At 46.5% G+C, this 1104241-nt stretch overlaps 18 protein-coding genes, 6 long non-coding RNA genes, 3 other non-coding genes and 3 pseudogenes across 57 annotated transcripts; 18 read left to right on the top strand and 12 right to left on the bottom strand.

The window, feature by feature from the left end:
• The first annotated feature begins 885 nt into the window (after positions 1–885).
• On the top strand, positions 886–12788 carry LPAR5 (lysophosphatidic acid receptor 5). 4 transcript variants are annotated; one of them, XM_053225753.1, is made up of 4 exons: positions 1266–2564; positions 2864–3003; positions 3579–3751; positions 9138–12788. In XM_053225753.1, exon 4 carries the CDS (start codon positions 9348–9350, stop codon positions 10467–10469), a length of 1122 nt encoding a protein of 373 aa, XP_053081728.1. In that variant the 5' UTR covers positions 1266–2564; positions 2864–3003; positions 3579–3751; positions 9138–9347; the 3' UTR covers positions 10470–12788. The 4 variants fall into 4 exon arrangements, with proteins under 4 accessions (XP_053081730.1, XP_026929936.1, XP_053081728.1 ...); XM_053225755.1 differs by lacking the exons at positions 1266–2564; positions 2864–3003 and adding an exon at positions 886–1182; XM_053225754.1 differs by lacking the exon at positions 1266–2564 and having other exon boundaries at positions 2675–3003.
• Positions 12789–21063: 8275 nt separating this feature from the next.
• CHD4 (chromodomain helicase DNA binding protein 4) lies at positions 21064–51073 on the top strand. Of its 8 annotated transcripts, none has more exons than XM_027074131.2 (40): positions 21064–21224; positions 22099–22276; positions 25941–26062; positions 26306–26500; positions 26715–26833; positions 26959–27200; positions 27450–27577; positions 27824–27959; positions 28112–28290; positions 28484–28723; positions 29241–29444; positions 29567–29772; positions 30147–30278; positions 30359–30455; positions 31319–31510; positions 32209–32409; positions 32575–32712; positions 32989–33110; positions 33205–33378; positions 33733–33874; positions 33960–34091; positions 34207–34324; positions 36614–36738; positions 37025–37262; positions 37426–37601; positions 40763–40943; positions 41028–41114; positions 41204–41292; positions 41399–41532; positions 41874–42018; positions 42133–42298; positions 42556–42653; positions 42763–42892; positions 44177–44248; positions 44557–44694; positions 44924–45032; positions 45139–45271; positions 49191–49386; positions 50114–50277; positions 50441–51073. In XM_027074131.2, exons 2-40 carry the CDS (start codon positions 22177–22179, stop codon positions 50456–50458), a joined length of 5718 nt encoding a protein of 1905 aa, XP_026929932.1. In that variant the 5' UTR covers positions 21064–21224; positions 22099–22176; the 3' UTR covers positions 50459–51073. The 8 variants fall into 8 exon arrangements, with proteins under 8 accessions (XP_026929932.1, XP_026929930.1, XP_026929933.1 ...); XM_027074129.2 differs by having other exon boundaries at positions 49191–49389; XM_027074132.2 differs by having other exon boundaries at positions 26285–26500; positions 28151–28290; positions 49191–49389.
• Positions 42331–42470, top strand: LOC113603777 (small Cajal body-specific RNA 11). Its single transcript, XR_003425461.1, has one exon. It is a non-coding gene; the product is annotated as a small Cajal body-specific RNA 11 (non-coding RNA).
• Positions 51074–51886: 813 nt separating the features above from the next.
• NOP2 (NOP2 nucleolar protein) lies at positions 51887–62238 on the top strand. The gene is made up of 16 exons (XM_015061398.3): positions 51887–52088; positions 52369–52475; positions 54156–54201; positions 54374–54462; positions 54639–54883; positions 56488–56543; positions 56659–56846; positions 56946–57145; positions 57301–57390; positions 58236–58323; positions 58400–58540; positions 59119–59258; positions 59405–59494; positions 59673–59795; positions 59916–60144; positions 61456–62238. Exons 2-16 carry the CDS (start codon positions 52373–52375, stop codon positions 62112–62114), a joined length of 2487 nt encoding a protein of 828 aa, XP_014916884.3. The 5' UTR covers positions 51887–52088; positions 52369–52372; the 3' UTR covers positions 62115–62238.
• Positions 62239–62713: 475 nt separating this feature from the next.
• IFFO1 (intermediate filament family orphan 1) lies at positions 62714–75888 on the top strand. Of its 3 annotated transcripts, none has more exons than XM_053225750.1 (9): positions 62714–63543; positions 67514–67574; positions 67712–67807; positions 68493–68633; positions 69631–69788; positions 69912–70032; positions 70297–70392; positions 74087–74217; positions 74791–75888. In XM_053225750.1, the coding sequence occupies exons 1-9, from the start codon at positions 62771–62773 to the stop codon at positions 74888–74890; spliced, it is 1677 nt and encodes a 558-aa protein (XP_053081725.1). In that variant the 5' UTR covers positions 62714–62770; the 3' UTR covers positions 74891–75888. The 3 variants fall into 3 exon arrangements, with proteins under 3 accessions (XP_053081725.1, XP_026929922.1, XP_026929921.1); XM_027074121.2 differs by having other exon boundaries at positions 62716–63543; positions 70300–70392; positions 74787–75888; XM_027074120.2 differs by having other exon boundaries at positions 62716–63543; positions 74787–75888.
• LOC128316336 (uncharacterized) lies at positions 63550–67035 on the top strand. Its single transcript, XR_008300080.1, has 3 exons — positions 63550–63794; positions 65099–65195; positions 66998–67035. It is a non-coding gene; the product is annotated as an uncharacterized LOC128316336 (long non-coding RNA).
• A 1055-nt stretch (positions 75889–76943) lies between the features above and the next one.
• On the bottom strand, positions 76944–81229 carry GAPDH (glyceraldehyde-3-phosphate dehydrogenase). The gene is made up of 11 exons (XM_027074123.2): positions 81124–81229; positions 80828–80868; positions 78940–79039; positions 78750–78856; positions 78537–78627; positions 78312–78427; positions 78128–78209; positions 77750–77901; positions 77587–77665; positions 77302–77483; positions 76944–77215 (listed from the first exon to the last, which is right to left on the bottom strand). Exons 2-11 carry the CDS (start codon positions 80848–80850, stop codon positions 77146–77148), a joined length of 1002 nt encoding a protein of 333 aa, XP_026929924.1. The 5' UTR covers positions 80851–80868; positions 81124–81229; the 3' UTR covers positions 76944–77145.
• Positions 81230–83747: 2518 nt separating this feature from the next.
• NCAPD2 (non-SMC condensin I complex subunit D2) lies at positions 83748–114314 on the bottom strand. Of its 4 annotated transcripts, none has more exons than XM_027074106.2 (32): positions 114158–114314; positions 112343–112492; positions 104140–104215; positions 103816–103874; positions 103155–103333; positions 102701–102843; positions 100443–100570; positions 100247–100370; positions 99926–100073; positions 98788–98985; positions 98320–98454; positions 98135–98222; positions 97862–98042; positions 94087–94211; positions 93480–93716; positions 92996–93170; positions 92662–92746; positions 90211–90344; positions 89726–89858; positions 89552–89636; positions 89308–89475; positions 88814–88983; positions 87691–87802; positions 87492–87615; positions 87256–87411; positions 86607–86784; positions 86421–86515; positions 85930–86010; positions 85636–85819; positions 84579–84705; positions 84330–84491; positions 83748–84077 (listed from the first exon to the last, which is right to left on the bottom strand). In XM_027074106.2, exons 2-32 carry the CDS (start codon positions 112467–112469, stop codon positions 83992–83994), a joined length of 4203 nt encoding a protein of 1400 aa, XP_026929907.1. In that variant the 5' UTR covers positions 112470–112492; positions 114158–114314; the 3' UTR covers positions 83748–83991. The 4 variants fall into 4 exon arrangements, with proteins under 4 accessions (XP_026929907.1, XP_014916885.2, XP_026929908.1 ...); XM_015061399.3 differs by lacking the exon at positions 114158–114314 and adding an exon at positions 113514–113831; XM_027074107.2 differs by lacking the exon at positions 114158–114314 and adding an exon at positions 113600–113831.
• On the top strand, positions 86692–92148 carry LOC113603691 (uncharacterized). The gene is made up of 3 exons (XR_003425383.2): positions 86692–86818; positions 88097–89665; positions 90187–92148. It is a non-coding gene; the product is annotated as an uncharacterized LOC113603691 (long non-coding RNA).
• Positions 103410–103738, bottom strand: LOC113603782 (small nucleolar RNA U85). The gene has a single exon (XR_003425466.1). It is a non-coding gene; the product is annotated as a small nucleolar RNA U85 (small nucleolar RNA).
• Positions 114055–115587, top strand: MRPL51 (mitochondrial ribosomal protein L51). The gene is made up of 4 exons (XM_027074109.2): positions 114055–114197; positions 114542–114636; positions 114720–114830; positions 115274–115587. Exons 2-4 carry the CDS (start codon positions 114558–114560, stop codon positions 115468–115470), a joined length of 387 nt encoding a protein of 128 aa, XP_026929910.1. The 5' UTR covers positions 114055–114197; positions 114542–114557; the 3' UTR covers positions 115471–115587.
• A 2998-nt stretch (positions 115588–118585) lies between these two features.
• VAMP1 (vesicle associated membrane protein 1) lies at positions 118586–132635 on the top strand. 4 transcript variants are annotated; one of them, XM_053225746.1, is made up of 5 exons: positions 118586–118935; positions 121666–121792; positions 121994–122152; positions 122778–122829; positions 129767–130729. In XM_053225746.1, coding segments are annotated over exons 1-5 (405 nt in total). In that variant the 5' UTR covers positions 118586–118933; the 3' UTR covers positions 129832–130729. The 4 variants fall into 4 exon arrangements, with proteins under 4 accessions (XP_053081721.1, XP_053081722.1, XP_053081723.1 ...); XM_053225747.1 differs by lacking the exon at positions 129767–130729 and adding an exon at positions 124841–125841 and having other exon boundaries at positions 118600–118935; XM_053225748.1 differs by lacking the exon at positions 129767–130729 and adding an exon at positions 132438–132635 and having other exon boundaries at positions 118601–118935.
• On the bottom strand, positions 125991–133782 carry TAPBPL (TAP binding protein like). Of its 2 annotated transcripts, none has more exons than XM_015061401.3 (7): positions 133650–133782; positions 132213–132431; positions 131807–132064; positions 128923–129261; positions 128047–128349; positions 126776–126859; positions 125991–126591 (listed from the first exon to the last, which is right to left on the bottom strand). In XM_015061401.3, exons 1-7 carry the CDS (start codon positions 133693–133695, stop codon positions 126548–126550), a joined length of 1293 nt encoding a protein of 430 aa, XP_014916887.1. In that variant the 5' UTR covers positions 133696–133782; the 3' UTR covers positions 125991–126547. The 2 variants fall into 2 exon arrangements, with proteins under 2 accessions (XP_014916887.1, XP_026929909.1); XM_027074108.2 differs by lacking the exon at positions 133650–133782 and adding an exon at positions 133217–133352 and having other exon boundaries at positions 125995–126591.
• On the bottom strand, positions 133217–140190 carry CD27 (CD27 molecule). Of its 3 annotated transcripts, XM_015061402.3 has the most exons (6): positions 139832–140172; positions 139554–139685; positions 135268–135447; positions 134976–135065; positions 134604–134723; positions 133217–134357 (listed from the first exon to the last, which is right to left on the bottom strand). In XM_015061402.3, the coding sequence occupies exons 1-6, from the start codon at positions 139965–139967 to the stop codon at positions 134233–134235; spliced, it is 783 nt and encodes a 260-aa protein (XP_014916888.1). In that variant the 5' UTR covers positions 139968–140172; the 3' UTR covers positions 133217–134232. The 3 variants fall into 3 exon arrangements, with proteins under 3 accessions (XP_014916888.1, XP_053081719.1, XP_053081720.1); XM_053225744.1 differs by lacking the exon at positions 139554–139685 and having other exon boundaries at positions 139832–140190; XM_053225745.1 differs by lacking the exon at positions 135268–135447 and having other exon boundaries at positions 139832–140189.
• Positions 140191–147448: 7258 nt separating this feature from the next.
• LOC113603780 (small nucleolar RNA U13) lies at positions 147449–147552 on the top strand. Its single transcript, XR_003425464.1, has one exon. It is a non-coding gene; the product is annotated as a small nucleolar RNA U13 (small nucleolar RNA).
• Positions 147553–154354: 6802 nt separating this feature from the next.
• On the top strand, positions 154355–160283 carry LOC106965484 (uncharacterized). Its single transcript, XR_003425435.2, has 3 exons — positions 154355–154576; positions 157034–157120; positions 159669–160283. It is a non-coding gene; the product is annotated as an uncharacterized LOC106965484 (long non-coding RNA).
• A 27823-nt stretch (positions 160284–188106) lies between these two features.
• LOC106965485 (calcyclin-binding protein-like) lies at positions 188107–189294 on the bottom strand (annotated as a pseudogene).
• A 12638-nt stretch (positions 189295–201932) lies between these two features.
• LTBR (lymphotoxin beta receptor) lies at positions 201933–208847 on the bottom strand. The gene is made up of 10 exons (XM_027074105.2): positions 208498–208847; positions 208283–208379; positions 207901–208026; positions 207665–207817; positions 207199–207295; positions 206985–207076; positions 204149–204256; positions 203808–203833; positions 203007–203235; positions 201933–202847 (listed from the first exon to the last, which is right to left on the bottom strand). The coding sequence occupies exons 1-10, from the start codon at positions 208612–208614 to the stop codon at positions 202606–202608; spliced, it is 1287 nt and encodes a 428-aa protein (XP_026929906.1). The 5' UTR covers positions 208615–208847; the 3' UTR covers positions 201933–202605.
• A 49-nt stretch (positions 208848–208896) lies between these two features.
• Positions 208897–239061, top strand: SCNN1A (sodium channel epithelial 1 subunit alpha). 5 transcript variants are annotated; one of them, XM_053225743.1, is made up of 15 exons: positions 208897–210258; positions 210645–210681; positions 214058–214223; positions 216330–216689; positions 228059–228326; positions 229169–229359; positions 233146–233249; positions 233636–233799; positions 234215–234313; positions 234559–234676; positions 237544–237622; positions 237723–237780; positions 237958–238013; positions 238152–238227; positions 238593–239061. In XM_053225743.1, the coding sequence occupies exons 4-15, from the start codon at positions 216334–216336 to the stop codon at positions 238959–238961; spliced, it is 1938 nt and encodes a 645-aa protein (XP_053081718.1). In that variant the 5' UTR covers positions 208897–210258; positions 210645–210681; positions 214058–214223; positions 216330–216333; the 3' UTR covers positions 238962–239061. The 5 variants fall into 5 exon arrangements, with proteins under 5 accessions (XP_053081718.1, XP_053081717.1, XP_026929904.1 ...); XM_053225742.1 differs by lacking the exons at positions 208897–210258; positions 210645–210681 and adding an exon at positions 213169–213759; XM_027074103.2 differs by lacking the exons at positions 208897–210258; positions 210645–210681 and having other exon boundaries at positions 213169–214223.
• Positions 239062–243965: 4904 nt separating this feature from the next.
• Positions 243966–256531, top strand: TNFRSF1A (TNF receptor superfamily member 1A). Its single transcript, XM_027074100.2, has 10 exons — positions 243966–244403; positions 251738–251891; positions 252141–252269; positions 252474–252623; positions 252859–252937; positions 254448–254521; positions 254648–254758; positions 255064–255092; positions 255264–255522; positions 255634–256531. Exons 1-10 carry the CDS (start codon positions 244365–244367, stop codon positions 255948–255950), a joined length of 1341 nt encoding a protein of 446 aa, XP_026929901.1. The 5' UTR covers positions 243966–244364; the 3' UTR covers positions 255951–256531.
• Positions 256532–256738: 207 nt separating this feature from the next.
• On the bottom strand, positions 256739–273904 carry PLEKHG6 (pleckstrin homology and RhoGEF domain containing G6). Of its 5 annotated transcripts, XM_053225739.1 has the most exons (17): positions 273791–273807; positions 273628–273696; positions 271817–272022; positions 270358–270513; positions 269587–269751; positions 269139–269234; positions 268798–268848; positions 268290–268439; positions 266990–267100; positions 266686–266835; positions 266337–266474; positions 265919–266038; positions 265426–265558; positions 265190–265305; positions 258515–258660; positions 257170–257865; positions 256739–256972 (listed from the first exon to the last, which is right to left on the bottom strand). In XM_053225739.1, the coding sequence occupies exons 3-17, from the start codon at positions 271952–271954 to the stop codon at positions 256963–256965; spliced, it is 2376 nt and encodes a 791-aa protein (XP_053081714.1). In that variant the 5' UTR covers positions 271955–272022; positions 273628–273696; positions 273791–273807; the 3' UTR covers positions 256739–256962. The 5 variants fall into 5 exon arrangements, with proteins under 5 accessions (XP_053081714.1, XP_053081715.1, XP_053081713.1 ...); XM_053225740.1 differs by having other exon boundaries at positions 271817–271932; positions 273628–273904; XM_053225738.1 differs by lacking the exon at positions 273791–273807 and having other exon boundaries at positions 273628–273762.
• A 65817-nt stretch (positions 273905–339721) lies between these two features.
• On the bottom strand, positions 339722–373420 carry CD9 (CD9 molecule). The gene is made up of 8 exons (XM_015061408.3): positions 373208–373420; positions 352375–352477; positions 345038–345135; positions 344239–344313; positions 342589–342687; positions 342346–342435; positions 341602–341685; positions 339722–340271 (listed from the first exon to the last, which is right to left on the bottom strand). Exons 1-8 carry the CDS (start codon positions 373271–373273, stop codon positions 340206–340208), a joined length of 681 nt encoding a protein of 226 aa, XP_014916894.1. The 5' UTR covers positions 373274–373420; the 3' UTR covers positions 339722–340205.
• A 2049-nt stretch (positions 373421–375469) lies between these two features.
• LOC128316335 (uncharacterized) lies at positions 375470–391242 on the top strand. The gene is made up of 3 exons (XR_008300079.1): positions 375470–380190; positions 381113–381275; positions 390893–391242. It is a non-coding gene; the product is annotated as an uncharacterized LOC128316335 (long non-coding RNA).
• Positions 391243–436345: 45103 nt separating this feature from the next.
• VWF (von Willebrand factor) lies at positions 436346–573784 on the top strand. Of its 2 annotated transcripts, none has more exons than XM_027074097.2 (52): positions 436346–436590; positions 437706–437760; positions 439477–439641; positions 448974–449076; positions 449372–449580; positions 457458–457582; positions 471036–471252; positions 472922–473044; positions 473927–474038; positions 474816–474862; positions 483497–483633; positions 484056–484194; positions 485305–485405; positions 488896–489091; positions 489704–489919; positions 493625–493865; positions 499678–499772; positions 503381–503541; positions 511422–511525; positions 512818–512956; positions 515283–515417; positions 517578–517724; positions 520367–520507; positions 520708–520821; positions 522038–522194; positions 522967–523125; positions 523794–523929; positions 526706–528084; positions 530444–530560; positions 530656–530796; positions 531069–531212; positions 532480–532644; positions 533574–533617; positions 533920–534097; positions 538313–538533; positions 539658–539850; positions 540048–540389; positions 542755–542954; positions 549527–549629; positions 550049–550123; positions 551319–551423; positions 552717–552922; positions 555504–555653; positions 559959–560069; positions 560977–561157; positions 561869–561909; positions 562417–562533; positions 569325–569423; positions 570100–570228; positions 570743–570782; positions 572932–573029; positions 573462–573784. In XM_027074097.2, exons 2-52 carry the CDS (start codon positions 437706–437708, stop codon positions 573648–573650), a joined length of 8442 nt encoding a protein of 2813 aa, XP_026929898.2. In that variant the 5' UTR covers positions 436346–436590; the 3' UTR covers positions 573651–573784. The 2 variants fall into 2 exon arrangements, with proteins under 2 accessions (XP_026929898.2, XP_053081712.1); XM_053225737.1 differs by lacking the exon at positions 436346–436590 and adding an exon at positions 436663–436950.
• Positions 573785–577388: 3604 nt separating this feature from the next.
• Positions 577389–915521, top strand: ANO2 (anoctamin 2). Its single transcript, XM_027074096.2, has 25 exons — positions 577389–577532; positions 599387–599577; positions 600801–601127; positions 659862–659960; positions 679774–679925; positions 682850–682904; positions 685368–685419; positions 699089–699144; positions 700295–700336; positions 707645–707709; positions 752983–753117; positions 759443–759603; positions 764486–764568; positions 770794–770904; positions 843014–843088; positions 853820–854015; positions 871605–871716; positions 873898–873955; positions 874120–874220; positions 883647–883792; positions 902202–902354; positions 902716–902768; positions 904664–904845; positions 912566–912671; positions 914592–915521. The coding sequence occupies exons 1-25, from the start codon at positions 577511–577513 to the stop codon at positions 914859–914861; spliced, it is 3003 nt and encodes a 1000-aa protein (XP_026929897.1). The 5' UTR covers positions 577389–577510; the 3' UTR covers positions 914862–915521.
• On the bottom strand, positions 624904–625282 carry LOC106965422 (60S ribosomal protein L34-like; annotated as a pseudogene).
• A 6880-nt stretch (positions 915522–922401) lies between the features above and the next one.
• LOC128311014 (60S ribosomal protein L29-like) lies at positions 922402–924243 on the bottom strand (annotated as a pseudogene).
• Positions 924244–976779: 52536 nt separating this feature from the next.
• NTF3 (neurotrophin 3) lies at positions 976780–1043906 on the bottom strand. The gene is made up of 2 exons (XM_015061410.3): positions 1043773–1043906; positions 976780–977893 (listed from the first exon to the last, which is right to left on the bottom strand). The coding sequence occupies exons 1-2, from the start codon at positions 1043788–1043790 to the stop codon at positions 977099–977101; spliced, it is 813 nt and encodes a 270-aa protein (XP_014916896.1). The 5' UTR covers positions 1043791–1043906; the 3' UTR covers positions 976780–977098.
• Positions 1042663–1046382, top strand: LOC106965371 (uncharacterized). The gene is made up of 5 exons (XR_008300078.1): positions 1042663–1043082; positions 1043814–1043986; positions 1044407–1044665; positions 1045448–1045582; positions 1046238–1046382. It is a non-coding gene; the product is annotated as an uncharacterized LOC106965371 (long non-coding RNA).
• An 85-nt stretch (positions 1046383–1046467) lies between these two features.
• LOC128316334 (uncharacterized) lies at positions 1046468–1056250 on the top strand. The gene is made up of 3 exons (XR_008300077.1): positions 1046468–1050130; positions 1050629–1050715; positions 1052833–1056250. It is a non-coding gene; the product is annotated as an uncharacterized LOC128316334 (long non-coding RNA).
• The last annotated feature ends 47991 nt before the right edge of the window (positions 1056251–1104241 follow it).

The following is a 1104241-nucleotide window of genomic DNA, read 5'->3' as shown; positions in this document are numbered from 1 at the left end:
TTGGCCTTTAATAACTTGGGATCTCCCAAAATGTGTTCTAGGGACACGTATGTTTGAGAACCTGTATAGTCTCTCCTTCTACAGGAGCACCGTGATTAAGAACATTAAAAAAAATTGGGAAACCTGGGTGGCTCACTTGGTTGAGCATCTAACTCTTGGTTTCAGCTCAGGTCATGATCTCATGGTTTGTGAGTTTGAGCCCCGCGTCAGGCTCCATGCTGACAGCTCAGAGTCAGCTTGAGATTCTCTTCTCTCCCTCTCTCTCTCCACCTCTCCCCTGCTCACTCTCTCTGTCTCTCTCTCTCTCAAAATAAATAAATACACTTTTTAAAAAATTAAAAAAACAAAAACAAAAAAAAAACCCAACTTGTTTATTAACAGAAAAGTTGAAACGCACACAAATATAGTATAATGCCCCCCATGCACCTTCATCCGCTTCAATTATGAACACATGGTCAATCTTTTAATGGTATGTTAAAGGCTCTGAGAAGCCCTGTAACAGAGAAACCTGTTCAGTCTGGTGTGTCTCAGACTTATTTGACTACGACATCCTTTTTCACCTACCACTCAAAAACTTTAACTTGTTTTTGTGTATTGAGCATGGACAACATGCCTAGCCTTGTTGATACAGAAGACAAGGGGCTCAGCCAGAGGGCACAGAGACGAGGGACTGTCCCCCAGCCCTCAGAGCTCAAAGCCTGAGGGAGCCAGACAGAAGCAGGGCGGAATGGCCCTGGGCAGGGTGGGGGATGGCCATGAGTGGATAGAGCGAAACCGCCTGCTGGAACCCAAAAGAGAAAGAGACACCCAGGGGGAACTGGTGAGTACAGTGAGAGGTTGGTGGGTTAGTCATCTAGCATCAGTGAGTGGGTGTGCCAGTTAAGCTTCCCGGAAGCTAGGGAGTGTGTGAGCAATGGGTGGGGGGAATCATTAATAGGCAAGGGTTGGGGCTGGATTAAGTACCATTCTCTGCTGGGATTTCTTCTCTGGCCACCTCCGAAGGCCACTGAGGGCGCTGCTTCCTCTCTCTCCCGATCCGATCCCGTGTGTGGGGTTGGGTGAGTGCAAGGAGCTGGGACCTGCTGAGATCTGCCAGGAGAGTGTGTCCCCACCCACCTCAGGAGCAGGTCCTACCAGCCCAGCCCAGCTCAGAGCAGGCAGCGGAAGCCACAGGGAACACAGGTATGGGGGTGTCACGGGGCAGGGGGGGAGGGGGTTGAACCTCGTAGGGGGCACGATGGGGAGCATCCCTCCTTCAGAGTGGAGTTTGTGGGTGGGATGGAGATGAGGGTGGGCCATGGGCCCTGGAAAACCTCTTTGAATAGAGTAAAAAGCTAAAAGGGGCTGCCTCAGGCAGACAGACCTTTTGGGGCCAAGCCAAGGGAGACAGCCACCATGCTTGGCACACCCAGGAGTGCCCCCTCTGAAGTCTGAAGCCCCTACACTGGGGCATCTTGGGGGAGATGTGACCTCCCCTTCACACTTTAGGCCCCCACCATTATGCTGAACGTTGGGCTTCCCATGGCCACTTAGGAGGGCTCTCTGGTGGGGGGCGTCCAGCCCTTCCCCACCCTCAGATAAAACTTAACCCCCCCTCACCCTCCGAGGCCGGGCCCTCTGCTAGATGACAATGAACTCATCTTATCGGACTCCACTAATGGGCTTACTGGCACAGATGTGTTCTCCTAGTTATCCTTCCCAGCTAACCAAGGTGCGTTTTAATGGGGCTTTGAGAAACACCACCTTAACCCGGGGCGCTCGTCTTCTATATGAGAAGATTAGATGAGATGGTCTCTAATATCCCTAGAATTCTGATAGAATGTGACTCATGAGTGGCATGAAGGGGATGAAATTTCAGATATTGAGCACAGGTGGGGGAAATATTTGAGGGTCGGCAAGGCCTTCTGATACCCTTGTATCATACTACTAAGGGCAACTGCCTACCTATTACCTGTGTTTGCGGGGGGGGGGCCCTCCCACCAGGTTGTATCTTGAGCTCCTTTTAGGCCGAGTAAGTCTTAGACCCAGGGGGAGATGGAGGTAAGGATTGGGGGGAAAATAGAAACTCACTCATACCTGTAAGCCTCACTTCCTGGGAGGCACCAGAGCCCAGCTCCTGCTGTTTCTGCCTAAGGCTGTCAGCCCTCTCTAGCCTGCTGCCCTCTAGCCTGTGCCCCAGCCACATAGACGCCTTGTATGCCCGGGCACCCGGAGAAGGAGGGGAGGGGGGAAGCCGGGGTGCACAAATGCCTCCCGAGGTCAGAGCAAGGTCAAAGATGCCCAAGGGCTCCAGATTTCTCTGAGGGGGCAGGACCCACCCAGCCCCCAAAGCAAGGGTAAGATGCATATAGACTACTCCGAGTGTAGGGCCGTATAGGGCTGAGCCGGTCTGAGTGACTTCTCCGGATTGTAACTTTATTTCCTGTTTTTCCAGCTCTTGAAAGCAGGGTGGAGGGAGATGTGCAGGTGGTGAGGTGACATCCACACATAGGGGGAAAGGAATTACTGAGCTGTAGGCCACCTTTGCTTTCTGCTGCTTCCCAGAGAAGAATGGGAGACAGGAGGTCAGAATACCCAGGGAGGGGAGAAGACGTGGCTGAGAATGATATCAGATGGGGAAGCCAGGGGTGGGGGGGTGGGGGGGGAGCGAGGGGGGGAGCAGGGGGGTGGAAGGCTGGAGCAAGAATTTGGGCTGGAGAAAGCAGGGCAGGCCTGGAAGAGGAGGAGGGATGATGGAAAGAGGACCCACCTCCCCCCTGGAGGCCTGTGCCTGAGGCTCTTCTCCTTGAGAAGAATGTGGCCCCTCGGGTAGGAAGAGGCTGTCCACTGAGCCTGGCGACACTGTACTATCTCCACACCACAGACCCCTCAGATGAGCACGATTCATCTGTGTCCTCCAAGCAGCTCCAGGACAGAGCTTTTCACAAAGCCTTCAGACTTTGTTAAGCTTCTGCTGGAGGCTCCAGCATAGTTTGGACCCGTTGGAGGAGCGCGAACATTCAGGTAGTAAGAGGTATAATTTACAATTAAGCCTGTCTGTCGGTAAAGGGTACATCCTCCTACTGCTGCCTGCACACAACAGCAGAAGTGGACTTAGCCAACAGGATGGTCAGAACCCACACCGTGTAGGGGTGGGACACACTGGCTGGCCATGACTCCCAGCTGTGGCCTCTGGCATCGAAAATGAGGTTTGGGGCTATTCTAGAACGGATCTTCCGGGGCAAGGAGGAGGAGATCTGAGATTCCTTCTTTTCGAACTTCTGGAGGATGTGAATTACTAAAAAGACGAGACAGAGAGAGCAAGGCATTTGGTGGATATGCAAGAGGGACAAGGGGGGTGCGCACGGGGAGTGTGGCGGACAGGAGGAGTCTGGACAAAGAGGAGTTATTTCTCTTCCCCGCCCTGCTCCCATCACTGTCTGGGATCACCTATTCCTTTCTCTTCAGCCCTCTCTGCATGGCTGGTCAGCCGCCAGAAGGGTGGATAGCACGGGCAGATTGCGTGGAGAACAGGGAGGAATGGCCATGACCTAGCCTCCTGCCCATTTTGACTCACATTCTCACTTCCTGCCTGGCAGAAAATAGCTCTGCCCCTCTGGCTTATCTCAGCAAAGAGCAGCGCCCAGCCCAGCTCAGAGGGCAATGGAACAGGTCCAAGAGGACTAGAGGACCTAAGGAACCTGGGCCTTGGATGTGCCCACGGGAAGCTGAAAGAGACCGAGGGAGGAGGAAAGTGGCCGTCCACGCTCTGGTGTGTGAGTGGTGTGGAGGGCGGGTGGTGTGGAATGGCCAGTTCCCGGGGCCTCCGTATGCAGGGTCCCTTTTTGCCCCTCAGTGTCTTGGCCCTGGGATCTATTTGTGCACCTCTGCATGGGTATGTGCTCCTGAGGCTGCCTGACTCTGTACGTCTGGATGTGTAAGAATATTGTCCCTAAGGCAAGGGCTGGGTCTACTCTGCCTCCACACATGCACATACTTGTGTGGGAGAGGGCGTGGGCGTATAGTGATTTGTATGTTACGAGGGATCTCGTGTGCACATCTCCTAGTGTACCTACACCTCTCTGTGTCCTTGGCACATGCACGTGTGTGTAGTGGTATGCTTGTTACCACATCCGTGCGTGTTGAGGTTACTAAGATTATGTGGGCCTCCCAGTCCCTCCTCCTCTCTGGTAAAACGAAGCCCCAGTGTTCATTTTTTTCTGGGGCAGCTGCTGTTTTTGCTTCCTACGTTTCCCCCACAACCTGACCTCTTTCTCAAGGCAGGACTGGGGAGAGATCCTGGGGCTGCCCCTCCCCCCCCCCCCCCCCCCCACCAACTAGAGCCCTCCTTCCATTTCCTGTTTGCCTTCTTTTTGGCAGTTTTTCCCATCTTTGCCATCTGGCCTGGCACTGTGCCCATTCAGCTCCACTGACAGGAGCCCCAGGGAAGCAGGCAGATGGGGTGGGGGCCAGGGCAGGGCCTGGCAGCCTCTCAACACCCATCTTGGGCCATTGTGTGTGTGTGTCTGTTAGAAAGGGGTGACTTTTTGACAGAAAGGACTTCTCCACTTTGGAATTCAGTAATGAAGGCATAACCATCTGCTTTATGGGTCTCTAACTGTACCTTTATTTTATTTTAATTTTTTAATGTTTATTTATTATTGAGAGACAGAGAGACACAGAGTGTGAGCAGGGGAGGCGTAGAGAGAGGGGGAGACATAGAATCTGAAGTAGGCTCCAGGCTCTGAGCTGTCAGCACAGAGCCCGACGCGGGGCTCGAACCCACAAACTGCGAGATCATGACATCATGACCTGAGCCGAAGTTGGTAGCTTAACCAACTGAGCCACCCAGGCACCCCTCTAACTGTACCTTTAAGCAGAAGCTCACCTAGTACCTTATGGTCTCTTTAACATTGTAACTTTATTGACAGAAATACTTGGGATTCTTGGAAAATAATTACTCATTCACTCATTCATTGTCAGGCATGTGCCTCCCAGTTGTAAGAAGCTATTGATTCTTCAAGCAATGGTTCAGAATGATAAAGTGTTACTGTAGTTATAGTGTAAACTGTTTTTGAAATTTTAATGCAGGCTGTTCCCGAACAGGACTTTTAGGGGACATGGTCCTTTACTAAGTGAGTTAGACACCTGGACAAGATAGGAGTGTGATAAGAAGCGGTTGACTGACTGATTGATACAAAAGATATTGCAGCAAGATTACAGGATGGGTGGACATTGGGGGTGGGGGCAGATTTCCTTCCAGGGGGCCAATGAATGTCACAAGGGCCTGCTAAGCAGAGACTGAAGTGTGAGTGAGCTTGGGAATAAAGCGATGGAAGATAGGGCCCCACCCAATGACCTTACCATCTAGGTGGGGATAATGGAATCAAATAAACACACATAAAACAACCGGAGGAGTTCAAGGCAGCAAACTAAGTGCTTAAGTAGGTAAGAGGACATCCTAAGGAGGGGCACACTTGTGTGTGTGCGTGAAAACAAGAGGACTCTGTTACTAGTGTTTGAAAGTCGAGAAAAAGTGGGCTATTAAAAAGTATATATTGCACCTGGGCAAATAAAGAAGTAAACACAATTTATTTGTGGGCACAGATTTCTTTTTTCTTCTTCTTTTTAATGTTTATTCATTTTTAGAGAGACAGCATGAGCAGGGAAGGAGGCAGAGAGAGAGAGGAGGACAGAGGATCCGAAGCGGGCTCTTGCGCTGACAGCAGCGAGCCCGACTTGGGGCTCAAACCCACGAACTGCAAGAGCATGACCTGAGCTGAAGTTGGACCCTCTGCCGGCTGAGCCCCCTGGGCGCCCCTATGGGCACAGATTTCTCATGGGCTAAGAGACCAAGTGCTCCGTGCAACATGCGTCCTCACATCCAACCATCCACTCTTGTTGCAAGCAGCGGGGCAGCTTGGAGCTGGGTTGGAATCCTGAGTTTGAATGCCAACCGGAGCTCTAGAGCTTCTGTTTCCTTTCCCGTAAAAATCAGGATGAACAAAGGACTGTTGGAAGGAATAAAGACGAGGCACCTAAAATACCCCGGGATGTGGCGGATGGTCAGTAAATGATCGCTAACAATTTTCACACAACATGTATTGAGGTAGTGGCTCGGACTACAACGATGACTAAGTCCCAGTCCGCAGCCCCTCCCTCCAAGAGCTCACAGTCTAGTGGGAGGGGCAGACCAAGAACAGCTAATTACAATACAGGTGGGACACCCAAGGGAAACCTGTGCGCAGAGTGGAAGCACTTGTGAGGGAACTACAGCTGCCCTGTGGGGAGGGAGGGAGTCAGGCAAGGCTTTCCGGAGTCCTAAGAAATGATTGACTTTGCCAGCTGGGGAATGGGAGGCAGAGCACGTGCAAAAGGCATGTGCCCAATTATCATTAGCTTGGTGTGACTGGAGCAAAGAAGCATGGAAGGGGGGGGGGGGTGCATGGGTCAGGGAAAGAGTCTCATTTCATTTGCCTTTCTGTGTGTTTCATCCCTCTGTAGTGTTATTTTCATTGTTGAAATGGGTATTTTGCAGAGGAAACGTTTATTTCCTTTATTCTACGAGACCTCTCACAAGTCTTAAACTGCTGGTAGTCGTAGTTGGGGGAGGAACAAATGAGCAAAAAACCCACAAGAAAACTCTTAGAGTCAGGTTTACAACTTGGTTCCATGCAGGAAGTTAAGCAGTTCCAGGGCTCGTGGCTGGCTCAGTTGGTGGAGCAGGAGACTCTTGATCTCAGGGTTGTGAGTTTGAGCCCATGTTGGGTGTAGAGATTACTTAAAAATAAAATCTTAAAAAAAAAAAAAAGAATTTAAGCAGTTTCTTTTGAAAGGAATAAATCCAGTATCTTGGAATAATTGCTCAGGGTCTCCAGATGACCCTGCTCCCTCAGATGGCATGTGGACCCCACGTTCACAGCATTATTCACAATAGCCAAAACGTATAAAATTCCAAGTAACCATTGCCAGATGAATAGATTAAAAACAATTTATGCATATATTATTCCACTATAAAAAAAAAAAGATTGCAATTCTGATACATACTACAACATGGATGGACTTTGAAAACTTTATGTGAAGTGAAATAAGCCAGACAGAAAAGGACAGATACTATATGATTCCACTCATATGAGGAACCTAGGATAGGCAAATTCAACACCAAAATACCAAGTAATCTATTTTTAAAAATGGGCAGAGGACCTGAGTAGACACGTTTCCAAAGAAGACATATGGATGGCCAGTGGACACATGAAAAGATGCTCCACGTCGCTCATCATCAGGGAAATGCAAGTCAATCTCAAAACAATGTGATATCACCTTACATTTGTCAGAATGGCTGGTATCAAAAAGACAAGAAATAAGAAATTCTGGCGAGAACGTGGGGAAAAAGGAACCCTCTTGCATTGTCAGTGGGAATGTAAATTGGTCCAGCCACTCTGGAAAAGAATATGGAGGTTCCTCAAGTAATTAAAAATAATTTACCATATAATCCAGTAATTCCACTGCTGGGTATTTACCCAAAGAAAATGAAAACACTAATTCAAATAGAGTAGGCAAATTCCTGGAGACAGAAAGTAGAATAGAGGTTACCAGGAGCTGGAGAGAGTGTGGGGAGAGAATAGGCAGTTATTATTTAATGGGTATAGAGTGGTTTGGGATGATGAAAAAGTTCTGGAAGTAGCAGTGACGATCACGCATCATTGTGAGTGTACTTAATGTCACTGAATTGTATACTTAAAGACAGTTAAAATGGTAATTTTGAAGTTCTGTGTATTTCAGCCCCCCGCCCAAAAGATGGCATTTGGGCGTTAAAGAGGGAGGAGTAGCTTCTGTGGCATTAGGACATTAAGGAGGGTGGGATCCTGTGACCATCTCCTGTCCCTCTGACTCCTCTACCTCCTGGCCATATCCGTTGTCCACCAGCTTTTGCCTGAGCACTGTGGCTGCTGTGGTCTGCTCTCTCCAGCAGCCTCGGCAATGCCCTCGGTGCCTCCTCGCCCCAGTCACGCTTTCTGGACTTAGGGTCCCCTCTGAACCCTCATTAAAACAACACCTTCTGGGGCACCTGTGTGGCTCAGTTGGCTAAGTGTCTGACTTCAGCTCAGGTCATGATCTCGCAGTTCATGAGTTTGAGCCCCACACTGGGCTCTGCTGCTCTCTGCCTGCTTCCGATCCTCTGTCTCGCTCTCTGCCCCTCCCCCACTTGCTCTCTCCCTCTTTCTCTTTCTCTCTCAAAGATAAAATAAACTTAAACAACCCCCCCCCCAAAAAAAACAAAAACAAACATCCATCCATCACAGACCCCATTTGGGAAGCTCCCTAGTCAGATCCTCCAGGGAACACTTGGAAAAGTAGAACCTTCCCCTGCCTGGCAGGACCATGCTGATGTGTGATCCGCCTTTGAGAGCCCTTTGTGTTATTATCCCCAGTTTACGGATGAAAAAACTGAGAGAGGTCACACAAGCTGAACCTCTGACCACAAACCCAGCGTACACAGGAGCAACTGTGATGTAATGAGTGAGGCTCAGGATTTTGTACTGCACTGGGGAGTTTGAACTTTATTCTTTAGATAACTGGGAGCCAGCAGAGCTGGGGAGTTCCAGGGGAGGTGCTCCATCATAATTCTCACCATCTGACATAATACCTATTTACTTGCACTTTATTATCTGTCTCCCCTCAATGGAATGTAAGGCAGATGGGGGCAAGCAAGGCCTTCATTTTGTTCAGTGCTTTGAACATGCCTGGAACCTTCTAAAGGCTCAGGAAACATCTGTAGAAGACAGAAAGGAAGGGAGCAATGTTATTTGATAATAACAGCAACCTGTGCACTTTACACATATCTCATTTCATCTAACAACCTCATGACATAAGGGACCCCCTCTTTTTCCCCCCAGGTAAGGAAAATGAGAGATTAAGTCACCTTTTTGAGGACAAAGCTAGGCAAGCTGGCAAAACCAGGATTTAAACCCTGGCAGTCTGATTCCAGAGCCTGGGCATTTAACACTGTGCTACACAGCCTTCCTGCAGAAAGCTATTCTGGCCGGATGGAAGGTGGGGGAAAGACCCAAGAGGCCAGCCAAGTTAGCTAGATAAACATTTGTGACTTCTACCCTGTCTTTGCATACTCTTGACTTTGGCTTCCCTTGCTATTCCAGGTCTCCACTGCTGATGAAGCTGTAACCCAAAGCATCCAACCCCTGGCAGCCATCTGTTCCGCAGCCATAGCCCACATTCCCATGCCCTGCTTGCTTTGGGGCGCTCTCTCTGTGCGGCCTCCAGGCCCCGCCCTGGAGATGAACGCGATGCCAGGGTCCTAGTGTGCCTCATGATGCCCCCAGCCTAGCTCCTCCCCACACTTCGGTACGATGTTGCCCAACTCTACCAACAGTTCTGTTCCCCCTGCCAACGGTTCTGTTCCCCCGTGCCCCGACTACCGGCCCACCCACCGCCTGCACATGGTGGCCTACAGCCTGGTGCTGGCCGCAGGGCTCCCCCTCAACGCGCTGGCCCTCTGGGTCTTCCTGCGCGCGCTGCGCGTGCACTCCGTCGTGAGCGTGTACATGTGCAACCTGGCGGCCAGCGACCTGCTCTTCACTCTCTCGCTGCCCGTGCGCATCTCCTACTACGCCCTGCACTACTGGCCCTTCTCCGACCTCCTGTGCCAGACAGCGGGCGCCATCTTCCAGACGAACATGTACGGCAGCTGCATCTTCCTGACTCTCATCAACGTGGACCGCTACGCGGCCATCGTGCACCCGCTGCGGCTGCGCCACCTGCGGCGGCCCCGCGTGGCGCGGCTGCTCTGCCTGGGAGTGTGGGCGCTCATCCTCGTGTTCGCCGTGCCCACCGTCCTGGTGCACAGGCCCTCGTCCTGCAGCTACGGCGGCGGCCAGGTGCGCCTGTGCTTCGAGAGCTTCGGCGACAGGCTGTGGAAGGGCGGGCTGCTGCCGCTCGTGCTGCTGGCCGAGGCGCTGGGCTTCCTGCTGCCCCTGGTGGCGGTGCTCTACTCGTCGGGCCGGGTCTTCTGGACCCTGGCGCGGCCCGACGCCACGCAGAGCCAGCGGCGGCGGAAGACCGTGCGCCTCCTGCTGGCCAACCTCGTCATCTTCCTGCTGTGCTTCGTGCCCTACAACGCCACGCTGGCGGCGTACGGGCTGCTGCGGGGCAACCTGGTGGCGGCGAACAGCAAGGTCTGCGATCGGGTGCGCGGGGTGCTGATGGTGATGGTGCTGTTGGCCGGCGCCAACTGCGTGCTAGACCCTCTGGTGTATTACTTCAGCGCCGAGGGTTTCCGCAACACCCTGCGAGGCCTGGGCACTCCGAACCGCGCCAGGACCTTGGCCACCAACGGGGCTCAGGGGGCGCTCGCCGAACAGCCCACTGAGACCACTTGCATCACCACCCCGGCTACCGCCGAACAGGGGCTGCTCAGGCCCTCCAACGTGGGGACACCCTTAACCCAGCTCCCCGAGGACTCGGCCCTCTGACAGCACATCATGCCATCGCTCGGTCACCCCCACCTCTCACCCCCTTGCCGCTGACACGCATTAGGGTGTGTACCCGAGGGAAGTGGATTGGGCACTTGGGACTTCTGGAAGGCAACTCCCGCCCAGAAATGCAGAAAAGAACAAAGTGTGGGGAGCCTGGGAAGGAGGAGCGCTGTGCTAATGGCCTTCTTTAGTTTGGTGGTGATGGAGAGCCTGAGGCCGACCCCTTCCCCAGTCCCTAGGAAGTGAAGCTGTGAGCTTTCCCAATGCAGAGGCAGATGACTGGATGGCATGCCCTTGGCGTGGTCATGAAACACTCTTGAGAGCTGGGAGATGGAGCAGAAAGTGGGTGTCCTGGATTTACAGCCACCACAGTAGTCTTAGGACCTCAGGTGCCACCCACCCTCATTTCCACCTGGGCTTCCCTTGCCCAGAACTTCCCTTGCCGAGTAAACTCAACGATACGGAGTTTAATGGATACAGACAGAATTGGTTTCCTTGTTGGTTAGTGACCTGTAACAATTTGGACCTGGCACCCAAAGTGGGGTGGTTGGGGGCAGGACAAAACTGTGTGTTGGAGGGTATTTTTTTCCCCAGATCCAGTCCCTGTAGCCCTTTTCACCTGTCTCTGTCCACTCCACACCGCTTTTGAGACTGCCTCCACTCTAGGTCCTAAATTCTCTCTCTCTGCCTCTGGTGCATCATCTAGAATTAAGGAGAAAATTCTTTGTACTAAAGTAGCAGTTCTTAAACTTTGTTCCCAGACCCTTTAACAACTCAAGGATTCCAAAGGGCTTTTGCTTGCACTTTATTCTTTTGAGACTTAACCATAACAGAAATTAGAACTCACGAGTGTTAACGACAGAAACACACAAGCACACTTTCCATTAGCTGTGAGAGCAATAATGTCATCACATTTCATGAAGCCTCTGGAAAACTCCACTGTATACCTGTGAGAGATGAGAATGCAAAGAACAAAGGACATGGTGGGAGAAGCAGGATTCCAAAAATAACTTTGACCTTGTGGACATCCTTAAAGAGCCAGTATTAGAGCTCACGTGTAACTTCTTCCCAGGGCATATACATACATTATTTTTTTATTACTACCAGGGACAGGGCAATACTTAGGCAAATCAATTGCTAATTGTAGTCCAGAAGGCTTGAGGGTTTGCAGGGGGTAGGTGGGAGTTGCACACCCAGTGTAACACCACCCTGGACTTCCTGGAGTGGCAGCCCTGAGGTGGGGGTGAACTAGTCACACAAACACTCTGAGGAGGGGCAGGGCTCCTCTCTCCCTGGGAAGGGAAAAAGGAACTATTGCCACAGCCAGGAAAGAACTTTCCAGCGAAAAAAGAGTGCAATGGGAGGACAGGAATAGGCTGGCTGTTCTTTGCAAGCTGGAGGCAAGGGACATGGAAGACTGGTTCATGGGCCACCTACTGTTTTCTTCCCTCTTTACAGGAGTTGGGCTGGGAGGGGTTGCAGAGTTGGCATCTTGAGACTCTGTGTAACTGAGGAAGTTGCTGCCATGCGTGTGTCCTGTATGCATTTCTGTCTCTGTGTCTCTCAATGATGTATGTTTCTGTGTGTGGGAGGGGGGAAAGAGAGACGGAGAGAGAGAGATAGAAAGAGATTGAGAGAGACAGAAAGACAGTGTCAGGGTTTTCCTGTGTGTGTCTCTGTGTGTTTTAGTTTGGAGCAAGCCTTTTGTGTGTCTTTAAGCGAGTGCTTCAGATGGTGATTTACAGGGGTAAAATGACCCCTGGTGGCCAAAGCAGAGAAGTGACCCAGATTCCTCAGTGATAGCTTTCAAGTAGAGCCTTCCACCATCAGGTGCGAAGATACAGCCCTGGGCCAGGCCCTCTGGTTGCTCTAGAAGAGGCCTGATGGTTAGCACCTGACCCATCTTGCTTCCTCCTTAGGGCTCAAGACCCATGCCCTCCCAGCCCTGGGAGCATCAAACGTGGTTGTATTCCAAAGTCTCAGAACTTTGCCCTACCCAACCGAACTGGATTGAACACAGTTGTTAAAAATTACTTGAGTATTTTTATATTCTGATATGTGAATGGAATCCAAAGTACCAAAAATTCACATAGCAAGCATCTTCTAACATTCTATATAATTTACTTATTTATTTTTATAATTTTTATAATTTCTTGTCTGTTTCCTCGCCCCCCCCCCCCCCCCAGGTATGATGTAAAGTCCCTGGAGGCAGGGATTTTGGTTTGCTTGGTTCTTTGATGTATCTCCAGCATCTAGAACAGCTCCTGGAACAAAAAAAGTGCTCAATAAATACTTGTTGAATGATAAACAGTTGAATTTTGGTGTGGAGTAGTTTAGTATCTAGTGGGGGAGCACAGACAAGTCAATAACTACCATTCAAAATACAAGATTCAAGAATGGGGAGTCAGGTGTTGGCAGTTAATTTAGTTGGCAGTGGGAAGCCCGTAAAGGTTCCTGAGTGGGGTTTTGCTCATTCTGGCAAACAGTGTGGGATAAATTGTAGGGAAGTGAGGAGGGGAATCTAAAGGGAAAGGAAGACGGGTCAGACTGCTGTTAAAATTGTTGAAGAGGAGTGTGACCATAGCCTGTGGAGGTGGATGGAAATGGGTCCTCTCCAGTGTGAAATCTCGGGTGTCTAAGTTCTGGTGGACTGTTTCCCCATATTCAGCACATCCAAAGAGTTTCTATCATGAGTACAGAGACGCAAGACTAGATTAAGGAGATGTGGCAGGCAGAGGAGGAATGAACAGAAGAACCTGACAAGTAACAGGCTGGGGAAGTTTAAGAAGACCCGTAGCCACTGCCATTGTCACAGAATTCTCCAATTACTGAGTGCGCAGTAGGATGGAGGTGACACATGGGGAAATCCAGAGAGAGCCCTCACCCCACGTCCTAGAGTCACCCTTTTTGAGGTTTAGGAAAGTCCAAATGAGGAAAATGAGAACATCCTAGGTGGAGAGAGAGGAGCATTAACAAGTTTTAAAAATACTTGCGAGGATCCCAGTGTAGTGCTTATTATTATATTATTATTTAGTGATTGAGAATTATAATAACCCTGTGAGTTAGGGACGATTATTATCCCCATTTCACAAACAAAACGTCCTACAGAAGCTTCAGTCTGAAGGTCACACACCCAGGAAGAGGCACAGTATCCATTTGGCTCCCAAACTCCTACTCTTTGCAGTACATTTCACTGTCTCTCCCCTTTCTCGGGCTTCCCACCTTCTCATGGCTCTGTCACATCCACCCTCCCTGGGTTCCTTACTCCTCCTTCCCTCCTCATGCAGGCCACCTCTCTTGATGACTTCTCTCCCCCTGAATCTGCTGTATCATCTCTGCTCCCTCTTCCTGCTACTTCCTCCCTGCTCCTAACCCACTCACCCTCCAGCACACCTTCCCCCTCCCCCTCCCCCTCCCCTTGCCTCAGATTCCTGTGCAGAACACAACATGGCTGTGTCAGTGCAGAGAACTGGACTCGTTCAGGGTTCCAGTTGTGCTGAGCCCTGAGATACGTCCCATCGAGGCTTCAGAAGGGAGTAGCAAGTTGGTGGAACACCCAGGCAGGATGGCTGTGACTCCCCTCCCCCAGCCAGGAGGTACCCAACATCTCCAAGGCAGCACTCTTGATTGCCTGCCAACTAAGCTGAAGAGGGGACCTCCCCCTGGTTCTCCTCAAAGTCGGCCTCCTCTGTTGGATGGTCCCTCCACAGGGTGAGAGTAGGTGGGAGTAGACACACAATCATTGGTCTTGAAATAAAACAAATTCAGGAGAATCACAGCCAAGGTAAGGGGTACCAAAGGGGCAGAGAGGCTTCTCTCTCAGCCCTGAACGATCTTGAGGAAAATTCCTACTGGGTTGCCACCTGGGGTCCCATGGAGGAAATGGGGGGGGGTGTTTAATCTCACAACATGGACTTTCTTCTTCACTCTTAGGAGACCCTGAGACAGAGGGAGGCTGGGTGGTCACCGTGCCATATCCTTTCCAGAGGAGATAGCACTGAAAAGTGCAGATTCTCACACAGGCCTTGGGGAACACAAAGGCTCTCAGAACTTCAGAATCGAACCAACCTAGGTGGTACTAATTTCAGCTCTGTCACTTCTTGACAATGTGACTTTAGCAAGACACTTAAACTCTCTGAACCTCTGTTTTCTCCTCTGTGAAATGGGGATCATAGTATCTACTTGTTGGGTTGTTGAGAGATCCATGAGATCACCTTTGAAGGGCACCTGAGAGAAATCCCATAAGGGGGAGCTCTCTTTTCAACAGGAGTGTGGGGAGGAGATGCTATTGGTAAAGTCTGTTTGTGATGCCCAAGGGGAGTGTTTCTGGAAGGCAGCAAGGGCTCCAAGGTGAATCCTCACCCAGACAGAGCTCTGCCAGCAATCAGAACTAGGGCCAGGGGATGGGTGGGCAAGGCAGGCTGGGCAAGTTTCCATGGTGCTAGGTCAAGTAGACAGTTTCCAGGGGCAGTGACTGGCCTGTTGCCCTCTGGGGGCACTCTCTCCCCACTAGGCCTAATAATGTCCATCCCACAGACAGAGGAGTCTCGGGTAGAAAAGTGCCTGAAAGGGAGAGGAGAGGGGGCATGGGACCAAGAACCAAGCAAAGGAGAAAGGGCAAGAGAGGAGGCTGGAGGGGAAGTAAGGGCCCAGGCAGGCACAGGGTGGGGCCCGGAGAGGGGCCTAGGGCAGGAGGGCGGGAGAGAGCCCGGGAGGGAAAGCGCCGAGGAGGGAGGAGGGAGGGACAGGGAGGGAGACCAGCGGCGCTGACACAGCCTCGATGTGTGGAACGGGCTGGGGTTTGGCCCACAGGTCAGGCGTCTGGCAGTATTATGGGATGGAGAGGCCTTAGGAGACAGGGAGAGTATTATGGGCTGGAACAGCCTTAGGAGACTGGGGAATATTATGGGCTGGTGAGGCCCGGATCCAACTGGAGGCGGGAGGAAGGGGTGCGGGGCGGGAAGGGGGGGTGGTGGTGGAAGGGAATATTATGGGCTGGAGGCCTCCTGCGACCAGAGGCAAGAGTATTATGGGCTGGCAAGGCCTTCGGTGGCCAGAGGGGGGAGCAGCGGGGGATGGCACCGGCTGCATGTGACTGAGGGGGGGGCCAAGTTGGGGGGGTGGCGAGTGGGGGTGGGGGAGCATATTATGGGATAGCTCTTTGTACCTACTGCGGGGACTGCTTCTCCAGAAGATATTATGGGATGTCGTGTGTGGGAGGGGGAGTGGGGCTGGGGGGATTATTATGGGATGGTGGTGCAGAATGGGGAGGGCCTGAGGAGCTCTTCTCCAGCCCCCCCACCCCTTACTCTCTTTCCATCCACTCTAAGGTCTGCCTTCTCTCTCAAACGGTCCAAGGGGAACACCTGAAATGCACCCCCCCTACACACGCACACACTTTGAGCACCTCAACCCATCCTAGGCATCTCCCCTGACTAGCAGACACCTCCAGGGTGCTCAGGGGGAAAGGCAGCCCCTGGAGAATGGGGAGCAAGCCCCAAAGCAGGGCTGTGGTGGCCAGTGGACCACACCTCCCACCTGCACGGTGTCCCCTTGGCTTCCTATCCCCTTGGGCCACTCTCCTCCCTCTTCTTCCTCCACAAAGTGGGGGCCCTTGATCCTCTTCCCCTCCCCCCTCCCCTCCATTTCCTCTCCAGCTCCCTCCACAGCCGTAACCAGTAAAACAGGCGGCCAGCTATTATGGGATGGCTGCTCCCGGCAGCTCTGCAGGGAGGGGGCGGTCACCGCGGAATGTCTCTTGTGGGTGGCTATTATGGGATGGCCGCCTCTCTTTTTTGGGGGGGGGTGGGGGCTAGCAAGGAGAAGGATTATTATGGGATGTGCCCTGCACAGCTGGGTGGGGCTGTCCTGGGTAGGTGAAGCTCTGGGGAGGGGTGGGGGGTGGGGAAGGAAAGGAAGGAAGAGGGAGGGAAAGGAGCTGTGGAGGGTGGGGTGAGCCCTGGAGCCAGACCTGAGGCCTGGCAAGAGTAACTGGCTGGAGAGGTTCTTCTGTGACAGATGTTTGAAGGGGCCCCTGGGGCAGGCTGGAGCTGGTCAAATTTGAACCCTGGACACCTGGGTCCTTTTGCAGCTTGTGAGCTGCATGGTCACTGAGTCCAGGGCCAGCAGAGCTGGGCTGGCGGTGAGAACGCCTGCGTTCTGGTGTTCTGGCTGTGTGGCACATCAGTGGGAGTGGTGCTCCTGGGTGAACACAGTACCCAAGTACTCTCCTCCCCGTTGGCCTTCCTGGATTTTGAGCCTTGGGACCATAGCTCGGGTAGCAGGGTTGGGCCAGGAGGGCTTTGCAACCTTGCAGCCATACCCAGGAAACAGAGACTCTGTTGGTTTCTGAGGGGCAAATGCCTAGCCTGTCACTACAGCTCTCCCCCCCCCCCCGCCCCCCAAGCCCTGCGCGACCTGCATCCTGTCTAGCCATCAGAATGCACTGTCACTGTGGCTTTTTTTTTCCCTATGTTGTCTTTCCAAACTCCTTTTCTGATAAAGCAGGAGAACACTGGTCTCTTAGACCTCTTATGTGCAGAGTTTCTGGGGCTTACACAGAACGGAGATGCAGAGAGAGCATGTGCTGAAAACTCCATGGACAACCCACTCTGAGTGTTATTCTAGGTTCTTCTGTACCACGGGATGGAAACAGAACTCTAAGGTAACCGGCTAGAGAGGCTGTCCCCCTGGGTGCGTTAATCAGGAGATTATCCCACCCTTAGTCTCTGTGGGCCAATCATGCTAGTGGTTTATTTATAATTTATCTGGAAGGGTAGCATGGGGCCAGGGTAGGGAGTGGGGGAGCATAGAAGCATAAAGACCACAAAAGCAATACGTAAACACACACATCCCAGCCTTCTCTGGAATTCAAGAAGAGAGAAAGGGATTCTAACATTCTTGTGGCGGTAGCAGGGAGAGGTGGGGAGTAAGATGACAAGGGGACAAGTGGGTAGAACTTGCAGGGATAGGGGCAGGGAGGGCTGTGGGGGACAAAAGCTATCAGTGTTTATATCACGCACAAAGCTGTGACTACCCAGTTATAAAACTGTCTTCCTGGTTTACATTACGAATCATTGTAGTAATGTGGTATATATATGATGAAAAGTCTGTGGGGCAGATGGAGATATTACAGAAGGGAGTTTGAGGCTGAGAGGCAGGCTGGATCCCCTAGAGAAAAGGGGAGAGAGGAGGGCACAGTAGATACTTGCAGCTCTGTATACAAAGGAGTTAAAAGAAGGTATACCCACATTATGGTATCTTAAAAGAGCTCCCTCCTCTCCCCTAAATGAGTACAAGGTTCATCTTTAGTACTCGGAACAATCATGGGGGAGGATTTGCACAAATGAATGGGGCCCAATCTTGGTGTCATGAGAATTGAATGAGGAAGACTGTGGCAGCTTTGCAGAATGGGGGTAAGGGTCCGCATACCACATGGATGTGGCAAAAGGATTGTCCAGGGAGTTAAGTCAGGCAGGAGTTGGTGGAAAGATGTATCAGCATCACTTGTGCTCCGCTTAGAAACAAAGGGATGTTGACTTCCTAAAGCAAGCTCTTGTCTCTCCTGAATTTATTTGTCCTTGCCACATCTCCAGCCCTGGGTTCCAGGAGGAGGGCAGAGTCCTCTGGCCAGGCCCTTTCTCTAGGAAAGTTGAGATTAGGAGGGCAACACAGAGATGGTGTGAGGTTGATCCTACTCATGTCTGATCAGGAAGGCCCCTCCTAGGAGGAAGTTCAAGTTTCTCTTCAACCTGTCCCACTGCCACAGGTCTTGGATTTGTGTGAAAAAGGCATATGAAAGCAAAGACAGACATGCTCTCGGGCTTGGGGGTTCAGAGCAGCCAGGCAGTGGTGATGGGACACTCATTTTCACTTGGATCCTGGTTCTCTGGGGATCAGAAAGAGGGCAAAGTGACAGGTTTATGGGTTCAGGTTCTCTGAGAGCTAAAGGGTTTTAAGATTGGGCTCTTGGACTTTCTAGGGCTGGGTCCCCAAGGTACCTGCAGGCCCAATTAGGGAAGGGGAGGGTATATGTTGAAAGGCTACCTTGTGACAAAATTGAATGAAGAAGGCATCCTGGAATGCTGACTTGTACATGGGAGGAGGGAAGATGGTGAATATTACACATCAAAGGGATTTTTTTTTGGATGGAGAATGAGGCTGCAACAAGATGAGGTCATGATCTCATGGTTCATGAGTTCCAGCCTTGCGTCCAGCTCCGTGCTGAGTGTGGAGCCTGCTTGGGATTCTCTCTCCCTCTCTCTCTGCCCTTCCCCTGCTTGCTCTCTGTATCTTTCTCAAAATAAATAAAAATAAACTTTAAAAAAAAGGAGGGCAGATGATATTATAGGATTTCAGTATTAGAAACACTGGATAGTTGAACATTGCTTTCCAATGAAAATCCCTTAGTTTGGTAGGGAACAGATGGGAGATATCTTGATTACCCATCTATATTGTAAATCCTTTTGGAATACCTTCCACCCTCTAGAAGGACTATTAAGAACCTCTACTGGGATCTGATCTCTTCTCTCTCTCTCTCTCCCTCTCTCTCTCTCTCTCTGTTTTAGTTTATTTATTTATTTTGAGAGATAGAGCAGGAGAGAGGCACACAGAGAGAATCCCAAGTAGGCTCTGCACTGCCAGCCCAGAGCCTGACTCGGGGCTTGAACTCACAAACCATGAAATCACTACCTGAGCCGAAATGAAGAGCTGGATGCTAAACTGACTGAGCCACCCTGGAATCTGATCTTTCCTGAGATCAGTTGGGATTTGTTTTATTCTCTGTAACAGGAAATGGGAAATAGCACTCAGTAGTTCTTCCTGGACACCGGATATTCTATCTTCTCTCATAGTTTGATGGATTATTTATACTTCTTGGAGGGAGGCATCTGGGGTCCTTGCATTCCCCATGGTGTCCAGCTTGGTGCCTTACTAGGTACACAGTTGTCGACGTCTGTTGGATGAACATGAGTAGTAGCAGTGAGTGAGTGGAGGGAAAGCAGGTCTAGACTCTTGGTATCTATATAGAAGGATCCTCATTTCACATTATGGTGGAATGTCCATCCATAGGAGTGACCCACGTGTGTTGATGAATGGATCACCTGACCTGGGGGAGGCAGGGTGAGGTGGGAGGAGGACTGCTGGAATGTTGAGAAATAGTCTAAAGACTCCTTTCTAAAATAGGAGTTTATAATTATTATGGGATGCTGTAGGTAAATTAAACTTTATCTAAATGGCTCATTTGGCCAGCATGGTATTTGATTGGTCTTACTCAAAACTAAGAGCTGGAGGTAAGTATCTGGAGAATAACTGGATTTTGGTTGGATTGCGTGGGACCCTGGGTTGACTCTCAGTTCCTGAGTGTCTGGAAATGGTGAGATGAGGAAAGGTAGGGTTTGTCCTAGACAGCAAGAGGCTTTATGCCAGGATACTGCTTTGGCCCAGAAAGGGATGAAGGTGTGTACAAGTTGGGGCGGGCACAGGGCAGTGTGGGTAGCCTGCTTCACCCTTGTGGCTCTGGTTGTTAGAATAGACTGACAGCCAGTGGAGGTGGGGGAGGTATGACTATGAATATTATGGGATGCCTGGCTGGAAAGGTATAGGGGTGGTGGCTGGAGATGAAGCATTATGGGATGTGAGGCTGGGTTGTGCTAGGAGTATTATAGTATGTCTGGTGGACCACAGGCTCCTTGACATTATTATGGGATATCAGGGTGTGGGGTAGGGGAGTAAAATTACGGGATATCTTTCCAGTGTTAGAGGAAAGGAGATTAGATGACCATCTCTGTAGGGTGCTGATCGTTATGGGATATGTCTTTGACAGGGAGAAGTGGTTATCATGAGCTGTGGAGTTAGAATGAAATGTGTGAAGGCTGAGGGTGCTGGTGTGAGGATCTAGACCCTAGCCGGAGCTGCCCTCAGCCCCTGCAGGCTAGGGGGTTGGTTATTATGGGATGCCAGTATAGAAAGTAGGAAACTGATTATTACGGGATGTGTGTGGGAGGAGGCCGTAGTGTCCGTTGTTGTAATGTGGTGGGGGGGTGCGTTTCTGACTATTATGGGATATCAAACTGGGGGTGGATGAAGAGTGGTTATTATGGGATGTCTGTGGGGGATGGGGATGAATATTATGGGATGTGAGGCTGAAGTGCTGGGAGGGGTGCTTATTATGGGATGGCCATGAAAAGGAGAGGTGACGAATTACTATGGGATGTCAGCATTAGGGCCAAGAGTGAAGAAGTTGGCAAAGGGTGGCTATTATGGGATGTCTGAGGTGGGGAAAGGGTTAGTTGCAAAAGGTCTGCAATATTATGAGATGTCAACAGCCTTGGCATATAGGTGTATGGAGTGCGTGTGTGGGGGGGGTGGTGTGTGTGTGTGTGTGGGGGGGGGGGGTGTCCGTGTGTATTATGGGATGGCCAGGAGGTGGGTGGTTGCCCGGGTGACACGCGCGCGCGCGCTCGAAGGGGGCGTGGCCAGTGGTTGCCTGAGCGACGAGGGGGCGGGGGTTGCCCGGGAGACCTAAGGAGGAGGGTGGCGGTAGTGGAGGGGGGGTTAGAGTTGGTTGAGGTTATTATGGGCTGTCCGTGGGGGGGCGGGGCCTGTGCGGTGGGATTTCCCGGCCGGTGTTTCGGGCCCTTTAAGAGGCGACGCCGGAGCCGGAGCCATTTTCCCCCCTTCGGCCGCGGCGAGGAGGAGCCGGAGCGGGAGTGACACCGGGCCGGACCCAGCGCGACCTGCGGCGGCTCCGGGGTGAGGAGAGCGCGGGGTTCCCAAAGAGACGCCCCTCTCAGCCCGACCAGCCCCCAGGCTCATCCCTCCACCCACCCCTTCCTCAGATGTCCGGGACTCGCGGACCGCCCCCTGCTTGGAGGAGCTGACCCTTCCTTTCCTTGGCCTGCAGGGCGCCCTGCCCCCCCCACCCTCCCCCCGCCCTAAGCCGGCCGGAGTCTTGCTCCCCTCGACTCCCACCTCGGGCTTGGTCTCCCACAATGCCCGGCGCCCGCCCCCTCGCCCTTTGCTCACTTGCCCCCCGGGACACGTGGCCCGGCCCCCTGCCTGGTGGGCGCTCCCTCGGCCCCCACGTCCCTACCTCCAGCCCCCTGGAGCCCTGAGCCTCCACGCCCCCTCGGCCCCGCGGCTCCTCTGGAGAACCTGAGTTTGTCCCAGAGGACAGCCTTTGGAGAGCTGCCCTGTCTGGGGACTGGCCCCTCCCCAGGCGCAGGGAGGCGCCCCCCCACCCCCAAGTGACCTTGTGTCCCCGAGCGCCTCGCTGCCTGCCGCCTCCCCCGGCCCCCCCCGCGCCGCGGCCACTCGGACACCCCCTCCCCCCGTCACACCCTGCTCGGTCCAGCCCGCTTTCTCCCCTCCCCAAGCCTGCACCAGCCTGCCCTCGGGGGCGTCGCTCCCGCTCATCTGGGGGGGCTCCAGTTGGGGAGCCGGCTTCCGGGCTGCCCTCGAGGAGTGTGGAACTAAGTTCAGCCTGAGTGGTTCGGGTGCCCTGCTAGGGTGGCTGGGGTGGGGGGGCCGCTGGTGGTGGTGGGCGGAAAGAGCGGGTGGGTGTGGGGGAGGGGGACAGTGCGCGTCACTGACTGTTCTCTCTTTCTTCCCCCCCTCCCCCGCACAGTGACTCGGGCCAGTGTAGAGGGCCCCAGGCCGCAGGCAGGAGCAGCTGGGCCAATTCCCTGGCCGGGAGCGGAAGGGGATGGCGTCGGGCCTGGGCTCCCCGTCCCCCTGCTCGGCGGGCAGCGAGGAGGAGGATATGGATGCACTTTTGAACAACAGCCTGCCCCCACCCCACCCAGGTAACATCTTCCCCAAGGGCCCAGGGCAGGAAGGAGGCATTTGGGCCCTCCCTAGCGACTCTGGTGAGGCAGGGTTGAGTTTCTCTCTCTCTCTCTCTCTCTCTCTCTCTCTCTCTCTCTCTTTCTCTGTGCAGAGTCTGAGGTGGAGGGCATCCGAAGGGAGTGGTTCCCTTCTGCGGAGCTCTTGTGGGAGGGGGTGGAAGCCATGTGCCTCCTGGGCTCTGGGACCAAGATGCAAGCTTGCTGCACTGTCTGGTCTTCAGGAATGCTATGCAGGTCCCCGTTGAGGGAGCTCTCTGGGCTGGCAGACCTTACCTTGTGTGGGTCCTTGGAGAAATGCAGGTGGCTGGGACCACGGGGGGCGGGTGGGTGGGGGTGGGTGTTGAGGATTGCTTGCTGGAGACCAGCCAGGCATCTGTGTTAGCAGGATCTTGTGGTTGCTGCTGTGGAAAGGAGAGAGGGAGTGCTGGTTACTCTCTATCTGATTATTTTTAGCTTCTGATCAGTTACCGGTTTTCTGTGCTGTCTCAACTGTGTGAAGTTTGAATTGCGCTCCTCAGCTGGGTTGTAGAGCGCTTTTAGCCTGCAGATTGCTGGAATGTTTCGAGTGGGGAAATGATGGGGGCTAGGGGTAGGATGTCACAGCCTGAAGGTTATACTAGGGAGCACCCCCTTTCTCTGGCAAGTGGAAATAATCCAGACTTTTTTTTTTCTTAGAGGCTTCTACCTCTGCGCAGGTAGCCTGGGGTTTGGGCTGGTGGCCTGAAGTGTTTGTGTAGGTGTGTTGGGGGTTGTTCTGTCTGTGTTTGGGGGTGGCTCCTTGGACTCGCCAAACTTGTATGGTTATAACCATCCTGCCTGATTGGAGTAGCCCTTGTCTGTTCTCAAATGGTGATTGATGTCATGCATCTAAGTGGATGTCTCTCTCTCGCCTGTCTTTCCTTTTTCAGAGCCCTTAGCTAAGTCACCTATTTGTTTCCTTGACCTTTTTTTTTCCAGGTGTTTGTTTTTTTGGTTTTTTTTGACATGCCATTTCTTTATTCTCTCTGTTTATATTTACTTATATTTTTTAAGTTCCAGAGCTTGCTGGTTCTGTTTTTGTTTCCCATCAAACATTTTTCACTTCTGCCTTCTTCTTAGCTCCAGCAGCAAGTTGAGGTGGTCTGGGAAAGATGTTTCTACATTGGGCATTTTCTAAGTGGAAAGTCTTCATTTGAAACTGGGGTCTCTTTGGAGAGGGGCAGTCGTGTTACTGAGTCTTCAGCTGTTGGGATGAGAAACTTAGGCTTGAATCTCATCATCCTTGTGTAGGGCAAGGTGGCAAATTTCTGTGCTGTTGCCCGAGGTGGGGGTGGGGGGGTGGTATTAGTAACCTGATCTGATCCTTTCTGTGAGGGGTGAGAGAAGTAGACTAGTGCTATCTAGCCAATATTGGTTCCACATCTTGGCTTCCCATTGGGCCCTTGGTCTGGGGCTGCCCCCCCCCATGTTGATTGGGAGCTGTGCAGGCTCCCAGGGTGAACTCTGCCCCAAGCTGTAGCATGACCCAGTTTTTCCACTTGCCACACCCCATTCCTGCCCCTTTCCCAAATCTTCTTTTATGTCTCAGCCACTTTGCCGCTTGTCATGTCAGCACATTATCTGCCTGAGAAGTTTGGGGGTCTTATGTGGATGGGTGTCCCCTTCACTTGCTTGGGTTTGTCCTTGTGCCCAGCTCCAGCTTTTATGGAAGGGAGGAGGACGAGGAACCGAAAGATGTAACTGATTAGTGAGGGGGACGACATGGGGATTGCTGGGGAGCAGCCTTAAGAAAATGGTTCTTTCTGGTAAGATCCAGGCTGGTGTTCCTTTCCCAAGGGAATGGGAGGGGCTTTCTTGTGCCTGGCCTGATCCTGGGCTGAGTGGGGGGAGGCTGATGGTGCTTTGTCAAGCTTGATGTTTCATGTTCCCTAGTATCTGCCTTGCTCAAGAAGGGCGGAGTCAGAAGCATATTAGGGCTAGTTCTGGGGGTCAAGAGCGAAGAGCATGTGTAGGATTGAAGGAAGCATATTATTGTCCAGCACTGTCCAGGTGCTGCTCCTTTTTTCTTGGTGTAGACATCACTCCCATATGTTGGATAGGTGGCTCCTTCTAATCCGTGAGAGGTGGTTTAGGATCTATTGCTTGGACTCTTGGGGAAGGTAGGTGGTGAGGAGGAAACTGAGTTTCAGAGACTTCTGGTGGGTTCCCATTCCTCAACGTAAATCTTTTGGATATCAGAAATTTGAGGTTTTATGTTCTGACCGCAGCTCTACTGAGCCTTTGTTAAATCTTAGTACTGATGATTGAAACAATTATTGTGATTGAGGGAGTAATCTTGTCCCTCTTGTAGTATTACCTTCATGTCTGTCTTGGGTTTCTTTGCGTAGGACATTAGAGTGGCCTCTTGAGAACTGTGTCATCCCAGAATAGGTGTTAGGAGAAGTGGCATGTGGACTTGGGGCCAGGTAGTAATTTGGGAAGTCTTTGTGAGGGTAGTCTTTCCCCGGCTACCTCTATCAACCCCACCCCCCTCCCCTGCTACTTCCTGTCTGTCCTATGTTGGCAGCTGGGTGCCCTGGGCTGGCTTCTGCGGTCAGGAGCCATTTTCCCTCTCTTCAGTGGGTGAGGCACTCCCTCCTTCTCTCCACTCCCTTCTCCACTCCCCCCCCTCCCAGGGCGGGGGTGGCTTAGGAAGAAGGAGAGAGAGGAGGGAGGAGGGAGCTGGTGTGAATGTGTGTTAGTTACAAAGGAAGCTGCCTCCTGGCCTTCTCCTCCCCCTCTGTGCCCCTTCCCACCTATCCCTGCCCAGGAGCTCTCAGTATTACCCCAGGCTTTGTGTGTGCTCCCAGCCAGGGGAGGAGGTGGAGCCAGATGGGAGGAGGATGGGGGGGGGGGGCGGTGTGTGTGTGTGTGTGTGTGTGTGTGTGTGTGTGTGTGTGTGGAGGGGATGGTGACAGCTGGGCTGATTTGGGCCCCTGGGGAGAAGAGGCTACTGACCTAGGAGAAGCTGGGAGGAACAGTGGAGCTGGAGATGGGGAAAGGAAATTATGTTTGAGAGTGGGTGTGATATTGGGCTGGCAACTGAACCTGGGGCTTGGTGGGGGGTGGGGTGGGGTTGGTGGTTTTGAGCAGTGATGACCCAAAGTGGGGAGTGAAGGGTGTGGTTTATGGGACCCCTGAACTGATACCATTCTGGGAATGTCGTGAAGGTGTATTCTGTTGTTTCGGCCTTCTGGGTAGGACCTTTCATTCTCACTCCCTGGTTTATAGAATACTTGGTGGCCAGTTACAGGAGAGCTAAACCTATTTCTTTTATTTGGTTAACTCTCAGCAGCTTGATTCAGCTGCACTGGTGAACATACAGAGGACTCCTATTAGGTATGAGGGAAAGGAGGCAGGGGTCTGGACAGCTGCCTGAGGTGGGCCTGCTCTGGCCTGGCAGGCCTATTTCGGGTATATACAGCTCTCTCTTTGTCTGTTTTTGTCCTGAGTATCAGCTTCCTTCTGTGGAGAGTATAGCAGTTCTCTTCAGTGGAATCTGGGACAAGAGGTGGGGGAATAAAGTCTAAAGCCTCTGGATTAGGCTCTAACCTTTTGCTATTGATCTATTCTCTACCTGCCTTTCTCTGCCAACTATGTGTAGAAAATGAAGAGGACCCAGAAGAGGATTTGTCAGAAGCAGAGACTCCAAAGCTCAAGAAGAAGAAAAAGCCTAAGAAGCCTCGGGACCCTAAAATCCCTAAGAGCAAGCGCCAAAAAAAGGAGGTGAGTGGGTGACTGGATGTTTTGGGGAATAAGAGGAAGAACAGAGGAGCTCTATGAAAGGTTGAGGTGCGGGGTGGGGGGGGTGGGCGGTGGCGTGGCATTTGTTTCTTCTGGAGTGGTGGGCCAGGTCCTGGGGATGAGCCTCAGGGCTGTCCTGAGGTCAGCATGTGTGTAGCATGTGTGTGTCTGTCTCCCTCTCCCTCTCCCCCTTCCCTGCTCCAGCGTATGCTCTTATGCCGGCAGCTGGGGGACAGCTCTGGGGAGGGGCCGGAGTTTGTGGAGGAGGAGGAAGAGGTGGCTCTGCGCTCAGACAGTGAGGGCAGCGACTATACCCCTGGCAAGAAGAAGAAGAAGAAGCTTGGACCTAAGAAAGAAAAGAAGAGCAAATCCAAGAGGAAGGAAGAGGAGGAGGAGGATGACGATGATGATGATTCAAAGGTGCCTGGATCTCTGTCCTCTTCCCTGTGCTTGCTGTCAACTTCTGTCTTTTGTCTCCCAGATACTCCACTGCCCCTTAGAATGTTTTCTCTTCCTGTTTATAATGATTTTCTCTCCACTCTCCTCCCCTGGTCTTGCAATCTTTTGTTTCAACTCATTCCCTGAGCAGGGGTGGGCACTAGATGTCAGGTGTTTGACCTTGCTCTCTCTGCAGGAACCTAAATCGTCTGCTCAGCTCCTGGAAGACTGGGGCATGGAAGACATTGACCATGTGTTCTCAGAGGAGGATTATCGCACCCTCACCAACTACAAGGCCTTTAGCCAGTTTGTCCGGTAACAAGAGGGTTTTGAGGCTAGGGGAGGAGAGTGCTTCTGTAATCTCTTTTCACTTCTCTTTCTCTCTCTCTTTTATTCTTAAACTTTTCCTTCTTTGCTGTTCTTGTCCATCTCTCCACCAGACCCCTCATTGCTGCCAAAAACCCCAAGATTGCTGTCTCCAAGATGATGATGGTTTTGGGTGCAAAGTGGCGTGAGTTTAGCACCAACAACCCCTTCAAAGGCAGTTCTGGGGCATCAGTGGCGGCAGCAGCGGCAGCAGCGGTGGCTGTCGTGGAGAGCATGGTGACGGCCACTGAAGTTGCACCACCTCCTCCCCCTGTGGAGGTGCCTATCCGCAAGGCCAAGACCAAGGAGGGCAAAGGTGAAATGGGACCCAATGGGACTGATGTGGGCTTGGGAGATGAGGACAGAAAAAACATGGAGATGTTCTTCTGTCAGCCTAAAGATAGAAGCGGGAGGGAGGAATGAATCTTGGATTTAGGAGGGACATTTGGGAAGCTGGACACGGGGAAACCAGCTCAGGTAGAGAACACTTTACTGTCTTCCCCTCTTTCTGCCCTTTGCTGTGCATTTGGATTGTATGATCTTACTTGCACTCTTCTGGTTTTAGGTCCCAATGCTCGGAGGAAGCCCAAGGGCAGCCCTCGTGTACCTGATGCCAAGAAGCCTAAACCCAAGAAAGTAGCTCCCCTGAAAATCAAGCTGGGAGGTTTTGGTTCTAAGCGTAAGAGATCCTCGGTGAGAGCCCAGCCTATCCCGTTGGTGAGGGTGCCGTATCTGATAGGATGTTACCTATGTCGGGATCTAGCCTTCACAGTAGGCATGTAAGCATGGGGAGAGTTGGCCCTAGAACAAGGTGACTAGGCTCCTTATATGATAGTCCTTGCTGGGATTCTAACATCCCTAGTAAAAGAGGAATCCCTTCTCTAGCACTCCCCTTCCCTTGGCTTCAACCTCTAACCTTCTCCTTTTTTATTCTGTCAGAGTGAGGATGATGACTTAGATGTGGAATCTGACTTCGATGATGCCAGTATCAATAGCTATTCTGTTTCTGATGGTTCTACCAGCCGTAGTAGCCGCAGCCGCAAGAAACTCCGAACCACTAAAAAGAAGAAGAAAGGTGTGTTTCTTTTTTGTATCTGTGTGTGATGGGATGGGGTGGGGATGACTGGGGAAGAATCTCCCTAAGGAGATAGGAGTTGGTTTATTTTAGAGGGGGTGGGGGGAGGTAGTTTTTTTCTAATAACTGGGCTTTCCCTCTTCCTTGCCCAGGCGAGGAGGAGGTGACTGCTGTGGATGGTTATGAGACAGACCACCAGGACTATTGCGAGGTGTGCCAGCAAGGCGGTGAGATCATCCTGTGTGATACCTGTCCCCGAGCTTACCACATGGTCTGCCTGGATCCGGATATGGAGAAGGCTCCTGAGGGCAAGTGGAGCTGCCCACACTGCGTGAGTACCTGGCCATTGTGGCTTTTTGGAACCCTCAAGAGGAAGGGTGGGGTCATCAAAGATCTTTTGGGCTTGGGTGGTGTTGCTGGTGTGGACTTTGGGAAACATTCAAAAAAATGATGAGTGTGGTTCAGACTTGGGTGGGTGGGTGGGTGGGGGGTGGTAATAATCTGACTCTGGACTTTTACTGCAGGAGAAGGAAGGCATCCAGTGGGAGGCTAAAGAGGACAATTCGGAGGGTGAGGAGATCCTGGAAGAGGTTGGAGGAGACCCTGAAGAGGAGGATGACCACCATATGGAATTCTGTCGTGTCTGTAAAGACGGTGGGGAGCTGCTCTGCTGTGACACTTGTCCTTCATCCTACCACATCCACTGTCTGAACCCCCCACTTCCAGAGATCCCTAATGGTGAATGGCTCTGTCCCCGTTGTACGGTGAGTTAACTGACCCCAGCCAGGGTGGGATGTGTGGATAGTGTAATCTAGCAGAAGGGTTTATCTCTTCTATATGTAGGCATCAGGAGGCTGAGGTGCAGGAGAGGTCATTGGAGAACTGTATCTTTTAGCCCTGAGATAGGTATTTTCCTTTCTCATGCAGTCTGGGGATACTTTTGTCTGGGAAAATCTAAGACTAACTTTGAACAGAGGAGTTGATGCTCTGCCAGCTCTCTTAAGGAGAGTAGAGCAGTGTTCTTCCATCCTAGAGCATCCATTAGGTCTTGGTGGTTTAGAATGGTTTAATAGGGTCACTTAATTGCTTTTCAGTTACTTCATAGAGAGGAGTTCTAGGCTCCAGAAGTGGAGAGAGGGAGTTCTATTATTCTTTACTAGAATGGTTCTTTTTAAAATGAGAAGTGTTATTTTAATAATTCTTTGATAATGTTGAGGCTGTGGGCTGTATCATTTCCTCCCCTTGGTAATGATTTGGTGTTGAATCATCTTTTTCTCTCAGTGTCCAGCTCTTAAGGGCAAAGTTCAGAAGATTCTAATCTGGAAGTGGGGTCAGCCACCATCTCCCACACCAGTGCCTCGGCCTCCAGATGCTGATCCCAATACTCCCTCCCCTAAGCCCCTGGAGGGGCGGCCAGAGCGGCAGTTCTTTGTGAAATGGCAAGGCATGTCTTATTGGCACTGCTCCTGGGTGTCTGAACTGCAGGTAAACCTGGGAAGGCTAGAGATCTGGGGGCCACAATGGAGAGGGTCATGAAAAACAGCCTTGTGGATGGAAGGAGTGAATGCCACTCCTCAGCGACTGAATCAACCCCTTTCTGTTTGCAGTTGGAGCTGCACTGTCAAGTGATGTTTCGAAACTACCAGCGGAAGAACGATATGGATGAACCACCGTCTGGGGACTTTGGTGGTGATGAAGAGAAGAGCCGAAAGCGCAAGAACAAAGACCCTAAATTTGCAGAGATGGAGGAACGTTTCTATCGCTATGGGATAAAACCTGAGTGGATGATGATCCACCGAATTCTTAACCACAGGTACCAGAGGAGCTGGGCCAGACTGGTGGCTGTCTTGGGCATGCTGGAAATAGGCAGCATGTCCACTGGGAGACTGCTGCCAAAGGAATTGAGGAAACAGATGTCACCAGTAATTTAAACTTGGAAGAGATGTATGCTCCATACATTACTATTAACTGACTGAATCCTGGTATTTGAACCATAGAAGACTAGAGTAGATGTAATTTTAGGTCCAGAGACTGGTATGGTAGAGACTCCATATATGTGGCATTTGGCCTTCCTAGAAGTCTGTTTGGAACATACATTACTGGCAGTATTTGAAAGCGAGGCTTACTTAGGAGAAGAGGAGCATGGCCTTCTGGTTCTGAGGACTTTTTTTCTCCTTGACCTTGCAGTGTGGATAAGAAGGGCCATGTCCATTACTTGATCAAGTGGCGGGACTTACCCTACGATCAGGCATCCTGGGAGAGTGAAGATGTGGAGATACAGGACTACGACCTGTTCAAGCAGAGCTATTGGAACCACAGGTGGGTGACTTTGGTGAGGTGTGGAGTTGGTTCTTACTGAGAAGGACCTTAGGCAGCCTTGTGTTGTCTGTCTTCTTTAGGGAGTTAATGAGGGGTGAGGAAGGACGACCAGGCAAGAAGCTCAAGAAGGTGAAGCTGAGGAAGTTGGAGAGGCCTCCTGAAACTCCAACAGTTGATGTGAGTTGGGGCAGAAGAGGGAGGGCACAATTTGTTGGGTTGGACGATAAATCTTGTGTGCTCCAGTCTATCGATGGCACTCTGCCGGTGTGAACTTCAGAGCTAGAATGCTTCCCCACTTCTCCACATCTCTGTGAACGAGGGAAATACTAGGATCATTTTCTCTTTGCATCATCAGAAAAATAAAAACATAGGACATATGCTTTCAACGATTGAGAAAGTGTTAAGAAACTTATCGGAACCTGGGTCTTCTGACCCTTAATTCAGGGTTCAGTTCCTGTGGGTTTTATTTGTGTAATATAATATGAGGACTGTTAAGGTGAAAAAGATGACTCCAGGGGGAACATCTGATTATTTACCTGGTGGCTCTTGTGTAGTAGAATTATTGTATTGCTAGGGAGGCTATGATGTGTCTTTCGTGAGATTTTAAGACCAAGATCTCTGATCGCCTGATAGGTTAGTTGCCTTGCTTCCTGGAGGATACTAAATAAAACACAAGATTACAATAGCTATTAAGGATATTTTCCCCCTACGTTTCTTTCTTTTTTTTTTTTTTTTTTTTTTAGTGTTTATTTATTTTGAGAGAAGGGGGCAGGGAAGGGCAGAGGGGGGGAGACCGAGGATCCAAAGTGGGCTCTGTGCTGATAGCAGAGAGCCTGATGTGGGGCTCGAACTCGCAAACGGTGATCATGACCCAAGCTGAAGCTGGATGCTCAATCCACTGAACCACCCAGGTGCCCCTCCCCACAATTCTTTGTGGCTCTTGAGGATCTAGTGAGGATGTGTGAAGAGGAGGCAGCTTCTGTCTTACGGAAGGAAGGGAGTTCCTGGCCAGCTCTTCACTTCTTCCTTTCATTCTTCAGCCAACAGTGAAGTATGAGCGACAGCCAGAGTACCTGGATGCTACAGGTGGAACCCTGCACCCCTATCAGATGGAGGGCTTGAACTGGTTGCGCTTCTCCTGGGCTCAGGGCACCGACACCATCTTGGCTGATGAGATGGGCCTTGGGAAGACTGTCCAAACAGCAGTCTTCCTCTATTCTCTGTACAAGGAGGTACGAAAGTTGGGGCTGTGAGGTTTTTGTGTATGGGTATTTCGTGTTCGTGGTCTTTTCACACAATGAGGAGAAAGAAAAAAGGAAGAAAATAATTGGTCCCAGACCTTGAAGAACACTGTGGAATGACATGAAGATAGACGCTTTTTTTTTTTTTTAAGTTTGTTTATTTAAGAGACAGAGACAGCACGAGTGGGGAGGGACAGAGAGGGAGAGAGAGAGAATCTCAAGTAGGTTCCACACTGTAGCTCAGAGCCTGATGTCGGGCTTGAATTCACAAAACGGAGATCATGACCTGAGTTGAAACCAAGAGTCAGATGCTTAGCCAACTGAGCCACCCAAGTGCCTCTAAGACAGACATGTGTACATAGAGACAGACGAAGTGGATGGAACCTTGGGTAGAATCAGTGGTGGATGCATAGAGCCTCAGTCCTTGGGGGGAGAATACCTGTTGAGATGAGCAGAGTTGTGGGTGGAATTAGCATGGAAAGACTTCTAGGAAGAAATTGGGTTTTAAACTCCCTGTAAAGGTGAGTGTGACTTTGTGGGAAGGAGTAGGCAGGGCGTTGAAAAGGTGAGGATAGGAGCAGCAGCACACGTGCCAGCCCTCAGCTGGTCCTAGTGTAGAGGTGGGCGCTGGGCCAGCATTGTGTTGGGGTCCTCAGTCCTTATTCTGCCACTTCTCTTCTTTCTCCAAGGGTCATTCCAAAGGCCCCTTCCTAGTGAGTGCCCCTCTTTCTACCATCATCAACTGGGAGCGGGAGTTTGAAATGTGGGCTCCAGATATGTATGTGGTGACGTATGTGGGTGACAAAGACAGCCGTGCCATCATCCGAGAGAATGAGTTCTCTTTTGAAGACAACGCCATTCGTGGTGGCAAGAAAGCCTCTCGCATGAAGGTATCTCACTGGGAGGGAGACCACCTTAGAGAGTTGTTGATGTGGGCTTAGTCTGCTTAGAGTGGGGTGAGGCCGAAGGATAACAGTTGTGGGGAGGGAAAGTCCCTTGGGTTTGCCTGCACTGGAGGAGTTGAACATTAGTGACCGGGTCACCTCCTTGTGCAGAAAGAGGCATCTGTGAAATTCCATGTGCTGCTGACGTCTTATGAGTTGATCACCATTGACATGGCTATCTTGGGTTCCATTGATTGGGCATGCCTCATTGTGGATGAAGCGCATCGGCTCAAGAACAATCAGTCAAAGGTGAGAAGGAAGGGGGGAGGGAGGTTATGGCCTCCAGTTATAGTTTTTTAGTGCCACCTACTCATTAAGGGGAGTGTTAGGAGGAGAGGAACTGGTCAAATGGCTTCTGCACTCCTTCCTTACTTGTGATACTCCTTGGTGGTCAGACCTTAAAAGGGAGATGGAAATGGAGGGGAGATGGCAGCTTAACCATTGGGCAGCAAAATAGCTTAGTTTGCAAAGGTATACTGGAGCCCTCTTTTCACTGAATTTTATCTTCTCCATCTGCTTCTCCAGTTCTTCCGGGTCTTAAATGGTTACTCACTTCAACACAAACTGTTGCTGACCGGGACTCCATTACAAAACAATCTAGAAGAGTTGTTTCATCTCCTCAACTTTCTCACCCCAGAGAGGTTCCAGTAAGTGTGTGTTTATCTGTAATCAGCTGATAATTCTGCTTCTAATTCTTCCTGTTGCCCATTTCCTATATGACTGTCTTTTCTTTTTCTGAAGCAATTTGGAAGGCTTTTTGGAGGAGTTTGCAGACATTGCCAAGGAAGACCAGATTAAAAAACTGCACGATATGCTGGGCCCTCACATGTTGCGGCGGCTCAAAGCTGACGTGTTCAAAAATATGCCATCCAAGACAGAACTGATTGTGCGTGTGGAGCTGAGCCCCATGCAGAAGTAAGTCAGAAGGGACAGAAGCACTGACTCCATTTTGTGGATAGACATCTACTAGTTTGCCAAGTGTTTCTTATTCCTCCCTGCATTCTGCTTCAAGGCATCTGGTGACAGGAACAAGCAAAGTCTACAGAAACCTAATTGTTTCTAGTCATAGTTCTTAATTAAGTACTTTATTTAACATGATGGTGTTTGTGCTGTTGGTGTTGGTGGTGCTTGTTAGGTTTCCTTAGTCCTGAAGCAAGATATGTTGGAAGGAAGATCTCAGACCTTGGGACTGTCTTGGGAGTTGTATAAAGGTTGTAAGTCCTATGAAGGCTCTTGAATCTGACTTCTCTTTCTGTCTTGCCCATGTAGGAAATACTACAAGTACATCCTCACTCGAAATTTTGAAGCACTCAATGCTCGAGGGGGTGGCAACCAGGTCTCTCTGCTGAATGTGGTGATGGATCTTAAGAAGTGCTGCAACCACCCATATCTTTTCCCTGTGGCTGCGATGGTATGTTGTGCCTCCTCTCGTTCTTTGCTGGGTTGGAATTGCTCCATTTTGTTCAGTGTTCTTTTCTTTTTGCTTCTTTCTTCAGGAAGCCCCTAAAATGCCCAATGGCATGTATGATGGCAGTGCTCTAATCCGAGCGTCTGGAAAATTATTGCTGCTACAGAAGATGCTTAAGAACCTTAAGGAGGGTGGGCACCGTGTACTCATCTTCTCTCAGGTATTGTGTGGGAGGAGCTGGGAGCTTTGAGAGGGAGCAGTAGACAACCCTCAGTGACGTGAGGAAAGCAGTTACCATCTGACTCCCCTTTAATTAAACTCTGCTCCTTTTCCAGATGACCAAGATGCTGGACTTGTTGGAGGATTTCTTGGAACATGAAGGTTATAAGTATGAACGTATTGATGGTGGGATAACTGGGAACATGCGACAAGAGGCCATTGACCGCTTCAATGGTAAGAGGAAAGGAGTACCTTCAATCCAGGAATTCTCATTGACTCATGTCTTTGGATGGATTACTTGTTCTTGTGTATCTGCTTTTCTGTGTGGTTCTTTTGAGTTTTTGTCAATTGATATGGAAGAATTAAAGCTTTTGAATGCCTTTGATTGGAAGAATGTGTTGAACTATTCCTAGCAGATTTTTTTTCTTTTGTTGGAGTCTTCGTTCTTTCTGCTGGAAGAAGAGCGTTGTATTTAATTAACCTTTTTCATTGTATCTTGAGGCCCACAGAGGGAGCAGGACTTAACCCAAGCTCAATTAGCAATTTCGTGGCAGACTTGTCTCCGTAGCCACCCCTCCCCCCTCCTCATTTTTTTATATTGTTTATTTTTTTAAAAGGTTATTTATTTTAGTAATCTCTACACCCACCATGGGGCTCAAACTCATGACCACGAGATCAAGAGTTGTACGCTCTTCCTGATTGAGCCAGCCAGGCGCCCCCTCATTTTTTATTTTAAAATAATTTTGGACTTAAAAGTCGGAAGAAAATAATACAGAGTTCACATATATCTTCGCTCAACTTCTCTTAACAATAACAGCTTATATAACCACAGTACAACTGTCAAAAGCAGGAAATTATGAGTGATGTCATACTACTAACTAAGCTGTAGACCTTAATTGAATGTCACCAGTTTTCCTCCTAATGTCCTTTTCCTGTTTCAGGATCTAGTATTAGATCCCACATTACATTTGGTTGTTGTGTCTTTTTCTGTCTGACATATTTCTTCATTCTTTCCTTTGTTGTTGTGCCATTGATACTTTAAAAAAAAATTTTTTTTTTAACGTTTATTCATTTTTGAGAGACAGGGACAAGAGTGTGAGACGGGGAGGGGCAGAGAGAGAGAGGGAGACACTGAATCCAAAGCAGGCTTCATGCTCTGAGCTGTCAGCAAAGGGTCTGACATGGAGCTCGAACTCACAAACCAGGAGATCATGACCTGAGTGAAGTTGGCTGCTTAACTCACTGAGCCACCCAGGCACCCCTATTGTTGATACTTTTTATGATTGCTGGTTATTTATTGTGTAGAATGTCTGTGAGTTTGGGTTTGTCTGATGTTTTCTCATGAGTAGATTGAGGTTTTTAGACTTTTTGGACAAGAATACCATAGAAGCAATGCCGTGTTCTTTTTTCTCCCCCATTTATTTTAAAGAACTTTTTAAAAAATGTTCATGTATTTTGAGAGAGAGTGTGCACGCTTGCACACGCACATGGAGGGGAGGTGCAGAGAGAGAGAGAGGAGAGAATCCCAAGCAGGCTCTGTGCTGCCAGCGCAGAGCCTTTTGCAGGGCTCGGTCTCACAGACTATGAGATCATGACCTGAGCTGAAATCAAAAGTTGGACGCTTAACTGAACCACCCAGGTGCCCCTCCATGTTTTTTAAATTTATTTATGTTGAGAGTGAGAGAGAGGAAGAGAAAATGAGTGGGGGAGGGGCAGTGAGAGAGAGGGTGAGAGAGGATCCCAAGCAGGCTCTGCACCATCAATGCAGAGTTGGATGTGGGGCTTGAACTCACGAATCATGAGACCATGACCTGAGCTGCAACCAAGTGTTGGTTGCTTAACCGACTGAGCCACTCCGGTGCCCCACAGTGTTATTTTTGGTGTATCATGTCAGGGGGAGGACATGATGTTGATAATGTCTCATTACTGGTAATGTTAACCTTGATCCTTCAGTTCAGGTGATACCTGCTTAGTTTCTCCACTGTAAAGCTACTCTTTTTCACATTGTAATTGATAAATATCTTTTTTTTTTAGTTGAAGTATATTTGACACAGTGTTAACATTAGTGTCAGGTGTGCAAGGTAGTGAACTTAGAGTGTAACTCTAAAAGTTACACTCTGCTTACCACAAGTGTAGTTACCATCTGTCATACAACACTATTACAGTATCACTGACCATATTCTCTATGCTGTGCCTTTCACCCCCACGATTTATCTGTTACATAACTGGATGAAGGAGGTATTTGAGAGTATGGTCATGCACTGTTTCTCCTCAAACTTTTACTACTCTGATGTTTGCCTGATGAGGTTTTGTATTTCTGACATTCTTTCTACATTTATTAATTGGAATTCAGGAGACACTTTTTTTTTTTTTTTAAGATTTTTAAATTATTTTTAAGTGATCTCTACACCCAACTTTGGGATCGAACTCCCAACCCTGAGATCAAGAGTCAAATGCTCTACTGACTAAGCCAGCCAGGTGCCCCTCAGGAGACCCTTCTAATGATTTTTGTTCCTTCCTTAGCACCGGGTGCTCAACAGTTCTGCTTCTTGCTTTCTACTCGAGCTGGGGGCCTTGGAATCAATCTGGCCACTGCTGACACAGTTATTATCTATGACTCTGACTGGAACCCCCATAATGACATCCAGGTGAGCAGAGGTAGTGGCCTTCATATACAGTAACTTATTGGTAATGCAGTGTTCTCTGTGAGGGCTCCACCATCTGGAATTAGTTGTTTCAGGGGAAAACAGTAGATTCTTTTTGTGTCTTTTACCTTATTGTGAACCAGAGAGTTTGGGTTAGCCAAGGTCTTAATTTGGGGGTAACATGAGAGAAGGTGGGGTCTGGGGGGGGGGATGTTTGTGTGAAGGCAAACGCAGAAGCAGGAAAATAGGATTACTTCAGTTTCTGACTTTGCATCGTGCCCACCTTCAGGCTTTTAGTAGAGCTCACCGTATTGGGCAGAATAAGAAGGTGATGATATATCGGTTTGTGACCCGTGCGTCAGTGGAGGAGCGCATCACGCAGGTGGCAAAGAAGAAGATGATGCTGACGCATCTAGTGGTTCGGCCTGGGCTGGGCTCCAAGACTGGATCCATGTCCAAACAGGAGCTTGATGACATCCTCAAGTTTGGCACTGAAGAACTATTTAAGGATGAAGCCACAGATGGAGGTGAGCTAGTCAGGAACTTGTTTTGGTGTGGGGCTTGGCCTCTCTAGAGGGTATATTTGATACTTAGGGTCCTGAGACTTGGACCTAGGGTCCTGTGGGACTTGCTTTTTCACTGCAGCTGCTGAATCTGACTTTGAGGGTATGGACCCCTGATTCTTTGTAGGAGGAGACAACAAAGAGGGAGAAGATAGCAGTGTTATCCACTATGATGATAAGGCCATTGAGCGACTTCTGGACCGTAACCAGGATGAGACAGAAGACACAGAATTGCAGGGCATGAATGAATATTTGAGCTCGTTCAAAGTGGCCCAGTACGTGGTGCGGGAAGAAGAGATGGGGGTGAGTATGAGTCCAAGGCAATGCTGTGCTTGATGACTGGTCTGGAATTTGTTATTGCGACCAGGATGGTATTTGAGACAAGAGGAAAACATCTGTAGGTAAATCAGTACATTGAATTGATATACCTCTTTGAAAGTAAATATTATCACACATGGGCAGTCACATTCTCATTTTTGCCGTGGCTATCAGGAAACTCATAGCCAAATTTCACACTCAAAACATTTATATATATATTAGCTCTTCCTTATCAGAATCTCATTTTATCTTCTGTAGTTTACTGATCCTACAAATAAACTTTTGATTTCTATCTCAAATCTCTTGGGAGAAAAGGCAGGAGATGAAATACATATCTGGGCAGCCTATTTCCCTGTACTTCTTTTTTTTTTAGTATTTTTATTTTGGAGAGCAGGCGCTCGCACGTGTGTGCAATGAGTGAGTGGAGGAAGAGCACAGAGAGAGAAGGGGACAGAGGATCTAAATCGGGCTCTGTGCTGACAGCAGAGATCCTGATGTGGGGCTCCAACTCACAAACTGTGAGATCATGACCTGAGCCGAAGTCAGTTGCTTAACCAACTGAGCCTCCCAGGTGCCCCTATTTCCCTGTACTTTTTATAGCAATAGAACTGTTTTCCCTTTTTCTTTTCTTCCTTTCCTTTTTTACCAAAAACAAAACAAAAAAAAACCCCTAAAACTGATGAATGTGTGGCTTCTTTAATAATTTTCTCCCCCAAAAGTAGAGTATAAAATGAAAAAAACAAATTGACTTTTTCTTCTGGTCCTCTTTAGACCATTCAACTCAGAGTTCTTTGAATTGGCATAGCTTTCTAGCAGTCTTTGCCATCTTTTCCCAGCTTTCCAACTCAAAACCATCCCCCCCTTATTGCTGTGTTTTTCTGATATATACCTGTTCTCTTTGTTTTCTTCTGGAGATGATGCTACTAGACTCTGTTGGAACTGTGACTGAGAAGTCTGACATAGGTGTGTGGGCTGTAGTATTCAGTCAAAACCGCCCTCCTGTAAGGTGCTTTGTGTTTCTGTTGGGCAGTGACTGCATGGAGGGGTGATTGGCTTGGGGCAGCACATGCTGAATGGTTGGGAAGGGAGGGTGGTCCTCCCATTGATAACCTCTGCTGTTGACTACTCAGGTATACAAATGGCCCTCTCATTAGCAGCTGTGGCTGCCATCTACCTTATAAGATTTTTTAAATCGTATTTTTTGAATAAGTAGTAATGCACATTCAAAATTCAGAAGATACCAAGGTATCTCTTTCCCATCTAGTTCCCTCCCTGGGGATAACTGAAGTTTTCAGTTTTTTGTATATTTTCCTAAAGGTATTTTATGTGCATACAAATTACATTCATACATATGTATACATGCATGTGCCTATATATACATACATACACACATATAAACACTTTTTTCCCTTTTCATTTTAAACACAAAAGTAGTCATATATGACGTCCTGTACCTTGCTTTTTGTCCATTTGATTAATCTTGGAGATTTAGCCCAAATAAATTACATAAAGAGCTCCTCCTCCTTTAAAAAAAATTGTTTTTAAGATTATATATTTTTTAACTAATCTCTATACCTAGTGTGGGGCTCATACTTTATAACCCTGAGATCAAGAGTCATGTGCCGTACCAGTTGAGCCAACCAGGCCTCCCCTTCGCCCCTTTTTTTTGCTGCATAATATATCTTTGTTTGTAAGTACCGTTATTTATTTACTTAAATATTTATTTATTTATTTAGAGAGAGCATGAACAAGCAAGCGGGGGAGGGGCAGAGAGAGAGAGAGAGAGAGAGAGAGAGTGAGAGAGAATCCCAAGCAGGCTCTGTGCTCTTAGCATCAGAGCCTGACGTGGGGCTGGATCCCATGAACCATAAGATCATGACCAGAGCTGAAATCGAGAATTGGACACTTAATCCACTAAGCCACCCAGGCGCCCCCATGATTTATTTTTTAAGATTGAGGTAAAATTGACAGCATATATGTTTAGTTTCTGTTGTACAACAAATTGATCTGATATTTATGTATTTTGTGAAACGATCACCTGGTAAGTCTAGTTAACATCTGTTACCATGCATAGTTGTGCATTTTTTTTTCTTGTGATGAGAACTTTTAAGATCTATTCTCAGCAACTTTCAAATATGCAATACAGTGATTATTAACTGTAATCACCATGCTGTGTGTTATATGCACAGGACTTGTTTATTTTATAACCGGAGGTTCGTACCTTTTGACCCTCTTCATCCATTTTGCCCACTCCCCACCCCCAGGAATTGGTTCAGTTAGTTCCATAATGATAGACATTTAGGGTGTTTCTAATATGCTGTTAGTAGTGGTTTAGTTCTAATGTAAGGGATTTGGAATCAGTTACTGGTCTTGAAGTGTCTGAAAAAAAGATTTTTGGAGGAACGTAAACATTACTAGAACATAAGAGAGTACGTATGTATAATTTGGTTTTGTTTTTTGCACACAGTTGGCAAATTTTTATGAAATTATGAAGAACAGAAGAGCTTATGGTCCTTCTACTTTATCTCTTATGAAGATTTTTTGTAGTATTTCAGAAGCCCTTTTAAAAAAATTTTTTTTTTTTAACGTTTATTTATTTTTGAGGCAGAGAGAGACAGAGCATGAACGAGGGAGGGTCAGAAAGAGGGAGACACAGAATCCGAAACAGGCTCCAGGCTCTGAGCTGTCAGCACAGAGCCTGACGCAGGGCTTGAACTCACGGTCTGCGAGATCATGACCTGAGCCAAAGTCGGCCACTTGACCGACTGAGCCACCCAGGCGCCCCCAGAAGCCCTTCTATTCTCCCTTCCTATCTAATCTCTTTTTCGTATATTTTGCTATCTCCCAACTGTGTAGGTCTCAGTAAAAAGTGTTAGAAGAAAGCATACTGTCTCTTCATGCTTCTCTTGTGATAACGTCATCTCACGTTTTTGTTTAGTTATGTTGACTGCTAATCTCTATGTAATTATGAGGAGCCATGTCCTGTCAATTAAATTTCTCTTAAGTTCTTAGGTCCAACCAGGCACACTAAGTATTTCAGAGTCCAGTCCTGAAAAGGAGCTAGCACAGTGGGAACTGTGAGGACCAGGGGTAGCTGGTGGTGCTGACTTCAGCACCCCTGAGTCCTGGCCCTCCCTCTGTCCCAGGAGGAAGAGGAGGTAGAACGAGAAATCATAAAACAGGAAGAAAGTGTGGATCCTGACTACTGGGAGAAATTGCTGCGGCACCATTATGAGCAGCAGCAAGAAGATCTAGCCCGAAATCTGGGCAAAGGAAAAAGAATCCGTAAACAGGTCAACTACAATGATGGCTCCCAGGAGGACCGAGGTGTGTGTGGCCGGCCCCGCCCCCCACCCATGGGCCGTTCCACTAGAGCAGTGGGCCCCGCTCATCTGCCCTCTCTCCCTCCAGATTGGCAGGACGACCAGTCCGACAACCAGTCCGATTATTCAGTGGCCTCAGAGGAAGGTGATGAAGACTTTGATGAACGCTCAGAAGGTGAGGGCTATGCCTTTCTGCTGACTTTTAAGTGTTACTTTGTTTAATACCTCTGTCAGTGTCGCTTATGCCTCCTTTTCTTTTTGCAGCTCCCCGCAGGCCCAGTCGCAAGGGCCTGCGGAATGATAAAGATAAGCCATTGCCTCCTCTGTTGGCCCGTGTTGGTGGGAATATTGAAGTAAGTGCTGTTTGATTCTAAGGAGGGGTGATGGGTGAGTGCTTGATATTTGGTCTTTGATGGAGTAAGACCTGCTCCCTCTCACGTAGGCTCCTTCTTCTTCTAGGTACTTGGCTTTAATGCTCGTCAGCGAAAAGCCTTTCTTAATGCAATTATGCGATATGGGATGCCACCTCAGGATGCTTTTACCACCCAGTGGCTTGTGAGAGATCTGCGAGGCAAATCAGAGAAAGAGTTCAAGTAAGTTGAGAGCTGGAGTGACTGTACAGAGCAAGAGTTTTTAATCTCTGGTCATTCCACACTACTCGTCCAGGCTGTGCAGGGAAATTGTCCGTGTTCTCTGTTGAAGTTGATGGGTGAAGCTGTTAGTAATAGGGCTCTTTGTGTTTCTAGCTTCCCTAGAAGAGAACCTGGGGCGTGGTGTGGGATCTGGAGAACCATCCTTCAATGCAATTGTGGGCTTTATCTCAAGATGGAGCCAGAGTGGTTGTTGCCTAAGTTAATGCCTAAGTGGTTGGAAAGATCTCATCTAGGAGTTGGCCTGATAGCTGTTTAACTCATTTTTCACTTCCTTACTACAGGGCTTATGTGTCTCTTTTTATGCGACATTTATGTGAGCCGGGGGCAGATGGGGCTGAGACCTTTGCTGATGGTGTCCCCCGAGAAGGCCTGTCTCGCCAGCATGTCCTTACTAGAATTGGTGTCATGTCCTTGATTCGAAAGAAGGTGAGCCCTGAGCCTCTTTTCATTGTTCAGAGTTTGTAGGGGAAACTGGAGGGCCAATAGGAAAGGAGCCTAGAGCTGGAATTGAGTCTTCACTATCTTGTCTTATTGCTCCAGGTTCAGGAGTTTGAACATGTCAATGGGCGCTGGAGCATGCCTGAACTTGCTGAAGTAGAGGAGAACAAGAAAATGTCCCAGCCAGGGTCACCTTCCCCAAAGACTCCCACACCCTCCACTCCAGGGGACACACAACCCAATACCCCTGCACCTGCCCCACCTGCTGGTAAGTGTGCTTGTACTCTCTTTTTCTGTCTTTTGTCCTTGCCTATGCTTTGTCTGCTCCCTTGTGCTCAGCTCTAACAGGGGAGTCTGGCAGGACACAGAGCAATCTCCCTCTCAGTTTAGGAGAGCCGTCCTAAGAATAGGGCTGGCTCTTAAAGGCACGAGAGGACAACTTAAGATGAGACAAACTGAGCGGGTGTGACCTTCTCGCTGGTCTAGGACCTTCCTCCTAATTAATTGTCTTCTGTTGGTCTGCAGAGGATGGGATAAAAATAGAAGAGAATAGCCTCAAAGAAGACGAGAGTGCAGAAGGAGAAAAGGAGGTTAAATCTGCAGCCCCAGAGGCCACTGTTGAGGTAAGAGATGGGGGTGACTGGATGCCATACCAAAGGTAAATGGATAAGCCCGTTCATCCTTTTCGGTCGTTGGCCTGTTTGCTTCAACTTACGTCTTTTTCCTTTGAAGTGTACACAACCCCCTGCCCCTGCCTCAGAGGATGAAAAAGTCCTTGTTGAACCTCCCGAGGGAGAGGAGAAAGTGGAAAAGGCAGAGGTGAAGGAGAGAACAGAGGAACCGATGGAGACAGAGCCCAAAGGTATCCACATTTTCAAGTACTACATTGTGCAGATCCCTGTGAAGCTCTTGGACTTTTAACTGGGCTATGGGGTGTCAGGAAGAAGTGAAACCCTGAAGAATCTTGCACCCTTGAATTTAAATTGAGGGTTTTTTCCCCCTTAAGATGTCTTTTATGATGTTAATCATGGAGATTTAGGATTAAGACTGTTCCAGGGCATGTGGGTGGCTCGATTAGATTAGTTAAGCGTCAGAGTTCAGCTCAGGTCATGATCTCAGGGTTTGTGAGTTCAAGCCCCAAGTCAGGCTCCTTGCTGACAGTGCAGAGCCTGCTTGGGATTCTCTCTCTTTGCCCCTTCCCCATTTGCATGTGCTCTCACTCCCGTCTCTTTCTCAAAGTAGATAAATAAACTTAAGAAGAAAAAAAAAAAGACTGTTCCATTTGGTTATGGTGAGGAATAGAGAACATTTTTATTTTTTTATTTTGTTTTTTAAGTTAATATGTAAATTTAAAGCAAACATGAGCAGGGTAGGGGCAGAGAGAATCCCAAGCAGGCTCTGTGCTGTCAGTGCAGAGCCCCACTTGGGGCTAGATCTTGTGAGATCATGACCTGAGCTGAAACCAAGAGTCAGATGCTCAACTGACTGAGCTACCCAGGAGCCCCCTTCTTTTTTAAGTCAATTAATTAATTATTATTTATTTATTTTTGTTTTGTTAAAAAAAAATTTGTTTAATGTTTATTTTAAAAAATTTTATGTTTTATTTTTTTTGAGAGTGAGTGCAAGTGGGGGGGGGATGGGCAGAGAGAGAGAGAGAGGGAGACATCCGAAGCAGGCTCTAGGCTCTGAGCTGTCAGCACAGAGCCTGAGTGGGGCTCAAACCCACGAGCTGCTCGATCATGACCTGAATTGAAGTTGGACGCTCAACTGACTGAGCCACCCATGTGCCCCTTTATTTATTTATTTTTTAACGTTTATTTATTTTGAGAGAGAGAGTGCACGCAAATGGGAGAAGGGCAGAGAGAATCCCAAGCAGGCTCTGTGCTATCAGTGCAGAGCCAGATTCAGGGCTCAGTCCCACAAATTGTGAGATCATGAATGACCTGGGCCAAAATCCAGAGTTTGATGCTTAATCCCTGAGTCACTCAGGTGCTCCAAAAGATTTTATTTTTGAGTAATCTGTACATCCAACATGGGGCTTGAATTCACAAGCTCGAGATCAAGAGTTGCATGTCTGTGACTGAGCCAGCCAAGCACCCCAAAACATTCTTCTTTATACACTCTCGATGCCATCTGTTCTCCCCAGGTGTTGCTGACGTGGAGAAGGTAGAGGAGAAGTCAGCAGTAGATCTGACTCCCATTGTGGTAGAGGACAAAGGTGGGTGTTTGGAGAAGCTGGTTATGATTAAAAAGGACTCTAAAACTAGATGCAAGGATTTTATCTCTGGGATAGCCCCTGGCCTCTTCCCATCCACACCCATATAGCTATTTTATCCCAAGCTAAAAGACTCCATCTGTCCCTACATATGATTGTCATGGGCCGGTGGCATCTTTTTCTGGGTTTGAGAAACAGTGTGGAGAAAGGGTGGAGGTGGCTAGATACTTGCAGCATATAATGCTGTGGGTAAAGGCCAAGGTGCTATGCTTTTGTATGGCGCTGATATTTTTCTTCTGCATATCCTGTAGAAGAGAAGAAAGAAGAAGAAGAGAAAAAAGAGGTGATGCTTCAGAATGGAGAGACCCCCAAGGACCTGAATGACGAGAAGCAGAAAAAAAATATTAAACAGCGATTTATGTTCAACATTGCAGATGGTGGTTTTACTGGTATGACAATGAGGGACCATCTGGGGTTAGAAGCATCTAAAGTGAAATCAGGGTTCCTGTACAAAGACTTCATTAGATGAGGGACTGTCAAGCTGATTCTGTATTAGAAAGCCATAGGCATGGCATACTACTAAGATGGCATCTGTGGGGGCAGAGATAAAGAGTTTTTTGAATTCTTAAAGACATTTGTGTCTCTTTTGCTCCCCAACCTTCCCCAAATTCTCTTCAGAGTTGCACTCCCTTTGGCAGAATGAGGAGCGGGCAGCCACAGTCACCAAGAAGACTTATGAGATCTGGCATCGGCGACATGACTACTGGCTGCTGGCTGGCATCATAAAGTATCCTTTGCCTGAGTCTGGGCTGAGGTTCTTGGTGAAGGTTTCTGAAGATCCCATGTTTGAGGTTCTTTCCTTGTTTTGTTTTTCCTGAGCAATTTTCCAATAGCCATGGCTATGCCCGGTGGCAGGACATCCAGAATGACCCACGCTATGCCATCCTCAATGAACCTTTCAAGGGTGAAATGAATCGTGGCAATTTCTTAGAGATCAAGAATAAGTTTCTAGCCCGAAGGTTCAAGGTGAGCAGGATGGGGAGGAATGAAATGTTGAAGTGACAGCTTTTATTTTTATTTTATTTTATTTTATTTTATTATTTATTTATTTTGGGGAGAGGAGGAGGGGCAAAGAGAGGGAGAGAGAATCCCAAATAGGCTCTGCACTCTCAGAGACCAGACGTGGGGCTTGATCTCACAGACTGAGATCATGACCTGAGCTGAAATCAAGAGTTGAATGCTTAACCAGCTGAACCACCCAGGCGCCCTGAAATGACAGCCTTTACAGTGCAGAAGGGACTACAAAGGAGGTAGTCTATTCATGCAGCCATGCTGTTTATTGTGTTTTCCTGTGTATGTTACTTAACTTTTTATATTGTGAAAGGCTTTGTTCCCAAGTATCTTAAATATTAGAAATATGGGGGCACCTGGGTGACTCAGTTGGAAAAGCATGCCACTCTTGATTTTGGGGTTGTGAGTTCAAGCCCCACAAATACAGAGATAACTTAAATAAAAAGTTAAAAAAAAAAAAGCAAAAAAATTAAGACCTAGAGACTCGAAAGTTAACCAGCTCTTCAAGGGCTGAAGATGACTGTGCCTAATAAATGACACAGACAGAATGGCACCTGGCTAACTCAGTAGGGCATGCAACTCTTGATCTCAGGGTCATGAGTTCAAGCCCCACGTTGGGCATGGAGCCTAGTTAAATACATACATACCAATAAATGACACAGACATGCAGTGGATATGTTGGGGGAACACTATAGGTTGGAGTGTGCAGGAAAGATACAGAGATGGGACTGAATTGGATCTTTGAAGAGGGAGGGCTGTCAGTGGGCTAGTGGTACTTTTGTCTGCATCTGAGAGCACCTGTGTGGATAAGGGGTGGGGTGGATGCAAAGAGGAGATGCAAAGGTAGAGCTTCATTCTCAGAATCACTAGAGTTAGTAAACCCAGGGCTGAAGAGAGTCTCAGTCTAGAATTCGGCAAACGTACATTGAGGGCACCTTTGTGCAGACCATCAAAATGGGATACCATGAAGACAAGATAGGGGGATTTTAAGCTGACTGTAACTGGGGGGTAAGAAATGTACACTAATAAATCTTCAAACATGTGCCAAGCAACGAGTGGCACAGGGATACAAAAATAAGGCATGGTGCCTATTCTCAAGGAACTTTTGGTTTAAGGTAGAGGCAAATGTGTGATAAAATGAATGCCACTCTGTGTATTGGGAGGGATTCATATGGAAGTTCTCCAGGGAAAATTAGGGAGCCAGAAGAGAGCTCCCAAATGACTTTGTGGAGAAGCTGGTATTGGAATTAAGTTTTGATTAATGTAATAGAGATAACTGGATAGAAACAGAAGGCTGTTTGAACCAACGGGATTAGGTAGGGCAGAGACCTAGAGGCAGCAGAGCTTATGGTGTTTGCAAACAGCAAGTAGTCCAGTCGGGCTGTAGAGAACACTTGTTTGGGTGATGGTGGGAGGTAGGTTGGAGAGATAGGTAAGGGTTAGAGGTCAGTAGGTGCGTTTTTTGGCACCAGATGAGAGTTTGGACTTGACCCTATAGTTAGTTAATGGGCAGGCATTGAAGGATTGTGAAGAGTTTTGATATGACCAAGGGAAATGGAAACAGCATTCATGAGATTATAGAACTGCTGTACAGTCATGAGGTAGTAAAGGCTGGGCTGTGGTGCTGGTTGTAGAAAATGAAAAGGATAAGATAAAGGAAACAAAATACCAAATAATTGATAGGCTTTACTGATTTATTGTAGGGTCAGCAAACCTTTTCTATTAAAGGGCTCGATAGTAACTATTTCAGGCTTTGTGGGACGTACATGTTGCAAATACTCTCGTAGTGTGCAAGTAGCCACAGGTGATAAACGAGTAAGTATGAATGTGTTCCCATAAAACTGTATTTATTGATGCCAAAATTTGACCTTCATATAATTTTTATAAAGTGTCACAAACTGTTGATTTTTTTCTAGCCATTTAAAAATGTAAAAAACTAGGGCACCTGGCTGGCTCAGTTGGTAGAGTGTGCAACTCTTGACCTTGAGGTTACAAGTTCGAGCCCTACGATGGGTGTGGAGATTACGTAGAAAAACAAGATATTTTTTTAAAAATGTAAAAAAACCATTCTTAGCTCTTGAGCCATACACAAACAACCAATGTGCCAGATTTTGGCCATAGGCCATAGTTTTCTGACTCTTGACTGATTGGATTTGAGATATAAACTAAAGTTTTGAGCCTGAGTCACCAAGAAAAATGATCATTGGCAGTTCAGAGAAGTATGAAGAGGGAGCAGTTTGTAGAGTTAAACTTTAGAAAAAGTCCTAGTGTTCTCCCACTACCCCCATCACCATAAACAAGTGGGATCAGAGTGATCAACCACATGAGTGGGATCAGAACGCTCAGTGCTTTGAAATGAAGGTTCAAAAAGCATCATTTGCACAGAGGTGCTGGCTGAACTGGGAAAGGAGAAATCACTTAAGGGAGTGCGTTAAAAGAATAGCAAGCCGAGGGCTGGCCCTGGAGAAAGCTCATAGTATGGGACAGGAAGAGGCAGTTGGTGAAGGAGACAGGATCTGTAGATTGAAAGTAGATGCTTGGTCTGTCTGGGGATAGATTATTCTGCTTGATGAAGCATGTCCTGTGGAAGAAACAACAGCCCATTATTCTCATACTGTCCTATTTCCTGACCCCTAATGGCTTTATTGTTTTTAAGAACCAGTGGATGGATACTTGAGCAAATTAAGTCTTATAACTTCTGAAACAGCATTCTGTCCCTCGGAATATATTGCAAAGAACCTTTTACGTAGCTCCATCAGGTGACGTGTAAGTGTTCATTGCAGCATAATTTTTGGTGGTGGGGCCTGTAGGCAACCTAGATGTTCAGCTGGGACACTGGGAGTGTGCATAGGTAAAATGTGGGTTCACATCATGAAGCATTCTAAGCAACAGAAGAAACAAAATATATGTAATAGAACAACATAAATTGAACAAATTAAAAAGATCTGAAGTGGGGAAAGGAAGAAAAAGCTTTTTATGTGTACAGAACAACATTTTGTTAAATTAGAAATATGCACATGAACCAATATTCAGTTTTCAAAAACACCAAAAACCATGCAGTAAGTATATTATAAGCGTTGCCTATTGGGGAAGGAAAGGGAATGGAAATGAGATATGGAGACAAAAGAAAATAAAATAATTTTAAAAAGTAAAACAAGTGATATGATGTGGTAGGTATATCCATAGAAGGGACTATCATGCAACCACTAAAAAGCATCTTTTGTCAGGGGCGCCTGGGTGGCTCAGTTGGTTAAGCATCCGACTTCAGCTCAGGTCATGATCTCATGGTTAGTGAGTTTAAGGCCCACATCGGGCTCTGTGCTGATGGCTCAGAGCCTGGAGCCTGTTTCAGATTCTGTGTCTCCCTCTCTGCCCCTCCCCTGCTCCTGCTCTGTCTTTCTCTGTCTCTCAAAAAATAAGTAAATGTTAAAAAAAATTTAAAAAAAAAAAGCATTTTTTGTCAAGAGCAGTTAATAATAAAGGAAGGTTTTTACTATGGAATTTTGGGTGAAGCCATGATGTAGATCTATAGAGAGAGAGTGATCTCTGGTACATAAAAATATATATATGCAAAGAAAAACCAGAACATGTTAATAGTATCTTTAGGAGGTGCAATTACTTACAATCTTAATTTTTTATACGATCTACTTTCTAAATTGAAACTATCATTTTTGTATAAGCAAATCAGTAAAGGGCAAGGAGTTTTAAAAACATGGACTTCCAAATGGGGATTAAAAAAAGCAAAAGCAATGTGATGTTGAGCTGCTTGTGTGTGGGGGAGCCGTCTGTAAGGTTCTTTATAGGTTCTGAGAAGCCTGTCAAAAATCAGAGTAAGTATCAGTCCAACCCCCATCTCCTCTTTATCCTTCTCTAGCTCTTAGAACAAGCCCTGGTGATTGAGGAACAGCTGCGCCGGGCAGCTTACCTGAACATGTCCGAGGACCCTTCTCACCCTTCCATGGCCCTAAACACCCGCTTTGCTGAGGTGGAGTGTTTGGCGGAGAGTCATCAGCACCTGTCTAAGGAGTCAATGGCAGGAAACAAGCCAGCCAATGCAGTCCTGCACAAAGGTAGCCAGTGGCTCCCCTGCCTCCTGCTGACTCGGTCTCCTTCCTCCTCCCGAATACATAGTTACTCCTTGTTTCCAAAACTTTCAGAGTCCTTCTGGCTGGGATCTTTGCCTTCTTCCTTGAAAAGCTAATATCTTAGAGGCAATCAAGGACAGTGGTTCTTTGCCTCTTTTAACTCCATATATTCAAGTTCTTGGAGGTGGAAAGCAAAGCAGAATAATAGAGTATCATCTGAGATAATTTAGAGGTGACTTCATGATTTAAGGTTCAGTTAGATTCTAGATCCCTTTCAACATTTGTTTCTAACTAAAGTTCAAACATGGGGGTGGGGTGGAGGGTGAAATGAGGAAAAAAAGGCTGTTACAAAGGAAGGAGGAGATAGCTCCAAAAGCTGGAGAGGGAAGATGATGAAAAAAGGAAACAGGAATAAGCTTCTCTCATGGAGGGAGAATATAGACGAGACAATATGGAGCAAAGTGCATTGAGGGCTAAGTGGCATAAAAAAGCATAGCATCATGGACAGTTGGAAGTGGAATATAAGAAGTAGTAACTTGGGTATGGTGGAGGCCAGTCAGGTGACTCTGACTGACAGACCATACTCCAGCACATCAGTCACTTGGATCACTGAGAAGTAACAGAGGGGCCTGGTTCACCGTGCTAAGAAGGATCTCAGTCTTGACTACCACAGCTCACCGTCTGTTTCCCCCTGCACCCCTACCCCATGCAGTTCTGAAACAGCTAGAAGAACTGCTGAGTGACATGAAAGCCGATGTGACTCGACTCCCAGCTACTATAGCCCGAATTCCCCCAGTTGCTGTGAGGCTACAGATGTCAGAGCGTAACATTCTCAGCCGCCTGGCAAACCGAGCACCCGAACCTACTCCACAGCAGGTAGAGTGTTTTCTTCTGGCCAGCTGTTCCAGAAGAGCCAGTCTGGAACTTGTAATATTGCTCTTCTGGTTGGGGGGTGCAGGGGCTTACCGGTGAGTTCCCTTGGGATCAGGTAGATTCCTATGGTTTGGAATTCTGACTCCCTTGGCTCTCTTTCCTGTAGGTAGCCCAGCAGCAGTGAAGATCCGGATCGATGATACCACCTCCACCGCTGAGCAGTGACCTTCCTCACTTTCCCTTGCCCAGCTTCTCCCCTGGGGCCTGAGAGACCCTTCCTTCCTTCTGCCCCATCTTCCACATTGTAAAGGAACAGCCCCCAGTGCACTGGGGAAGGGGAGGGAGTGAGGGACGGTGGTGCCCTTCCTGCTGGAGAGACATGCAGCAGTAGCGCCGGCGCCATCTGCAGGGAGCTGGCGGGCTGGCCTTCTTCTGGGCCCTGGCTTCTCCCCACCGTAACGCCTGTTACACACAAACTCTTGTGGGTTCCCGCCAGGCTTGAAGAAAACGATCTGAATTTCTTCCTCCTTTTGGTTTTATTTTGTTGGTTTATTTTGTGTTTTCTTTTCTCCTTTTTTGGGGGTATTCAGAGTGGGCCGGGCCCCTGGGCGAGACACAGCTACCTCTGTTGGCATCTTTTTAATACCAGGAACCCAGCGGCTCCAGCCACTGAGCAGCTAGAATGAAATAAAGTGGAAAAAAAAAAAAAAGAAAAAAAAAAAAGAAAAGAACCAAAAGCATAAAAAACCACAGCAAATTTCTTGATGAAAATTGAAAATAAAAGTTTCCTTGTATTTTAGTGCTCTGGTTCAGTGTGGGTGTAGGTGCAGGTGGATGAGTGTGTATGACAGGAGCTCTGGGAAGTGTGTATTTGAAACCTAAGGGGGTCACCTTGTGTTCTGATATTCTTTAGAAGAGCCATGTTCTGCGTGCATGTGCCTTATGTGGTGGGGATCAAGGATGACTGCCACCTGGAAAACGCGAGGCTCCAAAACCATACTTGGGTTCATACCCTGTACTACTGATTCATGGCTTTGTGACCTGAGGGAGTTAACTTACCTGGGCTGTAGATTTCTCCTATAAAATAAAGATATCTTCTTCATAGAGTTGTGAAGATAAAAATAGTAAAGTGCTTGGAAATGTTTTTAACAGCTGCTAAGCACCGCCTTAGTGTTTATTTGGAGGAAGGCTGTAATTTTTTCTTAACTGATGTGAAATTAGGACACCAGTCTTGCTCTAGCCTCTAGAGATGTGAACCCAGGCAGAGACGAACCTTACTTAAGGGGCTGAGCGGGGGTTTTGGGGGCCGAAGAAGCGGGTCTCCTAATCAAAGGGCTGGGAGGTGAGAAGCATGCGATTCCTTGGTCTTGAGACGATGGTAGGGCGGAGGAGGGCCGAAGTCTCACGCCCTGGTTGGAGGAGCGGCGGCGTGGAGGTACCAGTTATTCCCACTGATACCTGCAATGAGGCAAGAGGCCAACCCTTTGCGGACCGGGGTGGGGTGTGTGGGGTGGAGGGGGGGTTGAAAAGCGTTCCGTCCGCATTGCTTTCTCCGCTCCCGGGGACTGAGTGGAAGCGGTCCACCTGCGAATTTCCTCCGGCGGTGCTGCCGCCAGCCTAGCGCGCGTTCCCACGGGGAGCCTACGTTCTCGGTTCTGCGGCCGAGCGGAAGAGGCGGGGCTACGAGGCGGGAGCGCTCTGTGCGCCTGCGTGAAACATTTCCGTAGCGTGTGGTGTCCGACCCTAGTCTCAGAGTGCACGTGGAGTGCCGAGCTGCTTATCCAGGGGCCTCTCGGGCCTGGACCCTATTTCAAGTGAGCCGAGACTTCGGGTGGGTGTGGAGGAAGTTGGGGAAGGGTGACTGCACTGACTCAGACTGGGGCGTCGGGAGGGGGACGTAGTACAAATGGTGTGGGACCCAAGGGCCGGGTCCAGCATAAAATGGAGGTTTTGTCATGCCATTAGGGGCTGTTGGGAGTGCTGAGTCGAGATTCGAGGCGATTCCCTTTCCCAGTCTAATATGCTAAGTATGCGGTCTCCGTTTCCCTTTCCAATACGCGCGACTCTACCTTCTCCCATTTTTCTTTTCCCCAGTACTATGGGGCGCAAGTTGGACCCTGCAAAGGAGAAGCGCGGGCCAGGCCGTAAGGCCCGGAAACAGAAGGGTGCTGAGACCGAACTAGCCAGATTCTTGCCTGCAGGTAAGGGTTAGGCCTGGCCTCCTCCCCTCACCTCCTCCCTTCTCCAGTTCTTTAGGTTTTGCTCCAGTTTTTCATCTGTATCATATCCCCTTCCGTTTTTAGTCTCTGTAGTCACTGTTCAAGTAGACTTTTCTTTGAGCCGAGTTACCGAATTTAGACAGTTTCTAGAGAAACCAGAGTATATTGTGTGAGTTATTAGAAAGTAAGTATGAATCAAACACTGTCCTTAGCACTTACAGAAGACGTAGCAGGGACTGAAGCACCCATGCAAGGGGAGGTCCAGTTTAACATTGAAGGAATTTAGACGACCTACACAGTTAGAGTTTAAAAAGATTTTAAGCTGGGGGACACCTGGATGACTCAGTTAAGAGTCTGGCTCTTGATCTCAGCCCAGGTCTTGATCTCAGGTCACGATCTCACAGTTTGAGGGATGGAGCCCCTTGTAGGGCTCTGTACAGCGCAGAGCCTGCTTGGGATTCTTTCTCTCTTCTCTATGCCTCTCTTTCTCTGTCTGCACCTGCCCTGCTTGTGCTCACTCAAAATAAATAAATAAATGTTAAAAAAAGAGAGATTGTAAGCTGGGTTTTGGAAGATGGTTGACATGTTAGTAAGTGGAAGTTGAGAAGAAAGTGGTCACCATCAACTAGTTGTGTTGTGGAGGGCATGGCTATGGCAAGGCACAGATCTGATTCCCACATGTCTGCTGCATGGAAGGCTGGGGTGGGAGAGAAGAATGGACAGGTACTTTGTGTTGGGCATTTAGAGAAAACAGTGCAGATTATTGAGGTATTAGAAAGTGCTAGGCACTATACTGAAGCTTTTGGATACATTGTCTTGCCTCATTCATCTCGTTCTCTTAGCGCCCTGTGAGAGAGGCATTGTTAAGGAGATGAAAGCTGAGAGATTAAGTAACTTGGTCGTGTAAATGACAGGGCTGAGATTTAAACTTTCTGTTTCTTGGAGAACATAAGAAAAAATCACCTACAAAGGTAAAATCTGTGGTTGGTTACTGACTAATTGAGAGGAAAGGAAAGGAGAAGACAAGACAGTTTTGTTTGTTACATAACTTCGTCCATTTCTTACAGACTTAGCAGTGTTTGAAATGGTGGAGCTTCTACAGGTCTTTCAACTCCTTCGGTCTTCTGTTGGCAGACTTAACGGCGATGGCAGAAGTGGTAGTGTAGGGACCACAGTGCCAGATCTGCACAGCTTAGTCTTTGCATCTTGGTTTTGCCACAGAAGGAGCAAGTGTATGTGCCATGCTGGCTTATTTCAGATTGTTTTCACCATTTTCCTGAAGGAGGAATCATAACGGGTCCCATATTTACCAACCCATTACCAGCTCAGACCTTTGGTGCGTTTAGCCATGTCTCTGTACACTAGGTCCGAGGCCAGAGAGAAAAGATGAATTTTGAATCTTTTGTTTTCAAGATGGTAGTAATGCTATTGATTGAAATCAGAATCCTGGAGGGAGGCCCAGTTTGGATTTGGGTGATGCACAACCAGATGGAGATCATCTTTACATCTCTCATCCAACTCTTCCTGGAGGGCTATGAAGCAAGTTACAACCTACTCCCTTTAATTAGTGAATTAATTTTTTCTTCACTTTTATTTTCTAATGTTCTTTTTTCATTTCCCCTGTGACCTACTGTTTTGCCTCTCTCTCTTTTTTAAATACAGCGGGTGATGAAAGTTCTAAGAGGCTGTCTAGTCGTGCTCGAAAAAGGTGAGTGTGGGTGTCCAGACTTCCATGGACGAAATTGGTACTGTTCATCTTTAGTCACGTGATTACATGTGATCATACTGATGGAAAGGGTTGTTTGGGGACTGTTGCATTTCTATGCATTTCTATGGCAGAGTCTAAAGGTGTGTTTTGTTTCCTCCACATATCGTTTCAGGGCAGCCAAGAGAAGGTTGGGTTCTGCTGAAGCCCTTGAGATGCCTAAGTTTCCTGGGGCCAAACCATTCCCTGGAAAGTTACCAAAAGGTCAGTGAACATAGGAGCTGTGTGCTACATGAGAAGTCCTCTATGTCCTGGGTAGGGAAGGACTTGTTGAGCATTTCTGGAGTGAAAGGAACAGCCAGAGGACATTTTTAGGGGTAGAAAGTACAGGGTTCATCAGTGTGTGCCTGCCATCAGTCTAGGATTATTCAAACCCTTAGGAGTCTCTGGAGGAGCTGTCCAGACACCTGGTAAGAAGGGAGCCCAGTCCTTACTCCGTGCTTCTCAAGGCAAGAAGCGTCCAGCACCAACCCACAGCAGTGAGGAGGAACAGGAGGAAGACGACTCTGAAGAGGATGATGTGGTGAACCAGGGGGGCCTCTGGGACTCTGAGGACAGTGATGCTAATATGATAGATGACTATGGCGCTGACTCCACTTCAGATGACGATGATGAAGGTGAAGAGGTGAGGTTTCTCTCTGTGGGTGTTCAGGAAGGGATCCTTGCCTTTTAGTTTTTCCAGATCTTTTTTTTTTTTTTTTTTTTTTTACATTTGTTTATTTTTGAGAGACAGAGTGAGACAAAGTGAGAGTAGGGGAGGGGCAGAGAGAGGGAGACATAGAATCTGGAGCAGGTCCAGGCTCTGAGCTGTCAGCACAGAGCCCGACGTGGGGCTCAAACTCACAGACCATGAGATCATGACCTGAGCCGAAGTCGGACGCCCAACTGACTGAGCCACCCAGGCGCCCTAGATTTTTTTTTTAAGTAATCTCTACACCCAACATGGGGCTCAAACTAACAACCCTGAAATCAACAGTTGCATGTTCTACCAACTGAGCCAGCCAGGAACCCCTACATATATGTGAATAAATCTTTGTCCACATTCTGGATCATCTTCTTAAACGGAATTACTAGGTCAAAAGGAAGAAACTCCTAAGGTTCTCAGATACCAAATGCTTTATAAAAAATGTGTATGCATTTCTATTCCCCTCACATTGGGCATTCAAAGATTCCCCTGACCATATCCTCACCACCACTGAACAGTCTCCTATTTCAAAATGCTCTATCCTACAGCTTTTCTATACTTGTATGTGCACTGAGCAAAAACACAGATGACAGGAAAACAGTGGCAGAATGCTAAAACCCCTCTTCTCTACTCCACGTATCCTCATCACTGACAGATATTCTCAAGGATCTGGAAAAACTAGGGGCGCCTGGGTGACTCAGTCAGTTGGGCGTCCGACTTCGGCTCAGGTCATGATCTCATGGTCTGTGAGTTTGAGCCCCACGTCGGGCTCTGTGCTGACAGCTCAGAGCCTGGAGCCTGTTTCAGATTCTGTGTCTCCCTCTTTCTCTCTCCTCCCCCGCTCATGCTCTTTTCTCAAAAATAAATAAATGTTAAAAAAATAGAAATTAAAAAAAATCTAAAAAAAAATTATCTATGTATTACACAATTAGTATATGTTAGGAAAACTCAGGTGATAAGAAAGTTCCCATTTGCACTGTTTCTCACAGTCTGCCTTTTCTCTACAGAGTTACTGTTAGGAGATTTGCAGACACCTTGTGGACCTTAATGCCCAAAACTCTGAAAACTGCCAAAATAACCAATATGCTTCAGTAAATTATGGTTCATTTATATACTAAATTAACATTTGGCCGTTATGTCTATGAAAATGCTGGTGATCTGTGAATGAATGAAAAAAGGCAGGAAACACATGTGAAAATGCATCACGATTTCAACTATGAAAAATAGTATGTCTGGAAGAAATGTGGCAAAATGGATATCCAAGGACAATTTTTGTCTCTTCTGTATACATATGGGGTGTATTAACATTCAGAACTTTTAATGGGAAGTGAGTTACACACAAAAGTAGAATAGTGTGATGAAACTCTATGATGTTACTTAGTTTCAACAATGGTTGACATATTCACTTCTATTCACTTCTTTAGCTTTCCTCCTTCCTTCTGAGAGTTACATTTGCATTTAGGAAACAAAGTACAGAGATGGGATACTACTTGGGAGGGTGACAGAGCAGGCTTTGCATTACTAGCCCCTGCCTCTCTTTTCAGCTGCTGCCCATTGAGAGGGCTGCCCGGAAGCAAAAGGCCCAGGAAGCTGTTGCTGGGTGAGTTTTGGAAACTCTTAGGATGGAGCCCAGGCAACAGCTGGGATGAAGGAATTGAGGAAGGAGGAGGTGTCTGTTTTCATCTGTGAATCACTGTTTCTGGACCTGTTTGTAGGAGCCAATGGAGTGAGGAGGAGACTGAGGAGGAGGAGGAGGAGGAGGAGGAAGCCGAGGAGGAGGAAGCCGAGGAAGAATCCCCTGAGTCAGGCCCTCAAAAGAATGATGAGACAGATGGGGGCCTGCAGATCAATGTGGATGAGGAGGAGCCCTTTGTGCTGCCCTCTGCTGGGGAGGTGGAGCAGGATATCCTTCCAATGCAGGGTGAGGGGTAGGGAGAAGGTGCTTGAGAGAGGGGATTTCCAGGCCCTGGGACATCACCAAACAGTTCCTTAACACGTCCACATGCCCAGGCTCCAGACTTGCAACGAATTCACAAGCGCATCCAAGATATAGTAGCAGTGCTGCGTGACTTTGGGACGCAGCGGGAGGAAGGTAGATCTCGTTCAGAATATCTGCACCGGCTTCAGAAGGATCTGGCCACTTACTACTCCTATGGAGACTTCCTGCTTGGCAAGCTCATGGACCTCTTCCCTCTGTCTGAGGTAATGAATTCTAATCTAAGGCCCCTTCTGCTTTTCTTTTCTTATCTTCTCTGTTTTACCCTGAATGAGGAAGGCAGTCCGTCTCCTTGCTCTTTTCTCTTCTGGCTGAGCTCCTTGGCCAGCCTGACTTGCTCCCTGCCATTTTGCTTCCTCAGTTGGTGGAGTTCTTAGAAGCTAATGAGGTACCTCGGCCCATCACACTCAGGACCAATACCTTGAAAACCCGGCGCCGAGATCTTGCTCAGGTGAGGGCTGGATTTTGAGATTTATCTCAGGGAAGTGTTGACTTCTAACCCCAGAGACTCCTCTTTCTCACTCTGAAGGGGCTTGGGGGGCTGGGGTCTTAGTACGTAAGCATTTCTTGTACAGGTATGATCCCAGGAGGCAAACCCAGGCAGGCTTAGTGTCATGCTGGATTTATCTGACTGACTCAGGGCCCAGGACCTCTGTGGAGTGGGAGACTCATCCCTTCAGCCTCTGTTCCTTGTGACAGGGTTAGGACGCTGGCATCAGGGAAAAAGTACTGCCTCAGAACAAAATGGGAGTGTCTGCCTTTTAGATCATTGAAGAGTTGGTAAAACTGTGGTTCCTGCCCCCAGAAAAAGACATGACACACATGAACAAACAGTATTTTAAACTCCTTGTTTCCAAGGGTTCAGGGACCCCATGGTAAAGACCACTGTTCTACGGTTAGTGGTGTGGCGTTGTATGTAGTCTTTCTCCTGGTGCGAAGGTAACCTACCTGATCATTATCTTTAGTGTGTTGTGATGTTACATTTTTGGATGGCAGGGGTGCCTGAGGCTTTTGGAAAATCAGAGTTCAGTTCCAGGAAACAAAAGGACAGGAGCTGGCAGTCTGCTCCATTGGGCTGGAATTCAGACCTTGAGTTGGAGCCTCAGGCTAAGGGAAAGGACATCATAGGATGGTATGGGAGAGGCCACAGCCAATGAGTCTGTGGTGATTGTATCATGACTACAAGCTCTGGAAGTGGTGGTGCCACAGGCCTCAGTAGAACCACGTTTTCATATTTCCACCTGTTTTCTGGGTGTAGGAACCTACAAGGTCTTAAAATCTTCATTTTATCTTCAGGCGCTAATTAACCGTGGCGTTAACCTGGATCCCCTGGGCAAGTGGTCAAAGACTGGACTGGTGGTATATGATTCTTCGGTGCCCATTGGTAAGTGTTCCCTGCCTGGAAGCCCTTCTGTCCCTGCCCTCGTCCCAGCAGGTCACAGATGGGTGTCCTTCCACAGGTGCTACCCCCGAGTACCTGGCTGGGCACTATATGCTTCAAGGAGCCTCGAGTATGTTGCCAGTCATGGCCTTGGCACCCCAGGAACACGAGCGGATCCTGGACATGTGTTGTGCTCCTGGAGGAAAGACTAGCTACATAGGTATGAGAAGGGAAGGTGGGGTAGGAGCCATTTGGCTTTCTGCTTTTGGAGTAGATGGGGTTGCTAACTTATTAGTGTGCAAGAAAACCATACACAAACAACTAGCAGAGTAGTGAGGAGTCTAGGCTCTGGAGCCAGCCTGGTCCAGCCCCATGTGTGCCACTAACTACCCATATGACCTCAGGCGAGCCCCTGGTCTTCTCTCGTTATCTGTAAAATGGGGTGGTAAGTGTCCTTGGCTTGGGGGTTATATTATGCTTGGGTTGTTAGGATTAAGATACACTGTTAGAAGTCCTTGGTCAAGTGTTCAGCACATAAGTAGTCATAACCATTTCATTTAGCTGTTAGCACCAAAAAGATGTTCGGTAACAGCGAAAAAAACCACACCAGCAGTCTTGTTCATCTCAGAGTGCAGATTGGGTAGACCCGTACAGTAGACTGTGGGGAGGAGGCTTATTGGGAGTGAAGTTGCCTTGAAGCAGTGAGACTTCACTTATGGGTTCTTGGGCAGGAGGGTGGCCAGTGGGTGTGGAGGCAGAGGAGCTGGCTGGTGAGCACTGTGCCGTCTCTCCCCTCAGCCCAGCTGATGAAGAACACAGGTGTGATTCTTGCCAATGATGCCAATGCTGAGCGGCTCAAGAGCGTCGTGGGTAATCTGCACCGGTTGGGAGTCACTAACACCATCATCAGCCACTACGATGGGCGTCAGTTCCCCAAGGTGGGGTTCCCCTATGTATGTCTCTCTTGAGGTCTTCCAGTTCACCTGTCCCCTTCCTGACCTCACGGTATTTAGACTTGCTCCTAGGAAATAATGGTGCGGTACAGGTTGCCAAAACATCTAACTAACCTACCCCTTCTCCCCAGGTGGTGGGGGGCTTTGACCGAGTACTTTTGGATGCACCCTGCAGTGGCACCGGGGTCATCTCCAAAGACCCAGCTGTGAAGACTAACAAGGTGAGGAGTTGGGGAGTGGGGCTAAGCGTGGGAGTGGGGGCCAGCTGAGAGGGCTTGGCTGGGCCTTGCAGAGGTGGAATGGGAGGTAGAGGGGCACCTTGAGCAGTTAGTAGCTCGCCTCTTCTGAGGCTGCCTTTTGAAGTTTTGACACCCTCGTATCGGTCTCTCCTTGGGACAGGATGAGAAGGACATCCTGCGTTGTGCTCACCTTCAGAAGGAGTTGCTCCTGAGTGCTATTGACTCTGTCAATGCCACCTCCAAGACAGGTGGCTACCTTGTCTACTGCACTTGTTCCATCATGGTGAGGCCTTTGTTGTGGCAGAGCAAGAGGGGACAGGGCTAGGGGTCTCTTTGCCCCTTAGAGCCCTCTTCAACTCCAGCTCTGCTTTTCCGTCCATTTTTGTCTCCCCCACATATCCAGGTGGAAGAGAATGAGTGGGTGGTAGACTATGCCCTGAAAAAGAGGAATGTGCGGTTGGTGCCCACAGGTCTAGACTTTGGCCAGGAAGGTTTTACTCGCTTTCGAGAAAGGCGCTTCCACCCCACTCTGCGTTCTACCCGCCGCTTCTATCCTCACACCCACAATATGGATGGTTTCTTTATTGCCAAGTTCAAGAAATTCTCTAATTCTATCCCTCAATCCCAAACAGGTAAGCAGTCTGCTCTTTCTCCCCTTCATCACCCACCACCTTTGCTCTCTCTGCCTTGAAAGAGGCGTGTGACGCAGGGAAGGGAGGTACTTCTGCCTCCCTTACATCAGCCTTTGCGTGCTTGGATGAGAAGCCTCTTTCATTTCAATTAGAATTGTTCCGGAGCCTGGACCCCATTTGAGTGTATGTTAAAGCACACGTACAGATGGGGACTTTTCCCTTGATTCTGCCAAGTCGCTGCAGTCTTTCGGCACTAGATGCACTCCCAGTGCAGTTGTGGTTTCTTTTCCTTCTTGGCCAAGGGGTGCCTTCCTGGTAATAGACCTCTGCTGGTCCAGCACTGTCAGCACCGGGTTGGCACAAGTCTCCTCAGAACTATCAGCAGTTCTCTGAGTCCATCACGTTAATTGCAGCTCTTTTTCTCAGTCATCTTGAGTCTGGCCTGGATCTCAGAGAGAAGGGTGGGGTTTCTGGAACAGGCTTTTTGGTGCTGCATGCTGGGATATAACCCAGGTTTAGTTAGAAGAGGGAGAGGCAGGTTTCTTGGACTACAAATTGTGACTTATTGAGTTGATTTTTTTATTTACTTATTTAAGTAACTTCTTAAGTTCAAGCCCAGCATGGGGCTTGAACTCATTACCCTGAGATCAAGAATCATGTGCTCTACTGACTGAGCCAGCCAGGTGCCCTGATTTTTTTTTTTTTCTTTATAAATAATGTCCCTCACAAAAGTCACATCTGAATGTTAACAGAAACCTTAAGAACTAGAACTAGAGAAATTTGCGGTAACTTTTTTTTTCACTGTAACTTGAAAAGTACGTATTTAATGTCATTTCTCACTTATGTCTTACTGGCTTGTTTCTGGTTGCTATGTGTGACTTATTTTCTTGTATCTCATCAAAATCCACATGAAAAAAAAATGGTCTTTGATTTAAAAAGCCCAGTGCTTCAGGTGTATTCAGGATTTCCCTCCTCCTCAGAGTGCCTTGTTACCTCCTGCCCTCAAGGGGACAGAGCTTCGTTTGAAACCTTTTTGCCTATGGGTGGGGAATGATCCCTTTCTCGTAATTTATTTTTTGATCCTTTTTTCCTTAATACGAGGTTCAAATATGACTTGAGTAAAGGCCAGGTGATATTAAGTAATACGAATTTAGGTAGTGTGCTCTTAGGCACTATCCCAGCTGTGTGGAACACTTGGCCAACCGTACCCAGGCAGTTTTCTTATCTTAATACCATTTACCTGCTCCACTAATGATGAGGATCCAGTGATGAGGCCCATTTTCTCAAACCATATGCTTAATTTTAAACCAGGAAATTCTGCAGCTTCCACCCCTACAAACCTAGACTTGCCTGAGGTGAAAGATCAGATGACCCCCAAGCCTAAGGGCAGCAGCCATCCTGCCAAGAAAGCCAGAGTGGCTGTGAAAGCAAAGCAGCAGTTGCAGAAACGGCAACATCCCAAGAAGGCCTCCTTCCAGAAGCAGAATGGCATCTCCAAAGGGACAGACTCAAGTTCGCCTACTGTATCTTGTGACACAAAGTCCCAAGCTTCTTCTAAGCTCCAAGATAGCAGCCAGCCAGCTCAAAAAGCTGAAGTGATCAGGGGACCAAAGGTGCCTAGGAAACTAAAGCAACAGTCAGCTATGCCACAGGCCTCCAAGAAAGTTGCCTTCCGAAAGCAGAATTCTTCCAGGGGCACGGACACGGAAGTGCGAGTGCTATCCCTCTCCAAGACCCAGGCCACTCTCAAGCCTGAGGACTGTGATCAGCCCCTTGGAAACAGCAAAAGGGCTGAGAAGGTAAAGCAGCAATTGCCAGAACAGCCTTTCAAGAAAGCTGCCTTCCGGAAGCAGAATGGCACCCCCAAGGGGCCTGAGACTTCCACTGTGTCCCTTCTCAGTTCCAGCCGGCCCCCACCAGCGAAGAGGAGAAAATCTCAGTCCAGAGGCAGCAGCCATCTGTCGTCTTAGACGAATGGTTGAAAGTAGGCAGGGGTGGTTCATTACTGTTAATCACTGGTTTGGAACTATGGCCTCTGTGAGGTTGGTGTCCCCACTGTGCATATGAAATCGAATACACATTTTATACTCTCTGGCCACTGTGTGTTTTTTGAGGGGGCTGGGTCCTGGCTTTGCTGCTTAAGGGTAGGGCTGGGAAGGTGGGACAGGGACCCTCTGAAGAGAGGAAACTGGTATACTGAGAAATCAGTTTCAGGCTCCTGGGTTTCCGTGGTCTCAGGGAGGAAGAGTCATGGAGTCAGAGCTTAGGGTAGTTGGACTCCGGGGAGAGGAGGGCAATAGGGATGTAGGGAGGATGGACATCCTGCCACCAGAACCCAAGGAGTACTGAAGGGCCTGGATTTTATGTCTTTCTGCCACCCTGGCTGGATTGCAGGCGTGGACTGGGGTTCGCTCAGCCTCAGACCCGGAAAGGTCCAGGTGCCAGCCTCCAACTGAGCCTTTCATTGGCTTCTTCCCTGCCCTTCCCCGCCCCCCTGACCTCTGCCCCTCCCGCCGAGCTGTCTGATTGGTTGTTCCGCGTCCGCTTGGCGCCTCATTGGCTCTTCTCCCTTGCCCTCCATCCCTGCTCCTGTAGCGGTCTCGGTCTCCCAGCAGAAGACGCAGCCATGAATCCGTTATTCGGCCCCAACCTCTTCCTCCTACAACAGGAGCAGCAGGGGCTGGCCGGACCGCTAGGGGAACCCCTGGGAGGCGACCACTTGGCCGGGGGAGGGGACGTGTCCCCGGCGCCGCTCGCCCCGGCCGGCCCGGCTGCCTACTCGCCGCCCGGGCCGGGCCCGGCGCCCCCCGCCGCCATGGCACTCCGCAACGACCTGGGCTCCAACATCAACGTGCTCAAGACCCTGAACCTCCGGTTCCGCTGCTTTCTGGCCAAGGTGCACGAGCTGGAGCGCCGCAACCGGCTGCTGGAGAAGCAGCTGCAGCAGGCGCTGGAGGAGGGTAAGCAGGGCCGGCGGGGCCTGGCTCGCCGCGACCAGGCCGTGCAGACCGGCTTCGTCAGCCCCATCCGGCCCCTGGGGCTGCCCCTCGGCGCCCGGCCGGCCGCCGTCTGCACCCAGTCGGCGCGGGTGCTGGGCTCGCCCGCGCGCTCGCCAGCCGGCCCCCTCGTGCCCTCCGCTGCCAGCCACTCGTCGCCCTCCACCTCCACCTCCACCTCCTACTCCTCGTCAGCCCGCTTCATGCCCGGCACCATCTGGTCCTTCTCTCACGCCCGCCGGCTCGGGCCGGGACTGGAGCCCACTCTGGTGCAAGGGCCTGGCCTGTCGTGGGTGCACCCCGACGGGGTGGGCGTCCAGATCGACACCATCACCCCCGAGATCCGTGCGCTCTACAACGTCCTGGCTAAAGTGAAGCGCGAGCGGGACGAGTACAAGCGGAGGTAGGGGACCGGGCAGGTGGGGACCGGGCTCAGTGTCATGCCACACATGGGGCCTGGACTAGGTGTGGGTCCAGGAGAGGAGAGCGTTGCGGCCCAAGAATCAGGGAGGAATAAAATGAGAGTAAAGTTCCTGCTGTGTAAGGAGGAGCTTGGAAGTATTTACACGGCATTGGATACAGGAAGACGGGAATCCACAGGGAATGCAGAAGTCGCACTCGTGACAGGAAGAAGGAGACTCGGAGCGGAGTGCTGTGGGGAATACATATTTTTCTTGTGGCTTTTCTTTCTGTCTCATCTAGACCGCAGTGTTTGGCTGCCCCTGTTCTGTGGGGTTGTATGAGATGTGAAAGGGTCTCACATTTGAGAGGTCACATCTGGGGTAATACCAGTCTCAGCCCCCAGGGCACTTTTGTGATAGAAGCTCCAAGTACTGATCAAAAGGATAATCGCTTTCATTTGGGAGTCTACTGAAATTAGGAGGGGGTGGTGAGGGAGGGGCTGCATCTCACAGTGGGCGATCCTACCCCTGCTCTGGGCTTCGGTGGAAACTGGGTACCTACCTACTCAGTTCCATATGAAAGGCTCTGGGGCCTCAGAACATTGTGTGGAGTAAATAAAGGAAAGAAAAAAGAAAAGAAAAGAAAAAAAGGGGAAAAGGAGTTCCCTAGGGAAAGGGGGAAGGGACTGGTAGTTGTCCTAGGGCCATGGAGGCTGGGGGAATCTGTAGAAGCACAAAGAGCCAAAGGATGACGAAATGTGAGTAGAGCCAGCAGAGGAAGTGAGTGGGGAAAAGTTGAGAATATGGACACACCCTGCGAGTACAAGGCATCTGGAGGGCAGGCCCAGTGCTCCCTGAGGATGAGGATTTGGCTTTCTGCGGGGGACTGGCAGGGTAGCACAAGGGGCCAGGAGAAAGGATGTGATGCTAGCGCTGGCTGTACAAGTGGATCCCTCAGAGGGTTGATAACCAGGCCATTAGTAAGGAGCACGAGCACAGCCAGCTCTTTGTAGACTTTGAGGGATGCCATGGTGGAGGAGGAGGATGACAGGTCAGAAGGAGGCTTTAGTTTGGGCGCCATCAGGTTTAACCTCTTAATCAGCTACTCTGACCCCTTGTGGACAGGCCTGGGAACTACCTTTGCAGTCCTGTGTTGCAGCTTGGTGTGGGCTGGGGCTTGGCTGAATGCTATGGGAAATTACCCCTGAGTCTGGGAGCAACCTTCAGGGGTCTGTAACCTGCTAGAGTCTAGCAGATCGCAGATCAGCAGGCTTTCTGAGGTTGAGTCCTGTCCTCATGCTGGCTTCCTTCGTTGTAGTCCATGTTATAAGTACCTTTGGGACTCTCAGACCTCCTAAAGCCATCACGAAGATGCCACCCAAAACCAGCCTGCCCCTGCCCCTGCCCCCGCCCCTGCCCCTGCACGAGTTAATTAACACTGTCAGCAGCAGAACGGGGGCAGTTCTGGAATGCATCCATAACCACAGAAACAACTGCTGTTCTCCGGTATTTTTTTTTTTTTTTTCTTAACTGAAAGAGTGTTTGTCCTTGGTCCAGCTGTCCAGGGCAGCAGAGAGTTATTCCTTGGGGACTGATGAGCTCATCGCTCTGCAGCATGCTGCTGTGCAGAGGGCCCCGCAGCTAGAGTTGTATGGTACGTGACACTGGCAGTTACTCATTCTTCCACCCCAGATCCTGTGCCCTCGTTCTGTTCTCTTTAAAGCAACACTGTAGCTCCTGTCAGTAGCCCGGAAGTCATGGGTATAGCTTGAGCCCTAAACTGGGAAGGAGCTGAAGCCTCCTGGGTTCTATTTTCAGCACCCCTGCTGTGTGCAGCCTTGGGTGGATCTCTCTTTCCTGGCCTCAGTTTTTCTAGTGTAGGAATGGCCCCGGCTTCCTCACTTTGCTCCAGGATATAATTTATTTGGGAGAGAGGTCTTTAGTAAACACAGAATACACGGAAATTGTTCAAATTCTACTCATGTCTAGGGGACCTTGTAAGTGAGGTGAGATTTGAATGGAGGTCGGAAGGAACCTATTTGTGGGAAAGCCTGGATGGAGAGCAAATAGGATTCTAGTAAGCATCCAGGGGGACCATGCGACTCTTGATCTCGGGGTCCTGAGTTTGAGCCCCATGTTGGGTGTAGAGATTATACTAAAAAAAATTAATAAATTTTAAAGAATTCTAGTAACTTCTAGATGACTTATTTTCAGATTTTTTGTGTGTGTTCTAAGACTGTGTTCATCTCAATCCTTCCCTAATTTCCTTACTTAAATTTCTACCTGAATTTGTCGCTTGCTACCCTTTCCCATGCATCTTGTCCAGGGCCATCGTCACCTTGTGAGTCTTGCTTTCTTTCTCCAGGGACTCACAGGCTCAGGAGTATGAGGGTACTGCGTTCCATGCCTTCAGGTTGTAGATGGAGAAACCACAGGCCCCAAAAAGATAAAGTCTTATCTATGAAACTGTATAACTTGATGCTGCGAGGGCCCCTCTCTGGCCCCGACTGTCTGAGAATGCCAGTGCAAAAGTGGGAAGGACATGGGGGTAGCAGGGAAGGGTGGACAGAGAGCCAAGAGGGCCTGGGGCTGGGCTGTGTGATGGGCCAGCAGGGTGGTGGCCAGGCTGGCCACCTCTTCCCTGCCCATGCAGGAGGGGCAGCGGGTGATGTAGAGGAGTTATTATTAGGAACACTGCAGTGCAGATGGGGGGGAGGAACAGGGAAGAGGCCGCAGGCGAACCCGGGGAGGAGAGGAGGAAGGAGTGTTGGGGGGGAGGATGGAGGTGGGGAAGGGAGGATTGAGTCCCATGTCTGCAGAACTCACTCGCTTGGGCTTTCATTTTTCTTGCCGTCCTCTTTGAGACTTAAGCCATGTTACTGATACTGTGGTTTCTCTCGTGGTATCATCCCCTCCTTTCTCACACTGGAAGAAGCGGCAGGCACTGAGAGTCTGTGTGAACGGGGTCTGAGAAGTTCTGCCATCCTGGCCACCCTCGCAGGGTCCCAAAACCCTAAGCAGGGCCATGGCCGCCTCCACTGCCCTTTCACTTTGGCGATGCCAGGGCCTGTGCGCCGGCTCACCGTGGACTCACATTGAGTGAAAAACCTAGCCCGGGCAGCCAACCCTGCCTGCGGCCAAGGGTGTCTTTTAGCCACTTGGGGTTCTAGTCTCGGAATTCTAGAGCCTAGGACATGCTGCTTCTGGTTCCCAGCCACTGTAGAGCAAGGCGCTTTTTCATACTCTGATCTCCCTGTCCCTCCAGGTTTGGGTGCCTGGGAACTCCAGGCTCCTGCTTCCCACAGGTTTCTTGCTTCAGGGCCAGCCCGGTCTCCTCTCTACGGCTCGCTTCCATGGGTCCTGGGTGGGTGGTTTCTGGAGCTTGTGGGGGATGGACTTTGAGCATCTCCTACCAGGCTCTTGACCAACTCTGTTGATGTGGTGTGTGTCCTGCAGCTGCTTCTCCAGGGTTAAATGGCACCACAAGAGGCAGGGCAGCGGGCTAGAGGAGCCCTGGTCTGGTGCAGGCAGGAGGCGGGAGACCGGATCTGTGCCACTGAAGGTGGGGGACCGGGCTGGTGGGCCTGGTGGTCTGGTGCGGGCAGGACAGGGGAGGAGGCCAGCCAGGCAGCTGGTGGGGCTGGGGCCTGAGGGGATGGGCGCCATGAGGGAGCACAGTGGCAGCAGTTGCTCTTAAATACAGTTCCTGGGGCGCGGCCCAGAGGTTCCAGGAAGGCAGCTGGCCGACTCGCACTTGCCAGGAAGTGTGGAGCCACCGGACAGCTGCGGCTGGCCACCCGCTGGCCGGCCAGACGTGGCTGCCCACAGCCCCGGTGCATCTAGGGCACCAGACCTAGAGTCAGGGAGAGCCCTGAGCCAGAGGGGTGGGGAGCAGGGAGCTGCCGGGGCGGGGTGGGACTCTGCACCCACGTTCCCTCCCTGCCCCCCCCCCCTGCCCCCCGTGTCTGCCAGGTGGGAAGAGGAGTACACTGTGCGGATACAGCTGCAGGAGCGAGTGAACGAGCTGCAGGAGGTGAGGGCCGCCTGCCCCCCCCCAGCACCCTCAGCCCCCTGCTGCCCCCCCCCCCCCCGCCCTTCCTTGTCTTCATCTGCCTCCTACCTCGGCAGCGCCGCTAGCCGCTAATGGTGGGGCTTTCTCCCTGACTGCAGGAAGCCCAAGAGGCTGACGCCTGCCAGGAGGAGCTAGCGATGAAGGTGGAGCAGTTGAAAGCGGAGCTGGTGGTCTTCAAGGGGCTCATGAGCAATGTGAGTGCAGCCGCCGCACCCCGAAACCGGCAGAGCAGGCGGGCCCCTCGAGTTTGGGCCGGTTGACTTCCTGGTCACTGCCGCTGCCTGGTGTGCCGTGCCTCTCCCTCTGTCTGCCCCCCACCCCACCCTCATTCAAGAGGGAGAGAAGGAACGGAAGTCCCAGTGTCGTGTCTGAGAGGCAGTGTGGCCTCCCTCATTTCTAGAGGTGGTTAAGCAGTTAGTTAAGAGGCCAGATCCCGGCTCAGCTGCTAGCAGTGTGGCCCTGGTGAGTCCCCCCACCGCTCTGCCTGTGTCCTCTGTGGAATGGGCGAGGCAAGGCGCGTGCCCGTGAAGACATACTCTACTTAGCACCGTGCTGGCACAGACGTAATGCTGAAGTGTCAGCCATTCTTCTTGTAATACTTTCTCCACTCTTGTAACTGCCACTGGCCTCTCTCTCTGGCAGCGTAAGTTCTGGGAGGGAGCCCCTGCACGTCCCGGGCCACCGTGTCCAGGGCTCCCCCCGCCCGTGCGAACAGCGCGCCAGCTGCATGAGCAGCCCACGAGTGCCAGGGGAGGGCGTCCAGGAGGAGGGGTCAGCGGTGATATGTGACTGGAAGGGTGAGGGTCTTGCCAGGGCCCTTACTGGTCCTTGTCCGGAGTGCTGGCTGCCTCCTCACCGCTCCCTGCGTTCCCCGGACAGAACCTGTCTGAGCTGGACACAAAGATCCAGGAAAAGGCCATGAAGGTAGATATGGACATCTGTCGCCGCATCGACATCACCGCCAAACTATGCGACGTGGCTCAGCAGCGCAACTGTGAGGACATGATCAAGATGTTCCAGGTGAGGGCACTGGGCTGCCCGCAGGCCCCGGGACGAGGGCAGGCCTTGGCCCCAGACACCCTGCCCACACCTCCCCGATGCCTGAGCTCCTCAGGAGAGGGTGGGGGCAGGCCGTGAACCTTGCATCATTGCTGGCTGGGAGCCGGGCCCTGCCCTCCTTCTTGGAGGACCTTACCTCGGCCCCCTGGGGCCCTTGGTGGGACGAGTCTTGGGGGGCAAGGAACAGCCTCTGAAAGAGAAGGTTTGGAAGCGTCTCTAACACCATCTCTCCCCTCCCTCTCTCTCTCCTCTGTCCACCTCCTCTCCTCTCTTTCTTTCATCTTTTCTTGCTTTCTCCACAGAAGAAGCTGGTTAGTTTTGCTCTCATGCAAGCTTTTTAATGTCCCAGTCCCAGTTTCTAAACCACCCAGGCCTTGGCCGTCAGTTTTGACCCGCTGGGCTTTTCAGCACAGATTTCTTTTCCTGTCTCTGTTTTCCTTGCCCTTCCCCCCTTTACTCTACCTCGTGCCCTCTTTGCTTCATTTCTATCCCTTCTGCGGCTTTCCAGATCTGGATATATGATTCAGGTTCTCCTTTGTCTACACCGCGTCCTCCTCTTCCTTGCAGCCAAAAACTTTCCTTTTAGTTTGGTCATTTCATTAGAAAGACTTTTTTTTTTTTTTTTAGAAAACAAATCCTCTGTAGCCATTATGCACATCATAGCGTGGTCACAACAGGCCATTTCTCCCCTGATCTTACCGCCCTATTTTCTGTTTCTTCTTTTTCTTCCTTCTCAGTCTGCAGCCCTGTCCCCATCTGTGTCTGTCTGCCTGTCTCTCGGTAACTCTGGTGTCTGTTCCTGTCGTTGTAACTGTGTCTTCTCTCTCTGTCCACCCCGCCCTCCCGCTGGTTCACGCTTCTCCCCTCCCACCCGCCCCACCCCTGCCGGCGCCCACCCGCCCTTCTCCTCATGCACCCGGCCTCGTCTCTGTAGTCTCTGCACTTGTCTCCCATTAAGGTCCCATCCATGGGGGGGCGGAAGCGGGAGCGCAAGGCTGCCATCGAGGAGGACACCTCCCTGTCGGAGAGTGATGGGCCCCGCCAGCCCGATGGGGATGAGGAGGAGAGCACAGCCCTCAGCATCAACGAGGAGATGCAGCGCATGCTCAACCAGCTGTGAGTCCCGAGTCCTCCAGGCCCACCCTCAGCAGCCCCCCAGAGGCCGGAGCTCCCCGACAGTGGCCCTCCGCCCGCAGGAAGGCCCCACCCCCCTCTTGACAGCGGGTTCCCTGTCTCTAGGAGGGAGTATGATTTTGAGGACGACTGTGACAGCCTGACTTGGGAGGAGACTGAGGAGACCCTGCTGCTTTGGGAGGATTTCTCAGGCTATGCCATGGCAGCCGCAGAGGCGCAGGGAGAGGTAACGGCCCCTCCCGGCCTCAGGGCCCCGCCAGTCCTGCCCCCCAGCTGGACGCCCCGTCCCCCCCTCCCCTCCCTGCACTCCTTGCTGCTTTCCCTCTGTGGCCTCCATCCTGTACCTGCCTCTCCCGTCTTCCTTCTTCCTTCTCTCGGCTTTCAGCAGCTTCCTTTAACCGGACTCTCTCTCTCTCCCCTGGCTCGCCCCTGTGGAATGCCCCCACCACCCTCTCCATTGGCCTCTCCCTTGCTTCCCTTTCCGCTTCAGCAGCAGGAAGACAGTTTGGAGAAGGTGATCAAAGATACCGAGTCCCTGTTCAAAACCCGGGAAAAAGAATATCAGGAAACCATTGACCAAATAGAGGTAAGACTAGCGTTGAAGCCGAGGCCCACGGGTGGCCCGTGGGTTGTGAGCGGGGCGGCGGGACCCCAGACACCAGGCCTTCCCCGTTTCTTTTGTGGGGGTGGAACCTTAAGAAAGACCTCAGGTTCTCCAGGGAGGAGGACGGATGTGGGCTCCGATCTCAGCCCTGTCACCTACTTTCTACCACTCCAACTTCTAACAGGCTGCTTATGGTCTCTCAGCCTGTTTTAGTTGTCACGCGGGACCTTTTTTTTTTCTTTTTTAAGCTTAGTTATTTTGACAGAGAGACAGAGTGAGTGGGGAGGGGCAGAGAGAGAGAGGGAGATACAGAATCCCAACCAGGCTCCTCACTGCTAGCACAGAGCCCAGTTCGGGGCTTGAACTCACAAACCGTGAGATCATGACCCAAACGGAAATCAAGAGTCAGATGCTTAACTGACTGAGCCACCCAGGTGCCCCTCAAGCGGGATCTTGATCGTACCTTCCTCACAGGGTTGTTTGAAGATCAAATGAAATGATGCACACGTAGAGCTGAGGGCAGTGTCTGTCTCCTAGTAAGCATACTGCATGGCGGCTTTATTAGTATTATCACTCCTGGTGGTGTGATAGTGGAGTCCTCTAAGAAGTGAACTTGAACTTGGGTGATTCTTCAGTTCAGCCTTTCAGCTGATGGAGGAACCTCCGTTGTCATTCCCTAGCCTGGAAGATCCTTCTCGAGATGGCAAGGGAAGTGGGTGCTCTAACTTAGATGCTAGGTCTGCAGGGCTGTGGCGGTTTGTGGCACCCTGGGTGACGGGGCTGAGGGGAGGGGGCTGGCTGCGGATCCTGGGTGCCCTCCTGCTCGTGGAGAGGACCCTTCCCTGGCCCTGAGTGCTCCGGCTTGGGGAAGACGCATGTGGGCCTCTGTAACTCTCGGCCTCTCTTCAAGCCCACGTAGCACATTTATACCCTTGCTTGTCTCACGCCGCCCGCATTTTGAGATGGAAGTTGACAGATGATTCTCCTACATGCTCATCCTCCCAACACACATCAAGTGGTCCTGCTCCTTTAAGCCAGCCTGTTTTTGTTGCTTGCCCAGGCAGACAGATGCTAAGTTTTAAAGGCGCAGCTAGGTTTCTGTTCTCTGTTGAGTAGAGGGGAAGGGAGAGGCGCTCTCTGCTCGCTCCTTGACACCCATGTCACAGTCTTCCTCTTTTCTTGCAGCTGATTGGTGTTAGGAGAGGTGTTGGGAGAGCTGACAGGGGGCTTTGGGTGCAGTGCTGACCCTGGTGACCCATCCTGGGGTCACTGGCATAGATGCAAGGAGCATTTCCCATTGTTGGTGGTAAAGCCAAGGCCCAGGTGGAGGTTGGGAGGGAGTTCATCCTTCCTCTCCATCTAGTCCCAGCCCTACCCTGTCTCTGGCCACACAGTGAGTCTGCAGTTTTCAGTGGAGGCTGTTAGATGCCTCCCAACTGTGGTGCTGCCTCTCCTCACCCCTGCTTTAAAATAAAATAAAAAAAAATTTTTTTTTAATGTTTATTCATTTTTGAGAAACAGCGCGTGAGCAGGGGAAGGCAGAGACAGAGGGAGACACAGGGTCCAAAGCAGGCTCCAGGCTCTAAACTGTCAGCACAGAGCCCGACACAGGGCTAGGACTCATGAACTGTGAGATCATGACCTGAGAGGAAGTCAGACGCCCAACCGACTGAGCCATCCAGGCGCCCCTCCTCACCCCTGCTTTAAATGCATGAAGTAAGGGTATATGTACAGATATGTACAGACAGCTGGTGGTCCTAGCCTTGTCTTTGGATAGAATATAATTGCTTCATTTCTTTCTTTCCTGTCCTGGTGAGTGCTGGGCTCCGGAAGCTAGCCCCTTCCCCTGCTGCTCTCCTTAGCTGGAGAAATTGGGGTGTAGGTGGCAGCCAATCTGGGCAAGAGCTGGTGACATCATGCCTTCCTGCACTGAGCACGCCCTGCTGCTCTGGAACCAGGGCTGCCATCCGAGCTGTACTCACTAGGCTTCTGACCCACCCAGGCCACCATCTCTTCTCTCCGGCCCTGTGACCCATTTATTTCTTCCTCCCAGTTCCCATCCTCTCCCTGTCCAGTTTGGATTAGTTCTGGGTGGTTTCCTCTATCCAATTCAGATTATTCACGGGTAGTTTCCTACCCTTTCTCTTTGCTCTCAGGCAGTCAAGCAGGTTACTTCCAAGCCATTTTATTCTGCCTCTCTGTTTGGCCCCTGTCCTTTGTACCCCAAACAAAGAGAGGCAGCAGATTGTCTCTGGCCCAGATCTTTTCCACATCACCCCTCCTCTCAGCTCTACCTCAAAGCCTGTGGCAGAATCTGGCTCAGAGGGAGTTCGTATTTCCTTGATTCTGAGCCCACCTTTTCCCACATGTAACATTTCTTGAACCGGGATACATCTTATATGCAGTAGGACATTGGGTGTGGCAGAAGTCTTTCTGTTGGATTCTGAGAACTGCCCACTCAGGAGATGAGAGTGATAAGAGGAGGATTGAGCCTCTTTCAACAGTGCGGGGCAGGTCCCCTCCTTTGTGCCATGAGGCTTATGGCTACTTCAAAAAGGCTCACTAAGTAATTTCCCATCTTGGGGCTGGGCACATGCAGAGATGAGTAAGACCTGGGGCTGGGAGCGGGGGCACCTGGGTGGTTCAGTTGGTTGAGCTTCTGACTTCGACTCAGGTTGTGATCTCGAGGTTTGTGAGTTCAAGCCCCTCATGGGGCTCACTGCTGGCAGCACGGAACCCACTTCAGATCCTCTGTCCCCCTTTCTCCCTGCCCCCTTCCCTGCTTGTGCTCTCTCTCTCTGAAAAATAAACATTAAAAAAAAAAAAAATGGAGGCGTCTGGGTGGCTCAGTTGGTTGAGCTTCTGATTTCGGCTCAGGTCATGATCTTGTGGTTTGTGGGTTCGAGCCCCGTGTCGGGCTCTGTGCTGACAGCTCAGAGCCTGGAGCCTGCTTCAGATTCCGTGTCTCCTTCTCTCTTGCCCTTCCCCCACTTGTGCTCTGTCTCTCTCTATGAAAAATAAAATTAAAAAATTTTAAAAAGGCCTGTGGCCACCTTCCAGGAGCACCCAAATTAGTGAGGGAGACAGACTGGGTGCAGCATTATATTGGGCCTGCAGGAAGCCCAGGGATTGAGCAAGGCCGTGCACAGATAGCCACCCTGGGCTCTCTCTCCTGCCCACAATTAGGTTCCTCTTGTCAGTGAAGGTCTGTTGCAAGAATGCAGGCCTGTAGCAGAGACCTCTGCCTTCCTCTGTAGGCAAAGATCCCCAGGAAAACTAAAAGGAATGATGGTATAGTGGTGCCTTCTGGCTTGATTGGACTTTTTTATTTAAAAAAAAATGTTTATTTTTGAGAGAGAGAGAGAGAGAGACACAGAGCAGGGGAAGGGCAGAAAGAGGGAGGCAGAGGGTATGAAGCAGGCTCCTTGCTGTGAGCACAGAGCCCAGTGCTGGGCTTGAGCTCACGAACCGTGAGATCATGACCTGAGCCAAAGTCAAGAGTCAGCCACTTCGCCGACTGAGCCACCCAGGCGCTAGCATCTGACTTATTTTGAAATCTGAGCCTTCACCCGTGGCCACCTGGGCCCCATGCCTGGTGCTCTTGGTGTGTTAGCCCCTGGGGGTTAGGGGCAGGGGCACTGCTGACCTGGATGGTCTCGTCCTGCGCCTGCCACAGCTGGAGCTGGCCACGGCCAAGAATGACATGAACCGGCACTTGCACGAGTACATGGAGATGTGCAGCATGAAGCGGGGCTTGGACGTGCAGATGGAGACCTGCCGTCGGTTAATCACCCAGTCTGGAGACCGGTGAGGACCTCCCCCTGGAGTGTGGGGTGCGGCCCGCCTTCTGTGTCCTCCTCCAAGGGTTCATGCACCAGAGGCCGTTGGTGGGCAAGCCCTAAGAACCCCGTAGCTAAAAACCGGCAAGGAACAGAAGGGGCATGGGGGCAGTTTGTTATTGAAAGCCAGGCCCAGTTCGTGCATCTCTCTGTGAGTTAAACCCCAACAAAAAAGTAAGTTCTAAAAAGTCACAAAAATACTACAGAGAGACACAAAGCTGGGGCCATCAAGTCTGCACTCGGGCTCAGACAACATCTCTCATACTGCGATTTGAGATATTTCTGAACTCTGAGCCTCCCAGAGTCCCCAGGATAAAGACAGGGACCATATCCCCCGTCAGGGTGGGGCGGGAGGGATTTCCCTCTCCCTTCCCCACTGCCCTCACCCTGCATCCACCCTCACCCCTGTGGCCCTCCTGCCCTTGCCTAAGATGATGGCATTCACTGGCCTGCCAGAGAGTAAGGCCACGGGAGAGGAATGCCAGTGTCATCAGGATTCCTCCCTGCCCCAAGGTGACAACTGGTGTTTTTTTCTAGAAAGTCTCCTGCTTTCACTGCGGTCCCGCTTAGCGACCCGCCGCCGCCGCCGCCAAGCGAGACTGAGGACTCCGATCGCGATGTCTCATCTGATAGCTCCATGAGATAGGGACCTACCTCTAGCCTGGTGGCCTGGGGCCCCACCCTGCCGGGAACTCACAGAGGCAAAGGGGTGGGGGGTTCACAGAAGGGGAACGCCATCTGTCCCACCGCACCAAGCCTCGCCCCTGGGGACTGGGGCGCTCCTCCCTCGGGCTTCCTGCCTTAGTCCTTGGCCTTCAGGGTTCTGAGGTGTCTGGAGCGAGGCTCAGCCTGCCCTTCCCAGGTGACTCCCACCACAGCTGGGGCTCTCCTGCCTTCACGCGTGGGCGTCTGCTACTTCTCATCTTTAAAATGCTGCCAGAGCGATCGTGGCCCCTTACTTTCTCCATTGAGTAAGGAATGTGATTGTCAGATCTTCCTTCCATCTCTTGAGGCCTCGAGCCAGCTTACTGTCTTTGATTCTGTACTGGTGCTAACTGGCCCAGGCACTGGTATGAAGTGGATTAGGCTGGTCCTTCCAGGGCTTGTGCAACACACATGCAGTGGGAGAGGGCTTCCCTCCAAGGTGCAGGTGGAGGGAGGCGGGACCGGGCAGGGCGCTCTGTCCCCCCTTGCGTTGTCATCCACCCGTGGATGGCAGTGATGGGGCTGTGACCCGTCCTTTATGGAAGTGCCATGCATTGAAGGGGCCTCCGGTCTAGGCGGCTTCTGGATCCGACTGGGTGCAGTACCGTGGAGGGAGATGGAAGTTTCCCAATGCTGAGTGGCAGAGAAAAAGGTGAAGCTACTTGTATGTGTGTGTGCATGTGTGGTGTGTGTGTGTGTGTACATGTGTGCTCAGGGTCTCAGTTTCTTCAAGTATCAGCTGAAGATGTGCCTCCTCCGTGCCTGTCATACACTGAGAGCAGCAGGCTGAGATGTCCTGGACTTGGAAAAGCTTGGGAGAAACTGGGGAGCCGTGAATGCGGACACGTCAGCATAACTGCCTGAGGGAAGCTGTGCTGAGCAGACATTTGAATGGAGTCTTTAATAATAATGAAACTGGCGAGTATTTATTGAACACTTCTGTGTCACTGTTTCAAGCACTTTCTGGTAGTAGCTACACCATCCCCTCTGTGAGGCACACACCGGTTTTCCTCACTCGACATACAAGCAAGTGCAAAGGAAGGCACCTGGAGGTGGTAGGTAACTTGCCCAAGTTGAACAAGTGGCAGAGGCCCTGGACCACAGTTTGTGCATTTAACCCTCTGTAAGTTATACCTCAACAAAAAAGTTTTAAAAAGTCACAAAAAATACTAGAGACACAAGCTGGGGCCAAGTCTGGTTCTGGGCCCAGAACCAGGGCCTCTGCCCACGTGGCTGGTGCCAGCCTGCCTCTGCCCACGGGAGTCCTCACCCACAGATGACGGCAGTAATCCTCTTAAACCGCGGTGGTTATTACCCCTTTTCCTGATCATTTGCTGCACAGTGCTGTGCGCTTATGTAGCCGACTGAACATAATCCTTCTGGAAAACCTTTAGGGGCTGGGTGTAGCGGATCACTTTGCAGATGAGTAACTAGGGCACACAAAAGTAAATAATTTACTCAAGACCTCACACCTGTGAGGCAGGGTGGAATTTGCACCCTGGCGGTTCGACTGTATTCCACGTCGCTAGCGCTCTGCTTCTGAGTGACCAGGTAACCAGTCAAGGCCGCGAGGACTTGGTAGCCCAATTCCTAAGCCCTGACTCCCTGTGCCAGTGTTCCTCCTCCAGGGGGCGGCAGACACAACAGCTTTGAGAGAGAGGAACCCAGGTGACCCAGTGACAAAACAGCCTTGTCCTCTGAAGTGGACAGGCCCCATCACATAGCACCTAAAAGCCTTGGAGGGAAACTAAGCCAAAGCGAAGACAGACTGGTTTTCAAATTAGTGAGTGCCCATGCACATGTGCTTTTGTAAGGCCTTTCACTTGGGCCCAGGACCTACAGTGGAGTTTCAGGTCTGGTTGGGGTATGCTGGGCCCTTCTTGGGTACTCGCAGCAAGGTCTATTTCTCTTTGGCACCAGCCTAGCTCCCCTCCCGTTTGTCCCAGACCCTGGAAAAAGCTAAAAAACAAAACAAAAAACCCACAAGAGTTGGTTGGATACAGTATACTTTATTGATGGTACATGATAAGGTAGGGCTCCCCAAGCCCCTCCCCTTCTTCGGGGGATCTGGGATGGAAACTGGAGATCAGGAGATTCTCAAGTGTGTTGGGTGACGAACGGGGGCAAGGACTCCCCAGAAGCTGAGGGCCTCTCTTCTTCCTCTTGCTGGGGCTGGTGGTCCAGGGGGCTCTTACTCCTTGGAGGCCATGTGGACCATAAGGTCCACCACCCGGTTGCTGTAGCCAAATTCATTGTCATACCTGAAAGAGGATCAAGAGTTCAGGCCTATATTCATGAACCGGCCACCAGAGGGCGCCACACCCACAACCACACCCCAGCAGCATACCAGGAAATGAGCTTGACAAAGTGGTCATTGAGTGCAATGCCAGCCCCAGCGTCGAAGGTGGAAGAGTGGGTGTCACTGTTAAAGTCGCAGGAGACAACCTGGTCCTCAGTGTAGCCCAGGATGCCCTTGAGGGGGCCCTCTGATGCCTGCTTCACCACCTTCTTGATGTCATCGTATTTGGCCTAAAAAGGTAAAAACGAGATGGTTATTCAAGTTCCAATCTTGCTGTTTTTTACCCAAGACACAAACCCTGAGCCCACGAATCCTTTTCCAACTCCTACTTACAGCTTTCTCCAGGCGGCAGGTCAGATCCACGACGGACACATTGGGGGTGGGGACACGGAAGGCCATGCCAGTGAGCTTCCTGCAGACAGCAGGCAAAGCAGGGTCAGTACTGCTCCTCCCGGTTCCACAGACCCCCAGGGCAGAGAACAGCAAGGAACCTCACCCATTCAGCTCAGGGATGACCTTGCCCACAGCCTTGGCAGCGCCAGTAGAAGCAGGGATGATGTTCTGGGAGGCCCCTCGGCCATCACGCCACATCTTCCCAGAGGGGCCGTCCACGGTCTTCTGGGTGGCGGTGATGGCATGGACTGTGGTCTGCAAACATGGAGGAGGGAGTGAAGGCCCGCACAGCACCCCTAAAGTCATCTACCCCTTGACCCCCTCCTCCCCCGGGAAAACTTGAGACAGTGACCTGAGCCAGTCCCTCGGAACCCCCAATGCCCCATGGTCCCCACAGCCCAGGGCCACATTCGAAGAAGGGAAGAGGATCCAGCCCTGGGTGAGAAATAAACACACTGGGCACTTTCCCCATCACCCGTACCATGAGTCCCTCCACGATGCCGAAGTGGTCATGGATGACCTTGGCCAGAGGGGCCAGGCAGTTGGTGGTGCAGGAGGCATTGCTGAAAAGAGGGAGGCAGGTCAAGGCAAGAACACGTCCACCTGGCAACACACAGTACCATCTGACCACCTCCCCACTCCCCTCTCCCCTCTGCTGTGCTCACCTGACAATCTTGAGAGAGTTGTCATACTTCTCGTGGTTCACGCCCATCACAAACATGGGGGCATCAGCAGAAGGGGCAGAGATGATGACCCTCTTGGCCCCACCCTTCAAGTGAGCCTGTGGTAGAGTAATCATCATAATCCACACTCTCCCTCTCCTCAAGGGTTCCCCATCATTCCCGCTATACCAAACCCCACCCTCCATCTTTACTCTCCCTGCCACTCACCCCAGCCTTCTCCATGGTGGTGAAGACCCCAGTAGACTCCACAACATACTCAGCACCAGCATCACCCCATTTGATGTTGGCGGGATCTCGCCTATAAAGGGAGACAAGTCGAAAGCTCAGGGACATGGGGTACCATGTACCACCCAAGGTTGTCAGCCCATCCTAGTAACTCCCTCAAAGCAAATTCCACCCTGTTCCGTCTTCTACACTTACTCCTGGAAGATGGTGATGGGCTTTCCATTGATGACAAGTTTCCCGTTCTCAGCCTTGACTGTGCCGTGGAATTTGCCATGGGTGGAATCATACTGGAACATGTAGACCTGGAGGGACAAGTGAGGGCCATCAAGCGGCTGCGCTTCAGCCAGGCTCTGCTCCCTACGCCAGCTGTGGGGGCAGCACTCACCATGTAGTGGAGGTCAATGAAGGGGTCATTGATGGCGACAATGTCCACTTTGCCAGAGTTAAAAGCAGCCCTGGTAACCAGGCGCCCAATACGGCCAAATCTGGTAAAGACAAGAGGCGAGAAGGAATGAAAAAGGGGTAGAGAATTCTCCCAGGCATGGAAACAGCCCTAGACCAACCCATCCTCTTCCAGAGGTTAGAAGATGGCACTTCCCTCCAGAAAAGTCCAAGAGGTCTAATTTTATCTTTCTTGAGCAACCCTGCCAGGACAGCCTGGCCAGAAAGTGAAGCCTGCCCAAGAAGTGATTAGGTTCAGAGACTGGCCCAACTCCCTAGTCATTACAAGTCCTGCAAAGGAGCAATGGCCATGCAGGGCTCTGCTCTGGCCACCTCCGCAGTCTGGACACATGCCTGGCACATGGCATTTATCTCCCCCACTATCTGTGCCCTCCCTGGGAATGCTTGTTCCCTGTCTGGCCCAGCATCAGGATACACCCTCCAGGGAGGAAAGAGTTGCATACTTAGCATCACCAAGTTCAAAGGGCAAGAGTAAAGGTCAGAAGTTAACTGGAAGGGGAAAGCCCATCTCTTCCTCCAAAGGGGAAAAAGGAATGCTTCTCAACCCCCTGATCTGAGGGCTCTAGTTTGCTAAGCCACTTGTCCCTGCAAGCCCTCTTCCAAAAATCAGGAGTGGGAGCGACAGATGTGTGTGTGGGGTGGGTGGGGGCAAAAAGAGTAGTAGCCCAGGCCCCAAGCTGCAGAAAGGTCAGGCAGCTATATTTAACCCCAGATTAGAGTGAAGAGGGGATCTGATTTCTGGAAGATGGAACGGGGAGAAGGGCAGGATTCCCAAGGCTCACAGACACCTAATCCTCCCAGTGACCTTTATAGCCTGGCCTTTAGGGTTGGGTCAGCTCTAGGTATGGACGGAAGACAGGAGCCTCCAGGAGAGCCAGTGTGATGAAAGGGGCTGCTGCTACAGAAGCCATTTTGTAGTGGAAAATTTCTGCCCATGACTCAGCTCCCCCAACATGGCACTAAGCTGCAGCTACCACACCTCTCCGGAAAAGGGGGGAGGAAAAAAAAGGACTCAAGAGGACTCCCCTAAACCCATGTTTGATTCATCAGAGAATCGTCTAGAAGAAGCATCCCTGAGGGGAAATCTGATTGGCAGCTTAAAGGATGGTCTCCGGTCAGAGTTCTGAAGTCCAGCTCTTTTAAGAGCAAGACCGAGGGAAGCCTTGCCTCACCTGGTTTACGGGATAAAGGCGACTCCACCCCACCCAGGCAGGATCATGAGGGTTAGTCATAGGCGAAGAAGGAGGAACAGTGAAGAGCTAAGGAAGGTTGCCTAACGGTGGTTCATTCACTTCCTTCCCTGTTGCAACATGGCGGCCGGGTTCCCGCAAACGGGCCCTCCCAGCGGGCTCTGCACCCAGCTCAGCCCCGGGCACCCCGGTAGGTGGGGAGGCCGCCGGCCGGTGGGGGAGGGGCTCCTTCCCGGCACGTGACTCCGCAGGGCGCGAAAGCAAAGAAAGAAGCCCCAGCTGGGGATTAAAGGGATGGGTCCTATGCCGGGAGGGGGGCGCTCTCGTCTATCGGAGGCAGGTGGGGCGGAGGGCTGCGGGCGGCTCGCGCCCGCGGGGGCGACATTGCATGAGGAGCCACAGCTTGGGGGAGGGTGGCCCACGCGGCTCTTTAAGGCGGGAGCCTCGGCCAGGTCAGAGCGCCGACCTTGAGTTCTCCTTGGGGGTGGGGGTGGGGGGATAGGACCACCGCACCCACGTCCCTCACGCGCTTGCAAAGACTAAGCAGGGCAATGCCCGCAGTAGCATTTCGCCCGGGGCCGCGGGACTCGATGCCCCACCCTACCCCACCCCCTAACTCACCCGTTGACTCCGACCTTCACCATCGTGTCTCGGGGACGCGGCTGCGGGCAGAGAAAAGCGACCATTAGAGCGCGGGGGCGGGTGGCGGCTGCAGCCCGGCCGCTGCCCTCCCCTCCCCCCAGGCCTCCATTCCCAACCCGCGCTCGGGCACGTCCGTCTTCCCGCCCCTGCAATGCGGGGGCCCGGCCGCGCGGCCCACCCCCTGCCCGCGAGCGCTCCCGGCCCCCTTCCGATACGTGCCCGAGCCTCCCGTGGCTCCCCTCAGCCTAGCTTTGCCTGGCTTTGCCTGGCTCTACCTGGCACTGCACCAGAAGATGCGGCTGTCTGTCGAACGGGGAGGAGCAGAGAGCACCGACGGAGGCTGCAGTCTCAATTTATAGCGGCGGGGCGTGGCGGGGAAAAGAGGGGGTGCGGGCCCCGCCTCCCGCTGGCTTGCCCAGTCACGGCCCAAGGGCGCAGAGGCCTGAGCTACGTGCGCCCGTAAAGCTGTGAGTAGCAGGGCCTGATTTTTTTTTTTTTTTTTTTTTGGTCAAGTGTGCACGCACCTAGCATGTGGGCTAGGAACAGAGTGGGGGGGAGGGGACCGAGACGGGCCCAGTGGAGCCAGGGATCGCTGATGGCACCTAGGGCAGCCCTGTGGGCATGCAGCAAGCTGTGGACTCCAGGGCTGGCCTCCCGGTGACAACGGAAGACCTCCGGGAGCCAGGACCGCTGCACATATGAAACGGGAGGACTTTGGGAGCTTGTGGGATGGGGAGTTGGGGCCAGAGATCGGTTGCTCGCGGCCGCAGGCTGCCACCACCACCCCCCCCCCCCCCCCGTCCCCTTTCTTTCAGAGGCTGAGAGGCGGGAAGGCTGGGGAACTTATTCTCAAGGCTCTTCGGTAGTAGCGGGGGAACCGCAGAGGAAAAAGGCCCGGGAGGGGTCAGCCAGTCTCCGGCCGGGCCCTGCCCAGCCCCCACTTCCCCTCCCCAGGCCCTGGCTCCCGGCCTCTCTGGGCCGGGGGCCTGGGCTGGCACTGGGCAGTGGGGGCCTGGAGAGGAAGGAGGCTTGGCGGGCGGCTTGAGGGGGAGGTTTCTGCACTGAAGGTCACGCTGTCCTGCAGCTCGGGCAGCCCAGAGAGGTAATAATTGGGGCGGACAAACCAGGCCCTGTGTGCACCAGCTGCTCTCCCCCAGGCCGGGCTAGGCCTCCCACAAAGTCGCTCCCGGGAGACCAGAGTGCTGTGCCGCCAGGGCTGGGACACAGTGCCCCCTTCATCTCCTCCAGCCCGGGGCCGCTATCGGGACGTGAGGGCGGAAGTCCCTCCCAGTCCTGGGACGTGCCGGTCGGCCCCAGAGCCAGGGACTCCTCTTCCCTGCCTGCGCCCAGGGGATGTTGGGGGCAGGGTGAGGAGTCCAGAAGAGAGAAAAAATTGGGAGGCTTTGGGCACATGGTGGGAACAGGCCCCCAGACCCACACGAGGTGGAGGAAGGGATCCACGCCACTCCAACAGTCTGGAGCCCAGGCTGCGCCAGTTTTGCGAGCTGAGGATGGAAGAAGGGCTACATTTGAACGCTTGAGAGGACGGAGGGTTTGGAAGGGGGTGGGGTGGAATGGACATGGCCCATCAGCAGGTGCTGGGGGCCGGGGATCCAGGGGCCTCTTTGCTGGCCCAGCGTAACCTGAGACCAGCCCCCTTTTCTAGCTGAAGAGCCTGTGGCTAAGTTTAGCCTGCCTGGTGATAACCTTTGCTTAAAAGGCAGAGGGCACGCTCTCCCGCACCCCGACTCCAACCCTGGCCCCTGCCCTTTCTGGGACTGCCCTCCCTCCTTGGGGCCCCAGAGCCAAGTCTGTATCTGTCTGGCGGCCTCGTGCATGGTTGGTTTCCAGGCTTTTCATGAACCCCAAGAGTAGGGCCAGAGGGCACCTAATGGTGACAGGAGGTGGCAAGTGCCACTGGCGGTCTGCTGGGGCCTGGCACTGGGACCCAGCCGTCCCTGTTCCATTCCTGCTCATGCTCAACCAGGACCATTAACCCTTTCCCTGGAAAGGGTCTCAGGGGCCCCTCCGAGCCCCGGCACTACCCAAAGTGCGTGTGTCATCTTTCATTAGTGTCTTCTGCCAGAGGGAGCTCAGTGCCCATGGGAGCATTACTGATGCAGCCTGCTGTTGTCATGACAGCAAAGACACCAGTGTTGTCATGAGAGCACGCTCACTGCCTCTGGTCCAGGTGACTCAGCAGAGCAGACTTGGGGAGCTGAGGGGTGGGCAGGCTGAAGCAGTGCCTGCACTGAGAGCCGACTTGCCACAGACCCTGGAATAGTTAAGGAATCTCTAGGTAGACAGACCGACTCCACAGATATTATCTAGAGCTGGAGGGGATCAGGACCTGACCTTCCATCTGCTCAGCCGGCTAGGTCAGTCACTGCCTCAGAGATGGGCTCAGGGAGCACGCCGGGGGAGGGGAGAACACAGATCAGCCCTTGGTCTAGAGAAGGGTTTCTCCACCTCGGCACCACTGATTGGCATTTTGGGCCAAATAATTCTGTTTTGGGGGGTCTGTTTTCTGCATTGTAGGATATTTAGCAACATCCCTGGCCTCTGCCCACTGATGCTGATAGCATCCCTCCCACCTAGGTTGCAATGACAAAAAACTATCTCTAGGCATTGCCAGAAGGCCCCCGAGTAGTGCCACACTGGTCTGGAGACTGGCCGCTGCACGCTTCTCCACCGTGCAGCAATCCTGTCCCTCATGCGGTGTGGGGAGGTGTCCTGTCCTTCGTGCGGCATGGGGAGGTGGAGGAGGGGAAGATGAGGCACTGGGGGAGCATGGAGCTTATCAGATCTTCAGACAGGCCCCAGGACTTCAGGGCTCCTCTCCCTGCTGCCTGCATCTGGGCTCATGTAAGCTGAAACAGACAAGCTTAGGAAAAATGTCTAAAAGTATATAAAAACATTTATTCATTAGGAAACAAGGAGACTGGCAGACATAGAGTCCAATGAAAGCAGCTCAATTCAGTTCAGTAAGGCCAGTTTAAGAGAAATGCTTTACATCATAAAGACCATTCTATGTTAAAAAGACAAGAGGACAGGCAAAAACGGTATTTTACAAGGGAGCGGAATTCAAGTTCACTTCATAAGATACCCCGCACAGCAGGGACAGGAACAGGCAAGATGACTTCCTAGGGCCTGTGCCTTCGAGGAGGTGCTCGGCGGATGGGGGTTGTTTTCTTGGGTGTCTCGTCTTCCGTCATCTCTGCTGAAAGCTCTATTCAGAGGATTGGAGGAGGAAGAAAAAGCTGAGTCACAAAGATGGTGAAAAGTACATCTCAGAGAACAAGTGGGACAGCCCCAGACTAGGCCCAGAAACAAAACCCATACTGTGCCCAGAGAAACACACCTGGGGGGAGGGCGGGGGCAGAGAGAATCTACATGGGCAGGACCCCATCAAAACCAGCTTCCCCCCACCCCTCCCCAAGCTATGCTCCTTGCGAGCCACATCTGGGAGGGAGCATCCTACCTTCCTCGCTGGACTCATCACTTGAGAAGACAATTCTGGGTTTCTTTTTCGAAACTCGCTGTTGGGTGTTTGGATGCCGACGGGCAGTGCGGTGGGGCTCAGGAGTGACAAAGTCACCGTCTGATGAGGTTGCAGAAGCCAGACGCTGGTGCCGCTTGGAGACTAGAAAAGGCCAACACATGAGTCCCAAAAAAAGGATACTCTGAGAGAAGGGCCTGATCTCTCCACTTCTGGGGCTGCCTCACGTACCAGTGGATGGTTTCTTGGCTGATGGAGCTCTCTGGCTACCCCCCTGGCCAACCTCAAGGTCTTCCACCGCATCCAGCCCTCTGGTGTGGCAGACCCGAAGCTTCTGCTCAAATTCATCTATTACAGCCTGGAGGGGGGGAAGAGATTAAGAGCAGGCCTGGAAGGGGCACCTGGGTGGCTTGGTCAGTTAATCGTCAGACTTTGGCTCAGGTCGTAATCTCAAGGCTCTTGAGTTTGAGCCCCGCACTGGGTTCTGTGCTGACAGCTCGGAGCCTGGAACCTGCTTCGGATTCTGTGTCTTGGTCTCTCTCTGCCCCTCCCCCACCGATGCTCTGTATCTCTCTCTCAAAAATGACCATTAAAAAAAAAAAGAGCAGGCCTGGAAACTTATTTCTAAGATGAAAAAGAAACAAGGCCATGGAAAGAAAGACATGGTGAAAACATCAACACATATCACTGAGAGAACCCAACCCAGGGAGGGTACACACTGCAGGACTACAAGTATATGACATTCTGGGAAAGACAAAACTGTGACAACAGTAAAAAGATCATTGGTTGCCAAGGGTCGGGGGACAGAGGGCGATGGGGGAGCACAGAAGACTTCTTGGGCAGTGGAACTGCACTGTGTAATACTATAATGATGGACACAGGCCACAACACACTTTGTCCAAACCCACAGAATGAGTGAGTGACCCCTAAGGTCAACTATGGACTTTGGGTGATAATGATGTGTCAACATAGGTTCATCGATTGTAACAAATGTGCCACTCTGGTGGGGGAGACTGGGGGGGGGGGGCGCTTTGCATGGGTGGCGGCTGGGCACATGTGGAAGAACTCTACCTTCAACTCAGTATTTACTTTTGAACCTAAAACTGCTGTAAAAGATAAAGTCCATTTTAAAAAAGAAAAAAAGAAAGACACAGGAATTGGAGTCAGAAAGATCTGGTCTCAGGTGGTGCAGTCGAGCCGAGGGAGGGGAACGGGCGGGGTAGGCGAGGCAGGTCCGGGCAGTGCAATGCAGATGAACTCATGGCACCGGGATGGCCGCTGCGCTCACCTTGCCCTCGGGCTTGGCTCCGCGTCGCAGTTTGCCCACAACTGACAAAAAAGCACTAAAGATGGACTCATCCGACAGTTTGTCCCCAAAGCAGTCAAAATTGTCCAGCATCCTGCGGAGGCCTCGCTCTGTGAGGGGCAGCTGTGACACACAGTAGGCCAGGTCCCGATACTGCCGCTCGGTCCTGCAGATGGCAAAGGCGTCGTGAGGAGAAGCGAGATGGAGGAGCGAAGGCGCGTCCTTCCCCGTCGGTGCCCCACAGCCTCAGGGACACCCCTTGGGAAGCCGGCATACCGGGCAGTGCGGAAGCGCTGACACAACTTCTCCACCAGGCTCTCCGTCTGCTTGTCCTTGGTGATGTAGGAGAGGAGCTGCCTGAGGAAAGGGAGATGTGGTTGTGTGGCCTCCCAGGGGCAGCTCTGTCCCTGTCGGGACAGTCCTGTCTTCCCCTAGCACCCGCCTTCTGACATCGTCCTGCCTTCTTCCTAGACCCTCAGAAAAAACCCACCCCACCCCCTCTGCGAAATTCTCACCGAGAATGGGAATTTGTAACAAAAACTGCTGCCATGTCTTGAGGACTCCTATGCGCCTACCGCCGCACTAGAAACTCTATGGTACTGAAGCCCCTCCTCACTGTACAGAGGAGGAACAGGCACAGAGAGGCTAAGTTACTACTGAAGGTTATACAGCTACAAAGTAGCAGAGCTAGAGTTCAAATACAGGTTTGTCTGATTCTTAAGCATGTGCTACATGAAAACTGTGCCCCAAGGCTCAGGGAACCATACTTCATGATGGTGTGGAAAGGCTCTTCCTCCACCCCTCCCTCAGGGTCTGACAGGCGGCTGATGATATCTGGAAGGAGATTATAGATCGCATTGCCCTGTGAGAGAGAGAGTCATGTTATCGACACTGGGTGTGTGTCTGTGTGTGCGCGCCTGTTCCCTCGACAGTGGTCTCCCGCTGCCTCTCACCTTGTGGGAAAGCTCACTGAAGAAGTTCTTGGCCAGGGCAGCGATCTGAGGCGCGGGGTCGATGAGCAGCACAGCCATCTCGCTCACCTGCCCCTTCACCTTCACCATGTCCTTTAGAATCAGGTGGGTCATCACCAGCCCTGCTGTTCTCCGCACCTGCTGAGCTGGGTCCCGGAGCCTAGGAGTGAAGTCTCAAGTCACTGGCACTAATGGTGAGTTATATTGGGATACTGGTGGGAAAGGCCCTCAGCAGGAATCTGTTGCCCCTTCTTCTTCTTCTTTTTTTTTTTTAAAGTAAACTCTACTCTCAGCGTGGGGCCCTAACTCATGAACCCAAGATTAAGAGTTGCATGCTCTTTTGACTAAGCCACCCAGGTGCTCCTCTATCACCCCTTCTCAATGTGACATTCTAGAAGCAGTTAGAAAGCTGGGATTGGGGTAAGAGGCCAAGCTTGGAGCCAACGCTTTGGACAGAGGTGCCCATTCCTTTGGGGCTATACTTAGCGAGGGCCTGTACAGGTCAAGTATCAAGCAGATATCGAGGTGATGCTAAAGACCAGAGAAACAGTTTTAGTGATTTTCATCCTGACTGAACTACAGCCTTCCAGGGCTAGCAAGGCCTGCTACAGTGTCATGAGGGATCTCTCACCGAGCATACAGATGAGGTGTCCAGGGGTCCACCAGGTTAGGGAAGCGGATGGCCAGATCCCCAGCAGCAACCATGAGGTTAGACCGGACAATGGGGAGCGAGGACTTTTCCAGCATGGTGAACAGCAGGCGAAGCTGGGAGTCGCAGAAAGTGGCACTAGGGGCAAGGAAAGGATCATCAGGGAGAGGCACCATCCCCATCCTCTCTGAGAGGGCAGTACTGGCCCCAGGGCCTACCTGATCATGCAGAACTTGCCAAGGGCAAGTGAAGCGGCTGCAGAGAGCTCTGGGTTGCTGTAGAGGCCCGGGTTGTTGCAGACTTTAAGCAGAAGTGGAACAAAGGCAGCCAGGATCTGTTTGCCTGTCGGAAGAACGGCTCTAGGTCTGGGACAGGTTATCTCGGCTGGGGAGCAGGTCCCTCAGCAATTCTTCTTACCATCTAACAGCTCCTTCTCACAGATGCTGCGGATGAGTTCTGCCTCTGGATCATCAGCGGCAGCGCCCGCCAGCCCCATCTCCTCCTCTATGGTGGTGTCAGAGCTTGTGTTCTAATGGGGAAGAAACCAGGGATCATGGCTCATCCAAGACAGCATTTTTTAAAAATTTTTAGTATTTTATTTTTAAGAGAGACAGCATGAGCAGGGGAGGGGCAGAAAGCAAGGGAGACACAGAATCTGAAGCAGGCTCCAGGCTCTGAGCTGTCAGCACACAGCCTGATTCAGGGCTCGTACCCATGAACTGTGAGATCATGACCTAAGCTGACATAGGATGCTTAACTGACTGAGCCACCCAGATGCCCCCAAGACAGCATTTTTAACTCCAGCCTGTCTTTCATTTTGCAGGAATGTGTCTGGGGAAAGGCAAGTTCTGTAAAACCATTCCTACAGTGGTCAAATGTGTCTATAAAGAGGAAGCACACCTTAATTAAACAGGAAAAGAACTAGGATTCTGTAGTTTTACTTCTAAGTTGCCAAATGTGAACTGGCAAATTCAAAGTGGAACAAGCAGCATTATTTTCAAGTTGCTAAAGCATATTCCTACATCTCTGAACTCATCCTCACAGAAGCACGTCATTTCCTGCATACAATCAATAAACGGATCATGGGGACAATGGTTCAAGGTCACAGAGGTCAGACCTAATTCCACTGCTGCAAGATACTCTGTCTTATTTGTCTGCAAGACACCACTGCCTCTAGTGGAAAGAACACAAGGTCCCCATAAGGTGGCAGGCCCAGCAACCATGGCTGATGGGAAAGGGGGTGCGTGTGTGCTTATTCTAACAAGCAGTGCCTGAGGGGGAGCCTAGATTTCATGCTGAGGTCCCTAACTCAACGCTCTGTTTCCCTAAAACTTTCCTTCCTGGGTGGTCACCAACAGATCGCTCCATCTTTGTTCTCACTAACCTTTCCCAGTAACAGCAGCAAGGAGGCAGGGTGTCTTCCTCATTTAACAGTAGAAAAGCAGAGGTTCCCAGAAGGAAACGTGAGTGACCCACAGTCAGGAAATAAATCCGGGAAATGCTTGGGACACAAACCCAAACACGCAGGCACTTCATTCACCTTCTCCTTTGGATCCTTAGTCTTCTGCTCCTGCTCTTCCCGAAGAACCCGGCGCCGACAGAGCTCCCCGCTCACTGCCTGTTCCAAGTGCACCAGCTGCTGCAGAGCCACATCTCCAGCCAGGGACAGCAGGTTCATCAACAGGAAAGTGGGGAGCATGGGGGTGTCCTCTGGAGGAGGGGAGGCAAAGCAGGGAGAAAGAGACAAAATTAAATCTCACAGGACCCTGCATTCTGTGTTGATGGCTCTACCTCTTGCTCATGTGCCATACACAAGCTGGCGCAGAAGAGAGAGATGGAGACAGTGGAGAGTGGGCGGGGAGGGATGGGGATGGTGGCGGTGACTGGCCCAGTCTGAGTGACAGAAGTGAGACAGTGTGGTCTGCGGAGGGTCAGGGGCTGCTGTAGGAAGCAGTGCTGGCAGTGGCTACTGGCTCGACAAGGAAAGCAGTAGACTCTGGCTGCTGCCCACGGGGGACCCTCTTGCCTACTTACTCGGGACCTCCTGGGTGGCGCTCTTCTCCCCCAGCTTCTCCAGGGCCTGCTTCGCACAGCCCTGCAATATCTGGGCACAGATCACCTCGGGGCCCTCTGCCAGCTGGTAAATGAGGGTCACTGCCACCTCTTTGAATGGGATCCAGAGTGGGTCTGGGTGGACAAAGCCTGTAGAGGAGAAGGGAGAAGTCACCCACTGCAGACAAAGGACTCCATTCTACCCGAGGCCTTCACGATAGCTCACCTTTTGTGACCACCTCTTGCAGTCGCTCAAACAACCTATGTTGCTGAGGCAGCCGGAAGGGAGGGTGACGTTTGCTCAGAGAAGGCTGTCGAGAACAGGAAAGACAAAAGATGGGTATGTGTGGAGAGTGTGTAAGAGGATGGCCACTCTCCTTGGTCTGGAGACCCCATGTACCTTTCTCCTGTCAGAGATGTTAGCAATGGCATGGCACACCTGCTGGGCCAACCTGTAGTCCTGTGGAAACTTCTCATCCAGTCCTATGCTCACCAGTGTGTCTAAGTTGCTTCCCACGATTTCTGGTTTTCCTCTAGAGGAAGGAAACCACACAGTCAAAGCTAGTCAAGGACAGGACTCTGTGGGGGAAAATGCCAAGCGGGGTAGGTAACAGCACTCAGTGCAAGGCTAGAGCCCTGGAGCAGACAGCAGAGGCTCTGACATGGGGCTGGCCCCTCAGAATCCCTCTTGCTGTACCAAATCCCATTATTTCTGCTGCACGGGGTACAGAGGAGGGCGCTGGTACTATTTTATTTTTCACTTAGGTAGCCGACTCACGCACACAGCTTGGCTGGGCCTGACTACTGTTATTGAAAGAAAGGGAGCTTTCTCAGAACCTTCCCTTTCCCTCTTATTCCTAGCGTCTGTCTGGATCTGAGCCTCACCGTGCCATCATCCCAAGAAGCATGACAGAGGAACAGCGCTCCAGAGGAGAGCAGGGGACCTTCTCGGTCGCCCGCTCCCACAGCAGCTGGGTCACTGCCGGTTTCAATTCATCCTTCTGCACAAACTCACAGAGCTGAAGAGAAAAGAGAAAGGGCTCAGGCCAAAAAATAACAACCCCCCACCAATCCTTGGTCCGCTTCTCTGAAGAGAACGTTGAGAGCCCGAAGTGGGTAAAAGCAATACTTAGGGATGGAAAAGGAAGGAGGCTCGAAATGTAAAGTTGGGGTTTGGGGAGGTACTTGCACCTCTGTCACTTTTCTACCTTCATGTCTTCAAAACTACATTTATTAAGATGACATATTGAAGTCTGTGTGAGTCCATGGCTCTGACTACATTCCGGGGATTTCTAGTAGCTGTTGTTGCTGTGACCACAACTCAACATGTCTAAAACAGAAGACTCCATCCTTCCTTGCCTTTTCATTTTGCCCAGGGTACCAACATTCTCAATCACATATGCTTAACACTTCACAGTCAGCTAATTTCTTCCCCACTTAATCCTATCCATTTTTCCTTTATAATCTATCTTCCATTAAGTGCAACTCTACAGCTTTTCCTCCCAGCCCGAGTCTAGTCCTTTGATGCTGCACACTTACAGAAGGTCCGTAGACCTCATCTCTAGCGTCCTCTCCAACCAACCTGTATGCTCCTGTTGGACCAGTCTCCCAAACATCTTCTTCATCACGCCACACCTCTGCTCATCATTTAGAAATAGCTCTCCTTTGGAGCACTTGGGTGGCTCAGTCGGTTAAGTGTCCGATTCTGGCTCAGGTCATGATCCTGCAGTTCGTGAGTTCAAGACCTGCATCAGGCTGTGTGCTGACAGCTCAGAGCCTGGAGTCTGCTTCAGATAGATTCTGTGTCTCCCTCTCTGTCCCTCCCCCACTCACGCTCTGTCTCTCTCTCAAAAATAAATAAACATAAAAAAAAAAAAAGAAAAGAAACAAAACTCTCCTTTGCCTATAGTAGGGGCTCTGGACCAGGAGAGCTAGCCTGACATTTCAGCCCAGCGGCTGCCACCAGGCTCCTTTTCTCCCCAAGAGAAAAATGTGGCTGGCGGTAGTGCTCCACCTGGTGGAAGCTGGTGGTCAGCACACCTCCACCTGTCTCCACAACCCAAATACTTTTACTTCAAAAGCAGGTCCACCTCACTAAAATGTTGGCCAACAAGGTGAAAGTCCCGGACTTGTGAAAGGCATTCAGGGACCTTTACAATTCAGTTCCAACCTACACTCCCACTTTATTATCTTTTGCATATAACAGTTTCCAGCCAGAACGTGATCTTTTTCATGCCACAACTTTCTGTGCTCTTAACTGGCTTTCCATCTACATGTTCCCTCCTTTCTCTCTCTACATCCTACTCATCAAGACCCTGTTTCAGTCCTACCACCTCCAGGAAACTGTCCTTGACTGTTCTACCTCATACTGCTCTCTTGCCCACTCAGGACTCGTCAGGGTAACGTACAAGGTATGAGTATGTTTTCTGGAGCTCTTATTGCCTGAGTCTCTGCCACCAACCAGCTGTGATTAGCCAAGTTCCTTAACCTCTCAGTGCCTTAAGCTTCTCACTGTAAAATGTACACTAACAGTATTACCTCACTGGGTTGTTGTGAGGTTTACACAAGTTCATATGAGCAAACTGCTAAGAACAGTCCCTGGCACGTCATTAGTGTTACCCTATCACCATTGCTGCTACAACCATTACCTGTGCCACATTTTTTTGGCACTGAATTACCTATGTGCCACATCATTCTATAACTGTTTTATGTTTTTTGGCTACCCACTATACTGTTGGTTCCTTTTAAGTTGGGAACTTGAAAACAATCTTATACTTTGTGGGGCTGAGTAAACTGATGAACATGTACATAGTAATCACTAATACTTGTTGAATGAATAAAGAAAATAGAAGTAAGGGGGCGCCTGGCTGGCTTGGTCAGAAGAGCATGTGATTTTTTTTTTTTTTTTTTTCAACGTTTATTTATTTTTTTGGGACAGAGAGAGACACAGCATGAACGGGGGAGGGGCAGAGAGAGAGGGAGGCACAGAATTGAAAACAGGCTCCAGGCTCTGAGCCATCAGCCCAGAGCCTGACGCGGGGCTCGAACTCCCGGACTGCAAGATCGTGGCCTGGCTGAAGTCGGACGCTTAACCGACTGCGCCACCCAGGCGCCCCGAGCATGTGATTTTTGATCTCAGGGTCATGAGTTTGAGTCCCACATTGGCTGCAGAGAAGAAAGAAAAAAAAGAAAAGAAAAGAAAAGAAAAGAAAAGAAAAGAAAAGAAAAGGAAAGAGAAAGAAAGAAAGAAAGAAAGGAAAGAAAAGGAAAAGAAAAGAAGGGAAGGAAGAAAGGAATGAAGGAAGGAAAGTAAGGAAAGGAAAGAAAGAGACTTACAATTTCCTCAAGACACTGGATAGTCCCAACTGAGGCATCCACTAGTAGCAAAGAGAGATTCTGAATCAAAGTCTGGGCTTTGGCTCTGTGGGAATAGCAGAGAGCAGAGGTCATTAAAAACTGGTAAGTTAAACCTGGCAAACAGGTGATTAAGACTATCCCACCACAGTGTCAGATGACTTTACTGGAAGTCCAGCCCCGCCCTGAGCCCCATTAGATTCAGGGCTCCTCAAGAAGGATGCCCCCGCCCCCTGCCATTCCTGTAGGAGACTGCAAACGTCCCCTGAGAAGCTGACCCTGTTAAAGCTGGCAGAGGCAAAAGTACCACATATACCTGGCAGAGTCCCCTCTGGGGCTGAGGTAAAGCTGGCGGTAGGCATTAAGCACAGCTTCCCGGATGCCAGGCTCCTTAGACCAGATGAGAGGGAGCATGCGGCGCACCCCGAACAGGGCCTGAGGTACCCCAAATTGGAACACCATCACAAAGAATTCAATCACCTCCTGCACCACTGAGGGGAGAGACAGAAATGTCACCCATCTGCTTGGCAAAATTCCTCCAATACTTAGAGATAGAACCTTTCCTACTGTAGCAACATGCAAGTGGAAGCTTCTTCCATTTCCCCTGAGAATATCATCCTAGATGGCCCTGTCGTGAAATACCCTATGCATACCACGTCTGCTCCACAGAGCTAGACAAAGCAAACGGAAATAAAGAATCCTTGCCTTTTGAAGGAGCAGACAGTTATCAATAGAATACAGGCAAGACTGGTTTTTCCAACCCCAAGACACAGTCCTTACAGAGAGGGATGCTGGCACACCTGTAGTTGTGTTTTCATACATCATCTTGCTGATGATGCTAATGGCCTCTGTAATCTTCAGAGAGAAGCTGTAGGCGTCCTGCAGATACTGCACCAGCATCTCCTGCTTCACCAGCTCATCGCTTCCCCTGGATTTCACGGGCTCTGACACACTGTGCTTGTCTTTACTGTCTGTCTGTCCTGGGCCCATGTTCCCTGCAGAACCCTGGGCATTCTCCTGTGTGGAAGTTGCTGGGCCTAGGAATTAGAAAATTCTAGGATGGTTATTGCTCGAAGGTGTATGGGGAAATCTATCGGCTACAACATCCCCGGATAGTTCTTTCCACAATGGGAGGGTATACACTTAGAACCAACTGTAAAATGTCTTGGTTCATTTCTCAAAAAATTCCGAACATCCCCTATGGTTTGGAAATACTGTTTCACGCCATATGACTATCAATCTTAGGTCCATGGGCTGTATCCATTCCAGAGCACTGCCAAATCTCCTCTGGACTGCTGTGGCACAGTGCCTCCTGGCACTCCCAGGCCAGTGTCTGGCATAAAGTAAATAGCCCATCGATACTAATTGAAATGTTTTGTTTGCTAACTGAAGAAGGAAAAGAAATACCTTTGAAGATAGTCCCCAAGAGATTCAGGAACCTGGTCTCCTCTGACTCCTCTGGGTCCACATGACTGAAAGGCTCAGACTCCTGGAAGTGGCCTATGGCTTCTCGAGTGAGAATGATGGCCTGCCTGGAAGAACATCCACCGGTCACCAATTTGGCACCCACGGGAGTGTCACTGCAGCCTTCTGTAATGCAGCCTACCTCATGATTACATCGAGAACCTAGACTTACTGCCCCAAAGAAAAGGGACACTTCTCATGCTTAAAAAGTTGAGAAGTGGGGCGCCTGGGTGGCCCAGTTGGTTAAGCATCTGACTTCAGCTCAGGTCATGATCTCACGGTTCATGGGTTTGAGCCCCATGTTGGGCTCTGTGGTGAGAGCTCAGAGCCTGGAGCCTGCTTTGGATTCTGTGTCTCCCTCTCTCTCTGCCCCTCCCCTGCTAGTACTCTGTCTCACCCTCTCTCTCAAAAATAAAAACATTAAAAAAAAAAAAAAAAGTTGAGAAGCACCTACAAGGGTGGAGCTCAAAACACTTTCCCATTTTTGAAGTGACAAGGCTTTACTACATAGTCTTCAAAGAAACTCAAATAAGACTTTTCAAATTTAAAGGTCACAAACCTACTCCAAACATCTACTTAGAAACTTTGCTAAGTCAAAGTTTAGAAAAAGTAAGTGTTCAATAACTGATTAATTTATGGGACATCCATACAATGGGAGTCAATGTTAGCGTAAAAAAGAATGAGGCAGCTATTCATGTATAAATATTAAAAACATTGCAGTATGTTGTTAAGTGAAAAAAAGCAAGGTGGTAGATCAGTGGGTAGAAAATTCTACCATTTGTGTAAGAAGGGAAGGAAAAGAACATATGTTACACTATACGTCTTTGTTATCTCTAGAAGGGTGTGCAATAAACTTGGAATGTTGCTTCCTTGCAGGAAATGAATCTAAGTAGCTAGGAAATAGGTTTGGAAGGGACTTTACAATGCATGTCCTTGTTATAATTTAAAATTTTGTACCGTGTGAATGTACTAATTAAAAAAAAAAAGATTTTTAAGTAATTTCTACACCCAATGCGGGGCTTGAACTCACAACCCTGGGTTTAAGAGTCACATGCAATACTGACTGAGCCAGCCAGGCTCATTTTTTAATGTAATTTTCTGTTCTAAAAAATACTATTATTAAACTGTTAAAAAGTTTTTAAAAGAAGTTTTGTTCTAACACACATTTAACTGGCATCAAATACCTCAGTTATTAAGACCATAACCCAGCACTGACTGCTGAGGTTTTCTGAAGGAGGAGGGGACATCTTTAACATGAGAAGAAATCTTTATTTTAACTGACAGGAGAAAATACTAATATGGTTGGAGGCAGAAGAAGCAGTTATAAAATTACAGTACCTCTTTACACCTTAGCAAAGTAAATAAAGACACCAGAGAGACATAAGGGAGAGCAAACTAGCCACCTTCCATTCAGTCTTTTCTGAACAGCCTAATTAGGTAGGAAAAAAATCAGTAACTTGTGGCTGAGGTTTAAGGAGACCTGCTGATAGCTAGAAGGGCTTTTGTTGCTAGCTGCCCTGAAGTTCTAGAGTCATAAAAACACTGGGAGAAATCTGTTCTCCAAGGTCAGGATTAGCAATGAGGCTGATTTCAAGATTAAAGTAGGATTAACGGAGTTTAATATTATTTATTAGCTCACAGGATTTAGTAGAAAGAAATTAGAGACCATATGATCTAGTCAATTGCTTTTTTTAAAGGCTTTTATTTTTTTAAAGGTTTTTTTGTTTGTTTGTTTCTTTTTAAAGTAAGCTCTACGCCCAATGTGGGGCTTGAACTCACGACCCTGAGATCAAGAGTTGCATGCTCTACTGAATGAACCAGCTGGGCGCCCCTAATCAATTTCTTATTTTACAAATAATGAAACTGAGGCCAAGGAAATTTAAGCAACTTATTTAAGATTATACAACTAGAATTATACTTACAGGCTTTCTTCTTCAAATGGAGAACTTTTGCATATTTAATTATAATATTATTTACATTTAGCTGTTTTCATGGTTTCTTTAAACATTTGTAAAAGTAGAAAAGCATGCTTAATTGTGGACTGTGCCTTTGGCATAAATCTGGTGTTCAGGCCATTATTATAATGAAAACACCTACCATCACTTGGTGGCAGCATACCCCAAGTACAGTTCATTTCATTTATTTAAACAAAAATTTTTTAATTTATTTTGAGAGAGAGAGACAGAGAGAGAGCGAGAGCGAGCATACAAGCAAGGGAGGTCCAGAGAGAAGGAGCCCGATCCAAAGCAGGCTCCACAGCATCAGTGCAGAGCCTGACACTGGGCTCGAACTCATAAACTGTGAGATCATGACCTAAGCTGAGATCAAGAGTCAGATGTTTAACCGACTGTCCCACCCAGGTGCTCCTATTTACTTTTTAAAGACTTTTATTATTTTTGAGAGAGAGAGAGAGAGAGAGAGAGAGAGAGAGAGAGAGAGAGAAAGTGAGCAGGGGAGGGACAGAGGATCCGAAGCAGGCCCTGAGCTGACAGCAGAGAGCTGGATGTAGGGCTTGAACTCATGAACCACAAGATCATGACCTGAGCAGAAGTTGGACGCTTAACCAACTGAGCTACCCAGGTGCCCTGATGTTTTTTTAAAGACTTTTAAAAAGATCTTTCTTTCTTTCTTTCTTTCTTTCTTTCTTTCTTTCTTTCTTTCTTTCTTTCTTTCTTTCTTTCTTTCTTTTTCCTTCCTTCCTTCCTTTCTTTTCTTTCTTTCTCTCTCTCTCTTTCTTTCTCTTTCTGTTCTCTTTCTTTCTTTCTTTATGAGACAGAGCGAGCGCATGCGCACACAAGTGAGAGGGTGAGAGGGACAGAGAGTGAGAGAGAGAGAATCCCATGCTGTCAAAACAGACCTCAATGTGGGGCTTCATCTCACAAACTTTAAGATCATGATGTGAGCTAAAATTGACAATCAGACGCTTAACTGACTGAGCCACCCAGCTGTCCCAAGTGCAGTTCCTTTTAAAGAAATACTGTTCCTCAAAAGTTAACTCTAGAGGCGCCAGGTGGCTCAGTCAGTTAAGCGTCCAATTCTTGGTTTCAGCTTAGGTCATGATCTCATGTTTTGAGTTCGAGCTCCATGTTGGGCTCTGCGCTGACAGTGCAGAGCCTGGTTGGGATTGTCTCTCTCCCTCTCTCTGCTCCTCCCTTGTGCTCCCACACACACTCTCTCAAAATAAATAAATAAACACACACAAAAAAAGTTAACTAACTCTAGGGGCACCTGGGTGGCCCAGTCCGTTGGGCATCTGATTTTGGCTTAGGTCATGATCTCACAGGTTGTGAGTCTGGGCTCTGCACAGGGGTCTGTGCTGACGACTCAGAGACTGGAGCCGGCTTCAGGTTCTATGTCTCCTTCTCCCTCAAATATAGGTAAAACATTAAAAAAAGCAAAACAAAACAAAAAAACCAATGGGGGTGCCTGGGTAGCTCAGTCAGTTAAGCATCCGACTCAGTTTTGGCTCAGGTCATGATCTCACGGTCTGTGAAATGGAGCCCCGCGTCGGGTTCTGTGCTGACAGTGCGGAGCCTGCTTGGGGTTCTCTCTCCCTCCCTACCTTATTCTTTCCCCCTTCCCGGCCCATGCTGTCTCTCAAAATAAGTAAATAAACTTAATAAAAATAAATACATACATACATACATACATACACACATAAATAAGTTAACTCTAAACCTAAAAAGATCATTAGAGAACATCTCACTCTTTCACATACTTGTAACTAGCCTTGGCAAGCAACTGATGGATGCGTTCTTTCACGTCTTCGGTGGTCTCTGTACTAGCAATCACCCCAGGAATCTCCTCTTCTTCCTGGGGAAGCTTTAGCAGCTGCTGCAGGGTAGACCTCAACTCTGGCAGCATGGCTTCCCACTCCTCCTCTGGGTCCAGCACTGCAGCTGAATGAGAAAGTCTCACTTAGACTCTTGGAGTTTCTGATGGCAGGGAGCAGGATGTCTAGGGTGAGGATTCCTACACAGTAACTACTTACAAGCAGCTGCAGTTCGCCTCTGGGCCCTCATCTCTTGTAATTTCTGGGTTTCCTTCTGCAGTGGTCCAGCAAGGTCAGTGTCACTAAGCTACCAAGGTAAAATGAATATCAGGGTCATTAAGTCACATAATTTCATTCCTGTTTCCATTTGTTCTTTCTCTTTTGGGTAGATCAAGCCTACTTACCTTGCAGGAAAAGGGATTATTGGCAAGAAAACTGGCCAGCAGCTGAATGGCATTTTTACATACTAGCACTGACTTGTCTGCCAGACGTCCCACTGCTAGGGCCACCACTGCTTGGAAACGTGTCAAGGGGAGAGCCTATGTGGGGTAGGAAGAGAAGAATGAGCTCACGTACCACATCATCCATTCTGTTCATCATACTCAAAATGTTCTTGAAGTACACTGTATGTGAGCTACCTACTCACTCTAAAGAAACTTTTCTATGGGATATAAAATAGTTACTCTTTGTCGTGGTTAAGACACAGTATAGTCCTTAAATGGAGCCAGGCATCCTTGTCCTTGGTAGAGGAAGACCTTTATTACTGGTAGTAAGAATGTGAATTCTAGACTCTTCTGTGGGACACGGGATTCCTCTTTTCTCCAGCCTGTCAACAATACTGTTATGTCTTTATCATGCAGAAGGCTATTCACCTTCTGCTGGACGATTCGGGTAAAGAGCTGCAAAACACGGCTCCGCACAAAGGAGTTGACGTCGTGGCCATGGGCTTGCAAGGTGTCCAAGAACTGGTCTCTGGTGTCTCGGGCTGCTTCCTCCAGTTGATCACCATTCAGAACCTGCAGGACCATCTCCGCCATAGCTGCCAGCACAGCATTGCGCATCATGTAACTCTACGGGAGAAGTGGTCTGGTCTGAGGCTCCTCACTCCAATGCTAACTCTCCCTTCCCCAAACTCTTGGGCCTGTCCAGGCACAAAGAAGAGGTGAGGCCTTAAGTTAAGGGTAAGCTTGCTTCACTCTGACTTTTTCTGGTCAGTTGCCTAGGTATCCACTCCTGAGATCAATGGAAGGGGCCTTGTCTGCTTGAGAATATAGGGACAAAATAAACAAGAACTCCCATTTTTTTCCCATAAGGCTCATCACATCTGTATACGTTTAAAAAGCATTAATTTCTACCTTTCATCTGAAGCTTCAAAGCCTTTGATCCATCCTAATAAAACACCCCCTTCCCTCCCACTCCTTCTTGCATTTTACTGACAAAAGAATGAAACACAGAGAAGCACAAGTCAGCCCTAGGGTGCCATGCAAGTCCACTGCAGAATGTGAGGAACAGGGGTTGGGGTTTTTACCGGGCCAAGAGCCAGAGAATGGAATCTTGCACAAGAAGTTATAATACACTAGATGACCTAGGAGACTATCTTTGTCCTTGACATTGACCCGGGATGCCCTGCATCAGTGCGGGAGGCAGCCAGGCAGAAAGAATTGAGAGTGGCACTGTTCAGAGAGTGCAGGCAAGCTCTATGGTAGGAAGAATGGAAGGAGCTTCATCCTGATGAATGGAAGGGACTCAGAACGATGGCCGAGTGACTCTCACTAGACCTAAGGCGTGGAATTGCCATCCCCTTACCAGGCGTGGATAAAACCGGTTGATACTGAAATGGAGATTAACAAATGGCTCTTTAGTCAATAAACTCTATCTGCTTCTCTGTAGGAAGAAACTGCCACCAAGTTATGCTTAGACACCTTGACTTCACGGGAAAGCCATCTTCCTGTTATAAGAAACAGCCTTAAAATTCCCAGAAGAACCTGAGATTCCCAGGGGACCACTTACCTCTCCATCCAGATGATCCAGCAAAATGCACATGCTGGACATCAGGATGGCTGGGATGTGTTCTGCTAGTTCTGTCAGAAAAGCTGCAAAGCCCTTTGCCCCTGAGGGGTCCCGACTCAGCTCCTGGGGACACTTCTGTCCAATCTCTCTGTGCAGGAAAGAAAGCACAGCCACAGCAAGATACTTCAGTTCCCAGTAAGGGAAGGGAAGTCAGCTATCTAAAATCTAAAGAAACCTAGTATGTACAGAGAACGCATTTCTAATCTTTCTTTTATCTTCCCCCTGAGGGAGATGAGAATCAGAAACTTAGACAAGAGTCACCTTACAATCTCTCCCACGATGCTCTTCATTCCATAATCAGTTGCCCACAGACTCACAGCCGCCACCAGTACCGGTGCCAGGTGTTCAAAGTGCTGCAGCATCTGGATGATCTTCACAGTGGCACCTGTGGAAATACTACACGTGAGAAATTACGGGCAAAATGGAAACCGCGGGGCAAGGCAGAGGGCTAACTTACTGAGCATATGATTATAACGTGTCAAGGCGACACCAAGCAGGCGTGTTATAGCTTCCCGGGTGGGGCGGTTCTTCTGGTGACTAATGGTGGGGTTCTCCAGGAGGCGGTAGCAGCAGCCAGTAACCAAACTGAGAAAAGGAGGGAGGGAGATGATGAAGTCAGCTGTGTGGATTCATCTATACTGGGGCCCTGCCGCTTTCATTCTCCTTCTCCTGCCCCAAAGTCAGGGTCTTCTAGCTTTCTTCATTCTTTTGATCACCGTCTACACCAAGGTGCTTTGCTTTGCCGACTCTAGATAGGTGCTCTGTCCTTCGAGATTACCAACCTTCAACCAGTTATACTTATACAGAACCCAAATAGATGATAAAGGGTAGGAGAAAGTGACCAATGACTTCCCATGGTTAAACATCATGGTTAATTCAGTTCTTATCTTGGTTGACCTTTTAGGTGCACTGGATGCAGCTGACCACATTTCTCCTGGAAACACACTTCATGTGGCTTCCCAGATGCCAGACTCCCTTCCCCAGAGTACAGTAAGGATTTCTGCTCTCCTCTAGCTATGCTTACTGATTTGGTAATCTCAGACTTGGGGCATAAATACCATTTATATAAATACACTGACTGCCCAAATGGGTACCCTATCTCAGACCTCCCTCTCGTGCTCCAGACTTGCACATTCAACATCGGAATCAGACAACATTGCTTGGATGTCTGATAAGGACCTCAATCTTTGTATCCTCTCTTTGTATTCAAACTTTGAACTCTTTTTTTTAAGCATTTTAAAAAAGTTTATTTATTTGAGAGAAGAAAGAGAAAGAAGCAGGGAAAGGGCAGAGAGAGAGAGAGAGAGAGAGAGAGAGAGAGAGAGAGAGAGAGAATTGCAAGCAAGCTCCATGCTGTCAATGCGGAGCCCAATGTGGAGCTTGAACTCACGAACCGTGAGGTCATGATCTGAGCCAAAATCAAGAGTCAGCTGCTTAGCTCCCTGAGCCAACCAAGCATCCACCCCCGCCTCTTTTTATGTTTATTCTGAAAGCTCAGGTCAAAACCCTGAGTGAGTCATCCTTGACTGAACTCTCCCTCAAACTTCATACACCTCTGTCAGATTATCCTGTAAGCTCTACCTTAGGGAAAAAAGTACAGAGTCCATCCACTTCTCCCCATATCCACTGCCACTCTTGGGTCTAAGCTACCATCATCTCTTGCCCAAGTTACTGCAACAGCCTCCTAACTGGTCTCCTGCTTTCTTCCTTTCCTTTCATAGTCTGTTTCAACACAACAGCCAGGATGATCCTGTTAAAGCCCTAGTCAGACCACGTCACTGCCCTGCTCAGAACCCTTGAGTGGCCCCATCTCTCTCTCAGAAAATGCAAAGTCACCATGATGGCCAAGGATCTGTACAGTTGGCTCCCCACTGCTTCTGGGATTTCACAGCCTATCCCTTTCACCTGCTCAGCTGCCATGTCTCTCGCCTCACTGCTACCACCTGTACATGCCAGATATATGCCTTCCTCAGGGTTTTTGTACCTGCTGTTCCGTTCCTCACCCTTGTTTATTCCTCCATATTCTCGTGCCTCATACGGCCTCCTCTGGGTTTTTGCTCAAATGTCACCACCTCAAAAAGGCCTTGCTAGAACAGCTGATTTAAGATCACAACTCTCGGGGCATCTGGGTGGCTCAGTTGAGCACCCAACTTCAGCTCAGGTCATGATCTCATGGCTTGTGAGTTCAAGCCCTACATTGAGCTCTGTGCTGACAGTTGAGCCTGGAGCCTGCTTCAGATTCTGTCTCTCCCTCTCTCTCTCTCTCTGTCCCTCCCCCGCATGCTGTTTCTTTCTCAAAGAAATCACAACTCTCTTCCATCAAACTCCCCATCCCCTCCTCTATTGTTCTCCACAATCATAAAGTATAAAACAAACCATGTATTTTACTTACTTTAAAAATCATCTTCTGCTCTATAATATAAACTCTAAGAGGGCAGAAACTTATGTTTCTAGTGCCTGCAATAATACCAGCCATGCAGCCAAGAGATTCTCAATAAATACTATGTCATGAATGAGCAAATGGGCATTAAAGATAAGAAACTCATGGCAGTTTCTAACATTTGTTATCTACTTACTAACAATTCTATGTTATGAGTATACTTCTATGTCTTACATACAGAAGTGAGGCATGAAATGAAGTATTCAGAAAGAAGACATATCTAGCAACAGAGCCCTCGTTCCTCACAGTTCACTATGACCATCTTAACCACCGACCTGACAAATTCCTCTTCAATTATTGAGTGGTTCCACAGGTGACGAATGTCCAGCTGGAGCAGCTGCGTTAGAAGCTGAAGAATTGGTTGCCTCTCTTCTTCCCAGTCAAAGCCGTGGGCGGCCTTGGCCCGGGTTTTCTTCCCCTAAAAAAAGGATCATGCATACATTTAGGGAAAAATAAGGAAGACAAATCAGGTCAAAATCTGCTAGTCTGAGTGCCCAAACTGTCCAGTATTGAGATAAGGTAGAAACTAACACAGCAGATGTATTACAAATTGTAAAATATAAAAGAGCTCCTTGTCAGGGCAGGATATGCTGTGATATTTTTGAGTACTTCCTCATAAATCCTAAAAAAGGACAGACAGGATTCCCAGAATTGTTGGATTCTCTTCTTTCCCACTGACCCCCTGATCTCCCCAGGCCCCATGTTGAGTGAGCCAGGAACTCCAATTACCTTCCCAAGGTCCAGGTCCATGAGGCTTGTCTGGCTGCTCATGGTCTCAAAGGATTCCACGAGGCGTATCAGAGCATAGCAGTTCATTTTGAGGGCATTTAGGTGGGCGCTCCTATCTGACACACTCAGAGCTGCATCATCCAGGACAGTGGGAAGTTCCTGGGAATGACGGGATACCACTGCAAGGGGCAAAGTACGGAGTCAGCTTTGTTCACTTTCCTCATCTGCTCTGGCTTCCAAACACCCAGCATCAGCAGCCATCAGATTACCAAAGATCTGTGTTTCATCTCTCAGTGGCCACAACACAAGCCAAGTCCTTTGGGACCCCTGACCCCGACACGCTGAACACGCCCTGTCCCCACTCTCTCAGGCCAGCTACCTCAGTTTCTCCTTGGCAACTGGAAGAACTACCTCTATTAAAGAGAGGCAGTTCAAAAGTAGGAAATATTTCTTGTTGGTCTGCCCTTACAGCGAACACACACAACTCTGTATTGTCCACCAAGATTACAGACCTTAATAGGTCAAAAGTCCCCGGGCTTAGCCAAACCAACTGAATCACCACAGCCTTGATATCATCACGTGGCTGATAAAATGTAGGAAACAGTAAACAAACAGACAACAACAAACACCTTCCATCCCCTACCCCCTGACCCATAAACACCTTTCATCAGGAATTCCAGAGTATCTTCCTTGAGGCCAGGATCTATACTTCGAAAGTGACTATGAGGGAAAGAAAGTGTGGGGGGTGAGATAGGAAACTGCAGAGCCCATTCTAGATCAGATCAAACCTGAAGAATCTAAGACTTAAACACATCTGTGAAATTGCTCAACTGGTGTGAAGTTGGGGTCAATGCTCATTAGTAGAATTATCAGCACCCCGAACCTTTATCAGTGAACCTATAATTTGGAATTTCAGGACTAACATGCAACATTAAGGTAAACAGCCGCTAGTTCTTAGGGCACCAGCCAGATGCGTTCTACTTACTGTAGAATGCTGTAGACAGTATCAAAGTGCTCCAGCATTGCCAGGGGCCCCTGAGCTCGGAAGGCAGCCTGAAATGCTACAAAGATGAAAGAAACGAATCAACACAGAGTGGAGATGCCTTGTTGGTAAATTCCATTCATGGCAGAAAATCCAGTTAATCACTTTTACTGCTTGAATACCAAAAAGAGACAGTTCATTTCAATGTAACCTATTATGGTTTTTTTAATTGTGAAATGACAAAAAGTGGCAAAAACAATACAGAGTTCTTGTACTTTTCACTCTGATGATGTTAACATCTTCTATAACCACAGTACAAGAGTCTATAAGAAATCAACATGAACTCAATGCTATTAATGAATCTACAGACGTTATCTGAATTGTTAGTTCTTCTATTTATGTCCTTTTTCTGGTCCAGGATCCAATCCAGGATCCCACAATGCATTCAGTTGTCATGTCTCCTTAGTCTCCTCCCATCTTTGTGTTTCACAATCTTGACACTTTTGAAGTATACTATTCAGTTATTCTGTACAATGTCCCTCAGTCTGTTTGCTATTTTCTCATGATTAGATTGAGGTTATGTATTTTTGGCAGAATGACCACAGAAGGGAGCCTCCTATCAAAGCATCACACCAAGAAGTACATGGTATCAATGTCTTATTACTATGTTAACCTTGATTACCTGCTAGTGTTCGCCAGCCATCTCCTCTGTAAAGTTACTATTTTCCTCTTTTGCAGCAAATAAGTATCTTGTTAGGGAGATACTTTGAAAATGTACAAATATCTTGTTTCTCCTCACATTTTGCCCACGAATCTGTCCATGATTCTTGCCTGCCACAGTACAGTTATTACTGAGGTGTTAGTAAACACTTTGACTTTTCTTTTTTCTTTCTTTCTTTTTAAAAAGATTTTAAAGTAATCTCTATACCCAACATGGGGCTCGAATTTACAACCGAGATCAAGAGTTGTATGCCCTGCCGACTGAGCCAGCCAGGTGCCCCTATATGGTGATTTTTCTATCTCCATCATTCCTTCTACACTTACTAATGGGAATGCCACTCTAAGGATGAGCTGTCCCTTTCCCTCTGGTTATTTATTCAAATTGGAATAGACTCACGGTTATTTCCTTTATTCCATTTTAATGCATTCCTACTACTATTTATTTTGTTGCTTAAATGATCCCATGCTTGACCACTGGGAGATCCTTCAACTTGGCCTGCCTGCAGTCCTTTCAACGTGGTCCCTTCACTTTTGCTCTCTTACTTCCTGGTATAAGATGTTCCAGGTTCATCTTGTACTTTCCTTGGCCCAGTTCTGCAATCAACCATTCTCAACAGAGTCCTCATTTCTTTTGTGGAAGTATGGCATGTAGAAACCAAGTTCTAGGCACTAGTTAGGCTTACTGCTATTGCACTGTATCATTGGTTTTAGGTCCTCTCAGTAGAGAATAGCAGGGCACGTACGTGTATATACATACATACCTGTCATATCTGTTTTGATCTGTTTATATATTAAAAATGAGTTAATTTACATATTTTACTTAACCCTAGCATACACATAAAGCAGTTTCAGAATTGCTAACCCATATTCCTATAAAAAATATTTTACTAACTCAGCTTACAATAATTGTGTAAAGTTCTTTCTTCTAGAGTATATACACAATTACATTTTTTTTTTTAATTTGAGACAGTGAGCGAGCCCAAGTGGGGGAGAGAGGCAGAGGGAGAGAGACAATTTTAAGATTCAATAAAAAATAAACATTCAAAGTATAATTTAAAAAAAAGAATGAGACACAAAGCACAAGCTCTTTTGTAATCCTTCTTCCCTATCAACAAACCTCTCTGCCAACATCTTCCCATTTTTTGCTGGAGTCTCAAGAGAAAAGCTAACCTGTCCCACTGCCCCAAAGATGTATCTCCTCTTTTTCACCTTTGGTTTTATCCTGTCCAGGAACTGCTCTTATTCTGCCAGCATGCTCAGGCCTCCCTTCTTTATATATTTATTTATTAAAAATTTTTAAAATATGTTTATTTACTTTTGAGACACACACACACACACACACACACACACACACACACACACACACACAGAACCTGAAGCAGGCTCCAGGCTCTGAACTGTCAGCGCAGAGCCCACCATAGGGCCTGAACTCACAAACCATGAGATCATGACCTGAGCTGAAGTCAGACGCTTAACCTGACTGAGCCACTGAGGAGTTCCTTTATATTTTTATGTTTTAAAGTTTAATTTATTTTGAGAGAAAGAGAGCATGAATGGGGGAGGGGCAGAGAAAGAGGGAGATAGGGAATCCCAAGCAGGCTCTGCACTGCCACTGTAGAGCCTGACACAGGGCTCCAACCCACCAACCAAACCCTGAGATCACAACCTGAGCCAAAATCAAGTCAAACACTCAACTGACTGAACCACACAGGTGCCCCAGGACTCCCTTCTTTAAAACAAAACAAAAACACTCAATGCCTTTCATTTGACTTTGCTATCATATCCCTTTTAAGATTTATTTATTTTTGAGAGAGAAAGACAGACTCGCAAGTGGCGGAGGGGCAGACAGAGGGGGAGGCACAGAATCAGAAGCAGGCTCTAGGCTCCAAGCTGTCAGCACAGAGCCTGACTCAGAGCTCGAACTCACGAAGCATGAGATCATCATGACCTGAGCTGAAGTCGGATGAATGAGCTACCTAGGGGCACGTGGATATCCCTTTTAAATTGTGTCTCCTCTTTCAATTTCCTGATCTGTTTGTGGGATTTATCAACCTAACAAATATTCTCTCAAATATTACCAACTACCTATTTTTTTAATTACAACTAATGATTTTCTTGGTCCATATATCTGTTTAATTCTTTGAAGCATTACCTACTGATCTAGAGTCAGACTGCTAATTTAGGTTTATATTCGGCTTGAACATTTACCAGGCCAAGCTACTTAGCTTACTAAGTCTGTTTCCTCTTCTCTAAGTGAGGAATAATACAAGATTGCACATCATAGGGCTTTTCAGAATTTTTTGGTAAAGGTTAAGTAAAAATAATCCTGTGAAGCAGTCAGAATAATACTTAGCACACAGTGTAACTCAGTATATGTAATTTATTTATCACTCTCTTTTTTAAAAGCTTATTTATTTTTTTTTGAGAGAGAGAGAGAGAGAGAGAGAGCGCAGGGAAGAGGCAGAGAGAGAGGGAGACACAGAGGGAGAGAGAGAATCCCAAGCAGGCTCTGCACTACCAGCGCAGAGCCTGATGCAGGGCTCAATCCCATGAACTGTGAGATCGTGACCTGAGCCAAAATCAAGAGTCAGATGCTTTAACTGAATGAGCCACCCAGGCACTCCAGCTATTTATCACTCTTACAAACTTCCTTCTGTAATCTGGAAAATATAGAAAAATGGAAAAGAGAAATACACAGCAATTAACATCTGGCTAACTTTTTTCCATCTCTTTCCTATGCTTAGTATTTCTGCTGTTGAGGTCATATCACATACTCACTTCTCTGTTCTGCTTTTTAAAACTTAATATTATGGGGTGCCTGGGTGGCTCAGGCAGTTGAGCATCCGACTCTTGATTTTGGTTCAGGTCATGATCCCAGGGTTGTGGGATTGAGCCCTGCATTGGGCTCTTGTGCTGAGCGTGGAGCCTGCTTGGGATTCTCTCTCTCTGCTTGTCCCCCACTCTCTCTCTCCAAATAAATAAATAAAACTTAATTTTACAATAAGCATATTATAAAACCTTCGTAAATAATTTTAATGGTCACATAATAGTCCATCATATATATATATCTTAATTAACTTACTATTCCTCTATCATTAGACATTATATCTTTTTTTTTTAAATTTATTTTTCTAATGTTTATTTTTTGAGACAGAGACAGAGTGTGAGCTGGGGAGGGTAGAGAAAGAGGGAGGCACAGAATCAAAGCAGGTTCCAGGTTCTAAGCTGTCAGCACAGAGCCCGACATGGGGCTCAAACTCATGAGCATTGAGATCATGACCTGAGCTGAAGTCGGACGCTTAATCGACTGAGCCACCCAGGTGTCCCTCTCTTCTTTATAATGTAGGCTTCATGTCCAATGTGGGGCTTGAACTCAGGACCCTGAGATCAAGAGTAGCATTCTCTACTGAGTCAGCCAGGTGCCCCTATTGTTAGACAATATGATATTTCTAATTTTTTCCACTAAAATTCACATTTACTCCCTTGGCAAACCTGGATTAAATTCAACTGCCTGCTTACTTCATTCATGTAATCATACAAATAAAAATGGCTTGACAAAAATATACAATCATACTAACTATTCTCACTTTAAACTTATGACCATTAATCTCAAGTGGGCCCTTAGTATTTCTTGGTAAGCCTGTTACAAATTCCCAGGCCTCTTCACCTTCTTCTAGGCAATTATTTCACACCTTTCCTCTGCTCATAAGATCAAGGCCTTCTTCCCCAATTCCTTCTCAGTTAAAGGCTTCACTTCCTATCTCACTGAGAAAATAGAATCACACAGAAGAGGGGCACCTGGGTGGCTCAGTTGGTTAAACAGCCAACTTTGGCTCAGGTCATGATCATGCAGTCTGTGGGTTCAAGCCCCATGTCGAGCTCTGTGTTGACAGCTCGGAGCCTGGAGCTGGCTTCAGATTCTGTTTCTCCCTCTCTCTGCCCCTCCCCTCTCTCTCTCTCTCTCTCTCTCTCAAAAATAAACATTAAGAAGCACATAGAAGAGAACTTCCAGCTGCCCCAAGATCTGTATTTCCCCTCACTACCTGCATCTGTGCCCAGCTACTCTGTCTTTTCTTTTGCTACTGCAGATAAACTGTCCCAACCCTCTAGTAAAACCATCTCCTCCCTCTGTGCACCAGATTACACACTCTCTTACCTACTAAAGATACTGCTCCAACAATCTGTCCCCTCTCCCTCTTGCAATCATCAACCTAACCTTCTCTGATAGCTTCCATTCAGTACATACACATGTAATGCCACCCATCTTATAAAAAATCCTCCCGGGGAGCCTGGGTGGCTCAGTCAGTTGTCTCTGACTCTTGATTTTGGCTCAGGCCATGATCTCAGTTTGTGGAATCCAGTCCCACGATGGACTCTGTGCTGACAGCATGGAGCCTGCTTGGGATTATCTCTCTCTCCTTCTCTCTGCCCTTCCCCTGCTCTTCCTCTCTCTCTCAAAATAAAAAAATAAACAAAAAATCCTCCCTCAACTCTACCTCCTCCTTCATCATCACCTCATTTCTCTGTTACTCATGAAAGCAAAACAATCAGAAAGCTTTCTAAACTGTCTTCCCATTTTCTCATAAACCCACCTATTTCAATTAGCCTTTTGCCCCCACTACTCCTCTGAAACCGCTTTCCCCAATCACCACATTGTGAAGTCCAGTAATTAGTTTGCAGTTGAGCTCTCCACTTCTTTTTGAAACATCTCTTAATTTAGCCTCCGTTTAGTGCCTTTGTTCACTTTCTGCCTCAATGACTGGTCCTCAGTTTCTCCTACTGGTTCTTTCTCATCTTTCCAGCCTCTAAATACTGGGCTGTCTCAGCTCTTGCATCTCTAAACTGCTTTTTGTCTCCATCTACACTCAAATTTCATGGCTTTAAATGGCCTTCTACATGCTGAACATTAAACCCCAAACATATAGCTGTAGCGGGCACCTCTCCCCCAAACTCCACAATTCTACAACCAACAGCCCAAAGCTGCTCCTCTCATAAGTTACCCCATCTCAGTAAATGGTACTTCCATTTTTCTAGTTGCTCGGATCCAAAAACCTTGTAATCATCCTAGATTCTTTCTCTAACCCTGTAAATCCCAGCCAATCCATCAACAATCCTGTTGGCTCTACTTTTAACATCTATTCAGAACCTGGGGTGCCTAGATGGCTCAGTTGTTGAGTGTCCGACTTCGGCTCAGGTCATGATTCATAGCCCTTGAATTTGAGCTCCGCATTGGGCTCACTGCTGTTAGCATGGACCCTGCGTCAGATCCTCTGTCCCCGCCTCTCTCTGACCCTCGCTCGCTTGCACTCTCTCTTTCAAAAATAAATAAAAAATATTAAAAGGCAAAAACATCTATTCAGAACCTAACTTTTTATGAATACCTCTACTGTTATCACCCCAGGCAAGGCAAGCTACCTGGTACTACTGTATTACCCTCTCAATGAGTCTCCTGCTTCTTCCCTTGCCCCTCACACTATTCAACACAATAGTGATACTTTTAAAATGTCAGACTGTGCCATTCCTGTGTTCACACTGAAGCTAAATCTTTATTATGACCTACAAGACTCCAGATTAGTGCTTCTCTAACTTAAATGTGCATCTGAATTACCTAAGGATATTCTTAAAAAACGGATTTTCTGATTCAGTAGTTCTGGGATGGGTCTTTATCTTGGATTTCATTTTTTTTTTTTTTTTTGGATTTCTGATAAATTCCTAAATCATGATTCTAATTTGCTGGTCTGAAGGCCACAGTGTAAGGAGCAAGACTCTAGAATAACCTGCACCACTTCTCATCTGACATCTTTACCTAGCTTACCCCACTCCAACCATATTGGCATTTTCCCACCTCCGAGCCTTGGCACTGGCTTTTCTCTCTGCTTAGAAGGCCTATCAGAACTATCTGCATAATTTACTTCTTCACTTTTAAGGCCTCTGCTCAAATGTCACTGATCAGCAAGCCTTCACTGATCATCCAACATAAAATGCAGTTCCTACCCTGCCACACCATATTTTGTTTATCCTGCTTACTTTTCTCCCTGGCATTTATAGCCATCTGACATAGTCCTTATTTATTTATTCCTTGTTGAGAACCTTGGGAGAAAGAACTTTGTCAACTTGTCTGTTTTGTTTACTGTTGTGTCCCCAGGACCCAGAACAGTGTCTGATAGTGTATCGTCAGTAAATACTTATTGAAAAAGGAAATGATTTGATCTTATAGAACTTAGGGTTCTAAACACCAAAAGCAATGCAATTATTATAAAAAGAACTCTTAAAGCGAGTAATTATTCATTTAAAAAATGATGCATTATAATAACTGAAGAACAATTTACTACACTGTGCAGCCTGTGCAATTGGTGACGCATATATCAACACTATATGGAGAGAATAGTCTATCTCCACCATAGTGGATTCTGTTGACTTGCCAGCTACTGGTTGACCTCCACACTCTGCGTTCTTCGCTTACCAAATGGTGATATGTCTGGGTTTAGGGAGGCTCCTAGATAATAATCTTTATCAATTTAGACAATCTGGGTAAATCTGTATCCCTTATCAGTAATTAGTTCAGGGAAATAGGCAAAATCCAATTCTGGCTAGGTCTGTTGGGAGGCTTCTGGTAAAGTTTTAAAAAAAGAAAGAAGTATACTACTTCTTTACTACTTCTGTACATAAGAGCAAGGAGCTGGCATCTAGCAACCATCATGGCCAAGAGGAGACAAGCTGGAGTTAAATTATCAAGCTGCTGCATTAACCAACCCTTCTTGTTATAGAAGATAATAAATGAAGTAGGCTATTATCCCTATCTTAACAGATGAGGAAACAGGTACAGACAGAATAAGTAACTTGTCTAAGGTGAGAGTGGTAGAGCCAGGATTCAAATTCAGATAGCTTGGCTCCAGAATCTTAATCTCTACTCTATGTACCTCTCTAAAACAACCTGAAAGACCACTTCCAAGAAGTATAGTGACATTACAAGGTCTTAGTGATAATGTATAAATTGCCTTGTTCATCTGTAGGTTTCAACAGATAACTGTATTGTGCATATACTGTTCAGTGTTGTAGGTGTACATATTTTTTTATTATTGCACACCCCTGGAAACAAGAGATCTAGACTCTAAAAAAGTACTACCTGAAACAGGTCAGGTCAAGTCCCATACATTCTGAGAAAGCTACCTTTTCCTGTAACTTTTAAATCCATCAGAACTTAGTTTTGGCACATGGTAAGAGGTAAAGATCTAAAATAAGTTTTTCTCCAAAGAGTAGCTGCATACACCAAGACTGTTTTTTGAATGATTGAGAAAAGGAGGTCAATGTGGATACTCTTCATGTAATACATCCCAAGCAATGCTAGGAAGAAAACCATGAATAGGAAAGATGGGTTCTTTGCCCTCATGGAGCTTAGCAGTGTAGTGCAAAAGGCCAATAATATAATTACATGGGAGATGGCTGTTTTGAAGGGCCAGGCACAGTAGCCGCTATGAAGTCTTACCTCTAAGCTGTGATGGAAGATGTCGGATGGACAGTACCTCTTGCACTACATACTGATTCACTCCTCCACTTTTCAACAACTCCTCTGGGGCTAAAGGCAGATGGAACTCATACAGCTGGGGACACATCTTTCTCCCACTGGCTCACAGGGCTGGAAACCAAACAGCAAACAGATCAAGATCTATATCTAAGGACTGTCTTTTTAATCTGGTTCTATTATTCCTCCACCCTCAGATATATGACGCTTATATCAAACTTATACCACGGCGGTAACGTTATCTTAAGAGGATGTGAGGCAACCCTGGACTGGTCCAGGATTCTAGTCCAGAATCTAATTCTAGTTGTGACTCTGCTATGTGGTTATGTCACTTACCCCCCTGAACCTCATCTGCACAACAGAGTTACTAATCTGATTATTTTGCACAGTTGCTCTGAGGATCAAATGAGTCAAAAGACATGAGAATGTTTAAAGAAATACAAAGTGGCAGGGCACCTGGGTGGCTCAGTCGGTTGAGCGTCCAACTTCGGCTCAGGTCATGATCTGGCGGTTTGTGGGTTCGAGCCCCGCATCGGGCTCTGTGCTGACAGCTCAGAGCCTGGAGCCTGCATCAGATTCTATGTCTCCCTCTCTCTCTGCCCACCCGCCCCCCCCCCCCCCCCGTCACATTCTGTCTGTCTCTCCTTCAAAAATAAATAAACATTTAAAAAAATTAAAAAATATATAAAGTGGCATATCAATGCATCAAGTTAGCATTTCCATTTTAACGGACATTTCCATTTTTATGCACTGAGAGAAGGCCTCACTCAAGGCTAGGGCAGTGGGCCAGCATGGACTAGTGCGTGTCCTGGCTCCAGAATGGGAGAGTATTAACATTTAACATCTGTTTACTCTGTGTCACGTTCTTATTAGGCTATTTGAATATATCATATCTGATCTAGTTCTTCGAATGCCAATCTCATGGAATGCATGATAACACAACCCTATTTACAGATGAGGAAACTGAAGCTAGAAAAAAAAAAGGTTAAGAGATTTGCCCATATTCCGCACGGGTCTGTTAAAACTTACTGTTTCTACTACATCTTACCGCCAGAATTACGCCTAATATCGCATCATACTGCCCCATCCCCAACCTTCCCAGTCTTTCATTCCCCGCTGCCCATTAACACCACACCTCAGAAAAGAACTTCACCCGCCGCTCCTCCGACTCAGGACGTGGGGCCGAAATGAAGGAAAAAACACGGACTGCACAATACGCACCAATCAGCACCGCAGCACTCAAGCGGGCACAGAAACCGGCCAATCCCCGGCAGGCGGAGGCAAAAACCCGCCTCTGAGCCTGGCGCCGCGCGGGCAAAGCCACAAAGGTGGAGTTCAAATCTCAACCGCCGTTAGGAGGCCAATCGCGTCACTCTCTGCAGAGACCCGCCAATCACATCTCAGGAGCCTGGAAGCCAGACGCGCCGCCAGGGGCGGGGCAGGGTCTAGATCCCCTGCCCGCCTCCCCTCGTCTCGCGGCTGCCTCATTCTGCCGCCCTTTCTAGCTAGGCGGTGATAGCGCCCTTGGGCTAGTGACCCACTCAGTCACCGCCCCGCCCCCCCCCCCCCCCCCCGGGGCAGGAGGCAAGTCCAAGCCGGAGTTAAAAGGTTTAGGCTCTAATCCATGTTCCGCCATCTCCTCTATGTGACGTCCAGCAGGTCACTTCACTTTCTGCGCCTCAGACTTCCTCCCCAGTAGAAAAGGGATAATAAATACAGCTACAACACAATACTGCTGTGAGGCACAGAAAAAGAGGTTTTGGGTTCCGGAGTTTGCACCTTCATCTCCCTCACAGTTGAGGGACGCCCCCAGGAAAGAGTGAGTTTCCTCGAAATTCAGTTTTGGGGTGTCCTGGGCAACGACGAAATGAATCCCTCTGCTCTCCCGACTCTCCAAGACTTCGGCGGGCGAACCGGAAGCACCTGGGCGGGGTGGGAAGGGAGGGAGGGGTTTCAAGGCCTCTGTACACCGGAACTTGGAGGGTGGGGTTTGTGGCTGGGGAAGGAGGAGCCAAGACGGGTCTGGCTGCGGGAGGTACCTCGATGAGACCCAAGATGGCTCCTTCCGTCTAGTGTCCTGTGAGGCTGGCGCGGAAGGTCCCTGTCAGCTCCTCGAAGGTCACGTGTGACCCTACTCTTATGCTTGTGTGGTTGCTGTTGTAGGGAAGAGACGAGAGCAATGGCAGGGAGCCTCTCTTTGGGGGCAGGCAGGGTCCTATGGGGCCGGGTGCCCCTATCCTGCAGAAGTTTCTCTCTGGGTAAGTGGCTGATGTAGAAATTGCCCTGAGAACTGCTTGTCAGTAAGCGGCTCAGACTCATTCCTTTTCTTTCCCGTCCCTAGGTATTCCCGGAATGTTCCACGTAAGGCTCACCCTCCCGCCTCCCAAAGTGGTTGATCGTTGGAACGAGAAGAGGGCTATGTTCGGGGTGTATGACAACATCGGGATCCTGGGTAAGATTCGATTCCGTGGTACAGAATTTCAGAGTAATTTTTCACGTAAGATTATCTCCCCCCCCCAGTGTACGAATGGTACCATGCTCAGTAATAAGAGCCGACACTTAACGTGCATATTCTGGTTGTTTTTGACGCTGTTCTGAGTGCACTACATGTATTAATCCTTACAGTAAGGGTTGTTTTTTGTTTTTTCAGTTTACAGGTAAGGAAACTGAAGCACAGAGGGGTTAAGTGATTTTTTTCCAATTCTAGTAAATGGCAGTGCCAGAATTTGAACCACAAGCAGTCTGGCTCCAGGGTCTGTGCTCTTGATCGTGTAGGTGCTGCTTGTCTGTAGGCGCAGCTCAGGAAAATGCAACTGCATGCTGAAGGCTTAGCTGGTGGAGGCTGTGTTCGTTGCCTCTTGTCTGGGAACTAACGTGTTCTCTCACATTACACAGGAGACTTTGAAATGCACCCCAAAGAACTGATCAGGGGCCCCAGATGGCTTAGAGGCTGGAAGGGGAATGAATTGCAACGTTGTATCCGAAAGAAGAAAATGGTTGGAAATCGAATGTTCCTTGATGACCTGCACAACCTTAACAAACGCATCAGCTACCTCTACAAACACTTTAACAGACATGGAAAGTACCGGTAGAAGAGAAAGCTGGGAACTGTGGAAGAGACACATCTGTCCCGGGGGAGGGGGGGGGGGAGACAGTACTTTTCCCTTTGGGATTTGTATGCTCTCTAATAAAATGGGGCTTCTTTGGAATCTGTTATTTGCTCTTTATTTTACTCTTACATTTTATTTTACTCTAGATGCTACTTTTATTCATTCAAGTAGACTATGAACTCTGGCTCATCCATCCATAAGTCTAGGTTTGGACTTCACCACTTGCCCATTGCAGACTAGCTATATTTTTAGCCTTTAAAAAAGAAAAGGGGGTGGGGGCGCCTGGGTGGCTCAGTCAGTTAAGTGTCTGACTTCAGCTCAGGTCATTGATCTTGCGGTTCGTGGGTTCCAGCCCCGCATCCAGCTCTGTGCTGACAGCTTGGAGCCTGGAACCTGCTTTGGATTCTGTGTCTCCCTTTCTCTCTGCCCCTCCTCTACTCATGCTCTGTCTTTCTCTGTCTCTGTCTCTCTCTCTCAAAAATAAATAAACATTAAAAAAAAAAAAAAGAAAGAAACGGGGCACCCGGGTGACTCAATTGGTTGAGCCTTGGATTCTTGATTTCTGCTCAGGTCCTGATCTCACAGTTCATGAGATTGAGCCCCTAATGGGGCTCTGCGCTGACGTCGTGGAGCCTGCTAGAGATTCTCTTGGCCACTCCCCTGCTCTCAAAATAAATAAACTTTAAAAAAAAAAAAAGAAAAAGGAAATTGTTGGCACTTTTTGACATTTAGCTTTTCATGTATTGAAAGTGGTAATTTCTTATTGCTTCATAATGCTGTTACCTTAAATGTATGTTTGAAAACATTTTCACACTGGAATGAAATGTAACAAAATTATGCTTGTTCATTATTTTCATCAAAAATATTGGGTACTTTTTCTAAGTTGAGAAATGCAAGAAAAAATGTAATAGATAACATGGTTTCCTAGTTAGGGGATAAAGATATATTCTCACATGTACACTATTTTTTTTTAATTTTTATTTTTCAACCTTTTTTATTTATTTTTGGGACAGAGAGAGACAGAGCATGAACGGGGGAGGGGCAGAGAGAGAGGGAAACACAGAATCGGAAACAGGCTCAAGGCTCTGAGCCATCAGCCCAGAGCCCAACGCGGGGCTCGAACCCGCGTACCGCGAGATCGTGACCTGGCTGAAGTTGGACGCTTAACCGACTGCGCCACCCAGGCGCCCTTTAATGTTTATTTTTGAGAGAGAGAGACAGAGACAGAGAGAGAGAAAGAGAGGCAGAGCATGAGTGGGGAGGAGCAGAGAGAGAGGGAGACACAGAATCCCAAGCAGGCTCTGACAGCTCAGAGCCTGACTGGGGCTCAAACCAATGAACCGCGAGATCATGACCTGAGCCAAAGTTGGACACTCAACTGACTGAGCCATCCAGGCACCCCAAAACATATTAATTTAAAAAAATTCAGTGCTTTTAAGTTTTTTTTCCCAGTGATCTTAATTTTTTAAAAACTCGGTGATTTTAAGGTTTTTTTCCCAGGGGAGATTTGGTGGGGTTTTGAGGGTTTAAGCAGGATTGTAACATTTGGATAGATCATCCTGGTAGTTCCTTAGAGGATGGATATGAGGGAGGGCAAGACTAGAAGCAGAAAGATATAGTTTACTGATTCTAGGAGGCATTTTTTCTTTTCATTCTAACATCTAAATTGGGGGGTGCCTGGGTGGCTCAGTTGGTTGAGCGTCCAACTTCAGCTCAGGTCATGATCTCCTAGTTGGTGAGTTTGAATCCTGCCTCCGGCTCTGTGCTGACAGCTCAGAGCCTACAGCTTGCTTGGTTGGGATTCTGTGTCTCCCTCTCTCTGCCCCTCCCCGCCTCTCAAAAAGAAATAAACTTAAAAAAAAAAAAAAGATGGTAAAAAATATCTAAATTGGGATGTTTCACTGTAACTATTAGCCAGATGGTAGTCATACTGTATTTGTCATACCTACTCAGAAGAATCAAAACTTGCCAAATGGGTGTCTAAGGCTTGGAAGAAAATTCTGGAGACAGAAGAGAAACACTCTACTTTAAGAAATGCCGCATCACCGAAGCCCTTGATGGCATGCACAGAGGACTACGTTGTGTGAAAAATCATGGACATCTAAGAGTAAGTAAAAAAAAAAAAAATAATAATAACCATAAGAGTCAGGCTCTGAATGTGAAGTTTTGGGAATACTGTTACCATGTTGCTCTTTTAAAATTTCCTTTTTATGTATGCACAAGAGTGAACTATTATAAAAATCTGTATCTATATAAATCTACATTTTCAATAAATATAAAATAAAAATTCTGAGTGATAAGAAAGCATTGTGTCAGTTTTCTTTTTTTCTTAGCGGAAGCTAAAATAATGGTAAGTTTTACAACGGATAGTGTCCAGGCAAGGGATAATAGTCTAAAGTGAGAGTAGGACAGTGATACGAGGGAAACGAATCCTTGAAAAACTAAGAAGGAAAGATCCACTCAGCTTGGTGAATTATCAGAGGAGGGGTACAGATGAACGGGGAAGGAGATCTAGGGTGGTTTCTAGGTTTCTGGTTTGGGCAACTGAGTCAGTGTGGTAGCCTACCTGGGAGGGATTACAGGGGGAGTTCGATTTAGGATAATTCATTGCATGAGGAGCTTGCGGGCTATGTTGAAGGAAAAGGATGAATAAAGCCTTCCTAATTGCTCTGGAGGGACAGAACCCCGCGTCTGGTACTGGGTCTTGAGGACTTGGGGCTCAGCCTTTATGGATTCTGTACATCAGAGTTGTTTGTGAGAGGTGGGTAGGTAAGGCGGAGCGCCGACCAGGTCTGCTCGCCTGTGAGCTGAACCTCTGTGAGCGGAACTGCCTCTACACCCAGCACGCTGGTGTCTAGGTCACTGCGAGCTGGGCCCGCCCGCGACTGTGATTGGCTGGTGCTGCGAGCGCCTGGGGTCGTGGGCGGGCCCGGACTGCAGGAACTGCTCAGCGATTGGCTGCTAGGTACCCAAAAGGCCTAAATCAAACTGTTGGCGCCTCCCTTCCAGAGAGCTGGCGCGTTTTTGCATCTAGTCCCGTCTCTTAGTTAGACTGGTAAGCAAACGACAGTTGAAGTGGTCAGAGAACCGATCCCCTAAGCAACGGCTCTTTTCCGGAGTCGGGAATGAGAGGGGAGAGCTGGGATTGGCCAATTTGTAGGGACGGGGCGGGCTTGGCTTTATTCGGGCTTGGCTTCTGGACTGGCGCCTGTCCTGGGCTCGGATTGGGCTGCGGGATTGTCTACGTTACTGGGAGGCGTGGCCGATACTAATAAAGAGTGAGGCCCGCGCGGCAGCTGCGGTATGTTCCACCGCAGCTAGAGCCCTGGGTGGTCAGGTGGAGGCGAAGCGCGGCACTTCCGTCGACTTCACCCGCAGCGGTCCCCCGGTCTGTAGTCTCGCCGCAGCCACGGGAGAAAAGACGGAGCCCTCCGCCGCCACAGAAATGTGAGTTGACTCTGGTGTGGGGGGCTCCACACTTCCTCGCCAACTCCCACCCTCAGCGCCAGACTCTGCGGGACGGAAAATGGCGCATTGCAGCAGCTGCAGCGACACGGGGAAGCACCACCGCGCGCCGCCCCCAGACCTGGCCACCCCTGGGGAGAGAAGGCAGTACCCCATTCCTGCAGCCGCCACAGCCAGCACCCCACGGGCGGGGTAGGGGCGCGGGGGTCCCACCTTCATTGCACTGTCTTCTGTCGCCTGCGGGGCGCCTCATTCAGGTCTCTGTAATAGTGAAGCCCGGGACCGGGCGAAGGTGGGGCATGGAGACACTGGGGAGGGGGTTCAAGACCCTTTCTTGTTGTCTAATTGTACTTGCGGCCTCTGGAAACAGTAATGAGTAGTGCACCTGCCAGTTAGTAACTTGGGTTGCCCTGCAATGTCTGGATTTATGTATGCCCCTCATCCCAACTGTGACGCGTTACCCACCTCTCCCACGCCCCTCTTGGCAGTACGCAAAGGTCCCGAAACTTATCTGACAGTTCTTTGGCGCCAGGCGAGCAGCTCAGAAAGACTCAAGGGGCAGTGGCATGTGATTCCAAGCAGCCATTCATCTCAAGGCCACCTGTATAGGAGGTGTTTTCCTGTCGTTGACTCTTAGCCAAGTATTTGGAAGAGAAATAGAACCAAGGATCCCTGCCTTCCCCCAACAAATCAATTTAGTCTCTGACCGTCTTCAACATCAGCCCCGTTCCCAAGATCCTGGGGGAGAACTGTGGCTAGACGAATCAAGTATTTCCCTGTCAGGACCACAATGAATTAAAAAAAGATTTTTCTTTCTTATTACTGTCTGGAGTCCTGGCTTGGTCCTAGATATATTTGTGTTGCTTCTCCTAGTGACAAAAAAGGGAAAAGATTTCATTGAGGTTTCATATGGGTTATGACTACCCCTGGATATTTTATTGCTGAGTGTTCCCAACTTCCAACAAATAGTAAGTGAAATGGTCCCTTCAGATGCTTTGTAACCATTTCATTTTTCTTTATTTGATTTCTACAGTTTTAAATGTATGTGATATTCTATGCATTTTGGCCAAGCCCTAAGATTCCATTTTTTTTTTTTTTTCCTCCTGCTTTGGGGAGGAGGGGGGGATCCTTCTCAGTGGACTGGTTCCCAGTAGCAGGCATGTGGGATGAACTGAAGGAGATGGAGAGAGCATGGTGACTAGCAGGGCATCACGAGATCTCTGACCTTAATCTTGTCATTGGTGCCACCATACTGGACTGCTTCCAAGATCAAATACTGGCTGCTACATACTGAATTTTCCACCTTCAGAGAACTAGATTGCTTAGCTCAGTAGTAACACAAAAGTCTTGTGGCTTCCATGGCTTTGTGTATTTCTTTTCTTTGCTTCTTTTGTGCTTTAGAGGGAAATGAGAAAGTGATTTCTTGAATGGGGATGAGTCGGGTATAATCAGCTGTTAAAGCCTTTCTGAAGTTATTCTCTATTTTTTTAAGACCAAAAGAAATTCACTTAGGGAGGAAGAACTTCTGGGTATTCTATTGTGAGTAGTCAAGGCATTTCCTTTTGGTGACTTGTGATGGTTTAATTCCTAATGCTTTTGCTCTTGGACTGGGCCTGGGAGGTATGTTTTTGAGATTCTGCTTCTGTTTGAGGAGTTCTTACTATAACACCTATTCTCCATCAAGTTTGAGAATCTCCCTCTGCCAGTGGAGTCTTCCTTGGGAGAGAAAACTCTCATGCCCTAGGTTAGACTTCTAGAAATTCTTTAGGAGATGAATTTAGCCTCCATTGTTGGGACATGGAAAGGAGCTTATGTTGAAGACCCTTTCTAAGGCTAAGGGAAAGTAAGAACAATCTCTGTGTATAGTAGTATAAACCAGGATTTCTCTTTGGGACATAAAGAACTAGGGGAGCCTCCTGAGACTTGATGCCAAATCTAGAAAAGGAAGGGACATGATGTTTGTGATGCATGTACATTGGGGACCATTACCCATATTTTTGCTTCCTGTCTATGTTCTTGGAACAGTTTCATAACTAGCATACAATTGCTTTGGGCCCCAGTTCTACCTAAGTAAAACCCCCATCTTCTCTGCCCCAATCAAAGCAAGCTAACAGTCCTGACTCAACTCTACCTACAGAAGCCTTGCCTTTGGTGATTTTCCCAAGTTGTCCTTATGGCAGTCCCAACATACTAATGATTGTGTGAAACAACTGTTAACTAGATCCTCTTAAGCAGGGTCTGTCGGCTTGCCCTTTCTTCAGGCTTTGTGTAAAAGAGCTGCTCAGTGCACAAGCTTGTTCTGAGGGTTTAGTCTTTTGTGTGAATTTCTCCTAACCTGGATAGGAATTTTCCAGTTTGACTTCATGTGAAAGGCTTCTGACAGGAAAGTACCATCTAGTCTAAGACTGGCATATTTGTCCCCGTAGCCATTGTGCCAGAGGATATTTGAGTTTGGGTCAAAGGATAGCCCCAAGCAGGATCTCTTGATGCCATCCTGGATGTCCCTGAGCCCCATCTAAGTGTTGTTACAGGATTTTTCGTCTTTTGGTTCTTCCTGTATGCTGCATCTTTTTACTTGGTGTTGTCAAGAAGTTAGAATCCCTTCTAGTTGCATATAACCTAATCACCTTGGCATTGGTGATGGGGGTGAGAATACATGGGATTCCTTTCTGTCTCGGTTACGTTGTGTACTTGGCCCACTTCTCTCCACAGGTCTGCTCCGGCTCAGCCGCCCACTGAAGGGGCAGAAGGGGCTGCCCCAGGTGGGGGCCCCCCTGGCCCTCCTCCTAATACGACCAGTAACAGACGACTACAGCAAACCCAGGCACAAGTGGAGGAAGTAAGTGGAGAGTTTTGTCTCTGAGAGTTTCCAGCTGCTAGAAGTTTAGAAACTTCTTTTTTTCTTTTTTCTTTTTTTTTTTTTAATAGAAGGGCAAGGCATTCTTGAGTTACATGGGGCCAGACTTGTGATTCCCTTGTTGTTCTTACCTCTGTCGCTAGCAAGGAAGCTTACTGGCTTTGTTTCTGCAACCTCCCTCAGGTGGTGGACATCATGCGTGTGAATGTGGACAAGGTCCTGAAGAGGGATGAGATACTGTCACAGCTGGATGACCGAGCTGACGCCTTGCAGGTGGGAGCATCACAATTTGAGAGCAGTGCTGCCAAGCTAAAGAGGAAGTATTGGTGGAAAAACTGCAAGGTGAGTTTTCTTTTTCTCTCTGCCTTTACTTCCTGGGCCTCAACTCTTAGAAGGCAAGAAAACCTTTGGGCGCATACCTTCCTTACCTCTAGTGGCACAGGATCTCTGCCCTGCAGAACTCGGGAGAAAACCTGAAAGCCTCCTTGAGATGCATTACCCTGAATTGGCCACCAGGGTAGGCTAGAGTATTCAGAACCACTAACTGGGGGACAGTGATACCCTGAGGAGTTTGGAAATGGTCAGTCAAGCTGCTTTTCCCCAAAAGATCCCTGGAAAAATTTCCCCTGGACATTCCCCACACACAACTAACCTCAGCATGATGGCTAGGCTAGATATATATTTAAATACCTGCAGCTTTTAGGAATCAGCTGAACACTTCATGATGAAAAATGAACTAGCTGGATAAAGATCCCAAGTCTACACCTCCACTCGAGTTCCTTTCAAGGCCTTCGGGCAACAGGCGCTAAGCGAAACAGAGCAGGCTGCAGATGCTATAATGTTTCTGGGAAGCTTCAGATGTGGTGCAGGGTTAGGGTTACGGTTAGGGTTAGGGTTAGGGTTAGGGTTATAGGTCTTTCCTCCTTCCCTAAATCCAAGGGCCCATTTTTGGTCAATGTTTCCTCAGATGATGATCATGCTGGGAGCTATCTGTGCCATCATCGTGGTAGTTATTGTAAGTAAGTATCGGTGAGGTTGCTGGTGGGGTGAAGAGGTGGGAAGGTCCTGGAGTCTTCTCCCAGCCCTGCCTGCCTGCCTGCCTGCCTGGGGAGTGGGGCTGCTCTGACTGAGGTATGGAGATCGCTGCTGTGGGGTCATCACCCGGTTCGGGAGGGAGGAAGGTCAAGGACGAAGGACTTCCTAGGTGGGCAAGCCTTCCCTCTGCAAGATATTGTGGGAAGATGGTCCCTCCTATTCTGAGGAATTGGGGCTATGCTGTTTGTCACTGGCTGGGCTTAGGGGAGACCATGGGGATGGGACACCTGCAACTGTAAGCCCCGACTGTCTAGTAACTTGATGTAATTTGCCCTCTTGTTTTCTCCTGTCTCTTTCTCTTTTCCATCTGGGACTTCCTGATTCCTGTGTCCAGTCTACTTTTTTACTTGAGAATGTGCCACTCCTTCCCTGTTCTCCATTGCCATCCAACTCATGTCCCCTTCCCTCTGTTTACTCTCTCAACAAACGTCCCCATCTACCTCCGTCCACCCCATCCAGGCTTCTCCGTCGCCCACTCCTTCTTTTCTGTTGCTTTCATTTGCACTGTGTCCCTCAACACTAGAAATGCTGCTCGTGGCACTGTCCTGAAGTAACCACCTGAAGAGCAACAGCTGGCACCTTCCCCCTACCCCCTTCTTATGTACCCACTCAAGTTCCCCCAAAGCCAAAAAGAGTGGGAGGCCAAGAGAAGAGGAAGAGGTGTAGCTGGGGTGATATGCCCAAGAAGGTGCCAAGACCAGGGGGAGGAGAAGGGTATCTGGTGCCCGTGGTGCCACCAGGAAAGGCCAGGCCACTGGCAGGAGGAGGCTGTGAACAGCTAGAAGAATGGCAGCTCACTCAGGACTGCCCTGGTCACATGGGGCTCTTCTCCTAGGCCAGGCCTGCAGAGGATCCTGGGGTGGGCCCAGAGACCAACTTGGTTCTGGTGCGATACCCTTTTAGAAAGTCAAGCTTATTTTTGCAGTAATTTCTAATCTGTTAGTCCAAGATTTTCTATGTTGTCAGGGATATTACAACCTTTTGCTTTGTTTTCTGGAGACCTAGAGCACACACGTTAATTGCTAAAGTACCAGCTTCATTCCTATCCTAGATGCAGCCCCATAAGCTCATGACTACAAGGGGCTGTCTCTCATCCACATTTTCTGCAGCATTCTGTGTTGTTCCTGAGAATACCAAATATAGAGCCAAAGCTTGGGACTCTCCATTTTAATTGTTGGCATAGATAAAGAGAGAGTATATGTTAATTCCAGAGAGACAATGAGTCAAGGACCCAATCTGAAAATAACAAGATCGGAAGAAGCTACCTCTTGCCTGCTTTTTGAGGAGGGTCCTGTTCCTCCCTTCCCATTGATAAAGTGTGAAGTGTTAGGAATGAGGGTCCTTGGACTCTCAGGGGCTCCTTTTCTCTACACTATTCCCAGCTACTTGCCAAAGGCAAGGACGAGGCAGGAGGTCCTTCCTGAGGGTAGCCGATTCTGAGTGTTCAGAGAAGTCCAGTATACTTGCCAGCCCAGTCTCAGGTGGGAGGCGGGACGGTCTGTAGACAAGTGTGCTTGTGGACTGCTGTGCTGTCATGGGGCCCTCTCATCGAGAGTCACCTGTCTGTTCTTCCTGCACTGTATTCCCCTTCTAAACCACCTGTACCCATCTGAATGCCACTTTGCCTCCTTTCCTTTCCTCTGCGTGGTTTGTGGGGACAGACAGTGGAAGCTGAGGCGGCCACTGGTGGACTTCAGGATAGGGTGTTGAGTGGAACAGACCCAGGTGTGAGGGGAGGAGGGCAGGCTGGGAACAGGAGGGGGAGCACCCATGACCCTTTATTCTTCCCGTCATCTGGCCCATGTGCAGGAAGAGGCTGAGGCCAGGCTGGGCTGGGTCTGGATGCCATTTTCCACGCAGCAGCATTTCATTGTGCAAAACCATCCTTCCTTTCCTTTTGCCCCCTTTTCCCACATTCCCTTCGTCCTGCCCCAGGGCAGGACTGAAGAGCTGGAAGAAAGCAGTCAGTGTACCCTCCCAACGGCCCCCCTCGAAGGTCTCCACTCTCCTCTGGGCTCCTTCTTGCCTAATGCAGGGGGTCACCGCTGGAGAAGAACCACCAGTGTCCTCGATGTGTCCCGAGCCTGGAGCCAATTCGCCCTCTTGGCCCACCTAGCCCTGTCACAGGAATTCTTTCCTGGGTTTCTGTCCCTCTGAGGCTCACCAGATGTAGTTGGCTTTGTTCTTTTGGGGATGTTTGCCCTTCTACTTTCTTTCTCACCCCACCCTGTACCCTCTTCTGTGTCTTTGCTGTCCCCCCACCCCCACCCCCCCAACCACCCATGTGCATGAGCAAATATGCAACCAAACCCTGGGACTTTGCAGTCAAATGAAGCCAAGCTTCCCACATCCCCTTCTTCTTTGGTTTGCCATGAGGCGATGTGGGGTTTCCACTGTTTGTCTGTCATCACCTCTGTCTTTTTTCCTACCCCCAACCCCACACTTGTATAGAATAATAACAGTTGTACTTTCACCAAAGGCATGTGGCATATTTACCAATCTCATGTATTCTGAACAAAGGTAAAAAATATAATTCCTACCACTATGCTGACTTGGTTGTTGTTTGGGTTGGAGTCACTGAGGAGGGGCCAGGGTGGGGGGTTGTTTTCCTTCTCTAGTCTGATGTTGTGTGAGGCCGGAAGCCTGGCTTATGTGTGCCGTGTGGTCTTCTCGAGATGAAAGATGTGTGTGTTGGCAGAGGAAGTGGTCTCTGCTCTTGTTCGTACCTGGAGCAGCCCAACTCTTCCAGGTGCTAGCGAGAGGAAGTGATGGCAGGAAGCTGAGTGGGCATCTCGAACATCACCTCACAAACAACTGCAGGTTTTCTCAGACACCTCCTGTCCACCTCCTTCCTAGGTCCCCAGGCTGCGCGGCCTGTCCTGGGGGCGTGCCGAGATGAGGCCTCAGCAAACACGCCCGTTCCCCAGCAGCCTCACGTACAGTTTCCTTATGCCGAGTTCCACTGTGCTGACCAGACACAATTTAGAAATGGATGAAAAGAGACATCTTCCCCCTGCAGTTGAGGGACTGAGGAGTTTGTAGGTATCCTGAAATGCCGGGTAGCTGTCTAAAGGGGCACAACCTTAATTGCAGCTCAAGGGTACACAGAGCAACTGGCGTGGCGCCCCAAGGCTGCCTCTGAGGGCCTTCGTTTGACACCTTGAACACTCTGTGAGTCGGCGGCATGGCTAGGCTTGGGGACAGGGCTCATTTGGGTCCAGTGTGGGGAAAGATGGCAACGTGGAAAAGCTTTGTTTCTGAGGACACAAGGGGCTTTTATTTGGACAGAGTTCAAATGTTTGCATGTGATGGCCCAACCCCCACCCTTTTGCCCCCCGGCCCCTCACTTGCTCCTTTCTTAATGTCTTCCCATTTTCTTTTCCTACCACAGGCTTATTTTTAACCTCCACACAGACATTCTGCCTTCCTACCACCCTCTCACCTCTTCACGTTTTCTCCCTTGGTGTTCAGCCCAGGGACACAATGAAGGCAGGCAGAGACGTGCACAGAGCCAGAGCCCGAGCCCCTGTGACCTGTGCCTTCCTCATGCTTTTCTTCAGGCCTTTTTGATTTCTGACACTTGGCTAGGGTCCTTCTGGGAGAATGTGACTACTCTTTCTTCTTACTGAGGCAGGAGAGTGGTTACCGAGAGGGCCTCAGCGTCTTGGCAGACCTCGGTGAGGGAGCTAGGGGAAAACAAGGGGGTAGGAGGTTGGTTTCAGTTGGGGTAACCCCATAAATGGTGGGGGGATGGGCCGGGACTTGGGACACTTGGGTTTCATCCTTGGTCTGGGTGGGGAGGGGGCTACGGCTGGCTAATCTTCACGTGAAGAGGGGCTGGGGCAGGGCTAAGGACCAGCAGGAGCTTACCTGGCCATCTCTGGAGCCCCAGGAACAACAGTGTAAGAAGGAAGAGGCTGCTGGCCAAGAGGACTCCAAAGGCCGTTTTCTGCTCTGTAGGTTGAAAGCAGCATAGGCAGGAATTAGTAGGCAGGAATCCTTTCTGAGCCCAAGCCAGATCCCCAGCAAGAGGAACAAAGGAGGGAGGGAGGGAGGGAGGGAAGGAGAGGGAGAGACAGACAGACACCCTATCACTGGTGAAGGAGCTCATAGCAAGTGTTCTGCTTTTGCCCAGGAACTGGGCGCACTGTAGTATTCATACTTGTTCAAGATTGTTGGGTGTCCGTGTGTTCCTCCACACGGGATTTCCTACCTCTTCCACGCTGGGACATTTTTAATTGCTTCATGAGAGCGATTTAGATTAGATTAATTGTTGACGGGTAAACTGGAATTTTGCAACTAGCTGGGGAATGGTGTAAGCTGAGGCAAAACTTCCAGTTTTGGGGAAACTTGGCAGTCTGGCGAGCCACCAAATGATGCCCGGTGTTCCTGGATGTTTGCATCTCTTGTCGAAAACCTTTCAATGACATTCTGTGACTTCAGCATGAAATTCCAGCTCTAAGGCCCATTGTGATCTACCCACTAATAGCCAGAGAGGGTTGAAGGCTGTAGGGGAGCCCATTTTTCATATTTTCTTTTTTACCATTTATGAGGTAGGTGACTTTGGGCAAATTTCTTAACATCTGTAAGTGCCAGTTTGCTCAACAGTAAAATGGGAGTTGTGATAATATATGTGATCGTACAGCTGAGTGCTTGATTCGTGTAAATGCTCAATAAATGTAGTTACTTTCAAGCTTTAGAGCCACTTCTCTTCCCACACACCCTTGGCTCTAGCTGTGCAGTTCCCACATTTTCCTTAGACTTATAATTTGGCCGTCAGACGCGCCCTTTTTCCCATCTTAGCTGTTCCCTTCCCACTGAGCTAGCTAGCTTGGCTTGAATGTCTCCTCCAGGCTGTCCTCTGACTGCCTAGTCAGTCCCTCCAACCTGACTAAGCGCCTTGAGGGCAGGAACAATTCACCCTTGATCTCCCGCTGTCAGTACATCGCCTAGTACCCTGGAACCTGGGGTGTAATGATGCATCTCGGCATGTGGTGGCAGCTATGGAGGCTGCCACCTTGGGAAAGGAGCCAAGGCTGAACAAAGTGCTGAGGGAAGCAGAACAAGGCCAAAGATGAGCTGGGGGCAGGCGAGCCATGAGCCCAAGTATGGAGGTGGGGAAAAGAGGGCACTCCTAGTACCTGGTGGGGCAACCCAGGCGGTAGACCTAAGGGGCTCCTCCAGGGAGATGTGGGAGACCTGGCAGGTGTAAGTGGTGCCTTCAGGGCCAGGTTCTGCCTTCAAGAAGGAGGAGACGCTGTAGGTGCCCGCTGTGCTTTGTCGGAGGCTGGAGAAGGAGGCCCCAGAGACGGGGACTGGGGCTCCACCTGGCTCTTCTCGGATCCACGTCACAGTCACGTCCAGAGGATAATAGCCAGCGATGTTGCAGATGAGGGTGGGTGGCAGCGCTTTGTTTGTCAAGCTTAGTTGTACTTTGGGGGAAGCTAGAAGAAAGAACGAGGAATCAGATTCCAGAGATATCCAGCCGGACAACAGAGTTGCCCAAAGCATTCTCTTCCTGCTGGGAGTGAGAGCGGGTTGTGGGAGCTCAGTGGAGTGCCAAGGGGGCTGTAATGGGTCCACTCTAAATGCGGGCCAGGAGGGATGCGCCTTCCACAGGTAATTGAAAAGCAATAGGAAAACCAATGAAAGGTTGGCTTCTTATCATCACTATAAGCTGGCGATTTTAAAGGACGTCAGTGATGAAATACTGCCAGTCAGACAGCCCCTCCATGGTTTGCCGCTGCTCCTTCTTAGGATGTGCTCCAGAGGACGGAGGTACTTGGAGACAGCCAGCCAGGGCCGGGCAGCAGGCTCCTGGGCTGGGAAATTGCGTACTGGAATTACCCTGGAGTCTGACAGAGAACAGTCTGCACTTCTAGGATGGAGATGGCAGTTAGGTTGTGGCCATTCAGCCTGCTTCTCAGAAAATTGCCCTTGTGTTGGATGCTGTCCTGGAAAACACCTCCATAGGCATATCCCTTCCCCTCTCCTTGGAGAACCAAAAATGACCTCACCTTGGACGTGGAGCTGGATGATCTGTTGGGCTTGGTACAGAGAGGTGGTGATCTGGCAAATGTAGGTCCCCTCGTCCTTCAGGGTGAGGCTAGGCAGGGTGAGGGAGGCATCCCCGGCCAGGAGTAGCTGCTCTGACTCCAGGGAGGCACCCTCCCGCTTGGCCTGCCACTGCCCCGTGGTCCAGCTGTATACCAGCTGGCCGTGGCCCTTATGTTGCAGTCGCCACTCCACGCCAGTCAGGTCTAAGCCCGGGGCCACGGAGAAGCCACAGTGCAGGGAGGCTGAGGACCCCAGCAGGAAATTCAGCAATGGGGTCTGTGTTGTCACTTGGAGCTCCACTATAGTGAGAAAAAGAAGGGTGACTGTGGGCTACTTCCTCGAGTCCACCTGATCGCTAAGCTGTGGGCATGTTGTGGGCGTATGCCTGCCCCTGCCTCCTTCCTGGACATTTCCCATCAGGTGCAACCACAAAATGGGGTGCGTGGGTGGCACAGTTAGGCATCTGACCCTGGATCATGGCTCAGGTCATGATCTCACAGTTCATGAGTTCAAGCCCCACGTTGGGTTCTGCACTGACGGTGTGGAGCCTGCTCGGGATTCTGTCTGTCCTTCTCTCTGCTCCTCCCCTGCTTGTGCTCTCTCTCTCTCTCTCTCAAAATAAATAAATTTAAAAAAAAAAAAAAGATGGAACCACAAAGAAATGGTGCTGTGGAAAAGCAGCATGGCACACATGGTAATCCTAACTATTTTGGAGTCACTTACCCCTGGATAATCTGACAAAAGCTATGGACGTCTCACCAGAAAATTACACATGCAAAATTCTGTGTTACCATTGACCCTCAGGTAAGACCACTGGAATAGCAGCAAAAGCTTTGGAACCCTGCTTCTTCCACTTACTAGCTCTGTGACCTTGGGCAAGGCAGTAAGGGTTGCCAAGGTCATCTGCTTAAGGCGAAGCTGCTGCGAAGACTAAATAGGAATAAGAGATTTAAAAAGCACCCAGTGGTAGTATTTGTGCCAAACATGCTGAAGCTGAATCCAATGACGAAAACAATCAGACACATCCAAATGGTGGGATACTCTACAAGACAGCAGGCCTGGACTCTTCAAAATGTCAATGCTAGGAAAAGACTGTTCTGGAGTAAAGGAGGCTAAAGGCACAGGACAACTGAATGCATGACCCTTGTTTGAATCCTGGACTTAAAACAAAAACAAACTAGAACATTAGTGGGACCACTGGAGAAATTTGAACTTGGACTCTATATTGACAGTACTATTGCATCAATTTAAAAATTTCTTAAGTCCGGCGGCACCTGGGTGTCTCAGTTGGTTAAGCGTCTTGACTTCGGCTCAGGTCATGATCTCACGGTTCATGAGTTCAAGTGCCACGTCCAACTGTGCACTGACGGTATGAAGCCTGCTTGGGATTCTCTCTCTACCCCTTCCCATTTGTATGTGCGCACATACGCCCATTCTCCCTCTCTCTCAAAATAAATGAACATTAAAGAACATTTCTTAAGTCTAATGCTCAGTGGTGTACCAAGTAATGGTAGGAATGGACTGCCTTGGCAGGGAGGAGTGTTTTATCAGTGATAGTGTTCAAGATTGTCAATATGGTGGTAATGTAATAGTGAGAATATGTTCTTAAAGTCTTTACACACTGTACTCCCTTATTGCCTGCACCACCCTAGACTGCTCCCCACCTTGATTTGCTGCCAAGGTGATGGTTTTGTGATTATGAAAGAGAATATCCTTGTTTTTGGTTATAAACTTTGTGTTATGAGCCAATACATGACATACATGGAAGCATTTGGGGTGAAGTGTTGGAGTGTCTGCAATTTACTTTCAGTTCAGGGAGGGATACCTATCCTTTCATCTATCAAGGGAGAGAATGCGGCAAGACATTAATAATTGGTTGATACAGGGGCATCTGGGTGGCTCAGTAGGTTAAGCTACCAACTTCGGCTCAGGTCATGATCTCATGGCAGGTGAGTTCGAGCCCTGTGTCGGGCTCTGTGCTGACAGCTTGGAGCCTGGAGCCTGCTTCGGATTCTGTGTCTCCCTCTCTGTCTGCCCCTCCCCTGCTCGTGCTCTATCTCTCTTTCCTTCAAAAAATAAATAAACATTAAAAAATAATTGGGTGAATGGTATACAGGTGCTCATTACATTATTCTTTTACCTTTTTGTAGGTTTGAAATATCCCTACAAAAGGAAGAAAGACGGGGGGAATACCTCCCCCAAAGGGGGAATACCCTAGCATGGCTTAGGTATTCCCCCTAAGCCATGCTAGGACTATGGCTGACACTGGACAGACATGAGAACCCCTCTTTTCTGCTGTGGCAGGGTAAAGTTAGGTTGAGTCTTCTGGGGCTTTCTAAGGATAAGAGGCTAGCCCCCTAATCTCTGGACTTTGTTGTCCTCTTTTTGGAGGCAAAATACTGGATTTGAGGAACTCTGGAGAAGCCTATCATCATGTTCTCAATTTCCTGTGTCCTCTGGGATGTGCCAGGTTGGAAAGGGCAAGAACCAGGTTTTGCTAATAAGAGGTAATGAACAAATCCTGCATGTGTGTCTCTCTAATCATCTTGAAGCACCAGAACAGGCTGGCTTTCACCGCGATACAACTGGTGCTTGGTTTAATAAGACTGCTATGGACAGCGTACGTGAACAGAGCCTCGCATGTCATTTCCTCACACAAGGGAGGTGAAAATGATCCCAATCCAATCCTTTGGGTCTTTAGGAGAAAGGACTGAGGCTAGGGGACACCCTGAGATGACTGATGTGGATGGAAGTGTACTTACTCCCTTCCTTCTTCTAGTCCCCCATGAGCTGCCCACTTGAAAAAACCCACAACTTTATTTCTGCTACTTTTAATTTTCTCACCTGCAGTCTGCACCATCCCCTGGGGGCTCAGGGGCAGCTTCAGTGTGGGGTGCAAGACAGCCCCATTCTCAGCATCCCTGAGAACCTTCATCACCATGGAGACACTAGGTCCCCCTCCGGGTACCTGCACGTTGGCGATGAACGAAGCTTTCTTCTCAGTGGCCTGGAGGAAATAGTGGGAGATCTCACAGGACACCTCCTTCCCGTTGCAGTCAGCATGGAGTAAGGCCTCGGCTTGAGGAATCTGTACCAAGTTCACTGGGGGAGAAGGGCAGCACAGAGGTCTAGTTGGATTGAGAACAATCCTGGGTCCATGGGAAACAGGTGCGGTGGGTGTCCTCAGGAACTGTGCCGTCCCAGCGGAGGGAGCCCAGAAAGATTGAGACATAGGGTGGAGGGCTCTTACCTGAGGCCTCGAAGGTAACAGGTGGGTTGTCTTTGGCCAGTGTGCCCCCTTGGAAATCAGTGAAGGCTTCCAGGGAGCCGTCATCCAGCACTGGTACCTGCCTCAGCACGAGCAAGGCCTCCACCACGGTCCTACTGCCGGCAAGACTTCCAGGGTGCCTGTCTTCCTCCACCAGGAAGCAGTCTAGGACCACATCCACCTCCCGCCACTGCCTTTCTTCTGCAGGTTAAAGACAGGAGTGAGCACCCTCTTGCCCAGAGAGTTGCTTCTGTACTCGCCTCGCACCCCAACTGTGGAGTCATCAAGGAAGGTGTAGAAGTTGTCATCCAGGGTCCTAGCTGTCTCTGTGTCCCTCTCGTCACCCCCAAACCAGCTTTCTGGGAAGCACCTGCTAGTCCAGGCACATACCTGGTATGAATTAAAGTCCTGATTTACATTGCTCAGGAGAGTTTATGTTTTTATTCTCATTACAACTGCCAGCCAAAAAACTCTCTTCAGTCAAAGGAATTCTCAGCAAAAGCACATAAATGAGCAAAATTGCCACTGGGAGAGGAGACAGGCCGCCCGTGTGGCGAGGGGAGTTGGCACAATTTCCCAGCCAGCCCACTGGGGGGTCTACTCAGCTTTCTGCGGTTACAGGTGGCCTTCCCCTCCCCCACCTCCAGGGCACACCTCCCGGGGATTTCCCAGCTTTCCGCTTGGGAAGGTGTCTGCTCCCAGGCAGTGCCCTCTCCACTAGGCCCCCCACCGCATCCCCCAGGAGGCCTCTCTTCCTTTGCCCTTTCCCACAGGCTGCGGCCTCCTCCCCAACACCATTGGTTCCTTATTTTGCCAGCCTTTCTCCTGTTGGGCTTAGGAGGCTGCTGGAAGCCGGCCCCCTCCCCCCACCCCCTTCCCCTTCTGGAATCTCGGGGTGGGTGGGTCCCTGGTGCGCCCTGGGCCCAACACCCCCACCCTCCTCTTCCCTCCCCCTCCCCCCACTCCGGCCGGCGCTCCCCGCTCACCTGGGTCTGCCGCCACACGGGACAGGGCCAGGCAGAGCAGCAGGCACCAGCCCTGCCCCGCGCCCATGGGGGCTGCGCTGCCACCCCTCCCGCCCCGCCCCGCCGCCCTTCCCCACTGCTCCGGCGGGCGCGTCCCGGCTGGAGAAGAGGGGGCTCTCCGAACCACACTTTCTGGCCTGTAGCTTCCTCTCCAGCCCTTGGCCTCCTGCTCTTTCGCTTTCACTTCGAGTGTCACCGCGGCTGCTTCTGCCTGGGAGTGAAACCACTAACTAGGCGCGCGTGCCAGCGTCGTGATCACGGTTCTCTTTTCTTCCCCCGCCTCCCGCAAATCGTCTCGTTCTGTCAAGACCTGACTTCAACGGCATGCACCCTTGGACCCCCCACCCAAGAGAGCGGAGCCGAAGTAAGGGAGGGGGTGGGGGGAGGCAGAGACCGAAGCCAGAAGCAGGATCCCCAGGAGCCTGGGAACCTTTCTTCATTTTCGGTTGGTGCCACACCCCCTGGCAGTCCTCCTTCGGCGACTGGGGCGGGCCCCTAGCACCAGTCCGCCCAGGAGAGAGCTCCTCCTTCAGATCCCGGATCTGGGAGTGGCTGGCGCGCAGAGATTGAATTTCAGAGCGCGCGCGGAGAGCATCGGTGTGTGGCTGGCCGTCACTTTATTTTGCAGAATTTCTACGTCAGTGATACAGCACGTGGGGGTTCGTAGGCAGAAGTGTGTTTTCCAGCTAGGGCCTCAGCCCTCCAGTGCAGCGCAGGGGCGAAGCCGGCTGAGCCAGGGCACACTCGGGCGCCTGTGACCCACCCTCCACCGCATCCCCTCGTGTCCTTGTCACTGCCAGTCTCCAAAAGTCACGCTCTCAAGTCTGCACACAGGAAAGGGTCCTGATAAGAGGATGGTACTGAAACCGGGGGTGCCAGGTCTCATTCGGCTCATCGGCCTGGGTGGCCAATGGGGTGGGACTGAGGCTGGGATTTTATTGTAGTGATGACCTCCCCACCCCCCAAGGCGAGCACGCTCAGGGGTAGGAAGCAGGCTCTGGTTTTCGGTAGTCTTCCTGAATGGGGATGGCGCCCCCCTCTTCCTCCCTGGGGCAGCTGTAAGGACAAGGCTCTGCAGGCATCACTGGACTTTCTTCTTTGTCTGCAGGAGGAGAATCAGAGGCAGTAAAGGTGGGGGGTGGTGAAGAGAGTGGACATGAACAAAGAAGGGTTAGCTTGGGGGAGGCTGTCAGGGGGTGCCGACGAAGAGGCGAGAGAGAAGGCAGGAGCAAGGGTTGGTAAAGATGGTGTGAGGGAGGCTTCCGAGAGGTTCCAGGCATGGGTGGCGGGGCTAAGGAAGTAGGGTGGGGTGCAGGGAAGGACTGGAGACCTGCATTTTGTCTCTTACTTAGTCCATTTTTTCTTTGTTGATGGAGGCACAGGGCTCCGACCATGGTGAAAGCAAGAAACATTCCAGAGAGGACCACAAAGATGCGGATGCAGTCTGTGCTGCACAGGGACCTTTGGGCTGTGGTAGACAGGGGCCACACAAGTGTTTTCGGGGAGGGCCTAGGTCTCGACTCTCCTCAGCCCAGGCCTCCTGTTACCCATCTGCCATCTCTCTCTCACCCCGATCCCCACTGCTACCATTGGACTAAGTCCTTTCCTAATCCTTAGATTCTGCTTCTCTTACTTCTTATCCTACTCCAGGAGCTTTCTGGCTGACTTCCCTCTCTTGTATGCATTCTCCCCGGGGGTGGAGAATGGGGAGGAAACTCACGTGGTCCGTGGGTAGAGAGAGCTGGGGCAGGCAGCCACCTGAAATCAGCTAGAGTTTGCACCTGCCGGACTGTCCCGGCCTCTGGCATCTCTGGAAAAAGAGACAGGGTGGGCAGCAGCAGGGCACCTCCCAGGGCACAAGCCTGGGCTGAATGAAGGCCTGAGGCCTAAGAGGCGCTGGGTGAGATGGGAAGGCTGAACAGCTGGCCAGGCAACTTATGTGGGGAGGGTGCTGGTTGGGGGGGGGGTGACCCTTATCCCTGTGACTGGACAAAGTATTGCCTGGAACTTACTTTTGGCGTAAGGTAAGTGGGTGGGTTGTGGGTGTGGGCCTGGGGCCTGAGATGGACGAGGTGTCAGTGAGGGGTTTGAAGGAGGATCACACTCGGTACACTCCTTGTCCCTGCACTGCCAGCCCTTGGGACAGGCACACTCTGCATTGGCGGTGAGGGTGCAGTTTCGAATGAGGAGACCTGGGGACAGAGGAGGGCAGGAGGAACACGAGAAGCTCAGGCCTCAGAGACCTTCAAGGTGCGCTTGCTAAATCCTATCTTGAGCTGCCGTCCCAGACCTGGCTCCCGGAACTCCTGCCCCATCTACACAAGGGCCTGCCCCTCCCTCGCTGTCACCCAGTGCCTCTGCCTTTATTACTATTGCCATGAAAGGAAAAATGTAGACCTTTTAGAAAATTCATGCTTCGGAAATGCAAACTGGAAAAAGTAGAAACAGCTTGCATGATATTCTCTCTTATTCACTGATACTTTTATAACTTCTTGAAGTGTAATTTACTTACAGAGAAGTACACAGATCAGAAGCGTCAAGCTTGAGAATTGCTACAAATTGGACCCATAGACAAGAGAAGCAGAGTTCCTTTCTAGTCACTACCTCCTCCCACCCACACATAACCACTATCTAGCCTGACTTCCTAACACTGCGAGTTCATTTTGCTTCTTTTTGCACTACATTTGTGTAGTCATGCGTGTGTACTTACTTGTATCAGGCACTCTTATTCAATCTTTGTGAAATTCATCCACATTGTAACCATAGGCTATTCCTTCTCCTGCTGTATAGTATTCCACTGTATGAATTTCCCATGATTCAGTTATCTACTCTACTGCAAATGGCACGTGGGTAGTGTCCAGTTTTTAAGCAATCAGGAATAGTGCTGCTATGGTCCCTGATAGGTTTTTATTTTTTAATTTGTTTTTAAATGTTCATTTTTGAGAGGGGGGAGGGGCAAAAAGAGAGGGAGAGAGAGAATCTCAAGCAGGCTCTGAGCTGGCAGTGCAGAGCCCGACGCGGGCTCAAACCCACAAACCGTGAGATCATGACCTGAGCTGAAATCAAGAGTTGGACACTTAAGCAACTGAGCCACCCAGGTGGCCCCCTGATAGGTTTTTAACTTTACTAGAGATTTACTTCATTACTAACACACTTTGCCTTTTTAAAAAAAATTTTTTTAAATGTTTATTTATTTTTGACAGACAGAGACACAGACAGAGTGCAAACAGAGGAGGGCAGAGAGAGAGAGGGAGACACAAAATCTGAAGCTGGCTCCAGGCTCTGAGCTGTCAGCACAGAGCCCGATGCAGGGCTCAAACCCACAAACCGTGAGATCATGACCTGAGCTGAAGTCGGACACTCAACCGACTGAGCCACCCAGCTGCCCCTACTTTGCCTTTTAAATAGAAATGTTATTCAAGTGTAGAGGTCGGGTGCTGAATGACTGTCAATAAATTATACTAGAGGAGGAGGATGTGAGGGGTTCTAGTCTGGGTTGGACTCACAGGTGGTTGGGGTTAAGAAGAGGAGGGTGATTCTGGGGAAGGCATCGGCACCCGGACGTGGGCCAGGTTTGCCCGTGGACTGGTGGGACCTTAGGACAGTGCACTCATGGGGAACCAGGGAGAAGAGCCCCCACAGGCAAGGAGGGGTGCAGAAAGGAAGGCTGGCAGATGCTTACTAGTACTCTAATATTCCTTTAGCATGTGCTTTTTGTGAGGAAAGGGAGAGGGACACAAATTCCTTCTTCCCATCCTTAGGCCCCTAGGGCTGCTTCTTTCTGAATTTTGACTCGTAGTTGCTACTAGAATTTGGTTTCCTTGTGGCTTACCAGGAATTGTGAGTCAGCCTGGACAAGGATCTGCAAGCAGAGAACAGTGATAGGGGAGAGGAGAAGAGGTAGGCAAAGGTGAGGAAGATCACCTCAGACCCAGGAGGGGGTGGGCAGGAGGGTATCTGCCCAAAGGCAAGAGAAGGGTTAAGGAGGGGGCTGGGCTTGGTTACAATGGAAGGCGTGCCATTGTTTTTAGTGAGGAGTATCCAGAGACCTGGGAGTTCTTTTCACCTTGTATAACCTGTGCCCCAAATTCCAGGCGAATTTCAAGCACTTTTCCATCTTACCCATGGGAATACTGAGGTCCAGAGGGGGCCAAACTCATTCAGCCTCACCCCTGGCCACCGTCACCTGGAGTCCCTCAGCCAATTGCTGCCTGAGAGTTTTGGGGGCCTATGGGCTGAGTCTGAACCGCCTGGTCTGGAACACAGCAAAGGGAGTTCAGGCTGGTTCAGTATTGGGAAAAGGCCTTTTGGCGGGGCCTGCAGAATGAGTGGGTGGACTTTGACTAAAATAATTCCAGGGGTGCCTGTGTGGTTAGGTCGGTTGGGCATCCTACTCTTGGTGTTGGCTCCAGTCATGATCTCACAGTTCCTGAGATCAAGCCCTGAGTAGGGCTCCGTGCTGAGCATGGAGCCTGGTTGGGATTCTCTCTCTCCCACTCTCTCTGCCCCTGCCCTGCTCGTGTTCACTCTCTCTCTCTCTCTCAAAATAAATAAACATCAAAAATAAATAAATAATTCCAACCCTGCTGGGGTTGCTGACAAGAAGAGAAAAGCATCCATTAATATATTTTTAAGTTGAGTGGACTGAGGAATACTTCTTGTGTATTTGAGATGTTGTTTTTTTTTGACTTATTTGTAATGGCAAACCTTTTTTCGTTTGTTTTTATTTTTATTTTTTAATATTTATTTATTTTGAGAGAGAGAAAAAAAGAGAGGGGGAAGACCAGAGAAAGAGAGAGGGAGAGAGAATCCCAAGCAGGCTCCGTGCTGTCAGTGCAAAGCCCGATGTGGGGCTAGAACCCACGAACTGTGAGATCATGACCTGAGCCGAAGTTGGATGTGCAACTGACTGAGCCACCCAGGTGCCCCAAGGGACCACTTTAAAGTCTGCTGCTCTATCCGGGCTGGCACACAGATTCTGAAATTCTAGCTAAGATGCAGAAATAATAAAAGAATTCACATCAGCTGCACACGTTACGTCTTCATTTAAAAAAGATAAAATTACTGGGGTGCCTGGGTGGCTCAGTCAGTTAAGCATCCGACTTCAGCCCAGGTCATGATCCTGCGTTTCGTGGGATTGAGTCCCACGTCAGGCTCTGTGCTGACAGCTTGGATGGAGCTTAGAGCCTGGAGCCTGCTTCAGATTCTGTGTCTCCCTCTCTCTCTCTCTCTGCCCCTCCCCTGCTTGCACTCTGTCTCTCTGTCTCCCAAAAATAAATAAACATTAAAAAAAATTTTTTTAAGATAAAATTACAAAATAAACAAGAAATATAGGCCACATACATATTCATTTTCCTAAATTGGCTGTTGTGCAAAAAAAAAAAAAAGAAGGATGTTACTCGACTGGCTAGTATTGTTATTTCCTTAGGGGCACCTGGGTGGCTCAGTCAGTTGAGCCTTCAGCTCTCGATTTTGGCTCAGACCATGATCTCATGGTTTGTGAGATTGAGCCCTGAGCTGGGCTCCGTACTGACAGCTTGGAGCTTGCTTGGGATTCTCTCTTTCCCTCTCTCTCTCTCTGCGCCTCCCCTGCACTCTCTCTCTCTCAAAATAAATAAAAATAAATATTAAAAAAAAAAAGGGGGTGCTTGGATGACTCAGTTGGTTAAGGATTTGACTCTTGATTTTGGCTCAGGTCATGATCTCACAGTTCGTGAGTTCAAGCCCCACATTGGGCTCTGTGCTGACTGTGGAGCCTGCTTGGGATTCTCTCTCTCCCTCTCTCTGCCTCTCCTCTGTTCTCTCTCTCTCTCAAATAAATATATAAAAAAAGAAAGAAAGAAAGAAAGAAAGAAAGAAAGAAAGAAAGAAAGAAAGAGAAAGAAAGAAAGAGAGAGAGAGAGAGAGAAAGAAAGAAAGAAAGAAAGAAAGAAAGAAAGGTAGATGTACTCCAAGTTCCAAATGAATGTGCACTTCAGACGCAGCCAATTCATCAATGGGGGTTTGCTCACCTGAAATCTGGGACCTAGGACCACCTCCCTTTTTTTCACTTCCCCTTTATATTGTCATGATCTGAGTTGTGCACCCATTCTCCGCAGCTCCCCAAATTCTGCTTACCCCATTCCCTGTAACGCTAGAGTTCTCTCCACATCAATATGTGCCCTGCCCAGGGCACCCCATTTCCCAGCATTGGCTCCACTTGCAGTAGCCTTGAAGTGACAAGCTCTGACCTCCCTCCTCTTTGCTTCTCCATCCCCGGCTCTGCCACCTGGATCCCCCAGAGGTTTGCCCATCTCACCAGAGTTACAATGCCGACAACTCTCACAGTGGCGCCGGATGTGGTGGTCTGGTGAGAAGGAGGCCCCCGGTATGCATGGATCACACTGAGCAGCCTCTCCGTGTCTGTCACAGTCCTTCACCAGGAAAGTCCCTGTGAGCAGAGGTCCGGGTCAAGGCCCAAGGAAGGCCACTTCTCTGCCCTCTTCAAGGTGGCACCGGATTCCTCTCCTTGCTGGAACTCAGATGCACTCTCCACTGCCCTTCACCCCAAACCCCTGGCGAGGGCTCCTCTCTTACCTGGCTTACACATCTGGCAGCACAGTTGTCCCTGGGCCCAGTAATGCTTCTCTGGACAGCACTGGGGGGCCAGGGTAGCCGAGAGCCCCGCCAGGGTCCCCAGAATCCACAGCCAGCAGGGGGGTGGCTGGGCCATGGCTCTTGCCCAGGGGAGCTCTTTCTGCACTCCAGCCACTGACCTCTGGGCTCTGCGGACCTGCTGCCCCCAGCTGGGTGCGGGCGCCTGCTCTCTGCACCTCCTGGGCAGCAGCTGTAGGTGCTCTTCGAGTTGCTGGTTTCAGGTGGCAAGCCGACCTTTGATGGCAGCTGAAGCTCTCTGGTGGCTGTTTTTTTTCTCAAAGCAGTGACTTCCACCCCCTCCCCCTTTTCCATGTGCTGGGTGCTGGGTGTGGGGAGAGCATTAAAGGGCACGCTCTGTCAGAAGACTTGCTGCTCTTCAAAGGCAATCCACCACCTCCAACACGCTGGCCTCTGTGCTCACTAAGAACTTAACCCATTCGTGCCGTCCTCTTTTACCCAACGTTGGATGCGTGGGGCACTGACCTCTCCTATTCACGCACTTGTACACGTTATGCCCACATCACCCCCTGTTCACAGCTTACAAGCTCTTGATGGTTTAGAGGAGGAAGGGGAGCCTGAACTGAGTACAGGCCCACAAACCTTTATCTGAAACAGTTGGGGTCAGATAAGTTTCTGAACTCAGAATTTTTCAGACTTGGAGAAGCTAGCACCACAAGATGCCTCATGGGGCCGGGGTAGCACTCACACTCAAGCACAACATTTCTGTAGCAAAGCTATTGAATATTTAAACTAAGTGGGGGTTGGGGCACCTGGGAGGCTCAGTTGAGCGGTTGAGCGGCTGACTCTTGATTTTGGCTCGGGTCATGATCCCAGAGTCATGATCTCACGGTTGTGGGATCGAGCCCTGTGTCAGGCTCTGTGCTGGGGCATGGAGCCTGCCCAAGATTCTTTGTCTCTCTCTTCCTCTGCCCCTCTCCCCCGCTTTCTTTCTCTCTCTCTAAAAAATAAAAAAAAAAAAAAACCCAAAATTAAGTGGGGATGGAGAAGACTGTAACTAACCCTTGCATCAACCGAGGTCTGGTTTTATGGCCAAAAGACTGCTACAGAATTGTTCAGAACTGCAAACAAGGGATTTAAACCGGTTCCCTCTCTGCCGGACTCTGCAAGGAAACGACATGTGATCTCATCTAATCTTCCTGCCAACCTGTGGGACGGGGATCACGCCTGTCCATTGGCCCTCCTTCCTCACCTTACTACCATCTTTACCCTCCCTTCCCACCCCCACCTCCAGCTGTGTCCATCCCTGGTGTCCTGGAGCACCTGGGGCATTTCCCTTCCCAGCTTTGTCATGTGGGGTTAGACTCCTCTGGGTCTTAGACTCCTCCTTGCTCTGTCCTCCTGGAAAGGCTGATCTGGGGATGTTAGAGCTAGCTGGGCTTTTCCCTCTTTGAGTCCTGGGAACACATGGCTTATTTCTCCAGGCCACGTTTCATTCAGGGGCCTCGCAGTTGTTTTCCGCTCTGCCCATAAAATGTCACACTTCTGTGATCTCACTTGTTAGGTCTGTTCTCTCTCTCGCCCTGGTTTCCTTTCTCTTCATATTTTCCATCCTCCCGCCTTTCCCCAGCCCCTCTTCTCTTCAAGAGGGTCCTCCCAAGTGGGAAGCCATGTATGAGTGTGATCTGAAGAATGACTTGTACCCAACCATCCTTTCCACTATCTGGCAGGGTGCCTGAATTCCCACCTCAGAGTGTGAACCGTGGGATCTGAGGCTTGTGCCGTCACTACCAGTCCTGCTGCTCTCCAGATTATGGTTACTGTCTTCACTGTGAATCTTAAACCTTGGTGGGCATGAGGAGGTAGGGGCCTGTGGGGATGGATGACCCCATGCAGGAACAATGGGCAGTTGGGACCTTTGCAGATAACTTACCCAAAAGGGAATTGGGGGCCCTGGGAGGACTGACTAGTCATGAGCTGCTCAGCCATGCGAGGGAGGATTCCGTGCTCTGAGCTAGGGCCCATCGTCCCCTCTCCGTGGGGGCAAGGGCAGGAGCAGCGTCTGCCTGGCTGTCCTGGAGTACCCTGGCCAGGAGGAGGAAAGCCAGCTTTCTCGACCTCACTTTCCTCTGGACAAATGGAATGACCTCATCTCCTGCCTGCTGTGCTGTTTGCATCAATTTCTGGCGAGTCTTGGGCTTTCCTGGACTGGCTCCCTGGACAGTTCCTTCCTTTTGTCCACAGACCCTGTGAGTGCAACCTGCTGACCTCTCCTTCAGAATCTTCTACTACCACATTCTCTTTTGGGGTGCAGCTTCTCTCCACACCTGCTGGCACAGAGATACATATTCTCTTCTCAACATCTCCTTCCTTCTCTTGCATCTCCAGAGACAGGCCCACAGAAGACTTTTCTTTTGGTGATATTTGTTACTTTTTTTTTTTTTAAGTAGGCTCCATGCCCAGTGTGGGGCCTGAACTCATAACCCTGAGATCAAGAGTCACATGCTCTATCGACCGAGGCAGCCAGGCACCCCTGATTTTCATTACTTTTGAGGGCCTGACTAAACTCTCGATCTGGAGCAGTGACCATAGCCTGGATGTCAGCTGGGGCCACTCTCCTCCTCGACATCTAGGTAAGACACTGCTCAGCTTCCAAGCAGGGCAGGTCCTGGGCAGAATGGGGAGGAGACAGGACTGTCTACTGGATAAATTTCAGTGGGTCAGCTGTTACGGTCACCTCTCGTTCTGATTCCTCTTTCAGCTAAAGTCCTGTTCCTGCTTCTGTGCGCCTGGCTGTTCCCTTACCTCTGCTCGCACAGGTTCCAAATTTGAGACACAGGGCTTTCTTGAATTTTCCAAATCAGCTATAAACAGAAGCTTGTTAGGTGTGGCAAAACTTTTACTGAAGGTTTTTTGTTTTTTTAAAAAAATTTGTGAAATGTTTATTTATTATTGAGAGACAGAGACACAGAGTGTGAGCGGGGCAGGGGCAGAGAGAGAGGGAGACACAGAATCTGAGTCAGGCTCCAGGCTCCCAGCTGTCAGCACAGAGCCCGATGCGGGGCTCGAACTCACGGTCTGCGAGATCATGACCTGAGACAAAGTCGGACGCTCAACCGACTGAGCCACCCAGGCGCCCCAGAAGGTTTTTTTTTAATGTTTATTTTTGAGAGAGAGAGAGAGAGAGAGAGAGAGAGAGAGAGAGAGAGAGAGAGCATGAGAGCAAATGGGAGAGGGGCAGAGGGAGATGGGGACAGAGGATCTGAAGTGGGCTCTGTGCTGACAGCAAAGAGCCCAATGTGGGGCTTGAACTCATGAACTGTGAGATCATCACCTGAGCCAAAGTTGGACACTTAACTGAGTAAGCCACTTAGGCACTCCTGAAGGTTTATATATCATAAAGATACAACCTAAAATTGTATTTTGGATAGTCTTGTTCTCAATGGTCCTTCCCGCCCCAGAGATTAATCAGTGATCTTGCTACCTTACAAGGCGGTAAAGGCACGATCTTGCTGACACCGCCCCCACCCCACCCTGCCCTTTCTGTCACAGTCTGCCTTTCAGAAATGTTCTGTCTGGCAGCATACCTCATCTGTCTTCAGCTCCTAATCTCCAAATCAGTCTCGGCCCTTTATAAATCTATCAGTCAAAGTACTCACAGGAACAAATTCTCTCCAAGATCTTTCATTAGAAGGAAGTTCTGTTACATTACATAGGCATCAGAAATCACTGTTCCTGATCTTTAATATCCAAATGCCTTAGTTTTTCTAGCCTTCTTTGTCCCCCATTCCATTCCTTTGTCCTCCACTCCTGCCTTTCTTTGATGATGCCACCCCCTCCTTTCCCTGCTACCCACCACTTTAGGTCCTCCTTCCCAGCCACTCTTTGAGAGACCACGTAGCCAAGTGGGCAGCACAGTGGGGTGCACTCACTTCCCACTTCTATAATTTGCATTCTTGGGACTCCTCAGTCAAAGGGGACCAAGCATTTGTGGGCATTTCTTCCAACCTCTGACCACTTTTCAGTTTCTCATCTCCAGCTCCTAGCATCTCCTGGCACTTAAGTGAGTATTACTTGCTGAGTATTAGATGGTCTATCCTCAGCTATATTCCTTGACAGTTCTATCCACAATTATAAGTTTGAAATTTCAGGGGGCCTGAGGGCACATTGACCTCCCAAATTCCATTCTTCTCTCAACAAGAATTTTTTGCACATACATTCTATGCCAGGTAATGGATCACAAAGATGAAACAAACAAACAAACAAACATGTGGTTTCTGCCCTCATGTAATTGACACACCAGTGACAGAAATTGACCAAATAATCTCAACGACAAATGTAAAATTTTTATTTTATTTTTAACATTTATTTACCTTTGAGACAGAGAGAGACAGAACATGAACGGGGGAGGGTCAAAGAGAGGGAGACACAGAATCTGAAACAGGCTCCAGGCTCTGAGCTGTCAGCACAGAGCCCGACGTGGGGCTTGAACTCACGGACTGCGAAATCATGACTTGAGCCAAAGTCGGCCACTTAACTGACTGAGCCACCCAGGTGCCCCTAAAATTTTTAGTAAAGGCCATTACTGCAGCACCCTGAAGGGGAGAGATAGGGAGCAAACAGATGCGTGTCCCTTACGGGGTGAGGAATGCTTCAGCCAGGAAGTATGTGGGGTCTGCCAGCTCTCCACCTTCCTGAGAACTGTTTCTTCCTTTGGTTTAGGTTTCTAGACACCACCCTATTTTTTTCTTTGGCCACTTCTCTTCTTAAGCCATAAGAGTTTTTCTTATATACAGGTGATATAAAATAGGGATGATCTGGTCCTCGAAGTCTTGGTAGAATGTGCGTGTGTATACGTGTGTCTATTTTGAGTGTGAGTTTTTCACTGCTGATTTAATTCAGGTTTTCAATTTCTTCTAAGTCAGTTTGTTGTTTTATATTTTTCTGGGAGATTATCTATTTAATCTCTTTTAGATTTATGGGTGGAAATATTTAAAATCACCACTAGGTCTACAGTTATTTTCATTTCTATTATTGTTTACTTATAATTTCCTCATTTTTTTCTTGATATAGTTGCAAGAAATATATCTAATTATTAATTGCTTCAAAGAACCAATTCATTTTGATTTCATTGTGTTTTTCCATTATTTCTTTGTTTTCTTTGTTACATTTTACTCTCTGGTGTATTTTTTTTCTTTTAATTTTTTAATTTTGAATTTTATTTTAAATGTTTATTTATTTTGAGAGACAGTGAACACACATGTAAACAGGGGAGGGGCAGAGAGAGAGGGAGAGAGAGAGAGTCCCAAACAGGCTTTGTGCTGTCTGCAGAGATCCTGACGTGGGGCTCGGTCTCACGAACATGAGATCATGACCTGAGCTGAAATCAAGAGTTGGACACTTAACTGACTGAGCCACCTAGGCATCCCCTCGTGTTGCTTTTAAATTATTTCTTTCCTGGGGCGCCTGGGTGGCTCAGTGGGTTGAGCGACCGACTTCGGCTCAGGTCATGATCTCACGGTGTGTGAGTTTGAGCCCCGCGTCGAGCTCTGTGCTGACAGCTCAGAGCCTGGAGCCTGCTTCTGATTCTATGTCTCCCTCTCTCTCTGCCCCTCCCCCACTCATGCTCTGTCTCTCTCTGTCTCAGAAATAAATAAACATAAAAAAAAATTATTTCTTTCCTTTTACTTTATTTGGGTTTACTCTGCCATTCTTTTTCTAACTTCTTGGATTGGATGCTCAGTTCATTAATTAAAAATTTTCTTTTATAATGTTTGCATTTAAGGCTATAAATTTCACTCTAGGAACTATTTTGGCTATGTTGAAGCAAGATTTTGTGAAAATAATAAAACATATTAAATCATGAGTTTGCTATATTGTGTTTTAATTATGTCAGCTTATTATTTTTTCCCATTGTTATTTATTTTTGAACTACATATTATTTATAAGTACATTTTAAAATTTCCACATCATTGGGGTGCCTGGTTGGTTAAATGCCTGACTCTTGATTTTGGCTCAGGTCATGATCTCATGGTTTTATGATTTGAGCCCCATGTTAGGCTCTGTGCTGACAGCACAGAGCCTGCTTGAGATTCTCCCTCTCTCTCTGCCCCTCCCCCAATCGCTCTCTCTCACTCTCTCGCTCTCTCAAAACAGATAAACTTAAAAAAAAAGTGTTAAAATTTCTACATCATTTCTTACATCATACACAAAAATAAACTTGAAATGGATTAAAGACCTAAATGTGAGACCTGAAACCATAAAACTCTTAAAAGAAAGCCTAGGCAATAATCTCTTGGAGATCAACCTTAGCAACATATTTCGGCTATGTCTCCTTGGGGGCGGGGGACAAGAGCAAAAATAAGCTAACGAGGGATGCCTGGGTGGCTCAGTCTGTTGAGTGTCTGACTCTTGATTTCAATTCAGGTCATGATCCCAGGGTCATGGGATTGAGCCCTGTGTTGGGCTCTGAGCTGAGTGTGGAGCCTGCTTAAGATTCTCTCTTTCTCTCCCTTTGCTCCTCTTCCTCTCTCTCTCTCTCTCTCTTGCAAAACCAACAAAGAAACAAACTACTGGGAAAATTAAAAAAAAAAAAAAACTTGCACAGTAAAAGAAACCATCAGCAAAACGAAAAGGCAGCTATTGAATGGGAGAAGATATTTGCAAGATTTCCAATCAGGGGTTGATATCCAAAATATATAAAGAACTTATAGAACCCAACACCAAAAAATCCAAATAATCTGATTTTAAAATGGGAAGAGGACCTGATTACACATGTTTCCAAAGAAGGCCAACAGGCACATGAAAAGATGCTCAACATCACCAATCATCAGGGAAATGCAAATCAAAACCATGATGAGATATCACCTCATACCTGTCAAAATGGCTAGTATCAAAAAGACAAGAAATAACAAGTGTTGGTGAGGATGTGGAGAAGAGAATTCTCTTGCGCTACCTTCCTTTAGGAAGGTAAATTGGTGCAACCACTCTGGAAAGTAGTATGGAGGTTCCTCAGAAAATTAAAAATGCAAGTACCATATGATCCAGTAATTCCACTTTTGGGTGTTTACTCGAAGAAAAGAAAACACTAATTTGAAAACTTATATTCACTCCTATGTTTAATAGCAGCATTATTTGCAATAGCTAAGATATGGAAGCAGCTCAAGTGTCCAGCAATAGATGAATTAATAAAGAATATGTGATATATATACAATGGAATATTACTCATCCATAAAAAGAATGATATCTTGCTATTTGCAACATGAAGAGACCTACAGGGATTATGCTAAATGAAATAAGTCAGGCAGAGAAGGATAAAAACCATAAAAAACAAACAGCGAACAGAAACAGACTTATAAATATGGAAAACAAACTGGTTGTTGCCAGAGGGGATGGGGGTGGAGGGATGAGTGAAATAGGTGAAGGGGATTAAAAGGTACAAATTTCCAGTTGCAATATAACTAAAAAATATAACTTACAAGAGACTAAAAGTGAAGCATACAGAGTATAGTCAATAATATTGCAATAACACCTAATGGGTGATAACTATATTTATGGTGGTGAGCATTGCATAATATACAGAATTAAAAAAATTTTCAGATCCTTTTATAGTTCATAAGCATGATGATTGGGGGTTCATGCTTTTGTGTGACATGTGCCACCCTTAAACCTTGTTACGACGTCGGCACATTACCCGTCTGAAATTAAAAAAAAAATTTTTTTTTCAGGGGAGCCTGGGTGGCTCAGTGGGTAAGCTTCTGACCACTCTTGATTTAAGCTCAGGTCATGGTCTCATGGTCATAAGTTTGAGCCGGGCTTTGGGCTCTATGCTCACAGCTCGGAGCCTGCTTCAGATCCTCTATCTTCCCTCTCTCTGTCTCTCCCCTGCTCTCTTTTGCTCTGTCTCTCTCTCTCTGTGTCTCAAAAATAAACAAACATTTAAAAAAATTAAAAAATTTCCAGATCAATGAGGTTTAAAATGTTTCCTTTTTATCAATGTTGGTTTTATTTCATTGTGGTCAGAGAATGTCAGCTGTATGTGTAATATGGTAGGCAGAATATTGGACCTCCAAGGATGTGTACATCATTGGAACTGAGTATGTTGTATGGCAAAGGGGAATCAGAGTTGCAGACAGAATCAAGATGGCTGATCAGTTGTCCCTGAGATGGGAAGATTATCCTGCACTATCCAGGTGGACCCATTACAACAGCAAGGGTCCTTATAAGTGGAAGAGGGAGGCAGAAGAGAGAATCAGAGGGGTGGCAGCAGGAGAAGGAGTCAGCCTGTTATTGCTGAGTTTGAAGATGGAAGAAGAGGGTCATGGGCTATGGAATGTGGAAGGCCTCCAGAAACTAGAAAGACCAAGGAAACTAATTCCCTCTGGAGCCCCCCAGGGAGAATCGGGGAGCGATGCAGCCTGTTGACACTTTGATTCATTTCCAACTTCTGACCTACAGAGCTCTGATAGTAAATTTGGATTCTTTTCAGCTAATCCAGTTTGTGGTAATTTGTTAGGGCAGCCATAGAAAACTAATACATATAGATCCTCTGGTTTGGGATTTAGTCTGTGGTCTAGGATGTAGCTATAAATGTCCCCATATGCACTAGGAAAAAAAAAGTATATTTCTAATTCAGTGGTCTCCAAACTTTTTTGATTTTGTACTTCATTGATCAAATGATTTTGATCATGTATCCCCAAATGTATGCAATATTTTTAAGCAAATTAAGATCATTATTCAAATACAAATTCTATGTAAGTATATGGACATTAAAAAAGATGGGACAAAATGGCATAAGTCACATATAAAAATACAAAAATGATGAGGTAAAGTTGGGGATAACAATATTTAAAGATAATATATTTACCTATTTACAACATGAAGGATCCTTTTGCTTTCATTAACATATAATGACATTTTATACAGTATAACAATATACTAGTAATAATATATTTAGTAAAAGCAATGTGATTTAATATGCTTTATTATTTTCACAAAATATTGCTTCAACACTTTATATATAGCGACCAGTGGATCTGGGTCTAAGTTCAAATATTTGGTTTTAATGACTGATTTAGATGAAAAAGGCGCTCTAGGTTGGGTGTGTTTTCTTTTAATGTTTATTTTGTTTTGAGAGAGAGAGAGCATAAGTGGGGAAGGGGCAGAGAGAGAGGGAGACAGAGGATCCAAAGTGGGCTCTTGTGCTGACAGCAGAGAGCCTGATTCGGGGCTTGAACTCATGAACTGTGAGATCTTGACCTGAGCTGAAGTCAGATGCTCAACCGACTGAGCCACCCAGGTGCCCCGGTTGGGTGTGCTTTCTAATTTTGAATCACGGGCCTATCTTCAGCAACACTTTTTCTGTTGGGTTACTTGGTGGCCCAGGTTGAGGGCATGTCCCTTCAAGGTGGCTTTGCAGGTGATTTTATCAGACATTCTAGGGAATAGTACTCACCTGAGACCAATTTATATGTTATTTTCTCAGAGGCAGAGGGGGTTTCTCAATCATGATCGCATAAATTTGAACCCTCGACCTAGGTGATCACAGGCTTATAGTTGCAACTTTTCAAGTTAATTTTTTCTCCACCCAAAAGGAAGACAGACAGAGGCAGGCAAGCTTCCTTGTGGAGGCTCTGTGTTGTAGAGTGGGTCTTTCTAGATTTTTCTTAAAGGTTTCTAGTTTATGTGGGAGTGTGTCTTTTCCAATTTGGCCCTTGTGGGAGTATTTACAACTGTGTAAATGAGTAAATGCCACTACAAGCCAAGGACTCTCTGTCCCAGAGAGTCAGCTGCTAAACATTTACCATCACATCATTTCTGCTGGCTCACTAGAGCCGGGCCCAGTAATTGTCTTTGGTCCTTTTTGTTTTTGAATCCAGAGTTATTTCCTGTCTGGACCCTAGATTAGAACTACTCCTGGCAAGCCTTTATCTTCCTACTTCAACCAGCTTGGGATCCCAAACCAGCAGAGCTGGATGGAAGGTTTTTGATCCTCCCGGTGTATCTACTCATCTTACGGATGTCAGAACCACTGGCCAACGAGGTGAAATAATTTGCTCTTTGTGGCAAAGTTGAGAGAAAGCCTAGGTCTCTTGAGTTCCAGTCCACTGCTAACTCTAGCACTTACAGAGACAGACACATATTTGGTGCACGGTGCATGTGCTGGATTGAATGAATGCTTGACAATACCTTCTGGACTCAGCCTGCAGACATGTCTTGGTTGCTCTTCCTGTTCCTTTCTGCTTCCTATCTCACAGAGATTGTTCCCTGCTCTTCCGCTTTATGAAGCCATCCCAACTTCTCTTTGCTTTTCTTTTTCTAAATGGAAATTTCATTACACAAGGAATACCTTCCTATGTCTCTTTCTAGAAAATTAAGCAAGTAAAACCCATTCATTCTACCAGTAGTTATATGCACTAACAATTCTCACACATGTGCCCCAGGACACAGGTGCAAGAAGGTTCAAACACTACTATCTGTAACAGCAAACAAAAAGAAAAAGAAAAAGAGAACCCATAGGTCCATAAATGGTAGATTGAACAATAAAGTGTAGTATGTTCACCCAGTGGAATATTCACCGAGTGGAACACTTAGGAGAAATGAAAATATCACTAATGCGGATGAGTCTCAAAGACACAATATCACACAACCATGTGAATGTACTTAATGCCACTGAATTGTGTGCCTAAAACCCAGCTAAAATCATAAAATTTGTGTTATGCAATTTTACCACAATAAAAAATATATAAGCAAGCAAATAACACCATACTATTGAGCAATATTGAGGGAAGAAGGCAGGCCACAGAAAAGTACATGAGTAACATTCCATATATATAAAGTACACAAACAGGCAAAACTAAACAGTTTGCTGTTCAGGGATACACACATAGATGGTAGAACTGGAAAGAGAAGTTAAGGGAGTGATGGACACAGCCCAGAGCTGGTCCCGCCTGTTGGGGAAGGAAGGGTATGATCAGGAAGCTTCTGAGGTTCTGCTAATATTACAATCTTAGCATAGGTTTTCAATATTGTTAAAACTGGATAGTATCGGGGCGCCTGGGTGGCACAGTCGGTTAAGCGTCCGACTTCAGCCAGGTCACGATCTCGTGGTCCGGGAGTTCGAGCCCCGCGTCGGGCTCTGGGCTGATGGCTCAGAGCCTGGAGCCTGTTTCCGATTCTGTGTCTCCCTCTCTCTCTGCCCCTCCCCCGTTCAGGCTCTGTCTCTCTCTGTCCCAAAAATAAATAAACGTTGAAAAAAAATTAAAAAAAAAACTGGATAGTATCTTGTATATTGGATATAGTTCACAATGAAAAGAGTTAAGAATATAAATTATATAAAGGTATTTATATAAATGTATAAATAAAATGTCTGATAAAATAAACTGCAAAGCTACTTTAAGGGGACATGCCCTCAACCTAGTCCACCAAGTGTTCCAACAGAAAAAGCCTTGTGGAAAATGGACTCATGATTCAAAGAAAACACACCTGAAGCAGTTTGACCTTCGTCTAACTCAATCATTAAAACCAAATATTTGGGGCCAACCTGGGAGGCTCAGTCAGTTGAGCATCTGTCTTCAGCTCAGGTCATGATCTCAGGTTTGTGGGTTTGAGCCCCACATCGGGCTCACTGCCATCAGCCTGTCAGCGCAGAGCCTGCTTCAGATCCTCTGTCCCCCTCTCTCTTCCCCTCCCCTGCTTGTGTTCTCCCCCCCAAAAAATATTAAAAATACCTCAAAACAACCAAATATTTGAACTTAGATTCAGATCTACCAATCACTATATATAAAGTATTGAAGCAAGAGTTTGTAAAAATGAGACAGACACACTAAAACACAGTGTTCTTACTAAATATTTCTGAATATACTTATGTTGTATAAAATTTTGTTATATATTACTATTTTAGTGGGAGCAAAAAGATCTTTTATGTTGTAAATAAGTAAAAATAACATTATATTTGTTTTCCGCAACTTTATCTCCTTTTGTATTTAAAATATTAGAAGTGAAAATGGAAAAAACAAATGAAACAATTCTAGATAAGCCTCAAAATCCCTTTGATCAGTTTTCTCCTCCAGCCTTCGTTCTCTCTCTGCCTCCTCAGAGGTATCACTGTTTCAAATTAGCAACTATTCTTCCAGAACTTTTTCTAAACAAACAAATAAATTATATGTGTATATGTTTTATTATTTTAGGAATGTTCATGACCAAAAATGAGGGAAGATCCCTTTCTCTTGTTACTCTGTATGGTAATAAACAGGTTCTTTTTTAATTTTTATTTTTAAATGTTATTTATTATTTTTTTATTAAAATTTTTTTAAACGTTTGTTTAATTTTTGAGAGGCAGAGAGAGAGCACTAGCGGGGGAGGGCAGAGAGAGAAGGAGACACAGAATCCAAAGTAGGCTCCAGGCTCAGAGCTGTCAGCACAGAGCCTGACGTGGGGCTGGAACCCCGGGAACTGCGAGATCATGACCTAAGCCCAAGTTGGTCACTTAACTGAGTGACCCACATGCCCCCCCTTAAAAAAATTTTTTTTAACGTTTAAATGCTCATTTATTTTTGAGATAGTGTGCACACGAGCAGGGGACGGTCAGAGAGAGAAGGGGACAGAGGAGCCGAATCCTGCTCTGTGCTGATAGCAGCAAGCCAGATGTGGAGCTCAAACTCATGAAACCATAAGATCATGGCCAGAGTCGAAGTGAGACGCTTAACGGACTGAGCCACCCAGGTGGCTCTTTTTATACAGCAGAGAATGGAAGAGCACAACCTCTGCAGACAGACATCTGTCAGCAAAAAATCAGGTGGATCTTTCTAGCAAAGTCTTTTGTTTTTTCTTTTCTTTTCTATTTTTTTAGTCTCTTTTCTTAAAATTTATTTTAATGTGTATTTACTTTTGAGAGAGAGAGAGAGAGAGAGCAAGCAGGGGAGGGGCAGAGAGAGAGGAGACACAGAATCCGAAGCAGGTTCCAGGCTCTGAACTGTCATCATGGATCCCAATGTGGGGCTCCAACTCACGAACTATGAGATCATGACCCAAGCCAAAGTTGGACGCTCAACCGACTGAGCCACCCAGGTGCCCCTAGTACCCTTTATTTTCTGTTTAAATATTATTAAGTGATAATCAAAGATTTCTTACTCTGATCCCAGTCCCTCTCCTACTGAGGACCCTCTCCTTGAATTTGTCAGAGCAGGGAAGATCCCTTGTCTCCCAGGAGGTGGGTGAAAAGCCTCACATGTAGCAGGTGGTCATTACTTCTCCCTGGCAAGGTCTTACGCCCCTCTTTCATACCTGAGATAATTGACGGTGAGGACACCTGATTTTAACTTTTCCTTTCTTATTTGGGGCATGGCAGTTTACCTCTTTTCTCTAAAGTAAATATTACACAAACCAGCAGTAATTCTCCTAATACAGAATAAGATATAAAGCCTGAGGAACAAATCATCCATTGGTTTTTGCCACTTATTAGAAAATTATCTCATGGGGGACGCCTGGCTGGCTCAGTTGGAAGAGTGTGCGTGACTCGATCTTGGGGCTGTGAGTTCGAGCTCCACACTGGGTGTAGAGATTACTTAATATGTAAAACTTAAAAAAAGAGGCTAAAAAAAAATCCCCCAAACAAAAAACAAAACAAACAACAAAAAAATTATCTCTTGGAAGTGAAACAGTCCCAAGCCTGGCGATTTTATGCTCTTCATGTGTTGCTTTTAAAGCTCATCTTTGTCCAGATGAAGAAAAGATTCTTTTTTTTTTTAATGTTTATTTACTTATTTATTTATGCTACGCACTGAGCGGAGCCCAATGAGGGGCTCAATCTCATGACTGTGAGATCAAGACCTGAGCTGAAATCAAGAATTGGGCACTTAACCGATTGAGCCACGCAGGCGCCTGGGTAAAGGATTCTTACTTGGCCTAGCATCTCAGCCTGCCCCTCAGAAATCTCCAAGGGCTTCCACACACTGGTGTTTTGGGTTTTGTTTTCTCATAAGTGATATATATCATTCTAGAATTTGCTTTTTAAATCCAATAACATAGCTTGGAGATCATTTTATGATATAGAGCTACTCATTTTGTTAAATAGACAATGGATGTACATAGGGTTTTTAGCCATTCTCCTGCTCATGAACACTCCCCTGCCCAAAACATTTCATTATAACAAATGGTGTCATATAAACATTTCATACCTCCCCGTGCATGTGGGAGTGTGTCTTAAGAATAAATACTGGGCATTGGAATCGCTGAGTCATAGGGTATGAATATTTTTCACTTTAATAGATACTGGCAAGTTGCCCTCCAAAGTGGCTCTACCAACTCACACACCCACCAGCAGTGGAATGAGAACACATATTTCCTTACATCCTGCCAAATTTCATATTAGCAAACCATTTCTGACAATCTAATTGGGGGAAAATGCTGTCTCATTGTTGTCTCCGTGTATGTTCTTTTGATTGCCAGTGAGGTCAAATGTCTTCCACAATTATTGGCCGCTTGTATCTCCTCTTTTGTGATGTCTTCATCCTTGTGACGCCACCAATGTTCTAAAGTCCACTCTTGGCTCTTCTCTACAAAATCCTCTGCTTTGTGACCCAACCTTCAGGGCCTCTGCCAATCCCGTGGATCTCTTCAGATGTTCGCCATCTCCCTAGGAGCTGAGAGAAGCCACCTGGTGGCAGGGGAAGTCATTCTTGTCCCCCCATCTTAACAAGCCTCAGGACACTTCAGATCTGCTCAAAGGTGGTATTTCTTAGCTCATTTGGGAGCTGGATGTTGGGACTTGGCTGACCTTTATTTAGACTCCTCTGTTTCAGCACCAGATGCCTTCCTAAGATCTATACTGACCTCGAGCCCAGACTGAAGGACTCCTTGGTGCATGTTGACTCTTTTTAAGTTGAGATAAAATTAAACATTTTAATCATTTTATAATGGGGGCGCCTAGATGACTCAGTCGGTTAAGTGTCCAACTCTTGATTTTTGTTTCAGGTCATGATCTCACAGTTGTGGGGTTGAGCCTGGTGTTAGGCTCCGTGCTGGGTGTGAAGCCTGCTTAAGAGTCTATCTCTCCTCTGTCTCAAAAAAAAAAAAAAAAAAAAAAAAGTTCAACCATTTTATATGTGCAATTCAGTTGTGTTTAGGATTTTCACAAAGTTGGGCAAATAGCACCACTATCTAATTCGAGAACATTCCCATCTCTCCTAAAAGAAACCCCATACTCATTGACAGTTAGTCCCACTTGTTCCCTCCCCTTTCTGCCCTCCTCCACCCCCCCAAACCATTTTCTGTGTCTGTAGATTTGCCTATTCTCACCATTTCATGTAAATGGAGTCATATAATATGGGGTCATTTTTATGTGGCTTCTTTCACTTTAGCATCATATCTTCAAATTTTATCTATGTTGTAGCATGTAACATCAGTACTCATTCCTTTTTATCGCTGAATAATATTCCATTGATGGATATACCACATTTTGTCTATCCATTTATCAGTTGATGGACATTTGGGTTGTTTCCACTTTTTTGACTATTATGAGTAATGCTGCTATCAACATTCATGTTGATACAAGTACAACATGTACAAGTTTTGTGTGAACATATGTTGGGTATAACCTATGATTGGAATTGCTGGGTCATATAGTAACTCTATGTTTAACTTCTTAAGGAACTGACAAACTAACTGTTTTCTATAGCAACTGAACCATTCTGCATTCTTATCGATGGTACATGAAGATTTTAGTTTCTCTACATGCTTACCAACACATGTTAATTTCCATTAAAAAATTAGACCTACCCCAGTTAGAACGAAGGGGTATCTCATTATAGTTTTGATATGCATATCCCTAAGACTAATGGTACTTAGCATTTTTTTATGTGCTTACGGACCATTTATATATCTTCTTTGAGAAATGTCTATTCCTTTGTTCATGTTTAAATTGGATTATTTGTTGAGTTGTAAGAGATTCTTTATATACTCTGGATACTAGACCCTTATTGGATATATGATTTGCAAATATTTTCTCCATTTGATGGATTATTTTTTCACTTTCTTGGGAGTATCCTTGATACATAAAAGTTTTTAACTTTGATAAAGTCCAATTTCTTTTGTTAGCATTTTTTTCTTTTGATTTTGGTGTCATATGAAATTGTTGTCTAATCCAAGGTCAAGCAGATGTATATCTGTTTCTTTCTAACATTTTTATGGTTTTAGCTCTTACATTTATTTTTTTGATTGATTTTGAGTTATTTTTTTGTATACACTTTGAGGTAGGGGTTCGACTTCATTCTTTTGCCTGTGGATATACATTGTCCCAGCACTATTTGTTGAAAAGGCATTTCTGTTCACATTGAATAGTCTTGGCATCTTTGTTAAAATCAATTGGCTATAGATACATGGGTTGACTTCTGGACTCTTGAATTGATTCCATTGATCTATATGTCTGTCTTTATGTCAGTACCACACTGTTTTAATTACTGTAGCTTTGTAGTAATTTTTGAAATCAGAAAGTGTGAGTCCTCTGACTTCTTCTTTTTCAAGATAATTTTGGCAATTTGGTGTTTCTTGCATTTCCATACGAATTTTAGGATTAGCTTGTGCCTATTTCTGCAAAACAAGGCAGTTGAAATTTTTATAGGGGTTGGATTGGATCTGTACATTAATTTGGGGGAGTATTGTTATCCTAATACTAGTAAGTCTTCTAATCCATGAACACAAGGTATCTTTTCTTTTATTTAGGTCTCTTTTACTGTCTCTCAACATTTCGTAGTTTTCAGTGTACAAGCCTTACACTTTCTCCATTAAGTTTATTCCTAAGTATTTTATTCTTTTTCGTGCTTTTGTAAATGAAATTTTTGTCTTAGTTTCATTTTCTAATTGTTCATTGCTCGTGAAGCATGTTGGCTTTTGAGAGAGGCAGTGGTTTTCCCCACAGAGTTGGAAAGGGACGCCTTGTGCCGTAGGCGTGTTGCTATCACACCCTGTGGGCCATTGCTTGGGCTTACTTGGAACTTATCTGAAGTCACAGATGGAGAGTTTGATTCTGTGATGCAAAAGGGAAATATATCTGACTCATCTTCCCCACACTCCCTCTGCTTCTGAAGCCTTCCTCAACTGGGAGAGGAAGAGAGTGGGTTGGTGGCCAGGGCTTCCCCTTCTCTTACAGCTGCTTCTCCTGACCCTCTTCACCTTCATGGTTTTAAGGGCACCGCTGAAGTTATTCCTGAAGAGCAAGGGCTGTGACAACCTTCTCTCTCACCTGCAAATTGGGCCAGAATCTTTCCTCCTTTGGTGAGCATCTTGTCCATAGAGGAATGTTGAGGGTGATAGGCACAGGCAGAGTCCTGGAGGTTGGGAGGGGATGGGTCAGAGGAATCTAGGGAGGGGGTATAAGGATCAACCAGATGGTAAAAATTTGAGAAGTGGAGGACCAGTCAAGGTAGATCTGTGCTGCCTAGGCTATGTCCAAGGCCATTTCTCTTCTCGATCACTTGTTAGCTGGGCCAGTGACTCAAGTTGTGAGTCTGTTTCCACTGTAACATGAGGATGCTGAAGCTTGCCTCACAGGGTAGATGTGAGCGGTCAAGTGTGGTAACATGGGGACACACCCTGCTGAGGGCTTGACACAGAAGGTGTTAGTAAATACTTCTGGAAGTAGGAGTTGATCATCAAACTCTTTTCCTTCTAGGGGTTGGGGCAATGTGAGAGCTCAGGATTCCTGAAGTGTCACAGAGCTAATAATGGAAGGGAAAGGGTGGAGAAATCCTTCAGGAAGAGGTATAAGGAAGGCCTGTGGGACAAATTTCTCCTTTACTAGAGCTCAGAGTTAGCAATGGGAGCTTTAGGATGGGCAATGTGGAGGATTCTGGGGCTGAGAAGACCCCATTACATTTCATGCCATAGAAATGGGACAGGCTGGCTAGGGACAGTTGCAAGAAGTAAGATGTTGCAAGTTTATATGTTTTATATTTGAGAGCATAGAAAAATAGGCTATGCATAGTTACTAGAATTTTAAACAAATATTAGTTTATTAAAGTAATCAATGTCAAAATCTAATTTTCTGATGCTTTTTAAGTTTGAATTACAATTTTTATTATTCTATTTTGAATCTAAATAAATTTGAAAATCTTACTTATTGCTTTTCTTTAATTGCAGCCTATAGATTTTGTTTGATTATTTATAATATAGTAAAACAAAGGCAACGATCTTCACTTTTGGGAGCACGTTTTTATTGTGGTAAAGTACATATAACAAAATTCACCATCTTAACCATTAAGTATACAGTTCAGTGGTATTAAATACATTTACATTGTTGTGCAACTATTACCATCTATTATCATCTTTATAACTTTCTTCATCTTTTAAAACTGTAACTATATCCATTAAACAAAAGCTCTCCATTCTCCCTTACTCCCAACCCTTGGCAACCACCATTCTACTTTTTGTCTTTATAATGTTGTCTATTCTAAGTACCTCATGTAAGTGGAATTATACAGTATTTGTCTTTTTGTGACCATATGACTTTCAGTGTATTTTTCTTTTATTACCTATGCCTTTGATGTCATATCTAAGAAATCATTGCCAAACCAGTGTTGTGAAGCTTTCTTCCTGTGTTTTCTTTGAAGATTTTTATTGTTTTAGGTCTTACATGTAGGTCCTTGATCCATTTTAAGTTAACAGATGAGGGTCTAACTTTGTTCTTTTGCGTGTGGACATCCAGTTTTACCTGCACCATTTGTAGAAAAGACTGTTCTCTCCCCATTGAATGGTCTTGGCACCCTTGTCAAAATCATTTGAAAAAAAAAAAAAAACGTATGTACAAAGGTTTATTTCTGAGCTGTCTATTCTGTTCCATTGGTCTATGTTTTGTCTTTATGCCAATACCACACTGTTTTGATTACTTTAGCTTTGTAGTAAGTTTTGAAATCAGCAAGTGTGAGTTCTCCAGTTTGTTCTTTTTCAAGATTGTTTTTGCTATTTGGGTCTCTTGAGATTTCACATATATTTTAGTGTGGGTTTTCCTATTTCTGCAAAAAGTATCATTGGGATTTTGATAGGGATTCCATTGAATCTATAGATCACCTTGTGTAATATTGATATTTTAACAATATTAAGTCATCCAATCCACAAACATGGAATGTGTTTTCATTTATTTACGTCTTTAATTTCTTTCAGCGATGTTTTGTAGTTTTTATTGTACAAGTCTTTTACCTCCTTGGTTAAGTTAATTCCTTAGTATTTTATTCTTTTTGAAGCTATTGTAAATTAAATAGGTTTTGTAACTTGGTTTTTTAGATTGGTCATCATTTGTGCATAGAAATGCAAGTGGTTTTTGTGTGTTGACTTTGTATCCTGCTACTTTACTGAATTCATTAGTTTTAACAACTTTGTGTGTATGTAATTTTTAGGGTTGTCTACATATAAGATCATGTCATCTGCAAACAAAGATGATTTTACTTCTTTTTTCCAATTTGGATACTGTTTATTTCTTTTTCTTGCCTAATTGCTCTGGCTAAAACTTCCAGTACTGTGTGAAATATAAGTGGTGAAAGTGGGCATTCTTTAGGTAATTTCTTGTTGTAGAGGACAAGCTTTGAGTCACCATTGAGTATGGTATTTTTGTGGGCTTTTCATATATGGACTTTATTACGTTGAGGTAGTTCCTTTCTATTCTTTTTTTGGGGGAGGTATTTTTATCATGAAAGTGTGTTGATTTTTGTCAAATGTTTCTTCTGCATTAATTGAGATGATCATGTGTCTTTTTTCCCTCTTCATTCTGTTGATGTGTGGCATATTACATTGATTGATTTTCATATGTTGAATCAACTTTGCATTCTAGGAATAAATCTCACCTAGAAGATTATGGTGTATCTGAAGATTAAGATTGGTGTATAGTGTTTCTGAAGATTAAGAAGATTAAGGTGTGTACACCTTATGGTGTATCACCTAGAAGATTATGGTGTATGGTAAGATTATATCATGGTGTATAATCCTTTTTGTTAAAGTTTATTTATTCATTTATTTTGAGAGAGAGAGAGAAAGAGAAAGACAGAGGGAAGGAGAGAGAGAATCCCAATCAGGCTCTCTGCTGTCAGTGCAGACCCTTACATGGGGTTTGACCTCATAAACTGTGAGATCATGACCTGAGCCTAAATCAAGAGTTGGATGTTCAGCCAACTGAGCCACCCAGGTGCCCTTATAATCCTTTTAATATGCTGAATTTTATTTGCTAGCATTTTGTTGAGAATTTTTTTTTTTTTTTTGCATCAATGTTCATAAGGGATATTGGTCTGTAGTTATCTTTTCTTGTAATGTCTTTGGCTTTGGTGTCTGGGTAATATTGGCCTCATAGAATGAGTTAAGAAGTGTTTCCTCATTAGGGCACCTGGTTGGCTCAGTCAGTAGAGCATGTGACTCTGGATCTTGGAGTTGTGAGTTCCAGCCCTATGTTGGGTGTAGAGATTACACCCAAAATAAATCTTAAAAAAATAAAATCTTAAAAAAAAAAAACAACAAGTCGTCTTCCCTCCTCTTAAATTAAAAAAAAAAATTGAGAAGGACTGGTATTAATTCTTCTTTAAATGTTTGGTAAAGTTCATCAGTGAAGTCACCAGGTTCAGGGCTTTTCTTTATTGGGAGATTTTTTTTTTTAAGATTTTATTTTCAAGCAATCTCTACACCGAATGTGGGGCTTGAACTCACAACCCCAAGATCAAGAGTTGCACACTCTACCAACTAAGCCAGCCTGGTGCCCTGTTGGGAGATTTTTGACTACAGATTCAATCTTCTTACTAGTTATAGGTCTATTCAGATATTCTAGTTTTGGGTATGTCTTGTGTTTCTAAGAATTTGTTCCTTTCATCTAGGTAATCCAACTTGTTAGTGTACAATTGTTCATAGTACTCTCTTATAAGCCTTTTCCCCCCTGTCAAATAGGTAGTAATGCTCCACTTTCATTTCTGATTTTAGTAATTGAGATTTCTGTCTTTTTCTTGTAGTCCATCTAACTAAATGTTTGTCAATTTTGTCGGTCTTTTTGAAAAAACCAAGTTTTGGTTTCATTGATTTTCTCTATTGTTTTTCTATTTCCTATTTAGTTTATCTCTGCTCTAATCTTTGTTATTTCCTCCCTTTTGCTAGCTTTGGGTTTGGTTTGTTCTTTTTTTTTAAGTTTATTTACTTATTTTGAGAGAAAGAAAGAGACAGAGAGAACAGGGGAGGGGCAGAGAGAGAATCTCAAGCAGGTTCCACGCTGTCAGCACAAACCATGAGATCATGATCTGAGCCGAAATCAAGAGTTGGACGCTTAACTGACTGAGCCATCCAGGTGCCCCTGTTCCCCTTTTTCTAGTTACTTAAGTTGTAAAGCTGGGTTGTTGATTTCAGATTTTTCTTATTTTCTTATTTAAAAAATTTTAAATGTTTTATTTTATTTTTTGAGAGACAGAGTGTGAGCAAGCGAGGGGCAGAGAGAGAGGGAGACAGAATCTGAAGCAGGTTCAAAGCTCTGAGCTGTCAGCACAGAGCCCAATGTGGGGCTTGAACCTGCAAATGCAAGATTATGACCTGAGCTCAACTGACTGAGCCACTCAGGCACCCCATCTTATTTTCTTTTTAACGTGAGCATTTACAGCTATAAATTTACCCCATAGTACCACATTCATTGCATCCCCCAAGTTTTGGTATGAACCTTTTGGCTAGAACCACCATCTTCTGGTAATTTGCCAGAATGACCAAAACAAAGAGAAAGAGGAGGCACCTGCTATACGTTCTCTAGGCCTTTTAGAAAACAGAGTTGTTCCTTTGGCCACTAGCATGTGAATCTACAAGAAAGGTGATATTGTAGACATCAAGGGAACGGGTACTATTCAAAAGGGAATGCCCCATGGATGTTACCATGGCAAACTGGAAGAGTCTACAATGTTGCCCAGCATGCTGTTGGCATTGTTGTAAACAAACATGCTTACAGGGTTTGATTCTTGCCATGAGAATTTTAATCTACGTGTTGAGCTTAAATATTAAGCACTCTAAGAGCTGAGATAGCTTCCTGAAGCATGTGAAGGAAAATGATTAGAAAAGGAAGGAAGTCAAAGAGAAACCTACTTGGGTTCAATTGAAGTACCAGCCTGCTCCACCCAGAGAAGCACACTTAGCTGCTGGAACCCATTACCTATGAATTCATGGCATGATATATATATATATATATATATATATATAGAGAGAGAGAGAGAGAGAGAGAGAGACTCTAGACTCTAAAAATGTTTCTCTTAATTGAGTAGAAGTGTGATATTCCCTCTCCTAAAGAAAAATTTAAATCAACACACACACACACACACACACACACACACACACACACCAAAAACCAAAGTTTTGGTATGTTGTGTTTTTTTTTTAAGTTTACTTGTTTACTGAGAGAGAGAGAGAGAGAATGAGCAGGGGAGGGTCAGAGAGAGGGAGAGGGAGAGAATCCCAAGCAGGCTCTGCACTGTCAGCACAAAGCCTGATGTGGAGTCGTGAACCATGGGATCATGACCTGAGCCAAAACTAAGAGTCAGACACTTAACCAACTGAGCCACCCAGCCACCCCTGTTGTGTTTTTATTTGCATTTGTGTCTAAGTATTTTCTAATTGCACTTTTGATTTCTTTTTTGATCTATTTGTTGTTTAATAGTGTATTGCTTAATTTCCATAATTTTGTGAATTTTTCAGTTTTCCTTTTGTTATTAATTTCTAACTTGATCTCATTATACTCAAAAAAGATAATTTGTATGATATCTACCTTTTAAAATCTATTGAGACTGGGGTACCTGGGTGACTCAGTTCGTTGAGCATCTGACTTCAGCTCAGGTCATGATCTCACAGTCTGTGAGTTTGAGCCCCGCGTCAGTCTCTGTGCTGACAGCTCAGAGCCTGGACCCTGCTTCGGATTCTGGGTATTCCTCTTTCTCTGCCCCTCCCCACCTACACTCTGTCTCTGTCTCTGTCTCTCTCTCAAAAATAAATAAACATTAAAAAATTTTTAAAAAATCTATTGAGACTTAATGTGTAACCTAATATATGGTCTATCCTGGGGAATGCTCCATGTACACTTGAGAAGAATGTGTATGCTATTGTTATTGGGTAGGGTGTTCTATACATGTCTGTTAGTTCTAGTTGGTTTATTGTGTTGTGTAAATCTCTGCTTCCTTACTCTCTGGTTGTTCTACCCATTACTGTGAGTGAGATTTTGAAGTCTCCAACTATCATTGTAGAACGGTCTATTTCTCCCTTCAGTTCTGCCAGTTTTTGCTTCTTATATTTTGATCGTCTGTCATTAGGTGTATAAATGTTTATAATTGTCATATCTTCTTGAAATATTGAACTTTTTATTAATATATATTAACCTTTGTCTTTTGTAACCTTTTTCTGGCTAAAAGTCTGTTTTGTCTGATGTAAGCATAGCCATTCTTGTTCTCTTTTGGTTATTTATTTGCATGAAATATCTTTTTCCATTCTTTCACTTTCAATCTGTTTGTGTGTTTGGATCTCAAGTGATTCTGTTATAGACAACATTGAGTCGGATCATGTATTTTCAGCCATTCTGCCAATCTCTGTCTTTTCATTGGAGACTTTAATCCATTTACTTTTAAAGTAATTACTCATAAGGAGGGGTTTCTTTTGTCATTGCCCTATATGCTTTCTATATGCCTTATAGCTTTTTTGTACCTTATTTCCTGAATTTTTCTTTTTTTGTGCTTAGTTGATTAAAAAAAAATTTTTTTTTAATGTTCATTTATTTCCAAGAGAGAGAGACAGAGACAGAGCACAGTGGGGAGAGGAGCAGAGAGAGAGGGAGACACAGAATCAGAAGCAGGCTCCAGGATCTGAGCTGTCAGCAAAGAGCCTGATGCAGGGCTCGAACCCACAAACCACAAGATCATGACCTGAGCCAAAGTCGGATGCTTAACCAACTGAGCCACCCATGCGCCCATATGCTTAGTTGATTTTTATACAGTGAAATATTTAGTGAAATGATGAAATACTGTGGTGAAATGAAGCTTGTATTTAACATCCTAAAGTTATAACACTTTGGTTTGAACTTATACCATTTTAAATAGCATACAAAAACTCTACTCCTTTACAGCTCATCTCCGCCCCTTTCAGTTGTTGTTGTCACTTTTTATACATTGTGTACCCCAAAACATAAGCTAATCTTTATTTTAAGTTTATTTATTTATTTTGGGGCTTGGACTCATGAGCCATGAGATCATGATGATCATGAGATCATGAGATCATGAGATCATGAGATCAAAGTCAGATGTTTAACCGACTGAGCCACCCAGGTGCCCCTAAACTAGTAATTTTTTAAACTGCATTAGTTTCTTACATTATGTAGAAAACAATATTTGTTTGTTTGTTTATTTATTTATTTATGTTTTCATTTATTTTTGAGACAGAGACAGAGCATGAGCCGGGGAGGGGCAGAGAGAGAGAGAGGGAGACACAGAATCTGAAGCAGGCTCCAGGCTCTGAGATGTCAACACAGAGCCTGATGTGGGGCTCAAACTCACGGACTGTGAGATCATGACCTGAGCTGAAGTCAGATGCTTAACTGACTGAGCCACCCAGGTGCCCCTAGAAAATAATATTTGAAGTCACAAACCAGAAGTTAAAGTAATACTAGCCTTTCCACTAATAGTTGCTTTTTTCTTCAAATGTATTGATCTCTTAAATCAAAGCAAAAAATGAAGCTATAGACCACTCTTATAATACTAACTTTTATAATTGCCCATGTGTTTACCCTTATTGAGATCTTCATTTCTCTGTACAGCTTTGAGTTTCTGTCTAGTGTCCTTTCATTTCACCTTGCCAGACTCCCTGTCTTTCAGGGCAGGTCTAGTGGTCATGAAGCCCCTCAGCTTTTGTTTACCTAAGAATGTCTTAATTTCTCTCTTACTTTTGAAGGATAGTTTTGTTGGATATAGTATTCTTTGTTGATTTTTTTTTCTTTTAGTACTTTGAAGGTATTGGCCCATTGCCTTCTGGCCTCCAAAGTTTCTGATGAGAAATCTGCTGATAATCTCATTGAGCACCCCCTTTATGGGATGATTTGCTTCTCTCTCACTGCTTTCAAGATTCTTTTTGTTTTTGCTTTTTAAAAGTTTGATTATATGTGCCCTGGTATGGGTCTCTTTGAATTTATCTTACTTGGAGTTCACTGAGCTTCTTGGATGCTGATATTTATGTCTTTCATCAAATTTGGGAAATTTCCAGCCATTATTTCCTTAAATATTCTTTCTTCCCCTTTCTCTCTCCCCCTTGGCCTTCTGGACTCCTTTGATGCATATGTTGATCCTCTTGTTGTTGTCCTACAAGACATCATTTTTCCCCCTATTCCTCAGACCTGATAATTTCTATTGATTTATCTTCAAGTTCATTGATTCTTTTTTCTGCCTACTCAGATCTGCCTTTGAATCCCTCTAGTGACATTTTCATTTCAGTTCTTGTACTTTTCAGCTCCAGAATTTCTTCATGGTTTCTTTTCAAGTTTTCTATCTCTTTGTTGAAATTTCCATTTTATTCAACACTATGTTTTCTTGACTTTCTCCACATCTTCCTTTAGTTCTTTGAGCGTTTTATCTTCCATTAGGTCTTTTTCAGAGATAGTTTCTGTTGATCAATTTTTTTTTTGGAATGGGCTATACTTTGCCCATATACTTTTATATGTCTTGTGATTTTTTTTTTGGTTGAACATTGGACATATGAATCTAATAATGTGGTTAACTCTGGAAATCAGATTCTCTCCCTTCCTCAGGGTCTTTTTTTTTTTTTTTTATTGTTGTTAGCTTTCTCTGCACTGAGTATCAGCCTGAGATACAAACTTAAAGTTTTCTCAGATCTTTTTGAGCCTTTCCCTGGGCATACATTGTCACTTTCCAGTTTCCCCCAAATATGCAGTTGTTTTTAAATGTGCTAGTTGTCAGTGTCTGGCTCCTGAAAGGGGAAAAAAGTGAAAAATTAAGGCAGGAAGGGCACTAGCCTTTTAAGTCCCCTTGACAAAATTTCATCCACAGAGGGAGGACCTTGCAACAACTGGGGGAGTTGCACAAACAGAGCCTCCTGCCTCTTTATCTGCACCTCTCTGACCAGAAGCAGCAGTTAGCTATCAGAGCATAGATTGCTGATATTTATAAGATGGTGTCTTTTTTGCCTGGCCCAGCTCCCCCAAGCTGTGTGCAACCTGCTCCAAGAACATGTGCGCAGCTGCCTGTCATGTGGCTGGGGACAGGGAATGGATAGTTGCTACTGTGATAGTAGCTGAAATTGACCAAAATTAACCATAATTTACCATCCAAGTGTTTCCCTGGAAGTTGAAGGCCTTCAACAGACTCCAAAACAGCTACATGATTCTGCCAGTGCAGATGTTGTCTAGGAGAGGAGCCAGATTTCTGGTGCTTTCTATGCTACCATCTTCCTAGAATCCCTCCAATAATCTTCACTTTTTTAACATTAACATTTGATTAACTTAAACTGAACAGTCTAAATTCCATGAACAATTTCACTTACAACTATAGCCCACTGAATGTTTTAAATATTTTAAATTACATATCTAAATCTCAAATATCTGGTTTTCTTTTTGAGCGCTTAGATGCATGACTGGATAAGCGTATTGACCCTAACAAGAAAAGACTTCCTAAATACTTAAATGGTTTTTGTAAGTCTAATAAATGTTTAGGCATAGTGAATCATAAGTTCCCCCAAACATGGTAATTCTGTTTATAGTAACGCCTTTTACATGCTTGAACTTAGAATCACTAATCGAAAATCAGTACACATTTTTTTTTATTTCGGATTTTTATTATCACTTACAAATTGTATTTTCTCCTCTGATTCTTTCCATTTATTTGTTTGTTTGTTTTTTACTTATTTATTTTGAAGTATAATTGACATACAACATTATTAGGTATTTCAGGTGTACAACATAGGATTCAACCTTTGTATATATTATGGAATGATCACTTCAATAAATCTCCTTAGCATCTGTCGCCATACAAAATTAATACAATATTATTCATTATATTTCTTATGTTTTACATCATGTCCCAATGACTTAGTTTAAAACTGAAAGTTTGTACTTCTTGGCCCCCTTCACCCATTTTGTTCTCCCCTCCAACCCTCTCCCCACTGGCCACCACCCATCTATTCTCTGTAACAATGAGTCTGGGTTTTGTTTTGTTCTGTTAGTTTTGTTTTTTAGATTCTACATATCAATTCCATGTTTTTAATAAAATAATGAGGCTAATCTTATACCACTACTATGTTAAATTCTTTTAAGCATTACCAAAGCTTTAAAAAAATTTTTTTTAATGTTTTTATTTATTTTTGAGACAGAGAGAGACAGAGCATGAGCAGGGGAGGGGCAGAGAAAGAGGGAGACATAGAATCGGAAGCAGGCTCCAGGCTCTGAGCTGTCAGCACAGAGCCTGATGCGGGGCTCGAACTCACAGACTGTGAGATCATGACCTGAGCCGAGGTTGGATGCTCAACCGACTGAGCCACGCAGGTGCCCCAAGCATTACCAAAGCTTTAAATACAGAATATACATAGATTTTCCCCAATGATTCAAACTTATTTGAAACTTAGCATGAGTTTGATGTGCTGCATCACTTTTGATTTTTAAGAAAAATTTTTTTAATGTTTATTTATTTTTGAGAGAGAGAGAGAGAGACAGAACATGAGTTAGGGAGGGGCAGAGAGAGAGGGAGACACAGAATCCAAAGCAGGCTCCAGGCTCTCAGCTGTCAGCACAGAGCCCGATGTGGGGTTCGAACTCTCGAGCTGTGAGATGGTGACCTGAGCCAAAGTCCACTGCCCAACCGGCTGAGCCACCCAGGCGCCCCACTTTTGATTAGTATCAGTGAAGGTTTGTCCTGAGAAGAAAAACCACTATGGGTGACATGGAATAAGGAACTGGTGACGGATCTATGGATGTCTGTTACCCCTGCATCTGTGGTGGGCCTGAAATCGTCACAGGTCAGTGGGGAAGAAATACTGGATGTGAAGTTGGGGAGGGCAAGGGCCAAGTGGAATCTGTATCTGTCCCTCACCACCCCAACCCTGATGGTCTGGGATGTCTGCACAGGGACCTGGTGCTGCATACATGGAGTTAGAGCCTGAAGGAAGTTAGATGGAAGAGATCTGACAGGAGCTGGAGGCCCGTGGGACTGGCTGCTACCCATGCCCACAAAGTGAACCAGAAGAGTAGCAACGAGATACATAAGCTGCGGCATTCCTAGCACTCCAAGCTGACCTTTACAGCATCACGGCTGCTGCTTCAAGTCTGCCTTTCTGCCTTTCCGACCTCACGCACGGTTGTCTTGTGGCCAATTCTAACCTTGAGTCATCCACAAAATGTGGCTTCATCATAGCTAAGCTGACATAGTACAAAGCCACCTTGGTAGTTCCAAACCTTCCTGGAGTTCAAAGGACATCTCTCCACTTAAAGCAGCAGTTTTCCTGTCTCCCGTGGATGATGTATGACCATGATCTGTGATTACTATCTCAAGATGGCTAAGTTGTCTATTTGCCAGAGACTTGAGGTTAGGATGCCAGACCTAGGGCTTGCAAACGATCTAGGTGAGTCTTCTCGACTTAAATGTTTTCAACTCCATTTATAAATGTAGTATTTTTGATTTTGTCCAAGCTCATACTCTTCGGATGGGCTTAGATTTGCTTCCTGTCGTCTGTATCCAAACTGCACCCTCACTAGAGTACGTGGCAGTGTGGGATCCCCACTCAAGCTGCAGCTACTCTTGGTAATTCTTCCCTTTGGCCTAAGTAAATATTGATCCTTTCCTTATTCTTGTCTGAGTGGGTCACTACTATAGAGATGTTTGAATGACATCCCATCTGCACAACCTACAGGGCTGGGTTCACAACCTGGAAATCATACTAAGGACTTCAAGCACTGGGTTCAGATCCTTCGGAGCCCCAGGAGTGACTCCAGGCAGGGCATGGAGAGCAGAAGTGTGTGCACTATGTATATCCAGGACCAGGATCTTCATCGGGGTCACCTCTAGGGAAGGGACTGAAGTCAGCAAGAACCACACACAGACTTTGCATTAACAAGAACAACAAGGACCCCTGCAGGACACTGGGTGTGGGTAGAAGGGCTTTGTGGACCAATTGTATAACCAGGAGCTCAAGTTTTGGCTTAGTGCCTGGGGAACTGCTCTTGAGTCCTACTGAGCCGAGAAAAGATGCTTGTTGCCCCATCTGTCTGGGCTTTGAGTGCCACCTTGTGGTGGAATAGTGATTCTGATCTTCAGAGGGTCCCATGCCTTCGCAGGAACCCAATCTTCTGGCCCCAAGGCCATTACTATTAAAACACAAGGGCGGAGGTGTCAGTCATTTGACATCTCCCCCAAAGCTTTTCTGTGTCTGCGGTGCAGGCTGGGTTTCAGTGAGTCCTAGGGATTTGGGGAAGCCCCTAAGTGAAGTCAACTGATAAGAGGGGAGGGACTTAGTTCCAAAGACTCCAGTCTGTAGTTGTTAAGGATTCTGTCTTTAATAAAATTCCGAAGAATGTGCCAGAATATTATGTGATCTTAAAAGCCCCTGTACTTTCCAGCCTATTTTAGCCCAGGCTGCAGACCAGTGGCTCTTAGCTCTTTTGGGGTCAAGGGGGCTCCTCTGAGGATCTGAAGAAAGAGGTGGATCTTCCTTCAGAAAATGCACAAGCATACAATATTGTGAATAGAATTTCAGGGAGTTAGTGAACCCTTTGGGATCCAGGAATGCCTACGGTTTGTAAAACCTCTACTCTAGACGGCTGCCTCTGTTAGTATTTCAGAGGCTTGATGCCCTCAAATGATGTGCTGTCCTTCAGAGATTAACAATGTCCACGTAAGGATGAGACATCTGGAGACAGAGAAAGGACATGGTAAAATTTCTTCTCACAAGAGAAGTAACATCATTAGCTTCAAGATGTATAAGGAGCTGTCTTGTGTTGAGAAACAGATGTTCCTTTTGTGAAAATGTCTGAGAAAGACAAGTGACGGAAATAGATGATTTACATAATGAGGTAAAAGGCAAACCACTTTCTGGAAGGGTCTCCTAAGGCAATTCGTTTTGTTTTTTTTTTTTCCTTCTAATGTTTATTTAATTATTTTGAGAGGCTCCTGGGTGGCTCAGTCAGTTAAGTGTCCAACTTCGGCTCAGGTCATTATCTCCCAGTTCAGGATTCAGGTCCTGCGTCGGGCTCTGTGGTGACAGCCCAGGGCCAGGAGCCCACTTCAGATTCTGTGTCTCCCTCTCTCCCTGCCCTTCCCCTACTCTCTTCCTCTCTCTCTTAAAAAAAGAAATAAACATTAAAAAATTATTTTGAGAGAGAGACAGAGACAGAGAGAGAGAGAGAGAGAGAGAGGGACCACGTAGGGGAGGGGCAGAGAGAAAGGGAGAGAGAGAATCCTAAGCAGGCTCCACACTGTCACCACAGAGCCCCACTTGGGACTTGAACTCATGAACCATGAGATCGTGACCTGAGCCAAAATCAAGAGGGGGATACTTAACCGACTGAGCCACCCAAGTGCCCTGGAAAAGAGGATTTTAGAGTTGGCAGGAACTTCAGGCATCTGTTATTCTGATCCCTTTATTCTCAGACAAGCAACATGAGGACCAGAGATATAAAATGTCATTCATTCATTTATTCATTCATTCAGGCTTATTAATCACTTCCTGTGAGTCAGGAATTGGACTTTGCATGAGGAATAAAAGAGGAAAAACACTGAGGATAATCTACTGGGGTAGAGAGGTATATAGGTAAACGGCCATAATCCAATAAGATTAATCATTTTATTTTATTTATTTATTTTTTTAAAAATTTCATCAAAGTAGAATCCTCACAATACTACCTTTATTTAACAAAGTTTTTTTTCAATATATGAAATTTATTGTCAAATTGGTTTCCATACAACACCCAGTGCTCATCCCAAAAGGTGCCCTCCTCAATACCCATCACCCACCCTCCCCTCCCTCCCACCCCCCATCAACCCTCAGTTTGTTCTCAGTTTTTAACAGTCTCTTATGCTTTGGCTCTCTCCCACTCTAACCTCTTTTTTTTTTTTTCTTCCCCTCCCCCATGGGTTTCTGTTAAGTTTCTCAAGATCCACATAAGAGTGAAACCATATGGTATCTGTCTTTCTCTGTATGGCTTATTTCACTTAGCATCACACTCTCCAGTTCCATCCACGTTGCTACAAAAGGCCATATTTCATTCTTTCTCATTGCCACGTAGTATTCCATTGTGTATATAAACCACAATTTCTTTATCCATTCATCAGTTGATGGACATTTAGGCTCTTTCCACAATTTGGCTATTGTTGAGAGTGCTGCTATAAACATTGGGGTACAAGTGCCCCTATGCATCAGGACTCCTGTATCCCTTGGGTAAATTCCTAGCAGTGCTATTGCTGGGTCATAGGGTAGGTCTATTTTTAATTTTCTGAGGAACCTCCACACTGCTTTCCAGAGCGGCTGCACCAATTTGCATTCCCACCAACAGTGCAAGAGGGTTCCCGTTTCTCCACATCCTCTCCAGCATCTATAGTCTCCTGATTTGTTCATTTTGGCCACTCTGACTGGCGTGAGGTGATATCTGAGTGTGGTTTTGATTTGTATTTCCCTGATAAGGAGCGACGTTGAACATCTTTTCATGTGCCTGTTGGCCATCCGGATGTCTTCTTTAGAGAAGTGTCTATTCATGTTTTCTGCCCATTTCTTCACTGGGTTATTTGTTTTTTGGGTGTGGAGTTTGGTGAGCTCTTTATAGATTTTGGATACTAGCCCTTTGTCTGATATGTCATTTGCAAATATCTTTTCCCATTCCATTGGTTGCCTTTTAGTTTTGTTGGTTGTTTCCTTTGCTGTGCAGAAGCTTTTTATCTTCATAAGGTCCCAGTAATTCATTTTTGCTTTTAATTCCCTTGCCTTTGGGGATGTGTCGAGTAAGAGATTGCTACGGCTGAGGTCAGAGAGATCTTTTCCTGCTTTCTCCTCTAGGGTTTTGGTGGTTTCCTGTCTCACATTCAGGTCCTTTAAGATTAATCATTTTAATGGAGGCTATTCAAAAAGCAGAGGAAGCTTACCAAAACAACAACAACAACAACAACAACAACAACAAATCCAATACATCTGCTACAGTAAGATGACTTTACAGAGGAGGTAGCATTTGAATTTACAACTCGATGGATGAATGGAGGTTTGCTAGGTGGCCTAGCTGTGTTTGTTGCAAGCTTCAACAATGGTATCCAGGTTGGTCAATGCAATATGGTGCCAGGCCAAGGGAGGAGGGAGGCCTAAAATCCAGCCTGCTCTCCACTGAGAGGAAGAGGCGTCTTTTTTTATTTTGCACAAAGGCATAGTATGGGCCTCCAGATCTGCCCATAGAAATGTAGGCGAAGGCATAGAAATGTAGAAGAGCAGGCGTGTCTTGAGAATGATTAGTTCTGCGAAGCATTGGCTCAGCATTGCTAGTGTAAAAGTATAGAGTGAGAGGTGATGAGACCTGACAGGTAATGAGGGCTTTGTCTGGGACCATAGCTTGGAGTAGGACCACTGGGAATGAGACCTGGGCGTCTTCCTTCCAGACCATTGACCTTTTTGCAGCACCAAATTGTCTCTGCTTAGACTGTGAGCTCTGGGCTGGGTGCTGGTGAGCACACAGTGAGGAAGACACACAGGCCTTGACTGCGGGGTTTGCAATCCGGGAAGAGGGCAAGATCTTCGAAGAATAGGAACAGTGAAATGTGATAAGGAGCAAACAGGAGAAGAAGGAGCACAGGACACAGACTCAGGACCCAGAAGCGCTTTGCCTCAGGCCACAGACCAGGCCCTGAGGAGGATTCAAGGTCAGGGCTGTCTGACTTCAAAGCCTTAAAAATGCCCACACTCTTTAACTCAGCAACTCCAGTGCTAGGAATCTATCCTAAGGAAACAAATGAAGATGTGTTCAAGGTATAAGGATGTTCTGTGAAAATTTTTTTATAACAACAAAACATTAACAAAAGGACAAAATCTAAATGTCCAACAATAAGAGATTGGGTAAGTGTATTGTATTAAAAACGATAGACTATCAGGGCCCCTGGGTGGCTCAGTTGGTTGAGTGTCCAAACTCTTGATTTCGGCTCAGGTCATGATCCCAGGGTCATGGGATCAAGTCTCGCATTGGGCTCACACTGAGCATGGAGACTGCTTAGGATTCTCTCTTTCTCCCTTTCTACCCTTCTCCCCTCCTCATGTGCGCTCTTTCTCTGTAATTTAAATATTAATAATAATAAGTAATAGAATATAAAATAGCTATTAAAATGATGTTTTAAAAACTATATTAATAAGGAAAATGGCTCAGTACTTTGTTGAATGAAATGAGCAGATTTAGCTACATACTGCATGATATTGTTTTTATGAAGAGACTGAGGAATTTATACCTGGTAGGGCATAGTAGTGATTAACTTAAAGAGATGTGATGTTGGGTGACTTTTATTTTATATATATTTTGCTAACCTGAATCTTCCGAGTTTTTCCTAAAATGAATAGGTCTTACTTATGCAACAACAACACATAAAGTTATAACAGAGTATTTTACAAAGAGTTTCGATCTCCTCCCTGGTAAGATGGGGGTATCTGTTAGGATTAGATACGATAAAGCATTTAACATTCAGCACAGGGCTTGGCATATAGTTAAGCGTCATTAAATGTTAACCACTACAGCATTAACTGCCACTGCTACTCAAATTACTAGTCCTGTTATGGCAACAGAACTACCCCCACACCAAGACTATCACTACAACTACTGCTGCTGGTTCTGATTCAGGGCCAGGACTTGAAAGGACTGGCTGGAGCTGTGATTTTGGTTTTCAGGACACAGTCCAAGTAAGAGGCTTTGCTTCAGTAGCAAATTTTGGATGCGAGGCAGAGTCAGAGACTAGAAAATGAAGTAGAGACTCAGTTCTCAGTCCAGCTCCCGGCCTTGGTGATGTCAAGTTCAGTGCCAGAGTGCTGGGTTGGAGCTGCAGGTGTGCTAGGTGAAGGCCTGGGCGTGGGAGGAGGGGCTGCAGAGGCTGGGGGCTCCTTGGAGAGCCTCACTGAGCCTATGATTGTCATGAAGGCCCAGTCATGCTTGCCTTTGTCCGTATTGCTTGAACACACAGCAACTGAGAATCCTGCTCTCTCGGGAGTCCACCCGGTAGAGATCTTGCCTACCAAAACAGATCCCCTTCGATACTTTGTACCACTTCCCCCCAAGCTGTTACCCAGCTAGGGGTTCTCTTTCCAAAGCCAGGCCTTATCCAATCTTAGCACTGCTTCCCAAGTCTGCAACGGTTGGTGGTGGTCTCTGGACCATGTTCCTCTTCCAAAATTGTCTCCCACTATGAAGTATCAGACTGCCCCACAGCATCTTAGCCTATGCCAGCTAAATCCAACCACTTCTGGCTATTTAATTGATTTGTTAGCAGTAAGATCCCTAAAACTTAATGCCCCAATGATGATGATTATGCATTCTTTGTCTTTGATAGCATTTTCTTTTTTTTCAATGTTTATTTATTTTTGAGATAGAGAGAGAGACAAAGTATGAGTGGGAGAGGGGCAGAGAGAGAGAGAGGGATACACAGAATCAGAAGCAGGATCCAGGCTCTGAGCTATCAGCCCAGAGCCCCACGTGGGGCTCGAACCCACGAATCGTGAGATCATGATCTGAGCCGAAGTCGGATGCTTATCCAACTGAGCCACCCTGGCGCCACTTTGATAGCATTTTCTGAGAACACATGCAGTGTGGCAGGATGCAGAGGCATCTGAAAAGAGCTTGATTTTTTGTTTGTTTTAAAGAAGTTGAAGCTTATTTTGAAGTGTAATGCATGTGCAATAAAACACATAACTATTAAGTGTGCAGTTTGATGAATCTTGACAATTACATACACACATATTATACCATTCTAATCAAGTTATGGAATATTTCCATTGCCCTGGGAAGTTCTTGTGTGCTCGTTTCCAGCATGCCTCCCCCACCCCATGAAATACAACCATTGTTCTAATTTTTATCACCATAGATTAGTTTCGCTGTTTTTAGAATTTCATGTAAACGGAATTGTTATTTTTGTCTAACTTCTTTTTTTTAAATATATATTTTTTAATTTTTTAACTTACTTTGAGACAGAGAGAGAGACAGCAAGGGAGTAGGGGAGGGGCAGAGAGAGAGAGGGAGAACAAGAATCCCAAGCAGGCTCCTCACTCTCAGCACAGAGCCTGATGTGGGGCTCCAACTCACGAATAGTGAGTTCATGACCTGAGCTGAAACCACCAGTCGGACGCTTAATTGACTGAGCCACCCAGGCGCCCCTTGTCTTAACTTCTTTTGCCCAACGTGATGTTTCTGAGATTCGTCCCGTGTTGCTGCCTATACCCATGTCTTTTTGTTAAGTGTATTCTACCACGTCAGTATACGACAATTTGTTTATCCGTTCACTTGTTGGTGGAAATGTGGGTTGTTTTCAGTTTTTGGCTAATCGTGTCGAAGCTCCTGCGAACATTCCTGTCAAAGTGTTTGGGACACATGTTATTATTTTTCTTAAATAAATACTTAGGAGTGGAATTGCTTGGCCATAGGGTAGGTGTATAGTTAGCCTTCTAAGAAACTCCCAAAGAGTTTGCCAAAGTAGTTGTAACATTTCAGACTCGCACTAGTGATTTACGAGCTTTCCAGTTCTTCTATACACTTGCTAGGATTTGTGGTTGTCAGCCTTTACAATTTTAGCCAGGCTGTTTTATTAACCATGTGTTTTTATTTATTTTTAGCCATGTGTTTTTCATTTTTTAATTTTTTAACATTGATTGAGAGAGAAAGAGAGTGGGGGAGGGACACACACACACACACACACACGCGCAGAATCCGAAGCAGGTTCGTCTTTGAACTGTCAGCACAAAGCCTGATGTGGGCTTGAACCCACGAACTGTGAGACCATGACCTGAGCTGAAGTGGGATGCTTAATGGACTGAGCCACCCAGGCACCCCTAGCCATGTGTTTCATTAATGCAGCACTGCCCTTAGTTAGAAGCAAGGCTGTCCAGGGTCCCCATCTCAGGGGGCCCTGTGATTTGGATTGCCTTTCTCACGAATTTCAAGTCCCCCTCCTGTGCCTTGGACCAGTGAGCCTGGCAGTGCCATCGGGGGTGGGGGGGATGCCTCCAGACTAGACCTGGTCCTTTATGGATCCCTGCCACCAGAACAGTGCTGATACACTGGTTTAGGGTGACTGTCGAATCGGATATGTTCAGGCCTGTGGGATATTAATATGGCTCACTGCCAACCCTTGGGGCTTGAGTCTTTTGTGTGGGCCTGTGGGTAGTCTCTCCTCTGTTCACATTACTACCATGGTGCTGCTTCCATTCTATAGTGCTCAAAAGGGCAGAGGCATGGGCAGGCATCCTACCCTAGGTCACCCCCCACCCCCCATACTCCAAGGAAAGTCAACCCAACCCCTCTGCAGGCTCTGAACTATGGGGTCCTCTCTTGCCTGTGGCCGATATGGACATGTGTGCTTTTGGCTCAGTCTTTTTTTTTTTTAACAGTTTTGAGATATAATTCACTATCATACAGTTCACCTATTTGAACTGTGCAAGTCAATGGTGTTTAGCATATCCCCAGAGTTGTGCAACCATCACTATAGTTTTAGAGCATTTTTGTCACCCCCCCCCCCCAGAGAAACTGGGTGGCCATTAGCAGTCACTCCCTATTTTCCCCATCTCCCCAGCCCTAGGCAACCATTAATCTACTTTCTGTCTCTATGGCTTTGCCTATTGTGGGTATTTCATACAAATGGAGTCATATGATATGTGGTCCTTTGTGACTGGCTTCTTTGAATTAGTGTAATGCTTCTGAGGTTTATCCATGTTGTACCATGCCATATATTAGTAGTCCATTCCTTTTCATTGCCAAATAATGTCCCATTGTATGGCTATACCACATAAAATAAAAAAAAAAGTTTTTTGAGATATATTAATATACCATACAATTCACTTATTTAGCATGTATAATTCAGTAGGTTTTAGTACATTCACAGTGTATGCAACCATCACGGCAGTCAGTTTTAGAACATTTTCATTATTGCGCCCCCAAAAATGCCCACACTCCTTAGCCATCTCCCCTCATTTTCCCTCAAACCCTCCCAGCCCTAAGCCATAACCAGTCTACTTCCTGTTTCTATGGATTTGCTTACTCTCAATATTTCATATGCATGGAATCTTACAATATGTAGTCCTGTAACTGTAGTCCTCTTTGACTCAGCATCATGTTTTCTTGGTTTATCCATATTGTACTTCACTCTTTAGTATTGCTAAGTAGTATTCCATTGCCTGGCTAAACCACATTTTATTTACCTATGTATCAGTTGATGGACATTTAGATTGCTTCATCTTTTGGGCTGTTATGAGTAATGCTGTTATCAACATTCGTGTCCAGTTGTACAACTTTTTTGTGCGTGGACATATGTTTTTATTTCTCTTGGGTGTAGACCTAGAAGCAGTATTATTGGGTCATGTGGTAATTTTATGTTTAACCTTTTTAAGAGCTGTTAGACTGTTTTCCAGAGTGACTGCATTTTACATTCTCACTAGCAGTACACATGAACACTAGTTATTATCTGCCTTTTAAAAAAAACGTTTCATTTAATAATCTCTACACCCCACATGGGGCTTGAACCCACAACCCTGAGATTAAAAGTCACACGTTCTTCTGACAGAGCCAGCCAGGTACCCCATTACCTGTCTTTTTAAAATTATAGCCATTCTAGCCGGTGGTATCTCACTGTGGTTTTTTTTTTTTTTTAATTTTAATGTTTATGTATTTTTGAGAAACAGAGAGACTGAGCAGGGGAGGGGCAGAGAGAGGGAGACACAGAATCTGAAGCAGGCTCCAGGCTCTGAGCTGTCAGCACAGAGCCCGACGTGGGGCTTAGACTCACAGACCACGAGATCATCACCTGAGCTGAAGTTGGATGCCCAACCGACTGAGCCACCCAGGTGCCCCTCCTTTACCCATTTTTGAACTGGGTTGTTTGCTTTTTTTTTTTTTAATTGTGTCATAGGAATTCTTCATGTATTCTAAATACATAAAGATGTATGATAAAGATGTATCAGATGTATGATTTTCAAATGTACGCTCCCATTCTGTGCGTCGTCTTTTCACTTTCTTGATGGTGTCCTTTGAAGCACAAAGTTTTTAATCTGTTTTTATTTTTTTAAAGTTTTTAATTTTGATGAAGTCCAGTTTATGCTTTTTTCTTTTGTTACTTGTGGTTTTATTGTCATGTCTAAAAAAACCATTGCCTAATCAAAAGGGTTAAAATAGATTATACCCATATTCCTTCTCAGAGTTTTATAGTTTTATCTCTTGCATTTAGGTATTTTATCCAGTTTGAATTAATTTAAAAATATTTTTTAGCATTTATTTATTTTTGAGAGATAGAGAGAGACAGAGCACGAGCAGGGGAGGGGCAGAGAGGGAGACACAGAATCCGAAGCAGGCTCCGGCTCTGAGTGGTCAGAGCCTGCCTGATGCGAGGCTGAGGTCACATACCGTGAGATCATGACCTGAGCTGGAGTTGGAGGCTCAGCTGACTGAGCCACCCAGACGCCCCACCCACTTTGAATTAATTTTTATACACAGAGTGAGATGGGGTCAAACTCCATTCTTTTGCATGTAGATATCCAGGTGTCCCAGCACCATTTGTTGAAAAGACTGTTTTTTTCCCATTTGAATTATTTTGGGACCCTTGTCTGTCCTGGGTTAGTCTTAGACTATGCTTGATGAGGGATGGACAGTTCTCATGTGATTGGTTCCTTGGAGCATCACGCCGTAGTTTAGGAGTGAGCTAAGGATTTAAAAACATTTTTTAAATGTTTATTTATTTATTTTGAGAAAGAGAGGCAGAGAGAGAGGGAGAGAGAGAATCCCAAGCAGGCCCTGCATTGTCAGTGCAGAGCCCGATGTGGGTCTTGAACCTATGAACCATGAGATCATGACCCGAGCCGAAACCAAGAGTTGGATGCTTAACTGACTGAGCCACCCAGGCTCTTCAGTCAACTAAGGATTTGAACGAGCTTGCTGATTTGGGGGCTCTCCTCTTGTTCCTTCTTTTCTGAGATTACCTTCAATTTCCAGCTCAACTGTGCCAAAGTCAGACTCATTAGCAAGAGTGCCAATTTCTCTTGAGCTCTATCCACCCACCTCTCCCATGCACATCATAAAAACCTCCAAAGTCAGATAAATATGGAACTCAGTATGTTTTCCTTTTTAAAAATTTTTTTTAAATGTTTATCTTTTTTTGAGACAGAGACAGACAGAGCATGAGGGGGAGAGGAGCAGAGAGAGAGAGGGAGACACAGAATCTGAAACAGGCTCCAGGCTCTGAGCTGTCAGCACAGAGCCTGACGTGGGGCTCGAACTCACAGACCGCAAGATCATGACCTGAGCCGAAGTCGGACACTCAACCGACGGAGCCACCCAGGTGCCCCTGTTTTCCTTTTTTTTTTAAGCACTAAATCTCTTTCAGTTTCTACCCTTTTGGTCACTCTCTGATGTCTTCAAACAACTGTTTTTTATATTTTGTTATAAACGCACATACAGTAGTCCTCCCTTATCTGTTGGGGATGTCTGAGAACACAGTGCTGAACCTATATATATACTACGTTTTTCCCTATACATACATACCTATAATAAAGTTTAGTTTATAAATTAAGCACAGTAAGAGATTAATAGCAATCACTAATAGTAAAATAGAACAATTATAACAATCTACTGTAATAAAAGTTATGTGAACATGGTCTCTTTATTTCTTTCTTGCTCTCTCCCATCCCTGCCAACAACACGAAATGTGTTGTGATGATGTGAGATGATGAAATGCCTCCAGGATGTGATGAAGTGACGTGAATGGCATAAGCATTGCAATGTAGCATTAGGCTACCTTCTGAGCATACATCAAAAAAGGATCATCTATTTTCGGACTGTGGTTGACCACAGGTAATGAAACCACAGAAACTGAAACTGTGGATAAGGAAGGGACTACTGTATATATATATTCCAATACAAGCTTCTCTGACATTATCAGAACAGTTTGATCTTTAATCTTGTTGTCAGATTTCAGCTAGTCTGTGTAGAAGAGTATTGAAGGACCTGTGGTTTTCTGGGCTAGGAAGTTCAAGATTCTGGCAGAGCCTAAATCTTAAAGGGAAATCAGCTCATTCACTCATCCTTCTAACACTCAGTAGGTTCACTAAAGCATGTGTTAGTTATTAGGCGTTATGCTAGTAGGAGGAAATGTCTGACACCTGATTCCTATCTCCAAGTTTACGGCCTAGTGAACAGACAGACATGGGTGTAGTGTTTAACAGTTTACACAGCACACATTCTGTCACATTTAATATCACTACAACTCTGTTATTTCCCCCACCCTACAGATATGGAAACTCTTTGACCACAACCTCCAATTCTTACTAAATCACTCCCACTATGCCTGGTCTGCACTCAGGACCCCCACTTGATTTTCTCCACTTGATTTTCAGCCATTAGCTCCTTCCACTTTGACTTCCCTGTCCATCTGAGATCCTACAGGCTACCACTATTTCTGTCGCTCTTTTGTTGATATTATAAAATCCTCTGTCTCTCTGACCTTTAATCACATCTTTGTGGGATACACCCCAATCCTGGATGGACTTCTGTATGCATATAACCGGGTCTCTCTGAGTACCCCTGGGCAGTCTCACATGTCAGCATAGATTGGTACTTCAAGTTTATGGTCACCAACTGTACCCTCAACACTGCCTGGTGATACTGCTCCGTCCTTGTAACTAACATGCCCTTCCCCTCCAGGCAATGGCTACTCACACTCCCTCCATTCAACCTTCCAAGCCCTATCTCATCCTCCTGTTGTCAACAGCTGACCATCTTTACCAAAAAACTAAACACCACCAAATTTACAAACACACACACATTTACACATATCCTCATTCCCTGTCCTCCTCTACATTGGACAAAGTTCCCTCCTCCTATCAATTCCTCCACATGCACTCTGAACCCCACTTCTTGCGGCCTGGTCAGAAATCTTATGATATTGATTATTCCCTCCCTCTTGATATTTCAACCTCTTCTCCACACTAACTGCTTCTCCAAAACTTGTAAATATGCCCCAATTTTTCCTTATCTTAAAAAAATACCTCCCACTCAATGTTGTTAATATATCAGTACTCCCCAGCTTGATCTGTAGACTCAACACCATCTCAACCGGAATCCCAGCAAGTTATTTTGTGTATATTGACAAACCAATCTAAAGTTTAGAAAGACCCAGAAGAGCCAACTCTGGATTGGAGAAGGATAAAGTCAGAAGACTGACACTACCAGTTTCAAGACTTACTACAAAGCTTCAGTAATCAAGACAGTATGGGATGGTGGAAGAATAAACAGAAAGATAAATGGAACAGAATAGAAAGCCAAAAGTAGACCCACACAAATAGAATCAACTGATCTTTGGCAAAGGAACAAAGGCAATCAATGGAGAAAAGATAGTCTTTTCAACAAATGTAACAATGGACGTGCAAAAAAAAAAAAAAAAAAAGTCTAGAACAGACCTTCTACTTTTCACAAAAATTAACTTAGGGGCGCCTGGGTGGCGCAGTCGGTTAAGCATCCGACTTCAGCCAGGTCACGATCTCGTGGTCCGTGAGTTCGAGCCCCGCGTCGGGCTCTGGGCTGATGGCTCAGAGCCTGGAGCCTGTTTCCGATTCTGTGTCTCCCTCTCTCTCTGCCCCTCCCCCATTCATGCTCTGTCTCTCTCTGTCCCCAAAATAAATAAACGTTGAAAAAAAAATTAAAAAAAAAAGATATCTCTTTAAAAAAAAATTAACTTAAAATGGATCATAGACCTAGATGTAAAATGCAAAACTATAAAACTGCTAGAAGATAATATAACAGAAAATCTAGGAGACCTTGAGCTTGGCAAAGACTTTTTCATTTATTTATTTTTTAAAGTTTATTTATTTTTGAAAGAGAGAGAGGAGAGAGAGAGCTCAAGCAAGTGGGGGAGGGGCAGAGAGAAGGAGAGAGAGAATCCCAAGCAGGCTTTGCGTTATCAGTGTGGAGCCCCACATCGGGGGCTCATGAACTCATGAGATCATGACCTGAGCCGAGATCGAGAATCAGACAGTAAACTGACTGAGCCACCCAGGTGCCCCTTGGCAATGACTTTTTAAATACAATAGCAAAAGTAGTATCTGTGAAAGAAAAAAATTGATAAATGAGACTCCATTAAAATGAAAAACTTCTGTGAAAGACACTATTAAGAGAATGAGAAGACAAGCCACAGACTGGGGAAATATTGGCAAGATGCAAGTCTAATAAAGAACTCGTGTTAAAAATATACAAAGAGCTCTTTAAACTCAACAATATGAAAATAAGCAACTCAACTTATTTTTTTTTTTTAAAGTAATCTCTACACACCACACGGGGCTCGAACTCATGACCTCAAGATCAAGAGTCGCATGTTCCACCAACTGAGCCAGACCGGTGCCCCAGCAATACAATTTAAAATGGACCCCCCAAATGGCAAAAAGCTCTGAACAGATACCTCACCAAAGAAGATATACAGATGGCAAATAAGCATAGGAAAGATGCTCCATATTATATGTCATTAGGGAATTGCAAATTAAAACAAGATACTACTTCACATCTATTAAAATGGCTAAAATCCCAAACACCAATAGCTGGTAAGTGTACGGAACAACTGGAGCTCTCATTCATTGCTGATGGAAAGACAAAATGGCATAACCAATTTGGAAGACAGTTTGGTAATTTCTTGCAAAGCTAAACATGGTCTTATCATATGACCTGGCGATTGCATACTTTGGTATTTATCCAAATGAGTTGAAATCTTACGTCTGCACAAAAACCTGCACATGTATGTTTTAGCAGTTGTATTCATAATTGCCCAAACTTAGAAGTAATCAAGACATTCTTCTAGAGTGTCTTCTAGACACACATTCTAAATAACTGTGGCACATCTAGATCATGGAATAGTATTCTGCAATAAAAAAATGAACCATTGAGCTCACCCCTGCAAAAACATGAAATAACCTTAATGCATATTGCTAAGTGAAGGAGGCCAGTTTGAGAAGGCTACATATTGTGTGTTTCCAGCTATGACATTCTAGAAAATGCAAAACTATAGAGACAGTGAAAAGATCGGGGGTTGCCAGGGGCTTGGAGAGAGGGAGGGATGAATAGATGAATCATAGGGGATTTTTAGGGCAATGAAACTACTTTGTATGATACTATAATGAGGGATATACAACATTACACATTTGCCAAAACCCATAGAACCACACAACACAGAGTGAACTCTAATGTAAACTATGAACTTTGGTTAGTAATGATGTATCAATTTGCCTCATTAGTTGTAATAAGTGTACTACAAGATGTTACTGCAAGATGTTGATAGTAGGGGAAGCTGTGTGTGGAGGAACAGAAAGAATATATGGACCCTCTTTGTACTTTCTGTGCAGTTTTTCTGTAAACGTAAGCTTTAAGAAATAAAGTTAATTAAATGAAGTGAAAGCAAAACAAAACAAATACTACCTTCCTTCAATTCCATGTCCCCCTCCAGCTATGGTCATTTCCCTCCTCCCATCATGGCCACTCTTCTTAAAAGAGCTTGTCTATGGGGCGTCTGGGTGGCTCAGTCGGTTGGGCGGCTGACTTCGGCTCAGGTCATGATCTTGCGGTCCGTGAGTTCGAGCCCCGCGTCGGGCTCTGTGCCGACAGCTCAGAGCCTGGAGCCTGTTTCGGATTCTGTGTCTCCCTTTCTCTGACCCTCTCCCCAGTTCATGCTCTGTCTCTCCCTGTCTCAAAAATAAATAAACGTTAAAAAAAAAATAAAAAAAAAAGAGTTTGTCTGAGTACTACAGAAGATAATAATTACATGAACTGAATGCTTATTATGTGTTAAACATTTTATGTAGATGGTTGCATTCACTTCTCACAACAGTCCTCTGTTGTAGATTTGGACCCTGAGGTGTGAAACGTTTGAGTAACTTGACCAACTTCACATCGTTAGTAAAGGGTGGAATCAGTGCTTGAGGACAGGCTGCTGGGCCTTAGAGATTAGAGGTACTGCTCTTTTTTTTTTTAATGTTTTATTTATTTTTGAGAGAGAGAGAGTGCATGTGTACGCATGAGTGGGGGAGGGGCAGAGAGAGCGAGAGGGGGATAGAGGATCCAAAGTGGGCTCTGCACTGAACAGTAGTGAGCCTGATGCAGGGCTCGAACTCCTGAATCACGAGAACCTGAGCCGAAGTTGGAGGCTCAACTGACTGAGCTACCCAGATGCTCCTAAATTAATGCATCTATGTGCCCCTCTCCAATCATAATCAAACTTTCTTTTTCCTAGAGCAATGGCTGCGTGGTCTTTGGTGATGATCATATTAGTTTTACCACTTATGTATCCATCCCTGAACAATGTAGTTTAGTTTTTTAAACTTTACGAATGGAATCACACTGTATGTTTTCTTTTCTGTCTTCCTTCTTACTCTCAATAAAATATTTATGACATTCATATTTATTGTCATGTTTCACAAAGTGCATCCATTTTCAGTATAACATTGCACTGTGTGATTAAACCATTATTTATGACGATTAACATTGGGTTTATTTCCAGTTTTTGGAACTGGAATTATAAGCACTGATTCTGTTGATCTTATCATGCAGGAATCCTTGAAATAATATGCATACATCTCTCTTTGTATATACCTAAGAGTGGACTTGCTGGGCCATGCCAAACTCACTTCCAAAATGATTGAACCAATTTCCACTTCTTGGGCATCATATGGGAGTTCTGGTTGCTCCACACACTTATCAATATTTAACACTATGTACTTTCAGAGTTCTGAATTTTTGCCAATCTGGAGGGTGTGGTTTTATTTGTACTTCTCTGATGTCTAATGAAGCTGAGCATCTTTTTATGGGTTTATTAACCATTTGGATTTCCTTTTTGGTGAAGTGAGGGTTTAAGCTTTTGCCATCTCTATGTCTGGATTCTTACTGTCTCTTCTGGTAATTCATTATGATTGCCATCTCCCTGGTGTTTTTTCCATGATTTATGAAAAGTATCCATTATTTTTAGTTGCTTTCAGCCAGAGATTTAGACTGAAAGAGCTAGTCCGTTATTACTGGAAACTGGAAGTTTTCTATTGGTTTCCTTTAAAAAATTATTATTATTATTTAAAAAAAATTAATGTTTATTTATTTTTGAGAGAGAGAGACAGAGCATGAGCAGGGAAGGGACAGATAGAGAGGGAGACACAGAATCTGAAGTAGGTTCCAGGCTCTGAGCTGTTGGCACAGAGCCCGATGTGGGCTCCAAAAATTATTATTTTTTAAAATGTATATTTATTTTTTAGAGACAGAGGGAGGGAGGGGCAGAGAGAAAGGGAGAGAAAGAATCCCAAGCAGGCTCCGTGCTGTTAGGAACCGTGAGATCATGACCTGAGCCCAAATCAAGAGTCAGATGCTTAACCAACTGAGCCACCCAAGTGCCCCTAAAAGTTTATTTTTAATGAAATATTTCTGGCATATAAAAAAGTATAGGTAATAATATAAATAGTCACACATGTAACCATGGGTCTGCTTAAAAAGGGAAACATTGTATGTAAAATTAAGGCCGTTTGTATACCCCTTTCCCCCTTTTCCCTAGAAGAAGTTAATAACCTGAATTTGATTTCATCATTTCCTTGCATATTTTAATAATTTTTCTAGAAATATGTTCGTAATCTTCTTTGGTATTTTGCTTGTTTCTTAATTTCATGTAAATGGTATTTAACTCTATGTATCTTTTTAGCAGCTGATTTTATTTTGACACTACACACACACACACACACACACACATACACATCATGTGCCATGTATCAACATGGGTAAATTTCCAATATATATGTATATGTGTATATATATATACACAATAGTAAGAACGAAAGAACTAAAGCTATATGTATCAAAATGAGTAATTTACTATTTTTACTATGGTATTATATTTATATTACATTATATAAATAACCCCCAATGTACATATCCATTCTATTGATGGATGTGGTTTTCACTTTTTCAACTATTAGAAAACAATACCCGAGTCAACTTTGTTGTTTATGTTCCCTTGTGCATGTGAACAAGAGTTTCTCTAGACTAGATATCTAGTTACCTAGATATGAAATATGCATCATCTGTAAGAATATGTATCTTCTGTTTAGCAAGATATGACCAAATTTTGCTTCAAAATGATTTAAATTTATTTTGCCATTAGTTATGCATGAAAGCGCTGGTTGCTCCAAAGTGTCACCAATTCTTGCTTTCATCAGATTTCTTAATTGTTGCTAAGTCTATATGTTCGTATTTCATGACCTAGTAAGGTTGAGCATCTTTTTTTTTAAGTTTTAATTTAAATTCCACTTAGTTAACATACAGTGTAATATCAGTTTTGGGTATACAATGTAGTGATTCAACACTTCCATACAACACTTGGTGCTCATCATGACAAGTGCACTCCTTACTCCCCATCACCTATTTCACCCAACCCCCACCCACCTCCTCACCAGTAACTATTAGTTTGTTCTCTATAGTTAAGAGTCTGTGGTTGAGTATCTTTTTAAATTATTTTTTTGGCATTGGTTTTCTTCATTAATGAGTTGCCTGTTCATATTCTTTGCCTATTTTTCTGTCAGATCATTTGTCTTTTTCTTACTAATTTTTTTTTAACATTCTGTATGGTAATTCTTAGTTATATGAATTGTACATATCTTCGCCCAGTCTGTCCTGTGTTTATATGGTCTTTCAGTGCACAGAATTTTTATATTTTCATGTAATCAAGTTTATTAATCCTTGATAATTTTCTAGTTTGATAAATGATATTACCACCCAGTTGCTAAAGCCTGAAACCTGGGAGTCATCCTTGTCTCTTTTTTTTTTCTGTCTTACTTCCCACATCCAATCAGCAAGTCTAATTATTCTACTTTCCAAATATCTCTAGAATCCATCTTTTATTCCCACTGCCACCAGCTTGCCCAGGTGACCATCATCTTGTGGGCTCCTCCTGATTTCTCCACACACTCCTCTCTTGGTACTCCTGAATCCATTCTCCCTACTGTAGTCAGAGTAGTATTTTATTTTTTTATTATTTTTTAAAATGTGTATTTATTTTTGAGAGACAGAGACAGAGTGTGAGCAAGGGAGGGGCAGAGAGAGAGGGAGACAGAATCTGAAGCAGGCTCCAGGCTGCTTCAGGAACAGCTTTATTGCCATAAATTTGATAACTTAGATCAAATGAACTGATTCCTTGAAAGACACAAACTTCCATAATTCACTCATGGGAAAATAGATAACCCAAAAGAAATTGAATTTGTAGCTAAAAACTTTCTAATTAATAGAACTCCAGGCTGAGATTAACTCATTGATAAATTATACCAGTTAAGGAAGAAACCTGTTCCAGAAAATAAAAGAGGGAACACTTCCTACCCAATAAAACTACCATTGCCATAATACCCAAACCAGACAAAGGTGTTATGGGAAAAGAAAACTACCAATACCAATATTCCTCATGAACATAAGTGTATAATTCCTCAACAATATCAGCAAATCAAATCCAGTAATATATAAAAAAGGTACTACAGCATGACCAAATAAAATTTACAAGAATGCAAGTTTGATTAAATGTTAAAAAATCAATGAAACACATCATATTAACAGATAAGGTAGGAAAAACCACATGACCACCTCAATAGATGCTGAAAAAGCATTTGACAAAATTCAACATTCATTCATGATAAAAGCTTTCAGCAAAGAATAGAGGGGCTGATTCAAAGAATAAGCTATTCCTTAGCCTAATGAAGAATATCTGTGAATAACATACAGATAACACTAAACCTAATGGTGACAGATTGAGTGAAGATTGGAAACAAGACAGGATGTCCTCTCTCACCATTCCTGTGACATAATAAGAAATATATGCTCGGTTTCTGCCCTTAGTTCCTGACACAGAGCTCCCAAAACCCTTGTAATTTCCTGATAGGAGAGGTTTTAAATTTTATTTCTATTTATAGATTCATGCAAAAATTCAGGTTTTATTTTTACTTATTTTTACATTGGTGGAGGCTGATGTCAGGAACTTATAAGAAAACAATAACTTTTGTTTTCTACCCCTTGGCTGAACAAATATACACACAGGGTGGCATTATCATTAAGCAAGACTTGCTTTTTTTTTACATTTCATACATGAATGCAATGTTATCCTTTCTTGAACAAAACTCATCAAAATGCCCAGATTACTATGGAAGCCATCTTTGGAGGAAGTGTTTAATAAACTTATTTTCTTTAAATAAATCCTCCAGTAGGAAATGGGAGAATTCATTACCTTTTCTTAGAAGGGAGGCTTTGAAAGTTATTATTTGTTAAATTTATGTGTTCAGCTCACCAACATTTCCTTATTGGAAACATCAATATTTCCACATCACTGTTTCCCAATGATTTTAAAATCTCAAAATTCTGTGTCTCCTTTAGCTTGCTTCTCTCTTGATTCCACGCGGGCTTCATTAATGGTTCGCTTCATATCATTATCTTCATTTTCATAAATTTTCTTTAGAACATTCATCAATCCCTTGCTAGGATCTGTTTCAGCGTCCCGGGAGGGCTTTTCTTTCTCTTCTCATTCTTTTTCAACCTGAATCAGGTAGTGCCACCGCGTGTTTTCTGCTTTCTTTCTACATAGGAACTGTATCTGTCTTGACTTTTTTGAACTGCCTTCCGCAGAGATGGATTTCAAGAGATTGTTCACCATCATAGAGTAACTCTTCCCATTTAGATTCCTTACCAAAAGATCAAATAATCGCTCTGGGAAATGCACCTGCACATTCTCAGTGGGGACTTGGACTCCAGTTAAGGTAATGAAGATTTTCACAAACTCATCTGACTGATCCCATCTACAATTACTGATTTTCATTGTATATCCCGTTGTAATGGGAGGAACCACAGCAGCTGGCTTTTCATTGTCAAGAAATTCTGTTTTTCCCTGTGATTTCTGCTGCATCTTATTCTTGATTTCTGCCTCAAGCATGGATTTTTCAGCTACAAAGGCATCATGTACCCTTTTACTGGTGGCCTTTTCCAGCAGCACCTTCACCTCTTCTAGATCTTTCTGTAGCTCTTCCAAAGCTGAAGTCATGGTCCAGCTGTGTCAGGCGAGGCGCGAGTTGCAGCCACACGGGGGAGAGAACAGGAAACGCCACCAGGCGCGCACTCACCCAGAGGCAGACCCGCCGGCAGGAGTCGCAGCGCCCTTAGCCTGTGCGCACACCCGACCTACCGGCCTCCTGCACTTGGTGCCTCTCAAGTATGTTTCGTGTTAAAGTCGTGACTCTTGGTGTGTCCCTTCATAGCCTCAGGGTAGGAACTGGTTACTAGAAAGATTAAGCCACGATTAGAAGCTTGGAACGTTCAGCCTTACCCACACGTACTCTAGGGCGGGGTGGGGGAGGGTAGAGATAGAGTTAATAACCCATTCTGCTTACATGATGAAGCCTCCATAAAAATCTCTAAACTATGGGGTTCAGAGAGCTTCCAGGTTGGTGAATGCATCCATGGGCACCCCAAGCTCCCAAGGTCTGGACTCTTCCAGACCTTGCCCTAGGTACCTCTTTATCTGGTTGCTCACTTGTATCCTTTATAATATCCTTTGTAATAAATCTGTTACTAGTTAGTAAGGTATTTCCTTGAGTTCCATTAAGATGTTATAGCAAATTACCGTAGTTGAAGCGGTGGGGGGGGGGGGGGTCTTGGGAGCCCCTGATTTGTGGACAAGTTGGACAGAAGTGTATGTAACCTACTAGCTCTGTGTAGTTAGTGTCAAAATTGAGTTAAATTGTAGGACATTAAGTCAGTATCTGCAGAGAATTGGAGAATTTCTTGGTGTGGAAAACCCATACGTTTCACCAGTGTTGTGAGTAGAAACAGATCCTACTAACTGGTGTCAGATAAGTGGGATTTGCTAAAACAGACACGGTTCACAGAAACTTATGGTTTGGGAAGAGAAAGTAAGAAAAGGCAGGGAATAAGGAAGCTTTGATCCCTGGACGGCCACTTAGTCCCTCATGGTCTGAAACTACAGCTGTGCTGAGAATCAGTTATGATCCAGAAATGGTGCTGGATTTGATTCTCAAGGAGTTGGCTTATTAGATATGTAAAGAAGTGCAAAATAATGAGAAGCATGCTAAATGTACAGTCCCCTGGTTATTATCTGTAAGAGCCAAAGTGAAAGTAAAAGAAAGTGGTGGGTCAGACCTTGATGGTGGATCACGAGCTTTAGCCACTAGTCCCAAAGTCTGAGCTTTAGCTTCTAGCCTCAAAGCAGCCTACAAGGGGGAAAATTATGCTCTAAGGCCTCTGCTTACCACGAAGGTTGTCAAGATGGGGGGAAGACAAAATCAAGACACTACTGAAGCCAGAAGCATAGTGTGAAGGAGTTGTCTTATTTTGTAGATTGCTATCATTGGTTCCCTGAAGAACTTTTACTGAAATGGATTGTGAGAGTAATTAATTTGGGGGCTGTGTCCTTGGTTTTGAATGCTGCGTCCTTGGTTTTGAATGCTGCAGAGTGGAAGAGCATGTTTGGATTGATACAGGACTTAGAGCTCATCCTTGAAAAATAGAAGGTGGAGATACATGATCCAGTAATACACAAGAGATTATTCAAGAGGCAACAGCCAGCATGGTGGACTGGACAGAAACCACTGGAAGGCGTGTTTATCCTGACAAGATGGACTACCCAAAGTTCCCTATAAATGCCAAGTGGAACACCCCAGATGAAGCAGCTATGTTTCATACACAAGCAATGTGGGATTGGCTTTGTGATGGCCAGGATGTTCACCTGCTGAATATGACATTTCCTTTGACATATGGAGGTATGTCCTTGACACAGGAGCCAAGTGCACTGGGAATTCACAACCTGTTGGTGAAGTTTAACAGGAGCTAAGATTGGAGTAGGCAGATATGCAGGTGCAGTAATTGATGGAATTGAAAGTCAGGATGGAAATTGATGGTGGTTCCAAAATGAATGGCCAGTATCCTGTTTGAAAAGCTGCTGTGTTAAGACTGTCAGATGGAAAGACTGGTAGAAGGTCGTCTCTCAATGGGTTGAACTATGTGCTGTTGCCTAGCTGTGATGAAGTATTGAACATTGGTTAAAAGCCCCTGTGTTTAGGTTTTTATGGACTCATGGGCAGTAGCCAACAGCCTGGCCATGTGGTCAAGGTAGCTGGGCAAGCAAAAACTGGACTATTTAGGGGCTGCCTGAATAGAGTGAAGCCATGTGGAAATCACTCTGGGGATTTAAGGAACACATTAAAGCAGGGCATGTTGATGCCCATTGGACAAACTTCCTTCCAGATTTACAAGGTGATAGAAACCACCAGGTAGACCTTTTGGTGCACTCGCTTGAGGTGGCCACCTAGTTTTATGAAATGGGTGGACACGTGGGTGCTGAAGCAATACAGAGGTGGGCTGAATCTAGACATATTCCTCTCGCACTTTTTGAGGCACAAAATGCTAACAAGAGAGAGAAAGACTGCAGATGGCGCTGGGAAAGATGCCCCCAGAAGGATGGCCCTGCACACAGCTGACATGCGGGCTACATTGGACCAGTGCTGGTAGGTCCAGGGGACGATAAGTGGGTCCTAAGAGGAATAGACACTTAGGCTGGACTGGGCTTTGCATTCTTGGTAGTAGACCCAAACACTTAAAATGCTATTAAAGGACTGGTACAGAAGACACTGTACCAATTTGGGCCACTGAGTAACATTTCTTCAGACCAAGGGATGCACGTTGTAGCCCATAGTGTCCAACAGTAGGCAAAGAGATATCACATCAAATGAACAAATCATTGCATATCATCCTGAGAGTAACTCAGGCAGATGGTTGTGTAACTAAATCTTGATCAAATTCTTAGAAAGTTTCCCTGGTTATAACTGACAATATAATGGCGGAATGCACAAATACATATCACCCTTGTTTTTGTGGATAGAAAGCTAAATATGGATAGCTTTGTGGATAGATAAATATGTGGATAGAAAGCTAAGCAAAATAGGGAAAAACAATGAGACTTGAAGGGATTAAAGTAACGGGCATCACCTGGTGGGTTCGAGTTCCCCTGGAGAATGGCCCGCACCCTGAGACAAGGAAGGCTGTGGGAGGTCTTGTGGCATAGTTAGACTAAGTTACATCTAGATGTGACTGCCTCTCATTTAACCCCAGTATAGGGAGACCCAACATTTTTGGGTAGAAGGTTTTGTTGTTGTTGTTTTTTAATGTTTGTTTATTTATTTATTTTTGAGAGAGTCAGAGAAAGAGTGCGCGCATGCTGGGGAGGGGAAGAGAGAGCGGGAGACGGGAGAATCCCAAGCTGTTAGCGCAAAGCCCAACGCAGGGATCAAACACACCAACTGAGAGATCATGACCTGAGCTGAAGCCAAGAGTTGGTCGCTCAACTGAATGAGCCATCCAGGCGCCCCAAGAAAATAAACGTTTTACAGATTGGAAAGGAAGAAATAAAACTCTCTTTGTTTGACAATGACATAGTTGTCTGTATAAAAATCCCAAAGGAGCTACAAGAATATTCCTAGAATAAGTAAGTTTAGCAAGTTTGTAGGATACAAGGCCAATATACAGAAGTCAATCATATTTCCATATATCAGCAATAGACAATTAGACTTTGAAATTAAAAAAAATATGATTTATAATAGTCCTCCCCCACAACACACACTTAAGTACTTAAGTAAAAATATAATAAAGTACGGGCAGGATCTGTCTACTGAAAACTACAGAACACTAATAAAATAAATCAACAAAGATGTAAATAAATGGAGAGATATACTGTGTACGTGGATTGGAAAATTCAATATTGTACGGATGTTACTTCTCCCCAGTTTGATTTATAGAGTCAATGCATCCTCAATCAAAATCACAGCAGGCCTCTTTTTTTATTTATTTATTTATTTATTTTTAGAAATTGGCAAGTGGATTCTAAAATTTATACAGAAAAGAAAAGGAACTGAAAGGAACTAAAAAAAGAATGCTAGCTGGAGAAATTACACTACCCAATTTCAAGACTTATTAGGAAACTACGGTCATCAAGACGGTGCGGTATCAGCAAAAGGGTAGACATATAGGCCAGAGGTACCAACAGAGAGCTCAGAAATAAATCCACACAAATATCATCAACTGATTTTTGACAAAGGTACAAAGACAACTTAATGCAGAAAGAACAGTCTTTTCAACAAGTGGTGCGGGAGCAAGTGGACATTTGTATGTAAAAAAAAAAATTACACACATACCACAACACATTACACCAAAAGTAATGGCTCATAAGCTTAAATTTAAATAGTGAAATGGCAAAATATCTAGAAGAAAACACAAGACAAACTCTGGGTGGACCTTGGGCTTGGTGATCAGATTTCAGATACTACATCAAAAATGCAATCCATGGGGGCACCTGGCTGGCTCAGTCAGTGGAGTGTGCGAAGCTTGATCTTGGGGTTGTAGGTTTGAGCACCATGTTCGGTGTATAGATTACTTTAAAAAATGCAACCCATAAAAGTAAAAAAATTGATAAAGTGGACCATATCAGAATTGAAAAACTTTGCTCTGTGACAGATATGTTAAGAGAATAAACAGGCGAACCACAGGCTAGGAGAAAATATTTGCGGATCGCATATCTGATATCTGATATCTGATAACAGACTTGCATCCAGAATACATAAAGAATTCTTAAGGGTGATAAGAAAAACAACTGACCCATTTTAAAAATGGGCAAAAGATGTAAAAAGGCTCTTCAACAAATAAGATATATGGGTGGCAAGTAAGCATATGAAAAGATGGTCAACATTTGTCATAGAGAAATGCAATTAGAATCACAATGAGGTACCAGTGTTCACCTTCCAGAATTGCTAAAAATCACCACCACCACCACCCCATGGGATGGAACAACGGAACTCTCACTGCAGGAAGAAATACCAAAGGGTATACTATAGGCACGCGGAAGGGTGGTTTGACAGTTTCTAATCATGAGAAAACATCAGACAAACCCAAAGTGAAGGACATCCTGTAAAGTAACAGATTAGTACTCTTCAAAACTGACAAGGAAAAAATGAGGGAAGAAAACAAGGAAAGAAATGGTTTTTCAGAGAAGACTACAGGGTCATGACCACTAAATAGAATGTAGTAACTTGGATTGGATCCTGGACCAGTAAAAGGACATTAGGGAAAACCTAGTGCAATCTGAATGAAGTCTATAGCTTAATTAGTATTAACAATGTTAATTTCTTAGTTTTAACTAACAAATCATGAGTATGTAAGATATTAAAATAAAGGAAGCTGGGTGAAGGGATAACAAAACTCTCTGCAAAGTTACTATCTTTGCAACTTTTCTGTAGTTCTATAATTATTCCAAAGTAAATAATTTTATAAGAAAAGAAACCCCACGGTGAGAAATATACTCATTAAAGTGGCTGATATCTTTTTTAAGTTTATGTATTTATTGTGAGAGAGAGAGAAAAAGTGGGAGCAGGGGACGGGCAGAGAGAGAGAGGGGGCCAGAGGATCTGAAGTGGGGTCTGTCCTGACAGCACAGGGGCTCAAATTTACGAACCGTGAGATCATGACCTGAGCCGAAGTCAGACGCGAAACCGACTGAGCCACCCAGATGCCCTAAAGTGGCTAATATAAAGGTGAATGACAATCCCAAGTTTGGGTAAATATGTGAAGCAACAGAACGCTCATGCATTGCAGGGGGAATTGTAAATTGCATCATTTTAGAAATGTTTTAGCTGTATTAACTAAAACTATACATATTTCTACCTTATGATTTAGCAATTTTACGTCTAAATATATACTGAAGAAAAATGAGTGTCTCTAAAAAGACATGTACAAGTATATTTGTAATAACTTTATTCACAATTGCTGAAAATTTGAAACAAGACAAGTCAAAAAGAACCAAGAGAATGGATAAATTTAGGTGTATTTATACAGTGGAATACTACATGAGACAATTTAAAAAAGAAACCAAGCACCTGATGCTAGCAACAACAAGGATACATCTCAAAAACAGGATATTGATTAAAAGAAGTCAGACACAAAATGGTTAATATGACATGATTCCATTTATATGTAGTTCAAGCATAGGCAAGACTAATGGCTGGGGGTAAGTCATTAAATTAAATAGTGAATATCTCTGGAGATATCCTGTATCTCAAATGTATTATATGTCTCCCAGAATAGTAACTGAGACCCAAGCAGTAAGGATTACTGAGGGGGAAGGGATGTGATGTCTTCTTCTAGGGTACTGAAAATGTTCTGGATTTTCTGGGATGGCAACATGAGTCTGTACATACGTAATAGTTCTTCAGGTTATACACTTAAGATCAGTATAGTCTATGTACTTTACCTTATGTATCTTATGACTTAATAAAATGTGAAATAAAAAAGAATAACAGGCACCTGGGTGGCTTAGGATCCTGGGTGGATCATGCAGGTCATGATCTCACAGTCATGAGACTGAGACCTCTGTCGGGCTGTGCGCTAGGGAGGGAGCCTGCTTAAGATTCTCCCTCTCCCTCTCTGCCCCTCCCCTGCTTGCTGGCACATGGCTGTCTTTCAAAATAAATAAACATAAAAAAAGGTAAAAAAAAATCTTTAAAAAATACAATAAAATTAAATTTAAGATTCAGTTCTTCCATTGCACTAATCCCATGTCAAGCATTCATTAGCCAGATGTGACTGGCACCTACCATATTGGACAACACAGTTAATGATTTTTATCATTACAGAAGGTTCTGTTGGACAATGCTGATAGAACTTTTATAAATGGACTAATCCAAAGGGAGGCTTTAGGCCTTGAGTGTAAAAGTAATTGCCTTTTTGAGGTCTTATTGCTCTGGAATGGCTTCTGCGTGAATCACCCTATTTTACTGGACAAGACCCTTTATCAAACAGGTGTTTTTGGTTTAAAAAAAATTTTTTTTTTACATTTATTTTTGAGAGACAGAGAGAGAGCACAAGCGAGGGATGGGTAGAAAGAGAAGGAGACACAGAATCAGAAGCAGGCTCCAGGCTCTGAGCTGTGAGCACAGAGCCGGACGTGAGGCTCGATCTCACAAACCATGAGATCATGACCTGAGCCGAAGTCGGACGCCCAACCAACTGAGCCACCCAGGCGCCCCTCAAACAGGTGTTTTGAAAGTCAGTTCATAAGTTGAGGATATCAGAGGTATGTTACTTGTAACAAGTAAATCTCTTCATGATAAGCACATAAAAATGAACAGATGCCTAGAAAAAGATCTAACATGAATGGCACGGCTCTGTGCTGAGCAGCAGCATGGATGGGGGACGTGTTGACACTGGGGTGGGGGAAGGTGAAAGGTTGGCCATCCTAGATATTAAACTAAATTAACTCTAAGGTATAACTCCTTAAGGATGAACTGTTATGTCGGAAATATAAATATAATTATAAAGCAATGAAGAACATAAAATAGACTAATAGTACAGGCCCAGCTCATTTATGAGAATCTGAATAAAATATTAGCAAACAGGATCCCAAAGGTACATTAAAAGAAAACAACAAGATCAAGTGTGGGTTATTCCAGAAAAGTAAAGATAGTTTAGTATTAGGAAACTGACTTATGCAATTCATCAGATTGATAGATTTAAGGAGAAAAGTGGTGTAATCATCTCTGCAGAATTTTAAATGACATTTGTTTTCCTCTTGTAAAAATTCAATATCCATTGTTAATTTAAAACTTCAGTGAAATACGGATGGGTACTTCCTTAACATAATAAAATAAACACATCTATTGTAACTTCTGCTGAAAGGGGACATTCCCATTAAAATCAGGATCAAGACAATGATGTTCATTAATGCCATTACTATTTAACACTGTTCTAAAGGTACTAGGCAATGTATTTAGACAAGATTAAAATGTATTAGAAGTATAAAAATTAGACAGCAGAGATTAATTTCATATTATTTATTATAGGTGATAGTGTAAGAGAATCAAATGAAAAACTATTATAGATGAGAAGAGAATTAAGTAGGTAGCTGGGAAAAAAAAAAAAAAAAACTAAGAAAAGATCTCATTTCCATGACACTTACACAGATAAAACACCTAGGAATGAACTTAACAAGAAATACTCAAGATCTATATTTAAAAAAAAAACATTGAACATTAAAACACTACTGAGGGATACAAAAGGAATCGATACACAGAAAGTTACCATGTTCGGGGCGCCTAGTTGGCTCAGTCGGTTGGGCATCCGACTGCAGCTCAGGTCATGATCTCATGGTTCGTGAGTTCCAGCCCCACATCAGGCTCTGTGCTGACAGCTCAGAGCCTGGAGCCTGCTTCGGATTCTGTGTCTCCCTCTCTCTCTGCCCCATCCCCACTCACACTCTGTCCCTCTCTGTCTCAAAAACAAATAAATGTTAAAAAAAAAAAGTTACCATGTTTTTGAAAGGAAGACTAGTACCAGGAAAATGTTAGTTCTGAGTAATCTAGAAGTTTGGTAAGGCTCAATACAAATACCAATAGAAGTTTTTTGGGGTAGGGTTACTATATAAGCTGATCTTAAAGTTCATTCGGAAAAAGAAATAAGAAAATATAATCAGGAACATTCTAAAAAAGGAGATTAAAAGGAGCTCTAATATATATTAAAATATAAAGCTAAAAAATGGAAAGACTGTGGAACTAGCAAATTAAAAAGATCAGAAGAGGAGACTTGAAAATCCAGAAGTAAATTCAAGTTCTTACACAAACCTGGTTTACGATAATGGTAGTGTTTCCAGTTAGTGAAGAAAAAAAAAATCATTGTTTAATAGGTGATTTGGGGGATAGCAAGATTACATTTGAAAATTGCCCAACAGAAAAATAGTAAGAGAGATGAACAGACAGTGGAAAGTAGTTTACAAATGACTCTAATGTAATGAAAATGTTCACTCACAATGAAATGAAAATTGTCAGTCACAATAAGAAATGCATATAAGAGGTGCCTGCGTGGCTCAATTGGTTAAGCATCGGACTCTTTTTAAAAAAATTTTTTTTCAATGTTTATTTATTTTTGAGACAGAGAGAGACAGAGCATGAACAGGGGAAGGGCAGAGACAGAGGGAGACACAGAATCTGAAACAGGCTGCAGGCTCTGAGAGGTCGGCACAGAGCCCGACGCGGGGCTCGAACTCACGGGCCGTGAGATCATGACCTGAGCCAAAGTCGTGACCTGAGCCAAAGTCCCGAAGTCGGACGCTTAAACAACCAAGCCACCCAGGCGCCCCAGCATCAGACTCTTAATCTCAACTCTTGATCTCAGCCCAGCTCATGATCTCACAGTTCATGAGTTTGAGCCCTGAGCTGGGCTCTGCCTTTGCTGGCAGCACGGAGCCTGCCTGGGATTCTGTCTCTCCTCTCTGGCCCTCCTCCTCTCTCTCTCTCTCTCTCTCACTCTCAAAATAAATAGATAAACTTAAAAAAAAGATGCAAACAAAAATTACACTGAGCTAACATTTTTCACCTTTGATGACCTCAAATGTTTGATAACACACCAAAGTTGGTGTTTGCACATGGAAATGGACACTCTTAAAAATGGCTGATGTTCCGTCTCTATGGACGGCAATTTGGTAATATTTATCAAAATAAAATATATCTGCCTGTGATCCCCAATTTTTTTGACCCCAAATTTTATTTCTAGCATTTTTTGAAGGCAAAATTCGCACATGTGCAAAACGACATAGTTTATTATTGTAGAATTGTTCTTTTTTTCATTTTTTTTTACATTTACTTATTTTTGAGAGAGAGAGAAAGACAGAGCTCAAGTGGGGGAGGGGCAGAGAGAGAAAGAGACACAGAATCTGAAGCAGGCTCCAGGCTCTGAGCTGTCAGCACAGAGCCTGACGTGGGGCTGGAACTCAGGAACCGTGAGATCACGACCTGAGTGGAAGTCGGTTGCTTAACCGACTGAGCCACCCAGGCACCCAGAATTGTTGTTAATAGTAAAGATTGGAAGTGAATTAAAAAGCCTCAAAGAAGTCTAGTTAAATGGAGCAGCCATATAATGGGATACTATGCAGATGCAGATATAAAAATTAAGGAGGAAGCTTTTTGATACTGATATGTAATTATGGCCAAGCTAATTTGATACATGAAAAAGGCCGGGGAAGGATATACAGAGAATGTGCTACCATTTGTGGAAAAAGGAGGAAGGGAATATATGTGTACATATTTGTAAATTACCTCTGGAAAAGCATCAGAAACAGTAACATTGTTTGCTTCCAGGGAGGGCAAGTTGGTGATTGAGGGTCAGGAGTGGAAGAGACATTTCACCATTTACTTTTTGATACTTTGTGAATTTTGAGCCATGTGAATAAATTACCTACCCCAAGAAAGGAAATAAATAAAGTTAAAATTAAAAAAGAAAAAGAAAACTTACTCTGGATTACACAAAAAAGAATGGCTCATGAACCATGTTCTTTTCTTTTCTTCCAACACCTCCATCCTCAGAGGATTGGCTTTTCAACTCCATGACCTTTCCTTCATGACAGCAAGATGGCTGCCCCAAGCAAGATAGCAAGATAGGCATCATGTTCTCACACAAACATTCCCCAAACATGAAAGGAGGGACAAGGGAAGCCAAAAACTTATGATGTTTTTTGTCCTGGGAAGGAAGTCTTCACTATACATGTCATTGGTCAGAAATGGATCTCATGCCCATCCTAAACCTGGCAAAAGGTAATGGGCTTACTGGCTCTTGTGATTGGGGAAGGGGCCTCCCTTCCTAATATCATGGACTCTCTGCCCTAGTACAGAAATAAGGGTCTGTTTCTAGGAAAGGTATGGAAGTCTGTTGCATATGCTACAGAAAGAATTCATCACAGCTGTCAATGTGAACCACTCCATCTTTTGGAAAAAAAAAACAAACAACTTAATTACCCAAGGACAACATAGATAAGCATGGGCAGTGTTATAGGGTGAATTATGTCCTCTGAAATGCATACGTTGAAGTCCTAGGCCCTAGTACCTGAGAATGTGACTGTATTTGGAGATTGTCTTTAAAGGCATAATTAAATTGGGGGCACCTGGGAGGCTCAGTTGGTTGCGCATCTGACTCTTGATTTCAGCTCAGGTCATGATCCCAGGATCAAGCTCTGTGTCGGGCTCTACACTGAGCGCGGAGCCTGCTTGGGATTCTTTCTCTCTCTGTTTCTCTCAAATTAAAAAAAAGAAAAAGAAAAGAAAGAGAGAGAGATAATTAAAGTGAGGTCATTAGGGTGGGCCCTAATCCAATCTGACTGGTGTCTCTATAAGAAGAGGAGATTAGGACACAGACATACAAAAGCCAGAACCATGTGAGGACTCAGGGAGAAGACAGCTATCCGCCAGCCAAGGACAGAGATCTCAGAAGCAACCAGTCCTGCTGACACCTTGATCTTGGACTTTTAGCCTCCAGAACCCCGAGAGAATAACGTCCTGTTGTCTAAGCCATCCAGTCTGCTGGGCTTTGTTATGAAAGCCCTAACAAATTAACACGGGCTGATATAGTCCTAAATTTGAATGGTGTCACCTAGGACTGGGCCTTAGCACCATTTCTTTAAAAGACGTTTCCTCCTTTTATTTTGTTGAAAACTGTATACTTTTTTTTTTTTTTAATCTAAATACCTTGAACGATTATTAAGGATTCATGTTGTCTGGCTCTGGCATACTGGCAGAACGGGGCATTAACTCGTGAAGATATAGCTCATGATGACTTACTTGTCAAGAAAGGAATTTGGGTCTAATGTTTTCATGGTCAACCTTAAATAACCCATCCACGCAGTCGGATCAGATGGCCCCTGTAGCCACACCATCTTGATGAGCCCCAGCAACAGTGTTCTCAACATCAGACCTAGCCGGTGGCCTTTTATGGAAGGAGCTGTCCGCTGGCAGCTGCTTTCCTCCCAATCGTTCAAGTTCAGGTTGTCTCTACCAGGCAGTGAGGTAGACAAATTCTGGGCCCAGACGTTTTCTAATAATAGAGCTTGAGGAGGTTTAAAGTTCTATTTGAGAAAAATTAAATAAGGCAAAGAGAATAAGCAAGGAAAAATCAGGAGCGTGCCTTGCGAGTGGAAGGAGGCTGGCCCGTATCTCTTCCCCAACAGAATGGGAAGAATATTTCACATTTTAGGGCTAATGTGCGTATCTTTCCCTTTGACTGGCCTTGTGGAAAGAGCACTCTTTCACTTTGCGTTGTGGCTGCAGGTAGGAGAGTGGGCTGAGATTGAATATGCCTGCAGAACATGAAGCAGGTCTGATTATTTGAGAAAACCAGCCCATTTTTTAAACCCCTGTTCAGAGAAACTCTGTAAGGGTATGGTGTGTGAAGTTTTTACCCAAGAGGCCCCTACGGCCTAACGGGGTGCAAATCCAGCTTTGCCATTTGCAGCTGAATTAGGCAAGTCATTTACCCTGTCTGTGACTCAGTTTCCCCAATAGTTAAATGCGAATAGTAATACTATCTATCTCAGAGAGATGTTGTGAGGGTAACATATGTTAATATTATAAGGCATTTATTTACTTATTCATGTTTATTTATCTATTTTGAGAGAAAGAGAGAGATCCTTCGCGTGTGTCCGGGGAGGGGCAGAGAGAGGGAGAGAGAATCCCAAGCAGGCTCTGCACTGACAGCAGACGTGGGACTTGACCTCACGAACCGTGAGATCATGACCTGAACTGACATCGAGGGTCAGATGCTTAACCAACTGAGCCACTCAGGCACCTCTATTGTAAAGCATTTAGAACACCATCTGGCACCTTGTCAGGGATGGCCGGCTAATACAGTTATCACCTGAATTACAGACACCAGCCTCTCATTGAAATACCTTTGTAGGATTATATTTTAATGTTTTGACCTTTGCCTTTGACATTGCCCCAATGCAACAGTGTTTCTATGTAAACACCAAGAAAATGAGTGATCTAGGTCTCGATCTCCTCTTTATTTGCATGTGGTTACAATTTATAAATACACTTGCTGTTTTCCTCTCCCTCCAAAACTCTCCCTTCTACCTAGTAACTGTATCCAAACCCCCAGTTTTTAGTGACTCCCTTTCTAGGAGGAGAGGGGAGGGGTGGTCCTCCATGTAACTCCATCTTCTACAGGGTCTACTTCAGTCCATGTGAAGTGTGGGCTCTCAAAGGGCCTCTGAAGCTTGGGGATGAGCACCACGAATCTGCTGGAGGTCCCGCTGATGTCCTTGCAAGTGGCCATGTGGCTGTCCTCCTTCTGTGCCCTGCTTAGGGTGCAGAATGCCGTGGCGGGCAGCAGTTAGCATCGTTTGCCCTGTCCGTGCCCGAAGCCGGGCCAGTGCAGCCCCGGCGGGCAGGAGGGTCTGCAGTGAAGTCTCAGGCCTGCACAGGAGGCGGTGAGAGTCTTGTGGCACGCACATACCCAGCCAGTGCCCGGCCCTGCTCTCAGAGATGCGTCTCAGGCCCGGCCCCTCAGGGTCTGCCTCTCAGGGGCCCTATCCAGGCCCTCTGTCAGTCCTGTGTGGGTAGGGCAGCCGCAGGGAGAAGATGCTCTTGCACCTCCCTTCTCCTGGCTTTTCCCAGACACCAAGAGGCATGGGGGACAAATTGGGTCCTTGGCCCTGTTAGAGGGCATGGCACCCCAGTGTCTCTGTTTCAGCCAGGTGCCAAGCTTTGCCATCCTCCTGGTAGGGTGTAGACAGCCCGGGGGGGCCTGGGGCACCCTCTTCAGGGGTGGGGTATGGAGGTTCTGGGGGAGCAGGGGGGTCTCCAGGGCCCCGTGCTCCCCCCAGTACTGGCCCGTTGTAGATGTAGATGTTGCCAGTGACAGTCACAGACCCGCCGGTGACATGAATGCCGTTGGTACCTGTGGGAAGGGAAGCAGAGTGAGAGGGGCCGACGGCTAGCTGTTGGAGTCTCTGTTTTGCTCTGCTTCTGTCTGGCTCACTTTCTCCTCTTGCACACCATCCCTCCCACCCCACCCTTCCATGCCCCCTCTTCTCCCTCCTGCCTGCCCCATGCTCACCATGGGCCACCTGGCCTTGCTCTGGGAGCTCAGCCTCCAGCTCCCTGGCCTGGCTTAGAGGACTCTGCTGCTGTAGCACCTCTTCCTCCAAGCCTGGGGTCGCTGGGAGCCTGGCCGAGGCCGGGGCCAAGTCTCCAGAGAAGGGCAGAAGTGGCTTTACCAGGTCAGGGAAATGTGGGTGGACCCTTGGAGGTTCCCAACTTCCATCAGCAGTATTTGATTCCTCTCCCTGCAGGAGAGAGGCAGAGAACCAACCAATGACATGGGCCTCAGACTCCATCGTTCTTTAATTCCCACACCCCACCCCATGCTTAGGCAGCTCATTGTTCTCTCTTCCACTTCTTGCTCCCTGCCACAGGGCCTTTGCACTTGATGTCCCTCTTCCTGGGGCGCTTTCCCCCAGATATTCTGATGGCTGGCTCCCTCATTTCTTCAGCTCTCTGCTCAAATATCTGTTTATCAGAGAGGCCCTCTCTGTCCACTCAAAGATAACATACCCCCATCCTTTGCCACTGTCATTCACTGTCCCACTACCACGCTTTATTTACCAATTATCACTACCTGATAAATGTTTGTCTAACTTTATTCTTGCTCCGCTGGCATGTAACTCCAGGAGGGTAGGTAATTTGTTTTGCCCACTGCTATATCCGTGGTGCCCAGAATGGTATCTGACACATGGTGTACTCAATCAGTTATTAGCCGAATGAATACTGAAGCCTGCACACTCTTATCCTGCCTACCCCACCTGTTCACGTATCCCCGTCTACCCCTCCTTGTGGCCTTCTCAGCCTCCCCCATTACCTCTGGACGCCTCTTGAGCAAGGATCCTGCAATGGAAAATTAAAAGGGTGTGGAGCCTCCGGTATGGCTTTCACCCTTCCCCCACACCACGATGTTGCTCCCCACCCTGGGGTCACAGAAGGAACACGCTATCTTTGCCCTTATCTCCAGCCTCAGAATGGGGGTGCTGGGTGGAGATGGTGTCCATGCTGAGGGCAGGCACTGGGAGTCTTAAGGGTGTGGAGGGACAGAAGGGTTAGCCCTGGGGAAGCTGACTGTTCCCTCCAAACCCCCTTCCCCATCAGGTGGGGATGGACAGCCGGCCAGGCCTGCGTCCCTGCCAGCATCCAGCTCCTTCCTACCCAGCTTCCTGCAGAGAGAGGGGTGGCTCTTCCAGGAGCAGGCCAGGACCGTGGTGAGGAACAGGAGAGAGGCCAGCGGCAGCAGGATGGCCAGCACCAGCACGGTTCCTGCCAGGACAGCAGACGGAACAGCTGTGACGACCCCAGGAAGGGCAGAGGGGAGGGAAGCTAAGGAACAGCTTTCTGGTCCTCTGGACAACTCAGAGAAAAGGGGCGACAGCAGCTTTTCCCGTCTAGACCCACTGCAGTTCCTAAAGGCAGAATTGGAGAAACTTCCCTTGGGTTACAGAGAAGGGGAACTAAGTTGGACTGGGGCAGGCCCTCCTGACTGCCGGGTTAAACTCAAGCAAGGGTGGAGATCTCTGGAGGGCATGGCTGGTGGCCACCATGTAGAGACCAAGGACGGGGGCAGTCTTGTGGGTGAGGACAGGAGTGTGGGCACTTGGTTTTCCAGGGTTGGAAGTGGGGGTGGAAGGCAGTATGGGGAAGGTGGGACTTGGGTTTGTAAGCAGACTCGGGCCACAGGGTAGAGCCACATTTCTGTGGACGTGACCATCTTAGAGAGAGGCTGCTATAGGAGCTGAGATTGCCCCTCTGTCTCTGTGGGGGTGTTTACAGGGGTGGGGGGGGTGAGGCTTGCAAAGTCTCCACCCCCTGGCTCAAGGCAGGCTCCAGGAGGGGAGGGAAGGGAGGCTGGGAGCTGGGATTCTCAGGTCTTGGTATGTAGCAGTGGATAATTTCTGTCTTTCACAGAAGAGTCTAGAGCACCCGTCAGTTGTACCTGGGGAAGGTCAGGAAGACTTGGACATTTGTATACTGGGAGCTGGCCCTTTCTGATCCACCTAAACCTAGGGCCTAGGCTCCTAAACCTAGGAGCACAGAATGGGAGGTGTGGGGAAAAACTGGACCTGGCATCTGAGACGTCTGTGTCCCGGCCCAGTTGGGTGACTTTTTAAGCCATTCTACCTCTTGGAGCATCAGTTTCCTCAAAGATACAATGAGGGGGGTTTGGTACCTACTGTCTAAAATTCCAGCTCTAGGGGCGCCTGGGTGGCTCAGTTGGTTAAGCGTCTGACTTTGGCTCAGGTCATGATCTCGGTCTGTGAGTTCAAGCCCCACATCAGGCTCTGTGCTGACAGCTCAGAGCCTGGAGCCTGCTTCCGATTCTGTGTCTCCCTTTCTCTCTGCCCCTCCCTGGCTCGTGCTCTCTCTCTCCCTCAAAAATAAATAAACACTAAAAAAATTAAAAAAAAAATAAAACAAAGTTCCAGCTCTAAAGTGCCAGTTGTATTTGATACATGGTTAAAAAGTACTAGGAGGACAAGGAAGAAGATGATATAGCTGAATGAAAAATCAAGTGACAAAATATTCAAATGACTCCACTTTTAGAAAACCAATTCTATATATAGGCATCCATTGAAAAATGTCTGGCAGGATATATTAAAAAATGTTAAGAGTGGATATGCTAAGTGATGGTCCTGTGAGTGGTTTTTAGCTTTACTTCTCTGAATTTTCTTTTTTTTTTTTTTAAATTTTTAGTGTTTATTTATTTTTTGAGAGAGAGCACGTGTGCAAGTGGGGAGGAGCAGAGAGAGAGGGAGAGAGAAATCCCAAGCAGGGATGAGGGGCTCGAACTCACAAACTGTGAGATCATGGCTTGAGCCGAAGAGTCAGACGCTTAACTGACCGAGCCAGCCCAGTGCCCCTGTTTCTCTGAATTTTCTAATTTTCTATGGTGTGCATGCATTATGGTACACGCTCTGGAGTATGAAAGAACTGAGTACAGGTCTTTGTAATACCAGATACCAGTGAGTGATCTGGGCCAAGTCCCATAACCTCTCAGCCTCAGTTTCCTCCTGTTCTCAGTGAGGATAATAATAGAACTACCGTTGACCCTTGAACAATGTGGGGGTTGGGGGCGCTGACCCCCGTGTAGTCGAAAATCCACGTCTAACTTTTGACTCCCCCCAAACCTTAACTACAAATAGTCTACTGTTGACCAGAAATCTTACCAATAACACAGTTTGATTCATGCATCTTTTATATGTTATGTATTATATACTGTGTTCTCGTGATAAAGTAAGCTAGACAAAAGAAAATGTTATTAAGAACTCATAAGGAAGAGAAAATACATGTATAGTAATGTTCCGTATTGATTGAAAAAAAAAAAGCCACATATAAGCGACCCGCTCAGTTGAAACCCATGTTGTTAAGGGTCAGCTGTACTTTACAGGGTCATTAAAAAGATTACATGAGCTAGTGATTGTCAAGTGCTGGCAGAGTGCCTGATGCCCTAGCTCTCAATAAATGAAAGCCATAATTATAAATATTTGGTAATTTTTAAAAAGTTAATAAATTCTCTCCCCGCTAATCATGTTTACAGTTATTAGAAATACCCCTTAATCATCTGTTAGGCTAGGAAACAAGCAACGTCACAGAAAAGAAACAAACAAAACAGAGTCAAATGTGGGATGAACTCTCTAATAATGAAAGTGTGTAATCTAGTAAAGAGATTTTTGGTCTGGTAAGTGGGTTATATGATGGTAGCATGTCCAAGATGAGGACAGTAATGTCAGTTACAATTACATCTCAGGGTAGGAGTGTTCCTTGGCATAATAGTACATGTAACTTACAAGTTATGTGTATAACACATAACTTAAAAAGAATGTGTATATCAAGCTGGCCTAGGGATACTCCAATTTTTCCTTAGGGAACTTTTCTGCTTGCCCCAATTCTGAGAGAGAAGGATTAATCTTTTCCCCATCTTTTTAGCTGGGAGAAATGAAGGCATTTTCCCAGATTCCCCCCATGTGCCCCTGGGCCCCAGACTCCTCACCTGGCATCTCAGGGGACTCGAGTGGATTTCTGCAGCTGGTGTCAGACTGGGCAGTGCCTGGAACTGCCTCTACCAGACCCTGTTCCTCACACCTGTGAAGGAAAGGGAAGCCCAATTCAAGCGGGCACAGGGCTGGAGGTGGAGGCTAGCCCATGCATGCGAGCATAAGGGTGGTCAGCAGCTGGGACTTCTGGGATGGTGGGGGTGCACTCACCTCGTGTGGGGCTGGCAGCGGGCCCTGGGGGAGGAGGTATTCTGGAAGTGCCCTGCCTTACAGGGAACACAGTTTCTCTTAGCCTCCGCGACTTCATCTGGCAAGAGAAAAGCAAGGCCAGCCAGGGTGAGTGGGCAAGGGGCGTCTCTCCACGCTGTGAGTTTCCTTTATTCCCACCGAATGGCCCTCCCTGCCTGTAGCACCTTTCCTGATCTTCCTCTGGCCCGAGCCTCCCTGAGCTGAGAGAAGCCTCCTTCTGAGGCCCCGAATCTGTCCCCTGTCCCCGTTCCATTTCTCTGCAGACCCCTTCTGTGGGCCTTTAGCCCAGGGAGGGAGAGGAGGCTCTTTATGTCAAAGAGAACTACCTGGGGGCTCCCCACAGATGAAGTACGCGCGCTCCCGGCCCCCATTCAAGATCACTGGCACCCGGTCTCCTCCCCGCCTTCTGCCCACAGTGGCCTCTGACCTTTGAGCTCCACCTCAGTGCCAGGTGGGCAGTTGGAGAGTGGCTCGCAGTGCACACACTCGGTGTCCCAGTGCACGCAGAACATTCCGGGCTGGCAGCGGCACTGGGTTTTCTGTTTGCTGGTGCAAGGCACAGTCTCCTCGAAGCCCAGCACTGGTGGGGAGACAGACAGGGGAGCTCGGTGGAGGGGCTGCGCTCCAGGAGATCCCAGCCTCCCCGGGCACACGGCCACTCACTCTGGTCACAGGGGCGGCACATCTGGCAGAAGGAGAGATGGTTCCAGTGCTCGTTGTAGGAATTCTCGGGGCACATGGCACACACTGTGTTCTGGCCGCGGCTGCATTCCACTGAGACACGTGTGCCTAGGATGTGAGCAAAGCGATCCGGGTGTCAGGGGAGCAGGGCTCCCACCCTCACCTCTGCCGCCTGCCTGCCGTGTGACCCTGTCCTCTTGGGGGCCACGTCCGACAGATGGCCGGCTGCTTTCCCGATGCAGGAGAAATGCCTCTCCTTTCCCGGGGCGATGGTGTCTGTCTCCCCTCTGAGGCGGTAAAGGTGGGCTGGAGTGCCCTGTAACCCACCTCCCGTCCCAGGCATCCTGTGGCCCTTGGGTCTCACCTGGGGGGCATCGGGAGCAGCAGACCCGATGCTTGGGCTCGTAGTACTCCTTTTCCCGGTCCTGGCACGTTTGGTTCTCCGTGTGGTATGGGGGCGCCTTCAAGGGGAGATGGAGGTGGGGGGAGAATTGTCCAGGGGGCACCTGGGGAGGGCAGAGGGACTAGAGGGAGGGCTGCCCAGACCCCGCTTCCCCTCCCGAGTCTGCCCTCACCCACCTGCGCGGGCCCCTCCCTTATCAGTGGGGCCTGGGATGCTGCCAGGAGACTGCAGAGGCCCAGGACGAGTGGCCCCCAGGCCAGGCCGCAGGGGGAGGCGGCCCACGGCAGGCGCATGGCGGCCAGTCGGCCAGTCGGCCAGATGGGTGGAGGCCTGGGGGGTAGGTGGGAGGCCTGCACGTCCCGGGCAGTGGTGGCAGCGACCTCCCCCCGAGCCCAGGGTCTGGGACAAGGCTCGGGCTGACGTGCCCCTGGGGCCGAGAGCCCGGGCCTGGCCTGGCCTCCAGGGCTCCAAGAGCCGGGCTCAGGAAGTGGGAGTGGAGCAAGCCGGCCTCGGGGCGGGGACAGGGAGCGCTGGGAGCAGAGGCAGCTGTCGCAATCGGGGAAGAGGAACAGGCTTGGCCGCCCCGATGCAGGGCGGGAGGGGGCGGCCGGGAAAGCACGTGAGGGCAGCAGGGCCGGAACCGGGCCTCCTCCCTTCTTCGGAAGCCTGGCTGGGAGGGGAGGACCGCTAGGTGGGAATGGGCCACAGAGCCAGTGGACAGTGCCCAGATGGGCCTCTGAGAGCAGGGCAGAGCTGACTCGGAACAGAGGGAGAGCCGGAGCTGGGTCCAGCCGGGTGCCAGATCTCAAAGTGGAAGGGCCTGTGAACGGCAGACACGGAGAGTGCAGATACCCGCTGAGGCCCACGGCCAGCCAGCTGCAGCATCTGGGAACCAGAAGTCCCAGTTGGCATCCATCTGGACTCCTGGGGGTTCCTGCCCCGTTGTGTGACTTTTAAAGATAAGCTGCAGAGGAATAACAAGCCAGCCAGCCCTTCCGTCCCCTGATCCACCCCAGTGCACACATTAGTGGGCACAGGTCATCTACAAGACACTGCAGAGAGTGCTGTGGCCTCTGCTCCCCTGTCCTTTGACGACGGAGGACCACGTAGACCAAATTCCCCATGAATAGGGGCGGCTGCACTGGAGCTGGGTAGCCACAGTCTTCAGTCCCAGTTTCCTCACCCAGGAAGGAGCTTCTGAATCCTTCTGAACTGGAGGAAGCTGAGAGACCACCAGTCCAGCCGCTTTGCCTTAATCGTGAGAAGATGGAGGCTGAGGGTGCCACATAGAGAGAGACCAGGATTCCGGGGGGCTTGGTCTAGTCCCTGCCCGCTTTCTTCCCACCATTTCCCGGCAACCCGTTAACAACAGCCCCTGCCATGCCCCTATGCCAGGCTCTCTGGTCTTCAAGTTGCTGTGCTCCTGGCGAATTCCCACCCGTCCTTGAGGCTCGCACGGGGTCTGGGATACACCCCCACCCCAGGCTGCACAGATGCCACACAGACAGCGGTCTGGGCTTATTCTTTCCCGCCTCACCAGGCTGTGAGCTGTGCAATGGCCTAGACTGGATCTTTAGGACTGGGTCCCAGTGTTTGGCCGAGTCTGGCCCATACCAAGTACATGTTTATGGAATAAACGATGATGCCTTGTCCACATCACATAGCCAGTCTGTGGCAGGACTAGCCTAGACTCCAGAGTTCCCGATTTCTGGGTCCCAAGCTCATTCCTGCCTGAGTTTAGATATTTCACTCTCCTCTCCTGGTGCAGACCTCAGACCTGTACTCTGCAGGCAAATGTTTATATGGACGGTCCCAGGCAGCCCGGAAGGGGAAGAAATACCAGAGGAGCACACCCTGCTCAGGGCTGCCGCTCTTTCAAAGTCCAGGGAATTGGGGGCTGAGACTGGACTCACCACTGAGCTCTTCAATGCATACAGGTATGTGCATGCAGTGGCCTTAGATTTCTTTTCCTTTTTATTATGGAAATGCACACCACACACACACACACACACACACACACACACACACACACACGAGGAGAAAATAATACTGTGAACTCCAGCTTCAGCTCATGGCCAGTCTTATTTCTTCCACACAGCCCTCCTCCATTCTTCTGATCTCCTCTTAATTATTTTGAAGCAAATCCCAGACATATATCATTTCGTTTGAAAATATTATAGGATTTTATCGAAAAGAGAGATCTCTCTCTCTCTTTTTTATTATTGAGGTATAACATAAACAGTGAAATGCTTGAAGGACACTGATCTGATGGATACAGATCAATGAGTTTTCACTTTTGTATGTTCTTGTGTATCTCCCCCAGAACATTTCCTGTACTTCAAAAGGCTCCTGCTTCACAGGTAAGCCCTATCTCAGATCTTTTTTAACCACAGCTGGCTGAACTGTATCCTTTCTGCTGCCAATCTCATGCTGTCACTTCAGCCTTCAAGGAGTCTCTGGGTCCTAAAGAAAGAGCCTTCAGATCTGGACTTTAATCCTGGTCCCGACACTTCCCCTCTCTGGGCCTCTTTTTTTTTTTTTTTTTTGTATTTGCCAGTCAACTGCTGGTTTGCTTACAGATCTGTCCTCCCCTCTTCCTGGGCTATTTTGTATCACTGCTGGGAACTACATTTCCCAGACTCCTTTTTCCTCGGGCTTCTGGGTAGTTTCAGCCAATAGGAAGACAGGTGAGTGAAGGACAGGTAGGTGGGAGGAGGAAAGAAGCCAGGCTATTTCTGTCTCTCTTTGCTTTTCGGACATCGGATATCACCTGTGTTTGCCTGTGTTTCTTCCTTCCCTCCTTTCATAATCCCATCTCCTGTCAGGCAGTCCCCACTATTTACTTCCTGCCAAATAACTCAGGAGGCCTCTGGGTCTATGATGCTTAATTACCCTGCTGTCCTTCCAGCCCTAGAGATGTAGCTGCTTCCTGCTTCGCTGTTTTCTGGGTTGCCTCGCTGTCCCCCGTTGGCTTCTCATCTCTTTCATCACCCGTGTACCAATTTCTTGGGTTAACTTTCTTCCATTTGGAAGACTTAAGAGTGTTTGCTGTTTCTAAGCTGGACCACAATTGATAAGTCTTAGCAATAAATGGTTATTATGCCTACCCAACCTTCTCCAGGAGGGTGAAGGAAACTCACAGGGGGATCCATGAATTCTTTGTGGGCAGGGCGTTGTCTTGGTTTCTTTTTCTTTGTGTTCTTTGCCAGATTCCTTGAAGCTCATTTCCATTGGGCAGCACCAGGGCTGGACTGAGTACCCCACAGATCCCCAGAATGTTTGGCCTTCTTCCGAGAGGACTGCTGAGAGATCTTCCTTCCCAGAGGTCCATGAAGAATCCAAAAAGGGTGCCTGGTGGGAATGGATTCTTCTGGATACTCTTTCCCACACAGTTCTTAGCCAACTGGTGCTCTCAGAAAGGGTCTGGTAAATACGGAGAGATGTGTCATGGGTGAGGGGGTCATCCTTCTCCGGAGACTTTGCATTTTCATTGGGGACCATCCCTTTAAATAAACCCAAAGAATTATCCAAATGTCAGTTGTGCTGAGGTGGAGAAATCCTGCCTTGACCCAAAGGAATAAACTTCTAATGGTGAACTTCTAAGCCTCCTGCCAGGTGACTAGAGTAGGAGTGGTATGGAGGAGTTTTCTGGTCATTCCCACCATATAAGTGCAGATAGAAAGCCCACTGTTTTCCACAGTGGGCAGCCCAGTGTTGAAAGGCTCATTAATTCCAAGTAGTAAGAATAAAGAGCTGCATTTAATTGAGTGACTCATTTTTTACCCTAGAAATGGAAAAAATGAAGGAAATTCAGGCAAATTAGTAGATGACAAATTAAGGAGTTATCAGAGGAAATTAGGATGTTCAATGGAGATGCTTTCTCATAGCACATCACTCTCTGCCGAAGATAAATCTTGAGTCTTAAGATGCTCATTCTGCCATCTTCTGCAGATTGGGTCAACAAATAGTGACCACTAGACAGTGGGACGACCAAGATGAATAAGCCTAGAGCTTGTTCTCAGAGAACTCATAGTATGACCTGTGTATACGCACACATGCACATACTAGGCTAGTAATCATATACAGTGGTAAGTGCGGCCATAGATTCTCAACAAGACTCTCTGTCTCTGGCAGTGTGGAAGAGAAAGTGATTATTTCCATCATCTTCTGTTCCCCAGAGAGCAAGAGGCAGTAAGCCCCTTTGAACTCATGACCCTCATCCCATCGCAGACTCCCTATTTCACTTCTCTCCCTGTAGCCTTTGCACATTTATGGCCACATAGGGTTAGGGCATGGCTAGTGCCAGGAGGGAAGGAACAGCTCCAGTCTGGGAGAGCATTTTCCAATGCTGGGGAAGCTTCCAAAACAAGGACCACAGGGCCGTGGGACCCCACAGAGCAAGAGTCCACTTCTCTGGAAGTCAGGGGAGCAGCACTGAACATGGAAAGGAGAAACTCAGCTCTCCATCTGGCCCCACTGCTCTGGGCCTCAGTTCTTTCTTGTGTTAAGCAAGGGTTAATGCACAGTCAACTGGAAAGGGCTTTTGGGACCATCTGGGACCCTCACTCTCCCTTCCCCCTGCCATTTCACTTTTCAGATTAGAACGCAGGAGCCCAGAGAGGTATAGTGCCTTTTCCAAAGTCACATAGTTTAAAGGCAAAAATGGAAGTCACATAATACCTATAATATGGTCCCGTTTATGAAAAAAAGTATAAATGTAAAGAAATGCATATAATTTTATAAAAGCACACAAAAGATACAGATGGATGTACCGATTACAACAGCCCTCCTTGGCCTGAGGGGTGGGTAGGGAATGGGACAAAGGGAAGCTTTTGCTGTTCTGTATATTTCTGTCTTGTTGGAAAGTCGCATTGTGGCAAAAATGTATTTGGGCATTATTTCTGCACTTTCAAAGATAACGCTTAAAATGGAGCCGTGACAGAAGTGCAGATTTCTGTGTTTCTCACAACAGACTTGCTCTGGCCCATTCCAGATCTAGAACGACGCCTTCCCTGAGCATGGGCTGCCCCCCACCCACTGCCCTGGTACACTGACAGGCACTTCTGGGGACACCATGTCCACGTGCTCCGGCTCAGCCCAGACCCGTCCTTGTGATTCTTCTCACAGAGCCCTTGAGACGAGAACTATTTGCTGTGCTGCTTTGAGCCCGTGGTTGGATTTCAGACACCAGCTAGCAAACAGAAAAGGCAGGGAGGTGCCTCTCCTAACCTTTGAGATCAAACAGGCAGGGTGCTGTGTACTCCATTTGTTTAAGAACCTGGCTCTGGGGAGAATAGGGGTTCTAAGGCTGTCTGGGTCCTGTGGGAATGTGGGGTCAGTGTAGAGAGCTTTCCACAGAGCTGGGAAGATAAGCCAGGACCCAGATTGCCGATGAGCCCATGAACTCTGCGTTTGAAGCTCCTAGGTTTCAAAACCAGGTACAGGGGGGCTCCAGTTCCCCATGAGTCTGCGGCTGGTTTGTCATGGGAAATAAATGGCAAACGTCCTAAGTACACATCCCTGCAGGAAAAGGATTCTGATTTGTGTTTCTCTCGGCTGCTGTTTCGTTCTGTGCCCTCAGAAAACTGGCTTCTCTTTATGGAGGGTCGGTTTCTTCATCTTGAAAATGAAGGAAAAACCAGCCTTTCCCTTCCCAGGAGGGTGTTCCCAGCAGGCGTCAAGGGGAGTGATGGGACCGGGTTTGGAATCCTGGCTGACAGCAACTCTCACTTTAAGAGGCCACAGGAGACCTTCTGCCCTAAGAGGAAGCCGCAGGGCCCAGCTGCACCCTGAGTTTGGAGTACCCCGCTTCCCTCTTACTTGTCTGGTACACCCCTTGGTGTTCCTCAAGACCCAGCTGAGATGTGACCTTCTCCAGGAAGCCTTCCTGAGTCTCCTCAGGGTGAGTGCCTCTGCCTGCCACCCTGAGGCTCCCTCAGCACTTCTTATCTCTGCCACTAGAGTCCTTATCTTATGTAGCATGACTGCCTTCTTCTGCCACTCTCCATCAGTGCTCAGGCTGGGCCTGTGTCTGCACATCCCAGGCCGGCTTCCCCCGGGTGCCTCCGATGAGGGTCCGCTGTGGTCGACCTCCTACCATCAGGCGCGGGGCCTGGCTTGTGTGGTTGGGGCTCCTGTGCCTCCTTGGGCTGTCTCTGGGCCCTCTCTCTGACCCTTCCCTTTCTGTGTGCTCACTGCTTACACTTCACTCTTTATCCTCTTGCTGGATTAAGTTCGGAGCAGAGATATTGGAGGAAAAACACAGCCCCTACCAGCGAGCCTTTCCCTCTTCCCAGGGCTGGTGTCCACTTGGGCCATGCCCACCTTCCTCCTTCCCGACACCCGGTGCTGCCTACATCCCTCCCTATTCGCTCAGGGCCCACTGTCCCTAGAGCTCCTCAGGCTCCAGGTCTGTGCCCAGGTGCCCTGCCTGGCCCCTGTGCTGCCTCTCGGTGACCACATTCCTGCAACCCCGTGACCACAACAGGGGACATTACACATTCCTGGCCTGGCAGCCAATGGTGTAAAAAAGAACAGAATGTCCCAGGGCCCCACCCAATCTCCAGCCTCACCTGGGCCCCTCCCTGGCCTGGATGAGGTAAGGGGTGGCAGTGAGGAGTCAGGAGGGAGAAGGATGGACCAGGAGGGAGAGGCAGAGGGGCGCTTTGTGCCCCAGTGCCCAGTGGGGCCAGGAGGTGTCCCCACTTTACTGAGTAGATACCCCTTCTTCTTCTATAAGACCTGGGGGTGAGGCTGACCTGTGGGTGCCTTTGGAAGGAGTGCCCAGAGAGGGGACCCAGCTCCTGGAAGCCCACTTGGGGCTTCATCCCCTCAGTCTCCTGGCTCTACCCCCTTCACCCTCCTCTCTCGGCCTCTCCTCCAGCCCTCCCTCCCAGGCCTTCATCCTGTCTTCTTCCATCCATCTCCCTTTTTCTGCCTTCCCTGTTCTGGTCTCCCCTGCCTTAGTCTCCCTCATCCTGGCTGGTTCTTTTTTCTTTGTTTTGCCCTCCTGGCTTTGTGTTCAGGATCTCTCTCCTTGTCTGAGATCTCTGGCCCTCCCCCTGCCCTTTTGTCTCAGATCTCCTTGCCTGTCAGCCCCCAGGGCCGTTACTCTTCTAGGTAGGGGGGTGGGGGGAGCACCCACCTCCTCCAGTCCCACACTTCCGGGGCACCTGCCCTCAGGAGCCCTCCTCCCTTTGGAGAACTCTCAGCTCAGACTCCTCCTTTGCCCCTCCCCCTGCCCTGCTCACCTTTAATTGAGATGCTAATGAGGCTTCTGTCGCTTCCATCCCAGCCTGGCGGGCGGGCTCCCTGGCTGGGCCGCTGCACCTGTCAGGTGAGGGGGAGGAGAGGCTCGGCTGCCAGATTCAACTGGAAAGGAACCAGTCCCAGTCCAGCCACAACCTGGGAGCTGGGAGCAGGAGGCCGTCCAGACCTCCTGGAGCCCTGCAGTCCCTGGGACGGACACAGCCCAGGGCCAGGGCCAGAGGCGGAGGAGAGAGCCCACTCAGAGAGGGAGCAAGGCAGGGAGGAAGAGGAAGAGAGGCAGGACCAGAGAGCCTGGCACACAGACAGGAGACAGGCAAGGAAGACGAGAGCTGAGAAAGAGACCCAAAGAGAAGCAGAAAGCAGAGAGAGAGAGAGAGAGAGAGAGAGAGAGAGAGAGAGAGAGAGAAAGAGAAGAGCTGGGACACAGAGGTCCTGGAGGAAGGAGACTAAAGATAGACTGACTAAGCAGGGCAGACTGACAGCTGAGGAGACAGAAAGGGAGGTGCTGGGACAGAACTCCAAAGGGTGCTTCTCAGGCAAGCCCAGCTACAGGTCTCCTGGCCCGGACTCCAGCAGGTCAGCCGGCTCCTGGGACGGTGGAGGGAGGGAGGGAGGGGTAGAAAAGAGTGGGCTCAGGGCGGGATGCGGGCCTGGCTAGGAGCAGCCTTGCTCTGGGTCAAGGAGTGAGGCACCAGAGCCTAGAAGTCAGCCCTGACCCTGGCCCTCCATGACCCCCAAGGCTCATGAAAGGAGAGCAGCATGAGGAGCAGGGGCTGGGCCCCGACCCTGCGGCACCCCCGCAGCCCAAAGAGGACGAGGAGGCCCTGATCGAGTTCCACCGCTCCTACCGAGACCTCTTCCAGTTCTTCTGCAACAACACCACCATCCACGGTGCCATCCGCCTGGTGTGCTCCCAGCACAACCGCATGAAGACGGCCTTCTGGGCTGTGCTCTGGCTCTGTGCCTTCGGCATGATGTACTGGCAGTTCGGCCAGCTGTTCGGGGAGTACTTCAGCTACCCCGTCAGCCTCAACATCAACCTCAACTCGGACAAGCTCGTCTTCCCCGCCGTCACCATCTGCACCCTCAATCCCTACAGGTCAGTCGACCCCTCTGTCACTTCCCCGGCGCCTGGAAGTGGGGGACAGAGGGCGCGGAGGCAGACCCGCAGACCCGGGAGTAGGAGGGGATACTCTTGTCCCTAGGTAGACCTCCCTTTGGGCAAGATAGGGAGCCCCCGACTCGATGGGCTCTGCCCATCCGAGCGGCTCTGCCAATGGGGCCCTCCAAGTGCCCACAGCTTATCCAGAGTGTGGTTGTTGGACTTCCCTTCCTCCTCCCACAAGTGGGAGGGCGAACAGATGAAGTGAGATGTGGATAGCTCCAAAGAGCAAGGTAGAGATCATTCCCATCCCTTCCCTGGAGCAAGAGGAGGGCGAAGAACAAGGCCTCCTCCACCTCGAGAGAAGAATCTAATGGACAGGTGAAGCCGTTGGCAGGTGCTGTGGGGGTGGGTGGTGAAAGCTGGCAGGGCTGGGCCCTGGTATGTTGGTCTCAGTGTAGAAGGGGAGTTTGTTTTGGGGAAATCAAGGTGGGGGCTGGTGGCAATGGGTTGGAGAGACTTGAGGCTGGGGGTTGAGTCAGAGGGAAACCAGGACAGGACAGAAAGCAGCCCTCCCCTTCCCCCCCCCAACATCCCCCCCCCCCCCAAGACTCAGTTGACCCCTGCTGGGCTGTGTACTTCACCTGCCCAGGTGCCTGACTTTTAAGTGCTCGGGTGTGTCCTGAAGGTTTGGGTTTCATCGTTGCTCTTTGCCAGTTTTTCTTCTAGAAGCCAGAAGGGATGGTAACCATGGAGAAGAAAGGAGGGCACAGCTAGGTGTTTATCCACACCTCTTATTTGTATTTACTCAGTCATGCAACACGTGGGGGATACCTGGAGCATATGCCCAACACTGCTAGGCACCTAGCAAATGGGTTCATTAATAATTCATTCAGTCTTCACTGAAGGCCAGGCACTTTGCTAGGTTCTGGGGACAGAAAGATAAAATACGGTGGAAGAGATAGGCGACACAGATAACAGCAGGACAGTGTGGCTTCGAGAGTCAGTCTCTGCCCTTAGGGAGTGTAAGATTTGTGAGTGCCTACAGGTGTGATTGCGTGAGTGTGCATGTGTGTGTGTGTGTGTGTGTGTGAGCAAACATTGGGTATAGGTATGATTATGGAGGATGGAGATTGGTCACATATTAGGGATGAAGGCCCCCCGTGTGTTCCATGGTGTCCAAAGGTGTATCACGGACTAAAAAGGGTTGGGACGTCCCGTGCTGCAGGGAAAGCCCTGCCAGCCGTTTTCATGGATAAGCCTCCATATGCTGTCCAGGCGAAGGGCGCATTTCCTAAGAAGCTGCTTCATGCACCAGCCACTGCTAAGTACTCTGTGGCACCCCTAATTCTCCCAGAAACCCCACAAGGCGGGGACTATTGTAATCCCTGTTTTGCATTGGAGGAAACTGAGGCAAAGGCAGACAAGTCACAAGGTCACAGAGACAGTGACGGAGCTGTGGTTCACCCTCGGATCACGAATCCCTCCTTTTCTTGATATCCAAGGTGTGGGACACGGAATCAGCGAAGTGTGTAATCAGATGTGTACATCTCATTTCCCAGCTCTCCTTTTCCGGCTCAGCCTCATTTCTCTTCCTTGGTGCCCGTGAGCTTGGCTCCTCTCCTTTCAGACCCTCTGCTGCTTCGCTACCCTGATCTTTCCCCTACTTATTTCTCTTCACCCCCTTGGGCCATGGTGGAGGGCACTGAGTCAGCAGGGAGGGGAAGGCGGGCAGGCAGGAAGGACTAAAGGCTGGGTAGTAGACTCTCAGTAAATGTTTGTGCTTGAAAGACATGGGTGGGAGATGGAGAGCAAAGGGCTACATCTTTTGAGGCCTGCTGAGGGCAGGGTCATGGACAGTCTACAAAAAAGCCCCAGGGGATGAAACCAGAGCCACTGCTCCTGAGGCCTGCAGGCTGGGAGACAGGTGTCCACACAGAAAGAAATCCCTCCTGCCTGACTAGCGGCCACAGGGCTTAGAGGGGAGAGAGCCCCGGGGGAGGGAGGGGAGTCAGGGAAGGCACAGGGAACCGTGTCAAACACCTGCTACATGCTCACCCTTTGCTGGGTCCTTTATAAGGACTATCTCATTTCATCTTGACAAGTCCATGGCGGTGGACATAGTTATTATTTCCATTTGGAAGTGGAGGCAAAATAATTTGAGCAAGGTCACAAAGCAAATAATAAAGAAATAGTAACAATAATAGTGAACACTTCTTTAAAATTTTTTTTTAATGTTTATTTTTGAGAGAGGGAGAGAGACAGGGCACAAGCAGGGAGGGGCAGGGAGAGAGGGGAACACAGAATCTGAAGCAGGCTCCAGGCTCTGAGCTGTCAGCACAGAGCCCGACGGGGGGCTTGATCTCACGAACCTCGAGATCATGACCTGAGCCGAAGTCAGATGCTTAATTGACTGAGCCACCCAGGCGCCCCAAGAACACTTCTATAGATACCTAATGTGCACCAGATATGTTACATTTTATATGAAATTATTTAATTCTCACAACAGACTTCTGAAGTAGGTACGAGTATTATTCCCATTTTATAGAAGAGGAGACTGAGGCCCAGAGAGGTTAAATAACCTGTCCAAGTTCACACAGGTAGCAGGTGGTGAAACTGGGATTCAAAAGTCACCCACCCACCCCTCCAAGCAGCCAGTGCATTTCTGGTTAGCAGCTGAGTCACAAACCAAATGTGTTTGATATCAAAGCCCTTTATCACCTCTACACTTTAAGAAGGTGCCACAGGGTTGCCCGCTGCCAGGTGGGGGCTTATGGGTGAGACAGATGAGGGGTACTTGTCATGAATGGAGGAGAGAGGGATGCAGGGCTCTTGGCTCCTATTCAAGGAGAGAGGCAGGGGTGGGTGGACAGGTTAACACAGCCTGGTAGGTGGTGACCCGAGGGTGAATCACAGGTGCTGGCTTGCGGCAGGTGCAGGGGACAGGCCAGATGAGTGATTCCTATCGAAGCAGCAGGGAGTAGGTGGAAATTTGTGGACAGGATAGACGAACTGGTGAGATAACAGGAATGAGGCAAAGTCAGACCAGGGATGCCCAGAGCTGGTGGGCACGGCTGGACGTCCACGGCCCGCAGAGGTGGAGGGGTTCTGGGTTGCTTGGGAACTTCTGAGAGAGGCTGCAGGGGCCACAGTAAGCAATAAAGCGCGAAGAATCCACTGTGAAGGGTCAGCCACTGCAGTTGCTTTCTTTGTGGCCAAAAAGGGCTTTATTCATCCAGGAGAGAGGGCCAGTCTTAACCACATCCACAGAAAACAGAGCCCAAGAACATATTTTTCATCTAGTCCTGGGAGGGACTGAGGCTGGGCCTAAGGAAGAACTCAAGATCCTGAAACATCACAGGAGGTGATGGAATCCCTTCCCAAGATGGCAGAGCAGAGGCATGGCACAGGAGTGGGGAGAGGAGGGGGGCAATTCCCTAAAGAGGGAAGCTGTGGGCCTTTTTTTTTTTTTTTTTTAATTTGAGAGAGAGAGAGAGAGAGAGAGAGAGAGAGAGAGAGAGAGAGAGAATCTTAAGCAGGCTCCACGCTCAGCATGGAGTCCGACATGGGTCTCTCTCCCAGGACTCTGGGATCATGACCTGAGCCAAAACCAAGGGTCAGACGTTCAACCTACTGAGCCACCCAGGCACCCCTGAGCCTAACTCTGCAAAGTAGGGCTAGCAGTTCGCTCTGTGATGGCAGGCCTGGCAGGGACAGAAAGCCAGGACTCTCAGAACTGCCCCCCTCGGCCCCCAGTGCTGGGCTCCTTCTCCTGTCGGGACCCTCCCTACCTCTGTAGCAGCCGTTGTTAGAAAGTTCTTCCTCAGGGCACCTGGGTGGCTCAGTCAGTTAAGTGTCTGACTCAAATTTGGCTCGGGTCATGGTCTCACGGTTCATGGGTTCGAGCCCCACATTGGGCTGCACGTTGATGGCGCAGATCCTGCTTGGGATTCTCTCTCTTCTCCTCCCCACCTCGCTCTGTCTGTCTCTCTCTCAAAGTAAATAAATAAATAAAAACTTTAAAAAAGAGAGAGAGAAAGTTCTTCCTTAGGTAAAGCTGCAGCTGACCTCGTTATAACTTCTAGCTTCTGCTCCTGGTTCTGTGTCTTTGACACAACCCTAAAGATAGCTCCTTCCTCACCCACCGGCCACCAGCCCATGGCAGCAGCATCTTCAAGGTAGCTTGCAAAATTCACCACTGAATTCAGATCCTCCTCACAAGCTTGTTAGATAAGGAAGGAGATGCCCGCCCCCTCCCCCCTCCCAGCCAGATGCGAAAACTGAGGCTCTGAGAACCTGCAGGCTTTGCAAAGGTCACCCAGCTGTTATGTGGAGGGGTCCGAACTGGAATCTGGTCTTAAGTTCTACTTTTTTAAGACCACAAAGTCACGTGGCAGCTAAGTGGCAGTCCTCCTGTGTCTCCTCCGCCTGCTCTTCTCCAATAACAGCGCTGATACGAAGACAATAGCAGTAGTTGTACAGTGTCTACTCGGCCAGGTATTTTTCTCAGTACTTTTCCTGTATCAAATCATTTCACCTCCACAATAACCCTTTGCCACAAGGACTCTTTAAAAGAAATAGATTTATTTAAGAAATCTCTACACCCAGCATGGGGCTCGAACTCGCAACCCCAAGATCAAGAGTCACACACTCCTCTGGCTGAGTCAGCCCGGCGCCCCGGCAAGGACTATTAATAGTCCCATTTTACAGATGATGAAACAGAGGAACAGAGGCTAAGTAACTTCTCCAAGGCAAGCCATCAATTTTTTAAAAATGTTTATTTTATTTTTGAGTGAGAGTGTGTGTGTGCAAGTGGGGGAGGGGCAGAGAGAGAGGGAGACAGAAAATCCCAAGCAGGCTCTGAGTGGTCAGTGCAGAACCCGATGCAGGGCTCAAACTTACCAACGGTGGGATCATAACCTGAGCCAAAGTCAGATGCTTAACCTACTGAGCCATTTAGGCGCCCCTCCAAGGTAAACCATCCAAACGGTGGGCAAGGCTTAGATAATACACCTGGAGAGCTGATTAAAACTTTGTCCCTGGAACTTTTCTTTGGATGAAATGGTTTCTAGAGCTCTTACCACCCTGGCTGTTCATCTTTGGAACAAGCATTAGTTTGTGAACATCTGTTGGTCTAAAATGTTGCAGCCATGGGGCGCCTGGGTGCCTCAGTAGGTTAAGCGTCTGACTTCAGCTCAGGTCACGATCTCATGGTCTGGGAGTTCGAGCCCCGCGTCGGGCTCTGGGCTGATGGCTCAGAGCCTGGAGCCTGCTTCCGATTCTGTGTCTCCCTCTCTGTCTACCCCTCCTCCGTTCATGTTCTGTCTCTCTCTGTCTCAAAAACAAATAAACGTTAAAAATAAAAAATAAAAAATAAAATAAAATGTTGCAGCCAGGACGGAACTGAACATGTAATCTGAGACTCAGAACTGACCCTAGAGAGGCTGACTCTGTCTTCAGGAGGGCTCCGGGCTGAGGGGCTTCTTGAGGGCACCCAGAGCTCACAGAGGCCCCAGGGAGGAAGTTGGAGGTGCTGAGATGTGGAGGAGAATGGGGCTGAGGGAGGAGCCAAAGAAAGGGAGGTCAAGGTTGTCCCTGGAGGAAGAAGGGTGCCGGGTAGGTCCCCAGATGCACCCTGGCAGGGGAGGAAGCTGGTGAGTTTCCAGTGCCCAGTTCTGCCAAGTGCTTCTGGAGGGCTGGCTGAGAACGCTCCACTAGGGTCCTCTGGGGGCACGGGGCGGGGGGTGAGCGGGGTGATGAGAGCCTGGGCAAATCCAAGGCTGCTCCGTGAGAAGGGCTCTTTTGTGAGAGGGGGCCACCAAGGGGAAAGGGGGAGGGAAGAGATACACATAGGAAGATAGCAGGGGTATCAGTCCTTAAATCTCTCAGTATCCCTGCTCCTGCTAGTCTGTCCTGGGCAGAGAAGAGGGGATGTGGGCGGGGCGGGGGGGGGTGGGTGGTGAAGGCCCGCTGCAGGGAAAGGAGATTTTGCTGCCCATTCTCAAGTGCCTCTGAGCCCGGAGGCAGAAGTAGCAGAAAAAGCAGGGACCATGAAGTCGGACAGGCCTGGGTTCAAATCTTGACTCCGGTACTTCCTAGCTGAGTGGCCCTCGAGAAGTTGCCCAGTTGATGGTCCTCAGTTTCCTCAACTGTAAAGTGGAGTAGTAATGCCTGCCTGATTGAATTGGCAGGGCTCCAATGTCGGGCTGTCAGCCAGCGCAGATGAGAGTGCGGGTAGTGACTGGGACTCGTGCAGGAAGTCAAGGTTAGGGCTAGACTGTCTTGCTGCAGCTCCAAGTGTGTATTCTTTATCCCCTCTCCAGCCCTGGTCTCCTCTTGCCAGGGCCCTCCTGCTTGCAGGATAAGATCTGATGGCATTAGTGAGGTTTACTCAGTGGTCAGTTTTCTTAGTTCTAGGTGTCAGGTGAAAGGGAGGGAGAGATTTCTTTTTTGAAGGGGTGATATGGGAATATCTCTTCCTTAAGGGCTCCCCACCAAAAGGAAAGTAGACCTTGGGAGGGAGGGTGTTTTGTATGGAGCCCAGCTTCTTCTGGAGGTGGGGGTTGCGGTCTCATCAGAGGCCTCTCTGGAAGAGGCAGGAAGGAGCTGAATCTGAGGGAGACCACTGAGGGGAGACCTGGCTTAGGGACAGCTTGGGGCTCTGTGGGGAGGAGCCTTGTGGCTACAGAAGGTGACAGCTCTGAGTCTCTGATGAGGATGAGGCAGGTGTACAAGGCAGAAGGGGGGCACAGGGCAACTTGAGACAGCTTAGAGGGGTGTGCCAAGGGAGGCTCAGCCAGAGATGTGGTGGCTCAGGTGGAAATGACTCCAGCCATGGTGGGAGACCTGGATTCTTCCTGTGTGACCAAGTTGAGTTTCTTGGGCTTTGGGCCCCCATCCATGTCTTCCTGAGATTCAATGGCCTCTTCATTTTGTGCCACTGAATACTTTCTCATTTAACCCTGTAAGAGCTTCATGTGGTATGCAGATCTAGTGTTATGCCCATTTTACAGATGGGGAAACTGAGGCCTGGATTCAGGAAGGTTGAGTTCCTCACCAACATTCCCCAGCTAGAAGTGTGTGGCTGGAATGCCAGGCCCCACATCCAGTCACTTCTGGCTCTGGTGCTCTTTCTGGGGCAGCTTGTCCATCTGCTAAAATAGCCAGAGCTAGCAGGGACAGAGCAAAGGACAGTGTGATGGATATAGTGCTTTCTGACCTGGTTCCTGGCTGCGTGATCTTAAACAAGTCACCTTCAGGTTTTTCAGGTTTTTCACCTGTAAAAAGTATTAGCTAACAGTGGCAGATAGTTTTCTGAATTACACTGAAGATTAAGTGAGTGTTCATTCGAATACCACAGGGCCAACCTCATAGTAAGTGCTCAATAAATCCGAGCTATCACTGCCATTCTTTTCATTACCAACCACAAGCAAGTCTCTTGGAATGTCAAACACACACCTTGGTTGGACCTGGGCTACATTTTCTGAGGGCATGAGGGGTATCTGGAGCCGATGCCTAACGGCCTAGCCAGCTAGACTTTATGAAGGAAAGAGAAACAGAGCCAAGTGGAGTAGACAGTAGGGTATGGCCTAGAGACTGTTTAATGTAGCTGCACTTTAGGGTCCCTGGGGTTCTTGTAAAACAACCTTGTTTGGGCCCCACCAACATTCCCAGTAAACACCAATCTCTGGCAGGGCCCCCCTAAACACAGGTATGTGACTTTTTCTTTAGTTGAGGTATAATTTACTTATGATGAAATGCACAAATCTTTTTTTTAAATGTTTATTTTTGAGAGAGCGAGAGACAGAGAGAGAGAGAGAGCAAGCGGGGGAGAGGCAGAGAGCGAGGGAGACACAGAATCTGAGGCAGGCTCCAGGCTCTGAGCTATCAGCACAGAGCCTGATGCGGGACTCGAACTCACAAACTGAGATCATGACCTGAGCTGAAGTCAGACACTTAACCGACTGAGCCAACCAGACCCCCTAAAATGCACAAATCTTAAGCCCTCACACAAATCTGAAGCCCTCACTGAAGTTTGCTAATCAAGGTACTGAACATTTCCATCACACAATGGCCCTCTGAAGCCCATTCCTCTCTCTCTCCCACAGCCATTCTCTGACTCCTGTCACCATCAATTAGTTTGACTTGTTCTCAGACTTCACATCAAGGGAATCACACAATATGAATTTTTTTTTAATGTGTCTGGCTCAACATACCCATTTTACTGAACTTAATATTTCTCAAATTCTCTCATGCTTTTTGCCTGTATCAGCCCCCCCTTTAAAAAAATTTTTTTTTAATGTTTATTATTTTTAAGAGAGAGAGAGAAAAACAGAGCACAAGAGGGGAAGGGGCAGAGAGAAAGGGAGACATAGAATCTGAAGCAGGCTTCTGGCTCTGAGCTGTCAGCACAGAGCCTGATGCAGGGCTTGACCTCACGAACTGTGAGATCATGACCTGAGCCAAAGTCAGACGCTTAACTGACTGAACCACCCAGGCTCATTTGGGTTGTTTCAAGCTTTGTGGCAATTATGAATAAAAGTGCTTATGAACATTCACGTACAAGTCTTTATGTTTTCCTTGTGCTTGAGTCAATAGCGGGGAGTGGAATCGGGTAAAATATCCAGAAGTGAAATTGCTGGGTCATAAGGTAGATGTATGTTTAACTTTATGAGAAGCTGCCAGATGACCCGCCAAATCGACTGTGCTGTCTGACTCTCCCACCAGCTGCAACCCCAGCTGCTATCCATTCTCACCAGTTGACACTGTCCAAGTCTTTTACTTGTTTGGCCCTTCTCACGGATGTTAAATGGTGGCCTCATTACCTGTTTTTAGAAGTTTGCCTTTTTTAATTGCATTTTTTTGTTGTTGAAGTAGAGTTGATGTGTAATATTCTATTAGTTTCAGGTATGCACCACAGTGAATTGATCATTATGTTTTTTTTTTAAATATTTTTTAATGTTTATTTATTTTTGAGACAGAGAGAGACAGAGCATGAATGGGGGAGGGGCAGAGAGAGAGAGAGACACACAGAATCCGAAGCAGGCTCCAGGCTCTGAGCTGTCAGCCCAGAGCCCGATGCGGGGCTCAAACTCACAGACCGCGAGATTGTGACCTGAGCTGGTTGGACGCTTAACCGACTGAGCCACCCAGGCGCCCCGATCATTATGGTTTTAATTTGCATTTTTCTGAAGGCTAATTATGTTGAGCACATTTCCTGTGTTTAGTGACTGTCTATTGGTGCATTTAAAAAAAAATTTTTTTTGCATTTATTTATTTTTGAGAGACAGCGTGAGCAAGGGAGAGGCAGAAAGAGAGGGAGACACAGCATCTGAAGCAGGCTCCAGGCTCTGAGCAAGAGCCCAACACAGGGCTCGAACCCACGAACCGTGAGATCATGACCTGAGCTGAAGTCTGAAGCTTAACCGACTGAGCCACCCAGGTGCTCCCTTATTTTAGAGAGAGAGCAGGGGCAGAGGGAGAACAATAGAGAATCCTAAGCAGACTCCATGCTCCAAGCAGAGGGGAGGGCTGGGGGGACGGCCCACATGGGCCTGACTCAGGGCTTGATCCCATGACCCTGGGATCATGACCTGAGCCGAAACTAATATGCAGCCGCTCAACCCTGACTGAGCCACCCAGGAGCCCCTAAACAACCTGTCTTTTTATTGCCAATTTGTAAAAAGTCTTTATATTTCACAATAAGTTCTTCCTTAGATACTTATTGCAAAAAATACTGTCTACCTCAAGGTCATGAAGATATCTTTGATGTTTTCCTCTAGAATCTTTCTGGTTCTGAATTTTATGTTTAGGTCTGTGATTCAAACTGACTTAATTTTTGTGTAGAAACTGAGGTGGAGGTTGAGTTTCTTTTTTTTGTTTTTGTTTTTTTCCTTTCTCAATAGAGCATACTCTGTTTAAAAAAATGATTTTCCCCATTGAATTGAATTGGTGTTTTGGTCAAAACTCAGTTGACTGTATACGTGTGAGTATATATCTGGACTTTATTCTGTTCCATCGATCTACTGTCTGTCCTTACATAAGCACTACACTGTTTTGATGACTGTGGCTTTATAGTGAGTTTGAAGTCAGGTAGAACTAAGTACTTCAATTTTGCTCTTTTCCAAAATTGTTTTGAGGGGCACCTGGCTGGCTCAGTCAGAAGAACATGTGACTCTTGATCTCAGGGTCATCGGTTCAAGCCCCATGTTGGGTGTAGAGATTACTTAAAAATAAACTTACAAACAAAATTGCTTTGACCACTCTACATTCTTTACATTTCCACATATGTCTTAAATCAGCCCATCAGTTTCTTCAAAATGTGTGCTGAAATGTTGATAGGGATTGTGTTGAATCAAACGACCAATTTGGAATACATCTTAACTATACAGAGTTCCAGACCCAGGAACTCATGTAACTCTCTATTTTGGTTTTTGAGTTCTCTCAGCATGATTTTCGGTGTAAAACTCTTGCCTCTTTCATTAAATTCATTCCTGGTATTTGATGTTGTTTATGTTATTTAATATGGTGGTTTTTGTGATGTAATTTTCCATTTTTTTGTTGTTATTATGTAGAAATACAATTAATTTTTGTACAATGGTTTTGTACACTACAACCTTGTTGAATGTATTAGTTCTAGGTGTATTTGTTTTGTTTCGGTAGATTCTATCCCTACGGCGCTGCTACTATGGACTTTCATGACGGAGCGGGTAACAATGCCTGTGCTGAGAAGGAATGTGATGATTTATACTGGACAGCGTTTAACTTATGGTGTTTGGGCCCCACCCATCTCATTAAAACTTTGTCTTTGATGGGGAGGGGCCGTGTGCAGCATCTGTAGTTTTAAAGTTCCTGGGGAAATTCTAGAAGTGCAGTTAAGCATCCCTAATTTAGAACGTGCCAGGCGGCAGACAGAGCCAAAGGCCACCCTTGCCGGAGGAGGCCAGGGTGGGTTGACCTGCTCGCTGGGTCTGAGGGAGCTTGTGGGCGAAGGCTGCGGCCACACCCTCTCCCGTCTTGGAAAAGGGCAGACGAGTTCCGGGTTCCCTTCGCGGCCAGGGCGAGTGGGAGGAGAGGGCCTCACCGACAGGAGCCTCCGCCTCTCCCTTCTGATAAACAGGCCGTAATAAATGCCGTCACCGCCGGGGCTCATAGTCGCCTCTACTAACCCCGTGGAAAACCAGTCTACACCCTCACGTCCCCATCCCTCCGAGAGAGCCTTGGAGACACCAGAGTTATTCCCTGCAGGCTTTTCCAGGATGGACCGACCTCACCGGTTTCTGGCGAGGAAACCGAGGCCCTGAAGGGCCAGGGACTAGCGCGAAGCCGCCCCCCAAATCCGACCCTCTTCCCATCGCCCCTTCCAGGTACACGCAAATTAAAGAGGAGCTGGAGGAGCTGGACCGCATCACAGAGCAGACGCTCTACGACCTGTACAAATACAACTCCTCCAGCACCCTGGGGACCCACCCCCGCGGTCGTCGCGACTTGCGGGAGCCCTGGCCGCACCCCCTGCAGCGCCTGTGGGCCCCGGCCCCGCCCCCCGGGGCCCGCGGAGTCCGCAGCGCCGCCTCCAGCGTGCGGGACAATAACCCCCAAGTGAACAGGAAGGACTGGAAGGTCGGCTTCCAGTTGGTAAGCCCCGCCCCCGGGGCCCCGCCCCCGGCCTTCGGGTCCGCCCCTCCTGGTTGCCCGGACCCTCCGGTTCTGCCCACTCCCCGACAGCACTGCCTTTTCGGACCCCGCCTTTGTTGCCTAGCGACGGGAGGCGGGACCTCGTCGGCCTGCTGGCAAAATACATAACTAAATAACATCTCTCTGAACGCCAGCTTGTGGGGGTCTCCTCGCTGGGACCTCTGTGGGAGGGTTTAAACGTCTGGAAGTCAAATCTGTGGCGGAAAAAGCACCTTTCTGAATCGTCAGCCCCCCACTGGTCGGGACTCCCTTGGGACCCTCCTGTATGGCAGGGAACTGGGGCTCTGCCTGCCTGAGATAGAGAATAAGGAATCAGTAAAATGAGAGACTTAAAAAAATTGTTTTAATAAAAAATAAAAGGGAGAGTAAGTGGAAGCGGGAGAGGAGCAGAGGGAAGAAGAGAGGCCCCCTTTGGGGAGAGTGGACCGCACAACCAGGAGACCTGAGTTCCAGTCCTAGCTCAGTCGCTAGGGCAAGCCTCTGGATTCCTCCGTCTTCCCATGAGTAAAGTGGGGAGATGAATCCTTGCTCCACCGTCTTGCAGAGGCTGTATAAATGACCCACACTTGGGACCACAACTCCTGGTCTCCTTGGCCGACTGCTCCCTTAAGCCTAGGCTCTCCTGGTCCACTCTCTTACGGGCTTCAACTTCTGCCTTCTGTTCTTCTGCACTCTTGGCTCCCCACCCCAGTCCTCAGGACCTCAGACCACTCATTCTTTGACGTTAGCCTGCCCTGCCGCCTGTCCCCTGCTGCTGATCCTCTGATGCTCTCTGTGTTTAGTGCAACCGGAACAAATCGGACTGCTTTTACCAGACGTACTCATCAGGGGTGGATGCAGTGAGGGAGTGGTACCGTTTCCACTACATCAACATTCTTTCTCGACTGCGGGACACTTCTCCATCCTCAGAGGAGGACATGCTGGACAACTTCATCTTTGCCTGTCGCTTCAACCAGGCCTCCTGCAATCAGGCGTGAGTCCCTCCTGCTTGGCTCTGTGCTCTCCACGGAGTCTTTCTGAAGTCAGCCTGAGGCTCAGATGGGCAGCACCCAGGAAAGGCCTTTGGGCTAAATATATGCCTGCAGGGAGGAGGGGACACACTGACCTCAGGTCTAAACTTCTGCCCCATGGATTATCCTGCAGGGCTGGGTCTGAGTGAGGCAGCCTAATATGCTGCCCTGGGAAGGCTGTAGTTGAGGTCCGGCTTTGAGAATCCAATGGCTGGAAGCATGGTTCTCCATCTTTCGAAGGCCCCTCTGTCACTAGCACCAAACTCACAGGTGCCCGGAAGGTCATCTTCTCAGATGAGGTGGACAGCAGTGGTTTGGAGGAAATAGCATGGGTTGAATGAAGGAGGGGACCTGAGTCACTGCTCTGGCTCTGTAACTTTCCGGCCAGGTGACTCTGGGCATTTCACATCACTCTTCAGAGACTGTTTCTTTGTAAAATGCGGGGAAAATGAGATTCATTCATTGTGTATTCAGACAAATACTTTTTACTGTCTGGGCTGTGTGCCAGTCATTGTTTTAGGCATTTGGGACACATCAAACAGGGCAATGTATATAATCCGTGCCCTTCTGGCACTTTTACTCAAGTGATGAAGATGTTGATAACACCCGTCTCCACGTTCATGAGATACGCGGGAGGGCATTTTGTAAACTGCAGTGAAAAATGGGTCTCTGTTGCTCGTGAACGTAACAGGTGAATGTGACTTGCCCTAGGCCACCAGGCCAGCCCTAGCTAGCTAAGGATCCTTCCCACTCAACTGCACTGCCCGCCAGGCATTCCCTCTGCTATAGATCCAGTCACAATGTCCTTGCAAAGAGGTCATGGCAGCTGGGCAGTTCTCTGAGGCTGTAGCCTCTGGCCCCTCCTACCCCACCCTTCCCCTCCTACTTCTCCTTGGTTTTCACCTTTTTCGGGCAGGGTGCTGAGGCAGCCTCTCCACTCTCTAGGGGCCCTTCCCGCCCCCATCGCTGCAGAATGGCAGCAGGGCCAGGTGTCACCTGCTTCTGCCCCACCCTCACCTGGTGCACACACTCTGCTCAGCATAGGATTTTGTTGTTGTCTCCAATCTTCTTGTTTGTTTGAAGACAGGAGCTGCCTGCTGGGAAATGAGACAGTAGCAGGGCCTGGGCCCCAGTCATCTCACCTTGCCACTGGGTGTCTCTAATTGTCACCTTCCCACCAGTCCTCTTGCTCTGCCAGCCCCATGCTCCTACCTCCCCATCAACGGAAAGTCCGTAGTTCATCTCAGTCTTGACGGTTAGGTCACTTCCTTAGCTCAGAGCCTCATCATTTCTCACCTGGGTTATCATAATCCCTTCACCTCCCATTATCTTTCTGCCGCCAAAGCCTCTCATTATTCTGCAACTCTTCCAGTTAGTCCTGCTCAAAATCCTCCACTGTCTCCTGTGGCCTCCAGAACCGAGGTGAAGCTCCTTATCGTGGCTTTCTCATCCCTCTTGTCCCCATGTCATCCTTTCTCCTTCTCTCTGTAATCTTTTCTCCAGTGACAGCTTGATTGAGATACAGTTACCACACCACAAAAGTCATCCTTTACATGTATACCATTCAGTGATTTTTTAGCATATTCACAGAATTGTGCAAGCCCTATCTAATTTTAGGACATTTTCCTCACCCCCAAAAGAAACCCTACACCTCCTAGCGGTCACTCCCGATTCCCTCCCCTCCTCCCAGCCCTGGAAACCAGGAATCTAGTGTCCATCTACGTGGATTGCCTATCGCGGGCGCTTTGTAGAAATGGAATCCTACACTATGCGGCCTTTGTTCCCGACTTCTTTCACTTAGCATCATGTTTTCAACGCTCATCCATGTTGCAACATGTGCCAGAACTTCATTCTTTTTATGGTTGGATAATATTCCATTGTGTGGATATCCCACCTTTGATTTATCTGTTCATCAGTTGATAGACATTTGGGTTGTTTCCACTTCTTGGCTATTACGAGTAATGTTGTTAAGAATATTCCCGTACCAGTTTTTGTAGGGATGTATGTTTTTATTTCTCTTATGTATATACCCGGGAGTGGAATTCCTAGGTCATGTGGTAATTCTATATTTTGAGCAACTCTCAGACGGTTTTCCAAGTGGCCGTGCTATTTTACATTCCCCGGGCGGTATATGAGGGTTCTAAATTCTCCCCACCCTCCGCTTGTTACTTTTTTTTTTTTTTAATGTTTATTCATTTTTGAAAGACAGAGACAGAGCACAAGCAGGGGTGGGGCGGAGAGAAAGGGGGACACAGAATCTGAAGCAGGCTCCAGGCTCTGAGCTGTCAGCACCAGAGCCCGACGCGGGGCTTGAACTCACGAACTGCGAGATCATGACCTGAACTGAAGTTGGACGCTCAGCCAACTGAGCCACCCAGGCGCCCCTACTGTCTTTTTCACTTTAGCCACCTTAACGGATGCTTGTAACCTTAAGAGCAAATGTATACAGCTCTTACTAAGTGCTAGGCACCTTCCAAGTGTAATTTCAACCTCACAGCACCCCTGTGAGGCAAGTCCTGTTCTTATCCCCATTTTACAGATGGGGAAACTACAGCATGGAGAGATTAAGTAACGTGGTTGGTCCCACAGCTAATACTTGTTAAAGCTAGGGTTCAAATATGGGTAGTTTAGTTCTGGAGTCTGTGCTCTTAACCCTCACGTTATATTGCTTCTCATATATTCTCCTATGGATATATAAGTGGTCATGTCTTGTTTCCCCTCTTGTTTTCCTAAGCTCTGTTTTTAAGATCCATCCATGTTGTTCCATCTAATCGGTTGATTCCACCTGCTGCATACCGTCCATGGTGTGTGTCCATCACATCGTACCTGGCTGTCCCCTCTCCCCCTGAGCTGGGCTTACAGGCCCTTCAGGACTGGCCTCTGTTCACTTCTGTAGCCTCTTCTTTCCTCCCTCCCTGAATCCTGCCTTAGCTCTGGAAATGCTGGCTTCCTAGCACTTCCTAGAATGTGCACCAGTATTTCATATCTCTAGGCCTTTGTTCTTCAAGGCCAGTGGAATATTCCAGATCATCCAGTTCCAGCCTCCTCGTTTTACAGATGAGAGTAAGCTTAGAAAAAATGACTTGCTCAAGGCCATCCCACCAGAACCCTCTCCCTCTCATATCTGTCCTGGGATCTGACCTTCCTCCGCTCAGCTCTGTGTTCACCACTGCTCTCACTGTCTCCCCTAACTCTGTTCCCTTCCATTTCTCCACTTTATTCATTCGACCACTGTTTATTAATGATCTTCTGTAGAGCCTGTAGGTCAAGAACTATTCAGTTAACCCAGAGATGATACAGAGACGAAGGAGATGTGACCCTTGTCCTCAAGGAGATTACAGTCCAAATGGGGAACTAAGATTTAGATTCACGAGAAGCTAGGGACACTGCCAAAGTCTTCGTAATGCAACAGAGTGACACAAGAGAGGTCACAAGGCCAGTGAGGTCAGGTGGCCTGGTGGGGAGGAGACTGCATTAAAAGGTAGATGACCTGTGTTTGAGTCTCAAGTTTGTCATCACGGTGTGACCTTGGACAGCTACTTGACCTCTCTGAGCCCTAGCTTCCTCTTCTGTGACGTGGGGATGATGCCCTCATAGGCTGTTGGTTGGAGTGGCTGAGGGAACATGGGGAAAGCTTCTAGCACATAGTAGGTGATCAGGAAACAAAGGTCACTGAAAGTCCCGCTCTCTCTGACCCACCCACCCCCCAACTTTCTTTTTTGACTCTACTTTTTCTCTCTCCCGGATAGGAATTACTCCCACTTTCACCACCCGATATATGGGAACTGCTACACTTTCAATGGCAAGAACAACTCTAACCTCTGGATGTCTTCCATGCCTGGGATCAAAAATGGTGAGCAAGCCCTCATTTCCGCAATCCCTGTGCCTCAGCACTTCTCACGGCCCTGCCCACCCACAGTTACCCACCTTGTGCTCATGTCCTAGACATGCTGTGTGCCTCTGGGCCTCCCCACGACGTGCCCGTCTGCATCCTGGAAGGAGTCCTCTCTGTTCTTTGTCCCCCATGGGTACCACAAAGTCCTTTCCAGGTGTTATAGGAATCTTGTCCCAGTTCTTCGTGCCCACCCCTGAATCCAGACCGGGGGCTGCCAAATCCCTACGTAGGTCTTCTTGGCCTTGCCCTCTGTGGAGCATTAGAAACTAGGCGCGTGGAAGGGGCTTTCCATCCCCCAACACTCCTCCAGGACCTCCCCCACTCCACTCTCTCTGCACCCCTAGGTCTGTCCCTGACGCTGCGCACAGAGCAGAATGACTTCATCCCGCTGCTGTCCACAGTGACCGGGGCCAGGGTGATGGTGCATGGGCAGGATGAGCCTGCCTTCATGGACGATGGCGGCTTTAACTTGAGGCCTGGTGTGGAGACCTCCATCAGTATGAGGAAGGCAAGAGAGGGCCGGGAAGATGGCAGGGGAGGTGACTCACCAGCCAGAAGACTATAGAGGGAGATCGTGTGGGGTGGGCCTGAGGCAGGTGGCCGTCTTCAGAAGCAGAGTTAGGGGTGAGGGGCTGGCAGAAGTAGGGACCTGAGGAGGAACCTTGGGTGAGTGTGCTGAGAAGGGTTCAGGATGTGCTTAGGGTTCCGGGGGTGCTCTGGAGCCAGTGTCCTTGAAAGTAGCACCCAGATGGGCATTGGGGGCTGCTGGGGCATGTTTTGAAATGGTGAGGCAGACAGGAGAGTCTGGTAGGTGCGAGATACAAATGGCCTGGACCTGAGGGAAGGTGGAGAATTCAGGAAGAGATCTGGGCCATTTGCTTTGACTTCTGACCTCTGATTTCTTTGTGTATGGGGGTTTGCAGGAAGCCCTGGACAGACTTGGGGGCGACTATGGTGACTGTACCAAGAATGGCAGTGAAGTCCCCGTGGAGAACCTTTATCTTACCAAGTATACACAGCAGGTGAGACCAGCCCATTTCTATGGCGACCATCTCCCAGGCCTGCCCTGTTGGTCAGTCCAAGTTGGAGGGGTGTGTGTGTGTGTGTGTGTGTGTGTGTGAGTGTGTGTGAGCGAACGGGACAGGTGGAGAGAGGGGTACAAGTATGGTGAAGAGCATTGTTTGTCCTCCCCTTTCCTGCCTCTTTTGGGCTGTGTGTGGGGAGAGCAGGCCTGAACCCCCTTTCCTGTCACTCCTGTGTCCCCCAGGTGTGTATCCACTCCTGCTTCCAGGACAGCATGATCAAGGAGTGTGGCTGTGCCTACATCTTCTATCCGTTGCCCAAGAACGTGGAGTTCTGTGACTACAGGAAGCATAATTCCTGGGGTGAGACCACAGGGAGCCCCTGGCCGGCCCCTCTGCCCCAGGACTCTCACAGACTTCCCTCTCAGACCCTCTGTGACCCTCATTCTCCCTCTGTCCTGCGCTCCAGCCCCTCTGTTTCCTGTCACTCCATCTCTCCCCTCTATCCCCTTCCTCCCTCGGGCTTCTCTCTCTGGGTTTTGGCTTCTGTGTGTTTATAGAGAAAGGCCCCATTTAAAAATAACCTGCAGCAGAAGGAAGGAGGAGCACGTGAAGAAAACCTTGCTCACTCCACACTCTGCCTGTAGCTTCCCTGTCTCACTCTTCTGGTGCCGGGCGAGGCACAGGACAGCTCACCAGGTGCAGGAAGAAAATACTAGAAGTTAGATGTATCTACCTCATTCCCTAACATCTTCCATTTTATATATGTTTTATAATGTACTTAATGGATCAATTCTATAGTAGCAAGTTTGTAATTTATAAATCAAATACATATGTTGGAGTTACTTAAGACCTTTTTACCTACAGGTGGGCACAATCAAAAAAAGTTTGGAGAGCACTGAGATCTCCTTTTTTTTTTTTTTTAATGTTAATTTATTTTTGAGACAGAGAGAGACACAGCATGAGCAGGGAAAGGGCAGAGAGAGAGGGAGACACAGAATGTGAAGCAGGCTCCAGGCTCTGAGCTGTCAGCACAGAGCCCTACGCGGGGCTCGAACTCACGAACTGTGAGATCATGACCTGAGCTGAAGTCGGATGCTTAACCGACTGAGCCACCCAGGCGCCCCTGAGATCTCCTTTTTAATCCTGGACTAGGAGTAGACAGATCCCTGTTCCTTTCCACTATAGCGGAGTTATGCCCCATGGAGGCTCTGTGGTAGGAAGCTGAGAGAAAGGAAATCCCAAACAAGAAACTGGAAAGTAGAGGGTTAGAAATCCTGGTGCACAGGCTCTCAACTGGCGCCTGTGACCTGAGGGTCCTCCTGTCTGGCTCCCTTGGGCCCAGCTCTCCCTCTGCTGGTGGCCACTGCTGGAGGAGATGAACCTCCACACCTCTGAGGGGACGGGACAGACCCCAGGGGTTATAGTGTCTGCCTCTCTTGGTTCTGTCCCTGTGGATCTTCCTGCCTCCTCCCTTCCCTGGGTCTGCTCCACACAGCTCTCTCCCCTGCCCTGCATTTGGTTCCCATCTCTCCCACCTTATGTCAGAGCACATCAGAGCTGGAGGGACACTCAGGGGCCCAGGGGGAAGTCGTGATGTCATGTCTGAGGACGAGGAGGATGTGCAGAGCAGGGACTCCCTGCCCCCTACTCCCCGCTGCCCCCAAACAATGATTTCTAAGTGCTTGTGAGTTTGAGGATCTGTGAGAGGAAAAATAACAATGCTGATGGCTGAGAAGCCGTGGGGATGGGGAGAAGAACAGTCTCCCAAGGACTGTTTACTCCCCAGAGGAAGGGACCCAGCTGCTCCCCATGCTTCACCGTTCCAGACCCCCAGCCCTCATAGATGGAGGGATTTGGGTCAGAAATGGAGAAGGACTTCTGGACCAGGCAACTAAAAGTAGCAAGAATGACACAATAGAACATACTTACTTAGAACTTGGCGAATAGGGGAGAAGGGAGATCCATAGACTCATTCTCCCCACCCCCCCTTTTTTTTAGGTAGCAACTCAATTGAGATAATTTCTATCCCAAGTAATTCACCCATTTGATTTTAGTATAGTTTTAGTCTTCAGTATAATCATGGAGCTGTACAGTAGTGGCCGGTCAACTTTAGAACATTTCCATCACTCCACAAAGAAACTTCTTACCCATCAGCACTCTCTGAGCTTCCCATCCTCTGCACCCACAGCCCCCCACCTCACCCCCAGAAACTACTAATCTACTTTCTGTCTCTACAGATTTGCCTGTCCTGAGCATTTCATATAAATAGAATCATCTGTGGTCCTTTGTGACTGGCTTCTTGTAGTTAGCACAGCATTTTCTTCTTCTTTTCTTTTTTCTTTTTTTTTAGCACACCATTTTCAAAGTTCATCCAGCTTGTAGCATCTGTCAGTACTTTGTTTTTATGGCTGAATAATGTTCCATTGTACAGATTCGTCACGTGTGTTTATCCATTCATCAGTGGATGGACATTTGGGTTGTTTCTATTTCCTGTTTCCATTTTGTGTGTGAACATATGTTTTCAGTTCTCTTGGGTATATACCTAGGAGTGGAGTTTCTGGGTCATATCATAACTCTGTGCTCAACATTTTGAGGAACTGCCAGACTCTTCCAAAGTGGCCACACCATTTTATGTTCCCAGGAGCAATAGAGGAGCATTCTAGTTTCTCCACATCCTCACCAATACTTACTTACTTATTTATTTTTAATAGCCATCCTGGTGGGTGTGAAGTGCATCTCATTGTGGTTTAATCTCATGATTCTTCCATAACAATTGTTCCCAGTTTTCCTTTTGACTTTTATTTTAGAGAGAGAAAGAGAGAGAGAGAGAAAGAGCGTGAGGGAGAGAGTATGAGTAGGGGAGAGGGGCAGAGGGAGAGAGAGAGGGAGAATCCTAAACAGGGTTCAGTCCCATGACCCTGAGCCATCAATCAGTGAGCTAGATGTTCAGGTGACTGAGCCACCCAGGCACCCCTCTTTTTGAATTTTAGAATTTTGTCCATATCCTACTCATCTTTACATAGATGAGTCCTGGGTTGTTTTTTTGTTTTTTGTTTTTTTTCCTTACGTAGCTTCATTTTTTCAACATTTTTGGTGTTGCCACTCAGGAGACATCACTGTAATGCTACTTGTGATGTGGGAACCCACATATCTTGGGAGACCTCTTGGGTTCGGGGTGCAGAAGGTTGAGGTGCCCTAGGGAAATGGGCATCTCTCTGCACCCACAGGTTACTGTTACTATAAGCTCCAGGATGCCTTTTCCTCAGACCGCCTGGGGTGTTTCACCAAGTGCCGGAAGCCGTGCAGGTGAGTGTCCCCTTCCCCTGGGGCACAGGTTGGGCAGCTAGCCACTTGGCTGGGTGGGAGAACCCCACCCCCATCACTGAGCTACTTTCTCCATCCCCAGTGTGACCAGCTACCAGCTCTCTGCTGGTTACTCACGATGGCCCTCAGTGACATCCCAGGTAATGTGGGGAAGGGGAGGGATACGAGGGAGAGGGGATGTGTGTGTGTGTGTGTGTGTGTAACACTGTGGTCTTTTCTGGGTGTATGTGCGTGTATGGATGTGTTTGATCCCACCCCCCACCCTGTAAGCCTGAAGAGTATGGGGTGACCCCATTGACACCCCCATTCTTTTCTAGGACTGGATCTTCCAGATGCTATCCCGACAGAACAATTATACTATCAACAACAAAAGGTCAGTCCTACCCTGATCCAGCTGAGGGGGACGAATCCTTGGGAGGGAAAACTGATCTGGGAAGAGAGGAGGGTGTTTGTAAGGGTTTGAGAAGTGAACCCATTGCCATTTCTCCCTCCCTTCTCCTTGACTCCAAAGAAATGGGGTCGCCAAACTCAACATCTTCTTCAAGGAGCTGAACTACAAAACCAATTCTGAGTCTCCCTCTGTCACGGTATGTCCTTGCAGTTCTCTTGGAGATCTTGGTGGGTGTCTGTCAGAGAAAACAAGGGGGTGCCTCTGTGGGGCCGGAAGGTCTGGGCCTTGAGGGCAGGGGACCAAGGAAAGGGGGGGGCGAAGGTGAGGTTGCAGAGGTTGGAAGAAGGGGAGCTTGGCTGGGGAATGAAGTCTTTGGGTGTGGTGGTGGAGGGGGGGAAGGATGCGCCAGATGGGTATGACTAGGACAGAAGGGGTCCAGGGGACCACCAGGAGGCTGAAAGGGGTGAGGGAGGACCTCAGGGAGGGAGGGATGGGGCTCTTCTTCTAGAGCCCACCCAGGGCCCTCTGCCCCAGTGATCAATGTGCCTTTCTCCCTCACAGATGGCCACTCTCCTGTCCAACCTGGGCAGCCAGTGGAGCCTGTGGTTCGGCTCCTCGGTGCTGTCTGTGGTGGAGATGGCTGAACTCATCTTTGACCTCCTGGTCATCACGTTCCTCATGCTGCTCCGGAGGTTCCGAAGCCGATACTGGTCTCCAGGCCGAGGGGGCAGGGGTGCCCAGGAAGTGGCCTCCACTCCAGCTTCCTCCCTCCCATCCCATTTCTGCCCCCACTCCACATCCCCACCAGACCCTGCTACCTCCCCGGCCTTGATGGCCCCTCCGCCTGCCTATGCCACTCTGGGTCCCTGCCCATCTCCATCCAACTTGGTGGAGGCCAGCTCCTCTGCCTATACTCTGGGGGAGCCTTGAGAGGGAAGGAAAGTGCCCTCCCCTCCCAAGGCAGGCGCTTCCCTTGGTGGGAGGGGAGCAGGCTTGGCAGGATTAAAGAATGTCTTGGGACTTCCTCTCAGAGCTGCCTAACTGCCTTTGGTGTGGGGGAGGGAAGCAGGGTGGATAAGGGCTACAGAAATTGCCCAGGAAACGGGGGCCAGGGAACCTGCCCATAATTGCCCTGGCTTCTGTCTTGTGCCCTCTGGTCCTGCCTCTAGAAGACTCTGATTTCCCTACCCAAGTGCAAACAAGTCTCCTTTTCCCTGGGATCAGCCAAGCCAAACTTGGAGCTTAGACAAGGAACCTTCCTAGGAAACCACTGGCGACCGGAAACAAAACACAAGCAAGGGCACACAAAGGCATGCACAGGTTTCCTACCCAAAGATGACTGAAGCCAACCCCGGGCCTGGCCACACTGCTTTCCAGTGACACAGACATTTGGTCCTCTTCTTGAACTTGAGTGGGGAACCCCACCCAAAAGCCCCCTTTGTTCGTTCTTGGGCAATTCCCCTTCCTAGGGCAGGGGCCGGAGCAGACCAATGTAGTCAAGGCTTAGCCATTCCTAGTTGGCTCCAGGCCTTTTCCAGCCCCATCTAGCCTGTGCCCCCATGGAGCCGTACCCCAATGCCTCTGTGTCTTTCATACCTCTACATATTTGCTCAAGCTATTTCCTCGGCCTGGAAGCTTTCCACACCATCTGGAGAACTCCTGTGTATCCCTTAGAACCCTACTCAGACACCTCTACTTCTGTGAAGCCTTCTGCCCTTTCTTGTCTGCCCCAGATTTGCTCACTTCCCTCTCCCCTGGCCTCCCATAGCACAGCATAACGTCTCTTGGGGTGCTGATGTTGCATCATACCTTCTCGTTCACTTGTGTCTGCCTCCCCAGCTAGACTGTGAGCTCCTTGTGGTCAGGGAATGAATCTTGTTCATTTATGTATCCTCAGGGTCTAGCCCAGTGTCCCGCTTGGAGCAAGTAGGCAGGTGCTCAACAAATGTATGTTGCATAAGGAATGTCTGGAGGGCTGTATGGGGGTAGGGAGTGGATGCAAGTCCCTGGGCCCCAGACTTCCATACCCCTTGGCTTCACTATGGAAGGGTCCATTCTTCAGGGGCATTGGCAGAGACAAACTTTGCTGCCAGCTCCTCCATGGGCGTTGCTGAGCACGTGCTAGGTGCCCATCACCAGGTTAGGGTACAAGAGTGAAGTCATGGTGCTGCTCTCCTTGGGAGACCTACTGGGCATTGCTTGGGATGACTTACCATCGTCCACTGTCTGGACTTTCTTGTCCTCCCCAACTTTACTTACTGTCATCAGTAATCCTCCTCTGTGATCACTGAGTGCCACCTTCCATGCAGCTGTAAGATAAAGCCCTCACCTGCCCACCTCCCCATCAACTGTCCGGTAGCGGGGGTGGTGTGGGAGGATGAGACTCAGGCCAGTTTCTTCTGGAACTTCAAAGCCTGCTATGCTGTATTCTCTCATCATTGCAGAGAGAGCAGCAGCAGTAGCAATCCCCCCCGCCACACCGCTTTTAATAAAGGATAAACTGAGGGGTGTGTGAGTTGAACCCCAGTTTTGGGAACCCTGGTTCCTTTCTCTAGCATCAGACCTGGCATCCGGAAGTTACTATTCCTCGTCATCTTTGGGGACACTTCCCTTGCTGCCTTGGTCTTACCCCTCTCAGTTACAATCTCCCTGTCCTGGGGGCCATGGGAACCTTGAGGAAAGAGGGGGAGATGGTGAAGGGAGTGGAGAGGTAAGAAAGGTTGTGACCAGGAACTGATGTGAGGACTTCTGACTTCCCTTTCCTGAACTCAAACTGATGGGGGGAAATGGTGGTGTCACAACCACCATTGGTGTCCAATGGTGTCCTCGTCTGAGCCCTCTTGTCTGCTTTCTGCCGCAGCCCAGCCTGGGCCTTGCCCCTCCCCAGGCCCAGCCCCTCTCCTCTGGCAGACTTCATTATGGATGATGGCAATCAGTTCCTCTACCCCCACCACCCACCCCTACTAACCATGCTGGAGTTTCCTTATCTCCATGCCCTATCTGTACGTACCGGTGGACCCCATGGTTTAGGAGTTAGAATTGGTGTCAGAGAAGAAAGGCTTTAGGTTGCCTCCTTTTCCGTCTAGGGCAGGTTAGCAGGTGAAGTGACTTGCCCAAGTTCATGATTCTTACAGACCCAGGTTGGAGCCAGGTGTCCTGCTATGACCCACCATGTCTCCGTGCCACACATGGAGTTGGATGGCAGGGCTGGGGCTAGAACCCACGTCACCTTGACTTGGAATCCAGTGCCTTTGCGATCACTCTGTGCTGCTGTGGGGGTGTGTGCGACATGGGGAGGGGTCTCTGCTCTTCTGTCTTCATCCATTGCTCTATAAGCCATAACGGCCAATTCCATCATCCCCTAGTCGCCCCTCTGCTATTTCCCCATCTCTCCATTCTCTCCCTCCATTATTTCTTTTTTGCCCTGGAAGGATTATGGCTACATTCTCACCTCCTCCATGAGATTAGTTAGCCTTTCATAATCCTTTTTTTTTTTTTAAGTTTTTATTTATTTTTGTAGTAATCTCTATACCCAAGGTAGGACTTGAACTCCTGACCTGGAGATCAAGATTTGCGTCCTCTTCCTACCGAGCCAGCCAGGCACCCCAGCCCTTCATGTTCTTACAAGCATCCATCCCTCACCATTTGTTTCAACGTTTATTTATTTTTGAGAGACAGAGAAAGACAGAGAACGAGCAGGGGAGGGGCAGAGAGAGAGAGGAAGAGACAGAATCTGAAGCAGGCTCCAGGCTCTGAGCTGTCAGCACAGAGGCCAACACAGGGCCATCGGGGCTCTAACTCACAAGCCATGAGATCATGACCTGAGCCGAAGTCAGTTGCTGCACTGACTGAGCCACCCAGGTTCCCCAAACCATTTTTTTAAAAACAGAATTTATTGAACAAATTAATATCATATTTTTCAAAATTTAAAGTAAATACACATTTATCCTAAACAATGAAAGAAACTCTCTTTGCACCAGGCTACATATAATGGCTTTGACAACTGACACAGACTATTAAAAATTCCTTGTAACACTAAAAATTAGGACATTAAAGTTATTAATTGTGAATAGTATTAATTGTGCAACTCTTTTTTTTTATTAAAAAATTTTTGTGTTTATTTTTGAGGGAGAGACAGAGAGCTAGCAGGGGAGAGGCAGAGAGAAAGGGAGACACAGAATCTGAAGCAGGCTCCAGGCTCTGAGCTGTCAGCACAGAGCCCAACGTGGGGCTCGAACTCACAAACGGTGAAATCATGACCTGAGCTGAAGTCAGTGTTTGACGGACTGAGCCACTCAGGCGCGACTAATTGTGCAACTCTTAACATTGCTACCACTTATTGAATGCTTCATATATGGTAAGCACTTTTTTCTTCAGAAGCTGGAGGATGGGGTGGAGTGAAGCCAGCCAGAGAGAGGTGGGAGGCATCTGAGCTCCACTGTCATCTACAGATGTCCTACTCTTGGGATCAAAAAGGGGAGGCCAGGGAGAGCCAGGGAGTGTGGAGTCTAAGGTGTGGGGTCAGCTGGAAGATCAAGGGGAGAGGGAACCAGGAACTCTGATTCCAAGTCACAAAGACCTAGGACCTCACCCTCCAGTCTCCCTGCGTTTCTAGCAACCTCAGTAGATGGAGGACCTTGGGCCTGGATGGGGTATAGTGAAGGTCATTGTGCCTATAGGATATTTGGGTGAACGTTATAGCCTTGTTGTGGGATTCATTTGGGAGAGACCCTGCACAAATGGGGGTGTCATGAAATACCCAGAGTCACAGTGTGGTGTCTGACTCAAGGGGACGGATAGAAAAGTGGCAATGTGTCTATCATAGCAAAATGGGCCCTTGGACTGAAGTTGGGGCTCGGGGGTTTCAGCTGGTGGTGCAGAGAACATGCCTTGTGTGTCCCCAGGCCTCGGTTTTCTCTGAGACTTCGCCTCAGGTCATGATCTCACGGGTTGTGAGTTTGAGCCCTGTGTCGGGCTCTGTGCTGACAGCTCGGAGCCTGGAGCCTGCTTCGGATTCTGTGTCTCCCTCTCTCTGCCTCTCCCCCACTAGCTCTCTGTCTCTCTCTCAAAATTAAACATAAAAAAATTGTAAATAAAAAAAAGAATCACACGATTAATGTATAAAACAAGGTGCAGCAGCAGATTATGTCTAAGGTCAATTTGGATTGATGTATCAGAGTATTTGGGAAAGGGGGCACTGAGAATATACTGGTAATACCTGATCCAGGTATCTGTGATTTTCACGAATAATGATCTCATCAAGCCTCATGACAGCATTTTTCCCATGTAGGTGGGCTAGGCATTGTTACTGTCAATAAAGGAGGCTTGGTGGAGATTTTGCGGTTTTTTTTTTTTTTTTTTTTTTTTTTTTTGCAGCAGAGGCACATCAGTGCCTGGGGGGTCCCAGCCCAGCAGAGAGTGAATGAGCACCAGATTGGGGGGGTGGGGTATCAGGGCCCCAGTGAGGGCAGAAAACTAGGGTTTGGGTTTACTCCAAGTTTGAGTTTGGGTCGGAGGGGTAAATTCCCAAGAAAGCGAGAGATTTGGCGTGTCGGTGGAGAACTCTGGGGCTAAGGGAAGAGTTCTTAAGGAACACCGAGTACCTGTCATGGATCATATGCTTACCTGTCCTGTCTCAGTCAGTCCTTACAGTAACCCCATGAGCTAGGTGTTCTCTCTCCATTTCACAAACTGGAAAACAGACCCACAGAGTGTTGGTTATTTGTCCCAGACCACCCAGCTCAAAGGCAGAGGATTCTGAACTGAAACCCAGTGAGTTTGACTCCAAAGCCCTGAATCGTTCCAGTGGTGTTCACGTGGGGAAGGCCGGGTGACTGGGTGAGGAGGGACGGGCTTATCGCGCCGTGGAGGGGGTGGGGGGGGTGGGTCGGGAGGGGTCCGATCGGTGGGTTGCGGGCACCAGGCTGCTGGATCCGGGACTCTGGCGCCTCTGACTGAGCTACGAAGGGTTAAAGACCTTCGCCCCCTCCTCCCGCCTCCTCCTGTCTCCTCCCCCAGGCTCTTCCTGTCCCGAAGTTGCAACACCCCATCTGCCACTCTCCCTTCCCTTCTACCTCCACTCTCCTTTCTGCTTTAGTTTTCTCCCAGTTCTCCGGACTCGGCTCCGGCTCTGGCCTTCGGGGTGTGAGGTCCCTGGGATCAGGCGGTGACCTTCACCCCAACCCCATCCCGCTCAGCTTCCCTCCGCGGGGTGCGGGCTCTTCTTGGGACCTCCCGACCCCGCGCATCCCGGACTCCGGTCGCCGCCGCCGCCGCCGCCGCCGCCACTGCCTGAGCCCTGATGGGGGAGTGAGAAGCCACAACTGGCCGGACATGGGCCTCCCCACCGTGCCTGGCCTGCTGCAGCCACTGGTAAGACCCCGGACGAGGGCTTAGTGGGCTGGGGGCGGGGGGGAGGAGGGGGGAAGGCGCCGCCCCTCCGGAGTGGGCCCTCGCCCCGGGCCCCGACCTTCGGCCGGCGTGGCCCAACTTCAAACTCGGCCAGAAGTTCGGGTTTCCCATTCTGAGGCCTGCTCTGAGTCGGAGGCAAGGCCGAGGGTGAAAGGGAACCCGAGGACAGCCAAGGAAGTTTGCTGGGCTTTGGGGTGGCCAGGAATGTGGGGGCAGGTGATCCCCGGAGGCGGGGCACATTTCGGAAGGGTAAGGAAAGGAGTGGAAGAAGGACGTTTCGTCCTCTCGGAGTCCAGATGATTCAGAGTTCTGTCCTCCGGTCAGCTGGCCAGCCGGTGTGTGTGGGGTGGGAGAGGTAAGGCTGCCTGTGGGCTCTGGCTGAACAAACCTTGGCAGGGCGTAGGCGTTGGATGCTAGTGAAGGGGGAAACTGAGTCCGGGAATGGAGATGGGCTGGTGGGTAAGTTTGGGATGCTGTGTGTGTGTGCCCGTGTGGAGAGGGAGTATTTGGGAGTGGAGTGGGAACCGGATAGGGACAGGGCAGTGGAGAGCCCCCCAGGGCCAGGACGCCCACCTGCTGGCATTCCCCACTCTCTGCTTCTGGCTCAGCTTCTAGGCAGGTGCCCTCCGTTGGACTGACTCTAGACAGCTGCCAGCGCCTCCACCTGGTCCCAGACCCTGTGGCCAGCCTTCAGCCCCCTCCCCACAGACCCAAACAACAATCTCTTCGTTTCTTCTTCCACAGATCAGTTTGGGGAAGTTAGTAGAAAGTTGTTTTCGTCACTGGAAAATGTCCCTTTCTTGTGCCTCAGCCTTGTTTCAATGTATCCTCCATCTCCTTGCATGTCCTGGAATCAGCCTGTGCGATACCGGGAGCCCCTGTCCCCCACCTAGTAGGGCGGATTTCCCTGGCCTGTGGTTGGCCAGTTTCTCCTGGGTCCCTGCCTGTCTCTGGCCCCCATCTTCCGCACTGTCCTCTCTGGGTCTTGTCCTGTCTCTACTAACCATTTCTTCCTTTTCTGTTGGTTTCCCCAGAAGTCTCCTTTCTGAACCTTTTTCTCTCTGGTGCCTCCCTCTCCCTCTCTTTTCTGCTGGGAGTCCACATCTCCAGACCGTGATTCCCCGTGCAGCACCTCTCTCTCAACCTGAGTTCTTACTCTTATTCTCACTGTCTCACCTCCTGTCTCCCCAGCCTGTCTCATGACTTCTCTCAAGTCTGTCCTTCTCCCAGGCTCCCTCAGCCCCCATCCGACTGCCTTGTCTTCTCTTCTCTCTTTGGGGGTACATCACTTGGATTCAAATCCTGGCTCCCTCACAGACTAGCTGCCCGAACTTGAGCAGGCTACGTAACCTTTCATGTCTTAGTTTCTTTATCTCTAAAATGGATATAATGATCACTACTTCCTAATGGTGTTTTGAAGATTAAATAGATTGACACACAGTTGACCCTTGAACAAACATGGGTTTGAACTGTGCACGTCCACTTATATGTGGATTTCTTTCCCATTAAATACAGTACTGTAAACATATTTTCTTTTTCTAATTTTCTTACTAACATTTCCTTTTCTCTGGCTTACTTTCTTGTAAGGATGCGGCATATAATACACATAACACACAAAGTATGTGTTCATCAATTGTTGATGTTATCGGTAAGGCTTCCAGTCAACAGTAGGCTATTAGTTAAGTTTTGGGGGGAGTCAAAAGTTATACGTGGATTTGTGATTAAGTGGGGGGATGCTGATGCTCCTAATCTCTGCATTGTTCAAGGGTCTACTGCGTGTTAGATCTTCAAAGTATTAAGTGCTGGGTCTGTGCTAGACATTTTAAGTGCTGGGGTGACAGCAGTGAACGAAATCTCTGCCCCCATGGAGTCTACATTCTAGTAGAAGAATAAGGTCTAGCAAATAGAAAGCACTCAGTAAGCGTTAGATTTGTTTTGTTAGTATAGTAGGGATTACTCGGGGGCTCCTGTGCTTGGAAGACAGAGGAGGCCTGAAGAGATAAAGGGAAGTGCCTGGTGGCAGGGGTGGAAGATGGCAGGTGGGAGGTTGGCTGTGAAGGGACCCAAGTTCAGCTTGGAGCTGGAGGGGAAAGAGAAGGAATGAAAGGCCTGAGCTGTTTTCAATTGCTCACCAGTCACTGGGCAATACCGAACGCACCAGAGTATATGTGTGGGTGTGTGTGTGGGAGGTAGTGGAGAAGAATACAGGAGAGAGTGTGGCAAAGCTCCTAGGATTTTGCTGTTCTCAAAGAGCTTGCAGTCTGGGAGCCAAGATGGCTTACAGCAAAAAAATGAGCTCAGAACAGTCTGGGGAGAATATCCACAAAAGCGTTTTGATGTGGTGCCCTGGGACACGGATGGGAGGCAGGACCAGGGAAGGGAATGAGCATCATCCAGCTGCTTTTTCTTGCTTAGCTGGCCTCATCTCTGGTGTCTCTGCCCCAGGAACCCCTCCTGCATAGACTGCAGAGCCTACAATGAATGGATTGTCTCTGACCTGGCTGAGAGCTTGATAGCATGGGTGGCGTGAATTCACTAGGTCCCTAGCAGCTATATGGGACCTGGTGCCCATGTGATACTCCCTAACTCTATGGAATGACTCGAGGAACAGGCATTGGTCAGATGGAATGAGGAAGGGAAAGCCTCATAGAAAAGTGGATTTGGAGTTGAGATTCAAAGTCACTGACTGGCAGCGTGGCTAGAAAGAAGGGAGACTGGTTTGAGGGAGAGTAGGGGAATGGAGAGGTGGGATTTTGTGTTGGGCATGGTGGTGGCAGGAAGCTGAACACCTTGGCTGGAGATGGAAGGACCATGTTGAGGAACAAGAAGATGTGAGAATGAGAAAATTGGAGGGAGTGGGGGCGGGGATGAAGAGAGACTTTGAATGTAGTCCCAAGTAGAGGAATTCGAGGAATTCATTCATTCATTCATTCATTCATTCATTCATTCAGAAGCAGTTCTCTGAAAGACCCATGGCAGCTGGGAGTGTGTTCAGAATAGCAGTGAGGTACCTCTGCAAATACTCACACAGGGAAGGAGTGACTTGTGTGGAACTGATGTTCAAGGTCAGGCTCTGGAGAAGAAGATTCCCACACATGTGGGTACAAGTTGAAGCATGAACACAGATAAAGTGCGTAGGATGGATTGGAGCAGGAAAGAGGCTGGTGGCTGGGCCATCAGCTGGAAGACAGTTGCAATAATGCGAGCGTGAGGCAACCCATGATTATGGACAGGACTGAGAGATCATGGAAGACGGACTGGCGAGATGAACTGACAGGCTGGATGGCCGCAGGATCGGGACGGGGGACCTTGAGGAGAGAAGGGTGGCAAAGCTCTCACACTGTGGGTGCTGAGAAGTTGGTGGTGTAACATTTGTCTAGACCAAGAGATTGATGAACTAGGTTTGGGGCACGTTGAGGGTCTGGGAACAGCTAAATGAAGTGGGTACCTAACAGACTAGAGCAGGGCTTCTCAAACTCTTATCTGCCTTTGGATCATTCACCAGTGATACTCAAAAGGGAGTGTGCCTGTGTGTGCATGCGTGTGGGAAGGAGTGGGCATAGTTTGACCACTCTCCCCTGGAGATGAGTATGTTCCTTCACGGGAGCCCTGACTCTTCTATTTCCCTCTCTGGGAGTCACTGGCTTCGACTGGAGTGGAAGACAGATGAGTCGTTAGATTGGCCAATCAATGATTATTCTGCTCCTTTGGTTTTGGGGGCTGGGAAGATACCAAGACCATAAGACACTATCTCTGACCACACACGCTCTTTCTGATCGCTTATCTCATAAGAGTTTATGGTCCTTTCGGGGAGATCATATCTACACGCTCAGGATAATTATATTATAATAAGATCCCAAAGTAGATATAGTTAATTCCTGTTATTGGTCTTCACAGGGGGCTGGGCATCTAATGAGCTCAAGAGGAGGAAGTGGCATTAATGGAGGGCTTCAGCGGAGGGAGGTGGGATCTCAACCGAGCTCTTGGAGGAGAAGCTGTCATAAGCTCCCCGAAGATTGACATTAAAAGAACAAACACATTTTAATTTCGTGAACAAATTAATGCAGGGGAAGGGCACAGCTAGGTCATGAGGTGCCGGGTCAGGGTTAGACCACAGGGTCGCTCTGCTCTCATCCTCTCCGCCCCCTCTGCAGCCCTGGTACAGGAAGTCTCACTTTAAAGTCTCCCCAAGCGGAAGTTGTGGGGGAGTTGGAGGGGTGCTGGGCCACCCCCTCAACTGTCTCTCCCCAGGCACCTCCCAGCTTCCTGCCCTTCCCCTGCTCCAGGCGACAGGTGCAGGCTGGCTAGGGTCTTTGCTCTCAGAGCTCACCTCCTAATTCAGCTGCAAGGTGCAGCTGCTAAGAAGGACAGGCTCCCCAGAGCCAGCTGGTGCCGACTGGTGGGGGCCTGAGGCCCTGGCTAGGAGGGGTCAAGAGCAGGCTGGCTGGGGCACTGCTGGGGACTATGAGAGACCTGGGAAATAGTGCTGGCTGTCTTACATCCCTTCTTGCCTGCCTCCTTACTCCTGGAAGTGGGCGTTCAGGGCTCTGGAGTTTTTCCCGTGCTGCCAGTGGACTTGCAGGGAGGGGCTATGGAGACTCAGAACTGGCCTTATTTCCTAAGGATTGTTTGGGGACCCCAGGGAGGTCCCCAAACCCAATCCAACTGGCCAGAATCAGTCAGGCTGTGGGAATGCAGTGAACCCCGGGTGGGAGGGCAGCCTTAGTTTACTTCCTTTTGGAAAGGGGCGGGGGGGGGGGGGGGGTGTCAGGGACCTCCTGTGAGAATCCAGGGAAAGGGCTGGTCAGTTGGGGACTGGTTGGATGGGGAGGAGGAGCCTGGGTGGGGCCTGGTCTAAAGGAAGGATGCTGAGGGGCGGAGAAAGAGCTGAGTGGCTCCTCAGTGGGGGTGGGTAGTGACCCGCTGGGAGGAAGCCAGGGGTTGAGGAGACTTCCCTTTGGGATGGATTGGGAGAGGGGGCCATTTCCCGAAATCTGCGGGCCAAGTGGGACAGGGGTCTGTTGCCGACTCTTTTGCAGGGGAGGGTGGCGGGGGGAGGAAGTGTGCTCCGAGTGGGGGTTGGAAGGAGAGCCTGGCCCACAGGAGAAAGGGCTCAGATGGGGTTCTCATTGCTGGCTGGTCCCTTCAGCCTTCGTGCTGACTCATGACCCTTGAGGAGCTGGGGAAGCTGCTGGTTCTATCTCCCTTCCCCTAGATGCCCTCCCTCCCTGGCCTGAGTCACTGGGCGGAGTTGCTGGGAAAAGATTTCTCTTTCCCGGATCTGACTTAACCCCCAAAGTGCTGGAGACGCAGGGGGATGCTAGGCTTGAGAAAGCCTCTCTCCCTCCCTCCCTCCGTCCTTCCTTGGAAGCTTACTCCTCACAGGCCTGTGGTCCCTGAAAGGCTCCCCACCAATGCTGTGGGGGGTGGGGGGAGGCAGAACTGGAGCCCCCAGTTTTTCTTCCTGACTTTGTCTCTGCCGGTTGGCTTTGCTCCTGCAGGAGGGGGCCCTGCATGGAATTTCAAGTGCCAGTAACCTTGGGTCCTGAGAGCTCTTCGGGGAAAGGAACCACAATTTCAGGATTGGGAAGTTCTTCCCATAACCACCCTGAATTATTCCTGTGGCCCTGGACGCCCCTGTCTTGTTCAGGGGAGACGGCATGCTGGAGTGGCTCAGGGAGGGGACTGCTCTCTGAGTAGGGGAGCGCAGCCCTGCCTTGGCCGCTGCTCTGTTTCTCAGTGTGGCTTCTGATTGTGGCTGAGGCTCCAGCTTCTAGGCTGCAGTGTCTCCCAGAGGGTGACTCAGGGCAAGCACGACCTGCCTGCCTGCCTGCCTACCGGGCTGTGGGCTGCTGTGCTGTCCTGTCTCGGACTGGGGTTTCTGTGATCAGATTAGTCTGTTTTTCTCCAATTTTAACATGCTTTGAGGACATCCTCTTATCTTTACATAAAGCAGCTCTTATAGCAGAGGGAAAAAAAAAGAAAATCAAGACCCAGGAAAAGCCAGAAAGAGGCTGATTAAGAGATCAAGGAAAAAAAGTCTAGGCTGGAGCTCAACACTGACTCCTGGCTTTGCTGTCCCTGGCTCTGAAGCCAGAACTGGGCAAGTGATTCAGCTGCTGAGGGCTTGCCCTGAGGCTGTAAAAGGTGCCTCTCAGAATGCCCCTGTGTGCAAAGGGCATCAGGACTCCAGCCCATCCTCAGCTCCTGACTTGATGGTCACCTGAGCCCGATCACCAGCCTCTGGATACATACATTGTATGTAACCTACATGCCTTTTTCCAATCCTGCCTGGACCTAAACTTTGTCAATCTCCTACCTCATTCCCACCCTGAAACTTTCCCTTTTACTGCCCTCCCCGTTTGCCCTGGCCAACCTGGGGTATTTGTGCAGATTTAGTGGTGGAAGGGGATGCAGCATGAGGTCTGAGGGCAGAATCCTGAGTGAGGTTTTGATACAGATTTATAAAGAAACTCTTCCTTTTGCCCACTCCCTACAAATGGTGCCCACAGAAACGTCACTTACTTCCACTCCAATCTGATTTTATTTATTTTTAAAGTTTTATTTATTTGTTTATTTTGAAAGAGAGAGAGCGCAAATAGGGGAGGGGCAGAGAGAGAGGAAGAGAGAATCCCAGCTAAGCGGGCTCCATTGCTGTCAGTGCAGAGCAGATATGGGGCGTGAACCGTGAGATCATGAGCCGAAACCAAGAGTCTAGCTGGACGCTTTAACCAACTGAGCCACCCAGGTGCCCCCTCCAATCTGATTTTATAAACATACCCTTTCTACTGGAATTACGCAATCCGGGAAAGTGCACAGATCTAACTGCTCACCTCTGTGGATGTTTACAAAGTGAACACACTGTGAACATAGCACCCAGAAGGAGAAACACCACATTAATATCCTTAAGGCTCCTTGTTGGAAGTAAGGGCCCCAATTGAGGTAACCAGTTCCCAACCAAAAAAAACATTCCTTAAACACCCGCCCTGTGTCCAGCACTGTTAACTGCTATGGGAAAATAAGGATAAAATACAGTCCAGGCCTGGGGTCTACTAGTCTTAACTTGGAGGGACAAAAAAATTAGTACACAGAACAACTAGAGAAGAATTAAGTACTAGATCACATGGGGCCAGCTGTCTAAGCTTAGAGGAAGGATATCCAGTGTGAGCAGGAATGGCCCGGGGGCAATGTTCCACTGAGAAAGGACTTGAGCTGGGAAGGCTTTGAACTTGCTACCTCTAGGGTTCCCACCCTCCCTCTCCTGATAGGATCTCCTCTGTCTGATTCTTCCCCAGGTACTTCTGGCTCTGTTGGTGGAAATATACCCATTAAGGGTTACTGGACTGGTCCCTCACCTCAGGGACCGGGAGAAGAGAGCTATTCCATGTCCCCAAGGAAAATATATTCACCCTCAAGATAATTCCATTTGCTGTACGAAGTGCCACAAAGGTAGGAGAAAGTGGGAACAGTGAATCACCTCAGTTACGGGGTCCTGCTTCTTCCTTTGCTTTTTCCAGATATTCTAGAACTTGGGGATCTCTGACCTCCAGGCTCCTAACTTTGCTGCCTCTTCTGGGCTGGGATTTTCTCCCTTCTTTCCTCTCTTACAGACTTCAGAGGCGTGGCCCTGGCTATTCTCTCTAGCATAGGGCTCCTTCGTTGAGCTCCCGCTGCAACCTAACTGATCCCCCATCACAGGGACCTACCTGTACAATGACTGTGCGGGCCCAGGGCTGGACACGGACTGCAGAGAATGTGAAAATGGCACATTTACTGCTTCAGAGAACTACCTCAGACAGTGCCTTAGCTGCTCCAAATGCCGAAAAGGTGAGTCTCAGGAGGTGGCGAGGGCTCTAAATGGAATGTCAGGCGGATGTGTTAGAGCAGTGGGCTCGCCTGTCTGTGTGTGAGGGCAAACACAGGAATGTGCATGCATAATTGAGTGCAGGGGTGTGGGCGCGTGTACAGAGAAAGACACACACGGTGGGGGGGGGGGGGTTGTGCTCACACGCTGTCTCCTCCCCCCTCCAGAAATGTACCAGGTGGAGATATCTCCTTGCACAGTGTACCGGGACACCGTGTGTGGCTGCAGGAAGAACCAGTACCGGTATTACTGGAGTGAAACCCATTTCCAGTGCCTAAACTGCAGCCTCTGCCTCAACGGCACGGTGCAGATCTCCTGTGAGCACAGCTCTCCATAGCCCGGCCCCGCTCCCCACCCCAGGGTGGGCCCTGTCTCAGGAGAAAGGCCTCTGCCTTTCTGTACCCCAGCCCCCTGACCCCACACTTCCTCTCCTTCCCACTCCCGAAGTCTGTGGGACCATTCTGGCCATCTGCCCCCTGCCCCTCCTAGCTTTCCCTGTGGTCCTTGGTGCAGGGTGCCCCTCCTCTAGCTGTATTGTATCTCTCCCCACAGGCAAGGAGACACAGAATACTGTATGCACCTGCCACGCGGGGTTCTTTCTAAGAGGGAATGAATGCGTCTCTTGTGTTAAGTGAGTATCTCCACTGGCTGCTGGGCACTGGATCGGGTGAGGGGGCTTGGGGTGGGGCGGCAAATGGGGTGGCTGTAGGTGAGAGCCACCAGCAGGGCAAGGGAGACAGCCCAGGATGCTCTGGTTCTTACTGACTGGTTGACTGTTGGTGTCAAAACACCAGACAGTCCTTCTTCCTGCCCTCCCGACCCCCCACCAGAATTGCTCCTAAAATCTGAAGAAGTCTTTGGGAATAGAGGCTCATACTCCACGGACTTGCAGTTCTTTGAACTTAGACATTTGGATTTTGGGGTGACAGGGTCTACTACGTATAGTTCATGGATTCTAGGACGCACATTTTCATGTCTCTGAAATCAGACTGCATCTTACAATTGATGATGTATCATGGTTTAACTGGCAGCTCTGTGTGTGTATGTAGTATGTAAATGATGGTGCTTTTTAGTGATGGCATCTTTGAGGCAGTATGGTATTTCTTCCCCAGTCTCTGTTCAGGCCTCCTCACTTCTTTTGGCTCCACAGGGTCTGTTCTTGCATACTTGCTTGCAAAGAAGGAACTCTGAGGGCTCTACAAGTTCAAATCTCAGCCTAGCCACTTATGTGTGACCTTGGGCAAGTTACTTAACATCTCTGAACCTTAGTTTTCTTACCTTTAAAGTAAGGATAATGACATCCACTTGGCAAAGCTGTACAGCTATAAAGTAACACCAAACTATTTGTTTTCTTTTTCTACTAAGTGTCTTTTCTCCTTCAAAGAGCTTTTACATTCATTCCATGTGGTTCTCACTGTGAGTTTGTGAGGTCGCCTTTTCCTGCGGAGCATTGACCTTCCCAAGTTCCTTCTAGCCCCTCATGGAGTTCTCATTACTCCTGCTGCCCAGTGACAGCTTCCAGCGGGGGGAAGATGTGCTTGTTCTAGAGTGTTCTCTGGCTGCCCCCCAAAATAAGTCTTTTTAAAATTTTCACATGCATGTTTGACCCCTCTTTCCACAAAGTCAGGGATTGTCACTAGCAATGTCATCTCAAGAAAAAGCTCTCCAACCTCTCTTTGCCATGGGATTCTCACAACAGTTCAGTGACAGCCACCATTTATCGAGTGCTTCCTATATGCCAGGCATAATGATCTCACTTCTCAATTCTGACAGGTGGGTAAGGGTCTCACTTTACTGATGAGCAAACTGAGGCTTACAGGTTAAATGACTTGCTTGGAGTCACAGTGCCAGCCAACGAATGGACTGGAATTCACACCCTGCCCCTTACTGCTTTGAATTAGTTCTTTCTACACAGCCTCCTTGAGATTACTTCCAATTCTAAAAGGAAATGATTTTGTGATTGGCTTGCGTTTCATTCCTCTGAGTCAGGAGAGGTTTAATTTCCATTATTTCAAGAGATAGCTAAAATGTTTGGAAAGCAAAGAAATTTCCAACAGTATGGAGTTTTCTTCTTTTTCCTTTTTCCCCTGTCTTTCTCTTGGGGGAGGGCCCCTACGTACCTGTGCGATCTCTTCTTTCAGCTGTAAGAAAAACACAGAGTGTACGAAGTTGTGCGTACCCATCGTGGAAACTGTTAAGGACCCTCAGGACCCAGGTGAGGAGAAATAACCCGCTTCCCATGCTTACCTGCCCTCTCCTAATCCTTGCCCCTCCACCTACCCAGCCAGCCCTGCCCTTCCTGCTTCCCTTCTCCTCTCACCACAATCTGCCTCGCCTCCAGGCACCACAGTGCTGCTGCCTCTCGTGATCTTCTTCGGCATTTGCGTTTTATCCTTCTCCATTGGTTTAATGTGCCGCTACCAACGGCGGAAGTCCAAGCTCTTCTCCATTGGTGAGTGGGGCCCTTGGGAGGGGAAAGCTTGCTGCTGGGGGATGTGGGAGGGGGTTGAGTGGGTGAGAGGGATCAGCATGGAGGGAAATGAGGGAGTGTCCCCTTAGCTTGCTGCTGAGGACCCGCTGGCAGGAGGTGGCCCTGATGGCTTGGTGAGAGGTCACAATGCATCAGTAGGTCTCTTGTCCCTGGGGCCACTTTGGCCCTGAAGCATGTCACCACAAGTCCCCAGGGCCAGCCCCGGTATGGTCGCCAGGGCTGAGAGAGGAAGTGAAATTTGTGACGCTTGGTTTCTTTTTTCTCAGTTTGTGGGAAATCAACACCTACAAAAGAGGTAAGATGAAACCAGGAACCTACCCCCAGTCTTTCCCGCTGATTGTCCATTACAATCTTGTAATACCTAAATGACCCTCGGTCACCCTTAATTCCAACCCCCCTCCAGAAATAAAGAAGGTTCGGGCTGTTTGTCCTCTCCTCCACTAACGCTGTGCCTTCTCTCTTTCAGGGAGAGCCTCAGCCCCTGGCCACAGGTCCAGGCTTCAGTCCCATCCCCAGCCCCACCTTCACCCCCAGCCCCACCTTCACTCCCAGCCCCACCTTCACTCCTAGCGACTGGGCTAATTTGAGGGCTGCATCCGTCTCCAGAGAGATGGCTCCACCCTACCAGGGGGCTGGCCCCATCCTCTCCGCGGCTCCAGCCTCCAGCCCCATCTCCACCCCAGCTCAGAAGTGGGAGGACAGCACCCACACTCAACGCCCAGAAGGTGAGCTCCTTGCAGGGGCAGGTAGGTGGAGCTCCTGGAGGGCGCGTGCGCGCGAGGGGACGGGCGGGGCCGCCTCCGCGGCCAGAGGCTCACCGCCCGGCTTCCTCGCAGCGGATCCCGCCGACCCGGCGACGCTGTACGCGGTGGTGGACGGTGTGCCCCCGTCGCGCTGGAAGGAGTTCGTGCGGCGGCTGGGGCTGAGCGAGCACGAGATCGAGCGGCTGGAGCTGCAGAACGGGCGCTGCCTGCGCGAGGCGCACTACAGCATGCTGGCGGCCTGGCGGCGACGCACGCCACGACGCGAAGCCACGCTGGAGCTGCTGGGCCGCGTGCTCCGCGACATGGACCTGCTCGGCTGCCTGGAGGACATCGAGGAGGCGCTGTGCGCCCCGGCCTCCCTGTCGCCCCCGCCCCGCCTCCTCCGGTGAGGCCACGCCCCGCCCCGTGAGGGGCCTGCTCTGAGGACCGCTGCCTACAGGCGGGGCGGCCCAGAAAGACGGTGCGAGGTGCCCTCCGGATCCCCTCTTTCTGGACAAGGGACACGAAGGGGCAGGCAGGAGCTGGCAGCCACCTACTTGGTGCTACTCCCTCAGTGTACACGGAATTTTCTCCGTTTTCGGAGCACTGCCGGAGGGTCAGCCTTGTGTGTGTGACAGATGTGTGCGTGTGATCCTGAGAGAGGCTGAGTGTGCCAGGAGCCCCAGCTTGTGGTTGTAGAGATGAGGGGCGCCATGCCTCATCACCCACTTTGGGTTTGGAAAACCCAGCAACGCAGCTTCGGGGCCTCTGGGTGATCCCTGGGCCCTTGTCACAGTAGATAAGCAATCTTTTTTATCAATTATGTTACACTAATAGAAACTGGGCACGCCTCTGCCCCCTGCCTGGACAAGCACAGGATGAGCTGACCTGTCCGAAGGCAGGAGCAGGCACAGAACAATGGGGCGGCCAGCAGGAGCTGTGGACTTTTGTAAATACACTAAAACTCTGGAATTAAAGCTCTGCTCCTGGACAGGGTGGTCCTTCTGAGTGGCGGGTGTGGGAGGCTGGGGCAGAGACTGCGATCCTGATGGGGGTGGGCTGGGAAAAGCCCTGAGCTTGGGCCAGGTACCCCACCACCATGATACCAGCTGACAAAGGAGCAGCCTGTGCTCACTCTCTGACCCCTTCCTCATCAGGTTCTCTTTCTTCCCACCCTTATCTAGTAATGACCAGGCGGTCATTTTTATGTACAACTTTTATGTGGGGCTCTGGTATGTCTGTGGTACAAAAATGTACAGCACTTGATCCCAAAGCCCTCAGAGCAGGAAGGGCATGGTGCCCGGGGCCAGGCTTCTTATTGGGAAGTGTGGTCCTTGAGGTAGAGTCCAGGGGTGGGGTGGTGGCCAGCACTCGTGGGGAGAGATTTCCTCCGGGAGAAATGCCAAAGGTCCTGAGTGTTCCTCACACCTCTCTGAAAAGAAAGGAGGTGGGTGTTAGGCAAAGTCAGATGTGGGGTGAAGAGTGAGGCTAAGTACCCTTCCTTGCCATGGCCCCTGCTCCGGTATTGCCCTCCTTCTATACTCTGTCCCCACTGACATCTTTGGTACCCCTCTCACTCCATACTGGCTTCTCCACCCCCTCCCAGGCCACCTTCCCTTCAGCACTTACGATGTGGACAGGGGGGTGTCCAGCTGAATGATGTGGGGCCCACGCATTCTCCGCAGTTGGACCCGGGTCAGCTTCTGAGGGCTGTTGTTCCTCTGAGGCTCGGGGATGCCCTCAATCCTCTGGCTGGCCAGTTCTTCCCGGATCTCTCTGAGCATGTCCTCAGCCCGGAGAGGGCGAGGGGAGGGGGTGCAGTCAGGTCTCAGGAAGAGGGGCCCTTCTTCTTCATCCCCTGAGGACTCCCAGGGGCTTTCCCCAGCAGAGTCAGTGTGGGTTGGGGATGGGGGGAGCTGTCTCCGAAGTCGGGCCCTATACAGCGTTTCTGCTACCACATTCCCATCTACTGAGGTCCCGTCTTCTTCTTCAGACCAGGTTGGTGGATCTCGCCTGGGAAGGCTGCTTCCTCTTCGGATACCTTCCCCTGGCAGTTCAGGGGCGCTTTGGCGTTGGGGGGCTTGGGCGTTGGGAGGTTGAGGGCGCAAAGGAACATCTCGGAGGTCCAGGGTGGAGAAGGTGAGACGAGGGTCACGCCGAAGGGCCTGTGGGCCTAGACGGCTCACAGAATGGGGCCCCTCGGGGGAGCCTGGGATCAGGGTCCCATAGCCAGAGTCTGAAGTATCATCTGGTACCAACAGAGGCTCTTCATCCACGTCTTCTGTCACCACCAGCTGGGGGATGACGGTTGAGAACTCTGGAGTCCTACAATTTATAGGAAGAGTAAATGGTCAGAGTTGGGTGCTGAGGGGTCAAGTTCAAGTCCAGGAATTTTCCCTTGATCTTCCTATCCAGAAACAGCCCCTCCTCCAAACTTACTTCGGTACCACCTTTACAATGCACGATTATTTTCTCATCTTGCTGGCTAGACTGTAAGCTCCTCTAAGGTATTTTAGCCACAGCACCTGGCCCAGGACCTTGTACTAAGCAGGTGCTCAGCTATCTGCTGAAGGGTTCCTGAGCTTGCCTGAGGCAATCCCCCAGTGATGGATCTTTCTTCTCCTTAACCATGCTGCTGAACAGATGTGTTCCTGTGAACGAACCTCTCGCCCTCTCTGGATCCTTGCAGCTGCGACATTCTGCAAATCCCATACTGGCTCTCACTCTCCATCCCTGGCCTGGGGAGCCTGCTCCTCTCAAGGAGCTTGCGTCTCTTGTGTCTGTTTCTGTCACCCTGGCAACTGTTGACTAGTGCCAACCTGTTCCACTCTAACCAGTAGCCTGGGTTCCTCTGTCTATTTCCAATGTCCCCAGAAGCTGTGTTGCCACTTCTCTGCTGTGTGGGTTCCTCTCCCCTCTCTCCCTGCCTGCAGTCCCCCTACTTTGAGAGACTTGTGGTCCCTGTGGGTCTTACCTCCCCTCTGCGCTGCTCTGAGAGTCCTCCGGGGAAGGTGAGGAGGGCCTGGTGCGTGGGGCCTCCCGGTCCTGGTTCCGATAGAGAGCTAGGAGCTCCCTCTTCTGTTGGACATACTCCTCTGTCTTCAGCTTTTGCAGGGTGATCTGGGGTGGGCATACTTTCATTAAGAGCTCTCATTTATTGAGACTTGCTGTACGTCACCCATGTGCTAAGTGCTTTACATCCATATTATTTCATTTAATCTTCACAGATTATGACTATATTATGAAGGCTATGAGGCAGATATTATTTGTTACTCCTACTTTACTAGGGAAAAATGGAGACTCAGGATAAGTAACTGCCAAGGTCATGGGGCAAAAGAGAGTGGGATGGCGCCAGGAATTGAACCCTCCAACTGGCTCTGGGGGTGGGTGAGGTGAACAGAAGACCCCCTTTCCTGCTTGTGCGGTTCTTCCTGCTTCTTATGCCCCCTTGTTAAGCCCTCTATCCAATCTCTTCCCTCCTTCAGAAAGCCCTCCCTGATATATGGTGATGGTGGTATAAGTGTTCTAAATGGTGGTGGGCCCTCAAATTACTCCTTCTCCTGCTGCCAGGGTGGGCAGGGTCAGGCTTTGTCCTCTGCTGTCCTTCAGAGATGAAAGCAAGACCGTCCCAAGAGGAATGGAGGAGGATACACTGTATTTTCTGTCTTCTTCCCTCAAAGTTTTCACACAGGTGCCCTCAGAACAAAATAGTGACATCTGAGAAGCACCTTACAGGGCACCTCCACATGCATGTGATCATTTGATACATACCATCACCCTGTAGGTTGGAAAGCATGGATATTAGCCCATTTTACAGATGAGAAAACAAGACTTAGAGAGACAAAGGGACTTGCTCAAGTCCCACGAGAAGAGAAGCAGAACTGGGACTGGGCCTTCTCTTTGAGTCCTGGTTCAGGAACTACATTGACTTTCAAGGGCAGCCTTAAAGGGCAGAGTTGCTAAAGGACATTTGCTTGGGGAGGGGGAGGGAAGGCAGCAGAACCCACAGACAGGTTGAAGGCACAGGCTGGGCAAAGGGAGGTCCTGGTGGCAGCTGCGGGCAGTGCTGGTATCAGTACTCACTGGTATGGCCATATCATTGTTAAAATATTGGAGTACTTCCATGCTGGTAAGCAAAGGGCTGCTGTCCAAGCCTCCTGCCTCCTTTCCCTAGGACTGGTAACCCCATCCTTCAAGATCCAGTGATAACATGTGGCACAGCAGGGGACCTCTAGCACACTCCCAAGCTCCCAAGATGCTCCACTTTAATTGGATGATGGCCATGCCATACTGGTGGTTAAATATTTTGATTATCTCTCCAGCTTAGGTATCTGAACCAGCAACTCTTGGACACCTGGACCTTCCCAAAGCCTCTCCAGAAACACGGGGTAGCTGGGTCAGGACAGTAGACATGTTGGAGAAATGGATGAACAGGGATAGGAAAATGACATCAGGTTTATATTGCAAGTTTCCTTTCTCTGGCTCTCCAGTCCCTCAGTCCTGTGAGTGACAAAGCAGTGCAAAGATTCTTAGCAGTCTCATAAGATTAGTCAGTTGGCCAAAGCAAGGGATGATGGTACCTGGGTGCAGAGAACCAGCACACCAGGGCCAGGTCCTGTGACCTCCTCCCTCATCTCCAATGTGGGAGGGAACAAGAAGCAAGGATGCTGGGTGGGGTTGTTCTTGGGGCCAGGGTGGAGTGGAGCAGCCTGCTTGTTGGGCTGAGATGACCTGCCCTTGGCTCCACATGACCCAAGTTCAATGGAGTGTTTGGGAAGTCCAGGATAGGATGGTGTGGGGAAGGAAAGAACTGGGAGGAAGGGGTGGGGTTTGTAAGGAACATCTAATACAAGTATCTCCATTAAACGTGCCCCTGGCAGTTGCCCCTGGCCCAACCCTAGGAAAAAGCAGGGAGGGAGGGGACCTGAGGCATCAGGGAATGGGGCTGTTTGAGGTCCCCCCCCAGACACCCCAAAGCTTCTCCAGCAACCCTGGGAGGATCTTCTCAGCTTGGGTAAGAGGAGAATCAAGTTGGGAAGAGAAGAGGAAATCGGTGCCTGAGCCAAAATGTGGCTCCTCTACAAAGCTGAGAAGAGGAAGGGAGGGCTCCCCCAGCATGATTCTTCTTTCTTTGCCCTGGTGGAAGACATAAGCCTTGAGAGGAAACACCTCTTCTCCCCACTGCCTCTGGGGTTCCTCCTAGATTCATCTGCTCCTCCCAAAGTTCCCAAGTGGACTAACACAGATCTCTCAAAGTGCCCACGAACTCTGAGCAGCTGTGAGGCCTTTCCCTAGTCAGCACCTAGCCCCGCCCAGGCGCCACTGATCACCTCCTTCTTCTAATGATAATTACAAACATTTATGGAGCGCCCATTAAGTGCTGGGCCTCATGCCAAGCAGCAACAATAATTGTCCCATCTCTCCTGCATGACTGTGCCCACTATCACTGCAATTCCCCAGATGGGGACTGGGCTTGGAGAGATGACATAACCCCTGCAAGAACACAGATAACAGGTGAGAGCTGGGCTCTGGCTATTACCTTAGCAGCCTGCTTCAGCCTCCTGCCAGTCATTTTTTGACCTCTGTCTCTGACAGCTTTTCTGTTCCTGTCACTGGTTCCTTTTTCCTCTTCCCAGTCCCTAACCATGGGCATTTCCCAGGATTTAGTCTGTCTTCCCTAGAGAAGCTATTTTTTTTTTTTCCCCTAAAAGTTTAAGCTGCCCTGGCTAGAGCTGCAGGGAATAAATCTACATCTACATTTCTGTGAGGGGGAGAAAGCAACAGTCCCACCCTTGAGTGGTTGCTCTATCAAGGGGACCAATAGATATTCCACTGCCTTTATCAGTTTACAAAGGCTGATGGCAATAGAGAGCAGTTTTCTTTAAGAGTTCAGTGTGAAACAATAGCAGGACAAACTAATTTCAGTTTCAGTGTTCTTTGTTTTGCTAAGGGAGGCCAGGGAGCTTGTGCACTGCTTGGTTATGTATCAGAAGTGACCTCCTTTCCTCTGTTAGCCAGGAGTGAGACTGCCCGAGGTAAATTAGTTTGAATAAAATCCCAATAGTTTGTAGTGGTCCCTTGGGGGTTCTAAAGGGAGGCGGGAGGGGGGTGTCATTTTGGGACTGAGAACCAAAGGAAGAAGACAGAATTCTGACAGTGGGGTGGTGAAGGAAAGAGCCTCCTGTGAGGGCCCCCCACCTGGTACCTTGGGGAGCCCTGTGGCTTGTTTTAGGTATTCAAGGAAGTGGCAGTCCTACAGGGTTGTAAGACACAAGATCTTGAGGTTCCGTCTTTAATTCTTATTTCATGCCTTTTTTTTTAATGGCAAAATCCTCATATTTACTTTCTATTCTCCTAATTCATGGTTTTTAATACACTATTTAAACAGAGACTAAGTTCTGGATTTTCTTTTCTTAAATAAGCTCTCCACATTATGATATGATAGTATAGATGAGATTTCAGGAAGAATGCTTAAAATTATTTAAAGAGCAAGACTATTTTCACACATTTTCAAAAGTTGCAGAAGCCTTAATTACCTAATGTGCCAAGGACAAATCATTACTATCTATTCATTAAAGCAAGCCCTATGAGACCCACTAATTTGATTTTAACTGTAAAAATAATGAGGTTGCATTCTTTAGAAACAGTCTACATTAAGATTTCTTGCTTTGTTCAAAATGCCCTTTTTTTTTGGTAATTGAAGTATAATTGACATAACATTATATTACCTTCAGGTGTGCAGTGTAATGATTCAACATTTGTATAATGAAATAATCACCTTGGTAAGTCTAGTTAACATCTGTCACCATACGTTTCACAAAAATTTTTTTTTTCTCTTGTGTTACCAACTTTTAAGATCTACTCTCTTAGCAACTTTCATAGTTCATCCTTTGTCCGCACACCTGAACCCCAGGGCTGTGTTCTACACTTCCCAGAGTCCCTAAGGTATGTCCACTTGCCTAGCCCCCACCACATCACTTTCAAAGTGCTTCTGTTTAAAAGTTACTACTGCTCTAGACCCACGGCTCCCAGGAAGCAACAACCAACCCAACAGGTTTCTCTCTTTGTATTGATTTCCTTTCACACAGAGGGGGCTGCCAAAGCTGTCTTTCAAAGGGGAAATCATCCTTTGTCCTCCCTAATCTGTGACCTGCATTCGGGTGCATTTACCTAGAGCTGGTAGCATGCTGCCTTGCTTAATCAGAATGACTTCTTGGGGGCGCCTGGGTGGCTCAATTGGTTAAGTGTCCAACTTCGGCTCAGGTCATGATCTTACGGTTGGTGAGTTCGAGCCCTGCCATCAGGCTCTGTGCTGACAGTGTGGAGCCTGGAGCCTGCTTCAGATTCTGTGTCTCCTTCTCTCTCTGCCCCTCCCCTGCTTGTGCTCTGTCTCTCATTGTCTATCAAAAATAAATAAAAATGTAAAAAAAATATTTAAAAAAAGAATGATTTTTTGGGCTCCTCTCTATGAGGCAAGGACTGCCATTATTTATGTCCATTTTGCAGGTGAAGAAATGGAAACTCAGCGGACCACATAACTCACCTAAGGTCACCCAGCTAGGAAGAGGTAGAACTGGTGTCTGAACCTGGAGTTTCTTGCATTCAATATAGGTTTTTATAATTTTTTTATTTTTAATTTTTTTAAACGTTTATTTATTTTTGAGACAGAGACAGAGCATGAATGGGGGAGGGGCAGAGAGAGAGGGAGACACAGAATCGGAAGCAGGCTCCAGGCTCTGAGCCATCAGCCCAGAGCCCGACGCGGGGCTCGAACTCACGGACCACGAGATCGTGACCTGAGCTGAAGTCGACGCTTAACCGACTGAGCCACCCAGGCGCCCCTCAATATAGGTTTTTAATCACAGTCTCCCAAAGGCTCCTCTTCCTTCTCTAGCTCCTTTCTCTAACCTGCCCCCCTCCAACTTTTCCCTTTTTTTTGCAACATGTCCCTAAGAATATGACACTAAACCTCAATATTTCACACTCAAACTAGTACAGTAAATCTCCTGCCACCAATCTCTCTTGCCTCCAGCCCACCTATCACGCTGCCAGCTATCAATTCAAGATGAACACACTGATTTCACCGTGGCATTCCCTTGTTCAAGAATCTATGGTGGCTCTCTCTTGTTAACCCAATTCAATTCAACCTTGTCCCGTCTGCCCTCTTCTGTAGCTTTTGGGGTCCTGTAAAACCTGGCCTCTCCTCACTTGTTCACATAAACCCTTGGCTCAGACTTAGACAGATGTGGTCACTGTCCCCAAAATAATCCAACCCAGTTGCTCCCTTGATTCTTTTCTTCCTGGTCTTCCCTATCCTTAAAAGGCCAATTCAAATCTTTACTTTTTGGCCATTCTGTTCCTATGGTGGGTTGAATAGAGGCTCCAGAAAGATATGTCTAGGTCCTCACCCCCAGAACCTGTAAATGTGACCTTACTTGGAAGAGGGGTCTTTGCAGATGTGTAAAGATCTTCAGTTAAGGATCTCAAGATGAGATTATCCTGGATTTAGGGTGTCTGTACAAGAGACAGGAAAGGGAGATTTGTACACAGAGACAGACCGAGAGGAAGGCCACCTGAAGACAGAGGCAGACACTGGAGTGAGGCAGTCATGAGCTAAGGAACACCAGAAGCTACCAGAAGCTGGAAGAGGCGACCAACATCTGGCCTCCAGAACGGTGAGACAATGTTTCTGTTGCTTTAAGCCATTAAGTTTATGGTAACTAGTACAGCTCCATTTGGATCTTTTGAATTCCTCTAGCTTTTATCACATGAATCTGCCCTGTTAAACACCTTCTCTCGATCCTTGTCATCGATAGGACAAAGTTCAAGTTCCTTAGCATAGCACCCAGTAGTAGACATGAGCTGGTAGTACCTACCCCCTGGCCTCTCTGCCACTATGCCTGCTCTGTCCTGGTAATATCAACTATGAGGCCAGTGGTTTTCTCAACACACACACAGTTTCATGTTTCCCACATTTGCACAATCTGCTTCTCCATCTGGAATAACTTTCCTTCCCATCCTTGTTCTCCTCACGAATTCCTAGATATCCCTCCAAACAGGGCTCAGACAATAGCCTCTCTGTGAAAGTATCTCAGCAGACCTCCCTCTGCAATGTCCCCCTTCCCAACCAACACACCAGACAGAATGAATTACTCCCTTCTTGGTCATAGTTCCATTCTGTGTTTTCTATTATCTGTACACTAATATAATTTGTACCCTAATGGAACATAGTTCCATTCTGTGTTTCTATTATTTGTACACTAATTTGTCCAGCTAGGCTGCAGTGCATATTCCGGGGTGGGGGGTGGGGGTGGGGGGGGAGGGGAGTGGTGTTTTATTCTTTTCTGATTCCCTAGCACCCAGCAAGTGCTCCATTAGTGTTGAACAGAAGATGAAGTTCAGAAGATCATGGTTTCAGGGTACAAAAGCCTTTAGGGGACGCTGTCTTGGGCTCTCCCAGTGACTGGCACAGTAGCTGGCCAAAGGCTTTCTTTCATGCTCTTGTCAAGGCTGCGTCTCCCTCCTGAGGGCCCAAACCAGACTGAACCTGCATCCACCTCAGCCTCTTTCTCTTCCTCCCTTCCTCTTGTGCTCCCGTTTCTGACCTCCGAGGGCCCCTCCCCGCTCTCTACTCCTGGCTTTCACATACCTGGGCCTTCTGGGTCTTCTCTAGCCACCGGGCACGGTCTGCAGCATTGGGACAGTGCACAACGAGGGCACTGGAGACGCACTGGAATTCAGTGAGATGGATCACCAGGAAGCTGTCTGGGTAGAGAAGGTGAAGGTCTGCTCAAGGGCTAGACCATATTTGATCCCCATCCTGACTGCTCCTTCCCCTTGCCAAGAGGAAAGGAGAAGGAAAGTGTCCCCGCAGGAGAGACATACTAGGGTCTCGGAGTGGTCGGCACACAAGCTTCTCCAGCATGAGTGGGGGACGGATAACCTTGGCTTTGTCTGCCTTGCGTTGGGGCTTGGTCACCAGCAGCACATCAGAGAAGAGGAACAGGTGCACATCCAGCTGGGAGGCAGGTGTCAGAGAGAGACAAGGGTCAGCTGGAGCAGGGGAAGGGTGGCACATGGACTGGGGCTCCCGCATGGTGTGCGTGCATGGGTGCACATGTGCACAAGGGACAGAACCATGGAACGCTAGAGCTGGAAGGGGTGTCACTTTGGTCCCATCTCTTGTCTTACAGGCTGATTCAGGGGCGTACAGACAAGCAGAGCTGAGCCACAGCACGTCCCCTTCTCAACACACACAGACACACAAACATCTCTTTGCCCAATTCCAGCTTTTCTGACTCTTACCCTGTGTCCTGGCACCCCTCCCTTCTCTTCAGTCTACCGGCCGTCTTCTCCGGTCTTCCCCGTAGCCCCTCACCTTCCCTTCTCGCCCCTCCTTCACTCGCACGGGTCCCTCCAGCAGCAGCTGCCTGGTGTGCTCGGGAGCGACCCCCAGCATGGGCGACATCAGGTCCAGGGTGCAGAATGGACGCAGGTTCTGAGGGACACAGCGCGGAGAGGATCACTGCCTCCCCCTCCCCCTCCCAGCCACCATGGGTCTTTGTTCTATCACCAGCACCTTCTCCCCTCATCCTTGCCTTCTTGGAGGGAGAGGAAGCAGCCAGTAATTCCTTTTCACTCTTTAGAACTCTGACCCTCAGCCCCTCCTCATGGCGAAGGAATGGTGGGCACGGGCCCTCTATGCCACCTCTGCCCCTTAGCCTCCAGGCCTCTGCTTCATCTTCTTTCCCAGGGACCTTGTTTTGCTGAGCCCCCTTCCCCCTGCCCTCCCTCACCTTCTCCACCTCCTCGCTGGATGGCTCCAGCACTTCGTAGGGCCCAATGCGTTGGGCTGCAGCCACCAAGCTCTCCTGCTCTTCCCCTTGGCGCACCTGTTTATTGACGTATCGCAGGAATGACTCCACAGCGGCAATCTAGGTGACAGGCGGGGTGTGGAAGAAGGAACAGCTCACCTCCTTACCCTGTACATGTCACCCCACCAATGACAACCCAGGCGGCTGGTCGGTGCCACCCTGGCACGTACGTATGAGGAAAGAAACCCTTAAGAGCCTTAAGAGTTCCTGGAAATCAGTTCCCACACACCAGCCCCCAGCGCCCAAGGCACGGCCCTGCCAGGCCACATACCATGGCGCTCAGGCCCTCCCGGGCATGTGCCTCAGGGCTCCTCTTAAGCACAGCCTGGAGCAGCAGCGGGTACTTGGTGATGCGCTGGTGGGGCTTGATGAGTAGGTCACCCAGCATCTGCCTCCCCGAGCGCTTGTGCTTCTCACACCACTGCCAGCAGAGGAGGGCAGGGGGTCAGGAGTCTGAAGGCCCCTTGCCGCCCCATTCTATCGCTGGACTCAGCTTTGGACCCAGCTGGAGATGCCGGATGATCTGGTTGTTTCAGGTCCACCCCAGCCCCCTTCCCAGGCGCCCTCTCTCCCACCTGCACAAAGGAATGGAAGAGAGGATTGTTGTCTTGCTGTTCCTGGGCATAGGCCATGGTCTGCTTCACTTGCAGGCAGTATTGGACATAGGGCTGGAACCGCTGGCTGAACTGAGGGGACAGATAAGGGCAGGCAGGGGGAAGAAGGTCATGAAATACAGGCTCCAGCTGCAGAACACGGGGAGCACGGAGGAGAGAGCCTCCCACCGACCCTTAGTCCAGTTGGTGCCAATCCCTACCCTCCATGACGCTCTCCCCCGTGACTGCCAGCCCCACCCTCTGGGTTCCAGGGAGAAACTGAGATCCCAGGAGGCTGACCCATGGCCACTCTCTGAGCTCCCATGCACAGCCCCTACTGTACCCTGCTTCTCTGGACGGACTCTCCTGTCATCAATAATTCAGCTGGAATGTTTTTAGGACACAGCAGGTCTCGTTTCACACAGAGGTGGGTAGTGACCTGAGGCTTGCCCAGAAGCCCTATTCCTATGGAAGGGGGTACCAATGGCTCCCAGGAGACTGTCTCCCCACCTCTGTCCCCTATTCTGGCTCTGCAAGGCCCGCATTTTCTTGATTGGGTAACACCGTGGAAGAAAGTCTGACCCCAGGCCCCTTGCTTTCTTTCTTTCTTTCTTTTTTTTTTTTTTATTTTTATTTTTTTAATGTTTTATTTATTCTTGAAAGAAAGAGAGACAGAGCATGAGTGAGGGAGGGGCACAGCAAGAGAAGGACACAGAATCTGAAAAAGACTCCAGGCTCTGAGCTGTCAGCACAGAGCCCGACATGGGGCTCAAACTCACAAGCTGTGAGATCATGACCTGAGCCGAAGTCGGATGCTCAACCGACTGAGCCACCCAGGCACCCCAGGGCTCTTGCTTTCTTATTACATTTCTCCATGCTCTGGGTGCCCTGTGGCCTTTTATACCTCCCCACCCCCCCCACCCCCAGCCAGTTGCCCAGGGGATGCCTTTCTTCTGCCCCATTCTTCTCGCAGCTGTTTGTCAGAGGCTTTCTGGCCAAGAAGTAAGATTGTATAGTTAAGAGATTCAGTGGAACCCTTCTCTGAGATAGCTGCATTTCATTTCAAAAGAGTCACCAAAAGACCAAAGAACTTTTGGGACAGAGGTCGTATCGGTGGAATGAAGGGCAGGAGGTGAGGTGATATTCTGGGGGTGGGGGCGTGCCATCAGACTCCCCCAACTCCCAGAAGGGTTTGAGTGGCACAGGCTGATCCTGCAGACAGGATCTCTCTGGGCTCTCCCAGGCCTGCCCCAGCCACACATGGCCCTTTGCCGTGCCTTACCGTCAAGAAGCCGTCTTGTAGACTGACAGGGTCCAGAGGCTGGCCTGAGGCTCGAGCCTCCCCCAGGGTGGGCCCCAGCACCTCTTCCCAAAATCTCTTGTGGACTCGAATCAGGCTGGGGACATTTCCAAACAGGGTCTCAGCTGATACCTGGAGGAGGGAGCAGAGCTTAGCCACAAGCTTTGGCAGGTCACTGTCAGGCAGCACTGGCCGTGGACAGGCAAGGAACCATAAGCTTGGATGAAACTTGCGGGGGAGCTGAGAGATGGAAGGGGCTGGAGCTTTCCCTTCTATTTCTCTGGCACATTGGCGCAGCTGTGCTGAGCACCGGAAAAGAGCAGAGGCCAGCCTGCTTGGGATCGAGAGCAGGAAGGGGACCAGGGAGGGCAGGGGGTGTCCTAGAAAACAGAGAATTTGGACAGCAGCCTGTGGGGCTCTCTGCAAGCCCACTCCCACTCTGCGGGCTCAGGGCTTGGGGTGTGGAGGGTCCTCCAGAGTACCCACTCACCTCGGTCAGGAGCCCCACTCGCTGCAAGTTCAGCAGGCCGGCGGCCAGGAGCTGGATGCAGGGAAAGATGAGAGTCTCAGCACCTGACCTCTACCTTTGGGACCCCAGCCTAGTCCTCTGAAGTGTCTCTACCTCCAGATTTACCACTGCTAACCTTCTTCCTAAGATCCCGGGGAGGTCTCCAATGGGGGGGATCTCTTAGCTGCCTGTCCCCCACCCCTACCTTCCTCCCACCCCCTGCCATGGTCCTCCCTTCTTGGCCTGGGGGAATGGGGGACAATGCAAGGGAGATGGGTAAGTGGCTGAGGTGGGGGCCTGGGCTGGAGCTGGGGGCAGCTCACGTCGGTCATGATTTTGAGCTTCCGCACATAGATCAGCTCGGTGGTCAGCAGCTCCCACAGTGCTTCCTGTTGGTGGCAAAGCTCCCGGCTCATCTCCTGGGGTAGGGACAGTGCTGGCTCAGTTGGGGGAATAATGACAAGAACAGCAGCTGTCATCTGTTCAATGCTACTAGATCTACTTCATAGATGACCTTTTAATCCTCAAGTGTGTAGATGATGTTATCCCCATTTGACAGATGAACCAACTGAGGCTCAAAGAGGTTTACAGTCTTGAGCAAGGTCTCACTAGTCAGTGGCAGAACTAGGAGTTGAACCCAGAACGAGATGTCTCCAAATGCTTTCCCCATGTGACCCCACTTCCCAAGGCCTTTCTCTCTTCCAGGGCAGAGGGGAGGTATATGTGTGCGTCTGTGACACCACAGGGACCGACACTGTGTTCCAGGCCTACCTTGTGCCCAGGCACCAGCTCCTTCCAGGACTTCTCAATGACCAGGCCACTGTCAGTGCCCTCTCCTATCTCCCAGTGCTGACGGTCCTCAGGGGGCAGGCGGGGCATCCCAAACATGCTGAATGTATGCAGCCTCATCTCCAGTTGTTGGGCCTTGGGGACTTCCTGGGAGAGCCAAGAAGGGGACCAGTCCTGGCCATGTCCTGTGCACCCAGACCCCTGGTCTGGGGAGGGCTGCATGTGCGTGTGTGTGTGTGTGCGTGTGTGTGTGTGTGTGTGTGTGTGTGCGTGTGTGTGTGTGTCTGAGAATGGGAGGTGGCAAGCAGCACTGTCTGTGAGTGGGGACACGGAGGCCTGGGGGACAGGGGTTGACCCCGGCTGGGATTACAGGCAAAAGGGCATCGCTGAAACACGGATGGAGACGTACCTTGGTCTCCAGAAAGGTGCCTGACAGAGGAGTCTGACCTAGGCTCTCTGACCAGAAAGATACTTTGTAGGGCCCTTCTGAGGCAGAACCCTTTAGAGGGACCTTTGGGTGGAGACCAGACAGGACTAGGGAACCAGTGGTCTCAGGCAACATTTTGACATTTGCCTCTAAAATGAACATTTTTATGAGGCAGCATGGTTTGGAGATGCATCCTTGAGAGGGTCTCTAGACAGAACTGGATCCAGCTTCTTGGAGGAGCTGGCCATGCTCTTGGCCCTGACCATCTGTGGAGGACCCCATGGCTTGGCTATGAGCATGGGAATGGGAGAAGAGGGGCCCCTCACCTTGAGTTTGGGGGAGTGTGGTGGGCCAGCCCCCAAATAGCCTCCATGCCTCTTCTCATGCTCTGGCTCTCGCAACTTCAGGGGAGACAGGCCTCGGACCTGGCCGGAACCCTTGGCAAAGGGGACGTAGTCTTGGAAGCGTCGGCGACTGGGATCCTGGAGGAGGAGGAGTAGGGTAAGTTCTTAGAGGGGCCTCCCTTTTCCCAGAAGTCCCAGAGTGGTAGTGGGGGCTTGACTCCAGACGGTGTCCCTCACCGCTGCAGGCAGGGCGGGCTCACCTCTCCCCTCAAACCAGTTTGATGTGAGCCACTCCTGCCCTGAGTCACAGCACCTGCTGCCAGGGAGGCCAAGTGGAGCTGGGCAGGGGCATGCCAGCTTGGCTCCCCTAGTGGGCCCAGGGGCAGAAGTGGGGGGCCTACTGTAGAGCAGGCGCACAGGCACCTACATGCCTGGGCTCTGGTGTGTGTGTCCCCCAGCATCTGCCCACTCACAGGCGTGCTTCCTGTACCATGGGCTTGCGTTGCACAGTGCATTCTGGGTCCCTCGCAGCTTTCCTTGCATGTGGGGATGAGGGAGCACGCATGTGCGGCCTCCCCCCCCAGGGGCATGCAGCCTGTGTCCTTTCCAGTTGGGAGTGGCTGCCCTTCTACATGAGAGATTGAGACCAAACGCAGGCCACACACACGTCTTCCCCCCCCCGCCCCCCCCCCGCCCCGGGGCAGGCCTGGTCACATTCCTTGATCTGCCTGTGGCCTGACTAACACTGCGTACTTCCTAGTCTCCCTTCCTGCCCTCAGCCTGGGAGAGTCCCTAGCCGTCCTCCTTGTCTCCCAGGGCAAAATCCTCTTCCAGTAAGACAGGGGATACCCCAGCTGGAAGCAGAACTGTTCTCAAGGTGACGGGGTAGCTTGGAGGCTGAGGGAAACACTGCTTGGCCTCCACACCCCTTTTCTTGGTCAGCATTTGAGGCAGGCCAGGAGGGCGGAGCAGTGGTGAAGCCCAGGCAGGCCTCCGCACCCCTCCCCGCTTGCAGACTAGGGACATCCAGAACCTTTGCTCTTCCTTCAGTGCTGACTCAGAGGGAGCAGGTCTCAGGGAGCCCACAGGCTCCTCCCAGGTAGAGGCGGGAGTCTGGGAGGTACCAACCCCAAGGGTTGATACATGCCACTCTCCACCACCCCCCACCCCTCACCTCCATGCCTCAGACCTGTCTAACAGCACCTCTTCTGAGGACCTGGCTTCTCCTGGCTCTCTGCCTCACCTGCCGCATCTGCCTGGGATGGGTGTGGAGTCCTGGGATTCTGGCCCAACCCTGCCCTCCTCTCCCTCACAAGCCAGGAAAGAAGGTAGGGGTGAGGGACAGGAATAGAGCAGCCCATGAACCTGCAAGATAGACCTGAAAGCCTTGGTATCCTCCCTCTGCCCCACCCAGGTCATTTTGGGGGCAGCCTGGACTCACCAGCACAGGCCCTCCTCGGGGATAGAGACTGCCAGCAGGATTCTGGGTGGTGGCCCGATGCCGGCCCCCATAAGTCTCAATGCGGGAGGCCACAAGTCCTTGGAGGGGACCATCATCTGGAAGAGCAAAGGTCTGCATCTTTTCTCTCCTGGGTCACCTCGGAAGGGTCATAGCTTCAATGTCCAGGAGAAAAGGGTCCCCTGAGGCTGCACAGAGAAAATAGAGAAATGGAAGGGCCAGCCTTGATCAGTGGGTGGCTCCAGGTTGGAGACCAAGGGACGGAAGAAGGAAAGATGATGGAGTGGGGGAGGAAGGAACAAGAGCTTGTCACTTATTGTGGGGGCATAACTGCCTGTGACATGGTGGAGTTGGGTAGGACCCCACATGCTGGGTGGAAGCCCCCTTGGAGCTATGCCTCCTTCCTCACGTGTATGCACATTTGGGGTACAGGCTTCCTCGTCTGCCTCAAAGGATGCTTGCAGTCCTGAGTAGCTGGGAGCAAGAGCCATAGGCAGGTCCCCAGGCTTCCTGGATGCCCCCTTCCAGTGGGGGTATTTCTTTTGCACCTAGCCACCCACCCCCAGCCCGGGGAAGAGCTGCAGGGAGAACACGGGGTGGGGGGCACTGGACACTGAACCACCTGCCTACTGTTTTTGTACAGCCCGAAAGCTAAGAATGCTTTTCACGTGTTTGAATGGTCGGGAAGAAAAATCAAAAGAAGAATAATATTCCAGGACACATGAAAAGTGTACAAAACTCAAATCTCAAGGTCCCTAAGTAAAGTTTTAATGGAACACAGCCACATTTACTCCCTTCCAACTGTCTACCACTGCTTTATTGCTAGTTGTGACAGAGACAGTTCCTATAGGCTTCAAGTCTGACATACTTACTCTCTGGCCCTTTATTCAAAGTTTGCCTACCCCTGAGTGGACCCTCCTGGCCACAGACAAGGAGGTGAGGGAAGACAGCTAGCAGACCGCTGGGCTTACAGACAGAGGCAAGGGGCAGGAGGGTATGTTTGGTGCTCCCCAGCCTCTGGGAACACCTCCAGAGAGCCGAGCCCGGAGCCAGGTCGGGGGGGTCCATCACTTCCCCGTAAACCTGGATAGAGGACCTACCCTTTGAGTGGGCAGGGCCTGGAGAGCAGAGGCCTTCTAAGTAGCTGCTTGTGCCCCTCCAGATGGGCCTGAGGCCCCTGCTCAGCTCCTTACTTTTCTCCGGTTTATGAGCAAGGGAGGAAAACGTTCATTGTCCCCCAGGTCCCCTCCCAACAATCATCTCTTCAAGGGCTGCCTGTCTCTCTCTCTCTCTCTCTCCCTCTTCCTACCCCCGGACCTTTTCGAGCTCTGACGCCGGCTTCCCTTCCCTTCTCGCCCCCGCGCCGCCAGCCTCGGCCCCCCCCCCCCCGCCCCGCCCCCGTCCGGCAGGCCGGCTCGCAGCCGCTCACCTGTGCCCGCAGGTGTCCCGGCGCCCGCCTCCCGCGCCGCCGGCCCCCGCCCGCGGGGCTCCCGGTCGCCGACGGCTGCTCCGGCAATGCCAGCCCCGCAGCCAGGCCTGGGTCTGGGACCGAGCGGCCCGCGGGACCCGGGCAGCACAGGGCCGGGCCGGGAGGGAAGGTGGAGGGAGAGGGGCGGGGACGCGGGCTGGCACCGCCCTCTCACCGCGGGCTCTGGACCGGCTGTGCCGCGAGGGCACCCGTGGGGCCCCGGGGACGGAGGGTGTCGTGCCAGGGACGCAGCCACCTCTCCCCGGGCCAGGAGAGCTCACTGCGCAGCCCCCCCCTCCCCTCCCTCCTTCGCACCCGAACTCACCAGCTTCCCGGACTGTGCGCAACTTGGAACCGCGCGCCACCCTCCGGCCCTGCTCTCCCGGCCAGACCCCTGCGAGGCGCCAGAGTAATGAGGCATAAATGCGAGGCTGGGCGTCGCGGCAGGCGGTGGCGACGGTAAGGACCGAGTGATCTTTGGCGCCCACCTGGCTTTCAGGTGCAGCGAGTGGCCGGCTTTCCCCTCCTCCCCCAGCCTTATCTTCCTCCTTTAACTGGGCAGGGGAGTGGGACTGCCAGTAGAAGGGGTACAGGGGCCCGGGTTCTCTGGCTGAGTCCAAAGTGTGACCCTTATCTCTCACATGCCTGCCCTGGCCATCGGGCCGAAAGCTGTCTCTGGACTTTGCCTTTGCTCCTGGGGTGGCACTTGGTGCCCCGCTGAGGCTGGACCCGGCACTTCTCCCACCACCCAGGACTAGGGGCGGGTGGACAGGGGTATCAGATGGGGACACCCTCACACTTCACTGGCACACAGGCCCATCCCAAGTTTCACAAGGACCATCCTGGCACCTGCAGTGGCTGCTGACATTGGTCACTGTTCCAGCAAGGGCTCTGGCTGGACACTACACGAAAGGACCACATTTTTACATCCCCAAATCGTGACCCATCACCCGGCTGAAGCGCTGGATATTGGAAATTAGAAGTGTCCACGGATGCGGGGTCGTTATAATCTTACAATCATGAAGCCAAAGAGCCTGTAGTGGTGGGGGCTGGGCAGTCTTCCTCCCACAGATCAGCTATGCAGCGATGGATACGACTCCTTCCATTTGTAGAACATTCTGAAATTCATGAAACATTTTCAAAAGTATAATTTCATTACATCACTAGGGGAAAGGGTCTCCATTCTTCTCTCCCTTCTGACATATTTTTTTTTAACGTTTATTTATTTTTGAGACAGAGAGAGACAGAGCATGAACAGGGGAGGGTCAGAGAGAGAGGGAGACACAGAATCCGAAACAGGTTCCAGGCTCTGAGCAGTCAGCACAGAGCCCGACACGGGGCTCGAACCCATGGACCACGAGATCATGACCTGAGCCGAAGTCAGACGCTTAACCAACTGAGCCACCCAGGCGTCCCTCTTCTGACATATTAAACACATAAATGATTGGAAGTGTTCTAGCCCTTACTCCAATGATTCCGTTTTGTTTGGGAGAGAAGTCTTTTTCATTCCATGGCTTCTAATTTCATCCACCCTCCTTATATTTGCTCCTTCAATATTCTCTTTTTTCTGAGCATGCTGTTACGGGATTGCTCTGTTGTTTTGGAAGAGTACCTCTAGCTCCCTGCGTCCTACCTCCTGTTTCCTGCCTCCCAGTTGATCAAGATTAGTTTTAGGGAGAGGAGCTGAGTCGGGCAGGAACTGTAGTGGAAAGAAGCCCCGTTCTTTTCCATTCACACCGTGTGTGTGTGTGTGTGTGTGTGTGTGTGTGAGAGAGAGAGAGAGAGAGAGAGAGAGAGAGAGAGACAGAGACAGAAACAGAGAGAGAGAGAGAGACACAGAGAGACAGAAAGAGACAGAGATTCAGGGATGACAAGAATAGCCATGAGGGAAAGACAGCTAATAAACCAGGAGATGGTGATTACTGGCAGTATTAAATGACACCCCAGAGAGAGCTGGTGCCTAGGGCTCCTGGCTTCTCCTCCCAAAATCTCCCAGAAGGAGGTGGAAGGAGGAGTAAGAGGGAAAGGGAAATGGAGAGAACACCAGAGACAGGTCTGGACTTACAGGGCTCTGGGGTGAGCTGGCTAGACTGGCCCAGTGGACACAAGGAGAGTTAACCCTTTCACTGCCCTCAAGTCAGTGATCCAATCTCCACCCACCACTGCCTTGGGGCCTGTCTTCAGCCTCTCTGGGAGGAGAGGTTCCCAGGAAAAGCTGGAGTCTAAAAGCGGGAGGTGTGGCTGGGCACAAGCTGTGAGCTGGGAGGCGGGACTCCTGTGATCTAGCCATTCTATTCCGGCCTTGTCAGATCCTCGCCCTCACAACACCTATTTCCCCGTGGGAGGTTCCCCTGTGGAGAGCCCCCTTCAGACAGGCTGAGGGGGAACTGGGCTCAGGGAGCTGAATGAAGCCCAGAGACTTGGTGGTGGGGGGGGGGGGTTGCAGGGTTGGCCTCTACTGTGGGGCGCTGGGGAGCACTTGGCCCTTGGTCCAGAGAGGGGCACTGGATGCTTGTCTTTCCTCCTGGTAGGCCCAGACTTTCCTCACATCTCTAGCTTGAGTCCTATCCCTCCTCTGAGCCTGAGTTTCTCCCTTAGTGTGGATACCCTCTGTCAGGGTATCTGCCAGCCTCACCCCACAGCTGATGAGAAGGTGTCTGTGTGTCCAAGACCAGAGCTTTGAGGATTCAGAGCATGAGGGTAATCTTCTGGGGGTGGCATGTGGGGCTCCATGTCCCTTCTCCCTGCCTCCACAGGCGGGAAGGTCAGGGAGACTCCCTTGAGCTCAGAGCTCTGCCCAGCCCACACCTCTCGGGGCAGGGCGGGAGCCATCTGGGTTAATGAGGTGCTAGCAGGTGCATCCTCATTAGCCCAGGGTCAGGGAGAGGAGGGGAACCTGAGGGCTTGAGCTGGGAGGTGCCGGGGCATGTGAAGCAGCTGAAACCAGGAGGCCAGGCCACTGGGCACAGCTGCCAGTGCCGCAGACCAGGACTGATGCCCTCCTCCCCTTTCCTGCTTCCCTTCTCCCTCCCTCCCAGCCTTCCTTCCACACTTACTGACAGTGTTCTTCTGTGCAAGAAGGTATAGAAGGGAGTGTATAGAGCAATATATTCTCAGTATGAGGATTAGTCCTATTCCTAGTGCAAGAGACAGTCCCTGGCCTCCAGGCGGCTACAGATAATGGAGAGACGGATGGATGGTGAACAGAACACTGATCTATATGTCATACATATAACGAATGAGCCAAGAGCCACGGGAGCTCTTTGGGGGGGGACTAATAGCTACATGAAGGAGCCAGGGAAGCTGCATAGAGGAGGTGAGCTTTGTACTGGGACTTTAAGGATGAGTAGGAGTTTGCAGCGCAGAAAAGGACGAAAGGGCATTTCTGGAGGAGGGAACAGCGTGGACAAAGACCCAGAGAAGTGGAGAAGCATGTGTAAAAAGAAAGGGGGAGGAACACCTGGGTGGTTCCATCAGTGAAGCTCCTTCGACTCAGGTCATGATCTCACGGTCCTGATCTCATGGTCCTGAGTTCGAGCCCTGCATTGGGCTCATTGGGTTCATGGGGCTTGCAATGCCTGATGTGGGGCTCAAACTCACGACCATGAGATCATAACCTGAGCTGAAATCAAGAGCCAGATGCTTAACCCACTGGGCCACTCAGGCACCCCTAACAGATACCACTCTTATTCTGCCCAATACTGTCACTATTGGATATGCCCATGTCCCTCACTAGACTCCAAGCTCATTGAGAGCTGGCCCCCAGCCTAGGGCCTGGCACAGGACTGGCATCTAGTATCTGTGGAATTGAACTGCATTGATTCTCTAGAGGATCCAGATGGAATCGAGCTGTGGGTAGACTCGCCTACTGTCATCTCTCTACCTCTGCTCAAAGGAACCACCTTTGTTTTTTAAATAACTGGGATTCTGTCCTAACTTCAGTTTGGCATTCCTGCTCCATGACTGTAGCTTCAGCATTTCCTCGCTGCTTCTTCTAAAGGTTCCTGTCTCATTAGGACAAACATACCATGTAAGTTTCACCTTGCACATCACTCCTGATGGGTTAGTACTGGTCGCCCTAGCATATTATGCCAAGAAGGATTCTGTGGATGATGAGGGCTCAGAATAAAGAGCCCTATGATGGCTTAGCAACATTTGCCATGTGAGGAGGCATGGCTCCCTCTGCCTTCTGTTTATCAGATACTTTTCTTACATGAAGTCAAGACTGGGGCACCGTGAAAGTCTGGAGCCTTTCCCTCTGGTGGAAGCCAAGGGAGGAGAGGGAGCAGAAGAGGAGCTGAGGGCTCCAAAGGTATGTTTATCATCTTGAGGTTTCCTAGAGCAGTCAAGGGTCTGTGCTCTTACGTGATCAGTCCCCAGAGCTGGCTGTGGACTCTTAGCAAGACCAATAGGGCCTCGTGGCTCGGGATGCCCAGCAGGTTCCTCAGCAGGTGAACCCAAGGCAATGGCCCTGAGTTCCCCATGTGTGGGAATGTTCCCAATTCCTCTCTCCTCCTAGGCAGCTAAGGTTTCAAGAATGACAACAGTGTATCAACATGTAGAGATATTTTATTTCCCCTCTATCTTTGCTGCATTGCACCTGGGGGCCATGGTCTCCTCTAGTGGCATCCCCCCAAAATGCTATGAGATTTGACTTGGTTTCTGGGGCTAGGAGTGGACAGGCCCCCAAGCCCTGCCCTTTTCCATTTGAATAGGACCCATGTAGTCTTGCAATCCAACAGTCCTCCTCATGTAAGAACACTGGCTAATGACCTTGACAGATAGCCCCATTATCAGTCTCTACCTGATAACCTCCAGTAATGCTGCTTCTAGATTCTGTGCCTTTGTTCAAGTGGTTTTGATTAGTGGAGGTGTGCTCACTTCCTTCGAGCCCCCTTCCTCCCAGGAATCACCTGATTTCCTTCCTCAGGTCTATACTGACAGTGGGTCTCCACCTCTTCGGCCCAGGGTAACTCAAAAGTACTTGTAATTGTGAAATTTAAGGCTCTCATTGGTCTTTGCAAATGCTCTCCAAGTTAGAACAGCCTGGCTCCCTGCCATAGTCAGTTTCTAGCTCTGTGACCCTCATTGCTTCGTCCAAGGTTACAGCCAGTCCTTGTTCTTGGACTATATTTTGAGGCTTATTTGCCCAGGATGGCTGACTGTCTCATCCCATATCATTATGATACATGTTGCCCAGTCCAGGAAGATGCGCAGATATTTTACTCTTTGAGTAGAGGCCAGCACCACAGTCCTAAATCATTAGTTCTAATTTAAGTTGACAACCTGATTTTCAGGAAGTTCTTTCTCATCTCTGACCCAAATACCTCCAGCTCAAGCTGAAGATAATTTCCTCATACTTTGGGAGCTATCCTTCTCTGTATCATGAACCCCTTTTTGGATAATTGAGCCACAATCTGGGTCATCTTAGAGACCATCCTTTAGAGACCTTAATTCTCAGTTTGGGTTCCTGTGGACAGGCACATAGGTCTGAGGCACCTAGGTCTGGTGCCAGGCACTGTGCTGGATGCCCAGTGTAGTTGATTGATCAACATTCTCTTACTCAACCCAGTGGAAACAGGTACTACTGGTATTATCCCATTTGATAGATGCAAGGTTGAGTCTTGGAGGTAAAGTAACTTGGCTAAAGTCACAAAGCCAGCACACGGAACACTTGGGATCCAATCCCCACATCTAACAAGGCTTTAGAGCTGGGAATTGGTCCAACCACTAGCCTCCGAACAGGAGATCTTTGTGAGCATTTAGGACAGATACCTTCCTCTGACCTGACTCCCATTTTACATTGGTCCCCACCCTAGTCTTGCATTAATCCTTTCTATCTGCCTAAATGACCTTCGGTCATAGCCCTACACCTACCTTAATGGTCTTTGTTCCCTGTCAGTGTCTTTGTTCAAAGGCAAGCCCTTCACAAAGGCTTCTGGGGCAAGAGGACTTGACTTTTCTAGGTCTCCATCCTTATATGTAAAATGAGGACAATAATATTAAATTTTAGGATCACTACAATAATAACAGCTAACATTTTAATAAAGCAATTACTATAAGCAGGCATAATTAAGCACTTGACATGTTTCACTTCATTTAATCTTTACAAAAACTCTATAAGTTAGATATTATCCTCCTAGGACACATGAAGAAACAGGCTCAGAGAGGTTACGTAACACACTTCCGATGACTAAGTTAGCAAGAAGAAAAGCCAGGATTTGCTCTCATGTTTTTGCCTCACACCGAAGCTGGCACTTTTAGCCCCTGTCCTATGGGAAAATAAATGGGCTGCTCTGTGTATGTAGCTTGCCATGTGACAAGATAAACAGGAAAATGGACTGTCTTGTTTCAACCCTGAAGGTCACCTCAGCATTCAAAGGAACAGAAATCTAACCCCCGAAGCCTTGAGAAGTAACCTTGGTCTTTGCTAAAGGCTGTTGACCTGGAGCCCAGGGTCTTGCAGCTGACCACATGGCAACAATTCCTTAAAAAAAGGTCTTTGCACATCATTCCCTGTCCCCCAAAGATCCCTTCTCATCTGTTCAAACCTCTCCCTCTCCCACCCTCTTTTCTGTCTCCTTCCAACCCCTGTGCCTGGTCCTTCCCCCCCCCCCCCCCCCCCCCGATCCATTCCTTTTCCTTTATAAAGCCATCCATTGTCACCTTCCCTTGTGCAGCTCGGTCCACCCTTCCACTCAATAAAACCAAAGATTTTTCTGAAAACCTACCATTCTCAAAAGGGGGTAGTAAACCCATATACAAATTGAATAGGATTGTCCTTGGCATGCTGGGCACTGAATGCGTGTCCAGGGGAGGTGGAAGGAAACCCTAAGTAGCTGAGGACACAATGAAGAGGGGATTTAGAAATTGACTTTCTTCCTAGGTCCCCCATTCCATCCCTTTTCTTTCCCCTCCTTCGGTACCTGGAGGAGTGGAGAGGAAATAGAATTATCCCACTCTCCTTACTCATCATCTGACTCAATGTTGCATGTTGTGCAAGACCCAGATGAACCCCCCACCCGACCTTCCCCACCTCTCCAGTCCACAGTGCCCTTTCCTACCTTTGATTCCTGTTGCTTTCATCCCCCTACCATTTGTCTTGGTTTCAGTGTCATCAACCTTTCCACGGTGGTGTATCATCTCCTAAACTAGGCTATAAGTTCCTTGAAAGTAGGACCTTGCCTCTCCGTTGAGCACAGCAACGTGCTGGGCACACGCAGTGATGGAACTTGAAAAAGATATTGTCAAAGATTTGCTAGGGAGGTGGCTGTGAAATACTGGTTAAAAGAGATCTCTGAAATTTGCATCATGGCTCCATCACTGTGGATCGTCCCTGGGTTTTTATGCCTCTGTGGCTCTCTGTCATCTGAGAGCACCCTGCCACACTCCCTCTGGGCTTGGCCTGGTGATTTGCTTTGGCCAATAGAGTGGCAGAAGTGACGACGTACTGGTTTCCAGTCTTGGGCCTCAAAAGGCTTTGTGTGCTTTCATTCTCTCGGACCCTTCCCACCATCACAAGAATAAGCTCAGGGTAGCCTTCTGGAAGACGAGAGACCATGCAGAAGAGACCCAAGTCATCTCAGCTGAGGCTAGTCAGGCAGAATACATTGACCCATGGCCACAAATGCATGAGTGAGCCCAGCTGAGGTGAGCCTCGCCTGGCCCAAATCAGCAGAAGCTCCTAGCTGACCAATAAACTCACTCGCAAAAGTAATTATTATTAGCCTGTTAGTAGAGGTTTTGTGGATGTTTGTTATGCAGCATCAATGTGGCAATAGCAAGCTGATACAACCACTTACTGGCTCTGTGACCTGGGGCAAGCTATTTAATCTCCATGTGCCTCAACTTCCTTATCTGTAAGATGGGGATGCAGCAGAGTTTTCCCTTCCATGGATTGCTTCAGCTGAAGAGCTGCATTACTCAAGTGTCTGCCCCTTCCCCTGGGGCAGCCTATGTCTGATGACTGGCTGATGTGGAAGTATAAAGTTCTGGCCCCCTCGTTCCGATTTGGGACAACCTGCCTGGCCATCCCAGCTCCAGAGCTGTCTGTGGGATCAACTAAGGCTTTTGTTGCAACTGTGTCATTGCCCTACCTCTCCCTCTGCCCAGTCCTGCTTCATTTGCCCTCCGCAAGGGTTGAAGCCAAGAGTGCTTCCAATAAACTTCATCTATTCATAGCTTCATCTTAGAGGCTGATTTCCCAGAGCTCACCAATGACAGAGGCTGCAAGTGACCACGTAGTGAGTTCTGGCCAATGGGTGAAAGCAAAACATGGCAGTTTTCTGAGATGTTCTTGATTAAGACTGCTGTCTTCAAACTTTGTACTCGTTACCACTACCAAAAGAATTTTGGACAACTATATACATCCTTGCATACTTTTTAGGTCTAAACTTTTTCCTTATGTTAAAAATTTTTTGGGGGCACCTGGGTGGCTTGGTCGATTAAACGTCCGACTTCGGCTCAGGTCATGATCTCACAGTCCGTGAGTTCAAGCCCCGCGTCAGGCTCTGTGCTGACAGCTCAGAGCCTGGAGCCTGTTTCGGATTCTGTGTCTCCCTCTCTCTCTGCCCCTCCCCTGTTCATGCTCTGTCTCTCTCTGTCTCAAAAATAAATAAACGTTAAAAAAATTTTTTAAAAAAATTTTAATGTTTTTATTCATTTTTGAGAGACAAAGAGATATAGAGTGCTAACAGGGGAGGGGCAGAGAGAGAGAGAGGGAGACACAGAATTTGAAGCAGGCCCCAGGCTCTGAGCTGTCAGCACAGAGCCTGGCACAGGGCTTGAACCCATGAACTGTGAGATCATGACCTGAGCTGAAGTCAGAGGCTTAACCAACTGAGCCACCCAGGCGTCCCTTCCTTATAGTTTTAAATGTAATTTTTAGCATATTATATTAACATTAAAAAATTCATTTTTTATTTAACTTACTTAGAGAATTCTAAAATCAAAAAATTTTTAACATTTATTTTATTTTTGAGAAAGAGAGAGAGAGACAGAGCATGAGCAGGGGAGGGGCAGAGAGAGAGAGAGAGAGAGAATCCAAAGCAGGCTCCAGGCTCCGAGGTGTCAGCACAGAGCCCCATGTGGGGCTCGAACCCACGAACCGCGAGATCATGACCTGAGCCGAAGCCAGATGCTTAACTGACTGAGCCACCCAGGCACCCCCTAAAATTTTTTAAAAGTTGCAAATGATATGATAACTTCTTGTATATGCTTTCCTTGGATTCATCAATTATCAACATTTTGCCCTGTTGGCTCTTGCCATACTCTACACATCGTTAGAATCATTAGTACAAAATTGATCAAAGCAGAAATATATTTCAAATACACATTACACTTAAAAATTTTTTGGACTTGTACTTCCCCAGTGGGATGTCCAGAGCTTTCCCTGACCTTAAATTTTTTCAGAGAGGCAGCCTCATGCAGTTTAGCTCATGAATGTAGTCAGCAGCCTGGATTGGAAGCCTGGTTCTGTCACTTATTAGCTGTCTGGCCTTGGGTAAGTTATTGAATCTCTCTGTGCTTCAATATCTCCGTAATAGTAATACGTATCTCATATGGTTGTGAGAAGGACCCAATGAGTTAATATCATAAGGTGTTTAGAACTTTACCGGATACATTGTAAGTGCAATTTATGTTTGTGATATAGATAGAATGTACCAATGGACAAATAATTATTTATTGCTAGAATAGAGTTCAGAACAGATTAACATGAAGAAGAAAATATGTATTACCAGTAAATTGGAAGCTTACAAAAATAATGATTGTTGTTGAATACGTTATTTATAGGAGATCACATCACAGATGTTATTAAATTAATCTAATAAAAACATGGTAGGAATAAAGGGTCCCAGAAGTGACTGATAATTTATAGCAAGCAGGAGACATGTACACAAATTAAAAAAAAGAAAAGAAAAGAAAAAGAATATGACTTTTCATTATCCAATAATTTGGGGGGCAAAAGTTAATGAAAATTTTTTTTGTACAAGTCAGTAAATGTTTACAAAAATATGAAACACTAGGGGCGCCTGGGTGGTTCAGTCGATTAAGAGTCCAATTTCAGCTCAGGTCATGATCTGACGGTTCGTTGAGTTCTAGCCCCACGTCAGGCTCTGTGCTGACAGCTTGGAGCCTGGAACCTGCTTCAGATTCTGTGTCTCCTTTTCTCTGCCCCTCCCCTGCTCATTCTCTGTCCCTCTCTCTCTCTCAAAAATAAATAAACATTAAAAAATATTTTAAAAATATATGGAACACTTAAAGTGCCTCTGATACATGTTCTTTTTCTTTAAAGCTGTCATGTTCATCTGTTGAAAGTAAATGTGAAACTTTTCACTTCCTCCTCCTTGAAGTCATGCAAATGTGCAAAGGAGAACAGACCCAGACAGGATGGCTGAGGACACTGGCCACACTCTTTCTAACCGCTGACTGCACATTGAGGGCACTGAGTAAGCTTCCTAGTGGGTCGACATTGCCCAGATCCTTTTTGGGAATCACAAATCGTTTTCAGATGGATAGATAAGACATGGAGCTCTGTCATGAATTTGTCACCTGCATGATATGATACCTTTAGTATTTCATTTCTTTGTGTCCAAGGGATTCTCCCTTGGGACATGGGCATTCTTGAACAATTTGGGGGGGCATGGAAATTAACACCACCTTTCTGCTGCTCCAATCTATGCTATATCTGAATCTAGAATATCCCAACATGAACCATAATATCTTCCTTCTTTTTCTTTAAGTAGGTTCCACACCCAGCATGGAGCCCAATGCTGGGGTTGAACTCACGACTCTGAGATCAAGACCTGAACTGAAGTCAAGGGTGGGATGCTTAACTGACTGAGTCATCCAGGTACCCCATAATATCTTTCTTCTTTTAATGTTTATTAATTTTTGAGAGAGAGAGAGAGAGGGAGAATGAGCGGGGGAGGGTCAGAGAGAGAGGGGGACAAGAGAATCTGAAGCGGGCTCTGCACTGAAAGCAGCAAGCCCAATGTGGGGCCTGAAACCTGTGAGACCTATCACAGGTTTGTGGTGATTTGATTACAGGGAGTTTCACCATATTTCGGCATTTTTTTTGTTTGGGGCCACAAAACTTTTACACTCTAAGCATTAGATCTTAAATTTTTTTTTTTCAACATTTATTTATTTTTGGAACAGAGAGAGACAGAGCATGAATGGGGGAGGGGCAGAGAGAGAGGGAGACACAGAATCGGAAACAGGCTCCAGGCTCTGAGCCATCAGCCCAGAGCCTGACGCGGGGCTCAAACTCCCGGACCGCGAGATCGTGACCTGGCTGAAGTCGGACGCTTAACCCACTGCGCCACCCAGGCGCCCCTAAGCATTAGATCTTAAATTCAGGAGGGATGACAGCCTCAGGCTGAAGTGTTTGACACTTTTTTCCTCTTTTAGACAAAATTATTTTTAGCAGTAACCCTGAAATGAAGTAATTACATTTCATGCCTGCTCTTACTAGACAAAAGGGGTCCAACTTGGAATCTGCCCTCCTTTTCACAGTTTTAATTTTTAAACACAAATTAAAAATCCAAGGAAACAGGTAAAATAACTCAATTTATTCCTTTTGTCTTTACATCCTTAGTGCTGTCATTGTTTCCTTTGAATCTCCTGTTTGAACCAGAGATAAGTAGTGTGCCCAGATGGATGGGCTGACCTAGCATGAAGGGCCATCCCACTGGAAAGGGGCATGCGTGGCTGAATTGGAAGTCGAGGGGACCACCGTGTAACTGGAGTTTCCGGAATGAAATTCTCTGTAGAAGATAATGTTTCTTCTTATTTTTTGCAAGTTTATTTATTTATTTTGAGAGAGAGAGGGAAGGAGAGAGTGAGTGTGGGAGTACAGTGGGGGAGGGGCAGAGAGAGAGAGGGAGAGAGAATCTTAAGCAGGCTTCACGCCCAGCATGGAGCCTGACGTGGGCCTCGATCTCACAAACCGTGAGCCAAAATCAAGAGTTGGACACTTAAGCAACTGAGCCACCCACATGCCCTGAATATAATGTTTCTTAAAGATATGCTATGAAAATATGCTAATATTTATTATTGAAAGCCAATGGCAACCAAAGCATTAGTTTAGATTTATTTATTATTATTTTTTTAATGTTTATTTATTTTTGAGAGAGACAGAGACAGAATATGAGTGGATTAGGGGCAGAGAGAGAAGGTGACACAGAATCCGAAGCAGGCTCCAGGCTCTGAGCTGTCAGCACAGAGCCCGACGCGGGACTCGAACTCACGAGCTGTGGGATCATGACCTGAGCTGAAGTCAGACGCTCAACCGACTGAGCCGCCCAGTCACCCCTAGATTTAGAACTTAGACCAACAAGATATATTTTCAGGAAGGAATATTTTGTTACTGATGTTGTCTAGAATTGCTGGTTGAGGTGATAATAAAGAGCAGCTGGCTTTTGGTTGATCACTGTTTTAAAATTCTCGATAGACAGTGCACCCCTTTGCCTCCCCTTGGTGGCAGGGTGACAGTTTCCACTACCCTGCTTTTGTGCGCAGTTGATGAGAGGTCTACCTTTCGTTTATAAAGTGGCAAAACAGTGGCTCATGCCAACAGGCAGGTGGGACAAGAGAATTGGCAGAGGCCTTGACTGTAGGCAGAAATATCTCAGGAAGGAGGTGACAGAATACGAGCTGGTGGAAATGAATTGCCCTTCCAATGGTGCTGAGTACCTGTTGCCAGATTTAATGACCTCTGTTTTACACAGCAGCCAACACAAGCCCTTGGCCCCCTTTTCCTTGTTCCTGTCTCTATCCTGCAATCCCGATGCAGATACTGCCCTCCTTGACCATGAGGCAGAGGGACTGACCTGTAGGGCTGGCAGAGTGGGAAGCAGCCTGGGACCCCAGGACTCCATTAAGAGCCCTCATATCTCCAGACTTTACTCAAGTGAGAGATAAATGAGATTCCATGCTTTCTGGGGTTTCTAGCGCTTCCAGCGGTCAGGGAAGGCCCTGACATTTAAGGGACCTAATATTTAAAGGATGAATGGGTGTTTTCGGAGTAAAAAAGAAGAGTGAAGAGAATTTCCAGGAGTAGGAAGTTCATGTAGGAAAGTCAGGAGCCAAGAGACAGCATGGCGAGTGTAAGGAATGGAAAGGAGCTCAAGGTGGGGAAACTCAAAGTTCAAGGGGATTTGGGGGGTCTTGAGAAGGAACTCCGGAAGAATGGCAAATGATTTGTCTGTTTGTTAGCCTCACCTAACATCCCAGCTGGGGAGCTCTGCTGTTCTAGGAAGTTCTCAGAGGCCAAACCGAGAAATCCAGGGCCCTGCCCTCCCAGGGTTGCCCCAGGCAACTTCTATTAGTAAAGAATCCTGTTTATTACCTTGTGACTCACAGGCACCTGTGGTTTCCATGGTTGCCACCCACAATGAAGCATAAGTCCATTCCTAGAGGGTGGGGTTTGCTGGTGGGGCTGTTCTCTCTCTTGTCTGGTTCAGCACCCCAGCAGAGCTGCCCAGCATATAGCAGAGGAGATGGGTGGGGGGACTCTCGGGGGTGGGTTTCTTTGGGAGGGGATGAGAGAGAGGCTGGGGCACGGGGCTGAGTGGGGTTAAGGAACTGAGTGGGGTTACCGTGTGTAACGGAGAACTGGGCAGCCCCTACTCTCTCCAAATACGGGAGGATCCCAGGAGATGGAGAGACAGGGAACCTTGGGACACAGAAGGGTTAGAGCAGGATTTGGGAGACCTGGCCGACTTCTTCATCAGGGACCAGCAGGGTTTGTTCCCCATTGTGGTGGTAGGAATGATAGGCCAAGTATACAAACGCACAGCCAGAGGGATTGGGCTGTTTGACAACTGGTGGGGTTGTACAGGAAGGAACCAGAAGAAGAGGAAGCTAAAATAGAGACAGCATTTTAAAAATTCATTAACTAATTAATTTTTAAAGTTTATTTATTTTGAGAGAGAGAGAGAATCCCAAGCAGGTTCTGCACTGTCCATCACGGGGCTCGATCCCACAAACTGTGAGATCATGACCCAAGCAGAAATCAAGAGTCGGACGCTTAACTGACTGAGCCACCCAGGCACCCAATATGACATTTAGGAAAAATGATTTCATCTCATACATTTGCACAGTCTCACGGGTTACAAAGCACTTGAGCATCCATTGTCTCATTTGCTTTTCACAGAAGCCCTGGGAAGAAATCAGAACAAAAAAATACCAATGTATTCTAAACTGGGGAGACTGGGGTTTATAGAAGTTATTTAACATACCCAAGGTCAAAACCAGGACCAGAATCTAGCCCTCCTTGCTCCCTGTCCAGTTCTTTGCATTAAATCTGTGTTTCTTAAACTTTGGTACCCATAGGCCATTTTAATGGATGTCTGGTACATAAAAAGTTCCTAAATTTTAAAAAAATGTTTATTTTGAGAGAGAGAGACCTCACAAGCAGGAGAGAGGCAAAGAGAGAGACATAGAATGAGAAGCAGGCTCCAGGATCTGAGCCCCCAGAGCCCAACACAGGGCTCAAACCCACGAACTATATCACAATCTGAGCCGAAGTCAGATGCTTAACCGACTGAGCCACCAGGCACCCCATTTTGATAAATTTTTTTAAATTTATTTTTATTTTTTTTAACGCTTATTCATTTTTGAGACAGAGAGACAGAGCATGAACGGGGGAGGGTCAGAGAGAGGGAGACACAGAATCTGAAACAGGCTCCAGGCTCTGAGCTGTCAGCACAGAGCCCGACGCGGGGCTCGAACTCACGGACCGCGAGATTATGACCTGAGCCAAAGTCGGCTGCGTAACCGACTGAGCCACCCAGGCGCCCCTCATTTTGGTAAATTTTAAAAATTATCACAATTTTTAAAATAGTGTAATAAAACATGTAAAAGTAACAACAATGGCTTTGTTTTAAATCAATGAGAATGATATGTTTGTAATCTTCACTAAGGTATTTGTATTCAGCTCGATATCAGATAGTTTGAGCCATAGCTTGGATCCCATAACCAGCAGGGCTGTTTTTTTGTTTTTTTGTTTTTTTTTTAAACGTTTCTACTAAGTTAAGAAAATTGAAGGAATGGCATTAAGTGCTTCATCAGCCAGTCCTGGGTAAGCGGATTAAACTTGGACTCAGAACTGTGGAGAGCATTCTTAGTGACAATTGTTTGCAAACTACCAGGACCTAGGTCTATAAGCACATGACGCACAAAAGTTGGAATATTAACTATTGTAACCTAGGAGGTGGGGGCAAATGGATTTCTTATCCAATCCTCAGCTTTGTTCAGCTTTGGAAAGCACTTCTTGTTATGATGTAGAAGTTCAAGTGTGTGTGTGTGTGTGTGTGTGTGTGTGTGTGGTAAAATACATAACACAGACCTTTCCGTTTCATCAAAGTGGTTTTAAATATGCCCAATAATGTGGTTTTTTTTATTTCTTTCTTAAATAAATCAAATATGGGACGCCTTGGTGGGTCAGTCAGTTAAGCGTCTGACTTCGGCTCAGGTCATGATCTCACGGTTTGTGAGTTTGAGCCCCACGTCGGGCTCTGTGCTGACCGCTCCGAGCCTGGAGCCTGCTTCAGATTCTGTGTCTCCCTCTCTCTCTGCACACCCCCTCCCGGCTCATGCTCTGTGTCTCTCTGTCTCTCAAAAATGAATAAATGTAAAAAAAAATTTTTTTTAAAAATCAAATGTTAGGAAATAGTAAAACTTTGATGCTGCCATAGTTCTAGTTTTGAGAAATCCCCATATTGTATTCCCAACATTAAAATTGTGAAATTTCACTCACGACCTGAGTTCTGAGTTTCTGACATATTGCTAAGGTATGTGAGTAGACCATTTGCAGTTGGAGAGATGTTCTTTATTGACATTATCAATGTCATGAAGTGTCACCGTGCATTTCAAAAACTCATATAGTGAAAAGGAAGAAGTAGAACTATCTTTGTTTATCTTTATAGTAAAACTACTATATATAAAAAGACATGATCTTTTATCTAGAAGACCCTTAAGAATTTACAAAACACCAATTAGAATAAATAAGTTCAGCAAAGTTGCAGGATACAGGATTAAAATACAAAAAACAATTGTGTTTCTATACACTAGCAATGAACAATTTGAAAATGAAGTTAAGAAAATTCCATTTATAATAGCATCAAAAATAATAAAATCCTGGGGCAACTGGGTAGGCTTTGTCAGTGAAGCGACCAACTCTTGATCTCGGCTCAGGTCATGATCTCATGGTTTCATGGGTTTGAGCCCCACATCGGGCTCTGTGCTGACCATGTATGGAAACTGCTTGAGATTCTCTCTCTCGCTCTCTCTCTCTCTCTCTCCCCACTCTGCCCCTCCCCTGGTCTCTCATTCTCTCTGTCTCTCTTAAAAAAATCCTTAGGGATAAACTTAACCAAAAAAGTACAAGACTTGTACACTCTGAATCATTGTTAAAATAAGTTAGAGATGGTCTACGTAAATCTAACCACATCCTGTGTTCAGTGTCTGGAGAGTTTAATATTGTTAAGATGGCAATACTTGCCAAATTGATCTCCAGACTCAGTGCAATCCCTGTCAAAAATGCTTTTTTTTTTTTTTTTTCCAGAAATGAGCAAGCTGATCCTAAATTTCAAATAAAGCAAGGGACCAAGAATAACCTGTGAAACAGTCTTAAGAAAGGACAAAGCTGAAAGACTCACACTTCTCAATTTCAAAATTTGCTACAAAGTTACAGTAATCAAAATAGTGTGGTACTGGTGTAAGGAGACCTATAGACCTATGGAGTAGAATTGAGAGTCTAAAAACAAAACTCATATACTTATGGTCAGTTGATTTTTTTAATTAATTAATTAATTAATTAATTAATTAATTTTTAAAATGTTTTTATTTATTTTTGAGACAGAGAGAGACCGAGCATGAGCAGGGGAGGGGCAGAGAGAGAGGGAGACACAGAATCGGAAGCAGGCTCCAGGCTCTGAGCCGTCAGCCCAGAGCCCGACGCGGGGCTCAAACTCGCGAACCGTGAGATCATGACCTGAGCTGAAGTCAGACGCTTAGCTGACTGAGCCACCCAGGCGCCCCCAGTCAGTTGATTTTTGACAAAGGTGCCAAGACAGCTCAATGGGGAAATTTTTTTTTCAACAAATGATGCTGGGACAAGTGGACATCCACATGCAAAAGAATGAATTTGGACTTCTATCTTATGTCATCTACAAATCTTAACTCAAAATAGTTCAAAGATCTAAATAAAAGAACTGAAAGTAGACAGCTTTTAGAAGGAAACACAGGTGAAACTCCACATGGTTTCAGATTAGGCAATGATTTCCTAGAACACCAAAAGCACAAATAAAGAAAAAAATATATCAATGCGACTTTATCAAAATTAAAAATTTTTGTGGGTTTAGGGTGCCTGGGTGGCTCAGTTGGTTGACCGTCTGACTCTCAATTTTGGCTCAGGTCATAATCCCAGGGTCGTGGGATCAAGCTCCATGTTGGGCTCTGAGCTGAGCATGAAGCCTGCTTAAGATTCTCTCTCTCAATCTCTCTCTCTCTCTCTCTCCCCCTCCACTCTTCCCCCACCCTAAAATAGAAAAAAAAAATGTGTGTGTGTCAAAGGACACTAACAAGAAAGTGAAAAGACAATAGAATTAGAGCAAATATATGCAAATCATATATCTGATAAGGGTCTAGTATCCAGAATATATAAAAAAACTCTTACAGCTCAGCAATAAAAAGAAAACCCAAGTAAAAAATGGGCAAGAGATTGAATAAGCATTTCTCCAAAGATATACAAGGGGCCAATAAACATATGAAAAAATGCTCAATGTCATTAGTTATTAGGAAAATACAAATCAAAACCTCGAGACACCACCTCACACCCACTAGAATAGTTATAATAATAATAGTAATTACAAAAAGGAAAACAGGTGCTAGTGAGAAGGTAGAGGAATCGGAACCCTCTTACACTGCTATTGGGAATGTAAATTGGTTCAGCAGCTGTGGAAAACAGTTTGACAATTCTTCAAAAGTTTATAGAATCACTGTACGACCCTGTGATTCCATTCCTGGGCATACGCCTAGAAGAATTGATAACACGTTCACACAAAAACTTGTACATGAATGTTCAGAGCAGCATTACCCACAATAGCCAAAAAAGTAGAACCAATACACTGTTCGTCAGGTGATTAATAGACAAAATGTGATATAGCCATGTGATGGAATATTATGCAGCCATAAAAAGGATTGCAGTATTGAGGCCAGCTACAACACGGGAGAACCTGGAAAACATGATGCTAAGAGAAAGAAGCCAACCCTAAAAGACCACGTACTGTGCGGTTCCATTGATAGAAAATGTCCAGAATAGGCAAATCCTTAGAGACAGAAAGTAGATCAGCAGTTGCCAAGGGATGGGGGAAGGAAGGAATTTGGACTAACTGCTAATAGGTGTGGGGTTTCTTTTTGAGATGACAGAGACGTTTTGGAATCAGTAATGCTGGTTACATAACATAGTAAATATACTAAAACCTCTGCAGTATATCCCGTAAAATGGTGAATTTTATGTTACATGAATCATATCTCAATGAAAACGTTAAAACAAAACAAAGCCAATCCATGTGACCACCTTTGCCCTCTAGAGTCAGAGGATCTGCTAGGAGTTGGGAGGAGGAAGCAGTTTCTGGGACACGCTGCCCATTTCTATGTGAACGTGTTGGAGAGAATGTAACCTTGGTGACTGCAATTTGAATCACGGTGAAAATATTTTCTACTTCCTTCAACACTGAATTGGATTCAGGAGGCATATCGAAGGCTGTCAGCGGTTCTCTGTGAATTGAAGTGTTCAAACTAGCATCCGTGTGATGCAAACAATAATCACCTTTATTGAGCACTTTCTGTCTGCTAGACATTGTCCTGAGCACTTCAGATGTATTTCTTCACTGACCTTTACCAGAACTGTATGAAACAGGAATTATTATTATGATTACTATCATAACCATTCCCCTTTTTTAGAGGGAAAGAACCCGAAGCACGGAGGAGTATAACTTCTTTCATTATGATTTCAACTTCCTGCCTTCTTGCTCCCGAAGTCAATGCTCCATCTGTACTAATGCCAATGTGCCTCTTTCATTCACAAAATGATCTCTGGTAACACAAAATAATTTTTCTCTTGTGGCAGGGAAGTTTAGAGGTAAGGAGAACAAAAATTCATGGACTGTTTTGCCACCATACGTCTCGTCTCTACTCTAAAAGCGATGTCACGGTCCGCGTGTCAGGATTTTAGCCAGCTCCGAAGAGACATGAATACTAGTGTGCATTCAGGATGGTGACTGCTCTTGTATCCCGTTTGCCAGTTATGTGATACCCAACAGTAGTATTTGCTAAAGCTGCTTTCTCTGAGTATTTATGTCTTTAACTTCACAACTGGTTTGTCTGTCTTCTCTGTTGGGTGACTTGTACCTGTATTTGCTCTGAGGAGTGAGGACAACTTGGAGTGATGTGCTATATTTTTGGTGCCTTTTTCTGCCTTTGGCACAAAATTAAAATTTTATTCTGGGAAGTGCTAGTGTGTACTTATTTTGAAAAAAAAAATCATTAGGCTCTAAGTTTTGATGACTTTGAGCCATGATTTGACATTTCACAGCTTGATAAAGCATTGGGGACAAGGGGTGAATAGTCAATAAAACCTAGTTTCCAGATAATCTTTGTGGTAGCTCCTATCTGCAGTTTCTTTTTTGCTTATTGTGCAAAATAATCACTCTGACATTTTTCTTTGTCTCAGTACATGTAGACATATTATATTCCCACTGAAATCCTGCTCACTGTTTATGGATGACATTGTTCTGAGTTGTCAGATCTATATTACTATCTTCATTGCTACTTTTATGACTCCAGAAAGAACTTTGAACCATTAATGACTTTTTTTTTGTAATTTGGGGATAAAACATAGCACAACAGTCTGAACACATAAAGTACTTTTAAAACCTAAGCAAAAACATGCATAAACTGGTCCCTTGAATGAAAGCAGTCCTGAAATCTTTAGAAATGTAATAATTGTTAACATGAGAGATCTGTGACAGCCATAATCAATGCTGTATTTCAAATTTGTGAAAGATAGGGAACAAAATTGTTTATCACGTTTTCCCCTGAAACTGCCAGTCTACAGTTGATAAAACTGCCCTTGGAAACATTTCACTTCTCCAAGAGATTTTATTTTATTTTTTATTTTATTTATTTATTTCATATGAAATTTATTGTCAAATTGGTTTCCATACAACACCCGGTGCTCATCCCAAAAGGTGCCCTCCTCAATACCCATCACCCACCCTCCCCTCTCTCCCACCCCCCATCAACCCTCAGTTTGTTCTCAGTTTTTAAGAGTCTCTTATGCTTTGGCTCTCCAAGAGATTTTATTTATTTATTTTTTTAAAAAGTTTTTTTTTTTTAATGTTTTTATTTATTTTTGAAGGAGAGAGACAGAGCATGAGCGGGGGAGTAGCAGAGAGAGAGGGAGACACAGAATTCGAAGCAGGCTCCAGGCTCTAAGCTGTCAGCACAGAGCCCGATGCGGGGCTCAAAACCGCAAACTGTGAGATCATGACCTGAACCGAAGCCGGATGCTCAACTGACTGAGCCCCCCTCCCCCCCCCCCCCCCCCCCCGCCAGGCGCCCCTGATCCACGAGATTTTAAATTCCAAAGAGATGAGCTGCGGGGATGGTGATTGAAGGATAAATGGCAAAGGCCCCGGGAAGCATTGAGGGTAGACTCCCAGGGTGGATTCAAGCACCTTCCCAGGAATCATGCATTTCTTCTGGCCTGGGGGGTCCTTATGCCAGAGTTACAGCCCACCACCAGGGGGCACTGTACAACCAGGGACGCCAGCCATGTTTCTTGGGTCTATTTAGAGTTCTTTGTTTCCTCCAGGCGTTCCTGAACGCTACCCAAGCCTCAGCAATTTAATCATATTCATTTCATTTTTCTCCTTTATATTCAGGGTTCTGAACCTGGGGACTGTGGTCAGGCTTCTGATGGTCAGTGATCATCTAGAATTTATATATAACATTTGCGTGCCTGTGATGAGCTAGCTGTATTTTTCTAGTTAGAGGAAAGTTTTATAGTTTTAGTCAAACTTTCAAAGGGATCTGTGACGTTCCCCCCACCCCCCCCCCGGACCCCCCAAAAAGCAATAGTATTCCCTTGAAGGTATAGAATGTAATGGTGTCAGGTACTAATTTGTTGACATCTACCAGTGGCAAGCACCCAATATACACTTAATATAATGTTATTTAACATAATCCTGAAAAACACCTTGTAAGATATCTTCACTTCACAGATAAAGAAACTGAAGTTCAAAGAGGGGAATGTACTTTGCTCCAGGTCACACAGCTGCTTAGCGGGGAGGCTGGGATTTAATTCCAGGCGTGGTTGATTCTCACTGTGCTATTGATACTCCGAGCAAAAAGCAAGGGAGACTCACCAGCACACATGCAGGAGGTACTGGCTTATGTCCAGTGGTGTGCTGGGTGCCAGGGACAGAGCGGGGAACCAATAGACTTGCTGCTTGTTGTCCTCAAGCTCAGCTGCTAGTGGTGGTCATGTTCATGGGAAACAGACAGTAAACAAATACGCCTTCAGTTGCACATTAAGAAAAGTGCTGGAAAGGAAATAAATAGGGGACAGCGACATAGAAAAATGGGGAAATCTCCAGGTAGGTTGGCCAGGGAAGGCCTGAGGAAATAGCATGTCAGCTCAGACTAAAGGGTGAAGGAGCCTGCCTTGGGAAGGGGCAGAGACGGAGCTCTCCAGGGAGGGAAGAGCCTGGCCTGGGTGTGCATCTGATGGGTTGCTGGCGTGGCTGAGCAGGGGACCATGAGCAGAGGTGAGGGTGACAGGGAAGCAGAAGTCATAGTCTCAGAGAAATGAGAAGCCATCGTGGGGTTTAAAACAGGCGAGAAACGCCAGCTAATTTATGTTTTTCTTATTTTACTTTTAATTGTAAAATGAAACACATAAAATAAAATTTACTGTCTTAACCACTTTGTAAGCTTACAGCTCAGTAGTTTAAGTGCATTCAGATTGTGCATTCCATTTCTAGAAGTGTTTTCATTTCGCAAAACTAAAACTCTACACCCATTAAATAACAGGTCTTCTCCTACCTACTTCCCGGCCCCTGGCAATCACCATTCTACTTCCTGTCTCTGTGAATTTGACTAGGCTAAGTGCCTCCTGTAAGTGGAATCGTACAGGACACAAATATACGGTATTTTCTAGTGACTGGCTTATTTCACTCAGCATTATGTCCTCAGGGTTCATCCATGTTGAGGCATGTGTCAGAATTTCCTTCCATTTTGACGCTGACTAATCATCTTCTGTATGTGTACCCCGTTAGGTTTACCTAGTCATCTGTCAGTGGACACTTGTTGACTTCCACCTTTTGACTAGTGTGAGTAATGCTGCCATGACCATGAGCGTCCAAATATCCCTTCAGGACCATGCTTTCCGTTGTTTTTCTTTTCTTTTTAATTCGTGTGTTAGAAGTGATAATATATGAGTTTGACACGAATTTCAAAAGATACAAAATCACTGTGTCTGGGGTGGAGGAGCGTTGGAGCCAGTCAAAAGTGCGAGGATGTTATGTGGTCCAGGTTGGCCACGGGGTGGCCTGGCCTGCGGTGGTGGCCTGCTGATGGAGAACAGTGGACAATATCGGTCCATTCTTAAAGTCCTGGGAGGCCTTCAAGGAGCCACGTCAAATAGGCAGTCTTGTGGGCAGGAGTCGTGGTGACATAGATGATACCTGAGGTTGTGAGGATGGTGAAGATGGCTGAGGCAGAGCGAACTGGAGAAGATGGGGGCCTGGGACCAGATCTGGATGTTCAGTTGGGTAAGAGGAGGAAGCTGAAGAGGAGACAAAGGACTAGAAGGAGGGGGGAAGCATGGGCCCCAGGGGGTGAGAGGAGGGAGTGATCCACTATGGGGTCCTTGTGGTGACAATGGGAGGGCAGAGGGGCAGCGCCCCCTGGATGTGAACAAGAGTAGTTCCAGCCCAAGCTGGGGGCAGAGGCCAGCAGAAGCAAGAACAGGGGTGCAGGAGTGCAGACAGCAAGGGCAGACAGCTCTATCAAGAAGCTGGGTTCTGAAGATCAACAGAGAAACGGGCAGTCCTGAGCTAGAGGGATGTGGAGAAAGAGCCGGGTTTTTGGTAGTTGTTTGGGCTTTTAAAATGCCTTCCACTATGGAAAACAGTATGGAGGTTCCTCAAAAATTTTAAAATAGAAGTAGCGTTGGGATCCACTAATTCCACTGTTGGGTATTTACTCAAAGAAAATGAAAACACTAATCAAAAAGATATAGGCACCCCATGTTTACCGCAGCATTATTTACAATAGCCAAGGTAAGGAAGCAACCTAAGTGTCCACCAACAGATGAATGGATAAAGAAGATGTGGTGTGTATATACATACCATGAATATTACTCAACCATCAAAAGAATGATATCTCGCCATTTGCAACAACATGGATGGACCTAGAGGGTGTTATGCTAAGTGAAATAAATCAGAGAAAGACAAATACCATATACTCTCACCTATGTGGAATCAAAAAAACAAATGAACAAATGAACAGAAACAGACTCATAAATACAGAGAACAAACCGGTAGTTGCCAGAAGGGAAGGGGTTAAGAGACACAAACTTGCAACTATAAAATCATGGGGATGAAAAGCATAGGAAATGCAGTCAATATTATCATGATAACTTTGTATGGTGACAGGCGGTAACTATGCTTAATCACGGTGAGCATTTCATAATAGAATTGTGGAATTGCTATGTTGTACACCTGAAACGAATACAATGGTATGCGTCAACTGTACCTCAATAAAAATAAAAATAAAGAAAATTTAACTAGAAAGCAAATGCATGTATAAGACCATGATTGATGTTGAAGGGAATGGTGGGGGTGGCAGAGAGAATGAAGACAGCAGCTGTCAGAGTGGGGATAGCAGGAGAAATCAACAAGATGGATCCAGGGCTCCTGTGGATAGCTGGTTTTGGGGAAGAGGGACTCTTCCCCTGTGGTATCAGGAAAGGAAAAGGAGATGGGGTCCGGTGTTGGTGGGTGAATTTGGTCACAGGAGGTGGAGAAAGCTCCTGTCTGCTGGCTCTATGTTCTGAGGAAGTGAGAAAAAAGCTGTCAGGTGAAATTCAGGAGGGTCAGGGCCAGGAGCAGGTTTGAGGGGCAAGGAGAATGTGAGAGGGAGCTTGCTTCAGAAACATCTTAGGATCATCTGCTCCTGGGGCCCCGCGGGAGGGTGGCGGGCAAGAAGTCATAGCAACATCATCCGCCTGGTTGATGTGGTTTCTCCAGCAATGTCTGACTGTGTTTGTGTGGCCTGGAGAAGTTCATCCAGAGCTGAGGTTTTGTTAGCCGAGTATGATGGGAGGAAAAGAGGAGACTGAGGATTTGTGAGTGGATCTAATGAGGATCCATTGACGGTCTCTTGGTGGAGAGGGAAGAGAAGCCAGAGGAGGGGCGACAGGCTGGAGGTCTCTGTGACACCAATGGATTGGTTTGTAGGTAGTCCGTGAGCAGGTGGCCCGAGCTGGGATGACGGCACAGGTGCTTGGGGGGGCGGGGCAGTTTCAGGTTGGAGATAAGATCCAGGGTGTGCTGAGGGGGAGGAATTTGTCATCACGAAGGAAGAGGAAAAGAGAGGCCGCAGTGATGGCAGGTCATGTGTGTGGATGTGGAGGCCCTGGAAGAATGGGAGGAGTGAGGTGGAAAGCAGGGTGGGGACCAGGGGCTGAGCCTTTAGGGAAGGAAGGGGAGTGGCCAGGAGGCCAGAAGATGGCAGCAAGAGGGAGGACAGGGTGCTAAAGCTGGATGCCCAGATTCTTCAAGGACGTTTCGAAGGGGTGGCAGGGCTGGTGGTGGGACATAACGTCTGGAAGCAGCCATGAAAAGCCAGAAGGGCGCCAACTCACTTCTGGCCCCTAACGTATGTGGGGAATGTGAGCATATGTTCAAGGCTGGATTTGAAGAAGAAATTTCTGATCTTGCCGGGCGGGGTGTGAGGCATGAAGACTGGCAGCTAAAGGAGTCCTAGGAGGTGTCTTTTCTTCCAGGACAGGTTGAGAAGCGGAACTGTCCCCACCCCCAATCCTTCATTTCCCTATTTCCCAATCTTTCTGAAGCCTGTTAGGGGCTGTCTGGCCTCATGTGCTGGAGAGATTTCATCCATTCCACACAATTCTACTGAGCCACAGATATGTAGTCTGTTCTAGGCACTGCAGAGACAGAGAAAAAAAAAACAGAGAAACATAACAGAGAAAAGAAACCCCTGTCCCCTCGAGCTGGCTGCCTAGCAGGGGGATTTGTTTAGTTTTTTTTTTCTGACGCAAAAGCTACCAGCAGGGTAGATTACTCACGAGTTCTGGAATCTGGATGTGGAATGAGTTAAGAGAGTGAGTCTCTTTTGCTTCTGGGGTGTAGGAAGAGATGGGGTGACTGGAGAGACACGGAAAGAGCACCAGGGCTTGGTGTTCCAAGGGCTGGGGGCTGTGCGACCTTGAATAAGTCATTTACCTTTTTTTTTTTTAAACTCATCCTGTTGGCTGATCTGTAAAACGGGAATAATCTCTCATTCCTTGGATTGTTGTGGAACTGAACGAAAGCGTTGCCTACATAATTAAGTTGTCTACAAATTGTCATCATGCTATGAAGTCTTTCTTTCTTTCTCCGAGTATGGACACATAACAACACCTGCTTCACCCAGGGTGGCTGTGGGTATTTAAATAAAATGAGGCACATTAAAAGGCTTAGCAAGATGTCTGGTACATGTGCTGGATCAATGTTGGCCACTGTCATCAGTCCCCAGTTCATCTCCAGAGAATTCTTTGCTGTCTGAGGATCAAGCTCAGCCGGGAAGGGGAAATGGGTAATTGTGCCAGGCTGAGGGCGGGGGTTGAGGATGCTGGGGGCCAGGCGTGGGATCCCCCTGGGCCTGACATGGTGAGCAGATGATGGAGACAGGGGAGCTCAGGGTGGTGTCTCAGTTCCTTGGAGATAAAGGGAAGAGGAAGAGGCCCACTGATGAGGAAGTCTTGTGAGATTTCTAGGGGTAAGGGTAGCTGGAGGAGTGGATGGGGACCCCTGCTTTCCTTTTGCCTGCTCCCTTCTCCCTGTGGGACAAAGTCCCTCACCCATTCATTCATTTGGTACGTTTTCATGGAGGGCCTACTGTGTGAAAACCCTGCGTTTCGAGGGGGGTGAGGGGTGGCCAGCCTGACAAGCAGGCCCACTGTTCTCGCAGGCCCACATCCCGGGTGTGGACAGAGATGGATAGGAGTGGCAGGTGGTAGGCTAGGTCGCTGGTCTTCTCCCTGGAATCTAAGGGTATTTCTGGTCTTTCCTCTCGGAGGTTGGGGTGGCTGGGTAGGCCCCCCCAGCTTCCAGCTCCAATTTGGCATTGGCGTGGGTCCCCGAGCAAGGCCAGAAACTCATCTTTTAAAAGCACAATGTAAAAAAAAAAAAAAAAAAATCACAATGTGTTGGGAGAGAGGGAAGGAGATCTCCCCCCCAACTTTTTATTTTGCAAATGCTCCTCTCTACAAGAAAATGAAGAAAGCCCCACAAGGAACCCCATACAGCCTTCAGTTGGCTTCCCTGGAAGCATCCCGTGGGGGTTCGGCCGCGGGCGGGGCGTCGGGCGCGGGGACCCAGGCGGGGCGTCCCGGCTGGCCGCGAGGGGGCGCCGCTGGCCGGCCGGAGGGGCCAGAGCCCGCCCCGTGGGGCCGCGGCGCCCGCGGGTGACTCAACGAGGCGGTGGGAGGATGAGTCAGCTGTCCTCCGACTTCCCGCGCCGCGTCCGGGCCTCGCTTTCCCCCCCTCGGCCTTCCCTGACCGCGCGCACCAAGCTGACCCTGGGAGGGGGCCGGGCCCCGGGGCGCCGCCCTGTCGGCGTGCCAGCTCTCCGCCCGGGCCTCTTGGGACTCGGTTTGGGCCCAGGCCAGGGGCCCCAGGCCTTCCCCGAGGCCGGGGGTGGGCGCTCGGCCCAGCAGCCCGCATTTTCTCTCTGTGGAACCAGGGCTTCAGGAGGAGACTCTGTGCTTGCTGGGGCCCTGGCCTGCCCCGTCCCCCGCCGCGGCCCTCCCTGGATCCCGGGGCTGCCGCCCCACCCGGGTTCCCGGAGGCGCTGGCTGCCCTGAGGGGGTTCTGGGACTGAGCCCAGGTGGCATTTCCTGCGGGGAAGAGTGGCCCTCACCCTCCTGTCGGGAATTGCTTCCCTCTGGAAGGGGGCTCAGGGCCCCGCCTGGGCCTGGACCGGGATCTGTGGGCCTTCTCTGCGTGCCAGGGCTGGGCCGCGGGCGTAGCGCAGAGGGAAACATGCCCCCTGCCAAAACCACACGGGAAAGAGCCTGCTCTGTTTCTTGGGTGTGCCCGGGTGTTTTCAGCTCTTCTCAGAGCAGGTCAGAAAGAATAGGAGCCCCTGGGTCCTAGCGGCAGGTTGAAGAAGGTGCCCTGGGAGGGTCTCTCTCAGACCCTTAGGCTGTAAAGGCTTCAGGAGACATCGCAGAGCCTGGGCTATCAGCCTCTCTTTGGGGATCCCTCTCAGGGAGGGAAGTGACTTGTTCCAGGGCCTCAGAGAGGGAGCTCAGAGCTCCTGGGTCTGGGCCTCCCACTCACCAGGTGCATGGAAAGTGACTAAAATAGTGCTTGGCACATAGTCAGCCCTAATATATATACCGCTAATCTTTATGGGGCATTTATGGCATGCCAGGTATTGTTCCAAGTGTTCTCCACATGTTAATGATCTTATCTGACCTCACAACTACACTAAGACATAAATACTATTGTGTCCATATGACAGCTGAGAAAACAGAAGCTCAGAGAACTTAGGTAACTTGCACAAGATCACACAGCTAGGAAGTACAGGGTAGGATTAAACCCAGATCCCTTGACTTTAGAGACTGTGTACATGAGACTGACTTTAAATATTGATGGCATCGGGTAATACACTAAATGGTTTGCATTCAGGGTCTCAAGAGGAGAGTGTTAAACCCAGCGCCAGAGGGAGGAGCCATTTTCCTCTAGTCTTGTAAGCTCTGCCCCTCCTGCCAGAGACCCAAGCTCTATAGCCTTCTTTCTCTGTAGCCAGAAGAGAATCACTGAGTAGCGCTCTTGCCCCACTGTTGACCATCTGTGTTGTCCCAGTACCTAGTCTCCTGCCTCCACCATTATCCCCGCTGGTTGGGTAGGCCACACTTTTGCCTTTAAGGAAAGTTGCCTTAGCAGGGTTTCCCAAATACTTGTCAAAAGAGTGAAGTGGACTTGGGGTTAGAATCAGTTGGGGAGCATGTGAAACACACAGATCCCCAGCCCATTGGAGAGCAGAGATTCTCAGCCTCGCTCATACGCTGATACCCAGTGGACTTGAAGAGAGCCTGGGTTCTACCCTCTAGAGATTCTGATTGAATAGATCTGGGGGTCAGCCTGGACGTTGGGATGATTCTGGTGTGCAGAGGACGTTGAGCACCACTGAGTCTCCAAAGACTGAATCAGCAAGGTTGAGATGGCCCCAGGAATCTGTAATTTTTAAGACGGAGCTCCAGCAATTTTCTTGTGCAGCTACGTTTGCAAACCTCTGGTGTAGAACCCACTTTCTTCTAACTGGCTTTCAATAGTGTCCCCGATTTTTCCAATGGAAGCATCTGGGTCAGTCTTTTGGAGTTGCGTCCCTTCTCAACCTCCCCTGGCCCCTACCTCAGTTTATAGAATTTCTCCCCTTAGCAGGCCCAAGCATTCTCACCACCATCCCCACCCTGGTGGGGTTCACTTCTCACTGATCCTGGGCCAGGTGGTTGGTCACTCCTCTGAGCTTGTCACCTGGACCTGGGACCCTTGAACTCTGAGGGCTCAGGCTAGCCATGTTGGCAGCCACAGGATGTTAGTGACCTCTTATATCTGTCTTCTTTCCTCAGATCTCCAATAGACTGTGTTATCAAGACATGTGAGCTGGATAAAGTGATTGCTTCTTCCCTTCCCTGGGTCACATTGTTGATCCCTCTCTTTCAGTGTCATATTCCACCCTGGAGTAAAGTTATATCTGTCATCTCTGAGCTTGATAGCCTTTTTCGCTTGCCTTTGGATCCTGAGTGTTATCCTGGATGTTAGGTGCACATGCTGTATAGTTGGTGTTGAGCTAGGAGACTAGGGACCTGTGCACTGAATTAACTGTGTGCTCTGGTTCATATCACTTTACCTCTCTGATCCTCAATTTCTGTATCTGTGAAATGGTCACAAGGCTTCCCGTGTGGTTCAAATGAGGTAGTCTGCAAAGGTGTGCTTTTGTGACTGCAAATCAATCGTGACACCAATGTCATCTATATTCATTGAGTTGGATAAAGTGAGCTTTCTCTTTCCTGGTTGGCAGTATTCGTAGGGAATGCTCAAGATGTCAGCAGCTGATAGTAGAGTCCTTGACTATGGTACATCCTAGAAATGTGCCTCCCTTCCTGATTGAATCAGAATGTACTCACTGAGAGCTTACCCTATGTACCAGGTGTGGAGTTATGTGTATGGAGGTTCTAGGCCTTTTGTTGGGAGGTAAGGCCATCTACATAGAAAAAGAAGTGGGTAATGCTGGGTAAACACTGAGTACTATAACCTGTGTATGCTTTGGAATTTCAGAGGGACAGTGTGGCATTAACGACCAGAGAATAAATACTCTTTGGGGGGAAGGCCTGAGGGAGAGAGACTGCATTGACAGGCCACCCCTCACCCTGATTTCTATAGTAACCCAGCTCAGGAGGATCGTTCCAGGCATGGAGGCCTCTTAGGCACCAGCATCAAAAAAGGGTGTCATATAATGGTCACCAGATGAGGCGATGGCCCCTTCCCTGTTTCTTTGCTTTTTATTATCTATCTATTCATTTATATATTTGTTATTTATTTATTTATTTATTTATTTATTTATTTATTTATTTTAATGTTTATTTATTTTGAAGAGACAGATTGAGAGAGAGTGAGCAGGGGAGGGGCACAGAGAGAGGGAGACAGAGGATTTGAAACAGGCTCTGTGCTGATAGCAGCAGAGAGCCAGATGCGGGGCTTGAACTCATGAACCATGAGATCATGACCTGAACCAAAGTCAGACACTTAACTGACCAAGCCACCCAGGTGCCCTGCTTTTTTCTTTTTTTTAAAGTTTGTTTGTTTGTTTGTTTATTTATAGAGTGTGGGTGTGCATGAGCTGGGGAAGGGCAGGGAAAGAGAAAGGGAGAGAATCCCAAGCAGGCTCCACGCTGTCAGTGCAGAGGCTGATGTGGGGCTCAATCTCATGAACTGTGAAATCATGACCTGAGCCCAAATCAAGAGTCAGATGCTTAACCAACTGAGCCACCCAGGTGCCCCTGTTCTTCTGCTTTTTTATTATTTATTTATTTTTTTAAGCAAAAAGGCACATCCTTCTTCAAGTAGTTTCCTCTGAAGGGAGAGCTGGTGCCATGCTCTTCTAGAATCTGCTGCTCACTGGTAACCTTTTTTGGTGCACTGAAAAGGAATGACAAGTGAAAGCCTTCCTTTTTCCATTTCATTGGCCGGGGGCAGAGGCAGGGAGCCATGGTTTGATATGTCCTTATGCTGCCAACACAGTAAAAGTTGCTTATTGACGACAGTCTGAACATGTTAGGTTTCCAGATCAGCCCTCACAGATGGCTCCCCCATAACCCACTCTCTTTCACCCTGGGTTCTCGGGCACCCCCTGTGCCACCTCATTCTGTTATTTCTTCTCCAACGTAACATCATTTGTCCCTGCCCAAATGCACCCCCCCCCCCCCCCGAGCTGCCATCCATTGTTCTCAGGAAAACTCTCTTTGGGAATGGATGCAACAAGGGAAATTACTCTGGGACTGAGGAGGAAGGAAAGAAGGACAGGAATGGAATGGGTGGGTGATGGAAAAAGTGACTTCTAGCCATTCCTGGGGCTTGGGTCTGAAAGGCAATGCAGTGGTTGCTGTGGTGACGGCCAGACAAGCACACTGCTGTTTCCCCTCTTCTCAGAACTGAACAATGTTTGTTGTGCCTTTGTCTTGTACTCTAATACCTCAAGCCCGTGCCTGGTATGGAGTACGGATTCTCTAGGTTTAGCTGCTCGTGCCTCAGTTTCCCAGCCTGCCCAAAGGAAGACAAAGAGGGTGTGCTAGATATCCCGTTTGCCCCTCTGTACTCGCTTTCCACCCTTCTCCACCTACTCCGCACCCCAGTGGGCTGACCTTTGTGGACCTCTGCTAGTGAGCTCTTGTCTGGCTTCCAGCCAGCCCACTGGAGGCACCCCAGGACCTGGAGGCTGAGACGAGAATGGGAAGGACACTCATCCCCCTCCCCTGGCTCACTTGCCACTGGGAGGCTGATTGGCAGTGGTTTCGTTCCTTTCCTGAAGGCCACAGCTCCTGTCAGGTAGCCCTCCCTTGAAGTGCCAGGCCTTGCTGGCTCCTGCTCCCTTCCCCTTGCTTCTTTATGCCTCAGAGTGGCAGTGGCTTCTAGCTTTTTCTAGCCCCAGAGTGCTTCACCATCTCTCGTTGGTTTTCTTCAGCCCTGCCTGTTCCTCCATGGTTAGACTCTGCATCACAGTCTTCTCGGTCACCCCTTCTGGATGCATTCTCTGCTTGCCGCTGAGACCCTGGCTGATATATCTAACAATGAGGAAGGAAGGTAGCTGTCTCAGGACTCCTTTCTTTGTGGTCAGGGCTCCTGCAGGCTGGCTGTGTGGGAGGGGTAGCCACCTCCGCCTCCGTGTAATCTGAGACATACCCAGAAGTCTACCCTGCTCAGAAATAGCCAGGCTGTAATTCTGAAGTCAGAGGCCATTTCTCTGAATTAAAAAGCTTATCTGTAAAGAGGCCACCCTTCCTAGGAAGGTGAGCACATGATCTAGTCATTCATTTCTCAATGTGTCTTCATTTCGTCAGATCACAAGCTTGACTTAGCTTCATAAATTCAAGGGCTGTGTTTGTCTTCATTGTGTAGACGTGGGTGGCATTTGGCCTGGTGAAGGGTAGGCTTAAATAAATATCTAAATATCTGGTGAATAAATGTATTCACCATTCAGTGACTACTTCCCGAGTACCGACTATGTTCTAGGCACCATTCTAGGTGCTTGGGATATATACATGAACAAAATAGACAAAGATCCCCCTCAGGCAGAGTGACAGACAATAAATTATATGTATATATAATATTAGAAGATGATGGGTGCCATACAAAAAAAAAAGAGCAGGATAAAGGAGATAAGAAGTGGCTGGGGCAGGTGTTATTGAAGTGTTATGTGGGGTGTTTGGGGTAAGCCTTATTGAGAAGATGACATTTACGCAGACCTGAAGGAACAGTGAGGTCTCTGAAGTTTTTGGAAGAGGAGAGTGATAAACACAGAGGGAAGAGCCAGGACAAAGGCTCTGTAGCTGGAACCTGCCTGGCACCAGTAAGACACAATAAAAAGCCCAGTTTGTTTGGAGCAGAGTGAACAAGGGGGAAGTGATTTGCTATGACATCTCGCTTTCTTTTCTGTGCCTGACCTAACATTTAGGGTCTCTTGTACCAGCCCTTAGGCCTCCAAGGAAGCCTCTGGAGAGCCCCACTGAACCCCCTGACCCCAACACAAACTTGCTCTGCTTCCACTGCTATTAGCAGCCGAATCTCCTATTGTTTCCTTAGTGTATCTGATCTCATGGGTAGTTGATCAGGAAAGCAAAAGCTCCTAATAAATGCAACAAATGTTGCTCCTAGGAGTCTTTAGAGTGGATCTTATTTATAATCAATTCCATATTGGTGAAATTGCATGCAGTGTAACATACTGTATTAAGAACAGTCAGGTTCTGTCTGGTCCAAGATGGCAACATAGGAGGCTCCAGAACTCCCCTCTTCCCATGGACTCACCTAATCTACAGTTACATGTAGAGCAGCTTCCTCTGAAAGAAATCCAGAAATCAAATCAGTGACTTCTATACAGTGGATAAATGGGAAAATACCCACCTCAAAATAGGTTGGAAAGACTGGGGTACACTCTTGCTATAACCCTTACCTCCCATCGTGGCACAGCAACTTGCAGATAGAATTCACAACTCCCAACTTCTCTCCAAGGAGCAAAGGGTTTGGACCCAGTATCTTATACCCTAACTTCTAAGACTTCCACTTGAAGGCTAGGGTCCCAAAATACTTAGCTCTGAAAACCAATGGGGCTTGCATCCATAGGACCCACAAGACTATAGGAAACAAAGCAATGGTCCTTAAGGAGAAACCTCCCCTCCCCCTCCCCCAGGGCTCAGTGCAGAGGGAGCAGAGAAAATGTCCACCTCCATATTTCCCAGAAAGAAGCATATTTGGATGCTTTAAAATCTGCTGCCTGAGGGTCAGCCTTCTAATTTAGCACACATCTGGGAGCTAACTGTTATCCTCCCAGAAAGTGGAGATGGGAACCCCGGCAAGGCTGTCTCGGTATTCTCCCTCTGGCCTGCTCCAAGTAACTCATGTCTCCTTGGAAGGAGCTCGTGTACATGTTTGGTGCCCTGGCTTTTGTAGGTGCCACCTAGAGGACCTGGCCATTGATCATTTGGCTCTGGTGGCCAGTGCTTGTGTTCATGGATCCCACAGGACTGTAGCAAAAAAAGAAGAAAGAAGAAAGAAAGAAAGAAAGAAAGAAAGAGAAAGAAGAAAGAAAGAAAGAAAGAAAGGGAAACAGTTCTTAACTAGCTATCCCTTTAGGACTCAGAGAGAGCAGACAGAAATGTCCATCTCTCAGTCTTTCCCTGAAGGAGATTTATTTGATACTTTAAAAGCTGCCAATAAGCTTGCATCTAGGTGCTGATTAAAATCCTCCCCTTTGGGCACTAACAGGTCTTGGCACATGCTAAACTACTGGGAGCCACTAAGAGCAAGGAAGGTAGCTTGGAAAGTCACATAATTTTGAGAGACAACTAAAGGCTCAGGCTGGGTTGAACAATAAGGTTCATCTCCTACCTTACCAATCTTTCAAGACTGGGAATGAAGTCTGTTTTATCTAATGTGCAGAAACCAATACAAAGAGTCAAGAGGAGTGGAGAAACAAAGGAATATGTTGCAAACAAAAGAACAATGCAAAACTCCAGAAACAGACCTTAATGAAATAGAGATAAGGGATTTACTGTATAAACAGTTCAAAAAAAAAAAAAGACCATAAAGATGTTAACTAAAGTTAGAAGAACAATGGATGAACACGGTGAGAATTTCAACAAAGAGATAGAAAATATAAGGAAGTACTAAACGTAAATCATAGAACTGAAGAATACAATTACTGAACTAAAAAATTCAATAGAGTGGTTCAACAGAAGACTAGATAAATGGAAGAAATGATCAGCAAACTCAAAAATATGACAGTGAAATTCATCCAATCAGAAGAGGAAAAGAAAGAGAGAGAGAAAAGAAAAAGAGTGAAGATAACTTAAAAATTTTTTTTAACATTTATTCATTTTTTGAGAGACAGAGAGTGGTGGGGGGGAGGGGTGGAGAGAGAGGGAGACACAGAATCCAAAGCAGGCTTCAGGCTCTGAACCGAGAACACAGAGCCTGACGCGGGGCTTAACCCACGAACCGTGAGATCATGACCTGAGCTGAAGCCAGAAGCTTAACCTACTGAGCCACCCAGGTGCCCCGTCTCTGAGTGAAGATAACTTAAGAGACTTATGGGATACAGTTAAGTAAATCAATATATGCATTATAGAAGTCCCAGGAGGGAAAGAAAGATTGAAAGAGGCAGAAAGATTATTCAAAGAAATAAGGCTGAAAACTTCCCTAACCTAGGGAAAGAAACAGACATTCAGATCCAGGAAGCTCCGAAAGTTCCAGTCAAGAGGAATCCAAAGAGACGCACAATGGGACACATTATAATTGAATTGTCAAAAGTTAAAAACAAGAAGAAAATCTTAAAAGCAGCAGAAGAAAAAACTGTTACATACAAGGGAAGCCCCATAAGACAATGGGTTTTTATTTAGCAGAAACTTTTCACACCAGAAGAAAGTGGCATGTATATTCAAAGTGCTGAAGAAAAAAAATTGCCAACCAAGAACACTCTATCCAGCAGCAATGTCCTTTAGAATTGAAGGAGAGAGGGGCACTTGGGTGGCTCAGTCGGTTGAGCGTCCGACTTCAGCTCAGGTCATGAACTCATGGTTTGTGAGTTCGAGCCCCATGTTGGGCCCTGTGCTGACAGCTCAGAGCCTGGAGCCTGCTTCAGATTCTGTGTCTCTCTCCCTCTGCCCCTCCCCAACTCATGCTTTGTCTCTCTCTCTGTCAAAAATAAATAAACATTAAAAAAAATTAAAAAAAAAAAAAAAGAATTGGAGGAGAGAGTTTTCCAGACAAGCAAAAGCTGCTCATCCCCACTGGACTGGCTTTACAAGAAATGTTAAAGGGGCGTTTTAAAGCTGAAATGAAAGGATGATAATTAGCAACAGAAAAACATATGAAAGTATAAATCTTACTGGTATGGATAAACATATAGTTACATTCAGAATACTGTAAAATGGTGGGGGGTAAATCACTTATAAATGTAGTATGAAGGTTAAAAAACAAAATTATTAAAAATAACTATAACAACAATAACTTGTGAATGGGTACCCAAGGGAAAATGATGTAAGTTGTAACATTAAAAGCATAAAATGTATGTGAGGGGAGAACAAAAATATAGGGCTTTAGTATGTGTCTAACCTTAAGTTGCTATCAGCTTAAAATAGAGTGCTATAAATTAAGATGTTTGAAGTAAGCCTCATGGTAATCACAAAGCACAACTCTGTAGCAAAATACACAAAAGATAAAGAGAAAGGTCGCTAAGCATACCACTACAGAATATCATCAAATCACAAAGAAGTGAGCAAGAGAAGAAAGAGCAAAAACTTTACAAAACAGCCAGAAAGCAACGAACAAAATTACAATAATAAGTCCTTTTTTATCAATAATTACTTTAAATGTAAATGGATTAAATTTTCTAATCAAATGACATAAAGTGGATGAATCGAATTAAAAAAAAAAGACCTAGGAGGAGACCTGTGTTGCCTCCACAGACTCACTTTAGCTTTAAGGACACACACAGACTGAAAGTAAAGTGATGGAAAAAGATATTCCATGCAAATGGAAACCAAAAGAAAGTAGGGGTAGCTATACCTACATCAGACAAAAATAGACATTAGGCCAAAGACTACAATAAGAGACAAAGAAGGTCATTATTTAATAATAAAGAGAGTCAATCCAACAAGAGGATATAAGATCTGTAAATATTTACGGACCCAATATGGAAGTACCTAAATGTATAAAGCAAATATTAATAGACCTGAAGGGAGAAATAGAGGGAAGTATTATAATAATAGGGGACTTCACTACCTTATTTTTAATAATTGACAAATCATCCAGACAGAAAATCAATATGGAAGTATATGGTACCTAAACTACATGTTAAACAAGATGGACTTAACAGACATTTTACATCATTCTATCAAACAGTGTCAGAATACACATTCTTCTCAAATGCACACGAAATATTTTCCAGGATAGATTATATGCTAGGGCACAAAACAAGTCTTAATAAATTGTAGAAGACTGAAATAATCTCAAGCACCTTTTCCAACCACAATGGTAGGAAACTAGAATCAAAAGAAGAAAAATGGAAAATTCACAAATACATGAATATTGAAAAACATGTTGCAGAACAACCAATGAGTGAAAGACAAAACCAGGAGAAATTTTAAAAATCTTGAGACAGATGACAATGGAAATACAACATGCTAAAATGTATGGATTTCTAAGAAATAAGTTCATGGTGATAAATACCGACATTAAGGGGAAAATAGGCCTCAATAAACAACTTTCTACCTCAAGGAACTAAGAATAAACTAAGCCCAAAGTTAGTAGATGGAAGGCAATAACAATGATCAAAGTGGAAATAAATGAAATAGAGACTAAATAGACAATAGGAAAGGTCAATGAAACTAAGAGCTGGGTTTTTTTTTTTTTTTTAATGTTTATTTTTGAGAGAGACAGAGACAGAGTGTGAGTGGGGGAGGGGCAGAGAGAGAGGGAGACACAAAATCTGAGCAGGCTCCAAGCTCTGAGCTGTCAGTATAGAGCCCCACACAGGGGTTTGAACTCACAAACTGCAAGATCATGACCTGAGCCAAAGTCGGAGGATTAACTGAAGCACAGGCACCCTAGGAGCTGAGTTTTTTTGAAAAGATTACAAAAATAGACAAAGCTTTAGCTAGATTCAACACAAAAAGGGGACTCAGACAAAATTATAAACAAAACCTCTTATAAACGAAACATTAGAACCAAAACAAATGATCACACAAATACAAATGATCATTAAGAGACTATGTGGGGGTGCATGGGTGGCTCAGTCAGGTAAGCCTCCAACTCTTAATCTATGTTCAGGTCATGATCTCATGGGGTCGAGCCCTGCCTTGGGCTTTGCACTGACAGCATAGAGCTTGCTTGAGATTCTCTCTCTCCCTCTCCCTCTGCACCTCTTAAAATAAAAAAAAGTAAACTTTAAAGGAAAGGAAAACAGGATATTGAAGAGATTATCTGCACTGTTCACTGCAGCATTATTTACAACAACTAAGATATGGAAGCAACCGAAGAGTCCATCAGTGGATGAATGGGTAAAGAAGATGTAATATATACGTACAGTGGAATAATATTCAGTCACGAGAAAGAGGGAAATCCTACTGTTTGGAACAACATGTATGGATCTTGAGGGCATTATGTAAGTGAAATAAGCCAGACAGAGAAAGACAAATACCATATGATATTACTTATCTGTGGAATCTTAAAAAGAGAATAAAGTCTGAGTAACTGATATGTAGCCATGGTGACTATAAGTAACTATAATGTATTGTATAATTGAAAGTGATAAGAGTATAACTTAAATGTTCTCACCAAGAAAAAAGAAAAGAAAGAAAAGAAGGAAAAGAAAGAAAAGGAAAGAAAAGAAAAGAAAAGAAAAGAATGAAGAAAAGAAAGAAAAGAAAGGAAAGAAAGGAAAAGAAAGAAAAGAGAAAAGAAAAGAAAGAAGGAAGGAAGAAATGAAGGAAGGAAGGAAGAATATGTATGTGCAGTGATGGAGCTGTTAATGAACTAGAATGGGGGGGTCCCCTCTCACAGTGTATATGTATATCAAATCACCCTGATGATGTACACCTTAAATGTCTTCCAACTTTTTGTATCAACTATACCTAGATAAGGCTGAAATAAAAACATCAGGTACTGTATATGTGTGTGTGTATCAGTGTCCTTAGTTGCAAAATGTAGCAGTCATTCTTGTTGTGGTTGGAAAAGGAATTTGTTTCAGAATATTTGATTCCCAGGGAACCTCGGGGAGGACCAGGGAAACTAGTTTGTGGGCAACACAGACCCTATCTCTGACCACATCAGAAGACCACATCAGAGACCAAATCTCTGACCACCCTATCTCTGCCCACCACCCTTCCTGGGTAAGGGCAGTGCATCCCATGCTGCCCATGCTGGCCCCCAGATGCCAGAGCCTCCAACCCTTCCATCACTAGGGCATGCGTCCCGCATGTTGGCTGCCTCCTTAGGCTCTTTCTTCACCTGCACGGTAGACCTCATTTAGTTATATCTCGTTAGTGGGACATGGGTCACATGCCTGGTCCCCAGCTACAAAGGAGGCTCATAAAACCTGTTTCCTGACTTCTCCCTTGAAAAGAGGAATTCCCCAGACACAGGGAGGGTATTCGAAGGTGTTGGGCAGCAAGAAAACATGACAAGTGTCCCGCACTGTAAAGATATGTGGGGCCTGTGAGATGAGGTCAAGAGAGGGTCACAGCCCCTATCAGTCTGCATTCTTGGTCGCAGCCGAAAGAAATGGACTGTCCTTCCTTAAGCGAAAGGAACTTATTGCAGGGAAGACGGAAGAAGAAAACTACCTGCAGAGGGGAAGGGGTAAAGGTCATTTATGGAGCACCTACTATGTGCTTTGTCACACGCATTATTTCTTTTAAGTTTCATGTGGACCGTGTGAATTGGATATTGTTACTCCCACGTCACAGGTGAAGAAACTGAGCCTCAGAGGGGTTCAGTGGCCTGAGATGGAAGAGGTAGTAGGTGGCAGATGTAGAAATAAAATTTAGATCTTTCTGATTTAAAACCCTATGCTGTTTCTGCGGCTTATTTTTCTTTACTTTTTGTGTGCATGGATTGTCCAACATCTCCCAATATTTTTCCTACTGCTGGAGCCCGGCACAGGCAGCAAGTGGGGTGGCTGCCTGAGGCTGTGGTGGCGGAGGAGAGAAGAGGGAGGGCTGTGCCTGTGTGGGCCCTTTGTAGTCAGGTATTTATACATCTGGACCTTCTCCCTTGTAGCAAATATCAGAGATATTTCTTCTGGCTCTTAGACTCAGGGAAGGTGTCCACGCCTCTGTTCCCAGGAACACATCCAGGAGAGGCAGTGCTGGGTGTCAGGTGAGGCCAGGCCAGCCTGGAGGTGCTGGAGACCGCCCTGCCCTCAGCCCTTCTGAGAGAAGTCATCCTGAACCAGGGCCTGGACCGGGGCTTTGGTGTCAGGGCTGTGCCCACACGGGAGGTGCTGGTGATGGGCTGGGCCTTGGGGCAGAGGGGACCCAAGCAGGAAGATGCCCAGAAGGAAGAGAAAGAGAGGCAGCCCACGGGAGAGGTGGTCTGGGCTCGGAGCCCCGGGTGCTGAGCACTGTCCCCCTGCTGAATTAGAAGTCCCACTTATGGCTGTTCCTGGAATCCTCAGTCTCTTCTCGCTGTAAACTCCTTACGAGAGTCCCCTCTTTTTTGATCTAATTGAGCGAGGATGATTGTGGCAACTGGAAGAAATGCATGTGGGGGCGCCTGGGTGGCTCAGTCGGTTAAGTGTCCGACTTCGGCTCAGGTCATGATCTCGCGGTCTGTGGGTTCGAGCCCCGCATCGGGCTCTGTGCTGACAGCTCAGAACCTGGAGCCTGTTTCAGATTCTGTGTCTCCCTCTTTCTCTGACTCTCCCCTGTTCATGCGTTCTCTCTCTCTCTCTGTCTCAAAAATAAATAAATGTTAAAAAAAAAAAATTAAAAAAAAAAAAAAAGAAATGCATGTGGATAGCCCCATATCACAGAGCCTGATGTGGTCTGCCCTGCCACACTCACAGGGGTCAGGACCTGGTGGCCTGTGGTGGCCCACACTTGGGTCACTGGCTCCTGTGGTCCATAGGGATGCCTCAGGGCCAGAGTCTGAAATAGGGGTAAGATTTGGACCAGAAGCCAGGGAGGAGGGAAAGGAAGGGCCAGAAGGACCATGGGGTGGAACCATGAATTTCCAGTCATAACATCACAACATAGCTCGGTCGTGGGGTGGGTTGTGATAGTCAAAGCGCTAGTTTGTATTTTAAAGCATATATTTACTTATTCAATATTTTCAGATTCAAAAGACACAGGAAGGGGGCACCTGGGTGTCTCAGTTGGTTAAGCCTCAGACTTTGGCTCAGGTCGTGATCTCGCAGTTGGTGAGTTCCAGCCCTACGTCGGGCTCTGTGCTGACATCTCAGAGCCTGGAGCCTGCTTCGGATTCTGTGTCTGTCTGTCTGTCTGTCTCTCTCAATAAACAAACAAACAAACAAACAAACAAACAAGCAAACAAGCATTAAATTTGTTTTCCAAAAGGCACAGGAGGGAATACACTAAAAAATCTCCCTCCTTCCTGTCTGGCAGCTCCCACCCCTGAGGCAGAGGTTTCTGCCTCCCAGAAATGTTTCATGCACATAAGCAAACACATTCACATACACATTCTTTCCCCCCACTTATTACATAAATGCCAGCATACTATTCCCATTGTCCTGCACCTTGTTTTTTTAATGCATGAATAATTAACTAGCTTCTCCCCTGGAGAGAGCAGATTTGAGATCAACCCTACAGCCCGGTGGCCCTGGCTCATTTGCATTCCGAGGCGCCTTTCTGCAACGGTGAGAGGGGGACCGCCCTTACTTAGGGAGGGGGGTGGGGGGGCACGCGCACAAGTGTCGGTGTGATGTGGGCGTGCACTACCAACAAGGCCAGCAGGAGAGAGTGCAGAGGCCCCACTCAGAAAGCCTGTCTCTGTGTCTGGCGTCTCGCTGCCAAGTCAGGGCCTTAACCCCCCTCAGGCTGATTCCTTCCTGCAAAAGGGTGATGGGAAATGTTCCTTGGGGTTGCTGTGGGGTGTGGAATGAAGATGAGGTGAGAAATAGTCCTGTGAATTGTCAAGTCCTCTGAGGTGAGGGGTTATTCTCAGCCTGACTGAATCGGAAGTGGTTTCCTCCATTTTTCTTAAGGGCAGGTCTGACCTCTGCTTCTCTCCCACTCACCTCCTTATTTTGAGTTGGTGGCAGTCACCTCCAGCTCAGGGAGTAAATAGAAGGCCCCCTGGCCCTCCCACCCACACCCACTTACCCATTTGTGGGCATCTACCCCACCTCACCTCCCTCTCACCCTCTCTTGGGCATTTGAAACCTGACTCCTCTCCTGTACTCCCCAAATCTTGAACCCCTCTCTCCTTTGGCTCCTTCTAATCAGTATTTCTTCCTGTCTTAAAAAGCAAACCCTCCCTTGCTTCCCCCATCACCTTCCACTGTTTTCCTCTTCCACTCCAAGTTTTTTGAAAGATTAGCTTACACTCAGTACCATCACCTCCGATTCCATTCACTCCTTAGCCCTAGTATTTCTAGATCAAACATTTATTGAGCTCTATGTGTCAGGGGCTGCTGTAAGGACTTGCATGTTCTGACCCTTTACAAAATTTTTTTTAGTTTTTAAATTCTCATTTAGTTTTGAGAAAGGGAGGGAGGGGGAGAGAGAGAGAGAGAGAGAGAGAGAGAGAGATTGAGAGAGACAACCCAAGCAGGGTAGGGGCAGAGAGAGAGGGAGACACAAGATCTGACGTAGGCTCCAGGCTCTCAGAGCCTGACATGGGGCTCAAACTCATGAACCACGAGATCATGACCTGAGCCAAAGTTGGACACTTAACCGACTGAGCCACCCAGGCGCCCCATGTCCTGACCCTTTTAATCCTCACCACAACAACCCAAAGAGGTAGGTGCTACTACTAGCCCATTTTATAGATGAAGAAACTGAGGCCAGAGGTTAAAGGCAATCACACTGAGCGCAACCCACGTGCAGGAAGTAAGTAATTCTGGTTTCAAAGCCAGGCCATCTGCCTCCAGAGCCGGCGCGCTTAGCCACGTCACTACCTGCCTTCTGGGTGCAGTGGCCTAGTAAACCGATTTGTGCAAGGGCAGTGACCTCTGCTAAAAAACAAAATCCAACTGAGTAAAGCTTTATTAAGTATTTTATGAATTGGGCAGCATCCCACCTAGCAAGCAGAGGGGAGCTCCTGGGAGTTGTTCAAAATTCAGGGTTTTTATAGGGAGGAGGGTGGGGCAAGAATATTATTAGCAAAAGCAAAAGATTGTTTCAGGCCAGGTCATCTTCCTTCCTTCCTTCCTTTATTTATTTTTTTTAAGTAATCTCTACACCCAACGTGGGGCTTGAACTCACAACCCAAAGATCAAGAGTCACCTGATCTACTGACTGAGCCAGCGAGGAGCCCCCAGATCATCTTCCTTTAGGGGGTAGGGCAGGGGGGGTCTGACTAGGTGGATTTCCTCATCTTTTGAGGCATGGAGAGGGCCCATGGGACACATTACCTCATTGGAGCTGACCAGAAAATTCCAGATTGACTGACTTAAAATTCTACTCCTAGAGGGGTGCCTGGGTGGCTCAGTGGGTTGACCATCTGATTCTTGATCTCAAAGTTGTGAGTTCAAGCCCTGCCTTGGGCTCCATGCTGGGTGTGGATCTTATTTTAAAAAAGGAAACAAAAAATTCTACTCCTGGAGAAGTTGAAACTGCAGTTAAGTCTTGGTTTGCTGTCCTGGGAGCACTTGACTCTGAGTTTGGCCTGTAGCTGGCCTTCTTTTTAACATCTCTTGGCTCGTACAATGGCACTTTTCAGACATTCTCCAATGGGTGTTTCCTGCTGCATCCCCAATGACTCTGTATCCTGCCTCGGCTTGGAAGACTTCCATGACCAACTCCCATCCTTCACCCTGGCTGCCATCTTCCTTCTGACCCATCTCTTGGCTCTCACGGCTACTCTACCTGCCATCCCACTTGAACATCACAGAGATATTCTAAACTGCCCCAACTGAATGTAGGCCATTGTTAAGAAGTTTGGATTTTTTCATTTGGGCCTGGGAGGCCATGGAGGGCTGCTAGTCAGAGGTGGGGGTGGCAGTGTTTGATCAGATACATGCTTTCAAAAGCCTCTAGCCTTGAACATGCTGTTCACTGGCAGGTGCCTTCCCACTTTTCCCCACTTTCTTAGTCAACTCTTGAAATATCTTTGGTCTCAGCTAAAATGTTACTTTCTCAGGGAAGTATTTCCTAAGACCCCACCCCCACCCCAATACATACAACCTAAGCGCCCTCACTGTAGACGCTAGGTGTCCCCTTCTGTCTCAGATCCCTTATTTTGGACTGTAATTGCCCATTTTCTTGTCTGTGCACCCCCTCCCCCAACGGAACGGTTTGGCAAATTTGTCTAGATTTGGCACGCACCATAAAACACTCCATTAAACGTGTGCCGAATGACATTTTAAAAATATAGATCTTTCTGCAACTGTGGAAGGGAAAGAATTTCAACTGTGGAAGGGAAAAGAGTTTCAAGGTGGTGGTTTGGTTCAAGAGGAGTCAAAGGGAGAAGCATGGAAACAGAAACATGAGAATGGAGACAGCTGTGTGGGTGCGTGTCTGTGTTCAGGATGTCTCTTACCTTCCCATCTAGGGGTGGTCACAAGAGCACGGGTTTCAAAGCGTGGTGGAACTGCATTCAAATCCCAGCTCCACTAATTATTGTGTGGTGATCTAGAGAAAGTCCCTTAACCTGTTTATTTCTCAATGACGTAGGTTACCTGAAACTCGTCGTGATGTCAGTGGGCCAGGGCTGTGCTCCTGGTTCTGTGCCGAACTGTCCTGTGCAGATAGCCTCTCCTCTCTGTGCCTCTGTTCCCCATCCGCGAAATGAGAGCAATGGCCAGTTTTTCCAGGGGCACTTTCACGTTCGAGCCTCTTTAGCTTGCTGTATACCTCTTGGATTTTACACTCTGGACCTTTGACACCGCAGGGAACATTTCTCCTGGAAGAAGATGGTGATGTTTCACCCAACAATCGTACACCCACAAGAAAGCATGCCCCTGCCCACCAGAGGAGTGATCAGGGAGGTTGTTTACGCAGAAGGGCCAGCCCTCATGACAGAGACCACCATGGCCTCTTAAAGACTGCTTCAGAGTCACAAGGACTTTGGTTGCATCCCCACAGCAGGGAGGCTGAAGATCTGATAAGACCCAGGGCTGATATGACCTAACTTTTGTACAAAGCTTATCTCCTTGGTTTCACAGCAGCCCTGGAGGCAAGGGTTGTGACTCTACACTTATAGCATATTGGATATGGTGAGGGGTTTTATTAGTCAGGGCTTTCCAGAGACAGAACCAGTAGGATATGTGTGTGTGTGTGTGTATATGTGTGTATGTATGTATATATATATGTGTGTATACACACATACATACATATACACACACACACATACACACATATACACATACATGCATATACACATACATGCATATATATACATATACATCCATACATATATACATACACATACATATATACATATGCATACATACATATATATACGTACACACATGTTTTTAAAAAAAATTTTTCATTTATTTATTTTTGATAGAGACAGAGCACAATTGGGGGAGGGACAGAAAAAGAAGGAGACACAGAATCCAAAGCAGGCTCCAGGCTCAGAGCTGTCAGCACAGAGCCCGACATGGGGCTCGAACTCACAGACTGAGAGATCATGACCTGAGCCAAAGTCGCCCAACCGACTGAGCCACCCAGGCGCCTCTTAATATATAAATAGTGATTTGTTTTTAAACATTGGCTCATGTAATTATGGAGGCTGGTGAGTCCAAAATCTGCATGGTGGGCAGTCAGGATGAAAGTCCAGGAAAGAGCCAAGGTTGTGGTTCATGTCCAAAGGCCATCCCCTGCAGAAATTCTTGCTCAGGGAGGTTAGTCTTTTGTTCTATTCAGGCCTTCAGCTGATTGGATGAGGCCTACTCATATAATGGAGAGCAATCAGCTTTACTCAAAGTACACCAATTTTATTTATTTTTTATTATTAATTTTTTAATTTTTTTAATGTTTATTTTTGAGAGACAGAAAGACAGAGAGTGAACAGGGGAGGGGCAGAGAAAGAGGGAGACACAGAATCTGAAGCAGGCTCCAGGCTCTGAGCTGTCAGCACAGAGCCCAGGGCAGAGATGGAACCCATGAACCACAAGATCACGACCTGAGCTGAAACCAAGAGTTGGATGCCCAATTGACTGAGCCACTCAGCCACCTCTCAAAGTACACCAATTTTAATGTAAATCCTACCCAAAAACACCGTCACAGAAACACCCAGAATACTGTTTAACCAAATATCTGGGTACTGTGGTCAAGCCAAGTTGACACATAAAACTAACCATCATAGGCGCTTTCTGTTTAATCCCTACGACCTGGGAGGTAGATGTTGGGATCCCTGTTAATGGTGAGAAAATGAAGACTCAGAGGAATGATGAGGTTAACTCAGGGTCACAGAGCTACGGTGGCAGGCAGTCATCAAGGGGCCACCTCCTACATAGTGGACAGAAGAATTCTTGCTTGGTGGGATACACGAAAACCAACACCCGGGTGACCAGAGCAGAGATGTGTGAAGTCATGGTTAGAACCAGATGGAAAGTATGAACATGCTTCTTACCAGAAAGGAGGCTGCTGGGTAGCTGAGTCACTCCACCTCTCAGTGGCAGGATAAGAGTGGCTCCTTCCTTCACCCATGTTGTGGAAAGTCCAGAGTATTCCTCAGGATTTCTGAGATTGCCTGGGGTGGAGGTTGGAATGCATTCCCTTGGTCACTTGGCCCCGAGTTCCTGCTTCTGCCCAGGCAGCCATCTTATCCCTCTTGCCTGAGCAGATCCTGTCTGTCAACCTCGGAACCTTTTTCCTTTATTTCAAAACTCACCTCCTTCCCACACCACCAATAAGTGTCTGTGTGGCAGGCTTTACTGATGGCCTGGGGAGATGGAGAGAATTTACGGAGCGTTGGCGATGACTACGAATTGGATATTAGACCACATGTTCTCATACAGGCTTCCTGTAGCCATTTCTACAGCCCCAGCACTGCAGTTGCTTTGCATTCTCCCTTCCTCATCTTCCTTCGTCTTCCTTTCTCTGCCCTCTGGTTGTTGCTATCCTCTCCCTCTCAGAAATAAAATTTACTCCCTCTCGTTTTCCTTCACAGGGGAATTCTACCTTCTTTCACCCAGAGTGTTCCTTTTGGCTCCAGGCCTTCCTCTGGGGGCCCTGGGGGTGGACAGATGCTTTCCAAGAATTCTTTGAGAGTCTGCGGCTTCCCCTTCTCAGGTGCTCTTGCGCCGGTGGGGTCTGGCTCCTTCTCCCACGGGAGCTGGGATGAGACAGTGTCTGAGGCCAACCCAGGCACGGCCCTTCCTGGGACTGGCTAGGTGAGGAGGCCGCCTCCATCTGTCTAGCTGGTGGCAGGTGAAACTTGGTTGCCAGGGTAGGTCCCCAGTCTACTTCAGCTGAGGGCTCTGGGGCTCCCACACATCTCTGTGGTTTGTTCGTTCTCCCCTGTGACTTGACGGCAGTGTGTGAGCACCCTGGCCAGAGGGCGGGAGGGTCTGGTCTGAAATGGCACTTGACATTTCAGTGTCTGTCAGACTCTCTGCTCAGGTAAACACCCACCATGAAGCCCACAGTTGCCCTCTCCGCTTTGGGCTTTTGTGTTCAGAACCCCTCCTCTGCCTCTTAGGCATCCGCATGTGCCCTGTTGCCTGTTAGGGGCTTTGAAGGATGCACACAAAGCACCGTAGAGTTAGGCTTCCCAGGCCCTGGAGGCCTTGGGGCTTCTGGGAAGCACGGGGTATCGGATGCTGGGGCTGTGGGCTTTGGGGGCAAACACACATGCTTAAGTCCTGACTCCATTTCCATCACTTATTGTGTTGATTTGGGCCAGTCACTTATCCTTCCTGAGCCTTAGTTTCTTCATTCGTAAAAATGAGGATCACCACACCTTTGTTGTGAGACCTGCCGAGAGGACAAGGAAGGTGAGTTATGGCCAGCACTTTGCACGAGACCCCCGTGTTCAGGTCAAGGTCCAGGGAGCAGAGAGGCTAGGCCCTGCCCTCGATATGCTCTGGTCCCTAAGAGGAGTGGGGCCTCACCTGGTGCCCCCACCCATCCCCCAGCCTGGCTTCCTCAGGGTCTTTGAAAAGCCTCACCTTTGGGAGATGTGGCCTGTGGCTCCAGCTAAGGTCCCTAACGAAGGCAGTGGATACTGTATCACCCATGTGAGTGTTGTAAGTTGACAACCTGAACCATGAGGCCCAGAAAACCCATTCGTGGACGTCAAGATGCTCCGGTCCTCTGAATGATACCCTCAGACGACCCAGCCCTGGGCATGGACAGGGGCCCCTCTGCTGTCCTCTGCGCCTGTCCCTCTCTGTGAGCTGGCAAACTTCACTCAGTGGCAGTGAGCTTCTGTTTAGACAAGCGCTTACAGTCTCTTAGTCAGAGTTTGGACAGAAGAAGAGAGAAGGAAAAAAAAATCAAGTTCAGTGTATTCATTCAATAATTTTTAGTGACACATTCCGTGTACAAGCAGTACCACCTTTAGACCTGGCCCCGGCCCCCACTGCCCCAGCTCCCACTGCAGTGTGCCCTCTGACCCTCTATGCCATGCATGAACTTGACCTGAGGAGTCCCGGGGTGGGGTGGGGGTGTGGGGGGTTGGGGGAGGGCGACTCTGCAGCCAGGCCTCCGCTCCAGGAGAACAACCTGAGTCTGTTTGCTCCTGATGGCTGGTATGGGATCACAGAAGACTGAGTTCTGAAATGGTGCTGACCTGTTGATTTTGTGTGGCTCAAATTGTTTAACTAGACAGCGGCCCAGAAAAGGAACATTTGCCCAGGACTGCCTTGCCCACTGTTGGGGGTGGCCCTGGTGCTGGGCACCTTGTCAGGCACTAGAACTAAACAGTGTCCTACCCCGCCCACCCCCCACCCTCCCCGCCACCCCAAGCTTATGTTTTGGTCAGGAGAGACAAATTGGGGTGACAGGGTCTATGAAAAGAAAAACAGCAGGTTAAGGAAGATAGATGATGACAAGGAGGGCTGGCTGGGAAGTCCTGAGTGAGGAGCCAGCATTTGAAGAGCCGTGGAGGGACACCTGGGTGGCTCAGTGGGTTAAGTGTCTGACTTCGGCTCAGGTCATGATCTCACAGTTTGTGAGTTCGAGCCCCGTGTCAGGCTCTGTGCTGACAGCTCAGGGCCTGGAGTCTGCTTCAGATTCTGTGTCTCCCTCTCTCTCTGTCCCTCGGCCACTCGTGCTCTCTCTCTCTCTCAAAAATAAATAAACATTGAAAAAAAATTTGAAGAGCAGTAGGAAATGTGCCAGGGTGTACCTAGGGGATGGGCTCTCCAGGCAGAAGGAACAGGAAGTGGAGGCGGGCACAGGCTCAGCCTGAGCCAGAGAGAAAATGATGAGGACAGAGATGTAGTGCGGGCCAGGTGGGGCAGAGAGTCTGCAGACCCTTGAAAAGCCTGGCCCTCACTCCAAGAGAGAGGAAAGCCATTGAGGGGTTTGAGCAGAGGAGTACCTGATCTGACTTATGTTTTTAAAAGGGTGACTCCGTTCATTCCTGTTCCCTGCTATGTAGTATTTCATCCTGCAAAGAAAACAATTTAGTTATCTGCTCTCCTGCAATGACCTCTTGGGCCATTCTAGCTCTTCACAACAAGAAACAGCACCGTTGAGAACATTATTTACACATCTCCAGGTGCGCCCGTGCAGGCATTTCTGTCGAGCAGATACCTAGGAGAGGAATCGCTGAGCTGTATAACGTCATGTCGAAACATCGTGGGAAAAAGGCCGAGTTGTTTCTCAGAGTCGTTGTACCTATTTACACTTCTAAACATATACAGGAGAACCTGTTGCTGTATTTAAATAAAACCTCTTCCCACACATGGTCTTGTCAGGGTTCATCATTATTACCAGTTAAATGATGTCAAATGGTACTTCCTGTGGCCTTGATTTGCATTTCCCTGATTACTAAGGAAGCTGAATACCTCTCTCCTCATGTAACTTGACCCACCAGCAGCACTGGCCTGGGCTCACTGCTCCTTCCTTTTGAAGCACTTTCTCTGCTAGCATTCCTGGATCCTCCACTCTGTCCTCTCCCCTCACGGGCTTCTCCTTGCTGGTCTCCTTTGCCCCTTTCTCCTCGCCAGCCTGACCTCCTGGCCCTGTCCTGTCCTTGTCTCTCTCCTGTTGTCACGTATTCATAGGCCCTGTCATCTGGACTCATGGCTTTAACAGCAAGCATATGCTAATGTCTCCCAGTTTTAGCTGCTGCCCAGACCTCCTTCTGAACTTCATATATTGAACTTCTGACTATGTCATTCTCTACTTAAATTTCTAATTTGCATCTAAAATTCAACTCCCGGGATGCCTGAGTGGCTCTGACTTTGCCTCAGGTCATGATCTCACAGTTTGTGAGCTTGTGAGACTGAGTCCCGTGTTGGGCTCTGCACTGACAACGTGGAGCCTGCTTGGGATTCTCTCTCTCTCCCCCCCGCTCTCTCTGTGCCTCTCCCCCCTTCAAAATAAATAAATAAACATAAAAAAAAATTTCAACTCCTGATTCCTTCACTCCCTGGACCTCCTCCTAAAGTCTTCCTGTATTGGTAAAAGGCAACTTCATACTTATTGTCCCTCAAGCCAAACAACCTTGGACTCATCCTTGACTTTATCCCATTAGCCAATTTCATTAAGTTTACCTTCAAAATGATACCCACTTTTCACTGCCTCCTCTCCTGGTGGAAGCCAACATCATCTCTCAGCTGGATTAATCCAATAGTATCTTAGCCCACCTGCATCCTCCTCCTTGGTTTCCCTAAAACCTATTCTCTAACCAAAGAGACATTTTTTAGACAGAAGTCAGATCAGAACATGTTCTCTGCTCAAACCCTGTAACGACTGCCCATCTCATTCAGGATAAAACCCAAAGTCCTTGGAATGACCTGAAACCACCTGGCCTCTTGCTACCTTTCTGACTTTTCTCATGTTACCCTCCATTTTGCTCACTCCGATCCAGGCTTGCTGGCCTCTGTGCTGACCCTAGGACCTGTGGGCACCCTGCTGCCTTAGGCTTTTGCACTGGCTGTTGCACTGAAATAGCTTCAACGTTCCTGTTTGTTTACTTACTGTCTGCTTCCTCCTGATAAAAACTCTTTGCAGGCTGAGGCTTTCTCTCCTTTCTTTCTTTCTTTCTTTCTTTCTTTCTTTCTTTCTTTCTCTTTCTTTCTTCCCTCCCTCTTTCTCCCTCCCTTCCTTCCCTCTCTTTCTTTCTTTCTTTCTTTCTTTCTTCCTTTCTTTCTTTCCTTCAGTTTTATTTATTTAAGTAATCTCTACACCCAACATGGGGCTCAAACTCACGACCCTGAGATCAAGTGTCACACACTCTTCTGACTGAGCCAGCTGGGCACCCCAGGACCTTTGTTGTCTTTACCGCTGTCTCCAGCACCTACAACAGTGCTGGGCACAGAATGGGCAACTATTTCTTGAATGAATCAATTACTGGATTATTATTATGAGCTATGTAATCTAAACCAGACAAAGGAAGTTACATCATGAGGGTGAGAGGCGGGGAGAAGGCGATAAGGGCAATGGTTGGGAGGCTCTGGGTAGGTTTGGGAGATTGTTGGACCTGGGCTATCAGCGACAATGAGTTTCAGTGACATGAAGAGATTAAAGAGTGTAATACCTGGGTTGAGTGGGTGAAGTTTCTCCATTGTTCTACCTTCTTGGCTACTTCACCTCAATCTCCTTCATTGGTTTCTCTTCAGCTTTTTGATTTCCAAAATTGGAGTGAAGTAATATAAATGTTTAGGGCAGTGTTTTTCAAATTGAGAGACGTAGCTCACTAGTGAATCATAAAGTTAAGTTAGTGCATCTTAAAAAATGAGGTAGAACAGAAACAGCAAATCACGGGTAAGTATCATATTATAAAACTTTATTTAATTTATGTATGTGTAGACCTAGGTGTTAATATATGATGTGTGTTATACTGAGTCGCATGTATGGTTGGGTCGTGGACAAACAAGTTTGAAAGCCACTGGTCACAAGAGTGGCTGAGGAGGCCAAACAACCGACAGGCCAGGTCGTTGGAAGGATTTTATTGTGAATCCTGAAATCACCAAGACTGTAGGGGTAGCACTGGAGAGAAAGATACTTTACCAGGGTCCAAACTCTTCAAGAAATGTCCTGGAAGTCTGTAGATAATTGCATTGAGGTGGTTCTTATTCCTTCACTAAGACTTCTAGTTCTTTTTTTTTTTTTTTTAATGTTTATTTTTGAGAGAGAGAGAGAGACAGAGTGTGAGACAGGGAGGGGCAGAGAGAGAGGGAGACACAGGATCCGAAGCAGGCCCCAGGCTCTGAGCTGTCAGCACAGAGCCTGACGCAGGCAAAACTCAGGAACTGCGAGATCATGACCTGAGCTGAAGTCAGATGCTTAACCGACTGAGCCACCCAGGTGAGCCAAGACTCCTAGTTCTAACCCTTTCCTGCCCTTCCCCAGCCTGGAGCCTGCTGGCTCTTTTTACCCCCACCGGCACATTCCAACCTGCCTCAGTAGCCCTAGCAAGCTGTTTCTGACTCCTGGGTCACAGCCCCAGGGGCCGATTTCCTCACTCATCTCTCTGGCCTCTCCAAGCATGCTCATTAGTGATAACAGCGGCACAATATCAAAGCCAGCCAGCATTTACGGAGTCCCTCTCTGTGCTCTAGGGCAACAATGCAAGGTACACATTCCCCTTCGTTTTAAGAAGGGGAGATGGGAGTGCAGAGGTTAAGTGACGTGTGCAAGGTCACTCAGTGGCAGAGTCAAGATTTGAACTCAGGTCTGCTTTCCCTGTGAAGCCTTTGCCAAAACCTCCCCCAAAGGCTGATGGATTCACTCTCACAGACTGTCCTTACAGCATGAAATTCAGATTTCATGCTTCAACACAACTACAAATCACTACATTTCATGGATGTTGGGTTCTATAATTCTGACACAAATTCTGATATGTGGCTTTTTCACCCTACACCGAGTAATTCTCTGACAGCAGTGGGGTGTCCTACAATTCCACTCAATTCTGACACTGTCTACCCGGAGATAGCATCTGATGCCACAGGTTGAAGGCTCAGTCCCACAAGACTGCCTCCCGGTCTCAGACTCCAATCACAAGCCTGGCTTGTTACTTGTGCTTCTGACCAACTGGCTATAAGTGGGAGGTTCCTATGATCCCCTCTGTGGATTCAATTAATTTGCTAGAGCTGCTCACACAACTCAGGAAACCAGTTTACTAGTTATTACAAAGGATGTTAAAGGACACGAATCAACAGCTAGATTAAGAGATACATAGGGTGGGGTCTCCAACCAGGAGTTCCCGTGGAGTTTGGGGCCTGGCACAGTGGCACGTGGATATGTTCTTGCTCACCGACCTGGAACCAAACCCTATCCTTTTGGGTTTTTATGGAGGCTTCATTACATAGGCAAATAGATTAAATCATTGGCAGTTGGTGATTAATTCAACCTCTAGCCTTTCTCCTCTCCCCATATGTCAAGGGGATGGGACTGAAAGGTCCAACCCTCCAATACCATGGCTGGTTCTCCTGGCACCCAGCCCCCATCCTTTGGTGCTGTTCCAAAAGTCAACCTTATTAATTTAACTGTAGGTGTGGTTGAAAGGGGTTTGTTATGAGTATCAAGACACCTTTATTGTTCTTATCACTAAGGAAATTCCTAAAGGAGCTCTATGCCAGAAATGGGAGTAATATTAGATATATATTTCTTTTTTTTTAATGTTTATTTATTTATTTTGAGAGAGAGAAAGAGAGAGAGAGAGAGAGTGCTCCATGCATAAGTGGGGGAGGGACTAAGAGAGAGAGAGAGAGAGAGAGAGGGAGAGAGAATCCCAAGCAGGCTCTGAGCAGCCAGTGCAGGGCCTGATGTGGGGCTTGATCCCATGAACCAAGAGATCATGACCTGAGCCGAATCCAAGAGTTGGCGTCTTAACCGAGTCACCCAGGCGCCCCTTTATATTTCTTATTACAACTCACAATATCATAGGTTCTTTTAAGAGCTGAAGTACAAACATCAAAATTCTTGCATGGTTATTGTGTCTACTGAATGCTAACCTTGCACCCAGAGCTGTGTTGGGGATATAGGGAAAAAGTGAAGGCCGGGCCCTAGCCTCAGGAGGTTACAATCAGGGGACTTGAGACCTTGGAGATTTTCCACATTTAACAACATGAGTCATAATCCAGGAAAGAATTAGAAGCCTTGGAGTGAGGACAAAGAATTTATAAACTCCCGGGTCATGCTTTATCATTTCTCAAAAGTTTTTCATACTTGGTAAAAAGTCTCTCCAACACTATTGCTATAAAATCTTGTTGGCTTCCAGAATCCAGGTCTCCTGTCCAGCAGTTTATACCTTCCACAGGTTGAGATGACAAAAGGACAGTATGGGGCATATATGAATCTGGCTTACAGTGTTAGGACCTACCTAATCACAAGGTCCTGCCCCATTCTGGGTGTCCAGAGGCCAGGTGCCCCGAGTGAGACTGTGACCCTTCCTAGCCCTGGGCTTGGGCCCTGGGGAATGAGTCTTGTTTAGTTTGACCCACTTATGGTAATTCCACTCCACTTGCCTTGATTTAAGAATGAGCAAACGAGGAGGCGGCTGGGAAGAGGATCAAAATTGGTGAAGGAGAATGGGAGGTACAGGCTTCCAGTTATGGAATGAATAAGTCATGGGGATGAAAGGCTCAGCATTGGCCATATAGTCAATTGTATTGTAATAGCCTTGTATGGTGCTAGCTATGCTTGTGGTGAGTGTAGCATAAAGTATAGAGATGTTGAATCACTATGTTGTACACCTGAAACTAATGTAACACTGTGTGTCAACTATACTTTAATTTTTTTAAAAAAAGTTTTTAATTGTTAAAAAGTAGGAGCATTGGAGGGGCACCTGGGTGGCTCAGTGGGTTGAGCGTCCAACTTTGGCTCAGGTCATGATCTTGCAGTCCATGGGTTTGAAGCCCTGTGTCGGGCTCTGTGCTGACAGCTCAGAGCCTGGAGTCTGCTTCAGATAGTGTCTCCTTCTCTCTCTGCCCCTCCCCCACTTGCACTCTATGTGTGTCTCTTTCTCTCTGAAACATAAATAAACTTCAAAAAAAAAGTAGGAGCATTGGATAGAAAACAATGAGTCTGTAGTCAACTTTGACCAATGAGATGTGAGGGGATGTCTTCTGAGGGAATCTGGGGAATAATTTTCATGTTCTTAAAAAAAGACACACAGAAGAAATATTTTCTCTTCTATTATTTAAATATAGATGCTATGGGAGGAGATGAAGCCTTGAGTTGTTACAGCCACCTTGTGACCATGAAGGGGACAGACACTAGGGCAAAAGCCAGTGTACTGAGGATGGTCAACCATGGAGGTGCCCTCCCTGTGAATTCCTTACCCAGGAGTAAGTTCCTTATTGGTTAAGATTTTTTTGAGTTCAGCCTCCTGATACTTATAGCCCAAAGCATCTTAACCAATCGAGGCAAAATGTGGCATCAGGTGGCCTTGACTCTGAGCATTGGAGAAGGTCAAGCAAAGCAGGAGTCGGTGGCAGCCAGAGCTGTAGGCTGGCTGCTGTAACACCAGGCTGGCTGCTGGAAACCTGTGTTTAATGCAATACAAACTATTTTCTCCCTGTGTTGCTGTCCGTACACAGTCTCATGAAGTCACCCTTTCGTGTGGTCATTCTGGGACCCGGGGTCCTTTTTTTCCTTTTTCTCTGTTCTTGAGATTCTCTCCATTTAGCCTGTAGGCAGGGATGAGGCAGGTGTGCTTGCTTCTTAAGCACTGCAGGCCGGAAGTTACACTCATTGCTTCTACTTTTGTTCCACGGGCTAGAAGTAGTCACGCAGCCCCTCGTGGTTGCAAGGAGACTGGCTGGGCAGCCCCTTCCAGTAACAACTGCAGGGACATTTGACAGTCAACAGGCCATCTCTGCCAGAAGCTGTGGTGGCTGGGCCTCCAGAGAGGAGGATCCTGGTGAGGAAGGGAAAGAGGGGCTTTCAGCGGGGGATGGTGGACACAGTGCGTATTAAGGTAAAAAGCTGATTCAAAGGGCACCCGGTTGGAGTAAGCCCTGCATTTGGGGTGGAGAGGTATATAGACTTGAGTAGAGAGACTGAGACCAGAATGCAAAAGGCCCTGAATGTCTGTGTCAATCTATTTTGTTTTGTGTTCCCCAGAGTTGAGTTGGGACTGTTTGTTATGCAGATGCGCTTTGTCTGGGTACCTACCTGGTGAGCATTGGGATTCAGGAAGAATCCCACAATATTCCATGGCATGGATAAAGAAACAGGCTTTACTTATTTATTGAGGGGTGGGGAAAAAAGAAAATTTACAAGTCCAGGGTCAACAAAACTAAGTTGTCATATTCTAATAAAGAGACCCTGGCCCTTTTCATAGGGCAAATACGAAAACAACCTTGCCAATGAAAAAACACACAGGCTGCTTGGGGTCAGCTAGTCTGGGTCTGGGTGCTCACTGTTGGCCATGGACCTTGGGTCCTTGGGATGTTAGGTTGTAGGAAACTGAGTTTAGGGCAGCCCCTCCCACTTGGAGAAGAGGAATCCCCATCCCACTGAGCTCTCTGCCCACACTACCCAGAGTGGGCTCCCAGGGCCATTTTCCAACAGCCCTGGTCCTAGCACCGCTGGGACCTGAGGATTTTGTGATCTTTGGTTGAAGATCTAACATTCTTATGTAACATTGCAAGAGGGGTCAGCGCCCTGGGATTCAGCAATAACAAGACCATTTATTGTGCGTTGACTGTGTGCCTAGCTTTACAGTTGCACTTAGTAGGCAGAACAAGCAGGGCCCATGGGTTTTAACCTTACAGCCACTCTCTTTTGTCTCTCCCTGTTCCTAAATTGTGTTCATTGGGAGCAGTTCATCTTTGTCCAGGATGGATATGTGGCAGTCCTGTGACTGTCCTGATGACTTTTAAGGTAAAGTCCTAAAGTGGCTTCGAGCTGGCAAAACACAGTCTTCATTCCAGAATTACAAGGTTTAGTCACAGGTGATAGTCAAAACTTCCAATTATAGTTAAAGATATGGCTGCTTTCCCTGTGCTTGGGAAGGAATGTGGCCAGCGTTTCTTTCCTTGCTTGATCTGCTCACCTAACAGCATTTTCTGAGGTCCAACTTGGGGAAGGCTTTGGGAATCCCAGGCCAACGATCAGGGGCATAGAGCCAGCCTCTCCCCAGCCCTCCCAGTGCCAGCAGCAGTGGGTACATGGCCCCTTCTCTGAGCTTCTAGGGTCTGATGGCCTTACCCCTTCTCTCTGTTCCCCCACCCTGTGGTTTTTTCTGCATTCCTTCCTTCTCTTTTCTGATTTTTTCAGTCCTCTAAAGTGTGTTTAACCAACTCCCTGTATTCAGTTCTTCTTGATGAATTACCTATTTTAGATTCTGTCTTCTTGGTCAGACTCTGGTTGTACATTGGTTAATGATTTCCAACCAGCCAAAATTGAAAAAAGATGTGTTGTGTTAAATACAACAGTCAATTATTTATGGAGAAAATGATGTCACATTTGCTTATGTCAGCCAGGGTTTGATTAAGGTACTGCTCTCCCTGGGAGTGATTTGTATTAACTGAAGTGCTATGACCTTCCTTCTCTAACTCTTCCCTAAACCCAGAGGGTGCCTAATACGTCATTCATGGACCAAACTATGAATACACCTTCCATCACATTAGCATCAACAGTAGGATATGGGAGTGAGGAGCAGACTCCACTCTCATCCAGAAAGAAATGATATACAGACTGATGGCCACTGAATTTGAGTCTTGGTCTTTCTAGGGCTGGTGGGGGCAGGAGACATGGCAGAAGAGAAAAAAAAATGTTCCCTTGGGTCTCTCATGACATCACAGGGTTGGGCTTGTTTTCAAGCCATTCAAAGGATTCGTAACTTTAATTTGCTGAATAACATCTTTACATTTTGTCTTCATTCTCTGGTTCAGCTGGTTCATTTAATTACCGATGACTGCTTTGAAGAGGAAGAAAAGTGGACCAAGGAGAGTTTGCCCCTCTTTATTTCCACACCAAGGCAAGGTAGTTAGGTAAAGGCTGCTGCCTTCTGTCCAAATGCTAGAACATTTGTCTGTTGGGGCCTCCACTCCTCACTGTCTCATTGGAGGTGTGTGCTCCTCCTCCTTCTCCTCCCCTCTGCTCTCTCTCTCTTCCTCCTCCTTTCCTTGCCCTTCCCCCCTTACCTTGTTCCTTTTCTTCTTCTTCCCTCCCCTTCTCCTCCTCTTCCCTTTATTTCCTCTTCTCCCATCCTCTCCTCTTCCTCCTTCTCCTTCACCTTCATTTCTCTAATGCTTTTTTTTTTTTTTTTTTTTTTTTTTAACAGACGTTGTTTTATGTGTTCCACAGTTTTGGTCAGAAGGTTAAAAAATGTTACCGCCTTCAGTGCACTCTTAAAGCTGTAACTTTACTATCAATCTTGATCAAAGCTGTGCATTCCAACTATCAGAATTGTTACTCTGCAGGCATCCAAATTGGCAAGGAAGAAGTAAAACTCTCACTATATGCAGATGATATGATACTGTACATAGAAAACCCTAAAGATTCCATCAAAAAACTACTAGAACTGATAAATGAATTCAGTAATGTTGCAGGACACAAAACCAATATACAGAAATCTGTTTGTATTTCTGTACACTAATAATAATAAAACAGAAAGTGAAATTGAGAAATCAATCCCATTTACAGTTGCACCAAAACCAATAAAGTGTCTAGGAAAAAACTTAACCAAAGAGGTGAAAGATCTGTAGTCTGAAAAATATAAAACACTGATGAAAGAAATTTAAGATGATGCAAAGAGAGGGAAAGACATTCCATGCTCATGGGTTGGAAGAACAAATATTGTTAAAATGTCTATGATACGCAAAGCAATCTACAGATTTAACGCAATCCCTATCAAAGGACCAACATTTTTCGCAGAGCTAGAACAAACAATCCTAAAATTTGTATGAAACCACAAAAGACCTCGAAGAGCCAAAGCAATCTTAAAAAAGAAAGACAAAACTGGACCTATCACAATTCCAGATTTCAAGTTATGTTACAAAGCAGTAGTAATTATAACAGTAAAATAAATAAACATTAAAAAAGAAAAAGAAAAAGAAAAAGAAACCAGTATGGTACTGGCATAAAAATAGACACATAGACCAATAGAATAGAACAGAAAACCCAGAAATAAACCCACAATTATATGATCAATAATCTTTGACCAAAGAAGAATGAATACACAATGGGAAAAAGACAAACAGCGTTGAGAAAGCTGGACAGCCACATGTAAAAGAATGAAACTGGACCACTTTCACCATATACAAAAATAAACTCAAAATGGATGAAAGACCTAAATGTAAGACCTGAAACCATAAAAATACTTGAAGAGAACACAGGCTCTCTCTGACATTGGCCGTGGCAACATTTTTCTAGATAGATATGTCTCCTGAGGAAGACATATCCAAAGGAAATAAAAGCACAAGTAAACTATCGAGACCATATAAAAATAAAAAGCTTCTACATAGTGAGGGAAACAATCGACAAAACTAAAAGGCAACTAATGAAATGGGAGAAGATATTTGCAAATGACATTTCCAATACAGAGTTTTATACATATACATATATATAACCTATATATAAAATATATAAAGAACTGATACAACTCAACACACAAAAAACAAATAATCCATCTAAAAAATGGGCAGAAGACATGAACAGACATTTTTCCAAAGAAGACATCCAGATGGTCAACAGACACATGAAAAGATACACAACTTCAGGGAAATGCAGACCTCACACCTGTCAGAATGGCTAAAATCAACAACATAAGAAACAAGTGATGGTGAGGATGTGGAGAAAAACGAACCCTCATGCACTGTTGGGAACACAGACTGATGCAGTCACTGTGGAAAACAGTATGGAGGTTCCTCAAAAAATTAAAAAAGGAACTACCCTATGGTTCAGGAATTGCTCTACTGGGTATTTACCCCCAAAATACAAAAGCACGAATTCAAAGGAATACGTGAGCTTCTGTGTTTATAGCAGCATTATTTATAATAGCCAAATTATGGAAGCAGCCCAAGTATCCATCAACTGATGAATGGATAAAGAAGATGTGGTATATATATATACAGATATACATATATATATATATATATATATATATATATATATATAATGGAATACTACTCAGTCATCTGAAAGAATGAAATCTTGCCATTTGCAAACAACATGGGTAGGGCTAGAGAGTATTACACTAAGTGAAACTAGTCAGTCAGAGAAAGACAAATATCACATTATCTCATTCATATGTGGAACTTAGAAAACAAAACAAATGAGCAGGGTGGGGGGAAGTGAAAGAGAAACCAAGAAATAGACTCTTAACTATAGAGAACAAACTGATGGTTAGCAGAGGGGAGGTGGGTTGAGGGATGAGGAAAATGGGGGATGGAGGTTAAAGAGTATACTTACCATCATGAAAAATAAAGTAAAATGAAAAAAAAAATCATTGCTCTGGCCTGCATGCCAATGAACAGCCCCCAAATTCATGTGGAAGTTCATGGAAGCTGCCACCACCCAGTACCACCATGGTAAGTAGGCTCAAGAGTCATGTAACTGGTGTTTAAATGAATCCATAAAAAATTTGCACCTGGCACCCCACTCTGACATCTTATAAGATACATCTTGATGTCTTAGTTGAAACTTCCATGTTATCATCCTGTTACATGCACATTGACATTTTAAAATTGTTAAAAAAAATTTTTTTTAACGTTTATTCATTATTGAGAGACAGAGAGACACAGAGCATGAGCAGGGGAGGGGTAGAGAGAGGGGAGACACAGAATCTGAAGCAGGCTCCAGGCTCTGAGCTGTCAGCACAGAGCCCGACATGGGGCTTGAACTCATAAACTGTGAGATCATGACCTGAGCCGAAGTCGGTCGCCCAACCGACTGAGCCACCCAGGTGCCCCAATTTTAAAATTGTTTTTTAAATTTTAGACTCTATTTTTAGACCAATTTTAGCAACACTGAATGAGAGTTCCCAACTACCTCTTCCTCCCCTCTGCTCCTTACATGTATAACTTTCCACACCATCAACATTGGCATCGATGTGGTACATTTGTTACAATTGATGAACCATTGCTGACACATTGTCATCACTCCAAGTCTGCAGTTCACCTGAGGGTACCACAGTTTACTTGGGCATTGTACATTCCATGGGTTTTGACAAGTGCACAATGCCATGTACCCATTAGTATATATGGTACCATACAGAATAGTTTGCCCTAAAAATCTCCTGTGCTACACCTATTCATTCTCTCTCCCTTTCTAACTCAAATTACCTTTTCACTGTCTCCTTAATTTTGCCTTTTCCAGAATGTCATATAGTTGGAATCACATAGTTTGTAGCTTTTTCAGATTGGCTTCTTTCACTTAGTGATATGCATTTAAGGTTTCTCCATGTCTTTTCCACAGCTTGGTAGCTCACTTCTTTCTAATACTTTCGATATGCAAAACTTCCCTGTGAGATAGGTTTTATCAGCTCATACTTACACATGAAGAAACCAAGGCCTATGACGATGCTAGCTGAATGCTAAGGGACGTCCTTTGAACATAGATCTGTTTCAGGGTCTCATTCTGACCTTTCCTCTATAGCCAATGGGTTTCTCTAGGTTTGGTTGAGCTCTGTGGTCCTGGGCAAGTCACTGCCTCTTTTCTTTGGCCCTCAGTTTCCCCATGTATTAAAAATAGAGAGGGGCACCTGGGTGGCTCACGTCCAACTTTGGCTCAGGTCGTGATGTCACAGCTTGTGAATTTGAGCTCTGTGTTGGGCTCTGTGCTGACAGCTCAGAGCCTGGGGCCTGCTTTGGATTCTGTGTCTCTGTCTCTCTCTTCCCCTCCCCTACTTGTGCTGTCTCTCTCTCCCAAAAATAAATAAACGTTAAAAAAGAAAAGAATAGAATAATCCTCATGTTTCCCTAACTCCTGGGACAGTGCTGAGGGTCAGTTGGGCAGCCCAAACTCTGTGACTATACTTACAGGGTATGTTGGAACAACCTCACTGGGTCCCTCACTGCCTTGCTTGGCCAGGTCAGCTCTGGCTCCTAGAGCCCTGGAGAGGAGTAGAGATTCCACATTGGGATAAGATCTGATTCTGTCTGCACAGCTAGCAGGGAAGCAGATGGTTTGGGGAAATCCAATTTAAAAGTAAAGAAATTGAATTAGCTCTCCAGGGGTCTGCTGGCCAATGATTGAGTAAAAACTATTACATTAGCTTCTCAGGCGTCTCCAAGCTAGCATAAAAACTGAGGGCGGGTGGGGTGGCCTGAGGAGAGGAGAGGAGAGAAGAGAATTTAGCTTGGTGGTGTAAAAGTCCTTAGCCGCTGATGATCCCTGGCCTGGGACTGATGAAGCTGTATCTGCCTCTGCCATTGACTTTTCATGGGTCACAGACTCTGTAACTTTCCTTTCTCAGAGACCCACATGCATAATCCTACCTCTCTTGGAGTGTGGTCACACCTGCTGAAGGAGAACAACCTCAACAAGTGTAATTACTCGGAGAATCTCATTGGAGATTGACCTTCTTGGTTTTTCTCCCCTTTATATCCTCAAACCCTTACCCCTCTCCTTAGCTCATGTAAGCATCATGTTGCTTGGCTGTCTTTGGAATTTCCATGTCTCTGTGAATTCCCTGTATGTATGCTATTAAATCTGATTGTCTCCTATTAATCTGTCACATGCCAATTTGATTCTTAATCCAGCTGGAAGGATCTTGAAGGGCAGAGGAAATTCTTCCACCCCAACACTGCGTATTTGCTTGGAGACTTACATCTTCATAAGATTTTAGAGATGGGAGGGATGTAGGAGTTCCTCAAGGCCCCACTGGTGCAGGAATTGGCACACCCCATCTCCAGCCTCTCCTGGAGCCTCCTTCACACTTTGGGGCACACTACTCTGTTGGATAGTCCAAGGTTGGATAGTCCTGTGAACTCCACCACAAGTTCTCACTGTGGCCTCTGGGACAACATATGCTGCTGGACCACTTTATAGCACTTTAGATATTTGAAAACCAAGATTGTTGTGTTGTTGGTTCCCCCCACCCCACCCAGGTTAGAATCCCTTGGTCTTTCACTCTTCTTTTGGATGACATGGTTTTAGGCCCCACCCTAATAAGGTCTCCCTCATCTCCAGCTGCCTTACTTTTTGAGGAGAGGCGCCCCCAGATTGGAGCATCATACTGCCTTAGGGTCTGACTGCTGCATTTGTTGTGGCTGTATTATCTCCCTCCATCTGGACACCTATCTCTCCAGATGGAGCCCCAGATAGCCTCACCTCACAGTTTTGGCTTCTGTTAAGTTTGTGGTAAGCTACATTTCCTTGTCTTTTTTCAAATGAGATTCTTTCTCCATCCTGAATTTATGTAACGAGTTATTTTAATCAAGAGGTTCCAGTGTGTTCCAAGGGGTGCCTGGATGGCTCAGTTGGTTAAGCGTCCAACTTTGTCTCAGGTCATGATCTCGCAGCTCGTGAGTTCAAGTCCCGCATCGGCTCCGTGCTGACAATTCGGAGCCTGGAGCCTGCTTCGGATTCTGTGTCTCTCTCTCTCTCTGACCCTCCCTGCTTGTGCTCCGTCTCTCTCTCTCTCTCTCTCTCTCAAAAATAAATAAACTTTTTTAAAAAAAGAAGAGGTTCCAGTGTGTTTCTGTTAAAAAAATCCCTCTTATGATGTTAATCCTGGAGGCACCACTGTGTAAAATGTGCAATAAGACTGGAGAAAAACAGAACTGGATTCAAATCTGTATTCAATATATTAACTGTATGATCCTGGGGCAAATACTTAACTTCTCCAAACCTTATGTCCTCCCAGTTTAAAATGGAATAAAAACACCCATAACTCATTCATCCCTTGTCCACCTTCTTTGTATCTAAGATTGGAACAATTAAATACTCATGTTCTCTGCTTCCCTTGTATCCGAGTACTCATGTGACAGATTTTGGTCAATGATGCACAAATGGAAGTCAGCTTCCAGTCTTCTGGGGGAAGCCTTTGCATTTTAGATAAAAGGGGTAGTTGTAGCAAGTATTTGCCCTTCTCCCCTACTTTCTGCTGTGAATATAGAGATGTTTGGAGCTGTGGCAGCTACCTTGTGACAGAGTGGGAGAAGCCAAGAGGATCACAGAAATGCCATCTTTGATATAATGCCTCACTGCTAACTCAACACCTGAGGTTGCCTCAAGACTTAATATATAAGGGGGAAAAACCCCCATCATCTAGCCAGCCAAACATGCAATTCACATATTATTCAGCTACAAGTGTAAGGAGGAGGACCTGTGTTAAAATACATTATGTAGATTGCTTGATTTCATTTACTTAATTATTCCTGTTAAGATATAACCTTTGGGTGTCATAATCCATTATTCTAGATCCTAACATCTCTTTGAACTATAATTTTGTTACTCACATTACTGGGTATTCCTCAGAGCTTTGGGACACCTATAATATTTGATAATATTCCAAGTTATTTAAAACATTGATGGGGATAGAGCAAAGCAGGGCCCCCAGCCTACCAATAGATCTCTGCTCTTGCATGGGAGTGTTCACCCAGCTATGGATCTGCCTCATGGTGCTGTAAGTCCACCCCTACTGCTCTATCGTGGGCCCAAGCAGCTCATGAGGTGTCCTAATTTTCAGTGGAACAAAAATACACTGTCCTTTCGGAGTGTCCTAATGCACTGGTTAAAACCTCTTCCCACGGGAAATGGCAGCAGCATGGAATGAGTGCCAGGATGCCTGCGGTCTTGCCTCCACCCTTGCAACGCTCAGCTCCAGCCTAGAAGGCACGGAGTTTGGGGATTTTAAAGCACTTTCAGTCCTTGAAGGGCACCAGGTAAAGTAATAACCTTTAATAACCTTTACTACCCACCTTATATTCAAACTTGTAGCCCCTGCACTGCCTTTCACAGCTGAACCAAGAGGCCAATACACCCAGCTGTGTATTCATTCCTCTTTTGCTCAAGGAGGTTCCTTCTGGACCCACAGCTATTAATGCTGTTGGCAGTCTCTTGCCCTTTTGTGACTAAAACTTCCTAAAGGCCTTTGTTCCACAAGCCCTTCAGGCCCTGAGAGCCAGGACCGTCTTGGTTTCGCCTTAATTGCAGAGTGTCAACTAGACTCACCCACCAGGAGTCAGAGCAAGCTTGTTGGGCTGGATCAAGGGCTCTGTGGACCAGCTGGCTCCTTTCTGGGTGTCTGCCAGCTCTCAGCGATCCCTCCTATTCTGGTTGTAGGCTCCGTCTATAGGTCAAAGGGTGGCCGAGTCTTTACTACACACGCTCCTTCCCCGAGCTGCCCGCTGAGGAGTCAGGGATAGATAATCCACTGAAAACTGGGTCAGATTTTCTCTCCCGGACGTTGAGAGAGGTCACTGGACGTTGTCTGTGTGAACTTGGGGGTTCAAGCCTAGTGCTTTTTCCAACCCATGTGGACTGAGTAGCAGAGACAAGTATACTTGTCTCTTTGGAGAGCAAAACACAGCACTCAGAAGTGCAGAGCTGCAGGGAATCCTAGTCCACAGTTCCAGGAACCTCCTATGGCTCAACTGTGTTTCCGTTCTTGGGTTCCGTGGGCACCACCTCAAGCTTTCGCTTAAGCTAGCCAATTGGTCCTTTATGACAAACTGAACAGACAGGATACAACCCTGAAGTGTTCCCTGATTGAAGCAGTAGCAAGCTGTTACACTCTTGAGTCCATCCACTTTTCAGCGAGGCAGCAGAGTGGAAAGTGTGTGGATGGGACCCGCTTTTCCTAGAGGGAGCTGGCAGTCATAAACAGGGCAGGAATTAGAGCTAATCGGGAATTGTGATGCCTGAGTGAAGACAGTCTCATTCACACTGTCATAAAAAGAACAGTTGGCCTGTTATTTCCACATTGAAACGGTACAGTTAGCTCTCAAATGCTCAGATTAATAGGGCTCCTGGGGCCACAGAACAGCAAGGAGATGCAAGCCTGCTACGCTGATTTCTCCCCCTCCTCACAGGGGAGGCCTGGATGGAAATGAGGCGGCATTTTCAAGTTCACACAAAACGGTTGCTTTTATGAGGGCTCATGTCTGCTTCTTGAGCTCCTGGCCAGTGTGTTTAGTTCCACTACATAGGGTCCTGGCCTCTGTAGGACCCACACCACCATCAGAGGAATAAGAATTGATATAGATTTGTTTGTCCTCATGGGTGCTAACTCATGTTCGACTTCTGGCCTGTTCTTCCTCTCCCCAACTACATCCATCTTCTTGCCTTCCCGACTGTCTGCCCTGTGGGCTTCAAGATCCAGTGTCAAATGCAAAAACAATGGATTTTGTTTATTTATTTATTTATTTATTTATTTATTTTTTAAACTCCAGGCTGGAACTCACCACCCTGAGATCAAGACCTGAGATGAGATCAAGAGTTGGAAGCTTAACTGACTGAACCACCCAGGAACCCCACAAAGACAATGGTCTTAAAGAAACTGTGTAAGCAACTCCAATGATTGTCCAAGGTCAAATCCCTGTAGCAAATTACACACACACACACACACACACACACACATTATAAATATGTATTATATATTATATGTATTATATATATATAATGGATATATAGGATGGAAATTATATATAATATTTAACATCAAAATCTTGCTTCCCTGATCAAACCCCGATGTGTATGCTCTCATTTATTCAACCAATGAATATTAATGGATAACAAATACTTACTGAGCACCTACTATGCACTAGACAATAGGTTCTAGGTGCTTGGGGCACAGCAGTGAATAAAACAAAGTCTCTCCCATCAGGGAGTCGCGTTTACTGTTGCCCCCCCAAGATACAACCTAATGCTACAAGGAGGAGTCGTGGGCTAGGTTCTGGTGTGGACTCCACACCAGGCGCCCCAATTCAGATCTAAATAAATGTTAATAATTGTGTGATCTTGGATCAAAATCCCTTCATCTCTCGCTTTCTTCATTAGTCACGTAGGGAGACCAACCTCCCAACCTATTTCTCATATAAACGCAGTTAGACAAAACAGCAGTTGAAAGACATGTGAAAAATAAATAGCTGTAAAAAAATAAAGGAAGCAAAAACCAAAAACGAGTCGAGGATATTGTCATCATCATTTATTATGTATCAAATTGTCTTCAACATAAGTTACAACCTGATTAAGTTTGATAGACATTTTTTTATCTATTTAAAGACAAAAAAAATTCTCTTTATGTACAATATCTTTTGTCTAGAGTCTAGCAAATATAGTACCTTTCATTGCAGGATTTCTGCTTAACATAATAAGCAAAAACAAACAACCAAAAAAATGTAAACCAAAGCAAACCAAATCCCCAAATCTCTCAACTACAAATACCAATATTGAATAAAGCATTAAAAACACAAACATGGAATAACTTTTGTTTAGCAATGCGGAATGAATACTAACGTTAGTGGCAAAAAAATAAAAACAAAAACAAAAACAATACAACACCAAAAAAAAAACCCCAAACAACCCCCCCCCCAAAACACAATAAAACAAAACCCCAGGAAAATAAGCAACAATTTTTAGGGGTGGGCTTTCCTGCTCAGGGGTACAAGCTGACTCTAGACCATCTCTCGGCTCCTGCGGATAGCACAGCACAGGATCATACTGAAGATCATGCCAAATATCTAGAAGACAGAAAGGAACATGAGGAACAGGGTGGCGTGGCTCAGGGAAGGTTGAGGGACAGGAAAGACGGGAGTCATTTGGGCCAAGACAAACGAGAAGAATGGTGACTGCATGGTCAGGCATGTACAGTGTGCCAAAGCAGGAGAGACGGAGGCTAGCTGGCTCTAATGGGGAGAGCCGCTGACTGGTGGGATTCTGAGGGTCTGCAGCCACTTGCCAATGTAAACTGCACAAGCAACTTCCCTGAAGAACTTCCAGAGTGTGACAAATAAGCTCAGAGCTAAATTTAGAATTAAAAAAAAAAAAAAAAGTTTTATTTAGTTTTGAGAGAGCGTGAATGGGGTGGGGGGCGGGGACAGACGATTGGAAGAGGGCTCACTTGCTGCCAGCAGGGGTTGATGAGGGGCTTGAACTTACAAACTGTGAGATCATGACCCGAGTTGAAGTCAGCCGCTCAGCCAACTGAGCCACCCAGGCGCCCCAATTCAGAGCTAAATTTAATGCTCAAATGCCAGACGTTCCGATAATCCACATAGGCTTGTACTTCCCATCTTTGTGAATGTCTGTTTTATATTCTATTTTAAAAGGTATTATTACGCCTTTTACTGAAAGCTGCCTCAAAGCCTTTCTTAGGTGTAAATAACCACTAAGAAAGGAAAGAATTCTCACTTTCTCGGGATAGTCTTACTGGGGCAGAGGAAGGCCCCTCTTGGGGAATGAGAGAGTAACCCCAGGGAACCTTGTTTGCACTTAATGGTTTCTAGGGCTGATTAGCAAGACAGTAGATTATTTGAAGCCTGGAATCTTCCCTCTGGTTGTCCACCTTTGCATGCCTTTCAGACTATGGGTGTGATGTGTGTGTGTGAAGTAATTCCTGTCCATGTAACTTTCACTGAACTACTTTCTCTGGGAAAAGAAAAGCAGGCACATAACAAAAACAAGTCCTAAAGATTACCTCAGGATCACTAACAGGGCTGGGTGATCTACACCCTTGCTACTCAAAGCGTGGTTCATGGACCAGCAGGACCAGCATCCCCTCACATTTGCCCCCTGAACCCTAAGGGTTAGAAGAATGCATTCTGGAGATGCACAGAGCTCAAATCCCAGATGCTTCACTCACGAGCTCAGAGGCTTTGATCAACTCGACCTGTCCCTCTACTCCCTGGTCTGTAAAATGGGAATACTAACAGCTCCCATCTCATAAGTATGGTGAGGATTAAATTAGTTGATGAATGAATTGATTCATTAAAACAGTGCCTGGGCAGACTATGTGCTTCACAGATGTTAATCGCTGTGACATCATTCCCTCCCCACGTTCTCAATACTCACCATCACCACAGCAATCCCAATGCCCACTGCGCCGATGATGTGGAATTTGTTGTGAAAGACTTCTTTGATGGCCTCAGGGCAGGGCTTAGGGGGGCAAACCAAGACTCAGGTCACACACAATCCCTGCTCCAGGCACACCTCCCCCCTCCCTCAGCACCTGTGTCACACCAGGACATTGGGGATCCGGGAGAAAGGGCCGAGGACAGGAGTGCTCAGGTGTCCTGACTGGCGGATGGAAAGGAGAACCAAGAGATATGGAGGTGGGTCCTTAAAGTCTGGGTAAGAAATAAGGGAAGGAAGAAGGGGAAGCACCTGCTTTGGGGCCTATTTCTTATCAGGCCATCAGGCTACTTCCTATTATTCTGAAGTGTGGACATGAGCTCTAGCTTACAGTCGTGAGCTGTTTGTACGTCTAAGAAGCGGGAGTGCAGAATTCAGAGCACAGCTGGGGGAGGCGGGATAGAAGCCAGCAGCTGGCAGATCCAGGTGCCACTAGAACACTTTGCTGTTTCCCTGGTCTGGCCTTTGTTTTGCTGCCCTGGAGGAAACAGAGGCCCCAGGGAGGGGAAGAAAGACATGGCTGCCACGGGGCTCTTCCGCAGGTGGAAGGCGTAGTTCTGAAGCACTTAGATGCCTGTCTTCCCAGAACGAGAGGGCAAGGTTTCACTTCAACCCTTGTGGGATTTGTCCAGAGCAGCGGGGCCAGGGCGCAACAGTTTACCTTCATTGGGTTTTTAAGTTTACCTTCACTGTGATGGATGACAGTATATCCTTTTGGGGGCAGATGTCGGAGATAAACTGTTCTACTCCACCAGCCAAACCACAGCAGTCCAGCTGCAGGGGGAAGAGCAGGGATGGGGCGAGAGAAACAAACAAAAAAGGATGATTGGAATGGAGATGCACAGGCTGGTGCAACCAGTACCCCGTGTGCACGTGCGTTCTGACGGAAGGTCAGCGAGGGTCGCGGTGTTGGCGCAGGTGACATACCGCATAGTGGATGGCTTTCAGGGTGTCCCGCTGGGGCTCGTCCTTGGATTTCAGCTTGTTGTAGGTGTCCTTGTAAAACTCCTGGACTTCCTGAATCACCTACGACGGGCGGACGAGAGCGGGGCAGATATGGCTTTTTCAAGAACATATAAACGTCACCTGTTCCATCTTGTTCACGCTCAGCCAACAAATTCTTGTGCTTGGAAAACGTCACTGAGCAGACTGAAGCCACCAGACTGGTCCTGCCTCTCCCAGCACCTCCGGCGCCCTTCTCGTCTCCTCCCACGTCCCTAGGAACCCAATCCGGTTTTCCCTTCTTCTCTTGCACCTCCCTCCTGCCCCAGTTGGCAACTTCTCCTCTACTTGTGCACCGAATGGACTCTCCTCAATCTAAAGAACAATAATAATAATAAAAAAAATTCTACTCCTGACCAGGCTAGTTCCTCAGGCTTGCAGCTTTTCTTTTTCACTTAGAGGCTGTGTGACTTTTGGCAAGTTACTAAACCTCTCTGTACTTCAGTTTCTGCATATGTAGGATGGAGATTATAAGAGTCCGTGCCTCAGTGGTTATTGTGAGGACTTAAATGAGATGCTGCATGATAAGCCCTTAGCACAGTGTCTGGCACAGAGTACTGGGTACCTCAGTACACCCTAGTTTAACAAACGCCTGTCCCTTGCCCCCCCCGCCCCCAATCAATTAATTAACTGACCAACATCCAGAATTTCTCTAGCAGCTGTCGTGATCACCCCTTCCTCTTTCTTCAGTTGTAGCATTTATATCTGGATAATTAAATCTTTTTTTTTTTTTTTTTTTTTTTAAACAGTGTTCTTGCATCCAGTCTCTCGTCTCTTCTCTCTCTTGCTAAACATGCCAAGACTGCCTTTCCTAATACACGGTTCTGATATGGTCCATCCTGGCCCACAACTCCTCCCTCAGTGGCTCCCCATCGGAACCCACATTCAGCTGTCTCTGCCGGAAAGTACTGGGTCTCCCACCAACTTTCCTCCTGAAATCCTTTCTCTCATCCAAGATTTAGGTGAGTGTCCCCTTCTCCATGAAGCCAGAAGAGATTTCCTGTTGGCATGCCGCCTTCTCAAACCCCATGGAACTTCTGAATATAAATGACTTCTAGGACACTTCTCCAGTGCATATTTGCATATATGCATTCTCCAAATGCATATTTGGGTGGAAAGTGCGGAGACCACAGCTTGTGTATCACTGGACCCACACTGGGTCTGGCCAGCACTTGGCTCATGGTGGCACATATTCATAGACTAGGTGAAGGAGCAGGGGGCTCCAGCCCTCGCAGAGGCTCGTTTTCCTAAGCCATCCTTCCAGAGGAGTCGGGGACAGGGCTGCTGAGGTGCGAGACACATACACACACAGACCTGATGAGTATTTCTTGAATATCTGCTCCGTGCCAGCACCATTCAGGGAACTGGAAGCTGTGGCTGGCACCACACCCACATCGCCTGCCCTGGGGGAGCTCACACTCTGCTGGGCATGTGGGAGCGTGGTGAAGTAGGAGCATGTTTGATGGCTGAAAGCTGACCAAAGTGGCCAGCTGAGACACCTGTCACTCTCATCATTCCTACCCCCGAATTCCGAAACCTGTATCACTCCCGAGAGATCTTATGGGAGACACCTACCTCATCTTTGTGGGAATAGCCCCAGATGGCCGCAGCTATTTCAATGGCAAATATCACCAAGAGGAAGCCAAAGAACTAGAAGGCAAAGAAGGGGTAAGATGAGGGGAAATCCCAGCCAGCCAACCACAAAGGGTATTCCGGAGGATAAGGAGGAATAACTCCCTGGGAGTTGGGCATCTGGGGGCGCAAATGAACAGCCTGGAAGGGATGGAAGAAATTTATGGAACTGTGAGCATTGAGCCAAGGCGAGGAGTGAAAGCAGTAGTAGGAAGAGATTCCCATTCAGGAGGAAAGAATGGGGCACAGCTGACCCCAGAATTGATATTCCTAAGGTGTTAATTAAGAGTCAGTGATAAGATACGATCGCTCACTCACAAAACCCACAGGGATTTGAGGAAATAAAGAAAGTGAATGCACTCTGAAATTTGAAGAAAATTGTTAACAAATTTTAAAATAAGAGAAGGCGAAGGTACCTGTGGATTCAGGGAAAAAAAGCAAACGTGGTCCTCAAAAAGGGGGAAAACAAAGTCCTGGCACTTAGTCGCCTAAAGGAAGTGATAAGACAGAGAGGCTCCAGAACAGAAGAGAAGCAAGGCATCACTACAGGGGAGGAGGGCAAGATGGCTACCTGGCTAGGAGGCTGGGGTGGGGCCTGGAATGGAGCAACACTGTAGGGGCTGAGGATAGCTCATGCCTTTAAGGTACCCTCTGGACCCCATCCCACCCCATCTGTTCTATGAGATCTTGGGGGCGGGGCCCTTGGGTCAGAGTGGCTGTGGGGAGCAGAAGGGGTACTCACCAATCCCAGCATGCACTGGGACTCTTGCACGGCCCCACAGCAGCCCAGGAAACCCACCAGCATCATGAGGGCACCAGCTCCAATCAGAATATAAACTCCTGAGGACAGAGAGCAGAGGGCAAGGCATGGGGTCATTATTGTTGAGACCCAGACATGTGCTGCAATTCTTTTTCCCCCCTCTAAGAATCTGTGCTGCCCCCATCCTTAAAAACAGCCTCCTTGGGGCTCCTGGGTGGCTCAGTCAGTTAAGCACCCGACTTCAGCTCAGGTCATGATCTCGCAGTTCCTGAGTTTGAGCCCCACATATGGCTCTGTGCTGACAGCTCAGAGCCTGCGGCCTGCTTCAGATTCTGTGTCTCCCTCTCTCTCTGCCCCTTCCCCACTCATGTTCTGTCTCTGTCTCTCTCTCAAAAATAAACATTAAAAAATAAAACAACAACAACAACAACAAAAAACAGCCTCTTCCACCTCTGCTTTTAAGTCTCCTTCCCACCAATCTCTTTTCTAGGACCCTGCCCCATTAAGCCCTCACCCCTCTCTTACCCTCACCTTCCTGGAAGGTGCTCATTACCTTCTACAACCAGGACAAAGATACCCGTGGGAATCCCCAGGTTTGACTCAGGATGTGAACTGATCCAGTTTGTCAGCTGTTTCCAGCAAGATGAGTCCATTCACACTAACTAAAATAGACCCTCCAAACTGGGGCTAACTTCCTGGGACTCTGATGAGCCTTCTGCTGGCCTCTACCTGACAGAAGAGTCTGTCTGAGCAAGTTTTCCAAAGGAAAGGGGTTGTGTACACTTAGACATCCATGCTCAGGTGGACCAGCTCTGCCTCATTCCCAGAAGGGATGCCTCTCTGCCCTGCTTCCAGGTGGCGGTGAGGCATGTGCAGTTAGTAACACCCAGGGGCACAGGTTGGCAAAGGTAGGGGTACTTGCTCTAGTGCAAAGAACACAGCCCTGGTGTCAGAAGACCCTTGTTTTGATCTCAACATTGCTAACTGCTGTGTGATCATGGGGAAGACGCTCTCCCTCTCTGGGCCTCGATTTCTTTATCATTAGAATGAGAGGTTGGTGGCTAGAACATTTCAAAACATCCCTTAGAGTGCCCTAAAGAGATCTTACAGTTGCAATTCATTTACCCCAGGTGAAGGCTGAAAAGGATCCTCCTTTAAAGGGAGGGTGAGTGAATGACCCTGTTTCTAAGTCATCAGTTTGAGTAACTGATGGGGGGAGAGGGAGGCGGTGAGAAGGGAGTGACTTCTGCCTAGGCCCAACATGAAGCAAACCCCTGGGAAGGGAACACACTGGAGCCTGGCCTTCGTCATCCTATAACCCCCCAAGGGAATGCCCAGATGGACCCATCCTGCAGTTATATTCTTGAAAAGCCGCAGCTGTCCTGCAGGGACCACCCCCTTTCCCAGCTCCCCAACATGCAGGCCCCATGGGGACACTGGCAGAGCAATCCCGTGTGCCTCCCTGTCTTGCAGGCATATTCTGTCCAACCTTGGGAAGGACTCCTGTCGCATGGTGAGAGCATGTCTGGGTGTGAAAGCCAGCTCTGTGACCCTGGGGAAGCTGCTTAATCTCTCTGTGCAATAATTTTCTATCTGCAAAACGGGGATGGTACTAATGCCTGCCTCAAGGATTGTTGTAAAGATTAAGTGATCTAACCCAAATGTGCACAACAAATGCTAGCTACTGTTAGTCTTAGTAATACGGAGGATGAATGACAATTATTAATAACCACAGTGATGAATTTTTACATACTCGCGGAACCCTCCCTACGAACTGGGACTAGGGAGACTTCCTTGAAGTGCAGGGCTGAAGCTGAGAGAGAGTGTCTGCAATGTTTCCACACAATACACAACAGGGTACTGCAGTGAGAACCTTGGCAGGTGTCACAGTGACCTCACTGTCCCACATCTGCACCCCCAGTCCCGGGGCCGAGGCTTTGCAGGCAACAAACCATGCAGTCTGCCTGCAGCTGAGGTTCACAGGCAGCACCCAGCAGAGCACACACAAGGGAGCATTTGTGTCTCTGCCTTTTCCCCCCCACATCTGTCGTGATGTCAGGTCACGTGGGTTTACTGGCAAACCCCTATGTTGTATGAATATGGGTATTGTTCCCATGCATGCCTGGCCCAGACTGGGCAAGGGGACGAATGCAGCCTGTCCTGGAGTCAAGTCCTATCCTCCTGGGCCGTTCGATACTGTGGGGCCACGGGTGCACTGCATGGGTGCCGTGGGAGGGGCGGCCTCCCTCAGCTTCGGGCTCTGCCATGGGGCCACCAGTGAGCTGCAGTAGTCAGTCAGATGGCCCTGGTTTCTCCCCATCTCACTGGGGCAAGACAACGAAGGATGAGGGTCACTCCTTTGAGCTCTGCGGCAGGGGCTGAATAAATAGGGCGTATTAAGAGATCAAAAGGATTTACAAGCACATGGAATAGAGTCAGTGGGAATGAACAGACAGACATGTTTTCTCTAAGTCCAGACCCCAGTTCATAAGCCGGGACAGCCCTGGCAGAAGTCAGGAGAGTTGGATAAGCAGCAGTAGGGAGCTACACTAAAGGAAAAAGCTTTCCCATGCATAGAGAGAGAGAGAGGGAGAGAGGGGGAGAGGGGGAGAGAGGGGGGGAGAGGGGGAGAGAGAGAGAGAGAGAGAGAGAGAGAGAGAGAGAGAGAACGAACATTCTCCTCCTAATGGGCTTCTTGGTTAATTATAAACATCCATTTCTTGGGCTCAGCAGATGAAGCTTGTAGGACAAAGGGTCTTGTTGGGTTTAAATCTTGCTCAGGTAGCTGCCAATCTGGGGTGTCTTGGCTTACCCTCTTCAGCCAGGGATGAAGACAAGCAACCCCCTGGTGGCTGTCCATGGGGATTTTAGCACCCGCCATCAAACTGGAGCGGGGGCTCATCTGCAAGCCACACCTCCCCCCCTTCCCCCCGCCGGAAGCCACAGAACCACTGGAAGGCTTGGCGGCCTCTTACAGGGCCACGCAGGGCTTCCCTTTGGAAAGGCTCCTCCTCGCCTGCATCCTGAGCTTGTTAGCAAAGGCCGGCAATGATAAATGACAACGTGTTCCCCTTTATAAAACAAGTGAATGTTAGCTTTCTGTCTGACTCATGGAAAAAGTTATTTGTCACGGAGCCTTCTCCAGGATTACTGTATTAATTTGCTTAAGGGCTGTTTATTCTTCCTTTTTCAGGCTGACAGTGCAGGCCTAGCCAGAGAGAAAAAGCTTTTGGTGCAGCAGAAGCAAATGCCCGGGTGTCCTTTTATACACGAAACTGAGCATTCTTTTCCCCTGTGTATCAGGACTCTGGGCTTCGGCGACAGAGTGACACATCAGCCTCTTGGCATCACCCCAAGCCCATCTCGCAACTTAGAACAGTTTATTGTCTCCAAAGACTCAGTCGGGGGTTCAAAGGAACCCTACGCGGCTCCCCACTGGCTCTCTCTCTCTCGGTCCTGCTTCCTTCCACCGATGGCCATTCACACTAACAAGCCAAGCCTGGTAGGTAGTTCTCTGTCTCAGAGAGGTGTGGGGTGTGTAAGCTCTGCCAGTTTCAGGATGGGGAGAACCAGGCACAGGGCAACAAAACAAACTGCCCGAGGCCGCTAACTGCCCTAGCTCGCAGAGGGCAAAAGCCATGTATTCTGGAAATTATCAGGTGCCTTGTCATAAAGAGAGGAATGACCCTGGGGAGGGGTGGCCATCTGTGGCCTCTGGCTGGAGCCCCCAGATGTCCTCATTTAGCGGTGATGGTTCTGGAAGGACACCAAGGAGTTAAGAAGGGCTGCTGGCCCCGGACCAAGAAAATGAAGTTCCCCAACACGTTTGCGGCCTGGGATTACAGATACTGCTGACGGGCTGAATCTCCCAGGGCCTGAATTGGAGAGAAGGCCCATATAAGGCTGTCAGCTGTTCTGGATTCACTACTGACTGTTCTGAATGTTGGAAAGTTTCATTTTTAACTTGCTTCTCTGCCTGGTTACGTGTTCTTTCTTTATTTTAGAAGCCGTTGCCCCCCTGGAGAAAAGACACCCCTGGGTCCTTCAGGTTTTCTGAAGGGCCAGTTGTGTGGTCAGGCTGGCCTGGGGGCTGCCCCGCAGATGGTTAGTGCCCCAGTGCCAGGTACGGTCACCCCACGATGCTGGGAATATCGGCAGGGGTGGAGCTGACACTCTGCTGGAAGAGGGGCCATGGGCCAATACAAAGGCTGGTGTCACAGCTCAAGGGGGAAGGGGACACACAGAATGAAGCCTCCTTGGCCCTTTGCCCATGGATGATGATGACTCAGTTTCCCAGAGCACTTGGTGAATTGCAAGGCCTAGCCAAACCCAGGCGGTCACTCATCTGACTGATGTTCTAGTGTCACCTGAATTACCCTCCTTTGCTTGGGCTTCTGCAAGCAGAATACAATCACCAAAGTGGAGCCCTTTCCTAGGGAAGCAAAGCGTCAACAGTCCTCTGTTAGATCCGAGGGGGTGATGGCCACTGGCCTCCAACTAGAAATCCCTGAGTGTCTTTGGGACTGTGCCTTCAAGTCACCTTCCTGGTCACTTCAGGTAGGAACACTGGCCTCCTGCATCTTGTGAGATTCCCAGAGGCAGGCTGTGCCTCCTCCACCCGTGTGCTCATCACTCTTCTGCTACCCTGTGCACCTTCTCCACCCCATCTGTCATTGGCTGGCTAGGGCCACCAGCGTTGGTGACCTCTCTCTCCCAACTACAGTTTGGGTGAGGTCAAAGGCCAAGGTTCCCCCAACAGGGAACATCTAGTCGGTGGAGATCACTTCTATTCCCACATGGGGCATCCTCCCCACAATCTAGCATGGGTAATACAAGAAGCAGCTTTTGGGGGCACCTGGGTGGCTCAGTCAGTTAAGCCTCTGATATCAGGTCAGGTTCATGAGTTTGAGCCCTGCGCTGGGCTCTGTGCTGACAGCTCAGAGCCTGGAGGCTGTTTCGGATTCTGTGTCTCCCTCTCTCTCTGCTCTTCCCCTGCTCATATTCTGTCTCTCAAAAATAAATAAACGTTAAAAAAAAGGGGAGGGGCACCTGGGTGGTTCAGTCAGTTAAACATCAGACTTTGGCTCAGGTCATGATCTCATGGTCCATGAGTTTGAGCCCCACATCGGGCTCTGTGCTGACAGCTCAGGGCCTGGAGCCTGCTTCAGATTCTGTGTCTCCCTCTCTCTCTGCCCCTCCCCTGCTCATACACACACACTCTCTCTCAAAAATAAATAAAGATTAAAAAATAAAAAAAAATAAAAATAAAAAATATCATTTAAAAAAAAAAAAGCAGCAGCTTTGGTAGGCCTGGGTTCGAATCCCAGCCCTGCCTCTTAAGGGGTACGAGCTTGGGCAAGTTCTTTAACCTCTCTAGGCCTTGCTTTCTTCATTGAGAAGATGCTAATCATTCCATGTACCCTACGGAATTATGAGGATTAAATCACATAACAATATACATGAGAGAGTGAGCGACACATGAAGGAGGAGTTGTCTCCCTCCTAATATGTCCACTTGCCAGTGAGATTTTTGCTGCCCACATCTAAAAACACTTGGAATTAGAGTCCTAGAGACCGAAAGATAGAACCAGGGCTGTGGGGCCGCTGGGAGAGGTGGGGCCACTGGGAAAGGTGCAGCCAGGCACCCTGCACAGAACAGTGCAGACAGAGCAGGAGGCCAGGCTGTCCTCAGGACAACTGGTCCCAACAGGATGCCACTCGCTTCCACATGTGTGCAGATATGCTCTCCCCTCTCCCTTAGAGGGTTCACAGCTCCCTGGTGCAGCGAGGGGGTGCTCCAAGTCCCCCCCTCAGCACAGTACCCTCGTGCTGCTCTCTCTCCACAGGGCCGCATTCCAGGCTCCCAGCCGCAGACCTGCAAAAATGCTGTTGCTAAAACAAGTCAGGGCACTATGGAAACCTGCTTCCTAAAACCTCGTGTGCGTGCGTGTGTGTGTGTGTGTGTATGTGTGTGTGTGTAGTTTTTTTGTTTTTGTTGTTTTTTTTTTTTCAAAAAATATACTTGTGCTTTTCTTTCCTTCACTTTCTTTCTGGAAATAGGGACACACACCCTAAAAAACAACAGCAACAAGCAATACAAGCAGGGAAACATCCAGAGGGCCTGGGTGCGTGTGGCTAAGCAGGCTGGGCAGGCCCGGCCCAGGTGGCCTCTGGGAGGCGGGAAGGGGGTGCATGTGTCCGCCAGCCACCTTGTCCTTCCAGAAGGCCTGGGGAATAACTCTCTTCAGCCTGTGTTTTCCATCTTTTTTTAAAAATAACTCCTTTGGTGGGTGGGAAGGAAGTGACCAAACTTACACTTTGAGCCTGATGACATGACAGTGTAATCCTAAAAATAGGGGGCTCCTCCGTTTCTCGTAAATGAAGTGTTTCCTACCCCCACCACAGAAAGAAGGGCTACGGATTTTGTGTCGACTAGAAACTGGGGGTGAGCCTTGGTGGTGACCCAGCAGGTGAAAAGGACAGACTAATGGTAGAAAAGACAAAAGAATGCCCAGGAGTCATGTGTAACCTGCTAAGCCTATTTGTGTTTAAACTGGAAACTTTTGCCCTAAAGCAAAAGCACTTTAGAAAACACACAAATAGGGGCGCCTGGGTGGCTCAGTTGGTTAAGTGGCCGATTTTGGCTCAGGTCATGAGGTCATGATCTCGCTGTTCGTGAGTTCGAGCCCTGCCAGCTCTTGTGCTGACAGCTCGGAGCCTGGAGCCTGTTTTGGATTCTGTGTCTCCCTCTCTCTCTGCTCCTCCCCCACTCATGCTCTGTCTCTGTCTTTGTCTCAAAAATAAACATTAAAAAAGAAAACAAAACCAAATACCCTGTGGCATTTACCAGCACTAAGGGTCTGACTCTCTTATTAATCCTGACTGTACTATGCAGGAGACAGGTGTTTTGGGTCTCAGAGCCCCTATCTGTACAGTGGGGAGGACTCACCCCTCCTACTCCTGGGACTCTGGATCTCCAGGACAAAGTTTTTTGAATTAAAGAAATGATCAAGCCTAAGGAGACATGACATTAGGAGAGGGTCAGGGACAAGAACAGAGGTTCTTAAACCCTCAAGAGTGGCAGTAACTTTGGCAAAGCCCATTTCCTATTGGGGGAATGGTCAGAATGCCAGACTTAGTCAGCATGAAGAAACCAACCACATCAGTCCGATGCAAATTTGTGGCACATGCAATACCAAGCATGGCTGGAAAGGGACGTGACAGGCCAGTGTGGCCAGAGCAAAAGTCTTTCCCCAGGCCCATCCCTGGATCAACACAGAATCTCCACGGTTGGAGGAAGTACTGTCTCCCCCTGCTCACCTGTGTAGAAGCTGGAAGGTTGACTGTCTTGCTCGAAGATGCTCTTGGTCTGAGAGTCGAATCGGAGCCATAGTCCAACAGCAAGGACCGCGATCCCAGCAAGCTGCAGGATATACAGGATGTGGACATCAGTCCTGGCTGCTGGTAGGAGCACAGCCCCACAACACCAAAGGGGACACTTGCAAAGGGTTCTGGGACCACCCTTGGTGGTCCCTGCCTCTCACCGTGCACCTGGTAGTAACAGGGGCCCAGTGTGGGAATCAGTCCATTTGCTAAAAATATCAGCAAGCTGGGAACAATTACTTACTAGCAGTCCAGCCGGTAGAATGGATACTTCATGGACACTAGAATACTCTACAGCAGTGAAAAATGAGCCACTGTAGCTACATGCAATACTATGAGTGCATCTCATGATGCCAAACAACAGCAGCAAGAGACACCAAAAAAACATACAATGTGATGCCTTATAGTTAAGAACTGCTCTGCTTTTCACAGGTACATATAAATGACTAAGATAAAGAAAAGAATTAACATAGAGTCAAGTGTGCGGTGCCCTGTAGGGGAAGGAAGGGATTTCTGATAAGGGAATAGCACTTGTGAGAGCAGGGTCTAGGGCACTGGCAATATTCTAGCTCTTAACTTGGGTGGTGGTGACGCGGATATTCCCTTCCTGATTATTCTTTAATCTGTTCATGTTTCAGATGTACTCTGTATATGTACCATATGATAAAAAAGAAGCAGGCTGCTCAAGGGGCACAGCTATGCACCAATGAGGTCGATTCCTTACAAAATCACACGGCTCATTAAGTGACATAGAGCAGCGTCTTCCCTAAGTGGCCGACATTTGTCCCTTCCCTTTCACCCTGGGAAACCTCACAGGCTGACCCCCTCCCATTCCAGGTTTTAGATGCCTGCTCCCTTACGAGTGATCCTTACATAAACATCAGATAAGACACTTCTGAGTAATCTCCCAATCTTCTGAAAATCCCATTTTGTAGGTGGGCAAGTTGAGATACTGGACCCTAAAGGGCAGCCCTTCCCACCAAGGGACAGACCCGAGGTGCCAAATCCCAGCCTGGCACTGTTGAACTAGAGGCCTGTGCAGGCGGCACCCCCTGCCAAGTTGTCCTTGACCCCCAGGGCCAGCTGGTCTCCCCAGACTCTCGCTCGGACCAGGGTTTGCATGAGAGTGATTCCCATGGATGCCTCCTCAACAGAGGCGCCCTATGTCAGAGCCCTGCTCCTGAGAGAGCTTGGTTCTCTGCCCTGAGAGCTGGGACGGCCCACCGTGTGGCCAGGCCTCTCTTTCTTTAATTGTTTGTTCCACTTCTTTTCCCCAGGACTTGGTGGTGGGTGTAGACGTGTCGGGTGGAGGTGGAGGTGGAGGTGGCAACGGTGGAAAGGACAACCCAGGGCCTCAGCCTGCCATAGGGTCAAAACTGTGCCCATGCCTCCAGTGGTGTATTTCCACAGCGAGGCTCTGGATTTCCTGGCTCAGAGCCCTATTGCCTCAGTTTTCCCATCTGTAGAACAGGAATGGCGAGATGTGGCCCTTCCTTGCTTTTTAAGTATGGCTAACAGTAAAGGAGATCATATTAGAAGTACTTTCGAAAGAGGAACCCAACGGGCTTTGTGAGAAGAACTTTATCAGCACCCCGGTCACCAGCATCACACTCCTCCCCGCGGAGGAGAGTCATTCCGCATCTCCCCAGATCTCTTAGGCTTCATGTGACAGAAGGCAACCACCAAACATCGGTAGGAAGTACATACCCCCAGGTGCCCCATGGCGGACAGTGCAGGAAAGAAAAACTCATGGTTGCCAGGCTTTCCTTCTTATTCACAGGACACTTGCAGGTGAGTGAGGGTCTCCTGGCCTAATTCCAAGACAGCAGACATGGCTCCGTGGGGGAAAAGTAGGAGTCTCCCTCCCCATTTCTAGCCTGGATGCTCTGGCACAGACTGGGTTCTCTTGACTCACGAGTGCCACTGTTGGGGCAGGGACACAGTGGGGCCAGGCTGGGACCTCCCTGTACACTGAGTACAGGACAAGCACACACTAAGTGGGCCCTGACTCTGGTGGGCAGGCTCTGGCCTAGCTCCCCCCTGGGATCCTGGAGAGTTAAAAGAAAGAAGGCAATACTTTCTCCTCTCCCCACAACATATGGAGGCCCAGTGAGGCTCCTGGACAATGGGAGACTGAGGCTGCTGGCTTCCCTATGGACATGACAGTGTTAACCTGAGAATGCTGTGGGCAGGGACTGAACATGCACTGGAGGTACAGTCAGCACTTGCCACAAACCTTGTCCTCAGTCCTCCCTCTTGTTGACAACACCTGGGACCTAAGAGAGGTCCGTGTCCCTTACTGTCATTTCTGCTCTACGCTTGTGCTTATCAAAGAATTAGCCTCGGGACGCCTGGGTAGTTCAATCGGTTAAGTGACTCTTGATCTCAGCTTAGGTCATGATTTCAGGGTTGTGAGTTCAAGCCCTGTGTTGGGCTTCATGCTGGGCGTGAAGCCTACTTAAAAAAGCAGAAACAGGGGTGCCTGGGTGGCTCAGGCAGTTAAACCACCAACTTTGGCTCAACTCATAATCTTGCGGTTCATGAGTTCGAGCCCCACATCGGGCTCTATGCTGACAGCTCAGAGGCTGGAGCCTGCTTCAGATTCTGTGTCTCCCTCTCTCTCTGCCCCTCCCCGACTTGCACTCTGTCTGTCTCTCTCTCTCTCAAAAATAAACATTAATTTTTTTTTTTAAACAAAAACAAGTTAGCCTCAATTATTTCTCTTTGGGTATGATTCCATGGATAACAAGAGGGTACCCACCTAAAGCCTGAAATGGTGAGGCCTCTTCCATTTTATAATTTCAAGGAGCCTGAGCCAATCTGTAAAAGTCCAGTCATTTATCTGGTCTATACACACATGTGTCAAAAAGGACACTGTACTGGAGAATTGGAACCAGGAGAGAAAGGACTTCAGGTCTCATCCTGGCTAAGGACAAGGCCAGACAGAGTCGGGAGTCCATGTTTGGACCCCACCCAAAACCTGGCCTCACACTGCTTGGTTGTCAAAGCCACAACACTTTACTAAAAGGAGAAAGAAAAAGCAGCTGGCTCTGGAGAAATGGAAAAAGCAGTAATGATCTCAGTTTCTTACGCCTATAAACTCACCAAAAGAGACAAGGAGGAAGGTCTAAGAAACCCAGGTGGAGGAGAGGGTCAGGGGCAGAACCGGGAGCACACAGTTCACAAAAATCAGAGGAATGAGCCCTGCTGCTCTTTTGGATTGAATTACTCAATTAATTGGCCTGAGGGGAAGATATGTAAGCCATTAGCTGCCCCATTTTCTGTAATGCTATTGGAGAAATGGCTTTATCGGGCCGGGTAACCGATGGATGGTTCAGGGTTACAGGGCCACATATAATGGGTGTCACCTAATAATGGTTCATGGTTGTGCAGGCAGTATTATCTAAGGAGCTCGAGAATTACTTTCTAGAAGAGTTCACTTTTTGGTGTGGCACTGAGGGGGGTCCCAGGCCCCCACCTGGCTCTCACCCCTAGCTATGTGGAATACTAGGAGAAAACAAATGGCAAGAACCAGGGAGAACTTTACCTGTGACAAAACTGTCACACTGAGTCGCTTATGAAGGGACTCCATGAAGTAAGAAATCGGGGATCTGGGAGGCCAAGAAGTTGCTGGTTTCCTCCCAGGTTAGTTAGCTGATGTGTGGCAGGAATGTTGGCCACACAGTCGACACGGTGGCCGCCTTGCTTTGTAACAGTGCAGGATCTGAGCAGGTCTGATGTAGACGTTCAGTTAGCTGATTCCTGATCACAGGCCCCCCTCCCCCACCATGTAAAGGACAGCAATCAGCCTCAGACCACCAGCTGGGTGGTGGGGATGGATGTGAAAAGTCCAGAGCCTCTACTCCTAGCCTGAGGCACTGCCCAGTCTGCCTGCTTACCTCATTCTCAAAGGAAGCCAAAGGAAAACCTTCCGGTTTGGCTGAGAAAAGGTCCTTTGCCTTCAGGCCAAAAATGGTCCCATCTATCTGACAGTGCAGGGAAAAAAAGGATAGCCTTTCCCCATTGTTTTATTGGAAATTCTTAAATTCTTCACGCATGTTCCTTTTGTTCTTAGAAGACAGCCATGAGAAAAACCTAAACTGAGGACATTCTACAAAATACTTGCTCGTCAGCACTTCTCAGAACTACTAAGGTTATGAGAAACCAGGGAAGACAGAAACGGTCACAAATCATAGACGGAGAAGTATGACAACCATCATGTGGTACCACGGATGGGACCCTGGCACAGAAAGAGGACATGACTGGTAAAACAAGTGAAATCTGAGTAAGTTTAGTTTAGTTGACAGCAACATTATCAGTGTTGGTTTCTTAGCTGTGACAATGTGATGTGGTAATTAGAGGTGCTAACCACAGGGGAAATTCTTGGGACATAGGGGGTTCGCTATACTGTCTTTGCAAACTTTCTGCAGATCTGAAACTGTTCTAAAACTAGGAACGTATATATATGTGTGTGCACATGTATATACACATTTATGAAGCCGGGCTTCTCTTTCAAAGCTTCTAGGTCTCTCTATCCTAAAATTCCCAACAGAAACGAACCCTCTCTTCTTCCAGGCTCACTGCTCCTTCTGGTTGCCCTGTGCACTCACCCCTGAGCTGGTGGCTTACCCATCTCCAGGTCCCCACAAAGTGCTCACGGTATAATGCACCCAGCCCTCCATGTGGACAGCAGCCATGTCCCTGAAAGGCTTAGGTCAGTCGCTCAGTTTTAAGATTTCAGGTGTTAGCTGTGTCTTCATGTTTTCTGATCTCTCTGCAGCAGGACACCACGGAACCCTGATCCCACCTCCTCCTTACCCGCCCCTTAGATGGAATCACTCAAGTTCCCAAATAAGTCCCCTGCATCCTCGCCTCGGCTCATGCCAGCCCTTCCTTCTGGAATGCCGTCCTGGCCACCCGGGCCTGCTGCTTCCCCACCAAGACGTCCTCAGTCTCTGGAGGAAACGCAATCCCACCAGCTGCAGCATCATCACACACGCCCTTTTTCTCACGGGTGTTCTGGGCTAGGGTCTCGCTAGAGTGCAAGTTCCTTCAGGGCAGGGCTGCTTCTCAGTCATTCTAGCAGCTCACCCACCCCATCCATACCTTGGACACAACAGTGAATAAATTCTAAATTCATGAATAAATGATCAATCAACAAATAATCATCCGACAAATGAGAGGATTGCTGCAATGGGAGAGAGTCTCTGAAATCCACCAGAATCCGCTCTCTCTGCTCCTCTTCTCTTCGATAAGCTTCCTCTCCCTTCTGGCCTTTCCTCCAGATTCAGCTTCTAGTTTCTCGCTAGAAACTGCCAAGTCAGAAACTGCCAAGAACAATAACCTGAGAAAGACCCACCACGGCATGTGATGAGTATCGCAGTGAGATTCAGGGACAAATCCATAGAAAGTCTTTTGAAAACGAGAGTTTATGAAAAGTCCATGAGTCACTGTCCTCACCCCACGAATAAGTCCAGTTCGACACTCCAATCTTTGGTGAGCACACAGGTAACCCCGTCACCCAGGGCTTATGCCAATTCCAGGGGCCATGAAAACCCAGCAGGGCCCAAGCTCAGGCTCACAGAGAACCATTTTCTGGTCACCCCTCTGCCGCCACGGAAAGCACCACTCAGGAAAAAGGCAGCCACGCGAAGCCGAGTGCTTCAACGAGTCACGCCATGAATCTCGCTAGAGGGCCAGGCCCAGGGATCCTACACTAAAACACACCTAGAGTTAAAGGAAGTGTCTTTAATTCCAAAGGAAGATTGAAAACAAATCAAAGCATAATGCCACTTAGGGGCACCTGGTTGCTCTGGACCCGGTGCCAAGTTTGCAAAACTGGTTCCAGTTAGGACCTGGGGAACTATTTACATGCAGGCAGCCCCACTGACGGAAACATTTGAATGATGCCTGCAGAAAGATGTGACAAGAAGGGCAGCTGCGTGTGTGTGTGTGTGTGTGCATGTGCATGTGGTGCTGTGTCCTACCCCTCTACAGGAAACAGCCCTGTTTGCCTTGGACAAATCCCACTTCAAAGAAAAATCTCATGGCAAACAAACTGGGTGGTCTTGGCTAGACCCCCCTTTCCTCCAGGTCCCCTTTTTCTTCTGTAATATGACCTGACCGGTCACACATTTTGTTAAAGGACAAAACATTCATCACGCTTACTCTATCCAATTGCCTTAGAAAGCCCGGAAGGGGGAGGGTGGATCATTCTCCACCAGCAGTTTCTCTCTAAGGCTGACCTCAGATTTTAAGTGGTCACATCTGCACTTTTGGGGGGTTGCAGTAGGCCGTAGTAAGAGGACAGAGGTAGGGTAAGGAGGGGTGCTGGCCTTCCTGCTTCTCGCTGTCCTTCTGGAAAAGCAATGGCCATGCGGTTACTTTGGTGAGCCGGTGGTCAGTAAGATGCTATAACATTCTTCAGTGCGGGGCAGAAAGAATGACAAAGCAAAGGAGTAGGAGGCCCTGGTTCTGTCACCTGTCATTTGCATGCATGTGCCAACCAGACCTGGTCTACATGGGGTGGATGTCAGAATCACCTGGGGAATTCTACATGTGCATCTGTCTCAGCACCCCCCTCCTCCAGGGTGTTTTCTGGCACACCTCTGCTGAGAAGCCCCAGATTAGCAGACAGCCATGGACTCTGGGTGTAACTCTGGTCTGCCACCTAGATGCTGTTTCATACTAAGCACTTTCCTTAGCTTCTCCAACCCTTAGAGTTCTCATTTGGGCACAAGATTGCAGGACGCCTGTCCTGCCTTTAATCTAGCTTGAAGGGGAGGATAAATGATGTAACCCATGTACTACACTCTGCAGACCACAATGACCACAATGTGGCATAGCCAGCCAGATTCCGTAGGGAAAATAAGGACGGTAATAAGAATAATAAACCTTGAGAAAGACACAACACGACAGGGGGGCAATTCATGGCAGTCGGTGGCTATCAGTTGTGTCCCTCTACAATTGGAGAGGGTGGTTGGGCAGGAGGGAACAGGGCAATCTAGGACACTGGGGTTCTGGTTTCTGTGGGTCTGTGCGAGTTGCGGTGCGGTGGAGGATGATGGATAAATTTACCTCCTCCACACCCACACTGGCCACCCGCAGACAGGAATGGCCAAAGGAAAAGTGGGGAAGGAAGGTTAAAGGGGACAGTCAGCTCTATCCCGGGATCACAGGCTGCTTCCCTGGGTGAATTAAAAAAGCAGATCAGAGAAGGAGGGGATTTTATCTCTTTACTTTCCTCCTTCAGTAAGATACGCATCAACCCTCGTTATTTACTTATTTTTTTTTAAAGGACTAAGCATGGGAGACCTGTAGGCATAGTTCCCCATGGCACCTGGGAAGTCGGTAACAGACTGAATACCAAGGATGTGAGTTTCCCCTACCGGCCTTTTCTGGGCCCCCGAATACCAGTCACGCTTTAAGAAAGCCTCATAAGCAGAGATAAGGGCCTCTATGTTCACACAGGCCTCAACATTTAAAAACAAGTCAGGCCACCCAGACCTGTGGGCTCGAGCCTCACCCATCTCCATGGTAACCCTGGCTCACCGCTGACTGCCAAGCCTCGGATGGGCTGATTCACCCGTCAGGAGGCTGGGCCCGGCGCTGGCAGCATGCACCAACAGGAGTCCAGTCCTCACCACCTCTTCTGATCCTCTCCTGGTACCCTCCGCTCCCACCTCCAAATGAAGGCTGAGGCTGTCATCTTTGGAAGGACAAAGACGCCTGGCAGGAGCGGAGGCTGGAGTCCTCCTGTACCCAGTCCTACCACGCAGGAAAACAATGACAAAAACCAAACTCCACTCTCCTGAGTGGAGAAAAAACTACCATGACTTGCCTTCAATTAAGGATCACAAGTAAAATGTTACTTCCTGGCAGAATTTAAAGATAGCAACAAGGGACCTGTTATTAACTTTAGTTTTATTAGAGAGGAGTTGAAAAGCTGCAGAGGTGACAGTCCTGGAGAATAAGTCCCTCTGTGAGTATGATCGTCCTGGGGGGTCATCTCGTCCCTCTGGACAACTTCTGCTCTGAGGCTTTGACCAAGCCACTGATCTGGGGGCAGTGCTCAGATTGACAGAAGCTGGGCCACTGGGAAACTTATCTCTAGGCCAGCGGGGCACCACGTGTGCTCACCAGACCAGCAGCAGCACCTGGGAATTTGTTAGACATGAAAATCACTGGCCCCATCCATCCTAGACTTACTGAATTAGAAATGGGTGCGGTGGGGCCCAGCAATCCCCCCAGATGATTCTGATACTTGCTCAAGTTTGAGAACCACTGTTCTGGACCTTTATGTAAACACCAAACAATCGGATGACATGGAGAAGCTTTCCTCTGGGCACAGAGACTAGCTTCCTTTTTCTTTCTTTCTTCTTTTAATTAAAAAAAATTTTTTTTTAACATTTATTTATTTTGTTAAATAGAGACAGAGTGGCAAGCGGGGGAGGCGCAGAGAGAGAGGGAGATACAGAATCTGAAGCAGGCTCCAGGCTCCGAGCTGTCAGCACAGAGCCTGACGCGGGGCTTGAACTCATGAACCTTGAGATCATGACCTGAGCCGAAGTCAGACGCTTAACCAACTGAGCCACCCAGGCGCCCCCATGAGCCACCCAGGCACGCCCAGAGACTAGCTTTCTAAATGCCAGTGCTGAAGGTCAGGAAGCCATGGAGTGGGGCGGGGGGTAGGAGCTTTCTCTGGGCTCAGCCCTTACGTGGAACAGTGTTTCGCCATTCCACTTTACACTGTAATCTGGAGAGTATGGGCTCAACTCTTCCACCTAGTGCTGTAGAGCCATGCGACTGGGCCTCATGCTGGATGGTGACAGTCAAAGGGAGGACACAGGTCAGGTAAGTGGGAAGGAAGCAAGAGGTAAGAAAGAGATAATGGCTGGACAACTCTATCTTGAACCCACTGAGCCTAGGCACTCATAGTAAATGGTTCAAGTTAGAACCTGCATTTGGCTTCCAAATAAGTATTCATCACACAAGCTCAGCCCTGTGAACTCTCCTCTCCAAGAAGCCAAAATGACTCCCACAGCCTCCGCAGCAGGGCGGTCTTGGTAAAAAATTCCTCCTCCTCCTGATTTCTGCAGCCTGAGTTCTCCCCAGGCTGGACAGCCATTAGGTACGAGTGGATTCTTTTCCTCAACTAATTATAAATTCTAGGGGGCAAAATTTTATTTTTTTTTTGTAAAGAATATATGCAGAGGCTGATGGTCAACGATGTCATAGGTTAGTGTTGAGTTGACTTCTGGCAGGCTTTTCTGTCCATGAGCAACTCCTCCAGAGGCTACAGAAGGGAAAATCAATAATACAATAACAGGAATAGTTACTCTCTATGGGCGTCCATGCACGTCTCACATTATAGGAGGTGGATGACATACATCATCTCATTTAATCCTCTCATCACCTTTAGAGATAAAACAGGTTCCAAGAGGTTAAGTAACAACTCACTTGAGAGGACATGGCAGCAAGAGGCAACATTCACACTGAACCAGATCCACACAGACAACTCAAAGCTGCCTCTTCCTGACACCGTGCTCTCTCCCTGGCCAGCTGGTGAATGGGAAGACTAGGAACCCCTAGGAACTTTTCTCGGGGAATGAGAAGGTCATCTGGACATGCTGAATTTAGCAAAATGCTCTGACCTAAACCTTAATTTGTCTGCTGTGGTGAAGTGATTCAGACTCAGGGTGCCAACCCCAGCCTAGGGGAAAGCCAAGAGGGACGGAGCTCACTGACCACTAACTTCTCCTTGGGGTTTGTTCTCTCTCTCTCCTTTCCCTTCCCCTCTGTTGAGGCTGGGAGAGGTGGTGGTTTCAATCCACCATCACCGGGTGCCAGGGAAAACACACCCTTTGGGGCCAGCTCTGCCTTCTTTCCCCTTCCTGTGGGGTCCACATAGAAGCAATGGTGACTTTGGCTCTGCCCCACTCTGAGACCTGGCTTCAAGGTGTCAAGAAAGTTCTAGATAAGAGGAATCTACCTCTTCCTGGGAAGTACAAGAAGTGAACAGGAGAGGTGTCGAGGCTATCCTTCCTGGTTTGGAGGAAGGGCAGATTTCTTCCTCTTATGGCTATTGTTGAATTCCCAGTTCAACTCCACAAGGGGAGGGGGGCCCTCTGCCAAATGGCCCCGATGCTGGGGCCACTCCCATCTATGTGCAAAACTGGTCCCTCTCCTCACCCACCTTTCCCATACTGGGGAAATCTCTAAAATGGGCATTTTGTGGACAGATGGAAAGACAAGTCCTCTAATTCACCTTCTAAAAGGGATAAAACCTAGGGGTAAAGGTTCAGCCTTGAACAGTCCAGCGTGATGTGGCTTTACAGAACTGAGGCGAGAAGACATGGATGAATGTGACTCTTTAGGACAGCTTCAATCTCTGAAACATTCCGAGAGGCAGTAGTAACAGTAACTATAGCAGTAGCTGCCGGAACTAACACCCGAGTTCTTGCTTGGAGCCAGGCACTGCGAGAAGCTTTTTACATTAAATATGCCACCATTTCTAACAACCCTAAGACTTTGGGGGTGCTACCTTCATTACTCAAACAAGGAAAGTGTGGCTTAAGGAGAGTCACTGATTTCCCCCAGGAATCTGCATTTCTGAAAGTCAACTCCTCCCACACCCAACAATCGCTGTGTCATAAAGGGCCCTGCTACCATGTGCTCTTCTTTTACACCACACCAGGGCACATCAGAAAGTCAACAACAAGCCCAACGGTCCCTGAGAAGCCAGGTCCTTGGGGAGGCACACTGCTGCCTCTTGTGACCATTTACAGCCCTAAATACCGAGGAAATTATGGCACCTACCCCATGTAATTCAATATTTTAAAAAATCAGTATTATAAAATAAATATAAAGAAGGTCAGAAAAGTTCTTATTTTCTCCATGATTCCTTGGGCTTACCTGCATTGCTGACATCCTAAGCACCTGTTTGGCCTGCTCGCTGAGCTTGCAGGGGTTCACTTGGGTGGAAGGGTGAAAGTGGTTCAAAAGCTATAGCCTATGGGTGCCATCAGTTTGCTAAGAGTGGCTCTGTTGGGCCAGTGTGTGTTCCAGTGTGACTTCAGGCTAATGGGAACATGCCCTATAGGAGTGACAGTGGGATTTCCCAGGGAGACGAGGAATGTGAGGGAGCTAGATTTCTACAGTAAGGTCCTGCTGCCCCTTGTGAATCTAAGAGGACTGGTAGGACTGCCTTATGCACTTAGAGGTAGTTCTGATCATCCCAGTTTGAGAGGAGGAAACAGGCTCAGAGAGGTAGTTACTTCCCCAAAGTCACAGAGCAGGTATGGAGCAACTCAGCGATCAACTCTCTCCCTCTGTCACATGCACAGCACGTGCCATGTAGAGGTTAATTACTCGACTGCCTGTCTCATCCCTGGTGGAAGGGAGCTAGCGTGGTCCCCTCTCTGGGGTGTGGCAGAAGGTGAAGGGCCTTGTAAGCTTTTTCTCAGCACACCTTAATGATAATTAGGCAGTGACCTGCTCGGAACAAGCTCAAGAGTTGAGAAATCCTCCCTCCCAAGGACATCACCATCAGTTAAAAACCAGAGCTCTTATTCTGCCCAAGAGGAGAAAAATTTCAGCTGATATGATGGGTTAGTAGTAAGGGGATGAAGGATAGAGAGGGAGGGCCTCTGCCCAAGATAACCTCTTTCTAAACAAGAAACCTCATTTCAAGTTTCCACTGCCTGCTTGCCAGACATGCAGCATACATCAGCCAGCCCATAAATCTGTTTTCTGCTGAAAGCAGGCATTCTGATCTTAACCAAAATCATCTGATGTGGGGGATTGTTTGGGGGATGTTTTGCTTTAAATTCCAGAATACCACACATTTGTTTTCCATTGTGTATGCCTCACTAAGACACTTGGCGATTACACACACACACTCTCTCTCTCTCTCTCTCTCTCTCTTATTTTAGCCATGTGGACCAGTTAGCTTTCATTCCATCTGTGGGAACAGTTGCCACTTGCTTGCATGGCCCTGAATGGTGGGAGATGCCCCCTTTTTTTATACCTTTGAAACAATGCCATGTGGCATGTGGATTAGCAGTGTTGGCAAAAGGCATGCCCAGCACCGCTCAGTTAAATGGCCCTCCTTCCCCAACATGGTGCATTCTGAGCACAGAGCCAGGAAACAAGCAAGAGCCAAGGTCCCCAACTGTTGTGTCTGACCTATCATCTATCCCATCCCTTTGCCATGATCCCTGCCTACATTTTAGGTCTCTTAATTATAGCTGCCATTTGCATAACATGGGTTTCAACTCATACACAAGTCCAACCATACGCAGATTTTTTTGATAAATACAGTACAGTCTTGTGAATGTATCTTCTCTTCCTTATGATCTTCTTAATAACATTTTCATTTCTCTTGATTATCTTATTGTAAGAACACAGTATATATAATACATATAACATACAGAGCATGTGCTAATTGACTTATCGGTTAGGCTTCTGGTCAACAGGAGGCTATTAGTAGTTAAGTTTTGGGGAAGTCAAAAGTTATAAAGAGATTTTTGACTGCATGGGGGTTGGTGCCCCTAACCCCCGCATTGTTCAGGGGTCAACTGTATGTCACTGGACAGCTAGCACGACAACACAGCACTTCACCTGTAGTATTTCATTTTCACGGTAGACCCACCAAGTAGGTACTATTTACTTTCATTTTTTAGATGAGAAAACTTGGGCACAGAAGCAGCTTGTCTGAGATCACATAGCAAATAAGTGGCTGGGTTAGAACTTGAACCGTGGACAGTCTGACTACAAAGCCCATATTCTCAATCATTTTGCTAAACTGTCTTTTAGATCAGTTTCATGGATTTCAGAGCCAGAATTTTTCACTTTTGTGCTGTCTCCTCTTAGCCACATCTGATCCCATTTCAAAAGGGTACCTTCTATCCTTAAAGGTCCCAAGAGAGCCCACCAAAGGGCTTTACCTTCTCAGGACAGACAAACACCTGCAACAGCCACCTGGCCGCAGGTGCCCCGTGAACCTGGCCTCTCTCCGAGGCCAGCTGCCTGATGGACAGTCTAGAGAGAGAATGCACTTCCTCCTGCTGGCCTCTGGCCCAAGAGTGGCGTCCACACCCTTGCTGCACTGGCCAGAAATCTGTGTGGACACAAGCACTGCTCTGGGAAACAGATTCCCCGCAGTAACTTGGCATGTTTTCTTCTTATCCCAACTTCGCTACTGTCACAAACCTGGCAAGTGCAGACAGTTAGATCTGCCCAGTGGCCACCGTCCTTGCATCCCCTATAGGAATGGCACCAAGGTGAGGCCCAGAACCTCTGCCCTTTCCCCACAGCACCATCCTGCCAGCAAAGGGCACGAGAGGGCATGACTGCAGGCCTGTGTTGCAGCCCCAGCCATGGGGTCCTGAGAGGCACCAGCCACATGAGGATAATGCCAGCTTCCCATACTGATGGTCCCTCCCCAGCACCGGATGAGAATCTAATTCCTATCTGAAATAAGCTTTCTGGGTCTCTTAAGGGTTATGTGTCTTAGGGACTCAGAGCTATAATATAGGGGGGGGCAAGGGAAAGTAGGGGATGTGGAGATGTTCCCAGGCTTGCAGAAAGGAGGCTTTAGAAAGCCTGAGCATAATAGTAACAGATTTAAATGTGCAGCCCCCTACTGCAAGAAGCAACGTGAAGCATTCATACTGCGTGGGGGAGAGCGGGAGACCGTCTTAGTGGGAAGGGTTTCTTGGGTCTGGACTGTGCATTCTGCTCCAGGAGCAGAGCTGCTGTAGGGGGTGAGGAGGCCTGCCACCCACCGGAGGGGGACACCGATGTGAGCTGTGTATACAATCACTCACCTAGGCGGGAAGAGGTGATTTTGATTTGAACATATAAATAGCTATGTCTGAGTCCATTTGGGCTGCTATGACCAAATACCATCGACGGGGTGTCTTAACAAGAAATTATTGCTCACAGTTCTGGAGGCTGGGAACTCTGAGATCAAGGTACCAACAGACTTGGGGTCTGGTGAGGAGTTGCTTCCTGGTTCACAGAGGGCTGTCTTCTTGCTATAATCTCACATGGTAGAAGGAAGGAGGATGCTCTCTGGGGCCTCTTCTTTTATAAGAGCACCAATCCTATTCATGAGAGTGAGTCAATCACCCTGAAAGCCCCTACCTCCAAATACCATCATGCTGGGTTTTAGAACTTAACATATACATTTTGGGGCGGGGGGGAACACCTTCCAGTGTATAGCAAACTATCTTTTAAAAACACCAAACTTCTGTTGACTTGGAAAGCAATGCGTTCACAATTAAGTAGGGGTTTGCTGATCTTTTCATTTAAAGTTTTAATAAATCAATTTTATCATTTATCATGCTATTGATTTGATCAATGTAGGTTTAAAGATAAAACCGGAGTGTTATATAGAAATTTGCTTTGAATTCAGTGAAACTGTCTGATTTATTTGATTGTATTTTTGAAGCCCTGGTCAAGGATTTGCTGCTACGATCCATGTGTTGTGCTGTTTTTACACTTGGACACTGACATGTAGCTCATGCTGGGAACAGAAGCAAGGGACTGTGTCCTGAGCGCACGAGGCGAGGGCTTGGTAGAAGTCACGGGCCATTGGCCTGCCCGGCCTGAGAGGTGTTCAGTGGAACCTGGAATCTACGTTGAACATAATAGAAACAGGATTAAGCTTTGGAGGGTTCCTTTTGTAACAGCACCAGCAAGAGTCACTGTTTCAGCTCCCCTGCACAATGCCTGCCGAGAGGATTGAACACGCAGGATCTTTAAAACCCAGATTTCTGATTTTTCTCCAAGTCAATAGTCCCCAAACCTCTCTACCTAGGGATCTTTGCTACAATCAAATGAATCCAGTCCCCTCTCCAAGTCAGAGGGCTTCACCCTCTTCTGCTATTCAGCCAGACTGAGTATCATCTCCTCAGGAGTCCAAATCCCCAAATGATCCCCCAGAGATACCCCTCCCTTTCCAAAGTCCTCAAGGGCAAGGCCAGGGAAGGTTGGCTGATTTTAGTCTCCATTGGGTGGGAAGGAGGAGGGGGGAAAGACAGAACTCAGTTCTTCCTAAACAAATACAAATCACCCAAGCTATGGGAAACCTAACCCAAGAAGCAAAACTTGGCTAGAAGCTCATAAAGTTGGATTCTTCATGTGGACTAGAAATACAGAACACTCATTAAATTAATCGAGAGTCAAAGCCACTCCCTGGGCAATGATTAAGCTGAGAGTCAGAGCAAGTATGGGTGGGGAGGCTAGCTCTCCAGTCTACACTGTTGTTGATCATCAGGGAACTTAGCCTTTCTCAAATCACCCCCAATTCCCCCACATAGTCCTTGGGCAACCCACTACTCATGGCTGAAACAAGGGATTCAGAATAGAGAAGAGGTTGCTTGGAAAATAAGAGAGAAAAACTAAAATGAGGTGTTCATAACCTAAGGTCCATTGGCCTCCAGAAAAAAAAGCAAAAACAGAAACAAAACAAAACAAAACAAAACAACGACAAAAAGGCCTAACATTTTTCTGGAGGCCGGTCCTACTGATTTTGTGGGATTCCCTAAAAATCTGGTTAAGGTCCATGAATCTAGGACGATAGCACACAGTACTTACAAACTATCCAGAACCAAGTACTTTTTTGGGGTGGTGGTTGGGGGTCGGGGAAATTGGAATTACGGGTGGATGTAATTGTTATAAAATTATCTCATCTGGAGGCAGGATGCTGCTTTCCACAGCTGGATGCCATCACTTGATGGAAAATGAAAATGTCCCTGGACCAGCACGACTTTTTCCACAGAATGAAACAGGCAAGTGATCTGCAGTCAGACTTCAAAAACATAAATTTTAAAAATGTATTATTGAGATCAGCTCTTCTGGTCTCCTGAATTCCCCGTAGTTGAGAGCACGGGGCCAACAGGCCCTTCCCCAGGTTTTCAGAACCCTAAAACAATGAAGTCATCACCCTCCTGTATGGAAGAGATGGAAAGGTGGTTTCTGCAGGGCTTTGGTTGAAAAGACCTGTAGAAGGAAGTCCCACTGACTCCCACCTGGGGAGGGGGGATCACAGAAAATAAACACGCAGCTCCTCAAACTTCACTGTCTTCTCCCCAGCTGGACACAGTTCTATTGAGAACATCCAGCTACCAAGGAGACAACAGTTTACAGGAGCCACGATGACCCATGACCTGCGGTCCCTTATCCTTGCAGCCGGGCGCACCCAGGAAAGAACTGTCAAGGCTGTGTTCTTTAGAAGAAAAGGTGCTTTGGCAAGTTCAAGGTGTATTACTAAGTTGCAGACTGTGTGACCAAAAGCCACACCTCCTTATAAAATTGAATCGAACCGGAAAACAAACACGGGACACACAGCTCTGCGTCTAACAGGGAAGATTCACGTGTAATACCAAAGGGTGTGAGAGCACTGACTTGTGAGGTTTGAAACCACAGATGCCTCATTTGGCAGAGTTAAGTGCTCTGGCAGGGATGGCCCTCCGTGGGGCTGCTTATCAAAGTGGATCCAAATTCAGGTCTTAACCAGCAACCTCTTCCTTGGAGTACAAAAGAGTAAGGTCTGGAACGGTGCCATGGGGCACTTTGAAAGCGAAGGGGGAGAGAGAGACAGACAAAGAGAGAGAGTGAGCATGTGTGTATGTGTGTGTGTGTGTGTGTGTGTAGAGGAATCCCCTTCCCCCCAAATCAGGAGTCAGGTCTTTGTTGTTGACAACCAATGCAGGGAAAAGTGCGGGGAAAGCCATCAAGATTCTGGGCAGGGGACAAAGGGAGAAGTCCTATTTTCCTTAGCAGATGCAGACACCTGGCCTCAACTCACCTCTCCCCAAACCTGCCAGCCTCAGTACAAACACAGCCAGCTTTCCCAGAGCTCTGGCTGTCTCCGTGCCAAAGTTGGGGAGCCATTTTAGGGAACAGTCCTAGCTGCTTGCTCGGCCCCACGCTGAAGGTCAACAGCTTCTGGGGGAATTGGCAAATTGGGTGGGAAGGGCTTTTGCCACCGCCACCCGCCTAGGTCCATACCCCTCCCTGACCCCGAAGCCTGATGTCTTAGGGTTCCTGTGCTGTGTAGTTTATTTTCAGAAGTGGGGTGCCGCCCCATAATCAAACGTGTAGCCACACATAAAATGGAGTGGGTGTCCCAAAGCGGGAATCATTGAGGCGGGGTGGATCGTGAGGCTGGCAGTGATGCAAGAAGAGAAGGAAAGGAAGGGGGGGGGGAATGTGTGTGGATTCTGAATGTGGATTCCTGCCTATGTCCCTGGTTTCAATTTCCACACTTCTTGCTTAGGGAAGTGCTCCCACCCTCCCCACTGCTTCCATCTACCTCCAACAGAGGAGCAACCACAGCTGGAGTAAACAGAAAGTTAAGGCTACTATGCCAAGTGCAGCACATACATTCTCTCATTTTGCCTACAACAACGCCATGGGGTAGACGCTGGCTCCATCCGGTGATGGGAAGACTGAACCCAGAGTGGTGCGCTGGTCAGTGGGCAGGACTACCACAAATGGCGAGGGCGAGGAAAACAGAGAGCCCCCAAACATAGGGACCCCATCCAGGGCAAGAGAGGGGAAAATGTGAGGTTAACAGGAAAGAGACCAAGAATCAGGCCCCAGAGGTAAAGACCCAAATGAAGCCAGGCTCCGAGGACAAGCCTTCATAGCCACTGCACATGTCCATCCCCCAACTCTGATTTTGATTTTGGGTTGTGTGGGGAAGTCCTATTGCTGTAGGTACTCGGGGTGGGGCCAGGCTCATAGACTGAGCTGAAGGGATTTCTGTGACCATTTGTTTCAACCCATCATCAATTCCTCAGATGAGGAAACTGAGGTCTGGAGCACAAAAGCAACCTCCCCTAGGTTTCAAAGTGACATGAGGACAAAGCTAGAGACCCAGGTCCCTGTCCAGGTTCCCACTGTTTTTTTTTGGGGGGGGGGGTGGGTGGGTAGGTAGGGCGGCCTGGAGGAAATACAGAAACACTGAAACAGAGCCAAGAAGTTAGCGTTGTGAGGGTGCTGGATGAACAGGGTGCTTGGTCTGGCAGTAAGCACTGGAGGCCCCACTTGGGGAGGGCAGGGGTGCAGGCTCAGCTGTCACTGAGGGTTCCCCAGGGCTGAAGGCAGGGCCAGGGAAGAGGTGTACCCTCTCCCCACCCTCCTAAGCCCACCGCCACTGAGGTGGGCTTTTCTCTGGGTCCCTGCGAGGCTACCCCTCTCAGCATCCTTTGTTCAGGAGGTGCTGGTGGCTCCTGGCCTCACAACTCCTATTTTTCAAGGCCCATATCAGATCCCAAATGCTAAGTTTATAAATCTCTGGTCTCAAAAAAAGGTACCTGGTAACTGGGTACCTTTCATCCCAGGTAACTGGGATGAAAAGTACATTGGGCTTTAGGCCAACCAGACCTGCCTTCAAACTTACTTCTCGTGCTATCCTGCCACATGACCCTGGATAAGTCATTTAACTTCTCTGGGGACTCTTTTCCTGGTCATCAGTACAATGGGGATGATGCTTCCTGCTCTGGCTAGATCATGAGACTTGGAAAGGGCCTTTGCAGGCTGCACAAGTGGATCCTGATACCCCTTTATTCCATCATCTCTACAGGGCCCTTGATACAACACTACTGAACAATAGTTAATTCAGGAGAACGTAGCTAACCCCCCTACACCAGCTCATTTGCCAGGTCCCCTTGTTGGTTTCATGATGGAGACAGAAGAGGATGGGACTCAAGTAAGGGACACAAGGGTTGTGGTATTGGTTCGGTCTCTGTGATCCTGGGCCAATCATCCCTCTCTGGTTCTCTGCTTCTTCATTATGAATACTAGGGCCAGGCTGGATGATCACTAGAGCCCTTCCTAATTCTGGACCCAAACATTCCCAGAGTGAGTCATTTCTGTTTCAGATGACATAGCTGATCAGCAGCACCTAGCCCAGGCCAGGGCAGCTCTGACTGTGGGTGGGGTGGTAGGCTGGAGACAATAAGAGACAGCAGATCCCAGAGGAGCCCTGGAGCCTCCCATCAGGCTCCTGCATGTGCTACAGGGCAGACTTGGGGTATGAAGGCCCATGGTAGTCTGTGGTTCCTTCCCAGCCTGAAACCCTGATGCAGCCTAGGCAGATAGCTGAGGACTAACCAACAGACGGGCGGGGCGGGAGGGGGGGCGGTGTGTGTGGCGGAGGTTGTGCTGGGGAGGGGAGAGGAAAACTCCCCAAAGGACAAGGGTGGGGTGGGGCGGGGCTAACCCGCCTTCTCACATTCTTTTCTGGTGCCAGCGGTTGGGGAGAGGAGGAAGCCAAGCCTGGGAGCTAGCTGGCAGCCTGGCTGCTGGGGGCTGGTGGGAACACCGGGAGGAAGTAATGCCCACCACCAGGAGGTCTCCCTAAAACAGGCCAAGTGTTGGGCAGGGGCACATCTATGTGCCATCCTCACTAGAACATGTGTTAGGTATGGTAACTCTTGCAAGGGCAAGAGTCAGCTCCGGAGAGAGGATTAAAATCTCAAGAGGTTTGTCCCAAGGTTCCTGGGGAGCCCAGTGACCAGCTCCAGGGGAAGAAGTACAGTATATTTTTTTGTTACAAGGCTCTGGTGGCATGCCTGTTTCTACAGCCATCTCTCGAGTGGCCTAAGGGCTGCCTTTCCAAATCCCTTTCTGACTGCAAAGGAGCAAATATTGCCCATCTGTGTGCAAGGGATGTAGTCCTCAGACTATTCCTTGCTTCTTTTCTGTCTCTGGGTGGTCCCTTAATCCTCCAAGAGAAAGTGTGGAGGGGACATCCCCTTTTCTGCTGCTTCCCTCTGGCATTCCATTTGCAGAAAAGCTGAGTGTGGCCAGCAGTGGGAGTCAGGTAGCTTCCTGGCCTGGTGTCCTCTCCAGGTGAACTTCCACTCTCCGTGGCCCCGCCTTGCCACTGGGTGGGCTGGCATGGGGGCGTAGGCGAGGCCGGAGGCCCTGGGCTGGCAGTGGGCGGCAGGCACCTGATCTTCCCCCGGAAATGGAGAAACACTGGACTAAAAGCGCCAACAGGCATCTGCCCCTCCTCTCCCCAACTCTCCCAGAGTTCTCTCCAGTTCAGATACTTATCGCCTTTGAAAAAAAAAAAAAAATCAAGACAAGCTAGTCTTTCAGGTAGTTTCGAGACAGTTTGGACTTTCTCACGGTGGCGGCTCAGAATCAAGCCCGCAGGTACCTCCTCGAGGGTGGACGGGGTCCTAGTCCTCCCTCCCTCTCCCTTTCCAGCGTAAAAGTGTCAACAGCTCCAGGCTGAGCTCTCCCCGCGCCGCTGAAGTCCTCAGTGCATCCCCCCTCCTCGAGGCCCCTGCCACTTGTGAGACCCCACCCAGATCACGAACTGTACTGCCCGCCACAGTCCTCCTTGACCATGGCCCCAAGTTCCCAGAAGAGGGGTGCTCCGTTTCTCTCTGCCGTCTTCCCCCTCCTGCACTCGGAGGAGTTTGGGGTGGGAACAGACACAAACCCCACCCCAAACCCTCGGCGAAAGAAAGGGCTGGGGCCGGTCTCCGCGCCCCAGCTCGCTAGGGCCCCCCGCGTCCCCCTGCCAGCTCGGCTTCGGAGGAGTCTTCTATGATCGTGCCCGCCCAGCTCGTCCCCGGACCCCGTCGAGGAGCCAGCTGGCGACCGCAGTGCCTTTTCTCTTCCCGCCCGGAGTCCACCCGGCGCGGGCAGCGCCAGTTACCGGCACTTCCGACCGCGGACGGGGTTCCCGGGACGAACAGGTGGCCCCGCAGAGGAGCGCGCGGCAGTCGCACTTACTCACCCAGAAGATGAAATTAAATCCGAAGAGCAGGTATTTGATACACTTGGTGCCTCCTTTGACCGGCATCGTGCGGGCTAGACGGGCCTGGACCGGGCGGTGAGGGACTGGGGGGACGCGCGGCCGGGACGAGCGGCACCAGGCTTCGGACCGAGGTGTCGGCGGCTGCGGGCTGGCCTCCGGGCTGCACTTTTAAAAAGTGCCACTCCTTACTGCGCGCGAGGGCTGCGGTGCGCATGTGCCGTGGACCCCGCCCCCGGCCGACCCCGCCCCTGGCCCCACCTGCCCCGCCAATGCCGGCCGGCCGGCTACTGCCCAGGTTCCGGGGACTCCCGCTCAGCAGTCCCGCACTCTCATTTCTCCTCCCGCCTCCCGCACAGCCCTCTTTCCCCCTAATCGGCCATACCCTCCTTCCCGCCACAGACCTCCCGCTTTCCTCTCAACCGTCCAGGGATCACTCCAGACTGACACCGTCCCCCCTTCCCCCCCCCCCCCCCCCAGCCGCTTTTACCTAGGAGTTCTATGGAGGCCTCGCCCTTCGCCCTTCGGTTCTCGCTTTGTTGATTCTGGGCTTCCTGCCTGAGTCCTCTTTGGGGAGATTTTCCTCGGGTCGTTGGGGTAGAGTCCCCTTGCCCGCAGAATGAGGGCTCTTCTTGCTCAGGGCTCCCCTTGAAGAGAAGCTGCCTGGCTTTATTTCTCCTTGAGGTGGCTCCTTGCAAACTTGCATTTGGAGTACACTTACTTGGCACATCATGCGGAGTAGGAGGAATTAGAAGATGGCAATCCAGGTGGGAAGAGAGGTTGGAGGCTTATGGGAGTAATTTTCAAATATAATCACCGAATGGTAATATGGCTGAGAATCGGGTGGTCCTGGAGTGCTTCCTGGCCTTGAGGTTTAAATGCCCTGAGAGGAGGAGAGTTTGTAGCCAGGCTTCTGTTCTTGCCTCTACTCCATATCACCCTCTGTCTTGCCCTTTGGCCTCGGGATGCTGAGTTCTGAGCCTGTTTCTCCTCCACCCAAAAACTTTCAAAAACTTTTCCCCATTCAATGGCCCAAGTTGAAACTCCCCATACTGCATTCAGCTCCTTGTGCTGAACACTGCTGTACCTGGAACACACTGCCCCATTCACTCCTCACCTCTGCCTGGCCTTGCATGTGGTGTGTGCCCTCTGGTTGGCTGGCCCTGCCCTCTTCAGATGTAGACACTCTGAGGCTCCTCTAACATTCCTTTCCTGTTTCTCACTAAAGGACGAGGAGAGTCTTTTCAAGTCCCAAAAACCCCTTTATTTAAGTTTTTCAAAACGAATTATCGTTTGCAAAAGCAAGAAACATCAGAAAATACCAACAAGCAAAAAAAGAATATAACTCAATTTCACCCACTAGAAACAGAGGGGGTCAGCACTTTGTAGCTCTCATCTTGCTGTTTATTATCACTGTCATATTTGGCTCATTGATTCATTCATTCAAAACATTCTTCAGTGTCTACTTATAAGGGGGCTCATTAGGGGCAGGGGCTGGGTGTCCACTGGTGGCATCCAGACAATGAGACATCCAGACAATGAGGGAGAGTGCTATTTGGGTGTCATAGCTCTGAACGGATTGGTAAGTAATGCTGCAGAACCACAGGGAAAGTTGTAATCACTGGAGAACATTGGGCAAAGCCTGGGGCTGGGGCTGTCTGGGGTCTGGGCTGGAGCTCACGGTTGGGGAAGGTACGTGGGAGGTGAAGGTGGAGACCCAGCTGGGGTGAGGTGAAAGGGAGCCTCCCCTCCGCACTTTGCACCCTGAGGTAAGGGGTCGCCCACTGAAGGGTTCAGGCAGGGAATGGGTTCCATCTGTTGTGTGATTTAGGTTGATGGCTACCTGTATTTTAGGCAGCTGGGTGGGGGAGGGCAGGAGGTACAGGCATTTGGCCCCTTGAAGTTAAGGGCTATTGTTTGTGCAGACCTTGGCTCAGAGCTTTGGGGGATTATGTGGAAGGTGACAGGTGACAAGTTGTTGTATGGGGTGGGGGGGGCCCTGCAACTGGGTAGTGTGAGGGGAGCATGGGACACAAAAGGTGAGGTGAGGTGAGAACATATGGAGAGCAGTTAGGAGGCTCTAGAATAGTTCAGGTGAGAGACAAAGAGAAATGGATGGGGGAGGGGCGGGGGGCGGTGGGGAGGGGCTGGAGAGTGCAAGCAAAACCAGAAGAGGGGACAGTGTGTGTGTGTGTGTGTGTGTGTGTGTGTGTGTGTGTGTGTGTGAGGGGGGGGGCGTGGTGAGGAGAGATCCCAGCCAGAACAGCAAGAGACAGATTATGGAGGATCCATGCACGGGTTCTAGTGCTTCTCAGGAGCCCACTATGCCTTGGACTGCACTGTATACTGAAATGGAGGGAGCTCTGATCCTCACGGAAGCATCTCCATGCAGGGCAGGTAAGTGTGAGCTCAGGGAATCTTGGCTCAGGGGAGATGTAGTCTAGGAACAAGGGGCGACACAGGGTGCATCCCCAAGCCTGCTAGAGTCAGGAGAGGCTTCTCAGTGCAGGGAACACAGCAGCAGCTGACTTTGGGAGGTGGGGTGGAGAGAATTCCAGGCCTAGGGAACTGTATATGCAAAGGCACGGAGCAGGAAACTACAGGCGGCTGGCTGCTCTGGGGAAACTGCCACTAGTGGATGAGAAGGAGAAGGAAGGATGAACAGGAAGGAGGAGCCAGGAAAACAGGGCTCCCTACAGTTTACACAGCACCGAGAGCAGTCAAGTGGAGGAATTTTGGTAATGCTCTACCTCAGTCACTCACCGTAATCTAGTGTCCACTGAGGATGATTGGGGCAGGGCAGTATGTGGGGGTGGTAAAGAAAACAATGTCCCATTGTGTTGCTCTCAGGCAGAGGCTACCTATCTAGGGAGAACTGGTCTAACGAAAGAAGATTTTATCTTTTTATATTCTTCTCTCCTTGCCTCCCCTCACCCCAACCTGTTCACAAGCAAAGGTGGGAGGAGTTCAGTAAATATTTAAGCTTATAGTAGAAACTACTTCCTAGGGTAATGTGCATATTGAATGAGGTAATCCACTAGGAGGGCCTGGTACAGTGCTTGCCACACAAGTGCTCAAGAAATGTTATCTATTGTTACTATTACTATTATTATTTATACTCAAGAAACAACGGAGGGGGGCATAGTTAAGCTCCCCATTACAATCAAGGGGGTCCTTATCATGTGAGTGTGGAGATAGATCTGAATTCTTCATCTGAACTTTTGGTTTATTTTGGACAAGTCCCTTCCTCTCTCTGGGCCTCAAGTTCCGCACCTGTAGGAACATTTTGGATTAGGAGATGGCGGGGCTCCTGCATTGTGACATGCTATGATGCAACAAGCCTCTGGGCCAAAGTGTGTTTATTACACACAGTTAGTTCTACAGGCAACCAGGAAAAGCAGAGATGGAAAAAATATGGTTTGCTTTAGCTGAAAGGGGAAAATCTGGGTAAGCCCCTGAGTCAGAGATCACATGGAGGCAGAGAGGGCTTCCAGCCTTTGTGGCGCTGGGAGTGGGAAACTTTTCCTCCCTTCCCTCAGGGCATCCTGTTTCTGGAAAAACCCAGATTCAGGCTGAAGGTCCGCTTTGGCTTTTGTGCGCCCCCTGGTGTTAAGATTGGAAGCCTCAGGGGCGAGGCGAGTTAATGAACCCGCCACACCCATCTCCAGCTGTGGGTCGCAACAGGCAGGACCCACAATCTCTGTCCACTAACGCCCTCCTGGCCGCCAGGATCACACCAGTGATCATTCTGTGGCTTGTTTTCTCCCTGATGCTGCTGTAGCATTTCACGCTGCTGACCATCCCTTCTTTTTGGACATTTCTCCCTTGGTGTTCCTGGTGCTGTACCATCTTGGTTCACTCCCTTCACTTCTAGAAACTTCTTTCCTGCTCCTCTTACTAAGCTCAAATGCCACCATTTCATGAAGTCTTCCTTGAACATCCCAGTCTTTCCCTCCGTGGATTACCTTGTTTGAATCTTCCTCACGTGTGACTCATTGACCTTTATCATGTTCTCTTGTGGGTACACATTTTGGTGGTGAGCTTCTCTAAAGGATCCTTCACTTGATTAATTTCTGGGTTCTCCATAGCTCCCAGTCCCTTGGTGGCCCATCCAGGTCCTCTGGACACGTGTGTGGAAAAACTGCAGAGGACTGGTTTTTCTCAGGCTTTAGTCCTCTGCCCTCTGCTCCCCTCTAGACTCTCTCTGAATACTCACCTCCCTCACCATTTCTCTTTTGAGCTGACCTCTCCCTAAACTCGTCATGATATCCAAGAGCCTGTTGGGCATTTCTACTTTAATGGCCCCTCACATCCTAATCCCCCAAATCTGTGAAGATGTCACCTTACACGTCAGAGGGCATTTTGCACACATGATTAACTTAGGGATCTTGAGGTGGATTACGCTGGTGAGTCAGGTGTGATCATGAGAGTCCTTACGAGAAAAGACAGGAGGGTCAGAGTCACAAAAGGAGATGTGAAGGTGGAAGCAGAGGTCCGAGTGGCGTGGGGCCACGCGCCAAGGGACACAGGTAGCTGACAACAGCAAGGAAGCCAATTCTCCCATATAGCGGCCAGAAGGAACAGCTCACTTTAAATTTCAGGCCTTAATGTGTTACAGAAGCAAGAGGAATCTCAAAATTAACATCCAGATCAGAATTCATGACCTCGAGGGCCTCCCTGCACCGGAAGCCTTTCTCCTCACCCTCTCATCTGTCAGCCCGGAAGTTCATGTCACCTGTGACTGCTTGTCCCTCCAGTCCCACACCTGCTTAAAGAATGTGGTGCTTGCTTCTGGGTGTCTCTCATGCCACTGCTGGCAGTTACCACAGAGGCTGTCCAATTTAGAGATACGGAAGCAAGGGTAAGGCAGGAGATAGTGATTTGTGGCAAAGATCAGGCCTCAGGCCTTCTGCCTCCAGCTCCGAGGGGGTTTCTCAGCCTTCATTCCTCCTGCCTCCTGTGGGCCATGCCCTCAAAGCTCTTCCTCAACCCAACAACCATCCCACCCTCCTCCAACCCCTTGTCTTCGCCTATCCAGTCTGCACACATTGCTTGACTGGCCTTGTGCTGTCACTGGGCTTGGGCTGCTCCACGCCTATGCCCACCTTCTTTCCATTGTATTAAACACACACACGGTCAACGGGAGACCACCCATGAAGATGCCATGGAGAGTTGGCTGTGAAGAGTTGGATGAGGAATGAGAGCTCACAGGCCAGAGAACACCATTCTTTTATTTTTAAAAAATGTTTGTTTACTTTTAGAGAATGCAAGGGAGGGAAGGTCAGAGAGAGAGAGAGAGAGAGAGAGAGAGAGAGCTACCTGGGTCTCGATCCCATGAACTGTGAGATCACTTGAGCCGAAATGAAGAGGCAGATGCTTAACTGACTGAGCCACCCATTCACCCCAGAGAGAACACCATTCTAAAATCCCTTTCAGGATGTCTCTTTCTTCAAGCTTGCATTCTGTGGCAGGCACTCCTGCCTTGTCCCCTGCCCCTGGCACAGCCCTGCCAGCCTTCTCTCCATTTGGAGCAATGGAGCACTCACTTGGCATTTCCAGTTTGTAGCCTCCACTCCCACTACCCCAGCTTGGCAAAGCAAGTCGTATTTCTCAGGATCTGTCCTCTTTAAAAGACTGGGAGGCGGGGAGGGGTTGTAAGTAATGGATATTTAATCAACTTTTGTCATACTCCTAAAGCTTTGCTCTGCTCTTCCCTACTCATTTTTCCTGCTTGAAAACCTCCCAACTGCCCCTGCGTCTACACTGTTTTCCTCGGCACTGTCACTTTCTAACAGAATGGAGACTTTTCTTAGTGTGTGTACTGTCACTGTCTGCCTCCACCTGCTGGAAGGAATATAAGCTCCAGCAGAGTGGGGAGTTTGGACTGTGCTGTTCGCAGACGTGTCCCAAGTGCCTTAAACAGTGCCTGACACACAGCAGGTACTTGGGAAATATTTATTTATTGAACGTATGAAAAGCTAATGTTCCAATTCTGAAATCATCACTAAGGCTCTGGGCCCTCTTAACTGAAACTTACAATTCTGATATTTATAATTCTCTTAGGATCCGTGCTCACTCCTGCATCTATGCCCGAGCTCCCACCTCCTCTGTCCTCAGCTGGGACATCCTCCTCTCTTCCCTTGTGTGCAGCTGACACGGCTTGAGGCCAATGGGGCCTCCACCTTCCCCAGTACCCTTGGTCACTGCAGGCTGCTCTGACCACTGCCCCCCCCCCCCCCCCCCCCGCCACACCTCAGTACTCTTGTAGCAGCTTTCTTCTGAATCACCCACTAGACTTGTTCAGACATTGTCCCAGATGGGAATATCACATTTCATGAATCTTTAAGAAAAATCTCCCAACCAGATTATCAGCTCCTGTGGTACCCACTGTAGGTGCTTTACAGATACTCAGTGAAAAACAGTCCAAAGAATAACTCTTAGATGGGCACATGTGATGTGCCAGGTGCTGTTCTACCTGCTATAGAAACTCATTTAGCCCACAAATAGCCTTCTGGGTCAATAGTCTTATTACCTCCCCTTTACAAATGGGTAAACTGAGGTACAAGGAGGTTAATTAACTTGCTAGGAAGCAGCAAAGCCAGGATTTGAACTCCCATGGAACAGCTCCAGAGACCAGTGGATGTGTTAACACTTTTTGCCTTTGATCGTGGCAGAGGGTGAAGGGGCTGCAGGTGACGCCCCAAGGGCTGGCCTATCCCGAAGGTGCCTCTGAGCAAGCTGACTCTCTGAGTCTTAGGGGCTGACCACAGGTGAAATTTGCACCTTGGCTGGCCTCTGCTAGCGTCTGTCTTTCTGAGCCTCCCTTTCCACAGGTGTGGAGCTGGGCGATTTACTGCTTTTCCTCTGCCATGCGGAGTGAAGATGACTGCTGACTTCTGTTCTGGGTGGTAGTTCTGGATTCAGGAGAAGGGTCAGAGGCTGGACACAGGCTCCTCCCAGAGGAGGTGTGTGTGTGTGTGTGTGTGTGTGTGTGTGTGTGTGTGTGTGTGTGTGTGTAAGACCTGGGACCCTAGTGTGTGTGGGTTCGGGCAGATATGGGCAGGTGTAATACACTTAAGGTAAGCCTAGGGGTAAGAAGCTGTCACTACTGTCTGCCTGGGGCCTGTGAGAAGGTTTGCGAGAGGGAGAATATTGCCACAGGGTCATTGCCTGAAGATCGATAAAGTCTGGACCCCCCTGCACAATGCAGGAGGTTATCTGGCCTATGCTGATGTCTGTCACCCATTTCCCCACTTCTAGAACCTGATGTGCTCTAGACATTTTGCTCTACTTTTCTTTTTTTCTTACTCTCTTTCTTGATAGCCTTTTAAAGTCCGGAATAACTCTAGGGTTACAGAAAAGTTGTAAAAATAGTACAGCTTCCCCCTAATGTTAACATCTTATGTTACCATGGGATGTTTGTCCAAACTAAGAAGTTAACACTGGTACAGTACTATTAACTGAACAGATTTTATTCGGATTTCATCAGTTTTTCCACTCATGTCCATTTCCTGTTCCAGTATCCAATCCAAGATCTCACAGTGATTTAGTATCTTGCATTTCTTTTAATTCTCTGAATTCACTGGGCTCATGCCGGCCTGTTTGCCTTGGAGCCTGCCATTTTCTTTCTCACAGTAACTTTCCTGCTCACAGCAAATTCTTATTCATCCTGCAGTAACCCTTTTTTTGAGTCAAAAATAATGTGGGGAACTTGGTAGGAGTGGGATTTGGGTATCTGGCCCTTTACAGTACTGAGTGGGGGAAAATGCCACTCCCCTTTCCACGCCCAGGATCTCATTTGACTCTCACTTGGGTTTTATATATCCTTCTTTACACAAATGCAAACAAATACTAACGCATATTACTACTCATTCCCCCTTCTCCCAGCCTTGGTTACTCAAGGTCCACAGGTGACTTTCATAGGACAGCATAGTTGGCCGGTGGCAGAGGGGGAACCTGAACCCAAGTCTCTGAGTTCCAGTTTCATCGGCTGGCTGCCTGGATCCTTCATGCGTGGCCTGTCTCTGCTGTCCTCGGTTGTCCAATCTGGGTATGCCTCGGTATAACACTTGGCACAGTGTGGTGGATGGTGGGCTTCCTGTGGGTTCTCACCTCCGTGCATATTTAAAGTGATTGTATCATCCTTGGCTTTGGGGACTTTCCTCAGGTTACTCCAGGCTATGTTGTGGCTGGTGTCCCCAACACCCATCAACCCACCTCTGCCCAACAGTCCAGGAAAGCCCCCAGGATGCCAGACCCCTGGGTTCCCTGACTCCGTGTACCACCTGGGGCTTTGGTGGACTTTCGGCACTGCCCCCCCCATCCTCTCACCCCCAAGTCGCCATTGCGTGGGGTGCTGTCTCTCACCTACCACCTTTTGGGGATGTTTGGGAGGCTAACTTTTCCATGAAGCATGAGGGGTGTATTTTCCTCTAAATTTAACTTGAGGTGATTTAACATCTGAAGTTTAACATTTAGATGATTGAAAAAGAAAGATAGTGGAGAGGGAGAAGTGTCCCTCTTAGAAATTGTTCTAGATTAGGATTTAGGAGTCATATCAACCTTAGGCAACATATGGGCCTGGTTGGGATCCTTATTGAACCAGATCAATTATTTAAAAGATTTTTTTAGGCAATTAAGGAAATTTAAATATTGACTATGTATTAGATGATGTTAAGGAAATACTGTAATTTTTTAAGTGGATGATGGTATTGTGGTATATTTTTGAAACACCCTATCTCTTAGAGATTCATCCTGAAGTTTTTAAGCCTAGAATGATCTGGTGTCTGGGACTTTCTTTAAACTTCTCAGCCCCTTCCCGAAAAGTGGGGAGGCAAAAGAAATATGAATGGCAAAATGGTGGTCATTGTTGATGCACGGTGAAGGTACATGGGATTCATTATACTACTCTCTGTACTTTTGTGTGTATTTGAACACTTCCATAATGACAAATCTTCATCCAACCTCCTATCCCCTATCAGTCTACCCCCCCTCCCAGCAACCAGTGCTGGTTTCTATGCATGGTTCTTTATGCAAATACTAATACATATTATTCCTCACTCCCTTTCCCCACCATTTTTTAGCACCTTTTGCTACTGGTGCATTTGCCTTTTTCCATCTTGATTATGTGCAGTGGGCAGAATAATGCCTCCCCCAAATGTCCACATTCTAGTCCCTAGAACCTGTGCATATGTTACTTTACATGGCAAAGGGGACTTTGCAGATATGATTAAGATACGGACGATTATCCTGAATTATACAGATGGACCCAGTCTCAGCACATGTATCCTTAAAATCAGTGTTGTGGTCCTGGCTATGGTTAGAGGGAGAGGTGATAAAAGGTCAGAAAGACAGGACAGTGCTGGCTTGAAAGCCAGAGGAAAGGAGCCACAAGCCAAGGAATGAGGACAGCCTCTAGCAGCTGGAAAAGGCCAAGAAACGAATTCTTCTTCCCTAAAGCCCCCAGAACTAGGAACACAGCCCTGCGGGCACCTGGTTTTAGCGTGATGAGAGCCATGTGTCAGACTTCTGAGCTCTAGAAAGGCAGTATGATAAATGTGTGTTTAAGTTTATGGTAATTTGTTACAGCAGCAATGGAAAGGTGCTGCCTTCCATCTTGGAGATACTTCTGTATCAGAATAGAGATTGTGCAGCACTGGTTTCCCAGGTTATATACACTGGCTCTGAAGTCTGACAGATCTGGGCTGGAGTCTCAGCTTTGCCGCATACAAGCTGTGCGGTTTCAGGCAAGCTACATCATGTCTCTGAGACTGTCTGCTTATCTGTAAAAAAGGGAGTAATAAAAGCACCTGTCTCATAGGGTTGTTTGGAGGGTTAAATCATACAGCCCATGCAAACAATGAGCACAGTGCCTGACAATAGTAAATGCACATAAAAGGACAGCTGTCAAAGTATGGAAAGAGCCGTAATGTCCATCGAGATGGAAGAATGGATAAAGAAGATGTGATATATATATATATATATATATATATATATATATATATATGACATACATATGTGATATGTATATATATCACATACGTATATGTATATACACATATATACACACGTATATATACATATACACATGTATATATATACATGTATATATATTCACACAGTGGGTACAATGGAATATTACTTGGCAGTCAAAAAGAATGAAATCTTGCCATTTGCAACTATGTAGATGGAACTAGAAGGTATTATGCCAAGATTAGTCAGTCAGAGAAAGACAGATATCATATGACTTCACTCATATGAGGACTTTAAGATTCAAAACAGATGAACATAATGGAAAGGAAGCAAAAGTAATATAAAAATAAGGAGGGGGACAAAACATAAGAGCCTTATTTATTTATTTTTAAAAATTTTTAATCTTTATTCATTTTTGAGAGAGAAACAGAGTGTGAGCAGGGAAGGAGCAAAGACAGAGGGAGACACAGAATCCAAAGCAGGCTCCAGGCCCTGAGTCATCGGCACAGAGCCTGATGCGGGGCTCAAACCCACAAACCGTGAGATCATGACCTGAGCTGAAGTCCGATGCTCAACCGACTGAGCCACCCAGGCGCCCCGAGACTTTTAAATACAGAGAACAAACAGGCTTGCTGGAGAGGTTGGGTTGGGGGATGGGCTAAATGGGTAAGGGGCATTAAGGAAGACACTTGTTGGGATGAGCACTGGGTGTTATACATAGGGGATGAGCCACTGGAATCTACTCCTGAAATCATTATTGCACTATATGCTAACTAACTTGGATGTAAATTAAAAATAATAAAAATAATAATAATAATAATAATAATAATAATAATAAATTAATTTAAACAAAAAGGCCAGCTGTTAGTAATACTATTAACATAATTACCATAACAAGGATCTTTCCCTGGGTGCTCCAGGGATAGCTCCAAAGCAGCATCTGAGAGAGGGTGGCCATCACTGATATCCTATTTTTTCCCAAGTTGAGGCTCCCTCCTTCCCACACGAAGGGCGTGTCAAGGGCCAGTGGATCCTGGCAGGCTCCCATGCTGTTCCCACACGGCGTAGCTTCTCTGAGTGATGGGGACCTCCAGGATCCCTCTCCGTACCTGTGCGAGCTCACCTCCTGCTCGGGCTGGCAGTCTCCTATGGGTCTTTGTGGTTATTTGAAAGGTTTTTACCCTCCCTGTCCATGTTCTGCCTTCTGGCCACCACATGGAATGAGTTTGCTTTCCCTTCCACACGGCAATCCTTCTGCTTTTTAGATGAGTGTGGAGTGGGAGAAGGAGTGTCCTAGGCTGGGGGCAGGGATGGGGGCACTTACTTGCTGAATGGCCCTGGGATTATGTGAGCCTTTTCTGTTTCCATCATCTGTAGAAAAGGAACAAAAATATCTATGTTTCAGCATCCTTGTGGGACCCTATGGAAAATATCCCCCACACAGTAAATTCAGCTTCCGTTCTCTCCCACTCCAGGCCACACCTTAACTGCTCCTTGGGGAGGAGGTTTGAAGTCTGCCCCGCCCCCTCTGGCTACTGGGGAGTACAGGGCCCTGACCTAGAGCCGGCCTCCAGGGATCCATAACCACTTGGAATCTTCTGCTACGGGATAGTCTTTGCTATCAACCCTTCCCCGCCCCACCTTGGGCCTTATCTCTGCTTGGCTTCCAGGCAGGAACAGCCTTGTCCTCTTTGGGGTTTGGGGAAGCACTGTCCTCTCACTGCTGAAGATGGAGCCCCCACCCCCACCCCCCAGCTCTCCCTGCTTCTCTGGCCTCACTGTGCCTGATGATGGGCTAAAACTCCTCTCCCTGCCACACAATCCCACAGATGCTAATGCTTTTACTCGGCATGGAAATACTTCCTTATTTTTAGCTCTGGCCCTGGTCCATCCCTCTGCACCCCTCTCTTTGTTAACTTGTCCAGATCTGCAAGTTGTTTTCCCAAATTTGTAGAGTCACAAGAATGCACTCTGGTCACAACACTTACAGGGGCTGTGCCCACACTTCTCCCAGTCACCTTGTTTACTTGTACACATCTGTTTCTGCCATATACATCCTCAAAAGTGTCTCCCCAGCTTCTTCCTCAATTCCTGTACCTGCTCTGTCCCTCCCTCCAGCAGAGAGGAACAGTCCCAGGGAAACCAGAAGCTGGAGGGGTCAAGGGAAGATGGAGAGAGGGAGACATCATTTCCTTCCTGGCCCCAAGAGGCCAGCTGGGGAGGGTGTTATATACCGTCCTGTGCATGCACACGCATGCGTACACACACACACACACACACACACACACACACACACACACACTGTGTCCTGCCTTCTGTGGCGGGTGGGGGGATGGCTGTGGCTGGATTAGCCAGCTTTCCGAGGCAAAAGTGGTTAACCCAGAGATTACTGTGCTTTCCCTCCCAATTTAAATTTAAGATGAACAAACAAACAACCGCCGTTGGAACAAAGAGTCTTAAACTAACATTGACACAGAAAACCAGGCTTCTAAATTGAGACATGCAGTGTTTCCCTAAGCCTGGCAGTCCACATTCCTCTCTCTTGAGGCAAGCTGGGTTCCACATATTTAGCATGAATTCCACCTCTGGGGCTTGCTCTGCTCCCAAACTGAGACTGGAAGTTCCCTGAGGGCATGGGACATTTTGTTCACCTTCCTTTTGTATCCCCGGGTCCTCAGGGTGAAGCCCAATTCCTTAGGGCCCGCAGTATATGGTGCACCTTTCCCAACACATACACCCTGGACTCTCGGCTGTTCCTGAAATCAACAGGCACACTCCCCCTTTGGCCTGGGCACTCAGTGTTTCACCAGAATCCCTCCTTCTTCTGGGCCTCTGCTCTGAAGCACCCCTATTGGATAGCTTCTCAGCTTTACCAGTGACACAACCCAGCCCAGCCCAGCTCAGTCACCCATTCCCCGTCCTCCTCCCCTGCTTTGTTCCTCCATCACCCTTAATCACCACCTGAAGCACATTGGTTTGTTTTGCCTGTCTCCTTCCACTTGAATGTAAACTTCACAGGGACAATGGCAGTCCTTTTATTTGCTGCTCTATCTCTGGGGCCTAGACCAGGCCTTCAGTGGGTGTTAGTACATAGCTGTTGAAAAGGGAGTGCTTCATATATGTGGATGGATGTGGCTTGCAGTGGATGCTTCTCAGCCGGGACAGCTGGGCCCCTGGATAAGGACCTCGTCAAGAGAGAAAGGGGCCCGCTTGGCCTCCCTCTGAGGGCTAAGTGGCCACCCATTGTCCAGGCAGAACACAGAGTGGGGAGGGCTGGTGTGTGGGACTAGGCCTAGTCAGAGGTGAGGTGTCCCTGGCTCAGCAGCCAGCCATTCCTGCCTGTCCCTTCCTGTGCAGTGAGTAAGCCAGGTTGGGGAAATGAGCCAGGAAAGTGGCCCCAGTCAGGAATACAGCGGGGTTAGGGGTCAACAAAACAAGAACTCACACCCCTCCCACTCTGCCCATCAGAGGCGCCTTTTCTGTACCTCCCATCTCTGTTTTGGTCAGTGTCTTTCTGGGTTGAATCGTGCCCCCCACCCCCGAATTCATATGTTGAGGTCCCCACCGCCGTGTACCTCAGAATATGACTGCAACTGGAAATCACGTCACTGCAGATATAATTAGTCAAGTTAAAATAAGATTACACTGGGCTAGAGTGGGCCCCTAATCCAATATGATTCTGTCCTTATAAAAAGAATGCCACGCAGACAGGGATGGATTTTGGAGACGTGATGCTAAATGCAATTAGCCAGGCACAAAAGGACAAATATTGTACGGTTCCCCTTCTGAGGTACCTAGAATAGTCAAACTCCTGAAGACAGAAGAGAGAGCAGTGGCTACCAGGGGCTAGGGTAATGGGGGATGGGGACAGAGTTTCAGTTTGGGAAGATGCAGAAGTTCTGGAGATGGATGGCGGTGATGATTGCCCAACGTTGTGAATGTGCTTCATGCCACTGAACTCTTAGGCTTCAAAATGGTTGAAATGGGAAATTGTTTCGTTATGTATATTTTATACACACACACACACACACACACACACACACACACACTCACAAAGGCCCTGTGAAGAGAAAGAGACACAGACAAAGGGAAGACATTGTGAAGACAGGGAGAACACCATTGACAAGCCAAGGAACACCCACAAGGGGGACTGCAAACCCACAGAGGTAGGGGAGAGGCATGAAATGCTGTCCCTCACAGCCTCAGCAGGAACCAACCCTGTCCCCCTTGTCTCAGACCTCTGGCCCCTGGGGCCATGAGACCATACATTCTCATTGTTTACCCCCGAGTCTGCGAGTCTGCAGTAGGTTCCGGCAGCCCCAGGAAATGGATATAATACCTCTCCAGGTGGTAACGCTTCCTGCCAGGGTCCCTTGATTTCTGGAATTCAGACTCACAGAGAGAAGAGCTGGTTTGTGAGGATTCTTCTGCTTCTGCCTTTCTTTCATTCCATTTGTTCTCTTGGTTGCTCCTTCCCTCCACTGCCTCCTCCCCCTTCTCTACGGTCCCATCACAATATAGGAACAATTACTTGTTCAGTGTCTATCTCCCCCTCTAGACTGTGGGTCCAGGAAGCCAGGGACCTTTTGTGCTCATTCACTGCCGTGTCCTCAGTGCCTGGCCCTTTGGAGCACTGGGTACACATTGTAAATGAATGAGCACTGTAAGAAGGGGAAGGAATGAGTCTTGCCATGACCACCCTCTACCCCTACACCCTGGTTCAGTCAGACGTGTGTTGATAAAATGTGCTTATAATGGCAGAGGCAGTAGAATCCCCCTCCTGACCATGCCAGCTGATTGGGATCTCTCCTGGGTGGGTTAGTTGCTACTGCAGAAAGTCCCAGGGGCAGGGCAAGGGCCTGGTGGACAAAGCTGTTTCCTTAGGTCTGCCCAATTCACACCTAGCACTTGTCCAGTAAAAGAAGGGCTAAGGAAGAAGCTGGCCCATATTATGTCAGGCAGAGCCTGGAACCGGATTGGAGAAGAGTCCTGGGTGGATATTGGAGTATGCATTCCTCTTTCTCTTTCTTACTCCTGACCCACTCTGCTTCTCTGTTGTGGGAGCAAAAAAATAGGAGTGGGGGTGAGAAGTAGAAAGAAATAAAAGTCCTCTCCTCATCTTTTATTTTTATTCATAGATTCGATGACTATTTATCGACTGACCATGTGCCTGATACTGTGTTTATGCCAAGGATGGAGAGGTGAATAGACTCGTTCCCCAACCTCAAAGAGCTCACAGCCTGAACAGGGTGATAGACAGGCAAACTGTCCCAGAATAAGGTCACAGCTGCTCTGATGGAGGCTATGTAGGTGGCTGTGGGAGCAGAGGAGATACTCTGAGTGTGGGACTTAGTGAAGGCTGCATCAAGGAGGTGCCCTCAGAGAAAGGACTTGATGGATGAATAGGAGTTTGACATATAAAGAAGAGGAGACGGTGGGGAACGGGGAAAGTGTAATATAAGCAGAGAGCATAGCACCTGGCAAGGTGGGAAGTCACAAAAGGGCTATGTAGATCTGGGGTGACGGACGTGGGCATGGAGGTGGTGGGAGGTTGTAGGGAGATGGTGTGGCCAGAGTGCCTGCTGGCCTGGACTCACCAACTTGGGCATGCTCCTGAGAGTGAGAGGGAGTGAATCTAGGCCTCGTGTGTGCGCTGGTTATTTTCTCTTTGTTCTCCTTCCTGCTAGCCCATCCACTCACTTCTCACCTTCTCCAAACACTGCTTCACCCAGGCTCCCTGGCCGCCTGGTTGGAGGACAGGAGGAGAGATAGGTTGGGGTATTTATCCCCCGGTTCCCTTGTCACACTCCAGGCAGTGGCTGCATCCCTCTGTGGCCATAGCTCTGGCTTTCCTTGGCTTCAGTAGCATGGTTTCTCTCTGCCTCTCAGGCCTAGGGAGGGGGAGGCTTTCTGCTGCCCACAGCTAATCCCCAGAGGCATCCCCACCCCTGTCCATTCACTTAATCCTGCATTAAACTCTCTTTAGAAAACCCCTCTGAGAGTTCCTCTGCTTCCCCCCAGCAGCCTGCCTGATGCAGTAGGGGTGTGGCTTAGTCAACATTTGGTGGGCAAAATAGCCCTGGTGAGGAGGTAGACAGGTGGGGAGGGACGGAGCCAGGAATGCTAGTTAAGACACTTTTAAAGTCCAGGTAAGTGGGGGAACCTGGGTGGCTCAGTCAGTTAAGCATCTGACTGGCTCAGGTCATGACCTTGGGTTCACGGGTTCAAGCCCCACAGCGGGCTCTTTGCTCTGGCAGAGCCCGCTTCAAATCCTCTGCCTCCCTCTCTCTCTGCCCCTCCCCTGTTGGTGCTCTCTCTCTCAAAACGAATAAAAATAAACTTAAAAACTTAAATAAAGTCCAGGTGAGAGACGATGGGCTGGCATTGACCCAGTGACAATGGGATGGACAGGAGGGACCAGAGCTGGGAGGCATTTCTGAATTAGAACTGTCACGTTTTGGTGACTTACTGGGTAGATGAGGGAGGTGAGCGGAAGCGAAAGATGGACCCCCAGGATCTGCTTGGAAGACAGAAAATATCGGTTCACAATTGCTGCCCAATAAGCCGTTAAATCTATTTCCAATCCAAATTTGGGACTGTTTAGTCTTTGCTTAACCTCTCCTATCTTGAAAACACTTAAGTACCCTTGGAGGCTGTGGTTTAGATACCAATAGGGCAAAATTGTTATCCAACAGGAGGCTGTTCAAAGAACCAGAGACAAAGCCACTGAATCAGAGACAAAGACAAGGTGGATGACGGAGTTTAATTCATTTTCATTTTCACACGTGCGCATCTCAGGCCACTGAGCATCCATTCACCCTTTGGGTAAAAAAGCACCTCACACGCCCTTTAAGAACCTCCCCTTCCTTCCCCCCACCCCTGCTCCCCATTCTGGCACTTATACTTTGGGTGGGATTGATCCCACTCTATGAGTCAGCCCGACTGGCCAAAACCAGTTTGTCTTCCAGGCTTGGGAGGGGCCTGGGCTCCAACCAGAGCCAATGAGACTTTCTGGAAGAGAGGTGGGGGCTCCTCCCCCACAGGCTTGAATCTGGAAGCGTGGACATGGGAACCACTGTCTCCATTTTTGCCATCGGAGGTGGCCTGAGAAGACACCAGCTCAGGGAGCAGATCAAAGACGAGCTGAGACGTGGAAAGAAACCAGGGTTTTGTGGTAGCGTAAACCTCGGTCAGGCGACACCAGATGCGGCTCAGCCCTTCTGCTGGACTTTTCAGTTCTGTGAGCTCGTATTTGGTTTCTGCCTTTTTCTTTTTTTCTTTGGTCACTTGCAGCTGAGAGAGCCCTAGACGAAACAGCAGATGTCATCAAATTGTGTCTTAGATTCTAGTTTTTTAGAGACAGTGCTTCGTGGAAAGTGTAATGGGATTTGGTGAGAACATCACAGTTCCCCACTTAGGCTAGCTCCTTCCATCTCAGGTCTGTGTGTGTGAAACAGTGCCAGGAACGCCTGCCTATTTTGAAGGAAAAGTAAGAAAAAGAAAAACTGTAAGGTGTTTTCAGATTTTCATTACTGTTATTTTTATGCGCTCCTTGTGGGTAGGAACTAGAGTGTTTTTTGTTTTTTGTATACAGAGACCGCTAAAGTGCCTCACACAAAGCAGGTGGTCAATAAAACTAGAGCTCTGTTTGAATCAAATTGAATGTTCTTCCTGCTTATTCTGTCCAAACTACAGAGGAGGAAAATGGAGTCCCAGAGAGACGAATGATCAAGCCATACGCCAGGAGCAGACTTGGGAATCCTGTTGCTGAACTCAGCTGAGGTCAGAAACCTCAGTGAAGCTCCATCCCTTTGAGATGATGAGGTGACACTTGAGTCGTCAGGTCGCATTGAAAGGGCGGGCCTACGACGGCCAACTCCATCTTGTTCTGTGTCCTTCACCTTGACCACGCCTCCTCCCCTTGAGTAACCACCCCCCCCCCAACAGGACTCGGACCCTTCCCCAGCCAATCGGCTGAGGCCACAGCCATTACCTCACCAAGTGCCCCTAGGCCCCAATAAAACCTTTGTCCTTTTGATACTTGCTCTCTCTCCCCGGTATTTCACCACTGCGTCGGTGCAAGTAGGGGATTGAGCTCGAGCTAGCTCGAATAAAGGCTCTTTTGCTTTTACATCGGACTCAGCTCCCTGGCGGTATTTGGGGATCACGAATTCTGGGCATAACACCATGGCCTCTGTCACTAGCCTGTGGGGTAACTTTGGAGGAATCCCTTTCAGCCTTCTGGGCCCAGGTTCCTCATCATTTGAATGGGGTTAGTCCTCACCTGTAAGCCTCAGTGGGCAAATTGACAGGCCACACCCCCCCTGCCCCCCAAGGTGAGATAAGTGTGATATTCCTGGCTGCCCAAGGACAAAGAAAAGGGGAAAAACAAATGGTTAACTGATCAAGATCATAGTCCCACGGGACCTGAGTCTCCATCTATTGACAAATATCTTAGTAAATCACAAGAAAAAGGCAATCTCAATAGCTTAATCTCCAGAAACCTATAGACTCCTCCTGGAGCCCCACCATCACCCCTCCATAGTGATGTGGGAAACGAAGGCAGAAGGAAATGGCAGAACTAAATGTCCTTATAACCTGCAGCCCATTGACAAATACTTGAGGCTGGCAGAGTAAAAAGTTTCTCCAGGAACTCCCAAAGGTCTGAATGCTAATGCTTTGCTAGAGGGAAAAACAATGTTAGCCTGACAATAGCTAGGCCTCCACTATCCTGGGAATCTTCGTTAGCATATGAAAATCTCCCTGGAAACTACCCCTGGACTTTATGCCTCCTAACCCCTAACCCCGTAGGATAAAACCAGCCTCTCCTCATGTTCCCCTGGGCAGCTCTTTCTGTCCGCTGGTACTGTCCCCGTGCTTTAATAAAATCACCTTTTTGCACCAAAGATGGCTTCAAGAATCCTTTCTTGGCCATCGGCTCCGGACCCCGCGAACCCCACTGTCACCCCAAAACCTCATCACAAAGGTCTTTTTCAGCAGGTGCTGCATGAGGAAGAAAGCCGTGTGCTGGGGGGCCCTCCAAGCGCCCTCATCCACACGATTTCCTGTGCTGTTTCCCAGGCTGTGAGAGATTTTTTTCAGTGACAGGGAGGCACTGAGAAGTTGAGTGTCCTGCTGAAGGCCATCCAGCTAATCAGAGACACGGCAGAATTCACACCCACTATTGTGACTTTCAGTTCAGGCCTGGCACAGGCCTCTGTGCCACCTGTTGGGAAAGCCAGTGCCCCTAGGGATGGTACTCCCTAAATGCTGAGGGGTAGGCTCAGAGGAAGCCGGCTTGTCCCAAGGCCAAGACCGGTGCTGGTCTGGCCACTCTGCAGATGGCCTTGCTGAGGCCTGGCTGGTGGGGGCGCTGGAGGCCCAGGTTACCCAGTGGTTTATTTGGGAGGTGGGTGCTGTGTTTCTGACAGAGGTGGGGTTGCTTCAGCAGGACTTGGTGAACAACCCCTCTCAGGGACCAAGGGAGGCACGGCTCAGACGCTGGGCCGTGAATAGCTCTTCCGGCCATTGTACTCACCAGTGCCCCGGGTCATGAACACAGAGGCCAGGATGCCTTTGTAGAAGTCACAGCAACACCCTGTACTTCCCCCCGCATTCCAAGGAGGCTCCTGAGTTTGGTCACTTATGGGAGGTCTTCCAGACACCCCCTTCCTCTTCCTCTCCTGGACGCCATCCTTTTCGGGACCCAACGACAACTCTTCATGGTGTGATCTGAGGGCTGTGGGAGGGCCTGTAACAACGTGGCTCTCCCCATGTTGGGCAGCCCTCCTTCCAGACGTTATCTCTTGGCTACACAAAATATTAACGTCACAGCAAATATTTTCTGATTTAGGCTCTGTTTAAGAGCTTTACATACTAATTTTGTCAACAAATCCATGAAATAAATGCTATTGTTATCGCTCCCTGCCTGTTGTTATGAAGGCAACTGAAGCATGGAGGGGTCCAGTAACTCCCCCAAAGACACATCAACAGTGAGTGGCAGAGCCAGGCCTCAGACCTCATGCATCTGAGGCCGAAGCCTATGTTCTTAACCACCTTGCCGCATTACCCTCTGTGTTAGCCTGGTAGTTTGTACTTTGGAAATGGGTAAGGATGAAACAGAGACATTCACTCATGAATCTTTTTATTTTATAAGTTTTTATTTTACAGTATTTTTAGATTGGGGCACCTGGGTGGCTCAGTCGGTTAAGCGTTCAACTTCAGCTCAGGTAATGATCTCACAGTTTGTGGGTTTGAGCCCTGTGTCGGCCTCTTTGCTGACAGCTTGCAGCCTGGAACTGTAGAGAATGAATTTAAAATTTTGTATGTCTTGCCTATTGTTTGATGTGAACACCGTTAAATTTTTCTAGACTTAGTTTGCTATACCCTAAGATTATAAAAATACTTACTAACCAGCATTTTCTCGCTTCTGTAATCTTGCTTGCTTAACACATTCCTTCCCTTCCCCCTTCCCCCTTTTTCTCACGCCACAAGTAACGGACAAAGCCTTCCCGCCAAAAGACAGACAAAGGACGCCCAAGCAGAGAACAACAAATGTCCTTACTTTAAAATCAACTAATCAGGCCCCTCATAATCTGAAACCTCCCCTATGCTATTTGTCTCTGTCTATAAAAAAGCTGTACCAACCCTGATCGGGGCCTCTTAGTGTCACTGGCAACGAGTGCGCGGAGGTCCAGGTTCCAACCTGCAATAAACGACCCTTGCCGCTTGGCTTTGACTTACGACTCTGGTGGTCTCTTGTGGGGGGCTTCGCGACCTCGGGCATTACAGAACCTGCTTCAGATTCTGTGTCCTCCTCTCTCTGTCCCTCCTCCGCTCGCACTCTGTCTCTCTCTTTCAAAAATAAATGAACATTGGGGCCCCTGGGTGGCTCAGTCGGTTGAGCGTCTGACTTCGGCTCAGGTCATGATCTCGCGGTCTGTGAGTTCGAGCCCCGCGTCAGGCTCTGTGCTGACAGTTCAGAGCCTGGAGCCTGTTTCGGAGTCTGTGTCTCCCTCTTTCTCTGACCCTCCCCCATTCATGCTCTGTCTCTCTCTGTCTCAAAAATAAATAAATGTTAAAAAAAAATTAAAAAAAATAAATGAACATTAAAAAAATTAAATATTAGAATATTTTTAGATTTATAGAACTGTTGTGCAGACATAGTACAGAGAATTCCTGTTAACCTGTGTCCAGTTTCTCCTATTATAGACCTCCTGCATTAGTATGGCACATACATCACTATTAATGAACCAATATAGATACATTATCATTAAGTAAAGTACATAGTTTATTTAGATTTCTTTCTTTCTTTATTTTTTACCTAATGTTCCTTTTCTGTTCCAGGATGCCACATTACATTCAGTTGTCATGTCTCCTTAGGCTCCTTTTGGCTATGACAATTTCTTAGACTTTCCTTGTTTTTGATGACCTTGACAATTTTGAGGAGTACGGTCAGGAATTTTGTAGAGTGTTCCTCAAATAGAGGCGTCTGGGCGCCTCAGTTGGTTACATGTTCAACTTTGGCTCAGGTCATGATCTCACGGTTCGTGAGTTCGAACCCCACATCAGGCTCTGTGCTGACAGCTCAGAGACTGGAACCTGCTTCAGATTCTTTGTGCCGCTCTCTCTCTCTGCCCCTCCCTCTATCTCAAAAATAAATAAGCATTAAAAAAATTTAGAATGTTCCTCAGTTAGAATTTGTCTGATATTTTCTCATGATTAGGTTGGGGTTAGGGCTTTTGGGGAGGAAGATCACAGAGGTAACGTGCCGTTTTCATTATATATCAAGAATACATACTATCAACATGACCTGTGACTGTTGATTTATTACATATCAAGGGTATATACTATCAACATGACCTGTGACTGTTGGTGTTGACGTTGACCACGTGGCAGGGGTAGCATTTGTCCATTGTAAACTTACTCTCCCTTTCCAGTACTGTACTTAAGAGGTATTTTTTGAGCTCTAGGAGGAGATGAAGCTGGTGACTTTCTTAGAAGCAGGGACAGGGGAGAGAGGGCAGAGCAGGGTGATGGCTGTTCTGCATCAGAATTAAAGAATTTGCACTTGCCCAGGAGGAGAAGCTGGCGGACTCTGAGGCAGGCTTGATGTAAGAGTCAGATCTGGGGTTAGAGCCAGAGCAGACACTTAGCACGGCCCAGGGTTAGGAGAGGTACCTGGCCATTCCCTGGAGAATCAGAACAGACAGGCCTCGCCACTCAGCTTGGGTCTCATTTTCACGGACCTCCTCTCTCAATAAGTGATAATCAGACACAGAGACACACAGTGACAGCACACAAAAAAGATACATGCTGTTCAACTCTAAACTCGCATCTATCTTACCATTGGGCCATTTTGGGTAAGAGTTCAGGATCAATATTTGTTATAAATCCTGAAATGATTTTGTAGATTTACACCATAAGATTGTATTATACTTTCAGGCCGAGGGTGTAAATTTTGCATTGTAAATATTTGAAACAGATCTCAAGTTTTATAACCTTGTTTGGGTACTTCCTCATTTTATAAAATATATGTACTGGCAATCTAAAAATACGGCAGTGGTCTGGGCCCCCTCCTGGGACCCCTGAGAGATGCTGCCTCCTTCAAGCACCAAGGGCTAGTGAGAGGTGAACCCCAAGCCTAGCAGACTCAGAGGGCCAGCTGGACCAGAGATACACAGAACTCTGTGGCCAAGTCATGTGCTTACATTAGTCTGTCTGACGAGTTACATTTGTCTGTCTGAGCTAAATGTGTGACATTGAATTTCACATTTAGTTGATCTGAGAGGCAAGGCCATGGCAGGCCAGATTTTGGTCCCAGTGTTGGAAGGAATGTGGGAAAATAAAAGGATGCTTTGCATGGAAGTGGCCATCTATGATTTCCAGAATAGCTCCAAAAGCCTGTTGCTGTGCAGACATTACATAATTAGAGATAAAGATCTGTGGATATTTGGGGGTCTAGGAGTTACTTGTTAATTGAAAATGCTCCTAGGATATGAAATCCTTGTGGCTGTTGGCAACAAATATGGCAGAGGAGGTTAACCAGCTTCCTGAAAACAGCCAAGTCCTATGAGAGAAGAGGCCCAAGACAGAAGTCTGGAGAAGGGTGACAGGCAAAGCCGCAAGGGGCAGGGGGTGAGGAGACACAGACTGGGGCAGTGAAGGGAGGCTCCAAGGACACTCATGAGTCTGTGGAAAGCTGTCTCTGTGACATCCTATTTATATCTGTTTGACCTCAGATATCTGAGTCACTCCCCCATTGCTTCAGTTTTCCCGACTTCTCTGGAACATCTCTGTAATGGTCCTGTGGTCAGGATGGGACCCTTTCCCTCATTTTCCCACCACACACTGTGCCTTTATCACCCCTGCCATGGCCACCATCAGCTAACTACACTGTCCCAAGTGGGATTATACCTGATTTAATTCTCACAGCCCTGGGGCATAGGGCAATAGCCTTCACTTCACGGTTGGGGAAACAGCTTTTTAGAGGTTAAATAGCATACGCAATGCCACCTGCCAGCGATGGTGGGTGTAGGGCCTCCATGGCGACGTCAATCTGGTTGGGGGCTGGCAAACTTTTCCTACAAAAAGTATTTTAGGCTTTGTGGGTGACATATGGTGTTCTGTCCTCTACCTTCTCCCACTATCTTCAACACTTTAAGAATGTGAAAACCATTCTTAGCTCATGAGTGGTACACAGACAGGCCACCAGCTAGATTTAGCCTGCAGGCCATGGCTTACTGACCCTTGGTAACAGGTAAATGGCAATGCAGAATCATACACCCTCCCAGATTTCAGAGGGGGTCTAAAACCCACTCAGAGAATCCTGGCCCGGGAGGGTGACAGTTTGATGTATCTGGTCCAGATGGGTGCTGGTTTGCTGAAGACCGACTGGGATGTGGGCTCTGGGGCTTCGGTCATTGCCTGTCCTGCTGGGCAGTCATGCCCCTCACACCTGCCCCTCTGCCTGCCCGACCTCCCCTCTGCTCCCTACTCTGTGGAAAGCCTTGTGGGGGTCATTGGGCCCGGGAGTCTCCACCTCCTCCCCATCCTGTCTTCCTCTCCTTTCTCCTGGGACTTCTGTTCTTGGCTGGGTAAGGCCAGCTGAGAAGATCCATAATCAGCCACTTGTCCCCAAGCCTTTTTGCCAGGCCACCTTGGCATGGGGTGGGAGATACTGAGGCAGAAGAAGGAGAAAAAGCATGGGAAGGCTGCCGCCAGAAGGGAGGAATGCAGTGGCCTGGGCAGGAAGATTGGCAACCTCTTTGTTCCCTAAGGCGTCTCAGAGTTAAGGAGGTTTGGGAAAGGAAGCTCTCATGTAAACACAGGAGATTCTGTTTGTGTGTGGCGGGGGGGGGGGGCAGTGGGGAGTGGGGGTGGGGTGGGGGGTGGAGGGCTGTCTTGCATGTGTATCATGTTCAGCCAGTGCCTGTGTGCCTGTGCAGAGGCCACATGGAAGGAGCAAAAGCCTCGGGCTCTAGGCGGCATAAAAAAAGAGTTAGGCCAGGTCTATACCTGGGTTCAAGTCCTGATGCATCAGTGGCCAACTATGTGACATGGGCTCAGTCCTTCAACCTCTCAGACATTCGCTCTCCTCGTCTATAAAATGGAAATAGCAATAGTGGTCTCACAGGCGTTATAAAGTGTACACAATAACACTATTTGTTAAACGCTTCCTACACACCAGGCGCTATTCTCAAAGGCTTTCGGTATTTACTTTATTCTATTTGTGGATTCCACGTTTGCAAATTCACCTCCTTACTAACACTTATTTGTAACCCCCAAATCAGTACTCTGGGGGTTTTCACAGTCAGTCAAGAACATGTGCAGACCAGTGAAACATTGGAGTCGCCTGGTACGTGTGTTGTCAGCTGAGGTCAAACAAGGCGACGCTCTGCCTTCTTGTTTCAGCAGAGACTGCCCTTTTCATGGCCGATTTGGTGCCATGTTTTTCTTGTTTTGGTGCTTTTTGTTGGTGATTTCATCATTTAACATGCCCCCCAATGTTGGGAAAACTGGACAGCTACATGCAAAAGACCACTGTCTTACATCATACACAAAAACAAACTCAAAAGGAATTAAAGACCTAAATGTCAGACCTGAAACCATAAAACTTAAAAGAAAACACAGGTAGTAATCTCTTTGACATCAGCCATAGCAGCATTTTCCTAGATATGTCTCCTCAGGCAAAGGAAACAAAAGCAAACATAAACTACTGGGACTACACTGAAATAAAAAGCTTCCGCACAGCAAAGGAAACCGTCAACAAAATAAAAAGGCAACCTGCTGAATGGGAGAAGATATTTGCAAATGATATAGCCAATAAGGGGATTAAAATCCACACACACACAAAAGAACTTCTACAACTCAACATCAAAAAAAAAAAAAAAACCCAAACAATTTGATTTAAAAATGGACAGAGCACCTAAGTAGACATTTTTCCAAAGATGACAACCAGATGGCCAACAGACACGTGAAAAGATGCTCAACATCACTCATCATCAGGGTGATGCAAATCAAAACCACAATGAGATGTCACCTCACCCTTGTCAGAATGGCTAGAATAAAAAAGACATGAAAAAGTGTTAGTAAGGATATGGAGAAAAGGGAAACCTCGTGCACTGTTGGTGGAAATGTAAATTTTTGTAGTTACTATGGAAAACAGAAAGGAGGTTCCTCAAAAAATTAAAAATAGAAATACCACATGATCCAGTGATTCCACTACTGGGTATTTACCCAAAGAGAATGAAAACACTAATTCCAAAGGATATACACACCCCTATGTTTATTGTAGCATTGCTTAAAATAGCCAAGATATGGAAGCAACCCAAACGTCCGTCGACAAATGAACAGATAAAGAAGAAGTGATATATATATATGTATATATATATATATGTATATATATATATGTATATGTATATACACATATATATGTGTGTGTATATATATGTATATGTATATATATGTATGTATATATATGTATATATGTATATATATATGTATGTATATATATATGTATATGTATATACACACACACACACACACAATGGAATATTTCTCAGCCATAAAAATGACATCTTGCCATATGTGATAATATGGATGGGCCTAGAGGGTGTTATGCTAGGTGAAATAAGTCAGACAGGAAACACAATACGTGATTTCACTTATATGTGGAATCTAAACAAAACAAATGAACAAACAAACAAACAAGCAAACCAATGAGACTCTCAAATACAAAGTGGTGGCTGCCAAAGGGGAGGGGGATGGGGAGACAGATGAAATAGATAAAAGGATTAAAAGGTACAAACTTGCAGTTATAAAATAAATGTTGAAGAGGTGAAAAGTCCAGCATAGGGAATATCGTCAAGAATATTGTCATAAGTATGATGACAGATAGTGACTATGCTTCTCGTGGTGAGCCTTGAGTAACGTATAGAATTGTCAAATTTATATGTAGCACCCTGAAACTGATATAGCATTGTATACCAGTTATCCTTCAATAAACAAAGAACAGTGCTTATATGTTCAAGAAGTCTGTAATGCACCTTATGAAGAAAGATGTGTTAGATAAGCTTCATCTGGGCATGAGTTGTAGAACTGTAGGCTGTGAGTTCATGTGAATGAATCAACACTAGACGTCAAATGAAAGCGTGACTGCTTGCAGGAAACTAACCATCCTCTACTTCCCCAGGGACAACGGTTTAATATTTGCTAATTCGCTGTGCAGCAACTTTATAGAACATCACTTCCCTGGATGCCAAGAATCAACTGTATAACTCAGGTCATCATCACGACCCTACTAGGTAGAGCTCTCGTTATCATCTCAATTTTGCTGATGAGAACGTGGAGGCACAGAGGGGTTGCCTAGTTTATTAGAGGCCATACAGCTCTAGGTAACTGAGCTGGCATCAAAGCCAGGCTGTGGCTTCAGAGTGAAGTAAAGCAATGTGCAGAGAGCCTTTGGCAGCGTCCCACACATCATGTGTGCTCATCAAGGTTCTGCCAGTCAGGGCCACTGTGGCCCCTGGATTAGATGGGCTCTGAAGGCCTTTCTGCTCTGATATTCTAAGGCCTTTGATTTCTGCCAGTGCTTCCAAGTTTGCAGGAGTGGGCTGGATCTGCAGGCTGGTGGGTGAGGAGCTGAAGTTTCAGGAGTAGAAATGGGGGTGGACAGGCTTTGGGCATGGGAGGGAACATGCTGGGGCAGAAGATCCCATGGGCTTAGGTGGTGTCCCAGAGAAGCCCAGGGAGAAACTTGGCTGTCACCTCTCCTGGTTGTACCAATGTCTTCAGAGCTGGCTCCTCACTGAATGGGGGTGGCTGGGAGGGGTACGATAGGCTCTTTCTCTTTCACAGAAGAGTCACTTGAAGCTGAGAAGGCTCTCCAAGATGACAGAACACTTCGGGACAGACCAAGAACAGATTTCATGAGGAATGATATGAAAAGTATTCAACAACTGTGTAACACAAGCCACTGGCCAAAAATCCCAGATGCTGCTGTAGACAAGGAGGCTGTCTGCACTGGGGATGTCCTGCCTGCTCAGTTCTGCCTCCTCTGCCTCTGTGTCACATGCACGGATGTGCGGAGGTGGGTGGATTTTTCCTCTTCAATAAGAATGGTACCATTGTCTGTGTTCTATCATGTCACATGAATCTTTAGCAGGTGCCCTTCCTGGAAAATTCTAGTGGTGGGGGTATTAGTGGTAGGGCTCACCTCTCCTGCACATCACAGTAATTATCCGTTAAGTGCCCTGTTAGTGAAGAGGGAGGACCAGGAATCTGGAGAGAAGGTCTGAGCTCAAATCTGGGGTGTTCATCAGCCCGTGACCTGGTGCAAGTATTTCTGCCCTTCTAAGTCCGGTTCTCTTTGGGGTAAAGTCAGATAAAACAACCCACCTCACAGGATGTGGTAAAGATTGAGTACAGTTTTACAGGTGACCACACTCCAAATGTTGAAAAATTCTGTACATCAGATGAAAAGAATTGAGCTGGGCTCTATCCCAGGAGGCTCATGCAGGGAGCAGGGGCTCCACGTGTAGGTCAGATGGAACTGCTTTGGATACCCACGCGTCAGAACTGTGACCTGTCCCCACATTCTCCTTCCCTTCTTCCATAGTCATTAGATTTGGGTTGGAAACATGACTTCCCAGAATAAGGGATCTTTCCCAGATCCCTTTGGCCCCACAGCCAAGTTCTGGCCAATGGATGTGCACAGAAGTGGTGGGTGCAGCTTCTGGGCATGTCCTTAAAGGGCAGGACTCTAGCTTCTACAGCCCTCCCCCACCCAGCTCTTTCCTTCCTCTTCCTGGCTGTCCAGAGCCCAGATGTGGTGACCAACTGTCTGAGGCCATGAGATATGGCCTGTCCCCCACCCCCACCCCGGGGATGGCAGAGCAAACATAGACGGTGCTGGGTCTCCACCATGAGGAGTTGTAGCAGCCTGGACTACTATGTACAGAGCAGTGCACGAGGGAGAAATGCTTTCTATCTTGTTTATATCACAGTTATTTGGATTGCCTGTTACAGCAGTTAGATCCATAGCCTAACCGTGTGCAGGTGAACCTGATGGTGAAGTCAAAATGGTAAACCAGTTCTTAACAGGCTAGTTGCCAGTGCATTGCTTTTGTTTAAGGATGGGTGTTGGGCTGGGAAGAGCAGGTGGATATAAGAATTCCCTGGAAGGGTGCCTGGCTGGCTCAGTAGGTTCAAGTTCAACTCTTGATCTTGGCTCAGGTCACGATCTCATGGTTTGTGAGTTCAAGTCCTGTGTCAGGCTTTGAGCTGACAGCCTGGAGCCTGCTTGAAATTCTCTCTCCTTCTCTCTCTGCCCCTCCTCCACTCTCTCAAAATAATAAACTGCCAGACATCTTCAGGTCATCCTGGGAAGAGCTGATCACCAGGCAAGACTTTAGGGATATCAATGGCATAAATATTCTTCCTTCACCTACCCGTTCCCTCATGTCTCCTTCTCTTCCTGGCTCCCTTCCTCTCTCCCTTATCATGGGCCATGCACCATACCCACTCTATATCCCTGAGGATCCAGCAAGGAAGAATAACATACAGTTCCTGCCTTCAGGGCATGATATAATGCCGACTTGAGCCACTTAGGTCATGAACGTCAGGGTGACCCTCAACCCTTCTCTTTCTCTCATACCCTGCAAGGAATTCATCAGCACATCTTGTCAGACCTATTTTCAAAATATAACCACAATCACTGGGAGCCTGAGTGGCTCAGTCAGTTAAGCATCTCACTTCGGCTCAGGTCATGACCTCATGGTTCGTGAGTTTGAGCCCCACATCGGGCTCTCTGCTGTCAGCACAGAGCCTGAAGATCTTCTGTTCTCTCTCTCTCTCTCTCTGCCCCTTCCCTGCTTGCTCTCACTCTCTTAAAAGAAAGAAAGAAAGAAAGAAAGAAAGAAAGAAAGAAAGAAAGAAAAGATAAAATAACTAGAATCCACACTTGCACTCCTACTGTCCTGGTCTAAGCTACCACCGTGAGCTCCCTAGCAGGTTTCTACACTTTTTTACCCTCTCACCCTCTTACCCATAGTCTGTTCTCAACAGAGCACCCAGAAGGACCTTCTTAGAACATAAATCAGTTTGTGTCACTTCTCTGCTCAGAAGTTTCCAATGATTCCAGAGTAATCCTCACATTCCTTTAATTGGCCCACAAAACCCCAGGTAATGGGGCCCCCGAGTCTTGCCCCTCGTTCACTTCACATGGGGCTGCCATGAGCACCACTGGCACGTTTCCACCTCAGGGAATTTGTGTGCAGCTCTCTTTGCCTTGAATATTTTCCTCTGGATAGCCCATGGCTTTTCTGTCATCCAGCCCTCTGCTCTCACATCACCTTCTCGGAGAGGACCTCCTCACTACTCTCCGTAAATATCACTCTCCCTATCACTTGCTGCCTGCCTTACCCTACTGCACTTGCTTCCTGGCATTTATTACCAACTTACATTTGTTTCAGGTGCCGGCAGAGTGAGATCTGGGGGAGGACTGTCTTCCTGGTTTGCCTTCTATCCTCACATGGGCTTCCTTGGTATTCACACAAACGTAGAGATCTCCTGTCTCCTCCTCTTCTAAGGCCACTATCTCATCTTGGGGGCCCCACCCTATGGCCTACCCGAAGCCTAACTACCTTTCAAAGGCCCCCTGCCAAATGGACATCACAGTGGGGCTTAGGGTTTCGACATGTGAGTGTCAGAAGCACACAGATGGTTTAGCCCATGGCAATTTTCATTGACTTTCTCTTGCCACTGAGTATAAGCTCTTTGAGTGGATCGTCTGGCACTCCGGATCTCCATCGCCTGCAATGATGCCAGGGCACAGTTGGGGCTCAGCATGTTTGCTGGATGGGGAGCAGAGAGTGCAGGATGAACTGCTCTAACAGCACAGAAGTAGAACTGCCTCCTCCAGGGTCCAGAGAATGCAAATCGATCTGGGCCTTGGAGGCTGACAGGGTGGGGGTGCTTGGCCTCGGTCCACTCAAATGGCCCAGCAAGCCAGCCAGGCCACTGCTCCGACCTCCGTTCTGGAGAGTTTGGTGACCAGGGAGCCATCAGGCAGGAGCTGGAGGGATAGATGTTTCCATTAGTCAGGAACTATGTCCAGGGTGGTCAGCAGAGAGGCAGGGGCAGGAATGATAGCTGGGATAAGAGAGAGGGTTCTGGTGGCAGGGGAGGGGCAGGGGCAGGGGTGGTGGTGGGTGGGCCGGCAGAAGGGATCGGGGTGTGGGCCTTTTCCAGACCAGCTGCCGGAGTCTGCTGCGGCTCCTGCTGTCTGCATCCAGGCCTGGCTGTGTGTTTACTCGGCCAGAACTTTGGGCAGCCTTGGCCTTTCCTTGCAGAATAGTTATCGCTGAACTCTGGAGGCAGAGTTAAGTAAATACTGGCTCCCAGATACGGGAACTAAAATCATACAGGAAACGTTGAGGTGGGAGGGGAGCAAGAGGGCCAGTGCTAGGCCTCTCCTGCCAGGGGCCCCCAGGAGCACACACCCAACTCATTCATCCCCAGCCCTGTGAGAAGTGAAGGGGGTCATCCTGTGTTTTCCAGCGTAAACTTTTCTTCATGGCATTCATTCGTTCCTTTGTCTGGCAAACCCTTACTAAGCAGTCCGTGCCACTAGCAGGCTAGGAATGCAGGAAACCTGAGTGTGCCAAAATTTGTATCCAATGTTCACGGTCTCCCTCTTCTTCAGGTTCCCCTCTCTTGCTCTTGAAACTTCTCCCCACGTCAATTCCAAGCCCTAGACTGGTGCTGTCTGCCTGGGAGATGCTGGTAAATGTTATGGTATGCTAGTAAATGTTTTACATGTGACTCTCTGGAAATAAAGCCCTGATCTGTAGCTGATTAACATGGTGTAAATATTCTCACCGTGGCTACATATGGCTACATTTTCATGCTGCCAATGTGATGTCACTGAATTACAATGTGATGTCACCGAATCACAATGTGATGTCACTGGATGCAAAATTGGGCAGAGTAGCCCAGAGTAGATGGTATAGCACATCCACCATGCAGATACACTAGTCTGTCTGTATAACCTCAAGAGCACAGATAATAATAAAATACAAAATAATTAGGAAATGAGTTTTGAGTAGTTATTGTCTCTGTGTTAAATATCATTTAATTATAAGCTTATATATAATTTAATTTTAAATAATGAGTGTATTTAATAATTGTATTTAATAATTGAGTCACCAAATTCCCAAAAATGTAACAATCCCCTCTTGCAAGCCACCTTATCACTGCCCGGGAGCTTGGGTGTCACAACAGATCTACTGAATCACAGTAGGAACTTTAAACACTTTTAACAATGTCCTAATAATTTGTGTGCATGTCAGAGTTTGATAAATGTGGCCTTAGAGGTAATCACTGTTTGCAATTTTGTTTGCATCTTTTAGAACTTTTGCACAGTGCAGATGCATATAATTTTTTATATTTTTCAGGCTTTTTCTTTAAATATTTTTTTATTAGATGTTACTTTTAATTTTATTTTTCTATTATTTTTTAATGTTTATTTATTTTTGAGAGACAGAGAGAGACAGAGTGTGAGCAGGGGAGGGGCAGAGAGAGAGAAAGACACAGAATCTGAAGAGGCTCCAGGCTCTGAGCTGTCAGCACAGAGACCGACGTGGGGCTCGAACTCACAAGCCTTGAGATCATGACCTGAGCCGAAGTTGGATGCTTAACCGACTGAGCCACCCAGGTGCCCCTAGATGTTACTTTTTAAAGCAGCTTTAGGTTCACAGCAAAATTGGGCAGAAGGTAAGAGATTTCCCATATATTTCCTGTCCCCACACAGGAATATCAACATATCCCAGCAGGGTGGTACATTTGTTACCACTGAAGAACCCATGTTGACCCATCGTTATCACCCAGAGTCCATAATTTACAGCAGGGTTCATTCTTTGTGTGCACATTTTACAGGTTTGGACAAACTTATAATAACCTGTATCCACCATTGCAGTATCACACAGAATAGTTTTATTGCTTTAAATAGACACATATCATTTTTGTTTTGTTTTATTTTTGAATAAAAATAGAGTCATGTTGTAAATGTTTTGCAAGTTTTTTTTTTAACTTAATATGTCTGATAGCTTTCCATGTCAGTCTATAGAGATCTAGTTATTTTTAAGGTCTCCACAGTCTCTTAGGGTATGAATGAATCATAATAAAAAAATAATCATTGCTCTGAATGGACACATAGTGTTTTCCCCTTTTACTTCAAGAAAAATTTTTTTTTACTTTTTTTTTTTTTTCGAGAGAGTGAGAGTGAGTGCAAGCTGGGGAGGGGTAGAGGGAGATGGAGAGAGAGAACCTCAAGCAGGCTTTAGGCTCACATGACCATGGGATCATGACCTGAGCCAAAATTGAGTCAGACGCTTAACTGACTAGCCAGCCAGGCTGCCAAGGCTGCCCAGGAAACCTCTTCATTAAATCTTTTCCCCTTAACTTTCTCTCAAATTATCAAAATCTATCTTTAAAAAACCCTGAAAACGAATTTATACTAAAGGTTAGAGGCTGAAAATAAGTTTATTTTATTATTTTTTTTGAAAATACTAGTTTAAAGTATCTTTCTTCTTCCCCAGATTTAAAATGCTTAGTTAAAACTTGTCAACATTTATTGATATATTTATGCATAAGTTTCTAAGTAAGCTGACAGGGAATATGAAGAAGCTAGATACAGCACAACCTTAAAATGCTGATAGCTCAGGGGTACCTGGGTGGCTCAGTTGGTTAAGCATCCGACTTTGGCTCAGGTCACGGTTCATGGGTTCAAGCCCCGCATTAGGCTCTGTGCTGATAGCTCAGAGCCTGAAGCCTTCTTCAGATTCTGTGTCTCCCTCTCTCTCTGCCCCTCCCCCACTCACTCTCTGTCTCTCAAAAATGAATAAATGTTTTAAAAAATTAAAAAAAGGAAGGGCTAAACTTTTAAATAAATAAATAAATAAAAATTTTAAATGCTGATAGCCCAGCAAAGGGAGTACAATCTGTGGACATATACATAATCACAAAATGAAGTAGAACATATACTAGGATCTGTTTCTACCCACAGAACACTTCTGACACCAGTAGGTGGGGTTTTTTTCCCCCTGCTAACCAATTCTCTGATACCAGCTGAGTGTCCTACAATTTAATTTGATTGTGACACAATCTACCTGGAGTTAGCAAGAGATCTCACAAGCTCAAGGACTCAGCCTCACAAAAATGACCCTACTTCAGACGCCAATTGCAAGTCTCAGGCTTCCTGTACTTCTGACCAAAAGGCTATAAATTGGAGGTTTCCATGACCAGTCTTGCCCTCTGGCTTGATAATTTGCTAGAATGCATCACAGAATTCATGCTTCATAGAAAATCACTTTCCTTGCATGTACCAATTTATTATATATAACTCAGGAAAGCCAAATGGAGGAGATGCATAGGGCAAGGTACGATAGAGTTTCCACGCCTGGTAACGTTCTCCAATCTGAAAGTTCTCTCGCTTCAACTGTTGAGGGTTCTCATGGAAATTCCATTACACAGCACGACTGATTAAATCACTGGGTATTGGCGGTTAGCTCAATCTCAGACCCCTCTCCACTCCCTAGCGGTGTGGGGTGGGACTGAAAGTCCTATCCCTCTGATCATGCCTGGGTCTTTCTGTATGTAACCAGCCCCCATCCTGAAGCTCTGTAGGGACCCAGCCACCGGTCACCTCATTAGCATACAAAAAGGCGCCATTATCACTCTGGAGAATCCACGGATCTTAGAAGTTCTGGTGTCAGGAACCAAGGACCAAGACCAAATATAACAAAAGGATCAAGACCAAATATTATAACAATATTATAATTGTATCACCCCCTCACTCAGGAAATTAGAAGGCTTTTAGGATCTTGCCAGGAGCTGGGACTAAGGTGAAATATGTATTTTTAATTATATCACCATATCACCACATGTGATGGAGACAGGACAGTTACAAGCAGCATTGGTACTGTAAGAACATAGAAGGAGGGAGAAAACTTTAACTAAGAACCTGATGGCATTAGAGGCATTGACCAGTAACTGGGGAAGCGCCCATGTGTCCAGGGCCCTCAAACAGCTTCGTAAGACAGATGAGATGGTGCCGTCAGCCTTAGGCTCATAGGGTGGGATGGGAAGAGAGTCACAGGGGCCAGGGAGTACTCTTGCCTGGTGCAGGGGATACAACGTTTACGACCATCCTAAAGTGAGGTTTTCTTCCTCTCATCCTTTTTTTCTCCAGGTCTAGTTCCTGGCTCCCGTATTTTCCAGGAACCCTGATCTCCAAAGATGACGGACATTCTAGTTGGTTCCTGCCTGAGGCTCAGCTCAACCTGTGTGGTGGCTCTGTCTGGGCCCTGTTCCTTTGCTCCAACAGGAATCAGATTGTGATCAGTCTTGGAATGCATTCCAGAGCTGGCTGCTGCCCCAAGCCTTGCCTGGCTGGACAGCCTTGGTGCTACACATCAGTCCTCACGTCTTCCTTCCCGGCTCCTCACACACCGCCAGTGGGTCCCTGAACCCTGAGTTTCCATTAGTGGGCTGTGTGACACCAGGCAGGTACCAGGCAGGAGCCTTTGCTACTTCCCAGGGTACAGACTGACCCTCCACCCTTGGCTTGATTCACCTTTGTGTCTTGCCAGCCCAGGCTTCAAGCCCAATCTAGCAGCCCAGGTCAAATTTGGCTGGAAATTTTTGCTTCAAGAACTTAAGTCTTCCACCCTCTGTAACAAGGCTTATCCGTTCCTTAAGAGAGGGGTGGCGGTTCTCTTTGAGGGCGGTTTTTGTTTTGTTTTAAAATTTCATGCATAAAAAATAAATGTAAAATGCATGTGATGAAGCAAATTTACAAAATGAACATCTTTGAACACATTAGCTTATCGAAGAATTAGAACGTGATCACATGGTTGCATCTGCCTCCATGCCTCTTTCCCTGCTCTGTTGGCTGGCCTCCCACTATCCTGAATTTCGTGTTTATTATTTCCTTGTTTTTAAGAGCAGCTTCATATACATATGTGTATATCCACAGAGTATTTACTTTTGCTTATTTTTGAACCTTATGAAAATACTGTCATATTGTATGCAGATATTTTGCTGTTCTAGATAATATTGCTTTTCATCAAATAAAATGGTGTTCGGAGTGATCACATCAACTTATAATCCTATAAGCAGTATGTACGAGTTCACATTGGTTTAAATTCTAACAACCACTTAGCAGTAGCAGACTTAAATTTTTTGCCAAACCCGTTCATGTAAAATGGTATTTTATTATGGACTTAGCTAATTTCCTTGATTATTAACAAAATTGAGCTTCTTTCCATATTCTCATTTACCAGGTGGGTTTTCTTGTCTTTGAAACACCTATGCTTGGGGCACCTGGGTGGCTCAGTTGGTTAAGTTTCAACTTTGGCTTAGGTCAGGATCTCACAGTCCGTGGATTCGAGCCCTGCGTCAGGCTCTGTGCTGACAGCTCAGAGCCTGGAGCTTGCTTCGAATTCTGTGTCTCCCTCTCTCTCTGCCCTTCCCCCGCTCATGCTCTGTCTTTCTCTCTCTGTCAGAAATAAATAAACACTAAAAAAAAAAAGAGAAAAAACCCCAGAAACACCTATGCTTATCTTTTGGCTATTACACAATTGCATTATTTATCTTAATGATTTGTAGAAGGTCTTTTTTTTTCTGGGTAATAGTTCCATATTGGTTATATGTTTTATGGATATGTTCTCCCAGCTTATATCTTGTTTTTTGATAAATAAAAATTTTACATTTTAATGTAGCTAAATACATTAATTGTCTTATGATTAGTATTTTTACTTGCTTAATAAATCTACTCTGTGATCACAAAGATATTTTCTTCCCAAAATTTTAAAGTTTCACCTTTCATATTAAAAAAATTTTTTTTAATGTTTATTTATTTCTAAGAGAGAAACAGCATGAGCAGGGGAGGGGCAGAGAGAGAGGGAGACAGAATCCGAAGCAGGCTCCAGGCTCCGAGCTGTCAGCACAGAGCCCGATGTGGGGGCTCAAACTCATGAACAGAGAGATCATGACCTGAGCTGAAGTCAGACACTTTCTGACTAAGCCACCCAGGCACCCCTCACCTTTCATATTTAATCTCCTAATCCACTGTGAATGATTATTGAGTATGGTGTAAGCTAGGGATCGAATTTCATTTTCTTTCCCATATGCATAACTGATTATTCCAATATTATTTATTGAACAGTCCAACTTTACCCAATTGATCTATGATATCAACTTTGTCATATATAAAATTTCTGTATAACTGTGGGTCTGTTTCTTGGCTCTTGATCCAAGTCCTCTGATCAATTTGTCTAAACCTGACTAATACCATTCAGTCTAAAATGCAATAGATTTATAATAAGTCTTGATATCTTGTAGGGTAAGTCCTCCCATCCCATTCTTAAGGAGTATATTGTCTATTTTTGGGCAATAGCACTCTTATCTATCCATCGATTGATCAATTGAGAGATAGATCAGCTTGTTGAAGTCCTTAAAAAGTTTGTTGAGATTTTGATTGGCATTGTATTTGGTCTACATATAAATTGGGGAGAACTAATGTTGTTGTGATATTGAATCTAAATATTCATAACATAACTCTCAAATTATTTAGGTCTTAATTAATGTCTTCTAATAATATTTTGCTATTTTTTTCCCTACATGTATTGAACATCTTTTTTTCAATCTGTTATTATGTTCTTATAATCCTGAATTACATTAAATAAGTTTCTTTTTTTTTTTACAATTGTATTTTCTTTTGCTAGTGTATGTAAATGAAGTAGATTTTAAAACATTGATCTTATATTTGGTTGCCTTGCAAAAGATTTCTATTGATTTGTACTATTTTGTTTGTAGATATTTTTGAGACAATTATATGTGATTAATGATAAGCTTGTTTCTTTAAAGACTTCATTCTTTATGACTTGAATTTATTTTCCTTGTTTTGTTGCATTGGCCAGGGTTTCCAAGTAGTTTAAACAGATATGGTAAGAGTGGGCATTCTATCTTGTTATTTTAATGGGAATGATTTTACATTTCTTATACATTCGCGTTAGAATGATGAGGTTTTTATTAATCTTAGTTAACTTAAAGTATTTTATTCTATTCCCAGTTTGCTGAGTAAATTTGCCAAATGCTTTTTCTGCATCAAATGAGATGCTAATATTAATTAATTAATTATTTTATATTGAGGTATAATTGACATTATATTAGTTTCAGGTGTACAACATAAATGATTTGTTATATATATGAATTGCAAAATAATCACCACCAAAAGCCTAGTTAACATTAGTCACCATACATAGTTAACAAATTTCTTTTCTTTTTTTTTTTTTAATGTTTATTTATTATTGAGAGACACAGAGCATGAGCAGGGGAGGGGCTGAGAGATAGAGAGACACAGAATCTGAAGCAGGCTCCAGGCTCTGAGATGTCAGCACAGAGCCTGACGCGGGGCTTGAACTCACAAACTGTGAGATCATGACCTAAGCCGAAGTCAGATGCTTAACCAACTGAGTCACCCAGGTGCCCCAGTTTTTTTTCTTGTGATAGGAACTTCTAAGATTTACGCTCTTGGCAACTTTCAAATATGAAATGTAGTATTATTAACTATAGTCACCATGTTGTACATTACATACCCATGATTTATTATAACTGGAAATTTGTACTTTTTGATCATTGTCACCCATTTGACACCCCCCCTCCCCCCCACACACACTCCCTGCTTCTGGTAACGACCAATTTGCTTTCTCTGAGCTATTTTTTTTAGACTCCACATATAAGTGAGATCATACAGTATTTATTTGTTGTTCTCTGACTTATTTCATTTAGCTTAATGCCCTCAAGATCCATCCATATTGTTGCGAATGGTATGATTTTATTTTTAAAGGGCTGAATAATATTCCTGAAATAAACATTTTCTTTATCCACTTATTCACTGATGGACACTTTGGTTGTTTCCATATCTTGGCTATTGTAAATAATTCTGCAATGAACATGAAAGTGCATATATCTTTCCAAGTCAGTGTTTTCATTTTCTCTGGACTGTCCAGAAGTGGAATTGCTGGACCATATGTCAGTTCTATTTTTCTTTTTTTGAGGAACCTTCCACCAGTTTACATTCCCACCAAAATGTCTGAATAGATATTTTTCCAAAGAAGACCTACAAATTGCAAATAGGTACATAAAAAGATGTTCAACGTCATGATTCATCAGGGAAACGCAAATCAAAACCACAATAAGATATCACCTTACATCTGTTAGAATGGCTTACTACCAAAAAGATAAGAGATATCAGGTGTTGGCCAGAATGTGGAGAATAGGAAACACTTGTATCCTGTTGGTGGAAGTGTAAATTGGTGCAGCCATTCATATTTTTACCCTTTAATTTGCTAGTGTGGTGTTTCATAATCTATAATAATAGATTTTCTAATGCTAAACCACTCGTAAATTTCTGGAATAAATAAAACTTGGTCATAATATATTATCTTTTTTACATACTGTTGGACTCGGTTGCTAATATTTTGTTTAGGACTTTTTACATTTACTTTTTACTCTATGTTCATGAGTAATCTGACCAGTGATTTTCTTTTCTCACTTTTCATTTCTCATATTTGGCTTTGTCATTAAGGTCATATTGGATTCATAGTCCTGAATTAGGGATAATTTTCTTCGTGGAAGAGTCTGCCGGTGATTCTCTAATAGTTATTTTGTCCTTCTTGAACAGAATGCCAACTTTCACCTGGCAACATAATTAAAGATGATATTTCCCAGCTTCCCTCATAGTCCCCCATGTGATTAAGCTTCAGTCACTATCTCTTTATTGGTACTATAGTAAGTCACTTCTCTGTAGAGAAGTGATTATATTCATAGCCTTGACCTCTGGGATTTATTTATGCCTTGCACTGAGAAATCGGTCTTCAAGGGCATTTGTTTCTAATAGTGACTAGTTTCATTAAACCTAAAAATGTGATCTAACATATTTTAAATATTATCAATAGTTTAAATAATACTAATATTATAAATATTAATAATCAAATATTATAATACTATGAATATTATTGAATATATTAATATATATTTTTCTACCTTGGGATAAGATTAATGTCTTCATTGTTTCTTGATACACATTTTTAGCTTCTCTAGATACCTTAACATAGTGGAAAAAATATCAATTCTTGAAGTCACTAAACCAGCACTCATTTGCATGAAAGGATGTCAGTTATGAAACATTTTCAGCTTTTACAAAGATTTTTAAAGACTTTTTCTCTGATGGTAAGAAAGCTTGCTCCTAAACATATGAACCAGTGCAACTTTTGTATTAAACTAATAACAATAATTAAAAAATGAATTATCATGGGGTACAGCATGACTTACTGACCCATGAGTTAGTAGTATGCTTAAATTTTTCCAGGCATATGGAAATTAAAAAATAATTAGATTTTTTAATTTACTTCCAATTAATTGCATTATACTGAGAAACATCTTAATATTGATTCCTTGAAATTTTTTGAGAACTGTTTTGTGGTTTAGTACTTGGTAAATTTTTACAAATGTTCTAAGTGTATCCTCTCTAGTTGTTGGGTATAGAATTCTATATATGTCCAATCAAACTTATTAATTGTATTGTTCAAATTTCTTCTTTTCTTTTCTTTCATTTTCTTTTTTTCTCTTCTTTTCTTTTCTTTCCTTTCCTTTCCTTTTCTTTTCTTTTCTTTTCTTTTTTTCTGTCTCTTTGATCTAACAGTAATAGAGAGAGGTATGTTGTCATCTCCCCCATGATGGTGAATTTGTCAGTCTCTTCCTGAGTTCTAAACCAATTTTTTTAAAGTAGGCTTAATGCCCAGCATGGAGTCCAATGTGGGGCTTGAACTCACAACCCTGAGATCAAGACCTGAGCTGAGATCAAGAGTCGGAAGCATAGTCAACTGAGCCACCAGGTGCCCCCAATCTCTCCCTGAGTTCTATGAATTTTTTGTTTTATATACCTTGGGCCTATTTTATTATTTTGTTAGGTTAGTGATAATCATATCTTCTTAATAAATTGAACTTTTTATCATTATGTAATCTCATTCTCTATCTGTAATAGTACATTTTTTTCAAAAGTCCATTTTGTCTGATATTAATACAGTCATCCCAACTTCAACTATTTCCATGTGCTTAATTTTAGGTTGCCTCTCATAAACATCATAGAATTATGTGGTATCCAGCTTCCAACATAGACTCCTATGAGTCTTGCCCCAGTATTCACACCCCTGATATATCTACTCCAACACTAAAAAGGGCTGACCTGTGGAAAATATTGTGGAAATAACAAAGTTGGACTCCCAATGTTAGGTCATAAAAGACAGTGTGTCTTTCATTTTGCTTTCTCTTGGATCACTTGCACTGGCAGAAGCCAATCACAATACCATGAGTACATTTAAACATCCCTATGGAGAGGTTAACACAACAAGGCACTAGGATCTCCTGACAACAAACAGCACCAACTTACCAGCCTTGTGGGTGAGCCATCTGGGAAGCAGACTCTCCAGCCCTAGTCAAGCCTTCAGATGACTGGGGTCCCAGCCGGCTAGCCAAATGCAGAGGAATATTTCTTAGCATCCACAAAGAGATATGGTTTCTTGTTTTCTTGAAACTCAGCTTTCTTGGTGTATCTTATTTTTTTCACTTTGATAGAGAAATGACTACAAAGAAATGTTTCTATACTCTATACACAATGACAAGGCACTTGGTATGGCAAAAAATGGCAACTGGATTGGGGCTTTATTGTTGGAGACATGATAGCATGTGGAAGGGACTGGAAAGTGGGAGGGATCACGCCTATCTAGAGCACACCATCCTTTCCAGCTGATTTTTCCTTTATGAGAATGTGGCCCTGTGATGTAAGATGAGCCAGTCTTCCAAGTGATGCCAGAAATCCATATCTTTTAGCATAAAAGATCCCGAATTTTTAATATTGGCTCAAGATTTAGAAATGCATACAGAAGTGAAGCACACCCACACACAGAATCATGTGCACAAATGGCTGATACTTTGGGACTTTGGGGCAGGTGAGGGCCAGAGACTTTTAAGCACTTTCTCAAGGCCGGGTACTAAGCAGGTGGAGACTCTGACGCTGAAGCTTCTTCCATTTCTGAGATTCTGTGATTAAATATATGCAGCTTTTCATTCAAATCAAGGTGATTTGATCTCACTGTTTGCTTGCCCCAAGGGCAGTTCCTAAGTGTCTGTGGCCTTTGCTTTGAGCAAGAGGCTCCATTCTCCGTGAATGACTTCAAGGAGGTGGGGGCAGCTTGTTCAAGGCCCATAGTTGAGGACGCATTAAGTTTTCCATGCAAATTATAGCAGGTAATTCAGTTTCACAGAAAGGGAGAGAGGTTGAAAACTTAGGAGGACAGAAGAATTTGGGGAAGCAAAAAGAGATACCTGTTTTTTTCCTAAATCAACAAAGGCTTTGTAGTATGGGAGAAGCCATTTCATGCAGATAATGATTATGTTACAGGAAGCTGAAAAGATAAGAGGCAAGTTCCCATGGTGTGTGAATGTGGGCATAAAAGCCTCCGGTGAGAGGGCGTGGCCTGGTTTGCAGAGCCATTTTCTGGGTCTCCAAGCACATGCCTGGACCTGTGGACTAACTGAATTAAAAGCAGGGAGTGCTTGGTCCAGCCAAATCATCCTATCCCAAAGCTCTTTCCTACCAGCGAAGTCTCAACTGAGGGGATTCTAACCAGTGCTTCATAGTCAACCGAAGAGGCCTTAGCCAGAGATTCTGGGGCCCATCAGCGCAGTCTGCCCTTTGGGAGAGTCCTGGGGAAAGTGCCCAGCCCTAAGACTTCCTCCACCTGTGAAACCTGATGCCTCTGTTTTTGGATTTGAGGGCTCAGCCAGCAGGAAGTCTCCGCTTGGACTAGACAGAGGGGAAGGCAGTGATGGTATCTGGCTGAGAGCACTGGACCAAGAGTCAGAGGGCAAGGGGTGAACAGGGACTTTTCCTCTCCCTCGCTGTGTGGCTAGTGGCAAGTCACTTTACTGGGCGTTTACTTCCTCATCTGCAAACTGGGAACAACACCGCCTGTTCTTGCTAACTCACGGTGGTGGTAGAAGGCTCTGAGGAGGTCGTGTCCGTGAAGGTATCCTGAAAACTAACAAGCAGCACAGAAAGGATTCATGTTGCATCCAGCACATTTATACCTCTCCAGCCCTATCACCTACCATGTTTCCGCCTGTGTTCTGTGTTCCAGCCACGCAAACCATCTTTCAGTTTCTTTGCAGGCAACTCCCTTCTGCCACTGGGCCTTTGCACCTGCTTGTTCCGTGGCCTGAAGTGTTTCTTGGCTTGGTGTTTCTCTTACTTGTCACATAGAACTCAGCTCAGTTGGCAACCCCTCCATCCTCCTCCCCCATCAGTTTAGGTTGGAACCCTCTCGTACACGTGTGCCTCCACAGCATCACTATCTTACTGACATGGCTCTTATCCCTGTTTGCAGTTCTAATTTGTATAGATTTATGTCAGTTCTTGTCACTAGACCATAAGCTCCATGAGGTCAGGGAATGATGTGTTTTTGCTCATCTTTGTATTCCCAGAGCCTAGCCCAGATCCCAAACAAATATTGGCAACTGTAGAGTATGTTGAAGAGTGTGGGTAGCAGGGATTCTGGATATAGGAGCCTGGGTCAGGAATGTTCATAAAGAGGGAGAACAGTCAGGGGAGTCTCCTCTCTGAATAAGCTCCGTGTTACACTTTTCTTCCACTTCTTTTATGCCAAGCTGTGCCCCACTTTGTGATGACGCGTTGCCCGTATATATTGTATCTATCAAATGATGGCAACTAATTGTTCACGGTAAGCAAGGAATGCCTCTGTGTCCATCAGGACAGGCAAGTACCTCTGGGTCCAGAGAACAGCCCGATGGAGCAAGAAGTGGGTTTCAGAACAAGGAGAACAAAATCTGTTAGTAGATGCCACTCTGTCTGGAACACTGCTTGGGAGACTTGAATTATTAATAAAAATTCTAGGAAGTCTGCTAGCTTTTCAGGAACCTTGACCCAATTAAGGGAAGATAAATTCCAAATACACTTCCAAGCACCATTATTATTATTTTTTTCATTTTGAAAGCCTCATATTGATGTACAATATTCATAATGAAAATACACAGATCCTAAGTACCCAGTTCAGTACTTTCTCACAAACTAGACACTCCCTGTCATCACCAGCACCCAGGCTCAGAAATTCCACATCACCGGCACCCCAGAAAGTCTTCTCATGCTGCTTTCCAGTCACTCCCCCGCTCCTCCAAGGGGAAACACTCTCCTGACTTCTAACAGCTTAGATTTGTTCTGCCAATTTTTGTGTTCTATGTAAATGGCATATCCAGTAAGTACTTTACTGAATCTGGCTCCTTTCACTCAACATTATACTTTTGAAATTCATCCACATTGTTGTGTGTGGTTGGGGATATTTCTCACTGCTATATAATAACCCATTGCGTGAACATAGCACAATTGTGTTTATCCGTTCTGCTGTTGATGGGCATTCGGGCTGTTTCCAATTTGGGGCTATTACAAATAGAGGCATTGATAAGTTTGATTCACTGTAAAGAGGTATTAAAAGGTAAATCAAGGGGCGCCTGGGTGGCGCAGTCGGTTAAGCGTCCGACTTCAGCCAGGTCACGATCTCGCGGTCTGTGAGTTCGAGCCCCGCGTCAGGCTCTGGGCTGATGGCTCAGAGCCTGGAGCCTGTTTCCAATTCTGTGTCTCCCTCTCTCTCTCTGCCCCTCCCCCGTTCATGCTCTGTCTCGCTCTGTCCCAAAAATAAATAAACGTTGGAAAAAAAAAAAAAGGTAAATCAAGCTGCTTTTCACTGTGCTTTTTTCACAGTTTTGTTTTCAAAATTGTTTTCTAGGGAAGTGAAAATCTGGGTGAAGAAAGAGCATATCCCTTTTCCTCAGAATTCACAGGTGACTTCTCCTTTCTCCTTCTCTCTTTTGAAACTTTACTTTGTAAGCTGAATTCTCCATGACTTTCTGTGTTTGATTTCCCCCCTCACTTTTTTAACACTAAAAAAGTGCAGAACATCTTAAAGACATTAGGTACTATCATAAGCGTATTGTGAAAAAACTGGAAAATACAGAGAAGTTTAAAGAAGAAAATGACAACCTCCTGCCATCCAGAGATAAGTGTAAATATGTTAGCATATTTTTAAAAAAGATTTTACTTTTTAAAAAATTTTTTTTTTTTTTAGTGTTTATTTATTTTTGAGAGACAGGGAGAGACAACATGAGCCGGAGAGGCAGAGAGAGAGAGAGGGAGACCCAGAATATGAAGCAGGCTCCAGGCTCTGAGCTGTCAGCCCAGAGCCCGATGCGGGGCTTGAACTCACAGACCACGAGATCATGACCTGAGCCGAAGTCGGATGCTCAACCGACTGAGCCACCCAGGCGCCCCAAAAAAAGATTTTACTTTTAAGTAACCTCAGCACCCAGTGTGGGGCTTGAACCCATGACCCCAAGATCAAGAGTCTCCTACTCTACTGACTGAGCCAGCCAGGAGCACACTCTGTGTTAGCCTATCTCTTCAGTGTTTTTTTCTCCATACGTTTTACATAGTTGCAATTACATGGAATATGCATATTCATCTGTCCTGTCACTTAAAGATTATTCCACAAACATTTCCCCATGTCATTTGTATCTGTTCTTCAACACTGTTTTTCCCAGCTACGTGATAATTCATCCCATGTGCGTGCCAAAAGTTATTCGACTAATCTAAACTGGGACGTGTAGGATGCTTACACTTCCATTTTGACAATTAGAAACAATGCTGCAGTGACTATCTTGGATGCAGATCTTTGCCCTCATTGTAGGTAGTTTCCTTCAGTTAATTCCTAGAAGTGGACTTAACCGGATCCAGAGTTGAACACGTTACAGGAGTCTGATACATCATGTGTTCCCAAGTTGCCATATTTATACTCCCACTAGTTTGAAGAGCTGAGAGCACAAAAGAACACATTCCATTGCATCTTTACATTCTTTGCATATCGCTTCATATGGAGTATCTTCATATGTTTGGTTTGAGGTATTTTAAAATTTCTCTTCTGATTTATTTTTTGACCTCCAAGTTATTTGGAAGTATGCTTTGAAATTTCCAAATATATGAGGATTAAAAACATTTTTTAAATTGACTTTTCAATGTAAATTGTAGTGTGCTCAGAGAATATGGAGTGCATGTTACCTATTTATTCTCTGAAATGTGCCAGAAATTGTGCATAATTAATTTTTGTAAATGTTGGGATGACTAACCATCTCTGTTTGGGACTGAGGGGTTCCTGGGATGAAGGACTTTCAGTGCTAAACTCAGGAGACTCCTGGTCAACAGGACTGTTATCTTCTGTGTACCTGAGGATACTGTGGATTCTCCAATTATTGGTGCAAAGTTCCAAACAGATACATTAGATCAACCTTATATATTGTTTTTTAAAAACAATTTTTAGTTAAAATCTTTATTTTCAGAAAATTATAGATTCATGTGCAATTGTAAGGAGTAGTACAGAGAGATCCATTGCAATTCCCCTTAATGGTAACATCTTGCAAAACCATAGTAAAATATCACCTCCAGGAAACTGACATGGATACAACCCACCCATTTTATTCAGAGTTCAGTAGTTTTACTTGTGTTCGTGTGTGTGTGTGTGTGTGTGTGTATTTAGTTCTGTACAATTTTATCACATGTAGGTTTGTGTCTCCACTACCATGTCAACATACGCCCATCACAACAAAGGTCCCTCTCATTGCTCTTTTATAACCACAAGCACCTCCTTTTTGTTTTTTTAATTATTTTTTTATGTTTATTTTTATTTTTGAGAGAGAAAAGGAGAGTTAGAGCATGAGCAGGGGAGGGGCAGAGAGAGAAAAAGGAGACACAGGATCCAAGCAGGCTCCAGGCTCTGAGCTGTCAGCACAGAGCCTGACATGGGGCTTGAACCCATGGACCGTGAGATCATGATCTGGGCTGAAGTTGACGCTTAACTGACTGAGCCACCCAGGTGCCCCAAGCACCTCCTTTTTGTACCCCACCTCACAAACTCCTCTCTTCTGCCTCTAACTCTTGGCAACCACTAATGTGTTCTCCATTTCTGTAATTTTGTAATTTCAAGAGTGTTACATAAATGAATCATACAGTATGTCAACTTTTGGTTTTTTTTTCACTTACATGTTGTATGTATATCAGTGGTTTGTTCTTTCTTATTGCTGAGCAGTATTTCATAGGTGGATGGACCACCATTTGTTTAACTATTAACCCAATGAAGGACAACTGGGTTGTTTCCAGTTTTTGACTATTACAAATAAAGCTGTTACAAACATTCATGTACAGGATTTGGTATAACCTAATTTTCCATTTCTCCTGCCTAAATGCTCAAGAATGCAATGACTGGGTTTAACTGTTTAAAAAAATTCCTATTTTACCAGTTTGATCTGCTTGACCTATAGATATCTGAGAAAGGCTTTTAGGGGCGTCTGGGTGGCTCAGTCGGTTAAGTGTCTGACTTCGGGCTCAGGTCATGACCTCACAGTTCATGCGTTCAAGCCCTATGTCAGGCTCTGCGCTGACAGCTCAGAGCCTGGAGCCTGCTTCAGATTCTGTGTTTCCCTCTCTTTCTCTCTGCCCCTCCCCTGCTTGTGCTCTCTCTCAAAAATAAATAAACATAAAAAAAAAAAGAAAAACTTTGAAATTGACTTAGTGACTTATGTATTTTAGAAGCTATTTTATAAGATGTCCACAATGTGAGAATTGTTATAACTTTCTGTCTGTAAAGCTAGAACCCCAGGGCCTGGGATAGTGGTTCTGGGTTCAGGAATCCTTTGGTGCTGTGTGGACCAGAAACTCCACCAGATGTACTGGTTTGAGGCTCTCTAATTCTACGGCAATAATAATGTGGTGTCGTAGTTACCAAGAATGTGAGAGAATTAGTTTGAAGTTGTGCCACCCCTTTGACATTGGACCGCAGGCACGTCATGACCACGATGATGACTGTAGAGGAAGGAAGTGAGCATACTATGTCGCCCCCACAGATGTCCCTAGGAGACAGGAAGTAGAGGAGGATGGCTTCCCTTCAGGTGCTGGCAGTATATGCTGGAAGCTGGGAGCCTGGTTTGAAAAGTCTACTGTGTTTGTTCATTTGGCGTGAACTGCCCCAGAGGAAGTTCTCTAACCTGTGGAATTTGCACAGAAGAGATGCTCCAAATACACAAAGAAAAGGCAAATACGAGCCCTGCTAGGAAATCTTTCCTTCTGGAGGTTCTTTTGCATTTGTATTAGTTACACTCTGGAGAATTTACTGCAGGTAGGCAGAGGTCAACTCCTGCATTCCCCCTGCCTCTGGGCAGCATTCCCGGAAGTGCCTTCAACAGTCACACCTTCCCAGGTGTGCAATTCTGCTTAGCATCAGATCCAGGGATCCCACTTCCTTGAGCCCCATAGCACCCATTGTCCTCTTAACACTAATTTAACAAGGCTGCCTGGAGCAAGGGCTGTGCAGCTCTGCCTGTGTTAGTTTCCTATTGTTCTCATACCAAATGATCACAAACTTAATGGCTTAAAACAACACAAATTTGTATCTACTAGTTTTGGAAGCCAGAAGTCTGAAATGGGTCAAAATCAAGGTGTCAGCAGAGCTGTGTTCCTTCCGTAGGTTCTAGGGGGGAGAATCTGTTCCTTGCCTACTCTGGCTTCCAGAGTCTGCCCACGTTCCTTGGCTCGTGGACCCCTACCACCCCAAACTCTGCATCTGCAATCACATCTCCTTCCCTGACTCTGACCCTACTGCCTCCTCACATAAGAACCCTTTGGATTAGATGGACAATCCAGGATAGTCTCCCCATCTCAATTTTTTAATTTAATCGCATTTGCAAAGTCCCTTTTGTCAAAGGGTATCTGCTGGCTGTATCTGCTCAAGATCCAGGGCCCCGTTTAGGCCCTCATTGTGTATCTTCTGGAAGTGTCCATCAGCCACCTGATCGGTCTCCCTTTGTCTATTTGGCTCCTCTACAATCCATGGCCTCTGCAGCTACTGTGTCTTACCCAGAGGCTACTGGATCAACACAAAGCCCTGACCCTGGCTCAAGGTTCTTGATAGATTGTCTTCCCATTTTTTCTTATCTCCTACAAGTCTCGTTTATTTGCGTTAACTACCAGCCTGTTTTGTCACATATGTATTTTAACATGCACAGAGTTTTCCTGCTTCTCTGCTATTACTTCTTTCTTTGCATCTGAAATGCCCTTTTCCCTCGTTTTTACCTGTTGAAATCCTGCTCGACCTTATCATCAAAGACCTTAAAATGTAGATGACCATTGATCCAGAACTTCCATAGGAATTTCAGGCAGTGGAATAATCCTGAGGGTTGCGCATAGATACAGCTTCAAAGATGTTCACTGTAGCACTATTAATAAAAAGAAAAAGTAGAACCAACCTAAATAGATATCCAACTATATGGAACTGGTTTCATAAATCGTGGAATATCATGAAGAGAAACATTATTCAGTGAACAAAAGAAAAAAGTACAAAAGTGTTAGTGAATTGAATATTTATGATATATTCAAAAGCAAAAACTCAGGTTATAAAACTATCTGTATAAAAAGATTTTATTTAAAAATTATATCTTAGTGGTACCTCGGTGGCTCAATCGGTTAATCGTCCAACTTTGGCTCAGGTCATAATCTCACAGTTCCTGAGTTTGAGCCCCACGTTTGGGTTCTGTGCTGACAGCTCAGAGCCTGGAGCCTACTTTGGATTCTGTGTCCCCCTCTCTTTCTACCCCCACCTGGCTCTTGTTGTCTCTCAAAAATAAACAAAAAAAGATTATATTTTGTATGTATATAATATATATATTTGAAAAGGAAAGTAAAATGCTTAAACTTTTTTTTAAAATTTTTACATTTATTTATTTTTAATTTGTTTTTAACATTTTAAATTTGCTTTTGAGAGACAGAGCATGAGTGGGAGAAGGGCAGAGAGAGGGGAGACACAGAATACAAAGCAGGCTCCAGGCTCTGAGCTGCCAGCACAGAGCCCGACATGGGCTTGAACCCATGAACTGTGAGATCATGACCTGAGCCTATGTCAGACACTTTAACCAACTGAGCCACGCAGGCACCCCACGTTTATTTATTAAATTCAAATTAGTTAACATACAGTGTAGTATTGGTTTCAGGAGTAGAATTTAGTGATTCATCACTTACATACAACACCCAGTGATCATCCCAGCAAGTGCCCTCCTTAATGCCCATCACGCATTTAGCCCATCTGCCAACCCACTCCCCACTAGCAACCGTGTTTGTTCTCTGTATTTAAGAGTCTCTTCTGGTTTTCCTCCCTCTCCATTTATATCTTATTTTTCCTTCTCTTCCCCTATGATCATCTGTTGCATTTCTTAAATTCCACATATAAGTGAAATAATATGATATTTGTCTTTTTCTGCCTGACTTATTTCACTTAGCATAATACCCTCTGGTTCCATCCATGTTGCTGCAAATGGCACGATTTCATTCTTTTTGATCACCCAGTAGTATTCCATTGTATATACCACATCTTGTTTACCCATTCGTTGTCGATGGACATTTGGGCTCTTTCCATATTTTGGCTATTGTCAATAGTGCTGCTATAAACATTGGGGTGCATGTGCCCCTGTGAATCAGTACTCCTGTATCCTTTGGATAAATACTTTGTAGTGCAATGGTTGGGTCGTAGGGTAGTTCTATTTTTACTTTTTTGAGGAACCTCCACACCGTGTTCCAGAGTGGCTACACCAGTTTGCAAAAGTGTTCCCCTCTTTCTGCATTCTTGCCAACATCTGTTGTTTCCTGAGTTGTTAATTTTAACATGCTAAACTACTGATGGTGGTTGTTTCTGTGTAATAGGATTATGGGCGATTTTTATTTTCTTATTTTTATTTGTCCATACTTTTGTCCATACTTTATAACCATATGCTGCTTTTATAATAATAAAAAAGTGATTAACGTTGTTAAAATATCACTCTACCCACCCTCCCCAGGTCAGTTCAAACTCCATCCATTCCTGCTAGGGAAGGTGTTGGTTGGCCATCATCCCCGATGAAGGTGAGTGCCCTTTCCTTTGACTCTCCATCACAGTTTGTAACCACTTAGTGTACTTCCTGTATTTTTATTTATGAAATTGCTCCAGAGCAACCTCTGGGAATAGAACTTCATCACTGCGGTGTAAGGCTGACAGCTGCTCTCCTCCCTAGGGAGCACGGCCCGAGTGGGAGCACTCATACATCCCATACTCCACACCCCGTGGCAGGCAGCCAGCCAGGATGCAAGGCAGGGTGACTGGAGGTTAGTGGTTTGGTGGGTCACTTTTGCTAAGGGTCCTGCTCCTGTGTTTGGAGGTGGGGTGGAGTCTGGGAAGGCAGGCTGCTTTCCAAATTCCATTCCCATTCTCATGGAACTGGTGGTCTGATTAGGGAGATAAGGCATCAACATATCACGTTCATAAAAAAAAAAATACAAAAATTGCCAACAGATATCTTGTGAATAGTATGAGGGGAGAGGAAGGAGAGGTCACACAGGTCATGGCAGAGGGACGTGCTCCGGACTGTTAAAACATCAAGCCAATGCGATTAGATCCCCAGGCTATATATAAGTGTATCTCAAACACTCACGCAGCTCAGGGCCATTGGTGAATGTCTATAGCTTTCATTTCATAGAGTGTGCTTTTATACACAAAGAACTTCATAGAATCCCAGGAAAGCCAACAACCTCAGTGGAAATATTAACTCAGAAAAGGCTCCCTGGACAATTTTCAAATTTATTAACTGATCAACTGGATTTAATATGTAAAATTAAAGTCACTGGGCTTATACTGGCAAATGTAAAACTTGGTGGCATGGTCTACGACTTGGGATTTCTGTAGGTAATGATTTTAGTGGCAAATGGCCCGATTCTAGGTGTGCTAAGAGGAGTCAGGGGTTGGAGGGCTGAGGGCTCCACAGCCTGCACCTGCAGCCCCGGGTACTCCTCACACTGTGGCTGCTATAACTTCCACCCCAATGCGGTTTATGTGGCCCTTTGTGTGGCCAATCAGGAGTCCCAGCTGCATTCATCGCTGTTCCCCTGTAGTTAGAGAAAATAGTCTTTTAAAAAAATGTTTATATAATTGAGAAAGGGAGAGAGAGTGTGTGTGAGTGGGGTAGGACCAGAGAGAGAGAGGGAGAAAGAGAATCCCAAGCAGGCTCCTCACTGTCAGTGCAGAGCCTGATGTGGGGCTTGATCTGATGAACCGTGAGATCATGACCTGAGCCAAAACCAAAAGCTGGACACTCAACCAAATAAGCCACCCAGGCGCCCTGGCACTGCCTATTTAGATATGACACTGGAATTTCTATTTTATCAGAGTATAACACTCTTGACTGGAATATTAAGACTATAATGGGACACCTGGGTGGCTCTCTGCAAGGGAGGGATGTGGAGGATGATAGCAGAGAGGAGTGGGAGAAGAGGAAGGTCTTTCAGAGAATAGAACCAGTGAGCTAAGCACAGGAGGTGTCTGGGAGTGATGCTGGTGGGCAAGGAGCAGACATTCTGGGGTACACGGTGACGCCAGGGTTGACAGGTGCACAGCAGGGCCCAGGAGGCAGGTAAGTGCACTGACTATGGAGCATGAGGCCCCAGAAGGAGGGACCTACCGAAAAGGAAGAAGTAGGGGTTCTGGGACTCCCTCTGCTGCCTTCCTTTGGTGGCTTCTCTGTCCTTTGGCTGCTTCTGCCTTGCCTACACTGTCTTGGGGTTTAGGAGGGAGCAGCAGCATCCCGGGGAGTCAGAGGTCATGGAACCTGGACGTTGGGGGCCACTAGTCTTTAGAGGAGTTGTGTGGGCTTGGGAAAGAGGAAGTGCAAGGGGATGGGCTAAGATTTCAGAAACTTGACTTTGCTTTCTGAGCACATGGCACCCCTTGGATTCTTGTGTCACCTTGCCTTGAGGAAGGTTGCATTTAATTTGATTTAAAGCAAATGAAAGGATGTGGCATATCCCATGAATGCAAGTTTGTGGACTAAGGTTCGTAGTCCCCACAACAGATTTGAAGATTCAAGTTGAAAACTTTTGTAATATTTCTGGAAGGCTTATCCAAGAAACTCGTACCAGTATTGCTTCTGAGAGGGAAATTAGGGGGCCGGTAGGGTGACCAACTGTCCCAGTTTGCTGAGAACTGTCCCAGTTTTAGTAATGAAAACCCCATGTCCCCAAGAGTCCCTCAGTTCATAGCGAAGTAAGATCATTGTCATCCACCTGGGAGGAAGGGAGGTTTGACTTTTCGTTGTGCACCCTTCTTAACACTTTGTGTTTTGTACTTTTACTTTGGATCTATGGAACCTAGCACCTCCTCGCCACCAAAAAAGCATTAAATGATTCCTCAAACTCTCGCACATAAAAAAAACAAACAAAAAAACCCTTCATAAATAAAGGTTAAAGGTACAGGAAGAACGGAGAAAAACATTTGCATACTAATGTGAGGAAAACGGAATAATATTCTTTCTTTTTAAATTTTTTTTTAATGTTTATAATTTATTCTTGAGAGAGTTAGAGAAACAGAGCACCGGGCGTGGGGGGGGGGGGGGCGGTGGGCAGAGAGAGAGGGAGACACAGAATCTGAAACAGGCTCCAGGCTCTGAGCTGTCAGCACAGAGCCCGACACGGGCTCCAACCCATGAGCCATGAGATCATGACCTGAGCCGAAGTCGGACACTCAACTGACTGAGCCACCCAGGTGCCCCAATAATATTCTTAATCTATAAAGAGCTTAAACAAATAATCAAGAAAAGACAAACATCTCAGTTGAAAATGAGCTAAAGACACAAGAACTTCACAATAGAAGAGATACAAATGGAAATAGTAGAAAATATTTCCCAATAATGAAAGGAATGAATATTCAAACAATAATCGCATACCAGTATCTGCCAGTGAAGTTACCAAATAATAAAAAAGAATTGTCTTAGTTCAGCCTGCTGACTTAAAAAAAATTTTTTTTAGTGTTTATTTATTTTTAAGAGACATGGACAGAGTGTGAGCGGGAGGGGGACCAAGGGAGAGAGGGAGACACAGAATCTGAAGCAGGCTCTAGGCCCTGAGCTGTCAGCACAGAGTCTGACGTGGGGCTTGAACCCATGAACTGTGAGATCATAACCTGAGCCGAAGTCAGATGCTTAACCAACTGAGCTACCCAGGTGCCCCAAGCTGCTGGCTTTTTAATGGTATTTCGCTATTTAAAAAACCCCCACAGCCTGGGTGTCCTTAGCAACAGATATTATTTCTCATGGTTCTGGAGGCTGGAGGTCCAAGATCAGGGTGCCAAGAGATCCATTTCTTGGTGATGGTCTGCTTCTTGGCTTGCAGACAGTTGCTTTCTCACTGTGTCCTCACATGTCAGAGAGAGAAAACTCTCGTGTCTCTTCCTCTTCTTATCAGGGCGCTAATGTCATCATGGGCCCCACCCTCATGACCTCTAAGCCTAATTATTTCGGAAAGGCCCACCTCCTAATACCACCACATTGAGAGGGAGGGCTTCAACATATGAATTTTGGAGGACACACACATTCAGTTCACAATAATAATAAAATGCCCTGGGGGGCACCTGGGTGGCTCGGTCGGTTAAGTGTCTGACTTCAGCTCAGGGCACGATCTCACGGTTTGTGAGTTCGAGCCCTGCATCAGGCTCTGTGCTGGCAGCTCAGAGCCTGGAGCCTGCTTCAGATTCTGTCTCCCTCTCTCTCTGCTCCTCTCTCACTCGCACTCTGTCTCTCTCTCTCTCAAAAATAAACAAACATTAAAAAAACGAAAACAAAAATAAAATGCTTTGGAAGTGTAGATTGGCATAATTCTTGGCAGAATATATAAAAGTCTTAACAATTTTTGTGCCTTTGACCCAGTGATTTTTTTTTTTTTTTTTTTACTGCAAGGACTTTGTTTTAAGGCCATAGGCCACGTGCGCAAAAATGTGTGTGCAAGGATGCCAGTGACTCTGCTGCTTGTAAGGGCAAAACCATATGCTAAGGTCCCTGGCCTCAGGACTTTACTTAAAAAAATTTTTTCTTTTTTACATTTACTTATTTTTGATAGAGAGAGACAGAGCACAAGTGGGGCAGGGGCAGAGAGAGAAGGAGACACAATCCAAAGCAGGCTCCAGGCTCGGAGCTGTCAGCACAGAGCCTGACACTGGGCTTGAACTCACGTACCTTGAGATCATGACCTGAGTTGAAGCCAGAGGCTTAACTGACTGAGCCACCCAGGCGCCCCCAGGGCTTTACTTTTAAATGAAAATTTCAACCTTACAGAAAACTGCAGAGGATAATATAGTATAATAGTTACATAGATAATACAGCCAGATTGGTCCCATCTCAACATGTTTCCATATTTGCCTCATATTTTTGAAATGATGAAATAAATAAAGCATATACAAAGAGGAATACCCCTGTATGTACTGTTCTCTGGATTTCATCTTCTTTGATCCCCCTAGAAGCAGCCACTGTCTTGAATTTACTGGTCATCACACCGTGCATGTGTATGTTTAGTTTATTGGCAATTAAACATATTTATAAGCAATAGTATACAGTTTTCTTTTACATGGTCTTTAACTTTACAGAAATGCTAGCTCGCTGTAGAGACCCTCTGATATTTGCTTTTATTTCTTGCTCACCATTATTTTGGGGGATTTATCCATGTTGGTACACAGAGCCCAGATTATTTTTTGACTGCTATTTGGCATTTCATAGGATGAATGTATCGCAAGTTATTTATGCACGCTGTTGAAGTATATTTAGGTTGTTTACACGTTTTTGTGACTACATTCACTGTTGCAGGTAAACATTCTGTGCAAATTGCTTTGTGCACGTGGATGAAAATTTCTCCAGGGGATATGTCTAGAAGTACAATTGCTGGATCATGGGGAATTGCTATCAAATGTAATAGCTATTTCCACATTTTTCTCCAAAGTGATACACCATTTGTCGCAACAACAGCAAACAGGAGTTCCAGTAGCCCCACATCCTTGCCAATCTGATGGGTAGATAACCAATTGTGGTATTATTTTGGATTTTCCTGATGACCAGTGGGGTTGAATTGTTTTTCATATGTTTACTGGCCAAATGGGTTTCTTCCTTTTCTGTGAATTGTCTTTCTGTATTACTTATCTATTGCCACTGGGTTGTTTGTCCATTTTTTTTTTTTTAACTTAAAAAAATTTACATACAGGGAGGGATTCCTGGGTGGCTCAGGCAGTTAAGCGTCCAACTTTGGCTCAGGTCATGATCTTGCAGTTTGTGGGTTTGAGCCTCACATTGGGCTCTGTGCTGACAGCTCAGAGCCTGGATGGAGCCTGCTTTGCATTCTGTGCCTCCCTCCCTCTCTGCCCCTTCCCTGCTCACGCTCTGTCTCTCTCAAAAATAAATAAACATTAAAAGAATTTGACATGTAAAATTATATTAGTTTCAAGTGTACAATATAATGATTTGATATTTATATATATTGTGAAGTGATCACCACAATACATCTAGTTGATGTCTGACACCACCCATAGTTACTTTGTTTTTTTTTTCCTGGTAATGAGAACTTTTAAAATCTACCCTCTCAGCAACTTTCATATGTATAATATAGTATTATTAACTATAATCACCATGTTGTACATTATATCCAATGACTTATTGATTTGATAACTGGAAGCTTGTATCTTTTTACCCCTTTCACCTCTGGCCACCACCAATCTATGAGCTTGCTTTTTAAATTTTGTTTTTCTTTTAGATTCCACATATCAGTGAAATCACATTGTATTTGTCTTTCTTTGACTGACTTATTTCACTTAGCATAATGCCTACAAGGTCCATCCATGTTGTCATGGATGAGATTTCCTTCTTTCTCATGGATGAGAAATATTCCTATAAATGTACATACTACCTCTTCTTTATTCATTCATCCATTGATGGACACTTAAGTTGCTTCTATGTCGTGACTATTGTAAATAATGATGCAATGAATATGCATATATATTTTTGAGCGAGTGTTTTCATTTCCCTCAAATAAATACCCAGAAGTGAGGTTGCTGGGTCACAGGGCAGTTCTATTTTTAAGTTTTTGAGGAAGCTCCCATAGTGGCTACACCAATTTACATTCCCACCAACAGCACACGAGGGTTCCCCTTTCTCCACGTCCTCGCTGACGCTAGTTATTTCTTATCTTTTTCATACTAGCCACTGTTCATTTCCTACTGACAATGTTAAATTTCAAGTTGTCTGAACTATTCTTAATCTTTTGCTTTCCATATGGATTTTGATCAGATTGTCTAATTTCATGAAAAGTCTTGCTACATTTTGATTGGAGTTGCATTTAATTTATAGAGTAATTTGAGGATTATTGGTATGTTTACATTATTGTGGTTTAGTATGTATGAACACAGTGTACCTTCCTATTATGTTTTCTTTTATGTCTTGTAACAAAATTTATGATTTTCTGCATAATGGTATTATACAGATTTTATGGAATTTATCCTTTTTTAAATAACAGTATCCCTCTTTTTATTTCTGATATTGTTTCCCTTTGTTTTCTTTCCATTGTTTTTTCTTTTCTTTTTAAGTTTATTTTTTTTAGTAACCTCTACACCCAGCTATGGGTCTTGAACTCATGACCTCGAGATCAAGAGTCATGTGCTCTTTCCGACTGAGTCAGCCAGGAGCCCTTGGAATTCATTCTTAAGTGCCTTACAGTATTTCTTTCGCTGACAGAGTCACTTTAAAGATTGCATTTTATAATTATACAGGAACATAATAGATTTTGAAAATTCATCTTGTTTTAGCAAACTGCTGAATTCTTAATAAGATTCTTTTATGTCAATTCTCTGAAATTTTTCTATACCGATAGTCTTATCTTCAAATAACTATTTTGCTTTTCCCCATCAAAGTTACATATATGTCCTCGTGTTTTGCTACTGTACTGGCCTGAATGTCTGATTCAATGTTGACTAGCAGTGATGATACGGGACATCTTTGTCTAACAGTTTTTAAAGGGAAAGTGGCTTATAATTTACTGTAATTGTGAAGTTTGTGCTCTTTCTTAGGTCAAGAACATTCCTTTATTTTAGTGGCTAATGTTTTGTTTGCTTGCTTTCCTTAAGTGAATGTGGTTTACTTTTACCTAAAGCCTTTTCACTTTGCCTTATAATTCGATAATTTTTAAAATACTTTTGGAGTTTATATCATGAAGTGCACATAAATCTATAATTATCTCTTCCTGGGGTGTTCATCTTTTCACCAACTTTTTATCCTCTTTATGTCTAAAGATGACCTTTATCCTATGTCTGTTTTGTCTGATGGTAGTATAACAATCTTTCTCTTGGTTACCATGACCTTTTGCTTTTTTTCCCCGTGCAGTCTTGTGTCTTCATGTTTTAGGTCTGTCTCTTGAACGTTGCTGGATTGTGTGACTTTTAAAAGAAATCCAGTCTGAGAATCTTTCTTTTTACTGCTGATTAACAATGTTTAGATTTAAAAAAAAATTTTTTTTAAGTTTTGGGAGAGAGAGCAAGCAGGTGAGGGACAGAGAGAGGGAGAGAGAGAGAGAGAGAGAGAATCCCAAGCAGGCTCTGCACTGTCAGCATGGAGCCCAATGTGAGGCTTGAACTCATGAATTGTGAGATCTTGACCTGAGCTAAAACCAAGAGTTGAACACTTAACTGACTGAGCCACCCAGGCACCCCACCAATATTTGGATTTTTGTGTGCTTTAAAAAAATTGTTTCTTCAATGTTTATTTATTTTGAGAGAGAGAGAGATAGAGAGATAGAGAGCCAGAGCCAGAGAAGGGGAGGGGCCGAGAGAGAGGGAGACACAGAAACTGAAGCAGGCTCCAGGCTCTGGGCTGTCAGCACAAGAGCCTGACATGGGGCTCCAACTCATGAACCAGGAGATCATGACCTGAGCTGAAGTCAGAGGTTCAACTGACTGAGCACACCCTGTGTGCGATCTTAATTCACGCTATTTGCTCTGCTCTTTTCATGTTTTTTATTTATTTATTTTTTTCTAGGTCAATCTAGTTTTATTTATTTCTTGTTTTTCCTCGTTGGTTTGGAAAAGTACATTCAATTCTATATTCTATTCTTTTAATAACATTTCTTGAAATTTTGGTATTCATGGTAGATTTAACCAAGTCTACAGTTATTACGTCTTTCTTTCTCCTGAGCAATTCTAGGACATTAATATACTCTCATGCTCCTCACCTACTCCTCATCTTAGGTACTATTGCTGTCTGGTATTTTGGTTCTATCTTATTTTTTTTTTTAACTCTCTAATTAATCATTGTGATGGTTATTATTTGTTTTAATTTTGTTTTAGCGTTTATTCATTTTTGAGAGACAGAGCATGAGTGGGGGAAGAGCAGAGAGAGAGAGGGAGACATAGAATCTGAAGCAGGCTCCAGGATCTCACCGGTCAGCACAGAGCCCGATGCGGGGCTCAAAGTCATTGACTGAGCCACCCAGGAGTCCCTGATTGTTACTATTTTATGCAATCACTGCCTGCTCCTATTTGCCTCTGTATTTGCCAATTTCTTGGTTTGCCTTTTCTTCTGGAATATTCTTTCTGGGTTTAATTTCCTTCTTCCTGAAGTACTTTCTTTAGTAGTTCTCTCAGAAAAGACTCTTCTTTCTTTGTTTCTTTCTTTTTTTAAGTTTATTTATTTATGAATAAATATTACGAGAGATCACAAGCGGGGGAGGGGCTGAGAGAGAGGGAGACACAGAATCTGAAGCAGAATCCAGGCTCTGAGCTGTCAGCGCAGAGCCTGACCCGGGGCTGGAACCCAACAACCACAAGATGGTGACCTGAGCCAGAGCTGGATGCCACCAACCGAGCCATCCAGGTGCCCCTCAAAAAGGACTCTTCATGTTAAACACACTGTCATTTTTCTCAAAAGTGTCTCTACTTTCCCTTAACTCTGAAAGATAATTTAATTAGGCAGAATGCCTCTCCCATGCCCCTCTGAACTTTGTATGTTTCTTCTAGCCTGCCGGAGTCAGCACCATTGTGCCTGAGGATCAGAGTGTGGAGGAGTTAGTGCCCCTGGGGAGCAGCCCTTGACAATTAATCACCCGTGTAGGTTTAGAAATGCCCGTGCTCTCTTGACCCAAGAGTGGGTTAATTCTGAGCATGAGACTCACCCTTTCTCCAGACTTTCCTCACAGGATTAAGCTCAGATGCCCACGTGGCGGCTGTTTCAGAAACATCTTTTGCTGGCTGCTCTCCCTTCCCCATATCACGTCCCCACTTCCCTTCTGGTGTTTCCTGCTCTGCCAAATAAATGATCTGCACTAGAATTCTCAGGGCCTGCTTCCGGGGAGGCATGCAAGCAAAGGCACGGCATATAGACGTCTACATTGAAGGACAATCACTCAGCATTTCTCTTTGGATTTTCTCATTCTGTTTCTTAACCCATCTCTCATTGTTCTCATCTCCTTATCTCTTTGAATAATTTCCTCAGCTCTATCTTCCAGCAGTTTGTTTTCTTCAGGAATGTCTTGTTTGTATTTGGAGTTTTCAATGAATTTACTATGTATTCTCATTTCTTAAAGTTCTTTTTCAAGCCTTCCTGTTCTCTTCTCATTATGTCTTTTTCTTTTGTGTTCTCAATTCCTGTTCTTTAGTCTATGATAATTTGAAACACTTTGGTTTTTTTCATCTCTACGTGATCACTTTACTATCTGAAGTTCTTAGAGGATCTAATCCTGCTTTCGGTTGTGACTGCCTATTCTTGCTCACGGTGGATTGTTTTATCAAGTGTTTTGACATTTGTGATTGTGAAGTGATCCCTTAGAGAACTTTATCTGTGGATATCAGATATCTGTGGATAACCTAGGAAGAAGGTTTATCTTTCTTATTTTTTTATTTATTAAAAGTTTTTTAAATGTTTGTTTATTTTTGAGAGAGAGAGACAGAGCATGAGCCGGAGAGGGGGCAGAGAGAGGGAGACACAGAATCCCAAGTAGGCTGCAAGTGTGCCGACAGCTCAGAGCCTGATGTGGGACTTGAATTCATGAACCATGAGATCATGACCTGAGCTGAAGTTGGACGCTTAAATGACTGAGCCACCTAGGCGCCCCAGAAGGTTTATCTTTTTAGTGTTTATTTATTTTTGAGAGAGAGAAAGAGAGAGAGAGAGAGAGAGAGAGAGAGAGAGAGAGAGAGAGAGAGAGTTCGAGCAGGGTAGGTGCAGAGAGAGAGAGAGGAACACACAATCTGAAGCTGTCAGCACAGAGCCTGACATGGAGCTTGAACTCAGGAGCGGAGATGTCACGACCTGAGCCGAAGTTGATTGCTTAACTGACTGAGCCACCCAGGCTCCCCAGAAGGTTTAGCTTTTTAGATAGATTTTTTAACTTTGTTTCTGCCAGGAGCCCCAGGTACTGGCCTAAAATTAACTTCTGTGTCAACTTCTCAACTTGGCAGTTCCTGGACCATGTGGTAATGTCAATTTGAACCTGAAACCTGCATGAGTGTAGGCCTATGGCTACAAATTCTAGAGAAAGACTTTACTTTTCCATCTCCAAAACCAATGGAGATAGACAAACTCCTTATCTTCTATGTTGATGGCTGGAATTTTTCCTGGCCCACCCTTTGGAAGGGTTCTCTTCAAGTATCAGCTTCATGCAGGAGTCTTGTCCAGCTGTCTGGCTGGGTCAGGCCCAGAGCCTCACTTCCTGTTCTTGCAATGCCTGGCCTCAAGCCTGGAGTGTACCTGGACTCACTAAACCTGTGGGCTTGCGCCACTTCCCGCTCTTGGGGATCCTAGATCCTCGGAGATGTTCATTATTTTGCTCCCAGTTTAGCTGTGCATTCAAAAAGCATTTGTCTTATTTACATGGCATTTACTTACTTATTTATTTATTTATTTAAAAAGTTTATTTAATTATTTTGAGAGAGAGCTTGCGTGTGTGTGCACGGGGGAGGGGCAGAGAGAGCGAGAGAGGATTCTAAGCCTCCACGCGGTCAGTACGGAGCCCGATGTGGGGCTGGAACTCACGAACTGTGAGATCATGACCTGAGCCAAAATCAAGACTCTGACGCTTAACTGACTGAGCCACCCAGGTGTCCCTAACACGGCATTTAATGATACTTCACAGTGGGCAGATTTTCAGGTATCAAGTAAAACAAAACAAAACAAAACAAAAAACAAGCTAGAAATGGAAATCCTTAAGTACCTTTGCTACTCTATCGTACTAATTCTGCCTCTACTGCCGTTTTCTTTCTTGGGAACATTCGTCCTCCTCTCCTGGGTGGGAAAGGGAGTGGTGGAGCATGAGGTATGGGAAGTGGGGAAGCTGGGGACTAATGGTCTCCCAGAGTCTTAGGGCTCTGGTGATGATCCACGAGAAGCAATGATGTGGGCTTCTTCACCTAAATCTGTCTTCGGCTGCCTGTCACCGTGCCTGGAACCCCACGATGAGAGAGTCATCTTCCTCCTCTATTTTATCAGCCACGTCTTTTAGCAGGAATGAGTTTAGCAGATGATGCAGAGAATTAGGCTCTTAGGAATGGGAAATTGGGAAGAACGACTGGGGTATACGTGGGCATGGGTGTGTGTATGTGCGTGGGGTATGTGTAGTGTGTGTGGTTTTGTGTATGTGTTTGGGGTAGGTAGTAAATGTGCTATGTGTGTGATGTGTGAGGGGTGAATGTGGTGTGTGTGGTGTTGGTGTGTGTGTGTGTATATGTGTGTGTGTGATGTATGTGATGTGTGTGTATGTGTGGTGTAGGTGTGGTATGTGCGTGTGGTATGTGTGTGGTGTGTGTAGGATGTGTATGTTACGGGGTGTGTGATATGCATATGTGTATCCACCTGTGTGGTGTGTGTGTGTAATATGTGTGTATGGTGGGGGTGTGAGTATACGTATGTGGTGTGTGTGCATTTGGGGTGTGTGTGTTGTATGTGAGGTGTATGTATGTGGTGCTTGTGGGTGTGGTGTGCGTGTATGTGTGGGGTGTGTGTAAGGTCGGGGAGGAGTCAGGCTCCAGCGGTGGGAGGAAGAGTCCTTGGGGGAGGATTAGACTTAAACCATCCCGGCCACCATTTTCCAAAAGCCTGGGCTTGTGTCCAGACCCCTCATCCTTACCTTGTCCCTGGACACTAGCTGTGAGTCAAACGGCCTGTTTTTGTCAGGGCCGGGACTGCATCATTCATACCTTAGCGTGGAGAGGAAGCATCATTCTCTTCTTTCTCCAAACACAGCCACCAATTTGGCTCACGTTGAGGTGTTTTTCCAAACTTCCCCGGTGTCTGGCCTTGGAAGCCGGATCCAGAAGCTGTGTTGATCAGGTCTGGATTCTTCCCTGGCCTGGGCCAGCCTGCCCTGGGCCGGCCAGCGTTCGTGGTCGTCCCCTGTCTGTATGGAATCCTGTGTGTGGGCAGGATCGTGGTTGCGGTGTGGGGGGCGTGGGGAGGGCAAGGCAGCCCATTATGGAAGCTGGCCGAGGTCTCCCACCAAACTCTTCAAAGCCTTATCGGCTTGGAGGTATTTCTAATACCATTTCCGCTCATTGTTTCCTTCTGGTAATTAACAGGAGGCCAATGCCCTGCTGTGGCAGCTCACAGCTATTGTGGTGGGAAAGGAGGGGGGGCTGGTGGACGTCACAACTCGGCCTTTATCTCCCCCTGGCCACCGGGAGTGCGCAGCCCCTGGGTCACTTAACAGCAACAGTCCAGAGTTGCGAGCAGTCCCATCGGCCTCAGCTGCTGGGGAACATGGCCTAGGCCGGCGGCACCATCGTGCGGCACTGGGCTTCCTAAGGGACCTTGGAGATACCTGCAGCCCCCGCTTGCAGGGAAAGGTCTGGGCTTTTGGGAACAGGGCTGGCTCAATTGGGGGAGGAAGATCAGGACTGGGCCTTACCCTGGGGAACCGGGGTCCTCTGTCCCGGGGCTAGAAGGGATTGTTTGGAGGGAGCCAGGGACCTTCCTAAGGCCCACTCTCCACTTGTCCCTGGGGAGTCCTGTGGCTGCTTTTGTTTGTGGTGGTGCTACTGCTTGTACTACTTGACGAGGCAAGACTGGAAGGAGTTCTGCCCTCACCTCTGGGTGTATTCTGAGAGCAGCCTGACATACCTGTGTGTTGGGAGGTTTTAGAGGGTCACTCGTTCTGAGACCAAGACGTGGCTATATCTGATGTCATCCAAGTGTTACTTCCGCAGGTATATAACAGACTGGGTTTGTCTCTCTTGGGTTGGATGAGGCACTGAGTAGGAAAGGAGTCACCCCCAGTAAATCTCAGGTGATAAGAGTCTATACCTGTTTAACAAGAGGAGAGGGCTGTGGCGGGGGCTCTACGGGATTGGGGTGGGCTCTGAAGTCAGGGTCGATTCTCTCTTTCTGGAGGGGGGCACACGATGGGAGCCTTTCCTGGGCCCGGGCTACTGGACTCCTGTCCATTTAACAGCTCGGCCCGACACACATTGCCTGAGCAGGGGTATAGTGCCGGGGACTGACCTACAAATGTGGTTGTTGAGCATTCTCCACATCTGGGTGCCTGTGGTAGGAACAGAGCATAGGATAGCTTCTTCTCCCCAGCTTGCTGCCAAGCGTGGAAGGATTAAAAGGCAGGAGGGAATCAGGTACGCATGGGCTCCTAGCTGTTGCAGGAGTGCAGGGGAGTGAGAGGCCAGGCTGGCCTAGTTCCTCGCCTGCCTGGGCTCTGGGACTGCTGGTTGGGGAAGGATGCCTGGGGTCTGGCTCACAGTGATTGTTACTCTTGGGCCTGGGCCTGGCCAGGGGCTTTTTTGGGGACCACTCTTCCATATTCAAGGGCAAACAGGGGCCGGGAAGGATCAATCTTTTCTCTTGCTTAAAAAAAAAACTGTTCTTCCCACTTCACACACGGACAGTAGTACATCCCAGCAATGATCTGTGAGGGCAGTGATCACCAGTCATTTCTCCTGCTTCTCTGCAGATGTTTCCTGCCAGACCTGCGAGAGTGCTGCTTGCTCTGGCCCTCACCTTGCCAGGTGGGTACTAAAGTGCTTCCATTCTTTACTCCTGCCTCAGGGTCTTTTGGAACAACTCCCTTCCAGGAATCAGCAGGTGCGTCTGGAGCTCACCTGTGTGCCAAGTCCCGTGTTAGGCTTGGGTTGGGCCTTCCAGAGTCACTGGTTAATTCTTCCTGTGAAGGTTCTTCAGAGCCCCTTGCCCCTGACTTGTATTCCTCAAGGAGCAGCTACCTGCAAATGCCTTCTCTGACTGGACAATTAAGAAGCACAGGGGTCACACAGAACAGTCTTCTATGATGCAGCTGCTGGATGGGGAAGAAGGAACCCAAGACTTGGACAGATGACTAGTTTTAGAAGGGATTGCAGAGGTCATCTAGTGGAATCTCCCATAGTACAGATGAAGAGACTGAGGGTCAGAGAGGAAAAATGAATGCTCCAAAGTCATATAAAGCAAAGGTCAGAGGTCAGTTCTCCTGGGTCCTAGACCACCACTCGCACTGGACTACAGTGCCTTGCTTCCCTTGCTGAGATACTGAGTCTGTGAATGGTGAGAGGGACCCTTTTCTGATTCTGGCTTGTCCCCACTTAGATCACTCAGGTCAGCAGAATCCAGCCTGTTGCTCACAGTTTAGTGTGGGGGAAAAATGTATATTTTTCATACCCTCTACATCTTCCTACTAGATGGTTCCTGTGCCAGGGGATCCAGAAAACTTAAAAATTTACTATTGTGGTGCCCCACCTGACCACACACACACACACACACACACACACACACACACACACACAGTGTGAAGGTGGTAAGAGGGTCTCCTGGGAGGAATTAGCTTATGGCCCTAAAGGAGTTAACACTCCATAGATTCTGTGTGTTAGACACACCAGCTAATTTGTTTGAATGTAAACTGTTCAAGATATAGTAGATTAATGTAAAAGGTTGCTCATTACAACCTTTTAAAAAATTTGGAAAAATGCTAAGCACTGAATAATAGGGTTAATATTATTATAATGTATAAATGTATACATTTAGATGTGAAATATGCTATAGTCACTGCAAAACATGTTTTGCAAGGATACACAATGGCATGATACATTCTTTATAATACATTGAGAAATAAACAGGTTATAAATAGTTTGTATGGGATGATCACAAATTTGTAGAAAACCTGTAATTATATATCCATATGCTGTGAAACAGAAGGATAAAACTAAAATGTTAAGTCCAGTTATCAAGGAATGTTGGTTAATGATGATTTTACCTTGATTGAATTTTTTCTGTGTTCCCCAAATTTTCTCTGATAAAGCATGTATCACATTTTAAATTAGTAAGTAAATGTCATTAAAACAAATAGATATTCTGAGAAGCTGTTCCTCTGTTATTGCTGCGAGTCCTGGGTCATTTTTGAGGGCCAAAAGCAACACTTTTTTTTTAAAGTGTTTATTTATTTTGGGGGGGGGTTACAGAAAGAGAAGGAGAGAGAGAGAGAATCCTAAGGAGGCTCCGTGCTATCAGCACAGAGCCCGATATGGGGTTTGAACCCACTAACCATGAGATCACGACCTGAGCCGAAATCAAGAGTTGGACATTTAACCGACTAAGCCATCCAAGCGCCCCCAAAAGCAACAGCTTTAGTCTTGCTTGGGATGGAAAATACTTCCCTACAGCCCAATTTTTATTAGGCACAAGGCTGCAGTGGCTGGATGGTCCCAGCTGTGCTCACCTGTAGTCTCTCCCTCCAGGGATCCTTTGTGCAAAAGAGACTGCTGGCAGATCGTCGATGGCTCGATGCAGCCTCTTTGGAGGTGACTTCATCAACACCTTTGATGAAAGCATGTACAGCTTTATGGGAGACTGCAGTTACCTCCTGGCCGGGGACTGTCAGAAACACTCCTTCTCGCTTATTGGTGAGTCCGGGGCACTGAAGTGAGGGATTCAGAGCAGGTATCGGCTAAGCTCAACCCCACTGTGGGGCACTAGGGGCATTCTTCTGGCAGGGCCTGAGCTTGCAGATCCTTGTGGAACCATGGATGGAAATGGCCTTCCATGACCAAGAGCTTCCCTTAGCCTGGCCCTGGGTCCCATCGGAGCCTGGTGGGATGAAGCAAATATTTTTCCAGTGGTCATGTCCATTGCTCTGGGTCCAGGCAGCACTTTGGGAGCTCCAAAGCATCAAAAGAAATGGTGAACCAGAAGACGCTTTGTAGTACACAGAGCCCCTAGAAAAAAGGGAGGGGTCATTGCTGTATTCTTGGTGGAATTCAGAGTACCTACCTGATGTTGAGCACCTCCTGTGTTCCTGGGAAAGTGCTGGAATGTGCCTGGGTTATCGCTGCACCCCACAGTGGCTCTGAGGTGTAGGTACAGGTGCCGAGCCCAAAGAGGTGGTCTGATCCTCCCAAGGGTTGACAGTAAAAGGAAGAGCTGGATTTTGATCCTGGGTTTGTCAGGATTCAGGAACTTCCCTCTGCACTAAGGAGTGATGGCACTCTCCAAGGCCAGGAGTGGGGCTGCAGGCAGTGATGGGGGATTGTGGTTTGGTGACCTTCACACTCTGAGAATGAATCAGATGTGTGCGATGTGTGAGTGAGGCTGCTACAAAACCTAGCAAAGACGGGGTCCATAGCCTCGGGGAGATGACACGACAATGGACAGATCCACATTGTTAAAACAAAATCTTTCATGACACTTGGTATAGGCAGTGAGGAAAGCTTTATTCAAGAGGGGCCACTGCAATGGGGGGAGGTTGCAGTGGGGCAGAGACATGGGGCTCTACTTCTCCACTCCAAATATAACAAGGATGAGTGGGGACTTTCAGCTGGGTGGGGGTGGAGGGTCAGTGGATGGAAAATTACCAAGGGGAAACATCAAAGGTAACATCTGGTTAAGCCAGCGTGACAGGGTTCTTGCTGAAGTCAGGCCAGGGTGATAAGTATTGATGGAGGGGCATGAGGAATTGGTCAGATATTGAGGCCAGGGGATTTTCGATAAACTAACCCAGCAGGATTCTTGCTAAACTGAACCAATCAGACCGAGGACAGAGTCTAAGGTGGAGACCTGATGGAGAGGAGGGCTCAGAGGAGACTGATCCAGGTTTGGCCAAAGACAGTTTTTGGCAACACTCAGACCCTTGCCGAGATGCAGGCAGTAGGGCCCCCGGAGAGGTCACTCCACCGGTCTCCAGGGTCTCCCAAGTTGGATGCAGCCTTTAGTGCTCAATGTGGGGCGAGGCTGTTTGGGAGCTACATGAGCTGATAGCTGCCTTAATTATGAGGCTCCCCTGCTTCTTTGGCTGTCACCATCCGCCTTGCCTCTGCTGGAAACCCTGTCACAGTGTGACTTCAGGGCACTGAACTTCGCCAGACTGCCATTTGTCTTCCTCCTCTGTGAGCCCCCAACCCCCCCGCCCCAAGGGCAAGGACCAGGCCTTATGCATCTTTGTTTTCTGGTGCTTGGGTGACCGGGGTCTCTGGCAGCACTGAAGGTGAGGGAGGGGATGGGGATCCACAAAGCACGGGGCTCTGTTGTACCCAAGAGCCGATTTCGTGAAAAACATGGCATGTGAGGAGCCCTGGGTGAGGAGTTTCGGTTGGGCAGAGAGGACAGGGCAGGGGATGTGTGCAGTGGGGATAGCCTAAACACAGGGAAGAGGCTGGAAGGAATGTATGTTCCTTCAGTGCAGCGTAGTGGGGAGGTCGGTGTGGCTGGTTCAGTAGTTCTCAAACTCTAACTTGCATCAGGATCTCCAGGAGGGCTGGTTAAAAACAGGCTGCTGGGCTCCATGCCCAGGCTTTTGGAGTCAGTGGATGTGGAGTGGGGCCTGAAAGGCCCATTTCTAACAAGTTCCTGGATGCTGCTGCTGCTGCTGCTGGTTTGGGGACCAAATCTTGAGAAGCATGGGGCTGAGGAATAGTGGGAGGTGAGGCAGGAATGAGGCTGACAGACTGATGGGAGAGTTTGTTTCCGGAGTCAGCAGCAGTGAGGAGTTACTATAGAGGCTTGTGCAGTTTGAAGGATTAAGAAGGAATTTGCTACTTTGCCAAAATGGTCAGAAAGGGAGAAAGACAGGAGGCTGGGTGGTCTTGGCCATGATAACCAGGCAGGGGTGAAAAGGACCACAGACATCCCCAGGGCATGACAATGGTGGAAGCCATTCTGAATACTGAACTTGGGGATCCCCTTTGCTTCAGAGGCAACAGCTGGGGAGTAACTTGGGAGAGCAGCTGCAGAGAAGAAGCACCCTGTCACCTTCTCTGGGAGGCTGAAGGCTGAGGACCTCCTGTCCAATGTTTACTTTAAGTGGGTTTCTCTACCTTAAAAATCACAGTGCATTTGCAACAACATGGATGGATCTTGAGGGATGATGCTAAATGAAATAAGCCAGACAAAGACAAATACCGTGTGATCTCACTTTTATATAGAATCTAAAAAAGAAAAGAAAAACAAAACAAAACAAAACCCAAACTCTTAGAAAAAGAGATCAGATTTGTGGTTATCAGAGGTGGGTAAGGTACAAACTTCCATTTGTAAGATAGATCAGTCCAGGATTTGGGAAGTACAGTATGGTGACTAAGGTTAACACTGCTGTAGGGTTATATTTGGAAGTCTCTAAGAGAACAGATCTTAAAGATTTTCATCACGAGGAAAAAACTGTCTCTCTCTCTTTTTCTTGTTTCTCAAAAAAAAAAAAAAAAGATCCATTGTGGATTCTTGTAACTCTGTAATAAAACCCAAAAGTTTTGGGGATAATATGTAAGATTTATTTTTTATTTTTTAAGTTAAACTTTTTATTTTGAGATTAGATTCACATGCAGTTGTAAAACACACACACACACACACACACACACACACACACACACACAAAATCTGTGTACCCTTTACCCAGTATCCCGCAATTGGTAGTATTGTACAAAATTATTCTCAAATATTACAACCATGAAATTGACATTGACATCATCTACTGATCTTTCTTTGTGTACTTAGTTCTTTGAAAAAAATTCATGTTTTTATTTTATTTTTGAGAGAGAGAGAGAGACAGAGAGACAGAGAGAGAGAGAGAGGGAGTTGGGGAGGGGCAGAGAGCAAGGAAGACATGGAATGTGAAGCAGGTTACAGGCTTTGTGCCTGATGCGGCGCTTGAACTCATGGACCGTGAGATCATGACCTGAGCTGAAGTTGAATGTTTAACCAACTGAACCACCCAGACACCCATACCATTTTTTTAAGTAGGCTTTGCACCCAATGTGGGGCTTGAAGTCATGGCCCTGAGGTTAAGAGTCGCATGCTCTACCAACTGAGCCAGTCAGTCACCCCTTGTTCTATGCATCTTAAAAAAAAGTCGTGGTGGGGTTCCATACAGACGCCCTACTTGAGATGACTCTGGGATATCAGTGAGAATGGAGCAGGTTAGGAGTGACAGGAGAAAGATTTCAAAAGAAGACACAGTGACATCCTTTCCACTGTGTGGCTTTGGGCTTCAGGGGACTTTCCAGGGAGGGGGACCCTACGGAGACACTGGGAGTTGCTGTCTTGATTCCTGCTATAGACTCCCTACCCTCAAGGTGGATTTGTAAACAATGTGTAATGAAATCTTAGGACCAGGCACAGAGCTCATCTGGACTCAGGGAGGCAAGCAGCATGTTGGAAAAGTCCCCTTCCCCTACTTAAACCCACTCTAGACTCTTCCCTGCTAAGGGTAGGCCTTGAAGACAGGGAAACTCAGGCTGCCTGGGTGCCTCTGTGCAGTCACTGTCACCTCCTCCAGGAAGCCCCACCCTACCCCCCACTACTCTGGTCCTGTCCAGCACTGGTCTCATCAACTTGTGGGGATTGGATGTTTTCCATCCTCTAGGACCAGGTGGCTCTGCTCCCAGCGCCCCTCTGCTCAGAAAATCAGAGCCCTTGTCTTGGCTCTTCCTCTTCAATGAGTGTCCTTAGGGAAGTGAGCAATGTCTCCCAGCCTCCATTTCCTTGTCTTCAAAATGGAGATACAGTGAAGATCAAGGGAGACAAATCATTTACAAGTGTGAAGTGTTACCCAAACCTTAGTGATTGAAAGCAGTCACCTTTAACACATGATGGACACAGGAGCTGCTGGGCCCTTGGGACCATTTCCGTCAAGGTCAGGGGAACATCGCTTGGGTTTGTGTCAGAGGCCTGGCCTTTCTGGCCATCCTTTCTGGGGTTTCAAGGGCCAAGGGGAAACTGCAGGGCTGTGTTAAGCCTCTGTTTCAAATATCTTGTTGGGACCCCCGCCCCCACCCTCACTGGGTCATTGTTCTTTTTTTTTTTTTTAATGTTTAATTTAGTTTTGAGAGAACGTGAGTGAGGGAGGGGTGGAGAGAGAGGGGGACAGAGGATCTGAAGTGGGCTCTGTGCTTACAGCAGAGAGTCTGACGTGGGGCTCAAACTCATGAACGAGATCGTGACACGAGCTAATGTCGGACACTGCAACTGACTGAGCCACCCTTGCTCCCCCGGGTCATGGTTATTATAACAACTTGTCAGATGTCAGTTTTTTGGCGGGTAATTGGCCTAAACCAGATTATGGGTTAATCATACTTTAACTGAGATTGGTTTAATTCCCACCCCGAATCATCAGAGAGAATGGGTGGCTACTTTTTTGTGTTTTTGGTGCTGGTGGCATGGGGAGCATTGGAAAGAGAGGCATAATCTGAGGAGGGCGGGCCTGGGGAGGGGTGAGTCAGTGCAGCTGCTTCAGGAGCCTGAGGCCCCAGGGTCCATCCTGCACACTTGGACACAGCATCTCCAGTTTACATGTGCATGCCAGCAACCTCATATACTCCTCTGCCCCATTGTTCTCCAATGACATCCTGTTTCCCTGCTTCGAAATCCCAAATTTCCATTCCTCTCCAGTGCCTGCGGACCTTGTTCACATCTTGGGTAAAGCTGTTTATGTCCAAGCGTGAAGCACCACCTGGTGCGAAGGGGAGGGCCCTTTCCTTGATCCTGGCTCTTGGTGGGGCAGGTCTGGGCAGGCCAAAGCTACCAGGGGTTTCCTAGCCCACCAGCACGAGGACCAGGGAGAGAGAACACTGGAGTCCTGGCGCCCCTCTGCTCAGAAAGGCTGCTTTTCCTAAGCCACCCTGCAGGGTCTGGTTCCCAAGCCAGCCCAGAGAGAGCCATAGAATAACCAGACAACGTGCTGAGTCACTTACTCAGCAGGGGGGCCTTCGTTTCCACATCAGTAACTGGTGCTGTTACACCAGATTCCTGGTTTCTCAGTGTTTGGAAGATGATCACCTGCATCAGAATCACAGGAGTGGAGGTGGAGCATCTATTACAAATGCATAGTAGTGAGCTCCACATTCTGAAGTCCGGGAAATCACCCAGACCTGATGCTGGCTCCAGCTGCCAGCCTGCTCCCCACTCCTTGTGGGGGAAGACTTACTCCCTCACCTAGTCCCTTGGTCACTGAGTTCAAGAGGCCAGATGAGAGACAGAGCCTCCCTGGGGAAGAGCTTGCATGGCTGGCTCTGGCCTCTTGGGGTGGACACCCCGCCCACCCTCCCCCAGCGGTTACAGGAAGTGCTAACATGCACGTCTGTGGAATGTGGGAGACCCTTTTGGGCTCAATTTCCTAATAGCTGCACGTCATCAGATTCCCCCCTGAGTTCTGCAGGGAGGGAAGGAAGCAAATAAAACAAGCAAATAAAATCTAGAGTTCTCTTCTGCATCAGTGGCTAACTAAATCCAGAGCACTCAGATGCCCCGTTAGGCAGCTTTGTGTTTCCAAAGGAGATTTAGCCTTGGAGTTAGAAAACCTGTGTACAGGCTCTGCCTCTTGATGACAGGGTAAAGCAATTGTTCTCACCCAGGGTGATTCCCCCCCCCGAGGACATACGGCAGTGTCTGGAGACGTTTTGGATTGTAACAACTTGGAGGGAGATGCTACTGGCATCTAGTGAGTAGAGGTCAGGGATCCTGCTGATCACCCTACCATGTATCAGAAGGCCCCCACTACAAAGAAGTGTCTGGTCCCAAGTGTCATTATTGCTGGGGAGAACAGACCCTGTTGTAAACGTAGGCTTCAGTTTCTCTAACTCTAAAATGGAGTCAGTCTAGTTCAGTGTTTTTCAAACTGAGTTGTAACTATGGATTTAAAAATAATTTAATGAGTGTAACCAGTATTTAAAGAGATTACATGGAATAGGATAGAAAAACCTCAGAAAGTAGTCAGGGGGCCTGGCTCACGGGAAGGGCAAGTGGTGTGAAATGTGTGAATGTGTGCATTCTGGGTCATGCAGTAAACTGTTTTTACTCTGCTTTCAGGGCAAAAGTGTTTTAAAGCCACCTGTTCTGACCATCCCCAAGAGCCTTCCCGTTGTCCTACTGTGTGTTTTTTTCTGTGATGAAGTCTTCTCCAGGACACAGTTTCCAGAATCTCCTTGCTGCCCTGCTGCTTTGGGTGTGGAATGACTGCTCTTAGGGCCTCCCTCGCCATCCAGGGTCAGGAGTTGTGCAGACTCCTCACAGTTCAGGCCTCGTCAAGGATCCCAATCCCAGCTCCCCAGGCTCAGGAATTCTGCAGACTCCTCACAGTTCAGTCCTCCCCAGGGCCCCTGGACAAGTGAAGGTCCTGGGCAGCCAGCCCCACCTTCCCTGAACAGGGTGCTGCCTCAACCAGTGCTCTGCTCAGCAGGTGGTGAAAGGTGCTCCCTGGCTTCCTCATGGTGATCCCAGCCCCTCAAATACTTAAACCAGCGCCTGGTCTGAGTCCTGACTCTCTCACCCCTCACTGGCTCTGTGATGATGGGCAAGTTACCCTGAGTGTAGCCATCTGGGTGGACCCAAGTCCCTCAGTCTGCGGGGGCAGGCTGCCTTCATCACTTACTTGCAAAGGGTTGGGGGTCCCATGTAGCCCCACACAGTGGGAGCCTTTCAACCTTACAGGGATGATGAGCTCTAGCTTTCCTATGGCACCTGGCCTCTGTGGAGCGAGTGACTGGGGGATTCTACATCCCTGAAAGCTCTAAAGAGTTGCAGATCTGCATCTGCAGGGCAGTGGCTCACCCCAAGCGGCCTGGTTGCATGTGAAGCGTTCCCTACTCACCCTCCAGCCACATGCTCCCTGCTCCCTGGTTGACTTATTCTCCTGAGCACTTTTGAATCCCCATGAGAGGCAGGGGGACTCTGCAGAGGAGAGGCACAAAGGGACTCTTCTCGTTTCCAGGAGGGGTCTTTGGCTCAGAGGCAACATACTGGTTGAGTTACCCAGTGAAGGAGGTGTAGGAGCCCCCGTCCATCTGCTCTGTGACACTGGGCATGGGTGACAGGGAAAATTGTACTGATGAGGAGACAAGTTTCTGTGGTCATAAGGGAGCTGGAGCCCCTGACTTCTTGGGCTCATTGCCCACCGTCTCCAGCAGGCAGGTGGTGACTGGAGGCTTGCCCTGTCCCATGGATTCAGCCCCAAGAACGGACCCTGGAAGGGAACTGGTTTTTGGTCCACTGCGCATGCCCAGGGGCATGCATGGTTCGGGGGAGGGACTGACTGCCAACCGGAGGTTGTAGCGGGGCTATCCCATTTGCTTGTTTTCTCAACATTTTACTACGCAAATTTCCAAACGTTTAGAAACATTGAAAGAATAAGACAGTGAACGCCTGTATGCCCACCACTCGGATTCTACCATTAACGTTCGACTCTATTTGCCTGATCACTTATCTGGGGGTTGTGTTTATTTTTCTTTGGCTAATTTCTTGCTGCCAGAATGTTTGCTTAACTGTTTAAAGATGTGCTTGCTGCGAAACTGCTCTAAGTGAAAATGCAGGGCAGGCAAGACTACCAGGACAAAAGCTCCTCAAGCTAACAGGACAAAAACGCTTTGATGTGGCTGGGATCTCATTTCCCTCCTGACAGTGTTGGTCTGGAGCTCTGCAGAATGCGGTTTGTGGTCTGTGGGTGGTCTGTGGGCCTTTCCTGGGCCCCCCATCCCCCCCACCCTGAGCTGCTAACAGTGTACCATTCAGGAATCTATTCTTAGAACAGGCCAGTTATTTACATGTGACTCCCTCACGGAAATGTCACCAGAAAGAGTCTATTTTCTGGTTGGTGAGTGCGTGCGCGCGCATGCGTGTAATAGCTCATCGCGGTCCTCCAGCCTCTGGGTCTGGCCCAGGCCTCAGCTGAAATCCTCCGCCAAAGACTGTCAGTGGCTTAGTTCCGCAGACATTCTTGCCTCCTCTTTTGCTGAGCGGCTGGAGCTCATGCTCTTCTAGGCGAGGGAATATTTCCTCATTTCCAAGGTTAACCTTTTCAGCTGGGTCCTTTGCCGCATTTCTGCAGGAGCCCTCAGGCACTGAGTCTCGTATTTGACCCCCTTTTCCCCAGCAATTTCTATCTCTGTGTTCATTGCTGCCCTTCATCTTCCCTGTTTTCATTAACTTCTTAGTCTCCAAGGCTTGAGATTCAGACTCCACATTGTTCCTTCTGGTTCCTTCACTTCCTGTGGCCAGTCGGTTATCTCTGGAGACCGCCAGTTCTCAGGGCCTCCTGGTAGGATTAGTCTCCATGGTGCTGTGGAAAATGGGTCTTCTGCTTCTTTTCCTGCTTTTAGGACACCGCCCCCCCCTCCCCCCCCCCGCCCGCCTCTGTGTTTGCCCCTCACAACTGAACCCTTGTTCACAGACTATTTTCTTATGTGTTGACCTATTCACACATCTCGAATGGCAATACCAATCATTTATTGCATCCTGACTTCCTTTCTCGTGCAGAGTGAGGCACTTTGCCGACAGGATCTCTAAATTTCTCCCAGAAAATCAAATTCAGTAAACTGATTTCATGAACTCATAAATCTCCATTTTCAACAAAGAGCCTAGGGATTCTGGTTTGGGCTGTCTTAAGAGAACATTATACTGTCCTAGAGTACCTGTTACCAATAACTCACAATGTTGCTTATACTCTCTTTTTGACTGTTTATCTTATTTAGATCATAAGCTCCCAGAAGAAGGGGTCATGCTTTCATAGTTTTCTTTGGAGAAATAGAAGAGACTATTAGTGGGTTATGTATCCAGAAGGCACTCAATAAATATTTTTAGATGAATGGAAAAATGAATGAGTAAATGATATTTTGGGGAAGATTTTTGTGGCCCATTTGATAAGTTCTTGGGGGGGGGGGTTTCCCACTGAGATAAGATTAGTGATGTGTATAAGATGATGAGAATTAAACATATAATTTTTTTGATAATAATCACCACTACTGACTTTTTTCTCTTTCAGGGGACTTCCAAAATGGCAAGAGAGTAAGCCTCTCTGTGTATCTCGGGGAATTTTTTGACATCCATTTGTTTGTCAATGGTACTGTGCTGCAGGGGGACCAAAGGTAAATCAGAAGCCCGGAATGCCAGAATTAAAAAGGACCCTGGGGATCCCTCTTGCAGTCCTCCTTATTTTTTGAGATGAGGGAACTGGAACCCAGAGTGAGGAAGTCAATATGCCTAGGGACAGTGAGTGGCAGGGCTGGGCAAGAGGCCAGTCTCCTGACTCCTGGTCTAGGTCCTCAGAGACTTGGCACCAAGGTCCCAACCCTGGAGCATGGGGCTGGGGTTGAAAGGTGGGAGGGACATCCAGGAAATTCATGAGAAGCATACTTCCTGAGTTCATCCTTGTCCTTCCAGCATCACCATGCCCTACGCCTCCAACGGGCTGTATCTAGAGACTGAGGCTGGGTACTACAAGCTGTCCAGTGAGACCCACGGCTTTGTGGCCAGAATTGATGGCAGTGGCAATTTTCAAATCCTGCTGTCAGACAGATACTTCAACAAGACCTGTGGGCTCTGTGGCAACTTTAACATCTTTGCTGAGGATGACTTCAGGACTCAAGAAGGTAAGCTTTTCTGAGATACCTTTTCCCTCAAGTTGTGGTTACACATGTAATTTCCCTGCTTACAAACCTTCACTAACACTTCTCCCCTGCCATGTTATATTTATCCTACCAACCTTTTTTTTTTTTTTAAAGTTTATTTATTTATTTTGAGAGAGAGAGAGAGAGAGAGAGAGAGCAAGAGCAGAGGAGGGGCAGAGAGAGAGAGAGGTAGAGAGAGAATCCCAAGCCCCTGATGCGGGGCTAGAACTCACGAACTATGAGATCGTGACCTGAGCTGAAATCAAGAGTTGGACACTTAAATGACTGAGCCACTCAGGTTCCCCTCCTGTCAACCTTATCTCTTAGCGTTCCACCCCACTGCCTGGACCACCTGGCAAACCACATCTTGGAGCTCCTCAAAGCTGACTTGGTTCAACTTTGAATTCCCCATAGCAGCTTACACATGGTAGATGGTTGGTAAATGCTGGATGGTTTGGAGACTTGAATGAGTGCAGTAGAACTTTATGGATGAAATCTGTAAAGGATGGCCTGCTGTCCAAAAAGGCCAGTTTATGTGTCTGTTCATGAGCAATAGAAGGTAATATGGACAATGTGGAAACCATTACTAATCTTTACTCTTCTTTAGATAATTTCAATTACATAAACATTTAATTAGTGATGCTCCCTTACAAAAGCTGAACATTTGTACATTAAGTTATTCTTCTTCCTTCTGACTCAACTACCCTCTGATTAAGGGATAAGTGTCTAGAGAACAGTTGACCATTCCTTCCATTCCACTGTATGTGTTGGAAAATAGTGAGATCATTTGTTTTTGTCTTTTCCAGCACCAATTTCTCAAACTTTATATTGTCCAATATGTACATTTTGTCCAATGTGTACATTTAAGGCTGTACATTTTCCTCTAAATGCCATCTTAGCTACACCAATTTTGGTATGTAACATGTTTTCATTTTCATTTAGTTCTATGGATTTTCTAATTTCCATTGAATTCTTTCTTAACCTATAAAGTGTGTTCAAAATGTTCAGATGTTTAGACTTTCTAAAGTTATCTTTTATAACTAAATTGATTTCTAATTTAGAAGTTTGGGGAGACTTGTTGGTGCCCACCTACATGATCTTTTTTGCAATTGTTCTATGTATGTTCCAAGAGAATGCATTCTCTGATTGGTGCAGGATTCTATATATACTTTTTGAATTAAGTTTGTTAATTGTGTTATGCAAATAGTCTATATACTTACTACTTTTTTGTCTGCTTCAACCACCCATTACTAAGGGAAGTGTATTAAATTTTTTTATGATGGTGATGAATTTGTCAATTTCTTCATGTAATTCTGTCAAGTTTTGCTTTATCTATTTTGGGCCTTTGCAGTTAGATTTTAGAAATGTTGAATGTTTCTAGTGAACTGTTCCTTTTATGTACTGACTCGTCATTTTTCACAATGCCTTAAAGTCTGTCTGACAATAATATATAGTCACCTCACCTTTTTTAAGTCGGTATTTACTTGATCTTTTTTCGTATTCTCAACCAGTCCATGTGGTTTTGTTTCAGATATATTGCATGAAAGAAGCACATAGCTTCTTTTATTTTATTTTATTATTATTTTATTTTATTATTATTTATTATTTTATTTTATTATTGTATTCTTTTATTTTGTTTTATTTTTATTTTATTTTATTATTTTATTTTGTTTTATTATTTTTATTTTTATTTATTTATTTATTATTACTATTTTTATTTTTTTATTATTTTTTTAAAAATTTTATCAAGGTGTCCTTTACATACAGTAAAACCCATGCTTCCTGGTCTATGAGCTTTTGTGAAAGTGTCGAGCCATGTAACCATCATAAACTATGGAGCAGTGTCCTCGCTGCCAGAATTCTTGTGCTCCTTTGTAGTTGAGCTCTCCCCCAGCTCCTAGCCCTGGTAGCTCCTGTTCCTAGAGTTCTGATTTTTCCAAAATTTATATAACTCTAACTCTTCATACTGTACCAAGAGTACTTTGCCTTTTAGTTCTGGCTTCTTTCACTTAATATCATTCCCCCAAGGATCCATTTGTGTTGTTTCTGTAACAGTAGATTGTTCCTGTTTATAATTGAAGAGTGCTACCACGATTTGTTTATCCGTTCACCAGTTGAAGGACATTTTGTCATGTCTAGTGTTTGGCAATTATGGATAAAGCTGCTATAAACATTCATGTATAGGGTTCCCCCCCCCCATTAAAAAGAATTTTTTTTATTTGAGAGAGAGAGAGTATGCACACATGCAGGGGAGGGGCAAAGGAGGGGGAAGAGAGAGAGAGAGAGAGAGAGAGAGAGAGAGAGAGGGTCTCAAGCAAGCCCTATGCTGAGTATGAAGCCTGTAGTGGGGCTCTATCGCACGATCCTGGGATCGTGACCTGAGCTGAAATCAAAAGTCGGACGCTCAACTGACTGAGCAACCCAGGCGCCTCACTCTACCTATTTAAAAAATTGTGGTAAACACACATAAAATGACATTTACTATCTTACTCATTTTTCATTGCACACCTCAGTGGCATGAAGTACATTCACACTGTGGTGTAACCAATCACCACTATCCATCTCCAGAACTCTTATTATCTTACAGACCTGTACCCATTAAACCAAACTTCCCATTGTTTCCTCCTCTTCCCCAGCCCCTGGCAACCATCATTCTACTTTCTGTCTCTATGATTCTGACTGCTCCAACTGCCTCATATAAGTGGAGTCACACAGCATTTCTCTTTTTGTGACTGGCTTATTTCACTCAGAGTAATGTCTTTACGATTCATCCATACATCGTAGCACATGTCACAATTTCTGTTTTTTTTGTTTTTTTTTGTTTTTTGTATTTAAATCAATTATTTCAACACGGCATTGTTTTAAATTTGCACCTTGTTTGGTTAACACATTTCAGCATCTAGAGAACAGGTTTGAGAACAAGAACATAAAAGAATTACTTGTCAACAATTTAACAAAAGTGCTTAAGCCCTGTTTATTTCAGAAGCACAGATGTGCCAGTCATGAAGAGTTGCGAAGTTAAGTGGGGATACACTTACAGATTTGCTTGGAAAGTAAAATATTTACATACTCACACTGTGCATTGAAATGGGATATTCTGAAGCGGTACTGCTATTATTAATAACAAACTCTTAGGAATAATTCTCTTTTTTATTGCAGTATAAACACAGTGTTATATTAGCTTCAGGTGTACAGCATAATCATTGAACGATTCCACATTACTCAGTGGTCATCACCATAATTATAGTCACCATCTGCCACCAAACCATATTTTGCAACCTCATTAGCTGTACTCTCGGTGCTGTACTTTTCATCTCTTGTCGCAGACTTTGAGGCTGGAGTTCTCTCTTGTCCAGCAAGAGAGAAGATGCAGAATTAACTGCGAGAGAGGCTAATGTCTGGGAGGAGACAAGAGTCCTGAGTAAGGGTCCTTGCTCCATATTTATTAGAATCAGAAGGCTTACAAACGTGATGGATGTCCATGAAGAGGCAATGAAACTATGAACATTAACTCGTGTGTGAGAGAAAGGGATTTTGAAGATATGCAGTGTTAGGGGTTTGGGTCAGTAGAAAACAAAATCTCAGCGCCTAGCAGAGGGTTGTTTACTTTATGGCAGGCATGAGGCACCTGTCTGTTTATCTTAACTTGCCTAAGGCATAAGACGGATAGAGCAGGCTACCTCAGGGTCAACATGGCACGTTTCTTTTGCTAATTAGCTCAGGTCCTGGCAGTTTCACCCTGCTGCAGTGGTCTATAGCCCCACTTACCTGTTTACCTATTCTGGACCTTCTGTCCTCTGAAAGCAGCTTTCTGCTTTTGTACTGTGTTGGGGTCACTTCAGTTCTGTTTACCTAATCTTGGATGCTTTCATCCTAAGACTTGTTAACCCATTGGTGCAAGCTCAGGGAGTTCCTAAACTTATTCCCCACAGTCTTTGTGACTTATTTGTTTTGTAGCTGGATGTTCATACCTATTAATCCCATTTATCTCATAATTCCTTCATTTAGAATGTACATTGTATGTATATACCACATTTTGCTTCTCTATTTATGCAATGACGGACACAGGTTGTTTTCATGTTTAGCTAGAGTAGATAATGGTGCAATGAACATGGGTGTACAAATATTTTTTCAAGACCCTGATTTCAATCCTTTTGGGTATATACCCAGAAGTGGAATTGCTGGATCATGTGGCAATTCTATTTTTAATTCTTTTTTTAATTAATTTTTTTGAGTTTATTTATTTTGAGAGAGTGCACACACATGAATGGGCAAGGGGAAGAGAGAGAGGGAGATAGAATCACAAGCAGGTTCTACACTATCAGTGCAGAGCCTAACATGGGGCTTGAACTCACAAGCTTGAGATCATGACCTGAGCTGAAATCAAGAGTCGGGTGTTAACCAACTGAGCCACCCAGATGCCCCTATTCTTAATTCTTTGAGGAGCTGCCATACTGTTTTCTACAGTGGCTGTTCCATTTTCCATTCTACCCACAGTGCGCAAGGATTCCAAATTCTCACAACCTCACCAACGCTTGTTATTTTCTGTTTTGTTTTGTTTTATTTTGTTTTGTTTGATAGTTGCCATCCTAGTAAGTGTGAGGTGGTATTCACATATGGGTTTTTGTGTGGAAGTACACTTAATTTCTTTGGGAAAATATTTAGGAGAGGGATTAGTGGGTGGTATAATGAGCATATGTTTAATATGATAAACTGCCAAACTGTTTCTTAAGTTGGCCATGTTCTCTGCATTTGTCCCAGCAACGTGTGAGTTCCAGTTGCTCTGAGTCATTATCAGCATTTGGAATTGCCACATTATTATTATTATTATTCTCTTAGCTATTTTAATAGATGTGTAATGGTATCTCACTATATCTCATTATTGTTTATTTATTTATTTATGTATTGGGAGAAAGCGTGAGTGGGGGAGAGGGACAGAAGGAGAGAGAGAGAATCCCAAGCAGGCTCTGTGCTGTCAGCACAGAGCCCAATGTAGGGCTTGATCCCATGACCCTGGTATCATGACCAGAGCCAAAATCAAGTCAGACACTCAACTGATGGAACCACCCAGACACCCCTCATTATTGATATTTTAATGTAAATTAATCATTTCTGTCTTCTTAATGTAAAGTTTGGCTTCTTTTCATTCATTTTATATTCAGTTGTGTTGATGTATTTGGACTTCTATTAACCATCTTATTTTGTGCTTTCTATTATTACTGCTTTTTAAAATGCTACTTCTTTCCCTACTACCTCACTAACCTCCCAATCTTGTTTGAATACCACTAAATTTGACATTACTATGATAGATTTACACAATCAGTGCTTCTTTAGCTATATCCTCATGTTTAACAGGTTCTTTGCTCATAATTTCTCCTTGCATCTTATTCTTTTTTTCTAGGTTCAACTTCTATTTTTCTAAAAAATATCCCTTAGTACTTCCTTCATTAAGGGTCTGGTAGTGGTAATAGTGATAACTGAAACAAACAGCCATGCATTCTTATATGATACTTTAGCTAGGTATAGAATTCTAGGGCATCAGTCATTTCTCACAGTGCTTTGAAGATGCCATTCTATTGTTGCTGTTGAGAAGAAGGTTGCCAGTCCAATTGTTATTGCATTGCATATAGTATTCTATCTTTGTACGTAAGTCATCTCTTTGTTCTTGTATTCTGAAATTTTACTATGTTGTGTCTAGATGTGGGTTTTATATTTATTATCTTACTTGAGACTGTGATGCCTGAATCTCAGGACTTGTATTTTCCATCAGATTTAGAAAACTTCCAGTCATTTTCTCTCCTGTTAGATGTATATTGTATATTTGTATTGCATCCTTTTTTTTTTCTCATTACCTTACTTTTATTTTGCTATCTCTCTATTCCTCTCTGTTGCTTTTTGGGTGCGCTCATGCTGGCTGCTAAGAACGGATTGTGAGCATCTTTTCCAAGTCTGCATTCAGTACTGTCATGTTGGTAGCTTGACGTTGGCCATGGTTGGAGTATTTGCACCATGGAAATCAGCAAATCCTAAAAACCAGGGCTTTGCTTTTCTCCAGATGGCTGGCTCATCAGCACATCACGTCTTAGGTCTATCTTCTAGTTCCCTAATTCCCTCAACTCTGTCTAATCTCCAGATGATGTCTAACCCATCAGTTGAATTTTCTTTCTATTTCCTTGACTATATTTGTAACTTTAGAAGGTAAATGCGGTTCTTTTTCAACTCTATTGTTTTTTTTTCTTATTGTCTTGTCCTTTTATCAGGCTTCAATTTCTTCATATTTATAACAAGAATTTTAAGTATATTTGTTTTTTATAAACTCTGTACAAGAATGAAATTATTTGAAGTTTTTTGTAGTTCTCACGGTATGTTAGAAAGCAGATAAGCCTGTGTGACGTGGTGACTCAGAACCCAGAGAGCACTTATCATAATGCCTGGCACATAGTAGAAACTCCATAAATTTAAATTCCCTTCCTTTTGGCTTCTCCATGGCTTAAAACAACAGAAGTCTAATCTCTCACAATTTCTGGAGGCCAAATGGCTGAAGTCAAGGTGATGGTAGGGCTCTACTCCCTCCAGAGGCCCTAGGGGAGAATCTCTTCCTTGCTCCTTCCAACTACTGTGAGCAATCCCTGATGTGGCTGCATCATCTCGATCTCTGCCTGTCACAACATTGTTTCCTCTCTCTCTCTCTCTCTCTCTCTCTCTCTCTCTCTTTCTCTTTCTCTCTCTCACTCTCTCAGTCACCTCCTGCTGCCTTCCTCTTATAAGGATACATGTGATTTCATCTAAGGCTGACTTAGGTAATCCGAGATAAGCTCTTCCTCTCAAGATCCTTAACTTAATCACGTCTTTTGCCCTATAAGATAATTCATAGGTTCCAAGAATTAGGAAATGAATCTTTGGAGGGGGCCATTTTCCCTGCTTACCCCACCCCAGATGCCAACTGACAATACTTCCAATGTCCTGCCTTTCTTTCCCTCAGGATTTTCTATTTTGTTTTCTTGAGTATATGACTTGAACTTGAAACATGCTTCACTCTTCTGGACCTGGCTATGCAAAAGGACTACTTGCCTCAATGCTTCATTAGTCTGTTTGCAGTGAAGACTCAGCAGTGACATTGGGTATCTCCTTTGTCGTGTAAGCCCATAGGCCCTCGCTCTGTTGTGGGAGCCAATGGTGGCATGGCTGGTATGAGACCAAGGCACAGATGCTGTGAAAGCACGGGGGATGTGGTGACTGGGGGCTCAGGTTCCGTGTCACATTCTTACCTTCATTCTGCAAAAATGTTTCAAGTGTCTACAATGCCCCAGCTAGGAATTCAGAGATAAGAGACACAGCCTGTACCCTGAATTAGGGAGCTCACAGTTGAATGGAGTATGACTATAAACAAAGGAAATACCAACACAATGGAGGATGAGGGTTTTGATGGAAGGGTGGCCGTGGTGCTGAGGGAGCACAGGCTGGGGTGGGGGGCAGGGAGTAGAACTAGTTCAGAAGGGCTTCCTGGAGGAAGTGGCTCTGGAGCCGCATCTCAAAGAATGAGAGGAGAGAGTCAAGGTAATAAGGGGGTGCAGAGGGGAAAGGTGCACAAGGGCATGGAGACAGAGTGAACAGGCATGTTCCTCATTGTCTTCCATGTCATCTTCCTCACTGTAGCCCCCTCCCCAAACACTGACCTCTGAGTGCCCGTGCGCTATGGTGTTATGCTGAGCACTGCACAGAAGTTACTCCCCGCCCAGACGCCTAAGTACCGATCTAATGGAAGGTTGATTCAGGTGATGACAAACCTAGAGTTTTCCCTTAGAAGTCCTGGGTCAGGCTTAACTGTGAATTCATTCTCCTTGAAACTTTCTCCACAGGGACCTTGACCTCGGACCCCTACGACTTTGCCAACTCCTGGGCCCTGAGCAGTGGGGAACAACAGTGCAAACGAGCATCCCCTCCCAGCAGCCCGTGCAACATCTCATCTGAGGAAATGCAGAAGGTGGGTATAGCCCAGGCTGGATGTGGTCTGAATGCAGTGGGACTTCTGGAATTGAGAAGCAGAAAGTCGTCTGTTCTCTAGTCCTCCACTGAGATGCAGAGTGGGCCTAACTCTGCAGGTCCCTCTGACTCTTCAAAGAGGGGTTCCCATGGGCCCCTTTTCTCCTGAAAACCAACTATGGCTGGAGTCAGGTTGGCTCTAGTCTAATACTGCTCTGGGCCTGGAGCTCTAAAATGTCTGTCCAGTGAGTGGGTATAGTGAGCAAATAGACTTTTCTGTTTTTGTTTTTAATTAAAAAAAAAATGTTTATTTTTGAGAAAGAGAGAGAGAGACAGAGAGATAGAGCATGAATGGGGAGGGACAGAGAGAGATGGAGACACAGAATCTGAAGAGCAGGTTCCAGGCTCTGAGCTGTCAGCACAGAGCCTGATGTGGGGCTCGAACTCACAAACCGTGAGATCATGACCTGAGTGGAAGTCAGATGCTTAACCGACTGAACTACTCAGGTGCTCCTAGACTTTTCTGTTTTATACTCCAGTGCCCTCTCTTGTGCCCAAATATCTCCACCATTGCCTGCCACCTGTCTGAAATACTGCGATAGGAAACAGTTCCTTTTTAGGTGTTCAATAAGTGGTTGTTCTAAAGTATAAATAGGAGGACAAGGCCCCTAGGTCTTATCAGCACATCAGCAAGAAGAGTGTTACTTTATAATTAGGGAAGCTGAGGGAAGAGGAGGGCCTGCGTGTCATGGCAAATTAATCTCAAAATTCGTGGCTTACAACAATAGGAATGTATTCTCTCATAGTTCCGGAGACCAGAAGTCTCAGTGTGGTTTCCTTGGCCCAGATCAAGGTGTCAGTAGGGTTGCTCTCCCTTGGAAGGCTCTAGGGGAGACTCCCAGTTCCAGTGTCTGGTGGCTGTGGCATTCCTTGGCCTGTGGCCACATCAATCCAGTGGCTGCCTCTATGGTCACATGGCTTCTTATTGTCTGTGTGCCTCTGCCCTGAGACTCAGTACCAATGGTGGTACCTCCCATCCCTTTCTCTGCAGCTCATATTTCTAACCATATGGTAGCTCCTCAGAAGCTTCTTCCCTTTCAGAGTTGCCTCTTAGGACCCCACTACCAGAACCTTCACCTTGGAGGAGAGGGGGTCTGGTGGGAGGGAGTGCACAGGACTGAATCCTGCCTCTACCTTCTTCAGGTGGTAGCCTTTGTGTCTTGGTGGTTAGGGTGTTGGGAGGGTGATGCTTTAGGTGGGGAAAGACCTCCCTTGATGGACGACCCTACTTCCCTTTGGAGTTGGGCTGCTGGGGCTGAGAGAGGAGAAACAGCCTGTCACTGGGGTGAAGCTGGGCCCTTGTCAGCACAGGGATTGTCCTAGTGAGGCAGGGACTCACTGTCTGGGGGGTTTTCTTGGAAGTGTTGTAAGTCAGGCCCCTCCCTGTGCAGGGAATGACTGGGGACCTGTCAGGAGCAGCGTCTGTAGGGGGAGAGAGAGGCCATGCTGGGTGTGGGGAAGGTGAACAGCCATGTAGTTACAACTGGGGCCTCAGCTGATCCTTCAAGGAGCTCTGAAAGCTGGGGTGGCCCCGCTAGACAAGCCTGTCCTGACCCGCTGGTCACTGGATATAGGATTCCTTTGGACAGGGAGGCTTGGGCTGAGGGCAATGCCTGCAGATGACTCCGCTGTGAGTCTTTACCGGCCAACCCTCTAGGCCGTGAGTGGATGAGTCCTTGGCTTTGAAGGGCATCTACGCTGTACCCTACAACCCCTGTGGAGCCGGCCACTTAACAGCACCATCTCCCAGCCTCCATCCAGGGAGCAACCACCCTGTTCCATCCCACAGGAAGAGGGTGGTCCCTGCTTCTGTCCAGGACCACAGCCATGACAGGACTTGACAGGCCACAGTGGGCCTGTACAGTTCTGCAGGGAGATGAGGAAATCACAGCCATGGGAGGTTAAGTAGCTGCCAAAGTTACCAGCTAACAAGCTTCAGAGTCAGAATTCACTGTCTCTGGCTTCACCCTTCACCCCCCTCCCTCCTCCCTTGTTCTGGCTGCATTGTCTCAGGCTGCTTGTTATCTCTGCCTGTGGCCCTTGAGTTTTCCCTCAGGAGTTGGCTTCCAGGATTCTTATGGTTCCTTTCAGCTCTAAAACTTTGTGTGTTTCTGTGGATTGGGCTAGAAAGTCAGTTTATAATAAGTTGCAATAAACATTCAGTGGGAATAAGCGGTGGTATGTGTCTGGAGATTGGGACAACCTCCATGGTATTAACCCCCAGTCAGCCCTTGCAGAAGTCTGATCTTCCCCAAGTCTGCACAAAAGTAGAGAAACTCCAGCTCTCTCCTACGCCAGAAGCAAAATAAACAGACACACACACACACACACACACACACACACACACACACACACACCAGAGAGAGAGAAAGAGAGAGAGTGTGCTTCATTACTGGCTGGTTACTCACGCAGTGAGTCTTTTCTGTTTTTGTGGAACAATCTGATCTCCTGAACCAAGGACCGTGTCAGGCACAGGAAAACTATTCTAACTTGATGTTTCATCCAGCTGCCTAGATTGTAAACACAATTTCCAATTTATAAACAAGCACATTCCCAATGCCTCTTTTTTGTGTTGCCAGTGTTTCAATTGTGCTAGGTTTCTGGCTAGCCCACGAACATCCGTGGCACCTGGAACGTAGCCCAGTACCAGCCACTGACTGAGGCAGACCAAGTTCTAACACCCGAGGGGAGGGTGAGGTTGTGTGGAAGAGAGTAGCTTCCTCTTCTTTCCAGGAAAACTTTGAAATATCTGGTCCTTGCCCTTGGTAGTTCCTTGATATTCTCATCCGTGGGCCTCAGCATTATGCTAAAGATATGGGTGTGGGGTCAGGCCACTTCCTGGCGCTGTAACTCTGAGTGAGACATGAACTTCTCCAAGCATCAGCTCCTGCAGAGTAAAATAGGCATAGGAAGAGTGGCCGCTGCACAGGACCACAGTTCAGGATGAGAGAGAGAGAGAGAGACTATGGGTAGGCTGTTTAGCCCAGTGGGGCTCAATCCTATGAGCTGTTCTTGTTATTATTATCATTATTTATTGGCTCCTGATGTTCTCCCGCTGTCTGCTCACTGCTGCAGCATCTGTACTATGGGATGGGAAGAAGCCAGACACACTCAGGACTTTAAGCATAAACTCCAAAATTAAATTTTTCCCCCCACCCACCTCCCAGTTGTAACCCTGTTCCTTTTGGGGAGCTGAGCCCAGTGCGAGGTTAGGAGAGAAGGTGTCTGGGGGCGCCTGGGTGGCTCAGTTGAGCATCCAACTTTGGCTCTGGGGGCGCCTGGGTGGCTCAGTTGAGTGTCCAACTTTGGCTCAGGTCGTGATCTCGAGGTTTGTGAGTTCAAGCCCCGCTTCTGGCTCTCTGTTGTCTGCAACAGAGACTACTTCGGATCCTCTGTTCCTCTCTCTCTTGGCCTCTACTTCACTCACACTCTCTCTCTCTCAAAAATGAAAAAAAAAAAAAAAAAGGAGAGAAGATGTCTGAACACAGCCACATCAAGGGGTGGGGAAGTGACAGAAGCCAAATTTTCTTCCAGAACTGCTTGGTAACCCAAGTGAATTTCAGATTGAGTGCCCTCAAGGATCATGTGCAGTGAGGGGCAGAAAGAGAGAGTTTTTATCATTTCTGTCTTTTATGTCCTAACTTACCATTTTGTGGCTGGCAGGTGGTTCACTCTCTCCATCCTTCAGTGTTTGCTAGGCAGGGGTGGGATTAAGGCAGGGGGTGCTGCAGTGGTGAGGTCGTGGTGGGGCCACATAAGTCCTTCTGATATTGAATGGCTCTTTGAGGGCATGGGTTTTGTCTTACTTTATTTTGCAAACACAGGCCAGCACAGAGTAAGTGCTGGATGAATATTCCCCCACCCTCGGAGTACAAAGGAGTACTCCCATTTATCCATAAGAAGTGGGAGATGAAGACAGGGTTTTCACATGGAGAACCTGATACTGGGTTGAGTTGAGGAGGGAGACAGGGCACTTTGTCTCCTGGAGACGAAAGGAAGGAGGGACAAAGAATCCATGAGAAGCCTTGTTTGTGTCCCCGCCAACCCCCCAACTTTTGGAGGCTCCAGCTGCAGGCTTGCTACTCACTTTGTCTCCTGGGTGCATTAAAGTCCTTACTAACCAGCGCCCTGGGAGCAGCCTGAGAAATTGGTTACCAAGTTCTTAGTGCTGGGCTGAGGCCCCCAAACGCACCAGACCTCCCGAGGCACAAGCTCCTTCAAGCTCAGAACTAGCTTCAGGGTTGTTTACCTGAGAAGGGAGACCTGACTTTGTCTCAGCCAATCAGGTTGTGTTCACTCAAGTCTGGGGTGCTCTCATTGGTTGGGAAGCACAGCGACTCATCTCCTGGGAGGTGATTAGTGCCATCTTTGGAAGGAATTGTTCACAGCCTGCTTAGTCCCCTGGGCCCCTGGGTTCAGAAGTCAGGTCTGGTAAATGGGCATCATTTACAAGTGCTTGCCATTGTGGCTCTAAGGACTATTTTGCGGTGGCAGAATGTTCTGTGGGGAAGACTGCATTGACCTAAGAACTTTTCTTGAGAGCCACCAGAATCTATTCTCCCCACTTCTCTGGGGCGTACCTTCTTTCCAGGCCGGTAACAAGGAGTTAGCTTCTTCTGAGGCAGGTCATATTACGTATACCTAGGGGATGAATGTTTCCTTGTTATGCCAACAAAACCCAGCGCCTCTCTACTGGGACTGAATAATGGCTTGTTTGATTGCATGCAAATTTACAGTTTTTTCAGCTTTAGAAACAGAAGGCAGGGCTGCTGGAGTCTGGAGCTCAGAGTGGCAGACCCAGTAGTAAGAAGCCCCAAGCTCTAAATGCTCAGATAATTAATGATGATTTCAGGTAACTCTACTACACAATTAACATTTTAAAAACATTCTTAGGTTGCCTTTTTTTTTTTAATTTACATTCTTTCAGTTTGGGTACTGTCTGCAAGGGCTGAATCTTATAAAAGGATCCTGTCTTTGTCCTCAGTGCTCACTATAGCATGAAGCCCAAGGCTGCAGCTGGTCCATCCAATGCTCTTGCTAGTTAGAAAAAGGTGCCCCTTCCTGAAGGCACTTTACCGCTGCCTATTGGGAAATCACCATAATAATCATTAGAAATGTACATAGAATGTACGTGGACATGTGTGGTGTCCACAATGTGAACGATAACCCCGTGGCATATTGCCATTGTACACTGTATGACCTGCGGAAATATATTTGATGGTCATGACCTTGGCCTCACTTCCGCTGGGAAATGCAGTTGCTGCAGCCATCCTCCTCCCCAGGATCACCTCTCCCAGACTGGGAAGGCCATCTCCCGCTTTTGCTGCTGCCATCTGCATGTGAGGTTGCTTTCGTGGCTCCGGCTCCAAGGATTCTCTCTGTATTCCCCAGAGTTGGTCCTCAAGATGGCCAGTCTTTCTTGAGAAGACCGAGTGCACCATTTATCACTCAGCCTTCTGGTGGTGAATTTTCCAGCAGCAGCAGCAGCCTCAGGCAGGAGCAGAAGAAAATTTTTAAATCAACGTCAGGACTCTTAGGCTTCTCATAACTCAGAGTGGCAGTGAGCCCATGTGCTGGTGGTGAGATGGGCATGACCTTGACCAGGGTGCTTTTGGGGGTTTAGCCTTATAGCAGAGATCAGAGGCTGCCACAGGGTTTCAGAGATTACCCTCAAATCAAGCAGAACATGACTTTTTAGTATACTTATTTGACGAACCCTTGAGGAGGGTCAGATGAGGTTTTAGTACTCAAGCTTTCAATTCAAAGGCCTTCCTAACATAAGAATCTCAAAATCCCTTAACAAGTGGCTTTCTTTCCCTTTTCCTTCCCCTCTGGTGAGGAGAAGAATGAGCAAGAATCTGATGGTGCCTATTCGAACATATTTATTGAGGTATTTTGTGTGGCTTGGGTGACACCAAACTATGAAAGTTGGATTGCAGTCCTGTTCAGGGGACAAAACACATAAGACAAATTGAACAACCATGAAAGAGAAAATGCAAATGCCATCTTGGGTCAGTAGAGGACAAATTACCAAAAGAATGGTGAATGGTATTAGCTCAGGGAGTCAGCTCCTATCACAAAGCTGATGATCTTTCCTTACTGGGAGCAGGATGAGTAGAGTGGTTCCACCCCCAGAGCTTGGACAGACCCCAAACCGGGAACCTGAGGATGGTGCTTGGCCCTTCTCCCAGCCAGCCAAGCCCTGCCCTGATCCCTGACGATTGCTCACATGCCTCCCAGAAGACCAAGGCACAGGGTGAGGAGGGTCCTTTGGGATACAGGGACTTCTGTGACATATCCAGTTACCCTACTTCTCATGAGGGCTGTACCCCAATCACCTCAGAGAGAGAAATGTCCAACTCCACAAAACAAAACAAAACAAAACAAAACAAAACAACACATCCATTTGGTAGAAACCTATCAACCAGTTTCATGGGGGCTTTGTGAGTCAGATCTTGGAATGTGGGTAGGAATCCCAGGCCAGCCAGAAGATATAAATAGAATCAGCCACCCCCCCTCATCCATCCTTGCTGGCTGACCAATGACAAACTGTGCCCCACCACAGGGGTGAATTCTTGAACCCACTACTCTGGGTCAGTTCAGGCGCCAGGCGCCCCCATACCTCCCCCAGGGGCAGCCACAGGACACCCACCCCAGGGCTGGAAAGATCAGGGCCTGGGTGAACAATCTTGCACTTTATTTATTAGCTTCTCTTTTCTTTGTTCACTTCAGTCCTAGGAATGCCCCCTCCCTTGTCCTTCGTCAGCTGTTTGGGAACAAACACAATAGCTAAGCTTTAGATCTCTTGCCACTGCTTTTTCTCTTCCCCGCTGTCTGCCACTGGGGAGATGAGCTTCTTTTCTATCTCCCTCCCTCGAACCGCCTTGGCATCTCCAGAGAAGAGGCCTGGACTTCTTTAATGAACTGAAAATGTGATTATGTTGGGCTACAATTGGGTCTGCGCACCCACCCAGGCAGGATGAAGTCATGGGCTGATGGAGCTGGGCTAGATATCTCTTGACAACCTCTGGCACCACAGACAAGAGATGAAGGAGGATAGAAGTAGCCGTTGCCGGGCACTGGAGCCAGGGAGATGCTGGAAGTGTGCAAAAGAGCTGACCATCGTATGTCTCTGCCAGAATGGTTCAGCAGAGAGCTGAGGAGAATAACCATTTTCGAACTGTGTGGCTAGTATGGACAACAGACCGATGATAGTAGTTCTAAGCCCTTGATTGCCTTTCCTGTGTAACCTCATTTAGTTTTATTTTGCAGCAACTGGCTTCGATAGGTATTGCTGTCTGTGTTAGGAGTAGGTTCCTCTGTGAGTGACTGTACACCCAAAGTAACAAGGGCTTACACAACATAGAAATTTATTGCTCTTTCTCGGTGTAGAGAACTTGGGTGGAATGTCCAGGGCTAGCACAGGGTACCACGGTATTGAGATCCAGGGTCCTTCTGTCTCGTTTCTCTGTTGTTGTTGACGTGAAGCTTCCAGTTCATGGTCCAAGATGGCAGCTCATGCCTCAAGCATCACAACCATATTCTAGCAGTGGGGAGAGAAGGAGCTAAGAAAGAAGCGCCCTCACCTTTTGGGGATGTTGCCTGGAATGTTGCCCATGACCCTTCTGCTTATGTCCTAGTAGGCAAAGCTTAGTTATGTCCATTCCTGGCAACTGGGGAGGTGAAGAAATAGAATCTTTGTTCCCAGCGGGCATGTGCCCAGGAGACAGTTGAAATTTGAAGGTTCTATGACTAAGAAAAAAGGGAAGAACAGATCCTGGGCAACTTTCAATCTCTGCTACACCCTGCCTTCTTTATAGGTGAGGAAACAGGTGCAGAGGGGCAAGATAATTTTCCTACACACACACACACACACACACACACACACACACACATACACACACACACTATGGAAGTGACAGGGTTGGGATTGCAGTCCAACCATGCTTCTAAAGCCTGTGCTTTATCTGCTGTACTACACTGTTGTCTAACCTGGTTGTGAGGAAACAGTTGGCGAGGTGTGGCTCGCCAATGTGGCAGTTTCCACATTGAGGGTGTGGAAAACCACGTAAATGGTGGTTTGGTGACAGGTGACTGACCTGTGGGATGGAATCAGGCTTTGAGCCCTGCTTGGTACAGCAGTTTGTAAATTACTTAGCTGACACTCTTAAAAATGATAGAGGATGGGAAAGAGATTTTCTGTCTCTCTATGTATTTAATGTTTATTTATTTTTGAGAGACAGAGACAGTGTGAACAGGGGAGGGGCAGAGAAAGAGGGAGCACAGAATCTGAGCAGTTTTCAGGCTCTGGGCTGTCAGCACAGAGCCCGATGAGGGGCGTGAACTCATGAACTGCGAGATCATGACCTGAGCCAAAGTTGGACGCTTAACTGACTAAGCCACCCAGGCACCCCGGGAAAGAGATTTTCTATGGATTATCTATTGATTATGGATTTGGATTTTCTATTGGTACATACTATATTAGACAATAAAACAGAAATGTAAAACATATTCACTTAAAAATAATAAACACATTATATTTAACATGGATGCCATCTTTTTAATAAAAAGAACTATAAATTCCAACAGAAAATGTGGAGAGAGAAAAATGGCATTGTTTCACAGTTTTGCAAATCTCTTTCTTATCTGGCTTAAGAGAAATCAGCTGGATTCCCATGTCAGCTTCTGTAGTCAGTGTGTTGTGATATCACATACCATGTAGCCTCTGGAAAATTCCACTGGACACTCATGAAAAAGTGAGAGCATAAAGGTCAAATAACATCTTAGTATTATTATAAAAATATTTTTGATCTTATGGAGCCCTGAAAGGATCTTGGGAATCCGTAGGAGGTTCCTGGACTACACTTTGTGAACCACTGACCTAGTTAATGTTTTACTCTCTCTATGCCTCAGTTTCCAAATATGAAAGACTGTCTCTCTTGCCTTTCTCCAAGGAGGTTTGCGTTCTTTGAAGGTGTTGCAGGCTCATGAAGGGCAAGTTTGTGGGAGCAAGTGCTGAGGCGGTCTCTGAAATAACTGTTTGCTTTGGGGACATGGGTGATGCGAGAGAAGGGGCGTGGGGGTGGGAATGAGCTGGAGTCAGATCCTAAAAGCCTGGCCTTACTGCCTTTCTAAGGAGCTAGGACTTTGCCCTTTAGGCTGTGGTGGGACACCATCAGATTTGCCTTGTATCCTGACTTAGGCATATGCTAGAGACCTAGAGACCACATGACCAGTGCTTGCTGAGTGAAGGTTTGGTCACCTCCTACCTGACGACATCTCTCCCCAGGATCTGAGAGGACACGAGGTCGGCTCCATCTTGGACTTTTTTCTGTCTTGGCACCTGGCCTGGCCTGGCAGGGCTACCTGTGGTGGAGTGGGGAAGGCTGGGGGGAGAGGCACCATGCTGCACTGGGGGCCCTCAGACGGTGGTCATGCTACCATGACCTACTAGGCCAAGTTCAGGCCAGAGCTGACCGAAGGAAGACTGTAGGGCAAGATGGAAAGACAAACTTTCCCTTTTGTCTCTGTTGAGGAAGAAATCCTAGCCAGATTTTCAGGTGCAGACACAGAGGGCAAAGGCATTGTTCTCAGAAGGGAGGTGGCTGTTTCTGCAGAAATCCACTCCCATCCTGCAAGCGAATAGTCAGAAAACACCCTTCTTGCTGCAGCTTTCTATAAACCATTTAGTACCTCAAGGGACCTCCCAGGAAATGTGCTGAAATACTGGTCCCATTCTTCCTCTGAGCAGGGAACAGACATCTTTGGGCCAGCTGGAGATGGGTCATGCCGGCCTCTGCCCCACATCGCTCTCAAAGTGGGAGGAGATGTCTAGACTCCTGGGTCTCTTCTTTCCTCTGGTTGACACTGTGCTTGGCTGGTGAGAACCCTAGGTATCTGGTCCCTGTGCCTGTGCGAGATGTCCTGTGGGCTGCTCCAGACCCTGTCCTACAGCCTGGGTGATGACACTATCATCCCATGGAGTTGCCTTTTTGGGTTTTTCTCTAGTTGTAAATTGTGGGTGAGGAGAAAGGTAGGCAAGAGCCTGAGCATCCAGTCTTCTCTGGGACACCCTTGGCTGCCCTTTAAGGGTCCAGGAACCTCACTTTCTGAGGGAAATTTCTCATGGGGCATGCTGTGGCATTTCCATGGGGGCATTTCCATGGCAGAATGGAAAGAACTGGACGCAGGCCTCAGCCTCCTCCCCTGAGCCTGAGGAGAGTTGTAGACCCGCCTGGTGCAAAGAAGAGTTGGTCCTTCTCCCATCACCCCACTTGAAAGAAACCCACTTTGTTCCGGAGGAGTATGAGCCTCTCAAATAGCAGATGAAGGAGAGCAGCCCCTCCGTTCACCTCGGAGTCTCCAAGATGATAGTAGTGTGATAATGTTGTCATGGCAACCATTCATCCCTGTTTAGCCTGGGGAAATGGAGATGGGGGGAAAGGGACAAAGATGTCCTTCTGTCCTGCTGGTGAGTTGCCCACCATTCTGGAGGATAAGCCTATTGGCAGAAGGGACAGGAGGGACCAGGATTCTCTGGTGACCAGGAGATCCATGATGATAATATGGAGTCGCCATTTATTAGGTGAAACTTTTACATGGGTTATTTCATTCAGTCTTCACTACCATCTCATCAGATAGGAGCTGTTACTATTATCCCCATTTTGTAGAGGAGGAGGGGTTAAGCAAATAGCCAAAGGTCATACAGCTAGCAGGTGGAAGAGGCAAAACTCACATCTGGGGCTGTGAAGTCATAACAAGTCCAGGGACTCTTCCTGGCATTGTCTTCAGAGACCTCAGTTTCCCCTGTGTAAAGGGCTCAGGGTGGCAAATGGAAGGAGGCATGCCATAGCCCAAGACCTCAGCGGTCACGGGTGACCCTACTGCCATCTTCATTCATCGACTGCTTGCTCAGTGCCAGGCACTGCGGTGCCTTCCCACCACCTGCGAGGCAGCGCCTGTTGGTATCATTCCCATGTTACCCAAGGACACCCTTCTCCAGCGAGGCAAGGAGGTTTGCCTCAGTCCCCACTGCCAGGAAGTGGCAGAGCTGGGCTTAAGCCAGAGCGCGCTCTCAGCCGCACAGTGGGTGTGGAGTCTCCAAGCTGATGGGAAGGAAGCCAGAAAAGTGGAGTCCTGGAGGGAGTGCCGCTCTCAGCCGTTGGCTTCCAAGACGTGGGGCTGCTAATTGTCCGGGGAGGCAGGTCTGCAGCTGCAGCTTCGCAGTTCAGCAGCCCTCGCAGCTGCGGCTTTGCTAACAGGCGGAGGGAACCAGCCACACCCAACTGCTTGGGCCAGCTGGTCCTGGACCTCCTTCGGAGTCTCTCCTGCCCCTGGGCCGGTGTGATCAGGTGCAGCTGTGACATTCCTCCCTGCTGCCTCGTTCCGATGGCAGACTCTGTGCAGGCTTGGTGGGGTGCGGGGGCCCCAGCTCAGGGCCCCTGTGGGCAGGATGTGGATTTTCCCTGGGACCACAGCTTGTCCCTGGAGCTGCCAGGGCGGGTCTTGAGGATGGTGAGCAGTGTTGGGTCAGATTTCTATTCCTCCGGGCTTTCCACGTTGCCACAAAAGACCCCCCTCCCAGCCTGGCTCTTGATTTACACAGGCTTGCTCTGGCCATCCTTTGGTACAGTTTGAGCAGATTGGATTTCCTTCTCTTCAAACCTATCATTTCTTCCCTCTTTTTTACTGTCCCTTTTGTGAACACTGATTTGCTCTGGTTTATCCTTCAGGACTCAGCCTTCCATTGAGATGCTCTTGTAGTTCTTTATTTTTAGCTGAAGGTTGTTTTTGTTTTTGTTTTTTTTTTAAGTATTGATTTATTTATTTTTAAGTAGGCTCCGTGCCCAACAAAGGGCTCAAACTCACGACCCTGAGATCAAGAGTCGCGTACTCTACCGACTGAGCCAGCCAGGCACCCCTTGGCCGAAGGTTTTAAGTCCATGTACTAATTCTCCAGTCTGAGAGCATGTGTATGCATGAAAAAGCTGATGCCCCAGCAGGGAGCACCTATGGTGACCATACTGTATTGTCTCAAGTCCAGGACATGTCATTGTTCCATGTATCACTAAGAAAGAAAACCTGAGGAACAAAGAGAAGGAAAGTAACTGGGAGTGAGAGGCGGAGAAATCACACTGGGGAAGCCTGTTATCAGGGCCAGTGATTATTCAACTCAGTTAGTTGCCTGATTTACTTTGAAAATAGTGTGAACAAATTAAAAACAAATTCTTTTATGTGCTCTGTACATTCTCTTTGGGTTTTGTTTTGATCAACATTCTGACACAGAGGACAGATGCCACTCTAGACAATTTGAATAAAAAGGATTTATTATACCAGGTCAGATGGCTTAGCGGTTATTAAGACGGCTGAATGAAACTCTGTAGGATGAGAGTCCAGAAGACATTCTCAAGTCAAAAAAAAAAAAAAGCTGCCAATTGAAGTGTGTTATTGATTGTAAGATGCACACTAAGTTCAGAGATTTTATTTTATTTTATCTTATCTTGTCGCAGAAAGAAAATTTTATTTGCAGCAAAGAAGGAGCTCATGGGGAATGGCTTCTAAAGCTGTACCTCCCAACTTCAGAGGTTTTAAACTGCAAAAAAAAAAAAAAAAAAAAGGTACATTTAGAATCATTAAGACACAGAACACAGAGATGTTTACAAGTACAATATATAGGGATGTTTGTGCTAACATGTTACTAGAATAGTCAGTGACGATTCTGAACCTGCCCTGTGTTGTTGGGTTGAGGGTATCAACAAGGTGGCAAAATCCAAGGACAGCCCTTGCCTGACAGAGGATCTCAGGGACATTTTCTAGAATCCTAGCTTGTTTTTGCGGGTAGGAGCTGGTTCCGTCTGGCCCCAGGAATCACCTGGTGAATGCCCGGAAAATGTACTGCACCCCGATATGCTGAATGTAAATCTCAGCAGTGTCTGCTTTATGCAGCTCCTGGTGCCATATCCTCCTGTATGGTGGGGAAGACCCAGACGGGGAGAGGGGGCTGCTGGGTCAGTGCAAAGCAGACCCTCGTCAGCATTCCTTATAGCCCGACTCCAAGCTCAGCACCTTTCACTCCCCTCCCTCTGCTCGTTCCTTTCCTAGGACCCCGCCTGTCACTGCTGTTCAGAGTGTCAGTGCTGTGGGTTCTGCATGTTCAGGGCTCAGTCTGGGAGATAACCTGAGTCTCTGTCCATCTCTTGTAGCATGAGTTCAGGATTTTGCCTCTGATGGCTGGAGACTTTAATCTGACAAATGTTGATAAGCACCTCCTAGATGTCAGGAATGAAGGAGCTTCCTCGGTTTTCCCGGCGAGAGTGCTTCTTCGTGGAGCCACATTCAGGAAGCCGGGACTGCGGGGTGCTGTTCCGCACTGAAGTGGTGTCTCATTCCTGCAGGGCCCGTGGGAGCAGTGTCAGCTTCTGAAGAGTGCCTCGGTGTTTGCCCGCTGCCACCCCCTGGTGGACCCCGAGCCTTTTGTGGCCCTGTGTGAAAAGACTCTGTGCACCTGTGCCCAGGGGCTGCGGTGCCCATGCGTGGCCCTCTTGGAGTATGCCCGGGCCTGTGCCCAGCAGGGGATGGTCTTGTACGGCTGGACCGACCACACTGCATGCCGTAAGTCAGCACCCACCCTCCCAGCTGGGCATGAGTGGTGTCTGTCCTGGAGTGTCACTAGGGAAGCCCTGGGACAGTGTCACAATCCTGGGCCTTTGCCACACCCCAACCGGCCAGTGCCTGCAGGACCTTCAGTGCCTGGGCCACCTGGTCACAGAGGGCTGGCCCGCAGGCGGAATCCCCTCCCTTGAAAGCTGCAGCTGGGAAGACCTTCCCATGCCTCTGTTCTGTGCCATGCCTCCCCCCCCCCCCCCCCCCCCGCCCCCGACTCCCTCAGGAAATCTGTTGCCTGGACTTGAGAAACATCCTCCTTCCCTCATGGGACCCTCAGCCATCCTGATCCCAATTCACATCTTCACTGCCTGCCTGTCTGAATTGACGAGGAACAGGGCGTTGTCCCAACTATCCACGGGGTGATCTTGGAGAGCCTGGCAGGCTGTCATTACATCCTTCTCTTGTATTAACCCAGCCTTCCTTCCTCTGGCCACAGTGCTTATCTGTCCCTCCCCCCCCCCCCCCCCCCACCTCACTTGGTGACGCCTGGGGTTTGGATCTCCCAGTCTCAATGGGCCCCTCATCATTGTCATTGTCACCATTCCCACATTATCGTAACTGAGTAGGAGCTTCTCTGGTTACCTTGTAAGAAGCTTCCTCTCTCTGCAGACTTTCCCTAGATCAAAAGCCATGCAGATGGACAGTCTGCGATAATCATACAGGTCATCCCGGCTGATAGAGACAGAGCGGGGAGCCGGATATTCACACCACATACATGTTTCTCAGTGTGTGTTTTTTCAGTTTATAAATTAGAGCTTTTATCTTTGCTGTGGAGGTGTGAGAAGGGGGTAATTAGCAGCTGGTTTCTCCTCTGTGAGGTGGAGCAGCTGAGTTTTTAGTTTTTTGAAGATAGGGTAGGGGGAGATGCCTGACGTATCTTGGAGGAGAAGGGATTGGGGACAATCGTTTGGTGTTGTGAAGCCCAGAAAAGAGCGTTGGTGTGTTCCAGTTCTTCAGCTGCTCTGAGCCTCAGTTAGCCACGAGGTCGAGAGACTAAAGAGAGCCAGGCCCTGCCCAGGAGGAGCTGGGTCCAGCGGAAGGGGACAGATGCTTAGGCGATAAGGCTCTGAAGGCTTGCAGCACAGTGGAAGATAAATGTGGAGTGAATGTCACCCACGTGGGGAAGGTGGGCATGAATGGCGTGCACCCCGTGCTGGGTGGGGCCTTTGGGGCCAAGTTCATGAGGAAAGTGGGGCCCTTAGAGGAGGGGTGTGATGGAGGACACATTTACCTCTTGTTTGGCCCCAGGAGGACATTTATTTTCAGCTTAGAGGAGTTTGGTATTACTTTGAGAAGGTTTTAGGTGAAAGGGACCAAAAAAATCCCAAGCTCTTCATGGAAAACAGATGACTGAGGGGAAGGGGTGGTGGTCCCAGGTGACCCTGTTGAGTCTTGGCCAGGCCTTACAAGATGGAAGATGTTCCTTCAGGGGAGGGTGGTTGGCAGGATGGTCTTGGAGGGCATATTGGCCATTTGGGTGCCATTGGGGTGAAGAAGGCCCCTGGGGCCCTGAAGACAGAGGGGAGCAGCAAAAGAACATGAAGGCTCTGAGTACATATGAGGCTCTCTCTGGGAGGGAGCTGCTCTGGGGAGACCCCTGGCTTTTCCATTTCAGGACCGGCATGTCCTGCTGGCATGGAGTATAAGGAATGCGTGTCCCCTTGCGCCAGAACTTGCCAGAGCCTGCACGTCAAAGAAGTGTGTCAGGAGCAATGCGTGGACGGCTGCAGCTGCCCTGGTAATAAACTCATTTTATTCACAAATCCGAGACCTTGCCAGTGCCCTGGGCTTGGGGAAGCCAGATGAAGGCTACTTGTGTTTGCTCCCCATTGCTAAAATCAGAAGCCTTTTATTTATTTTTAAAAAGTCTTTGTACCGAGTGATCAGGATTGAGCTGGCGTTTATTTGTAATTGATGTTTTCCTGTTGTACTGTATCCATGAAAGCGCGTGTGTCTAGGAAACAGAAGGATGGTCTGGGCTCCAACAGTGACTTTGTTTGGGGAGCATGTGACCCAATCTGAGCTGCGGTTTTGTTTTCTCAGTGAAGTGTCAGGGAAGCGGTCTGAGTGAACGATCTTTTAAAATGTCTCCTGGGTTTGCCACGTGAGCTCAACTGAAAGAGAGCTTTGCACTAGAAAGTTTTTCTCAGGAGAGACTGAGCTTTGGTGGAAAACCCCGTTTAATTACAGAGAGTGAGGCCTGTGTGTTTGGACTCTCCTGGCTTGCCCACTGGGAAGACCTTGAACAAAATTCTTGCCTCCTTTCTTCACCTGTGGAACGGAGATTAATAATGCCCTCTCTTTCATTGCATTAATGTGAAAGGTCAGCATCACACAACAGGTTTTTGGAGCTTCCGGGGAGAAGCCCTCAGCCTAGACTCTTGACCCCCTCACTGGTAGACCTTGAGCAAAGCCCTTTCCCCCATTTCTTCAGCAGTGGAGAGGAGATTCATAATCCCCCTCTCCCAGGTTGCACAAACGTGGGAGAGCAACAGTGCAGGACAGGTTCTTTGAGCTTCCTGGAAGAAGCCCTCGGCTGTGATCATTCGTGGGGATTCTGTAGTTGGGAGATGAGCAATGATGGTAAGTTGAGTCTTTGCCTCGATGCCCTTGAACACAGAGGGACAGCTCCTGGATGAAGGCCGCTGCGTGGAAAGTGCTGAGTGTTCGTGTGTGCACGCCGGGAAGCGGTACCCTCCGGGAGCCTCCCTCTCGCAGGACTGCAACACCTGGTAGCTGGGGCTGTGCGCTGTGGGCTGGGGCGGGGGAGGGGGTGCACTGGGTAGTGGCAGGTGCGACAGGACCTGGTTGGGCAGAGGGAGGAGAGGCAGAGATGAGGTGGTTTGGGAGGGTGGAGAAGTCGTTGACGAGGAGCAAGGATGGTGTTATGGATGGGCCTAGAGGAGGGGGTCAGGGAGGGAAGGACGCTTTAAGTGCAAACATCATCTCTAGCTTTCCCCCCAAACTATGCTTTAGTTAATGGCTCTCTCTGAAGAAGGACTGTATGACAGTCACCACGCCACAGGCAGTTTTCTCCTTGAATACATAACCTTTTGTTCCACACCCAGGCCTCTTTCCTTTGCTGTCGTTTCCTTGCTTGGCTGTCTCCCAGGAGTCCCCATGGGCTGCCTGGCGTGGTCCTGGGTTGTCATTTTCAGCAGCCCCCCTGATCTCTCTTCCCCTAGCTGTGTGGGGGTAGGGAGCAGTTGGGGGAGTAGGAATTTTCTGGGTGGCTGGTGGATTTTCAGGGACATTGGGTCCCCTAGGTTTTTTTCTTCCATCTCTCCATCAGGGCTTCTTCCCCTTGGCATGATCTCCAAGATTCTTCTGTGGCCACAGCCCTGTGCTGTTCACCTTTAACCTCATAAAGATCCCCCCTCACGCCAGCTCCTTTCTCTTCCCAGATCCCTTCCTTTTGGGGGCTGTGGTATCTGTGACGAGCTCTTGATCTGTTCATGTACCCTTGTGTTTGCACAACTACCCATGACCTGTGCTGCTCTCCCCAACAGCATTTGCCGAAATAGCCTGTGGGTCTGCAGCAATGAAGAATGCCCAGGTAGGTGATCTTTTGCTCATTCCCTCCCTCCTCTGAATGGAGAGGTGTGTCATCCTTGCCAGGCAGGGAGGGCCACATCTCAAGGCAGGGAGGAGGTGGCCTCTGCACCACAGCTGTGGCTCCCTGACTACAGCTGTGGTTTCTGATACCAGCTGTGCTAACCCACTCATGGGCCAGCAGAAGGACATGTTGTGTAGCTGAAAGGGCAGAATGCACCTGGTCTAAGGTTTTATTGTTGTTTTCTGGTCACCTGTTTGCTCAAAGGATTATGGTTGAATGAGCTATAAGGACTGTGAGGTCACAGTTGACTAAACAAAGATGATGCAAATTCTTTGGAAATTAAGAGGAAGAGGGCCCAGTAATTCTTTAAGCTCAGAGTGAGAAGTTTCTGGAATGCCTGATAGGAAGATCTTAGAATGGCCCAGGAGCTAGGAAAATCAGATCACCAAATGATTTCTTCTACTCCATCCCCTCCCTGGAAAATCTCCTTACAGGAAAAGTTGCTGTATAATCTCTGCCCTTTACTTGGTCTTCTGTTTGGCCCTAACTCTATTCTATTTGCTGCAAACTTTGCCCATTAGAAGCTCCCTTCTGCCTCACCCCTCCCCTCCCCAATAACACGGGCTCTTCACTTGATAATTTTCCCTTTTGTGCTCACTCACGTGGTGTTTGCTATGTGTTAGGCTCTGTGCTAGGCGCTTTACATGTGAGTCTGTGAAGCAGGTGCAGTTTATTCTAGGTTTACAAAAGAGGAAGCAGAGCCAGAGAGGTTATATAACTTGCTCAGTGTCACATGGCCGCTAAGAGACAATGACAGGACTCATACTCCAACTATCTGATTTCTACTTTTCTCCTTCCCTTTACTCCCCTTCCTGGTCATCAATCTATTCCTTTGCAGGAAGGTCTTTCCATCCTTCATGAGCTCTGGAGAGACCCCACATTTGGTTAAAGACCAGCTCAGCCTCAGATCATATGCTGGATACTACTTTTTGGGTTCCCATGGTTTGTACAGTGGAATAAAAAACTGAAGACAAATAGCCAGATAACAGGCTCCCCTCTCTTAGGCCCCAAGAGACCACATTGGCTTTGGTGGGCTACCAGGGGCTTGAGCTTGGATACTAGGATCATATTTGGGGCCTATGGCTTTAGGGTCATTTAGGAACTTACTCAATGTCGACTATACTGGAAATATTCTGAAACTAGATGGAAAGTGGGCACTAAGGCTAGGTCAACTACTCTGGCTCACGGATGGCCAACCAGCCAGTTTATCTCCTGTGCAATTTAAAATAAGAACATTTTTTTTTGATGTTTGTTTATTTTTTAGAGAGAGAGGAGACAGAGCGCTAGCAGGGGAGGGGCAGGGAGAGAGGGAGACACAGAATCTGAACCAGGCTCCAGGCTCTGAGCTGTCAGCACAGAACCTGATGTGGGGCTCAAGCTCACAAGCTGCGAGATCATGACCCGAGCTGAAGTTGGATGCTCAACCGACTAAGCCACCCAGGCACCCCTCTTCTGTGCAATTTTTAAAGGAAGCATGAAGGACAAAAGATTGTTCTTGCCACTGATATCAGTGCTCCAATTTAACATCATCACACCCTGTGAAAGACCTAAGGAATCCTTTGAAAGATAAAAGATTGCTGCAAATGACTTGTGAAAAAACTTTTAATATCTAAATCATAAGCATTCACTGTATAAGATCTGTGAGCCACAATGGATGGAATTAGGAATTTACTTAACTGTGTTTTGTCAGATTGACTACCAGATTAAGAATTCTTTAAAAAAATTTTTTTTAATGTTTATTCATTTTTGAGAGACAGAGAGAACAGAGCTTGAGTGGGGGAAGGGCAGAGAGAGAGGGAGGGAGAATCCAAAGCAGGCTCTAGGCTCTGAGCTGTCAGCACAGAGCCTGACGTGGGGCTTGAACTCACTAACTGCGAGATCATGACCTGAGCTGAAGTCGGACACTCAATCACCTAAGCCACCCAGGTGCCCCCCAGATTAAGAATTATTAATTACCACTTTCTATAGGGAGCATCTTCCACCCACCCATCCACTCATCCATCCACCCATCCAATCAACCATCCGTTCATCCCTCCATCCCTCCATCTACCCACCTACCCGTCCATCTATTCATCCATCCATGCATGCAAACATCATCCATATATCCATCTAACCAACAATTCATCCATCCATCTGTCCATCTACCATCTGTCCGTCCATTCATCCATCCAACCATCCATTCATTCATCCATCCATCCATCCATCCATCCACCCATCCACCATCCATACATCTATCCATCTATCTACCCATCCAACAATGACTGGAACACTCACTGTGCACATGATGGAATGCTTGGTCTGGAACAGACAATACAATTCCCTGGTCTTCAATTCAAAATTTAGAATCTAGCTTTGCTGAGGATGAAAGAAATTTTCTTGATGCTTTAATGGGAAGATAACCAGTTCCAACTCTGGAGTCTACTGGGTAGTTTGATATTTTGCCAACACAATCACTAAGCTTTCGTTCTGTATATTCAAAGCCTCAGCTCTGACCGTCTTTTTCTAGTACTGGAGTTTAGTTGGTCATCTCCCACTCCGTTTTTACCTATAGCACATAGTCATATTTCTATTCCTTGCCATGATTCAGCTGGCAGTGGGCCCGTCTTATGCCCTCAGTGTGACGATTGCTGGTAGAGCTTCTGATGGAAAGGTTCTGGAAGGGGATATACTTGGCTTTGCTAGTATAGCTAAGAGCAGGCTGTGGCTTTTCCATAGTCCCTGGAAGAGCTGACATTGTGAGCCTTAGAAATAGAGAGCTGGGTTTTGATTCTGTGAGATAAGATGAGAGTGTACTAGTTGTTTATTATTGTGTAACAAATTACCCCAACTTAGCAAACAACAAACATTTATTATCTTAGAGTTTCCATATGTCAAGTATCTGGGTGTGTTTCCATATGTCAAGTCTGGCCCAAGGTTTCTCAAGAAACTGTAGTCAAGTTGTTGACTTGGGCTATGGTCTTATCTGAAGGCTCTATAGGGACTGAGGAGGACACGTTGAAGCTTAGTCACATGATGGTTGGCAGGCCTTAGCCTCTCACTATGTGGACCTCTCCTTGGGGATGCCCCATGACATGACAGCTGGCTTCTGACATCACTCAGAGAGAGTGAAGGAGAGCAGTCAAGGCAGAAGCCATGGTCTTTTAAAACCCTGATCTCCGAAGTGACATCCTTCACTTCTGCTGTATTATATTTACTATAAACAAGTCAACATGTCTAGTCTACACTCAAGGTGAGGGGATCACACAAAGACATGAATATAGGAGGTGGGACCATGGCAGGGGGAGATTCTTAGCAGCTACCTGGCACAGCACATATGTATAGGGAGTGGGAGGGAGAAGAAGTTGCCCAGGAGAGCATCAGTCTATATAGAGAGGGGCTGGAACTTCTGTTAAATGCTCCTTAGGCCTTCACTGCTCATTGCATCCCTCTGTTCTGGTTAAGAGTTAGGGCAGCTCCAGGCATAACTGTGGTTTCCCCATAGTCTGCAGACTTCCCTTTCTGTAACCTCAAGCTTCCCTTCCCATCCTCTGCAAAACACACTGCCCAGAGAAGTTCTGCTAATTTGGCTCCCATTGAACCATAAATGTTTGGTTAGGATCAGTGAGGAAGGAGTATGCCTATTAATAGGGACTATTCCTCAAACACATAAAGCTCTGGTTAGAATTTCAGACTCCTGATGGAAGAGTGTGGAAGGTTCTTTCTTGCAGCTGGGAAGGTGGGAGTGGAGGGCTTCTCATTTGCCCATCCTGTGCGCATGGACGGGTAGCATTGCAGGGGGCCAAGGGAATGGGCTGTGCACTCAGTCAGCCTGGCTGGGATTCCATTCCCACCACTTACTAGCTGGGTGACATCTAGCAAACTGTCTGATCATTTGTAGCCTCAGTTTCCTCATCAGCATCCTAACACAGGGATGATAACAGCAGCTTCATCTCATGGAAGCTGTTGCTTGAGCTTCCAATAAGCACAATATGCACTTAATAAATGTTAGCCATTTTCATCCTCGCAGTTATAACTGCCTCATTAAGCGGAGTCAGAGAAGGACTGAGACACAGGCACACATGCAGAGGTGTCTGGCACGGGAAAGGGTGGTGGGAGGCAGGGTGTGGCTGGGGCCAGCGGGGCAGGAGGGTAAGACAGAGCCTGGGCCTACCTTGAGCTTGGCCGTGAGACAGGGGAGGGCCTTGACGTAACTTGTTACTCATTTAGTTCTGGATAATTTCTGATGCATTCTAACACAGCCCTGTAAGTCAACCTTAGGATTCAAGCTGTCTGTTCTGAAGCTTTCAGGAAGGAAGACAGACTTCCTCGTTGGCTAACAGAGAGTGATCAGGGCCAATGCCTGTCCAGGGAAAGCAAACTTTCCTAGGTGCCTGGGCTTGCCTGGGAGATCTGAATGCCTGAGTTCATGCGAAGTCTCCTGGGGCCTGCCCCGGCCAATACTGGTGTTTCTGGAGTCATGCCGGGCCACTGTCAGGACAGGCCAGTGCACCCCCTTTAGAAACCGGGGCTCCCTTCCACTCAGTCTCCATATCCAGACTCAGTCGTACCTATGGCCCTTGGCATGGGCCCATGTGTGCCCAGGATCAGAATGATATCGGGCTTAGCTCTCACAAAATTAGGCTTATGAGAAACTGCAGGAGCGAAGCCATGAGGCGGTGTTGGGTGGTGTGAGTGCTTTGAGCTCTGGAGGCAGACAGAATGCTCATGCTCAAATCCCCATCTGACCACCTTGGGGCCGTGGGCGAGTTTCTCTCTGTGCTTTAGTTTCCTCATCTATGAACTGGGGATAATGAGGACTGCCTCCTGGGAGCAGTAAATGAGATGGTACCTACGGAGCACTTAGAAATGCATCTTGTGCATTTGGAGATTATGTTGTTGTGATTTAGAGGCAGGCTTTGATGAAAACTTAACGTTGGGGGAAGTCTGTGTTCCTTTGCTAAAGGCCTGTGGGCTGGCGTTTCTGTCAGGTGCGTGGAAAAGCATGGAAGCAGATGGGCTGAGCAGAGAAGCCCCTTAGAGGGCTCACTTCCTGCAAACAAAAGGGTTTATTTTAGAAGAGGTAATGTGTTTCCATCAGATGAGAGATAGCTTTTCCTTTTCCTTTTTTTTTTTTTTTTAAATCAGGGAGGATCTTTACTCATGTAGTGGGTCTGCTTTAATTCCTGGCTGTTCAGGGGTGCGGGGGTGGCTCAGTCAGTTAAGCGTCCGACTTCGACTCAGGTCATCATCTCATAGTTCGTGGCTTCGAGCTCCGTGTCAGGCTGTGTACTGGCAGCTCAGAGTCTGCAGCCTGCTTCGGATTCTGTGTCTTCCTCTCTCTCTGTTCCTCCCCCGCTCACACTCTGTCTCTCTCTCTCTCTCTCTCTCAAAAATAAATAAAGCTTAAAAAGAAAATTCCTGGCTGTTCTACTTTTGGTACTATGTTAAGAATCACCTGTTCTTCATCCATTCACCAAACTTCTATTGCCCACCTGGCCTGTCTGGTGGTGGGCTAGCTGTTTGCTGGGAGCTGCCTTTTGCTGGCTGACCAGCTGACTGGGCATGTCCTGGCTGTCCTGCTCTGGGTAGAGTGGGTGAGCATTGCACCCCGTGGCCCATTGTTCTGGCTAATGTCCCAGCCCCCAGGGCTGAGTGGTACCTGGCAGCCTACCCATCTGTGTTCCCAGCTTACCTGCCTTGCAGCTCCATCCCTCAGTTGTACCGAGGCAATGAGCTGAATGTAATATTTAGGCTTTGGATTCCTGAGAAACTTCAGAACACAGACCAGCGGGGGGCAGAGCAGGAAATCAGATCGGAGGATTAGATTCTAGCTCTGGAAGTTTTGCTTTTGAATGTTTGTACATTCTCTCGTTGACCTCTCTTTTCCTTCGCCTTGTCAGAGATAACGCAAGTCCAGTTTCATACTTAGATAAGAGTGCTCCTGAGAAAACAGAGAAAGGTCAGGGGAAGAATTCCCACCCATTTTATTGCCACAGGGTCAAGACATTTGACACAAAGCGCCATATCACTCTGCAGAATGGTGGTGGGTTCTGAGAAATAGCCATTTGAGAAAGGCTTTCCTGTGACACCAGTGGATTTGGAATTTCATACATCAGCTGGGATAACCCTTGCCCCTACCTTATTGCCTGTTCTGTTCTGCCTTCCACGAACAGTGACCCTCACTCTTGCCCTTCTTTGGGGTCAGTGCAGTGGGAGGACATGATCTGTTCCTACTAACAACACTTCTGACACCAAATTTGTGTGCTTTTCCCCCAAGCCAACCCATTCTTTGACTTTCTGGTTACCAACTGAGTGTCCTGCAATTCAGTTCTGACACAAAGACCTGAAATCAGTGCAGACCCAACAGATTAAGGGCTCAGTCCCACCAGACTGCCCCACTTCAGATGCTAATCACAAGTACTGGGTTCTCATGGTACCTGCTTCTGTTTGACTTGGCTACAAGTTGGGGGCTCCCACAATGCCTTCTTCAGGTTCAGTAATTTCCTAGAATGGTTCACAAAACTCCGACACTTTACTTACTATTACTATTTATTATAAAGGCTATTATAAAGGGTACAGATCAACAGCCAGATGAAGAGGTGCATAGGGCAAAGTCCAGAAGGATCCTGAGCATAGGAACTTCTGTCCCCATGGAATTGGGGTGTGCCACCCTCTTGCATGTGGAGACATTCACCAACCCAGAAACTTTCCAAACCCTGTTGTCTAGGGATTTTAATGGAAGTTTTATTATGCAGGCATGGTTGTTATTAATCCCCAGCCTCTCTCCCATCTCTGGAGGTTGGAGGGTGGGGGCTGAAAATTCCAGCTCTTTGATCATGCCTGGGTCTTTCTGGTGACTAGCCCCCATCTGGAATCTATCTAGGAGCCCACCAAGAGTGGTTTCATTAGAACAAAAGATGCTGCTGTCACCTAGGATATTCCAAGTGCTTTAGGAGCTCTGGGTCAGGAATCAGGGAGAAAGAACAAATACATATTTCTTGTTATTGCAGAGGGTGATGCCGATAATGATCTGGGCCTCCCTATTTTCTCCTAATTTCTTCTGGGCTGAGTGTAGCTTCCTGGCCCATGCCATTTTGGAAGGGTCAGCTGCCCTGGGGACTAGTCAGAGGACACTCAGTAACCTGAGGCTACTCTCCCTTACCCCTGCTTTCCAACACATACCAAAGGCAGGGCCACGCCTGGGCCAAAGCTGTGCCTGCTGTACCCTTCAGTGAAAATGCAGGCATGAGAGGCAGGAGGTGGTGGCGGGGGGAGGGGGGGTTGCTGTGGAACTTGTCTTGGGCAGATGGGGAGCAGAGATCTCCCTGCAGTCTCTGGGAACCCACTGACCATGCGACTGAGCCCAGCATCAGCCCCTGGGGATGGGTCGAGGTGGGACTGGCTATAAGATCCTTGTAAGAGGAACTTCAGGTTTAGACAGGATTAGTGCTGTGGAGAACAGATGTCTGCTGTTTGGAGGTCAAGGGTGACTGAGTAGGAAGGAGGGCCCCCTACTTTATGGAATGGCCATGGTGTGTGTCTATATTTATTTTTCTAAAGAGTAGAAAGCACAGATGAGAGGAAATACATAAAAAGAGATTTGGGAAGAGATCCAGATCCACACTTTAGCTTCAATGGGTCCATTGTGGGTCCCGGAGATGGGATTGCCCTGAGTTGGGGCGGGGCCTGTAGGGAATCACTGGAGACATTGGCAGAGGTCCCCCCTGCATGGATACTTGCCAGGATGTGTGATCTCTGGTCTGTGGTTCACTGGGCCAATGGCATGGCTGGATTGTGGTCTGGGGGAGGATGGAGGGGGGTTCAGGTGGAGGGTGAGCTGAGGGCTCCGAGTTGCGGGGCAACAAAGGGGTATCCTCGTACCCACCCACAGATGTGTCAGCCTGAGCTAGGAAGCTGGCTTGGGTGGTGGTGAGATCATGGGCAGATGGCCTCCTGGCCCCCCATTGGCCCCAACTGAAGTCACAACAGGGGACTTGCCCACGAGGAGACCTTAGGGCCACCCCTCAGCTGCGGGGTGAGGATGACACTTGGTCTCTGCCCTGCTGAGCTCAGAGAATGCCCGCCTCACCCCTCCTCTGTCCCCCATCTGGGCTGGCCTTTTAGCCTGCTTGCCTTAGGGGACTCTCGTGGGTGGGGCTGTGCCCTGTGGTCCCCCCACAACACCAGTGCAGAGAAAGGCCTGTTCCTGGACCAAGCAACACGTGACCCCAGCAGAGCCAGATCCTGTGGGGTGGCTGTAGGGAAGGGCTGGGAGTCACAGTGAACTGAGAACAAGGAGCTGCGGGTTCTGGGCTGGGCTCCACCACTGACTGCATGTGGCTGTCACTTCCCTTAGTCCTCCCTTCCATAAAGTGAGACATTGACCCGAAGATCCTATTGTGACCTCTCACGGACTGAGGAGAGGGACCCGAGTTAGAGTCCTCCTGTGGAACACGTTTTCAGACTGGTGTGGGGAAAGAACATCTGGAGTTTCCACTTGGGGTGCCTGGGTTGCATGTGCATTCCACCTTTGCCACCTCCGAGGGGCTTCCGCACCTCCTCTTGCTCTTACCTCCCTCCTCTGTGTCCCTCCAGGGGAGTGTCTCGTCACAGGACAATCCCACTTCAAGAGCTTTGACAACAGGTACTTCACCTTCAGTGGGGTCTGCCAGTATCTGCTGGCGCAGGACTGCCAGGACCACACCTTCTCTGTTGTCATAGAGACTGTCCAGGTGAGCTTGCCTGCCACGAGTCAGGAAGCTGTGACCGGGGTTGGGGCAAGGTGGTCCCGTTTCCTTCGTGAGCTGCCGGGGTACATGCTCCAGAGACCGAAGCAAGGAGGGGAAATCTAGAGGGCACAGGGCTCCCCGCTGAGGACTGAAGTCCCAGACTGGCTTTGGAACCATAGGCCCAAGAGTTCTTTATAGAGACTGGAGCAGGACTGGGAAAGGGTGCGGGGAGCTGGGCTCAGGGCCGTGTTCTGGCACACCTCCAGGGGCCCACTCACAGAGACCGCTCCGTCAGAATGGAGCTGCTTCTCCTAAGAAGGCCAGACGCTGTGTGGGGCTGTGCTCTTTCTCTGAGGAAATGGGTCCTGGGCTGGGGCACTGGGCTGGGGTTGTGGTAACATCACTCTGTGTGCCGCTCTTGGCAGTGCGCTGATGACCCTGATGCTGTCTGCACCCGCTCCGTCACTGTCCGCCTGCCCAGACTGCACAACAGCCTTGTGAAGCTGAAGCATGGGGGAGGAGTCTCCATGGATGGCCAGGACGTCCAGATCCCTCTCCTGCAAGGTGTGCTCCCTCCTCCTCCAGGCCTGGGGCAGGTGCAGCTCACCTACAGAGCTCCTGCCCCTCAGCAGTGCTCACTGCCCACCTCTTCTGTGAGGAGAGCTAGCTTCGGAGGGGTGGGTATCCTCTATCCTCGGCATGCATCCTTTCAAGAAAGGAAGGCTTCCTGGAGGAGGAGGAGGATGGGTGGAGGAGGCTGGCTGGAGCAAGGGAGCTGCTCTCTGGCATGGAAGGGGCGCAGAGGGGGAAAGGGGACCAAGAAGGTTTTCACTTGGCTTGAGCCAAAGGGGCGAGTTGAAGGTTGGGCACGGTGGTTGGAGCTCTCCTTTGAGGTGGGAAAGGAGCAGAGGCTGACGTGGAGAGGTTACGGGGTGGCTGGTGATGGGTCAGACCAGAGGATATCGTGGGGCAAAGCCAGGCGACCCCGTGACCTGTGGGAAGAGCCGACCTGTCCAGTGACTTTGCCAGTTGGCACCACACCCTTTTGAGCAGCGTAATTGCCACCTTCACCCTCAAAGCGGCTGTCAGATCCTTCCTATTTCTTTCCCATGACCTTCATGGACCATGTGGCCCATTATCCTGGCATTGACCACAGCACGTCCACCTGTGTTTAATGCTGTCCGAGTCTCCCCATGAGGTACCTTCCTCCAGGGCAAGAGATTATGTCTCCTACCTCGTCTCCAGTGAGAACTGCTGTATTCAACCACACAGCATCGCTCAGACATGACGGCTGAGTAACTCAGCCTAGAAGTGGGGTGCAAGGCCAGAAGGGCTTGGGGAATACTCAGGGGTCAGGGGTTCAATGGGAGGCAGAGCCTCAGAAGCCAAGGATGCAGAAGCCTCTGCCGCCTTCTTGTGGCAGTGGAGTGAATGGCAGGCTACGGCCAGGGTACAGGGGCACCTTTCTACGGCACCCAATTTGTACTACATCCTGATTATCCTTTCTCCTGAGACCCCGTTAAGCCTCATGGACATCCCCATCTGCCCCCAACTCCTTGATTTCATTGTTACAGTCCTTCGTGAGATACCCCGTCTCTTCCCACTATACATCTGCCTGTCACCACCCTGCCCTCTCCCCATCTCAGCCTGAATCCTGTCCCTGCTCTGTTCCAGGTGACCTCCGCATCCAGCACACCGTGATGGCGTCCATGCGCCTCAGCTATGGGGAGGACCTACAGATGGACTGGGATGGCCGTGGGAGGCTGCTGGTGATGGTAGGTGCCCTCCCAAACACTGCTTCCCTGTAGCCTGGACCTTACAAAGTTCTTCTTGTGCTCTGGCAGAGCTCTGGCTTTATGTGGTGGGAGAAGAATTCCTCTATCCCCAGGCCCTACGCCCCCAGAATAAGGAACAGGCCTCTCTTGTTTATGAGAGGCTGGTGTTTGTTGTCTGGACACCCCTTGTTTGCCCTGGGGGTTCTCCCTTCTGGGGCTCTGGTACCCCAAGGCCCTCCAGACTGGGCTGGCTCCTGAAGGGCTAGGAGGTAGCCTTTGGTGCCCAGCCTCCTGGCTGCAACAAAGCTGGGGAGCAGGGGTGTCTCTCAGGGGGTGCCCGCTGTGGGCAGCAAGGGAAGAGCCCATCTGGAACTCGCAGCCAAGGTCCCCTGTTGTACACCCTGGGGGAGAAAGCCATCCTACTGCCCAGGAAGTTTGCCCTGGGAACTGCCAAATCCCTCCCCCGTCCCTGGGTCTCTGTGGTCTGGGGGGCCACTTCCTTGTGTTCTCTGTGGCCCTAGAGTCACATTTGGGTAGCAATCCATAGATTTCAACAGGGCTTCCTCTCTGGAAATTTCCCAGAGCAGATGGGCAGTGTGATTGCCACTGCCATTTTTATAAATGAAGGAACCCAGGCTCAGGTGAGTCAGGACACGTGCCCAGGACTACACACGTGATTGGTGGTGGAGCGGGATCAGCTCTCTGGCAGTGTCATTCCTGCTGGACCAGAGCTTCTCATTTCTTGGTCTTCAGATGACTTTGTACTCTTAAAAATTATTGAACACCCCAAGATCTTTTACAGAGGTTGTATCTGTCAATATTTACCATGTTGGAAATTAGAGAATTAAAATACATACTTATGAATTCACTTAAAAAATAACAATAATAATATATCGTATGCCTGAAACTAATATAACAATGCATGCTAATTACACTTCAATTGAAAAAAACCCAAACAAAAATAACAATAATAAATCCACTACATGTTAACATAAACAATAATTTTTTTTTGAAAAATAACTATGTTTTCCAAAGGAAAAATAAGGAGTGAGAAGAATATTATTGTTTTACATTTCTGCCAATTTCTTTAATGGCTGGCTTAATCGGAGACAGCTGGAGACTCGCATCTCCTTCTGCATCCAGTCTTTTGCAACATTATGTGTCCTGTAGCCTCTGGAAAATTCCACTGTACACTTGTAAGAACATGAGAGGGAAAAAGCTGAATAGCATCTCTGTATGATTAGGAAAGTAGTTTTGGCCTTGTGGACACCTTGAAAGGGCTTCAGGGACCTCCATGCCCCAAAGGGTCCCAAGACCTCAGTTGAAGACCATAGCGCAGGAAGATCTCGGAGAGCTTCTTGTCAGCCTCTCCTCTGCAGTTAGAAATAAAACCCATCATTTCTGGAACAAGAAAAAACTCACCCTGGTCTCATGGTCTTTTGGTTACAGAGTTAGGATCAAAACTCAGGTCTCCTGACCCCCGACTAACTCACCTCCTGCACCCTGGTCTTCAGAAAGGGTGCCTCCCACCCTGCCATTGGCCATACCACCTTCTCTAACCTCTCATGTCACAGTAAGGGTGCTCGTGATCTGAGGGCTGAGCCTACCTCTGGAACAAGCCAAGGGGACCCAGGGGACAGAGGAAGATATTGCCTTAGTGGGGATAGTGTGACAGCAGGCCTGGGGGTGACCAGAGGGACTTTGTGGGGGAATGAGGGTACTCACGGTCTGGGAATGAGGAGGAAAGAGAGGATGCTGAGGCACAGGTGGAGGGAGTGAAGACATCACCTGTTTCGCTGCTCAGGTCAGGGCTGGCCTTGACCGCAGGCATTGCATTTCAGCTTGTGTCCTCAGAAGAACCTCATTCATTCACGAACTTGCTCAGTCATTTGTTCAACACATAGTTAGTGAGTGTCCAGAGGCACCATTCTAGAGGACAAGGCTACAACTGTGAAACTCCACAGACAAGGATCCCTGCCTCACTTAATTTATGTTGTACTGGGGGAAGACAGACGATAAACCAACCAAACCAGTAAATTATATCGTATATTAGAAGGAAATCCTGAGGAGGTGAATAAAGCAGAGAAAGGGACAAAAAGTGTCAGGGTCTGAGCATTTACATTTTAAATAGGGATGTTAGGGGGCACCTGGGTGGTTCAATCAGTTAAGCATCTACAGCTCAGGTCATGATCTCATGGTTCACGAGTTCAAGTCCTGCTGAGCTGTCAGCACAGAGCCTGGAGCCTGCTTCGGATTCTCTGTCTCCCTGTCTCTCTGCCCCTGCCCCACTCGTACTCTGTCTCTCTCTCTCTCTCACAAAAATAAAATTTAATTTAAAAAAATTAAAAAAAAAATAGGTCAGGGAAGGCCTGGGTGCCTAGTGTGGCCAAACTTGAAATTCGTAAGGCAAACAGGGAAACGTTACTTTATTCTCTTCTAATGGCATTTCCTTGGGTACATTTTATATGGGTCTGGAACCTTCCACTAGATTGTTCATCTTGCGTCCTGTGAAGTCATAGCTGGAAGCTGGAAGGGGCTCCAAGAGATGTCCATAGGAGCTCAGTTCTAGTGCATGATGGTTTCAACACAGGGAGGTCATCTGGCCGTGTTAATTACATGCAGAGCAGGAGTCAGGATTCTGGGGTCCCAGACCTAGTTCCATCTTTGAATCAGGGCCGTCTCAATAGAAACCAGCAGCTGCCCCAAGCTGTAAAGTGTGAAAGGCAGGTTTAACTCCCCAGCTTGTCTGTGAATATGTACTTTGGGCTCAGAAGGACGGAGAACAAGCCACATGCTGATGGCCTGGAGTTTGACCCGCAGAACTATCCTGGTCACCCATAGTGGGCTGCCCCAGATTCCTTGCTGACCCTACCTCCTCTGATCACACCACCTAGAGTCCTCCTTGGTCATGGTCCTTTCTTCCCAATGACACTCAGCGGCTGAGTCAAATTGAGATGGGAAGGTGTTGTTCTTTGTCACTGGGACTACTTGGACCATAATGGACTCAGCCTGCTTCACCCACACGTGTGACCGATATAAGTGTTCAGTAAAGGGGTGCGGACTTTGCACTTGATTCCGTGGGTGTCAGGGCTACCGCATCTCCTCTGACAGGCGAGGGTGGCACAGAGCCCTCTGGACTAGGGCTCAACCTGGCTACTACTTCCAGCTCTGCCACCACCTCTGACCTTAGGCCAGTCATTTTCCTCTCTGGGACTCAGTGTTGCCACCTTTAAATGGCTAGATCTCTAAAATGCCCTCTGGCAAGACTGCTCTCTAGGGCTGATTTAAGAGCAGGGATGTTGCTGGTGGTAAACTTACACTACAGTTAGCTTTTCTTCCCTCTGCAGCCTCGGACTTGGCTACGGTTTATTAAGTTCGTATTTATTTTTCACCCTGGGAGCTCTTTTTGATTACAACTATCTCATTAGTTACTGGAAGCTGTGGCTGCTTTGGCCGCCACGGCTCCAGGGTAGTCTGCCTCTCCCTGCAGCTGTCCCCCATCTATGCGGGGAAGACGTGCGGCCTGTGTGGGAATTACAATGGCAACAGGGGTGACGACTTCGTCACGCCCGCTGGCCTGGCCGAGCCCCTGGTGGAGGACTTCGGGAACGCCTGGAAGCTGCACGGGGACTGTGAAGACCTGCAGAAGCAGCACAGTGATCCGTGCAGCCTCAACCCGCGCCTGAGTACGTAAGCCTGGGGGGCAGGGGGGGCCTCGCAGAGCCCTGAGGTGTCTCCCGGGTTCCAGTGCATTCCATGGCACCAGTGCACCCACTTTTGGGGGACAGGGGCACTTGGCTTTTACCATCAGCATTTGATTATCTGCATCTGGATCATTTATTCTTCAACGGCCCTTGATTGTGCACCCTCCGTGGGCCGAACCCTTGGAAAGACGAGAATAGTACATGTTTCCTGTCCCTGGACCTTCGCAGTCTGTTGGAGCAGCAGCCACACAGAATTAAATTTTCGGAGGATAAATGCACTGGGGTGGCCATTTGCAGGTTGATCTGTGACATCATTTCAGCCCTGCATTCATTTCCCTCTCTTACCCAGCCCATCGTGGAACTACTTCTCCCGTCTGTCCGTGGGTGGTGTGCTCTGGAAATGCAATTTATTATGTATTTAAGCCAAACGTAAAGTTTATTGGTTGCAGGAGAAAAATCACAGTGATTTCCGGTCGCTTTGCAGCGCGTGCTGCCGAGGGAAGCCGGTTGGGGGATTTCAGAGTGGGATTGGTCACTGCCGTCCGGGGGCGGGGCCCCGGCCAAGCCTGTGCGCTGCTCTCTCTCCCGCCACAGCCAGGTTTGCGGAGCAGTCGTGCGCTCTGTTGACGTCCGCCAAGTTCGAGGCCTGCCACCGCGTCGTGAACCCTCTGCCCTACGTGCAGAACTGCCGCTATGACGTCTGCTCCTGCTCCGACGGCAAAGACTGTCTTTGCAGCGCCGTGGCCAACTACGCCGCAGCCTGTGCCCGGAGAGGCGTGCACATCGGGTGGCGGGAGCCCAGCTTCTGTGGTGGGTGCCCTCCCTGTCCGCCAGCTCTCGCACAGCCCAACCCCGCACAGTTCTCCTCGGATGTCCTGCGTGCAGCTCGTTCTTTTCACGGCAGTGTCTCTGCATCATTGCTTTCAGAACCGGGCCCAAGCGCATTTGGCAAGCATGGGTAGTGAGAACTGTTTATTTGCAGCCTCCCTCTCCACCCCCCCCCCCCCCCAACTCCTGCAGGACAGGCGGTAGGGACTGGCTCTCTCTCTCACAGGACAGTGTGATTACTCTTGCCTGTTCCGGGAGGGCGAGTTGCATCCCTCTACCTGGTGGTGGTCTAGAACCTTGGAGTTCCTGGGAAGCAGAGATTTCATGTGGCTGCTGCCACCTAGTGTTCCATACATGTATGGCCAGGTGGAGGAATGAGTGAGTCCCAGATCCCAATGGGTCTCTGCACTCAGGTGTGGGGAATGCACCTGCGGATCCTTTGCTTGTAACTCCAGCGAGATGATCAGTAGACTCCTGGCCCACATCTCTGGCATTGATAGAGTTATGTAAAGTTGAATGACATCAATGTCCCCAGCTGACTTTGGAGTCTCACTCTGCCATGTTAGATTTCTGCCACCACAGCTGGTATCTGCTCCACATTCTGGACCCTCGAACAGCTAGATTGTGCTCACTCTGTTGTTGGTGGTGCTGCACGGGGAACATGTTCCGAGTGCCCAGCCTGGTCAGGCAATGCCAGTGGTGTAGAAACTGCCTCCGTACTAGGTGACTGTCACACTGAGTAAAAGGATAATGAGATTAAGGCAGAGGCAATCAAGGAAGGCTTTCTGGAGGTGGTGTACTCGACCAGGCTTTAAAAAGTCACTATCTTGGCAGAAAAGAGTTGTTCCACAGGCGGATAGTAGTAGTGATGCATGGAAATGAGGAGGATATTCTGGGAGGATGAGGTGTCGTGAATATTCTGATTTTTAGGGTGAAGTAGATGTGTGTGGAGACTAATATGCCCGTGGTCCTGGCAGAATCAGGGAAATAGGAGCTATGAGAGGCGGAGAAAGGTCCTAATATATATCACGTATTTGAAGAAGCTTAGGTACAGGGCTCTAGAAATGTCACTATTGGGGTCTAATGAGCCAACTCATGTTTCAAGTCTAAGCAGTGTCCTAAAAAAAGAGGAGCAGAGACAGAAGTGAGGATGAAAGGGACCACGTGTATGCATGCATGCAGTTGTGCCTCCCTGTCCCTCTGGGTCGGGGATGCCAGAGTCATGGCCAGCAGCCTTAAGAGCAGAGTCTGAGGCCTTGCTGGAACTTGCGGGTGACTCCCCCGCCCTGCGGCCTTGAGCCCATCATCTCCCCCTCCACACCTCAGTTTCCTCATCGGGGTTTGCTGTTTAGAAACTGGGCAAAGTAATGAGGAAATGGCGTGCTGTTCATGACTATGCTTTGGTTGTCCACCAATATTAGAAATTCTGCATTATCAGTGTGCTACAGCATCTGAAGGATTTCCTCATTTAGGACGTTCTCCCATATCACTGAGGGCTTACCGGCACGTTCTGTAATCTCACGAAAGCTGCTGTCCTTCACCTCCGGAGAATAGAACGAAAGGGAACAGGCTGAGACTGTGGGAGCAGGGACTGAAATTTGGAGGCAGAAAATGTATGGGTGGTGGGAAGTTTTCTGTCTCTATGGGCTTATGTGGAGGTGAACCAGAGAAGAGGCTGGCCAGATGGTCCTGGAGGCCTGAGCCTCGAGGAGGGTGGGCAAGACTCCTGGGTTCCTGACTCCATCCTGTACCTCATTTTCTCCCTGAGAAATGAACAGAGCTCCCTACACCACTAACTCCATCCTTAAGAAGAGCCCCCATCAGCTGGGGATGCTCATGAAGCAAGGACTGATCATGCTGTGAGGAGATTGGGAGAAGCATGCTTTGTTTTGCTTGTTACTTGGTTACATTTCCTTTGGGAAGAAAAGAGCATAGGCTTCTTGTAGATGGGGATCAAGTCTTAACCACTTCTGCCTCCATGAGCCTAGCACAGCCCCTGGCACACAGTGGGAGCATGAGAAACGTCTGTTAAACTGAGGTGGCCACTGTTCCTTCTGGGGAGGAAGCCCAGAGGAGAAATTCAATACGGCTCGAAGCCAGTTCTAAAGACATCTGTCAGAGAGAAAAAGCTCTCTGCTCCAGCTGCTCCTTAATGGGTAAATGAATGTGCCCTTAACATCACAGGTTCAATGGATTGAAAGAGAGTTGCATTTTTATTGCCCAAAACACCCCATCATAACACACCCTGCTCTCAATACTCATCCACTGACCCAACCTCTCTGCTGGTTCAGAGAAAAACCCATGTCTAATATGGTTACGGAGCCCCCTCCCTTCTCAGCTCCCCTCAAATACTAAACACTGAGCAGGTGCAGGAGGGGAAGCCTACAGGGGCTCTCCAGGTGTTCTCACCCCCATGTCTGAGGTTCACAGCCAGGGCTTCCTTTTACACTTTCTGTGACACATTTTGCCAGTGGGTGTCCACTGTAGAAATGGATTCTAACAGAGAGGGCAAGGTTTCTAATGGTCCCAGCAGGAGTGTCCTCAGAGTGAGGTGGTCATTTCTTGGATAGGAGCTGATTAGCAAGAAGAAAGCCTTTAGAAAGGGCAAAGCACTTCCCACGCCCCCAGTAAAGGGTTTCCTCATCGGGGTGCTCACGGTGTTGGCCAGAATTCAGGAGTGCTAGGTCTTCTTAGGCCTGGGCCTTCATTTGGAATACCCCTCCCATCTGGAGCCCCCTGAGCTGGGGCTGTGTTTCCGCAGTCATCATCATGATAAAACAGCAGTGAGCATTTACCATGTGCCAGGCATTACTCTGAATTTGTTAGCTCTCTTAACCTTGACAACAATCCAGGTGGGTATTAGTCTATTCCAATGAGGAAACTGCTCAAGGTCACAGCGTAACTAACTAATGGCAGAACCAAGGCTCGAACCCAGGAATTTGGGAGACAGAGCCTGTCCACTTCCCTGTATTGCTGCGTCCTCTTGGGTCTTGTCTGCTGTGCTGTTTCTCTGTGGGAGGAGGCCAGGGAGAGTGAAGGCGGGGAGGAGACAGGGCTGCCCACCTGGCTGAGGCAGGCACAAAAGTGTCCCTGCACTTTGTGGCTGTCCTCAAAAGCATGGCTCCTAAGGGGTTGTTTCCTTTGTAGAGCATAATGGTTAAGAGCATGAGCGCTTGGTCATAGAGAGCTGGGTTCAAATCCTGCCTCTGCTTCTTCCTGGGAGGCATGACCTTGACCAATTACTTAGCTTATGTTTGAGTTTTCTTACTCGTAAGAAGAGGGCTATGAGATCTAATTCAATGGGAGGTGTAAAAGGCACAGAAGCTGGTGAAGAGCAGAATATTCAGTAGATGCTCAATTATCATCATCCCAGGAGAAATGCCCTTGCCTGCCATGCCCAGTTCTTTTTAATATTCACAGTGTCAAAATCCACCTGATTTCTACATGTCCCAGACTTCAAGGATTCAGAGACCACTAAAGCAGGATCCCTCTAGTTCAGCAGAGGGGAAACCGTGTGCATTCATTATTATCATAGGCATTTGTGAGCATGACAATACAGTTTTGCTCCTAGTAGGAAAGGAAGGTAGTGATTGTACAGATATAATTGGGGTTACAGGTCCTAGAAAGACAGTCCTTGTCATCTTCATGTTTCCACTGAGGCCTTCCTTTCCCTTGCCTCTCTCCCAGCGCTGAGCTGCCCACAGGGCCAGGTGTACCTGCAGTGTGGGACCCCTTGCAACATGACCTGTCGCTCCCTTTCTTACCCGGATGAGGACTGCAATGAGATCTGCCTGGAAGGCTGCTTCTGCCCCGCAGGGCTGTACCTGGATGAGAGGGGAGACTGTGTGCCCAAGGCCCAGTGCCCCTGTTACTATGACGGCGAGATCTTCCAGCCCGAGGACATCTTCTCAGACCATCACACCACGTGGTAAGTGCATGCAGCAGGACCAGGGACCTCGGGAATGGCAGGGCTTGAGAGGAAAATGGTCCTCCAAATCCTTCATTTTGTGGGTGGGAAACTGAGGCCCAGGGAAGAAAGTGACTTGCCCAGCAAGTCAGAAAGAAAGCTGGGATTTCACCCAGCTTGAGTGGCTTCCTTACTCATGGCTGGCGGGAGGACTGCTTCAGCTTCATTGCCAACTCTCACGTGTTGAGCCCCATTTCCCTGCAGTAGGTCTTAGTTTCCCTGTTTGAGAACAGGAAATGTGAGGCCTCCCTGTCCCCTCCCCTGTAGCCCCCTGGCAGTGTTCCCAGGCGGGGGCATTTGAACCAGCAGAAAATAGACGAAGGCAGCCTCACCTCAGTGGTTCATTGCTACCCTGACTTGCTTTACATACTTCCCTGAAAAATAGCTCCAATCACACTTGCTTCTTTTGGCCCTTTGCCCCGTCCCTCTGTCCTGGTCCATTTCAGAGGGGCTGTCACAGTCACAGGAGAAATTTATGACATTTCCTTGTCACCTGGTCTGGCCTGGGTGCTGGCTTAGAGATTGGTGATCTGAAGGAGAACAAGACACAGTGTGCGCCCCAAAGAAGCTGATGGTTTACTAGGGAGACCAGTTAAAATGTCCTGTGGAATATTTCAGACATAAAAGTAGAGAGAATAGAGTGAGGAGCCCTAAGGCATCTGTCCCCAGGTTCAGTGATTATCAACACTTTGCCATTCTTGTTTTATCTATTCCCTCCTCCCCCTTTTGGCTGGAATAAAGAAAATCTCAGATATTACATCATTTCATCTGAAAATATTTCAGTATGTGTTTCTAACAGATAAGCACTTAAAAAACCCGATCTAACCATAATACCATTGTTCAGATAAGCACTAGCAATGATTCCTGATAACACCTAATATTCCATCCATGTTAGCTTTCTTGACTGTCTCAAAATGTTTTTTTATATATAATTGGTTTGTTCAAATAAGAATCTAAACAAGGTCTGCACACTGTGTGTGGTATGAAGCTTTTCCTCCTCACTTAGTGAGATAAGTTTGTGGTCCTTCACCATCTCTTATGCCCAGAGCAGATTGGTTATGCTTGGATGGAAAGAATGGTTGTCATTGGACTTGGATTTAAGCAAAATGCGTTGTATCCCCCTCTGGACTGTGACCTCCCCAAGAGTAGAGACCACATCTTAGGTCCTGATTCCCAGCATCCAACACACTTATGGCAGAAAATAGGCATAGTCAATGTTTACTGAGATGAAATAACATTCATATTTGGTAGGCTCGCCATTTTGTAGACATAAAAATCTCTACTCACTCAGAAAAGGTCAGATTGCTTCCACTTGGGAGGAGCTGGAGAAGACCCAGTGCAGGAGGTAGCTTTGGGTTTGAGGAAGATTCTAGCAGTGGGCGTGGGGCGGGCCTGTGGAGGAGGGCTTTGGGGTGGAGCCGAGGCCCAGGGCCAAAAACACACAGGGAGTACTCACCAGTCACCAAGGTAAGTCCTCTGGGGGGGCATATGTTGCATGAAGGGAAGATAAGCCTGGGAGGATGTTGGGCATCTTCGAAAGATGGGGAGGGGGGGACTGGAGCAGTAGGCAGGGATGATGACTGCGGAAAACCCCTCAGAGGTTTTGAAAGAGCAAATAGGTCAAAGCGTAGCTTTAAGGAGTGGGTTCTGGAAGCTGCATGAGGTGTGGAGGCAGGGAGATCAGTTGTGGGAAGAAGTTGACACAGTCTGGTCAAAAGGTGCTAAGGCCCCGGGCCAATACTAGCAGTGGAAATGGAGCAAGGGGACAGAGGCCAGAGACCCCAGGAAGTAAACAGACTGGGGGGACATGTAGGGGGATGAGGTTGGCTGAAGACGGCCCCGGGGTTCTAGACTGGAGTGCCCGGGAGTGCAGGAACAGCAAGAGGGCTCCTTGTGGGTAGGGGGAGGATCATGAATTTGGTCTTAGCCCGGATGCCAAGAGCGCATGCTGGTGAGTGAGGGGAAACAGTCACCAGAGGGGTGGATGTGGGACTCGAGTGAGAGGTGGAGGCTGGACAAGATTTGCGTGGAGGTGTTCTGTATGGCTGCAGGGGCAGCCAGGCCCATGAAGGAAGTGGATTGAGGAGCAGAAAAGGAAACTGAGTCCAGAGCTTGGGGGGATGTTCAGAGGGCCAGGGGAGCAGAAAGAGGATCCTATGAGAGAGGCCAAAGGAAAAAGGCAAGCAAAAAGGCACAGCGAATGCCGGGCCATATGGTGGAGGTGAGGAGAGCAGGAGAGTGACAACATCTGTTGGTCTGAGCATTGGGCCTTCACCCAAGCGGTCGTTTTACTCCGCTTGTCCAGCTATGATTTTCAGGGTGTTTCTCTCTGGGACCTTAAAACAATGCCGTTAGAAGGCAAGCATCGCTTTTCTTAGTAAGGAATTTGAGGCTTAGGGAGATTATCACTTTCCCAAATCATCCAGCCAGTGATAGAACCCAGGGACTCTTAGACTCTTCATATTACATGGAGAGGAGGCTGTTGAATTTGGCAATCGGAAGGTCATAGTGGCCCCCATGTTGCAGTAGTGTGGTGAGGAAAGAAGCCAGAGGGTAGGAGACTGGGGTGACTTGGAGGGCAGCACGTGTCCCTGGTCATTTTACCATATTGGAGGCACAGGGAAGGTGGGGAGATGAGGTGCAGAGGGCCCTGGGTGAGCAGAGCTGGCAAATAGCTCTGGCTTCAGGCTTTCTTCAGGATTTGCACATCAGTGACCTCTCCATGATATGTTCCCGGGCTCTCCTTTGGGCACCAGGGCTGAAAGTTATTGTCTGTCCCATCTCTCCACTTCATTTAGAAAACCGGATTTCATGGAGAATGGGAACCATCAGGAACTTGGGGCTTGTTTTGTGGCTCTTTATTTTTATCCCCGCACACTGAAGAGTGAGCCCCATGGAGCAAATGCTGGTGATGCCCACAAGAGGTAGTAGGAAGGTACAAACACATGTGTCTAGAAGTATCTTTAGGCTGTTTGGTCACCAGACAGGCATCATGGTAGAGCACTTACACTATTGCAAGCCAGGTTCTGGGCCAGGAGTTGATTATAATCCTACCTACAAGGTTTTTCTTCTCTTTTCTTCTTTCTAAAAATGAAATTAAGCTTTTGGGTCATGTCCAAATGACAGACAGACCATGACATGAGGATATTTTAAAATCAGGTGTTAGTTAAAAACCAGAGGGTGCCGTTTCTGCATGTGCCCAGAGAGGGAAGGGCTGATTCTCTTTTGCTCATTTAATAAATTTTAATTGAACAGCAGCCACATTAAAAATCATCCAAAATCATTACTGTTAGAGAAATACAAATCACAACAACGAGTATTACTTCATATCTACTAGAGTGGAAAAATTTGAAATCTGGATAATGCCAAGTGTTGGCAAGGCTGTGGAATATGGGGCCCCCACTCTGCTACCGTTAGGACATACACCTGTTCAGACACCCTAGTATCTTTTCCAAACCTAAATCTGATTATGTCGTATCCCTGTTTGGAATCCTTAATAGCTTCCCCTCAGTAGGCCTTAGGATAGAGACCAAATCCCTATGATGGCCTCCCAGGCCCCATGCAATCTGACCCCTGCCTACCTCTCCTTTCTCCAGTGTCCTGGCCTTCTTTAATCTGGAAGGTGCATTGCTCCCAGCACCCAGGAAAGCAGTTGGCATGATTTATGCAAATTAGATACCCACACTTGATATCTCCACAGTCCTTCTCTCAGGCATATACACTAAAGAAACTCTCACACAGGCTCTTAAGGGCACATGTATGAAGATGTTAGTCACAGCTTTGTTTGAGGTCTGTGTCCATCCCTGGGAGGGTGCATGGGGAAAAGGCAGTGGATGCACACAGTAGAGGATCATGCAGCCTTAGAAGCACCGGGAAAGTAGGTATGTATTAGCAGGGTTCAATCTTGAACACGTGGTGGTAAAGAAAACAACAAAACACTGTGATATATGAGATAGTACCACTTATACAAATTAAACATACAGGCATGCGAAAGAAATACATATTTTATGAGAATATATGCAGGCAGGTCTACACTGAACAGAATAAGATTGTATTAGTTTTCTGTATCTATTGCTGCATAAAAAAATTAACCCCAAATTTAACAGCCTGAAAGAATGGACATGTATAATGTCACACGGTTTCTAAGGGGCAGGACTCCTGGAGCAGCTTGGCTGGGTGACTAGGTTTGCTCATGAGGTTGGAGTCAAACTGTTGACCAGGGCTGCAGGCTGAGTCATCTGGAGACTTGCCTGGCTCTGGAGGCTCCATTCCCAGCTCATTCACACAGCTCTTGGCAGAAGGCTTCATTCAGTTCCTCACCATGTGGGCCTCTGCATTGGGCTGCTCGTGAAGTGGTTCCCTGGAGTGAGTAATCCAAGAGAGTACCAGGACAGGAGCTGCAGTCTTTTATAGCCTAATCTCAAGTGACACATGGTATGTCACTGCTGCCACATACTGTCGGCACACAGATCAACCTTGGTGCAACGGAGATGACACAAGAGTTTGAACACCAGGAAGTGGGGATCCTCGGGGGCGCTTTAGGAGACTACATGTCATAAAAATAATTGCCCGTGTTAGGGGAGGGGATTGGGATCGGAGGAGAGGAATAAAAGAATATGTAAAAAAAAATATTGAATACTTTATGCAGAGCCTTATGCTGCCTGCTGAACAGATAATGAGCAAAACCGTCTTTGATCTTATAGTCCAATGACACAGAGAGAGATGTTAACCAAATAATAACTCCAATACATGCAGAGTCACAAGTGTGGAAGAAAGAGAAGTACGTGGTCTATGAATCCTTGAAATGGGCTAGAGAAAATGTAGGCAGGAGTCAGATCGCATGCGGCCAGGGAGGCCATCTGAGGGATTTGGTCTCTTTCCTAAGGCCTCTTGAGGGGAAGCTACAAAGGAATCTCAGCAGGGAGGTGACATAATCATATTTAGGCTTTGGAAAACCCTTGGGCTGCCAGGAGGAGTGTGTTTTGGAGAGAGGCAAGAATAGGTGTAGGGACATCAGTCAGTTAGGAACTTCTGCCTTGTCAGGTGACAGGTGGTGGCAGCTTATGGCAGTGAAGGTAGAGAAGTGGATGTGAATGCCAGAGACGTTTAGGAGACAAGGTCCAAGGGCTTGGTGATGGTCAGACGTGGGGGTTGGGAAGAAGGCAGTATCAGGGCTGACCCCTCGTTTGCTGGTTTGTGAAACTGGATGGTTGGTGGTATCATACAATGAATCAGAGCCCTGGCGGGGGACTGGCTTTGGTGGTGGGATCATGACTTCAGTTTTGGGCATACTGAGTTTGAAGTCTTTGTTATGCCAAGATGGCTATCATGTGGGGACTTGCATACACGGATCTTGGGTTCAAAGGAGAGATCCCAGCTGCTGGTGTAAATTTGTGAGTCGTTTCTGTCATAGAAGCTGAGTGTATGGATGGCAGCCTAGAATGAGAGCCCAGGGTGCAGCCAGCAGAGGGGTGAGCCTGAAAGAGCAACTAGAAAATTAGGAAAACCAGGAGAGATTTGTTTCTTGTCCTAGAAGAACAGGATAGTCACAGTGGTCGAATAATGTCAAAAGGGATCAGGTAAGGAAAGAACTGAAGACGTTCCACTGGGTTTGGTGACATAGAGAGGGTGAGTGGCCTTAGCGGGCTGTGTTTCAGATGAGTTATGGGACCACCTTGACTTGGACGGGGAGACGGTGAGTGGGAGGTGAGGAAAAGGAGCCAGCAAGCATAGCCGCTCTTACGAAGCTGGGTTCTGACTTTCCTCTCTGCAGCTACTGTGAGGATGGCTTCATGCACTGTACCACGAGTGGAGCCCCAGGAAGCCTGCTGCCTGACACTTTCCTCAGCAGCCCCCTGTCTCACCGCAGTGAGTACTGTCCCCCTGGAAGGGCTCTTCACCTCGCCACTGGGCTGCTCTGTCTGATGTGCCTGTGCATTCAGGCACATGTCAGGGTTGACACCATTTTTATGTTCATGTGAGTGTTTTTCAGGCCTTGACATGCCTTTGCATGTGTGCATCCAAATCATTGAGGCAGGGAGGAATTTTATTTCAGGGGAAAAATTGAGTTATCTGCAAGATGGATTCAGTGAGACCTCTGTATTGCCCATGGTGACCTTAACCCAGTGAGTAGCTGTAAGTTGGTCACCTTGATTGTGGTGAAGACCACCCCCCTTCATTAGCCTCTTTTTACTCAGGGACATACTTACAAGGATGTCTGTCTGTCTGTCTATCCATCTGCTTATCTATCTAATTGTTTTATTTTATTTATTTTTCTTTCTCAGGATAAGTGTACTCTCTTTAATCCCCTCGTTCCCCCATCCCCCCACACACCTCCCCTCTGGTAACCATCCATTTGTTTTTTTGTAGTTAATAATCTGTTTCTTGGTTTGTTTCTCTCATTTCCACCCCCCTTCGCTCATTTGTTTTATTTCTTAAATCCCATATATGAGTGAAATCATATAGTAGTTGTCTTTCCCTGACTGGCTTATTTTGCTTATGATCGTACTCTCTGGCTCCATCCATGTCATTGTAAATGACAAAATTTCATTCTTTTTTATGACTGAATAATGTTCCGTTGGATATATATATCACATCTCCTTTATTCAACAATTTATCCATGGACACTTGGGCTGCTTCTGTAGTTTGGCTATTATAAACAACGCTATTTAAAGGCAGATGTGCATGTATCCCTTTGAATTAGTGTTTTTGTAATTTTTGGGTAAATACCCAGTAGTGCGATTCTTGGATTGTAGGGTAGTTCTATTTTTAGCTTTTTGAGGAACCGCCATACTGTTTTCCACAGTGGCTGCACCAGTCTGCATTCCCATCAACAGTGTACGAGTGTTCTTTTTTCTCACCTCCTTGCCAACACTTATTGTTTCTTGCATTGTTGGTTTTAGCCATTCTGACAGGTGTATGGTGATAATGCATTGTGGTTTTGATTTTCATTTCCCTGATGATGAATGATGTTGAGCATCTTTTCATGTGTCTGTTGGCCATCTGGGTGTCCTCTTTGGAGAAATAGGTCTTCTTTGCAGAATGTCTTCTGCCCATTTTTTAACTGGATTATTTATTTTTTGGATGTTGAGTTGTATCAGTTCTTTGTATATTTTGTATACTAACTCTTTATCAGATATGTCATTTGCAAATATCTTGTCCGATTCTGTAGGTTGTCTTTTAGTTTTATTGATTGTTTCTTTCACTGTGCAGAAGTTTTTTGTTTTGATGTAGTCCAAATAGTTTATTTTTTTATTTTATTTCCCTTGTCTCAGGAGATTTATCTAGAAAAATGCTGCTTCAGCCAATGTCAGCAAGATTGTGCTCTCTTCAAGGATTTTTTATGGTTTCAGGTCTCACATTTAGGTCTTTAATGACAAGGGTACCTGTTTAGAAAGCTTCTCAGATGGATGTGAAAGAGGAGAGTTTGGGCATATTGTTCTCAGTTTGAAGGTCCTAATAGTTGCTACACTGTTGAAGGACAAGGCACAGAAGGGAGAAGGGGCTGACCTAGCTTTGAGGGGACCATATTCACACTTATGGATCAGGGAAAACTAATTGGCTTCCAGATGGATCCTTGCTTAGAAAGGACTGTCCCAGTAGGAGGGAGAGGGATGCTATTAGGCAGATAAATGAGCTATTTTCAACATCTGGCTTGACCACCTCTCTCTGCCTTCTGCTTCCCTCAAGACACCATCTCTCCAAGTGACACAGATGTGTGCCAGGCATTGGCTTTCCACTTTGTCCTGGTGAGAAGTCAGGCTGCCCTGTATGACTGATTGGGGAGCATCTCTCAGCCTTGAGCTGGGATAAGATCCTAAGCATGTGAGTGGCTCACAAGTTGAAATCAGAACTTGTGACCTTGTCTTTTTCTGTTCAGGTGGCTATAACAAAACACCACAGACTAGGTGGCTTAACTATGAGAAATACAGGAATATATTTATATATGGAGGCTGGAAGTCCAAGATTAGGGTGCCAGCAAGGTCAGGTAAAGTTTGTAGACTTCTCCTGTGTCCTCACAGGGCAAGAAGGGCTGGGCGCTCCATGGGTTGTCTTCATCAGGGCACAAATCCAATTCGTGAGGGCTCTACCCTCATGGCCTCATCACTTCCCAAAGGGCTCATTTCCTATCACAACTACCTTTGGGGTCAACACATGAATTTACGGGGGCACATTCAGTCTGTAGCGGACCTCAGGGTCACTAAATCCTTCTCCTCCTCTCTTTGCCGATTGCTCATGTCCCTGCCCTCTCTTGGCTTTTTTCTAGTTGATAGTTCCTGGAAGCGGTCATCTTTTGTGAAGTCAAGAAGCTCCTAGAATTTTGTACGATTTGGAAGAGCCACTTGACCTTTTAGGGTTTCAGTTTCCTAACAAAAGTTTCCATATAAAATTAAGACTGGGGGGTGCCAACGTGGTTCAGTTGGTTAAGCATCTGACTTTGGCTCAGGTCATGATCTCACAGTTGGTGAGTTCGAGCCCTGCGTTGGGCTCTGTGTTGACAGCTCAGAGCCTGGATCCTGCTTTGGATTCTGTGTCTCCCTGTCTCTCTGCCCCTCCCCAGCTCATGCTCTGTCTTTCTCTCTCTTAAAAATAAATAAACATTAAAAAATTAAAAAAAAATAAGGTTGGAACCTGTTCACAGGAGACAGTAAGTGCTCTATGCAGTAAGATAGAAATGCTGTGAAGTGCATCTGGGTTTTTGAAAGGAAAGTGCTGTATCAATCATCTGATGTTATCATTTATTCAATCAGCCATTGATACCTCCCAACTGTCAGGAAATATGATACACCCTGAACAAAGGAGACACAACCCCTGCTTTCGCGGAACATTTATTCTGGTATTCTAGTTGGCAATGGGTGGGCAATCAACAAACAAGCAAAACAGACAGTATATCAGAGGGTGGTATTGGAGGCCATCCGATGGAGGCTTGACAAAGCAGGCAGGGCGAGGAGGGGTGTCAAGGGACAGAGTGTAGCAGATTTAAATAGAGTGGCTGGAGTGGCCAGTGGCTGGGCAGAAAATGACATAGAAATCTCCCCTTAAGGTTTTTGTAACTAAATTAGCATGACCATTTTAGGAATGGTCCCCTTGGGGCCCCCAAAGGTTACTTTTTATCACCCAAATGCAGGTCCTATAAAGCCTAGGTCTGGACATTTCTGCAGTGCCTCCCGATTTAATGCAACCTGCTATGGTAGGCTCAAGGGGATGAGGAACGTGGGCAGTCATAGGGTTGTGGAGAGCCAGAGAGGTGCCTTCAGCGTAGGCAAAGGTCAGAGGCTCTGATGAATAGATGAGGTGGCCATCTAGTCCCACTTGGGGAACCTGGCTCAGTGCTGGACCTGCTGGAGGTCAGGTCATCCCAGGGAGGGGGCAGTTGGGTCTCTGGAAGTGAGTGGCTGCACCTGGGGGGACCAAGGACAGTGTGGAAGGTAGATTCATCCTTCACGGGTCGCCTCTTTGGTTTTTCTACTTCCAAGGCAAAAGGAGCCTGTCCTGTCGGCCCCCCATGGTCAAGTTGGTGTGCCCTGCTGACAACCCGAGGGCTGAAGGGCTCGAGTGTGCCAAGACCTGCCAGAACTACGACCTGCAGTGCATGAGCACGGGCTGCGTGTCCGGCTGCCTCTGTCCCCCAGGCATGGTAAGCCACCACAGCCACAGAGGTGGGCAGCCTGGCGTTTCCCTGCAGGCGGGCACACATGAGGTGGCTCTGGGGCAGAGAGAGGAAAAAATAGGAGCCAAACAAGAATGGTAATGGGGGTGGAAGCGGTGATGGGGTCAGGGGTGGGGGAGCGCCTTCTGTGGCTGACTCAGCCGCCAAAGTCGGGAAGGGAGATTGTGGGAAAGTGTCTAGAGTCCATCCTGATGAGATCTGACAAAAACACAGGTACTTAGGGCACAGAGGTGCCAGAGGAAGCAAAGCAAGTATTTCCAGAAAATACTTACAAGTGACAACAGGCATTTCCCCTGGAATTTTCCCAAGGGCCACATTCTACTTACTCAGAGGAAATAGCACACGTGTATTTGGATGTAATTTGCATATATACATATGACTTTCTATTTCAAGAGATGTTGATGTTGCTGCCCTTTCACCAGCAAGGACCAGCCCAAGTCCCTTCCCCTTGCTGAGCCTTGTTTTCCTCATCTGTAGAGTGGGTCACAGTCTTGGCCAGCTCTTGACATTCCATGATTCTGGGGCTGGGGCCTCAGACACCCAATCTGCGGCCAGCAGTTCCTTGGATGCCTTGCAGAGTCCAAGGCATGCTGGTTTGCAACTACCTGGCTCTAGATTGCTGCTGGCGGCAGTGGTGTGAGCGGGCCCCTGCCCCTTACCTTCCCCCCAAGTCTGGTTGTCGGCTGGTGTAGTGTAAACATATGACAGTAGTCCCCCCATCCGTGGTTTTGTTTTCCAAGGTGTCAGTTACCCACAGTTAACTGTGGTCCAGGAGCAGATGCTCTTCTTTCTGACGTCTTGTCACAAGGTCAATATCAGCCTCATGCTTTGTCTCAATGCCTGTGTCATTGACTTCACTCCATCTCATCCCTTAGGCATTTTGTCATCTTGTGTCATCACGAGAAGGGTGAGTGAGTACAGTACAGTAAGGTACTTAGAGAGACCACATTCATAGAACTTTTACTGCAGCATATGTTATAACTGTTTTATTTATTGTTGTTAATCTCTTACTGTGCCTGATTTATAAATTAAACTTTATCATGGGTATGTGTATATAGGGAAAAAAAGTATATATGGGGCTCGGTATTATCTGCGATTTTAAGCATCCCCTGGGGGTCTTGGAATGCATCCCTGTGGATAAGGAGGGAATGCTGTAGACCTGTTATTCTTGTCACCCTGAAAGAAGCAACTTCTGGGTTCTTCTCTTTCAAAAGCATCAGGTCTTCTTGCTTTCTCTGACTCCAATTCCCCACACCCAAAGTGAGCAGTGTGTGTCTGGGGCAGGAGTTGTGGACGCCAAAGTGGGCGGGGGCAGGATGGCTCTCATATGGTTGTAAAGGGCATCAATGATGCCCAGGCCTTGACTTGAAGGTCAGGGTTCTGGGCGATGGGAGATGCCAATGTTCTATAGATGCAATGGGGACTCATCATCGGTAGCCCACAGGAAGGCTGTGCATTGGGGTGTGTGCAGGGCAGATGATTTGTCTCCTTTCCCTCTAGCCCTCTTCCAAGACAGAGAGACTACCTGTTCATTCCCCCCTGGGTGTTCCCCTCTGCTTTAGCCTCTGATGATTCTAAACTGTCTTCTAATGGGGGAGCTAGAGATTGGCCGGAGAGCACCCCCAACCTGGATGGTCTTGTTTGATGCCTTCACAGAAGGTGTCTATTCAAGGAGGGGAAACTCAGAGCTGGGTAGGGACAAGAAATAGGCCAGGGGAGAGGAGGCTTCTGTATTGCTCTTTTTATCCTAAAGGATTCTCATTTTGACTGTTCCTTCACTGTACCTGGAGGGGAAATTCTCCAGACATCAGAGAAGGCTCTGGCAAGAAAAGGGGCATCCCTCAGGGGATTATGTCAGCATCAGAGACTCTTCTAAACAAACCTTTTGTTTTTTTCAATGAAAACAGTGCAGATCATCTGAGATAATAAGCACAGTATTGCGTTATGGTCCCAAACCCCCAGTGGAGAGCAAGACCTCAAGTTCAGGATGTGGACACACAGTCAGGAGCTCATTTGCATTCCCGAAGCCTCTGGCATGCGCTCTGAGGACAGTCTGTGGATGTTTGTCCCATAAGGGGCTGACTCTAACCTCAACCGCAAGGGATTCTAAACTCAAAAGCTCAGAGTGTAAGAGATTGGCTTATTTTCACAACTGCTTCATTATGATGCCGACTAAGGTGCAAATCGTTGAGGCCAGATTCTGCAGAGCAGCAAAGCCCATGATTTATGAAGTGCGCAGTGTGCTGGCTGCTGCATGGGACACGTGTTCTTGGCTGAAACACAAAGACAAAGGAGCTGGAAACACCCTGCTTGGGCCCGTGTGATGGTGTAGACATCCTACCCAGGGGTGTTTCTCTGTGTGGCCTGTCCCCTGTGGGAGATGGTGAGGATGTGGTGTGTGACTGAGGGAAGAGGTTGGGGATTCTATATTCTGGGGACTTGGAAGAGGGCGGTGGGGGGTGGGGTGAGGAAGTAGCTCTTTGCTGGGGGCTCTTTTCTGTGAGAGTAGAAAGAGCACCCGAGTAGGAACAAGGCAGAGGGCCAAGCCCTCTGTTCAGGCCTTGCTCGCCCTTGGGTGAACATTCATTCTTTCTCTGAGCCTCAGTTGCCTCATCTGTGACATGGGCACATAATTCCTGTTATGGGCCCAAAGGGGTTATAGGTGAAAGGGCTACAGGATTGTAGGGATAGCTTTAACTCTTTTGAGAAATAACCGAGGTGCAGTCTCAGAGGCTCTGCTCACCTCCTGCTTTCCACAGGAGAGATCCATAAAGGTCCTGTTTTCTTAAAATTTCCATCTGTTGTGGACCAAAGCTTTTGTAAATACAATAGAAAAGAATGATCAGAAAAAAAGAAACAAAAAGTAATGACATGCAAAATATGAGTCCCTCCCCCATTTTTATTAGATTCCACAGATGATGTATTACTCAATTGCCATATGATTTTCCAAACACCTACCCAGTTTGTGTATTTGTATCATCATAGACCCGTACTGGCCCTGGACTGAGCTTTGAGCAGCACTGCTCTGGGTTGAAGATTGCCTCTCCCCTTACAGGGCATCTCTCAGTATCCACTGTAAGGCTAGCAGCAACTGTCTGAAAATGTTGGGAACAGGTTGGGAGTCCCCCTCTCTGTAGTTTGTTTCAGGGTTGGCACCTGCTTACAGCCAGGTTTTCTGGGCCATATTACCAGTCCTGGTACATATGCCTCATTGCATGGAACAAAGTGTGTGTGTGGGGGGTGTTTTTTATAAGTGGTCAACGCCCTGGTAAATGGTATGGAAAAGACATTGGATTGGAGTCCCATACTTCCAGGTGTGAATCCTGGCTCCTGAGATTTACTCAGCTCTAAAACTGGGTTAAAGGGCTGTTGGGAGGACTGGGGGTGACAGTGACAGGGACATGGAAGTTGCTTAGTAAGTAGTAGTTTAATGACCACTGTTATAAGAAGTTTGTGGGGGAAAACCGTGAATCCTACTGTGAACAGAGAGATATGCTGTAGGAAGTTAGCACACAATGGGAGCAATTCTAAGACCTCTGTATCCACACCCAGAGGCCCACTAGATCAGTAAAATAAGGATGTTGCACTGGAAAGATTCCCATCTTTTTCTTTAGTTGAGAAATTCTGGAGTGAACTTCTTGCCTTTGTCAGAATGTTCCCCACTGTCACAGCAAGGTGGCAGCAGAGCACAACCCACTGCCCAGCTCCCTCCTTCCAGCCCGGAGGTAGTAGTAATTCTCTCCTCTCCAGGAGCACCATCCGGTGGTAGAGTGAGGAGGAGCCCTAAAGACCCAGGATTTCAACCCTTCTATCCCCCAGGAGTCTGAGCAAAGATAGGAACCGTTGAAGGCTGGAAATCCTCATCTCCTGAGTCCTAGACTGGGCTCCTTCAGCCCTACTTGCCTCCCTCCCTCCCGTGAGGTGGTCTTGGAAAGTTTGGCACCCTCATCGGGGAGACGCTCACTTATCCTCCAAAATCTAGTAGTTACACTTTCTAAGCTGGTACCTAGTTCTGCTAGTAGGAAACCTCTTGGTAGCTGGGAAGCATGTTCATTTCCCTGGTCCTTTGATGCCTGGCTTTATCACTGGCCCAATAGGAAGACTCAAAAGACTCTGGCATTGCTTTTTGAAATGCAGAGTTTGGCTCTGGGGCCCGTTCAGGGTCAGCCTCACATGTGGGCACTGTATATCCTATGAGATGTCATTTTAAAAGGCCCAAAGCCATTCTGTCTCAAAAATATCTCCTACCCCTTATGCGATTTGTCACCTAATTAGGCTTACTGAAGTATGAGGAGCATGAATTCATTCTGGCTAACAAGCAGGGGTTTTAGAAAAGCATACGGCCTTATAAATCCTCATAGGAAGCCAGTCACGCCTTAGTATGAATTATTTAATCAGATTCTTTCCTCCTAGCCAAACATCTAGTTGAATTCAGCTGCACTGATCTGGAGGTATTAATGGGAACAAAAGAGAGAGAGTTGGAAGGCAAAAAAGATTTTGGAACATGGATCTGTATGGTGTTTATGTATGAGGGTTGGGTCAGGGAAGATGAAGCCTTTTCAGAGAAGAGTGACAAAATCACTTATTTTCTACTTCATAATTTTTCTTGTGGCTGACCAAGACCTAGTACCATGTTCTTGGCATGAGCCATTCTTACTCAGGATGTCCCAAGTTGATGGATAGTGACAATGATTTCTGCTTGTTTGCTTCTGAACTCTTGGCCGTTTGTCAACTTTACCTTATTATCCTCTGGCGTCCCAGAGGGACAAACACGAGGCAGAGATGGTTCTCTTCATTAAAAAAAATTTTTTTGGGGGGCGCCTGGGTGGCTCAGTCGGTTAAGCGGCCGACTTTGGCTCAGGTCACGATCTCGCGGTCCGTGAGCTCGAGCCCCGCGTTGGGCTCTGTGCTGACTGCTCAGAGCCTGGAGCCTGTTTCAGATTCTGTGTCTCCCTCTCTCTCTGACCCTCCCCCGTTCATGCTCTGTCTCTCTCTGTCTCAAAAATAAATAAACGTTAAAAAAAATTAAGAAAAAAATTTTTTTTAACATTTATTCATTTTTGAGAGACAGAGAGAGACAGAGTGTGAGCAGGGGAGGGGCAGAGAGAGAGGGAGACGCAGAAACCAAAGCAGGCTCCAGGCTCTGAGCTGTCAGTACAGAGCCTGATGCGGGGCTTGAACTCACAAACTGTGAGATCATGACCTGAGCTGAAGTTGGATGCTCAGTTGACAGAGCCACCCAGGTGCCCCGGGTTCTTGTCATTTTAAATACGATGTTCAAGTGAGTTTCCACAAAGTCCAGTTAGGGACCACTATCCTGGCTTACCCTATGTGTCTGAGCAGTCCTCATCTTGATCTTGTTCATCCCCTGAGTTGTGCCTTTATCTCTCTATCTCTAGGGATTTCTTTAATGCTTTAGGGCTCTCCGGGTGTTTTTTTGCTGGGCTGGTGTTATTTGATCTCTCCCAAGTCAGAGCTGGTACTGAGGTGTGGCACGAGAACCCTCTCCTTTCCTTTTAAGGTTATGCTTTGTCCCCTCTCCAGCTGTGACTTATGAATCTAACCCCACACCTCTGTTGTCTTTATAGCAGTCCCCATCCAGTATGAAGGTCCTATTTTAATCCTGTAATCCATCAGTAAGTCAGGGCGGAGAGAGCCATATGGCTTGTCAGTGAGAGTGCAAAAGGAGGAAGGGGGCACTTGTGGCTTTATCTCATGACCAAGCTGGGGTTTGAGTTTACGTCCATTGCAGGAGGGCTGGGACTCACCCCTGGGCCAGGGGAGGGGCTACCTGAGCCATGGGGGTGCAAGACTCTTTGTCAATGGGCTGAATATCCTGGAGAGAGGTAGAAACATCCAGCATGCAGACCAAGAGGCATGGAAGCCCTCCAGCCAGCCTGCTCAAAGGCAGAGGGGCAGTGCACGTTCTGCTGAGGTGGGGTGAGGTGAGCAGGGCTCTGCTTCCTGGAATCCACCTCTGTGCATCCTCATCACTTTTGTCTCACATTACGTTTCCAACAAGGCGACTTACTGTCTGGTCTCCATCAGCTGTAGGTGTGGGTGTTGGAGAGCATGTCAAGCTTCCCCAGTAAATGTATCGGTCTTTCTTAGAGTAGCCATTAGGTGGCAAGCCTCGGACTTAAGTTAGAAGTGATGACGCTTTGAGGGGGGGGATGTGAGAATGAACCCTAATTGTGATAGTTTCTGAAGACTGTGATAGAGAGACATTTGTCGCCTCCTCCCTGATCCTGCCAAGCTGTCATCTTCCCTACTGGGTGCCTAAGCTCCTTGTCTTCCAATAACAGGTCTTGGCTGACCTGCCTCTTCCTCCTACTCTGTGCTCCCACCCTCCCCCTTCACTTAGGTCTTGAGGACTTGGGGTTGGGTGAAGGTGGTGGTTAATTGGAGGTTTTTCTTCCGATCCTGTTCTAACACACACACACACACACACACACACACACACACACACACACTACTTTAGCCTATGGTCCCCAACATAAAAGCTCTTTGTTTAGGCCAGGACTGCCCCATTCCCAGGGCTTTGTTCAGTTCCAAGCCCAGGGAACTCAGGCTTGTCCGGGGAGTAACTGGAACTCATGGATCCTGAACCAGGAACTTCTCACCCCTTAGGTATCTCTGGAACCAATGTGCTGTGGTCCTTTCACCTGAAGGTGACCCATGGCTCTTTTAGATTACCCATAGCCCACACCAGAGCAGACATCCAGGGCTGTCCTACGGGGCTGGGACAGAAGCATATCTACGTGCTGGGGTCAGAGTAGGTTTGGAGAGTTCCTTCTGAGCCCACTGGGGCCAGTGGGTCTTAGTTCTTTCTTCCCTCTGACCCCTACAGGCCTGAGGAGTACAACATGTTCACATAGTACTTTCTTCCTGGGTTGAGGGCAGGGAAACAGAGCATACCCCCATGGAGGGTGTATCAGAATCCCAGGGGACTAGGCGAGGAACAGGTATGTGGGGCTTGAACAAGCCCCAGACTCTGGCTTTGGTCCATCCCTGTCTATGGGCAGTATGCAGCCTTCATCTCCAGGGACTAAATGCATTTAAGTTTTATTAAACATATTTTCCATCATTTCCACTGTAAACATAATATATGCTTATTGATGAACATTTGGAAAAAAATTTAAAAACCAAAAAAGAAAATAAAAATCTCCTATTTCTCTGTCTCAGGCTTCTATCTGGATGGAACTTCTGTATTTCCTTCTAGTCTTTTTGTGGCATATTTTGGATTGTGTGTGTGTGTGTGTGTGTGCGTGTATATATATGTGTGTGTGTATATATATATATATATATATATATATATATGGACTGTATGTAAGTACAGTCTTTCCCTGTTTTAAAAATTAATAGTGTCAGTATTTCTCACATCATATAAGAGTTTTCCAAAGGGCCATTTTAATAGCTACAAAGGATACCATTATCTGGGGATTCCTTAATGGAGTTAATAATTTTCCTGTTGTTGAACGGTTGGTTGTTTCCATATTTTGCAATGATAAATGATTCTACGTTAACCTTTGTCCGTAAGCCTGTTTGGTTTGGAGACATCCTCTGTGTGGTGTTACTGGGTCTAAGGAGATGCACATCCAAGGGCATCTGCCACATGTTACTACAGAGTCTTTGCCACTGTCCCAGCAGGGTGTGAGGGCAGAGGCTGGTCGGAGTGTCTCTAGCTGAGCTGGGGGGATCAGTGTGTGGATAGGGGCCCATGTTTGCCGAGCCCCAGCCTGGGTGGGCATGGGTTCCCTGGACTGGCCTGTGGCCAAGGCCATCTTCTCAGCAGGGCCTACATCACTCATTATGGCCCCTAAGACATTTGGATTCCTTTCCCTTAGGTCCGGCATGAAAACAGATGTGTGGCCCTGGAAAGGTGTCCCTGCTTCCACCAAGGCAGAGAATACGCCCCAGGAGAAACGGTGAAAATTGACTGCAACACTTGGTGAGGCCCTGGGAGAGGCTTTCCTGGGGCCTGTGCCTTTGGGGTGGGGTGAGCGGGAATGGGGTCACAGTGGCTGACGTGACCACAGGACTCTGGCACTTGCCTCTGGCACCCTGTGGGAACATGGTTGTTCTTTTCCTTTTCTCTGTGTCTCTGTTTCTCGAACTACAAAGTGGGGAGAATCTTTATCTTCTCCTGTGCTCACCGTGCACCAACCCTGTCCTGGAGAGTAGTGTTTCCAAGAGGGACTTTGGCCTATGACTTTGGTCATGGCATGTGTGACCAAGCTGCCAAAAGGCACGGACTTTGGAGGGTCCTTCCCTGGCCTTATACTACCCCCTAAGCATTCTGCAAGTGTGCGTGGCATGGCTGGTTCTCTTCTTCCTTCTCTGTGCCCGCCATTCACTAGCGCTTTTCTCTGTTCACTCACCCTGCCTGTGACAGCTTTAGAGGAAGGTCCCCAGGAACAGAGGCAGGAAGGGCTGGGACCCGGAAGGCGCTTAGCTGTCTTTTGGGCCTGAGGTCTGAGCTTACCACCTCTGACGCACAGAGTGGGCTCTCTGATGTCAGCTCTGGTTATGGGGTGGGGTGGGGGGATGAGCGTTGTGGTAGTGGACACATCACTGTGGATTGAAACATAGCTCTGTACACACAAAACCTCTCCTGGCAGAAGTTCACGGTTGATCACTATTTCCCAACTCAGAACTTTCCTGCCGTTGTGTCTTTTTCTCCCTGTTAGTGTCAGAAGGCTTTCAACTTCAGTGTCTCTGTTCTGTAGAGACCCCATGGCCACTCTCAGGTATCTTCCAGGGAGGCTGAACCTCAGCAGATCCATAGCAGGTGGTCTACAGAGGAACTGGGCTTCTTCCCCTGGCTGCCCATCACCTTGGATGACCTGTTTCCCCCTTTGCCTCACTTCCCCCTTGAAGCAGAAGAGCAGCATAGCCTTCCCTTTCTCCCCCTTGGCCCTGTGCTCTAAAAATGTGACAGTTTATGGGGCGCCTGGCTGGCTCAGTTGGAACAGCATGCGACTCTTGATCTTGGGGCCGTGAGTTTGAGCCCACACTGGGCATGAAGCCGACCTAAAAGAAATATGACAGTTTATGACTGCAAACTGCCCTTCCCCATCCCACCCCACAGGCAGCCAGTCCTCCACTTCTAGAGGCTTCCTGGAGGGTTGGGTGGCACCCCAGAGTGATCTGCATTCTTTCATTGTCTTTCATTCCCCAGGGCCCAGAAGGGCCCCTCACACCACAGTACCCACTGGTCATCCTGGCCATTATTATTCCTAGTGTCTGTCGGGACCGGAAGTGGAACTGCACGGACCATGTGTGTGACGCCACGTGCTCTGCCATCGGCATGGCGCACTACCTCACCTTCGACGGGCTCAAATATCTGTTCCCTGGAGAGTGCCAGTATGTTCTGGTGCAGGTGAGAGCGAGGGAGGGAGGGCCTGCTGTCTGTCTCCAGGAGGCACTGGGAGATGCTGACTGCCCTTTGGGGGTCAGATTCTACTGTTCTGTCTGTAGAAACAGCTCTGAGGCTGGTTTCCACTGGAGCAATTTTCCAGCCCCTAAAAGAGGTGCCTGAAACCCAGAGCCGTGGCCCATCTTCCTTCAGCTTACATGGAGACGTACAAGAATAGGGCAGAAGCTCATTTGTTGACTGGGAGTGGTGTGGGGGCAAGGCTACCACCAGCCTAAGGTAGTACCAAAATGGAATTAGAAAAACACATCTGTTCTTTTTGGCAGGCACAGCCTCGATCAGGATGCGCAGTGGGGAGGGTGGGATCCCAGGCTGGATCGAGCCCCTCTCACCCTCACCACCAGTGCCCTGGTGGGCGGCCCAGAACAGGGGGCTGGTTGGAGTGATCCCTGGAGTTGGCTTCCCACCCTATGATCCTATTGCGTTCTCTACCATTTCCATTTCTAACCTAGTGCAATTCAGAAAGGGCATCACAGAAAAGTCATACTGCCCAGGAAATCCTAGGTGGTGAGTGAGGGCACCGGCCTCTCTGCCTTTCTCTCCCCACTGGGTGGATTCCTGTCAACTTCTTTTGCTGGTTGACACCAAAGTGAGTAAGCAAGGAGGTATAAGTGCTTTTCTCATGAGGGATGACACAGCTCGACTCTGTGAAGCTTTAAACAAATGTGGTCTCACTGTCTCCATTCTCAGGAGGAGGAGTAGGGACTCGGCGTGGTCTGAGGGAGGACCACAAACTGGTAGGAGCCTCAGCCTCAGAGACAGAACTGCAGGGCAGTGAGTCAGGCAGTGAGGGTACCTGCAGAGCATGCTGGGAGTGGGGCAGAACGAGCAGCAGCACTGAGAGGCTGTGCACAGGGCATGCTTGGAGTGAGCAGTGGCACCAACTAATGGAGCCTCCTACCTCCCATGACCCAGTCTGGCCCCAGAGAGGCATGCAGTGTGCTAGAGAGACAGGGCATGCACATGATAACATGGTTTTACTGACACTTAGGAACCTGGGGTGTATCCCCCTCTGGAGTGTTCCTACAGATTACATATGGCAGCTCGTCTTTTGATTATCTGCCTCCCAACCTTGGTAACAAAAGATGAGGTGACACCATCTCTGGCATTCAACCACCCAGCCAGTATCAAATGCAAGTGTGCATCCAGAACACACGACTAGACTGATTCCGCGCAATGAGAAGCAGCTGGTCAGATCCACTGCTCCCCGGCTTTCCCTGCCCAGGCAGAGCTTTCCCAAGCAGGCCAGTTTTAGTGTCCCTTTCAAATTGTCCCCCTTTGTAGGTTGCTTGTCTTGCATCACAGCCAGTTCTGTTGTCTCCTTCTGATACGTTGTCCCAGATCCTCCCCTTTCTCCCTTCTTTGGGAGGTATCATCAAGACTTAACTCTTTTTAGCAAAATCTCAGCTGGTGACAAGAACCATTTATAAAGCACCTGTACCTTTGTTCCCTCTTTTGTCCTTCACCATCCCATTGACTCAACATACATCCATTTAACCTAACAATCCCCACTAAGTTGGCTGATCCTGTGTTTTAGAGGGGCCGATTGTGTGTGTCTGTGTCTGTGTGTGTGTGCGGGCGTGTCAGAGAGGTAAGTGACTTGCTCAGTGTATCCAATAACTGTCAGAGCAAGGCTCACACCTAGTTTTTCTGTCTTTTTTTTTCTCCTACCATACCACAGCTATAGCCACCATGGGGAGGTATTTGCTAGAAGTGTGTCCCCTTTTTGTTAATTTTCTATGAAATTGCCGGCAAGGACCAGCACTCCGTCATCCTCTATTCCCAGCCAGAGGTGGTAGCTTAGCATCCATGGAGCTGTGTCAGACGACCTCTGGTTACGTTTCTGGGCCGCCGTCCAGAGGGATTCAGCTAGAATTTAGAGCCACAAAGTGCCATGTGGTCAAACTGTCCTAGTTAGCTGGGTGAGACTAAGCACTAACAGGTTCTAGGTAGGGGTGTTTAGGCTGATGTGTTCAGCAAAGCATATCACGTGCCACTTCTCCCTCTCCCCTCCCCCTCTCCCTGCTTCTCTACCTTGTGCTCACTGACTCTGGTTCATAGGTAATGGCTGAAGATGACACACCTGTCCTTTCTCCCCCTAAAGTCATTCTCTCTCCCTCTCTCATTCCCTCTCTCTCTGTCTCACACACGCCCATGCATGGACACGGTAACATCCTTTAACACATATCCTTCAATGGTCTGAGATGGTGAGATGCCAATATTCTGATCTGGGGAGAGGTAGCAGGGATAATATTTCTCTCCCTTTCCCCAGGATTACTGTGGCAGTAACCCTGGCACCTTCCGGATCCTGGTGGCGAATGAGGGGTGCAGCTACCCATCAGTGAAATGCAAGAAGCGGATCACCATCCTGGTGGGAGGAGGCGAGATTGAACTGTTTGATGGGGAGGTGAGTGCCAGCCTCATCCCCTCTACGCTCACACCCCTCTGTCCTTCTGTCAGCTGATTAAGAGCATGTATCAAGTGCTGTTTAGAACTCGTGTGACAGAATATTGTACAGTGAGCACGAGGTAGAGCCGTATCGTCTGACCTTCATATATTCTATGAGAAGAACAAGTTGCAGGTGACCATGGATAACACGATCCCATTTTAGTAAAATTCAGATATGTGAGTGGACATAAATGTGGGACTGTAGCCACAAAAGTGTAGGAAGAATCAGGAGGGTGGGGTGGAGATTGGAGGGCAGGAGGCCTTTCCCTTTCATATACATATGTATGTGTGTGTATATATTTATGAAATATGTAGATAGGAATATATATACACACACCACATATACACACATGTACACATATACTAACGTATACACATATGTACCTATATATGTGCATATGCACACACATATGTAGTGTATATACATAAATATCATGTATACACATATCATATGCATACACATGCACACATACACACATATACATAATATATACATATATACATATCTGTCATATGATATACGGGGGTATCATTACTACACAATACATATATGTATACATATATAATATATATGCACACATGTACATATATTATATATACATATCTATCATATATGCACTAAAATATATAGATATATATTATATTTACACACACTTAAACATTTATTTTGGGAAGTAATGATGTTTTGGGATTTTTACTGTATGTTTTTCAGTTCTTTTCAGATAAAGTCTTTTCAAAAGAGTTCAAAAGAGCAGTGAACATATTTAGTCCTTGTATACTAAGAGTTTATGAAGTGGTTCTCAGAAGAGTACAGAAGAACCACCTGGCATCTGATTTAAGATCCTGATCCCGGGGTCCACCCTGAGATTCTCATAGGTCTGAGGGGGACCCCAGAATCTGCATCTGGAGCTCCAGGTAGCCTGGAGACCACAGTTTTGCTTCTGTTGGTCTGAATGTCTTGTACTAGGGAGAACAGGGCCTGGGCTCAAACCTGTCCTGGTATCATCATTTTATTCCATGGTCTCAGCCCTCATCCCTCACTTCTTGGGAACATGCACCACCGATATCAGGAGATGGGGAGTGAATTCCCCATTACTGGCTGTGGGTCAGCAGTGTCAACTCTGTGTCAAAGGACAGATGACAGTGGTGATGTCGAATAGGAGGTGAGCACTTATGATTAACTCTGCACGTGTGTGTCACGAAGGAGAACCTTGGCAAAGGGTGACAGGTGCTTCGCAACTACTTCAGTTTTATGAATTACATAGTCAGCCAAGCGCGCTGAGCTGGGCTCTGAGGGCTCGCACAGGCAACAGTTCTGCCAAGTCTAGGGTCCAGGTTGGAGTCCTTCTGGAAACTGAAATCCATGATTCCTGCCACCATCGCTGAGCTTTTCAGTCTCTGTGTTCTCTGTCAGCTGACTCCTGGTGACAGGGACTCTGGGGAGCAGGAGATGGGGGAAGGAAAGGGAAGAGTCTAGTGCTCATTTATATAAACGGATAGATTTTTAAATGAATTGCTTAGCGATATTTAAAATCATTGCCATGGTTTTTAAAAAAATTTTTAATGTTTATTTTTGAGAGAGAGAGAGACAGAGTGTGAGTGGGGAGGAGGAGAAAGAGAAAGGGAGACACAGAATCTGAAGCAGGCTCCAGGCTCGGAGCTGTCAGCAGAGCCTAACACGGGGCTCAAACTCACAAATCATGAGATCACGACCTGAGCGGAAGTCGGATGCTCAACTGACTGAGCCACCCAGGAGCCCCTAAAATCATTGCCATGTTAAAACCTGATTAGGAGACCTCGTGCATTTAATGATCAAGTATAAAAAATTATTTTTGTGAGGTGATGGATATCTTCCACTGGTAGGTTTCATTGTATTTTTGATCTTATAATTACGATTTTGCTGCCATCTCTGCTATGATCCCTGAGTCATAGGATTCTTGGCCAGTGATAGGCAAGACTGACGCAGAAACATCCAGGCAGGGTGTGGGCCCCAAAGGGGCATGCTCTGACCAGGTGGGGCAAATGACTTGTAGTTCTGGAGACAGGCAGGGGTGTGGGGTGGAGGGGGTCTCTCATGTCTGCCCTTCACTCCCTCTTCTCGTGCTTTGTCATCCTTCAGGTGAATGTGATGAAGCCCATGATGGATGAGACCCACTTTGAGGTGGTGGAGTCTGGTCACTATGTCATTCTGCTGCTGGGCAAGGCCCTTTCTCTGATCTGGGACCACCGCCTGAGCATTTCCGTGGCTCTGAAGCAGACATACCAGGTTAGTGGCTCTTCTCTGTTTCCTCTTGGTCTTGTCTGTGACTTGCTGTTTGCACCTTTCTCAGCTTTCTGAGCAGCAGCCCACTGGCCCTGCCCACTGCCACGGGGGAAAGTGGCTGGTCATCTCGTCTGGCCTCCTTTCCCAGACAAGTAAGACCATTGATTCAAGGTGTAGAGTCAGCCTTGGCTGTTTCCAGAAACCAGCTGCATGTAGGAAGGACTGTGGCTGGCCCCAACCCAGCAAACCATTCCTTGAATGGCCTTGCTAGGCATGCAGTTTATATCCCCCAAAGAAGGAAGTGAAAGATGAGGCAATAGCTTTTCTTAAGGTTTCTTGACCTAAAGAGGCATACTGATCACGCGCCATATTGTTAAAACACTGTGAAACATTCTGGGGTGTTGCCTTGCCATTTGAACCATAGACCAGTACATTCTGAGAGCTATTTGTAGAACTGCTGACAGCCTAGTTTAAAGTTACGCCATTTGTGTCCAGGTTCCAACAGTTTGTTTGGACTTTGTTTTTCTAACCGGCAAGTGTGGGACAAGTACTGTGTCTACTCTGGTGGCTGATTTAGCCTCAGTAGCATCTCTGACAGCACCATTCATTTCGGCTGTACTGAAGTGAGGCCGCACTGCCCTTATTTCCTGTGGTGCCCACTCTACTTCCTGAACACAGTAACAATTCACTCATTCATTTATTCAACAAATCCTTACTAAGCTCTATTATGTATCAAGCCCTGTTCTAGGCACTGTGGCTACAGCAGGGAAAAAATTACATATGTATATGCACGTATGTATATAAATATGGGTATGAATATGTGTATGTATATGTGTATGTGTGTACATGGGAATATATGTGTGTGTGTGTGTGTGTGTGTGTGTGTGTATGTAAACCCTTGTCTTAGTTTCCTATTGCTGCTATAACAAATTACCAAACTTAGTAATTTAAAACAACAACATAAATTTATTTTATTTTTAAATTTAATGTTTATTTACTTATGACAGAGAGAGATAGAGAGTGTGAGCATGCATGCAAGTGGGGGAGGGGCAGAGAGAAAGGGAGACAGAGAATCCAAAGCAGGCTCCGCTCTGCCAACACAAAGCCTAATGTGGGGCTTGAACCCACAAACCATGAGATCACGACCTGAGCAGAAGTCAGGCGCTCAACCGACTGAGCCACCCAGGTACCCCAGGAACATAAATTTATTATCTGAGGGTTCTGGAGGTCAAAAGTATGAAGGGCTGCATTCTCCTGGAGGCTTTAGGGGAGAATCCGTTTCCTTGCCTTGTCTAGCTTCTGGGGCCTGCTTGCATTCCTTGGCTCATGGTCCCATCCTCCATCTTCAAAACAAACAGCACAGCATCTTCCAATATCTCTCTGCTTCTGCCAGCTCACCCTTCTCTGACTCCTCCTGTGCACCTTGTAAGACCCTGTGATTATACTGGGCCTACTTAGATTGTCCAGGACAACCTTCCCATCATGAGATCCTTAACCTAATCACATCAACAAAGTTCCTTTTGCCATGTGTGGATTAGGGCATGGACATCTTTGCAGGGGGGGGGCACGGTGTTGCCTGACACAACCCTGGTGGAGATTGTATTCTAATGGGGCTATTATTTTAGATTGGTTGGTCTGATGAGACCTGTCTGAAAAGGTAACATGAGCAGAGTCTTCAGGGAAGGGAGGGAGTGAAACATGTAAATATCCAGACAAAAGAATTTAAGCTGTTGGAATAGCATGTTCAAAGGCCCTACAGTGGATGGCCTTTGGGGTATTTGAACAATGAGGCCAGTGTGGCTGGAGAAGAGGGATGGAGTGAATGGTAGTTAATAAGGGCAGGGGCCGTACTATGAGGGGCCTACTATGAGTAGGCCTTTCGTCCAATTATGTGAACACTCTTCTTATATGTTTCCCAGTAAGTTCATCCTTGTACCAAATAGATTCTCTGTATTGAAACAAAAGAGAGCAAGTCACATCTCAAGACAGGGCTCTAAGTATGTTGTAAGAGCATAATACGCTTTGTTTTCCAGGCTAGATATTTCTAGTTCTTTACATAGTTTTTATGTGATGGTTTCCATTCATTCAGCAATCACTTGTTCAGGACTCGTAGCTGCCCATGCTTGCATGTTGTATACATGATAGGTGAACACAGAGACAGATAAGATATTATGTCAACCCTGGTGGCATTTGACATACAGCAGAATCCTAGCCAGCCTGTTCTGGACAGGCTGCAGTTGTCCAGATAATGGGCTTGCATTATTACACTGTCCACAGTAAAGTATGACTAGAACGTTCCCTCTTTGGATCTGTACACTCTCATTGATGTGATGTTGAACTGGCTCCTCTTTCTGCTCAGCCTGTTGCTGGGGATAGTGATGGTTTATACTGGAGCAGGTTGTCTCTCTTTGTGAATGACCTCTGTTTAACTTGAAGATGGGGGACGTGAGGAAGCCTGGAAAAACCTTGGCAAGGACAAGGCTTTGCCGATTATCCTGGTCTGCTTCTGGGTCTCCATCCCTGTCCTTTTTCCAGCCCCTCCTTCTGATGAATCTGCCTTCTTTGCTGCCCGGAACTCTCCTTTCCCCGAGTCAGAGAGTTTGCTCCGAGGTTTACAGTGCTCATGATCTCATCTTGTCTGTTAGGAGAAAGTGTGTGGTCTATGTGGGAATTTTGATGGCATCCAGAACAATGACTTCACCACCAGCAGCCTCCAAGTGGAAGAAGATCCCGTGGACTTTGGGAATTCCTGGAAAGTGAGCCCGCAGTGTGCCGACACCAGGAAAGTATGTCTGGGTCTCTGTGTGGACCGAGCCTAAGAAGCGTGCTTCCTGGAACGTCCCCATCAGTTTTATGAGGGTTGGAGGGGGGTGGGGTGGAGGGGGGTGGTATGAACTTCAGTGGAGGCATAGCTCCAGAGGAGGGTCTCTTGGATCCTTCTGCGCTGTGTTTTGGTCCATCTGTGTCCTCTTGCCCTGTTCCCCAGGTACCACTGGACTCATCCCCTGCTACCTGTCACAGCAACGTCATGAAGCAGACAATGGTGGATTCCTCCTGCAGGATCCTCACCAGTGATATTTTCCAGGACTGCAACAGGCTGGTGAGGGCTGTGGGGTCATTGGAGGCAGAAGACTGCTAAGGGTTGGCCGAGTGGCTTGGGCACTTGGAGCATGAGCTTCTAATTGTGGACACCACCTTGGAGGCTTTGAATTGGTCTCTATCAAGTCACCTCTTTACTCCCTTTCTCGGCTTCAGGCTGGGAAACAGAAAGCATAAAGGACAGTGTATGAGGAGAGCAATTCCTGGTGAGCCATTTTTCTTCTACGCAAGGCAGAGCTCTTCTGGGCATCTGACAATGCTTCTGAGGCTTTTGGCCTCAGTCTTAGAGCTTGTGTGCACATGTATGTGGGTGTCTGTGTGGGTACACATGTATATATGTATACGTGCATGCACACAGCCACGTACACACGCATGTGCTCTGTAGCAGCACATGTATGAAACCAGTCTCAGCAATCCTTTTATCCATCCAGTGACTTTTAGTTCCTGAGGATACTTCAGAGAGTACCTAGGGTTGGCTAGTTGGGTGGACACCCTGGGCATCTCAGTTGGAGGAAGGAAGGTAGTGAGGCAGCCAGGGAGATCAGGATTGTTGGAATGTGTTGGAAACAATGATGCGCTTAATGTCTGAATTCATTCCTACCACAACTACCTTGGAAAAGGCCAGTGTGTGCAGTAGTGTGTGGGGGCGGGCAGGGAAGGTGAGAAGGGGTTACTGAGATCTAATGTGGGTAGTGAGTGGGAAGCTTGGGGGGCAGAGTCTGGGAGGCCCAGGCCAGTCCGGTCCTACAGTCCAGCGGAATAGCCCCACAGCGCCCCAGTGAGGCAGCATGAGCAGTCCTGATGTGTTCCTTCCTTCATTTTGAGGCAAAGGAAGAAGGCAACCAGCATGTATGTGTTTATCAGAAACAGCTAACACCTGTGAGGTTGAGTGTGGGTTATGGGAATGGCTGGCTGGCTGAGCAGGTATGTGGGAAGATGGATAGAAGAGAATGTTCTGAAAAATTCTAAGGCATATCACATCCTATGAAAGGCCAGCAACACTCTTCTATTCAGCTTTTCTTGTTGGAATCCAGATTAGGACTAGGAATTAGTATGCCTTTGTACCCACTCCCTGTTGGGGCCACTGACCAGCATTTCTCCTTCTACCCTGGAGCCCCAGTTGCCCTACTCTGATCACCAGAATATTTTCCCCCAGACCAAGAGCCAGGGTTCCTGAATTCTGCCCAGGCCTAGGCCACCCTGAGACTCCCTTGCAGGTGGACCCTGACCCATTCCTGGATGTTTGCATCTACGACACTTGCTCCTGTGAGTCCATTGGGGACTGTGCCTGCTTCTGTGACACCATTGCTGCCTACGCCCACGTGTGTGCCCAGCACGGCAAGGTGGTGGCCTGGAGGACAGCCACATTGTGTCGTGAGTCCTGATGTCCCTCAGACACCATCCCTCATGGATCTAGACTTTAACACCCCTAAGTGGGGTGTGGGAGGACTCCTTCGTGGGAGAGAACATAGAGCTCCTGTATGGGGACAGATGGCTGAGGGTTGAAGGGAGTTAAGACATTGATGGGCATGCCTTGTTGGTTCAGTCAGTTGAGCATCCGACTCTTGATTTCAGCTCAGGTCATGATCTTACCACCTACTTGGGATTCTATCTCCCTCTCTTTATTTTCCCCTCCCCCATGCTCGCTCTTTCTCTCTCTCTCTCAAAAGAAATAAACTTAAAAAAAAAAAGACATTGATGTGAGTGAGTAGGAAGAGGGGACAGTGATTGAAGGCATTAATACATAGAGAAATTCCAGAAGAGGGAGAAGATGAAACAGTGATGAAAAGAAGAAGGAAGTCAATATTTTAATTAAATTCAATATCTTTAATTAGATGCTATTATATTTGCCAATGTGAGTGATCAATGCATACATTATTTATAGAGAATCTTCCTTGGGTGGGAGCAGCTGAATGTTTTTATATGGAGAACAGATTCAGAACCATTAGGTTCCTGGCTTAGGTGCTTTAAAACCTGGGCAGCCTCTAATACTGGTGACTCACATGCTGCTTCGTTCCCCACCAGCATCATCACTTCCCCCAGGGCCGTCACCACCATGGGTGTCACCACCATCTCTTTGGGGCCTTTGGTGCCTTCCCGTCTTCTCGGGTGGCACAGGGTGCCTGCTCATGTTCTGTCTACACAGCCCAGAGCTGCGAGGAGAGGAATCTCCACGAGAACGGGTATGAGTGTGAGTGGCGCTATAACAGCTGTGCCCCGGCCTGTCCCATCACGTGCCAGCATCCTGAGCCACTGGCGTGCCCGGTGCAGTGTGTGGAAGGCTGCCATGCACACTGCCCTCCGGGTAAGTCAACTGTCCTGGGTCAGGAAGGGTTGGAGGGCGGGGCTGGGCTGTCAGGAAAGGTGCTTCCTGGTGGTACTCAACTTCACCCCGTGGTGTCCTGTCCCTGTCCTTACCACCCTGGGTTCTGCTTCCAGGTGCCCTTTCATCCAAGCCAGGCCAGCTATGATTTTTGTCAAGTTCAGCTCCTATACGTGCTTGTGTCTGCCTATTTATGGGCTTACCATTAAGAGCACTTTCTGATAGAACTTTCTGGAATGGTGGGAAAGTTCTGTGGAAAGGTAGCTCCTGTGTCTGAGGAATTGAAGTTTCAATTTTATTTAGTGTCGGTTTACATTGAAATTTTACTAGCTGCCTGTGGTTACTGGCCACTCTATTGGATAGCACAGATCTAGAGTAATCAAATATATTCTTTGGTAGAGTGAAAACAGCCTTGGAGATAAGATTGTCCTGAGGCTTGGGCGTGGTGAGTTAGGGGGAAGGAATATCCCCTCCCAGTCTTACAGAGGGATACACCAGGCCCAAAGAAAGAGTTGCTTTCTAAGTGGTGAGGTGGCCCTTGAGGGAGGCGGGCAGAGCTAGCTTCTGGTAGAGGCTCCTTTAGCTAAAAAGCAAGTCTTCCTTGTGGGAAAGGTGAGAGTTTTCTTCCTAATGGGGGGTTTGTCATGCAGGGAAAATCCTGGATGAACTTTTGCAGACCTGCATCGACCCCAAAGACTGTCCTGTGTGTGAGGTGGCTGGTCGTCGCTTGGCCTCAGGGAAGAAAATCACCTTGAACCCCAATGACCCTGAGCACTGCCAAATTTGGTAAAACAGACCCTCTGGTGTTTGAAGTGATGTTTTCTGGGGCCTCTTCAGAGATGTAGGTTTGGGGAAGAGCTTGCTATGTTAGTTGAGAGGATGAGTGCTTGTTTTGTTTTATTTCTAGAGTTTGCTTCTCTCTCTTTAAGGACAGACTACATTGCTTCCCCAGAAAACACTTCTTGAGAGACTGAAGTATTTTCGTTTCTTTTGTCTTGTGGAAGGATGTAGTCTCTTACTGTTAGAAATAAGCCCATCAACCCAATGAAAGGAGGGACGCAGAGACTCAGAGCACAAAGAAGCGAGGTTTTAATCAACCTTCTTGCAAGAGTGGGTATCTGATGGACAGGAGCACTCGGGGCAGTTACACAGACAATTTATCTCCTAGCAGAAGTCCCTCCCCCGATTCTTCATTGGCTTGAGTACTACAGAGGTTACAGCCTTACCTGGATGTCTCCTATGCACATGAAGGGCAAAAAGTAGTCTGGTAGGAACAAATGTTCATTCTCTGAGGTGACACAGAGACCTTCAGTCCCTCCTCCCTGTTTCCTTTGGTACATGCTCATTGCCAAGCCTGCAAAAATAAGTCTGAGAAATGGAGAGGGGAAGACCTAGGAAGTGAAGTATCTAAGGGTTTGGGACTCCATTGTGGGGGTCAGTTGTACGTATTTCCAGTAGGTTGTAAACTCATTGTTAGACAATACAACTTTTATTTGGTACTTTTGAAAATGAATCCTCTCCCTTATTTCTCACATTATTGTCCCTGGAGGTCACATCTAGTCCAAAGACAGATACCTATGGAAGTCAAATAGCTTTTTACTCAGAGCGCTGACCCCTCAGTGTGACATAGACACCTTGGGGCCACAGCCAAGGTCCCAGGATGGGGCTTTTGTAGTTGGGAGGGAAGACACTATCACTGCGCCCTGGGTTCTCACTTGGATTACCTCTGGGAACTGGCCTTTGGGGAGGTGAGAAGGAGTCCTCAGGGTGAGCTCTGAACTTTCTGAAGCTCTGCTCCCAAGTAGGGAACATGTGTTCAGATGTTGATGTGTTTAACACCACGCCCTGACACTGATCGAGCCTTGTGGGAACTTGAACTTGAGAACTTACATTTTCTGGGGAAGGGCTGTGGCCACAGCTGCCAGAGTCAGACCCCACCACTGCCATCTGTACAAACAAGGGGAACACTGTCCGGGGTTAATTTTCTAGCAGACACAGGAAACTAGAGAGTATGGCACTCACGCATTGTTAACCAAGAATTGAAGCAATAAATCGTGTGGACCATGGGGGAAGTAAGAATTAACTTCCCAGTACGATTCTGCCTGCCCACCTTCCCCATGCTGAAACGGAGACCGTAAGGAATGAAAAAGGGGAGAAGCCAACACTGACTTGGGGTTCTGAGCCACACAGGCATGAGAGCTTAGAGCCCTCTCTCGGCCTCCCTCTGCTGTCCCATGGGGAGGGCAGCTACCAGGGTACACACCGTGGCTTCAGACAGCTGTGTGCAATAATTCCAAAACAGGCTGGGGACATTGCGTGAGAGGCAAGGCACAGGGGACGTTTCTCAAGGCTCAGGGAACTGCTGCCTCTCAGCTTTACTGGGGTTGCTGAGGGCAAGTGGCCTCAAAGGTGGAGAGTACGTATAGGGGATGGTCCCAACCTCTGTGGGTCTCCACCACGGGGCAGCTTGATTTCACCTGTGGTTTGGTATACCTTACCATCTCTAGGACGCTGGTGAGGAGTGACCAGAAGGTTCTGGAAACTTGGTTTGGTAGTGCAGGAATTTGTATGAGGGTAAGGGCTCTGCTGCAGACTTGTGCTTGGGGCTGGGTGTAGGGCCTAGCCTCTCCCTGGCACATGACAGGTGTTCACCGCATGGCCCTTGGAGGAATGAATGAACAAGCCACTGTCTTTTCCCCTAACATCTTGGACATTCCCAACTTTGTTCTGGGATAAAGTTGGGATTTTGAATCTTTATTCATCTTTCTTTTTTTTTTTTTTTAATTTTTTTTTTCAACGTTTTTTATTTATTTTTGGGACAGAGAGAGACAGAGCATGAACGGGGGAGGGGCAGAGAGAGAGGGAGACACAGAATCGGAAACAGGCTCCAGGCTCCAGTCTCCGAGCCATCAGCCCAGAGCCCGACGCAGGGCTCGAACTCACAGACCGCGAGATCGTGACCTGGCTGAAGTCGGACGCTTAACTGACTGCGCCACCCAGGCGCCCCTTTATTCATCTTTCCAAAACGTTTTTACTCCACTTTTTTCTCTTTTTCTTGAGGCCCAACATATTATACAAAATTCGTACAGCTTAAATTGTCACAGAAAATACTGTAAAGCATTTATCTTCAATAGGACCTTTACCAGTCTTGGTCAGCATCATTCTTTTAGAGCATTATTTGTCTTTGGAGACACTTGGAAGAAGGTTTGGGTTATAATTAAATATTTATGCTATTAGAGATGTAGGTTGAAAAGACATCAACTTTGAATGGCAGTGTGGATATTCTAGAAGCAAGAAAGGTTCTTCCTCAGGTGCTATGATGGATTAAAGCTTTGGCTTCTAGAATAAAGGGAGGCTTATTGCTGCATGTGTAGAGGTGCTATTTGGGGACATATGTTAAAAAATGCTGTGTCACTTAGGTGGGGAGTGATTCATGGGACCTCAGTTCAGGCAGGCCAGGCACGCAGTTCTAGGGGAATATATGTGGGATGGTTCTAAATAAGGCTGAGGAGTGCCCAGAAGTTTTTCCTGAACCACTCCTGGTTTTCTCTCTCTACCGCAGTCATTGTGATGGTGTCAACCTCACCTGTGAGGCCTGCAGGGAGCCTGGAGGCCTAGTGGTGTCCCCCACAGAAGGCCCGGTCAGAGCCACCACCCCATACGTGGAGGACACCCCGGAGCCGCCCCTCCACGACTTCTATTGCAGCAGGCTTCTGGACCTGGTTTTCCTGCTAGACGGCTCCTCCAAGCTGTCCGAGGCTGAGTTCGAAGTGCTGAAGGCCTTTGTGGTGGGCATGATGGAGCGTCTGCACATCTCCCAGAAGCGGATCCGCGTGGCCGTGGTGGAGTACCATGATGGCTCCCACGCCTACATCCAGCTCAAGGACCGGAAGCGACCCTCGGAGCTACGGCGCATTGCCAGCCAGGTGAAGTATGCAGGCAGTGAGGTGGCCTCCACCAGCGAGGTCTTGAAGTACACTCTGTTCCAGATCTTTGGCAAGATTGATCGCCCTGAAGCATCCCGCATTGCCCTGCTCCTGATGGCCAGCCAGGAGCCCCAGAGGCTGGCCCGGAATTTGATCCGTTATGTGCAGGGCCTGAAGAAGAAGAAAGTCATCATGATCCCGGTGGGCATCGGGCCCCATGCCAACCTCAAGCAGATCCACACCATTGAGAAGCAGGCCCCCGAGAACAAGGCCTTTGTGCTCAGTGGTGTGGACGAGCTGGAGCAGCAAAGGGATAAAATTATCAACTACCTCTGTGACCTTGCCCCCGAAGCGCCTGCCCCTACCCAGCATCCCCCTATGGTACCAGTCACTGTGGGTCCAGGGCTCATGGGGGTTTCATCCTCGGGACCCAAAAGGAACCCCACGGTTCTGGACGTGGTGTTTGTCCTGGAAGGGTCCGACAAAATTGGTGAGGCCAACTTTAACAAGAGCAGGGAGTTCATGGAGGAGGTGATTCGGCGCATGGATGTGGGCCAGGACGGCATCCACATCACAGTGCTGCAGTACTCGTACATGGTGACTGTGGAGTACACCTTCAGGGAGGCCCAGTCCAAGGGTGAGGTCCTGCAGCAGGTGCGGGAGATCCGGTACCGGGGTGGCAATAGGACCAACACTGGACTGGCCCTGCAGTACCTGTCTGAACACAGCTTCTCAGCCAGCCAGGGGGACCGGGAGCAGGCACCTAACCTGGTCTACATGGTCACTGGAAACCCCGCCTCCGATGAGATCAAGCGGATGCCTGGAGACATCCAGGTGGTACCCATCGGAGTGGGCCCTCATGCCAACCTGCGGGAGCTGGAGCAGCTCGGCTGGCCCAACGCCCCCATCCTCATCCAGGACTTTGGCGTGCTCCCCCGAGAGGCTCCTGATCTGGTGCTGCAGAGGTGCTGCTCTGGAGACGGGCTGCAGATCCCTACCCTCTCCCCCACCCCAGGTATGCGGGCACCTGGCCTGACGAGAGAGCTGCTGAGAGCTGGCGGGGATGCAGTTCTTGGGTACTAATCCTGCTTTTCTGCTCTTTTCAGTCAAACCCTCACCTTTAGAGTACGAGCCTTTTGGGGAAAGGAGCTTATAAATCCAAAGGTTATACAAGGCTATTGTTAAAATATAAACAATATCAACGATGTAGAGTAAAGAAAATAAATACAAGTTTTGGTTTATCCCACAGCCTCATCCCCACCTAATCCCACTCCTTGCTTTGGAGATAACCTGTTCAGTCTGGGGACTCTCAGCTTTGACCGCACTGGATGGGTAAAATTACTCTAAGTAACTGGTGTTCTTTGGGGCAAGGCCAGAAGTTGGGTGACAGGCGGAGGGTTGCATCCTCAGATTCTGGAACCAGACTGCATTAGTTTGAAATTCAACTCTGCCGCTTACTAGCTGGGTGATTTGGGGCAATTTATTTTTGGTAATGGTTTTTGGGCAATTTTGAACAAATACCTCTGTGTATATGTTTCCTTATCTGTGAAAAAAAGTGGGGATGACAATAGTACTTGTAAAATGCTTAGGGCAATACCCAGGACATAGCCAAGCGCTCAAAAACTGGTTGCTACTGCTATTGTTGCCTCCTTCTTAACTGATACTAATGTCTAATCAGCTCCTAGTTCTAGAGCACAGGAATGTTTAAGACAGTCCTTGGTGTGTTTGGGACCATCCCAGAATAACTGATTTCTTTTTTTCCCCAAAGAACTTGATTGTTTTTTTTTAATTAAGTGTAATTAACATACAATGTTAGTTTCAGGTGTACAACACAATGATTGAACAATTCTATCCATTTTTCAGTGCTCATCATAATGAGTGTACTCTTTTAAACTTTTTTTTTTTTTTCAACGTTATTTATTTTTTGGGACAGAGAGAGACAGAGCATGAACGGGGGAGGGGCAGAGAGAGAGGGAGACACAGAATCGGAAACAGGCTCCAGGCTCTGAGCCATCAGCCCAGAGCCTGACGTGGGGCCCGAACCCACGGACCGCGAGATCGTGACCTGGCTGAAGTCGGACGCTTAACGGACTGCGCCACCCAGGCGCCCCACAATGAGTGTACTCTTAATCCCCTTTATTTCACCCATCCCCCACCCACCCCCTCTCTGGTAACCAACTACAGTTTTTTTCTCTGTATTTAAGTCTTTTGTGTGCATGTATTTTTTGTTTGTTTGTTTGTCTCTTTTTCCTTTGTTCATTTGTTTCGTTTCTTGAAGTCCAAAGATGAGTAAAATCATATGGTATTTGTCTTTCTTTGACTTATTTCACTTAGCATTAGGTCTACGCTCTAGCTCCATCCATGTTGTTGCAAATGTCACTATTTCATTCTTTTTTTATCGCTGAATAATATTCCATTGTGTGCATGTGTATGTATGTGTGTATATACACCACGTCTTCTTTATCCATTCATTTATGGAAGGACACTTGGGTTGGTTCCATGTCTTGGCTATTGTAAATAATGTTGCAGTAAACGTAGGGTGCACATATCTTCTCGAGGATGTGGAGAAAAAGGAACCCTTGTGCACTGTGGGTGGAATGCAAATTGGTGGAAAATAGTATGGAGGTTACTCAAAAGATTAAAAACAGAATTACCACATGATCCAGTCATCCCACTATTGGGTATTTGCCCAAAGAAAATGAAACACTAACACCAGAGTAAGTGTCTCTTAGTTAATGTCTCTTCATTCTCACACTTGTTTTAAGTGCCTTTGTTTTTGTTTTAACCAGAGCCACAGGTTTATTTAAATTCTTGTGATATTTCTGCTGAGGAGAACGGTAATAGCATTATCTGATCAAATCTGGAATGGCCTTCAGGCCAGAGGTTGTTTCTGTGCTGTGATCATGACTCTGTGCCCAAACATTACCATGCACACTGTTCATTTATAGTTGGAATACCTTATAGCACATTCACCAGCCCGTAAGACTTGAGAGCATAGAAGTCACCCTCTAGCCCCATGCTGCCACTCCATTTCCTTTGGCCATCTCCCTGTTATTCTTCAATATTTTGCTCAATTCTAGAAGAGTTGCAGCCTCCAGTTACTGAGGGAGCAGATGCATCTTGCTCTCATCTATAGGCATTTAAACTACCTTTGGGTGGATTTGGAGTCTTCCCAATGTCTGCCACCCTGGGGCACTCCTGGGTTCCCTTGCCCCTTTCCCGGCCCATGTTACCATCATGCAGGACCGGTGGAGGCACCCTCCCCTTCATGGTTCCTCATGGTGGGTGGCATCCTGCGTGTCCTTGGATACTGTGTCTGCTGCAGTGGGCCTGGTGTGCTCACTTGGGTGCCCACCCTCTTGGTGTCTTTGCAGACTGCAGCCAGCCCCTGGATGTGATCCTCCTCCTGGATGGCTCCTCCAACTTGCCAGCTTCTTATTTTGGTGAAATGAAGAGTTTTGCTAAGGCTTTCATTTCAAAAGCCAACATAGGTGAGCGATGCACCTGTTGGAGCAGGTTGGGAAGGAGCTCTTTCTGAGGCTCCACCTGATCCAGAGTGCGATTTCCACGTTGTCTTTCCTGTTAGGGCCTCGGCTCACTCAGGTGTCAGTGCTGCAGTATGGAAGCATCACCACCATCGATGTGCCATGGAATGTGGCCTATGAGAAAGTCCATTTGCTGAGCCTCGTGGACCTCATGCAGCAGGAGGGAGGCCCCAACCGAATTGGTAACCTGGTGCTATGGGCTGGGAAGCAGGAGCTTCGTCTGGTCTTAATTCTTGGCATATGTAACTAAGTGACCTCGGCCAGTCACTTTGCTCTTTAGGCTAGTTTCCCTCCCTGTAAAGTGTGGGCCTGGATGCTCTTCCGGATCTGATTTGTGTGTTTCTCTGTCTCTGAATCCTTCTGTTTGGTTGACCTAAGGATCTGCCATGAGACAGGATGCCCAGCATTTCCTGCCGTCAGGACTGACTTGGTGTGGACTGTTCTCCATTCTCAGGGGATGCTTTGGGCTTTGCTGTGCGATATGTCACCTCAGAAGTCCACGGTGCCAGGCCTGGAGCCTCGAAGGTGGTGGTCATGCTGGTCATGGATGTCTCCATGGATTCGGTGGATGCTGCAGCCGATGCAGCCAGGTCCAACCGTAAGTGTCCAGTGTGCAATCCCGAGACTCTCCTAACCTGCTAGAAGATTGAAAGCAGCTGGCGGGACTGCTTTTGGATGGCCTGATGGTTGTGAATGCTTAATAGCCACCCGTGGCCTGGTTCCAAACAGCAGGAAGTGGACAAATCCCTGTGTTACTTAGAAACCAAACAGTAATAAATATGCATTTGTCCTTCATTTGTCTGCTTGCTTTCAACTGTCACTTTTAAGGCTTCCCTTTGTGTCCAGGGCTGGGGCTGGGTCAGACCTCCACACCTTTCCTTTTGGAAGTGGTGTGGTGTCCTTGCCCTGTCCCCAGTCTCACCACCTCACCATGTCTGAGGCCAGAGGGACTCATTATGGGGTGGTGAGAACCATCAGACCTTCACATGTGCCAAGCCCTTTTCCAGTACCTGCCTAATGGGTTAATGATTGATGAGATGATGACCTGAGCCGAAATCTAGAGTCAGACACTTAACCGACTAAGCCACCAGGCGCCCCTGTAATAGCTTTCTGATGGAATCCCAACTGCCATCCTTGTCCCCTGTAGTTCATAAACAACATGGTGGCTGTAGCCACCCTTTAAAAACTGGTCAGCCCATGTCACTCCTCTGCCCCAAAGTCTTGACTGGCTTCCCCTTTCGTTCAGAGAACATGTTATGTCCTTGTGTGGACTGTGAAGATTTGCATGGTCTGTGACCCACTTCCTCTCGTGTTTGGTCTGCTCCAGCCCCCCTGGAGCACACATTCAGACTGCTGCTCAGAGCCTCTTCGCTCATCGTTCACTCTGCTTGGGACATCCTCTTGGCTTCTTCTGTCCTCACCTCAGGTCTCTGCTCAAATGTCATCAAATGCTTATCCAGCCACCTTGCATGAAACAGTAATTCCCACTTCTACCCCGGGAACTCCCATCCTCATATCTCATTTTGTTTTTTCCTAAGCACTTACCCACGTCTGAAATACTAGAGATTTCCTTATTTTTGTGTTTTTTTGTCTGTCTTTGCCCAGTGCAAGGTCCACAAAGACAGGGACTTCATCTGCTCGGCTCACTGTATCCCCATTGCTTAGAATAGTACCTGACACAGGGTGGTGTCATTAAAACTGGTTGACTGACTGAATATTTGCTGACGGGGTCACTTTATGTGACCCATCTAGGAAGCATGAGGCTCTGTACAGATGCTGGAGATGGGTTCAGGTCAGTCCATTTTGGGCCCACCTGACCAAAGCAGGTTAACACAGACTCTTTCTTGTTCCTCTGCTAACCCCAGGAGTGACAGTGATCCCCATTGGAATTGGGGATCGGTATGATGAGGCCCAGCTGAGGATCTTGGCAGGCCCAAAGGCCAGCTCCAATGTGGTGAAGCTCCAGCGAATCGAAGACCTTCCCACCATGGTCACCCTAGGAAATTCCTTCTTCCACAAGCTATGCTCTGGTGAGTCTTGTAATGCCTTTCATACCGCCTCAAAAGGAAAAACCCCATTCTAGAGACCCTAAGGTATGCATGCACAAGATCTGGCCTTGAATGAAGATTGTTACATAGACCAGGACCTTTAAGTTTCTGCTCATGGAAAGTTTGTACTATAAACATCCGAGGGACCACCAGAAAGTTCTCTGTGTAAAGCCCTCCTTCCATCCTAACTGTCCATCAAGACTTTAGCAGAGACAACCCATGCTTGCTGGCGCAGAGTGATCTTGAACAAAGAAGTGGAAGACAGATGCAGGGAACCCCGGCAGCCTGCAGACCATGGTCTTCTTCCCCATGCCCTATATTCACCCTCAGCCTGAGCGTATAGGGCCTTAGAAAAACAGTAATGTAGAATCTAATATCAAAGTGCCATGGCTTAAACTGACTTAGGTTAGAATTTTTATTTTTACCATATATAATTCTTTTTACCTGATTTTATTTATTTTCCTAATGTGATTAGCTCTGAGTCAAAACCTACTAGAGTTATTGCCCTTTCCTGCTGGAAGATAGCTCTCCTGGAAGGACTCTTAAAGGTCTCTTTTGAATTTCTGGGACCTTGCCTCATTTCCTCCCCAACCCCTCACTAGGCACTGATCTACACATGAAATGGGAAAAGGAGTTTCTGACCTGAGAAGCTTCATGCCTTGTAGAGATTGCTGTGTTCTTACTGTTGTTATCACCATAGTTATTGAGAACCACAGAGCATGCCTGAAGAGCCACAGGGTGACCACCTCTTAACCTGGTGGACCTGCATATACTCACAGTCAAACCTGGTCAGACCCTTCTTGCTGAGTGAAGTCCCCTTCCGGGACTAGCCCTGGGGCCACACAGACTTTGTGATGGCTTCTGCTGCAGGTTGGGAATGGGAACTCAGATCTTAATTGTGTCTGTTTCAGGGTTCCTTGGCGTTTGCGTGGATGAGGAAGGGAATGAGAAGAGAGTGAGTTCCTTTCAGCGCTGGCTTTGAAAGAAAGATAAGAATGAGTATTTGGGGTGCTTGTTCTCCCTTTTTCCTCCTTTGGTCTTGGTCCAGTTCTCCCTCTTATATCCTGCTTTTGTGCATGTGTGTGGATGTGTGGGGATGTTCCACCTGTAAATCTTGTGTTCTGCATCCTTGCTGCTTGAGTGCATGTCCAAGTCCTAGTCTCTGTGTCCTCAGAGGGGGTCAGTTGCCCAGTTGATGGGCTTAGAGCAGGACTGGCTCATCCTATACCTGGATGAATCTGCTTCTTTCTTCTGTAGCCCGGGGACATCTGGACCCTGCCAGACCAGTGTCACACAGTTACTTGCCTGCCAGATGGCCAGACCTTGCTGAAGAGTCATCGAGTCAACTGTGACCGAGGCCCGAGGCCATCATGTCCCAACAGCCAGCCCCCTCTCAGGGTGGAGGAGACTTGTGGCTGCCGCTGGACCTGCCCCTGTGAGTCCGATGCTTCATCAGCCTGCGTGGTGTTGCAGGGGCAGTGCTTTTAGCATGGCTGTGCAGAGAGGTAGACCAGAAGCCCCTTTCCCTCCTCACTACATGTAGAATGCTACTTTCACCCATGTTCCCTCCCTCTTGTGTCTTTTGGATGTATGTTCATTCAGTCCCAGGGATCGGTGTTCTCCTCCTGTGTCTTTGGAAAGCACCTCCCCAGATAATGCATAACCAGAAGGAAGAATTGATTGTTTGTTTCTCAACTTGGCTGTTGGCAAGTCATTAGAAGTCTATGCTGTAGAAGTAGAACAGTGAGAGGGACACCCCCAGAAAACTCTCCACTCACACCTGGAGCTGGATGGGAGTTGGGTGCCATGGTACATCGTCGCAGTGGCCTGGTTTATGAGGAGGACATAGTAAACTCCATCTTATGCAGCCCTGTGGAGGGCATTCATCCGTGGGGGGAGGGTTAGCCCCCGCCTCATGGTTGGGAGAAATGGCTGCATAGGTAATACGTACCCGGCATATAATTCCTGTGTTAAATAGATACAACCAGTGGGATAAAACCAAAACTGTATTTTATTCCTCGGCCTCCCTTGACAGTTTATTTAGTAGGATAAATTATCTCCCTGGACTAGATGAGAATGCTACCAGACCTGTGTCATCTCTGTTTATTCATAAAGAGTTCTATGGTTACTTTAAGTTAAAACAAAGGCTCAACTTGGTAATTAGGTGCCCACTCCTGTGTAATCACCAAAACCTTAACCTTGAGTTACAGTTAAAACAGCTCCCTACTCCCAGTTTGTGCTGCCTGCCCCCAAGAAAGGGGTGTATTCTGCCTCTCCCCCAGCTTGGGGAACCTTCTGAAGAAGGTTCTCCTGTGACTGGTGCTTCTGTGAGAGGTCTCTGTGCTCTCTGGCCTGGCAGGTGTTTAAGGTGACCACTTTACCTTGCCAGCTCTCAGAGGCTCCCCTGCTCTATTCCTCTGGTACTCAATGTTGGGGTGCAGAAGGATTCTGTATCGTTGGGCTGCCTGCTGCTTCCCCAAACAGCAGCAAGCCACATCTGGGAAATAGTAATAGCTTCTTTCTTTTACATTCTTCAGGTTAAGTTTCAGACACTGGTCCACGGTCCCTGTAACTTCGTGATACACAAACCCATCTCTGGGAGTGGCCTCTTGAAAGTTCTGTTCACAAGGCTTGGTTGTCCCTAGTGGGGCACCTGGGGGTGTGAGACCCACAATGCAATAGGAACTCTGTACAAACAAATGTCTTCTTAAATCCAGTCCCTCAATACCCCTCTTGACTCCTTTTATAACCTTGACTCTTTATACTCTCTTTTATCAGAAGCAATAAAACTAGATTTGGGCTATTTTTTTAAGCATTTAAAACATTTTAAAATTAAAAATATTTAAAACTTTTTATTTTGGACAATTTCAGGTTCACAAAAAAAGCTGCACAAATGATACAAAGAATTCCTGAGTATCTTCACCCAGCTTGGTGTATCTTATATAATCACAGTATAGTGATCAAAATCAGGAATTAACACCCATAAAGTACACCTGTAAACATCTTACTCAGTTTTTATCAGTTGTCCCACTCATGTCCTTTGTTCAGAGGTAGGATTCAATTCAGAATCCCACATGACATTAAGTCGTCATGTTTCTGTAGTCTTCAATCTACAACAGATCCTAAGTATTTCTTTGATGTTTATGACCTTGACATTTTTGAAGAGTTCTGGCTAGTAATTTTGTAGAATGTCCCTCAATTTGGGTTAGATTTAGGTTACACATTTTGTTAAGAATACCCCGGAAGACATGCTGTATCTTTTTTGGTTTGTCAAGAGGAGACACAGGATATCAATTTGTCTCATTACAGGTGACGTTAAGTTTGATCACTTGGTTTAGGTGATATTTACCAGATTTTTCCACTGTAAAATTACCATTTTCCTCCTCGTAATTAATAATGATCATATACAGAGATATTTTGAAACTATGGAAATATACTTTTACCCACTAAGTTTACCATGCATTGATGATCCTCACCTGAAACAGTTTTTATTGTGTTTGCCAGATAGTGATTTTTGATTTCCATCATCCCCTCCACATTTACTAGTTGGAATTCCATTGAAAGGAAGAACTTTTCCTTCTCTGTCATTGATTAATTCAGTTAATTATTTGTATCAATATGGGCTCATTGGTTCTTATTTTATTCTATGGGGTATAATCAATTACTAGCATTATTTATTTTCTTGGTTGATGGTCTCAGATGTGGCTAATGGGAACCCTTTCAATTTGACTCTTGTGTCCTTTTGACATATCTACCTCCCTCTCTCACACGGTAAGGGGTCTGGCTCTCATTATCCACGATATATTTATACGTTGGCTTAATCCCAGAATACACATAAAGTAGTTTCAGAATTGCTAACCAATGCCTGGATGAAAAACAAATCTAACAAGAGTACAGTATTCATATGCAATTCTTTTTGTCTTTTGCCTTTAGTACACAGTACATTCCCCCCAACCCCACCTGTATCATTTAGATTAGTTTCTCCCCTAACAGTGTAGTTATGTTATTTATTACCATGATTTCAATTTGTTTCTGTTTGTATTTCATTTTGGGTTTCCCTCATCCCCATCCTTGTTGAGTTTATTCATTTGTTCTTGTACGTGAATTACTAACATTGCCCCAAATGTGAGAATGTACAGAAAGGTATATTCAGAGTGTCACTCCACTCTTCCCATCCCTCCGTGCTTTCTACTAGTTTCCACTTATGTTCCCTGCAGGTAACCAGTCTCATTCATTTCAGGTTCATCCTTCTTCACAAATGAGCTTTGCCTTTTTTGCTTACAAACATAGTCCAGAAATCCTCCCTACCAGTTCAAAGACAGCAGAGGGCATAGGAGAGGACCACAGAAGTGAAGTAATTTATCCAAGGTCACAGTATAAGCACAGGGTGGAACAGAATTCAGTCTTGAGTTTCTCTGGCTCTGAAGCACCCACTTCATGGTAACAGTTTATGTGACGCTGGGCAGAGCCATTCTCACTAGCTTGCCACGTGTGAGCTAATACTTCTTTGCCTGTAACTTGTGACATCCTCATAGCAGAGGGGCTGATCTCCTAAAGACGTGACACTTTCCGTAGCTGGAGTGTTGGGAACCACTTGCTGCACGGGCATCAAGTGCCCCTCGGGAGTGACTGACTGCTCCGGGTCTCAGGGGATTTTGAGTCGAAGAGCTCCACGCAGGCTGCTCAGCTCTGACAGATGGTACATCCAGGCTCTTCATTTGTTAGTGGCTGTGCTGCTTGACTCACAGGCCATGGATGCAGGTGGAGGTTGCCTGGACCTGGTATGAGCTAGGGACATCAGTGCAGCCTCACAGACCACTGAGCCTGCCTCTCAGTCCTTGGGCTTTTATTTACCCACCACCATAGCTGTGGTCACAGATGCTCTGGAAAGCTCATCTCCAACTTCCTTTAGGTCTAAGATTAGCTTTCAAATCATGCATGGCAGTGGTGCCTTCCATGGGAGGGTTTTACAGAATCATCTTATGCAGATGCAAGATGATGAGTGTTTCCAAGTGGTGTTTTAACAGGACCCTTGAGAATTTGCTGATCGTGTGAATGAATGAGTGGCAAATGAGGGAGTGTGGAGACCCAATCATTTGTTTTGGCTTCAGAAATATTTCTCTCGTGTGATCATCTCTTAAGGGATCAAGTCAACATGGCCACTTGTACAATTAGAAAATTGGCAGCTGAGAGGACACATGTGTCTTTAGGTGAACTTTCTTTACAATGAGCTCATAAGCTCATGATACACTTAGATCCTCATGATTTCAACAAGTCATAACAACCCTGAAACTTAACTTTGTTTCCTGAGCCAAAGCATCCCTATAGAGGAGATCATTCACTTTACACGTTAACATTTTTTGGAAGTATGGTTGTATAATTTTCCATGTTTTTTTGTGATACTTGTCCTTCTAAACCTTCTCTAGAAAAATATTTAATGGCCAAGTGTTACTTAGCTAAGCCGCTCTCTCTACCTCTCATAATTTCAGATTCCTAATCTGTAAAAAGGAGGAAGTTAGACTACATGACCTCAAAGGGCCCGTTCTACGCTCAACTCTATTTATCTGTTTGCAACATGGTAACATCTGCCTCTTTGCATGTGTGGGAGTTTGGATAATGTCACATCCATCCTTTGCTCTCCCCTGTTCAGGTGTGTGCATGGGCAGCTCTACCCGGCACATTGTGACCTTTGATGGACAGAATTTCAAGCTGACTGGCAGCTGTTCCTATGTCCTCTTTCAAAACAAGGAGCAGGACCTGGAGGTGATTCTCCATAATGGTGCCTGCATCCCTGAGATGAGGCAGGCCTGCATGAAGTCCATTGAGGTGAAACATGACGGCCTCTCAGTTGAGCTCCACAGTGACATGCAGGTGAGAGGTGCTTTCTGTGGGTCCCATGCAAGGCAGCAACAGAACCCCCAAGAAGCCTCTGGTGGCACTTGGTTTTAGCTGGTGTGTCTGTTAGGGACACACCAGCTTCTGCCCCACCAGCAGAGCACCACCTTCTTAGGAGAAGCTTATTTTCATCTCCCTTGTGGCATGATTTCATGTTGTTCTGGGCCCAGATTTGGAAGAAAGGATCCATTTTAGGTAGCATTACATTACAAATCTAGTGCTGGTTTCTGGTGCAGGCAGAAAATTGGGAGAGACACCAGAGCTGTTTACCCAGCAGGCATGATGAGCCCAGTGCATAGGACCTGTGCGTTTTCCAAAGGAGAATATTTAGGATCTACATTAGGGCCTTTGAAAATATTTAGGGCCTGATCAAAACGTATGCCTCCAAAATTTGAGAGGAAAGCTGCAACACTGATAAAAATAAATGTTTGTTTACAAAAGGCTACATATGACAACTTCTTGTTCATTTAGAAATCACAAATATTTCATTATGTGAAAGTAACTTGTAGTAACCTTCTTCTCATTTTGTAAGAATTTCTGAATATGCACATTCATTGCTGAAAAATCATAGCTAGTCCTATATTAAATGAGTAGCTCAAGCCCAAAATTTTAAAATCAAAAGGATAAAAAGCCTTCCAAAACCTTTAACAGCAAAAATTATATTCACCCTGGTGACCAAAAATATGCATGCATACATACATACATACATACATACATACATACATACATAAATGGACTTAACATAGTCCTGTGAGATGCTCCTGGAGACACCGCCCTGATGAACTGACAAAAGGCAACTTTCTCAGTGTATCTGGAAGGGGTTGCCCTTCCCTGTTGAATGTACACAGACTCAAGGCTGGCTTTAACCCCTGGGCTTTCAGGCCATCTGTATAGGATTGTAATGCTCTGTTCTCCCATCACGCTCTGCAAAGCCTTCATCTTAGAAGAGCTGCTGTCAGATATCAGAGTTTGTGGATGATACTGGAGTTGAATGTGGCAGAAGCGTAGGGACTATCAGTAACCTCAGGAAGAAGCGAAGATGAAATTCTAAGATTCTTTATTGTGATGATCACTGATGAGTCATTTTCTTCTTTGGGCAGCTGACAGTGAATGGAAGACTGGTCTCTGTCCCATATGTGGGTGGGGACATAGAAGTCAATGTCTATGGCACCATCATGTATGAGATGAGATTCAACCATCTTGGCCACATCTTCACATTCACTCCACAAAACAATGAGTTCCAGCTGCAGCTCAGCCCCAAGACCTTTGCTTCGAAGATGTATGGTCTCTGTGGTGAGAACATTCTCCTGACTGTCCCCCCTTTGCATTTATAAACCTTTGCTCTAGTCTCGGGACTCTTGGCTGCTTGTGCTTCTGGGTCCGGTTGGTTATAAGTTTCAGACTCTGGTGGGGATGGAGAACGGCCAGGTCTCTAGCATCAGTAGGTGGGCACCCAGGGCTAACAATCTTGTCTTTCCTCATTTGTATAGGGATCTGCGATGAGAACGGGGCCAATGACTTCATGCTGAGGGATGGCACGGTCACCACAGACTGGAAGGTGCTCATCCAGGAATGGACGGTACAGCAGCCAGGGAAGACGTGCCAGCCTGTTCCCGAGGAACAGTGTCCTGTCTCCAGCAGTTCCCACTGCCAGCTCCTCCTCTCAGCCCTGTTTGCCGAATGCCATCAGCTCCTGGCACCAGCCACCTTTTACGCCATGTGCCAGCAGGACAGTTGCCACCAGGAGCAAGTGTGTGAGGCGATTGCCCTGTACGCCCACCTCTGTCGGACCAAAGGAGTCTGTGTTGACTGGAGGAGGAGTAATTTCTGTGGTGAGTCTCCACATGCGTCCTCCTGAAGTCGGGAAGACCAACTAATCATGGGCTTGCTCAACCTCTTGGAGCCTCACATTCTTTTTCTGGGTGATAAAGATAAAAATCCCTGCTTTTCCTATTATGTAGGATCCCATTTAGGATCAAATAAGATGGTAGATGTTTAAGTCATTTGAGTGCAGGATTTCTGTGCAAATGAAGGCATTTCTACAGTTCAGACAGATGTGACTTTAATGTATCAGACACCTATAGGCATCAGCAAAGTACAGAATGACCAGCCATATTGAGTTTGAAATTCCACCAGGTTTAGCAAACGCTCACAGAGTAAGCCATGCCTGAGCAGGGTTTTGAAGTGTGAGTGGATTTTGCCACTCAATATTAAGACATGTCTTAATAACAGATACCACGGGATTGCTAGTGTAGATACCTCCCCAAGTTCAGTTCCCCTACTTGGACTTGGCATTTATCATTTAACATGTGGGGGGTACCATGATGAATCAGATGCCTCAGGGGGTGCTGGAGTGACAAGAACACTGAACTTCAGCACCCTCAGTTACTGAATATGATCCCTGACTTTTTCTGGAGGGAAATCAATATATGCAAACATCTCAGAGTCTCGGAGTTTATTATCCTAGAGTTGTTACAGATCTCACCTGTGGCTGGAGGACTTGGGCACCCTAGTCCCAGCTCAGCAGGTGACCAGCTGTTCTCTGTCTGGACCTTGCTTTCTGCATCTCAGAATAGGATCATGGGCCTAGACAATCCCTGGGTTCCTTCCAGCCCTGGTGTTCTGAGTCCATTAGATGGTAGAGTCTCCTTTCAACCTGCCTATAGATCAAGGAGCAAATGATAGTTTCTGAGTTAGCCACAGTCCTTTTCTACATACTAATTTCTTTGTCTACCCCTGGCTACTTATTGTGCATTCACAGGAAAATGCTTGGTGCTCTAAATCCTTAGACAGTCCTGCCCCCTGCCTTGGCACCATGAGAACATTAGGAAGGGGTTGAGCAGGGCCAGAGTCAGACAAGTGAATCAACTTGTAGGTTTTCTCCAGGCAACTCTTCATAGCTGTGGATTCCTTATTTAATTTAAGAGGATTTTTAAAGGAATAAATGCACCTGTATTTAAAATAAAGACCCATAATTCTTCCCAAGGATATACAGGCTAACATCATCAGTTAGGGCTAAGTTTGACTCAACTAACAGACAAGGAAAATTCTGTCACACAACTGATCAGAGGGAGGTGGCTCCAGCTCTTTCTGGGTCTCAAACTGGGCTCTAGTTTTTTGCTCTGTTCTCACTTGGGCGTGTTTTTTCCCTATGGTTAAAGATGGAGCTCTAGCTATCACATCCAGGTTCCAAATGGCAGCATGAGGGAAGAAGGGAAAAAGGACAAAGGATATGGAGAGATGTCTTTTTAAAAAGATTCCTCCTGAAACCAATACTATACTATATGTTAACTAACTTGAATTTAAATAAAATCTTCGAAGGAAAAAAAAAGGGAAAAAAAGATGTGGTATGTATATATATAATGGAATATTAGTCAGCCATCAAAAAGAATGAAATCTTGCCATTCGCAATGATGTGGATAGAGCTAGAGCGTATTATGCTACGTGAAAGAAGTCAGTCAGAGAAAGACAAATACCATATGATTTCATTTACATGTGGAATTTATGAAACAAAATAGAAGAACATGGGAAGGGAAAAGAAAAAGAGGGAAGCAAACCATAACAGACTTAACTATAGAGAACAAACTGAGGGTTGCTGGAGGGGAGGTGGGTGGGGGGGGTGGGCTAAATGGGTGATGGGCATTAAGGAGGGCGCTTGTTGATATGAGCCCTGGGTGTTATGTGTAAATGATGAATCACTAAATTCTAGTCCTGAAACCAATATTACATTATATGTTAGCTAACTACAATTTAAATAAAAATTTGAAACAAAAAAAGTTAAAAAAAAAGAATAGACTAGGATAGAAAATAGAGCACATTCTATGCAGTATTCTGTGAAACTTACTTGATATCTATCTATCTATTCCTGGTCTATGATGTAAAATGTATTTCTTACTATATTCATTGTCAAAAAAGTTCGAATGGTACTGAATTAAGTGATTCTCCTTGAAAAAAAAATCAGGACTTAGTGACATGACTACGTTAAGCTGCAAGGGAGGTTGGGGAATGTAGTCTTTATGCTGTGGTCGTGTGTCTAGCTTCAAGGTCTATTTCTATGGAAAACGGAGAGAATAAAAATGGGTAGAAATAGTCATTTCCACCCCAGCACATTTGTCAGATCATCAACCTCTTTGAATCAGCTGTGCCTCTGTTTCCCTGTTGGTGTGGGCTGAGTGTGACCTCATTCTCTGTTTGTAGCTATGTCATGCCCACCATCCCTGATGTATAACCACTGTGAGCGTGGCTGCCCCCGGCTCTGTGAGGGCAATACGAGCTCCTGTGGGGACCATCCCTCAGAAGGCTGCTTCTGCCCCCCACATCAAGTCCTGCTGGAAGGTAGCTGTGTCCCCGAGGAGGCCTGTACCCAGTGTGTCAGTGAGGATGGAGTCCGGCACCAGGTAGGAGCCCTGGCCTTTTACCTCCTGTGGGGCTGCTTCTGTTTCGGGTCAGTAGGGTGAAGTGTTCACCAGTGATTGTCCACACCACCCCCCAAACTGTGGCAGCAAGGGTCAACTCTTAAGGGGATCATTGAAGGATAGGGAAGCAGTTTGGCATAATGGCTTTGGAGCCAGATACATCTCGGTTCAAATCCTGGGTCTGTCATATAGCAGCTGTGTGAAAACCCCCCAGAGTATTAACAACACATTACTACAAGTACTCCTACTGTTATCGTCATTATATTCATGTAAGGGGAAAGCTATAGGAACCCAGAAGGGGATGGGGAGAGAATATTTTACATGGTGATGTCTGCTATTATGAAGATATATGTATACCTTGCATTGTACTAAGCACTGTATATTCATTATCTCAGCATTATTTCAAGGTGTGTTTTGCAGGGTATTAACAGTTACCTGTGGTCAAGAGAGCTTAAAGAGCACTAGCTAAATAGGTTTCTTTATTGTAGGACTCGGTAGAGCTTTTCATGCACTAATGTATAGTGCCAGTGGTTAGGAGGGATTTTGCTTCTCAAACTTATCTGACCGTGGAACTTGTGTGTGTGGCCAAGTGAGCAAATGTGTGTCTGTGTGTGTATGGCATCCTCTTGGATCAGGGTTCCACAGAACACACTGGGATGTCTTACATCATCTTATAAAGACTTAACAAACATTTTAAGAGAAAACCAAGGCTTAAAGAGCTTACTTTGCCCATGGACACGGTTTGTAAATGATGGAGGTGAGAATTAGACTCAGTATTTAAAACTCTGGCTGCAAAGAGTGTGCTCTTTCCGATGTATGAAAACACATTTTTGCTAGGTCTTCTTTGGGCTCATTTGCTTGGGAATTGAGTAATTGAGTAATTAATTGAGTAGTTAATTCTTTTAGCCCCTTAGAATTTGTCAAGTCTATTTTGAAAGAATATTTACCAGAGTCTCCCCCATCTTGGCCTGAGATGGCGGTCATGTCTTCAAAGGTGACAAAATGTACATTTGTAGTATCTGGGTAGTGTCTGTCTGTGCACATGTGAATGTGTGCGGTGGTCCTGTCCTTCATCTCTGATAGTGATACTACAGAGCATGGTACAGGGAGAACAGATCTGGCTTCCAGCAAAGGAGAGTGTATTCTCTGATCAGGGACTACACCCAAGATCTAACATCTCCATCATTACCAGGGAGGACTTTTATCACTGAGTGGACCAGCTGAGGTGACTTACTAGATTTAATCACAGCTCAGAGAACTCATGGTAGAGCTAGCTGACCAATCTAGAGAATGACAAAAACAATAATTTCAATAACTACACTATTCTCTCCCTGACATTGTAAGACAGGAAATGGACCATTTCCCTTGATTCTCCCCCAAACCCCATAGGGTCATTATTACATGTACCATTGAATAGGTGAGGACACTGAGGCTCAGATGGCATGAGGAGATTATGCTGGGATTCCTATCCACCACACTAGGTCATCCCATAATGTTCTAGCCCTGCCATTGATACCCTTGGAACTGCGAGCTACACTTCGAGCTAACTATGTTTTCATGTATGCGTGGGCGATCATCCAGCTATTACTGGATGGCTCTCATCTGCTCTGTTTTCTCACTGGGCTTTATCTGAGTGGACCCCATTTGTTCTCATCGTGAAGTAGATGAGTTAGGAGGGTGAAGATGGACCACTCATCCTGTATTGCTGTATTTGACCTTGCCGACTGAAGTAACTACCTGTATCATCTTACTCTCCAAAACAAGTAAATAAAACCTTACCTTGCTGTCCCTGATCTGCACAGCTCCTGGATGCCCTCCTGCTGGGTTCGAAGGTTACGAACCATTTATGTGTGGTGCCAGCACCCGGTGGTAGTTTCAGGCCAGATTTGCTGTTAGTGGTAAGGTACTCTCAGAGAGCGGCAGAAATGGGCCCTACCCTCTTCTTTGGCATTCTGTGATGAGAAGGAAGCTCAAGTTTGCAAAGCAGTTCTGGCTCTGTGACTGTCCTTATGCTGTAGGGTGTGGAGAGCTAGAAGCTTGTGAACTTTATCTTAGTGTCTCCACCCACCCCCTCTGACTCTATTTCTCCTCACTGGTCCCCTCACCTTCTGCCCAACACATTGGAATATGCATTTGAGTTGTGTGAAGAATGCTTCCAAATAGTGCAATATTTTGGACACAGAAACAGTCTCTCAAATATATTTCAGAACCAAGGGACATTAAAATTAGTTAATCAAAAACTATGAAGGGAACAAAGCCAGTTTCAGTTTATTTCAGAAAATATAGTTTAAATGGATGAAAACAAATATCTTATCAGGCTCCTTGCAATTCCCATTTTTCCATGCAAAGCAGGGAAAGAATAAAAATCTAACATGAAGGACATTTCCATGAAATGAAATTTCTTTAACAGAAAAATAAAGCCTAGACAACTCTTCTTCAGGGAAATAATCCAGGGTATAAATCTCTGGTGGTAACTTCGGAAGGGCAAAATATTTACCAGTTTCCATAGCTCTTGTTTATTTTACAAAACGCAGTGTAAACACGTGAGCCTTTGTGGCCGGCTCAGAGGGGATCCAGGGCCTAGCACCAGCTGTCCCTCTGTGGTTGGGGGCTGTGCGGGGCAGCAAGGACTGCCTCCATCAGGACGGAGCTCCTGGAGCCTGCGTTTCCCCCCTGGTCTCCGCTGTTCCGTGTCAGCCCAGTGCTTACATTTTACCTGCATCTCCTCTCAGGTCCTTGGCTGTGGTGGATGGTGCATGGTGACTTGCTGTGTCCCTTCTCTGACCTGGGGCTTTGAAGACTTGAGTTTTCTCTTACCAGCTGGCTCACATGCCTGTTCTCTCCTGGAAATAGTCACGCCCCACCCTGGAACCCTGTCGGTGAGACAGGACTGGCTGGGGTTGGCCTGTCCTGGTGCAAGAGTGCCCCCTGGTGCTGTGTTTGCTGCATAACCGGACAGGTTGGGCAGCTGCGGGGGCTGCTGGTGCTTTTAGTTAAGCATTAGCCAGAAAGATCTTTTTCAGGAGCCATAGACTCTGTCCCCTGCCTCCAGCACGCCTCATTAAAGCTTCCTGGGGAAATGAAAATCTCTGGAAAAGGAGGTTTAACACCTGATTTTGGTCATCTATTGTGGTGTTGTCCACTCTCAGGATCATGGGAAAGTTGTATTATTTATTCTTGACTTCAGATATCTAAAGTTCACATTTAAAAAGAGGAGGGGCGCCTGGGTGGCTCAGTTGGTTAGGTGTCCGACTGTGGCTCAGGTGATGCTTTTGTGGTTTGTGAGTTTGAGCCCCACATCAGGCTCTGTGCTGACAGCTCGGAGCCTGGAGACTGCTTCGGATTCTGTCTCCCTCTCTCTCTTTCTCTGCCCTTCTCCTGCTTGCACTCTGTCTCTCTCTCTAAAAAAATAAATAAACTTAAAAAAACTATTAAAAAATTTAAAAAATAAGGGGAAAAAACCCCAAGACATATAAAAAATATGATCCTCTCCTTTCTTCTTTCATCACCTGTGCCATTTAAATATGTAAACATAGATCCCTTGATTTGCCATTTTCTTTGCATCCCTGTCAGTGCAAAAAGCAGGAAAGAGGCAGAACAGAGAGAGAGGCCTGGGGAGATGTGAGAGGTCCCCCTCCTCCTTCCATTCCCAGGCCTCTGAGGCCAGCACCCTGTGCCTCCTGGGACCTTCCCAGCCCCTAAAAGAGCCCTGGTTTCCTGTGCTAGTCCCTCCCTTTTCCATCCTGCTCACTGTCACCAGGGCTGTTCATATCTGACACTCTTCTCTTTGAGGCAGGGTCCTGCTCACAGAGCTTCTGGGCTGCAGTTATCCTCCAAGTTAAACACAGCCCCCTGGAGCTGACAGTGAAGGCCTCTACGGTTGTCTGGTGACTGCAAGGATGTTCTGTCTTCCGTTCCCACATGGAATCCCTTTTCCTTTTCTCTGCCTGGGTCCTTCCCACTCAGCACAGGTGCATCTTTGTGGGGCCTTCCTGGAGCACCCCAGCATCTGTGAACATTTCTTTTGCACTGCTGTGGCTCTTCTATTTCTCATTTTTTTTTTCTATTTCTCATTTTTGTTTTTCAACGTTTATTTATTTTTGGGACAGAGAGAGACAGAGCATGAACGGGGGAGGGGCAGAGAGAGAGGGAGACACAGAATCGGAAACAGGCTCCAGGCTCCGAGCCATCAGCCCAGAGCCCGACGCGGGGCTCGAACTCACGGACCGCGAGATCGTGACCTGGCTGAAGTTGGACGCTTAACCGGCTGTGCCACCCAGGCGCCCCTCTATTTCTCATTTTTAAAAGCAGCTTTATTGAGGTATAGTTTACATGCAGTCAACAGTACCTATGTAAAGTGTACAATTTGATGAGTTTTGATGTATGCACACACCCATCACCACAATCAAGATAATCAACATTGCCATCAGCCCCAAAAGTTTCCTTATGCCTCTTTTTAATACATCCCCAACCCCCATCTCCCACCCCCAGGCAGCCACTGCTCTGCTTTCTGTCACTATAGATTCGTTTACATTTTCTGGAATTTTCCATAAATGGAATCATGCAAGGGGTGCTCCTTTTTTGCCTGTCTTCTTTCACTCAGCATGATACCTTGGAGATCCATCCATGTTGCATGTTTCCATAGTTTGTTCCCATGGCTGAGTCACATGCCATGCTGTGAATGTATCACAGTTCTTTTATCTCATTCAACTTTTCATCGGTGAGTCTTATTTCCTCAATTTGAGTGTCAGCCATTTGAGGCTGGGAGCGTGTGTGTATTTGGTCCCCACTACTCCTGCAGCGCCCCCCAGCAGTGTGACCTGCCCATGGCAGGCAGTGTGATTACCAAAGAGAGAGGCAGCTGTAGTTAGTACAGAAAGCATGTGGTGTCTGGGGCCAGAATGCCAGGTTCAAATCCTGGGATGTAGCACCTGGTCAAGTTCCTTGTCTGTGTCTCCATTTCATCGTTTGTAAGTGTAGATAATGCCAGTACTTACCTGATAGGGGTATTGTAAGGAATATAAAGTGAATAAATGTTAAGTTCTTAGAAAGGTATCTTGAACCTATTTAATGCTAGTTCTTGGTGGGAGGCAGTAGAGCATGGTGTTAAAAAGATGGGTTCTGGGCTCAAATCCAAGCTCTGCAGCTGTGATGGTGTGACCCTAAGCAGGTGCCAGCTTTTTCCTTTGACAAGTGGGGATGGTAAAAATATCCTCACTAGAGGGCTGCAGTGAGGATTAAATGAGGCATTTATAGGAGCGCCTGGGTGACTCAGTCGATTGTCTGACTCTTGGTTTCGGCTCAGGTCATCATCTCACGGTTCGTGAGTTCTAGCCCCGCATCAGGCTCTGCACTGACAGCGTGAAGCCTGCTTGGGATTCTCTCTGTCTCCCTCTCTCTCTGCCCCTCCCTGCTCACGCTGTTCCTGTCTCTTTCAAAATAAATAAACTTAACAAAATAAATAAAAACATTAAAAATAAAAAAAAAAGTCATTTATATAAAGTACATAAAACCATGGTACATAGCATATGCTCTTTAGATGTTGGCTGTTATTACTTACTGAGTGAAGGGAAGGTGTTAAGGGTCACAGGTAAGAGGTCCTGGAGGAGGACCGGCAGCTTGGGGGAAGGGTGTTTTCCTTGAAGACCTCTGATCTCCCTTCTTCTCGGCTGACTGATTGCTGGCCATGGAAGCAGATGGAATAAATAAAACCTTCTTGACCTGGGAATTTGTTAGAGGTCTTTGAGCTACTGGATAAGGGTGTGTTAATTCAGGGGCAGGTAATTTAAGGTGAATTTCATTTTAACTCTGAATGTGACTCACTGGCTGAGTGTAGAGGGATGCCTGCTCCCGGCTCTGTGGTCCGGTCCCTGTCCGTGCTGGTCACAGTCTGCCCTGCCATAGCTGTCCTGTGAGGAGGCCTGAGTGCCCTCCCTTTCGTGGGCGGGAAACCGGCCCGGGGAGCGAGGCCCAAGTAGGAGTTCAGGTCTCCCTGACCTCACGGCCCTCCTGCAGTGGGGCCGCCTGCCAACTCTGGGAAAGCTGCTTCACGGGCTGAGGGAACCCTCATCTGAGAGACTGCCCTCTGGTCTCAGCCACTCCCAGTCCCAACGGCGTGACGAGTCTCAGAGTCTTGCTGCCCTCCCCTCTGCTCTTCCTGCCCCGTCCATGTCTTGTCAACTCCACAAGTAAATGGAGTCTGTTTCTCAAGCTACACCCCAACTCTGGCTGGGGAAATGGCCAGCCGCGTGGCACGGGAATCCTCATCTTCTCACCTTGCTTAGTTTTAGCGCAGCTGCCAGAGATGGCCGCACTGGAGGGTTTTCTGCAGTCTGTAGTTCGTCATCCCTGGAGTTTGTGCGGTGGCAGGGACCGCCTCTCCCAGAGCCTCATACTGCCTTTCAGCCTGTGTGTGTTCAACTGTACGGAGGCCGGGCTCAGGCACTGCCCTCTGAGGGGAGACCGAGCCAGAGGTGGGGGGACCGACTTCTATGGCCTCCGAGGCTTTGTGCCCCCAGTGTCCTGGGCCCTCCCTGAACTGTGTTTTCCTTCAGTTCCTGGAAACCTGGGTCCCATCCCACCAGCCCTGCCAGATCTGCATGTGCCTCAGTGGGCGGAAGGTCAACTGTACGACACAGCCCTGCCCCACCGCCAGAGGTGAGCTCCCCACTCCTGGCTGCTCTTGGAGGAAGGACTCCCTTGGGCCATAGCCACCTGTCTGCAAACCTGGTGGGCCAGATACAAACGTCCATTTCCTCACCCTGCCCTACACTTCTTTACCTCACTGGGCTCAGGGTCCCCTTTTCTGTACCTGGAGTAGATATGCTCAGAGGTTAACCCTGCCCCCCTGGCCCCACCTTGGCCTTCAGATGCAGAGTCTCCTGGAAGGCACATTTGAGGGGGCCACCAGGACACCCTGGGGAGACTCATTTGTCCGAGGCCCCTCAGCCTGATTCCTGGTGGGCCTCCCATGCAGGGCCTGTGCTGGTTTTCAGGGGACGGGAGTCTGTGACTTTTTGCAGGCTGCAGGCTGCAACATTATTGGTTTCTCTGATCTCTGTGACATTCTCTCTCAGCTCCCACATGTGGCCCCTGTGAAGTGGCCCGCCTCCGCCAGAGTGCAGAGCAGTGCTGCCCGGAGTATGAGTGTGGTATGTGCCCGGCCCCAGGGGACCCACCCAGCAGGTGCCGAAAGGCGCGTGTGTGCTCAGGCACAGGGTACTTGAAAGGAGGTGGATGAGGGGTGATTGGATTTTCCAAAAAATGGCAAAAATAACTTCTGGAAGGTAGCTTCCTGGGAAAATTCTGCAGTGAATTATTAAATGTGAAATTTGAAAGCATTAAAAAAAAGAATGGAGTCATCACTGGCGGGGGGCGGTGCAGAGATTTACTGAAGAAAAAGCCATGCCAAAGTAACCCATTTGCCTTTTAATAACATTCTGAGGATACTAGACACAGAAGGCCACCCACAGGGCACCTTGATTTCAGCAAGTTATTCGTCAAAGGGTTTCATTACAGGCTTGCAAACTGCATGGTGAGTAATGGGCTGAATAAATAGTGTAATGAAACGAATCCAGAGCTGATGGAATTATGGTTAACATGACAGGAAATCTCCAGTGCCCCGCCGCTGTCCTGTCCAATGTGTTTATTAATTGTACGGATGAAGACATAAAGTACAGGCGTGCCAAATGTGCAGTGGTGCAGATCTTTGAGGGAGAGCAAACAGAACAAGAGACAGCCCAGCAATCTAAAAAAGAATGAAATAATCTGAGACATTTATTTATGCTGATGAAATTTATCAGGCATAAATAGAAGTCCTACGTGGAGGGAGACGTGTCTTGAGAAAACTTTGTGTCGTAAAATAGGTCTTAGAATATTAACAGGAGAGAGAACTGGGGCCTCATTTAGTTCAAGCCCCTCATTTTATGGATGTTATTAAGCTTCTATGATGTGCCAGACACTTTGCCTTTGCTATTTCATGATATCTTGAGACTGACCCTGGATGGTAGACTTCCCACCTTGCAGAAGACCAGACAAGGCCCAGAGGGTTTGAGAGGGCTTGGCTGAGATCTGGAAGTCCCAGCAGTGACAAGAGGAATCAACATGAGCTTATAATATGACTCTAGATCTGTCTGTCTGTCTGTCTATCTATCTCTTCCCCCCTTCTCTATCGCCACCTATATCTCCTCCTTCTCCTCCTCCTCCTTCTCCTCCTCCTCCTTGTCCTCATCCTCCTCCTGCACCCAAAGCAGTAGAAGTCTGTAGGAATAGAAATGTCAGGTGCCACTCACAATAGTGAGTGACCTTGCTGACTTCTGAGTGGGCATCTCTCTTTCCTGGCCTCAGTGTGTGACCTGTCGAGCTGTGATGTGCCACTGGTGCCTCCCTGTGAAGGTGGCCTCCAGATGACCCTGACCAATCCCGGCGAGTGCAGACCCAACTTCACATGTGGTAAAGCCTCTGCAGATGACGAGGGGGTGGTGCGGCCACTCTCCCCTGGCCAGGGGAAGGCGTCCTGTACTCCAGTTCATTGAGTCTGGGCTTCAGGTACATCTGGAGTGGAGGGGTTAAGGTCACACCAGGATTGAATCTCCCCAGCCGTGTGCTGCTTGCAGGTGAACCGGATGTGGGCACAGCAACAGGCACCTCCCTCTTGGGCTGCATGAAGACAGTTGGGCAGATGGAGAGGCCTCCAGATTCAATCTTTACTTGCTCCCATTCTCCCAGACACCCCCGGGGGGTGGGAACGTCCCTTGGTTTGTCCTTACCACTGGATCTTCTTCCCAAACAAATTCATTCATTCCCTCTCGTATGTTTATCCACAGAGTTGGACTAAACCAAGGCATGTTAAGGAACAGAATTCCATATTTAGTCTGTGAGAATACCCACTTTATGTCCAGAGGAGTTCCTGTCCCCTTGTTTTAGAATCTCACTTGAGCTCCTAGATGTAAGGCCTGGAGGGAGGGAGGAGACCTCATCCTATTTGAAGGAAGTTGGAAAGACGCAGAGGACACAGGGATGGGATTGGGATTTATAAAATGACACTGTGGATTTGACAGGATTGCTAGCGTTTTTTTGTTCAACATTGTTGGAGGACCTGAAACTGCAGGGTACTGTTCTAGGTATGGAGGTGGGGAATGGGTCACATAAGCTACCAGCACATAAGAATTTTGGGGTGCCCAGGTGGCTCAGTCGGTTAAGCGTCCCAACTCTCAATTTTGGCTAGGGTCATGATGTCATGGTTCATGAGATCAAGGCCTGCGTTGGGCTCTATGCTGATAGCATGGAACCTTCTCGGGATTCTCTCTCCCTCTCTCTCTGCCCCTGCTCTCAAAAATGAATAAATAAACATTAAAAAAAAAAAAAAGAATGCTTACCAGTGCATGGTATGCCCACGCCTGTCTGGGTCTTGGAGACTCAATGTCTGCTGTCTCTGAGAATCAAAAGCTGGAAGGACCCTACCTCTTTATGGAATGGAGACCAAGCAGCCTTTACTTCTCCTCCATTAGAATTCCTAGCTTCACATTTCTCCTTTTGATTAATGTTCCTATTTTTTCTGCAGACTAACTGCTTTTTGGTATGATTGAACATCTTATAGCCCCTGGGCTGGGACTTAGTTTCTGATTTAATTTTGTGGGTCTGGAGTTCCCCGGGATCTTCTATCATAGCTCAAATACTTAGGACCCCTGGCTATGTGCACTATCCCGTGTGGGGCTGGAGCCTCACCTTGTGCCCATCACTCAGCCTGCAGGAAGGACGAGTGCAGAAGGGAGTCCCCGCCCTCTTGCCCCCCACACCGGACGCCCACCCTTCGGAAGACCCAGTGTTGTGATGAGTATGAGTGTGCTTGCAGCTGCGTCAATTCCACGGTGAGCTGCCCACTGGGGTACCTGGCCTCCACTGTCACCAACGACTGTGGCTGCACCACGACAACCTGCTTCCCTGACAAGGTAGGGGCCACTGAGTTCTGGCTGGGAAGATGGCCAAACACTTGTTCCTTAGGAAACGTTTGCCTACCTGAGCCTCCTTTCCTGCCCAAGCTGAGCACTTTAATAGTGGGGAGCTGCCAGCATTGCATCACAGTCTAAACGGACATTTAATTAGTTTGGGAGATATTTATAGAGAACCTAGAATGTTCTCAGCATGACGAGGTGCTAAGGTTACAAGCAAGGTATAGGACATGGACCATATCTTTAAAGAGCTTATTTTATAGGTTAGCTAAGGAAATAATATAATTGCATGAATTATTTAGGGACTAGGTATAGTTTACTTATTTGTTAATTGCTATCAATTCATTCATGTGACCATCCGTCTACCAGTCTTTCCTTCCTTCCTCCCTCCCTCCTTTCCTCCCTTCCCTCCCTCCCTCCCTCCCTCCCTCCCTCCCTCCCTCCATCTATCCTTCCTTCCTTCCTTCCTTCCTTCCTTCCTTCCTTCCTTCCTTCCATCCATCCATCCATCCTTCCATCCATCCATCCTTCCATCCATCCTTCCATCCATCCATCCATCCATCCATCCATCCAATTTTTACCGAGCAACAACTATGTTCTATCAAAGCTGGTGCTTTGTTAGGTGTTATGGGAGAAATGTAAGACTCTGTTATGATCTCTTATGATCTTGCTAGCATATGGAAGACAACAGTCCAGAAACGGAATACAATGAAGTGTCAAGGGATGGTACAGCTATTAAATGCAAATGGCAGTATTATGGGGACAGATCCACCAAGATGAGCTATCATGAGCCAGAATTGTCACAGGGAGACCTGGGCATAGTTGCAGTGGCTGGATTATTAAGGGCGAGTCCCAGAATGAATGCCAGAGAGAGGCCTCGATTATCTTTCCCTGGATGCTTCCTGCTTGCAGGGTGTCATTGCCTCCAGACTTTTTGGTGAATAGAGCGTGGAAATGTATTTTTAAAGAGGATGAAACTCATGCATTCGTTATGATATTTTGGATTCCAATTCTATTCTAAGGTTTTACTTAACTTCTTCGATTTATACTTGTACCACTTCTAAGTTGCGGTTTCCTAGCATGATTAATATAATTACTTATTTGCTTTCTGTTACAATATGCCTATAATAATCTCAAAAATAACAATGCCAATATTATTGCTAACACGTTCTTTATCATAGGAATATAGCCCATCAGGGATATATAGTCAGAATACTGGGTTTTAAAGTTATTTGAAATAATTATTTCCCTTGTGTGATTTTCCCACTGCTCTAGTGGAAATATCTAGTTAATCAGATATTTCAGCGTGTTTTCCATTTTTAGGGGTTGCATTTACTTCCTTTTTTTTTAACATTTATTTATTTTTGAGACAGAGAGACAGAGCATGAATGGGGGAGGGTCAGAGAGAGAGGGAGACACAGAATCTGAAACAGGCTGCAGGCTCTGAGCTGTCAGCACAGAGCCTGACGCGGGGCTCGAACTCACGGACCTTGAGATCATGACCTGAGCTGAAGTCAGACGCTTAACCGACCAAGCCACCCAGGCGCCCCTGCATTTACTTCCTTTTTGGTTTGCTATTTTGTTATACGAAATACCATGGCAGAGTAACATATTTACTAATAATGCTGTAACAAATAATGCTGTAACAAAACCTGTCATTTTGTATTTTGGGCATTGCATCTTTTGAGATAGATTCCTGGAAGTGAATTTTTGGGTGGTAACATTTTCCAGCAGGCTTCTTGATAGAAGAATCAGGGGTTCCATTCCGTAAGTTCATTATACAGAAGCTGGAAGACAGAGTAGCTAAAGGACAAGGGCTTATAAATACTTGTACGGCTATGATATGAATGAGGGTGGAGACCTGTTCATGGCTTCAAAGGGAAGACTTGGGATTAATGTCAAAACTGTCATTAAGTGTCATGATTCCTTAGTGCCTCATTCCTACAGAGTAAAGTCTGAGTACTGTGTAGCATGTACATCCCAGGCTTTACATATTCTGATCCCAATCTACCTTTGTAATTTCATTTCCCACATCCCTTCTGTAGCCTATAGTTCTTCCGAGCAGGATCCCTCGTCTCTCAAACGTATTCCCATTCTCTGTGCCTCCTTGTTATGGGCGGGCCTCAAGGGAATACCCATTCATAGCCTCCACTCACCTCCAGTCCACTTCTGATGGGAACAGAGGGCTATGTGTGGATGGGTGCTAAGTCCAGCGACTTTACTGGGTCTGAGGATTAGGGAACAGTTTTCTGCGTGACATAGGAAGGAATTAAATGCAGTTAAGGCAGTGATAAAACTGGATTAAGGCAGCCAGTGAGTTATTTCTGAGCCTGTGGTCCAAGAAGGACCCACCAGGGGCCCCTCCCAGGGTATGCCAGCCATGGCTCTCTAAGGCTGGTGGGCAGGGAAGGGAAGAGGAAACGTACTTGATAAACATCCCTCCAGGTGGGCAGAGACCATGTTGGCTTTATATATTGCTGTTTTCAGCACCTACGGCACCTTCCAACACATAGCAGGTGCTTACTAACCTCTTGTTTGAACAAACGGAACGAGCTTGCTCACAGAAGCCTTGTGTCTGCAGGTGTGTGTCCACCGAGGCACCATCTACCCTGTGGGCCAGTTCTGGGAGGAGGGCTGTGACGTGTGCACCTGCACCGACATGGAAGATGCTGTGATGGGTCTGCGTGTGGCCCAGTGCTCCCAGAAGCCCTGTGAGGACAACTGCCGGTCGGTAAGGGGCGCAGAGGGGCTGGGCATTGCCAGGAGCAATCAGGGTGGGAGGTAGGGGCGGGGGGATCCCAGAAAGGAGCAAGAAAACCCCTTTACTAATTGGACAGAGGACCCAGTTCATAGGCTGAGCTGAGCCCATCAGTTTTCTTCCTGAGAAGTTAATCTATGGAAAACAAAGACTGAATAAGTCAGATTAGACAGGGATGAACCCCGGACCTGCAGAGCCATGTTGAGCTGCAGCCAGACTCAATAAAGACACGTGCAATCAAAATTTATGAGAAAGCAAAACTTCCTCCCAGAAGCAGTCTGCCTGCAATGAGGAGCTGGAACTGATGGGCAGAGAGAAGCAGAGACGGGGGCTCATGGGACAAATGGAGAGAAACACTGTATGACCACTGTGCCCCCTTGCATCTCCTGCATTTCATTTCTGAGAGATTCCCTGCCTTTCCCATAAACCTGCTTTCATTTTAGCTAGCTTGAGTGGCTTCTGTTCTTTGCAGTCAAAACCCCTGCTGATACACAAAACATATTGGGTGCTGGTTTTATTAAAATGACCTCTAAGCAGCACTCTCTTACTTTACTTTTAAAAAATTTTTTATTTTATTTTCAAGAGCAAGAGAGACAGAGCACGAGCAAGGGAGGGCAGAGAGAGAGAGGGAGACACAGAATCCGAAGCAGGCTCCAGGCTCTGAGATTATCTGCATAGAGCCGGACGCAGGGCCTGAACTCATGAACCATAAGATCATGACCTGAGCCAAAGTCGGACGCTCAACCGACTGAGCCACCCTGGTGCCCCAGCAGCACTCTCTTGCAAGTTGTTTCCATCCCCTTTCATGGCCTATGGGAGGAGATGGAGACTGATGCGTTTCCAAAACTTAGCGTTCCCAGTAGACACACCTGGATACCACCGCATCATCCTCTCCCAAGGGCGCCTGGCAACTCCGCTCCTCCTCAGTACCAGCAAGGCAGGTAGAGGCAGACAGACTCAGGAGACTCTCCCACTTTGGGATTCACACTTGGGTCCTCCCTTCCATCATTAAACCACCCACTTCCAAACCAGCATCAAGAGCATTAGCCTCATTGCTGTCGTGAAGACAAGCACAGGATATATGCACTTGTCTGCTTTTTTGTCATCATCATCTCCAGATAACATTAAAGGAATGATGATGATGATGATGATGATGATAATGGCCCTAAACCAGAATTTTACCCACAATTCTCCCTGCACAACCATTGCTCCCTTTTTTCTAGGGTCTGACCAGTCTTAACTGGCAAGAATAGAGTGCCCCAGAACACACAGGAGCCTTAGGGGCCGGCTACTGCAAGAAGAATTAAAAACTGAATTGGGACAGCAGTGATCATGTTTTCTGTACTGCAAATTATAAATGTGGTCTGAAAAATCAGCAATCTGTGTAGACACATTATGGGACAATGAAACTGGGAGCACCTCCAGAATCAGACTAAATTGTGGCTTTAGGAGCTGTGTTCTGAGGGACTAAATACAATGCATTATATTTTATTTGTCCTCATGATTCTCCTCCAGAAGGAAGAAGAGGTAGGGTTGTTCTTCCCACTTGCCAGATAGGAAGCAGGGGGCTAGTACAAGGAATGAAGTTGCCGGTAGTTTACAGCCCTTTGAAGCCAGTAGAGTGTCCTGACTCCTGGCTTGCGGCACTGTTAGGCTAGTATCTTGGCAACACCAGCAATGCAAGAGCCAGTTCGATCCAGCAAAGAGACAAAGCACCAGAGCTCCAGGCCTCCCACCTCCCATTTTAGCTACGGCAATTGTGCTTCAAGGGTTGGGCTGTTAGGGGTGCCTGGGTGGCTCAGTCAGTTAAACATCCAGCTCTTGAATTTGGCTCTGGTTATAATCTCAGGGTTTGTGAGTTCGAGCCCAATGTCAGGCTCGTGCGCTCGCACACGCGCTCTGTCTCTTTCTCTCTCTCTCAAAATAAATAAATAAAAACTTAAAAAGAAAGGATTGGGATGCTAAATAAATTGGGAATTTATTTTCAGGGACATATCTGTCTTCAGATTGGGTGGATAGTAGATACACTTAATTCCATTCTTTTTTTTTTTTTTTTTTTAATTTAAATTCAAGTCAGTTAACATACAGTGTAGTCTTGGTGTCGGGAGTAGAACCCAGTGATTCATCTCTTACATATGATACCCAGTGCTTATCCCCAAAAGTGCCCTTCTTAGTGCCCATTACCCAGAAAACAAATAACCAGTGAAGAAATGGGCAGAAGACATGAATAGACATTTTTCCAAAGGAGACATCCAGATACACATGAAAAGATACTCGACATCACTCATCATCAGGGAGATACAAATCAAAACCACAAAGAGATACCGCCTGACACCTGTCAGAATGGCTAACGTTAACAACTCAGGAAACAACAGATGTTGGCGAGGATGCAGAGAAAGGGGAACTTTTGCACTGATGGTGGGAATGCTAACTGGTGCAGCCACTTGGAAAACAGTATGGAGGTTCCTCAAAAAATTAGTTCCATTCTTTTTTTATACTTTAAAAAAATGTTTATTTTTGAGTGAGAGAGACGAGCATGAGTGGGGGAGGGGAGAGAGAGAGAGAGAGAGAGAGAGAGAGAGAGAGAGAGAGAGAGAGAGAGAGAGGAAGGAGACACAGAATTCAAAGCAGGCTCCAGACTGTCGGCACAGAACCCAACATGGGGCCCAAACCCACCAACTATGAGATCATGACCGGAGCCGAAGCCACCCAGGTGCCCCAAATTAGTTTCATTCTTAGTTGGGGAACCAGTGCAAACAGGCTGGAGAAGAGTAAGAAGAAGGGTGTGAGATATAAGCCATAGGATTCAGAGGAGTATGGGAAAAGAAGGAGAGATGACATATATAGGCTGAACCCCAGTTGCTCAGCAAGAAATGGGGATGTTGGAGGTATGGTGGGAATCTTAGAAAGATGGCAGCCAGGAAATTTGGTGGCATGGTGCGAGAAGTGGGTGGGGTTTTGAGAACAAGGCCTCTGGTCTGGGAGTCCGCTAACATACTGATGACCACGTTTGCAGGTGAGGAGGGCAGCAGCAAACAGGAAGATTATGCAAATCCACATGACTCAGCACTCTGAGGGAGGCACACAAGAGTGACTCGAGTCCCTAAAGGGATTAATGACTGTCTTCTGTGCTCCCTTGAGGCTTTGTTTCTTTCACAGCGCTTTGTGTATTCTGCTTGTAGTGGACGGTGTCTAGATTGTATCGCCCTAATTTGTTGGCTCCTCCAGAGTATCTAGTACGTCATAGATGCCCCATGAACGTCTAGAATCCCAGCTGATATAGGACTGGGGACAGCTCCGTGGGCACTGCTATGACGCAGGTGGGGATGTAAGTAGGTCCTGTGCAGATGGTGTAAAGTTGAGCCAAGTCTCTGGAGTGCCCGAGTTCCCCCAGAGAGAGGCACTGGCATTGTGTGCATTTTCTGACTTGGCCCTGCTCATCATGAGTGTGCCTGTGGAGCAGAGCAGGCTGGGCATCCACACCCACCCTGGACAGCTGCCGTCATTCCTTGTCTTTCAAGGACAGAGCTCCAAAATGAAGCGTGGTCCTGGGTTCTCTTTCCTTGGCTCCCGGGACAAACACACGTATCAGTGATTTGCCTGTTCTTTGTATATGGCTTTGGAGTTTCGGGAGATTTCAGTCCAAGTTCCTAATGCTTTGGCCATTAAGATGTGCTGGCAGAATGCAGGGCACTGGTCTCCCTGGAGAGACACTGGTCTCTCCTTTCTGGGAAAGGTCAATCTGTGCACTTTCTTATCTTACTGGGCCTCATAAGCCGCTAGGTAATGTCAAGCAATGGCCAGGGGAAACCCAACTCTGTATGTTGGTGAGAGCTCTTGGGATCAATGTGCTCATCTTGTATAGGTAATTATCTCTGTTACAGCGGAGACTAGATCCCAGGCATCCTGACCATTCCCTCCAGTAAATGAGGGGCCCTGGAGTTGGCCATGATAAAGATCGGCCAGGTGGCTGCTGCTGAGTGGATTTTGGACTGTCTTTAATACTCCTGTGGACTGCATCTTGGTTTGAAATTGGAAGCTTTCAGAGGGCATGGTTATGTATCTTCAGCTGGTATAAGACCTAGCTTAGTGACTCAGTGGTTGGTGCCTCTTACCCACTTCTTAGCATGATCCTGAGGCTGTGGATGACAGAGATGAATATGTTCACTCCAACTGGTCTGTAAATCCCCAAGGCTCAGTGCACATACAGAGTAGATAAGAGCACCTGTGTTTTTGCTGCTGGGCTGTCCTTACTCGCTGTTCTTTGTATTTTTCCAGGGCTTCACTTATGTCCTCCATGAAGACGAGTGCTGTGGAAGGTGTTTGCCAACTGCCTGTGAAGTGGTGACTGGTTCACTGCGGGGGGACTCCCAGTCTCACTGGAGGAATGTAGGTCTGGGGCCCAGGCTGGTAGTGCCTTACCAGCTTGGTTGTCCATTCTGTGATCCAGTGCTGAATTCTCCGCCTTTTGGTTTTCCCATAGGGAGTTGCATCTGGCTGTGGTATTATCCAGATGTTGGCTGGGATTACTTTCCCCTTAGGAATAGTTGAGATTGCCTTAGACTTCCCATTTGGTGGATTTGGGGAGAGGCCCAGTTCCTTCCCTAAGAGTTCTGTGAACTCCTCGGGGATTCGTGTCCTCCTGTTTACCTGTGGATCTGAGGTCGGCTTCCCCCAAGTGGTTGGTATGGGATGGCCTCAGCATCCTGCATGTGTTGTGGGCCCACCACTGCTCCAAAGCTCCACAGGCTATAAGTACTGTTCTGCCATGAGTCGGGCCACTCATCCACAGGCCTGGAAGCCCCAGGGACAGATTGCTGGGCTGTAGGGGCCAGATGCTAGCATCCCTAGTCTCTTGCTTTCTCCCTGTAGGAGTAAGTGGGAAGTAGCTCCTGGCTAGGAAATGAGTGGAATTTCCCTTCTACATCCCCTCTGAGTCAACCCATGCTGCTGCTTCTTGGTCAGAGTGCCCTAGAGCCTCTGAGCTCAGCTCACATCCAGGGCTGAGGGTGGAGGAGAGTGTCCCCAGGCTTCCCTAAGGGGTTCACTCAGTGCTGAAGACTGTGTCTGTAGAACACATGGCTCTGAGCTAGGATCTTAGGATGACTTTGACCTAGACTTATTGAAAGACTTGGGATGAGCCCCATTCACTCCCTCTGTGGGCCTTACCCTGTGGGTGGGATTTACATATTAAGCTGGGGCTCACCCCCAGAGCCCAGATCCGCTCCCTGAGAGAACAGCACACCCCACTGGGCCCTCAGCCCAACCTTGCTCAAGTCTAATGTTCTAACCACAGGTTGGCTCTCACTGGGCCTCCCCTGACAACCCCTGCCTCATCAATGAGTGTGTCCGAGTGAAGGAAGAGGTCTTTGTGCAACAGAGAAATGTCTCCTGCCCCCAGCTGGACATCCCTACCTGCCCTGTGGGCTTCCAGCTGAGTTGTAAGGCGTCAGAGTGTTGCCCCACCTGTCACTGCGGTAAGGCGTGCGTCCAGGGGCCCCACCTCCAAGCCTCTCTTTCCACTAAGAACTCCTGAATTCTTTGTCTTTTCAGCAACTCGGGGAAATGGGCAGGATCAAACTCCTCGTATGTGTTCGTAATGCTTTTGTGGGAAAGCAAATACGATGAGAGAAATATTATAGTTTCCTAAAGGTCATCACTGTGCCCAGTGGTAGCTTTATATCATTCCACCTCCAGTTATTTGCCCGTGTGTGTTAGTAGTGGTAGAGCTCCCAAACCCCAGGCTTCTCAAGCATCCACTGTATTGCCTCTGCTGGGGAAAGGTGTTCCACCTTCCCACCCCCAACTCCACCAACAAAAAAAATAGCATTTCTCTCCACCACCTGCTCTGAATTCTTTGTGTGGTTTGAGCTTGGGACTTAAAGTTTCCAGAATAGAGTTTCATTCTTTCAGAAGCCCAAGTGCCCTCCCACTCACACTTAATGTGTGAACCATTTAAAAGGTTGTCCCTTGAGGCTGAGGAGGGGGAGGATCTTCTTACTGTGGGCGGCATGGTAGGACACAGGCAGCCTGCCCTTCCTCTGCAGGCCTGAGAGGAGTGAGGCCACTGTGGGACCCACAGCGCCTGGGGTGGGGTGGCGAGAGGGACTGCAGATGGAGGAGAGGGGCGCAGATGGGGAGGAGAAGACCCTGAGGGGATCAACCCTGCACCTTTCTCTCTCCCCCAGAGCCACTGGAGGCCTGCATGTTCAATGGCACCATCATTGGGGTGAGCCTTCTTCTCCAGGGCAAGTTGTGTGGGTGCCGTGGGAAGGATGGGCAGCTCAGTCATTTGAAGTGGAAATAAAAGGAAGCAGGGAGCCCTATCCCCCACTTTCCATTGCTTCCAGGGCTTCCAGGGCATCTGGCTGCCAGGCTCCCGCCATCTTGCTGACTCTGTAGGGCCTCACCTTCCGGCCCCCACTCGGGCTCCTGAGCATCTCTTCTGTGTGCAGAGAAGCACTCTGATGGCATCACACACATTTCAATCCGTCTCCCTCTCTCACTGCTCAGGCTCACTTTCTGGCATAAAAACTCTGACTTACCGTCACCATACTTGAAGTGGAAGGCAGGAATGGAGCGGGTCCCTGGACCCAGGAGGAGCATCAGGGTGATGGCTCATCTTGTGTGGGCAGCCGGGCCCCCTCTCCTAAGGCAGATGGCTGAGGTGAATGGGAGGGTCAGGGGCAGGCGGTTGGTGTGCTGGGGAGCCTGATCCTGGTGCCTCTGGTTTCAGCCTGGGAAAAGTCTGATGATTGACGTGTGCACGACCTGCCACTGCACCATCCAGGTGGGGCCCGTCTCTGGATTCAAGCTGGAGTGCAGGAAGACCACCTGTGAGGCCTGCCCCCTGGTAAGAGGGCTGTTAGGCATCCGGGCGATGGCCTGGGTACTTGTGGGACCCATGCAATGGGACCTTACTGGAGTCTGTATATAAAGCTTTTGTTATTTTCTGACTACGGACAATATTTGACAGCTATAATGAAGAGTCTAGTTTTGGAAATTTAAACAAACACAATATTTGCAAGACTTCTGACGCCATATTTACAGTTCTTTATTATTTTTTTACACAGCATTTTAAGAAGCCATCATTGCCATTCTTTGAAAACATTAAAAATTATTTAACAATTATCAGACACTAAATGAAAAATTCTATACAGTATTCCTTAAAACGGATGTACGTCATCCCGTACCTTCATTATTGGGCACTGAATTGGCTGAAAATATTTCACCCTGTTTCTGCCAGGTCACAATGACTATGCTCACTCTGAGTCCCTCCGAGGGTGGATTCTGAGAAGTGGAATCATCATTTCTAGTTAGCCAGATGAAAACCGGCATTTCCTTGTCTTCACTGTGACCCAGCCCCACCTCACGGATCTAGACCTAATGCTTCTTCCTCAAACTGCCGTCTGTGCTGGGGGCTCCTGCTTTGTTCAAAAACACAGTGAGTCAGACGAGCTTCTTGTGAGCCAGAGGCACAGAATAGAGTAATAGCACTTTCAGGCAGTGCAAGTGGAAGGCTTCCCCCCTCAACTGTGCAAGGGAGCAGGCAGGCTCTGGGGTGAGGCCGGGGAGGAAGGAGTCCTTCCTGCGAGGAGGAGTGTGGCCAGCCAGAGCAGGAGGAAACATCAGGAGGGTAGAGATAAAGGATGCTGGAGCAGGTCCCGTATACAGAGTGTTCTCCATCTGTAGAACCGTTCTTCATGGCCCTTGGCACAGAGTTATACTCTCAGTAGGGGCTTAGTAAAATCTATGTGGAGCGAATGACTCTATAGGAGACACAGCTCTATTTTTTTTTTTTTTAAGTAAAGGTGAATTTTTTTTTTAACATTTATTTATTTTTCAGACAGAGAGAGACAGAGCATGAACGGGGGAGGGTCAGAGAGAGGGAGACACAGAATCTGAAACAGGCTCCAGGCTCTGAGCTGTCAGCACAGAGCCCGACGCGGGGCTCGAACTCACAGACCGCGAGATCATGACCTGAGCCGAAGTCGGCTGCTTAACCGACTGAGCCACCCAGGCGCCCCCAGCTATTTTTTTTAAAAAATATTTTTATTTATTTTTGAGAGAGATAGAGCATGAGCGGGGGAGGGGCAGAGGGGCACAGCACGAGCAGGGGAGGGGCACGAGCAGAGAGAGGGACACATAGAATCTGAAGGAGGCTCCATGCACTGAGCTGTCAATACAATGCCTGATGCGGGGCTCGAACTCATGAACTGGGAGATCACAGCCTGAGCTGAAGTCAGACGCTTAACTGAGCCACCCAGGTGCCCTGAGACACAGCTATATCTGATAGAATGATTCAGAGAACATTCCTGCCTCAATGAGGTTGAAGCTAATGAGGCACACATTTTTGCTTTTTGTTGCTGTTGTTAAATCCTAGTTGCTTCTCTAGGGTTTTGGGTGGTGTGTGTATGTATGTACGTGTAACAGCTCCCCTGGAACACATCTGGGCTTAAATAGGGAATTAAATAATGCTGCACGGAGTTTGTGGCATCTCTTCCACCTTGGATGTCCACTGACCTACAAATCAGCGCAGCAAGAGGTCCACACCAGTGCGGTCTTGAAGCAGCGCTTCCTAGAGGGGGAGCTACTAACTCCCTAACAGCGCCCTCTAGTGGCCAGAAGGTGGTACAGTAAAGTCTCTACATCCATAGAAATCCAGCAGTGGAATCAATCCAGTCTAGATACATATGTTTCAGTATTCTTAAATCCATGGCCCCTTTTGGTACTCTTCCTCCTTTCCTCCCAAATCCTAATATCCACCATGGCAGTGTACCCACTTCCTCCCTGTTGAGAACTTCTAGATTAGTCCTCCTTCTACATGTCTCTCAACCTTTGCTGAAAACTGCCTCAGTTGTCCCCTTTCTAGCTCAACATCCTTAACTGATCTTGCCACATGCCTCTGCCATGAAGGTCAGAGAGGTCTCCTGAGGGTGGGGAGCTGTGGTCAATAAAGTTTAGGTAGGTGTGCTTGAACTGCCTACATCAGACTCAAGTGTTAGTGTCACTGGAGATGTGAGTCCATTTCCTCCCCGGGAAGGCGGTGCTCATACCTTAAGGAGACCTGCAGAGGGTGGTTTGTGCTAGTGGATAGTAGACATGAAACTTAACAGGTGAAGGCCTGACGGAAGCATGAGGAAGAGAGGTCACCCTGACATGGAACACTGAGAAGGCAGCTGGAGGGGCACGACCATGAGCTGACCTTGAGCAGTGAGTTGAATGTAGAATAGAGGACCTTCCAGGGAGGGGAATGGGGACCAGACTGGCAGATAGAAGTAAGAGTTAGAAGAGGTAAGACTAGAAGGCTTTGAGCAGCCAATGCAATTTATGGAAAGTGCTATGGGACACAGGCAGGGCAATGTTAGGGGCATGAGTGGGCAGGGGCAGGACTTGTGGCTGCTCACACCTACACAAGTAGACTGGCTGGTGGGAACTTGGCTGGCAGGCAGAGAAAGCAGTTGCTTCTGATTGGATGTTCTGGGGAAAGCCCATTCAGCACTGCCCTTCTGTGTGTGTGTGTGTGTGTGTGTGTGTGTGTGTGTGTGTGCGCACGTGTGCATGTGTGCATGCATGGCATGTGCTTGCCTATGGAACACACAGTACTGCCTGGTGTGGCCAGGAAGCCTTGCAGGGCTTGGGCAAGCCCTGTTACCTGGTGCAGCTGTATTATGCCTTACAGGACAGGGGACATGCAGAAGGTCTGTTTCCTTGTTTACTCCTGTAAGTGGGTCCTGTCAGGCTCCCTGTGCACCTCCCTCCCTTGTTCCCAACTCCAAAATCATTGCCCCTCTCCTAGTACCTTCCACCCTCTCCTCCTTTTCTTCCTGCTCTTTGTCCTACCACAACACCCTCTGTTTTTTCCTGTTCTTAGCTCAGTTGTGCCCTCTGCCTCTCTGGTGTGTGGGTTTTGTCTCCACCGCCCCGTCCCTTCACTTAGCAGTCCCCTCCTCCCTTTGTCCCCTGCCTACTCATTTCTCCTGTAAAGATTTTGTCCATTTTCCTCTCCTTGGGCCTGCTGAGCAGAGCGTGTTTCCTAGTCTCTTCTCTAACACTCACTGAAAAGAAAAACACCCAAATCTATGCTCCCACGAAATCCTGCCTAATTTAAGCCCTGTTTAATCTCCCCCTTCTGACTATAACCACCCACACTCACTCATACTGTTTATTCTCTTTCTTCCTGTTCCTTTACCTTGGTCCTACACCTTTAAGGTATTGTATGCTTCTGAAAACGCAGTTTAAAGCTTACAGTAAACGACAAACTGATGCCCTCAGACTCCAGCGGTGTCTTTCCCAGTGTGGAAGACTGTGTGGTGTGGGCCCAGTAGCTCTGATGCTGTGCTGAGCTCTATACTCACTCGCTTTCTGCACGGCCTGCTCCCTGATGACACACTGAGTTCTGAAGCTTGGTTTATGAGTAGCAAATTGCTTAAATTCATTCTGAGCAGGCTTAGCGACTCCTAACCTTGCCTGCTGATAGGGGCATTGAGCCCATGTGCAGTGCACAAGGGGGCATTGCAGAGAAGCCCGTGTTTTCTGTCTGAGGATTCAAACTGACTGGCTAGAGATTCATATGAGGAAAACCTCGGGGCCCAAATGAATGAATCTCTAAGTGGTTATCACCAAATGAGGCAAAATGAGAAAAAGACTGAAAAAGAATGACATTGTGGTTGGTTTCTCATATAAATCAAGTTATTCTTTAAAAATATTGTGAGATTATGTTCTTCCTTTGTTGTTTTTTTTTTTTTTTTGGAGTGGTGGGTAGCATTAAAAGAGCTTTAATTTTGATGCAGTGATGAAGCAGCTGATGGTAGCTTTTTGATTTTTGTTTTATTAACATTGTTGAGAATACTCTTACTTTGCAAGATTAAATGTGGTTGCCCTATGTTGACTGCTAAATCTGGGGGCATTTTTGCAAAGACTGTGAAATCCTGCTGTCTGGAGGCTGCTGCTTTTTCCAATGCAGATATAATGAAGGACTGTCACTTAAAGCCACTGCCAAGGAGTTCCCAGCTCAACTCGTCTCAGTGAGTGTAGGAGGCCTACTAAGGGCCAGGTGCTGGGATACAATGACACACAGCATAAACTGAGTTTGGAATTCACATGCTTCTCAGGGAGAACAAATGAAATTTTCAGATTGTGTTAAGTGTTATGGAGAGTGTGTGCATATGTTGTATGTTGTATCCTCTCTGAGGATTGATATTTGAAATGATTACTAAAGGATGAGAAAGAGCTAGTCATACAAAATGTGGGGAAGAACATTCCAGGGAGAGGGAATAGCATACACAAAGACTCTCAGGTGAGGAGGTTGGCATGTTCACAGTCCTAGGAGATGCACAGGGGTAGATTGTTAAAAGCAAGGGGATGGTGGTAGAAGATAAGGTCAGAAAATTAGGAAGGAGCCATGTGGGGCCTTGTAGAACATGCTAAGAAGATTGGGTTTTATTCTAAATGCAATGGGAAGCCATAGAAAGTCTTATTTTTTCCAGGGGGGGATAGTTTACCTAAAATAAAATGCACAGATATAAAGTATATAGTTTGATGAGGTTTGGTAAATGGACAAGCCTGTGTAACCACTAAACTAGTAGTCGAGGAAGTGCAACTAAAAGGCCAATAGGGGAGAGAAAACGAAATTCTAAATAAACAACTTGATTAAACCAAAATACTATGGAAAAAAAAAAACATGGAACAAATAACAGAGAAGACAAAAAATAAAATGAATAGTATAATGGTAGATTTAAACCCAGCCATATCAATAATTTCATTACTGAAATCATTGTAAATGGGCAAAACAAAATCCTGATAACAAATGGAGATTGTCAGGCTTGGATAAAAAAGCAAGACTCAATCAGTATACTGTTTATAAGAGATGCGCTTTCAGTTTTATTTATTTTATTATTTTTTAAAGTAAGCTCTATATCCAACATAGGGGTTGAACTCATGACCCCCAGATCAAGAGTCATATGCTCCACTGACTGGGCCAGCCAGGTGCCCCAAGATGTGCTTCCTATTTAAAGAGATGAAGAGATTGAAAAGAAAAGGATGAAAAAAGATATGCCAACCAATGCTAAGAATAAGAAAGCTAAGATGGATATATTAATACCAAAATAGGCTATAAAATGAGGAATGTTACCAAAAATATAGAAGATTCTTTCATAATTATAAAAGAGTAGATTCATCATGAAGACATAAGAATCCTAGATGTGTATGTATCTGGTAGCAGAGTTTCCAATACATGAAGCAAAAACGGACAGAACTAGAGGGAGAAATAGGCTTGTCTACAAACTTATTTTGTAATTTTAATGTTTTTTCAGCAATTTATAGGATAAGTAGGAAAAAATCAGTAACGATATAGAAGATTTGGAAAACTGTATCCACCAACTCGACCTAATTGAAAACAATAGACTACTCTATTTTCAAACTGCAGAGCACACATACTTCTCTAATGCACATGGAATTTTCAGTTATTTGGATCAAATTCTGGGCCATTAAAAGGTCAATACATGTCAAGATTTTGATAACATTTAGGGTATATTCTAAGACCACAATTTAAATTAGCTTGAAATTAGTAACAAAAAGGTATTGAGAAACATGCCCCCTCCCCATATTTGGAAATTAAATAAAATACTTTAAAATGATCCATGAACCAAAGAAGAAATCACAAGTGAAGATAGAAAATATTTTGCTAGAGATAATAGCAGTTACTCTAGAGATTCCAATATGCATCCTTGACTTACCATAGTCTACTTTGATCTGATAATATACATTTTGTGTATGATGTACTCTCCCCCCATACTTTGTGCTATTGTTGTCACATAGTTTACTTCTACGTGAGAGATAAATTCACAAGATGTTATTGGTTTTGCCATCCAGTGCTTTTAACAGTTGTTTACAAATATTTTGTCAAGAATTTATGATCTACAGAGGGCCAGTCTGATATAAGCTGCTCTGCCATCACTAGAACCACAACTCCATGGATGGTTTTTAAGCAGGAGAGTGAAGTCATTCTGGCAGATGTGTGGAGACTTACAGTGCAGGGTCAAGAGTGGAGGTAGGAAGACCAATTAAGTCTATTACCAGAGTCTAGTGGTAGATGCTGATGGCTTGGACTAGGTGATGATAGAGGACACTGGTCATGACAAGCAGAGGATGAGTTAGAGAGGCATTTTGGGCAAGATTCAGTGATGAGTGGGGGGTTGAGAAAAAGAAGTAAGTCAAAGGTGACTCCCCAGTTTCTGATTGGAGCAACTGGGTAGTGAAGCCATTTATCAAGGTAAGGTGAGGCAGGAGAAGGACGAAATTTGGGACAAAAATCAAGTTGCATTTTGTATATGAGTCTTGAGAAGACAGTAAGATAAACAACTGTCAGGCGAACAATTGAATTTGTAAGTCTGGAGCTCAGGGGAGAGGTCTGATTTAACAGGTGTGGCCGCTAGCACTTGAGCAAGAGGTGCGTATGTGGAGGGAAGGAATGCCATCTAGAGAACAGAGAACTGACAAAGGTTAGCTAAGAGGTGACTGTTGACTTTCTGAACTCCTGGTAAAACTGCTGGATGGGAGAGATGAGAAGCTGGAAAAGTAAGCCTCCTTATGATTGGGGTGCTCTGGGAGGTTCACTAAGGCTGGCTTTTCTCCTGGGTACAGGGTTACAAGGAAGAGAAGAACCAAGGTGAATGCTGTGGCAGATGTCTGCCTGTGGCTTGCACCATCCAGCTAAGAGGAGGCCAGACCGTGATGTTGAAGGTAGGAGCAACTTGAACTCAGGAGTTTCCCCTCAAGTCACCACTGGGTTTCCTACTTGGAGATCTCCTCTCCAAGAAAGAGGGACTGCGTTTGCATCAATACTGGCTTCCCACCTATTTCTGATTTTATAGAGAAAAGATGGATAGTCTATAGAAGGTATAGAATTTTTCTCTCTGATTTAGCAAATTTTTCATTCTTATTGACATGAGTGTCCTTGGCGTGAGGCCCATGATGTGGAGTTGGTTGATCTCTAAGATTTCTTCCAGCCTATTGTCTGTAAGGCTAGACGGGCAATCAGGTGTGAAACAAACTGATCCACGAAGGCGGGAATTCATTGCTAGGGCTTGGAGGTGATGCCCTGGTTCATCTCTGGTTCCGTTGTTGATTTGCTAGTTTACCCTCACTACCTCTTAATGTTTTTAACCTTCTAGGTGGTCAGAAGAGTTTAGCGATTCTCTGCATTGATGCAGCCCTATTCACAGTAAATAAGTTGTAACACTGGGGCTCGTCTCGTATGCTCTGGGTGTGGAGACTATAGATATTGTCTCATTCTTGTTCCATAGTCCTCCAACCTGTTTCAACAACTTCGAGGTGTCAAGGTCATGGTTTGAAGTGTCTCTGCAACACAAACACTGCCCTTGGATTTGCTCTACCCATTTCCCCTCTTTCCTTTCAGCGTGATGAGACACTCCAGGATGGCTGTGATAGTCACTTCTGCAAGGTCAATGAGAGAGGAGAGTACATTTGGGAGAAGAGGGTCACAGGCTGCCCGCCCTTTGATGAACACAAGTGTCTGGCCGAGGGAGTGAGTAGCTGGAGCTCAGGCTCTGCTTTCCTCTTGACTGCCCCATCTTTGACTCTAAGAACAGAGTCCTCTGAACAGCATGCAGTCCCCACTGACATGATGTCCCAGTGTCCAAGGGAGACCCCTGACCCAGTTTAAAAAATCACTGAGGTTTCAAAATCAAAGCCTGTTGGAGAGATAAAACTCTCTGCACTATACGATGCTTTCATTAGATACCTTCTTCTTGGGGGAGGTTGTTTGATGGAGAGGTGAGAGATCAAATGATTTCTAGTCTCCCCTGAGAATGATGGTCCTGGTGAGCCAACTGGGAGAGAATCCAGAATACTCAGAGTTGTTACAGGCTGGTCAGGTGGGGGTGGGGCCAGTCTGCTCACATTTGTGATGGCTTTGCACAGTTTATGTCTAGAGACTGAAGCTCGGGGCTGAGTCCAAAGCCAGGAATTGGCCTGGAATGACCCGACAGCATCCACTGTGTACTATTTGTGCCTAATCTGGGAATTTGTTGTTTTCTTAGGGGAAAATCATGAAAATTCCAGGCACCTGCTGTGACACATGTAAGTACATGACCACTAGCTTGTCCCTTGAAATCCGTCAGACCAAGTCCAGGGACTATTCTTTGGAGGAAGCTTTATTCTGGAAAGATAATTCTTAATTATTGGCCAGTTGCTAGGTTCAGTTCTGCAGGAAACTGCCACCTTCCCTGAAGGTTCTTAGACTGCCTCCTTCTCAGATCACCATTCAGATGCCTGTGAAGCAGTTTCTTCCTTTTTTCCTCTGAACTCCTAACTATTACTCTCCTCTTATCTGCCTTTCCCCTCCCAGAGGTGTGGGTGGCTCATATCTTATTTTTCCCACCAGAGCTCCTGGAAGGCACCCTTGATCCATGATCTTGACAGAGCAGACACTCAATATACATTTATTCTTTGAGTGTCAGACAGCCACCTCCCAGAGAAAGAGAAGCCACCAGCTGGCTAACATCAGCTCCCCACCATATGCTGTGGGAGCCACAGAGAACACAGAATCTTCTCAAGGATTCACAAGACTGGTCTACATGTATTAACCTCCCCTTCTTCACTCTTGGCCCCTCTTGACCTTGCAGTTATGTCAGCCCATAGCTCACAGCAGCAGCTTTGGGGATGGACCCCTGCAAGGCTGCCTGTCAGGCAGCAATCTCCCCACACATTCTTGTGTTCATGAGCACAAGTAACATGCAGAATCCTAGTGTTAGTGCTGTGTTCTCTGAATATAGAATTACTTGCCTGTGCTAATGTTTTTTGGTTTTAGTTTAGTGTTTTGTTTTGTTGTTTTTGTTTTATTTTGGGTTCATGGGCCCGTGTTCACCGTGTTCAGTATTGGGTAAAGAAAGAGAGTGAAAAGTGTGAATACCTTCCATGCTTGCTTGCTTGTTTGTTTGCTTATTTATTTGTTTATTTATTTATTGAGAGAGAATATGAGTGGAGGGAGGATCAGAGGGGGAGAGAGAAATCCACCCAGTGTGGAGCCCAACTCTGGGCTCAATCTCTGACTGTGGTGATATCATGACCTGAGCAGAAATCAACAGTCGGATGCATAACCAACTGAAGCATCCTGGCACCCCAGTCATTCTCTTCTCGATGGCTCATTCTGACAGTCCCTGCCTTTGCCATAACCAGGTTGCAGATTGCAGAAACACACTCTGAAAGCAAGTCTTTCTATGATTCCTGTCTGCATAAGCTTAAGAATATGAAGTCAGGAAACCATCAGAGAAGATGACTTCTCTTTGGGCACACTTTGCACAATGGAATTTGGTCAAGAGGCTGTTATTTGCAAAGCTAGCAGGGAGGTAACAAGAGGCCTTTGTTGGTCAGTACTTTTAGGAGGCAGAGACCCTTCATAAGGAGAGGGAGCCAGGCTCAGGATTTAAACCTACAGCGAAAGAATATAGTATGTTGGCCTAAATATGTTTTCCTTATTCATTCTTTTAATGTGGTTGGCAGGCTTTCACTGTACAATGGAGTTATTTGGAAGTTGGGAGGCAGGCTAATATGTAGTTAGGGTTGATTTAGTTTGGGAGCCACTCAAGAATGGAAAACTCCCAGTGTGCAGATGGGGAATGGCGAGCTGGCATTCAATCTTAGAAATATTGGTGGGGACAAGGTAAGTTTCAGGTCTGAACGCCACTAATCCCTGCCATGCCAGAGAGCTGGAGACAGCTATTCCCAAAGGGAGGCCTCCAGGGCTCCCAGGCATCCTCTTAGCCCCTCGTGTGGCCATGACATTTGCCTTTCCTCTTTTCCAAAGGCAGAGACAGATAGATAATAATTATATTTATTGACTACTTCATTGCCCATTAGCTTCCGGATATAGTTATAAGCACAAGAAGACTGCTCCAGTCATTATAATTTTTAGAGTCTACAATTACATAAAAGCAAGTCTCATCCATCTACATCACCAAAGTGCAGTGAATCTAGGCTCCTCCTGTGGTTAAAATTGTACCATTAAGTGAGTTAAACCCAGCCATAACTATATCTCTAGATTGGAGGGCCAGGAGATTCTGAGGTGAACCAGGATAATTTAACTCCCCTCCTTGCAGCTGGCTTTGGTGATCTGGCCACTGTGAAACTGACCTATTTCCAGTAAAGTGAGGGAACTGGGCTGGAGAGTGTCCTACAGAATCCCAGCCAGGTCCCAGGTCCCAGGTCCCATCTCTCTCCTGTCCCGTAGGTGAGGAGACAGAATGCAAGGATATCACTGCCAGGCTGCAGTATGTCAAAGTGGGAAACTGTAAGTCTGAAGAGGAAGTGGACATTCATTACTGCGAGGTAAGGGGACCCTGACTTCAGTGAGGCCTAAGTGGGGAGGGGTGAGTCTTCTTGTTTGGACACATCTCCAGTAACCTATTAGAAGCACCTGGAATACTCACAGGGAGGAGATGTGAGTGGAACCAGAAGCATATATTTTTAAGCAAATATTGTATTGAAGTACCTGGGAACTTTTGACCCCAGAAGAAGAAAAAAAACAAAAACAACTGTAGACAGATTCAAGTCCTCTAAAGAGAATGGAGAGTTGTTTAAGGGGAGCTGGGCATTATGTTTCCTGATGGAATACACATAGAAATTGCGGCTAGCGGGATTTGGATGTAATAGTACCATAAGGAGAGTGGATATGCCAGACTTTCCCGAGATCTACCTTTACAAAGCGCGCAGCAGGACTCTCCAGCATTGCAACTCTCGCCTCTCTCTGCCCCTTCACAGGGTAAATGTGCCAGCAAAGCCTTGTACTCCATTGACATGGAGGATGTGCAGGACCAGTGCTCCTGCTGCTCGCCCACTCGGACGGAGCCCATGCGGGTGCCCCTGCACTGCACCAATGGCTCCCTCGTCTACCATGAAGTCCTCAATGCCATGCAGTGCAAGTGCTCCCCCAGGAAGTGCAGCAAGTGAGGCTGCCTCCCTGGGCGCCTCCTGTCGCCTGCCTCACTGGACCTGACCGGCCGGAGTGCTGCTCTGCCCTCTCTGTGCTCTGCTCTTGTGCCCTCCTGAGCCCACAATAAAGACCAATCTCTCACCTTGCAAAAGGCTGATGGTTCAATGCATCTTCTAGGCTGACATGACAGTGGTAGGCTGGGCCCGAGCCCTGAACCTGGTTCTGAGGGAGAGAGCACAGGTTCCATCTGAAAGCGCCCCAGCCCCAGGCACGGCCAATCTCTGGGACAAAGTGGTGTCTTTGCCTCTGTGGGGTGGGGAGGGTCTCTGCCCAGTGCCCTAAAGTAAAAGGGATTTGCTCAGCAACACTAGGGTCTCCAAGCTCTGGATCCAGGGGCTTCTGAGCAGAGCAGAGCAGAGGGGTGGGCCCTGGAGCCAGGCTCTTACAAGACAGACATGGTTATTGGCAGTGTGGCTGACCTTGTGGTGAAGGAGCTTGAACAGGTGTGAAGGGGCTTTCTCTGAGCCCTTGGGTCTCTAAGGTCCTGTGTACCCTCAGGGGCCCCTGTGGGAGGGAGGGGTGCTGAGGACTGAGGGGGCTGGAAACAGTGTGCTGGCAGGTGCAGAAACAGGGTCCCATCCAGCATAGGCTGGGCCATGGCAGATGACCCCCAAGCCTTGGGGGCAGGCCTGGGTTCTACACATGGTCCTTGTTCTATTGTGTGGTCCCAAACAAGACCATTAGTGGTTCTCAGACTTCATTTCCTTGTCTGGAAAACAGGAATGTTAGTCTCACTCAAGGGATTGAGAGGGTAAAATACGGCTGAAAGTCTGGGGATAACTGTAAATTGCTCTACAATAATATAATAACCTAAGAAGTGACAAGAAAAAACATGGGAAGGAATCAAGTCTCAAAGCAGGGAATATGTGTCTCTATCATCAGTGGCAGAGAATTAGGGATTTACTTTATCCTGAGCGGTGAAAGAGCTGAGTTTCTTTTGGGCTGGATGCTGGAAGCCGAGGGTCTGTCTACTCCAGACATCTTTTAGTGGAAGGTGTAGATAACACCAAACTTCACTTGGTCCCCAAAGCACTGTCTGGTAATGTCACTCTCAGGAAGAGATTGTCCCTCTTAAAATTTATGAAAAAGCTTTACATGAAGATGCTGGCAAGATGGTGGAGACTCTAGTTGGGGAGAGACTACCCATGAGAATAAAGGAGATGCCCTGGGTATGTGACAGGAATTTGGTGGAGAATTTTCACTCCAGATCCTTCTAACACAGGAGAGACTCTATTCACTTAAAGTGCTGGATGATGGAGCTGGAAAGGATGTGGGCATCATCTAATCCAGTGCCCCTCCCCTGCCCCTTTACAGGGAATAAAAGCAGCTCAGAAAACACCAGTGACTTGCCAAAGGTCACACAGCTGCTGGGGGGCAGGTCAGGTTCAGAACCCAGGTGCCTTGACACCCAGGTAAGAACTTCCAGGCCATCCCACCAGAGCCACGCCATCCCTGTTGCTTACAGATTCAGTCCTTGCTGTCATGGGAAACATTGACTCCCGCATTTATTTATTTATTAAAAAAAATTTGTTTTTAATGTTTCTTTATTTCTGAGAGAGAGAGAGAGAGAAGGAGAGAGACAGAATCAGGCTCCAAGCTATCACCATAGAGCCTGACATGGGACTCGAACCCAGGAACTGGGAGATCATGACCTGAGCTGAAGTCAGATGCTTAACCAACTGAGCCACCCAGCTGCCCCTGACTCCCACGTTTCTAGGACCCAACTGCTTCCGATATCGTGGGGAATAACCCGGAGGGAAGATCCATTACAGGCAAATAGCATGGGTTGTGTTGAGCAGTTTTGGTGGGGAATTTAGTAAGAAGAGGAAAGGAAGAATGGATAGAAGGTTTATATAACTGCTGAATAATTCAAAGGTGGTCATCTGTCCATCCATCCCGTCTCCAACTTTGAATAGCCTCTGAGGTCTCTGTAGGAAACCAGATCCAGGGGCAGGGAATTACTGTCTCTCTTCTTACTGATTCCCTAACACTCTACCTGGGGATGAGGTGTTATTGGAAGCATCAGCCACAGAGAAACTCAGCAGTTTCTCTGTGAGGTGACCTCTCCAGCATCAGGTGTCAGTTTTCCAACTGCCTGTGCCTCCGTAGCCTGAACTTCTTTTCATATCTACAGATATAGCAGTTCACTACCAAGAAAAATGCCAAATCCGAAAAACTGTATGTTTGGATTAAAAAAAAAAAATGTCAGGAGCAAGGTAAAAAGGCTGCAAAAAGAGAAACCAGTAGTGGGGTGTGTCTTAGGAGTTTCCCTTTCTCGGCAGGTACTGTGGGGCAGGGCCTGCCTCTGGGGTCAGGGACTCTCTTACATACTCTCAGAGCAGATAAGAGTGTCCCCCATGGGGAGACTTTTAGGTGGCGTCGCAAGGAGGGAGTATACAGGGGCTGAGAAAGTGCTGGAGGGAGAGAAGAAAGGGAGTGGATCTGTAGAAAGGTTTCCAGTGCTCTTGGCATTGAGAAGACGTGGGACAGGGTCCCTGGGAGTGAAAGGGGAGACAGGCATCGTTTGGGAGAAAGAAGCTGAATGGCAAAGTGTTGGGGCACGGACTCTGAGCAGGCTGCCTGCTTGGGGATCCAGGCAGACTCTTAGAGGCAAGTTGCTTTGACCTTTTACACTGTAGTCTCATCCCTGAGCCCAGCACACTAGCAGTAACTGCCTCATAGGGTTGTGTCATTATTAAATGATCTCCAGGGGTAAAGCTCTGAGAAGGGTGCCTGAGGATGAGGAGGTCCTGTATAAACATTAGCCTGACTATTCCTAGTGGCCAGAATAAAGCTCTGGATTGGGACATTTTGGTTCTCCTTCTGTGCTGCCCCTGACTCGTTCTGTGTTGTCTGCTCCCCTCTGTCCTCTAGCAGCAGGTGGGGAGCAATCACCACCAGCCTACCTTATCAGTGCAGGAGATAACCATTCTTCACGCTCAAGAATGAACAGCATACTTGACCTTAACATAACACCATTTCATTTGTCGGGTTCCTGGCATTAACGAACTTGTTTAGCTTCAGGGCATCTTGGAGGTGCAGATTCCATTATCCACACTGGCCCTTCAGAGGGCCCTGGCTTCTCAGTTCATCGCTGGGCACCAGAACCTGGCGGCAGAGATGGCGCTCCTCTCGTTCTCCCCTTCACAGTCTCCCTCCTCCCGCCAGTCCCAAGCTTCTTGGGGGGAGGCTCCCATTAAGACCGACCCCTCCTTCTGCCTCTTGCAGCCCCTCTTCCTGTCCTATCTCTTGTGCGCTACTCCCCTACTCCCGCCCCGTGGACTCTAGGGAACGGTGGGGACAGCTGGTCGCCAGGGCGAGTGAGAGTGAAGGCAGCTGGGCCAGGGAGCCTCCCACCCCGACCCGGGCAGTGCCCCGGACCGGGCGGCGGGGTGGAATTGGAAACTAATCAGCCAGACGGTGCACGAGATAATCCGGCTGAACATTCACGCCCCAACCAGGTTAGGAGGCACCTCCCCCGGGTGGAGGAGAGCAGGCGGCCGTCTGCCCCGCGCGCCCCTCCGCTTCACGAACCCCAGCGCGGCCTGGGTTCGCCCCTACCTCGGGCGCGCTCCTTCCCCACGTGGCGCTCGCGGCGCCGGGGCGCCCGGGGCGCAGCCAGGAGCGCTCGCTCGAACCCCGGCGGCGCGGCGGGCGGCGCGGGGTGGGGGGGAGGGCAGGGGGAGGAGCGGGCGGGGGGCGGGCACGTCCGGGCGCTGCTGAGCTCGATGGAATTAGCCCCGCGGCGGAATAAACCGGTGCAGACGCCGGCGCCGCCGCGGGCCAGTCCGGGTTTCGCGTCCGGTGTGTCCGCACCATGGCCGCCCCCGGGCTGCGCGGTGAGTCTCCCCTGCCCGGGACCCTGGTCCCCGGCGTCCCGGCGAATGGTAGGAGGGAGAGGGGCCGGGAGTGACGGAGCCGGCATCCTAGCTCCTTGCCTTTGGGACTGGTGACCCCACGTGAACCTGGAGAGGGAGGTGCTGGAGACTGGTCCCTTTTCCGCCGGGGTAGGGGAGTTGAGGGACGCCTGAGCAATTTCCCACACTTATTATTACTATAATAATACTGGTGCAGCGGCTTTTTGGTGGTTGATTACCAATTCCTACCGGTGCGTTTTTGCCTCAACTCATGCGAGTCCTTGGATGTTTAGTTCAGGTTATGTGGGGCAAGCAGACAGCTGGGGTTTAATTCACCAGCAGTCTGCTGAGGACAGAGGTTCGAATTCATACCCAGCGACTTTGACTTTGGCCTCCCTGGAGTGTTCTCAAGGTTTCAGGACGACTCCTCCAACCCTAACCCAGACCTGAGCTCAGAAAGGGCACTTGCACCTCAGGGTGAAGGGAAACACAGGCACGCCTTTCCCGGGGACTTTTCTTAGAGGAAAAGCAAGTGGAGGTGGACTTTGCGGGAGGAGGACGTTATTCTGCCGCATCTCCCAAGTTATACTGAGCAGACACATGGGCAGGGTCCACCTTGCCTGGAAAGGGATTATGTTCTCGTGGTTGTTGAGAGAGGTGTGAAGTGGGGAGGTGCCCTCTCCATTGGCATGAATAGTGAACCGGAACTAGGCGTCGGTCCTAGTCCTGAGACCTCGGGAGCCGGTGTGGAGAGATATCTCGGGAACCACGTGGACCCCGGTCCAGGACCGAAGGCCCCGTTGAGCAGGGTTAGATCTAAGCCCGAAGGCAAGTGGCAGGTGGAGGGAGGATCTTAGACAATGTAGGGGCTTTCCTAGAGGACTGTGGTACTCTGGGTCCCTCTGCTTGCCTGGACTTTGTTTTGTGATCCGACCTCAGAGCCCTGGCCCACCTAGCTGTCTGTCACCCTGTGGTGGCTGCTGGGCATCCAAGGCCCTTTTACTCGCTGTGTCTTGCCATGCACCTGTCATTTTGGGAGGCAAAGTCCTAATATGGTCCTTTCCAGCAATCTCTAATGCCCTCTGAGTTGCCTGTATGTGGGGACCTGGGCCACTTTGCTGGCTGATTGAAGTGGTTGTGTGAGGGGTAGGGGTGGGTTCCAAACACCAGCCTCAGGTTCTGATCTGGTTTCCATGTGTACCTTCTCTGCCATCATCCATTGTGGGCCAGGGCTCCTGGACCAGAGTCATAGAGCGTATAGTGAAGCTTGTCTTTGATTTAATGAAATGAGGACCCCATTTTCTGGAAATCCACCCTTCTGTGGACTCTTTGTGCTGGCTGAGAGAAACTTGTTCCACCCCATTTGTGGCGTTCCTAGAGCCCACGGAGAACAGAAATTTGACTGCTAGACATGAATCCTGCCTCAGGTTACAAAATGGAATCAGTCTCTATTTGTGATCAGGTGGTTTAGGAAAGGCCTCTCTACGGAGATGAGTTTGAACAGAGATCGCATTCAATGAAGGAGCAAGACTTGCAAGATATCTGGAGAATGATCTTGCAAAGGCAAATATAGGCGGAAGACCTTGTGGCAGGAGTGTGCTCGAGCTGTCCAAAAAATAGCAGGGAAGCCGAGTACCTGGAGCAGAGAGGTGAAGTGGGAGAGTGGCAAGAGTGAGCCAGACCAAGCAGAGGCTTGTAGCTCAGGCCATATGTTCTTGGCTTTCGGAGAAAAGGAAGACTAACATTCAAGTATCCAGTATATCCAGACACTGTGCTCGCTAGGTGCTTCGCCTCACAACTTTGTGGTCAATGTTAAGTCCATTTCATTGAAGAGGAACCTGACTCTCGAGACGTTAAGAAACATGCCTATTATATTGTGTCAACCACTGAATAATCACAGAAGGATAAAATTGGAATTCAAACTTGTTTTCCCAGCACCTCACCTTGTTGCTTTTGTTCTGTTCATAAGAAGTCATTAGAAGGAAGTATGGATATGTGTAAATAGGGATGGGGAATGTGGGTGGAACTGGGCTTTAATGGAGATGTAATTTTTCAAGGCTCTTAGGTAAATGCAGTAGTCATAGTCCAGGCAGGGCTGTGCCTATACACCGCCCTTGACCCTTGAACAACACGGCTTTGAGCTGCGTGTGTTCACTTATACGCAAATTTCTTACAGTATAGTACTGTAAATGTATATGTTCTTATGATTCTCTTAGTAACATTTTCTTTTGTCTAGTTTACTTTGTTGTAAGAATACGTTATATAATATATATACAAAATGTGTTAATTGACTGTTTATGTTATTGGTAAGGCATTCAGTGAACCATAGGCAATTAGTAGTTAAGTTTGGGGGGAGTCAAAAGTCACAGTCGGATTTTTAATCGTCCAAGGAGATTGGCACCCCTAACCCTGCGTTGTTCGAGTCAGCTATATTTCCAATCTGGAGTCATCATGGTTAGTTTATTTTGTGGGGCCAAGCCCAAGAAGCCTGGTTGTCATCACCAAACTTGTAAGGACATGTGCCACTGTGATCTACACTGGGGACGTGTCTTCACCAGCACGGATGACCTGAGTTCCACATTTAGGGTTTACGGGGACATGGGAAACTGAGCTAGTGACCACTGGGGGAAGAAGGTGTGCTTAGGGTCCTGATGGGCTCTAGCAAACGTGGCTCACTATATTATGCCCCCATAAGTGTGACTCATGTCAGTTCGGAGGCCAACTATCAACTGGACTGTATGCCAGATGCTATAGTCAGTGTTGGAGTTACAAAGATCAGTACACCACAACACCTGCCTGTCAAGACCTTAACCTTCACCCTAAGATGATCTTAATACTTTCACAGCCTTATCCACTGTTGTTGGTCGCGGGAAGGAGGAAGTGGGGGTCAGACATTGACTTGCTCTGACTGCAACAATGAAATTAACCCGACTGTACAGTAATTATTTCAAGATGTACTTTAGGTCTTTTTTGGACTCCTCTCATCAACCCTGCTTTTCCTCCAGAAACTTTAGGGAAATAATTTTTAAGTCTGTCTGGCTGACAACTCTCCATTGATGTTAACTTTCACTGATACTGCTAAAGGATTACAGTTCTCACCGTTAGCTGGTGTCATTTCCTCCCTGTTTGGCAAACACAAGTACACTACCCTTTGTCAAGAAAGTATAGGAAGTATAGATACCAATTAGCACAAGTAAAAATTCAATGGAATAAAATCAAAGATCTAATTTTATTTTAATTAAGTTGTTAATTATCGTTTTATTAAATGATACATGAATCCAGCAACATCCCATCCAGCAAGTTGAAGGGAGCTTGGAGGAGTTATACAAAATGGAAGTTTTTTATAGGAAGGAGGGTGGGACAAGAAGTTATTAGCAAATGCAGACAGATTGTTTCAGGCCAGGAAACCATCTTTTTGCAGGGGAGAGAGTGGCAGTGTTTTATTATACAGATTACTACCTCACTAGTGCTGATCAGGAAGTTTCAGACTGACTTTTCAGGGATAGGTTGAAACTGTTAAGTCTTGGTTTGCTGGGGTGTGCTTGTGTGTGTGTGTGTGTGTGTGTGTGTGTGTGTGTGTGCACCTGTGCAAATGATTCCATTTTGGGCTTCTTTTTTAATACTTTGTATCTTCTGACTTATTCACTGACATAGGGATAATTCCCATTTTCTAACAGTCCTTGATGCCTGATATTCATCATAAGCTAATTAAACATAGCTTTAAAAAAGCAATAATATACTTCCATTGTGAAAAATGTTTAAATACAAATAAATAAGAATAAAATTTCCCTTATTTTAAATAGTATGGTAATTGTTGTTCACTCAATTCCTTTTTAATCTTTTTATTTGTGCCTGTATCAAATAACTATTTATATGTATTACTTATCTTCAAATAGTTTACAAAAGAAGAAAATCCAGATAACAATAAAACTTAAAACAAGGGTAAATGAACAAGTGTGAAATCATGAAGGATTGGGAGCACAGTATTATATCATAAAACCTAGACTAAGAATAGGTACTATCGTTGAACAAAAACTTATCTGCAAGCTTCCTGACAGGCAGGTCAGAAAACAGACAGTAAGTTATAAGTTACACAGGTTTCATAGTCCAACAGCAGGAGGCCAGTTCTAGTTCATCAACATTAAACGTTAGGAAGAATGTCACAGCGATATTTGTGCTATTTATATAAGACATTGCCCAACATAATGAGCTGTAGTTTCATTAATAGATTTTTGGAAAGCGTATTATTATCACGTGAGCATTTATTGTTTCTGGCTTTTTTAAAGGGGTGTTTGTGTTTTATTCTTTTCTGGTCCACTCCACGGTGTTAATATTTTTTTAAAATGCTGTCGGCAGACCTTTAGATCACCAGCCATTGGGTTAAACCTCTCATTTGAAAAGTAGTAGCTTATAGCATATAAAAAGCTCCATGGTTCATCGTCCATTGAGACCAGGGGCTGCCAGTCTCTTCCTCCTCTCCTCGAGGGGGAGGGAGACAAGACTTCCCAGACACAACTTTCTAGGCTTCCATCTGTTGTCATTTCCCTGGAGCCTGAAGGACCTCCATTAGTGTGGCTTGAAGTGTGGTTCTGCTGGTGACAAATTCTCTCAGCTTGTGTGTGTTTTTTAAAAATATTTTAATGTTTATTTATTTTTGAGAGAGAGAGAGAGAGAGAGAGAGAGAGAGAGAGGAGGGGAGGGGCAGAGAGAGAGGGAGACAGGGAATCTGAAGCAGGCTCCAGGCTCCAGGCTCCAGGCTCCGAACTGTCAGCACAGAGCCTGATGTGGGGCTTGAACTCAGGAACCGCGAGATCATGACCTGAGCCACTCAGGTGCCCCCGCTCAGCTTGTGTTTTTATGGAAAGTCGTCTATTTCACTCTCCTTTTGGAAGAATACTTGCATTGGATATAGAATAATGGGTTGACAGTTTATTCCGTTGAGCACTCCAGGTGTTCTCTGTGGGTCTCCATGGGTCTGCTGAGAAGTCAGCCTTAATCCAGATTTTTATTTTATTCATGTAGAATACCTTTATAATCTGGTAGCTTTTGATATTTTATTTTTATTTTTGGTGTTCAGTGGTTTGACCATGATGTGTGCAGGTGTAATTTTATTTGTATTTTTCTTAACTTTGAGTTTGTTGACCTTCTTGAATGTGGACATTACTGTATTTTATCAACTTGTGGGGATGATTTCAATCACTATTTCTTCAATTATTTTTCTGCCCTATTTTCATCCTCTTCTTTTACTGGAGCTCCCATCACATGTATGTTAGACTCTGTGGTCCCACCAATTCCTGAAACTCTGTTAAATTTTATTCCAGTCTCTAGTCCTCTGTTTTCTAGATCAGATCATTTCTATTGATCCAGCCTTAGCTTCACTGATCTTTGCTCTGCCTTCTCCAGTTTGCTGTTAAGCTCATCTGATGATGTTTTTCTTTTTAGTTATTGTAATTTTTAGTTCTAGGAATTCCATTTTTTGAAAATAATTCCAGGTCAGCTTTGTTGAGATATAATAATAAAATCCACCCCTTAAAAATATAAGTAAGTAGTTTTTATTATATTCACAGAGTTGTGCATCCATCACTGCTGTCTAATGTTAGAACATTTTCATCATCCTAAAAAGAAACCTCATACTCACTGACAGCCATTCACCTTTCCTCCCTCCCTCTAACTCCAGGAAACCACTAATCTAATCTCTGTCTCTGTGGATTTCCCTATTCTAGACATTTTATATAAGTGGAATCCTATAATGTATAGTGTTTTATGTCTGGGCCCTTTAACTGAGCCTGTTTTTAGTGTTAAGCCATATTGTAACATGTATTAGTATTAGAATTAACATGTATTAGTTCTTTTTATAGCTAAATAATATTCCCTTCTGCGGATATACCACATTTGTTTATCTGTTGATGGACATTTGGATTTCCACTTTCTGGTTACTATGAATAATGCTGCAATGAATGTTCAAGTTCAGGTGTGTGTGTGTGTGTGTGTGTGTGTGTGTGTGTGTGTGTGTCTAGAGTGGAATGACTGGTTAACTTTTTCAGGGATTGCTAGGCTGTTTTACAAAGTGGCTGTACTATTTTACATTCCCACCAGCAATGTCTGAGCGTTCTCATTTCTCCACATCCTCATCAACCTTGTTATTGTTTGTCTTTTTTTATCAGAGCCATCCTAGAGGTGTGAAGTGGTATGTCATTGTAGTTTTGATTTACGTTTCCTTCATGACTAATAATGTTGAACATCTTTCCATGTGCTGTTGAATATTTCTTGCGTGTCGTCTTGGAGAAATGTCTGTTTATGCCCTTTGCTCATTTTCAAATTAGGTTAATTGTCTTTTTATTTGTTGAGTTGTGAAAGTTCTTTATATATTTTGGATACAAGTCCCTATTCTGATATATGACTTAGAAATATTTCCTCCCAATTCTCTGGGTTGTATATTCACTTTATTAATGGTGTCTTTTGAAACATTTTAAATTTTGATGGAAGGCAGTTTGTCTATTGTTTTTTGATTGCTTGTACTTTTTGGTATTATAGTAGCTAAGAAACCATTGCTTAACCCAATTAATAAAGGTTACTCTTGTGTTATCATCAAGTTGTTTTATAGTTTTAGTTATTGCATTTAGGTCTACGATCCATTTTTGAAAATGTTAATTTTTTTGTGTATTGTGTGAGGAAAGGGTCCAACTTCCTTCTTTTGTGTGTGGATATCCAGTTGTCCCAGTACCATTTCCCCATTTCTTTCCCCATTTCTTGGTACCTTTGTTGAAATTCAAGGTTTTATTTCTGGAATCTCAATTCTTTTTTTTTTTATTTTTTATTTTTTAAAAAATGTTCATTTTTGAGAGACAGAGAGAGAGAGAGAGCAAGCAGGGGAGGGGCAGAGAGAGAGAGGGAGATGCAGAAACCAAAGCAGGCTCCAGGCTCTGAGCTGTCAGCACAGAGCCTGATGCGGGGCTCAAACTCACAAACTGTGAGATCATGACCCGAGCCGAAGTCAGATGCTTAACTGACTGAGCCACCCAGGCACCCCTAGAATCCCAAATCTAATGACTGATCTATTTTTCTGTCCTTATGCCAGTACTACACAGTAACTTTGTAATAGTTTTGAAATCAGGAAGTATGAAACCAATTACATTTGTTTTTGTTTGTGTTTTCTATTTCTTTGCACTTTTGCAGTTTCCATATCTTCCACTTAGTAAGATTGTATTTATCTTTATTATCTTTATTAGATACATATTTATGTTTCCTGCTTTTAAAGTCTTTTCTTTGGAGGGCGCCTGGCTGGCTCAGTTGGAGGAGCATGTAACTCTTGATCTCTAGGTTATGAGTCTGGCTGTCTTGAGAACAGGTGTGTGTGTGTGTGTGTGTGTGTGTGTGTGTGTGTGTGTTTCATTTGTTTATTTTTGGTGATCAAGTCCTGTTTATTTTAAAAGCATAAACAGTGGAACTAGGAAGGAGTAAGGAGAACAAAACACCAGTCCCCTTGACAGGGCCAGATCCAGCACAGGCCCTGTCTGTTGTGTGACCTGGAAGCCTTGACCAGCCTTTTCCCGTGAGGACAACGCAGGTGCCATCTTCCATGAAGTTGGGGATAGAGTATAAGTGAAAAAGGCCAGAGGGCTGAGATCAGTTTTTATTGCTGGCTTTGTGTCTTTCACGGATCACTTACTCCTGTTTCTTTGCATGTCTAGTAAGTTTTGATGGTAAAATGGACATTGTGTGTGATACAGCATTACCTTTCTCTCAGGAAGGTTAAACAAATTAAAAAAGTTCTCTAGCAGGCGGTTTAATTACTGGCTGATTCCTTTGAGCCTATTTAGGTTTGGTTTTCTGCTTTGTTAGGGTATATTTGTAGAAAATGCCAGGTATTTCCCAAGATTCTCTAACTCACTAAGACTCAACCTCTCAAGTCTGTCTCCCCTGTTGATTTACTCAGGGCATGGCCTTAGAAGTTTTTAGGGATAGTCTACTGTAAACATTTTTCTAGTGCCCATAAAATAACTGGTACTGGGGTGGACACTCTTCTGTAAACAGCCGAACAACAGGATAAAATACATAAGCCAACCATTTTCAGGCACTGAAAAACCATCAACACGGAAGTGGAATCCCTGAGAACAGAAAGTCACAAATGTAGCGCCATAAAGACATGTTACTGACTGGGGTGCAGGGAGCAGGAATCCAAGAGAAGCAAAATCCCACTGAACCGAGGAGGCAGAGGCCAAGGCTTGGAGCAGCTAAAATGGCTGGAATAATGGGGCAGAGCACAGGAGAGAAGGAATCTGTGCAAAGGAAATAAGTTTTTGTCAGCAGGTTTTTAATCAGAAAGTATTTTGTTAACAAAATGGTTTCAGATGTAGGTCATGGGCAAGGGCCAGAAATGACAGGGGTCTCTAATATTAATTCAAAAGTGAGCCTCATGATTTAGAAAAGAGTGAAATTGTTGTGTTTATTTAATTTTAATGAGAAGCTGAGATCCCAGCCTTCATTTTTGTCTTAAGGGAGAGTTGGACTATGGGGGCACCCTGTGGGCAAGGCCACAACTTTTCTTTAAAATCACCTTTGTTACTGCTCAACAGTGCTTGAACTCAACATTACCAAAGCTCCAGAATTCTTTAGCACAAAGCATAGGGGAGATTATTTTGCCCAGAACTCTTTCTGCTCATGTTTTCAGCATTTCACTTTTTAAATATACTCTTTCATTGAGCACCTACTATGTGGCCAGCTGCAGCGAGGGTCAAATATGATACCCAGTCCCTATCTTTGAGTATCTTCTGCACCGCACCCCCACCCCCCCGCCGCCATGATTTGTAGAAATTGTGAGGGGGCTGTTAAATCTGTCACGTTGGGAGAAATTTGGGAAAAGGTCTGTTGAGCAGGGCTCTGATGTGTGGGTATTTGATTCAAATGGTATCTCAGTGGGCTAACTGCTGCACTTGTAAGTGGAGTTCTTTATTATTATCTGCATTCTTAGTGAAGGGTGCTATGCTAGCTAGGGTCATGCTCAGCTAGCCACTCTAACAAACAGACCAAAAAAAAAATGAGTAAAACACAATAGTTCACTTCTTGCTGAAGTAATAGTTCAGGTGGGTAAACAAGTTACTGGGGTGGCTCTTCTCCATATAACTTTTCAGGAGCCCCGCATGATGGAGGCTTAGCCAGTTTCAACTATGACTTCTAGGGTGACACTGAGGGTTATTCTACAGTTATCTGAAGGGGGAGAAGAGCCCAGAGGGGTGTGCAGGAGCATGCGCAGAATGTTTCTATGGGCTAGGTCTGGGAGTAGCACATGTTGCTCTGTTTACTTCCTCTGGCTGGAATTCAGTCTCACAGGTTCATCTCATAGCCTGCCATAGCAAGGGAGGCTAGAAAATACAGTCTAGCTGTAGGTCCAGAAAGAAGAGGAGAGCATGGAGTTTTGGTAAGCAACCAGTGGTCTCTGTGTTAGGGGCTTATCAAAAGTGATAATTTTGGTGTGGCATGGTCACACTTATTTTCCTGTATTAAATATATAGATTTACACACTTGCATCTCCAGCGTGTAAGGCTCTGAGGTCTTCCAAGTTTCAGCATCTAGGGAAGGACGGGGGTGGTAAGTGCTTATTAAATGGTTTTTGAACGAAGGAATGAATTTTTAAATTTATTTTTATCTGTCTGATGCCAGAGTCCCCAGATGATGATGATGATGTTGATAATTACAGAGATAAGAACTACTGTTTACTGAACATCCGCCCTGTGCTAAGGTTTGCAAGCGTGATCTCATTACTTTGCTAAAACATTTATTATGTTTCTTTTAATTTAATCATCATAAGTGTAATCCCCATCCCCTATCTCCCCCGCCATCCTACCCACCTCCCATCTGGTAGCCATCAGTTTGTTCCCTATAGTTAAGAGTCTGTTTCTTGGTTTGTCTCTCTCTCTCTCTCTCTCTCTCTCTCTCTCTCTCTCTCTCTCTCTCTGCTTTTCCTTTGCTCTTTTGTTTTGTTTCTTAAATTCCACATATGGGTGAGATCATATGGTATTTGTCTTTTCCTGATTGACTTATTTTGCTTAGCGTTATACCCTCTAGCTACATCCATGTCATTGCAAATGGCAAGACTTCATTTTTTTAGTGGGTGAATAATATTCCGTTTTATATATATACATACACACACGACCACACACATGCATACACACACCACATCTTTTTTGTCCATTCGTCTATGATGGACACTTGGGCTGCTTCCATAGTTTGGTAAGTGACTCTGCTATAAACATATGGGTGCATGTATCTCTTTGAATTAGTGTTTTTGTATTTTTTTTTTTTTTTTTTTGGTAAATACCCAGTCGTGTAATTCCTGGATCATGCAGTAGTTGTATTTTTAACTTTTTGAGGAACCTCCATACAGTTTTCCACAGTGGCTGCACCAATTTGCATTCCCACGAACAGTGCAAAGGGGTCCTTTTTCTCCACAACCTCGCCACCACTTGTTGTTTCTTGTGTTGTTGATGTTAGCTATTCTGACAGGTGTAAAGTGATACTGCATTGTGATTTTGATTTGCTTTTCTCTGATGATGAGTAAGGTTGAGCATCTTTTCATGAGTCTGTTGGCCATCTGTATGTCCTTTTTGGAGAGATGTCTGTTCATGTGCTCTGCCCATTTTTTAATTGGATTGTTGTTTGGGTATTGAGTTGTATCATTCCCTTATATATTTTGGATACTAACCCTTTATTGGATATGTCATTTGCAAATATCTTCTCCCATTCCATTGGTTGCCTTTTAGTTTTGTTGATTGTTTCCTTCACTGTGCAGAAACTTCTGATTTTGATGTTGTTCCAGTAGTTTATTTTTTGCTTCTTATTTCCTTTGCCTCAGGAGACACATCTAGAAAGATGTGGCTACAGCCAATGTCAGAGAGATTACTGCATGTGCTCTCTTCAAGGATTTTTATGGTTTCAGGTCTCACATTTAGGTCTTTAATCCATTTTGAGTTTATTTTTGTGATAGTGAAAGAAAGTGGTCCAGTTTCATTCTTTTGCACGTGACTGTTCAGTTTCCCCAACACCATTCGTTGAAGAAACTTTTTCCCATCGTATGTTGATTCCTCCTTTGCTGAAGATTGATTGACCATACAATTGTGGGTTTATTTCTGGGTTTTCTGTTCTATTCTGTTGATCTATGTGTCTATTTTTATGCCAGTATCGTAGTGTTTTAATTACTACCACTTTGTAATGTAACTTGGAATCTGGAAACTTCGAGTTTTGTTTTTCTTTTTCAAGATTGCTTTGGCTCTTCAGAGTCTTTTGTGGTTCCATACAAATTTTAGGATTGTTCTAGTGCTGTGAATGAAGGAATGAATCAATGCTGAGTTGGTATGATAACAGTTGGCCAGTGGATTCAATTGCTTCTTTTAAAAATATTAAAAAAAACCTTTTAAAAAATTTATTTATTAAATTAGAGGGAGAATGGGAATGACAGAGAGAGAGGGAGAGAGAGAGAATCCCAAGCAGGCTCCACACTGTCAGCACAGAGCCCGCCCGATGTGGAGCTTGAACTCACAAACCACAATATCACGACCTGAGCCAAAATCAAGAGTTGGAGGCTTAACTGACTGAGCCGCCCAGGTGTCTCTAAGGTGTCAATTTAGAGGAAGTTGCTTGCCTTTCTGTTTGTTATGGCAGATAGGCGAACTTCTAGTTCATCCATAAACTGTATCAAATCATTCAGGCACGTGTTAACTACATTTAATGACATTTAGCGTTTGCATTTACTTGGATTGTGTAGAACCCATTCCTACCCTCTTTGGCTCTCAAGCTGGCATTATGATCCAGGTTCTACAGTGTGCTTTGGTAGTCGGGGAGCCACAGCAAGGCCACATACGTGGAGGGTCTTAGCCCTGGTTCAAGCACACACTGCTTCTATAGCCAGTGGGCCAAAGCACGCTCATGGGTTGCCAAGCATGGTAGCTTTCTTTTCCTTCTCCAGCAACAGGCTTCCCTTGCGTCTGGGTTCACGTGGCACCCAATTTGTTTTCAACACCCAGGCCAAGACAGGTCTCTAGCTCTAAATGTTTATCTTGGCCGTGCTGAGTGGTGCTTTGTTTTATTTGACCTCAGCTTGCTTCATTTACGGTCTAGGTAGTGTGCCTTTCTTTGATATGTCAGGACCTTGCAACTAGATCTCTGTTTACGCTTTTGATTCTATAGACCAGCGATCTCAACCCTGGTGGCACAATAAAGCACCTCAGACAAATTAAGTCCATATCTTGAGGTGGGGCCCAGACATCAATATTTTAACTTTCTTTGGTGATTCTAATATGTACCCAGGGTTGAGAAGGAGGTCCCTGTCTCCACTGGTCCTCATCTTTCCCAATTGCTGAATGCTAATATTTAAAAAAAATTTTTTAATGTTTATTTTATTTTTGAGAGAGAGAGACAGAGTGTGAGTGGAAGATAGTAGAGAGAGAGAGGGAGACACAGAATCTGAAGCAGTCTCCAGGCTCTGAGCTGTCAGCACATAGCCTGATGCAGGGTTCGAACTCACAAACCGTGAGATCACGACCTGAGCCGAAGTTGGACGCTCAACCAACTGAGCCACCCAGGCGCCCCTGAATGCTAATATTTTTTTTAAGTCTGGCTTCCCACAACCATCTCTGCCTCCCCCACAGAGCAGCTCTTGTATGCTTCTATTTCTCCTTCTCCAGAACCACTCCTCCTGGTTCTGTCCTTTGGAATGTGGTGATCATAACCTCACTGATAGTCAAATGAGGACGCATCCAGTTTTAAGGAAGAGCAGTTTGTCTTTGGCATGGTCACCACAGCCGCCTAGTAGAGGTGGAGTCATGAGAAATTACCAAATGGGTCTCTCAAGCTGTTCCCCTACTAATTACTATGGGATCTCCAGTCCTTTTAAAAGTCTGACCTGGCAATTCTGGGAGTCCCTAGGAGTGTCTCACATGTGTTCATGAACAATTCTTTAAGCTTCTACTTCGTGTTAACCATCTTAGCTCACGCTTGATGTTGAGCTCCACCTTCCCAAGCTGTGGGAAGGCACTTGTCCTGCTCCCGAAGCCAATTATGGGCCAGTCCTCATGTTTGGGGCTAAGCATACAGGGGCGAACAAGATGGGCACTGTTCCTGTCCTCAGGAAGAGCACCACTGAGCACATGAGGCTTGCTGTCTATATGATATGAATTTACTTATTTCAGTTAACCACACTGTAGCAGAGAGAAAACTTTTGAGCAATTTCCTATCGATTATATGTGTATTTGGGATATCTTATAAAATCCTGAGGTGCATCCATGTTCCTCTTGTCTGCTGAATATCTCTGTATCCCTCATATCTCATCCAGATCCACAGGCCTCTGCAGTCTGAGCAGGGCATTGTGATTGCAGGAGCTGTCTTAGGCTGTAGCCTCAGAGCCAGTCCGTTTTGGGCAGCAGAGATCTGTCCCACCTTCTTTGGAGAGCTCAGAATAAGGCAGAGCTCATCAATCTTGGTTATACCAGGAGGAAGAGATGAGAGGTAGGAGATGTTTGTGGACGGTGGAGGAAGATGGGGGACAAGGTGGGACTCCCCCAGGCATGACCAGGAAAGGAGCCAGTCACCCTCATAAAGTGGTGTGCATGTGTGCATGCGTGTGTATGTGAGCACATGTGTGATCTGTGTGGAGGGGCTGGAGGAAGGCTTGCATTTTGCTCAGCATTGCATCGTTATGCTCTTTTCATGTTATTATACTTGCGAAACAGGTTACGATTAGCTAACAGAGCAGTTTTGATCAATTGCGTTGTAGACTGGCTGCTTCCTCCTGACATAGAGGGGGGGGACATTATCCCTTAATGTCATCAGCCACACAACCAACCACAGTGTAGGATGAGATGCCCATGAATAGGTTTCATTTGAGGAACTCATCCAGATCCCAGTCCCTGGGTTCTGTCCCTGAGGGAAGCGCTTCCTGAAATGCTGCTGCTTTTCTTGACCTGGGTCTTCACTTGTAGGATCCTGGCTCTGAGCAATGACTATAAGTGATCTTTGTTAAAAGGCCTTTTTAAAGGGTTGAGAGATGTCAGGAAGGGACTTACCAAGTAGTCTTGGTTGAGGAGAGATGTTTAGGGGCAAAAGGGAGAACAATTCCAAAGATCAAAGAGTAGGGGTAAGAAAAAGCAGGTCGCCTTCTTCTGGAAGCTGCTGGTAGTTTATTCTCTCTGATGTGTGTGTGTATTCTGTGTGTGTGTGTGTGTGTGTGTGTGAGAGAGAGAGAGAGAGAGCGAGAGAGAGAGAGAGAGAGACAGAGAGAGAGAGAGAGACAGAGAGAGAGAGACAGAGAGGTAGGGAGGGAGATAGAAGAAGGAGGTGGGAGGGAGGGAGGAGTGACTAGCAGGAGATGATTGATATTAGCAGGAAAGATAGTAAGGGGCCTCGTAGGCCCTATTAAAAAGTGTGTACTATAAGCCCGAAGTGCCCTTTCTTTGCCCGCCCCGAGTTCTGCCACGTAGCTGGCCACCTATTGGGACTACGTGGGTGGAAGAGGAACACGAGGCGGACGCGTGCCTTGTTCTCAGGAGGCCGATGACCTGAAACAGGCAAGCCCAGCAGCTGATTGCGAAGGACCATACAAACAATTGCCCTTCTCCCTGGAATCTCCTTTCCTCCCTTGCCCATTGGAAGATGCCTACTTGTCTTTTCTAGATGCTCCTCAAAAGTCACGTACTCTGGGAGGCCTGCTGGCTCTAAGCAGAGCTGCGGGCTTCTGCTACGGTAGTTCCTTGTTTATACTCTGGCCTCAGCTTTTCTCTTGTTCCTGAAATCTCCTTATTAATCTGTTCTCCTTATTAGTCTGCCTTCTTTGTGAGCATCTAGGGCAAGCCTTCTATTTCCAGTGTATTACACAGTGCCCAGGAGGTTAAATGGTCTGAGAAGAATAGAGATGTGAGCAATGGCATATATGTACGCTCCCCCACTCCCCAAGAGCGGTTGGAGCATGGGATGTGGTGTGTGCATGGGGCCAGGAGGCTGGAAAGGGTAAGCAGGCCATGGATGGATGTTAGGAGATGAAACGGTATTCGGCTAGGTAGGCAGGGCCCAGATCATGAAAGGCCCTGCGTGCATATCAGACAATTTGGTTTTCATCTAAGAAGAATGAAAGCCCCTGAGTGGGAGTAACTCGGTCAGGTTGTGACCTGAGGATCAGCGGGGAGCCAGCTTAGTGGCAGGGAGGCCAGTTAGCTCTTACTTATCCAGGTTCAAGGTAAGGATCCACACTGGGGCTGTATCTTCATTAGGAAGGGAATGTTTGAGCATCGGTAGAGAGAGGGCTGTTTTTGAGTCAAGATAAGCAGAGCCGAAGAGGTAGAGGGCACTGGAAGATCATCCCTCTGTTACTCTGGCCACATGCAGAGGCCCAGAAAGGTACTGTTTAACAGGAACTCTGGGGTAGAGAGTAGGGTGAACAGCAGGGCCATTGCAAGGTCCAGATTTTAAGTGTGGAGGCTCAGATTTTGCCTGTCAGATTCATGTAGGAAAACAGAGTAAGACCGCAGCATAAAAGTTGACCCTAACTGAAGTGCAGTCCATCTGTCCCAGGATGCTTGGGGAGGGTCCAGGTGAGCGTCCTGAAGGCGCCCAGGTCTCTCTGAGGCCCACCAGGAGTCTTGTCCCTGGCCTAGGAGAGCGTGGATGTACCATCTCCACTCAGGGCAGCCCTGGCCTATCTGGCTTTGCTGGAAGCAGTGGCTCCGAAAGGCCAGTGAGACAGGTGGCCCTGTCTTTTGGGGCACCCACACTTGCCCTGCCAGTGGTTAGTAGTGAGGCAGTAACAATGCCATGAGGGAAGCTTCGAGGAAGAGCCGTGCTGCCTGGAGGTCCTGCTCCCACAGGAAACCACCTCCTGCTATTCTTTCTTGGAGGCTCTGGAAACCTCCTAGGGCCCCGGTGACTCACCTCACCCTCCTCCGTGCCCGTTGAACCCACTTCCTGCTCCCCGTCTGTGCAGGCTGCTGCTTCCTTGCTCTTGACTGTGCCTCCGGGTCCCTTTGCTCCAGTTTTCCTGCCATCAGCTACTGCCCGAGCTCTTCTCACTAGCTCCCCACCCGACTCTCCACAGTCTGCTCCTGCCTGGCTCCCCAACTCAGGGGCCCCTCCTTGCTCTGATCCTTGGCTGTGACCCTGAAGGTTCTTGCCAAACTGCCCGAGAGCTGAGGCATGAGTCGAAGGGTCCGGATCTCTCCCTGTGGCAGCCCTCCCCTCACCCAGCGTGGGGTAGCAGTGCCCACCACTAGAGAGTATTCCTCACAGTGAGACCCCTGCCCCTGGACCCCTGCAGGGCCAGCGGCATCTCCAGAGCCCCTGAGAGTTTTCAGAATGTTTTCATTGTATTGCTTGTCTCGGGATGCCAGCAAGGGCTCCCTGTACTTCGCAGTGTATTAGCTTCTCAGCCAAGACAGCCAAGAGCTAAATGGGGGAATGGGTGTTGGAAGACCCTGGTGGTGGGTGAGAAAGTGCAGCACAGAATGGGGACCATGGCTGGGTGGGGCCTTGGGTAGGGTGTGAAAGGGCAGGCCATGGGAGGACCCCGAAAACAAGCTATACCTGTTTTTTCATTGAGATTTGGGCCTCTCCCTGCCTATAGTCTCTGTTCTTTTCCCTGCAGATCTCTGATCCTGCTCCTTCTTTGTCTGCTTCTATAGCACAGCCTGAGGTACCTGCAGCCTTTCTGGGTGGTAGAAATTGGATCCTTCTAGAAGAGACAGAGTTCACCCCTGAAATAGTGGGTTCTAAAGGATAAGAGGGGCGCCTGGGTGGTTCAGTCGTTTAAGTGTCCAACTCTTGGTTTTGGCTCAGGTCGTGATCTCATGGTTTGCGAGTTCGGGCCCCACGTCAGGCTCTGTGCCGACAGTGTGGAGCCTGCTTGGGATTCTCTCTCCCTCTCTCTCTGCCTCTCCCCTGCTTGTGCTCTCTCTCTCTCAAAATCAAAATAAACATTAAAAAAAAAGGATTAGAAAGTGTGTGATGGTCCCAGATGAGAAAGGAAGTTGCAGTCATGGGGGATAGACAGCTGCCTAGTCCAGAACTTCCAGGAGGAGGTGAGTAGTCAGCAGGCAGGTGGGTGGCACAGAAGGGGAATTCTGGGGACTTAGGGCACAGTGACTGAAATGGAGCAGAGAAATCGGGGTGGGCAGGTGCAGATGAAGGGGGTGGGCCCTGAGCCCCGGAGTAGGATTTGGTAAAGATCCCTCACGTTTTCTGTAGCTCACGTACTTCCAAGGAGTTGTAATCTCTTCTCTTACCGTATCATCACACTCACCTGTGAGGGAAAGATATGGTAATGACACCCTCCTCTCAATCACGGAAGTAAAATGTGCAAGGAAAATACATTATTTTTCTGAAATTCTGGCAATGCCAGGCCTAGGCACCAGGGGTCCTCCTGCTCAGTGTGGGGCTCATTGTGTAGTGGAGTGCCATTGGCTAGTCCTGGGAGGGGTGGTTGTAGAGTGGGATGGAGAAGGGTGTGGCTGTCGACCTAGCACTTCTCAGTTGTCTGTAGAGCCCACCCCTGTGCGACACTCATGTCGTCCCAAATCACAGCCTGCCTTTTAGTGACTTTCTTATTCCTGGACTGCAAAAGACTGTCCACCGTGGACCATTCAGACAGGCTGCAGGTCCTCCAAACATCAGGTCGAGACCAGAACACTGCCCTCCTCCCCTTCCATTCCTCCTCACCCTCAACAAGTGCAGCTCCCTCCCCTTATCCCATGGCCCTGGGTGCCGCTGTGCTTCAGCGTCTTAGCAAATGGAGCAGATAAGAATACTTAGAAAGACTCTAGTCTCAAAGAGGGGAATGGGAAGGAGGGTGAGGGCAAGGCTGGAGAATGGATGCAGCACCTTTCAGTTCATGGTGAAGGTTTTCTACTCTAGCAGTGGGGAGCCACTGGAAGGCTTTCAGTGGGTGAGTGGGGCGGTGTGATTCGAAAAGATCCCTCCGAAGGTGACGGGGGAGAATGTCTTGGGACAGAGGTGGATGTGGGCAGGGTCTGGTGCCAAGCTGGGGTTGCCCTCTGTCCATGTTTAGCGGGAGGCCCCTGGTCATTTTCATCTGGTTACACTTTGACTAGGTGAGGAAGGCCTTTCTTTCTCCCCACCCCAATGCTCCAGGAAGTTTATGAGGGTGTGAATAGTTGAAAAATGGGCTAGTCCCATATGGGGGAGTCACTTGGGGGTGGTCAGATCTGGGCAGAAGCTCGGAGCACAGGAGTTCCTTTGACTAGACAATCAGTGGGCTGCCACCAACAGGTTACCTTTATTCAGTGACACCAGCCAATAAGTGCCCCACTCTCTGTAGTTCCCTGCTGACCAGTGGAGTCCATTGGATAAAGCTTGGAGGCCTTTGTCTGCTGACTTTACATGTGTCTGTGTGTCCCCTAAGCCCTTCCTGCACTACCTCAGCTTCTGGAATTTAAGTCACGTCTGAAGTGGAAACAAATTAGCTTTGCCTGTAGTATCTGACTATTTCTGTCTTATACCTTGATCAGTAGCTTCTCGAGACAGGAATGTGTTACTTCTGATTTTCTGGGTCCCTAATGGCCAAAATAGCAGGTGGCCCACAGCTAGACGAAGAAGCACATTGTAGCCAGAGGGAGGAGCATGGGTAAGACCCTGGGCCGGGAGGGAGTATGGTGCATTCCAGACACTGCAAGCAGCGTGGTATGGCCAGAACTCAGAAACGCAGAGGGACACGGGGAGAGATGAGGTGGAGATGTGAGCGGGCCAGGCTGTGCAGGGGCTCACAGCCTGAGAATGGTGGGAAGCACCAGAAATCTCCACACACGTGGGTGTCATAGCGAGGTCGACATTTTGAAAGGACCCCCTGGCTGCCTTTGGAGAACGGTGAAGGAGGGAGAGCAAGGGCGCATGGAGTAGGCACTATTGGGAGGCTGCTGGGGTTATCCAGCTGAATAAGTGTGGTAGTTCGGGCTAGGGTGGTAGTCATGGAAGTGGTGAAAAACAGATGGATTTGGGAGATATTTCAGGGCAAAATTCATAGGAGTGGTGACACATTGGCTGTGGGGCATGAGGGAAGAAGACTCTGGAGGCTGCCTGTAGCTTTCTGGTGTATGGACTGAACGTAGCGGTGGCATTCATGGCCATAGGGAATCCTGGAAGAGAGTCATCTTGTAGAGCAGATTGTAAGTTTGGTTTTGGAGGTGGAGGTTTTGAAGGGGCTCTGAAGCATCCAAGTGGAGATGCCAGGTAGGCGGGAGGATGTGTGGAATCAGAAGCTAGAAGAAAGTAAGGGTTAAAGGCAAAATGTTGAGGGTTATGGGGATGTAGGTGATCATTAACGCCATAGGAGCAGATAGAGTATCTAGGAGGGCATAGAGGGCATAGGAGCAGATAGAGGGCAAGGGTAAGAGTGTAGAAAAAGAGTGTAGAAAAGGGTAAGAGTGTAGAAAAGAGGCCCCAGGTCCAAGCCTTGTGAAAATCCATCCAGGGTATCCAGAGGTGGGTGAGCCATGCCCTTCAGGGCACCCATAACCCAAGAAGGCAGCTAATCCTGAACACCCAGGGATCTGTTTTGCAAGGCGGCATGTACCAAGAGCCAAGTAAATGGTCAACGAAGGAAAGATTATTTTCAAATGAGTATCATGTTCCATAAGCTGTGTATGATGACCTTTACTTCGGATCACCCCCAATTCACCTTTTTTCAGCTTCTTAGAGGATTCCTGTGGAGCGTGTTCACCTGCCCTATTCTTCCTGATGCCCAGACATCGCTCACATCCCAGCCCCCACCCCCTCACCCCCTCCCCCCATCTGCCATCACAGCCTTCATTTCATGGTGTAAGCCAGCTCTCTTGGATCTTTCCATCTCTGTGTCATTACTGCATGGTATGTCATTTGCAGCTGAAACAGCTCAGCCATATGCTGTGTTCTCGTTGGTTGGGAGAAAAGGTGGGCATAAAAGCAGGGCCTCATGCAGCCATGGTCTATGTGTCAGAGGCAAGCAGAGGTTGCTGCTGGGATGGCTGGTGGGGCCCCGAAGGCCAGCCTCAAACCCCAGGTTGTACCTTCAGGAGACCGTGGCTCCCGGATAATGGTTTGACCAAAGTTTTGGGCTGACTCTGAATATGAGCTATCTTGAGTCACAGGTGTGAATATGAATATGGCTGTCAAGGATGCTTGAGTGAACGTCACCTTTGTCATCTGCCCCGTTATACATCAGTATGGTCTTGGGCTCCTTAGACATGCATCTGAAGGTTTTCAAGCCGTCTCTGGGCTGTAGAGCCCTGTTCTCAATGCTGCCCTGGGCCAGATGGCGGGCAAGCATGCAGAAAGGCACAGGGGGAAAGGGATGAGGTGAGACTAAGGACCGAGGAGAGAATCCACTCCCATGATGTCTTGAACTGCCCCCTGTCACTCTACTAGCATGCATACCCACTGTTGCTTCTCTGTGTTCTCTCTCCTGCCTTTCAGAAGCTGTCCACCCTTTGAGACCAGCTTCAGGCTCAGTTCCTCAGGAAGCCTTCTAGCCTTTCTGGTCTTCCACAATACGGACTAGAGCCCACAGTGTAGAAGTAAATTATGAGAGCTTTCCTCTGCTGGTCTTCATTGTGCTTCCTACCTGCCAGGTCTGTCCTCATAAAGAGATGATAAGATTTTCCAGTGTAGGGACCAAGTGTCCTAGGGCTCCTGAACTGTCCAGCAGAGAGCTGGGCACCTAAGGGGCTGCTCTACAAGCTGGTTACTGATCAGAAGCTCTCCTTCCAGGTGCTTTTTGTTCCTTCATTCATTCAGCAGGTGCTGAGGGCTGAGCTGGATGTATATGGTATGATTTCTTCTTACACGGAGCTCAAAATGAAAATAATAATAATTATAATAAGCACCTTTTATTGCCCACCCATGGGCTGATGACTGCCCTGGGTGTTTCGCATGTACATCTCTGCTTCGAATTCTCACTACAACCCTGCAAGTGTGGGATTCTCATGTTGCAGTTGAAGAAACAGGCTCAGAGAAGTCTCAGAGCAAGTGGCAGAGCTCAGGGTTAGGCCCAGGCGCACTGGGTTTGCTGCTTTGCTGGAAAGAGTATTTCTCAGACACAGGGACAGATCAAGTCTCATCAGCCTCTAGGCCCTGGCAGCTAGCTCATGGCCCCTGTCTGGGGCTTTTTGGTGCAGAGCTTTTTGGTGTTTAATGCTTCAGTCCCCTCCAGTTGTGACATTCTGCAATTCTGTCACCAGTCTGGGTCTTTTCCCTCCAGGGGTGAAGCTGGAAGTTCTCTGAAATAGCACTGCTGCTCCCGCTGTGAGGTGTTCCGGGGACTGTTCTGGGGAGGGCCCAGAAGGGGCTGTGGAGCTCCAAGGCCCCGGTGGGGGCAGCAGGTGCATAGGAACCCCTCAAGGGCATTGGAGGCAGTGCTTTTGTCAGAGCCCGGCCCTGCCCTCAGGGGCCCCACAGTTGGTCTGTCTTCGTTCTCTCCTCGGGCCATGAGGGCTGCCTGGCTGCCCTGGGAGAGGCCCCCAAACTCAAGCCTTTGGCATTAATTCAAGGTGCCTCTCCAAGGAGTGCTCCACTTACCCTGGCTCACCGGAGCCACCTTCTCTTGTTTGGGAATTATAAGAGGTTATGACACCCATCATCTGAAGGGGCTCCTGCTGGTGGCTCCACGCCCAGTGTGCGTGCGTGTGTGCATGCGTGTGTATATAGCGGCTGAGACCCTCTTCCCCCCTGGCTAACCAAGGCTGTGAGGAGATGTGGCCTTTTTCTTAGGGACATCCCAGTTCCCCTCCCATCAGTGCCTCAATTTCTCTGTGTCCTGGGTTTTCTGTCACCTGAAGCTGCTTTGCCTCTTTTGTCTCTTCCTCTCACAGATATCCCCCTGCTCCCTGGCTCCCCACGCCGGCTGAGCCCTCGGGCAGTGGCCAGAGGTGGCCAGGGCCCCAAACGTGGCCAGCAATACCTCAAGGTTCCCGGTTCCCAAGCCCCGGGTCTGCAGGGCAGTTCTGACCATGACCGAGATTCTGGCCCGCCCTCCGGTGGAGGGAGCTCCTGTGGCAGCTCGGTGAGTGCTGGGGTGGGGTAAAGGCTGGCCCTGTTGGGGGCCCAAAGGGAGCCTCTTGACTGAGACACTCTCCACCTGGGGGGCAGGGGTTTGTGTGTGTGTGTGTGTGTGTGTGTGTGTGTGTGTGAGAGAGAGAGAGAGAGAGAGATCTCCAGGGTTTTTCTTAGGGCCTTTTCCTCTCTCTCTCCAAGTCATGGTGGCACAGTGTCCCGACTATGCTGGAGTCTTGTGGTCAGAGGACAGGGAGAGGGAGGTGTGAGGCCACGTGAGCCCACCTGTTGGTCTGCAGACTCCTTGGCTCCCCTCACAGGTCTGAGGAACCAGACCTCTGCTGTGGTGGCTCCGAGGCTCTCCCCTGTGGCTGGCGCTTCATCTGGTTGCCCAGGTGACCTCCCAGGTGGCTGCAGAGGCAGCTGGGTACCAAACCAGTAATAAACAGGGAGACGCCCAAAGGGAGGGAGGCAGGTCCCTTGCCTGCTCCGCCTTGTTCTTTCCCCTCCTCTTCTCTCAACCTCCCACCTCCAGGCTGGTCGGGAGCAGAAGTCAGTCCCCCTGCTGCCGTCCCCACTGGTGGCTGCAGAGGAGGAGGAGGAGGATGTGGGGCTGTGAAGGGGCATAGTGTAGAGTGAATCCCCGTGGGGTGGGGCTGGGGTGGGCCGGGTGACAAGAAACTGGCCCTTGTTCCAATGGATCCAGAGAACTTGCCAGTGAGTAATCTGTGTGTGTAAGCGTGCATGCGTTTGTAGGCAGGCCGGCGGATCTGCAAGGAGATGAGTGTGCGTGGGTGTGTTACCGTGAATGTGGAGGGCTGCATGTGCCAGAGTGCACTTGTGCACAGATGGGTGCAGGAGAGCTGGTGCAGAGGTGCTGTGTGTCGATGCTGTGTGTGCGTGTGCAGGGGTGGCTCATGGCTCTGGTGTGCAGGCAGGTGCGGAAGCACAGGGCTTCGCTGCTGCACGTGTCGTCTGTGCATGTGAGCATACGTGTGTGCACAGATGCCAGGGCAGGAGTGAAGGCATCGGTGTCCAGGCTGTGGACATGTGTGTGGAGGGCTGAGTGGGCTGGGTATGGTGGAAGGACTTAGGCCACTGTGTCCTTTCACTGGGCCTGAGGGCCTTGCCTCCTAGTCCACCGCCCTGGGCCCAGAGCACAGGGTCAGCCTCCTCCATCTCTCACTCCTCCTCACTGGACCTTGCTGTCTCTGTCCCATTCTCTCCGGCCAGGTCATCAATAACTACCTGGACGCCAATGAGCCAGTGTCCTTGGAGGCCCGTCTGAGCCGCATGCACTTCCATGACAACCAGAGGAAGGTTGACTATGTGCTCGCCTACCATTACCGGAAACGCGGGGTGCACCCTGGCCATGGCTCCCCTGGCCCCTCGCTGGCGATTGTCTCCAATGGGGAGACAGGCAAGGAACCTCGTGCTGGTGGCCACGGTGACATTGAACTGGGACCACTTGATGCCCTGGAGGAGGAGAGGAAGGAACAGCGGGAGGAGTTTGAGCACAACCTGATGGAGGCCGGGCTTGAGCTCGAGAAGGATGTGGAGGTGAGGCTGGGCAGGTGGTAAAGGGTCGTGGGATGGGATGGCCTTGCAGGACTGGGGCCCTGGTGACCAGTGTCACCTGCCGGGAGTGTTGGCTTTGTTCTGGCAGGTGGCGTGTTTTTTTTTTTTTTTTTTTTTTTTTTTTAAATCTGATGAGCATACAAGATTTTCTTGTTCAAAGACTTGAGGAAGAGCATTGGTATAGCTGGTGCCTCTGCCTAGGGGAGTCCCAGGTGGTGAAGGCAGTGATGGTGATGTCCAGCCTGTTCTGTGGGCATTGGCCTAGAGATTGGAGGCAAGACATTTCTGCCTTGCCTTGGTTTCTTCAAATGGTTTCCTTGGAATGAAGACCCAGATTGCCTGTGCAACTTTGGATCAAATTCCTCTCTAGGGCATATACTTCACTAAGGAATGTGCTTGCCTGAGGCCCTCTGAGGGAGATGATTAATTGGAAACTGAACATTGGACATATTTTATCAACTTGTGAGCTACATATATTCTCATCCCTGGTCAGTAGCAGCCTAAAGGAATCCATGGAAGTCCATTTATCTACATATCCATCTGTCCATCCGACCATCCATTCTTGGATCCATCCATCCATCCATTTCTTCATATCACAGTGATCCTTTAAAGATGACTTGGCCTAACCATCCCCTCTGAACTCATCTTCTACCCCTCCCACCTTCCTGTACCTCCTCCAGCCCATTGGCATTATCTTGGTTGTGTGTCGGTCACCCTTACCTCAGGGCCTTTGCACTGATTGTCCCCTCTGCCTTGGGCACCCTCCGCAGACCTGGGCATGCTCAGTCCCTCACTTCAGACCTCTGCCTAAATGTCACCTCTTTCCAGACATCTTCGTGACCATCCTAGCTAAAATACTCCCACCCTATCACTCTGTTCCTTGACCATGCTTTACTTTTCTTCATCACACTTGGCACTGCTACCTGAAACAACATAATAGATTTGTTTTTTTATCTGCACCCCAACCAGCTTCATGAAGGCAGGGGTCTTGTTTGGTTCACTTCTACATCCTCAGCACTCAGGGCAGAGTCTGAACAGTAAAGTCATGTAGTTGAATAAATAAGTGATCTCCCTGAATCTCAGGTTCCTCATCTGCAAAATAGGCAAATGCCCTGCTGGACTGTAGGCTTACATGCCCCAGCAATTGATGGGCAGTGAAAACATTTGGCACAATGTGCAATACATAGTAGGTGCTCAATAAATGCTCCTTAGTATTATTTTAAATATGAGTTATGCTGAGGGATGGGGTGCCATTCTCATTAGAAACCTGTTTTGTAGGACTCAAGTTAATACTGTCCCCAAACTGGACAGGACTGCCAGGGGTCATTCATCCCTTTCTCTGTCTCCAGGAGGGATGGCATGCAGCTCGGCTCCGACCCTTGCCCGGCTGATGTGTGCTGCCTATCTAGACCCTCAAAGTAGGAACTGCTTCCCTCCTTGTTCTTTCCACCAATTCAGGAAGATTGTACTCTTTTAGGACTCATTGGGGCTCCCTTGATTTTCCCTTTTTGAAACCCAAAGTTTACTTGATGAATTGGGTCTGGTGGGAAGGTTTTTCAGGTGGTAATGTGTTTTGAAGACCATGCAAGGAGCTTGGTACCACCACTGTGGACACACCTGTCTCTGGGTGTCAGGGAGCAGAGGCCTGGGCCTTGTTCAGCCACTTAGTTGGGGCACAGCATCATGCTCAAGATCTCTTTACACAGATGTTCACATCCCAGGTCTGGCGTCCAAGTTTCCATGTCTGTAAAAAGGGGGTAGCGATGTATTCTTCAGGAGGTTGTTTGAAGAGGAAAACAAGAGAAGTAAATTAAGTACTTAGGACAGTAATAGTGCATGTCACTACTGTTATTAATTAGAGTTGCCAGATTTAGCAGATTCAAGATGGCTAGTTACATTTGAATGTCAGATCAACAGCAAATCCGTTTTTAGTATAAGTATGTCCCATGCAATATTTGGGATATACCTAATCCTAAAAAAATTATTTGTTGCTGATCTGAAATTCGAATATAACTGCCCTGGCAACTCTTACAACTATTCTATCACTGCCCAGCTTTGCTGCCCACCAGCAGGTTCCATTTAGGTTTTCCTGGCTTTGGCTGGGAATTCGGAGGGCCCAGAAATAGCTCTTGGGACTGACCAGTGTTAGATGGGGGCATGGAGCGTGTCCTGGATGGTCATCCCTGGTCTGCAACCAGCACAAAGCGCCAACCTCCACACCCCCGGCCCCCCACCCCAGCTTCAAAGCCTGTTTAACTCTTTTGCCTCACTAGGCCCCTCCAGGTCACTCAGCAACCCAGAGCCCCATCCACTCATGTGGCCTTTGTGACCTACTCTCCTGCAGTTTTGTCTCTCTCTCTCTCTCTTTTCTGAAAATTAATCATTGTTAGTTTTGGGACCTCTGATGCAAAGCGTTAAGTTAATGGCACTTGTCAGTCGTGGCACATTATCACCATTGGCGTACAGGGAGGACCCTCGCGTCATGTACTTGAACGCCCGCCTTGATACTTGCCTGTTCCCTCCACAGGCAGTCGTTCCAGTGCAGTATGTTCCTGGGGGAGTGGATGGTCTGTTCTTGCTTTTTAAATTTTTTTAATGTTTTAATTTTTTTTATTTTTGTTAAATATAATTTATTGTCAAATTGGTTTCCATACAACACCCAGTGCTCATCCCAGCAAGTGCCCTGGTGCTGTTCTTGCTTTATGCAAATTTTTCATTTAAAAAGCGGACTTTATTGTTTAGAACAGTTTCAGATTTACAGAAAAATTGGACGGAGAGTTTCCATCTACTCCATACCCAGTTTCCTCTACTATTAACATCTATATTAATATGGTACTTTCTTTTCTTTCTTTCTTTCTTTCTTTCTTTCTTTCTTTCTTTCTTTCTTTCTTTCTTTCTTTTTTTGAGAGAAGGAGAGGGAGGGGGAGGGGGAGGGGGAGAGGGAGAGGGAGAGGGAGAGGGAGAGGGAGAGGGAGAGGGAGAGGGAGAATCTTAAGCAGACTCCACGCCCAGCATGGAGATCAATCTCACAACTGTGAGATCATGACTTGAGCCGACACTTAACCGACTGAGCCATCCAGGTGCCCCTGCATTAATATGGTACCTTTATCACAATTAATGAACCAGTATTGATATACTATCATTAACTAAAATCTCTACTTTATTCAGATTTATTTAGCTTCTACCTCCTATCCTTTTTCTGTGCCGGATCGCATCCCAGATGCCACATTATGTATAGGTATCCTGCCTCCTTAGGCTCCGCTGGCTGTGATGGTTTCTTGAAACTGTACATGTTTTTAATTTACCTAGGATGTACCCTGTTTTACAGCTCATTCTATTCCTGACTTTCCCTCTCGGCCCTGTATTTTGGGATCCTTTGCGTTCTGCACGCGCATCTAACCCAGTTTTCCTAATGGATGAGCAAGTTGCCGTCACCACAGTTACCCGATGACTTCCCCCAGCACGATGGGCACCCATGTGGCCTCCTACTGTGTGTCACCCCAACAAGATTGAGAAGGAATTGTCACCTCCTTCAGGGCCGGCAGTCCTTGATGTTCTCTGGTTCCCCCTCGCGCCCCTCCCCCGTGATGCCATGTTGGTGCCAAACACTGCCTGGAGCTTCATTAGCCGGAGCCCCCGAGCACCTCTCCTGGGGGCCTATGGGGGCCTGCAGAGCTCTCCTGTGCGTCAGGATGCTCAGTCTTTGTCATGAGCTAGCAGCCTGGAGCTGGCACCTCCCGGGAGCAGGGCCGTGGCTTGGCTGCACCTGAAGGCAGCTTGGAGGGTGAGTGTGGTGGTCCCATCTGCTCAGCTACCCCTGCCCGTCTGGGCCCCGCTGTCTTTTAGGCTCTGGTTTCAATTCGATTTTAAGATAAATGGAGAGGAAATGGGTTTGTATCAGAGACCCATTAGAAACTATTCACTTAGCCTTATAGATCAAAAGAACTTTGTGTCCATCAAATTCTAATTGATTGATTATCACAGGAGTCATTTCCGCCCCTGGTGGCCGAGTGAATTTTACACAAGATAATGATTGGTGCATGCCTTCTGTTTGGTGCTCTGCATTTTCAGTCAGTGGGCGTAGTTCCATGTATGGACATTGTTCATGTTTTAAAGGCTGTTTAGTATTTATCAGGTGACAGTTTGCATATATGTTTTCTTACGTGTAGCCATCTGATTAGATTTCATTTGAAGAGGTTGTGCTGGAGATGCCTGTGGGTGGCAGAGATGCCTGCACCCTCACTGCCAATTTAGATTCATGAGGGCGACCTGTCTAGAGACGGGCATCACTGCCGAGTGGGAGGGTAATGCGAGCATTTGAGGGATTTACCCACCCGGGACCTCCAGACGGGGCTGTGGAGCCAGGGGGCTGACTGAGGCCTTCTGTGACACACCTCCTTCTACCCTGTCCCAAACCTCCTGCCCTGACCCAGACAGCCAGAAGGACAGAGGCAGAGACTCAGATGAACAAGGGGCACCAGGGGGCATCCCAGAGCGAGGCACAGTGCTAGGCATGTGGCAGGCCTGGGGGCGGGGGGCATTTGTGGACTTAGGGTGTAAAGGTCCTCGCCCACCCTGCAGGCCCTGAGATTCTAGCAGGCACGGCCCACGACTCCCTCTGTGTGGATAGCTGGACCTTCCAAACTGGGAATGGAGGAGAGGGCATTGACAGGGAGGCTAGGGGCCGCCTTGCTTGGGGCTAGCTCCCCTGGGATTAGGGCACCAGAGAACCGATAGCAGAAGCTGCCTTTATTCAGCCTGGTCTGGCATCTCCAACAGGTCCCTGGGCTGCTTCTGGCAGAGCCAGGCCTGGAAGGGGCATGGTGCCAGCTGGGAGGCACCAGGAGGTGGTGCTCTCCTCTCTGACTTGGTGTCAGGTGGGAGCCCAGGACCGACCAAATCCCTTCCCTCTCTACAGAGAGGGGACCCCTCCCCACCAGCCTTAGAATGACCCTGACACCTGACTGTTCACCTTACAGCCCTGAATGTCTGATATTTTACCCAAATTACTGCATGGAGCCAGAGAAATGGGCTGGGGGACATCTGGGGTGTAGGATGTCAAGATCTCCCAGGAAGGCTGATTTAGGGGAAAAGATGTGGGCCAAGAATATCAAAATGTCTTCTCACTTTCTTAAAGCCAGAGGCCACTGTTTCTTGACCTTTGTCATCACCTCCTGTTCCCACTTCCTTTTCAGAAGAGTTTTTATACTTCTGATTAAACAGTGCGTCCTCCTAGGCCCCTGGATGGAGCTGGGGTGACTTTGGGAAATTTGCTCTCTATCATTAGTCTGTGGTTTAAAGGGAGGAACCCAACTTTCCTGAATGCCTTCAGTGTGCCTCCTAACGTGGATCTTACTTTCACTTGTGCTCCCTCATTTCGTCTTTGGGACTATCCTGCCAGGCGGCTGTTATCTTTATCTTTTGAAGGAGATGAGGAACCAGGCTGAGAGGCTAGCGGCTCCGTCACGGTGACACCTACTTCGAGATCCAACGGAGGTTCGAACTCCATCTGAGGGTCTGGGGTCTTTGTTCCACCAGAGATGCCTGCCAAGCCCTCGACAGCGCTTTCCTAGTCTTCCTTCCTCAGAATTCCGAGAGGAGAGGCTCCTGCGAACACAGGCAAAATACAAATGTGGAGCTAATGACGCCCCAGTCCGTGCTGTTTCTCAGTGATGGCTGCTGCGCTCCCCCGGGTGTGGGTAGCGGTCACACTGCTGTTGACTTGTGCTAATGACTGAGGAAAATGTGCTGATTTCCCCCTGGCTTTGCGTGTGTTCCTGTCCCACGTGCCCCACCCTGAAACCGCACGCGGGAGCCTTAGGCTTCTCACCTGCCTCTCTCTCCTACCCTAAGGGATCTTCAGGGGACACAACAAAGACAGGCCCCAGCAACCCCTGCCCCTGGGGCTGCACAGCTGAGCGGAGCAGAGCCTCCACAGGGCTGGTTGGATCTCATCTCCGAGGGGGAGGCCTCTCAGCAGCCTGGGGGTGGAGTACAGAGAAAAGTGAGGAGGGGAAGTCAGGCCCCCCAAAACTGGGTAGATGTTTCCTTTTCCAAAGAGTTAACAAAAATGGACACTCAGTATTCTTGCCTAATGCTAATGGCGACCCTGCTGAGGTGGTGCAAGCAGCCATTGTCCCTTGTCTGAGCCGGTGTCAGGCTGGTGAGGAGCAGATCTGTGCCCTGCAACTGCTCCCCCTGTTCTCTTAAAATGACTCTCCAGGGGTGACATTTAGTCTACACAGTTGCCCATCCGGAGGCGAGCACCGTCCGGGTAGTGAAAGAGTTCGGGCAGTGGGTCTGGTGAAAAGCAGGCCGGGGGTTTCAGCAGCAGAGGACAGGAGCTGGGGTGTGGCCCTCTCTCATGTCCTTCATGTCTGGTGTCTTCCATCTGTTGACCAGGGCTTCTAGAGGTCTCTAGAATTCCTCCAAAGGGGCTGGAAGGAGTGTCCAGCCTTTGATTTGCCAGTCCCACCGCACAGGACAGAGGGCAAGGGTCAGTGACTGGCCTGGCTGAGGGCCTCTGGCCTGTGTGCCACCTTAGCTGGCTGTGTGTCTTGCTGGTTTTCTGTTACCAGGTGCAGCCGGTGATGTATGAGAAAATGCAATCATAGGATATTAGAGCAGGAAGGGCTTTGGATCACTTCTTTCAATTCCGTCAGAGAACAGGACCTAAAGTTGGGAGGACATGGCTTGTACAAGGTCACACTGCTAGGTAATGTCTTACACAAATGAAACACTGATGATAGAGAGTCTGTGCCAACAAGCAGGTCAAGGGGGACTGACTTCCTTCTGGTAGCTCTGTCTTCCTTGGAGCTGAGTTACTGTCTTCCCTCAGGGCTGGGGTCTGACTGGTGCTCCTGGTTTGACCTGTTGCACCAGGGTCCTTGGCCAGTGCCTGTTCTGAGTTCAGACACGGTGCGGATTGTTACATATTTTGAGTATCCCTTGTGTTTTCTGCTGTCATTTACGTGTGCCTCTGCACTTGGTCATGGAAAAGTTGGTCTCTATCCTGCTAATTAATCTTGCCTCTTCAGGGCAGTGCTAGATGGTTTGGGCCCTGAGACAGGCATGGAGAAGGAAGGCCACCCTCCGTTTGTCAGTTGATAAGTTCGAGGTCTTTGTGGACCAGAGGCTGCTTGGGCAGTCACTTCAACTGTAAAGACACGCAAGGGATCAGCTCCAGGGGAGGCCTGCCAGACTCTGTCCCTGCCACCCTCTCCTGCCTCTCATTTAGCACATGTTGACTGAGCGCCTACAGGTGCCACATCCTAGGAGCTGATGAAACATGTGACTAAGATGTGGTCCTTGCCTTCGAGGACCTTGTAGTCTATTAGGGGATGCTGACCTGATTGCAGAGAGTCACCTAAAGTCTATCTAAAAAAGCAGTAAGAGAGGGTACCAGGAGAGTGACAGATGGTCTGGGTGACCCCAAGTCCTCCCTCTGCTTGGAAGCTCTCAGCTGGTTCACCTTCCCTTTCTCTTCCCCGATGCTTGGGTCCTTACAGAAGTGAGGGGGCTGAGTCTTCTATTCTTATCAGGTCTCTGGGCAGGATTCACCCTCTGCACGCTGAGCTGCTGGTAGATGCTGTGCAAGTTAGAGGTTTTGCTGAAGTGGGTGTTGCATGTGGAAGGGTCTTTCTTTGAGCCTTCCAGGTCTGGAGACACCTGGTAGTTGTATCTGATGCTTGGTATGTGGTGAGATTGGTTCTGGGGCCACTTCAGCCTTAAGTGTCTCCTTCTTCCTGCAGGCAGGGTCTCCCAGCCACCCTAGGTCAGCTCATCTGGGTGCCCCAGTGCCTCATCTCTGATGACCCTGGGGCTCTGAGGCAGCATCGGGAGCTCTGAAACCTTGGGAGTCTTGTGAATAGAATTCAGGGACAGAATTCATTAACCTGGATGCTAGAAAATTGTACTTTATTTTCACCAACACTTAACTGGAACTTAGTGTTTACTTCAATTAAGGACATAGGTACAAAGCTACATTACTATGAGTTCCTGTGAGTTTGTCGCTGATAGAAATCACACATGGATTTCTGTCGCATTATATGGTTGTTGCACAAGGTTCCAAAAGCAAGGATCCTCATGCTCAGTTTAGGGGTGCCTGGGTGGCCCAGTTGGCTAAATGTCCGACCTCGGCTCAGGTCATGATCTTCCAGTTCGTGGGTTCGGGCCCATGTCAGGCTCTGTGCTGACAGTTCAGAGCCTGGAGCCTGCTTTGGTTTCTGTGTCCAACTCTCTTTCTGCCCCTCCCCCACTCATGCTCTGTTTCTCTCAAAAATAAATAAACATTAAAGAAATTGAAATTATGACAGTTTTGGGTTGTGCTGCTAGGTCTTGCTATTTATTGTGTTGATAAAGAAACAGGTATATGATTATATCATGAGTTTATGCTTAAATACTTTTTTATAAGTTTATTTATTTATTTTGAGAGAGAGAGAAGGAGAGAGAACCAGTGAGGGGGGGCTGGAGAGAGAGGGGACAGAGGATCCGAAGAGGGCTCTCTGCTGTGCCCAATGTGGGGCTCGAACTCACGAACTGTGAAATCATGACCTGAGCTAAAGTCAGACACTTAACCATCTGAGCCATCCAGGCGCCCCTTAAATATTTTAATAACTATATTTCTATATACTTAGTCTCCTCATTATTCTGTGTAATTATTTTACACATCTAAAAATATTCTGTGAAGGGGTCTATAGCTGGTCTTTAGCTGACCATCTTAGGGCTCCAAGGCCCAAAAAAGGTTATGAAACCGTGAACATAACCTCTAAGACTGAGGAGAAGCTTCAGGCAGTGAGTGGTGGTCCTGTCTGGCTGCTGTGGGGATCCCTCCCTACATGGAGGCCACATGGGGATGCCCACTGACTGCTGTCTGGAGACTGTCTGGTTCAGAGAAGGTTCCTGGGGAGTTCTGAGGCAGGGGCATGATTTGAGGGGCATGTGAACAGAACACACTTGTGACATCCCCTGAGCCCCTCCCTGCTGCTGCCACTGCTACTTGGGGCCTGCGTGGTTAATTGCATTTGGAAGTATGTGGTTTAGTCCATAATATGCTTGAACTCAGGAAGGACATGGAGAGGAAAGAGGGTTGGGCTGAGTACCAGAGACCTGCGTTCTAGGTTCTGTTCTACTACCAGCTGGTTTCTTTCTGGACCTTTGACTTCCCCATCTGGAAAAGGAGAAGGTTGGGCATCATCAAGGATTCTCAAACGGTGTACTTGAGAGTGCTCGCTTTCCATGACTTAGACTGATGTAGTCTATGCTAACATAAAAATTGCTACTGTTTTCTCAATTTACTGGAAAATTGCAGTGATAAAGATGATTTTCTCAATTTAAAATTGTTCTTTCCTTAAACCTTTGGCGGCTGTTACTCCTTGTCTGCCAGTAAGTACTTGTTGAGGGCAGAGGAAGTGGATGAGAAGTAACAAGAATATTAATGTTAGGAAAACTTAGAATTGGGCGATCATGTTTAATTTTGCAACTTAGGTTTGGTGGTGGGTGTTTGTTGCCCATCCTGTGAGTCCTTCCACTGAAATTGGTCTTGGTTTGAATGTTTGAAGGACTTTTATGAAGGGTATTCTAACAGTTCTTATGGGGCTCCACGGCCCCTGTGGATTCAGGCAGTTGTCAACATATGGCACCCGGTGGTGCAGTCTGCTAAGAAGGCTGACCCTTGTTCTGGATGAGCAAAGGGCGAGTAGATTGGTGAGTCTGAGCAGGATGATGGCTTTTCTGCAGGGGAGATAATGCTCATGTTTACATCAGGCTGCAAACAAAAGCAACAGTGCCCCTGATGTGTTCCCAGCCTTCCCTGTTCTGTGCATCATGACTGTGAGGAGGATGAAGTGACAGTACCTTGGAAGCAAAAGGATGAAGAGATGGTAGGGTTGTTAGCTGTGTCATTGTTTTTTGGAATAGACAGTGCTCTGTGGAGACCCTACCTTCCCTCATCCCTCCATCCCTCTTGGCTTGGAGGTCAGCTAAGGCAAGAGTGTTATGAATCTCCCCAGCAAGATTCATAGAGATTGCCATTTTTGGTCCAATGGCTTCCAGGAAGTCCTGGGTGCATTGTGATGTCTTTGGGAACGTGTTCACCATCCCTTGGTCGTTGCTGGTTTGGGGTTCTCATCTGCTGCACCCCAGCCCACCGTGGATAGTAGCCGGACTCCCCATCCAGCTCAGCAGTCCAAGGGGCCACGTGACCACTGGCATTCTTGTAACTGTCTCGTTGAGTTTCCACTTGGGGATCCCTCCATTGCTGTCAGGTGTCAAAGGGTGGAGTATCTCTGGCTGTGAATGTTTTAGCTAAAGCTTTGTTTCTCCCTCCCTCTGAACTCGTCCAGCCCAGGGAACTTACACTTAGCTCATCCACAGGCCCTCGGAGGGTCAAAGCTTCCCTGGCTGCAGAGAGGGCCTGTGGCGTTTTAGCACCTTTTCAGGAACAGGAAGTCAGAAGGAGTGGAATTTGATGGGTATGTTGGTCTGTTGTGTTTTCTTTGTCAAGTGCAGACACAGGAACCCGAAGGCTTTGTAGCTGAAGCCCCAGAGCCCTCAGACTTTGTGTGGGTTCGTGGTTGGCTCCTTGCCAGACCACCCGCCCACGGTTACGGCATTGTGTGTGTTGCTATGTACTGTTCTCACTGTGCGCCGTGGAGTTGAGGGGGTGCATTCGGACCAGCTCACACCATGGCCTGTGAGCACGGCCTGGGTGTCCCAGCTCTGCTAGCAGAACAGTTTGGAAGACCAGTGGCCGTCAGTAGGAGTTACTTCGTGCAGGTCACCTGGACTTGCCCGGCAGCAGAATGTAGTGGGGAGAACTTTGTGTGTGGAGGGCCACAAATGGGACTCACTGACCCGTGCTTTTGTGCACGTTTGTCAGCCATGCTGCGTCTCTTTTCTTATTTGAGATGGGTAGGCAGCACCCTCCACAGGTGAACATACTTCCTAAACTGTAGGCTGTCAGAAAATGAAGTGTCCTTGTTTTCACCGTCCTTTGTAGGGATCATGTGGGGTTTCCTCTTTGCCAGTGGGCCCGAGTTGGCTCTCCCACCTGTCCACGTTTCTGCTTTAATTTTCCAATTTTTTACCCTCCCTATGAGCTGAGCTGAATTTTCTGTCCATATTCTGAATGCATGAAGGTATCCCCAAAGGGAGGAGGAGGTGCGGGAAGTTTACTGTCGAGCTGGGAAACGAGACCTCCTCATGCAGGCACATGTGCTCACTGCGTCTCTTCTGGACTGGAGAGTCTCACAGCACTGGTTCTGAATACCGTGGTCGTGATCCTGAATACCACTGCTGACCAGTGTCAGGAGTTTACTCTCTCTACTCTTATTTGCTGGATTGTTTTTGCTAAGTTGGCTCACTTTTTAAACTTAAATTTATTTTATTTTATTTAAATTTGTTTAAAGTTTATTTATTTATTTTGAGACAGAGAGAGAGCAAGCATGCGGTGATGGGAGGGGCAAAGAGAGAGGAAGAAAGAGGGAATCCCAAGCAGGCTCGCACTAACAGCTTGGAGCCCGATGCCGGGCTTGAACTCATGACCTGTGAGATCATGACCTGAGCTGGTATTAAAGAGTCGGACGCTTAACCGACTGAGCTACCTAGGTGCCCGTTAAAAAAAAAAAAATTATGTTTGTTTATTTATTTATTTTGAGAGAGAGAGTGCCAGCAGGGGAGGGGCAGAGAGAGAGAGAGGGAGAGGGAGAGATAGAATCCCAAGTAAGCCTTGCACTGTCAGCACAGAACCCAACACTGGCCTCGAACTCACGAACCATGAGATCATGACCTGAGCTGAAATGAAAGATCAGACACTTAACTGACTGAGCCACCCAGATGGCCCTTAAATTTATTTTAAAAGGAAATACCATATCCTTATCATAGAGAACCAGTATCACTGGCCAAGAGATAGACAGTAATGCAAAAATAAACCACAGAAAAAACCAAATAACGTCATTCATTTCTGGCTGGATGCAGCAGCTGTGGAAGATCTTAGGCCATTGGGGGTGGGGGGTACTGCTCACTCTTTCTTGAGAAGGAGGCTTAGCAAGTGTTGGAGAGGTTAAAGGTGTATTGGCATCTGAGACTTTATCTTTGCAGGAAAGTTAGAAAGAGGCTCACTTTTGCGCTATTTAAAAATGCTATTTGATGCTCTGTTGTGTCTGTTCACTGTTTGACACTCCTTATTCTGTACTTGGGCAACATCACCCAAGCACTTAGTATAGCCTCTGAGCTTCACTTGTTCCTGGATCGACTGAAGACTTTGAGAACAGGGACTGTGTTTCATTCTTTCTTTGTTCTTTTGGACAATGTCTGGCACATAGTAAGTGCTCAACAGTGTTTGTTGAATTGATTCAACGCACAATGTGTAGCGAGAAAGTACACTGTAGAGCTGAGGGGAGGGAGAGATCCACAAGAGTTAGGCTTGGCAGGAAAGGCTTTCCAGAGATGGGGCACTCTCTGCAACCCAGCCCCGCCCCTCTTCCAGCAGGGAACCTGTCCCTTCACTCTTCCTGGGGAGTCCCCTCCCAGTTCCTGTTTCTCCTTCTTGGTTCCCTCACCTCCTTCCCCAACCAGGGAAGAAAATGTGACAGCAGGCTGCCTCCCCCTCAGATCCACCTACCCTGAGGAGAGGTGGGTGGTCAGGAGACTTGTGGGTACGCCTGAGCCCTTACAGGCCACTCTCGGGCCCAGTGTTGAGGGGGGTTTGGTGCCCTGAGCCCTGGGGGTTATCAGCTGTCCTTTTCTGTCTTTCCATCCTCCTTCCTCTCTAGCTGTCTCCCTCTTCTTTCTTCTAGCAGCCTCTAGCTCTCCTCTGGTGGGCACCTCCCACAATGCCACAGACCACTGTGTTGAAGCCCTTGGCGGTGGTTGTGTGTATGCCAGGCTACTCTCTGTGATATGATTGTCCAGTCCTCTAGAAAAAGACGCAGGTCCTGTTTGCTGTGGACACTGTGGCAGGAGCTGTCCATGTGACCCATGGCCATGCTCCGAAGGCCCCTCTGGCATCAGGACCCCACTTTCATCCAGTCACTGTTGGTCTCAGTGTTGCCGGTGTTGGGGGGGGGGTACCTGTTCTCTCCCTCCTGCAATGGGAATCTGGACCATTCCCTCCCTGGGCATCTTGCTTCTGCCTTCCAAGTTATTCTTAATGAGCACAATGACTTCTGTGCTAGGTACATCAAGTAACTCATTTAGTCCTGGTAACAACCCTCTGTAGTATTTACCACTACTGCCCCCTCTTTTGTAGATAAGGAAACTGAAGTTACCTAACTTGGTCAGGGTCCAATGGCTAGTGTCAGGGAGGGATACAGACAGACCTGGAGTCTGAGCTCTTGGTCACTGCGGTGTCCCACCCGTCCAGGGATAACACTTCTGTCATCTGAGCTTGGTGTGAGGAGAGGGTGGCCATATTGTCACCATTGGGATTGCCAGCAGCTAAAGCAGGTTCAGGAGAGGAAAAGGTAGCCTTTGGACTTGAGATTATTCTACTTACCTCTTTGCTCCCTGTTGGGCACACCTGTCTTCCATCCTGTCTGTCTGGGGAGGTTGTGGGTTGGGGAAGAGTTGCATCCTGTGGACACCTTTTAGTTACAAGGTTTGTAATTTGTGTTTGTGGCAAGAATTGGTCTGCTCAGGGGTGCCTGGGTGGCTCAGTCAGTTAAGAGTCCGACTTCGGCTCAGGTCATGGTCTCATGGTTCGTAAGTTCGAGCCCCATGTTGGGCTCTGTGCTGATAGTGCAGAGCCTGGAGCCTGCTTCACATTCTGTGTGTCTCTCTCTCTGCCTCTCCCCTACTTGTGGGTAGCATCCCCCCCCCCAAAAGTAAATAAATAAACATAAAGAATATTAAAAAAAAAAAAAAAGAATCCATCTGCTCAGGGCTGGCCCTGAGGCCATTAGATGGGTGTGGAACCAGTAGGCAGGGGCGAGAGGCAGCAGGGTTTGCCAGGAGGGTGAGGCTAGGGAGGGACAAGGCAAGAGCTGGAGAGCACGTGGGGTGCTGTGGGGCGTCGGGGCAGTGTGGCATCCGGAGCTTCTCGGGACCCCAGCAGGGAGGACATTGAGCCGGGCTGGAAGCTTCTCTGTGGAGCAGGGTTGGGATGATCCCTAGGTGTGTGTGCTGCCCTTTCCTGCCTTCAGGCACCAGAGTGGGTATGGGGGACCAGGAGGCATTGGTCTTGAGCGTGCTTTTTCTGTGCATTTTCTGTGGCTTCTCCCCGTCTGGTTTCTCCATCACTCTACATCCTTTATGTGGACTGTCCGGTCTTTCCTTCAGACCCTTCATGTAACCCTGCTTTGAAGCCGCTACACTTGAATAGGGATCAAAGCTTCAGGCTTTTGGGCACCAGCAGGTGGAGCGAGGCTCTGGAAATCACACCATACTGGCTCTTTCTTTTTTTCAAGGACCATGGCCCCAGACCGGCCTCCCTCCTTCCTTTACCCCAGCTGTCCTAAGCCGCTTACCTTACAGCCTAATGCTGTAACAGCCAGGCACCGTTTGAGATGGAATGCCCTTTAAGCGCGAAGGCTTCTGTTCTGATCTGGGATGAAGGACGTGGTCAGTACATCTGGGGAGGTCAGTGTTTAATGAAGAAACAGAAGGCAGACAGTTTTTTCAGGGTCATGCAGGATGGCCCCTGTAAATGTGCAGGTTTATTCCATGTGTGGCTACTTATGGAGGGTGAGTGGTTAATCTGCCCACAGCCTCCTGCATTCTGGGTCATTCCCTCCTGCTGTTAGGATGCTCAGGAAATGGAAGCTAATTCAGTCATTAATCTTGGCCTAAGCCAAGCTGAATCAGACAGATATGCTAGGATCTCCCTCCCTCAGACCCAGAGTGTAACACCCTCCAGGACCAAAGGGCTGTGGTTTATCTGCACCACCCCTCAGCTTCACTGGTTTGGGTGATTGCAAATTGCACAGACCTCGTCGGCATATGTATGTAGATACACATTCTAACTGTCTTGCTTGGAACCGGGGAGGGCAGGGCTGGAAGATTTCCTGAGGGAGAAAGTTCTGATGTAAGCAGCGTTGGAATGCCAGACTGCATCTGAATCCCAGCTCAGCCACTAAGCGATGTATAAGCTTGGGCAAGCCGTATGATGTCTCCTGTCACTTTAGTTTTCTAATTGGATCTCTTCGAGTTGTTTTGAAGAAACATCTGGCACATTGTGGGTACTTAATATTTGTCAAGGAAACAAGTGATTCAGTGAGATGACATACCCCAAAGTGCTTGAGAGCCGTGCCTGGTATATGCCCGAGATTCAGTTTCCTTGTTATTCTAGTTCCTTGATCTCGGATCCAGAGATCCCTAAAAACACTTCTGTCTTTTGCTGACCTCTAGGCTGACCTGTCTGGACATGAGATGTAGTCTCCCATCCAGATGACATCCATCTGTCTTCTGGTCTGGCTTCATGGACCAGCAGGAGACTCTAACACCTGCCTGTTGTCCCAATGCCCTGAGGAGTCAGCCCCTCTTTAAAAGGCTTTTTTTTTTTCTTTTCTTTTTTCTGGAGTCTCTGGAAATCTCTCTCAAAAGCTAAGACCCCGTATCAAATACCTCACCAGAAGGCTGACTGGTTGCCAGGAAGGCTCACCTGGAATCATACAGACCTTCACATTCCCGGGCCTGTGACTAGATCTTTAATCTTTGTGCCCTGGTTTGGGCTAGCAGTCTAGCCTGATTTTAAAATCCTCATTGAACTTTAAGCATTTTAATGTAACTTGTTATAGTAAGTCCAGTTAAAATTCTTAAAATTTGTTTATTTATTTTGAGAGAGAGGGAGAGCAAGAGAGAGAGAGAGAGAGACAGAGAGTACACATACACACAAATGGGGGAGAGGGAGAGACAGAAACCCAAAGCCTCATGCAGGGCTCGAACTCCCGAACTGTGAGATCACGACCTGAGCCGAGATCAAGAGTCGGATGCTTAACTGACCACATCACCAAGGTGCCCCTGTAAGTCCATTTTTAAAGTGAAAAATCAGTGCAATTTTTCTGCTTTCTAAATCTGGACTTTCAAATCTCAAGTTTGAAGGGAGGCACACCGTACTTTTCTTGCTGTGCTTTGCTGAGAACAGCTATGCACTGTATAGCTCCAAGCACATTCTAGCCTCTTATCCTACCAGAGGAAGAGAGAATATAAACTGGCTCTTTTGCTTGCTTGTGTGGTATCGTAGAACTCAAGAGGGAAGTTCTTCTTGGTGTCTAACCTAACTCCCTCCAGAGCAACCATGTGTTGGTGAAGGAGCCGGTCAGATGGCATGCATTTGATTGGCCCCGCTGGGTCTCATGTACATGTCTCATGTCTCCAGAGCCTCGTTTTGAAGCTCCCATGTCCCAGGCAGTGGAGCCAGTAGGAGGATTGGAAAATATCTTCCTTTTGGGCCTGAGGAGGAGAGAGTCTGACAATATGCAGATTGGAGCTCTTTTCCCAGCTTTGTCTCAGACTCAGGACAGTCGTATGACTTTTCCCAGATCTTGAATTTCAGTGTTTTTGGCTGGTTTGGGTTCCTCCATCCTCTGTCTCCTGTGACACCAATAAGCAGGTCCGCTCACTGTTTCCTGAAGATTCACATTTTCCTCGGTGGGCTGCATGAGATATCTGGAGGTCATCTTGTCCACGCCCCTGCCTCTGGAACAGGCTTCTCGTGTCCCTGTCCTTCAAACATCTTCCTAGAGACTTCTCCATCATTTCAGATAATATCTCCCTATACTTTAGGGACAAGGTTCTTTCTAGAGTCTGACTTAAACCTCTCTTGCTGCCATCTCAGTCCCTTGGTCCACCTAGTCCTGGCCTCTAGAGAGGTGCAGTACAGCTGCTTGGCTCCGCCCCTGTTCCTTCCTTGTTCTTGTTGGGGTATCACCTCCGTGCATCCAGCTCGTGAATCCCCCAGCAATTTCTTTGTCACTAGATCACATTGCAAGCTCCTGTCCAAATGCTGTCTGGCCGCTTCCTGTTCCAGGCATCTCCCTCCCACCTGAGTATTTGTGTTTCTGATTATTTATCCCCAGATGCAGCAGCCACATTTTTCCAGGTTGAATCTGCTCGTTGTTACTTCCTGCCTGGGTTTGCTAACATCTCCAGGTCCCTTTTGCAGCCTCTACCGCACAGGCGTGCTGGGCTGCTTGCAGCCCTCGGAAAGCAAACCGCCAATGGAGCGGGCTCTGGGCTGGGGAGAGCCGGTTCTTCTGCTGAGAGGGGCCCCACCCCTCTGAAGTCAAGGCTCTCCCCAGGAGGACATCTGAACTGATGAACACAGAAAGCCATCGAGCGCTGCCAGCAGGGGGACGACCTACCCCGAGACCTGTCCCAGCTGTTCGGCTTTCTCTTAGTCTCCTGAGCTGAGAACAAGGGGACGCCTTCCTGCCCTCTTGGCCTTGGCTCTGTCCAAACAGCCATCACCAGTTCTAATTAAATACTCAGCAGATGAAGCCACCGAGTCCGGCCGGATGAGGGGGTTGGGGCCATTTCCTGTCCAGGTAGGGGCCTGGGCCAGGATGGCAGGGGCCACAAGTTAAATGCAGAGGAAGAGTGAATGCTCCCCCCATTTTTTTTTTTTTTTTGGAAAAGGGAGGGTTTATTTTATTTTATTATAGACCCCGATGACTCAGAATGTCAGAGTTGCAAGGGACCTTTGAGAGTCTTTAATGCTCGTCTCATTTTACAGGTGGAGGCCCATGGAAGTTTGGTAACTTTCTCCAATTCCCAGAAGCGTTACAAATTGTCCTCTGCTCTCTAGATGGGTGCTCACTACTAAGCATGGAAAGTTAAGTCTCTCTCAGTGAGGAGGGGCTCAGAAACAGATGCCTGTCCAAACAACCTTGTCTTCCTCCTGCTGTATCTTGCCTCACTCTTTACCTTGACCCAGAGCTAGAAGGTGATGTCGGGTGCAGTGGTACCTCTCCAGCCTCCCAAGGCTCTCGGTTTACCATGATTAAATTGAGGTCCAGGAGTGTGAATGAGGGTGAGTGGGATGGCTGCTCCAAGAGATTGTCAGAACTTGAGTGACCTGGGAAGGGGGTTGGCTGGGGCGGTGGGGGTGGGGGTGGGGAGAAAGCTGTTAAAGACAGAACTCCTGCATCCTGCTCCCCGTCCCAGTGCTCTTTCTCCCTATCCCCGGACAGCTTCTGAGTTTTGAACATGTTGCTGTTTAGGAGGCTTCCTCAGAAGATGCTGATGAATTTGGAGTGATTTTAAAATTCAACTGGGGAAATAAACAGCTGCAGCTTGAAACACAGACACACACACACTGTGCTGCCGTGTCTCCCTCCTTCCCAGTCTAGGAAAAGCACACACACCCAAGCCATGTAGAAACACAGAAACCCATGTGGATGGGCTGAAGGAGGACTGCAGAGGGAGAGGGATTAGCTCTTGGCATATATCGCACCAGGAGACTGCGTGGTCTCAAGAACATGCGTCTGGAACCCTAGAGACCTTTGCATCCCTGGTGTGTGGGAACTCTTTGCAAGGCAGAGCTGGTTTTCTTTTCTGAAAACCTTCCACTCCCCTCGGGAAGGGGGAGGAGAAAGGGAACAGGCATTCGTTTTTTGTTTTGTTTTGTTGTTGTTTTTTAAATATTTATTCATTTTTGGGAGAGCACAAGTAAGGAAGGGGGGGTCAGAGGATCCGAAGTGGGCTCTGCTTTGACAGGCTGACAGCAGTGAGCCCGATGTGGGGGTTGAACTCATGAACCTGCGAGATCATGACCTGAGCCAAAGTCAGATGTTCAGAGCCACCCAGGTGCCCTGGGAACAAGCATTTGTGTGGTCACCCGAGTATATATTCATATTCTCTTAAAGCTATTGTGGGGTAGTAGTTATTGTGAAATTATTCCTATTTTATAGAAACTGAGGCTCTCAGAGATGAAATGAAGCTCCATTTCAGTGCCATGCACTGAACGTGCATGCCATGACACATGCTGCCACCTTATTCTCATGGGTTCTGACTGAAGATCCTAGAATCCATGGTCTTTGAGGGACCAAGCGATTTTGGGGGATAGCTGCTAACCCACTGCATGTGTCTTTTTCCTTCTCTGAAGATGGAACTCATGCGACTTGGCTACTTGGCTGAGTTGTTAGAATTCCTAATAACATGAAGTCTGTAATTCTCTGAGCTGTGATCAGAAATGACTGTTAGGGGAGCCTGGGAGGCTCAGTCAGTTGAGCGTCCGACTCTTTGGTTTTGGCTCAGGTCATGATCCCAGAGTTGTGGGATTGAACCCTGCATCTGGCTCCTCACTGAATATGGAGTCTGTTTAAGATCCTCTCTCTCTCTCTCTCTCCCTGTCTCCCTGTCTCCCTCTCTCCCTGTCTCCCTGTCTCCTTCTCTCCCTTTCCCTTTCTCTCTCTCTCTCTCTCTCCTTCTCCCCTTCCCTCACTCCCTCCCCACTGCCCCTCCTCTGCTTGGTGCCTGGACTCCCTCCCTTCTTCCCTTTCTCTCTCTCTCTAAAAAAAGAAATGACTGTTAAAGAGAGATTTGCTGGCTTCTAACCTGGAAGCACCATCCAAAGGGGTTGTTTTAAGTAGTCTACTGTGTGTCTCTCATGCACAGGCACAGTAGGGCAGAATGTGAAGTCCCAGCTCAGGCAGAGAGCAGGGGAGTCTCTCCCACCCTAGCAAGAGACAGCAAGCTTCTTGGCTGCCGCTTGCTTTTACATGCCCACCCTTTTTTCCCCTGTCCTTGGGAACCCCTCTTTCAACCCTGTTACCCCTCCAGTTATCACCTGCTCGCTCCTCTTCTTCACAGCCAGGCTTAAAGAAACCTTCCTGTTGAAGTGTAACATAGAAAAGAAAAGCGTACGTGCACAAATTGTAAGTGTAGAACTTGATGAATTATCACCAAGTGGATCCATGTGTGTGACACCACCCAGATGAAGAAATATAACATTTCCAGCTCTCCAGAACCCCCCTTGGGCCTCTGCCCAGTCACGGGCCCCTGTCCAAAGGTCACCATAACTACTTCTATGTTCAGGCGTGAGTGTTGCCTGTTTTTGAACTTTATGTAAATGGAATCATTTGGTATATACTTAGTGCCTCATTTTTTTTTCCCTCAACATTAAGTATGTGATGTTCATCTGTATTATGTGTAGTGGTGGTTTATTCACTAGTATAAGGGCATTTATTTCATTTGAGTGTACCACAATTTACTTACTCAGTCTCCTGTCAGTGGACATTGTTTTCTGCTTTAAGCTATGAATAGTGTTGCTTTGACTGTTCTTTTACAAATCTTTTGGTGAATGCACAGGGGAGAGGGGCAGAGGGAGAAAGAGAGAGAGAATCTTGTGTAGCGCAATGTGGGACTTGATCCCACCACCCTGGGATCATGACCTGAGCCAAAATCAAGAGTCAGATGCTCAACCGACTGAGCCACTCAGGCGCCCCTTGGTGAATGTACTTCTGATGGGTATTCTTTGTGGGGGGAAGTGCTGGGTCATATGGTATATATGTTTGTTTAACTTTAGTAGACACAACTGACCAGTTTCCAAAGTTTTTGTGTTAATTTATACTCTCCATTAGCGGTGTACAGGAGTTCCAGTTTCTCCACATACTTGGCAACTCCTGGCGTTGTCAGTCATTTTAACTTCAGCCATTCTTGCTACATACATAGTGGTGTCTGAGTGTGGTTTTATTTTCATTTTCTGATGGCTAATGAGATGAAAACCTTTTCACATGTATTTTTCCCCTAGCCATTGGATATTCTCTTTTGTGAAGTGCTTGTTCATGTCTTTCAGCCATTTTAAGAGATGAATTGTCTGCCTTTTTCTCATTGATTTGAAGGAGTTCTTCATATGTTCTTGGTATGAGTCTTGTGCTGAGTATCTGTTTTCCAAATATCTTTTTTCCACTCTGTGGTATTCCTTTCCTTCTTCATTTGTGCCTTTTGGTGGATAGAGTTTCTTAATTTTATTCTAGTCTAATTTATTGATCTTTTCCTTATGATTAATGTTTTTTGTGTTCTGTTTGAGAAACCATCACCTTTAAAGTACAAGTTGTGAATATATTTTTTAATGTTATCTTCCAGAACTTTATTGGTTAACAATTCACTTTTGGACTACAGTCCACATAAAGTTGATTTTTTTCTTATGTGTGTGGCATGTTTGTGAGTCAAGATTAGTTTTTTTCTCCACATGGATGTCTGATTGACCCAACAATGTTTGTTGAAAGAACCGTCCTTTCCTGTGGCTCTGCAGTGTTCCATGTCATCAAACAAGTTGTGTGGCTGCTTCTGGATTCTCTATTTTATTCTGTGGTTCTGTTCGACTGTATTTGTGCTAATACCTCCTTGTTGTAAACATTGCACTTTATGTTAGGTATTTCACAGCCTTTCAGAGTTTTTTGTTTTTGTTTTTTTTACATTTTCTGTTTGTTTGTTTTTTTTTAAATCTTTTTATCTTAAGCAAGCTCCTTCAGTCTGACTTCTGTTCCTGCCACTGTGCCCCAAATGGCCCCCTATGGGCCATAGATGACTGTCCCCCTATGGTTGGTGCTAAAACGTAACAGATATTTTAGTTCTCAGCTTCCTTAACCTTATAGCAACATTCAGAAGAGCTGACCTTTCCTTCCTGTTTGAAACACTATCTAAGCCGATGCCATGCTTTCCTGATTTCCCTCCTACTTCTCTGGCCACCTCCTCTCAGTCTTCTTGGCTGGGTTATTCTGCTGGATTATTATTTTAATACTTTTTGATTTTTGATTTTATGTTTTTAATTTGAGAGAGAGTGCGCACATGTGTATGAGCAGGGGAGGGGCAGAGGGAGAGAGAGAGAGAATCCCAAGTGTAGAGCCTGATGCAGGGCTTGATCCCACGACCCTGGGATCATGACCTAGTGAAATCAAGAGTCAAACACTCAACCGAATAAGCCACCCAGGCTGCCCCAGTGTTATTGTTTAAATGTTGGGCTGCTTTGAATCTCATTTATAGGCTCCCTTTTCTCATTTTACAGTTACTTCCACGATGATTTATTTCCAACATTTCTGCTGCCGTCTTCATGTTAAGAGAACTCCTGAATTTATATCTCCACTTAGAATTTTCTTCAGAGCTTGAAATCCTGGATTATCTCAATCAGAGTTTTTCCCCTTGTCGTTCTCTTCCTGAATTATTTTTTTTAACCCAGAATGTTTTATTATCCTACCTTCCTTATGTACTCAGATCCCCTCCAGTTGGGGCTTCAGGCAAGGGATTTCTTTGAAATTCAGTTGCCCAAAATAATTAATTGGGGGTATTTCTCTAATTCACTAGGAAGCTGAGAGAATTACCCAGTTTATTTCTGTCAATTTCTTTGTTCTCTTAAGAAACAGGTAATATCCCTGCGAAGTGTTGGTTGTCAACCCTCCTAGGTTTCTGTGAAGCACTCCTCATCTTCGGTGTTACTCTTTTCATCTTCATTTTGACATATAGAATGGTAGAGCTTCAAAGGAGGGGAAGACGAAGGCACAGAAATGCCAAGTGAATTCCTCCCACCACAACTGATAGGCAGCAAGGCCCTCAGTTTTTTCCATCAGACTCCCCTCACAAGGACCATTGGTGATTCTCAAAAACCAGATGTCCAGTCTCCAGCCTTAATTACTAGTCCAGGGGTGGGAAAGAGCTGCCCCTTTTACCCTGCTGGGGAATTGACAAACAGGCTTATTTATTTGTTCATTGCTTATGTCCTATGATTCTCCTGATAATCACTTTAGAACTTTTTTTTAGGTTGAAATCATCCCCTGTATCTCTTGAAGCTGGAGATACAGTGTCATGGGGACTACTAATCAGGATGTCAATTAGATTGAAAGATCTTTTTTGTGTGTTTGTATATGTAGGTGGTCCATTTGTTCTCAAATTTGAGCATTATCAGAGTCACCTGAAGAGCTTATTTAGGACTATGTTTCTCTGTATGTTTTGATTAGCAGTTGCTCTAGGAATTACAGTAGATATGCTTATGTTTTTATAGTCTATTCAGAATCAGTGTTTTACCACTTCAAGGTGAGTGCACAAACCTTACCATCTCATAAGTCCCTTCCTGCTTTGTCTCATCATTTTCTTATGTAACTACGGTGACATCTATTGAAAAATGTGTCAGAAATGTTATAGTTTTTATTTTACCTACTAAACATATTTTTAAAAATCAAGAAGAATAGAATGGTGTATTTCATTTACTTAGATATTTACCATTTTTGTGGGTCTTTCTTCATTCCTGATGTTCTAAGTTTCCCTTATGTCTGAGGACTTGCCTTTAGCAATGCTTTTATTGTTGGCAGGAAGTTATATTGTTTTCTTTCATCTGAGAGCCCTTTATTTTAACCTTCATTCGCGAATGACATTTCCACAGGATAGAGAATTCTGGGTTAATTGTTCTTTTCGGTCTGTATTTACAAAATGTTCTTCTGCTGTTTTCTGGCCTTCTCATTTCCTGGTGAGAAATCTGTACTCATTCAGATAGTTGTTTTCTGTTTACCTTTAGTATTTTTTTATCTTTGTCATTAGTTTTGTCAACAATTGATTATGATATGTGTGAGGATGGATTTCTTTGGATTTATTCTGTTTGAGATTTTCTGGGCTTCTGGAATCTGTACATTTCTATCTTTCACCAGATTTGGGAGGAAGTTTTCAGTTATTAAAAAAATTTCTTTTCTGCACTGAGCTCACTCTTTTGTCTTTCTGGGAGGTTTGGTGGCATTAATGTTAGATCGTTTTGGTAATGTCCTATAGGTCTCTGAGGTCCTGTTTTTCTCTCTGTTGTTCAGATTGGATAATTTCTTTTTAATTTAATTTTTTTATTACTCAAAAGAGATTCATTGTAAAATGTAGCTTTCTGACTCTGTGCTTGTGGCTTCAACATTTTCACAATGATTTTCTGCTCCTCAGTAAGAAAAGCACACTTGATCCTGTCATGAACACACTTAGCACGCATGGAACCATCAGGACCCTGCTGACATGTTTTCTTGTTTTAGACAACCTCATAAGAACTTTAGGTCTCCAGCACAGACTCCTTGAAGTTGGCCTGGATGCACGTCACATGCAGATTTTAGGGCTTTCTTAATCTCCTTGGTATAAAGGTAAACGATTCTATTACCAGGGGTTCAGGATAGCCTAGTTTTGTTAGAGGCTGCTTTGTAGGACAGCCTATGATGACATGTCAAATGCTGGACCATTCTGAATGCTTATGGATGCTGTCCCCCTGGAAGAGAGCCAGACTGGATCATTTCTATTGATTTTTTGAAGGATTCTCTTTCTTCTGTCACCCTCATTCTGCTATTGAGCCCATCAATGAGCTTTTGATTTTGATTATTGTATTTTTTTTCCTGGAACTTCTGTTGGGTTCATTTTTATGTCTTCTGGGTTTTTTTTTTTTTTTTTTTTTTTTTGCTGAAATTTTCTATTTATTTCAAGAGTGTCCCTTTCTGAGGCATTTTTATAATAGCTACTTAAAGTAGCCTAAAGGTGTTTGCCAGGTATTTAGTATCTTTGCTGTGTTGGAGTTGGCATCTGTTGCCCTTTCCCATAAAATCATTTTCTGTTTCTTTGTGTGCTCAATAATTTCTGAGCGCGTCCTGGACATTTTCAATATTATGAGATGTTGGGTCCTGTTTAAATCCTATTTGTGTTTTAGGAGGCACTTGATCTGCCTGGGAGGCTGCAAGTTCTGACCAGTCCTCTGTGGACCGTGGTTTCAATATCAGTTTCATTTTCAAAGCCTTGTGCTGTTTGGATCTGTCCCGCAGATGCTCCCAGGTGGCTAGTTTGGAACATGGGCAGTGGTCTACCACGTAGTTCAGTCTTTATGTAGCCTGCTGTTTAGGGTCAGATGCATGTGCCTAGAGCCCAGGGGTGAGCGAAGGAGTTCATGAACAGCTTTATGGGCACAGTTTGCTGTGCTCCTCCCTCTCCGTGATCTTTTTGTACCTTCCAGTTTTCCAACGTCCCCTTTGTCACCTTTTCTCCAGAAACCTTGGGATTTGCTTACCCTCTTCTGCCGCATATTTCCCACAATTGCATCTGTATCTGGGTCAAGCGGTGGGAGAACAGAGAGAGAGAGAAACAGCAACAGGGGTTTGCTCCACCCTCTTGGGGGCACAGCCCCTCTGTTCAGGGGAGAAGGTTCCTTTCCCTTAGATTTCTAGAGGCCTGTGGGCTAGGGTGCAAAAGCATAGAGAAAAGAAAAAAAATGGGGGTTTGCTTCCCTTCTCTCTGAGTGTTGAGGTTCCCTTTTTTTTTTTTTTTTTTTTTATTTCTCAAGCCAACACTAGAGGGCTTCTCTTGGGGCTCTCTGCTGTGCCGGTGGTGCCCACCTCTGGCTTTTGGACTGCCTTGGCTCTAAGCGGGGGGATACCGAAGGAGAAAAACACCAGTTTGGTGTTAGTTTGAGGAGCTCCCTAGTTCCTCAGTCTGCCTACTACTGTTTATCTTTCAGAATTCTCGAGTTGCTGCTCGATACCTTCTGTTCAGGTTTCGTAGCTGTGTTCAGAAGAAAAGATGCAGGGAACATGCTTACGTCCTCTTACCTGGAACTGAGACTCCTGGAAGGCTTGTTTAGAGCACAACTTTCTGGCCCCCACGCTGAGAGTTTCTCTGATTCCATTAGTCTCAGGGCTGGAGAATTTGCACCCCTAACAAGCTCCCAGAAGCTGCTGATGCTGCTTGTCCCAGAACCACATTTTGAGCCTATCCGTAAATAATCATGGGAAAACTTTTTATCCAGAGTAGACTGTACGTCAAGTTACTTCATTTTAATAACATTAAGTACCCAATGGTTTATTATTCAATAAGCTGCAAGAGAAAGGACAGTGGAAATCCCTTGGTTGAGCAGAGGAGATTAAAAGAAATAAAACATTACAGAGTTTATTATCTATTAGATGGCCAAATGGGAACTATGGTTGATGCTTTACAAGTTTATAGAGCTTTACAAGTTTGTAGAACTCAAGACTTGTGGAAATGTTATCATGGGGAATTTCCAGTATTAAGATATCGGCTTTAGGTATAAATTTTTCAAGCAGAATGTCATGGAACATCTAGTAACTCTTGAATTTCTTTGTTTGTGGGCTGTATCTTTGAGTGTAGGAAAGGCGGTCAGAGGAACTAAATTTTCATCTTATGAAAAGCTGGTTGGCAAAGGAAGAGCCCCAGTTGTCCATGCCATCCTGGCAGTGATGAAATCTGACCTGGTGTGGTCAGATACGGGCACCAGGCTTTTCGTGTATGTATGTTTTAAATCAAAGAAAAGGTATATATTGCTTGAATGTGTATCACAAGAATGGGAATTTTAGAAAAAAGAAATCCACTTGCACTCCCTGGTCCTTAACACAGGGCTTGAGAAGTGCTTGCTGGGTTGGACTCTTTCTGGGTTGGATTCTCTCTCACTTTTAATATGTGCTTTTAGGAAAATCCTGAAAGATAGAGCCACTCAAAAATAATTAACTCCAGATTAGGTATATGAATACCTCATAAAAAGAGCAGTCCGTTTATCTGTTCTGACATGTACACGTCTGCCTTGGGCTCTGGGTTCAAGGCCCACCTCTGGGGGGCCCCGCAGGGTTTAAGACAGGGTCTTACTCTGTTACCCAATGCTGTTCCAGTGTGACCAGCTGGAAGCACATTCTCCTCTGGCTAGTGCGCCAGCATCGAGGCTGCTAGCGTCTAGAGCGGCTGTCATACTAGAGGAATGAGCTGTGCAGCCACAAGAGGCCTTGCCACTTTCCCCAGGCCCCTGGGGGGAGATTTTCCATGCTGCCAAGGACTCAGTACAGGTGGAATTACCACCTCTGGGCAGAACTGTTTTCCCCAAGTTGCAGGTCTGGGCAGAAAATTAAAAAGAGTGGAATCTTAAGCCCCAGGGGCCACAGACCAGAGAAGGCATAGACCCGATGAGTCCTGTTTTCCGTCTGTGTACCTGCTTTTGCTTGTCCACAGACACACTGCCTATGATTATCTATCCTGTCTGAACTCTTAGCCCCAGGGCATTATTCGCACAACTGCCACAGAGTCCTCCAGGCCACCAGGAGGCAGTAAAGAGCCTTGGAGGGCAGCTTCACCAAGTGAAACCCTACAAACCAGGCACGGCCCCCTGTAAGAAGACTTTACTTCTCGTCAGGCCCTGACCTAAAAAGTCCTCATTTTCCCTCTCCTTGGGAACCCCACTTTGTCATTCCTGGGTTGATTGTCCATCTGGTGGCCAGCACACCCCAACTCTGTCACTCTCAGTGTGGCACCGGGAAGGAGGGGCTACGGAGAGGAGGACACGTGGTCCTGGTTCCCAGGAAAGCCGCCAGCAGGGGAAGGAGATAAAGACACAAGACATTTAGCGTCTACGAGTCCCATCCGCGTGTAGGTGTCTTGACTTGTTGAGGCTGCCGGGTGCTCATATGCTGACCCACATTTGAGCAAGTTTCTTCTTGGACTACAACTGCTCCTGTCCTGTTGTTCCCGGCAGCGTGTGCCCTCCTTGAGGGCAGCGGTCATGGGACATTAATGTCTGTATCTCCGTATGAGCAGGGCAGAATCATGGCTAAGCACCCTGACTCAGGGGCCAGACGAGTCTAGATTCAAATCCTTGTGTAAGTGCCAGAGGCTTTGTCTCTCTCATGAAGAGTTGGCATTTACATCAAAGAAAAAAAAAAAAAAGAAGAAGAAGCCATATCAGCCGTATGTGCCCCACAGAGCTTGTGTGAGGCGTGCAGGAGATGATGCCTGTGGAGAGCTTAGAGGTGTGCATGGCACGTTGCAATGTTCCAAAACATTAGTTACCCTGCTCCCTTCCTGCTCCCTGCTTCCCTGCTTCTGGAGCTCCGCCCTACCCCCCCCCCCCCCCCCGGCCCCCATGCTTGGCATGCAGAAGGTGCACATGAAGCATTAGTGAATGACTAAGAGAATGGCTGAAGAGAGAAAACCAGTTGTGACTCAGCGATATGGCTAGTTGGGCCTCCGGGAGACAGGCGCCCCCTTTTCCCTGGACACTGGTGGGAAGGGGCCGCCACAGAGCCGGGGAAGGGGCCGGCCCCCAGGATCAAAGTCTTCACTGGGGAAGCAGTAGGTTCTCAGGGTTGGTCCCAGCCCATTTGTGAATGATCTGCCTCGAATCATACATTTTTACTGAGGACGCTGCTGTGTCAGGTAGGGTTAACTCCTTAAATAATTCAATGTTGGAAGATTTAACTTTCACTTTCCTGGATTTCAGTGAATCTATCCTTAACATTTCATTGGGGTTTGAGGCTAGTGAACGTAGCTCTCTGTGGATTTTGTGAATTACTCACTCCTTTTTGACTTTTTTTTTTTTTTAAGACCCAAGCCAAAATTTTTAAAGTTTATTTATTTTGAGAGAGAGAGACAGACAGACAGCATGAGCAGGGAGGGGCAGAGAGAGAGGGAGACAGAGAATCCCAAGCAGGCTCCACGTGGAGCCTGACGAGGGGCTTGATCCCCCAAACCATGAGATCATGACCTGAGCCGAAATCAAGAGTTGGACACTTAGCCGACTAAGCCACCCAGGCATGCCTCAAGCCAAATTTTTAATGGCTATTAGATTCAAGAGACATCACATTATAATTTTTTTCTGTAATTGTGGTGAAATACACATAGTTTAAATACCTATACATACATATGATTATACACACAATTTTAAATAACATAAAGTGTGCCATGCTGGCCATTTTTAAGCATACAGTTCGGTGGCATAAAGTACATTCGCATTGTTGGGTAACCATTTCCACATTCACGCCCAGAACTTGTTCATCTTCCCCAGATGAGACTCTGTCCCCATTTAACACTAACTCCCCACTCCCTTCCATCACCAATCCCTGGCAACCACTGTTCTATTTTCTGTCTCTTTGGACTTAACTACTCTAGGTACCTTATATTAAGGGGAGTCATACAGTATTTGTTCTTTTGCGTCCTTTTATTTCACTTGGCACAATGTCTTCAAGGTCATCCCTGTTGTAGGCTGTGGCAGAATTCCCTTCTTTTTAAGGCTGAATAATAGTCCACTGTATGTATATCCATGGTCTGTCAGTGGTCACATGGGTGGCTTCCACCTTTCAGCTAGTGTGCGTAATGCTGCTGTGACCATGAGTGTACAGATGGCTCTTTGAACACCTGCTTTTCCTGTTTGCTTTTAAACTTGCTTGGGAGGGTCAGGGCAGCTTCGGTTTGCAGGCTGGGAAGGGCCTCTACTCCTCAAATGCAGGTCCTGAGTCCCAGGTCAGGACTCTATTTAGAGTCCTCTTGGCCCACTGCAGGCATCTATTGGGTGATAGGATCTGTGGTTTTCTTCTGGAGATCCCTGCTCATGGAGAGGGGCAACGGTATACATCTCCAGAAAAACGGACACAGGAAAGTTTGCTCTGGCTTTGGCTGGAGTCTGCCTTGACAGACTCCCATTTCTTGTGTATGTGTTGATTCACAGTCAGGGTCTGTAAGGCAGATGCAGGCAGGACTGTCCTGGCCCAGGGTCTTTTTTTTTTTTTTTTTTTTTTAATTTTTTTTTCAACGTTTTTTATTTATTTTTGGGACAGAGAGAGACAGAGCATGAACGGGGGAAGGGGCAGAGAGAGAGGGAGACACAGAATCGGAAACAGGCTCCAGGCTCCGAGCCATCAGCCCAGAGCCTGACGCGGGGCTCGAACTCACGGACCGCGAGATCGTGACCTGGCTGAAGTCGGACGCTTAACCGACTGCGCCACCCAGGCGCCCCAAGTGGCCCAGGGTCTTAATTAGTCCCTGCACAGCCCTCAAAATGATCCCTGTTGTTGCTCATTAAGGATTGAATGGGTCTAAGGGATGATCCAAAGAACTCAGACCCTGCTGGTAGTGTGCTCAGTGATTAAGGACTGGGACTCTGGATTTGGACAGAGTGAGTTCAGGCCTTGGCTCTGCCACTTACTGACACCCTGGGCACATTACCAGACCTTTCTTAGGCTCACCTTTTTTTCCATCTGTGAAATGGGAAAAAGAATTGTGTGTCCTTTCTGGGTTTGTCGAGAGAATTAAATGAGATGATGCATTTAAAACCCTTACATAGCACAGTGCCTGACATGCGGTAAGTTGCTCTGTAAATATTAAGTATTACTGTACTTGCTTACGGCCACCTCCCTTTGCCGAGCCTTGGTCATTAGTCAGTGAGCATGACCTTCAGACATAGCCTGGTCTGTGCCTTTAGGGCATTTCCCCTTCAGTTATTCTCTCCCTGCAAAAGCCTGAGCTCAGGTCTCCCAACCTGAAGGCTTGGTGAAAGGTCTGACACCTTGTAAAGCCTCACTCTTTCCTAATAAGTTTGTGTGTGAGTCCGAGGCCGCCCGGAGTGTTTATGCTTCCGGATCCCAGCACTGGGGAAGGGGTGGTGGCTGCCACTGGCTTTGTAAGCTTCCGGGCAGCTGGGGCCAACTGGAGAGGTCAACCCCACCAGAGGAAATTTCGTCCGGCTTCCACGGAATAGGAATATTAATCTGACACGGGGCCAGAGCAGGCTGGACCAGAGGGAGATGAAATAGCAGAACAAGAATGTAGTGCTTTCTGGTAGAATCAGGCAATGGATGGCTGCAGCAAATCGGAACCAGATTTTTGAACATGGTTCTGATGGTGGCGGATGGGAAGTTGGTGCATCCTGCTCTGGGTCCTCTCTGCTCTTCATCGTAGCCCTGCCCTGGGGCTATTTGTCCTTCACCATGTCCTTCACCATGCTGGGGGAAGAGAGTGGGTTTCAGGTCTGCCTGCTGGCTTTCTCTCTCTTCTGTTTGGTCCATTTTCCGTCCAGATGATCCAGAGCTATCTGCAGGCCCAGTGTGTTTTCTTAGGTCACAGGTTGGAGAGAAGGGCTTAAGCGATTGCTGTTTCCTCCAATGGAGACTATTAGGCAAGGTGGAAACACCTTCCCGAAGTAGGCTGGACACTGTCACCTGGCCCCCAGGAAGAGTTTCCTGGCTTTTGTGTTGCCATGGCCTGTCCACCACTCTGGAATGGTGCAGAAAGTGTGGAATGTCCTGGGTCAGGACAGAGATGGCCTCGGGGCCTTAGTGAGCTGACCTTGCCTTCAGGCTACCTTGCCATCATGCTCTGATTGCTTTTCATCAGGAGATATTTGCAATTAGAGCAGCGGGAAGGAGAGCTGGGCAAGGGGGCAGAACGGCAGGCTTCCAGGTCTTCACTTGGTTGGCATTCACGCTGTCTGCAGAAGAGACTGCTCAGGTAGATGGGGTGGGACGACATGTCCGAAACTGAAGCTGCCCTTGTGTTCTGACCAGATGCCAGTAATTGCATCCTCTGCTCTCATGAATTTTACAGCACCCTGGTGGCAGCAGCTAGAATCACTGCCCACCGTGGCCACAGTCTAGTGTTGCTGGGCACCTTGGCTGGGAAGAGGCCCAGATTCAAAATGCCCTTCCCTTCATTCACTGCCGGTGTAGCCACAGAATGTCCGGGTTCGGTGTTCAGGGTCTGGAGATAGATGCCTGGGGTTTGTGATCTCCAGTTTTTACTAGTTGTGTGACCTTGGGCCACATTTTAAACTGTTCTGTACCTCTGTTTCTCTGTCAAATGCTGATTATAAGATACGCTCGCCAAGGCTGGTGTGAGGTGTAAGTAAGTTAGATAATGCACCAGAAGGGTTTCAAGAGGTGTCTGCCACATAGGGGTTGACGTGCAGAGAGAGCAATCCTGTGATTTCTCCCAGGCCGATATGGTATGCTCACGTTTGTGGCATTTATAGCTTCAACCAGTTTTCCGGACATTGGCACAGTGTTACAGAGCTCAAACCTTTTGACCAGGTCAAGGAACGTTTGCTATTATAGTTGTTCATTATAAATACTTGGCACTGTTTCAAGTGCATTAAATAAGCCCAGAAAATGTTACAGCTAGAAATGACCTGTGACATTAGTCATTGCATTCAACCTCCTGCTTCCATGGAAAAACCAAGGCCTGGCAAGACGATGTGTCTTGCGAAGGCCTCAATTCTAGCTAGTAGAAAAGCAGGGGCTTGAGGTGAAGACCTGAGCTCCTGGCCCAGCACTCTCCCTGCTTCCCTGAGGGGCTCTCTTCTCCAAACTCAGAGAAGAGTCCTGCAGAACAGTCAGAGATCAGACGGCTGAGCAGACATATGCAGGTACAAATCCACTCAAGTCTTTGTGCTATTTGATGGCATTGATGACTGAGCAAGAGAAATTACTCAGGATGCATATGAAACAAACCACTAAATGACATTTCTATGAATGCTTGCACAGAGCTGTTGTAAGTTTGTGTGTAAGCTCTGGGGCACCCGGCTTCTCCAGGTCTATTTTATAGGTAGAGTATGTGGACCTACCCCTGGGGTGTGTGAGTCTTCTTTCTAGGTTAAATTGCACTGCAGTGAGTGTGGGCTGTATGTGTGAGCCTCAGGTATTTAACTGATCTTAGTTTTCAGCATCCTAGCTGGTGACAGGAAGCCAGAGGAGGGGAACCGAGCCACTCTGAGATTTGAGACCAACACACAGGTGGTGGCCTTAGTGGTTTCCAGGAGGGCGTGTGGTGAGTGCTTGACACACCTTAAGGATGCTTTCCTAGCAGGAAAACCACAGGGAGGCATCTCTGCCCACAAGCACCCCTCTTTGCTCTCATCTCCCCTTCTTGCTCTTTTAAAATTATGGGTATTTTGTTGTATTTTTTTATTGAGACAGAGAGAGAGGTGGGGGGGGGGCGGGGAACATGAGCAGGGAAAAGAGAGAGAGAAACCTAAGCAAGCTCCATGCTCGGCATGGGGCCTGACACGGGGCTCAGTCCCCCAACCCTGGTATCACAACCTGAGCCGAAATCAAGAGTCAGGCATTCAACTGACTGAGGCACCTGGGAGCATCCCTTTCCAGCTCTTAACCTCATTCTCTTCTTGAGAATTTTCCCTTTGTCCATCATCTCTCCAGTGGACGGCACTGCATGGCTCTGTGGGTCGCAATGCCACCTGAGCCTAGTTGTAGCAAGGTCGTGGCCTTTTCTCTTGGGGCCTTTGTCTGCTGCTGGACTTTGTGTCAGGAAGACAAAGAGAGCGCTGTTTGGGGATGTGGGCGACCAGGCGCTCTGCTCTCCTTTCTCCATTCCTTTCCTGTTCCCTAATTGCTCTCTCAGACCACCCAGCTAATGCCTCTCCTAGCTTTGATGTCGGTTTCCTCTGAACCTTGGAAAAGAAGACGTGTCACATGGCTAGTCCTCTGGCCACCAGTCCCTCTGATGTCTGACCAAGCTGTGAATGTCCTCTTGTCCTCTGTCCAGCCGGTGGGCCACGACCCGAAGCTGGCACAGCCCCTACTCCATGCCTGTGGGGAGGCATCCAGATCCTGGCCTTGCTATTCGAAGGTGTCATTTAAGGGCCATGGCTCTCCAAATTCGCTTCCCTGAGAAGTGGAGAAGATGGAGCACAGCAGAAGGTTCTGAAGTCAAGTGGTCCCCAGAAATCACTCTAGACTTTCTCGTTTGTAAAATGCAGACCACAGCCTCACGGGAGTACATCCACCTCCTCCTGGTGTACCTGGCCCACTGATGGAAGCTTGAGTTGGGGAGAGGCATTATTTCTTTCAGACCCTAGGAGAGGTGATGGGTTGTGCTGACTGAGTGGATATGGGTCAGGGTCTACTGGTATTGCTGGCATACAGTCTCAATCCAGAGAGGTTTTTGCCTGCTCCTTTCCATTCTTAAAGATCCCTGAAGAAGAGGCAGCACCTTTCTTCTCAGTGCTATCCAGCCTTCCTCTTTCACTAGTGGTTTACAATTTGAGATCTCTTTTCTATGCCTCTCCAGCTGCCACCCCCCACCCCCAAACCATAGCCTGCAAGAGTTAACTCAGTTCTTGGCCCCTGCCAGGAAGAGTCTCAATTTGCCAGCAGAGTCAGCCCAGGATGAGCATTATTGAAATTGCTAATTTATTTCTATAGCTTCAGTCTCCAGCCTGGAATGGAACAATGAGACCAGAAGTGTTCCAGACACATTGTTTGTTTAATAAAGGAACATTCTTCCAGCTGAACTGTATGGCTGTTGGATTTTCTGGTTTGATTGGTTAACCCTCATAAGCAGTTTGGATTTCTCTTGTTAGAGCTGGTGGGAGTAGGGGGTCTAGGGGTCCATGAGCCTCTCTGATTGTTATATCATTATTCCCCTGACCCTGGCCTCTCACCTAGTCAGAAGGTTTGACTTCTGTAACATTGTCCTGCATCCGGAGAATTGGTTAAAGCTGTAAATCTCACAAAAATGAGTGTGCTGTATGGCCCCAGGAGAAATTACAGGATTGCCCCTTCTGAATTTCAACCCCTTTGGCTTTGCAAAGACTGTTGATTTTATTATTGATCATTGAGTTTGATCTGATGCATTTCACAGAGACTTGGCTCTGCGGTTATGCTGTTGGCTCCAGGGGCAGCGGCTATGCTGATGACGAGTTTTTCCGTTCCCCCCGCCAGATGCAAGAGGTGGTAGGGTAGACGCAAGCCTACTCCTCCCTTCCTTCTGGCAAGTCTGATTTGGATGCATGCATATGTGGGTTTCTGTATGTTACTGATGGCGTGAGTTAAAAATTGTTCTTGACATGCTGCCAGAGGCAGGGGGATAGATGGAATGACCTTTGGAAGACTCTTCTTGGTAAAATAGCTATGAATTTTTTTCTTGTTATTCTGTGGACTGGACAGTTCTTTTTTGTGTAGAGATATAGGTAGATGAGTATATGGCTTAGCCTGGAAGAGATGCCCTGAGGTCACCTTTGTCTCTCTGGCTCTGGAAGAAACCATCGCAAATACAACCCATGATGCAGACAGTGAGTTCAGGGGTGGTCAGTATGAAGTGCTTCCATCCATCCATCTGTCCATCCATCCAAATGCTATTTAGCAAGTGTCTGCTAAATTTTAGGAACTATGTTAAATGTGCTCTGTATTATTTAATTTTGTTTAATATTTCCATTCAGCGAAATCAAAGATGATTTCAGTCCTGTTTTGACTTGATCATTCTTTTGCATTTGACACAGTTGACCACTTCCAATTTGGTATTTTCTCTTACAAAGGTTCCAGGGTCTGTAACATGATTTGTACCTACATTTTCTGTGCTTCTCTGGGCATCCTTGTTATTCCCTCTCATGTGCTTCACCGCCTGCCCCCCACCCCTTATCTTCCGTTGAAGTAGCAGTGTTCTTAGAGTTTCATCTTCATCTCCTTTTCTCCTTTTTCTTTTACTCCTTTCTTCAAACACTCTTTCTGGGATGTTTCACCCATGTCACTGTGGCTAAGTTATTATTTACATGCATATGATGATTCTCAAATGCTCTTACGTAACTTAGCTCATGTGTTCCAGGCTCTCCTGCCTGTCTCCTGACCACACGTGCCTGGATGTCTCGGACTCCACATGTTCGTAGATGAACTTAACATCTTCTCTGTCAGTCCTGTAACCTTGATTCTATCTTGGGGGTTGTTCTAACCATTCTCCTTCTCAACCATGTCAGAATCTGGAAGCCTCCCTAGATGTCTCCCTTCCCTCACATCCACTTAGAGACCAACTCACGTCAGTCCTCTTTCCCATATCTGTTTCCACCTCTCCTTCCCCAGTGCCACCATTCTGATTCCAGCACTCGGTACCCGCCCCCCACTCTTACATTATTGCAGTATCCCCCAACTGATCCCTATATTGCCTGCTGTATAACCATCTTCATGCTGTATCAAGGTGGTCTTTTCCATACAAATCTGATCAAGTCAATCCCTTTAAAATCTTTCAGTGGCTTCTAAGCACCTAACATCAACTTCACACTCCTCACACATGTTATAGCAGGTTTCTGTGATTAGCTGCTTGCCCATGTCTTCACTTTATCTCCAGTAGGTCTGTTCAATGACTTGACCCCAGACACACACCCTAGACTCTGGCCACACCAAACACTTGCTACGCTGCCTCTTGCCTCCAGGCTTTTGCCCACATTCTTTCCTCCACCTGGCATGGTCTTTCCTCCCCTAAGATATGGGTCTTAGCTCAGGCCTGTTCTTCTGTGAAGTCTTCCTTGATGCCCTAGGTTTCCTCCTCCTCACTTCTCTTGCTCCTTGAAAATGTTGTAATGATTTGTTCCATTCTTACAGACCCTTCAAGCTTGTGGTTATGCGAGAGGTCCCAGGGTTAATGTTCCCAGTGGCCATTTCCACTTTCTTCTCTCCAATAAAATGTTAAGATAGACCTGAGTAGAACAGGAGTAGCACTTTGCTTTAGAATAAAATTTTAGAGGGTACAGCTTTTCTTCCTGCTCCATTTTCCATGGAAGATTGAAATCTTAGTAAAGTTAGTAGGCAACGTGTTCCTTCAGGGGAGTGCTGAATCTCAGTGCCACCTTCCCTGGCTTCTCTAAGTAACAAAAGACACATTTTCAGGAAGTTTGTGTGTCCACATAGGATGCTATATAGATCAGTGTGGGAATCTGACGTTCCCATAAACCTGCCGGTTCGTTTGGGGATTGCTGTCTAGCTTTGTTGGTGTTGGGTACTTGCTTCTATGCCATGTGGGCTGAGCTTAAGAGAAAGTCACTAATGTCAATATTCAGGGCAGTCAAGTGTTTGGGACACAGGTACTATTAGCCAGGCATGGTGCTAGGGCTGGCAATATAGTGGGGAACTGAATTGGTCCCTGCCCAAGGGGCCAGTGTGATATTATGGAAAGGCATTAAAGTCACATAGACCTGAGTATAAATCTTAATTGCATCCCTTCTTATGATGTGGTCCTGAACAAGTTACTCAACCTTCCTGAGCCTCAGTTTCTTCACGTATAAAGTGAGGATTATTCTACTTCTCTTACAGTCTCATTGTAAGAATTAGAAAGTACGTAAAACATAATTTGGTTGGTACAGTGCTTTCCACTTTATTAGGTGGAGACTCCTAATTACTGTCTACTGTTAGAGATTATAATAAAATATAAAACTCAGATTCCCCAGTCTGCTTTAGCTGATTGTAATAGCGAAAATTTATAAGGTTTGTTCCCTAACAGAAACTCTGTTCTTCATGCTTTACATGTACTAATGCACTAAATCCATACAATGGTCTTAGGAGGTCGATACTTTCATTATTTTGTAGAAGAAGAGACTGAGGCACAGGGAAGTTACATAACTTGCCCCAGGTCGCATAGCTGGTCGCATTGGCTGCAGATGTGAACCCAGGTGGTTTGGCCTCATGTTGTGTGCTCTTAACCACCATGTTGTACTGCTGCCTATGAATTGCTCAGCCTGATAATATTTCTCTTTTTAAAAAAACATTTTTAATGTTTATTTTTGAGAGAGAGAGAGAGAGAGAGAGAGAGAAAGAGAGAGAGAGCGAGAGCTAGTGAGAGAAGGCAGAGAGAGAGGGAGACACAGAATCTGAGCTCTGAGCTGTCAGCACAGAGCCTGACGCGGGGCTCAAACTCACAAACTGCGAGATCATGACCTGAGCCGAAGTTGGATGCTTAACCACTGAGCCACCCAGGTGCCCCAATATTTCTAAGTCCATAACTGTATTTGTTTTTTAAGGCTGCCATAAACAATTACCCGAGACTTGTTGGTTGAAAACAACAGAAGCTTATTCTTTCACAGTTTTGGAGGCCAGAGCCCACAATCAAGCAGGTTTGTAAGTTCTGGAGGCTCTGAGGGAGGACTGGCCCATGACCCTCTCCTAGCTTCTGGTGGTTGCCAGCAATCATGGAATTCCTTGGCTCATGGCCGCATTACTCCAGTCTCTGCCTCCATTTTCACATTGTCTTTTTTTCTCTTTGTGTCCCTTCCTCTTCTTACAGAGGCACCAGTCATTGGATTTAGGGCCCACCCTCATGCAGTATGACTTCATCTTAACTGACTGTATCTGCAGTGACCTATTTCCAAATAAGGTCATATTCTGGAGTTTAAGGTGGAAGTGGATTTTTAGAGGACACTATTCAACCTACGATAGTAACCATTCTCTCTTCACTTCAAGATGGCAATTGATGAAGGAATGTTTATTTACTGCCTTATTCCAAAAGGCTGGTGAAATAATTAAAATAATGCTCTAAAAACCTAATCGTATGTTAGAACATGATTCTTAAAGTTTTTATTTAAGTTACAGTTAGTTAACATACAGTTAGTTTCAGGTGTACAATATGGTGATTCAGCACTTCCATACAGCACCAGTGCTCATCACAGCAAGTGCACTGCTTAATCCCCATCACCTCTTTCACCTGTCCCCCTGCCCACCTAATGTCCAGCAACCATCAGTTTGTTCTCAATAGATGAGAGTCTGTTTCTTGGTTTGTCTATCTCTTTTTTGGGGGGAGGGGAGGAGGGACATGGCCAGACAGTGGGCTATGAGGGACATTTACTTCTTTCTCAGGTGGCCGAATATTGTGATCCCTCACCCATACCCTTGCCTTCTCTAATCAGACACCTTCATCCATTTTTCATTGGATGTGGTCTTGAGTTCTTCTTTCCTCATGTCTCTCCCCTGAATGGGCTCTTGTTTGTCTGTCCCTCTGCTCCCTTGAAATGCATCAGTGAGAAAAGAGTCCTCCTTTCTGCTGTTCTAGATGCAGCCTTGGTCACATCAGCTTTTCGTAGTGCTCACATCATGTTGAAGCTCTGGGACCAGTACTGCCACTTACTGCAGTGATTTTGAGCAAGTCACAGCCTCTCTGAGCTCAGTCTGGTCTTCTGTAGAATGAGGATCCTCCCAGTCCGTCACAAGGATATCTTGAGTCAAATGGCCTGATGGGTCTGGATGCTCCGTCTTACCTGTGCAGCATAATGAATGTGTTGGTGGTAGATGCTAGGCATCTGCTGTGGGTTCAGATGAAAGGCACTGGAAGCTCCCACAGATGTCTGCCTTCCATGGTTGATCCCGGTCCCTGGAGGGCTATTAGTTGGGGTTAGTTAGTGTGGGAGGGGGTGGAGGAAGATCCAGGAGGCAGTGTGTCTGGTCCAAACTTTTGATCAAGAGGTGCGCCCTTTGATGTAGCAGAATGGAGTTCCCTCCAAGAGCCGTGCTGAGGCCAGCAGGCCAGCTTGCCCTCCCCTGCATTCCCTGGCAGGCGCTGTACAAACTTGTGTGGCTGAGTTTCGGCTCTGGGCCATCCTCACATTGGGGCTTGTCTGCCTCTTGATACCTCACGGGTCTGTCCTAGAGATGATCTCCCTAGGTCATGAGATGTGAAACACGTGCCATTATATCAGGGTGGTAGTAGGACATTTATTGGATATACATATATAGTATATATGAGGCACAGTATTAGACTGGGATCCAGCAGTTAAAAGACGAAAAGCCTGGGGCACCTGGGTGGCTCTGTCGGTTGGGCGTCCCACTCTTGATTTCAGCTCAGGTCATGATCTCATGGTTTGTGAGATAGAGCCCTGTGTTGGGCTCTGCACTGATTCTCTCTCTCTCTCTCTCTCTTTCTCTCTCTCTCTCTCTCTCTCTCTCTCTCTCTCTCTGTCCCTCCCCTGCGCATGTGCATGGGCTCACACTCCTCCTCTCAAAATACATAAACATCAAAAAAAAAAAAAAACCCATAGTGCCAGCTTTGAATAGACAATCACAGTGTTGAGAGAAGGGCCAAGTGGAGGTGTGTCTATCAGTTGAGACCTGCCCTAGATTAATCATTGGCAAACTGTGGCATGCAGACCAAATCCAGTTTACCACCTATTTTTGTGAATAAGATTGTACTGAAATTCAGCTGCAGTCACTTATTTATTGTCTATGACTGCTTTTGCACATCAGCAGAGTTGAGTAGTTGTGACAGAGACAATGGGGCCTGCGAAACTTTGAAATATTGAGTGTTTGCCCTTTTACAGGAAAAGCTTGCTGCCCCCTGACCTAGATGATGGCTCAGCAGGTGAGAGTTCTGAATAGAAAATAGACATGGACCCTATTCTCAGGGGCTTTCCAAAGTTTTGTTTGTGCAGCTACAAACACAATCAGGGAAAGGTGACCTGAGGAGCTGGCTGGGGGAGAACTTTGGAGCCACGATTGAGGTTTTAACAGGGAGGTATAAAGTCAGAAAACAGGGCAGGCAGGCAGGAGGCATGAAGGGTTGGGAGGGAGCTGTGTGTCCACAGGTACACTTTTACAGGTGCACACAGAAGCCAGGGGTAAGGAGAGGCCAAAGCTGGGGGCTAAGCAAGGACAGGAGGCTGTGACCACAGAGGATTGCATGGACTGCAGGCCATGCTGTGGTGATAAAAGTGACTCAGTGTAAAGCATCAAAGAAGCACGTAGCCCTGGAGCTGCAAGGGGCCTCACAGGTCTGCCTCTACCATTCATTGCACAAGTGAAGGGAAGGGAAGGGGATTGAGGTGTCTAGTCCAAGCTTACCCAGCTGGTGAATGGCAGGTCAGGTGGAAGTCTCTTTTCTCTCTGCCATTTGTGACCTGAGCCCCGGGACACTGACCGAATGACCTGGCTCTTTAGGAGAAAGGACTGGGAAGCCCAGGCTCCTCCCAGCTGTCCCTCTCTCTTAACTTTTCTTCAGCCCTTAGACTTTCAGGCCTTTTTTCTAGCCTCTTGGAGGGTTCCCCAGTCTGTATGCTACTTGAGGGCAGTGTCTGGGTAGGGCTTCTGTCTGTGAGCCCCTCCTCATTCAGACTGGGGTCTCCATGGGTGTGTGTGGAAGAAGTGAGCCTTGAGGGCTTTATTCCCATCTTCCCACGTGTGGGTGTGAAGTGTGGGCTTCTGTGGGTATCCCTCGGTCGGGGTGGGAGTAGGGCCATGTTACTGCTTCATGGCCATAGCTGGTGTCCCCGGGGCTGGGAGGCCCCTCAAGAAGGCTGTGAGGCTGTCACTGAGCCCTGATCTGCTTTACAGCTCCCCATGCAGATTGTCACATATGCTCTGGCCACCTGCAGAGCCTTTCCTCTAGAACACTTCACCGTGCCTGGACAAGGAGCTTCTTTAGATGCTGAATGTCTCCCAAGCAGCCGCATCAGTTCAGGGAGGATTCAGTCGGGATGCCATGCATCTTCGGTGATTGACAGAAACACCTCATTTGTCCCGATGTGTTGACGGAATGGCTAGATGAGCAGCCAGAGATGATGCTCCAGCTCGGCCCATCCCTCATTGCTAGGACCTGCTCCTCCCAGCCTCTTTGAGTCTTTGAGCAGACTCCCCTTGGCTTCCCCCCAGCGTGCTGGACGGGTGCCAGCCATGGTCCCTCCAGTGAGTCAGAGACAGGTCAGGGGCATGGATGGGGAGGGGAATGCAGCAGCCATGAGGTGCAAAATGACTTGGCCAGTGTTTGCCCACGCAGTTCCAGATTTGTCATCTGTACAGCAACGTAAAAGTTGTCTACAGTCAGAGGCTTGGCCAGCTCAGTGATAGACCCAGAGGACACAGGCCAGAATTCAGGAGACCAGGGACACCAGGTATCATGAGAGAGACAAAGAAAACTGCTTTCAGCACTTTCGAGCAAAAATTACAGTTCCGACCCTGGCAGGACCTGTAACCTCCCCAGTCCTCACCCCCTGTCTTTTTTATTTACAGCAATATAGAAGTTGGTCACATATAGTAGCCTCGCTGACCTGCCCAGGTTACCAAATATTGAGAAAAAGAAAAGGCCCAAGTGCAGTGGTTCCTATCACCAAAGGAAATACAAAGATGTGTACCTGCCATGCGTATGCCCATAGACGGTGTCTCCCACACTTCTTCACACCGGCTCCTCATAGCAGTCTTGTGAAGGATGCCATTTCTTCCACTCTGTGGGCCAGGGATCAGACTAGTTAGATCACCACCAAAGTCATACTGAAGGAATAGTAGGGCCATCAGATTCTGGACCCATTTCTTTTCCTGTCTTCTCCTGGGACCATGGGCACATCCTTTTCTTGGGGAAGCACTATCCAGGAGGCTCTTCCAGAGTCCTAACAGGGCTGGTCCTCTTTGTGGGAAGAAGTGGAGGTCTAGGTAGCATGATTTGAAAAAAATGGAAATGGAATTCTAATGCCCTAAAAGCTTCCCCAGTCATTTTTAGTATATTCACAGAACTGTGTAACCATCAACTAGGTGGCATGATTTTTGAGTCTCTTTAGAGATACCCCTGGACTTTTGTCTTCTCCCTCATCAGCCTCCTCATGGGCCTTCATGCCTGCTGTGAGTCACTGGTAGCAGAAGGTGTTCAAGCCCCTGTCACAGTTCAGCCTTGTGGGAGCAGATCTACCCCAGGCTTTAATGCCTCTGGGGGTTGCCTTGTCATAGACTGACAAATCAGTCTCTTGGTAATCTCACAGCATGGGAATCCGGGGTTAGACTGTGAGCTCCTTCAGGACATCCAGGGCCTCCCTTAGCTGGACAGGATGTGGGTTAAGTGGCAGGTGAGCCAGGATGAGGGAATGCTCAAGGCACAGACCCTTCAGAGCAAGACAGAGGCAGGTGGAGGGTCCAATGGAGAGTGCTCTGAAACAGCTGGGTATCAGGAGAGGGAGGACAGCAGACGTATTTTATTCCTGTCTCATTTACCTGAACCTTGTTAAGGCTGATGGACATCCTGAGACTATTTTCTGGACTGCTTCTCTGATTCTCTTGGTTGCAGGGATGAATAAAATGAACTTAGAAGATTGTGTATCTCTAATTTTCTCTGGTTTCAGAGACGCCCATGAAGCTCCCTGAGCATGTCCTGTGTGCAGGACTTATTGAAGGGACTTGAAGTGGAGTGTGTTGGGCTTCCTAGCCAGCCATGGTTTCTTTGTAGTCTAGGACATAGGAGTCCTGGATTCTTTGATTACCCACTAGTAGGTTCTCCATTCCTCCATTGGTTCCCTTCATTCCAGTGAGCTGTTGGGGTGCTTACTTTGCTATAAGCATTGTGTTGGGTGCCTTGGGACTTGATGGGGGAAGGCATGCACCCAGTCTTCAAGAAATTATTGCATTGCTTGATCCTTTAATATATATATATATATATATATATATATATATATATATATATATATATTCCACAGGAGGTGTTCTGCTTTGACCTACCGGTCATTTACAACTTGTGAAGATGACTTTTCCAGATTATTGATTCTTGAGAGCAGGTTTTGCTTTGGGGCACTGGAAGGGACACTAAGCTCTCCTGTCCCCTCTCTGGTTGTTTTCCTGTGGGTCAACATCCAGGGTTAAGACGGGGGCCACAGCTAGTCCATATGATATCTTTGTGCCAATTAGAAAAAGGTCTCCCTTCCTCAAGATGCCTTGCTTCCATTCTTGTAAAAATTGTTTTAAGGGGCGCCTGGGTGGCTGAATAGGTTAAGTGTCTGACTTTGGCTCAGGCCATGATCACGTGGTTCGTGAGTTGGAGCCCTGCTTTGGGCTTTGTGCTGACAGCTGAGAGCCTGGAGCTTGCTTTGGATTCTGTGTCTCCCTCTCTCTCTCTCTGCCTCTTTCCTGCTTGTGCTTGCATTCTCTCTCTTTCTCTCTCTCTCAAAACTAGGTAAACATTAAAAAAATTTAAAAAATAAAAAAAATTGTTTTAACATGATTTTGTTAGATCAAGACACTTTACTGCCATGTGTCAGAAAACTGTCAACTCTAAGATAACTTCTCTATGGTTAGGACCCCCTAGTAATGTGACATCTTTGTGCATTACATGGCCTGTACAACTGTACGGGGCTGACTTGGTTAGGGTAAGTACTAATGTTTGGTAAGTACTCTTGCTGGCTGATGTCTGCTGTATTTTTCTTCCAGCAGAGAGGTGCCTTCTCCCGAGTTGGACCTTTGACCCTTTCAAGTTTTGGAATATGAGAATAGGGATGGGAGCCTTGGGGAAAGAAGACAGAAGAAATATTCTGTTTAGGCGGTGGTAGTTTTTGTGACTTTGTACTCTATTTTACCCCTGGGAGGATGGGGGGCTTTGCAGCCCATCAACTTACTTTTGTGGTAGAATGACTGAAAGGCCAGTACTTTAGGATGAATTGCTAAGAAAACTCCCACCTTTCATGAAGTCAAAGATCTGTCAGTGCAAGGGAACCTTCTGAGTTCAACCTTATTGTTGTACAGGTAAGCAGAAAGCAGAGGCCCAGAGAGGCGCGGGTGTGACGTCCCTAAGGTACAAGTGCAGAGCTGGCACCAGGACCTGGAGCTCTGTGTCATCAGCTCATGCCTAGTCTCTCCCACTGCTCGTCCTCAGGGGGCAGCGGTGCTCGAATAGCGTGGGTCCTGGAGAGCAGGAAAGACGGGGGGCTTGCTTTCCGCAGAGACCTCGCAATAGTGGAGGATCCTGCTGGGTTGGGATATGGTGAACCTGCTATGCCGAGAAGATGCTCTAAAAATACTCCCGTCCCCCAGCTTCTCAGAGGCAGATTTTTTGCATGTTTGGTTCTTGACTTTCCCCTCCAGTTGTCCCTGATACCAAAGTAGGCTTAGCTTCAAAGTAAATTTTTGGTGTTTGCTCCTTTTATCCCTTGAAACACACATGTTTAGTGAGTACTGTGGTGTTCTTGGATTTAAAGAGGGACTCCTGCCTTTCTTCTAAGAGCTTGACTTGACAGTGGCCCCCAGCAGCGATGACTTCTCTGCAGAGCCTCACTTAGGTTCCCAGAGAATGAGTTACATGTTGTTCTCCCAATTGCTGTTGAGCATGGGAAGCTTCTGCGTAAAGGAGGCAAGTGCCTCAGGGAAACCCCTGTAGTTTTACGAAGCCACTGCCTGCATCACAGCCAAATCAGAAGAGTCATCATCAATTGTCAGCTGAGGCTGGGGTGTACGCTTCATCGTGTTCCCCAAACCCATTATTTGTCCTCTTTTCCCTGGATCCTGAGTGACCTCTGGTTTGTGTTCTGGCCTGAAAAAGGGCTAAACAGACAACACGTGTTTGATTCCGGGACACCATGATCTAGGCTAATTGCACCAGGATAGGGATGAAGACAGAGAAGCCTCAGAAATCATCTTGACCCATGAAGAGGAGAGAAATTCTTCCCTTTGTTGTGTTGAGATGATGTCACTGCCTCCTCCCCCTTTTTGTTGCAAACCTACTATGGGCCTAGTGGCTTAGCACATGGCTCCAGGAGGAGCCAGTGAGCTCCAGAGCTGGGTCTTTGTCGCCCTGGAGGCAAAGGAGTCAGAGATGCCTACAGTCAGAAATGGTGATGCATGTCACAGATGAGTGACATGTGAGGAGACCGGTGTCCCTTGCTTTAAGAGTCCGGAAGGGCTTCTTGGAGCAGGTGTGACTTGAGTTGCAGCTTGCATGGAGGACTGCCTTTGGAAGTGAGCCTTGGAGAATGCTGCATCGCCCAGCCCGGTGGGAGCTGGGGCACCGGCTCAGCTGACACCAGCCCCTTATCCGTGTGGCCTCACCACTAGGCTTCCATCCCTTCCTTGTCGCTCACCTCTTGCTACCCATTCTCCCACTTGCCACCTGTCACCTGCCTAACTCCTCATCTCCCAGCCTCTTCCCAGCCCTCCCCCCACCAGTGTCTATGTTTCTGATTATTCCCCCCAGTTAGTTATTCGCATTCTTCTGCATTGAATCTCATTTTGTTATTTCCTGTCCCATATTTTCTAAACTCCCCAAGTCCCTTCTCATTTATTTCCCCATCCTCTCTGGTGCTGTTTGCAGCTCCGCCCAGTTTGTTATCATCTGTAGATTTAATTAGCATGGCTGATGACCCCTTTTCTTCCCAACTGGAGGCCACAGGGAGGGACGGGCGGTCTCAGGCAGGGCCAGCCCCACGGCAGTGTGCTCCCACGGCTGTGGAAAAGCCTGTTTTGGCTGTATGGAGGGTACATGTTCCAAACTGGTCTCTTGCTTCATATAGGGGAAAAAATGCCCTAGGAGCCAGGAGCCAGGTTTTTCTGGGAAAAGAGGGAGGATGCTGGAAACCGGATTGCACAAACCCCTTCAATTCAAATTCCTCTGGCCTAAAGACACCATCTGCAAAATTCAATTGCTGTTGGTGTTATGTGCCAGGTGTCATGAGAGGTACCTTTCTTGTGTCATTGCTAGTCTTCACAGGCGCTCTGTGAGGGCGCTGCTGCTTCGGATGATCATTTTTCTGTTTTACCAACAAGAGAAGCGTGTCTCAGAGAAACTACATTACCATATCCATCGTCACACAGGGGCATATGAAAGATCTGGGATGTTAGGCAGAGTCTCTCTGGACTCTTCCTTAAATGTACCCTGCTTCCCAGAGACCCCATCTACTTCATCCTCTGGCTCCCAGACCACTCTAGGCTAATGGATTATTTTCATAGCATTCTTAGCAGACGGGCTGGTTCTGGGTATTTTTTGAAGCCCACAAAATAGTCAACTCCTCTGTTCTTCTTAATCATCACCATGATGGGTTGTTTCCTGAGTGTCCCTCATCAGCTCCTCAGTATCAGATCCAAGATCTAGATCTTGGTTAATTTAATAGCCTTTATTCATAAATTAATTTCATTAAGCTCTACCTTAATATGTCTTAAGTCTGGGTCTGGTAGGGTGGGGGCGGGCAACTGGTGCGATAATTTGCTAACGCCTGCTTCTGTGTCTGGTCTGATCAATCTGCCGGCAGCATGCTGTTTTTCGACTACAGGTCCTTGAGCTCTAGGGTTGTGGTTCTTGACAGAGCAGTGTTTATTTCAGGAAGGAGAATTTTTCTCATGCGGGGCTTTCTAAAACATTGAAGCATATTTGGTATCCCTTCTTCCATCTACTAAATGACAGTGGCGCTCCCTAGTCAGTGTGACAATCAGAAGCTTTCACCCATTTCCAAGGGGAATGTACACCTCTTTTGGTTTGCATAAAGGTGGCACAGAGACTATATCAGGGCCAAAGATGGCTGAGCAGGTGATGTTCTGGTCCTCCGCAGCTCAACGAGGGTAGTCCTTTGAAATATTTGAAGAAAGGGTTCTTTACCCGAATAAAGCATAAACTAGTCTTGTGGAAGGTTTTACAGCTTCTTTGTACATGTTCAAAGTCTACCCTGCCTCCTATATAAGATCTCTGTTATGAAGGATGAATGGCCCCTAGAATAAAGCCAGAGCCCTGCCTTTACGAAGCCTGCTTCCCCTGACCTGCAGAAGATCACAGTGGCACAAAGGAGGCTTGTTCCTTTATTCTGTTGACCACAGTCTAGACCAACTGCAGAGCGGATGGGCAGTCACTGCCCACCTATTGTATTTCTTGGGCTCACTGGAGAATAGGAAGAAATTCCCAACTTGAGCTCCACTGGAGAAAGGAGGAAGGCATTTCCTCAGGGTTCCCTGAAAAGTGGGACGCTTACTTTTCTCTCTCCTGTTGAAGATGTAATGAATCTAGGTGACCGTACAGGGTTGATCCGTCCAGGTCGCTGTCATTAGGTTCATGGGCAGCAGTAACATAGTGAGCAGTGTGGCCAGCACAGCCCACAGCTCAGCCCTCCGGCTCCCTAGCTTCCACCCCACTGTAGGCAGGCTGGTCTCCACACGCTGTACACATTCCTCCTTGTACCTTTGTCTGCCTGTCTCTTCTCTTCTGTGCCACCCAGAACACTTCGCATATGTAAATCCCATCATATCGTGTTCACAGTATGACTCAAGCTCCCTGTTCTCCAAGGCACCCTCTCTGGCTCCTCTAGCCCAGATGCAGCTCTTTCACTGGTTTCTCACAGCAGTGAGAACTCTTGTTTGCACTGACAGAAAACCGGACTCAAACTGGCTTAAACAACAAAGGGAATTGATGAGCTCATGTAATCAGAAAGCTCATAAGTGAATTTGGTGAAGCTTGATCTGGCAGCTCAGATGATGTCCCCAAGGACTCCCTACTTCTCCATCTCTCTGCTTAACCTTCTGCAGGTTCTACTTCGTCTTCTGTTTACTCAGTGGTCCCTTGGCTGACCCAGGTCTTCCCCTTATGGAGCAAATTGACTTCCACTATTCTCCCCAGAGTTTTGTGCCAGAAAGAGAAAGCTGCTTTCTCCAGAACCCTGGCCAACATTTCCTCACATCGTATTGGTTCTGACTGCATTACAAACATATTCCAGAACCAATTGTTTTGGCCTAGGGGAGGGATATGCTGATTGGCTCAGGCTAATTGGGCTCATCCCTGGAGTTGGTGATAGGATCAGGTCACTGAAAACATAGGCTGAGATCCAGGAGAAGAATTGCTTTCAGAGCAGAAGTCTGGCAATTACTGATGAGTGAAAGGGAAGCAAGAATCAAGTGAACATTCACTAGTTGTCCTGTCTATTTGGACATTAATTACTGCCTAGTTATGATGTTATTCATCTGTTTTATGTGTTAGATATCGTTCATCTGGTTTCCAAAGAGTCTAAGCCGTGTGATGGCATGATAGCTTATATTTCTTCTGTATGCCCTTAATTCTTAGCACATTGCTGAGCACACGGTTGTTGTCCAATAAATACTTGTTCAGTTGAAATATGTTGAGATGATTGAATCATAGAAAATAGTGGAGCTGTTCCTTAGGGGAGAGGTGAGTCACCGCTAAGAGAAGACAAGGGCACATCTTTGGGAGGGAGAGGAGTTAATTAATGATAGCTTGAATGTTTTATAGAAGTGTCTTCAGGGAGGAAGAAAAGTATCAAAATCAAAGAATCACATAAGTTTTGAGTTAGGAGGGATATTAACGATAGGGTACTTTCAGAGGTAATACAGTGGGCTTTTAAATGCCTGGAAATGCTTCTCTCTGAGTGGGACATTTATCACAGGGGCCAAAGGAAGGAAGGTCAGGAAGGAGATCCTGGGCACTGCTGCCCAAAGGTCTGATGGCTGTTGAATTTAGTGGTGCTTGTTGCTGATCACAGGGTGACCCCAGGATTTACTGTCCGATCTGGAGCATTTTTGATAATGCTACAGTGCTGTACAGGATGGGAAGATGAGGCAAGGGAAGTAAACAGGGACTGTGCCAGCCCACCCAGGACCTATTGATCATCCCCGGTCTGAGTATGTATCGGCCACCCAACGGGGGGCCCTGTTGCCCACCTCTATGCATCTGCTCTTCCTTCCCCTGGGCACTGAAATGCTCGCAGCGTCCTGCTGGGGGTGAGTGGGAAGCCCACACACCGCTGAGAGCTAGCCTTCTGCAGCATCTGATTCCACTTGCGGGATGTCGACTGTCCAAAATAGTTTCAGTGTGACGAATAGGAAAGGGCAGCATTTTTGTCCGGTCTTTCCTTATGGTTTATCTGTGACCTTTCCCCCTCTGGGGCTGGCCATGTGTCCCTGCAACCTGGTCATCAGCCCCACCCCCAACCCTGCCAGTCTTCCTTAGTTTTTGCAAGAGGCCCTGTCCTTTCTGCCAGCATCTTAAGGGCTGATGCATTTTTGTCCTCTATTTTTGTAGAAATTTGGTCCCTGGCTGATGGATTCTGTTTAGCTTGTTACTTTATACATGGCAACTGGCCTGTGATAAACCACAGATATTTAAAGCATCAAATCTATTGAGTTCTGATGTGTGTACACACCTGTGAAGCCATCATCAGAATTGAGGTAACGAACCTATCTACTCTGCAGAAGATTCTATGTGTGTCGTTGTATAGTTCATCCTTTTCTCCTCCAGGTAGTATTATTATTAATTTTTACAATTATTTTAACATTGTCTCTGAGTTTCAAGAGCTTTGGTGATGGGGTCCCTGGGTGGCCCAGTTGGTTAAGCATCTGACTCTTGGTTTCAGTTCAGGTCATGATCTTATGGTTCGTGAGATCGAGCTCCATGTCAGGCCCCTCACTAGTGTGGAGTCTGCTTGGGATTCTCTCTCTCTCCCTCTCTCTCTCTGCCCCTACATCTCACATGTACATGTGTGTGCTCTCTCTCTCTCTCACTCTCTCTCTCAAAATAAATAAACTCAAAAAAAAAAAAAAAGAGCTTTGGTGACTTGTCATAAATGGCGCAGCTGGTAAGTGACAGAGCCAAGCTCCAGGACTGGGTCCTCAGGCCCAAGTACCCACAGCCTTCCCATGTCGTGTCATGTATGGTGAAGATTTCCCCCCATTTCTTCTGCAGTATTTTTGAAGTAGAATGAGACCCAGAGAACACTTATTCACACTCTATTCATGTGATACTCCTTCCAGGGTGCTGTGTTGCCCTTGGGGGCCTCTACCTAGGGGTTGGTGGGGGAGCAGGTTCTCTCAGCCCTTGGTGTGTAAGAGGGTCTGACTCCTTGGCTCTCCTAGGTTCCCTCTCACTGCTTCATCTTCACCTGGGCCTTGAGCAGAGGTTTTCTAGAGGGCTCCTGTCTGGAGTACAGTAATAGGTGATACACACAGTAGACACTACAGCATGGGTCCAGAGATAATTGCTTCTGGGCACCTGTCCATTTTGGTAGCTGACCCTAGAGATCCTCCTGGCATAGAGTGTCTCTTCCCTTTCCAGGAACTTTGGGGATGGCTGCTTTCAATAAAGGACAAGATTGGCTGAATTGTAATTTCCATAGGATCCTGGCTAGGTTGTCCTGAATCTTTGGTTGGGAACTAGGTGAAGTCTTTTCTGTAAGAGGGGACATGCCACAGGTATATTTTGGGTTTCTGGGACAGGGTTAGGTGGGCATTCATTCCTACCCTTTGCCTTTGTTGATCACTGACCCATCCCCACCTTGGTCTGGGGAGGCTAGGGTTCAAGAGGGGGTTCCCTTGCTCTCATCCATGGCTTCTCAGAAAGGCAAGCTTTCGTCTCTCCTCCTCCAGCCAGGACATTCTTACTTGTGCTCAATTCTAAGTCCCTGGGTCTCCAGAAAGTCAGGCCAGAGCCCACTCCTTGACCATAGGTTGGAAGTTCCGGATGGCTGAAGGCAAGTGAAGACTTTGGTCTTAACAGTGACACAGGTAGACCGTGGTGTTCCTCAGAGGGAGCAGTTGTGAGGACCCCCTCATTTCCTGCTCACATTTCAAAAGTCTCAGGGCCACTTTTCCACACTCCTCTTTAGTCTGTGGTGATGGCTGCCCCAGCCCTGGTCTCAGCACCACCTGGTAGAACTCCTCTAGTGTATGCACATCAGCTGTGGTAATTTGAGAACGTGGGAGTCACAGAGGGCTTCTCTCACCCTCACTGTGGGACCATATGCCTGTGGTCCCTGCTGATCCAAGATGGCCTAGGTTGGTGATATCTTAGACAAGTCTGTCCTTGCTTTGTCCCTCTCCATGTCTACATGCTCATCTCTCTACCCTTCCTCTGGCAGCCCCATTCGTGGGCCACGATGTGCTGCAGCTGATGTTCTCAGCTCACAGCAGGGCTCGGGACCAGAGTACACTCAGGCGTCTGGGGTCAGCGTTGAGGTGGCTTGGCAGGACTGTGTGGGAAGGAGGCTTGTGGAGTATCAGTTTCCAGTGTTTGGCTAGGGCTGCCTCCCATTCATTCTTGTTTCTCTAGAGGGAAGACGTGGTCTTGCAAAGCCACATGCAATCTTTGGATAACAACAGCAAGACATAAACAATATGGATAATCTCACCAGGAGTGCTTGGCCTCTGGTCCCTGCCAAGGGCCTTGAGCAGTGGTGGGAACACTGGAGGGAGGTGGCTGGGGGTACAGTTCCCTCCTCTAACACTGCTGTTCCTCCATCCCTCATTTGCCCGATTTCTTGTGAAGGGAGAGGCTCAGGATTGACCTCAGACACATCGGAGCCCCTGGGGACGTGTGCTGCCATCCCACACGGGGATTATGGGATGGAGCCTTGGTGTCAGGAGACTTGGATTTCATTCCTGGCTCTGCTGCTAACTGGCCGTATGTCCATGTCCAAGCAATGGAGTCTCCTGAGTTCTAGGTCTTCATTTGTTACTTGAGAAAGATACGTTAGCTATCTTTGGAGGCCTCTTTATCTCCAGAGTACTTTGGCCAAATCAGCGCATTCTTCTGAAATTCACCACATGCCCATCAGCTGGCTCTGCTTTGGATGCATCCTCTGCTGAGGATGTTGAATGGTACCATGGAAGTCTGATATTTGGCAAGTAAAGATACCAAAGATTTTACATGTGATGTCCCTTTTATTTTCCAAGGTATCCCTGATTCTTTTCCTTAATACTACAGTACCCTTTAATGCTATCAGGCAGAGAGGTTCCAGGTATTATGTGGTCCCAGCTCAGTTCAGATTGTGTTTTATGAGCACCAGATGAATGTGTGCAGATGGGTTAGGCCTCCAGGAAGGGAAGCAGTGGTCTGCAAATGCAGTGAGGGCTGGGGGCTCCTGTTAGGAATGGAGAGGTCCTCCTGCAAGGTTTTCATAAGTTTCCTGGTCAAGTGGAATCTTGAATAACTTTGGTTGTTAACATGAGAAAACGGTTCAGAAATGACAGTTAAGGGTAATTGAATTATTCTCTTAGAATAGAACCAGATTTAAATGTGGTTGAGCCAAAGGTCACCAGTTACTTTCTGGGCTGTGGTAGCCAATTTTTAGAAATTAATCACAGGATGGGGCACCTGGGTGGCTCAGTCAGTTAAGCCTCCGACTCTTGATTTCAGCTCAGCTCGTGATCTCATGGTTTGTGGGATCAAGCCCTGCATCAAGGCTCTGTGCATGGAGCACAGAGCCTGCTTGGGATTCTCTCTCTCTCTCTCTCTCTCTCTCTCTCTCAATCTCTCTCCCTGCCCCTCCCCTGTTCATTCTCTCTCTCTTTCTCTCTCAAAATAAATAGGTAAACTTCTTTAAAAAAATTAATCACAGATCTAAGCAGAACTAGGTATCTATGCATGTTGAAGTTACAGTAGATATTTATTTAGTGAGTGTTTACCATATGTCAGTACTGTGTTGGCTGCTTAGGACAAAACAGTCAACACGATAGACACATTCTTTGTCTTCATAGAGCTTAAGGTCTGCCAGGAAGGCAAGCATTAAACACCTACTCACCGTGATTGCAATGTCGGCCATTGCTATGAAGGACAAGGACAGGAGCCATGCAGGCAAGAGGGGGGCCAGGCATAATCCTGGGTTCAGAAAAGGTCTTCTGGAGGAAGGAATGTTTAGTTGAGAACTAGTTAGGAGTTGGCTAGGTCTGAGGGTGGGGAGGACTTTGCAGAGGAGGAAATAGCTTACAAGCAGGTTCTGAAATGGGACACTGGCTGGAGCAGTTGGTGAACAGTGGGAAGGGCTATGTGGCTGGAGTCCAGGGAGAGGGCAGAGGTACTGTGTGCCTTAGAGAAGGTGCATTTGATTGGGCCTGCTGTCTAGGCAACTTTAGAGAAGAAGGGAGGAGGGAGAGGGTGGGAAACTGGCCGATTAAGCAAGGCACTGGTTAGAGATGGGGACCTGCTTTGCTTGGTGAACTCTGTGCTCCATTAATGTAGTTAGTGGTGACTAGGTCTAGGAAACCAAGTTGACAGCACAACTTAAAAGAGACCTAGAAAACCAAAAGTCAGGTTATGACTGAGGAGTACAGGAGGCCCCCTTATCCATGGGGTTACCTTCCAAAGCCCCCAGTGGATGCCTGAAAGTATGGATGGTATTGAGCCCTACATATACTATTCATTTCCTTTGACCAGAGTACCTGCGTCATCTTCTTGGGTACCTTTTCCCTGACACCCGGGAGCTGGACAGACAGAATTTGTAGGGTTTTATGAAAACAGAACCATAGTGAAAGGAGTGGCACAAGACATTGCAGCTGAGCTGGAGAGATTTTCTGGCTCTGTTGTATATTTCACGTTTCTTGCCTCTGGGATAGTTGCGTCCCCAAGATGGATGTGCTTGTGCTTGCTCAGAGAAGTCTTTGGACACTGGTTCTTCTTTGTCTGATGACCAGAACCAAATTACATGTTGTAGATTGTTTTACATGAACTTGAATTTTGGTTGCCTAATGTGATTTGGGAGTCCCTCTGTTCGCATTGATGATATGTTTATAAAATATCTTCCAGAGATGGGTTATATGCTCTGGTAGGCAAGCTTTATATACTGTTTATGTTGAATTTTGTGTTGATTTCAGAGAGTCATGTTTTCCGACATTGTCCTCAAAGTCTGGAGATGTGCTCTATTTTCAACCTGTGAATTCCTTTAGGACACATGGGACATTTTGAAAATCCTGTAGATAATTTTAAAAGTTCAAGGGCAGTAAACAAGGATTACTTAGTCACAATTTTAATGGAACAGGAACTGGTTTTCCCTGAGTTTTTCTATTGACTGCAGAGATTCAGGGAAGATCTCCTATGTGTCCAGCCCTGTGGGAAGTGCTTGAGGAACACAAAAGAAGCATGAGATGCTGTCCCTGCAGTCAGAAAGCCGTCATTTCAGTTGGGTGGAGGGAATCACCATGGTCATGGCCCATAGATACGTCTCATATGGCCTGTGTGCCAGGCCCTGGGGCAGGGACCTCACACACTGTCTTCAATCCTCACAACAGACCTGCAACATTTCTCATCCTTATTCAGATAAAGAAACTGAGGCTCCGTTGGTTCAGTGCTGTCCAACGTCCTCCAGCTATAAAATCCAGGATTCCAGTCTTAATCTGTTTTTATCTGAAGCCCAAGCTCTTTCCACTCCCTTGCTGTGCTTGAGAGAATTCAAATATGGGGAAGAATGGAAGTCAATTGAGCCTGGAGAAGAAGGAAACCATTTTTTTTAATTTAAAGCTCAATCTATATTTATCTCCAATTTTAGATTCCTGGGTTATTAAAGAGAGCTTCTGCATTTGGGGATGGTTCTGCTCAGGGGTTTTCAAGTATTTGTTTTTCTTCAGGAGACATGGCCAGTCACACGAGCTAATGTTTCACATCAGCTCCCAGGATTTTCTTTTCTTCTTCTTCTTCTTTTTTTAATTAAAAAAAATTTTTTTCTTAACATTTATTTTTGAGAGAGAGACCGAGTGTGAGTGGGGGAGGGGCAGAGAAAGAGGGAGACACAGAATCCGAAGCAGGCTCCAGGCTCTGAGCTATCAGCACAGAGCCCGATGAGGGGCTTGAACTCACGAACCATGATGAGATCATGACCTGAGCCGAAGTCGGACCCTTAACTGACCTAGCCACCCAGGCACCCTGTGTGATTTTCTTTTTTAGGAGAGGGTAACAGTATTGCCTGGGCTGAAAGGGTCATGACTGGATGTTAGCACCACATGATTGCATACCAGCCTTTATCTTCATTTAAAACAAGTTCCAGTTGAGGAGAATGAAGTATGCTTTGCTGGAGGCAATGAGCAAAAAGGTTGGGCTGCAATTAATAGACCCTCTAAAATCACAAGGGCTCAACAGTTTTATGTCTCATGTAAAAATCCCTGGGACAGCCAGGGCAGTTACAACACTCTGAGAGGTTAGGACTCGGCTTTTCTCTTGATACTTTGCCGTTTCTGGCCTTGACTTTGACCTCAAGGTCTGAGATGCTTGTCTCCATGTTCCAGGCAGCAGGTCAAGGGTAGGGAGGACGATGAACCTGCACACTGTCTTTGAAGAGGGTGGCCGGCAGCTGCTTCATGATTAGTATTATGGTTACATCTAACTTCAGGGGAGATACAGGCTTGATTCTGGATGGCTATACACTTAGTTTTAAAGTGGATGAAGGAGATGATAATGGCTTTCAGGGGACAGCTAGCAGTCTGCCACCAAGGTCATGAGATTTGACCCTTGCTTTCTCATTCCTTCCTCAAACTTTGAACATCTGTAGCCACTTCAGTGCACACTTGAGCTACCAATTCTATGCAAACTTTCAAAAAAAGCATTCATCACAGGGGCGCCTGGGTGGCTCAATAGGTTGAGCGTCTGACTCTTGATTTTGGCTCAGGTCATGATCACAGGGTTGTGGGATCGAGCCCCACATTGGGCCCTGTGCTGAGTGTGGAATCTGCTTAGGAGTCTCTCTGTCTGCTCCCTCTGTTTGCTTGCGCTCTCTCTTTCTCTCTCTAAAAAAAAAAACAAAACAAAAAAAACAACCAAAAAACAAAAAACCATTCATCGCAATTTAAAAATAAAGACAAAACATCATGTATTAAAATCAATAATAGTCATGATTTCATCTCAGTAAGAAGGATGGTACTGTTCACTGCCTTTCACCACAAACATCTTTTCTGGGGCCGTGATGGAGAGCTGGGGGTGCAGGTCAGCTTCCCAGGTGGTTTTCTTTCTTACCCTTCATTTTCACTAAGTTAGAAAAGCTTAAATTACAGTTTGAAGTAGCAGCAAGTGATTGATAACTCTGTCTAGTACTCCTGGATAGTGTAACCACAGACAGACATGGAGATTGAGGAGATTCCTTACTGAAAGCCACTGCCAGTGTTTGGTCAGAACTATGTCATCCGTGGAAGCCGGAAGGTTGAGTGTTTATCTTAGGACTGCCTTGTATACTCCTTATCCATCCTTTGATTTGACTTTAGTCTGAAAAGTGTGTCTTTATGCTCTACTACAGCTCTTGGAGGTGGCTGTTCACTTTGCCCAGTAGTGTGTTATGTCTGCCTCCATGGCCAAGAAAGTCATCAGGTAGGGCATAGACTGCTTTGATCCGAATACCTTTTTGTCACACTATCTGTGTAACTTTGGACAAATTATTTAAATTTTCCCTGTCTTGATTTCCTCAACTGTAAAAGAGAGACAGGTGATAGTCCCTGCCTGACGGTGTGGCCGTACATCTTCTTTGTTCTAAAACACATGACTGTTTGGCTCTGTGCTGGCACATGATATGCGCTCAGTAAATACGCATCACGGCCATGGCTCTTATTTTCAGGTGTTTGCAAACTCTGGACCCTCCAAGACTTTCATACCATGGTTCAGTCTTCATACAAAATCTTCATTTCTTCTTCCTTCTTCTCCTTTTTTAAATCATAAGCTTTCATCCCCAAAGTGGGGAGTAGGTTCTGGGTATGTGAATTACTGAATGTATTGTGCGCCCACCATTCAGAATCATAGAGATAGTCTTCACTTGCATTCTGAACACCATAAAGTGTCTCTTTATCTTCTCCATTGTCCTGTGAGCACCGTCGGTAGTCCATATACTTCAATGGGGAGCGCAGTCTTCTGGTTTGCTACCTGTTTCTCTGCCTAGCACACTGGAAAAGCCGATGGTAAGAGGCTGGATGTGAATGGCTTCCACTGTTATCTTCAACACAAAACCAAGACCAGAGAGTGGATTGATGAACACCAGCTGGTCTTTATGAATGAAGCTGGGGAATGATTTTCAAAGGGGACACCTTTTACGTGAGCGGGAATACCTTTGTCGCACGCAGAGTTGGTGTCTTCTCAGTACTGGTCTCCGTGCTTCCTGCTTCACAAAATACACCCTAATTCAGTAGAAGCCTCAGGGGGCCTAGGGGGTCAAGAAGCTACAAGCATGTCTGTCTGTGGAGCACACTCACTAGGACCTGATTCCCACGCTGCCCCCTGACATCAGTAGCAGGCTGGCCAGCACACCAGCATCTTCCCACCACAGTGCACGGGTTTTAGGGGATCTCTGGCGGTCATCCAATGAAGGCATGGTGCTGTCTGCTTGCTATGCTTTCTCTGCGAACACCGCGTTTGTAATGAACTCTGCAGGTGGTTTTAGAAGCTTCTCACCAATAATGGCGCTTTTGCCCATTTTTCTGACTTGTTTTGGTTTCCTTTCATTCTTTAGTGACAAAACTAATTGAATTAAGGTCAGAGGTAGTTGTTTTCTTTTTGTGTTTGTTTTGAAAAAATTTTGAGGTTTTATTTGAAGATGGGGAGAAACTGATGGCTTGACATCATAATCTGATCAAAAATGTTTTAATGTTTATTATTTATTATTGAGAGAGAGAGAGAGAGAGAAAGAGAGAGCTAGCAGGGGAGGGGCAGAACGAGAGAGAGAGAGAGAGAGAGAGAGAGAGAGAGAGAGAGAGAAAGAGAGAGAGAGAGGGAGGGAGAGGGAGACGGAGAGACAGAATCCCAAGCAGGCTTCTTACTGTCAGCATAGAGCCTGATGCGGGGCTCAAACCCACAAACTGTGAGATCATGACCTGAGCCAAAGTCGGACGCTTAACCAACTGAGCCACCCAGGGACCCCCTGACCAGTTTTTATCACACACATTGTAGCCAGGGCCAAGTGGATTACTAAATCAATATGACCTAAATTTCAGATGCTCATCACTGCATTTCCTTTCCTTTTATTTTTTGGGTGAAGTCTATATACTCATGGAATTCCTTGTCCTGGGTCATAGATTCATATTCCACATTCACACTGGAGCCCTGTTCATGGTTTATGTTGATGATGTCATTTTACATTGTACTGTTTACATTATAATTACTGTTAAATTTTTTTTAATGTTTATTTATTTTTGAGAGAGAGAGAGAGAGAGAGAGAGAGAGAGAGAGAGAGAGCTGGGAAGGGGCAGAGAGAAAGGGAGACACAGAATCCGAAGCAGGCTCCAGGCTCTGAGCTGTCAGCACAGAGCCTGATGCGGGACTTGAACCCACGAACTGTGAGATCATGACCTAAGCCGAAGTCAGATGCTTAACCAACTGAGCCACCCAGGCGCCCTGTTTACATTATTATTTGTATGCTTACTTTGGGGCTTAGGTGAGCCACTTTTGTCATTTGAGGCTATGACCCAGCATGATAGAGCACAAATAGGTGAATGGGGTGAGTTGCAGGCTGTTCACTGAATGCTAGCAAAGGTAAACTCCCTACTTGTTATGAAGACTATAATAGGGTTTTTGCAAAAATCGTAATTGCTTATGTTTCAAATCTTGGGAACATACTTGTTTTAATTCTTCTTTTCTTCTGAAGCCACCAAGCCTCCAGGGACCACACTTTGGGAACATTACCCTGTGGTTTTTGATGAGGGCCCTTCTGGAACAGAGCTGGTGACTAGATAGGGGCAGGAGGGGACAGGACCCTGGTGTTTTGTTAAAGAGAACAAACACCAGAAACTGAAGAAATGCCAGGTCGGGGCTTCTAGTTTGGGAGAGCTAGGGAAACAGGAATTTAAGCTATGTCCTTCTAAGTGTTTCCATTTCTTCTTCCTTTGTACCTTGCAGAGTAAAAGCCAGGGATCCATCTTTGTCCGGATACACGCCCCGTGGCAGGTGCTGGCCAGAGAGGCAGAGTTCTTGAAGATCAAAGTCCCCACCAAGAAAGTATGAGCATGTTTCTTCTGGGTTTGGGGGCCTCCGGAGGGTGGGCTGGCTGGCAATAGTGTGGGAACAAGGCCAGGGTTTGGGGGATGAGGGTTTGTGGAGTTGAAATTGCTCTTGCCTCCCTAGGGACCCTAAGTATGGGGCAGTGATGTGGGTGGGGTGGGAAAGCAAGTTTGGGTGCAGAGAGGGGCCGGGTTTGGGATGTCCCTTCACCTTGGAGCTCCCCCTGGGATGTGCTTCATGGGAAGCCAGACATTGCTCTGGTCCAGATTCTTGGTTTCTCTGTTATACTTCCTCTCTCCCTCTTCTTGAGGTCCTGACACTTCCAGGCATTTTTTTTTTTTTTTTTTTTTTTTAAGACCAGGTGTAGCAATGAGAGCAGACAGCAAGCCATGTGGACTGGGTAGGCAGCCTGCAGGGAGAATAGCTCCGAACTTGCTGCAAAGATCCCTATTCTGGTTGTGACTCTACCACTAAGTATTGTGTGGTGGCTTTTGCTGGTCTCCTCTGTAAAATAGAAGGTTCTTAATCAGGAGAGTTGATTAAAAGAAAACCATCTGGGGAATGTTTTTAGAATGTCATGCCAGCCTCCCAACTCTGGGATTTTGATTCAGGTGGTTGGTATGGAATGAGGTTCTGGCACCAATATTGTGAAGAAAAAAATCCTCAGGAGGTTCTGATGTATATTTGGGTTGAGAACCACACAGTTCAGATGAGTTTTGAGGTTCCTTTCAGTAGTATAGTTTATGTATAATTTCAAAATTCCCCCAGGGAATTCTTAGGTGAGCTTCTCCGTGTATAACAAAATCCAGCGAACATTTCCAAAGAGAAAGGAAAAGTGTCCACAGATTTACTATTCTTTTTTGTTGTTGTTGTTGTTGTTGTTAGGCATTTTAGGAGAAAACAGTGGCTGTTGACTTTGGCCCCTTGTGATGTTTCTCTAGGAAGGGTTCTGGGGCACATGCTACTCTAGTCTAATGAGTGATTTATAGATGATATCTCTCTTTCTCTTTCTCGGTTTCTTTGTCTCTGTCTCCCTGTCTCTCTCTCTCTCTCTCTCTCTCTCTCTCTCTCTCTCCTTTCTCTCTCTCTCTCTCTCTTTCTCTCTCTCTCTCTCTCTCTCTCTCACACACACACACACACACACACAAAGTATTTCATAAGTGGTGACCTAACTTTGCAGAGATCGTTTTCCTCATTCTGACCACCATCACCAGAATTTCCACCCCCATCAGGAACAGAACTGCATGTCTGTTGCTTTCTGCACTGCCACTGTCACCACCTGCCTTATCACCGTCTTCATTCTCATCACTATCCTTAGAGTCAGCAGCACCATTTTGATCAACGTCATTGTCTGTGCTTATACCGTCTTCCCTACCAATAGATCGACCGTCCCCATCAAAATTCACTCACCAAATACCAACATGTTTGCTACCCTCATGAATCCCCTACTCAAGAGGGTAAAGTCTGTGGGTTCTGTTTTTATAGGTTTATTAAGACAGACGATACCTTCGTGGCAGGTGGACACATGACAAACAATGAACAAACACAGACGTGAATATCAGCTACAGATATTCTGCCAAAAGAAGTAAATGTTTTGGGGTCACCTGCCTGAGTGTCTTGTTTTCACAAGGACCATACCAGGGCCTTTGTCCCTTCATTTGCACTGCTGCATTGTCTCCTAGTTTTGGACCTCTTGCTCCTAATCCCATTGTCCTCGAACGCAGGCGCCATCTTTATTGTGGACCTCCACTCCTCCTCCATAGATGATTAGAGGATTTCCTGGTTTGCTGGCAACATGCCTCAAGTATCAGTCTTGGATGGAGGCTTCTGCTTCCCTCTGGTGGTGTCACAACCTGGCTAACCGTTTCACTTCTCTTTCTTCTGGCTTCTAACTTTCTCTCTGCTGGCTGATCCTTGGAAAGAAGGTGAGCAAAACTCCAAAGCCCATGCTATGGCTTCTGTCTCCCAAGATGCTCCTAATAGCAGGGAAGCCAGAGACACAGAAGAAGCGTGTATGCTTCTTTCCCCTTTTTGTGTCTTCTTTGCTCTCCTTGCCATCCTTCTTCCCTCTCCCTTGTACCTCTCTCTCCTGGTGCCTTTTCCTTGCCTCCCTCTCTGTTCTTGGGACATCCTACCATACCTCTCGTTTCTCTACTACCTTCCTCTCCTCCTCATTCCCAGACTCAGCCCCCAAGTAATGCCTGCCCCTGGTCTCTGCTTGTCCTTGCATAGGCTCATACCTGTGAGAGCATAGATCTGCTTAAATGACCTATTTTCCTGCAGAGTCATGTGTCCCCATACGCTTAGCCTGTTGGAACTACCATCTATAGTTTGGGTAGTACCTGCACTTGAATTTGTAGTTGGAATGATTAGGGCAAGGATATATTACAGTGCAGCCATCTCTGAGTTTCCCTCCTTCTTTGTCTTTTTTTTTTTTTTTTTGCATTTTGAAAGAAATCAAATATATTTGACATAACCTTGTGTAAATATAAGGCATACAACATGTAAGTTGGGCACATTTATATACTGTAATATGATTGCCATTGTAGAGGTAATTAGCACCTGTATCACTGTTACATAATTATTCTTTCTTTTTGGCAGTTGGAATAATTAAGTTCTAGTCTCTGGTTATAGTACAACATTGTTGTCTATATTCACTCTACTGTGCCTTAAATCTCTATGGCTTATTTACTACTTGTTACTGGTTTGTACCCTTTAAACAGCAGCTGTTTTATCCCCCCACTCCATTCCCTGGTAACCACCATTTTACTCTCTGTTTTTATAGGTTTGGCTTCTTAGATTCCACATATAAGTGATATTACATAGTACAGTATTTTTTCTTCTGCTTTCATTGCACTTAACATAGTGTGCTCAAGGTTCATCTATGTTGCAAATGGCAGGAATTCTTTTTTTCTCATGGCTGAGTAAGATTCCACTGTGTACACATACTACATCTTCTGTATCCATTCATTGGTTGATGCACAGTCAGGCTGTCCCCACCCCCTTCCTTTTCCTTTTAGAGGCTGAGGGTGGTAGAGACTGTGGTAGGGTCTAGAAGACCAGACTTCTAGCCTTGGTTCCATGTTTATTTGCTGTGTGACTTGGGGATGTCACTTCGTGACTGAGCCCCAGTTTCCTCATCTATGATATAGGCTATAATAATACATGCCCTATTTTTTCTTAAAAGGGTGTTGTAAGACTCTAACTCCTAACTGGTGCTATGGAAGTGTAGGAGTTTATCATTGTGTCTGTGTGCTCAAATATTTTTATGTGCATTCTCGATTCCTAGCCCTTCCCCGACCCAGCCAGCTTCACTGCAGCCAACACTGATGGAGGACCTGTAGGGGGTCTTTGGAGAGACACTGAAGGGCACAGAAATAATCCATGCTCTGAGAGAGTTTACAAAGGGCTCATCAGGAATGCACATACGCAGACATCAAAGCATGAGTAAAACACTATCTCAAATGGCAACTCATTAGCACAGCACAGATCTATATGCAAATACGATGGGGCAAGGAGTCTGGGGAGAGCAAAGCCAGGTGGTGGCTCCTGGAAGGCTGCAGATATAACAGAAGGAACTTCTCCCCAAAGTTTCTGGGTCCCATACTTGACACAGGTGAACTGTGTGTCATCCTTCTGTGGGTCCAGCCACATGGCCCTGATCTTCTTTGTAGTCATAGGATGCAGTGGCTGACCTCACAGGGGATGTCATAAGCAGGAGAGGAGGTATAACTTGGTAGGCAGGGTAGGATGCATGTTTTTCAAAATCAGTCTGACAGAACCTGATCACAGGGGTGGAGGTGGGGGCTATACCCAGAGGCATGGACAGGGAGGATGAGGCAGGGAAATCTGTGCAAGGTTAGCATGGGGGCCACTGGCGTTTTCCTCCTGTTTTAGTGGGTTTGGGAAGTGACTACGATGAGAATAAACTACGTTTGCAGAGAGCCACATCCTGGTGGCGGGGGGAACGTGGAGGAAGGCTGAGGCACGGCGTGGGATCAGTTGAGCATCCTCCGGGCCGGTGGAGGTTTGTATCATAACTCAGCAGGGTCTGGAGAGACCAGGAAGATGGGGAGGAAATCACAAAATCAAGATCTCCAAACCTGGACAAATCCATAGTAACGTGTCTAGGGACTCAGAGTCCTGAACACAGATATTAACCAGGAGGGGGATCTTGGAAGGAAACATTTGTTTTCCAAGAACAACAACAGAAGAGCCAGCATTTTGTGAGGGACACTCAACCTCCGTGCACAGGAAGGGGGTGGGGAGGCCTGGCCTTTGGCCCCGGGGTAGCCTGGGAAGATTTGAAATGGGTGCCTTCTCACCTCTGCTCATTACCAAAATGGGCCTTCTAGATTGCGCTCAACATTTATGTTTCTCCCTCATTCGCCTTTTGTCCATATGAACGAACATTCCCCCCCTCTATTACCCCTTACGTTCACTGACTCTCCAAGTGCTTCCTGCAACAGAGACAAGGCTGGAAACAGACAAGGGGGAGGTAACGGAGTCCATTCTTGTCCATGAGGTCATATTAATCTAGCCAGAATCCACCAAATTTGGAAGAAGTGATATGCTTGGGGTGGGTGAAAATCACTTTTGTCCTATCTGTCAAAATTTATGTAGCTGTTTTGAGTAGAGAGACTGATATTGCAGGGGCTACTTTTGCTGTTCCCAGAAGCCTATGAGGGCATTAGCTTATGAGTCCTTCGCAGGCAAGGAGATGCTGTTAACTTCCAGCAAGTTATATCTTTTTAGGAAAGCAGGCTTAGAGCAAGCCTCATCTCCAAAACAGGAGTAATAAATGTCGTGGCAGGCTGTTGAAAGGAGTGGTGATGATATCGGATGTCTAGCATAGAGGCACACACAACACATGATAGCGGGTACTTTTACTGTTGTCGTTGTTGTTCATATGTGATGTGAATAGGGCGGCACAGTCGGCAATGAATCGGCCGACTCTTTCCTGCTGTTTCCCTTCACAGCCAGCATCTGCAGCGTTGGGGGAAACTGGACCCAGTTCCTTAAACCTGCGACGGCAGCCAGAAGCCCAGACATAGAGTCTGGGGAGAGGCGGGAACAGATGGCCTTTGCACTGTGTGCTGGGGGATTTCTGTTTCCTAGAGCATGGCTCCTTGGGGTGTCCCTAAACATAATGGTTGCATGTGTGAGACCTGTGGTGCAGTCCCTGGGAGAGTCAGCAGGAAGACTGCTCAGCCCCGCAGTGCAGGAGGGAGGTCTTGAAGGCGCCCATTTCCAGGGATAGACAGCAGATGTGGCAAAAGGAGACTTGAGTTTCACTATTGGCTTTGCCCCCATGAATCTGGGGTTGATTCATATCTTACCCTATTTTGCAAAACAGGATTTTGACGGGTTACAAGCAAAATCATAAATACAAAGGGATCATTTTTTAACAAAGGGTAAATAGAAAAGAACCCTGTGATTGGGGGACAGTAAGGAAGTGCAGGGGAAATGATGACAGTAGAAATGAAAAAATAAGAGTGATTAATGCAAGTGTGACAGATTTCCCTTTGAGCTTCCTGGTAGCCAAGGAAGGAAGGACTGTGGTTCATGTAATCCATGGAGATGAGCCATCTGTTTTGTCAGAGGACACAAACTTTTTCCTGTGGTTAAAGTATAATTGCAATGTAAAGGACAGAAACAATATAAGGGACGTATTTTTAGTAATGAGTTCATATAAAGTGCTGGAATGTTCTTTTCATAGCAATCTTTTAACTGCTTTTGGATAAAAGCTGAGGTTGCCACGTTAAACTGCAGTGCAAGGTGGATTGTAGTACAAAGTAATGTGTGGAAATTTCTGGTGAGTCAATGATCTAAAGAGAAAAGAGCAGAAATATCATTCATCTTTTAAGTCTCTCCATGGAATCCTTGGTTTGAGATCTCTTTTATCTACCAAACTGCATTTATTAAAGAATAGTTCATTTGATTTTCATTAACTGAAAATATATATAAATGCCTTAAGAAATTGGTGTTACCACACTGAACTATTAGAATTTCATCTTAAAAGCAAAGAAACTTGGCATTTTGGTTAGCTCAATGGCCCCTTAGAGGAAGATATTAATTCCATTAAGCCTTATAAATTATTAGAAGTTGTTCTCAGATACCTGCTACTGCCTCTCTAGAGATTCTGATTTGGTAACTGTGGTTTTGCAAAAGCTCCACGGGAAGACTCTCCCTCTGGCTTATGGTGTCCAGCCAGTTTCAGGTACTCTGCCCAGTCAGGACCACAGCACTTCTTGCTTCTTAGTTATCTAGAGGTGAGGCTTATATTAATCAGGTTCCTCCAGAGAAATAGAACCAATAAGACGTGTGTGTGTGTGTGTGTGTGTGTGTGTGTGTGTGTGTGTGTGTGTTATATTTATTATGAGGAATTGTTCCAAGTGATTATGGTAAGCTGATTTATGGTACCCAAGAGAGCTAATGGTATAAGTTCTAGTCCAAATGCCCATCAGGTTGGAGACCCAAGAAGAGCCCATTTCAGTTCCAGTCTGAGGGCAGGAAAAAAAAAAAACAATCAATGTCCCAGCTGAAACAAGCAGGCAGGAGAAGTTCCCTCTTAGTCAACCTTTTTGTTCTATTGAGGCTTTCAACTGATCGGATGGAGGGCCACCACATTAGGGGGGCAAACTGCTTTACTCAGTGTATCCATTCAAATTGTTAATCTCATCCCAAAACCACCCTCCAAACACACTCAGAATGCTGGCCAAATATCTGGGCACCCCGTGGCCAGTCAAGTTGACACATACAATTAGCCATCACAAGTGCTTGTGCTTTTAAGGTCCATAATCCTTTTTTGTAGTGGTATGAATAGTGTGTCCAAAAATAGGTATCCAAGCCCTAACTGTGGAACTTATGAATGCGATCTTATTTGGAAAAAGGGTCTTTGCAGATAGAATTAGGTAAGGATCTCAAGATAAGATCATCTTGGATGTTGGGTGGGCCCAAATCCAATTATTGGCTGAAAGATAATTGAGATCCACAGACACACAGGGAAGAAGACCAGGTGAAGGCAAAGGCTGTGAATGGAGGAATGCAGCTCCAAGCCAAGGTGAATGCTTGGGGCCCTCAGAACCTAAGGAAGGTTTTCCCCTTAGAACCTTCAGAGGGGGTGGAGGCCTGTTGGCAGCCCAATTCCAGACTTGTGGCTTTCACATCTGTGAGAGCATACATTTCTGCTGTTTCAGGCCACCCACTTTGTGGTAGTTTGTTATTACAGCCCTGGGGAATGAGTATACTCTTCCTCTGGGCAGGAAGTAACAAGCCAATGATCCAAGACGTGGGTCTCAGGTAGGCTTGTGGTTTGCTCTGTATCCCAGGAATCCACTTGGCATTTTCTAAGGTTGCTTGAAGTAGCCTTGTTCATTCCTTGATGCTGGGCTGTGGACTCCTCTGGAGGAGCCTTTTTGCAAGCATCCTCCTTCATGACCTCACCATGTCTGTGTCTGTTTCATGTTCTGCTTTTGCTTTAATGAAATCCGAAGAGACTGGAAGGGGCTCATCTTAGCACGCATGGTGGAAGGAGACCCAGTGTGGCTAAGAGCTGCTTTTCAATTCAGCAATTATTTCCCCACTTATACTTCTGTTCCCAAAGATAATTGTTGGTTTGATTAGGTGAAAGCTTCTTTCTTCCTTGATAAGGGGTAAATAAGGATAAAGTCTGTTAGCGTGTTTTAAAGGTTGCCCATATTTCATAATTCTTATGGTTGGCTTTGAGGAGAAAGGTAGTAAAACCACTCTCAATAATATCACTCAAAATATCTGAAAATAAAAGAACTTATAACCAGAGATATAAGTTGATAAATAATTAAATTGAGTTTTAAATGTAGCTAATGCTTCTTATGCGCTGTGTTCTTTGATAAGAGCATTACATGCTTTTTGTTTTTATCCTCACAACAATATGTGGTAAGACTAGCTTTAGCTCCATTTTATAGATGAGGAAACAGGTTCAGAGAGGTTAATAAGCTTCCCTAAGGTCACCTGGCATGAAGGGGTTAGACTCATTTCTTTCTGACTGCAAAGCTGTGCTCCTACTTCACTTTACTGAAACGTCCAAATTGAAGCTTGGGCTAGCATGGTCTAGAACATCATTTCTCAGAGCCTATACTCTAGAACCAGTGGTCTTTTTTTTTTTTTTTTTTTTTGAATCATGGTCTGGGGTGCCTGGGTGGTTCAGTTGGTTGAGTATCTGACTCTTGATTTTGGCTCAGGTCATGATCCCAGGGTCATGGGATTGAGTCTTGCGTCAGTCTCTGTGCTGAGTGTGAAGCCTGCTTAAGACTTTCTCTCTCTCTCCCTACCCCTCTCACTTGTTCTCTGTCTCTCAAATCAAAAAATAATAAAAATAAAAATAATTCATGGTCTAACAGACTTTAGAAACACTAATTATTAAGTTTTTCTGACCAATTAAAAGTTCTAAGAAGACTCTTAGTCTAAGAGCGAGGTTCCACTTTAACTCTTTCCCTCTGAACACTCATAGGTTGTTCATAGGTATGTTCCTAGGAATCCTGGGGAACCAGTGATCTGCAGAACATACCCTGGGAAACTCCATCCCAGATTACATACCTCTGGGCTGGGACAGGTAACACATCAGAATTTTTCTCTTGTCATTGCCTGGGACTGGAACAGTGAGTTACTTAGCAGTCCTGGATGATAGCTTTCTCATCTGTAAAGTATGGAGGTTGGACCCTAACTTCTCTGTCATAGCTTTAAAATGTTTGGGTCCACACATCAGCCAAGTGACAGTTAATGAATTTGTTCATTCTTTCCCCATTGTTGATGTTAGCTGAGGGACTTCTGTGGGGTCATTCACACTCTGATTGTGTCCAAATATCTCAGAGTAAAATTGTCCCACATCTGTCACTTCTTCAAGTTGTATGCTGAATGAGGTAGTACACTTAGCATGTGGATCCCTACTCTGTATCTGGGGCTGCCCTTTATCCTCGAGCCTGGTAATGTCACTGGGTTTTCTCTGAGTTCTCTTGCCCATGCCTCTCTGTGGAGCCTACATTGAGCTCCCTGATTTAGACTCTTGTCAAGAGGAGAGTACTTTACTCTCTCTTCCAGGGCCTGGAAACTTTTCACATGCTTTAAATATTTGCCTCTGGTCCTAGAATGATCTCCCCATCTTCTCTAAATACACAATAAACAATAAAGAAACACATTCTTTGCATCCCAGCCCAAATCTCACTTCCCTCATAGACCCTCCTTTATTCCTTAAGTGGATTCTTAGTCAACCTATAGTCAGGATTTTTCTCATTTGTTAGTTTTTCCTTCTTACTCTTGTGCCTCCTAAGGTGCCACATCCCCACTCCCCCTCTGAGAACTATAGTTTGTGTTTCCTGTGTATTCCCTGCAAACTCTAGTTTCGTGTTATATAAATAATAGATGCTCAGTAAATATCAGATTGATTGGCTGATTGATGCCAGATTATCCTTGCTCCCCCAGCCCCAGGGTCTTCTTGCAGCTGTGATCTACAGTGTAATAGCAGGACTTTTAGCTCACAGCTGTGTATAGTTCATGTGATCTTCCAGAACATTCTTTTCCCTCCTCATTCAGACCAACTCTGTCCTTCATCAGGTGGTGAGCTAATTACTCTTTGGGGCTATTTTGATAGTTTAGTGAATCCTCTCTGGTGACCAGAAAGTAAAAAGCAGGAAAAACCCAATGAGCTTTGTTGAGGATGGAGAACTTGTAGATTCCTGGTCACAGGGAGAAGGGTCACTGTCTACTCAGCCTTCAAGATGCCTTTCAGGGCAGATTTCTTTTTATTATTATCAGCAGTAATTTTTAAATGAACCAGAACTGTTGGTGTTTACATAGGGTTGGCTGTAGGTGAGGCCTTGCCCCATGTTGCCATTTTCTGGTCCCAGACATTTGTTTTTAATGGAGGTACAGCTGAAAGAGTAGGGTTTATATTTGATATCTTTATGGGCTTTTCGGTGCATGCTCTTTGATTGGTATTTAAATAGGCTGGAAAGAATGCAGCTTTTTATTCCTTTTTGTTTTAGGTAATGCTTCTCATTTTCAAAAATAGAAATAAAATAATTGATGCCACCTAAGTGCTGTGGTTTGAGTGAGGAACCTGAGATGGCATATGGCCATGTTCTAGACATGCATATGGGCCTGGTGAGACCATATGGACCTGGCAGACCTAGTGTTGGTCTGTTAGTGGATAAGTCTGACTCAGGGCTCAAAAACGGTGAAGAATATATGAAAATGTTATGGGAAGTGTTTTTGAATTGTTGTAGTAAGTTATTTTAAGACTCATGGTTAAAAAATGGAAATAGGGGCGCCTGGGTGGCTCAGTCGGTTAAGCGTCCGACTTTGGCTCAGGTCATGATCTCGCGGTCCGTGAGTTCGAGCCCCGCATCGGGCTCTGTGCTGACAGCTCAGAGCCTGGAGCCTGTTTTAGATTCTATGTCTCCCTCTCTCTCTGACTCTCCCGTGTTCATGCTCTCTCTCTGTCTCAAAAATAAATAAATGTTAAAAAAAAAAGGAAATAGAAGTGGTGGCTTTCTTTTGTTAAAGCCTAGAGTCATGTCTCTCTGAACTGGGGTAACATGTGCCATACTGGGGTTGGCTGGGACCTGGTGCTGGAGGGCAGTGGATAGGTTGACCATTGAATTTATCACCCAAAGTAGGGCTCTTTGAGGGTGGAAGAGCTCCCAGTGATTATGCCAGGACTGTCCTGAGTAACTGGGATATGTGGGTGCTCTTCCAGCTTGGCCATGGCTGCTCCTGAGGTTGTATGGGAAAGAGTGAGCAGAAGGGGAGAGGTGGAGAAGCAGGCAGAGGCAGTCAGCTTCTGGCACCTGGGGCTCATGGGCGGAGCTCTTCTTACCCAGTAAGAACTGGGGTCAGTGACATGTTGGCTCATAACACCTGTCGAGATCTGATTGTTACTTTTTCAGGAATTTTGCAAGGTAGTGGTTAAACTATTGATAGCTTGAAAATGGCCATGGTGGGCACTGTTTATACCATAGAAATCCACAAAGGTTATAAATCAACAGCCTCTCCATTAGTTGGTAAACATTTACCAGCACTGCACCAACAAAAGCCCAAGGATGTACACTTGAGTATAAAGGCAGAGTGGGGCCACTGATGTGTGCCATGGCTGGGGCAGGGTCCAACCTGAGGGTGTTTTGTGGTTCCTGCAGTAGGCATTAAAGGGGAATTGATCAGAGAGGGGCCAGGAATAATAATGTCTATGTCAGGGACTCTGAATGGATGCCACATCTGCTGCCTCTGATACAGAAATTTATTTCCTACGTCTTCCTACTTGCTGGCTCTGCTCCAGCCTCACTGGCCTCCTTGTTCTTCCTCCAGAATGCCAAGCCTTTTTCTATCTCAGGGACTCTCTGATTGCTCTTCCCTCTGCCTGGAAGACCTCTATCTACCCACAGAATTCACTCCCTCACTTCACTGGGATTTCTGTTCATATGTCCCCTCCTCGGACAGTCCTCCCTGTCCACCCTCTGTGAGGCATGCTCCCAGCAACTCTCTATGCCCTTCTCTTGTTTTTTCTCTAACAGTACCACCGGCTCCTGAGTCATGTATTTGTGTTCTTGTTTGATTATCTGTGTCCACACTACACTGGAAGCTCCATGAGGGCAAGGATTTGGCTTTGTGATACAGGTAGCACCTAGAAGGGGCATGGAATAGAGAGGCATGAAACCAGTATGTGTTAATGAATGAAAGAATGGGTCACACATACCAGACCTAATTTGTGGTGGCAACTGGATACAGACTGATGCTGAGTGGGCTCTGAGGCCCATTTGAGGACATTAAAAAGGATTCCTGTCATCCCATAGCGCTGTCTACATGGGTGGGGCTGGCAGCACATGTACCATATTATCCATTCCTGCTCTGGGTTTTCAGTTGCCCCTTCAGTTGCCAAAAAACATTTGGGAAAAGTCTAACTGTAGCTGGAATGGGGCTAGGTTGTATATAGGGGGTCCTAGCCTTTTGGAAGGCCCATTTTTCATCTACCCACCCATCCACGCACCCACTCACCCATGCATCCACCCATCTGTCCGTCTGTCCATCTGTCCGTCCATCCATCCATCCATCCATCCATCCAATGGATACCTATTGAGTATCACTATACTCTGCTGAGGGCAGGTGATTCAGTGGTGACCACACTGGTCTTGGCTCCATTGGCTTTGGCATGGTGAAGACTCAGAAGTTAGAGAGCTGTATGAGCTGAGAGGCACCCACAGAAGAAAAAGAGCGGGATGGACAGAGCCAACCAGAGGAAACTAATTTAGGCGGGGGTGGGGGGTGGGGGGGGAGGGCTGGTGGAGGGAGGGTGAGGGAAGGCGCCATTTGAGCTTAGACTTGAGGGCCAGGTTGGGGTTTGGCAGGTGGGGAGGACAGGTGAGAAACTTCTCAGGAGAGGGAAGGACAGGTCATCAGCCCCAAGGTAAGGAAACCCCAGCCTCTGTGGGGAACTGAGAGGAGGCCATTATGCATATAGTGGGAGGCAGGAGGCGCAGCTTATAGGGGATTTGTCAGCCATGTAAGTAGTTTGGATTTTATCCCGTATTTTTAAAGTCAGCAAACATTCATTCATGTGTAGAGTACATACCAAAACGGAATTAAAAACCATAAATGAATATAGAGCTAGACAAAGGAGAATGTGCATTTTGTAGTATCACTTTCCAGGCTCAGTATTGCTTCAGACAGGAAATTTACCCGTAAGCATAGGTAGGGATGAAGAGACTGATTAGCTTCTGTTGTTGGTGTCACACAGAGTCTCCCTGTGGGATCTAGGATGCGGCTGGTCTTGGGGATTCTGGTGCTGTTGGCATTTTGGTGAATAGCTTAACACTCACACACAGGTAAATGCTTATGCGTGGGAGTCCTTGAATCTGGTACAGAGTGTGCACACATGCGTGTGTACGTGTGCGTGTGTATCCCTCCCTCTGCCCTCTCAGGCACCGGCACGCGGGATAAGAACATGGGGGCAAATTCTGCTGCATCTATAGCTTCCCTTTCTCATAACTTCTTTAGTCCAGAGCCTTCTGCCCTTGTCGGCTAGTGGCTTGTGGTGCCATGCTCCACACTGACTTCTCAGTGTGCCTGAGCCTTTTGACATTAAAGGTCAGGAAGTAGGTGTGATGCTGATCTTCAAGCCCTAGCCTTAAGGCGAGTGAGATGTCATCAATTGTAACAGTTGACCTTCAATTATCTAGTGACTAGGAGGAGCAGAGGAAAGCATAAATAGATGAAAAGAGGCAGACTTTTGGGGTCATGGGATATAAGCAGACACACATGCTCACAGCGGGGCTCACTGTCCATCTTGATGCCTGGTTTGTGCTCTTCCCGCTGACTTTTCCTACGAGTTGTAAGGAGAGGCCTTCTTAGGTCACTACAGGTGAGTGACTCACAGATGATCAAGATTATATCATTTATAGCTCTTATTGTTGCACCTTCTCCTTGATCTCTGGGGTCATTGGACCTCTTCATGTTTGTATGGTACCGGGCATGTTAGTAAAACTTTCTGTGCCTTGGTTTCTTTATCTGTAGAATGGGGACAGTATTATGTATCTGTTCATGATAGACATCACCATAGCCTTGGTTCCTTGCATCCCTGGAGGGAACATGATTCCAACACAGGAAGGAAACAAATCAGTCCTGAGACCACAGTGCTGTGCCCCTCTGGAGGGGAGAGGCAGAGGGAGACAAGGGGGGGAGAAAGAAGTAAGGAAAGAAGGGATCTCGGTAAACCTCTTAGACTATGACAATGAGGCCAAAGTGAGCTTTTATGAGAACCACATTTGAGCCCTGGAATAAAAAATAAGAGCAACATACTTTAAAAATTATTTATGATTTTAAGCACATGAAAGGCGTATCATGTACCCAAGGAGGGCATAATGGGGAACAGCTGGCTAACATGTGTCTTGCCATTTCTGAGGATGTTCATAATTCTCTGATGTCCAAGAATAACAGTAATAACGAGGCCGCCGCTGAGCATATTAATGACAATAAAGAGGGTCGGGGTGCCTTTCCTGGATCCTGCTGGACACAAGGGAAGAAAGAGCCTGGCTTATTGGGTTTGGTGGGACCGAAAGGGAACTCCAGCCTGCTTCCTTCTTGGGGGATCATGGGGCCCTTCCACGGATCAAAGGTTGAAGGAAAGAGCCTGGATGGGGAGTGGGGGGAGTCAGGAAACCTGGGTTTCAGGCCTGGTTTCACCAGCGACTCTGGCAATTCCTTGTGTCTGAGTCTGTTTTCCTGTCTGTAAGGTAGTGATGCTAATGCTACTTGGCAAGCACACTTGCAGAGTGTTCATGGGGCCCGATGAAGTGGTGCCTACGGAAGTGCTGGGCACATTGCAAAGCATTCTGTTTTGGAAGGGTCATCACCAGCTTTGTGCTTCTTCAGCACTTGGCAAATCAACCACCAAGCTCAGTGCCTGCATCTAGGGGGTGCCCACGATGTTGAAATATAGAAACATCACGAGTGTTTCTTTTTCATTAAATGTTTAAAGCTGTACACTGTTGGACAGGACTTTCCAAGGCATTTAGTCCAGTTCTTTCTTTTATGATTTTTGAAGTGGGTCTGGAGCAGTGCATGGTCTAGGGCTAATGATCCCCCACTACCGAGTCAACCTGAGTACTCTTCCCAGTGCCCTGTGGATGATGAGATTTTCCATTCTGCCTGATGGGAAGAGGTGCTATTTTCAGTCCTTTTAGATGGTTCTTTCTCCAGGCTCAGCTAGGTCCCTCGCACCTGTGTGGTCAAATGGTCACAGGGGACCTTCTGCTGCTCTCTGGAGCTCCTTGTGAAGCTCTTTCCTCTGGGCTACCCTGTCCTGTGAACTCCATTTGCCTTGGCCTCCCCAGACTTCCAGCTCTGTCTCCTCAGCTCAGGGGTTCAATAGGCCCCACTTGTCTTCCCTTCCTGCCCCTTGGCTGAGAACCTCTGTCAAGGCAGTGAGCTGGAGCCATCCCAGGAGCCATCTTGCTTGTTTCCTGTCTCCTAGGAACTTTGTTGCCTGATAGCCAGTATCTTGAAAACCACAGTCTCTATCCATTGGGGCTGCTATAATGGAATACCATGGACGGGGTGGCTTATAAACAAGAAAGTGGGCGTGGAATTCTTTTTCAGAGTTCTGGAGGCTGGAAGTCTTAGACCAGGGTGCCATTGTGGTCAGGTGAAGGACCTCTTCCTCGTTCCTAGCTGGTCCTCGCATGGCAGAAGGGGCTCCACCCTCATGATCGAATCACTTCCCAAAGGCCCCACCTTCTAATATCATCATATTGGGCACTAAGGATTTCAAAATATGAGTTTTGGGAGAACACAGCAATCATTATTTCATGTTTTTTTGTTTGTTTTCGTCTGGGTGTCTTGGTTGTTTCTGATAGGGTAAATCTGGTCCATTTTACTCCATTGTAGTGGGAAGTGGGTATTCCCTAGTTCTCTCTTTAGAGGTGAAGAACCTGAGAGGGAGAGTGACTTGCCTAAAGTCACACAGCTCCTTGGTGTCAGCAAGGACCAGGACCCAGGTCATGCACTCAGTAGATGTTATTGTGTTCCTGCTGTGGACCAGGCACACAGGGTTTGGTCCCTGCTCTCCAGAAGTCTATAGTCAGTTAGGGAGACAGGCAAGTGAGCCAAGAATTAGAGAAGAACATGATAAACTTCATGACGCAGGCACTTGTTCACAGGGTACTGAAGAAGCATGACGAGAAGTGAGCAGCCAAGGAAGTTTTTCTGGGCAAGTTGATCCTTAAGCCTAGTGGTGAAGGAGAAGTAGGAGTAGTACAGATGAAAAGGAAGGGAAGAAGTTTCAGGAATAGGTACAATGCTCAGGCAGGGAGCAGGGTCCTTTGTCCTGTGAGCTTATGTGTCCCTGGCATTGTGCCATGGGTTCACCCACCTGTGTTTTATTGTGAGTACATGTCTGGCTCCATCCCCCACGAGCCCCTGAAGTCTGGGAAATCTCTTTCCAAAGTAAGTCAATCAGATCTTTCAGCCTGGACATGACCATGTGGGGTCTTGGTCAGTGCTGTGGAGTGGATGTTACTTTGATGTTTCTGGTGAGACTCTCCTCCACGTTTTACATTTTTCCTGGAGGCGGATGATACTGCTTTCAGTGATTTGGAGTACCCCCATCAGGAAACAGTCGAAAGGTATCCTGGGCCCATGCCTGGTCCCTCTGAAGACATACCATAGGTGCCTACTCCTTTTAGCCCGTTTCTCTAAGTGAGCTCTACCAGACCCACTGCAGGGTGAGGGTGAAGAACTACGTGGAGGTTCTCAGCTAACCTTCTGCCAGAACAAAGCCCTGACACAGTTGCTGGGTTATTAATCTGTACCTGTTGAATACGGGCATTCCTGGCCTCTGCCGAGGCTGGGCTCCCAAGTGCCTTTGCAGTTGGTGGGGACAGGGAGGGAAGCTGTTCAGCCAGCCAGAGTCTTTAGTATTTTAGCTTGACTCTCCAATCCCATTTATTTCTACCAGGCCTGTTACCTTGTGGCTGTTCCGTCCCCAGTCTGGGCTCCTCCAGTGGCAGCAACTGCCATCATCAATGCTGGTTTCCCCCCAAATTTATCATTCATTCATTCATTCATTAATTCATTAATTCATTCATTCATTCAAAGACAGGAAACAGTTTGGACGGTATCCTGCCTTCATGGAGATCATGGTTTGGTAAGGCAGCCGGACATTAATCAAATAATCATTCAAGTGAATGTAAAATTACAACTGCAGTAAGTGCTACGAAGGAGAGGAATTTGGGCCCATGAAATACTGTGAAGGTAGGACTTGACCTTGTCTGGAAGCCAGGAAGGACTTTCTTTAGGAAGTGATGATTAAGGGAGGCATCAAGTGTGAACAGAGTTGGCGGGGGGGCAGGGAGTAGATGCAGAGTGTCGAGGGCTCAGAATGTTGGGAAAACTGCAAGAGGGCCAGCAGTTGGGTGCAGTGAGCAGGGGACTATGGGGACTCCTGTGGGGTCCCATGGGCTGTGTTAAGAACTTTGTTCTTTATCATTAGAGCAATATAACCATTGAAGGCTTTTTCATAGGGAGGTTGAAGGCTTCCCAGACTAGGAGAGTCTGGGAAGGTAGTAATGGAGAGAAGTGGACAAAGAAGAAATACCCTGGTGGGTCTGAGTCTGTCATTCCAAGGCATCTGGAAGACAGAGTCCATCAGCTTCCCTCCTGTTTGGAAACTTTAATTTCCATGCACATGCCATTGAAAGACACATGGTGATGGGTATGATTAGCACATTGCAATCTCAGTGCAGGACACGTGCCTGGTCAGCACCTGCCCCAAATGACCTGTGAGATGTGTTCTGGGACTGCATGAGGGGGCCATTGCTCTGTCCCCATCCCTCCAGGCTCAAAGATTCCTGAGGGATGAGCTCTTTGCATTGCAGTGACCAATGTGTGCGGAGAGACTTGGCAGGATGCTTAAGAACTTAATGACAATGGAGGAATGATTATAAGTGGCACACTATTTTTTCCCCTCATGATAACTCACATTTTAGCAAACAAAGCAGTAGAGTAGAATAGTCAAGAACACAGGCTTTGCCAGGGGATTCAGATACTCCAGTTATTACCTGGTTTACACTATCTGGGTACTCCAAAGAAATCAGGCCATGTAACCCTTCTTCAATCCAGCTTGAACTTTTCTACTTTCTTGTTTGTCTAGAATGTCTTTGCCTGCATCTGTTCAAGCCTTATTCATTCAAACTATTCATAAGGTAATGTTAATAGAAGTGCGATCAAACAAGATAAAGCATGTGTAGAAAATGAAACAAATGCCCATCAATAGGGGAATGACTAAACAAATTAGGATTCATGTCTGCTGTGTAATATTACACATTCATTAAGGTAGTTCTATGTGAACTGACCTGGAAAGGTAATATATCTGTGATATATTGCTAAATGAAACAGGCAAATTGTGGAACCATACATGAAACAGGATCATAGTTGGATTTAGAAAGGAATGTGTATGGAAAAAGTTAGGATGAAACGTACTCCAAGTTGTTAATAGAGATTTCCTCTGGAAAGGATGGTGGGATTCGGCTGGAAATGAAATTGAACTGTTCACATACAGTTAATGTACTTTTATGGTTTGGGTTTTCTTGTTTACTAGAACTGTGTTAATTTTGTAATTGAAATAAAATCAAAATGCATCAAAAAACTTGTTAGAAGAAATAAATAAACCATGGTTCTATTTCAGTTGTTAGATTGGGGACGTTCTTCCCCTCCCCCTAATTTATTATTTTATTAAAGAACAAAACGATAGCAAGAGAAAGTTACCTTTCTGTGAAAGCTCAACAAAAATGCTATTCCCCAATGAAACATGTTTCTGATTCCTCGATTGGATGTGCTGTCTCCTTTCTTTGAACCCTCAAATACTTTGTGTGGCTTTTGCGGCATTTAACTCTGTCTACCTTGTATTTCATACCTGTTTTACTGCCTCTCTAGATTTAAGCCACTGGATGGATGTCATGATAGAGAAGAAAATCAGCTTTCAAGTTAGAAGATCTGGATGTTGGCCCTTGTTCTGGTTTTCTAGCACAACATGACAAATGAGCTCAAACGTAGTAGCTGAAAACATAGTCACTTTTTCCTTTCTTATGAGTTTATGGTTAGGAACTTGAGCAGAGCTGGGCTGGATGATTCTTCCACTCATGTGGTATTGAGTTGTGTCCCTTGGTGGAATTTAGCTGGGGGTTGACCTGGACAGGAAGGTCCAAGAAGACTTCCTTCATATGGCTGATGCATGGCCAGGCAGCTGAAAGGCCGGGTCCAGCTTAAGTCCTTTGTCTTTCTGAGCGAATGCTCTTACCTTCCCATGGACTTCTTCCTGGTGGCTCCGGACTTTGAGACAAAGGCAAACCAAACAGAAGCTGCCTGTCTTCTAGAGGATGCAACCAGCAGAGTGTCTCTTCTGCTGTACTGATTAAGCATCTACAGAGCCCACTCAGATTTAAGAGGGTGGGAACAGAATAGTGCTTCTTGAAAGGAAAATTTGTATGAGAAATTTGTGGCCACCTTTAATCTGTCACAGCTCTGCTGTAAGTGCAGCCTCCATGTCTCAAGGACTACATCTATCAATTAAAAAGAACAAGATCTGTAATGTATGCAAAAACACCCTATGCATTATAAAAAGCTATGTGTACTATATATATATCAATAATTATCTTGATACTAACTCTGTATCTTACTCAAGGCAGGTATTTTCTAGAGGTTTAGTACTTTGAAAACAGACTCATTTATCAGCTAATTCCCAAGAGGAACACACAAAGAAAGTGATGTGGGGCATGGTGTAGTTGCAGAGTACAGACTTTGACTAGGTTGACATGAGTTAAATCCAAGCTGTCACTCAGTTACTATCTGTGTGACCTTTGTTGGCTCATTGCACCTTTCTGAGCCTTAATTTCCTCCTCATAGTATGAGAGTAGTATTTACTGAGCTGGGTTTCTGTGTGTATTGGAGCTAATTTGTGTGGAGCACTTAGTATGGCAACTGTCACATAGTAGGTCTTCTGTTTCTCTTAAGATGATGTAACAAAGTCATATAGCAAATTTGGCCTCCTCGCTGGTTTCTCTGCATTGGTTACTCCATCCGCAGAGATGACCGAGACGGGGTCGAGAGACCACACCTTTGTGAAAGCAGCAGGGAAGGGAGGGCTCCACTTGTCTCTCCCAGTCTCCTCCTCTTTCCAGAGTGTCCCTCGCTGGGGGTTTGGTGCCCCGTGCAGCTGTGGTTGTAGTCATTCTTCTCTCGGTTGGATGCGGTCTCCTTTTTAGGCCTGTGGCTTTGCCTTTTGTAGATGTATGAGATCAAATCAGAAGGCAGCATCACGAAGAAGTTCAACGAGCTTCTGCAGAAGCTGAGCTCGCCCCTGAAACCTAGAGTTCCAGAGCACAGTAACAACAAGATGAAAAATCTCTCCTACCCATTCTCCAGGGAGAAAATGTATCTGTAAGTATGGGAGCTGTTGGGGTAGGGATGTGGCAGGGGATGGGAAGGGAAATCAAATACCACTCAGTGTCTCAGCTCCCACAGTGAGTGCCCCACAGCCTGGGAGATAGGGGAGGAGGCATACTCTCATGGTGAAATGTTCCCTGCATCTGCTTTCTGAATCCCCTTCCCTAAATGAGATTATCCCAAAGAGCTCCCCAACATGTGTCCAGTGGCTCATGGAGCACCCACCATTTTAGTCATGTTGCATGATGGATGGAAAATCATGGAGCACAGAGCCATAAACTTTGGGGTTCAGTGAGAAAATGGTCAGATACCTGTTTGCCTTCTGTGAGGAAACCATTCTGCCCAGTTCCTAGTCTAATAGGGTTTCAACATATTGTGATAAACCAGAGAGAAGGAGAATAAAGTTTCTGGATTTTTGTATTCCCATCTGCATACTCATGTACCCACTGACTCTGAAGAGATGCCCACCCAGATCCCCCCTAGGGAGGGGGGCGGGATAAGAGCTCTTCACAGGGATGGCCATTTGGGAAACCTTTGGAAGAATGAGTCATGGTTGGGAAGTGAGAGATGGAGCAGGCAAGCATCAGTTCTGTTGTAGGTGCTGATGGGAGAATAAGAGTGTCAGGATTAAGAGAGGGAAAGCAAGGACCAAAGATAGGTAGAGGAGATAGAAGAATCTGTCCCTTTTGGGGAGATGGCATTCCCAAAGCTGTGTTTCTGGTGTTGATTGGATAACATCTCCTACCCATTTTTTGCCGTATTAGATAATAATTCAATACACATGTATTTACTGTTTGTTTTGCACGTATTTTCTCATTGAATCATTATTCCCCTCATGATTCTGGTCCCAATTCTGGTCCCAATTCTGGTCACCAATTCCAATGTGTGTGCCGGTCTTCCCATCCACCAAGGAATTCTTTGACATCCTGCAGTTCGACACAGTTCTGACACTACCTACCCTTGGAGAACATTACATTTCCCAGGTTGAGGGCTCAGTGCAACAAGACTGCCCTCCACCTCAGATGCCAATCACAAGTCCAAGGTGTTCCCTGTGCTTCTGACTGGCTGGCTGTAGATCAGAGGTTCCCATGACCTCCTCTTCAGGTTTGATTAACTTGCTAGAGGAGCTTACAGAACTCAGAAAACTGATTTACTCACTAGATTACTAATTTATTACAAAGGATATGAATCAATGGCCAGATGAAGAGATACATAAAGTGAGGTTCTGAATGAAGGTGCTTGTGTCTTTGTGAAGCTTGGGGCCTGCCATGGGGGCACATGGAGGCATCCTAGTTCCCCAGCCTGGGTACTCTGCAAGCCCTTTCCTTTGGGGTTTTTCTAGAGGCTTCCTTATGTAGCCATGGTTGATTAAATCATGGGCCATTGGCTACTGATTTAACCTCTAACCCCTCTCACCTCCCCAGAAATCAGGGGTGGGACTGAAAGTTCCACCCTCTATTCAAGGTTGGTTCCTCTGGCAATCAGCTCTCTCTCCCCCACCTCCTTTCCACCTTTAGGGGATTTCCAAAAACCACCTCATTGATAAAAGCCTAGTTGTGGCTGAAAGAGGCTTGTTAGGAATAACAAGACACCCATTTCACCTTTATGGCTCTGAAAATGATTTCAGGAACTGAGGACAGGAGACCAAATATTATGACAAAACATGTTCCCATTGCCCTTATTGTTCAGAAAATTCCAAGGAATTTGGGAGCTATGAGTCACGAACCCTGGATGAAGACTAAAAGATGTATTTAGCATAAGTCACAATGTCACCCTGCCTCATGAGGTGGCCATTCAGATATAATGGTGTCTCATAGAGAGGAAACTAAGGTCGGGGATCTGTTCAAGTTCACACAGCATTAAGTGGCTGAACTGGGACTGGGACTGGCACATTGACCTACTGGCTGCTGGGGTTTTTTGTTTTTTGTTTTTTGGGTTTTTTTGGTGCTCTGTGTCTCTTCCATGCTTCCCCTTCCTTGGGTCTGCATGCTGGTGCTGGCATCTGAACTGCCATCTCCCATGCATCTCCATTCATTCAGTGCCTGTGACCCTTCAAATCCAGTTCCTAGATACCTCCATCTGGAAGAATCTTCTGTCCTTCCCGCCCAAAATAAGCTCTCCATCCTCTGAATTGTTAGAGCAATGGTCTACCTACTATCATGTTCTACTCTTCATTGGTTACTAGGAAACACATCCACCCAAGTGACGGGGGCTCCGGGGGAGCTGGGAACACATTCCAGGCATCTGCACCCTGAGCACAGTCAGATCTACACAGGTGTTCTTTTTAGCGAAAAGGTCACAGTGTGAAGTGGAGAACAGACGCGGGCCTTCCATAATTAAGAGTTTGGTAGCTAACTGATGTGACAGTAGTGACAATATTAAATGAAAGTTTGAAAAACAAAGCCTTATCATCCCAGTACCAGGAAACTATACTCTTTCTGGTGGTTGTTATATTGTTTACTCTCTTTGTCCATACACAGGAATCCTTTCTACATACTTTCATGTTTAAAACATATCATAGTATAATATTTTCCTATCAGTCTAAAATTTTCTACTTAGGATGTTCTCATAATTATAATTTCCAGTGACCGCATGATAATCCACCCTGTTGATTTTGGAATTTCATTTTATGTCCACTATCCTTATTGTCAGTAACTTTGCAATGAACATTTTTATTTATGAAACTTTTTTCTTCTATTGAATTTCTATTTCCTAGGACTCATTTCTGTTATCAGTTCTCACAATTACTAGGTCAAAAAAAATTATAAACACTGTGTGTGTGTGAGCATGTGTGAATATGTGTGTCTCACACATCTTGCTGTGTTGCTTTCTCAAGGTTTGCTCTGGCCTGAGGTGGCAGTGGTCTCAGGACAAGGGTCATAAAATGAGTTGACCTTCTGTTTTCTTGGTGTCTCCAGGTACAACATCCAGGACAAGGACACCTTCTTTGATAATGCCACCCGTAGCCGCATTGTAAGTACACAGGTCAACTACGGGTGGTGGGTTCTAGAATAAGGGGAAGGCTGGGTACCCAGTGTGGTAGGGCCTTCTCTTGCTCTTCCTGCTACCTCCCATCATCCTTTGCTTGGGGTTGCCTAGCAACCAAGGGGCGGATCCAGGAGCTTCCCAATCTTAGTGGCAAAAGGAATAGCAAACAGATCCCCTCACTTAGAGGCTGAGAGAAGTCTCTTCTCTTTAGGATTCTCCACCTTGGCCATTTGGAATCACAAAAACAGGAAATGTCTGAGCTGGTGGGGTCTTTCAGCTAATCAGGTGACCCCCTTGCTTGACAGTTGGGGAAACTGAGGCTTTAAGAGGCAGTGGATTGAAAAAATTCATACAGATCACTAGTGTCTGAATGAGGACCCGTTGCGGGGCTACTGTGTTTCTTTTACCCTCTAAGGAGTGTTGTGCATTTATATCACAGGGGATGCTAGAACTAGCCAGTTTGTTCAAGAATAAAATTCCCAGCCCAATAGAAAGCCAAAATTCATGACTGTAGCTGTTCTTCTACTATTTTTTTTTTCCTTTTGAAATCAAGGTTTTGGCTTTTGCATGATGATGGATTCTGACGAAAATCTGTGTATGGCCTGTGCCCCGTGGCCTCCATCTGAGCTGTAGCGTGTCTCCATGCTCTGGTCCATTTATTGTCTATCTGCCTGGAGAGCATTCAGCATATAGACAGAGGAGAAAAAGAGGGACCCAAGAAAAGCTGCTCACTTACTTATGCCACAGTGGAAACAATGGCAGTGTGTTTCCATTGTACCCTAGGAAAGAACTTAAGTTTCAACAGAGGAGAAGTAAGGGTCAGGTAGTAGAAGGACTTCCAAGTCAGCAGGGTGATCAGAAGGATGAGAAGTGACAGGTGATTAGAGGAAGCTACAAAACATTTCTAAGGCACACTGAAAACATGGCCCTCCCTGACTCTTTGCTCACAGGTTGGGGAAGAAAACACCTCAGGTTCCTTAGCCTAGTGTTTTAGGAAGGTTAAAATGAGTACATGATTTATCATCCTATGGAAAAAGGCATAAACTTCCCATTTTTTTGTTGATGCTATTACAAGCTGTTTAAATCGCCCTGTGGCTTGGGTCTCATGTCTATGGGGGAGTTATAGGGTGTTGTGGAGATTACCAAATAATTGCAAAGTACTTGTAAAATAGTCAATGTCATATAAATGCTGTTCCTAATTATTATTGCTGTCGAATTACTGCACAGTATTATAAGTGAATTAAACATTCTTGGGCCCCATAGTGCTGGAAGTTATTTATTTTCCACTCGCTCTAGGTCTGTGGCTGGAATATGGGAGTGTGAATGATGATGCAGGAACACGCTTCTCTCATTCAGCTCTCATTCTGGAAGCTTCTCCCTTTCCCTAGTCCCCCCCCCCCCCCCCCCCCCCCCCGCATAGTGAGAAGGGGTAGAAAAGAGCCTTTGAGTTTTGTCTTGGGGTCTACTCTGCCCTGGACTATTGTCTGAGGAACTTGCTCGTATCTGTATATGGCATCCCTGTGCCCCTTCTTTGTAGGTGTCCTAGCACCCCAGCTATTTGTCCCAGAGCAGACTTCCTTGCTGGGAACCTCTTTATAGTTGGGCACAGGCTTGGGACCCTTTGGAGGGCACTAGCTGGCCAGTCACTGTTTCCTCTGCAGCCCTCCCTCACATGTGAGAGACATTTCCCTGCAAGTCCCATGTCCAGGGCTCTGTTGGCCTATTTTGCCATACAGTCATCATTGGGCTGAGAGCCTGGTATGTGCCCCAGAAGTGCTCTGAGACAAGGAGTCTTGAGGAAGTGTCTGACTGGGGAGACAAGATGAGGACTCAGGAAAAAAACAGAGAAATAATAGTAACAATGAGCAAGATGTATGTGGCCCTCTATGAGTTTACAAAGCACTTTAATGTTTTCTTAGAACAGCTCTGTGAGTCAGCTTCATTACAGAGAAGGCCAGGGACTGTCAGGGCCCTCAGGGAGGTTTGCTCAGGACCCCTTGGCTAGGAGCTGGGCCTGGAACTGGATTCAGCGGCCTGCTCATCCCGGGCTTTCCCCAGCGTGGTGCTACTCAGGGTTGGCGGACAGGACACCCTCCTCTTCCCCTTCCCTGGATGTTCTGGCCCCAGCACTCCCTCCCAAGCCCTCCTGAAGCATGTGGGTCTGGGCTCCCTGGCATGTTTTCCTTACCTCCTGTAACTGCAGTCCATATACAGCCTTTATGTTTTCGGGGTAGGGCGAAGGGGATAGTGTGCGTGCGAGGGACTTAGGTTCTTTGCTTCCTCAAAGCACTCAAGTTCAAACAGGTTTGATGTGCAGTGCATGAGCTTGGCATATGCTTGGCTTCCCCCTCTCTGGAAGTGGGTCCAGTTGCCTGGTCCCCTGCCCGCCCCCTCCCATGGTGGCACACACGGTCATGGTGCTCACAGCCCTGCTCTTGTCTGTTTCAGGTGCACGAGATCCTGAAGCGCACAGCCTGTTCTCGGGCTAACAACACAATGGGTAAGGACCCCCTCTGCCGCCCACGGGCCCAGTGCTGATGGGCTGCCACGGTGCCAGAGCTGTCCTCTCTGCAGCTTGCTGCAGGGTATGGGGGGCAATGAAGAACAGAACAAACAGACACCCCCATGGAGGAGGGGAGGCTGCTTGCACTCAGGGCCAGGGGTCCTGCTTGCTCTCCAGGAGCAGCAGCACCCCATCTTGTGGGGGCAGGGGTGTTCCCCAGATTGCTGTAACTTCTCCCAGATCTTCATCCCTGTCTCCACAACCTATACAAGGTTTTAATAATCACCCAAACATGGCAGGTTTAGTTTATTTAGTTTTTTTTTTTTTATTTTTTTTTCAACGTTTATTTATTTTTGGGACAGAGAGAGACAGAGCATGAACAGGGGAGGGGCAGAGAGAGAGGGAGACACAGAATCGGAAACAGGCTCCAGGCTCTGAGCCATCAGCCCAGAGCCTGACGCGGGGCTCGAACTCACGGACCGCGAGATCGTGACCTGGCTGAAGTCGGACGCTTAACCGACTGCGCCACCCAGGCGCCTCAATTTATTTAGTTTTTAAGAAGAAAGGCATCTCAGAGACCCTTTAGTGCAGCCTTCTCCCTTTATGTGTGAAGGAGCCGACCTCCTGCAGGGTGACTTTTCAGAGGTCACACGTTAGTCTGAAGGTGCAGCTCCTGAGTTCAGCGTTCCTGTCACCGAATGTGGCTGAATCTGTTCCCTTGGTGATTTGTTTTTGAAACTTGAGTGTATTAGTCTTTGCAGTAGGAACGTCAGCATTTGGGAGCCCATAGGGCAGGCCAACTGATGCTGGAGAACTTTGCAGAAGACACACAAAATGGCTGAGGTGGAGATGGGAGCTTATGAGCACAAGCACGCGTCCTTTCCACAGGAATCACTCTGCAGGCCAGAGCTCTTTCCAGAGCAGCTACCAGCACTCAGAATGGCTTTTGAAACCTTTGAGAGAAATTCCTTCAAAATACACTCTGGGGTGGCAAATCTTTGGCTTTTGAGGCAGCCTTGAGTTAAAGAGTTCAAAGTCATTTAGAGGCAAGTCTAGTGAATAATGTAGCCAATCAAGCCAAGAAATCACAACAGTGCTAATGATAATAAAGGTAGCATTGGAGAGTTTTGCGGGGGGACTCATAAGCTGCCTTAATACCAAGGGCGTAGTCCTGGAGAAGGAACCAGAACAGGTTTTATATAGTGATAGTGCCTTTAGTCTAGTGCAGAACTTCTCGAGGGGGCAATTTATGATGACGGGTTGCATTGATATATTCATCTTGTACAAAATCCCAAATAACACTCTAGTTTTTGAAAGTCAAGTCTTGCATGTGGTGTTGTCTGTCTGGAACATGGTACTGATGAGGTCAGGACATGAGTGAGGGAGGTAATTAATTAGCCCAGCTTGATTCCATGGAAGGACTGAAGCCCCCACTTAGAGCAGCCATTTTCCCTTGGTTCCAAGGACAACCAGAAGAGTCAAGAGATCTTAGAATGTATTTTATATTTTCTCATGACTTCTATCAGAATTCTTGAATTTACCTCATTTCTTGACCAGTTCACTCCTCAGCTCCATTAATCTGCCTTTTATCCTGTCAGACCATCCTCAATTTGACCAAACCTGCTCCCTCAGATGTCATGGATGACTTCCAATTCCCACATTTCATGGCCTTTTTCTTAGTCTTCCTCTTCTTTAACCTCCTACACATCCTTCCACACCTTCTTTATGGACCTTCATCCTCTGAGAGTTGATATCCAGGAAGGTGCTACTGCTGTACTGATCTGCTGCCACTCTTAAAAAAAATAATAAAAATTAAAAAAAATATATATACACACATATGTATATTTTAGATATCTATATCTATATCTATATCTATATCTATATCTATATCTATATCTATATCTATATCTATCTATAGAGAGAGAGTGAGTATGAACAGGGGAGGGGCAAGAGAGAGGGAGAGAGAGAATCCCAAGCAGGCTTTGCACTGACAGCACAGAGCCCGATGTAGGGCTTGATCCCATGAACCATGAGATAATGACCGGAGCCGAGGTCAAGAGTGGGATGCTTAATACTTGAGCCACCCAGGTGCCCCTCTGCTGCCATTCTATTTCTGCCTCATGGACCACACTTTCTTTGGTTCTTCTTCCTTCTCCTAGATTTTAGATGTTTTCTTCTCCGTATTCCCTTGGCCTCCTTACTTTTCTCTGTATACAGATGACTAGGAACCATGTATTTCTATTTCCCACTTCTCTCACTAATTCTAGCCCAACATTTCCAACTCACAGATGGATATCTCCACTGAGATGTTCACCAGAACCTTAAAATCAGTATATCAAATGTCCATTTCTAATTCCCCCTCTCTTCCTCTCTCTCCTGCTTCTCTTCCTGTTATTGTGACCACTGTCTTCTCTGTTTTTGCTCACATGGTTCCCTTCACCTGAATGTCCTCCCCCCATCCCCCCATGTCCATCCCCAGACCAAACATGGCTGTCCCATGGGTTCTTCCAATGCCCTGTCCTTGGAACTCCCACCAAATTCAGTCTCTTTCTTGCTGATTGCTATGTCCATGGCCTAGGCTCCCAAACAGTCCTTGAAGTGTGTTGAATCATCTCCTATGCCCCAGTGCACCTAGCTGTCTGCCTTGCACACTCTAGTCCATGAATTTGGTTTAGCAAATTAATTAAACATGCCTAGCCTGTTAGCCCACAGAGATTGCTGGTAATTGTAACTATGGACAAATAAATTCTCTGCAACTCAGTTTCCTTGGATGTAAAGTGGGATAGTAACATCTATCTTGCAGAGTCTTTGGGAAGATTGAGCTGTTAGTTTGTCTTGTAAACTAGGAAGTCCTTGAAAACTGAAGTTTATTTTGAGAGACCGTCTCTGGGTTGTCAAAAGGCCATTAGGGATCCTCTACTTTAACACTGAAGTTTTTTTTCTTTTTCATTTGAGGATATGAATTTTTTGGTGATGTCTCAAATCAAACTTCTTAAGAATTTTGTTGTGTTGAGTAGTTTTCAAAAATTTCTTTTTTGTCATTCAGAAAACATTTATTGAGCACCTTGTCTGTGTCAAATGATGTTATAGAAACTGAGAGATGCCAAGATGAATTTGACCTAATTTCTAGCCTTGAGGGCTCTTAGTTTAGTTATGCAGACAGTCATGTAAATAAATAAATTATGAGCTAATCTGCTAGGTACAACTATAGAGACATGTACAGAGTGCAGAACACAGAGGTGGAAGCAATTAACTTCCATGTGTGTGTGTCTAAGTATCAACATAAATTATCCAGTATTCATTTCGTAGCTCAGGGGAAAGTTGGCATGTCAGTAATTCTACAAATGGGGACAGAGATGACATGTGACTTGTCCAGGGTCACATACTGAGTCATTGTCAGATGGGTCTAGAACTTGGGTTTCTTTGCTCCAAATCTTATATCCAATACCTTTGGGATGCTGTGAACTAGAGGTGGAATTAGGTTGAATCTTTAAAGTCTGTTACTACAGAAGCAGTAGCCATCTGGCCACTGATTTATAGGCATTTGAATTGGAAGGGAGAGCCTACCTTCTTTTAACATATATTGAACCTTAGGTCCTAAAACACCCAGGTACTTCTGCTAGGGGTCTTGGCAGGGAAACGTGGAGAAATGAGTTCAAGTTCTGTCTCTACTAAATTTGGTTAGATTTTGGTAGGCTGTATTGTGTCTGTTAGCCTCAGTTTTCCTGCACTTACAAAATGCTGAAAATGAAGGAAAACTGAGGTTAACATATTATAAAGCCTCTTCTTTAGTGCTATTCTAATATAATTTAAGTTAAACTTTAAACAACTCACTATACAAATAAATTTTAAAGCCCCATTGTTAGCCAAACTATAAGAGACTCTTAAAAACTGAGAATAAAATGAGGGTTGATGGGGGGTGGGAGGGAGGGGAAAGTGGGTGATGGGCATTGAGGAGGGCACCTGTTGGGATGAGCGCTGAGAGTTGTATGGAAACCAATTTGACAATAAATTTCATATTAAAAAAATAAAAAATAAATAAATATCTGGCAGATTTTACCAGTTGTGTGTGGGGGGAACCCATTGTTGATTTCTGTACTTTAAGCATGGGCATTATAAAAATGAAGTGATGAATTATATTTTCTCTAGATTCTCAGAACAAAGTGTCTAACTACACACTCTGTGTCTTCATGCAGATGCTCTGAAGGAACCTCAAGCACAACGTAAATCAAAAAAATACAGACTTCCCTTTGGGGGGACAACCCAGCTCTCATCCATGTACCCCAAATTTCAGTGAACTTTAGTTCTTAATTTCTCAAGCCTGGAACTGTAACAAAGTGCTTTTGGTTGATCTTGTGAACATCTATGAAATAGGCACAATTTGACTCTTTTTATTTATTTTTTTAATATTTATTTATTTTGGAGAGAGAGAGAGAGACAGTGTGCAACCAGGGAGGTGCAGAGAGAAAGGGAGACACAGAATCCAAAGCAGGCTCCAGGCTCTGAGCTGTCAGCACAGAGCCCGACGCGGGGCTCAAACCCATGGACTGTGAGATCATGACTTCAGCCGAAGTCGGTTGCCCAATGGACTGAGCCACCCAGGTGCCCCTAGACACAATTTGAGTCTTTACAGCCATTATCCTACTCTATATCAACTGTGTTTTTTCTTGAATTTATTATCCCAACGACTAAAAGTTCTTCTTAACCCTAGTTTTACCCATTTTTAACCTATAACGTAAAATTAACAGCCCGTGTGAGCTTCTTAAAATGCATATCTGATCATTTCACTGGTCTGCTTGAAATGACAAAATAGATCCACATTTCCCTTAGATAAAATCCAAACCTCTTAATAGTTACCTGTTGTGAACCTGATGTTTGTGTCACCCCACCCCCCGATCCATAACATTGAAGCCCTAACCCCCATCCAAGAGTCTGTTAGTTCAGCAGTAGCTGCTGCTGATTTACTAGCTTTGTAACAAGGGACATATGACTGAACTTCTCTGCTTCCCAGCAGAAGAGAACCCCCAGGCTGATTTTCAAGTTGTTTGTCTTCTGTGTTGGAAAGTCAAGTTCCCCTTAAGCTCTTTGGCCAATGTACCATCTTACTTAGAAGATCAGAAAAAATGAGGAATGTAATGACACTCAGAGCCCTCAAGATAATATGGCCCTTTGAGCCATGGAGTAAATTTTGATTTTATTGCCCTTCTCTCTGGTTTTATAGAGAAGCACAAATGACTAGAATTGACTTAGATTCCTCCAGAGGAATCTGCCTCATAAAAAGAAGAGAACAGGGAGAACAGGACAGTGCTTGGAATTGTTTTCCAAGGTATTTTTCTTGATCCTTCACCCCTGGAATTACTTTTTATATGGTCATTATTGTGGCCAGTTCACAAAGCTTCATTCCTTTGCCATTGTACCCAATTACAAAGGGAATTAGAAGATGGCAAAAATAAGAAAGACTAGAATCAAAGCTGGAAAATATGCTAAAGATAATAGTAACTCAGACACACTCCTGGTCATTTAGTATTATCACTTTTTTCTTTGTAGAAAATACTTTTTTTTTTTTTTGAGAGCCTAGTTTTGCAAAGCATGAAGCTGTATATGAGTTGCATGTATGGAATTATTTATATTCCCGTCTTGTTCCACAAAATTTCTGAGGTGGCTTACAAGAAAAACAATAAAACAGCATAATATAAATAAATAAAGAAATAAGAACCAGGAAAAACACAAATTAAATAGAATGTCAAAACTAGGGGCGAAATGGAATACAAATATTTAAACCATAAGGGCCTGTAGTTCCTACACTTGGGGCTGCAAATTTGACCTTGAACCAAGTGAAAGGGGAGTATGGTTAGTGGTTTAGCTCTTAATATCCTCAGCAACATCTTTTGGTACAGAAATTTTTCTAAAATCTCTCATGCTATTCTCTGCTTTCTTATGTAGAATAGACTAAGGTATATCTTCTATGTAAATGCATATGTAACTTTTTTTGGATGGTTCAGGATCATCACTAAGAACAGAAGTTTTTAGGGTGGCTCAGTCGGTTGAGCATCCGACTTCGGCTCAGGTCATGATCTCACAGTTTGTGAGTTCAAGCCTGCGTCGGGCTCTGTGCTGACAGCTCAGAGCCTGGAGCTTGCTTCAGATTCTGTCTCCCGATCTCTGCCCCTCCCATGTTCATGTTCTGTCTCTCACTTTGTCTCTCAAAAACAAATAAATATTACATAAAAATTAAAAAAAATAACATCAATTTTTAAAATGTTTCCTCGAGGATTCCCAAAGCATTGTTAGGGTTCTTTGCCCCATACTCTGTGATATCTTGAATTTTTGACTCTGGTAACCTCCTTCTCTGAATTCTGCTCTTTCAGTTTTTGCTGTGTGGGAGATAGAAAAAGCAGCTTATTAGAATTTGGAGCAAAGAGAGAAAATGCATTGAGGGAGGGTCTGAGGATTCTGCTGTGGTTACGGCATGCAACATTAGAGAATGGGTTTTGTGAGATTGAGGTACTTTTTCTTTCTTCTGGGCTCTCTGTTGTGACAACTGAGATAAGCAGATAAGAGCTCTCTGAACACATAAGGTATTATTGTAACCAGAATAATAAGGACCCCTTGCACATGTGCACTTTCACACTTATTTCTCATGTGATCCTTGAAGCCACCGTGCAAAGTAGGGTCAGCAAATATTACGTAATTTCACAACTGAGAAATTAACAGGGTGCCCAAGATCAGAGATTTAGAGCCAGATTTAGAACCCAGGTGCCCTGGCTCTTCTTCAGTTCTCTTTAAATTAATTAAATTAAGTTCAATTAAGTTAATGAATAAATGGATGAATTTATCTGGGAAAGGCTTCACAGAGAAATGGAAGCTGAGGTCTTCCCAGTGTAGCATCCATTCATTTACTCAATGGATATTTATTGAGCATCTACCATGTGTCATTCATATCTAAAGAATAGAGTAGTGAATCAACCAGACACAACAGACACAAATCCCTGCTCTTATGGGGCTTACATATGAGGTAATATTTGAGGAGAAGAGGAAATAGGCTGCCACGTGGCTGTCTGGAAAGACAGATGCATGCAAGGAGAGCAAATAATACAGGAGACATGATGGAAGCTACTCCCGAGAATCAGGGTCCCAACAGGAACAAATGACACTCTCAAAATAGGATAATTTAAGGTAGAAATATTGAGATACCATTTATAAAGGTGTGGATAGGGAGTTGGGGATGCCTGGAATTAGAGCAGTAAAGCTGTTCCTAGCTCCAGATCCATGAGGTGAGAGAAAGGTTACTGGAACATGGATGGACAGAACTGGGTGGAGGAGACCCATTGGAACAAGCAGGTGACTATTCAGGGAGGAGGTCAGGGGCCCCAATTCCCTCTGACCTGCTGAACCCAATGGAAAGCCAGAGAGCAAGGGAGCCCATTCATGTCAGATAGAGAAGGGGTGAGTGTGTATCTAGAAGGAGCAAAAGGAGGATAGGCACATGCCCAGCAAGACTGGAGAAGCAGGTGGCATTTCAGTTCTGGGACGAGCAAATTGAGAAACTTAGGTCAAGTCACATTCCCTCACTGGACCCATTTCTTTCTCCCCTTGTAACACAGAGACCCCACAGTGTGCTTGAAGCTTCTAATTCTAGGTCCAGCATTTCATAGACTTTGATTCAAAGGAACAACATGGTCTCCTTTCCATAAGAGCCAGCTGGGCTTGGAGCGCCTGGGTGGCTCAGTCGGTTAAGCATCCGACTTTAGCTCAGTCATGATCTCTCAGTTTGTGGGGTCAAGCCCTGTGTCGGGCTCTGGGCTGACAGCTCAGAGCCTGGAACCTGCTCTGGATTCTGTGTCTCCCTCTCTCTCTGCCCCTTCCCTGCTCATGGTCTCTATCTCTGTCTCTCTCTCTCTCTCTCTCTCTCTCTCTCAAAAATAAACATTAAAAAAAAAAAAAAAGAGCCAGCTGGGCTTAGACAGGGGACTGGCTCTTCTATAAATTCACACTGAGCAGGTCCTGGGCCATAGCCAGGACTTGAGGTGGTATGATGTTTACGGAACTCAAAGACCATGGGAGAAGACAATGGGGGGGAGGTAAGGGCAGGGAGGATTCAGGACCACTGGCTAGCATGGTTGGGAGAAAAGATTGCATTCCTACATCATTCCTTTGCCCGAAGCCCTGGGTGACATTGCTTAGGTGTGGCCACGGTCCATTGGCATCCAAAACCCCTGGTGTACCTCAGAAAGCCCTGGCTCTCCAAATCCCACACAGGATTTGCCGAGCCAGACTCTGTGTGTGTGTGTGTGTGTGTGTGTGTGTGTGTGTGTGTGTGTGTGGCAGGTGGGGGGGTGGGGGGTGGGGGCAGGGCTCCAAAAGCTGCATTTCTAACAAGCTACCGAGGTGATTCTTAGGAACTCTAAAGTTAGATAAAGATGACTTTGGGCTGGCTGCCACAGGCTTCTATTCACATCCGGGAATTGGAAAGAATCATGCAGAGTGCTCTGTCCTCTGGGGATGTGGCCACTGGTTTTCTGAGGTACCCAATGATAACCAGGTCATCTTTGTGAAGGGCCTACTTGTTGCTGTTACTTTTCTAACATTTGTCATATGGACATTTAGCATTCATTCCCTTTTGTCCTAGCCAGCAGTAGGGCCTTGTGGACTTTCTTTTTTCTATTTTCTTTTTTTCCTTTTTTGTCCTGTGGCGGAAGGATGGGCAGGAGGGTAAAAACAAGTATAATAAGGTAAAGAAAGGGTTACTGACCTTAAAAAAGTATGGATGGATTGGCATTTGGTGATGGTCTAATTTATATTTGTGGGGATTTCTTCTGTGCCTTCTGTAACCTTCTTTCTCTATTATTCACCCCTGGAAGTGAAGGGATTATGGACGAATGTGCACAGTGTTCTGAGACCGAATATATTCATCAGTTTGGGTTCTGCGTGGTGGTGGTAGTGTGAGTGGGTTTGGCCTGGCGAAACTTGGCGGTGCCTCCTTAGCACCACGATGCCTTCTTAATCAACATCATGTAAGGTCACCTGCCAGGGTTCTGCAAATTCACCCTTTCATGGAATGCCTTTTTTAAAAAATTGAAGTGTCATTAACATACAGCGTTCTATTAGTTTCAGGTGTACAACATCGTGATTCAACAATTGTGCACGCGGTCCAATGCTTACCATGATAAGTGTAGTTGCCCTCTGTCACCATACAGCATTACTGCAGTATTGTTGGCTATATGCCTTGTAAAGCACACTTTACTGTGGAGAGAGCCACAAACCCCCTTGACCACGTCAGAGGGAGAGAGAGACACCTTTTCTACTCCTTTCGTATGGAAGTTGTTGCTGCCTTTTCTTGGACAGAAAATTACAGATTGATGGGACTACATTTTCATAGACATTTTGGTGTCAGAGCATTTCAACAAATGTACGCTTTGGGACTCTCTCCTCCCCACTCAGGAGACGATGTCTTAATTATTTTGACCAAAGCCAGACTGTGTTGTGTGTTGTAAACATCTGGTTTATCATTCATCCAGCTGAACTGGTTTATATTTTGTTAGAAGAAAAGGCTTGGGATTAAAGACATTTAAGCAATTAAGCACACGTCAAGACAATTTGGTGATGGGTAAATATAGTCTCTGTTAAATGCACCGTCTGGGGCCTCTGGTTTAGATTTACGTCCGGCTGGAGTAGGGGGATGAAAGCAGATGCCGGGCGGACGGGTCCCTGTTCTGGGGGGAATCAAAACCAAATGGGTTTTCAAGAGTTCAGCCCCATCCCTCTAAGTACCTGTCCCGCTGGATGAAAGTTTTCTTTGAGTTTGGCCTGGAGGGAATAGAGCCGCAGTCCCCATCACCCAGCGGAACTCACAGATTTAATGAGGCTCTCTTTGGGAGGCCTACCATAAACTGTGCTTTGGTTGATCCTTTGTGTCCGGGAAGCCAGAGATGTCCTGGAAGCTAAATGCTAGGCCTCGGGTTTTGTGTTCCAAGTGTGTGTTTTAGGTACCAGTCCTGGAGCCTGAGCCTACCCTGCTTTGTTCCTTGGCCCTGACCCTCTGGATGGATGATGCCAAGGGACAGCGTTGCCAGGCCTGGCCGGGTCAGTCTGTGCAGAGCTGTGGTTGGCGTTGGGCAGAGGGGAAGCATGAGCCCTTTCCTTTAGGGATCATAGTTCTAAAAACAAGAAATATGAAGAACCTAGTGACTCAAAGGGACCGTATGGATCAGTGAGGGGGTCCCTAGTGAGCTGTGCTGTGTTTGAGCTGAGACACTGCTTCTCTTTGTGGGGAGAGGGAAAGGACAGTGTCCTCTGTGCTTTCTCCTTCTTGCTGGCCCTGCTTCTGGGGGCAGTGGGATGAGTGGTTAGGTCTCTCTTTCTCTGTCTCCCTGGGTCTAGAGCAGAGAGGAAAGACTAGATGTGATCCTGAAGAAGAAAGCTTTGCCATTATGGCCAGATGGAATGGTGCATGATGGAACCAATTAGCTCATTTTTGCTGAAAAGAGAGGAAAAAATTCAGAATTTCAGTTTTCAAAGCAGAGACTCCTTTTTAAAAAAACGTTTGATTATTTTCTTCTTCTTTCAAACTGATTTCCATGCTTGTTTGGGGGTAGGATCTTGGTTTCTGAAGTCTGTGGGTGACCCAAGAGGCCAAAGCAGTTCCCATTCTTGGGTGAAGTTGTGGCTGAATAGTTATTTTCAACTTGCCTCCCCCACCCTCCCCATTCTTCTTCTTTTATGTGCTGTTGCCTCCCTCTGTAGCAGCCACTGGTTGGAATCGCCCGTCTGATGCCCTCTGATGGAAAAAGGAGGTACACAGCCCTGGAGGACAGAGACACATCATGTACAGCATTTTGGGGCTCTGGTTATCTGGGTTGGGACAACTCCGATGTGATGAACTGAATTGTATTGGCCCCGAGACAAAGAACCATTGGTTGGGTTTCCTCTCTAGGAAATGGACTAATTGACTAGAGTTTAAAGGTTCTTCATCAGCATAGTTTGCCATAGAAAATTGGAGTAGTGAAGAAGATGGTGCCTGTGATAAATGGGAAGAGATACTGCGATACGTTTAGCCATGGGGCTGGTTACTCTTACCCACCATTATCCCTTCTGTGTTCCCAGAAGTGTACTAGGTGCCATGAGAGATACAGGTGAGGGGAGAATGCTCTCTGACCTTGGGTACCTTGTAAGCCTTCAGGAGACACCCAACAAGGGGCAGACAACATCCCACAAGTGAAGTGAGCTGCCTGTTCCAGGCACGTGGTGCAAGGGAAGCTTTATTTGAGACCTCCAGTGATTTAGATCCTCCTGAGGATCTGGCAGCAGGACCCCTGAGTCCAAGTGGTCAGCTTAATGCTGTCAGACACTCGGCTGCTGTGCTCAGTGCCCAGCACAGCAGAGATTTCAACACCTGTTTAACTTTTTCCAGGCAGGCTGGGGGCTGTCTTCAGGGTGTATGTTGCTGCTGTGGTTACCATGGGTGTGAGTGCAGGGATTGATTGGGTGGGGGTAGTGCACAGGGTGCGGTCTAGTTTAGAGCTCCACCTGCCTGTGATGCTTCAGCCTCTATCCGTGTGGACAGCCCTTTTGTAGCTTTGGAACATCCCCCACCCCCCTCTTCACTTGGGACTCCTCCCCTTGATTATTGTAGGGTGGCTTCACATTGCTGTGGTTATGGCTCTTGAACTGATTAATGATGCTCAGAGTGAAATTGTAGTCTTGTGAGTAAGACAGATCTGCAGCTCATTCAGCACCCCCCGGGCACCCCTCCCGTCCACACTCCCTTTTACCCACTGTCTATTCCCCCCCAAGCCCCCAAAGTTATTTCGGGTGGTTTATGTTCATGCCAAGGAGGAAACTTAAAATCAGGAGAGGACTGGTCCTTTGGCGATGCGGCGGCTCTCAACTCACTGCAGGAGTGGTCGCTTCCCAGAGCGCCCCCTGCAGTCTCCCGAGGGCCTCTGCTTCTACGTGGGGCCTATGGCTGGTCCTCCTGGATTCCAGGGCCCTAAAAATGAGGCGAATAGGGGCAGGGTTTGAAGAAGAGGAGGCCGATGAGGAGAGAGGATTGTTTGAGAGCCTCTGTGGTCTCTCAGTATGTGGGTGGGGTATCGCTTGGGAAGGGGAGGTGGAAAATGTTGTCTAGATTTGTTATCCATCCTTGTCATTTATCCAGAGCCGTGCAAATGCACATTACTTAGCATTTGCACATGATACATGTTTTCCTCCCAAACCAATTTTCTTCTCATCTCACAACTGTCTGTAGTCTCTCTGGAAAGAATGGTTCAGAGTAGAATGTGTGTTTGAGACAAGGGAAATCCCCATGAACCAGAGCTTACCCCTCCTTCTCCCCCTCCGTGATTACACGTGCATCCTCGCATGGTAGGGTCGTCGGTACTTAGGGTTGGTGGGATATAATGTCTCCCATATGGGAGCCAGTGACCCAGGACAGACTATCCTGAATAAGAACATACAGACCATTTTATAGTCTCTGAATAAAACCATGAATGAAACAAGTAAATAACAGTGCCTTTGTCCTGAGCAGAAAGTTCTCTGTTGTGACTATACCGGAGTTATAGGGACAGAGTCATTGACTCATTTAGCATATATTTTGTAGGGTCTGCTAGGTGCATGTGGTGTGAAATACTGTCGGGATTAAAAAGTGAATCTCGTGTGTGGTTCTCAAACTTTGTGATCTCAGGAAACCATTACACTTTTTAAAAATTATTAGGAGCACCCAAAGGGCTTTTGTTTTGGTGGCTTATATCAGTCAATATTTATTGTATTAGAAATTAAAACTGAGAAATTAAAAAACAATTTTTAATGTTTATTTTTGAGACAGAGCGAGTGAGGGAGAGGCAAAGAGAGAGGGAGACACAGAATCCAAAGTAGGCTCTAGGCTCTGGGCTGTCAGCACAGAGCCTGATTCAGAGCTCAAACTCACACACTCTAAGATCATGACCTCAGCTGAAGTTGGACGCTTAACCGACGGAGCCACCCGGGCACCCCAAAACTGAGGAAATTTTTAAAGCCCAAGGATACACAAACACACATTCCATTTGCTGTCAGGGGGATGATGCCACCCCATGTCACAAAATCCCACTGTACACTCATGAGAGAATAGGAGGGAAAAAGCAAAAAATGTCCTGGTGCTATTATAAAATTAGTTTTGACCTTCGGAGCACCCTGAAAAGGTCGTGGGGACCCCCGGGGTTCCCCAGACCACACTTTGAGAACCACTGCTCTACGGCCCTCTACCTCCGGGAGGCAGACCAGCACTGCTCTGGGACGGAATGGGAAGGCACCAGAAATGAGTTCTGATAACGTGCTGTGGGATGCTATGACATATACTTTTCCTGATCATATGACAGTAATCCATAGTCATTCCTGTGCTGTCCCTGAACACAGGTAGTGTCACCTGATGGTGGTGGCGGAGACTTTGCGGTGGTCGGGGGGCAGGAGAAAAGGGGAAGCATGAGGTTTGAGAGAGTATATTTGATACTCAAACATAACTTTGTTTTTGGGAAGTAAAAATATTGTCCTTAGGCTAAGAACTAAAGCTCCACAGAAACTTGTAGATTGAGGGGTGACAGAGGAGCACGCAGTGCCTGTTTCCAACAGACAGAGGTGAGGTCGAGAAACTCCTGCCCTACAGTTGCCATTTTCACCTTCCTTTCTTCCACAGGCATTAACTCTCTGATCGCCAACAACATCTATGAGGCTGCCTACCCTCTTCATGACGTAAGTATCCTTTCCGCGCAGTCTGCAAACGGCTGTGCAACGCAGGGGACACGGTGGCCGAGTACACAGCAGGCGAGGCGTGAGGGAGTCACGCCGCTCAGACACCTGGGCCGAATCCGGCCTCCTTGGGGTGGACAGTAATCCCCACAACTGCCTCTCCGGGTATTGTCCAATGGCGGGATAAGCCGGCTTTGGTGGGAGCGTTCCCCACGTGCCCTGTGGTGGTTTGGGGAAGGCAGACGTGGCATGCCAGTGTATGATGGGAGGGGGTGGTGGTGAAGGTGGGTGGGGGGCGGTGGAAGGAGAGTCGAAGGCCCAGGTAACACACATCCTGGGCGGTCAGACCCTGAAAAAGTCTGAAGGTGATATTTTGTGTGTGATTGTTTTGTGTGGGTGTGAAATTCCTCATCCTTAATAGGCAAATATATATTAAGTATCAGGTTTTTAAAAAAAAAAACATATTTAACAATGTTGAAGCCAATCTCTCAAAACTGCTTTTGCTGTTGTTTGGTTCAGTAGAGAAAACAGACGGACTTGTAAGTAAAGCTTTCCTTGACTGAGAGTCATGTTATAAACATCCCACGATACAGTGCGATGACATTTCTTCGAGACGCTTTGTGAAGAACTTGCCTGGCCCCTGACCTAGGTGCCCTCACAATTGCACTACTCCTTGACCGGTCACTTCTTTCCCACGGGTCACAGAGTCATGCCCAATGAGACTGCGGAGGTGGGGCCTCTGAGTACCCGAAGGAGTTTCCAGATGGCAGTCTCCCATCCCCATACCTTGGCTGTGGGCAAATATGCTGTTAGGTTTTGCTGCTTGTGGACAGGGGGTGCTGTGCCCTGGCGCAGGGCGAGTTCACACTGTTTGCTGGCCACGGCCTCTGCCATTGTGTTTGCTCCGAGGAGGCACAGGCTGATGGCAGACGCCTAGGAGGGGAGCATCTTTGTGCGAGAAGCTGTCCAGAAGAAACATGGCAAATGTTGATGACTAACAAAACTGAACATTGGCTCCTTACTGTGTCAGGCTTTTGACTTTCCCCCAAAGGGAATGACAGAAAGGGGTGATGCTAGAAGATGGAAAAGAAAATCCTTTCTCTGTTTTTGATAGTTCCCTTGGCTTGATGCAGCCATCCCTCCTGTCTTACAGGGTGAATATGACAGCCCAGGGGATGACACGAATGACAGAAAGGTAAGCCGGCCTGGGCCACACTGAGTGCTTGGGCACAGGAGACTGTGGGTGGGTGTGGGGCTGGCCCCAAATGTCCTGCTTACTTGATTAAATATTTTTCAGCAGATCTTCCACAGCCCCCTACCCTCCAGGCGTTGGAAACGTGAGGGCCATTTCTGGTCATTGACATGACTGTGTGTATGGGGTACTCACACTGGCATTTAGTGCTTGGACAGCCCGCAGTGCTCACCATCCTGAAGTCTATCCAGAAGTCCCACCCAGAAGCATTGTCCCACCTCCGATGATGAAAGGGCATCCAAATTCCTTAATTTATAGGTGGGAAAACTGAGACCCAGAGAGAGTGAGCACCTTGCCCATGATGACACTGCCACAATTAAAGGGAGGAGGCTTGGAACACCTCTGACTCTCCAATCCAATGTCCCTGCTGCATAAGTGTGTTACTATCCGTGCCATCATGGCTGTTTTCTTTTGGGGGGGGGTGTCATCTTTAACTTATTCTTCTTATTCTCTAGGCAGACAAGTGGGGAATAGCCATTCCCAAGTTAGAGATGAGAGATGTGAGGGAGAAGGAGGATCAGTCATGCTGTATATTCCGGGCAGTTAGGAATCAGAGGTTATAGTTAGGGGAAGGAAAAGGTCCCTTTGGAAGGACCCCTTCTGCGCCAATCACAGACAGTACCTGCCCCTACCCCTCTCTCCAGGCTCTCCACCCAGATCCGGTTCTTCTGTGTGGGTGTGCCACCCTCCCTTGCCATGGTGTGGCGCTCTAACAATCACCCGCCTCTTTAGTGGGGACTGCCCCCATCTGGCTGTCAACCCCTTCATGCCATCCTCCCACCCAGCTTCCCCCAACCATCAGCAACTCTGGTGAGCAGAGGAGGGAGGGCAGAGGTGGGAGGGCTGAGGAATTGAAGCCCGAGGAGTTTCCCTCCCCCCAGCTCTGTTGTCTGGAAAATTATTCATCCCCCAAGTTGCCTTTTGAGCAGCCTTCTTTTTATCCTGCCTATTAGTCCCTGTTATGAAGTGTTAAGTATTAAAAACATAAAAGGTCTTTTCCAGAAATACTGCTGTGATTGCTTACACATGTCCCCTCTCTGCCTGCCCAGGGAATCTGCTGTAGTATTGCGATGTCTTAACCTCATCTGTTTTCTATCTGATGCTAATAGTCTCGGTGTTTAATTTCCTGAAAAGTCCCGGATCAGAGTTAAAGGAAAAGGAGGAAGCATTTCTCCCCTTGTCTCACCTAGCTCACCCCAACCGTTTTCTGCCCTCCCGCTTTCTCATTTCACCTTCCTCCCCTTTAAAGAGTGCTCGCCACTGCTGCCCACCTAAGGATCCTCCTGCTGAGTGGGTGGTGACCCCAGCTGGTCAAGGTGGAGCACTCTACAGGAACATTCCAGAGACTGGGAACACACAGCAACTCCTGGCAGAAATCAGCCAGACCTCTGTTACCTGCACAGAGGCAGAGGGGAGCAAATTGTAGACTCTCTAAAATATATGTCTGTTCGTCTTTGGGATGATGTTATGTTAGCATTAACAACACGACACAACAAAAATTTTTCCTTTCAGGAATCTTTTGGGTAGGCCAACAGAATTATTCCCAGTGCACAGCCCAACCGGCAGAATGGGTAGAATCTGGGAGGCAGGGAGAGACCAGGTCGGATGGAACCGCACCTTGGTGGTTAATTCCCACAGCGGATGTCAAAGGTAGACAGCTGTCTTCAAAAGACAAGAGGCCCCTTTCTTGTGGCTTTGCCTTGGGTTTGCTGGCCAGTCCTTATTTTCCTCTGCCACGGTCATGGTTAGGGATATTGGCTTTGCTGGGGTTGGGATAAGGGAATCCGTGGGAGAGGGGACGCTTTTTTTCTGTCCATTTGGGTTGGGAAACTGATACCCAGCAAGGTGAGGAGATGGTTCCAATGGCCATAAATGATTGTCGAGTCAGGACTAAAACCCTGGTGTCCAAATCACAGCCTGTGCTTTACAGCCAGGTACACAGGGTCTTGTTGTATGGCAGCGGGAATTCTCAGCGCTGTGCTGGGTTTGTTCCCACAGTTTCAGTACTGTATGAGTGGGGCCTAAAAGTATCCTAAGGAAGAAAGAGTCCAAACCTCTGAATACGTGCAGCATATTGATTCGTTTTAATTGCGTTATAATAGTCTAGTGTTCTTGGAGAGAGCTGCAGGAAGGATTTTGGTTGGGTGCCAGGGAGAACCCTTGCATCTGTTGCTGGGGGGTGTGAAGGGTTAGGCACTGCAGTGGGGTCACCCCTCTGGGGGCCTTTAGAGGTGATTTGCAAGGGCACCCCAAGCTGCCCATCCTGCCGGTATCTAGATGTTCTCTTTTACTCCTCCCTGCAATTTGTGCCTGTTCCCATGATCTCCTCGAGGCCCAGGCTCCTCATGGGCAGATCCCAGGAAAGACCAGAGGCCCCTGAGAATGCAGTCTTCTTCCCTTCCAGCTTGCCTTGTGCAGTTGTGCAGTTTCGATGACTCAGCCCCAGCCAGGGGCTGGAAGTCTCTCTCCCTGTTCCTGGAGGCTAATTACCAAGACGCAGCCTGCCTCTGAAGAACAGGGGTTTCCCACCTTTTTTTCCTTTTTTTAAAGTTTTTATTTATTTACTTAGAGAGCAAGCTGGGGAGGGGCAGAGAGAGAGAGAGAGAGAGAGAGAGAGAGAGAGAGAATCCCAAGCAGGCTCCACACTGTCAGCCCAGAGCCCGACTTGGGGCTCAAACTCACAAACCATGAAATCATGACCTGAGCCGAAACCTAGAGTTGGATGTTTAACTGAGCCACCCAGGCATCCCGGATTTCACACCTTTCTAAGAAAGCAGGGCAGCAGGAAGAGGGAGCAGCATGGATGTGGATGGGTCTCCCCTGTCTGCCAGTAGCCACCTAATTCCACATTAGCTGGACCTGCCTGGTTTTCCCAAGCATCCCAGGGAAGTGACCATAACCATCTTCTGAGGGCCGCCTTAGCCCTGCCAGCTCCCGCAGCTTCCTCACCCACTTATGGGGTGCCTAAGGTACATCACTGGAATGTGATTCTTCTTAGCAGTTTTTAAACCCTGGGTCTTGTATTTTCCAGCTTTTGCAGATGATTGTTTTCTCTAGTGGACGGTTATAAAGTGACCCACTAAAAGGTGTGTGAAGAGAGTCAGTCTGTTTTTCTGACCAGAAAGGTACTTTTGTCCTGGGTGTCACTTGAGGATTGATTTTTCTCCTCCTGCACTAATTTTACTACTGGAGAAGACCGAGATAGTTGAAGTGAGTCACTAAAAATTCAAACAGGTCATTGCAGGATCTGGGAGTAGAATTCCATTCTCTTCCATTGAGTTTGCCCTGTTCCATCACCACCTTTCGGTGGGCTGCAGCTGGCATCTTTCTTCCTGTTGCAAGCCTGGCTCTCGGAGGAGCTCAAGAGGGCCTCGAGTCTCAAGCATCTTGCCATTCTCTGGCATTGCAAATGGTTTTAACAGTTGGGTTCCTTTACAGTCTCATGAAATACTAAAACTAACTGACCCACTGTCAAATGTGATCCCCAGGGAGCCCATGGGCTGCTTGAATGCCCTGATCCATCAGGCAGGGTGGCCCCTGTGGGTCGTTGCTTCCTGCCGTAAAGGTTTAGGGTCAGGCCGACGTGTTTGGAATGACATCCGGGTCTCTGAAATAAGGTACTGTCCATTGAGAGGGAGCTGTGGACCTTCTTGAATCTATTTGCAGGCTTGGCCGGTCATGAAGAGGATGTGGTGTAGCTCTGAGGGAGAAAGTGGATTTACTAAAAGCTGCATTAGAAGGATCTAGACTCTGCACACGTAAAGGGATTGTTACAAGATACTGTGGATGTCTTCCTGCACTTTCCTCCACCACGCTAATCCCTAGGCGGCAGACTCCAGAGCACGTCTCCCTCCACCCTGACTGCCAGTCTGCTCTGGGACCCCGTAACCTGGGCTTTAGTATGTAAGACTCACTTGGTCTCTAAGTATGTGTGAGTGAACATTTGTAGAGATGGCAAAGGGTCTGCAGCGCTCGAGCCAGCCTGGAGAGAGCCACGTGGGCTCTCACTGCTGCATCACTTCCCAGGCTTGGTGTCCGGTAGCTGGAGCTCCATTGCAGGGGCTGCCCCGTGATGTCTTCTGTGTCCATCCTGCCCATCTGCACGGGGCTCACACAGCTCTCTTGGCTCATCCTCACAAACTGAATCTAGCTTTGTGCTCCGAGGGTGCCACGCTGAGAAAGGGACCTCCAGACGTTTCTTGCAGCATGCTCGATATCCCACCAGGGGCAGGGCTTGTGAGCTTGGCTGTCAGTTTGGGCCCAAGCCAACTGTGCCATACTGGTCCTTGGAGTGTTTTTAGTTTTTCCCTCCAGGGCAGTAGCAGATGGATGTTCTCAGGCTCAGGTTTTGGCAGATTCGGAGAGGAATCTTCTCTGGAGGTCAGAACGGGGACGCAGGCAGTGACGACCCACAGCCCTCAGGGGAGTCCTTGTTCTTACCTCCTGATGCACATCGGCCTCCCTTTGGTCCACAGATGATGACAGCCAGGTGCTGGTGAGTGCAGGGATTGCACTATGAGAGGGAATAAAGACCCAGGGCAGTAGTAGCTCCCCGGACAAAGGGGAGGAGGTGGTGTAATAGAACAGTGAGATTAGGTTAGACGCCACCCGCCCGGAGTGAGTGGCATCCAAACTCACGGATTCACATCCTGCTCTGCTGGTCATGGCACTGTGTCGCTTTTCGTGTGTGGGTTTCCTCCTCTGCAAGTGGCGGTGACTAAGGCTGCTCTGTCAGGGTCCATGTGGTTTTGGGTTCTGTTCTGTAGTGGTTGGGAGGTATGATGATGATAGAAGTCTTTACCCATTAAGGAGGAATGCCAGTTCTTATGTCAGTTTACTTAAAAAGCATGTCTTTAAAGGTTCTCAGGTGAAAAGGATGGCTTCCTAACGTACGACTGGATATCTAAAATACCTAGTTAGAGCAGGGTCTCCTTGACAGAATTCCTTATGAATTCTGTGTCATGTGTAAGGACGTGTGATGTGTAAGGAGAATAAAGAACATTAACAGGATGGCCAGTGTATTGTCAATGCTTGACGTCTAGCTTGACTTGTCAATGCTAGACGTATAATTCAGTTACACGCTAATATCTATTCAGCTTGGGTATGTAGATGACGTCTAATAACGGTTCATTACCAGATCACTTCATTTCCAGGCGGATGAGCTGAGAAGCTCACCGGCGAAGTGTTTGAAACCAAAATGCGGTTTGCCGCTGGGATTGACACCTAGGTTTTGCCCACATGCTGGCTCTGCTAACGTTGCTGGGAAAACGTCACAGGACGGCATGGCTTGATGTGTTGGTGCCTCATTTCCTCCCTTAACTTCTAGAATGTGGTGCACTCAGGTGTTGCCCCCACAGCTCCACAGAAACCCCTCTTGTCAAGGTCATGCGTGACCTTACAGTCACCGAGTTCGGAGGTCACTGCTCCATTCTTATCTGACTTGACCCATCAGCAGTGTTTGGCACAGCTGGTCATTTTCTTCGTTTTGAAACCAGTTGTCCCTTGGTTTCCAGGACACCACACACGTCTAGCACATCCCCGGCTGCTCTGCCGTCTCCTGTGCTGTTCATCATCTCCTTGCTCTCTGACCATTGCTGCACTGGCGCCCTGATGTCACGCCTCTTCCTTACCTACTTCCTCTTCCTTGGTGGTTAGATCCTTAGTTTAATGACCTTATAAGTCATCTCTGGCCTGACACCTCCCAAATGTACATCTTCTTTGTAAAGGAGATGGACTCTCCTTTGAACTCCAGAAGCTTACGTCCAGCTGCTTACTCAGTAGCCCCATGTGGATGCCAGAAGGGCATCTTGGATTAGCACGTCCCAAACGGAACTGGTTCTGCCTTGCTGACTGGTTCTTCCCACAGTCTCCCCACCATAGTGCATGGAGTCACCATTCACTCAGCAGCTCAGGCCAGGTTCTCCATCTCTCATTCCACATCCAATCTAACAGTCAATCTTACTCTACATTTAAAATATAAAGTGGGATCAACCACTTCTCATTACTTCCCCCACTGCCTCTGTGGCAAAGGCCACCATGATCTCTTCTGGACCGCTGTGGTAGACTCCCTACTCCTGTGCCAGCTCTTAGTCTCTTCTCCACACAGCAGCCGGAGTGGGAGGTCTGTAGTCAAGGCAGACTGTTTCTCCCCACTCTGGCAAATCTCCCCTCCTGGCTTCCTTCAAAGTCCAAAGGTTTGGGCGTGGCCTACAAGCCCATGAGTGATCTGCCACCTCAGTACTTTCTGACATTATCTCTCATTTTTTGCCTCACAGTCACACTGCCCTGGAAGTGCAAACAGGCTTCCCTATTTTCCCTAGGATATAATGCATGCACTGTCCTCAGGGCCTTTGCACAGGAGAGCACTTTTCTGCCTGGCACATTCCCTCACTTCTTCAGCTCAGAGGTCACCTCAGAGAGGCCTTCCCTTGCCATCTATCTAAAATAGCATCCTACTCCACTCTGCTGCCCTTTGTATTCTATTCCTTTGCCTCAATTTGCTTTTCCTGAAGCCATTTATAAATCTATTTTTTTTAAAGTTTACTTATTTATTTTGAGAGAGAGAGCGAGAGAGTGAGCATGTGTGCAAGCAGGGGAGGCGAGGAGAGGCAGAGAGAGAGAGAGAGGGAGAGAGAGAATCCCAAGCAGGATCTGTGCTGTCAGCACAGAGCCCGACACAGGGCTCAAACTCACAAATCATGAGATCATGACCCAAGCTGAAACCAAGAGTCAGATGCTTAACCAACTGAACCACCCAGGTGCCCCAAGCATTTATAAATCTTACATGTTGGTGTGTTTCTGTTTGTTTCCACACATCAGGGTGTAAGCTCCATGACAACAGTGATTTTGTTTGGTTTATAGCTATATCCAGCATCTGGCACGTAGTAGATGTTCAATAAATACGTTAAATGAGTGAATGAAAGCAAGCCAGGACTCATTTTCCTGGACGAAGCAAGGCAAGGGAATAAAGAAGGTGGGGTTATGATTGTCACGCACCGCCCCAGAGTGTGATAAAGGTCACCTCTATAGCCTCCTATAGCCAAAGAGGAAGTCAGCCTCTGTAGCCTCCTGCCTTTGGCTATCTCTCTGGTGGATCTCGTGAGAATTTTCCTAGAAGCTGAACTTTGGGGATTCAATTTTGATTTGCTAGGGTGGTTTGGGGTGCTAAAATTTTGACTTGCTAGGGTGGACAAACAGGTGAACAGTTGTCCCCCTGCACCTCTTATCTGTTTCCCTGTTTTTCTTGTTTAGCTGCTGTATCAAGAATGGGCACGCTACGGAGTGTTTTATAAATTTCAACCTATTGACCTCATCAGGTAAGATCTGGGGGGGCACTCTTGGGAGGACCCTAGAGATGCAGATTCTGAAAGGCACCCGTCAACCCTCTTAACCCCTGGCAGTCTGTTGGCCAAGGAGAGGGATCTGTTTTTCTAGGCTATGATTGTCCTGCTGTATGTCTGATGCATGAGGAAGCAGCTCAGGGCAGGGAGGGGGATGGGGTCTGTGTGGGGCAGCAGTTAATATACATTGATATACCATGACTTCTGTCTCTCAGCATATAGTCTCTCTTTCCCTGCCTGTGTGTGTGTATGTGTGTGTGTGTGTGTGTGTGTGTGTGTGTGTGTGTGTGTATGCAGCTATCACTCTTACTATTGTCCTTCAAATTCATCCTGGAGGATAGGGTGAAGCAGATCCTTGGGTTATGCCCAAGTGGCCATGGTGTTGACCAAGAGAAGGGAAGACCTGACTAATCACGTGAGGAATAAACTGGCTCTTCTGACAGGGAATGTCAGCTCTTTATGGCTTCTTCACATTAGAAGGGAGAAGAGACTGGAATCCCTCCCTTTAGTGCTGCCCCTCAAATGATGTCTTGGTACCTTGAGAGTTTCCCTAGCTTCTGCAGAACATTAGTGAAAGTCCTTTGAGAGAATGTACTAGAATGCTGTGGGTCTGACTAGCCTCAAGTGGGTTGAGGACTCTGGAGTCTCAGTGGGCTCTCTGAGCCCAGCTTCATTCCCGGCTGGAATGTAGGGAGGCAGCACTGTGAAGCGGGAAAGCACTGAGTTGAGAGTGGAGGCCGGGCCTGCCATTGTGGGCTGTGGCTTCTTTGGGCAAGCCACGTTCCTTCCATGGTCATCGGGATCCTGGTTATCGTAAACTGAAAAAAAAAAAAAAAAGGAATAATAAATTGGGAGGTTGAACTGAAGGATCTGTGAGGAGATTTGGTAGCACAGGCCCATTTGGAAAAGATGGGAACTTTTGGCCTCATGACTGCCATAATGGACTCACTGCCACACGGTCACTTGTGGCTCTTCTAATGAGCTAATTAATCAGCCAGTAAACACAGAGAGTGTTCCTGGCTAATTGCCCTGGGCTGGGATTGTGAGAGGGGCAGCAGCCAGAAGGATTGTGTCCAGAGGGAGGGATTCCAGCTTCTTCTTGGAAGAAGAAAGCAGCCTGGGGGCCGCAGCTTGGGTAGGTTCACCTCCCACACAGAGATGTGACGGCCCGCCCAGGGAACTGGGAGCTTGCTTGGATGTCTCTTGACAGCAGGTGTTTGTTCCAGCTGAAGACTGTTAACTGAAGCGCTGGGGTTGCAGAGCAGGGCCATGGGGTGCCTGTGACTGAGGCTTCCTCACCCCACACCTCCCATTCCCTGGCTGCCTTGTCTGAAGCACTGGCCACCTAGATTGTTCTCTGGGCCACACCAAGGCTGTTTCCTCCATGCTTGGTGGGCTTTGATCTTCCTCCTTGCATCCCAAGTGGCCACCCACTCTGTCGCCTGTTTTCTCCAGCTACATACTCGTTTTTACAAAATATGATGAAAAAATAAGAATTTTCCCTACCAGAGAGCCTTGTCTTTTCCCCCAGAGACTTCAGGTGACTGGCCGCCAGCTAAGTGGAAAAAGGCTCCAATGTGCACTCAGTTTTGGCCACCAAAGCGGCCTCACCTGCAGGGGAAGAATTACCTTTGGAGCAAAGCCTTGCTCTGGGGCCTGGCGGTTCCTGAGGACACAGAGCTCAGATCTGTCTAGACGGGGCATGGTGTGCTGTGGAGCTGGAGGCTGTCCACTGCTCCTTATACATCAGATGGCTCAGGGAGCTCCCACAGCTCCTGGGTGAGGCCAGCGGCTTGGCTGGTTTGGCTGGGAGAGAGGAAGGCTGGAGCCTCAGGCATCCCTCTGAGGCTGGCTGTGGGGGAAGGGAAGGGGGTCACTGGGTGGTGTATGGGGGTTGTGGGGGGGGGCTGCTGTCCACCCAGTGGTATAAGAAACTCTCCAATTTCAAGGAGCTGCTGGAAGGAAAAATTGACAGTAGTGGGAGAGAGGGAAGGGCCAGGGGCATTAGGGGCGAACAGAGTAATAGGCGGGGAAGCAGGGACAGGTAAACGAGACCAGGGTGTGAGAGGGGTCATGGAGAGAAAAGAGGGTGCAAGGTGTGGGAAACAGCTATCCACACCCAGCAGGCACCACCCTGGACTCCCGTTACATTGCCTTGCAAATGGCCCAGCTCACCTTGCCCGATTCAAAGCCACCTCCTTTTTCCTCTTTATTGGCAGCCCTCTTTCTCACCTGCCACTCCCTGCTCTGACACCAGGTCCTGTGGGTGCTTCTTCAGGGCCATCTCTCTCCAGCAACTTCTCCATCTTTCCTGCCACCGCCTGTCAGGACCCACCTGGCCTGTGCAGAGTCCAGCCCCTGGCTGGCCCCCACACTGTGTCAATGTTGTTCCATTGCTGCTTACTAACATGGACCACACCCTCTTTGGGCCTCATGTAGAAATTGTCTCCATGTGCTTGTGTTGAAAGCCTGGCAGAAGCAGGAAGTCCTCTATAAGTTGGAAATGACAATTCATACAGAGGCTTACGGGAGGCATTTCCCGCCTGTTTCCTTGGACACTCAGCTCCTTTCTTTTCAGTACTGATCTTCTGTTCCTCCTGTGGATCCGCAGTGCTCCTCCTTCATGCCAACTATTTGGAATGTTCTAAAGCATCGAGCAGTTGACAACTCCGTGGGGGTGGGAGATCTGTGTGCATTTGAAAGCCCCAGGACTAACTATCTTTTCCCTTTCAAAGGCCTTCAAGCCTAAACTGAAAATTTGGGGTTTGAGGCCCCTTTCCCAGGTGTTAGAAGTGGACAGAGGGGAGGCAAGATACCTTTCCCTGCACCCCTCACCCCTGCCTCCTGCTGCACCTTCATTCATGCCCAGCAGGCTGCACTGTGAGACTGCTAATGGGTCTCTCCCAGCCCAACAGGGCTCTCCACCCCTGGATCCTGTCTTTGCTCTGGAAAGCTTGGGTGGGGCCTGCAGGCCTGAGCTGTATGTGTGTATGTGTGTGTGTGTGTGTGTGTGTGTGAGAGAGAGAGAGAGCATTGCCTGGAAAGTTCCCCAGGGAGGTATCCAGCAGGGATACCACTCTCAGTAGCTCTCTCTAAGAACTTGCAGCCAGCAGCACTTGTGCCCTGGTAGAAACACAGCTTGTGACCAAGACAATGGATGAAATGATGCCTTAGCTGGAAGGAAATGACTCTTCTGGTCCCTTAGGAGCCATAAGAGGGTCCTCACAGCCAGAAAAGTAGATTTTTTTTTTTGTCTATACTGCTCTAGGTTAACTCCCCAACATCCCAGGAGGGAAACAGCCTTTATTTCCCGGGGAACCTGGAGGCCTGGAGCCTTTTGAATTTGTGCAGGTGTGATCCACTATTAGGGCCATGACCTGTCTTTTCACTAAAATTAATGTCTGCTCACAGACTGATTTTCTTAGCTGGAAGGTTTTGGTATAGATCAGACAAAGCAGTAGACTTTAAGCTGAGTTTGACTTAGCTTCTAACTATGTTGAAGTTGGTATACATAAATTTTATTTTAAGCCCATGCCGCTGCTTGCCCATGACTTTGTCAGGAAGAGAGGGGTCCAGAAGTCTCCCAGGCTTAGCATGACTGCAGTCCATTGACTTTGGGGAATTCTTCAAGAGGATAATGCATGGACGGCCTCGGGTTTGCCACACCGAATCAGGATTACAGTCTGGAGAGGAGTGATTGACTCTTACTCATTACTTAAAATTTTTTTTAAATCTTTATTTATTTTGAGAGAGAGACAGAGTGTGAGCAGGGGAGCTGCTGAGGGGAGGGAGACACAGAATCAGAAGCAGGCTCCAGGCCCTGAGCTGTCAGCACAGAGTCCGACGTGGGGCTTGAACTCACGAACCGTGAGATCATGACCTGAGCCGCAGTTGGACGCCTAACCGACTGAGCCACCCAGGCACCCAGACTGTTACTCATTACTTAATGCCCACTTCATGAGTGAGGCTTCCTAGAAATCAGGCCTTGGGCATGGAACCCGTCCATGTGGCAGCTCTGGAGTTCTCTTCGAAACGTCCTGGCCTAACGTCTTGAGACACGAACACTTCCACAATGACTTGAGAGTGATTTCTATGGGGTCACACCATCTCCGCAGCCTTTGGGGCTCATCTGTGAATAGCAAGAGCGGCCCTGTGCCCCCACCTTGCTGCACATCTCTGCCATCTTAGAATCCAGCCCTCTCCAGCCCTGACCATGGGGAGCCTCTCTGGAGCCCTGGCATCACAGGAATTGCCTTTCCCTCCTCCTCTGCAAGGCGGAGGTCCTTGTGCTTGCCAGAGTTCTCCAGGACAGCCACTAGACGGCTGTGTGATTTGATCTGTCCCTCTCGGTCTTGGGGCCCTACTTCTACCCCCCCGAAATGTGACCCATCCAAATCCCTCCAGAAGGAAGACAGAGGAAGCCACATTCTTTCTTAGGAGGCTTCTCAGCAGGCCAGGCTCAGGAAGGACCGGCCGCAGCTGGTTTGGGGGAGGGACTGGAGAGGAAAAAATGTTGATCAACCCGTGATTAATTATTTCCTGAGCACTGCTGCCTCCTCCTTGATCCTTCTCTGGGATTTATAAAGGCAGTTCAGTCCAACGCAGTAAGCATTTACTGATGCTTATGGCGAGCAAGTCTCTGTGCTAGGAGGCATGGGGAGGTGCAAGATGAATAAGGTGGGGTTTGTGCCCTAAAGATCTAGCAATTATGTAGGGAGGTAGATGTGTGCAAGGCAGGATGAAGTGAGGGCTTAAAAGGATTATAACTTAAGTACAAACATAATACTGCAGGACAGCAGATGAAGAGTAATTGCTACTAGCAGAATAAGGAAGGCTTCCTGGAAGATGTGGCACTTGAATTAGAAATGTTACTTTCTGAAGGACTGAGGTTAAAGGACATGAATGTGTATTCATGGCCAGCCTGGGTTGCCCTTTGTATGGATTTACTGTTTAGCCTGATACTGATGGCTGGAAATCCCACTGACTCAAAGCTAGATCCCTCATGACTGTTGACTGAGAGCCGTTAGGTCAAAAAGTTGACTTACAGGTCTCACCTGTATAGACTCTGTGCCAGTCTGGCCTGTGTCCCTGGCTCTGCCCTGTGAATTAGCAGAGAATTGGAAGGAGGTGAGGCTAGATCCAAGGGAGGGGAGACCAAAGAGAGACGACGTGCAGGGCTAGCACCTTGGTATTTGCATGGGTCCCAGCATTTGAAGTATTGGATTTGGCGGGGCAACCTTTTGCAAACTGGAAAGAAATATTATCTTGTGGGCCTGAAGAATATTTTTCCTTTACCTCCCGGGTTGGGGGAACAGAGTAGACACAGAGCAGCAGGCAGTAGCTGGTTGAGGCAAGGCAGAAACAAGGATTGTAATGTTCTGTGCTGTTATATTCTGGCCCATCATACAGGTCAGGAAGTAAGCCAGGCTGTTTATTAAATGTAGCTGGGACAGGGTTCTTGCTTCCCCCACTGAGAGCCACTGTCCTTCAGGTGCACCCCCCCCCCCCCCCCACCGCCCAGAGGGAGAGCAGTAGATCTGTGGTCAACCTGTGGACAAGGAGTTGGAATTCAGTGCTCTCCACTCCAGTCCAAGGCTGTGCCTGGAGGCCAGCTTGGTCTTATGAGGGTGGCCTCCCAAGCCTCAGAACAGCCTTCCATGGATGGTGGCTCCTGTTTCAGATCAAACTTTTAATCTTTCTGCCTACAGTATCAGCCATATGGTACAGATGGTGGATCCCAAGTACCAGGAGGCCACACACACACACACACACACGCACGCATGCATGCACGCACACTCCCCATGGCCACCCAGAATTCCATGGGCAGAACTAGGGAAAGAACAGGTTGTCTGGCTCACAGCTTATTGCCTCCTTGACTCTCTTATGTCCAATTTCGCAGGGAAGAAGAGAGGCTGCTGTTATTCTAAAAATACATGGCAAGCTATATTTTCCATTTTCCCCTTGGGCCCTTGTGAGCAGTAGACTCTCAGCTACCCAGAACCTCCGGGACCAAACCATACCGGCAGAGGAGGAATGCACTTAGGGGCCGCCACCCCAGTGCCTAGGCCTGGAATGAAGGGATGGAGACTTGCTCTCACAGCATATTCCAGCAAATGCCCAGCCTCTGCTTGATTTCTCTTGTAGTAGAAAGCATCTTGCCTCAGGGGTCACTTGTTTTCTCTGCTGGACATTTCTGGTCACTAGGAGATCATGGAGCTGGATCAGGAACTTTGCCTATTTCCCTCCTTCGGATTCTAGTTCAGCTCCCTGGACTTTTTTTTTCTTCTACATAAAATGCTCCTGGGCCTTTCTGCATGTCCTTGTGTGACACGGGCTCTTCAACAGCCTCATCATCATGATGCTTCTCTTCGGGACTCACTGGCCTTGGGGTACTCAGAGCAGGGTCCTTCTGCACACATTAGCTGGTGTAGTTGAACCAACACATATTTTGCACTGACCATATGTCAGACACTGGTGCTGGATGTATGGAGATGAGTTAAGCATGGCCCCGTTCTGAGGGAGCTTAAGTTCAAAGTCAAATCTCTAAGCTTGTAGATGGCCACTAGGCTTTTCTGGGAAATGGAGGGACAAACTGATGGAGAAATTTACCAAAAGTAACTGTGAGTCTGTGAAAACTAGCATATGGAAAAGATCATGAGGGGAAATTGACCCCCAAACTAGTCATCTGCAATGATGGGCTTAGGGGTATCAGCCATGCCTCAGGCAAAGATTGTTGGGAGGTGACCGTAACTCTTTCTTTAGACATATCCATGTGATATGTCACAGTACCCACAGACCCTGGAAATCCTCAGGAAACATTTTAGGATCACATAACTTACCAAATCATGGCAAAGCCTCACATGTGTCTAACTGAGGTCATCGTGTCTAAAGAAAAAACTCAGCCAGGCTGGAAATATTTCAGGGAAGGGAAAGTAATGTGAGCAAAGATTTGGAGAGGACGCATATGAAGACAGACTTAAACAAATAAGAGCTCCCTATCCAGGAAGGAAATGGAGAAGGAGTAAGGCGTCCACTTACTAAGTTAAAAGATGGATAGAGTGTGCATGTGTTTAAGTCCTGAGGCACTTGCTTAGGGACATTCTCTTAGGTGAGGAGCAGTGGGTTAAGAATGAAAAGAACTCAATTTTAGCTTCAGCTTTGTTTCCAGTTGATGAAATGTCTGGACAAGCTGTCTCCCAAACCTCAGTTTCCTCAGCTATGAAATAGGGACCATAACACCTGTCCCACCTGGCCAGTGATATTAGTTTGAGGACTGTGATAAAGTATTGCACAAATACTGCGGTGATGGACATAGGTTTGGTTAAGTGAAGCTATTATTTATCTGCTCCCTAGAGGAAAACGATAGTATTCCCTAAGCTAGCAGAACTTTACATAGCCCTTCAGCTCAAGAGTTTTGACAAATATTGCATAATCATAGGACTATGTTTTCTCATTGTAAATCAGTGCATTGCAACTGTGCACTTTGTGTGTGTGAGCTCTGTGCCTCCCAGTGACCCTGCAACATGAGTATTCTTACCTCCATTTTACAGATGGGAATACTGAGCTCAGTAAGATAAGGACCTTCCCCAAGCCACAGAGCTGGCAGCCCATCTGGGATTCACACCCAGACCTGTCTGATTACAGAAACTATATTTTTTCCCTTGTAGCATGTGGCTGAAGGTGACACACGGCTCCATCCAACGGACGTCAGGCAAGCTGGGTTTCCAGCTATCTGGTGTTAATCTCTGAGGGAAAACTAGTGTGGGCTCCTGGTGAGTGGAGCTCATTGGCTATAGTCAACCTCTGCTTTACAGTGGTGTCATGGTTATGAACAGTCCCCTGGGCATGGCAGGGGTGATGGGCCACTCTTGGCTCATTGAGCTGGAGAGAATCATTTGTGCCTCTGTTAAGCAACCCCAGAACGCCATGCTTTTGATTTCTCAATTCTGTTTTTTGCAGTCTTTTTGTTCTGACTTCTTCCATGTTGTCAGGTTGTCAGTTGTCATTTCTTGCTCTTGTCATTCGAGTAGCTCCTGCCCAACTCCAACGTGCTGCTGTGTCTCATTTGCAGGTTTCGCAACCAGACACCCCAGCAGGTTTGCACTGTGTACCAGGTGAGACTCTTCCACAGTCTGTCCCAGAGTCTGGCTCCTGGCTCCTGTTAGGTGTGGGATTTTGTGGAAGGTCTGCCTTTGTCATGGGAATGTCTTCTTTTTGTTCCCCAGTGAGAGTGAAATGGTGTTTCTGAAGCTCAGGGGGCCTCAGAGATGGGACCAGAATAAGTGTGATGTCGTCAGGTCACAAGAAACCCAGATGATCAAAGATTATTCTCAAAATAGAACTCTGTTAACAACACGGTCTTTGCATCATGGGTCTACTGGATGAAGAACTTTGCCCTGGGTGTGGCATCACAACTAAAAGAAATGGGGGAGCAGGAAGCTTGAAGTGTTATGTTGGGACACAAGGTGCTCGTAATGGAACGCTGCTGATAGAGGTCACAGAGCTGTAAGTAGTGCCCAGCAGGTAGCTGACACACCAGATATATGTTGATGTGCAAGGAGCAGGTGGTAGAAGGTTTAGAAGGGGTAGTGCCTGGATTTAGTGTGGTTTGTGAGGGAAACATGTAACTTACAGAGCAGGTGAGTTTAGAGTAGAAAGCAGAGGTATGAAGGAGAGAAGAAATATGGTCGGGAGCTTTACAGGACTCTGATAAAGGCATTTGTGGTCAGGAGAGACCCGAGAATGGCCAAGGCTGAGGAAGCTCTGAGAAGAAAGCACAGCGCTACGGGCAGTGGTTGGAGGAGACGTTTGAGAGAGTGTGGCAAGAGAGCCCAGACAAAGGAGTCATGACAGTGGAAAACCAAAGGGGATGCTGTCAAATGGCTTCTCTGGAGTGTAGGCAGGTGGCAAAACAGGGCTCACGAGGGTTTCAGGACTCATGCACTCCTAGCTGTGAAGTGGTAGCAGGCAGTTTCTCACCCACTCTCTTGGGAAACTTTGGGCAAGTCACCCAGCCCCTTTGGACCGGGTGCAGTCTCTCTCCCTGATGGAGAGAGGGGGTTCTCTTCTCCTCTGCAAAACCTCTAGGCTGGCCGTGGCAGGTGCAAGCCTGTCTGCGGAAGTCGGGGACCTCAGGTAGATCTGAGGGACTGCTCTTGCCCTAGCAAGAGGGAAGGGACTAGCATGTGGATAAGTTACCATGGACACGGCCCAACTGTTTGATCCCGTGAGCCACTGTCTCACCACGTGTCTCTGGAACCCTTGAGCTCCCTGTTCCTGCTAATGATATTCCCTTGAGTGATGTTCTCCACCCACACCACATGGGTATGTAACCAACATAAACAGAAAACGTCTTAACACATTGAATAACATTGGTGGAACACACGTTACAACAACAACCACAAGATAGCTAAATTTAATTAGCCCGGCACGCCCAGGCTTTTCGCAGAGGGACATGCCTCTGTTTTAGAAACGGAAAACCACAGCATTTTGTGGGTCTGGAAGTCACAGACATAAGCAAGAAACAAAATAGAGCAAAACAAAAAGCTTCAAGATCCCTGCCTGGGAGGTTGCTGTCCTCCAGTACCTTTGAGATTATCTAAGGTATTCAAAGATATGAGTGGTTGGCTGACCGCCAAGGATTGCTGTCTACCTCTGGCAGAATGGTTGACGCAAACTTTGAAAGATGTGGCACCTAGCTTGGGTCACCCAGCCCATTGAAGGGACTCAGGAAAACTCATCTTGAGGGCTTAGGCCTCAGGGTTGTTGGCTCCACCTCGTCAGTTTCTCTCATAGAATCCATACTCAACTGAACACAAGAGAGACAGAGAGAGGATTAAAGGACTGGGATTTTCAACTTTTTATGTGGGCATTTTTGTCCAGATGAGGGTAAAGACAATGACTGATTTCCAGCTCTTTATCAATAACAAAATGGCAGTATTGCCTTCGGTTGATATTCTGCCCAATCCTCAACCTTTGGTCAGGAAGGCAAGCTGCTCAGTGGAGAGAAGAACCATCCTAAGGGTGTCTCTTTGCCCCACTCATGGACACTCAGCCTCCTGGAAGCCCCACCTGATGCACCTGATAGAGATTCCTCTTGTCTGTGGAGCTTCATTCCCCTTCACTTCATTCATCCTCCATGCTTACTCCGTGATCTGTTTCCCCTCTTTGTCAAATCCTGTGAGATCGTATCTCTCTTTGGAATACTAGCCCTTCTCTGAAGGCTTAACACCATCCAGTCAAATCCTGTGAGATCATATCTCCTTTTGAATATATTAGCCCTTCTCTGAGGGTTTAACATCTAACCATGCAGTTGGGAAGAAGACTCCATGTTTTTGGGGAAGAGACTTAAGAAATTCTGTAATTCAGTTCAGTTTTATCCAGTGGGTTCATTGAGCGCCTTCCCTGAGCCAGGCACTGTTTTAGGCACTGGAGTTAAAAATGACAAAAAGGTAGATAGCTATGGGCTGACTTTGGGTGGTTACATTATTTATCATCTACCTGGAACACTTTTAAGAGTAAAGGTGAGCACTATTAATAATTATGCTGAGTGTACTAGTCAACTATTGTCACGGTAATGCTGCATAACAAAGTACCCCAAAGTCAGTAGCTTATGACAGCAGTAACTTATTTGTCTTGCTCGTGTATCTGTTGGTTGAGTGGAAAAGCTCTGCTTCAGGCTGCGGGTTGTCTGGGCTTGGCTCCAGACCTCAGACTGTCCAGGTCTTCATAGTTGTGTACATTCTCCTTAGATCAGAAGCTACCTGGGGCATGTTCTTATGGTGAATCACAAGAGCACAAGCAAAGGAATGGAAACACATAGCACCTCTTAAGGTATCACCAACATCACATTTGCTACTGTTCCATTGGCCAAAGAACTCACATAGCCAAGCACAAATCTATGTTGCTGGGAAGTTAATATTGGCTGAAAACCAATTTGACCTACCACACTGAGACAGCAAGTATAAACCAGGACTGTCCCAGGAATATCTAAACCTGTGGTCCACACTAGTCTGATCTCCTGGGGCTTGTGATCTAGTAGGGAACACAGATAATATATAGTTAACTTTAAATGTGGCATAGTTTACAGTGGAGGATCATGGAATGTGATGGGAATAAAGATGTAGGGTAATCTAGCCTAGGTGGAGAAGGACTTTGAACTAAGTTAAGGAAGTGACTTTGAACTAAGTTTTCTTAAAAATTTTTTAATGTTTATTTGTTTTTGAAAGAGACAGACAGAGCTTGAGCAAGGATGGGGCAGAGACACACATACACAGAATCCAAAGCAAGCTCCAGGCTCTCAGCTCTCAGCACAGAGCCCGATACAGGGCTCGAACTCATGAACTGTGAGATCATGACCTGAGCCAAAGTCGAATGCTTAACCAACTGAGCCACCCAGGTGCCCCGAACTAAGTTTTGATACATGAGTGAAAGCAAAGATAAGCCAGGCAAAGGTAAGCAGAGTAATGGCAATAGCTGATATTACATGGTCCTTCCTGTGTGTTAGGCACTGCTTAAGCTCTTTGCATTTGCTAACCTACAGCAGCCCTTTGAGATAGACATCACTATAGTCCTTTCGCAGATGAGAAGTTAAAACACAAAGAGATTGTGAAGTCACTCAGGGTCACACAGCTAGTAAGTAAGAGGTAAGATTTGAACTCCTGAGTCTGGCTTCAGAGCTGGTTCTCTTCACCACTGTGTATACTGCCCCACTGTTGGAAGAGCGTGCATTAGGTCTGCAGCGAGGGGAGTGATAGGGGACCAGGCTGGGGTGAAGCAGGACTCAGGTCCTGGAGGATCCTGTAGGCTGGTTGAGGATTTGGGTCTGTATCCTAAGGAAAAGAGTACGTCCTTGAAGAGTTTGGCTTATGTGGGTGCACTTGTGTGGACGACATTAACATGATCTGGCTGGCTTTTACTTTTAAAGGACCTGAAGTTCTTCCTTGTGGGGCACTAGAAAGAGATTGCACATTTTGTGCCAGACAAGATGGAGGGGCGGGGTTGGGAGGGTCTGGGGAGAAGAGTGGTTTCTGCTCCTGAGATGTCTTCTGTCCTTCCAAGAGGACATGACAGATGTTCTGGGTGGTATGACACTAAGCTTAGAGTCTCTTTTCTGTTTTCTCCCTTCTACATCCTAACTAACCCACAGATTTCACTAGGTTGTAATGGCCCTGTTCCCCAGTGGCAGATGTCTCAGTAGGCATGATGATGACCAGTACTAATAGCATTGACCCCTATACTCACTGTGCACCTGTGTCACCATGCCCTCTGTATGCGTGCTCTGCTTGGATCTTCATGGTAACCCTGTGAGGTTGGCACAGTCACCAACCTCATTGTCAAAAAGAGGACACTGCAACACAGAGTAGATAAGTCACTTGCTCCAGATCTCACATAGTACAACTCCAGAGCCCATTATCTTAACCACTTTGTACCACTTTGAGAGAGGAAGGCTGTTGGTGAGATACAGGGGCTGCTTCCTAAAAGGAGCCTCCAGATGATGGTGGGGGATAGTGAACGGATGTGGTCAGATGTTTAGATGGTATGGCGAGGGGACTCTCGGACCTTTTAGAATAAAACAGATCTGGTTCCTTAAAGGGGGTATTGCCAAAGATCATGGAGACTTAGGAATTTTAGATTTGCAGGGGAGGTCCTTGAAAGCCTCACTTTATAAAAAGGGAACCAAAATCCTCTAACAGATTTAATGGGGCAGAGGGACATCATTCCTTTAATGATAAGGAATCATTAATCTTTGCTGCCGTAACCTGCTGATATTTAATACAGACAGTGGTGAGCTGGGAGGTAGAAGGGTGTGTGGGGTTAGAGGTGGTGGAAGATGTTCCAGGCAGGTTGACTTACCTGCTGCCTTCCTCACCTAACAATAGGGGGGTTGGGATGGGTGATCTGTAACATCCCTTCTGGGGCCAACTTTCTAGGCTCTCTAGATAGAATCTTAAGTCTGAAGCTGGTCTGGGGCAGGACCCCAGGTCTCACAATGAGGCACGTTGATTGTGGCAAGGAAGGATTGGAGCCTGGGAGTCTGGACCCCCAGTTCTAGACTCAATCCATTGGACTCACCACCACCCAGGGTACCCCTGCTGCCATAACCCCGGATTTCTCTCTTCCTCTTCCCTTTCCTGAACACCCCCATCTCTGTTTTCTTTTGCCTCTCCAGCTTTGATCACATCTGGAGCATTTTGTGGAGTTGATGAGTGTGTGTTTTCCTGTTGGGACACATGGTGTATATCAGAAGCACTTAAGAAGCTTTGGATGAGTGGAAAAGTCTGCGTGGCATCTCAGGGGCTGATGGCCTGGAGGGTCGATGGCAGCTGCATGGCAGGACACCTGGCATGAGGGCTGATTGACTTTGGGAAGGCTCAGAGGCCCGGCTTGGGAGCTGCTGCTCCAAACGGCTTTGAGTTGTTCCAGTGGTGTTGGTGCACAGGAATTATGTGCGTGTGTGTGTGCATGTGCGTGAGTGTGTAAACAGACTGGACGGCCCTCTGCCTTGTTGCCATGGGATGCTGCCCTTCAGGGCTTTGCTCTCCATTGTAACAGGGGCTCTTATCTGCCTGCATGCACATCCAATAACATAAACCAATGGTGTGTTTTCTATAGGTAGACGGTGGGTGATGAATGTGACATGGGGCAGAGAGGCAGAGCAGTAGTGTGTCTTTGAAAGGTGACAGTAATTTCCAGTGAACCACCTGGTGGGACCACTGAGCAGTGGGGATAGATGAGATGCAAAGTAGACTTCCCTAGTGAATGAGCTGGGAACAGTCTGGTCCCCTGACCAGGACTCTCTTTGCTGTCTGTTGTCCCTTCTCTCAGTGTTGGCCTTTAGTCCTCAGAGTCTTGGACATGGGCGGAGGGGAGTTGGCATGTTTCTCCGTAGGTGAAGATACTTTCGTGGGTGGCGAGGAGGGGTGGGTGTGCCTGGCCAACTCTGTTTACTATTCATTTGGAGCCGGACTCCTGGCAAGGTGTTTTAGAGCCCATCATGGCTCTCTGGTGTCCTTCGCAACCCTTCCCAGGGCCTGAGTTAGTGATCTTCAGGCTTCACGGCTGCGTGCATCTCCCTCTAACCTCTCTGGTTCCCCTGCACTTTCCCTTCTCCCTCCTCCAATAGCCATCACACTTTGTTCTTTCCTCTTCCATCTCCTTTCCTTACCAGTCTGTTGCAGCTACACTGTATCTGTTCACCCCTAGTGACATCTTCCAGGTTTGGGGGTGACTGACCCCCATCTTGGCTTGCCAGAGATGATAGTGATAGAAGGTATTTATAGGCTTAGGGTAGGGGTGGTGCCAGAGAATGCCACACAGGGTTCAGCCTAGAAGGTTGCTTATGCTCTTGCAACTCTAACAGAGAACAGTCCTGTCTAGCCATGGCTCAAATTAAATTGCAGATGCCCCTAACTCAGGGTTAGGAACGTAAACAACTAGTGGGTTGTAGACTTCAAGCAGTGAGCAGACTCGGCAGGAGAGAGGCCTAGAGAGGGCTGGCTGTGGATGGATTTTCCAACTGATGTTTTTCCAGAGGTTTCCTGACTTCTTAAATTCCAGGCACCAAAGCACCTCTCGGGCAGCACATCTGGGAGTGTGGCTCCTTCTTGTTTGTGAAGCAGTTGTGAGCAGAGGGAGCAGAGGTTTCTTCCATTTAACTGGGCCCGCTCAGGGAGAGGATTTAGACAGAGGGTGGAGAAGGGAGTGCATGGGCTGCAGAGTCCACACTGGGTTGTGTGACATTCTGACATAGTCCCAGGAGCCTGAGTCTGAGCTCAGGATACTGTGACAAGGGCTTAGTTTGCAGGCCTGGCCCTTCCTGTGAGGCAGGTAGGCCGCCACCCCCGTGATGTGACTTGCTCATCATTGATGCCCTCATCATTGAAAACACTCAGTGATTCAAGCACATATACTGTGGCAGGAACTGTACAGGCAGTAGTAATGAAAAATCCTGGCCTTTGAGGGGCTTATAGTCACCTTGGAGAAAAGATGAGTCAGCTAATATCTACAGATGTGTGATGACTGCTCAGACAGAATATGTGCAGCAGAATTAGGAGGTACAAAAAGGGGGTTCCTGAATCAGAGGAGGCCTGGTATGCATGACTGAGCTATGAATAATGACATAAGTTGGGTAGAGAGGAGGGGGGTGGGCATGAATTAAGGCAAACAGTGGTGAAAAAACATAATCATTCAGGGGTCTGCAGGAGGCTGTGTTTCACAGGAATGAAAGGTATATGTGAGGGTGGGGAGGGATGTAAGGCAGGAAAGATAGGCAGGCATCAGATCATAAAGCCAGTGTGAAAACTCTCAATCAAAGTGACGTGGAAGGATTTTGAATAGGAAGCGGGTAAGATCAGACTGAAGAACGTTATCTGAGGGATAAAATTTCCCCAACTACTTTTACCAGAAGTGTGTCAGGGCCAGGGCAATGCCAAGCCTTGTGGAAATGGGGCATAGATTGAGTCTCTGGTGGGAGAGAGGGTGCCAGGATGGGAGAAGGGGCAAAGTTTCTTGGAGAGGGAGACCTCATAGGAATAATTGGAAGCTTAGGAAAGACAGCTCAGTAGCCCAAGGCCATGCAGCTAATTCACAGCAGATCTAGGGCTGCTGAGTGGAAGCCAGACAGGAATAGTGACCCCACAGTTTTGCTCTACGGTGGCCCCAACCTCTCCATTTCCAGCATTACTTGTTACCTGTGAAAGTGAGCTGCGGGAGTGTTCATGGGAACGTTTATACAAAATCCGCACACAGATCACAACTTTACCATCACCCTGGAGTTTTGCCAAGATACTTTCTAAGAGCTGGTGTACTTGTTGGTGTTTCCTGTGCTTCTGATCTCTGTTCTCCTGGGGGTAGAGATTATGAAGGACAGAGGTAGCATTGATTGGCCAGCGTCAGTCAAGAGGTTGTGTTATGCCATCTAGTCACTAGGCTCTGGGTCCTTGAGAATGGGAGGCATACTTACCAGATTTTCCATTGGTACACATGTGGAAGAAGTAGTTGCCCTGAAAGATAACGGAGTCAAGATTCAAAGTTATGGTGTCACTGATCTTGAGCTGTCAGTCCTCCATGGAAGATGGTGCTCCATTCTGGGCATCCCATTTTAAGAGGTACATTGACACTAAAGGAGAGTCACATGAAATATATGATTTCACTCATATATGGAATTTAAGAAACAAAACACATGAACACAGAGGAAGGGAAGCAAAAATAAGATAAAAACAGAGAGGGAGGCAAACCATAAGAGACTCTTAAATACAGAGGACAAACTGAGGGTTGCTGGAGAGGCGATGGATGGGGGGATGGGCTAAATGTGTGATGGGCATTAAGGAGGGGACTGTTGGGATGATCACTGGGAGTTTTATGTAAGGGATGAACCCCTGGGTTCTACTCCTGAAACAAGTACTACACTGTATGTTAACTAACTTGAATTTAAATAAATTGATTAATTAAAAAAAAAGTCACAGATGGTGCAAGTTGGTGGCCCCAGGGAAGATTTTAGCCAGGAGACATTTAAAAAGATTTGGTCCAAAAGATGTGTGAATATTCTTAGTCTGAACGTATGCTGTCTGGTTCCCCACACCCCCCAGCAGTCCCTATTGTCTTATATCCAGCAGTTCACATTTCTGCTGTGTCTTTTAAAGTGTGACTCATTTAAAGTGTGACCCTTGAATTAAAGCAGAGATTCCCAATTCTAGCAGCACACCAGAATCACCTGAGAAACTTTTTAAACACGGATTCCCTACTTCCACATCTGGTCATGATGGAGTACCTACTGTAGGACTAGCTTTTCTGCCATAAACAACTACAAACCTAGTTAAAATTCAAGTAATAACTGTTGCCAGACATTAGACAGCAGGCAGGTAATCCCTGAAAGAACGAGGTGAGCCCTTCTGTGGCTCTGAACAAGTGCAAAATAAAATAGCAAGATGGTGTACTTCTATCCAAGCATATTGGTAATTACATCAAGTATAAACGGGATAGAATATAATTGTGAGGTTGGATTAAAAACAATACGTAATTATATGGTGCCTACTGGAAACATACTTTAAATATAAGGGCACAGATAGGTTTAAAGTATAAGGATGAAAGGAGATATACCACATAAACGCTAATCAAAAGGAAGCCAAAGTGTCTATGTCAATATCAGACAAAATAGACTTCAGTGTAAGGAGTATTATCAGAGATATGGATAATATTTGTAATCAATAAAGGAGCCAACTTCTTAAAAAGATGCAACGGCCCTATTTATGGTTGTGTGTACCTAACAATACACAGGGAGCAAAAATTGACAAAACAGGAGAAATAGACAAAGCCACAGTGATATCTAGGGATTTCAACTCTCTCAATAACTGATGGGAACAAGTAGACGATCAGATGTGGTACACCTGAACAACATTACGAATGAAATTATCCTAATTGATATTTATAGAACGCTGCACCCAAATGGCAGCAAACACATGCTTTTTGTGTGCCCACGGGCCATTTACTGAGCTGCTGTACTCTAGCCCTTAAAACAAGTTCCAGTGATTTTTTTCGGAATTGAGGTCAGATGGCATATCTCCTCAGACCACAGTGGCATTAAGTTGAAGGTCATTAACAAAAAGGCCTACCCGCAGCCTGCCGTGCCTCTGCCCCTGTGTTTATGTAGGGCCACCCCTTGTTCATCTGCTTCACGCCGACCTAAGCCAGTTCAGCCACCCATAATTCTTTACCATAGTCCCTGAAGTTTTTGAGTAAGTGACATTTATTAACAAGTGTGAAAAATAATAGCTCTCACGACGTGTTCAGGATGTCCCAAGTCATCTTTCTTTCGTATTCTCTGACCCATCTCCATGCGTGAAAGATTGATTCCAGGCAAACCCCTCAACTCTAGAGACAGAACTTTGTCACCTTTATAAACAGTGTCAGGGAAATAGAATCCAGAGACTCAGCTAGACATGGGGCCATATAGGGGTTTAGCCTAAGGCATCTAGGACAAGGGGTACAGGCCCCCTTGGATATTTATAAGCAAGGGTAGGAAAATGTCTGAAATAGGTCTAGCCAGTCCACATTATTTGAATACCTCTAATTTCACCAAATGAGAGCTCTTTTCTAGCACTCGTTATGCTAGTCAACAAACAGGCCATCGTTTTTACCCACAAAAACCCATTTCTGACACTCTATGCTAATTAACCAAGCTGTGCTTGTCGATGGAGATGCTCGAGGCAGAGAAACCACCTGCGAGAGCGGGCTTCCTGAATAGAGCGCCAGCTGAACACCTGGGCCGTCTTGGCTGGCACCTGCATCAGAGCTGTGGCCGAGTAAGACACCTCCGCTCACACTTTATATGATCAAGTATTTTGAAGTAAATTCTACACATTGTAACATTTTCCTAGACGGTTTCTCCTTCTTTTAAAGATGTCCAGGAAAGGACGCCCAGTCCCCTTCCCTTGCAACCTGTTCCAATACCTCATGAAGTGATCAGGGTTTCCTTTTCCCCTTCCAGAACTGCTTCCAGGAACATCTTTATGCTTGTTTTTGGAGCCTCCCTCAAAATGTGCACAGCCTCTACTGCCTGCCCTGCCCTTGTAACTTTGATTTAAGACTCGTAATTCCTCAGGGCAGAGTGCGGGTTTGGCCGAGTTTCACTGCTGGTGTGTTTACAAGTGAACAGCCACGTAAGTGGCTATTAACTTTCTCTCTGTGGTTGTCGTACTAATTGTTTTATGCTCAGATAATTACTTTCAGTGATCACGTTGTTCGCTAGCAGTCTCTACTGAAACCAAAGGAAAGGCTGAACGTGTTGAGAGACAAGAGGTGTTGCTGGACGTTTCTCTGTGTCCTTCCCTGGTGGCTGGTGGAGCCCAAGAGATCAGACATGGCTGCTTAATTAGAGGCAAGGGCCCGGACTCAGTGACACCCGTAAAAGGAGGAGAAATTGGTTTAATTTGTTTCTTGCTTTTTAGTTTGAAATGATTTCAAACTTACAGGATGGGAAAACTGTAAAAGTAATGCAAAGGACTCCCTGATGTCAGCGCTCAGGTTCATCACTTGTTCACATGTTGCTGCATGTGCTCTGCCATTCTCTGTCTATACATTTCTGAATACATTATCTTTATTGAACCATTTAGGAGAATGTGGCAGACGTCATGCCTCTTTATCCCTTAAGTACCTGAGTGTGTGTTTTCCAAAAACATAGACTTTTTTCTTACAGTGTAATTTTTAACACCAGGGACTCGAACATTGCTATTGATGCCATTATCTGTTCTAGAATCCATATTGGAGTTTCAGTGGTCCCAATAATGTCCTGTATTACCATTTAGAGTTGGTATGTCTCTTTAGTCTTTTTCAATTTGTGATCTTGTTTTAGTCTTTCATGACTTTGGCATTTTTGAAGAATAAAGGACCATTTTGTTGAAGGTCTTTCCGTTTGGGTTAGTCTGACGTTTCCTCATGACTGGATCCAGATCATGTATTTTTAGTAGGAATCCTACATAAGCGATGTGTGTCCTTGTCAGTATATCACGCAGGAGGCCTGTGCTGTCTGTGTGTCCCTTTTATGGTGATGTTAGCTTTGATCACTGGGTTCTTCGTGGTGTCTGCCAGATTCCTCCACTGTGTGGTTACTGGTTTTCCTCTGTAATTAATAATAAATTTATGAGGACAGTCTTTGAGACCCTGTGAATATCCTGTTCCTCATCAGATTTTCACCCCTTACTTTCAGCAAGCAAGAATTGTTTTTAAGTTTTTGTACCTCTTGGGACGGCATCTTGAAGGGAGACGTAGTAGAGAAACTCCTTATTAAAGGCCCTGCTTGGTGTGTGACCATTTTCTGTCCCTGTTCCCTAACACCATGTAGCATTTCCTGAAGAAAGTAGACATTTAGATTACTTAAATTGAGAATAGAGAAGGGAGATTAATTTACCTTCAAATGGCTATGTGTGTGGGGGGGAGTGTGTGTGTGTGTGTGTGTGTGTGTGTGTGTGTGTGTGTGTGTCTGTGTGTGTATGGGGAGAGGGGGCGTGATAAAAAATGTGGAAATGCAAAAAGGAAGTTTGGCTAGAGAGAAGTGAGTAAGCAAAATACTGTTGAGTGAGTTCTTGATTCGATACTGTCACTGCACAGTAAGTTTCTGTAGTTCATCAGGTGAGCAACCAATTAGGTTTCCCATTTTAGGTATGGAATCCTGGATCTAGGTGTGTTCAGAGGTCATCAGACTGGGAATGTCTGATGAGTTGTTGGGCTTTCCTTTATTTTTTGATACTTCAGAGGGGAGACCCCACCATTCTTTCTTACATAATGCAAAACTGGGAGCTTGGGGAGCAAAACAGAGATCAGATGAGGCCCCTATTTTTAAGACATCTATGTACTCTTCCTTTTTTTTTAAGTTTATTTATTTTGAGAGAGAGAGCGAGAGAGAGCATGCACACAAGTGGGGGAAGGGCAGAGAGAGAGGGAGGGAGAGAGAATCCTGAGCAGGCTCCACACTGTCAGTGCAGAGCCCCATGTGGGGCTTGAACTCACGAACTGAACCATGAGATCATGACCTGAGCTGAAACCAAGGCAGACGCTTAACTGATTGAGCCACCCAGGCACCCCAAGAGATCTGTAAATTCTGCTAAGAGAGATGTCTCAAATGACCGTTCCCCATCCTCATCAAGGTTCTTTGGCCTTCATTTATTTATTTGGCCTTTATATCTAAAATCAACTCCACTCTTTTTGGACTGCTCTGTCTGAACTGTGACACTTACCTATATTTGGCACTTAATGCTCACTGTCCCATAACATTCATTATGCTTTCATGTCACACTGATCTTAGTTTGAGATGATCATTTTTTCATTGATTCCAAGAGTCTTCTGATTGTAAGATATACATTTATTTTATGTAATACTTAAAGGTGAACATTTGAATTAATGAAATATGGCATAAGAATGGTGGTGGTAGAACCTATTGTTTGTGCTTGTTCATTCATTCATTCACCATCTACTTGGCATAAAACAGTGTGCTCGTTTTTGTGCGGAGGTACAAAGAATTCCCTTCAGCACTTAGCTGAAAGTGAAGAAAATAGAGAAAACAAATCAGAATTGGATGAACTTGAATTTGATCCTCGGTCTACCATTTCCGGGATTTATGATCTTGGGAAGCTCATTTAACTTCTCTGTGTCTCCGTCCTCACCTATAAAACGGGATTCACAATACCCATCTTGGAGTGCTGTTGTGAAGATTGCTAATAATATTTGAAAATCACCTAGCTTTGTGTCTGACACACAGTGCAACCCTTACTTTAGGGTAAGCATTCAATAAATACTTGTAAATAGATTGATTCATAGGCATGCAATTAATATGCTCTGTTGTAAGAGTACATACAACTGGTCATAAGAGTACATACAACTGGTCATTTCTTTTGATGTCTGAATTGTGTTCCCTCTGCTCTAATGGAAGCAGTTTTGTTCCATTTCCAGTGGAGATGGAGAACAGCTGGACACTGACCCTTTGATAAAATTTGAGGACACAAGTGGACTCACCCTCATGCATTGGTCTGGAGACTGTAGGGAGATGATGCGTCACCTTACCCATTTAAGTGTCAGACATTTGGGGGCCATTTATTTCTAGTCCCCTCTGGCAGACCACATGTCTGCTCCCACCGAATTGCAGTTACTTTCCTGGCTGTCAATGTTAATGACAGGGCTGGGTGCCACTGCTGTTTGGATTTGTTGACCAGTGACAATTATTTTCCTAGCATGTTCCACGCTTGCTTAAAACCATACTACGCATTTTGGTCCCTGGCCGTTCTTTTGTTTTTCCCTTTTCATTTTGAAATCTGTATGTGTTTTTCTGGCACAAGGAGAGGAAGATGGGGGTGGGGAGGTACAATCAAATCCATATGTTTGTGGATTTGCCCTGAAATAATCAGACAGCATTGCTGGGGAAGAGCCTTTGGATGACTTCAGAGCCACTTTTACAAGCCCCATGCAGCCTCTGCAGGTCCTCAGCCCATGCCACTACTTGCCAGGTTTTGAGAGGATCATGTTGACATGGGGACACTGTTCTCTTTTCTTCCCTCTTGCTGCCTTTTTCCCTAAGACCTTGTCTCCTCTGTATCCTGATCGTGAGGTGAAAGACAAATGATTGAATCTTTCCTTCTTTCTGGAGCCTCCCTGAGGCCTTAGCTGATTTTTGCTACTACGACCCCACTGCCTGATGGAAGGACCATTCCTTTTATCCTCTGCAGTGCTGAGGGTTCTTGGTTGATGCCAGTGCCTCAAGCTACAGCTCAGTGGCCCTTGTGAGCTCCTTCTGTCCAGCCACCTTTTTACTTCTTCCAAGCTCATGCCATCTGATTATTTCCTCCCTCAGTCCCTTCTGCATATATTTTAAAGGGGATAGTTGTCCTTCATGCATTTGCTATCACGGGTCTGGGGTTCCAGAAATACTTTGAGGGAGGTTTGGAGAAGAGATTCATGACCTTCCCCTAAGATCTGGAAGCTGAGTCCTTCGGGGCCTGCCATGGTTGGGAGCTCCTCTCCTCACAAGCTGGAGTGGATGAACCTTGAAGTCATGGCATTAATCTGCACTCACACACCTCAGGAGCTGCACCAAGGAGCTGAAAGCATGTGACCTTTGACTGAAGCCTTACGTTCTGCTAGGCTTCCACATTTGTATGCCAACGAGAAGAAAGCACTGGGACTGAGGTTGCATCTAAGCTCAAAGGAGCCCTTCATCCCTTGTCTGTAAGTCAAAGATGCTGGGAGAAAGCTCTTGAGGGGATAGCCAAAGCTGCCCAAAGGTAGATTCTTCCAGAGAATCAGGACTCTGGTCACAGAGACTAGTGCTGCTTTATTCCTAAAAGCCACTCATCTGAAAAGTGAATCACTTGAGGCTTTCTTTCTTCTACTTGCCATTACTTGACAGAAAGAGGAGGTCACTTCATATGCTCCTCACTCATGCGTTCAGCAGGGGTTTACCAAAGGCTGGGAAAGGGCAGAGCTTTGCCCAGTGCCCAGGTGGGGAGGGAGAAGATGGATAATCCTTGAGGTGTTACAGCAAGGCTAGGGAGACCAGACACAACCCCTGAAATAATACAAAAGTAGTAGAGCCGCAAGAGCTCGGACAATGGTGACAGAAGACAGGGCCTGAGGCCCAGCATCCCCTGTCGTGGCTCTTTGGCTTTGGGCCAGTTGTTTCCATCTGTGACCTTTACTTTTTTTTCCAAAGAGTGTTTGGGAGGATTGCATGGGATAGAGTATGTGACTGTACTTTGTTCACAATAAAGTGCTGTGCAGATTTTCAGTGTTATTGATTTTAATGATAAAGCTTCAGTGCAATGCAGAGGAACCAAGTTCTAGAATGTAGGTGAGGTCTGAAGACCTGTGTCTGCCAACAGTGCTCATTGCCAGTGTGGGGCCTGAGTAAGGAATAATTGGATTGGGGGAGGATATTCTGATCGTCTCCCTTGAAGTCTTGGAACGTCTAGGCATCTTTACCCCCAACCACTATATGTGAGGATGGGGTTTAGATGTTGTTAGTTTATTTCTAGTTGTTGAGCCCATGCTGCTCTGTTCATTACTGTCATTTACTGCTTACTGCACCAAAAGCTGCAGTAGGTACTGGGAAGGGCACTAGCTGGGAAGGACTTCTGAGCTTAGGGAGTGTACATTGTCAGAGACCAGAGAGGTGCACTGTGGAGAGATTAGAGGGAGAAAACTATTTAGGAAACTATTAGAGAAAAAATTTATGGAGCTCAGGACAATGCATTTTAACTGTTGGAAAAACAATTAGGAGGTTTTTAATTTTTATTCTTCCATAGTTTTTAACATGACTCATATGGGCATGTGGTGATCTTCTGGGTCAAGATGAGACAATGGAGATTGTTCCTGTTTGGTAGGATCTGTGTGTGTGTGTGTGTGTGTGTGTGTGTGTGTGTGTGTGTGTGAGAGAGAGAGAGAGAGAGAGAGAGAGAGAATATGATTCTATTCTCTTATCCATTAATCATATTCTAGTGGTAGAGGAGGGAGGTACGATTAGCAGTGGAAAGAGGGGGTTTGGAATTGGCACAGTGGGGCAGTAGGAAGGATCAAAGACTTAAAATAGATTTCAGTTGGAAATTCAGGTGTGTAGCTAACTGGGTGTGGATCTGGGGCATGGGATTTGACTTCTTTGAGGCTGGTTTTCCTTATCTGCAAATTGGGGGATAATTTCTAACTCATAGGGTGAGGACTAACTTACCTATGTATGTAAAAAGCAGTGTAGGTGCTTAATACATGTTCTTTTTCTTCCCTTCCCGGTGGATGAGACGGGAACAAATTTGGGAAAAGAAGACATCACCAAGAAGAGGTGTAGTTCCCAATGGCAGAAAAAACAGGGTTAGCTTTTTTTTTTTTTAAGTTTATTTATTTTGAGAGAGTGTGAGCGTTGGGGAGAGGCAGAGAGAAAGGGAGAGAGAGAATCCTGAGCTTAATCCCTAATGATGAGATTGTGACCTGAGCCAAAATCAAGAGTTGGACACTTAACTGACTGAGCCACCCAGGTGTCCCAAACAGAGTTATCTTTAATATGGGAAGTGCACCTTGAACCAGAAAGAAAAAACCAGATTCCAGTTAGGTTTTCACATGGATGAACACTGAGGGAAGAATGTGGGCTGCCTGTGTCTCGGTAAAGAGCAGACATAGTTTGGGCGGGCTGGGCTCTCTAACTGAGCTTTTTCTGGGGGTCCCACCATGCTAGCAGGTGTTCTTTAAAAACATCAATACCAACGTTGCCCATAAACTTGCAGTAAAACTGTGCTTTGAATCAAGACCTTCTTTTCATCAACCTTTCAACATGAAATATAACAGGTTTCTTGGCATGGTTGTTACACATCATAGCGCTGGTCTTTCTTTCCCCCTTGAGAATATTGAACACTGAAGAATGATTTTTTGTCATACGGGAATAAAAGCTTATTTTTTTTCCTGCCACCCCCACACATTATGGAATAGTGAAGTCAGAACAGCTCCTCAGCCTCTTCTTATTCTAATCTCTGGCCCCTTTTCTTTTTGGAAGAATGTGGAGTAAGGAAGCCATGGTAATTTGTGCTGGAACCCTCTGCTTTAGAATTCTGAAAGCACGTTTCCTATGCTGCCTCAGTGGATATTTGTAACCACTCAGTGAGATGAAGGTCATTTTCATTTAACAGTGACTGCTGCTTGCTGGGGGACCTTGAAGCGGGGCCATTCTGGGACAGCTATGCAGAGCTGAACAGGGCATCTGGTCAAGGGAGTATTAGGGGGCTGGAATTCACTCCATGCCACCACCAAGTCACGAGCCTTGGCACTTCTTTCTCATTCATACTGAAGGTGGCAGGGGTCTTGCCTTGGACAGAACCTTTTGGGGCTTTGGTTTCTCCATCTACAAAGTAGGATTGATTTTAGGATCCTTAGGCTGAAAGGACTGTGTATTTTTAAGTCCATGTCCCCTTTTTCTGAACTGGATTGGGAATTGGTGCACGACGATGATGATGGTGATGATGATGATGCTAGCTGACAGTTCTGAGTATCTAATCTGCTCAGGTGCTGTTTCAAGCAATTCATATGTATGAACTCATGGCTCTTCTCATAGCCATACATTATATGGTCTCTATCACTCCTGTGTCAAATTCTGGTCTCTGATTGTGGCTCTGGCTTGTTTTTGGCAGGGCTTTAGGACAAGTCTGGTAAGATCCTTTAGCCCCTGTTCCCTAATCTGTAAAAGGAGAGGATTGTAACAGATCAGCAACCTCTAACTTTCATCATGTGCTTTTTTTTGACTGTTGAACCTTGTATTTATTTAGGAAAGAGGAGGCATGCTCAAATGTGATTGATTAAAGGAAATCCAGAAAGGATGGGAAGGCACCCTAGGGGTCAATCAGCAATAGTGGGGAGCTGTTAGTACCTCTAGGCCCAAAGGGGCGGGAGGGGGCTGCGGTCACAGAACACAGAGAGGTGGGCTGTGGCTGAAGCCACTCTGCAGGCGAGGCCCCTGCTGGATGCTGTGGCCCCACGGCCAGCCCATTCCCCTACCCTTTGATTTCCTGCTGATGCCTCCCACTGGCCAACCCAGAAGCCAGAGAGCCAGGGGACCTGCTTGACTCTCTCCCCTGAGGTCACCCTCGTGGGACACAGACCCTGTGGAGCTGGGTGGGTAGAGGGTAGGTGTGTGGCTCTGCACGGACCACCTTCATAGCAGCCCTTAGGAATTGTTTAAAAATTTTTTTGTTTATTTCTGAGACAGAGACAGACAGAGCATGAGCGGGGGAGGGGCAGAGAGAGAGGGAGACACAGAATCAGAAGCAGGCTCCAGGCTCTGAGCTGTCAGCACAGAGCCCGACACGGGGCTCAAACTAACAAACCGTGAGATCATGACCTGAGCCGAAGTCAGTCGCTCAACCGACTGAGCCACCCAGGCACCCCCTAGGAATTGTTTTTAAGTCAGAATTATGTGGAATATGATGAAGAAATGATTCTAAGAAAAAGTAGTTTATTTCAAATAAATATTAATGGGTACTGTACTATACAATTCATTACATCTCATCTTTTATAGTATTCATTATACATAAAGGCAAGTCTATCCTTTTTTTCGACAGAGGTAGCACATACTGTTTATGTTATCACATTAAATTATGCAAGGAAAGAAAGACATGTCCCAACAAATACATTTTTAAGTAGCAGAGTGTGTCATCCTTGGTTTGGGTAATGATGTATGTAAAAACTTAGATTAGAACTTATCATCATATTAAAGCTCCCAAATAGAAAAACACTTTTCTGACTTGAAATTTGGTATATCTGCGTTTTGAGTTCAACATTTAATGTGTATTCTTCATTCCCAAATTAAGAGCTACAAGAGAAAGTTTTAGGTTACATTTACAAGGAGTTCTCTGCAGATGACACACGGTAGTTGGGGACATTCTTTAACCCTCAATAAATGAAAAGCCAATTAAATATAATTGGATACAATAGCTCCTCCAACCTTTTAACATTGAGTTTTGGCAATAAGGGTATCTTATGTCATATTAATAATTTTGGCATGCAGTCTATGGATCTGTGTGAATATCACCTAGAGGCAAATTTATTGACTTCTTTCTTGCCATTTTCCTGTTCTGCATTAATGTGTTCTATTTCCACATCGGTATCGTTCATGTTTCCATCTTTTTTAAAAAGATTGGTTGTGGGTAAGAAATAAACTATATTTAAGAGTGAAAATGCAAACAATGTAGAATGGTCAAAACCACCAGGTGCTAACTGGGGGGTCTGTGCACGAGTGTGTGTCTCTAATCACCATCTGATGTGTCTTGGAGGCTCTCATGCTACTCATTAATAAACAGAAAATGTCTGTATAATCATTTTATATATTACCTTTTTACAAATAGAAATTGGAACAGATGCTATCACTGGCTTCTCCAATGTGAATGTGCTTTTGGGGGGAAGGGCTGCAGGGTTTTGTAAGCCTTTGAGTGGAGAATTCTGTTTCAGATGAGCCTTAGGGTTCCTTTCAGTTTTTTTTCTTTTTAATTTTTTTTAACATTTATTTATTTTTGAGACAGAGAAAGACAGAGCATGAATAGGGGAGGGTCAGAGTGAGAGGAAGACACAGAATTTGAAGCAGGCTCCAGGCTCTGAGCTATCAGCACAGAGCCTGACGCGGGGCTCGAACTCACAGACTGTGAGATCATGACCTGAGCCGAAGTTGGATGCTTAACCGAGTGAACCACCCAGGCGCCCCAGTTTTTTTTTTTTTTTAATAGAAGATAACTCATAATACTTAGTAAACCAGGAGGGTCCAGTCTGCATTATCATCTGTTCCATTCCTGAAGGGATACATGCTATGGGGACAGCATAGGCTTGAGATCAGGCTTCCCTGGGCTGGAGTCCAGATTCTTCTCTTGTTAGCTATGTGACGACACAAGTCTCTCAGTTCTCAGAGCCATACTCAGCTCATGCTGAGGGATAGGCCTAGTAACCACTCTGAGGGGTTATTGTGAGGAGTTACTCATCCACTAATCAAATGCTTATTAAGCCACTACTGTGTACCAGACACATTCCAGGCACTAGGGAACAATAGCGAATGGGACAGAAAATGTCTCTGCTCTTGTGAAGCTTACATTCTAGCAGCAGAGATGGACAAAGACACCAATAAACTTAGCACATAATGTTGGGTAATGAGAAGTGTCAGGAATAAAAATGAAGCAAGGCCAGAGAGTGGGTGACATTTGGGATGGGTGTGTCACAGAAGGCCTTTCTGAGGAAGCGAGTATGAGAAAGTCTGAGGGAGGGGTGTCCCAGGCCAAGGGCACAACCATAGCAAAGACCCTGAGTTAGGAGCTGATGTGGTGTGCTTGAGGAGTAAAAGGGGGTGAGTGAACTGGAGCAAAGCCAAAGAGGAGGGGCAGCAGGAAAACATGAAGTTGGACTTGTTTCAAGGGGGTGAGGGGGTTGGGGCCAGATCAGATAGGACCCTGCAGGTCATGAAAACAATTTCAGGTTTTATTGTACGTGTGATATGAAGTCATACAATTACCTTGAGCAGAGGAATAATGAATCTGAGAGATGTTTAAACGGATTCTTCTGCCTTTTATGTAGTGAAGAGATTTCAGGGCATGGGTGGAAGTGACTCAGCAGAGAGACTACCGAAGTGAGGCCAGGGTGTGAGTGGTGGAAATGGCGAGATATGGTTGGACTTGGTGGGTTTTTGAAAGGACAGTCTGCAGGGTCTGCTGATGGATTGGATGTGGAGTGTGGTGAACAGAGTCTGATCTTCCTTCCATGTGTTGTCCTGGGCACCTGGATTGTGGTTCTGTGTCTCCAAATGAGGAAGACTGGGGAGGACAGTTGAAGAGTGGTGGGAGAGGTAGAGAAACCAAGAGTTGCACTTTGGGTGCATTGACTTCAAGACTCTTATTAGCCACCATGGGGAAGTGTCAGGCTAGCTGGTGGAACTGTGGGATTGGAAACCAACAAGCTGGGAGAATATCAATCATTTTGCTTTTTTCTGTAGTTCCATCTCATGAACTGGGGACAAATCGCACAACTGGGGAATGAGGCTTCTTGACTATTTTAGGGTCATTAGGAATCTACAGCCATTGCTGTTAACTATTGGAAGGGCTTCCTGAAAGGCACTCCTCCCTGCTTTGTGATATTAGTGTGGTAGTAGAAATCAGGGGTTTTTGGACCTAATCAGTGGATTAGAGTTTGAATATCGGCTCCACGACCTAATGGCTTCATGCACTTGAGTGAGGTGTTTAACATTTAAATACCCATCCCGTCATCTATTAGATGGGGATATAATGTGTACTTTTAGGACTGCACACAGACTTGTGAATTTTGTGCCTTGCCCGTAGGTCCCTGGCTGAGAGTGTGAGTGGGGTCTGGAATCCACACCATGCTCTCTTTCCACGCCTTGTGCCCTGATGTGGGCTGTGTATTCCCAGAGGAAGGAACCTTTTCATTCACACAAGGACACCATTTTTGCCAAGCCCTGTATTCCCTCACCGGGTTCTTGTGAGGAACATAAGGGAGAATGCGATGAAAGCATTCCACACAGTACCTGAAATGAAGTGGACAATTAGAGATGGAGGTATTTTATTTTACTTTGTGATCTGTTTCTCCTTTTGGCTGGGGAGACATGGCTGTTAACAGAGGTCTATCCAGCTGCTGAAGGGAATCCACAAATGTGTGGAAAGAGCCAGGATCAGAACTTGCCTTCAGTATTTCTCCTGGGTTCTGGAGAAGATCCTGCCAGTGCTCTGGCTTTGGAGCTTGGTTTTTGCTGCCTTGTTTTTCCTACTTTAACTCACTTTCCTAGCCCTGATTTTTTTATCTGTCTAACTTACCGTCACCTGAACCTCCCTTCTCTATTTGACCCTGGGCTTGGCATCTCCATCCTGTGGTCCCTGGCCTCCCTGGTCTTCTGTTCTGTTTGCACCTCTGGACACACCTGCTGCTTGAGGGGCCTGTGATGGGCCACTTCAGCCCAGCCAATTCTGAGTCCTGGGCCTGGGCCTGCAGCTTCCCTTGCTTCATACAGCAGTTCTTTATTTGGAAACGTTTTCAAACAGAGGACTTGGAGGGGAGAGGGAGACAATTGACAGAAGTGGCACAGGAGAGTGTCATGGACTTAGGGTGCTCTGATTCCAAGGAGTATTTTTTCCCCTCTGGAACTTCTGAAGTGCTCCCATCCCATTAGCTGGCATCTGTGTTGTCTCTTAATGTCAGGACTTGAGCCAAGCCCGGTTTTTACAGCCCTGAAGCCTAGCCCATTCTTCACTCTCCTTTCTGAATTTGCCCCATATTTGCAAAATGTTCTTTTCAGAAGGAGGTCTTCTCTTGACCTCTCTGGGACGGCTAAGCACTGAGAGCCTCCTGGCCCTCCATTGTTGATTGGAGGAGCCACCTACTGTGTGTGCTGGCCTGTGCCTCCCAGAGCTGGAGGCAGCCTGGCTCCTGCTTTCGGCTATGGTAGATGGGTGACAATCCAGCTGCAGTTCCCCAACAGTGGGACACCCCCCCCCCACTCCACCCAGGGATGGGTTCAGGCCCTGGATTGCCAGGCTGGTGATCAGGAGGCAGAAGCTGGGAGGTGGGATGGGGGAGAGGCCTGGAGAACCTTATGTCCTGTGATGGTGGTCTCTTTCTCACAGGCATGTCTGTATTCCCTGGAGAGAAGCACCATGTACTTCAGGTCTTAGGATCGTGGGTCCTAAGAAAAGAAACTGATAAGCACCAATCTTTAATGAGTATAATGTATATCTGTGTAGACAATGTTTGAAATCTCTTTTGATATAGATTCTCGCCTTGGGTTGCTTTTCCAGCAACCTTTCTGCTACCCACCCCCACCTCTCCCAGCTGCAGGGGGTGGGGCAGTACTCCCTAGGATTGCGGTGAGGCGTGGAGGGGATAAGACATGGGGAAATTCCCAACAGACAGAAAGGGAAAACCAGCTTTTCCAATGAAGGAAGTCCATTGTAAGAAAGAAATAGAAAGATGTAGGAGAGTAGGAGTTGAGAGGTCATTATTCTGGTGCCTCCTTAGGGTCAAACTATTCTGGAGTAGGAGAGGGAGGTGGAAGCAAGAGGAAGCAAGCACCTGGATATTTTGGGGGTTCACCCTAGTGCCCAGGGTTTGCACCTCCTGTCTTAGAGTGCAGTCTTAGGAAATTACAAGTCCTTTAGAGAAGCCCAGCATCCAGCATGGGGCCAGTGTTCATGCTGCTGCCAGGGCAGCTGACTCGGGATAGCTGAGCCTGAAATAGCACCCCCTTCATCCCACAGACCACAAATAGAGTCTGGGGGATCCAGAGCTTCTCATGAACTAGCTGACTTGAAGAGGCTGGAATGGGGACAAGGAAGAGGAAGCCTGGGGTGGATGCCCCAGTAGGACCATGCTGGCCTGGCCACCCCTTGGTGGATGCCCACACAATACTGGGAGCCAATCCAGCCCAGCTACTGAGAAGTGGGGACCAGGGCAGGGCTCCAAGGTCTAGACCAGGAAATTTCCAGCGGACAGCCTTCTGGCCAGAAGTCCCCTCCCCTCTTTCAGCCTAAGGATGCACCTACTTCCTCCTTACCTATATACTACCTTGTAAAGTTGGGGAAGCTCTTTGAGCTGGGCAAGACCATTCTGACAGGGAGCTTGAACCTTGACTTGACTGAATATTATCCCAAGAAAGACTTTTTAAAAACCTGACCAAACCAAGTCATCTTTCACTGTTTTTGTTCATCTGAATCTAACCTTAATTCCAACACTAGTTTTTAGCTTGCCTTGTAAGGCTTTGTAGGCATTAAATGAGATAATGTGTATAAAGCACTTAACCAAGAGCTTGGCATATGGTACATGCTGAATAAATGCTGCATTTCTCCTCTTGCTCCCAGTGCTGACCCCTTATCAGCTATGATTTCCAAGAGCTGAAGATACAGGAAAGGGGCATTGGTAATTGGCCCAATCTCGTGGTTTCACCAAGGAAAGGCCTTTGCTGGCTTGCCTGGCTCCTTCTGTAGCTGGGAATTTCCAGGCTGTCTTCCAAAGAACCAGCCATTGTGAACTCTAATTAAAGGCTCCAAACTTTCTCTTTGGCATCCCAGCACCTGCCCACAGTCTGTCTCCTGAGGGGCTGGGAAAGCCTGAGCTTTTCGTAAGACCAGGAAGGAAGGTGCTGTGCTTTTGCCATGCTGTCAGGCTGATGTGGGCTTGGCAGCAGTTGAGAGCAGAGTTCGCTCCCTCTGGCTGACAGGGCTGGCTCCCCCGAAACATGCCCTGCTGGCATGTCTGCTCCACCTCGGATCCGATCGCTTGGGAATGACACAAGCAGCATTCAACCCCATCACTGCCTTGGGCTGCCCCGCCGAATGCCGACCTTGCAGTTCAGGGCTGGCAGCCTGGTTCTGGAAGCCTTGTCTTTGTTAGCCTGGCCTTTTTGCTTCACTAAGGTGAGAACTCCCTGTTCAGGTCTGGTGATAGACTGGGCCTGAATGATACATACACCAGATGTGGATTAAATGCTGTCTGGCTTGAAGGCAAGAGAATGGACAAAATGATCTTCAGGGAATCTGTTGGCCTGCAGATTATAGGACATGTGGTGTCTTTTTAAAACCATTTTCAGATTGCTTTGGCTATTTGGGGTCTTTTGTGGTTCCATACAAACTTTAGTATTATTTGTTCTAGTTTTGTGAAAAATGCTGTTGGTATTTTTATAGGGATTGCTTCCAATCTGTAGATTGCTTTGGGTAATATGGACATTTTAACAATATTAATTCATCCAGTCCATGAGCGTGTAATATCTTCCTATTTGTTTGTGACATCTTCTTCCAGTTTCTTTAATCAGTGTTGTATAGTTTTTGGAGTACTGGTCTTTTACCTCTTTGGTTAAGTTTATGTTTGGGTATTTTATTTTTTTGGGTATAATTGTAAATGGAATTGTTTTCTTAATTTCTGTTTCTGCTACTTTGTTATTAGTGTATAAAAGTGCTACTACTTTCTGGGTATTAATTTAGTATCCTGAAACTTTACTGAATTCACTTATTATTTCTAGTAGATTTTTTGGTAGAGTCTTTAGGGTTTTCTCTATATAGTATCATGTCATCTGCAAATAGTGACAGGTTAACAACTTGTTTACCCATATGGATACCTCTGATTTCTTTTTCTTGTCTGGTGGGTGTGGTGAGGACTTCCAGTACTGTGTTTAATAAAAGAGATTATGATGAATATCCTTATCTTCTTCCTCATCTTAGAGGAAAAGCTCTGGTTTTTTTCTATTAAGATGTTAGCTGTGGATTTTTCATATATGGTCTTTATTATGTTGAGGTAGGTTCCCTCTAACCCTACTTTGTTGAGAGTTTTTATCATGAATTAATGTTGATATTTTGTCAGATTCTTTTTCTGCATCTACTGAGATGATCATAGGATTTTTATCCTTCATTTTGTTGATGTGATGATTCATGTTGATTGATTTGCAAATATTGAACCATCCTTGCGTCCTTGGAATAAATTCCATTTGATTGTGGTGAATGATCCTTTTGGTCTTGAGAAAGAAAACAAAGCTGGAGGTATCATAATTCCAGATCTCAATATATACTACAAAGCTGTAGTAACTAAAACAATATGGTACAGACACAAAAATAGACACATAGATCACTTGAACAGAATAGAGAGCCCAGAAATAGACCAGTTATTATATGGCCAATTAATCTATGAAAAAGGAGGCAAGAATATACAATGAGGAAAAGAGAGTCTCTTCAATAAATGGTGCTGGGAAAACTGGAAAGAATGAAACTACACCACTTTCTAACACCATACATAAACTCAAAATGCATAGAAGACCTAAATGTGAGACCTGCAACCATAAAAATCCTAGAAGAGAGCACGGGCAGTAATTTGTCTGACATTGTCCATAGCAACATTTTTCTAAATATGTTTCCTAAGGCAAGGGAAACAAAAACAAAAATAAACTATTGGAACTACATAAAAATAAAAAGGTTTTGCAAAGTGAAGGAAATAGTCGACAACTAGAGAAGGTATTTGCCAATGACACATCTGATAAAGGGTTAGTATCCAAAATGTATAAAGACCAAAGACAACACCAAAAAAATAAATACCCGATTAAAAAATGGGCAGAGGGCCTGAATAGACATTTTTCCAAAGAAGATATACAGATGGCCAACAGACACATAAAAAGATGCTCAGCAGCATTAATCATCAGGGAAATACAAATCAAAACCACAATGAGATACCACCTTACACCTGTCAGAATGGCTACAATCAAAAAGACAAGAAATAAGTGTTGTTGCAAAGATGCGGAGAAAAAGGAATCCTCACGCACTGTTGGTTGGAATGCAAACTAGTGCAGCCACTGTGGAAAACACCATGGAGGTTCCTCAAAAAATTAGTAATAGAAATACCAAATGATCCAGTAACTCCATTACTAGGTAATTACCCAAAGAAAATGAAAATACTCATTCAAAAAGATACATGCACCCCTGTGTTTTTGCAGCATTATTTACAATAGCCAAGATATGGAAGCAACCTAAGAGTCCATTGATAGATGTGAATGGATAGGAAGATATGGTATTATATATAATGGAACATTACACAGCCACTGAAAAGCATGAGATTTTGCCATTTGCAACAACATGGATGGACCTAAAGGGTACTGTGCTAAGGAAAATAAGTCAGACCAAGAAAGACAAATGCCATATGATTTCACCCATATGTGGAATCTAAAAACAAAACAAAACAAAACAAAATGAATAAACAGAATGAACTGATGGTTGCCAGAGGGGAGCATGGGTAAAATGGGTGAAGGGGAATGGGAAGTACAGACTTCCAGTTATGGAATGAATAATTCACAGGTATAAAAGGCACAGCATAAGAAATATAGCCAATGGTATTGTAATAGCATGGTGTGGCGACAGAGGGTAGCTGCACTTTGGTGAGCATAGCATGTTTTAACTTGTTGAATCACTATGTTATATGGTTGGAACTAATGTAACATTGTGTATCAACTACACTCAGATAAAAACATTAATAAAAAATTTAAAAATGAAACCATTTTTAGGGTCGCCTGGGTGGCTCAGTCGGTTAAGCCTCCGACTTCAGCTCAGGTCATGATCTCACGGTCTGTGGGTTTGAACCCCGCATCAGGCTCCATGCTGACAGCTCGGATCCTGGAGCCTGCTTTGGATTCTGTGTCTCCCTCTCTCTCTCCCCCTACCCCCACTTGCACTCTGTCTCTCTCTGTCTCTCAAAAAGGAATAAATGTTTAAAAAAAATTAAAATTAAAAAATGAAACCATTTTAAAATCAAAGTATAATATACCTATAGAAAGGTGTACATATATAATAAATATAATTTGTTGAATTTTTGCAAACTGAACCCACCCATACAACCAGTCCCCAGATCAAAGAAAAATACAATTACACTACTATATGGACTTCTAGCACCATTATTTTGTTTTTCAACTTTATATAAATAGAATAATAAAGTATATATATTCTTCAGTATGTGGCCTCTTTTGTTCACTGTTGTATTGATGACATTTATCCATATGGTTGCATGTTCTTTGTAATGTGTTCATTCTCACTGCAGCATAATATTCCATTGTGCAAGTATATCACAACATATTTATCCATTTTATTCCTTATAGGCATTAGGGTGGTTTCCAGCTTGGGGCTATTATAAATAGAGTCTTGTATGGGTCTCTCAGTGCACATGTTTGCACTTTTGTTGAGCATATACTTAGAAGAGTTACTGCATCACTGGGGATGCCCATGCCCCGCTGTAGTAGGTGCTGCCAAGCAGTTTTCCCAAGTGGATCCACCTGTGTATATCCCACCTGCACTGCGTGAGCATTTTGGTTTCTCTACATTTGGCCAAAACTTGGTATTTCCCCTCTTTTTCATTTTTACCATTCTCTTTACTGGGTAGAGATATTGCATTGTGATTTCATTTTCATTTCCCCAATAATCTGATCATTAGGGAGGTTGAGTACCTTTTCATGTTTATTGGTCAGTTAGGTATCTTTTTAATGAAATGTTCCTTAAAGTCTTTTTCTCATTTTTCTATTGGATTCCTAATTCATATTGATCTATTCTTTATGTATTCCGGATACAAGTCTATTGTTGTATAAATGTATACAAATATTTTGTTTCCCTATTCCTTGGCCTGTCTCTTTACTTGCTTAATAGTACCATTGATGAAGAGAAGTTTTTCATTTTAATGTAGTAGACCACGTGGACTTTTAGAATAACATCATCAACAATAGGTAACATTTATTACTTGCTTCCTGTGTCCTCCAGCATTTATTACTTGCTCACCATGTCTTCCTATACCTTACTCATTTCATTTTCACACTAACGTATTTTAAATGGAAATAAAATTAAGCTTAGAGAAGTGGAAGACTTTCCCAAATTAGGAAGCAGAAGAGGGCACACTCATGCCCAGCTCTCCCCACTCCAAGCCCCTGCTCTGGGATCTCTGCTCTACCAGAGGGGGCACCAGATGATAATCCCATAGATATTGTCCAGTCCTTGGATATTTTTGTTTGACTCGCACATTTTTTTCCAGTTGAGTTAATTGCCAACATTGAAAACTTAGGAGAAATGCAGATTTCCAGCTTTTCTTGAAAAATCTAGGTTCTGGCAATTCAGGTCCCATTTTCTCACATGTCACCCTGGACTGCTGGAGCTGAGTAGTTACTGGTCCCTGAAGACAGACCTAATCCCTCTAGTGTTCCACTGGAGATGCTATGATTGGTCATGCCTGGTCTGCATCAAACATTTATGCTTCCTGCCTGGCTTCTGAAGGCATCTGAAGTTTTGACGCTACTAAACTGTTTTCCTTAAATGACATAATTGATTTTTTTTTCCTTTTTTGTTCCACCTGTTCTTACCATAATGCTTTTTGACCTTCCCACCTTCCTTTTCCAGGCATCTAGGCTCTGTATTCAGGCTTCCTGTCCACCTCTCTGACCAGCAGTGTTTTTATGGTAAAAAGAGGAGTAAATTGCTTAGGTAGAACAGTTAGAAGAGCCCCTCAAAATACCATACCCCTTCCTTTAAGGGGTGAAGGTATTGTGTTTCCATAAAGCTTGGAATGTAATTCCTTTCCTGGAAGAAGTGATGAAGTATCCCAGTAAGGTTTAATTTATCAGATCAGCTTCTTAAGCATAAGTTTGGGAAACAACAGGAGAAGAGATTTGTAGATTATATGGGTTAAGAGAGTGGTTGGGGACATCTTATGTCTCTGAATATGCTTCAGATGGGATGCTGTGGTGGTCTGGCTTCAGAGCTGGAAAAAAAAAAAGTGAGAACATGGCAAGGGAGGGGGATGGATAAGTAGCTATATATTGTCCTTCTCCAACTTAGCAAGTTTTCTCTGAGTGTGTCCCCTTGCCCAACCATTTCCTTTCCTTCTCTAAGTCCTTCCTGGAAGTCAGTATACTATGGAGGTGAAGAGCTAGAATCTCAAGTTAGCCCCACTGGATTTGAATCTTGTCTCTGCTTTCTTACTAGCCATGTGAGTAATCTTTTAGTCGAATGTGGCTAATCTTTCTGTATATCAGTTTCTTCATCTGTAACTGGTGGGTAATAGCACACTACCTCATAGAGTTGTGAGGACTGAAAAATAAGACATTATTTAGAATCTCTTAGAACAGAGCTTGGCAAACAACCAGTCCTCAATAAATTTCAGTCACTATGGCTTCTGTTGTTATCCTGGCAAGAGCAATGGACATGGAGGGGTCAGATGACAAGGGATCAAGCTCTTGCCTTGCTCTGCACTAGCCATGTGACCTTGGACAAGTCTATCTATCCAGAGAGTTTTAGTTTTCTCACCTGGAAAAGATATCGTGAGAATTTAAAGTGGGGCCGTACAAGACAAGAGCACTAGGGCAGTTTGTGTTTGTTATGTCTTATGTGCCTCCTGCCTTCTCTGTTCCTCGCTCTTCTTCCAGAGGTGGGCAGTGTGAAGTGGAGGGGAAGGCAAGATGAGCACACCCATGAGGAAGCAGCTAACAGTATCACATGGTCATGGAAAATAGGATCTGTAGTGATGTCCCTTCTTTCATTCCCCATGTTGGTAATTTGTGTTTTATCTTTCACCTTCTTGATTAGTCTGACTGAACATTTATCACTTTTATGGGTCCTGTCAAACAACCAGCTTTTGGTTTCATTGACTTTCTCTATTGATTTTCTGCTTTCTTCCTTACTGACCTCTGGTCCCTGCTTTATTATTTATTTTCTTCTTCTTGCTTTGGATTGAATTTGTTCTTCTTTTTGTAGTTGAAGTGCAAGCTTAGATGATTTTGATTCAGAGATTTCTTATGTTAATACAAGTATTAATTGCTGTAAATTGTGAAGTATTTCTGTAACAGCGTCCCACAATTTTTGATATGTTGTGTTTTCCTCTTCACTCAATTGAAAATACCTTCTAATTCCCTTTATTTCTTCTTTGTCCCTTCTTTGGGTTATTTAGAAGGGTGCTGTTTTATTTCCAAGTATTTGTGGTTATTTTCAGATATCTTGCTGCTGTTGACAAAAATCAACTAAAAAGTTTAACTTAATTGTGGTCAGGGAATAAAATTTTCATTACTTCAATCCTTTTAAATTTGTTGGATTAGCCTTATGAATCAGAATATGGACTATCTTGGTGAATGTTTATTGAAACGAATGTATTTTCTGCTGCTTAGTGGACTGTCAAGTCAAGTTAGTGTGTAGTGACATCTATATTCTTACTGATTTTATGTCTAGTTTTCTCTCCATTACTTGAGAGAGAAGTGTTAACATCTCCAATTTATACTTGAAAATTTGTTGACTCATCCTTTTAGTTCTATTGGTTTTTATTGTATGTATTTTGATATATGCAGCTGATGTATGCATTTTACTGTATGCATTTAGGATTATTAGGCCTTCTTAATGAATTGACCACATTATCATTAATTGATGCCCCTCTTTATCCCAAGTAATGTTCTTTTTTCTGAAGTCTTCTTTATGTGTCCCAGCTTCCTTTTGATTCATGTTTGCATGGTATGTCTTTTTTCATTTACTTTTTCTTCTATATATGCCTTTATAATTAAAGTAGGTTTCTTATACATTTACATTTAGTGTTAGTAATGTATCTATATTTTAAAATTACCATCTTACCATCTTTGTTTTTTATTTGTTTTGTCTGTAGTTTATTTCTGTTTTTCCTCTTTTCATGCCTTCTTTGCAAATGAATATATTTTATGATTTCATTTCATCTCCCATTTTGGCCTATTAATTATACCTATCCTAAAAATTTAGTGGTTTCTCCAGGGTTTACCAGAAAACATCTTTAATTTATCACATTCTACCTTAAAATAATATTATACCATTTCACTGATGATGAGTGATGTTGAGCATCTTTTCATGTGTCTGTTGGCATCTGTTTGTCTTCTTTGGAAAAGTGTCTATTCATGTATTCTGCCCGTTTCTTTACTGGATTATTTGATTTTTGGGTGTTGAGTTTGCTAAGTTCTTTATGGATTTTGGATACCAACCCTTTATCTGATATGTCATTTGCAAATATCTTCTCCCATTCCGTCAGTTGCCTTTTAATTTTGTTAATTGTTTCCTTTGTAGTACAGAAGCTTTTTATCTTGATGAAGTCCCAGTAGTTCAGTTTGCTTTTATTTCCCTTGCCTTTAGAGATGTGTTGAGCAAGAAATTGCTGTGGCTGAGGTGAAAGAAGTTGTTGCCTGTTTTCTCCTTTACAGTTTTGATGGTTTCCTGTCTCACATTTAGGTTTTTCATCCATTTTGAGTTTATTTTTGTGTATGGCATAAGAAAGTGATCCAGTTTCATTCTTCTGCATGTTGCTCTCCAGTTCTCCCAGCACCATTTGCTGAAGAGACCGTCTTTTTTCCATTGCATACTCTTTCCTGCTTTGTCAAAGATTAGTTGGCCATACATTTGTGGATCCAATTCTGAGTTCTCTATTCCATTACATTGATCTATGTGTCTGTTCTTGTGCCACTACTGTACTGTCTTGATGATTACAGCTTTGTAGCTAAAATTAACAACTCAGGAAACAACAGATGTTGGTGAGGATGTGGACAAATGGGAACCCTCTTGCACTGTTGGAGGGAATGCAAACTGGTGTAGTCACTCTGGAAAGCAGTGTGGAGGTTCCTCAAAAAATTAAAAATAGAGCTACCCTACAACCCAGCAATAGTGCTATTAGGAATTTGTCAAAGGATACAGGAGTGCTGATTCATAGGGGCATATGTACCCCAATGTTTATAGCAGCACTATCAACAATAGCCAAATTATGGAAAGAGCCCAAATATCCATCAACTGATGAATGGAGAAAGAAGATGTGGTTTATCATCAAAACCCTAGAGGAGAAAGCAGGAAAAGACCTCTCTGACCTCAGCTGTAGCAATCTCTTACTCGGCACATCCCCAAAGGCAAGGGAATTAAAAGCAAAAATGAATTACTGGGACCTTATGAAGATAAAAAGCTCCTGCACAGCAAAGGAAACAACCAACAAAACTAAAAGGCAACCAACGGAATGGGAAAAGATATTTGCAAATGACATATCGGACAAAGGGCTAGTATCCAAAATCTATAAAGAGCTCACCAAACTCCACACCCGAAAAACAAATAACCCAGTGAAGAAATGGGCAGAAAACATGAATAGACACTTCTCTAAAGAAGACATCCGGATGGCCAACAGGCACATGAAAAGATGCTCAATGTTGCTCCTTATCAGGGAAATACAAATCAAAACCACACTCAGATATCACCTCACGCCAGTCAGAGTGGCCAAAATGAACAAATCAGGAGACTATAGATGCTGGAGAGGATGTGGAGAAACAGGAACCCTTTTGCACTGTTGGTGGGAATGCAAATTGGTGCAGCCACTCTGGAAACAGTGTGGAGGTTCCTCAGAAAATTAAAAGTAGACCTACCCTATGACCCAGCAATAGCACTGCTAGGAATTTACCCAAGGGATACAGGAGTACTGATGCATAGGGGCACTTGTACTTCAATGTTTATAGCAGCACTCTCAACAATAGCCAAATTATGGAAAGAGCCTAAATGTCCATCAACTGATGAATGGATAAAGAAATTGTGGTTTATATACACAGTGGAGTACTACAGGGCAATGAGAAAGAACGAAATATGGCCCTTTGTAGCAACGTGGATGGAACTGGAGAGTGTGATGCTAAGTGAAATAAGCCATACAGAGAAAGACAGATACCATATGTTTTCACTCTTAGGTGGATCCTGAGAAACTTAACAGAAACCCATGGGGGAGGGGAAGGAAAAAAAAAAAAAGAGGTTAGAGTGGGAGAGAGCCAAAGCATAAGAGACTGTTAAAAACTGAGAACACACTGAGGGTTGATGGGGGGTGGGAGGGAGGGGAGGGTGGGTGATGGGTATTGAGGAAGGCACCTTTTGGGATGAGCACTGGGTGTTGTATGGAAACCATTTTGACAATAAATTTCATATATTGAAAAAAAAAGATGTGGTTTATATATACAATGGAATATTACTTGACAATGAGAAAGAATGAAATCCTGCCATTTGTGGCAAAGTGGATGGAACTGGAGGATATTATGCTAAGTGACATAAGTTAGTCAGAGAAAGACAGATCTCACATGTTTTCACTCATATGTGGAACTTCAGAAACGTAACGGAAGACCATGGGGGAAGGGAAGGGGAAAAAATAGTTTCAAACATAGAGGGATGCAAACCATAAGAGACTCTTGAATGCAGAGAACAAACTGAGGGTTGATGGCGGTGGGGGGAACAGGTGATAGTCATTGAGGAGGGCACTTGTTGGGATGAGCACTAGGTGTTGTATAGAAGTGATGAATCACGGGTATCTACCCCCAAAACCAGGAGCACACTGTGTACACTGTATGTTAGCTAACTTGACAATAAATTTTAAAAAAGTAATAATATTATACCCTTTCAAACACAGGGTATGGGGCTTCCAACAGTATATCTTGGTTTCTTCTCTCCTGTCTTTTGTGCTATTATTTTCCTATTCCTACATACGTTATAAACTCCATAAGACATTATCACTATTTTTGCTTGATATCAGTGTTTCTCTGCCTTTATTCCATTATTGCTACATGAAATTTTAATACCATGTATATACTATGTATCTGTTTATGTACTGTGGCCCTTTGGAGACCTAAAAACCACCTGAAAGCTACCTAAGATAGTTTTGGCTTCCAAAGAACTAGTTTTATCCCCCATGGAAGCACTATGTCACATAATATTCTGTATTCTGCTTTGACTGCTTTTTGTTTTAATTTCCGTATTTTAAGGTTGACACTCTATTCTTCTGGCTTGCATAGTTTCTGCCAAGAAATTGACTATAAATCTTATCTTTGTTCCTTTGCATATAATACCCTCCCCACCTCACCCTCACCCTCACCCCAGCTTAATTAAAGATTTTCTATCTTTGTTTTTCAGAAGTTTGATTATGATATTGTCTAGCTATGTGGGTTTCTGTTTTTGTTTTTATATTTATTCTGCTTGGGGTTCTCTGGAGTTCTTGGATCTGTGTTTTATTGTTTTCGATTAATTTTGGAAAATTTTTTAGCCATAATCCATTCAAGTGTTTCTTCTGTCTCTTTCTCTTTATCTTTCTGGGACTTCAGTTACATATGATAGACCCTAGGATATTATCCTATGGCTCTTGATTGCTATAATTTTCCTCTTTTCTTTCTCTTTGTGTCTTAGTTTGGATAATATTTGTTGACTTATATTCAGAATTATTCATTTTTTCCTAAGCTGTGTTTAGTCTCCTGCTAAGGCACTCTAATAAAGATGTTTCTCCTATCTGATATCCATTATTGCTTTTTTTTTCCTCTAGCAATTCCATTTTGCATTTTTGTATTTTCATCTCTCTATGGGAGTTCCCAATTTTCTCATGCATGTTGCCTATCTTTTGCATTAGATTCTTCCTTAAAAAATGAATTATAATTACTTTGAAGTCCCTAATAATTCTGGCATCTAGAGCAACTTTGGTTTTGTTGATTTCCTAATTTCTTGACAGTGAGTGTTTAATTTTTAATGTAACTCAGGATTTTTTTTTTTTATTGAATTTTCTGAACATTGTGTATGAAAGGACATAGAAACTGAGGTAAGTGGTATTTACACCTAGAAATGGACTTGGGGCACCTGGGTTGATCAGTCGGTTAAACAGCTGACTCCTGATTCCAGTTCAGGTCATGATCTCATGGTTTGTGAGATCTAGCCCCATGTCGGACTCTGTGGTGACAGCATGGAGACTTGCTTGGGACTCTCCTTCACTCTCTCTGCTCTTCCCCTGCCTGTGTGCTCTTGCGTGCTCTCTGTCTATTTCTCTCTCAAAAAAATAAATAAACCTAAAAGAAATAAGAAAAACTGAAATGGGCTTATACCTCTTCTGTCATGAGGGGAGCAGAGTCAACCTAGTCAGAGGTTGGGCATGGCTTGGATTTTGTTGTTGTGAGAGTCATCTGCAGCATACGACAGGCTTCACATTCCTTCAGCAGTGGGATGCTATTACCATGTGCTTCACGTGGGCCCTGGAAGTGCTGACAGTTTGTCCTCATTGTCCCCTTTCCACCGTCAGCTGTCAGCAGTCCTTTGCCGCAGAGGGGTCTCTCTCCTGCCCCTCCCTCACTGCAGACTGCTGATCCTTGTCACTCAGTGATTTGAATAAGAGATGGTCCTGGGAGATGGTGTGCTTTCATGCCTCTCTGCAACTAAGGAGGCCCTTTCCAGTTTCTAACCTTGCCCATTACCGTCGTCCTGAGTACCGAGTGGTGGTCCTTGGCTAGGATCTTATGAGTGAGTGCAAAGCCCTCTTGTGTCTAGAGCTGCCATTTTTTCTAACATGTCATGCTAACCTATACTCAACCTTTAAGGTTTAAAAAATTTTATCTATTTCTTTGTGCCCACTTTTATGGTGTCTGCCTTTTCTTCCCATGCTCTGCCAAATCTGAAAGTGTTCACATGTCCCATCTTTCCTGGGAGGGGCTTGTCGTTGTTGTTTTTGCTTTTGTTTTTTCAATTCAGTTCCCCGATTACCTTGCAGCTTCCACTCCCTGATGGAAACTTCAAGGGAAGTTTGATGTCACAGATTATCCAGATTTCTCTTGCTGTTAGGGTGGAAGCCCCATTTCCTCGCAGTCAGCACCTCTGGTAGTAGAGAAATAGATTCTGTTCTCTGTTGTTGTTCTTTCGTTCTCACATCAAAGACTGGGCTGCCCTCCCTTGTCCCTCCTGAGTTTTATGTCAGAGGCTCTCAAGAAGTAAAATCTACTTGTAGTTTTCTCATCAGGTATCCATAACCAATATTTGTTTAAAGGAAAAAAAATCCCTTTTTAGAGACTTGGTGTGATAATTTACTACATTCCTGAATGGGGATCAAAAAGATAATGGCTGGTTAATTTTCTCCTTAAAAGGATTTTTTTAATGAAAATAATTCATTAACAAAGTAGTTTAAAAATGCAGAATGATAAGGGGTGCCTGGGTGGCTCAGTCGGTTAAGCGTCAGACTTCTGCTCAGGTCATGATCTCACAGTTTGTGGGTTCGAGCCCCACATTGGGCTCTGTGCTGACAGCTCGGAGCCTGGAGCCTGCTTCGGATTCTGTGTCGCCCTGTCTCTCTCTGCCCCTCCCCCACTCATGCTCTGTCTCTCAAAAAATGAATAAATGTTAAAAAAAATTTTTTTTAAATGCAGAATGATGAAAAATAAATAAAAAGCCACCCATCATCCTGTCAGCTAAAGAAACCACTGCTAATATTTTACCAAAATGCATCTAGTCCTTTTCTATGGGTTTTATGGTTTGTGTACACAAGTATACATGCCCAACTATATACTTTGTGTGTTTTGTTCATATAAGCAAGTTCTGAAAAGGTGTGGTTTTTTGTGGGTTGTAGTACTTATGAGATGATGATGTGTCCTTCATGTTTGTCTGGTAAAGATGCCAAAACTTACGGCATATTCTCAGCTTGCTGTTAGGGCTGGATTCCTTCCTGCAGCTATGGCACAGGAATAGCCAGGGCAGGTGTGTGTGTGTGTGTGTGTGTGTGTGTGTGTGTGTGTGTGTGTGTGATTCCAAGGGAACGTAATTCATATCAGAAGAGACCCGTTGATCTTTGTGCCGAGGTCCCTGTTTCGCTATCTAACTTCCATCTCTTTCCTTTATGCCAACCCATTGTCAGGTTTAGAACAAACAGAAATGTGGAATGTATATGGTGTTCTTACTATGTGTTGCGATTTTCTTTCTTTTACAGAAAGTATTTTGGAGAAAAAATTGGACTGTATTTTGCCTGGCTGGGATTATATACATCATTCCTCATCCCATCTTCTGTAATCGGGGTGATCGTGTTTCTTTATGGATGTGCAACAATCGAAGAAGATATTCCCAGGTGAGACGGTTTTAAAGAAGAGGGCTCAGTTCCCACATGGCAGTAGTTTGGCGATTCATCCCAGTTGCGAGTACATTTCACACGCTTCTTTCCAAAGTCCTTACCCTCTATTCTCTCCTCCCCTTACCGCACATGCAACTTCCCTCCAGAGACAGATCTGGGAACTACAGAGTCTGGGAATGGCTTCAGAGCTGTGCTGGGGTGGCTCCCTTTCTCTCCTACTTAAGCTCTTCTCCAGGGCCTAAGTCTGATATGGGCAGATGAATTATACCTGATGAAAAAACATCATGCCTGAGAAATGCGTTTCCCCCTCAACTTCATGACTTACTCTTTTCTCTGGTTTTCTATAAAGACCCAAGTCAGGAGATGTTGAGCGGTGTTGGGTGGCGATTGCATGTTTATATGGTCAAACACTGTGAGGCTGACCATGGAAGCAGGCAGTTCTGGAAAGGAGGGCTCAGCCTCTGGTTCAGGAAGTTGGAAACTGCAGGTGATAGGCCCCATGGTGAGGCTCTTGGAAAGCCAAAGATAGAATAAAGGCTGGTCCTTCTGGTGAAAAGAGAGACTACAAAGAATATAAGCACTTAAAAATAGCATCCTTTAGGATGGACAGCATTACGTATTAGCTGTAGGACTGGGTAGTTCACTCCCTGAGTCTTCCTTCCCTTGGCTGTAAATGGTGGTAATAACTCGTACCTCGTGATGTTGTTGTGAGGATTCAAGGAAACAATGTTTGGCACATAGTAGAATATTAATAAATAGTTGTTGAAAGGGTCAACGTCTGTGGAAATAAAGTACAAGCGACACGAGAGACACTTATATTTCAAATTTAAATCTCTTGCCATCTGCAGCACTGTCCTTGAAAAGCGAAGCATAGTTAGTGGGTTAGTGTATTTTAATACTTTTTCAGTTGCAAGTGATAGACGTGCAACATGAAGTAGCTGAAGCAAAAAACCCCACAACAACAACAAAACGAATTTATCATAAGGGTTCTGGGGTGTGTCGGGGGAGCCTAGTGGCAGGCATGTGGCTAGCCTAAGAGACAATGGAAATAGGGACTCCTGTTTATCTCCTGTCTCTGGTTCTTTCTCATATTTGTTTCACTACAGATTTTCTCCATTGGATGTAAACAGTCCTTCTAATAGCTCATGGGTGTTACAACTTAGAGCTTTCTACTTGATTGGTCCTGAATGAAAAAGGCCTGTTGGCTCACTTTGGGTTAGGCGGAGGGCCCGGGGCCAGCAATCGTGGCTGTGGGCCGGGATCACGCTGTACCAGCAGGATGTTCCCTCAGTAGCCAGGTGGATGAGGACACTGGGCAGACTGTGGGTGTCTACTGTAGTTGGAGGAAGTAGTGGCTATTCTGGAGGAAGGGCCAAGAGCTGTGCTGCTTTGAGGAAAAGGTTTCACCAATGGCAGGAACCAGGTAGCTCTTCTTTCCACCATGTCTGTCTATAGGAATGGTCTTGTAAACTAGAGAAGCTGGAATAGGCATTGCCCGTGGTTAGAATAAAGCAAAATACCTTGAGATAAGAGACAAGGGTTTGGATATTTTTGTGTGTAAAACTCCAGGACCAACTGTCTGGCGTTCTTGACTGGGAGTTCTGGGACCTTTGTCACACGAGATACATAGCAGAGGTTCTGCTTTCTTCAGGCCATGGAGCACAAGGGGAGAATGGATACTTACTAGATGCCTACCTTGTGCCAGGCATGGTGCTGGGTGGTTTTCATGTATTAGTTTTTTTGATCCTGTAGAGATCAATGGTTGTAAACTGTTATTATTTTCATCTGATGCTAAGTATGGTCACCTAACTTGTCCAACTTCAACAACTAATAATTGTCAGGGTTGCAGTTTGACCTCTGCTGCCTCCTGCTCCCATCTTTGCTTTTTCTGCTAAGATGTGAAGTCCCCCAGAGGGCTTATATCTTCCTTGGTAGCCAAGTAACTTCAGCTGGCCTTGCCTGGTGCTTTCTCAGGAAACATGGCTCCCATGTTTCCCTTTACTGAGTTTGATCCCTAGAGAGCTGGGCCTCAGATTGATCCAAACTGGAAAACTCCATACTGTGCATAGAGAGCCGATGCCAGTGTAGGAGAAGGGGGGTGGGCATCAGTGTCCTGGTTAATGTTGGGTTTTAGAACCTTTGCCCTGGTTGCCCATCTGGGAATACATGAGACAGTGACCATTTTAGCTGGAAATTATCATGGTCTACACATGCTGAAAAATATATATCTATACACATGTGCTTGTATATATGCAGGTATATAGTCATGTAAAAGAGCATTGTTATCACTGCAGGTGTATCTTATTACCTGTAAGAGTGTGTAATGTTTCAGAAACTATGTATAACAACCCACTAGTGGATTAAAGAATCAGTTGAATGGCTATGTTTTAAGTGAACCAGAAAAAGACAGGATAGAGTAGAGTGAAATATAATATTAGTATTCATCATAAGAAGAAAGTATAGGTATTGTTTTATGAGATTTTATTTAGTTATCTTAGTATGTTTATAGGGGAGAGAGTATGTATTTGTATACTGGAATCTGATTAAAAGATTTTTTTTTTAAACTGTAGGTCACAGTCCAAAAGTTTGAAATTGACTGTTATAAAATTGAAATTTTGGTTATTGGTTTTGCATACTTAAGGTGGAGTGTGATAAATAAGGAAGATGTAAATGATAAATTATGAAGAATTTTTTAAAAGAACTGCTCTTTAATCATAATTGTGTATCCATCAGAAATCCAAGCTCTTTGGGCTTGATGAAAACTCATGAAATACCACTCTCGATCAACAAAAGGATAGTCTTTAAGTCCCAATACTGAATCTAAACAAATTCATACTCTTCTGGGATCTGTGTCTGTCAGCTACTCCTAAGCATGATTAAAAACTTGCAGAAGTAATTCCTGGGATTACTTTAGAGTATTTTGACATTAAGCCTGGAATTTATTATCTATGTATCATTTAAAAAATGTTTTATTTTGAAAACATTATAGATTAATAGGAAGATAGTACAAAGGACCCACTGTATCCTTCATCCTGTTCCCCCCACTGGTTGTGTCTCATGTAACTATAGTATAATATCAAAAGCAGAAAATTTACATTATGTGGAACTTTGAATGGTACCTTTTATCACCCACAACTTTGATATGTGAGATACAAATATCACTTATGAGTAATAAATGGTTCCATATGTACATGGCTTGTCTATAGTACTTTACTAACCAAGGGATTGATTCCATTTATTAGGCATTTGCTTACATGCGTAGGAAAGACTGGGACATTTAAAAAAAAAAATCTGATTGATCTAAACCATGTTGAAAAAAAATGGTTACTTTAGGTCTGAGTCCTTAATAGCAATGTTGTGTCTGAATTTCTTGAATAAATGCCGTATTGCACCTCTTCCCTTCATGCTAGCACAGCCCTGTATCACCTAATCTGTGAGCAATGAGTTACTACTGATTAAGAACACCACTCACCTTGGGGTCCTGGTTCAGCTGATTGCCAGACCATTTATCAGCCCTTTTATGCTTTCTAGAGAAAATGATAGATTGAAGAAATATGAGTTATAGCCACATTTGCATCTAACAAGAAATCTGTGGATTATGCAGCTGGTGAATAACCCAGATGTGATTTCAGTTCTAGCGAGCTTCCCTCATCTTTCTAGTTGTCTTTTCAGTTTGTCTAGAGAGACGGCCTCTCTCAGAGAATACGAAGTCATTTTAATATCCTCCTAAGGCAGAATTTCTCTAGAATTCTGTTCAAATTGCTTGCATCCAACAGACAAACAAAACAACCCAATACCTATAAAGCATTCTGACTTCAAATTTAAATGATTTGAGAAGTCTCCATGTTACAATGGCTGCCATTTTGTACAAATGATTGGTGACACAGCACTTAAGTTTCAAAGTGCTTTGCACCAAGCTAGTTGCTGACACTGTGTTCATTCCTGACCTTTTTTTTTAAAAGCATTGACCGGGTTTGGTTAGAATTGGGTTGACTAGGATTATCCCTCCCCCAAGTCTATGTGTAAAAAAAAAAAAAAAAAAAAATCCCAAACAACAAAGTGATGTCCCTGACACACATACTTAAGGACAGCACTGAGGAACTTATATGTTCTCAAACATGGCTTAAAAGCACAGCTCTTTAATTTATACAGACTAACAGTTTTCTGTGTGAATCTGTTTTCTAAGAGGGTAGTCTCATCTCTGAAAATAACAACTCCTCAGTGATACAGTGGACACTTGTCTGACCCAGAAGACTTAGAATAAACCTTGCTCTCCAGTTACCAATAAGAATTTACCCAAGTGTGGGGTATCTGGGTGACTCAGTCGGTTAAGTGTCTGACTTCGGCTCAGGTCATGATCTCATGGCTTGTGAGTTTGAGCCTCATGTCGGGCTCTGTGCTGACAGCTCAGAGCCTGGAGCCTGCTTCGGATTCTGTGTCTCTTCTCTCTGCCCTTCCCCTGCTCGCACTCTGTCTCTGTCTCTCTCTCAAAAGTAAACAAACATTACAAAAAAAGAAAACTTAAAAAAAAAAGAGAATGTGCCCAAGTAAAACCTGCATGGCTAAACTTACTATTAAGATATTATTTAATATTGTCTATGTGAGTGACTCACTCCTATTGACACTTGCCAATGGACAGCTTCACAGCGAGTCAATGGAGGAATGAGGATTTATTCAGAGACTTAGAGTTTCCATTCTCTCACACAGAAGGCCTTTCCTTGTTGTGGGCTTAATGGCTCATTAAAAACAAGCCTGAAAGCTGGGACTTGACAGACTGTGACAGCCCTCAGGGAAATCCTTCAACTTCTTCACGGAAGGGAGCTGGATCCAGGCATCCCCTGACTTCCAGGTTTCGTCTAAGCACTTGATTTAGCACACAGGATACCAGCCAGCTCACTGTGGCAATGGCCTCCCTCTTGTCAGCCATACTCTATAGTGCCCTCTGCTGCCTCTTTCCAGAGGAAACACAGCTGTGGTTTTTAGTGTAGTACCTCCTACCTCGCTAAGACTGTGTCTCCAGCTGCTCTCTGAGAACAGCCAATGCTTCATTTTCATGAAATCTCGAGTTCTCCACCCTTTTCCCCCAAACAATGAGTTTAACCATCTACCCATTCCCCCTGGGGAAATATTACACACCAGAGTGATGAGTTCATTCATTTTCCTACCAATATGTAGTGTGGAAGGACACTGGGGAAGCCATTAGGGCTGGTAGTTCTTTGGTTCTTATTTGCAAGCATTCATATGAGCCTGAATTTATTGGATCTAGCTAATCACCTAAAGAGTGAATGGAATTTCAACTATATTCATTAGTCCATTAAATAGAATGGATAGCTTAGAATATAACCAATGGTTATTTGACTCGTGTTTCTCTCTACAAGTATCATAGAATCTAGACTTTGGAAGAATTTACCTTATTCTTGCATTCTCCCTAATCCCATTTCATGTTTTTTTTTAAAAATAATTTTTTAAGTTTATTTATTTTAAGAGAGAGAGAGAGAGAAAGAGAGAGAGGGTGAGAGAGAACAAGTGGGGCAGGGGCAGAGAGAAAGGGAGAAAGAATCCCAAGCAGGCTCCATGCTGACACAGTGCAGAGCCTGATGTGGGGCTTGAACTCACGAACCACGAGATCATGAACAGAGCCGACATCAAGAGTTGGATGCTTAACTGACTGAGGCATACCCCATTTCACAGTTTTGATCATTCTTATTATGCTGAGGGTATTAATCCCCATTCTACAAATGGGCGTGCAGCTGATGCACTTAGAAAGAGACTTCCAACCCAGCTCTGACTCCATTCTTCTTTCCGTGGCTTCTTCTTTAGAAAGAAGTAAGAGCTTGTGTTGATCCAGCCAGACTCTTGGTTTGCTTCTTCCCATGACCAGTCCCACACCTGTTTGGGGCAGCCATCAGGGTTTAAGAAGACAACCTGGGCTTGATATGATGGTGGTGGAATCGGACTTCAGGCAGGTGATGGATTCAGAGTCATCGGTGCTCCCCACCAACCTCATAGATGCAGCACATTTTGAGGGGACTTTATAAGGCATCACTCAGTGTACAACATCTCTGACAGATGCTCACTAATTAGGACACTCCTAGTGACAGGAGGATCCACACCTCAGAAGTGGCCCATCCGTTTCTTTGACAAAATGCAGAAGTAAAACTCTCATGGCAAAGAATCCAATTCCAGCATCTCTAACACACCTCACCTATGGAGTTGATAAGCTTAGCCATGGATTTGGAAGTGGGAGATGTTTTCAGGGTGATTTGATTGGGGTGGGTCCTCCTTGACTTCCACTTGACCCAGCAGCCTCTCTCAACTGCAGCAAAGAGATGTGTGACCAGCAGAATGCCTTCACCATGTGTCCCCTGTGTGACAAGTCCTGTGATTACTGGAACCTCAGCTCAGCCTGTGGTACAGCAAAGGCGAGCCACCTGTTTGACAACCCTGCCACCGTCTTCTTCTCCATCTTCATGGCTCTGTGGGGTAAGTGGTCACCATGAGCCTTGCTTATATTGGTGATATCTTTAAGTGGTTACAGTGACCATGCTCTGAAGCCTGTACCCTTTGATTTATGTCCTTTAGTATTTAATACTTATACCTCAATAAGTATTTTAGGGACAGTAGCTTTCTCTCTTATACATGTGAATAGACCTAGGAGTACCCTCCACGGCTTTATATATATTTTAAAAGCATATAGGATGTTAATCTTGTTTTAATCTCACATATGATCTATTCAGAATTTGAACCAATGCATGTTTGAAAACCCCTAGCACACCTGTAAGGTGCTCCAGGTTTATCTACTAAGATATGTAAAGTCATAGATATTCAGTATAACACTCAGAGTGGTGGGGTGACTGCCATGGTCACCAAGGTAGCTGGTGGTCAAGATGGGCCTAAACCTGGTCTCCTGACTCCAGGTTCAGTGCAATTTCCAGGATACCATGAGTGTAGATGTTAGAGATTTTACTTAATGCCCGAGAAGTATTGTCAGTATTTCCACCAAAGGGATTTGTAAAGAACAGACAGTTTCATCATTTTCCTTCTCCTCCCTTACCCCCAGAGTATTAGGGTAATAAACTTTCTCTGGGCCATAGCCATCTGACCACACACACACACACACACACACACACACACACACACACTTCTCTTCACAAACTGCAATGGAATAACCTGGAATAATAACCCTGTGGTAACTGGACATTTCCAAGAAGACACACCCACGTGTATCATACAAGGAACAGAGAGTCAACACATTTCAGTCCATCTTGAGTAGCTTCCTGACTTTTACTTTCTCCTCATTGTTGGATACACAAGCCCTTAGCTTCCCCATTGGATCGCAGAGCAGCAGGGCCATGATCCTTCTGCAGAGGATACTTGATTATCACTGACTCCATGGCGCCTGAAGGACATGCCAGGATGGGACCATGAGTCACACATTCCCGAAAGTGTGAAGAGGGGACAGGGAGAGGTCTGTTGTCAGTAGTGTTGGGAGTACCTAACACAAGCGTTCTCTGTTCCCTGTAGGGACCTCTACTTGGGTGGAGATAGAACCAGACTGGAAAGACCGCCATATTACTAGGTCACCAAGAAACATTTCCAGGGGACACTCTATTTTCTGTTATCAGGTGGAATAGCCGGTACCCAGGAGCACATGGGCAGTAGTCAGCCCACAGAAGTAGGGACAGGGAGTAGGAGGAAGTGGCACTTAGTACCATTTGGCCCTGGAATGGTTCACAGGAGGGGTTCAGTAGAACTGGCTGAAGCTGAAGCTTGTTGCCTGGGGCATCTTGGGCTGCAGCTCTGTGGCTCCTTGTCAAGCATGGCATCTCATAACTACCCCCAAATTTACTGGAACTCATTTGGAACCTGGAACACATATTTAGTTTTTGATATATTACAGTCCTAATTCCCACCAATTTGTCTTAAGAGATGCCCATGACTGAATAGCTAAAGCTTAATAACGCCAGACCCATGATCCCTTACAGACTTTTCCTAGGATTCGTAATCCCTTGTCATAGACAAACTTGGTTTTCAATTGTACTTTCCCACTCTCAAGCCCCAACAACTACCTCTCCTCTTTCCTCAATAGCTGTAATTAACAGATGCCTCTCAACCCCCCACCCCCCGGGATCTGCCATAATTTACTGCCCCCACCCCCGCTCCTCTCCCTCCCCCTCCTGTGGCCGTGCGGGGAAAGCAGGAAGGGTGGGATGCGTCAGAGCTTCCTGGCATAGCGTGGGGTTCGGTTGTGTTTTTTAACAGCCTTGCTGTGTTTTATGTGATTGTGTATTTGGTTGCGGCAGCCAAGAGCCGCTGGGCACAATTGCCTGCAAATTACAATTAAAAATAATAGTACTGCCTCTCATTACCATGATTATTATGATCAGTGATGCTGTGCTGGGTGGACCTGGGCTGGGGTCCAACCTGCCAGGAGGAAGGCTGGGGAGAAGTGGCACTTTGCAGAGAGATTCTCTGTCAGTGGAGCAGGAGTGGGGGCTGCTGAGCCAGGGCTGTGTGGAAGGTGCTAGTCTGGCAGGGTCTGGGTCTGTGGGAGTCTTCAGGCCCAGCTCCTGGTTCCTCTGTCGTCCGGCTTCAGACTCCAGGGAACTTTGGAAAGTGAGTGAAGCTCTATTGAAAAGGGAAGTAATGGGACAGGGTTTCTGGACTCTGTTCTGAATAGAAGTTAAAGACACTGTCTTAGGAGCCAGGCAGTCCTAGATGTGTGTGTCTCAGTTCTGCCCCTTACCAGCTGAGGGTCCATGGCCAGACAGTGTGGATCTGGCTCCTGGTCACAAAAGTCAGCACTCTGTTTTGTTTTGTTCTTAAGTTTTATTTATTTTTGAGAAAGCGAGCACAGCCAGGGGAGGGGCAGAGAGAGGAAGAGACAGAGGATCCAAAGCAGGCTTGGGGGGGGGGCGGGGGGGGGGGTTGGTGAGTGACAGCAGGGAGTCCGATGGGGGGCTTGAACTCACTGATGCTCAACCGACTGAGCCATCCAGGTGCCCCACCAAAGTCGGCACTCTTAACTAAGGTGCTGTATACCTGGAGCAAGGCTCTTAACCTTTAGGCCTCATTATGCTCATCTGTGAGGTGGGTGAAGGGATACTTACCCTGTAGTGTTCCCGTGAGAAGTGAATGAGATATGTGTGGAGCACTTAACATAGTCCCTGGCGTGTAATACACACCAGGAGCTGTGAGCCGCTCTTCGTCGTTATAACAGTCCTCCCTCGTCCTCATGGCTCCTCTGCGGTGACTTCTTTGCCCCTCTCCTCTGTTCACATGGTCAGACTTGTCTGCTTCATAGAGATGGCAGTCAGGAAGCACTCTGAGTCCCACTGTATGCAGAGCCCTCCTCAGGCGCTGAGAAGAGCGTAGGAAAAGGAGGGACGCCCTCCTCTCCACCTTGTTCTCAGGGCATCCCCAGGCCAATGCCAGGGTTGGGAGGTCACGATGCACTGACATGAAGAAGCCTCAAATCCACAGGAGAAACTGCATGAACCCATGCACTGTAATGTAGGTGCCAAGTAAAACAAACATAGCCTTTAGCAACTGCACATTCAGCTGGTCTGTAGGTGTTCTGCTTAGTTCTGTGCTGTGCCCTTGGTAGACAGGCAGCTAAAAGCTGAGGAAATTTATGGCCCTGTTACTGCACTGCTCTGCATGGTGCAGCAACAGGCGCCCAGGCTCTTCCCATGCTTGGTGTCCAGGTGAGGGGGTGGCCTCAGGGAGTGTCACTTTCCTTTTTGTCCAGGGCACCAGACCTAAAGGACAATTAGGAGTGTGGAGGAGAGGGTGTCCCAAGCCTGATCCTATGGACGAGGTGGGGCTTGAGTGGTTCAGCAGAGGATGAGGGTAGACAGTGGAGGGCACCATAGGAGAGCGGGACAGTGTGCATGAGTTGGGGACGAGGAGGGCAACAAGGAGGTGACCTTAGCAGCAGTGCAAGTATGAGGTTGTGTGTTGACAAACCGAGGGAATGGATTCAGACAGATGGGTTGGGCCGCATATACAGGATCCCCCCATCCAGAGAGAAGAACTAGGCAATAAGGAGCCATTGAAAGTTTAGATGGGGGAGAGTGGGCATCTGCCCTCTTCCCACCCCTTCTTCACAGCCCAAATGCCATTGTTTTTGACTCCACTCAGGTGGTTTCTCTGGCAGCTAGGGCTCCCTCTGCTGCATGTCCACAGCTCTTATCTGTGCTGTTCTTTAGGCCCTGCTCACTCCATGCCTTGTATTTTAGTTATTGACAGTCTCTCCCCATAGACTATAAACAGTTTGAGAGCAAATCCACGTTGGTTTCCCTTGATCTCCCTCATGATGTCTAGAACAGTGTTGTATATGTTACAGATGACCTTAGTCAGGCCTGGTTCTTTTTGCAAGATTGGAAATTGGTTCAAGCTTGCTCAGATAACAAGAGATTTGTTGTAAGAAAGCAAGAAGCAAGCTCATGGATGCAGGTAATGACAGACAGCCAGGTGTCTGGGGAACTGGAGCTGGAGGAGCTACCGGAAACCATGGCCCTTCCTCTGTTCAGGTGCTGCATGGCTCGTCCCATGTCTGCTTCTCTTCGTGTCTCTTAGTTTCAGTTATCAAAAGAGAGAACCGGCTTGCTCCATCAGCAGGTGTTAGGTGTTCAGTCCTGGTATCACGAGCCCATGGGTGTTGGTTCTCCCTGGGGCGTGTTGGGCTATCCCTTTAAGGGGCTGCGGCTGGAGCAGGCAGACCAACCGGCATGCAGGTGTGGGAGGTGCACAGCAGCTACTTGCCGAACAAATGGAGGAATGGGTGAACGAGGAATGGGTGAACGTCACTTAGGGGAGATTGCTCCATGAGCCACATGCAGGGTGGCTCAGAAGGCTGAGACTGGGGTCAGTTAGGAGACTGTTACATGACCTCAGGTTGGGATGAGTGGGGCCCAGAGAAGGGAAGGAGTGCTGGGGACGGAAGGAAAGATGGAGAGTGAGAGCCAGCTGAGGAAGGTGCAGGAAGAAAGAATGTGTGTGGAGGCAAGATGAGGCTTGTCAAGAAAGACTACAGACCCTTCCAGTCTTATTTTCTTCATCCTTCCCTCCCTCCTTCATGTCTTGAGGTCTGTGTTTACCCTCTCCTCATAATCTAGAAGTGGGAAAGGCGCACACAAGCATGTGTGCATGTGTATCTCCCTTTAAATATATGGAGTGAACAGTCAGGGATGTGGAATGTTTTGATCAGTTCCAGCTAGAAGTAGAAGGAAGGGAATAAGTGCTTTAAAGAGAGTCCCTAAATTTGAAATCAGTATGTTTATCCTTCACCTCCATTGGGGAACCTAAAGTGTACTCAAAATCTTCCCTTTAAAATTAATAGAACTTTTTCTCTCTTTTTAAGCGACCATGTTTCTTGAAAACTGGAAGAGATTGCAGATGCGACTGGGCTACTTCTGGGACCTGACTGGGATAGAAGAGGAAGAAGTGAGTTTCCTTGCATACTTCTCTGGGTCCTTTCTTGGTTTCACCCTGGAAATAGATCTTCTTGAGTGAGATGACCACTTAACATTTGCTGCCACATCAATCCATTGGCTCCATGGTCTTAGCTGTGGTTGATAGGCACTGAGGCCAAGAGTTCAAATCTCCACTCTTCTCTTGAGCTATAAAACATTGGACCTGATAGGTAGTCAGGTGGAAAAAGAGGTGGTATAAGAGAAAAGCCTTATGGTAGCTTTGGGATTTAACTTAACTTTTGAGATTTAATTTCTGCCTCTCATGTCATGGCTGCTAGTGTGCATGAAGCCAAAGGGTAGGAATCACTCTCATGTAGCCCAGAGCATGCATATGTAAGCCTACTGAGGGTCAAGGGAGAGGTGTGGGTGCCAGATGCTGATTGCCTTTGATGCCTATGGAAGAAGAACCACTGAACTATTATAAGCCAGTACAGCATGTGTGAAACTGGAGGATGAGCTAAGGGCAAAAGGTAGGCTCTTCTGGAGTCTAGTTTTATGGACAGATGATATTGAAAAGACTGAAAACAAATCAGCCGTCCCCCTGGGCTCTTATGAGAACCAGGTCCACAGTCCTGATGTTGGCAAACTGGCAATGAGTAGTGTGTACATGGTTGCTCACAGTTCTTATCTGTTTCCACACACTACCAGTGACTGAACAGTAAATGTGAATATTGGGTAGGCACTCCTGAAATCGTGGACATTGTTGATGAGGTACTGGAAAGGTGTCTAGAAAGATCAAGGGGCACTTGCATTTGCCTGAGTACCCACATGCAAAGGCTGGCCACAAGCATTATGGCGGCTACATGGAGAGCAGGCCTTTTCTGTATTCTCCCATAGTAATTGATGTGCCTCGCCTTACACTTGGGATCTTTGTGAGTCCCTATGTCTGTAGCATGACATCATTTCTTCTCCTTGATGCTATAATTGGGCAGGTGGGCATTCCATTACCATGCACTGAGTACATGGGCTCACTGTATTCCAGTCCTGTGCGTTGAACATATGCCCAGGGACTGACGGCATCATGGGTTCCATGGCAAATCAGGGAATGTGCATGTGGATTCTACCTTCAGAGAGGATACAAATAAGGAAGATAAGCAACAGAGAATAATGAAGGCAGTTGCCTTTCTTGGGGGAGAATGCCCAAATGAGTGCTTCCAATAAAAGAGCTGTAGAAGTGGGACTGTGGGTGTGACCTGATTGGGACATCTTTATCCTGTTGGTTCCAGTTGCTTCAGCAGAGAGAGAGACCGGGGAATTATGGCCAGGTGTGGGGGTAGTGGTGGCTCCCACTCTCCTAATGAAGGGCCTAGCATGTCTCCAAAGAAGAGAAGAAGAAACATCCTGGCATCCACGCCTGCCTGGGGTCAGAGACCAGCTAAGTGTGTGGGCTAAGTAGAGCTGAGGATGCCAGCAAGTCTCTGTTAGGAGGTATAAACACATTCACACAGAGAAAGGCATTGGTTGTGACTCAGTTCCCTCAAAATCTCAGTCACAGGCCCCTGCCAGGGGTGGCCATATGATCCATTTTCTTTTAGAAGCCAGGTTTCCTGTTTTCTGATGAACCCAGCGAGCAGTGGTAACTTCATGGGAGGTACATGATTTCAGGAACTCATGTGCAGGGTGAGAGTGGTCTGGCCAAGACTGGGTTTACCACAATGAGGTGGTCCTCATGGGCTCTGGTCACTCCTGATGGGTGAGGTTACTGCAAGGCAGGTTGGTTCTACAGCATGGTTGGTGTTCCCTGAGTATGCAAGCCCAGGGCCAGGCATGGCTGAGAGGAAGGGAGGACAACCTTGTCTTTTCCTTTAATGTGTTTATATTTCAAACTAGGATATCAAACACACTTTAAGTTCAGTTCAATCTGAACATACCCAGTAAGCACCAACTATGTACCAAGTTTTGATATGCAATATGGAATTATGTCGGGTGGTCTCTGAGCATCTCCAAAGGGTTCTATTCAACTAGGGTGCTGTCTGGTCTCTAATATTTAGAACACAATGGTAAATATGTGATAGAAATTCCTTCTGGCTAATGTAGCCAGAAGAAGAAATGCCTTTTTAAAAATTTGTTTTGTTTTTATCAGAGTTTTGAAGACTGGGTCAAATTCCATTGAAGAAAATTTCAAAGGGAAGAAAGGGTACCGACAGGAGGAAACAGCAGGCAGAAGTCTTGATCTGGAAAGCTAGGGGTATAGATCAGAAACAGTGAGATGATGGGAAGGTGCAGTTGGCTGTGGGAACAGGTTTGGGGATGTAGTGGTGGACAAAGCAACAAATATAGGCATGCACTCAGGTCGGGGCGGTTACTGATGGCTGCTGTGCATCTCCTGTAGGTCATGGGAAGTCATGGAGGGCAGGATAGGAAGGTGTTTATGACTTTACAAGATTCCTTATCTGAAGTGTCGTGGGCAGGTTTAACCTGCATTCAGGCGAGGAGCAAGAGGATGGCGGGTATGACTTGGGCATTGGGGAGAGGGAGGCAGGGGCCCTTGGAGGTCATGATTAGAAGTTATTTCTATTTTAACCAGATGGTATCTCTAGGAATCAGGAATATTCCCATGGTCAACTGTCTGTAGTCCTAAGACGTTATGCTTCCCCGTGGTCTTCACTAGGAAACACTTACCTCCTCAGGGGAGACGAGAGTGGTTAACTCACCAGGACAAAGGCTCATTTCCCCTCTGTCCTTCCCACCTGGGGGGAACCCACCACGTGGGCCACCCCAGGAAGGGTTAAACAAGTGGGATGCCTCAAGTCTAGGTTGTAAACCAGGGAGAAGTGGAAGGAGGCTTTCTTTCAGGGCAGGGAAGGACGTGAAAAACCAAACTCAAGAGCCAACTTCTTGGGTCAGTGTGTCCCCTGCCTGAGGGGCTTCCCTGTGGAACCAGCAAGGGCACCTCAAGGGATTTACTTTGGATTCTGTTCTTGTTGAAGGGAGGCCTGCAAGATCTCAAGAGTCTTTCCCTGTGAGGTGGGATGATCTTCAGCTCAGTGGGCCTCATTTGCCTCATTAGCTTCTGTCAGACCCCAGGTGTTCCTCTTAGAGAGTGTGGCCTTGTCTGAACACAGATATCCTCCCCTCAATCTCTCTCCCATCCCTCATCTGTCATATCAAGCTTTAGATGACCCAGCTGGTTTCCTATCACATAGGAAGCAAAATCCTCTACCTGCCTTTTCTGACCTCAGCACATGTCATTCTCCTCCTTGCTCAGACCTTCCAGCCATGTAGACCTTCATTCTTTCCCACGCTCGTTCTAGTCTTTGCACTGGCTGTCACCTCTGCCTAGAATGCTGCAGTCTCTACATGGCCTATCCTTTCTTGACTTTTCCATACCAAAACATTACCCTCCTCTGACTGGCCTTCTCAGAATCCCCATTCTAAAGCAGCCATCCTATTTTATTTCTTCTGTTGTTCTTATCCCTATCTGCTGGTTTCTTCTGTGTGTGTTCGCTTACTGTCACCTTCCTCCACTTGAAGATAAGCTCCTTGAGAGGAGGGACCCATTGTGACCTCAGAGCTTGGAAAAAGGCTCAGAGCACAGTAGGAGCTTGGGAACTCTTGATGAAGGCATTTGTTGAACATATCTCTGGATTTACCTCTTTAGATCATCTCAGAGAAGGCTGGTCCTGAGTTGGCCTGGTGCCATCCTTCAGCCAGTTCCTGAGGAGACCAACCAGGTGGAAGTAGCCTTGGGAAATATTTCCCGGAGTCTTGGTGGGAGGAGTTATATGTTTGTGATGATTTTGCATCAGACCACCAATCCAGAGAGGCCGTGTATGGGGAACATCAGAAATAAGAAGGACCTATCCATGGCTGGGTGCATTGGAGCAACCCTCACAGGGACTAGATTCTGCTCTGGCCATGAGCTCAGTTGTCCAGCCCTCTGCCTTTGAAGAATTCTGTAACCTCACCTGACCTTCTTGGCTACCAACAGAGAGATCCTTGTCTGACCTGCCTCAGCTAGAATGCAGAGCAGCCTAACTCTGCTTTGAGAGTCTTGGACTCCTGTTCATGCACCAAGAATGCTCGGCTTGTTCCAAACAGAGGAGGGGTTCTGAATGGGGGCCCAGTGTGGGGTGAGGTGAGCCATAGCCACCACTAGAGGAATGCGGAGACATGCCTGATGGCGTGGCACGTCTTTGGAAAGTCAGAGGCAGGTTGAGAGCAGCCTCCTAGTCAAGTAGGGAAAGTTCCTCGGCCCCTTTTCAGGGTATGAAAGGTAGAAACAACTCTAGCTTGAGGGGGGTTAGAATCCACATTATGGTACTCACCAAAAGGATATTGCTATGATTTTTTAATTAAAATCTTCCATGGAGGGCAGATTTCCATGGAGGGTGGCTCAGTCGGTTTAGCATCTGACTTCAGCTCAGATCATGATCTTGTACTCCATGAGTTCAAGCCCCACATCAGGCTCTGTGCTGACAGCTCAGAGCCTGGAGCCTGCTTCAGATTCTATGTCTCCTTCTCTCTCTGCCCCTCTACCTCCCATGCTTGCTCTCTCTCTCTCTCTCAGAAATAAACATTAAAAAAATAAAAAATCTTCCATGGAAATAATATAGATAAAAAGTGGCCAGATTTCAGAGGCCATGGAGGACAATTTCAAACCCATTTCTCAAAATATTCCTATAGGATGTTAATTGTTGGAGCAAAGGGATTTTTTGTAAGAAATGGTGGCTTTAAAAAAATCAAGCAAGTGTCTTCACAGTAAAACTTTTCAGAGCTTCTAATATGCTCATTGTGACTCTCAGGTGATACCTTGTATGGGCTTTTCCAATCTCTTAGACCCTGAAATCCCTTTTTAGCTAAAACTCTTTTGGCACACACATTAGGAAATGATGTGGTAGAGAATGGATGAAGGTGAGAGACAAAATCAGTGAGCTTCACAAGCATTTAGAGATTCCTGGGTGCTTTGCATGGTGCTAATTACTGTGAAAAATACAAAATAAGACAGTTTTGGTAGCAGATCCTCATATTAGGAGACTCTCACACGCAAAACAGCTAGGAAAAAATAAAAGAAATATACATAATTGAGAACTATCTGTGGTACAAACTATGCAACTCTAGGCTATTCAAGAGGAAGGAGATTCCCCCAGGCATGCTGCCACAGAGAAGTCCTGGAAGGGACAGGGCTGATGCATCCTTGGAGATTGGTAATGACAGGGTGCCTTAAAACCCTTCAATAGCATCACCCCCTGTTGCAGTGGTTATGCTTATAAGTCACATGCATGGTTTCTCCTCTCCAATGTTATGAATGTCCTGGGAAAGCCAAAGACTGGTCAGGAGCCTAGCTTGTTTGGCTTTTGGAATCTCTGACGTCTGAGCAGTGGTAAAGAAATGTGTGTACTCTGGGTCAACTGTGAGCCAGTGCCTGAACCCTTGCCTACAAGTTATCAATAAATGATGCGGGAACATGAAGTCCTCACACCTGTAGATATTTATCCTTGGACGCTGCAGGGAAGACCTGCCAATGAGGCCAGGTGTACACTGTTAAATTCTCTTTGAAGTAAGTCCTGCATCTTCCTGCTTCAGCATCTGCATTGGTTTGACCGTAGTCCTCTTGATTAGTTAGTCTCTTCCCCCTGCCTGGTGACTCACTATTCAGGTTTATATTGCTGAATGGCTCAGTGATATCTCTTGAGCATTGGTGTACTTGCCAATGAGTTACTCACCTAGGTTGTACAGGAAACAGGTTCAGGCAAGTGAGTTTTAAGATTCCCTGTGGCCATCTTTAGCTTTGATGTTTATTGGTCACCATTTTAGCTTGCAGAATAATGGAGCAGGAAGTTTTGCTGTTGCCCTAACTCCCAGCCGTGGGGCACATCTGTTTCTCTGGCTGGGATTTGGCTCATTGAAACTTAAAGTTTGAGGTATGAGGATAGTTAGTAGGACAACCAGATGCTTCTGTTTGTATCAGCTGTCCAGTTAATGTTTCCTCTCTCCTTTCTCAACACTGGCGCCATCCCCAGGAACGTGCCCAGGTTTGGTTTTCAGTGTGGTAACAACTATTGTGTGTTCCTTCCCTCTCCCCCACATTGTGTTCCTGGTCTAGACTCCTTGTGATCGTGTGTGGTGTTCATATCCAAATAGCATTCGATCCTAAGTCCTGACTTTATACTGTGCTCGTAGTGTCTGATTATCACCCACAGGCCAGGGGCTCTTCTGCCTGCTTACCTACTACTCTTTGACTCTTGGGTTTTAGGAACACTCCCGGCCTGAGTATGAAACCAAAGTTCGAGAGAAAATGTTAAAGGCAAGTGGCAAGTCGGTGGTCCAGAAATTGGGCACCAATATGGCTGAGGATGAAGATGAGGTAAGTTGCTGGTGCTTGTTGCTCGCCATCTTCTTCGTTTCTGAAGGTGCTTTGTCATTTCATTTGGAATGCCTTCATCAGAGACTGGGCTGTGAGAAGAGGTTGACAGGAGTGGGACAGGAGGGGATGATTCATGACACATTCCGTTGACCTGCACTCAGAGCAGGCTTTTGCCATGACTTGATTTGTCTCTCTTTCTGGATGGTGGTGTCTGGCCAAAATGGGAGAGTAGGTTGGAGAAGAAAGAAACAGTTTCAGGGCAGGACTGAATCACCTAAATACCTAATAATGATAACTACCACCATACTAACTAGCACAATGGCAGTTAACCCTTGTCGAATGCTTGCTCTAGGCTAGATGCCATTCTAAGTGCATTATATTATCTTATTTTCATGGTAAATTTATGATGCTGGCACTCTTATTAGGCAAATGAAAACTAATGACAAAAGTTATGTTCATAGCTTAAGTCAGTTGCCAGAAGTCACCCAGCCAGTAAATGGTGAGTAGATCTGGGATTCTGTACATCTCTGACGGTCTGTGCATCTAACCACTACATGCAATACTGCCCTTCGAGTGCAGTGAAGAAGTCCAAGCAAGACATGGCTCTTAGGGCCAGCCGAGGCAAATTCATGCCTGTGTTCACTTGAGCTACTCATATAAAGTTCCTTACATTTCATTTTATCTGGGTGGGCTTTCACAAGTACGAATGTGATGGTGAACATGTCTTCCGAGTCCTATTTCTGAGTTTTACGGTGGCATTCAGACATTAAAACAGAGCTTCAGAATCTGTGCTGTGATCTGTAAATACGCATAGTGTGTGTGAGCTGGGGGTACAGTGTGGGGGGCTCCTCTTTGGCAGTGCCTGTCTTCTCTGAGTGCCACCCTTCTTTGAATCTGTGTGTGTGTGTGTGTGTGTGTGTGTGTGTGTGTGTGTGTGTGTTTATGTCTTTCCTAATCTGGTTCCTGAAAAAAATCAACAGGATTGGAAATCTGTTGTTTTTGCATGTGTCTTTTCTCCATCTTGGCTTTGAATTCAAATTTCATTTAATTTTACATTCTTAAAGTTGGAACCATTCATGTTAACATGCAAATTTATTCAAGCACCAAAACAGAAGAATGTGGTGTTTTTGAGGCCAGAACACTGGCTTTTTTCTTCTTTCTTTCTTTCTTTCTTTCTTTCTTTCTTTCTTTCTTTCTTTATCTCTTTTCTTTCTTTCTTTCTTAAAGAAAACAGGACTTAGAAGAGAAAGAGCATGGCTCTCTATTATTTTTTTTTTTCCTAGACAAAAAGTAAGTCCAAGACCACCAATTATTCAGGGAAATAATGAATTCATTCTTAGGACAGACTAATCATCACCACCACCCTCATCAGAAAGCAAGAATTCTGTGTTCTCAGCTTTAGCAACTCCATGCAACCTTCTTTCTCCACCCTAGAGCAATATACAATGGATAATTTTATGGAAATCACATGTAACTTTTATTGACCACTGACTCATTTAATTTTAATTCCATGGACGGGAATGCCAAGGAGCTGGAATTGCGTACATTGAGACTGTGGTTCTAATATAAACTTTGCTTGGATATATATGCATGATAGGTCACATAACTTTCAGGAACCATGAATAATTGAAAAACATCTGAATGCATTATGAATGATACATATGTTTATGTTTTAGCATTCAACATCTATTTCCATTACACTGTTGAGAATGCAAAGCTCAAAGCATCTAATGTCTTTTGGGCACTGGGGAGAAAATGACCTTCCTGATTGAGCAGTGAGAGATGAAAATGGCTTGGAATGTGATTGTCAACATCCTTCTTCTGTTCCCTCCATTCTGTTAATACTGTAAATCTTCTGTTCCTGCTGTAAGTCTAGCCAAAGATGGGAGATGAAGGGAGGAGCACGTGTTGCTGTCTGATGGGAGGGATGCTGCTCTTGCCTACTGGAAGAGTTGAGGTCAATACCCACTGTATAACATGGCTCTGGAGACCCTCTCATGTGTGGGATATTTAGGAAAGGTCCCTTCTGCTGGGGAATAGACAGGGACAAAGGACCAAAATTTAGCTGGTGGTCTTGGATATGCCTCTTTTATCCCAGAGGATCCTCTTGGCTCTGCCTTGACTGTGACCCCGAGTCTGCATATCCTCACCTGTCTTTACTTTCCTTCCAGTTGGATGATAAGCTACCATTTATTGAGACCCAGAGCAGTATGGGAATTTGCCCAAGACCATATAATGTGTGTGGGGAAGCTGGTAGTCAAACTTAGCTTCACCCAATCCCCAAGGCCTGTTGCTTTTTTTTTTTAATTTTGAAGATATCAACCCCATTTTTAAAGACTTCTTTATTGAGATTTAGTCCTCAGACCATAAAATTCACCCACATAAAGTGTACGATTCAATAGGTTTTAGTATATTCACAGATTTGTGCAGCATTTCTACCATCTAAGTTTAAAATATTTTTTTTAAGGTTTATTTATTTACTTGATGAGAGAGAGAGAGCAAGCGAGCACACAGGGAAGGGGCAGAGAGAGGGAGAGAGAGAATCCAAAGTAGGCTCCACACTGTCAGTGCTGAACCTGATGCGGAGTTGGGACTTACAAACCGTGAGATTATGACCTGAGCCGAAATCAAGAGTAAGATGCTTAACCAACTGAGCCACCCAGGCACCCCTCAAATATTTTTATCACCCCAAAAAGAAACCCTATACCTAGTAGTTACTAAACTCTGGAAAAACAACTAATCTACTTTCTTTTTCTATAGATTTGCCTATTCTGGCGCCCCTGGGTGGCTCAGTCAGTGAAGCATCTGACTCTTGGTTTCAGCTCAGGTCATGATCTCACGATTCATGAGTTCAAGCTCTGCATCAGGCTCCATGCTGACAGCGCAGAGCCTGTTTGGGATTCTCTCTCTTCTCCTCTCTCTCTGACCCTCCCACATGCACACACTCTCTCTCTCTCTCTTCTCTGTTTCTCTCTTTCAAAATAAATAAATAATACAATAAAAAAAGATTTGCCTATTTTGGGTTTTCATGTCAATGGTATCATGAAAAATGCAGTATTTAGCTGCTTTTACTTGGAAAAATGTTTTCATAATTCATCCATGTTTTAGCTACATCAGTATTTCATACTTTTTTATTGCCAAGTAATATTACATAGTTTAGATATACCTCCTTTATCAATTGGTATGATAAAGCCACTTGGATGGCTTCCACCTTTGGGCTGTTATCAGTAATGGTGCTATGAATATTTGTGTACAAGTTTTTGTGTGGATGCATGTTTTCATTTCTCTTGGATTTGTAGGTAAGAGTGGAATAATTGGGTCACACAGTAGCTCCATATTTAACAATTTGAAGACCTGCCATACTATTTCCCAAAGTAACTGTACCATTTTACAGTCTAACCATACAATGTATGGTTTCTCCACATCTCAGCAACACTTGCTGTTATCTTTTTTATTTTATCTATCCTAGTTGTGTGAAGTGGCATTTCACTGTGGTTTTAATTAGCATATCTCTAATGACTAATAATGTTGAACATCTTTTCATGTACTTATTGGCTGTTTGTATGCCTTCTTTGGAGAAATGCCTATTCAAATTCTTTGCCCATTTTTTACTTTTTATTTTATTTTTATTTTTTTAAGTTTGTTTATTTATTTATTTATTTACTTACTTACTTTGTATTTATTTATTTATTTATTTTGAGAAAGAGAGAGTGGGGGGAGGGACAGAGAGAGAGGGAGAGAGAATCCCAAGCAGGCTCCACGCTGTCAGTGCAGAACCCAAAGCGGGGCTTGATCTCATGTACTGTGAGATCCTGACCTGAGCTGAAATCAAGAGTTGGACATTTAACTGACTGTGCCACCCAAGTGCCCTGTTTGCCCATTTTTTAAATTGTTCTCTTATGATCATGTTGTAAGAGTTATTTAATAATCTGAATACCAATCCAATATATAATATGATTTACAAATATTTTCTCCTGTTGAATGGATATTGTTTTTTAATTTTATTGATGATACAATTCAAAGCACAAAAAGTTTTGTTGTAATTCAAATTATATGTATTTCCTTTTGTCACTGGTGCTTTTGTATCATATCCAAGAAATCATTGCCTAGTTCAAGGTCATAGACATATACTCCTAGGTTTTCTTCTAAGGGATTTTTGTGTTGGTTCTTACATTTTTAGGTGTATGATCCATTTTGAGTTAATTTTTATGTATTAGTTAACTAACTAAGGTGTCCAAATTCTTGTTTTTTGTTTGTTTTTGCATGTGGATATTCAATTGTCTAGCACTATTTGTTGAAAGACTGTTATCTCTACTGAATTATATTGACATCCTCATCAAAAATCTATTCAATATAAATGTAAGAATTTGTTTCTGGACACTCAATTGTATTCTGTTAACCTATGTGTCTATCTTTATGCCAGTGCCACATTGTCTTGATTACTACACTTGTGTAATAAGTTTTGAAATTGGGAATGTGACTTTGACTTTGTGCTTCTTTTTCAAAATTGTTTTGATGATTCTGGGTGCCTTGCATTTCCATATGAATTTCATAACCAGCTTATCAATTTCTGTAAAAAACACATGCTAGGATTTGTGATAGGAACTGAGTTGAATCTATAGGTTAATTTAGGAATATTGCCATCATAATACTATTAAGTCTTTTTTTTTTAATTTTTAGTGTTTATTTTTGAGAGAGAGAGAGAGAAAGAGTGAGAGAGCAGGGTAGGGAGAGGGAGAGAGAGGGAGACACAAAAACTGAAAAGGCTCCAGGCTCTGAGCTGTCAGCACAGAGCCTGATGTGGGGCTCGAACCCATAGACCATGAGATCTTGACCTGAGCCAAAGTCGGACATTTAACTGAATGAGCTACCCAGGCGCCCCACACTATTCTTATAATCTATGAGCGTGGTGTATCTTTCTATTTATTTAGATCTTATTTAGTTCCTTTCAACAATGTTTTATATTTTCAGTGTAGAAGTCTTATACATATTTTGTTAAATTTGTTTGTAATTATTTTATTCTTTTTGATGCTATTGAGAATCGTTCTTAATTTCTGTTTTGCATTATTCATTGCTAGCATATAGAAATATAATTGATTTTGTGTATTGATTTTGTATCCCACAACTTTGGTGAACTCATTGTTTAATTCTAATAGTTTTTAGTGAACTCCTTATGATTTTCTATGTATAAGATCATGTTATCTGTGAATAGAGATAGTTTTACTTCTTCCTTTCCCAATCTGGATGCATTTTATTTCTGTCTCTATCTCTTTTTTTCTAGCTAATTGCTCTGACTACAATCTCTTGTACAATGTTGAATAGAAGTGAGGAGAACAGATTTCCTTGTCTTGTTCTTGATCTTGATCTTAGGAGAAAAAAAAATTAGTCTTTCACCATTAAGTGTGATGTTAGCTGTGGCCCATTGCTTTTTTGTTCTCTCTTTGTAAGGCTTCCCAGAAAACAATTTACATCACATAAACACGATGCTTATTTGAAATGAAACATTCTATACTGTAATGAGGTGGTAACTACATGTCCACATTCAGGAGAGACAGTGTGGTATGGCCCAAGGCTGGCTGGCTGGGTCATGGTACTCTCATCAGGTAGTTGAGCTTTTCTCTGGGTCTTTTCTGCTTCAGCTGTCACATGGGAAGATTGAGTTATAGCCTCTGTGGTTCTGAGAGTTGTTGACTTTCTTTGTTTATGTGAGAGATGATGTTGGCCCTTAGCCCATAACTTTGGGGCATAGACTGTCTCTTATTTGTCTTAGGTGGTGTCAATTTGGATATTCTTACATCTGTTTTTTAAATATGCCTTTTTAAAAAGTTTTACTTTAATTCCAGTTAGTTAACAACAGTGTAATATTAATTTCAGGAGTATAATATAGTGATTCCACACTTCCATACAACACCTGGTGCTCAAGTGTCCTCCTTAATCCCTATCACCTACCTAACCCCTCCCCCTGCCCACCTCCCCTCTGGTAACCATCAGTTTGTTTTCTATACTTAAGAGTCTGTTTCTTGGTTTGCCTTTCCCTCTCTCTTTTTTTCCCATTTGCTCATTTGTTTTGTTTCTTAAATTCCACATATGAGTGAAATCATATGGTATTTGTCTTTCTCTGACTTATTTCGCTTAGCATAATACTCTGTAGCTCCATCCGTGTCTTTGCAAATGGTAAGATTTAATTCTTTTTTATAGCTCAGTAATATTCCTCTGTGTGTGTGTGTGTGTGTGTGTGTGTGTGTGTGTGTGTGTGTGGTATATATACCACCTCTTCTTTATCCATTCATCAGTTGATGGACTCTTGGGCTATTTCCATAATTTGGCTATTGTAGATAATGCTGCTATATGCATCAGGGTGCATGTATCCCTTTGAATTAGAATTTTTGTATCCTTTGTTTTTAATTTTTTTTTAACCTTAATTTTTTTGAGACAGAGAGAGAGCCTGAATGGGGGAGGGTCAGAGAGAGAGGGAGACACAGAATCCAAAACAGGCTCCAGGCTCTGAGCTGTCGGCACAGAGCCCAACGCGGGGCTTGAACTCACAGACCCTGAGATCACTACCTGAGCCGAAGTCGGACGCTCAACCCACTGAGCCACCCAGGTGCCCCCGCATTTTTGTATCCTTTGGGTAAATAACCTAGTAGTGCAATTGCTGGATCATAGGGTAATTCTGGTTTTTTTTAATGTTTATTTATTTTTGAAAGAAAGAGAGACAGAACATGAGCAGGGGAGGGGCAGAGAGAGAGGGAGACACAGATTCTGATGCAGGCTCCAGGTTCCAAGCTGTCAGCACAGAGCCCTATGTGGGGCTCGGACTCACAAACTGTGAGATCATGATTTGAGCCAAAGTCATATTCTTAACCAACTAAGCCATCCAGGTGCCCCAGGATAGTTCTATTTTTAACTTTTTGAAGAACCTCCATACTGTTTTCCAGAGTGGCTGCACCAGTTTGCATTCCCACCAACAGTGCCTTGGGTGGGAAGCCCAAGAGGGTTCCTTTTTCTCCACATCCTCGACAACACGTGTTGTTCTTGCATTTTTTATTTTAGCCATTCTGACAGGTGTGAAGTGATGTCTCATTTTGATTTGTATTTCCCTGATGATCAGTGATGTTGAGCATCTTTTTATGTGTCTGTTGGCCATTTGTATGTCTTCTTTGGCAAAATGTCTTTTCATGTCTTTTGCCCATTAAAAAAATTTTTTTTAAGTTTATTTATTTTTGAGAGAGAGATAGAGCAAATGGGGGAGGGATAGAGAGAGGGGGAAAGAGAGAATCTCAAGCAGGCTCCACACTGTCAGCATGGAGTATGATGTGGGCTTGAACTCACAAATTATAAGATCATGACCTGAACCAAAACCAATAGTTGAATGCTCAACTGACTGAGCCACCCAGGTGCTCCATCTTTTGCCCAATTTTTAATTGGATTATTCATCTTTGGGGTGTTGAGTTTTAGAAGTTCTTTATATATTTTGGATACTAATCCTTTATCAGATATGTCATTTGCAAATATCTTCTCCCATTCCATAGATTGCCTTTTTGTTTTAGTGATTGTTTTCTCATTGTGCAGAAGCTTTTTATTTTGATGAAGTCCCAATAGTTTATTTTTGCTTTTGTTTCCCTTGCTTCAGAAGACATATTTAGAAGGAAGTTGCTACAGCAGATGTCAAAGAGGTTACTGCCTGTGTTCTCCTCTAGGATTTTTATGGTATCAGGTCTTACATTTAGATTTTTTTAAATTTTTAAATTTTTAAATTTATTTTTGAGAGAGAGAGAGACAGACAGACAGAGCGGGAGCTGGGGAGGAGCAGAGAGAGAGAGAGAGGGAGACACTGAATCTGAAGCAGGCTCCGGGCTCTCAGCTGTCAGCACAGAACCCGACATGGGACTCAAACTGACAAACTGTGAAATCGTGCCCTGAGCCGAAGTTGGATGCTTAACTGACTGAGCCACCCAGGCACCCCTCAGGTCTTACATTTAGGTCTTTAATCAGTTTTCCATTTATTTTTGTGTATGATATAAGAACATGGTCCAGTTTCCTTCTTTTCCATGTTGCTGTCCAGTTTTGCCAACATCATTTGTTGGAGAGGTTGTCTTTTTCCCATTGAATATTCTTTCCTGCTTTGTTGAAGATTAATTGACCATATAATTGTGGTTTCATTTCTGGGTTTTATGATCTATTAATCCATACGTCTGTTTTTATGCCAATACCATACTGTCATGATTTCTACAGCTTTGTTAGATAAGTTGATGTCTGGAATTGTGATGCCTCTAGCTTTGCTTTTCTTTTTCAAGGTTCCTTTGGCTATTTGGGGTCTTTTGTGGTTCCATATAAATTTTAGGATTGTTTGTTCTAGCTCTGTGAAAAATGCTATTGGTATTTTAATAGAGATTCCATTAAATGTGTAGATTGCTTTGGATACTATAGACATTTTAACAATATTTGTTCTTCTAGTCCATGAGCATGGAATGTTTTTCCATTTCTTTATGTTATCTTCAATTTCTTTCATCAGTGTTTTATGGTTTTCAGAGTACAGGTCTTTTGCCTCATTGGTTAGGTTTATTCATAGGTATCTTACTGTTTTTGGTGCAGTTGTAAGTAGGGTTGATACCTTAATTTCTTTTTCTATCGTTTCATTATTGGTATACAGAAATGCAGAAGATTTCTATATATTGGTTTTGTATCCTGTGATTCCACTGAATTTGTTTATTAGATCAACAGTTTTTTTGGTGGAGTCTTTTGGGTTTTCTGTATGTAGTATCATGTCATCCGCAAATAGTGAAAGTTTTACTTCTTCCTTGCTGATATGGATGCCTTTTCTTTCTTTTTGTTGTCTGCTGTGGCTAAGACTTTCAGAACTATGTTAAATAATAGTGGTAAAAGTGGACATCTCTGTCTTGTTCCAGACCATAAAGGAAAAGCTCTCAGTTTTTCCCTATTGAGGATGATAATAGCTGTGGGTTTTTCATTTATGGCCTTTATTATGCTGAGGTGTTCCCTCTAAACGTACTTTGTTGAGGGTTTGTATCATGAATGGATATTGTGCTTTGTCAGCTGTTTTTTTCTGCATCTATTGAGAGGATCATATGGTTCTTATCCTTTCTTTTATTAATGTGGTGTATCATGTTGGTAGATTTGCAAATATTGACTCACCCTTGCAACCCAGAAATAATTCTCACTTGATTGTGATGGGTGATTTTTTTTTAGTGTACTGTTGGTTTCTATTTGCTAGTATTTTATGGAGAATTTTTGCATCCATGTTTATCGGGGATATTGGCCTGTAGTTCTCTTTTTTAGTGGAGTCTTTATCTGGTTTTGGTATCAGGGTAATGCTGGCTGCATAGAATGAATTTGGAAGTTTTCCTTCTTTTTTCATTTTTTAGAATAGTTTGAGAAGAATAGGTATTAACTTTATTATTATTTAAAATTTTTTTTAATGTTTATTTATTTCTGAGACAGAGAGAGACACAGCATGAATGGGGGAGGGGCAGAGAGAGAGGGAGACAGAATCAGAAGCACGCTCCAGGCTCTGAGCTGTCAGCACAGAGCCCGATGTGGGGCTCGAACTCACAAACTGTGAGATCGTGACCTGAGCTGAAGTCGGCCACTCAACCTACTGAGCCACCCAGGCACCCCTTAACTTTAAATGTGTGGTAGAATTCACCTGTGAAGCCATCTGGCCCTGGATTTTTGTTTTTTGGGAGTATTTCGATTACTGATTAAATTTCTCTGCTGGTTATCAGTTTGTTCAAGTTGTCTGTTTCTTTTGTTTCAGTTTTTCTGGTTTATATGTTACTAGAAATTTGTCCATTTCTTCCAGGTTGTCCAATTCGTTGACATATAGTTTTTCATAATATTCTCTTATAATTGTATTTCTGTGCTGTTAGTTGTTATTTCTCCTCTCTCATTTGTTGTTTTACTTGTGATTTTATTTATTTGGGTCCTTTATCTTTTATTTTTGATAAATTTGTCTAGAGATTTATCACTTTTATTAACTTTTTCAGATAACCAGCTTCCTGGTTTCATTGATCTGTTCTATTGTTGTTGTTGTTGTTGTTTTTTTTTTTTAGTTTCTATATCATTTATTTCTGCTCTTATATTTTTATTTCTTTTCTTCTGCTGGCTTTAGGCTTTATTTTCTTTTTCTAGCTCCTTTACATGTAAGGTTATATTGTTTATTTGAGAGTTTTCTTGCTTCTTGAAGTAAGCCTATATTGCTATATACTTGCCTCAGAACTTCTTTTGCTGCATCTCAAACGTTTTGGACAATTTTGTTTTCATTTTAATTTGTTTCCATATATTTTTAAATTTCTTCTTTGATTTTCTGGTTGACCCATTCATTGTTTAGTAGCATGTTGTTTAACCTCCATGTATTTTTGGTCTTTCCAAATTTTTTCTTGTGTTTGACTATTTTCATAGTGTTGTGGTCAGAAAAGAGGCATGGTATGATTTCAACATTTTTGTATTTGTTGAGGCCTGTTTTGTGAACTAATATGTGATCTATTCTGCAGAATGTTCCATGTGCACTTGAAAAGAATGTGTATTCTGCTGTTTTAGGATGGAGTGTTTTGAATATATCTGTGAAATCCATCTGGTACACAGTGTCATTCAAAGCCATTGATCCTTGTTTATTTATTTAAAAAAATTTTTTTAACGTTAATTTATTTTTGAGACAGAGAGAGACAGAGCATGAACAGGGGAGGGGCAGAGAGAGAGGGAGACACAGAATCTGAAACGGGCTCCAGGCTCTGAGCTGTCAGCACAGAGCCCGACGTGGGCTTGAACTCACAGACCGTGAGATCATGACCTGAGCCGAAGTTGGACGCTTAAGTGGCTGAACCACCCAGGCGCCCCATCCTTGTTTATTTTGTTTACATGATCTGTCCATTGATGTAAGTGGGGTGTTAAAGACCCCTACTATTATTGTGTTATTATCAATGAGTTCCTTTATGTTTTTTTTAAATATGAAATTTATTGTCAAATTGGTTTCCATACAACACCCAGTGGTCATCCCAAAAGGTGCCCTCCTCAATACCCATCACCCACCCCCCTCCCTCCCACCTCCCATCAACCCTCAGTTTGTTCTCAGTTTTTAAGAGTCTCTTATGTTTGTTTTTAATTGTTTTATATTTTTGGGTACCCCATGTTAGGTGCATAAATACTTACAGTTGTTATATCTTCTTGTTGGATTTTCCCCTTATGATTATATAATGCCCTTCTTTAGCTCTTGTTACAATCTTAGTTTTAAAGTCTAGTTCATCCAATATAAGTGTTGCTATTCCAGCTCTCTTTTGACATCCATTTGCATGATAAATGTTTCTCCATCTCCACCCTTTCAATCTGCAGGTGTCTTTGGGTCTGAACTGGGTCTGTTGTAGGCTTCTTACATATATTCTTATGATTTTCAAGGGAATAGGCATAGTGAGGATAGTAATAATAATAAAATTCTGAGTAATATTTATGGAGTGCTTATTTTGTGTAAGGCTTTACATGTTTTATTTCATATAGGTCTCAAAACCATTATTATCTCCAATTTATAAATGTGAAAAGGCTGAGGATTAAAGAAATGAACAACTTGCTCAAAGCTAATATGTGGCAGAATCAGAGTATGAGCCAGGCAGTCTGACTCCAGAGCAATGCTCTTGACCACTGTGCTTCTCTGTCCTTCGAATGTTTTCCCTCAACAGATCCTCAAACATTACTAAAAAGTCATGCTTGCTTTTTCTTCCTTATATTAAGGCAAGAAGGACAAGGGTATTCATTGGAAAGACTGGAATGAGACAAACTTGCTAACCTACTTTTTCTTTAATAGTTTTGTGTAAATGCTCATGGCATGATGCTCTGTTTCCACTGAAGACAACCATGAGTAGAATTAGCTCAGTTTACAGCAGGAGGTTCAACAGACAGTAGGAAAAATTCAGGAACATAAACATATATATGTTGTATTTCCAAGGAAGAATCTAGAGTCTGATACTTTTAATAAAAGAATAGGCTCTCTCTCTTTCTCTTTCTACCCCAGCCCCCTAAATCAGTTTGAATCTCTTCTGCACTAGTCTGTCCTGGACCAATTTGGAGGTTTCCTCAAGTTTTCCTCCAGGGCAAGGTTTTTCTCTGTGCAGGATGATAAGTCTTGAAGCTGAGTATGGCAAGATGCTGTGGATGGTGGGATTGGGGAGCAGTCCCAATCTTTCCTGTCATCCCTCTGACCTTTCACTCAGCCCCTTCTAATTCTAACCTATGCCTCCTTTTCTTTCAATAAGCTTTGTATTAGCTAGAGTACACTCAGAAAGCAGAGCACATGCCAGTTGAGGGAAAACAATAGGAGGACCTAATTATAGAGGTGTTAGAACTGGGCAGGTAGAGGAAGCAGGAAACAGGAAGCCCAGAGATTGGCAGCTTCAGGGAATTGCTGCCATTCTTAGGACTGGAAACACAAAGAGGGAGGTGGCATTACCAGAGGCCAGGTGCCACGACCACCCAGTGGGGGCTGGAACCCTGCAGGAGGTGCAGCTACTTCTGGAGATGCCTTGGAGGAGACAGTGGAGGAGAAATACCCTGAATCTCCCCCCCTACCCTCCAGTCTCCCACCAGTGCCCCCCATTGGCCAAACCCAACTCAAAGTCAGTTGTTCACTTCTTCTGGGGAATATTGTTTTCAGGGGTCAGTACCCAAGCAGAGGAAGGGAATGGCTGAGTGGATCTGAGAGCAAGTGGCAAAGCACTGGAACATGGGTTCAGTCAGTAAGTCAGCACACCCTTACTCATTGTAGCTGATGAGCCACAGCTCCTTCCTAGCCAGGCCCTTACTTTGGGGAGTTAAGAAGCTACTGGGGCGCAGAAATAAAAATTTGGCAAAAAGCACAATAATGCCCACCACTAATAATGAGTACCCAGAAGATCAGTTGTTCAGACTGCTCATGAGTTGTGAATGTTTGTGTGAGCATGTGTGAGAGTGTGTGGTAGTATGTGTGTGTAGGAGAGACAGAACGTGTGTGTATGATGGGGCGGGATGTGGGGGGGTTGTCACTGGCGCGACACAGGTGGGATCAGATAACCGATGGCTTCAGAGAGGAGGGGAAATGTATTTTCATGTCAAGGAACAAGGAGCGTGTAGCAAGCTGGGGAGGTGGCAAATGTGAGACCTAAAAGCGTGTTCTCCTGTAAAACAAACCACTGAGAGGACTCTAAAGCAAACTCCTATCTAACCGGTCCCCAGAGTTTACCTCACAGGACTTGTCACCCAGCTGTTTACCCGGTGCGGGCGCGCCACCTGTGCTCCCATGGCGGCCAGGCACTGCCTGCGATGCTACATTTACTGAATGTTTTATGGGGAGCGTCAAAGCTAGAACATGTGCCAAAAGGAGGCCTGGGGATAGATGGGTGTTAATTTACTGTTCAGTGCACCACTCTGGGGACAATTATTTCAAAAGAAAACTCATCTAAAGTTAAAGTATTGAAACATTTACGACAGATGCCTCTGGCAGGCGCAACAGACAAAACATGTGGAATAAATTATGCATAATTGTAGGGCCTTTGACGAGGAGGCTGGGACAACAGCACCAGGAAGCTCAGGACTGTCAGCTCAGGGGGGAAAAGGGGCCCAGGGAGAGTCGGGGCTGTCCGGGCCAAGGGGGTATGGCCCAGACTTTCCAGAGGCCCTCGGTGGTCCGTGAGAATGTTCTGTGGAACAGAGTGAAGTTCCCTCAGGCCCTCTTTGAAGGCACTAAATGACCATTTGAGGGTCAAAAAAAAAAAAAAAAAAAGAGAGATCTAAGTAATTCTCTCAGACTCTTCTTAGGGGTTAAGAAGGTTCCCCATCGGCACAGGGATACAATGGGGACAGAAGATGACTCAGTTTGCCAAAGAGTCACATCATGAAGAGCTAAGGTGAGGCTCGAGCCCGGGTCCATTGCTGAAAGCCTCGTGTTTGCATTGGTGCCGACAGTCACTAATCTTCTTTATTATCTGGGTGTTTCATAGCCTCTCACTATTATGGCTGAGTTCTAAATGCTGGCACCATTCTGGGCCTTCAGTCTCACCTGTGCTTCTGCATGAACTGAGGACTGTCAGGAAAGAGGCTGCTTCTATCCCACGCTCCTTCTGGAGGAGTCAGTCAGTCTCCTTGCTTCTCAGACCAGCCCTTACTTAAACTGATAAGGACCAACTGACCAAGGGCTGGTCAGCTCTGAAATCCAAGTCATTTATCCTTGCTCCCCTGGAATTTGTCATGCTTGATAATAAGGGCAATGAAACAGGTCACTGTGTATGATGTAGCTCCATGGGTGAAACACAGCTTACGGAGTTGAATTGTTACTGAAGGCTGCCCCCCTGACAATTTCATGTACTTTTATTTACTTTATTTTATTTTATTCACTTTATTTTATATGGTTACTGATTGATTGTTATTTTCTTGTATCTTTGATTCATTGTTTCCAGCTCTGGCTCATCTATTTCTGCTTCTCACCATCCACTTCCCCTGGATCTCACTGTCTTTGTGCCATCTCTCAAGGAGAGGCTTCTGTTTCTCACCTATGGTCCCTTCCTCCCTAGGCCAGTCTTGCCAAAGGAAATGGATAAGCAAAGGTGCAGAGAAATGGATGTAGCAAGGGACTGGGGAGTCCATCTGTTTGACTATAGAATGGAGATGTCTTCTTAGGAATAGTTAAGGACTCAAATTTGGAATTTCAGGGTTCTGCATCCCTTTCCCTCATTGGTGGGACCTTGTCCCCTGGCTCCACCTAGAGGAAAGGCAGGCTGGGAAATATGGTCATTGCCAGGCAGCAGCTCCAAACTAACAAAGGACAGTGGCCTTCCCCTCTATAGCATCATGATGTGAGTAGAGTGTGAACAGTTAGACTCTGGGAAGGTGCATGGAGGGAGTAGTGTGGAAAAGCCCACAGTCCTGTTCCTGACTACCACCCTTGAGAATCACTGTTATGGAAAGTGAATTCTCCTCAAGAGGGAAATGTTGTAAGAAGAAGTAAATGAGAAGTGTTCGCCTATCAGTGTATGACAAAGCCTGTTTGAGTCCTTTAGTGACTAAGTCCCTCCACTGGAGTTTGGGACTCACCCCTCTCTGCACAAAATTAGCCCTCTCTGAAGTGGTATTGTAGGTAAAGTTTTTGTGTTTGGGTACATTACAATTGTGGGGTTTTTTTTTTTGTTTATAGTTATTATATGTGAAAGCATTCTCATCAAGAAAAGTTCCACATAAGAGATAAAATGAAGGGCTCCCTCATTCGCACCTCCTCCAAATGTTGTTTGTCTCCCTAGAGGTAACTACAGATATAGTGTGGTTTGTACACTTCCAGACCTTGCCTTGGGCACTTTGATTCATGTATGCACTTGTATTTGTTTGGTTATGGGTTTGTTTACACACACACACACACACACACACACACACACACACACACACACTTAGGAGAAAGTCATGGACAGATAGTTTCATTGTGTTGACAAAGGTTGAAGCAGGAAGGCTGTGTTTTCCAAACTGTGCCCAAGACACCCCCCCCCAGAGTTCCACAGTGAACTCACAGAGGTATAGAATTTATAAACATTTTTGAGGGAAGCCCAGAAATACTTGATGTCTGTCAGACAGACACCACATGAACTACCCCCTTGGCCATGTCAGTGTTAACACATATGATAAGCCTTTCAATGTCATCCTGTCTTAGTGAGGTCAAGCTCTCAGTGCTTATGATACCAGTTCCTCACAAAGCCATCATAGAACCAGGAAGTGATAGTGGTCATGTCCAGTCTGATTCCAAGGTTGGTGAAGTTGGATAGTGTCCAACAGGTGAGCACATCCTTTTAGTATGCAGTTAAGGCTAAGAATGAAATAAAATAAAATATTTCTTCTTTCCATTTGTGTGTATTTTCCCCCAAATGGCTACTAAACTTGTTAGTACAAAAACGCTCACTAGGTTCTTTGGACTCAACTACTCTGGAACTGCCAAGGGTTTCTTTTAGCCTAGGGCATATGTGTAAAAATTACGTAGACATTAAGGGTACCACGAACTGAGAAAGTTTGGGAACTGCTGCATAAAGAACTTCCTGAGTTTTTTAGAGATTTCAGAGTGAAGTATACAGCCAAAAGCAGAACATCTTAAAGAGATAAGCAATGAGTTTTAAAGTTGCAGGAATTTGGGGCGCCTGGGTGGCTCAATCGGTTAAGCCTCTGACTATTGATTTCTGTTCAGGTCATGATCTCACGGTTCATGAGTTTGAGCTCCACCTCAGGCTCCACACTGACAGTGCAGAGCCTCCTTGGGATTCTCTCTTTCCCTGTATCTCTCTGCCCATCCTCTGCTTGTCCTCTCTCCCTCTCACTTGTCTCTCTCAAAATAAGTGAATAAACTTTAAAGCTGCAGGAATTTATTTGGGGGTGGCAACATTCTGTGGCAAAGTGTGTGCTAGAAAAGTGCCAGGTGGACTGACTTCTTCTACACTTGCTCTTACGTCTCCCACTGACTACACTCTTGGGCCACAGAGTATATCTGCTCTAGGACAGTCTCTCTGTGTCTCTGCCTCTGTCTCTGTTTCCTCGTCTGTCTCTCAGTGTGTGCGTATGTGTGCGTGTGTGTGTCTGTGTGTGTCTGTGTGTCAGGAGGGGACTGAGGGTTTCTGATTATGGACATCCCTTTAAATCCTTGGGTTTAAAAATAAATGCGACATCTTATCCAGAAGACCTTGCTTTACTTACAGTCTCCAGGGTGGTTTGGGCTTCGTAGAGAGGGATGCCAGAGAAGCACAGAATGTGTCCATAAACATATCCCTTTGTGGAGCATGGGAATTACTCATCCCAAAGAGAGACTCCTCGGGTGGCCCAGGCTATCATACAGGGGCTCTGGCCCTCTTCAACTGACAGTCCATTCTCAGCATCAGAAGTGCTGGCTAAAATAAGACCTTCCCTATGCTCTCATTGTATACATTTCCACTGGCCCTGGTCTAAATTAAGAAGTTACAAATAAGGAGAGTCCTGAGGACTGTGTGATGCAGGAGAAGCCAGAGAGATGGGTCAGCCCTCGAAGTAAGAGCGTGCTGCGGGAGGAGAAGCGGTGGCTCTAGCCTCTGAGCTGAGGCTGGGCAAATTCAGGATGGTATTTCAGACCAGACCCTCATGGAAAACACAAGGCCCAAATATGTGCAACGATGGAGAATGCTGGAATGGCAGAGTAGCAAATGGAGGCCAGCACATACCGTCGGGATGTGTGATGTTTGCCACTATTGACTTGCAGTTTGGACTTTTCTTTTTTCAGTCTAAATGATTTTTCCATATACGGCCTGAAGCATGTAAATTAAATTTGTCTTTTGCTGTCTGGGCCAAGGTCATTATTTCACTTCCCTAGAATTCACTGGAAGCACACATAAGCCCTTCAGGTTCCTTTGCCATCTTCCCCATCACGTGCCAGAAAATCAAGTGTCGGTTTAAAAAATTCCTCCAGGGTCAGGAGGTATTCTGGCTCCCTGTGATTCTTTTGACATGATGGTCAGAAAGAAAGCTCTTGGAGAAAGCAGGTGGGATTGCTCTTTTGTGGACAGAGAAAACAGAGGTCTCAAGACAGTGCTCTTCTACCAGTCGTTACCCAGGCTAGATGAGGTTTCTGGAACCTCCCCTCTCCCCGCTAGCACCGTGGCCTGCTCAGCCATGCTCCAGCTGGTGAGAAAGTGCTTCTCATTCAGAGCGTCTGCAGCACAGCGTTCTTCCTGGACATGACTTTCTACACTTCCATGAAGAATAAGGAACTAGGAAGACAAGAAAACAGGGTCCTACTTTAGGTGGCCCCAGATGCAGACCTGGAGCCAAGGATTCAGGTGCAAAATTTATTCAAGAGGTGGAAACCCCAGTAGTGGAGTGGGCAAGTGACAGAGGAAAGAAGGCAGCCAATAAAAGGTGCGTTGTCAATCAGGTTACTGCTGTGGACAACTGGAGCTCTTTCTGTTGGGAAATTCTGGGAGCTGAGCTAGAACAGGCACTTGGCAGTTTTACTGCCTGAGTGGGCAGGAAGCTCCCATGGGTCACCATTGAGGGAGGTTGTGTGTGTGTGTGTGTGTGTGTGTGTGTGTGTGTGTGTGTGTGTGAAAATTCCCCTGCACTTCTGACCTGCCCTGAAGATACACATGAACAGAAAAGACTCAAACTACCAAAACAAGTCTTCAGGCAAAGAGATACAGGTGCTGGCAGTTGGAATTTGGACCTCCTCACTCTGTAGTAAAGCTCCTGGAGGTCTGAGGTAGACACCAACAGTATAGAGCTTCTAGGTCCTAAAATGTATCGGTCAAGATCCAGTCAGAAACTTGGGAAGCCCAGGAGGTCAGCAGAGGGAATTTAATACAGGGAAAGTTCGTTAGATACGTGAATCGCTGACAAGCTAAACAGGGGTGGTGAAGCAACTCAGAGATAAGTGGCAGCAGGAGCTGGGGAGCCAAGGTAGAAGATGGTGTAACCAGAGCACAGGGCTGGGCTGCCTGGGCACCGGAACAGTGGTGGAAGCTGCATGGTGGGAGATGGGGTCATCGGAGGAAGGGCAGTATGGCGGGGTGCTGGAAGTATGGTGGAGGTGCAGCCACTGCATAAAGCAGATAGAGGGAAGGGAGCAGTACTCAGGATTCTTCTTTCCATCCACCTGCCAATCTGCCACCAGTTCTTGCCTTGGCTGAGTCTAGTCTGAAGCCAGTTGGTGAGAGAGTCTTGGAAATGGGACTTCAGGGACCACTGCCCCTATATTACATATTAGAGCAAAGGATGGGCAGATCTGAGAGGAAACCGGAAAAGGACCGGTCCCTAGTCTTAACCCTTTATCTGACATAAATGCATGCCTCCACCCCCCTATTTCACAGGTCTTTCATATGACTGTTGGGTTTGTTATCTCCAAAGTGGCCTCTGGAATTTCTAAGGAATTTCCATGGACTCCATTTTGGGATAGGATAGATGATATGATGGGGAACATACTCCATACCCTTCCACCACCCCCTGCCCCATTCTGAGGTGTCTTGGGGCTGTTTCTTGTGCCTTTTGTTCTACATCTCCTGCTCCCATCATGGCAGTCATTGAGGAAACACCACATCTTAAATAAAAAGCTCTTTTTTCTGTGTCAGGCTTACCAAGGCTTGGTGTTTACTCTGTTTCAGTGAGGTAGGTCTCTTTCCTTTCAAAACATGGAACATGCTGGGTTCTTTCTCGCTCTCTCAGCCTTTTACCATGTACATATGTCGGCTTTTATCTGTTCAATAAAACCAAATGTCAGCATTCTATTTACTAGTAATAGTGATCTGATTCATGCTAATTTTCCCCCACCGAGGGCTCCCCATGCCTTTAGTGGTTACCTCATTTGTTCTTCCAGCCTTCTCGGAGAGAAGTATGTCCATGTAGTCTCCTGTTCTTTCAGATGGGGCAACCTAAGTGAGGCTTTCATGATTAATGTGCACCAAGTCTAGAGCAAAGCCAATGCGAGTCTCTGCTTTCCTTGGTTACTTCTTCTGAGTTGGAGGTTCACTTAATAGCTGACTTAATGCATAAAATACCTAAGAACACAGTGATCCATGTTCTCTCTTTTCCTTTAATATCTAAGACCAGATTGATAGGTGTATTTAATATTCACAGGCTACTACCTGCTAGGAGAATGGCATCCTCCTGTTGCAGGCAGGCCAGATATGCAGTTAAGGGAAAATGTACATTGGAATTGGGTCAGTGGGTGTGCCAACCCCAGAGAGAAAGGAGTTGGATCCCTTTGTGGGAAAGATAAGCACAGGATGTTAATTTAGTTACTTGTCTCACACTGTGTTCGGGTTTCAGAGATTGAGATAGGGTGATGCGGGGAGCGAGGAGGCGATCCTTGATTTAACTTACCTTCTGTACCTGTCTTCTCTGTAAATTACGCTTCTTTGAAAGAAGATGTCTAAAACCCACCCCTGTGGGACCTATCTTATTTCTGTATCTTGTCAGCTAAAGCCCTTGAGATGTGGTTACAAAACGACCTTGAAATGCAATTCCAGATCTTCTGGGCTAACTTGGGCATTCCATTTTCTCTGAAAATGAGCATGCTTTGTCCTCCAACTGGTGGGAGGTGGGAGACGGAAAAATATCCCTGAGGAGCTCCTGAGGCCTCTGCACGGTTCCCACATAGCTCTCATAACCATTTATCTGCTACTGTCAGAAGCTGGCTGCAGCACAGCCAGAACTAAGTGCCGGCCTGGGCAAAAGGGCGGCCCGTTCCACGAGTCATTCTTCATCCACAGATTTTTCCAGAGTCAGATCCTCATCTGGGGAGCTGCTGCTGTTGATTTTCTTCAAAAATACTATGCTTTCCCAATATTATGATGCCACATGCAGGATTTTCCGCACACTGGCTTTCTTTTTGCTTGGTCTAGGGCTGGTGGGCCTGTACTGATTTTCATGGCACCTTTTGGCCACTTACATCCCTGTGGTGGAGATATACATAACCTTGGAAGCTTTGCCACTCACCCAGGGCCAAGCAGTCCTGCTCATCAGTGGCCCAGAGTTGGAAAGAGCCTCATGGTTCCTCAGGAAGGACAGACGTGATGGTGTTCAGTTGGCTGTAGATATTTGACATCCAATTCATTTTTATTTTAATGGTGTGTGGTCTGCCAGCCAACTTACATAAATTTGGTTCTGAATTTGGGCATCTGCATCAAGTTTAGAGAACTGCAGCAGGAAGTTTGCCTGGAAATGTACTCCACCGAATATTCTCACTCCTTAGCATGAAGTGACTCCCATCCAAGAATCCCAGAGAGCTCGTCTATAAACATGAATGAATTAATCCTCCTAACACCACTGTGTGCTCTTTGCCAGCTGGATTGTTTTAAGGGAAGTGACCAGTCCAGGGGCCTATAGTGAGTCATGAAAGAACTTGCTCATAACCAGAGGGTTTGGACTGCAGGATGCGGGGTGGAGCCAGGGATCACTCTGGACCCTTCCACGCCCAGCGATTGGAGTGTCAGAATGGGGGTCAGCAATCAGCACAATAATTCTGGTGATGCCTGGCCACCTTCCAGCTCAGCACATCCTTCTTTGGCATCCTCATCACCAGCCCCCTAAATCCATGGCATTGTCAAACGATTATTTTTTTCAATATATAAAAGTAAAATGTGCTAAGTGTAGAAAATTGAAAAAGGGAAGTAATATATAATGAAGGAAAGTAAATCATTATTTCATCCCCCAGAAAAACTCTTGTAAACCCCATTTTAATGTATATTGTCATGGAGTTAAAAATCATTCTACATATTTAATTTTCTATCATGGGTTTTTAAAGTTTACTTATTTTGAGGGAGGGAGGGAGGGAGGGAGAGAGAGAGAGAGAGAGAGAGAGAGAGAGAGAGAGAGAGAGAGAATATCCCAAGCAGGCTCCACACTGTCAGAACAGAGCACAACACGGGGCTCAATCTCACAAACTGCGAGATCATGACCTGAGCTGAAAAACCAAGAGTCTCATGCTTAACCAACTGAGCCCCCCAGGTGCCCCATCATCATTTCTTTACTTCATCTTAGAACATGAGAAGTTCCCAGTCTTGTTAAATAGAGTTCAAGAGCATCATTACAATGCCCAATATGTTATCATGTGAATGTATTATATTTTTCTTAGCCCTTAACTTGTAGTTAGCATATGATGAACACACTCATTTCTTTTCATAGATTTTGGGTTATTTGGATTAATATATCATATGAATGTATTATAGTTTTCTTAGTCCTTAGCCTTTAGTATTGTACTTATTATTACTTACTTGTATTCATTATTAGTTATTTATACTTATTTGTACTTATTATGTCAGTGGGAGGATGGTTTGGATTATTTCAAGAGGTTATATTAATAGGAGAGATCACTAGAAGCTTAAGATCTTTATTCAGTTACTGGGTTCCTAATTGCACATGCTTGTGAACTTGTTGGAGGAACTACATAGAGCTAGCCCTTGACCTGCGACTGGTACGTAGAAGCAGCTTGAGTGTAATTGCCTCTCTTGCCACCACTCAGTTGTTCACTGTGAGAGATGGTGGGTCAGGTCACTTAATTCATGTCCTAGAACTTTCCCATTGACTTGGGTGCCCCTTCTGGGAAAGCAGGAGGCCTTTGTTCTTTTTGCATGTGCAGTGGGAAGAGCAGATGTTCTGGAGCATAGGTGGGTCATTATCTTCGACTCTGGGGGTCAGTGCTGGCCAGGGAGCCATTTATCACATCCTGGGAATGGGTGGGTAACTTGTATCAAATCCTAGAACTGTCTACATCTTCCGACTCCATCATTAATGTGGAAAAATGCTTGTGGGGGCAATAGATGGATCATGAGTGCTTCTCCAGTAAAGATATTTTATCATTTGAACTAAGGCTGATTTTTGGCAGGGAAATCAGTGGGACAAATTGTGAGCTATGGTTTTAGTTCCAAGAGGAAATGTGTCCCGGTTGGTAAATGATCAACCAAGAAAGTATGAAATGATAACTTAAACTTCTGGAAACAATTTAGAGGGCAAGTAGGGTCACTCTGACTTCCGAGAAGGGGAAGGATTTTCTTGTTGTTGAGATGCCGATTTTTTTTCCAGCTTTACAACATGTACACACACAGACTGTTGACCTATGGAAAATATTGTTAATCCACAGAAGAGCCCTTGATAAATACCTTAATATGATGCTCTTTCTTTAGTACCATTTTTCATTTGACTGAACTTTCCATCAGTAGTCACTTTCTCTCCCCATAGTACTTAGGCACACCTTCACACCCTTTGGTAAACCAGGAAAAGGTAGCATTAGCCCCCAAACTGATCTAATAGGGCTCTGAATTTGGAATTTGTGCTTTTCCCTGTCTTTGCTTTTCCAGTCATACATAGTTTAGGATAGAGGTTCCTAAACTGTGATTCTAAACTGGGCACCCTTGAAATTCTAAAAATCCAGGTTAAAATAAGTAGACCTCTTTAAAAGGAAGCAGAAGAAGGAGGAGAATAAAGAGAAAGGAGAAGAAGGAGGAGGAGCAAAGGAATGTCTGCAGTTACCCCTATTCATAGATAACAATGAATGCTGTATTATAACCCCAGTCTCCATAGTTTTTAGCTTCTTCCCATAAATGGAGTGTTTGGGGCTACTTCTAGCTCTCTGGAGGTCCAGGCAGGAAACAAAGCTGGCAGTACCACCAAGCTCGTCAGACCTGGGGTTTGGCTAATGTTTCTTGGGCCCGGTGTACAACTTGCCATGGCCTCAGGTCCACTGCAAGTCCCAGAGCCAGCCTCCCTGCCTCCTCTGTTCTTGTTTAATCCCTGTTTGGATGGCAGGAAATGGGGTGAGTCCTTATCTGAGGTTCCTTCGTTTGGACTCAGAGATGTGGACATAATAGCAGAGCTGGAGGACTAATGGGAATTTGGCTAAAATGACTGTGTCCTCTGAACTTTTGCCAAACAAAGGTCACTCCAGAGTGATCTGACAGAGTGGCAGATAATCCGCATGTGGGAAAGTCGAAGGAATGGGCCGGAATCTTGGCAGGCCTAAGCAGAGCAGGGAGGTTGCTCAAAGTCTGCAGGCTCTGGGCCAGATCCTGATACTGGATCTTGTTTCTTCCGGCTTTAGCATCTCTCCCTGTGTCTCCTTTCTTTGGCAGAAGCTAGGAGCTGGCAGACAGAAGGAGGACCTGAAGTGGCTCCCCAAGTAAATGAGACTAGTGTCTCTGGGCCAGCTGAGCCCTGAGGGGAAGGGTGTAGCTGGGAACACCCCCTTTGCCCAGGCTTTTTTAGCCAATGTCATGGATGGTAGATGGTGGAAGAAGGATTCACTCTGAGTTTTCCTTGTTTTGGAACCAGCAGAGGAGTCTGGCAACTTGAAATATGGAAGTTGGTGGGGCTGCCAGTGTGAGTCATGCCAGAGAGGACTTGGTAACAACTGCTCTGTAAACAAGCTGGGAGCTCCCAGTTCCCAAGAGCCCACCATGTGTCATCTTCCATATTTCTTCCAGGAAGCTCCATAAACCTTCCCTCCTTGCACTGACCCCTCTTAGCTATTTAATTCATGTGTTGTCGCAGCGCTGATTATAATGTTGGCACACAGGGTCGGGGGGATTTAGCATTCCCCTCAGCCACCTGCCGAGTTTCCCCAAATGGAAACTGTGGCTTTGACCGGCTGCTTTCTGGAAGGAAATGTTTAAAGTAGCTTGAGACACAAAGAGACCTTCAAACACTAAAGAAGTTCATCTAACGTCTGTATCCTTGGGTTAAAAAATAAGTGAAAAATGAAAACAAGAATAAATGCATGTGTTGTATGCTTGTTAGATGACACCAATTTTGAAAGACTTAGTTGTGTAAGCCAGAAACTTTGGAGCCATCCTCAGTTACTCTTTTCTCTTCATCCCCATATCTATCTGCCAGGGCGTACTTAATGTCCTGGATTTATCCCTTCTTTGTCCTCTGAGTTCAGGCCCTCATCACATCTTGCCTAGACTTCTTCAGTGACCCCCTGACTGGTCTCCCACCCCTTGTCAGGCCCCCTTCCAGCTGTGTCAGAGGGATCCATCCAGAATGCAAATCTAATTATGACACTCCCTTGTTTAAAATCCTCTAATGCTCTCCATAGTGTTCAGGATTATTTTCGAGCTTCTTGGCTTTACCCACAAGGCCCTACATGACCCACCACTCCAACAGCTTCTCCCGCTGTCCCATATGAAGCCATTCTGCCAAATATTTCCCAACTACTTGCAGTTCTCTGAGTACCTCTTGCTGAATCATGCCTCAGTGACTTTGGACATGCAAGTCTCTTTGCTTGGAAAATGCTTTCCATGTTTTAATCCAACATGCTCCTCCTCTTCTAGAAAACTTAGGGCTAATGTCATCTCTCCTGGGAGGCCATCTCTCACTCCCTGATGGACTTAGCTGTTGGCCTTCAGATTTATATCCTAGGATTCTTGTGACAAATTACTGTAAGCGGGGTGGCTTAAAACAACAGAGATTTATACTCTCATGGTTGTAGAGGCCAAAAGTCCAAAGTAAAGGTTTTGGCAGGGTCACACTCCCTCTGAAGGCCCTAAGGGAGGGCCTTGCCTTGTCCAGCTTCTGGTGGCTCCAGGCATTCCTTGGCTTGTAGCCGCATCTCTCCAGTCTCTGCCTCTGTCTTCACTTGGCCTTCACCCCTGTGTCTGTGTCTTCTCTACTCCTGTCTCTTATAAGGATACTAGTCATTGGATTTAGGTCCCCACACTAAATCCAAGATGAGCTCATCTTAAGATATTTTGCTAAGTTACATTTGCAAAGGCCCTTTTTCCAAATAAAGTCACATTCACAGGTTCCAGGGGTTAGGACTTGGACGTACAGTTTTGGGAGTCACAGTTCAACTCACTCCTTTTAGGAGGGACTCTTACATAGGGTTTTAAAGCATTGACTGATATTCTTACCTTCCAGATTAGATTTCTTGGAGGGCAGGTCTTCTGTTTGACCTTGTATCTTTGACTTCTAGCATAGGACCAGGCTGCATCTCAGCATGACACTTCATTACATTTAAGAAATAGCTATCTAAAGGCTGTTCTTAAGCACTTATCTTTAGTTTGGGCTGATGTAGGCATGCTTGGAAGCAGGAGGTTGGACGGTATCATCCCTGCAAAGCCCATACAGCTCAAGGAACTTGTTTCTGCAGTTTTGTGTGGATAACCAACAGAATGGAAGAAGATATTTGCAAATGACATATCAGATAAAGGGTTAGTATCCAAAATCTATAAAGAACTTCCCAAACTCAACACCCAAAAAACCCCACAAATAATCCAGTGAAGAAATGGGCGGAATACATGAACAATTTTCCAAAGAAGACATCCAGATGGCTAACGGACACCTGAAAAGATGCTCAGCATCACTCATCATCAGGGAGATACAAATCAAAACCACACTGAGATATCACCTCACACCTGTCAGAATGGCTAAAATTAACAACTAGGCAATAATCAATGTTGGCAAGGATGTGGAGAAGGCAGAAGTGAATTTTTAGGCTGATTTTAAGGAATATCCAGAGGGGAACCTTGGGATATCACAAATCATAGGGGGAGCCCAAACAAGTCCATGTACATTCTAATGTGTATTTTCTCATGTATGATGACTATGTGCACATTTTTTAAAGTCACCAAATGGCTGAGAGGAAGCACTTTAACATTTCTCAATATATATAGGCATTGCCAGGATTTCCTATATTTCAAATGCGAGCTTGGCTTTTGAGGAAGGAGCAAGTCTTGGGAAATTGGTCAGTAAATTCAAATATGCTACATTTATGAGAGCGGCAGCTTTTATTGTCCGGGCCTTTGTTTGTTTGTTTGTTTTTTCTTTAAACAGAATTGTCAAAACATAACTCCTGACTTTTTGATTTCCTTTATCCACTTGTGGTTAGAATTTGCCCTAGGAGTCCAAAATCCCGTCTACCAAATCATTCTACAATGATTATTAATGAGGCCCTACTGCGTGCCATATATTTATCCATAGGCCTGGATAAATAAGCCCATTCTGTGACTCTTATAGCCCTTTGGGAACATGAATCTTAACTGTTCAGAGGGTTTTCATCTTTGGTTACAGGAGGCAAATATGAAAATAATTTGGCAAGAGGCTTCTAGCTCCTGTTTAACCACTGCCTTCTCTCTCTGAGGTCTCCCTTCCAAACCCACATTAACAAGACTGTTTATGTGAAAGAACCTATAAAATCAAACTGTTCTTTTGGAAAAGGGAGGATGCAGCTAATTCTCAGTGCTGTGTAAACTATTTACAAAAGGCTTAAGTATTCTCGGTCATCTCTGCCCTATGTCACGGACAGAGAAGAGTCCTGGGTGCCAGGCCCCCTTCTCTGTGCAGAGCAAACTACACCATTCGCTCTCTGAGGAGCTCTTGCCGCAGCTGGGACCTGTCCTTTCTCTCCACAGTAATCACCTGTTACAGAATGGCCTGGCATTCTAGAATCTAAGCCTCTGTAATCTTGGGCTTTCATGAAGGATCTCCCATCTTCAGGCAGAGCTGCTAGTCACACTGGTCTCACTTTCAACTTATCACCTCTGCTTAACACCTTTCTTCATTCACCACCTCCCTACCAGCCTCCTGGTCATTATGTCTCCTCCACTACTGAATCCTCACCCCAACTGCCCAGAGCAGCACCCAGAGCAGCAGATGTCAAGGCCCTGTCCTCCAACACCATTCTCACTCTCACTGGGTAACTTTTCCAGTTCCCACCACTTTCCCAGACCCCTGGATCCTCATGCACTCCATCCCTTTCTTTCTGTATTTTCTTCCATGGCCCATACCAGCTGGCCCATGATTGGCCCATGATGCTTTCTGTCCTTACACAACAGTTAGGCTGGGGCATGAGCTCTAGCTACCAGCTAAAGGCACTAGAGCTGCACCCCTACCTCTCTATTGAGGTTTGGGCATCCCCAGAATTTCTCACAGTCAGATCACCCTGATAGTACAAAGAGAACAAAGAGGGAGGGAAGTGATGATGTTGTGGGTCACTCATTTACCCTAAATGTGTTGCTTGTAGAAAATATAGATTCCCAGAGAGATTGGTCAAATTATATATGAATGCAGAACCATGAGTGAATAAAGAAGCTGAGCTAAGCTCAGTGGATGGGGATGCAGGGGAGGAGTTTCAAGCCCACTCATAGCTTTCCTGGAGGCCTCTGGTTGGTTGCCAAACTCTTGCTTGAATGGAACCTGAGTCCAGCTCAGTATTGATCCCTTCCTGGGGTCAATGGGCATAGCAGTGGAGAGATTTAAGTACATGGAAAGAGCTGAAATTAAAAATATTTTGATCAAGAATATGCTTAGGAGAAGAGGGACTGTCAAAAGAGAGGGCAACCTCTTTCCTTTTAAAGGCATGACCCAGAAGTTGTGCATGTGATTTCTACTCCTATTCCATGAGCCAGAATTTAGGAAACAGCCATTCCTCATGGAAAGGGAGGCCAGGGGGTATAGCTTTTCTTTTGGACATGCACAGACTCAGCTAAAAGCAGGGGCTTTAACAACACCCTGAGAAAGGAGAATGGATTTGGGGAACACCAGCAACCTTTGTGGGTGGGGGTCAATACATTTAGTTAATTGAACTAAGTGGAGGCTTTTGGAAGAATCAAAGTAGATAGGTTTGCGAATGATCCCAAGTGCTATTTATTGAATCACTTATTCAGTAAATATTTTATTGAGCACCTGCTCTGTGCCAGACACTGTGCTAGTTGCTGTGGATGGGAAAGTGAATGAGACAGACTTGATCTCTGTCTTTGTGAAGCTTACAGTTTATGGAAAAGACATACTTTAAGGAAATCATTGCATCATACTTTCATTCAGTGACATAAATGGAATGGGACCGCATAACAGGAGAAACTAGCCTACTCTGAAGAGTTGAGGAAGCTTTGCTGATGAATTGATATTTAACGAAAACTGAAAAGCTGAGCGTAAGTTGATGAGTCAAAGAGGGAAGAAAAGAGCTAAGAAGAACTAATGTATCTTATGTGCCTTACTAAGTGCCAGGCTCTCTTTGAAGCACTTTTAATTTTTTACAGCATGGAGCTTACAAGGTAGGTACCTTGATTATCTCCATATTACAGATAGGGAAATTGAGATAGAGTTTAAGTAATGTGTCTAAGGTCACAGGGTGTTGGGTGACCAACGTGACCCTTGACACCCGGGCAGTCTGACTCCAGGGCACATACCCTGAACCACTGTATAAGTAAACAGGCAACTTGCTTAGTAGTCAAGGAAAAGGATGCCTGCACTATGGAATGTTTTGTTGAGAGCAGGGGCTCACATGGGACTAAAGGAGCTTTGGACGCCTGGCTAAGGGTTTGGCCTTATTCTTAAGACCTGTGGGAAGTCACTGAAAGATTTTAAAAGCAGGGACACTCCATGATGAGAGTTGCATTTTAAAATACTCTGGCTACTGTATGGAGTCCTGGGGAAGTAACTCCATGTGCTGGGACATCAGTGAGGACAGTAGCTTTTAGGCCAAGGAATTAGGAGTAGACACAAGTCCAGATACAGAGCAGGTGAAATTCACCAGGTTTGGTTAGGAAAACAGGGAAGACCCACATGCAGGTGTCTCATGTGAACAGCTGGGAGGTGGTGATTTTATCTACTAAGGTGGGGAAGACAGGAAGAGAAACATTCAGGGGAAGGATGATGAGTTCAGTTTTGGACATACTGAATCAAGGTGTTTATAAGAACATCTGTGTGAAGAGTTCATTTCAGCAGTTGGATCCAGAGCTCAGAAGAGAAATCTGGGCCAGTGATAGAAATCTGACATTCCAGATGGTATTTGAAACATGGACATAGAATCGGGATGTCTTTGTCGATAAATATCTTATTATTTAGCATATATCATTTAGAATAAAATTAACTCAAGACAGTTTAGCAGCATCATGTAGCATGGTGTGAATTCCATATATGCCGTCTGTTCAGAGGAAGGAGAAACCAGTGTCAAGCTGGGAAGGCTGGAAGTGGTGGAGAAACTTTCAAAGCTAAGCCCTGAAGATACATGGATCAGCAGACTCATGTGCGTAAAAGTTGATTGAGCATCGTCTGGGGGGAAATGCTGGGAACACATTAGGTCTGCAGAATACCTCAGAGCTCTGAACCAGGTCAGGCTTGGTTCTGCCACTTCCTAGCAGGGTCAATTTGGGGGGAAGCATTTGATTTCCCTGAACTACTAGGATCGACACCCATCCTATCTGAATCAGAGGCTGTAATGACTGTAAAGAACAAACAGGATCTAAACCTAAATGAGTTATGCACATTGTAAAGCTCCACAAATTAGATAAGCTGTATTGTTAAATGAAATTTCAGATCCAGAGTGGACAAGGTCACCTGGCCAGGAAGTGCAGGAGTTGGCAGTGGAGCTCTGGTCTTCCAACTTTCAAGGAAGGGAAGGAGCATTGCTATGGTTACTAGTTTAGCATCCTTGAGCAGGTTACTCACCCTCTCTGACTCTCATCTCCCTCACATGTAACTTAGGAGTAACACCATTAACTCAAATATTTCTTGGATGTGTACTATGTGCCGGGCACTGTTCTCAATCATGGGATTACAGCAGTGAGCAAAGGCAAAGTGCCTGTTTTCAAGCAGCTTCCAATTTGGTGGTTGAAGGACAGACAATGGAGACAAACTCCACTACGTATTTACGTAGTGTATCAAATACGTAGTGTATCAAAGGGTGATGAACGCTCCAAAGAAAGATAAAGCAGTGTACAGGGACAGAGAGAGATGGGGCAGGAGGTGGAGGGAAAGGTACTGTTTTGTTGTTTTTTTTTAATAGGGTGGACAAGGAAGATCTCTCTGAGAAAGTAACATGTGAGCAGACATCATCATGAAGTAAGAAAGCAAATAGTATGGATATCTAGGGAGAGAGCATACAGGTAGAGAAAATAGTAAATGCAAAGGCCCTAGGGTAGGAATCCTCTTGATGTGTTTGAGGAACAATCAGGAGGCCAGTGTGACAGTGACAGAAAGAGCAAAGGGACAGTGGGAGGGATGAGGTCTGAGAAGTGGCTGGAGACAGGATCCTGTAGGGCCCTGTTGGCCACTGCAGGGCCATTGTTTTTTATTCTGAGTGAGATGAGCAGCCCCTGCAGGGTTCAACAGAGACATAAGGGATAATATTTGTCCTATTGGTAGAGTTTTTGTGAGGAGCAGATGAGGTAGCTAATGTGTATAAAATTGCTTTATGAATTGGAAAGTTAGGTTCAGGAGTATTTCCAGGGTCATATAACTGGCCAGGCAGTAACTGAGCCAGAATAGAACACAGTGTCCCTGACCCCCAGGCCACCCTTCTTCCCATGGCATCTGGGTTCTCCCTCAGAAAGCGTAGGGCACAGTGTCAGTCTAGGGCCAGGCTGAACCCTTGAGCAAGGCCAAAGGTACTCTCTCCTTCGCAAGCCAAAAGGCTTTGGGAACCTCATTGACCTGGCAGCATTTGACTCTTGGAAGGAGCTATAGGGGCTTGTGATCTTAAATGGGTAGAATAGAAAGAAGGGAGCTGGAACCATCCAAGGCAGTTGGGATTCAGACAGTAGAAATCATCTTAAATTAAACACAGACCTCTGCTCAGGGCTGGACTAGACAATCCAAAACACCAGGACTTAAGAGGAAAAACCAACAGTTATCATAGGCTTTGGAGAATTCCTTTAATATCTATTTAGGAAGCCACAGAGTGGCCAAAAACAATAGAGTCTGAATTTGTAAGAATTTATAGTTGTTTATATAGTATTAGGCCTGGATCAAGCAGATGTAATAGTGCATGAATTGGGGTGCCCAGAAGTGACCTTGTATTGTATGCCCCTCTGGAGGACCAGCTCCATAGATGGTCACATTTGGTTGAGGGCTCTGCCTGGCCCTCCCATCGTGTGGACAGACTGATAGGATGCTGGAGGGTGAAGAGGGGAAACCACACTGTGGTTCTTGGCTGGGGAGCCTGGGGTTAGAGGTCTGGCACCCTTGTCTCTTCACTGTTTATGTAGGATAGGTTTTTTCTCTCCGTCCTCCTCTTTTTCTTCCTTTCTTTCTTTCTCCCCCACCCCCGACCCCCGCTTCCCTCTCTCTTACCGTGGGCAGAGGACATTAACCAACATTTGATTCTCCCTCTATTAAAGTTATAATAGTTCATAAGACAACTATCTACCTATTACACACCCAGAGTCCACCCCTGACAAGCAAATATCATCACAGAATCTCCATTCCCAAATAAAGCATGCCCTATATGCCTACTAAAGTGGTCCTCATAAATCACCAGCTCTTAAGAAAATAAAGTGTCATAATTTTTTTCAATGAAACTTTGTTGGATTCCAACTATATAAAAGCCATAATGATGAACAATCTGTTAGCGAAATTATGTTTCTTAACCACAGGTATGATTTTCCCAGAAGTGACAGGCAATTGATATTCCAATTTCAATTACTTTAAGTAGGTGAGTTTTAAAAACATAACTACCTTAACATCTGTGCATTATTCAAATAATTCTTGTTATAAGCTAGGGTTTCTTTGCCTACAGTTCCCTCATATCTGAATCTTGTTAGACTCAGAAATAGATTCTTTTAAAAACATAGAAAACATGGGGTGCATTTGAAAACATGTATAGGATAGGGTGTATAATACACACACACACACACACACACACACACACACACTCATACACATACACACATTTACTGTTGCTAGAGAAGCTCACTCGGGGGGTTTCCAAGGGCAGAATCAAGTCCAAGTGGTAAAAGTTTCAGGGAAGACAGATTTCAGATTCCTCGGGGAAGAACTTTTTTAACAGTCAAATCTGCCCACCAACAGAATTGGCTGCATCACAAAGTTCAGTTAAAAGGCTGGGTTTTTTTGAGAACTTTGTAAATACCAGAAGCTTCCAATGACAGGATTGTTCTAAAAAGAGCATTATTTTATGCCTGCCCATTTAAAAATCATGCCTTATAAAAAGTAAAGAAGAAGCTGCTGTCATAGCACATGGTGAGTGTGACCTGCTGAGTGGGAATGACTGGTTGGTGATGTCACAGAAAGCACATGGACAGTGGCAGATATAGGTTGTGATCGATGATGGCAATCTTGATAATGCAGGAGTCACGAGGGATCTCAGACATTTATGTATTCTGGCAAGAGGCTAATGCTCTGAAATATTTAATTGCAATTCTGCAAATGTATTATATGCAATAAGTGCCCCCCATCCCCCGCTCTTTTCCCCCAATCTTTTTGCTCTTTTGGATCTAAGACTGAAAAATTTCAAAAACAGCACACACCCTTGTCAGGTCAGATCCTGGGTATTCCGAATAAGTAATCTTCTGTTGTAGTGAGCTCTCCACTTCTGGAAGTGATCGCATGAAGGTAACATGGATAATCACCAGAAACATTCAATGAGGAATTTCTGCCTTGTGTGGCTAGAGGAAACTGATACTATGCTTTTAAAGTTGTGAAATACTTTGAGCACACTGAAGAATTTAAAGAGTAAACTAATGAGTACCTATGTAACTGTGACGCAGCTTTGTCATAAAGGACGTTTTGTTGTAAAGGACGTTTTGTCATATTTGCTTCAGATTTATTAAATATCATTATGAATATAATTGAAGCCCTTGCTCTTACATTCTTGCTCCTTCTTTTCCTGAAGTTTGTGTTTACTGTTTTCATGGATATTTGTGTGCTTTTATACTTAACATACATGCATACAAATACTATACTGTATTTTTTTTGCATGTTTGTAAACTTTATCTCAATAGTATCATACTACACATATGATTTTGTTACTTGCTTTTTTGCTCAGCATTGGTTTTCAGAGAGATAATTTTGAGATATGTACCTCTAGTATCATTGAAACTGAATTACCATATTCCTTAGATTAGTATACTGGCATTTATGTATCCACTGAGGCTGATGTCTTATTTTCTACTGCCTGCAATGCAGTTACGAATCCTCTTACACATGTATCTGGGAACATTTATGTAGGAATTTCTCTAGGAATGGAATTACTTACTCCTACAGGAAACACATCTTTGCGGGATATAATCAAATTGTTCTCTAAAACAACTGAACTGATTTCTGCTGCCACTAATGTATGCATCTCTACAAGCACTTCCCGATAGCAGAATAAAAATTTTGCCAATTGCTAATTATTAAGTGGTGTTTCATTAGTCTTAAATTTAGATTTAGTCAGATTTTTTTTTTTTTTTGGATTGTGCCTCTTTGTGTTTTGCTGAAGAAATTGTTCTCTACCCTGTAAGAGCATAAAGATACTCCATTTTTTCCCTAAACTTTTTTAAAGATTACTTTTCTACATGAATCTTAAATGAATCTTAAGCTACCTGGAATTTATTTTTATGTATAGAGTGCAGCAGGGACCAATTTTCATGGTTTTCTATATGATGGTTTTATTTTACACATCCTGGGTTACTGATAAGAATGAGCATCTCTTCCTAGGTTTATCATCCGTGTGAATTTTTTGTTGTTTTCGTTTGCTCATTTTCCTGTTGAATTGTTTGCCTGTTGATTTATAGGATTTTTTTTATATATTGTAGATACTATCTTTATGTGTCGTATGCATTGAAAATGTCTTCTTCCAGTCTGTGACTTGTTTTTACCATGATTATGGCATTCTTTGATGAATATTGACATTATTTTGTTTGATAGAACTTGTGAAACATGGCTCTGGTATGTATTGTTTAATTTCTTAGATCAAGTGTGCCAACTGTGGTTTTCAGATTTTCTGTAACCTGCTGAAGTTTTGCCTTCTTGCGTTATCAGCTACTGAGTGCTCTAAGTTGAAATCTCCCCGGTGATGGAAAATTGACCATGTCTCAAGCAGGAGGCAGGTCTGAACGTGTTTTTACAGAATTTGTATTACAAAGATCACATTTCCTGAACACAGTGCAGTAAATTCAGAAATGATTTCTAAGGGTTATCAAAACTACCCCCATATCTTTAAAATGGAAAAGAAAATGTCTTCCAAAAAACTCAAGGGTTGAAAAGCAATGAGAAAAGGATTGGAATTTAATGACAGTTAAATATTGAAATTTGTCAATTTCTCATGTAGTTCTAACAATGTTTGATTGTTAGTAGTTGCCTATTCACTTAGAACTGGTGGATTGGTACATTTATTTGGAATTGTTTCCTTATTGTAGCGCTGGTTCAGGCATACTTAAAGAAGATGTTTCATATATTTTCACAAGAATTAGTGTGTTTTCCATACTTGGAAGAGATCTGCTTCACATTTTGTTTACCATGCTGTCAGAAATGGGAGTGCCTCTTCTATTTTCTGTTCAGTAGATAGTCACATTTTCTGCAAACAATGACAATTCTATTTTTTTTCTGTTTTAATTTTTGTATTTTATTTGTTTTCTACTCTGTGGCCATTGTTCTTTAGTACCATGTTCACTAAAAATGTAGGCTTTTATTTTATTTTGTTTCTGATTTTCAATGGAATGCTTTTAATATTTTATTCACCAATAGGAAACTTGCTGTGGTTGTTTTTTGTTGAGACCATTTATCAGATAAAAGAAGTTCTCTTCTGTTCCTATTTTGCCACGATACTTAAGATTCAAATTTCAAATGCTTTTTCGATACCAACCCAAATAATCATGTGGCGTTTCTCCTTTAGCCTTTGAATGTAAGGAGCTTCAGTGACCGGGCACTGAAGTTAAATTGTGCATGCACTCCCAGTAGAAGCCCATGTGGCGATTATGTACTTATTTTAATATGTTGCCATATTTGATTTAGGATATTTGCCTGTATGTTTCTTAGTGAGGTTGGACCACTAATTCTTTTTCTTGTACTGTGTGTCTGCTTTTGGTGCCAAGATTGTAAAAACTGCATGTCACTAGTTTAAACTGTTCCTTCTTTTTATTTTCTGCCATATATTATCAAAGGGCAAAATTATTTGTTTCTGCAAAGTCTGATAAAACTCAGTGTAAAAACATCTGGCCCACCTTCTGGGTATTTGTGGGTGGCTTTTTAATTATGGAATTTATTTTTTTTTTACCGGTTCTGTTCTATTCAGATTTTTATCCTCTTCTTGATTGTGTTGTTAAATTATATTTTCCTAGGAAGTTGTCCATTTTGTACATATTTTCAAATTTATTGGTATAAAATTCTTCATAGAATTGTCTTTTGAAGTCCTTAATCTTTGTTCCATTTGCTATCATATTCCTGCCTTTATGATTCCATATATTGTTTATGTCATCTTTCTTTTTAAAAGTATGATCAGTATGCAAGATATTTATTTTATTACTCTTAAAAAAAACCAGATTTTGGTTTAATTTACCCTTTCTAGAATTGTTTGTCTTCTGTTTCATTTATTCCTGTCTTCTATTACTTCTTGCTTCCTTTTTCCTTTCTTTGGGTTTAACTCTGTTGTTCTTTGCTGTTAATGTTTAACTCACTAATTCCCAGTCTTATTTCTTTTATAATAAAGCATACAAATTTATTATCATTTAACTTGTTCATTTATTCATTCCTCCCTAATTCCACAAACACATATATGCCAGGCACTATTCTGGGTTCTATGAATTCATCAGTGGACAAAACACCAAAGCCCTGCCCTCATATTTGAAAAATTCTATTTTGAATTCTTTATTCCATGAATTATTTCTACATTTTAAAGTATGTTTTATATTTCTTCTGATGTAGGGGTGGGGATGTTGGTATCCGGGCTATTTCTAATTTGCTTGAGTTTTGTTTAGAAAATGTGGCATAAATGATACTGGTTTTGGCAGTATTTTGAGATTTGCTTTGTGACCTGGAATGTGTTATTAGTATTATTATTTTTTGTAAAAGTTCCATATGTGCTTGAAAAGAATGCTGACCAATGATCTTAAGATCCTTTTCAACTTGGCAATACAGTGATTCTATGTCAGTGTCAATAACCTTGCCTGATCTGACACGTTGTTCAAAGTTGTCATTAAAAGGGCCTAATGCACATTAGGCTGATTCAGTAGTGAGTCAGGAGTGGCACTTGAGTGCTCTCCACTGAAAGACAAGAGTTTAATGAGGGCCAGTCCCCTTTTCCTTCTTAGGAGTAGTGGGGCGGGGAATTGTAGAATATCAAAACCAGAAAAACCCATTAGAGGCTGTCCATGGCTGGCAGCAGCCGAGCTGCCTAACTATTATTCAGCAGACACTTACATAGCACTTAAGTACGGACTTTACAAATACCAACTGTTCTACCCCATTAATACCAATGCACTTAATCTTCATACCAGGCCTTGACAGCATTCATATTATTGTCCCCGGTTCTCTGGTGAGGAAACTGGCTGGGCCTCAGAGAGATTAAGTCCTAAAGTCTCGCAGTCAGGATTGGATTCAGGCAGCCTCTGATCTCAGGGACCAAGCTCTCAGTTGTTTCGTGGTGCTGCCTCACACCCAGATCTGATGTTAAACTCTTGTTAAAAATACATATTTTCCTGCCCACCAAAGATTCACACTAATCAAAATCCCTCTGGGAATAAAGTATTTTGGGTTTTGTTTTGTTTCTTTTTCAAAACTTAATTTTTTATGAAGTTTTTTTTTTAATTTTAATTCCAGTATAGTTAACATGCAGTGTTATATTAATTTCAGGTGTACAATATAGTGATTCGACACTTACGTACATCACCTGGTACTCATCACAAGTGCACTCCTTAATCCCCATCACCTATTTTAACCACGAACCCCCCTCCCCCCCCCCCACACACACACCTCTGGTAACCATCAGTTTGTTCTCTATAGTTAAGAGTCTGTTTCTTGGTTTGTCTCTAGGAATAAAGTATTGAATGCCATGTGCTTCACACAACTCCAGGCTGATTCTGATGTATAGCCAGGTTTTGGAACCATGATCAGGCCATCCCCTTTGTTTTACAGATGGGAAATTGAGGCTAGAACAGAGGAAGGGATTTGCCCATTAGTTAATGGCAAGTAAGGAAAAATCTGTTCCCCTAATGCTCACCCCTCTGTAAGCTCTGTGTGAGGTTGGTGGGGAGTTCAGCAATCACAGCATTGTCCTGGAAAGCCGGGCTCACCACTCTACTTGTGGATCTGAACAGCTCAGCCTTTCCCAAGGAGAATCCACTGCCTCCATCTGACTTTCTGTCCTTCTGTCTCTCTCTTTCTCTTTCTGCCCCTATGTCTCTGTCTCTCTGTCTGACTATCTCTTGAGTAAAGCCTTCGACTAAGGCACTGAAGCAGAGATCCTAGAAGCTTTGGGGGTTGGTGTGAGCTTTGGGGCACATTCTTTCATAGTGGAGAGAGCTTTAGAACCAAATGGGGCTGTTTCAAGTCCCGTATCTGCCACACTCTGGCTCTGTCAATATTGGACGGGATGACTTATTGTCCTCTCATTTTCCTCACCTATAAAGAGGGTCACCATAAGACTGACCTGGTAGTATCTTAAGAGGATTAAGTGAAGGTGCACTTGTAAAGTGCCTGGTATGTGGGAACAACAGCACGTGTTGATTGAGGCCCCACTCTATGCCAGACACAGATCCAGGCTCTAGAGATGCGGCAGTGAAAAAAAGGGACAAAAATCCGTGCCCTCAGGGGGTTTGCAGTCTAGTAGTGGGAGAGAGACAATAAACTAGTGAACAAGTAAACATCTCATGTGTTCAGTAGCAATATGCCCTCTGAAGATAAAGCAGAGTAAAGGGATAGACTGAAGAGGCAGATAAGGTGGTCAGAAGTGGCCTCTCTGGCACAGTGGCACTTGAGCTTAAATGACGCAAGTGAAGGAGCAAGCCAAGAGGTGGTGAGGGTGAAGGGTTCCAGGCAGAGGGAGCAGCGAGTGCAGAGGTCCTGATGTAGAACAAGTTTGTTGTGCTCAGGGGGCAGTGAGGGGGCCAGTGAGAGCTCTTGAGAGAGGAAGCAGCTGGAGGGAAAGGCAGGATGGTAGCTTGAGATGGATCATGGAGAGACTGTGGACCTTTCAAGGGCCCTGGATTTACTCTGGATGAAGTGATAAGTCACAGGGACTCTGAGCAAGGACTGACATAGTCCACTAACATTTTTGAATGTTCACCCTGGTTGCTTTGTGGAAACTAGACTATTGGGGGCAAGGGCGGAGCAGGGAACCAGTAGAAGGCTATTGTGGTAGTCCCAGGGGAGAAAACAGTGGCCTGAACTAGGGGGATAGCCATGGGGGTGGTGATAAATGTTCTTATTCTGGCTCTATTTCAAAGGCACATCCCTCAGTATTTGTTGATGGAGTGAGCATGAGATGTGAGGAAAAGAATGAAATCAAGGATGACTATCAGATTTTGGCCTGAGTACCCAGAAGGATATTGGTCAGGGAGGATATCTGGAATTTAGTGGCGAACATGTTCCATGGTGACAGCTATTATGGTCCCTGTAGAGATGAGAGAAGTCACTTCGATATTTTCAGGGCACATTTTCCTCATCTGTAAAGTGGGGCATGAGAAGACCGACCCCATAGGATCTTGAGAGAACTAAGCGGAAGCACACTTGTAGAAGGCCTGGTGCATGGGAACAACAACACGTGTGGATTGAGGCCCCACTCGATGCCAGGCACAGACCCAGGCTGGACAGTGCGGTGGCACTTAGATGCTTTCTCAGCCATGAGATTCTCTGAGCTCACCAAGTCGGTGAGTACAGGTAGAGAAGAGAGATGCCCAAGCACTGAGCCGGGGCCTCTATGGGGTTTAGAGACTGGGATAATAAGGCCCAAACAAAGTCACTGAGAAGTGACAAGTAATATGGGAGGAGGAGTCCCAGAGGGTCACGTGAGGGAGATTCCTCGGGAAGGGCGGGGTCACCAACTGCTTCCCCCCCGCACTGCCATTAGACCAACGTGGATGTGTGACTGGCGCTCAGCAGTGCCCGTTTTCATTTTCCTCCTTTCTCAGTTCATCTTCCCATTCCCTTGCCAACTCTGCCCTCACCCGGGCCGCCTCATGACCTTCTGGTCTGGGAATGGGCACCTGGAAAATGGCCTCTTGTTATCACTCGCAGACCCACCAAGGCTACGGACATCTTGCTAAAACCTAGGCCAGCTTGGGATGCTGGGCTTCCGTGGTAAAACTGCTTGGTGGGAACACAGCACCCTCCACGTGAGTGTAGGTCTGCTGCCAGGACCCAAACGTAGTTGATTGCATTAGAGTCCGATCTTGGCCTGCCCCTGGGATCTTTGAGCCATGTCATAGTGGAAGGGCTTAAGTGAATCCAGGAGTCAATGCATCTCCTTGAATTTAGCATTCAGTATCAACCAGATGTCAGCCAGCTAACAGGTTAAGGGGGTACTTGTTAACAAATCTCCAGTTTAAGCATGTGTCTTTTTTGAATAACTTACATAAAAAAATCAGACAAAAACTTAGAAATCATCCTTGATTCTTTTTCTTCTGTTGTACACTGTATAGATGCTCCACAGTAAGTACCTTTGGCTCTAGTACTGAAATATATCCTTCACCTGAACGCCCCTCACCCTTCTCACTCCTGCAAACCTAGTCCAAACCCCCATCACTGGGCCTGGGTTATTGCAAGAACTACCCGTCTGCACTGTCTGGGGGACTCATTCTCTTGTAGTCTAGCCTCACATGTTAGCCGGGATGAGCTTTCTGAAGTATAGATCAGATGATGTCACCCACATAAAACCCACCAGAGGCCTCCCCCATTGTGTCTGTAAGACCCTGCAAGATCTGGTCCCCATCTCCCTCTCTCCTTCCATGCTTCACCTTGTTTAACACTCAAGTTGCATTCGCTCTTTTTTTTTTTTTTTTGGTCCCTGAAATAATAATAGTTCATATCCATCTTAGGGCCTTTGGTTTGCTGGGAGGTTCTTTCTCAGTGTTCTGTTTGGCTGTCTGCTCTCCTCATCACTCTCTGGAGAGTTCTTTGCCAGCCCTAGCTGTCGTGGCCCTTCTGCCTTCACCTGGGTGATTTTCCTTTAGCACCTGACAGTACCCCAAACAGTCTCACTCATTTATTTCTTACCACTTTGATGCCTATCCCCTCTTTACGTCAGCTCGCAGGATGCGGGGAGTCTGTCATTCCAGTGTTCGCACATGTGCTATTGAAGTGATCACAGAGATGGGGAGTCTATGACTTGTCACCGCCGTGTGCTCTCTCTCTCTCTCTCTCTCTGCAGTAGTGCAGAGACTTAGTAGGTGTTCATTCAATAATTGCCTGCTGGCTGGTCAATAGTCAGAGCTTCTAAAATTAATTTTAGGTCTAATTTCTGATTTTCGTTAGGTTTCCAGCTTTATTTTTATGCTGAGAATGGGGGCAACTTGTTCCAAGTATAATGAATGTCGGTGTGATTCTGCCTGAACCTTTGAGCCAATTGAGGCCAAGAGTGAGGGACCCTCTTTCCCAGGGTAGGAGTCGTGCCCTCCCATCCCCCACCCCAGCTCCCAGCTCCCGTTTTCACACGACAGGGTAACACCAGGACAGGAGGAAACCTCGGGCAGCTACCTTGGAAACTCTTGCCCTGGGGTGACTTGGCTGATGTCCCGGCTTGAGCTAGAACAGACCAGGCACAGAGCAAAGGAGAATTTCACCCCGCGGAGGATGTAGACTTTCAGGAATCTGCAGAGCTGGCCAACTTATGTTAACATGAAGCTGGCCAAGAGCTTTGGCTGCCTCGTTTTCCTCCTGGAGATCCAAAGTCAGTAGCAACTGTGGATTCCCTCATTCAGAGCACTCACTCTTATTTGGCTTTTTTTTTTTTTTTTTTTTAAGTATGTTGTTTCAGGGGAATCCTGAGTGAGAAAATAGTGAGGCAGGGAGGCAGGCGGTTCCAAAGCTGTGGGCTTCAATCCTGGCTGCTTCGGGACTGGATTCAGGGTGGTTTGAGCCCCTTGTCACCTTTGCCTTCATGTCTCCCATCAGTCCCATGCATTCATTCTGTCGTGAGTGCCTGTGTTAAGGAGTGACTTCCTCCATAGGTCCAGCCAGCCAGTCGATTCTCAAAGCAGAAAGTGCCTGGGTAATTTTAGAATTGACTTTGCCCTGCTGCGTCTGGTTGTGCAGGGCGTATGGAGAGCTGCTTTCCGCGAGCGGTCTGAGACTTAAACATGTCACAACGAGGCTCACACACTGCGCACGTCGGGCGTCTGTCTTATGTCAGCATCTTACACAAGCAACATTTTAGCTGCCTTGCTTAGGAAAAATCATTTTCCATTAGCAGCCTCCAAGAAGGGAAGAAGAATACAAAGCAGGCTTAAGTTCAGCAATTATTTCTTGAGTGTATACTATGTGCCAGACGCCGGGCTGGCAACTCCACAAGGTCACATCCTAAGCTAAGAAGAGACCGCAGCAGGCCAGGCTTCTCTCTTTAAACCTGCCCATTGCCATGGACACCCCTGCAGGAGTCTCAGTCCACCTGCTTGTGTGTCACAGTGGGCTTGAAGGGGAGCAAGTCTCAAGGTGCGGGGCAGCTGAACGCAGAGATCCCAGCTGGGTCTGGAGGAAAGGGAAGAGCCAGTCATGGGAGCAGACCAGAGTCTGTGAGAGCTTAGGAGCAAGACCTCAGTCAGCATTGGTGAGCCGGGGCCTGGCCCTGGAGGTCACACCTTGTGAGGACCTGAGAGGCCAGGCCCGCAGAACAGTAGATTCTGGGTTCCACCAAGAAGGTACTGAAATGAAGCCAGTTCCCACCTCCCGCAAAAAGCCTGTCTCTATGCTCATGATCCCATCTCTCCCTGTCCAGTCCTGGGCTTTTACTCAAAAATGATCTTTTTTCTTTCACATTTGTAATCTCTAAGTTATCTCCCGTTCTTCCCCTAAAACCAAGTCAAAGTCCTGCTCTCTTACAAATGCCCCGTCAAATATGTACCCCCCCTCTCCCTTTAAGTATCCTTGATGTCAGTTTCTCTTACTGCCATTCTTCTGGAAGTTCCCACCTTGGCCTCCATTCATCCTATTTGCCCTTTAATAACCTTGCCATCTGTGTCCCTCCCCAAATCTTCTGAAACAGATCTCTCTAGGATCATTAGTTGCCTTCCTAATCAGTACACCCTGTGGCTCTCACTTTGTCTTTGCTCTCTGCATCTCCATTACACGACCTGAGAGGGCAAATCCCTGATTTGAGGCCTTGGCCCTTTAAGACTGGCACTTCCTGTGCCTCCAGACTGGACAGCAGGATAGGGACTTAGGAGACTGGTGTACTGATCATCTGAAATAGAAATACGAGTTAGGTAGGAGACATGGGGTGTTCCTGGTGCTCAAAAACCTCTGACAAGGGAGGGGTGCTCCCATGGGTCAGGATTTTCTTTTTAGTGGAGCTAAGGAATAGGGATTGTGTAGAAGAATGCTAGCCTTGGATGAACCAGCCGCCACTGGGCCCTATTACCCTTTGACCTATTTGCAGAGTAATAGGCGAATCTGGATTAAACTGTGTGCCATTGTCTCCTAGGTTTGGATAAAGCAGCATGCCTAATTGAGATTTTCACCTTCTGGGTCTAAGCCCTTTAGATCTAGGCTCCCAGGGATTTGAGTAGGTACAGATGGGATTAGATTAGTCAGTACTTTAATCCTCCCTCAAAAGGGAGTAGAGGAGTCAAGCCTTTGTTTAGGGGCAGCTGGGGCTTTAAAGATTGTAAGAAAATCCTTGTCAATGGTATAGCCAGGGCTTTGTGTTAATTAAGAGGGCCCTCTGATTAAAGCAGAGAGGGGTGACTGGTCCTCATTGTGAAGGATTGTCCTTGCTCCAGGCCTCTTGTGACACTCAGCCGGTCTTTGCTTCTTGGGCTCTTATTCAGGCCAGACTTCCTTCCCTTCATGATTTCCCAAAGCACTGAATGTTCCAAAGCCATCCCCACTCCCATGGGAGCTGATGGGCTCAGCCCATTGCTCAGGCCCTGATCCAGGGGTAGAATTTTGGCCTCTTTCTCACCACTGTTGTTGTTCCTGTGTTTTATTTATTTCTGTTCCCCCACAAGGTCCTAATCATTGAAGTAGGAACTGGAAGGAGAAGAGGGTTTGTAGCGATGACTAATACTATTTTTTAGTGGTCTTACTGGATTTCACCGGACATTCATGATGATAATACAACAGTCCTCATAATATGTACCTTTCCCTAATGCTGCTTCTAACTCTCAGTATAATGTCAAGGCAAAAGCAGGAGAGGGAACCAATGGGGGGCATGGGGCCAGACCACCTGGTATCCTTTTCAACAGTCCTGTATTTGCTGTGTAACCTTGGGAAAGTTTCTTTCCTTCTCTGTGTCTGTCCCCTCACATGTGTAACAGAGATAATCATGTTGGTCCCCTCCCTGCCTCAGAGGGAAAGAGAGGATGGATGAGATCATGTCTGTAAGTGTGTGGAATTCCTTAGAGAAAGGTACTGTGGAAATTCACAGATGTTGGGTATTTGTGCAGCACTCCAAGTTCTCAGAAAACATGGCCTCGTGCAGGGGACACCTTGCATGCTGCTAGCATTCAGCATCAAGCCCCAGCATCCAAAACATATGAGGGGGGTGGGGCGTCTCCCAGCCTCCATCCAAGATCCCGCCTGACCAGCCCAGACTTGTGGATGCCAACTCCATTTCACAGAGTTTCTTCAGTAAGATAATTGCACACACTTCATTGGAGGTATATCCTGGGGTTTCAAAAATCCCTCCTGTGGGACAGTCTTCCTGGTGTGGGGCTCTCCAAACTCTCGTTTTCTTTTGCTCATGTTCAAGAAAGGTCATTCATTCATTTTTATTTGGCAACTGTTCTCAGCCAGGCACAGGGTTAGGTGGTGGACAGGATAGGCCCTTTGAGCTGAGGGTCCAGTGCAAAAGGCAAATCACTAAAGAATGTGGAACATGACATTGACAATGATGCAACTGTGCATCATTGGAATAGGTGGAAACAGTGCCTTGTGCAACCATTTGTAACCTAGCTTAACTCAGTTGTTTAAAGCACTGTTTATCAACTGTTCTCAGCCAAAGATATGCCAAGTATGTTCCTTCAGATGATTTTCAACCTTTTCTAGGTGGCCTTCCTCTTTTTCTTCAGTTTCTTCTCCATCCTGCACCCGTTGTTTCCCTCTGTACACGTTCAGATGAATGCGTGCACACCCACACTTTCCTTCAGCCTCCTTTACTCGAATTTGGATGTTTCATCCTGGCCATCAGGAATATCTTTGCAGAACACCCAGTTTTCCAGAAACACTGAGTGGGCCATGGTAGATGCACATGAGGCAAGGGAACAGGGTTGGGGCATTGTATTTCCACTGTTTGCACAAGGAAGGAACTAAAAAGAATAATTAAATTGGCATTACAAACCATCAGAAAACCGTTCCCACACTGACAGTGACCCTGCCAGTGTCCTCAGGTGGACTGCTTGCTGCCAGGTTTAGGTGCCACACACTAGCCTCCCAGAGGGCCATGGGGCCCTTTAGTGTAAAGGCCCCCAGCCTTCCCTTAAGATGCCCCTAGACCTTCAAGAAAACCAACCGCTCCCCCTTTGTGCTCCCATAGCATTTAAATGGACTTCTATTTTACTACAAGTAACAGTTGACTGCCTTTGTGGCACAGTTTAATGGTATAGATCTGTTTCCCCTTCTAGACTCTGTACCCCTTAAAGGGGATGGACCATGTCTAATTTGTCTTTGTCTCTTCATTAATCTGACACATAGTAAGTGCTTAGTAAGTATTTGGGAAATAAAGAAGGAATGTAAACATTTTATATTGAAATCCATACGGAGAGCTCTGGAAATTCCTGTCCATGGTACCTAGTTAGCACTGCAAGTTGATGAGTGTTTAAGAAAGATTTTGTGTGTGTGTGTATGTATGTGCAGACAATGTAGGTAGTGGTTCTGTAGGGGTCAACAGATTTGGCTAATGGCTTATGAGAACACATATATGCTTTTCATTTCTCGGGGTGCAGTGAGCAGGCAGTGGAGGGCTCTGCCAGGAGAGGGGGAGTGAAATCTTGCCATTCCAGAGAGCTGCCCCAGGACCTGATCCTGCGGGAGTCTGCCCACTGGCTCGCTATGTAGAGGCTGCCCCACCTTGTCTGGGGGGCCGGCCCCTCTCTGCCTGATACCAAAACTGTCTGTTTTCCAGATGAGAAGAAGCCAGTCTCAATAGAATTATCTCTGCTGCCACTTGAGGGGGGTGCTGCTCCAGCAGAAGGATTGGGGAAATGGCCAAGTCCTCTGTGGGCAGAGCTATTTGCAGAAGCCAGGCTGGAGTGAGAAGGCCGCCACAGGCAGTTGTCCTGTCCTGCCCTCAGCTCTCCCTTGAGGCCCCTCTTCTCTGTTGTAGTTGGGTGGAGGTGAGTGGTGAGGGAGTAGATGGTGACGAAGGAAGGAACTTGACCTGACTGGGAAGGGTGGACTATCACCAGCCCTCACTCCTATGATCCTTTCCATGTTCATGGAGACTCCTGTGGACATGCCAAGAGTATCATTGGTACCCTGTAAGCCCCCAGCTTTCCTATGGCTCTTGACCCCAGTCCTCTGCTAATTGACCAAGTTCAGACAGCCGTGCAGGCCTTACTCTGAAGGTCAGGCCCCTTTCCGGGGTGGCTTAGTAGATGCTTGGGGCCTTCTCTGTCTCTTCTACCACTGGCCAGCCCAAGAGTAGAGAGAGTTGATTCCTCATAACCATGCCAAGATGGGCACAGGCAGTCTCTGAGTCTCTACTGTGTACAGATCTGGCACCAAAGAACCCTGACTTCTTGAGAACATGCCATGTACATGACACAGAACTAGACCTTTCTCCTATATTACCTTATTTAATTGCTGTTACCTTATTTAATTGCTACTCTGGGAGTTGGTTAATTTCATACATTGTATAAGGGGTAAAATGGAGGCTCACAGAAGTAGGTAATGTACCTAATCTCCTAGGCTAATATGTAGTGGAGCCAGAATTTGCACCAAAGACCCATGACTCCAAAGCCTGGGCCTTGAACCATTGTTAAAGCACCAGGCTCTCTAGGACTTCCAGGGGGAAGATTAAAATGAGTAAACAATCTGGACCTTATTCTGAAGTGGGTAATGGTTAGAATGGAACCAGCATTAACTACGTGGGAAGGAGGCACCAAAAATATCAGCAGATGGGTGTGCCATGCTGTATCTTACAACCTTCGAGGGATATAGAGATTTAGGATGGAATATGGTTAGTAGGGAAAGGCTTCCTAGAAGAAGTGGTGTTTCAAGCAATGCTGAATACTAGGGCCAAGGCAACCAGAGTAGTTGGGAAGAAGTTGTACTCTTTTGGGGGAATGGTATTCCCAGGTGGAAGCTGACCCACTTTCAACCAAGAACACCACGTGGAGCTTCCGTGGCCCCCAAAGAGGGACAGCTACCTGTGTAGTGCTCAGACTTTGTAAACTAATTTCTTCTTACTCGGCTATTTCCCCACTGGATTATCAACTCCTCAATGGCAAAGGCCTTCTCTGTTTTATTATCATAGTGTCTGTGTCTAGCCTGTGGCCCAAACTCAGTGAATATTTGTGAATTGGTGCTCTGATCCCTTAGGGGAGCAGTGGTCCCACTGTTGGCAGTGACCCAGGTGCTAAAAACCCAAGAGCAGCTGGTATTTCTGGTGGAGCTGTTTACTGCCAGATCTTGGTGCCACATTGTGAGCCGAGGAGCCCTAGGGCCTGGTGAGGGGTGGGGTGGGAGGGACACCTGGCATGAAGGGCCCCAGGGCAGATACTGGGCCTGCCTAAGCTTTGAGTGTGACCGGAGTGGTGGTGAGGACAGTTGTTTATAGTCTCCTGTCTCCATGCCTTCCTGTCCCTGAACACACCTGCCACAGTGAATTATAGATAGTGGAACACTATCCCACATGGGGGCAGAGGGAGGGCCCAAGTGGAGCAGATTCAAGAGAGGTGAAGGTAGGAGCGGAGGCAAGACAGCTGCGAGGCCAAACCTTGGAAGGGCTGGACTAGTGGGTGCACTCACTTGGAGGATGGGGACCATTTCCAGGTCCCTGTCATGGCCTCCCCCATGAAGCCATCTCTGACCTCTTCTGCCTGCACTGAGATCTTCCCCCTCCCTCTCTGAAGTTCTCTTACACATAGTATCTTTTTGACTCTTTGGCATACAATCATGGTGACTCTGTTTTCTAAGCTGAAAATCAAGACATGTGACCTAACGATTGATCCGGTTGTTAAAATTTAGGTTGTCCAGAAAATTCCACTGTATGTGGCCAACACAGAATTGACTCTGTGGACCCCCGACTTGCCTGTTTAAGTCTGTTATTATTTGTTTAGTGTTTAAGTCCTCACTTGTCTGAGCCTTGTCTCCTCAACCAGATTAAAGTCTGTTGAGGGAAGATGGTATACATTGCATTCCCTTTAGATTTTTTAATCTTTTACAGATCTCTGACAGTTCAGAGAGAGTGGGAGAGACATCTGAATTTTTCCTCCACTTCTTGATTTTTTTTTTTCCCCAAAATAAGATAGTTCAGGATCTTTCCTGAGCTGTGTCTTCTGACTTTAATTATAGGCTCACATAGAGAGAGGGCCATGAGAGAAGGCTTATGATGATAATAAGGCAGACAGCTGGAGGTAGTGTTTCTCACAGCCCAGGGTCAGGATATGCTTTTAGAATGCACAGAATAGAGACAGGTCCAAGAACACTGCAGAGAGGGGGTGGCCCTAGGGGACACTGGCTATATCATCATAGCCCTCAGTGCTACAGGGTCCTAGAGGTCACCATTCTTCTCTGCTTTCTCCTGATAAGTATAGACATCTCAGTGTGGAAAAGAAAAACTCCCAACGTTTCTTGTCTCTCCATTTGCCTCCAAATAAGACCACATTTCACTCATTCCACTCAGGTGAGTGATCTTTGTTGGATATCCAAATATGGTATCAACCACATGATTAGCTCCCTGAAGATAGAGAACCATAGTTTATCATTTCATTTCCCACCATAGTTGGCATGGCAGTAGCCACATAGCAGAATTCAATAAACCTTTAACATCCAGGGAAAGAGATGGCCAGTCCTTATGTGTTGCCTGCTTTCTTGCCTAACTGCATTCACAAACACAGGCTCTTCAGTGCCTAACATAGTATTTCTTGGCCTGTAGGACATTACCTGAGCTGGACACAGTAAGTTCCCAGGGCATTGGAGCTGAACAGCATGAACTGCAGGACCTCTTAGCCTTGCCTCTTTCCTGTGCCTGTGGCTGCTGTGAGCATGGTTCTCTTCACCCCCAACCCACCACTACCCAGGCCTCTATCCCTCATTGTTATGACTGACCTTCCATATTCCTTCCCTTTGCCTAGCCCCACTGAGAGAAAGAGAAACAGAGAGAGAGAGAGAGAGAGAGAGAGAGAGAGAGAGAGAGAGAGAGAGAATACAGCAGATAACTCAAGACCATAATAGTTTCCCTTGTAGATTACTCATTTATCTCTTAAAATCTCAAAAGACCAGAATTCTCAACCTACTTTCTGGTTTGGGTGTATATAGGAGTTGAAAAAATTTAAGAATCCAAAACTGTGGGATAGGAAGCCAGAAAGAAAAACACAGGTCTTAGGATAAAGAATTCAAGAACCATTGAACTTATCTCTATGCATGTTTCCTCCCTTCTTCCTCAGAAAAAAAGAAAATTCATTAAAGAGAAAGCATGAATATCACTTTTTGAATAATTTAAGTAAAGCAATGGACCTCTTCTTCCATAATTTTGTCCAGTTATGCCTTCTACCCCTCTGTTTCCCAGCACAGTCTATGCTTAATCTCTGGATCCAGGAAGGAAACTTGCCAAGACTGATCCTTCTGTGTTCCTGGGGGTTAGTCAAAGGAAGTGTAGGTTTGTGGATTGAACAGGGAAATGAGGGAGAATAAGGGTTGTCAAGGAAGAGATGTAAGAGCTTAATAAATAGCTCTTTGACTCGAAAAATAGCCACAGGGGCCATAAGTAGTAATGGGCTCGAGGGAGTAAGAAGAGGATATGAAGCTGAATAAGGAAGGAAAAGGTTAGAGGAAGAGAGTAAATTTCCTCCCGGGTGGAAGCGACTGCAACATCAGTGGGGGATTTGTTCATTAACTTTTAGTGGGACTTGCACTTTAAGCATTATTCCCAGGGATGGGAGTGGGAAAGCGGGGCGGGGTCAGCCGCAACTCTGAACGCTGTCCTTATGGAGCTTTTCCCCAAGGACACCCTGCTTTGGCCTCATCCTTATGGGAAATTGATTACACCTTGGGCACTCCGTCCCTCCCATGTGTGCTGTGACCTTGATGTCACTGAACCAAAAGTCACAAAATCCATGAAAGTCGTAGCAAATGTGAGAGGTGGAAGTGACTAGTCAGACATATCTGTAGCCCTCCCCTCCCTTCACTGAAGAGAACGCCAAGGGCAGATAGGGGAAGTGATCTCCTGGAAGTCCCATGGCTGCCACACTGACTCCACCCCAGATCTGTTAATAGGGATGCTATCTGTTCTGAGTTTATCTGAAGTGTCTTTCCAGCTTAGAGATCGCCCTTCCACACAGAGCACAAGGTAGTGCCCTGTTGCAAAGTCTTTAGTGCAGGTCCTGTGGCTGGTGGCAATGGCACCAGGTCCTTGGACAAGTAACGGGTACCTCCTCCACTCCGGGTGTGTCTCAGCTTGAGCCTCGTGCAAAAAGCTTTTCCATTTTTCACTGCAGAGCAGTTCTCTCATCCAGAGGCTCGTCTTTATAAGAGCTTAACCTTGTCTGTATCCTTTACCCTGAGACCACCTGTGAGTCACCTCCCATTAATCCTCATGACCAAAATTTCAGCAGGTGGCTAGCCATGACATATCCCCTGTTTGCTTTTCCTCATTACCTGGGATTTTTTCTTGCATCATTATGTGGCCCTGAATTCACAGAGCCCCAGAGTTACGAGGGTTCCAATAAGTTCTACCATGTCTCTGATAGGTGCTCATTTAGCCTCTGCTTGAATGCTCCTAGGGATGGAGATTTACTACTTCATAATGCAGCCTGTTCCACCTTTTGATCAGGAATCCTACGATTTCCACCAGTGGGTCCTAGTGCTGCTCTCCAGGTGCACACAGCAGAGGCAGAGCCATCTTCACAAGGCAGTTCTTCCGATAATTGAAGGTGGCTGTCCTGCCTCGCTTGAGTGTTTTCCATTCCTCGCAAAGCATGCCATCTATTTCACCCATCCCCTACTTGACACTGTTTCCAGATCTTTTCCTATTCTGGTCACCTCTCCTATTTGTGAGTGTCCCTTTTAATAAGGTGCCAAAGAAGAGCTCCAAAAGTAGACAGAGTTGGACTTACTGGATTAGATTCAAAAGTTATACATCTGTCAGTATAATCTAAGTTTTAGAGGCTGCCTCACGCTTTTGGCTTATGCTGAGCTCAGATTCCTAAGTCTTGTTCAGATGAGCTGACATTGGCATGGGCTGTGCTCACCCATATGCTTTTTTGAACCTAAATATAGGTCCTTACAATTGTCAGATTCAAACCCAACTTGTGAATTTCAGCTACTCTTGCTAGGCAACTGAGATCTTCATGGGTACTCCTACTGACAGCCAGTGTGTTATCTGTTCTTTCCAGCCTGGTGATATTTGCACAGTTTAAGCTTACTGTCTCTGTCTTTAATCCAGATCATTGATGAAAATATTGACCAGGAAAAAGCAAAGGACTGTGGCACACTATCAAGGACCTTCCTTCATTATCTCACTTGTCAACACTCTTGGATATTTTTACTTAACCAATTACCAGTCCATCTAATTCCGTGTAATTCGGAAGAAGATGGCGTTCACTCCATATCAGCATTGTGTTCCAGTAAATGTGTTGGAAAATGTTAACCTCAGTCCCCAGCGTTCACCTTGATGTGTCTCTTTATACAGAGACTGTGGTCCCAGATATGTCTCAGGAAACTGACAATTTGGCCTCCTAACTCAGAGCCCAGAGACACCCTCGCCACCCAGTTGGTGCCCTGAAGGTTTTGGCTTAAGCATAGGTGGACTTGGAGCCAACCTGAGGCACTAGTCCAAGGCTCTGGTTGGACAGCCCTTCAAATTCCTAACATAAATGATCCTGTCACATCTGGTAGAGGTGGAGGTATAGGGATCTAGCTATGCAGCTAGTGTTCCAAACTGAGAGTCTTTCTAAATTAGAATCAGAACATCTTCAAGGTCACCCCCAGGAAATACATGTCAAAATCTGCCAACTTCAATTACCCAGGGGCCACTATCTCCAAACTGAGCCTGAGGAGTAGAACTTCTCAACAAGGAGTCAGGACCCAAAGCCTTTGATGGCTTCAGGGAAGAAAGCAATGTGTCCATAGTCTCACTCTTTTCCTGGGGTGGGTTTTCTTCCCTACCTCTAGCTGATCTTCCCTCCTGCTCATCTTCAGCAGAAGAAGTTTTAAATTTATTTATTTATTTTGAGAGAGAGGCAGAGAGAGGAAAAGAGAGAGAGAGTCAGAGAGAGGGTCCCAAGGACACCAGGGGTACCTAACCAGGGCCTCGGAAAAACCAGAACATCTCTCATTCTTCTGTCTGCAAAGTCCCCTTTTGCTAAAGGGGGAGGAGAGGAGGGTAGAGAGGGATAATGGATTATGCTAACAGAATAATAAGTAATAACTAATAAAAGGACAATAGTTAATAACTAATAAAAGGTAAATACATGTTGAAAGGATGATACCTTCTTGAATCTCCAAACATCAAGAAGTAGAGTAATGTTGTCTTTGCTTCTGTTCTGAAACAGGATTTGGCTTGTTGGTTTGCACTTCCCATTTGTCTCCTGTAGGTCTGACTTGTGTGTGAACAGGATTTGTCTTCCATGACTTACTCTCCTTTCTGGTGGGTCCCGGGGGCCTTCCTAGCACCACCCCTCTGGCCCCAAGTGTCTCCTGGAGCCTTTCCCCTTTGCCTGCCTCGTGCCCCTCCTGAGTCCTGAGAACCTCTACCTTTTCTCTAGTTCCTCAAGCTCATGCATTTCCTTCTGTTCAATCTGGGGTCAGTTCTGCAGTACATTTTAAAAGGGAAGAACCTTTTACTTTTAGCATTTTTATTTTCAAAATCTTAGGATGAGATGACATTTACAATAACTTAGTATTTTTTTTCTCCTTACAGAACAATGCTTGTTTACTGCAGGTAAATTAGAAGTTACAAAGAAGTATTTTTTTAAAAAGCAAATGCTGTTTTTTAATGTTTATTTATTTTTGGGAGAGAGAGAGAGAGCACAACCAGTGGAGGCTCAGAGAGAGAGGGAGACACAGAATCTGAAGCAGGCTCCAGGCTCTGAACTGTCAGCACAGAACCCAATGTGGGGCTTGAACTCATGAACCACGAGATCATGAACGGAGCCGAAGTTGGACGCCCAACTGACTGAGCCACCCAGGCACGCCTAAAGCAAATGCTTTTTAAAAGTGTCATTCCTAATGTGATCCCTGTCAACATTTTAGTATATTTGCTTTGGATCTTTGTGTGCTTTCATGCATCTTTGTATGTAAAATGGGATGTACTGCACACTTTGTAACCTCAGTTTTTCACCCAATAATTATTGTGAACAGGGAGCCATGTTTCACCTGGTTAGTTGGCTTGATGCTTCTAAAAGCAAGCAGTCTCATCCTTTTGTTGTTCATTCTTTGTCGGCACGAGACAATTGCCCAGCATGTTTGTTTCTTGGCCAAGCCATGACCGAATGTTCTTTTCATTCCTGTCTATCTGAGAGATCCCCTTTCAGTGGCTGATCCTTTCCAAAGTGTATTTCTTACCATGGTGTTCAGAGAGCTTCTTTACCTTCAGGAGAGGTTGTTGGCAACTCTTGCTAAGAACCCTGCCTTCCTCTTGTCACCTCTTGCCCCTGTGACAGGGAAGAGCAGTGTGTCTGGTCTCTAGTAAGGAGAGGGGCCCTGTGAGGAAGGGGAGCAGAGTGGTACACAGTGTGCCATCTTGGCAGAAGTGATGTGGCTCCTGGTCCAGGAGCCCTCTGTTGAGGAGCGGTCTAGAGGGACATCATGGTGCAAACCACAGGGAAGGGGGAGGTGGGACACGGACCTCCCACCTTAGAAGGGCTGTTCAGCTGCAAGTAGACCTGTCCTGCTCTCTGTGGCCCTGAGGATAGGGTGGGCATATGAGTTGCGTGGATAGTCAAAGCAGATGAGAATGTAGAGATCATGGACACCTTTATTTTACAGATGAAAAAACTGGGTTCCAGAATGGAGAAGTTCTTATAGCAAGTAACATTAGAGCTGGGACTTGGGACCAGGACTCCTGGCACCTGGGGCAGAGTTACTGCTACAGCCCATTGTTAGAGCAGCTTTAAGAACTTGCCAGAATGGTGGTGACATACCGGGGCAAGAGACCAAGGGCAAATGTAGTTCCTCGAAAAACATCAGGAGTAAGACTCAGTTCACTTCGTCTTTCCTATTAGAAAGGCTAGCGTTTGGAGATGGAGGGATCTAGAGGAGGTGATGACTGGCAGCCTTTCCCCTGAAAGATGCCATTCAACCAGGAGGTGTTTCTTAAGTGCCTGATTTATGAGACCAAGAGGTCTAGTGAATAAGTAGCCCTTGCCCTTAGAGTGTTTACGAAGCCCTGCATTGTGTGGTGGAGACTTTGCATGTTACAAACACACTAGAAAAGGACCAAAAGTAGTGGGCTGTAGCTGGCAGAAAACTTTTGGAAGAAGCTGGTCTCCTAAGGATGAATAGGATATACATAGAGAGGTAGCAGGAAGAGTGTCATATCTGGACGTGGACTCACACTGACCAGAGACTCAGATTCCAGCCCCTCCCTTCCTTCCTTCCTACCTTCCTTCTTACCTTCCATCCATCCATCCATCTACCCATTCATTCACTCATTCATGTATCCAACTAATATTTGTTGAAGGGCAGGAACGCTCCTAGGTTTAGGAACATGGACGTAGACATAGCAGCACCCTGTGCTGTCATTCAGCTTACATTCTAGTAAGGTTGCAGACTGACCTTGGGCAGCTTGACCTTTTACCCCTGAGCTTTAAAGCTGACATACTGACCCCATCCCACAGGCTTGTGGTGAGCGAGTGAGGTGGTATGATGAGAGTGAGAGGGCCTATGCAGAGCCCTTCTTGGCACCCAGCATATGCAGGTGTCACCTGCCTACTGTCCCTGTTGTTGTTATTGGGATGATTTATTATTGTTATTATTGACTAAGAGCTGGTAGGGAGACACTCTCCCAATGTCTGGGAACAGAAGATGGCTGACGGGGAGCAGGAGGAAATGAGGACTGGAACACGATGTGGGAGAAAGCTTGGAGGGAGAGAATTGAAAGCCAGGGAGCAGAGTGGAAGCCTGATGCAGTAGGCAGTGGGGGTAGGGGGTGGTGTTCTGTTTTGAGGGCCACAGTCATGATGTTAGATAAGTCACATTTATCTAGCACTACCAGCCTACCAGGTGCTCTGCTCAATATTTTGCTAGGCTACTTTCACTTAGTCCTTATAACTCCTCCAGGAGGCAGAGGTTTACAGATGAGGAAAACTGCGGCTCGGGCAACTAAAACAATGATTCAGAACCCAGTGTGAGAGGCAGGATTCAAACCCAGCACTTGTCACCGCTGCAGTCTGGGTGTGGTGGAAGAGCCGGCAGCTCTGCACCTTTCCCAGAGAGCGCTTCTTCTAGGAATACGTGGCCACCGGTGCCAACAGAAGGCTGTGACCCTGGAGGGAGCCTCGTGCCAGCCATTTTCTGTATTTGAGACAGTGCTGCTTGCCAGAGCTGTTAAGTTCCTTCACTTGTGGCTGGCTGGGAGAGATTTCCCAGGGCTGTGTGTGGGGAGGGGTGACATGTTTATGTGGAGGTAATGACTGTGTTGGCTCCCTAAGGGAAAATTAGGATGAGAGCCCAGTGCACTGTTTGGGGACTTGACCTGAGATTCTCTGGTGGCCTGGAAAAGACATATACCTTGCAGATTAATTCAGAAGGTTACCAGCCAATGGAAGTTTTACTTTGCTCTCCTTTCCTGTGCTCACTAGCTACCACAAGTTTATAATTATTTATACTGGTGAGTGGAGAGTGGTCGCGGTCTCCAACAAAAGCAACAACTAATTTCCTGGGAGTCCTCCTTCACTTTTAGAATCTCTGAGTAAATATTGTTTTCTCCAGGGGGTCACCCTCTCTCGTACATAACTGAAGCCAGCAGTAAAGAATTGTGACTTCCTGAGATCATCAGTCTGATGGAAGACCAGAGTTGGTCTGATGGGCAAGGGCAGGTCAGGGGTGAAGTGGGGGGAAGCCAGGAGGGACAGTAAAGGTGGCCCTGGGAGAGAATTTCTCATCCCTGCCCCAAATTTGGTGCTGCCATTTCACCCCCCCTTGACCTGCCTGGCCTTCCAGCTCAGCTTTGTCCAGGGGTGGGCCTGAACATTGCCAGTAGGTAACCATTAGAATCCACGGGGTTCTTAAATGAATTCTGAAAATGAAGAAAACCACTATTTCCGATTCTCTGGCGGGAGGGTAGGAAGTGACCTCAGGCTCGAGGAAGGCTTTTGTCGCCAGAGTAAACCATCGCTGGTCTGGCTCTGAAAGGAGCCAGTTCTCTGTCTCTGGATTACTGCAGATCCCATTAAATTGGAGTTTGGTAATCAATCAGTTTTGCTAATACTTATTTTATGAAGTAGCTACTATGTGCTGAGCACCAGGCTGGGGCTTCCATGTGGTGAGGCCATTTAATCATTTGAAGAGATAAGGGCTCAGAATTGATCTTTGCATCATCTATGAGGAAAAGGTTTATTAAACAAATGAGTAGTATGTGCAAGATTGCCAGGGGAGATTTTAAGCCACTTAAAGAAGTGGACAAACTGCTTCTGAGAGGCTTGCTGGGGCTTAAGAGATACTCCTTTACATGGTATTAAAAGACAAAATTGAGCGGAGTAAATTTAAAAAACCTTGTTGGCTTTATTCAGTGCCTTATGAATCAGGTAGCATCTAGCATCTAATCTGCCAGGTAGAAAGGAGTTCCAAAGAGCTGTACAAAATGAGAGACTCTTCTAGGCAGAAGGGGACAGAACAAGGAAGTTACTAGCAAAAAGTGGATTGTTTAAAGCAAGATCTTTGGGAGGAAGGCAGGGGTCTGTCAGGTGGATTATCTCACTAGTGCTGATCAGGAAATTCCAGACTGACTGGTTAAGATCGCATTCCTGGGAGAGGCTGAAACTGCAGTTGGGTTAGGTATTAAGTCTCAGTTTGGTGACATGGGCATAGCACAAGAGACTCCATTTTGGGCCTGTTGTCTGTTTTTTAACAGTGAGCAAATAGCAGATCCAGGAGACAGTGCAATGGGAAGGCAGCACAGTGGAAAGGACCCAAGACAGAAAGTCAACAGAACTAGCTTCCATTTCTGGTTCTATGCCACGTCTCCACCACTGCACAGCGCTGTCCGCTCCCCATTTCTCCAGCTTGTCCTTAGAGTTAGTATAGCTTTTCTCAGGCTTCACCAAAGGTACTAAACAGGGTGCATGGTGTGCCTCCTTTTGTGTAAAAGAGGGAGAAAACGCAAGTAAATGCACACACACACATTTGTACTCCTGTATTCATAAGTCATCCCGTAAGTGTAGTCAGGAAATTCGTAATAGTGCTTGCATCTGGGGAATGAGAGCCAGGCAGGTGTGGACTTGGATAAGAGGAAGACCCTTTACCATGGATACACTGGGGTGTTTTGAACCACTGGAGCACATTACCTATTTAAAAATTAAATTCATAAAAAAGCCTTCCTGAAGTCCAGAAGTAGTATTACATAGAACTTCCAAACAAAAGGGAAGTTATGGCATTATCTACTCTAAGATACTAATATTGGCTCTTTCTTTTTTTTTTTTTTTTTTTAATTTTTTTTTCCAACGTTTATTTATTTTTGGGACAGAGAGAGACAGAGCATGAACGGGGGAGGGGCAGAGAGAGAGGGAGACACAGAATCGGAAACAGGCTCCAGGCTCTGAGCCATCAGCCCAGAGCCTGACGCAGGGCTCGAACTCCCGGACCGCGAGATCGTGACCTGGCTGAAGTTGGACGCTTAACCGACTGCGCCACCCAGGCGCCCCAATATTGGCTCTTTCTAAGTGCGTGGAATTCTCTTTGAAATTGTTCACTTCTAGACTCTTGCCCAAGGTGGATGTTATTCCTCATTGTGAGGTCATTTGGCAGAAATTTTCGATGTATTGGGTGTCTGCTACTTTCTCTGCTTCCTTAGCAGGCGCTCATGGGTACACACACACACACACAGACACACACCACACCACACACATATAGGAAGCTGACTCCCTTACACCGGGTACTGACATCCAGGGACCATCCACACTAGGCCCAAATCTAACTTGAAAGAAAATGAGCCGGGCAGCATTTACTTGAAGAGCTTGATTCTTCAATCCAAGGACTATGCTTTTTAAATCCAGATCATTAGAAGGGCACAGAATGTAGAACACTGCAAGGCCTCTGTTATCCTTCACAGCCCCTGCCTCCGTGAGGCATGAACAGCCTAGCCTCCCAGAGAATGCACTGACAATACAGTCAGTGCGCCTTGTGAGTGGACCACAATTACAGAGTTGGACTTGGCTTTTTTCCCCAGCGTCATAAAGTTGATACATTTTTACATATCCTTGGATGGGAGGATGGGCGGCCTGGTCATGGGTTTAGCTTCTGGTCTGCTGATTGCCTCTTGGTTCTGTGGAAAGCCCAGGAGATGCCACAGAGAATCTGGAGTATGGGGAATCCAGCTATAGCTTGAAAAGTCGCCTGATTTAGAGAGGAAGTGTGGAGGAAGCATTTAGGGGCTGTCCTTTCCAGCCATAACCCCTCCCCCCAACCGACCCACCAGGAAGAGATACCCAAGCAGTGCCATGCACAGTGACGTGTGCAATGGATGTCCTGTGACAGGCACGGTGGGAGTTTCTGAGGTGGCAGAAGTGACTGGGCAATGTTTCCCAAGCTCCTTGGTGTATTCTGCTTGGCCAACCAGTGTGTTGCTGCAAGAGCTTGAGAAAAAGTTAAAACGTGGGGCGAGAAAACACAGCCCATCTGGTGACTTCCCTGTAATGGAGAGGGAGAGATTTCTAGGACGTGAGCCTTGGCAAAATATGGTCAGAGTAAAGAAAATGGTTGAGCATGTCTCCATGCTTTCGAGTACTGTTGGTGTTACTTGTGCTATGTTGTTCTTCCTTCCAAGGGGCTATTTAGGGAAAATTGTGTAGATCCCAGTGTTGAACTTCCAAACAAACGCAAGCTGCAGCCAACTCTGGCACTGCAGATGGCCATGTTCCTAGTGTGGCTTTTGAGAAGTGTGTTTCTTTTTACTCAGCTCCATCTATCCCCTCTTCCCTGACACACACACATGCACGTACAAAAATGCACACACACACACACACACACACACACACACAGTTCCTTCCTTTGCAGAAGAGATGGGCAGTCCTCTCTCCATTCTAGAGCAAATCCTTTTGAAGGTGAAGACTATTGTGATGATATTTTTGTCTCTTTGTACTGTTTGCTAATAAATTTAAAAGTATCATTGCCAGCAGATTTGAGGCAGTTGCTAAGGTGCAGGCCTGTGTGCTATAGCACTTTTGGAGTCTCCAGAGATGGCTACTCAGTGCTCTTGGGGGCTCAGCAGATGTTTGCTGATGATGATTGTGGCTTTGAGGAGTCTCCATATTCCTTGAATTTCTCAAATGAAATGTGGAAGGGGGTCCCTGGCATAGGAGGGGAAGGTGGATTTTTTTCTCATGTCTCCACTGTTTTGCAGTCATATGCCTCCCTTGGAAGCAAACCTGTACCTTCAAAGAACCTGTTTCTGAGTGAGCAGGCACCTGCTGTGCAGGACAGTCACCTGGGGCAGCTGGGGGTGTGGGAGTATGCACAGAAGTAGCAACCTGTGGTCTCAGACCCAGCTCTGCTTTTAGCATCCTGTAGAACCCGCCCATTTCCTCAGTTCTGCCTCAGTTCCCCATGGGTCAAGTGGGACCAGGAAGACTCGCCTCACATTGTTGTCAAGAGGATTGTTTTAAATGCATGTGTTACTAGAACATTTCAGACATACACAGAAATGGAGGAGACAGTGGAGTGAACTTCAGACCCCCTTACCCAGCTTCAATAATTATCATCTCACGGCCAGCTTCTGCCATCTCTACCTCCATTCATGGCTTCTTCCCCACTATTATCCTCCAACAGCGGAACAGGGGCACTCAAGGTAAAGAAACAATGGTGAAGTGCCTTCTAGAGTCCCTAACAGGTATTAAGTGCTTAAAAAATATCTGTGGAATCTGAACTTGTGATAGTATGAGCTTTAGAATTATTACCTCTTGGCACCTCTGTGGGTGGAGGGGAGGTGGCCAGATGCCACGCTATTTTTTGCTGCCTCACAGTGAGAAGACCTCATGGTAGGTCAAGTGACTTGTCTAAGGTCATGTAGCCACCAGGGATTATGAGGCTGTCACCAGGTCCCTGGTCTCCCACATCCCATGTGTGTGCTCCTAGCTCCATGCTGCTGTCTCCGTGTTGATTTTTCCTTTTGGCTATCTTCTTAGAGAGGAACAGGAGACTTATAAAATTTTATGTGGGCTCACAGTTTAAAGAGAAACTGGTTATGGGGCTATAATAACCACACATCCATGGACACAACTGCTTACTGTCTTGAAGGATCAGCAAATCCAGTTCAATTAATTCATCAGACACTTAGAGTGTAACCTTTGCCTTGATCTCCAGAAAGCAGAAGATGAGTAAGACATGGTCTCGGCTCTCAGGGGGCTCACAGTCTGATATGCATGGAGACACACAGAAAATCAGAACAGAATGCAATGAGTGTATGTTGACAGCATGAACCGAGGGCCAAGGGCGCAGCAAGGAAGGCTGTGTAGCTCCCAAGCACTGTCTCCATGAAGGATTACCAAGACTGCCAGAAATTCTGCAACCCTGACACTGTGGCAGTGTGCATTTGCATTTATCTGATTCTAAAAGCTGACTACTACATTTAAGGCAATCCCTGTAATCTTTTCATGAAGCAAGAGCCCTTACTGGGTACGTTTCCCAGACCACTACAGGAGGAATTGCTCCACCAGTAGAAGTACCATCTGCCAATCCATTATTCAGTATTATCCACCATAAAAGTTGAGGCCAACTATAAAGAGTTAGCTCACTTCAGAGTTAGGAGCCTTCGTCTGCACAGACCACCCTCAGCTCTGACACAGATCACAAGTCTGGCGGTCCCTATACCTCCCTTTGGTGAGTTGCTGGAAGGACTCACAGAACTCACAGAACTCACTGAAAGCTGTTATATTGATGGCATAGTATATTGCAAGGAAAGGACATAGCTTGAAGGCAGCCAAGGGATGAAGTACATAGTGTAGAGTCCAAGAAAGCACCAAACACGGAACTTGGAGCGTCCTCTCCCCATGTGGTCAGGGCAGTGTCACTTTCTCAGCATCAGTGTGTGACAATACTCACAAAGTAATGCCCATTATGCAAACCAGAGCTTTGATGTCTAGAGTTTTTATTGGGGCTTGATCATATATACCACCTGCATGACTGATCCTTAGTCTCCAGCCTGTGTGGGGGTAGAACTGATGCCATGTGGCCCAAAGACCTCACCATAAATCACATTATCATACAGTTTGGTGGCCAAATATTCCAGACAAACAAAGATGCTTCCATCAGCCATGGCATTCTAAGCAGCCGAGGGCAAAGATCTGACCTCTTTTTGGTTAAGGTTAATTATTTACTGCACAACTACCAAAGAGTCTTCATCTGCTGAAATATCAGTGGCCAGCTTTGTGGGGGAGCCTGAAGCTTTGGGAGAAAAAAGGAGATGGATACAGTAGTGAGCATAGTTCAGAAAATTAGTTTACTTTTTCAAGGTAAAATTCAGTAGTGAGGAATTTGAATGTCTTTTTCTTTTCCTTCTGGCTCCTGAATGGCACACAGCAAGTAAATGGCAGAGATGGGGCTAGAACCTCACTTCAGGAGTGCTTCCTCAGCACAAACCAGTGGTGATGTGAGCCATCCATCCACTCTCGGGCAGCCCCGGGGTAGCTGCCTGATGCTTTCCTCCCCACACTCAGGAAGGAGGGAGAGGGGCACCTGGTGGCTCAGTCGGTTAAGGGTCCAACTCTTGATTTTGGCTCAGGTCATGATCTCACAGTGGTAAGATCGAGCCCACTGTCTGGCTCCATGCTGAGTGTGGAGTCTGCTTGGGATTCATTCATTCATATTCTCTCTCTCTCTTTCCTCTCCCCCTTCCCCCTCCCTCCCTCCTTCCCTCCATCCTTCATTCGCTCTCTGCCCCCCTTCCCTGCTTACATGGGCACACTCTCTATCTCTCTCAAAAAAGAAAAGGAAAAAAAGGAGAGAGAGAAGTCAACAGGAGTAATTTGAAACTCTCTTTCCTTCACTTTTGTTTTCCCTCCTTCTTTCCCAGAAGTATTTGTTGAAGATGTAGTGAAATGGATGGAAATAAGGGCAAGAAAGCAAGAGTGATGGAGGAGACTCCTTGTTTCTATCAGGCATCTGTTGCCCGGGGGCTTCCTTCCAGGTTACTTGCCATTTTCAAGGAGGTAGATTTCTCTTCCCTCCTCTGCCTCAGTCCTCACTGTTATATCAGAAAAAAATCAAAACATAATGCATCCTCCATAAATTCTGATCTAGCTCATGCAGGATCCCAGAGAACCCTGGCTGCCCTTTGCCAGGGTCTGGAGATGGAGGAGTGAGTGGCGGAGAGGTCAGAAGAGGGCAGGCTCTTATGTGAAGCTGTGCATTTTGTTCCCTAAGTAAAGGGATGCCCTGTGCATGACCTGGGAGCCAACTCCCAAGAGACTGAGATGGGGTGACTTGAGCTCATTGGAAAAAAAACAAAACAAAACCCTTAGCCTGTGATATAGGGAGGTGGCTGTACCCTGTGGTACAGAGCAGGGAGCCTGGTTGGAGCAGCTGAGGCTGCAGATTTCTGGGCAGTCATTGCCCAACAATGTGGTGAGTCAGGGCCTGGAGTGCAGGGAGGTGACGTGTGTTGACTCTCTGGGTCAGAGGTGGTGGAACAGGGATGTGGGGCAGGGTGCAGAGTGGAGGGGCTTCCCCCAGGTGGACACAACACTGTGTCAGCCTTGGCTTCTGGTTCTTGGCTGCAGGTGGGGAGAGGCAGGGCCCAGTCCCTCTTTCTGAGGCAGTGAGTAAAATCTCTTCTGGGCATGGAGCACGCGTGTCTGGCTTGGTCCTGCCAGTCTGTCTCTTTTTCAGGAAGAGAACTATGAGCAGGATGGAAAGAGACACTTAAGTACAGATAGATCTCTCTAATGCTGAAGTTGGCAATTGAGAGGCTGAGCATTGAAAGCGAGGTCATTATCCTGCCAGCCTAACAGTAGTACCTGCAGTGGAAGGTATGAGGCTAGAATAACCAGGAAGATGGGTGCTTGCCCCCGGCCAGTCACAGTTTGAGACCCAGAGCCAGGAGACAGGTTGAGAAGGTTCCAGTGTATGTGCAGCCCACACTTGCAGATCAAACCCCTCATTTCCATGAGGTCGTTTACCCTCTGTGTTTCGTGGAAAAGCCATGCAGCTCAGGGGAGAGAATAGAGGTGGAAGGCCCATTGGAGAAAAACATCTTCAAGATGCAAGGGATGGGTTGTTGATTGGCATAAGGTCAAATCATTATTTGCTGGCTGAAGAAAAAAAATACCTTGCCGGGGGGGTGGGGGCAGAAGTGCTGGGTTTTAATCCTAGATCAGAAAGGGTATAAAGCAACTTTTGTCAAAAAGCCACGGGACTGGTAGTTGGCCACCAAAGAAGTTTCATGATCAGCTGGGTCTGGGAATGCTGGCTTAGGTGGAGATACTTCAGGTCTTCTCAGAGCCTCTGGTATTCATTGGCCTGTTACATTTCCTAAAAGAGAGAGAGGTTGTGCATGTGGAACATCCAGTGTTCTGAAGGACACAGTGTATGGAATGCAGGAAAGATAAAAAAGAACACTGACTTGGAATCATTTACATCTAGATTAAAATTCCAGCTCAGTGACTTACAAATGTACTAGCATGACCCTGAACAAGTAAGTAATTTTCTTGGGTCCTAATTTTCTCAGGTGTAAAATAGGTCTAATAATTCCTATCTCATAAATTTATTGTGAGGAATAAATGAAATCAGATATATAAAGAATCCTGAAAAATGCTTGTAACATAGTAAGCACACAGTAAAGGATGGTGGGTAGGTGGGTGGGTGGATGGATGGATAGATGAGTGAGTTGGTGGATGGGTGGATGGGTGAGTGGGTGGATGGATGGATGAGTGGGTGGGTGGATGGGTAAATGAGTGGATGGATGGATGGGTAGATAGGTGGATGGATGGTAAGCACACAAAAAGGATGGATGGATGGGTGAATGGATGGATGAGTGAGTGGATGGATGGGTGGATGAGTGAGTGGGTGGATAGAAGGGTGGGCAGGTGGAGAGATAGATGGGTGGATACATGGATGAGTGGCAGATGGATGGATGGGTGAGTGAGTAGATGGATGGATGGGTGGGGTAGGTGGGTGGATGGATGGATGGATGGATGGGTGGGTAGACCAATGGTAAGCACACAGTAAAGGATGAGTAGGTGGATGGATGGGTGAGTAGGTAGATGGATGGGTGAGTGGGTGGATGGGTGGATGGATAGTAAGCACACAGTAAAGGATGGATGGATGGGTAGGTGGATGGATGGATGGATGGATGGATGGATGGATGGATGGATGGATGGATAGATGGATGAGTGAGTTGGTGGATGGGTGGACGGGTGAGTGGGTGAATAGATGTGTGGGCAGATGGATGGATGGATGGATAGAACAGTCAGTCTTGGACCACTACCTTAGTTAAGCAGAGTTACTATTCTGGGGCACTCCCAGACTACAAAACTTGATTGTGTATACGTGTCCGTGTGCGTGTATGCACACATATGTATACAAACACTCATTCGTGCATTTTCCCGAGTCTTTCCGAAGACATAAAAGTTAGGAGCACTTCCCCCATGCTTCCATGGCATCCTGGGCATGGCCACAACCCAGCGACTACTCCACTGCACTGTAAGTGTTTCCCCATCTGTCTCTGTAATGACATTGAGACTCTTAGAGCACAGCACAGTCTCTGCACAAAGTAGATGCTCACTAAATGATTGTAAGAGGACTCGTTAGCACCTCCTCTCAATAGTCTGGCAGCTAGGGCTACTGCACCAGTGGCATCTGAGAGGCCTGACCCCACCAGCCTATTAATGTGTCATAACCTTTCTTGAGTGTCAAAAGCAAGTCCTTTGAACTCAGTATTGACTGAGAGCTAGAGGGGCTGATGACAAGGTCTCTATATGGGTGAGACGAGAGCAGGAGGTGCAGCAGTACAGGGGGTCTGCTGATAGCAGCAGGCCCCAGGTCCTTCCCTTCCTCACCACATGGCCTGGTGGCAGTCAGTGCAGAAGCTCCAATTGCCCTCCTGTGCTGGGATATGCATACACTTAGTCCACCCAGTAGCCCTCTGTGGGCAGAGCCCCGTCCTGGGCCCTGTGGTGTTACTAGCAACAGAGGAAGCTGGGCAGAGACCACCTGTGCATTCAACCACGAGCAACAATCCTCTCCCTTCCTCCTCCATTTCCTCCCCTTTCTAGATTTTCTTCCTGTCGTTTGCTTCACTCCCCTGTCTGTGCCAGAGCCTAGTGAGGCATGCCAAGGACACTGCCTTCTGTTATGGTCCTGTGGCTCTGTCCAGGATATCCTCAGCCTAACAGGACAGAGCCAACTCCTGGTCACGGAAGGCACCGAACCCAAAGAAAAAGCATGCATGGCTGGGGCAGGCTCTCACCTTACCCACAGTCCATATGGAGGGAGACATCCCTTGTATGGATTATTTCACTTTTTAATTTCAGAACAGGATGTGTTTTAGTGGCTCTGGGTGTGTCTACAGGAGGTGCCAGGGCCAGGGTTGGAGATTACTATTCTCCTGAAGCATAATGGAAGACACCTTCCTTGACTGGGGCCCCCAGGTTTGAGGAAGATCTAGGAAGTGCTTCTGGGTGTCTTACCCAATTTTCCTTGCTGGGGTTCCTTTCCATTTGCTCTGACCTCTGTTTTTAATGAAGAGGAATAGCAACTAACCACTGTTGTCTACTAGTTAACAAAATCTGAAACCAAACCAACAAACAAACATTGCAGGCTCAAGTTCAGTGTCACTAAATTCCACAGTGAGAGTTAATTACAGTGTCTTTTTGCCAGTGTACTGTTGTTGCAAGTTCCTGAACAATTGTTTCTCATGCAGACCTAGTTACAAGCACCAGTTTAAATGTATGCAATCTAACAGTCTAACTGTGGTGTGAGAGTAACACCCCTGTCCCTGGCTCGAGGCCAGAATTTATTGATGTTGTTACTAAAACGATGAACAAAGTGCCCTTACTCAGAAGAGTAAAGTTCATTATTTACTCATTTGCACCTGAAATCTTTCAAAGGGCGCAGTCTTTAAATAAAAGTTACCAACACAGTTCCGAATGTCATTTTTTCCCCCATGCTGAGAAGCCTGTCACCTCTGCTTTTGAATGGAGGGCAGGGACCATCCCCTAATATGGTGTCTATTAAGCTGCTCTGCACCTAGTGGGGAATTTTAAAGCTCAATAAGTTCACAAAAATGCAAGGTAAACTTTGCAAATGAAGCCAGGTAATCAGCTGCTAAGTCTTCTCTGACATGTGCAACAAATGGTTTGCAAACCACACCAGGCCTCAGCTACTGGCCTTCCAAACATGGCTGATGCCTAGGGCGTGCGTTCTCCTCCGGGTTCTTGCCAACACAGCACAGTAGATCTGAAATTTATCCCCACACTCGAGTGTGATGGGTGCCTGCTCCATCTCTGCAGTCAGCCTGCGGGTGGGCGGGGAGGGTGTGGATGGGAGCCAGTTGGCAAGTTGTCTGGGCCAGCAGGGCAGCTGACATGACACATTCTGTGTGGACACTCTTCTTATGAGGGAATTGTCTCCAAGCTTGCTTCCACGCTGTGAGCTCCTCTCCGAGACTGTTCACAGTGGGGCAAGCCACAGGAATATGGGCCCTGGAGCAAAACAGCAAGGGAGGGGTGAGTCTTGAAGAGTAGTTCCCAAATTGGGCTGATCTACAGTGTCACCCATGAAGCATTTTCAAAAACTGATTCTTTCACCCCTTAGATTCTGATTAAGTAGATCTGGGGCCTGGCCAGGAACTGGTGTAGTTTCAAACGCTCCCCAAGTGGTTGTGATGATTAGCTAATGTGGGAGCCAGTGACATCACCGTGGGTGTCCCATTCCAACCTCACCCCTGCATAGCAGCGCCACCCATCTTCTCTTTGCCCTGAGCATCTATCTGTTGGGGGATGAGCCCCCAACCCTCTCCTGTCCAGTTTCTAAGGCTCAGGACCTACTTCCCAGCCCTCTGCCCACCCCAGCACTGTGAGCTGTGGATACCCACCTATAGGGCCATCATGGTACAGAGGGAGTAGATACAGACGGGAATGCAGAGCCATATGTGTTTGGTAGAAAAAAATAAGAATGATGAGTATGGAGCCTGAAGAAAGCAAGAATAAGGGGGGATTTCATGAAGAACTTCCAGTTTGTAAGCAAATGTTCTACAGATCGGTTCTGTCTTCTGTAGGCTAGAACATCAGGAAAGGGTCCAAACTGAAGCTAGAGGCTTGTAGGGTACAGTAAGATATAATATGTGACCCAAAGGGACAAGATACAACCAGGAGGAGCTAAGTGTGGCTGCAGGGTCTCTGTCACAGAGATCTTCCTGATGAGCACAGGATGGCTTGTGGCCTCCTAGCCTGGAGGCAGGAAGATGGGTCAGAACACCTCTGGTTATCAGTCACAGGCTAAAACTCTTCCCTGTATTGTTTAGCGTGAGAAAAGCTGTCCTCAATGGCGCGTGCCCCGTGGGACATGTGCTTGACTGTTTTTTTTAAATGTTGAAAGGTCACCATGAACCATTTGCATTTCCCCCTTAGGTCTTGGCACTGGTGTGTAACTCGAGGCAGTGGCACAGCATTGTTTTGTGGGCTCCTCTTAATGTGGCACTAAATTTGTCGCACTCCAAGATTAAATACTTGGTCCCAACCTTGCGAGCACAGAGCGCTACCAGAATGAGCTAGGCTGTTGTTTGCAAGCTGATATTCACCCACTGAGTCCTACTTGCACGTGAACTCCATGGGCCAGGCTGACCACAGCTCCGGAGATCCGGTGCAGAACTAGACACAGAAGCTGCCTGTCCTCGTGGAGCTTCTGTTTTCCTGAGGGAGACAGAGAGGAGATAAACAAGCAAGATAACTTCAGATAGTGAAGAGATGTGATCGAGAAAGGAAAGGGCCAGGGGATGGACCGGAGCGTTGGGACAGACCTCATGGTGGGAGGGGTGCTAGGACTGAGAACAGGAGTGTGAGCAGAGGGCCTAGCTGGGTAAAGAGGTCAGCGAGGAGTCTGACAAATGTCTTGGGGTAGAAACCAGCTGGGGTGTTCAGTGAGCAAGAAGGAAACCAAGGGGCTGAAATGGAGTAAGCAAGGGATTGAATAGTAAGAAATGAAGTTCGAGAGGAGCCAGACCCCGGATCAGGTCAGCCTTGGAGTCTGGCACAGGGTTTAGACATATTCTAAGTCCATGGTCATTCGGCTTAAGGCCTTTGTGTGATGTTATAGCTGGAGTTATATCTTAAGGCCTCACATATAGTACTAGTGGAGGGGCTAATGGCTTCAGCCCAGACTCCCTCCTTTTACAGGCAAGGAGGCCTGCCAGGGGGTCAGTGTAGAAGAGTGTTCCCTTGAGAGAGTGAGTAGGGAGGGGCTGTCTCCATTCTGAATCTGGGCAGAGCACACAGTGGAACGGTGGGGACCAGGGTCAGGGAGAGAGAAGATCTCAGCCCAGCATTGGAACCCAGGAAGGCCAAGGCCGCAGGCTGAGAAACAAGAGAAAGTGAAGCAGCAAGCTGTGTGGGGAGCCAAGAGGGCAGAGTAAGCAGGCTGGACCTCAGGACAGGAGACAGGGAGCCAGAGTCTGTTTTTCTATGTCTGCTGGGTAAACCAAGCAGTGGGAGGATTAAAGAATGTTTTCCATTTTAGCCACAAATTACACTGCATTCAGCCCTGGGCTTCAGGCATGCCTGTAGACTTAGGTGCTGTGCCATGTGACTGCCTCATGCTCCTTTGCCAAGACTTCCCTCCTCGATTGAGGCCCTGTCCCTAAAAGTCTTTCTTTATCTCTAGAGTCTCTAGATGGCTCTGGGCATCAGTCATGGGCAAGTCCACAGGGCTGAGGGGCAGGAACTGGGCTCAGCCCAAGAGGCTGTGTGTGCTGGGGCTCTGGGGACCAAGACCAGTTGGGGGTGGGGGTGCTCAGGCTCAGTGAAAGGAGGGACATGTACTCAAAAGCTGGCCTTACTCTGGTCAGGCTATGAAGGGTTCCTGGAGAAGGAACTATTTTTGGAGACAGAACTAAAAAGAGAGAATATGGTAAAGTTGGTGGGGTCTCTGTTTCTAAAGTAGATGTTTTTGAGAGTTCTTGAGCACTCACTCAGCAGAGGGAATGTTGGGCAGCTATGTCTGAGGGCAGAGTGGCACCAAAATGGCAGAATGAGGCCACACAGGATGGTTGTGTAGCTCTGGAACAGGAAGAGTCGTCCCTGGGTCTGAGCTATAGGAAGTATTGCCCAAAGTGAATTGGGGTTCCTTTGCTACTTTGACAAAGAAACTTAACCTGATATGTTCCAGTCATGGCCAAGGTCCATGGTAGATGAAGCCATAATAATGATGGTAATGATATTAGGTAGCAAATACTGGGTTCTAGCTGTGTGCCAGGCACGGACCCATACAAATTCCCATGTGTTACCTCATTTCATCTTCACAGAAGGTGTCTTATACAGTTATCACTGTTCTCAGTCTCGTTTCTAGACTTACCCTATGACTTAGCAAGCCCATGACTTGGTAGTTACCTAAGTGAAATGAGAACCTATTCTCACACCGAAACCAGTACACCAGTACTTACAATGACTTTATTCATAATCATAAGAAGGTGGAAACAGTCCAAACACCTCTCTGCTGCTGATGGGTAGGTGGACCATGGCACGTCCATACAATGAAACACCATTCAGCAATGAAAAGGAGCAGACTCCTGGGAATGCCACATGGATGAGTCTCAGCTGCCATGTGATGAGTGAAGGAAGTCAGGCCCAAAGGCTCCATACTCTCTAGTTTACTTATACGGCATTCTGGAAAAGGCAAAAATTAAAGGGACACATGGCAGGTCATGCCAGGAGCTGAAGATCGGGGAGATGGACTCCAAAGGGACCTGGGGTTTGGGTGGGGGGGGGGGTATTGAGTGAATTGTAATTATTCCTTGTCCTCATTGTGCTTGTGGCTGCACAGCAGTGTATGTTTATCACAACTCATGGAACTGCACACTAGTGAGGGGAATTTTGCTCTATGTAAATTATACCTTAATTAAAAATGAAAATACAACTCAGGGATGATTGGCCGCTTTTCAAAACTGCTCCGGAAGGATTTTGTTTACATAGTATTCTCACCTGCTACACTGTCAGTGCTCCCATTTCCAAAGGGCGCTTTGTTGGTTTCAAGTGAATATTGCGGCTGAGCTGTTTGCTATTTGGAGACTTGGAAGTAGGAGCCATAACCCGGAGACAAAGACCCAAGACAGCAGAAACAAAGAAACAAACACAGAAGACAGCTAGCCTTGTATCTTAACAATGGGGACATTAGCTAAGTGCTTCCTAATCCTTTGATACCTTTGACATAACCATAAAGCTGATGAGATCTTACTTTTGTCTGCTACCGCCTTATAGTTTACAAAGCTCTCTTGAGGCATTCACTCCTGATCTGCACAATGCCTCTGCCACTTAGGTGGGACAAGTGTCATCTCCATTGTTAAAAGAGGAGGGAGGTGCTGAGAGTTCTTACCTCTGTGTGTGGGTGCATGCCGCTTGGCCCTCGCCACAGGCTGGCTAATCAATCTAAGATGCATGGTAATTTGGTGTGATATTACTATCTTACTTATCCTCACTTTTCCTCATCAAAATCTCAAATATCACTGGTGTGAGTAAAACTAAGAATTGACACTGAAGGAGAAAAGTAAAGGAATGCTAACTGCCTCTTAATGTTGGCCTAATTTAGAATATGAACGCGTCTTGTTCCAGTCCTAATAGGAGTAAGTTTACAAGCTCCCACCTGTTCAGAATGGTCTGACCGGTAGTTAGTTACCTGTTCTCACTGTGTGATGGAAAGTCTGCTGGGCTCGGTGTCTAGAGCCTGGATTATATCATGCCATCTATGAAATATGAGTGTCACTTACTTATGTCATCTGGGACTGACTGTGCTAATCACTGAATGGCTTCTGCCCTAACCCTCACTTCCACCCCCATTTATTGAGCCAGCTCAGCCCTGTGCTCAGTTTCAATGTGCCGTGAGGAAGACACACACCATTCCTTTTTCAAGTTGCCCACAGCCTCACTCCTCAGATAACCCTCTCTCCCAAATGGCAAGTGCTTCCTGAAGCTTTTTGGTGTGGGTGTCCCTTCTGTGTCATCTGACTGTGAGCCTCCCAGGGCAGTGATCATATCTACTTTCTTCTGTCTTCCCACCATGCCTGGCACTAGGGTCTGCACACGGTGGGCGCCCACTTGTCTTTAGAAAGAAGTCTTTTAGGCCAGGAGGGCCCTTAGCCTACAGTACAAGCTCTCACAGGCTAGATGGCACTGTTGCTAGAGTCAAAGCAGGTGTGTTCTGAAATAAGAGGGAGGAGGGAAGAGAAAATAGAGCAGGAGGCCCTGGACCGTTCACTTGCTGAGTTTGACTCAGACACATTGCAGAGACGCAGGGGGACTCCTGCCTCACTAGCATGGAGCGCTTTGCTGTTCCAGGGCATCTTCACCAAAGTGGCTTTAGAGGGTTTTCCCCACAACCTTGGTAGTAGGCAGGACACTGCACCAATTCTAATTTTATAGAACGGCAGCTTGGAGAAATCAAGTGCCCGGGCAGAAGTTAAGTGGCAGCTAATTGGTAGAGATGTCTTAGATCCATACCTTGCTGGCGTCGCCCTGCCAATGTGGGCCCCCAGAGTTTGTCCAAGGTGGATGACTGTGGTCAGGAGAGTGGCCTGGGTGAACTGGACCCAGTCTGAGAAGGAAAGGTGGGGTTCGCAGACAGATTGACTGCAAGGCATCAGCCCAACCTCTGCCTCAAAATGTTTGCTTTTGTGACCGGGGGGCAGAACATAGTCCTTTCGGAGGAAACAGACGATCACACGTGCAGGTTCTTTGAAGAACGGCAGTTGCGGGTAATTTGTATACTTACTAGGATCTACAGTGAATGGTTGATGTTTTATTTAAAGAATGATCTATTTGGGGATGCTGCTCTTTGGGTCGGGTTCTGTCTGTCTTCTGTCTGTTGCTTTATTACATTCACATATTTCTCTTTAAAATGAAACAAAGTAAATAAAACCATCCTGTGCATTAGGCAGAATGGGTGTCATGACCGCGCCCATTTTACAGATGAAGAAATAGCGGGTCAGAAACGTCAAGAGTTGTGTCTGAGATCACACAGCTGATAGCTAAAATGTCAGCTCAGTTTGAGGCAAGGATCAAATCTTGTCCTCATTTCGCCTTGGTTTTTCCAGGCTATGTAGAGATCACAGAATTAGGAGGGCTGTTGTGGCTATCAGAGACTAGGAAAACACCTATCTAGAGTAATGAATGATTAAGGATATGCAAATTGGTGCAAATTTGAAAGAAAATCGATATATCTGTTTGTGCCTTCTGATTGTACTCTCCTGTTTCCACAGGATGATGAAGATAAGCTGACCTGGAAAGATCGTTTCCCAGGTTACTTGATGAACTTCGCCTCCATCTTGTTCATGGTAATTTCCTTGATGGAACACCTGCCTGTAACTTATGCATGTAGATCCTGTAGAGCAAATGCTATGGGTGGGTTATTCTAGTATGCTGTGGGGATAACGAGGACTAGTAAAGATGAAGCCACAGTCCTGTCTAAACAGGGAAGATCTTACCTGATAGCGAGGCCACTACCCGCCATCTGAAGAGGGAAAGGTGATTCCCTTGGACCTGGGATGGGGGTCAGTGGCCTTCAGTGGCTAGAGAAGGGGGCTCTGTCTTCCCAGCCTTGAGCCCAGGTATTTGAAATTGGAACTTCCAGGGGTGGGTTGTGATGTGGTGCCTTCCGCATTGAGACAGACCAAGACCTTGGAAGAAGTAATCCAGGTAAGATGGCTGCAGAATTGTGGCAGCCTGTTGGGGCTGTGGGCTGGCTGGCTCTCCCTGATGGTTTGTGGAAGAGAACAGAGCCTGGAAACCACAGAAGACAGCCAGCTTTGGCTCCGCGAGCCTGATTCTTCAGCCTTGCCATGTTTACTTCCCTATGTTCTGCCTTAGAGTTTGGAAGAACCTTTTCAGAAGACCCAGATGGTCTCAGCTATGTCAGCAAAGATCAGGAATAGGTCTGTGATTCAGGCTCAAGTCAGATCAGAAAAGTGGTAGCTGGTCATTCTTGGGAGCCAGGATGTGAGTGGAGCAAGAAGACCTCAGGAAGGTGAAGCTCAGAAGGGCTCAGCTCAGGTCACTGAGACACCTGCCCCCCCTTTCTATGTACATTCCTTCTAGTGTTCACGACTGGAACTTCCATTTTACAAAGGAGAGTTGGGTCCTTAGAGCATTTCTAAGCATTTCTAAGCATTAGTTGTGGGGTTGGGGAGGGATTGCTTATTCTGGGACTGAAATTATAATTATTTTCTGGTGACTCTGGCAACTCAGGCCCTGATCTGAGATTATTATTGCCATTATTATGGTCACTGTGATCAATGGGGACAGGAGCCATGTCTTAATCTCAGAAATTGAAAAAGAGAAGGGATCCTAGGCACCATCTATTCCTGCTCCTCATTTCACAGAGCAGTACAGAGAGGATGTACAGATCTTCTGAAGTACAGAGGCGATGGGTGCCTCGCCAAGACTTAGAAGTCTGCATCTGTTACCTTAACAAGAGCAAGGCATATAGAATTTATTCAAGAATATGTGGCAAGTTGCAGGGTGTTACACAGGAATGATACAAAGTTTAGTTTAGCATTTCAGAGCCTCCCACAATATGCATATTGTCATCACCAAGTTTATTCATTCATTCAAGAAATGTTTAACGGGGCAGGTGGGGGAGGCACCTGGCTGGCTCAGTTGGTGGAGTGTGCGACTCTTGATCTTGGGGTTGTGAGTTCGAGCCCCACGTTGGGTGCAGAGATTACTTAAAGTAAAATCTTTATAAAACACTATTAAAATATACTTAATGGGTGCCATCTATGTGCTTGACACTGTTCTTAGGCACTGGGGATAGAGTAGAAAATAAAATAATCCCTCCTTTAAGGAGTTTACAGATGGCAAATACATACATAAATAAGAAAATTGATAAGTAAAATAGACTTCTATCTCCAGTAGTGGTAGGTTAGGATATTAGTAGCACCCCATCTTGCTGAAAATAACAAAAAATACTGGATGAATGTATTTTTTCATTCTTCCTAAAGGCTTGGAGGGCTGATAGGTTAGTAATGAATACTAGGCGATTCCTTTGTTTTTTAATTTTTAATGTTTATTTATTTATTTATTTATTTATTTATTTATTTATTTTTTGAGAGAGAGCGAGTGCGTGAGCAGGGGAGGGGCAGAGAGATATTGAGACACAGAATCTGAAGCAGGCTCTAGGCCCTGAGCTGTCAGCACAGAGCCCGATGCGGGGCTTGAACTTGTGAACCATGAGATCATGACCTGAACCAGTTGGACGCCTAACTGACTGAGCCAGCCAGGCACCCCAATACCAGGCTATTCCTAATATGGATCCATCTAGGGGAAACTGAGAACCAAGAAACAAATACCTGGGCATTAATACTGCTTTTACTTTGAGGACATTTTCCCATGTTGACAAACTTGGGCTTTGGTTTTGGTGGTTTTATGGGGCAAGGAGGATAGAAATCAGAGGATATGGCTCACTCAAAGTGGGGATGCTAACAGGAAGTTCTCACCAAGTTAAACTGGAACTCCACAAGGAACCACACTCTCAGAATAAATGTGAAATAGAACTAAACCCACTCCCTCCTGACTTGTGAGACTGTAGAGAACACTGCTCTGGTTCTAAGTAGAACAGGGAGAAAAGAGGAACAAAACCTTGTCTCTGAGAAGTGGTCATGGATGATCCCCATCGTGGACTTACAGCATAGTTTGTCACTTGAGAGACCCAGGGAACCTCGGGCTGTAAACTTGGTCGAGGACAGGCAGCCCTTCCAGGTGCCTGGCAGAAGCCAACACAGATTCTCTGTAGGAAGGCATATTTACACCAGTCCTCAAAAAATCCCCCAGAAGAATTTTTCCAAGACCAAAAAGAGAACACAGTTAAAAACAATTAATTGCACAAGAAGCTGAAGCACTCTGAAAGAGAACCAGTGGGGATAGACAGAAAAGACTAAAGGTCACAGGTTAAGACAGCCAGTTTGAAAATATCTGCCAAAAATAAGAAACTATTTTAAAAATGACCTAAAGATTTGAAAAGCAGCCAATAATCTTCTAGAAATGAATATATATTGATAAATATGAATATATAATATTTAATAATGAACATGTGATATGAATATGAACAGGAGTATGTAAATGTACATAAACATAATATTACATATGTACACCATGGATGGGATTAACAAGAAATTAGACATAGCTGAAGAGATAATTTGTGAACTACAGCACGGGTTAGAAAAAATTATCCAAAATGCAGCATAGGGAGACAAAAGATTGAGAATTCAAAAGAGAAATTAATAGATTTGGAAACAGACTGAGAAAATTTAACATGTATTTAATTGCACTACTGCAAAAGGAGCAAGAATAGTAATGAACAAGATACACTAACCGATGGTCACCTAATTGGCTAATTCTGCTAACAGAATTCCAATTTGGAGATTGAAGAATCCCAGTGAGGGGCACCTGGGTGGCTCAGTCAGTTAAGTATCTGACTTCAGCTCAGGTCTTGATCTCACGGTTTGTGAGTTCGAGCCTCACATTGGGCTCTGTGCTGACAGCTCCGAGCCTGGAGCCTGCTTTGGATTCTGTGTCTCCTTCTCTCTCTGCCCCTCCCCCACTTGTGTGTGCGCGCGCGCGCGCTCTCTCTCTCTCTCTCTGTCTCTCTGTCTCTCTCTCTCTCCAAAATAAATAAATAAATAAATAAATGAAGAATCCCAGTGAAATTCAAGCAGGAAAAATAAAAAGAAATCTACGTTTACATTCATCATAATGAAATCATAGAATATATAAGACACAAGAAAAATCTCAAATATGTTCAGAAATCAAGATTACCTTCAATGAAGAGACTGTCCAATTAGCCATTGATTTCACATAGCAGTTGGAAGTCAGAATATACTGACATGCTGTCTTCCTGTGCTGAAAAGAAACCACTTGATAATCCAGAATTCTATACCCAGGAGAAATACAATATAGAAGTATTAGGATAAAGATATTTATAGTGAAACAAAAACTGAGGTTTGCCACCAACTGAATCTTTCACTAAAGGTAATCCTAAGAATGTACTTCAGATGTGATCCCATATGGAGAATTATAGTTTTAAGAAGTGAAGAACAAAGTGGTAAATATGTGGGAAAGCCTATGCGTACCTTGGCTGTGAAAACAATAATGATGGTGTCTCATAGGGTTAAAAATAAAGTAGAATCGGGGTGCCTGGGTGGCTCAGTGAGTTAAGCGTCTGCCTTCAGCTCAGGTCATGATCTCATGGTTCATGAGTTCAAGCCCCACATTAGGCTCTGTGCTGAAAGCTCAGAGCCTGGAGCCTGCTTCAGATTCTGTGTCTCCCTCTGTCTGCCCCTCCCCAGCTTGCACTCTGTCTTTCTGTCTTTCTGAAAGATAAATAAACATTAAAATAAAAGTAAATAAGGTAGAATTACAGTGTACACAGTAATAATAGCATATAAGTTGGGTGGCGTTAGGTCTTTTTATTTTCTCCCTGACAATTTATATGGAAGGACAAAGGCTAAGAATATACCAAATGAACACTTATTATAAAACAGTAATAAATACGATGGTGTGGCATTGTTGCCAGGATATAATTAGACCAGTGGAAAAAACAGAAAGCCAAGAATCCAAGCCATGCAAGTGGCACTGCTTATACTTGGAGAAAAGGTGAATCCAAAAGAATTTCATCATAGGATGCAAAACAGAGGGAAGTCCACGATGACTTTAAGGTTCTTATCCTGAGCAATCAAAAAAGCTGGAGTTATCCCTTACTGGGATAGGGAGGAATTCTGGAGTTGCCTTCATAATGGATATAAATTTGCAGTTCAGGGGACTCCTAATCAGATGGTTACTGGTGGTATTTACAGCCATGAAATTGTATGAGATTACCAGGAGGCTGAGGGTCAATAGAGGAAAGTCCTAGGGTTGAGTCCCAAGACACTGCCATGTTCAAGTTTGGGAGCATAAGGAGGATCCAAAAGACAGGATTAAAAGTAACAGCCAAAGGGTTGTAGGGAGTTGTGGAAACCAAGAAAGTATTGCAAGGGGAGGGCAATCAATTATGTCATATGCCAGTGATCAGTCAGGCAAGGAGAGCACTGAAAATAGAAGCTTGTCTACTGTCTGAGAGAGGAACTGGTATCATCAGCATCACTGTCAACAACAAACAGGTTACCTCACCACCACGGACAAACGAAGGCATACCTTTGTTTTATTGTGCTTTATTGCGCTTTGCAGGTGTTACATTTTTTATAGTTGAAGGTTTGTGGCAGCCTGCTTTGAACAAATCTCTTGGCACCATTTTCCCAAAGCATTTGTTCACTTCTGGTCTCTATGTCATAGCTTGGCAATTCTTGCATTGTTTCAAACCTTTTCATTATTATTATATTTGTTACGGTGATCTGTGATCAGTGATTACAACTGACTGAAAGCTCGGATGGTTAGCACTTTTCAGCAGGAAAATATTTGTTAATCAGAGTATCTATGATGGGTTTTTTTTAGACATAATGCTACCACACACTTAATAGATTACAATATAGTACAAACATAACTTTTATATGTACTAGGAAACCAAACAATTCATTTGACTTTCTTCACCATGATAACTTGCTTTATCGCGGTGGTCTAGAACCAAACCCCCAACACTCTTTAGGTTTGCCGGTACTGAAAACTGGCTCAATGGTGGGTCATCTCCCCAAAGTTCTATTTTTTTTTTTTTAATTCCATGGAGACCTCCTAACTGGTGTGGAGTTTTTTCTGTGTTGTTTGGAAGTAATATATAATTATATCTTTGATCTTCCTTTTCCCAACCCCACCCGACTGACTCCACATCTCGATACAAATGGGAGATTCAGTATTGGAACCGAGAACTAATTGTTGCGTCTCTCTATGCCTGGGGTCCCCCACCTGTCATCAGCCAGTGCCCAGAACTGGACTATGTGAACAGGAGCTAGGAGGAGAGTGGTAGAAATAGGGCAGGACCCCTTTAAAGATCACCCCTTTATAGTCAGGCGTGCTTGGGTTGACAGAAATAAAGATCAATAGCACTCCTTCTTACTTTCAAAAGTATTATGGGTTGGACAATAAATTACGTAGTCTCATACCTATTAGATTTTTAAAAATCTTTATTTTATGCTAACTTTTCCTTATTTTTTTTCATTGAAAAAAAAACAACTCTGTCTTCTAAAGAAAAGGGCTTGGCACAGCCCTAGAACAAGGTGTGGAGTGGCACATAAAGGGGCAGGGTGATGTTTCTAAAAAAGTGGGGTTTGGTTGTGGAATTAGGGTAAAGCCAAAGGCACATACTGCAACACATGTGAGTACTGAACGTCCTTCTCTCCTCCACCCCCTGTGACTAAACGTTGGCAGGAGAGGTCAGGACCACGGCTGGGGGGAGGGTTTCAGGGATGCCAGTCTGCCAGATCAGCTGGGGATATTTTTCATGGGATGGTTGAGAATAAGGCAGTGCCCCGCTGCTGTGTTCCTCTTCCCCAGCTGTGACAGAGGCCAGCGTGGGACAAGGTGAATTTTCTCTTTCTTCTCCAACTCAATGTGTTGAGCTACAACAGTGTTTTTCCTTTTTGAATTAAAGCTCTTTTGTTTTCTTTTTATGTGGGAGGGGATTATCAGAAGCAGTGTCCTGGCTCTAGAGCTAGGTGCCTGAGCTTTCCTTCCATGCCCAAGGCAGTCATTTACTTCCACTTGTGTGTTGGGGACCAGCCCCCAGAAACCCTCCTCTGTCACCTGCCTTATTGTGGTGGCGTCCCAATTGTGCCCCTCCAGATTAGTCAGCCTGCTGAGGTTCGCTGGCTCAGCTGATAGAGCATGCGACTCTTGATCTTAGGATCGTGAGTTTAAACCCCATGGTGGGTATAGAGCCTACTTTAAAAAAAAAAAAATCTGGGGCGCCTGGGTGGCGCAGTCGGTTAAGCGTCCGACTTCAGCCAGGTCACAATTTCGCGGTCCGTGAGATCGAGCCCCGCGTCAGGCTCTGGGCTGATGGCTCGGAGCCTGGAGCCCGTTTCCGATTCTGTGTCTCCCTCTCTCTCTGCCCCTCCCCCGTTCATGCTCTGTCTCTCTCTGTCCCAAAAAATAAGTAAAAAACGTTGAAATAAAAAAATTAAAAAAAAAATCATCAGCTTACTGATCTTTTTAAAATCTGGATCAAATCATGTCACTTCTCTGCTCAAAACTCTCTTAAGGCCCTGCATCTCATGAGATATAGAAGCCAGCATCCTTGTGCCACAGGAATGGCCCTCCTCCTCTCCACACCCACCTCCCCCTTTTATTCTCCTTTGGCCACCCTCTGCCTGACAGCCCCTTCCCTCCGATTTCCTCTTTAGGGCCTTCCTGAAATATCACCTCCTCAGCCATGCCTTTCCTAACCAGATATACTCTCTGTTTGATGCATTTTAGTAGTTTGTTGTCTGTCTTTCCCCACTAGAAGATCAGTGCCACGAGGGCAGACACTCCTGGGCAGTCTGCTCACTACTATATCCCTGACACTTAGAATGGTGACTGGCATGTAGAAGGTACTCAAGACATATTTTATGAGTGACCGAATGAGAAAGTAAGGTAATTAATCATTAATAAGTTGCCAGAGACGACCTATTACATCAATGATAAAGTCGATTGTGTGTGTTTTAAAATTGAGCTACTATTATGTGCCCTGCCTCAGACTGGCTCTTCTCCCACTGGTTCAGCCAAGATTGCTTCTGACTTATCTGTTTCTACTTGTTGGGTTTTTTTGTTTGTTTGTTTGTTTGTTTTTGGTATTCTTCTCTCCAAACCTTTCTCGTAGGAAACTGTCCCGAAGCTACTTCTGTGGGATTTTCTCTGACTAATCCCCCTGTGCTCTGCTCGGCACATATGAAGCTCATGAACTGAGCCCGTACTCTGTCCGCCTGCTATTAGGCTCATCCTTGTACGTGTGCAGTGGTTTTCTCCACCATGATTGTGGATGTAAGACCTGGAGCGTGGGGACCAGACCGTCTCTCCTTCCTGTCTCTCATAGCATTAAATAGGACTCCGGACTCCATAGCCTGGGTTCTGTTGCAGTTTGGCTGTGTCCACAAGTAAAGCTATGGGATCAGAACACCAAAAGCAATGGGGACCATGGTGATGTTCCCATGTTCTGGAGAGCTAGGGTGCTAGAGCCAGGGACCAGCAAATCTTTACCAAGTAGGTTCTGCAGTAAGGAACCGCTGTGAAAGGGCGTGAGGCACAGAATGCAGTCCAAGACAAGTCCCCACTTTTGGCCTATTTGGGGGGAGACTGCTCATAAACATGAAATATCCCCAGCACATATTTCCTGAATTTACTAAGCAACATCAACACTGCAGCCACAGTGGTGAAAACAGTGCTGAATTTAGTACTACTAGAGAACCTGCTTTCTAACATCAGGATAGGATGAGATTGTAGACGTGGGAGCCACAGAGCAGGGTTCACATCCTGGACAGTCAGTAAATGGCATCCATAAAAGGCATGTTTTACATGATTGTTATAAGGATAAGTGCTCAGGAAGATGTGTACTGAATAACGCAATCGAGAGGGCACCACCATTAGCATCCCAGCTTTGCCAGGAGCTGTCCAGACCCTGGACCGATCACATTGCTGCTTCTTGGGCCTCAGTTTCCTTATATATGAAAGTAGAGGCTGGACGTGGATGACCCCTGAATGCTAATATCCTTTAACTCCCATCAGGATCCCAGAGGCTAGGGTTGTAGGCCACGCCTTGTGACCTTGAGCAAATCACTTCACTTTTCATGCCTGTTTCCTCATCTGCAAACTGGTCACAGGACTGGGCTGGTGTCCTCCAGTCTTATCTAGCTTGAGGAGTCCTGAGGAGCCTGCAGGGACACTGAAGGACAGCTTCAGACCTGGTTGCTGTAGTGGAAGGGAAAATCAGGAGCTGAGAATCTAGGATTGCACAGAACAGCACCAGAGGGCTGGGGAGGGGTGTGTTGGAGGTAGGGCCCAGGAGGACAGGAGGCTGGGACAAGTGAGTAGAGCAGTGCCTCTAGAACTTGGATAGGAGTCTTGTTCAAGTGCAGATCCTGAGCCACTGGATCTGGAGCTGTCCTGGAGATGCTGCATGTTGACCAAGCTCCTGGCCCATGCAGCAGGTCCATGGATCACACTCTGGGTAGCAATAAAGAATTTTCTTCCTTCCCCAGTTTAGCAGCTGGGCCTCCTGGAGAAGAACAGAAGCCAATCTCCTTCCCCCTCATTCCTCCATGCCCCACCCCCAGGACCCAAAGCAAAGGATGTTTTTGCCATTGTTTTCCCCCAGTCATTCCCCTAGAATCCTCCAGAACGCTCACACACATTCACTCTTTGATGCCCTGGCCTCCCCCGCCTCATCGATACTTCCATCACTGGCCTTTTGCTGCAAAAGTGATTTCGGGGGAAAAGAATCTCACACCACGTTTTCCAGGCCCTTACTGTCTGGCAGTGACAGTCCCAGAGGAACGGGAAGTGAAAATGTCTACATTGTTGGAGAGCGGTGATGTCATGTCCAGCCTTTCCTACTTACACGGTGCCCATTCCTCCATCGTCCTGGAGGCTGGGACTTCTGCCGCTCCCACTCCCTCTAATGAGGGTCTCCCACACGGTGTCATTCCCATGTAACCTCTTCTCCACCCTGACATACACACATGTGCGTGCGCACATGCACGCACACACGCCCTCTACCCAGAGAACGTTGCCATCCTGCCTGCCTTAGGGAGGCCTCATTTTTCACACTGTGGCCCACAGGGCAAATGCTGATATTTGTACAATGTGCGGGGATAAACAGCTGAGGCTGCCACCAGCACACCCCCAGCTCCGGCACCCCCAGGCGCCCCCCAGAGGCCTGAAGTCGTTCATACCTTGACACATCTGGAACCCATTCCCCATTCGCCCACCGGTGTCATACACAGCTTGCAAAGCATTGCTTGAACCAGAGCGCCCCCCTACCCCTGCTACCCCCTCTCTCCTCCCCTCCTTTCTAGGGAGGGAACGTGTAGTCCAGGATACTTTGTATTTTCAGAGGGAATCTTTGCTGTCCCCAGCCAGCGCCAACCACCCCCCTCCTGCCCCCACCATCCCCTGATCCCAGAGGAAATACTACCTGAACAGCCTTCTGTGCAGAAAGAATTCTAAGAAGACTTCACTTGACTGACGCAAATTAGTTTTGCTCTGAGCAGGTTACACACCTAGACGTTCAATCTCCTTCCTCTGCCCTGAGAGCTTATGCAGGGCACTTTCTTCCCCTGACATCCTTCTGCTTCATGGAAATGGTCCTCCCTGGCTCTGATGGGAGAGGAGAGGGCCTGGTCTGGGAGAGTGAGTTATTATTCTTAGGTTCTAGAAAGAGGAAATGGGGGGCCCTTGGAGGTCAAGCGACTGGTAAGCTTTCCTTTCAGCCTAACAGCCGGAGATTTCTGCACCAAAGGAGAAATCCGAGTCCTCTATTACAGTTGCCTGGCAGAGAAGTCTTACAGTGATATTTTGTTCACCCTGAGGACCAAGAGTCTACAAATCTCATGCCTGGTTTATCTCTCTTTATTCTTCTTTGGGCAGCTTTCCCACACACACCGCATGAAGCTGACTCACCGCTTCTCAGCTCAGACACCTTCCACGGCTCCCTGTTTCCTTTCACCGAGAGCCCAGTTTACATCCCATTATTCCCCTGATCTGCTTGTTCCTCTGTACTCTCAGCCCCTTCACAGAGCATGCAGTACCTCTCAGGTATCATTCACTCTAAGAGTTCAGCTCTCCTCCGTGGTCAACTGGAAACCCCCTAATGAAAGAAATAACATCACGTGTGTTGTACGCACCTCAGCGTCCAGTGTTTTCATCCTTAGGGGTTTGTATGTGTTAGAGACCATTTGGCATTTCGTAAATGGAAGACAGTCTCCATGGACAGTGCACCCCTCCATAGAATTTGCACGAGAGTTTAGAGGGTGTGCCGCCCCCTTGTTGCCTACTGGTGGACTCCAGATTAATAGTACCTGACGTAGCGAAGAGGACTGTTGGCCGACCAAATAATAGCTGCCCAGTACTTGTCTGCTGAGCCATAACTCTCCCTGTCTCTCAAACAGATTGCCCTGACATTCTCCATCGTCTTTGGGGTCATCGTGTATCGCATAACAACTGCAGCAGCCCTGTCTCTCAACAAGGCTACACGCTCCAATGTCCGGGTGACAGTGACAGCCACAGCAGTCATCATCAACCTCGTGGTCATCCTCATCCTGGACGAGATCTATGGTGCTGTGGCCACATGGCTCACCAAAATCGGTACTGTGTCACCAAATCCCATGTCTGCCCTAGGCCCCCTTGAACGAAGTCGGCTCAACACATGCGAGGTTTTTGGTGGTGGTGACTGAAAACGAAAAAAGGAACAGGAACAAAATGCTTTGTAGAGTGCATTTTGGTTGGAGAAATGAGGAAGTACTGAAGTTCTGTACTTGCAGGGCCTGCCAGGGGCCTCCCCTCAGCGAGAAATCCTCCTTAGGGCATTCTCTATCAGTAGTCTTCCAGCCCAAGTTGATTGCCTCATTGTCCCCAAAGAATCATTCATGGGACCTATTCTTTTTAGCCTAACCTAGAAGCAAGATGGGTTCAACACTTCCTGTTACAAATTACAGAGTTTTAGCCTTTCCTCATTTTCCCAGGAGTGTTTACAGAGTGGAGAAAGCTCTTGATACTTGAGCCCTGGAGGGTCTCATCTATCCCCATATTGCTGAGGCCCCAGAAAATCCACACATTCCCCACACACTGAGCAGACTTCAAAGAGGCATATCAGACTTCCCAAGCTTCAAGCCAGTGAGAAAAATGCGGTGGCCTCAGTACTCAGACGTGTCATTTGAGCCACAACCTGCTGTTGCCTGAGCACCATTTTTTGGCATTTGCGCTTATTAGACAGGGGAGAGCTGAGAACTGAGACCCTTTCCTCATGGTACTTATCCTGGGTGGCCTTGGGGCATGCACCTCTTTCCCTGGTGGAATCTGGGGACTAGGGCTGTCAGCTTCTGACTATCCTCAGAAAAATTGAACTAATGATTAGATGTCTTTAATTCACTGACTAGTTAAAAGCTAGACACTTGATAGGATAACCCCCTTGTCAAGAGAGCCTTCCCTGGAGGATCAGAACATTCCAGAAAGGTTTCACTAATTCCAGTTAAAGGGATTCTTTCAGTGCCTTTCCCTGGCTTGGCCTCTACTCACGGTGGACATTGACTTTTGGTCTCCATGTGGATGTAGCCAAGGTACCATCTGGAATGGAGGTTCTGCTCTCTTTAGGCATGTGCACATTAATAAGTGTTACCCGTCCGTGTTCTTTCATAGGTTTCTGGAGAAAAGTCAGCAGAGAATGTTGCTTCAGGGTGTTTAGTGGTATGTGAGATTCTATAGAAGCACTTAGGGGGAGCATCCTGGGGGGGCTTCTGAGGTATAAGGGCATCAAGTTGGATTGCTCAGGTGCAGAGGGAGGGGGAAGCGGGCAGGAGGAGAAGAGGTTCCTGGCAGAGGAAACAGAATAAGAAATCTGGCAGTGAAGGGAGAAATCAGACCCTTCAGGGTCAGAAAAGGCCCCGGGGGTGGGGGGGGGCGTGCACAGGGGCTAGGCTTGTACAATGGACACAACTTTGGTGCCAGGGGAGCTGAGGGGGCAGAGAGCTCAGTGTACGGAAGAAGGAAACACGAAGCATGTCCAGGATGCCAGGGGAGTCCAGTGTGGTGGTTCTTCTAGGGTCTGCAGCATGTCCAGGGCATAGCGGAGTGAGAAACTAGGCCCAGAGCATTGACCCAGACCTGATTTTTCTGTAGAAGACCTTGAATGCCAGGCCAACGATGCTGCCAATTTTCATAGACATGGGAAAGTGTTTGCTGGAGTTTGAAGAGTCATCTAATAAAAAGTACCTGTCTTTCAGCCCTAATCATTGAATATGCTAAAAAAGTAAGATGTAGGCAAAAGCCAAGACTTCACTTTTAAAGCTAAAATAGGCTACATGGGAGGAAACAGCTTAGCAGGAGAGCCAGATAGACTTCCTAATACAGGATTACAGACAGACATCCCTCCCAGTGGCCAGCAACGGAGGGCAGGGAAGCCAGGCAAGTCTTAGGATGTGGAGGGGCAAGGCATAGACCCTTTTCTCCCCAGAGGAAGGGCAGAGGGGGTGGACAGATGAGGCATGCTGGTGTCACCCTCCAGGCTGACTAATGAGATAAGCTTCTGTCCCTCAAGAGGGTAAAGGATGAGGTGGGGGAGACAAGTTAGGGCATTACAAATAAGCACACTCCTTCCACATCGGGGAAGCATCAGGAGTGGAAAGAAACGTCCCCCATCCCCCTCAGTGGCTCTGGCCCCACACCACTGGGGGACTTTCTGAAGAATGCGACATGATTGGAGCTGTATGTTTGCAGAACTATCCTGGCAGGGGCATAGGATGCCACAGAGAAGAGAGAGGCAGGAAGGCCTAACGTAAAGGAGATTAATGAGTGTGTGGGCAGGAAGTAGGGAAGAGAGGAACAGGAAATCGGCGATGGTGCAGAAATGTCTTCCTGCTGCCCATTTGCATTACTTTGTTTCACTTGTGTTCCGTGGCTCTAGAGAGTGGTAGGCTAGAAGATAGAGCGTGGTCCACAGTCAGAACCTCACTGACAAGGGTTTAGTGAGCACCTCCTGTCTACAACGCAGGGCAAATTCTCTTTGCACTGGGCCATAAAACACCATCCACACTGTGAAGCTACATCCACTGTTCCTAACAGTGCTTTCTCCCTCACCCAAAAAGTTCAGGCTCCCCCACGCTGTGCAACCAGTGGCTGGTAAGGAAGTCTGTGCTCTGGAAAGGAGATGAAATCCTGGCAAGTACCTTTTGTTCTTTGTGATAGCGATACTCATAAAGCGACTTTCAACTTAAAAGAGTTCTGTTATCCCATTTCATCCTCACAGAAACTGTGTGTGGTCAGCAAGGAGAGTATTATATCCTCATTTTACTAAGGCTCAAACTCAGATTGTCCCTCTGAACTGCAAATACCTTTTGCGCTCTGTCGGTGTGAGTTTCTTACTGTCTGCACCAAAGTGGTGTATTGGGTCTCCATGCAGGAACCCATGTGGGCCTCGTCCTAGGTTGCTGCTCTTGTCTGCCTTGGACTGGATGTTCTCAGAGGGTCAGACAGGTGTTTTTGTATAGTGGAAGGGCCACTGAATTCGGGAGCCCAGTGGAAGGAACCTTTGAGTTCTCGGCCTGACTCCTTCTCCCTCCCATCCCCAGATACGTGGCATTGGGCAAACAGGGAGCTTTTCTGGAACCAGTTTTATTGATCTTTCCTTCATTATTTCCCTCCTTCCTGTCCACTGATCATCACCTCTGTGGGGACTGTTGTCACAGCCTAAGGACTATGCCCTTGTCTTTAGCCTCTGTCTATGGGCCTCCTGCTTGGAAATCCCCACCCAGTCAGTCTTTTCAAACTTTCTCCTTGGGCTGGGGGAGGGGAGCACTACTCCATCCCCCCACAGACAACTTCTGTTTGCCCTTGGGTCAGATATAAACTAGCATTTGAGGCCCTTGTGTGTGGATTTCCCAGTCTTAGGGTAGACGAGACTCTGCCAGGGTGATAAATCTATCTTAAAATCTCAGGTGCATAATTCGGAGTTGTTTACTTGTTCTTGCTCATGCTCCATGTCCAGTGCAGCAGGGCAGGGGCTCTGGACCCAGACTGATGGAGGCCACATGGACACCAGGGAGGCTGTGAAACACACCATCTCTCACTTCTGCTCACAGCACACTGGCTGGAAGCAGCCTAATTGTGAAGCAGTGGGAAGATGTGTAGAAGTGTGTGGACACTCCATGGACAGCAAGGGTCTCTGCTGCTGGCTCCAGCCAGGCTACAAAGCCTTGGAGAACAGCTCCTCGGTCTTACGTTTCCTTTTATGTCCCCCATAGTGCCTGCCTCACAGGAGATCTGTGAGTTTGCTGATGCAGTTATCTCTGTCTTCATTTATGCATTCAAAAAAATTGTTTCCGGGGAATGCCCATAGGATAGGCATCCTGCAAGCCACAGTGGAAGCTACCATGAGCATGTATGTGTTTGTTATTTCCTACCTTCAAAAGGATTTGCAGAAACATTGAGATGAATAAGGTAAATGTGAAGTTGGCTTGAAGGGACAGTCACTGAAAGATGCAACAAAGCTATCAGAAGACTTAAAGTGTCCTTAATGGCCAAGAATGTGCACACTAACCCACTCACCGAGGTGGTCGTGCACAGCAGGGGTGACCTGTGCACCTTCAGGCAGAGGTATGACTGCAGAGTCCCCCAGGCCTGCATGGAGACAAAAAGTTGTGAATAAGGCCACCTAATGGAATGAGGATTCTGCCAGGCTTAGGGGTTTCCTGTGCCATTCTCACGCTGGCTTTAATACCCGTCTGGCTTCTTGCCTCAGATCTCCTGATTGCTGAGGAGCCTATGACTACCGCCTTGCTCACCAGGTGCAAACAGCTGGTGTAAACAACCCCAGCGAGTTCCCAAGTGTTTCCTGCAAAGGCTGGGTGGTGAAGACCGATTTCTTGGGAGCATCTCCCAACAGGCCCAGACATCAGGCCCATCTGAGGTCCCTTCTGGCCACAAATATTTGTGACAGACTCCAGAATGTGTTAAGAGTTGGCTCAGCAGTGGTATATAAAGACACAGTAATCGCCTCCCTGGCTGCCATGGTAACAGTGGTCACAGGCTTGGGTGCAAGACACACCGTGAGCTAGTGGCTGTATGGCAATGGTGGGGCAGAGACTGAGCTGGGACCTAGGTGGTGGGATGGGGTTGCTAGGGGAAAATGAGTGAAGCTTGGGGCCTTGGTGGCCAGAGTCTGCTCTGCAAGGTGGGTAGCCCCCTTCAGCAAGCGTCAGTAATTAGTTTGTGAGGATCCCAATGAATAGGTGGGACAGTACAGTCCCCAGTGATCTGTTCATTCCTGAAGGGGTCCCAGGTGGTGGTTTATAGGAAAGGGTCTGGTTTCTGGGATGGGAAACAAGCAATAGCTGGGCAGGACATCAGGACCCCAGATGTCCAGGAAAATCAGACCGGACTCAGATGTCATGGGAGGCCAGGGTATGAGGCAAGGTGACAAGGGTCACCAAGTAGACGAGCTCAAGGCATGCTTTGGTCCTAGCCTGTCCAGCTGCTATCACAGAATACCACATAGTGGGTGTCAACAGCAGAAATGTGTTTCTCATACTCTGGAGGCTGGAAGTCTGAGCTCAGGATGTCAACAGGGCTGGGGAAGGGTCCTCTCCCAGGTCCTATGGCTGTGTCTTCATATGGCAGAGGCACGAGGGGCCCCTCTGGAGCCTCTTTTACAAGGGCACCCCACTCACTCCTGAGGGATCCCCCTTCATGGCCTGAGCATCTTCCAAAGGCCGCACCTTCCAAAGGCCCCACCTCTGAATACCATCACAAGGGGGATTAGGTTTTCAACATATGAATTCTGGCCGGGGGTGGGGTGCACAAGCATGCAGACCATGCTTTTTCCTTGGCACAGGGATAGACGGTGCCTTTGAGGCAGCGAGCTTCTGAACCCACACATGGGGTGCAGGATGTCCAGAGCTCCTGAAAACTGTAGGGTCTTCTCGTGACCAACATAGGCATGGGTCAGGCTCGGCCCAGATGGGGAGCATGTCCGCACTCCAGCTGTGAGAGGGGCAGGGCTGACAGCAGGCTTCTAGCCTTAATAACCAAGATGTCAGCAGCTTGTTTTTTATCAGGATCATTCTCGATCTCTAGCTCTTCCACCACCACCTTCTCTTCCTCTCCCTTTCAAAACTGTGTGCGCAGCGCTGGCTGTGTGTGGAGCTGTGTGGTTCACCCTTCACTCTGCGGTGAGCCTCTCCTAGTTTTGGGGTTGGGCATCTTGCAGGTGCTCAAAGGATGGTGGTGTGCCAAGTCAGAGTCTCCAAGTTGTAGGAAAATGGCTGTGTTCTTGAGTTGTTTAAATACTGATGATGCCGTGCTTCTGAGTGTTGCTGCCCCAGGGCCACTGAAGTGGGGCTAGGAAGGGAACAAAAAGAGGGATGGGGTGAAGGACTTTTGGGGGCACCTGCCATGTGCCAGGCACTGGTAGACATTGTACATACATCATCCCACAGAATCGTCACCATAGAGCTGGGAACTGGTCATGGCTTTCATTTCACTTCTGGGAAGCCTGAAGACGCTTAGGAACTTGACCCAGGAGCATCTGGTTGGTGGCATGTGTGAGCATGTGTGTGTATGTGTATTAGAGCATGCCAAGCGCTGCTGTAAGCACTTTCTGTTTATCAGTATATTTAATCCTCAAAACAAGCCCCAAGGGCATCAGGACTCTTAACACTCCCATTTTAGAGTGGAGAAGACTGAGACACAGAGATAAACAGCTAATAGGCCCGAGGTCATTCGGCTGGGAGGTGGTGAGTCAGGCCTCAACTCTAAGACTGTGATGCTCTACTGTCTGGTAATATATAGCGGTCCTGGTTCCTCAGCGAACTTTAGATGTGTGGAGAAAGCCAAAGAAAGCAACCAGAGGCTCCAGAAGGTTTAAAAGACAATGCCCCGGCCCATGTGAGTGGCAGATGGTAGGGGTCTCTGAGACGATCAGGGAGACTTGGAGGGAGCAAACTCTGAGCGCATCGTCGCCTGCCTCCTAGGTCTGCGTGCATCAGGACACCTGCGCAGGTTCACAAACTTTGGAGTCCCTCATGCTTTATTAAATTTTCTAAAAAAGCTTTTTTCTGAGGATTTGAAATGGCTCAGTCTAAAATCCAGTTCTAAGCTACCATCAGGAAAAGCCAATGTATCACTACTAAAGAGAAAAGAGGGAAGAAAGGAAAAAAAGGAGACAAAGCTTGCTACCAAAGGCTGCCAGGACATCAGAAATTCTTTAAAGAAGAACATTTTGGACATACATGGATGGATCTAATTTTCCATCAAATGTGGGCAACGTGTGTTTTCAGAGTTAGGGGGGACGTGCTGGCTTTGTTGGCTCGGAGCCCTGGGACAAGGAGAGTGGGCTTTGCTGCAGACCGAGTCTGCTCAGGAAGGTACTCCACAGCGAGGACACGTGTGGATGCGGGTGGGTGCGTGCAGGCCAGAACCCGTGTCTTCCTGAGGACAGGGCGGGGGGGGCGGGGGCTGTAGTGCTGGTAATTTGAAATCTGGCCTGAGTCAGGTCCGTGGGGTTGTATTTGAGCTCCTGACTCTCTGGGTGGCCTCAGGCAACTGGGGAGGAAGAGCCTCCTGCCTGCCCATCTGTGAGGCCAGGGGAAGGGTGTGGCGAAAGTGGATTCTGCCATTGTCTGAGGGCCCCCTTGGTGCTGCGGGCACGAAGTATTGTAAATGTTGTCTGGGAGGGTCCTGGATCATGGGAGGCTGCTGCTAATAATAAAAAAGACCTGATCATGGTTATAGCCCAAGTTCGTGGAACAATCCATGCCAGTTATATGAAACTATTATTAGCAGCATGCTACTTGTAATAGTTTCATATAACTAGCAAGAATTTCTTCCCAAATTTGAACGGTAACTATGAACACATCTCTCTCCTTTTTCCAGTTAGTCACTGAAGCACTCATATCTCCTGTTAGTGGGAAGTCCGATATATTTCTCTCCCTTTCTTTGAGTTTCTAAGAACCCAGACTCAAGACTTAAGCCACAAGAAGAGAACAGAGTATGGTGGGCATTCTTTGTTTGCCTTGTTTTCTCTCCAGACCCCTTCTCCACCCTTTTGCACCATGTCCTGCATCCCTGAGGCTCTGCCGATGGTGTAACTGGGGCTCCCTGTTCTGACTTCAATAGGAAGCCATGGAAGAACAGAAGGAAGCTTAGCAGGCACAAGGGAGAATTGGGGGTAGTTCTTCCCTGCTTCTCCCTCATCTCTGACAAAAATGCATCCTTTCTGGGTGCCTGGGTGGCTCAGTTGGTTCAGTGTCTGACTCTTGATTTCGGCTCAGGTCATAATCTCATGGTTCATGGGTTCAAGCCCCACATCAGGCTCTCCACTGATAGTGCGGAGACTCTCTCTCTGGCCCTCCTCCGCTCACACACACACACTCTTTCTCAAAAAATAAAGAAATAAACATTTAAAAAGCTTAAAAAAAACTGCGTGTATCCACAGATTCTACAGGATGAGTCCTCCCTCATGGCCCTTCTTGGGCTCCAGTGACACCATTTCTTCTCCTTGCCCCCTCACTGCAGTAAGTAATACCTTCATTAGGGTCACTTCCTTTGAACCAGTGAGGGGAGTTCTGCTTCCTGATGGGATCTTGACTCATAGAGGCAGTCAGGCCAACATCCACATTTAAACAGGGAAGTCAAACCTGCAGTATGGCCAGCCCTCCTCTCATTGCTGCACAGCATTGCTATTGGATGCTGGCCCTGTCCCATCTGACAGAAGAGTCTGGGCCATTGCTGAGAGGGTCCCTCCGGGTCGCAGGCCCCGGGCAGGCCATTGCTCTTCAGGGAGGATGATCCTCCCCTCTAGAGTGAGCTCAGTCAAGGGGCTGCAGCCGTCAGGGTCGCCTGCTTTCAGGACACCCGTCTATGCCTCTACCCCCATCTCCAGGATGCCATCCATCCTGTAGGCTCCGGGACATACAGCTTGTCTTCTTAACCTTCAAAACACAGTAGATCTGATACTATCCCTTTGAATCTCCCTCAGAGAGAGGTTACCCTGGTGACTCCAGGGGCCCTCACCAACCCAAGCGATGCCCACCCTGACCTTCTAAGAGGACTCTGTCAAGATTTTTAGGTAACTTGCAGGTACCTGTCTCACTAAAGAGGAGGCAGGTGTAGAAATTAAATGTCTGCTAGAATGCTTTGGTACATAAAATAATAAAAGCAAATGTTGGAGCCCTTCCTCTATGCTTGGTGCTTTCCATACTTTATCTCCCTCAGACTCTACAAGAAATGTTTAAGGAAGGTCCCATTTTAGGAATGAGGACAGTGAGGCGCAGAAAAATAAATCCCTTATCTGGGAACACTGGGACAGAAAAGTCCTTCCGGCCCAAGGTCTTCCTGTGTTCTTCTGTTACAGCATTGTGAGTTGTGTCACAGACAATAGAAAAAGACCAGAAGCAGGAAGCACTTGGGATATCACAGGGTGTGCCCTCCACCTCCACTTGGGGCCATGACTTGCTCAAGGCTCTGGTTCCTTGAAGCTAGCTGGGTACCTTTGAAGGATGGTACAGTTCATGCAGTGCTCCATCCCACTGGGGGCACGGCCCAGGGAGGACAGAAGCACAGAGGTCCAAGGACTCCATGTGTCCAACTTTGAATTCTTAATTTTCCCTCCAAACCTGTTAGTTCTCACCCACTTTTTTCCCCTCTCTGGAAGTGGAACCACCAACCACTCAGATGCTTGTACTAGAACCCAAGTGTCATCCCGGACCCGAACTCACTCTCTCTCTCTCTCTCTTTCCCTCTTTCTCTCTTTCTTTTCAAACCTAGAGTCCAGTCTGTTAAGTATTGTCCACCCCACCTTCAAATATACCCCAGATCTGATCACAGTTCATAGGTTCCATCCTAATATTGGCCATCTCTTGCCTGGACCGCTGTGCACTCCTCATTTGTCTCTCTGCTTCCATACCTATCTCCCTCTTGACACACATATACACAGCCCATCTTCTGTGATATTTTTAAAATATAATCTCGCTATATCCCTCCCCTCTGCAAAACCCCAAGGCGACTTCCCATTGTGCTTCCAGTGAGGTTTAAGTCCCTTCTGTGGCCTGTGAAGTCCCATTGACCTGCCCCTGCCTTCTCCTCCAGTTCTACTGCCTAATAAATGCTTTCTCCTTGCTCAGAATGTTCCAGTCCTTGGGGTCTTTCCATTCTCTACACATCTGTAGGTCTCTCCTGTCTGCTGCCCTTCCCTGTGGTTACCACCCATGGCTCCTCCCCAGCTCGTCCGTGCTCCCTCCACCACATCCCTGGGGCCTCAGCTGAGAGGTCAGCTCTCCAGAGGCCCTTCTTGACCGCTCTGACTAAAACCATCTTCCTGCCCCTTTTTCTTCTCATCTCCCTGCCTTTTATCCTCATTGCTCTCCAGAATGGTCTCATTAATCTATGCCCCTCTTCTAGACTGTAATCTCCTCATGGCAGGGAGCTTATTGGTTTTGGCCACCACTGTATTCCCAGTGCCTGATGCCTGGCACACAATAGTCACTTGATAAACATTTGTGGAACTAGGGAAGGATGAAAAAGATAAAAGCATTCCTTCTGAGCTGCCTTCCCTGGAAAGGCATGAGGAGATGGGCTAAGGTAGAATGACTCCCTTCCTTCTCACCGGGCTTTTCCAGACCTGTGTGTGTTTGCAAGATGACCCACTGGTGTCGTGGGAGTGTCGATGGCCACAAACCAGGCACACCTACCTGTTGTCTCCCCACTCCTATCATTGCCATGGGGAGACAGTCCTCACAGGGCTGTGATAGCAATCACATGGGGAATCCATGGCAAGTGCCCGTATAGTGCCCGGCACATAGTGGGCACTGAGCATGGGGTTTTCCTGATTGGCCCATAACAGTATTAATCAGTCTCTCTCTCTTCCTCTTCCCCCTCCCAGATGCTCCCGTCCTATTTAGTCTCCTTCTTTTTTTTTTTAATTAAAAAAAATTTTTTTAATCTTTATTTATTTTTGAGAGACAGAGAGAAACAGAGCATGAGCAGGAGAGGGGCAGAGAGAGAGGGAGACACAGAATCCAAAGCAGGCTCCAGGCTCCGAGCTGTCAGCACAGAACCCGACATGGGGCTCAAACTCACAAAATGGAAGATCATGATCCGAGCTGAAGTCAGCCGCCCAACCGACTGAGCCACCCAGGCGCCCCTAGTCTCCTTCTTTCTTAAAATGAGATACCCTGTGATGCTGTCACCTTGGGCTAGGCTGCTAGACAGCACAGCAGGTCTCACGTCCCTTCGTCTAGGATCAAAAGTCATCTTCCTGACTCTAAAGGAGGGATCCCTTGCACTACGGAATTCTCTAGGGTTCAGGCATATCTCAGGAGTGCCCTTCCTTAATCTCTAGTTCTGGGGCTCTCAGCTCCCTTAGGCAATGCTCTGGCTGCTTAATTACCCAGCTGGCTGGTTTCTCCTAAGGTGATTCCTTTCCAATGACACAAACAAGGCAACAGCATCATATTGGAGGCTGAGACACACCTACCTCTGTCCCTGCCCCCAACACACACACACACACACACACACACACAGAAGGCCAGGTGGTAGGGCTGTCAGAAAACGTAGCTGTTTGCAGAAGCTGGATCTGCCCTGGGGGAGAGGCGGGGAGAGGGGCAGGCACCTCTGCTTTCTGACTCAGCCACACAAGTTCAGGCCCTCCTTCCTTCTGCCCAGAGCAGTGCCGGGGCTGGTACTTCCTGAAACATACACTTGGACATCTCATTTCCTTTTGTCACCATCATTCTGTATCTGCTGGCTGGGTTGCTGGGGGCTCCAGTTACCCCGAGCTGCTTTTCAAAAATTCAGGTTCTGCAGCTGGCATCCTCTTGCTGGCCATACTGTTTCCATATGATTAGGATGGAGCTCTGGGGACTTTGAATTCTGAGCTGGCCCCCTGGGACTAACTTGGGCTTTCATACTAATTATTTTCCAAGGCAGTTTACAGCTGGGTCATTTGTACTCATATTTTTTCATGACACAACACTCCAGAGGTTTAACACTTAACAAAAAGGGGGGCTGGGTAATGGCTCTGTACAGGAATTCCATGTGGTTGCCCTTCCTGGTCCTGGATAGAGTCTGCCCTCTGTTGGAAATCTGCTTCAACAGGTTGGGAGCAGGCGAAACCCTCAGAAGGCCTCCAGTCAACCTGGGGTGACTTTCTGGGGGATATGGGATTTCAGGAGCATATAATGACAGAGAAGGGTTGCCTTCTACTTACCCACACTCTCTGTGTTGACTCCCTACTTCACCTCCCTGTAGCGATTGTAGCCTAAAGGCACTGGGCTTGGAGTTTTATGAAGCATAAGGCTGGGCTGTTTTCTCATGGTCTCAGATTCAGACCACTCCAGAGGTCTGTGTCTTATGAGGGGATCCTGCCCAGTGGCCTGCAGTACAAATTGTTCTGCTTGTACTGAAGACACCATCCCATCCCAAGTGGACCCTGGGAAAACTTGTTCTGTTTCTTGAGTCATATAGTCTCTGTCATAGACAGATGAGGTTCCTAGTGTTGGCTACTGAGACAGATCCAATAGTCTAACTGGAGCTTCAGGGCTTTAACACTCCCATCCCCACCCCCATCCCCACCCCCACCCCACTTATCTCCATCCCTGGAAGGTATTCCCTGGGAGCCTTCCCTGGAAGGCTCTGTGAAGCACATTACATGGCTGCAGAGCTTCTCTGAGGTGGGGGCATCCAGCTGATTTAGTGGCCTATCAAGCGGATTTGGATTGTTTATTGGAAATGCCCATTATTTATGATGGCTCATGGCCCTAAAGGTGCAGGCAAAGGCTGTTTTCAGAAATAAAACTAATAAATAATAACTAGGCCCATGATTTATCAGTATGGAGGAAAGGAGCCACTCATTTCCAGTTGGAGTAAAGCTTCCTGAAAGGATCAGATTCTCTTTCCCCAGAACTTGGAGGAAATTCCTGCAGGGATTGGGAGATCTGAGTACAAAGAGTTCAAAGGAGATTATAAAAGAAAATCAAAGACACGTGCCTCTCTGTTCCTCATTCTTAATCCCCTTCTAGCCACATTTACATGACAAGTTTCCAAATTTTCAGCTCCTTAGACCTGAATACTTATTTTGGGGTGACATCAGTTTTAATTTTCTTATACCCAAACTATTTTAAAATGAGAGACAAGAAGTGGTTGTTACTGTTGAATTGGCTGCCTTAGGTACATGGGACAAAGGCTCAAAATCCTACTGAAAGCCTTTGCTTCCTTCCTCCCCTCCCTCCATCCCTCCTTCCCTCCCTTCCCTTCCCCTCCTCCTTCCTGTCTCCCTTCTGTCTTCTTTCCTCCCTTCCCCTCCTCTCTCCTCCTCCTTTCTTTTCCTCTCTGCCTCCATCCCTCTCTCCTCCCCCCTTCCCTCCCTCCTTCCTTCCTTCCTTCCTTCCTTCCTTCCTTCCTTCCTTCCTTCCTTCCTTCCTTCCCTTTCCCTCCTTCCTTGTCTCTGTGTCTCTTTCTCCTCTGTAACACAATAGGGCACATGGTGGTCTCTGTTCATGACCTGTGGCCATGTTGAAGCAGGACTCAGTCCTTTGGCATATCCCTCCCCTAAGAACAAACCCAAAATTCTTTCAACACTGGTGAGGAAAGCAGGTTTTAATGCGTCTTTACTAAAGATTCTGTGGAGATGCTAATGATGGGATCCCACTACAAATGACAGGGAAGTTAATGAACATTTCTGCTGGGTGCCTCTGCCCCTCCCCCATCACTTACATTTCTTCTTTGGCAGAGAGCACCTCACCTCCTGTCCCTCCCTGCCCCTCGCGTGGCATGGGCATGGCCCTGCATCTAACCCCAACATCCCCAGCTCTTATCTTGTGGATAAGGTAGGGAAATTTAAATTGATTAAATTAAATTGAAATTGAAATTAGGCAGATCTGTCTTTCTTGTGACTCCATACCCACAAACAGTGGTCCTTGGAATATGACAGGGAATTTTTAATAAATGATAAATATTTTTTCACTATTCCAAATCATATTTTTTCATGTCATTCATTCATTCATTCATTCATTCATTCGTTCATTCATTCTTTCAATGAATATGCTTAGAAGAGTACATCTAGTGATAGCTGTGGCCTACCAGAAGGTGTATCTGACTATGCTCATTGTTTTGCCACCCAAACCATGCATGGCGAGGGGAGGGTGGCATGGGGCTTGGGAAAGTGAGGGTAACAGTCACATGGGGGTTCACAGTTATGAGATCTTTTTTTTTAATGTTTATTTATTTTTGAGAGAGAGAGCACAAGCCAGGGAGGAGCACAGAGAGAGAAAGAGAGAGAGGGAGAATCTGAAGCAGGCTCCAGGCTCCGAGCTGTCAGCACAGAGCCCAACATGGTACCTGAACCCACGAACCATGAGATCATGACCTGAGCTAAAGTCAGACGCTTAACAGACTGAGCTACCCAGGCACCCCTATGGTTATGAGATCTTAAAATGGAAAGTGACCTTAGAAATTGATGGTAAGCATTTCCTGGGCCTCAGCATTTTTTTCTTTTGTCAAGGAGAATAGGAATCAGACCGAAGAAAGGGATGTGGATCTTGAGCCCAGGGAAGACTTGAGAAGCATAAATCAAACAGGGATGCACTGGCCTCTTTGTCAGGCAGAATTTGTAGCAGGAACAGAAAAGGCCTTACAGTTTAAATATCTGAGGGGCTTTGCTGATGTACATAAACTAAAGAAGAAATAGCAGCTGAGGCACTGTTCACTGTAAATGGTGAACACAGATCATTATCCAAATGCAGTGTGGGACTGGCCCGGACTTCTGTCTCATGGGCAATGCCGTGTCCCTCCAGGCGTGGAAGGAAGGAGAAAACTACCAAGCTGTCTGCCAGCTGAGGGATAGCACGGTAGACTTTTCCAACTTCATCTCCTATAAAATGAGGACAGTGTCTCCAGATTCCCTGGCAGTGTTTATTTTCATAGTTGTCTGGAGAACCTCGGGAAGCTTGGGTGGTGGACTTCTGCAGAGGTGAGGATGGGCTGTTTCGATTAGATTTTCCCAGCTATGTGCCAGCAGGATCTCATTATCCTCCCCGTTGATTGGTAGAAAGTGCTCATTAAACAACATGGAAAGGATGCCCAGAATCTTTGCGGTTAAGACATGTGCACAAACACCTGGCCATGGAAGGCCCAACCGTGCTGCAGAAAGCAGGGCTGCCAGCTTGGAGGAGGTGATGCAAGAAGAGAACACTTTAGGACAACAGAAGCTATCCTTGATTGAGGTCTGGCACTTGCCAAGCACTAGGCTGAGGGCTTTCTAAGAATCCTATGCAGTTTTCAGGGCAACCCTGTTGGGCGGATGTCATTATTCTTTTTATAGAAGTTCAGACCTCTAATTATGCTCCACATTTGAAATCAGGTGTGTCTGATGCAAAAATCTGCCCCTACAGCCACCTCTGGAGTAACACAATCAAATAGTCACTCCCCTCAACACACAGCTGAGCCCAGAATAGCGTGACTGGGTGCTCTGTAGGTTCGGCATGGCCTGCCAGGGCCTCTAGGACTGTTCGTAAGCATAAGCAAACTCAAGTAGGCTTCAGGATGATGAGGCACCTGGAGAATGAGCTGGTTTTCCATGTCACTGTCTGCCTAAGGATGATGCCATGTTTCTTAGGGCTCATGGGGGCTAGGACATGACTAAACAATGAGTAGCTCTCATCTCCCAAGGCTCTTTCAGCCTAGAGAGAAGTCAAGGCCAGATCACAATTGTGATCACTACCTGCATCTCTAAGCTTTCCCATTCTCAAGGCCCCTCCCAGGGCCATTCATCCCCAAGAGTTCACACATGCCTGTGACTGTCTCTTTAGTAGGTTTATGCTTGTGCTTGGACCACACTGATGATGTTGGGCACTGTCTCTTATCCTCAGGATTGTGTTCTAAGATTGCAAATGAATGAGGGGCGCACTGTGCTGTGTGGGAAAACAGATCATGGAAATACAGCATTCTTTCCCTAAGATCCCCTTCCGCCATGACCTGAGGGGAAATGATACCTTGCCACTCATAGATTCAATCTTGAAAAGACTTAGCAGTTTGCAAAAGGTTTTCACAGAGACCTTGTTAAATTAAGCTCTTTGAGGAGTGTAAAGTCTTCATTCATCCTGGCATCATATGGTGGGTGTTCAATTAATGTGGACTGAACAGTCACAGATATTTCCTAGGTATATATCATGTTAGACTGCGGGTGGAGGGTGGGGAGGTGACAGAGGATGTGCGATGTAAACAGTAATCAAAGATCTTGATTTCACAGTGCGGCAGAGTAAAAATTGTCTTTGAAGACAGGCAGATATGAGTTCAAAACCTTAACTCTTACGTAATCCATAAGAGCCACTGTGGCTGTGTGGTCTTGAGCAAGGCTCTAATCTCTCTGGATCTGAGCTGCCTTTATTTATAACAGTGAGATGTACTGTCTCCCCCCCCCAACCCCACCCCAACACAAGTAGGTAAGGATGACGTGAGATAGCAGATGTATGCAACAGGTGTGGAGCAGATCAGAGCAGACACTCCTGAAAGCGCATGATCCCTTTGGCCACCCAGGAGGTCACTGCAGCTCCCTGCATGTGGGTGTTCTCTGGTTGTAAGCATGCTCAGCCCATGCATAGGACAAGGTGGAAGTGCTAGGGAGTCAAGTCCAGCAGTAACCTTCAACCAGGTTGGGGCTCCACTTGCTCTCACTCCTCAGTGTAATAATTATGAGGGGGGTTTCACAGTCTCTAAGAAGACCCCCCAGTGGGACTGAGCCCTGGTAGCCTGCTGCATTAAATTGTTCGTGAACACATCCATGCTGTCTTCCCCACTCCTGTCTCACTACCCCAAGCTTCCTGGGAGCACTTCCCAAATAAGCCACTTACTCCCAAACTGCTTACTTCTTGACACAGAGGGCCACCCCAAGTAAGACAGAGGATTAATTAAAGCTACTGTTGTGGTTTTCAAAGGGCTTGGATGTGGGTAATTAATACAGAGAAATGTAAAATACTGTAGGAGAAAAAGAGATTTCTACCATCTGACGTCATCTGGGAAGGCTTCAGGAAGGAGATTATAGGCAACATCTGATCTGAATGGTGAAGGATATGAAGGATTTGTACATGAGAGGAGGGCCCAGGGAAAGGAATTCCAGGGGAGGGAACAGAGTTTTGTGTCCACTTTTCCAAAGATTCTGACAAAAGCTATGTGTGAGTCAGGTGGGCAGACAAGTCAGGTGGGTCTGTGTGTCAGCCTCATCTGGACACAGAACCTCCTGGCTGGCATGGTCCTGGTACTTTGGCCCTGTGCTCAGCACGCTTTCAGGCGATACTTACCAGTGCACATGATACAGGGCTGGTGCTTTCTTTCTGCCCCTGAAATGTGACCCTTTAACCTCCTATCTTTGCCAAGCCATTTGTCACAGTCTATGAAATCCCCATCAAACACTCTGCCCAGTTGTCCACCGAGCATCCCATGGGTCTCGGGTCTTCCAAAGGCATCAGTGAGGTTTTCTGCTCAGTATTTCTCAGGCCCCTTTGGGGATTATCAGCTGGCTCCTCTGCTTGGACCTCATAGAACTCAATGGGGCTGTGGCCCCCGAGTTTGAGAAATTATTAGGCTTGTGCTTATTTCACTTATCTGATGATCCTTCATCATTTGAGTGAGTGCATGAGAAGTGTCTCAGCCTATCCAGAGAGCACACAGATCCAGGCTGTCCTGCTAGAAATGGAGGAGGCGGAGAAGAGGAACAATGTCATGGTGCCCAAGACAAGTCTTTGCTGCCTATTGACTGTTGTTCATTGGTTAACAAGCCTTTTTCATCAGGGATTTTGTTCAGATAAAATCTTACGGAAGCAGCAATCACACAGGGAAAAGCTGACTACCCCTTGATGAAGAGAGGGTGGTTGGAGAAAGTTCTGCCAGCCAAGATCCCCCTCAGAGGGGTATGGTAAGAAACCATTGCTAGAGTGGGTAAGAAGAGGGAAGTGGAAGGAGAAAGGTGATGATTATATGTACCCTTGGCCTTCTGTAGCCTCATAGTATCTGGTAAACCATTTGGGACTCCCAGATGACTTCAGTTCTGCTGTGCTAGAGAGACAGGTCTCTTGGTTTCTACCCTGAAGCAGTAAGAGCCAAGAGACCAATGGCTTATGTAATAGGGATTAAAACTCTGAAGAGGTGAAAAATATGCCTCTCAGTCTTAGCATCTTTGCTCTTATCTTTCAGAGGTTCCAAAAACAGAACAGACTTTTGAAGAGCGCCTGATACTCAAAGCTTTCTTGCTAAAGTTTGTCAATGCCTACTCGCCTATCTTCTATGTGGCCTTTTTCAAGGGGCGGTGAGTATAATGGTGTCACACGTGGTGACTTGTCACTAAGACAGGGGTCCCTGCTAGAGTCAGCTTGTCCCTGCTGCCCATTCACACCCTCAGTCCTATTCCCCACTTCTGTCCCCACCTTGTCATTCCTGAAACAATGGCATTCGCACCACATCATTTTGGATTAGAATCTTCAGATTCAGGTAACCTGGGAAACTGCAGGGATTTGACCCTGGGCCCCAGAGGGTGAGTCTTAGAATAATCTGGACATCCCAACTTTGAGGATGATGTAGGAGGAAATTTCAGGTCTGGTGAGTGATTTGGAAGTCTTTCAATGCATTTCTGACACTAGCTACCCTGAGTTAGCACATACTTCACCAAGTAAGGGCATGATCTTCCACGAGACTGCTCACTCCGAACACTAGCTGCAGGCCCTGGGGTTCCTATGCCACTCGTGATTGGTACCCACTGGCTACGACCACTAACTCCTCAGGTTTGATAATTCTCTAGAATGACTCACAGAACTCAGGAATGTGCTGCACTTAAAATTACAGTTTTACGATAGAAAGGGGGTACAAATCCAAACCAGCAAATGGGAGAGGCACATAGGGTGAGATTTAGGAAAGTCTTAAACAGAAGCTTCCGTGTCCTCAAGATGGATCAGTTTCCTGGCACGTTGATGTGTACCACCAACCATGAAGCTCATCCAAGCCTCAGTGGCCAGAATTTGTAAGGTTGTGGTACGTAGGTAGGTATGATTGGTTAGATCATTCACCATGTGACTGAGCTCAACCTCCAGTCCTCCTTCTTTCCCTGAGGTCAGGCTGCTATTACATGGATCAAAGGTTCAACCCTCTAATCACATAGTTGGTTTTTCTGGCACAGCCTCCCCCATCCTGAGTGATCTCATTAGCATAAATTTAGGTATAGTCCCAAGAGGCCACCATGAATAACAAAGAGACTCCAACCAAGAAATTCTAAGGATGTAGAGGCTTTCCCAAGAACCAACAACAAAGGCCAGTCAGATTCTTTATTATATAGACTGTCTGGATGTAAAATGACTTCTGATGAATACTTTTCATGGTTAGATCACTTGGCTACCTATAAGGAGATTTCCCAGTAATGATTAACTGTCAGGAAGCTTTCCTATCACTAAAATCTCATCAAGCAGGCATTGATAGCAAGAACGGTTCTTGTACATATTTGATAGTTTCTTATAAATGTTTTTTGACCAAAACCACAGCGTCCTTCCTGGGATCTCTGCTCTTGACTCTTATGAAATTATAGTAGTAGAGAGACTGTCTGTATTAATGGGTATATACTCCACTGGTGCTTTGTCTCTAGATTTAATATCCATAGCAAATTTTATACATGGAAATTCCAGCCCAAAAAATAGGGTCCCGACCCTTAGGTAAATTTGTGGCATATTGAAAAAGATGGTCTTGTCAACAGCACACTGCAGTAAATGCCATAAGAGAAGTGTTAAGAAAGTGATGGGGAAATATGTAATTGTGAACAGAGACAGTAAGAAGACTTCACAGAGAAGGAAAGATTTGAGCTGAGCCTTAAATAGATGGGTAGGATTTCAACAGGTGGATGAGGGGTTGACATTACAAGTGAAAAGGAATCTTCTCATTACCTGTCTGGTTCCATGATTGGCTTTTACCTCTCTGCTTCACCCCCACCTGCCCCATCCTCTTGTTCCCCAGTAAAATAGACCCTACTTGGAAGAAGCATGAGGCAGGCTGCTTCCATTCCTTCAGATGCTTTCAGTTAGGAGTCTGGATTTTTCTTTTCAGACCCCAGGAATCTGTACTTGCAACTTTGGCCTGTCTCCCCCTTCATTTCCTGGGAAATCAAAAGCTTTCACCGAAGAGCTGCAATCAGAACTCAATTCTTGGCATTAGTTGGGGGAAGAAGGTGCACAGAAAGTACACTTAGATATCATGCAAACCGTGTGGTGTTTAGGCTCAGAGATTGTCACACATGCACACCCACACATGTGACCTTCCCAGCCCCACACCAGCTCCAGCCTCGGCCCCTATTCCCTGGAACCCTGGGTAGTACAGGTGAGGGCCCTAGGTGATTTAGCCCCTACTTTCAAAGAGGACGCCAGGTGGTGGCTGTTCCACTCTGAAGGCCATGCCTACAAGCAACCCTGCCTTTCTCCTTCCCTAACTCTCCCATGCTTGTGGATTTCAGGTTCGTGGGCAGACCTGGAAGCTACGTTTATGTATTTGATGGCTACCGCATGGAAGAGGCAAGTATAGCCACCAGTGATCCATGGCTGGCTGGTGGTATGTAGGCGCCCCCCTGGCCTCAGCCTCACCCTTACCCCGTTTCGCACGCTTTACTTTTTGCCCTTGCTTCTCTGAGCTCCCCTTGGTCTTAACCACATCTACTGTTATCTTCTCTTCTGGGCAGTGTGCTCCGGGAGGCTGCCTTATGGAGCTCTGCATTCAGCTCAGCATCATCATGTTGGGGAAGCAGCTGATCCAGAATAACATCTTTGAGATCGGAGTCCCGTATGTAATGAATTCTTATCTCCTCACTTGCCACCAGGGCCTAGCCCAGCAGGGCCAGACTTTCAGCAGGATGCTCCCTGCCTCCTCCCCTCAGAGAGCCTGGTTATTTACTCCTCTGCCCACTTGCCAATAGTTTTCCCCATGAGGCAGGGCCCTTCCCATGAGGCTTGTCTACCCATCTGATTGGGGAGGTTTGAGGCTCTGAAAGATTAAGCACTTGCTTAAGTAATGTAATGACTAAGTGGCAGAGCCAGGACTCAGGTATCTCGGACCTCAAAGTGTAAAATATTTTGAATGCTCGCTGTCCTCCCACTGAATAAGTAATGTAGACTTTCATTATGGTGGGTAGAAATGAATACGAAAGGGGGAAATACTACGTAATACTTTAGACACACGTGGTCTTGGAGGAGGGAATGGTGCAGAGCTGATGAAGCTCAGGCTGGATTTGCATGTGGATCTTCTCTCTCCTCCCACATGGTTTTATACAGATTTCACAAAAGGACTTCTTTCCCTTAAGTGTTGCATTGAGATCGACTTGAAAATAAACACAGACTTGTAGGCACTAGATCTAAAAGGAAAGAAAATGCAGTAAGTGAAAATCTACCTTCAGGTCAAAGAAAAATGTAACCCCTCCCCCCTCCCCTGACTGCCGCCGCCACCACCACCACCACCACCACCACCACCACCACCACACATTTCTATTGCTTTTTGGTGTTCTCATACCATTACTTAAGCTGAATGCTTAGGGTGCTTTTCTGTCCTCACACTGACACAATCTCAGATGGCTCTTGGGTGTGTGTTTTTCTGGTATAAGGACTGGCAAGAATGTTGGTGTCTGGACATCTTGTTTCACCTCCCTGCTGCAGCCAGCCTCTGGTCACCAGTCCGGAAATCATCAATTTTGAGAAACCCAGCCCTCTGAAACTGTGCCCCATCCCCAGCTTTCTGGTTGACAGTCATTCGGTGATAGTCAAGCAAAGCTGGTAAGACACATGGTCACTGTCCCCTAGGAGCTTACCATCTCAGAGAGAGACTACATTTGTTGTGGAGAAACATCCAGAAAATATACAGACCAAGAAAAGATGTACCAAAGCCACATCTGGCTCCTTTGAAGCCAAGGGACCAGCCCCTCCACTGCTGCTACAAAGGAAAGTGTCCATTCTCCTTCAGACATCTGGGAAAGACACCTGTCCTTCCAGTGTATCATTATTCTGCTCTGGATGGAATTGTATACAGCTTGCAGGCATGGGATTTATTTATGCCTGGACATCTGCTCTGCTACTTAGCCCATTTACTCTGGACCAGAGGCCTTTTATAGATAGAAGAGAGGCAGGAGCTCAGGCATATGTTTGGACAGTGTATTGGCATGTCCCCCACCCATCTACTTCATAACAGATGAAGTTAACACATGGCTGTTTGCCTCAAAGGCTAAATTTTCTTGTTTATGCTTGATATGTGTTTAATATGCCACACTTTAATTAATTGATGGAAATTGTACAGTGACTCATGAAGCTGGGGACAAATCACTTCTCTAAGTCTTGCTGTCCTCATCTCCTGATGAAAATAATGGCATTAGAATCATCTCCAAGGTGTTCTCATTTCAGCTGTGACATTCTGTGACCATGTCCTCTACTCAATAAAACTGGGCACTGCTGCTTCCAAATACAAGTTACTTCTGTTTCAAAAGATTGTTCCTCATTTCAGTTTCTAGGTTGCTAAAGGACACATACAATTTAACTGTGTAGTTAATTATAATATATATATGAACTACATAAGATATATAGTTAATTATAATAATAAGTATGTAATTAATCGCTGAGGATGTAGAGCAGAAATCCTTCTACCAAGCCCTGGAGTCTTCTGTCTCCAAAGTTCTTGTAATTTTACAGGTTGTATTTTGAGTTCAGTTACATGAAATCACTATGATGGTGATTTTTGGATTTTCCCCTCTTTGCTCAGAACCCACTCTCAATAAATTAGACCCCATCCAATCCAGAGTTTAAGCACCTGGAGATATCCTTATATGAATGACACAGTTGAGAAACATGAAATAAGCAAGAAAATAAAAAGGAGTCTTTCCAAGTCAAAAGAGATATGACAGTTGACCTGACAGGAAGAAGAGGTATAAATGATAAGAATAAGACCCATTGGTCTTGAATTCTTTGGAGGGGGTAGCACATTTCAGTAAGACAGAGATTGTCCAATAGATCTGGGTTTTAATTGAGCCATTGTAGTATACTCACTGTGTGACCTTGTTAAAGTTATTCTAGAAAGATTTTCATGCAACCTGGCTTATGTACAAATAAAGGTTGGATAAATACTCAGCTATCTCGAAAATAGAGCATATGAAATCCGAGAAAGGAAGAACCGTTCTTAGGGGCTCCAGGCAGCCAAGGTGTTACTGAATGTCATTAGCTTTATGTTTGTAAGTGACGCTTTGTGACTGTTGCAAGCCCAAGAGTGAGATTAAAAAGATCAAGTCAGGAGCACTGTTTTTCTCTTCTGTTCAGGGCCTGATGGCCTTTGAGTCATGTACCTTCAGAGCCTACATCAAATTCTTTCCCCAAGGGAGGTAAATATTAGTCTTAGATACCGGATTTGATTTTTAAAAACAGAAGCAAGGCTGAGGAGTTAGGTAGGTGATTATACTAGTTAAGAATATTTGGGGTAAAAAAACATGAGATTATACAATTAGAAGATGTTTATCATCTACTTCTGGAAGTAGTTTTCTAAGATTCTTCCAAAGAAAGTTTTAAAATATTAAGAGACTATCTAAGTGACCTTTATCAGTAAGCCAGATAGTCAGTTACCTCTCTCCCTGAGGTTGAAGGATGCAACATTCTTAGTAGATTCTGTGTGTGTGTGTGTGTGTGTGTGTGTGTGTGTGTCTCACAAACATACCATAACCACAATTTTAATGCCCTTGAGAATTGTATACTCTAGTAGGCTTCTTGTAGAACACCGTGTCCAATCTTTGGTGATTTGTGAACTAACCTTTAAGTTTTTTTCTCCATAACTACCTGACTGTTGCATATTAATTTCCTCTAAAGCAACTCATGTTTTATTTAAATTCATTACATTTCTGAAAATGGAACATGAACACTATCAGCTACTGTGAACAGCAAATCACAGTAGAAAGAAATACAGTCAGAAGTAAACATTATTAAATAACCAATGACATTAGCTTAAGATCCGCATTCTCTTTGTTCTAAAGGAAGCTGCACGGGCACTGGGGAGTTGTTAAAGACATGCCAGCAGCAGACTGGGGTTTTCTCCTTAACCACCATCAGAGGGGCTGAACAGGAGCAGGAAATGAGCTGAACGGGAGCATCTAATGAGATGAGGGCCAAGTGTAAGGACCTCCAAAGGTGTCAAATGAACTGCTGTTGGAATGTGACTGTTGCTTGGGAAACGTTGCTTTAGAGCAATATTATCACTTCTTAATCCCACAGGCTTCCACAAGGCTGGCACAGATACTAGGCATGTCCATGGTTACTGTACAGCTGCCCTTTGGGACCTGGATAAGCTCCACCAACTCTCTCAGACTCTCCTTTGCTGCCCCTAAATCTGGCAGGTGTCCCAGACAGGGCCGTGCAGAAGCCCAGCTCCCTCCAGGCACCTTCCACCAGAAGGCAGCAGTCCCACCTTGGCTAGGCCTGATTCAGAGACCCTGGGGATGGAAACACAAAGTGCTTCAAAGGGAGGCCATAAAACTGGGGGCAGTAGGCTCTTTAAAGGCAGCTCTGTGACTAATTGAAGACATGATAATAAATAAAACTGGGTTGCGTGATCTGGCCTTGAACTATCCCCACTTAGCAACCCCAGGCTCCTGGGGCCTGACACAGTTGTGACAGATGCTTTCCAGAGAGGAACTGGATGGTTTTAAACATTACAGGCCCCAGAACAATGCTCATCGGCAGCTCCATCTGAGATGACTTCAGACATGGTGGGCGGTATGGCAGAATCTGATCTTGTGCTATTTATTACCTGAGTCCCCTATCAGGGGTTTCTGTTCCCTCACTGCTGCCCCCCACATCCTGCCTTTCTCATATGTGTTTGTGCAATATAGACTTTTGGTATGAATCAGATGGTGCCCCTAAAAGGTGCCACCCCACATCCTAACTTCTCACTATAATTTTCACTCAAACTTAGTTCCAGTCTTCCTTGAAGGAAAGTTGGAAATGAGCCTTTTATCATTCAGAAAGATGGGTGTGGTTTTTTTTTTTAATAAAAGGTAAAATGCCTACCTTTTCCAAATGCCAGATTCTTTCCTGGGCAAAGTCTGAGACAGAGCAAGTAGATCAATACTTCCACTAGCAAAATGTCCCCCCATCCCTATTCTTACTAAAAACACCAGATCACATCCCCAAATAGTTGTAATGTACCCTGGACACGGCCAGTAAGATTCTATAAACTTTATGCTTTTTTTTTCAGTAAATGTGATAAATATTACATTTCAAGACATAAAACAGTCTCTCTTTAAAGCCATCACAGGCAAAGGAGGTCTGTGTTCTCAAAGACAGTGGAATCTGGCCATGAATCAGAAGTTTAAGGAACAAATTTGAACCTTGTCAGGTGTCAAGGAGAGGAATCATAGCTCAGAGGTTGCTGTGTTCATCTTGTTTGGCTCATTTAGGGCTTAGTCCTGCCTTCTTTAATGAGGCTTGAGGCATACGGAGCTGCCTAGGCCCCAGATTCCTGCAGTGGGAAGGCCTAAGGTGTGACAGACAATCACCATGGTCTTGGGATGAGCCCATGGGGCACAAGCAAAGGAAAGGCTCCAAGCCTTCCAGACAGTTTCTCGGACCTGTCATTAAAAAGGGACGGAAAAATAGCAGAGCAGATGAAAAGGACAAGGGGGTAACATCAAAGGAGTTATTTTAACGAGTGAGTGTATCGTACAGCCGGAATCGTAATCTGAAGTTTTCCAAACAGCCATCTGTATGGTATACAATTTGCAGGATTCCTGTTAAATCCTATTCTTGAGGGACCTTCTTTATTAATTTTTTTAATGGTCACTGAGATCTCCAGAAGGGCAGCTTCTGGGAAGGAAGGGTTCATAAGAATTACTTGTGGGTTGTTTTTCCCCTCATCATCTTCGACGTGCCCACAGTGTATTACACAGTGACTGCAGTGTCATTCCTGAAGCTCCCCTTCTGCCCTTCCCTTCTTTGCTACATGGTCTAGCAGTTGGCCTTCTGTTCCTGTGACTTCTGCTTTCCTGCCCTTGGAAAGCTCCTCTCCCTCTCCCCATCCCTGGACTGTTGGTATTCCTTCCCTGTGCTCCATCCACAGGTGGGGCTCATTGCTATGGTTTTGGTTGCTCTCTCCAGGATGATTCTCATTATTGTTAGCTTCCACCCAAATCTGTTTTCAGGGCTCTAGACCCATGTATAAAATGCTTACTAGACATCCCTACTTTCTTGTCCTGTGGGATCCTCTGCCTTGACACGCCTGCCTCCCCCTCATCAAAAGGGCCTCTTCTCTAGTGTTCCTTGTCGCAGCAAACTGTACCACCATCCACACGCAAGCCTGAAGACCCCAAAATGGTCCTTGGTTCCTCTCTTTCCCACGTACAGGTCACCACAGCTTCTTAAGTCTGCTTCCTGAGCCTGTCTCAGTCTGCCTCCTCCTTCTCATGTCCACTGCAATTACCCTGGACTCTGCTGCCATAATCTGTCAGCTGGGCCACTGCCTAATATGGCTAACTTTCCATGCCATAGACTTGTGCTGCCTTCTTGCTCTTCTCTTTCCTCACTTTTCCTCTCCTACTCCATGCTCTGAGCATGTGGAACTCCATTCAGTCCCTTCTCTGAGCTGTTCTCATATTTGCCTTTGGCCGCTGCACAGATGATCTCCTCTGCCAAGAACACATCTTCACCCATCATGCCACTCTCCCTTTCCTATGCTTCTGCCATCTTTTATCATTTAGTTGGTTTATGCATCTCTTCCTTGGGGAAAACATCCCCTGCTTCAGGTCAGGTTAGTTTTCTTTGTTTTATTTTGTCATAATTACCTAAACTTCTCCCTTCATGATACTTACTAGACATTATTGGCAGTACTTAAGTGTCCATTTTCCCAGCTATATGGCCTCATTTAACACATCAGATGTCTTGTTTTTTCTTGGAGACCATCCTCTGGGAATCTTCATTCTCCTGTTCAAACCAAAACTGTTCACTGAACCTTCTATGTAGCTGTGAATCCCAGTTAGATCTAGCACTTCCTTTTTCTGTAATTTCTTGTTTGCTGGATTCCATTGTTACCTTTCTTGTTTTATATCATTGGTTGGTGAAATTCATTCTCCAGGAACAAGAGTGGGTCCACAAGAGTGGATGCATGGATATCTTTTTAAAAACCTTGTTTTTAAAGGCATGTTTTACATTTTTTCTTCTGCCTTTGCACTTGATGTATACTTTGGCTAGGTATAAAATCCCTTGCTAAAAATCATTTGCCTTCTCAATATTAATAAATTTCCCTGGGGCTTTCTAATGTCAAGGACTGATGTTGAGAATTCTAATATCTTTTTGTTCCAAATAATTTTTAGAGAATCTGTTTGTCTCTCTAGTCATGGAAGCTTTTAGAATCATGTTCATTGTTCCTAGAGTTGTGAAATCTCATGGTGATGGGCTTTGGTGGAAGTCCTTTTTTTCATCATTATGCTGAGTAGGTCCTTCCAATCAGAAAATGCATATCTTTCAGCTCTGGACATTTTCTTATATTTCTTTATGCTTTCCTCGCCATTTTCTCTGCCTTCTCTTTCTGATTAAATGTTGGAGTTGCTTATTTGATTTCCTATTGTCTATTTATTTTCTTTTCTATTTTTTCTTTCCTATTGTCTATTTATTTCTTTTCTATTTTTTTCTGTGGGTTTATTGATTTCTTTACTTCTGATCATTTTATTGGACTCATTTCAGATCTGTAATTTCCCCAGTTCATTTTTTCCTCTGAATAAACTTCTTAATCCTGCTGATTAATTAATAAACTTCTTAATCCCCCTGTGGGAGAAGTGGTAGTCAGTCACCTGGGCAATATGGTTGGGCAGAGACACTAGGGTCTACTCCTCCTCCTTAAGCAGTGCCTTGACCAATCACTATTGCCTGCCTTTAGCAGTACCTAGTGCCTAAAACTTCTGAACCTTTTTGAGATTCCAGCATGAGAGGGCTTGCTTTTTTTTCTGCTGCTTTTCACTGCAGGCACTTGGTGTTCAGCCATCACAGCTTTGCTAACCCCTTTATCCACTGTCTGTCTTCTAAGATATTTATTAACATGAATACACTGCTGTATTCATGACTGTTTTCTTTAACCTTGTGGTTTTGTTTATTCTAAAATTCATTCACTATCATTTTAGTCGTGTTTCAGAAAAGAGATATATACATGTGCTCAATTTTCCATATTTAATTAAAACCACTGATTATTCTTTACTAAAAATTTGGCCACGTTTTCTGATTACTGCTATCTGGAGGAAAAGTCTCAATTTTAGTTCTGATTCCAGACCGTCCCTTCCTCCATCCTTCCCTCCTTCTCTCTTTTTTCTTTTTCTTTTTTTCTCTCTTTCATTTTTTTTTCTTCACTTCTCCTTTTGCCCTGACCTACAGACAGGGTCTCAGCCAGTCCAAACTATTTGGCTTCAGAATCTTTAGGCTTCACCTAGATTTTTCTCAATTTCTTATTATCACAGAATTCTTGCTTGCTCTTTTATTATGAAATACTGTATTTTACTGTGGCTTCTGTGGATCTCAACTCATTCTTTAAATCCTTCTGTGATGGTGATGGTGATAATGATGACAGTGATGAAAGGGACAAGGATAAATATATTTATTGAGCTCTTAGCATGTACCAAGCCCTAAGCTAAGCATGTTACAGAGATTATCTCCTTAACTGACCCTATGGGGTAGCTGATCTTTATTTTCTCGTAGATAAGAAAATTAAATCTTACGGAGTTTTAATAGCTTGACAAGAAAATATAGCTGGTGAGTTGTGAAACTGGGTTTTAAACAATTATTTTCTGACATCAAAGATCAGACTTCTACCCACTACACTACACTACTATACTACATCTTCTTGATGACAAATGGTAGTAGACAAGACACTGATCAAAACATTGTTTTGAACCATTAGATTTCCACTAACTGTGAGAAGCACTTTCTAACAATGGAATGCTATACCTAATGATATTGAGAATGTTCTTCTGGAAACACAGGGGTTAAATCATCTTGTGTAGGGAATGTGGGGGGAATTCCTGCATTGAATGGAGCATGGACTTCAAAATCCCTTTAACTTTTCAAGTCTATGATTCTGACTGTTCTGCTATTCTCCTCCCAACTATCCCCTAGAAACTTTCTCTTAGATTGATTAGCAGAATTGGCACCTTGTTCCTTTACCTAATTTCATTCCCTATGATTGTGCATTAATGGGAAGTATGAAAAGACCATATCCTCAGGCATATTTTAGCATTTAATATTAAAAATAAAAATATTAATTACCTATTGAATGCTTACTATGTCCAGATATTATGCTAAGGATCATATAGACATTGTTTCACTCAATTCTCATCCAAGCACTGAGAGGCTGGGCCATTATTATCTTGGTTGACTTAGTCTCCTTGGGCTTCCATAACAAAATATCATAGACTGGGTGGCATAAACAACAGGAATTTATTTCTCACAGTTCTGGATGCTGGAAAGTCGAAGATCAAGAATTGGTAGAGTTTGGTTTCTAATGAGGGCCCTCTTCTTGGCTTGCAATAACCATCTTCTTACTGTGTCCTTCCTCACATGGTGGAGAGAGAAAGATCACTGTCTCTTCCTTTTCTTATAAAGCTACCAGTCCTATTGGATTAATACCCCAGCTTTATGCCCTCACTTAATCTTAATTACCTACTAAAAGCCCTGTAGTCAAATGCAGGCACATCTGGGATTAGTGCTTCAACAGGTGAATCTTAGGGGACTCACTTCAACCCATAAGAGTAGTTGACAACATTTAGTTTGGATTTAATGAAAAATATGGTACTGTTTATGTTATTAAGACCTGAAAATGTTTGAGCTTGGAGGAAAGCATCTTTCTAGTACTTTCTGGGCATCCTCTCTTCCCCATGAAGAGGGTGGATAGATCACCTGTTAGACAATAGGATGATCTCAGCATTTGGCAAGAAGGGCCAACTCTTTTGCTGCTCATCAAACAGTAGGAAGAATTCAGTTTCTTTGGTTTTGAAGAAACCTGACCCTTTTTGGGGGGAACCTTTCCTTATCCTGTTGAAAAACCCCAGGTTGTCTTTAAGAGAAAAGTAGTCTTTTTAGTGTCCTTCTGTGTATCCTTGGAGCAGAGATAACTGCAGTGTCAAAAAGCCTTAGTTTTTCTCCTCCTTCTGTCTGTATAACTAACTCTGTCTTCCAAAGGCTTTTAGTGACTGGTCCATTTCTTTTCCAGGAAACTAAAGAAACTATTTCGGAAGCTGAAAGATGAGACAGAACCTGGAGAAACTGACTCTGCCCACTCAAAGCATCCAGAGCAGTGGGACCTAGACTACAGCTTGGAGCCATACACTGGACTGACTCCAGAGTACATGGAGATGAGTAAGATCCTATTATCTTTCCTTTTACTGGGGGCAGGTTCACACAAGGGGTCTGCAAAAAGGGCTAGGGAAGAGGGTAGGGAAATGACTGGGGCAGTCTCTGCTTCTTCCTGGGCTTCATGGCTACACAGTGTCACCTTCAGTGCCACATGGAAGTTGAGGGAGGGTAGGGCAAAAGGAGTCCTGGAATGAGAACCGAGAGCAACTCTGTCACCACCTTAACACTAGGGTAATATCCTTTTCTTCTTGGGCTTCCTCTCCTCATCTATGATATGAGAAGTTTGGTCTCAGGTATTTTGCCATGGTTTCTGGCATTGATAAAGCTGAAAAGGAAATAGTGAAGTCTGAAATTTAAGAATAGATTGTCATTAGGAAGAGTAAGGACACATAGCATCTTTAACGTGGAGAATATAGAAGAGTCCCCTACTCTACTCAAGTGGGGCTGGGTAACATGTCAGATTTTCTCTTAAAAAGTTGGGATGTTTTGTGTAGGGGATGAGAGGTATATTTCCAGTGAGAGAGCCTCTCCTTGTTCTTGGATAAGGCTTAAAAGTAGGAGTGCGGGTAGTACAGGCTGGTAGAACACAGTCATTTCAGATGTGGTTTGGAAGCCATGAAATCTCCATGATAAATGTCCCAACTTAGATAAGCTGCCTTCAGACTCTTGGTTTCTTGTGAATAATCCTGACCTTTCATTGGGGTAGATATTTGAGAAGCCTCTTCATAAGATTTGAAACTAATGAATTAAAAACATAGGACCAAGAGGTCAGCCATATCATCTAAACATTTATTCAATCCAGAATGTATATGGAGAAACATCAGTGGGACCCATCAGGAGAATCACTTGGAACTTTGTCATTGGACCTGTCATTGTGTTTGCATAATGGCTCCTGCCTCCTTTGGTTAATCACTCGCAATAGGGGGGTCACAGATACCTTTTTGTGCACTGGGTCCCTTGCTTGTTATTTCTAGTGGATATTTCTCCTCTTCTGTTTATAAGAATGTGTGTATGTATGTTAAGGGTAGAGGGATGGACAGGGTCTAGATTAGATGGCCATAAAATGTCTGTTCTAGTTCTGAGCTATCTAAAATTCCAGGAAAAATTTGTACTTTATAATCTAAACAAACTTATCAGAAGAGAAACAGTTATATCTGCTTTGGGAGCTATAGGGTAGGAAAATATCAAGACACAGTTTATGGAAATATGTAGCTCCCTTATGCTTTTTCCTTTATCTAAGTACTATCTCTGATCCCTCTCCAGCACTGAGCCAGGTTTTTACACAGAGGTGATCACTCATACTCCAGATGCCACTCAATGTCTGCCATCCTATCAGACAGAAATTGCTGCCAGAAGCTGAGGCTTCCATTTGGGAAGGGGCTTACATTAAATATGGCTCCCAACCCCCACCCTCCAACATTACTCCCCTACCCCACCACCCAGCTATCCATGTAGGTCTTCCTGGCCTGTCTACCTGTCTGTCTAGATAGCTGGCTCTTTCAAAGGTTCCTCTTTTGAATCCTTAAGAGCAGAGACACTTGAGCTCTACTCTCTGGGTTCAAATCCTGGCTCTGTGACCCAAGTATTTGGACAGTTTTGGGAAAGTGGCTAACTTTTTATGTTGTGTCAGTTTGCTTTAGCTGTAAAAAAAAAAAAAAAAAAAAGATATTAATAATAATATCTACCTCATAGGATTGTTGTATTTAATGAATTAGTATCTGAAAAGTGCTTAGAAGAACATCTAACACATATAAAAGCCGGGTTTGTCAAGTATTGCTGATTCTCTTAATGGTCTTGAACCCTAGGAAAGCCACGTGCAGGGATATAGGCTGAACTTTGTCAGCCACCTTATCACTGAATGGACATCCACTATGTGTTCAGACGTGGGCACTTTACAAAGTAATGAGAAGAGGGGAAAAAACAGCGAGAACTAGAAGATTTAGTGGCTTCTGGAAGAAGTTTATACCACGATTGTAGAGAGTGAAATTCATTCTGTAGATTAAACAAAATGCACACCCACACACACACGCGTGCACACCCACACAAAACTCCTTACAGGTTATAAGGGAACAAAACAACCATATAACAGAAGGCTTGAAAATATAAAAAAGAAGGGAACATGTCTCCCAGACTTACCTCATTTCAGCCCAATGTTTACTAGCATTTTGGTGCCATTTCTTCTTAGACCCTTTTTGTTATGTATATGATTTTTAAAATAAAGTTGTGATCACATACACACATTTGTTGCTGTTTTCCAGTTAGCATTAGATGAATAAATATTTCCAAGTTGTCATATAATATCCAAAACTAAGAGCTGCATAATAAATGACCCCCTCTAATAAATGTACTGTAGTTCATTTGCTGATTTTCCAGTGAAACACATTGGAGACTCACTTTCTGATTCTTCCCCTATTTTGGTAATCTAATATATATTATCTCCATGCATATAATCCTTTCCATATTTGCTAATGATTTCCTCAAGGTAGAGTCCCACAGATGTGATTACTAGATCTAAGTTACGGCCATTGTATAGTTCTTGATTTATTTATTTATTTTATGTATTGCTTTCTAAAAGGATTAGACCAATTCACCGAGCCACAGGCAGTGTACAAAATACTCTTCCAGTGAATACAAATTATTTAGTAGCCTGAAGTAATGTGATATGAAGGAATTATCAGTGCACAGTAAGTTTGAGATGCTCAGCCCCCTGTGGCCACCTCATTCCACTTTGTTGATTTGAATATTCCAGACTTCTCCTCCTTCAAAAGTTAGCTTTTCATGGTGCTTTCCCTGTGAAGTCTCCCTAGATCAAGCCCCATTCCTCCTGAGAGGAATCATTAATTATTTGCCTTTCTGTCCCATTACATATAGGTACACACACTGATGGTGTATCTTCCAGAATTATGATAATACTGGTCACATATCTGTTCTGCAGACCCAGACTATTAGATTCTAAAGAACAGTGTGTAGGAATCATGGCTTATTCATCTTCATGGCCTCCATGACCCAGCACATTTCCTGGCATATAACAGACACTCAGTGTGTCTGATAAACAAATATGAGTAAATGAATGAATGATTTCTTAATTAGTGAGGGAAGTTTTCTTAACAGAGGTAAGCTTTTAACAACTTCAAGTGGCAAATGAAGGATCATTTTCAAAGCGGGGCTTGGTTGATTGTGGGTGGGTCAAGGATGTTTTGAAGAGATTTCCAGCCGTAGGTAGGAGGTCGGCCTTGATTCCTGAGGTCCCTTCTGGTTCTGACAGTCTACATATTAATGATAAGAGTAAGGGAGAGCATTCCAAGGAAAAGGACTCGCAAGTTCAAAGAGTCTCCTGGCCACGAGTAAGTATTGACATAGCAAATGGTGGTTTTTGGGCAGATAGGGCTTAGATAAAGACCTGGTGCATTAATTTGTCTGAAGATGAGACAAATTTGAGTTTCACATCAGGCTGTAGGGAGCAGTTGTAAAATCTTAGCCAGTGCTGTGACTCTGTTTCCCTTGAGGAGATAGGCAGCAAGTGTGGAAGGGAGGTAGTAAGAAAGACTAAGGAAGGAAGAAGAAACACAGGTGCACTCATTCACTCATTCATTCATTATTTCATTCATCAGATATGTATTAAACATATAAAGGGAGGAACAAGTTTGGAAACCAGGACAGAGCCTTCAACAGTTCAGGATGATATTGATTCAGTCAACAATGCAGTTGTTACTGATTCAGGCTTCTCTAGAGGAGGAAGCACGAATCACACATGGGTTTTCCAAGCTGGGTTCCACAGAAACTCACTCCCAGCATTCTTTAGGCCATTTTGCCAAGCTGTCAGCCACTTCAAAGATGTGATTATTTTATTTCATAGTTTATATAGGTGCAAGAGCTATGTTTCTGACTTAGAGTCCTTTTATTCCTTTTGTCTCTGGAATATACTCTTGACCCTTGTGAAGAGAATATTTGTTCCCACGTACAATCAAAGACTGGACTGCAGACTAAACTTTACCAAACATTACGCCATTTAGCAACATAGGCTAAGTGAGGGTAGGGGTGGGCTCTGGAGTCAAACCACCAGGCTTCCAGTCCCAGGCCTGCTATGGCTAGTTACATGACTCTGGGCTGATGTATAAAGTCAGCCAGGCTCAGTTTCCCCATCTGGAAAGTAGATTTGATGATAATAGCACCTACCTTACAGGATGGTTCTGAGAAGTAGGTAATGAATATAAAACATAGTTAAAAAAACAGTGCTTGGTCCACTTAGGCTGTCTATGGATATGAGCTGCCACTGTTCTTGTCAAGGTCCAATTTCTTTCCCTTTAATCTAGGAATTGACTAAAAACAACTTAAAGCCCTCAATGTAGTGAGCCCTCAATGTATTGACCCATTAGTATAGGGTTGGGCAGTAATGTTGAAAGACTGTGGGTACCAGACTCCAAGGCAAATCTAAAAATCACACTCAGAAGTCTGAGAGGTAAACACTCCAAGATGTTTGTCTTTTCAGAGAATCTAAGCCCTTAGGGTTCTCCTTGTCAAGTCTGGCATCGCAAATGGGCTCCTTTTGTCATCTGTTTATCTAAAACCCGCAAACTTTTGTTCCTCCAGTCTTCTAAAAAATAATCACTATTGTCTTCCTGACTCAGGAATTCAATTATCCCCCTAGAGCCTTCCTTCAGCTTCTTAAATAGGCCTATCCCCTAGGCCATTAATGTGGGTGACAAAATGAATTTTTTCTGTCGCTCACATAGTTGTTAGAGGAAACCTCATTTTTCTTGGTCATGAGTTTACATCCTGTCAAACTTTAGTAGAAAGGGAGGTGCATTGAGCTTGGATATTTACTTACTCATTCATTTGGAGTGAAGGCCAGGTCATGACTTTGGAGGGCCAAGGGCTGTCCACCAAGACTTGTAAGAGTCATCCAGCAGGTGGAAACGCATGGGGTAGGTCCCAAAGATTGCAGCGCCCTCCTGAAATTGCAGACTTGAACTTCTGGGTTCAGAAGGAGCATCACTGCATTGGCACAGACCTTGTCTTCTTCTCCAAGATTCCTGTCTGGCTTCACATCAATGCCTGCTGAGGAGAGGATCAGTATGATCCAGGGCCTTTTATATTCATGGCTCCTTCCCTCACTGGCTTTGCCTCTGCTAAGAATTTTGCATCCCCACTCAAGCCCTTGCCCTTCCTCCTTTTTCTTCTTCTTCTACTTCTTTTTTTATTATTGACTGTGTTCCCTATGCTGTACTTTTCATCTCCTTGACTTATTTATTTTATAATGGCAAGTACCCACCTCCTTTGCATGACTCCAAATGCATCCTAACTTGTCCCCTGCCTCCTTTTTCCCTCTTTCCCATTTCCTTTTTAAAATGGCTTTGCTAAGGTACAGTCCAGAGCATGTTCTCTTTTGTATGTCAAATCCTTCAACGTGATAGAGTTCCCTTAAGTGAAAGTTCCAGTGTCCTGCACGTATAGCTTGTAAGAGCATCCTCGTGCTCCTCGCGCTGGCTCTGCACATGCGCACCTGCTTATCTGCCACCACCAGGGCTGGGTTTGCCTGTGCTAGTTCACCTGCCTGCAGCAAGTTCTTGCTGAGTTGCTCAAGCTCTAACCTGTCTCTTGGAAGCAGTTTCTTCCATCAATGGCTCCTCTCTTCTCCTACACCTGCTTTGGTAGAGGAAAAAATGTGAGTTTGTGGGGGCAGGGGCCCCCTTATCCCTCCCTAGTCTCACCACTTGGCACAATTCCTGGAATGTAGTAAGTAAGACCTCAATAAAATGTGTCTTGAATGAATGGCACTTTAGCTCCCTTCCTTCAGTGGCAGAGAAATAGAGGCCCCGCTTCTTTCTATCCCACGATATTTGGGCTGGCCTCCCTTTTCACCGTGGACATATTTATATATATTTTTTATATGCAGCAATTTTCATCTCCCAAGACCAAAGTGAACCACGTTTATTATCAGGGCTTCCCTTAAAGAAAAGTCACTTCTGGCTTTAATTTGTTCCTTTGCCTTCAGGGATCAAGTCATTAGCCAAAATGGACAGAGTGGAATGCTCTCCCTCAGACTTGGATTTAAGCTCAACTCAGATTTCACGTCTTCCCTCTTCGGTGCCCCCTCCTTGGCTGTCCCCAGGAGCATTGCTGCTCCAGGACCTGTGCCAGGCACTGGGGGCACAGAGGCAGTAAGTGGGCCCCGGGCCCCCCAGGACCTCAGGGTCTAGCGGCAGAGTGACAGGGGCAGAAGGTTACATGAAAGGGCCTTGTTGTCACACACACACACACACACACACACACACACACACACAATGCAGCTGACTGTGCTTTCTTCAGAGAGGCTAGCCCTTTCAGGCTTCCATTTGATGGAGCAGAGGTGTATTACAGAGAATTATCCATTCTCTTCTTTGTTCCGGCTCATAATTGCCAACTGACCAAACTTCCTTGGGTTTGGAACCCATGTACTGAGGCAGAACAAACTCTGGCCTAGAAACAAGAGACTCATCTCCCACCCACTACCTCAGGCTTGTTTTGAGACAACAGACAGGCCAGGAGGAGAATCTATCCCAGGGGAGACATTTCTCAGCTCTTCTGTCCAGAGACTCAGCTCCTGTGTGACCATTTCCTGCCTTCCCAACCACTCGTATGGTTCCCCCTCCCTCCAGGCCCCTAGCTGAGAAATCTCAACATCGCTGCTCATTCACTCTTCTGTCTCCACACACCTCCCATCCAGGCTCCCATCTTTCCTCTGGGATATCTCTGGAGGCTGCTTCTTCTGCTCAGCCTCTTAATCTCCTACACCTAGTAGTTTTTTTCCTGCCACACCCTCAACACAGCCCCTTACAACCACCGCCATCTCTCCACTGCCCTGTTTCTTCTTACGAAGGTTAGCATTGGTCTTGCCATCCATTGTTCTAAAACTTCCAGGGTTCCCATATCTTTCCTAAGGCATTCGTGGGACATTGTTTCGGTGTATTTAACCCTAGGCCCTCTTACATATTCTTGGGTCCAGCCAAAATGGACCCCAACAGACAATTTATCACTCATAGCCTTCATTTCATTCCTTCTTCCCTGCCCTGGAATCCCCTTTGCCTTCTTACTCTGCTGTCACCTTCTTCCCAAAACAGCTTCCCTCCCATCCCCCTCCCTTCCTTCTCCTCTTTCCCCTCCCCTCCTCTCCCATTCCTCAGGATTTTAGCTGTCCCTACTCCCACCCCAGGATTTCAGACAAGCTGCCTCCTAAGACAGTAATGCCTCTGATACTTCTTGGTAACTGATTTCCTAGGTGGTAGGTTCCTGGAGCCACAGGGCCTTGCACACAGCATGGGCACTGAAAACACACCAAAAAACCCTGTAAAGGAGTGACTGAACAGGAGGGTATCACTTATCTGGCTCTGCCTTTCTCTTATCTAGGCTGAAACAACTTACTTCTAGCAATGCTGCTGTCAGTTCTCACGTATTAATGGGCTGATAATCCATTGAGTGGATTACCAAGAATTGGGGGTTTTCCCTATTTCTCTTTCTCTGCCCTCCTCCTCCTTTCCTGTCTCCCCTCCCCCTCCTCCCCTTTGCTTTAGCCTTCTCCCCTCCCCCAGCCCAGGCCTATTATGTACTCCTTTCCAGTGAGTAAGCCAAGGAAATAAGAGAAGGCGTAATATGAACCCTTCCATGCTGCTCATAGGTAGCAGCCCTGGGAAAGCTTTCCTAGAGAGAAGACCCAAGTCCACAAATGTCAAAACCTTGTTGGAGGCGATAGTTTCTGCCATCTCTGTGGATAATTAAGCTTTGGTGGTGGTGATCGTATCACTGCTTCTGATTTCTCTGCACCTTTGTCTTCAGAATGAAGCCTGCTTTTCTCTTCAGATGATCACTGTAGGACAGAGCAAGCAGTCTCTCTCCTTCCCAACTTCCCAGGGTGTCTGGTGAGAAGTGGATGTGAATCCAGTTCTGCCTTTAAGTGCACGTGTGACCTTGAGCACCTCCTATCATCTCTCTGAACCTCACTTTCCTCCTTCACATTATAGGGAATTAGACCAGATGGTGAGTTTTTCCTTGCAGAGACCTGACCCACTGGTCTGCAGTCACAACCAAATGTGTAATATATCACAACTTAGGTGCTCCTACTGATAATATAGTTTAAAAATATAAGGTAAAGCAGAGGCAACATCACCCTCACTTTCTCACATTTCTAGATTATTTTTGAATGAGAGAGCAAAGAAAGTTTCAGCATGCACAAAACCTGGCCACTCCAATGGAAGTGAATGGTGCACGTAATCATTTTTCACTGAGTGTCTTGATGAGAATAAAGAGTTTCAAACCGCTGGACCAGATAACCTCCAGCGTCTCTTCCAGTGCTAGCATCCCAGTTCACATATCCATCTTAGACAGTGTACCTTGAAGCCAAGAGGCCCAGGCCCAGGGAGTGATGCAAGTTGCCTCAGGTTGCCCCACAGACCCGTTAGTGGGACTGAAAGCCAGAGCCCCTTCCTGGATCATTGTGTAAGAGACTTTCATGAGGACTTATGGGAACTTGGGCTTTAGCGGAGGAATAGGGGTAGGGTGAGGTATCCTTCTTCCTTCCCAATGGGCTAGACCTCCTAATTCCAGAAAGGCCCTTGTCTTGGGCTTTGAACAAAAATGAGAGCAGTGAAACCAAAGCTGCCCACTCCCTCTGGTGTGCCTGACATGGTGATCCCTGGCCCCACTCTCAGCTGTCGGCTTCCTTCCCCGTGATCCCCAGGACCACCCATGCAGACAGGAAGTGCGCTGAGCCCACTCTGAGCCTGTCAGTTGTAATGGTGAGGCACATCATCAGTTGAGGGAGGCAGCAGAGAGAGATGTATTATATTTACATTTTTCTAAATTGAACTGGAACCGGGGCCCAGCAGGCATGAGGGAGGGGCCATGAGGTGGAGGGGAAGCTGGGAGTTGGGGGGTGGCATGGGGGGGTTGCTGAGAGTCAGCCTGTGGAGGGGGCACTGGCGGTAGGGAGCTACCTCTGGGCGGCACTGGTGGTGGGGATGGGCCAGCCCCAGACAAAGAGAAACCTGAGAGTGAGGGATTAAGCTGGAGAAACCTGTGAGGGGAACAGCAAGCTTTCGAGGGAATCTCCAATATCAAACCCTTTTCCTGAAGAGCTTACTAAAAAGGACTTCAAGGGTAGTCGCCCACCCCCATCTCTGAGGGGAGGAAAGAATGCTGGCCCAGGAGCAGGCTGTGACATTAATCATCACTGTCCCCAACCCCAAAATGGGGCTTCAAAGCTTTTTGGCCACAGGCCCCTCACAGCCCCATTGTGGAGTTTTCCTCAGGGCCAATGGGAGGAAATTCCTGAGTTGCTTTAAGGCTGCAGGCAACGTTAGTTCTCTGTTACTTGCCATAGTTCCACTTGTGTAGAGTAGCTTTGGCATAAGAACGTGGGCCCAAATTTAATTCTATAAATTCCCAAAGAATCTCTCGATCAAGTTTATTACCAGTTTATCAGATAAATAAGTGATACAATTGAAGACCAGTGGCCTATGTTCATATTCATGAAACTGTGAAGGGAGCTTCTTGAGGTCAGGATTTGTGTTTTATTCATTCATAGCACCTAACCACCGGGCCTGGCATACAGTAGGTCCTCAATGAATGTTTGAAAAGGAAAGAAGAGGAATATAGAATGAAAGAGGTGATTCTGTAGTGTGGACCTTGAAAACAGAGTGACAGTTGGACTCCACAGATATCATTGTTCATCAGAGCTCTCCAGCCCCTCTGGCTGTGTTGATTTAGCTGGCACAATCTACCCCTGACTTCCCCCAACCAGGGGCCAAGAATCCTTATTTTCAAGTGCTTATGATTAGGGAATGGTATCCTCCCAAAGGCAGGCTTCCTAAGGCCATAAAAATTGGTAGACTTGTTTAATCATCTGGGTACTTCAGGCAAAATATTCCATGTAATAGTCAGCTACAGCTATGATAAAGCTTTGTAACAAATGGCCCAAAGTCTCAGTGACTTGCAACTGAGACAGAGAATAACGAGCAATGGAAAGAGCTGGCTCCATACCTCCCTGAGTATCCTCCCCTGGAAATGACCAGGTAAAGGTAGCCCCTTACTAAAGAAAGAGTAGAAAGCTTCCAATAGAGCAGTGACTTCGGTGACACCCAGGATCCCTTCCATATTCTGATATTCTTTGGTCATGGATAATAGAGACCACACTGGGTAATTTCCAAGTTTCTAACGGGCTGGATATATAAAACTAGTCCCAGGGGTGCCTTAGCTGTAAGTGATGAAATAGAGTATCTGTACAAGCATCAGCACTGAAGCTCGATCATTTTGTCACAGAACTCCAAGATTGTGTGCTACGAGGCAATGGCTCAGAGAATCAGGAAATTCCTTTCCCTGAACCATCCTGTTTATACAAACTGAGTCATCTCACTGGATAATCAGGCACCTGCCATCTTCTCCAAATGGCATTTAAACACAGTTCAGGCAGTATCCAGGGTCTCATTCCAGTATTTCTGGGAAGTAGGGTGAGTCACAGTTCATGTCTCTCTCTCTCTCTCTCTCTTTGAAGTGTACATTGCTTGTCACTTTCTGTACTAGGAGTCCCTCTCTCCATACATACTTAAGAGAAAAGACAAGAGTATATTTGGATATGATACCCCTAAGTGTACTACAGAAGGCTTCTGGTGAACAGAAGATGCCCAGTCAGTGCTTATGAAATGAGTGAATGAATGAATGGAAGGCAGTCTTTAAGGTTAAAACTTATGGAGAACACCATCACTTTATCATTTCTTTTCTTTCTGGAACACCCAGGAAGCTCAGAGTGAACTCTGTTGCTCAGCTGTGGCCCCATAATAGGTCCTTAGAGTTTGCATATTTGTTTCTCCCTCCTTTCTCTGTCACTTCCTTTTTTCTAAAATTCCATAAACCTCACTATGTGTTCCTTTTGTTGACTTTTTTACAGCCCTTTGGGAAGATGAAAGGGGAAAAGAATAAAGGAAAAACATTCTTAATCATTTGTTGCTTGGGAACTTCTTTCCAATCATGCCTAGTTTCATTGCCCTTCTGCCTCACTGACTGTGTTACCATGGCCCAAATAGGTATATGGGAGGATTGATGGATGGATGGATGGATGGATGGATGAGAGGAAGGAATAAGTAACTGGCCTTCACATTCCCGTTTTGCAGGTGGATAAAGTAAACAAGCATGAGTAAGCCAGGTCATTCATTTGTTCACAATAAACATTTATTGGAAATTCACCAGGCTGTTCTTTGAAAATCAGAAATAAATCAGTAGATCTCACCAACTCAGTTCTCTCTTGTTTTAAGATGCCGAACTAGGTCCACTGATGTCAGTTCTTTGAGGGGGCACAAATTCAGGCCAGACAGGAGTAATGACACGGACAACAGCAGGGACAGCTCTAGTGCACCAGTCATACAAGACATGTGAGTGAAGGTGCTTTGGAGAGTGAAAATATCAGCACAGATGCTGGTTCATTGTCTGACAAGAATATTAGAAATCAGATTGGAGAAGATCCAATAAAGGAAACCTAAGAGATGTGAGAGTGGACACAGGGCCTAATATTTACATTTTTGTGTGAGGAAAGGATATTGAATTATGTTGGCATCAGAAACTATCTTTGTTTCCCATCTTCATCAATTGCTAGGTATGTGGCCCTGGGAAAATTATTTCATCTGAGACTCAGTTTTCTTACTTGAAAAATGGAAATAATAATAATACTTGACACTAAATATTATTTTATGAACCAGAGAGCATGGTGCCTACACATGGTAGATGTTTAAGAAATGTTGGTTGAAGCTCCGTGAAGTCTGAGCGGTTGGAGTTTTGCTTAAAGGATATGGAAGGGGAACAATGGGCAGATTTTTTCCAGAAGACCATAGTGTCCAGGCCTTTAAGCCCCCTGTGGCTGAGAGTCACATTCTCCTGCCCTTTTCTGTGGTCGTCAGCACACTTCATCTCTGAAGGCTCCCTTGACCCTAGCCTCTGCTCCCAAGGAGGGAAGAGAGCTGCTAATGGACTGGTCTGCATCATACTATCACCCAGAGTTCTGCTGTTATAGCTAGACTCTGAATTGTTGAAGAGCAGGACTCTCAAAAGTCACTGGATCTTCTTTCCCCATCTGAAGAAACTAGTATTTCAGAATTTGTGTGGGGGTGAGGGCAAAGTGGGTATTGGGTCTCCCTTAATCACAAAGAAAAGAAAATATGCCTTGCTGATCTGTCCCAATGTTGCATTGATTTGTATGCAGTAAACTCTTAATATTTAAGCTGTTGCTTCAAACCTGTTCCTTCCTGTTACGACTTCCAGAGTTTCTGAATTGAGCCTGATCCATTGTATAAACCCCAAGTGACTCCATACATACTGCAAAGGAATTCCACTGACTGTCTTTATTTCCTAAGTAGTTCATTTGTAAACTTGGATCTGTGGATTTTCTTTTTTTTGAACAATTTTTTAATGTTTATTTATTTTTGAGAGAGAGAGAGAGACAGTGTGAGTGGGGAAGGAGCAAAGAGAGAGAGGGAGACACAGAATCCAAGTAGGTTCCAGCCTCTGAGCTGTCAGCACAGAGCTCGATGTGGGGCTTGAACTCACCAACCGTGAGATCATGACCTGAGCTGAAGTTGGACGCTTAACCGACTGAGCCACCCAGATGCCCCGGATCTGTGGATTTTCAGGATAGATCTTAACTACCAACCGTATAGCCAACCTTCAAATGCCTCTTTTACTTTGTTCTTCAAGTCAAGCCCAGTGGTTGTGAATCTGTGAAGCCTTCATGGATCTGCTGGTGAATGTGAGTTATTCCTGCCCTGGTGCTCTATTAATACTGCCATTAGAGTTCAACTCTGTGACACCAGCAGCATTTGTTTTCATGGCCAGCTTCTCCACTGCATACTGTGAGCTCTTGGAAGGATGACATAGTAATCTGTTCATCTTTGTTTCCTAGCAACAAACATGGTGCCCAATGTATAGAATGTGCTCAATAAATGATTGCTGGGTGGGTGAATGAATGGTGAATGATGGGCATTGAGAACCTTCTTATATTCTTTCAGGGCTTTTAACTGTTTTCCTAAGCAGTACAGGCCCAGGCTGAGGAACCAGCTCACGCCCTTCTCAGCATCTCTTTCTATTTAATCATCAGCCAACATTTGCAATTCTTTTTTACAACAGATACTCTCAGTGCTGAGCACAGTTGGTTTCCCTTGCCCTCAGGAGGAGGGCATCACTGGGTTGCAGCCTTGAAATAGGGGCTGATGAAATCAACAGTGATGACGTACCCTTACTGTGTTTTCACATAAGCGCTTATGTTAATGGGCTGTTTGTAGTTTTTAGTAACTGCTTCCTGAGTGAGAAGACAAGCTCACATCAGTGTGTCCCTCGATAATTTCCTTGCATTGCTTCTTGTTAGTGGTTCATAAAAGGGAAAATTCTCAAGCCCCCAGGTTTTAATCCCCTTAAGCAGACTGTGTTACTTTTACTAAGCTATCAAGAGTTGAGGGGGAAAATGCTATAATTATTTTCATTAGATTTAGACTCTCCTAACTGACTGGTTTTACACCACTTTCCTCAAAGTTCCCTGTGCAAGTTTATAGCACTAAAAACTGCTGTGTGGAGGTGTTAGCATTTATGCCCCATCTCACCTCACCATCACTAAGTGCAGTGACTTCCATTCCCACAGTTTAGAAGCTGCCTCTTTTTGTATCTGTTTTGTGTTTACAGCTGGTAAAAAAGGGAAGTTTGTATTTATGAAATAAATAATCTCTGAACATCTGTTGTGGGATAGGCACCACACAAAATTGTGGGGACTCAGAAACGAATCAGATATGGCCATAGTCTCAAGGGGTTTCCCATCTAGGGAGCAAGTTAGACAGACAAATAGAACAAGACTTTATGGAGTGAGGAGGTGGGTGAGGAGGTAGGACTGGGGTGTAGGAGAGTCTCCATAGAGAAGGTTAGATGTGAGTTGGATCTGAAATGTAGATGGTGATTCATTCAGCAGACAAGAAGAGAAGGATAATTAAGATGTATGAAGGCTCAGAGACATGGAAAACATGGTGAGTTTGAAGAAGTACAAACGGTTTTGAAATGGTTGGAAAGCAGGCAAAGTTGGTCTTCAAGCATACCAGCTAAGTGTTAACGCTGAGCACAGAGTATGGGTGAGGAGATGTGACTGTAAAAATAAATTAGGGTTAGATCACAAAGGGTTTTGAATGCCATGACAAGGATCTGTGTGTGTGTGTGTGTGTGTGTACACATGTGCACATGTGTAAGGGGAGGGTGGATATTTTCACTGAAGAATTTTAAATAAATGAGTAAAAACTATGTTCCATCAAGAGCTTTTCCACCAATCCTGGCCAATCTATTCTACCTAATGTACTATTTTTCTTCTTTAAGCACATTGTCCTGGAATGTCCTTGCTGGAAGCCATCTTGTTTAATTTAATACACTCCTCCTTGTTATTTTAACCTAAGCCCAGGTAACCAAGGCCAAGATTTTAATTGTCTCCAGCACTAGATAGTATAGGGCTGGTGGTTATTTTAAAAGGTCCTAGAGACTGAGATGAGAAAACTGATGGAGTTTGGGCCTCGGAATGATTCCAATCTTTCTGCTTCCAGCTCAGCATTTCTGGAGCACTTCACAGCAGGCTTTGTAAAGATTTAGTTGAAAATCAACTTATGGATTCCTCCGTAATTGGCTTGGCCAGGTTTAATCTGTTGTTGGTCAAGCCAAGCTGGCTTCTATTATGTAGTGCACTGAGGGTTCCTGGCGTTGTTCTTCTCCCAGTGGAGGCTGGCTGTTTTTAGAAGCAAATCTTGGTGTTGGTGAAGGCTGGTATCATCGTGTCCTCTGAAGTGAACCCAGAAGGACACCCATCTGATACAGCAGTTAGGCCTTTGACTAAAAAGAAAGTCTTGGATTTGGAATTTGTATGCTAGAAGGCTATAGTTTGATATATTTTTTTCTCCCCGAGATAAACCAAAGCTTCCTATTTGTTTCTGCCTCTTTGGGTTGATTCCTAGATATGTGTAGTATGCCCCATCCAAGCAGGCAGCACCTGCAGAAATGGAGCATCTACAGAGAGTGGCTCCTCTCAGCCTAAGTACCCCAGGTAACACTGGCCTGTGCTGAGCCCAACCCCTTGAGGCTATCCAGTGCCGGACACACAGGCTTACATGGCAAGGAGAAAGACAAGAACCATATCATGGACTTGAGGTAATTCATGGGCACTGATAGCACTGAGCTGCCACTGGCAGTCCTTTGTGCCAACAGAAGAGAAATCGAAGGGAGCCTGTGTGTCTGGAGAGCTTATGAAGGTAAGAAAGCAAACTGTCAGGGCAACCCCTGGGAGAGGTCTCATATCTGCCTCTGGAGATGACGTGAAGGAAAGGAGAAAGTAGAGAGTCCTGTTTTCCTATAGCCAGAAGACACTGGATGTGTAGTGCCGCTGCTAGGAGTATGGTGAGGGCAGGCTGTCTACATTTATAGTCACTCAGAAGTAACCTGCCCCTTCCTTTTCCTGTCAGTCTCCTTGCCTGGCCCTTGTTGGGGCTTTGGAGAGTTTACACAGTTCTGTGAGAGGAAGTCACTTACAAGACGAAGAACATTTGCCCTGTAGAACTGAGCTCATTAGAATCAAGAAGACCAATGTAGAAGTCCATAAATAAAGACAGGTTCATATATATGCACTTAAATACAGACATGCATTTTACAGGTTTTAGAAAACTAGTCTAACATCTGTTTTGCTTTCCTTGTTAATTCCACTCTCTCTGCCCCCACCCCCACCCCCAACTCTAAAGTGAATTCCTCAGCAAAGCCTGATTTAAAAGATGCCATAGACCCTGCATTTTGAACTGGCTCCTAGAGCTTGTTTTTGAAGATTTCTCTTTCCCTCCCCACCACCCCAACCCCTTTGGCCAGCCAGCTTGGCAGTCATCCTTCCAAGGGCCCAACCTTAACAAATCCGAGCCTTCTGGTGCATCTTGCCACCAACTGGCACCTGCCGGTCTCCCAGGGCCAGCTGAGAATCCACTGGGCATCAAGGGCCATGGAAGTGACAGACTTGTATCAGCAAGAGCAATAAACCACAACTGTGGGTCCGATCAGGCTGCCAAATCAAAAGCAGTTGTGCTGGGTGAAGTTCCACGCATGTTCTCTTTCTCGAAACTTCGACCGAGTTTAGGCATATCCCTCTGTGAACATTTATTTTTTTCTTTTTTTATTATTTTTTTAGTTTGGATCCTGTTTTTAATTCTTTATTTGGATAGTCTAGAATCTTGAAGCTTGTCTGAGAGAATGAGAACCACAGCATCGTTACAAATCAGACCTGAAAGGAATTTAAGCCAGTCTCTTCGGAATTTATCAATGGAGGTACTGAAGTCCATTGAAACAGAGTAAATTGCCCAGAGACATACGGCTAGTGAGAAACATATCCAGGGCTAGAGGTTAGGCCTCCTGACTCTCAGTTAGTGCTTAAATTTGTGTCTGTCTAGGGGCACCTGGGTGGCTCAGTCAGTTAAGCGTCCTACTTAAGCTCAGGTCATGATCTCAAGTTCGTGGGTTCAAGCCCTGTTCCACGATCTGCGCTGACAGCTCAGAGCCTGGAGCCTGCTTCAGATTCTGTTTCCCTCTCTCTCTTTCGGCTCCTTGCCTGCTTGTGTTCTCTCTCTCTCAAGAATAAATAAATAAACATTTTTTAAAAAAAGTTTGTGTCTGTTTAACATGTAAGTGTGCAACATACATGGCAGCCATCTGTAAGTATTGATATTTATTCCAACAAGAGTAAAAATATACGTAACAGGTAATATTACTGAACAATTATTAGGTGCCAGACATTGTTCTAAGCGCTTTATTTGTACAGTATCATTTACCTTTGTGACAACCTAGGTGGGTATTATCATCCTCAATTTATAGTTGAAGTTACTAAGACACAGAAAAGTAAATAACTTGCCCTTGGTATGTACGGGTGTCCTATTAGACTGGTTTTCCTGGGGCTCAGGACTGTGGGTGCTGAGCCCCTAGGGTTGGACGGAGCCCTTGCCTGTCTAGTGGGAAAGGAAGACATGTGAGTAGATCAATCACAACAGTACATGACAATGGCCGTAACAGAGGCAGGCACAAAGGTGGTGGCGCGAGGATAGAGCAGGAGGAGTAGGCTTCTCCAAAGAGATGGTATTTGAACTGTCTCGAGGGTGCATGGACATTGCTAGCTGGTGAACGAGTGCTTGTCCACAAGTGTATAGGAGCACCTGACAGGATCAGAGAGGATCCGGAGGGGCAGAAGCTCAGTGCCAGAAGCCACAGGCATGATGGCTGGGGGGACATGTTGAGAGACAGGGCTGGAGGGTGGTCGGGAGCAGATTATAAGGTACCTGCATCCCAACATGAGTAATTTGGCCTATACCCAGTGAACACAAGGGAGCCAGCAGACATTTTCTGGAGGAGGTAAGTGACAGGATCAGACTGCTGGAGGTTCTGGGAAGACTGGTGACAAGGGAAGCAGTTAGGAGGCTCTTGAAATCGTCCAGGTGGAAGGGATGAGGAGCTGGGCTCCACATGGCCATCTGATTGGCACAAGCTGCCTCCTTTCCTTTGCTCACACTGCTTCCATGGCTTGGGATGCTCTCTTTAATACAGGCCCACCTTTCAGGACTAAGCTTAGGTGTTTGATATGGAGGCTCTCTTGGCACACATAAAATCTTGTAGCACATCTTTGTGTACATTTCTGTCTTCTGCTTTAACACCCAGCTCCCTGAAAGTAGGACCAGACCTTCGCCTCCTTAAATACTTGGCAAGGTGCCTGACCTTCAGTGAGCTCTCAATAAATGTGTGATGAATGAATAAACTTTCTAAATAAAGGCAGGGACTATGGGTATGGAAAGAAGAGGCCAAATTTGGGAGGTGATTTTTTTTATGTTACATCAGGGGATGGCAAACTATGTCCCATGGGCCAAATCCAGCTCAGTTTACGTACTGCCTTTGTAAATAAAGTTTTATTGGAAGCCCATTTGTCTACGTTTTGTCTCTAGCTGCTTTCACTCTACAATGGCAGAGTTAAGTCATTGTGACAAGACTATGTGGCCTGCAAATACAAAAATATTTACTCTCTGGACCCTTGCTGAGAAAGGTGGTCAACCTGTGAGTTAGAGGATCAGGATTAGTGACTGGACATAGAGTGATGGAAAGGAGAGATTCCTTTTCTCACGTCTTCTCACTGTGCCTAATGCAGAGCTTTGCTCCTGGGTGACAGCCTTGGCTGGTGGGCCTGCAGATACTGAGAGAGAAACACCCATGACTGTGGGCAGGAGAAAAAGGGAGCCTGGGAGATCAAGGTGGGAAAGAGACCCCATAAGAAAAAGCCAAGGGACCATAGCTGCAAGGCAAAATTTATGTAGCTCTTACTTCTTCCCAGCGATGCTTCTCCTCCTCTTCTCTCTCGTAGTCATCCAGTTTGGCTTTGTCACCCTCTTTGTGGCCTCCTTCCCTCTGGCACCTGTGTTTGCCCTTCTCAACAATGTCATTGAAGTGCGGCTTGATGCAAAGAAGTTTGTGACTGAGCTGAGACGGCCGGATGCCGTGAGAACCAAAGATATTGGTATGTCCCCTGCTTAGAGACCATGGCAGGCCCTCTGCCTCTGTCTGTCCCCTCAGTCTCCCTGCCATGACCTGCCACCACCATCACACCACGTCTGGAATCAAGAGGGCTGGGGGAAGCCTTTGGAGGTCCTCATCCTCATATCTTCAGGCTCTGGGAGACCTTTATCCACCCCTACTTGTCCCCCTGCTTTCCAGACGGTGGAGGGGGACACCTAAGGCTTTGTAGGCAAGCCCATTTCTGGGGGACCTGGCAAACCTCCACTGGTAATGTGCCTGTGGAGCATCACCCTGAGCTGCAGCCTTGTTGTCACCGGGCCAAGGGTGGGAATGAGCCAGATGCCCTTCTTTCTGTCTTACAGGGATTTGGTTTGACATTCTCTCCGGGATCGGCAAGTTCTCTGTTATCAGCAACGTAAGTGTTAAATTTGTGACACCCTAGCCCTGTGGTAAGGGCTTTCCACAGGACCTGAGGTCTTCAGAGCAGGATACCAGCCCTCGTTACCTCCCAGCCTTTTCCTTCTGGAGCTTTGTTAAAGGCAGCCTCCTGGTTAGTAGTGCATACGTGGTGCCATTGGCCAGAGCCGCGCTACTATATCGTTAATTTCACAGAGAGAAAGGAAGGTAATTACTCACCAGAGTGCATACCGTGGCCTTAAGAGTCAAAATCTGATCTTTCCTCGGAGCCAAGAATAATGAGGAAAGAATTCTGCATATCTATCCATCTCTTTCCTTTCTTTTTCTCCTCCTGAGCTAAACAATACCTGGAGCATTGCCCGGGCGGCGGTTCCTAATTACGGTTCCTCCAAGCTGTCAATGTGAAGTCCTAATTATTCCCATGGAGTCTGGCACCGCGTAGGTTAAGATAGGACATGCAAGAAGAGGGGTCCTACCTGTTGTGACCTCTTTAACTGCCTTGCCAGACATGTCCACATTTCAGAGGAAATCCTGATGGGCCCAAGCCAATAGCAACTTCTGCTTCTGCCTTTTGTATGGATGGTGGCTAGGCAGGGCCTCCTGTCCTACCTCCCAAGAAAAGACCCCCAGCTTGGCACCTCCCAAGAAAGCCACCACCCATTTTCTCCTGGGAGAGAAACATTGATTCTGTACTTGGCTGCCTATTAAGAACACATAAAAGGCCAGGAGAGGCAGGAGGAAAGGCAGAGAGTCAGCCCACTGCACTGTGAATGTTCAATGTAGGAAGCGCATATCTTGTGGCTGAGAAATGAGGTGCAATTTGAAAACAGATCAGTAGCTCCTTTGGGGTTGTGTCTACTGGAAAAGAGGCCCTGCGTTCTAGGTACTTTCTATCATATGACAGAATGACAAGAAATCTTACTTCCCTGGGTTTCTGTCTTCTTTACCTATCTGTAAACATGAGAGAGCATAAGATTACCCACCAAATAGGATCATTCTGGAAATTAAATGGGAAGATGAAAGGACATGTAGCAAGTGCTCAGTAAGTTGTAGCTGTGGTGATTGTAAGCACATTACTCATTCTCAAATATGGTATGGCCATCCGCACTCATATATACATTTAGAAAACAACGCCTAAACTACATTTTTAAAAGGGCTTTAATTGTTAGTGCAGAATACAGTATAAACACCTGCCAAAAAGATTTAAGGTTTTCTTTGCAGAAAGTACCTCTACATTTAAACATGCAATCACTCACTTGGTGTTTGGTTTGCTCCGTAGACATTTATAGAACACTTAAATATGCCAGATAGTATGTTAGGTACGTGTGGTTCGATCGGGCAAGACCCGCTGCTTTCTTTGGTTGAAAGAACAACTTCCGTTACATGCTGTGCTGAAAAGTGTCAATGGACAATGGTCAAATTGGGGGAACTGTGGACCCATATCCTTGGTATTCCTGGTTTTCTGGTGTCACTCAGAGGCAGATGTACATGGCCATTCAGTGTCCTTGCACATTGCACTTAAGTGACACTCTAATCAACGTCAGTAATTTTCTCAGAATATCTTCTACTCTGCTTTGACTTGGCTAACACCAGTGTCAATTCAGACCAGAGGTGGCTCATTCTCTCCAGAACCAAATGATCCACACTGGCTTAGCACCCTTTGCATCAGGGATTGTAATTCACCCTCCTGACAGCCACTGTCTGTGGATTCCCTTACACATAGCAAAGATGGAAAAGTCGTGGGAGCTCAGAGATAAGGACTTCTGTATCAGCCAGAGCAGTGCCTCTGGATGGGGAGCCCAAGGGGCAGCAGTCTGTCAGCCAGAAGGACCCTGTTCCACCTGATAGCATCCATCCTGACCACTCCTCAAGTGCGTGTGCTCTGTCCTGCAGGCTTTTGTCATTGCCATCACCTCTGACTTCATCCCCCGTCTCGTGTACCAGTATGCCTATAGTCACAACGGGACCCTGCACGGCTTTGTCAACCACACCCTCTCCTTTTTCAACGTCAGCCAGCTGAAGGAGGGAACACAACCAGAAAACTCACAGTTTGACCAGGAAGTTCAGTTCTGCAGGTAAAGAACTCGGGAGGAGGAGGGCAGCAGATGACTGGATGTGGTAGATCCAACTAATTATCTGGAAGATCTAGATTGATATCACTCTCCTCTCCATCTTTCTCCTGCCCTGAACCTTCCGAATAACTATAAATCAATTTCAGTGCATCAATAAATGTTTATTGAGTGCCTTTTGCTAGACACTATGGAGCAAAGAAGTATATAGCCTTGTCCTTACCATGAAGAGGTTTATGGGCTGGTTGGAAGAAATAAACAGAGCGGATAAGACATAGCAGGCTATTCAGGGATTATATCTAGTGTGGAACATGAGCACTGTGGGTGTTCAGAAGAGAGAAAGATTGGTGGGGGCTAGAATGGGAAGGGTAGGCTTCCTGGAGGGCCTGAGGAGTCTTAAGACAGAAAGAGTATGCTAGGTGGGGAGTCGGCATGGGCTAAGTCATGGGGTGGGGATGAATTTGGGGTGTTAGATGAACACTTAGGGGCTAGGTGATGTAATTAGCAAGAAGAGTGCTTAGAAGATCACAGTAAGGAATAATATAGGAAATACAATATATCAAAACTCCTAGGATAGTATAAGCCAAAGCATTGTTGAATTTGAATAGGTAGATGAAGTAGGTAATGGGAAGTCTTGAAATACTGCAGGCATTGTAACATGATGTAATAGGAAGTTACCTTTTTAGAGCCAGGAATGATAGATAAAGTGTATGCGTAGGAGAATTAATCTAGTCTCAGAGAGAAGGATGGACTAGAATTGGGATAACTCCAGGAGGGTGGCTGAGTTGCTGCTGTCACCAGCCATGAACCTTGGTGAACATAGACCAGAGTGGTGGAAGGGGAAGTGAGAAGATGAGCTGTTTACTAGAATACCTGACAGCATTGGTGACAAGGGACAGAAGAGGGAGCCCAAGGCAAAAATACCTCCCAAGATTGGGCTGAAGTCAGAGGACCGGGCATGGTGGGTCCATTGACAGGGATGGGGAAGATGCTAAGAGAATCCAATTTTATGGTAAATATGATGAATTTTATTCCAATCACATCAATTAAAATAATGGTAGGAAGAATGATGTATCCCGGATAGACGGGCTACTCAGTGCTCGGTGGTGGGACCTCGAGTAGAGGATAGGCTCTGAGAGGTGAGGTGGGAAGAAAAAACAGAAGCCAGACCGTGAAGAATGTGGTGGGCATATGGAGGTGTGTGGACTTCATCTTAGGGCAGTGGGGAGCCACAGGGAGCAGGGATGAGATCCTACTTCTCATTAGTGTTCTCTGGCTGCAGTGTGAAGAGCAGTGGGTTACATGTGCAATAAAGAGATGCTCTACTCTACGGTGTAAGCAGGTGTCCAGAGAGTGGTGTCAGCATATTATCTAGATACAGCATATCACATAGGTGTACTTTAGGGCTACCTTTCCTAGATGGGTAATAATTGTTGATGGAAATCTCTGCCTCGGTATGCTCTACTCACTGCACGCTATGTGAACTTGTCTGGCCCAGGAGTTTGGGAGTGGTGGCTTAACCTGCTGATGTCTTTGTAAGCCAGGAGTCGTCAGTGGCTGTACAAAATAGAAATGAAGGAGAGTTGGGGGGGGGGGCAGGATGGGGAGGAAGAGAGGGAGGGAGAGAGGATGAGAGACAAGGAGAGAAGGAGAGAGAGATTGTGAGAAACAGAGAGAGCTCTAGAGCTAGCCCCAAAGCCAATGTTTAAAACTGCTTCCATGGTGGGAAATGAAAAGTTTGCCCTGGTTTTCTGGCAAATAGTGTTGGGAACTCTATGACCCTTCTTATTCTTAGCTTTCAGTGACCTCTGGAGATAAATGTGGTCAAATAAAACTGAGGTCTCGGGCTCCAGCCCAGCCTCGCCAGGGATAGAGGTATCTTAAAAATAGCAATAAAAGTTAGGACAAGTCTCCAGCTGCCCATTTGAGATGCATTCCCAGCATTTTTGGAGCAACATTTTCTTCAGGCCTTTAGCTGCTCCAGCAGGAGGCTGCTCCAGAAACAGTCCGGCGACGTCAGGCAGCAGGCATGATTAGTGGCTACCGACAGGGTTGAAGGGCTACCATGTCCTGTACGGTGGGTGGTGGCTCAGGCTTCTGGCTCCACTGGAAGGGAGCAGAGGGTCAGTATGGGAGAGAGCCTGGCTGGGGATCTGGGTACGGGAGCTTGGGGAGCCTACTTGGGCATGGCCAACCCAATGGGTCTGCTTAGAGGTGCTGAACATCCAGAAACAGCATCCTTGGTGGCCCCTGCTAGGTTTCTTTGCAGGGCCCGAGTTCTTTCATATCCCAAAGTCATGTGAAAAGTCTTTGAAGAGGCAAGTTCTCTTCAGTACATGGCTGCCTCTCATCTGTTCCTCGCTGAAACCAGAGGGAGACTCAGCTTTTCCGGGTGTTTCCTTTCCTGATCTTTATCAACCACTGGATTAACGTGGTTCTCATTAGTTCGTAATTGCCTGTACTGTTTTCCCTTGTCAAAGGCCAGTTTTGGAAGGCAGTTTGAAGTAGCTCAGATGGTATGAAAATATTGTATGTAATTGTGTTTAGCATTAATATGACATTAATTTCCATCGGGACTATTAAAACAATTAACATACCGTGGTTGGAGTTGAGAGATGTATTTACTAATTGATTCATAGTGTAACTAAAACCTCATTTTTGGAAAAAGCCATTCCTGAGTGTTGATGTCTAACTCCTCTGTCCGTTACTTCGGTATGTCCTCTTCCTGCCCACGGTGATTTTGTATTACGATGAATTGTGGCAGGTGTCATGGTCACTGGTCACTCCTGCAAGTGAGGATGGTGGGGGGACATCTGAGCCAGGAGTCTCTCTTCCTTCTCCACATCTCAGTTTCCCCATCTATAAAAATGGGAACTTGGAATTAATAATCTCCGAAGATTCCTTTCTGTTTCTAAAAAATTAGTATTTCATGATACATGTAATATATTAATCTGTTCTATAGAGTCTATAAAAACTGTAAACATTACAAGCAACCTCTCTAACTCTGTCCTACCTCCACCCTAACCTCTGCCCAGTCCTGGGCACTTTTCCAACAGTAATCTCAGTCACACCTTTGTGTGAGTCTTTCTCAGACATTTCTCCATGCATCATCATCAAGTGAACTCATAGAACCTTTAGGGTATTTCATGGCTTTGTTTTATAATAGTGAAATACATTTTGAATTCATGGGAACCTTCTTTCTTTAGGTAGTGTATAAATACAACTCAATGTGATTTTTCATAGTGTTAGAACAATCTCGATATAATCTTAAAGTAACTTAAAGCTAAGATATAATGATTTTTGTACCAGTTTCACTTACTGTGTGTGAGTCTGTCTCAGTTAACACTATAATTTAGGTCCTGAAAGCTTAGTATAAAAGTGCACGGAACAGAATATCACCGTTAATTATATTCTTTTGAAATTATGAACTTTTTTGCTATCATAGAAGTAATTCTGTATACATAGGTATATACACAAAAGGAAAACACTTTCTCCTTAGCCCCCACCCCAGTCATTGTCAGGAAACCATCCTGTTTATTCTCTGTGGAAGCCTCCAGAAATCACATTCACATGCATTGTCTTACTTAATTTTCACTGTGCTTTCCTTTAACATTTAATGTACTCACACACGTGTTCATTTATTTGTGGCTGGTGGGAGAGAGCTGGAGCACTTCTCTGTACTCAGCACATTTCACTAGCCCCATTTAACAGATCAGAATGCTGAGGTTCAGAGGTAGGAAATAAGTTTCATGGGGTCTTACAGTTAGTAAGTGACAGAGCCACTCCCAGGGCACACTAGCTCATTAGACACTCTAGTTGTTTGTAATTACAAGCCTCTCATTATTATGAGACTCCAGGGAACTCTCAAAATCAATGTTAAGACTCAGAATAAGGAGAGCCTTGGAGGGGTGAGGGTGAGAAAGGAATGGCTCCTAAAATCATACTTCCGAGCTTAAGTCCCAGCCAGCAGGTGCAGGAGGTGACCCGCTATGGAGGTCGCCCAGTGCTTGGCCACTCACAGGGACTTTAGGAGACGTACTCCCTCAACCAGGGTGAAGTATCTCGTTTGGGAAGGCCTTTGAGCTGATGGGAACAGAGCAGAAGTTCTACTTCCCACAGGCTTGAGGCTTACCTATTTTGTGCCATTTCCCTGGACAGAGATCCTGACAGAAGCCCCTTGCAGATGTGGCAGTGGCTGACTTTCTCATTCATATCAGCACGATGGGAAACTTGGAGCATCTGCGCCCGAGTGCTCAGAAATCCCCCTGGAATGCCAGGGGGAGCCGGGAAGAGGGGCACATGTGCTCTGTCCTCTTAAAGAAAGAGGCGTATTCCATAATGTGCCTTCAGTCGAGGGAGAAAGAATAGCTAGTGTGTATTGGGCATGTACCTGATAGGCCAGGTGCTGTCGGGTGCTCTTCATTGACCTTTCCTCCTCATTACATGCCACCTGGGAGCTGGAACATTGAGGCTACTTCATAGACCAGCACCATGGCCATCAGCACATCAGGTAACTTTTTAGAGGACATAGAACTAAAGTGGTAGAGAAGACCTCAAGCCCTCACCTGGTGACTCCAAAGCCCATGCCTTTGCCAGTGCCGTGCCCTGGGCTTAGAAGCCAAACAGACCTAGCAGACAACCATCACTGCTGCGGACGCAATTAAGTCCATTTTTTTGTGGCCACTTCTAGTCTTAATTATCTCCTTGTTTAATTAGCGTCTTCTTGTTGCTCAGGGAAAACATTTGATAAGCTTGACTTCTTAGGATGCCACTTTAAACAATTATGAAATCTGAACTTCTATTGGAATGTAAACAACCAATCATTTACCTGGTGGCAGAGGCTTACCGAAATCATATTTTTCAAACTATGAGTCATTGTTCATTAGCAGATTATGAAATCATCTTAGCAGATCATGGTCAGCATTTGAAAGACTAGAATAGGATAAGATAGGGTAGGATAGAATCAGAAAATATCAGTGCACACAGCCAGGGTAAGTATGTTTTGTGTAATTTTTATTTCCTTGACATGTACTTATGTGTGCATTAATGTAAAATTAATGTAATGTATTTCTTAGTAATGTAGGTCACAGTTTTTTTTTTAAAGTTAGCTTTGGAAAGGGAAACGTGAACAGATGCAGAACTCATCTGTGTCTTGTTCTTGTCTGTGGGTAGTTTGTCCTGTCATTCCCAACAGGGCTCCCTCTAGCCCATTGGCGTAGGGGTATTTCCAAGTAAAGCTTTCTGGAAATATCTGTGTTAGTCTTTCCTCAGATCTTTGATTAAATGGATGTGCTTGTTAGCTTTTAAAAATGTCTTGGACACTCGAGGAGGGCAAAGTGACATTTCCAAAAGCTGTGGCGAGTGAGGAGCAGAAGTGGGACCAGAATTAGATTATTTATGGACTCTTTTCAGACTGGGAAAAAGAGGAGTGAGCAGTGGCCCCTACACCGAGGCCAGTGAGCAGCTGTCCCTTCCTAGATGGAGCTAGAGAACAAGACAAACAGACTTTGATTATAGCAGGAGGGATGGGCTGGACCTGGGGAGGGATGTGCCTGTGGTACAAAATGGGCATATGTCCCGCCTCCTGAGGTCTTGGGAAGAGTAGAGAAATCCCCTTTTGCCGTGAGATCCTTTGGTGGGGGGAGCAGCAGGAGGGCGGGCGAGCCGGGGTTTTTCCCACTCCAAAGTGTCCCTGTCCTTTAAGCCATGCTCTCCCTGTCTCCCGTCAGCAAGCATAATCTGGGGTTGGCCGTGCTTCTGTCCTTAGCCATGGATGGATATGCTGAATCCTGTGGTGTTTTGCTGGGCTGCAGTTAGCTTTGCTTTTCATCCGGATGGCAAAGTGAGCCTGCAACAGCTGTGATCAGCTGTTGGAAGTGGGGGTGGGGAAGGGGCAGCTTCTGGCCTCCTGCCCAACCCTAGTTGACTGCTTAGTATCAGCCTCTGTCTCTGTTGCTGACTCTGCCGCTGTGCCTTTTTCTTTCTGGGGTGTGTGTGGGTGTGTGTGTGTGTGTGTGTGTGTGTCTCTTTTCCTCTTCCTCCTTTTTTCCTTCTCTTCTTCTTGCATCTCTCCTTGGACAGTGGGAAGCCACCGTGCTTTTTCCTGGATCTTTTAGGGCAGCTGGCTCGTTCAGGGCAGGGAAGGGACAGAAAGCACCCATTTCTGAATCCCCTGCCTCAAACTGCAGCTGTTGGTGAGGTGCTTTGTGACAATAGAGAAAAGGCCTGCCTTCAGCCAGACTTGGGGTCTCACCTTGACTCTGCTTCTTGCTGGCCATGAGAGAGACCTTGGCAAGTAATTGACTTTCCCTGAGCCTCAGTTTCCTCCTGTGTCATGTGGATATCAGTGCCTGCCCAAGGATGTTGTGGTGGAGATCCAATGGGGAAAACTTCCAGTAAAGCTCCTTGCTCAGGGATTGGCACATTCTGCATGTTCCTTTGTGGCCCCTCCTCGGGCAGAGTCCCCTGCCCGCCCCTGCCTTCCTTGGCAGCCATGCACCCACTTGGTGGCCTCATGCCACCCTACTCCTTCCCCCAGCTCGCGGCTTGTTTTGCTTTTACTCAACGTCAAAGATCTATTGAATTCCAGGGAGAAAACAGTTCCACGAAGGGTTATAATTCTTCTGGTACCAGCTCTTGTCACTTTTCCAGGCTTAGAAAAAAGTGAGTCTGAAAAAATGAGCCATTTTTAACATGAGTCATCACAGAATGGGGGTGAAAAGGCAGCGGTGAGGAAAAGCCCTAGATGGTTCCACGGGTCTGAGAAAGAGGCACAAGTTTACATCACGCACTGACATTGTGTTTCTTTTCTTTCCTTTCCTTTCTTTTTCTTTTCTTTTCCTTTTTTTGAGAGAGAGAGAAAGCATGTGCGTGCACACGCGTTGGGGGGATGGCGGGGAGAGAATCTCAAGCAGGCTCCCTGCCTAGCTCAGAACCCAATGCCAGGTTCTGTCTCACAGCTGACCATGAGATCATGACCTGAGCTGAAATCAAGAGTTGGATGCTTAACTGACTGAGCCACTAAGGCACTCCTGACATTTTGTTTCTTTAGCCACATGGACAGATCATAAATATGATCAGTAGAAGAAGATACGGACCAATAGCAACTATTACTGCCACCCCCCAAATTCACTCAGCCTTGAGCTTGGTCTGAGTCAGCCTTCCTTGGGGTGCAAGAATGCAGCTACCAAGCAAGGCCAGCCCCTCTATGGCTGTGGTCCTGAAACAGCTAGCCAGAAAGGAAGCCTAGGATTGTCCACAGGTGCTTGTGTTCTCCCTGAGCCCCTGGACTGCAGAGAACTGTCCAAGGTTTCTGGGCATCTCCCCTCCCTTCTCAAGCTCATGGAGCCAACATGGATCCACTGCCTTGGGCTCCTCTGGAAGAAGAATCCAGACACCAGAGGAAGCTGTGGGGGATGTTGGAGAGAGTGTTGGAAAAAGACATATCAAGGCCAAGACTGGTTGTTTTGGACTTTGGTACTTTTATTCCATGGACACTTGTTGGTTTATTCCACGGTTTGTCAGTATTCTCTTCTACTGACCATGTTATGATCTGTCCACATGGCTTAAGTTCCACAGACATTTGTTCCTCCCTGCTTCCTGCTACTTCCCAAATTGGGGAGGCAGGGGCTTGCCTGCTGCTCTCATCCTTGAGGTTTCCCCCTGGAGAAGCACCCCCTTCCCTCCACCTCGTCCCAATCTTAACACCACCTTTCTCTCTGGGCAGGTTTAAGGATTACCGAGAACCGCCATGGGCCCCGAACCCGTATGAGTTTTCCAAACAGTACTGGTCCATTCTGTCTGCCCGTCTGGCTTTTGTCATAATCTTCCAGGTGAGTTGTTCAGATAAAGAGTAGCCAGTTAGAATCCAGGCTGCAGGGGTAAAGACCACATGGCTCTTCGCCTGCTCCTCATCTGCAGGTTTTAATGGCGCTGTGACCTAGGGGTGTCTGCATGTGGCAGGCAGAAGTGAGTGCCTCCCCAGAGGAGGCAGGAAGCACTCTTGAGAGGGCTTCCATTCATGGATGGATTTGCAGCAAGAGAATAGAACACAGAGTAAGGTTACAAGACAGATGTGGAGTAAGTTGCAGGGTGGAGATAGAGTCCCGTTCAGACGTAAGACAAGACAGGAAGTAAGAAGAGCAGTGGAAACCAGAATCTCATCCCCGATGCAGACAAACAGTCCCGCCTGGTCTCTGCAGCCCAAGAAAAGGCTCAAGTTCTGAATCATTCTTCTAGCTCTCGGCTGGCTCCCTCCTTTGTTAGAGTGCCTCAGCCCCTGAGACATCTGGCGGAGAGGGCCCCAGAGCCATCCGGCCATGCCTCGGTGAATAGCAAACTCGAGCCCCGTGATTGCTATCTCTGACAATGGCCGCAGCTCCGGTTGCACGGTTGCACGGCAGAGATCCGCCAAGTGCGTGGCCCCAGCTCCCACTTGGGGTCCTGCCGGCCTTCAAGATCCTTTTCTCTTCCACTCCCTCAGGCTTTTGTATTCCCTGAAGGCAGATCTCTGGAGGGCTGTAAGATATCTGGCTTTGCCCCTGGCCCAGGAAGTGGAGAAGCCCCTCGGCTAGTCTTTCACCTAAAGAAGATAGCCATTCTTCCTCTGGGGAGATGGGGCAGTCTGTGAGAAAAACCACTCCGATGCCCCCCTGCAGGTGTCCCCTGGCTTTCCCACAGCTCACCTGTAACATTTGTTGGCACTGTGAAAGTTGGCTTAAGAGAAGAGTGTGACTCGAAGCAGCTTTAGAGCATGAATGCACCCAGGAGCCTCTGGAAACAGCAGCTGGTCCTGGGGCCCTCCTCTGGGCCCCTGGGTGCAAGCGAGGTTCAAGGTCAAGGTGGGACTAGGTTTGGAGCCTGGAAGACAGCCATACCCTTATGATCTTGTGCCCAGATCTCAGAGCAAGCATGTGATTGGCAGGCAGAGAAGGCCACCACTGGAGCAGCATACTGGGCAGAGCATGGCCTGGGGAACTGGGTGGGGATCGGGCCATGCTGGCACTGTTGTGATATATTTACCACTTCAGTGGAAAATGCTGCAGGATAAGGTAGTCCTGTCTTACCTGCGTTTCCAAGGGAAGGGATGGGGCTCCACAGGTGGAAGAAGGAAGCCAATTACAAGTGTGCACAGAAGCTTAGAAAGGAGAAGGGGAAGCTAGGGGCAGGGACCCTAGCTGGGCCAGTGTGACTGGCTTAGCAGGAAGAGAGAGCAGGATGAGTGTGAGGTTTGCTGAAACCAGAATTCAGCACAGAAACCAAAGGACTGGCTCTGATATGGAGGACAGAAGGCAAGCAGGAAGCAGGAGAGGAGCCGCTGGCCCAGCAGAAGCCCTGGAGAGGCCAGCAGGCTCTGCACCCACTTCCTAGAAGGCTCTGGAGCAGGGGACCTGGAGGCTGAGAAGCCAGGCGGGAAGAACCAGAGGGGAAAAAGCAATAGGTGACACTTCTCAAGCTCCACTGCGTGCAAGGTATTGACTTACTTAATCCTTGCAACAACTCTGAGAGGCAGGTGCTGTTACTGTTCCACTTTCTCCATGGGGACCCTGCGGGACAGACACTTCTGCTCATTGGTTAAGACCACCTGCCAGTAAGCAGAAGAGCCAGAGGAACACGGAGGTATCCTGCCCCTGGATCTGTGCTCTCCACCACTGCCACCATGGCATCACACTGCCAGCCCCGCTGCTGAGACCCTCACTCTGACCCACTGGGCTGGGCCTCTCCTCACAACCCTTCTCCTTTCTTTTTGGCAGAACCTCGTGATGTTCCTGAGTGTCCTCGTGGATTGGATGATCCCAGATATCCCCACGGATATCAGCGACCAGATCAAGAAAGAAAGGGGCCTGTTGGTGGACTTCTTCCTGAAGGAGGAGCACGAGAAACTCAAGCTGACGGACGAGCCAGCCCCAAGGAGCCTGGGAGGGGGGCGTCGGAGCAGGAGCCGGGCGGCCAGCTCGGCACCCTCGGGCCGAAGCCAGCCAGGCAGCATCGCGTCTTCTGCCTCACAGCACACCAATGTGTGAGCGAGTCGACCCCACCGCGGGGGCTGCCACAGTGGCAAGGGACCTCACGGAGCATGCCTGTGCACCTGCATGGGAGGGCTGGCTGGTGTCTGCCAGGGCCCGGCCTCAGGGGGTCTTTGCAAAGGTGCATTTGTGCAAAGAGAGAGGGGTTAGAGCGAGCGAGCGAGCAAGCACAAGCAGGAAGAGAACTGGAGCTGCTTCTCAGAAACTTCAAGCTTAAGTTCCTTTTAGGTCCTCTTTGATCCTTTTGGGGGATCGGCACCCCATTTTGAGTCACCTGGTGCAAGAACTGGGTATCTCTACCCCAGAGCTCCCAGGCGCCATGCACCTTCCTTGCGTTTCCTCAGGTGTCCCCTCTCACGTGGTCACAGTCTGTGAGAGGAGCAAGCCCCCCTCCTGAGCGATCCCTCTCCCCTTCCCACCAGCTCCCCAAGCAGACCCCTCTGAGTCGCTTGCAGCTGGGACTGTCACAGCCTCAGTGGGTACAAATTAAGTCACAGGGCTGATGGCTGTGGCCACAGGACTTGATGGTGAGTGGCAGAGGTCCCAACCTGAGCTTGTCTCCATGTCATGGGGATGCTTTGAGCTTGTGCAACTAACCATCACTTTATGCAGGTTCAGATTTAAAGTAATAAAATAAATCAAAACATTCTTTATAAAGATGCATCTCCTTGTCCGTGGCTCTCTCTCTTTCTGTCACTTCATACCAATATTTATTGAGGACCAACTGCTTCCCAGATGGTCTCTGAGATGAGAGATGAGCAGAGTAGAAGAGATAAAATGTTTGACTCATGGAGCTCACTTTCTGGGGAGAGACAGGATTTTAGCTAGTAATAAGGGCTCTGGAGAAATACAAGGGATAGAGGAGGCAGGAAATGTTAAAGCAGGAGATGTAAGGGGCTTACCATTTTATATACAAATCAATGACAGACCCGAGATGGTTCTGAGGTTACATCTTTCCTCCCAGAGCTGGGGGGCCAGATTTTCAAGTATAGTTGGAAGCAAAGGCCAAACACCATTCATCACCGTCCTTTGCACACTTCAGCCCCACACACTGTCCAGAAACCTGTTGCACAGTCCTCTTCCTCGGGACCCGGCCCCAGTTCCTCCCAGGTCATTCTCAGTGTCTGCATAGAAGCTTTGAGGAGGGCCACACTCCAGAGAAGACATGAGTGTTCTCATGTTTCAGCACACCTGGTAATTCGAGGGCCTGGGGTGCCGGGCTGGTCATCCTTGCCGCTCCCCATGGCTTCTGTGTCCTCCTGGCCACGTGCAGGATCGCACTGCCCTGCCAACTCTTGCTCTGGAAAGTAGCTCCTTCTTTCATGGGGACTCCAGGGCATAGATACAGCTTTAGAAGGAGCAGCAGACAATCCTGTCCCACGCCGCTCACATACCAGTAGTCCTACAATAAATTTTAACCACTTCACGCTTTAATGTTCAAACTTACCATGTTAGCCTAGATTCAAACTACAGTATTACCAAAACATTGCATCATCTTACAACAGGCTTCAGCTAAGTCAGCGGGGAGGGAAGTGGCCAATAAGAGAAAAATTTCACTTCAGGGGCACTAATGACAGGGAGATTCCAGGCCCATAAAAAGGAGGAGGATGTCCCCAGGACTCCTATGGGTGTGGGTGGGGTTGGTATTTCCTGCAAGCAGTGATGGTCCATTCTGATGGTCAGGGGCCACCTCCAGCACCAAGACACCCACATTGCACGCACTGTGGCTGGCTCAGGACCCCACCTCTTTTCCTTTTTTCAAGTACACACTTTTGTATGATCAGAGAGGTGGAACTTGCACACCAAGAGTCAGATGATCTAAAAAACAAGGGGCACCTGGGTAGCTCAGTAGGTTAAGCATCCAACTCTTGATTTTGGCTCAGGTAATGATCCCAGGATTGTGGGATCAAGCCTTGAATTGGGCTCCACACTGGGCATAAAGCCTGCTTAGGATTCTCTCTCACTCTCTCTCTCTGTCTCTCTCTGTCTCTCTTGCTCTCTCTCTCTCTCCCCCTGCTTCTCTGCCATGCACACCCTCTCTCCCCTGTTCTCAAACACACACACACACACACACACACACACACACACACACACACACAAACAAAAAAACCAGAAGAAAGTGAAATCACCCACAGTCCTCAAATTTGTAATCAACATCAACAATTGCTGTGTTTCCTTCCAGACTGTCATTCCCTCTCAAGTGCATCTGTATTTTTGGTTGCAAACATGCAGTATATGCTATCTTGCTTTCTTCTTCTGCTTCATGTAGCTTATCATTCCTTTTATCCCATAAGTTTGTTGTCAATTTTTTTAATGTTTATTTATTTTTGAGAAAGAGAGAGTGAGTGGAGGAGGGCAGAGAGAGAGAGAGGGAGACAGAATCCTAAGCAGGCTCCAGGCTCCTAACTGTAAGCACGAGCCCGATGTGGGGCTCAAACTCGTGGACCTTGAGATCATGACCTGAGCTGAAGTCGGACACTCGATTGACTGAGTCACCCAGGCGCCCCTCAGTTGTCTTGAATGTTATTCAAAAGTACGTACCGAACAACTACCATGTACTAGGCTCCATATTGGGCACTTGGGGTACATCACTCAACACAATGATTCCTGCCTTCTTGTAGGTGAGTCAGGATGACACAATAAACAATGAAAATAAGCTGTATAGTGTCTTAGGGGGTAATAAGTGCTATGGAGAAAAAAAGTCAAGCAAGGTAGAGGGGATTGGTAGCAGGGGTAGAGGCTCCATTTTAATTTCTGTTGCATAATGGGCGTTTTTGTTTTGTTTCCTGCCCCACCCCTTCCTGTTAAGGGATTGCAGATTGGGTGTGGAAGCCTGTGGTGGCCAAAGCCCACACTCTAGTGATTAGGCCAGACAGCACCTCCCAGGGAGATCTAGATGGAGAGGAAGGGAGATTCCATCTGCCCAGATATACATTTCCACCCTGAAAGGACTCCACTTTCTCCCTCTCTCTCACTACAAATGAATTAGGAATTTTGTGATTTGCCCCCATCCCCAGGCTAAAATCATCTCAGCACCTGCCTTACCAGCATGACCACCAGAAGTGCCTGCCCAACAGGGCAGCAACTGGGATGTAGGCTAAGAACTTCCCAAAGGATTTGTTAGTCTGGGTAGAGAGATGGTAGGTGCATCCTACTTTATTTATTTTTAATGTTTATTACTTATTTTGAGAGCAAGAGAGAGAGAAAGAGGTAGAGTGAGAGCACACAAGCAGGGAAGCAACAGAGAGAGGGAGAGAGAGAATCCCAAGTAAGCTCTACACTCAACACAGAGCCCAACTTGGAACTCAATCCCATGAACCATGAGATCATGACCTGAGCCAAAATCAAGAGTCAGACCCAGACCCTTAACCAGCTGAGCCACCCAGTCATCCCCAGTCCTAATTTAAAACAAACAATTAAACCTACCCTCTGCTTTTTTATTTTTTTAAACATTTATTCATTTCTGACAGTGAGACAGAGCACAAGTGGGGGAGGGGCAGAGAGAGAGAGGGAGACACAGAATCAGAAGCAAGCTCCAGGCTCTGAGCTGTCAGCACAGAGCCTGACTCGGGGCTTGAACTCATGTGAGATTATGACATAAGATGAAGTTGGATGCTTAACCCACTGAGCCAAACAGCACCCCCCACCCTCTGCTCTTTAAGGAAATTGTAAACTTTGACATTTCACTGTAAAATACAAAAGAAAATTAATTATGAGCAAACATCTGTAACACTGAAGAAATGAAAAAAATATCACTCCTTTTCCTACACCTTTTCTCTAGAAATAATAACAGTTAATGTCTGAGTTTACTTTGACTTCATTTGTGGTCTCATGGTATATGTGTGGTCACTTACATTGATCTGGAATAGCATCTATTTTGTTTAGTCATAAAAGTAACATATACTCATTGAAGATTTAGAAAATGCAAAAAAATGTAAAATGTAAATAAAATAGTTTAAATAATCTGAATTTTTAACTCCAAGAGAAACAGCCATGAGCTCTAGATGGAGGTCATGGCGGCAAACAGTATTTACCATTGGGTTCATCAGTTTTTTCCTTACTAAGAATAAAAAGAAAGGAATCCACTTGATGGCTGATTTACTGAAATAATCTTTTTAAAAAAATGTTTATTTATTTTGAGACAGAGAGAGATAGCAAACAGGGGAGGGGCAGAGAGAGAGAGAGGGAGGGAGAGAGAGAATCCCAAGCAGGCTCCACACTGTCAGCATGGAGACCGACGCTGGGCTTAATCTCACAACTGTGACATCATGACTGGAGCTGAAATCAAGAGTTAGATGCTTAACTGAGTGAGCCACCCAGGCGCCCCTACATAAATAATCTTGATGGCTATTTTCTTGATGTACTCATTGTAAAGAAAAGAGCATGGAATAAAAGGTGAACTTCCCTTCCCTCTCTCCCCTCTCATAGCCTCTCCAGAGCAGCCCTGTCTAGGACAATCCTGCTTGGGGGTGGGGGAAAGGTGCTATTCTCGGCAAGGATTTTAAAGATGCAGAAAATCATCATTAACTCCTCAATAAAATGGCTGTTGTTTTGCCATATGGAACTTTGCTTTTCTTCCAGGCAAATGAAAGCCTTTGGGTTTGCTAATGCACCCAAAATAACGTTCTAACCTTGTAAACAGATGAGTCCTTGTTAAGAAACACGGGAGAGAAACTTACCAGGTGCTTTTCTAAGCGGACATAAATTGTGGTAGGAGATTCCACCTGGCTGTGGAAGGCATTCTAGAAGTAAGGACAAGAATGAGTTGGGAAAACTCAGGGACCAGTGTGCCCCATGGCTGTTTGAAATATGTAGCCAAATAGGGTTTGAGGTTAAAAATAAATTAGGAAAATGCTCCTGTCTTTTTATATTGTCACAGTCTTCCCTTAGGTGTCCAGAGTATACTTTCAGGTAATATGTTTTTTTTTAACAATGTGGTGTTAAAGATTCTACCCAGATCCCTTCAGGATTGAGGTGCTCACTCCCTAGCTTCTGATGGTCACAGTTTGAAGCCCCTCTCAGAACTGCTATAAGTGAAAGGAGGCTGCCTGGACCAGGGCCACTTCTCTGCTGGGGGCAGCCTCTCATCTCTGTAGGTGGAGGAGGCCCCCCTTGGCTCAATTCGAGATAATTCTAAAGTGCTTCCTCAGCTCCAGAGCTCCATATGGAATTGGCCAAAATGTATTGCAGCTCAGCTCTTCTGGCTGCCCTGGTCTGCTTACCTCACCCCTCCCCCTGCCCACCACTTCGGCAGGTGTGCTTCTGGAACACACTTTCCAGTCAACCTCCTGCAGGTCAGGTATGCAGTTCCCATCTCAGGGGACCTGACCAAAGACATGGAGCATTTGCTTTTGTTGGAATGGTGATTTGACTGGATTTACCTTTCTTGGGTCACCATCCTTTCTTTCAAAACATGGCTGTGGCAATTAATTCATGGTCTTCCAGGGTTTCAGAGGGAAAACCTCTGGCATAAGCCTGATCGATATTCCTTTGTACTTTTCTTTTTTCCTCCTGCCTTCGTGCAAATAGGGTTTTAAAATGTATTCTTGGAATTCAGAAATTTCACTGGAATGTGACTTAATGCAGGTTTCATTATTTAACAGGCCTGAAATATTGTGGCCACATTCAGTCTGCATATCACTTCTTTCTCGGCTCTGGAAAGTACTCTTCTAGTACAGGAACAGAGTCTAGTGTAGCCATTCCAACTGTTTTGATTACTTTAAGGAAACACTGAAGGTTTGGATCACCTTTCCAGTGTTTTATCTTCATGGCCACCATCTTCTTTTTCTCAGCATGTTTCTCCGAGTCCTGATCCTCCATATTTCAGAAGCATGCCCTTCCTGGAGTACCATGTTATTTTTTGCCTCCTCCCCTCAGAAGCAACCCACCTATAATCTCAAACATATTATTCTAGCAGTTTCCAAGCTCTCACTTGTATGATCCTTCATGGATAATCAGGGAGAGGTGAAGATTTCTCCTCATCCCCCCATACCCTACTCTTCTGAATTTCCTGTTCTACTGATGGCCCGACCTTTACCTGCTGCATGTATTTTCCAAGATATGCTCCTTGCTAGTAAATGAAGAGGTTGGACTGGACAAGCACTAACATCCTTTCACATCCATGTGTTGACATGTACAGTTCTACAGGATCACCATGGTACGGCAAACACGAAGAGCATAGTCAGTCTTATCTTCCGCGTTACCATTCTACTCACCTTTCACAACCCAAGCCGTGGCCATCTGTGTCTTGGATAACCTAACCCAATTCAGCCCAGGGAAGAGTTGCCTGGAATTTCTACTCTTGTCCCAACCCACAGTAGTGTCTGTTCTGCTCAGCCACAGCAGAGGGCGCCAGAGAGCAGAACCCACCCTTGAAGGCTTAGCCGCAAGTTCTGGAAGACAGAGCAGATGTTTCTTCAGAATGCAGCCCTATTTACACATCTGGCTAACCTCTTGCTCCCCTTCCCTGTTCTGTACAGCAGGAAATGGCAGTGCCCCAAGAACCAGACCCCTTCCAAACCAGGCTAGAAGATAGATGCCTCACCAGGACTCAAAGGCAGTGGAACCCACTTATTCTTCTGCACTTCCCATGGCAAATGCAGCTTTATCTGCAGAAAGGAAGTGCAAGGTGAAAGCCAGATGGGAATTCAAAAAGACAGCTCTACATATGAGTTCAGGAACCTTCATGTTTTATTGCCCCACCTTTGTCTCACTTCCTGTCTGTCTAACAGAGTAAGGAGCTGAGGACTGAGGCTTCCAAGCCAACATGTCTTCCTCAATTAGGGGAATGAAGCCATAGGCTCTAAGGGAAGAAGGCAGACTTTTGACAAGGATCCCACATAATAACCTGCTCCTAGTTTTCTCCCAGCATGATGGACTCTGGTTGGCCTGCATCTAATTCTTCAGAGAGCATGTGTCAACTTCTATCAAGAACCACATCTGCTTGGTCTGAGTGAAGCTGCTAGTTGAGAAACAGATGAGGCCCCTAAAATAGGCCTCTTCCACCCTTTTCTATGGGCCTCATTCCTACTACACTCAGAAACTTTTCTCAGTGTCTGCCTTAACCCTTTAAATTTTCTCAACTGCCTCACCTCTGACTTCACTGTACTCCACCTGTCTCTTTTGATCGCTCAGTATCTTTTCACAGAGCAAGGTTTTCCTTCTTTATCTGTCTTCTCAATGGTTCCACCTCCTTCCAGAAAGCTCCCTGAAGCTCCTCTCTGCGTCGATGTGGAGCATATGTAGAGCACTTTTCAATATCGTTATGTTAAAAGTAGTGTGATTAACATGGGCAGATCCTGGTTTTGTGGGCCCAGAAGCTTCTACAATTTTAGGGATCCTCTTCAAGAAAACATACTCAAAATTATAAAATAAAATCAGGTACAAAAGTGAATATTTAGCATGAAAAGAAAAGTTCCAAAATACAAATTTTAGTCTAAACCAGAAACATGACAAAATCTATGACAAATGGTTTTATTTTTTTATTAATGAACTGACTTGCTTGCCTTTATATTACAGTACTGCTCCCTCAACATCTTTAGTCATGTACTTTTTGATTGCTTTTCATAACAAGGTTTTCAATTAGGAAAGAGAAAGGTAATTCACTCTTTCCCCTAGCAAAGTCAATCAACATTTGCTTTTGCTTTCTTTTTTTTTTTTTTTTTTTAGACAGATCCTGCCACACACAGGTGTATTTGTACCAATGGGACAGGAGGACACCAACTCTTGCAGATAGAAGCCAAGGGGTCATGCCAGTCCCTCTGTCCTCACGCTGGCAGACAGAAACCTCTATGCTGGAGCCTTTGGTGGCGGAGGGGCAGAGGAGGTGGGGGTGGTCCTGTGCACCTTTGGGAGCCTGAGTCACAGCAGGAGCTGGAGCCAGAGCTGTCTTGGTTTGAGCCTTGGCCTTAGACTTTGGGCCACAGAGCCTGAGACCCTTGGCGATGCAGGCATGACCACGTTTCCCCAGCATGGGATGAGCGATATAGGCAAACTTGTGGTTCCTCCCTTTGGGATCTTGGGCTTGACCTCTTTGGTCTTGTTGCGGGCCTTGATAGACTTGACACATGCACTCTTGGCCTTGGCATTGTTGTCCTGAACCTTCTTCAGGCCCTTCTTGTGCTTCCTGGCAAAGTGCACATTCGTCAAGAACTCGGGGCCTACCCATCAAGAGATTAATATCTTTGTAAGTGGGGTTTCTTAGTGCCATTCCTGTGCCATTTTTGTGACTGGTTGTGAGTGGTGTGGTTCTGGGACTTGGCCATATTTGCATGGAAGCCTATGGCCCTTAAAGCGCCTCGGACCGTGCTTTTTATTTCTAATAGAAAATAAGAACCTAGAAAGTTGTTTTCAGTTCCACAGCTTATTGGTGATTGCATCTGAATGTTAAGACTATTGCCAAATTTGGGAACGCTTCTCTCAAGTTTCTTTCATATATAAGCTCTAAGATATGAAACAATTTTCCATACATTTCAGAAGTCTTTCCATAGATCCTGGGCTCCCTTGGAAGGAATCTCACTCTAAAGTTGCCTCTTATCACTGGCCTCTGAAACTGAAGCTCTGGGGGCTTTAATCCTGGGGTTCAAACTCCAGCCTGTGTTTCTTCGGCATCATGACACCTCCCTCAGAAGTCCATTGGCCCCGGGTGCTCTGCCTGAGGCCCGTGGAGTCACATAATCATAGTGACAGTACTCGTAGTGACAGTAATGGTAATCACCACCCGAGGAGCACTCACTAGGAGCCAGTTGTGATAAGAACTGTACACTCATCACCTTGCTTAATCTTTACAACCTCCTGCCAAGTGTTTTTATTCCCCATCTTACACTTAACCAGGTGAGTCACACTGCCACACTCAGTTGCATGTCTCTGTTTTCCCCATTAATCACTTGAGTGCCCACATAATTTTTGATAAAGCTGGAATGAGAGACCATCGATATCTCCTTCCTGAGGCCACTTACCTTTGATTCCTCCAAGTTCCCTGAGCATACTCCACCCCAAGGGGGCTTTCAGGGACCCCTTAAAGGGATGACAGAGGTGTATTCTCTCCTCTTTGGCTAACGTGCACAAAGGGCACCATTGGAGAATTTGCCACTCAACATGGGCACCCTTGCTGAACAGATTTCTGATCATAACAAAGTCATGGCCTACACTTGCTACAAGGTATGGCCTCACTGTGCCACAGGGGGCTGGTTCCCCAAAGGCTTTCAGCCTCATCACATATGTACCAGGCTCGGCCCTTCCCCAGGAATAGCTGGATCTTTGCATTAAGTCAAGTTCACCACCGAGAACGCCACTTCCACACAGGGACATCCCGTCTAAGGCCCTGGGGTCTTTCTTGCCACACTGATCCACTCTGATAAATGCCAGTTTGGGATTTTCAGTTGGGGGTCTTGGAGGGTTGAAAAATCTTGCCTCTAGCCCAAGCTGAATCTAAGGGTTTGCCTCTCTAAGGCTACAGAAGCTTCTAGTCTCCTTCCACTCTGTGGAATCCCTTGTCACACAGAAGGAAATCTTTGTGTCAGCCTTCACTGAATCTAGAGCCTCTAATCTTACCTGGCAGAGATGGTATGTGGGGTCATGGCAGGGGATTCTGGCACTCTGTCACACACAGATGCAGAATTCAAGGCTCAAAGAAGTGTTGCCTCTGCTAGAGAGTACAAAGCGAGGAAGTGGCCAAGCTGGAATGAATTGCAGTCTGCCACCCCTCCAAACCACTCATTGGTGAGAAGCAAGAAGGAACATTTCTCAGTTGTCTGTGTTTGGGTAAAGCCTTTTGGGGGACAGAGACTCATATGATGCTGAGACAATGTACTCTAATGGAAAATGCACTCTGTTTTGGAGCCAGACTTGGTTCTAGAGCCCACTCTCTCAGTGGGGCGAACTCCAACTTCTCTGAGCTCTTTCTCCATCTGGAGCATAGAAATGATACCTGCCCTGCATCCTTCTCAGGACTGCAGATCATGAGATTTATATCAAGGAGTGATATTGTAACAAACACCTACATTTCTAAGAAGAAAAACATCATCATCAATGGCTAAGACAAATATATGCCCAGTATAAAACCCATTGGTAGAGACTATTGTGGCCAACAATAAACCTAATGTCCAGGTTCCAAGAGGGTGGCACAGATGCCAGGAAATGGAGTATTTGCGTGCTGGGATGATCTCTGCAGAGTACCCGGCACTGGCTGGTTAGCATTCTTGACATCAGCATGTTTGCTAAACTCCATTCCAGACTGGGTTTCCAGATGAGTAAACTATTGAGGGAGACCTCAAATGCAATGTCACTAGCCAGGATGCACTAAAGAATTATTGTCTTTACTCCCCACTCCTGTTAATGTGCCTTGGCTTTTAAAACAAATGCCTTGCTTTGACGTCGAATAAGTATGTCGTGGTTTTCTGAAAACATTGCACCAACTCCATTAGAAACATATCAAGTGATACCCAAGTATAAGCTTCAGTCGCTAGGCCATGATTTTCAGAAAATGCATTAATCTAAACTAATTTTTCATGGTTTTTGTGGTTTCCTTGAGTGGTTCCTTATAAACGTCTACCAAAGAAAAGAGAGTTTATTGTGGGAGCAGGGTAGACTTTTGGATTGAAATGCTTCATCATCAAGACTGAAATCCCCTCAGAAGAAAACTGGCTTTTCTACTGATCTTTGGATGATTACTTCATAGCATCACGGCACGTCTAGAATCCAACATGGTGACTCTCGTTACACTATCTCCTGTTCAGGATGCCACATGGAGGCAATTATTTTCCAGGATCACGAAATCAGAAAATCCCAAAGGACCTTCAGAGAACTGGCAACCAAGAATGGGCTTTCTGAAAAGTGTCTACCGTCTATCAGTGCAAATCTGCACTCTTGAATCTATTTTCAGTAAGGTCAGAAATGAAGAATCAGATGCACATTGAAGAGTGCTCACTCACATTAGAGTTTATAGTGGAAAGATATTATGTAGCCATTTCTATGCCCCTTATAGGGGAGGCATGTGGGCAGTGGCATGCCATTTGGAAAGCAAGGGATCAGTTAAAAGCATGTCTCACTGGTAAAGAGATTTTTAAAAAGAGAAGATATGTCTATTTCTTTATAGATTACCCACTCTGAAGAGAGATTTGAAGCTGTTATTATATACACAAGGGGATTAAAGTAGGGAGGGTGAGAGGGGTGAGAAAGTACATGCAGGGGGGTGTCAGGTAATGGACAACACGAGGATTATCAATTCATTCAACTACTACAACAACAGAGGCTGCAAATCTTCACCGAGTATCTAACTGGACTCCTCAAGTTACATGATCCGTACTGTTTGAGCAGGAGCGATGGTCAGACAGGCTGTGGCTCCCAGCTGCCTGACCCTCCACATGCCCCATGATTCTATGGGGTGCCCAGACAGGGCCTGACCTTTCTCTTCGCCTATGCCATTCTCACCAGGCTGAGCTCTCTGCCCTTCCCTCAGTTCTCATGCCCAGGGATCCTCCTGCAAGCTTACATCAACCTCATCCCTCATCCCTGGTCATGCCCTTCCATGACACTTCTTAGGACAGGTCAGGAGACTCCTGGCCCACCATGGTCATGGCCACCTGGCCCAGGCTTACCATTCCACCACCTCCCTCCACAAACACTTTACAATTACCTCCTTTACTCTGCAAGGGGGATTACGTACACATGGTGGGTCTGGGATCCAAAGGGGTTTAGGGAAAGTGAGGGGGATGGATATGCACATATGGAACAACCACTCATTAAGACTATTTTGGACCGGGCACATTGGAGTCATTATTTGTAATCCTCACAAAGACCCATAACAACGATCCCATTAATGGATAAAAAACCTGGTGCTCTAAGACACTCTCTAATTAACTTAAGGACACCTAGCTAATACATTCATGAGCCACAAGTAAAACCCAGGTCTTTTTTTTTTTAATGTTTGTTTATTTTTGAAAGAGAGAGAGAGCATGAGCAAGGGAGGGGAAGAGAGAGAAAGGGACAGAAGATCCAAAGCGGGCTCCATGCTGACAGCAGCGAGCCCAATGTGGGTTGAACTCACTAACTGTGAGATCATGACCTGAGCAGAACTCAACTGGCTGAGCCACCCAGGTGCCCTGAAACTCAGGTGTCTCTTAAAGACTATGCTATTTCTTCTGCCATGCTGCCATTAGTTTTTTTCTCCAGCCTTCCCCCCACCCCCCGCCCATTATTTAATTATATAAACTTTCTACTTTGGCCAAACCAATCTGTTGTGGTCTCTTATATATTCCCATGTTCCTTTCCTAGGCTTTTGCTACATCTGGAATGCTCATTTCTGGTGTGCTGCCAGAAAACCCATGGTTTTACACCTGACCTTTGGTTCCCATTCAAGGGTGCACACACCAAAGGGTCAGCTTTTTCTCTACACTGTTTTTCAGACAGACCTCTCTCCAGTCCCCAACTCCTCACTCTTCTGTCATAAAACCACTACAAATGTGCTTGTGCAGCAGTGGGCCTGGTGTTAGGCTAGGTACAACCCACCCGTGGGCTTGACTTCCCTGAAGGAAAAAGGGCACATGTTAATCTCTGTAGGATCCAAAGCCTTGCACAGTCTCTGGACACATAGTCTGCACTCAGTGAAGGTTGGTTGCTGTAAGGAAGGAGGGTGGCAGGTAAGAAGCAATGTGGGACTGGAGTAGGTATTTAGAAGGTGGTCAGCAAGGAGGATTTCATTGGAAAGCAACAATAACCCACCACTTCCCTCCCCTTTCCATGTCTCATTGCTGCACTCTCCACAGCCACAGTGCAGAGGAGCAGAGCCCATACTTCACTGACACACAAGCAAGTCCAGACTGAGGACTAAAATATTCATATAATTTTCTACGAGATTATAAATAGCCACTGCCTGCTCCTGACCCAAAGTTCCCCAAGGGTACCTCCAGGCCACCTCAGCTACTCCCTGGAGGCCTCCTGGTCCTCCCTATGATCCTGGAAGTAAATAAAGGAGTGATGCTTGTCATGCCAAGGGACCTCAGCACTCTGTAGTTGTCCAGACTGTTCCAAGTATAAAATGTTTGAATATCTCTGCAAAGAAGTACCAATTCCTGGGTGTCTAGTCCTGGAAGTCTCCTCACTTTCCATTTGCCCTCCACCCCACCCCACCCCACCCAGAAACTCCCTTCCAGAAGCTTAAGATCACTGGAATTTGCTCAGATACTCTGAGTGGAGGTTGCCCTCTCTTGCCTCTAGGCTCTTAAGTCCCTGCAGACAGCCAACATAAACAAACCCTGAGGAATTTGCCTGAGTTCATTCCAAAGGAAACAAGTGGGTAGCTGCCTACCTTTGCCTTGGCTCCAGAACGTAAGTGAAATCCAAGACGGGAAAACCTTTGGCGTCTATCAAGTTGGCTTCTCTGTGGAAATCTTATCAAGAAACATTGGACCTTCCAGATTTCCTGAAGAGACTGTAGCGAAGGCAAGGTTTTTTATGTTTCCAATTCTTCGTGTCCCTCCTGTGCTCCCCAAATCCTAGTCTCTTCCTAAAGGAAGAGTTAATTATCATTTCTAATCCAATCTCAGGACATGTATTAATCACAGCTGGCCCTGCATCACATCCCCAAAGCCCTGAAGAGTCTCTGCCTTTATTATATCCTGGTGAATGTACTCTGAGTCAGTTGGCATCCTTTCCAAGGGCGACTTGAGTGGCTAAGATGCATTTGCATTGAAAGCAACTTGTGTTTTCTCAACACCAGATAATAGATTCAAACACAAAGAAACCTAGTTTAATGAACACCTGCTATCTTCTCCATGCAATACATCTTTTGCAGGAGAGGACAGTGCTCACACAATTCTCCCTGCCTACACTTAATTCATTTCCTTCCCTTCTCTCCCTCCTGCTGAGAAAGAACTCTCAAATGCTAAAATGGGCCAAACTCTGGCCTAGTTGGTGGTGACATGACTCAGACACACACTGATAATTCCTGTGGCTTGTGGATTCCTCTGGAGGTCACCTCCTTCATCCCCCTGCCTCCAGGCCAGGAACCATATCAAACTCATCCCAGACGGGTATGTCAAAGACCAAATGGGCAAACGAGCCCAGGGCCTGGAAGAAATTAGTCTAAGATGAAAGGAAACCATGTTCCAGGAATGAGAATGGCAACTGGAACAGATAATACAGACCAGCCTTCTGGTACCATATTGCCCATGGCCAGAGGTGGCCAACCACAAGCTGGTGTCATTACAGCCTTGGTAAATGTGAGAATGGTGTACAGAACATTTGAGAGGGGGCAAAAGAGTAATTTATGTAGAACTTAAATTCAGAATTTACCTGACTCAAATTGTTTTTAGGAGATGGAATTACACAGCTGCCATGAGGTACACCCTGGTGGCACAGACTGGCTTTCATGGGTTCTGAGGTGAACGTTGTGGTGCCACTTTCCAGAGAGTCAGGTCCCACAGCTTCATGAAACACATGAGTCTTTTCTCACCTAAAGCCTCTGTACTTGAGGTTCCTGTGCCTGCGGTTCTCACATTCCTTGTCCCCTTACTTTATTCAAGTCACTGTTCAATCATTACTTCCTCAGAGAGGCCTTCTTGACCACCATGCATCCAGACACTTAGGGGTGCCAACACTGGTGACATATTCCATGCTTGGGAGGACAGACCCATAGAAGAGGACACGTTGCCCTGGGAGTGGGCTTGGGATGATTTAGTCTGAAAATTCTGGGGTCTTGAATATTAGCAAAGTGGTCCAGAAGGGGGCATTCCTTGTTGCAAGGGGAGGGGCATGGCTGGCAGATGGCCAGAACAAACACAAGGCTTCCTTTGCAGGATCCAGAGGACTCATGCAGGCTTCTCTCCTCAAGGTCATCTCAGAGCTGCAATGGCCTCTGCTCCAGCCATCATTGTATCCTAAGTAAAAAGGATTAAAGGGGCTTACTTTTCTTAGGAGCTTTCTGGAAGCCCCACTCTATAACTTAGGTTTACAGCTTATTGTCCAGGGCTTAGTCAGTTCCCAGCAATTGATCTGAGTGTTTAGGAATGAAACATAGGTCATCTAGAAAATGAGAAGGTGGTTCTAGAAGAAGGTGGTTAGCCCAACTTTACAAGTTCCTTTCAGTGTTTGTAATCTGTGGCTCCAGGATGCTGAGGTCTTGGGAGAGTTGATTATAATACTCTGGGATATTTGTTTGGAATATACTTATTGGTTACACTTAGTGTAAAGCCCTTTGTTGGCAAGTTTGATCACTGGATCATGGAAGCTGCCTTTCCATGCCTCTGTGGATCTGATGGTGGCAGAAAGTTATCATGTCCATTTCACAGATGAAGTATAAGGGCCTACCTCATTACAGTAAGTAGAGAGCTGGCCTCCTTGACCACCATATCCAATGTTTTCTCTCCCATAGCACATTGCCTCATGGTTTTAGCCAGGAAACTATACGACCCAACCCTGCCTAGATAAGAAGACCCCTGGGGAGAGGATCTGATGTGTGCTCTTTGCCTTCTCCCCAACCTCAGAGACAACTGATCCTGGGGCCAGCTGGTTCCCTCCGACACTCAGCAGACTGGGTGTGGAAGGCACTTTCCCTAGGATTCTGCCTTTTTCCCTACCACAACACTTACACACACTTAAGCTCATGCCACAAGGATCATATATTCCTTTCTTCCAAATTTTCTCTCTGCTCAGATTTTTTTTTTGTGAGTTTCACTTGTGATGACAAGGAGGAGATAAGGGGAGTGAGGTAGAGGTGAAGCTGCATTCTAATATTGCTGTCTGCACTGCCTGACTGTGTAAAAGAGTTCAGCTTTTATTGAGTTATGTGCTGATACAGGCAGGTACAAGGCAGTTGGTCCAGGGGATATTTTGGGGGAGTGTGAGAATCTCATCTTGTTGACCCACTAGTTGGCAAGCTTACACTGAGAATTTTCTCCTTGCCTATTTCAGAACAAAGTGTTAAGAGGGATTCAGAGGCATGGAAATACTAGAATTTAGAAGGGCAATTTGTTAGATGCACTTGAGAGCACAACATTCCCAAGAAGCAGTGTCAAGTGCTAAATTTGTGAACAAAAAACTTTTGGTAGACGGGGAAGGATTAGCTGTTGAGGCACCATTTGAACTGAGTCAAGGAGAATGATTGTTTTTCTACAGATAGAAAAAGGGGTGGGGAGGTTATGGTTGTCCAGGAAGTAGGAGGTGTAGGTAGACAACAAACAAAATAAGAATTAGGGCTTGGTCCTTTGTAAAACTCTAGAAGGGGCTAAAAGCAATCAATCATCAGTTACAGAGTTCCTCCAGTATGCTGGGGGCTGGTGGCTCAGAAAAGAATCAGACATGATCTGGGCCCTGATACTAAAACATAGAATAGAGAAAAGGACATTTGACATAATAAAGTGGATCTGCATAAATCAGACAAAAGCTATGAGTTTGTCCCAGAGATGGCCACAATAGACCAGATGTCCATGTTTCCTATTGCATTCTGGTGTGGCTAGATAACCAATTCTCACTAGTGGATGAATGTGAATGACCTGAAAGTCTTTTACAAGAGAGAGTGTGCCTTCTCCACTGCTATCTCCATCCACATGTTGGATGCAGAGCCACAAACAGAAGGAGTCTGAGTCCCTGAGCTGGAATCTTTCTAATCAGGACACTTACACTGGACTGTTATGGGAGGCAGAAGTACACCTTATTGTGTCAAGCTACTGACATGTTGGGGTTTACTTATTAGAGCAGCTGGTGCTTTCTTAGCTCTTCTATCCTGTAAGGAAATCAGTCAGATAATCCCTGAATAGCATTTTCTGGGACTCCATTCTAGAGCCAAGGACATACAACTGGATTTACACGGAGATCTACAGAGTTGGAGATCTACAGAGTTGAAATGATTGAATTTGTTCCTTAAGGTATTCTGACTCTGTTTCCTTCATGTGCCAATCTCCTGCTCCTTCCCACTCTCTTTTCCCTTCGGACTCACAATAACCTAGAGAGATCATGTGTTCACCCGACTTGCTCTCCTACAGACCTACTCATGGGAGATCCTGGCCTGTCACTGAAGGAGATTCTATAATCTTTGATTTTTTGCCAGATCCTTGATTACAAAAAATTTAATACAGCTTCATAATTTAAGACACTATTTGCATTATGCAGCTTTCCAAAAAACATTTGAGTCATCCCCGCCACCACCCCCCTCCCCCCGCCCCACCAAAAGGCATAACATTGGTAATGAATCAGAGTGGATCATAAGAAGGGATATAAAGCACACGAGTGGGTGAGAGAGTAATGGGGGTGCGGTGAGTGTGCTAGGGCTCCATGTCCTTAGATGCTGCAGGCCCTCCGGACCCAGAAGAGGGTCTGCTTGCTTCTGTACAGGGCCAGCCTTGGCCGATCATGACAGCTTCACTCTAATGCCCTCTCACTTCCCCATCCCAACCACAGCTGATCCTGAGCTTCTCCCCACTGTCACCCAGAACCATCAATATTCTATTCCTGGTCCCAGGTAAGCATGTATATGATGTTCACTTCCCAGACTTAAATCGTTTCTCTTCTTAAGAAGAAACAAAAGGAAGGGCACCTGGGTGGCTCAGTCAGTTAAGTGTCCAACTTTGGCTCTGGTCATGATCTCACGGTTCATGAGTTCAAGCCCCGCATCAGACTCTGTGCTGACAGCTTGGAGCCTGGAGCCTGCTTCTGATTCTGTGTCTCCCTCTTTCTCTGCCCCTCCCATGTTCGTGCTCTCTCTCTCTCTCTCTCTCTCTCTCTCATAAATAAATAAACATTAAAAAAAAGAAATAAAAGGGATCTAAGAAGGACCTTCTAAAGACTGGAAAAATATCTAAGGCTCAAGAGAAGGAATTACTGTAGCTGTATAACCCAAATTGGTGTAACTACTTTGGGAAATTGTGTGCCGTTTGTCTGAAAACTAACATACACATTCCCAAGGACCCACCAGGGTCCACACCTACAAATATAACTGGCAGATATGCATATATTTGTGAAAAGAAAAAGACTATAAAAGAATGCTCATAACAGCATTATTTGTAATAGCCCCAAACTGGAAACAAATTTCATGCCCATCAATAGTACATGGACTATAAATAGACTGTGATAAATTCACATACAATGGATACAATACAGCAGAGAAAAAATACAAACTCTACTATATGCAACAACACGAATCTTGCAGACATAATATTGAGCAAAAAAAACCATATGTAAAAAATATTCAAAGTATGAATCCATTTATATAGGGTTCGAAAACAGGCAAAAAAAAAATTATAAAAAACAGGAGTATGGGTTATTTTGGAAGTCACTGACAGGGAGAGCAGGAGAGAAACTTCTGAGGCCAGGAAGGAGTCTTCTCAGTGCCTGGAATGTTCTATGCCTTTGACTTGAGTGGTGGTTTCATGTGCTTCAGATTTATGTACCTTCTTGTAAGTATGCTTTATTATAATCATAAAATGTTCAGATAAAAAGGAAGCTTTAAATTAGGGTTGCAGACACTGGCAATTGGTGGCTGAGGTGCTTTAGGACAGGGGGTCATCAACCATCAACAGCAGCAGTGAGTGCTGCTCTACATTGTGCCCTCAGCCTGTGGAGGTGCTAGAGGCACGGCCCGTCCTTGTCTTCAAGGAGCTCTGGACACCACCTGGGAAGCTCTCTGCTTCACCCTCCGTCCTTTCTGTATGAGACTCGAATGGTCTCTTCAAAGAAACTGGAAACGGAATGGTTCAGTCCTCCCAAGCCTATGGAGGGTGGCAATGCTGCTTGCTGCTTGGTGACATCTTCTCCCAGGCCATTCACTCTCCCGCTTTGCTGGGTAACTATTTCATTGTCTCTTTTCTCCCTGCAGATCATCAGTGGTTCCCTCCTCACCCTCTCTCTCTCATTGAGAAGGTAGGAGCCATTAGAGGCGGACCTCTGCCCTCCAGCCTGCTGGCCTTGAGCTTGCACATCTGCCCTCCAGCACTCTCCTGTCCGGGCCCCTCCTGCACCTATTTCTCTGGGATCATTCCCATCAGCACAAACAAGCTGTAATATCTCCCATATTAAGACAAAAACAGAAAAACCTCTCCCTCCAATTATTGTTCCATTTACCTGGTCTCCTTTAGAGCAAAATTTCTCAAAAGACTTTTAAATCTCAGTGGTCTCCACTGGGAGGAATGTTCTCCTTGAGCCCTCACCATCTGGCTTTTGTCACCACTTCCAAACACCTCCATGCTGCGCCATCCAGAGATATTCTCAGTCTTTATCTTGTTGAGAACCCACAGCACCTGTTACAGATGGTTACATTCTCCTTGATGCTGTTGCTCACGGGGCTGCAGGGCACCCCTCCCTCTGGATCTTCCCCCTGCTTCACTGTTTCTTTTCTTGGTTTTGTTTTGTTTGTTTTACATCTGTCCCAGAGTTTACTCCTTGGATCTTTCTTTTCCCTTTCCCTACCCTTACATCATTATTTCTTATGTAGTGTTGGGTTTTAAATGCAAATTGCAAACATTGATCTCTAAGTGCATATTGGATTATATGAATATCTAATATTATCTCACTATCTCCCAAACCAGATTCCTCTTGCAGGATTTCCATCCTAGTATATAGCGATTCTGCTTTCCAATTGCTCAGGTTAAAAACCTTTCGTGGTCTCAACCCCCTGGTGTCTTAGTCCAAAGAGTCAGTCTTTCATCTGAGTGCCACCCACAGTGTCGCTCATCTCTGGTGATGGAAACTCCATTCTTCCAGCTGCTCGGATCAAAACCTTTGGCATCATCCTTCCCCCCTCTCCCTCTTTCATGACCCACATTTGTCAGATCTACTTTAAAACTATGTCTGGAATCAGACCACTTCTTGCCAGCTGAACCACACCAAACCATTGCCACCTCTGCAGGATTGTGACCATAGTCTCCTGGGCTCCCTGCCTCAGACCTTGCTTCCTTACAATCTGTTTTCAGCATTCTCCACCTTGCAGTCAGGTCAGGTATTTAAACCTGTCAACTGCCCATGCCTTTCCTCTGCTCAGAACTACAAAGGGGGCTCCCTTCCCATCCAAAATAAACAAAGTCTTAACTACCTGATCTGGACCCTGCTCTTTCTTCAACTTTGTGTCACAGGGTGATATTCAGACTATTAAATGGCACAAAAGGGTGCCCATGTGGGCACTGACCAGTCTGAGCCGGTGCCCACCACAGGACTGGAGGAAGGGCCTGAAGATTCCCTGCTCTGCCAGGCATTATCCCCTAGTTGCTGGATTCGAGGAGTTCCAAGAGGGAGGGCAGGTCTATGGGGCTAGAGTAACGCTGAGGTGGTACTTGAGAGTTTGGAAGTGAGGTTACCAACCAGGTTAGAAGGTTTTCAGTATTTTCATCATCAGTACTGCCATTATCGGTATATGTTAGCTGAACATCAGCGACGCTCCTGCTACATTTTCTTCCTGTTCACTCCACTCCTGCCATGCTAAGCTCTACTGATGTGTGCCAGGTATTCCTGTGTGGATGCTCCCCTGCATGTGAGTCGTCACCTTACTCTTGAGACTAACCTTGGCTGGAATTTCCTTTCCTCCGTGGAGCCCATCGTGATCACCTGTATCTCCCGTGTCATTCTCCAGAGTTCTCTCAATAATCTGATATACCTGACATTTACTTATTTTGATAGCTTTTCTCTTTACTGGAATGTGAATTTCAAGAGGGAAAGGATTTGTTTTTCTTTCTGCTGCATCTCTAGTGCTTACAACTGGTAGGAACTCAATGACATTGTTAAATGAATGAATAAATGAACAGTCTGTCATTAAATAAAATTAATAATTAGTACCAACCAACCCTCAGACTAAAGCTCAGTATAAGGAAAAACTATGTGGGGTCAGAGCTACCCATGGGAGAAATGAGCTATTTCAAAGAGACGGTGTGATCTCAATCTGGGGACTCTGTGCAGTATGTTGGGAAATGAGGCTTCCACCAATCTGGGCCTCAAATGATGCAACTCAACCTCTCAGGGTCTCTGTGTTCTCATCTGCAAGATGGGGTAATATCACCCATGTCACAGGGCTGTGTTGACAGGGTATGTATGCAAAGTGCTTGTCATACTGTCCCACACACATTAGGCTTACTGACTTGGTTCCCTCCCCCTTTTTTTTCTCATGTCATTTCAGGGGTGTGGTGGTCTTCAGATGGACATGCAGCTTCAAGGATGCATGAGTAGGTGGGGCACATAGATTTGGGCATGGGCTGGAGAAAGGGGTGAGGGCAGGAATTGGTGCCATTGCTCTTGCTGGGATGGCTCCAGGCTGCTGAGTTGGAGGGCACAGAGCAGGCCCCATCTGTGCCACTAGGCCTTCTGTGAAGATCTGGGAGAAGTGACAAGCACTACCCCAGATTATGCATATTCAAAGCCCAGTCTGGTTCCCTGGCACAGTGGGGCAGAACAACAAAGCAGGTACACAGCTTGCTTCTTTGAGTCAAACACCGAGTAACTGGGTCATTTAGGTCTGAATCGACAGGGCAGGATGGGATCCCAAGAAGATGCTACATCTCTTTCTTTTAAGTCAGTGGCCTATCTCTGAAAGAAGGGTTCTTATCCAAGATTCAGTGACTTCCAAGATATGTTTGGATACAATTCACCCAAGAGCTTGGATGGGAAAAAAATATATGTTTATTTTACTAACCTCTAACTGAATTGTAGCACATCCATCTATTTTGAGTATAGGTGCCAAATCACATTACTAATAGTGGTTCTAGTGACTTTGTCACCAACAGAATGCATAGTTTCATATCATGTCCTAGTTGTTACGGATGTCATGAAATACCATCATACTCATTACTGCTTTGGAATAATGGTAGTTTTTGGAATTACTGCAGTATCTTGTTATTTATTGCATTACTAAAGGCATTTCATCATGTTTTTGTCATATTTTGATATCTGTGTTCCAATACCATTGTTTTCATTTGTAATAGTATGTGTTTTATGGTATTCTAAGTTTTTAAGAAACATTATTCTGAGAAGTGGCTATGGGCTTAACAGACTGCCAGAGTGATCCATGGCTCCAGACCCTTCTCTATACCACCTCACTCAAAACTCTTCTCTAAACCATTTGGAAGAGACAGATATATGTTGTGTTGGGTCTTGCGTGTGTGTGTATATATACACACAAGCATGCATAAATATGTTTATGTTCCTGACCCAGCAGTAAACTATCAATATTAATTTCAGGAACACTTTCTTCCATGTCAAACTCTGATCCTTTGTTCCTGCCATAAAACTGGGTTACCTGGTGTCAGTAGGACGGGAGACTAGCTACCTATCATCTGAAACTAGTCTTCCCCACACCACAGTGAAGTCACCTGGAGCTGTCTCCTCTCACAGGTGATTGGCTGGGTCAATGGGCTCCTTATTCGTACACCTAATCTCCCAGCCCTGGCATCCTCCCTCCACCTGGGACCACACTGGCACGGATTACCTTCCTGAACTTTCTCATCTTTCCCCATCTGTTATTCACAGAAGGTTTGAGCTTCTTTTTTATCTCCAAAAACTTCACTCTACTAAGAAAAACAAAATAAAGTACCATCAGCTGAAAATTAGTAAATTGTCAGGTCCCCACATAAAGAGATAGGAGCTTCAGAGTAGCCCAGAAAACTTTGTTAATTCTCTAGCCACATTGGCAAGACTCCTTGGTCTAAAAACACCTGGAGAGCCACTTTGCTGTTCCCTCATTTTAATGAGATAGGTTAGGTCAGAGGACATAAAACAGATGGCAGAGTGTAGTGTTAAGAATTGATCAAGAATATCCCTAATTTGGAGCTTCTGAGGCCTGAAAGTTCCCTCCCCTGTCTCCATCTTGAATGGCTTGTCTATAAAGGCAAGGACCAAGTAATAAAAGCATAGATACATAATGAAAAAATACTTTCCTTGGCCCTGAAGGTACAATGATGGATAAGATGATGTCTCTCCTCACACTTTGGAGAGGAAGATGAAACATAAGTGAAAAGAGAACAGCATAAGAGTATATTAATGACAAACTTTTTTAGTTGCAAGTGACAGACATGCAGTTAAAACTAGCTCTCTTTGGGGATGAGAACATAGGCAGTAATCTCTCTGACATTGGCACAGCAACATTTTTCTAGATATGCCTCCTCAGGTAAGGGAGATAAAAGCAAAAAACTATTGGAGCTATATCAAAATAAAAAGCTTCTGCACAGCAAAGGAAATAATGAACAAAACTAAAAGACAACCTACAAAATGGGAGAAGATACTTGCAAATGATATAGCCAATAAAGGGTTAGAATCCAAAATATATAAAGAACAGATACAACTCAATACCCAAAAATGAAACAAGCCAATTAAAAAATAAGAAGAGGACATGAACAGATATTTCTCCAAAGAAAACATACAGGTGGCCAACAGACACATGAAAAGATGCTCAACATCACTCATCATCAGGGAAATGCAAATCAGAACTACATGAAATACTACCTCACACCTTTCGTAAAATTAAAAACAAGTATCAACAAGTGTTGGTGAGGATGTGGAGAAAAAAGAATCCTCTTGTACTGTTGGTGGGAATGTAAATTTGTGCAGCCACTGTGGAAAAACGTAAGGAGATTCCTCAAAAAATTAAAAAGAAAACTATCCGATGATTCAGTAATGACCCTACTGGATATTTACCCCCAAAATACAAAAACACTAATTCAAAGGGATACATGTGAAGGTTTATAGCAGCATTATTTACAATAACCAAACTACAGAAACAGTCCAAGTATCTATCGATAGATGAACAAAGAAGAGGTACTCTCTCTCTCTCTCTCTCTCTCTATATATATATATATATAGGAATATTATTCATCCATAAAAAGAATGAAATCTTGCCATTTATAACATAGAGCTAGGAAGTATAATGGTAAGTGAAATAAGTCAGTCAGAGAAAGACAAATACCATATTAAGTCACTCACATGTGAAACTTAAGAGACAAAACAAACGAGAAAAAGGAAAAAAAAAGGAGAGAGAGAGAGGCAAACCAAGAAATAGACTCTTCAGTGTAGAGAAAAACTGATGATTAGCAGAGGGGAGGTGTGTGTGGGGGGGATGGGAGATATAGAGAATGGGGATTAAAGAGCACATTTATGATAAAAATAGCAAATAAAATGATTTTAAAAAAGAAAATGCACAGAAGACTTGAACAGACAGCAAAGAGGAGATACAGGTGGAATATAAGCATATGAAAAGATGTTCCATACCTTTAGCTATTAGAAAAATGCAAATAAAAACCATAATTAGATACCACTGCATACATATTAGAATAACTAAAATAAAAATACTGACAATGATAAGTGCTGACGGAGATGTGGGACAACTGGTAAGATGTATGAACAGCTCTCATACGTTTGCTGGCTGGAATGCAAATAGTATAGGTACTCTGGAAAATACTTTGGTAGTTTCTTATAACATTAAACATGTCCTTATCATAGGATCCAGCAATCCCACTCTCGTACATGAATGCTTATAGCAGCTCTATTCATAATCATCAAAAATTGGAAGGAGTCAAACATCCTTCAATTCAACTGGATAAACAGATACTGGTGTATCCACACAATGAAATACTACTCAGCAATAAAAAGGAATGCGCTATTTATACATGCAACAACTTGGATCAATGTCAAAAGCATTATGCTGAGTGAAAGAGACAGTATCAAAACATTACTTACTGTGTGATTGCCTTAATATGATATTCTTGAAAAGAAAAAACGATAGTGATGAAGAACAGGTCAGTAGTTTCTGAGGTTTGACTTGGAGAGACTGTGACCATGGAGGAAGTTTACGGGGGTTGAGGGAGTTATGGGATTGTTTTGTAACCTGATTGTGATGTGGTTACACAAATTTTTTCAAGTGCTAAAACTCATAGAACTGGAAGCCAAAAATGTAACTTTTACTGTATAAGATAAAATAAATACTGTATAAAAACTAGTTCAAGGAAAAATAATTTATTAGCTTATTAATTGATTTAACTAATGTATTAATCAGTTTTACCTAGATTTTGCTGCAGTAACAACTACTTTCCAAATCTCAGTGTCTTACATTTACAAAAGTTTATTTGTTACTCAAGTTATACATCCTTCATAGGGTAAGAAGGACACAGACTTCATTACTGGGCCACATTGAGAATGTGCCATCTTTCTTGGTCTTGTGAAGGAGTAAAAAAGCAGTAATAAAACTGTCCACTAGTTCTTTAAGCTTCTGCTCCGTGGTAGTATATATCACTTCAGCCTGCATTAGTCAAATACCAATAATGGTTTCTATTGGCCAAAATAGGTCAAGTATGGTAACAGCGGTGGTGGGAAATACATTCCTATAGGGATAAACCTCATAAAGGGACCCACAGGGAAGGATCCGGTACTGAAGGGAGCAAATATTTTACAGAATACTACTGTCTACCACAATGAACATTTATTGAACATCTATTTTGTGCCAGGCTCTGTTCTGGGCACTGAAAATACAGCAAAGAACAATACAAACAAGGTCCCTGCTTTCATGGAATTACCAAATTCTTGATGGTGGGGGGTGTGAGAGAATGTAAAAGGAGACCAAACAATAAATTAAAAAAAAAAAAACTAGATAATGGAAAAAACCATGAAGAAAATAGAGCAGCATGAGGAGATCCACTACTTGGTTAGATTCCTTTATCTTGGAGTGTCAGCAAAGTGGCATTTCATTTCAGGTCTAAAAGACATTCATGTAAAGAATCTCAGGTGTTTCCTAAAATCCTGAGGGGAGGGAAAAGGGTTTGGCCCCTGTCCCTCCTAGAACATGCAACAGTTCAACAATGCTTGAAAAGTATTCTGACTGGCCAGACTTGGGGTCACATGTTCATCCCCAAACATACTGGTCAGAGTAAGAACAAAGTCTTGTTGGCCAGCATAGGCCACATGTTTCTCCCTCTGATGGTGCCTCTGGATTGACAATCCCATCAGAATCACATGGAATAGGGTAAATTCCAATAAAAATGGGATTTGGAACAGGAATAAATAGGTGTCTACTTCTTGGGAACTGTGGCAAATGCTAGCTGGCCAGTCAGTCATTGATAAAATGGCTGTGATTCAGGACAAAGAGGCCTGCATTTCCAGTCACTGCCCTTACAGGAGTTAGCATGGACCCAGGTCTCAGCCTTCTTCCATGAGAAGTTTGGGGGGCATTAGACACTCTCCTAGCTCTTTTCTATTCTGTGGCTATAGTTTTGAAATGCTCTCTCTTACCTTGGATTCATTTAAGATGTTTTGGTTACAAATTATGGATGACCTTGATTCAAGTTTTAAGAAATCATATCTTAAATGAGATACCTCATTCATATCTCATATGAGAAGACACAAGCAGAGCCAGCTTAATAGGTCAGGGCTCTGGTTCCTCACTCCTGTGGTTCTCTTCCTCTTCCTCTTCCACGGGGTGGCTTCATCTTCAGGCTGATTCCCCTCAAGGTCACAAGTTGGCTATGGCAGTCCCAGGCATCTCATTCACACATGATAATGTCCAATGGAAGAACAGTGGCCAGCTCTTTCTTGCTTCTCTCCTTAAGAATGAAGAAACCAACACAGCCTCCCCTGAAGTGTCTGTCTTCTGGAAGTGGATACCTGAGAAATGTCAGGGTTTCTTCGGGAGGGATAAAGGAGAAGTAACTTTTGGGTAAATAAGGTTTTCTTATGATTCTCATTTAGGATGGGCTCCCCTCTACAAAATCCTCTTCTCTCCCAGCTCTGATTCTGTCTGCTGCCTGTCTGCCTTCACAAGTGGAGGTTAAGAATGTAATATTTCTCTATGTGGCTCTAAGGATACTGGTAGGATGCAGTCAGCATGAAGGTGACAAACTTCTTCCACATGTGGCTACAAATAGAAAAGGATATTAATCCCACACTGTATTAATATCATTTCTTCCTGGGTTATCCATCAGAAGATGAGAACGCCATGGCCCAGGGGCATGAGATAAATGACCTGCCCATTTTGTGCTTTTCAAGGTACATATCGTGGAGGGGGAGTAGATAGAAAGAGAGAGGGACAGGAAATTCTGACTTGGGGACTTGGGTCTCTATTCAAGCTTGGCTGCTGGGATTAGCCCTTCCACCTCCATAGCTAAAACCCCATTCCAGAAGTGTGTGTATTCCTCTGTTGTAATTTCACAGAGCAAACTGATATCCTCTCCCTTTATTAATCTGTAGACCCAGAAAAAAGACAGTACACCCGTTAATGCTTTGGATATTGGCATAAGCAGATATAGAAATAAAATAAATACCTTTGCTACACTTTAGGAGAAGTGTTTTTCGAGGCTTGAAAAAATTAGTAAGGACCAAAGACTATCAAAAAAGCCAATGAGATTTTAAAATGAATCAAACAGAACTTGTAGAAACTAAAAAATGTAACAAAACAGAAATCAATGGATGAACTAAACAGCAAATTAAACAGCTAAAGAGAGGACTAATGTCTCAGAAATTTTCCAAAAGAAATTTTGCAAAAGAAAGCATAGAAAGAAAAAAAAAGGATCAGAAAAGATATGTCAAAATATGTGGATATTAGGGTGAGGAATTTTAATATTTACATAATTTTGAGGATATGCATATCTTTGTTGAATTGCATACCTAGCAATTCCAATCCAAACCTTAACCAGCCCAACAATTCACAATCAAGATAGAACTCTTGCATTTATATATCAGGAGAGAGAGAGAGAGAGAGAGAGAGAGAGAAAGAGAGAGAGAGAGAGAGAGAGAATATTCATGGCAGCAATGCTTGACAAAGCAATAAAAAACTAAAAACTAGAAAGTAATAAGAACATAAGTACATAACTTTTGATCTATATTTTATATGCATATATTATATATAAATCATATTGTGAATGTGGCATACTATCAAAAAGTGAAAATTAACGAATTATTGTTTTGCACATCATCATGGATGAGTCACAAAAGTAATGTTGAGTTAAAAAAAAAGTCACAGAAAGATACATGCCATATTATTTCATTCATACAAAGTTAGAAAGCATGAAAAATGGGATGATTTACTATGTAGGGATACACGAATGTGTGAAAACATAAAGAAAAGTGAAGGGGCACCTGGGTTGGCTCAGTTGATTAAGCAACCAACTCTTGGCTTTGGCTCAGGTCATGATCTCACAGTTCATCAGTTCAAGCCCCACATTAGGCTCTGTGCTGACGGCGTGAAGTCTGCTTGGGATTCTCTGTCACTCTCTCTCTCTCCCCCTGCCCTGCTGGTGTGTTCTTTCTCTTTCTCTCAAAATGAATAAACATTAAAAAAAAAGAAAAGTGAAGAAATGGCAGACAAAAATTCAGGTTACCTCTGGGGGTAAAGGGAACATGATGGGATCAGGAAAAAGCACACAGGGGCTAATGTTCTACCACTTGAGCTGAACAGTGGCTGATGTTCATATTTATTGATTTTGACACCCTTTTATTTGTGTTAAAAGTATCCTTTGCATATACTCAATATATAAAAACAAAGGTATGGAAATACATATACCAAGAAAATATGTACCAAACACATAACCAAGTTTTTTCAGACAAAATGCATTTTGAGGTAAACTTCATCCAAAGGGACAAAGAAAAATACTATACATCAGTAAAATGAATAGACAATAGGTTCATACACAAACATGTATGAACCTAATAATAAAGCCTTGTAACATATAAAATAAAAACTGAGACTTAACTTTTGAGATAAATAGATCAATCATTTGTTGTAGCTGGTGATTTTAACACATTCCATCATGAAACTAATCAATGAAACTGACAAAAAAAGAAAAGATATGATAGATACGAATTATACAACTATGCAATGAATAAACCTGAACTAATACATATATATTTCACACCTAATAAATATAAACTGCACACACTTTTCAAGAACACATGGAATATTCACAAAAGTCAGCATTAAACTTGAGTGACAAAAGGAGCCTCAATAAATTCCCAAGAACAAGCATTGCACAAACTATACTCTGACTATAATGCTATATAGTGAAGACTTCATAACAAAAGGATAGTTTTTAAAAATCCCATATGCCTGGAAACTAAAGAGCATGCTATTGAATAACCCTTTGGTTAAAGAGGAAATCAGAGGGGAAAGTATGAAGTACTTAACTGAACAGAATAAAAGTGCCATGTGTCAAAATATGTAGGGCACAAGTAAATCACTTCTTTGAGAGAATTTTACAGCTTTAAATACATTGATCACAAAGCAAGAAAGAACAAAAACAAATGAGCTAAGTTTCCAACTCAAGAAGGTAGAAAAAGAGAAATTGAGTAAACCCAAAGAATTAAAGGAAATAGAAAATAAAAATGAAGCAGAAATAAAAGAAGAAATGTATCTTATTAATGAATGGTCAATCTAACATTGTAAATATTTCAATTCTCTCCAGAGAAATCTACAAAGTCATTTTAATTCCAATTTAAATCTCATAAGGATTTTTTTTGGAGACATAAACTTATTCCAAATGTGTATCAAACAATATAGATTCACAAATTGCTAATTAAACTTCGTAAAGAGAAACTAAGGATAGTCATCTTACTCATAAAATATGAAAATACTATGAACCTATCATGATGTAATGATAAAAGCAAGGTGATTTTGGTGCAGGGATACCCAAGGAGATCAATGCAATATAAATCAGTGCTAAAAATTCTCATTATATTCATATATATTCATTTCCCGAATATATATGTATGAATCACTATAAAATCATGAAAAAAAGAATTATATTGGAGGAAAATAAATTCTATACCTACCTTACCAAGCGTAAATGTGATCTTTTGAAAGACTAATGATCTACATATGAAAAGTAAAATTATAACACAATAAAAGAAAGAGATAATATATTCTCAATTTTTCTGTAAGAAAGTATTTATTAAATGAAACTCCAAAAGCACAAACCACAAAAAAATTTAAAAAATGATACATCTGACTTTTATCAGAATTTTTGTTCAACAAAAGACATCACTGTCAAGGATAATAAACCAGTGACAAATTGGGAGGTGTTTAAAAAAATAAAAAATCTAGGATGTTCAGCAAACTCAAATAAGCAGGAAATACATAGGTTCCCAATGGAATAATGGGGGGGGGAAAGGTATGAATAGGCAATCCACAATAGGGGGAAACGCAAGTGGCCAACAAGTATATAAAGAGATGATAAATCTCACTAGAAGTTCTAATACTAATAGCAGCAAGTAGTGTACTAGTAATGTAGTAATTACTAAACACTTAAATATGCACCACACTTTTACTAGCTCATTTACTCCTCATATTAATGCCATGAGGTAATGGCATCACTATCCCCATCTTATAGAAGCAAAAACAGAGGCATAGAGAAGTGTCTTACCCAAGGTCATATAACTAGTAAGTGATGGAGTGAAGATCTGAACCCAGACTCTTAACTACCACAAAACCCTGAACTTGCTTTCATCAGAGTGTCAACGATGATGGTAAGGACAAGGGTGAGGACCAGTCTGGCTTCCTGCCTGTGCTGCTGGTGCCGAGGTTCTGGAGACAAACCTGGAATGTTTAACAGAGTCTGCCTTTATGTAGTGACTGAAGCCCGGTCACGACAGGACATGAGCACAGTCAGGTGTAGGCGAGGACTCATCCCCAGGGGTCTGGCTAAGTGAAAAGGGGTGGGGGTGCTCCATGGAACACTAAGACTTAGCAGCATGGGCAGATCTTAAAAACGTACTTTTAAGTTAAAAAAGAGAGGAAACAGTGGAAAGTCCACAGCATGATGTCATTTGTGTAGATTAAACACACAAACACAATGTATTTAAAATGTGTTTTAGAGTCCATTTCTATTAAGGATTTGTATCAAACACATCGAGGGGGTGGCGAGAGGATTGTGGATGGAGGATGTAGAGGAATAAATGAAAACAACAGTGGTGGGAGCTGTGCACAGTCACAGCCTACCACCATCCAAGGAAGGTGATTGGCTCTCTCTTCTCTACTTAGTGCTGCACACTCACGGCCTGGCAAGTCCACCTGTCTAGAAACCACCTGCCCCTAAACAGCCTGTCCTGGGGGTTCTGCCTGGTCGTTGTGGCAGAACTCGGACTTGCCTCTATGAGACCCCAGCTTTCCCTCTCTGTGTACGTCCTAGAACATGGAATTTTGGTCACGTCCAGACCTTATGCCTGTGGCTGGGCTTCCGACTCTCAGTGGCACTTACACGGAACTCTGTCATGGTCAGGTGGCACTTCAGGAGAGCCCTTGTTCCCCTGACAAGGCTCCTCCTGGACAAGGCTCAGCCTACTCCCTCCCACCCACCTAGTGCTACGTTCACAGGTCCTCCTACCAGAATCCCTGTCCTGGGTACTGCCAGCCTCTGCCAGGCTCATGGGACCACAGTGTTCCTGACCCAGAATCTCCTTTTTTCCATGTCACCCCAGTAACACAAGGGAAGATGCCCTTCCTGCCTTTTGCCCCAAGCCACACTTCTCCCAGATGGCCCCATCCTCTTCCCACTCCTTGGCATGCACAGGGGTCTGGCACTGGGCCTCGAAGCTCTTAGTACCAGGCTGCAGGGGAGTGCCAGGTACACTCAGGCCAGTCTTGTCCTTGGGTTCCAGCTCCGTGGGCTTTCAGCATTTTTGCATCTGTCTGGGCTGTGTCACTTGGCACTTTTAGATGTGTTGCCTTCTTTTAAGGTCATTTCCCATGTATGCATTTAGTGTCCCCTGCCAGACTGAGGGCTTTCAAGAACCCAAGCTTGTCTCATCCCCCAGGTCCTTGGAAATGTGTATGTGTGTGCCCTATGGTAATGTTTGCTCTGCTATTTTTTCAGGGGTGGGATGGACTGGCCCTGGGTCAGGCGTACCGTGGCATCACAGCCTTCTCTCCTCCAATTGGGCCTTCTTGACCAGGGTGCAGTAGGACCTGATTAGGAAAACCAGCGAGCTAAGGGGTTAGAATTAACAATCCCTGGGAGTTGGGACCTCTAACAGCTCACAAAAGCCCTTTCACAGACACTTCCCCATTTAACTGTTACAACCTCCAGGAGGCCCAGCACCTCACCCAAAGCCGTGGGTCTCCAGGCTGCTGGAGCAGACTGGATTCCCAATCATCTGCACCCACCTTCCGGATTTTCAGATGAGCTGCTGCCTTTTTCTCTAGTGGAACGCACAGTGGCTCTGCACTGGAGTTTGGGCCCAGCCTTCTGGCCTGTCTTGCTCTGCAGAAGCAAGACTCTTTCGTGACCACCTCGGCCTGCAGGGAGGGAATGCTACCCAGCTCTAACACTTCTTTCCCCAAATGGCTCTCCTCCTAATCAATCCCAGGAGCTCCCCCTTGGGCTGCAGGGAGACGGCGAGTGAGACTCCAAATGCTCAGTGCCACACAGTAGCAATTTCAACTGTAAATATCCCAAATTGTGTTTAGACAGCATTAAAGCCTGGTTAGCAGCAGGAGGCTGGTCTGGGGCCCTGCCTCCATCCTGCTCTGGCTGATTTTCTGCTCACACGCAGGACAGAGTGAACACGCTTGCTGGCCTGCCTGCCCAAGTAGTGTGTCTCTGTCCCTATTCCTTGGCACACAGCAGGACTGGGGAGAGCTCCTGTTGAAAACTGGGTCCCCCGCCTCCCCGGCCCCCATCATCCCTCCTCTGTCCTTGCAGCCGATGATAGGCAAAAGTACGGTCCCAGGGGCGGAGCCTGGTCACTTTAGTTCACTTGTTTCTGGTGGCTGCTGTAACAAATCACAACTTAGGGGCTTAAGACAACAGAAATGTGTGGTCTCCCAGTTCTGGGCCCAGAGGTCCGGAATCAGTTTCGCCAGGCCCAAATCAATGTGTCTGCAGGGCCGTCTCCTTCTGTAGGCTGTGGGGGAGAATCTGTTCTGGGGTCTTCCAGGGTCTGGTGATTTGCAGGTACATCCCTCTCCTCTTCAGGGTCAGCATCTTCTCTCTCTCTCTGCTCATCTTCACATCGCCTTCTCCTTGACATGGGCTCTATCAAGTCTTCCTCTGCCTCTCTCTTATCAGGATATATGTAATTGCATTTAGGGTCCATCCAGGGAATCCAGTATAATCTCTCCATCTCAAAATCTTTGTTTTGATCACTTCTGCAAAGACTCCCCTGGCTCATTATCAGGCAACATTCACAGGTTCCATACCTTAGGACGTGCATATCTTCTGGGAGGAGGGGTAGCATTTTCAGCCTTTGACAACCTCTCATTTCTCATGTTGTTGGAGAAGTCTACTTCCTTTCTCTGGGCCTCAGTTTCCCCATTGGTGAAGTGTGAGGCCTGGGTCAGATGGCCTCTGAAGCCCTTCCAGTGCTCTGACTTCGTTAACCTCCCCTTATAACCCCATCCAGTGGCTTTTGTGGGTGAGGGCTCACATTTTCCTCTCCACCAGAGCCATTTCCTGGGGAGTTTCAATTGCCTGAGGTGTTGGGGCAGTGACTGAAAGGTGACCTGAGCAGCCTGTGCTCTTAAGGGGTGCCTGTCAGACCTGTACCAACACCTGCCACCAAGCTCCGGGCCCAGGACAGTGTAAAGGAAACAAGGGTAGGGGTGGGGAGGGCTGGGATGCAGGACCCTTCTCTCCCACCCCTCCACCAATGCATGCTTTGCGTAAGGGCCTCTGATCCAGTTTCTCTCAACAGGAACACAGAAGCAGCCGGCTCCTGCCTTGCTGCCCCCTCCCTTCCCTCCTCTCCACCCCAGCTGCAGGCTCCCTATAGTAAACACATGACCTCACGTCTGGCTGCCTGGCATTCTGGAAGCTGTCCAAGGAGCCTAGGCAGGTGGGTATCCCAAGCCCCTCAGCACAGAGCAGCCACAACCCCAGGCAGCACCATCAACCATGTGCTCTTGGATTTTAAAACCAAGTTCTGCAAACCTGGCCACCAGCCCTGTGCTCTGCTCCCTCTGTGTTCTGTGGGGCAGCCCCCAGGCCCCTCGTCTGTGATATCAGTTATGGTCAGCTGAGTCTTGAGGTGACCTCACGTCAACTCCCCCCTCAGCATCATCGTGCCTCCTCTCTCCTCCCATTTTAGCTACCAGGAATTTTGGTACCATCAGCAATTACCCAGGTGTAACTCCGTTCCTGGTGCCCCAGCACAGGCTGAGCACTCTGCTGAATGCTTTACACACGTGATCTTATTCCTCAAAACCACAATCTCAAGAGGTTTGTGTTATTCCTGCCATCTTTATGGGAGGCAAGTGGAGACCCGGATAAGTCATGGATTGACCCATGGCCACCCCACTGGTCAAGTGGCAGCCTGGGATTTGAACCACTCTGCCCGAATTCAGCACAGGTGTTGCACCAGCTCCGAGCCATCCCACACACCATTCTTGCCCCAACCCGAAATGTCTCCCCTCTATTTGCCAGGCATGTCCTTCTCCACCTTGGAGGCCTTGATCACCTCTCAACAACATTGTCATGATTGCTCTTTTCCAGAAACCTCCTTGTATCTAGGTTCATTGCAGACCACACTTGTCTTTACTATAAAATTCCCTGCAGACACTGGGTTGTTGACGGATGCCAGGTGGAGTCTTGGGCAGCTCTTGGGCCTCAGTTTTCTTGCAGACTGGTTGGGCTGGATGAATCTATTGTCCTATGCCCTCACCCTGGCTCTGACCTCCGTTCCCTTGGTGACCTACCCACCAAGGTTGCTGGAGAGAGAATAGAGAGCCAGTGCCAACCCGGCCCCTCACCCAACCTCCCGGCCTTCGGTGTAACCAACCCTGCCCAGGGTCTGGAAGGCTGTGGGGATCCAGTGAGCACCTGCGTGGTCCTCACCCCTCACACCGACTCTTTCTGGGGCACATTCCATGGACTGGTTTCAACCGGCCTCCTCTTCCCGGCTTCTGATTGGCCTCCTGGCAAAGAGCACAGGCTTGGTAGTCACACAGAACCGGGTTAAATACCAACTCTGCCACCCATCAGCCATGTCCTTGACACTCTGTAAGTCTCAGTTTCCCCCCCTGTAAAATGGGGATCAGATGACTTCCGAGTGTCATAAGGTCTAAAGGAATGTGGCATAGTAGCTGGTGGTATAAGGTAAGACTGGTGATGGGTAGCCCCTCTTACTAGCCTCTCCCCCCCATCCTCCCCTACATTCCTGCCCAGCCTTGGAACCTAGTGTCCAGCCATTGTCCAGGGCTCTGGGTGGAGCACCTGGGACTGTGGACCACCTAGCACTGCCTGCTGCTTGGAGGTTCTGTCCCTACCTTCTCTCTGGGATACAGCCCAGCTCATGTGTGCCTCAGGCTTCATGTTTAAGCCGTCTTAGTGCCTCTGGGGGCTCTGTGGCATCCAGCCCCTACCCCAGCTTCAGGCCTGTGGCCTGCCCTGCCTGGTAGGGCCATTCCATTGCCATACCCCCAACACCCAGACCCACTATCTGGGTCTCTGCTTGCCTCTGTGGCACTAGTCACTTGGCCCAGTCTCCTGTTGGCTCCTCCACTGCCAGCTCTTACTGTCTTCCTGTGGCCGGCTGACCACTCCTCGTGAAAAGATGCAGCCCCTGGAGGCGCCTGCTTATCTACCAAACAGCCAGTCTGAGGAGGAATCTAGAACCGGGCACAGTGCCTTGCAAGTTATTTTCAGGATGCAGAGGAATTGCCAGCAAAGATCAAGAAGGTAAACGTAGTGTTTGGGGTTTGCTATTATTATAACCTTTTTAGATCAATTAAGGTTGGATTTTATGGGGGTGATATGGGAAATTGTGGTATCTGAGGCAAGGAAATAGGAAAGTGTGCTGATTTCACATGGTGATATCAGTAAAACCCACCCAGGACTCAACATAGGCTAAAAGAGGTCCGGGCCTTTGCACCTACTGTAGTCATCCCTGCCCCATCCCCAGCCAGGGAAGCTCTCTCCCTCCATGCTTTCCATGACATTATGCTGCAAACCTACTGTCTCTATAGTTTCTACCCACACACTAGGAGGGCTGATGGGATCCAGGGGACCATGGGGACTCATGGTTCCTAAGTTTGGCTTCTTCTCAAAGCCACTGTAGGTATCTGAAAAATTATAGACTCTGGGCTTGTGCTACAAGTCTACTGACTCAGAATCTCTAGGGGCAAAACTCCAAGAGAATGCATTTTTAAAAACTCCCAGGTATTCTTCCAAACACCCAGACTATAGTACCCCTGGCCCACCCTTATTCCCTCATCACATAGCTGAGGAATGAGGCTGAGGGGTGAGGTGGCTGGCTCAGGGTCAGAGCCAAGCACGGCAGGACTGGACAGACCCCTGAGGGGTCCTCTGGCTATCACACGATCCCATCCCTATTGCCCCCCGCCTCAGCTTGCTGGGTATTCCTATGTATAGGTGTGCCTGTGGCCATGGTGCTGGGCCCTGAGGTCACATCGCAGCTGTGCATCCCATCTTTCATCTGTAAACAGGGGGTGGGGGCAGGCATGTACTTTCTACTCTCCTCTGATCCTGTCCAGGGAGACTGGGGTTGGGCTCCACCTCAGGAGTCCAATTATGTGATCTTTCCAACTCATTTTGCCTCCAGGAGAACAGGCCATCGAAAATAATCTTCTGTGCCATTCCAATTTTGGAACATTTTAGATGTGCCCACTTCCTCATTATTTTTGAACTCTACCATAGAATACATATTCCTCTTGGAACAGGGCACTCAGGCTGACAAAGCCTTGAATTGTCAAAGTGACTCACTCACTTCTCTTCTCCAAAGCATAAAACACTTAATTGAGCACCACAGCTCTTCCTTGGCATGCAGGGAGGTTGAGGAACAACGAGGTGACATGGATTCAAAACATCTCAGTAACACAGGAGAAAGTTGGTACTGGAATCTTTTAATTCCTTACTTCTGGATGCTAGTATTCTGTCAAACATGGACAATTCACATAGCATCCTAAAGGAAGGAAAATATTTTCTGCATCTGATTTCACAGTAAAGAAGACAATATGTCCACATGGCTTTTATGTGGTTTTCTGTTTTGAGGATGAAAAAAGCATCAGCCCTTCTACCCTAACTGAAAAATCAGCAGGTTTCAGAGTTTACAAAATGCTTTCACATGCATTATCTATCAAAATCCTGCAAGATAGGTATGTTCTATCACCATCAGACTCTGTGGAGGAAAGAGAGGCCATCCAATCACTGTGTTTCTCCAAAGGCAGGGCTGATCCTCTGGGGCCAGTCCTGCCATGTAGTCCCGTGTGGCCTCAGGACCCTACCACTACCCCTCTGTGATCTGGAAGTCCCTTGCTCTGCTGCCAGCAGTGGTTACTTCCACTTCAGCTCTAATATTGGCTCACGGGTTGGGGCTGCCAAAACTTGGGCAATTTTTACACATTGTCTTATTTTTCCCATATGAAAACCTTGTATTTTGGAGCAAATACACTGAGAAGGAAAGGATGTCCTATAGACTTTCCACGTGCCCCTCCCAATCTCTTCTCCATCCTATGCTACAGGGCTGACCCACAGGGGCACACAAGGACCACACCAATGGGCTCCCTTGCCCACCAGCATGTAGTTGGGTCCAGTCCATGCAGAACACCAGCAGGAGATGTCAGAGGAGAAGGAGGTTAGGATGCTTTCCTAGCTTTTCTTTGTTGAGGTCCCAGCTCCTGTCAATTAGTCCTGTCTACTCTATCTGCAGCTTCCAGGAAGCCCCTCCTAACTTTCCCCTCCAGGCCAAGGGATGGGCATGGCCGTGTCCTGCACAGCCACATTGGAGCCTGAGGTCTCAGGAGAACTAAGGGCCCTTATATACATACTTTTATATTGTTTTTAATGGTTATTTTTTCTAGAACATTAGCTGAAAAATACTGAAAAATTGAGAAGTGGATGTATCAAAACTCATGTTATTTTCATATATTTTAAATATTTTATTTATACACCACACTGAATGTATTCTAATTTTATTTCCCAAGTTTGAATGGAAGAAGCTCATCATTAATATTTCGAAAATCTATTTCTTGGCTTATCTTATTTTTAATTGAGAGTTGTGAGTTACAACAAATAAGAGGAAATGACTTGGGATATATGTTTGACGAATATAAGAATTTATCAGCAGATATAAACATGCTTTCTGAATTTAGGAAGAAAGGAAATAAGAACTAAGGAAATTGGAAATTTATGGGTCACAGATCAGACTATCAGGATGAGGTCAGTGCATATTAAATAGAACTTAAAATTTTAGATGTCTTACTTCCACATTTGAAATGGAGATATGAAAGTTATCTACAACGAATCTTTGGATTTCAAATTTTTAACTATAAAAAGTAATTTTCCATAACAGGATATGATTTACAAAAGGAAATCATTGGTTTAGCTCTTAACCATACTGATGATATGAGCATTATAGAAATTTCATCTGGGATAGTTTTAACTAACATAATATATCAATCATTGACAATATGAAATCAGCATTGTATTTGGATCTTCTAAAACTGATTCATACATTTTGCATAGTGCAGTCTTTTCCAAATTTGGAACAGTGGCCTTGAACTTTTTTTTAAATATTTATTTATTTATTTTGAGAGAGAGAGAGAGAGAGAGAGCGAGCACGCATGCGAGCAAATGGGGGAGGGGCAGAGAGAGAGAGAGAGAGAGAGAGAGAATCTCAAGCAATCTCCACACTGTCAGTGCAGAGCCCAGTGTGGGACTCAAATTCACACAAACCATGCGATCATGACCTGAGCCAAAATCAAGAGTTGGATGTTTAACCAACTGAGCCACCCAGGTTCCCCCTGAGAATTTTATTTTAAGCCATCCCAGTTAGTGTTGCCCTGCAAGAGACATTTTGGTGAGCTGAAATTAACTAAAAGTTATTTAAAATAGTCACTTGGTTAGCAGATACTGTCAAACACAGTAATTCTCTGAATTGAAAATGACATAAATCAACAAGTAGGCTCTGAAAACATTACTGATGAAGTTGCTTTCATTTTAAGCCAGGGAAGTAAAAATATGATGCAATCTGGTTTGATGTGAATAAAATATTTAAGTTTCAAAGAATGCTGAGTTATATCTACTTACTTTTAATTTTCAGTATTTTAAAAACAATATGCTCTGGGAAAACTTAACCATTATAAATACACAGAGACATATATCTATAGGTGTGCACATTTCCTTCTGCCTTGGTCTTTCATCATGGCTCAGCATGGCATCGCTGGAGCTTGGTTTTATTTAGGGATTTTGATATTTTGTTCACTATGGATTTTTTTTTAAAATGCTCATTTACTTATTTTTGAGAGGGATAGAGAGAGAGCATGTGCGTGCACAACTGGGGGAGGGGCAGAGAGAGAGGAAGAGAGAGAATCCCAAGCTGGCTCTGCACTGTCAGCACAGAGCCCAACATGGGGCTCCAACTCACAAACCATGAGATCATGACCTGAGCCCAAATCAAGAGTCAGAAGCTTAACTGATTGAACCACCCAGGCACCCGTTACCATGGATTTTCTATGTTGACCTTAATTTGAAAAGCTATTGCTTTAAGATATTCTTTGTCTGATTTCTGAGTTGTTCGGTGTCCCTTCACATGCTCACACTCGTCCGGTCTGCCCTGGGTCATGGTGCCCCACTGTTCCCAGCCCAGGCATGCTGCACCATCTCTCATCCCTTAATACAATTCTCTTCAAATTATCCAATTTGACTGTTCCTCTGCTTCCTGCTGGAGTCCTGGCTAATACAGCAAGGTCAAGGAATTTGCCCAAGGTCGCACAGCTAGCAGGTAGCAAAACTAGGGTTCAAATTTGATTCTGTATGACTCCAGAGTTCTTGCCCACTGCCCTGTGCTGTGTGGAGTCTGTCGTTGGAAGGAGGACTTGGAAAACGGGAGGCTGTCCAGGAGACAGCTAGCCTATGGAGGCACCTGTGCTTTCTTTTCCTGTCTGGAAGCGCAGCCCATGCCAGGGCAGGATTGCACAAGCCGTGTCTCCCGCTTCCTTCGTGGGCCACACTGCTGGCTTGGGCTGTTTGTCCTCCACCTGGGAGTCCCCAGGCCTCGGGCAGGCAGACTTCAGGAGGAGATTCCACACTAGACTTTTTCTTCTTTTCTAACTCATCCTCTAATTGAAAATGACCCCATGCAGCTGTCAGCCTGAAGGCCTTGGGTGTCTGCACCCCAGCCTGTGCCAATTGCAGAGATCCTTGTGACGACATCAAGCGCATACGCCCAGGAAGACATTAACAACTGGTTATTTGCCCCTGACAGGAAGGCGCTGGAGAGCACAGCCTTGGGGCTCCTGGAGACTGGCAGTGCTCCTAGAAACCAGAGACCCACATGCCTGGTGCTTGTTCCCAGACACAAGCAAGTCTCAGCCTGCCCTATGAGGGGCGGGGATAGCTGGACAGAGGCAGCTCCTGGGCAAGGGGCCCTTCCCGTGTTGCAGGTGTTGAGGACACAAAGTGGTGCCTTAGAAGGGAGTCTCAGAGTGACTTTCTCTGGCCACAATTTTGGGACAGAATTTGTCTTCTAGAGGCTTGCCCTATTGAGGAAGCAAAGACTGAGGCTGACTTACCTCCTTGGTAAAATGGAAGTAATGACAGTGTCTCTTAGGAAGGCGGGGAGGAAGGCATGATTTGAAGAAAGAAAAACAAACAGAGAGGCAATGGGATTTAATTCACACCTTCTGAATTCCAAGAGTAATGTTTGAGTTATGCTGGAGACTTGCCCATTCAGTTAATGATTATTTTACAAATCAAAACATCTAGAAAGATTAAAAGAATGAATGTGAACCCATGGGCATCCATTCCATAAATGCCTATCGTGCAGTTAGGAAGGACAAGGTACTATTCATGGTGCTGGGATATGGAGAGACGCAAGGCAGTTGGGACCGCTGTGCCAGGTGGCCCACATTCAGCGTCCAATCAGGAAATAAACAAGTACAAATACAACATTAATATGGTGGTAAACACTGTTCAAAGGGATAGCAAATGAAGGGCATTGCAGAAGAGGAATGGGTAGTGGGGATGGTGGGTTTTAGCGCTGGTGATCGAGGGAGTTCTTTCTGAAGAGGTAGAAATTGAGTCAAGATGGAAATGTCATAAAAAACAGTCCATGAAGAAAGCTGGGTCAGCAGGGTCCCAGGCAGAGGGAACAGGTAGTGCAAAAGCCCTGAGGTAGGAATATTTGGCAGATTTAAGGAAAAGCAGTACTGCCCAAGTGACTAGAGCAGGGCTGGCTCTAGGGGGAGAGTGATGGGGGGATGTGGTAAGAGAGGTAGTCAGGGCCAGGTCATCTGGGAACTGGTAGGCTCTGATGAGAAGTTTGGATTTTATTGTAAGTGTGGTTGGAAGTCACTGGGGGTTTTGAGTTGAGAACTAACATAGTTGGACTTGTGTTTGAATGGGATCTTTTGGCCCTCTGGTTACAAGAGTAAGTAAGGATGGAGGTAAGAGTAAGTAAGAGAAGATGGAAGTAGGAAGACCAGTTAGATTTGTGCGGAAGTCCAGGGGACAGGTGTTGATGGCTTGTACCAGGGTGATAGTGGTGGAGATAGTGGGGAGTGGCTGGCTTTGGTGTACATTGTGAGGGTAGAGTTATAGCATTTATTCATTTTTATTTTTTTACATTTATTTATTTCCTCTGAGAGAGCAGGGGAGGGACAGAGAGAGAAAGAGAGAGAATCCCAATCAGGCTCCACGCTCAGTGCAGAGCCTGACTCCAGGTTCGATCTCACCACCATGAGATCACAACCTGAGCAGGAATCAAGAGTCAGATGCTTAACTGACTGAGCCTCCAAGGAGCCAAGAATTATGGCACTTAACAGTGGATAAGATACAGTGCAAAAGGAAGAACAGTAGATTTTATACACAAATATATATGGTTTTGCTTTGTTTATACATGATGCCCCTCTATTTTTGGCCTGAGCAAGTAGATGAACAGAGGAATCACTTACAGAGGTGGGTAAAGATGTGGAAGATGGGTTTTGGGAGAGGGCTGGAAATCAAGAGTTTGCTTCTGAGTATTAGTAGCATATGCATAGAGAAATGCAGTTTGAGTATAATTTAAAGAACTTTAAACTCATAAGTAATACAAATGTCCTACTAATTGATCTTTCTAATTGCTGATCATTGATCTGGCTTTATCGCCAGACTTTTAGAAGGAAGAACTAAATCTGAACCTAGTGATATATTGGCATATACTCCTAGGGCTTTTCTGATTATGAACTAGCAAGTTCCTTAAGGCCAAGGACTCTGCTTTATTTATTTTTGTCATCTCCTGGGCTTAGCCCAGTGTCTACCTGCTTTAGGTTAGACTTCTAACAAATGGCAATTAAACTCAGAAGGGAAATGGAATGCTTGTACCAAAACAGGGTCAATCCACAGCAAAGCTATGAGCACTCCTGCTTTTTCGGCCTGCTTAGTTCCAGTGACCCAATGGAGGCCTTTACTGGGACACCCAGCCAAATCTACAGCCCTGACAGGAGCCCTTTCCAACCACAGAAGTAGTAATCCCTGCATCTCATTCCCTCCTCACCTGCGAGCTCCTGCCACTGAGACCGAGGCGGGCTGTGTGTTCATGTACATGATGTGCAAAATCTCTATGGTAATTCAAGAGATGGATTCCTCAGACCATAGCTTCAGATACCATGGCTGGCCCAAGTGGCTGATACTCTATGCCACTCAGTTTTTCCAAGACCTTGAAAAATAAAATTACATCATGTAGACAGTTGTCTGTATGCCTTTATACATAAAGCTGAACTCTGGGGTAGGAAATTGTATTTTTAAGAAATAAAGCGGTCATTGCAGAGGCAGAAAGGGAAGCTCACGTGCAAGGATGGCCAAGGGTGCAACAGTAGGGAGAGTTGGGATGCTGTGGGGGATGAGTCTCGGTGTATCATCTATCAGCCACCGTGCAAGGACCATTTATCATCACTCACAAGTCTGTGGGTCAGGTGCATGATTCTGCTGATCAGAATCGGGCTTGGCTAATCTTGGCTGATGTTTGCTGGGCTTGGCTAGTCAGTTCTTCTCATGGTGGCATGGGGTCATTCATGTGTCCCACCCTCCAATAGGCTAGCCTAGCATGGCAGCTCCAGGAGTCCAGGAAGGAGAAAGGAATTGTGCAAAGCCTCTTGAAAATGCTCCAGATTTACTGATCGATACTTCTAGGGCATTGCTTTGGCCAAAGCGCCCACAAAGCCAGTCCAGATTTAAGGAACACAGGCACCACGTCTAGATGAGAAAAATATGAACTCGCATTGCAAAGGAGTGGGATACAGGGTAGGGTGTGGAGAACTGGGGCGATTTTTGCAGGGAGGCAACTCTGCTTCTCGTTTCTTGTCAAATATATTGGGTCCTCATGATGTGTTGTGTGTCCAAAGGAAAGACAGATGCAGGGGGTAGTAGGCAGGGGGTCTGGGCACCAGGAAGGATGTCCTCTGCTTCCTATAATTCCCAGAGATGCTGAGATGCTAGGAAGTGAGGCTTTCATTGAAGAAGCAGCCCTCTTTGCGGATGTTATCTGGGCATGGGCATCAGAAACTCACTATTTTCTAACTTCTCCTTCCTTAAGAGAAAACTGAGGCCCAGAGAGGGAAGTGATTTGATCAAGGTCACACAACTACTACTGGCTCCAGGAGAATCCAGGTGTGTTTGGAGGGACTGGAAGTGGGGTTTTTGTTTGTTTCCTTTTTTTTTTTTTTTTAGCTTTTGTAATGTGAAATGACAACCCATTCCAAAGTGAGGGAGGAAGTTAAAGTCATTAGGTTTCAGGAGAGCATTTTAGAAATGAGAAAGGGATTTCAGAACCCTATAGGATAGGGATGTGATTGACAAAGGGAGAGAAAACTGGGGTCTTGATGTCACCATCAAGTGAAGGTGACATCGGGACACCATCCGGTGCCTCTGAGCAGCCTGGCAGGAACCAAAAGGGCATCTGATCTCAAGGAGCAGGTGACCTTTGAAGAAAAAAAATCAGTATTATTTTTCTTTCCTGATTCAAGTCCCTCTCCTTATCTTCTCCTCTGCTCTACCGTGTTATATTCTCTCCATCTCTTCATCGAAACAAAATGCTTATTTCACATAATAAAGTATATTTCTTGGATGTCTGCCATGTGCTGGGTATTCTTACAGGTGCTAATAATGTCGCAGCAGAAAGAAGAGACAGACCCTATTCTCAAGGTGCTTGTATTCTCGTGGGCACAAGAATACCAGGCGGAGACAGGTGCCAGGAGGGGTACGGCAGGACTGAGACGGAGCACAGGGAAGGTATCCTTGGAAAGGTGACCTTTAAAGTTGCCATCTGAAAGACAAGAAGGTGATGGCAAGTGGAAATCCAAGGAAAGAGCTTTCCAGGCAGACAGACCAGCTAGTGCAAGACCTTCCGTGAGCCAACCGGCAGGGGAAGGTCCTGTCTGCAGCATAGCCTGAACTGTCACCTCTAACAGGGACCAGGTTTTGCTCTCTAAACAAAGAGGTTTGTTTTTTTTTTCTTTAAACCCTTTTCCTATTTGAAAACAGGCTGTCAGAGTTGGCTCAGAAACCATTTGCTCGCCTGATGGGGAATAAACACACGGCCCTTGTGCCTTGATCGCCTTTAGTGGAGTCAGCGCCCTGGTGTGTGGGGCAAGAAAGATTTGAGCCCTGGAACCGCATCCAATTTCCCCCAACCCCAGTAACAAGATCTCATGTGTTTGACAAGCGAGCCCTCTCCCCACTTCCCGCACCATCCCTGCCCCCTGGAATTCCTGGGAGGAACAGCTGCACTGGGAGCTCAGTTTTCAATGAAACAATAAAATACTCCTGCGTGTCCCTAAGAGGATGGCATTTATGACTGGGGTGGGCCAGATTCCCTGCACAGACACCCCCTCCCCGATTCCCAGGCTCACCAGCCCAGACGTCCACATGTCCCACAGCCTGTCCTTAAGCCTCTGGGAACTGCGGCCTGGGTGCCCCAGAAGGTCTTGGCCCTGAGCATGCTGGTGGAGAAGAAAGCCATGCGTATCCAGTAAACACAAGGACCTCTGCCAAGAAGTACAAAGTGCACTTTTGCATCGCGGGCCATCCAGCAGGGCACCCTCCTTGGCACCACACCCCCTCCCAGAACCCCAGCACCCCGCCCCACACACACACAGCTGCCTCAGGGAGACTGTCTGCTCTCTGGTTCAAGGACAGGAAAGTCCTCCCTGGCTCTGAGAGGAGCGTGGGTGTGGCCCACATTCCACCAGCATCGCGCACCCCTCCCCCACACCCTGTTTATGCCCTGCCTCTCCTTAATGCAGTAAGAAGTCCTTGACTTTCATAAATTTCTCTTGTACTCAGCATGCACGTTTGGTCACCGTGCACTGATAACCCACGGACTTCCTTCCGAGTGCCAGACTGGAGCTTCCACGCCTAGGGGCCAAACCTCGCAAGCTTCCACGTGGGGGCGCAGCGTGCCAGCCCGCAGTTCAGGGTCCACCGCACCCTCTGCCTCAGGGTCAGAGTTTGTGCAGTTATTTTACATATTTAATGCAATTTTGAACTTACTGCTTTGTAAAAATAGAGCCGCGGAGATTAGGGGAAGGACACGTGGGTCTCACAAACATAACAGATGAGCAAAGAGAGGCATCGTAGGGCATGTTCAAGGAAGAGCAAAGAAACCACCCTTAGGAGCTCACCCCGATTAAGACGACGGACTGTGTTCCAGTGGAAGCCAGATGCGTCCCATGGTAGGCCTTCTACCTAGAATGCTCCTCCCCTGACCTTCCGCAGGGAGCTCTCCCTCACCAGCCTTCAAGTCTTTGCTCAAAGCTCAGCATATCAATGAGGCTTCTGGACCCTCCTGCCCACCCTCCCCTGCCTTCTGGGACCTCTTTTTACTCTGTTCTGCTTTCTCTCTCCCACTCCCCATGACACTTAGCACCATCTAACACACTGACTTCTTTATTATGTGCCCTTTTTATTATCTGTCTCCACCCATGAAAGATATATCCCAAATACCTAGACTGGTGTCTGGTCCCTAAGACACCATTTTTTTTTTTTTTCATATTGACATTTCATTGTGCATGTAGCATTGTAAAGGAAACAAATTAGCAAATATGTTCAAAATATGGGTAGCATATTGCAAAATATTGCAAAAAAAGGTGAGGTGTAATCAAGGTGTTACAATCTTTTTTAGATCCTTGGGAAAATGCTCACCTAGGCCATGTAAGTCTATGATCATGCTTGCGAATATTTGATTTTAATGCACAGTTTCAGAAACACTATACATGACAGTAAGGGACAACTCTTGAATAAACTGGGTCCAGGGTTAGAGCAGATACAGGCTATGACCAGAATTCAACGAAAGAGAGTAAAAGCCAGAAAGACTTCTTGGAAGAAGCAGCGGGGCTGCCTTTCTAGTGGTTGATGGGTCAGGTTTTGCAGTGAGCTTTTGTCAAGCAGGGATGAGCTGGGGACTACAGCCTGTCTGGAATACTCAGTGTTTGTCATCTGGCCTTTTCGGGGCGTATAAACTCACACACTGGGCCTGATAGAGACTGGGAGACAAGAGGTGTGGCTGTTCCCCAGGGCAGAAGAGCAGAGGGTGCAGTTTTCAATGGGGCCTAAGGGAGGGGAATGGGTAGATCCCCTGGAGCAGGGACAGGGTCTGTCCACACTATGAGTTTTCCCTGATTCTCCCTATCACACCCTTATTTTTAAAGTTTATTCTGAGGGGGGGGGGCAGAGAGAGAGAGAGAGGGATACAGGGAGAATCCCAAGTAGGCTCCGCACTGTAGTGCAGAGCCCAATGCAGAGCTTGAACTCACGAACTGTGAGATCATGACCTGAGCTGAAACCAAGAGTCAGATGCTTAACCAACTGAGCCAGGCGTTCCCCATCACTCTCTTAATAAAAACATTAGCTATCCTGTAGTGGGCACTTGTGAAGTCCCCAGCCCTGTGCTAAGCGCTTTACCTGCAACAGTAACTCACTAACTTTCACTGTAACAACTATCCTGTGTTATTGGGTACCTTTCCCTCCATTTTATAGGTGAGGAAAGGAGGGATCAGAAGAGTTAGTTTGCCCCTGTTGCACGGCTAGTACAGGATGGAGTTCGTGTCAGAGTTGCAGCTGCCTGGCTCCAGAGACCACACTGTTAATTACCTTGAGGACCACGAAGGCCAGGAACAGGCTGGGCAACCAATGGGACCCCTCTCACCCACCTCTGACAAGTCCCTCCTCTGGAGGGAATGCAGGTTCCATGTGGAATGGATAACAAAACCAAACCCTTTCATCCTGCTGAAAAGGACAAATAGCACACCCTTACATGGGAAACCAGAGAAAATCTTATTTTGGTTGACCAGATGAATAGAGTAGACAATGCCCTCAGAGTCACTTTCATTTTGGATTCAGGAAATTGTTTCCCTTTGTCTACACACAAACACAGAAAACGTGCATAAATTCATCCTAATCTCACAGAAATTCACTGCAGCCTAGGACTATGGGACTGAACACCGTTGTTGCTGGCTGGGACAAGTGATAGTGACCGGCTTAGGGAGTGGGGTGTGCCAGAGATGTGTGTTGGTTCAGTTCTTCTGAGCCCCAGCCTTTGACCTTGACCAGAGCTGATTTACCAGGAAGCTAATGAAGCTTCAGTTTCCCTCACTTGCTCCAGCCCTTTCCAAAGACTGGGAGGCACCCTTGTAATGCCTTCATATGTGACATAGTTCTTAAAATCTGATGGAAGTGAGTATGGTTATTCTGATATCAAGAAACAAATTGTAAACCCCTCCCCCCACCAAAATCCCTCAGATCACATTAAAGTATTAATTCATGAAGAGAAAGACAAATTTCCAATAGAAATGATAGATTTCTGTTAGGAGTAATGAGCGGGTCTTGGGTTATTACATAATCCAGTTATAGGAAAGGAATGAATTATATGCTCACATGGGAGAGAGATTTCTTTTCTTATGCTGATTCAACAAAAACTACCATCATTAACCAAGATAACGTAACCCCACAATGGGATGATAGACTGGTTAATGAATGTTGGCAATTCGGAGAGCAGGTAAGATCAATCACTGTATTTTAAAAAATGGACATTTTTCAGCTGATATGTGAAAGAAACCTAATAGGGGTTTTCCAAAATTTGATGATACTTCTAAAAAGGTACATGACATTACCAAGGAGAAATTGTGAGCCTGGAGGAGACTTTCCTGAATATCGCTATTAAAAAGCAAAACGCGATCACCCGTGCTACCAGTGAGGCCAAGTTCTCTTTCTAGTCTTTCTCTAGAAAATGACATGATGAAACTCTGACCAGATGTGAAGAATACTCAGACCAAAAATATGGGAAAGAAAGTATCATAGAAGTTTGATAGGCAATTAATGAGTTTATTTGTATTAGGCTTCTCATATTTTCTGATTGTTTAGCGGTACCTACCAACCTTTAGCATTCATAATTTGTTGTGATTTATTTTTCTTCTTTAACAACCTGTGCTGGTTTGTTTGGGCTGCCGTAGCAAAGACATGCAGCCTGGGGCTTACACCATGGGACATATTGCCTCCCAGGTCTGGGGGCTAGAAGTCCAAGACCAAGGGTGGACAGGGCTGGTTTCTTCTGAGGGCCTTGGGGGAAGGGTCTGGTCCAGGTCTCTCCCCTTGGCTTGTAGATGGCGGTCTTCTCTCTATGTCTTCACATGGTGTGTCTTCCTTCCATGTGTGTCTGTGTCCTCACCTCCTCTTCGTATAAGGACGCCAGTCATATTGGATTCAAGCCCACCCTAATGACTCTGTTTTAACTTCATTACCTCTTTAAAGACCCTACCTCCAAATATGATCACATTCTGAGGTACTAGGGGTAGGATTTTAACACTTTGGATTTTAACACTTTGGATTTTGGGGGCTGAGGGAGGTGTGTGCATAATTACGTCTGTTATGGTACTCAATCTTTTTTTTTTTCCAGTTTATTTATTTTTGAGAGCGAGACAGACAGAGCATGAACAGGGGAGGGGCAGAGAGAGAGAGGAAGACACAGGATTAGAAGCAGACTCCAGGCTCTGAGCTGTCAGCGTAGAGCCCAATGTGGGGCTCAAACTCACGAGCCATGAGATCATGACCTGAGCCAAAGTCGGATGCTTAACTGACTGAGCCACCCAGGTGTCCCTTTACTCAGCCTTTTGTTGTTTTTAAAGAGGGTTTCAGGGGCACCTGGGTGACACGGTTGAGCGTGCGACTTTAGCTCAGGTCATGATCTCACGGTTTGTGAGTTGGTGCCCACATTGGGCTCTACGCTGACAGTTCGGAGCCTGGATTCTGCGTCTCCCTCTCTCTCTGCTCCTCCCCCACTTGCTCTCTGTCTCTCTCACTCTCAAAAATAAATGAACTTTAAAAAAAGAAAAGAAAGAGGTTCATATATTTTCTCTAGTTTCAAGAACCAGGAGATCTGGACACATGGGTATCACTTTTGTTTTTAGAATCACCTGTTGTGAAGTTTATAACCCCTTGCACACAAGAAGTCTTTTCAATTCAGTAATGTTTATTGAGGACCTACTATGTGTGGGCACTGCTCACACTGGGGCTCCAGCAAGGACAGCCACGGGCCCTGCTTACCCAGCCCCCAGTGGTGGTGAGTGCTGGGAGAGAAGCACCCAGTTCTCTGGAGTCCAGACCAGGAGCCTGCAGGCTTCACAGGGTTCCACACAGGCAGTCACCCAGGGCCCTGCCTATAGAAGGGCTCTGTGCTAAGGGTTAAGATTTGTTTCTCATTTATGAATAAGAGACTCCATGTTTGCCTTTTGCATCGGGCTCTGCACATTCTGTCCCCAGTCCCGAGGAGGGAAATGGCAGCAGCTTCTGGCAATGGCCAAGTTGTCCTGATACTGGCTAGTGTTTTCCCTTCAGAAAAAGTGCGTCCCCCGCATCCAGAAGGGGTCCGGTGCGTGCAAGACACGTGGGAGCACTGTGTATGCAATCCAAAACTCTCTCCCTCCTCATGAGTTGGAGGACATGAGTTTTGTATGGGGAGCATTCTGAAGCTTGTGCTCTGGAGTTGGAGGGTGCAGGACTAAGTGCCAGCACTCTCCTGCACGTACTGTGACTGCGGGCGAGGTACTGACCCTCCCTGGGGTGCAGCATCCTCGTCTGTCTCAGGCAGAAAGTCATACATTCAAGAGTCTGTACTTCACACCTGTGTCACGTCTCCTTTTCCAGGCATCACTTTCAAGTCAGAGCAGCGGGGCGGGTGGGGAGGGGGGACCATTGTATGTCAGGGAAAGATCCGCGTTGGGCATGTGCACCGCAGGTCTGAGAAACAGGGAGACAATCAGCGGGGCTGATCCCAGTGCCTGTGAGAGAAAGAAAGAGCCAGAAAAGAGGTTGGGCTGCACTGTCAGTGACCCCAAGTGCCCAGCCAGGAAGCTTGGATTCTAGCACTGGGGAGCTCCTGGAAGCATTTGGGTGAGACCTGATGCAAGTGACAATTGATGAAAATTCATGTCTGGGAATACTCTCGTTCAGCTCCTTTGAACGCTGAGAGGAAAGCCGGCCCTGCCATGGGGATCCTGCTGGACACAGTAAGACCTTACCTCTTTTGATCAGCAGCACAGGATACACAATGCAAAGAAATCCATGGGGCAGCCAGGAGCCTTGTGCTCTGAGGGCCACCAGAACTGTGCTGTCTGTTTTCCTACCCTTCTAAAGAATCATAGCCTTGCCACCCGCAGGCTGAGAAGGGAAGTGTGGCTTGCCTTCCTGGAACATGCCTGTGGGTTGCAGAGGCAGAGGAGGCTGGCTTCACTGGGCTGTCAGGTTGACACGAAGCAGGGTTCATGTCAAAAGTTCAGGAGGAAGCATGACAGGATAAGACGGAGAGGAAGCAATGTGGACAGTGTAATCGTCCCAGGACTGAGACCCAGCATCTGGACTTCCAGCTGCAGGAGACCACAAAGGGCAGTAACCAGAGCTGGTCCTCCCACCAGGACAAGGGGACCAGAGAATGCACGCGGGATGCCGAGTGATGGTGCAGAGCCAGATGACGGCGTGAGTGATGCGGTGGCCCTGCCATATGCTGAGTCTTGCGTCCCCTTTCTCCAAACCTGGCTTTCAATCCACCAGGATGCCTCCGGGGCTTTCCCTTCAACCTGACTTTGAGCATGTCTTTCCTCCAGAGAGGATGTAATAATAGCCCATCCTGTAATGTACACTGGGGCTACCACCTGGCTGGCCACATGTGCTCCTCCCACTCTAGGCAGGCCTGAGTGTGCACGGATACAGTGAAACAGCTGGTTCAGGTGGTCCAGAGCACCAGAGGGTAGAGAGATGAAGCTCAGGGCCCTTCTCGACCAATGAGACCCTTGGAGCCCTCTTAACCTGTCTACTGAAGGCCATTCTTCTGCTTCGCTCCCACAGACACAGACTCCCCCTCTTCTGTAGGACTAGGTTCGAGTTCCTTAGCATGGCACAATTGGCCTCCATGATGGGACCCTTGCTGTCCTCACTATGTTCCAACAACACAAAGCTATTGGTTGGCTTGAGGCAAAGAGCCTCTTATCTTTGCCTAATCACAGTCTGCCATGGACTATCAAAACATTGCTCACATTGCTATCTGTGCCTCTCTCTCCAGAGGAGTGCTGCAGTCTCAGGTGGGTTCCTGACACAGAGCCAGTCCTGAGAGAAGAGAGCATGGATGTGGCCAAGAGACCCTTGCCTCATCTGAGTTCCTGTGGTGGGACCCGTGTAGGAGGGTTCACATCTGTAGCTCCTGATGGGCGCATGAGCTCTCACCTGTGTGTGTTTCTCCCCCCTCTTGCTAAGCAGAAAGGACCAGGACAGGGTCATGTCTCACCAGAAGCAGGGTCAGACCTGAGCCCTGGTGGAGCTACAGTCTGCTAGACCACAAGGAGAAGAAAAGGTAGATGTTGCAAAAGAAATTGGGAGAAATGGGGAATCCTCTGCTTTATGACCTCCTTCTCATCCAGTTGGTACTGGGCTTTTGGAGCCATATATATATATATATATATATATATATGGTTTTGTGTTTTTTACAAGGACTTCAGAAAGCTTTCAGATCTGGTCTGGACTAAAAAAAATCACAAGCACTGGAATTGGCTTGAGCTGCATGCAGCCTGAAGGATTTGGGCAAGAAAAAGAGATGCCTCCTCAGAAGTGAGTGCCATCCTCAGAAGGATGCCTCCTCCTCACACGTGCCTCTGTGCGGTGCGGCCGGCTGGATCCCCAATCTGTGGAACTGCAGGTGCAGGTCCTGGGTCTCAGGGGGAGAAAGCCTGTGTTCCTGAGAGCATCCTGGACGCCAAGCGTGCTGCCATGTGCCTCCCATGTTTGCCTTCCATCCTGACAACTTCCCAGTGGGGGAGGCAGAGTGGATGTGAGGCTGGAAGGTGTCGATACAGCGGGACAGGTGTTAAAATACCAAATGACTTCTGCACCAGTTAGAAATAACTGCTGCCCCAGGTTCCCCCGAGGGAGCTCCCACCACCTTTCCTCTGGGGTCCTCAGGAATTCCTTTTACTCCAACACTCGGAGAAGATCCGGGAAGGCCCCCAGCCTCCCTGCTCCAGTCTACCGCCATCCGCTGGTCCACACTGCCTGCTCCAGCCACAGACATCTTTACTCTCTTCCAAGAGGCAGGTCCTACACTGTTTCCATTTTATAGGAAACTTGAGACTGAATGAAATCAGGGAACTTGCCCAAGATCACATGGTTATGAGTGGAGAGATCAGGGGTCAAGCGTAGGTTGGCTGGACTTGGGTCCCCACATCTCACCACAGATCTGAGGGGCAGTCTCTGGAGGGTCTGATAGCCATGGATGGAAGATTCCATGTGGAAGAATCTGGTCTCTGAGAAGTTCCTGGAAACAGCAGAAATATCTGCTGGCAGGGCAGATGCTGGGATGACATCTTGCAAATGCTTTTCTGCTGGCCCAGTAGAAGCTTTTAGGCTGCTCCTATCCATCACTCCTGCAGCTTGGTCAAGAAGAAGCCTATTGAGGCAGTGTGGAGGGTTTTCTGGACAAGATGAGAGAAGATCTAGTTCTCATTTTAGCTCTGCCCTGCATATTGGCTGTGTGACCTTAGCCGGGTTGTCTAACCTCTCTGGAGCCCAGCTGACATAGTAGGGTGGGGAGGGAAGTAGTGCTAATGGCCCTTCTGGAGCTTCTCAGAGGCCTCCCCACTTGCCTCTCCTTCTTGCAAACTCAAATCCTTACCCCAGCCACTCATTTTTAAGGTAGGCTGGCATAGCATCCACGATATTTTATAATTGAATGAGGAATGTTTTTATACCCACTTTTCAGGAAAGGAAAACTGAGGGTTGCAGAATACAAAGGACTCAACTACAGTCTCAAGAAAAGTCACTGTGATGGGGATGATGTCTTGAAATATGACTTAAACGAAAAGAAAGCCCCCTTGGGGTACCAGAGCCAGAAACCTAGCCTTGGGTGGGGCAAACCTCTCCCCCCACCCTGGTTGGGGACCTGCTAGCAGGAGCCAGAGGCACAGAAGTTCAGAGGGAGTGGCCTTGCCCACCCCCTGCGTCCCCCACCCCAGGACTTTCAGCATCTGGAAGGGGACCAGAGGGCCCTCCCTGGCGGCAGGAGGGAGTGACTGAGTCTTGTTTCTCTGGAATGGAACAGGTTTGACAGGGTGAAAAGTCCCTCAGAGCGAGGGGAGGCTGAAGAAGACCCTCTGGCGAAAAGCAACACTATGCAAACAGGAGAATGGGGTGCCTAAGGTCTCTGATAAAAAGCTTTGCCCAGAGATGATTCATTCATTGGGCCTTGTTTGCACTTCTATTGCCAAAGCCTGACTTTTGACTTTTGGTTACAGATTCTCTGCTTCAATTAGGGCCACTAATTGCTTGGATCTAGGAAATGTGCTTGGCTTCCCTGAGGTATACCAACGTTTGAGGCTTGAAGTTCAAGCAGCAAGCCTTTTTTAATCATGACAATGCATGGCGTGTGGAGACCACCACCACCACCCCCCTGCCCCACCTGCTCCCTGTTCATTCCTATCCTTTGCCCGTTTTGTGTTTCTTCTTAGCAGTTACCACTGCCTGGAACAATTTTATATACATATTTGCTTATTTCTTTGTCTTTTTTCTCTGTCACACCCTCCAGACAAGGAAGCTCCACTAAAGTATGGGCGTCATCTGCCTGTTTGTCATTATACTAATCAATGCCCAGGAGGAGAGCTGGCATGTTGGTAGGTTTTTATGAAAACCTGTTGACTGGATGTGTGCTTGTATGATTGAATGACTGCTCAACCGGTACCTGATTATGCTTTATTTAAAAAGTGTTGGGGCGTCTGAGTGGCTCATTCAGTTGAACTTCTTTCCAACTCTTGATTTTGGCTCAGGTCATGATCCTGGGGTCATGGGATCGAGCCCTACATTGGGTTCCTCGCTGAGCGTGGAGCCTGCTTGAAATTTTCTCTCTCTCCTTCCCTCTCTCCCTCTCCCCTGCTTATGCTCTCTCTCCCTATCTAAAATAAAACTAAAAAAAAAATTTAAGAAGTGTAAACATAGCCCTGGTTCATGCCCTTGTGTTTTGCTTCCCTTAATTTATATTTAAAAGTTGTTTTCTTCCAACTCGGGTTCTCATCCCAACATTTCCACCAATGGAATAATGGAGTCTCAAAGCTTAGGACTGAAAAAGACATTATGATTGCAGAATATTGGATATTAATATATTTAGAACTTTTGCCTCCCAAACATATTTTCCTAACTCATCATCAACATCTAAATGACTAAAGAGCAATACCATCATCCATACTAATCCACTCTCCCTTAGGTTTGACTGAAATCCTTCTTCCTGTTGTGATCCCAGTTTATGAAGGGGACTCCTTTATTCGTTTGTACTATAAATATTGATTGAATGCCTACTGAGAGCATAGTGCCCAGTGTTTGGGATAGGCTGTAAAACCAGTTTGGTATCTACCTACAGAGATTACAGCCAAATGGGCAACATATCCAACAAGTGATCACATAAATAACTATGTAGCTCATTTTGTTTGTGCTATGTGGTAGGGGATAAAATTCCGGGTGCTATGGGAACATAAAACGGTGGGGAGGGCTGGGTGATGAACTCAGGAGAAGATTTCAGGAAAGGTCCCACAGGGAAAAGGAATTTACAAACTGAGATCTGAAGACTGAGCAAGAGTGAATCAGACCGAGGGAAGGGAGAACAAAAGAAGAGCATTCAAGGCAGAAGGAATGACATGACTGCACCTCCAGAGCAGAGGGTGTTTGGCTCCTTCCAGGATTTTCCTAATAGTGAGAGAAATCTTTTATTTTCCTGATTGACCAAGAGGCTTTCAAGGAGGCATGTTAACAATTGGTAGAGGTCCTGGCCCAGAAAATAAAACCACAATAAGTCCTCTTTTGACAGAACCTTTAGATTTCAGCTTCCCAAGATCGGACTTCTCCCTTTAAAATGTACCCTGAATTGTCTGTGATGGTAGTATCCTCAAGCTGATTGCCAAGACACATCTCCAGGGAGTGACACAGCCCTGGGCCTCAACATGTTCATTGGCTTCTCCTCAGTCATCTCCAATATGTCTGTTCAGCTTTCAAATTGATAAAGAAGGCAGGTGGAATAGAACACATGCAATGGAGCCCTGACTATAGCTCCCCAGAAGAATCCAGATTCCACACCCTGATTTGCTGATGCACTTCAACCCATCCACAGAGCTTCGCCTAGACCCATTTACAAATGGCTCATCTATGCTGGATTATTTCTCAATAAGTAAGAATTGTTCTTTTATAACCCCAAGTATAAGGCTATCTTGAAAACCAACTGTCTGTTGGCTTTCTCGACCTTGATGTCCCATGGCCCATGATGTCCCCCTCAAACTCACTGTCTATCATTCCTGCCATCAAACCCACACATCTCGCTGTCCTCTTGAATTTAGAACCACAATGCCTTGAGAACATTGTGGTCATCTTCCTTAACACCTTCTTCTCTCCCCTTCCACATCCATAGGTTACCAAATCTTACTGATGGCATTTCAAAAATGCTTCTCCAACCTGATGTTTCTCCCCAGTCCTACTGCCTTCTCCTTAGCCTGGGTTATTTATTTGCTGATCTTCCAGCTAGCACTCTATCAACCTATCTCCAGTCTGTCAGTCATATTGCCACCAAATCATCTTCTTGAAAAAAAAAAAAAGCTGAAAAAGCCCTTATTGACTCCTCATTGCTTAGGAAACCAGTGATTCTCAAAGTGTGCAGCACCATCACCTGGAAACTTGTTAGAAATGCAAATTCTCAGGCTCCACCCCAGAGCTAAGGAATCAGAAACTCAGGTGACAGGACCTAGCAGTCAGTTCTAAGAAGACTTCTTGGTGATTATTCTGGGGCTAAAGTTGGGGGTACCCAAGTAATCAAATACAAATTTCATAGCCTTTCACACATGGCTTTGAGTTATTTGGTCCCAGCTTCTCCTTCCAACTTCCTATAGTCCTGAAAATTCTTGTTACCCCAAGTTATTTACTTTTCTCTATGTAGGTCAGACCCCTTCACCATCACATACTTTTGTAGGCTATTCTTCTATCTGGAATATCCTTCTTCTCATTATTCCTGGTCAAACTCCTACTCATTCCTAAGAGCCAGCACAGAGGTCACCTCCTCAGTGAAGCCTTCCTCAATGGTCCCAAGCTACACTTAGTTGCCGATTTTCTGGGCTCTTGTAGCCCTTTTGTTGACAATTTAGTTAGAGATGTATCTGTGGATATGGCTTTCAACATAGGGAATGGATTTCTATCAGATAATTAGAGGAGGTGCTTATGGAAAAGATGTGGAAATGATAAAGGCCAGTCAATGCTGCTATGCCTTAAGGTCCCATCCTTTCCACTCACTGCTCTTCTGGGAAGGATGACATCTCTTGTGCTGAGTCCATATGGTTGGACAGGGTGCACGACATCTCATAGAAATTCCACAAATTAAAAAGAAAAAGACTGAATGAACAAAAAAAATTTGCCTTGGAAGGGAGGATGAGAGTTTCTAACTGAATTTGAAATTCCTGTCCCCAGAGAAATAATACAGCAATGCTGATCTTTATACTTCACGGGGAAGCCGCAACCACCTTCTCCCTAGCACAGTTGATTGTTAAACGGCTGGATGGGGGAGGGAAAGTGTGGGGTAGGAGGGCCACTCATGTTCCCCAATCTACTGAAATTCTCTGCTGCTGAGAGCTGCTGCAGGAGTCTGGCAGCTCCTTCAGGTGGAGCGATTGTTGGGGATCTCCGCTGTACTTTAGCCCTTCAATCTCCCCTGTGTGCCAAGGACATACCATCCTCCTCACGCCCCCCACCCCATTGCGATTGAGCCATCAGGGTCCCCTGAAGCACTCAGCGTCTTCTCCATTACTGTGTTACTCAGTTAAAAGCCTTGTGCTTCCAAACTACACAGACCTCCGGCGTGCCTATCTGGGTACTTTCCCTTACTAGCTGTTCAGCCTTGGGCAAGTGATAACTTTTTTTAACCAGTGTTCTCAACTGCACAAAAGAGTTAAAACTCCCAGGTGCACACGGTGCCTTACACAGAAAGATCAGCCAGTAAATGATCACCATTACTATTATTTATTCTTTGGTCCTTATCTTCCACCCACTAAGCCCAGTACCAGCTTCCAGTGTTTTCCTACCAAATCAGAAAGCCCACAATTCCAGATCCTTCTGTTTTGGCTGTGGAGGATGCCTGATGCCTTTTCTGTCTGTAAATCCTCAACCCTGATCAGCCTGTTTTCTAGCCCCAAGAATGTTCATTTTCCATATGCTCCCCAGCTGGCTACCAGCTCAGTCTCCTAAAGGTTAAACTTGTGTTCCAGGGCATTCTTTTCCAGCATTACCTTCCCTTAAAAAAATGCAATACATCAGTGGTTAGGATATCAAAGCAGCTACACACACACACACACACACACACACACAAATGAATGCATGCACACACGCCCATCCACCTCCATGCATCTCCTTGTGAAAAACCATCTAACTCTTTAGGCTGTATTTCACAATTTCCCAGTAAACTTTTATGCTTTCTTGCCACAGAGACCTCTATTATTGACAGGCAATGTCATTAACTGAACTCTGTAACAACTCTGCCAAACTCCTCAGTGATAGCCAGCTTCTAGAAAAGGCTTCTGATATCTCTTTGCCTTCTACTTCCTTGCTTGTCTGCACCCCTGGCTCCCACCACAGGCATGTCTGTGCTTGTTTCATTGGCCTTCTGTATACTGTAGCCAAATATAGGCCAGGACTGAAGGAAACAAATCCACTGCCCCTCAGAGTACTTCTGACCTGCTCGGTGGTTCTGCTCTTCTCAGCTGGGCCAGCCTCCATCTGGAACCAAAGACCCAGGGGTTCCAGTCAACACTGAGGTGCCTGCATTGCAGCTTGTTGTGAACATGTGTGCCTTTTGAGACATCCACTCACCCGGTGTAACTTGAGAAGGTATGTGTAAGGAGTCTGGGTCTCCTTAGATTTGGGGGTTAGTCTGAAGAAGGTCCCAGTTGAGGGACCTTTCTGATTCTAGCCTGCAGTGGCTGTGGCTTGTCCTGGGTGTGTGGAACCCCAAGCACATTCAAGGACCTTGGGCCAGGGTTGAGGACAGTGTCGGGGGGCAGGGTTAGAGTGGAAGGAGGGACCGCTGTAGGCTATTGGCTATTCTCCAGGCTTCAGAGCACCCTCCCTGGGGTTGAGCAGAGCTGGAGTTCTGGGAGGCAAAGCCAAGCCTAATCGAGGACCCGGCATTGGATTTGCACACCCAGGGCCGTCAGAGCTTGAAGTCTGGGGGATGCGTCTTCCTGGTGAAGCCAAACAAATCTCTAGGTAGCCATAAACTGACTACACAGATTTCATTTCTGAACACATGTTCAAAGGTGATAAAATAAATGCAGATGGTTCCTCCAAGCCTCAGTGGAGCGTTTTTACATTGACTAAATAAACTAAAAAGCACACATGAACACATATAGGGGAAAGGGAACAACAAAGAAATCCTCAAAAATGCCAACCCTCATTGGTTACAAGTGTAAAGGAGATGTAGCAAGAATAAGGCCATCTCAAGAATTTGCGAGAAGGAACAAAATACACACTCGTGCACATCGGAAAAGCACATCGTTGCTAGTAGTTCCACTGAGGAGGGTTAGGAATACCTTTCTTGGTTTGTCAGCTGAGGATTCAAGTCCAGTTAGGAAGACTGGGCCAGGGGAACTAGGTAAATGTTACCCTGAAGACTGCCTCCTGGGAGTTGGTGATTAATCAACATACTTTAATCAGGGTCAATCCTCCACTGTGAAGTTTAGAAATTCCTACCAGAATTCCAGAATGAGGACTCCTGCAAATCCCCCAATAGCTAATCATCATCATTGTCATCATCAGTAACACTCAGAGGGACTTACAAGCCAAGAACTGGATGATTTGATTACATTGTGAAACAATCTTATGAAGTAGGCTCTATCCTCATTTTATAGACCAAGAAACAACGGTTCAGAGAGGTTAAGCAACATGCTCAAGTTCACACAGCCTGTAGATGGAGGCAGACTGTAGACTTATGAGAGGGCAGAGAGAAGCCCCCACCAATGGCCAACAGAGCTTCTCACCGTTGCCATCATTAAGAAAGTGAGGAGTGTCCAGTCTGGTCACAGCTCTCTGTGCAGGAGAATCTCATGATGATGAAAGGCCCCATCAGGACAGGTGAGCTATCCATGGACATGTAGATGCTGGCAACAAAGCTCAGCCAGAGCCTGTTTCCTCCTATTCGGTGAAGTTTGTCACACTGAATCACACCTCCTTGTGTCCTGAAGCTCCAATAGGCCATAAGGGAAGGGAATGAGGCAATAAGGGAAGATGAAGGTGAGTGTAGAGTTTTCCTGGAGCCAGACACCAGCCCGCCAAGTCTCCTCAATCACAGCGATGAGTTTAACTTTGGAGCTATCTCAATGGCAAGTATTGACGCTGGATAGAGACGTGCCTCCTGGGAACCCTGAGGAAGGCTCCACCCTGGGCCCACAAGCCCAACATGTTGACTTTGGCAGCACTTGAATGCCCTCTTGTGCCAAAAAAGTTACTGGAACCAGGTAATGCTTCATTACTCTGCCACCCAGCACAGGGGAGGCAGAGCTGTTCCAACGGCCTGAAGGCTGGAGTCCTTTCTGGAAGGTTTTCATCTCATCCTCAGGCTCACTCTCTCGCTAGAGCTGCCCTTAGCCCAGAAGCACACTGCTTCAGACTTGCTCTCGACGTGCAGGCAAACTCCTTCCGCTAGGGATCTATTGTTTAGGGATGGTGCCTTCCCAGACTGGGGTCTCTGTCACCCAAGCCCATCTCCCCAGGTGGCCAGGCCCTCTAGACAGGCTCTATACCGACTTGGAATAGCAGTTCTAGAAAAGGAGCATTAGTTCCAGCCTGAGAACTGGGCTTGGCTCAATCATAAGACAGCCACTACTCTCAACTGGTCGGTTGTGTTCTTCCTCATGAAGCAGGAGCTACAAAAGGTTTCCACACAGGCAACTAAGCTCTCCTTTTCCCTAGGGCTGTAATGTTCATTCTGAAATGCAAAGTGTTGCACAGAAGGCAGGGGCCAAGGAGGCTCAGAGAAGAGGAAACAAGACTGTGTCCTCATTCAAGCTTGGATTTACCTCTTCACTCTGCCACCTGCCTGCTCAATGACTGTGGGCAAGTTAAACCCTCAAGTCTCAGTGTCCTCATTTGTAAACTGGAGGTTGTAATGCCTACCTCAAAGGGCTTGTAACAATGAAGGGTGGCAGTGTTTGCAAGTGCTTAGCAGAAGGTGGGCACAAGGCAAATTCTTCATGTCCTGCCTTCATATTTTAGGCATCCAGAACCAAGTGTAGTACAATGATGCTCTTAACCAAAGCCACTGCAATTTGTTGCATATGTTTCAAGAGGCTCATGCCACGTAAAGAACATGTATTTTATTAGGCATGTGTTAGAGAAATCTTGGGGCCTGGGCTGCCCTAGACAGAGTACACGCAGGCCCTGAAGGCAGGGCAATGGAGGAAAGGCACAGGACTGGGCTCCAGAGCGGGAGAGTGGGTATTTGTGCCTCAGACAAGATGGGAGATGAGAGTCCTTGGGCTCTAGCACCAGGGGGAAGGTCTGCTTCCCAGTGGGGAAGGGCTTGGGAGAACGACCTGGGGGAACTCCTTAGGCTTGCCTTTGCGAACTGGTGTGGCTATCACCATGGCAATCTCTTTGGGACTCAGTAGCACCTTCCTTCCATCTCAGAATGATGAATCCACCAAAAAATGTTACAGAGGGATACAAGAGCTAAGAAAGAAGAGGAAGGGAAGGAAGATGGAACTATGTCGAATGCCTGCCCTATGCTAGGAAGTCTAGTCTATAGTGGTTATTTAGCTGACCCTTCATGATAACCCTGTGAGTTGTCAAGAATCCCCATGTGGGGACCTTCTGACCCTAGGAAACAGAGGCTCGAAGAGGCTTCAAAGCCATGCCCCCAGTCACAAGGAACTGAGGACCTAGGATTTGAACACAGGTCTGACTCCAAAGTGCAACCATCTTCTAATTCCTCATGCAGCTCTGGGAGGGGCCCTGATAGGAGTGGGGAGGCCATGTGCTCAGAGGATCTCTGATGAGGAAGGAAGTTTGCTGCCATGTGTAGATTATCCATGATCCACTTCAGCTTGCTTTTGGGTAACTGTACAATTATTCTGTTACAAACAGTTAAAACATTTTTTCCTATATGCCTAAAAGGATGAAAACCACTTACAGAAAGCAAAACAAAAGGCAAAGCCAAAAACCAAAAAAGAATCCAACCCTTAACCCCAAACCCCAAAACAACAAATGTGCTGAAAAGAAACTTCCAAAACTAAAATTGCCAGGTTTGTTATTATTGTTCCGGGGCCGTAATGTTGGAGCAGATCATGATTTTAATTGGCAAAAGCGACAGCAGAGAGAGGAGAGAGCAAGTCCGTGATGGTGAACTTGCTGGCCAGAAGTAAGTGTGGAGCTCAAAGCTACCGGGTATCATTTCAACGGACGTGGTAACAGTGCATTTAATGAACTAATCAAACATGAAGTATACCAGAAGGGGGGACATCACTGCGTCTACACACAACTCTGACAGCATCTGATTTTAACAAGTTTACTAAAACGACAGTCATGGCCTTGACAATACTGAATGCAGAATACTGGTGTACACAGATTTTACAGAGGGACAGAACGGCTCCTGAGAGCCGGGTCACAAAATAAGGTTTAACAGATGGGAGAGGCCTGAGGGAAGGCAAGCACACTGATTTTATTGAGAAAAAAGCTTATATACTGTAGGGTTGCTGAAGTTTAATAAATAAAGGTCAACTTATAATATATAAAAACAATATAAACATTTATATGCTACATGCATATCATATAATTTAAAGTAATAATTTATATATGGGGAGAGATGCCAATTTATGTTCTTCCAATTTTTCTCGACAAGGCACACACACAGGAGGTGTCTATCCGTATCCATCGCCAGCCTACAAGTTTATTGTTTTCTGACGTCAGTGCGCGGACGTAGGTTTGGGAAGTTTTGCACTGAGAGTTCCAGTGTTTATCGTCAATCCCCCTGCAACCGTTTTTGACAGGCCTGGCTTCTTTACATCTCGTCTCATAAAAATATTGTTTGACGGGAGAGTTGCCGGTTTTGATCTCCCCCAGCACCGTGACCTGGTGTCCCCGAATGTCGATGGCCGAGGACTTGTCGGTTACCCACAGGCTCTCGCTGTCGCATACCGAGTACTCACCTCGGTGACTCTTGTGCTCTGCGTACCTCTTCCTCCGCGACGTTCTGTTGGCCGCCACGGGGTTGCCCACGTAATCCTCCATGAGATACAAGGGAGGGGGCTCCAAGGGGGTGCTGTCACTCAGCAGGACCCGGGGCGAGCTGTAGCGTCTCTGTTGCCGCAGGAGTTCTGTGTCCATTGCAGTCACTGGCTGGAACTCCGACTTGGCGGGCTCTCCCTGCTCCGGCTTTCGGGGGGCTTCTGCTTTGGGCAGGGTGCTCTGGTAGTTTTCCTTAACGTCCACCATCTGCTTGGAGAGCTTGTTTTTCAAAATATCTGCCTGGATCAGCTTAATAATCAGGGAATTTAGTGAGTCTTCAGGCAAACTCCTTTGATCCATGTTGTTACCTTGGATGCCACGGAGATACGCGAGAAATATCACATAAAACAAGATGGACATCACCTTGTTCACCTGTAAGATCTGAAAAGGAAACGCAGGTGTTAGTAGCAGGCTGTGGCAGCTGAATCCATGTCATTCTGGGTTGAGTAACCCTGTGAGAGAGCAAGCAAGGGCAGGGTGTCACCTTCCAGAGTCCTCTCTGATGTCAGGGACCAGGGCTGTCAATTTCTCTCCTTGGGAAATACCGTCTCAATAGGAGTCCTCTGAATCTTTAAAGTACCTTTTTCTCTTAGACCTCTCAAATCTTCCCTCCAGCATTGTGGTTGTGTGATAGGGAAAGAAGTGTGTGTGTGTGTGTGTGTGTGTGTGTGTGTGTGTGTGTGTGTTGTGCAGGTGAGAGACAGAGAGGGCAAAATAACTTTTTTTAAACCAAATACATGAGTGGTGAGATCTACAGTACACAAGAGTCAGGGCTCTCCCCAGGACCCATGTTCCTAGGAGCCTCAATGGTAGAGGGAGGATGAGGTGAGCACTTTGGACTTCTGTCTCTGCTCTCAGAAATCCCCGACGGCATCTGCGTTTGATGTGTGCTCTATCTGCAGCCGTCTCTTCTGTGTGGACGACGTCCTGCTACTTCTTTAAACATCACTTGAGGGGTGCCTGGGTGGCTCAGTTGGTTGAGTGTTTGACTTCAGCTCAGGTCATAATCTCACCATTCGTGGGTTCGAGCCCCGCATCGGGCTCTGTGCTAACAGCTCGGAGCCTGAAGCCTGCTTTGGATTCTATGTCTCCCTCTCTCTCTGCTCCTCCCCCATTCACGTTCTGTCTCTCTCTCTCTCAAAATAATAAACATTAAAAAAAAATTTTAAGTATCACTTGAGCCTGAAAAGATCAGAGTCCAATGTACCTTGGCAAATTATGAAGAAATTAAATCTAAAAATTATAAAGGTGTGTTTACATTCTTTTAGCAACAGGAGCAGACTTGCAATTGTCTCAAGGAACAGAGCTCTACTGCCCTCCCCCACACCTGATGAAGCTTCTGGGTCTCTCAAAGAAATACCTGAGGATGGGGTCAGGTCAGCTGCCTGCATGATGTAGCCTCAGAAATGGGCTCCTCCCTCGCCAGGCCATGTCTGGTGGACCTGTTCTCTTGACCTTGTAATGAACTTGTGGGCTGCTCCCCACTCTGTGAGAAGGCCTAGCCAAGCTCTCCAGTGGACATGCTTCACCAGGGTGCCCAACTGCTTCACAGAGAACCCCCCTCCCCGCAAACCCTTCACAAAGGGGAGGTCCTGCCAGAGCGCTGCTTGTAGGAGATGGAGACAGAGCAACAACCAGCTCAAGTTAATGGGCTGGACTTGCCCTGAACAGCAAGAATTCCCTGTGGATTCACTTTTGTTTGTTTGTTTGTTTGGCCTTTTAATTTTCTAGTACAAAATGTTTCCTTTGGTGGCTGTGTCTTAATTTTGCTATCTCCTTGTTGAAGTGGCATTTTAATCCATCCACACTCTCCTTCCTTTGCCACAGCAGAACCTTTAGACATGGTTTCTGTCGGGTCCTTACGGAATTATAGGGCTGGCCTCAAGATACCTTTCTGGCTGGTTCTCTCTCACTAGAGCAAAGCCCAGCTTTTCCGAAGGTCGGTGCTGCAAGGAGGCGCTTCAGGTGGGGAGGGCTGTCTACAGGAGTGATCTCCACCTGTACTCCGTGATCCACAGCACTGCCCTGAGGTTTCCATCCCTTAGTTACCACCACTACCACCTCACTGGCCTCCAGGGCTTCACTGTTTCCTCTTTAAGGCTCTAAGCATGGAAAATAAAAAACCTTCCCTCGGTTCACCTTTGGTATTTGCAGAAAGACTTTACTAAATCCAGGGGGAAAATAGAAGGGAAATAAACAAGAGCGGCACAAGAAACAGAAGCAGCCCTGCTTACCAAGTACCCATGCCCGAGCTTGCCCACGCTAACTAGCTCCCGGGACTTCCAGACGCAGCCTCTTTCCTGTCTGAAGCACTGCTCTCTCGTTCCCAAAGGCCAACAACGCTGCAAGCACTTCGCTCCAACTTCCTCCTCCTGGCTCTTGGCCCACCTCTTTGATAAGGGGACCATCTTCTTTCCATGGGAACCACTCTTTTGGGACAAATGACTCCTTCAAGGTCAAAGCCAAAAGAAGGATTCTAGCTTTGCTGCCCATCCCTAGAGACTGTCCCAGGAATTGTATTATCCTAGGAAAGTGGTTCCCACAGGATAACTGCTCTCCCTCCTACTCTGCATATCACTGACATTTCCTTCAATACTGCAGGCTTGACAAATTGAAACTTGAGCCCAGAATGAATGGCATACGTGTAGCTAGAATTGCTCATTCCCCACCCCCAAAATGGAATACAGCTGCAATAAAATAATTGGGGACTAAGAGTCTATCAAAAAACAATTTATGAAATCCTCTCAAGGCCCAGCCACTGTAAGCTAAGAATACATAGGATACCTGCTCGTGGGGAAATAGATCAAGTAGGGTCAGTGAGAGAGATCCTAGGGACAAGGAGAGTAGATGTGTAGATTAGCAAGGTAATTTACAAGGGGGAACGGACAGGAAGCAAAGTGGATGGTGCCAGTGGATGGCCTTGAGATACAAAAGGAAGAATCTTTATGGGGCTTGAACACGGAAACAAAAGGTTGTAGGAGTAGAAGAGAGATATAAAGCAAGCATTTAATCCAAGTCCTGCATTTTATAGATGAGAAAAACTTAATTGCAGTTGAAAGAGGAAGAGAAATGCACAGGGTAGAGGGATCCCCTGCACTCCTGGCCAGGTGGCCCTTTTGGTCAGATTACAGCTGGGCTCACGCTCCCAGGACCCAGCCTTGTTTGCTCTTCCAAAAGCTGCCAGGACAAGCTTTAGGAGCCGTGTGCACGTGTCGTTCCTCTCCCCTGGCACACATTCATCACCTCTCCTGTTGAAGTTATCCTCATTCTTCAGTGCCCAGTTGGAAAGCTAACTTCTCCACAAGCCTCCCTCCCCCACCCCAAAGTAGTAACCACCACTTTCTTTGCAATCTCTCAGTGTGTTTTCCAATTGGCTGTGGTACGAGGTAGCACAGGCCTCAGCACACTCCATGCTTTCCTCACAAGATTCCCTCTTTTCCAAGGCCAGGAGCCCTTTCCTGTCTGTGCCTCTCCCCTGCAATCTCTCCATGGTGAATACGAGGTGGAGGTCTGGGTGCAGTGAGCCAGGAACGGAAGTGAGGGTGGCTGAAGTCAGGACAGCTACCTAAGTTGCAAAGCCTTGTGTGAAAATAATGGTGGCAGGAAGTGTGACTGTATGTGAGCAAACCCTCCCAGCCCTCAGGTGTGTGCTCCATGGTCCCACCAGACTTCACATATAAAACACAGATTTGAAGATAAAATTCTTAAGAACTTCAAAATGGTAACCATGGAGCATTAAACCGTGAGTGTGGGGTCCCCTTCTTGAGTGCAGGACCTTGTGCTATGGCACTTGCTGCACACCCAAGAAGCCAGCCCTGGCTGCAGAGATTGTTTGAAGGTAAGAGTAGCCATCCATTTTTGGTCAGGAGGGACAGGCAGAGCCCAGTCCACCAAGGACTGCATGGGAGGGTGTCCTCCTGTTCAGAGCTGTGGAGGAGGGCTATAACGTCAGCTGCAATCTGGCTGGGAGAGCCTGGGGTTGTGCAGAGTGAAAAGGCCCTCATGACTACCTGTTTTCCTTCCCTGGGCAGTGACAACCAAGGAAAGTGGGAATTAAATGGGGGCAATGGGAGAAGTCAGGATCATCAGGAAGGAATATTTTATCACTGATATGGCTAAAAATCACCAAAGCATGCTGACCATAAAAAGCAGACCGACTTTTAGTTGATCTTATTACTATTTTTAGGTTCTCTCCTGACAATACTCACTGCTGTACCTGGGTGGACCTGCTCCTACCACCCCTACCTTGTTTGGCATTGCCTCTGGGAGCCCAGGGCATGGGGGGAGGGGGTTAGAACACAGGTCTCCTGACTCTTTTAGACAACTCTGGCTCTCTCTCAAGTCCCAAGCACAGAAACTCAGCACAGAAAAATCAGGCCATCATGGGTGGGGGTGGGGGTGAGACAAAAAAAAAAGTGCTAATATAACAAAGCTTCCAAATGCCTCTTAGCATCAGTCCAACCTCTTTCTGGAGCTCCACTGTTACTTAACCATCAAATCCAAAATCTTATGATGATACCTGGGAATACGCAGTGGGCGGAAATCATCTGCAGGCTGGTCAGTGTTTCTAAGGCACTTGCCAGGCTGCATTAAAAACCCAGCAGGAGGGGCGCCTGGGTGGCTCAGTCGGTTAAGCGTCCGACTTCGGCTCAGGTCACGATCTCGCGGTCCGTGAGTTCGAGCCCCGCGTCGGGCTTTGGGCTGATGGCTCAGAGCCTGGAGCTTGCTTCCGATTCTGTGTCTCCCTCTCTCTCTGCCCCTCCCCCGTTCATGCTGTGTCTCTCTCTGTCTCAAAAATAAATAAATGTTAAAAAAAAATTAAAAAAAAAAAACAGCAGGGTGGGGCACCTGGGTGGCTCAGTCAGTCAAGCGTCCGACTTTGGCTCAGGTCATGATCTCACGGTCCATGAGTTCAAGCCCCATGTCAGGCTCTGTGCTGTCAGCCTGTGCTCCAGCCTGTGTCTGGAGCCTGCTTCAGATTCTGTGTCTCCCTTTCTCTCTGTCCCTCCCCTGCTCATGCTCTGTCTCTCTCTCCCTCTGAAAAAATAAACATTAAAAAAAGATTTAAAAAACCCAGCAGGGTGCCTGTGGCCTCCACCTTGATGATCTGCTTGTAGATTTTCTGTAGAGGGCAAGTCTAAGAATGGTGCTAATAGAACTCTCTAAAACACAGATGTTTGAAGGAAACTGAGGCGTGGCGTGGGGTGGAGGGCGTCTTCTAAGGTTCGACGCCTCAGTTAACAGTAAAGAGTGACAGAGGACACCTGGTTCCTAAGCTCAATAAAGATCATGTGGCTCGTGCATAGTCAACATTATTGTGAGAGGTACATAATGAAATCTGTATGAAAGCACTGAGCACAGTATCTGGCATGTTGCAGTACACTGGAAATGTTATTGGGACATGAACTTGCATTATCTGTGGCAGCAGAGTCGTTGCATGCCTGTCCTCGAGGCACACATACAAGGTACCGAGCAGCGGGAGTCAGGAATTCCTTTTCCACAGACAACCCACAGCAATTTGCACTAACACAGAGCTCTCTCCCAAATGCCACCACTAGCAAGTGCTTGGATCTCAGACCAGCCACACTTGTGGTGGGAGAAGAAAAGATTATTGCGAGTTGGAAGCACAGAGAATAGGAAAATCACAAAAGCAAACAGGTACGGGAGGCTGGGAAGTGGTGTTTCTGAATAAGCCAGGGGCAAGAAGGGCCTGAATCTGAGCTCTGGCTCCTTCTGGTCACCAGAGCCTGCATTTTCCACCCCATCTTCTGGGGTGGGCTTTCCCCAGAAGACGAGTTCTCTGGAATGGGGAGTGAGAAAAGGAAGGCAGAGCCAGCTTGACCCAGGCATGGCACGTCAGTGAATTTTTCAATTTAGAAGGATCTCTATGCTCCTTTTCTTTCGGTCAAGTATCCAAGTATCCTAGTGTGTTATCATCATCCGTATGTTCCTCTTGGTGAAGGGCCCATGTCCCCTTCATGTACACATGCCTGCTGCCTAGCACAGGGCTGGACCACTGCAGAGTCCCCATGTCTCCTTAGTGAATGAATGCCTACCACGATCAAGACCTGCCCAACACACTGCTCAGTGGCCTGAGATTCTGTATGGGCTTCTGCCAAGCCTGGTCTGGAAGCCACTCAACTCGGCCTTCTTTTCCCAAAGAAAATACAAGGCCTGGCTCTGAAGTAGGCCATGGTCCCCAGGCTCTTCTTGGCTATAATTGGAAAAAGACCTGTTAAAGACCTCAGTAAAACCCCCTTCCTACACTCTCCCCAGTGCCCATTTCCCCTGCTCAGAGTTTTCCAAGATCCTGACCAACTAGCAGATGCTATTTTCCTCACTTAGAAATGCTTTCCCACATATGGTGTTTTCTCAGTCCCCGGAGCAACATTCCTACAAGGTTTCACCATCCCTCAAAATACTCAAAAGAGAGCAATTTCTGATTCCTCCTTTCTGGCTCAGTTTACAACACACACAGAGGGTTTTTGGGCAAAGCAGCACAAATGGAAAAGAGAGCTGGGTAGAGAGCCAGGGTGGGACAGGACCTGAGCCCACAGCCACTCATGTCTGTCACACACAAACACCTGGGGGCGCTCTCCTTTGAGCTCCAATTTCCCTCTCCAGGACTAGCTTCCCAGCACCTGCGCCTCCCCCTGAGCCAGCACCTAGAGACCTTGCTTGCTGCACACGTGTGGAGTACATTGTTAGCCTGGATGGAATGGGAGCATCAGGAACAAAAATGCTACATGCCAGGGGCCAGCATACATTAAATCTTTAATCTCAGTAACAGCTCCTCTGAGGTATGGATGAACGTTCCCCATTTCAAATGGGGGAGATTGAGGCACAAGACGGTGAGTAACCAGCTAATAAGCGGCAGAGCCAGGATTTGATCACAGTCTGGCTCTGGAATAGATGCTCTCAAAGATTATGCCATGTGGTCCGTCCGTCCCCGGCCTCAAACATTCCTGAGAGTTTATTTCCAGAGGAAGTTCAAGGTCCACGGCTGGGCAGAGTTTCCAGGTGTTTGAGGACACTGTTCCTATTTCTTCCTCCCCATATTCGCCATGAAAGTGTTCACCATGAAAGTAAGCAAACTCTGTCCTGCTGGGGCCTGATGCCCTCCAAGGTCAGTCCCTCTGAGGGTCACCTGTTTCTGCAGAGGCCGCGTGCTGTAGTGGACAGGGCACCAAACATACCATCTCAAGTCCTGGCTTTGGTGCCAGCACTGGAAACCAGGATGACTTACAAACAAGGCATAGAGGCTATGTTCTAGCTGTTCTCCGGGAGGAGGCATGAGATCAAATGTGGAGGCACTTTTTAATTTGCCAAGTTTTTAATATGCAAATTCAAGAGATTTCATTATTTCTGGTACAGCCACATCCTCTGGAGGCAAATGCATTTCTCTGGCTGGGTTAACAAGGACACTGTCCAGCTGTATCCAAAAGGGTTTAATTCTTTGGAGAATTTCTGAAGCTATGACATGGTCTCTAATACTAAGGGCTCAAAAGACTCCATCCTGCCAGATAACCCTAATATCTTGTTCAGGGACTGGAAAGGGGGAGAGGTGGGAAAGCGACAGATTTAAAGTAGAATGACAAAAGGGAAAGGAATGTGGTGGAAATATTAAACTAAGGCCATATAAAAGACTGGCGAAGCTTGCTCCCCATATCTTAATTACAAAATTAATTCAAATTGGCTTTGTTCTGAACCCAGGTCCTGGGGCCTGAAAATTAGTCAGTGGGGCCACATGAAGATGTTCTGACCCATGACAAGGCTTGTTGCTGGAAGAGAGAGCAAGAAAGAGAGAGAGAGAGGGAGAGAGGGAGAAAGGAAGACGGAGAGGGAGCGAGGGAGAGAGGGAGAGGGAGAGAGAGAGAGAGAGAGAGAGAGATCCTGGTGGAGCCTCTGCTGGGGATTGGTCTGGTTTTGGTTAATCTCTTTATTAATGATCCGGAAGCAGGAGAGAGGAAAAAGTGGCAGATTAATTAAAATGCACAGATGACGCTCAAAGGGAAGGTGCTGCAAACAGCGGTGAGGACAGACCAATTATTCCCCAGCACCCATGGGGGTTGGCAACCTGGAAATAGCATGATGAGATTCAAACTGGAAACACGTAGGTTAACTCACTGGGGGCAAGATGAATCCAAAACCAACAAGGGAGGGAAATGTTTGTAAAGGGATGAAGGGAAGGAGTGACTTGGAATGGCTACAAGGAGCAAATGAGAAATGAACTCACATGACCAGGGCTGTGTGGGTTTCCACAGCACCGTCTTCTATAGCCCTATGTTCTTTTCTAAATCTCGCCTCATACATTCTGAACTCGCCTCTGCAGTGGCAGCAACTCTTCCGTTCCCTGTCTCATGAAGCATAAAGAATACATAAATTGAGCCTTAAAGGGGGCAAGAAATGGAGCCAAGATCAGAGAGCAAGTGTATGGCTGTTCACAAAAGGTGCTGATGAGTATGCTCTGGCTTCCCCCAAACCAGAAGTGATCAGGGACCCAAGGAAGGAAGACGCACCTCTCCTTGCTTCATTTGAGAGGCCCGGTCCCTAGGCAGACCCACACCTACACAGTCAGAACAGGTGAGAGCAGGGGGAGGGATCTGGATTGCTCTCTTGTTCCTCTTGTTAGAGCTTACTTAAACTCAGGGTTCTGAACTTGCCTGACTTGGACAACACTTGCCCTGAGATCTGGGACAGGACAAGGTCCTCAACTTTCAGGAGATGCTGGCTCCCCAGGGGCAACAAGGCACACAGTCATCAGGGAAGGCACATCCCAGGATGAAACAAAACAAAATAGAGAACTTCAAAAGTCTACTCACCTCCCTCGGAAAGGAATCTCTGACACTGGTCCCTCTTGGAGGCCAGCAAATGAGGAAGAGAGACTCTTGAACTGACAAGGAGCCCATATTCAAAACCCAAGCCCAATGCCCTGAGATGGAAGTTGAAAGCTGTGAGTTTGCTTTTGCACAGCTGTTGGAAGAGGAATTTGACATTATTCAAAGCATACCCTTTCCTGTGGCCCCAAGGCAGTGAAAGACGGAAGGTATGGCACATGTCAAAACAATGTGCATCAGCAGCTCCAAGAGCAAGGTAGTACAGTTATTCCCCAGGCCAAGGAACCCTCTGGCGTGGCCCCCATCTTGGCAAAGAGATCTGAAAGGAGCCTGGTATGCCAACACAAGCCCCAGGAAATCCAGATTTTCTTTATCCTTTGCATACGACAGACTCTCATTTCATGGCCAAAGGGTGGACAAGGAAGGACCTGCAGAGAAAATGTGAGTCAATCCAGCTACTAGTTATAATGGCATGTGTTTACAAATTTAGTTTTCTTTGTTCTGGACACTAACAATCCCCCACCAGTGTACATAAAAGTGTGCATATATGGGCTCATGTGTGTGGGGGGTATGTTGCAGCCCCCTCAAGATGAGGATGGGGTACAGCCAGGCTATTTCTAAATGACTGTATCATTTAATATTCTAAGACATTTTGGTTTTGCTTTCTGCATCTGGGGAAAACTCCATTTTCCAAGTGTAAAAACATGCAAGAGAAGGTTGCTTCAGTTATACAGACAGCTGGCGTTAAACTCTCAGCATCAGAGAATAATGGTCTAAGTCAACTTTTTGTTTTAGATTTATGCCTTGTGTTTGAATTGGGTTGATGTGTCAAGCATCTGCATTACCTGCAAAGTGCTATACAGCTGAAAGGTAATATTATTACAAGGTAGGGACTGCTGAGTGATCTTTAATAGTGAAAATAGATGATGACAATGATGATGATAAATTACTTATCTTGTCCACCTGGCCAAGAATGAGTCTCAAAATGGCAGAAAAAGAAGTTGGCTTCATCTTGAGTGCTGGAAGCTAAGGGAAATCCCAAAGCACGACTTCCATTCACACTCCAGATGCCTCTTCCAAACCAAGACCGCAGCTGACTTGGCAATACCCAAACCTTTGTGCATCAACCAGGGCAGCGGCAGCAAGACCGGGATCAACCCAAACCATAATGGTTTGGCCCCATGAGGACTTGGCTGCAGTGTGGTCAGATGGCAGCCTTTCTCCTCCAGGCTTGGCAATAGGGCTCGTGTCAAATATAGCCTATGTCTCCCCCTCAGCCTCTCTGCTGACCCCATGGCCAACCTCCTTTCATGAGAATAAGGGATTGGCAAATAGTCCGTGGTCATCTTTGGTCTGGATCCCCTCTCCAGGAAACTCACGGCTGAAGACTGAGTGCCACGGCTTCTGCCTACTTTCTGGGCACCTCTTCCCTCTGCTCACCCTGGCTGCCATCATTCACCTGAACACCCTGGCAGACCAGGAAACCGAGGCAGGAGAGACGTCTATGTGATTTCCTGGACCTCTGCTTGCCCCCTCGTGAAAGGCTACGGGATGTGCACACAGTAAGAAAATCAATCTTCCACCAAAGCTGGAGTGTGCGGTAGGCACTTTGTAAACATTACAACTCCAATCCCAAACAGTCTACTGACTCTCTTTCTGGGCAGCTGGGCGAGACCGAAAACCAACCCAGAGCTTGTCCTCTGAAAGCAATTTTGGCACCAACACTCTGAACCCGAAGCTGTCTTTGATCACAGACACAGTCGTAATAATCGCTTGTAATAACAGCTAGCATTACTGAGCCGTGCCATATGCTAGGGACTTTGTGGGACACTTTACATGGATTATCTCAATTAATCCTCACAGAGACGATTATTATCCCCACTTTTCAGTTGAGGAAACTGAGGCTCAGAAGGATTAAGTCATTTTGTCTGGGATCACATATCAACTGAGAGGCAGAGCCAGGATGCAAACCCCTGTCGGTGTGACCCCATGGGCCTTACTTGTAGCCAGTACTGCATAATGCCTCCCAATTCATTCCAGAGAGTCTAAGGCACCTGCCACTTGCTTGCAGTGAACCAGGCAGTGAGTGCCACACTGATATGTTAATGCTCCTTTCCTTTTTAGAGAAAGGGACATCCAGGACAGGGCCTCCGGAATGTAAAGAGTACATTTTACAGTCTAAGCTTGGTGTCACCAATTCACAGTGGCTGAAAAATATATCTATGGCATGTGTGGCTAACGGGCTCATTTATACACTCCCTGGCTTCCCAATATGTAAAACAATTCTTCCCTCCTTCCTTATTTGATGGTAAAGAAGACCAAGAACCCAGGGATTTCTTTGGAAAATTGCTGGATTTTCGAAGGTGAGACAGATTCCGATTCTATGGTTTTCTTTGTAGTATATTTGTGGTTGGCAAGCAAAAATAAAATAACGTGGACTCCTGGCACATTTCCTGCTCTGATTCATGAATAAAACCCAACTCTGCCACTCATGAGCTTTGTGGCAACGGAGAATCATTGCTCGTCTTTGGGTCTGAATTCCTGATGATATTTCTCCACAGGGTGCTGCTGGTATTTGGGCAGGATAGTTATTCATTATTCAGTCTTGTCCCCCACACATGAAGCTCTGGTCCCCATCTACTAAATACCAATCATGTCCCCCAGTCATGGTGACAACTGAAAAAATGTACTCACACTTTCTGAATACCATCTGGGGAGGCTGTATCCCTCCCGGTTAAGAATCACATAACATAATGCTGGTAGACTGAAGCAGTGGTTCTTAACCATTTTTGGATCATTGACCCTTTTTAGAATGTGCTAAAAGCTAAAGCATCTTTCCCCTGAAAAACATGTTCACATAAAAGAACAACTTTTCAGAAAACTTTCAAGGCATTTCAGACTCCCTGAAGTCTAACCCAGAGGTCCACAGACCCTAGGTGAAGAATTATCAGACTAAAGGGTTTTAAAGCTTCTTTTGAGCTGGAGTCCTCCATTCTTCTATTATCTTCTGCCAACACTGAGCCTCATTACTGGCCTCAATTTCTGGTCCTCCTCATTCTATGGAGCTAGCACCAGCATCCTAATCCACTAGGATTCTCATAGCATGGGAAGATTATGGCAGGAAAGTGATCTGCCCCAAACGGACCAACAAAATTAGCGGAAGAGCCAGAAATAGAGTGGAGAGCCATGCTCTCCATGGGGCACCTGGGTGGCTCAGTCGGTTAAGCACCTGACTCTTGGTTTCAGCTAGGGTCATGATCTCACTGTTCGTGGGTTTGAGCTCTACGCTGACAGTGCACAGCCTGCTTGGGATCCTCTGTCTCCCCATCTCTGTCTGCCCCTCCCCCATTCCTCTCTCTTTTTCTCAAAATCAATTAAAAAAAAAAACTTAAAAAAATAAAGTTTAAAAAGGAAAAAAAAGAACCCAGCTCTCCAGAGGACCAGCCATGTGTTACTCATCAGGAACCAGCACAGGACAATATATTTAAGAACACAAGGAGGGGTCCTGTCCACAAGACTCACTGACAGCAGGGCATCCTTGAGGGGGCAGAGGGGTCCCGTGTGAGCCTGACCAGCATGGCACCTTTAACAATACAATGTGGGTGGTCTGAGGTGCTCATAGCCTGACCTAGCCAATGAGGTAGCCCATGGAAGCAGAATCTTTCCCTTCTTCTTCCTTTTACAAATATCTGGGTAGCATCAGCACCATCCTCCATGTGATATCCACATTCCTCAAGGGCTTTAGGATTGCATGCATTTTCCTTCCACGTGTGATCCTGTCATTACTCTGCATGACCTCACCTCCATGCTGATGGCTTTTCCATCCCTTTGGTGTCCCTGTTCCTCAATGTCCTTAAGACCAATGCTCTCCATTATGTTTGAAAACTTCATTGTTTCTGGAGAGCCTCTCTGGATTCTAACTGTCATTATGCTTCTCAGGATGCTATTGAGTGTGGCTGCACATTCTCAGAGGTAAACCTGGAGGTCAGAGGACTGCAGGCCAGTCACAGAACCCTGGACGATGGAGACAGTGGAGACACCCTGGAAGCTTGAGAGGGGATGTTTAAGCACAAATAGAGGCTCTCTTAATACATCAGGTATCAAAAATGGTTCAATCTACAAAGAGGGTCTAGCTGGAAAATACACTGGGGCCAGAAAACATAGACAAGTATGTTGCTAGTTTAAAACATAGCTGCTCATTTTTGACACGCCTATCTAGAGGTGGTATCTATGTGCCCTCGTATGTGGGTGGCCTGTGGCTGCTTGACCAATATAGTAAAGCATAAGTAATGTTATATGACTTCCAAGGCTGTAAGAGGCCATGCAGCGTCCACCTGTTGCTGGAGCGCTGAGCTACTGCATGAGTCATCTGGCAGGTCGCAAGGCCACCATGCTGGAGAGGCTCCCCTCAATGGTCTTCTGTCTGGCCCTGCCAGGGCACTAGCCTTGCAAGTAAAACTGACCTAAATAATCCAGACCAGCCCATCACCCAAATGAATACCACCAAGCGACCTCTGTTAAGGCCACATGGCACAGAAATATCACCCAACCCAGCAGTCCCCAAATTCCTGACCCACAAAGTCACGAGAAATGAAAAAATGGATGCATTTTATGCCACTAAGTTTGGGGTGGTTTGCTACATAGAGAAAATAAGCAAACACCCAGAGCTAGAAAAACTATACAGGATTAAATGTGTCATTTGTTAGTTTCAATGATGACATTTCATGAAATTTTCCCGGAAGCGTCTGAGTAAACTCCTGGAGGACAGATCTAAAATGAATCTCTAGGACCACTGTTGGCATATGGCTGATGACTTGAGGCTGGAATTGTGAACAGGAGCCTTGGAGCCACCCATCACCTGAAGACATGCTCGAGCCCAGGTGCTGAAATCCTGAAGGGTCTGACTGCAAAGTGCCAAAGCAGGGGAATGAAGCCACCCTCTACTCTTTGAGGCTTCAGGGTGTATGTGTGTGTATGTGTGTGTGTGTGCGTGCACGGGCACATGTGTGTACATGTGTGCCTGTGTGTGTGTGTGTGTGTGTGTGTGTGTGTGTGAGAAAGACAGAGAAAGAGAAGGAGGGAGGAATGGAGAGAGGGAAGGAGGGAGGGACACAGAGACAGAGAGGTAGACAAGGTTTTCCTGAATGGGAGTTTTCGACTGAGTCAAAGGCCACTTTTTCCTGGCCAGGGAAAAACAGAAGTGGGAATGAACGTCCTCTCCAAAGCCACCACCACTGTAACCCCAGAGGGTGTGTGCACTTAGATCCATGTTAGAAACTGCTCTACCCTGCCACTGTCCCCCAGATATCCTGCGCCAGCTTACACTTTCTTCCCACCCACCAGGGAAATGGCGGGCAGGTAGCCACAGACCAGGTACTACAGGAAAGCATGAAGGCAGGAGAGCTCAGGTTCAAAAGGAGCTTCTGGCGATGGTGTGGAGGCCCACAAAATAGGCCATAATCATTCAGGCCACTTGTACCTTGTTCCAAGAATGGGTGGGGGCAATGCCAGCAGCCCTTGGTCTTTAGAGGTGGGGAAGAAGAGGAATTCCAATCAAAGCATGTGCTGTTAGGAAACAGGCCAGGCAGCGTGCAAGCGCACATGCGTGTGTGTGTGTGTGTGTGTGAATGTGTCCGCATGCCTGTGTGAACATCTATGTTATGTCTGTGTGTGTATGCCTGGGTGTATGTATCTGTGAGTGTGTGTGTGTCCGCGTGTGGTGTGTGCATCTGCTCTGAGTGTATAGTGTGTATGTGTGAATATCTGTGCGTGGGTGTGTAGTGTGTCTACATGTGCATGCTTATGTGAAAACTTGTGTGTTTGTGTGAGTGTGTGGTGTGTACATCTGTGTGTGAGTTAAGTGTATGTGCACACTTGGTGTGTGTGTGTCTATGTGTCTGTGTGAATATCTGTGTGGTGTGTATGTCTGTGTCTGCATGTGAGTGTGTGGTAGGTATGCATGTATGTGACTGAATATTTGTGTGAGTGTGTGCTTGTGGTGTGAGTGTGTACGTGTGCTGTGTGTCTGGGTGCTTGTGGGAATGTGTGTGTGTGGTGCGCACATCTGCGTGGACATCTGTGTGTGAATGTGTATGAATGTGTGTGTGTGTGTGTGTGTGTGTGTGTGTGTGGGCGTTTATGTGTCTGTGTGAAAATCTGTGTGGTACGTATGTCCATGTGTCTGCATGTGAGTGTGTGGTATGTATGTGTGTATCTGACTATGTGACTACTTGTTTAAGTGTGTGCATTGGTGTGTGTCTCTGTGTTTGTGGGAATGTGTGTGAGTGTGTAGTGTGCATGTCTGTGTGGGTATCTATGAGTGTGTCTGCATGTGAGTGTGTGGGGTGTGTGAGTGTGTGTGAATGTGGGGTGTGTGTGTGTGTGTGTGTGCGTGCGCGTGCACAGTACGTTGGGAGAGCGAAGCCAAGAAGGGGAGAAAACCCAAGGGTTAAGAGGACTCCAAAGACGGGGCCCCCTGCTCCAGCTTCCCACGTAGTCACTGTGGGACCTTGGACAAGCCTTTTTTCCCCACCTTCCAGGCACTGGTCTGCTCTTCCACAGAGTGAAGGGATCAGAACAAATCATCCTAAGATCATTCCGCTATCAGGGTGCCCCCCGACAGGGGTCTAAGGCAAGGCTCTGGGCTGACACTCTCTTTCTGGCCCCCGTGGACACAGAGGATCAAGGGGTGGCCCTGGGGGTCTTCCGTAACTCTGCGCCCCACCACACACCCACCAGCTCTGCTCATTTAAGGAGTAAGGCACATGGCTCTGGTGGCCTTCTCTGGTCCCTGTGAATTGGAAACATGTAAGGACAGGCAGGGGAGAAGCCCAAGAGATAGAAAGAGAAAAACTCTGGGTCAAGTTTGCATTTCTCATTATTTCTCCAACCCTTCTCAAATTCCTTTTGTTTAGAAACCTCCTTGAGTTTCTGAGGGCTTCCCCCTCCCCCATCCCACCCCTGAAAAACTCTAGGAGCTCCTCCAGCCTGTAACCCTTCCCGATAACACGTTCCATATGTCGGTCACTCTCTGCATGAAACGTCTGCACTCCCTTTTCTGGTCACATCATCTGTGGGCTCCCTGCACTGCCTCTCCCGAGGACAGCCCATCAAGCCCCTCTCAGGCTGGCTATTCAAGAAGCATGGGTTTGGGTCAGGCTGGCGCGCTCTGTGCTTTTCATCCCGGGGCCAGTTCCTGCTTAGGATTCTTGCAGGTTTGCCTCCTGAGCTCCTCTGCCCCAGCCCGCCACGCCCGCCGCCACCACCAGCTGCAGGGAGACCCTCCTTTAAGCACTGGGGCTAACTGAGCAGTGCTCTGACTGAGCTTGCCACATTATTTGCTTAGAGCGTGCTTTTATAGCAAGGCAACACAGCATTCTATTGTCTTCTTTCCCCAGCCCGGCTCCCCCCTCCTCCCGTGGCTAGCCACCATGGTAAATAAAGGCTGAAGAGATTTTTCCAACATAACTTCCAATGCTCCTCATGGGGATACAGGCAGCCCTTCCATCCGTCCTCACCCACCCTTACCTCATGCACCCCAACCCCTCACACCAGCCCCCTTGTGACTTTCTGATGCATCTTCTGATAATTGGGCTTGACTTAAAAAATGGCTTCACACTAGTTTTTGTGGGTTTCCCAAAAGACAGAAAGTAGGTTTCCATAGCTCTGGAGGGGTTGAGTTGGAAGGTCTGAAGACCTCAAACTGGTCAAGGGAGCCTTGGAACTGTGCATAGCTCCTCTTCCTCAAAAGCGTATTTGTACTTAATGGCTTCATCCCTACAGGTGCTCTGGAGAGCAAGTAGAGGCCACCTCGAGACAGGCAGTGAGGCAACCCCTTGACCTAAGAGGTGCAAGCAGGGGCAAGTGGGGGAAACATGAGACCCCAGGGGCTAGAAAGAAGGCTCGGGGCTTTCCAGAACAGACACATGGATCCAAGACAGACAAACACATCTGGGGACATGGCAGAACCATCAACTCTCTTACAGGAAGGAAGGATGATACACTGAGCACCTGTTATAAGCCAAGGGCTGAATTTAAAACTTCTATCCTACTGTCTTTAGGCTTTTTTGGTCTAGATGGAGTTAGCAAAATTAAAAGAGAGGGTATTTCTATTTTAAAGCTGAGACATTGAGGGCATAGAGGTGGTGAGTGATGGGCTCAAAGTTGTCATGGCTGGAAGTAAAACTATAATCAGAATTCTGGCTCCCTGACTCTTGGTCCTGCACTCTTCCTAAAAGATAACCTTCTCTATTACCAAAGTCTTCAAGAGTCCATAGGGCATACCACATGCCTGTGATCCCCCAGGGAGCAGAGATGCTTCATCTGTCTGTGAACTCTGGGAGAGCCCCTCTAGTACGAAATGCAGACCTTACTTTTCTCTAGGCTCACTGGATCCTGGATGCACCAGCTTATACGAAGTGGGTCATTTCTGAAGCTGGGCCCCCTCTGGCTGCAAGCCGCGAGAGCATCCTTCTGTCCAAGCAGATGGATGGGACCTGCCATTGGCCCAAGTTTTGTGCCCACTTTTTTATAAGCCACCCCTACCCCCACCCTCCCCAACCTGCCTCTCTTCAGTGGGAAGATGGACTGCATTCTGCAGATCAAACAATAGTTTAAGCAGAAATGTGTGTTAAAAGCAATCTTTCTCCACAATACCTGTATTAAGAAGATGACAACAATGAAGGAAAACATGTCTGACGATGGGTTTGGATGATGCGTGGTGGCTAATGAGACAGCTGAACTAATATAATTGGGGGACCGACTTCAGAAGCTCCAATTACTCTTGATGGGTTTGGCAAGGGACGCTGTAATTTGGTGCTAATGAATGGATTAATACGGAGGGTAAGCTGGAACCCAAGAATGTGCAGGAATGTGTCCTGACACTGTGCTGGGCATGCCGTGGTAGGGCCAACAGGGACCCGATGAACTGAGGCGGAAAAGGTCATAGGCCTCGTTATAGGCAGTCATTTCTGGCCAACCGACTAGCTCTTCTGCCACTGGACCAGCTCACAAAACACTAGAGCCATCTATTTCAGGGAGATCTACTTCAGTTTACTAGAAAGCATGCTGTAGTGAGTTTCCAGGCATGCAGTCTAAATGCCCAGATTAACTGGATTTAATAGAGCCGATGGCAAAAAAGTTTTCCTTCCAGACCTGAGGCTCTGTGATTCTATGTTGATGTTGTGAAGGCACAACACTTCACCACAGGGAGGCTGATGGGGCCACACAGATGTGTGGGAGCAGTGAGTGACTTCCACCCCAGTGTGGGTGAGTCATGGTTGGAGGGAGGGGGTCACTGCAGACTGCGGTCAAACAGAAGGGTCTGGAAATAAACTGGCATTGACTCAGGATGTGGAACTTTTGATCCTATAACATGATACATTTTAATTCCCCTTGGTGATGTTAATAATGTAGTTGGCTAGTGCCACACTAACAGAATTTATGAAGCGCCACTCATCCAGGAAAAGGAAGAAGTAATGACCTCAGTTTGTACCCTACTTATGCTTCTGAAAAGGTTGAATGCAAATCAAAGTTTTGTGAACTGAATTGTATTTTAAAGAACACTAGAAGGGCTTACAACAAAAAAAGCTTATTGTGGATTCCCATGGAAAACAGTAAAACATCATTCTTCAATTAAAAAGAATGTATATATTAGACTAGTTTCAGCTTTAAGCAAAGTAAATCTTTTAATGTAGAGCAACTGTGCTGTAAATATGTTAGAATTTCACAATGAACACATATGCTTTGAGATTCAATTCTTTACCAAGGCAATACGACCTATTTATTTGATGAGCTCTTCAACTATCTGGGTGCCCTGTTAACATGCCCTATTTCCTATGTCTTCTTCTCCAGGAAACTAGAAATCTGGAAGAAGGAAAGAGGCATGAGAACTTCTTGAAATCTGGAAGAAGGAAAGAGGCATGAGAACTTCTTGCTGGAAGTTTCCATTTTTTTCCACTCTTGGGTGTTAAACAATGTCAGCTTAAGTTCCCATAATAAACCACACTTCAGTCTCCTCAAAGGTCCCAATAAGGAAAGGAACAGAAGAAAAAAAGGGCAAGCAAAAATCATGCACTCTACTTAGTGAAGGTTCCAGAATAATTAGAATGTCAATAATGATCATAGTCAACCTCACGGAGGTTGACTCTGTGCCAGGAATAGGGCTACACACTCTATAGTCATAATTGATTTAATTCTACAATAACACTCCAAGGAAGGCCCTCCGGTTCACAGTCTCTTCTCTGAAACCCTGTATTTTACTGTATATCATCTAATACTCTCAATGGACCTGGGGCAGTACCCCATGATTAAACAAACTAAGATTTTCACTGCAAAATTATAAATGCTCATTGAAGGGAGTGTCCATTCAGGTTGTATTTTGTAGCCAAGTGCATCTGCTGTAATCTCAAGAAATGACACTGGGTTTTGGAGCTTTTTGGGGTTTGGATTTATAAAAAAGAGACTGGGGGGCATTTACTGGGCTCCCTCTTTCATAAGTAAGAAACCACTCCCAAGAGAAAGTAGCTTGCCTGTGATCACACCATGGCCATACCACATAGTTAAGTAGGCTCTGAAGATGAGTAGCAGACCTGCAGTTCGAACCCAGGCATGTCTGACACCAAAATCCGTGTTCTTAAACACGAGGCCATGCTGGTGGTGCTTCTCGGTTAGGTCCTGAGAGAATGGAGACTCCCTACAATGGTTTTTTGAGAAGACAAAATTAAACTATGATTGCCTACACCCTTTCTTATGTTTAAAGAATTTTTTCCTTAAATACATTTCTGTAGAGAGAATCTTTTTCTTTATAAAATAAGAGCATATTGAAGAATATTCTAAAAATGCAAAAGTATATAAAGACATCTATCAGCTCCCACAAGTATCATTATGGAATATTTGTGTCCAGCCTTTTTTAAACACATGCAAAGTGTTCCTCTGCAGTACATGGTGGAGAATGTTTAATATACATCATCCTGTGACTTTCTGACTTAATCTTATAATTGAAGCATTTTCCCACCATATTAAAATTCCACACAAACAAAATTTTGATGGCTACATAATATTCCATCATCGGAATGTGTTGTAATTTACTGGATTACACCCCTTTGTGGGAAATTTATTGTTTCCAATTCTCCGCCCTCATAAATAAAGCTGCAGTAAACGTCTCCATGCGCAGAGCTGACTGCTGGTGTGAGTTAGTGCCTCACACGTGGCCTCAGCCGGTCCCTCACCCTCAGGCACATCTGTCTTACACAGCAGGGCTCCGGGCTCAGGTGGACTGGAGCCTCCCTCCTCCCTGCCAGCGGCCAGGCTGCTGGGGAGCAGGAACCCCACGTGTGTGCTGCCTGCTGCCCAGCAAATTCACCTTCCCAGGTTTAGCTCGGCCCTTGCTGTGGATCAACAACACACCGCTGTTCTTTCCAGGTCCTCGGGACGGCTTTTTCAAAACTACACTGGTCCCCTGAGGTCCCTTAAAACACTGAAAACCTTGCCTCCTACTGCACCAAAAAAAAAAAAAAAAAAAGTCCTTCAGACAGGAATTCCTTAACTCCCTACCTGCCAGACTCTGCTCCAATGCACATGGTTTAAGGGACTGGTCCTGTACCCGCCAAACCCACTGCACTCCCGAAAGTGATAGGGGGTGCTATTGACCACATGGGTGGGGTAGGGCCTGCCCTGCATCAGCCATCATTTCCTCGGAGTGGCCAGTCATTCCTGTCACAGCCCCCTCTAACAGGACCTATGGTGACATGCTGGTCCCACTCCCTCCCATTTTCTCGGGAGCCTCATTCCATCTGGGTCTCCACCTGGGCCCTATCCTCAACCTGTCCTTTCCCCACCACGGGTTTCCTCCCTTCAGTACACAGTGTCTACCTGTTGCCAACCTTAAAAAAAAGGAAAGAAAATAGTTGTCCTCCTCCCAGCCCAGCTTCGCAGAAGAGCACCTGCCATTTCGTCCAGGTCCATTTCCTCATCCCCCTCGCAACAGACAGGATCCCCACCTTCCATCACCATCATTGGGGCGCCAGTCCTACCAGGACACCCCTGAGCACCTTACTGAAATCGGACAGAGCCTGCAGTCCTTCCTGAATCTGTCCATCTCCCTCCTTCCTCTACTGTGACAGCACTCTCACAGTTTTGTCCAACTGCCACCAGTACGTACCTTCTTACGCATTCAGTGCTGTCTCCCCAAATCCTCCGTGTTCTCATCTGTGCGTGCGATGGCGCAATTGTGCACACCTGTCCACATGTGGGTAACCCCCACAATCCCCACCTCCGGCACAGACCTTAGTCCTAGACTCCACGCCTGCGGATGCAACTGCCCACTGGACATCTCCACTTGACTGTTTCCGAGGCATCTCCAGGGAGATATGCCCCCAAACGACTTCACCACCTTCCTCGAAAAGCTGCTTCTCGGGCCTTCTGTGCTAGCTCTCCGGCAAGGGCACCAGCATTCACCACATTACCATGCTTGAGTCTTCACTCTTCCCTGCCCCCCACATCACTGATCTTTAATTCCAGGTGATTCTGCCCCCTCTGTTTCTCCAAGTACATACCCCTTTCCTGCTAGCCCACTCCTCTATGGACTGAGCTACTTCTCTTGCCTAGGTGACGTCAATGGAATCTTAGGTGGTCTCTGAGCCCCTTCTTTTGTCTTCTCCCAGACTCCCTGGCATTTCTTGTCCGCACTGGAAGGGAATGAGCTTTCTCGAGTTAAGCCTTACCGGGTCACACTCCAGCTGCAAAAATTTGTTCTTTACTAAAACCTTCAGGATAAAGCCCAAATCCCTTGCCCAGGCACAGGGCCCTTCCCAGTGGTTCCTGGCTGACTCCTTTCTTGGCCTCATCTCTCACTGTTCTCCCCTTACTCTATGCACGCTACCCACAGGGAGGGGCTTCAGTTCTGTAAACACACCCTATGCCTTCTCACCTCTGCATGGACTCTCTTGTCTCCCCTCATTTCCTATTTGTCTGTCTGCCCCTGTTCTTATTGACCCCCCCGATGACTTCCCCTATGCACTTCCCACAGTCCTGTATAACCATGCTTTCACTGTCTGTCTTTCCCAGCAGACCAAAAGCTCTCTTTCCATGTCTGATGTCCCTAGCACCTACAGTGGTACCTAGTTCATGGTAAGTACTGTATAAAGGGTTCTAGAAACAAGAAGTCCCTGGAGCCAAAAGATGAACTTCTTAGGAAGCATGACCATTTATGCTTTTTTCCTGGTGTAGTTATTATTAGGCTCTCTCTTTCATGCTCACTCTTCTCCAAACGCCCTTGATATGGGCTACTTGCACCACTGATTGATTGATTGAGTGAGTGAGTGTGTGCTGGTGCACACTAGTGAGGAAGGGGCAGAGAGAGAGAGAGGGAGCGAGAATCCTAAGCAGGCTCCATGCTCAGTGCAGAGCCCAACGTGGGGCTTGATCTCACAACTGTGAGATCATGATCTGAGCCAAAATCAAGAGTTGGACGTTCAACTGACTGAGCCACCCAGCCACCCCTAACAGCACCCTTTAAAGACACTTGTTCAGAGGCAAGACCAGGAAGGTGGATGGGTCAATCAGTTGAGGATGCTCATGTGATGGCTGGGGAGGAGTTTCTGGAGGTACTGGGAGACGGTGCCTGATGTGGGTGATCTCTCATACAAAACTGTGTGTCAGCAACTGTCAAAAAGGATTCAGATGCCAAAAAAGAAAAATAAAAATTTCAATTCTAGTAGCCCCAGCTTACTGCCCAGGAGCAGCATGGTTGCCTCTCATTAAGAGAGAAGCAAGGTGGAAGGCAGCTGTCTGGGTGTGGAGAAGGACACTTGCACTAAGCGGGAAAGAACTTGCCCCAAAGTCCAAAGCCCCTCTGGACCTGAGGCTCCTTTCCCTCCCTCTCTACCTGCTAGTAGACCATGATGCTTGCAGCAGGGCTTCCTGGTCCTGTAGCCCTGGCATAGCCACAGGATCAGATTGGGGATTCCTAGGGATGGGAGGGACTGCACAGGACCGGAGAACCTGCAAATAAAAGCAAGTCCAATAGGACTTGCAAATGTGAGATTTCAGCTGGGCCAAAATGCCCCGTTAGCCACTGCTGTTATGGTCTAGTCCAGGCTGGGGCAAGGCCCCAAGAAGACCACTTACCAGGTCAAGGGGCCCATGTGGCTCTAGGTGACTACTGGGCGTCAGTGGTCCTGAGGGCAGTGCCCACATTTCAAGCATCTCGGCAGCCTCAGCGCCTAGCACCATGCCTGGTGCAACATGAACAACACAATTCTGTGTATGGATCATACAGGATTTACTCTCAGGAGAGGCACAAGGATCTGGGAAGAGCCGATCAGGGAAAAGGTAAAGAAAAAGAAGGCCGAAATCCCTCATGGTGGCAAAAGAAGGCTCAGGCTCGTGTCTTTAGCAAGACCACTTAGGGGAGAGAAGGCTGGTTTTGAAATGAGTAAATGTTGGAACCCTACAAGTAAACCTCAGAAAGGGACCAAAGGAAAATAAGGCTCGGGGTTTTTTTTCCCCTTAAGTTCAATGAATAATAGCGCTTGGAGTAAACTGATACAGATATCAACAGAGAAATCTGAGGTCACTGATACTCTAGAGCAGAAAGCAAAAGGTTAGCTCTCAGACTAGCTCCTGGCAGTGGTGGTCTCTGACCTTGCCACTTCCCTTAGAAATACCCTCCCAGGAACCTTGGACCCAGGGGGGAACAGGTGCACACAAGAAGAGATCAGGGAAGGTGGTGATGCCAGCCTTAAAAAATTGCCCAATCGCCTGGCATCATGGGAGATCAGTGCCTCCTCACCCCCACTCCCAGGCTGGTTCAAATCATAGCAACAAAGAACTGACCAGAACAAAGGACAGAGTATGTAACTACTGAGGGTGGTGGCAGTGGTGGATCCCAAATGTCATCATAGTGCCTAAGTTCTACACTGTTCTGTGTGTTTTCAAACTGATTGGTACAGTAGTTCAGTGAGATAGGACCAATACTCTTTTCATTTTAAACCTAAGCAAACCGAATTGCAGGAAGGTTAAATGAATCGTCCAACGGCAAACAGCCAGGAAGCAACACAACTAGGATCAGATCCCCCAACCCAGACTCGTGTTTTTCCCTAAATACTCACGTACGCTACATGCCTAATCACGCTTTCCCTTCCCACTGCACAGCGCCCAACCTGCTTTTCACCAGTGCAGTCCTAGAATTCTTACCCATTCCATGAAGATTTTTCAAATTATTCCCATGAATAAAAAAAAAATAATAATAAAAACTCGAAACTTCTGAGAGCCTTATTATGTATAGATGGCAACCTTACTGTTAGCTGAATAACATACCTCTCGCCAGGTGATGCTTCCTCGATAAGACCTCAGATATCACATTTGTCAAAATGAAACCAGGTGAAAATCGACAGTAGGCAAACAAAGGTCTCAGGGCCCCCAGGTTGGTTTTCTGTCTTGTACATAATACATTCCTGCATCAGGCTTATAGGGGTTGTGCTGTGCACTGGGGACATCATTCCCTGTCTCCTTGCGCTCCAACCACCCCTCAAGACAAAACCTCCAGGACGCTGAACCCTACTTTCTAGCTGCCACTGGGAAGCAGAGGCTTCCCTGCCAAGACATCTATCTGTCCCTGAATTCTGTAGAGGTCTAGAAATCTCTCCCCAGTGAACAAATTCCGATCTGTGCAGAGAGCCTACTCACTCTCCAATGCCTTTTCAAGTAGATTTCTTACCATTCTTCACCACCATCCCTGTCCCCGCCCCCGACTCCTTTCTGTGTCACCAAGAAGAGCTCCCTAAGAGAATGGCCACAGCGAGAGATGTGCACAGTAAGGGTCATGCTCGAGCTGACCCTTCTGAAAGGCCTCTAAGGAAGGGCCATGGCTTCCCCTCGGCTGTCCGTGCCCCTGCGGTCTACCCAGAAGCTTCTTACCGCAAAGTTAGTCCCTTCTCTTTTCGCACGCGCTGGGTGGAAATGGAGCATCAAGATCCTGCTTTGATATTTCAGCATTAATTTAAAATTTCAAGATACTATTGCATTAGAGTTTTCCTAACCCACATAGTGCTTCTGTGTGACAGACGAGGAAACTAAGGCCTGATGAGGAAAGTGACATATTTAAAGTTACTCCCTGGTTGATGACATAAGGGGAAGTAGGAATCCAGGTGCGCTGACCCCCTTGTGAATTGCTGTTTCCAAAGGCAGTCTGTTCTGCATTAATAGCCCATGAAACAGTCTATAAAAGCCAGAGGAATTTTTAGTGCTACAAAAGACCTTAAAGTCAGTAAGTCCACCTTCCTCAACACAAAGTATACTGTGGAAGAATAAACTATTGAAAGCTTCAATTGCAAGACCCAGTAACAGAACAGGAGAGAGGAGACCAGTCATGGAGGAAATGAATTGCAACTTGTGTTGCCAAATAGAAGGGTGGGGAAGGGAAGCAGCTCAAAGCAGGTGTTGACAACATGCCCAGCTTTTGTGAAAATCAGCACTTGGAAGACACACATTTTGTATTTCAAAATAACAGCCCTTATCAGATGTCACCTGGGCTGCACACTGCTTTTCCAGTCAGTGTGTGTTTTACTGAAAAGCCGCCCCGGGGCTGGGTGGCATGTCCTGAGGATGCATTTGGATTCTGTAAGTGTCTTCGGGTCTTTGGGTCTCTGCTGGCTCTGCTGGCTGGTACGGATGGACAAAGGCAGGGGAACCCATTATGTCACCCCCAAGTCCCCTTTCTCTAGTCCCCACTGCACCAGGACCCAGGAGAAGGCAGGGGCATGCCTGTCCGGGATAGGAGGAGGAGGGCACAGCCCCTGCCCTGTAGCTGAGGGAAGATGGGTAGTGGAGGAGATTTACCCATGGGAACTGCACACACCGACCGTCCACTCTGGTTACAGAGGGTCTCTAGGCACAATGCCTCCAGAACACGGATGTCCCCGCTTCCACTTGGGCATCCAGACCATGACACAGGATTTAAGAATAGACTTCAGGGCAAGGGGGTGTTTCCTGCTGCAAAACCTAGATGTGCTGGACATTCCCTCCTGAAGCCTGTGGTAGTTAATCCAGCTTCCTGCTCTTGGTGGAAGATAAGAAAGGGCTCTTGTCTCCATATCAGAGAAGGGGAAGAATCCCAACCGTAGATTTCCTCCCCACACAAACCTGTCCATCAGAAGCCCCTCTTAAAATGAACTCATGAACAACTAATAGTGCAAAAGGGAAATGGGGTTCCTCTCATTCTTTTTTTTTTTTTTAATGTAGGGAATCTCACTAAATCAAAGACATGTGTAATTAAAAAAGAACAATGGAGGCCACGAGTCAAAATTTATCTCACAAAAATTAAATGTTAAAAAATGCATGGTTCAAAATTATTTTTCTATTATGTTGGAAAGTTTTGCTTTGGACAGAGACACACTTTCACCAAGATTTGTGACCTTCTGGTAAGGCTTGGCCACTGTTTCCACATTTTGCCTTACTCGCCAGGGTTAGTTCTGGATTAGTGATAAAATCCCATCCAATTCTATGTTCATCCACAGCCTATAGTTAAGCAAAGATGAGGGAGCTTCCCCATTATGCTGCACACTGCAAGATGGTGAAGCCTAGGCAATGTCCAGTGCCCTCTGTTGTGGTGCCTCCCAGTATAGTTCTCTGCCTGTCTCTAGGACTCTACTTACCCTAGCTCCCCCTGTCCCCCCCAGCTATGCTCCAAAGAGCAGGTCTAAGCTTTGTTCAGCGCCCCCCCCCCCCCCGCCCCACACCAGAAGTCTCCTCTCTTCCCCTGTTGTTTGGGGAAGAGGCTCTGTAGTCACCATCCTTGGACTCCTCCAGCTGTGGTTCTGAATACTGTAAAGTTAATTTTCAGAATTCACAAAACACTTTTCTCTCTTCAGTGCCTGGCTCTGGAAATTAGAGCCATGACTTACCAGAATCAATTCTGCAATTTAATTGACTTCCCTGTCCTAGATGGTGTCCACCCTCCCCAATGAGGTGATGAGTGTTAATGACCCCACAGGTTGCCGGGGTGGGGGTGGGGTCTTCACTATCACTGGGAACATTGTCCTGCTTTGCTATATCTGCATAACCAGGCAGCATAATTACTGGGCTAGTAGAATTCAGTATGTGATGCATGTACCAAGATTCTACCACTAAGCTTCCATTTCTGACGTCATATCCATGCTGTGACAGACACTTCCAGGGCCTCCTTGTGCCAGAGCTTCCCCAGCGCCTCATATCCTTTCTTCCAGACAAAAGAAGGGACCTGTAACAGGTGGTGAATGAAAGCTGAGAAAACACTCCTAGTAGTGGGGATGCATGGAGACGCAAACCACCCACCTCACTCTTCACTACCCTGGTACGTGGATGAGATTTGGGGCTGGGGATGAAAGAAGTCAGCCTTCAGTTGATTACTCATTTTTGACCCAGATTTAGATACCTCTTCTTAAAAAAAAAGTTAATGTTTATTTATTTTTGAGTGAGAGAGAGACAGAGCATGAGCAGCAGAGGGGCAGAGACACAGAGGGAGGGAGACACAGAATCTGAAGCAGGCTCATGTCAGAACAGAGCCCAATGCGGGGCTCAAAGTCACCAACCTTGAGATCATGACCTGAGCCAAAGTCGGACGCTCAACCCTTGAGCCACCCAGGCGCCTGGATAGCTCTTCTTAAAAAGTAAAAAGAGCCCATGGGATTCTCAAAAGGAACCCAGTTTAGGTGATATGCATTAAGACACTGATTTGGAGAAAGATGAAAAGAAATTAAAGGCATGATGGAAAATGTATCGCTCCTTCAATCTATAATACACATACATTACATGTAATATATACACATATATATGCATTTAAGTGTGTATATATAAAACAGCCCGAGAGGTGGAGGACACAGCATGAATTACACGGACAAATCAAGGCAGAGTTGATATCACGGAACAGACTGTGATTATGTTGATTGAAACCAGGTTTAAAGGGCCAGGGGAATTTGTTTGGGAACAGAGAACAGGACCAAAATATTCCCTGGGAGAGGAAATCTCATCAGAGGAGAACCACGGGGGGTGGGGGCAGTGGGGGAGGCAGGGGTTGAAGCGGGTGCAGCGGAGAGATGGCCGAGTCTGGGGAAGTGGGAGGAAAAAAGATTCCTCTGTCCACTTGCAAGGGGTGTGCGAGGTCTACAGCATGAAAAATCCAGGGGAGAGGATGGTGGGACAAAGGGGAATCTGGGCAGGGAGGGCGGAGAACAGGAAAGGCAGCCAATAAGCACGGGCCCCTCTATCCCTCTGCGGCTGCGGCTGTGTGCTGGGAAATAAATCCACTGCGATGTGGTAACTTAACAGTGAAACATACCTCATTTCTAATTGTCGGAATTCAGGGATGGACGTTCATCATGGTTAGGTTTGAAAGAAGCAAGATTAATGGACAGGTCTAGCAGGATGAATCAAAAGAATCTTTTTAGGTGCAACCATTTGAGGAGGGGGGAGAGGTGGGAAGTAGAAGAATCTGGCATTTGGCCAATCCCTTGGAGAAGAAAATGGCAAATTCAGAATTCTTACCTTCTAGGCCGGTCAAAGCCACTCACAGCTGCAGGTGGCCGCAGCCTGACTAGATGACAACCTCTCAGATACATGACAACAGGAGGTCATGCTCCCCTGGGTGGGGGGAGGGGGGGTGTCTTCCTAAACACATGCTTTGAAATGATGGCAGCAATTAAAAAACAGTCATCACAGAAGACGAGGATTTTAGCGCTTAGAGGAGCAGAGAGGTCATCATCTAACTCCTCAGACTTTATTTTACAGCTGAAGAAACCAAGGCCCAAGGAACCAAGGTGAGCTGGCCCAAAGTCACAGCCACTTAACAGTCCAGCTGGCACTGGGTTCTGTGTAACCAATTAAATGTAAGTTTGTACCAATTCTTTTTTAGTTTTTTTCCCTTTCTTTTTTAAAAAAATTTTTAATGTTTATTAATTTTTGAGAGACAAAGAGAGAGTGCAAGCAGGGGTGGGACAGAGAGAGAGGGAGACACAGAATCCAAAGCAGGCTCCAGGTTCTGAGCTGTCAGCACAGAGCCTGATGTGGGGCTTGAACTCACAAACTGTGAGATCATGACCTGAGCGGAAGTCAGATGCTTAACCAACTGAGCCACCCAGGAGCACCCCCCACTTTTTTTCCCTTTCAAGTTATGTCCTGCTTTATGACAAAATTGTAACCTTCATCAGATCAATTAAATCATAGAGAGGACACCCAAGGGAATCTGGCTTAATAATAGGTTAAGTTAAATACAGAACAGAAATAAGCACTACACTAAATCCTTCTTCTTCCCAGGCACTGGGATGTGTACATTTGGGAGAACAAAATTCTGCTCTTTGAATGCAGTCACTGATAACAGGAAGGACAGAGGAGAAGTTCTGGTGAAGATCACATAACCCAAATCCCAGAACCAGCTCTTCCTAATTTCCTTCCAATGTTCCCAGAGAGCCCGGTAAGTCCTTACTCTTCAAGGTCATGGAAGAAAATTGTAGAGGTGGTATGTTCCTGCTGCTCCCGTTCTCTGCCTCACTTCCCTAAACAAAACTAACAAGTACAGAGAGTTCAGGTTCCCCAAGTCGGTCCCAGGGCAGACGGCTGCCAGTCCTCCTGGGAAATCCCAACCTACAGCATTTCTCGCCTTGTTCATTCTAAAGTGGAGGAATTTTTATTTTCAAGTTCGAACAGGAGACTCTACCCAGGGGGAAAGAAAAGGCAAATAACATTTCAGTGAGTAGACACTACTTTCTGGATATATTTCTCTACCACATTTGAGCACATTCAGAGTTTTCATTTCCCCTCTTATCCTTTTCCCTGGACTCCCCTGCAGCATGTATGTGTGCACACGCATGTCACTTCTGGAATGATTTGATGCTTAGGAAAGTCTGGATCAAAAGGAGAATTTGTCAGAAGAATTATGAGGGAACAAGAAGTTGTCATAAAAGACACCCTTGGGGCTGGAAGAATATTCTTCTGGCCTTATTCTTGCAAGCTGGTTTTAGAACTCAGCCGCATAAGAAGGGACAGCCCCATTCTGCTGTCCCAGACTGGGAGCTGCCCTCACCATGGTGCATCCCACCACTGGCCACAGGGGAACAGGGCGGGCCCTTCAGGAGGGACACCGAGAGGTGCCGGAGCTGGCTTCCCAGACATGAAAAGCTCCAGTACCGACCTATGCCCGTGGCAGGATAGAGGCACCTGCAGACTGGAGCATGGGCCTAACCATTCCCTCAGGCCCTGCTTCTGGCTTCCTTGGCCTGGTGGAACTTACAACTCCCAGCGATCTTCAGAGAGGCTGAGCAACAAATGGTATGAGGATGGCTGAGTCAGAGGACCTGCCTTTCAGTCTGGGCTCTCCCACACATCGAAATTGGGTGGTCCTGACTGACTCCTGTCACCTCTCTGAGCCTCAACAAGTTTTTCTGTGGCAATGCTTCATAAGTGGCCACAGGTGCTGGTATGAGATGAATACCAACCTTTCCCGGAGATGCTACTGCTGTGGTGCCCTTGTTGGAGCAGCTTAGTAGGTTCCCTGGACTGGGGCTCCAGAGATGCAGTGCCACCACATGAACCACACAGTAGGTGGTTTTGATACAAGAGGGCCAGCTGGAAAGTCATATAGACCCATAGTGGAAGGCCTGCCCTGCCATCTCTTAGCCATCTGTGCCTGTATCACACAATGTCTGTAAGCCTCAGTTGTCCCAGCTGTAAAACCAGGCTAGCGCTGCCTACCTTGCAGAGCAGTGAAGAGGAATAAATGAGGCATTTCATGGCACACTGCATTCAATAGATACTAGTTCCATTCACTTAGGAAAAGTACCAACTTTGACCTTAATCCTCCCACTGGTAAGCTTCTGGGTAATAAACTCTGCCTACTTTCTGCCTCAGGTGAATTCTGTGCAGAGGAAACACCATAGCACATGTCATGGTGCCACCACCTTAGGAAGCAGATCTAAAGAGCTGTCATTCTCAGCAGCAAGGGGTCATTCTAGATCAAAGCTGTGGCAGCTGCCCTGCTCTGGGCGACAGGCTGCAGCCAGTCCTCTGCCACCTTGAGTCTGGCTCTCCATGCAGCTGTCCCCAATGACCCCAGTCCACACTGGCCTCTCCCAGCTCCAGAATGCACCTCTGAAGGGGGAAGGAGATGCTTCTCACTTAGCATGGAGTGCGGAGCAGCACCGAACTGAGGGCAGGAGTTATGCTCCGAGTGACAGACCTCACACTTGCTACTTCTGTGGGTTGTGTGCACTGATTCACCTTTCTGAGCCACATCTGGAAAAAAGAGATGATGGCACCTGACCTGTCCACTATAGGGGCCTCTTTCCAGTGTCAGTACATATAACATGACTCTCAAATGAAAGCTCAAGAGAACGGTTGGTGCAGATGCCAATGACAACACTTCCCAGGTGAGTGGCTTGCCTTCCGGAGGTTGTAAGCTATGCAGGCCCTCAGAGGTGGAAGTCTTCCCATGTTCTAGCTTACACCCTCCATCTGCAGCCCCCACCCCAGAACACAGATGCCTATGTCAAGCACACAAGAGAAAGAAACGGATATTGAATTCAAATAAATGCACAGGGTACAACATGGTCATTCTGAGTAGTGATAATTGAGAATCGTCCTTAGATTGGAGCTCTCTAAACTTGGCCCAGCGTCACAATCATCTGGGAGAGGTTGACGTTACAGATTCTCAGGCTCCAGTCTGGGCTTACTTTATCAACATACCAAGGAATGGGGCCCAGGAACCCACATTTCAAATAAATCCTCTGCAGTGGCTCTAATAAGCATCAGGTCTGGGGACCACTACTCCTTCCATGTCTGCCTGTCTGCCGCAACATTGGCGGGAATCTCTACCCTACACGACCCCAGCACCACACCCCACACAGGAACTGGTCAAAGAGCACTTACTGGACGGCAATGAAATTCCAAGTAGTGGCCCTGCAAATACAGAGCCCACTGGAACCTCCCAGATGAGAAGACGGGCAAACTGTCTACCAGTGCCAGGGCAGGAAACAAAGCATGGCTTAGGCCAAGCCTAGATCTCGGCCCCTACCTTCTACTTTCATGTGGAGACAGATACCACGTGGCAAATAAATAAACAAATTCCTATCACCTCTCATCATCATCACAAAATTAAAAGGGGCCAGACCTAGAATAACCCAATTCAACCTCCTGATTCTACACGTATGGCAACTGAGGTCCAGAGAGGGAAGCAGCAGCTTGGCCAAGTTCTCACAGCGAGTGGGTGCCCCAGTGGTACAGTGTAATAGGAAGAGAACTGAGCCAGCCGTCCAGTTATCCAAGCATTCCGCAGACCTGCCAAGATCCCACACTGGATCTGTTCGAGTACCTGTACATATCAGACTTCTGCCTCTAAAATCCAACCTCCGCAAAAGAGAGCATGTTGTCTCCTAGGCCATGTCCCTTGTCTAAATCCATCCTCATAGCAACCTGTACCCATCAGGGCTCTTTATTTGTGCAGCCTCACTCTGGGGGCTCCTTCTGCCTTTCAGTCCTACTGCCTCACCCCAACCATCCCTGCCCACCCATCCAGTGCCGTAAGGCAAGACTGATCCCAAAGACTACAATCGCTGACCTCCTCCACAAAGCCTTTTGGCATCTGCCTCCCAAGGCTTTTCGATGATGTCTTTAGATTTTCTATTTTGCCCTGACCTTTGTATATTTCTTTATCCCCCACCCCCCATGACAGTTTTTAAGCTGTGTAAGGGCAGGGACAACATTTTTATGGCATTCAATAACCCCTACATTGTCTAGTACACACTTAAGTGATCAATATGTATTTTTTTCACTTGAACTGAATCTTGACCTGATGAAACGATCTAGGTCCTGTCTCTTTCATTCCAGAAGAAAGGGCAGAAAACCCTTGACTGACCTTTGGTTTGGAGCACCCATATTTGAATGGAAAGATATGGGCATCTGGGTGGCACAGTCAGTTAAGCATCGGGCTCTTGACTTCAGCTCAGGTCATGATCTCACAGTTCGTGAGTTCAAGCCCCACATCAGGCTCTGTGCTGACAGCACGGAGCCTGCTTGGGATTCTCTCTCTCCCTTTCTCTCTGCCCCTCCCCTGCTTGTGTGCTCTGTTTCTCTCTCTCAAAATAAACAAACTTAAAAACATTTTGAATGGAGGGGCGCCTGGGTGACTCAGGCAGTTAGGCATCCGACTTCAGCTCAGATCATGATCTCGCAGTTTATGAGTTTGAACCCCGCATCAGGCTCTGTGCTGACAGCTCAGAGCCTGGAGCCTGCTTTAGAATCTGTGACTCCCTCTCTCTCTGCCCCTTCCCTGCTCACATTCTGTCTCTGTCTCTCAAAAATAAATAAATGTTAAAAAAAATTTTGAATGGAAAGATGAGTCAAATCCAAAGAGAATTTGAAGCCACATGGAAAAGGTTTACTCAGCTTGCCTTTTTCAGTGCAGTAGGATAGGAAGTAAAATGCATGCATTACATATGACATATATATGTATGTAAACTTGAGAGGGCATTTTAAAGATGTCAATATCTCAGGATGCATAAATTTATGATAGCAAGGGCCCAATTTGCTCAAAGAATGGTCCCTGAGGTTGCTGCTCTGCAAATACTTCCTTCCCAGTCTGGAGGCAAACCTGGATTTCAGTCTGATATCATCTTACTCCTGGGGATGCCCTGCATACCACTCTGCAGTCATCTGACCTTGGAATGAGGTTAGCACAGCGACACCTCCTCCAACAAACCCTCTCCTGCCACCTTCATCTATGTCAACCAGTTGTATAAAGATCTCTACTGAAATCTCTGCTGGTGCTTTCTTCAGTCACAGGAAGATGCCTGGAGAGCCCAGTACTAACACAGGCCTGGTGACGGCACGTGGCCACACACTCGGTGTGTCAGGTCCTGACACGTGGGTGTTAAGTGTGCCCTCCCAGGGCAACAAGGGAGCATTATATTGGCTCCTGAAAGAGAGATTTCCTGAGCCCTGTGCGTATGAAGTTAGAGTGCGGCAGATTTAGAGGGCCCAGCTGTTCTCCATGTGCCCTCCCTGAGGACACAAAAGCAGCAGCAAGGGTGAAAGAAGTACCGTTCGCTGTTCCACACGCTGTTCCTGCACGTGGTGCCTGTGCCACTTCAAATCATGTTTGCTTATCATGTGCTGAGTGCTTACACTGTGCCAGGTGCTGTTCTAGGCCCCGCCACCTACGCCATCTTATACTTTATACGTTCTCCTACTTAATCCTGACCTCAGACCTCAGTGGTGAGCATATTTTGCTTATTATAGAGGCAGAAACTGAAGTTAGACAAACATTATTAGCAATTAATTATTGGTAAGTTTTTGGTCAGGGACTAGAATTCAGATATTTTGATTCTGAGCCTAATGTTCTATTAAATGAGAGGTTTCAGGGGTTTCAATCTAAGTTCCAAATCCAGTTGATGGATACATATGGCTACCTAAAGGCCTGTGTAGAGGACTGAAAGACTTGGTGAAACTCAGTGGGAACGAGTGCTATGATTGATTAGCGATGTCTGCTATGGGCAAGAGAATGATAGTAAGAAGTGCTGTGATTGATTAGTGAGGTCTGATATGAGCAAAAGTAGAGAGTGTCAGCGTGTGTGATGAATTTGTCACCCTTGCACTGAAGCATACTTCAGTGAATGACCTAGTTACCCTGATACAAAGTTTTAACACAAATCTAATTCCCCACCACAACTTTTGAACAATTAACCATACACATACCCCTCAAACATTTTCAACATTCTTTTGATTTTCTTTTCCCAAGTCTTCCAAATTCTCCATATTTTTAAGTTGCTAGCCCAGAAAACAAGTCTCAGATCAGCATGGCTTATGGACACAGATTTCCCTTCTAAGGGCTTCTTCCTGTAGGCTGCCCCTGTTTGACCTTCCTCATTATCTAGAAAGGCCCTTTGGGGATGGAAAACATTCTCAAAACACTGAGGGTGGCATGTTTTACATGACCCTTGACAATTGTTCCCTGGAATGACCATTACTGACTGAGGGCTACAGCTGATGGAACGTGAGGAATGGAGTCCAGGAGAGTCGGGTGTGTGAGGACATGGAAGGAGGATGGCAAGAAGGCAGGACTACACACGGGGGCCAAAAGGCAGAGCACAGGCAGCTGACCAGGCACTTTCCAAGGGCAGGCAAAATAGCACTGCCTGTTTTGAGCAGGGAGCTGGGGAGTACAAACAGAAAGGCTAATGATCAATAGCCATCCAGTCTAAAAGTGATTCACTGCCTTGTGCAGCCAACCATTGAAAAAATAAAAATAAAAAGGAGAAGGGAGAGGGAAAATGTCTCTTCTTCATTTTAGCTCCACTGTCTTAATCACTGAAGTCATTTGGACGTTGTGCTTCAGGCAGAACTGACCGCAGCTGAGAGCCTGGAGAAACCGGATCCTACCCTGGGCCCCCTTTAAAGCGATTAAACTCGTATCAGACCAGGCTGGACCCCCTGATAGCAAAGACGTCATGCTTGGAGCAGCAACCCTGGGAAATGCTCATTGGGCAAATCAAGACCTTAAAAAATAATTACAGTTCACACATCCTGAAGCAATAATGACTTCAAAACTCCCTTCACATGTGATTTATATATAAGCACATTTCCCCCTTGAACCTTCTCCCCCATTCCCATTCTGCTCACTCCACCCAAATCCAAGTGGTTAGAAAGTCAATATTCTTAGGTCCTGCTAAAAAGTCCAGATGGGGAAACCCTGGTCTGTATCAGGAGGGAAAGAACTGCTAACACCACCTGCCATTAAAATTCTTATACACCCAATTGTGCATGAATGTGAGTATGTGCATGTATTCCAAGAAGTTCAAAGGAAAAAAGAGAAAAATTAATTAAGCCTACACCTCTCTGCCAAGGAATCAAATGCTCTCTGGGGCCTGGTTTTGAGACAAAGAAATGTACTCCTGCAGGGCTGCTGGTTCTGATCCAGTTTATTGTAGAAAGAAGAGAGAATGAGGTTCAATCTGGGGTGGGGGCACTGGAGTTGACCTTGCCCTCTTTTGTTGTCCCTAAGAAGGTGTCCCGGGTTGTGAGAGGGAATGACCACTAAATGTTCAACTATTATATGCCAAGTCTGCCATGGGTAGAGGTAGAAAGGAACATATAAAGATGGAGAAATCCCTTGGGTGGTTGGCCTTGTGGTGACCAATTCTGCTTCCATGAGATCCCAAGGGGGACTGATAAGTGGGATCAGGAAAGGGGAAATGCAAGAGGATAAGCTGGCCCCTTAGGACAAACTGCAAGTTGGAATGAGCATCTGGGATGACTAATGTCAGTTGTAAAGACGTGAACTAAGTGCTCAGACTGAGCTCCCATGCCTGTGAAGAAGACAGAAAGAGAAGCCAGACACCCTGAAGAGAATGCAGATGAAGAACGGTGTCCCCTCAAAGGCCCTACTGATGGGATCTGCTCTAGGATTGCAGCCCCTTCTGGAAAACAACCCAAAGCACCTTGATAACCTGGGTCTGGGACATCAGCTGAGCTCTGGTCTTTTCTTTCTCATATTGCAACTGCAGGTGTAAAGAAATGGAAATGAGATTTCACAGCTAGGCAAAGATCCAATCCGTATTCCTCCCTGAAGATAACTGAAATCGAAAACAGTCCCAATGAGGACGGAATCACTTATAAGACCTCTGGGAAATAGCCTCTTGCTGAGGTGTGAAGGGCAGGAGCCAGTGCCGGGTGTCACTCTGTGGGGGGGAAAACAGCAACATCTTTGAGAACTAAGGGCAGACAAGTCCTTAATTGATCAGCCTGGGGGCAGGCACTGAGCCTTGAGCTTCTCAAAGCCTCTTCCTCCCCCACCAGCAAGGACTGGCTGCCTCCTGGGAGCTTCCAAGAAACTTGATGGGTGTGGTCAGTCTCCATCCTCTGACTTCATCCCATCTGAGAATCCGGAAGAGGAAGAGATGATGAACTCTAAGCACAGAAAGGAGAAAAACAGTTTGGGGGGCGCCAAATCAGGTGTTTGCTTTGGGAGCAAGCAGAGTGCTCAGTAATGAGAAATGGGGACAGGAAGGAAATCAGCAAAGACTGAGCCAGAAACTTGACTGTTAGAGTCAAACCTCGTTTCCCAGATTGAAGGCTGATGGGATTTCCCATGGCATGCCAAAAGACCACAATGAAAAGTGAGTTACCATTTTGTAAAACAGAAGAAGGGTTTGGGCATGTACATGTGTGAGCATGATGTGTGTGTATGTGTGCGTGCGTGTGTGTGTGTGTGTGTGTGCATGTGTGCACATGCATGCTCCCTTTTCCTACATCATTGGTCACAGAGAAAGATGGACCAGTTTGTCTACCTGCCAAAATCATTTCAGAGCTTGTTTCAAAGAAGGAATAAGCTCCTTGTGAGAAGGGATTACATCTCATTCAACTTTTTACCTGGCTGTGTGGCACAGAGTAAATGTTTGCCAGAGTGAATGAGGGTTAGTCACAGTTCTGGGAATTCCTAAATCCTAGGCCCGACCTCAGATCCCATTCCAGGTTTCTGCAGGATAAATACCTTCCATTCACTCATCTATTCATTTGACAACTACATAAGTCAGGTACTGCATTAGGTGTGTTTGGAAATGATGCTATGAACAAATGGGGATGGTTCCTGCCCCCAGGAAGTCTTGAGTCTAGTAAAAAGGTGTCCAACAAGTGGTTAGAATACGAAATGCTGTTGTTAGGAAAAATACGAGAGGATGTAGCAGGGGACCCTAGCATAAGACAAGGGACTGGGGACAGACTCCCAAAGGAAGTGATGCTCAGGCTGACACCTGAAGAGTGATAAGAATCAGGCAAGAGGCACTGAGGGTAGGGAGAGATTGTTCTAGGTAATGGGAGCAATTACCTAAATACTGAGGCTCAGAGGCAAAAAGGCACACTTGTCTTCCGAGGAACAACAAAATCCAGTATGGCTGAGGAAGAGGCGGAGGGATAGAGGAGAAGAGAGAAAAGGAGGAGAAAGAGAGGGGAAGAGAGGGAGAGGGAGAAAGGACGTATAAAGAGAAGGGAGGTTATGAACAGTCTTGAGAGTTGTGATAAGGACTCAGAAGCAATGGAGAACCAGTATAAAATTTCAAGTGGAAAATGGCCCAATTAGCTTTGCAAAGTGTGAATAGCGAGAGATGAAAGTGGCTTTGACTAGGGCAGTGGCAGTGGAAATGAGGAGATTGGGACAAACTTGATAATTCAGAGCTTAGAATTAGGACGACGTGGAGGGTGCCTGGTCATGGGGAATGAGAGTAGGGCAAGCTGGGAATGACCCCCAGACTTCTGACTTGACCAAATGCAGTAGCAGGTAGATCCATTTACTAAGCTGGAAAACAATGGAGAACATTCACTGGAGGTAGAGCAGGGTTGTAGCACACGGGAGCCCATGTTGAATTTAAGACGCACTGAGTGTTAAGTACCCTTAAGCCATTTGGGTGGCGTATCTGCTGGACAGCTGGATACATGGGTCTGGAGCCTCAGAGAAAGTTCCTGTGTGTTTGGGAGTCAGTGTTGAGCAGACAGGAGAAGCCACTAGAATGCCTGACATTGGCTGCAGAGAGTGTGGGGGGAGAGGAAAGCCCAGGTCAGGCAGAGGAGAAAAAGTCAGCTAAGGAAAGTATCATGGGAGGACAGGATTTCAAGAAAGAAGACAGCATGGAAAAGGGCCACGCAATACGAGGCTGGCTGTCTTCACTGGGTTTAGTGACACAACGGCCACGGGCCAGAGAAGGCTCTGTGGCATGTCAGTGGTGACAGCCAGACTGCAGTGAGGTTGAGCACTGAACAGAAACCGCAGAAATGGAGACCCTACTGAAGAGCTGAGGTTGTCAAGAGGAGGAGAGAATCAAGGCATGAACTTGACTGGAGAAATCCTGCAGTGGTGAGAAGGACACTGGTGGCCTGAGGGACCCTGGGGGGCTAGCCTCTAGTTCAGAGACCCCAGGAACTTCCTGGCAATGGCACTCAATGACTAGATTAGATGGATTTCTAACTTCTGACCGTGCAGACCTCAAATCCTAATATGCCATCAATTTATACAGTTCCTGGAATTCAAAACACTTCATAAATATTTTCTCTTTGTTCTCCGTACATGTAGCAAAAGTAGCGAGATGATTATTTTCTTCTTTTCGCAGGTGAGCAAACTCAGGCAGACACTGCCTTGGCCCTGGGACTGTGTGTGTGGGTGGCAACGGGAAGGCCGCTCGGCAGACCCCTTCTTCCTCCCGCAACCATTTCTCCTGGACCAGTGGCTCCAGGATGCTTGGCACACTCGTGCTACTAACACAGCAGTTATTCAAGGACTCTGATAAACTTGGACCCGAATCACTTGACCTAAGGAAGCTTGCTCTGCTTCCCTGTCTATTTCAGGAAGCCTGGTGAAACTCTTGGCAAATATTAGAGCGCAGAAATGGAATCTGGTCCTCGTCATCCCATCTGGGCTGAGCTGTGGAGGGAATCTTACACAAACCTCTCCTCCAACAGTCAGACACTTAGCTGACTAATGCCAGAGCTCTGACCCCAAAGTCACGGCTCTAAGGGGGAGGGGTAGAGGTGGATTCCCCAGGCTCACAGCCGGGGCAGGGAGGAGGGGCACAAACGAAACAACCTAGACCACCTCTGCACAGAGAGCTTTCTGAAAAGCGAGCGGCAGCCCTGCCTGAGGCAGTTGGGTCCAGTCAGCCCCAGCAGCAGGGGGATGGATTAAATAACGCTGGCAAGGTTCCACCTAGGGCTGAAGGTTCCAAAGCTCCCAGTGTTCAGTACGTTTCTACAATGAGAAAAGGAAGCTGAAGTGTGTTGCAAAATCACAAAAGTTGGAGATCATTCATTCGTTTTGCAGTCATTTAATCAATGTTGATCAACGTGATTCTCTGAAAGGGCTGATACAGCCCTTCCTAAAGGGCATTTGGGACTGTGTGGAGGTGGTCCTGGTTGTCACGGTGACTGGAAGAGGGAAGATGCTAGTGGCACTTAATCACCAGGCACTGTCCTGTGCAAACTGCCCACGGCATCCCTGCTAAGAAAGCTCAATGCCCATTGCAGACCTACAGCCCACCCATTGACTGTGGACTTCCCAGGACACTGGAAGGAAGAAGCCATCAACAAGAAAACAGCTGGCCTGTCCTGCAGTGGGACCACACCCCTCCTTTTTCTCTACTCCCAGTACTGACACGTATCCTGTCTGGGGTGGGAAATTATGATCCGTGTGTGCCAGAGTTGGTTCTGTTTTCCTAGACTCTGCAGACCGTCTAATTCTTCCCACTGACCTTCATTCCTGACCCTTCTCCCTGCTCATCCCTGCCGACCACGAAAAGGGCTTCAACAGAAGGATGCACAGGGCTAGCTTCCTGCATCAGCATCTGGGGCCAGCAGCTTATTCTGCTGGGTGCCCCTAAGCGAGACACTCACTTCTCGGAGCCATCCCTTACTTCCCCTTCCCCATCTTCCATAGAAACATACACAGGATGCAGCAGGCTAAATCGGATGGCATGGGCAGGGCTCAGGTCCTGTGAATACAGGGCAGTGTGTGTGTATGTGTGTGTGTGTGCACGTAAAGGAGAGCTAAACAGGTGATCATGGCCCTAAGATTCACTTAACCTATGAGGGCAGGACATCTGCAGTGGGAGCTGGAGCCAGGCCCGGCACTGCTGCCCCATCCCAGCTTTCAGGCACCTTCTTCCTCTCAGCTCCCGGCGAAAGCACAGGATAGAGCCCTCGCAGTCGCAGGCTGTGTTCAAGAAGCTTGGCATAGCCTCCCAGAGCTGACAACGATCGAAGACAGATGTGTGCAGTCAAAGAGTAATGCGAATCATGAAAAGGAGTAGCAAGCTTACATGTGGAAGGAGTTGTGGGGGAGGGGGGCAGAGGAGAGAAGTGGGAGCTGTTTAAAAAAGCACTGGGTGACCCTGTCGGTGGGGCAGCTCTGCTGGGAAGATACTTCCACAGGAAGAGGGGCTGGACTCTCTGCAGGGGGCCAAGAGCTCCCATTTGCTCCACCTATTAGGCTCTAATTGAGAGTTCTGTTCTGGCCAGGAAGGGGCCCCAGGGAGCAGCCATCCACCTCCCAATCTCACCCATGGAGAAACCAAGGTCCAGAGAAGTTGAACACCTAGTCTAAAGCAGGGCTGGGACAAGAATTCAGGCAATCTTTTGCCACCTCCTCACCAATCTGGTGCTTCACTCCCTGAACTTTCCTCTTCTCTCAACCCCTTCCACACTTACCTCCACCTTCTGCTTTCCCAGACCCCCATCACGTCCTGCTGTTCCCTACCAGCTGGCCTCCCGCTGCGCGTTCTCTCTGTGGATCCTAGAAACTCCCAAATTGGTGGAAGAGGGAGACAGGAGTCATGTTGAAAATAAAAATGGTTGGATTGAGACAAGGAAGGCAAGACACCTTCCTCCTTAACTCTCAACTATTGGTGAGACAGCCAGAGACTCTGCTCAAAGGTCTTACCCCTCTTCATCGTAATCCTGAAAAGCATTGGCTGAATATTTGCACAGAGCCTACTCTTCACAGCATGAATGTGTGGAGGAGTGTGAATCCTTAACGTCCTTCCTTCCTCTTATGGGTTGAATTGTGTCCCCCCAAAGATACATTAAAGTCCTAAATCCCCAGCACCTCAGAAATACAACTGTATTTCGAAAGAGGGTCTTTCCAGAGGTAATCAATTTAAAATGGGGTCACTGGAGCGGGTCCTCATATAACTGGTATCCTTATAAAATTGGGAAATCTGGACACGGAGAGATCTGCACAGAGGGAAGACAAGGTGAAAACACACATGCGGAATACCGTGCAAAGATTAAGGATCTGAGTGATGCATTTACAAGCCAAGGGACACATCAAGCTACCAGAAGCTGAGGGAAAGGCACGGGACACTTCCTTCCCTAGCACCTCTAAATGGACCACGGCCCCGCCAGCACCTTGATTTTGGACTTCTGGCCTCTTGAACAGTAAGGCAATAAGTTCTTGGTTGTTTTAAGCCACCCAGGTTGTGATGTGTTGTTATGGCAACCCAAGAAAACCCATACAGTACTTCCCAGGTAGTCTTCTTCTCGGCTGCCTGCCCTACCCTAGCGCCTCACTCTGTTGTCCACAACAGATAATTTAGGTTGAGTTTTTGTCAAGGTGCCACAGAGCACAAGCTGAATCACGTATATGTCGTGGATCCATACAGCTCCCAGAACATGTCTAGGAAACTCAAACTGATGTCCCCAACCTTCCTCCCTCTACACAGGCACTCCAGGAAGTCCTCGGTCAACATGCCACTGCAGGTGGGCAGGCAAGAGGAGAGCTTCAGGACAGATGTCCCTGGTCTGTGGTCGGCTGGCAAAAAACCCCAAACTAGTGGGGGAGCCGGAAGAGGCATGAGGCTAGGCAAACGGGATAAGAAAATCTAACTACCCACACATCTGCTGTGAGAACAAATCCAGCTCGACACAGATCCAAGAGGTTCCTAAGTAATAGGGAGAGTGATTGTGCCATGCAGTGCACAGACAGAATCAACTGGAAAAGCGGCCGGCCAGGTTCTGAAGTGGAACAGATAAACTGATAAGGAGGGCGAGCCCAAGAGGGATGGGAAGGAGAAGCATGCACACGCAGCTGGATCGGGACGTGGGGAGAAGTCCACACTCTTTAAAATAGTAGGTGACCAAGGGGAGGGGAGAGAGAAGGAAAGAAAAACACTCAAAGGGAGGAGGGAGCTGGTAACAGGGACTGGAGAGGAAGTCACCAGCAAGTCACACACAGCCGTGCGAACACGCTCCTGACAGACTTTATGAATTAAGTCAAAACCATATGGACACAGATGTTAAGAATGACAGTCTGTTTATCCATATTAAAACTTATTTAATAAATCGCTATTTATTAAGAGCTTCCTGTGTGCCAGGAATTGTCTGCAGCACTTTACAGGATTCAGCTGTTTCATCCTCACACAATCTGATGAGGTAGTTCGATTATTAGCCCCATTTTACAGGAGAGGAAATTGGGGATGACAGGCGGGCAAGGTATCTTGCTCAGGTCATCCCACTAGTAAGTGATGGAGCTGGCCTGGCTCCTGCACCCCGCTTCTTTGGTGGTAGGTGGGGTGGGGACAGAAGACAAGAGGAGCAATCCAAAATTAGATTAAGACCACACATATGCCCGAAAGATCAAGCTAACGGAGCAAAGGGTAGGTGACAGTCTTTCCCATAATTCAAACTGTTCTTCCCTAGTGCTGCTCCTGGGGGCAGGAGCCAGTGATGTAGGGACATGGGGCCTGGGCGAGGATCCCCTCTGCTGCTCTGTGATAGGCAAGAGCTCAGATCCCTCTAGGAGCTAATAAACCTTTTAAAAATCACCACTATTTAGGGGCACCTGGGTCGCTCAGTTAAGCATCTAAGCGTCTGACTTCGGCTCAGGTCATGATCTCACAGTTTGTGAGTTGAGCCTCACATCGGGCTCTGCATGGAAAACTCAGAGCTTGGAGCCCGCTTCAGATTCTGTGTCTCCCTCTCTCTCTGTCCCTCCCCTGCTTGCAATATCTTTCTCTTTCTCTCTCTCTCTCTCAAAAAAATAAACATTAAAAACAATTTTTTTTAATCACCACCATTTAAAAAAGTTATCATCTTGGGGCACCTGGGAGGCTTAGTTGGTTGAGTGTCCACTTTGGCTCAAGTCATGATCTCATGGTTTGTGGGTTCGAGTCCCATATCAGGTTCTCTGCTGTCAGCACAGAGTCTATGTCAGATCTTCTGTCCCCCTCTCTCTCTCTGCCCCTCCTCTGCTCATGCACTCTCTCTCTCTCAAAAATAAACAATAAAAAAATAATTTAAAAAAATTAAAAATTTTAACATCTTTGAGCTGAGAAAGATAACTTCTAGAAATCTATTCTAAGAAAATAAACAGATACGTGTATAAAAATCTACATAAAAACATAAAAATATGGTTAACTGTGGCATAAAAACAGTGGCTAAAATGAAAATACACCATAGCAATGAAATGGTTCAGGTACAGTGCATGATGGACTATTATACAGGGAAAATCATCTTACAAAGGATACTTCAAGACATGGGGAAATACATACAATATGTAGAGGTGGAAAAATGCCACCTAAAAATAGTTTATAAGGTGTGAAGAGCTCCCTTCCTAAGAAGAAGAAACATACACACAGAGATACATTAACACACACACACACACACACACACACACACACACACACACAGAAAGAACTGCAAGGGATATATACTAAAAATTGTCTTCCTCATTTATCCTAACATTTTCCTAATTCTCTGTAGTTCACATGCATTGGAACAAGTACTTATTTCACAATCAGAAGACAATGTTGTATGTTATAACTACTTCTGGGAGGGTCCCAAAGCTTTAGCTGTCATTTTTAGCTGTCTGTCTGATGAGACTTTCCACCGACCAGGTGCACCAAGGAATTCCAAGCAGCCTCAATCAACTCCATGGTACTTTTTTGGCCCTGATCTTAATTTAGAGAAAAAACAGAAATTCTGAATTAAGGAGACAATTGTTTTGTGTTTCTAATTAGATAAAAGAACTATAAATATGTTAACGATACCTGCTGATTTAATAGGGACTCAATGAAGGATCATGTTCAGGAGGTCAAGTGGGATGAGGGTGTCTATGTGGCGGAAGACTGTTGCTTACTGCATCTAGTAAATGACAGATGTACTGTTTATTCAGCTACAATGAAAGGTGCTAGAGGGGGGGAGAACAGAAGGGAAATTATCTATAAATAAACAAGAAGGTAGTGTGATGTAGTGGCTAGGAACACAGACTCTAGAATCAGAAGAGTGATTCTAAGCTTGGTGCCACTGCTTCTGAGCCATTTAACCTTAGGTGAGTTATGTGGTAATTTCAGAAATAGTTACTGAACAACTATCATCTGCCGTGTCATATTCCAGGTCTTGGAGATAGAGCAGTGAAGCAAGGATACAAAAATGCCCTGTTCCACATGGAATTTACTTATAATTGGGGAAAAAAGATAATACATTAGGGAAAGCAAGGAAAATACATAGTTTCTCATATGATCTTAGGAGCAATGAAGAGAAACCTGTCTAAGCCTCAGCAGCCTTGTCTACAAAATGGCGTGGTGATATTCAAATAGTTATTCCATTGAGTACTTGTGAGAATTCATAAGATCACACATATGGCACTGAACACGATTCCCACTTTAACAAATATTAACAATTACCACTATTTTGAGATTAAAGGAGCCAAATTTACTCCTCTTGTCTGAGTGATGACACAGGGAATGATAAGAAATGGTTGCAACCATTCAGAAACTGCAGAAGCAAAGGGGATTCATCCCGAGCGATGGAGAAAACATTAACCCATCATCACTGTAATAGGGTCTTGAGTTTCTTAGTGACCGAAACAAAGAGCAAAATTTTTCTCACTTGGGGTTTATCCAAATCCAGAAGAAGTCAGAGGAATCCCTGATCACTTCTATCATCATTTAATACAGATAATATCTGCCCTTTGGTTTCTCCCACTTCAGGATTTAACAGAAGGCACACAACCCAGGGAACTTCACCTGCTCCCATGCTGGTCTGCCATCATTTCTTCCCCATGCCTAAGGATGTCAGAGGCCAAGAGGAAAGGAGGTCTGTTGCTCCTTTAAGTCCACATGGCCATTTGGGAGTCATGAGATTGGTCGAACACTTCAGTGGAGTTCTCCCAAAGCCAGGTGGAGCCAGATTACAGACCACAGTACAGATTTCCATCCAGACTTTGGGAATGAGCTCCCAGAATACAGGGGTGCTTCTGATCCATGCCCCAACCACTCGGCCAATGGCCAGTGAAGAAGGAAAGAAATGGTGCCCTGGCTAGGCAGGAGGAAAAGCTTTCCAGAAGTCTATTTTATAGGCTTTGGATTCTAGCCTCCTGGAGAGGAGAAAAGTCATCAGAAGTTAGAAGACGGCACAAAGAGATGTGTGTGTTTGTATGTACATGTCCCAGCATATGCATGTGCAAGAATGTTTTAAGTAACTAAACGCACAGCTTAAACCAGATGGATTATCCTGCAGTTTCACAGACCAGTAGCTTATTTTGGGTGGACCTCAGAGGAGCTAAGTGATTTGTTTGCACTTGACATCAGAGAGGATACTTGTTGTTAGTGCTTTTCCTCTTCTCTGTGAAGTCAGGTTTGGCAGAGCTCTGGCTCTAACTCAGGACTCGGAAGTACTAGGATTTTCCCCGAGGCCCCACTGCTATGTCCTTCCTTTCCCGGGACTGGGGTGACAACATGCACCTAGTGTGGAACACAGAGAAACACTTCGGGAACACTGAACCTCAAACACTACAACCTATAAAGCAGAACCCTGTGAGCTGGTGCATTGTGTTAAACTAGGAACAGATGAAGACCCCAGGAGGAGTTTCCAGAAAGTTCAAAGAACGCTCTAAGGGGGGAAATAATGCAAACCAAAAACAGAAAAAGGGAAGGGAAGCCATAAGGGGATGCAATAGGCCCTTTCCCCAAACCGCACTGCCCAAGAGAGAAGGAAGCTACCCTGAGACACAGTTTTTATTACTGCTTTGCATAAGCTCTCTCTTTCAGGCACATTGGTCAAACCCTAAACACTCCATGCTTTTCCCCGCCTCTGTGCCTCTGACTGTGCCATCCACATCTACTGCCCAGAAAATTCTCTTGCCTGATCCAGGGGTCTCCTCAATCGCCTACCAAAAGTCTTCAGAGCTCTAACTGCCCTCCGTGTGCAAAATGCCCATTGCCTTAAGCCTTTCTCTTGAGTTTTATTTAGTCAAAGATGTCTTATTTCCCTAGATGTACTATATGTTCTTAGAGGTGGGGAACCACACATTTTTGTACTGCCCACAGCACAGGACACAATACCTTACCATATCAGGCACTCAGTAGCTCACTGCCGAATGAGTGGTTTTTTTAGAATCAGAATTTATGCCCATTAGGTCACTGAGTAGAGTTCATTTTTCAGAGGAGAGAAATGAAGCATACTGAACATTCTGACTTCTTTTCTTTCTCTTGTGCTCCTGATGGCGGCACACACGGCAATCGGGCATGGAAAGCAAGTTCTTTCCTGGGGGGACTTCCAGAACCCCACAAGAACAATGGCATTGGGGCTCCCACTGTCCCTTCTTCCATCACAGCTTTCCTCCCCTCACCCTCCACTGCTTGCCCATCAGCAAATCCTGCCAGTCCTGCTCCCAAAACAGATCCCCAATCTTCTGGCTCCCTCACATCTCACTCATGACCACCCATGTCCAGGCCACCATTCTCTTTGACCCACGGTGCTGTCATCTGGTGGTCTCACGGCCTCCCCAGCCTGCCCTCCAACAAGTAGGAGAGGAACCTTTTAAAAAGGTTAGCCAGACGACATTATTCCCTGCTCCAAACTCTCCCCCAGTGGCTTTCCACCATACTTGAAGGGGAAAAAAACTCTGGCTTCCCGACACATGTGCTGGGGGCATGGGGACATCCTGGCTTCTCATTACACGCTTCAACTCATCACACAAATAAACTCTGTAAATGGCCCATGAGGTCCTACACAATCTAGCCGGCCTCTCTTGCTCTCTGTCCCAGCCACACAAACCCTTCCTGCTGTGTCTTGAACACAGCAATCCAAAATCCCCTCTCCCACTGTGTAACATCACTTTGTTTTATTGTCCATCCTGGCCCTGATCCCCATAGGAAAATGTCATTTTTCGAAGTATTTCTATGCTTGTTTGTCTCAGCATTTATGGATTGTCTCCATCGGAATGTAAGCTCTGTGAAGGCAGAGAGTTAATCTTTTCCATTCACTGATCTATTTACCACATCTGGAACAGTGCCTAGCATATAGCAGGTGCTCACTAAATATTTTTGGATGGAAAAATCTTTCAGGATACTGATGTAAGAATTGTTTGCCAACACAGCTCTTCCAAATGTCAATATTAATGCCAAGAGGAATTCCTAGAGATCAGAAATTGAAAGCCATGATTTTATAGCCCTGGCCAATCAGCCTGCTTTTTAAAGTTATCTAGTTGAAATTTCTCATGGAAAAAAATAGAAGGCTTTTAAAAATGACCACAAACCTTCCCACAAAGATGTGTTCAGCAAAGATAGATCCTGCAGCGCTGAAAAGAGTCTTGCCAAATTCTGTTACCCATTGTGCTGCTGTAGGTTTGCCTGGGGTTCAATTCAGTGTAACCAACATTTCTGGAACACTGGAATTAGTCCTGGTGAATATAAAGATGATTAGAATAAGGCTGTTACCAGCAAAAAGCATACAGATACACAGGAGAGACAGACACATGAGCAACATATTTTCATGGGACACGTAGTAAGGCTGTAAATGGTAAGCCAGAGATCTGTTTTGGGCTTCAGGGAAGGTTTCCTGCATGAGCACCTGTAACAGTCTGCCAGGCAAACAAAGGTGAAAGAAATCCTAAGCTTTGGGAAAAACATAAACAAAAGTATGGCTGTGAAACCCTGTGGAGGCAGATAGAGTATGTCATGGAGGGACAAGCAGTCGTATTCCAGGAGCTTGGACTGTATTTGGTGTGTGATGGAGACAGCCTTCTATTGCACCTTATTTATTTAAACATACAAGTGTTAGGTGGCTTGGGGTGTGTTGACACTTTTCTTCCATAATCACCAAAATTGTCCATCAACAAAAGTCCCGGCTAATGTGGGAAACAAAGAAAAGAGAGGCAAGACAATGGCTGAGACTTCTGAAGTTCACTCAAAAGTTAATCTAACAATTAGATCAAAGGGTACAGTAAAAGAATTTCACTAATGAAATTATATATTTCTTACAAAAAGGTATGTAGCTTTATTGAAAGGATGGACAAATGGAAGCCAGATAGACAACTGTAGTTCTGAACAGAGAGGATGCAGCGTAGGTGGGCAGCCCATGAGGTTGGGTGTCAGAGATATCTTGCTTCTTTCTGATCAAGGCTCCATTGGGCAAGCCGCTTTATTTCTCTTGAGTCTCAGTTTCTCCATCTGTAAAATGGGGGAAATTACGGCTGTCTTATCGAGTTGCTATGGGGACTGGGATTGTACCTAGCACAGTGGATACCTGGTGTCATATCCCCATATGCAAACAAATCCTGAACAAAATTATCACATTAAAAATCCTCCTCAGGGATCAGAAAATGGTTATCTAATTGTCTAGGGTTTAAGGATCTGAATCTTTGCCATTTTGGAGAATCCTAAGCCCTTCACTGTTTAACCTTGTGTTCAACTTAGAAAATGCAGGGAATTAAAAGTAAAAGGTTCACATAATTGGGAACCCCATTATACAGAGAAGGTCTGCACATTTTGACTCTATGAGGAGAGTCCAGAGGATCTTCAGAGAGAAAAGCAAAGATCTGTGCTTGGGAAGGGAAGCTGAGCAGCAGACTAGTAGCCTTTCATCTGGAAGGCAAGCCCCAGGCTCCTGGTGCTGCACAGCACGTGTGAGGCACAGGGGAAGACCCACCTATCAAACCTCCCCCAGCCTTCCTAACTACAAGCAGAATTCATTTCATGCTTGTCAACTCATGTAAAGGACCTGGTTGAATTGCTACCCAAAGATAAAGACCAGGGATGGTCTTGGCATAACCAGAGGCTCAGCAAGAGTCTTGTAGGAACATGCCAACCAGTCCTTTACTGAACAGGATGCTCCATTGTGGTCTGCTTCTTTGTCACCTGTATCAGTCTGCATTTTGTGAACTGCTTCTCTCCTCCCTGGTGCAGAGTCTCCTAAGGAGGGGCTCTGCCCTGTAATTCAGCATAGGCACTGTGTGTATAGCCCAAAAGAGACTGGCTTCTTCAGACTGTCCCTGTCTCCACTCACTTAAGAATCCTCATGTGCCCCACTGCTGTTTTCAGTTTGGACGTGATTTATTGATCATTTTAATGGATAATATGGGGAGTAAACGCTCAGTCCACAGGCCTGCACTCTGAGAACAGTTGCACCTCTGTTGAAAGGCTGGGCTCCCGAAGTTATTTATGCATATATATTAAGCATTCAGAGAACTTTGAGGGGAATCCCTTTCAAGATGGCAGACTGAGTACCCACTGCAATTCTCCTCTTGTATCAAATCCACGTATAGAACAGAAAATACATTAAAATAAACTTCTACCTGCCTGGGCTTGAAAACAAGCAGGGAGACTTGGCCAGAAACTGTAAGGAATCCCTTTCAAAGAAGGTAAACATTCAGGAAGCCACAGACAACTTGAGAAGTTGACACCAAGCACAGAAGCCACATGCAAGGAATATCGTAGAATCTGCCACAGAAGATAAAGTGGCAATAAGAATAAATGACCCCCTTTCTGAGGAAAGCCAGCACCATGAAAAGAAAACAGCAAATTAGTACTGGGAAAACTCAAACCCAAGGAAGGAATTAAAAGACGAATCAAAAAACTGAGCAAGAGGCATAATTCTTTGCAATACCATTTTTCTATTTTATGTATATAAAATAAATCAACAAAATGAATTACGGGCAAAACAAAATGCAATCAGAAAGGGACTGTGGATATTTCATAATCTCGAAACTATAAGGTGCTGCATCCACAAAATGAGACTAGGATGTTTCAAGGAGATTTTCACAATGAGAAGATAACTGAAAGGGCAGGGCCACTGCAGGAGGGAAGGTCATCCATGAGCTCTGCAACCAGACCCACACTGGTGCTGTTAAGAAACTTGTGTTTTGCAGATACAGATGTGTCCTTGCGGAGGGAGTAGAACACCAGGAAGCGGCTGGACACAAATTGGGTGACTGGCCTCGCAGAAGGAGTGGGCAACCTGTACTGAAATAAACTCAAAATTCCTAGATGACATTCTAACTGCCTGGCGCATGTCCATTCTCAACTTTGTTTCTCCAGCCGCCCTTTCACAAATGGCGGTACCCTGAGCTTAGACCCTCAGATGGCATCATCAGAAAGAGGTAAAGGAGGATTCTTTCAAGCCACAGCTGGAACATTTCTTCCATTTCTTATGGTGCCATCTAAAGGCTACCTCCCAAAGTCCCAAGGCTGCACAAACACCCCGGTGCTGCAGGTTCTTGCTCAGGAACATTGCCTGACTTGGAGGACAGCCATCTTTCAGACAGAACAATGTCCTATTAGCATAAGAATATACCTGTTTAAATCATAACAAATATTTGTAAAGTAATTTACAGCTTGCAAAACACTTTCCTGGGCATTATCTCATCTGAAATTCTGCATTAATTACGTTAAGTGGGGAGGGTGTATTATCCCAGTTTACAAAAGAGGAGACTAAGGCTCCAAGAGGTGGGGACTATTAGTGATTGACAGAAGTGGAAATAGAACTGGGTCCTCTTGCTTAAATGTTAGTTCTCAATATAGTTTGCAGTAATGAGGTTTACATTCCTTCACCATTCGCTCTAAGGCAGAAATAGCCTGAGGAGCATTTTCTCCTGAAACTCCTGTGCATACTCCTATGGGGAGGGGGAGACTGGAGGACCACTCTTATCTGCTCCTACTGTCAAATGTACTTAATATTCCTCAATACTAGTGTCAACTTTCTACTCAGTTCATGGTCCCTTATGAACACGATCTAGATTGGATTTGGGAAAACAATATAAATTGCCCAGAGTCCAGAAATAAATGCCTCAGCTCATCAATCTCCTCTCTCCTTTGAAACATTACTGTCCCTTGATTAAAAAAAAAAACAAAACAAAACACTGTTGAAGGTGATTGCTGTGCATATTTGGGGTGGGGGGATGGTGGCAGCTGCACATTGCCAAGAATGACTTCAGTTCCACACACAAGATACACAGAGAGAGAGGGCCCTGGGCTCTCTGCCTCCACTGCTCTTTGCAGGGCCTGTGTCTGGCTGTGACAGTGCAGTCCTTTAGCAGTGCCCTGTGCAGGCTGAGGCCTGTCCCCACCTCACTGCCCACTGCCGCAGATCAGGGTCACACCAATGTCTGACCTCCTTCCTTGAACCACCTTCCCAGTCTTCACATCTGGATAGCGTGGCTCACTCCACCTCATTATAGTTCCTAAACCACCCTCAGGCTACTCTGCTGTCGGGGAATCCCAAGTCCAAAATGCTTCCAGAAGCACACACTTAGCAATGGATGTTAGATGTCCAGCCCCAGCATGTCTGACAGCATACACGGTAATATCTTTTTGTAAATGAGAAACCCAGAGATTGCAATGATTCCAGATGGTCCACTTTACAATTCAGGAATATGTGGTTGGAAACGTAACTTTTTCAGACCTTATTAATTTTTTCAAACCTTGATTTTTAGCTTCCTTCTCTGACCCTCTGCAACCTGGCCCTCCTGCAAGCCCTGGCTTCCTAACAAGAAAATGTCAAGGGAGGGAACAACTATGTTCTTGGACACGGAAGCCATTGGTTAAAGCAGGGCCTCAGGCTGAGCCTCTTGGAAGCCTCATCCCAAGACTGGCACTTGGGCTGGATCCCACAGAGTGAGAGGGAAGAGAAGTGCTTACTTTCCCAATGAGCCATCAGTGCAGAAATCAGCAGCCCTGATCCACAGCTAAGCCTAGAGGAGGGCCTCTGAGTGGCATGCATATCCCCAGGGAGAACCAGTGCAGGAAATCTGATCACTCAGAGACCACAAACCATTTTGCATCCTAAATGCACTGTGGAAACCTGGTATAATACCTGCTCCTGAGGGCTGTTGGGGGAAACTAATGAGATGACATATACCAAAGTGCCTGTACAGCATTACTGTCCTGGGAATGTTGGCCTTTCTTTCTCCTGCTCTGCACCATTCACCCTCAAAAACCCCTCCAGTGGATGGGGCATGGTGGTGCACTTCAGAATGTGCTGATTACCTGCGATCTGTCTCCTGATTGCCAGTTTCTGGGGCAAATGTTGGATAAGTAGGGAGTAGGAGAGCTCAGCCCAAACTCACTAAACATCCTGAACTAGGTGAGAAGTCCACACAAGCACACTAAGGGTGAGGACGGGCACAGATGGGGCAGAGTGGGCTGGTTCTGTGAGCCAGGAGTTCTTAATCTTGGCTGCATGTTGGAATCCCCTGGCAAGCATTAAAAAATACAGATGCCTCTGTCTCAACTCTAGACATTCAACTTCAACTGGCCAGAATGTCATCCAGAACAACAACCGAGCCAAAGGGAAAGGATGTGCAAAGTGAGATGAGCACAGCGAGAATGTGGGCCTGTCTCTGTTGAACAAAGCCCTTTGAGATGACACCTGAGGTTCACTTGGGCTCCCTTTGGCTTGACCAAGGGGAGTTCTTGAATTCCCACACCCCAAGCTGCTGGACAGTATGCCCAGTGTATGTCTGGGTCACTGTCACACACACTCTCCTAATAATAAGCTGAACAATGTGACCTTGCAAGTGACTCTCTGTACAGATCCAGTGCTGAGGAAAGTTGCAAAAATCTCTTGCAAGAGGTTTTGTGAAATTTGGTATTTTTAGGAGACTTTGAAACACACACACACACACACACACACACACACACACACACACCCATAATAATCATGTATAGGTGGATCTGATGTTCAGGACCCAGGAACCTTGGCATCTGTTCACACTCCACCTTACACCTGTAAAAAGGTCTGCAATGCAAGCAGCCCCCTCTGGAGCAAGTCACTGTCACAGTTTCAGATTTTCTGGGGGCGCAACTCCAAAAGCCACCTTCTTTTTTGATTGTAAATGGAATCCAATTAAGATGGAAATGCATAGAGAAAGAAATGCTGCCAAACACCCTCAACTCTGAACATTATGATCTCTTGCTTTAGTTCCTATTTCCCTACAGTCAGAGCCATGCCCATCAGTGCACTGCCCCCCATCTTCCCAGGCTGGGATCATCTCCTCCAGCCACATAGTCAGAGTCACCAGGGACCAAATCAGGCTATGGCTCCTCCTCTGCACTACCATTCATTTGTTCGCTCACTCATTCATCCTTCCATCAATCCAACCAACAGTCAGGCTTTCATTGAACAGCTATGTCGTAAGAGCCGTCTTCCACATTGCAGCCAGAGTGATCCTTTTTTGAAGCAAAAGCCTGACTGTGCCCTCTCCAGGGCTGACTCCAAGTCTTCAGTAGTGCCCCATCACTCTTGGGGTAAAGAGTGAGCCCCTGTGGGCTCCTGCCTATTCCACACCTCTTCTACACATCATCCCACGCTGGTCTGTGCACCACCTACCCTAGCTTCTTTCAGCTCTTCTGGCTCCTGTTACTCTCCCTCTGCAGCCTTTTCCCACCTGCTTCCTCACCTGGAACTCTCTTCCCCCTCATCTCCTCTTGCTTTCACAGATGCTTACAAATCACATCACAAGCCATCAGAGAGTCCCCCCACTAGTTGTCTGGCTCAAACTGATGATCTCCCTCCATACTGGCTGCTCTTGGAGGAATTTTCCTTTCTATCTCTATTGTAGCCCCTGCTCACTATTTCTCTTTGGACAAGAGTCTCAGACATTCTTGTGCCTCCAGGAAAACACATGGAAAACAACCGGGATCTTTCTCCAAACCCCGAACATTTTTTTCCCTTTTTAGTAAAAAATTGGACCTTCTCGAATGGCCCTATCCTTGACTGTGCCTCTGACAAGTGGTCCCCCAAAAGACTCAGGACTTGCAGCAGACAGACGGTAACTTTATACAGCAGCCCCAAAAGGAGATGTAAATACTGAAGGGTGTGCTGGGAAGACATGTTCCCTATTCATACAAGAGCCAAAAAGTAAAAGGGAAATATCAGAGGATTACAGCGACAAGCTGAGGTCTCTCTGCCAGTAACCCAACCACATTCAGCTTGATTTCCTAGACTTGCTAATAGACTACAATCTAAAATATCTTTCTCTTATTCCCCTTACACACACACACACACACACACACACACACACACACCACAACACAAGAACATGAAATGAACTGAAGGTTTCCTTGGTGATTGTTTACATGCTAAGAAAAGAGGGAAGAAGAGTATGAGGGTAAGTGATGAAAACAACTTTTTCCCACTTTAATCCACAACCATCAAAAAGTCACAGACACTTAAAACAAAAAACAAACACATGGCTCCTTTATAAAAGCAAAGGTAGGCTGAATTCTAGTGTGAGGGATCCCACACTCGAGCTATGACCAGTGCTAGGGTACCCACACAGTTTCCTTTGGGGGAGAGATCTTTGACTCAAGAAGATAGATTTTCAGAAGGAAGGTCCAGGACAGAGACGGAGGGGAAGAATGTGGCAGATGCCTCATGAAGCCATTCACCTCTTCACATTTGTGTTTGTGTAGGACCCAAGATTCTTCCGGGAACGTCTCTCTCTCCCACTGTGTGTGGGGCTATCAGGACAGGGAGGGACACATCTGGAGGTGCCCCTCCCTGCATGAGATCCAAGTGGGACTGTGGCATTGCTGCTTCCTGACAGGCTGGACAGCAGGGGCCACCTCTCAAAGTCATGCAAGCATGGCATGTAATGTAGAGTCAGGGACGGGGTGGCCCTCAGACAGCAAGACTGGCAGCCCCAGGTCACAGCCCCTAGATCCCAGAACTCCCAGTTCAGAGCCAGGACACTAGGCACCTCCCTCAGGAGACTCTCATCGAACCCTGGAGTTGCTAACAGCAGAGCTGGTCATGCTGGTCCACATGTCTTTCCAATCACCCCAGCCTACAAGTACTCCTCCTTCCTCCAAACTCTCAAAGTCTCCATGGCCCCTGCCACTAATGTGCCACTTCTCACACACACCCTGCACCCCTGCCCCCACCCATCTATTTCTCTGCAGTCTGTCCCAGACTCCCAAACAGACTGCAAGGCTCCTGAAGACGGGGCCCTGCCTTTCACCTCGTGGTGTTCCATCTGGTTCTTGCCTAGCATGGTGGCTAAGAAGAACCAGGTAAGGCAGGAGGCCCCCCAGAAAACAACACTTTTGTTAAGCAGGTAAGAAAAACATGGAACAGATGTGTTATGTTTTTTCTTAAAGGTCCCTCATAAATTCCCAAGAAATTACTAAATAAGGATTCACTGTCTATTCTCTTTCTCCTGGTATCTGGACCAATTAAAAATAGGATAGGAAAAAAAATGCTGAGGAGCTCCCTGAGCAGGAGGGACTTGGAGGACAGAAGTGGACAGTAGATGGCAGTCTGTCCCTGTGGTCACAGAGACAATAACTAAGCACTGAGGCTACAGGGAAAAACAGAGAGCTAGGTTCAAGCAGATGCACCTCCCCTCTCCCCTGTCTGTGCAGACTGAAGCCAGGAGCTGGGAAATTTCTGGAAAGCACACCTGTGAGCACACACACTTACACATCTACCAAGCCCCAACACCTGTAGAACATGCACCTGCCCCAAACTTTCCCCACAAAGAACCCCGGGCATGCATCCGAATGGGCTCTGAGCACCCACTGCCAGAACCATGGCCTGGCATTGGGAACTCGGGGACAAGAAAACCACTGACCTACAGGAGGGAAGGCTGTGCCTGACTGAGAAGATTCCCGATCATCATTCAGGCTAAAAAACAGCACTCCAGTCAGGAGCCCTGCACTTGATCGCCCATCTTCACACTGCTCCTCCCTGGAGCACAAGGATGTAAGCCCTCCATCTCCCTCACCAGCTCTGTATCCTCAAGTTCAGAGGTGTGGGTGTGGCATTCACCGCATCTTCTCCAACATCTGGAACAGGGCCTGCTCCTCAGCAGCCATCAACACGATGTTTATTGAATAACCTTTCTACATGTACTTTCCAAGTGTCGAGAGATGGACTGTCCTAATTCGTGGGCAATGACAGCCGACTCGTCTGTGACCAAGAGCGCAAATTTGCAGAAGAGCTTGGCAGACAAAGACATGAGGGGAGTCTCTAAGGAGAGCAGAAACAGCCTTTCTCAGTGAGCAGGCAGGGAGCATCATGACCCCAGTCTTGGGACAGGCCAAAAGAAGACACAGAGAACACAGCTCGGGACCCTCGGCGAGGTACATCGCCTCTCTGAGCTGGCCCCTTAGCGCTGCAGTCTGGACTCACGGATGACCTCTCTTGCATTCATTCACCAACACATTTCTGTAGCAGACAGGGCTCAGGTGTTGGGGGACACAAAGATGAAAAGACCAGACCCTTTCTTCCCAGAGCTCACATTCTAGTGAAAGGTAAGAATGCAAATAAAACGCAGCCTGCTAAGTGCTATAACACAGGGAGGCTGGGGAGGGAGCCACGGGGTCTCAGGAGAATACAAGGAGGCTTCCCAGAGAAGGCAAAGATGTGAGGGATGACTTCCATAGCCCTGGTGAAGAAGGAGGGGAGGGCATTCTAAAGACAGAATATATCCTCCAGGGCCGTCTCAAATTCAAGTAGAGAGTATACGTCTGCCACTTGTGACATTTAAGCCACATTCCCTTAGGCATCCATCCATCCAGGTTCTTCTACTAATCCCCACTCCCACCAGAGGATGAGGTAGGAAAGGCTTTAGGGATCACTAAAGCTAGTAGTCCTCAACTCTCTCACTTAACACATGAGGAAAGTGAAACCTGGTATGACTCGGGACCCCCTAAAATTGCACAATTTCTGCTGGAGTAAGAGGGTGGAGTCTGGCCTTCTTGCACATAGCTCAGGATCCTTCTGATTTAGCTTACTGAATTCTGCTACCCACAAACTATTTTATCCCATATAAACCTTTCCCTATGCTCCCAACTTCCAATCCAAGATCTGCCACAAATCTGGCAAGCTTGCTTCTTCAGCACTTTATAAACATACACTCATCCATATGTTCAATAACTTATCTGGCATCACATAACTTAATTTCCTCCTCCACCCCCTCCATGTTTCTGCACATAAGTCCTCCAGGCCAGCAGGGATACCTGGAAATCCCAGGCATGGGCCACAGTGAGGCTTAGGGAGCAGCAGAATCACAATATGTGAACTGTCACAACTGGCAGGGTCCTTTGACCTTCTACAGAATCCAATTCACTCTCTTTCCAGAAAAGAAAACAGAGGCCCAAGGAAGGAGAGTGATTTTGCTCAAGGTCACGAAGCTACTTTGTGTTCTTCGCCAGGAGAGATGGGGCAAGCTGTTTCAGGCAGAAGCTAGGTGTCAGGAGAGCCAGGCTCCTTCCCAATTGTAGGGCACACTTGTTGGCAATCAGGTGATTCCCAGAGCTGCATTTTCCCATGGAACCCAGTGGAAGCAAGGAACATGCCCTATGAACAGTCAGGAACAGGTCTGCTAGATACAGTGTGGAAAGAATCCCAGACTACACATTTGAAATACATTCCCTAAGGTGTAATTTAGAGCCAGAGGGGGAGGATGTTTTTTTAATTCTAGGGTCTGAGACCTAGAAAGAGAGGGAGAGGAGGCAGTACATTGCAAGGACCTGGCTGTCATAAATAAATAAAAATAAAAGGGCTATGTCCTCTTACTAAGAAGAAAAGCATCACCCTACATATGAAAAGCTGTTTAAAATAGACACATATTTTTGAGCAACTACAATCTCACAGGCATCAAATTAGTGTTCTACACTTATTTGCATATTGCAAATACCTTCAGCAATAGAACAAAGTCATTCGCATTAATTGCCTTGAATGTACTGATAGTGGTGGTGGGGAAATCAGCAAAGGGAGAGGAAGAATAAGAGCCTGCAGTCACATCCTTCAGAGATAGCAAGATGCACCCCAAGCACCCCTCTGGTTTACCTACTTCTGGTACTTCCCAGAGAAGGGCATGCGGCAGGCAAGTGTCAGGGCTGGGGATCTACAACTGCATTGCTCTGCATCAAATACAGTCTGGGGATCCCAGTCCTTAGCAGCAACCTCTGCCCCCAACATTTCAGCAAGAAATTGACATCCACTTTGGCCCTGGTTTAAGTGGAGGGAGTTCTCGAGCCTATCAGGGAAAGCCATTTTCCAAATTCTGAAGAGCCCTCATGTTCTCCATTCTCCCTCTTTTACTTTGATTGCATGCAACCCTTATCGCAGGACTCAAGAATGCTGGGACCTACCACCTCTCGTGGGCGTGTGGATCAAAACCAGATGTCCAGATCCAATCTTACAGAGTTTACAAGGAGGCAATTGTGGCTTAAATCAATACCTCCATTCTGGAAGGGCAGATATCCTTGTCAACAGAAAGGGGAAGTAAAGAGGGAGGGCGATGGGAGCTAAGACAGATCTAACACATGCTTGCCAGCAGGTGGCTAAAAAGCCTCAACACATGAAAATGTGTTGTCTTGCATATGAAAATGAACCTTCCAGTGGAGCAGGTCACCCTGCAGGGTGAGAAACTTCGCAGAGGGCAATCAAACAATCTCTAATCTGGATGACATCACAGAACTCAGAAAACAGAATCTGACTGGCAGGTGATGGACTTGAGATGGCCTCAGGCTTCAGGATGGAAAGCCAGCACATCAGCATCTACTTGTGTAACTGTGTAAGCATATCCCTTAACCTCATGCAACCTCAGTCTCTCCATCTGTACATGAGATCGCCCTGGGCATTGAGATACTGCCATGCAATTGTAATAACGCCTGGAACCTAGTAAGTACTCAAATATCAACCACCACCACCATCATCAATCATCATCAGTCATCTTTTTCTTTAAAGATTTTTTTTAAGTTGATTTATCCTGAGAGAGACAGAGATAGCATGAGCGGGGGAGGGGCAGAGAAAGAGGAAGAGAAAGAGAATCCCAAGCAGGCTGTGTTGTCATCGCAGAGCCTGAGGCCGTGGGGTTCGAACTCACAAAACCGTGAGATCATGACCTGGGCCAAAAGCACGGGTCAAACGTTTAATCGACCGAGCCATCCAAGGGTCCCAATCATCAATCATCTTAAAGGTGGGTACTTGTCTTAGTCACAAACACTGACACCAAAAGGCACTCATGTAGAAACTGGATGATTTGCATCAGGCCTACCTGAAACCAAACCCAACCCCTCTTAGCTCTGCACATGCTGTGCAGGGTAAGCCAACTTCATGAGCATTCTTGCCAAAACAGAACACTATGGTAAATTCTTTGCATGCCTTTCCTACTTTGACTAAGCCATTCCCTAAAGATAAAAAAACAGGAGTTCATTTAGGGTGTGCCAAGATGCACTCCAGGCAAGCCACTGATTGTGTTGGAGGATGGGGCCACTGTAGAATCCTAGGATGGTGGAATTGGAATGGGACTTCGAGATCTTCTAAATTAAGCCCTTCATTTACAGATGGGTGAATCAAGGCCTGGAGAGAACGCCCAGGGTCACACAACATCTGATTAGTTAGTGACAGAGCTTAGTCTCAAGCCAGATCCCCCACCTCCAAGTCAGCAGGCTTTCTGCTGCCCTGGGGCTGCTTGACATCACCTTGTTGGCCTGAGATCTTTTGAGATCAGTAAGCTACCATTTACTCCTACAGCTCCGGCCTTAAATGAACAAGACCCTTAAGATTTTCAAGAACCTTGACTGAACATATCCATAAAAGATTTGGGTCTTTTCTAAAAATGCTGTTAAAAAGTGAGCAATCACAACAGACCACACCAAATTTCACTTCAAAATCTGCTCTTCTCCAGCTAATCACCACTTGTACTCAGAGGTTTATCCTGTGAGGATGCTGAGAGCCAGAGAGAGCCTCTGGTGGTTCCCAATTAAGGCTGCTTGAGAAGGACTGTGGCATCAATGAGGACATGAAACAGCCAATGCATTCTGATTATCCAGGGGTGCATGCACTCTCTAACCCCTTGGTATTTTTAGGTAGAATGAAAGGCTGAGTTACAGAAAACTGTCAACAACAGCAAAAAATACTTTAAAGATCTCAGGCATCTGTATGTGCTTTCATGTGTTCTAAAGTGAGTTCTCTGTACGGTTTACCTTTGTCCAGCCTTGATCTTAATAGAAATCTGTCCAGCCAAGAGTGAGGTACCATCTATATTGGCCTCATACTTCTTAAAAGTTCACACATCTTCCATCCCTGTATACAAATGATCTGAAAGAGGCAGCTACCAACTTTTCCCATCAGCTGGCCCTTCTGCAAGAAGCAATATGATGATCATGTAATCTGAGCCAGGCAGCCATGTACCTACCACCCATGACATAAGCTGTGCAAACGCCTCCTGCCTACCCAGGCCCCTCCTGAGATCACGTGTCCCCCAGCACGCACACATATATCCTGTGCTCTCCTCTGGCTCTGCACACGTCTGTCCATGCACAAAGTACATCCACAGACCTTATCAGCAGCACCACACGGGGCTTACACTGGTCTCCAGTAGATTTGGTCCCTCTCCAACAGACTCAATTTTAAATAAAAATAAATCTAAAACCCTGGCAACGGTCATTAGTTCAACATCTCCACTGCCAGAAACTGCCTGCCTCATTAAAGAGTAAAACAGCAGCTGGTGAGGTCTTGAGGCAGGGTGGTGGGTTTTAAAGATTTTCTGTGTCGGCCTGACTCCCCTCTCTCACTTCAGCCAACATGGGAACATGCGGATTTACATTCCCTCCAACAGGGCCAGAGAGCTGTAACTGCTCAGAAGGTCTGAAGGAGCCTGGAGCAGAAGCCTCCACTCAGTTAGTTGTCTTGAATGGAGGGGAAGAGGAGAGGCCTGAACATCTGATCCATCTGGGAGAGGAATTGCAGGGATGGGAAACGTTATGTAATTAAACTCTGCTGGCCTGTCCCGCCTGGGGAATGTGAGACCCATCAGCAGTGACCTCTTCCAATCAACTTAATTGGCCCAATCTCGCCAAGAAAAGCAACAGAATTGGTTTAGTGCCTCATGGAAATAGCTTAGCTCCTGACTATTTATGGCCACTGAACTCGAGGATGGGAGCCTGAGTCTGAGCCAGGAGTTGACAATGTGTGCTGACTTCTGGGAGGACTGGGAGGCTACAGTGGGTTTCCCTGCCTCTCTGTGCCCCCCACCTCTGTCTCAGGGGAAAGACATTTTAGCAACTTGCTGCATTGGGCTCACCGTACTTTACAAGCCCAAAGCCTCTTACGAGGCAGGGTCTTGCCTCCAAGGACCCGCAGTCTAGAGCAAAACAGACCTTCACTGCAACCCAGGATGGCTGGACTTTGCTCCTCTTTTATTCAAATATGCCAAGGACAATTACTATTTTCTCTGTGTTCAAAGTCACATTTATTTTCATGTCGTGGTCTATATAGCTCATGTTAAAGAACAGGAAAATGTCTCTGATAATTAATAACATCGATTTTGGGGCCACCTTTCTTCAGAATAGTTCAAGGACCTTTCATGAATACTGATTTCCAACAACTGCAATGTCGGTTAGGTTGCCTCCATTTCTTGGGTGAGTAATCTGAGGTAGTTATAGAAAGTTCTCTTTGCAAAGTACATGAGCAGTAGTCATGCAGTGAGCATTAAGACTATGCTGCCAACTTGGGAAGGGGTATAGATCTCATTTTTACCATGGTCACAGACATGCTAGTGCCTGTATTCAATGAGACTTCACCTCTGAGTAAAGCTTTGTACTCCTCCCCATACCAAGCTTTGACTGGGGGGAAAGCAGAGTGAACTTTTCTTCTCATTGAGTCATTCCTGGGATTAGAACATTTTCCCCAAAATCACACTGCTCCAAAGGGGCACAACTGAAGTAGAATCAAGGCATTCCCACCATCCTCTGAAATGTCTGCCACCAGGTCTTCTGACCAATGGTCACACCCTATTTATCAACTCTCTCTTACGCAGATGAATTTCACCTAAAAATAAGGTAGAACTTCAAAATGACACAGCTCTGATGTCATGAATTTTAAAATGTCAGGAGTCAAATAAAGTCTCCCCAATTATATGCCCTCGCATGATTAGAACCTAATAAATGAGGTTTCCTATCATCTGGTCTGGGCAAGCATGTATGTGCAATCAAAAGCACCCCCCTTCTGCTCTGTTCCAGGGACCTCACTAGCTGTCTCAGAATATGAACGCAGTCAATGTCACATTTCCCTCACTCCTCAAATGCTCCCGGAAGCCTACAGCTCTTCTTTTATCTATACCTTTTGTACTTAAAATACACATCTGAGCATCCAAGACAATTTTCATCTTTCCTCAGGCACACAGAACTCCTGCAAAAAAATATGCCCTACCCCCTCGTAAGGGCCAGAACATATATTCCTTCTATCCTCTGACTTGCCTTCTCTTAGTTACTTAACTTCAGCCTTACTGTGTGTGTGTGTGTGTGTGTACATGGACACACACATACATGCACCCTGGGTTAGCCACACACTCACAGCCCAGAAAACATCAAAGATTAATAAGACACTCCCAATCTGATATGTCAAGTCTCATTCCTCATTCCTGCTAGTGAGGAAGTACTGCACATTTCCAGAAACTCAATCCTCAAATGTATCAGGACCTGCTTTCTGCCCTGGATCACAGCACCCACCCCCCATGCCCAGCCCACACCCACAATGAGGAACAGGAACACCCTTCAGCTGCATCCCCAACACACAAAACCAGACCTCATCCCTATCCTTGTGCCCCCTTTTTACAAAATCACAGATATATTTCAGGTCAGGTTCCCTTTGGCCCCTAAGATCCATAAACATCTCTAGACTGAATTATGGTTCTTGAAGAGGCCTCAACTGGCATCCAGCTCTTTTCAGTCCTCTTGGCAAAACTGCAGCAGTCAGCTGAGTCCGAGAAGGAATGTTTCCAGGGCACGGTGCCATGCCCCAGTACCCAGTAATGGGCTCAGCATCCAGTAGGCATTCCACAAATATTAACTAATAATCAATATTAATTGGTAACAATGAATTCCTCTATAAAATAAGAAACCCATCAAATAACAGAATAGAACACGCACCTCTGCCACCAGTAATGCAAAATATATTCCTCCCCTCACTCCAATTTTATGTGGACGTCCTCCCTGATCATCACCTAGGGCTGACACACAGGGCTTTTCCCCTTAAATGTATATCCCTCATTCTAAGCCTTGTCCAATTCCTTCCTCTCTGAGGAGGTAGGGAGGGGGAGAAGGCAAAACCCAACCCAGCATCCTTCTCTGTAAATGCCTTGTTTCTCCATAAAGAGTGCCTGAGCCCTCACTTTCCTATCCTCTGCACACCCCAGTGCCATCCCAGCCACATTTCCCCATGCACACTCAAAAAGTTCACACTCGGCTCTCTGCAGATAATCTCTCCCTGCATCCCCCCCCACTCCTTCCGTAATCCTCAGGAGCCCAACCTTCCACACACGTCCACCTTTCGCTGCTACACACAGCCACCCTCCCACGCCACACCCACTCCATGTGTCTGTGCAGGCATGCACAAGCCATCTGTCTTCGACACACTGTACCTCTCCTCCTGCTCTGACACCCTTCACAGGCACAGATTTCTCATTAGCTACACCTATGTTCCCACATGCTCTCATCTCCTGCCAGTCACACATATGCGCATCCAACACTCTCCTCAGAAACACACACCTCCACTGCGCACAGAGCAGGGTGGAGCTCCAGCTCTCCGGCCACCCGCAATGCACACCCTGGTGCAGAGACTTTCCAGAAACCTCCTTCCCTGACCACACAGAGCACCCAAGGGTCCCACTCTCCCTCCCTAGCAAAGCAGATCCATTCACACAGAACCCAGCCCTCCAATTCCAGCTACAATCCTGTCCTTACCAACTGCAAAATCTTACACGCTCCTTGCTGCAGGCCCCAGACTTGCTATTTTCCTCCAACACTGTTCACAGAGCCTGCTTTCTTCTCCTCTCTCCCTTCCCACTCCCAACACCATACCCAGGTCTAAGTGTCTGAGCCCAAGGCAGAGGCGGTTGGATTTTGTCACCTAAATTCTACCTCTCAACTTTCTTTGTGCAACATGTCAGGAAGGAATTGGGGGCGGGAGGGAGCCAGGCTGAGTATGCTGGAGAATTTCTGGGTGTAGGGAAAACGGAACCAACTGCAAAGTTCCCTCTATGTTACAACTTTCTCCCCTGCTGACATTTAGGGCAGAGGGCTTAGGTGTTTTTCTTGCTCTCAGGTCTGTCGGCTGGGAGAGGACATCTCTTTATGAAAAAGCAGGTCGTCCAGCACCTTCTCTAATAGGCTCCAGGAGTGACACCCACCTCCTCTCATGCCAAACCTCCCAGCTCCCGCCCCCTGCTCTTCGCACACATAAACAGCCCCCCCAGCCCCCCTCACCCCCCCCCCCCCGCGCGAGGCGCCCCAGCTCTCCTGCTCTGAGCCCAGCGCTCCGGCTGAGTCCAGGAGGCTGCCTCCACTCCGACTCTGAACCTGCCGCCCGCCGCCAGAGGTCTAAAGGCGGCGGTCCAGTTCAATGTTTCCTCCACCTGGAATGCTCCCAGACGTGGGAGGAGCCCTTACCGGTTAGCAGCCCCCACCCGGTTCGGCGCGAGGGTCTCAGTTCCGTGCATTTAAAGCGCAGCTGAGGAATGCAGCAGCTAAACTCCCCCCAAAGAAGCAGCGCCTCCTCGCCGCGCACCCACTGGCGCCCGAAAGCACCAGAGTCCCCTCCCCCACCCCTCCTTGCCCAAAACTTCAACTTCCAAGCATCCTTGATTCATTTGGAGTAGGAGTAGCGCTTTGGGGCAATGGGGTAATTTGGCCCACCGGGGGTCCTTTTGACTCCGACCTAATTCCGCCGGTCCCCGGTCTCCCAGCCTTCCCACACCGCCTCCTCAAATTCCGAGAGCTGGCTCGGAGAAACGGCGAGGAATTCCCCAGGGACTGCCCGGCCAGCTTGCCCGCCGCTCCCCGCGCGGTCCCAGATGCACGGAGAACGCGCGGAGCTCCTACATCTGCGCAGAGACCCGGGGTGGGGTAGCCGCGGGGTGGGCGCTGGCCACAAGGAGTCCGGGGTGCGTGGCCGTTGCCGAGAAAAGCTTTCGGAAGAGGCAAGAGTATTCCAGCACAGGTACGCCGCGCCGGGCGAGGAGTTGCAACTCCCAAACTCGGAAGCCGGCGTCCCAGACCGGAGCTCCGAGTCCCCTCCCCCAGCCCACGCCCGGGACCAGGGAGGGGGAGGCATGCAAGAAGCCCCGCGATGTTGGGAGCCGGGCGCCGGGCGCGTGCCGGGGAGCCGTGGTGACACGCTCGACTCTTCCCTGCGCGGGATCTGTCTGCCACCCCCTTTTGTTACAGGATGCACGGGGAGCCCTCTCTGCAGGAGCAGACGGGTGTGTTGATTGGGGGTTGGAGGGCGGTTCTGCTGAATCTCTTCGCTGCCCTTCCGTCGTCCCTATTTCCCCTCGCCTCCGCCCCCATTTCCAATCCAGGTCCCTTAAACCTGATCACTTTCCCAGATATTGGGCGGTTTCTCGGGCAGCCCAGGGACGGGAGAAGAGGTGGGGAGGAGTGTCCGTGTGTGTGTGTGTGTGTTTGAGTGTGTGGTGGGGAGGGGGTGGTTGCGGTTGCGCCTCGGCCTGGGCAGATCCCAGCGCAAACTTCGGGGAAGGCACAAACCCGGGAAAGTGAGCCAGAGCCGAGCGATGGAGGTGGGGGCGGGGTGCAGAGTTGGGGACCCCCGCGCTAGTCCACTGGAAAATCCCCCTACTCAGCTTCCCACCCCTGAACGTGCCCACCCAACGTACCCGCCTCCCCTTACCGTGGCAGAAGTAACCATGGCATCCGTGTGACTGTATCCAGGGACGTCGACATGAAGAGAAAGGTGGACGCAAACTCGGTCATTCAAAGTCTCTCCCACCCCGCCGCCTCCACTACCCAGCAGGGGGAAAAAAAGAGAAGAAGAAAGAAAGAAAGAAACGGGAAAAAAGTAGTTGCGCCGGGCTCTCTCGCGGGGCCGCGCGCGGAGCTGCTCGGTAGGGAGAGGAGCCTTCAACTCTGAGTCCCGTGAACATAATCTGCGCGGTTATAACCAGCCAACCCGGCCAGATGGCTCCGCGCTCAGCGCCTTAACCCCTTCAGCGCCGCGCCACCCGCCCCCGCGCCCGGCCGCCGCGCGCCTTGCCAGCCCAAGCCCCTGTGCCCTTCCGACTTGGGGCTGGCGTGGGGTGGGCAGTGGGGCGACGAGGTCATCTTTCCTAGCCTCTCTAAAAGAAAAACACCAAAAACTTCCAAGTTAATAGTAGGCTTCACTATCCCCCTTAGAGATCCAGGAAAAAACGAAATATTCAACTTTTCACTGTATTTTACATGTTAATGTCTTCAGCCTGTCTTATTTGTTTTTTTTCTTGAGAAACTTCCTTTTGATCTTTTTTTTTTCTTTCTTTTTACTTAAGATTTCCCTCTCTAGGCAGAAGGGCCTTTCTTGCCCCTTCCCCCTGGCGGCTTGGGTCTAATGTGCAAACTCCTCCTCCAAACCTTAGACCCTTCCAGCTCTAGATCTCTCCCCACCTCCTATCAAGCCCACCCGTCACTCCTTCCCCCACCCCACAACGCGAACACGCCCAAGGACAATCACTCCCCAGCGAACTCGCTGCTCTCAGGGACCAGTACCCAGGACGCTGTGCGGGAGGTCAAGGACAGCGGAGTCAAGAGGTAGGGGGAGGCGGAGTTCAGGAGGACCTAGGAAGGGGCGGCCGCGCGCGCGCGCGGGCGCGCGCGCGCGTGTGTGTGTGTGTGTGTGTGTGCGTGTTTGCGAGAACGTGAACGTGGAGGAAGAGGGGGATGGATCGGAGACTCCCATTTCACCCAGCCTCCAACTTCTTCTAAGCCCCTTCCTAGGATGGGGCCCTGCAGCTGAGCACCCGCCCAGCACCCACCAGTCTGCACGCGGGGACAGCGCGGGGAAGCAGAAAAGGCAAAAGCCACAAACAAACCTCGTAGTAGCGCTTGGAAAGTTGTGACGCTCACTCCCCCACCCATAGATTATTCGAGGAAAGGATGGGAGGGAGGGGGCAAAATCTCTTATTTCGCGATAATTTTAGCTGCCCATTAGACCCCACTTGTTCTGAGATCGTTCTCTCTAAATTTACCGAGTTAAGTCATCTTGCTTTCGTCCATTTGCCATCGAGAGAAGTGAGGGGGGGGTGGGGGGGGAGAATGTCGCTTAGGGGTCAAGGAGAAATTCAGAGCCTTGGAGCGGATTTTTGTGCTCCTGACCCCCTCCGGCTCAGCTCCCCGGGCCAGGGCGTGGCGGACTCCGTCCTTGAGCTCCCTACCACTTCCTCCCTGCAGTCTCTGCCACTCTTTGGCCCCATCTCGTGCCAGGACCTTTTGATTCACGCGCGATTGGGGGAGGGGAGCAAGTAAGTATCCCGTCTCGTCTCGTCATGTCCTGCCATTCCAAGGTGGGTAAGAAGCAACCCACTCTGTTTCAGCCGGCGTCAGGTTAAAAAAATCCAAATTCCTACGATTTGTTTGAGAATTTGGTCAAACACCGAGAAGCACGGGCACTGCGCCTACCAGATCAGGCCGAACCCGACGCAGAGCAAGGCTGCGGGGTCCGAGCGGAGGTAGGAAGGGATGGGGAGCCTGGGGGGCTGCGTACTAGATAGATTGTACCTGCCTCATCATTATCCTGGCTGCTGGAGGCTGCCACATCGAAAACGGCCAGAAGCGCCCACTGAGGCCCAGGGGTCGCACCTCCCGCAGTCCCTGGAAAGAGTGGGGTCCTCCTTCAGTGCCTCCCTCGTGCCAAAATGTTGAGGTCCTCCTCCGGACCAGATTAAGCTGCCGAGTTGTTCCCTCCACTCGGCACACACAGCCATGAAGGTTTGGATTGGGCGTGATCTGCTGGGTTCTGGTTTTCTCCCTGAGCTCTGGCCCGCCTCCCTGCCCTCCCCCACTTCCCGCACTTCACCCCCACCTCCGCTGTCAAACGAAGGATTCAGGCCCAGTTTCAGCTCCACTGGCCAAGTTCTAGGGGCTCCTTTCTGGAGCTCTAGGTCCTCCAGTAACCCGAGGGTTGCAAGGAAAGAGGTGGTTGGCTCCTGCTGCAGCAAGGAAAGGGTTAAAAACATGTGCGGGCTGATCCGCCTGCAGCTCCTCGGTCACTGGCAGTCTGGAGGGAGGAGGGGGAGGAAGGGGGCAAACTTAAATTTGAAAAATCAGAAGAAAAAAAAAAGAAGAAAAGGCAGCAGTGAGTTTAAGACCCGATTTGTTCTGCAGATGCTGTGCACGGACTGGCCTCCACACTTTGCCAGGACCTAGGCAAGCACAGGAAGAGTTTGTATTGTTTTCCAACTGGGAGTTGGGGGGGGGGGGGTGTCCTGCACTGGTGGGTCTGTCTTTGCTTGCAATCAACACGCCTTGTAATATGAGAGGTGACACCTTAATCTTGCCAAATATGTGTGGTGCCTTTGAGGGGGGGTGGGTAGAGGGAGGGGCTGAGGGAAGGAGAGAGGGAGAGAGAGAGAACCAGACAGAAGCAGAGGGTAAAAGATGCATTTTCCTCACTTTTTTTCCAAATGGAGAGCTACTGGTCCTTTCCTTTGTGGAAGACCTTTTTCAGAAAATCCCCCTCTAGCCGGCAAGCTGCCTTTTCCTTCACTGTTTTCCTTTCTGTTTCAGAGTAAAAGATTCTTCTCTCCTCTCTAAAGAAGACTAGGGATTGATGCCTAGGTCTCTCCCTTGGCTTCCAAGAGTAGCAAGGTGATCAAAGAGGAAGGTGACTGGAAAAAGGAGTAGAAGGTGTATATTTTTAAAAAGAGTAAAAGATAATTGTATGTAATGTAGATTCATTTGGGAACTGCAGAACATTGGGACTTCTAAGCAAATCCGTTTCTCTAAATAGAGGAAAATCTTAGTGGTATAGACAGCTAAAGCAAAGAACAGAACTAGGAAGTAAGCTGATGAGTTCATGCCCCATAGACAGTGCTGGGTGTGGAAGTCCATCTAGGACTAGGTCTTTTCTGTAGCCAGGTAATCGCTTCTCTTCAAGTTGACTCCTTGGTCATGGCCTTGGCCATCCATCTGTTGACTGTATTTTTAGGTTGCTGAACTTTCTTTTTCTCCCTGAAAGTTGTTTGTGAGGGCAGGAACTAGATCCAGTGATTGAAAGCCCCCTTACAAAATCTCTCCTAAAGCAAATTTCTGGAGCATGCTTTCTGCCCACCCTTATCTTTTGCAATAGCACCACTCTGTGGTTGAAACACTGAACAGAAACAAAATGGAAATGTTGGAATGAATTATGCCCTTACCTTGTGAGAAATAGTATTGATCTACTGGATGTTTCAGTTAAATGGATTGTGTGTTGCAGGGGCTGCTCAGCATATGACAAGGGAGGGGGTCTTGTGCAGTAGGGGCATGCAGTTAATTCGTTATGACACAGTGACCCAGGAAATGAGAGAACTGGGCCGAATGGCCTCCAAGGACCCTTCCCTCTGTGACCGCATGTGGCAAGGCAAGCTTGGTTCTTTTCCCCAGCACCATACAGCTAGCCTTGAATATTTGTCCTCTCCCATTGTGTGTGGGTTTTTTTCCTGCCTTAGATTGCTAAACTATACTCCACACCTTAGCCTATCCTAAAGTATCTGCAAGTTGCCTCTTCTGCTGCTGGAGGGCACTGTGGAGAGGTTTGCAGAATGCTTGCACCTACTTTCTCTTGCTCCACCCTGTCCATCCATCCCCACCCCCACTCACTCAGACAGCTGCTTGAGCTCCTGGAGCCCGAAAGTCTATGTTTCTGAAACAATTAAAGTGCCTGCAAAAGGTGTTTGCATAGGGATTGCGAATTTAAGGGCCCAGTAAGGCTGTGTGTTACCTTGGCTCCTGGCACTCAAAAGATTCCTGGCTGCCCACCCATTACTACACACTTGTAACTGTAGCATTATTAGCCAACAGTCATGTGAGCCCATGGTGCCAATTAGCGACTCCGGCCAAATATCCTGAAGAGTGGTGGGAGCCATTATTCTTTTTTTTTTCAAAATGGGTACAGATGTCTGTAGAAACTGAGTGGCTTTATGTTTATTCAGCGAACCCAGGTCTTCCCTAAAATGTCTATCATCTTGAGGAAGTGCAGCTTTGATGCTATCAACCTTGAGCTCTCAACAGAGTAGGGAGACAGATCTAATTCTATCAGCCTCTGTGTCCCCCCACCCCCTACATTTAATAGTTAAGGATGCTAAGGCTCTGGCTTCTCCATAAATTTCCCCAGGGAAATAAACGAACAAACAAGCAAACAAAAAACCAAACATAGTAACAGATCAGGAAGTAGAACTCATTAAAAGAGTGGGTCTTGGAATTGTACAAACCTAGATTCCATGCTCCCTTCTTCACTGGTAGCTGTGTGTCTTTGGTAGGTTCCTGAACTTCTCAGAAACTGTCTGTAATTGGCAGAAACAATGCCAACCTCATAGGAGTATTATGGGGGCCACATGAACTAATTGATTTAAAATGCTGGGCACAGTCCAGCACAGTGAAGGCACCAACTCCCAATCTGATAGCCTTTCTACCGGAAACACCGCCAACCACACGGGTGGGGGATCTTAGCCTTTAGAAAAAGCTCCGGAATGTCCTCTTTGTTACTTGTAAGCTGTCTTGAAACATTTCATTAATGTAGCTTTATGGTTATATATTTTTCCCTTGGACAAAGACAGAAAGAACATAGCAGAATGAAGTAGTGGACATATTTGGAATTTAGTTTCCTAATGCGGGCCTCAGAGAGCATGAAAGACGTAGTTGAAGGATTTCAGAATCTCATCTTGTTTGTTCTTTGTCTCTAAGGCAGAACTGCCTCATCATGTAAAAGGAAATTCCACCATGTCCTTCAACTTGTAACAGATTGCCTAGTATATTATTGGTTTGTTGTTATTGCTAATTATGTTCTAGGGCTTAGATTGAACAATATGATGAATTGCATTGAATAACAATGGATCAACTCATTTTGTGAAATAGCATACATATTCATAATTATGTTTCAAGAAATTACCCATAATGATAGAGGGAAGGTATGTATTCCTACCACACAGGTGGATCTAGAAATCATAATAAAGTCTCCTATTTCACCAGTCATGACATGAATTCCTAACCACCCTATAAATTAACTTTATGCTGCACCAAACTCCACTCATATAAAAAATGACATTAAGGTTTCCTAGGTAACTAATGCACTTCCAAAGGGAATAGGCCTCAGGAGACAAAGAGGGCAGGGAAAAGGGTGGGGGGGTGGGGAAGTGAAGAAAAAGAAAAAAAAGAACATTAGATTAGACTCATGTGACATAAACAAAATATTTCATGGGGAAGGACTCATAAAGTTTTATTGCCTAGGTTTAACATAGATATGGCACAGCTATTAATTCCATCTTTGGATAATAAAATACTCAATAGGCTAGCCGTCTCATTAGGGATGCCAGCATTTCATATTGGAGGTTCAGATTAACAAATGGTGAGAGAAATCAGTCTTTTTCATTTATCTGCTAAGCTGTGTCCACTTACCAGCCAGCTGTTTCTTGAGCCCTCTATGGTTGTATTTAGACATAACCAAATTTTTGATATGAACGTGAAAAATAGGACTGATTTGGATGTTTCGAACTATGCAGATGCTTTTGATCTTATAGACTGGGAGCAGGTTGAAGGGACAGGCTCCAGGTCAGGTTTCCCACCACTCCTACTCCCACCTGCTGGTCTTTTTACTGTAGCTTCCTTCTTCTGGGGAAGGGCCTGGGGGCAGAAGAACATTTGAATGCCTAGGAGGAAATGGAAGATGGTAGGTGGAGCATAGATTTTAATTTATGCTGGAAGAATTTTGAGCAATTCTGAAAGATGGTGAAACCCAGATAATGTCTATGAGCTAGAGCCTGGAAGAATTAGAACATGAACTAGCTTTGTTGCAGCTTTGTGAGCTGGGGGACTTCACTAACCTTTCCAGTGTCTTGGTTTTACCATGTGTAAAAAGAACTTAACCTCATTTTCTTGTGTAATTGGGAATATAGATAAGAAAACAAAGAAATACATTAATTTGAATAAAGTTGAGGGTTTTGTATTACCTGCTTTCCACCTACAGTAGCCTCCGAGTGATGTCTGTGGGTGGAGACTCCCAACTGGTTACAAGCCACATCCAGGTAATATCTCTGTACAAAGTATGGTTGAGTTTCCCTGGTGGTCCATATAGTGGAAGTGTTCCTGCCCATAACCACTGGGACCGTCAGTGTTGAGTGCAGCCTGCCTTTTGCCTATTCCATGACCTGCTGGAAAATGGACACAAGATGCTGGAAAGTTGAATGTTTGCATCACACAATACCTTCCATTGAGTATTGAAGTCATTTTGGTATTTTCTCTAGTTGGGTACTTGGGGTAGGATTGAGGATTAGAAAAATCTCTGCCCACACCTTCCACTTACTACCCTTAGTAGGAACTAAGAGGTGGGGGTGGGGGGGAGGAGGAAAAGTCTGGGAAGCAAATGTATAAAAATCTAAAGGTGAAGATTTCCCAAGTATTTAAGGCTAATGGGGACCCAGGTCTCCTTACCCTTAAATAGGAGTAAGCCAGTCTAGCTATGTGTATGGCAACATATAATAACACATCCTATGAATACTCTCTTCATACCCATCTCTCCTCAGAATTCAAGGCTGGGGGAACCTGGAAAAGGTCACTTCATCCATCCTCCTGACCTTGAGACCAGTCCTCACTCTCCACTGGCAAGTTAGGTACTGTACTCATTTTACAGGGTGGAGTGAGGGGCAGAGAAGGTTCATTCTATTACCCATGTATCCTTGAAAACATTCTCTTCACTTCAGTGGTCTAAGAAAACTGAGGAAGGGTAATTAATCATAGAGTTTTTTACTTTAAAGACCTTATGCCCAGAATTCCCACAAAACACCAAAAAGAGGTGTTAACAGTTCTTGGGGGCCAAGAAAAGCTGAGTTCAAATTAAAATAAGCTTACATACTTCTACTTTCCCCAACACACACAGACAGACAGATATACCCATGCAGCCAACCCATCTGATGATTTTCTATATTTACCAGTCAGTTCACTGGCAGTTCTGCTCCTGTTCTCACCCTCAGAGCAGGCTGTCCTCAGGCCCCCTTCAGAATGCAAATAATGCTCAAGCAACAATGAGTACCCAAGCTGGGGCCTCATAGAAACATAAATGCCCAGTGCAGGAAGGCATGTTAGCAGGTAGGAACTTCTTTACAGATCATCATCATCATAATCATCATAACAATAGGTAACATTTATTGAGTGTTTACTGAATACCAGGTACTGTTAATAATGTTAGCATAATATGCCAGGCACTGTTTCAAGCACTGTGTGTATGTATAGATGTATGCACACATGTGTGTTTTTGTATGCTGGTCTTAATTTAGTACTAGACCAGAGCCGGTGTTCGTGTCTCAGCTCCTATGTGATTGATCTTAGCCAAGTTAGTGTCCCCTCCTAGATCTCAATTTTTTAAATCTGTAAAGTGGAAATAATATTATGTGCTCTGTAGGGTTTTTCTAAGGATTAAATGATTTATAGGTAGGTACTATTACGATTTCACTTTACAGATTTAAAAAATTGAGCCATAAAGAGTTTATATAACTTGCCCAAGTATACATAGGTAGTAAATGAGGGCCAAAACAGAGCTTGAATCCAACTGCTTGTTACCTTTACACCATCCAACCTTGAGAGAGTGGTGTTTTAACAGGTGAAGAAACCAAAGCCAAGAAGGGGACAAGCAACTTGCTTAAGAACACTGGGAGGAGCTCAGATGTGAATTGGCTCTGCTGTCTATAGTCCAAGGCTAAGACCAGCAGTAGGAAGGCTGCAATATCCAGAGTCAGTTCTCCTGGGCTCAAGGTTGTCCTGGGGTGGTGAGGGAAGGAAAAAAAATGGAGGATGAAGTCGAATAAGTTTAGGTCCATCTGTGGGTCCTTTGTATGTCTAGGTGCATGTAACACACATCAGAACGGTGATTTGGTACATAGAAAAAGGAATGGTTTCAGCACCTACCCGTCTCTTCAGCAGGTTCCTTTGTCAGGATACACTTGTATAATTACATGACCGCCTTGAGTCAAGAGAGCTTCCACAAGAGCAGGACAAAACCACATAGTGCCAGGTTACCAAAAATTCTTCTAAGGGCGCAGGCCGTTGGCATGGCGCCAATGATTAAAAAGCTAATCAAAACTACTGTTTGCAACATCAAGATACACAGGAAAATAGTAGTGTCTCAAGTCTCTCATAAGCAATACATCTGTAAATGCCCACTCAGAAACTATAGAATCCTGGAGTAGAACATTATGGCCAGTTGATGTTTTATTACATATATTTCATTTGAATCCCATATAGTCACCAATTTATGGTGATGCAAATGACTTCCTCTAGCATAGACATAAACTTAAAGACCACTTAGAGCTCAGACTGAGCAGGGAAGCCAGTGTTCAAAACCTGCCTATGAATGGGCTTTGAATCTGGAGCTGCTGCCAAGATAGCAAGCATGAGGCATCAGATTTGTGTTTCACTGCTTCACCATGTCCAGCTTCTCTGCCTCCACATGAGGTTGAGAGAGTTCCACTGTCTTTTCTCCCACTCAGTAAAAGAGGCATTGCCAAAAGCTTTCAACAATGAGTCCAAAAGTTAGAAATTAGCTCCTTAGGGTGAATAGAAAGAATAACATTGAAAATGATGGACAGCAATTGTCTTTCTACCTGTACTGATCTCCTCCAATTAACTGTGGACATATTAAAAATGAAGGGAATGAAAGAAGCATACAACCGAGTTGGAAATAGCTTTCTATACATAGAAATTAATAAACCAAAACCTGTTTTTTTCCCCCCAGGGTAAGCAGGGAGTCCATGGTTCAGATGAGAATGGAATCATAATTGGCAGCAGATTCGAAGTATGAATCACTGGTCCACACTCCATATCTCAAATTGGAAAACTGGCGACAATGTCGAATCAATGAATGAATGACTTATGTTCTTTCAGATGGGAAAGTGCCTGAGATTCCTCTGATCAAATCCCCCATTTTACAGAGGAAGTTATTTAGAGGCTCATCAGTGAGAGTGTGGAAATCAAACTCTTGATTCCCAGGATGCTGTTCTTAGTCTCCTCTCTATACAACTCTCAGGAAATAAACATATCTCATGCTTTTCTTCTGGAAACGTTTTCCATTTTCCTCTAATTCGTTCCTCACCTTTTCTTCTTTCCTTTATTTCATAACTTGCTTCAACTTAGTTTAATATTTCATTTCCTTTATTTTGTTACCATTGTGCACCACTGACAAAACGAGAGAAAATTAACTTCACATGCAGAAGGAAAGGTTGCAGTAGGAACAGGAAAAGACTTTTAATCACAGGAGAGGTCAAAGGACAACTTTAATAGTGGAATAGATACTTTCCCATTGGTTAGTCCTTTCTGAAGAGAGGACTAATTAGATGAATTCTATTTTTCAATAATGTTATAGATAACCTTTTCAGACTTTTCAGAGTGAATCTTTTTTTCCCAAAATTATTCTTCTTGCTTTTTAAAGTCTTCTTTCCTTTATATTAAAGATGGCAAAGGATCTATTTTGCTGTGGGATTATTTCTTTGGTAGATTAAACAATTTTTTTCTTGCAATCAAGGTATCCATAAAACCTAGAGTCAAATTATTTACTCTTATATATCTCCTAATTCCTTCCTTGTAAAAGAGCTGACTGCAATATCTGTCCTTGGCATTATGGATCTCTGGAGCCTAGCAGCATCCAATAAATAAGAGCTGAAGAAGACCACATATCTACAGGGTTATGATGTAAATGAAAATGTGACTATTCTAGAAGGCTTCAAGGGGTAGAACTAGGATTGATGAGTGGAATTTACAAGGGTGCATATTTCAAGTCAGGATAAGGGTGATGATTCTTACACAGAGAATTTCCAAAAATGGAGTCAATTGCTTCATAGCTAATGAGTTTTTTTCTGTCACTGGACAAGCTCAGGCTGGGACCACCTTCAAACAATGTTGTGGAGGGGCTTCAGATTTGGATAGGTGGTTGGACAGTTAAGATCCCTTCCAAACTTGAACTATCACATCTCAGTGATCTGGTCACTTTAGCAAGTATGTATTTTGCCAAAACATGATGTATATATTAACCTTATAGTTGATATATTAAGATTTTTTTAGTGGTACATAAGTAAACATTTTATTTTTTATTTTTTGACTTTTTAAAAAATTTAAATCCAAGTTAGTTAATATATAGGTTAATAATGGTTTCAAGAGTAGAATTTAGTGATTTATCACTTACATATAACACTCAGTGCTCATCCCCACAAGTACCCACCTCAATGCCCATCACACATTTAGCCCATCCCCCGACTCAACACCCCTCCAGCAACCCTCAGTTTGTTCTCTGTATTCAAGAGTCTCTTATGGTTTGCCTCCCTCTCTGTTTTTATCTTATTTTTCCTTCAATAAACATTTTAAATTATAATAGTTACATTTAATTTTTTTAATGTATCAATTCAAAATTTCCTTTGAAAATACATTTACCAGGGACTTTCACTTCCATTTATAGCAGACCAAATTCTAATATACCAATCTTTCCACCAAAAATACCTAGAAAAGCTGGAAAAAATTTTTTAAAAGCCATCTGAAGGTCTTATTTATGATATGGTTGTGTAAACAGTTCTACAGATAATTATATACTGGGGACAAAAGAATGGACAAAAGCTGGCAGATTCTCAAGGGGAGTTGACATTTCAAGAAGAGAACAGGATGGAGGGAGTTTTCTGTGTTTTATAGTTTCTAGCTAGAGGGCAATTCCCAACTGGTACACATGAGGTAGCAAAAGCTTAAAGGGAGAAATAAACAATTCCCAGTGATAGCTTGAGATTTTAATACTTTTGTTTATGCATTTAGTAGAACTTACACTAATCTAAATACCAATAAAGGCAAAGATGATACTATCAATCACCTGGACTTAATTATTATTTGTAGAACACTACACCCAATAAATACAGAATAATACACATTATTTTTCTTTTTTAGAGAGTGAGCAAGCACGTGAACGAGGGAGAGGGGCAGAGGGAGAGAGAGAGAATCTTAATCAGGCTCCACACTCAACATGGGAGCCCAACACAGGGCTCTATCCCACAACCCTGGGGTCATGACCTGAGCCAAAATCAAGAGTCAGGTGCTCAATGGACTGAGCCACCCAGGCGTCCCCAGAATACACATTCTTATCAAGTACATGGTTTGTTTACAAAGAAAGTCTATATGCTGGATAATAAAACAATCCTCATTAGATTTAAAGAACAAAACCGCACAGAGTATATTCTCTAACCACAGTGGAGTAAAACTCAAAATCAATAATAAGATACATAGAAACCCTTAAGTAATTAGAAATTAAGCAACACTTAGCTATTCCATAGGTCAAAGAAGAAATCATATGGGAAATTAGAGTATATTCTGATATCTATGGTAAAAAAATACAACATATCAAACTCTGTGGGATATGGATAAAACAGTGTTTAGAGGGAAAGTGACACACTTAAATGTTATATTAGAAAGAAAAAAGGTCTAAAAATCAATGACCAAATGTTTCATCTTAGAAATTTAGAAAGAGAAAGGGAAAGTAAGCCAAAAGCAAATAGGAAGAAGGAAATCGTATAGGTAAGAGAAAAAAAGAAATGAGATAGAAATTAATAGAGCTAAAATTTGCCCTTTGAAAAGATCAACAAAATTGGTTATCTCCTAGCTAGACTGGAAATGAAAGAGAAGGAAATAACCAATATCAAGAATGAAAAGGGATTATCACTCAGATCCTACTGATATTAAATAGAAAACAAGAGACTATCATGAACAATTTCATGCAATGATTTTGACAATATAGATGAAACGGACAAAATATTTGAGCAGGGTAAAATAGAATGTCTAAATAGCCTTTTATCTATTAGAAAAATTGAATTAGTTATCATAAATCTTTCCACCAATGAAACAATAGAGAAAGATGGTTTCACTGACAAATTCCATAAAAATTTATGGAAGGAGTAGTATCAGATTTAAAACACTTCACAATTTGTTATATGTGTAATGTTAATACAAAGTTTGATAGGGACTTTGTTTGTTTGTTTGTTTGTTTGTTTATTATAAGATCAATTAAATATATTTATTTATTTATTTTTAAATATGAAATTTATTGTCAAATTGGTTTCCATACAACACCCAGTGCTCATCCCAACAGGTGCCCTTCTCAATACCCATCACCCACCCTCCCCTTCCTCCCACCTCCCATCAACCCTCAATTTGTTCGCAGTTTTTAGGAGTCTCTTATGTTTTAATGTTTTGGCTCCCTCCCTCTCTACCCTTTTTTTTTTTTCCTTCCCCTCCCCAATGGTCTTCTGTTAAGTTTCTCAGGATCCGCATAAGAGTGAAAACATATGGTATCTGTCTTTCTCTGTATGACTTATTTCACTTAGCATAACACTCTCCAGTTCCATCCACGTTGCTACAAAGGGCCATATTTCATTCTTTCTCATTGCCACGTAGTACTCCATTGTGTATATAAACCACAATTTCTTTATCCATTCATCAGTTCATGGACATTTAGGCTCTTTCCACAGTTTGGCTATTGTTGAAAGTGCTGCTATAAACACTGGGGCACAAGTGCCCCTATGCATCAGCACTCCTGTATCCCTTGGGTAAATTGATAGGGACATTATTTAAAAGGAAAGAAAAGAAAGAAAGAAGAAAGAAAGAAAGAAAAAAGAAAGAAAGGAGAAAAAAGAAAAAAGTGAAGAGATAAAGAAATACTAAAGAAAGTTGTAGACCAATATCTCTTATGAACATAAATGTAAAAATTCTTAACAAAATATGAACACATAGAATGCAGTAATATATATTATTACCAAGTAGGATTTACCCTAGTAATACAAAGTCAGAAAAACAATCAATGTAATTCACTCTGTTGACATAATAAAGAAAAATACAGTATATTTTTAATAGATTCAGGAAAAGCATTTGACAATATTAAATCCAACATCTATTTATAATTCACACACACACACACACACACACACACAGCAAACTAACAACAAAAGAGAACTTCCTTAATCTGATAAAAGGAATCTATAAAATACCAACAACTGACATAATAATGGTGAACTTTTGAACACATTTTCCTTAACATAAGGAACAAGGCAAAGGATACAAATGTCTTAGATGTCTTTCAATCGGAGACTCAATAACCAAGCTTATCCGAAGTTTGTATATTCATGTAATGGAATACTCTTCAGCAACAAAATAAGAACAAATTATGGATACACAGAACAATATGAACTTCAGAAATATTATATTGAATTAAGCTTTACACAAAATCATATGCTGTATGTGCTTCCATATTTATGAAGTTTTACAATAAGCAAAAATAATCTATTGTACAAGAAAATTGTAATAGCTGTTGCCTCTGGGGTGGTTGGAGTGGGAAATAATGGGAAAGAGGCATGAATGCTAGAGGTTTGGATTATACAGTGTATACATTTGTCAAAACTCAATCTGTGTTTACTTAAAATTTACAAAATTCATTTAATGTAAATTTTTGTGTCTAAAGAAAAATGTCTGTAAGCAATATTGAACTCTAGTTAATGAAATGCATGCTGACATATTTAAAGGAAGGTGTCTCATGGCCTTAATATATTTTAAAATGCATATAAAAAGTTGAATTGATGGATGGACAGAAGGATAGATAGATGGGGATACATGAAATAAGCCAGTCATGAAAAAATGTAAATAATAGAATCTGGTCTATGGGTATGTGTCTGTTCACTGTAAAATAACATTTTCTTTATATCTGAAAATTCCCATACTAAAATATTGAGGGAAAAAATATGTTTGAAATAATTGGAAAGCTACCACAGCAGCACGAACCATGAGGGGACAAGATCTAAGAGAAAAGGGGAGCATAGAGAAGTGAAACTGGTCTTCAGCTGCATTTTTCTCTAGAGCAGATGCTGATTTTAAGTGGCAGCTGAGAGAATGAAAAACTGAGGTGAACTTTCAGTAATCTCTCTAGACTTCAGAGGTAAAAACTGGAGTTCAAGAATCACTGAGAAGTGCTTTCAATTTTGATTGTTGAAAGGCTACTTCTTAAGATAAGGGGGAACCAAAAATAGAACCACTTTTGCAATGACAGAAACCCAAGTTTCAATCAGCTCAAAATAGGATTCAGATAATCTTTTCTTAGTTCAAGTGTCTAACAGAAACAAAAGAAAATCCTTACTGAAGTACACCATGCTTCAATTATATGCATAACTGTTCTTTTTACACACACCAGGAAACATGTCCAAATGAGTAAGAAGCAAGAGGAAAAAAATCAGACAACTGGAAGAAAACCCAAGGATATCAGTATATTGAAGTTAATAGACACAGATTTTAAAACAATGTTAAAAAATTAATAGTAAGATGAGGAATATCATGAATCTATTTAAAAGAATCAAATATAAATACTAGCACTGAAAAACACAACACAAAGTTAAGAATGCTGTTTAAATACAACCGAAGAGGAGATTAGTGTACCTCAAAAATCCAGTTAGAAGCGTGGAGTGGAGAAATATTAGGATTTCAAAAACATATGATACATAGAGGAGAGAGTAAATACACATATAATTGGTGCCTGAGTAGGGAGAGGAAAGAGAATGGTGCAGAAAAAATATCGACAGACATAATGGTCAAGTATTTTCAAAAGTTGATGAAAGACACCAACCACATATTCAAGAAGTTTGGCATACCTGGAATGGGGTAAATGTCAAGAAAACTGCACTGCACATCACAATAAATCTGCTGAAATCAAAGACAAGAAGAAAAACATGAAAGTACGTACCAGAGAAAAAGACACATTATCTTCAACTGCAATAAGATTTCCCAATGACTTATCAGAAAAAACAATGAGGGTAAGAAGACAAGAAAATATCAAAATATAGAAGAAAACAACAGTGAATCTTGAATTCTTTATCCAATAAAATAGCCTTCAAAATATGTGAAGTTGTGTTCAGCTAATTAAACTTTGAGATAATTTGTTATTTAAAAATCTGTTTAAATATTAAACGGAGTTATTCTTACATAAGGAAAATGAGTTCATAAAAAAGTAAGAAAATATAGGAAAGAAAACAACAAAAAGCAGTGACAGAAAAGTTAAATATGTGGCAAGTGTGAAAGAATACTAACTGTATGAAACCATAAAATATCTTACAGAATTAAATTCATGACAACCAAGCACAAGGAATAGTCAAGTTGTAAATGAGTAAAGTGTTCTAAGATCCTGGCATTCTTTAGGAAGGGATACTAGTACTAATGTGTATTAAACTCTAATAATTCAAGGTTACTTGTTGTTGTCTCTATGATAACAATAAAATGAATAACAAAAGGTTTGTTTAAGATGTTAATGTTGGGGTTGGGAAAAACAGTAGTTCCAAAGGCCAGAAAAGAGAAAAACAGCATGCTGCAGGTGAGACAGAACTAATAGTAGAGTAGTAGGGAACTGAACCCAAACACATGTTATTTGCAAAAAAAATCTTTTCATTTATTAGCAGCAAGTGATTATAATATGAAATCTAAAAAAAAAAATACCATTTCAATGGAATAAAAACATTTGTATCTAAGTATAAGTCTAGGGACAGATGTATAACAGCTTTATATAGAGAAATACAAAACATTATTGACAGAGATTAAGGAAGATTTATAAGAAAGGATGTACCATGTTCATAAGTTAGAAGACTCAATACTATAAAGATGTCAATTCTTCTCAAACTGGTTTATTCATTTGATATAATCCCAAACAAAATAAAAGGAAAGTGTGTGTATGTGTCTGTGTGTTTGTAAACTGATGAACTGATTCTCAAGTTTATATTTTAAAATTTTCTGTAAACCACCAAGTTGAGCCAAATCGGTCTTAAAGAACAGCAAAGTTAATGACTTATATACTACCTAATATCCTGGGTCATTGTGAAGTTACATTACTTAAGGCATTGTGGTATCTGCACAAGAACATAACTAATACATTGGGATGCCTGGGTGGTTCAGTCATTAAGCATCCAACTTCAGCTGAGGTCATGATCTCACTGTGAGTTTGAGCCCCACGTCAGGCTCTGTGCTGAAAGTTGGATCCTGAAGTCTGGAGCCTGCTTTGGATTCTGTCTCCCTCTCTCTCTGCTCCTCCCCCACTCACTCTCTCTCTCTCTCTCTCTCTCTCTCTCTCAAAAATGAATAAACATTAAAAATTTTTTTAAAATAAAATTTTAAAATTTTTTTAAAATTTAAAAATTTAAAATAAAATAAAAAAAAAAACATACTAATATGTTAATGGACTGGCATAAGGAATGCAGCAGCAGATCCAGAGTATATGATCAACCATGGCACTGAAAGACGTGGAGAAAGAATAATTAAAAAAAATAAACTGTATTGGATGAATGAGATATTCACATGAAAAAATATGAATCTTGCCTCTATTTCATACTATATACAAAAATCAACTATAGTTGAATTGCAAACCTAAATGTGAAAGGTAAAATTATAAAGCATATAGAATATGTCATGAAAAATTTTTCATGGCCCTAAGATAGGAAAAGATTTCTTAAGACATAAAAAAAACACTAATCACAAAGGAAAAGATTAATAAATTGGACTATATTAAATTTAAGATTTCTCTAAAGGTACCATTAAAAAGTTAAAGGACAAGTCAGAGAAGATTTTTACAACACTTATCAGGAACAAAGGACTTATGCCCAGAACATATAAATAACTAGTACAAATAAATTAGAAAAAGTAAGGCAATACAATAGAAAAATGGTTAAAGGCTTGAACTTGAAAACACTTCATTAAATAGAATATCTAAATGCAAAGTTGTACAATCTCCTTAGTCAAAATGGGAATGCAAATTAAAACCACAAAGCAATACTACCACATTCAATCCATAATGGCTAAAAACCAAAACCAAACCAAAACAAACAAAAAACAAAAACAAAAATGAAACAAAAAAACAAAATAAAACTGGCAATACCAAATGTTGGTAAAGATGTAAAGCAACTAGAAGTGTCACATACTGCTAGTGGGAATATAAGTTGGTACAATTATTTTAGAAAACTGTTTTATCAGTACTTATTAAAGGTGAACATACACTTATCTTTGGCCCAGCAATTCCACTACAAAATATATACTTAACATAAATATGTTATGCTTCTGCACCAAAAGACTTGCAAAATGTTTGTAGTAGCAATATTTTGGGAACAACGTAGATGCCCCTCAACTGTATGTGGCATATTCATAGAATGGAATATTCTATAGGAAAGAAAAATTACGAATTATTGCTACATGTAACAAACATAGATAAATCTAACTTCCAATATATTGAACAAAAACAACAATGAAAAACAAACAAACAAACAAACAAACAAGGGGCACCTGGGTGGCTTAGTTGGTTAAGTGTCTGACTCTTGGTTTTGGCTCAGGTCATGGTCTCCTGGTATCTGGGTTCCAGACCCTTGACCAGTTCTGTACTGACAGCATGGAGCCCACTTAGGATTCTCTGTTTTCCCATTTTTCTACCCCTTCCCCTCCTCTCAAAAGTAAATAAATAAACATTTTAGAAAGGCAGACAAAAAAGCTTACATACTATCATAATTTCATTTTTAATAAGTTTCTAAAAGAAGCCAAACTAAGTTGTGGTTTTTGAAGGTAGGATAGTGATTGCCTTTGAGGAGAAGACAAGTGTCATGCTTAAGAAAGAGGCAGGATGAGGTGTGACTGAGTGGCTCAGTGGGTTAAGTGTCTGACTTCGGCCCAGGTTATGATCTCACAGTTTGTGAGTCTGCGTCCCAAGCTGGGCTCTGTGTTGACAGCTCAGAGCCTGGAGCCTGCTTCATATTCTGTGTTTTTTCCTCTCTCTCTGCCCCTTGCCTGCTCACATACTGTCTCTCTCTCTCTCAAAAGTAAATAAACATAAAAAAATTAAAAAAATAAAAAGAAAGAGGCAGGAGGAGGGCTTCTGGAGTGTTGGTGGTCATTTCTTGATTTGGATGACAGTTACACAAAAGCATTTACTTTCCAAAAATTTATCAGGTTATATATTTATAACTGGAGAACTTCTCTACATGAATATTGTACTTCAGTATTTTTGTAGAAAAAGAAAAACATCTAAGTAAAATAAATTAATCAATTTAAAGAAAAATAGTAAGTTTATAATAGTTTCAGTAATATGCATTATGGGAAAAACATGTGGTTAGTGTAAGATGAAAGTTTAGGAAATATTGGGCTTGTAGTAACTTATGTTCTACATTTTTCATTTTTGGGCTATCTTTCTGTCTCTAATTAGGCTGAAGACAAAGAGAAGGTCTGTCTTGACTTTTTAGGTATTTCCTACCCTTCACCCTCCTGCTGCCTGTGGGGCCATGTCACACTTTTAGATCTCATCTGTCTAATCCCTTGAATTTTACAAAGGTACTAAGCAACAGGGGAAGTTTCAAATGATGTAACATGCCTTCAGTGTCTAAGTGCAGACTTCATTCCACTCGAATTCAAGTAAAGCTTAGTGATTTTAGTGTATACACCACCCTACATCTGTGAAATCCCTTCATCAGTTTCTCTTGGATGGCCTCCATTCTAAAATGGGCTAATATGTGTGAGACAGCAGAGGATAATTAAAAAGAGAATAGGAAAGAGAAGGAAAGGAGAGGAGAGGAGAGGAGAAAGGAGGAGAGGAGAGGAGAGGAGAGGAGAGAGAGAAAAAAAGGAAAGGAAAGGAAAGGGAAGGGAAGGAAAGGAAAGGAAAGGAAAGGAAAGGAAAGGAAAGAAAAGAAAAGAAAAAAAAAGAAAAGAAAAACAGGTCCCACAAAGTCACAGGGTCTGCATTGCCTCAGCATTCAACTGCTTCAGGAAAGGGATCAAGAGGGAAGACGTGATCTCAAGGTATTGTGCATCTCAGACACAGGGTGTTATTATTTATCACATAGTAGGCAGATTGCTTTAACATGTGAGAGGAAGGGTAAAGTTAACTATCCTGAGAACACCTGTAATAGGTCCCTCATGGGGCTTGTACTCAAAAAATATTGGTTGAACTAAATTCATGCAAAGTCATGGTCTCCAGAAGGCCTCTGTCAAAAAGTATAAATTGAGGGGCATAGTTCGTTTGTGCTTATTAGCACATATCAGTTTATCAGATGAGCTAAATCAGGTACAGAAGGCACATTCTGTTGGAAAGACGTAGTTAGCCCTATTGGGGTGGCAGCCTGGTTGGTGTACTTTAGAAGCCATAAGTGAATGGGAGAGATAGTTTTGTCTAGTGGTTAAAAACTCAAATTCTAGAGCCACTCTGTTTGGATTCAAATCATCTCTAAATTTAGAAAAATTACCAAGCTTTTTGTGCCTGAGTTTCCACATCTCTCAAATCAAAATAATGCCTGAGTGGAAGGAATGACAGGAAACAAGTTATGAGGACCATTCTAAGGAATATCTATGAGTTGTTTGCTTCTATTTGGGCTCCTTACTTACAGTGCCCTTTCATAAAATTACTTAGTCTTGTTACTGTTTTGCCAAAATCAGTTGCACCATTAATAACTGTTTCCTCCATCTGATATGCCAATTAGTGTTTAGAAAAGTGATCCAGTATAATTGAAAGGACATTAGATTAGGATTGTTTTGAATTTGCATCAGGGATCTACCACATAATACTCATTAAGCCACTGTCCCCCTGAGAGATTCACTTCTTATCTGCAAGATGAGGGGCTGCACTAGACAATTTCTAAATTTGTTCCCCGTTATAAAATTTTACAATCCATTTAAACTTGCCAATTAGGTTCAGGCTCTGAGCTAATGGAAGTGTTCAAGATACGCCATGACTAGGTGATGTTGTCCACTGACTTCTTGAGACACCTTTCCCATTCCTCATCCTGTGGTCTTGGGTGAATAACTAGAGTCTTCTGTTCTCCTTGATAAATAGATAATGGGGAAGGTTTTCTTGTGTGTGTGTATGGAGTACTAAATAGATTCTAAATCTATTTGCAGCCTCCATGGGAGAAGAGACAAAGAGAGAAAGAGGTTACCCAGTAACTTTTTAAACTCAAATCTTCAGCTTCACTAAACTACGTATTAGCATATGAAATGAATTGGCATTTACAATCATTGATAATTGTTTATAATATTTGAGATATCATGAAAAATGGATCAGATACTAGAAACAGGCAGATATTTTTGTTTTTAATATAGGAGACAGAGATGACCTCAAGACACTATAGATTAAATTGAACATTCTGGGGTGCCTGGGTGGCTCAGTCAGTTAAGCGTCCTGCTCTTGATTTTGGCTCAGTTCATGATCTCAGGGTCATGAGATAGAGCCCTGAATTGACTCCATGCTGAGCATGGAGCCTGCTTAAGTTTCTGTCTCCCTCTGTCCCTCTCCTCTGCTCATGCATGCTCTCTCTAAGAAAGAAAGAAGAAAGAAAGAAAGAAAGAAAGAAAGAAAGAAAGAAAGAAAGAACCGAATATTCTGAAATGAGTCTTTTGTAGGCAGCTTGCATATGGTTCTTGTTTTTTAATGCATTCTAACACCTTATGTCTTTTGATTGGAGCATTTAGACCATTTAGAAAAGATGACTAAATAGATGGCTTTGAGTCCTTAGACTAGAAGATGTCAGTCTCTAGGATCTAGAAAGGATTCACTGAAAACTTGCCATAGAAGCTGATCAGTCACCAGGGAGTCTAGCTTTCTCAGTGGGTTGAGGTCCACCTGTAGTCAGGTCTCAAGAGACATAAACAAAGAGCTGGGTCCACGTTCTGTACTTCTCATCAATAACTTGGAAGAAGATAAGATTTCAAGCTTTCCAAATTTATGGATTATTTTGATCTTGGAAATATTTGTTAATATGATGAACAGCAGAAATAACATTCAAAAGTATTTTGAAAATTGTAATATTGGGTAAAAACTGGCAATATCAAATTAAAAATGAAATAAAAGGACAAAAAGATTTAAGGCCTACATTTAGATGCAAAGGAAATCTTGCCAGGATAAGAGTTTGGCCATCTGGCTTGACACTGAGTAGTTCATGTGGAAGAGAGCAGGAGGTTCAGTAGAACATGGACAGAACCACGATGGCAATAATACAGTCTTAGGCTGCATGCATCCAATGACCTTTAGATTCCTGAAGGGAGCTAATTCCCTACATTTGGAGATGTAGGCGAAGTCAGACTGGCAGAGGCCTTTGGGACCCAAAGTCTCTTATAACCGATTAGTTGATTGTCCTTGTGAGCCTCAGTGCAATTTCATCTTGGTGTCTTCTAGCTCCAAGTGCAAGGAATTTCATTTTCTCTCCACTGGATAGTTTATCTTGTGCATGATTATGTCCGGAGCACCAGCCCATTAGGATGACAAATAAACTCCACTGAAATCTCCCCAACTTATCGAATAGTTCCTTTTAAAAGCATTCTAGCAGCAGCTCAAAAGAGCTTTTGGAGGCAAGGTGCTTTATCACTCAGAGAATATGCTCAAGGGTCTTTTCCACAAGATGAAGCCAGGTTCCTATAGGAAGTTGCAGCCTGGAGCCTGACAGCATCAAGAAGGCAGAATCACAGTTTATCAAGTGAGAGAGGCTAATGGTTAAGAGCTGAGCTGTGCGGGTCAAATCCAGGTACAAGACCAAACCCCTGCTGTGTGACCTTGGGCAAGTCACTGAGCTTTTCTATGCTTCTGTGGTCTTGTTTGAAAAATAGAGAGGATGATGATAATAGTACATACTTAACAGGAGTGTAAATGAGCATTCAATGAGCTAATATATTAAAGAGCTTGGAAACAGCTGTGTGACCTTGGACAAATCACTTAATATTTCTGAGCTTTGTTTTTCTCGTCTCTTAAGTGGGGATGATAATATTACCCACTTACAAAACTTCCATGAAACTCAAGATTATGTACAATGTCTTTTTCATAGCATCTGGGGCTATAACCTAGACAGATACTAACCAGAGGGAACCATACAATTTCTCTAGTCCTTTGATGCATAACCTATTCCAAAATGATGACCCTGGTCTGAGGTCAAGTAATAAAACTGTCATCATGTCCCATACAGAATAGTGACAGTCCTTCTGATATCCGTTAACTAATATTATCTATGATTACAGAAAGACACAAATCCAAAAATTCCTTTACATGTGTGTTCATTTTGATAATATTATCATGTACATTCACCTGAAAAATGGTAGCACATGTATGTACAAAGGACATGCATCTTACAGCAGCCTTTAATGCTGACCCAGTAAGACCACAAATGCAGCAGTGTGTGGACATACTTTCATGTGTGCGTACATGAAGCTGGAGGTGTGCTCTATCCCTGCACCTCTGGAAAAATCAGGCCATGGTGGGCTCTGCACTGGGTGTCCACCCTCCCCCCCAGATACCCATGCTACTTGCTCCACTTCATATTAGGATTTTCCTTCTCCCCTACCTTCCCTTGTGAAATGTACCTCCAACACTCTTGCCAGCCTACCAGCGAGTGATGAGTTGGTCATGGGCTTTGGAATGGCAATGACTTGCTCTTTGCTGTCTGTGTCAACTTGAGAAATTCACATCACCTGCTTATTGACCTATACAACAGAGATTCCAATACTGCCTTCCTTTCAAAAATAAGTAATGTAGTATGTGTCAAATACTCAACGTAATGCCTGATGGTCAGCAGTTGCTAACTGCCTTACTTGTTTCCATTTCTCCTCCTTACATGCCTTTCTACATGTAGAAAGGTCAGTACAATGCCCAAGTCCAGTACATTTTGGATAAGAGATAGTTAATAAATGTTTGGGTGATTAACGGATCATCTGTCAGTTCTATGTCCTTTTGTATTGTTTGAGTGAATGGTCATTTTAAGTGACTGAGCTGAAATATCAGGATATGATTAGAATAAAACATTCTTATATTTAAATAGGTCTTAACCCAGGGAATAATTAATGTAGGAATTCCAGAGACCCATACATGCCAATGAACTACATATTTGGATCCAGCATCTTCAATGTACATCATGATATGCTTTGTCTGAGGACAGAAATCACACAGGTGTGGTTCTTCCTCTGTGGTCAATTAAGTATATGTTATAAGGCATTTTGATTCATTTGTATCTGCCTGGTCCCTATCAGACAGCAAGAAACTTCTCTGGACTATGTCATGTTCACCTTTGTACCACCAGTGTCTATCATTAGTTTGACATACACTAGGTGTTTGACAAATGTTGAGTGAAGGAATGAAAAGCTAAAAGAAAAAAAGTCCAATCATATGGCCCTCTTGAAACAGGAAAGTGTACATCTTGCATCTGCAGAAGGCAAGTTTTTATTCCCCTTGGTGGAGAAGCCTCATCTGATCCAGTGGGAGGGACCTACCTTGACTCACCTCTCAGATGAAATGTCTCCAGCACTATTTTCAGGACTTGGCCTTGACATTTAGAATTGGACACACCAGGCAGCCAGCAGAAGGCACACATTTCTCTTCCAAAAATACTATACTGGGAAAGAGGAAATATATCTTACTTTTCTAAGAAGTAATTTAATTATCCAACAGCTAACATGACCATGGAGACTCCCCACATAGCTTTTGGGAGACTCTGATCTCATTCCTTTCTCCCTTCAGTGTGGCTTTGGTTCAAGTACAAGGTAAACCAATGGCACTGTGTCTGGAGGCTTTACAAATAATGTGCTTACCTTCTCTGGCTAGTGACCTTTCCCCAAATCTGACCTCATTGGCATTTGTCTGTTCTTACAGATTAAAAAAAAAAACATTGCCTAGAATCTTTTGAGGGGGGAGATTCCATACCTTTGTAATGAGGGCAACCTTGACCCTCACCTCTATGACTTACTCACAGAAGCACTGGAAAATGTCTTAAAGCATTGCAGTCCCTTCCTAAGTGGGGTCCCTCTTTGCATCTCTCCCCACTCTGGTCTTTCTTCCTGCTGTTGCTTCAGTAATATCTCTAAAAAACCTAGAGATTCAAGTCAAAATATTCTGCCTTGTCCAAGTTGCAACCCTATTGTTGAGCCTACAGGGTAAAATTGAGATCCGTAACCTAAATTCCCAGTCCTTTTCCCGCTAGGCCTTTCCTGCCTTACAGATTTTCTGTCTTATCTCCTAACCTTCCCCCAGGAGATACCATCCTATACATCCTACTCTTTCAATAGGAGCTGTCATGATTGTGCTTTTGCATCTTCTGTCCCCTCTGCCTGGAATTACTTTGCATATTCAATCTCTACTGGGATAAGAAGCAGCTTGAAGTTGTGGAGAATTCCCCATCCCCTAGAAGAGCAAACTTACATGAAGGGACCTACTCTGGCCAAAAGACACATTTCATCTGTTGGTCCTTTATAAAAATGAAAGATTTTTGGGGTTCTTGGGTGGCTCAGTTGTTTAAGCATCTGACTTAGGCTCAGGTCATGATCTTGCCGTTTGTGAGTACGAGCCCGGCATCGGGCTCTGTGTTGACAGCTCAGAGCCTGGAGCCTGCTTCAGATTCTGTGTCTCCCTCTTTCTCTGCCCTCCCCAGCTTGCACTCTGCCTCTTTCTCAAAAATAAACAAACATTAAAAAAGGGGGAGTGAGAAAAAAAAATTGAAGCTTTTTTTTTCTTGTGGGTTGGCCTAATATATATATTTTCTTAAGAGTATAGGGAGCTGCCTTGCTATTGTGGGCTGAATTGTGTGTCCCTCAATATCATTGGTTGAAACCCCAACTCCCAAAACCTCAAAGTGGGACTATATTTGGAGATAGGGAATTTAAGAGGTAATTAAGTTAAAATGAGGCATTAGGGTGGGTCCTAATCCAGTCTGACTGGTGTCCTGCTAAGAAGAGGAAATTTGGACACACACAGAGACACCAGGAGAGCATGCACATGGAAGAAAGGCCACGTGAGGACACAGTGAGAAGATGGCCATCTGCGATTCAAGGAGACAGGCTTCAGGAGAAACCAACCTGCTGACACCTGCATCTTAATCTTGGAGCTTCCAGAACTGTGAGAAAATACATTTCTGTTGTTTAAGCCACTGAATGTGTGATATTTTCTTATGGCAGCCCAAGCAGACTAATATGCTTGTAACAAGAAGGGTTTTCTTAATAATCTCTGGATTCTTTAAATTCTTAGTACTTAGAGCTTCTTGGAAAATAGAAGATAATTAATAAATGTATATCAAATGACAAAAAGAATCTAGGATTGGCATCACCCAGGAGGAATTGGATGTAAGCAGCATGTTCTGAGGGAAAGGACACACCCAGCCACAGAGAGACCTGGGGAATTTGTAGGAGTTGAGGGCATTAATAAAAACATGAAGGGATTTAGGTACTGCTGCTCACTCCCACATCAACAGCCAGGCACATGCCACCCTCTGAAGACATCTCTTTCTTCCTGAAGGCCTTCACATTACTTTGACATGACAGTGAGTTTCAAGATTCTTGGCTTAGTTTTCATTTATTATAAGGACATAAGAGGTCTCCTTTTTTCCATGTCAAAATTTATTAGTATAACCTCCACCCCACATAGTGCCTTCCACCTCTTAAAAATAGGACATTCCTCTTTAGTGAAATAACATGCCAGCAACAAAGACAAATGGAGAGCAGTAAGAAAAAGAGCTAGGGAGGCTGTGAATTGCTTTCTTTCTTTCCCATACAAATATAGCAAGAGAATGTCCAAATGCATTATAGTGCTTTGGGGAAAGATCTCAGCCCATTTATAGGGGAATAGTGAGGACTCTGGTTTTTACTGAGCCAACTTCTACTTGAGAGAAAATTGACGTTGGAGCCAAGTTATACCCAGAGCGACCTTTTCCCTGTCTTCCTCCTCAAACTACATCTCCAGACTGTCTTCTGGGATTAACTTTCCTGTGTCATCCTACCTATTACAATGTTTCTTTTCCTCTGTGTGGATCCCCCATGCACTTGCATATTCCTGTTGCATAAATCCAATTTATATTTGTTAGTATACATTTTTTTTTGAGAGAGTGAGAGATTGCACAGGTGCACGAGCAGGACAGAGGGACAGAGAGCAGGGGGAGGGGGAGAGAGAGAGAAAGAGGGAGAGAGAGAGAGAGAGAGAGAGAGAGAGAGAGAGAGAGAATCTTAAGCAGACTCCTTGCCTAGCACAGAGCCCAATGCAGGTCTCTATCTCATGACTATGAGATCATGACCTTGGCCGAAGTCAGGAGGTGGATGGTTAACCAACTGAGCCCCCAGGCACCCAAGTATACTTTTTAAAAATCAATTTTATAAAGCTTTTGTTTCAAGGTGTGACTGCCTGGCTTAGTGTCTGATGCCTATTTGCTTTGCAAATGTTTGCTTACTATCTGAAAGAACAGATGAGATTAAGCTTGTCTCCCTAGGTAGGGAGACCTACACCCTAATACATAAACACACACACACACACACACACACACACACACACACACACAAATAATTCCCCATTCTACACCCTTTTCTTGGTAGACCACCAGCCTCAATGAACTGTCAAACTTTCACCTGCCTGACGGGGTGTCTTTGCCCACATTTGCCTTTAACAGGGCCTCATGCCCTGGACTGCTAATTCTTCATCAGTCCTGTCAGAACTGCCCAGTCTCAGCTCTTGTCATGTCAGTCGCACCTATTCCAGAAAAATATTTATTAGCCCAATGAAGTTAATGGTGTCATGTCAAATATTGCCAGAAGGCCAATGGGTTAAAGATTATTTTAAGGGAAAGGGCCTCCTTAGATTACATCACAAATGTTTGCTGTATTTTAAACTGGCTCTACTTGATGCCTTGGGGCTATAGACAGTCTGCTGCAGAATTTCTACCTTGATAAGCATTTGGAGAGAAGCCTGATTAGACTTAAGTCTTTAATATGGTAAAGGGAACATCTCAACACTTTGAAAAACATGTTCTCTTATAGCTCTATGCAATTTTAACGTTTACATATGGGCCAATCTGATCATTTCATATTCAGTCAATAACTCATTTCTATTCTGATTTCCAGTTTCTCAGTGTGCAACTCTGCAAAGGAGCAAGACTGTGCCTCCACTTCTCCTTCAGGGTGTAGAGACTAATGATCTCAACCCCATATAAGCCCTCCAGAGTTAGAGACAGCTGGTCCTCTAAAGTAAATTGGACAGTACAGCTGATGAATGAGGCAGCGTTAATTAATGAACCTAGAATAAATGGCTTATGGTAATTCCTTCATTCAGCATATATTTACTCACAAAACAGCTTTGTTTTGATTTTTCTCAAGGAGACTCTGACATCTCCTTGGAGGTATAGAAAAGTCAAAATCTGTTATTTTCAGAAAGAAAGGGCGAGGGAAGAAAGAATAAAATTTATGTTCCCAGTTTGAAGTCCTCTAAGCCAGAGCGTACCATATGTGATAAAACATAGGTATTAATAGTCCACTTCTCCTCATCACTTTCTTATGTGGACCCAAGGAATCCCTGTTAGTCCTGAGCCCATCCATTAGCAAGGCTAATGCACTGATTCCTCCAATTCCTCCAAATTTGTAGTTGTCCCAGGCATTCATGTAGAATGGATTTTTTAAAAATCTAGCTTCATAAAGGAGTGCAAGGAGAAAGGATTTAATATTATAAGGAGGCTTTTCCCATTCTGGCAATGTGGGAACCATTGGCTTTGTTAAAAGCTCGGGTTTCACAATTAGCAAGAGAGACCTGTGCTTCAATTTTCTAGTTTGAGCAAATCAGCTCACCTCTCTAAGCCCTGCTGCTTCATCAATGAAGTGGGGATAACTACACCTACCTCAAAGAGGTGTGTGTGCATATGTGTTTTGGGTCAAAAAGAGAAAATGTCTATGAAGTGCCTCTCACTGTATGTGGAACATAGTAGGTTTTTAATAACTTTTAACTACAAATGTCTTCCAAGTTTCAACCCTGAGAATTGAATGAAGCCACATTCACTTCTCCTTCTTTGCATCATGCCTGCCTCTTCAGCTCTGAAAGTTCTTCCCTCCCCATGGACCTGAAGGGTGGTTTAGGCAGAGTTATGGGAGCCCCCAGTGCCCATTCTGTGCCCCAATTGGCACCCTCGTCATCTCAGAAGGCTTCATTGAAAAAGATTCCTATCTCAATTGCTTTTCTCTCTCTCTCTCTCTCTCTCTCTCTCTCTCTCTCTCTCTCTCTCTCTCTCCCCACACACACCCACCCACCCACCCACCCACCCACACTCACCCTGGGATGGGTTCTCAAAGAGGCTTCCCAAAGCTCCTATGCAGTCTCTAGTATGCTGTGAAAAACTATTCAGTGTCAGCTGAAGGCCAAGGCTTCCATAGCCTTATGTAATTAAAATATGGTTGTGGAGATATAAAAAATGAATCAAAGAATGAATGAGCTTCCTTGCACCAAATGGAAAAAAAGCCCTTAGTCGAGAAGGAGTGAAGGGGAGCCCAGGCCTGTTCTCTACATCGCTGAACTTCTTTGCTTCGTGCTTAAAAAGAACTCAGAGGAAACTCTGGAGGACTGCATAATCCAGCCAAGGGCAACTGTGCACGAACCTCCCAATATCCAGCAATTTCCCAGGCTCTCCAGTGAGGGCCTGCTTGGTTTTCACTAATTTAATCAGCTGTGCAAAGGAAACAGAGGGGTTGCATTTGGCTCTGGGGAATTTTCATTATGCTGTATTTAGAAGGGAACACTACCTTATGGAATAATATCAGGGAGAGTCTCATGTAACATCAGACCTAGAAGTGACCTTGGAGACAATCCAGTTCAACCCCAGACTTTAAAGAACAGGAAGCTAAGGCTCAGAGTGGGAAAGTGCCTTGCTCGAAGCGAAACAGGTACTGTAGTCGGTGACAGATCTCAAGCAACAACCTGGGTTTCTAGGTCACGTTGCTGCTTTATCTGTTTCGTTCTGGCATAACAATTCCGTGAACTTTGGAATCCAGTATGCTGAGGTTTGTATTCATCATTCATTTTTAAACATTGGGGATTCTCCTTATTATTCTTATTTCAGTTACTACTACTTGAGGGAAGGACACATTGAAAAATAGGGATGAGTGAATACAGTCACTGAATGCTGCTCTCAGCTTGCTGTCTGGCTACCTGCATTGGCTTAAATGAACTACACAGTGGACAATTATTGGCTTCATTTGCTTCCAGGCAGCCAGTGTTTCTTCCCCCAGTTCCTGGGAAAGCAGGCAGTCCCTTCTTTCTCTTCCTCGCTGTGCTTCCTGTAGATTAAGGGCTCAGTGACATCTTGCCGAAAGAAAGGAGAAATGGATAAATGAGCAAGTGAATGAGTTGGTTCCCATCTGTTGGAATTCCATTCTTTTTACCCTTACTCTCTGGTGTCCTTGTTCTTTTTTCCGCAGTGTCTAGAATCACAGATTTTTAGAACTAGAAAGGAAAGTCTAGGTGAATAGATCTAACCCAGTCACTTTCCAGAATGGGGTTTGGAGAGAGTAAGTACTTGGTCAAGGGTCACAGAGTGACTCTGTGTCAGGACTGGGACTGGATTGCAGCTTTTGTGACTCTTGGTCCAGGAGCTAAGTTTTCCTATCACTCTATTCCTTCTATTCTCATGTCCTCCCCCAGAACATCCCATACCTTGGCTAGGAACCTAGAAAATGTGTTCCAAGAGCCACCTCAAAAGCTCATGATATGATGTGTCCCAGGGTGGCATTCTCATTAAGAAAGAGCCCACATAGCTGGAATAATGGCAAGCGTGCAAAGCATGGCTAATCCCCTGTACTGAAGGATAAACATCCACTTTCCCTCTAACCAGAAGGAGCAGTTTAGCTCAGCTGAGACCCATTTGTGAAAGTGGTGCTCTCCCAGGCTTTCTGAGGTCTGGGGCCAAGAAAGGGGGTGGCAAGGGTCTTCATCATTTCTCACCATGGATTATTATTCTCTAGACTATTCTTCTTTCATATGATGCTCACAAATCTCTGAGGCTGGTAGGAGTAATATAATACCCATCCTTAAGGACGTGGACACGAAGCCTCAGAAATTAGAGTGACTTGGCCAATGTCTTGCAGTTGCTACTGCAGAGTGAGCCTCAGGTGCCTGGTGGTGGATTTAGGATGAGACATTAAAGTGGGTGGATATTCCTTAGTCTCTAAGGCTGACCTCAGCAAGAACAGCCATTACTTTCCATATCACATTCTTTGGCATCACAGCTCAAGAGAGAGAATTTGACTGAAAAAATTGTGAATCTCAGTGCAGATGTTCTGTTTTCTCCCTAAGACTTTCAATGAGAGCAATGTAATTAGGGCACTTGCTATAAGAAGGCAACTTGAAAATGCAGCCCCTTTCACTAAGAAGTTTTCTTCTATTTCATAACAGTTTGAGGTGAGCAGCTCAGACTGGTAGGGAAGCTTCACTCCTCAAGGTTGCACAGGGACTTAGGTTTCCCTTGTATTGTGGCTGTGCTATTGCCTATGGTGTTGTCTTCCTTTGCATGATAGAAACTGGGTCTTGACCAAGTCCTCTTTCAGGCTATGGGAAAGGTAATGAAAAGAAGTGAGGACAAGCATTTGTCTCTAAGCAAGTGGCATGGAATTTGTGCCGTTTTATTATTGGTAAGAACTTATGGCATAAGGCTACTTCCATCTGCAAAATCTTGGGAAATATATCTTGTAAATGGGTGGGTGTGTGTCCAGCTAATTTGTGTGTGTGTGTGTGTGTGTGTGTGTGTGTGTGTGTGTTGGGGTGTGGTTCCATTACTAAAAGAAATAAGGGAGGTGTGCCTGGGTGGTTCAGTCAGTTAAGTGACCCACTTTTGATTTCCGCTCAGGTCATGACCTCATGGTTCATGAGATGGAGCCCCGCCTTGGGCTCTGCACTGACAGCATGGAGCCTGCTTGGGATTCTTTCTCTCTCTCTCTCTCTCTCTCTCTCTCTCTGTCTCTCTCTCTCTGCCCCGCCCCTACTCTCTGTCTCAAAATAAATAAATAAACATAAAAAAAAGAAAGAAAGGAAAAAGATACCAGGGACAGTTGGCGGTCTCTGGCACAGTGGCTGAAAGATCAGGCACTTCTCTGAGACTTACTGGTAATAAGAAAAATAAGACTACTGCACCTTTACTGACTACATACTGAAGGCCAATGAGTAGGTTAAGTAGTTTATGTATGTTGTCTTATTTAATGCTCAGAATAACCCGGTACCTACTAAGAAAATATCCACTCACCACTGTTCTTCAACTGTTAACTATGCTTAATGTAAAAGCAATCCAAAGTGGCATTTGTAAATGGTTCATTCATTCATTCAGAAAGTAAAAAAAAAAATATTGAACACTTTCTCAGCAGCAGGTTCTAGGCTTATCTTTGCTTATTTGATGCTGAGCAAAGCAGACATGGTATCTGTCTGTAAGGAGTTTATAACTAAATAAGGAGACGGGCATTAACTATGTAAAAGCAGCAACAACAAGTAATAATTCTACAACTACAAGTTGTGGGAGGTGCTGTAAAAAATGCCATGAGAGAAAACAGTGGAAGGAGGCATTTACTCTAGACTGAGTGACTTGGAAGGCTTAGAAGAAAAAGTAACATCTCAGCTGTACTATGAAATATGGACAGGAGGCATGGCAGGAGTGGGGGTGGATGTCTCCAGGGAGAGAGGACAGCCTGTGCAAAGACCTTCAGGCAGGAGGGAACTTGGTCTGTTTAAGGTCTAGGCAGGAGACCAGCTTAGCTGGAGCTTAGTGAGGGGGAAGAGCCAGTAGGAGATGAGGGTGTTCCAGAAGGCCCAGGGCGGTCCACACAGGGCCTTGAAGGCTGTGTTAAGACAAATTTTCATCTGGTACCAGTGGGACGTTTTCAGGAGTGAAAGCATTGATTTATGTTGTATTAAGATCTCTCTTGTTGATATATGGAGAATGGAGAGGGAAGAAGCATTAGTGGAAAAGGAGAAAAATTAGGAAGCTATTGCAGTAGTTCAGGTAAGCAATGATGGGGGCTTGGGCTAGGGGTGGATAATGGAGGTGGAAAGGATCCCGTGTGCTTGGGGTCTGTTTTGGGTTGAGTGATGGATTGGATTGGATATGGTGGAGGGGTGTGGCCCTGAGTGAAGTTAAGGAAGAATGGCTCTCCTGGGTTTCTGGTTGAGGGATGTGGTAGATGGCAAAGATGGTGGTGAGCTGGTGATAAGCAAGGTGGGCTGAGTACACTTCTGGAAAGTCTAGCGGCTAAGGGACTACAAAATTAGGTTAGTCCTGTTCTGGGTGAATGCTATACATGTGTGTCACAAATGTGCATTGATAATTACCAAATGAGGAGCTCTTTGGGAGCTATAGTCAGTTCACCAGATCAGTCTGGGGTGCTGTGGGCAGAGCTTCTTAAACTGTCTGTCAAGGGCCATCCCTAAATCATGGGGGAGAGCAATAGTGCACCCCAGGATCCAACGCTCCAAAAAAAACAAGCTTGGAATTATTTCGTCTTCTGCTTTATCATAAAAGCTAATGTGAAAAAAAATTTCTATTCCATAATACATATGCATATATATATGTATATAAATGTAAATAAAGTATCTTGAAAACATTTATAAATATATTGATACATATATATCTTGTAAGTATCTGTGTATATATGATGTACTCATATTAATATAAATTATATCTCAAATTGCTTATAATGAAGTGAAATTGACAATCCAGGAAGAAGGGTTTCATTTACACTGAGGTTTCCTGTACCTCCTGGCATAAAGCCTGGCATTCCCAAGGGGTATGTACCCCCTTTTTGAGGAATATGATTGTCAATGAATGCAAATTAGGATAGAAATTGGTAGATCTGACTCCAGGGTCATCTTCAGTCTTGAGTGAGATGGTTTTCCCATTCCTGAGATGGTGATAATACTGTCCATCTACCCAGCCTACAGTGGCTGACTGACTCCAAAGTGCCACATACACATGGCATGGCATTGTACTGATCCTCTGAGCAGCATTGTCTGTCCTGACAAGGGTTGCTGTGCCTTTCTGTTCCTAAGCTGTCTGCTGTGTAAAGACCAAATTAAGCTGAGCAGTAATAGCAACTATGATAATACACTATACTTCTGGAACTGACCCAGGGCACACACCACAGATAAACACACACATACACAGGCTTCTTGTTTGAGGAGGAAGTACCTCCCCAGTCCTGGGCTCATTTCACAGAAGGGAGATTGGGAGGCCTGGCTGGGAGGTGACCTTCATTAGCTCTGAACCTGTGCTTCCTCCTCTTTCTTTCTCCCCTTGGAGATTTATTTATTCATTTGCTTTGGCGTAGTTAATGGGGACTCAGGTTGGGAATGGCGGGTGGCCAGTAGACTGCTGCGGGTGGTGGAGAATGTTATATATTGCTTCCTGAAAGGTGACATCTGGGGGCGGAAGGGCGACATCTGGGGGAGGGCAGGGCGGGAGGAAGGGAGGGAGTGAGAAGGGAGGAGATGGGGCGGCTGAGGTCTGCTCTAATTGAAAACCTAGTGAACAAGATGGATGATGTCCCCCAGGGAGCAATTAGAAAAGAAGTAGCAGGAAGAAAGCAGAAGGAAAATGCTGGATGGGGAAGGAGAAAAAGAGTCACAGAGAGACGAGGCCCAGTGGTGGCCAAATCTCAGAATAAGGTGGATAAACCAGGCAACCAAGATGGGGATGGGGTGGAGGGTGGAGGCAACATTCAACAGCAAGCACACCAGAGGGCAGGAGCAGCTGGGTGTGATTTGAGAGAGGTCTTCTTGTCTCTGCTTTGCATCTCATATCTCCATGTTTGATGATGCATGGAATTCATTATTTAGCTTCAGGGTTTTGAGTCCCCTGTGGGAGGCAATATTTTAAGCTGTTGTTATTGTTTTACACCACAGTGTGAATGAGCTGTGTGGTGGTGGGGGTGTTTAGGAGCAAGTGAACACCTGGGATGGGGAGAAAGCAAGTGAGGGATAGGAGAGGAGGTGTGAGGAGGAGCAGATGGGACCCAGGATGAAGAAACATCAGTTTTGTCTCCCTATCACCCCTAATCCTAGTGCTCCACAGCTGAATCTGGATGGCTCTGTGCTCTGCTGCAGAAACACTGAGGAAGTGACATGGGGGTGGGGGTGACACAGGGAGGTGAACAAGTGGAGCTGGGGCAGGGTAGGGAGGAGGGCGAGGGAACATGTGTAAATATTGGGAAGACATAGGTGGAAACCTGGTTCAAGAAAAGTAAGTGGCAAAAGCAGAGGCTCTTAAGGAGAAGCTAATGGACAAGAGATTTTGGAAGGATGGTGGGTGGGTGGCAAAATGTGAAGGATCTTAAATATACACTATGGAGTTTGGACTTGACTTTATAGATCACCAGAAAGAACACTCAGAGCTTTCTGAGCACAGAGAAGAGAAGAGGAAGTTGAGAGGGAAGAAAACCAGCACTCTGACCTTCTCTTAATAACACCCTGGGAAGGGAGGTCTTACCTCTGCTTTCTGTGGATGAGGAGCCTATGACCTGAGAGGCTGCACACCTGGCTCAAGAACCTTGCACTGAAAAGCAGCAGAGCCAAGATTCAAACTCAGGTCTGATTCCTAGATCTGTGCCTTTCTTTGACAACACGTTGGAGTGTGTTAGTAAGACTGAAATTTTCTGCCAATGTGTCATGTTTTCTTAGTGAGTGTATGAGCTCTAAGGCTGCCAAAATGAATGACCACAGGCTCAGAGGCTTATGACAACAGAAATTTATTCTCTTTAGGTTCCAAAGGCCAGAAGTGTGAAATCAAGCTTCCCTCTGATGGTTGCAGAGGAGAATCCTTTCTTGCTTCCTCCAGTTTCCAGTGGCTCCAGGCATTTGTTGGTGTGGACAACACCACTTCAGTCTATGCCTCTGTCTTCACACAGCCACACCTGTGTATCTCTGCTCCTTCTCATCTCTTATGAGGACACATGTTATTGGAATGAGGGCCTATCTTAATCCAGGATGATCTTGCCCTCAGATCTTCCACCTTATTACATCTGTGAAGACCCTTTCTCCAAATAAGGTCACACTCATGTTCTAGGTGGATGTATCTTCAGGGGGCCACTACTCAACCCATTACATGAGTGTGTGAGGACTATAGAGACCAGGGCTCTGGGATGTGCTTTTTCCCTTTTCCCCTCAGAATCAAACTGGTGTGGGTATGACCTCCTATAGTTTTACCCTCATTGGTCTTGTTTTCTTCTCAGAACATCCCAGCCAAGAAAGGAGAAGGGAGACATGGTGCTTGCCCTCTGTGTAGATGGGGAAACAAGGCCCAAACTCAGAAAAGCTACCCTGTGGGTCCACAGTCAGGCTGGAACTACTCCCAGCTGGTGGTGGGGTGAGGGAGGGGGCCAATTTCTTTACCGACAGAAACAGCTCCTGGTTCCAGACCATCTGAAATAATAGTGGCATCTCCTTTCCTGACTATCAAGACCAATTTCTTGTCACCACAATTTGAGCCTGAGCCCTGTGGTAAGTAAGAGACTCTTAGCTAAAAAGACCCTTAGTAATGGCTGAAAGTGAAGGAAGGTTTTAAAAACTTTGACCATTAAGGGAATTGGTCAACGGCTTTCAGAGAGCTAAGGGGGCACCTTTCCTCTATTTCAGGTATTCCTTGCATTCCTGGTGCAATGGCTGTAGGTGCCCGGGGCTGCTCTTTGCTGGCTACCTGAAGGGCTCACCACCAAGCCCTAAAGGCGGCAATGGGTTACATTTGTGAATGACCCATGCAGGCCCTGCGCCCTGGGTTCTGACACTGCCCTTGGCATGGCTGCAGGAGAGGAGGTGCTTTGAAAGCCCTGGGCAATGGTCACTGAGTGGGCCTGGGGGATACGACAAGGAGCATGCTTTAACATGAATGTGTTTTATGTGTCAGGAGAGGGATTCCAGGAGTATTTCAGAGGCCCCTCAGTATCCACATCAGGTGTTGAGCCAGCCCCACTCCTCTGCTTCCCTGTGCTGGGACCCAGATGTCTGACATGTGTTGCTGGGAAGGAGAGTGGGAGAGAAGAGCAGGGAAGGGGAATGGGGGAAGGCGAAAAGGGAAAGGGAGAATGGAAGAGAAATTGGTAGGGGAGTAAGGACTGGAGAAAGACAGAGAAAGATAAACAAAATGAAGGGAAAAGAGAGAAAAGCTGATTGGATGTTGTGTAAGGGGAAACTAAGGTGACTCTTGACTGATTTGTTCATATGAATGGGTAGCCTCTGATCATTACATGTCACTGCCTGGATGCTCTTTGAAGCCTTGCACTGAAAAATGTTGGATGCTCCCAGCCATATCACTCCAAGAAGAAGAAGAAGGAAAAGGAGAAAAAACATTCACCTAAGTTTTTATTTTTGCATGATAACTTTTTAAAAGCAGCAAATATGAATTTATGATACTTTAGAATAGCAAATATTATCTTATTTCAAAAACTACATTTTTGATGACCTTCCTTTGCTAATGTCCCAAGAGCAGGCTTAAAGCTATGCTTATCAGGTAGAGCTCAATAAACAGATAAGCATCTGCAAAACAAAATGACATCATCATGAGAGTCCTTATATTTGTTTGGTAGTTCAAAATGTACAAAGCTATTTCCCATATACTGTATTTGTGGCTCCTATGAGAAAAGAAAGAAAGGTTTTTTCATTTTTAATTAGGAGAATGTACAGTTAAACAAAAATGAATCCTAGAGTCTCACCATCCAACTCTTCCAAGTCCTTAGGTTTTTCTCCAGGATGCTGATAATTATGCAGATGTGAGGATGGTTATGTAACATGAAGAAGAGCATTCTACTTCAAAGTTGTCCAAGAATGGAAGTTGTTAGCATCAGGAAGAAGCGAGTAGCTCTTTAGTAGAAGATACTGTGATTCCAGCTGCACCCCCACCCACCCAGCTTAACATATATCCACCTTCTAACCCCCAGTACCTATGAATGTGCCTTACTTGGAAATAGGGTCTTTGTAGATGAAATTAAGTTAAGGATCTGGAGATGAGATCATCCTGGTCTCAGGGAAGGCCCTATATCCAATGAGTGGTGTCCTTATAAGAGGAAGGAGAGAAAGATTTGACACATAAACACAGAGAGTTGTATAGATGTCTCCCAAGAAATCTGAGGATCAGAAAAGCAGGTTGTTGGCCAGGCAACTTTTATCTAGTCCTCAGGTTTTATGACTCAGAGCATTTTAGTCAACTGCATTATGTATTTACAATTTAGTGTTTTGTTTGTATGTTCAATATAATTTTATATGAATTTTGTTTGTGTACAATTTCATATTTTTACCTGTAATAGCTATATGCCATCAAATGAATATATCACAATTACCTGTCTCCTCTCTGTTATGTGAATTGTTATAGTGGTTTTTACTATTATATATAATGCTGCCACAGACCTGAGTTCTTATGCAGCCATCTTTCTTTTGATATCCCATGATGGTGCTTCTCAGCTGGGGTGAGGTCTCCCTAGAAACATTCATGTCTGGAGTGTCTGGAGACTTTGGCTGTCACAAGTTATTGGCCAGATTTACTACTGGCATCTAGTGGGCAGGGGTCAGGGATGCTGTTAAGTGTCCTACAATGCACAAGATATTCTCAACAAATACTCCTCAGTCCAAAATGCCAGTAGTGATAAGATTGGGAAAACATGCCTTAGGATAAAATCTTCGGAGTGGCATCAATCGGTCCTTGTGTTTGACTCTTAATATATGTTGGAGGAATATAAGCACCATGTTTAGAGAACAGGTTCAGAGAGGTAAAGAGATTTGGGCCACAGTCCATGGTTACCAGTGGCTGAGCCAGGGCCACAACTTTGGTGCACACTTCAGGCCAGAGCTGTCACTGTCCTGGCCCAGCTGTGAATCCTCCACAGTCTAACGCCAGGAAAGCATCCCACAAGCTGTCTCAGGACCAAGAGCCAGTGAAAGATAAACACATGCGGCCTTTGGAGCTGAGGCTTTTGATGATATTGGGGGAAGAAGTTTACTCCTCCTCTAAACAGAACACCAATTACCGCTGTGTCAGGAAGACCTCCCTAAATACTATGGCCACCTTGCCCTGCTGCACTGTAAGCACCTCTCATTGCCTGCACTGATCACAAAAGCACTTTAACATGTCTCGCACATGGTAGGCCCTTAATCGATGCTTGAAAATGTCTGGATGATGATCAATTTAATAGTTTTCTGTGAACCATCCTGGGTACACAGTTATTAGTCTGAAATGGTGACTGTGGGAAAAGACATGCTTTTTGAAACGTGGAATGGTGGCAGAGCCTCTGAATGCTTCATTCCTGAAACTCAGGGGATGCTTTCCTTCAGATGGTGGGGGAGCCCATTCCATCAATACTCTTGGAGCACGATCTGCAGTGGAGACACCTCCATGTCATATCTGGGGAGCTTGTTAAGAATGCAGAAAGCTACGTTATAGGTTTAAAATCCATCACCTTCCTGAAGCCCAGAGCCATGTTTATATGTAAATAGTTGAAGTGAGGCTCCCCTTCCCCCACCCCCCCCCACCATCCTGGAAGGAGCTTGGGTGTTCAAGAGAATTGATTGGGCAAAACATGATTCCTTGTCAGCAAATGGGATGAAACTGTAATAAAGCACACGGCAGAGAATGGGCAAATACTGCGTCAGCATAATAAGGTGAGGGTTATTATCTTGCAAGAAATAAAAAAGGTAAAAGGAATACAAATTTCTCATGAAGAGTCTTCAGACATGAGCCTTCAGAATGACATTGATCCTCATGATAGTATAAGGTGCTGGTTCCAGATCCTTTATGGGGTAAAACAGTCACAGTCCAGAGTAAAACTCCGTTGTCCTCATTTCTTTCCCCGAAGCATAGTCCAGAGCTCCTTCCCTGCTCCACCCCTTCTAGCTGTTGGAAACCAGAACATGCTCCTCTGTTTTATTGGGATTAAGTAGAGGTTTCAGGCACAAGAAGACTGAAGAGATGGAGATCCCATTACTCTATTGGGAGAGTGACACAGCCTGGCTAGGGAAGGGGAAGGGACACCAAAGCAGAAGATCCTAAAGGAAAAGAGTGCCATAGGTCCCAGAGAGCACAAGAAGACACAGACATGCACATGTGGGGCTGTCTTCCTCAGGTGGGAGAGGACTGGGTAGAAAGGCCATGAGCTAATGCCTGATTCTCATTTCCCACCCCTTCCCCTCAGGCTGAATGTGATCAGATCCCTTCAGTGGGAGCTGCTTCGTTGGCACCCAGCATGTGTTCAGGTGCAAGAAGGCAAGAAAGAGAAAGAAGGAAAATCTCCATACCACCCTACCCTCAAGGTTGGAACAGGTATAAGTCACATTGCTTTATGGATTATTAAGTGGCAATAAGTACCCTCCGATGGTGACCCAGCTGAAGAAGGGTAAATAAAATTCCCCTTCATTAGCATCAGTGTCTGTGGGACAGTAAACAAGTGTCCTCTATGCAAGTTCTATTCAGACAAGAAAATTGAGAACCAAAAGGGTTGGTTAGCATCATGGTAAAATAGCACATTGCAGGCTCTTCCCCATCTGTGACTGTCTCTGTGTCCCTGTGAGGAGAGACAGGACCCACCTGTATGGTCTCTGGGGACCAGCAGTGTCAGGCAGGGGACACAGTTGTCCATAAGGCCAAAGGGGAGGGCATGGTGTCCCAATCTGTATACCACATGAAGCCAGTGAATCCCAGTGTGTGATCATAGCACTTAACTTCTCCCTTCCATGCTGCAGTGGAACTGAGTGAGGCTCTCAAAAGAGCTTCAGGAGAGTCTCTGAAAGGCATTGATCATTTCAGAGGGCACATTACCTCCCTGAAGGACAGTTTGGTTGCAGCGGAGCAGTAAAAGTGTGTAAAGTGTGTTGCACATAGAAAGTCCCTATTGTCTGATACACAGTGGAACAAGTGGCCTGGACTCCTTCCAGAGAGATCCTTCATATTTTTAAAGGAACAAAAATATCTTTCATGTGGCAAAAATCACAATCCTCTCCTTATCCATCAAAGCCCAATGAAAACTTAACCTCTTTCTTTCTGGTTTATTTATTTTTAAAGAAGTGAACATATTGGCATAGCCCTTTTTTTTCTTTCCTTCTTTCCCTCACTTCTTGCCAATTTTGTTTAAAGTAGTGCAGGCTGAAAGGTGGGTGTGGAGAAGGGGTGGCCATGGTAATAAGGATAGACTGTAAGTAATAGTCAAACATTCAACACATATGTAGTTATGCATGCATTCAACAAATAAAAATATTTTTTTATTCACCCAACATATACTTATTGAGCACCTATCACGTTGGTACTATGAAGAATAAGCAAAATGAATAAGCAGGTCTAGTTAACATGGCAAAATGTGTATGCTAATTACTGCAATATGAAAGTCAGTGCTTTATGATATACATATATCATATATATACATATATACGTATATCATATGTATATCATATAAAATGGTATACGATTTGAGAGAAAACTTTCAGCTCAAAAGATCATGGAAGGCTCAGGGGAGTCTGAAGATGACATTTTTGTTGGGCCCAAAGAATATACAGGATTGAGGCATGAGTAGGTGGGAAGTCGTAGAGATTACCGACAAGTGAACCTGCATAAACTACAAGATGGTAACACAGAATTATGAGTTAAATACTGAAGATGGTAAATCATACAGGTTGGACGAAGTTTGGATAAAGTGCATGATGAAAAGTAGTGGAAACTATGTTTGGAAAGATATGTTGGTATCAGATGGTGGACTATATCTGGTGGATTACGCTGGCTGCCTAGGAGTGGAATATAATGAGAGCGGTCCTTCACCCACACTCACAGACAGGTGCATGGAACTGAGGCAGGAATAGCAGTTACAAGGCTATAGCAGTGGCCCAGAAGAAAGGTGATGAAGACCTGAACTGTAACAATGAGTTGGGATGGAGAGGTTAAACCATGGAGGTTGAATTGACAGGATTTATAATTGATCATTTATCAAGCCAAAGGAGAAAGCAAAGTTCAAGATGGCTTGAAGGTTTCCAGATTGTGAAGTCCAAATCAGGGTGATCTACTAAAAGGAACTGGAAATAAAAGAAAAGTAGCTGACTCTTGAGGGAAGATCAGAAATTCAGTTTTGGAAACAAGCACTGTGTCACTCTACTGGGATACCTATGTGTAGATGTGTATCAGCTCTTTTTCTGCAAATGCACGGTTGCAGTTTCAAAGTTGGGAGCTTTCAGAAGAAAGGTTATAATTAGTGCAGTGAAGCTGGCTGAGATTGTCACCAACACATCTGGATGAAAAAGAGGAGAAGAATGGGCCAGAGGAGAGAGGAGAGGAGAGGTAAAATCTTTGGATAACCTGTGGGTTAAAAAAAAAAGAAAAAAAAAGACATTGGAGAGATAAGAAAACAGAGGAGGTGGGGGAGGAGGAAGAGGGGGAGGAAGAGTGTTCAAGAGGAGTAATTTGAGAAGCTGGTAGATAAAAAAAGAGTACTACAGTTTCTTGGGAGTTGAATCAGACATTATTAGGTTTGCTGTATGAAATGGAAAATCAAAATAACAGTGGTTTAAAATTTTAGAGATTTGGGGTTTATTCCACATAGAATAAATCTTAAGTAATCAACTGGCTGGCATGACTCCTCCATGATGTCATCAAGGACCCTGACATTCTATGCATCTGCTCCATGACCTTTTGTGAATGTCTTCCTTATTAAAGTTTGTCTTACAGTCCAAATGGCTGCTGGAGCTCCAGCCATCATATCCACACTGCAATAAGTGGAAGAAGGGGGAGAAGGCAAAAATGCTTGTGTCTCCTTTTTGCACTACTTTTTAGATGATCTCCTGTAAGTCCTATCAGACAGCTTCTGTATCCCTATTACTGGCTTCATTGAGTGGCAATAGGACTGGGAAATGTGCTATTTGCATTGTTGCCCAGAATAAAATGTGAGTCTATTCGTAAGTAAAAGGGGAAACAGATACTGGATAAGTAATTAGTAGGGAACTCTACCATAGAAGCCAAAAGTAGAAAATGTTTCATGTAGGAAAGTAGAGCCAATAGCAGTAGTTTTAAAAATGTGGTCACCAAAACAGCTGCTTCAGTATCACTTGTGAACTTGTTAGAAATGCAGGCCCTTAGGCCCTACCTTTGACCTATTGAACTAGAAACTTTGAGGGTGGGACCCAGCAATCCATGGGTTTTTTTTCAAGGAAGAAAAAGCAAATTATTTATTGCTTTCCTGTATCCCTTCATTTTCTTACAGTTAATGTGTTACTTTTATAAGGAAAATCACTTATAATTTCAAAAGAAATACAAAGAATAAAGTTAACATTATGTAGATATTTTTCTTTAAAAGGCAGTGAAACCTGATCTGGAAAGCTCTATGAGGAACAAAATGGAAGGTCAAAGGGAAATGTATCAATTAGATGTTAACATTGTGGGTTTGCAATTCAGCCATCATCCTCTCTTCAATCAAGAACAAGTGTTATGTGCTAGGCTGCTTCAACTTTATGAGTGTTTTCAGGACAGGCAGCAACAGAATTTACCTCAGCTGCTTTATGAGAAGGTGAGAATGGCTTTTATTCTATTTATAGAGTTGACCATTTAATATTGAAAGAGAAAATAAGTCGTGCAGAGCAAGCTATCACAGACCCGAAATCAAGAGTCAGATGCTCAACAAACTGAGCCACCCAGGTGCCCCTAGTCCTGCCCTGTCTTAATTACTATATTTAATTGTTAAATTATAATGCAGTGCAATCCATGGGTTTTAACAAGCCCTCCAGGTGATATCTGATGCTCCCTAAAATTTGAGAACTACCAATCAATAGGTTTAAATGCTGTCATTTATCTCAAATGGTTTGCTTCAATTATCATGGGTCAGGCAGAGTATCAGGTCCCTCCATCTATATTACATCATTCAATAGATGGTTTAGTTAAGGGACCATATGAGCAAATAATAATAATTAAAATTACACCAAAATGATTGTTTCTTTGGTCTTATTGTAGCCCCATGAAATCCTTCTGAACATTCCTTTTTATTTTACAGGATTAAGCAATTATGTGACCACTAAATGATTATGTGACCATTTTGTTTATCTGCATTTTTAGATTAAGAGAGTTTTGGCATGAATGAGTTCCCAACTTCTGTGAATATATCTGGTCACATGTACAGTGTGAGGGAATGTTCTAAGAGAAAACACACAATTATCTGCTACTAACTGGGGAAAGGAAGAGACACACTGAATAATCTTATAACTGTCAGGTGATATAACCATGGGCACTTCTCCTGTAACTTCTAGTAAGAGCTGTGAACAGATAGAAGTAGACTGCTTACAGTTTTTCTTAGTTCATATTTCCCCTACAAAAAGACCAATCAATAGGCAAATTATCCCAAAGATTGTTAGGAAACTGAGGTAGGAAAGATCATCTTCCAGATAATCTTATTACTGGATGATCAGCCAGAAAGTTACCGATATCCTATTCTCATTCATTCATTCATCCATTCATTTAAGCAACATTTTTAAAGTGCCTACCACATCAGGTATGGTACTGAGCGTGGGATACAAAGACAAGTCAGATCAGTGTCTGCTCTTGAGGAGTGCATGTGCACCAAAGACATATGTCATTGAGAGTTAAGTGGTAGACATGGGTGCAAGCCTGCGTGGAGCACAAAGGCCAATACTTTCTGGGAAGGAAAGGATCCAGGATTTTACTCTTTCAAATGGTTTCTGCTCTAGATTTGAAGTTTTACAGGGTAGGGGTAACACATTACAGAAACTCTTCCTTTCTCTTACTGCATGTCAATCAATGGGCCCTATAAACCTCTAATGATGATAGTTCTGTGGCGCTGTAGCCAATGATCCCATTCAAGCAAAGTCTTGAATATTCAGAGCCTTCTGCTCTTGCGTGCTTACTCTAGTGTACAGACCCACATTAGTATCCAAGGGTCAAGCCTGAACCATAACCATTGTTTTCATTAGCTCTGTGTGTGTGTGTGTGTGTGTGCGCACGTGCGTGCACTCATGTGTATGTGCATACAACATCTGGAGAACATTAAGAGAGTAAAAGACCCAACCCCATCATGCTGTAACACACTATTGTTATTGAACCCAGGAATCCTATAAAAGTTGTCTTTGACTCCAGAAAGAATATATTTGTTCCTACACCTGTTGTTGGCTATTACCAAGTGATTTCCTATGGTCTTTGGTCAGATGCATTTTTCCCCCTTATTTTGACATTTTCTTCCCTAAGGTCATTCTGAATTTCTCCCAGACACGCTTCATCCACAAAACATGGTGAGACATTCCCATGACACGGAGGGTTTGGGCAGACTGCTCCCAGGAGTGGCAATCTGCACTGCTTCCACTACTCCTATTGTAAAAATGTCTGCCATGGGAACTGTACTGTAATCCAACTCACCATCCATAAGGGAATGAAAAATAAGGCCTGCAAGGTGACAAAATTGTGTTGACCATGGGACAGTAAAGAACATAGCCCTACCGCAATACAGAGTGAACATTGTATGGGTAAGACAGAGATAGTGTAAGGATTTTATAACCATAGGCTAAGGAGTCTGGACTTCATGTGTCCTAACTAGCCACACAACCTTAATCATGTCCCTTACCTGGACCTAAATTTCTTCTTCTGTAAAATGAATCAGGTTGGGTTAGAAGCCTCCTGTGACAGGTGATAAAGAGGAGGCACTTAAAGCAGTTCAGTGGTGTGTTGGAAAGGTCGTTAGGGAAGAGTAATCAGGACTGTAGAATGGATGGCATTTAGGAAGTATTGGATGCAGGGAATTCACCTAAGAAGTGATTCCAGTAGGCCAGCCTGCTTCCTGCTTGACACCTCAGCCCCTGACTCCTAAACCTGAAGCAACAGACATTGTGTCTCTGCTGCCACCACTGTTGTGTCCTTCCTCCATTGCTCAGAAGTCCAAGGCAGGGCTAAGTGTGACTTGCTAACAGTAAGTTCCCCAAAGAGTTCAGCATTATGTCTCCTCCTGGATGGTTGTAGGACGGGTCTCAGAGGTGGTGTGTCTGCTGTCTTCCCTGCTGACTCTCAAAGAGCCAGTTAAGTACGTTCTGCAGAAGCAAGTTGCTAGCATCAGTGTGGAGGATGGACCATAGTTCTGTCATGGAACTCAGTTTCTCAAGTGCACAGGCAGCTCTACAAGAGCCAAGGAGGGGGGGCGGCGGGCGACTTTCCCCTACAGAACAAGGGCTAGTGCTCTCCTCAGCCTTTGCCACTGGCACTTGCCAAACTTACTTACCATAACATCTGTGTTTGTGTAGAACTTATGCCCTCAAAGGAGGTGGGACAGATGTTGTTTTATCCATTTTATTTACAAGGAATCTGAGACTCAGTGTTGGGGTGACTGATCCAGTTTACAGAGCTCCAAAGTCAGAGCTGGAATTTCCCCTGAGTCTTCCAAATCCATTGGTTGATTCTGGTAGATGGTCTAACGGGGGGTTGCTGGGAGTCCACCCAACCCTGGAGAGATTCAGTTACTGGAGAAAGAATACTCCAACCTTTCTCCTCGTATCCTCTCTAGCCAAAACCCCCCATTTCCAGAACCCCCTAGGAAGCCTAGTGGCAAGATAGTCTGGGTGATGTGGCAGAGAAGGGCAGAATGTGGCTCTGGAGAGGCAAATAGAAAGCACCCAGCTCACCTGGCATTCCATGCAGATCTCTATCTCTGCACTTACCACTTGCAGCCAGTTCCCCTAAAACAGCATCCTAAAAGCCGCCAATATTCGGTGCCTGCTGCTCTGGGGTAGAAGGTCATAACCTTCTCTGACATAACTCAGGGGATCAGTGAACTTCGGTTGATGAAAATGTCATTTTTGTTCTCACTCAACTCTGACTGAAATTTAGTGTTATTTCAGTTGGGAAATAAGTAAAAAGCCAAGGTGTACCAGTAATAACTGTGACATTGTCAGCAATAAGATATTTTTATGTATATTACAGATTTGACAGGTATCTGGAAATAGGCTTACATTCCTCACTACTCCAAAATTGCAGTTATTATTAGACTTGCCTATAGATGGTGTTATTTAATGTGTTTATAAAAAAAACACATCTAGATGGGTGATGGGTACTAAGGAGGGCACTTGTGATGAGCATTGGGTGTTGTATGTAAGTGATGAATCACTGAATTCTACTCTGGAAACCAATATTGCACTGTATGTTAACTAACTAAAGTTTAAATAAATAAATAAATAAATAAATAAATAAATAAATAAATAAGAGAAAAAAGAAGTAAAGAAAAAAAGCACATCGTTGTATCACAGATTTGGGGTTTTTTTTTTTATTGTTTTTGACAACAACTGTATCTCAATAAAGTTGGTATCCTTTTTAATCTCATGTATTTATACACTTAATTTTTTTTTCTGAGTCCATAGATGTCATTATACTGCTAAAAGGGTCCATAGCACAGAGAAGTTTTAGGAAGCCTTACTCTCTGGGTCATGGCAGATCTTCTAGAGCAGGGGTCTGAGAAAATTCTGGAGCCACTGTGACTCAGTTTAGAAAAACTCTTTCCTACAGCTTTGGTTATGAAAAAAATAAATCTCAGATCCTATTCCAGAAGGGAAAGTGGTGACAACGAAGAGCTGAATTGCTCAGCAGGGGCTGTGCAGAGATGCAGAAATTGTCATTTTGTTAAGGCTTCTTGCCTCCCCTGGGCATTTGGGTCCAAGGCCTGGGGCTTGGCAAGGGGGAGGGGTAGGGCACCCCACCTACATATGGAGTTGGCATCCTGGAAGGGGCATGGCCGCCTGCAGACCAGGTGTGCGTGTGTGGGGTGGGGATTAAGGTCATTGCCACCCATGTTCATTTTTCCTTTTCTGTGCCTTAGTTCTCCTATGCTCTCCTCCAACCTCCACACACTCCTGACACAGCCCACAGTCAATTCCCACTTGGGGAATTAGGGGCACAGTAGTGAGAGGAAGGGGTGGCAGCCTGGGGAAGTGAGCCTGAAGGGCTGGTGACGATGATGGCCGGAGAGAACCTGGACAGGGGTGGCAAGCAGGGCAGATGTGCTGGCCTTGGGATTCCTGAACAGTTCCAGAAACCCTCCCTAAGAAGAGCTGACAAAGACTGGATTCCTGCAGACATGCATACCGCGCTGGCTTGGCTGGGTTCCCCTACAACAGTGAATCCAAGATGCCAAATGACTGCAAGACACATCGTGGCTTTGCACACCACCAGGAAAGAAAAAACGCTGCCAATTATAGTTGTGAGGCACCATCAATTGTAAGATGGGTCCTGATTTCAGACCTGCTAACCTGTGAATAAATGTGTTGTCAGAATTGATGGAATATGACAGTTAAATATTTTATGGAAAGGAGAATCCCCCCTCCCAAGGTTGGCAGGCTCAGGAACATTCATATTTCCTTTGGTGATTGTTGGTGGCCTTATTTTTCTCCCCAGTGTGAGAGCCATGACTATCTCCTAGCCTTTCTCTTTCTCCAGCATCAAGCACACTGTCTTTCTCATGGTAAATGCTCTAGAGTGGTTCCTTGTGTTGATAACTGACTGGCTGGAGGTACCAGTGAAACGGTGAATTGATGCAAATGTAGTCAGTGGCATTTCCAGGTGAGGTGGGGAGTGGAGGAAGCCATCCAACCCAGTGGGAAGGATTATTTTACCACTGACATTTTTAGTTTTTTTTTTTTTTAGCTCATGGTGATAATAAAAAGCAGATAAACTTTTTCTTAATGTTTATTTATTTTTGAGAGAGAGAGAGAGAGAGAGAGAGAGAGAGAGGCAGACACAGAATCTGAAGCAGGCTCCAGGCTCTGAGCTGTTAGCACAGAGCCCTACATGGGGCTTGAAACCACAAAATGTGAGATTAAGACCTGAGCACAAGTCAGAGGCTTAACCCACTGAGCCACCCAGGCTCCCTACACATCAACTTTTAACCTATTTTATTATTATTATTGTTTTAAACCTTCCGCCCAAAATACATGCCCTTAGTGCTTATGCCCAGGGCAGACCACTCCCTCTGCCCCTGTTTGTGTGCCTCACATACATATAGGAAGGGGTGAAAGTGCCAGTTCACTGCCTAATGAACCAAAGCAAAGTCAGCAGCCAGACTTCTCTGCTGCCCATGTGAGCAGTCATGGCCTCTTTGTTTGGGATTTTGTCCTGAAATCCTGCGGATGCTAAGGAGCTCTGAGAAGAGGCACTGAATGCAGAACTGAAATGCAGAACAAATGAACAGCTCTTACTAAGTATTGACATCATGCTCCACATGTCTTCCTATGACAGAATCAACACCACCATTCCCATAAGAAATGATTCCCCAGGGAACCACTGAGGATTTGCTTAATGACTTCTGAAAGAACCTCTGATGTTGGTACCATGAATTGGGAAGGGAGGGTGTTCACACGGGGCTGCTACCTTTGTAAGCTCTTTATCTCAGCCTTGTATCCCAGGGACTGGCCCAGCAAGCTTGGTGAAGGCTGAGCAGGCCATATTTCCCCAGGGATAATAGGGATAGGGAGAGGGGGAGGGATGTGTTGACTGCAGCTTGTTGGGATGACTTGTGAGGCCTGGGACAGCCCTGTGTTCATGAGTCACTACAGCTAAGTTTAGTGCTGGCTTCAGTGGCAGAACAGATGGGCAGTCAGAGCAAAGACATTCTGCTCGACTCTAGCCCAGCACAACCCTGTCCAATTGGTCAGCATTAAGGCTGATCCAGAGCAGCCAGGTCTGTGGTCACACACACACACACACACACACACACACACGCACGCATGGGAACAGTGCTCCCAGGTCCTGGGGATGACAGGCAGAGGCCAGGAACTGTGACTTCTCCATTGGATCACTCAAAAACTTTCACAGCGCACCAGTTACGCAAAAGAAATACAAGCCCCCTCCCCTTCAAAAAGCGCACAGTCCAAATGGAGGATAGACCATAATTGCACTGTTGTATCAACAGGATGCCAGCAGATGGCAAGTGGATGGGAAATAACAATGACTGAAACATGGACAGTGTTTTGCGATTAAGAAAGACTTCTTTCAAATCTATCATGGTATTTGCTTCAAATGGTCTTCACGTGAAGTTGTATTATCATCCCAAAGTTACAGATCAGCACAGTGGGAAGTAAAATAAGTTGCCCAGTGTCCCTCCCAGTGGAGACAGAGTGAGGGAGCTGGTGTCCAGCCTTCCTCCCTCAATTCTCAGTTCAGAATCTGTTTCACACCACTCTGTTGGCTTTTTGTGTCAGGTTTTTTTTGTTTTTGTTTTTGTTTTTTAGGATGGGTTATGAAGTACAGGATACCCATTTGCTCTGTTAGGAGACAGTGTGGTTTAAGAGCCTTGGTTCAGAACAGTATTGGTAATTTAATGGTCTTGGCATCTCCTACTTCATCATTCCCTCAGCCTCTGTTGCTAACTTAACATTTCATTGGGTCCCCCAAGAAATAGTTGCTTTTTTTCTTTCCTGGGCCCAAATGTGCTTTATGCTGTATTTGTTTGTTTGTTTGTTTGTTTCTTTTTGTTTTTTTAAGAAATGTAATTTTAGGGGCACCTGGGTGGCTCAGTTGGTTAAGCGTCCAACTTTGGCTCAGGTCATGATCTCACTTTTCATGGGTTTGAGCCCAGCATCAGGCTCTGTGCTGACAACTCAGAGCCTGGAGCCTGCTTTGGATTCTGTCTCCCTCTCTCTCTGCCCTTCCCCTGCTCCCACTCCCCCCTCCCCCAACTCTCTCTCCCTCAAAAACAAATAAACATCATAAAAGTGTAATTTTATTGCTTTTATGTTCACAGAGTATCTCTGCTAGTAGAAAAGAGAAGGTAGGAATACATTTGATTATTCTACTTAATAAATATAGATGTAGAAAAGACAGATTGATATAGATGTACAGTGATATTCTTTATTACCCAGTAAGAAGATAGAAATCGCTAGTGATTATCACATTAACAGCATGTAGTTTAACAGCAATATTTGTATGTAACGATTTTCTAAGAGCTCCCCATGCTTACTTATTTTTATTTTTTAATTGAGATATAATTGATGGATGGCATTATATTTAGTCTCAGATGTACGATATGATTTGATATTTGTATATATCATGAAATGATCACCACAATAAGCCTAGTTGACATTCATGACCACACGTATTATGCATAGTTATGAATTTTTTCTTGTGTTGAGAACTTTTCAGATTTACTCTCTTAGCAACTTTGAAATATACAATACAGTATTATTAACTATAGTCACCATGCTGGACAGTGCATCCCAAGATTTATGTATTTTATAACTGGAAGTTGGTTCCTTTTGACTCCCTTCACCCATTTCCTGTTTTATCCTCTTTATACGCTTCCCTGCTTCTTCAGAAATCATATTTTTCTCGACCCCTTGAAAAACCTGTGTCCTGGACAAGGTGATAGGCAAGTAGGTGGGAAAATGTTGGTATGATTTTTACGGAGTTGAGAAAGTACTACAAAACCTCACTGAACCACTTTGCACCTCCCCAGTGCCCCTCAGGACAATGGTTAGATTTAAGCATAGTGGCATCCCCTTCACCCTGCATTCTAGAAATTCAGGCCCACATGCAACCTCTTCAGGGAAACCCACTCATCCCCTAGGCAGGGACAGCCCAGGATTAGTCACCCAGGTGGGAATCCAGACTGCAGGTTGTTTCAAGTCTTTTATATGCTTTTTCAGGCAAGAACTTTGGAGATCTTATTGTTCTAGGATCTGTTATAATCCTCTGATGACCACTTCCTGGGTGTTCTGGCCTGAACTCAAACATACTCCCTATTTTCCCTTCAGACATGGCTTTTGCTCATTTCCAAATTCCAGCTTTTAACACAAAACATAAAGGTGTCTGTAAGGACGAGTTCTGGCCACTCTTTGGATCAGGAGCAAATAATCCTGTTGGAAGTAACCTCCTAATGAGATGATTTGGATATCTTTGGGATGTGGGGAGAGAGTGGGCTGAAGGGGAGGGAGAATGCATGGCGGATGGTGTTGGGTGGGGGTGGGAATGCCAATGTTGGTTTATTGATAGTCAGCGGGATGACATTCTTGTTTCATCACATGATGAGTGTTTTCAAGGCACTGAGCCAAGGCCAGTCATAAACCTGTCTAGGGAAACATCTCCGTGAAATATTCCTGAGCTCACAAAGCAGATGTCTACAGAGGCAACACGGCTCACCTGATTCACTCCTTGAGGCAGCCATAAAACATGTGATCTGGAGAAGGTGGAGGTGGGTGGGCTCATTGCAGTCAGTTGATGACAGAACCAGGATTGGAACCTAGGTCTATGGAACCCCAAGTTCATGTTCTTTTCACAGCTCCAGAGTGTGGACACTCTGATGATAGCCACTGTCAGTTCCCTGACTTAGTTATGTTCCTTTTCTGCTCTGGGCTTCAGGGTCCTCCTCTGTAAGATAGAGTTTTGGAAAAGCTGACCATATCCCCAGGGCATGGAGGTCTGCCTGGCACTCAGCAGGCGCAACATGAATACTTATGGAATGAATGCCTCAATGTCCCATGAATGTCCATTCTCATATTAGCTCCCTGTCTTTAAATCTGCTCTCCATTCCTCAATATGTGATCTTCCACATTCTGCCTATCTTACAGGGGGAGCTTTTAAAACAAAGAAACTGTTTCTAGTTCATTCTGTTAGTATTATGCCTACTGCAACACTCTTGTGACAAAAGAGGCATGGCTTGTTCATATGTGGTGGACATATGGAAACTTCCGGGGTTATAGTCTTTCCACTGGAATGATGGTCCTTTTCTACCTTGTCTCTTATGCTTTGGGTCATTGCTTTGTATCATATTAATGTGCACTTCTTTACTTGTTATTGTTTTAACTGCATGAGAAGGTAGATATCCATAAGTGTGCATATGGGTTCTATTCCTAAGTATAGTCGACCTATGTTATTTTTGCTTCCCTAACATCTGTTTTCTCCTCTTTTAACCCCTCAGTTTTCTTTAGGTAACACCTTTTCCCCACTCTTATATATAATGATTAGAGCAGACCCTACCTGCTTCAGGTAGAGATAATTAGGGTATTAAACCCTCAAGGCCACAGGGCTTTGTTCAGCACTGGACACATGATCCAATAATATCTAAAGAGATCCAGTTCTTGATGAAACAACCAGAAATAAGTATTTATCTTTCTCATGGACTTGTTTCTGTAGATGGAAGCCTGTACTACCAGCAGACAACCTTCCTACCTCTACCATGAGGGGAACGTTTGCCTAAGAATGGAGCCTACACAGAAGAAAGCAGAGCTGAGAGATAAAGACATGGTTTGAGATCCTGGAGCCAATTGCACCTGAAGTCAACATCCCCCAGGGTTTTAATTGTGTGAGCCAATACATTCATACTTTCAGTGCAGCCAGTTTGGTTTGGGTTTATTGTCACTTATGACTGAGTGATAAAATTCCATTGCACTGTGAAGCTCTGGGTAGCCCAGATCCTCTGCATCTCTCTTATTGTGAGATTTAAGTTGAGGAGATGCTGAGCCCTGGTTTTGTCCCTGTCTCTGGTCTGCCTGTTCAAACAGCTTTGCACAGAGCTTCCAATGAGGATGGCTTGGGGCTTTGGGGTTGCTGAGTGGAGCCTTGCCTGCAATTATCTGCCACTGAAACTGCTTCTTATAATCTTCATCTAGTTACATGGTTGTTTTCATGTTAAACCACTGTGCCATGTTCCATAGAAGGTTCAAATAAACCAGATATTAAATTCTGTCATTTAGGGAAAATATCCCCCATTTTATATGTCATCTTATCCTGGCCTTTTTGTTGTGTTCTCAACTTTAGGGAAACCAGTTGCCTAAGTTATCCATATGTTGAATTGTCTTTCCTTTCTTCTCTATTATATTCCAATTGATTTTCTCACATTATAATTTTTTCTGCATTTGCTAAGATTGTCTTGAGTCCTTTCTCTATGTTAATCCTTTGGCTTTCTGAATGGATAAAGAAATTGTGGTTTATATACACAATGGAGTACTACGTGGCAATGAGAAAGAATGAAATATGGCCCTTTGTAGCAACGTGGATGGAACTGAAGAGTGTTATGCTAAGTGAAATAAGCCATACAGAGAAAAGACAGATACCATATGTTTTCACTCTTATGTGGATCCTGAGAAACTTAACAGAAACCCATGGGGGAGGGGAAGGGAAAAAAAAAGAGGTTAGAGTGGGAGAGAGCCAAAGCATAAGAGACTCTTAAAAACTGAGAACAAACTGAGGGTTGATGGGGGGTGGGAGGGAGGGGAGGGTGGGTGATGGGTATTGAGGAGGACACCTTTTGGGATGAGCACTGGGTGTTGTATGGAAACCAATTTGACAATAAATTTCATATATTGAAAAAAAATCCTTTGGCTTTCAACTACAACTGTCCTTTTCCTCACTGTTTCTTATTTATTTATTTATTCATTCATTCATTCATTCATTCATTCATTTTTTTATTTAGTTCTTGAATAGTATTATTTTTACCTCAAAGTTTTCTCTTAGTATGCCAACATCTTATTTCACTTATTTTCTTATTTGGTTTTTAAGCTATTTTTAAAAACTTGGTTTGGGTTCTTATTACATTTTTCTAGAGTATGAAGCATTAGCACTTTGATTCTGTCCCTTGAATTATGTTTCTTCCACACTGAGATCTCTTCTTCCAAATTTTGTGTTCTTATTTTTGTAGTTTTCACACAACGCTTGACGTGAGTGGGTGGCTTGCTCTGATACCTGTTCTGATTCTAATTGCTCTGATATCTGTAGGGGATCTTGGCTTAGCTCCTTTCCCTTCTGTGTATGAGAGCTGTGTGTCTTCACTGTTTATCTAGGTCTGAGAGGTTGAGAATTGCATTCCATCCACTTCTCTGTATGAGAGTCAGAGCTAAGAGTCAGCTGGAGCTATGCCCATTTCTTTAATGTCTTATACCACAATGTGTTCCCTGGATGGCTGTGTCTTCTCCTGTCCTGGGATGGCGCCCACCCCCCCACATTCAGAACAGGTCCCAAGAGCATAGCTTCCAACAGGGAGGGCCAATGTAGGTTTATTACTGTACCACCCCCCTCTCTTTCATACCCTATTTACTCCCACCCAGCAAGAGAAAGGTAAACATACCCACTTCATCCACCTCTCCTTACTCAAGAGGTCTAATAAGATTTTCAGTATTTTGTCAATTCAGTAGCTCTGTTTCACGGGTGAGAGGATGCCAGGAATTCCCTATTTTTATCCTTGGGTTCCACCTTTTGAAGTTTTTAGCTTGAGGTTGTGTCTTTTTACTTGTTTGACTGCTGATAGTAAATTTCTGCTGAATTTTAATATATTTGTTCCCTAAGTCAAGTGCCAGAGACATCACCAGAGGCAGCATGGCATCACCAAAAGAACAAAGGCTCTGCAGCCTGTCAGATCAGCTATGGGACCCTGAGTCTCTCTAAGACTCAATCTATTCTCTGGTCATGAGAGTAGTCACCTCTGTGTCTCAAGTAGGAAAAGTACTGGGGAGCCTGGGTGGCTCAGTCAGTTAAGCGTCCAACTTTGGCTCGGGTCATGATCTCACAGTTTGTGAGTTCAAGCCCTGCATTGGTCTCTATGCTGACAGCTCAGAGCCTGGAGCCTGCTTTGAATTCTGTGTCTCCCTCCCTCTCTGCCCCTCCCCAGCTTGCTCTCTCACTCTCTCTCTCTCTCTCTCTCTCAACAATAAATAAACATTTAAAAATTTTAAAAAAGAATAGTTACACTTTACTTGCAGAACTGTGGTGTGGTTAGGAATGCAGTATGCAATGGAATGTCTGGGTGGCTCAATCAGTTAAGCATTTGACTCTTGATTTTGGCTCAGGTCATAATCTCCTGGTTTGTGAGTTCAAGCCTTGCATCAAGCTCTGTGCTGACAGCATGGATCCTGCTTGGGGTTCTTCCTCTCTCTCTGTCCTTCCCCTGCTTGCACTCTTTCTGTTTGTCAAAATAAATAAATAAAAAACATTAAAAAAAGGAATACTGTATGCAAAATACTTGGCACATGATACACATTCAAAATTGTGACTGTACAAGTTGTCAGGCCAAGCAGGATGGGCATCCTTCAATGAAGTAGTGTAGAGCATGAGGGGTGATCATTTTGGGGTCATGGATTACTGTGTGCACTTTCCTGTGCTGTTTATAAAACTCCTTGACAAAATGTGGAGGTGGTAATTATGTGGAGGTAGCATGCCACCTTTGCCTTCATATTAGCCTGACCTGGTGATTTAGTTGTTCTCTTTGAGTATCTAACCGGGGAGTACATGTCTTCATCAGGGTGTGCTCTTGGTTCATCACATTTTCTTTCCTTATTTTCTTCTACAAATTCTTTTATGAAAGTCACATATGGCCATAGTCAGAGCTGTGATTTGAGGCAGAGGGACAGCGTCTTACCGTTCCTGGTACAGCTAGGATGATAGCTCCGCATTTTTCTCTACCATATTTTGTGGCAAATGGTAAAACTTTTGAAGTGATGAAATGTTCCTGCCTAAACTTGGCCTGGCTTTGGATGGGGCCAACACTTGGAGCTGTTGATGCATCTGCAGGCTCTCTTGGGGGTATGCCTCCCAACTAATAAAAAATGTCTATAGGATGGAGGGAGTACAGAGATCTCCCTGGCACAGTCAGTGGCCTCTACATGATGTGAAGATTGAAAGTATACATGAGGAGGATGTATGACTTCTTAAGTAGTACCTAAGTGGGGGAGGTCCTGGATGGCTCAGTTGGTTAAACGTCCAACTCTTGACCTTGGCCCATGTCATGATTTCACAGTTTGTGAGATTGAGACTTGTGTCAGGCCCCCATGCTGATTGTGTGGAGTCTGCTTGGGATTCTCTCTTTCTGCCCCTCCCCTGCTCTCTCTCTCTCTCTCTCAAAATAAAAAAATAAACATAAAATAAATAAATCTTTAAATATTAGATAAGGAAAATCATATCTTTCAAATTTCTGAAAGCTCTGTCTCAGAGTACCTGAAGAAAAAGTAACGACTCAGTAAATGAAGTTTGTTCATGTTGTTTTCTTGTAGTTGTGTTCATTTACTAGTTAACAGAGCTTGTGTGATGCACGTGCACACACAACTAAGGAGTTGGGTGATCTTCCTCTGTAAGATGTATGCTTACATAGGGGAAACTAGGGACTATATCTCCTCTTCATCTTTTCTCCAGTTCCTGGGCACCAGGAGGGACTTAATCTCTTTTGTTGAATTACATACAACAGGATACCTGGAGATATGTGTAAGACAGTGCTGGCACAGAGTTGGTATTTAGTAAATGTTTGTCGAATGGATGCAAATGAATGAAAAAAAGTCTCCTTTTAAAAAAGGAAAAAGAAAATGAGCTTGATCCATAGTATGCAAAATACAGATGAGCCACAAGGGACTACTTCTCAACACTAAGCAATGACAGACTCTAAAAGAATTGAGAGAGCAAACTGATGGTTAGCAGAGAGGAGGTGAGTGGGGGATGGGTGATTAAAGTTCAAACTTATCATGATGAGCACTAAGTAATGTATAGAATATTGTACACCTGAAATTAATATAACACTGTACGTTAGCTAGACTGGAATTAAAAACCTTAATAAAAAAAAAGAAAATAGAGAGAATGTAGGCTTTTGTTTTTAATAGTATGAATCTAGAGGCAGAAGAAACAAATAAATGAACTTTCTAACCTCACATACTCCTTGGACTCTAAAGGTTTATTGATGAGAATCTTTGCTATTAAAGAACTACAGAGAGATGGTTGTTTTCGCAAGACATTTGTGTCACAAATTCCAAGAAGCATAGGACTTTGTGAAAGTAAATTAAAATAAATAAACCAACAACTCAACCCAAGGCTGGACAACCTAATCAAATTCCCGTGCTTCAGATTTAGACCCTTGTTGGCAGTCAGGATCCTGTGTACTCAATTTGCTCATCTAGTTAGAGTAGACACACAACCTTAATGGATGGAGTTGTGGATATGGACACTCAGAATAGCTTGTACTCTGTTACTTGTGAAATACGATTCTAGTATCTTTGTTTCCACATTAATGTTGAAATTTATTGAATACCAACTCAGGGAATCCTATGGACAAAGGAGTGAACTGGATTAGGTTGTGAAAGAGTGTCTGGGGGCAGTCTGTGTGTTGCACGGGACAAGGGAAAGGGTTGAAAGAGTCCACATTTTCTGACACTGGATCTCTCACTTGTTGACAATACTGAGCCATCTCTTTGTAGCTATTAACACCCAATTTGGCACTGAAATACTCTTTTTTTTCTTTTTTTAGAGAGAGAGAGAGATAAAGAGAGCATGAATAGGGGAAGAGCAGAGAGAGAGAGAGAGAGAGAGAGAGAGAATCTTAAGCAGACCCCATGCCCAGTGCAGAGTCCAACATGGGGCTCAATCACTCAATACTGGAATCACGACCTGAGCCAAAATCAAGAGTTGGAGGTTCAACTGACTGAGCCACCCAGGCACCGTGGGACTGAAGTATTCTTAAGTGGTTTTGCACATTAGTTCTTTCCCCCTGAAAGCAGACAACAGCCCTTATACTCTTTGATTCTTCCAAGTGCTTAGGTCAGTGCAAAAAAAGGGCTGACTGATCACTATGGATTGACAGATCTTCATTTACTAAGTGTAGCACCAGCATGCCTTACACTTACCATGAACCGAGTGTTAGATGTCAGACAGAGCCCAGCACGGAAGTCACCCATGAGAATAAGCTGACTTAGCTCCTAGAGATTTCTGGTATTCATGACTTTTTATTTTTGTCTTTGGTAGGGAGAAAAATTAGGGAGCCAAGGTTATTTGGGTTGTCATCAGGGAAATAGGAAGAATGGTGTAAGAAAGCAGCAGTTATAAGTGTCCAAGAAATTTGGGTAGACATGATTATGGGGCTGGCATTTTGAAGGCTGGATAGAAATATCTTGTGTGTGTGCACATGCATAAGAATGTGTTCAAGGGCCTATGCTAGTAACGTCTAGAAAGACAAGAAAATGTGGGAAAAAATCTGTGACATATAATTTTTTGTAATAGTTTATATTTATAAAGGAAAAATATAGATATGACTATAACTGCAGTTAGAGCATCTTTTCTGCATCTTCTCAACTATGACATTGGCAAATAGGGACAGGTCAACATTGAGATAACAGACCATCAAATCAAAGAGCTGTGGGTGTCACAATGGCACCGTCACTGCCACTCCAACCTCATGACCCAAAGATCATTACATCAGTGTTTGACCCAATATGGCACCATGCTGGGAATTATTAGCCAGACATTGTTTTCACCTCAGGTGTCATGATAGATGGGATTATATGACTCCTGATCAAGACCATGATTTACGTGCCATACAGTGTACTTAAAAGCAACCAGCATCCTTGAAAAGATTGCATATGGTGGATTTTGTTTTGTTTTGTTTTATCACCATTTTTGCACATTCCTCCTTCTCAGTAGCCCAGGCTAATAGGAATGGCAACTATCTGCAGCCAATTTGCATTGCTAAACACTAGTAACCTGTGCTTGTGGGTCAGTGTGTGAATGTATGTGAGAGCAAGACACACAAATACGGAGTATGGAGAGAGAAAAACATCTAGGTATCTGATTTTGAAGAGCATTTAATAATACTGCTTTAGCTACTTACTGCTTGGGCTCCTATAACCGCAGAGTCAAATTCTCTCATTCTTAGGACTTTTGAGCATGGCTGAATCCCTTTCTCAAAGAAAGAAAAGACGCAGGCTTAGGTTCAGGTCAGATTTTATTATTTCATAATTGATCTAGACAGAAGGAAGTTTTTAAACTAGGCTTCACATAATGAGGCAGAATTTATGAAATGCCCCTTGGATCTATCACCAGATACTTTTAAGAGAGAATTAATCATAGACCCCAGAGAAAAGGGCTGCTGGAGGGGAAGCTTTAGGGAGGGGGATGTGGCTGAGCTTGGCAGAGGGAAAGGAAGAGAGAAGTGGATGGAGAACAGAGGCAAAGTGCCGCATTACCTCATCTCTCCAGTCCTGAATTCCTTCACAGTCTCTGTTCTGCTTTCCGGAGGGACTGGGCCAGTCTCTTCCTCTTCCAATCCGTCCTGAACACTGTGGCCCTATTAATCCTCCTAAATCACTGCTTACTTCTCATCGCTCCCTTCTAAAGAGTCAGAGGTGACTCCCTATTGTCTGCTAAATCAAATCTGGCTTCTCTGCCTCATTTGCATTGACTTCCGGAACTTGTCCCTTCCCAGCCAGTCCAGCAGCTCCCAGCCACCACCTCTGTCTCAGTAGCCTCAACTCACTGTGTCCTGCACAGATCAGAGCTTTCCCACCTCTGCATGTTTGCTCCTGCTGCTCTTCCTGATGGGAATATTGTGCTACTTCTCTACTTTTGCCTCCCTCTCTGACTACTTGAGTCTTCTCTAATGTCTCTCTTCTCTGAATCCAGTGGTGTGCTGGTAGATGTTTAACAATAGGCTCTCTAGTTGTGGGGTGGTGGGGTAGGGTGAGAGAATAAGTGCATTCATAGAATGTGTAGCATACAATTTACAAATAATAAAATATATAGTACTCTTTATTGTCAGTTCTATGTAGTGAATTACATTTTACAAAATGTTTTCATTGAAGCTTGTCAAACTTTTTTATCTATAGCCACCCTACGATCACAATTAACAAACAAGCATTGTTCTGACATGAATACTGTTGACACTTTAATGAATAAAATGAACAGGAAACAACAAAGGTATATGTCGCATTTCGCTTGCTCATCTTTGCTGAATTGTATAATAGTTTTCAAATGCTCGGTGTGTGTGTGTGTGTGTGTGTGTGTGTGTGTGTGTGTGTTATTCACAATGTAATGATTACAAACACTCCTAATTTAGTGTGTGTTATTTACATTTTCTCCATCACTTTGCTGAGTCTAGACAACCAAAAAGCAATAAACCAAGCCTTGATATGTAGCATTTGCCAATTTCTGTTGCGTAAATAGTCCAGCCATGGCCAGTTTCAAGCCACCAATGTGACTTTACATAATATGATGTTGGGAGATGTGCAGCAGCACCTTATTATATAGTGTTTCCATCATACTTTATTCAGATATAACCTCAGGTGCACAGATAACAAGAAAATGGCATAACATAATTAGAAAGTGAAGACTTTTGAGCATTTACAACTTTTGTTTTGAATATACTGGACTGTAAGCTTATATAATGTAATTTTCAATATTGGCTGACAAAATTCCTAAAAATTTAACAACTGGGCCTCACAAGCTGATTCAAGCTGTCAGTACAAGTTGGCTCTATCACACCGCTGCCTGACTTCAATATCTGGGAAATTAAGTGCCAGGCAGCATGTGAGGCATTGGAGTAAGAGATAAATAGCCCATCCTTGTCCCCAAGAATTTCACAATCCAGTGGGGATGATAGGTAAGTCAACAGATAATATCAATAGATTTGGACTGCAG

This window comes from Acinonyx jubatus, chromosome B4, assembly GCF_027475565.1.
Source record: "Acinonyx jubatus isolate Ajub_Pintada_27869175 chromosome B4, VMU_Ajub_asm_v1.0, whole genome shotgun sequence".
Taxonomy (NCBI): Eukaryota; Metazoa; Chordata; class Mammalia; order Carnivora; family Felidae; genus Acinonyx; species Acinonyx jubatus.
This window is presented reverse-complemented; position numbering and strand designations above follow the sequence as displayed.

Excerpts from the sequence above, each read along its gene's own strand:
- LPAR5 (XM_027074135.2), top strand. The coding sequence starts at position 9,348 with ATGTTGCCCAACTCTACCAACAGTTCTGTTCCCCCTGCCAACGGTTCT.
- CHD4 (XM_027074125.2), top strand. The coding sequence starts at position 22,177 with ATGGCGTCGGGCCTGGGCTCCCCGTCCCCCTGCTCGGCGGGCAGCGAG. Across the intron at positions 42,654-42,762 it reads CCCCAGAGGCCACTGTTGAG|TGTACACAACCCCCTGCCCC; the intron begins GTAAGAGATGGG and ends TTTCCTTTGAAG. Across the intron at positions 45,272-49,190 it reads TTCTAGCCCGAAGGTTCAAG|CTCTTAGAACAAGCCCTGGT; the intron begins GTGAGCAGGATG and ends ATCCTTCTCTAG.
- NOP2 (XM_015061398.3), top strand. The coding sequence starts at position 52,373 with ATGGGGCGCAAGTTGGACCCTGCAAAGGAGAAGCGCGGGCCAGGCCGT. Across the intron at positions 56,847-56,945 it reads TGCTGGGGAGGTGGAGCAGG|ATGCCCAGGCTCCAGACTTG; the intron begins ATATCCTTCCAA and ends TAACACGTCCAC. Across the intron at positions 57,391-58,235 it reads GGCGCCGAGATCTTGCTCAG|GCGCTAATTAACCGTGGCGT; the intron begins GTGAGGGCTGGA and ends TTTTATCTTCAG.
- IFFO1 (XM_027074120.2), top strand. The coding sequence starts at position 62,771 with ATGAATCCGTTATTCGGCCCCAACCTCTTCCTCCTACAACAGGAGCAG. Across the intron at positions 67,575-67,711 it reads GAGTGAACGAGCTGCAGGAG|GAAGCCCAAGAGGCTGACGC; the intron begins GTGAGGGCCGCC and ends CCCTGACTGCAG. Across the intron at positions 67,808-68,492 it reads TCAAGGGGCTCATGAGCAAT|AACCTGTCTGAGCTGGACAC; the intron begins GTGAGTGCAGCC and ends TTCCCCGGACAG.
- GAPDH (XM_027074123.2), bottom strand. The coding sequence starts at position 80,850 with ATGGTGAAGGTCGGAGTCAACGG. Across the intron at positions 78,628-78,749 it reads CCCATCACCATCTTCCAGGA|GCGAGATCCCGCCAACATCA; the intron begins GTAAGTGTAGAA and ends CTCCCTTTATAG. Across the intron at positions 77,484-77,586 it reads CCTGCCGCCTGGAGAAAGCT|GCCAAATACGATGACATCAA; the intron begins GTAAGTAGGAGT and ends TTACCTTTTTAG.
- NCAPD2 (XM_027074106.2), bottom strand. The coding sequence starts at position 112,469 with ATGTGTCCCCAGCTGTATGAGTTCCATCTGCCTTTAGCCCCAGAGGAG. Across the intron at positions 103,334-103,815 it reads TCTGGAATTCCTGATGAAAG|TGGTATCCCGTCATTCCCAG; the intron begins GTGTTTATGGGT and ends TGCCCCTTGCAG. Across the intron at positions 100,074-100,246 it reads ATCGTGGGAGAGATTGTAAG|AGAGATTGGACAGAAGTGTC; the intron begins GTGACTCTTGTC and ends TTTCCTGCACAG.
- MRPL51 (XM_027074109.2), top strand. The coding sequence starts at position 114,558 with ATGGCAGGGAGCCTCTCTTTGGGGGCAGGCAGGGTCCTATGGGGCCGG. Across the intron at positions 114,637-114,719 it reads CTGCAGAAGTTTCTCTCTGG|GTATTCCCGGAATGTTCCAC; the intron begins GTAAGTGGCTGA and ends TCCCGTCCCTAG. Across the intron at positions 114,831-115,273 it reads TGACAACATCGGGATCCTGG|GAGACTTTGAAATGCACCCC; the intron begins GTAAGATTCGAT and ends CACATTACACAG.
- VAMP1 (XM_053225746.1), top strand. Across the intron at positions 122,153-122,777 it reads ATTGGTGGAAAAACTGCAAG|ATGATGATCATGCTGGGAGC; the intron begins GTGAGTTTTCTT and ends ATGTTTCCTCAG. Across the intron at positions 122,830-129,766 it reads CATCGTGGTAGTTATTGTAA|GTAAGACCACTGGAATAGCA; the intron begins GTAAGTATCGGT and ends ATTGACCCTCAG.
- TAPBPL (XM_027074108.2), bottom strand. The coding sequence starts at position 133,283 with ATGGGCGCGGGGCAGGGCTGGTGCCTGCTGCTCTGCCTGGCCCTGTCC. Across the intron at positions 132,432-133,216 it reads CCGTGTGGCGGCAGACCCAG|AAGAAAGGCAGTGGCGGGAG; the intron begins GTGAGCGGGGAG and ends TTTAACCTGCAG. Across the intron at positions 128,350-128,922 it reads CATCCAGCTCCACGTCCAAG|CTTCCCCCAAAGTACAACTA; the intron begins GTGAGGTCATTT and ends TCTTTCTTCTAG.
- CD27 (XM_015061402.3), bottom strand. The coding sequence starts at position 139,967 with ATGGCCCAGCCACCCCCCTGCTGGCTGTGGATTCTGGGGACCCTGGCG. Across the intron at positions 139,686-139,831 it reads CTGCCAGATGTGTAAGCCAG|GGACTTTCCTGGTGAAGGAC; the intron begins GTAAGAGAGGAG and ends CTCTGCTCACAG. Across the intron at positions 135,448-139,553 it reads TTGTCGGCATTGTAACTCTG|GTCTCCTCATTCGAAACTGC; the intron begins GTGAGATGGGCA and ends CTCTGTCCCCAG.
- LTBR (XM_027074105.2), bottom strand. The coding sequence starts at position 208,614 with ATGCGCCTGCCGTGGGCCGCCTCCCCCTGCGGCCTGGCCTGGGGGCCA. Across the intron at positions 208,380-208,497 it reads TAAGGGAGGGGCCCGCGCAG|GCGCCCCCATACCACACGGA; the intron begins GTGGGTGAGGGC and ends CTCCCCTTGAAG. Across the intron at positions 207,077-207,198 it reads CGCTGCCAGCCCCACACGAG|GTGTGAGGAACAGGGTCTGG; the intron begins GTGAGTGCACCC and ends TTTCCTTCACAG.
- SCNN1A (XM_053225743.1), top strand. The coding sequence starts at position 216,334 with ATGAAAGGAGAGCAGCATGAGGAGCAGGGGCTGGGCCCCGACCCTGCG. Across the intron at positions 228,327-229,168 it reads GGAAGGTCGGCTTCCAGTTG|TGCAACCGGAACAAATCGGA; the intron begins GTAAGCCCCGCC and ends CTCTGTGTTTAG. Across the intron at positions 233,800-234,214 it reads CCTCCATCAGTATGAGGAAG|GAAGCCCTGGACAGACTTGG; the intron begins GCAAGAGAGGGC and ends GGGGGTTTGCAG.
- TNFRSF1A (XM_027074100.2), top strand. The coding sequence starts at position 244,365 with ATGGGCCTCCCCACCGTGCCTGGCCTGCTGCAGCCACTG. Across the intron at positions 252,624-252,858 it reads CGGCACGGTGCAGATCTCCT|GCAAGGAGACACAGAATACT; the intron begins GTGAGCACAGCT and ends CTCTCCCCACAG. Across the intron at positions 255,523-255,633 it reads CCACACTCAACGCCCAGAAG|CGGATCCCGCCGACCCGGCG; the intron begins GTGAGCTCCTTG and ends GCTTCCTCGCAG.
- PLEKHG6 (XM_053225739.1), bottom strand. The coding sequence starts at position 271,954 with ATGCAGACCTTTGCTCTTCCAGATGATGGTCCCCTCCAAGGACTTGTG. Across the intron at positions 265,306-265,425 it reads CCGACCACTCCGAGACCCTA|ACAGCTTCCTGGTGATCCAT; the intron begins GTATGTCTCTCC and ends TTCTCTACCCAG. Across the intron at positions 258,661-265,189 it reads AGAAGACCCAGAAGGCCCAG|ATCACCCTGCAAAAGCTGAA; the intron begins GTATGTGAAAGC and ends TGCCCACCCCAG.
- CD9 (XM_015061408.3), bottom strand. The coding sequence starts at position 373,273 with ATGCCGGTCAAAGGAGGCACCAAGTGTATCAAATACCTGCTCTTCGGA. Across the intron at positions 352,478-373,207 it reads GATTTAATTTCATCTTCTGG|CTTGCTGGGATCGCGGTCCT; the intron begins GTGAGTAAGTGC and ends TATATCCTGCAG. Across the intron at positions 342,436-342,588 it reads TGAAAGCCATCCACTATGCG|CTGGACTGCTGTGGTTTGGC; the intron begins GTATGTCACCTG and ends TTCCCCCTGCAG.
- VWF (XM_027074097.2), top strand. The coding sequence starts at position 437,706 with ATGTTTCCTGCCAGACCTGCGAGAGTGCTGCTTGCTCTGGCCCTCACC. Across the intron at positions 539,851-540,047 it reads GAAGATGTATGGTCTCTGTG|GGATCTGCGATGAGAACGGG; the intron begins GTGAGAACATTC and ends TCATTTGTATAG. Across the intron at positions 551,424-552,716 it reads CAGACCCAACTTCACATGTG|CCTGCAGGAAGGACGAGTGC; the intron begins GTAAAGCCTCTG and ends CCCATCACTCAG.
- ANO2 (XM_027074096.2), top strand. The coding sequence starts at position 577,511 with ATGGCCGCCCCCGGGCTGCGCG. Across the intron at positions 764,569-770,793 it reads CTGGGATAGAAGAGGAAGAA|GAACACTCCCGGCCTGAGTA; the intron begins GTGAGTTTCCTT and ends CTTGGGTTTTAG. Across the intron at positions 902,769-904,663 it reads AGTTCTCTGTTATCAGCAAC|GCTTTTGTCATTGCCATCAC; the intron begins GTAAGTGTTAAA and ends TCTGTCCTGCAG.